Source organism: Carcharhinus amblyrhynchos, chromosome 12 (assembly GCF_965287045.1).
Source record: "Carcharhinus amblyrhynchos chromosome 12, sCarAmb.v2.hapA, whole genome shotgun sequence".
NCBI lineage: Eukaryota > Metazoa > Chordata > Chondrichthyes > Carcharhiniformes > Carcharhinidae > Carcharhinus > Carcharhinus amblyrhynchos.
This window is the reverse complement of record NC_137335.1, coordinates 60,558,808-61,712,240: the sequence shown is the minus strand read 5'-3', so window position 1 is coordinate 61,712,240 and position 1,153,433 is coordinate 60,558,808. Positions and strand designations below refer to the sequence as shown.

At 42.1% G+C, this 1,153,433-nt stretch overlaps 7 protein-coding genes and 1 pseudogene across 16 annotated transcripts; 4 read left to right on the top strand and 4 right to left on the bottom strand.

Annotated features, from left to right (window-relative positions):
- The first annotated feature begins 39,692 nt into the window (after positions 1-39,692).
- LOC145351028 (suppressor of cytokine signaling 5-like) lies at positions 39,693-82,308 on the top strand. The gene is made up of 3 exons (XM_080200627.1): positions 39,693-39,779; positions 74,100-74,242; positions 80,446-82,308. The coding sequence occupies exon 3, from the start codon at positions 80,461-80,463 to the stop codon at positions 82,045-82,047; it is 1,587 nt and encodes a 528-aa protein (XP_080056753.1). The 5' UTR covers positions 39,693-39,779; positions 74,100-74,242; positions 80,446-80,460; the 3' UTR covers positions 82,048-82,308.
- Positions 82,309-262,545: 180,237 nt separating this feature from the next.
- On the top strand, positions 262,546-277,680 carry prop1 (PROP paired-like homeobox 1). The gene is made up of 3 exons (XM_080199818.1): positions 262,546-262,651; positions 274,986-275,227; positions 277,285-277,680. The coding sequence occupies exons 1-3, from the start codon at positions 262,546-262,548 to the stop codon at positions 277,678-277,680; spliced, it is 744 nt and encodes a 247-aa protein (XP_080055944.1).
- Positions 277,681-278,503: 823 nt separating this feature from the next.
- mcfd2 (multiple coagulation factor deficiency 2, ER cargo receptor complex subunit) lies at positions 278,504-288,251 on the bottom strand. 6 transcript variants are annotated; one of them, XM_080200621.1, is made up of 4 exons: positions 288,135-288,251; positions 284,597-284,785; positions 282,277-282,436; positions 278,504-281,376 (listed from the first exon to the last, which is right to left on the bottom strand). In XM_080200621.1, exons 2-4 carry the CDS (start codon positions 284,773-284,775, stop codon positions 281,245-281,247), a joined length of 471 nt encoding a protein of 156 aa, XP_080056747.1. In that variant the 5' UTR covers positions 284,776-284,785; positions 288,135-288,251; the 3' UTR covers positions 278,504-281,244. The 6 variants fall into 6 exon arrangements, with proteins under 6 accessions (XP_080056747.1, XP_080056748.1, XP_080056750.1 ...); XM_080200622.1 differs by having other exon boundaries at positions 288,118-288,231; XM_080200624.1 differs by lacking the exon at positions 288,135-288,251 and adding an exon at positions 288,083-288,103.
- On the bottom strand, positions 282,448-284,588 carry LOC145351027 (small ribosomal subunit protein uS14 pseudogene; annotated as a pseudogene).
- Positions 288,252-291,048: 2,797 nt separating the features above from the next.
- Positions 291,049-408,833, bottom strand: plekhh2 (pleckstrin homology domain containing, family H (with MyTH4 domain) member 2). Its single transcript, XM_080200620.1, has 31 exons — positions 408,714-408,833; positions 402,014-402,184; positions 374,173-374,235; positions 370,802-370,951; positions 366,921-367,004; positions 366,338-366,419; positions 359,178-359,339; positions 357,095-358,089; positions 351,940-352,015; positions 349,500-349,594; positions 347,333-347,483; positions 343,858-343,997; positions 340,188-340,298; positions 338,281-338,367; positions 334,501-334,659; positions 332,555-332,635; positions 329,234-329,413; positions 327,243-327,351; positions 324,724-324,836; positions 322,749-322,928; positions 318,840-318,937; positions 316,067-316,244; positions 315,285-315,440; positions 311,392-311,489; positions 308,337-308,478; positions 305,352-305,497; positions 304,928-305,057; positions 301,386-301,472; positions 299,135-299,284; positions 294,772-294,961; positions 291,049-291,633 (listed from the first exon to the last, which is right to left on the bottom strand). The coding sequence occupies exons 2-30, from the start codon at positions 402,134-402,136 to the stop codon at positions 294,776-294,778; spliced, it is 4,512 nt and encodes a 1,503-aa protein (XP_080056746.1). The 5' UTR covers positions 402,137-402,184; positions 408,714-408,833; the 3' UTR covers positions 291,049-291,633; positions 294,772-294,775.
- Positions 335,037-760,087, top strand: thada (THADA armadillo repeat containing). 5 transcript variants are annotated; one of them, XM_080200616.1, is made up of 37 exons: positions 335,037-335,114; positions 412,700-412,794; positions 413,858-413,988; positions 420,541-420,689; positions 421,413-421,445; positions 422,545-422,593; positions 426,757-426,947; positions 427,142-427,236; positions 428,757-428,980; positions 431,593-432,293; positions 440,752-440,906; positions 442,735-442,890; positions 443,018-443,146; positions 447,291-447,414; positions 448,397-448,548; positions 451,331-451,559; positions 460,993-461,128; positions 462,021-462,157; positions 464,435-464,599; positions 468,552-468,709; positions 484,341-484,450; positions 486,123-486,255; positions 486,836-486,958; positions 500,441-500,563; positions 503,216-503,307; positions 538,161-538,250; positions 540,725-540,856; positions 588,762-588,930; positions 632,104-632,219; positions 656,506-656,591; positions 674,617-675,047; positions 675,372-675,496; positions 694,288-694,360; positions 694,457-694,613; positions 695,949-696,080; positions 753,866-754,032; positions 758,722-760,087. In XM_080200616.1, exons 1-37 carry the CDS (start codon positions 335,081-335,083, stop codon positions 759,049-759,051), a joined length of 5,832 nt encoding a protein of 1,943 aa, XP_080056742.1. In that variant the 5' UTR covers positions 335,037-335,080; the 3' UTR covers positions 759,052-760,087. The 5 variants fall into 5 exon arrangements, with proteins under 5 accessions (XP_080056742.1, XP_080056741.1, XP_080056743.1 ...); XM_080200615.1 differs by lacking the exon at positions 335,037-335,114 and adding an exon at positions 409,160-409,461; XM_080200617.1 differs by lacking the exons at positions 335,037-335,114; positions 675,372-675,496; positions 694,288-694,360; ... (2 more) ...; positions 753,866-754,032; positions 758,722-760,087 and adding an exon at positions 409,160-409,461 and having other exon boundaries at positions 674,617-674,759; positions 674,875-675,013.
- Positions 760,088-791,447: 31,360 nt separating this feature from the next.
- Positions 791,448-795,177, top strand: zfp36l2 (ZFP36 like 2 zinc finger CCCH-type). The gene is given in 4 exon segments (XM_080200614.1): positions 791,448-792,088; positions 792,316-793,064; positions 793,066-793,109; positions 793,112-795,177. Coding segments are annotated over 4 exon segments (1,248 nt in total). The 5' UTR covers positions 791,448-792,031; the 3' UTR covers positions 793,510-795,177.
- Positions 795,178-1,012,384: 217,207 nt separating this feature from the next.
- LOC145350611 (uncharacterized) lies at positions 1,012,385-1,036,902 on the bottom strand. Its single transcript, XM_080199817.1, has 4 exons — positions 1,036,818-1,036,902; positions 1,035,118-1,035,222; positions 1,012,822-1,012,913; positions 1,012,385-1,012,510 (listed from the first exon to the last, which is right to left on the bottom strand). The coding sequence occupies exons 1-4, from the start codon at positions 1,036,819-1,036,821 to the stop codon at positions 1,012,394-1,012,396; spliced, it is 318 nt and encodes a 105-aa protein (XP_080055943.1). The 5' UTR covers positions 1,036,822-1,036,902; the 3' UTR covers positions 1,012,385-1,012,393.
- Between the last annotated feature and the right edge of the window lie 116,531 nt (positions 1,036,903-1,153,433).

The window sequence follows — 1,153,433 nt, the reverse complement described above, 5'->3', positions numbered from 1 at the left end:
AAGAAAATTATTATTTTAATAAGAAAAATTCTCCTTCACTTTTTTTCCTCCTTGCTCCACAATGGTACCACCTTCCACTGCCGTTCCCATTCTCTCTCCCACAATTACAGCTGAGGGTTATGGCCCACAGATCATCTGACTGGCAAGCTGCCTTTGGAGGTGCAACAGGTTCACAGAAGACCGTAAATATTCAGGAGTGGTTGACGGTCCAATTTTAGATGAGCCCTGGCACTCTGGTTTCTGGGGCGCCAATGGCATTTTTAGTAGCCAAAAGAATTTTGCAGCTTTATCTTTGGATTTTATCACAATCAATCCATCAACCAGGTTAAGGTACAAAACTACATTCACAGCCCTTGGTCTTTTGACCCTTGGTCAACGGTCACACTGGCAACTGCAATTCAGTGATAATAGTCGCCCACCATCATAAGCCCTACATGCTATTAACTACATATGTTTCCAATACATAATGCAACCCACACAGGAAAATATTTAATCCCATCAATATTTAAATCATGATCTTGTTTCTTACCAATATTAGAAAATTTGCTGGGTCCACAAGTAATTCCTTCCTCAGCGTGACTTTTCAGTATTCCAACTGCTTGTGGTAGATGAAAGGTTTCAGAGTTGATTTGTGGACAACAATAGCCAAAGCCTTAAAACATATTTCTAAGAAACTGTCCAGGCACAGATGTACTTGTAGAGCTATTTAATATAGCTTCAGAATGTTGATAATGCATTTCTGATGGCTTGACAAGTTAAGTCAATATATTTCTGAGACGGCCTGCCAAATATTTCTGGCGTACTGTGTATTGCATAACAGTGCTATCAGTGTGTCAGCACGGGAGGCTCCAGAAGAGTAGTTTTCTTTCTTGCCAGTATTCCCCCTCCGTTCTTCTGCTGGAGGCTGAGTTCTTGATAATTTTAGGTTCCAAAGGCAGCTCTGATACCTTGCTCCTGTATAGTTCTTGTCTGTGAACGGAAAATTGTGTTATGGTCTCACACCAATGGCTGTGTCTCTCACACACAGCCAGTCCATACCAATTTATCAATGGCCAAATGATGGTGATACAGGACTTTCCAACATTCAAGTCCAAATATCAGCTGTGCTCAATCATGGTAGGACCTTAAAATTGAGCATGAGTCAGTCCACAATCAATCTTCAGGCTGCACACTTTTAGAAAGGGACAATTATTCTGCCTCTCAGAGAGTAATGCAGCAGTTCTCCGTGTTGAAGTGCTGAGCAGACACAAAGTTGACTGGCACAACTCTTTTCCGAGCCACATGCTAGACTTCCTGCATCAGCACAGGGACGGTAATTCCATTGTTAGAGTTGTTGAAAAAGCTTTGGTTAGTGACATCAGTGAGAAACCCCTCAGTGCCAACAATAACAAGATAAAAAGGGGAAATGGTTGCAGGGAGGGAGGACACCAGCCGATAGTAGTCTGTCATTGATCCTGCTGAGGGCGTCAATGTTGCAGATGACCAAAGGCCCTCATGTGAAAACCCATGATGAAGAGTTGGTGAAGAGGAACCCAGGATGTGGATTGAATCTGCGGTTGCCAACATATCACCAGCTGCCCTGTGTAAATCCTTCTGTCACACTACAGATAGGCATCCAGCTTGGTATGGTTCCTGCTCTACCAAAACAGTAAGAAATTACAAAGGGTTGTGAATGTACCCCAGTCCATTACGTAAACCAGCCTCCCGTCCATTGACTCCGTCGCTACTTCCTGCTGCCTCGGAAAAGCAGCCAGCATAATCAAAGACCCCATACTCACCCTGGACATACTCTCTCAACCTTCTTCTATCAGGAAAGAGATACAAAAGTCTGAGATCACGCACCAACCAACTCAAGAACAGCTTCTGCCCTGCTGTCATCAGACTTTTGAATGGACCTATCTCATATTAAGCTGAATCAGCTTAATCTTTCTTTACACCCTAACTATAACTGTAATAATATATTCTGCACCCTCTCCTTTCCTTCTCCCCTATGTACTCAATGAACGGTATGTTTTGTCTGTATAGCGCACAAGAAACAATACTTTCCACTGTTTCCCAATACGTGTGACAATAATAAGTCAAATCAAATCAAAATCAGATCATTTTATTCATGGTGAGAGAACACCGATAAACTCAGATATTGCAGAACTGCAAAATTGGGAGTCAGGTTTCTGGAGTTTTAAAATATACTCAATTAGACATTAAGCAAAATAGGAATGGGATCATTTTAAATTAATAACCCTGTTTAGAAAGTGCTGCCCCTTCCCAGTTAACTGAAAGAGGTCATCACAAAAATGTTTTATATCTAAAGAAGACAGAGATCATGCAAAGCTTGATTAATCAGTGAATTGATTGGGTGCTCATTAGATTTAATGTGTTGGGAGTTAAGTACCATGAAAAATACTAAAGTAGAGAGTGGTTTAAGGGCAATAAAACATTAAGGAAGTTGATGTTAAATAAAACAAAATAACTGCAAATGCTGGAAGTCTGAAATACAAACAGAAACAATCCTTTCCTTTTCTCATCAACTCAGGCTGCAAAGAGTCACTCTCAGTGAAACAGAAATTTGATTTGATTTGATTTATTATTGTTTCATGTATTGCTTCCTATGTGTTTTATAGACAAAGCATATTGTTCATAGAGAAGGAAAGGAGAGAGTGCAGAATGTAATGTTGCAGTCTTAGCTAGGGTGTAGAGAAAGATCAACTTAATGCAAGATAAGTCCATTCAAAAGTCTGACAGCAGCAGGGAAGAAGCTGTTCTTGCGTCAGTTGGCACGTGACTTCAGATTTTTGTATCTTTTTCCTGACGGAAGAAGGTGGAAAAGAGGATGTCTGGGGAGTGTTCGGTTCTTAATTATGCTGGCTGCTTTGCCAAAGCAGCGGGAACTGTAGACAAAGTGAATGGCTGGAAGATTGGTTTGCGTGATGGATAGGCCTACATTCATGACCTTTTGTAGGCTCTTGCAGTCTTGGGCAGAGCAGGAGCCACACCAAAGCTGTAATACAACCAGAAAGAATGCTTTCTATTGTGCATCCATAAAAGTTGGTAACATGCCAAATGTCCTTAGTCTTCTGAGGAAGTAGAGGCATTTCTTAGCTATAATGTCAGCATGGGGAGGACCAGGGCAAGTTGTTGATGATCTAGACACCTAAAAACTTGAAGCTTTTGACCATTTCTACTTCATCTCGCTGATGTAGACAGGGGCATATTCTCCATTACATTTCCTGAAGTCAATGATAGTCTCCTTTGTTTTGTTGACGTTGAGAGAGAGATTATTGTCCTTATTATTTATCTGTATTTAATTCAATTTAGTACACTGTATTTGCTGTTCACAATGTGCTTTCATCTACATGAAGAAAAACAAACACAGTCTTGGTGACTGCTTTGTGGAATGCCCCCCGTTCAACCTGCAAGCATAAAGCCGAATTCCCTGTCGTGTAATTTTCACTCTCCATGTCTCCGCATGGACCTTCCCATCCATGGCCTGCCACAGTGTAAAAAGTCTGACAACACCTGGTTTTAGTCCAACCAATTTATTTGATAGTAAACGCACAAGCTTTTGGGTTAGTCCCTTCGTCAGGTGAATGGAGAGTTCTGGCCTCAGACAGAGCATATAAAGCACAGACAGTTTAGAGATTACTGATTAGAATGCGAATCTTTACACCTAACCTGCTGTTCAAGTCCTAAAGTGGCCGACAATGTGAGTGGAAGGAGCACTGATCACAGGTTAAAGCGATGTGTATTGTCTCCAGACAGCACAGTGAGTGAGGTTTTGCAAACCCAGGCAAGTGTTGGGGGTGACAGATAGTGCGACATGAACCCAAGATCCTTGTTGAGACTGTCCTCATGTGTGTGGAACTTGGCTATCAGTCTCTGCTCAGCGACTCTGCGCTGTCGTGTGTCGTGAAGGCCGCCTTGGAGAATGCTAACCCGAAGGTCAGAGGCTGAATGCCCGTGACCGCTGAAGTGTTCGCCAACAGGGAGGGAACAGTCTTGCCTGGTGATTGTCGAGCGATGTTCATTCATCCGTTGTCGTAGCATCTGCATGGTCTCCCCAATGTACCATGCTTCGGGACATCCTTTCTTGCAACGTATCAGGTAGACAATGTTGGCCGAGTTGCAAGAGTATTTACCGTGTGCCTGGTGGATGGTATTCTCATGTGTGATGATGGCATCCATGTCGATGATCTGGCATGTCTTGCAGAGGTTGCTGTGGCAGGGTTGTGGTCACTGTTCTCCTGAAGACTGGGTAGTTTGCTGCGAACAATGGTCTGTTTGAGGTTGTGTGGTTGTATGAAGGCAAGAAGTGGGGGTGTGGGGATGGCCCTGGCGGGATGTTCGTCTTCATCAGTGATATGTTGAAGACTCCGGAGAAGATGTCGTAGCTTCTCCGCTCCAGGGAAGTACTGGATGACGAAGGGTACTCTGTCCACTGTGTCCCGTGTTTGTCTTCTGAGGAGGTCAGTGCGGTTTTTCGCTGTGGCACATCGGAACTGTCGATCTATGAGTCGAGTGCCATATTCTGTTCTTAAGAGGGCATCTTTCAGCATCTGGAGGTGTCTGTCACGATCCTCCTCATCTGAGCAAATCCTGTGTATACGGAGGGCTTGTGCATAGGGGATGGCTTCTTTAACATGTTTAGGGTGGAAGCTGGAGAAGTGGAGCATTGTGAGATTGTCTGTGGGCTTGCGGTACAGTGAGGTGCTGAGGTGACCGTCCTTAATGGAGATGCATGTGTCCAAGAATGCAACTGATTCTGGGGAATAGTCCATGGTGAGTCTGATGGTGGGGTGGAATTTGTTGATATCATATAGTTGTTTCAGTGATTGTTCACCATGAGGCCAAAGGAAGAAAATGTCATTGATGTATCTAGTGTATAGCATCGGAACAGCGTTCCAGTGAAGCTCCACACCAGCTCAAGGAACAGCAGCTCATCTTCAATATCCTCACCCTGCAACCTTCTGCACTCAATATTGAATTCAACAACTTTAAACCATAACCTCTGCCTCCATCTTGTTCAATGTGATTTGTTTTTCATTTTTTCAGGCTTGTTTCTTTACCCCTTCATTTGCATTCAGATGGTTGCTATATAGCCATGCATGCCTTATTTGGACACTGCCTTTTTGTTTCTTTGCTTATGTTCATTACCAACCTCTTTGATGTTTGCATCATGAAATCTTTTGTCAGTTAATGTCTCTTGCCCTCCACCCTATCACAGATCTTCTCTTTCATTCTTCCTGACTGCTACCCACTTCTACTGCTTTAAAACTGATGAAAGATCATCAAACTGAATTGTCAACCTTGCTTCTCTTTACAGATGCTGCTCGATCTGCTGAGTTTTTCCAGAATGTGTATGTTTTTAATCAGAAAGTCAAATCTAGATAAATGTATCTTTAAGTTCCCATCCTTAGTTGACCCAGAATTATTGTTGACCCATAAAGTTAGCCATTTCTCATGACGCATCACATTTTTTTATTAATTTGTGTGTCATGGGCCTTGTTGGCTGGACAGCATTTATTGCCCATCTCTAGTTGCCCTTGTTCAGAGGGCAGTTGAGAGTCCACCACATTGCTGTGGCTCTAGACTCAAGCGTAAGTTAGACCAAGTAAGGATGGCAGATTTCCTTCCCTAAAGGACACTAATGAACCAAATGGATTTTTGCATCAACCAACAATGGTTTCATGGTCATCAATAGATTCTTAATTCCTGATCTTTTTACTTGAATTCAAATTCCACCATTTGCCTTGGCGGGATTCGAACCTGGGTTTGCCAGAACATCAGCTGAGTTTCTGGATTAATAGTCTAGTGATAATAGAACTAGGCCATCACCTCCCCTAATTGCCTTATGAGTTTTTTTACTGCAGCTACTTTTATATTTCTGATGGGTGAATTCAGGGGATGTCATTTAGCTTGGGAAGTTAGGAAATAAAAAAGCAGTTATAAGTACTTTGGCTGTCTAAACATTGATTTGATTTATTATTGTCACATGTATCAGTAAACAGTGAAAAGTATTGTGCCTTGCATGTTGTACAGACAAGGCATACCGTTCATAGAGAAGGAAAGGGGACAGTGCAGAATGGAATGTTACAGTCATAGCTAAGGTGTAGAAAAAGATTAACTTAATGCAAGGTAAGTCCATTCAAAAGTCTGATGGCATCTAGGAAGAAACTGTCCACAAGTTGATTGGTACATGCCCTCAGAATTTTATATCTTTTTCCTGATGGAAGAAGGTGGAAGAGAGTATGTCCACGGTGTGCAGGGTCCTTGATTATGCTGACTGCTTTTTTGAGGCAGTGGGAAATGTAGACAGAGTCAATGGATGGGAGGCTGGTTTGAATGATGGACTGGGCTTCTTTCGCAACCCTGGAAGTTGTGGAGGCAGTGTACATGGGATTCCATTTGTCAAGTATTTTAGGTGAGATACTGCACAAAGGGCATAATGAAGATATTATACCCACATAATAGTGTGAAAATAATTGTTCATTATGGGATAATGTGCACCACAAAAGGCATGAGGGAGAAAAGGTTACACATCATGGAAAGGAAATCTCTAAAGTTAAATGGGTGGATTCAACTAATTGACTTTTGGATTGTCTTACAAAAAGAAATGCATGTATGAAGAAATTGTTAGGGATCCTAGAAGGAGGAGCATATCACAATGTAATACTTTATAAAGAATATCATGGAATTATCAAATCCCTATAGTGAAATAGGAGGCCTCCATCAAGCCTGTACCAACAACAATCCCATCCTATCCCTCTAGCCCCATGTATTTACTATGCTAATCCCACTGACAGTAAGGGACAATTTAGCATGGCCTATCAACCTAACCCACGCATCTTTGGAGTATGGAAGGAAACCCATGCAGACTCCACACAGAGAGTCACCTGAGGACAGGATTGAACCCAGGTCCCTGGCGCTGTGAGGCATCAATGCTAACCACTGTGCCACTGTGCTGTCCATGGAGGTCTTTGATATGACTTGTTTTGAAATTTTGGTTGTACCCATAATGTTTTTATTTAAAGAGAAGAAAAGAAAGTTGTCTATTGTATATTAACCACACAAGTATATGCAGATGATTGGCATTAACTGGAGGTTCCATGAAAAGGAACAAACCGAAACTGTGGTTGTTGGTGAGGAGGTGCGCATTTGTAATGTGTAATGTGTAACCTTATAAATAGATACATTTAAATGTATGCATATATTGGCTCTAATTCTATCCTTTACCATCTGGTTTTCTGGGAGATAACAATCTTTAATTTCAGGCCTGGCCTTTGAAGCCTTCAAGCCTGTTCTACCATTTAATGAGATCATTGCCGGCCCCCCAATTCAAGAATAGGCCTTTTTTACAAAAGGTTTGACAGAGGTTGGGGCTACTAAGCTGTAAGCATATGCTGATACTTCCTCCCTCCTGTTCATTGTGGATATCTGCATTTACCCTTGATTACACAGGTACTGGTGGGTGAAATTTAAATGCGAGGAAGCTCTTTCTGCCTCTGTGTACAATGGCTAAACATTTGAATGAGTAGATCCTGGCTCTTGTGGAATGATTGATGGCCTGTTGTATTTTGGAGTCTCGGGATGGGATTTTCGTTTGATGGAGAGGGTGGGCTTGGGGGCAGATGGTGCCTTAAATCCACCTCTGGGTTCATGGACCAGTTGCAACACCAATACACTCAGATTTTGGAATGCACCAATGGAATCTGGAAGAAGCAACCTATGAACAGGTCAGCTGGTTCTAAGGACAGGTTTGGGCAGTCTTTTCATCGGTTAAATTTAACGTGCCATTAAACAAGATGGAGAAGGAAATGGTGACATAGTGGGGCCCTCATAGTGTTGGCAGCAGAAATGATGCAGAGTTCTTTGCAACAGCAAATTGCCAAAGTACACTGGACAAAGAGGATTCCATACGGACTAAAATAAATCCAGAGCAGGATTCCCTGATCTTCTTTGTTCCTGTCCCATTGTCAGCGAGAATGGAGAATTTGGCCCCCAGACAAAACTCCATTCACTGCAGCGACACTGGAGAATCCTAGCTGTGGACAAGATTGAAGTTTTCCTGTGCCGGCATTTCCTGGGAACACACTAGGAAGTCTATTAGAATTTGAAAAAAGGAACAGGCTAACATTTAAAATGCACATCTTTTTCATGGTTACTCTTCTTTACATTCTTCCTTGGTTGAGTATTTAACTGAATTGTGTCTTTGGGTAGGAAGTTTCTCTAAATTAAAGATGTCATATAAATGGAAGGCTTTGTTACTGGTCAAAGTGACCATATCTGAACCTGAGATATAAAGAACAAAGAAAAGTGCAGCACAAGATTAGGTCCTTTGGCCTTCCAAGCCCATGCTGATCATGATGCCCTAATTAAACTTAAAAAAAAACTACTGCCCCTACTCAGACCATATCCCTCTACTCTCTCCCTATTCACTTATTGATCCAGATGCCTCTTAAATGTTGCTAATGTGCCTGCTTCCACCACTCCCTCTGGCAGCACATTCCAGGCAACCACTACTCTCTGCGTGAAAAACTTCCCCTACACATCTCCTTTAAACTTTCCTCCTCTCATCTTGAACCTGTGCCCCCTTGTAATTGACACTTCCATCCTGTCTGTGCCTCTCATAATTTTGTAGACTTCAATCAAGTCTCTCCTCAGCCTCCTTCTTTCTAGTGAAAGCAATCCTAGTCTATTCAACCTCTCCTGACAGCCAACATCCTTGAGACCAAGCAACATCCTGGTGAACCATCATTGCACTCTCTCCAAAGCTTCCACAAGCTTCTGGTAGTTGGCATCCAGAACTGCACGCAATACTCCAAATGCAGCCGAACTGCATTATAGCTGCAACATGATTTGCCAACTCTTAATCTAGATCTCAATCTATCCTTTCCTGTGGGAAGTTTATGGGCCTGCTGCCAATTTGTAGCATAGGGCCCCCTGGCTTTCTGACCTCTACTGAAGTTGAGCTTCCATTTTCCAGTCAAGAGGCAGTCTCAGCGATGGCTGCCAGTTGCCCTTCTGGCTTGGTTCTGCCTCTTCCTGCATCCACTGCCACTAATTGGACAGCAAAAGCAAATTCTTGCCAATGAAGCACTTTTGCAGTGTTTCCACTTTGACAAATGGACCTGAAAGTCATTGCGAGGTTAGACTTTTGACCCAGGATTTGAAATCCTGCCGAGGTGAGTGATCTGCGAAAACCTGCTGGCAATACTGTTGTGGATGGAGAACGTTCTTGCCAAGTGAAAATATAAGATTAACAGTCCTGATAAAATTTGAAATTTCCTGTCTGCTGAACAATAGCAGTCAGCAAGAGGAAGTTCAGTAGGGAGTGCCGGGGCAAATTAATTTTCCACGGGAAAGAGCTAATGCACATGGCAACCTGTGCAGACAGTGAAGTTCTTAAAGGAGGTTCACACAAAGTCCATGGACTGGGTTTTTCATCTGGGGTTGGGAACTGGCGGCAGCGGCATGGTGGCACAGTGATTAGCCCTAATGTCTCACAGTGCCGAGTTTAATCCCAGCTTGGGTCACTGTCTGTACGGAGTCTGCATGTTCTCTTGTGTCCGTGTGGGTTTCCTCCGGGTGCTCTGGTTTCCTCCCACAATCCAAAAAACATGCTGGTTAAGTGCACTGGCCATGCTAAATTCTCCCTCAGTGTACCCAAACAGGTACCGGTGTGGTGACTAGAGAATTTTCACAGTAACTTAATTGCAGTGTTAATGCAAGCCTACTTGTGACATTGACAAATAAACTTTAAACTTTAAATTGCCCCTTAGTATCCAAAAATGAGTAGGTTATGTGAACTGACCATGCTAGATTGCCCCTTAGTGCCCAAAGATGTGATTAACCGTGGTAAAAGTGTGGGGTTACAAGGGTAGGGCAGAGGGGAAGGCTTGGGTGCAATGCTCTTTCAGACAGTCGGTCCAGACTCGATATTCACATTTCAGGAACTCATCCCTTTTCCTATCTATGTCGTTGGTATCAATATGTACAACAACCTCTGGCTGCTCACCCTCCCCCTAAAGAATGTCCTGCAATTGCTCAGGGACATCCTTGACCCTGCCACCAGTGAGGCAACACACCATCCTGGAGTCTCAATTGCGGCCACAGAAACGTCTGTCTGTGCCTCTCACTAGTGAGTCCCCTATTACTAATGCTCACTTGCTCTTTGCCCGACCAGCTGTGGTGTCACAGGCCTGGCCACTGCTGGTATCTCCCCCTGACAGACTATCCCCCTCAACAGTATCCAAAACGATATCCCTGTCTGAAAGGGGAATAAGCACAGGAGACTCCTGCACTACATACCTGCTTCTCCAGGCAATCACCCATCTACCTGTCTGCACATTTGTGATTCTATGATACTAACCCGACGCACAGGACAGTTAAACCCCAAACACTACATCAGTGTTTCCCTCCCTAACTCCTCCTCGGGCCAAAAAAAAAGTCAGCAGGAGGACCATAAGCAAGGGAAAGGTTAGTTGAGTTTTTTTTAATCCTTTTACCTGCATAGAGGCAATATGGCAGCTAGGGTAGTGGCATGCTCCTCCTGCCAGATGTAGACAATTAGGGAGTAATCTAGTCTCCCTGACAACTTCTTCTGCAGGAAATGTGTCCAGCTGCAGTTCCTCACAGACCGCATTGTTCGGGATGGAGCAGCAGGTGGATGCACTGCGGAGCATACAGGAGGCAGAGAGTGTGATAGACACTAGCTACAGGGAGGTTGTCACACCACAAGTTCAGACAGGTAGATGGGTGACTGCCAGGAGAGGCAGGCAGGTAGTGCAGGAGTCTCCTGTGCCTATTCTCCTTTCAAACAGGCATATTGTTTTGGATACTGTTGAGGGGGATAGTCTGTCAGGGGGAGATTCCAGCAGTAGCCAGGCCTGTGACAGGCTGGTTCTGCTGTGGGATAGGGTCGGGCAAAGAGCAAGTGAGCATTAGTAATAGGGGACTCGCTAGTGAGAGGCACAGACAGACGTTTCTGTGGCCGCAACTGAGACTCCAGGATGGTGTGTTGCCTCACTGGTGGCAGGGTCAAGGATGTCCCTGAGCAATTGCAGGACATTCTTTAGCGGGAGGGTGAGCAGCCAGAGGTTGTTGTACATATTGGTACCAACGACATAGGTAGGAAAAGGAATGAGGTCCTGAAATGTGAATATAGAGAGTTAGCAGAAGGCTAAAGTGCAGGGCCTCGAAAATAGTAATTTCAGGACTACTACCGCTGCCATGTGCTAGTGAGAGTATGAATAGGAGGATTAGGCAGACGAATGCCTGGCTTGAGAGCTGATCAGGGGGCAGGGATTTAGATTTTTGGATCATTGGGATCTTTTCTGGGGAAAGGCTGACCTGTTCAAGAGGGATGGATTACATCTGAACTGGAGGGGGACTAACATCCTGGCGGGGAGATTTGCTAAAGCCACTTGGGAGGGTTTAAACTAGTTTGGCAGGGGGAGTGGGACCCAAAGCAGTAGGAGACAGAAGAGAAGTTTGAGGACAGCACTGAAGTTAAAGAGAGCACACTAGCAAAGGGAGTGTCAGTAATCCTAGTACCAGACAGACCAGGCAAAAGCAAAACAGAGAGCAAGGGAAGTCCAGGTTGAACTGCATTTATTTCAATGCAAGAGGCCTGATGGGCAAGGCAGATGAACTCAGGGCATGGATGGGTACATGGGACTGCGATATTATAGCAATTACTGAAACATGGCCAAGGGAGGGACAGGACTGACAGCTCAATGTTCCAGGGTACAGATGCTATAGGAGGTAAAAGAAGGGGGAATTGCACTTTTGATTAGGGAAAGCATCATGGCTGCTCTGAGACGGGATGTATCCGAGGGTCTAGCCACTGAGTCTATACGGATAGAACTCAGAAATAAGAAGGGGGAAATCACTTTGATAGGGCTGTACTATTGGCCCCCAAAGAGTCGGTAGGAAATTGAGGAGCAAATATGTGAGGAGATTACAGATAGCTCCAAGAAAAAATAGGGTAGTAATTGTCAGAGATTTTAACTTCCCCAACATTGACTGAGACAGCCATAGTATTAGAGGCTTGAATGGAGAGAAATTTGTTGAGTGTATTCAGGAGGAATTTCCCATTCAGTATGTGGATGGCCCGACTAGAGAGAGGGCAAAACCTGATCTCCTCTTGGGAAATAAGGAAGGGCAGGTGACAGAAGTGTGAGTGAGGGATCATTTTGGGACCAGTGACCATAATTCTATTGGGTTTAAGATAGCTATGGAGAATGACAGGTCTGGTCCAAAAGTTAAAATTCTAAATTGGGGTAAGGCCAATTTTGATGGTATCAGGCAGGAACTTTCAAAAATTAATTGGGGAAGTTTGTGGGAAGGCAAAGGAATGTCTGGTAAGTGGTTCACTATCAAAAGTGTGTTAACCAGGGTTCAGGGTAAACACATTCATCTAAGAGTGAAGGGCAAGGCTGGCACAAGTAGGGAACCCTGGATGGCTCAGGATATTGAGGCCCTTTTCAAGAAGAAGAAAGAGGCACATGACGTGCATAGGCAGCTGGGATCAAGCAAATCCCTGAAGAGTAGGAGTAGAGTTAAGAGAGAAATCAGGAGGATAGAAAGGGTACACAAGATTGTTTTGGCAGATAAGGCAAAGGAGAATCCAAAGAGCTTCTACAAATACATAAAGGGCAAAAGAGTAACAAGGGAGAGAGAGTAGGGCCTCTTAAGGATCAACAAGAAATGGGTGAGATCCTAAATGAATATTTCTCATCAGTATTTACTGTTGAGAAAAGCATGGATGTTAGGGAACTTGGGGAAATAAATAGTGATGTCTTGAGGAGTGTACATAATACAGAGAAAGAGGTACTGGAAGTCTTAAAGTGCACCAAGATTGATAAATCCCCAGGACCTGATGAAGTGTATCCCAGGACATTGTGGGAGGCTAGGGAGGAAATTGCGGGTCCCCTAGCTGAGATATTTGAATCATCAATGGTCACGGGTGAGATGCCTGAAGATTGGAGAGTGGCGAATGTTGTGCCTTTGTTTAAAAAGGGCTGCAGAGAAAATCCTGGGAACTACAGGCCTGTAAGCCTCACATCTGTGGTGGGTAAATTGTTGGAAGCTATTTTGAGATATAGGATCTACAGGCATTTGGAGATGCAAGGACTGATTAGGGATAGTCAGCATGGCTTTGTGAGTGGAAAACCATGTCTCACAAATTTGATTGAGTTTTTTGAAGGGGTGACCAAGAAGGTAGATAAGGGCAGTGCAGTTGATGTTATCTACATGGACTTTAGCAAAGCTTTTGACAAGGTACCGCATGATAGATTGTTGCATAACGTTAAATCTCACAGGATTCAGGGTGAGGTATCTAAATTGATACAAAATTGGCTTCTTGACAGAAGCTAGAGGGTGGTTGCAGAGAGTTGTTTTTTCAAACTGGAGGCCTGTGACCAGCAGTGTGCCTTGGGGATCAGTGCTGGGTCCACTGTTATTTGTCATTTATATTCATGATTTGGGTAAGAATACAGGAGGCATAGTTAGTAAGTTTGCAGATGACACTAAGATTGGCAGCATAGTGGACAGTGAAGAAAATTATCTCCAATTGCAATGGGATCTTGATCAAATGGGCCAGTGAGCTGATAAATGGCAAATGGAGTTTAATTTAGGCAAATGCGAGGTGATGCATTTTGGTAGATTGAACCAGATTGACTTACTCAGTTAATGGTAGGACATTGCGGGGAGTTACAGAACAAAGAGATCTAGGGCCACATGTTCATAGCTCCTTGAAAGTGGAGTCACATTTGGACAGAGTGGTGAAGAAGGCATTCAGCATACTTGGTTTCATCGGTCAGAACATTGAATACAGGAGTTGGAATGTCTTGTTGAAGTTGTACAAGACATTGGTAAGGCCACACTTGGAATACTGTGTGCAATTCTGGTCACACTATTATAGAAAGGATATTATTAAACTAGAAAGAGTGCAGAAAAGATTTACTAGGATGCTATTGGGATTTGATGGTTTGAGTTATAAGGAGAGGCTGGTTAGACTGGGACTTCTTTCTCTAGAGCATAGGAAGCTGAGGGGTAATTTTATCAAAGTCTATAAAATAATGAGATCAGCTAGATAGTCAATATCTTTTCCCAAAGGTAGGAGATTCTAAAAGTAGAGGGTATAGGTTTAAGGTGAGAGGGGAGAGATACAAAAGTGTTCAGAGGGGCAATTATTTCACACAAAGGGTAGTGAATGTCTGGAATAAGCTGCCAGGTGTAGTAGTAGACATGAGTACAATTTTGTCTTTTAAAAAGCATTTAGATAGTTACATGGGTATGATGGGTATAGAGAGATATGGGCCAAATGCAGGCAATTGGGAGTAGCTTCTGGGTTTTAGAAAAAAAGGGAGGCATGGACAAGTTGGGCCGAAGGGCCTGTTTCCATGCTGGAAACCCCTGTGATTCTACAGCTCTCTATGACATTTCCTGATCCTGACCTTGCCTTAAGCCAGCATTAGGGCATTACTGACCTTTTCAGAGGGTGAACGTCAGCATGGGCAAGCGCCTAACAGTGATCCCAATGTTCTCAAATACCACCGATGAGTGGTCAGCAGTCGCTGAGATATTCTGGGCATTCATCAAGAGACATCAAAAGAGTCTGGCATGCAGGTGAAAATGGAATTTAACACGGCCAATGCACCTAACAAGTATGTCTTTCAAACTGTGGGAGGAAACCAGAGCACCCAGAGGAAACCCATGCAGACAGGGGGAGAACGTGCAGACTCTGCACAGACAGCCATCGAGGCCAGAATTGAACTCGGGTCCCTGACACTGTGAAACAGCAGTGCTAACCACTGTGCCACCCTCGGCGATAAGCAAAAGAGGAGTAACCAGGAGGATACGGGTCCAGTGTTGTAAAGGATTCAAGGACCTGATAAGATCCGGGCCATACCCGGATGATAGGCCTTGAACTCTATATAGCAGCATACAAACAAGCTGACCAAACTGAAGAACCATAGTTTACTTTTACACTGTCAGAGCGGGTGGCTAGGTACATCACTGAGAAGTCAACCACCCTCACATATGGGGTGCAATTGAGAAGGAGGCATCACTGGGAAGTTCAGCAACCAGTCAGTGCTATGCTGGAATGTGTGAGGGAGGCTGGGTTACCGTACACTGTTCTCTCCTTCTCCATAAGAAGAATGCACAACAATCTCAAACGTGTGCTTGTTAGGGATGGGTTAACAGGCCTTATAATTAAGTACTAATTTGACGTCAATTATTCAATAGAAGTCACTGGTATATAAGGGGGCTACAGGTGGCACTGGGTGTTTGTGGAGAATTGTATGTGGAGTTGGATCAAAGAAATAAAGGTAGTTTAGGAAGAAACTGAACTTGTGTCTCCTTTACTGAATTGCAACCAAGAGGCTCAAATATTGCACAGCTGCACAATCTGTGAGGCAGACAGCACTGACATCATGAGAGACCATTAGCAATGACGTGATGAAGACAGTGAAGAGCAGGGTCGTGATGCAAGTGCTAGCTTTTTGACCACTGTCATCTATGGCCTTGGTTCTGTGGGGTTACCAGCTGAGTATCCCAAGTTCTCATCAACACCACCTTGTATTTCCCACAGGGGAGCCGAGTGTCTCAGCACAGTACAGCTGGCTTCAACGGTGGGGTGAGTGGAAATGCCTCAGAGCCTGCACCATTATATCCACTCTTTCCACCAGCACAGAGACATTTGCCTCAGCTGAGCCTAAATCAAGATTAGAACAGCATTTCCAATTCAGCAACCATCCAGGCTGTAAGGCCCTTATAACAGAGGCTGTTCCTGCAATGATGCAATGCCATGTGATGTGAGTCTCTGGTGACAGTGGGTGGATTTGCTATTTGGCATGCAAGTCATCCTGTGTTGTAGCTGCAGCATGTTGACACCTCATTTTTAGGTTTACTGATGCTGCTCCTGGTATGCCCTTCTGCATTCTTCCTTATCCCCTGAGGAGATGGCTCCTGATGCCCATCTGATACACTGGCATGGTGCAGAGACACACTGTAATCAGTGCCATCTTTTAATACAAATTTGCATTGAATAGATCATTGGCATTTCGAAAATGTGCTTTCATTGCCTTGACTGGTTGGTAGTATCCACTACGAGCCAGTCACAGTATCTTACGTTGTGGCCACTTGCTGAATGCTGCACAACATGGCTACGTAAAGAGGCCTGGAAGACCAAGATTGCCATTCTTCCTTGGAGAATGACAAGGAGGAAGAGGAGGAACAAGAGGTTAAAGGAAGTGCTGTGGAGCTGCCCGGTGCCCATGCTTTCAAGGAAGACCATTGAAGCCACCCCAGGCTTCATTGCGATTGGCAGGATGGCGGGGCTTCACTGACTCAACAACACTTCACTTGAGTAGCTCTCAGCTCTACTGACAGATGATTAACTCAACTGCTATCAGAAAGATAGCAGTTCTCACTGGTCTTGGGTGGCAATGGGATTCTTCAGATTTGTTTGCTTGCTGGCTAATTTCTCTTTCTGATAGCAGTTGAGTTAATCATCTGTCAGTAGAGCTGAGAGCTACTCAAGTGAAGTGTTGTTGAGTCAGTGAAGCCCTGCCATCCTGCCAATCGCAATGAAGCCTGGGGTGGCTTCAATGGTCTTCCTTGAAAGCATGGGCACCGGGCAGCTCCACAGCACTTCCTTTAACCTCTTGTTCCTCCTCTTCCTCCTTGTCATTCTCCAAGGAAGAATGGCAATCTTGGTCTTCCAGGCCTCTTTATGTAGCCATGTTGTGCAGCATTCAGCAAGTGGCCACAACGTAAGATACTGTGACTGGCTCGTAGTGGATACTACCAACCAGTCAAGGCAATGAAAGCACATTTTCGAAATGCCAATGATCTATTCAATGCAAATTTGTATTAAAAGATGGCACTGATTACAGTGTGTCTCTGCACCATGCCAGTGTATCAGATGGGCATCAGGAGCCATCTCCTCAGGGGATAAGGAAGAATGCAGAAGGGCATACCAGGAGCAGCATCAGTAAACCTAAAAATGAGGTGTCAACATGCTGCAGCTACAACACAGGATGACTTGCATGCCAAATAGCAAATGCACCATGAAATAGACAAATCTACACAAGTCCACAATCAACAGATCAGGTCTAAGCTCTGCAATCCTGCATGCCACATCTAGTCAAGAATGGTGGTGGACAATTAAATAAATAACTAGATCACAAATATCCTCATTCTCATTGATGGGGGAGCCCAGCACATCAATGCAAAATACATGGCTGAAGTGTTGCAACAATCTAGAGCCAGATGTACCAAGTAGATGATCCATTTTGGCCTCCAGGTCCCCAGCTTCACTTATGTCAGGCCTTAGCCAATTTGATTCATCTCACATGATATAAAGGAACTGCTGAAGGCACAAGATACTGCAAAGACAACATTCTGGAGGTAGTACAGAAGACTTGTACTACAGAACTTGTTGAGCCCTTAGCCAAGCTGTTCCAGCGCAGCTACAACATTGGCATCTACCCAGCAATGTGGAAAATTTCCCAGGTTTGTCCTGTACACGAAAAGCAGGAGGAATCCAACCTGGTTAATTTTTAACTCATCGTTCCATTCCCAATCGTCAGTAAACTGATGGAAGGAGTCATTAACAATGCAATCAAGTGGCACTTACTCAGCAAAAACCTGTTCACTGATACTCAATTTGCTTTCTATCAGGGCCTCTCATTACAGCCTTCATCCAAACATGGGCAAAAGAGCTGAACTCAGTCAGTGAGATGAGAGTGACTGCCCTTGACAGCAAGGCAGCATTTGACTGAGTGTGGCATTGAGGAGTCTGAGAAAAACTGAAACCAATAGGAATAAGGAGGGGGGAGGGGATGTGGGAGGACTCTCCACTGGTTGGAGTCATACCTAGCACAAAGCCTGTCTACAAGGCACAATAAAAAGTCTGACAACACCAGGTTTTAGTCCAACCGATTTATTTGATAATAGACTCACAAGCTTTCGGGGTTAGCCCCTTCGTCAGGTGAATGGAGAGTTCTGGCCTCAGACAGAGCATATAAAGCCAGAACTCTCCATTCACCTGACGAAGGGGCTAACCCCGAAAGCTTGTGAGTCTATTATCAAATAAATCGGTTGGACTAAAACCTGGTGTTGTCAGACTTTTCACTGTGTTTACGCCAGTCCAACGCCGGCATACCCACATTACAAGGCACAAGTCAGGAGTGTGATGGAATACTCTCCACTTGCCTGTATGAGTGCAGCTTCAACAACACTCAAGAAGCTTGACACCATCTAGGACGAAGGTGCCCACTTGATTGCCACTTCATCCAACACTTTCAACATTCAATCCCTCCACCATCAATACATAGTAACTACAACATGCAGTGCAGCAACTCACTAAGGATCCTTCAACAGCACGTTCCAAATGCATGAATTTTACCACCTAGAAGGACAAGGGCAGTGGATGTATAAGAACACCACCATCTGCAATTTCCCTTCCAAGACAAACATTGTCCTGACTTGGAAAAATATTGCTGTTTCTTCACTGTTGCTGGATCAAAAGCTTAGAACTCCCTCTCTAATAGTTAATTGCAGTGCAGTCTGTTACGGGGTGCATATTCCTAAAGCAACTGCAATGCAGCTGTCTGAGCATGCAGTTGGGGCGAGCTTATTGAGGTGAGGAGGCAATTCAGTGTGTAGGTTTGCATGAATAGAATATCACAGGGGAAAACTGTGTAGAAGAAGCCAAGTTTCAACAGGGAAACAGTCACTTGCCTATGCCACTAGTTGTGGCGAGAATTCAAGCCTGACATTGCGGCAGATGTTGCACTGTCTTTGAAAAGTGAAAACTTCTACGCATATGGTTCCTTCCAAATGTTTCTGGTGACATTAGTCGCATCAATCAGTTTGCACAAAGCCAGGTTACTGATGCATTTCATTGTGAGGCATCAACAGTTCATTTCCTTCCCCATGGAGACTGAGAAGCAGAAGAAAGCTCACTGGGATTTCCCTGCATTCAATCATGTGCGGGAAACTATACAATGTGCGCACACACACACACACGGACACACACATACACACACACACACATGGACACACAAACACACATGCACACAAATACACAGCCACACAAGCACGCACAGACCTGCATGCTCCCCATCAGGAACAAACTGTTTTTCAACAGGAAGTGTTTCCAATCACTCAATGCTTAACTTGTTTGAGGCCACAGGAAGGGACTCATGCAGGTTAACACCCTGCTTCCTGATTCATAATCACAACACTTTTATACTGTGCCAGTCCTCGAAACCTCCTCTGTTCCACCCAAACTATCCGCTGACAAGCTAACTGCTAGAGAACAAGGGCTATCCCCGGCCACGATCGTGAATCCTATCAGGAACCAGAACAGAGACATGAGCATTGGCAATGAGAATCGTGTAGCAACAAATGAGAAAACCACCGGTGCCCTGAAAGAATAGTTCTGCTTTTTGGATGAGTGGGAAGGATCTTTCATTCAAGCCCAATGATACTTAATATGAAACTTAATATTGACCTATTCGCATGAGTTGATTTCAGGCTTGACTGCCACATTTCTGCTGAGGGTATCTGAGATGGCCTTCATTGCTCTTAGCTGGCAAGTAGACCACAGCATTTAGAAGAATGTTCTGCTGACAGTTGCTTGCCAGCGTACCACACCCTCAAGAAATGCCAGCTGCCTCTAAGTGGCATCAGCAGTGTGCAAAACTGATGTTTCCAATTAGGTGTGCTACCACTAAAGAGCAGGAATAACATTGGCAGTCCACCTATTTTGTTTATATTAATGAGAGGCATGCAATTGTTTATCACAATGTGATCAGTGACGTGGCAAAATTTCTTTGTATGAAAGTGCAATTTTATTAATTTGTATCCTCACCTGAAATCTGTTAACTCTACTATAAAGTCAAAAGGAACACAGTAGCCAAAACAATTTGACAGACTGCTGTCCTGAACAGTCTTATTGCTGGGACTCGTCTCATATTTTCCATTCAACGGGTTCTTAAATAGATCTAAGTTGAAAATAATTTGAAAATAGACTCCAAAGCACTGTAGTGCAAAATAGTAGAACAGGGATTTGCAGTAACACACCTACTCACAATGAGTCACCAATATTACTCTCGTGGGGAGGGAGGGTGGAAATTGCAGAGGGCTAGTCACCCTAAAGTGCTCTTGATTTTGGTAGCTTGATAGCATATTACTTTCTTGCCCTCTTCACCAGTGACAAGAATGAAAGAGCATTTATATAGTGCCACATCACTGCCTCAGGATGTGACAAAGCATTATTTATTATGAGAAGGCAAATGTAGTTAGCAAACCTTGTGCAGCAGCATTGCACAAGAAAGCTAATGAGATAAATAACTAATTAGTTTGCCTTCTAGCTGCGATGAGAGAAGTGTTTTTACTCAAGGTGGAAAAGTGCCCTGTTCTTCTTCAAAAAGCGCCATAGGATCTTTTTTGTGTTTGCCCAAAAGATGGATGAGACCTCAGTTTATTACAACATTCAAAACAAGGCTTTTTGAACAATGCAATATACTCTCAGTACTGAACTGAAATGTCAGTTTAGATTATGTATTCAAAACCATAATGGGACTTGAGCTCTCAACCTTCTGAAGCATGAGTGCTCCCAACTTAATTCCAATCAGATGACAATTAAAACATTTCAGTGAGTCCAAAGTACAGGAATACCCTAAGTATGTATACTGAATAAATCCAAATGTAAGATTAAAGGAGAACTTTGTTGCAAAAATTCATGATACAAGTGTCAGACAATCAGATTTCAGTCACTAGAACTGAAATCTTATTCCAAAATTAAGCCAATGCTCTAAGCAGCTGATTCACCAGCTGTCAATTTTTAATACAATTTAACTTGTGCATTGGTATCTCTTTGCATCTCTTTCAAAAGAAATCACAAAGTTCTAGTAAGTTGATAAATTTAAACCAGACAACAGTTATTTATATATTTCGAAGAACTGTATAAAGTGTAATCTAATCTGACTCACAGGGGCATTCCTTGGCATTATTATAGTCTTTTGCAGTAGCTAAGAACAGCTTGATTGTTACCGAACCATAAACTCAAACAGTTGAGAAGATAATATAATTCTCCCCACTGAGTTTGCAGCAGATCACGCGCAAAGATATGCGCCTCTCCTATAGGGATAATTATTGCAGCTTATTTTCCATACCCTTGTTTGCGGCATGGTAGCACAGTGGTTAGCGTTGCTGCCTCACAGTGCCAGGGACCTGGGTTCCATTCCCGACTTGGATCACTGTCTCTGTGGAGTTTGCGCGTTCTTCCCATGTCTGCATGGGTTTCCTCCAGGTTCTCCTGTTTCCTCCCACAGTCTGAAAGACATGCTGATTACATGAATTGGCCATGCTAAATTTTCCCTCAGTGTGCCCGAGCAGGTGCAGAAGTGTGGCAACTGGGGATTTTCACAGTCACTTCATTGCAGTGTTACTGTAAGCCTACTTGTGACATTAATAAATAATAAATAAACAAATTTTAAACAAAGAATGCACCTTCCCTGGACACAATAGGAACATAAGTCATACTTATTGAGTATCTTCCCCTATTGAAGTAACCCTGGGATTTCAGGGCTTCTCTGACAGAAAAGTACAGTTGTCAATCTTAGATGGGCCATTGATCTCCCAGATGCAGCTACTGGTGACCTTGGAAGTAGTTCCGCCTTCCGGCTTGTACAAGCATGTCCTGATGGCCCAAACTGTCAATTTCTGATTGATTAGTTAGGAGATTGATTGAGGCAGATAATTAAGCTGCATTGCATCAATGCACATCAGGAGAAGCTAAACAACACAGGGGGAAGAAAAAAATAGAAGATTATGCTAATGGGGTATTTTGAAGTTAGGAAGAAGCCAGTATAGACCGGTGGGCCAAATGCCCTTTCTCTATGCTGCATATTCCACATAATCCTATTTAACGTCTATAAAGAAATTCTCTTTCTCTCGACTCACCAGTATTTTTACCTCAGATCGGGGCAGAAGGTGGACAAGTGGATGCACTCTTGGGCAATCCAGAAGATTTGGCAACCCTGATAGTGAAGTTGTTTAAAATATAGTCTTCCATGGCAGCCATTGGGATCCTTAGCAAGGCATGGATATCCAGCCATTAAGTATACATATTTATATTTGCCAATTGCAGTGATTGTACCTCAGAACTCTACAATTTATCACCATATGCTCCTGTTTTATTTTTCATGCCAAAACGATTTCACATTTTCCCATATTATACTCCATTTCCCAGATCCTTTCTCGCTCAATTAACCTACCTATATCTTTTTGTAACCTTATTATTACATATGCACTATCGATGTATGAAGAACAAAGGACCACAAGATAGGTTTGGTAAATTGTACATTAGGGAACTCTTTATTGTAGGTGTGCGCTGTTCTGCAGTCAGCTCTAAGACTGCACAATGACTGTCAGGAGCTAGGCCCCCAGGTGTCACCTGATCTGCACTCTTAAAGGAATGGTACGCATCCCAAACTCTGACATACGTTAAATCCATTTTTAAAACTTACGTCATCTTCACAACTTGCTTCCCTAGCTACCTTTGTGTCATCAGTAAATTTGGCAGCTAACCCTTCAATTCCTTTTAAGAGCCTAGGTTGAAGTCCATCAGGACAAGCCCTTTTCAGCCCTTCAATCCAACAATTTGTGACTGTAATTTTCTTGAGTTCCTGCCTTCACTTAAGGGCCATTTCCCACCAATCCTAAATTTTCAGCTGAGAGGGAGGAGTTCAGGTACAAGGAGGATGCCCAAAAGTGAACCTGTTTCTGATCTCAGCTCGGAGAGAAGTGTTGGAGTGAGGGAGCATCTATCAGCAGTCCTCTTTAACATTGGGTCCCCCAATCTAAGAATGTCTGGACCCTGCAGGTCCTCACTCCGTCCCCCACATCCCCCTTCCCCGGTCTCTCTACCAGTACTCCCACCCTTCTCTGCCTTCTCCATTGGCCTCACCTTCTTTCCCCACCCCGAGACCCCCATTTTTGCCTGGTCCTGGACTCCAGAATGTAGACTTTGGAGTCTGCTTGTAGTCCTGGTCCCACTTAGTGCAGTTTCTGCCACTGCAGTGAGTAGAAAACTGCTGGCTATCAGATTAGCAACCGACTCTCCGAGGCAGGACTTCCTCCTGAATGAGGGACAGAAATTCCTTTTCCTGCTGAGAAGATGGCAAGAAGTGAAACCTCCCCATCCTAAAAATGTTGGCCATGTGGTTAGAAAGAAGACTTTGAAATGCATAGTACCTTTAATGACCTCAGGATGTCCCAAAGCACTCTTCAGTCAATTAATTACTTTTGAGATGTAATGACAATAATAATGTAGGAGGCAGCCAATTTGGAAAGCAAATTCCCACAATTTGAAAATGACCACATAATCAGTTCTTGTGATGTTGATTGCGGGATAAATATTGGCCAGGACATGAGAGATAATTCCTTTACTCTTGTTCAAAATAGTACCATGAATCTTTTACATCCACAGATGGGGCCTCAGATTAACTTTCCTTCCAAGAGATGGAAGACTGATCCTGTAAGGAAAAGATTAATGGACCAGCTGCAAGATCAGAACAATATTTATGTGGAAAAAGAATGGTTGATATAAAAATCTTGCCGAGGCCAGTGTTCTGTCACCAACGTCCTATACTTACACAGTACACAATTCAAAGCCCTGGAGATCTTTGGCTCCTGGTCCAGGTAGAAACAGTTGGTTTTAAACTCCCACTGCTTCTTTCCTACTGAGTGAGCCTCCGCTTGCTCAATAGGGGCATTTCATTCTCCTTGAAGCCCTCGGGGAGATCTATTGATGATCCGACATAGCCATCATTACATCTCTTCCCCTTTAAATCTGTTTCTCCCTCAACACCCGTGCTGTGTCCTTTCTGTGTTGCTGGGTGATTGATCAGGGGTCAGTCAAAGGTAAGACCAGATGTAATGGTGTAAACCGAATTGGAGGCTTTTGCTTTTGGAGGGAGCGTCATAAAGCCATTGTCATAGATTCTTCCTAGGGTTCCACTTCAATTGTGGCACCATCTTCTTCTGTTTCATATCATTAGAATCATTAGAAGAGGCGCTTCAGCTCATCAAGTCTGCATTGAAATGTGAGATGCACCTGATCTCCCATCTGATCTCATTTACCCACACTTTGTCCGTAACATTGTCTTCCATAGCTTCCATCCTGAAATCTGTGTTGTCATCACACAGAGGGTCAGGCGTAAGGTCGGCTGATACTGGCAGCAGCCGCCTCCATAGCTGGTAACATGGCCTGTATTGGCACAGGCTTCTTACTCCTGAGGTGGTCCAAGTGGTTCTTCACAATTTTGCCCTGCATTTTTATTTTCTAAGTCACGAATCTTGTTTTCTCCGCTATGACAACTGCAACTCCGTTGCTGCAACTGTACAGGGCACTGGTGAGGCCGCAGCTGGAGTACTGTGTGCAGTTTTGGTCACCGCACTTGCGCAAAGATATTTTGGCCTTGGAGGGAGTGCAGAGGAGGTTCACTAGGCTGATACCGGAGTTGAGGGGGTTGAGCTATGAAGAGAGGCTGAATAGACTGGGCTTGTACTCGTTAGAGTTTAGAAGGATGAGGGGGGATCTTATTGAGACGTATAAGATGATGAAAGGGATGGATAGGGTAGAGGTGGAGAGGTTCTTCCTGCTCAGAAAGGACAGGAGGACTAGAGGGCACAGCCTCAAGATAAGGGGGGGGCAGTTTAGAACGGAGTTGAGGAGGAACTTCTTCACTCAAAGGGTGGTGAATCTCTGGAATTCTCTGCCCGTTGAAGTGGTGGAGGCTACCTCGCTAAATATATTTAAGACGCGGGTAGATAGGTTTTTGGTAGGCAAGGGGATTAAGGGTTATGGGGAGAAAGCGGGAAAGTGGAACTGAGCCACTTCAGATCAGCCATGATCTTATTGAATGGCGGGGCAGGCTCGAAGGGTAGATGGCCTACTCCTGCTCCTATTTCTTATGTTCTTATGTCCCAAGAGTCTCAAATCAGCCTGTCTCCAAAGTTCCTTGTGAATCAAGTTGCCAGTTTTGAATGTTCTTCCTGTCCTTGCAAAATCGTGACCTCCAAAAAAATCACACCTAGGGGAAATTTTCGAAGGGTGTTTTACAGGTGAGAATTTAACTTCAAACATTCCTGACTTACTTAGTTTTTGCAGTTAGAATATCCTTCTCAACTGAGTGACAAGATGAGTTTGACAGAATCTTGTGTGCATAGAAATTGATGGGAAACTCTGATACACTGGAGATTTGGAGTATTGTTTACGCCAATCAGTTGTGGTGCCTTTAAAAACCAACAGACATTTTGGCAGGGCTGCTAATACGTGCTACATGGAAGCAACAAAAATAGCTAAAAGCACTGACAAAAATATGAGCACTCCAGCCTGTTCTCCAACAGACTATTTCCACATCCTCTGGGTTCCCAATTAAAGTCAGCTCTTTAACAATGTCTGATAGTTTTTGTCCTCAATGGAATTATCTGTGCACTGAGTCACTGAGTCATTGTATAAGATTTCAACTCCTCTGCTGTTACTGTAGCATGAAAACACAATTTCCAAGATACATTGGGATTCTCTTCCCCACTTTGGCAAAAGGTCTTGCAGCTATCTACGTCATGACTAATTTCACCATTTTCCTACGCCCAATCAAACACCTACCGCCAGCAGAATAAGGAATGTCTATCATTCAAAGGTTTGCCCAGTTTCTGTGCCTGACATTCTTCAGCTTTGGCACAACTGAATATCTCTACCACTTAATGTGAACAAAGACCTTTTTGCCATTCAGCGCAAACAATGCACAAACTTCACCAAAGCTAGGAGAGCACAAAGACCACTCAGCTGTCCAAGGACTCACTCAAGGAAGGATTCTTTTGCTGAACATAGGCCAGATAATTCTTTGCTGAAAGATGCTGGTCAGTCTTATGGAAAGCAGCGATACTGACCCTTTCAATCCCACTCAAGTGTAGGGTAGTAGCTGAAAAGGCCCTCAACTACAAACACAAATGCAATAAAGGTCATGGGCTTCTTCATCACCCAGAGTACGTTATCTGTTCAGCTGTTTCTGCTGTTTTCCTTCTCTTCCTCTTGTCCGCCAAGCTAAGTCTCCCCCTAGACTCCCTGCTCCATTCTGAAACTTCCATTTCATTCCCATTTCTCTCCCAAATTTACCCATGACCCACCCAAGCACATCCCCCCTTTGCAACTCATTTTTTCTTCTTTTGCCCTTATCCCCTTTAAATTTTCTGGCCATCCAATTTCTCTTCCTTGCCCTAATGCTTACTGACAGTAAAAATGGTTCTCCCTCCTCAGACACTGTCCATACCCTTTCCCTTCAAAACTGCCACTGCTACATTTGCATCCCTTCTCCCTTCAGTTCCATTGATAGCTGTGCCTTCAATGCTAATGCCCCATGTTCTGGAATACCATTGCTAAGCCAATCAACCTTTCCAACTATGTCCCCTTTAAGATCTTTCTTGAAGCCTACCTCTGTGAGCATTATTTTTACAACTTCACTAATATCTTTTTCTTTGGCTTACCATTCTTTTTTTTCCTTTGCCTTTGTGAAATGCGGAATTGGAACAGTACAGAAAGAAGCTGTCAGCCTGTTGCGTCTGCACCAGCTCTCCCAATGCCTGAGAGTGCCGTTCCCCTGCTTTTTTCCTGTAATCTTTTACAGATAACAGCTTAATTCTGTTTTGAATTCCTTGATTGAACCTACTTCCACCCTACTTTCAGGCAGTGCATCCTGGACTCCAAGCACTCGTTGCGTAAAAAAAGCTTTCCTCGTGTCAATTTTGCTTCTCTTTGCCGGTTACTTTAAATCTGTCCCCAGCTCATCCTCAATCCTTTCATGAGAGGGAATAATTCCTCTGATTTACTCTGTCCTGACCTTTCATGGTTTTGAAAACATCTATGAAATCTCGTCTCAGCCTTCTCTTCTCTAAGGAAAACAATCCCAACTTTTCCAATCTGTCTTCAGAACTGAAGTTTCTCATCCCTGAAACCATTCTCATGAATCTTTCCTGCAATCTCTCCAATGTCTCTATATCTTTCCTAAAGTGCAGCACCTAGAACTGGACGCAGAACTCTAGCTGAGGCCGAACTACTGTCTTATACAAGTTCAATAAATGCATGATGTTATTGCATTTATTAAGTTTTTTTTAGCAGTGTTGTTGCTTTAAGGCTCCTAAAGTGTGTATCAGAGTGCACTATATTATTTCTGCAATGATCAGTTTGTTCAACTGCATGTTAACCTACCCATCTGATGTCAAAGTCCCGACTAAGATCATCATTGTTCCCCCAGTACTACCTTCATCCCCACTCTCTGAAATACAAGGGACATAGAGTTGAATAGACATGGGTTATTTTGCTGGAGCATGTACTATTGGATCTTGTTCTCATCTTCTAAATCTACTCTGAATTCCAGGATCATCCTGGAATGCAAAGATAATCCCTGCCTTTCTTAACTCCTCAACCCGTCCCCTCCATCTGCACTACCCAGAAGAGCGAGGAGCTCATTGACTTCATTGTCACCAAGATTGAGACCTTTCATCAGTCACCTTTGCCAGTTCACTTCCTTCCCCTAGCGCACTGGGCCCAATTTCCTTTAAGGTCCTGCCTTGCCTTAGTCCTGAACACATATTGTTATCTTGTTTCTCTCCTATTTCATTTCAAGCCCTCTTCAAGTTCCTCTTATCGATAAGACCCACATCCTGCCCCCTCGAAACTCTTCTCACTAGATTGCTCACCTCTCGACTCCCCTTAGCTACATTAATCAATATTAAGGCAGATGACTAAAAGCTTAGACAAAGAGTTTTTTTTATGGAATATCTTAAAGGAAGAGAGAGAATTAGAAAGGCAGAGAAGTTTAGGGAGGGAACCTGAGAACTTAGGACCTTGTCAGTTGAAGGAACAGTCACCACTGGTGGAGCAACTAAAATTGGGAATGCTCGAGCAGCAAGAATTAGATAAGGGCAGATATTTCAGAGAGTTGCGAGACTGGCGGAGATTGCAGAGAGAGGGGGTGGTGAAGCCATGGAGGAGTTTGCAAACAAGGATTTTTTTTTTAATTTATATAATTCAGTGTAATTCTATGTAATTCAATACTTAAACAGATCATACTTTTTCTTTTCCATTGCCAGAATTGTGCCTTGTTCCAAACTCCATTATTCCATTATTCAATCTTTTTGAAACAAACCCTACATCCTGTTATTTTAGATCTAAATTGTGCCTAGTTACACCCATGTCTTTGTAATTGTGACCACATTACGCCTCTCTAGCTGGCCCTGTGATCCTAATTCCTCTATTTTTCTTGGAATCCTCCTACCATTAGTATAAACGCCACTTATTTGGTTGACTGCTTTCTCCTCTTTGGTTTCTCTCATATTAGTTGCCTGCCTCTTTTATTCTGCTTAATTTCTTAAAGCTTCCCATCTCCTTGATATCAAACCTTTTCCCTCTCTCTTCTATCTTAAAAAAAATTGACTTGTGTCTTGATAGCTTAAATCCTCTCCCTCTGGTTTAATTATTGGAAAGAAAATAATACCAATTTTGTTTAGGTGAAGCCTAATGCACCTTTGCAGCTTCCCAGATCTTGCATGGAATTCTGTGGCTATTCACACCGGCAAGATCCTCTGGTCCCATCAACAGTAAACCCTTGCTGTGGGTTTCCCAGCAATCAGTGGGAAGCAGTCAGCAGGAAATATTATTGACAGCAATGGATCCAGAAGATCCTGCCGCCGGCAAACCGTATGTCATCTCCTGCTATGAGAAAGACGCTAAGTGTAAAAGAATCTTACACTCCTGGTCCAAAGTCTCAGAAATCCGAAACTTTCCTTTCCTTACCATCAGTCAAATGGTACTTTGTTGTGCATCTTACCCCAGGAATTAATGTGGTGAATCTCCTTTGGACTGCCTCCAATGTTATTCCATCCTTTTTAAGGAAAGGGGAAAACTGTGGGCAGTATTCCACGTGAGGCCTCAACAACACCCTATACAATTGCAACAAACCTCCCCACTTTTTAAATTCCAACCCCTTTGCATTAAAGGTCAAAATGTTGTTTGTCTGCTTAACTACCTGGACCTGTTTGCTAGCTCTTTGTGATTTATGCACAAGAACACCCAATTTCCTCTGTATGTTACAGACAGAAGAGTTACACTGCTCCACAAGGATTTAGATACACCCTGAAAGACTTGATTTATAACTGACTAAATTCATGTGCGACATATTTAATTATCTGGGACTGTGTAAATTGAGTGTTGACATTTGTTCAAAAGGACTTAGAAGAGGAGGGATGTGGTGATTGTCCCTTTAAAGATCAATCTTTAGAGTAAAGGCCATGTAATTGGGGAACCAATCAGGGAGCAGGGTGGGGATCACCCTGTAGTGCAGTCTTCTGTACTCAAAGTCAACTTGGGAACTTATTGCAGCCACAAGGCTACAAGGCTACAAGCCTCGATATAGTTTTACCCTGTAAATAAATAAGTCACGTTGTTACTACAATGGTGAATGAACATCTTTGCAATGCACAAATGTTCGCCAATAGCAATAATGGTCAATCTGAGACATGTGCTGGAAATTTACTGCCTCACCCACCCGAGATTCACAAGATCTGCCCGAGGCCAACTGGATCCAATTCCTAACAGCCGACTAAACCTGCACATTAACATTAAGAGCATCTTGAACAAGGACTCCCAAGTTCCTTAGTGCTTCTGATTTCCGAAGCATTTCCCCATTTAGAAAATAGTCTATGCCTCCATTCCTCCTTCCAAAGTGCATAACCTCACACTTTTCCACATCATATTCCATCTGCCACTTATTTGCCCACTCTCCTAACTTGTTGAAGTCCTTCTGCAGCCCCCCGCTTCCTCAATACTACCTGTTCCTCTATATATCTTTGTATCATCTGCAAACTTAGCAACAGTGCCTCCAGTTCCTTCCTCCAAAACGTTAATGTATATTGTGAAAAATTGTGGTCCCAGCACTGACCCCTGAGGCACACCACTAGTCACCAGTTGCCATTCTGAAAAAGACCCCTTTATCCCCATTCTCTGCCTTCTCACCATTAACACCATGGGCTCTTAACTTATTTAACAGTCTCCTATGCAGCACTTTGTCAAAGGCCTTTTGGAAATCTAAATAAATCACATCCACTGGTTCTCCTTCATCTAACTTCCTTGTTACTCCCTCAAAAAACTCTAACAGATTTGTCAGACATAACTTCCCCTTGATGAAGCCGTGCTGACTCAGTTCTATTTTATCATGCACTTCCAAGTACTCCGCGATCTCATCTTTAATAATGAACTCCAAAATCTTGCCAATGACTGAAGTCAGGCTAACCGGCCTATAATTTCCCATCTGCTGCCTCCCTCCCTTCTGAAACAGCAGTGTTACATTAGCTACTTTCCAGTCCTCTGGGACCCTCCCTGCCTCATGATTGCTGAAAGATCACCACCAATGCCTCCACAATTTCCTCGGCTTTTTTTTTAGAACCCTGGGATGTATTCCATCCAGTCCAGACGATTTATCCACCTTCAGACCTTTTAGTTTCCCCAGAACCTTCTCCTTAGTGATGGCCATTACACTCACCTGGGCCTCCTGATTCTCCTGGAGCTCTGGCATCCAATTGGTGTCTTCTACAATGAAGACTGATGCAAAGTAACTTTTCAGTTCCACTGCCATTTGTTTGTTTCCTATTATTACTTCTCCATCATGTTTTCCAGTGGTCCAATGTCCATTTTTACCTCTCTCTTACCTTTCATATATTGAAAAAAAACTCTTCCTATCTTCTTTTATATTACTAGCTAGCTTGCACTCGTATTTCATCTTCTCCCCCCTTATTGCTTTTTTGGTTGTCCTCTGCTCATTTTTAAAGGTTTCCCAATCCTCTGCCTTCCCACTAATTGTCAGCACTTTGTATGCTTTTTCTTTTGCTTTTATGCTGTCCTTGACTTCCCTTGTCAGCCATGAATGCCTTGTCCTCCCCTTAGCATGCTTTCTTTTCCTTGGGATGAATTTCTGTTGTACCTTCTGAACAAGGCATTCATGACTGACGAGGGAAGTCAAGGATAGCATAAAAGCAAAAGAAAAAGCATATAAAGTGGTGAGGATTAGTGGAAAGCCAGAAAAACTCTTGCCATTGCTATTCCACAGTCTTCCCTGCTAGGCTCCCTTTCCAATCAACTCTGGCCAGATCCTCCCTCATGTTTTTGTAGTTACCTTTATTTACTTGTAATGCCGTTACATCTGATTCCAGCTTCTTCCTTTCAAACTGCAGGATAAATTCTATCATATTGTGGTCACTGCTCCATAAGGGTTCCTTCACCTTATGTTTCCTAATCAAGTCTGCCTCATTACACATCGTAAAAAGTCTGACAACACCAGGTTTTAGTCCAACCTATTTATTTGATAATATACTCACAAGCTTTCGGGGTTAGCCCCTTCGTCAGGTGAACTTTTTACTGTGTTTACGCCAGTCCAACGCCGGCATACCCACATCATTACACATCACCAAATCCAGAATTGCTTGTTTTCTCATAGGCTCTGTCACAAGCTGCTCCAAAAAAATCATCTCTTCGACATTTCACAAATTCCTATTCTTGGGATCCACAACCTACCTGATTTTTCCAGTCCACCTGCATACCGAAGTCCCCCATGATTATTGTAATATTGCCTTTTTTATATGCCTTTTCTATCTCCCGATTTATTTTCTGCCCCACATCCTGACTGCTGCGAGGGGACCTGTACACAACTTCCATTAGGGTCTTTTTACCCTTGCAATTCCTCAACTCTACCCACAGAGATTCTATGCCTTTTGACCCTATATCACTTCTTGCTATCGATTTAACTTAATTCCTTACTAACAATGCAATCCCAACCCCTTTGCCATCTGCCTGTACTTTTGATAGGACACATATCTTGGATAGTTAGATTCCACCTGATCCCCTTGCAGTCACCTCTCTGCGATGCCCACAACATCGTACTAGCGAATTTCAATGTGCGCAACAAGCTCATTTACATTGTTCTGTATACTGCACACATTTAGATACAACACCCTCAGTCCTGCATTGACACCTCCCGTCTCATACTTGTCACCTTTTTTGCTCTACCTGAGGTTAGGTTCCTGCCACCTTCGATACTCTCTGCTCTATTAACCTCTCCTGAGCCCTTGGCTCCTTTAACTAGTTGAAAGTCCTTATCATTAACCTGCTCTTCTACCTTCTCCTCTAACTTTGATTTTCTAATTCTCAATACAACTGAATCCCACCCCCCCAAACTATTTAGTTTAAAGCCCTATCTACAGCCCTAGTTATACGATTCATCAGAACTCTGGTCCCAGCATGATTCAGATTGACCTGTTTTTTTAAAATGCAGATTGAGAAGCTAATATACCTTGAAGAAGTGTATTTTTTAATCATGCTCTCTGCAGTTCATAAGTGGGCCTTTTGGTTTCATTGTGGCACCGGCTGCTTGCTTAGATGTATTTTTATTGCTGCTTCAATGGCTTAAATGGGGTTCTGTTTATTTTTAATCTAGGCTTAATGCATTGATTTAGAAGTTACAACTGGTTAGCAGGTCAAGTGTTTTGAACAATTTTTTTTCATAGTGAATTCAGTTTGGCTGCTAGCAGCTGTTTTAGTTTAGAAGATGTTTGGACATCAGATTGAAAAGCAGTGTTTTTCTCACCCTCGCTTCCTGGTATTGGAAAATCTGTTGGCTAGCTGGAAATAAGGCTTCATGCCTTCCTGGAGTGAAAATTCTGCCATTGGTTGTTTACTAGCCAGTACCTAGAGTCTCTCTCTTTCTCTCCCTGATGTTTTGGGAGGCTGTTCTGACTTCAAGTTTATCTGTATGTGTATCAAGAGGGCTGCTGGAAGTTACAAGGCTGGGAAGTCAGAGTTTCAATTCCCTAACCAAGGGATTAAGTTCCGGCATCACCTGAGAATTTGTTTTCTATGCTAAACCTGTGGCAAGGGTATTGTTTATGAGTTTTATTTGGTTGGAACGGCATTCAGCTGTTAAATTTAATACAATATCATGTTTTTTTCTTGTTTGTAATTGGTAAAAGTTATTGCTAATTTTCTCTCTATACATGTTAACTGTATTCTTAAATAAACTTTGCTTGATAAAAGCTTCCTAGTGTGTCATTTGAACCATACCTGAAGTGAAACATCTCATGCTTACCCTTGTTAAATTCAAATTGCAAAACTTATGATCCAGGCGGACTTCACAAAATACTTTGGAGTTTCTGACCTGAATTGTAACAATATGCTGATGCAGAAGTACTTGTTAGGGTCCTAGACCAGAACCCCAAGGTATATTATGAATCAAATATTTTTTCTATTTTGGCATAAATGTGAGAAAAGGGTACTTCCTTCCAGGAGTTTTACTGACAAAGTAAGGATTTTATGGTGAAACAGGCTTTATTTAATACCACAGTTTAAATACAACTCTATCAAATGAAGGAAAGTAACTATTAACAGTTGAACCCAATATTTAAAAATATAATGAAACAAGTTTACTTTCCAGCTTATGATTGTTCCAGTTGCAAATAAGCAACTGACTTCAATGACATTTTAAATACAGTTAACAATCACAAATCTGCTTGCTATAATAAATATAAACAGCCTTGAAGTTTTTGGAGAAATGTTGAGCTTTCAGAAACCAGCATAATTCTCCTAACTTCAACCAGAACAGCCAAACTCCAACACTTTTCTGCAAAAACTATTTCTTTCTCTACACAGAAATCATGTCATCACATGTTCCTGGCAATCACTCTAATCTGAAAGTTCAGGGCAATTTAAGTAAATAAAATTCCATTAACTCTATTTCACATTATCACTTACAAAGCTAAAATGAGTAATCATCTTGCTCTTCCAGCATGAGTTCCATTCATTCCAAACATACTGACCACCTGTAGCGTAAAGCTGAATTTTTAAACTTTCCCCTTAAACACAAAAAACAATATAGCCACATCAATTGCATTATCATCACCACAAACTAAACACTATTACCAGAACAATTAGTTTTTCTCAGGAAACAAACACCGGAATTGGGTTATGCTGAATTGTCAACTGGTGATGAATGAGATGAGGTCGGTGAGCTTGATAGAACAACAGTGTACAATAAAATCAAAGAACAATACAGCACAGGAACAAGCCCTTCAGCCCACCAAACTTGCACCAATACGTAGTTTCTATATCTCTTTTTGCCTTCCATTTATGTGTCTATCAAGGTACACCTTGAGGTTGCTAATGTGCCTGCTTCCACAACCTCCATTGGCAGTATGTTCCAGGCACCCACCACCTTCTATGTGAAATGCTTACCCCCACATGTCTCCCCTAAACTTCCCACCTCTCACCTTAAACCTGTGCAGTCATGTAATCGACCCTTCCACCACAGGAAAAGCCTCTGACTATCTATCCTGTCTATGCCTCTCATAATTTTGTAGCCTTCTGTCAGGTCACCCTTCAGCCTCCGTCTTTCCAATTTAAAAAAAAACAAGTTTATCCAACATCTTATCATATGTAAAACCATCCAGACCAGGCAACATCCTGATAAACTTTCTTTGCACCCACTCCAAAGCATCCACAACCTCCTGGTAGTGTGGCGACCAGAACTGCAAGCAATATTCCAAGTACGGCCTAACTAAAGCTTTATACAGCTGTAACATAACTTAACAGCTTTTATACTCGATGCCCCAGCCGATGAAGGCAAGCATGTTCTATGCCTTCTTGCACACCTTATCCACCTGTGTTGCCACTTTCAAAGGTCTATGGACCCAAACGCCCAGATCCCTCTGTATGTAAATGTTCCTTAGGGTTCTGTATTTACTATATAATTCATACCTGAATTTGATTTTCTAAAATGCATCACGTCGCATTTGTCTAGATTAGATTCCATCTGCCATTTATCTGCCCAAGTCTGCACTCTATCTATATCCTGCTGTATCCTTTGACAATCCTTGTCACTATCTGCAACTTTGCCAATTTTTGCGTCATCTACAAACTTACTAATCAAACCACCTACGTTTTCCTCCAGGTCATTTATATATACTACAAACTGCAAAGGTCCCAGCACTGATCCCTGTGGAACACAACTGGTTACTGATTTCCATTTTGAAATGCACCTTTCCACCTACTCTCTGTCTTCAATGTTAGCATCAAGCCAAAAGCTAACTTCCGGAATGTATGAACATAATGGGCAGCATGGTAGTACAATGGTTAGCACTGCTGCCTCACAGCGCCAGGGACCGGGTTTGATTCCCAGCTTGGGTCACTGTCTGTGTGGAGTTCAAAGATGTGCAGGTTGGGTTGATTGGCTATGCTAAATTGACCCTAGTCTGGGGGGATTAGCTGGGTAAATATGTAGGGTTTCGGGAATAGGGCCTGGGTGGGATTGTGGTCAGTGCAGACTCTATAGACCAAATGGCCTTTTTCTACACTGCAGAAATTCTACGATCCAATGGAGTTTTATGGTTCCTCCTCTGTCCACATGGATTTCTTCTGGGTCCTCTGGTTTGCATCCACAGTCCGAAAGATGTGCGGGTTAGATGCATTGGCCATGCTAAATTCTCCCTCAGTGTACACAAACAGATGCTGGAGTGTGACGACTCGGGGATTTTCACAGTAATTTCATTGAAGTTTTAAGATAAGCCTACTTGTGACACTGATAAATAAACTTTAAACTTTAGTCTTCACCAGCAACCCCCTATTCTGAACACTTCAGTTAGCACCTCCAGACCCAAGCTATCTGTTCTATTTTCCGGTCAATTTCTTTCAATCATATTGAACTTGATTTTCTATTTGGAGCTCAGTTGTTCAATTTCTGTCTTTCTAAAATCTTTTCAAAGCAAGAGATACTTTGATGAATCATCCAGAACATATCATCTCCTTCCAGCTTTTTAGAAAAATACATTCACAAGCTATTTTACACATCAGAACTGTCACTTTATTTTATTATGCAGCATATCTGGCCACCTAGTTGTTACTACCTGCCTTTTCCTCTATTTTGATCAAGTGAACTTTCCTGTCTTCTCTTTTCAGTTCTGATTAATATATTGTCTCTCTCAGAATATCTATCCTTCCTTTTTTATTTTCAGATGCTAATGTTGCTGCTTTGCATTTACGACACTTTTGTTTCGTTTTCGGATTCCAAGCTTCTGCCAGGCTAGGATCAGAATCATCCCGTGCCTTACTTAAGAGCTTCAAATTCTTGAATAAAGCAGTCATTTTCTACATGCAAGTCTCTTTTTTGTAAACTGTTTTAAAGGTAGCATTACCTTGTTTATTTTCAATAATGACACTAATGCAAATAGCCAAATTTATTTTAAATGTGCTAACAGCTGAAATAAATAATTGCACACAGTAATTTTGTGCAAACACATTAGGCAATGAGCTGCTGGAGGTGGCAGGTAAACTACATTTGCAATCAATGTTTGTTTTATTTAAATTAAGTTTTTGGTTTGAATTGTTGCTATAGAAAAAAGTAAAAGGAACTGCTTTGAAATCTCTGTGTTCAAAAAGGGGCATAAGGGGAAACCCAGCAACTATTGGCTAGTCAATTTCACCTTGAAAGATCCTAGAATCCCCACAGTGCAGAAGGAGGCCATTCAGCCCATCATGCCTGCACTGACAACAACCCACCCAGGCCCTATCCATGTAATAAATTTATCCTGCTGGTTCCCCTGACACTGAGGAGTAATCTAGCATGGCCCATGCACCTGACCTACACATCTTTGGACTGTAGGACAAAACCAGAGAACCCGGAGGAAACCAACGCAGGCACAGGGAGAATGTGCAAACTCCACACAGACAGTGGCCAAGGTTGGTTCCTGGTGCTGTAAAGCAGCAGTGCTAACCACTATGTTGTTGTGCCTCCCCTAATGGCAAAGCTTTTAGAAACAATAATCCTGGCAAAAATAACAGCCAATTGAACAAGTGTGGCTTCATTAAGGAAAGCCAGCATGGGCTTGTTAAAGAAAAATTGCATTTAACTAATTTGACTGAGGTTTTTTACAATGTAACACAGAAGATTAATTGAGGCTAATGCAGTTGATGGTATATGGACTTCCAAAAGACATTAGATAAAATGCCACACGATGTTAGCAAAGTTGAAGCCCATGGAATATCAGGAATAGTACCTGCATTAATAAGAAGTTGGCTAAAGGGTAGAAATTATGTTAACCAAGGCATAAATGGTAAAAAACAGAGACCAGACATGAACTGTTGTGTTTTGAACAGCAGGAAGTTATGCAGCGGAGTTAACCAGGGACTGGTACTTGGACCACTTCTTTCGTTGATATATTTGTTTACTACTTGAACTTGGGTGTGCAGAGCACAGTTTCAAAATTTGATAATAAAATGACGATAATACAAAACTATGAAGTATATTGGGTGAGGTGACATATTTTGGTAGGATAAATGCAGAGAGACAATATAAATTGGACAGCACAGTTCTAAAAGAAATACAGGAGTAGAGAGAGCTGGGATTATATGCGAACAAGTCACTCAAGGTGCTAGACAGGATGGAAAAATAGTTAAAATAACATGCAGGAGGCTGGGCTTTATAGAAAGAGGCATAAAGTACAAAAGCAAGGAAGAAATAATTACTCTTTATTAAAAAAATTAGTTCAGCTTCAACTGGGGGTGCATTGTGTTCAATTATGGGCACCAGAATTGGAAAGATTTGTAGGCTTCAGTTACATGGCTATAGTAGAAAAACTGGGCTTTCTCCCCTTTAGAGGAGAGGTTGAGAAGATTTTTGAAAGTTAGATACGTGACAAAATCATGAAGGATCTAGCTAGAGTAGACAGAGAGCTACTGTCACCATTGGGAGAAGGGAGAAGCACCAGATGACACCACTGTACAGTAATTGGCAAAAGAGCCAAAAGTGAATGCGGCTGTGCTTTGGATTGAACTGCCTGAAAGGCTGGTGGAGGCAGATTCTTCCAAAAGACAACTGGATATCGCACCTGAAGTGGAAAAAAATTAATTGTAGGCTGATGGGGAAAGGGTTTGGAATGGGACTAACTCGGTTGTTCTTGTTAGGATTTAGATCAGATTTGATGGGCTGAAAAGCCTCCTGAAAAACCAGTGCTGTAATTCTCCTACAATTCTACAAAGTGTGAATTTTGGGATAAAAGCGGAAAATGCTGTAAATGTGATTTTATGCAGACTTCTGTGCACAGTGAATATTGTATGACTAGTATTGCTCATTTGGTACTGTAAATGTTGGATCTGTCTGAATAGTAAAGCTGTAGTAAAATTGGATTTGTCTGATTTCCTTTGCATTATGCAAAAATGCAATCTAAAACACTTCTGGATGTGTTTTGTTAATATGTGGGATTTTCTTTTACTATTTAGCATCATCAGTGCTCCCAGATTTTGTTTTTTTGCAGCCTTGGACAATATTTGATTTGGTTTATTGTTGTCACCTGCATTGGGGCGCAGTGAAAAGTGTTGTTACTTGCACGATATACAGATAAAACATACCGTTCATATAGAACATAGGGGAGAAGGAAAGGAAAGGGTGCAGAATATAGTGTGGCAGTCACTAGGGTGTGGAGAAAGATCAGTTTAATAGATAGTAGGTCCATTCAAAAGTCATAGAGTGGAATTTTCCCTTCCCGTCAGTCATAGGAATCATAGCGGGCGGACCATGCAAACATCAGTTTGCCTCAGGGACGGGATTTTCTGGTCTTGCGACAAATGCAGCCGGAAAATCTTGCCCACAGGGGACGTGGGGAGAAAGAAAGGAATGGGTGCAGAATATAATGCGACAGTCATAGCTAGAGTGTAGAGAAAGATCAGCTTAATAGGTAGTAGGTCCATTCAAAAGTCATAGGGTGGAATTTTCCCTTCTTGTCAGTCACAGGAATCATAGCAGACGGACCATGCAAAGGTCTGTCGACCTCGGGGGCGGGAATTTTTGGTCTTGCGACGAATGTGGCCAGAAAATCCTGTCCACAGAGGAGAGTAGGGAAGGAGAGGGTGCAGAATATAGTGTTACAGTCACAGCTAGGGTAGAGAGAAAGATCAGCTTAATACATGACAGGTCCACTCAAAAGCCTGATGGCAGGGCAGAAGCTGTGCTGGCTTCAGACATCTATCAGTAACCATGTGGATGCTGGGGGCTTGAGTGGCAGGCTTAGGGGTGGGTACTGAAGCAGAAAGACAAGTGGCTGCGGTGACTCACCTCCGGCTCTCACCGGAGGCCCCGCCCCCTCCCCCCTCCCCTCTCCAAGCCGCCGCCTGCCATTGGCTTGCCGGTTGCCAGGAGCCTGGGGCACGGGGCGCCGCGCGCGAGTGGTGGGCTCCGGCTGTCAGTCAGCGGTTGCCATGGCGTTTGGGGGGTGTCCGTTAGCCCCCTCCCCCCCTCCTGCTCCTATCCCATCCCCCACTCCCACCCTCTCTCCGTCTCTGCATCTTCTTCCTCTGAATACTGGCTGCGATCACCATTAACCGTCCGGGGAAGCCAGTCAGTGCAGCGGTGGCGGTGCTGCTGCTACTGCTATTATTCCCGTTAGGAAAACCCCAGGCTGTTGGGGCCTCACACTCACCCAGTGCCCATTAAAACCTTTCCTTTGGTCGGAGTCGGAGTTGGAGTCGAGCCTGTCCGCGCCGGAGCCGCCTCTTTTCCCTTCTTTCTTCACCACCTTCCCCCCCCCCCGCCCCCCTTTTATCTTTTCGGCGGCTGCTTTGCGGATTGAGATGTTTCTGAAGGCGAGGGGTTTGCAGGGGACTTGAGGTAAGCGCCGTTTTTGGAGAGGGAAGGGAGGGTCGGTGAGGGTTGTGTCCCCCGACTGGGGAGAGGGTGAGTGCCCCCCCCCACCCCCCCAACGGGGTGAGAGGGGAGAGAGTGAGTGCCCCCCCACCCCCCCCAACGGGGTGAGAGGGGAGAGAGTGAGTGCCCCCCCACTCCCCCCAACGGGGTGAGGGGGGAGAGAGTGAGTGCCCCCCCACCCCCCCCCCCAACGGGGTGAGGGGGGAGAGAGTGAGTGCCCCCCCACCCCCCCCCCAACGGGGTGAGGGGGGAGAGAGTGAGTGCCCCCCCACCCCCCCCAACGGGGTGAGGGGGGAGAGAGTGAGTGCCCCCCCACCCCCCCCAACGGGGTGAGGGGGGAGAGAGTGAGTGCCCCCCCACCCCCCCCAACGGGGTGAGGGGGGAGAGAGTGAGTGCCCCCCCACCCCCCCCAACGGGGTGAGGGGGGAGAGAGTGAGTGCCCCCCCAACGGGGTGAGGGGGGAGAGAGTGAGTGCCCCCCCACCCCCCCCAACGGGGTGAGGGGGGAGAGAGTGAGTGCCCCCCACCCCCCCCCAACGGGGTGAGAGGGGAGAGAGTGAGTGCCCCCCCACCCCCCCCAACGGGGTGAAGGGGGAGAGAGTGAGTGCCCCCCTCAAGTGGGGGGAGGGGAAGGGTCTAGACTATTTCCTGGTGAAATGATGTTCTATAACTGTATCTCATGTGTTTTCTCCCCCCCCCCCCCCCCCAAACGGGGTGAGGGTGGGTGCCCTCCCCGAGTTGGGGGGAGGAGAAAGTGAGTGCCCCCCTCAAGTGGGGGGAGGGGAAGGGCCTAAACCATCTCCTGGTGGAATAATGTTCTATAACTATATCTCGTGTGCAATCATAACGTTTTAAAACTTGAGGGATTGTGGAAATTTTGCTCCCTTTCACTTATGGATTTTATTTTTGGGTGGGGAATAGAAGGAACAGGGTTTTCATTAGTGACCCATCTCTCAGGAACCTTAGTGCATGTAACAGTGCTTAAACATTTATATGATGCACATAGATGCCCCAATTGTACATTACATCTCCCTGAGCATGTTTTTTTTTATTCCCCCTACCTAAGCTATCCCTTTAGTTCCGATCAATTTTTATCTATTCCCTAAATCAATGTCACTTAAAATAATACAGAAAATGTTGGGAAAAGCTCAGATCCCAGCTCCATCTGTGGGGAAAGGAAGAGTTAATGTTTGGAATCCCCCAAATGAGACTCTTCAATTATGAATTTAAATGAATATGAGCAATTTGAGAAGTCACTCCCCCAATTATTGTTATTTTCCCAGACTGAAGAATGACTTGAGAATAATTCTGATACAGCTAGGTCTAGTTCATTTCCTTTGCTTTCTAGGTACGGTCATCAAAAAACAATTTTACACCTGACTAGCCAACAGTAGGTACTGTGATTGTGTGTCTTAGTAGAAACGTGTTCGCTATGTCTTTTCAGCCCTTTGACAAAGATCAAGCCCAAGATGGGGTGCAATGCCTTATCTTGTCAGGTTGGATCTTATTTGTCTCTTTTGTGGAGCCCATGATTGGATTCATTTGGAATTTGAATTTGTTTTTTGGAGTAAGCAAGGGATGGATCTGCTGATCCACTCTGAGCATTGGCTTTGTAACTTTTAAGAATGGAGTAAAATTTCTTTTAAAAAAATTTAGTTGGTCAAGCTTCAGATTAAGCCCAAAGATAGCGTGCAATGTCTTCTGTTGTTGGCTTGGATCTTTTGTCTGTCTTGTGGGGAACCATGAGTTGGATTCAGTTTGACTTTGGTTTTTGGAGCAAGTGAGATGAGGCTTCCCAGTCCACTGAGTGGTTTGGTTTGGCTTTGTAACTTTATGAATGAAGTAAATTTTTTAAAAATGTATTATTAGTTAGTCAGTTTCCTTTAATTTGAACATCTTTGAATCTGTGGGTTGAAATATGCTATGTGCAGTTGAATTATAAGTCATTGTGTTAGAAATAAGCTTGTTCATAGTCTGTCTTTTTACTTTTATGTCCTGTGGTTGGTCAGAGTTCTTTTAGATAAGACTTCTAGTGAGAGACCAATGGGTTGAAACTTGCCTTTAAAAATTTGGCAACAAATGCATGCTCAGATTTAGAGATTTGAAATCCCTTATCCTTAAAACAAAATAAAAATATACGTCTTTGTAACTATTGATGCCCAAAGTATGTATATCCTTCAGTGTGTAAGGTCAGGAAAAGTATTGCCATAATTCTCAAATGCCTTTACAATTAATAATATTTGAATGTGGTGTTATTTCTTGAGGAAGCTACTCATTTACTCCTGCATTGTAAGTAGTTATATAGGATGAAGGAACAAACTTAAATTTGTATAGAGCCATTCATAACTTTGGGACATCCCAAAGTGCTTTACTTTGAAGTAAAATGTAAGAAACATGGCAGATAAGCATCAATGAAATAAAGCAGTGAACTATCTTTTGGTGATGTTGGATGAGTGATAAATGTTGACCAGAGACAATGTGATGCTCCAGCAGCATCAGCCTGAGTTATGTGCGCAAGCCTCTGGAAATTGAGCTCACAATTCAAGAAAAGTATAATATCACTAGGTCAAGGCTAGTACTGAAAAAGGCTCTGATTTGAATTAGGTTGGTGGGCTATGGTTTCATTTCTGCATTCTTTTGTTCTTTGTGGCAATTAATCATCTAGATTAATGTTTTAACCACTTACTCTACAATGCAAACAGCAATTTAATTGATACTGTATCGTCTTGGCATGAACAGGAGAGAAAGCTTTGTGTTTAGCTTAAAACTTGGATCTCTTTCACATTTGAAACTGCTCCCAAGTTGAACCTCTTAATTCTCTAATTTATTTCCAAATTCTAAGAAAACTTGATGGTCTACATGCACTGCTGTTCAGCAGTAAACCTCGCCATATTTGTGTAATTTCAGAACTAACTCATCCCTTAAATCTGTGAAACAATCCCAATATCTTGCAAACTTCATGCACAAAAAAAAGTTGTTAAAAATTAACTGAAGTAAATCATGATTCCGAATAAATGTGGTGTGTTGTGTTAAATGGTACATCAGGCAAACCTCTCAAATCATTGACCCTGATGGCATGGGAAAAGCTGAATGTGGATCAGCAAAAAATAAATCATTCCCCTAACTTGCATCAGTAATTCATTGAAACTGTTCATTTAACTTTTGTGTTGGGAACAGGTGTGGTTTCATAGCAAAGCCTGATTTTGTCTTTTCCACATTTATTAACCTAGTTATCTGCAGAGATGATGGTGGACTGCTGTCTTCTACTGCTGCAGCTCTAGTAGTAATGGTGTTGAATATTGACCCAGTGAATATGGAGGAATTATGTTTTATATTCAAGTCCAGAAGATGTGTGTTTTAGAGGGGATCATGCAGGTGGTCTGCTGCTTTTGTCTTGTCTAAATGATGGAGTCCGTGGGTTGGGATGTAAGTTGCAGCACTTCTGTCTGCAGCCAGTATGTACTGCAATCCCATTTTACTGATGTTGCAAGGATTGAGTCCAGTGGAAAGATGTGGTCTAAGCAAACCGCACCTTCCTCTTGAGCTGTTTGGTTGATGGCTGATGGTGGGTGCCATTGCACTTTGGCTGTAGTTGTATTCTTTCTTGTTGGAAGTAGTCATTCTTCAGCATTGTTCTGAATGTTACCTGTCATTTGACACCCTGAAGTCCTGAGTTGACCTTGCTCTAACAGTCAAGTGATATCCTGGGGCTGCAACATTTGCCCTCCAAATTGTTGGTTAATTTCACAATTCAAAGTAGAAGATTTACCAGTTTATTCCAGATACTCTGGAGATCTTTTAACCGATCACAACACCTAAGACTTACAAGTTTGTTTACTGCTAACAAAGTAACTCAATGTGTTCGGACTGCTTTTATTATCAGTGACAAGGATTGTTAAATTTAAAACTACCTTTCTTTTAAATTTATTTTGTGTAATTGTGTTTTTGCAGCAATCATGAGTATTTATATTTCTGGAAAGCAGTAACTCCAATTTCTAAATCCTCTTAATTCCACACAAAATGCTTCATTCAGACTTTTGAAAAATCCACACATGGATAATAATGAAATGTCTAACCTTAAAGGCCATTTGAGTGAATCTGTGTCACAACCAATTAGCAAACCAAAGATTAGGTAGCTTTTGAGTTGGCCAGAATTGTGGCCATCACCAACTTGATACAGCTTAAAAAATTGTGAATGAGTTTTCTGAACAAACATACACATTTTTTTCTGCTGGAGGAGTTTTTAAATGACCAGGTCACACTTGGCTTAGGATAACTGAACATCTTGATATGGTGTCTGTTCAACATCACTTTTTTTTTTCCATTGCTGCAATTGTTGGATTAGTTGTTTTGTGGTCCCCTTGGTGGGAGAGGGTTGCTCAGGGGCACAGGCAAAGTACCTATCCCACTAACTAACATTTATTTTTCAAAGGCTGCTCTGCACTGACTGGCAATTTAATCAGCTGCACAGCTTTAGCTCAGTAACACTTCAAACAGATCAGCAGTAAACTGTTCAAATTGTTTGTATTTTCTGGTGTACGTTCATTCTCTCTAATGGCATTTGAAAATCTCAACAGCCGGGGCATTTATTTAAATCCTTACAAAGCTGTTACAAATAACTAAGGAATTAATTTAAATGTACGTTGACAATGTATATTTTAGAAAACTGGAATAGTGGAGTATTTTCTGTTTCTAATTTCAGAGCTTTGAAGTTAATATGTATTTGGGATCTATAAATCAGCCACATAAATGACTATAGTAGTATCAAACAATATACAAATCACGTTTGTTTGCTGCTTTGGTGATACTTAAAAGCATTGTCCCTATACAACACACAACCCAAACACTGCTTTTTCAGTACCTTCCTAGGAATGTTGTATTGTTGGAGTTGCCATAATTTGGATGAAATGTTGAATTGAAGCTCTGTTAACGTGGATGTAAAAAATCCTTCTTGATGAACTAGGTATCCTCATGATTTCTTTATTAATGCTCTATATGTAGTTCCAGATTCTTTCCCTCTACAACAGCTAATGGGCATGCAGTAAACAAATCCATTTGAGATGGATTGTTTTCAGGTGACGCACATTTGGCTGACGATACCAATCCTTGAGGCAGGTTCTACCACATATGAAGTTTCCAAGTGTGTAGTAGATTGGTGGTTTCAGCATTGGCATCTGTTGTCAAAATGTTGTAGCCACCTGCTATCGTAGTGGTACACATCAGTTCACAGCAGACATTGCCTTTTTCCTCTGTCAGCTGCTGATTCCCAGATGTGCTAATTGGTGTTTTGGACCTTCATTTCAAGGACACTTGCAAGAATGACATGGAACTTTGGTCATCTGGCTCCATCTGCCTTGCCGTATGGAAAATCCTTGGGTTTGCAACCGTTTTCTATCCTGAGTTAACAAAGCTGATTCTGAGTGCTAACAAACTTAGGAGCTTTGCCTTTTGAGAGGACTGTCGCATTTGTGATTTTTGTCTTAGAACATAAGAAATAGGAGCAGGAGTAGGCTATCTAGCCCTTCGAGCCTGCCCCGCCATTCAATAAGATCATGGCTGATCTGTTGTGGCTCAGTTCCACATTCCCGCCCTCTCCCCAAAACCCTTAATCCCCTCTCTTATCAAAAACCCATCAACCTGCGTCTTAAAAATATTTAGCGAGGTAGCCTCCACCACTTCAACGGGCAGAGAATTCCAGAGATTCACCACCCTTTGAGTGAAGAAGTTCCTCCTCAACTCCGTTCTAAACTGCCCCCCCTTTATTTTGAGGCTGTGCCCCCTAGTCCTACTATCCTTTCTGAGCGGGAAGAGTCTCTCCACCTCTATCCTATCCATCCCATTCATCATCTTATACGTCTCAATGAGATCTCCCCTCATTCTTCTAAACTCTAACAAGTACAAGCCTAATTTATTCAGCCTCTCCTCATAGCTCAACCCCCTCAACTCCGGTATCAGCCTAGTAAACCTCCTCTGCACTCCCTCCAAGGCCAAAATATCCTTGCGTAAGTGCGGCACCCAAAACTGCACACAGTACTCCAGCTGCGACCTCACCAATGCCCTATACAGCCGCAGCAAGACCTCCCTACTTTTATATTCAATCCCCCTCGCTATGAAGGCCAGCATCCCATTCGCCTTCCTGACCACCTGCTGCACCTGCAAGCTGGGTTTTTGCGACTCATGCACAAGGACCCCGAGGTCCCTCTGCACCGTCGCCTGCTGCAGTTTTTCGCCACGTAAGTAATAGTCCTTCCTACCATTATTCCTACCAAAGTGGACCACCTCACACTTGCCAACATTAAATTCCATTTGCCAGATAAACCTATGATGTGCCACGCTGTGAAGTTCAATAGAATCCCTACAGTCCAGAAGGGGGCCATTTGGCCCATCAAGTCTGCACTGACACAATTCCACCCAGGTCCTATCCCCATGACCCACATATTTACCCCACTGATCTCTCTAACCTAGACATCCCAGGACACTCAGGGACAATTTAGCATGACCAGTCAACCTAACCCGACATCTTTGGAGTGTGGGAGGAAACCAGCGCACCCGGAGGAAACTCATGCAAACAAGGAAATAAAGTGCAAACTCCACAGTCACCCAAGCCGGGTATTGAACCCAGATCCCTGGAGCTGTGAGGCAGCTGTGCTAACCTGTGCCACTGTGTCTCCCCAAGATGGGAATTGTTGAGCTTCTTTTCTCAATGGCTCTTAAGTTATCTGTGTTTCACAGCAGGGTGCTGATTACAAAGGCCTTATAAATGGTCAGCTTAATATCTCATGAGCATTTCATGAGTCGATCAAAGGTAGTAGCTGCTTTCTTTCTGCATTTATAAGACTTTTCTTCAAGGGACAGATTGTCTAGCACCTTGGACTTGAGGTAGCAGAATTTGCTAATTACTTTGTTTAATGTGAGGGGCAGGGAAGTAACATATTGCCCTATGACTGCTGTTTTCATGACGCTTAGCTTATTTCAAATTCTGCAACGGTTCAATAGCCCTATCAAGTCTTCACACTCTACACCTGCAAAGATCATTTTTTTCCAAGAAGATATTTCTTTGGATTTTCCAGGTGAATCTTGTGTGTCCTCATCCAAGGTAGTACTGATATTTTTGTTTGCTTCAGTGTAAGAAAATCCTTCAGCTAGTCAGTCTTGCATCCAAATAAACCAACCAGGGTTGTCCCAGCCTTGTGTTTGTCTTCACTTTTAACTGTAACATTGCTTGCACTGTCATGGAGAGCATGTTACTGGCATGGGAGAGACAGTCCTCGGTTTTTGTAGCTGAGTTTCCACGTGGGTGAGTGGTACAGCGTCATCAGCGTAGAGAAATTCTCTGATCAGAGTGTAGTGTGTTCCATCTTTAAATTGTTTGTCCTCAAATTTGTGATCGTATTCTGCCTACTCTACAATGACATGCAAGTTGTGATCCTCACCAACAGACCCACCCGAAAACCTACCTTAGTGCAAACTGGGGTCGAACAAGGTTGTGTCATTGCATCGACTCTTTATTTTCCTACAGAAAACCTACAGAACAAATGGGAAACTATTCAACCAACCTCAGTTATAATGCTTCAGTAGATAATGCTTGTGTGCTCACTCAGTTACTGCTTCAGGTCATTGTCAACTCCTTTCCATTGCATATGAGAAAATGGGTCTTTCACCAGGTATTGGAAAACTAAGACCCTCTTCCAATGGTTCCCATAGTAAGTTTCTAAAATATTTTAAACGATGAAAGCATCCCCATCAAGTTACTTTGATTAAAGCTTTAATATTAAAGTTAATTCACCATTTTAGACTAGCCGTGAAATAGCTAATTGTAGTTACTTGCATTCGTCACCGAATTGCTCCTTTAAGAGCAGCATTCTCACACCTTGGATATTGAGCTGCTTTGGCTCTCAGCTGAGTTGATTCTTGAAGGATCAAAAACACTGGAGGGAAGGAAAAAATGTGACTGGCTAACTTTAATCCAATCGGATATGTACAAATCTAGTTGATATACACTGCTGCTAGAGTTATGCTACTAGAGTTATACTGCTTGTGCAGCACATGATTGACAATATTGCATCCTAAAATATCTTAATTTCTTAAACTAAATAATTCTTGAATTTATCATCTATCTCAAAAATTAAAACTCTTTATTCACCTGCACAAATTTAGAAGGCTGATTTAAGAATCTATTTTGGATGCACAAGGTAATTTTGTCCATGGTATGTTACAGGAAAGGGCACCAAAGAACCAAAAAAGCATTTCAGTTGGTCTCATTGTGCTGAAAGTACAGTACAGGAACAGGCCCTTCGGCCCTCCAAGCCTGCGCTAATCACGGTTACCCATCTAAAACCAACAGCTTAAATCCTTCTATTTGTTTGTTCACAAGCCTATCAAGATTAGTCTTAAATGTGGCTAATGTAACTGCCTCAACCACCCCACTTGGCAGTGCATTCCAGACCCCGATGACCCTCGTGGCGGTGGCGCGCGGCAGGGGGAGAAACTTCCCCCCCACATCTCCACTGAACCGTTTCCCTCTTATTCTGAATGTGTCCCTTTGTAATTGTCATTTCTGCCCTGAGAGAGAGCTTCCACTGTTTGTCCTATCTATGCCTCTCATAATTCTACAAACTCCTATCAGGTCGCCCCTCAGTCGCCGCCTTTCCAGGGAGAGCAATCTCAGTTTATTCAATCTCTCCTCGTAACTAATTCCGTCTATTCCAGGCAACATCCTGGTAAATCTTTTCTACACTCTCTCAAGTCTCCATGTCCTTCTGGTAATGTGGTGACCAGAATTGGACACAGTATCCCAAATGTAGCCTAACCGACATTTTATTCAACTGTAACATAACATTCATTAATTCTCTATTATGGTCTCTATGGCTGCAGAGGAAAAACATGGACCTTGTATATTCTGTTTTATTGACTGCAAGTCGTGTTTACCTTTGCGTTGGACCACTGATGTGATTGGGATAATTTTAACCTCAAAAAATGTGTAAGATTAGAACATAACATAAGAAATAGGAGCAGGAGTAGGCCATCTGGCCCTTCGAGCCTGCCCCGCCATTCAATAAGATCATGGCTGATCTGTCGTGGCTCAGTTCCACATTCCCGCCCTCTCCCCATAACCCTTAATCCCCTCTCTTATCAAAAACCCATCAACCCTCTTCTTAAAAATATTTAGCGAGGTAGCCTCCACCACTTCAACAGGCAGAGAATTCCAGAGATTCACCACCCTTTGAGTGAAGAAGTTCTTCCTCAACTCTGTTCTAAACCGCCCCCCCTTTATCTTGAGGCTGTGCCCCCTAGTCCGACTGTCCTTTCTGAGCGGGAAGAGTCTCTCCACCTCTATCCTATCCATCCCATTCATCATCTTATACGTCTCAATGAGATCTCCCCTCATTCTTCTAAACTCTAACGAGTACAAGCCTAGTTTATTCAGCCTCTCCTCATAGCTCAACCCCCTCAACTCCAGCATCAGCCTAGTAAACCTCCTCTGCACTCCCTCCAAGGCCAAAATATCCTTGCGTAAGTACGGCGCCCAAAACTGCACACAGTACTCCAGCTGCGGCCTCGCCACTGCCCTATACAGCCGCATTTAAACCTCTCCCAATCCTCTTCTCGCCCACTACTCTTAGCTACTCTAAATGCCTCCGCTTTTAATTTAACACTTTCCTTCACCTCCTTTGTTATCCACAGCTGATTACCTCTCCTCCTACGGTCCTTTTTGACCATCGGAATAAATTTCTGCTGAGCACCAAGAAAGATCTCCTTAAAAATCCTCCAGTGCTCCTCAGCAGACCTACCTTCCAACGCGCTCCCCCAGTCCACATTCGCCAATTCCTCTCTCATCCTACCGTACTCCCCTCTGTTCAAACAAAGGACACGTGTCTGGGAACCCACTTTGTCGTCCTCCATCTGCACCAGAAACTCCACCATACAATGATCACTCTCCCCAAGAGGATCCTTCACCACAAGGTCCCTGATTCTACCCACCTCATTACATAACACCAGATCCAAAACAGCTTGCTCCCTCGTCGGCTCCAACACACACTGCTCAAGGAAACTATCCCGGTAGCATTCCAAGAACTCCTCCTCGAGCCCACCGCGTCCAACATGGGTCGACCAATCAATACGCAGATTGAAATCCCCCATAATTACGGCCGTCCCATTCCTGCACGCCGCACTTTTTTGCGCGTTAACAGCCCGCCCCACCTCCAGATCATTATTCGGGGGCCTATAGACAACACCCACCAGCATCTTCCTCCCTTTGCTGTTCCTAATCTCTACCCACAACGATTCCACTTTCTGCTCTTTGGCTCCAATATCATCCCTTGCTACCACCCTGATGCTATCCTTAATCAGCAGAGCTACGCCCCTCCCTTTTCCCTCCCGCCTATCCTTCCTAAACACTTGATACCCCTGGACATTCAGCTCCCAGTCCCTGTCACCTTGCAGCCACGTCTCTGTAATGGCCACCAGATCATATCCATTTGTGTCGATCTGCGCCACCAGCTCATCCACTTTATTCCGAATGCTTCGTGCATTCAGATAAAGTGCCTTCATCCCAGCCTTCCCCTGGACCCTATTCATACTCACGCCCCCTACTCCTTTTATTATTGGGACATCCTCGGCCTCCACCCTTACCTGTACCCTCTCCTTAACTTTAGGCCTCGTAACATCACCTACCTACCCGCCCCCCCAATTAGTTTAAAGCCCTGTCTACAGTCCTCTTTGCACGATTCGCCAGCACTCTGGTCCCAGCACGGTTCAGACCAACCCCATCCCGGCCGAACAGGAAAAGATGCCTCGCTATTTCCTCCTTGATGACAGATTCTAACATTTTACCTACAACAGACGTTAAACTAACAAGCCTATAATTCCCCGCCTTTTGCCTGGCACCCTTCTTAAACAACGGTGTAACATTAGCCGCTTTGCAATCTTCCGGCACTTCCCCGGAATCCAGCGATGTCTGGAAAATAACCACCAAGGCATCCACTATCACCTCTGCCATTTCTTTCAGAACCCTCAGATGCATTCCATCCGGTCCTGGGGACTTGTCCACAATCAGCCCCTCCAGTCTGTCGAGCACCACCTCTCTAGTAACAGTAATGTCATCGAGACCCTCCAGTCCTACCACCGTTCCATCTCTAACACCCGGCAAATTATTCATGTCCTCCTCCGTGAAGACCAAAACAAAAAAGTTATTCAAGACCTCAGCCATTTCCCCATCCCCTACCACTAAGTCCCCCTTCTCATCCTCTAAGGGTCCAACGTTCACCCTAGCCAGCCTCTTCCTTTTTATATACTTATTAAAAACTCTTGCTATCCTTTTTTATATTAAGCGCTAGCCCAGCTTCATAGTTTATCCTACCCTTCTTTATCAATTTCTTTGTCAATCTTTGTTGTGGGAAGGTGAAACTGTTAAAATACAAATGGGAACCTAACATGCCTTTAACCTGCTTTCCTTCAATACTAATAGAGGCAAAATAGATGACTGACTGGAGTGGCCATGGAAAACTTTTTAAGATGGCTAGCTACCTAAATTTTAACAACGTTTCTAATTTAACACACTGGTTGTGTTTCCTGTATGTTAGAAAATGGCAAATAAAAGAAGGCAAGATGCCCTGGATCCATAAGGCAAGTACTTGAGGATTGGGAGGAACAGGATTGTTTCCCCTAGACCCAACAAGCTTGTCCTATGAATCTTCTCTTAGGCCTCTAACCACTAAATCTACCTGTTCCTTGTTCGACAAGCAGCCTGGCAAACAGGCTATCTTCGAGGTGGGATTGGAAATAAGAAATAAATTCCCCAAGAAATTGAAACTCCACAGAGCTTGGGAAACCTACACTTATGGCTACTATGATCATCAACCCAATGAATATCAAGGCCAGTGTTTCCTGATGCTAGTTTGGATTGCACGAATATAACCCGAGTCATGAACTGCCTGTGGTATCTGAACAACCTTGGCCCTCATGTCAGTTGAAATTGACAGTCATGGCAGGAATAGAATCTGCTATTTGTATTAACCTGCTCATGTCCTATAAAAATTAATGGCTTGATGTTAATCACCTTTTACAGAAAACTTGTTCCAGTATGTGGCTGCCATGTTGACAGCCGTTTCTCATTCACTCTATGGTATCAACTTAAAAGCTAGTTAATGTAATATTGAAACTTGGCAATTTTTCTGTTGCTTTATGTGCAATACTCTGAAAATTGTGCAGTGTAACTTTTAACTCTCATTTTTTTTTTATTTCAGTACACTCCTTACTAATAAAAATTAAGCTCCCATATGGGATATGGGATGTCCTGTATCTCATAGGACAGTCCTATGCTCTGTCCTATGCACAGAGCATAGGACAAGCTCTGTGTGGACAGGCTAAACACCCTGCCTACTATCAAATAAAAAAAGATTGAAAGCATCTACTGCTTAGGGGTGACAACCCTGAATAAACCTAGAAAATCTGTATTTTAATGTGTTCCAACACAGTAAGGATATTGTAAGATCATCTTGTTTACTTTGCATTATTACTGCTTGTAAATACACTATCAAGGGCAGGAGTCTTAGCAGTGTTGAAGAGCAGAAGGATCTTGGGGTCCTGGTCCACAGGACTCTTAAATTGGCCTCGCAGGTGGAGGATGTGGTCAAGAAGGCGTATGGTGTACTGGCCTTCATTAATCATGGGATTGAGTTTAGGAGTCGGGAGGTAATGCTGCAACTTTATAAGACCCTTGTCAGACCCCACTTGGAGTACTGTGCGCAGTTCTGGTCGCCTCACTATAGGAAGGACGTGGAAGCTATTGAAAGGGTGCAGAGGAGATTTACAAGGATGTTGCCTGGATTGGGAGGCATGCCTTATGAAGATAGGTTGAGGGAGCTGGGACTCTTCTCCCTGGAGAGGCGTAGGTTGAGAGGAGACCTGATAGAGGTTTATAAAATGTTGTGAGGAATGGATAGGGTGGATTCTGAGGCTATTTCCCCGGGTTGAAATGGTCGCTACGAGAGGACACAGATTTAAGGTGCAGGGAAGCAAGTACAGAGGTGATGTTAGGGGCAAGTTTTTCACTCAGAGGGTGGTGAGTGAATGGAATCGGCTGCCGTCAGTGGTGGTGGAGGTGAACTCGCTGGGGTCTTTTAAAAGACTTCTGGATGAGTATATGGGATTTAATGGGTTTGGGGGTTATAGATAGGTCTATGGATTGGTGGGTATTGATGTGATCGGCGCAGCTTGTGGGCCGAAGGGCCTGTTTGTGCTGTAGTGTTCTATGTTAAATACATAATTTAGGTATCTTGGACTAATTTGTTGGGTTTAGTTAACATAATAGAAGTTTCTCTTTGATATATATTTTTCAGCGGCATAGAGGTTAGCACTGCTGCCTCACAGCGTCAAGGACCCGGGTTCGATTCCTGACTTGGGTCACTGTCTGTGCGGAGTCTGCGCATTATCCCCATGCCTGCGTGGGTTTTCTCTGGGTGCTCCAATTTCCTCCCACAGTCCAAAGATGCGCAGGTTAGGTGGATTGGCCATGTTAAATTGCCTCTTGGTGTCAGGGGGACTAGCAGAGTAAATACGTGGGGTTACAGGGATAGAGCTGGGTGAGATTGATGGTGCAGGCTCAATCTGCCAAATGGCCTCCTTCTGCGCTGTATGGATTCTACGATTCAATTTTGTGTGGGATGTTGAGTGGGTTCTATAAGGTCCCCAATAACTTCAAGACACAGTCTAACACAGGTAGCTGTGTAAATCAATTTGTTATTCTCCCTCAGTTTCCCATTCAGTAAGAATAAACACTAGGTGTATGGGGGCAGAATTTATTCACGAGGAAACCTTTGAATGCATACAACTTCTTATCTAGTTAATTCCTAGATGAAAGTTGCATGCAGAGCTGCTATGTATTTTTTCCCTAGCCAACAATCGTAGAGAAGGCAATTACTCACAAGCTAAGATAAGATGACTGTAGTTTTGGATCATTTTGAAACTCAACATGGCTGATAATCTCCTGAATATTCATAAGGCTGGCAGAAAAGATTGGGTTGTTCAGTGACTAGGTGGACATAGCTCTAATGCAGCAGCAGAGTTTCTCATCAAGAATTGATTCTTGTGAAAGTCACATTGCCCTGCAAAGAGTGCCATTATGAAGAAGTTTTCATAGTGTGGATGTTTCTGCGCTTAGACCTTTCTGCTGGTGTTGGGGTCTGCTCCATGATTGCAGGCACCTTGTGTACAGTGTGTGTAAATGATGCTGTAAATTGTAATCTGCAGCCTTTGATTGGAAGTGTGAGGTTAAACCTGCATTTCAATAGTAAGTGTGGCAAAATTGTGTAGGGTTGTTAAATTTTAAGACTAAGAATTTTAAAGCTGCTGAGGTATCTTTTTGTGCCCTAAATTTCCCATTTGTAAAAGATGGCATTAATGTACTGAAGGTAGTAGCCTTTACCATCTTAAATTTTAGTGTTATTGCTGCATGAAGATACCACAGTTTTGTCAAGAAGTGGGCTAAATTTTAAACTTGCGCATCTGCAGAAGTCTGAAGCTGGTGTTCTGCTTGTTTCTCGGGTTCCACTCCGTACAGACATGTTGCTTTTCCTTCCATTGGACAATGGTTTATCTGCACAAAATGTATCAGGCTGGTAGATTTTATTTTTTGTACCACTGTTCTTGCATTTGGTACGATTAAGAAAATTCCTTTAAGGTAAATTTGGCAAAAGTTGGTAAGACTTTACAATCTTTATATGTGACATATTAAACTCAATGATAGGTTTTGATGAGATGTGACAATATAAGTTGAGTGGTGCAAGATCTGTGTTTTGTGTACAAGTTTGTCAGCTTGCAGGATAGATTCACAAAATAGTTGATGTATATGGGATCTTAGATTTTATAAACAGAGCCGTATGAATTCAAAAACCAGGAAGTTGTGCTAAACCTATACAAGAGAGTTCTTCCCTGAGCTTGGAGCTGGTGTTAATTCTGGGTGCCACAAGTTGGGAAGGATATGAGAGCTTTGGAGAGGGTACAGAAGAGATTGCAAAGGTTCCAGGATTAGGAGATTATAATTAAATGAATAGACTGGAGAACCTGAAGTTGATCTCCTTGGAGAGAAAATTAAGGAGATTTGATCGAAGAGTTTAAACAATGAATGGTTAAATAAAGTAAATAAAGAGAAAACTGTTTCTATTAGATAAAATGTTGTTAGAGGACACTGATTTAAGGTGATTGATAAAAGACTTGGAGGAGACATGGAGGAAACCTTTAGACACTGAGAAGTTGGAATTTGGAAAACATTGTCTAATAAGATGATGAAAATAGTCCAATAATAACTTTCAAATGGGGATTGGATGAATATCTGAAGGAGGAAAATATTGCAGGATATAGGGAAAGAACTAGGGAGTTGAGACCAACTGAAATGCTTTTCAAAAAAACTAACACAAACCTGCTAGGCTGAATGACTTCTGTGCTGATAAAGGGAATTTCTGAGAGTATTGGTAAGGTGGAATTTGTCCCCACAGTTCGTTTCATGTAAAATGACAGCTGTTCTAAAGCTAATTGGAGCTAATGCCAGTTAAATCTGGAGGTATCATTGGCAGTGGACATCTGCAAATGATGGGGGCTTCAAATGAGTGTTCTGTTGTTTAATGTAATTGAGGCATAAAGAATCTCGTTTAGAGAAGAATTGTTGTTTCTCTCGAAGTCTTATGAAGGGTGGTATGAGCAACTGAACCACAGTATGAATTGTTTAGCCTTCAATCCAGCAAAAAATTGCTCGTATTTGTTTTATTTGGGCTTGCTCTAAGGAATGTTACGTGGGCGCTTCAGCTCCACGGAGTGCCGTCGTTTGCCACAATGTGGGAATGTCAAATGCAACTGAGCGTGTCCAAATATACTCTTGACTTTCTTTGAAGAGAAGGCAGGCATTGAAGAATAACTAAATTCCTTCTCAAGAATCCAGTAATCACAATGTTAACCTTTCAAGTTCTGTTTTGTTCACTGCCAATACATCTAATTTCAAAAACCAGTTCTATATTCAAAAACTGGTTTCATATCCAAGACCAAAATAAGGTGCTTCCCCATGTAAGCATAATAGCTATCTCTAGATTTTCTTTCTGCTTCTTGCATAACAAATAAATTTTTTTGAAGAATCAGATTGCATGAGAATCATCCATTTTTAATTTCACAAAAATTGGGCCCGAATATGATGGTATGTAAGCTACTGTGACTGGTTACAGTAACTCCTGGGTTTGTTCCTGCTGACTGCGTTAATGTAGGGGTTCAGCAGTTATTATCATTATCCAGAATATTTTAAAAACCTACTGTAAGCCATTTTGCCATACATGTGGGGATCACAGCTTTGTGATATGCCAGTCATTTTATCTGACCATTAAATTCTAGTAAAGAGGACTCCATCTCCAATTTGTTCATCTAAGCGCTATTTCTACACCTGGCAAAGAATCATCTTTCCCAGTTGTCAAGCTTGTTAATTCCCATATTCTTCCTGCTTTTCAGAACTGCTGTCATCACTCTAATCTAAAAACTCTACCCTGTACGCCTTCTACCATCTTATCTCTGACCTCCTTACTTTGTAAGATCTTTAATATGCAACTTCTCAGCTCTGTGCATTAAGAACCATAGAATCCCCACAGTATAGGAAGAGGCCATCTGGCCTATTGACTGAGTGCCAATCCTCTGAAAGAGCATCCCACCCAAGCCCTCCCACCTTTCCTATCCGAGTAACCCCACACATTTACTGTGGCTAATTTATCTAACCCACACATCTTCAGATGTGGGAGGAAACCAGAGCGCTCAGCAGAACTCCAACACAACCTGTATACATCTTTTGTCTTGCTACGGCTCTGTTCTCAGTAGAGACTGCACTAGTCATGTAACATCCTCTATTACAGGGCATTTATTCTTCTTTTCCTTAATCTTTCTGTAGCAATTGGTATGGTTGACTCTTCTGCATCTCATTTCCTGTCCCCCAGTTCTGTGGCATTTCCCACATGTTTCTGTGGCTACTTGTTGCATTGTATCTTTAGGAATGGCTTATTTTTCTGACTTTTCATGGTCCCCTCAAACGTTAACTCAAAATATATCCTTGGTCCCTTCCTCTTCCTCATTAGCAGGCTTTTGCCTCAGTATTATTAATGAGCATGAGACCAGCTTCTGAATTCACGCTGACTGTATCTAGTGCTCCACTTTGACACTGCTGTCTTTGTCCTTCCAGCCATCCAATAACTTTCAGAATATCTGACTGACGTTGGATATTTAAATGAGTCAAGTTTTTGGACTGAACATCAGGATGACTGAAATTATCATTCCTGGCCTCCATAATAAACCCTGCTCTCATTCCATACTTTCCACTGTTCCTAGCCATTTGCTCAGGTTGAGTCAACTCTCAGATGGCCATTGTTCCAGTGGGGAACAAAAACCCTTCAAAAATGCCCTGAAACACTCCTTGAAGCACGACAGCATTGATGATTACTAGGGGAACTTACTACTGATCATTTAGAATGGTGACAACTTGTCCATTAAGCTGCATCGTGCTTTGCATCTTAGTGTTTTAATGATGAGACAGAGTAGTGACAGTAAGAAAAAGAAGCAGATCCTCCAGTTCAGATCTGTCACCTCATGGGAAGTTCTGCCCATGTGCCCAGGAATCTGCGGATTGAAAATCAGCCTTTTCAGTCACCTAAAGACCCATGGTAGAAGCTTGTGACCCTGTATAGATGTCAGTCTCGAATCAAGGGACAGTCAGCAATGGCTCAGGTTGAGTCAGTTCTTGTGGAACTTCGGTTTAAGTAGTCTTGGTGACGTTTGAAACTTCATTCTACACCTGAAAATTTACTTCTCTCGGATCTCATTTATCCTCACTGTAACAGACTCTTATGCATGTTTTTATTACAGCCAAATCTTAATTTCTCCAGTGGCTTTCTTATTGGCCTCTATTTTCCTCTTGATATGAACTTCAGTATGTTCAAAATTTAGCTGTTCATCTCCTCATCTGTACACCCATTTCCCCTGTACCCCAACATTGGAATTTAAACACCTTTTCCTGATTTTTTTTTTCGTGGCCTCATCTCGCCTTCTCTTTTCCTACTTCCCTTTTCTTTGTGCACTTCTGAATCCTTAATTATTCAAGTCTGGTCATCTATGCACCCCTCCCTTTGCCCATAGCTGCTTTGACCTTATATCAGAAATTTGGGGTAATACATGTTTGAGATGAAATGAGGAATGTAACTCAAAACTCAAATGAAAAAATGTTGAATGGTGTTGAGAAACAGATTTTCGAGTTCAAATAATTGAAACTGCAGGTAGATAAAACCATTTTTTAAAAAATGAAAGGACCCGAGCTAAATCTTGATAAATTTTTCAAGGCAACAATAAGACAGTTACAGTAGTTTGTGTTGCATTGTAGAAAGGGCATTAAAATCATGAATACTACCAGATTTATCAGGCGAGACACGAGCATGAATACTTTACCATAAGCAAATTGGCAGAAACTACTTAATTTAAAATGCAATTGCATAGATTTTTGAAAAATAAAGATGAAAGATTTGGAAGATGGGATTGAAGTAGTTGCTGCAGTTGAGTTCGTGCTGATCTGGCTGTAGTTGACTTCTCGTGCTGTAATATCTGATTATGCTTGCCTCCATGGACCTGATCAATTCAGCCCAGTATGTCAGGGGCCTATGGAGAAATGCAACATATCTTGCACCAATTTTAGTCAGATAAGAAGGAAGAAATGGAGCAGAGAGAAATTATGAATGTTCTGTGCTTGTTTCAACTTATGTCCTGCTTTTTTTGGCCCCCTTTTGTACAAAAATTTGATGGACCAGAAAGAAACTGATCAACATATATTCTGACCAAAGCTAAAAATGTTCTGTGTAGGCTTAAGGGCCTTTTGCTTCCAAAATGCAGCTCAAATTACTCTGATAGTGCAGAAATTCACCTGTTGCTTAATGTCAGGAATTGATCATTTGTGGAAACAAATAATGGAATAGTTTAGTGCCAGCACAGACTTTAGGAAATGCATATGTTCTTTGGATTGAGAACTTGGTATGACTATCCCTGAAATTTTTTTAAAGAGGAGTTTTATGTTTTAAGAAATGCTAGAAGAAATATCATATGAACACATTATTGTTGTAGAATAGCATTGCTCACTACTGCTTAAAGATTAATTCTAAAATTGGGCAGCTTCTGTACCTGTGTTTATGTCATAAGGCTCTGATTCTGAATTGTGGGATTGCACAATTAATACTGTTAAATAAGTGAACCTAGATGCTTTATGGTTTGTCACTGAAGGAATGGAATTGTTTTTCTAAATTAATTATTTCTAGAGCCAGCACTCCAGTTTTTTGAAAACATTTAATTTCATTCCTTCAGTGACATCGTAAAGCAGCTGGTTGTAGACAACATGCTGTCTGTGAAATAATAAAATAGAATTGCCATCAAAGCAGGCCATTTGATCCATTATGCCTGGGTTAACTGTATTGGAGTTGTCCATTCCAAGCAGACCTCCAACAGTTCAATCAATTTCATTAACAATTCAAAATTGAAAAACATAATTCTGTCCCACCCACATTGTACTGTATGTGCAGATAAAATATAATAAAGGTCTTATGAGCTCTGCAGAATGAGTTCATTCAGTGCTGTTAAATTCTGCTTAATACATTCAGCGTCAATCCAGTGTAGCGGAGATTAGAGTAGTTCATTTGAGTGGAGAATTGTTATGAAATCATTTTTGCAGATTTGAAAAAAAAAATTAGTATGATAGTTAACTGTCAAAATTATCACTAGAAAATAAACTGAATAGGACTGCAGTTTTGCAGGAGGTGTCATTTTCTGTCCTTTCTGATGTACAATTGGATAAAGAAGGCTTTACATGTATAAATTTAAATGTGGGGTCAGTTCTTCTGAATTACATTTGACATGAGATGTTTGCACTTACGGGTTGAGATGCTTGATTTTGTTTTGGAATTGAAACTTTTGATTAATTTTGGCTCTGTTTCAAAACCTATTTTAAAAATTAACTTTTTAGTGCTCAGTCTACAGGAAAAGTAGCCCTGTGTAATGGAACTCCCAATATCTGCATTGGACGCTCACCAAGTTAAGAATAGTCCTGCTAAATGTAGCAGAAACCCTTTTCTGCTCTCTTGCACCATTTTCTTTAGGCCGTACCATTTGTGGAGAACTTGAGAGCAATTTTGTAATGTAGATCTATTACAGTGGTCAGCTGTAAACCAGGCCCCAGAAATGAAAGGCCAGTTTCAAACCACTGCACCATTTCTTGATTTCCGTTGCTGCTAAATGTGGACTGTGATTTGAACTTAACATTGATCTGCAATACACATCATTTATATAAATGTATGATCATTAAAAGTAATACTCAAGTTAGAAACAATTGAGCACACTACTTGCTGTCCAATGTATATTGTTCAAATTGCAAGTATTTTTTATCTTTGAAGAATATTGCTTGAGTAGATTATTTATCAAATTCAATTATTTCATTATATTTGAATAATACTTTTAAATTTAGAATTGACTTAGAGCCTTTAATGCAATGAAACATCCCCAGGAGCTCCACAGAAGCATTATAAAACAAAGTCTGACACCAAGCCACATAAGGAGGTGATATAGTAAAAAGCTTGGTGAAAGCAGTAGGTTTTAAAGAGTGTCTTAAAGAAGGAAAGAGTGGTGAAGAGGTGTATGGAGGAAATTCCAGGGCTTGGGGCATAGGCAACTGAAGGTGTGGCCACCAGTGATGGAGTGATTATAATTGGGAATGCCTAAGAGACCAGAATTGGAGAAGTTGCAGGCATTTTGTAGGTTTGTGAGTTTGGAAGAGGTTGAGAGTAGAGAGGTGCAAGGCCATGAGGGATTTGAACAAAGATAAGAATTTTAAAATCAAATCTCTTTCTTTATTTGGGCCCAGTGAAAGTCAGTAAACACAGGGGTTCTGGGCAGATAGGACCAGTACAAATTGGATGGCCTGCACTTGACAGGACTGGAACAATTGCCCTAGGGGGAGGGTTTGATAGTGCTGCTGGGGTTGGTTTAAACCAATGTGGCAGGTGGCGGTGGTGATGGTGGTGGTGGAGGAAACCAATGCAGGACGTCAGGAAGTGGGGACAGAAACAAAACACGGTAAGGGGAAAAGTGGAAGGCAGAGAAACCAAAGACAAAAATCAAGACATTGCATCGTAATTCTAAGAGAATAATAAATACCAAAAAGACAACCTTGAAGGCTCTGTGTCTCAGTGCAAGGAGCATTTGTAATAAGGTGGATGAATTAACTGTGCAGACAGTTACTAACTCATAGAATCATAGACCCCTACAGTGCAGAAAGAGGCCCTTCGGCCAATCGAGTCTGCACCGACCACAATCCCACCCAGGCCCTACCCCCATATCCCTACATATTTTACCTATTAATCCCTCTAACCTAAGCATCTTAGTACACTAAGGGGCAATTTTAGCATGGCCAGTCAACCTAACCTGCACATCTTTGGACTGTGGAAGGAAACCCACACAGACACGAGGAGAATGTGCAAACTCCATACAGATAGTGACCCGAGCCGGGAATCGAACCCAGGTCCCTGGAGCTGTGAAGCAGCAGTGCTAACCACTGTGCTCCGTGCCGTAACTGATACAATATAATTGGGATTACGGAAACCTGGCTTCAGAGTGACCAAGCATGGCAACTCAACATCCAGGGGTATTCGTATTCAAGAAAGATAAATGGAAAGGAAACAGGAGTGTGGTTACGTTGCTGGTTAAAGAGGAGATTAATGCAATAGTAAGGAAGGACATTAGCCTAGACGATGTGGAATTTTTATGGGTGGAGCTGTGGAACACCGAAGGACAAAAAATGCTCGAGGGAATTGTGTAGGCTGGCAAAAGATGCTTAGGAGTTGACAGTGGACAGGCAATGGCATTTGAAGAATATATGGATGAACTTCAGCTGTACCTTTTCTCTGAGGTTGTGCCCTCAAATTCTAGTCTCTGTCTGGCATCAGTAAAATGAGGAAGGTAGCTCAATCATGGCTAACGAGGAAAATTGGGGATAAGATTTAAAGCCAAAGAGCAGGCAAATAAATTGGCCAGAAAAAGCAGCAAATCTGAGAACTGCAAGAAATTTAAAATCCAGCAGAGGAGGACAAAGGGTTTAATTCAGAAGGGGAAAATAGAAAACAAGAGTAAGCTTGCAGAAAACATTAAAATTGACTGCAAGAGCTTCTTTAGGTGAAGAGTAAAAGACTGAAGACAAATATAGGTCCCTCATAGTTAGAATCAGGTGAGTTCACAATGGGCAACACAGATGGCAGACCAACTAAACAAATTTTGGATCTGCAAATAAGGAGGACAAAATAATCTCTCAAATACTAGGGGATAGAGGGTCTAGCATAAAGGAGGAACTGAAGAGAATCCTTATTAGTTAGGAAATTGTATTGAGGAAAAAGCTGGGATTAAAATCCTATAAGATCTCAAGGTCTGTGGCTCTGCATCCCCGAGTACTTAAGGAAATGACCCTAAAAATAGCGGACAGGTTGGCGATCATTTTTCAACATTCTATTGACACTGGAAGAGTTCTGATGGATTGGGGGGATAGCTGATGTCACCCCACTTTTTAAAAAAGGAGGGAGAAAACGGGGATTATGGACTAGTTGGCATGGCACCACTGGTGGGGAAAATGCTGGAGTCAATTATTAAGGATGTAATAACGGAGCATTTGGAAAGCAGTGACAGGATTGGTCCAAGTCAGCATCAATTCGCTGAAGGGGAATCATGCTTAATAAATCTTCTGGAATTTTTTGAGGATGTGACCAGTGAAGTGGACAAGGCGAACCAGTGGATATTATGTTTCTGGATTTTCAAAAGACCATAAGATCTAGGAGCAGAATTGAGATATTCAGTCCATCGAGTCTGCTCTGCCATTCAGTCATGGCTGATATGATTCTCATTCCCATTCTTCTGCTTTCTCCTGTAACTATTGATCAAGAACCTATACATCTGTCTTAAAGCACCCAGTGACCTGGCCTCCATAAGCCCTCTGTGGCAATGAGTTCCACAGATTTACCACCCTCTGGCTGAAGAAATTCCTCCTAATCTTAGTTTTTAAGAAATGTGCCTTTTCTTTGAGGTTGTGCCCTCAAATTCTAGTGTCTCTCACTAGTGAAAACATCATCTCCACGTCCACTCTATCCAGGTCCCTCAGTATTCTGTAAATTTCAATTAGATTCCCCCCCTCATCCTTCTAATCTCCATCGAGCATAGAACTAGTCTCCTCAACCACTCCTCATATCAGAAACCCTTCATTCCTGGGATCATTCTTATGAACAACGTCTGGAACCCCTCTAAGGCCAGCACATCCTTACTTGAGTATGGGGCCCAATACTGCTCTCAGTATTCCAAATGGAGTCTGACCAGAGTCTTGTACAACCTCAACAGTACATCCCCGCTCTTGTATTCTCGCCCTCGAAAATTGAATGCTAACGTTGAATTTGCCTTCCTAACTGCCAAGTGAACCTGCATGTTAATCTTAAGAGTTCTGAACCAGGTCTCCCAAGTCCCTTTGTGCTTCAGATTTCCAAAACCTTTCCCCATTTAGAAAATAATTTTTGTCTCTTCTTCCTACCAATGTACAAAAGGCTTTTGACGTCCCACATGAGAGATTAGTGAGCAAGATTAAAGCTCATTGTATTGGGAGTAATGTATTGACATGGATAGAGAACTGGTTGGCGGACAAGAAACAGAGTGAGAATAAGCGGTTCCTTTTCAGAGTGGCAGGCAGTGACCAGTAGGGTACTGCAGGCTTCAATACTGGGACCCCAGCTATTCACAATATGCACTAATGATTTGAACGAAGAGATTGAATGCAATATCTCCAAATTTGCAGATGACACTAACCTGGTTGGCAGTGTGTGCTGTGAAGAGAATGCTAAGAAGCTGCAGGTCGACTTCGACAGGCTGGCTGAGTGGGCAAATACTTGGCAAATGCAGTATAATGTGAATAAATGTGAGGTTATCCACTTTGGTGGCAAAAAAATCAGGAAAGATGATTATCTGAATGGTGGCAGTTTAGGAAAAAGGGAAGTGCAACATGACCTTGGTGGTCATGGTGGAACAATTGCTGATGGTTGGCATGCAGGTATAGCAGGCAGTGAGGAAAGCTGATGGCATGCTGGCCTTCATGGTAAGAGGATTTGAGAATAGGATTAAGGATGTCTTGCTGCAGTTATACAGGGCTTTGATGAGTCCACATCTTGAATATTGTGTGCAGTTTTGATTTCGTAGTCTGAGGAAGGACATTCTTGCTATTGAGGGAGTCCAGCGAAGCTTCACTGAGTCCCGGCTTGGCAGAACTGATGTATGAAGAGAGATTGGATCAACTGGGCTTGTACATGTTGGAATTTAGAAGAATGAGAGGGGATCTCATAGAAACATATAAAATTCTGATGTGACTGGACAGGCAAGATGCAGGAAGAATGTTCCTGATGTTGGGGAACCAGAATAAGGAGCAGGCCATTCAGGACTGAGATGAGGAAGAACTTCTTCACTGAGTTGTGAACCTGTGGAGTTCTCTACTGCAGAAGTTGGGGCCAGTTTGTTAGATATGTTCAAGAGACCTGGGCATGGCTTTTGTGACTAAAGTCCAGGGGTATGGAGAGAAAGCGGGAGTGGTTTACTGAAAGTGCATGATCTGCCACGATTATATTGAATGGTGGTGCAGGCTCAAAGGGCTGAAAGGCCTATTCCTGCACCTATTTTCCATTTTTATTTGAAACTGGGTTTACTGCGAGTTAAGACTAGTAGAGCAGAGTTTTGGATGACTTTATTTTCCAAACGCAGTATTATTTTTCACTTATGTGCTGATGATGCCCAACTCTACCTCACCACCACTTCTCTCGACTCCTGCACTGCTGCTAAATTACCATACAGCTTACCCAACTCTAGCACTGGATGAACAGAAATTCCATCAAATTAAATATTGGGAAGACTGAAAGTTTGTTTTTGGGTCCCCACTCCAAACTCTGTTCCCTAACTACTGACTTTATCCTCTCTTTGGTAACAACCTGAGATAAAGTCAAATAATAGCAAAATATAGGGGATGCTGGAAATCTGAAATAAAATGTTGATCTGGCAGCATCTGTGGAGATAGACCCTTTGAGTCTGCCCTCTTAGGTCAGATTAAGTCACCTATTTGTAATCTTGGTATTAGTTTTGATCTCTAGGTGAATTTCCCACCTCATTTGCAACCTTGCTAAGGTGTCTGTTTCCATCTCCATAACATACTCGACTTCATTCCAGTCTAAACTCATCCTTGCCTTTGTTTCCTCTGGACTCTACTGTTCCAACGTTCTCCTGTTATTTCCCCCAGACCATAATTGTACATTCTCACCAGATTTAAGATTCAGAATCTGAAGTATCTTGATTTTTTTGTTTTAATGTAAGGCCTTTCACTCTTCTGGGGGTAAAAAAAATGTTAAAATCAGATTGATGAGGGAAGAGTAAAATGTGAATGGAGAAAAAATAAAGTATCCTGACATGAATTCTTTGTATCCAACAATATAATTTTCAGAATGCAATATAAAATCTGGGTTTATAGATTTCATTTATCTATCTGGCTTTGTGTGCTGTGAAATATTGGGAGTAACTTGCATGCTAATTTAGTTTTTAAAATCTCTGTACTGGACAAAGGGAGTGGGTTTATGCACTAGTATACTAATGCTTAATTGAGAACTAAAATTGTATTTTGATTGCAGTTTTTTTATTCCCACCGTCATAGAACCCCTACAGTACAGAAAGAGGCCATTTGGCCCATCGAGTCTGTACTGACCACAATCCCGCCCAGACCCTATTCCTGCAACCCCACACGTTTACCCTGCTAATCCTCCTAACACTACAGTCAATTTAGCATGGCCAATCAACCTAACCCACACATCTTTGGATTGTGGGAGGAAACCGGAGCACCTGGAGGAAAACCACACAGACATGGGAAGAATCTGCAAACTCCACATTGTCTATTCACAACTGTATAGCATTCATTTTTGATTTTAAAATTGGGTTTTACTTTTGATTGCAATTGAATTGACTTCCTGAAGTCAAATTGGTCTTGTAGCACAAAACTACTGTTTAGATTAACATATATTGGAGAAGTAATGAACTGAATGTAGCCGTAACCTGAAGCCATTTTATCTGTTATGTTTTAAAACTTTGAGATGAGTAAAACATGTAGTAAATTTGTTCTGACTTCCTCTCCCTAGTCTTTACAATGGCATAAAAATTGATGCAGCTGAATAAATTGTTTTGGGAAGCTGTATGCTTCCTTACAAATTCCTTTGTTAATCTATACTGTGCATTAATTCTTCCCCATCAGTTGTATTTCAATTTACAATATGTTACAATGTTAGGTGATGGAAATATTGATATTATTTTGGCAGGTTGGTCAAAAAGAGGGAATGGGAGGGAAGAGGAAGTTTAAAAGTACTTAAAATCTGCTTGAAACATCTAGCTTTGTGCAGTACAGAATCAACCTTTTGTGGTGATTTTTGTTGGTTTAGATACTTAAGTCAGTGCTATGATTTTTAACATCAAGTTTCTGTCAGCATGAAAAAAAAGACAACTTTCAATGGGAACAAATGATAGCGATTCAGGTTATTGGAATTCAATATTTGAAGTATTTATCTGTGAATAAGTGTGCAAGATTCACATTGTGGTAGTGTTATCTACCAAGCAATTTAGCAGATTGAGTGAGTTACCCTAGCAGATTGTTACTCTGGAGTATACTATCTGTCTCAATTGTGAAACTAAACAATGGCTTTGCATCTTAACTATATAACTGCTGGATTAGCTGCATTGTATTTTAACACCCGATGGAACTTGGGGTTTAAAAAAAACTAAGGAACTTTATTTACCATGTTATTTTTAAGATTGCTTTCTCCAAAAACTCTTTTGCACCAAAACTAATGGCAAGAAAAACATATAAAAGCCCCATACCTAATGGTTTCAAACTCAGGTTATTAAAGAAAGTAGGTGAAGAAATTGTAGATGCTTTAGGTATAATCTTCCAAAGCATACTCTATTCAGAAATCACCCCATTTGTAAGTTTGAAAAAGTGCAACTGTCATTATTATTTAGGAAAAGTGAGGGAACCAGGAAATTGTGGTCTAACGTCTGTTAAGGGGAGATTACTGGAAACTACAAAGGTAGAGTGACTGAACTAAGAAACCTTGCACTGAATAGAAAGAATATCTGGATAGTTTATCTGAATTCCAGAAAGGCTTTGATAAAAGTTTTGCATAAGGGATTGTTCGTCAAAATTAAAGCTCATGGAAGCAAAAGTGTATTGTTGACCTTGAGGAGACTGATTAGACCATAGAAGAGAGAATATGGTTAGAATCATAGAATAGTACAGTACAGAAGGAGTTCATTCATCCCATCAAGTCTGCACTGGCTCTAGACAGAACAATCCAGTTAGTCCCATTCCTCTGCCTTTTCCTTTTATCTTTAATTTTTTCCTCCTCCAAGTATTTAATTTCCTTTTGGTAACTACTGTTGAACGTCTGTCAACTACCTTGTCAGGCAGTATAATACTAACCACAAAGCATTTCTGGTCACTTCATTGGTTCTTTTGCGAGGCACCTTAAATCGATGTCCTCTCATTATTAACTCAAGTTTCTCTTTATCTACTCTCCAAATATTTATTCATCAAATTTTAAACACTTTTTTCAATCCCTTTTCAGCCTTTCAGCCCATCATACATATCTGTAATCCCTTAACCCTGGAATCATTTTAGTAAATTACCCTCTCCAGAGATGTCACGTTCGTTCTGAAGTGTGCTTCAAAACAATGCTGCAGCTAAGATTGAGTTAGTGTTTTATGTAGGTTTAACATAACTTCTGGTACCTCTCTTGTGCTTAAATTGAATAGGATCTGAGCTGGCGGCTTCAGTTACTGTAGTCATTAATGACCTAAATGATGCAATAGTGTTATTTATCCAAATTTGCCATTGACAAAGATTAATAAGATAGTAAATAGTATAATTGGAAGCATAAAATTGCAGGGACGAGGATAGATCAAGTGTTGGGGGAAAGGATAACTACAAATGGATTTCGGTGCTGGTCATTTTTTTAAACCAAAAAAGAATAGAGCCAAGTATTTTGTATTCAAAGAACAAACAAAGAACAACCCAGCACAGGAAACAGGCCCTTCGGCCCAACGAGCCCGCGCCGCCGCATCCTCCTACACTTACCCTGCCCTGCGTGTATGTGAGTGGAACCCCTAACTTAGCCAGATTCAGGGGAGAATAGTGTCAATTTGGTATACCAATCAGCCTAAGAGCACATCTTTGGGGTGTGGGAGGAAACCGGAGCGCCTGGAGGAAACCCACGCAACCACAGGGAGAATGCGCAAACTCCCACAGACACAGGCCCAAATCCATGTATCTGCACAGCTAGCAGTGCTAGTCACTGAGCTGTTGCAGCACCTGTCTACCGGTCCAGGATCAAGCACACACACCGACACGAAGTACTAGGCCACTCCCGGAACCTCCAAGAGCAGCCCACGCACGACCCACCGTGTGCATGCCCCTTGTTTGACAACAAGGTGGACCGCCACCTGCGGAATAAAAAGACAAAAACGTTAACATGTAAGTCTGCATTTCCGGTGTCTGCTGAGGCTCTGACCCTATTTAATACCCCCTACTATAACCCTCCATCCTTGTTTCGCTCATGTGTCTATCTAAGTAAACCTTAAACAAGTCCAACGTGCCTGCCTCCACCACCCTACTCGGTAGCGCATTCCATACCCCCACGACCCTCTGCGTGAAGAACCTTCCTGTCATATCCAAATTATACCCCTCCCCCCTCACCCTGAGATCATGACCTCCCGTAATTGTACCCAATCTAGGGAGCAGCCTATCACTATTGACTCTATCTATTCCTTTCAGTATCTTGTATACCTCTATCATGTCTCCCCTTAATCTCCGTCTTTCCAAGGAGAAAAGCCCCAGTTTCTCCAACCTTTCCTCGTAACTCAGTCCTTCCATGCCAGGCAACATCCTGGTAAACCTCCTCTGCACCCTCTCCAGAGTCTCCACGTCCTTCTGGTAGTATGGTGACCAGAACTGGACGCAGTACTCCAAATGCGGTCTAACCAACGTCCTGTACAACTGAAGCATTAGACGGCAGCTCCTTTACTCTATACCCCTTCCTATAAAGGCTAGCATTCCATAAGCTTTCCTCACAACCTTCTGTACTTGTCTCACAACCTTCATAGACTTGTGAACCTGCGCTCCCAGGTCCCTTTGTATTTCTATACTCCTAATCGGTCTACCTTTTATCACGTAGCTCCTCTCTGCATTATTCCTTCCAAAATGCATCACCTCGCATTTGTCAGGATTAAATTCCATCTGCCACCTATCTGCCCAATGTACCAACCTATCTATCTATATATCTATTCATTTATGGGCGGCATGGTAGCACAGTGGTTAGCACTGCTGCTTCACAGCTTCACTGGCCTGAGTTTGATTCCTGGCACGGGTCACTGTCTGTGTGGAGTTTGCACATTCTCCTCATGTCTGCATGGGTTTCCTCCGGGTGCTCCGGTTTCCTCCCACAGTCCAAAGATGTGCGGGTTAGGTTGATTGGCCGTGCTAAATTGCCTCTTAGTGTCCTGGGATGTGTAGGTTAGAGGGATTAATGGGTAAATGTGTAAGGATATGGGCGTAGGGCCTGGGTGGGATTGTGGTCGGTGCAGACGCGATAGGCTGCAGGGCCTGTTTCTGCACTGTAGGGTTCTATGATTCTATAAAAGTATTGTTTCTTGCGGGCTATATAGACAAAGCACACTTCATAGAGAAGGAAAAGAGAGTGCAGAATGTAATGCTATCGTCACAACAAGGTGTAGAGAAAGATCAACTTAATGCAAAGTGGGTCCATTTAAAACTCTGGCAGCAGTGAAGAAGCTGTTGTCTTGAGTCAGTTGGTATGTGACCTCAGACTTTTGTATCTTTTCCCTGACGGAAGAAGGTGGAAGAGAGAATATCTGGGGTGCGTGGGGTCCTTAATAATGCTGGCTGCTTTGCCGAGACAGCGGAGACAGAGTCAATGGATGGGAGGCTGGTTTGCGTGATGGATTGGACTACATTCACAACCTTTTGCAATTTCTTGCAGTTTTGGGCAGAGCAGGAGCCATACCAAGCTATGATAAAACCAGAAAGAATGCTTTATATGGTGTATCTGTAAAATTTGGTGACAGTCATAACTGACACGGCACATTTCCTTAATTTTCTGAGAAAGCAGAGACATTGGTGGGTTTTTTTGACTATAGTATCGGCTTGGGTGGACCAGGGCAGGTTGTTAGTCGTCTGGGTGTCTAAAAACTAAAAGCTCTTAACCATTTCTAGTTTGTCCCCATTGATGTAGACGGGGACGTGTTTTTCAGCGTGCTTCGTGAAGTCGATGACAGTCTCTTTTTGTTTCGTTGGCATTGAGGGAGAGGTTATTGTTCACCAGATTCTCCATCTCATTTCTGTATTCTGTCTCATAGTTGTTTCGGATATAACTCATGGTGATGTCGTCAGCAAATTTGAAAATTGTTGGAGAGGAATTTGGCACACAGTCATAGGTGTATAAGGGGTGGGGGGGGGGCTAAGGACACAACCTTATGGGGCACCAGTGTTGAGCATGAATGCGGAGGAGATGCTGTTACCTATCCTTACTGATTGTGGTCTGCGGGCTAGGAAGTTCAGGATCCAGTTGCAGAGGGAGGAGCCGAGGCCCAGGCCGTGGAGTTCAGAGATTAGTTTTGTAGGAATAATGGTGTTGAAGGCTGAGCTATAGTCAATAAATAGGAGTTTGATATAGGTGTCTTTGTTGTCTAGGTGTTCCAAGGTTGAGTACAGGGTCAGGGAGATGGCATCTGCTATAGACCTTTTGCGCAGTAGGCAAACAGTAGTGGATCCAAGCAATTTGGCAGGTTGGAATTGATTCATGCCGTGACAAACCTTTCAAAGCACTTCATAATGATATGTATCAGAGCCACTGGATAATAGTCATGAAGACACGCTGCTTGGCTTTTTTTGGTACCAGGATGATGGTCGTCTTGAAACAGAGGAACATCAGATTGCTGTAAAGAGAGATTGAAGATGTCTGCAAAGATCCGTGCAGAATCTGAGTGCTCATCCAGGTACACCATCCAGGCCAGTTGCTTTCTGTGGGTTTACTTTGGAGAAGGCTACTCTGACGTTTGGAATGGTGACCTGAGATACAGGTTTATCCAAGGTTCCCAGGGTGAAGGGCGTGCTTGCACTGACCTCTTGCTCAAACTGGGCATAGAACACGTTGAGCTCATCAGGGAGGCATGAGTTGTAGCCAGCGCTTTTACATGCCTTCATCTTGTAGCCTATTACGTCTTGCAGACCTTGCCATCGTCTGTGTGACTAGCCTGGGATTCTACTTTGGTCCAGTACTGTCTTTTGGCATCTTTGATGGATCTCCTTGGATCATATCTGGCTTTCTTGTATAGGTCAGAGTTGCCTGACTTGAACACTTCAGACTTCAAACAATGGATATCCTAATAATTCAGCACAAAATATTTGTGCAATTAGAATTGTTTTCTTTTTTGTTTTTGCAATATAGCACATTCCACGCAATATTAATTTTATAAATCTTTTATAACCTAAAAGGTACTTGATTTGTTTCCTATTTTTCAGGATTCTGTTGTTTCTTGAAGTAGTTAGGGAATGGCAGAATGATTTTAAGCATGCCTCATTTTTGTTGATGTGGAGAAGGTGGCGTTGGACTGCGGTAAGCACAGTGAGAATAAATACTTATTTTGTTCATTCTTGTCATAAATAGTTATTTTTGTTGTACAGTTCAAATGTATTCTGTTGTAAAAATTTGATTTCTCATCTGATGGACCTAGCACCATGTGACACCAGTTATGTCCTTATTACCTGTTGGCTATATTGATATTTGAAAGCAATAGCTAATTGTAGATTAGGTTATTTGGTAACAGATATTCTTAAGATGAGGGCTAACTCTTGAGACTTGAATATTGTACAAATATTTCTGTACAGAAAATTCCACTTCCATCTGATAATTTGCATACACACAATTCAGCAGATTGAATTGGTCAGCAGCTGATTATCTGATTTAAGTGGTGAATGCTGTTCAATATAAAACAGAATATTTTGAAGTATAATATTGGCTGTACTACTACAGATAGATTTTCAGTATTGCAAATAAGATCTGTTTAAACTGAACTTTATCATCTGCTTTCTATTTGATAGAGTTTTGCCAAAATACTATGAAATTTGAGGGGTTTTAATATAGTATAATGAAAATAGACATATTGGGAGTGCAGAAAACTAAATGGGTGTGCACCAAGTCTTCACTTAAAATTGTCATTGCGTTCCTGACAATTATGACTTCCGAGTGAAACAATAAGTGAATCATGGATTATCATGGGAATCAAGATGGGAATCTGAAGTTCCTTCAGACATGCCTTACCTGGAAAAAAAAAAGTTGAAGTTGAAATACTGTGTTGTACATGTAATACTCTTGCATTCCTGCCTGAATAACTTGCAATATACATTAAATCACTGAACATAACAAATACTATATAAATTCAAATTGGATAACACTAAATCATCCAAACAAGCCCTGAGTGGCACTACTTCTGTACCCCACCAGCAGTATAATTGAAACTCAACTTATTGCTTGGTTTGCTTTCCACATACTCTTGTGCTCTCTCATTATACACGCATGCCCACCCACCCACCCCTTGTAGATGGACTGCAAGGATGCAGATATTGTCAATGTTCCTAATTTTGTGTATGAATGCAAACCCATTGTCTGCCCCAAATCATTTCTGGATTAGCACACTCTGCCAGTGTTCAGTTTAATGTATGCCTTGCTTTATTCCTTATTCTCATGTGTTTTGTCTATCCTTATTAAAATACACTGAACAACTATTGACAAGATTCCCCAAAATACATAAATAGCTTATTGCTTACTATTTGCAATGTTTGTTTTTTGATATATTTTGGAAATTCAGATTTACAGTCCTGTTAATCTTAAGTACCTAAGAATGGGAAGCAAGTTGCTATTTTCAGCAGCCTTTTTGCTAGTCCTCCACAACCAATCGACTCATTCACAACTGGAGATCTGCTTGATTTAAGCTGTCAGATATGAGTATACAGTCCCTGACAGACTCAGGCTGCAGAGGCTGACCAACACCATTGACAGTATCTAGGCACTTCCTGGAACCATGTTGACATTTTCTGAAGTACTGGTCTCAGTGGAGTTGCTGATTTTTTTTAAAAAAAACACTTGCTCTTATAGGTGGATGCCTGAATCAAACCAGGAACTAAATGACTTCAGTCCCTAGGCTTATTTTGTTCCTAGATTGATGGAGGTGACTGCTGCAAGACTGTACACATGAACAAAGAACTGGAAGCCACGGTAACCGATGTAGTTTTGGGAGCTTTAATTATCTGCCAGGATTTGGGTAATTTGACAATGTTTTATTTAAAAGCGAGGCTCTTGGCACAGCCTACTGGGTTACCTTTTCTGTATTATTTTCAGCCTGAAAAAATCCACCTGAACTATCCTTCAATTATTTCTTGGCTAATTTTTCATTTGAATGTCCTACTTTTGCATCCTGTTCCATGACTTCATTACCTTTTTGCCATTGATTGGCAATGTAGAATCCTTGTGGAAAGTTTTTTGAAAACCAAGTATTTGATCAGTTGTATCTCTTCATTGCCACTTTGCACATATTTTAAAGCACCTGCATCAGAGTAATTTAAATAGGACCTCACTGACTTGAAGTCATTCACCTGTTGTTTAAATGTTTTCCTGCTACATCTCATCTTAGTTTTTCCAGATCAGAACTTAAAGATTATAGATGATTTTTAGGTACACATCTTGACCCTTTCAAAAAAGAGTTATGTCATGATGAACAGATTTTTACTTTCTTGCGTTCCAGTACTGGGGAAGATTAATTGAGTGCATGTTTAGACTAAATAAAATAGAGCAGCGTATATAGAGACAAAAACGAGTGAATTTATATGAAACAAACATGAGCTGAAGCACTTAACAAGAACATAAATATTAATCATTTGAGTTTGCCATTGTTACTCTTTATACCTCCTCCCACTTCACCCTCCCACCCTGCTTCATAGTGGTATAGATTCCTTAGTATGCAGGCTCTAATCTCATGCTCTGTCATTCACTAGCACTTACGCCCAGGTTACTGCTTAACTGGATAACTGTGTAATAATACCCTCTCCCTATAACAGGAACTGGATATCAAGCACTTCCCTGGATGTGTGTCCCTGTATGTACTTCATAAGTCCTCCAGTAGGTGGAATTGATGAACACTCTAGGATCACATTAGTGTAAATTAAAGACTTGGTTCATTTTGCAGAAAACAGGTGATCAGGTTAGTAATTCCTTATTTGTTTTAAACTTCAACTATTTTGTAACATACCAAAATGTGCATACTATTCCAAATAGCAACACTGGTGTTTTTATTTTTTGGTTTTCCTTTCTTTCTGATCAGTCTTGCTATAAAACTGGCTATACCTTAATTTCCAGCTCAAGCTTTGTCCCCACGTGTAGATTGGTGTTCCTCTGAAATTGTCTTTCCTAACCCCCCCGTTCTTAATGTAAGAAATAGAAGCAAGAGAAAGCCATGTTGCCCTGTGACCATGCTCCACCAGTTCAGCCACGATCGCACTGAATGATCCTGGCTTCAACATCCTGCCTGTTCCTTTTTAGCTGTTGGCTCCCATACAGTTCAAAAATCTGTCCATCAGTCTTGAATATGTTCAGTGGCTCTCTGGAATAAGGAATTCCAAAGATTTATGACCTTAAGAAATTTCTTCTCCCGCTCCTTCCATGTCTGCGTGGGTTTCCTCTTGGTGCTCCAGTTTCTTCCCACAGTCTGAAAGACATGCTGGTTAGGGGCATTGGCCATGCTAAATTCTCCCTCTGTGTACCCGAACAGGTGCTGGAGTGTGACAACTTGGGGATTTTCACTGTAACCTCATTGCGGTGTTAATGTAACCCTACTTGTGACTAATAAATGAACTTTAATAAACCTCCAATGTCCGACATTTAAGAACATAAGAAATAGGAGCAGGAGTAGGCCATCTAGCCTTTCGAGCCTGCCCCGTCATTCAATAAGATCGTGGCTGATCTGTTGTGGCTCAGTTCCACTTTCCCGCCCTAGAACCCATCAACCCGCTTCTTTAAAATATTTAGCGAGGCAGCCTCCACCACTTCAACGGGCAGAGAATTCCAGAGATTCACCACCCTTTGAGTGAAGAAGTTCCTCCTCAACTCCGTTCTAAACTGCCTCCCCTTTATCTTGAGGCTGTGCCCCCTAGTCCTACTGTCTTTTTTGAGCGGGAAGAGTCTCTCCACCTCTATCCTATCCATCCCATTCATCATCTTATACGTCTCAATGAGATCTCCCCTCATTCTTCTAAACTCTAACGAGTACAAGCCTAGTTTATTCAGCCTCTCCTCATAGCTCAATCCCCTCAACTCCGGTATCAGCCTAGTAAACCTCCTCTGCACTCCCTCCAAGGCCAAATTATCCTTGCGTAAGTACGGCGCCCAAAACTGCACACAGTACTCCAGCTGCGGCCTCACCAATGCCCTCTACAGCCGTTTCAAAAGGAGTGCAGCCATTTCAAAAGGAAATGGCTGCACTCAGCGAATTTAAATTTTAGTAGTGTATTTATGTGTCTATACTTTGATAAATTAGGTTTCTGACTACTTTGCCTTGGAAATTATTTGGATGTGGTTAATGCTCATGTTGAATTTTAATTCTAGAGATCAAAATTAGTTGTCCTCGCTGCCATACGCTGAGACAATGATAAATTGATATTAATAATTCAAGCATTGAAATATTTGTAAGTGGGAACATTAGGATAGTGGGTATTGTTTCAAATGGGGGTGGCACTGTGGCGCAGTGGTCAGCACTGCTGCCTCATAGCACCAGGGGCCAGGGTTCGATTCCTGGCTTGGGTCACTGTGGAGTTCGCACATTCCCTCCGTGTCTGCGTGGGTTTCCCCTGGTGTTCTGGTTTCCTTCCACAGTCCGAAGATGTGTAGGTTAGGTGGGTTGGCCATGCTAAATTCTCCCTCAGTATACCCGAACAGTTGCCGGTGTATGGCAACTAGGGGATTTTCGCAGTAACTTTGTGGCAATGTTAATGTAAGCCTACTTGCGACTAATAAATAAATTTTAAATGCCCCAAGAATTCACATTTTGAGTTTTGCATGAAGCCTGGTTCTAGGTCTGGATGGGTGTGTAGTTCTCTGAACTGCTTCGCTGAAGTAAGGAGACCAAAACTGTACATTATATTCTATTTTTGTCTTATGCCCTGTTCAATTGTGGCAAGACTTCCTTCCTTTATTCTCGTATCCTCCTTGCAATAAAGGTCAAGTTTCCATTTTGTTTTCCCACTTGCTATATCTGTATGCTAACAATTTGTTTCATTTGTAAGAATGCCCAAATTTCTCCTGTCATATTCCATAATCCATTTCCATCTAAATAATATTTTGCTTTCTTTGTTACGCTTACCAGTTGGATAACCTAACATTGCTTTCCAACGTTACATTCCACTTGGCACATGTTTGCTCATTCATTTCACCTATCTTTATTTCTTCACATTTGTGACCTCAACTTACTTCCCCACCTACCTTCCTATTGACAGCAAATTTGGCTGCAACGTATTTGGTCCCTTCATCCAAGCCAATAAATAATATAGATTTTGAATTGATGAGGCTCCTGCACTGATCCCTGTGGAACCCTATTTGTTGCATTTTTCAGCTGGAACGTATCCATTTATTCAGACTATTTTCGTTCAATACTTGTCTCGGAATTAGTCAATAAGCAAGCCTACACCATATATTTTCTCATTTGCCCACCCACCCAGACCTTTAACGTGACTTCATGCAAAATTCAGTCCTAAAGTCTGAATGTTTGCAAGCAATTGAAATAATATCCATTCCCCTATCATTCCTCCTCATTATTTCAATGCCTAACTTATCAATCTGCCATTGTCCAAATAAATTGTGGTGTAATATTCATTTAGATCCGTTTGAAATTGCACCTGGCTGCACCCACACGTCAGGCATCCAACCTGTGGTGAAGACAAATAGAATCATAGAATTTTACAGCATAGAAGGTGGCCTTTTGGTCCATAGTGTCTGCATCAGTTTCCCAAAGTGCTACCCAGCCAACTCCATTCTCCAGCCCTATCTCTATAGCACTCTAAATTCATCACTTTCTGATGAAGAGTCATCCAGACTCAATGTTGGCTCTTATTCTCTCTCCACAGATCTGTCAGACCCACTGAGATTTTCCAGCATTTTCTGTTTTTACTTTTAAATATGTTAGCAAATTAGAAGTGTTTGGGATTGATGGGCCCTTGGCAGCATGAGTTAGAAGTTGGTCAAGTGGTTAGAAACAGAGCGGAGGTATAGATGGGCATTTCTCAGACTGTAGACGAGTTGAAAGCAGTGCTCTCCAGGGTAGAGTACCAGGATCCTTGCTTTTTCTGATTTATATAAACGATTTAGAAACGGGCGTTGAGGGCAAAATCTCAATTTGCAGATGATACTGAGAGAGAGAATAGTGAATTATGATTATGCTGAGTGACTTCAGAGGGATATTGACAAGTTGACCAAAGCGATAGACACTTGGCAGATGAATTTCAATGCAGTGAAATGCAGTGGCACTGAATTAAATGCTTTTTAAATCTAAAATCCAAATATACAACATCCATTGCACTGCCCTCATCCAATGTCTGTGTCACCTCATCAAAAAACTCTATTTCTTATGTTCTTATGTTCTTAAGGACAGCTCATGGCTGACAAATTTAACTAAGTCATGTTGACTGTCCAGTGTTAACTAACTTTTCTCTAGGTGTATATTTAACTTATCCTGTATTATGGCCTCCATCAGTTTTCCCATTATTAATGTTAAGTTGACAGGTCTGTAGTTTCCTGGGTAATCCTTTGCCCCTTTGCAAATGTGACATCATTGTTAATAATCTTCCAGCCCTCCGAGACTAATACTGTGTTCAGAGTGGCCTGGAAAATTTCTGTCGACAGCTCCCTTAGTGCTCTCAGCAATCCCATCTGGGCCTGGCAACTTCTCTACCTGGAGTGCTTCAAGCCTTTTTAGCACCTCTGCATCTGTCACTATAGTGCTTAGTTGCTCAACACTCATTTTAACTGGGCCATTGTCACGATCTTCTAATTTGGTAAAGAGCAATGTCAATTAGTACCTCTGCCGTACCGCCCAGTTCAGTGAACGTTAGCTTCAATTTTTACTTTTTCACGAGACGATACTGGTGCAGTGCTTTATAGCTCAGACACATCCCAAAGATGCATGTAACTTTTAAAATTTGAAGTAAAAGTATATGTGCATTCTGAGCATGTGTAGTTTCCGGAATTTTGAAACTGAAGATGACATTCCTTGCTTTTTCTGTGCATTTGGGGGGGAAAAAACACTGCTGAAATGCCTTTGCTTTTGAAATTGAATGACAATACAATTGTATTTCATAGTTCACATGACAATGCAGATTTTGCACCCACAAAAAGCTTTTGTAGTGGTTCCAAGCATGTTCCAGTTGTTTCCTAAAATGATTTTAGATGTTATTTTGTATTCAATATTTGTTTCAACATCAATTTTAACAAAAAATTCTGTCTTTTCAAAATAATACTGCAGTTAACTTGATATGAACTTATCCTGGCAAAAAACGTTGCTATTGTTGACTTGTTGACACAACCTTTCAACAACAGTTCTGCATTTTCCTGGAAGAATTTTACTTGGAATCTTGCAGTTAATCCACAAGTGTGGCCAGCATGTTGGAACAAAAGCCCTAGTCTACATGTATCTATAGTTGAACAAACAAAATATTTTAGGAAGGTTTTGTCTCTAAATTTTGGTTCCAACTAACAAATCTTTGGGGAAAGATTGTTACATGATCAAGTATCAAACTGCATGGAATCAAGGTGTGATTTATGGTGCGTTAAATCTCCTGGCACATCAATGCGATCAACTTTCTGTGTATAGTACTTATACTGTTGACAAAAGTCCAAGGTAAATTAATTTTTCATTAATTTATTTGCCCCGCTACGCAATTTTCAAAGTTTTGTTGAATGAGATTTTACTTTGAATTGTGTACATTATTTGAAACTTGGTTGATGTATGATTATGCTGTGATATAAGAAGTTAGATGTTCCCATATAAAAATAAACTAGTATCATATTTTAAGGTGTTGACTGCTTTTGTCTATATTTTAAGAAACCAAAAATCAAGCTTAAAAAATGTACTTGAAGCAAGATGCTGCACTTTCAAGCAAAGTAGAGTTTAGGATTAAAATCTTTTAATTGCTCAATTTTTAACATGTTGGTTCCAATATTGTCGATGTATTGTGAATGGTTGACTATTGAAGATGTGTATTTTACATGGTTGCCTATTGGAGCTGTAGATGAAAGGTACATTATAAAAAAGCTACTGCATTTACCTCTGATTACTGAGCCATCGAAATGAGATGGTATTACAATATCTGAATATTAAAAGCAACTAAACACTAATATATATGGATGACAACGCCACAGCAGATTTTGCAATACAGTTAAGTCATCCTTTATTGCTACAGGATGATCTCTAGTCACTGAACTAAATTGTCATGTTAGCGCTAATTTGCATGTGGAGCATGTCTTTGAAAATCAGCATACCATTTGGTTTAGTGGATAGGGTCAGCAACAAGGCAGCCTCAACTGAACAATTGAAACTGCCTTGGAAACTTCCAAAGCTTAGCTGAATTATGGCTTTTTGGAAAAAAATGTATACTGTGGCTGATGTGGGATACTTGTTCATTTTGAAGGTTTGATTCAATAGTTGTACCTGTGTTCCTCTCACTTAGTTGAGCAATGATTTAGAAGTGTAATTCAGTTTGTGACATGATTTATTGAGGTATTCAAAGTAACCTTCTGCAAACTTTTGCAGGCCAATCGCTTTGTCAGCAATTTGGTTTTGGTTTGATCGTATCTGCCTGCTCCAATAGTTCAAGAGGATATAAAGCCTCTCCTTGTACTAGTTGAAAAGGGGGAGGAAACTCTCCAATACTCTGGCCAATGTCCTTTTCTCGATTGAACTAAGTAGAAATAGATTCGCTGTCTTCCTCCCGTTTTCAGTACATCAGGTCTTACTTTTGAAATGCAGTCAATTATTTAAACACTAATTTGCAAACAGCAATTAGTTGCACTTAGATGTAGATTTGATGTAGCACTATATGAATGCAAATTCTATTTACTGCTGGCTTAATTTTAGTTATTCAGCCAATGCAGGGAGTATTCAGAATTTAATGGAACTTGGCATTGCATTGACTAAATCTAGGTTATTTTATTAGTGAAAAAAGATTTGGAGATTTGAATTCAAATATGCAAATTGTAGCATGAAAAAATATTCTCTTTATTCAGGAGTTCTATTCAATAATTGGTAACATATTTTGTTTCTGATATGTATTAATTTCTGGTTTATTTAAGCTATGGTATAGTCTTATTTTTGAACTGTTATTTCTCAGTTTGTTTTAATATTTTTTCTTATATCCTTAGATACGTGTTTAACCTATGGATAAAGTTGGAAAGATGTGGAGCAATTTAAAATACAGATGTCAGAGCCTTTTTGTTAATGAAGATGGAGGTCGAAATGAAAACGATTTAAACTGTCAATGTTCAGTTGGTAAAAATGCAAATGTGCAAGTTGGCGATCTGCCTCAGCAGCGGTCAAGCCTATTAAATAGACATGGAACTATACCATTGGTTACAGACACATGTCTAAAAGCAGACAGAAGGAATAGAAACTGTGTATCTGATGTCCCAGAGATTGTTGAAGCTGATTTAGATAAAGAGAATGAAAATTTAGCTGCTGCACCGGAGTCTCATCTTGTTAGAAGAGACTCTTACTCCCGTCATGCTCCATGGGGTGGGAAGAAGAAACATTCTTGCTCTACAAAAATGCAAATGTCTTTTGATACAGATAAACGCTTTAGTCGAACAAGGTATGGGTTACAGAGACGTGAAAGACGATACGGTGTAAGTTCCATACATGATATGGATAATTTGTCTAATCGAACTATCACACGACAATCTATACGCCAGCGTTTCCAAGAAACTGTAGGTTTGTGTTTTCCACTGCGAACACATAATAAACAGTCTAAGGGCTTATCCTCAAGCAGGAGAAAAATATTGCTCTCTGAACTGATGCTTGAAAAATGTCCTTTTCCAGCTGGCTCTGACTTAGCCCAAAAATGGCATCTTATCAAGCAACACACTGCTCCCGTTAGCTCACAATCAGCCTGCTGGCTTGAGACATTTGATCCAACTTTTGCCTCTGCAGAAGATGAAGAAGATCGGCTTCGAGAAAGACGAAGGCTCAGCATCGAGGAAGGGGTCGATCCTCCTCCTAATGCCCTAATACACACTTTTGAATCCACTGCACAAATTAATCAAACGTACAAGTTGGGACCAAAGTTAGCACCTGGGATGAGTGAGCTTTCTGGTGATAATCGAGGAATGCCAAATGGAGATTGGGACTCTGAAGAGGACACAACAACTCTGTGTCTCCAGGCACGCAAACAGAAAGCACGACACATGCCAGGAGAAAACTTTAGTCACTCTGCCAGACCTGGGCCCTGGAAAGTGCACACACAAATTGATTACATTCATTGTCTAGTGCCGGACTTGCTTCAGATTACAAGTAACTCTTGTTACTGGGGAGTGATGGACCGTTATGAAGCTGAGGCTCTCCTTGACGGCAAGCCTGAAGGCACCTTTTTACTCAGGGATTCGGCACAAGAGGACTACCTATTCTCCGTAAGCTTCCGCCGTTATAACCGCTCTTTGCATGCCAGGATCGAGCAGTGGAATCACAATTTTAGTTTTGATGCCCATGACCCCTGTGTTTTTCACTCCACTACAGTAACTGGCCTTTTGGAACATTATAAGGATCCCAGCTCATGCATGTTTTTTGAACCATTGCTAACTGTTCCACTGACCAGGACTCTTCCTTTCAGTCTGCAGTACATCTGCCGTGCAGCCATCTGCAACTGTACAACATATGATGGGATAGATGCACTTCCACTTCCCCCACCTTTACAAGAGTATCTGAAAGAGTATCACTACAAGCAGAAAGTAAGGGTGCGATGGTTAGAGTGAGAACTATCGAAAGCCAAATGAGAGTTGCACCCTATGATTCTTGGCTTTTTTAAATTGTCGAAAAGTTGCTTACTTATGGGATATTATGAAAGTTGCAGATTTATTTGGAAAGAATTAATTCTTTCTGAATTATTCAAGGCTTGAATTGACTTAGTGTGTGGTTTATCTTTCAGGTACTTGAGCACTTTGTGGTGTCTGATTTTCAGTGGATATCATGGATCCACCTACAAATCAATGTGCATGTATTTATTATGTTGGCGTTTAGGGATTTACTAGCTTTTGAAGTTGTCTGTGTGCAAGATATGGTCAAAAAGGAATCGTTGATTCAGGGCAACTTTGGGGCTCCAGAATTGGTGCAGAGGTTGCAGAGTATGCACATTCACTAGGATCTTGGAAATCGTGATAGAATTTGAATCAAATTTTAATGAGACCGTCATTTCGGAGAATAAACACCACTTTTGTGTAGGATTGCCATTCTGGCATTTAACCTGGATGATAAGCAAACTGGAAGAATTTTATTTTATTTAGCTCAAGTTTTTTTTGACTAATAGATTCTTTGGAGTAACTTCAGGATAATTGGGTACCAGATAAAACAGTGCAGCCTGAGTGTTTGCCTGAGGGAGTACTGCACTTTCAGAGGTGCTATCTTTGAGAAGAGATGTTAAATCAAGTAACTGCTCCCTCAGATGTACATAAAAGATCCCATAACACTATTTTGAATAATAGCAGAGGATTTATCCCCAATCTCAAAGCCAATATCTGTCCTTCAGTTAACAGATTAATGTGGTGAATATCTCACTGCTGCTTGTGGAAGCTTGCTGCACATAAATTGGCTGCCACGTTTTTTGCAGTACAACAATAAAGCACTTTGGGGTGTTCTGAGGTTCCGAAAGGCACTATATAAATGTAAGCCTTTTTATTTCTGACCGTTGTCTGATTCTTGAGATTACTACCTTGAAATCATTTCCAAGCATTTCTTTTGAAGGGAAGGGGCAGCTTCTGTTTTGTTCCTTAGGTGTCACGGTGGACGTTGGCTACAATGGTCCTCACGGTTTATACATCTGTGAAAAGTTAATTGAACCTATGAATGACCAACAATAAATAATCACTCAATGGACTCTACTTTCTGATTGCCAACATAAAATCTGTTTGAACAGTTTAGGAAAACATCTTGTAACTATAAGATTGGAATGGAGAAATCCAGATAAAGCATACAAATGGTTTGTTTTTCAGCCTGTGAGCAGGAATCCAGGCTGAAGTTGTGTGGTCAGAGTATAACTGTTTGTTTTGCCAATTAAGGGTGGGTATAGGACCAGACAATATAATTTAAATGATTGAGAAGTGCATTTAAAACTGGTTAGAAAAACTTTACAGTCCAAGAGGTTGTATTTGGAATAATTTGACGGAAAATAGAATAGATACTCAAACACTAGGAACTTGTAAAACTGCAGCTCGGTCCTATGTTAAGGTAGAGGAGGAATGAATTCACTTCCTGTGTTTTGACTATAAATGGGAAATTGGATGTCCTTGTAATTTTTCTTCAGTTGCTGTTGCCTTATTTTAACGGTAGCTTCTGTTGCAAATTGACGACAATGATGGCAATATTGTCGGTATTTAACTTTAACTGAGACACCACGGAGCACAGGATAATGAACCATCTTCTTCTCTGTGCAAATGAATTTCCCCTCTTAGTATCACTTTTTTGATGAATATGGGGCCACTTCCAAATATATAGCTAGGGAGTAAGGTCAAGAATTTTTCATATTTGTATTAATTACAGTTATATGGCTTTCTACCATGTATTAATGTGAGTTTTAGGTGATTAAAGTTTTGTAGGGAATTTGTTCCCATTTTTAAAGTGACCATTAGATTATTTGGGACCCAAGATCAAGCATAATTTAAATTTCAAATATGGACTAAGCATTTAAGTGAACACCTTGTGAAGGGATTAACGTTTACTCTAAAGGTGAAAATTATAATCTCACCACTTGTTAGCTTTTTGATTAGCCCACTTTGCCACAACAGGGCCAGTTTCACTTTTTATTTCAAATAATAGCATCCAGAGAAGTGTTTGATTTTTCATGTTCTCTTTGGATTAAAACTTTTAAAATATCCAATACTCAGAAGGTTGTAAAGAAAATGTTTTATTGTGTATTTGTTCCAAAATGAATTAACTGATATTTCTTAAATCTAGCCTTGTTCTTATATCACAAATGAAATTGCTGCAACAATGACGAGATGCTCAACTGTTGCTCTGCTTTTTGCCAAGTACTGTGCTGGGCAGCCACTGCAATTTTGGTGGCCCATTCCCATCCAAGACTAGCTCAGTTGGTCCTGTGTGTACTGCAGCTTGTATATTTCATGCTGTGCATCTTCCTTCTGTCACAAAAGGAAAAAAAAGTATTTAGCAGAGTAGCTTTATATCGTAGAAAAAAAAGGCGCAGACTTATTTTGTTGAATCAGATTGTTTCATGTCTTTGTACTGCTTTTAAATTTTGAATGTGCAGCCAGGATTTTAGTTTTTAACTGTTTAGCTGACTGCTTGAGACAGTGTGCTGAAGGGCCATTTTCTGTGCTGTAAAAGTTCTGTTGGAAGGTGCCAACTTAGTTCAATCTGTACTAGAAACTAGAAACTTCAAACTTAGCTTCCAGATCATAGTGCTATGTGAAATCAGTTTCAAAAAATAAACATCTACAATTCTTTTATTCCATATTTTAGTTCTGAAGATATTATCACCTTTTTTGCAATGCTTGCTTTAATAGCACAATGGTTTTTTTTTTACTAGTGTGCTGTGCAAGTACTTCTAGAAAATCCTTAATCACCAAATATTCTTTAAGAGTTGTATGCTTATTTTTGTGACATATTATCCATAAGTGCTGTGAAACTGAACTTCAGCTTCATGGCATCAAAAATAGTTTTGAATTAGTTTATTTCAACTAGTAACTGAGCTATTCAGTAAACTTGCAAACACTACTGTTTCACATTTGTTCTAATGGTCTATTCTCATTATTAGTATAGAGGTCTGATCCTTGCCACACATATAATCAGGTAGTTTGGTTAAATGTGTTACTAGATGTGTAGAATGTGCACATTTTAAGCTGTAACCATTTATGTCACCAGCATAATTAACCTCCCACAATTATGCATCTCTTCAACTGCATCTGGTTTTTATTTTCATTTATGTACCTGCACATTGTTAAATTAATTTAAACTCATCTGCAAAACAACCAGCTTTGTTGAGCCATGGTGGTGCATACTCCCAAGTAATAGATTGGTTCAACCGTGTAAATTTGCTCTCTTCAGAGTGTCTAGTTGTTAATTGATATACGCCTCTGATCAGCACATGCACCTGATTTATACTTGAGGTGCTTTTGAAAGCAATAATTTGTTTAAAGAGCATGCTAATCAGATGTTCAGTAATGATCCTGAAACTTGAAGCATTATATGCTGTTCTATTTTTTTCCAGCTGAAAGGAATCTTATTGACAGATTTTCAGTTTCTGGTTAATCTTTTTACTCAGGTTATTGAGGGTGGCATTGCGATGAAAGCAAGGTCCAAACCCGTTATCTAGAAGGAAGTAATTTTTCCTCCCAAACTGTTTCAATCTGCTCAGAAACTTTGACCTTTAAGGAAAAGATAAATCTGAGGGAAGGTTCCTCCACAGACTTTCATCAAGTTGGAATGTAGCTGAAATAAAGTTTTTAAATCATTAATCCTTCATGTACAAATAAGATATTGCTCATCCAAAGAAGAGAATCAATGTAAGGTATAGTTCTATTCAGAGAATATTGCTCTTTATGGATGGGAAATAATTTCCATAAGGTGCTGTACTTCAGGTAAATTAAACCAAGATGCGCACCTTTTCAGCTGGATATTACAGATCCTATGATCGTTATTCAAACAATTGAGAATTCTCCTGGTGCCCTGAATGTGTCTCTTCATTCAGTACCATTTGAACCAGATTAACTGGTCATTGATCTGCCAGGTGATTGAACTGGTGCTAATATAGAATGGTTGCTGTGTTTTCCTAAATCTCCTACTTCAAGAAACAACTTGCATTATAAATGCAAATATTTACTTTGCATCTGCAGTGTCCTGCATTTACACCAATGCAATCGTGAGTAGAGGTCTGTTGAGCCCTGCACTAGTCAGATTGCACTGGTTCTAATTGGTGCGCATTCCTGATTTTAAAAAAAAATTGACAATGGATCTTTTCTAATAGTCTTGAAATGTCTTTTGTGCCTTCATTATTATACAATTTTTCAGAATTTGATGCTCTAATTTTTGTGGAGGTTAAACAAATGGGAGAATTAAATCAGTTTAAGTAATGGATGTCCCTATATAATCAGCCTTCCTGCACTAAGCTCCCTCCCAACCTCCCCCTCGTGACTGAGGTGTTTTCCATTTTTTTTCGCTGCATTTCATTCTCCTGTTGTTTTTGGATCTCCAAGCTGCTTGACCTGAGCGAGTTGTTCTATACTTAGTGGGATGGAGATCACTTGACCATTCAAGTCTCAAATTTCTAAAATGGTGGGTACCAATAGATTCTCATCATGGGATAATTGTCTCCAATATGTGCATGCAAACTAAACAGCATTTGAACACTTGCTTAACTCCCACTAAGATTCTCAGCCTAAATTGCTGCAGTAATATATTTTGAATTCTTTTGGTCAAATTTTCACCTCCTGTAAGCTTGGTAGCTCTTACTGGCCTAAAGTTGAGCAATTTCTGAAAAAGCCAACTACAATTATCAAACCCGTCTGTTACACTTCCGTGTTTTACATAAACAATTTTCAAGCTGTTTTAAAGAGGTTGTGTCCTAATTTATTTGTTTACCTGGGTTATATAAATGAACTTATTGGATTTTAAAACAAAAATAATTTGATTTAATACAGTTGTATGGATCCACAAGTTGAAACATTTATAAGGTCCTCGGTATTGTCAAATGTAAAGAATTTTTTTTTAAAAACTTAATAGCAGTGTTTAACTTAGTTCAATTCTGTAATTTTAATACTGCCTTGGCTGAGGGCAGGTAAGATCTTACAAATTAAATATGGATTTAACACTAACCTTTCATCTGAATCAAGCCCATAATGATTGGATGGAAGTAAATCACCTAATTTCAATCACATTTGTAAACTTAGAGCTAGTGTAATCTCACCCAGTTCTGGAAGAATGTGGGTCTACAGCACAAAACTGTCCCTGAACTACCGTATGCTGGCAATAAAGATGGCTGGTGCGGAAATTGAATTCAAACCCTAGCAAAATATCACTGCTTTCAATTTTTGTAATTTTCATAAGACACCTTAACTCATGAACATTTTGATCCTCAAACAATAATTTTTTTTGCCATTTCTCTTGAAAGTCTTTAATATCTGCTGCATATGACTGTCTGTTTCTGTGCAGGTAGTTGGGAAACATCTTGCAGTTTTCATCCCTTTTTGTTTGCTGTGCCTAATTTGCTTAGTGGATTCTGAAGCAATTTGCAAGAATTCTAAAGCTATATAATTGTTCTGTTGATTTATTTTTCATCAAAACAACCTGAGGCTGAGTAAACTGTAGGGATTCTGTAGACGCAAGCTAGAGCTTTCATTTCATTGTCTTTTCAAGAGGAAGAGCCAAAGCTTAATGGAAAAGGTTCTAACCTGATTTTTTTTTTCTTTTTGCTAGAAAACTGTCAGATTTTAAGATTTGCACCACGCGTTTGAGCAAGTACATGACTTGTCTCATGATGTTTTAAGGTTGTAGAAAAATGTTTATTTAATTTAAAGAAATTAAAAGCTGGATCATCTTTCCGATGTATTTTATTTTCAGAAAACAATTTTGAGCAAGATGGTGACAAGGTCCATTTGTTACAGCAACTGCCGCTTAATCTATGTAATACATTCATGGTTTTGACTTCCCTCTGTTATGACTGTTAGCAGAGAAAAATATTTTTTAATTTCTAAAGAAATGTACAAGTTTTTGTGTGGGCACTATGACTTGGGGCATGGGAGCCCACATATGGTAGTATACCTAGTCACTTATTTCTAATTGTGCTTTATATTGCATTAAAGTTCTTTGAATGTGCTGTCAAACAGTATTTTTGCAGCTTAGCTGAAAGTAATTATTTGCATATATGTTCAACCCCTCAAACAAATACATTTGTGCACTTTGAGATTTTTAAAAATCTACGTTATGTGGGGGAAGTGTGTGCGTGCCTATTGCCGTATCAAATGCTTTGACGTAAACTTGCTATAGATATGTAAAGTAATTAATGCTTTGTTTATAACTAAATGTTCGTGCTTCTGAATTTTGAAAAAAAACTGGCTACATTTGCTTTTCTGAGAGATCCAGCTTTTAGCACATGGCCAATAAATGCATTTATTGTAATATGTATTCTGTTATACTCTTAACAAGTAAATGCCTGTTTAGGGTATTGTTTATGTTGCATTTAAAAATAATGTATGATTCTCTTAGCTGTAGATCAACGCTCATTCTGGTGTATTGTACAATACAGTTCATTTGTATTATCAGTTCTTTACACTTGCTATAATATTGCAGCCATCTTTCCCTTTCTTTACACCCTGAAGATTTCCTTGGTGTTCACTCTGGCTTAATTGTCTTAATATGAAATAAAGACTACACACACTAAATACTGTTTGTACTTGTGCTTTTCTTCCATTGTGATCGTTGTCCTGTATCAAAACTTAAGAGTGCTGTTGGTTCTCAAAGATGAGGAAGAGAAATGGTTGCCTACCTCAGTCAGAAAAATCCAGCAAATTTAGTTTTTGTTTTTTTAACTGAAGTTGGGAAGTCATGTGTTTAATTGAATTATTGCTCATCTTTGAGCAGACAATCTCTAATTTTGCATTCTCAGCACATGATATGTCTCAAACAAAATGATTGGGTAAGTTTGCGCATATGCAATGATGATGGTAGAAATAGGTAGAGCTTTTAAATACTTGTACAAATCCTTAGACCTCGTACTACAGGAACATATAAGAAGCAGAGGTAGCCAGTATAGTCCCTTTAGCCTGCCCCACCATTCCAGGAGAGCATGGCTGATTCTATTGAGTATACTTTCCTGCACTACCTTAATTTGTTTAGTATCCAAAAACCTATTATTTCAGCTGTGAGTATGCTACTGAGTATCCACAAGAAATTCACAATTATCTGGAGAGATTTCTAATTGCCTTGGTCATAAATGGTTGAACCCTTATTCTGATACAGTACTTTGCTCCCTTGCCCTAGACTCTTCAGTTCAGGGAAATAACCTCTCAGCATCTGCCCCTCCTTGTAACTCCAGAGAGCTAAATTCTACTTTTTTGGGGGTGGGGTGGAAGGTATAGAAGTTTGAGGTCAAGTACCAACCGACTCAAACAGCTTCTTCCCTGCTGCTCAGGAGTCAATTTAGTGAACCTTAGTTGCTTAACAATTTATATATTTTGGGTGAAGCTTCTGCTCTCCAAATTGGATGGACATCAAAGTATGGAAGAGTTTCTTGCTCTATTAGCAAGCTGACAGCCAGGTCATTGAGTCTGCCATGTGCTGTTTAGTTTTTTCTATTTTCCAGCTTTTTCAACAGCCTCCATTGTCAACATTGCCATGAGAATCTAGAAATATCTGTGGCCCTGAAATACCATTGCAATAGTCCCTATGGATGATTGCTCCAATCATGTTTCTATTCAGGTATTGCATAGTTTGCAAAACCATAGAATCATAAAATAGTTACAGAACAGAAATTGGAGTGTTGGTGCTGGTTCTCTCAAGGGGCAATTTACTTGGTGTCTGTACTTTGATTTTTTTCAGTAGCCCTGCACTTCCTTTTCAGGTAATGATCCAATTCCCTTTTTTTCTAATGTTTTGATTCAATTTGTCATCACCATATGCTCAGACTGCATTCCACAGCAAAAACATTTTCCCTCATGGTGCCTATGTATTAAATCTGTACCCTTCAGTCCTCAATCTTTTCACTAGTGGAACAGTTTCTCCCTATCTGTCCTGCCTACTCATGATTTTGAATACCAGTCAAATCTCTCCAAGGAAAATATTCCAACCTTATCTATATAACTAATGTTCCTCATTCCTGGAACCATACTTGTGAATAAGTACTGCATTCTCTCTAATGCCTTCACATCCTAAAATGTGGTACCCAGAATGGGATGCAATACTCTAGTTGAGGCTAAACCAGTGTTTTGTGCAAGTTTAGTGTAATTTCCTTTTTATTCTTATGGCTCCTTTTGATATAGACTGATGCAGATGCCTTTTTAGCTACTTTCTCAATTTAACCTGTAATCCATTGTTCAGTTATAGTTTTGCCTGCCATCCTTTGATTTTTAGTTAATCTGGGTTAGATCCATTCTGATCCCATTGAAGTTGTCTTTCTCCCAGTTATTCTTAATCTGGATTGTTCCTTGTCCTTTTCTTTAGCCAGCACAATACAGTGATCACTTTCTCCTAATTGTTCCCTACTGACATTTGATCCACTTGGGCCACCATTTTCACCACGAACCAGATCTAGCAATGTCTCCTTGTTGGACTGGAAATGTACTGATGTTGAAAAGAGCACCAGGTTCTGGTTTTCTGTTCCATTTCCACATCCAGTCTAGGCCACCAGCAATAACTTCTTGCTATTTCCTGCATACAATTCCGCAATGGCCCTTGTATAGCTTCTCTTAACACCTGCTTCCTCAATAATGGCAGAATAATTTGAGTGCTCATTGAAGACAACCTGACTACTGACAGCTCTAATCCCCTGGAATAGTAGGGTTTCAGGTTATTATTTTGGAAGACTTTTCTCAAAACCATATCCATCACTTCTGAAAGCACAGGATCACTGTGATTTCTCACTTGCCTAGAAGTGTATTGTCTACTTGTTCAAAGTAGAAGATAATCCCCTTCGAGCAGTCTGACAAACTACCTAGTAGTGGCAAACTTGAAAGTCCATCCACATTACAATATAGACTTGACTATTAGTACTTGTACAAGTACTAATTTTTTTGTGCCAGCAAAAAAATGACAATCTTTCCAGTCTACTTGCAAGAGACAGAATTTCCATGTGGTCCAAAAAAGTACTAAGTGGACGATGGACCATCAGCAATGTAAACACCCCTATACAGGAACTGATACAATTTCTTAACTCCATATATTATCACTAATGCTTCCCGTTCCATTCAGGCATAGCTACTTTGAGCTTTGCTCAAAGTTCGAGAAGCAAAAGCAACAAGTCCTTCTTCACCCGATGTCTTGATGTGAGATGCATTACAAGCTAACAGTATGGTAGGATCAAAGTGTGTGAGAACTTCAGACTTCAGTACTGCTTCTTTGGCTTGCTATTGTGTTGATCTCACCGCTTCCAAGTCTTGTTCTGGCACAAGAAATCCTGTAATGTTTTCAGAATTGTTGCCAAGTTTGGGACGAATGTTCCATAATTCAATAATCCCAGGAAGAAAAGTAACTGGTTAATATTCTGAGGTGCAGGTGCCTCTGTAATGGCCTTCACCTTAAAAGCAGATTGTGTTATCTCCAGTGGCATCAATCATGTGCCCCAGATAATCAACAGAGGATCAGAAGAATTCACACTTGCCCTTACAGACTCCCTGACCATAGTCTTCCAATGTCTAGAGAGTGGCATCCAAGTTTCGAAGGTGTTTCTCTTCCAGTGACTAATTTGTCATCCAGACAGCACTGGACTTGGTTCAGTCTACTCCAGATCTGATCCATTGATTCAATGCAGGAGCAGATGTGATACCAAATCACAATTTATGGTATGGGAGCAAGCCTTTGTTCACGTTCATCTATTAGTAAGCCTGGCTCAAGTCAATTGTGCTGAAATTTTAGCCTCCTGCCTATCCTGCAAACAGGTCCTCAAGATAATGAGTACTGTTCAGCACATTAGTGGATTTATGGTGACACTGGAATCTCCGCAAATTCTTAGATTCATCTTGCTTGATAACTGGAACAATTGGCATAGCCTGTTAACTGTTGTTGACAGGTTCCAGAATTCCAATCTTCACCAGTTGCTCCAAGTCAGCCTCCACCTCATAGCATATGGAAGGTGTATGCTTGCCTTCAAGCATTTCATTTGGCTTTTGTTTTCAGTTTGACTGTAATGTCACTGATGCTCCTTCTTTCTCCATAGAAAACAACCACGTGTTTCTTTAAAATTTTCATGAGGCCTAATTCTCCATTGCTCATATTGACTTCAGCCCAGTTCAGTCAAATCTCCTCAAGCCATGTACAACCCATCAACACTGGATAGTTTCCCTTCGCTATGTGCAGAGACAAATCTATTTGCCCATTGAGTTGCTTAGTCACTTCAGTGTGAGCCTTCAGAGGAACTACTTCATCTATGTACACGTTAGCACTATCCTTTGATGGCTTAAAGAGAATGTATTGGAATTTTTCATTGTAGATGGTCTCTGGCACCAATAAGGCTGCTGCCCCAGTGTCAACTTGCATCCTTACTGGCTGTCTGTCTAACAGAGGGATGACCCAATATCTGTCTGTAGTGCCAACAATGGCTAACACGTTTAGTGATAACTCCTCTGAGTCCCTTTGCTCTTTCCAACTCCATTGTACAGCATTGACACTATTATTTAGTTTAAATGCTGTCCGGTTTGATTTTCTTATTTTATTCATAGTTTGCTTTTTCTTATTGCAAATATGCTGTCTTTTTTCCACAGCTGATGTAAAGGCATTCCATGTCTTTACACCAGCATTCAGCAGCAAAATGCACAGGCTTAGCATGCTATCATGCAAGCCTTGATGGTTTTAGGTGTTGATTCAGTGGATATTGTGTACTTGAGTACACAAACTTAATTCCTGGGCTTCCTTCATAGCCATTTCCATACAAATAGCGATTTCAATGGCCTTCTGTAGAGTAAGATCATTCTTGGTTAACAGATATTTTTGTCATATGTAGACCACAAATAAACCTGTCCTCAATAGTGTAATTCAGCACATCTCCAACTCTCTATATTCTGCAAGTCTTTTAAGCCTTGCCACAAATTGTGTGATTGACCCCCGCCCCCCCCCCCCTGCTGCCTTCTTGATTTCACTATGGAATTTAAAGAGTTTTGCAATCACCAGGGGGTTTGGTGAAAAAATGTGCTTGCAATATGTCCACAATTTGTACATTTTAGTCCTGGGATTGTCATATTGCTGTAAAAAAACTAATAAAGTTTAAAAATTCCACCCCCCCCCGCCTCCCACCACCACCACCACCACCTCCTCCTCCTCCTCCCTGGAAAAAGGGTGCAAAAATACCTTCAGCTATTTTATTTGTCTGTACAAAATAGTCAAAATGCTCAGTGTAAGAGCTCCATTGCTCCCTGTTTTCAAAAAGTCCTATGATGCTGAAAACTACCGCTATTTTTCCACTTAAGTAGGTTTCCATTGTACATGCTTTGCAACTGTTTCAACACCTAAAACCATCAATTTTCCTGCATACAGGTACCTAATTGAGCTTTAGCATCTTGTTTACCAGAGACAGCTCTATAATCTGCTTGCAGACTATCATTTACTCACGCCCATCTAGCCTGTTAGTCCCTGTAGCACATTTGGAAGATTTTTTTTATCCTGATGTTTCCCCCGTTAGTTTCTTATTCTCTGGGGGGCTAGCAAGCGCATGTCTGTAGTCCTCATTGCTAGTTTTGTTCTGTATTGGAGACTTGATACACCGGACAAACTTTGGTTTAAAAACAAACTGAGCTTTATTAATGGTGTGTGGACTTTTTATGGCTGCTGCTTGCTTCTCTGTTTCCATGCTATGTCTGTTGCATAATTTCCGGTGCGTGCATGCATTCATACAGCAGAGCTCCAGTGAGCCAAAAGGAATAAATACAAATATATATAGCACTTACTACTTAATAAAAGAGACTCACTAGCAACTCCTCTCCCTTCTATTTATGTCACTTAACTATAGAGAAGTTAACTGAAAATTTTACTCAATCCAAATAAAATTTTTGATCTCCTTAGACTGACGCCTGAGCTTTGGAAAAGGAAAACAAAGTTACAATTCTCAAACCAATCGATTTGCAGCTTTGTTGTGATAACACAGTTTAATCGTTTTTCTCAGTCACAAAGAAAATTACAACACAGGAACAGGCCCTTCGGCCCTCCAAGCCTGCTCCGACCATGCTGCCTGACTTAACTAAAACCCCCCAACCTTCCGGGGACCGTATCCCTCTATTCCCATCCTATTTGTGTATTTGTCAAGACACCCCTTAAGAGTCACTACCATAGCCGCTTCCACTACCTCCTCCAACTCTATATAAAAAATGTCTCATATATGTCCTTATTTGTATCTACATCTTCGATTTATGTTAACAATGGTGGAGTTAGCTCAATGTTTCCCCTATGAAAATAAAACCACGTCTTTAAACAAATTACCACAATTTACAGATTTTCACATGTACTTGACTCATAATCTTAAACTGAAATATAAATCAAAATGTGCTTTTACATTTCAACAACTTCCTCCAGACATTTCTTCAAATGATTTATAGGATGGAACAAAGCAACCAGAGAAGACAGTTTGCCAATTATTTTGCTTTACTAAATACAAACAAATGTAATTGAACGTGATACAATCCCTATGGGAGCCATAACCAAACTTACCAAATGAGCTCTAAATGAAGAAACAACAAATAGGATTGTGCTTTTCATACCTTTTACTTTTAACATGAATCAGAATCATGCAAGTTAAACACAAGTTAACAAGCAAATTATTCTTCAAATAAAAAAAGTAAGTTTCATTTCAAAATAATTGATGCCACAAACATGCATTTTAAGCACACCCTTCATTGAATACAGAAGTTGGAAAGTCTTATTGAAGTTGTACAAGACATTGGTAAGGCCACACTTGGAACACTGTGTGCAATTCTGGTCACCCTATTTTAGAAAGGATATTATCAAACTAGAAAGAGTGCAGAAAAGATTTACAATGATGCTACTGGACTTGATGGATTCAGTTATAAGAAAAGGCTGGATAGACTGGGGTTTTTTTCACTGGAGCATAGGAGGCTGAGGGGTGATCTTATAGAGGTCTATAAAATAATGACCTAGATAGTCAATATCATTTTCCAAAGGTAGGGGTGTCTAAAATTAGAGGATATGGGTTTAAGGTGATAGGGGAGAGATACAGAAGGGCCCAGAGGGGCAATTTTTTCACACAAAAAATTTTTCACTTAGCCTCTGCTGTTCCACTGAGAACAAACCAAGTTTCTCCAACCTCTCCTCATAGTTAATGCCCTCCATACTAGGCAACATCCTCACCAAGCCTCCATATCCTGTTCAGATAGGAGCACACTCCAGTCTACTGCTATCTCCAATCAGATCTGTACCTTGGTCTTGGCTCACACTGTTCCTGCATTTACTTTGGCCATCCACTTGTTCCCACTGTTTCATGGCCATATTCATGGATTCCCTTCTGTGAGTCAGGACCAATATATATTGCAGAGGGCTATTATGTACAAGATCTTGCTCATTCTTTCCTGCAATCTCTCTTATGCCATGTTTCCAATTTCTTTTTCCTCCCTCTCCCCAAAAATAATGCGCAGGTTTATTGTGAATGCCGACTCGGTCGCACTTGACTTGTTGCTGCAATATCATGGTTTTCTATTTCAAACAGTGACTTCGCCATTTTTGATTCCCTTTTAACTTCCCATGACATTAGCTTTGATACTTGACAGCGCAGTATTCACTTAGTACCAATGTTGTTGCTTTATCGTCCTGCTTTATTCATGAAATGCTTTCTGATAGCTCTTGTTGACTTCCTCTTTTGGGGCTTTGGATTCAGCTCTGATCACTATAACTGTCCTGTCAGTAAGATTCAGCACCAAGATTCAGGGAACTATGGTGATTTGTTATGCGCTGTATGTCTAGAACCATTCATTTTCTTCCCTAATACATACTGGCTAGCCTGTTGCAACAGTAATATTGAGATGACATCTGAGACCACAATCACAGAACCTGTTTTTCCCTGTTATTAGTTGTGACCGGAAGCATAACTTCCGCTCATCTCTGTACTGGAGACATGGTGCATTATGAGAAGCGAAAGTTTTTTTTAAGAATGCACATCATGGGTGTGGGTTAGTGAGGGAAGGGAAGTGACTGAAGCGGTTTTGCACAACACTCTTCTCCCTAAACCTGGCATGTTGGAGACAACAAACTATCTGAGACTCTTGCGGTTACAGAAGAAAATGTCTATTACACCATTGAGTCTCACTCTGTTCCTGCATTTACTTTAGCCATCTGCTTGTTCCCACTGTTTTCATGGCCATATTCATGGATTCCCTTCTTTGAGTCAGTACCAATATATTATTACAGAGGGATATTATGTGCCAGATGCTTGCTGTCAACTCATTGCAATATTCTTGAACTAATCTTCGAGCTAAAAATCAGTCTGCATCAGATGGTTATAAATTCAAGTTTCAAATCTAGAGCCTTAACACATATCAAAGATAACACTTCAATGCATCACTGAGGAGGCTGTACAATATCTGAGATATTGCCTTTCTGGATGAGATGTTGAACAATATACCTGTCTGTTTCAATGGGCAGATGTCATTTAACTGGAGGGTTTCCATACATTACAAAGCGCCTACATTTCGAAAATACACTGCTCGCTGACTTTGAATTCTGCTAAATTCTCCCCCGTACCCAAATAGGCGCTGGAGTGTGGCGACTAGAGGATTTTCACAGTAATTTCATTGCCTATTTGTAAGCCTACTTGTGACTAATAAATAAACTTTAACTTTTACAGGAAGAATTATTCACACTTCGAATGCTGTTTTCTATTGTTCAGATGTAATAGGCCTTAAAAGAATCATATTTAAAATATTTGAAAGTTTCAAAACCTCTTCCAGACAAATTCTTCATATGGAACCTTTTCATTTTGGGCCCTCAGCACAATTCAAAAGATCTATCGGTAAGTCACGCTAATGACTCTTTATTCATGTGTACTGGTTCTTGAACATGCCAATGAGTAATGTAAGAATTTCAACAACTTGCATTTATACCACCACTTATTAATGTAGGATAACATCCCAAGGGATCAAAAAAATTGACAGCATGCATGCCAAGAAAGGAAACTTTAGAATAAGTGACAAAAAACTTGGTCAAAGAGATAAGTTTTAAGATGGGGGCAAAGGGAATGGGAATGAGTCCAGAGTACTTGGAGGAGTATCAGGTGGAGGAGATTTTTTGCTTTTGCAAAAAAAAGGTCAAACACTCTAGTCCTAATGACCAGCCAGTTTCCTGGAGTAAAGTGAGAATAGACTGTCAAGGCAGTTGGAAGGAATGGGTTGACAGTTGAGAGAGTTAGTAGTTGAAACAGTTTTTAGAAGAACTGGCCAAATTGTTTTGCAGGTCTTTCTCTATGACACTGCAGATAGCTAGTGCTAGATTAGATGGCATACTCTGTTCACTAATAAGGAACTGCACCATTTGATCTGAAGCCTCAGATATGGATTATCTAGAGCCACTCTCCTTTGAAAAAAAACATTGGTGGTGGCAAAGTAGGTGTAATTACTTACAGAATAAAGATACTCCAAGACATGCAAGTTTCTTTTATATAGAACAAAGGCATATAGCAAACAGATACAATTTCAGAGGGGAAGCTAATGTTTAATAAATGGCATTTTTTAACACTTTCAATTAATTGAAAAGATGCATCAGTATCTTTAAAATGTATCGATATTCTCTAAAGTGACTTTGGTTTAAAGATTTATGGCGTCCCTTTTAGAATACCAAATTAAATACAGCTAATCTATAATATTGTTTAATTTACCTATTGCAAGCCAAAACTAACAAAATAATTACGGTTTTTCATGTAAGATAATTACAGGGACTGGCTCAGATAAGTGTGCCTCACAGGCAGAGGTGGTTTGCTTGAACACTATTCCAGACTTATTTACATAATCTAGGCTTGTATAATGCGGAGGGAATGTTGCATTGTTCAAGGTGCCAACTTTTAATTACATCTGCTTGAACAAGTGGATGGAAAAGATATTTCAACGCTATGTGAAGAGCAGTTTCCTCAATCCTGGCCAATATTCCTTCTTTGGTCTGTAAGTCAGAACCAGAAAACTGTTGATTTGATTCCATTATCAGCAAGTTGCTTGAGAGTGTTGTTTAGAGACATGTATCATTGTCTTGAAAGAGAGGGGGCAATTGAGGAACTGCTGCAGGACTTCTTACCTGGTGCTGCCTTTCTAATTTAATTTCTTCAAAGGAACCAACCAAGTTGGTAGATGATGAAAACTCATAAAACGGATTTTCAAAGTTGCTGAAAAACGTGCTGCACCACAGCCTAAATGAAGTCATCTCTTTTGAGATTGTTTGTTAGTAGTGCATTGATTCTTTATGAGTAAGTACGTCGAAGACTGTGCCAAAGAAGCAAATCCGCATGTTTCCCAATTGGAAACCATGGATGAACAGGGACATTCACTGCTTGCGAAAGTCCAGGTCTGAGGCATTTAAGTCAGGCAAACCTGACCTACACAAGAAAGCCAGATATGATCTACGGAGATCCATCAAAGATGCCAAAAGACAGTACTAGACTAAGCTAGAGTCCCAGACTAGCCACACAGACCCCACCAACTATAGCAAGGTCTGCAAGACTTAACAGGCTACAAGATGAAGGCATCTAAAATTGCCAGCTTCAACACACCCCTCCCTGCCGAGCTCAATATATTCTATGCCCATTTTGAGCAAGAGGTCAGCGAGAGCATGCCCTCAACCCCAGAAGCCTTGGATGAACTTGTATCCAAGATCACTACTGCAGGTTAAGAAGTTTCACAACACCAGGTTAAAGTCCAACAGGTTTATTTGGAATTATGGGCTTTTGGAGTGCTGCTCCTACATCAGGTAAGCGGGGGTAGGTGCACAAACAGGGCATATATAAACAAAGACACCATTGCAAGATAATTACAGATTGGAATGTGAAGAATGGTTGGAATGCGAGTCTTTACAGGTACAAACTGCATGGAGAGAGAGAGATAGTCACAGGTTAAAGAAGTGTGAATTGTCTCAAGCCAGGACAGTTGGATTTTACAAACCCAGGCAGTATTGTGGGGGTCACAAGTAGTGTGAGATGAACCCAAGATCTCAGTCAAGGCCGCCCTCATGCATGTGGAACTTGGCATTCAATTTCTGCTTGGCGATTCTGCATTGTCTTGTGTCTTGAAGGCCGCTTTGGAGAATGTTTACCTGAAGTTTGGAAGCTGAATGCCCTTGACGGCTAAAGTGCTCCCCGACTGGAAGGGAACATTCCTGCCTGGCAATTATTGTGCGTAGAAATGCTGGCGTTGGACTAGGGTAGGCACAATGAAAAGTGTCATGCCTCATGGCTACCATTGCAGATTACACAGTAAAAAGTCTGACAACACCAGGTTTTAGTCCAACCGATTTATTTGATAATAGACTCACAAGCTTTCGGGTTAGTCCCTTCGTCAGGTGAATGGAGTGTTCTGGCCTCAGACAGAGCATATAAAGCACAGACAGTTTAGAGATTACTGATTAGAATGCGAATCTAATCAGTAATCTCTAAACTGTCTGTGCTTTATATGCTCTGTCTGAGGCCAGAACTCTCCATTCACCTGACGAAGGGACTAACCCGAAAGCTTGTGAGTCTATTATCAAATAAATCGGTTAGACTAAAACCTGGTGTCGTCAGACTTTCTACTGTGTTTACGCCAGTCCAACGCCGGCATACCCATACCATTGCAGATGTCGGAGCCTTGAAGGTCAACCTGTGGAAAGTGATTGGCCCAGATAGGGTATCCAGACAAGCAATCATCCTACACAGATCAGCTGGTAGGGGTTTTGCAGACATTTTCAACCTCTTTTTACAACAATCTGAGGTCCCTATCTGCTTCAAGAAGATGACCATCATTCCAGTACCAAAGAAATGCCAAGCAGTGTGCCATAATGACTTGTCTAGTGGCTTTAACATCCATCATTTTTAAGTGCTTTGAAAGGTAAGTCATGGCACGAATCAGTTCTGGCCTCCCGTGGATCCACTACCACCACAACAAGTGCACAGCAGACGCCATCTCCCTGGCCCTGCACTCAAGCCTGGAATACCTAGAAAGCAAAAACACCCATGTCAGACTCCTATTTATCAATTACAGCTCAGCCTTCAATGCCATTTATTCCTATGAAACTCATCTCCAAACTCTGTGGCCTAGGGCTCAGCTCCATCTCCTGCAACTGGATCCTGAACTTCCTAACCTAAGACCACAATCATTAAGGATAGGAAACAATACTTCTTTCGCGATCATCAACACCAGTTCCCCACAAGGCTGTGTCCTCAGCCCCTTACTCTACTCATTTATTTATATTTATTAGTGTCATAAGTGGACTTACATTAACACTGCAATGAAGTTTCTGTGAAAACCCTCTAGTCGCCACTCTCTAGCGCCTGTTCAGGTACACTGAGGGAGAATTTGGCATGGCCAATACACCAAACCAGCACGTCTCTCGGACTGTGGGAGGAAACTGGAGCACCCAGAGGAAACCCATGCACACACAAGGAGAACATGCAAACACTGCACAATCAGTGACCCAAGCCAAGAATTGAACACGAGTCCCTGGCACTGTGAGGTAGCAGTGCTGAGCACTGTGCCACCGTGCTGCTCACATCTATAACTTTGTGGCCAAGTTCCCCTCCAATTCAATTTTCAAGTTTGCTGCTGGTACTACCATTGGGTCGGATCTCACGGAGTACAGGAAAGAGATAAAGAATCTGGTGAACTGGTGCAATGACAATACCTAACCCTCAATGTCAACAAAATGAAAGACATGGTCGTCGTATTCAGGAAGTGTAAAGGAGAATGTGCTGCTATCTACAACAATGGGACTGAAGCAGAAATGGTCGAGAGCTTCAAGTTTTTAGGTGTCCAGATCACCTGTCTTTCATCATCTGATCATCTATTCTGGTCCCACCCATGCCGACACGATAGTTAAGAAAGTCCACCAACATAGAAGCATGTCTGCTACGACTCTCACCAACTTTTACAGATGCACCATAGAAAGCATTCTTTCTGGTTGCATCACAGCTTAGTATGGCTCCTGCTCTGCCCAAGCTGGCAAAAAACTGCAAGGGGTTGCGAATGAAGCTCAAACCAGTCTCCCATCCACTTCTTGCCACGGCAAAGCAGCCTGCATTGTTAAGCACACACCCCAGACATACTCTCTTCCACCTTTTCTCATCGGGAAAAAGATACAAAAGCCTGAGGACACATTTCAAGAAGTTTTATCCCTGCTGCCATCAGACTTCTGAATGGACCTACCTCGCATTAAATTGGTCTTTCTCTACACCCTAGCTATGTAACACATTCTGCACTCTCTCCTTTCTTTCTCTGTGAACAGTGTGGTTTGTCTATATAACCCGCAAGAGACAATACTTTTCACTGTATACATGTGACAACAAAGCAAATCAAAGATTGGCGGGCAGAATTTTGGATAACAATGAATTTGTTCATTTATACTAAGAATGCCTAATATTGATGGCCTTTGTGGAGGCTAGTTACTAGTGGGGTATCAAAGGAATCAGTGTAATAGTGTTGCCCTTCACTGAGGAAATCCGTTGAGGGCGTTGAGTGAATCATGTATCTGTAATCCACAAAATTGTATATGTGGAAATTGTGATCTTGGGTTAAAATAATACTTTGGTAGATCCAAAGGCCCAATGTCTGGTGGGTGTGTCTCGATTATAGATAATTGTAGTGTGATGCAAGGACAATTTCAGGCATTTACACATACAAGTTTGTGGCTGCTCAGGGAGAAAGATTGAGGCATTTTAGTATCTGAATCATTGTTGTGAAAGTGAATAGGGTTTCCAAATTTATAGTTTGGGATAGGTCAGTTTCATGTTCGAAATAGAATTCTTTATTCTACACAAGACTGGTCTGGTTGCATGTAGAATATCATCTTGGATTTCATGTGAAGTGATCTCTGCGAAAGCTGGCCACAAAGACTCAGCCAAAAAAACTCAGCCATTTCTACGGCATAGGTTTCCTTTCTCCAGGCCTCATGTTAGCGGAATCTTCAACTACAATGAAGTCATCAAGCAGGATCAGGAAATATCAGAATATTCTCAGAGAGCAAACCAGGAAATAAAGTGCACTTTTTTTTTCTCTGTTGATTGGAGTAAATATTAAATACACGTGATTAAGCTGGAAGCTGAAATATCAAACTTCTTTGAAATATCAAACTTCTTAACAAGATTAATCATGAACAAGTTTTGCATCTCACAAGTATAGAATTAGTTTTCAGCAAGTGAGGCTGGTCAGCAATAATTATGAGCTTTGCATGCTAAAAAGCAATCCAGTCACATCTCATTCTGCTCCATTAGTACAATGACACTAACAGCATTAAAAGAACCATTTTTTCAATTCACTAACTGCACTCTTAGAGGACTTCAACAGTATACCCTGTGAGGAAATGTGGAATTATTGACAGCAGCCCTTAGGTTCCAGTAATTAACTATGCATTCACCAATTCACAGAAGTAATGAAGGCAAAGGTTGACCATCTCACCATCCTTACCAGCTCCAAATCCAAACCACTGTGATCTGTTTCAAAACCCTCCATATGAGTAAGTGGCCTTGGGAGTTTGGGGAAGGCCACCTGATTGATGCCTAGATTAAGCCTTTTCTTAGGGGAAACTTAGAAAGCTCGAACTTCTTACTTTGAGACATTGAGTGGGCGTCACTGCTGGGCCAGCATTTATTACCCACCCTGAATTGCCTTTGATTTGAGTGGCTTGCTGGGCCATTTTAGAGGATGTTTTAAGAGTCAAACACATTATTGTGGGTCTGGAGTCACATGTAGGCCTGGTAAGTATGGCAATTTTTCTTCCCTTAAGGGCATTTGTGAACCAGATGGGTTTTTACAAAAATCAACAATGGATTCATTGTTATCATTAGTCTCTTAATTCCAGATTTTCATTGAATTCAAATTTCACCATCTGCCATGGTGGGATTCATACTTGGGTTCCCAGAGCAATATCCTGGGTTTCTGGATTACTAGTCTAGTGACAATATCCTCGGATTCTGTCTTGTTGGATAGGTTATTTAGGATAGATGAGTGAGTAGAGGAGGACAAGGGAGTATCAGTGCATGTCACAAAAGCAGAGTTGGGATAGATAGTGGGGTAGCACTTTTCATAGAGTCTCTGGTCTCTGGAATAGGTTGCCATTCTTTGATGCATTTGAATTTCCTGCAGATATTCAGAATTTGATTTGATTTATTATTGTCACATGCTTTAGTATACAGTGAAAAGTAGTTACTTGTGTGCTATACAGACAAAGCATACCGTTCATGGAGAAGGAAAGGAGAGAATGCAGAATATAGGCTGTAGAGAAGATCACCTTAAGGAGAGGAGATCCATTCAAAAGTCTGATGGCGGCAGGGAAGAAACTGTTTTTGAGTAATCACTACACCAAAGACATCACTACGGGAATTTCTCAGGGTACTTCCCTAGGTTCAACCATTTTCAGCTGCTTCATCAATGACCTTCCTTCCATCATAATGTCAGGAGTGGGGATGTTTGATGATGATTGCACAAAGTTCAGCATTATTCATGCCTCCTCTGATACTGAACTAGTCCATGTCCAAATGCAGGAAGACCTGTACAACATCCAGTCTTGGGAACACAGGCAGCAAATAGCTTTCATACCCACAATCAATGACCCTATCCAACAAGTAACAACCCACCCATCACCCTGTGACATTCAATGACCATTACTGAATTCTCTACTATCAACATTGTGGGTGTTGCCATTGACCAGAAACTGAACTTGGCTAGCCATATAAATAATATGGTACAAGAGCAGGTCAGAGGCTGAGAATCCTGCTCCAAGTAACTCACCACCTAACTCCCCATAGCCTGTCCAACATCTACAAAGCATGGAGTGGGATGGAATACTCTTGACCTTCCTGGATGAGTGTAGCTCCATCAACACTCAAACAGCTCAATGCCATCCAGAACAAAGCAGTCCACCTGATTGCCGCTCCAAACATCCACTCCCTCCATACTGACAATAATGGAGTGTAATTATTGTCAGTAACTACAATACTGTAAACAATGTATTACAGTACAATACTGTCCTGTAATTGTCAACACAGTGACAACACTGTGCATTGTTGTGAACCCCAGCTGATGTTCAAAGCAAGGACTTCCCAAATCCCAGAAAGGAAACTTGGAACACCAGTTTTTAACTATTTTTGCAATTTGGAAAAAAATCGAGAAAAAAGATGAAACCCATTGAGGAAAGGGATTGGTCTTGTAAATTATTCAAATAACAGAACATTTCTAAAACTTTAAAACACACAATAAGAAAGGTAACAGTAAAGATCAACATTTACAAATAACTGCAATGATGAATACCGAGGAGGTGTGCTTAAATTGTCCCCCAAATCCCATCTACCTATGTAATCTGTGAATACACCTTCCCCAAAACAACATCCCATAGGTTTTAGCATTATGAGTCAAATCCAGCAAATCTGGATCTGTAGATTTCTTTTGAGAACTCTCCTTCTGGTTTAGAATAGAATTTATAAGGTTTAACCCAGACAGACTTTCCTACTTTCTTTTGCACAACAGCTTGATTCTGTGAATGTTCTGCTTTGCAACTGGGTGTGGCTATGATCTAGATCCCTAGACTGCTAGTCTCTACACTACTTAACAAAATATCTGTTTCACCCTGCTACTGGTCTATTTTCATAGAAATCATAAGATCCCTGCAGTGCAGAAGAAGTGATGTGGAGATGCCAGCGTTGGACCGGGGTAAGCACAGTAAGAAGTTTAATGTGAGTGGAGAGATGGTGAAGCACAGGTTAAAGAGATGTGCACTGTCTACAGCCAGGACAATTAGTGAAATTTTGCAAGCCCAGACAGTTACAGATAGTGTGACATGAACCCAAGATCCTGATTGAGGCCGTCCTCGTGTGTGTGGAACTTGGCTATCAGTTTCTGCTCAGCGATTCTGTGTTGTTGTGTATCATGAAGGCCATTCACATTGTCTGTACCTTTAAGACTTGATTATCTGTAAGGACTTGCATTCTAATCATTATTTTGTAAATTGAGTTTGTGACTTTATATGCCCTGTTTGTGAACAGAACTCCCAATCATGTGATGAAGGAGCAGCGCTGTGAAAACTTGTGGCTTGTGCTACCAAATAAACCTGCAGAAGGAGGCCATTTGGCCCATCGAATCTGCACCAACTCTCTGCATCCCACTCAGGCTCTTTCCTATAAACACATGTATTTATCCTGCTATTCCCCCTAACATACCCATCTTGGGACACTAAGGGGCAGTTCAGTATGGCCAGTCCACTTAACCGGCACCTCTTTGGACTGTGGGAAGAAACCAGAGCACCCAGAGGAAACCCATGCAAACACAGGAAGAGCATACAAACGCCACACAGAAAGTGGCCCAAAGCAGGAATTGAACCTGGGTCTCTGGTACAGTGAGGCAGCAGTGCTACCCGCTGTGCCACCATGCCACAGTGGTTTTACATCTCACAGGTCCTCAAGTGCAGCTAAATGCCTATCAGTTTATATTTTAGCCAATTCTTTATTTTTCATTTCATTCCAACTTCCTAACTGTGCCTTCTATGAGATGCACTGCAGGAACTCACCAAGGCTTCTTAGGCAGCTTCTTTCAAACCTACAACCATGACCATCTAGGAGGACAAGGGTGATAGACACATGGGAATAGCACCACTTGGAAGTTCCTCTCCAAGCCATTCACCATCCTGACTTGGAAATATATCGCTGTTCCATCACTGTTGCTGGGTCAAAATCCGAGAACTTCCTCACTAACAGCACTGTGAGTGTGCCTATGCCATTTGGACTGCAGTGGCTCAAGTAGGCAGCCTGCCAACCTCCTTCTAAAGGGCAATTAGGAATGGGCAATAAATGCTGGCCTAGACAGCGATGCCCATATCCTAATGATTTTTTTTAAAAAGGTGGCTGGATTTGTCAAGCACTGTTATGTGAAATGCTGGTAAGTCTGTTACTGTTTCTCTTTTCTCCATTTTAAAAATCTTATATGAGAAAATGTTGCATTATCAAAATTTGAGCATGTATCCACTAAGATAATACCTTCACAATTTGGATTTCCAGTTCCTAGTATTTGTTTTCCTTTCCCTGCCACACAAGTGAAAGACAAGCAGGTATACCATTAGCTGAAGTTTCAAAACCTATTTGTTCTCACATGACAGAGGCTTACAACCAGGGTTGTTCTCAACTTGTCAGCATTTTAGGGCAGTATCAGCTTTTACTAGTTTCTTGGATTGGCATGTGAACTCTTTGGGTTTGCCAAGTTCATAACTGGGAGAAGTAGGGTTTGTTCTTCCTGGTGGCAGCATGTGGCAGCCCTGTGGCCAATTAATCTGGAGTTACTCTAATGAATGTGTTTGGGTCACGTTGCTGTGAGTAACTTTTCTACTTGGCTGGTTGGCTGTGTACTTTGCACAACGCCCAAGTCTACAATTGTCAGTAACAGATGCAATACCTTCTATTAAAAAAGTGTCAATGGTTTTGAGCCATACCAACTTATATAGTTGACACTATACTAGTCTCTGATCAAAGTTAGTGAAATTCAAGAAGGGGGTCACCATTGACTGAAAACTCAATTGGACTTGTCACCTAAATACAGTGGCTACAAGAGCGGGTCAGGGACTAGGAATACTGCAGCAAGCAACTCATCTCCTGACTCCCCACAGCCTGTCCACCATCTACAAGGCACAAGTCAGGACTGTGAGGGAATACTCCCCACTTGCCTGGATGGGTACAACACTCAAGAAGCTTGACACCATTCAGTTCAAAGCAGCCCGCTTGATTAGCACCAAATCCACAAACAACCACTCCCTCCACCACTAACGCTTAGTAGCAGCAGTGTGTGCTATCTATAGGATGCACTGCAGCAGTTCACCAAAGATCCATAGACAGCACCTTCCAAACCCACGACCACTTCCGTCCAGAAGGGCAAGGGCAGTAGATACATGAGAACATCACCACCTGCAAGTTCCCCTCCAAGCCACTCACAATCCTGACTTGGAAATATATCTCCATTCCTTCACAGTTGCTGGGTCAAAATCCTGGAATTCCCTCCCTAACTGCATTGTGGCTCAACCCACAGCACATGGACTGCAGTGATTCAAGAAGACAGCTCACCACCACCTTCTCAAAGGCAACTAGGAATAGGCAATAAATGCTGGCCAGCCAGCGAATCCCATATTCTATGAATGAATTAAAAAAAATAAGAGTGGCCAAGCTAGGGCAGAGATGACCAGTCCAATAAGACAATGCCGCAACTCATCACATGAAACATCACAGGAAATGCACTATTTTAATATAATGCAAGAATCATTTCTTGGTAGGTTATCTAATCATATACATGGCCTGTGACCAGGATGTGCTACGGGGCTTTTAGCTGTTCTTGCAACTCATATGTTTTGCATCCCTCACCTCCTATGTGGATTACAAGAAACTTGAGAGAAAATACGTTCCAAGAGTGACATCCAGGTTTGATTGACCACTTAACTCCCCCTGACTTCGGAAGTATTACATTTCACTCAGCCCCTTACTGATCTCCCTCTGGGCATTTGTCCCCCCCATCTCCCAAATAGGAACATAACATAGTGGATTTCAGACAAAGACTCCAATTTCTTCTAAGTAGAAGTTATGGGAAATACATACCTGGACAGGATCCAAACTCAGGGAATGCTCTAAAGTTACAGGGCCTTTTATCATGAGCACATATGAAGCTTGTACACGAGCAACCTACTTAGTTTCAATTGACTACTGCTCTAATTCCCGCAAGAGCTAGGCATTGGAAGCAAGCTGAGTGAATCGTATTTTCCAGGCTGCTAAAGCAATCAACCATGGATTTGTTGGACACAGGAGGAGGGTCAGCTATCCAGATATTGTAGTGAACCACTTCACATAGCTAGGAACCTTGGATTTCTTGCCACAGTTGTGGATTTGCACTTTGCTATGTGAATGACATGGCTTTAACAGTGAAGAGATTTTTTTTTAAAATGTCAAGGAAGCCTGACTTCTGTCGATTTTCAAGGTGGAGATTGTTTGCTTTTAACATCCTGCTGGTGGAATTTCATGCCCTTGGAGCACTAGTCAGAAGCCTGCAAATTGCCAACAACTTCCCACCCACTGGAATGAATGGGCAGGAGTTCACATACTGCTGCCTGATATGGAGAATAGTGAGGAGCATCCACCAAATGTGTTACCAGCATAACCATCACTTCCCTGCCTTGTTTCCTTGTTTCCCGTGAGTCATCCATGTTATCCGCTCTCCACAAACACCCATCCACGCCCGCCCCACGACTACCCCACCTCCCCCGCCCCCCACCGCCCCACCCTCTCCCTACCTTAATATCTTGAAATCACAAGTCAAATCACTTCCAAATCCTCCACATTCCCGGGAGTACCCCTCGAATTGTACAGTAATCTGTCCTCTTATTGGAACGCGTCTTTAAATGACCATTCTGGTAAACCTATGCTGCACTCCCTCTGAGACCCAGTGTATTTTTCTTATCCTAAGGTGTGTTCTCCAGAATTGAACATGTGCTTCAGATCTAGCCAGGGTTTTGTATAGCTGCTGCACAGCTCCTAACCATTTGTGTTATAGGCCTCTAAATCTATGTTGTCAGACAGCTGAGCATAGTGGCAGAGTAATCAATCATAGCACCATGCTAATGTGCAACATCTGTGGCTTATATCTCCACTGAACCACTTTGCAGCTTCTCAGTCAGACTACATTGGGAATTCTGGCAATTTGAGCTGAAAAGTAATTTTTTAATATAATTTGCTTTATAAATAGAATACAAGGAGAAATATAATTTGTGTAGAATAAAGGGCATTTGGCATGACTGATGTAACCTTGTGATATTGCTATTTTGTTTTCTACCTGGTACCAATTTCTCTTCTGCCTTGGAGATTTTCACAGTAACTTCATTGCAATGTTAATGTAAGCCTATTTATGACACTAATAAATAAACTTAAAAAACATACACTGGTATAATCAAATTGGGATAACTCTATTGTGTCGGAAGCATCCCTAATTGATCTCTGACTGACCCCTAGCAAAGCTGCCAGAATAATTAAGGACCCCACGCACCCTGGACATTCTCTCTTCCACCTTCTTCCGTCGGGAAAAAGATACAAAAGTCTGAAGTCACGTACCAACCGACTCAAGAACAGCTCGTTCTCTGCTGCCATCAAATTTTGAATGGACCTACCTTGCATTAAGTTGATCTTTCTCTGCACCCTAACTATGACTGTAATACTACATTCTGCATGGTCTCCTTTCCTTCTCTATGAATGGTATGCTCTGTCTGTATCATGTGCAAGAAACAATACTTTTCATTTTATGCTAATACATGTGACAATAATAAATGAAATAAAATCAAATGACTCAGGGGGACTAGCAGGGTAAATACAGGGGGTTACGGAGATAGGGCCTAGGTGGGATTGTTGTTGGTGCAGGCTTGATGGGCCAAATGGCCTCCTTCTGCGCTGTAGTGTTTCTATGATTTTATGATTCTATGATCAGTAAGAAAGGTATCCAGAAACTTAGCTGAGGAGAATCCTATGACAAAATTGCAGCAACTTGACTTGCCAATGCCAGCGTTATATAGAATTAGGTAGCATGGTCTTCCACAGCAATCATGTCACTTTCAGCTGCTGAGTGTTAACTGTGACTCAGCTGGAATCAGTGTGCTGTGGGTTCAAGCGCCACTCCAAAATCTTGAGAAAATCATCTGAGTGCTGAATTCTCGGAGGTGGCATCTTTCAGATGAGACATTAAACAAAGGTCCTGACTACCCCCTGGACTGGGTGCCTCTCACATAATCACAGCTATACTCTGAAGTTGAGCTGGGGGAGTGCACTCCAGTATCCTGGCCAATGTTTACCTCTCAAGAAAGCAAGTCCTGGCAAGATATCAAATGATCTGTAATGTGATGTCTCTGACTAAATTACACCTGGGATAAGCAAACAAACCAAAGCTGATATTTAACAGTGAAATACAAACCGCAAATTAGAGACTTGTATTGCAATCAGTATCTTTCTAATGCAGTATAACTATTTTTAAAAAGCCCTATGCCAGCGGCTACATGTTTAACTTACGTAGCAACTTTTCAAAATTGACACAGTAAACACATCACAGATTTCATTTGTTGGTATGTTACGGATGAAAAGGAAAAAGATTAGGCTAACAAATTTTCTCAGGTAGCTGTCTCATTGAAATACTAATCAAGCAGTTATGTTCCTTTTAGGCAATTCCACGTGTATTTTTATTCCAGTAGTTTTCGGGTTTTTTATAACTTATAATACGTCACATATGTTGCCACAATTCAAGTACAGGACAAAACTGTTTTTATTAGTGTCACAAGTAGGCTTACATTAACACTGCAATGAAGTTACTGTGAAAATCCCCTAGTCACCACACTCCGGCGCCTGGTAATATGGCATAGAAGAAGCTTTATTTTTACCATTATTTTGTTTATTTACACTAGCTTTGTAGCCCCATTTTCATTTGAGACGAGATGCATTCAAATAGGTTGCATGTAGCATCTGGAACATGGTAGCTTAGAGCATGCAAATGCACAACAGGACACCATTGAAGCCTGCAGATGATTTGCACTCTATACTGTAAAGAAAGAAAACAGCAAATGAGAGGTCAGCCATAGGCACTGGTCTGCAATGACAGAAAGAGCTCGATGGAGCTGATACTTATGATAGTGGTCATAGAATCATAGAGGTTCACAGCACAGAAAAAGGCCCTTTGGCCCATCAAATCTATGTGGTCAAAAATAAACCAACCAACTATTCGAATCCCATTTTCCAGCACTCGGTTTATGCCTTGGCATTGCAAGTGCACATCTAAATATTTCTTGAATGTTATGAGGCTCTCTGCCTCCACCACCCTTCCCGTCTCTGAGTTCCAAACTCCCAACACCCTCTGGGAGAAAAAGTTTTTTCTTCACGTCCCTTTTCAACTTCCTGCCCCTTACTTTAAATCTATGTCCCCTGGTCATTGATCCCTCCACCGAGGGGAAACATTTCTTCCTGTCTACTCTTTGTATGCCCCTCATAATCATATGTGTCTCAATCAGCTCCCCCCTCAATCTCCTCTGCTCCAAGGAAAACAACCCCAGTCTATCCAATCTCTCTTCATAACTAAAACTCTTCAGCGTAGTGTTGTCTTTAAAAGTTCTCCTGGGTAAGTTTTAAGAATGCCACTGTTTCTAAACCTTTCACACTATGACTACCCCAATTAATTTTGGGGAATTTGAAATCCCCCACTATTCCTATCCTGTTACTTTTATTCTTATCTGAAATGCTCTTCTATTTCTCTTGGACTGTTAGGGGGCCTATAGAATATTCTCAGCAATGTGATCGATCTTTTTTGGTTTTTAAGTCCTAGTCACATGGTTTCATTAGAAGAGCCTTCAAGGTGTTATCCCTCCTTACTGCTGCAATTGGTTCCTTGATTAAAATTGTGACACCCCCTTCTCTTTTTCTCTGTCTTAACTGAAGATCCTATATCCTGGAACATTGAGCTGCCAATCCTGCCCCCCTCTCAGTTACAGCAATTACACCATACCCCCATGTTCAAACTTGTACCCTCAGCTCATCTGCCTTGTTCTTCAGTCTTCTTGAATTAAAATAAATACCATCCAATCTTGCCAAACTCTCTTCTGCCATCAGGCCTATACCTTCTGTGCCTTCCTGACACAACTGCTGTCTCTTCGAAGATCCAATTGATCGGCCAGTCGGGATGGAGGGGGTGGGGGGGGTGGTCTTTGCCTTCTACCTAAGCAGGAGTGTCAGTTCCTCTGACACCCTCGGAGGTAGGTTCTGATAGCACACTGTGTACTGCTGTTAGAGTTTGTAAATAAAGAGATTCTGGTGAAGGTACTTTTTTCTCCGAAGGCTTACTGCAGTAAATATTGACTCAATAAGTGAACAAAAATTGTGGCTGTTGTAATATTATCGGTACCCATATCATTATAAAAACACCATTGTAATAATAGGAAGCAAAGATTTTTTTTGCCAGTAAGTTCTGGCCCATATTTGATAGTTATTAATATGAAAACAGAAGGTGTAATGTTATCCTCTGTTACATAGTGAAATGAGTACAGGAAAGTTTCAATCTGACCCCCATTTATTAATTTTTCAGTTCAAACTTCCAGTTAGGGTTAAGGTAAATATCGCAAACCCTCACAAAAAAAAGTCTTCACTATTCTCTACAAAAGTGGGATAGGGGTATCCTGCATAAAGTTTGCCCCTGTAGGAACATGCAGGACATAAAAGGCTAAACATGTCCAATGAAGGAGGCAACTGATGTTGCAAGGGAGTGAATACAGGCATCAGTTCATTTAAATGGCATGCTTCAGGTTATCCCTTTTCTATTCTTGCTAGCATTTAGAATTTGTCAGTTGTAGTAAATTAAGTAATTATTGTCTCCGCTCAGCCTTTCCAGTGTGTTTCAAATGGGATTCCTCCAAGCTAAGAAAGATGTCAGGAAAGTAAGGCTGTATGAAAGGTGCTCTCTACTCTTCATTTGCACCTGTAAATCCATCTCTGCACATAGAGGTGAGATTCCCTCCCTTTGACAGATGTGGTGCTGGAGAAGGTTTCTCTTCCTGCAGAAAGATGGAACAGCAGACTCTTAATGTCTTACTGAGTGTTATGTTCAATGTTTCCTCAGAAACAACCCAATCACAATATGAGTCATAAAGTCGTACAGCACAGAAAAGGCCCTTTGGCCCACCATGTTAATACCAATTATCAAATACCGATCTATATTAATCCCATTTGCCAGCAATGGAGCATATCCGACTATGCCTTGGTGATTTAAGTGCTCGTCCAGATGCTTCTTAAATGTTGCAAGAGTACCTGCCTCCTCTACTCTCTCAGGCAATGCATCCCACTTTCCATCTTTTCCCCTTACCACAGTGTCCCCTCCCCCGCCATCCATTACCTGTCTACTGTTCACCTTTGTTCTACTATTTACATATTCTGATCTCTTAATATGCTGCTATCAGCACCCTTCTTAGCCATGACCACCACCATTTACAGTCCTTTTGACTTTAGTCCATGACAACTTTGTCTATCTCCCCTGTCTCCACCCACCGCTGGCACTCTATCCTCCTCCACAGCCACCATCATCCCCCCACCCCTCACCACAACAGTGTAAATCTCATCCTATTTCCAATTGTCTTCAGCCAGACTCAAAACGTCAGCTCTATTCTCTCTCTGCAGATGCATCAGACCTGAGATTTTCTGGCATTTTCTGTTTTTGCTTCAAATTCCAGCATTGGCAGTAGTTGGCTTTTGTCTTTTTAGGATGTTTGTCAGGAAGGAGCTAGATGTAGAGTTATGTCACTGCTGCATGGATACATGTAGATACCGTGCAACAGATACATGCAGTGATATAGAGAGACACATAGGGGAACTCTCTCCACAACCACGCCAACCTACCAGCCATCAAAAAGTGATTGGGGGGTATCAGGCTGTTCTATCATTTTTCCCAAGCTTCATGTTGCACCTTTGTAACTGCTGTTTTTTTAGGTTTAGAAAATTCACTCAATGCCTTTTCAGGGTCTGTAAGGTTCTCAGAACTTTTGTCCCCCTAACAGCCCCTTATTTAGCTTCATTCTTTAAATTTTGCTGAATCAGTTTTACATTCCCATTCCTTAGATGCACATGTAAGTGAAGATTTTTGGCTAGGGAGAGACACAAAAGGAATTAGGCTTGGAAAGGGGTATGAGAATGCAAGCTATACAAGGTTGACAATGAAAGTTAGATCTATTTTGATTGAGATGCCATATTAAATGGCAAAGTCAACAAGATGGCATGTAAGTGGGTAGGATAGATTTAGAAAGGAAAGAAGGGCAGTGAATTTGAAAGCAAAAGAGGTTGGTAACTAAGATCAAGAGTGGTGAGGAATAGCGTAGCATGAAAAGGGATAATATCTCACTGAGAGGAAGGGTGAGAGGTACTTGAATGAACAACAGGTATTAGAAGGTTTATCAGGCTGACTCCAGAGATGGTGGGACTGATGTATGAGGAGAGGTTGACTAGGTAAGGATTGTTTTTACTGTAGTTCAGATGAATGAGGAGGGATCTCATGGAGACTTATTAAATTCTAACAGGACTAGACAGGGCAGATGCAGGAAAGGTATTCCCGATGGTGGGGGTGTCCAGAACTCGGGGTCACAGTTTGAGGATAGAGGGTAGACCATTTAGGATGGAGAAGACATTTCCTCACACCGAGAGTAGTGAGCCTGCAGAATTCATTACGATAGGAAATAGTGGATGCCAAACATTGAATGTATTCAACAAATGGCTAGATACAGCACTTGGGGCAAATGGGATCAAAGGTTATGGGGAGAAAGCAGGATTAGGCTATTAAGTTGGACGATCAGCCATGATTATGATGAATGGCGGAGCAGGCTCAAAGGGCTGAATGGCCTTCTCCTGCTCCTATCTTCTCCTTTCTGTGTTTCTATGAGAGGTTGGAGGAACCATGGTGTAATTTGGTGATAAGGGCCATCCTGTAGTATCAAACGATTTTAGTCTATTTCCCACAGACTTTCTTGTAACAACCAGTGTACCATATTCTGTCAAAAACATGAAGCATAATTAGTATAGAATTAAGCCAAATAACCTTTGTGTTAAAGCTCTAAACTGCCCTGTGCCAATCTGGGAGGTGAACTGCTTTGAATCATATCATGACTCAGCTGAGAACTTTCAAAAGCCATTCAACCTATGCAAGTAAGTTCAAATGACAAGTAATCTTCAGACCCAACCTTATGACCTTCCGATTGGGAATCAAGCATTTAATTGCCTGTATTACAGAAGGAAGTGCTTTGAGGTTCACTCTTTGAACACTTTTGACATTTGAGACATTTCAAATAATTTGTCTATATTTGTCCTCGGTCCTGTTCACTCAGTTAGTTTCAGGATGTGCAGCTGCTCAAGGAGACTAATGATAACAGACATTGAATAATCAAAACTTTTGGTATCAAATCTTGTCAGTGCCAATCACTGCAAATGAAATCTGAATAAAAAATTGTGTGAACCTGGGATATTTTTTAGCAGATCTAAAATTTCAAATATATTTTGCTATTAAGCAAAACTGAAAAAATGATTAGTCCTTCTCTCCTCCTCCTCCAAGTTTATCTAAAGGGCAGCCAATTGCTAATTTTATACATTAGAATCTTGAGTGAGAACTTGGATACTATTTTAATCAAAGGGCTTATGACAAGTCTACATAGTGAGGTATATTTGGAACAGATTAAGCTGCATCTTTACTGTAACCTCAACGTAACCCTGATTAAAAATTATCACACATATTGCCCCTTGCTATGATATTCCAAACTGCTCTGTCTCATTACTGAGTGAATATATTTCTACTTCAAAATAGCTGTTGCAAATGATCATAGTCAAAATAAGTGTGCATAAGTCCTGAGTATTTACATGAAGTCTGCAAGTTAATAGAGTCTAGCAAAATATTTTATCAGCTAAGATGAAAACAGGTATGGGTTACAGGATAAGCAGGCTGCTTGGAATCATTGATTTGAAAGAATTAAACATGAATAGCATTTGTATTTTCCCCTTATTAGAAATCATGATGCAATTATTTACCAATCAGGTTTCTCTATTACACATGATGAGGCACCTTAGAATCATAGAATCCTATGTGCAGAAGGAGACCATTTGGCCCATCGAGTCTGCTCCGACCACAATCCCACCCAGGCTGTATCCCCATAGCCCCATGCATTTATCCTAGCTAGTCCCCTTGACACTAAGGGGCAATTTTGCATGGCCAATTCACCTAACCTGTACATTTTTGGACTGTGGGAAGAAACCAGAGCACAGACACAGGGAGAATGTGCAAACTCTACACAAACAGTGAACCATACCAGGAATTGAACCAGGATCCCTGGCGCTGTGAGGAAGCAGTGCTAACCATTATACTACCGTGCCACCCCCAGTATTTTAGTGTCCATTAGTGAATAGTGGTGTTTGATTATTCTCCAGAAAACCTTTTGGTTATATTGCAGGGTCAAAAAAACAGCCAGTTTAACTAAGGGAGAAAATATAACTTCAACATGTGTTGAAAAAGCAGAGCTTTATTAATAATTCAAGTGCAAAGTTTTAGCTCTAACCTTTGGTACAGTGTACTGAAATAGTGAGAATTATTTTTAAAATAAAGTAAACATGCCAATCGATTTCCTGATCACATATTCAGCACGTCCCTTTTGCTTCTCCTCATATTACTTCCAAGACAGAGGAGGCAGAACAAGGGATTGCAAGTGTTGCTTTCATGTTTTGTCCTCAGCTAAAATAATTTAACATCAAAATGGTGAAGATAAAGATTAATGTCTTCTCACACAGTAACATCTGAGATATTGTACAAGATGCAACCAATACCTTTATAAAATACAATGCATGTTCACCTACAAAACTCATAGGCTGACAAACACAAAATGCATGCAACTCACTAAAAGCCAATGGTCGAACTCACAGCTTTAGATCAACCTTCATCTTACATCAGATTTCAGAATTTTTATCTGGGTTGCGGAGATTACGATTTAGTTTGTAATTCTGTTGGTTCAGAACTTTCCTCAGGCTTTAACAATGACTAACTTTTTTCTTCCAGATGCCCTCTGACTGGTACTGCACTTCCTAACCTGAGTTTTTATGTCAGTACTTAACCTGGAGATCAGCATTAAAACTTCCTATATTTGTACAAATATGAAATGGTTTGAAAGTTGCCTGAAAGGCTTAGAAAATCTCACCTGTTTCAGTACTGCCTGTGGAATGTGCTGGAATAATATGAAAGCAAGTTACAGCGGATGCTGGAATCTGAAACAAAAACAGAAAATGTTGGAAAAACTAAGCAGGTCCAGCAGCATCTGTGGAGAGAGAACAGAGCCAATGCTTCCGATCTAAATGTCTCTTCATCACAACCGCAAACAATTGAAAATGGGTGGGATTTATACTGTTGTGATGAGAATTTCTGAAATATAGCAACAAAATCACTATAAATAAGAAGTCATTATAAAACAGATATGATACCTTAAATGTTATAGTTACACGTTCAGCTGGCTAAGAAAGCAATACAAAAGTATTGTATAAAATGTACAATTTATGTTTGTCACAGAATCAATGCTGCTGAAACAGCAGTAAACACCTAAATTATACTGTAACCACCATTTAAGTATCAGGATAACAACACTTCAATAGGCACATGGTGCACGGAATCATTCATTCAATATCTTAAACTCAATCATACCTTCCATTCCATTTTCATCACTAAATTATCGCTGGATCCCATATTTCATATTGAATTCTATCTTAGATTAGATCTTATCCCAGTTTACTCATTCAGATTAGATTTTATCCCAGTTTACTCATTTTGTTGGTCTGAAAGACATGTTGGTTCGATGCATTAGCCATGTTAAATTCTCCCTCAGTGTACCAAACAAGTGCCGGAGTGTGGTGACTCGGAGATTTTCACAGAAACTTCATTGCAGTGTTAACGTAAGCCTACTTATGACACTAATAAGTAAACTTAAATGTTAAAAATTCTGCCTACATTTCAGGGATTTGTGCCGAATTATAACTCACTCAACAATTCCTCTCTTCCACTCACAAAGATTCTTGGTCCTTGAATGGTAAGCATCGGATATTTAACCTGATGATATTTGGACATCTTCCTCATAATTATTTTCATTTGTAATATTGAATAAGTAATGCTTTCATTGCTGCTAAACTTTTCACATGTTATACATGATGCTGTCCTTAACATCTGAAAATAAAAAGGAAAGGTAACAGAATACCCCAACATTAAGTAACTGGTGGGTTTAGAATAAAGAAAATAGAAATAGGTCAGTTTGGGCTATGTTCTGTGAAAGTAAAATGGTCAAATGAGCCATGTAATGATATGCTTGTACAGGAAGTTGACAATGAGAAAAGGAACCATCCACTGGGGAATTTTTTTAGTCTTCTCTGCAAGTACAGAAATGACTTAGAGTGACATAAGAAGCTGTTAACACTGATTCCTGCTGCTCCAGACATCACAAAATCTGTGTTCTGATAGTATGAGAGTTTCTTTAAGCAGTAAGGCTGCAACAGGCAATTTTAGACTGCAATCAGGAAAGCTGTGCATACTCATGACTTTTATGGAGAGATGGAGGATTTGTTTAAACAGTATCACTAGAATAGAACCAAAGATTGGCTTTAATAATAAAATAATTTATGAGCCACAATAAGTTATGTTTGCTCCCATTTTGATTAGATTATAACATACGAACATACAAATTAGGAGCAGGAATATGCCACTTGGTTCCTTGAGCCTGCCTTACCATTTAACAAGGTCATGGCTGATTGTAACCTCAACTCCATATTCCTGCCTATCTCTGATAACCTTTCATCCCCCCTTCCCCCCACCCTCCCCCACTGCCCCCCCCCCATCTCCTGTCAAGACTCTCACTACTTCTGCCTTAAAAATATTCAGACTCTGCTTCCACCACCTTTTGAGAAAGAGAGTTCACTACCTTCTGTGTGAAAAAAACCCCACCTCATCTCTGTCTTCAATGGGCGAACCGCATATTTTTAAACTCTGCTTAGTTCTAGAGCACCCAACAAAGGAAAAATCCTTTCCACATCCACCCTATCAAGACTCCTCAGGATCCTACATGTTTTAATTACATTGCCTCTTACCCTTCTAAGTTATGGCACATTCTAAACTCCACATTATACTCTACCACCAGATCTTTGCCTACTCACTTTACCTATCTATATCCCTTTGTAGACTCCTTAAGTTCTCTTCACAACTTACTTTCCTACCTATCTTAGTGGCATCTGCAAATTTAGCAACCATATCTTTGGTCCCTTCATTCAAATCATTCACATAAACTGTAAACATTTGAGGGGTCATAACTAATCCTTGTGGTACATTACTCATTATATCTTGCAACCCAGAAAATGACCCATTTATGTCTCCTCTCTGCTCCTGTTAGTTAGCCAATCTCCTATCCATGGCAATGTTACCCTCTACACCATGACTTTTATTTTCCCCAATTACCTTTGATGTGGCACATTATCATTATCTCCTGGAACTCCAGTACATCCACCAGTTCCCCTTTATCCACAGCACATGTTACCTCTTCAAAGAATCCCAATAAATTAATTAAAAATGATTTCCCTTTCACAAAACCATGATTACGCTGCCTGATTACCTTGTATTTATCTAAGTAACCTGCTATAACATATGTAGTAATAGCTGCTAACCTTTCCCCTATGATACAGTTAAGATAACTGGTCTGTGATTTTCTGCTCTCTATCACCCTCCCTTTCTGAGTAAAGGGTTACATTCACTATTTATCAATCTAAGGGGACCTTCCCCAAATGTAAGGAATTTTGGAAAATTGAAATGAATGCATCAACAAACACAAAACAAACTCAGTCCAGATAATTTATTATTATTGGGTTTGATGTATTTGCAAATCATATTTTTTTTATACGGATATATCATTTTTTATACAAAAAATGTTCTAAAAAGGAAGATAGAATAAGAAAACTATTTTCTGGACTTATTTTCTATGTAAGCTTTCAACTCATGCACTGGTACACAAACAAATATTAATATTTCAGAAATATTGCTAGTGGAATGTCATAAATAGTTTTATTACTAATAAATCTAATGCAGGAAATAAAATGTTGATGGTAGCATTTTAAACACTGGGGTTGATTTATATTAAAGTGGGAGGGGAATGGGCAGCAATGGGTTGGTTTTCAGTTTTGCAAACCCCTCATCCTCTCCAATCCCACACCTTGCCCCTTGAAGTGAAGGGGAAAATTGGGTGAGGTGCAAAACACATCCCTACTCCCTGTGCAACAGGAATGGCTAAGATTAAGTCCTTTAATTTTCTTCCTGTTCTTTCATTTTCCTTTCTAATTGCTTAGGAAAAGCAATAAAGTGACAGAAAAGTAAACCCTTCTGTCACTTTATGACTCTAAGGGCCCGATTTTACCATCACGTTGCCCCTGTTTTCCGGCACGCAAACTTGGTGAAGTCGGGCTTGAGGCAAGTAGTGTGATCCGTGCCTGCTTCCATGCCAGTTCCCCCTTTATCAAGGTCCGAAAATGGCCACAATCGGGACCGTGCCCAAAACAGGCATAACAGCCATTTAAATGTATTTGCATGCATTTAAATTGATTTAATGGGCTGCATGCCCAACCTTACCGGCTGCCACTCTGCCTGATATCAATGAGGGGGAAGGGGAGGTTCTGCTGCCACTTTATGTGAGATCAGTGAAGGAGAAGGGGGGTCAGTCCTCTGCCACTCTGCCTGAGATCAGTGAGGGAGGAGTGGGGATCTGCTGTCACTCTGCCTAAGATCAATGAGGGGGAAGGGGAGTTCACTGCCGCTTTGTGCGAGATCAGTGAAGGGGAACGGAGGTCCACTGCCATTCTGGAGGGGGGAGGGGCCCATGATGGGTCTGGGTAGTGGGAGGAGGTGGGGGGATAAGGGGGTCAGTAGTGTTGTGTGGGTGGGGCAGTGTCTGTGGGGACAAGGGGGAGGCATTATCTGGGCTGGGAGAAATATGGCAAGGCATTCTTTCCCTTTTTTTCTGCACATGCGCAGTTGGAGATGCTGATCGGAGCTCCAGGATTTCAGGCGCGTTAAGCCCCATCCACAGGCTTCTACAGCACAGTTTGGAATTGCTGATATATTTTCAGGCAGAATGCATATGGGGGTGCCTGAGAATGGGTCTAAAAGTCTGATCTGAAACACTCTCAGTTTCAAGTCTGCCTGGCATTTAGAATCAGAATGGTAAAAAGGACCCTGTGGGTTTGATTTTTGGGGGAATGACGTAACTTCCAATCCTCCACCTGACTGCAAAGTTGGTCAGACATGAAATCTGGCTGCCTTATAGTGACAGTCTGTGGTAAATCATGGAAGCTTCACTTGTCCCCGGTGATCACATGCGCAGATAGTATGTCCAACTGGAGCTATTGGCTAAGTGCATTTCGGAACTGGAGCTGAGGGTGAATTCACTATGGAGCACTCGTGATGATGAGCAAATCATGCATAGTACGTTCAGTGAGGCAATCACACTGCATGTGCAGATTGAACAGGCAGAAAGGATATGGGTGACCACCAGACAGAGGAGAGGAAGGCAGGTAGTGCCATTTGGCCATCCCCCTTTCTAATAGCTGTACTATTTTGGATGCTGGTTGGGGGGGATGATTCTTCTTCCTCCCCTCACATGCAGCAGACCCACTTATAGTGCCATGAAGTTAGCTTCCACTGCTTTTACTGCACAGTCATCTTTAATCAAGGGGTTCATACTCCAATAGGCCAACCTCAATGGCCTGATTGAAGTCATTACATTAACCATAGTAAATTTTGATGTCAACGTTTCTCATTCAATTCTGCTTCATCAGCCATCATGATGTAACAGAAGGCCTTGAACACCAGGAGATTTTGTAGAAGAAACACATCCAGCCATGAGGTAAATCTGTGCGGGTGTCAGTGAGTGTATTAGAAAATAAGCAGCACAAGGCATTCATAACATCATCAAGTGCTTGTCACTTAAATGCAGAGTCATCACAATGCATACCACTAGATGGTCAAGGAGTCCACCAGAGGCTGGCCATGGATCACTGCAGCCAGTAAGCACAACTATTCTTTCCCATGAAGACATATCACAAATAGCACAGAAGACTGTCAAATAATGAACTATTGACATCGCAGAGCACACCGTGATGTCAATAAACATCTTGCAGAACAACAGATGATATGGGTAATTATGCGAGCACATGTAGTGAAATGCAGGATTTTAACAACATCGATAATACTGAGGAAGTGCACAGAGGGCCAAGTACCACTTTGAAGTTGATGATTCAAAAACAATATGCCCTTGACGGTGTATCACATGAGCTGTCCAGCATGCCGTGCTTTCTCTTTAAATATCTACAATTGCAGCTGTCATAGTTACTGTCAACAGCAGTTTCTAAGCTGTGGATGAAATCATGGAAACAGAGAAACATAGAGAATGGGAGCCAGGAGTAGGCCATTCAGCTCTTCAAGTCTGCTCAGTCCATCGCTGATTCTCTATGGCAACACCACACTAGCATAATCTCCCCACACACTTTGACATCTTTACAATCTAGAAATCTATCTATTTTCTCTGAAATGTATTCAGTGATTTGTCCTCTACAGCCTTCTATGGTAGACAATTCCACTCTCTGAGTGAAGAAATTTCTCCTCATCTCAATCCTAAATGGCCTATCTCATATCCTGAGACTGTGACCCCCCCCCCCACCTTGTTCCAGACACCCAGTCAGAGCCAACATCATCTCTGCATCCAGTCTGTCCAGCACTATGGGGGTTTTATGCATTTCAGTGAAGTCCCTTCTCATTCTACTAAACTCTGGTGAATACAGGCCCAGTCAGCCAATCTCAATACGCCAACCCTGCCATCCCAGAAATCATTGTGTTACACCTCCTTTGCACTCCCTTTAAGAATATAAATATAGCAAAAGATATAACTTTAGCCTAAGGGTTTGGACATGCCAGCAAAACTGGTCAGAATCACTAAGCTTGCAGTTACACACAATTGCTCCCTCTATTGAAGTGTTACCAGCTAGTTTTCAAGTAAAACCTCTTAGTTCATAATCATCATCAGCGGTCAACAATTAGCAGACTTTATAAAATCCTTGACTTCTAAGGAGCAAGTTATGATGAATCGATGCTTATAGACCTCATTGTAGTTAAACCAAGAAGAATTAGTTCAATAGAAATGATCAGAAATTGTAACAGACTACATGACTAAGAGCAGTAAGGTAGCTTGCATTATGATAGAGAAGTGTTTCATAAATGATTTTTGACTATAAATTACCCAATTTAAGAGACGCGATGGCCCAGTGGTATTATCACTAGACTATTCATCCAGAAAGTCAGCTAATGTTCTAGGAACACGAGTTGGAATCTCGCCATGGCAGATGGTGGAATTTGAATTCAATAAAAAAAATCTGGAATTAAGAACATACTGATGACCATGAAACCTTTGCCGATTGTCATAAAAATCCATCTGGTTCACTAACGCCCATTAGGGAAGGAAATCTGCCATCCTTACCTGGTCTGACTTACACGTGACTCCAAAGCCACAGCAACGTGGTTGCTCTCAACTGCCTTCCAAGGGCAACTAGGGATAGACAATAAATGCTGACCAGCCAACAATGTCTATGTCCCAAGAATGAATAAAAAGAAACACTTTTCTTTATGTGAAATTAGATGGTGAATTAAATTCTACTGTGTATCCTATATAGCAGTACATGCAACAGATAATAAATTGATTCTACTTTGCCAGAACAATGACTGAATTAACCTGCAAGACCTCACTTTCACCCCAGTGTGCTGAGATCTCAATGATAATGATGGAAAATGTTATAATTGAGGCATAATAAAGGTTCAATAGGAATAGTTCTTAGACTTTTACATCCAGCAACTAACTCAAGTACCTGAAAAAGCTATTTCAATTATATTCTGTGCTTTAAAAATGATCTTTTATAAAGAGGAAAGTTAATCATTAGTGCCCATCAAGAATCAAGCAGCTACAGGGAACTAACACTTGCTTCAGCATTAATTTTATGCTCATTTCTGATTGGTTTTATTTTCAAGTGGCATGGTGGCACTGCAGCCTCACAGCATCAGGGACCTGGGTTCAATTCCAGCCTAGGGTGACTGTCAGTGCAGAGTCTGCTCATTCTCCCCATGTCTGCGTGGGTTTCCTCTGGGCACTCTGGTTCCCTCCCATAGTCCAAAGATTGTGTGTGGGTGAGGTTGATTGATCAAGCTAAATTACATCTTAGTGTCAGGGTGAGGTTATAGAGATAGGGCGATTGTGGTTGATGCAGACTTGATGGGTCGAATGGCCTCCTTCTGCACTGTAGGATTCTCTGAAAAAAATCCATGAAAGAAACAGTGTGCATCTGAGAAATTGATGTGAAACAGTTCATGTCCTGTGAAGGAATTTAGTCCATAAAAACAACAAAACCATTTAAATACTTCCAGTGTCTGGCAATCTATGCACATGAATCCATCTCCTTCATATTAAACCAAATTACACTTTGATAGAATTCCAAGGTACAGCCCTTTCTTTAATGACAAATGTCTGAGAGGCCACTTGCAATGATTATTAAATGTAACCAAGCCAATAAATTTCCCAATTTTATCAACAGTCCCAATTTACAAAAAATGATTCCTTCCATTTGCTCCATTATTTCTTGAATGATGACTTAATAATTGGCCAGTGCTGAATTACTAATTTTAGCCAGAATGGCTTTGGCAATGCTACCATGGCTTCTACAGTAGGGACAAAAAACAAATCAATCACGGTTCCAGTGTCTGCTTGCTGTCTCGGTGATCCAAGGAGCGGGGGGTAGGGGGGGCGGGGTTGCTGTGTAGCTGAGGACTAGATTCTACTTGACTGTGATTACCTTGCCATGAACATTTTGCAAATATTCATTGTCATATTATGTATTTCAAATGTGTTTTTTTAAGTTGCACTGGTGGTGGATCATTGATGAAACCTTGAGGCTTGCATGTTCCAACATAAACACTTTATTGATAGGCTCTAACAATGTATGGTTCCAAGTTCGATCTTGTATGGAGTTTTTCCATGCAGGCATACTGCTCACCAAGTTCAGTTCTGGACTGTTCTCTGACCATGTGTCTACTTGGGCAGCGCCTCTCTTTCGTCCCACGTTAACTCTTGCTCTGCTGAGCAATTTACATTATAATGCAGGCATATCATCACATTCATTCTCTTGTTTCCTATATGAAGAATGGACATTTTGATGATCTATCAGTGGAAGCCTTCTGCCTTCTGCAGAAATTGCAGATGTATGGGATTGAGGGTGATTTAGGAAATTGGGTTAGGAATTGGCTGGCGGATAGGAGACAGAGGGTGGTGGTTGATGGTAAGTATTCGACATGGAGTTCAGTTATGAGTGGTGTGCCTCAAGGATCTGTTTTGGGGCCACTGCTGTTTGTAATTTTTATAAATGATCTGGATGCGGGTATAGCTGGGTGGATTAGTAAATTTGCTGATGACACCAAAGTCGGAGGTGTGGTTGATAGTGAGGAAGGGTGTCTTAGTCTACAGGGAGACTTGGACAAGTTGCAGAGCTGGGCCGAGAGGTGGAGGATGGAGTTTAATGCGGAAAAGTGTGAGGTAATTCACTTTGGCAGAAATAATGGATGTGTAGAGTATAGGGCTAACGGTAGGACTCTGAACAGTGTGGATGAACAGAGGGATCTAGGTGTATGTGTACATAGATCCTGAAAGTTGAGAATCAAGTAGATAGGGCTATTAGGAAGGCATACGGTGTCTTGGCGTTTATTGGTAGGGGGATTGAATTTAGGAGCCGCAGCATCATGTTGCAACTGTACAAAACTCTGGTGCGTCGGCACTTGGAGTACTGTGTGCAGTTCTGGTCCCCACATTATAGGAAGGATGTGGAGGCTTTGGAGAGGGTGCAGAGGAGGTTTACCAGGATGTTGCCTGGTATGGAGGGGAGGTCCTATGAGGAGAGACTGAGGGATTTGAGGTTGTTTTCGTTAGAAAGAAGGCGGCTGCGAGGGGACCTTATTGAAACATATAAGATGATTAGAGGTTTGGATAGGGTGGACAGTGATAGCCTTTTTCCTCGGATGGAGAAGGCTAGCACGAGGGGGCATAGCTTTAAATTAAGGGGTGGTAGTTATAGGACGGATGTCAGGGGTAGGTTCTTTACCCAGATGGTGGTGAGGGATTGGAATGCCCTGCCTGCTGCAGTTGTAAATACGCCTAGTTTGGGGGCATTTAAGAGATCTGTGGATAGGTTTATGGATGGAAAGGGTTTGGTTTAGGTTAGAGGGTCATTGTTTTTTAACTGGTTGGCGCAACATCATGGGCCGAAGGGCCTGTTCTGCACTGTAATGTTCTATGTTCTATGACACTCTACCCCAGTACAAACCTTCAACTTCAAAAAAACAGTGAAGATTGAAGCCTAATAAAATGTTTTTTAACATTACTCGCTGTTAGGTGCTATGGCCATCCTCAATTCTTCCTCAGTGGACCCAAACAGGTGCTGGAGTGTGGCATCTTACTTCACTAATTACTTATCCTAGAAAGGTCTAAAATGCACCTCGTTAATACGGAAGTTCATTATAATTCAGATAAGAAACTCCAAAGTGTTTTATGAAGTCCACCTGGATCGTAAGTTTAGCAATTTGAATTTTGCTGGGTAAGTCTGAGATGCTTTACTTTAGGTATGATTCAAATGACCTAATAGGGAGCTTTTATCAAACAAAGTTTATTTGCTAGTACAGTTAACGCGTGGCAATAACTTTTACCAGTTACAAACAAGAAAATGAACAACCATAATATTACATAAACCTTAACGACTATATAAACAAAGAAACAAACAAAGAAACAAAGAACAACCCAGCACGGGAAACAGGCCCTTCAGCCCAACGAGCCCACGCTGCCGCATGTTCCTACACCTACCCTGCCCTGTGTGTATGTGAGTGGAACCCCTAATGTAGCCAGATTCAGGGGAGAATAGTGTCAATCTGGTACACCAATCAGCCTAAGAGCACATCTTTGGGGTGTGGGAGGAAACCGGAGCGCCCGGAGGAAACCCACGCAACCACAGGGAGAATGCGCAAACTCCCACAGACACAGGCCCAAATCCATGTATCTGCACAGCTAGCAGTGCTAGTCACTGAGCTGTTGCGGTGCCTGTCTACTGGTCCAGGATCAAGCACACACACCGACACGAAGTACTAGGCCACTCCCGGAACCTCCAAGAGCAGCCCACGCACGACCCACCGTGTGCATGCCCCTTGTTTGACAACAAGGTGGACCGACACCTGTGGAATAAAAAGACAAAACATTAACATGTAATACTACATTTCCGGTGTCGTCCTGAGGCTCTGTCCCTATTTAATACCCTCTACTATAACCCTCCATCCTTGTTTCGCTCATGTGTCTATCTAAGTAAACCTTAAACAAGTCTATCGTGCCTGCCTCCATCGTAGCGCGTTCCATACCCCCACGACCCTCTGCGTGAAGAACCTTCCTCTCATATCCAAAATATACTTCTCCCCCCTCACCCTTGAAATGTTCCAACCACGCAAACCTCTTTAAAACATACCCTTGCCACAAGTTTAACACAGGAAACAAGAGTGCTTACGTGATGCTAGAATTCAATCCTTCGGTTGGATTCTGCAGCTTTCCTGACACACACACACACACAGACAAGCTTGAAGTCAGGACAGCTTCCCACACCATCAGGGAGAGAAACACTCCAGTTACTAGTTAGCAAACCACCAACAGCAGAATTTTCACTCCAGGAAAGCAAGAAAACCTGCTTCTATCTAACCAGCAGAATTTATAAGCTAGGGAGAGAGAGAAACACAGAAACATTGCTTTACAGTGTGATGTTCAAATACTTTATAATCTAAAACAACAGCCAGCCCAAAACTGAAAATGGAAGAACTCCTATCACCTGACTTGTCAATCATTCTTCCCCATAACAATACAAAAGATCGTAAAATCCCAGACAACAAGAAGCCCAGAGTAAAAATAAACAAAACCCCATTGAAACCATTGAAGCCGCAATTAAAGGATTTCTAAGCAGGCAGCCGGTTCCACAATGAAACCGAAAGGCCAGCTTACAAACTAAACTTTTTAAAGGTGCAATAGCATCACAAGATAAAGAATTGGATTAGGTGAAAGTTACAGCGTGCCATAAAGTTGTGGAAGCAGCATGAAACAGAAGACACAACATTGTATGGAATTAATACGAGGTAGCACGGTGGCACCGTGGTGTGGCACAGTGGTACAGTAGGACAGCACAGTGGTTAACATTGCTACCTCATAGCGCCAGGGATCCAGGTTCAATTGTGGCTAGGGTCACTGTCTGTGTGGAGTCTGCACATTCTCCCCATGTCTGCGTGGGTTTCTTCTGGTTGCTCCAGTTTCCTTCCACAGTCCAAAAATATGCGAGTTAGATTGATTGGCCATGCAAAATTGACTCTAGTGTCAGAGAGGTTAGCAGGGTAAATGAGGGTTATAGGAATAGGGCTTGGGTGGGATTGTGGTCAGTACAGACTCAAAGGGCCTCCTTCTGCACTGTAGAAATTCTGTGATTCTACTAAATGCATATGCAGGATGATAATGCAAGCTGACAAGTTGCTGGGACTGCTTCCTCTTTACTGCCTGGGACTAAGCTTGCCAGAGCAAAACTGTGAGATACAATAATTTCATATTCAGCAGTTGTATTTTATAGCCCCACTCAACTAAAAAGGAACAATCCTGTATCTTAGCTATCTTAGGTATCCAGATCACCAACAACCTGTCCTAGTCCCTTCATGCCAACACTATAGTTAAGAAAGCCCACCAATGCTTCTATTTTCTCAGGAGACTAAGGAAATTTGGCATGTCAGCTATGACTCTCACCAACTTTTGCAGATGCACCATAGAAAGCATTCTTTCTGGTTGTATCAAAGCTTGGTATGGGTCCTGCTCTGCCTAAGATTGCAAGGAACTACAAAAGATCATGAATGGTGCCCAATCCATTACGCAATCCAGTCTCCCATCCATTGACTCGGTCTACGCTTCCCACTGCCTTGGCAAAGCAGACAGCATAATTAAGGGCCCCAGGCACTCCGGACATTCTCTCTTCCATCTTCTTCCTTCAGGAAAAAGATGCAAGAGTCTGAGGTCACGTATGAACTGACTCAAGAACAGCTTCTTCCCTGCTGCTGTCAAACTTTTGATTGGGCTTACCGGGCATTGAGTTGATCTTTCTCTACACCTTAGCTAGGACTGTAACAGTACATTCTGCACGCACATGTTTCCTTCTCTATGAACAGTATGTTTTATCTGTATTGCACACAAGAAACAAAACTTTTCACTGTATGCTAATACATGTGACAATAATAAATCAAATCAAATCAAAATCAAAAACCTTTATGTCCATCAGATGGCTTGAGGACAAAGAAACAGGATCTTTGTGCCCTCCGTTTTGTAAGATGTTGATTATATTATTTCACTATTATGACAGATGAGAATTGGTATTCTTGGTTTGCCATAAAAAAACAAATTCAATGTACAATTATAGATATATTGCATGCAAGATAATCAAACATCCTCCAGGAAGAGAACAAATCAATTTTCAATCTCACTTACCTGTTAAAGAAAGCTGTCTGATTAAATGTATGAATCACTCCCTGAAGGTATCGCAGACATGTTTGGCCATCGAGCTTTATGCAGTCTTTGTATTAGGTTCCTGGGGTAAATCTAGCAGACGAAGGAAAGCTGCTCCAATTAGTTGGTGGTAAGAGGACTAAGGGATGTTTGATCATCTTGCATGCAGTTGTACATTGAATGTTGTCAATATACAAGCTAATAATGTATTTTTAGACAAAGTACTGAACCTAAATTCTTCCAAGCTAATTAGTGTCACAAATAGGCTTACATTAATACTGCAATGAAGTTACTGTGAAAATCCCTTAGTCGCCACAGTCTAGCACTTCTTTGGGTACACTGAGGGAGAATTTAGCATGGCCAATGCACCTAACCAGCACATCAAATTGTGGGAGGAAACAGGAGCACTTGGAGGAAACCTACGCAGACATGGAGAGAACATGCAGACTCCGCACAGACAGTGACCCAAGCTGGGAATCCACTGTGAGGCACTGTGAGGCAGCACTGCTAACAAGCATGCCACCATGCTGCACATTGGCAGGAGCAATATTGGGAAATCGTAGACTCAGTGTTGTAGAATCATTAAAGACCATGAGAAGGCCATTCAGCCCATTGAGTACAGGCCAGCTCACCGTTGGGCAATCCAATCATTCTCATTCCCTCACTCCATCTCTGTGGCCCTGCAGCTTTATTTCCCTCAAATGCCCGCCCAACTTCCTTCTGAAATCATTGAACGTCTCTGCTTCCACCACCCTCATGGGCTGTAAGTTCCAGGACATTATCATTTGCTGCATTAAGAAAAAGCTCTTCCTCATATCCACTCTGTGCGTCTTGAAGAAAACCTTAATCTGTGTCCCTTTGACCTCATACCATCAACTAATTGGAGCAGCTTTCCTCCAGCAGATAGATTTACCCCAGCTATTGGAACCTAACACAAAGACTGCATAAAGCCTGGTGACCAAACGTGTCTGTGATATTCCAGCTTCTGGTACCAAACCCAATAGCTACATTTCCTCATCCCTACATTCTGGAAAATCTTCTCTGCACCCTCATCATATCCTTCCTGAAGTATAGTGAACAGAACTCAATGCAATGCTCTAGTTATGGCCTAACCAGAGCTTTATAAAGTTTGGCATAACCTTCTTGATTTTGCACTCAACACCTCCACATATGAAGCCCAAGATACCAGGCTGAAGTCTCCAGCCTCCCGCGGGTTTCCCACCAGTTGGAGGTGGTGCATTGTTTGTTCGCGGCAGAATTCTCTGGTCCCGCTACTGTCAGTGGGAATTTCCACTGACATCACCTCACACTAGTGGGAAACTTGTGGGCAGGGGTGCGCTGCTGGCTGGACTGGACAATCACACAAGCTTGAATAGCCGGAGAATTCTGGCCACCATCTGCATTGTTAACCACACCCTCAATCTATCCTTCCACCTTGATATGCATATGAAGAGACAGGTCCCTCTGCTCCTGCAACACTCTTTAAAACAATACCATTTCCTGCTGTCAAAATGCAGTATTAAATTCCATTTCACTTGTCTGCACATTCTGCTAGCCTATCTGTATCTTGTTACAGTCTATTGGTATCATCCTCACTACCTCTCACTAAGTTTGATGTCTTCAGCAAATTTTGAAATTCTGTTCTATATTCCAAAAATATATATACATGTATATATTTTTTATTATTTCTTAGGATATGGACATCACCAGTAAGGTCAATATCTGTTGCCATTCCTAATTGTCATTGAACTGAATGGCTTGCCAACTCATTTCTGGGGCTAATTAAGAGTCAACCACATTACTGTGGACCTGGAGTGAAAGGTAGGCCAGACCAGGTAAGGAAGGCATATTTCTTTCCCTGAAGGATATTAATGAACCAGGTGGGTTTTTTGAGAGAATCAATGATAGTTTCATGGCCACCAATGCAGAGACCAACTTTCAGTTTCAGAATTATTAATGAATCAAAACTAAATTCCACCAGCTACCATGGCGAGATTAAACCCATATATCAACAAAAACAGTGGTCCCAGCACTGAACCTTGGAGATCGCGACTGTCTACCATCCTCCAGTCTGCTTTCATTTTGATTTGATTTGATTTATTGTTGTCACATGTATTGGGATACAGTGAAAAGTATTGTTTCTTGTGCTCTGTACAGACAAAGCATACCATTCATAAAGTACACAGGGGAGAAGGAAAGGAGAGAGTGCAGAATGTAGTGTTACAGTGAAAGCTAGGGTATAGAGGAAGATCAACTTAATATGAGGTCGGTCCATTCAAAACTCTGACGGCAGCAACCATTCACGGCGGCTCAGCTCACCAGTCACTGTCCACTGATTTATCTGCCTATAGTTTTCTGTCACAGGCTGTTGTCAGGCAAGGTTATTTATGGCTAATGCATATTTGAACAATTGGTCCAATATTGTATGAATCATGTCACATTTCATCTATCATGTATGCATTACGTCAGTAAGAAGTCTCACAACACCAGGTTAAAGTCCAACAAGTTTATTTGATAGTAAACCCACAAGCTTTCGGAACGCTGTTCCTTCGTCAGGTGAATGGAAAGTTCTGATCAGAAACAGGGCATATAAAGGCACACACAGTTTACAGAATACTGATTAGAATGCAACCTGATGAAGGAACAGCGTTCTGCAAGCTTGTGGGAGTACTATCAAATGCACTTGTTGGACTTTAACCTGGTGTTGTGAGACTTCTTACTGTGCTTACCCCAGTCCAATGGCAGCATCTCCACATCATGCATTATGTCACACAGATGATAAGAAGGTGTATTCAGAAAAAAAATCCTGCCTGCCCAATTGCCCCTACATATTTGAGGAAGTGCCATTCCAAGTGGATTATGTAAATCCTTCATCCTCCCATATGTTTACAAACCATGTGACAGGGTTCAAAATCAAATACTACTACTACTTAGATTAAGAGAAGCAGGTGGTGAAGACATATTTTGGGATTGGGAAATAAATTTGCCAAAGGAAAGAGGGAATCCATTCCAAAGATTATTTTAATGAAATGTTGAAGGCGTGCAGCCCATTATACTTCTGACTAAATTACAACTTGGACTCCAAACCTCCATCCAAACTGTCATAATTTGCAGATGATGTGAACTAGGAGATTGTAAAATACGTAAGTAGACAAAGCAATGGCAAATTGAATTCAATGTGGCCCTAAGTCATCGCTGGCACTATCTCGAAATTAATGTTACGACCACTGCTTGTGAAAATGGTGGGCCGGATGCTCAAAAGCGGATCCCATTTAGAAATAGGATTACGTCCGGTCATTGTATGTGCCATGCAGTTTTCTCCAGCCTTGAAGCTGCCAAACAAGCTATCAAATGTTAAGTAAAAATCTCCCCCACAAATCACTGTCCTTCTGTAAGTCACTGCCCTTTAAAAGGCTCTTGAAGCACATCTCTTCAGCAAAGTTTTTGCTTGCCTCTCCTAGCCTTCCCAAAACAGTTTGGTGATTTCTCTCTTTCTCCTGTGTGGAGAACTTTGGAATGTTTTCCTGTGTTGAAAATGTAACATAAATGTAAATTTCTGCTGTAGTGTTGGATAAAAGATAGTGGGCGGAATTTTCCCGGCTCGCCCACCACAAGAATCCTAGTGGGTGGGACGTGGATCATGCAAAGGTCCTTTGACCATAGGTGGGATTTTCCAGTTTCGGGGTGAGGGTGGCTGGAAAATCCCGGCCAACATTATTGACATGATAAATGCATTTAGTACCCATCCAGAGCTGTCGTTTTTTTCATAAGAACAGATAACAATTTTGCTTAAAATGAATAATTTGTGACAAAACAATTGAAAATTGTTTGTCAAATTATGTATCAGTATACATAGACAGTGATGCCTTCCTGAAGAATATTCTATTTTAAAATTATAATTATAGATGGTTCCTAAATATTGAAAAAACCTCAGTGTGTTACACCCCCCATCATTCTTCAGAAAATATTTTCTGTGAGCTCAGGATGCCATTTAAATTTATGAGCAAATTTACAAAGTGAATTAATAACATTAATTTCCAAAATAAGAAAGCCTATATTTAGGCTTGAAAGAAACAACAGTATTTATTTGTATTCCTGTTTGCACACAAAAAGTATTTTTATAAGAAGATCATCTATTCATACTATACGCTATTTTTCTGTTTAAATTGGTACAACTTGCTCAGAATAAAATTAAGTTCCCTGCTGGCCAAGAACTGAAGTGTTTGTTAATCCATTGATCCCAGCCTCAAACCCTGGAATGATCTCAGCTGGAGCACTAACAAGGCCAAGGGGTTAAGGGAGAGGCATGAGGACTAAGCATGTGGTAAAGTGGGTAGCATCCCTGCCTCTGAGCCAGAAGTTATAGGTTCGTATCCCACTTCAGGGCTTGATGGCTAAGGAAGGTGTGCGACCAAACAGGCTGAGTGTCAACCTGCAAAATCCTTCCAACACACCAATGGCCACAAGAGTGGGAGAGATTCCTGGTCAGCCACACTTGATGCAGATTGGCACCCAAAGAACAAAGAACAAAGAAAATTACAGCATAGGAACAGGCCCTTTGGCCCTCCAAGTCTGCACTGACCATGCTGCCCAACTTAATTAAAACTCCCTACCCTTCCAGGGACCATATCTCTCTATTCCCATCTTATTCACGTATTTGTCAAGACACCCCTTAAAAGTCACTACCGTATCCGCCTCCACTACCTCCCCCGGCAACGAGTTCCAGACACCCACTGCTCTGTGTAAAAAATCTGCCTTTAAACCTTGCCCTCGTGTCTTAAACCTGTGCCCCCTAGTAATTGATACTTCCACCCTGGGGAAAAAGCTTCTGACTATTCACTCTGTCCATACCTCTCATAATCTTGTAAACTTCCATTGGGTCGCCCCTCAACCTCCATTGCTCCAGTGAGAGAAAACCAAGTTTCTCCAACCTCTCCTCATAGCTAATGCCCTCCATACCAGGCAACATCCTGGTAAATCTTTTCTGTACCCTCTCCAAAGCCTCCACATCCTTCTGGTAGTGTGGCGACCAGAATTGAACACTGTAAGTGCAGCTTAACTAAGGTTGTATAAAGCTGCAACATGACTTGCCAATTTTTAAACTCAATACCCCAGCCAATGAAAGCAAGCATCCTTCTTAACTACCTTCTCCACTTGCATTGTCACTTTTAGTGACCTGTGTACCTATACGCCCAGATCCCTTTGCCTATCAATATTCTTAAGGGTTCTGTCATTTACTGTATATTTCCTATCTGTATTAGACCTTCCAAAATGCATTATCTCACATTTGTCCGGATTAAACTCCATCTGTCATCTCTCCACCCAATCCAACTGATCTATATCCTGCTATATCCTCTAATGGTCCTCATCGCTATTCGCAAATCCACCAACCTTTGTGTCGTCCACAAACTTACTAACCCCCCAAGCTACAAATTGATAGTGACAGACTAGTGACCTGTTCCAGTAATAACTAGCTATGGAAACAGATAAAAGTCTCCCTTAGTGCACCATTAGGTACAGGAAGGGAATTGGAATTGGAATGAAGACTGGCTGATGATAATCCAGTGAACTTTACTGGAAAATGCGCATACTTGGACATGTGATTAAAAACTGGATCCTAATCATTTGTTATATCATTGACAGACAATTGAATGTTCTGGAGTTGAGCTATGGAGAATGGCCAAGTGGGTGAGATATCTGAGGAGTATTAGGGCTCGTGACACTATACCACAGCATGAGTTAACAGCTACAGGAGAAAACCGAATAGAAACAAAAGCAACAAAGAGAAAAAAATAATTATCTGACAAATGCAGGACAAAAAAAAGTATTTTACACAGCATCATCTGACCATCTTTAAATAAAACACAATAAGCCACGGATTGTCACAGTGCATACCTTGGTAGAAGCAATAATGATGTAGCTGAATTAAAAATAGCTTTACAAGAACCATGGAAACCATGCAGCCCTATTTCAAACCATTTAAAATTCATAAGATTCTTATCACGTTTGCCAACAACAAAAGAATCCTCGAGCACTGGGTTCCAATTGGATTGATTTTTAATGGTTCTTAGACTAATCATACCTGCCAATGCTGATTGAAGAAATTATGTGGGTATTGTCACATAGTCAAATAGATTTATTAATACCTGTTGTTAACTTAAATACTCCATTGTGGATCTACTGCTGATCTGTGATTCCTGCCTTAGAGAGTTAGGGAGGGATCAGTAACAGAGTGAGGGAGTGGGTCCACCATTTTTCCAGTCCCTCAAAAGGTCTGTGAAATCACCATACTTCCATTTTTGAAGTCAGCAATATTTTTCTAAAGTATTATGATTGAAAGGGCAGGGTGCAGTGGGGTGATGAAAGGCCCAGTCTAAGGTCCTTTGCAACATTGGTGGGAAGAGCACAGGAGGTCCCCCTTTTGAGTCATCCATCTCCCTGTGAGAAAGTGCCCCCTACACCTAATATTGGAAAAGCAGCATAGGGGGTCTCTGAACACTGTTGCGCTTTGCCACTGCAGCATGTAGCAGTACTTCAGTGCATTGAGACTCTGCGCCATCACATCACAGTTTATTCCTTACTTATTTGTCACTTTTGTCAGCTTTATCCAAGTCACTGGAGTGAGATTGGATGAGGAAGGGTCAAATGGTCTCCCTCTTTTCCCTTTCCTAGTTTGACAGCAACAGGGTTTTTTTTGAAAAAGACATACTTGTCAATTTATAGACTGTGAACATAAAATAACCATTCAGACAGGTTTGCTTGAGTTTAAGAAAGAAGAAGGTTAGCATTATTATAGTTGAAGAGATGTAAGTTAAAGGATAAAATACACTCCAACTATCTTTCTGTCTCATGCACACACACACACACACACACATGCATATGCGCGTGTGCACACATACACACACAGAGACACAAAAATACATGCATGTACACACATACACACATACAAACACACACATGCACACACAAACACATGCACAAACACACACACACAGATGCACATATGCGTGCACACATACATGCATGCACATACGTACACACAAACACAAATGCACAAACACACACATGCAAACACATATACACAAGCACACACACACACACACACTCTCACACACATACATTTGCATGCACGCCAGTTGATTACAGAGTGGGGAAGGATAGATATATAACTTAGAATCCAAAGGAACAAAAGGAGTTAACAGTTTCTAGTTTTGATGACTCAACTAGCTTCCGGTTGAACTCAGGGGCCTTATAACTTGTCTTAGCTGGTTCCAACAGTTTAGATTGAAAGATACGGACAATTGCTTTGGCTATTGTAATGCTGATTTGAATTCTTTTAAGAAGGCTCTGTCTCCAGCGGGGCATTCTTGGGTGGTCACAAACAGCAAACAGAGTTTCAAACTTGTAAAATAGCTGAAGAGAGTGGCAAGAAGGAGAGAAACACTTGGGTCTTCTCTCATCAGAGTCTTATTACAGGGAAAGTAAAACAATGGCCCTATTTCTGAACAATCACCCAATGATTCAAATCTGGTTGCGATTAGTGTATTCCCCAAGTAACCTAATCAGGTCATGTCTGGAAATCCTCTTTCACTGTCTTTTGTGGAGCAGTCCTGGGATGCAGACATTAAGAATGTTCAGTAAGTAGTCTCACAACACCAGGTTAAAGTCCAACTGGTTTATTTGGTAACACAAACTTTTGGAGCGCCACTCCATCAGGTGACTCACATGATGAAGGGGCAGTGCTCCAAAAGCTCGTGCTATCATATAAACCTGTTGGACTTTAACTTGGTGTTGTGAGACTACTTACTGTGCCCACCCCAGTCTAACACTGGCATTAAAAAGGTTGTTCAAGGGTGCCATTTGAATATGATGTCTAGAGTGAGGGAGCAGTGAGCTCATGGTGGGGCGGGTGACTGCCCCAATCCGGCGTGTCTCCCATGTATGCATAACGAATGTGGCGGAAAGCAGAAGGAATGGTGCAGGAACCTGCCATTGTGGCCGGCCAGTGGAATGAAATGCCGTTTTTCACAACGGCCTCCAAACTTGCTGCAATGAGGCCCTCCAATTTTTAAAAATTCCACCCAGTTTTCCAGCCGCTGGATTCATAATCATTATTTGGCACAAAGCTTTTGTGTTTCTGCACTGGTTTGGTTTCCAACATTGATTCAATGCCTTTGCAATTAAAAATGTAACAACTACCGAAAGCAACAATTATCAAATTGCTGCTGTGTGTGTTACACCTAAAAACATGTCTTGTTATTTTGTTTGAATCTTGGCTGAGTACAGCTCGTGTTAGTATCAGCTGGCTAACTTGAGTTTGACACTGTTAGATTGTTTTGCAGATGGCTGATTTCTTCCAAGTGCAGTTGCTAATCTAAGTTCTGTTTATTCAGGCTCGTTTTACAAGGTCAGAAAAGAGAGAGAAAAACATAAGAACATAAGAAATAGGAGCAGGAGTAGGCCATCTAGCCCTTCGAACCTGCCCCGCCATTCAACAAGACCATGGCTGATCTGAAGTGGCTCAGTTTCACTTTCCCGCTTTCTCTCCATAACCCTTAATCCCCTTGCCTACCAAAAACCTATCTACCCGCGTCTTAAATACATTTAGCGAGGTAGCCTCCACAACTTCAACTAGCAGAGAATTCCAGAGATTCACCACCCTTTGAGTGAAGAAGTTCCTCCTCAACTCCGTTCTAAACTGCCCCTCCCTTTTCTTGAGGCTGTGCCCTCTAGCCCTGTGCACCCAATGAGTTCCCATTCTCTTAATAATGTACCCTCACTACCAAAAACAATAGTAATAACTGGCTCTATTGTAAAAGCAAAATACTGCATGTTGTGGGCTTCGTTGTCAGCCTTTGAATTGATCACAACTTTATCCTCCAAATAACCAGACAAGTAACAGAGTTTTCATAGAATCATAGACTCCTACAGTGCAGGAGGAGGTCATTTGGGTCTGCACTGACCACAATCCCACCCAGGCCCTATCCCCATACATTTACCCTAGTGAGCCCCCTTGACAATAAAGGGCAATTTAGCATGGCCAATCCACCTAACCTGCACATCTTTGAACTATGGGAGGAAACCCAAGCAATCATGGGGGGAATATGCAAACTCCACACAGACAGGGACCCAAGCCGGGAATCGAACCTGGGTCCCTAGCACTCTGAGGCAGCAGTGCTAACCACTGGGCCACTCATTGTTTTTCTTGAACAGGTGTTTTAATACAAGCTACAGCAAGAACACTGGGAAGCTACAGTCCACATCCGTGGAGCTAACCGGATTGGCATATTCCAAGCTACAATTAAGGTTTTCAAAATCGATTACATGTAATTAGCATAAATCAATCCCAATCACTTTACACTTGTGCTTCATTGTAATATCCAATCTGCGTGAAAACCCCATGATACAGCTCATTTCTGTATCTGTGGATCACTCCCATTTCCAGTTAGAGATGTCTGATTTATGTGCTTTGCCAGAGTAATGGCCTTGGTGTCTGCCTGTGAAAGGTCTTATAAGAAGACCTTTGTTTCTCAGCCTGTGCAATTTTTAAACTTGTGTGACTATTAACCCTTTCACTGCTGATGCTGGAACCTGAAACAAAAATAGAAAATGCTGGAAAATCTCAGCACGTCTGACGGTATCTGTGGTGAGAGAATAGAGCCAATATTTCGAATCTGGGTGACTCTTCATCAGAGCTAAAGACAAAGAAAATATGACAAGATTTATACTGTAAGGGTGAGGTGGTGGAGGTTGTGTGATTGACCAAGATGTCATAGAGTACTGTAAAGGTGTGCGTGTGTGTGTGTGTGTGTGTGTGTGTGTGTGTGTGTGTATATGCATGTGTGTTGTATATATGTGTGTGGTATATATGTGTGTATGTGTGTGTGCATATCTGTGTGTGTATATGTGTGCGTGTGCATGTGTGTGTGTAATGACTTATTTTTTCTTCATCCGTGTACAGATAAAATTAAAAGTTATGAAACCTTGAAGGAATTCTACACTGAGTTTCAAATGAACGAATTCTGAACAGATCCAATTTGAACCCTGGCAACAGTAAGTAGTCTCACAACACCAAGTTAAAGTCCAACAGGTTTATTTAGTTGCACGAGCTTTCAGAGCACAGCTCCTTCATCAAGTGAGCGCAGGATTTGTTTCACAAACAAATTCAAGTTCTGCACACATAAGGACAGCCTCAACTGGGATTGGTGCACAAATTGTGAAACAAATACTGCACTCACCTGATGAAGGAGCGGCACTCTGAAAGCTCGTGATACCAGATAAACCTGTTGGACTTTAACCTGGTGTTGTGAGACTTCTTACTGTGCCTACCCCAGTCTAGCACCGGCATCTCCACATCAACCCTAGCAACATTTGGAGTGTGCAGATGGGATTTGAGTTGGGTCTCTTCCCAAATCTTTCATCCAGGGGCATGGTTATATCAGTCTTGAAACTTATGCAAGTGCTAACTGTTTACTTAGGCAAAGATTGTTTGGCATTACAACCCAAATCTGACGTTGTTCCCATCCAACAAAAGCAGTTGCACTTGCACTAAGATTCACAGGGTCATGGATAGAGATGACAATTCTGGTGACTTTTCCTCCTCCTCCTAAGGTTAATCGTTGTATTCCATGTTCACATCAACTAGCTCAGCATTCTTTTTAATAATAACTATGTTGTTGAATTCCTCAGCTCTCCACCTACCAGTTGAATCACCAAGAAGAGGCCTGTCTCTTTAAGATGGTTAGGTACACATATATTTGAAATGTTTCTCATTTGCCTCTTCTGTGCATGGCTCTTATGATTACAGCATCCAAGTTCCGATTCAGTTAGCCCTGTTTAAATGTGAAAAATGAAATTTAATTGAAGAATTCTTTTTCTGTGGTGATGTAATGACAACAGTGGTAGATTCCACTAAGAAGGAACTTCAGAAATTATTTTGTGAGCTGTGAGCTTGTTTCACACTTTCTTATTAAACTGTCAGTAATTCTTGCTTTTTTTTATTCAGTCACGGGGTATGGGCGTGCCTGGCTGGACATCCTTTATTGCGCATCTCTAGTTGCCCTTAGAGGGCAGTTGGGAGTCAGCCATATTGCTGTGGCTCTGGAGTTACATGTAGGCCAGATCAGGTAAGGATGACAGATTTCCTTCTACAAAGGACATTAGTAAACCAAATGGTTTTTTTTCCAAGAATCGACAATGGTTTCATGGTCATCAGTAGATTCTTAATTCCAGATTTTTTTTATTGAATTCAAATCCCACCATCGGCCAATCCCCGTGTGGTATTCGAACACGGGTCCAGAGAACATTAGCTGAGTTTCTGGATTAATAATCTAGTAATAATATGACTAGGCTGCTGCCTCCCCATTCTTTACAAAGCTGCCCATAAATTCAATGGGAGACCTTTGTCTTCTCTCTGTGACATTATCCTGTGATTCAGATTATAATTTGTGGAAGTCTTGTAGATTACCTGAATCTCTTTTCGAATTAACTTGAGTTGCATAGCGAAATGTTTCGTTATTATGATCTATTATCCTAACACCTAATTTACAACACTGTTTTATCATTTATAACATACATATTAACCCCCAGTAATCTGCTCAAAAACCAAAATTATGACATTGATCTCCTTTCAAATTGGACCAGATATTTTCAAAGCCAAATATTACCAACCATTCTTACATGTAGTTCCTACTGTTCCAAGCAAGTTTAGTTAGCCAAAGTAAAATAACTAATTTGAAATAAGAATTAAATATAAACATGAATGGATCTCTTCAATTTGCTTCAAATCCATCACTGATTAATGGGAGCAAAGCCCTCATCTATCTTTGGCTGACAGAGTCCTAACTGAAATGAGCTGGATAGTGCGATGGCACAGTGGTTAGCACTGCTGCCTCACAGCACCAGGGAACCAGGTGCTTTACTTTTCACTTTACTTTTCACTTAGCCATGCTATACATGAACTAGGAACATTTGCTTTTGACACTGGATGCGCGAAACAGGGAATGGTCTATCTGATAACATTCACATCCTTCACCTTGATAAGCATGAAACATGCACAAAATGTAAATACACAATGCATAAATTACACATTGACTATATGATATGGTATGACTACATTTTCAGGCATTTCTTGATAAGGTATTGTAGAACACACCTTTCTGAAAAAGATATAATAAATCTGTGCAATCTCTGTTGTTCCTTTAGTTTTTGACTATTGTTTTGTTTTGGTATCCTACTTTCTACTCTGTAGTAAGAAGCTGTACAGCGCTCACCTGATGAAGGAGCAGCGCTCTGAAAACTCGTGATTCCAAATAAACCTGTTGGACTTTAACCTGGTGTTGTGAGACTTCTTCTTGTGCCACCCAACACCAGCATCTCCACATCATTTCTACTGTGCACCATTCTATATGTGAACAATCCATGATTAAAAGGAATGATTTTATCCCTGAGCTCCGATGTCATTCATAAAGATATCTGTGTTGATAGCTTTATCCTGAATTGGAATTCCCAGATTACAAGTGATCCTGCTGGAAGCTATGTTTCCAAATGTAAGTATTTTGCACCTCACAAAGTAAGATCAGACCTTTACAAGATTTCTAATTGGCAAGGCATGTGGACATTCTGCATCTGTTTAAAGCTTGGTACACGCTCCGAGTAGGAAATGCTGGCAGAACTCATAGTTCTTGTACCGACTTTGTCATTTTTTCCAGATTTCTAGCACAATTTCCCCTGTGGTCTATATTTTGCTTCTAATGTAATCTATCAGTAACATGCACTTTAACATTAATATTCTGTCTGATTGACCATGCTTTTTCTTAACACTTGCTCTTATGTTAATGGATAGAAGGAGACTTAGACCCTTATGAGCCAAAACCTGATTTTTATTCACTGCCAGATATGGGACAATGTGTTCAAGTTAATCTTTAATCACAATATATGTTTAACTGGAGAGGAGCTGGGCTGCCCACCACATTATAAAAAGTAGTGCATGTTCCAAAGTTTATTTATATACAGAATAATTCACAGAAGAAAAGTAAGACAATAGAGTAAGGCAGCATTTAAAAATTAAAGAACCAACACAGACTTTGAGGATTTATTATATCTTTTTCTGAAATGTGTGTTTTGCCCTACTTAAAATGCATCCACATGGTGAATTGTGTACGGACATATATCCTCACAGATTCGCTATCAAGTGCCACAGGGATCAGCCTTATGTTGAAACAGAGAACTGTAACCTGCAGCACGGTCCCTGTGTGGAATAAATGTACCTTGACGAAAAAGCACTTGCATATTAGTAAGCTTACATTACAACAAAGCATGAGTTAGTAGTCAAGGATGAATTTCACCTGTGTGAAGTTCACACTTGCCCAGTTGTACAGTTTTCACTATTGAATGGTAGAAAAACATACATTCGTATGTGTCCCCTTATGCCTGAGGATGCAAGTGACACTTCCGTTGAGATCAAAGTGAGACTTTTGAGTCAGACAGTGAATGCTTGCAGTTCCCTCTCAGAACAAGGGAATGATACTCAAAGCCAACCATGGACCAGCTGGTCAAAACCATTTTAAATTTGGCATTATCCTGACTATCTAAAATCACAGGAAGTGAAAGCAGAATGTGGCATTGAAATAAAAGTTGAAGAGATGTACTGATGCTTTAGGGAGTTTATCTAGCACAAAGGTGAGTGATGAATTGTGGAAAAATCCCTGGTTTGATCCCTTGTCTGTGCTGATCTAGCTAACTAGTGACGGTTTAGGGATAGTGAAATTGACTTGAATTCTTACTCCTAAGTAAGGTCCAACTGGAAATTCGTGCAATGTGTTTAACATCAATTAAGATTCAACTCTGGTGATACCCATTGGCAGATTGTTTGTTGGCACTCACTTTCACGAATCACACATGAATAGTTTCAAAGTTTATTTATTCGTGTCACAAGTAGGCTTACATGCAATGAAGATACCGTGAAAATCTCCTAGTTGCCACACGCCGGCACCTGTTTGGGTACACTGAGGGAGAATTTAGCATGGCCAATATACCTAATGGGCACATTTTTTTGGACTGTGGGAGGAAACTGGAGCACATGGAGGAAACCCACGCAGACACGGTGAAAATATGCAGACTCCACATAGTGACCCAAGCTGGGAATCGAACGCAAGTCTCTGATGTTATGAGGCAGCTGTGCTAACCACTGTACCACCATGCTGCCTGTAATGGACAGCTTTATCTTAATACCTTTAGGACAGAAAGAGGTAATCAAATTGGCAAATAAATAATTTATTTTTAAATTATTGGTGAGGCATCGAAGGAGGTCATTTGGTCCATCATTTCCATGTTTCCTCTTCATTACAAATGGCATCAATATGTGAAGAGCCAAAAAAATGCAGTCTGAAGAGCTAAATTTGGTTATTATTTCATGTTGTGTTCCGATGAATAATTAACCCAAGCTAAGAAACATCTTCAGTGAGTTTTTTTAATTAGTTGCTTGATCAAATGTTATCCAAGCACCTCCCTCGACTGATAATGAAGCTTATTCTACCAATGTTGGAAGGCAATGTCAGGGAACATTCTAATTATGTGCAGGAACTAGACTTTGATTGAACATCATTTATTTATAATTAACCTTGAGCTTTAATGATTCGAGGGTAAATGGCATTGCTTTTGAATTCTGCAGTTGTGCACATATTGACGGTGATCATTCCATAACATAATGCATGGGCAACATGCTCTATTTCTTTAGGTTAATGAACTTGGCTTGAAATTCTTGACTTTGCAATAAAAATATCATCACTGCTGGAGGAAGCGTAGAGAAGGAATGTGCATTACAGAAATGGGTTGTTATACTGTCCTTTCACTGTGACTTGCATTCAAATGTAGTCCAGAAAGATGCGATAAATACCTTTACACTGCTGTAAGGTAGAGATAATCCTTTTTAAAGTTGGAAGGTTGATGATAGGATTTGTTGAAGAATGGGTGGAAAACAGGGATGTAACCCTTGTTGGGCCAAAGGGCCTGTTCCTGCGCTGTAATATTCTTCAATTTTTTTTGCAGAGAATGTCCGAGTGGAATTTCACAGTAATTTCATTGCAGTGTTAATTATTTATGATTAATTAATAAATTTTAACTTTAATAATTTCAGAAATGCCTCAAGGTTGTTTTGTAAAAAATAATTCTGGTAAATATGAAGCACAGAATATTTATACTTCAGTAGTAATTGTAGCTAATTTAGCAATCTGACTTATGCAAACTACGAAACTGGTAATAAGAACAAAGAACAAAGAAAATTACAGCACAGGAACAGGCCCTTTGGCCCTCCAAGCCTGTACTTGATCATCCTGCCCACCTGAAACCCCCTACCCTTCCAGGGACCATATCCCTCTATTCCCATCCTATTCATGTATTTGTCCAGTCGCCCCTTAAAAGTCATTATCGTATCTGCTTCCACTACCTCCCCCGGCCGTAAGTTCCAGGCACCCACCACCCTGTGTGTAAGAAACTTGCCTCGTACATCTCCTTTAAACCTTGCCCCTCGCTCCTTAAATGTATGCCTCCTAGTAATTGACTCCTCCACTCCAACTAAAAGCTTCTGACTATCCACTCTGTCCATGCCCCTCATAATCTTGTAGACTTCCATAAGGTTGCCCTCAACCTCCGTTGTTCTATTGAGAACAAACCAAGTTCCTCCAATCTCTCCTCTTAGCTAATGTCCTCTGCACCAGGCAACCTCCTGGTAAATCTTTTCTGTTTCATCTCCAAAGCCTCCACATCTTTCTGGTAGTGTGGCGATCAGAATTGAACACTATATTCCAAGTGCAGCCAAGTAAGGTTCTATATGGAAATGGTAATGTAGAAGAGGAAAACTTTTCAGGGATTCCACAATTGACATTGAGACCGATTTATGGAGCAAAGTAGAAGAAACTTTACTTTACATCTGATATTTGCTACATTTGATCGAGGAACCTGCATGTTTACACTGTGTGATCAAAATGGAAAGTGTGTTACATTTTCAAGTACTGACATCCCTCATCTTAATCACCATATTAATTCACTACCAGATACTGGCTACTCGATCTAGCTGAACTTGAATGAATAATTTATGAACATTAAGAGTTTATCAGTGAGTAGAAAGCATTTGCCTTGTGTGCAGAGAGTTTAATTTTCACTGCATCATGTTGCAGTTTGAATCAGTGCTGTTCACCAGTTTCCAGTCAATAACAATAGGAAAATCATCTACAGCTTATGGCTAAATTTCTAAAATAAGACAGAAACAACCATAAATATTCAATCAGTCAGCATCTGTGGAGAGAAGAGTCATGGATGGCTGGTGGCACAGTGGTTAACACTGCTGTCTCACAGTGCCAGGGACCCAGGTTCAATTCCAGCTTTGGGTGACTGTGTGGTGTTTGCACATTTTCCCATGTCCGTGTGTTCCAGTTTCTTCCGTACAGTCCAAAGATGTGCAGGTCAGGTGGATTGGCCATGCTAAATTGTCACATGATGTGTGCAAGATTAGTGGGGTAAATGCTTGGGGCTATGGGGATAGGGTGGGCCTGGTGTAAGATCCTCTTTCAGAGAGTCGACACAGATTCAATGAGCTGAATCGTCTCCTTCTATTCTGTAGGGCTTCTATGAAGTTAAATTTTCAAGTGTGGCACCTTCATCAGAATGAGAGTGTATTCCTATCCAGTGAAGCTCCCTGCTGTAGGCATGCAAGATCAGAAGATTTTATTTAGCAGGAAAAGGTCAAATTCAAGAATAATAAAGGAAGCTGTGCAATATGACAATATCTCAGACAAGAGGCCAAATATTAATTGTCAGTACAAAGTGTGTGGTGAAGAATTGGGATCCTGCCATCCACAATTTTCCATTTGCTCATTTACTAATTTTGCCAGACAGAAGCTCATGGGAAGCACAGGCTTGAGCCTCTGAGGTGTCCGCCCATACCCAGAACTTGGGGCTCTGTGCCGCATCAGCACAAAAAAATCAAAGCTCTCCAGAGATTTTGTCCCACAGTAATTCTGGTGGATAATTGAACTAACAATGTATTCAGTAAATAAGTTCATGGAAGTTCCTCCTTACTTAAAATTGATTAAGTTGCATTGTCTAAATCCACCAACCTCTCTTCTTTTGTGACATGTGCAGTACTTAAAATAAGCTAAATTATGAAACCTCAGTACAAAGATGATTTTGTTAAAAGTAATTTCACTCTAATAGGATTGTTTATTTTATACATTTATATAATAGACATGTAAGAAAATGGCACAGGAAAGTCTATCTGATGAATTCTCAATATGTTGGATTCAGGTACCTGAAAAATAATTCCTGATGTGCTTAAGTCTAGTTGGCATATCCATCAGAGAGCCACCAGCAGACAACACAGAGCTGTGAAATATTACATAACCAGGCAAAGGGCAACAGACTCTGGAGATCTGGAAGTAGTCAGCAATTTTTATACACTGCAAATCCCCATGTGCTGCTGATAAAATTTGTAATTACAATAATGTACTAATTAACACTTTTGACTTTCTCTCTTGAATTGCAACCAACGTTGAATATGTATAGTCAAGCAATGTTAGGATAAAAGGTGGCTGGGACTATTGTTTTACAAGGATTGAATGAAGCAAATTTCATTTTTATTACAAAGAGCTATGGAATTTTGATCTGTTTTGGCAATCCGTAATTTCCATGAAAATGGAAATACTGACCCTGTCTAGAAAATACAAAGCAGCTGCTTTTCCTTATAACCAGGGCCAGTTTTTCACCTGTAACCCAATAAGTCAAATGCCAGTGCAGACTGACAATGCACTGAATGCATTGAATTGGCTTGGGATGATTGGGGCTAATTAGCTTGTGTATCTTTGTATCTGCTCAACAAAGTCCCTCTGCTCCTGTAACACATTTGAAATTTTACCCTTTCCCATTTCTAATTCCAAAACATATTCATTCATTTTTCTTACATCAGGCAACATTTCCTGTGGATAGGTGAAGGAACTTTCAGAAGGAAACTTCAGCCTAATCCCATTTCACTCACTGGGACAATTCTCCTCTTCATGGGCATACAATGCCTGGGTGATGCGCATACATAATCAAGCAGATAGCAGTGCAAGTTTAAGGGAGGGGTCCATTGATGGCCCATTTGCCAATTTAAATGGACTGAAAGTCAGCCATCTCTCTCACTGGCATGTGATCTTCCATTAAATTTCCTGCAGAGGATCAAATATGCAGTTGTGTAAAAACAGGAAAACACATTCCAGTTGCCTTCAGTGTGTCTTCATGAATCCAGCATCGTTCTGGTAATTGTCTCAATTTCTGCAACCCTCTATTTCCCGAATTACACAGTTGAACTGCTCAGTCTGAGGGGTATTGTTGAGGGAGTTGTGTGTGGAGGGGGGTCTTACTTTAAACCTGAACCCACCCAACCTGAAACTGATTTCATTGGAAAGTAAACAAAGGGGCTTGTACAATGAACAGCAAGCAGCTCCAATACGAACGTTGTTACATTGCCATACCCTTAATCTATGTTCACAGTTCAGAGATCATTAGACTACAGGAGCTTCTTCTTGCTGGTGTGATTCCTGCCAGGATGCTGTCCTGCATGCTGGGTGGGAACTGCAGGTGAAGAGAGTTCTGCTAGTGCTACAGCAAGATCACTATTGAAACAGCAGAAGAGGCATCCGGAGATTTCAAGGCTGCCTCCAGGATCTGGGCATTTAAACTTAGGCTGTTACTTATAGGAAGGAGGGAGGGATTGAGGTGTCTAGGTGTCCAGACAAAGCACTTATTAGGACCTAGCTAACAGGATTGGAGTGGCTCTGTTGCCAAGTGTTCGCGAGCGAATATCTTTTCTCCTTGTGACTATGGCTCGGACAGTCACTCATACAGCAGTTGTGTATCATGGAATCCCTACAGTGCCGAAGAGGTCATTTGGCCCATTGACTCTGCACTGACTCTCCAACAGAGCATCCCATCCAGCTCCTCTCCCCCACCCTATCCCCTTAACACCATAAACTGCCCTTGGCTAACCCACCTAACCTACACATTTTTGGAGCATGGGAGGAAACTGAAGCACCCAGAGGGAACCCACACAAACGCAGGGAGAATGTGCAAACTCCACACAGACAGTCACCCAAGTGTGCAGTCACTCTGTCCTTAAAAGCAAAGCAGAAATGTTTGGCTTCTTTTTAGGTGTCAAACTGAAGAATGCCAGTGCTGGGAAATCGCTTTTCAACATTTTGGCTAAGATCAGACATCATCAAGCCCGAGATGGGGGGCAATGCCTTTTCTTGTCAGCTTGGATCATTGTTGTGGGGACCATGAATTGGATTCAATTTGTATTTGAATTTGGCTTTTGAAGCAAGCAAGGAGACGGGTTTGGGCTTGTCCCGTCTGCTTTGTGCATTGGGCTTTTAACTTTAAGAATGGAGTAAAAATTTTTAAAAAATAAACGTTTTTCTTTTCCAGTCATCTTGGGCCCAACATTAACCCATGCATAACGTTGTGGTTGAGAGGTTTACAGCTTTAAAGCAGGATTTAAAGGTTTGCAAGTTGATAAGGTGGGACATAGTGATTCAGGTTCTTTCCTGGCCAAAGGAGCCTTGTTCAAGCTAAGGCATCGCTTCACATGTTTCCCAGGGCTTGAAAAGCCTGTTGGTAAAGGAGAGGTGAAAGCAGGCGGCTCAAAAAGACAAGTACCTTTTACCGAACTCTTTGTGGATTCAGAGGAGCAGAACTGTTTCACTCTGGCTCCTTCTCATAATCACTGCCTCGCTCTCTCCCATCAAAAGTCATCCTCACTCACCTTCTCCCATGGTATCTGATTTTGACATCCCACCTCCCTGCCCTCTTCATGCCACCCTCCAACCAAGACACAATTTCCTGCTTCTTCCTTCCTGTTATGGTATCCCTCAACCCAAGCCCTTGCTTTTCTGTTCCTCTCCTTCCAGACTTCCAGGGACCAATTGAGGGATCCACAACTGAGGCCTGCTTTCCCACCTATCAATTGTTTTGGCTGCCAAGTGGGAAACTGAAGATAAGTATTTTTAATGACGTTTTTGCTGCACTCCCTCACCTTTTTCCCACCCCCATGTAAATATCAGGTCCTCAGTTTCAGCATCAAGTAGATACGGTTCAGCCCAAATACAGTTTAATCTATAGTGAAGAAGATATTCCTTGTTGGATCATGTAACATTTTTCATTTACAGTGCCAACTACAGTATAATGTTTCTTTGTGAGATTAAAATATAATGCCAGTTTAATTAATGTCAAACGCAGGAGTAATTCCGTACCGTGAGGTCTTGCCCATCAGACACTAGATTATGAAACGGCCCAAAAACATTTCAGCAAGTAAGAACCAACAGACTCTAATGTTTACTGTCATTTTTATGAGAATCTAACCAAATGCATCTGTTCACATCTTTTACTTTGCATCAAAAATAAACGTTGCTAGAATCCACAGGTACATCAGAGACAGCCAATGCCAGAGGAACAAACAGTAACAGAAAATGCTGGAAAATCTCAGCAGGTCAGGCAGCGTCCGTGGGGAGAGAATAAAACCAACGTTTTGAGTCAGGGGCTGGAAGCAATGAAGATGGACAAGAGGCAATCACAAATTCTGTCAGAGGGAAGAGCAGTGCTTCTTCTGGAGAGGCATTACTGGAAGAGAAGTGGCAGTGAGTTAAACACTAAGATAAAGGCTGAAATATTGTGGCTGCTGGAATCTGAAACAAAAACAGGAAATGCTGGAAAATCTCAACAAGAGAGCAGCTGTGGAGAGAGAATAGAGCTAACGTTTTGAGTCTGGATGACCCTTTGTTAGAGATAGTTTCAGATTGCAGCATCTGCATCATTTTACCTTTACCAAAGGAGCAAAGATTAATTTGCATTCATTGATGTCAGGTGGACAAACACAGAATGCTCGGAAACAGTGGCTCAAGTCCCAGGAAAACCAGAAACAAATATTATGAAACATGCATGTTGCAGAGATGCCAAAATGTTCGTACGCACTTCAATGCATGGCATTTCTGCAATCATTTTCAATATTTATCTTTCGTATTTAAAATAAAAATGACATTTGTTTGACAATGTGCTGTGAGGGATGTAACTGGATCATTGCATCATTGGATTCAACATAGTAATTATCAATGGCATGACAGCCATATTCGATTCATCACATCCGTGAGATCTCCTTGGTCCATCTGACCTCTTGTCGCCACACTTAGGCATGGCGAACTTGCGCAAGGGTGCTCCAGAGACAGCATCGGTCCACTGTCTGTGAATTTTAAGTTAAAATAACAATTTTGAGTAACACAATAGGGGATTTTAACCACACGGGATCAGGTTAACTTCAGCAGAGACTAAACCCAGGCAAGATGCATGTGCCCTTCTGTAAATTTGACACAGACTATTTCTTCTTTGTTGTGTTTTTTTTAAAGTGGTTTTTGCACTGCATTTGCATTTTGCCCTTCAGACCACGCTTTCCGCTAAATTCCAGGCAATTCCAAGAAATGAGGAGGTGGAGTGGTCATCTCCATGTTTTCCATTACAGTATTTTTTCAACAGGGAAAGTGTCTTCTTGTACTATTATTAGCCAATAATGAAAAAAAAAAGATTGAATCTCAATTCAAAGGTTCTGAGGCAGTGAACTTGATTTATGAAAACTGTTCAACATGGTTTTCTTTAGTTACAGACTTCAGAAACATGGGAATGTTCCCAGCCTTACATTGGATCTGCTGGTCTGTGTTGAATTAACACTGCAAATCTTCTCATCACTGGAGGAGAGTCCCATCGGCAGAGCCTGTCACGCAATGTGGTTTTGTCTGCTTTCCCGTAATAAAACTTTTAATCAAAGTGCGGCATCAAGAGGAAATTTCGACACATTCCTCACCCTGTACTCGAAGCTTCACTGTTGTTTTGAGCAGAATGCGCCTTAGAAACAACTTTGCGCTTTAGAAACAACTTTGGCACACTGAAAGACTAAACTTGAATCAAGCAAGGCTAAACCGCAGATGCTGCCATCGACCTGTGTGTACCGTGACATGAGGATAGGTAATGATAGAGAGGGTGGCTTGGACTGCTAGACTGGATGGCAAGCCTATTATTTTTGGCACTGTCTTCCATGAATCACACTTGTGGAACTAAGTGTAAAAGCTTCCAAGAAATTGTTTACTTGCCCACTAAAGGTACCGCGGGAGAAATTGGGCTCTATGGCGCCTGCTTTTAGGTGCAAATTATCCTTCCAAAGGTCAAAGATTTGGAAGTGCACAGGATGTCCTCTTGGTAAAGGAATTTGCATGAGTGCACCTAACGACAACTAGCATGAAGGGGGCAGCTCTACGATGATGTCAATCATTGTGTAAAGCTTTACCTCACTTCACTGGAACGCCTGTTTAATGACATCACATCAGGGATCATGTATTACTTACACAGACACAAAATATCGCGGATGCCGGAAATACAAAAGAAAATATGCTAAAAATACGTCAAGGGATATGGGGATAGTGCAGGAAAATGGTGTTGAGGTCAAAGATTGGCCGTGATTCCATTGAATGGTGGAGTGGGTCAGAAGGGCTGAATGGTCTGCTCCTGCTCCTATTTCTTATGTTCTTACGTATAGAGAATATCAATGGCATCCTCAAGCAATTCTTCCACTGCCTGAACCAGTGAGGAAAAACTGCAGCAGGCGACGGTGCAGTGGGACCTCGGGGTCCTTGTGCATGAGTCGCAAAAACCCAGCCTGCAGGTGCAGCAGGTGGTCAGGAAGGCGAATGGGATGCTGGCCTTCATAGCGAGGGGGATTGAATATAAAAGTAGGGAGGTCTTGCTGCGGCTGTATAGGGCATTGGTGAGGCCGCAGCTGGAGTACTGCGTGCAGTTTTGGGCGCCGCACCTGCGCAAGGATATTTTGGCCTTGGAGGGAGTGCAGAGGAGGTTTACTAGGCTGATGCCGGAGTTGAAGGGGTTGAGCTATGAGAAGAGGCTGAATAAACTAGGCTTGTACTCGTTAGAGTTTAGAAGAATGAGGGGAGAAAGAAAAAATCTCCAAGAAAGACAAGTCCCACACAACTTCTCTTTCCTCTTTCAGACAGCACAGAAATAAAAGCCATCAGAAAAGGAGCAATCCAATCCAATTTATAAACTAAATTGTGACAGTTAACACAGGCATCATGATTGGCACAGGCTTGGAAGGCCGAAGGGCCTGTCCCTGTGCGAGCTGTGCCGTTCTTTGTTATTAACACAGAGCAAGTTAAACTGATCATCCTTGTGCATTCCTTTAATTCTTCTCTGAGTGCCTTTGCCTCTCTTAGTGCTCCTACAAGGTGCTTTTTAATGGCTGCAGGTCGGTTGCTGGATTTCTGCTGACTCTCAAGGGGGAGATGTGCAGTTGGCATTTGCGGATGACCTCGAGATGTGGTGGACTGAGAGGAGCTGGCTGCAGATGGCATCATGTCGACCTGGGCTGGCTGCCTGACAAGGGCACTGGTGGATTGGCTGTGGTAGGAGGGTGAATGCTGTCGTGCTGAGAGAGGACAGTAGATTTCTGATCCATGGAGTGACTGACTGCCACTCATCCAGGGTGGTGCCTCAGCAATCTGTTGAAGAACAGATTGATAAATTGATGAGATATCCTGGAAGATCCTTTGATCACTGGTATTCTGAGCCAGGATGATATCAGTCTGAGCTTCCGGTGCGGCACTCAAATATTTGGTGGGAACTGCTTGTGCTGCAATGGAAGTAAAAATATTCAGCATGCAGCAGCATAATGGTTCTACAGGTGTGCCAATGAAGCTGACCTGTCACAGGCATGGCCAGAGCAGAGAGGAGAAGGAAACACTGAATATAGGGTGGTCAAGGGAAGTACCAAGACAGACAATAGTCAGCCATTACCTGTGAGGGGGAACAGCAGAGGGAAAGGGCTGACGTCCATGTAGGTTTTATCATTATTCATTCTTGGCACAGGTTATCTGAAGCTTTTTCTTCATTGCTTTAAGTGTAACAAATGCTACCACTGAGTTCTAATCGGCACTACAGCTGGAATTCTCCAGCCGTTCACACCCAGCATCATCGCCAGCAAGGAAGTAGAATCTGGCGCTCAGCCAAATCTCTGTTCGCTTGCAGCGGGACCAGCTGGGGCGAGGTCAGAGAATCTGGTCTATATCATGGCAACTAAGGTACCTGTGGCAGTGATTACTCTCATAATTTAGGACGGCATAATGCCACAGTGGTTAGCACTGCTGACTCGCAGACTCGGGTTCAATTCTGGCCTCGGGTCATTGTCTGTGTGGGATTTGTGTATCCTCTCTGTGTCTACGTGGGTTTCCTCCAGGTACCCCAGTTTCTAATCACTCTCCAATGATGTGCAGATTAGGTTGATTGGCCATGCTAAATTACCCTATTGTCAGGGGGACTAGCAAGAGTAAATGCATAAGAACATAAGAACATAAGAAATAGGAGCAGAAGTAGGCCACCTAGCCCTTCGAGCCTGCCCCGCCATTCAATAAGATCATGGCTGATCTGTCGTGGCTCAGTTCCACTTTCCCGCCCTCTCCCCATAACCCTTAATTCCCTCGCTTATCAAAAACCCATCAACCCGCATCTTAAAAATATTTAGCGAGGCAGCCTCCACCACTTCAACGGGCATAGAATTCCAGAGATTCACCACCCTTTGAGTGAAGAAGTTCCTCCTCAACTCCGTTTTATCTTCAGGCTGTGCCCCCTAGACCTACTGTCCTTTCTGAGCGGAAAGAGTCTCTCCACCTCTATCCTATCCATCCCATTCATCATCTTATACATCTCAATGAGATCTCCCCTCATTCTTCTAAACTCTAACGAGTACAAGCCTAGTTTATTCAGCCTCTCCTGATAGCTCAACTCCGGTATCAGCCTAGTAAACCTCCTTTGCACTCCCTCCAAGGCCAAAATATCCTTGCATAAGTGCGGCAACCAAAACTGCACACAGTACTCCAGCTGCGGCCTCACCAATGCCCTATACAGCCGCAGCAAGACCTCCCTACTTTTATATTCAATCCCCCTCACTATGAAGGCCAGCATCCCATTCGCCTTCCTGACCACCTGCTGCACCTGCAGGCTGGGTTTTTGCGACTCATGCACAAGGACCCCGAGGTCCCTCTGCACCGTCGCCTGTTGCAGTTTTTCGCCACGTAAGTAATAGTCCTTCCTACCATTATTCCTACCAAAGTGGACCACCTCACACTTGCCAACATTAAGTTCCATTTGCCAGTTCCTGGTCCATTCGCCCAGCCTATCTAGATCCTTCTGCAGACTCTCCACACCCTCCGCACAATTTGCCGTTCCACCAATCTTGGTGGAACGGCAAATAAGGGTTATGGAGATATAGTCGGTCCAGACTCGATGGGCCAAATGGCCTCCTTCTGCACTGTATGATTCTATAACAACTTTTTCCATGATTCCCACTGAGAAAATGCCTTTGGATTTCTTTTCCTATCCTCAGAGGTTTTCAATCTAATACAGATTATGTTTTGCCATTCTATGACCCTTGCTTGTGTGACTATACTCAAGATAATTAAAAATATTGAAATGGTTAAATGTAAAGCATTAATAAACTTGTACTTGTTGTAACGCATTGATATGGGTGAGGTAAAGAGATGAATAACATTGTGCTCTTTAAAACACACATTGCAAGTTTGATGTGAAAATGTGTATTGACGTGCCAATGCCCTTTTGCCTTATTCAGCCAGTCTTTTGACGAAAGTTAACACAGTTCAAAGAAATACTGAAGCAGCCACATGAAAACCGGCTCCACTTAATTCCTACTGGCCATTGCCCATCAACTTGTTCCAGCGGAAGTTAATTGACCCCAGTAAGATTCAAATAGTCATAGTTGAAGTCAACTGGATAAGTGGGTTCACAAATTATTCCTCTGTGTCAATGCCAGTTATTCCTGTTTAAACCAATTGTGACCTGGTAATCTGGTAGAAATCAGTTATAACTGCTTTTCCCTCCTGCGGCATATTGTGCAATATATTGGGATGATGCGGTTGTCAAGGTCGAATAGCTGCCAGTACGCACAAGCTATAATTTGTCTGTGAGGCTCGCAACTGTGCTCTGCGAGTGAGGGAAAGTGTATGAACATTAGAGCTGAGTTCTGATTGAAAGGGATGGGTAATGGTGGTTGAAGAGGCTACTGGCTCCATTGGTTGGCAATGACAAGTCACTGACTCTGAAATCTCTTGAGATCATTAAACTTCCTGCGTGTTGCACCCATGTTCAGCTGGCAACACTCTTGTTGCTGACATCTGCTAATATTTTACATTCCCCATCCACCCCGCACTGCTATTGGCAAATAGCAAGATATTCCAGTCCTCCGCTGCCAATGGGTTTCCCCAGTGCTTGCACCCTTACCGGGAAACAGAGGCCCTCGTAGGTGGGCTAAGACCACAGCCTACTGGGGATCTAAACTCCTGGAAGTTTCTGCATCCAGGAAAATTAATTACATTGTCTGCCCGGAAGCAGCTGCCTCCAGAGACACCCACATAAACTGTCTCTTTGGGTCTGTTCCTAAGACTTAGAAATGCTGAATGCTGTTGTTTGGGGGTGGATGATGGCACAATGATTAGCACTGCTGCTTCAGAGCGCCAGGGACCCGGGTTCGATTCCCAGCTTGGATCACTGTCTGTGCGGAGTCTGTACGTTCTCCCTGTGTCTGAGTGAGTTTCCTCCTGGTGCTCCAGTTTCCTCCCACAATCTGAAAGACATGCTGATTAGGTGCATTGGCTGTGCTAAATTCTCCCTCAGTGCACCCAAACTGGTGCTGGAGTGTGGCGACGGGGGGATTTTCACAGTAACTTCATTGCAGTGTTAGCGTAAGACTACTTGTGACTCTAATGAATAAACTTTAAAAACTTTTCATTTACGTTACAATTGTGCAGTCCCAGTCACCAGCAAGCCTTCAAGGTAAAACAGACACCAGTCACAAGCAATGTTTTCTGTTGTGGATATCCGGCAATGTGCTGGTTGACAGTACTTCTGTGCTATTTGTCCAGTAGTCCACCTCATAAATCACTGTAAGTCTGTATTGTAATATACAAGTTAGAAGGTTCCAATAGTCCATTACAAATGCCAAATCTCTGTGAAGCTAGTCCACCCTCCTACCTCAGCAACACATCTAATTGGGATTAATTGGGCAAGTGGGATTTTCTTAATGTAGAGTCTGTCAGCCAGCTATTTTTTTTTAATTTTAATCACTCCAATTAATTATTCCAATCCAGTCAGGAAAATGCCTGATTAAAGCTATTTGAGTTGCTGGGAAACGTAACTTACTCTTTGTTATGACCAGTCCCTGGATGATGTCCCCAAATTTGTTACCCTTTGTGCGAATTATCTTAACACGAGCCCCAGTTGGTTAAATTCCAGATCGGATACCCCCCAAGTTGTTATACAACCCGCGTGAGGAATGATGAACTGTCTCACTTTCTTCATTCAACCCCCTTGGTTGTTCGCAACAAGATTACTTCAGAAAGGATCCTTTCCTTTGCAGATGGCTTTTCACAGTCTCAACATATTTATGTTTTAAAAGGAGGCGATTTAACTGCGTTAAAGAGTGGGATTCTTAGCGATTAAACCCAAGGAAAATAATAAAACACATACACATACATTCACACAGATTAGAAATGAGTAGTGAGTACAAAAATAAGTTTAAATACAAATCAATCTTTGACTAGTCCATGAGGAGTACATGGTGATACGTTGCAGCCGTTCTGAGACCTGTGATTCCAGTGGTGCAGACTTCAACAGTTGAGTAATTGGTTTTGAGAGTTCAGGGTCCTGCAGTTAGTTCAGAAGTTGCCCTTCTTCCTTTTCAGCTGTGGTGTTGTTGACTTGGCTTGGTTTAGCAATCACAAAGAGAATGAGACTTGTATTTTTACCTTTCTGTTTCTACGTCACATACTCTGACACACTTAGCACTAGTCCACACTGGCCAAGTTTTGCACCTGGCTTGTATATTTGTGGAAGCTGAAAATTCACAACTGGCCTAGAATATCACTTATAGGATATAAATCCTGCTGAGATGATAATCAGCTTCCATTATCTCCAAAGGAGATAGCAGTTAATATTTGCATGGTTTCTTTCTTTCAAATGTCAGTCTGAGACAGGATGTAACATTCCATTGTATCTCTCTTAGTATCACCCACACCTGAGTAATTCAAGCAGTGACTGAATTTACAATCTCAGAATTTACATCCTTAGCCAATTTGGCTTGCATTTCCATTTTTAAAAACACATGGCTTGCTTAAAAGTTCAATATATCCGTACGTAATTCAAGGTTTTTTCCTCCATCATTGCGATATTTTAAGAAGAATTGTTTTGATTATTATATCTGCAGCCACTAAGGCTATTTTGACAGTCCATGATACATGCATTAAATAACACCTAACCATCAGTAACCCACATTCTTGTTGTTTTGTGTGTATTAAGTTATCATCAATAGTGAAATAATTAATTCAAGCAATTTTGACCATGAGAAAGTCAGGCTTTTGACCTCTGGAAGTTACCAAATGACACTTTCAAAAGCATAACGTTAGGCAAAGCGGATTTTTATTTGAAAGGAAAGGCCTTTAATGTGTACTTCTTATGAAAAGCTCTTTCCCTTTTAATAAAAAGAAACAGCAGGTGTGCAACCAATTCATTTTGCACTCTTGTAAAGTATCAATTTATTTTGTTGATGTGAAGACTTTAGACAAGCTCCATGATCGGCTGTGACACTAATAGGGAACAATCCTGTGCACCAGCAACAATCACGCAGGAAGGGTTGTGCTTCCAAGCTGGGAGCTCCTCCAGGCCCACCTGACTCCAGGAAGCTGTATTATTGGCTGTCAAACGGTTTGCAGTGCAGCTTCTTGCAGTGCCGCAGCTCCAGGAAACGGTCAGATTTTACAGCTCAGGCGGAAGCCACTTGTGCAACGCTGCCGAAGGCACTGTTTTTGGTGGAGTGACTCCAGGAAGCTCTCTGTTGGTGGTGCCATTGATCTTGCCAAGCTGCAAGCGTTGGTCTATCGAGCACACTCATACAGTAGTGACATTGAAATGTTGCCAAAGGAATTTATGGCAAGGCTATTATTATCTGCTTCTAAAAAGTTGAGACACTTTTCCATTTCCCTTTAAAGACAACCAGGAACACAAAACTTTACAAAGGAGGAGGTCAGAGAAAACACTGGGTCTCCATGTTTGCCATGAATCATCAAAACCTTACAGTCTGCAGCAGAGTCTGAAAGCAGGCCCCTGGAGTATGGAATGTCATTTCTTTGCACGATAACAGGACTTGGCAGGGTTTCAACCAAACAGTTTAATAATATCATCAACACTGACACGGAAATAATTGTTGACAACTTCTGGGCTCTCTGAGGCAATTGGGGTGGGCCTCAGAGCCTAGGATGCCCTGTACTTAATGAGGAACAGAATTAGAAATGTTATTATTTTCATTGCATACATTTGGACTGTGGACACTGGATAAGCTGACCAACAGTTTCACAAAAAGTAGTGCAGCGTCTAGCCTAAGAGCTGACAGTTTAAAGAATAAAATCAAGATGTGGAAATAACTAGCTGAAGAGCAGCATGGGAAATCAATAGAATCCCTACAGCACAGCCATTTGGCCCATCGAGTCTGTACAGGCCACAATCCCACCCAGGCCCTATTCCCATAACCCGACACATTTACCCCACTAATCCCCCTGACACAAGGGCCAATCGAGCAAGGCCAATCAACCTAATCCAAAAACTTTTGGACTGTGGTAGGAAACCCCTTCAGACATGGGGAGAATGTGCAAACTTCACACAGACAGTGACCCGAGGCCAGAATTGAACCTGGGTCCCTAGCACTGTGAGGCAGCAGTGCTAACCACTGCGCCACCATGCCATCTGTGTTAATCAATGGGTCTACAGGGATTTCTGTTGTGATCTTTTACAGAAAAAATAAAAGGGTTTGTGAAAAAGTTGTCTGAATTCCTGGCACCACCAGATCATCTCAAGGTCAATTAATGATGGACAGTAAATGCCTTGCCAGTGACTCCCAAATCCAATGAATGGTGGCACAGTGGCACAGCGGTTAGCACTGCTGCCACACGGCGCCAGGGACCCAGGTTTCATTCCTGGCTTCATTCCACACAGGCGCCAGAGTGTGGCGACTAGGGGATTTTCACAGTAACTTCATTGCAGTGTTAATTTAAGCCTACTTGTGACACTAATAAATAAACTTAAACTTAAAAAAAATGCTGTAGGAAGAAAAGGGATGGGACAAAATGTTCATGGTAAATCGAATTGGGATAAACACCCAAAAACCCACACGTCCAAAGATGTGCAGGTTAGGGTGATTGGCCATGCTAAAATTGCCCTTTAGTGTCCTGAGATACGTGGGTTAGAGGGATTAGCGGGTAAAATATGCAGGGATATTGGGGTAGGGCCTGGGTGGGATTGTGATTGGTGCAAACCCAATGGACTGAATGACCTCTTTCTGCACTGTGAGCTTCGATGATTCTATGACTCTATGAAACACTTTGTAGATCAAGTTTCCACCTATGTTGAAAATGCTTAAAGTTAACGTTTATTTATTAGTCACAAGTAGGCTTACATTAACACTGCAATGAAGTTACTGCGAAAATCGCCTAGTTGCCACACTCCAGCATCTGTTCGGTACACTGAGACAGGATTTAGCATGGCCAATGTACTAACCAGCACATCATTTGGATTCTGGGGGGAAACTGGAGCACCCGGAGGAAACCCACACATACACTGGGAGAACGTGCAATGTCCCCACAGCCAGTGACTCACGCTGGGAATCAAACATGTCAATCCCCCAGTTGCTACTCTGTTTGAAGACTGGGCTGAAACTTCTACCCTTCTCTTTCTCTCTACATTCTAGTTTGCACTATCAATCATTTCAAGATTATTCACAACAGTTCTGTGGGACAGCAGTTGGGAATTGTGTGGGGCTTCGTAACTATAGGTAGCACAACAACAATCAAAGAGAGAAAGAGATTTCCTTGGCAACCAACATAGGGGAGCTTCCCGAGCACTGATCTTCAAGATATTGAGTCGGAGATTCCCCAAATGATCTTCTGCATCTGCACCCTCTTCTCCTGGGATTTCATTACAGTCCTTTCAAAACTGTAACACTGTTCAGGAGCATATTTTGGAAATGTTTCAGAATAATAAAACCTTGCCTCCAGAATCTCCCTTGTTCTTTCAGTAGCCACTCCGACAGATAGCAATATGTTGTTGATGAGCTTGGCAATCAAAGTGGCGTCATGAACCAAAGAGCAAAGTTCTTTGTCTGTTCCTCCAGAAGCCATTCCAATGCTGTCTTCCTCAATATTCCCAGGAGGCTGGGGTTGCCGTTTCAAGTGGTGTTCCAATGTTTGGACCCCTGCTGTTTATTCCATATATTAATGATTTGGACTTGAATGCAGGGAGCACGACTGGGAAATTTGCCAAGGACACAAAAATTGGCTGCGTTGTGGATAGTCTAAAGGATAGCTATAAGCCCCAAAATTTACAGATGACATGGTGGAACAGTGATTAGCACTGCAGCCTCACAGTGCCAGGGACCCGAGTTCAATTCCGACTTCGGGTCACTGCTTGTGTGGAGTTTGCACATTCTCCCCACGTCTGCAAGGGTTTCCTCTGGATGCTCTGGTTTCCCACACAGTCCAAAGATGTGCAGGTTATGTTAATTGGCCATGTTAAATTTGACCCTGGTATCGGGGGGATTGGCCGGGTAAGTACGTGGGGTTACAGGGATAGAGCCTGGGTGGGGTTGTTGTCGGTGCAGACTTGACGGGCCGAATGGCCCCCTTCTGCACTGTAGGGATTCTGTGATATATATGGGTTGGTGGAGTGGGCAGGAAAGCAGCAGATGGAGTTCAACTCTGATAAATGTGAGGTAATGCCTTTAAGGAGATCAAAAAGTAAAAAGGGAATAGACATTAAACAGGAATATTTAACAGGGGTAGATGAAAGTGCACAGGTCCCTAAAGGTAGAAGTACAGATAGATAAGGTTGTAAAGAAAGCATATGGAATGCTGTCCTTCATTGACAGAGGCATTGAATACAAAAGTATGGATATAATGATGAAACTGTATAAGACATTGGTGAGGTCACAACCGGATTCTTAACTAGTTCTCATCATCACATTATAGGAAAGATGTAATTGCTCGGGGAGAGTGCAGAGAATATTTGCTCGAATGTTGCCAGGGCTGGAGAATTGTAGCTACGAGGAGAGATTGGGAGGTTGGTATTATATTCCTTGCAACTGAGAAGGCTGAAGGGTGTCATGACTGTGGCATACAAAAATGTGAGGGGTAGAGGTTGAGTAGACAGGAGGAATGTGTTTCCCTTGGCAGAGAGTTCAAAACCAGGGTTCATAGATTTAAGCTAAGTGGCCGAAGGATTAGAGGGGTCATGAGGAAAACTTCTTTACGCAGAGAGTGATGGACGTCTGGAATTTACTGACTGAGTTGGTGGTGGAAGCAGAGATCCTAAACTCATTTAAAAAGTACCTGGAACTGCAGCTTAAGTGCTGTAAACTGCAGGGCTATGGGTGATGTGCAGGAAGGTGGAATTAGAAAGGGCACTTGGGTGTCTTTGGGTTGGCATTGACAAGCTGGGCCAAATGGCACCTTTCTGTGCTGTGTCATTTCTATGTTTTAAACTCAGGTCAACATCATGGACTTTGCCTGCAAACTTCATTAATATTCAGAACTGGTTAAAGACTATTTCAACTTTCAGGGAATTAAATCCCTTTCTAGTCAAAGATTCAGTGATTCATAATAGGAGTCTGTAGTGCAACATGTCATCTATTTCCCCTTGAACTTTGAGCAACTCCTACAGATGCACCATAGAAAGCATTCTTTCTGGTTATATCACAGCTTGGTATGGCTCCTTCTCTGCTCAAGGCCAAAAGGAATTACATCGCTTGCTGTACAGCAAGCTTAATTTTACCACTGGCCCTCTTAAACTGGAAGCATGAATGGACTCAGCCAATGGCTCTGCTGTCTATCAGCACAGCAACAATCAGTAAACGTTTGTTCAATAACTGTCTCAAGACTTTTTTCAAAGATATGTCCAACAACAGATGTTAAACATATTGGTCACATAAAACCAATTTTATAAAACTAAGTTTACAGCAGGGAGGCCGCCCCAACAGAGGCACATGTCTGGAATTCAGATATCAGCTGCCCCCTGATTCTCCTCCTCTCCATTGATAGTTAATAAATTGCATGTGGCACCCTAGCAAATTGATGATACGCTTCTGAGAGGGTCGGGCTTCCTGCCAGGAGTGCAATTTTGTAAATTTGGCCCTGTAGTTTCATGGTGTGTCGCTTGGGAACATTTACTTTGTAGGTTTATTGCTTTGTTACTATATACATTCCTGATTCATAAAGGAACGTAAAGAACACAATCTAGTGAGTTATCCTTAGAGCCATAGAATAGAATCCCTACAATGCAGAAAGAGACTATTCAGCCCATCGAGTCTGCACCGACTCTCTGACAGAGCATCTTACCCAGGCCCTAACCCTATATATTCACCCCACTAATCCCCCTACCCTACACATCTGGGGACACTAAGGGGCAATTTGCTGTGCTAATCCACCCAACCCATACATCTTTGGACTGTGTGCAGAAACTGGAACACCTGGAGGAAACCCATGCAGACACAGACAGAACATGCAACCTCCACACACAGTCACTCAAGGCCAGAATTGAACCCGGGCCCCCGTCTGTGTGAGGCAGCAGTGCTAACCACTGTGCCACCATGCCGCCATGTTCAGGCACGCCTAGGCAAAGTGAGATGACAGTGTTAACAACAAAAGGAGTTGGGTTGGTGAACTAATCTTACTGTTTTGGAAAGTAAGTGTCATGAAAATAAGTACTATAGTTACTGGCGTGACATTAAAAAAAAGATGATTTACCATTCAGTGGAAATACAGCAAAATGTAAATCAGTTTGAAAAACACTCAATAATCTACATTCCTCACTAATATGCATTATTCCATGTTAATGTTCTTCATCCTCACCACAATCCCACCTCCAACCACTACTGCGACGCATACACAAGGCTAAGGAACAGAAAAGACCAGAGGAAAATTTTCACTGATGCATCTAATACCCCAGAGCAACCTCTATGTTTACAATTTCACCGTAACATTTACAGTATCGTTAATGTATAGCAGCCAAAGAAAATCTTCTTTGTTCGTTAACTATCTGTAGATCACAAGCCTAGATTCAAAATCAAGAGCAGAAAACATACACAAACGTTCAAATTAATTGAAGGCAAGATGGTTCACAATGATGACAAAAATATCAAGAAGAAAATTGATTAATAGCAGAGGTTGACTTCAGACAAGTAGGTACACTTTTAAGTTAGGATTTCAGTTTAGCACTGAAGCAAAAATAAGTTAATTAAAAAATCTGCTTTTGATGTTTGCAATAAATCAGCTCTGACATCTGAAACCGGATGGAAAAGTAGGTTAGAACAGCTTGTCCTTTCACCTCTGAGATCTGGGTTTGAATGTCTCCCAGATGGATCTCCTCCCTCTGGCAGCTGTTAAAATGTTACATTTCTGGGTAACCACAACCTAGTTTTCAGTGAACAGAGTACTGAGTACAAAGCAGCCAACCAGTCTGACACAGTTAATACTGATTCAACAATCACACTCAAACAGGTCAAGAAGATAGTCCCAGACAACAGTGTCATACAGGTGGGGGTGTTCTGCATACCCTTTGAGAAGTGCTCTGCTTAGACTGTATATAAGGCATCTTTTTGTGATATTAACATTAGAGGGGCAGCTGTTCTTTGTCACTGAACCAAAAATGCCTTACTTTGGACTGGAAGATGCTGTTGCAAAGAACAATATATAAATGTCACATTACATTGTTAACACCTTAAGTTGATAGATACAAGCAAATGTTCAATTTTATCACAGAATCCCAAAACTACAGAATTGTTATAGTACAGAAGGAGGCCATTTGGCCCATCAACCTACCACTGGCTCTCTGAATGAGCAATTCATTTAGTACCATTCTCCTGCTCTCCCCTTAACCCCACATATTCCCCCCTTTCAGATAGTGATCCAATTCCCCTTTGAATGGTCCATATGAAACTATCCCCATCACATTCTAAGGCAGTGCTCACTGTGTAAAAAATCTTTCCCCATGCTGCTTTTGCTTCTTTTGCCAATTACTTTAAATTTATGTCCTCTCGTTCTCAATTCTTCCCTGACTGTGTACAGTTTCATCCTATCTACTCTGTCGAGATGCCTCATGAATTTCAGCCCTTCAGTCAAATTTCCTCTCAGCTTTCTTTTCTCCAAGGAAAACAGTGCTAACTTCTCCAATCTATATTCATAATTGAAGTTCCTATTCCCTGGAACCATTCTTGTAAATATTTTTTGCACCCTTTCCAATGCCATCCCATCCTTCCCATCACCCAGAACTGTTCTCAATAACCCAGCTGAGGCCAAACTAGTGGTTTATAGAATTTCAACATAACCTCCTTGCTCTTGTACTCTATATCCCAATTAATAAAGCTAAGGATACTGCATGCTTATTAACCACACTCCCAACCTAGCCTGCCACATTCAATAACTTATGATGAACATTTTTCATTTTTTTTTGGCATAGATATGAAACCAGTCCAAAATAAAAAAATCTCCCAGCCCAATGAAGGTCAAATTAAGCAAATCAAAGGATACTTTGGGCGAAATTTTGCATTAATAACAGGGCCCCAACCTCTGAGATTACTCAGAAAATTGTCTTTAAAGTGTGTGATGCAGCACACACAGTAAAGTTGTTGATATACCACCTAGCAGGCCTCAAATTGTGCCAGAATCCAGACAAGTGGGAAATTGAAAACTTAGCTGATTAATATGTCCATCCAGACAGTTCCCACTAAAAACTTGCTACACCGTTGAGTTGTACCAGGGTAATTAACTATGGTCCTTTTGGAATGGAAAACTTAAATCAGCATGCATATAGTATGCTGGGAAAGGCTTGCTTTCTTTTTTTCAACATTTGGATAGAGGTTCCATGTCTGGTAATCCAAAAGCTGAGAGAAAGGCTTTCTGTCTCCAGCAGCAACTCCACTGGAGATGCGCTGACGGCAGGATTTTTGCACAACTCAGTGATCAGACATTGACCCTGGTAATATTTTCTGGGCACCTTACCTCATCTTATCTCTTACATCTGCAAGACTTCATTCAATTTTACTAGCATATAATCCTTACAGTGCAGAAGGTGGCTATTCGGTCCATTGAGTCTGCACTAACTCTCTGATAGGGCATCCTACCAAGGCCCTATCCCCGTAACCCCACATAATTACTCTGCTAATCTCCTTAACCTACACCAACAGGCAATTTAACATGGCCAATCAACTTAACCTGCACACCTTCGGACTGTGGGGGAAAATCGGAGCACCTGGAGGAAATCCACGCAGGCACAGAGAAAATGTGCAAACTCCACACGGACAATCACCCAAGACTGGAATTCAACCCAGGTCCCTGGAACTGTGAGGCAGCATTGCTAACCACTATGCCACCATACCATCCATAGCATGTCCATTAGTAGAAGACTACATTTACATAGAGCATAGAACATAGAACACTACAGCACAAACAGGCCCTTCGGCCCACAAGTTGCGCCGATCACATCTATACCTACCAAGCCATAGAACTATCTGTAACTTCCAATGCCAGTAGATCCCATATACTCATCCAGAAGTCTTTTAAAAGACCCCAGCGAGTTCGCCTCTACCACCACTGACGGCAGCCGATTCCACTCACTCACCACCCTCTGAGTGAAAAACTTACCCCTAACATCTCCTCTGTACTTGCTTCCTAGCACCTTAAACCTATGTCCTCTCGTAGCGACCATTTCAGCCCTGGGAAATAGCCTCCGAGAATCCACCCTATCTATTCCTCTCAACATTTTATAAACCTCTATCAGGTCGCCTCTCAACCTTCGTCTCTCCAGGGAGAAGAGACCTAGCTCCCTCAGCCTACCTTCATAAGGCATGCCTCCCAATCCAGGCAACATCCTTGTAAATCTCCTCTGCACCCTCTCAATAGCTTCCACATCCTTCCTCTAGTGAGGCGACCAGAACTACACACAGTACTCCAAGTGGGGTCTGACAAGGGTCCTACAAAGTTGCAGCATTACTTCCCGACTCCTAAACTCAATCCCTCGATTAATAAAGGCCAGTACACCATACGCCTTCTTGACCACATCCTCTACCTGCGAGGCCGATTTAACAGTCCTATGGACCCGGACCCCAAGATCCTTCTGTTCTTCAACCCAGCTAAGACTCCTACCCTTGATATTGTACTCCTGCATCCCGATGGTCCTGCCAAAATGGACCACCACACATTTATCCGCGTTGAAGTCCATCTGCCACTTCTCTGCCCAGTCTTGCATCCTATCTATGTCACGCTGCAACTTCTGACATCCCTCCAGACTATCCACTACACCACCAACCTTTGTATAGTCGGCGAACTTACTAATCCATCCCTCCACTTCCTCATCCAGGTCATTTATGAAAATGACAAACAGCAAGGGTCCTAGAACAGATCCCTGGGGCACTCCACTGGTGACCGACCTCCATGCAGAAAAAAACCCATCCACAACCACTCTCTGTCTTCTGCAGGCAAGCCAGTTCTAGATCCACAAGGCCAAAGCCCCTTGGATCCCATGCCCTCTCACCTTCTCAAGAAGTCTTGCATGGGGGACCTTATCAAACGCCTTGCTGAAGTCCATGTAAACCACGTCCACCGCTTTTCCTTCGTCAATGTGTTCAGTCACATTTTCAAAGAACTCAACTAGGCTCGTAAGGCATGACCTGCCCTTGACAAAGCCGTGCTGACTATTCCTGATCATTCTAAGCTTCTCTAAATGCTCATAAATCTTGTCCCTCAGAATCTTCTCCATCAACTTACCAACCACTGAGGTCAGACTCACCGGTTGGTAATTTCCCGGGCTATTCTCTTTCTTGAAAACAGGAACCACATCTGCAATCCTCCAATCCTCCAGAACCTCTCCCATCTCCATGATGCAAAGATCATCGCCAGGGGCTCTGCAATCACTTCCCTCACCTCCCACAATAACCTGGGGTACATCCCATCCGGTCCCTGCGACTTATCTATCTTGATAGAGCTTAAAAGTTCCAACACATCCTCTCTCTTAATATCCACGTACTCAATCTTTTCAGTCTGCCGCACACCTGTAGTACAACCTCCCAGATCACTTTCCACCGTGAATACCAAGACAAAGTACTCACTAAGCACCTCTGCCATGTCTTCCGGTTCCACATAAACTTTTCCCCCTTCACCTTTTATAGGTCCTATCCCTTCTTTTCTCATCCTTTTACTTTTTAGATATTTGTAGAATGCCTTGGGAAATAATATTAACATAGTTAATATTATTTCTTACCTATGTGTAACTCAAAAAAGTTAAAACAATTATTATATTAGATGACTCCTACTGGCTACCTATGAGATTGAAAAGTGTTCTATTTAGATCAGAGACGAAATCTACCCCAAGACTTGCCTGGATTTTCTGATTCTCTGTTGAGATAAATATTGCTTTAAAACAAACAAAAGTATTTGAATGTCCTATTTTACTGAACCAAATAATTTTGATCTGCCTTTTCTTCACTGCTATTATCCAGTTGTTGCAGCAGCACATCTGAGTAATTTCAAGCTGTTTTTAAAATTAACTTCAGCAGTTGTTTAGGGAAAAATGTGTATATATTGCTGCCATATTGTTTTCACTACCATTTTAAAATCAGGTCTTCAACTCCACTTGCAGTACATTTGAGTCGTTTTAAGTAATAATATTATAAAACAATGCCTCAGGAGTAGTCTCAGCAGAGCATTCCTCAAAACATAATTTATACTTTATTGTAAATCATGAAATCATTGAAATTGTTGGAAAGTGCACTTCTAATAAAAAGATTTGGGTCATATTTCTGTTCTGTAGGTCTCTTGAAAGAATTTTTTTCTAGAAGACTGTTAGAGTGAAACATTGCCAGAGTTTCAAAGTTAAATACAGTGCCACACCCATCAGTGCTTTGCCAGTGTGAATATTACCCACGCGAATTTACTTTGCATAATTATTTCCTATTACTGATGGTTAAAACAGAACAGCTCACATTGACTTGCTGAGAGAAAAATATCACTCCCCACGCCATTTTTGTTGTGAGACATTTTATTACATTTAAGCTGCTAACCGTGCAAGGAGAAATCTTGAATGTTTCTGCTGTTGAAAATTAAACAAAGAACTTGTACATAAAAATGTGGATTTTATGTTATGATTTACACTTGGTGCATCAGCATAGTGGTACAGTGCTTAGCAGTGCTGCCTCACAACGCCAGGGACCAGGGTTCAATTCCAGCCTTGAGCGACAGTCTATGTGGAGTTTACACATGCTCCCCATGCCTCTGTGGGTTTCCTCTGGCTGAATTGCCCCTTAGCGTCCCAAGATATGTAGATTAGGAGGATTAGTGGGGTAAATACGTGGAGTTCTGGGCATAGGGTATGGGTGGGATGCTCTGTTGGAGAGTTGCTGCAGACCCAATGGACTGAATGACCTCCTTCTGCATGGTAAGAATTCTATGATCAACCAATTGGAGAGAATAGGCAGAAGATTTACCTCTAATGCCTCATTTGTAAATAGCAATTAAAGTTGTATTGTTTTAATTGGAGTTCCACTTTAATTTGCTTCAACTGATTCAACATATTTTAAGAATTAGGCTGGCTAGCAATGAAATACATTCATCTGTGTACTATTTGAAATGAACATCAGTGTTGTCCATTAGGAAATTGGCATGATGAGCTAGTGGGCTGCTGGTCCCTTCTACATTATATTACTGTGCTTCTCATTAGCTCAGCGTGAAATGAACAATCAATTCATTTTACACAGAAGGAAAAACTCTTGAAATATTTTTAAGGGATAAGTGTGCCATTTGGAAAAGGTGGCATTATAATGATTTAGGCATTGGACAAGTGGAAGGATTTCTTTGGCGCACCATGTCTGGATAAATCATAGAATCCCTACAGAGCTGTTCAACCCATTGAGTCTATGCAGACCACCATCCCACCCAGGCCCTGTCCCCATAATCCCATATGTTTATCCTGCTAATCTCCCTGACACTAGGGACAATTTAGCATGGCCAATCAACCAAATCTGCACATCTTTGGACTATGGAAGGAAACTGGAGCAGCTGGAAATGGCACCACAATCTACTCGGTTGTGGATCAAGCCTACACCATGTAGACCGCAGCCTCACCAAGTATAATTTGGGCTGTGCAAAAACTGCTGGTTTCACCAGCGATGCCCAAGAAAAAATTATAAGAGAAACTCCCTTAATTTCACTCTCCATCTAAATTCCCCAACCACTATGGCCACCCAAGTGGCCTTGTTGCCTCTAATATTAATCACATGTAAGGCCATCTCTGATCACTTCCTAGTGTCACTCTCCAACCCCATTCTACTTTCCCTTCCAAATATTACTTCCTTCTGTATCTGCCCTGGAAAAAAATTTTCCCCTATTCACTTTATAACAGTACTCTCAAAATACCAACAATGGTGTCATGATCTTGTCACTGGACTAGTAATTCAAAGACCCGGGTTTGAATCCACAAAGACAGGTGGTGAAATCTGAATTCAATAAAAATCTGGAATTCAGAATCTAATCATGACCACGAAACTATTGTCACTTGTTGTAAGAACCCTCCCTCTCGTCTAGTCTACATGTGGCTCCAGATTCACAGCGATGTGGTTGACTGGTTGACTCTTAAATGCCCGCTGAAATAGTCTTGCAAGCCATCCAGTTCAGGGTGCCACGGCCTGTGACTGCTTGCATAAAATAGAATCATTGAAAGGAAACCAACTGCAGACAAACATCAGAAATACAAGTACAGCAAAATGACATAGCAACTGACAGAAATTGGCCTAAATGCAAGGAATGATGGGAATGCCTCAGTCCAAAACTGAGACAGGCCCTTTGCAAAATTCGAGCTTAGACAATTGAAACCCAAAGATGCACCAGGGCACATTCGCATGTGTAAAAAGACAGTTCTACATTTCCTGAGAAACAAATCACCACGATATACATAGGACAGAAAGGCAGCAGTGAAACAAAAGATTTGATGCATATTAGAAGCTGAATCTACATCTAGGTATGTAGCACACAAACACAAAGGGTCCACCACTGAAAATCATTAACACCCATGATGTGAAACTAATCGGACCTAGTAAAAGGTCTCACAACTCAAGGTTAATGTCCCAACAGGTTTATTTGGCAGCACGAGCTTTTGGAGCATTGTTCCTTCATCAGGTGAGTGGCTACTCACCTGATGTTGTGAGACTTCTTACTGTGCCCACCCCAGTCTAACGCCAGCATCACCACATCATAATCAGAACTAAGCACTGATTGGCCAAATCCTCGGAAGATTCCGGAAGGTAGCCAGATAGGTATAAGAAACCTATGCTAGCAGTGTTCAGGAGAATGCAACTCTCCAGCGTCCCCCAGAAACGGGTCAGGACACAACAGCAGCTCACCTCCAGACCAGAGAGAGACAGCCTTGAGAGTTCAACATGCTGATGGATTCACGAGGATCTGGGCTGGCATGTGAATCTCTAAATGATTAATTAGCTAGAGAGGGAGAGAGAGTTGTTAAAGTTGTAAAACTGAAGTCTTTTACTGTTTGGAATAAAGTTGTGACGTGGTTATTGACAGTTGTTCATGTGCATAGTCAGAGATCATAGAATCCTATAGTGCAAAAGGAGGCCGTTTGGCCCATCCAGTCCGCGCCGACTATAATACCACCCAGGTCCCCATAACCCAATGTATTTATCTTAGTTAGTCCCCTGACACTAACGGGCAATCTAGCACGGCCGGTCCCTCTAACCCACACATCTTTGGACCGTGGGAGGAAACCGGAGCACCCGGAAGAAAACCGCACAGACATGGGGAGAATGTGCAAACCTCTTACAGACAGTGAATCGGGATCTCTGGCACTGTGAGGCCGATAGTAGTCATGATGTGGGTATGCCGGCATTGGACTGGCGTAAACACAGTAAAAAGTCTGGTGTTGTAAAAAACCTGGTGTTGTCAGACTTTTTACTGTGAGGCAGCAGTGCTATCCACTGTGCCATTTTGCCTTTTACTCTCAGTCCTTTTGCTTGATGAATGCAGAGGTGTTTGAGTAAAATCCATTATACACAATGCTGGTTTGTAAGTCTGCAGGATATTAGAAATACACTAGACAACAAAGGACAATTAGAAATGAGCAACAAATGCAGTCCCGGCCAGTGATACCCACATCACATGAATGAACAAAAAATAATCTGTTAGAATACATCCTTATGTGGTGGGTTGACATTTTATTTATAATGCCTTGTGAAGTGCATGAAGCAGTTTTACTGCATTGAAGAAGTTATATAAATACAAGTCATCGTTGCTACATTCATGCTCTGATGTAAGGGGAATGGTGGCATAACTATCAGCTGTTAGATCTGCAGCATGGGCAGAAAGTGAATGATTATTTCACAAGCACCTTACTAATTTCAAATGTTTAGCAATTCACCAAATGCTTTAATGAAAATTAGGTGTCAGTTGCCTTGGACCTAGAGAAAGGAAGTTCAACTAGGTATATGACCTAAATGTGAAGACAGCCAAAGCTCCGTGATTGGATGACACGGTAGCACAGTGGTTAGCACTGAGGCCTCACAATGCCAGGGACCCAGATTCAATTCCTGGCTTGGGTCACTGTTTGTGTGGTATTTGCATGTTCTCCCCGTGTCTGTGTGGGGTTCCTCTGGGTGCTCTGGTTTCCTCCCACAGTCCAAAGATGTGCAGGTTAAGTTGATTGGCTATGCTAAATTGACCCTAGTATCAGGGGATTAGCAGGGTAAATATGTGGGATTATGGGATTAGGGCCTGGTTGGGATTGTGGTCGGTGCAGACTGGATGGGCCAAATGGCTTCCTTTTGTACCTTGGGGATTCTATTTTATGACTGTCCAGAAGTCCCTGGGAATTGAAGATTAATATGGAGGATACCGCTGCAAGCATCCCAGGAAAAAGATCACGGGGTTATTAAAAAATTGTATTTGCCAGCAGCTAATCCTTGTGGTTTATGTCAGGCAACTTGCCTTTCCGTGAAAGCAACCTGCAGATTGCCATTTGTATGCATGAATTTGATTCTTCTTACTGTTTCTTTCCTCTTACCCTTTCTTCCCCATTCTAGGGACTGAGAAAGATGTTTAGGAATAAAAACCTAATTGATGATATACTTTCACCCAATTCTCCCAACTGTTTCCAAGTCATCTGGCAATGGGATTTAGTTTTGATGAAAGCATAACAGTGGGTCATTTTCCAAGTAAATGCCAACTGTGAGGAATCTTGTCTGCCATGAGCACTTCTTGGAAAATTATGATCAATAAACCCACAACTTTCCAACGTGCACTGCCAGCGGGCAGCGCTGCTTGCCAGTAACATCTACTTACAACATTTCGGTTAAAAGTACAACCGTTCACTTTGAGGGATTGGTACACACATCCAGTGTAAAACGGCAGAGCGAGCAGCAGAAAGAAAAACTCCAATATGTAACCTATATGACCCCAAAACATTAGGTTTTAGAAACTGTTTCAGAAACTCCAAGGTTATTATGAAGTTAACCTTGAATCATAGAATAGAATCATTGAATCCCTACAATGCAGAAGGGATTTGGTCCATCAAGTCAGCACCAATTCTTTAACAGGTATCTTAAGCAGGTCCTCTCCTTCGCCCTAACTTCATAACCTTGCACACTTACCATGGCTAATCCATCTAACCTACACACCTTGTACACCAAGGGGCAATTTATCATGGTCAATTCACCTAACCTGCACATCTTTCGACCCTACCTAGTCCGCAACTATTTTTGGTTTTGGCATTAGTGCGAGCCTAAAATGTTTCACTCTATTGACCCATTAGGAAGCCTTTATTAAAATAAACTTTATTTAAGAACACAGTTAGAATATAACAAAAATAATTAGCATAACTTTTACCAATTAAGATACTTAAATACGACAAAGTTTAATTCTTAATAGCCATCTATCGCTATAGTTCCAATTTAAGCAATAACCCCATTAACATAAATCCTACTTCAGAATCATTAGTACTGAAAACAGATATGCTCAAGTGGATGCTAGATTTCCAGCTTTTAACCCCTCTGGACTGATACAGAAAGACACCTGCCTCCTGACTCCCATACAGCCACATCTAGAAGAAAAGATATCTTAAACAGCAGACTATCAGAGAAAGGTACCTACTTTCTGCAAGATTTCAGTCTCAAGTCCAGAGAGAGAAAGAGACAGACAAAGAGCTATTTGTTAGTTCTACAGCTCCAACAGCAATGGAACTGAGTTTCTCTCCGTAAGCTTAGCCACACCCCACTCACATGACTTTACTTGTCAATCAACGTAATCAAGTCCCACTCTGAAAAACCCCAGGGGAAAACTAATAAGTCCCTTCACCAAATCCCTTTATTTACAAGTCTGACAACAGCATACAGAATGCTTTCAGTTAGCAGTCTACACCAGGAGTCCCAGAGGAACTGACGCTCCTGGTTAAATACAAAGAAATAGGTTCCCTGATTGGCCCAACAATTTGGCCCTTAATCAGGGAGCTCATATTCTAACAGCCAACCTCAATTGCCTGATTAAAGTCATTATAAAAATACTAAAATAACAACCCTGTGTTAGTCTAAAGCAAACATTCCAGCAACTAACATCAATTATGCTGCTGCAGTAACAATATGGGCTGCCAAGCATAGACAAAGTGGCACTGATAATAGAACTGACTGCTGAAATAAATCCTGCACAAGAAACATGACATAAATATGTTTCTTAAATGCACAGTATCATTACAAAGGCTAGAATTTGGGTTTACTCTCTGTTTTGAGGTTGGGGGCAGTGATTCACAAGCTCTTCATTCCTTTTCAGATCAAGATAGGTAGCCCATAAACTTGGTGCACCCACACCATCTGCATGATTGTAGATTCTGGCCAACTGGATCCAACAATGTTACCCTCCTCTTCACTCTGCCAACTTCCTCTGTGCTCAGCAGGGGAGCCCAGTAGTGTTGCTCACAAACAATGTGATGCAACCAGCTTGCTGTTCTTAATAAAGGAAGATTGGATATATGATGTGAAGGCTGCTAGGAAATCATTTGGGAAGACTGAATGTGAAAGAGACAAGCACAATCTGACACAGAAGAGGACTGCCAGGCTTAGCGACACCACCTTGGATGTTTCTGGTGATCAGATTCAATTCCATTTTTGATCAATGGTAACTCCCGGGGATGTTGAAAGTGGGGGATTCAGCGATGGTGACACCGTTGAAAAGGAAAAAACTGGATCCTCTCTTGTTGGAGATGGTCATTGTCTGGTATTTTGTGTGGTGCAAATAGTTACTACTTATCAGCCCAAATCAGAGTGTTTCCCATGTCATGCTGCATTCGGACATGGAATGCTTCAGTCTCTGAGGGGTCAAGAATGATGCTGAATATTGTGCAATCATCAGCAAACATCCACACTCTGACCTTATGATGGAAGGAAGATCATTGGTGAAGTAGCTGAAGATGGTAAAGTGAAATAATAAAGTACCAACTATATAGAGTGAGAGTACTATTAGGTTGTTGGAAATTTATTTTATTCTCATCCCCACATAACTCCTACAGTCTACCCATAGTGGATGCTGGTTGGATAGTTATGATAATGGTATTGGTGGCACAAGGTGGCATGGTGGTTGCATGGGGACATGAGGTCACATAGGGGTATGATCAGATGGCATGGGGTTGTGTGGGGGAGCTGAGTACTGAGGGCTAGCAGACTTACAGCCTTTCATAAAACTAGGCTGCAGTCTCAGACAACTGAGACAGGCCTTCTAACCATCTAGCCCAGCATACGCCTGCTCCCATGGTTACTTCCAGAGGCGGTAGGACTTGACTTGATCACTCCCGTCAACCCCTACCCCACCCTGAGCGAGAAGTCCTGCATGCAAGTTTACAGGAATCAAAGCCCATAAAAGCCAAATGAGGCTAACCTTTTTTTACATCAACTGTCTAACTGCTTTCCCAGCCTATAATCTTAATACTATGTCCAGAGACTTCATGGATTGAAATTTAGGTCACCTTGTACTGTTCACTTCTAAGGCTTATCCTGTTGATTTATTCCACAACTTTCTTATCCCTTTGCTGAAAAGATTGCAGGACATGTTTGTCGTTGCTGCATTTTAATGAAACTTTTGTTTTACTGTTTCAAGTTCCCAGGATCATTGATGGAGACTGGTCTGCTGAGTGCAGATCACCTGGCTGAACCTCCACGCCTTCTTGGCAAAAATTGGGCCCAATGTTTTCAGCAGGAAGGGTGAGGGGTGTGCAGAGCAGGAAACCTATACACAACAGCCTCAGAAGGGAGTGGAAGCATACTGGCAGGGAGGTCAATGCCAAGAGCTGAGCCTTAAGATTATGGCAGCAGTACCAGAAGTATAGTGTCCTCACATGGGTGGTCAATGTGAATGAATGCATCCTCATGTTACATCTCATACATACCACCTGCGAACGTCACACTGTTCAACCCATCACCCAGTTAGTAGCACTGCATGCCACCCTGGATTCACTCTGACCATTCAAACACTTCACCTTGCATCTGCTGCCAACATCACACCCACATCTTGCTATCACAGGCCTCCAGTTATTCAGTTATGGCAGGTACCTTCCTCAAGCACAGTCTTCTCTCTTGCAGGTGAATGTTGCATGTGATGCCAGGGAGAACCAGAAAACCAAAAGGAGGATTCCATGACTCTTTCCCCTGAACTCCTTCAAGGGCATAGTGCTCCATAACATAGGTCATAGAGCCATAAAGGTTTACAGCATGGAAACAGGCCATTCAGCCCAATTTGTCAATGCCACTCATCTTTTTAAACCTCGAAACTAATCACAATTGCCCGCATTTGGCCCATATCCCTCTATACCCATCGTACCCATGTAACTATCTAAATTCTTTTTAAAAGACAAACTTGTATCCTCCTCTAATACTAGCTCTGGCAGCTTGTTCCAGACACCTACCACCCTCTGTGTGAATAAATTGCCCCTCTGGACACTCTTGTATTCTCCCCCCTCACCTTAAACCGATGCCCTCTAGTTTGTGGTAATGTGGCATCGAGTGGAAGGTGCAGATGATGTGACCATGAATGTCCACTTTCCTCCACAACTTCCACTTCCCTTATCCAAACTCTTCCCACCTGTGTGCTTTTACCTCCCTGCAGGACAGCCTCAGCACAAACCAGAGGAAGAGAAAGAGGAACCCTCATCAATAATAAGGAGGCACCGTCACACAACCTGCAGCTCAGATACTGGCACACTGTGAACTTTAGAGGTTAGATTGGAGCTCAAGATCATCACCTGGTGAGTTATGTTCATTCTAGTTTAGTATATGATGGAGGAATAATGCAGAATCTTGTCTTTTACCTTCAGCAAGTTTATTCTACATGTAGCTCAGCTGAGACACAATCCCCTCATGTTTCCCCTAACCCAACTGCGTCATTTTATACTATTTTGGCAGTTGAACCAATAACCATTACTTGTCTTTAATAAGGCTTCACAATGTAATTACCCAACCATGCACTTAGGACACATTGACAAGTGATAGTGCACCCATGGGCTGAATCCAGCTCAGGAGAAAAGGGCAGCTTGCGTATTAGTTTCTTGGAAGGTGAGGTTGCGGAGGCACTCTGCTGCGCAGGATTTGGATAAAGATTTGGTCTAGGAGACTGCTCATGATGATGTGCATTGAGATGTTTGGTGTATTGGTTGGCCTGCAACACAGCCTGTGTCACCATCACGGACCATGGAGGATCCAATATTTCAGAGGACATAGTGCAAGCTTGGAGGCCATTCTTTCCATTGTGGAAGTGGTGGCCAATTCCATGAGAGCACTTTGTGGACTGACCCATAATGCATGGTCTGGTGGCTGCTGCCTCAACTTCCACTGCAGCACAGACAGAGTCAGTGGGACACCCCAGTGCTGCATTGGAAACCCAATTGAAGGTCATTGTGAGATCCATCCTGCTACCATCACATGTGTGTGGATCTCAGTACTGAAACAGATAGGCAGCAATGATCTTGTAGCAGTGCAGCAATCCATCCACCAGCAATTATTGCTGAGGTGGAGCCCAATGAGAGCAGCAGTGACACAATGGAGGACAACTTGATGATCTCCCCCCAGGGTGACAGCATTTATGCTCCCATCACTCCTTCTCCACCCTTGCTGTTGCTAGTCAACAAGTTGGCCTGGACTGCTGCTTCCCAGCCAGGACAATGCAGTCGGAAACCAGGTCTTTGAGAGCCAGGCCAACACGAATACTTTGGATGATGGAAATACAAAACAAAAATAGAAAATGCTGGAAATACTCAGCAGTTATGGTAGCATCTGTGGAAAGAGAGTTAACAGGTTGAATTTTATGGTGAGATTCAGGATCCTGAAGTAAGAATCAAAGTCCCAGACCCAGATTTGCTGACAGTGGGACCAGCTCATCAATTTTACCAGAAGGAGCTTCCACATTGCCCCTCTCTGTACCCATCATCCAATTTAGTCCAATGGACATGCTCCTGATGCTGCTAGACCAATCAGAGGGCTGTCAACCCCTGAAGCATCAGCAGTCCCTCTGGGAGCAGAGGTGCTGCTGAGGCAGGTGGGAAATAATGAGGGCAGCTCAACATTAAGGTGCCTTTGGACAGCAAAAGTTGATCAACTCTTCAGGCTGGCACGAGAACAGAACAACTGCACCATTCTGAGGGGAAAGTCCCTCTGGGAGGATCGATGGGGGCATGAAACCATCCTTCCTGTCTGCAGCCTCCACTTTGGGGCCTGGAACCTCCAGCTCTGCTGGCTGTATGGATGCCACTGCCTTGGAACTGAAGGCCTCCCCAGGTGGTGGAGGCTGCCTCATCACTGACAAAATGCCAGAAGCCCTTCGTAATGGCCCTTAAACCCCACTGGTGGTTGGACTCCATCAAAGAGCCAACATGGTGCCTTGCTATTTTATTGACTTCTGTTTCTGCTCAAGTCACCTGCAAGCCAGTAAAATTCAGGACAATGATTCAGGTTGATGATCTCTTGACGATCGTTCTGCACAGACTGTTACTACCAGTTTGTTTCACATTAGCAGATTCTAATACACGGTGGCACAGTGGTTAACACTGCTGCTTCACAGCACCAGGAACCTGGGTTCAATTCCAGCCTGTGTGGAGTTTGCATGTTCTCCCGTGTCTGTGTGGCTTTCCTCCCAATGCTCCAGTTTCCTCCCAAAGTCCAAAGATGTGCAGGTTAGGTGGATTGGCCTTGATAAATTGATCCTTAGTGTCATGGGGACTGGCTAAGGTAAATGCTTGGGGTTATGGGAATAGGGCCTGGGTGGGATTGTGGTCAGTGTAGACTCGATGGGTCAAATGATTTCCTTCTGCACTGTAGGATTCTATATTTCTATGATTCCCACAGTCCAAAGCTATGTGAGTTAGATGGATTGGCCATGCTACGTTGCTTCTTAGTGTCCAAAGATTAGGCCATGGTCAAAAGGATTGGGGTTAGGTCTAGGTAAGATGGTCTTTTGGAGAGTTGGGGCAAACTCAGTGGGCTGAATGGCCTCCTTCTATGCTGTAGGGATTTTTTCCCCTTGGCAGTCTTCCTGAATGAAAGTCAGCAGCGATCTTTCACCAGCCAAGCTACAGCTAATGGGATTGCACTGTCACCACCAGAGCAGAGAAGGGCAACCACAAGATGAGCCAAAGGTTTTCTGAGAGTTAATAGTCAATGTTGTTTGTATTATTGATGTATCATTGTATAAAGATATTTTGTGAATGTTTTGTTGATGCCATTAATTGCTTGAGTTTGGCCAAACAGTTTCTGCATAATGAAAGATTTCCCAAAGAGGTGCAGACAGCAGAGGCATTGCTTCAGAAGGCCAACTAACTGCTCCACATGTTACAGCCGATTTCCTGGTTTTCATTATGGACCCATTCTGCTCGAATGGTGGGCAGGCGGAAGAGGGTCATAAACATCGTACAGAGGGGATAGTCCTTGTATCTGAGCAGCTAACTCTGGCTTTTCTCAAAAGTGTGAAGGCAATGGGAAGGGAAGACTGGTACAGGATGGCTGCTGGCAGGATAGTGGGCATTCATTGAGATGCACCCCAACTGCACATTTATCAACTGGTAGCCCCTGCAGTTCCTGTACCTTCCTTGTTGACATGGGTGGCCTGCATGGGTGAAATCGATAGCACCCCACAAACCTGGCAAAACCATTCCATTCTGCTCTTGCTGCTTGAGGGAGAAGAGAGTAAACTTTCTTTGCATATGTGGCCTCTCGCCTCCCAGATGTTGTAAAGAACCATATTGCAACACAATAACTCCAACTCCCACCTGAAAGGATCCAATATATAAAAAGTGAGGATGGTGCCGAATTTCACCACCAGTAGGAGGTCCATCCTCACCCTAGTGTGAGGTTCCAGATAGGGCTGAAAGAGCTGAAACAGCTCTGTGACCACCTCACTGGTAAATCTGAGCCACGTCAAGCTCAATTGGATTTAAGAGAATTTCTGGACAATACCTGGTGGGCAGGGCAATAGAATCTTCCATCTTGTACAGTTTCACTTCTCTACATCTTCCATTTCATCTTCTGGCCGTGTCTAAAGATGCGCAGTTTAGGTGGATTGGCCTTACTGCCAAAGATGTGCAGATCTTTGCCATGATTTGGCCATGCTAAATTGCCTCTTAATGTCCAAAGATGTGCAGGTTAGGTGACTTGGCCATGCTAAATTGTTCATTGGTGTCCAAAGATGTGCAGGTTACGGGGATTGGCCAAGGTAATGTGTGGGGTTACGGGGATAGGGCAGGGAGGTGGGCCCAGGTAAGATGCTCTTTGGGAGAGTGGGTGCAGAGTTGAGGGGCCAAATGGCCTCCTCTGCACTTTAGGGATTCTATGCAGACCGAAAGGTGTGGTTAAAACTGCTCCCATATCTGTGTCTAATATTCCTCTCTTTGTCCTATTTCCAGAAACTTCCACAAAACAGCTCCTAGCACTCAAGATGGTCCTTCTACCAGCCCAGTCTGAGCAAAGGCCAAGCAAAAACATCTCACCAGCTACTTGTTGAGCAGTCCTTTGAATAGCCCTACTACCAGGGCCCATCCTGCCCTTGTTTTCCAAGATGGACAGACAAGTTTGTTCCCAGGACTAGCATTGCCCAAATTTGCAAACTTAGATCATAATACCATCAAATAAAAACCACCCAGTGCACACAGAGAGGAGGCGTCCATGTATGCATTTCTCCCATTGCAAGGCTTAATCGTAATTTGATTTATTTTATTAATTTAATAAAGCTCAACCTGCTCAAAGTGGGCACATTTTTAGAAAACCTGACTTTTTTTTAATTTCCCAGGTTCCTGTTGGTTCATGTTTGTTGATAGCCTAATCCTTGATTTCTGGCCTTAAGCCAATGAAAAATATATACACTCCACTTGGTCTGTGGAAAAATCACATTTCATCGTTGTGCATAACTTTCAGTTTGGCAAGACACATTACAGTCATGCTCCATTACAATCTCTTTTTATGGCCAAATACATTTACTTTACTCAGCAATTCTGCTGATGTACCAGAGCTTTTTTTCTCTGTTTAAATTTTCTCTCAGAGTCCAAAGTCTCAAAGGAGTTCACACATTGTGCATTCGGAAAAGAACAGTTTCAATACTGGACGGTTTTTATTCTATGTCGGCCATGAATGACCTTGGACATCTGGCCCACTTCCAACATGACGTGGAGATACCGGCGTTGGACTGGAGTAAACACAGTAAGAAGTCTCACAACACCAGGTTAAAGTTCAACAAGTTTATTTGGTGGTAAACGCCACTAACTTTGGGAGCGCTGTTCCTTAGTCAGGTGGGTGGGAGTTCTGTTCACAAACAGGGCATATAAAGACACAAACTCAATTTACAGAATAATGATGGGAATGCGAGTCTTTACACCTAATCAAGTCTTAAAGGTACAGACAATGTGAAAGGAGAGAGCGTTAAGCACAGGTTAAACAGATGAGTATTGTCTGCAGACAGGACAGTTGGTGAGATTTTGCAAGTCCAGACCATTTCCAACACCCAGATTGAAGGGATCAGCACCAGGCTGCCATGGGCAATGCATATGTTTCATTTACAGGATGTGGGTGTCGTTAGTCAGGCCCGTCCCTAATTGCCCTCCATTTCAGAGGGCATTTAATAGAATCCTACAATGCAGAAGGAGGCTGTTCGGCCCACTGCACCAACATCACCATCCAGGCTCTATCCGTGTAACCCCACATATGTACCCTCTAATCCCCTGACGCTAAGGGGCAATTTGGCATACCCAATCAACCTAACCTGCACATCTTTGAACTGTGGAAGGAAACTGGAGCACCCGGGGAAACCCATGCAGACACGGGGAGAACGTGCAAACTCCACACAGACAAGGCTGGAATTGAACCAGGTCCCTGGAGCTAACCACTGTGCCACCATGCTGCCCTATTTGAGAGTCAACCACTCTCCTTCCCTAAAGAACATTAGTGAACCAGATGGATTGACAATGTTTTCTGGTTTCATGGTCAGACTTTTAACTCCAGATTTCTACTGAGTTCAGATTTCACCATCTGCTGTGGTGGGATTTGAACCCGGGTTTCTGAATTACTACTCCAATGACAATACTATGACACCACCAGCTCCCTTGAGGTCTATTAATCGATTACCACCAATATTAGATTTGAAAGAATCAGAAATCCGCTAAACAAAATGAGAAAGAAAATCTATTTTGAAGAAAAAAGATTATTTGTCTCCACCACAATGCCAATATGGAACTGTATTCTTTATGAAATTATTCTTATAGAGTTTTTTTTAAAATAATACTTACCTTTTGACCCAGCAGAAAGAGCTGGATTGAGACCCATTCTCTAAAGATGTACATTTTTGTATTAACCCTCTGCATTAACCCTCCACACTGTCAACCTATGTAGCCCACTGTGATCACACCATTATATATTATAGAATCATAGAATCCCTACAGTGCAGAAGGAGGCCATACAGCCCATTAAGCCTCACAACAATTGGCCCCGGGCCTTATCCCACGTATTTACCCTGCTAATCCCCCCGACACTTAGGGGCAATTTAGTATGGCCAATCCACCTGTAACTGCACACCTTTGGACTGTGGGATGAAACTGGAGCATCTGAGGAAACCCAATCAGACACAGGGAGGGAGTGCAAACTCCAAGCAGACTGCAACACAAGGCCGGAATTGAACCCGGATACCTGGCGCTGTGAGGCAGCAGTGCTAACCATGGTGCCACTATGCCACCCAGTTGCACATTTGATTGCAAAATTTTGAATACATATAAGAAATAAATATTATAGTAACACTACTATTTATAAAGTAAAAGCACACCCAGAACAACCTTTCATCAGGAATATGGGAGATGGGTTTTTGCACGTGAATGGGGGGCAGAATGATGGCTTCCTCGCCAACAGCCAAGTCTTGTAAGGCCTATGCTGTTCCCTTGGTCCTGATTTTGCCCCATGCCCTGATCAGGTTTTCTTTTCGCAAAACTCACGTGAGTGCTGCAACAGTGCCTGTGGGTCACTAGTGGAGCAACCAAATTACACCCAGGAATTAAAATCTCTCCAATTCTGCTTCAATTTCAATCCATGTTGTTAATGTTGGAGAAAAGAACTCTTCCATTTTGAAACAGCAGACAGCAACATCAGCATTCAGACTGGGGTATAGAACAGCTGGGTTTCTCCAATCCTGATCATAATGTGCTTCAGCCACAACCTTACAAAAACAAGCCCTGACTCCACCAGGTTTACATTGTTCTTTATCAGGCATTCTGCATCTAATTTGAAAGTGCCACTCTCAAAGGAGGAATTCAGCATTCCTTTGGCATCTGCTAAACATCTTTGCCAGCTCAGAAAGATCGCTCCAGGCCAGAAGAATCTGTCTGAGCAGATTCTGACCATAGCCCGAACATCACAGTGTTTGGGCTTTCTGGTTGCACTTTATTTATAACTCCTCCAGCAATGCTGTCTTCAGAGGAACTTGGTGAAACCTGTTGCCTCTGGAGACCCCAGTGTCATCTCACAAAGATGATACTGCAACATCACTGTAAGAACAGCAACAATTACTTAACTTTCTCTATCACCTTTAGAATTATAAAATCCCTACGTGCTGATGGAGGCCATTTGGCCCATCAAGTCTGCACTGACTGCAATCGCAGCCAGGCCCTATTTACATAATAAAACATCTCTAGGTGCTTCACAGGCACATTTTAAAGCAAAATATGATACGGAGCAAAGAGAGGACATGTTAATCAAAAGCTAAGGAGTGTGTCAAAGATGGAAACTGAGCAGAGAGTCAAGGAGCTTACAGGTGGCCACCAACAGTGGAGCAGGTACAATTGGAGCTGTTCAAGTGGTCAACATTAGATGGTATCTTGGGGATTATGGTGTCTTGGGGATTATGGAGCTGGAGAAGATAGGGAAGGGCAAAGCCATGGAGGGATTTGAAAACAAGGATGAGAATTATAAAACAGAGATGCTGCTTGACCGGGAAAGAACGTATATCAGCAAGCAGAGGAGTGATGAGTGGATGGAACTCGGTGTAATTTAAGTCAAAGGGTTTTGGATGGTCTCAAGTGTACCGAAGGTAGAATGTGAGTGATCAGCCAGGAGTGTGTTAGAATAGCCTGGTCAAGAGGCAACAACAACATGAATGAGAGTTTCAGCAGAAGATGAACTGAGGCAGGAGCGAAGTGGGGCGATGTTACCGAGCTGGAATGAAACCATTTTAGTGAAGGTACAAGTACGTCATGAGAAACTCAACTCAGGATCAGATAGGACATCAAAGTTGCAAGCAAACTGGTTAAACCTCACACTGATGCCAGGGAGGGGTTAACAGTCAGCAACTAGTGAACAGAGCTTGGAGAGGCGACCGAAAATAATGGCTTCTGTCTTCCCGTTATTTAATTGGAGGAAATTTCTGCTCACCTAGCATTGGATGCTGGATAAACAGTTTGATAATTTGGCAATGGTGGACAATTCGAGACAAGTGATAGTGGGATACGGTTGGATGTTATCAGTGTTTATGTGAAAACTAACTAAAGGGCAAAACGGCCATGACTACAGTCAAGCAAATAGCCTCCTTCCTTCTCTATTGCATCATTTTAACATTCTACAATTCCATAGAACGGGAATCACTTTAACTAAAACAAGAAGGAATTTTTCAATGATTAAATTGGCTGTCCCTTGGAACGTTTCCAATAGTTAACCTCCCCTTTCACTGCTGTGAATGAAGCTAAGGGGGGGATATTCCCCTCTGGGCTTGGGTGCAGAGGTAGGCGTGAAATGAAACAGCATTTTACCCGACAGCCTCAATAGTGTGTTTCCATGACATGTATACTTTCTTCATGCACAGGAAACACGGTAGGCAGACTTGTCTGCATTCAGTGTGAGATTGAAGAGCCAGCATGTCAACACACTGAGGCCAAAACAGATAGGACGGCAGCCACGCAGATCTTGGTCCAGGATCGGAGCAGCATTCCATCACTGCAGCATTTGGTCACATCCATCAATGGCTACAGCAGAGGGGGTGGGGCACCTATATCACACTCCAGCTGCCGCTACTCCTCAAGGAGCAAGAACCCTGGGGCACTCATAGGGAGGAGGACCAGCAGCTGAACACCCCAGAGCCATCCATTCAGGTGACTCCATGCCTGTCCAGCAAATCCCAATCCCCACTTCCTGTGACCCCCAATGCCTCCAGCTCCACAGGCCAGTGCCCCTCAGCAGGTCCAAGTCCTCCAGGTCTCAGCCCTCTGAAGGATGCCTGCTGCACATCTCTTCTTGTGTATGCCTCTTTTGGCCTCATTATATTTTCCACTCCCATTCACCATGCCACCTGCCACAGAATCTTCCAGCCTAAGAGCTTGACTGATTCTGCTGACTCCGAGACAGCATTTTGTTGTGGTATTATAATACACCTCACTGCTTGTTCACCTCAGAATGGGAGGGAGCATTTCTGCGAGAGATTGACAGAAAGCAAATAAAGGTCTTCAAGTGTAACTGAAATAACGTTGGCTTCAGGTGTCCTGTTCGACTGATTTCTGGCCAAATTCAGACATCTTTGTTTAATTGCTTGAGCCAAGGACAATATTACTGACAGTCAAATATTGGTCCCAGTTCTGTGATTGCCCACCTTGTCCATCTTACAAACAAGGGAAGTTTAAGTGACAACTTTCTCGATTTTAATTTCAGGTTATGCAAATTTTGTCCAACAAATTTCGAAATGTTTAAACTTCCAAATACTTTGAAGGTTTGCAAAGGTAATTTGATAAAATGTCATACTGAACCCTTCTATAAACTATAACTTCCTTTTAACATTGACCCAGCATGAAAGAAATGATTCAAGCCATGAGCCAAGAGAAAATATAGTTTCGTTTTTCAGTGTTTTGGCAATTGTGAAACATTCAGACATGAAAAATGTACCTGAAATATAACTTCATGTAAATCTGACTAAAATAAAACCCTGCAGTAAGAATCCCTACAGTGCAGAAGGAGGCCATTTGGCCATGGAGCCTGCACTGACAACAATCCCAGCCAGCCCCTATCCCCGTAACACCACATATTTACCCCACTAATCCCCCAGCCTACATATCTTGGGGACACTAAAGGGCATCTTAGCATGGCCAATCCACCTAACCCGCACATCTTTGGAGCATGGGAGGAAACCGGAGCACTCAGAGGAAACCCACACAGACACAGGGAGAACAGGCAGACTCTGCACAGACACTGACCCAAGCCCAGAATTGAACCTGGGTCCCTGGTGCTGTGAGGTAGCAGCGCTAACCAGTGTGCCAACATGCCACCTAGTGTGTTAACATCTAGGTTTTGCTGACAACAACTTAGGCAGTTTCAAGCATCAGATATTGAGCCAATGAGTTACACCTTATCCGTATTTGTCAAGTTGCTGGCTTGGGATTTCCTATGCTTGCATTTTCACTCTGGTTCTGACATTCGCTTACTTTCAAAGAGAGTCGCATGATTTTCCATTTGGTTGGGCCAGGAGCAGTGATCCTGAGCCAGCTCTTCCCAGGACTCGTGAAGTTAATCGGTGAGATTTTCCACACTGCCCCCCGCACCGCCCCCCCCCATCCACAGCATGTTCCCTGGGGGCGGAAGCTGCCCTCCACTGCCCAGTGATGAGACCTTCTGATCCTGCCACTGTCAATGGGTTTTCCCATTGTTTGCACTCTCTACTGCTGTGAAACCCACAGTGGGGGGATTGCCATCGGCAGGACTGGGAGATCACGCAAGTAAGGTTTGGCCGATATCAAAATTTCGAAGTGAAGATTTCCAAATGTCCTTATAGCACTCCCTTTGACCGCCATGAGAGCACACGAGAGTTTATGTCCTACAATCTGTATGTAACTCTGCAAGGTTGCTAAAGGCTCACTGCATATTCCTTGCACAATTTTTAATTCTCCTTTATTGTCTAGTGTATTTCTAATATCCTGCAGACTTACTTAACCAGCATTGTGTATATCGGATTTTACTCAAACACCTCCGCATAAAATCAAGCAAAAGGACTGAGAGTAAAAGGTGTGGCACAGTGATTAGCACTGCTGCCTCGCAGTGCCAGGGACCCGGGTTTGATTGCCAGCTTGGGTCCCTGTCTGTGTGGAGCTTGCACATTCTCCACCTGTCTGCGTGGGTTCCCTCCGGGTGCTCCGGTTTTCTCCCACAGTCCAAAAATGTGCGGGTTAGGTTGATTGGCCATGCTAAATAGCCCCTTAGTATCAGGGTAAATACATGGGGCTACAGGGATAGGGGATAGGTGGGATTGCTATCAGTGCAGACTCAATGGGCGAAATGGCCTCTTTCTGCACTGTAGGGATTCTATGATTCTACAAATAGTTAAACTAAGTGAAATGAATAAGTCAATATGGGCTGACAGAGAGCCCAGCTTGCCAAGCAATTACTGACAAGGCTGTCTCATTGAGAATGACCACTTGGCCAAGATACTTGGGAATACAGTGGGCCTCATGGGTTTTGCCAACAGTAAGCGACACGCTTACTACCTTGGACGAACCCAGCAGACCCTATCAGATTTTCCTATGCTTTAGTGGAGAGGTTGGGTAGGGGAAATGTGGGGGTGGGGTGGGGTTTGGGGGCGGGGGGGGTGATGGCGTGGGAGGGTGAGGTTCCTTCATTCTCAGGGACTCTTGGCTTCAAAAGCAGGGGTGCCCGTGGCAAGCCACCTCCTGCCCTTGCCACTTCTCCTCCCTTTTTTGTTACTGCCCACACTCACCTCTCTCCAGGAATCCCTGATTAAGGCCCAAATGCAATAACGGCAGTCACCACCGTTCCCTGTGATGTTGTTGGTATTGGAGAGCTACTCGTCTTTGATAAGCTGGCAACACTTGGGAATATAGGCTGGAATTTTCCAACTGTTCATGCCCCGCTGTCGTTGCACGTGAGGACGGAGAATTTGGCACTCAGCTAAATTTCCATTCACTGCAACAAGACCAGAGAATCCTATCGGTGTCAATGGCCAGAATATTCTGGCCATGATTTCTTCCTTCTTGGGGCCTAATTCAACTCAAGGCCTGGCGCTGCCCAGCTGAGTACCTGATTACCTTGAAATAGTGTCAGACTTCTCAAAGAAAAGCTGCATGAGGCTCTCAATGGTTTTCTTGCTGGTGGACAACCCTCCTGTCACCAATATTAAGTTCTGCCCTTCGTTGTTGTTCAAAGACACATTTCAAAACATGTAAGGAGTTAACAGATTAAAGGCCCATCAGCCTTTGTAAGGATACGAACTTTACCTGAGCTCTTTCCACACATCAGGAAGAGTGGTAGTGGATCAGAGTGATTGCCCATCTTTGGTGTAATTTAGCGTAAAGTAAGAAATAAATTAATCTTGTTTAGTAACATATTTTATGGCCAAATGAGTCCTTAATGTGTCAAAGGGGCTATAACTCCACTGGTAACTGCTCGCTAAGATGTTTCCAGTATTTGAGCAACTTAGTGCCAGAATTCTAATTTTGCAATAAAATAATTAACACTTGACACAAATCCATAACCAAGTAGTTATTTTTCAATGGTGAGGAACAACTGTTGGCTGAGACAATGTTACAAGATCGAAGCAAATCGGGCTTGTTTAGACAATTGCTCCTCATGACTATCAATTTTTCAAATATATATCCGACCGGTACCTAGCCAATTTTTATACTGATCTACCTCCTTACATTTGAGACTTAATAGCTTAAGAAATTAGTGTTCCCTGCTCTACACCCAGTCTCAGCATTAAGCATTTCCAGATTCCCACGGCAGATGTGGGACAGGTTGATGCAACACAATGCTCCTTAGGTTTAACACCACCTCAGTCCCAAGTTCAGAATTACATACTCTCTTATATCATTGTGAGTTGCCACATTGTCCAGTCTAAGGCCTTGGTGAGTGAGGCTGCCAATTAGCGTTGACTCTAAGATGGTGTTGTACTGCAGACCCAAGCCCACTAGGCCAGATTCATTTCACAAAAGCCCCTTACTATTGACAATGGAGACTTTCACCTGGATTTGAACTTTCAGTTGGATTTGAACCGAGGTGAAAGTGCCACCCTCAATGCATTTTAAATTGCGCACTATAATTTCAAACCTTTTGATATTTGAAAATCATTATCTTTACATGCATTAAATCTTTTTTTATGTGAATCAGCAAAAAAAGAGCCAAAATTGTCCTGGCTGGAAGACATTCCTAGTAAGTAAAATGCTTTTAATCAGTAGACAATTTAAAATCTGTAATTATGAATAAGGTATCATTGTGGTTAGTGCCTGGGCATTACTATTAATGCATTAACTGTCTCCGTCCTCCCATACATATTTTCCTTTCTTTTGGATCATTGTTGGTATCCATATTTTAGACAAAGGTTTATTGGTAACATTGCACTTGCTTAATCAGAAAAGGATAAGAAGACACTAGGGTAAGAAGAGGAAATGATAAAAATCCTACTTGCGTTTTTTATATCCTCATGAACACTTCACAATCAAATTATTTTGATGTATGATCATTGTGTTTATGTCAACAAAGTTGCTCTTTACATATTTAATGTGTTTTAGCATTATCAATCTATCTCTGGACACCATAGGTCACTTGGACCACAATAAAGCTGTGAGTTAATCGCTGGCACAAATGTGGGTTCACATGAATAAATTGCAAATAATCTCTGAATACTCGCAGGCAAAATGAGCAGAGTTTTACGTTGCTCAAAATTAGTGTATTTTAGAAATATCAGCCTATGAGGTGTAATTGTCTGATGAGCAGGGATGGAGAAAACATAGAATAATCCAAAAAGAATTGAATTTTAAACACTCCTGCGAATATTTTCCATATTCTTGAAGTTTAAAAAAAGAAATAATTAAGCAGGTGGGATTAAAATTTCTGTGAAATGGGCCAATGTTTCGATGGTGTGTATCAGCACAAAGAACAAACAGCATATATAATGAATGTCAAGGTTACTATTGAGTTTTTCTCAGTGCAACTTTTACCACTTAATACATAAAGGAGTTGGCAGGAAACATCTACTATAAATCATGTTGGTTAAATGGTTTTTGTCCAGTAATGTATTCATTAACTTAAAACCTAGAGTGCTTTTCAAAGTTGATCAATGCTTCCTGAAACTGGCACAAGCTGACAAATGATAAATTAGCCCTTTAAGGATGCCAGTCTGTACTATATATTTACATGCTAGGCATTGGCAGCTTTTGGCTAGGTAACAATGCCTTCTTGCTTGTTGCTTTGTTACAGGAATGCATGAAGCGATTGTCAAATTGTTCCTTTCATACAACTCAATGCAAAAGAGACAACTCAGTTGAAATGTTGGACCCTGTTCAAAATGGGTGGTAGGTTAATGAAGCAATTACTTTCCATGGTGTTGCCTAGCAGCCTGAGACTGCCTCTAATGTCCGTAGGCACACAATAGGGTGCCTTACAAAGCACCATGGAACAAGTAGCAGATTCAGGTTGACCTGGAGGTTCTGGGGTAGAGGGGCCACAGCAATGAGTGGAAAGCAGCACTTTCTGCTCGCCAATATTCATTCATAGCTGACTTGCTCAGAGAACTGCCAAAGAAACGGCAGACACCAAAGTGTAGGGAGCAGTGTTGGGGCTATTAGAAGAGAGGTAATGTTGCTAGCCAATTAATCCAGAAACATGGCCTAATGCTGTGGAGATGTGTGTTCAACAGCTGAGAGAATACAAATTCAACAAATTAATGTGTGTGGAGTGAGAGAGATGAATTTTTTACCCAATCACTCATTCATCCACTGTTTATTCCTATTCTGTTTCCTATTAACCAATCCACAATCCACATTAATCTATTACCCCCAATTCCAGCAATCCTATTTGTGTAAGAATCTGCCTCTTTATAGCCCCTTTCAATTTTCAAAGCATTTCACTATCAGTTCACCTCTCGAAGTTCAGGTACTATTTAGTCAATATAACACAAGAAGAAGGGTTCCATTCCAAATGTGCAGCGGCAGCACGGTGGCACAGTGGTACGATGGCACAGTGGTATGGCGGCACAGTGGTACGGCAGCACAGTGATTAACATTGCTGCCACACAGTGCCAGGGAGCTGGGTTCGATTCCCAGCTGAGGTCACTGTCTGTGTGGAGTTTGCACGTTCTGTGGATTTCCTCCAGGTGCTCTTGTCCAAAGATGTGCAGGTTAGATGGATTGACCATGCTAAATTGTCCATTAGTATCAGAGAGATTAACAGGGTAAATATGTGAGGTCACGGGGATGGATGGGATTGTTGTCAGTGCAGACTCGATGGGCTGAATGTCCTCCTTCGGCACTGTAGGGATTCTATGGAAACATCAAGGCATGAAATTAAACCTAAGATTGGTTTTGAACAAAAATCATTCATCCATCCAAAGTAGTAGGTACTCTAATACATATAAGGGGAGCATCCTAGGGGACATCAAGAAACTACAGAATGGGTCCAGGTGGCAATAAGGATAAAAACATTTCAAAACTGAATAATTAACTCTAATGGTGTCACATCAGTAACTCTTTTTGGTCATTTCACTGCCAGGAATGATACTTTCTGGTAGAGATACTCTTAAGCCATATGACTTCAATTTTTGGGAACTTCCCATTGGTGTCATAGGTGGCAAGATTTCTGTGACTGTGAATTACTCAGGTAAGTGTGGAATCTCAGACATGAGATGAGGTAGCATTGATAAGGAGGGAAAGCGGTGACAGTAATTATATGGGTTAGCATATTTAAATGCTGCTACAAAAATGCCAATCAGTCTCATGCCCTTTCAAGACACAGTCCAGTTCACACCATTGGAAAGAGACCGGGCTGATTGCAAATCGTATGGCGCCAGGCATGGAACCGATTTTTAGGCCCGCACCAAATTTTCCAGGATGGTGCGATCTGTCCCAGGCGGGGTGAGGTCGGAAAATCATCCCCCAAGTCTCTGTGTACTAAACTCATCTCACTGCATCACCCTCATGTTGAAAGGAATTCTGTAACTCCTGCTTCAGCTAAGTGACCTTAGCTGAATTGTAACTCCTCTACAAAGCAACACTGACTCAAGTCCTACTTTCTGGGCACTGACAAATGTGTGAACTGAGATCCAGATCTTTCATTATTTTTCTTTTAAGATATTAATTTCCTACCTGCTTATTCTGTGTGTCCGTGTGTGCACGTGTGTATGCATGAGTGCATGGTGCATGTGTGTGTGCATGTGTGCTGTGTGTGTGGTGTATCTGTGTGTGTGTGTGTGTGTGTGTGGTATGTGTGTGTGTGGTGTGTGTGTACATGTGTGTGTGGTGTATGTGTGTGCATGTTACGCATGCATGGTGTATGTTTATGCATGTGGTGTGTGCGTATGGTGTGGATGCACGTGTGTGTGCATGGTCTATGTGTATGCGTGTGGTGTGTACATATGTAGTGTGTGTGTGGTGTATTTGTGTACATATGTGTGTGTGATGTGCGTGTGCATGGTGTGTGTGTGTGTGATGTGTGGTGTGTGCATGTGTGGTGTGTGTGAGTGTGTGTGTGTATGGTGTGTATGCGTGTGTGTGTGTGCGTGATGTATGTGTGTGCATGTGTGTGTGTGTGTGTGTGTGTGTGTGTGCGCATGTTTATGAAGTTGCAACCATCCCCTGGGTTTGAAGATGTGAATAAACTATATCTCTGATTTAACCTTAAGAGATTTTGCCACGAGCCACTTTAAGAATTGAACTCACAAACTGATGGATTGGGAAACACACCATAGCCTGTTTCAAAAATTAGATCACCTCCCTGCTATGGACAGATGGTGAGAAAATAAAGGAGTTCAGGTTTGCCTCTCTCTCTCATGTCCATAACAAAAGTGCATATACTGCACCACTGAAAGCATGGAGTGGGTTCGCAAGATACAGCCAAGTTAGCTGCCAAGAATCAGTGGGTGGATAAATGATGAACAGTGCTACGCTCATTATCCCATCTATTGGCCTCTTGCCACCCATCTATCAGCATGTGCCCACACTATTGACCCTTGACCAGGTCTCTCACAGCTGCACACTGTCACGACACAACTTTGTGTTTAAGAAGGAGGAATCCAGTACAGCAGTCAGTGATTGTGGAGCACAACAAGGTGCCAAAGAGTCACAGTTGCTAGCTGCATGGCCCCAAGCAGTTTTGCAGCAGCATTTTCTCCATTTAACCATACCGGTAATCATTGATGATACAGCAAAAGTGGTGAAAGCATGTAAGCACACTAACGTGAATGGCAGCATTGTAATCCGAATGGCCCTTTTCACTTCACATTTTTATTCATAAAATGTCACACATAGGAGATGGCAGAGGTTCTGTGGGGGGGGTGGGGGGGACATAGGAGACGGCAGAGGTTGGGGGGAGTGGGGGTGGGGGGGACATTGGACACGGTAGAGGTTTGGGGAGGAAGGTGGAATGGGGGGGGTTGGTGGCAGGGGATGACAAGGAGCGCTGGACCTCATTGCCCTACTCTTTTCTGACCAGGATCTTCACATTTTGGTGAAAGATGTCCAGAAGAAGAAAGCATCCTCTACTCCATGGCTGTGTTAATGGCCCTGCAGCAACCGAGAAGGCCTAGAATGAAATAACAGCTGGGGTGAGCTCAGCAATAGACTATCAGCGCTCATGGATTCAGTGCTGGGAAGGGTACAACAACCTGCTGTGTTCCAACAAGGTGAGTAGCTTGCTTCATCCATACAAAGCACTAAGCGTAAGGTCATAACTACTGGCTACAGCTAAAATATGAAGCCTTGTATCTATCTCTACTTTAGCATTGAGGCTTATATTTGTATACAAGTCCTGAAGGTGCACACTGTCATGACCAACCTCAGGTGAGGTTCCCGAAAAATTATTGATCCAGGTGAGACCCCTCAATTTGTCACCATCTGGCTAGGTTACCCCCCAAATTGTTACAAACCTGTGGGTGAGGAGGGATGACTAGCTCCATGACTTTATTCAATCCCTTCTGCTGGTAGCAGCACTGTTGGACCATGAGACATATATTTGTAAATAACTCATGGCTTAGCCTTAGTTGACTTCCATTCTGGTTCTCCATCATGTTGGGATAGGATGTCCTAGATCCTACACCTTCCCATATTGTAATACCCAGTTGCTCTGCCTCTCCTTCTTCTGCTGGTATGTGGGCAATAGTCTCTTCCTCCTGACCTGCTGCCTCTGGTCCCTGGCTGCTCGTGATGACTGGTTTCTCTGGTCTCTATGTGTAATGGTTCCATTCCCACCTTCTGTGTTCCCTCATATGAAGTGCTATGTGCTTTTCTCCAACACAATGTCCTCCTGCCACCTGGGTGCAGGAGATAATGGGGCAAAAATATTTGCCCTGTGAGACCAGGAGCCCCACCCTCCTACTCCCTTGGGTTAAAGGAAGAAAGTTCAAATTTTTTTGTGTCACTTCTCAGACACAACATGGTTTTGTGAAAGGGAAATCATGTCTAACTAATTTATTAGTGTTCTTTGAAGTAGTGTCATGTAATGTGGATAAAGGTGAGCCTGTGGATGTGGTGTACTTAGATTTCCTAAAACCATTTGAAGGCTACATTAAATGTTATTATAAGGGCTCATGGTATAGTGGTTAATTTATTATCATGGATAGAGGATTGATTAGCTAGCAGGGAACAGAGAGTTGCATGAATGAGTCATTTTCAGGTTGGCAAGATGTGATGAGTGGAGTGCCACAGAGATCAGTGTGCTGGGGTCTCAGCTGTTTACAATTGATCACTGGCTTGGATGAAAGGACCAAATGTATGGTTGCTAAGTTTGCTGATGACACCAAGATATTTCGGAAAGTATATTATGAAGAGGACAGAGTCTGCAAAGGGATAAAGATAGGTTAGGTGAGTGGGCAGAAATTTGGCAGATGGAGAATAATGTGGGAAAATATGAACTTGTCCATTTTGGCAGGAAGAATAGAAAAGTGGCATGTTTCCAAATGGAGAAAGATTTCAAAACTGAGATACAGAGAGATCTGGATTTCTGGTACATGAATCACAAAACATTAGCATGAGGGTGCAGTGAGTGATTGGGAAGGCAAGTAGAATGTTGTCATTTATTGCAAGGGGACAGGAGTATATAAGGAGGCAAGTTTTGCTGCAGTTGTATCGGGTGTTGAAGTGAGCACTGTATACCGTTTTGGTCTCCTTATTTAAGAAAGAACATAACTTCATTAGAAGTAATTCAGAGAAGGTTAGCTTGACTGATTCCTGGAATGAAGGGGAAATCATGTGAGAAAAGTTTAGACAGGTTGGACCTGTATGGAGTTTAGAAAATTGAGAGGTGATCTTATTGAAACATCTCAGATATTGAGGAGATTTGTCAAGATGGATACTGAGGACATGTTTCCTCTTGAGGGAGAGACTGGAACTAGGGGGCACTGTTTAAAAAAAGAGGGTCCTACATAAGACAAAGACGAAGGGAAATGCTTTCTTTTAGGCTTGTGAGTTTGTGGACTTCTCTTCCCCAGAAAGCAGTGGAAGCAGGATCATTGAATATTTTTAAGATTGCATTGGGTAGATTTTGATGGACAAGGAAGTCAAAGGGAGTAAGGGGAAGGAAGGAAACTGGAGTTGAGGCCACAAACAGATCAGCCATGATCTTACTGAATGGCAGAGTGGGCTGGAGGGACAGAATAAACAACATACTTCTGGGGCTGTGTATAAAATTTGAAGGCAAATTTCACAGACCTCTCCATGGGTTATCCAAACTTATATGCCAAGTTCAGATCTGGTCTTTCCAGTTCTACTTTGCACATTTCGGGAGGCTCATTTGGGACCCACACTCCTTGGTTACTAATATCATGTTGGTGTGGATAAGCATAATGATTTAAACGGTCAGCTGTCTCTGTAAAACACGGATGTGTGAAACACGCCCTGTGTCCATTCCCACCCCCTCCAACCACCCCCACCCTCCACCCCGTGCAAAAATGGGAAGTGCCATGCCTGGGGGCAGGAATTACAACTTTCGAGCAATTGGCCTACCATTTTCACTGTGACAGAGAGGCTCTCCAGGACAATGTGGGCCCAAGTGTCCTTTTCCAGTTCGGTGATAACAGAAAAAAATTATGGTTGCAATTTCCACTGAAACCCGGGCTGCCAAAAGGAAATCTCCACTTCAAGAAAAATTCCATGACAGTTAAACAAACTTTAGAAGAATTGCTTTTTTTTAAGTTCTGAGCCTGCTAATGTGTTTTTGGTTTAATCTTGTTGAACTGAGACTGGGAAATGGCGTAGAATTTTCACCCATTCAAATCTTATTTAAAATTTTGATGAATATATTTATGTAGTGCATTGAATTGTTACATCAAACTCTCCCTTGCATTGCTGCTTTACCACATCCTCATTCTCGACTTGCCAACAATAAATCACTGTCCAGCTTTGGGGCAAATAAAATGCTTTTTAATCATTCTGTTTACTGCATTTATTAAAAAAAGGTTTGAGTCCAGGATGTCGGAAGCATGATCGGCCGAAAAGATTTTATTCACAATAATATCTTAAAGACTGTCACTGAAGTAGGAAACACTGCAAGCTAAGACGCTGAAAATGCAGACAATTTCCACAGTATTTCCTCAGCTATATTATTGCAGTGTGGAGGTGCCAATGTGCTAATCACGTCTCGTTTGAGAATAAACAACTTGCACGCAATTTATGTGCATGCCACATAAGCAGTTATATCAGTTATCTGGACTGCAATAAACTGCTCAGTCATGGTTATGAAACCATTAACTTTAATTTAGCAAAAACAGCATTTAATGTTGCAATGTTTGTGCAACTACTAAGAAAAAGTTTCTCTTTACAGTAACTGGGTTGTAAGAGCGTACAATCTCAATTAGAATTCAATCCTAATCCTCTGAAATTATGCTCTTGTTGGCCTTTTCATTCTCAGGTATGCACAACAAATAGCAGCATCGCTTGTAAAGCCAGCAGTGAAAATCTGCAAGGAAAATGTCAGCATGCTCCCCAGTGAGCTGGTGGTGTACCAATGCACTGTGCTCTTCGAGAACCATCGGTCTGAATTTTACACCCAATGCTGGCGGGTTTTTAGGTGAGGGGGATGGTGCAGGGGGTGTGTGAAATTGAAGGGATGGGATTCACACTCAGTGTCCGCCTGCCCGACCACACGGCGATTTCACACTGGGGTAGACAAGAGCTTGGAAGGGAAGCCTACCTTTGTCCCTGATGAGTAACCAATTAATGGGCCATTTCCCACCCAGCCTCAAACCTTTAGGCTGGCAAGAGGATTGAATCTCCAGAGAGGAAGGCAAAAAGTACAATAATGTTATATCTTGGGCAGGAAGTGGTGGTGCCTGCATCAGAAGCCCCTTTCTGAAACTGAGCCCTCTAAAGTTCTGGCTCGCTCTGGATCTCCCTCCTGCCTCTCCCATCCTCTCCCCCAAGACCACCTTCACATTGCAACCCTCCCTTCTCCCCTCATTCCCCCAACCCCCATACTCTCCCCATCCCCACCTCCCCCAATCAAGTCCATCTCCACCCAATATCCCCACCTCCTCCCCAGAAAGGCTACAGTCATCATGACAGGATTACCCACCAGATTCAACAATTTTATACTTTGCCAATCAGATCCAGTGGCATACATGGGATCTTAATTGTCATTTTGGGATATAACCAGGCAGAACGGACGCCAGATTCACTCCTGTTTCACTTGACAGTCCATTCATATATATTATAAAAGTAATTGCCTGCGTATTGAACAACCTCTGCACCATTGTTGTATTATCCTAACAGTTAACACACAATACCTCTGTATTTCTTTTAACTTTTCTGCTTCTGAAGGAGTCAAAAAGGTAAGTTTTTAATTAATTTTATAAACAGGAGAGTTCCTCTAGGCTCTGCCAAAATAAAACATGGCCTGCTGAATTAATTAAAACCTTTAATTTGCCTTTCCTGACTTTGACAAATTGGTGTCCCCTTTTTAATGAGTTGCTACCTTTTAAAGACTGTCAGACAGTGCTCCCTCTGCTACTGTGACAAACCTGGTTGCCTCTCCTAACCAGTACATTTTAAGAATGATAGTTTGAGCAGGAAGGTTCATGGGGTTTGTGGAGAGGTTACATGGACCCTGATGTTGAAAAATCAAGCACTGAAAATAAGATCATAGGATATAGGAACAGAATTAGGCCATTTGTCCCATCGAGTCCACTCTGCCATTCGATCATGGCTGTTGGAGATTATCTCATTCTTGCATGTGTGTAATATTTAAATAGGCCTATGCTTATTTCCCAATTTTTTTTGAGCATAACTCCACACATTGCTTTCCCTTTTAGGGAATAGTGGGGAGGTGGTGGAAGGATTCCTGGGCTGATTGCCAACACGTTGAACCATGTCATGTACACTCCTTCTATGGCCAATAAATCTTGGTGTGGGACTTGAACCCGGAGCTGCTGGCCCAGAGGTACAGGGACACTACCTCGCTCCACAAGACCTTCCACTGTTTTTCCAATGAACTACTTCAAAGGAATATTATCTCATGACTAATTCATGTAGTGGCGGTTCGATCTGAATATTCATCCTTTGATCTGACTGCAGCAATGTAAACTGACTGCCACTTTATCAGGCAGGATATCAATTCTGCACCCAGTGTAGTCAGCGCAATTAGAAGCAATTCCACTGAAATGAGAATGGCAGGAGTAGGTCAGCACACATAAATGTACTTATTTTACTGCACGCGACACTTCACCACTGCGCGTACAACAGAAAAACAGTTGGGATTTGCAAGTACCCAACAGCGAGGGCCTGTAATGGTTATTGATGTAACTGCTGAAGCATAAAATATGTAGCCATTACCCTGCTGAAACCCAGCCGGATGCTTGGCTAATGTATTTTCTGTGGTGCTTTGTTCATTCTAGTGAATTGTCACAGCTGTGAGATTCCTCCCATACAGCTGGGAAAATGGATCCTTGCTTCGAGTAGGGCATTCAGACTTTAAGGCAAATTTGACTTGTTTGTGCCTGTAAAGGACTCACAAATTGGATAAGCTTTTAAAACCAGATAATGCCAGAGCATGAATTTCATCTGCGCTATTTCCAATTTATTTATTAAGCCGGTCGTGTTTCTGTTTAGTTTAAACGTTGGCTAAGTGACGTGCCTTCAAGATAACAGTCAATAAATGGAGATTATCTGATAATCTATTTGCTTATGGTAAGCAGAAGAAGGCGAGCTTCGAGGCAACAGTTTACATACTGTAGGATTTGTTTAAACGCTCAATGGCTGTCAGCTGTTGTTGAGACTGGGGACTGGGGGAAGGGATCAAGATGCCAATCAAGTTTTATTACTTTGATTAAACCTGATTACTCTGATTGAAGATCATTTATATTCTGCTTTTCATTTTGATTTCAGTTTTGTGCCAAATTACAGAGGAAATGTACCAGAATTTTTCCATAATATTTGTGGATCTCCTGTGGTATTCGTCTAAATCTGATTATACCCTGACTGCAAACAATATTTTAAAAAAAGGAAGACTTGTATTTATATAGCACCTTTCACAACTTTTATTTTATTGTTACCTCTTGGTACTTTATTTCTAATCAAAAAAGTCCATTCAGGTTAAGTCCAATCATGGTTCCCACGAGGGACAAACCAGATCAAAGCTGATAAGACATTGTATCCCATCTTGGGCTCGATCAAACAAGATCCAAGCTGGTGGGATGAGGCATTGCACCCTCTCCTGGGCTCAGTCTAACACTTCTTCTTAGCCAAGAGGGCAAGGTGGCTTTGAAAAATTGCATCAGATAAAAGCTGGGTTTAACTTCATTGGCTACACTGATCCTTTCCTCTACCCTAGCTAAGGCAAACCACGATCACAGGCATTAGCACAAGTGCAGTGGGCTAGCCTCGTCCCTACCTGATCATATTTTTCTTTTTTTTAATTCATGGACAGAATGTGGGCACCACTGACTAGGCCAGCATGTTTTGCCCGTACCCAAGTGCCCTCCATTTCAGAGAGCATTTGAGAGTCAACCACGTTGTGGTGGATCTGGAGTTACATGTAGGCTAGACCAGGTAAGGGCAGTAGATTTCTTTCCCTAAAGGGCACCAGTGAATCAGATGGGTTTTTCCGACAACTGAGAATGGTGTCATGGTTATCATTTGACTCTTATTTCCAGATTTTTATTGAATGCAAATTTTACCATCTACTATGGCAGGATTTGATTCCCAGATCTTGCTCTGGACCTCTGGACTACTAATCCAGTGACAATACTACTACTCTATGGCCTCCTCCTGCCAGGTTTCACTCCTGCCAGGTACATTCAGGATGTCCCAAAGCACTTTACAGCTAATTAAGTGTTTTGTTTTAAGTATGGTCGCTGTTGTAGTATAGAAAACAACAGCTAATCTGCACAAAGCAATGAAATAATGACCTGAAATAATAATCTGTTTTTAGTGATGTTGATTGAAGGATAAAGTTTGGACAGGACGCCAGAACTCCCCTGCTATTCTTTGAAATAGTGCCACCGGATCTTTTATGCAGTGCAGACCATGCATACAACCCTGCAGTGCAGAAGGAGGCCATTCGGCTCATTGAGTCTGTACTGACCACAATCCCACCCGACCCTATTCCCCTAACCCCATGCATTTACCCTACCTAGTCCCCCTGACCCCAAAGGCATATTTAGCATGGCCAATCCACCTACCCCGCATATCTTTGGACTGTAGGAGAAAACCAGAGCACCTGGAGGAAACCCACACAGACATGGGGAGAATGTGCATATTCCATACAGGCATGGCCCAAGCTGGGGATCGAACCCAGGTCTCTGGCACTGTAAGACAGCAATGTTGACCACCATGCCACTGTGCTGCCCAGTGAAGAGGACAAACACAAAATGCTGGAAATACTTGTCTGGCAGCAGCTGTGGAGAGAAAAACAGAGTTGGGTGTTCCAAGTCAATGAGCTTGCAACAACATTCATATTTCCAGCATTTGCAGTGTTTTGCTTTTGTCTCTTGGAAAATGGGGACTGGGATTTAAGACATCATTGGACAATGTGCTTGCTGTTGCTGAAAGGCAGTTAGGTGTAGAGCCTGTCACTTTAGACTTCAGACTCCCTGCAAGGCATGTTTTCAGTGGGATCTTGTGGGATTCAGTAGCTAGCCCACCAACTTGCTGCCCATCAACTCTGGCACCTGCCAGCCATTTTTAAATAAATACGTAAAGGGAAAGGAAGCTTGTTAACAAGCTAGTCGACCCAAATATTACGTTGCTCACACTGTAAGATGGTGGCAAGCAGACGGGAGTGAGAAGGCCTTTTTTAACTTCGTGGGGAAAAGTGGAAGGAAGGGGAGCACTTCATTCAGGGTGCTCTCTGTGCAAATTGGGGGCACCCCTCTCAAGATGTTACCCCACTCTTCCCCTCCACATGATTTCCAAACCCCGACCTGGCACCATCTCCCCCTCTCCCTGCCAGTCTCTCCTTCTGTAGGTTCACCAATCCCTACACTCCTACACTTACAGACTTAGCTGGGTCTAGGCACCATGGGGTCAGCTTGCAGTCCCAACAGTGACCACTACTCAGTTCTGGCGCTGCTGGGGCTGTTAGAGTGGCTGACCAATCAGACAGGCTGATTTTGGGGGTGGGACTTCCCTCCATTGAAAAATGGGAAAAATTCCCATCATTTGCTGTCCCCAGCATGTTATCACTGTGGAATGCACTTTTTAAAGTCAGTCACCTAACATCTTAATTTTGAAACTGGGCTGTAGGGCGGGTGCGGGGGGAGCAATACTCCCCCTCCCCATGTGAAACTCAGTCCAAAGTCCACTCTGCTATGAATGGACACATCCTGAGGTCAATGAAAGGACACGTGCCGCTGGTGAAGTGAAGTTTGCAGACTGGCGTTGTGTTTGCCAGTTTTCCAGCTGTGGGTCTGGCAAAAGAAAAAGCCTGAAATTGGAGCCCAGCTGTGGCTCAGTTGGTGGCCTTCCTGCCTCTCAGTCACAAGCCTGGGCTTGTGCAGGACCCGAGTAGAGAAATCTGAAGCTGACACTCCACTGCAATAAGAGGGAGTGCTACACTGTCAGAGATACTGTCTTTCTAGAGGAAGCCTCAAACTGAGGACTCATCTGCCAGCTTGAGTGGTTAAAAGATCTCATATCGCTATTTCAAAGATGAGCAGGGGAGTTATCCCTGGCCAATATTTATCCTCAGTCACAAAAACAGATTATCTGCTTGTTAAAATTGTTACTTATGGGAGTTTGCTGCATGCATTTTGGCTGCTGGATTTCCTACATGTCATCAATGGCAACACATCAAAACATATTTCAGAAGTGTCTGCGTCTTAATGAAGAGTCATCAGGAATTGAATAATTAACTCTGCGTGGAATTCTCCCGGGCCTCCACAGGCAGGTTCAACGATGGACGGCAGTAAGAAACAGGGGGGACCCCAAAAATAGCTTTTGCGTCGGCGCAAATTTCCTGTGGGGTCTTTTGCTGGTGCCCGTCACGTCTGATTGGGAATCCCACGGGAGGCCAGCACCCCACTAATGGGATGCCGTTGAAGGCCTGACCAGAATCCTTCCCGCCACTCCTGATTCTCCGGCAGGGAAACATATCAGTCCAGAGCCAGCCTGGCACAATGTGGCAATGCAGTAGTTGGGCTTCACCTGATAAATTCCTGGGGCTGTCTCCAGAGTCCAGGATGAAGGCCGCCAACAACTATGGACCTCGGAACACCACAGCAGTGGGTAGATAGAGCATCTTTTGTAGATTTTCCAGCTTCTGTATGTCGGAAATGTCCATCTTCCAATTTCAGAGTGATACTAAGGCTGGAAGATGTCCATTTTCTATCTTCAACAATGGGTCACTGATGTTGGGCACCTTTTAAATGTGCCACCCAGATAAAGCATGCCATCATGACAACCCCACCACGGGATATGATGCTAAGTTCCAGGTGCACAACTAACGTGGTCGGGAATGAAAAATATGGGATGTTTTCTTGCCAGCCTCTGCAGCAGAAGACACTGCATGTCCCCAACCCCGTCACAGGACTTAGTCAGCAACTGGGGGATTCCACCCTTTATTCCTCTCAACACGCGCTGTCTGATCTGCATTTTCCATTTTTATTTTAACAAGTACTGGGCAGCACAGTGGCACGGTGGTTAGCACGGCTGCCTCACAGCTCCACAGACCTGGGTTCAATTCCCGGCTTGGGTCACTGTCTGTGTGGGGTTTGCACATTCTCCCTGTGTCTGCATGGGTTTCCTTCGGGTGCTCTGGTTTCCTCTCACAGTCCGAAAGATGTGCTAGTTAAGTGCACTGGCCATGTTAAATTCTCCCTCAGTGTATGTGAACAGCGCTGAAGTGTGGCAATTAGGAAATTTTCACAGTAACTTCATTGTCGTGTGAATGTAAGCCTGCTTGTGGCACTAATAAATAAACTTTGAATTGTATGATGTCACTAACAGCCCTCAGCATATAGTCAACATGCTCTAAATATGTGTTAACTCTGAAAATGATATGAAATCAGTGAGTATGTGATAAATATATAGTTCCATACTTACCTGTCTGATTACTATAACAATCTTTAATATTACAACATTAGTAGAACATACAAACTCCAACTATATCACTAAAGGATAGTCAATTTTATTTATCATTGTATTTTAAAGTTATTGATTGCACTGGAGAAGATGAATATTTGTTCAGCTTTATCGAATATGTAAAACTATTTAATCTAGCATGCCTCAGCAAACTGCAGAAATCACAATTTATTGTGTGGAAGGGCAAGGAAAAGCTGTTTTAGAAAAAATACTTGCATTTCATTAGCACCTGTCATGACCACTGGATATTTCAAAACACTTTACAGCCAATGAAATAGAATCATAGAAATCATAAAAACCTGACAGCGCAGAAAGAGGCCATTCAGCCCATCAAGTCTGTAGTAACAACAATCCCACCAAGGCCCTATCCCCATAACCCCACATATTTGCCCTGCTAATCCCTCTAACCTATGCATCCCGGGACATCAAATGGCAATTTAGCATGACCAATCAACCTAACCCACACATTTTTGGACTGTTCAGAGAATGTGCACTCATAACAGTGATCTAAGCCAGGAATCGAACGCGGGTCCCCGGCTCTGTCAGGCAACAGTGCTAACCATTGTGCCAATTTATATATTTTTATGATGCCTTTGCTGTGAAAGAGTAGCTACCGAGGATTTTACAACTTGTATACTATATTGATCTTTTAAATGGACTGTGCAGTTGCTCTATATCATAAAGTAATCATACTCAGACTTAGTGGTTCCAGTTACATGGAGCCAGCACTAAAGAGATCATTTTTCTTTATTACATTGATTTGTCACATTCACTGCTAATCTAGTCAGCTAATTGGTTGATAGTACCACTGAATATCACACACATCATTCACGGATTCCTGACGGGAGATACAATATAATGCCACTTCACTGAGGCCACAGATAATTCAGCATAGGCACAGCACCCAAAAACAACATAGATAACAACAATGACCAACATCATTAATGGAGGAAAACCATTACAAAGTGCTTACCAAGAGCATTTTAAGGCAAAATATTCACATACAATAGATTATTGATTGCGCATGTCAAGTTTGTGGACGAATTCATAAACTGTCCCCAGTCACGGCAGTTGGCTGCATATGTTGTTGATCTACACAAGAATGAAGAGTGATTTGAGGGGAATGTGCACCCCAATATGTCCTTCAGACTATTCTGAAGCTTCAAGTGACAACTGGGAGATACATGGGCACCATGCTTCGTGCTTCCCGTGTCCATCCATGAGACCATTTAGTGTCTTGGCACTCCACTCCTGCCTCAGTAGCAGCTGTAGACAAGCTCTCCACCATCTACAGTATCTCTTCTTCCATCAACGTCAAGGTAACCAAGTATGGGACACCTCCTCCCATCCTGGCTTTCTCCCACGCTTTATGCACTCTCTTCTCCTGCAATCATGTAAATATGATGTGGAGATGCCGGCGTTGGACTGGGGTAAACACAGTAAGAAGTCTGACAACACCAGGTTTAAGTCCAACCGATTTATTTGAGAGTAAACTCACAAGCTTTCGGGGTTTGTCCCTTCGTCAGGTGAATGGTGAGCTCTCCATTCACTTGACAAAGAGGCAAACCCCGAAAGCTTGTGAGTTTACTATCAAATAAATCGGTTGGACTTAAACCTGGTGTTGTCAGACTTCTTATCATGTAAATATCCATTATCGGCCTTACACATCATTCTGCACTGTTGCCATACAGTGCTGGGGACCTGGGTTCGATTCCCAGCTTTGAGTCATTGTCTGTGTGGAGTTTGCACATTCTCCTCATGTCTGCGTGGGTTGCCTCTGGGTGCTCTGGTTTCTTCCCCCAGTATGTGCCAGTTAGGCGGCTAAATTGCCCCTTAGTATCAGAGAGACTAGCAAGGGTAAATGCATGGGTTATGGGGATAGGGTGGGATTGTGGTCAGTTTAGACTCAATGGACCAAATGGCCTCCTTCTGGACTGTAGGGATTCTATGATCCTCTTGCATATGACCATTCAGTAGCAGCAGGGCAGGAATCAATTCTGACTGGCCAGGATGCTCCGCAGAGATGTTGCTATGCCTCTGACAGCCATTGGTACTGCCTGGGCATTGACAATAACTTAGAAGAGCATGCTTTTTCCACCAATTTAACATTGATCTTTCAATCATATTTAAGGCTTTAAGGTTAACTGCGCACTGCACTCATTTTGGAGGAAAGCATGAGGTCATTGAGCCCCTTACGGCACAGCAGCCATGTATGAAGGATGATCCTGTTGACCTCCTCAGTGATCTCCATCTAGACTACTTGGCCAGTGTCTTCCTCTCATGCCGGGATCACAGGTCCTCTCTCCTTAACTGAGCAGCCTGGAGCAGCACCTACAGCAAGGCATCAGTAAACTGTGGGGCCATCTTGGATCATTCTTCCAAGATCTCAGGACATTCATCAGTTTCCAGGGCTCCTCTCTCCAGTGCTGCTGCCACTGCTGGCTTCACACCACCCCTCCTGCATCAACAGATATCTTCCTTTACCTGCTGGCAGGTAATTGGTCAGGGGTGACTGCCTGCTTCCCCACTCTCCTTCCCACTCCCATGCAGCAACAGCACCTGCTCCTCAACCTCAGGGCCCTGGGCTTTCCAACAAATTTCCAGCCAACATTTCTGCCACTACAATGGAAGGCCTCAAATCAGAATTCACTCTCAACAATTGGAACTAAGTTACGGAACATACACCAGTGATTATGTCCCCCCCAGCCAACAAAAGTAAAGTAACATTGCAGGTAGTGTAGGAATGAAAACCCCCCAGTGTTAGTTTTTATGGAAATTTGGGTAACAATGTCCAACTACAAATAGATGGATTTTCCAGCTGCGCTCACCCCAACGCTGGAAAATCCTACCCGAGGTCAACAGATCTTTGCATGGTCTGTGCCTTGCCCGCTACAATTCCTGTGGCAGACGGGACAGGAGAATTCTATCCATTAAATTGTATTTTTGAACATGCAGATCAAAATACTTCAATCCAGGAGCCAATGATTAAAGACAGTTCCAAAAAAGATCAACTGCTTGAACAAGAGGATAGTAATCAGTCTCCAATCATATAGGGGTATATGTTCCAAATTTGACCTGCCCACCACTGAACTTACTCTGCCAAAAACAGAATTCAGGGATTGAAATCACCAGGCCCTTCAGGATCCAATTGTGCAAAAGACATGATTCAGGATGGGCTACACTTCCACTGGTGTTGTTTCTGCTCCCGATCTCTTGCCCAAGTTTTGGAACGTGGCATCTCTTCATCAGAACTCAGCCCAGATGTACGGAGTAACTAATGGGTAGGTCTTAACAACAGAGAGGTCATAGAATCCCTACAGTGCAGAAGAAAGTCATTTGGCCCATCTAGTCTGCACCGACCAAAATCCCACCCAGGGGATTCCCGTAACCCCACATATTTACCCTCTTAATCCCCCTGACATTAGAATCAATTAACCATGGCCAATCCACCTAACTTGCACATCTTTGAACTGTGGGAGGAAACCGGAGCATCTGGGGAAAACCCATGCAGACACAGGGAGAATGTGCAAACTCCACACAGACAGTGACCTGAGGCCGGAATTGAACCTCACTGCTGCGAGACAGCAGCGCTAACCACCGTGCCATCCTAAAACTATTTTTAAATGTTTGTTTCCAGCTCAAAGAATCTGTCACCCCAGATGGGACTTGAACCCACCACCCCTGGCTCCAGAGGCTAGTGCCTTATCTATTAGGCCACTGGGGCTGTATATCCTCAATAAGGGCTTCTCAGGCAGCAAGGTGATCGCCTGCTCCCAACTCCTTACAGTCTGGAGGTGGAAGATCTCTCCAGTCTCTGAGCTAACGTGATGACATGTACTCAGCCTGGCCAGAAACTGCTTGTGTGTGAGCTGAGCCACTTGACTGTCGCAGCTGCCTTGGATCATTCCCTACCAGATATCCTCACACATTTACTTTTTGGCAGGGTGACTGGACAGCATTCAAGACTGAGAAACCGAGCTAAGTTTTTCCTGCCCGGCTCCAAGACACAATCTGGCTGACTTAATTTGAAATTTATAATAAAGGAAAAGAAAATAAAGCATGCGTTATACTATAAACCTATTGATATTCTTCTGACTTGGAGAGAGCAGGGTAGAATTTGGTATGCATTGCATCAGATTCTTCAATGTGAGTGAGCCTAGAGCATACCAATGCAGAAGTGGCACAGGCTGTACCCAATCTGCATGGGCACTGGACCCAATGCTTGCCCATTGTTTTAAGCAATTTGGGTGGATTCCCAAAATGTACATTAAGGCCACGAGGAGATCTAACACCTGCTGTAAGATTGCTTTTTAAATTTATTGATTGATGCGCTGGGTAGGGGATCATTGAGTTCTGCTCAAGGTTGGTCAGAGTCCTCTCAAAGGAAAGTTTCAAGGTAACTTTTTATGGAGGCAGGAATTGCAATAGTGATTCCCAGACTCCACAGTTGGTATGATTGACCCCTTCTTCGATCCACAACCTGCTCTGCTGGAGCCTGTTCAAACCCCACCCAATTCCCCAGGACCGACCCCAGAGCTGGAGACCAGCATAGACCTTGTGCAGAGTGAAAACTCCAAATCATCGCATCAGTGGAAGTTAAAGATGTGAAGGGCTATGGATACATTTCTGTGAACGTTGCAAGATTTAGTACTGATTCATGTTTAGAAATGATCCAACAACATAATTGGGCAACATAATTGGGCAAGCTCTGCCTCCTGAGCTTGCTTATACAGGCCTGAACTCCCCTGAAAAGATTCTGCCCATTCTCCTATTAAATCCATCAATTTAGACACTTACTACAGGCAGGTATGATTAACTGTTGAAATTGTTTGCTCATTCAGCATGGAGATTCAATTTTGAGGGCAGTTCCCCATTCCCACAATCCCCATCTCCACCAGTTCACACCCCCCACCCTCCCCAGCCCTCAACTCCATCCCCAACTTTGGGAAACTGTTTCTCTGGTGTCTTTTCACATCTTCCACTAAAACGGTGGCGAGTCAGTTGGTCAAAGATTGTCCTTGCTCATCACATCCACATCAGCGTGACCAGCGAGGGCAGACAGTTCTTATATTTGTTCTCTCCATTCACTGTTGCAAGTTCTGCAGATTACGAGGGAAGAGGTGTTAGGGCTTTTAGAGGGCATTAAAACCGATAAATCTCCGGGGCGAGGGATGAGATTTCTGGGACTCTGACGCAAATCTTTGTCTCTTCTTTGGACACAGGTGAGGTCCCAGAGGACTGGAGGATAGCGAACGTGGTACCGTTGTTTAAAAAGGGTAGGAGGGATAGCCCGGGTAACTATATGCCGGTGAGCTTAACGTCAGTGGTAGGTAAGTTGATGGAGAGGATTCTTAGGGATAGGATGTACGCGCACTTGGAGCGTTGTGATCTGATTAAGGACACGCAGCATGGCTTTGTCAAGGGGAAGTCTTGCCTTACGAATCTGGTAGAATTCTTTGAGGAGGTGACAAAAACGGTTGACGAAGGTCGAGCCGTTGATGTCGTCTATATGGATTTCAGTAAGGCGTTTGACAAAGTCCCTCATGGTAGGTTGGTACAGAAGATTAAAGCTCATGGGATATGTGGTCAGGTATCTAGATGGGTAGAGAACTGGCTTGCAAAGAGGAGTCAGAGAGTAGTAGTGGAGGGGTCTTTTTCTAGCTGGAGGTCTGTCACTAGTGGTGTGCCGCAGGGCTCGGTACTGGGACCTCTTCTCTTTGTAGTGTATATAAATGATCTGGAAGAGGGAGTAGGTGGTGTGATCAGCAAATTTGCTGATGACACCAAGATGGCTGGATTGGCAGGCAGTGAGGAGCAGTGTCTGGCAATACAACGGGATATTGATAGGCAGGTTGATTGGGCAGATACGTGGCAAATGGAGTTTAATCCGGATAAATGTGACGTGATGCATTTTGGCCGGAACAATGTAGGGGGAAGGTATATGATAAAGGGTAAGCCTGTAAGGAGTATAGAATCGCAGCGAGACCTGGGGGTGCAAGTGCACAAGTCTTTGAAGGTGGCAGTGCAAGTGGAGAGTGTGGTGAAGAAAGCCTATGGTATGTTAGCCTTTATAGGAAGGGGTATAGAATATAAGAGCTGGAGTCTAATGTTGCAGTTGTACAGAACGTTGGTTAGGCCGCATTTGGAGTACTGCGTCCAGTTCTGGTCGCCTTACTACCAGAAGGACATGGAGACTCTGGAGAGAGTGCAGAGGAGGTTTACCAGGATGTTGCCTGGTATGGAAGGACTGGGGTATGAGGAAAGATTGAAGAAATTGGGGCTCTTTTCCCTTGACGCCGACTGAGGGGGGATCTAATAGAGGTATATAAGATTATGAAGGGTATAGATAGAGTAAACAGAGGTAAGCTATTTCCTATAATAGAGACACGTAGGACAAGGGGCCATGGACTTAAGGTGAGGGGGGAGAGGTACAACACAGATATTAGAGGGAGGTTTTTCACACAGAGGGTAGTGGGGGTATGGAATGCTCTACCAAGTAAGGTGGTGGAGGCAAGCACGCTAGAGTCCTTTAAGAGTAGCTTAGACAGGCACATGACTGAGGTGGATATAGGAGATCCTTTTAAATAAGGGTCCCTGGTAATGTAAATGAGTATAGTATGATAATAATGTTTTTTCTCTTTTCATTCACAGGTTTTAAGTCGGTCCACCTCGTGTCCAACGAGGGGCATACACGCGATGGGTCGTACTGGGGCTGCTCTTGGTTGTTCAGGATTGGCCTAGTGCTTCATGTCATTAGTGTGTGCCTAAACTGGACAAGATACTGGGCAAGACGACAGCTCAGTGACTATTGCTGATTGCTGTGCAGACACATGGATTTGGGCCGGTGTCTGTGGGAGTTTGCGCATTCTCCCCATGCTTGCGTGGGTTTTCTCCGGGTGCTCCGGTTTCCTCCCACACCCCAAAGATGTGCTGTTAGGCTGATTGGCAGGAATAAATTGTCCCTAAATCAGTTTCCCTCAATCTGGATGGCCATAAAACATTAGACAGGGGTCGTGGGTAGAGAGGTGGACTGGTAGTGTTGAGATGGCGGCGCGGGCTCGTTGGGCCGAAGGGCCTGTTTCCCGGGCTGATTTTGTTCTTTGAAAATACATGGACATCTCTGCCCACTCCACCATGGTGCGTATCACAGTGGCACAGTAGTTAGCACTGTACCACTAGCACCAGGGACCTGGGTTTGATTCCCATATTGGGTCACGGTCTGTGAGGAGTTTGTATGTTCTCCCCGTATCTGTTTGGGTTTCCTCCAGGTGCTCCAGTTTCCTCCCACAGTCCAAACTTGTGCGGGTTAGGTGGATTGGCCATTTGCCCCTTAAAGTCAAGGGGACTAGTTGCATGGGGTTATAGGGATAGGGCCAGGATGGAATTGTGGTTGTTGCAGACTCGATGGGCTGAATAGCCTCTTTCTGCACTGTGGGATCCTGAGTTTGGAGCGAGACCACCACTTCCCCACCCCCTCCACTCCCCCCAACCCCCCACCCCCAGCCCCCACCTCCAACCCCAACTTTGGAAAACTGTTTCTCCGGGATCTTTTAATCTTCCACTAAAATGGTGCATTGGGAAAACTGCCATCAAGATTGAATGCCCTTGCTGAATGAGCAAACAATTTCAACAGTTAATCATGTCTGTCTATAGTAAGTGGCTAAATTGGTGGATTTAATAGGAGGATGGACAGAATCTTTTCAGTGGAGGTTCAGACCTGTATGAACAAGATCAGGAGGCAGAACTGTAGTTCCAGTTTTACCCAATCATGTTGTTGGATCATTTCTAAATACAAATTAGTACTAAAGCTTACAAAGTATCCATAGCCCTTCACATTGTTCTCACTTTTACATGATGCGACAATTTCACTCTGCACAAGATCTATGTTAGCCCCACTAATAGTTAAAAGGATAAGTAGTACAACTGTTGACTGGCATTGGGTGGTGACACATGGAGCTCTGCCCTAGTCAGTGCGTTGCCAAAAGAACACAATGTTAAATGACATATAGGTCCAAAAATGCCCTGGAATTTAATCAGCTGGAAGCAGTCTCACGTATGGAGGTTAAAAGGGTGGAGAGCCCTATGTTTACATATAATAGTAGTTTTTACAGTCTGGCTCTATTCAGTTGTTGTTTTGAGTTATTACTCAGAGCTGGGAACTCAGTTCTGCAGCATGACTGCTTTGCCAGCACACTTGTAGTTCCTCAGTGGAATCGTAGAGCAAAGTGGGGAATCTGAATGAAGTATTACAAGTAGACAACGAAAACTGAAACAAAGAAGCTGTTATTATTGGCAACCATGGCTGGTTCAATCAATTGCATTCCCTTCAAATAACTTCACATACTTTTCCACTCTCGTCCAATTTACCCGGATTTTTGTACACCGGGAAGAGGAAAACTTCATCTGAATGAACAGAGCTTATTTCAAAGTTTGTTTTCCAGTGGGGTTTCATGCACTAGAATTGATCCTTCGCCTAAAATTTCCACAGGGGTCCTTGTCACAACTTTGGAGATAGTTCTGTGGGAATATCAGAGAAAAGCTATTTAAACCACGTATAAACCATTCCTAAAGGAATCCTCTGCCAAAATTACAGCAGGCGAGCAGGGGAGTGCCCACAGAAATGAATGAGATTGATATTTTACTGAATGGAAAATATCTTATCCATGTACTTAAAAGAATCTGAGGTGAGAGATTTGATCTTGCTTCAGCTGATCTCTGGTGTTCCATATTGTATTTAATAAAGGCTATTTTAGGACCAGAAATTAATATCACTGCACTAATGATGGCAGATTTACATGGAGATTGACATTCAAGCCTAGCAACTAGTATATGGAAAGGATTGTCACCTTACTAAGTACGACACTCTTCTAGGAAGAGAACTAGTCAACTTAAATTCCACTTAAGTCTATGCTCTTCTATTCAGACATTGAAATAAGATTGGTTTTATATGTCTTTTTTTTTGTTTACTTACAAGGGTTGATGGGTTTTTGATAAGCGAGGGGATTAAGGGTTATGGGGAGAGGGCGGGAATGTGGAACTGAGACACGACAGATCAGCCATGATCTTATTGAATGGCGGGGCAGGCTCGAAGGGCTGGATGGCCTACTCCTGCTCCTATTTCTTATGTTCTTATGTAAGAAAGCCAGTTTGCTTGAAGCCTAACATAAACTTCATCAAGATGGTGGAACTGGAAAATTTTGTGGAACATTTTTGATAGAATCAGAGAATGGTACAACATGTAAAGAAGCCATTTAGCTCGTGGGGGAGGCAGTAGCATAGTGGTATTGTCAGCAGACTAGGGATCCAGCGGAATGCTCTGGTGACCTAAGTTCAAATCCCACCATGGCAGATGTTAAAATTTGAATTTAATAACACAAAAAAAATGGAGTTTAGAAGTCTGATGATGACCATGAAATGATTGTCCTAAAAACCCATCTGATTCACTAATATCCTATAAGGAAGGAAATCTGCCACCCTTATCTGGTCTGGTCTATGTGTAACTCCAGACTCACAGCAATATGGTTGACTCTTAAATGCCCTCAGGGATAGGTAATAAATGCTGATACAGCCAGTGATGTTCACATCACATGAAGGAATTAAAAAAAAACTCCTGTATGGTTCTTTGGTAGTGCTATCCAATTATTTCAAATCTGCTGCTCTTTATTGTAATCCTGTAAATGCTTTTTCTTTCAATTATTGTTCAATTCCATTTTGAAAGTTACTGCAGAATCTGCTTCTGTCACTGTTCCTGATGGTGCTTCCCAGCTCAAAGCAACTCGCTGCATAACATTTGTTTTCCTTAAGTTGCGTCTGATTCTTTTGCCAATCATCTTAATTGTGAGTCCTGTGGTTACTGATCTTACTGCCACTGGAAAGAGTTTCTTTGTATTATGTTCTATTAAGTACCTTCATGATTTTGAAAATCTCGATCAAATCTACCCTTAATCTTCACTACCCTCAACCCCAGTTACTCGAGTCTCTCCATGGAACTGATTTCTTGTTTTATCTCTGCTACCTATTGCATATTCACCACCATTCTCATTGGCAGTGGTGGTGGGGTGTATGATTTTGGACAATTCCAGCCCACATGTCTCGGAGCAACGCAGAGATGACACCAGTTTTAAGTGTGCAACGGATTTAGTTACATGAGTTTTAAAATGTCTCTGCAATCACAAAGTGTCTGCACTCATGCTTACAATTCAGCTTCTAGTAGCTGCTGTGGTGTCTGGTTACCTTGATCTGAGTCCACATCAAGGTTTAGCCAATCAGACACAGCGACATAAATCATTTATGAGGCTCATATAATGAAACAGAGGACAATTGAACATTACAGTAACAACTTAGTAAGTTTCTTTTGCACCCTCTACAAGGTCTTAATATCTTCCTTAAAGTTAGACAGGTTTTTTTTACCCCCTTCCAGAGGAGTCATACTTAGTAAAGTTAATAGGTTATGGATCTCTGATTTCTATGTTTTGTGCCTCAGTGGCATCTTCTGCAACATCTGATCACTAAGATGTCATGGGCTGTAAATTCCACAGTTATGCCACAGATGCATTCTGAATCAACAGTTTTGTGAAATGATTTTTTGTAGTGCTGATTCAACACAAACACAGGGTAAGTTCATGTAAGTGTCCATTGTGTGGTTGGGGGGAATGGGGAGGAGGGGTGGGATGCGTCAGTAGTGCAAATTGCATGTAATACCGGATTTATTTGATGAAGTTGCTTTGGAAATTTCTATGAAACTGTTAAACACTAGCTGAAAATTGCAGTAAAAGGGTAGGGGAACAGAAAGTAAGGAGGAAAACATCTTGCCTGATGAATTGGCTGTTAGATAGTTGTGTTTGATGAGTTCCCCCAGTTGTCTGCCTTAAAAACTGCGGTGAAGCCACTGAAACCCTGGAGAAACTGTTCTGCTGAAATGGAGTGTGAATGTCACTTTTTGCAAACACCCCTTCAAGTTACATGCCAACCCATCTTGGAACTGTATCACCATTCCTTCATCTTCGCTGGGTCAAGAACCCAGATTGCCCTATCAAATGGCATTATCAGAATACCGCATAGGCAGCAACAGGTCAAGAAATTGGCTCACCATTGCCTTCTCAAGGACATTTGGGAATGGGAAATAAATATTGGCCTTGCCAGCAATTCCCACATTCCATGAACTGGTAAGAAAAGGGAATTTCCCAAACTCTTTACAGCCAATTTAATGTTTTTTAGAAGTGTTGCAATGTAGAAAAGATAGAAGATAAAAAGAATAGTAAAAGGAGAATTTTCCTCCTTGAAGAACCTCCAAAAGGTAGATGATTCAATCAACAAGACTTCAAAATAAACATCAAGAAATATAATATAGGCTCCCAATTCAATAGCTGCCATTTTACACTATTGCATTGAGCTAAAATTACCCCCATCTGTTAATCCCCAAAATAAGGAAACAAAAACAAGGTTAAATACTCTGAACTCCACAGTCTTATTTTTCAACACATAACAATCTAGCTGATGGATCAGTTACATTCTGAGGGAACCTGTTCATAATAACTTTTGTCATGATGATGGAGAAAAATTCTGGAATTATACAACGAAATATTTGACTTTAAAAAAGACCTGAATTTTCTGTTTTAAAAAATTGACACAGGCCCCAAAGATGGCTGAGAATGTACAAGTTGCCACTGACGGGAATGGCTGCAGAGGGTTTCTCTAAGAAATAATGGAACCCATCCCTGTGTTCCTGGACAAGGTACTTACTAAATCATCCAAAGATTGTTTTCATCGTTGGTAAGGACAAAGAAACATAATGGCCCTCTCGTCTCCAAGACCCTGGGTATGATGGCCACTAGACAAGGTAGTGCATTCTGATCCTCTTGGATACACATCTGGGGGTTAAAAGCCTGCTTGCTACCAACATATGGCAGTCTGTCTGTCAGTCTGTATGTGTGCATTGTGAGAAAAGCAGTTGGAGTTTGTCACACACTGAAGATGATACAGTGACCAAGGCAGGGCCCCTGCGGAGCTGGCCAGTTTCTGCAGGAACATTGAAAATCTCTCTCTCTCTGTGAAAGTCAGTAAGCCAGTAGAGAGATCACAGCTGGAAAAGAACTGAAATCTCTACCAAAATACCAAACTACAAGATACCTGAACCGAAGAGTTAACAGATCACCAGCAGAAGTCAATTGTTGTGAAAACAATCGTAATGCCTACAACACATCATCATCTACTCTCGCAACTCAAAGACAGTTCCACACAAATTTATTTTGTTTTTACTCTTAGATTCAATTTTAACTCTAATCCATATGACTGTAAATGAATTTGTTTTACCATTTGCCTTTCCTTTTGGTAGTTACTAAACTTACTGTTTCTTAACTCACGAATTGGTTATATTTTAAGTATAACTGCTGGGGCTGGAAAAGGTACCCAAGGGAAAATGAACCTTGTTAGGTTTAACCTTTTGTTGCTACCAGCAAAGGGTGGGTTAAATAAAGACATGGAACCAGTCATCCCTCCTCATCCGGGTTTGTGACACTTAGAGGGTATTCCAGCCAGACAGTGACAAATGGGGTGGTCTCGCCCAGATCAATAACATTTGGGGAACCCCAACTGGGGCTGGTGATAACACTTTGTCTCAAATTTCTTTCTGAAAGCTTCAGGAAAATGACAGACTCGAGGCAAAAATCAGTTGTTGAGAATAAAACCTTACCACTTTCCACATATTTTAATCAAGGCTGGAAAAAAAATAGTTTGGCCCGGTGTAAGATTATTATGGAATTAATCCTTTGGGAGGCAACGAGCCTAAATTGTCTGCATTATCGTTATTGGAAAGTGAGCCAACTTAAGCTCTGGTTGTATCCTTTCTGTCAGCAAGTTTTTAGGTTGCCACAAGACAGTTCACACACAGTTCAGACCTTACTTTTCTGCTGATTGAACACTTTACCAGGTATCAAACATCAGTGTCTCATCTGAACTCCATTTTGCATCTCATTGTACTGGACATTTGTATAAAAACTCTGCAAAAATCCTCCCATCAAATTGTTTCCTCCAGGGGACTGAAAGCATGACCTGGGTTAGGAATTCTCACCATGTCTGCTTACAAGGAAGAACTGTTCATTAACAAAGTGTTGGAGCCAACTGTGGATTCTTAAAGGGCTGGGCAGGGCTGATATTATATAAAGCAAGGCAGACCAATGACAGATGGTAATTTTATATCAGTTCTAAAAAAAAGATGAACAAAATGTTCTCTACGAAGCTCCTTCAGGGACAGCGTAAATATTTAAGGAACAAGTGAGTGCCTGTTTGCTCCAAACCAATATTGGGTCAACATCGCACGGGCCCTAGGGTAATACCACACTGATGAATGACCTGATTACATTATACATTACTAGTGCCAAAATTGTCAGTGCATCAGGGCTGGTTGGATCCAAAAGCTGTTAAATGTGGTCACGCACATTCACTTGGGACAGCCAAACAGTTTTCCTGTTCATACCTGGGCTAAATAAACTTAAAGAAAGGGAGTGTCTACCTTATGTCAATGTGCACCATGGAGCAGAGATGCAGGAGCTGTGTGTGGTTACATGGCTGCTATTTTGACAGTAGGGTGAGAGTCTCATACTTTGAGTTGTGGTGAAAGCCTTTGGCTTAAAGAGTAAGGCTTCCAGGTCAGATCTTCTCTAGTCAGAACAAGTCAGAGATATAGTTAGCATATGATTGCGGCAGCACGGTGGCGCAATGATTAGCACTGCTGCCTCACAGTGCCAGGGATCTGGGTTCAACTCTGGCCGTGGGTGACTGACTGTGTGGAGTTTGCACGTTCTCCCCGTGTCTGCATGGGTTTCCTCCGGGTGCTCCAGTTTCCTCCCACACTCCACAGATATGTGGGCTGTGTTGATTGGCCATGCTAAATTGCCCCCTAGTGTCAGGGTGAATAGAAGGGTAAATACATGGAATTGCGGGGATAGGGCCTTGGTGGGATTGCTGTTGGTGCAGACACAATGGGCTGAATGGCCTCCTTCTGCTCTGTCAGAATTCTACAATTCTATGAATTCAATGACCTAGGATTCACATCAGCTGCAAAACCTTTTAATATTATCATTTAACCATTTCCATACAAGTTAAAGCTTATTTAATTATTTTAGCGTTGGTGTGTTTTAGCATTTTGTTCTGGTTGCTTTTATTGGAGAATTTGAATTGGATGGAGTGGGAAGTGGTGTCAAAATTAGTCGTATCATATCTTGACAAGTGAAACAGTTCTATAATAAAATTCTATTCAAGCTATACCATCACCACTCTCATAGAATGCCTACAGTGATGAAAGAGACCATTCAGTCCATCAAGTCTGCACCAACTCTCCTACAGAGCATGTAACCCAGGCCCTATACCCGTAAACATACATATTCACCCCACTAATCGCCCTAACTGGCACACCTTCAGACACTAGGGGACAATTTAGCATGGCCAATCCATCTAACCTGCACATCTTCAGACTGATAGTACAAAACTATTGTATAAAATGATTGTATAAAATTAAGCTACAATGTTTCTCAATTTTTCCTTTGAAATTTAAATCAGAAAATTATATTAAATCATTAAAGCTGGAAAACTAAATGGTATTCTAACCTCAGCAATTTTGATGACCAACTATAATGTCAAGAAGATCGGAATTTATGAAATAGCATTTGACCTCGTTATCTAATTAGCAAACAAATGTATCATGAATGCAGGTTTCAAATTAAAGCATTGTTTCGAAGTGGAATAAGCATGAGCAACAAATCCGAAGTGACACTAAATCATAGTTCTGAACGCATTGGATGAAATTGTAGTTACCTGTAAATTTCAAAATGTTTCAATTTAATTTGTGCATTTCCTGATGATTCAACAACCTTGCCCACCCATGGTGACAAAGAATCCTTCATCCACCCTCTCTGATCAAACATAGTCGCTTTGACAAGGGGCAATCCCAGACCCTGTAAACTATCAGCACTTAGTGTGAACAAAAGTTGGAAAACTGCCAAAAGTATTTTCAGTAAAAAGTCTCACAACACCAGGTTAAAGTCCAACATTTATTTAGTAGCATGAGCTATCGGGGCACTGCCCCTTCATCAGGTGTGATATTTTGACTGTGTATTTTGAAACACCATGTAGTTCGACAGGCAATATGCCACAAATGAAGGATGGATGCCAATTGTACAAAATCAGTATTTTCAAGAAAGCACAAAATGGGGCAGTGTCACATTATTCCAACCATAATAAAACAAGATCAACAGTAATTGCAAAAGAGATTTTGTTTTTTGGAAAAATGGGCGACTATTTTAAACATTAAGGTTTTTTTTACTTCTGTTAGTGATATGCTCTCTGGAACAGCACAGTCTCAAGTTCTCTGATAGTCTGGAGGATTCCAGCACTTAAATCCACTGGCATCTTAGTGATGGTAATGGAGAAGGTTAATTGAGTGATGGCTTTCCGAGAAAGAATTTGACAGCTTGCGCGTGAAAGGAGCTGAAAGCTTGTTCACTGCTACCTGCCAGTTTACTGAGGAGAATGATAAAATATTCCGTTTGAAGAAGCAGCCACACTTTTCGAACTACTTTTACGTGACTTTTTTTTACTTTTAATTACATTGCTGGGTTGTCACAATGTCTGCATCTGCCATTCATTCTGTTGACTCTGAAGCTTGTTAAGGCAGCAGCAACTGATTTAAAACTAAGTGGCACAGATAAATAATACAGAAAGGAGACAGTGAGGTAAAGTCTTAATGCTGAGAGAGCGCATCCCTTGTGTCAAACCTGCGTGCGTGACGCGAACTCATAATGTAGTCTGGCAAGGAAAGGCAACTAATTCTCTGGCTGTTTAATTTTGGTTGCCTTTCAGTCTGCATGTCCTATTTCCTGGCAGCCTAAGGGAGTACTTCCCTGACAGCTCTCCCCAGGTAGTTTTCTGGGTTACTACACATACCTAGATAGGAGCGAAATGAGTCACCAGTTAGTCCGTGATTACCGCCAGTGCAGGAGCGTTGAACAAGATACAGGAACATTATTGCATTTCAGAGGGGCGTAGAGATGAGTAATGATGATAATTACAGATGTTTGAATTTAAGGAATAGGGAGAGGTTCCAAAAAGTGTACTTGCTTTCGATGGCACCTCACTGAAGTTTTAAAGTTTAGAAAGGGTAATAAAAATTAATTCAGCCACTTAGAATCATACAATCCCGACAGCACAGAAAGAGACCATTCAGCCCATCGAGCCTGCACCCACAACAATCAAACCCAGGCTCTATCCCTGTAGCCTATGTATTTACACTGAGAATCCCCCCGACACTTAAGGGCAATTTATCACGCCAATCTACCTAACCCGCACATCTTTGGACTGTGGGAGGAAGCCAGAATACCCGGAGGAAACCCATGCAGACACGGGGAGAATGCACGAACTCCATACGGACAGTGACCCAAGACCAGAACTGAACCCAGGTCCCTGGCACTGTGAGGCAGCAGTGCAAACCACAGTGCCAGTTTGGAATATGAAAAGACGCATTAGAAATTGAGTATTTAACATGAAGAAGGGAAGTCAGACAAACCTTTATCATCCCATTCCAATCCCTTTGATACATTGCACTTTTGTTAGTAACATTCTGGAGAGGTCTGATGCAGCACTAGTGCCAAAGTTGCAGTATAAGGATGGTTTATCCTGTTAATGGAGCAGTCTACCATGACAACTAGTGTAATTTGATCATGGCACTCAGGATTAAGTCATTAATTATCGTAAGTTGAACATATTTCACACGACTGGCTGATTCTTTTCAACCACCTCCCCCCCCACCAACTCCCTACAAAGGCTAATATGAAACACACTGTGGCTATGAGTACTTGGAATTGCTTTCTGTAATTCTTCACCTCATTTGCACTTTGTCTGGGTTAAAAGAAAATCCCTATAGATTCAGCTAAAGACAAGTAGAAGCTGTCCAAGTGATGCATGTATTCATCCACTCTTGATGGAATCAAATATTTATTCCAGTGAATCCAAGTCATTTTGGAAGGAAAGATTTTAAAGACGAAAAGGAGAAAAAGAGAGCACAGAACAGTAAGAAGATAATGAAAGGCTGTTTAAAAGTTCGAAGTATTCTAACTAAACAACAGTGAGATGGCGGAGTCGGGGGGGGGGTGCAGGTTGTGGGGGTGGTGGTGAAGGAGGTAGATCCAGTGACCATTTGCTGTGAAGATTTTGAAGTAGCCAGGTCACTTTAATCTCCCTGCTCCCTGGTCATCTGAAAGCTTCTAATATCACTGCAGCACTCCATTCTACAGCAGGGATTTATATTTTTCCCTGTCAGAAGCTGCAGGTGTCCACTAGAAACCTTTGATCTCTGGTCTGGGTTAAACATTTGTTCCCTCTGAAAACAAAACAAAGAGTCTTTGTAAGCATTGCTGTTAGGAATAATGGAGGTATTTGAGATGCATTCAAGCATGAAGAGAAATGTAATTAAACACAGCTGACTGAAGAGCAAAAACCCACTAAACTGCCAATGGAAGCCTCTTTCAAACTACTGCACTTCAATATTGACAATGATCAAAAGTTTCCAATGGAATAGAGAGGGTTTCAAAGGTTTCAGCTTGCTAATAAAGTGCAGAGACTTCATATTAAAGCTCTGTGAATACACTGGGACTAAGTGCACAGCTGAAATTGACATTTCTCTGTCAGAGGACTTCAAAGGGGTCTGCTCACACCTACAGCTCCTGTCAGGGAGAAAGGGAAATGTCTGCTGCTGAATGGAGTGCTACAGTGATTTAAATGCCTGCCAAGTGACTAGCCAGCATGGAGATTAACATGACCTGACCACTTCAGAAATTGTACAGCTGGCAGACAGGAATTAAGATGTTTATCGCAGAGCTGCCTGAAATGACCATGCTAGCAGTAACCTGCTGGAAGGGGTAGTCCTGCCGCAAGATCCCTGCCTGGGGAAACCAGCGAGGTGAACGCCATGCTCTCAGCCCCGCAATGCTTCCTCGCCAGTCTGGCAGTGGCAGAGGGGAAAATGGCCACTAGATCTATTCCTTGACACCAGCTGAGGGCCCAAACTGCCAGACCAAGTTGTCAATGCCAGGATGCCAGGAGGCAGTGCATTGTTGGTATTGTCGAGGCTTGTGGCCTGAAAGTGGTCTGAATGGAAGGTTTGGGGGGGGGGAACCTGAGAGGGGAGGGAAGGCTGAGTGAGGGGTCATTATCGAAAGCCCTTCTAAAAATCCAAATCCACCATACCACATCCTGCAGCAGGTTTCCCACCTCTCCTTTCAAGCTTCCTTTATCTTGTATTGCACCATGCATCAAAAATTCTACACAAACTCAGGTACTCAGTCCCCAACAGAAAACTATTGCTTCAAACCCCAGAAATAAGGAAACTAAACCTTACAGTTGCTTCACAAATGTGGCTTGTCTGCAGCCAACCCCATCAGCTCTTGGCTTCACAGGTCTGACACCATTGCAGATGTCAAAGCAGCTTTCTGAAAGGTCAACCCATGGAAAGCAACTGGCCCATGTGAGGTATCTGGACAAGCACTCAGATCCTGCGTGGATCAGTTGATGACAACTTCAGCCTCTCTTTATAACAGTCTGAGTTCCCTATCTGCTTCAAGAAGATGACCATCATCCCAGTACCTAAAGCCAAGCAGCATGCCTTAATAACTACTGGCTGGTGGCTCTGACATCCATCATTATGAAGTGTTTTGAAAGGTTAGTCATGGCACAAATCAACTCCAGCCTCCCAGACTATCTGGATCCACTACAGTTTGCCTACTGCAGCAAATGATTCACACCAGATGCCATCTCCCTGGCCCTGCACTCAACCCTGAAACACCTAGATAACAAGGACACCTATATCAGACTTCTATTTATCAACTACAGCTTAGTCTCCAACACCATTATTCCTATAAAACCATCTCCAAATTCTGTGACCTGGGCCTCAGCACCCCGTTCTGCGACTGGATCCTGAAGTTCCTAACCTACAAACCACAATCAGTAGGAATGGGCAACAACAGCTCCTCCACGTTCATCCTCAACATTGGTGCCCCACAAGGCTGTGTTCTCAGCCTGCCACTGTACTTCTTATAGACCTTTGACTGTGTGGCCAAATTCCCCTCCAACTCAATTTTCAAATTTGCTGATGACACCATTGTAGTGGGTCACATCTCAAACAATGACGAGACAGAGCACAGGAATGAGATAGAGAATCTGGTGAACTGGTACGGTGGCAATAATCTCTTCCTCAATGTCAACAAAATGAGGAATAGATATCAAAATGACATGCGGTTACTGAATCCTCCTCAGAGCATATTGAATGTGTTAATTATCTGGCTAGTTGGTAACTCCCATTGTTTTTCTGGAACAACAGATGAACTAAGCCCAACGCTTTGAATTTTTAATGCTTCTCTTTTCAAGTTTGAAGTGAACCATGACACCTGCCAGGTATGAAATTTGACGCAACTGGTCTGCAGTGCAACGCATGTAGAAACCTCCCAGAGTTATGGTCAGCTTTACAGATCAGTTGGCAGCCATTTTTGATCAGTGCTTTTTCTTTGCCATTTTGTAAGTAATTCAAGCCTTTATTAAACAGTTCAATATGTTTGTGGTTAGTTGGTGAAATTGTAGATAGCTCTCGCTCTGTCAGAGTTTCTTGTCACTGTGACAAGAGAGGGAAGAGAGAGATGGAAAACCAAAGGAGATTTAGGAATGAAATTCCACAGCTTTGGGCTGAGGCAATTGAAGGTGCAGATAACAATGCAGAAATGATTAAAATGTCATGAGGCCAGAATTGATGGAGTGCAGAGAGCACGGAGGGTTGTGTGGCTGGAGGAGGCTACAGGGATAGAATGGGGTGAGACTCCTGACAGATTTGAAATAGAAGATGAGAATATTAGAATCGAGGCAATCCCAGGCAGACAGTGAACAGTTGGAGAGAGGGTGAGGTGGATTTGGATGTCATCAATATATATGTGAAATCTGCCATCATGTTTTCAAATGATGTCACCCGGTGGGGCTGCATGTATATGGGAAACCGGAAGTGGACAACAATGGTGGTACAGTGACACAGTGGTTAGCACTGCTGCCTCACTATGCCAGGGACCCGGGTTCGATTCCTGGCTTGGGTAACTTCCGTACGGAGTCTACACATTCTCCTTGCGTCTGCATGAATTTCCTCTGGGCGCTCCGGTTTCCTCCCACAGCCTGAAAGATATGCTGGCTCGGTGTATTGGCTGTGCTAAATTCTCCCTCAGTGTACCCAAACAGGAGCCCGAGTCTGGCAACTAGGGTATTTTCACAGTAACTTCATTGCAGTGTTAATGTAATTAATCATTGATTAATTCCACAGTAACAATGTAGGGGCTCCAAATGAATGGGTCAGAATGAATCCAAATGCACACCAGGCCACCACCTGGATTGCAGATGAGATGTGTTAGAAGAAAATGGTGTGATCAATTGTGTCAAAGGTTGCAGTCAGGTCATGAAATATGATTTGAGACAAGTTATATTGGATGTCAAATGTGACTTTGATAAGGGATGCTTGAATCCTGTGACCTGGGACACAAACCCTGGGACACAAGGAGTTGTAGGAAAATGGACCCTGGCTGAAAAAAATTAGAGCAAATTCAAGGAGAGGAAGAGGAAATTCAAAAAGGGATGGTTATTTGCTCAGACAAGAAGTCAAGGGTGGGTTTTTTGAGGAAGGAGTTACGACAGAGAATCAGGGGCTATGAGGAAAAGGCAGGACTATGGGGATGAGAAAAATATAGCCATGATTGAATGGCAGGACAGAGCAGACTCGATGGGCCAAGTGGCCTAATTCTACTCCTATGTTTTATGGTCTTATGGACAGCAGCTTTGAAGGGGAGATGGTACCTGCAGAGAGGAAACTATCTTCAGGAGGGAGAGTTGGAAAGTCAGTTGTTTATTGGGAACAGGGATGAAGTAGCAGGTGAGGACTCTGCACAAGCTGAGCTTGGAGACAAACACAAGATTTGAAAGAAACTGGGAAAGATTCGAATCCAAGGCAGTTAGGAACCTTAGATGGAATTTGATGCTGTGGTTCTGGAGAAGGAAGAGGCAGCTGAACAAATGGTTTCAATGATGTAGAAGTCCATGAGCTCCTTGAACTTGTTATTTGTGGTGAGGAGACAGTTTGTGCTGTAGTTGGAGGTTTTCTTTATATTCCAGAATGACAATGGTAACAAATGGCTCAACCAGTCATCTAACGTAAGTATTCAAGTCTGGGTCTTTTACATTGGTGGTCAGTACCAGAGAGAATGGCCAGGGTCAGAGAGAATAATGAGTGGAAGGATTTGTTTGCACAGGATCACATCAAGCAGCACTATAGAATCATAGAATCCCTACAATGCTAAAGGAGGCCATTTGGCCCATCAAGTCTGCACTGACCACAAACCCACCCAGGCCTGATCCCCATAACCCCTATGTGCCCTTTGCTAGTCTGCCTGACACTAAGGGGCAATTTAGCGAGGCCAATCAACCTAACCCACACATCGTTGGCGCATCCAGAGAAATCCCATGCAGATATGGGGAAAATGTGCAAACTCCACACAGACAGTCCCCTGAGGCTAGAATTGAATTCAGGTCCCTGGCGCTGTGAGGCAGCAGTCCTCACCACTGTGCCACCATGCCACAATGCATACTTATCTTAACTCCCCGGAAGCAGGTAGTGCCATAGCCTGTGACCTGCATGACCTGCATATTGTTCAGTGGAGATTCAAAGTGGGACTATGTGAACAAATTTGTTCCCCGTGGTTTTAGCGCGGACAATGGTGTCAGAGGGTCAGGGGTGATAGGGCAGATCAATAGCTACAAAAATGATATGCTGAATGGGAGACCTAAACTGAAATGACTGGGAATTTGTAAGAGCCACTACAGGAGTTTCAGGGGAGAATTTCTGCCCCGGGAATTAACTGGATAACACACAGAAATCTCACGAAGTTCCAAGGTTCATTGGAAGTAACAATCCAGAGGGATGTGTAACAAGTAGTCCTCATGTTCTGTTCCTGCTCCTGCTGTTACAGCAATGAACCATACAAACATTTTAGTACCTAATAACAGCAGTAGCAACTTGCATTTATATAGCACCTTTATCACAGTAAAATGGTGCAGAGCATTTTACAGGAGCACTATCAAACGAAATTCCAACACGGAGCTACACAAGATGAATTAGGGCAAATGACTAAAAGCTTGGTCAATGTGGTAAATTTTAAGGAGTCTTAAAAGAGGGAAGAGAGGTAAAGAAGTGGAGTGATTCATGAAAGGAATTCCAGAGCTTCAGAGGCATTGACAGCTGAAGAGTCCATGAGGCCAGAATTGGAAGAGGGCAGATCTGTTGGAAGCTATAGGGGCTAACAGAGATTGGAAGGAGCTCGCCATGGAAGGATTTGAAATTAAGAATGAGGCTTTTAACATTGAAGCCTTGTTCAGCCTGGGGCCAATGAGCACAGGTTGATGAGTGAAACGAAACGGCAGCAGAGTTTTGGATATCTATGGAGGATTGAAGAAGGGAAGATATTTGAATCCGCTTGAATCAGCTTTGTGGATTGTGGGAAGAGGAGAATACTGCGATATTTGTTCATATCATATTATAAAAGCTGTAAAATGACAAAGAGATCACAGAATCCTACAGTGCAGAAGGAGGTCAATCGGCCCATCGAGTCTGCACAGACCACAATCCTACCCAGGCTTATTCCCATAACTCCATATATTTACCCTAGCTAGTCCCCATGACACTAAAGGGCAATTTGGTATGGACAATCCACCTAACCACCACGTCCTTGGAGTGTGGGAGGAAACCCACGCAGACAGGGAGAGAATGTGCAAACTCCACGCAGTGACCCAAACCCAGGTTCCTGGCGCAGTGAGGCAGTAGTGCTAACCTCTGTGCCATCTGGTGATTGTCAACTCCTAGAAGCAGCTAGCTGTTTGAGTTCATTACTTTTCTCTTCCTTTTTTTGTTTATTAGTACTTAAGATGTAACTTTACATCATGCCCATCCTTTATTGCCCTGAGGAAGCGGTGGAGAACCTTCTACTTAGACCTCTACAGTCCATACGGTGATGATACTTCCCCTTAGTGTTTCCAATGGGGTTCCAATTGGAACTTTGAAACTTGCGGGGCCGTGTGTTCTATTAACACTATTATCAGAAAATAACAATTATACTTGTAAGGCACTTTATATTTATATTTAAGCTGTGACCTTCAGTGAACACCATTCCTAAAACAGATACCCATCCATACCACTGAAACATAGTGATAACTAACCACCACCTACAATAACAAGGTGTGAATCCTGATTGCCATTGTTTAGTTTTTTCTTGTTTTAAATTGATTCAAAATACCACATAGCATTTGATATCTCCTCTATTTATAACTTCAGGGTCTAATTTGTAAGTGCCAGCAATTTTTAAATGAAACGGTGCCAATTGGAAAATAATGCATTTGGCTTCAAGGTATGTCTAGACATTGTTGTACCAAATCATATTTTTTGACAAGGTTTTGCTGAAGTTTAAACACAGCAAAGTGATTTTGCTGATGGTTCCCACCATTAGACTAAAAACACCAAGTGAGCCAGTTATAAAGGGATGCAACCAATCAACTTATACAGTGGACATTTTCTGGCTGTTACAATGAGATAATGACAATTATGTTATAAGTTGCATTACCAGCACAGAAATAGATCATGCCTTAACACAATGGGTGAACTGTAGTGTTTTATGCAGGTGTCAACAGTTCAGTGGTGAAGGGGAAGACAAAAAAGGGAGATATCATTTGGGGAGGGATCTAACGACATTCTGCATTGATCTGCATGTGTTAGAAAAGCAGTATCTCTGGAGGTTTGGGCTTAGTAAGGAGGTCGTGAATCAACTATTTGGAAAGGTGCTTAGTGACTTAATTTGCTCTGTACATGATTTATAGATAGCATTCATAAACCTCCTTACTGTGGGCTGAACCAGAGTTTGATTTTGCTCTCATTAGTCAAAGCAACATGTCCACCTACATTCAAGAAGTGATTGATTTATTCATTCCTGAAGGCTGGCAGATTCATTCATTTTTCCAGAAATCCCCAGAGTCAACAGGCCAGACAGCAAATGGCTTGTGCAGTGCTTGGCTTTCTGTGAACTTTGTAGCAAAGAGTATGCTGTTTGTTAATCTTAACAGTGCATGATGTCTGATGTTAATCGTCTTAGTGCACATCTACTGGTAGGTGCTCCCCAATGCCAAGCAAAGCATCCTTCTGGCCCCACGCCAATGTGTGAGTCTTTTTACATAAAGTCGTTGAATGTTATTTGAGAAGTATGACTTACTGGTTTTCGGAAAATGGCATAGGTATGCCTGGAAACTATGAGCAATAATAGCATTGGTCAACCACTAAATGGTACTGGAGTAGCACCATAATTATACACACAACTCTAATGCGCAACACTGGAGTGCATTAAGGGTTTCGGTGCTGAATAGAATCATAGGATCATAGAATCTATGGCACGGAGACAGACCCTTCGGCCCAAACTGCTCTATGCCAATCAAAATGCCAATCGAAGCTAACCCCACTTGCCCACATTTGGCCCATGTCCCTCTAAACCTTTCCTATTCATCTATCTGTCCAAATGCTTTATAAATGTTGGCAATGTCCCTGCCTCAATCACTTCCTCTGGCAACTCATTCCACGTACGTACCACCCTCTGTATAAAACAGTTGCTCCTCGGGTTCCCATTGTTTCTTTCCCCTCTTAACTTAAACGTATGCCCCCTGGTTCTCGATTCCCCTGGGAAAAAGACTTACTGCATTTATCCTTTCCATGCCTCTCATAATCTGATACACCTCTACAAGGTCACCACTCAAGTCTTACGCTCCAAAGGAAAAAGTCTCAGTCTGTCCAATCTCTCCCTATAACTCAGTCCCTTGATTCCGAGCAACATCCTTATAAATCCCTTCTGCATTCTTCCCAGCTTAATAACACTTCCTCTTTCGCACACCATCGAGGAAGATTCTGCAGTCTCAGGAAAAGTGGACAACTATCAAAAATAAGGCTGGAAGATGATTTCAAGCTTTCAATTTAATAACACAGTTGATAGAACTCTCCGATCATTCATCCCAGCCACTAATGCCAGTAAGAACGGAGAATTTGACTTACAGCCAAATCTCCATTCACTGCAGCGGGACAGGAGAATGTCAGCTGTTGGCAAGGCTGGAGAATCTGACCCGATGTGTCTACATTTAGTTCAGAATTATATCAAACAAAATCAACACAAGTAAAAGAGTACCAATATGCTAATTTAGTTTTAAATAATTAAATGTTATATGTATTTCATGATTCAACTATGTGATAATCATGAAGACAGATAAGACTGCCTTTTCCTTAAAATATCATCTGTTTTTGAAGGAGACTAAATAGGAGAATGGGATGATGTTGTTGCAATTTATATAAAGGTAGTGTTTCTCAACTATGATTCAAGGTTTCTTAATGGGGATATTGTACAGCTTATCTGCATTTACTTCTGAAGGGCAGTCGTCAAGGTGAATGTTTATTAGAACTAATGATTTCTACAAATTAATGATTTGCTTGTCATCTTGTAAATTGGGATTGTTACCAATAGATCTGACAATTTCAATGTTCTCCGAGCCAACCCCACATCGTGCACCCTCCATAAACTTGAGCTCCTCTAATACTCAGCTGCCAGTAGCTTAACGCTCAACTGGTTCTATTAATCCATGACCTGATCCTCCTCTTGGGTCCCAGTAAAGCAACAGCTCTTGGTAAAAATTACTCTATTTGTTTTCAAATCTGTCCGTGGCCTCACCCCTCCCACTTTCTGCAATCTGTTACAGCCTTGAAAGTCTTTGAGGTTTCTGCATGCAGATAAAAGTATAAAACCACAGGTTGAGGAGTAGACCATTTAATTCCTCTAACTTGTCATTCATTGAAATCATGGTTGTTCTGTAACTTAACGTTCTCTGTCTATGGATAATATTTATAAGGACTTCCAGAAGGCATTTGATCAAATTTGATAACATAGGGTGGCACGGTGGCACAGTGGTTAGCATTGCTGCCTCTCAGCACCAGGGACACAGGTTCAATTCCCGGTTTGGGTCACTGTGTGGAATCTGCACGTTCTCCCTGTGTCTGCATGAATTTCCTCCGGGTACTCTGGTTTCTTCCCACAGGTTAGGTGGATTGGCCATGCTAACTTGTCCCAAAGGGCAGGATTTTCCAGTTGTACATGCCCCAAGACCGGAAAATCCTGCCAAGGTCAACAGAACTTTGCATGGTCCTGTTTCGCCCACTACGATTCCTATGGCGGGCAGGCCTGATACGCTGCAGGAAAGTATGTCCTGAGGCATGGTACACTGGGGAGACCATGCAGACGCTACGACAACAGATGAATGAACACTGCTCAACAATCACCAGGCAAGACTGTTCTCTTCCTGTTGGGGAACACTTCTGTGGTCACGGACATTCGACCTCTGATCTTCGGGTAAACATTCTCCAACGTGGCCTTCATGGCACACGACACCACAGAGTCGCTGAGCTTAGACTGAAAGCCAAGTCCCACACACATGAGGATAGCCTCAACCGGGATCTTGAGTTCATATCAGACTATCTGTAACCCCCAAGACTTGCCTGGGCTTGCAACATCTCACTTACTGTCCTGTCTGGAGACAATACACATCTCTTTAGCCTATGCTTAATGCTATCTCCACTCACATTGTCTGCACCTTTAAGACTTAATTAGGTGTAAAGACTGACATTCTAATCAATATCCTGTAAACTGTGTGTTCCTTTATATGCCCTGTTTGTGATCAGAACTCCTTACTCACCTGACGAAGGACCAGCGCTCCGAAAGCTAGTAGCACTTGTTACCAAATAAACCTGTTGGACTTTAACCTGGTGTTGTGAGACTTCTTACTGTGCTTACTCCAGTCCAACACCGGCATCTCCACATCATATATACCATCAACCAGTGTTCCAACTGAACAGAAGATCTAAAGGACTGTTGCCTCCTACACTTCTATACATGAAGTATATCGATCCAATAGATTAAGAATACTTTTATTTGTTTACTTTCTAGGAACCAAGCAGAAACTTAGCACAGCTTTCAAGAGAGTTATTGGAAATCTTGCTCCATTTCTTTAAGTTCATTCACGGGACATGGGAGTAGCTGGCTGGCCAGCATTTATTGCCCATCCCTAGTTGCCCTTGTTCAGAGGGCAGTTGAGAGTCAACCACATTGTTGTGGCTCTGGAGTCACTTGTAGACCAGACCATTAGGTAAGGTGGGTTTCCTTCCCTAAGGGACATTAGTGAACCAGGTGGGTTTTTCAACTACGGCCATCAGTAAATTCTTAATTCCAGATATGTTCTATTCCACCACTGCCATGGCAGGATTTGAACCTGGGTTCCTGGAACGTTAGTTGAGTTTCTGAATTAATTGTTTAGCACTAGGCCATTGCCTCCCCTCCTTGCGAATGTGTTCTCCGATCTACCTTTACACCCCACTTTCACCCTGGAGCAGTATAACCTCAGCACACGACAAGCACTCGCTGGAAAATCTATTTGAATTGACAACATTTTAGATTGCTCCAAACCAATAAAGTGATAGGTAAATAGGACATAGTTCAGACAAGAACAAATAGCAGACTGTTATTTCCACTGAAGAACATACAATGGGACTGGAGGGATATGTTTAACAGGAAATTATTTTTATTATACATTTGCAGGCAACAGAGTTCCAATTTCTAGATCACAAATGTTGACTTTTCCATTTGGATATTTGCAGCACAATGCTGTGATCTTGGGTGGTGCTTCAACAAGGGAAGCAATATGGTTATGAATGATTGATTTTCTAACTTTTGCTAAACTGCTTCTTTTGTAATTTCTGAATTCCTATGCTTACATGGCAGAGGAGGTTGGAGCTCGTGAAAGGGAAAATTGAAAAGTTGGTAGCCAAATTGCATAATTAAAATACATATTGCCAGGTTCATGTCCTGTAATAGCAAAACCATCTGCTTCATTCTGTCACTCAATAGTTACGTAGTGTGTCATGGAACAAATGGAAGAGAGCTCATCAATAAAAAATATCAGCTTATTTTCTTTTATGTCTTACTCAGCGGAGCGCTGGGTGGGTAGATCAACATTTGGGTTTGCATCTGACTGACAAAATTAATGAAGGGACAAATGGCAATCTCATACATTACAATAAATATTGATATTATCCTTTTATCAGAACTGCAAATTAATATATAAAGAGCAACATCTATTTGGTTACATTTCTGGCACCTCTTAAAGACAATCCCAATTCCTTTCGTCCTTTATTGAAGACATTAGTGGGCTATGATTCAACTCACCAACAGCCATCCCCCAAATGGCATTTTTCATGCATGAGGCTAAAGAGTGATTCAATAGGCTACTTAATCTTCAACCACATCATTGCTAAACCCTCAGTCATATCTGCACTGGACATACAGATACTTTTCAGCAGGGATCATTGGATGCCAATCAGCATCAGCAGACCAAGGGCTGCATAGCAGCACAGTGGTTAGTGCTGCTGCCTCACAGTGCCAGGGACTATGTTCGATTCCCGGCTTGGGTCATTGTCTGTGCAAAGTCTGCACATTCTCCCCTTGGGTTTCCTCCGGGTGCTCTGGTTTCTTCCCACAGTCTGAAAGCCATACTGGTTAGTTGCATTAGCCATGCTAAATTCTCCCTCAGTGTACCCAAACAGATGCCGGAATGTGGCGACTAGGGGATTTTCACAGTAACTTCATTGCAGTGTCAATGTAAGCCTACTTGTGACAATAATAAGTGAACTTCAAACTGATTTCTCCTCTCTCTAGCCCAGAGATGCAAAATGATTAAGAAGCCTTGCTATCAATATTCTGGTTGAGATTTGCTAACTTGCACCTGTGACCAACCAGAGGCTGTACAGCTTCTGGGATCACACAATGAGCTACATTCTCTACAGAGCTGTTTGAAAAGGAGTGCCGTATTTTCAAACGTTCCATTCCATTTCTTCTCCTCAGACCTCAGGCACATTGGTGTTTTCTGTTATACCTTACTGATCTGCCTTTTATCCTATTGCAAAAGAAGATGACTTCTCCCATACTTTGTCTGCTAATAACAAGCTCATCAGGAAAAAATATTAACTAAACTGACAGGTTTCTATTTCCTTTGACAGCCAATGGGCCAGAAATATACTACACCTGCAGATCCGTCCTTATCAAACTTTGTACATACTTGCAGCAAATCCAGTGGTAATGATAAAAATAGTCAGAAATCCATCAAATCTGAGAAGATAAATAAGCAAGCTGTGTTCTTTTAACCCTGCATTTAACTTCATTTATTGTGAAAACAATGAAAACTCTTTTGGCGCATTCATTGGAAACTTTAGAGTCTAAATGGTGAATGCTTGGGTTTTGTCGTGTTTTTCTGGCTGGGAACCATGTACAAGAATTTTTGATCATAGTGGTTAGATGAACTAACAATCTGCTCATTCATGCGAGCATCAGAAAAGCAAAATTCCTTTGTGGTCGGTCTGTGTTGGGGCTTTGATCCCCTAAAACTGGCAGCTTCGATCTGTATTCAGAATCTCCAACTCGAGGCCGCCAAGAATAGACGTCTTGAAACAGTAATCTGACTTGTAGAAAAGCCACATAATCGTAACAATAATGCCATATTTCACTGGCAGCAGTGCGGCGGTGGGTTTCCAGTCAAAAGCCAGCTTTTACTCTTCATTCTGATTCTATTTAAACAGCCATTGTCTCTGTAAGCAAGTGCCTTGGCAAACCTGTTTTAAATTTGTGTGGAATGTGTATTACAATGCAAAGTAGCAAGGTGCTTTAACGTGCACTGCTCAGAATTAACAACGGTTCTGCTGAACTCACCTCTTGAACTAAGAACAAAATGTCACTGAACATTTTTTTCATAAGAATGCTCCCTTTAATTGTTCCACTTGTTACTGTTGAAGGCATTGACTATCCTCCAGGACACAGTTCCATAAGCAGAGTGTCCTCTGCCATCTTGCTTCATATTTCACCTTTTAGAGATGTTGTTAAATCAGGATTCATTCACTGGCAGTATTGCAGCAAACCTAATCTTGTGCTCGTAGAATCATACAGTCCCTGTAGTGCAGAAGGAGGCCATTCAACCTGATGAGTCTGCACCAACACAGTCCAACCCAGGCCCTATTCCCATCACCCTACATACTTACTCAGCTAATCCCCTGACACTAGAGTCCATTTATCATGGCCAATCAACCTAACCCACACAGCTTTAGACCGTGGGAGGAAACCGGAGCACCCAGCGGAAACCCACACAGACACAGGGAGAATGTGCAAGCTCCACACAGACGGTGACCTGAGGCCGGAATTGAACCCAGGTCCCTGGCGATATGAGGCAGTAGTGCTAACCACCGCGCCACCATGCCGCCCCAGCGTGCTCACCCAAAAATTCACTTGCTCACCAACATGATACAACAGTCACCAAGTGGTGTTCAGAAACAGCAAGTTATTGAAATTTTCTTTCCCTATTCAGGGACTTTATGACCAATTGTAGGACCCAACTACTTCCCAACTGAGAGCAGTTAACTCAGCAAAGACTTGGATTTGTCCAGAACTTTAGACTTGGCTGATCTGGAAGGTTCACCTGTGCAATGGAATATGTATTTACCAGGAGAATTAATTTAAGAAATCTACTATTTCATCATGGAGGGCCTGAAAGCTGATGTTGACATTGTTCTTAACAGCACTTCCAGCAGAGATCACTAAATAGTAACAGCATTCTTAACTTAGCCCAGAAATGTGCTGTAAAACAGTCACTTCAGTCCATATAAAAACCTTGCGCATAATTCCAGAAATTCCCATGGAGATAGTCAAAATAGTCAAGAATCCACTAAACTTGAAGGGAAAAAATAAATAGCCTACATCTGTTGATCTTGTTTAACTTGCTGAATGTGAAAGGATTTGTGCTTCTGGAGATGGAGAGAAAGAGGGGACAGTTTTAATCTCACAAAAATGAAGACTGGGGTGGCTGCAGTATTTAAGAACAACTCTGCAGAGCAGAGAGGGTGTCCTGAAGGTGTCAAGGACTGAATCTCTTTGAATACATTGTGAAATAGAAGAGATAACATTACACCACTGGATAAATTATATAGGTTACCAACTAGTGGAAAAGACCTAGAGGTGCAAATGTGCAGGATAATCACTGAAAAGTGCAAACGTTATAGATAAGTAATAGCAGAGGACTTCAATTATCCTATTATGGATTGTATCCAATTGTAATAAAGTAAAGGGCATAAAGAGAGAAGAGTTTCTGAAATATGCCTTTGAAGAGGAGTTGGTTCACATTCGAAGTATATTCTCAGAGGGGGGAAAAGATAGGGCAATCAGATCTCCAGAGAAAAAAAAGCAGGATGAAGCAGAAAACTTGTTTGCAAGACTAATAATACAATCAAGGACCAGGCTGAATATAGAAAGCTCCCAGAGGAAGTGAGAAGGAAATTGGAGAGGCAATGAGAGAATATGAGCTAACAAAAAATGAAATACAGGAATCTTCTATAAGCATCGAATAACAAAATGGCAGTAAGAGGAGGGGTGGGATCAAGGAAGGTGCAAAAAGATGATTTACACATGGAGTCAAAGGGCATAGCTGAGGTACTAAGTGGGTACTTGGTATCTGTCTTTACTGAAGAGAAGGTGCTGGCAAAGTTATAGAGCAAATAAAGGCAGTTAAAATACTGAGTGGACTAAAAATTGATTCTGTAAAAAGAGGTATTAGAAAGAATGACAATAGTTAGTGTTGATAAGCCACCAGGGCTGGGTAGGATGCATCTGAAGATGCCAAGGGAAATAGCACAGTTACTGGCCATTGTCTTCCAATCCTCCTTAAATACAGAGGTGGTGCCAGAAGACTAGAAAATTCCAAAGGTTCAACAAAGAGTTTAAGGATACATCCAACTAATACCAGTGAGTTTAACATTGGTGGTAGGAAAGTTTTTATGGACTGTTACAACTGCTGCTAATGTTATTAGTGAGCAATCCAGCTTCCAGAGTGAAGTCTGACTCACTGATTCCAAATTTCTTTTTGTTGTAAAAACGAAGAGGGACAGCTACTGACCTCAGAACCTAGGACTTCAATGACATCTTTAGATTTTTAAAAATTAAAAGATCTATTTTTTAAAACACCGAGATAAAAGTTACACAGTTAAAAGTCCTACAGAGCAACCCTCCAAAAAATATGCTTGACCAAAAGTACACAATTAAACTACCTTTTTGGCAATAACCCCTATGGATTCTTAACCATAATCTTCCAGTAAATAGTATCCAAATCAAGGAATTGTTGCTACTTTAATAAAGGTACACCTCACAGCTTCTCAGGCAATTCCATTCTGATGTGGAATTCCAAAAGGAGGTTCAGAAACTAACTGTGTCCTAAAACAAAGACTCTCTTATTAAGAATACTTGGTGGCTACCTCCAATTCAAAACTTTCACAGCTTTTCAGCATCTCAGACAAAGGAGCAATTCAACTCAGTTAAATACCCTTTTCTTAAATATGTTCCCTAGCCCCCAATCCTCCCTTTTCACCCCAGGTTCCATTGACCTTAAACACCTCTTTCAATTCAACTTCTCCAAATCTAAACATTTTTTATGTGTTCTATTTTGCGTCTACTTTTGGAGCAATAAAATTTAATGTACCGTCCCCTGTACACTCATGAAACCCCTGCAAAATGCAAACGTCCCTTGTTACCCCTGAATTCCCTTCTGAAATTCAACAGCTGAGAAACAAACCGTCCCACTTGTCTCACAGTGCAAATTTCAGATCCAACTTATTTGCTTATAACTCAAACCCACCATAACCTTTTATTACAAATGCATAAACCTAACACCTTTAACCATACATCTCTTAGACTTCATGGACCACATGCCTCTAGGAACCATCTCCCTGTTCAATTAGCCTTGGTCTCTCACACATACAGACACACACACATGCAGGACAATAATCCAGGACACATGTGACAGTTGCTTGGTCAAGTGCAAATTAATTAGGAAAACCTGCACAGATTTTTAAAGGCAGATCATGTTTAAATCAGTTTTTTGATTAGGTGACAGAATTGGTTGCTTCCTAGAGATGGATTGGCACTGTAAGTATTGTGATGAAGTTGTGAGTGGTATTATTTTGCACATTTTTGTATTTCATGCAGTTGACGTGATACCTCTGGACTTCCAACAAGTGTTTCATAAAGGGCCACGTAATAGACTTGCCAGCTAAGGTGAAGCCCATGATATAACAGAGAAAGCAGTAACATGGATACACAGTTAGCTGAATGAAAGGAACTAGAGAGCAATGGTGAATGGTTGTTTTCTGGATTCCAGGAAGTTACATGGTGGGGTTCCTCACAAGCCCACTGCTTACCTTGATATATATTGATAACTTTGATTTAATTGAGGTGTTTAAAATCATGAGGTCTAGCCAAAATAAATAGAAAGAAACTGACTTCATTGTTGAAAGTTTTGAGAAGCAGAGACATGGATTAAATGTGATTGAGAAAAGAAACAACAGCAAAGAAAAATCTTTTATCCAGAGAGTAATTAGATTCAATCTTAGCTTTCAAGGGAAATTGGATAAGCAGCTGAAGGGAGAATTTGCAAGGCCATAGGGAAAAGATGGGAACAGTGGGATTCGCTGAGTTGCTCTCACAGAGAGTTGGCATAGACACAATGGACACAACCTCCCTCAGTGCTGTAATGCTACGAGTGTATAAAATGGGCAAGTTTGGTCAGGTGGGAGAGTTAAAAATGCTAACAATCTGAACACTGGCATCAATCTACCTCCAACCCATCTGTTTCCAATTATTAAGGGGCAGGATGGTGGAGGTATGTGGTTGTAGAAACCAACCCACTTCCTGGAGGTGTGAATCTGTGAGTGTCATTATTATGCACCATTTTGAATTTAACCATGGATAGCGAAACCCAGGTGAGGACTTTCAGATCCAGGAGTTAGTTGCTGAATTCTGTGTGCCTGCCTGGAGACCTTCCATCATCAAGTACTCACACCAGAGCTTCCAAATAATGCCAAATTTCCCCACCAGATCTTTAACTGCCTGTCTCTGCTCCCCACCTCTTCCTCTACTTCCCCCACCTCTCTCAGCATCCAATTTTTTCTCTCCTGGGCTCTGTGCTTTTTTTACAAAGACCCCAGCACTTCCAAAGCCTCTGAGTCACCTCCCCCTTAGATCTCTGCCCTACCCCAGCTGGCCAGAGAAGTTAAAATCCACGTCAAAATATTTCTGCGTCATGGAATGTAAGTGAGATTTGAGCACATTAGCCAGAGTAGCCCCACTTAATGTGATCTGCCATTCAATTTGACCATTGGTATTGTGCACCTTAATGCAGAGGAGATCTTGTGCTGCATTTGTAGCATCCCTGGAAGCTGAGGATGCAAATCCCACTTCAGGACTCGATGGCCATGGAAGGTATGTTCACAATATTATCAAACAGTTTGATAATTGGCCTGTAAATCTTTCCAATATGGCAGGTGTTAAGAGCAGGAGAGTTTCACAGAAGGCTACTGCAGTACATTGCCAAACCATAATCATGGACCAATCCAATAAAAGTCCATGGTCGCCAACACCCTCTTCAGGCAACTTAACTGTAAGAGGAGGATCTTAACTCCAGTTAAAGCATAAAGAGAAGAAAAGGCCAGATATCGGGGGCTCAATATTGCAAAAAGCAGAAAGTATGAGCGTGCAGAGTTGGTGGTGAGAATGCAAGCAGAGCACAGGAAAAAATAGTCATTTAAAATCAAGAAAAATCTAAAGATGTTTTATAAATACAGGGAGAACAAAAGGATACAGTAACTTTCTTTTAATTTATTCATGGGGCATGGGCATCAATGACTGGTCAGCATTTATTGCCCATCCCCAGTTGCCCTTAAACTGAGTGCCTTGCTCGGCCATTTCAGAGGGCATTTGAGAGTCAAATTGCTGTGGCTCTGGAGTCACACCTAGGCCAGATCAGGTATGGCCGGCAGATTTCTTTCCCTAATGGGCATTAGTGAACCTGATGGGTTTTTCCAACAATCAACAATGATTTCATGGTCACTAGTAGATTCTCAATTTCAGATTTTTTTTAATTCAACTTCCACCATCTGCCATGGTGGGATTCAAACTTTGGTCCCCAGAACATTAGCTGAGTTTCTGGATTAATAGTCAAGCAATAATGCCACTTGGCAATTTCCTCCTCAGTGGGGCCTATTAAAGCCCGGATCAATAAAGTAGCTTGGTGCTCAGTAAATAGTTTGGATGGAATTTACAAACCCCACAGAGATGGACATGGAGGTAGGGATGCCAGGAAAATGGTGAGAAAATGCATTGGAGTGAATACCTGATATTTCCCCAACACTGGCCAATTTTCCCAAGGTCAGATGGGTAGCACGATTGGGACTGTGCAGGCTATGGCTGGCATCCAATTGAACTTGTTAAATTGTCAAATGATGACAATATTCCACCGCATTTTGGATTTTCCATGAGATGGATGGCTCGCCAGGTCAAAGAGGCAAGAGCTGTCGTGCCAGGGAGAGAAATCATGAGCCTTGCATGGTGCTTCACCTATTTCCAGGCCCTTTATCTACCATCTCCCCTTTAACCCTCCTCCTGAAGTGCTGCAAATTCCACATTAAGTCTACTCTGCTCATTGTTGATAATGGCGGTCTTCGGAGGGTTGTTGATCTGTGCAAAGTCTTCTGACAGACCTGGACACGTGGTTCTGACATTCCAGCTTGCAAAGTGAAGGCCGCCTTTCCTTTCTTTGTCTTGCTCAGTGTGCAGTTACAGTCCACTTGTCCCACAAAGACCCGAATCACCAAGCAGTGGACTGTGGCGGGATGACACCTCACTGACGGGGGGCTGCCCGGTTTGAGGCAAGCGGTAGCTGTCCCACCATCGAAGGCAGTTCTCTATGCCAATCAAGCTGGGTTTATAACCCATAATTGCTACCTTCTGCTTTGTTGTGTTTGCTGTGAGGTGATATGTGGTGACCACTCCACATACCTGACCCTAATAAATGGCAGTTTTGGCCTTTCTGCTGAGGTCTGAAGAAGTGCAGAGCACAATGTCTGACTGCGAGAGCTGCCAGAACATGCTGAAAATGACACATGACCATCTTACAGGGCTCCACTCCATATTTTCTGTCAGAGTTTACTCCCTTACCCTTAATCCGTTCTGAGACAGTGAGGCTCATATCCCTGAGCAAGGAGCCCTCATCAGGTACTGTTAGAAGTCTCACAACACCAGGTTAAAGTCCCAACAAGTTTATTTGGTAGTAAACGCCACTCGCGTTTACTACCAAATAAACTTGTTGGACTTCAACCTGGTGCTGTGAGACTTCTTACTGTGTTTACCCCAGTCCAACGCCGGCATCTCCACATCAGGTGCCGTTGATCAGAGCCAACCAAGCCAGGTCTAACAAAGGCAGGCTCAATACTCCTTGAAATAGCTCCACTTCATGGGGGCGACCAGCTACATGCTATGTCCTGTTAATAAAACCCAGGATACTATATGCTTTATTTAATTGCTCTCACCATCTGTCCTGCCACCTTCAGTGATCTGTGCACATATATACTCAGGTCCCTCTGCTCCTGCATTCCTTTAAGAATTTTACAACTTATTTTATATTGCCTCTCTATGTTCTTCCTACCAAAATGGACCACCTCATACTTCTCCACATTGAACTTCATCTGCCACCTATCTGTCCATCTTGTCTACGTCCTTTAGAAGTTCTACACTGTCTTCCTCACAGATTACAATAGCTTCAAGTTTCACATCATCTGCAAACTTTGAAATTGTCCCTTGCACATCAAGATCTAGGTTATTAATACATATCAGAAAAAGCAACGACCCCATTACTGACTCCTGGGAAACACCACTACAAACCTTCCTTCAGTCCGAAAAATAACCATTGACCATTACTCATTGCTTCCTATTATTAAGCTAATTTTGTATCCACATTGCTACTGTCCCTTTCATTTCATGAACTATAACTTTTTTTCACAGAAATGTTGTGTGGTACTGTATCAAATGCCTTTTGTAAAGTCCATGTACACCACATCAACATCATTACACTCATTGACACTTCACATTACCTCTTCAAAAACATCCAACAAGTTTGTTAAACAGTTTCCCATGCTGCCCTTCCTAATCGACTCTTGTTTTTATGTGACTACTAATTTTATCCTGAATAATTGTTTACAGAAGCTTATCCATTGCTGATGTGAAACTGTATGGTCTGTAATTACTGGACTATCCTGACAACCATTTTGAACAAGGGTGCGACATTTGCAAATTTCCAGTCCTCTGGCATCTCCCCGAGTCTAGTGAGAAGAGACACAGCGGTTAGCACTGCTGCCTCACAGCGTCAAGGACCCAGGTTCGATTCCCGGCTTGGGTCACTGTCTGTGTGGAGTCTGCACATTTTCCCCGTGTCTGCGTGGGTTTCCTCCGGGTGCTCTGATTTTCTCCCACAGTCCAAAATACATGCTGGTTCAGTGCATTGGCAATGCTAAATTCTCCCTCAGTGTACCCGAACAAGCGCTGGAGTGTGGCAACTAGGGGATTTTTACAGTTACTTCATTGCATGTTAATGTAAGCCTACTTGTGACATTAATAAATAAACTTAAAGACAGGAAGATTATGGCCAGCTCTTTTGCAATTTCCACTCTCACTTTCTAAAACATCCTTGGATGCATCTCATCCAGTCCAGGTGCTTTGTCAACTTTAAGTACCAACAACACTTCCTCATTATCAGTTCTGAACACTCCTAGGGTCAGAGTTTCCTAGATTGGCTCCATGTCCTGGGTTGCATCTACCTTCTTGATAAAGATAAGTGCAAAGTATTCATTTAATACATCAGCCATGCCCCTTCCTGTGTGTGTAAATTCCCTTTACCAGTTCTTAACCAGCTCTACTCCCCCTTTAACAATCCTTTAACTATTTATATGCCTATAGAAGACTTTGGGATTCCCCTTTATGTGGGCTGCCAGTCTTTTCTCATCATCCCTCTTCACTTCTCTAATACGTTTTTTCACTTCTGCTCTGAACCTTCTGTATTCCTCTTGCTCCTTAACTGTATTTTCTACCTGACACCAGTCGTAAGCACACTTTTTCTTCCTTATCTTAATTTCTATCTCCTTTTTCATCCAGGGACCTCTGCATTTGTTCGCCTTACCTTGACTTACCTTGAAATACACCTTGACGTTCTAGCGAAACACCCCACAAGTCCAGCTCAATTCAGGTGCAACCCATTCAGCTTGTACAGGTGTCATCTCCCCCCAGAGCCTCTACCATCACTACTCATAACTCCAGATTACAATATTGTCACAGCAACTGAAACTCCGTATTACATCTGCTAATCATTCTTAAATGCTTCAATTATATCATTTTCTATGTGCAAGGGTTTACATCCAGAGTATACAACGCATCAGCCATTATATTCTGACAGTTAGCCATAGTGTGTCCACCGCCCCACACACCCTCCACAACTCCCCCACACCCCACGCCCCCCAACCCCTGCCAATCTCTTTGGACTATTGCATCGAAAACTTAAACTTAGGTTTCTACATAGAAAATATCCCAAGATGTTTAAAGGGAATGGATTTGAATACCTCATTACAAGTGAAGGGAGATGATGGAAGTAGCATTTTTGGGGGTTTTAAAGGTGGACAGTGGAGGGTTTCAGGGAGAGAGCTACCCTGGTCTATGATTGGAAATCTGTTTGATTTGATGTTCTTTCATTTTCTAAACCTCAAAATTGATTTTAAAAATTTAACCAGCACTTAAAACAAAGATGAAATTATTTTTAAGTCCTAAAATAAGCCAGATTTATGCTCACATTTGCTCACTGGGGTTTATATTGCATTTGATTTGATAAATACACGCAGTTAGCAAATACTTGGAGCTCTAAAAGCAAAAACGCACACAAATTTTAAGACTGTCACTAATCTTACTCATTCTATTTCTCATACTGTGACGCCCCCATCTGGATTTTATTTGTTAGCTCATCATGGAATTTCCAAATTATTTGATAAAGAAGATTATCCTAAACTGAAAATTCCATTCACTTAGCAGACATTGTATTAGAATGTGTGTCAATTGCTGGCAGCGTTGGGGAAAATCTAACCCAATCTGGAGCAGATGAAGAAGATGGAAGAGTGACATGATAAAAGAGTGAGTAGATGATTACTTAAACTGGTGCCTTGAACTTACATTGAAATTTAGCAGCGTCACTGGATGGGGATGGTGGGGTGGGTGGGAGCATTTTTAGCAAGTGAGTAAGGTTCAGAATGCATCTTTCCTCTTTGATAGATGCTCAAGGGAGAGAGCAGGGTCAAAGGTCAGACAAAAAAAATCAGCGTAAGGTAACCCAGTAGCAGGACAGGAAAAAGAGGTTAAGTGGTGAAGCACACACCCCTACTCCATGACTAGCAAAGTGGAGGTGCTCTGCATGAAAATGGTGCAAAGCAGGTTGGCCTGCTCCACATTCCAGGGCACATTCCCCAGCGGATGGCTGTGCATTATTCCTGATGGAAAATGCCACTTTCATAACCTCTGGGACCTGACAATGGTCACAGAAGGAGGTAGCAGAATTCAGGCAAAGTAAGGTCACTCACCACTACTATGAGTCCATAATTGCATTTCACAAAGTTATGCCTGTCAATCTAAAGGTTATTTATTATTATTATAAATGCATTAATTATTATAAATAATTATTTATTCATTATATGTAACACTACATTCTGCACTTTCTCCTTTCCTTCCCAATGTATGGTATGCTTTGTCTGTATAATGCACATGAAACAATAGTTTTCACTATATACTAATGTACTGTATATTAGTATACATTATGTGACAATAATAAATCTAATCAAATCAAATCAATGAAGTGGCTGCGAAAATCCCCTAGTTACAACACTCTGGCACCTGTTCGAGTACACTAAGGGAGAATTTAGCAAAACCAATGCATTTAACCAACATGTTTTTCGGACTGTGGGAGGAAACCGGAGCACCTGGAAGAAACCCATGCGGACAGGGGGAGAACGTGCAGATTTTGCAAAGACAGTGACCCAAGCTAGGAATCGAACCTAGTCCCTGGTGCTGTGAGGCAGCAGTTCTGACCACTGTGCCACAGCACCAAGAATTAGATTGCATTGTGGTGGAAATTGATGGTAAATTTAGTGAGTAAGAGATTTACAGTACCAATAGCAGCCACCCCACCTCGGTCCCCCATCACATCCCATCCTCCCCCTTCCCCTCCCTGCCCCACCTCACCGAACCTGGGACTGGTCATTCCTTCCATGTCCAGCGAATGCAAATGGAGGTAAAGGGTGGGCCTCAGGTACTGGTTAATTGTTCCTGTGCCTGCCTGCTGTAAATGGAACTCTCTGGTAATAAAGACAAGACACTGGAGGGGCCTCTGTGTTATAAGCAGAAAAAATGTCTCAGGCTGATTTAAAAATACATGTATCAAAATCCTCAGGAAATGGCATAGCTCTCAGAAGATTTCTGCCAATAAGATTTAAAGAAGAGTTTTTATAAATGCATTATCATAGTATTTCTTTTTATTCATTCCAGGGATATGGGCATCCCAGTTGACCAGCATTTATTGCCCATCCCTAGTTGCACGGGGGCAGTTGGGAGTCAACCACATTGCTGTGGCTCTGGATTCACTTATAGTCCAGACGAGGTAAGGATAGCAGATTTCCTTCCGTGGAGGGCATTAATGAACCAGACTGGTTTTTCCGACAATCAACAATGGTTTCGTGGTCATCAGTAGATTCTTAATTCTAGATTTTTTTAAACTTATTTTATTAAACATTTCTATGGCTGTTTATTTGGCTGACTACAAGTTAAAGCAAAAATGTCATCATTTGTACTCTGAGTATGAAGGTTAAATAAAATTTTCTAAACTAAATAACTTATGAACTAAGTATTCACCAAGCAGTACAATAACGGTAGCAACATATATAGTTCATAAGTTCATAAGATATAGGAGTGCAATTAGGCCATTCGGCCCATCAAGTCTGCTCCACCATTCAATCATCGCTGATATGCTCCTCATCCCTATTTTCCTGCCTTCTCCCCATAACCCTTCAATCCATTACCAATTAAAAATTTGTCTAGCTTCTCCTTAAATTTACTCACCATCCCAGTATCCACTGCACTTTGGGGTAGCGAAATCTACAGATTCACAACCCTTTGGGAGAAATAGTTTCTCCTTCATTCTGTTTTAAATTTTCTATCCCTTATCCTAAGGCAATGACCTCTTGTCCTACAATGCCCCACAAGAGGAAGTATCCGCTCCACATCCACTTTATCCACATCTTTTACCATCCTGTACACCTCAATTTGACCTCCCCTCATTTTTCTAAATTCCAGAGAGTATAGGTCTGAAATGTTCAATCTCTCTTCATGCGACAAACCCCTCTGGAATCAATCTAGTGAACCTCCACTGAACTGCCTCCAATGCCACTACATCTTTCCTCAACTAAAGAAACCAAAACTGTGCACAATATACTTATAACAATATATAACTAAGATCAGAATATCCCAAGGGGATTTACAAACAGGCAAAAGAAAATTTGATATTAATTTAGGAAAGGAAAAATTAAAAGTATTTACTGAAGTAGATGGAGTGGTGGAGAAGTTTTGGGAGGAAATTCAGGAAAATTGGTGACAAGTAACTAAAGCTGTGTACAACAATATGGGGGGCGGGGGTGGCATCGAGGAGAGAGAGTATTGGCGAAGTTAATCTGGAAGTGACAAAAGCGTGTATGGTGGTTTTTGGGGCAGAGATGTTGAAATGGAGACAGAGACCAGGAGTGTTCTGGAGGTGGAAACCAGTGAATTTGTGATGAAGGTGCTCCTACCCCAGCTGCCTCCTATAATGAAAGACCCAGTAGATTAGTCATTATATAGAAAACACAAAAACTCTTCTAACACTACTAACAAGGAATCAGCATTCTCCCTTAAATTGTACTCACTGTATATTTCAGGTCAGGATTATTTTCTTTGGCAAAGCCTTCAAGATGAGCTCATGTGCAATTGCTTGGTAGCACAGCATTTGAATACTGATGAAAAGAAAGACAAGTGCTGGAGATTTTCATCGCACACACAATAATGTACAATTCCTACCCAATAGCTCAGTTACATGCAACATAATTAATGGTCAAATTACCAAAGCTAGAAAATTCCCTTTAACAAACTAAAACTGTTTCTAAAATGTCAATCTTCCTCTAAATTCATGGTGCAGCTGTTTACAGTTGGCATTCATTGGCATTAAGCATCATCGAATCCCCCGCCATCAACATCCTAAAGGTTTCCATTGAAAAGGAATTTAATTGAACCAGCCACATGAATACTGTAGCTACAAGAACAGGTCAGAGGTCAAGCATGCTGCAGCAAATGACTCACCTCCTGGACCCCAAAATATTTTCACAGGGCTATGTAATAGATTGCATTTACCTGGATAAATACAGCTCCAACAATACCCAAGAAGTCTGCCACCATCCAGGGCAAAGTAATTGGCCTGATCAATACTCCATCTACCATTTTAAACATTCACTTCTACTACTGGCTCAGCTGCAGTTTATACCTTCGACAAGATGCACTGCAGCAACTCAACAGAGCTTCTTCAACAGCATCTTCCAAAGCCAGGTCCTCTATCACTTGACAGGTTCAAGAGGGTAGCACAATGGCACAGTGGTTAGCACTGCTGCCTCATAGCACTAGGGACCTGGGTTCAATTCCAGCCTCAGGTCACTGTCCGTGTGGAGTTTGTACATTCTTCCTGTGTCTGCATGGGTTTTCTCCGGGTGCTCTGGTTTCCTCCCACAGTTCAAAGATGGGTGTGTTAGGTTAATGGACTGTGCTAAATTAACCATAATATCAGGGGGATTAGCAGGGTAAACGTGAGGGGTTACAGGAATAGGGCCTAGTGGAATTGTAGTTAATGCAAATTTGATGGGCTAGTGTCCTTTTTCTGCACTGTAGGGGTTATAAGAGTGCCAGCTGCTTGGGTGATCACAATTTGTAAGTTCAGCTCTTAGCTCCACACCCAGCTGACATAGAAATACATTGCTGTAGCTTCACTGTCGCTGGGTCAAACTCCTGGAACTCCCACAAGGCAGCTTATTACCGCCTTCTCAAGGACGATAAAAAAAAAGCAAATTCACAATAAATGCTAGCCTAGCCAGCGATTCCCACATCCCATAAGTGTGTGGGGAAGCACATCATCTTTAAAAACATGCAATGGTGAAAGCTTCCCCATTTGATTTTTACTAATGCTAGAAAATGCATTCGAAAGAAACAATTTTCTTATGAGGATTAATTTAAGAAACCACTTGTAAAATTGCAACAAAAGCAGAAAAAGAACTGGTTTTGTCTCTGCACTCTGGGGCTGGGGCTATTGTAACGAGCTGCGATGCTTTGGGTAACAGGCAAGTGAAAAAATGCAGGGAAAATGGGTTTATTGTTATCTGCAGGAACATGTTCAAAGAAACACGCTTGGCAAATTTATTTTGCAGCGGCATTTACTACAGGAGTAACTGTGTTTCTGGATTCAAATACACGGGGGATTTCACCCCAATTTGTTGCGTTATAACAAGGGAAGAAGCCCATGTTTACACCTCCCCCTTATACAAAATGTATGTGTGTGTGTGTCAGCTTTATGTTGGAGTGAGCTTGAAGAAGTGGATCTCATAACGCACCGTTTACATTCTTTTTTTCTGAATTCTGTTGCTTTAACTTCGATTCCGGTCCCAAATCCGTTCTGATCAATGGCTTTCTGTTTTAAAACCCGTGCTTCTGTCCAACAGACTCTCTTTTCGAGTTTTTTTTTGTTTCAATTCGGTGCGTGAATCGAGGTGATCCTGGGCATTGCCGCTCGCACCTTTCTTAAATGAGCTAATGGTGTATTCCATCAGAAACAAGTCCTCTTTGCCAGAAACAGCGGATATTTCAACTTGCAATGTTTGTATCCATCGGGTTCAATTTTCCTTTGATTTGGGGCGTTCAATTTAAGCAGGAATGTTGTTTAAATATGTTCCGCCGTTCATTCCTCTGATTCTAAAAGTTAAACCTCAAGCCTGCTGTTTGAGAATTCCCCAGGCTTGGAGCTCGTTTGGTATCTGTGGAATGAACAGAGCTGTTATCGAATCCCACAAATACTAACCTGTTCCAAGCCAATGTATTATACAGACGGTGTCCATCTATTCCGAAAATGTTTAATGCCACCAAGTGTCTGCCCCTATATGCTACTTGGATGAATTGTGCCGCATGTACTGTTGTCAGTGTGAATATTTCTTTATTCAGTCCCGAATATCGCATCACACCATCGAGAGACAGTTGTCGATAATGCAACAGCGATAGTGTTTTTTACCCGTGTTTAATCTTGCTGCCAGTACTGAGACCCAGAGAGCAGCGAAATAAATAGCGAAATAATCATTGAGTGGAGCACTCAAGGATAGAACTGTTTTCCAACAGGAATGAGAGTGGATTCTCACACTGTGAGCAGTGACTGCTCTAGCCCAGGAAGCTCTCCATTCTAATTCGATAGAATTCCATTTAAAAAATAAACCGATTGGATCTATCGAACACAGGTATCTTCAAAATAAATATCTTTTTTAAAAAATTCCTAAATCATTTACAATTTCCCATATACTGGATTAGATTCTGTTTGTCACTGTCACTACATCAAACCTGTTCAGTTGACGTGGCCAACTTTTCAAACTCTGGCTCTGTAGTATTTTTGCCAGCACTTTATTTGGACACCAGTTGATTGACTTCGTAAGGCAGGTGGACCCGAAATCTCTGCAGGAAGTGTGCGTTTCTGAGAGTGGCGTTGTATCTGTTTGATTTCCAGCTGAAATAGTTCATTGCACACTACACTTGTGTCACTCCCATTAAGAAGCGATAGTACAATGTCACTGTATTGAAGATAGCAGGGAGGGTGAGCATTGAAAGTGTCTCAACCTTTTAGCTTTCTGGTATCTAATTCCCACCACTAAATTCATTAACTCCCTGCAAATAAATCTCATTTCGTACAACATGTCTCAGTCAGTCCAACGCCGGCATCTCCACATCAGTTAAGGGGGGGAGGGGGGGGGTTGCAGTTTTCGGATGGCGAGTGAAACTGCAAGATAGGATGGTGAAGTTCGGGTGCAATGCATTTACCGAGAAAGTCACACCGATTGTAGGCGGAATGAATTCCTGCAGAGGTATTTGATTTTAGATCGAGGATTGTCAGACCAGTTTTCTTTGAGGGGAAATAAAGCGAATCTGCCTCAGAGCGTTGACAGTCTCGACCAGTCAGAATCTATTGAATAGAAAAAGACAGGTTTCACCAGTTTTGCTTTAATGAATCCTTCCTCTGCTCTTATGTGATTCTTGTGGCGATGAGCAATGCATTTATCGAATGGAGCAATTAGTTTTCACCATAAAATCCCTACAGTGCTGAAGGAGCCTGTTCGGCCCATCGAATTTGCACCAACTTTCCAAGAGAGTATCATACCCAGGCCCATCCTCTGCTCTATCCATGTAATGGCATGCATTTACCATGGCTAATCCACCTAACTTACATATCCTGGGACACCAGGGGCAATTTAGCATGGCCAATCCACCTAACCTGCCCAACTTTGGCCTAAACTGGTCAGTCTGGATGGTTTAATGGTGATTAGTTGTAGTTAGTCGTTATTTTTTCTTCCTAGATGAACAAAACTGGTAGTTAGGTTGTCAATGTCTTCCCTTCTTTCACCTTTTTGGGCGTCTGGACATTCTTTGTGGTTGAGGCTTGTAGATAGAAGAAGACTAAGCAGGTGGCTCACCTTTGTTAGGTTGCTAAGATTGTGTGAAGTTGTTACTGGGTTGTGGCAGATGCTGTGGCTCTGGCATGCTGGCTGGAGGGTGTGAGGCTTGTGTGGTAGCTGCTGTGTCTAATGTCATTTGTGACATTGTGACATTTTGGCTTCTCTGAAGGTCATTCTTGGCTTCACTTCCACCAGAAGTGCTGTGGTAGCCTCATGAATGGGTAGGTTGATCTAGCCTTTGGGAAAGTTCAGGGACCTGGGATGGAGAAGAACAGGCTTGCTCCAAAAAAGAGATTTGGGTGCTGTTTTATGATTGAACCTTTGGGAGGATGCAGTTCAGGCTGGTTGGGGACTGCAGTCATCTTCACCTCTTCTGTTGGCTGGAGAAGTTCGAGAGCTATGCAGACATCTCTGCTGAGGAAAGAGTAGGGCTGGTTGTGCGCAATGTACATCAGCTCCATGATCTGTTTATTGCCACACCTCAAGGACTCCTGTGTTATACCAGTGACCGGGTGTTGGACTCCCCCTGCACTGCATGCATGGTGTCCATTGTTTGGATGCAGAGTCCTTGGAAGCCCTGGTTCCTCATCACTCTGGCATCTGAATCTAACTTAGATGGTTAGATGGCCATTTATCATGATGTGTGAATTCCAGAATGGAGAGCCACAATGATTGAAGAGAGGCTGTGTAGTTTGGGTTGTTGGCCTTAACACCATGAATGGCTTTCAGGTTGCCTATGCAATGCTGTTGTCTTGACTTGCACAGCTTTCTGAAATATCCCTATCTGTGGCAGCAGAAGCACTGGGCAGTACTCACAGGACACTGGTCTCTCCTGTAAGGCCTGGCAAGCTCATTTGGCAGAGTGGTTCAGGGGTGGCATACCCTGACTTGGATGGCCTCTTCTGTAGCCTGATATGATGGATGGAATTGTGGCTTCTGCCCCATGAAGGGTTCTGTCCTCGGAGAATGGTCACATGAAGATCATGCAGCTCAGAGGGTCTATCCAGCTGGGCAGCCTTGTCGAGAAAAAGAATATCTTTAACTTCGGGGAGGTCAGAGAGGTTTGTTACATCAGCATGATTCTGTCTCGGATGAGTTTAGACTTTAAGTGGCCATATCATGTGGTAGAGATCATTGATGAAGGAATCAATAGGTCACCCAGGCTGAACTCCCCTGTTAAATTTGGTGTGTTCCAGGACTTTACTGAATTTCAGGTTGAAGAAAATTGAGAGATTTTGAGACATCATCAAATTTAACAAATTCATCTATGCTTTGCCTTGCAATTATGGCATCTGCAATTGGCCCAGTGGAATAAAGTAGTGTGCTAACCTGTTCTGCTCCAATTTTTTTTAACTCTGCAGCAGTGCTATACTTCAAATAACTTTTTCTCCAATAGATCCAGTTCGAGGGTTGAACAGGGCCATAGGTGAAGGAGGTGGGAGTGAAGAATTGTGATCCACCTTTAAATTCTTCAAGTGTAAGTTTAGCTTAAAGAGAGAAGAAGGTTTCAAGATGGCATTGCCGTTTATCGATGAAGTAGGGTTTTTTCCATGCTTCCTTGCTATGGTGTGAATTTCAAAGTGGCAGCGGTGCTCCAATAGAAAACCCAAAATAACTGCAGGGTCAGAGGGCTGTTGAGGCATTTATTGCTTGCTGACAGTGTACTGCGGGTCAGAATGGGTCAGGAGGAGGGGATTTTCATTGTCCTGGAGACCAAAGAATTGCAAGGTGTTCATCTTTATGAAAAAAATGTTTTCTCTGTCTTCTTATTTCTTTTTTTGTTCTGTTCAAACTCAGGTGCCATGTGGGGGAGGGCACTGTGTCGGTGTTTGGCTAGCGACCAAAATTAGACTTTCTGCCTGATGTGTTGAAGAACTGGCTATGTTAGAAATTGAAAATAATTTTCCCTCAGCTGCCGGCTGCTGGCCCTGCCTGGCTGAAAATACAGGGAATTCAGTGGAGTCTTCTGCCTGAGTTTGCACTCTTACCTTTTCCTGCTCCTGGGCTGTAATGTCTCTGGAGCTCCTCTGGTGAGTTTTCTCAGCATGCTGGCTTCTGGAGTGAGGTTGCTTCAGTGCAGAAATGTTGAAATGTCCTTTTCTTTAGGCCTTCTGCATTGTAGTGAGGATGTGGATTTTTTAATCCTCACTGCCACCATGAGAAATCTTACCACTTCTACCATGATATATTCGATCGTTGCTACACTTGAAAGATACTACTTGGACTATGAAAGCATTCTTGGAGAAGCCTCCATATCATGACCTTACACATTGGTACTCAGCTCTAGACTGGAGCCCCAGCTCCAGGCCATGTCCCTTCTTACATCACCATGTGGACAGTACTTTATTAAGTCTCACGTTAAGCCTTTAGGTACCAGATCCTTTTACTATAGTATCCCTGAGTAGTACAGGGCTGCCAGAGTTCTTGATGCTGGGTAAAGCATGGGTCCAATCAGGATGGATTACCAACACCCGAGAAGATTTGACTCGATTGGCAATGACCATGGACAGAGTTTTGTCAGCCATGTTTAGAAGTGAAATGGGCCATCCACTTCTCATTTCCTCCCTCTTCCTCATCTGCTTGTAGGTGATGATGATAAGGTCTTCCCTCATGGATTCTGACATGCAGCCAGTCAAGCACATCCCCTTGCATTTCCAGCTCGTCTGGGACAACCCAGCCATAGTGTCGAATACAACTTATCCGGTAAACCATCACTTCCAGGAGTTTTACTTGTCTCTTGACGTCTTTGCCAGCTTATGTAGAGTTAACAGTTTGCCCAGACTCACCCACATTCTATCATCGATAACCTCCATGATAGAGGACCAGGAGGACTGGAAGGCCATGCTGGCCATGGGCATCATGTTGTACAGCCCAGCATAAAAACATTTGCTGATTCCTGAAACGTCAGGCTGTGACATGTTGTTGAGTCATTCACTGCCTACTACATGTGGCTCATTGCAGAGCTCTCAATGTATGTTTTGGAAGAAACATGAGTGTGTCTCATCATGCTCAAAGTGCAGCCTGGGCTGAAAGGTGGCCTTGGAGGGCTCTGAGGTAAAAGCCAGCTGGCTTTTCACCTCCTACAGGTCCTCCCTGACACTGACCCCTATTGACTGCAGGAGGAGAACTTTGCATGCTGTTCTGGAATTGGACTGTTCCTTCTGTCTTTCTTTAGCTTTCTGAACACCCTGGAGAATGAAGAATCTCTTTGTGTTCACCTTCATCATTTACCATCAGTAGGCTAGGGACTCCATGAGGGATTCCATGGTTCTCCAACCTTCGTAATCCCTTTCAAGTTCCTCACTATTTTGTAGGGTCAACAGTTTTGCATTCAATTTCCATGTGTCCCTACCAATCTTCTGATCTTCCTGTAGGTGGTTAAAGGCGGGGTTCTCCAGAAATCTACATGAAGACTACTGTTGTTCTTGATTCATATTAATAACCTCAACTTGGGTGTACAGGGAACAATCTCAAAATTTGCAGACGACAAAATTTGGAAGGATTGTGAACTGTGAAGAGGATAGTGCTAGGCTTCAAGAGGACGTAGCTGGGTTGGTGGAGTGGGCAGACATGTGGTGGATGAAATTTAATGCAGGGAAGTGTGAAGTGATAAATTTTGGTAGGGAAAATGAGGAAAGACAATAAAAACAAAATTCAATTCTGTGAGGAGCACAAGGGTATTCAAGACCTATGTCCTTTGAATGTTTTAACAGTAAAAAGTCTGACAACATCAGGTTTTAGTCCAACCTATTTATTTGATAATATACTCGCAAGCTTTCGGGTTAGCCCCTTCGTCAGGTGAATGGGCCATTCACCTGACGAAGGGGCTAACCCGAAAGCTTGCGAGTATATTATCAAATAAATAGGTTGGACTAAAACCTGGTGTTGTCAGACTTTTTACTGTGTTTACGCCAGTCCAACGCCGGCATACCCACATCTTTGAATGTTTGCCAGTAACTAGTTTAAAATGTTTACATATGAATTCCTTGTTAGACTGCCTCTACTCCAGAACATAGTCTGCTTCTTAAGATTTGTTTTTTTAATTCCTTGACTTTTCAGTCTAATTGAGCTAACCTTGATCTGATGTTTCCCTTCCTTCTCACTATTTTGCATCTGAGATGCTGACTGACATCTACTTCACTGTGTGCTCACTTCCCGTGGCAGCTGACTCTGGCCTGCTCCAAGGGACATCAGAACCATCCTGGTGGATAGCATTGCCTGCTCAAGTTCCTACTATTCCTGTTCTTGCTTTAATGTGCTCTTCACTTGTCTCCCAACAACTAATCAGACATACTTCCTTACCCCATAGATTTACCTTTCACCCTCACCCATCTAATTAAATTGCTATTTTGATCTTCAGCTTCATGTGCACTGCTTCTTAAGTGATACACACCACTGATACTAGTGGCCTCTATGCACATCCTCAAGACCTTTAGATGAACCTCAGTTAACTCAAGCCTGATGATGTTCTTCACCCTTCATGATGATAGTAACTCTCCACAGCCACCTCCAAACCTGCAGCATGTGAATTATTAACAAAAACATTTTGCATGTGTTTAATGTCTTTAATCTAGGAGAATATCACAACTTATTTTACAGGGGTATAATCCAAAAAGAAACACCAGATAGAAGGTGGTGGGGTAACTGAAGTTTTGGTTAATAAGTTAGGTTTCAAAGAAGTTAAGAGAATCATAGAGGTTAGAGTCACAAAGGATGTAACTCTTTTGACTTTGGTTGAGGCCATTTTGATATGCTGACAGGGGCAGAACCCTAATGGTATAGGTTCAAACAAGTGGGAAAGAGGCCTGGATTTTGAAGGTGGCATCACACTTAAGGATACTAGAGATGGGGAAGTATTTTGTAAGAACTCAGAGATTGAAGGGCCATTCTTACGTTTTGAAAGGAAGGGACGCAATAGTTGAGGAGAGGAAACAAGTTATAGTTTAGTAAATATATGAGCCACTTCCAGAATGAATCTGTCAATTTTTTTTTTATTTTAAATTATGTGACGGACACCAGCAAATAAAAAATTGTATTCCTACAGACACTGAGAAAGACAATTTGTTTGATATATAGAATAAATAATGTCCAAATCCCAGATGTTTCTGTGTCCATGTGACAGATGTGAGAGATCAGACACATGCCTTCTCCTTCACCCTGCTGTGCTGCTTTTTGGTGGACCTGTTTTCAGTAATACCCAGAGTTTAAATCCTCAGCTAAACATCTGTCTACTGTTAACTTAACCTACAGGGGGGAAAATAACTTCCAGGCTTAATTTCATACTGAAAGGAGGGCCAAATTGTATCATTGATTTTCCCATCGGTTTAACCAGACACTATTGTCTCTTTCATTTACCATTCATTAGTGACATTGATTCACTACCCCTGTGGGACATTACATTAAAATCAAGTAAGTGGCTGCCCAGTTTTTAAAAAATACAGGCTTTGACAATGCATCTACAAGTGAAATAAAAACTTTGCCAGGTTCCACTCCTGCCACCTAATCATTTTGTCAGCATCCTTCCACACATGGAAGATAATGGACATGGAGCAAATCTATTTGAGGTAGGCTAGCTTCATATGGCGTATTTCTGCAGACAACTGAAGAGATCAGTCTGTGAGAGTCTGTGAGAGGCCGGGTCTGCCATAAGTCCTGCATATGAAGTGATTCTCAAGTGTGTTTTTTTTCAGTGTTGGTGTCTGTAGCCAAGACACTGTAGTTATTTATTCCCTCCCTAAGAATACAGCAGAAAACTCCTTCATTAAGTACATTAAGTACTTTTGAAGTGTAGTCACTGATGCACTAATGTGTAATATAATTGGTCAGCATCAGTGGCTGAAGTCTCAAGCTCTGGAATTCTTTCCATACATCTCTCTGCCCCACTATCTCACTTTCCTTCTTTAAAACACTTCTTACAACCTACCTCATTGACCTAATATCTTTATATGTGGCCTGCTGCTATACTAGGTTTTATAATGCTCCTGTGAGGAGTATTATAATTCAGGTCAGAAACTCCAAAGTGTTTTATGACGTCCACTTGGATCATGAGTTTTGTTATTTGAATTTGGTGGGGAAGGCATAAGATGTTTAACTTCACGTATGATTTAAATAACCCACTAGGGAGCTTTTATAAACAAAGTTTATTTAAGAATATAATTAACATGTATAGAAAGAAAATAAGCAATAATTTTTACCAATTACAAAACAAGAAAAAAAGACCATGATATTATATAAACTTTAACAGCTAAATACTATTCCAACCAAGCAAATCCCATAAACAAAACCTTTACCACATGCTTAGTACAGGAATTACAAATGCTCGTGTGATGCTGGAACTTAGTCCTTTGGTTGGATGCTGCAGTTCTCTTGATAAACACATTGCTAAGCTGGAAGTCAGAACAGCTTCCCAAAATACCAGCGAGAGAGACCCTTGTTATTAACGAGCAAACCACCAACAGCAGACTTTCACTCCAGGAAGGCCAGGAGACCTACTTCCAGCTGGCCAACAAAATTTACAAGACCAGGGAGAGAGAGAGAAAAAAAAAAGCTGGCTGCCACTTCTCAACTAGACGGTTTCTGACTCTAAAACCAAAACTTAAAATGAATCCTTGGATTCTTCAGGAAGGGCAGGAACCACCAGACTTTGACGTGTCAATCAATCTTCTCCCTCACAATACAGAACAATAAAACACCCCAGAAATGTACCTGAGGCTCAGAATAAAAATAAACAAAACCCCATTTAAACAATTGAAGCAGCAATAAAAGGACTTCTAAACAAACAGCCTGGCAACAATGAAAGAAACCAAAGTTGCTTAACTGCAGAGAATATGATTTTTTAAAAAACATTTCTTAAAGGCATACTAGCATCACAAGAGTCTTGGGCCATTTCATTGTGTTAAAGGTGCCATATAAATATAAGTTGCTGTTATTGTATAAAATCCAAGTCATAAAGTTTTGAAACAGATATATCTTTGTCATGCCCAATATAGGCATGTCATGTTATGAACTTACAGTCAATAATTTTAAACATTGGACACAAACAAGCACTTAAAATGGCTGCTGCTAATCACGTGACCTTTGGCATTTTGACTACAGGCTGTAGGAAGTCTCTGGTGAAAATCTCATTAAATATGGGCAGAGATGATGGTACCTCACAGCCATGAATAGAAATCATTTCATTGTTTAAGGATGGGTCAACACCTAAAGGCTATGGAGTTTCCAAATTGCCTGCCTCTGTGTCTCAGACTGAACAAAAGGGAAGGTCAAAACTCAATAGCCACCATCAACCTCCCACTGTATCACAATAGCCTACTTTATCCAAGCTAGACTGGATGGGCTTCAGAGTGTTAACCTAGCTCCAGTCCCTTGGTTTTGGAGACTGCACCTTTATTATCACAGAAACCCAGCAGATCCATTAGAACCATCAGATGTCAGGCAGTCCAAGAATCAGATTCTGAAATTAGCTGCAAAAGTATTCAACCTGTCCCAATTTGAAAGTTCAGCTGAGAACCAATCTCCTAGACACTTGTCTACAAGAATCCTCATAACCTGCAATGAACACTTAACTTTACAAGACCATCACTTAAACTTTAAAATAATTAAATTAATTCAATAAACAATGTAAGGGAGCAGAATGACAGAGTGAATTAACCATAATTTGTAAAAAGGGGTTAGCCTATGAAGAGAGACTGAATAGATTGGGTCTGTACTCATTGGAGTTTAGAAGGCTGAGGGGGGATCTTATAGAGACATATAAGATAATGAAGGGGATGGATAGGGTAGAGGTAGAGAGATTCTTCCCACCTAGAAAGAATAGCCCAACTAGAGGGCACAGCCTCAAAATAAGGAGGGGGGTGGTAGTTTAGATCAGAGTTGAGGAGGAAGTTCTTCACTCAAAGGGTGGTGAATCTCTGGAATTCTCTGCCCGTTGAAGTGGTGAGGCTACCTCGCTGAATATATTTAAGTCACGGGTAGATAGGTTTCTGTTAGACAGGGGAATTAAGGGTTATGGGGAGAGAGCAGGAAAGTGGAACTGATCCACTTCAGATCAGTCATGATCTTATTGAACGGCAGGGCAGGCTCGAAGGGCAAGATGGCCTACTCCTGCTCCTATTTCTTATGTTCTTATATTCTTATGTAAAAGTAAACTCTTTATTTGTGCGTGTGAATGTTGCATAATTTGGAGTAAGTGTGATAGAATAAATAACTTTATTTTAAACATATGAAAACTTGCTGCTGAATTATTTCATTGGAATACACACTCCAATAGTAAGAAAACACATCTCTTGTCATACAAAACATACTGATTACAGGCAATAAGAGAGCAATTTTACATTCTATGACACTGTTAAATTAATGAATACATTCCTGCTAGCTCATTGCTTCTCAGGAAGCAGTTTCTTGCAATACTTATAATCATTAATATATTACTCATGGCAGAAAGTAACACCAAAAACAGAGACCAGTGGTAAAACAAGAAATATCAATCACTGTTACTGAAGAGTGGTGGTATCGTTCAGATATTTGAGACAATTATGTGAAATGCAAGAAATCAGAAAATGGAGTTAAAAAATCAAGGAAGAAGCAAAGGAATCTGATTTAGAGAGGAATGGAAATTGACACAAGGATGGAGGGAATGAGAGGAAGAAAAAGAATAATAGAGAGGGGAAATTGCATGAAATGGAAACCAGTGAAGAGGGAGTTAATGAAAGAAAGATGAGGAGGAGAAGCCTGAGAAGAAAGGAAAGAAACTGAAACAATGAAATAAATAAAAAAGTTAAGGAAGCTTTGGAAGAATTTAGGATGGACAGATGAAATAAGATGAGAAGCTAGGAAAGAGCTAAGGAAAGAGGAATTAGCAAGGGCAATGACACAGAAAGATAAAGATCTAGAGAATTGAAAGATTGTGCATCTTTGTCCTCTCTTCAGCTTGTCTCTGCTTCATTTTCCAACTCAGTGGATTCCTTTAACTCGATTCCACTCTGACCAATCTGACCATAGTCAGAGTTTTCCCAGCACTGACTTCTCTTGCTACCACAGCAATGTTAGCTGTGGAGTTTCTCAAGAATCTACCTCCAGCATGAATGCTACCTCTGGGTGATTCAAGTGCAGTCATGGGGTATCTTATATGTTGATAACATCCAGCTCTATCCCTCAATCACTCTTCACTGCCTCTGAGTTGTCAGGCTACTGAAACAGAATGGACATCACCTTGGTGACCCATCAGTCCAGAGCTTGAGCCTCCAATCCCATATTCTATCCACCACAGGGTTGTCAGCGTTCACATTTATAGCATCACTTATCTCCCACATCTGCTTCTGCTGCTGAAATTGTCACACATGATTTTGTCACCTCCAGATTTGAATATTCAAAAGCTCTCCTGGACTCTCATCCTGTTAAATTTCAGCATCCAAAACTTTTTAGCTGATATTTCATTTTACATTATTCCTACTCACAGAGCACATGTGTCATTGCTGATCACCATTGCTCCCTCAGTCTCAAAATGACAACTCCTCACTCGAATGTTTAAACCTCTTTATGGCCATAACCCTTCTGAGTCCTGTTCAAACTCTTCATTTTGCTGTAGCTTTCGCCTTCTGAGTCCCCTCTCTCCCTACACTTCTTTACCTTTTGGTTAAGATCAAGTGTAGCAATGGTGTCTTGCACTTAGTAGAAGTCAATAAGGCTACACTGAGGCTTTATTTGAAGCATTTTTTTTTAAATGGCATCCAGGTCTTTTGGCTAAGATGCAAATGAGATCAAGCACTGGAGGGGGTGCAATGCCTGCTCCTATCAGCTTGGATCATGTAGATAAGACCCAAAACAGGAAGAGGCTGGCCTGTCTTGTCAGCTTGGATCTGGAATGTCTCACTTGTTGAGACTTTGAATTGGACTTTGATTGGGTTGAATTGGATATAACAAAATAAAATCTCTCTTTGTCCCATTATTGGTGGGCCTATGATTTGTGCTGTCCTCCCTAAATCCATATTGCGGTCCATCTGTTTCGACCATGCTTTTCATTATTCATTATGATCACTGAATCAGCATCCAATTTCTATTTCCTCTCTGTGCCTTGGAGTGAGTTTCTATGTTGAAGATATCACATACATATTATTTTGTGAGAGAATGAAAGGAAAAGAAAGGGCGAGAAAACAAAAAAGAGAGAAACAAGAGTGGGGATAATTGAAACGGAGTTAGAGCAGAGTTTTTTTTTTAACCAGCTATCTGTTGGCGGGCTGGGAGGCAGGAGGGCTCGTTAAATCGAGGCAGGCGACATCAAGAGCAAAGGGACAATGTCTTCCAGCCACCACAGGGTATTCCCAGAAATGGGAGCGACAGCAGCACGAACAGCGGCGGAGTGGGCAATCAGAGGTCACTTTATACTTGGGAAGCGTTTATCAGAGTTGAGACCAGTGGGGAGACTGCCAGACGAAACATGGTAATCTCCCAGCAAGTCCCCATTGAGGGTTCACCACTCCCACCGGCAGGTTATGTACGCCTGGCTGGCCCCTGTACACAGGGCGGGGGGGGGGGGGAGTGGTGGGAAGAAACTTACCCACCCTTCCAGGGCGCCTCTCGTCTATCCTCTATAGGTAGAGCTGCTGAGCTGTCCAGCCTCTGACGAGGCGAGGCCAAGGTTGAACTCTTACTGTCACCGGTAGAATCGCCCTGGGGATCCCGCCTTCCACCTTCACTCTTCTCGGTGAAATTCTGCTCTTAAGAGGCGGGGAGGGGATACAACAGGAAACAGGCAATGTGAGAGGTGGGCAGTGAGGGCATGTGAGGCAGGAAAACATAGGATGGAGTGACTGCGAAAGGGAATCCGATGGTTTAAGGAAGAATACAACTGAGCGATAGAAAGAGTACAAAAATAGATTTTAAATAAATAATTGTGTACCAAGGATGTCAAAGTTACATTGTAATAAATTTCTTAGCGTGGTCCGCTTTTAATTTTCGGGAAACTACTAGATAATATGACCAGATACTGCATATCCACTTCACTCACCAACCATCATTGATACAGATAGTTAATTTGGATCTTTCAATTTTGACTTAAATTTGGTGAATTCGTTCATGTTGAACTTTTTAACTAACCGAAAGTAGATCAGAGAATGAAAGCTATTTGCCCACGTATTGTTTTACTGTAATAACATCAGAGTGAGGAGGAGGGTTATAGTCACAATCGAAATATATATTAGCTTGTTTTATTGGTAAAATAAAGGATCCTTACAGTGAACCTTAAACAGTTTGATCGCCACAATTCATTGCTTGCGTGGAAATTGCTAACCCGCAACACAAGGTGATACTTCAAATGTACTTCATTGTCCCAGCAACACACTGGGAGGTCCTGGAGTGGAATTTTATCAATCCAAACCTTTTCCTTCAGCACAAGTGACCAACTAGTGTCTCCGTACTTGGTCCCGATTTATATTAGAGCTTATCTTCAAGGGGGTAAAACACGGTGTGTCCAACATTTTAATAAAGACTATTTAACACACACCAAAGAAATATCGTGACATAGACAATTCATTACACAAATTGTGTTTGAAGGAACAAACCTACCTGCGATAGGGGGCTATGAAGACACTGTACCCTAGCATGAGATTTGTTTTCGCTGTGACATTATACATGTTGTTTGGCATTAACTTGTCTGATTACTTATATATGCACCCAGTGTAACCCTGTCTCTTTTTTTTATTTCGCTATGATCTGCCTGCAGGCTCTTGTTGGATCGAGTCCCATTAATTGCAGAGTCCTCTTTCTTTAACTTAGTTTCAATCGATTTACATTTAACGTGTTTTTTTATTGTAATCATCAGTTTCTGTGTAGAAGCAATTAGCTCCATTTTCCTTCTATTAATTGCTTTATAATTAGAGACAACCCGATTACTGTTCTGCCGAACAGCAATCTAAACATTTAATGAGCAAGCTTTTGAGCATCCAGGTCTTTACTGAGAAATGTTCTGATTTCAGTTTACTTTGATTGTTGAGCGTTCTAATTTGAACAAAAAAGTAAAACAACGGGACGATGTATAAAGTCTCCTGCGATGTTTTGTATTCTCTGTGTCTGATGTTGCAACACTTCTGCGCGGCGTTAATAACAGAAACTGTTCGGTTTTGGGTAACTCGATATTCGGCACTTTGTAAGGCTGCAATACTATTAACGTGGAGGAAACAGACCAAACATACCGGCAGCATAATCCTACCGGAGAAATCGGAGTGAAGAGTACAATCCGGATAAATCAAAATGAAACATGTGCAATGAGAAAGATGCAGTAAAAATAGCTGCAACTTCATACTTTTTTGCGTTCTGTACTTAATACTTGCTACCAATTATTTTGCGGGAACGATATTGCAGTATTGTAGGAAACCTTGAGAATCCACCCCAGCACGATTTGAAACCATAAATAAAGCCATTGATGACAGAGGAAAGGCGAGGAAATTGCATGTTCGATTACAATTCCCAAGTTTATTGTTCTTATAATTATACTATAAGTTGAAGACTTTGGAGAAAGCACACAGAGGGCGACTGGGATCGAAACTGGGCAATCACCTTATTTTTTCAAAAATCCACTATTGTCCTTGAAGAAACTGCTCTGCCTTGTTGACACGTCTCAATGTTGTATGTGCTGTCGGACTGAGGCATGTCATCTGGGTTATTAGAGATGAATTAGTTTTTTTTATACACAAAAGGGATGCTTAGTTTAAACCACACGCCCTGTCCACCTGGGTGCTGACATGCAGCCACCCACTACGCTTCCCCTTCACTTTCCTTGCCATCCATTTCACTCCAGCGCACTTTAATTATTCGAATTGAAGCACAAGCCCATTCACTTGTCCTTCAATCATGCCACTGCTTGTCTGCAATAAAGAGGTCATCGTATTCATTACCGAGTCCAAGCACTTTCATTAGTTTTATTTTTTTTTGGGGGGGGGGGTGTGCCGACGATTGGTTGCTCGGGGCCCGGTGGGTCTTGGTGATGTCATGGTGCCACCAAGTAAAGGTGTCAGACTGCGTCCAGAGGTGAATTAGAATCCTCCCTGGAAGCTGGAGGCCTGAGGTTTGACTGCTCACCCCTTCCCATAACATGAAAATGGCCGAAGAAGTGCTGCCAGTCAGTGGCCGGGGAGGCAAGGTAAAAAGTGATGAGTTCCCAGACCTTTACCCAGATCACATCAGTTCCCTCACGGCAGGTGAGTACTTTTCACAGGAATATAACTACATGTTCATTCCTTAGCCACTCATAGAATACCTGTTCATACAAAAGTTCCAGTCATTTGGCACTTTCATTGATACATGCTCACGATCGGTCAATGATTTAATCATTTACAGCTTTAAGCCATATAATACATCCATACAATATTTCATCCGGCAATGTAGTAAGCAATAATTCCATACAGGTATCGCAAAACTGTATAATAAGCATTTATAGAGTCATGGCTTCATGCCTCGTGGTAATGTTACCATAGCTTCGTTATACAGGTATTATTCATCATTACCATGTGTACAGGATTACAAATGAAAATAGAAGGACAAATACGGAGATTCTGAAAAATTAATACTTAGCATTCAGAAATGTTAGTCTTAAAGGAGATCTCATCTGTTTACCCCTGCCCCACTTCAAAACAAAAACCGTTTTTCTACTGTTTTAATATTTTTATGAGGAATTTAAAGAATAAGCAGAAATAAATACAATTGTACACATCCAACTCGGTAGTTTGTACACACGGCTGTACCCTGCTTGTTTAAACAACACGTGTCTTCGTAGAGAATAAGGAACCGCATTATTTAGTTGTGTTAAATATAAAATCTATCTGGATTACTAAAGGTGAATGAAAATTCGGCTGCAGAACCGGGTTGGGAGGCGGAAAGGGTCAAATCGAAAGCTTATCCGAATCTTTCACGGTTGTGGCCAAGTATCCCAGCTTCAAGCAAAACTTTGGAACCTCCTCTAAAAACGCACAAATTAGCCGTTCCTCCGCATAGAGGCTGTAAGTTAAATGCCTTGTAAATTCTAATCGAATAACTGATTTGAATCCTAGACCGTAGCAGCTGTAAAAAAATCAAAATGTTAGACTGAAACGGGCTCCGGATGAGAATGAGCTGACTGTCAGATAGGCAAGGAAGGAAAATCCAATTGTAGCTGAGGTACAGAAAATCTCCTTCACTCCAAATCTACATGGTCAACTCTCTGCTCAGTAAGTAGTCTCACAACGCCAAGTTAACTCTCTGCTGAAAGTGCTGCCCACCCATTTATTTGTTCATCTGTCCCCGGTACACACGGTGGCACCCTGGCCTAACGCTTCGCTACAGCTCAGGAAAAGGGCTGAAGGCCACGAGATATTTTAATTCATACCCACAGTATTCGATATGAAACCTAGCATCCGTAGGTTAAAATGGGAAACTTTGAAAGTGTCGATAGGAATAGTTTTTAGGTCAGCATTGGATATAATGACAGTTTTTAAAAATCTTCTCAATATCATATTACTGAGCGTTTTATAATTCATTTGTGAAAAGGCCCGAGTTAAATATTAGTGGATATATTTTCACCACTCATCTATTCGGCTAAAACAAGCTTGATGGCCTCCTTCTGTGCCGTCAGATTGCATTTTTCTATTGGCACTCTAAGAATCTGCCAAACTTTACAATGCGATTACAGTAGCAGCCTGTATTAATACAACTGGAAATCACATCTCCATAAAATACAAAGACTGCAAATGCAATTTAACAAGAGCCAATTAAAGCTTGCAAAAGTGTAAATGTGAATCTAACACATCACTTAGGTTACCTCAAGAAATAATGCCTTAGATCTGTACATGAAATAAATGATTAATTTGATGACTGTAAAACAAGTGTGTCCTTCATCTAAATAATGTTAACTATCCAACTGACCAAAAAAATCAATTTAATGTTAACCTTTTGTATCACCAATTATATGAAAATTAGAGGAGGACCCACATAATGCACATCTTCGATCAAATTATTATTAAACGAATCTGCAAACTGGAAGGATGAAGATAAGCTAAATATAAACTTCTGTCTAACCTTATTGTATGTGATTGCTAACCATTATACACAAATAAAGTGAAATTTGTTAATTTGTTTCTCAATGGTTGTGGAGTTAAACAAATAATTGAATCATTTTAGCAATATACAACACAACATAGCTATTATCCATTCTGACATTATGTTGTTACATTACATCAGGCGGCACAATGGTTAGCATTACTGCCTCACAGAGCCAGGGCCCAGATTTGATTCCCAGCTTGGGTTACTGTCTGTACAGACTCTGCACATTCTCCCCATTTCTGTGTGGGTTTCCTCCGTGTGCTCCAGTTTCCTCCCACACTCCGAAAGATGTGCTGGTTAGGTGCATTGGCCATTCTGCATTCTTGGCACCAAAGTGAGGTAACTAGGGGATTTTCACAGTAACTTCACTGCAGCATTAATGTAAGTCTACTTGTGTCACTAATAAATAAACTTTAAAACTTATCATTATATTCTTAAAATGTATATTTATCCTAATTAATTATTGGAAGATAATTTAGTAGATGCTTCCTTTATTTTTATTTTGTAATAATATCTAAACTGTCAGTAAACAACTAACTTTTATTCTTATAACACGTTTAACATGATAAAATTGCTCAAGCTAATTCATACAACCGTTTAAAAAATTACACTAAGCTACAGAAGTCAATAATTGGTCAGATGACCAAAAACTTTGTCAAAGAGATAGGGCAGGACAATTAAATTGGAGTGGAAATCAAATAGCAAGAACCTATAACATCGTCTGAAATGAATGCTAGCAGTGTTTATTGAGAGCATTGAAGTCACTTCCAATAATTCTAGTTGCCATTTGACTCAGCCACACAAATGATCTCAAATTAAGATAATCTTCTAGATCAGAATAGATTGTTACAAAAGTTTAGCCTAAGGTCTGTACTTTACTGATATAAGAACAAAATCAATTTATCTGTACATGTATCATTTTTGCATGAACACTTTTTGTTAGAGTTATGACACCTTAATCAATAATTTACCATCCTTCATAGAGATTCAGTGTATTCTTTGTGAACGTATGGTTTAAATCATTTTGTGGTACAATTAAACACGGATAATGCTGAATTGCAATAAACAATATCAAATGTCACCAAATCTCTTGGAGGTATTATTTATAGTGTCAATAATGATCATCTTTTCTACTTTGCAAGCCATTTACCTTGCTTCCTTAGGGCTTTGCACGCATCATTTCCTAGTTAAAAAAGAATCAATGCCCCTTTGTGACTGCTAATACTCAGACAGGTTAGCTGAAGCCCCAATATTCATCAGTTCCTCTTGGAGTGGCAGTAGTGTTAGGGGCTTACTTGTAAACTTTGAAATGCAGTCATGTAGTGACCTAAATTAAGGAAATCCTTATGGGCAAAATAATTTCTAACTTAATATTTTGTTTTTATAGAAATATAGAAACTAGAAATAGGATTAGGCCACTTGACCCTTCGAGTCTGCTGCACTATTTGTCCTAATCATGGCTGATCATTGAATTCAATACCCTGATACCCCTTCCTCCCATATCCCTTTAGTCCCAAGAGCAATATCTAATTTCTTTTTGAAATCAGACAACTTTTAGGCCTCAACTCCATTCACCTCGGTTCTAATAGGTTTATTCCTTATCCTCAAACTATGACCCTAAATTCTGGACTTCCCCACCACTGGGAACATTCTTTCTGAATCTACCCTGTCTAACCCTGTTAGAATTTTATAAGTTTCTATGAGATCCCCTCTCACTCTTCTAAACTCCAGTGAATATAAACCTAACTGACTTAATCTCTCCTCATATGATGGACCTCCTATCCTAGGAATCAGCCTGGTAAACCTTTGCTGTGGTCCTTCTATATGTAGCAAGGACATCCTTCCTTAGATAAGGACATCAAAACTGCACACAATACTGCAGATGTGGGCTCATCAATGCCCTATACAATTGCAGCAAAACATCTCTATCCCTATACTCAAATCCTTTTGCTATGAAGGCCAACATACAATTTGCCTTCTTTACTGCCTGGTGTACCTGCACTCTAACTTTCAGTGACTGATGTATGAGGACTCCAAGGTCTTGTTGAGTATCTTGTCTCTCAATTTAAATCCATTCTAGTAACAATCTTTTTTCCTATTATTGCTACCAAAGCAGATAACCTCACATTTATCCACATTATACAGCATCTGCAGTTAGTAATAAAATATAGGCTACTTGTCAGCAAAAGCTATGAACATTTCTAAGAATGGTGATACTGTACATAAGAATTTGAACTAGACATTAATCAACAGTGTCTAAATATCATGTTTGAATAACCTGACTGGGTTATTTGATGAAGTTACAGTGAGGGTTGATGAAGCTAATGCATGGACTTTCAGAAGGCACTTGATAAAATCTAACTTAGAAAACGTATTCACAACATAGAAATACCTGTTGTCCATATATTAAGAGTTTCAACCTACACTTGTCAATATCTAATTACCAAGTCATGACTCTTTGAGAAGTGTGCAAGGTTCTTTTAGGGTTGAGCTTGCAAGATGTAATTCTTAACAAAGAGAAATTGACTGAGTCAATCTTCTCTGACAGAATTAATCATCTCAGCCATGTAGACTCATCATACTCCAGAGTTACTTTGATACCTGACTAGCCAGTTTGTTCATTGGTCGAATCTGCAGAAAATTCTTCCTTCAAGTCGCTTACAACTCAAATTCTTCTTCACTTCCTGGAGCTTGTGACTTGAGTATATCAAGCTCAGAATAATTTAGCCATCAGCAGATCTAGCTAGTATTCGTTTAATCCACAGATTATCTAAGGCGAAGGTACACACATCCTACAGCCAGCCACTTGGTCATTGTATTCACAGTAGCTGAATACTGTGCACCATTATGGGCAGCAAATATGCATATAAATGTTGGCAATGTGCAAATGAGTATCACTATAAGAATGTAACGAATATGAATCTTTAAAAAACATTCTATAATATTCTGAACACAAGGTTATTATAGAAAGCTAGGGCTGATGGGATCTGGGAAATAGACTAACATGCATTGAGGGTTGGTTAATGGACAGAAAACGATGTAGGAATAAAAGGGACATTTGCAGCTTGACAGACTGAAACTGGTGGCTCTCCACCAGGATTGATGCTTGTGCCTCTGCTGTTTGCAATCTATATCAATGAATTAGAAGAGGAGATTGAGTGTAATATATCCAAGTTTGCTGACAATACAAAGTTAGGTTAGAAAGTAAGGTCTGAGGAAGAACTGTAAAAGTATCAATTAATTGAGTGAGTAAGAGCATGGCAGATGGAACATAATATGGAGAAACCTGAAGTTGTTCACTTTTTGATAGGAAAAGTGGAAGAGCAGAATGTTTTTTAAATGGTGAAAGACTAAGAAATATTGGTCTTCAGAGGTGTCAACATGCAGGTATGGCAAGCAATTAGGAAAGCAAATAGTATGTTAGCCTTTACAACAAAGGGATTGGAGTATAGGATTAAAGAAGTTTTTACTGAAATTGCCTCAGGCCTTGATGAGACCACACCTGGCGTACTGTGTGTAATTTTGTCTCCTTACCTAAGGAAGGATCGGCTTCCCTTAAAGATAATGCAACAAAAGTATCCTTTCTTAAGGACAATCTAAGTGTTAGGAAGAAGTTTCCCTGGACTAGGGAATGTAAGATTAGGGGTCACAGTCTGGGCATAAGGAATCACCACTGAGATAAGGATTTTTTTCTTCACTGAAAGTGTTATGAATCTTTGGAATTCTCTACTTCTTGGAATTCCCTATCTCTGGGAGTTACATTCATTCAGTTGTTTTGTCTATAAATGTCAGTGGTTAATGGATTTTTGGATACGAAGAATCGAGGGATATGGCGATACTGTAAGATGACATAACTGATGTAAAATATCTGGCATGATCTTATTGAATGGCAGAGCAGATTTGAAGGACCAAATGACTTATTCCTGCTCCTATTTCTCATGTTCCTTACGTTATGAATCATTGAATGAGTGCTGCAATCAAAATCAACAGTCTTATTTCCTGTTTTTACATCTCATGCCACTGCCTCTCAGAAAAGAAGCAGTGAATTAAAGACCATAATGGGATACAGCAATCTCAGGTCAGCTCATTAATGAATAGCTCAGAAGCTCCCAAGATGTTTGGGAACACGTCCTGGTTAAAGGCGGAGGGTGCAGGAAATCAACGAGTCAATAATCAGAATCATAGTCTTTATGGTTCTCCTTTTTGTGCTGATCTGGCTTCATTTTAAATACAACTATGCTATTTAACTTCACCATTATATGTTGTAGTAAACTCCACATGTTTACTATTCTTTGGGAAAGCAGTTTCTCCTGAATATCACATTTTATCCATTGGTCTATTTGATACTCCATGTGGAAATATCCTCTCTCTGCCTATCCTACTGAATCATTTCATAGCATTAAATACACCTAATATGGGGATCCTTCAGTTATCAATTTTCTAGAGAAAAAAGCTCCAACCTGTTCAGTCTTCCATAATTGTTCTACCCTCTTAGTTGTGGTTGACCCTTGTAAACCTATATCTTTTTTGACATAGCCAGAACTTTGATAAATACTCTATGACTAATCTAATAAAGATTCTGTAGAAGTTTAACATTATTTTGCTGCTTTTGAATTTTATTCCTCTGGAAATGAATTCCAGCATTTTGCTTACACTAATGGCTTTATTTGTGCCTGTATACTTTTAATAATTTATGCATTTGTACCCCTTGATGCCTGTACATTTCGGCCTCAGTTAAGGCCCTTCTCTTCCAAGAAGTTAAACAATATGGTAGCACAGTAGTTAGCACTGCTGCTTCACAGTGCCAGGGACTTGGGTTTAATTCCCAGCTTGGGTCACTGTCTGTGTGAAGTTTGCACGTTCTCCCTGCATCTGCGTGAGTTTCCTCCAGGTGCTCTGGTTTCCCCCCACATTCTGAAAGATGTGCTGGTAAGGTGCATTGACCTGAACAGGCATCGGATTGTGGCGACTAGGGGAATTTCACAGTAACTCCATTGCAGAGTTAATGTAAGCCTTACTTGTGACTAATAAATACATTTTTAAAAAGTACTTTATTTCTCCTACCAAAATGGAGCAACACATCACACTGAGCTAAATTAAGAATAATTTAGCATTTACATTCCTATTGTGTAACCTTCTTTTCATCTCCAAAATCCTTAAAGGTGCTGCTGCCTCTCAAATTCATACTTTCATGTTTGAATTTCTTCAATTAGGTTTCTGGCCCTGCCACAGCATGGGAATAACCATTATCAGAATCACAGCGGACATCCTCAATGACTGCAACCATGATATCCTGTCTCTCTCATCATCCTTAACCTCTTGCAGCCTTTGACATAGCTGACCACACCATCCTTCTCCACCCCATATTCAAAAGCTGCTTCTTCTTGTCCAAGTTTTTGTCATTCTTCCTAATATTTTCATCTTTGGTTCAGCTCCCATTTATTCATAATTATGTCCCTGTGCACTGTCTTGGACCATTTTAAATGTAAATTTATTGAAGATGCATTTTATTGTAAACAAGTTGTATTGTTTCAGATGTATCACTATCATCCTTCCCATATAGCTTTAGATCCTCTTCCGAGCCAATGCATTAAAAAGCAAACTGGTGCTTCTTGCAAACAGGCAGGAAACTTACACTGCTTCTTGGTGGTAAGCTAATTAAATTCCAGGTTTGTGCCAAAAGACATTCGGGGGTCTGTGGCTTTGGTTTACCTGCAACTAATTACTTTGAGATCAAATGAAGTGTGCAGTTCTAGGAATGGACTCTAAAGCAAGCAAGCAAACTAAACTACTTAAATTGGATTTTGTTTGGTTCAGAGCATTATCTTAGTTTTCTGAATATGAGAGCCATCCACTAATCAAAGAAATGCAATATTGTAAAAGAAGGATTCCATTGCACAGTTGAAAATATTATTCATGCTCTTTTAATGTCAGCAGTTTCTGTAAAACACAGCTTCCTGAAGCAAAGACTGATGCGCACCAAGTTACAAGGATCACTAATGAGTTTGAACAAAGCTTGAAGTACAGTATTACATTCTAATTCTAAAGCCTGTTACTTATGCACAGTCAATTGACTTCCTCACTAATCAGTAGCACCAGTAAGCTCACCACCCTTTTCAGACAAATTAGTCTCTTTGTTGGTTTTGTTTTTTCTGGCTGAACAGTCTGGCTCTGGTTCTTGTACACTTTCTCACGATATTGAATTATACGAACTCAAACCAAGTGATTATCAGATTCCACATTTCCCAGTAAGGTTGGTATAGTGGATATGGTGCAGCTTAATCCCTAGATCCAGGGCTGAATGTTTGTTTCCACCACCATCTTCACGTCCGGATGAATAATCAGATTCTGGCTCTGCTCAGTTCTGGTTCCCAAAGCCAGGACTTGACCTGTTATCAAATGCCGATCTTATATCTTTTAATACTCATGTTATTCAACTGACAAAAGAAGGTGAACACAAAAATGAAGCATTTTTCTACTGCATTTCTTTACAATCATAAAGATGTATTGCACTGCCAAATCTATGACTGATTTAGAGACAGATACGGAAGACGTCAGTTAGAAAATGTCGTGAAAAGTTTTGCTTGTAATTAAATGTATTGTGTTTCAACCTGAGATTTATATCTACTCTTGTATAATAGCGTAATAGCGGGAGAAGGAAAGGAGAGGGTGCAGAAGATTTTGTTACAGTCATAGCCAAAGTGTAGAGAAAGATGAGTTTAATATATGTTAGTTCTTTGATCTGATTTATTGTTGTCACATGTATTGGTATATGATAAGAAGTATTATTTCTTGCGCGCTATACAGGCAAAGCATACCATACATAGAGAAGAAGGAAAGGAGAGTGTGCAGAATGTAATGTCACAGTCACAGCTAGCGTGTGGAGAAAGGTCAGCTTAATGTATGGTGGATCCATTCAAAAGTCATACAGTTCATAGGAGGAGAGGGAAAGGAGATGGTGCAGAATATAGTGTTACAGTCATAGCTAGGGTGCAGAGAAATATCAGTTTAACATATGGTAAGTCTTTGATTTGATTTATTATTGTCACATGTAATGTTATACAAAGCATACCATTCATAGAGAAGAAAAGGAGAGGGTGCAGAACATATTGTTACAGTCATGGCTAGGGTGCAGAGAAAGATCAACTTAGTATGAGGTAGGTCTATTCAAACATCAAATGGCAGCAGGCAAGAAGGTGTTCTTGAGTCGATTGGTGTATGTCCTCAGACTTTTGTATCTTTTTTCTGATGGAGGACGGTGAACGAGAGAATGTCTAGGCTGCATGGAGTCCTTGATTATGCTGGCTGCTTTTCCAAGGAACAGCATGTATAGACAGAGTCAATGGATGAGAGGCTGGTTTGTGTGATGGTCTGGGTTTCATTCATACCCACGAATGTACATGTTTCAGATAGTGGGGGTTGGTGGCGGGGTTAGGGTGGGCACATAGGTCAAAAACACTGGAATTGACAGCACTTGGGATTGCTTGTCAGAAAGCTCCTCAAGAGAGGCAGGTTGCTAATTTAAATATATTGATAGATGATTAATAGATTTTTAAAATTTTAATTGTAGGTGCATGAGCTTCATGGAATTTAGCAGTCAAAATTTACTTTTATTTATTTGTTCATGGGGTGTGGGTGTCGCTGGTTAGACTAGCTTTTATTACCTGTCCCTAAATGTCCTTGAGGTGTTGTTGGTGGGCCAAGTGATCTCCATTTGCCTTCTGTGATGTATCAGATCAGCATACACACCAATTGTGCTGTATTACTTTGAACCAAGAGATCCAGCAGCAGGAAGAGATCCAGCAGCAGGAAGAAGCTTCCTGGACTTGCCTTAACACCCTGCCTAAGAAGACTCAGAGCCTTGCATCATGACATGGCAGACATTTATAGCCTGCTTGATAAAAACTTTTGATGAGTTGTGGGTACAGACAAGCATTGTGAAATTGCCAATGAACAGCACCATTTCAGATTTTACAATGCTAAATTTCCATTCATTGCAGCAGGACTGGAGAATCTCAGCTGCAGGTGAGGTGGATAATTCCAGCCATAGAAATTTGGTGGGATAGTTAGACTTTTCAATAGTGCAGAACACAGGGAGGGAGGTGAAGTACAAGAGGAATTTCTTACGCTTTTCAGGTGAGTAATTTTGAAGGTGCTGAGATCTGTTACTTCTTGGCCACCTGACTGGCAGTTGCTATGGTGCCTTTTATCTTCTCTGATTATTATTTGATTTTCCTCATCAGATGCTGCCTTTTGGCTATGGCTGTGCCTTCTCCACCTGCAATTCTCATTATGTAGCTATGTTGTGCACAATGTAAATGTTATATAACCCACCTGATCTGGAGTATATTGCAGGGAACTCTCTAACAAAAACCTCAGCTTTAAGGTACAGTAGTGTGCTCAGTGCTGTCCCATACATGATCGGGCTCTGAAGTGCCTTTAGCCAGGTGTGGAGAGGATCTTTTGCCCTCTTGGGGTGTGGAATAGAGCAGAAATGGATGAGTGATTTAGGATGAAAATAAAGTGGTAGCTACCAGCAATACTAGCACAGAGTTGCACAATAGCAATGGTCACACAGAACTGGACATTGATGGAATGCTGAGACTCCCTGTTGAGAAACTCATGGCTCAAGCTGGTTGTCCAATTTGAACAAAAAAGGAAAATGGCACCTATACTAAACTGAAAATGTTTAGGTAGGATTCATAAGGCAAACCAATCAAAAGGAAGCAGTCTGCAAGCTTTTAAATTCCTTAGCATTGCAGCAAAAAATCACAGGAACTCTCACAATCCAAATTAGTGGGAGTAAGAGACCATGCAAATTTTGCCTCAGCAAGTGTCAGTCAGTTTCAATGACCAAGCATGTAGCGTATTACTGAGCAGGTTGGCCGTTGAGTGGAACTTTCATCCTGCCTAATTCAATTAGCATTGTTGTCTAAATGACTTCATTTGAACTGATTTAAATGTATTCATTGGACATCAATTTACTTCAATCAGGTATGCTTCAGAACAACAGCAATATTTATATCAAATCTTTAACGTAATAAGAACATAAGAACATAAGAAATAGGAGCAGGAGTAGGCCATCTAGCCCTTCGAGCCTGCCCCGCCATTCAATAAGATCATGGCTGATCTGTCGCTGCTCAGTTCCACTTTCCCGCTTTCTCCCCATAATCCTTAATCCCCTCTCTTATCAAAAACCCATCAACCCGCGTCTTAAAAATATTTAGCAAGGCAGCCTCCACCACTTCAACGGGCAGAGAATTCCAGAGATTCACCACCCTTTGAGTGAAGAAGTTCCTCCTCAACTCCGTTCTAAACCGCCCCCCTTTTATCTTGAGGCTGTGCCCCCTAGTCCTACTGTCTTTTTTGAGCGGGAAGAGTCTCTCCACCTCTATCCTATCCATCCCATTCATCATCTTGTACGTCTCAATGAGATCTCCCCTCATTCTTCTAAACTCTAACGAGTACAAGCCCAGTTTATTCAGCCTCTCCTCATAGCTCAACCCCCTCAACTCCGGCATCAGCCTAATAAACCTCCTCTGCACTCCCTCCAAGGCCAAAATATCTTTGCGCAGGTGCGGCGCCCAAAACTGCACACAGTACTCCAGCTGCGGCCTCACCAATGCCCTATACAGCTGCAGCAAGACCTCCCTACTTTTATATTCAATCCCCCTCGCTATGAAGGCCAGCATCCCATTCGCCTTCCTGACCACCTGCTGCACCTGCAAGCTGGGTTTTTGCGACTCATGCACAAGGACCCCGAGGTCTCTCTGCACCGTCGCCTGCTGCAGGTTTTCGCCCCGTAAGTAATAGTCCTTCCTACCATTCTTCCTACCAAAGTGGACCACCTCACACTTGCCAACATTAAATTCCATTTGCCATTTCCTGGCCCTAGTAGCTTCACAGGAGCATTCTAAAACATGTTGATACCAAGTCACATAAAGGGATAATACATCAGATGATCAAGGTTTGCTTACATAGGTAGCTTTCAAAAAGCATCTTAATTTAATCACATTCAGAGCTTGATCCTGTGATAGATCCTTCCAAAGCTCAGCAAATGGCATGAAAAGCTTAATGCGTCTTTTTAAGCAGCAGATAAAATAATGGTATGAAATTGTGTTGAGAATTCATACAATAATAGTGCATGAAATAATTCCTAAGCTTTGGTCAAGACATTTAAGATTATCATTCTGTTTTAATTACTGACTTATTTCCATTGAAAAAGGAATTGAACATGTACTTGTAAAGACAAAGTGCTTCTTCTCGACTTGAAGTCTCCACAGTGGAGCAAATGACTCTATAATAGCAAATACTAACATTGCAAATCTATGCCTTACTATTTTCATGACATGATGGGTCTCCACTGCTTTGGAAGGCACTCCTTTAATAAGGAGGGATTTCTGTGTGGCCTTTCTGTAACATACTGAAAGCAGTGATCTGAAAATGTTTCCATTTCAGTTGATAACAGTGTCTACAAGAAGTTTTCTGGAAGTTCAAATTCAGGAAGTAGTTCCCTGCTGCCAGGCAACGTGCATGGACAGGCTCACTACCCGACACCTGCACGCAGGCGCCATCGGACCACCTTCAGCCAGGAGCAGCTGGAACATCTGGAGGCCACTTTCAGTAAAAACCATTACCCAGACATCTACTGTAGGGAGGAGCTGGCCAAGATCACTAAACTTAATGAGGCACGCATCCAGGTCAGAGATAAGAAAAATTCTATTTTTTGAATAGAAGTAATCAACCAAGTTAAAATGCATCATTATAAAATGTGCAACTATGCAGTAGATTTCTGTTTTGTATGGTTTTTCATGTTAATGACTTATTAATGGTTCTCCACATCATTGTATGGGATTCCCCCCACCACCTGCTCCCCCACCCCCCGCGACTTCTTTTCTAGCAGCAGAAGCAGCTTGTCATTGATTACTGGTGGGACCTGCTGCCCCCCCCCCCCCCGCCCCCACCCCCAAGTGTCTATGCTGTGTTGTTTGGCTCTCCTGTCCCACCGCCAGGGAACTTACCGCAAGAGTTTGCCTTTGGCTGGACCAGAAGATCCTGCTGAAGGGAGCGGCTGGAAAATCCCCCTCGCATTGACATTTTATACATAGCAAAGTGTCAGAATCTGGCTGCAAACCAATAGGCAAGTTTTCTCACAAGATCTTATGACACTTTGTTGAAAAAAGCAGGGACATTTTACTCCATCATTTTGATGGGTGGGGCCTATGCATGTCAATAAAACCACTGCAGTGAGATTGGAGTATCCTGGTCAGACCAAGAAATAACATCTGCCCCACCCGATCATGGAGATGTCAGGGCTCCCGCCACCCTAATCAATGCTGGCAACTCTTGCCACCTCCCTCCTCCCACAACATGTCATCATCAGCATCTCCCTCTCCACCAATCTCAACAGTCATCACCGGCATTTTGGATTGTCCCCGGGTTTTCAGCCCTCGTGATCATTCTCGCTGATGGTGAACACTGGCTGAAAATCACCTCCATCAATTTGCCAACATTTTCTCCACATCTTCTGCTGACATTTATTCCTCCTCTAAATTAATGGCACTATATATCTAAATTACTGTTGATGGACATCACTGCTAAAACTTTGTAAATGATTGGAAATACATGCCATTTTACAGGAAATATTCAGATATGATCGTATATACTTTCAAAAAAGAATTATAGAAGATTAGAATCCCTACTGTGCAGAAGGAGGCCATTCAGCCCATCAAGTCTACACTGAGCACAGTCCCACCCAGCCTCTTTCCTGTAACCCCAAACATTTACCCTGCCAATTCTCCTGCCACAAGGTGGCAATTTAGCATGGCCAATCAACCTAACCCACACATCTTTGAACTGTGGGACGAAACTGGAGCATCTGGAGAAAACCCACACAGACACAGGGGGAATGTGCAAACTCCACACAGTGACTCAAGTTGTGAATCAAAACCAGGTCCCTGGCACTGTGAAGCAGCACTGCTTAACCACTGTGCCACCCAAACATGGAAATATTGGATTATACTGTAAACTATGCAATTGTCTGTTGTCTATGCAAAAGTCTGTGTGATTTACAAATGCTACATAGGAAAGGATGGAATAGATATTTTGTGATATTGACCAAACCATTTATCTACATTAATGTTTGCTTGACAACAAATTAATTCCTTGTACTGTACAGCATCAGGACGTCTAGTTTATATCAAGAGGGCAAAATCATAGCTGCTTCGCAAACACAATTTTTAAGCAACATTTCAGGAAGGGCAGTCATTGATTCGATGAGTTAACTCTGTAAAGAAATGAAGTGTATTTAATATGAATTCAGCATATTTTACATAATCTATTTCTCACGCTATATTAAATCCCAACAGTGTGTCTGACCTGTATATGCTTTAGTGTCTCCCATTTGCTTTATTTGAGAAATTCATATTCAAGTGAAATCTCTGTTTCCCTTATAGGGAATGATGCTTTTCTCTCAGTAGCGACATGTCTCAAAATTCTGGGAGCTTAATACAAGAGCCAAAGTTTAGGGATTCCTAAAACGGTATTGCAGGAACTAACCCAATTGGAATAGGACTTTGACAGAACAGGGCACCATAAATTGTCTGCTTCATGTCCAAGTAGCTCCACCCTAATATTATTTACATTAGTCTTGAATATCATAATTTTTACAATATAAACTTGGGGCCAGGACTATGTGATGTTAACGGGTGTGTATTCTGCTGCATGATCCTTGCTAACACCATTCCCTTTCTCTCAGGTGTGGTTTCAAAATAGACGTGCGAAGCATCGCAAACAAGAACGAGCCATTCAGAAGTCAATCCCTCCAACTGTTATCTCAGCCTGCAGTGGCCTGATACCGGGTGTTTGCCCCGTGTCTACTTCAGCCAGGCCCTACCACTATCCGCATGCCATCAACCACATACCGCGTTTCTCTTCCATGGCAACGAGCGCCTATGGTTCTCCGGCATCTGTCAGCCAGTTCACTTGCACCAGCACTCATGCTCACCTGCCCTCTGGCCCACCTCCACCACGGCAACATGATGACTGGTACACTCCTCTACGCTCCATTAACACCCCCACGGCTGGCTTACCCTCATCCATGATTTCCCTGGCACCTGTGCCAGGTCTGGATCCACCAGCACACTGGAACTAACTGCAAAGGTCATTCTCACTTTGCAAAGTAAAAAAAAAAAATCAATGTAACTCTGTTCTCATCATCTGCTAGCGCTGCACTTAGTTAGTAAACTGCATTGACTTTAATGTACTCAAATCAATATTTGTTTTCCCGTTGACCAATTGGTGAAAATCATGCAGTGTATTTCCAGTTCTAAGTTAAAACATAAGTCTTTCAATAGCTTCTTTTGCACTATCAAGCAGCCGAGTGCTTTATACTGTGATCAATGCTGCCTTGGAAATACTGAACTCCCCCTTCCCCATATTATTCAGATAATAAAACATTTATCAACAGCTGAGTGCAGTACATCTGGAAAAATTGTGAAGATGGAGATAAATGTATTTTAACTCTATTTTACCTAGCTTAAGCCCTTCTTTCTTGGGTTTTGACTTTGAAAGGTACCAGAAATTGCCTGCTAAGATTATTAAATAAGAAGTGTACTGAAAAAAAAAACATTATAATTAAGTTTGTTTAGCTCATTGCCAGAATAATTAAAAGCTATAAACAAACCAAATTTTAGTTCACATTTATTTATAGCTTCTGTTTCTCATCAAATGGAAATATTACATAGCTAACATTCTTCTGGAATTTCCCATAAATGCAGTTGAAGATTATGAAAAGCATTTTAGCTTAGATCCAGCCAGTCATCGTCATTTGAAAGCATTTTGTATCTAAAGCTTGTTCTTAGCTCCTTCATCGCACACTAATTAACAGCTTACGATATTAAATAACATTATGAAAAAAGGCATGCAATTGTTGGCAGTAAAGACTATGATAAAGTGAAATGCAAGAAATCGAGGAGTTTTCTTTTCAAATATTTTATTGGCATTACAGTCAAGCCTCTAAGAGCCCATGGTTATCCTTCATCCAAAGCTACTAATATCAATTTTGGCCAAACTTGATGTACTTTTTTTATGCATGACATTTATTTAAACATGATTGTAATTAAAATTCTCCACAGTTCTCAAAACACAAACCAGCAAAAGCAGTATAAGGATAAAATACGTAAGGATGTCATAGTCTCAAATCAGTATGTGTGCAACTAAATACACTGCTCCCACAGGTAAGCTGTAACTGCCTGCAAACTGCAGTGTGAGCTTGTGAATAAAAAGTTTTATTGAAAGCTCCTAATTTTGTTGATAGGTCTAAATTTACAAGTGAACTTTTCTGCCTTAAAAAAAGGATAAATAACACCAAGAGACTGTGTAACAGTTACAAATTGAGCAAATCAGGTTCAAGATAAAAAAAAGGAAAACTCCAAAATAAGCATTTTGCTTATCTCAGTACATTTCAAACAATATCCCAACACTTAGAATACCCATGAAAAGTTTGAGATCAGAAATTTAAGCGTTTCAATTCATTCCTGCTTGTCACGTATACGATTAAGCAAATATTCACCAAAGAAATTTTGATGCTCAAGTTCTCTTTCCTTTGAAGGTGAAATCAGGACAAAGCAAAATACAAGCATTATTTTAGCTGGTAGTTGTAGCACAGTTCAAAGGATGCTATACTCAAGTCTGTTCGCAGGTTGAAAAAGCTGTTAAAAATGGATATTGAAACACCCAACTTTCCAAACTAAGGCATAAAGCTTTAAAAAAAGTTATGCTAAAAACTTTTATTAAAAACACTGATTACCCCCCCCAAATTGTTTTATATTCATGAAATTGGGTTAGCATTCTTTCCTTATCCAAGTAGTTTTCATTTAACCAAATCATTTTCATTTCCATTACTGCAATTGCAGATCACCTTCTTTGCTGTGATACAATTCCAGACCCATGACATTTCTCATGTGACCATTCTTCATTTGGGAGGGTACTCAAGTACCAATAGCAATTAGGCCACAGATGTACATGGATCCCAGCTGATTGTCTTCCTTTACTTCAGAAAGTGTTAACAGGAAGACACTTACGCAAAAAAAAAACATTGTGGGAGAAAAGAATCAGAGGTCAATACTGCAAAGGAAAATTGTAGCTTTCTATTAGATGATCTAACTATACAGAATCACCACCTGTGTACAACTTTGCCAAATATAACACTTCTACAAATATGCCATCTGAAATCAGTATATTGAAAGAATTGATAGAAAATGCTGTCAGTATATGAAATTTGTCACCTTCTCAAATACAAGTATGAACAAGTTGCACCAAGTTAAAAGAATGCTAAAGCTATGAAAACCAAGTACAATTAAGTTACTATTCAGCATTTTAACTGGTGCATATGCATGGGACAGAATGAGCGAGGTAGTACATTTCATCCAAGGCACATTTAAACATCTTTGATCCACTTCACATACAAACTAGAATTCCGCTTTTTTCATAGATCTCCCATAAAAAGGTATTGAAATTGTGGTGTGTGAATATTACATGAACACTCTACATCTGTATGATATTCATGGCTATTTTAATGTTTGTTATAGAAAAAAATTGCCATAACTCACCAAGTATCTGTACACTCAAGTACAAACAGCATAATTTCAAAGCTGAAGTTTGTTATAGTTACCACCCACTGCTTTCATCACCAAATCAGTTAAAAATGTGCAACAGGTTCCAACATATTAATAATACAAGCTTTTCAGTAAGCCAATTTTAAAATTGTAATACATTTTATAGACATAAATGATGAAGATTCTGCCCACTTTCTTGTAAACACATTAGTTTACAAACAAACACTGACATTCTATATTCCAAAGACCACAGAACTGATTAAACTCAGTCAGGAGCAAATAATCTTCATTCTGCTTCTTCTGACAGTTCAGCAGAAACTAGGAACTGAAGGTGAAGAATGATCAGTGAAGCACATTCTGTATCAAAATGTTAGACCAATAATTTAAGGTTGTATTCAACTCAAAGAAGTAGGTTAACAGCAAGGTTTCTTAGCTATTGTTATACAATATCACTGATCTCCTGGAACTCAAAGATCTTTACATTTAAAAAGCTTATTCCACAAACACCACCTCATATAAAGTGAACTGTACAGTAGTAATACAACTAGGGTATTTACTAATCGCCTACATATAAATTGCAGCTTATGAGACAAAACAGACAAACTATTAAATATCTTCATGTTTAAAGAACTACTCTCTTCTAATCTATTGATTTTTCCCAATACAGCTAGAAACAATTTTGACTTGCGTAACTTGGAAAAGTGATAACGTTTTAAATACAAAATCATTTTATGGTGATGGTCTAAAGTGACATGTCAAGACTTGAATTATTACTGTTTTATTTACAGTACAAATGCCAAAATTTCACAATATTGAAACATTGGAAAGCAACATTAACACTGCTCTTGTACAAGTTTCATTTTTAAATTGCACAAAAATATTTATAAGCATCCAGTGAATGTTTAAAAACATCTGAGTTTGCAATTCTGTACACAGCAGAAGTTAAAATCTTCCGGTTTTTGGAGACTAGCAAACTATGATTGGCTCAGTTGTTATGGAAATAAAGTTAACTGATCTTTACCAATAATAAAAAATATATTTAGTTGTTTCCACTATGGTCTTTATAAAATGGGAAATATAATTCCATGTGTGTGTCCTTTTTACTGGAGTGACTTTGCAAACTCAGCATAATCAATGTATCCATCATTATTTTTGTCATCATCTCTCAAAACGTCATCAATTAAACTAACAATTTCTTCTTCGCTCATGGGCTGTCCTTGGCCTCCACTTTCCTGCACAGAAAGATAACACAAAAAAGAATGTATGAAGTCCAAAAACCAACAAATGGCACAATTTGCTAAACTACAAATATGCATAATTTAAAAATATTGAAATAAATATTTTCAATTGCATATTTTACTAGATTCAAAAGAAGATCTGTGGAAGAGGCTGTCTCTTTACAGAGAAACTCATCTAAACTGCATGTACTTCTGCTTACAAATTTGGAACCAAGTACTTTAATTAGCTTAATGTATGCTATTCCAACATACATATTGACATATATCATCATAGTGATAAGGAAATTGTGAGCCAAGTTCCCAGACCGCTATTGATGAAAAGTACTTTAAAAGCATAGCACTGCTGAATTGCTGATGTATCCCAGGTCCTGATAAAAAGCATAACATAACGAAACAGTGAGATGTCCCCCAGCTCCTCGAAGTCTTATATTGAGTGGAATATAACTTCAGATCAGTTTGTTGGACAGACAGCAAGGTACTTACTATGAAAAAAATGCAATCATGAAAAACCCTTTCTCATATCTATTTTCCCTCCTAAAATTTAGCAGCTGTAGGAAACTGCAATTCTCGATACATATGTACAAGCAGAGTCCTCCTGCTCTGAGTACTGAAACCCAATGATGTGGTGCACAAATTAATAAAGACTGAAAGAGCATAATTTGATATACAATGCTTTTGAGAGCACATAATCTGCATTTCATGGATAGGGACACTGTCAGAGTTGGTGCAGATTCGATAGGCCAAATGATCTCTTCAGCATCGTAAGGATTCTATGAAAAAGAATCATAGTTGCTTTCAATTGCAGTGAACAACCAAATTGCACACACACTAGGAGAGTCCTTGATTTGATCAGTTTGTACACTAGGGTAGCTGAATGTTCCTCGCACATATTACCTCTTTATGTACATGTGTAATGGCAGATATTAATTCCAATCCATCAAGAAGATTATTCCCATCATAATCATGCATTTTGAAGTAATGAAGTTGAAGTTCTTGTGGTGTCATCTCAGATTCTGGTTTGTCTATCACACCATCTAAATGCTCCATAATATGACTGCAATATTAATAAAATCACATTATTAATAGTGCAATTCCAATTTAACAATAGTATCATCTATTGATTGAGAACTCCTGCTGTGAAGAGTGTTCTGCAAATAGCATCAATAATGAAAAATTTGCCTGCTAGAAATACACTTCTCCTACCTGATTTACAGAAAATACAATCTTTTCACAGGAGGATTTGAACAAAATTCCAACATCAACTTGTATATTGTCTTGATCATAAAAAAACACATTAAGGCATATTCAATTAAAATTAACGCTGAATCCAAGGGGAGATGGGAAAATATTAAGATGTGAACTGAACAGAATATTGGTCAGAGGCAAGTTTTAAAGGAAGGTCTTCAAAAAGATGGGAGATGGCAGATGGCAGATGCTAAGGGTGGGAACTCGAGTGTGGGGCTTAGAAATTTAAAGATAACTAAATTATGGAACAGGAGAATCTGAAAAACAGGTCAGACTGGGTTTATGACACTAAATTAAGGGAAGCAATGCTAATTAGCTTTCTGGAATGTTAAATCATACTTTAAGCCTTTGCAGCCAAAATGATTAAAGATATTCTGGTTAAATTAATAGCTTCCATCTATCCAAATTGTTTGAAAACTTGTATTTATCAATATTTCAACTGATGAAAAAGAAAAATCAAATCATTAAAAGAGACTTGATAACATTCCCCAGACACATAGGAAAGAGGGTAAGAGAGCCATTATATTAGATCTTCCTCTACACTGTCTAGAACATGTTCTTGCCATCCTGCTTCACTTTGCAATGGTTGCGGTTCTCAGATGCTCCAGATGTGTCCAGAAATTAGAACCTGCAACAATCCTGTGTGTAAAATGAAAACGCAACCAAGTTTCAAATGTATCTGGCATCCTTCCGAACAATTTAAAGTGCTGTCATCTATGTCAGCAGCCAAGACATAGCTACCTATCACAGGCTTGCAGTTGCATTTCTGATTCCTTCCTGCATTTTAAGGGACATGGCCTAGCCGGATGGCTGGCCTAATATTGAGCCCTGGAAGGGGAATGGTAGAAGGGAGAAAAGGGTGGGGTGTATATAACAATGAGCAAAACGGAAAATAAAAATCAAGTTGCTCCTTCCTTACAGGCGCTATTGAAGCAAGATGCACTGTTCTATTAGGATATTCAGTGGGCAGCTATAGAGAACATTGTAAGTATGTGCAATATTACAAAGGGTCTTTTACTGTGTATACTTCTATTTTTTAAGGAGCAATGGGAAAACAAGGTATATATATTGGAACAAGCTACTGTTGTCGCAATGGAATTTAGATGGATCAGTACACATTAAATCTTGTAGGATACTTCAAATCAGCTAAATTATTCCCAATATTCACTTAAGCATCAATGCACACGACATACATTTCTCAGACATAGGCAAAGCTTGGAGAGAAAATCTACTAATAGAAAATGTACAAAGTAAAAGTAGTTCCATTGTTACAATGCACATGCTTACAATTACTACTTTATTCTCAACTCAGTTGAGTTTTTTTTGTTGTAAATTTTATTTATAAAACTGGAGCATCACAAGTTTGCTTCTTTCAGGCAAAGACAGTAAAAGTTGTTCAATAAATGCTGCTATTTTGTACTGCATTAGAATGCACTCCTGCTCCTTTTGCAATTTAGTCCAGCTTGACGAAGCGCCCGATGTCTTTCGCATATTGTCTGAAGCACTGGTGGCACACGTCGAGGCTGTATTTCCAGATCAGGCTGTGTCGGTTTGCATACACATGACATGAGTGGGAGCCCTGGCCGAATTTCCTGGGGCGAGACCTGTAAAGCTGCTGATGACCCATGGTGGCATGGCAATATAGTTGCACATGTCTTACAAGCACTCGTTACATGATGCAGCATATTGCAACCCCCATTATGCACTAATTATGTACTGGTTATTGGGACAAAGTTTTGCAACAATTCTCAAAATTGTGCAGCTGGGTGGGGAGGAACTGATGTTGTTGGTTTAGGAGGACAAAAAAAGCAAGCGAGCAACATGGAGACAAAGAGGCAGAACATTACAAGGTCAATTAAAATGTTTAATGGGAATGGCAAATGAGCGAAGTTACCAGTCAAGTGTAAAATACTGTACTACTTTACTCTCAAGTTATTCTGTTACGCTGTAAAAATAGTGAGTTACATACTCTTTGTCTTGAACAAGGTTCTTATCTAGACGAATGTTCGGTCGATGACCCTCAGTGACTTCAACATCGTGTGGCAAATGGCCTTGAGCTAGAGTTGAATGCAGATTCTGTCTGCCCCATAGGACAAGACATAGAAACCCTATGAAGCAGCTCCTCACAACTCTACTCCAATATAACATGTTGCAGATCCTGTATAACAGTGACATAATGAGTTTATTTCAAAATAGGAGGACTATACTTGAAACCCTTAAATTTGTACAATATAATAAATATTTTTGTGTCCTGTGATAGCTTAACCTGGAAAAAGTGTGCGTTTTGGTTAAGAACTTGAGTTTAGGAGATTTTTAAACAGGATAGTGCATTATTAGTGCAAAAGTCATCTGACTTTTTGTTCAATATGTTCTTCGATTCAAGTTAACCAGACAATACTGAATATGTTGGCTACATTTTTTACCCATAGCGTACACTGATTAACTTGACATCATTTATTGTTTAATTTTGCATCTACAAAACACCTTTAACACAGTAAAACATCCCAAGCCCCTTCACAAGAATGCTAATGAAATCTGATACTGTGCCAGATAAGGACATACTGGAAAAGGCAATCAAAAGTTTGGTTAAAGAGATATATTTCAATGAGTATCTTAGAAGGAGAGCGAGGGACCATATGGAATACACAGTAGCCAGCTTGCTTACAAATCAGTAAACCTCAGGTTAACAAAAATCAAAGCTCAAGTTCCAACAAATGGAGCCAACTGATCAGTCATGGCCAGCATTCTGGAATAATGCAGATCTCCGTGGCTCAGGTACCTGATTGTCAAGATAGTCAGAGCCTGTTCCAATCTCAGGAGCCAATTCACCTCCTCCTTTCAAGGAGGTCATTAGTGATTACTCAACTGACCACCTATTACAATCCTGTTAGGGAGTGTTAATGTTTAAAGAAGAGATCAGAACATTCTGCAATCAACTGATGGAACCACACCACAAGTTTCATAAATTAACAAAACAAAATTTATTGAATAAACAAAACTTAAACAAAAAAAGACTTTGTAAGCTTACTTGGGCCAAATAATCACATATAAAGATTTGTGCTATAAACACAAATTCTACTTTTCACCATTGCTTCCCCAAAAGGCTCATCAAACAAAACCTTGAAGGTTTGTTCTCTTTTCTTGGGACCAACCCAAAATGGCTTGTCACAGACGTACAGAATTAACTTTTCTGTTTGTGTTCCAGCTATTCCTCAAAAGGTACAAACATAGGGATCCTTTTATTAGCGTTTGGCCAAGTGATCCTCCAATTTTTAAAAAATACATGGCTGTGGGGTCTTCAGTTTCTTGTTGTAGCTTTATTCATAGAATGTCTCCAACCCCTCCCTCCCAACTCTTTCCAAGCTAAATTATTCAAACTGAGGGTCTTCTGCCACAAGGCTGCGAGAACCACCATAGATATTTACCATTAGTTGCAAGCTACAACAAATCTTCTAGCTGCAATTCCCTCACAGAATGCAAAATTTAAAAAGCTTCAAATTAAGGCTCTCCCTGAATCACCACCTCTATTGCAACATGATTGTCTTGACCTGTTCAAGAAGAAATGCAGATTAATTACTTCTGAATTCCAAAGTTTTCCTTGATTCTGGGAAACCATATTAATAGCATATTTCTAACAAAGACAGCACAATGCTTTCTAGACTTACTGACACAATTACAAAGTTCAGAGAAAGTTCCTTGCTGTTTATGATTTTACTTTTCTAGTTCTGACCTCTTCCAAGTCAACATGTCCCCCAACCTTTTGATTGCGAATTGGAAACATTCAACTTGCACTGAAAAGTTCAATTACCAAAAGTTATATTCCTCAAACATATACATTAGATTTCACAACATACTGCAGCATTGAATCCCTCCCAAAATGTTATTTTATTGCTGTTTGAAGGACACTGCTATGTGCAAATGGACTGCCATATCTGCTTCATGTAATAACTGTTCTTAGAAATGTAATTCATGTAAAACACAAAACATTTGACAAATTCAAAAAGGCATTCCACTTACATAAATATGTCATTTTAACCAGAAAGCACATGCTAGGAACCACAGTTTGTGACGAGCAGCACAGCTCACCATACAAAGGCACTCCATCAATCTCCCAACTACTGACTGAACATGCATCACAGAAATCACAGTACTGTTACAGCATAGGAGGCTATTCAGCCCCCATGCCTGCCCCAGCTAGAGCCTTTGGAACAGTGGGTCAACCTCAGTCGTGGTTACATGTCTGTAAATAGTCACCCAAGCACAAAGACATAAGCACATCTGCACATTTGCCTCCAAGATCATTCCAAACCTTTTTCATTGAGCCTACTAAACTTAGATGACTTCCTCCAATGTAGAGACAATGACACAATCATGGCAGCTGGCCAACATTCGACAGTTTCCTGCAGCACTAACTGCTGAATTGAACAGTTTGTTGCACTGGGGCCGTCTCAGTTTTGCAGTGTCACTTTGAACCTAGTTGCAAAATAATCCCAGATATTAATCCCCACCCCCCCATATCCTGAAAACCAGGACAGCGAGCAACTAGTTGTTCTAGTAATTCAGGAGACACACACAATCTCAGATGTTTCAATAGAGCCAAGGATGACCCACAAATGGAGGGTCACCCTGACTCAAAAATCAGGTGCAGAAGGGAGGGGGAGGGGGTCGGGGTCACTCTTGACTTGAAATCAGATCAGGTGGACCCCTCCCCCCAAACATCCGCTCTATTCTCTGACAACAGATACTAATCAGAACAGAATGACTACAGTGCAGGAGGAGGCCATTTGGCCCTTCAAGTCTGTGCCAACTCCCTGACAGAGCATCTTAGGCTGGTCCACTCCCTTCCCCCCATCCCCCCCCAGACTTTTCAGGTCTGCTGAACTTTTCCAGCACTTTGCTTTTGTTTCAGATTCCAGCATCTGCTGTATTTAACTTCTATCTGAAAGGAGAGGTTTCAAATACTGGAAGAGACGAAGAAATTAACTGACAGGAAAATGGCGGGGGGGGGGGTGGATTTCAGGATGAATCCTGGCATGGGAAGGTTCAGAAGTGGAGATAGGAGTGAGGGCGAAGGGGGATGCAGTTTTATTCAGTTGACTGACTCCCTCTCTCAAAGTCCACTCCCTCCACTTCACTCCTTCCACTGGAGGCTGAACTCAGGATCAGCGAGGCAGACAGGCAGCCAGCGACCCACCCCCCTCTCTGATTGGCCCTCCCCTCAACATTCCAAGCAACCTTTGTGACGCCGAACGCCCTGACTGGCCAGCGTGCCTGTCCGGCATCCCTCCCCTCACACAAACAGAAGCACTCGGCTTAGGTTGACGGCATCAAAAGAAATTACACACAAAAAAATGAAATAACGACTACATCGCCTCACGAATCAACCCTCTGGCGTTAAACTAACTCGTCAAATCAGGTAACCGGGGGGGGGGGGGGGGGAAACGAAAAAAAATACAACCACTATGGCGGAATTGACCACGATCAACGGACCTCTCGCCGCCACTTACGGGTGCTCAGTTTCTCCAGATCTTTCCCCTGCTGCTCCTCCCTCGCGCAACGTCCGTTATAAACCCGCGCCACTCGCTTCTAAACGCTTCTGTTCGAGAAGGAAACCTTTGACCTTACTAGGCCCCGCCCTCTGGGAAGTCTGATTGGCGGGGCCTTCCCCCCATCCCGTGAGTTGGGGGCGGGGAGTACTTTCGGGTGCGAGTTGGGGGCGGGGCCGGAAAGTGGCAGCGTGCGTGGCAGCTTTTCCAGCCCGCCACGTGTGTCTCCCAGATCCGCTGTTGCTTGAGCTGATTGTAGCGTTGTTGATGCATATCGCACTAAGCACACAAAGAACAACGTCTCTATCTCCGTCATAAATCGTGGAGATGCCGGCGTTGGACTGGGGTAGACACAGTAAGAAGTCTCACAACACCAGGTTAAAGTCCAGCAGGTTTGTTTGGTAACAAGTGGCGTTTGCAACCAAATAAACCTGTTGGACTTTGACCTGGTGTTGTGAGACTTCTTACTGTGTTTCCCTCATAAATCAACAGACTTAAAATGAAGAGATTGGGTAAACATCAACCACTGATTACGTCTTCTCCACCATCCCCCCCCCCCATAAACCATAACAGAGAAGAAAAGACCAGACAGAATTGTCAGAAAGTACACTTAGCACCTTAAATGATAACAACCTAGGAACAGATTACATTGTATTAGCTGGGAAAGACACTGGAGTAATGATGTAAATCTGGACAAGTTAAAAAAAAACTTCAAGAAAATAGGTTTACAGAAAATTTTCCAGCCTGACATGTTGAGTCAAGTTGAGATCACACTAAAGTAAAATGTCCCTTCAAGGGACCCTATCTCTTCAAGGTCAGGCTTTGACATTTCCAGCCTTCCCTACTTATTGACTCTCCTACACCTCCCTGCAGCTTATCTGAAAGAACCTCCCTCTCCCTGCAGCTTTGACTGCCTCTGTTCAATTTCTTGGGCCCAATTCTTCACCCATTAGCCTAAAGTCTCACCTCTTCTCTGCTCCCTCAATGATGGCCTAGCTCCTCATTTATTACAGTCAACAGATCAACTTTCTGCTCGACTTATATTTCATAAAATCCCATAGAATTCCTGCAGTGAAGGATGAGGTGATGTGACCCATCAGGTCTGCATCATCTCTCCAACAGAGCATTTTGCCTAGGCCCACCCCCTCCATCCCTGTAACCCCATGTATTTAACCAGGTAAACCCCTTAACCTACACATCTTGGGAGTTTGCTTATCATCTTTATCATATTTTTATCTTTAATTTCATCATATTTGAGATGAGGTACATGTTAACTGCCATATAATGCATAATATTTAAAAGCAATCTTGTTTAGTGTGATTCTCAATATCACACTAAGTACTTGGAATAGGAATTGATCGGTTACTTGTATATTAACACCAAGGGGGCGATCTTACCACTGCATCTCTCTGACCAATGGGTGGGGCAAGCCAATAAGATTTCGCGAGAGTTGAGGAATCAGGTTCGCGATCAATTTCTTGCCTCTTGCGATCTTACAACACCAGATATCCACCGAGGTCAGCCTCACACTCATTTCTGACGTGAGGATGAATAAAGTAAATTTAATTTACATATTTTTAACATGTAATTAGCAAGCACAGGTCACTATCACCCAGCATCATTTGCCTCTGTGGTCTCACAAGGAAAAGTTCTCTCTGGCAAGAATCACAGCTGGCCCCAACGTGGACCAGTCGTGATGGCCTTGCCTGTAGAAATGGAAGCCATGAGGGATATTGGAGACAAGAGGGGTGCCCCTTGGGCAGTGCCAGCTGGGCACCCTGGCACTGCCCACCAGGCACCCTTGCACTGCCCACTGCCAGCGATTGGTGGGGGAGGGATGGGTGATTGGTCTGGGTGGTGGGGAAAACGAGATTTCCGGGCAAGGTGGGGCTCGCGATTGGCCATAGGCCCCACAATATTCAGGATGGAGGGGTGTAGCCTGGGTCTGCATATGCGCAGTGGCGTCCTCTGCTCCTACAGCAGGGTTGTTGGCAATTTAAGCCCCTCCCCCTCCCCTTACAGATGAGAAATCATTTAACCCATTTTTTCTTGCAATAAATGGATAAGATACTGGATTTGAACTTGTCCATAAAACAGGACAGAAGCTGTCCCGTTTTCACGCCTGTCCTTTACTTAGAATGTTTTGCTCAGATTCTCTGGCCAAGTTTTGATTTATGTTCTAGTCAGCTTAAGGCATTTTCATTCAATATTGTTTGAAGAGATTTAATAGTTATTAGGCCAAAAATCATTAAAGATTCTTACGTTCAAATGGCGTAACCAATGCACAGGCAGGAAAATTGGCAAGGTACATGTTTGAAGCCTATGACACAGGGAAGGATGATGCTGATTTGAATACCAGTGTAAATATTGTTGAAAATCAGATCCTACTGTCTTAATAGGAGTACAATTTACCAAACCTATAGATTGCCATTACACAAACTTTCATTAATAAGTGAAAATTGTGATTAAATATCATCTGTCATATAGTATATGTTTTTGCGACAGTATTTCTATTTTTAATGTGTTAAACAAGTTTTTTTTGTATTTTGTCACTGTGCACATTTAAATTAATAGCATATTAAAACAAGTAGAAACCATTCTAAACTTAGAAGTGCTTCATTTATTAAGTGTTAAGTAACTCAGTGAAATGACCAGTTTGCATTTTCATTCAAATATATAGCACAATAAATAATTGAATATTGGCTGTGCATTAAATAGAATAATGACTAAAACAGATTTAATGGCATGATACACATTAAGACCATACAACTGTCTGGAGATGCATGCCAGATCATCTCATACCATAGTTATACAATTATCTATGTTCTTAACAATCATTTAAAAAATACATAGTTCATTTTGCCAATTTAAAATTGAAATAAGGTATATATATATATATATATAAACAAGCTTGTGCAAACAAATTATAATTAGTTACATAATCGTATGTTTTAATATTCCAAATTAAACTTAGCTTTCTATGAAACAGTGGATATTAATATTTTATGTGCATTCTTGTATACATGGAACTCCATAGCACATCGAACCTAATATACAAATCTTACAAAACATGAGAAAAATGTTTGACATTCCAAGACATTAAAATGCCTCTGTATGCCAATTATTCATTAACAAAGAGGTCAAATTATGTTGTAAAATAACACCACCTTGAAAGGAAAGTACAAAATTATAGAAATGGCTGAACTGTTAACATTAGTGCGCATCAGTGCTAAAATTGGAGTGTATATCTGGGGTTAAAGGCTCAGTGATAATTCCTGGGACAGTGAGTCTCACATTGCTTCTGTTTGACATTAAACAGAGGTTTAATCAGTTGTGGTGTTAAACTAAATTTGTTTAAAAGTCTCCTGAATCTGTTGGATACTTTTTACATTTAACCTGCTGGAAATAACTTAAAGGTAAAAATAAAAAAATCTTCAAAACCCAGCTAATCTGGCAGCATCTGTGGAGAAAGAAAGATTAATGTTTCAGGTCCAATATAACTCTTCTTTGGAATTGCATTAAGTTAAACATGTTTACAGTGAAAATGTTTTCATTGGCATATTCAAATTTAAATGCTGGGATATAAATTCTGTGTATACGCATAAGTACATAGAGTTCTCTTTTACGTAACATAAATCAAGCATATTTGGAGTTTAGGAGGAAAGCTCAAAGGAGCACTGGAAATAAATGTTGATAAAATAGAAAAAGACAAGATTGTAAAGAAGAAATAACATCGGAAAACAAATAATCTGAAGTGATCCAGAAAATTCTATTGCTGAAAAGATAGCAATAGAAAAATCATACCACAAACATCTCCTGTACCACTATGACTATGATGAAAGAGTAACTTCATGGACAGACTTGTGACATTATCCTCCAGTAAAATAGGTTTTTACGAATGAAAGATAGTCAATGGAGATGCTGGGTTGAATTCAAATGTTTGAATTCTTCAAATATTTATCCAAAAACACAAGTCTGTTAAGGTGCTGACAAATGGATTACTATGCTGTAGAATAACCTGTACGAATTAACCTTTTACTACCGGAGCATTCTTTGTTTTCCTTCATGCACTAAGTCATGGGAAAGATGACAACTAGCATCAGATTATGATTTGCTGCTTATGAACAAAATTATGTAATATAACTTTATGAATTGTTTTCCTTAACTTAACAGGGCCTAGTCACATAACTATGTTAAACTCTCAGTAACATTTTGACTCCTAACACAAAAATTAACTGAGAAATATTCAACACAATGACACACAAGTTGGCTGTGGCTGTATAATTTTTCTTGGAATACAGTTCATTCTAAAGGAGTGATATGCAACCGGCAGGATTCCAGTAAAAACATACTCCAGGACACACATCAGAATACTGTGACTATGTTGAATTTTGATTTACTTCACTCATTGGAAAGAGTTCCCGCTTCAATTCCAACAGAGCTTTCAATTCAGTTTCTATTTTGAATTAATTCTATAGATTGCTGTAGTAGACATGAAGATACGGAACAATAATGGTGGACTATTTGACCCTAAAATTATGTCATATTTATTTTTCCCCATTCAAAATCTGTATGGATACAGATTTAAATACAACATAATACAGCGCAATGGGAGCTTCACATAATTTAACATGATACAATAGTATTTCTGTTCATTGCTTCTTACTTTAATTTCAAGGGTCAAACACAGCTAATAGTTACAAACCTGGACAGTTACTGGACCAACATTTTGTTGGCTATTGTTCTTTTTCAGGTCTTTAGAAACAATAATCAAGAGGACTGCTCATACCACACTAGCCTGATGTGTTATGGGAAAAAAATATTAAGGTACTTAAGTGAACACAATATACTAGATATGCTGAGGAAGAATTTGCTGAGGCACAGCTATTTGGGGTTCATTTGAAAGAACAGTCTATAGGTATTAACTTACAATAATTATGAATAATAAGAGGAGAAAACTCCTTAGGCTTTGAGCAGAAAAATCATAAAACTCCTTTTAAAGAATGGGGACTATACTGGATGGCCCTTGGAAACAGGAGCAGGGATCCTGATGTGCTATTAACCCTACACCTGTTTATTACAAGACATGCAGTACATGAATTTGGTATTGTCTATTACATAGCTCTGTATTCATGCCAACTATGCTGTCTGTTGCTGGATGCATCAGCTGAAGACCAATATCTTGAGAGGCTAGAACCATTTCAAGTTGATCTGCACTGCTGATAGAAACATAGAAACCAAAAGCAGGAGGAGGACATTCAGCTCTTCGAGCCTGCTCCACCATCCATTTTGATCACGGCTGATCATCGAATTCAATATCCTAATCCCACCCCCCTTCCTCCCATATCCCTTAAACCCTTTAGCCCCAACAGCTATATCTAATTTATTCTTGAAATCAGAGATTTTGGCCTCAACTACATTCTGTGGTGGTGAATTCCACACATAGCTAGCCTGCCACTCTAAAAGGAAGAGGTGCAATGTAGCTGGAGCAAGTCTGTGAGCCATAGTTGAAAATAATCTGACCTGGGATACAATGAGAAAGACAACACAGGGGAGAGAGCAGGCTCCAGGGTTATGAGATTTTTGTCTTCATGTCCTAATCTCCATGATGCTGGTCATTATTGGGATGCCCATTGCTGAGGCTAATAGCCAGTAATGGGGCCGAAACCATCAAAAGGTAAAAGTACCCTCACACTTTTCTCTCTTTCTCACACCCCATTTTTCCCTTATTCCATACTCTGCTGATTAACAAGTTGTATTTGGTTTAAGCATGTTCTTCATATTTTCCCCAAGTTCCTGTACTGCAACCTTACACTTGTTTTTTTTTCAGATATCCAGGACATATAACTAGATCAGATGGTGAAGGAACACCAAGATGAAAGTGATGATAAAGGCTGAACACCATGGGGACGATCTTACCAATTCGCCCTTACCGACAATGTGAGCTGGTAAGATCACGAGAGCCGAGAAATCTGATTCGCGTCCAATTTCTCGCCTCTTGTGATCTTACTGGCACTGGATATGTGGCGAAATCAGTCTCTTGCTGAATGCTATTTAGAATGGCATTTAAATATTACAACTGAGCTCGAGGTGCTATCAGTTGGGCTCACTTACCTCTATGGCCTCGCCAGTGGAAGTTCTCTCTGGCAAGGATCACATATGGTTCCCCTTAATAGGGACCAGATATGATGGCCTTGCCAACAGAACTGGAGGCATTTGGGAATCCCCTGGGAGATTGGGGGCAAGGAATGCCCCTTGGGCAATGCCAGGGGAGTGAGGCCTGAGGAGGATGGGGCCAGAGGCTGGTCAGTAATAGCTAGGACATGAAAAGCATAACACTCACAGTATTTCATAGCTTCCTGTCCAGAACTAGAGCCCAGATTATTAGACAAACAAATGTAAACATTTTGTTGTTAATTTGCTTGAATTATTGCCATTAGCCTGTAGGAAACACAGGATTTCACTGATAGCAATTAAAATTTCAGATGCAGTGAATTTTTACATGCGTTGCCTACAAACCCTTTAAACATTTTTTTCAGCCCAAAGGTAGAATTCTAACAGCTTTGTGTAGCAAATATCATTAGGTTTCAATACTAACAATATTATAACAAGGTTGGTTCTTTAGTTGGTCTGGAGTATGAAAGTAATGGTTGACTTCCCATGTCCTTTAATTTGTGTCCTTCCGTGTGAGCAGAAAGTGAAGATGGAAGTGACATGCGGTGAACTGTTGTTTTCTGATGCTGGAAACCATTGATGTAACTAGCTGTCAGCAAAGTGATCTCGAGAATCTGTAAAAAAAAACGTCAGTTCAAGTATATGACAGAATTTTCTCTGAATGCAAATAAGAGGACTGCTCAGCTGTGTCCCTTTAGTCACTAAGTATCAGAGCAAACTAGAGATATAGCACTTGTCATATTTCTAATACAGCTTTATATAGTACTAGGAATCAAAATAAATCACCATGTAACAAATGGCAGAGTGGTTAGCACTGCTGTCTCATTGCCAGGAACCTGGATTTGATTCCTGGCTTGGGGTACCATCTGTGTGGATACTGCATGTTCTCCCTGTGTCTGTGTGGGTTTCATTCAGTGCTCTGGTTTTGTCCAAAAGACATGCTGGTTAGGTGCACTGGTCATGTTAAATTCTTCCTCAGTGTATCTGAAAAGGCGCCGGAGTGTGGCTACTAGGGGATGTTAACAGCAACTTCATTGCAGTGTTAATGTAAGTCTAGAGATAATAATTAACTTTAAACAAGTGAATGGCTGGATATTTTTTCTTTAGTGTTCCTGAGGGCATAGCAAGGAGGATAAACATCTTGACAGTATGTTCAACATACTGTGCCTCTGTGTGCACAGTCACATTTTAGCTCTTCACCTTCCTCCTACTCTGACATCATTTAGCACCGCGCCCCCCCCCCCCCCCCCCACCCCGCATGTTAGGAGACCAGTGAAGGTGGTCCATGAGTGGCTGAATTAACTTTATTGGGGGTTGCAATGCTCTCAGGAGTTCAGGATCAGCCACAATTACTTTGCTGGACAGATCAGCCCTCTACCCTGAGGCCCCTCACAGTACTCTGATGTCCTTTTTACTCATGAAGAAGAGGCTTTTATGTTCCATTTCAAGACAATACCTAGGTCTCCCTCTTCTCTAGCAGTGCTCAGCTCCACTAGTTGATTTGCTATCCATTCATTGCCATGGCTCTCCTATTTCCCTGATCTACTTAAATTCCTAATTTGACAGCAAGTATAGAAGCAATTAGTTAGGATGCTGCTTCATGTAAAGTCACTTTGGTGAGTAAACCAAGGCCAGTGGTATTTGGCACTGCCCTGTGTTCCCAACATTGAAGTCTGGAAACCCACAGGAAAATTCAGCCAGTTTTTCTCTCCCCACAGATACAGCCAGACTGTTGAGTATTTCCAATAATTTTTTTTGCATGTTTTAGCCAATTTATTATAATCATATTTCAAGCATACTTTGCCTAACATATTCCATGTAATGTTTCCAAAATAGAAGACATCTCAGGATGTGAAAAGCATTGCCATTTTAAAATTTTAATTTCTTTTCATGTGACTTACTGAAAAGAATCACAAGGTAAGTTGCAATCCTGATATACAAGATAGTCTTTTCGTTAAAAACCTTTTCATGTTGAAAGTAGCTAATTTTATCCATTTTTGGACTTTAGACCCGAGTTGTTCATTAAATGTACCAAGAAGACAAGAACACACATGTCCTTTTTGCTTAATTGATAATTGGTGCGAGTCAGATTTTTAATGTTAAAGCATTGTTTACACTTACAAAATAACAGGGATCGGTCTTGATATCATCAGAATCTGACTACATTTTAATTTGGTCCTGAGTGAACAAGCCATATCACCAACTCGGGACAGAGGAGATCAATATCAAAAAAGGCTGAAAAGGCGAAAGGGGTGATTTTATCTTCTTGTACCGCCAGCTGATGGGCAAGGTGAGACGGTAAGATCGTGAGACAGTTGAGAAATTGCATCCAATTTCTCACCTCCCATGATCTTACCAGCACCAAATATCCAGCGAGATTAATTTTGTACCCACAAAGGGTGCAAGGTTGATCTTGATATTTAAACGCTATTGGGACATTATTGTCTGGGCTCACTTGCTTTGTGGCCTCGCCTGGGAAGATTCAGTCCGGCGAGCATCATGTATGATCCCCATCAACAGGCCCGATGGCCCTGTCGGTAGGACTGGAGGCCACTGAGGCTCTCCAGGTAGGTCAGGTGTGGGGAGGGGTGCCCCTTGGACAGTGCCAGTTGGTACCCTGTCAATTCCCACAGGCACTGGAGAGGGCCAAGTGGACGGGACCTGAGGGTGGTGGTAAGATAGCCCCCGAAGAACAGCGTTTTGTTAGACCTCAGAAGGAACTCTTAGGCCTCTGCTGTTCCAATCCATTCCTGAATGAGAGGTTTTTGTGAGACACTGACAAATCCCAGTTCCACTATCTATGTATTGTAAATGAGGCCTGATAATTAAAATTGGCACATCAACAATTGCTTCTCATTCCATGTTGTCTTGCCACTCTGCTGAATTCTCCTCTCCTGCCACCACCCCACCAAACCCAACCATGGGAATTTTAACAGGTCTGCAAAGTGAGTTTGGGTACTTGCAGGGAATTAAACTCTAAAGTGGTGTTAGTTTTGGATACTGACATTATCCTATCCACATCCAGGTTTCATCTAGGTGGGTTTACAGGTAAGCAGGGACTCTTGTGCTGCTGACTTTTGTGAGACGCGGATATTGAAATAGTTCACCAGCTGATGTTTTGACCAAAGATTCCAGTTTTAACTGTCAGCACCCGGACCTCTTTCTGAACTCGTCAACAACTCGTCAGGGTCATCAAGGCGAAGGCGTAGTTGAGAATGCTTCTTTAGTTAAACTGGCAAGTTCAGAAACCTTTGATTGGTGAAAAGCTGCAGCCATGTCCAGGCGAGAGGCTGCTCCTCATAGCACCTCTTCTTAGAAGGCGCTTTCATTACATTACAGATGATCGCTGACAACTTGAAACTCATTTCACTCACTTTCAGTTACACTTTCATGATGGCATGGAAGCACTTTACACATGTGATGAGGAACAAGAGCAGCAAACCATCACTGCCAGAAGGAATAGGAGCAACACAAACAGTCTTCTCAGTGACATGCTGCTCCATAAGGCAGAGGAAATGAACATGGTGTTCAGCTCTAGGGAGATGATTACCCACATAAGGTCTAGAGTCAGAGAGGATCATCCCTCTTAACATATCTAACCCTCAGTGTCCCAGGCTGTCATGGCAAATTGTTGTTGATATCTGCAGCCTCCTGGACACAAGCTCAATGCACCAGATGGGCTTGCATTGCCTGTGGTTGTCAAATGCCTCTTACTGGCACACCACTTCCAACCCACGTTTCTGCCTCTTCCCAGATTTGTACGAATGTTAGAAATTACTTGGGTGGCTAGAAATGAAGGATCGTTTGTGGAGGGTGTGGGGAATTAGCCATAGGATGAGGTGCCTGGATTGAGGGGAATGTGTGAGGCTGCAAGATATGTTGACCCAAGAAGTACTGTGCAGGAGAACACTAGGAAAGTCAGATTTGGGGGTTGGCATGTGAAAGTATTATGCCATTTATTGTTATGTGCTCCTGATTCTCTTAGTGCGCTATTTCCAGGTAGGAAGGACCACAGCTGTTGCTAACTTCCTTGGTGTCGTTCATGCACACCGGCTTGGTTTAAGAAGCCGGCCTCTTCTTCTTATCCTTGGGAAAGATCACCTCATTTCAAGCCCACAAATGCCAAAATAGAGAGAGTGAAGAGACCTAGAAGACAACCTTCACTGATGTCCTCGCAATTCTGTTGTCACTGCAGCTTTAGGAACCTAGTCCAGTTCAGCCATTTGTACCCCCACCAGGGACCCATTAATTAAAAATCCTTCCTTTGACAGAATCTCCACATCAGCATCCCCTTTCTGACTGTCTGGGAAACCTGGAATACTTATGCCACGGCAAAGCCCACTGGCAAATTCTGACCCACTACAGGTTTTGCTGTTTACACCGGGACTAAATTCTGTCCATTGAGTTCAATATGCTTTTAGTTGCCTACAATTTCTTCGACTCTATCCCTACACAATCTCCTCTGGCTTGCCATGTCTCACCTCTCATAAAGAGAGTCCTTATAGTCTACCTACTGAATTATACTTTAATTTCCCTCCTCTGATTTCCCTTATACTCCTTCCTAGATTGAAGCTCTATTCCCCAACTATCAAGTATTTTGTTATGTTAATACTTCTATATAAATGTGATCCTATATAAATGATTTTTTTTAATGCATTCAGTTGTCTTTTAGATTAGCCATAATTAAAGAGCAGATACTACATTTGCTGCTCAGTAAACTAGTTATACAGATAAACTGCATTCAATTGTTTTATGTGCAGATATATTCAAAATATAATCATACAAACCTTGGGTTTAGACATGCCAAACAGGAGCTTTTGTGTTGATTTATCTTTTGTACATACATTCTCTGCTGTTTTTCCAATTATTAGCATAAAATCATCACGACAGCCTCCAAAGGCCACAATATTTTTGTACACATATGTCGTTATTAAGCGCTGCAGAATTGGGGAAATAAAGCAAAGTATGGTAATTAGGTACAGCAAATATAAAATTGTATCAATACCTTTTAATTATTGTCTTAGTGACTAATGATGATTACCTTCTTCATACAGGTAAATTTTTAAGGGCGGCTAACATCTAGTAGTCATGATGTGGGAATGCCGGCGTTGGACTGGCGTAAACACAGTAAAAAGTCTGACAACACCAGGTTTTAGTCCAACCGATTTATTTGATAATACTCACAAGCTTTCGAGGGGACTGCCTCTTCGTCGGGTGAATGGAGAGTTCTGGCCTCAGACAGAGCATATAAAGCACATAAACTGTCTGTGCTTTATATGCTCTGTCTGAGGCCAGAACTCTCCATTCACCCGACGAAGAGGCAGTCCCCTCGAAAGCTTGTGAGTATTATCAAATAAATCGGTTGGACTAAAACCTGGTGTTGTCAGACTTTTTACTAACATCTAGTAGGCAGAATGGAAACGGATGGCATTCCTGCCACAAGACTGAATTGAAGGCTGGCAGACTAACTCTGCCTGAGAATGCTTGAATTGCAGTCAGCTGCTTGGTCATTTTTGGAGGACGACTGACCCCTCCAGGGAAATTCTGGGAATGGGGTGGAGCAGGTTAAGGAACCCAGGGCAGCAAAGGTCCAGACTTAACCTGAGAGGCCTTGCTTCTCCTGAGTTATTTAATACTAATTTCTGAATTCATACATACACTATGGGCCTGATTTTATCATTTTCATTCTAAGTGCCGAATCTGGGCATAATTCAGATCGGAGTTAGAAATCTGCTTTTACGTGCCCCCATTAGCGCTCTGCCTGAAAAAAAAAATTATGGGTCCCATTCATGCTGTGGGCGAGGCTTAGCACAGTCGAAACGATTGGAGCTCTGAACTGCGCGTGTGCAGTTAGAAACAAATTTGAAAAAGCGCACCCATGTCAGATCGCTCCCGGGTTACAGAAAACGGGTAAAGCGGCTCGGGAGTGAAAAGCGGAAGCAATGGCCCCCACAGACATCACTTATCCACCCCTCCGCTACCCAGATTGATTGCGACCCCTGCCCTCTCTCCCCCCCAACGATTGCCCGCAGAGTGGCAGTGGACCCCCTACCCCCCTCACCAGAGATCCAGCTGCCAGCCACCCCCACCATTACAGACAACAATCAACCCTCAACCCCCCCACCAGACAATGATTGGCCCCCCTCCCCCTGCCCACCAACAACGATCAGGCCTCCCTCCCCACAAGAATACATCTGACCTGCCCCCTCCACCGACCCACCAGACAATGATCTGGCCTCACTTCCCTCCCCCCCAACCACAACTAGAGAATGATCTGACCTGCCTCCCTCACCATCAATCTGAGTCAGAGAGCCGTTGGAAGCTCTGAACTCGCTTCTTCAGCAGCTGGAGCACCCGATTCAGACTTTTATTCAGCATGTTCATGTTGGCACAATTCCGGATCGGCGAACGTGGCGATAAAGGGGGAAATGCTGATAAAGTTGCGTGGGCAATTGTATTGAAATACATACAAATGCATTTAAATTGCCGTTGCGCCCATTTTGGGTGCGAATCGGATCGCCACCATTCCCGGGTTTCGGTAAAGTGGCCATCTGCATGGACTGCGTTAATGGCCTCACACCCGACTTTATCATATTTTCGTGCCCGATGCAATGGTAAAATAGGGCCCTCTGTTGTTAAACTTAAGATTTCATGACATTTAATTACTTACAAATCTCCAATTGCAAATTAATCGTCAGCAAATAAGACCAACGTCAAAGAGCCATATATTATGTTTTCTCTCATTTTGGAGCCATAGTTCAGTCTAGTTGAAAGAACAGCTGGCAATAACACTTCTATATCTATAGTTGTACTGAATTTTGCAGACTTTTCCTAATATTCTGCTTGCACTGGTGAATCAATTTGTATTGCTTATTGTTCCGGAATTTTATCTTTCAATGGTCAAGTTTTAACTGATCTCTCAACCCTCTCCATGCAAGTACACAGAAGTCATTCCTAATAACTTCCTTCACAACAGAGGAAAAGCCTTTCTTGGATTGAAAATTGTGGTACTATTCTATTAATGGTGGCTATTCTTACCATAGAGTTGTATTCCAATATGCTGATGCCATTCTCATGCACAGCTAACCATATTGGTGCAGTATCAGATCGTGGTTGAGCAATAGGCTACATAAAAATAGAAGCAGAACTATCATGTATCTACAAGACAGCATATGTTAATAACAGAAGAACTTAAACTGAATTAAATTGGTTGAACTGACAATGTGATCTCCTGTTCACCAACCTTCCTTATTACAATGGCCGCATCCCAATTGTCAGTCCTGAGAAGGTAAATTTCAAACATATTTCTATCACTCGTGAAATATGTAGAAAATTGATCATTAACTTTTATGCATTACCCGTGGCTCTCAAATGCCTCTAAGAAAAATTGACAAAGATCATACGTGCTAAGTAGTAATGGTTTTCAGCACATTTTCATGATGTGACTAATCTAAAGCTATTGTTTTTGACATTTTGGTTATCATTCACCACGCGGACACTATAGTTAAGAAAGCCCATCAACGTCTTTACTTTCTCAGGAGGCTAATGAAATTTGGCATGTCCATCACAACTCTTACTGACTTCTACAGATGCACCATAGAAAGCATTATTTCTGGTTGTATCACAGCTTGATGTGGCTCCTGCTCTGTCCAAAACCGCAAGGAACTACAAAGGGTTGTGAATGAAGCCCAGTCCATCACTCAAACGAGCCTCCCATCCATTGACACTGTCTACACTTCCCGCTGCCTCAGCAAAGCAGCTGCATAATCAAGGGCCCCACACACCCTGGACATACTCTCTTCCAGCCTCCTCCTTTGGGAAAAAGATACAAAAGTCTGAGATCACGACTCAAAGACAGCTTCATCCCTGCTGCATCTGACTTCTGAATAGATCTACCTCACATTAAATTGATCTTTTTCTACACCCTAGCTATAACTGTTATGCTACATTCTGCACTCCCTCCTTCCTTATGTATGGTATGCTTTGTACTGCACGCAAGAAACAATACTTTTCACTTTATACTAATACACGTGACAATAATAAAGCAAATCAAAATGTTGGCAGAAGATTCCTCCAATGTGCAGTAAAATCATTCATTATAAAGAATGCATTTATGATTTAGTTACATTTAGACCATTAGTGAATATCTTCCCTTGTAATGTTCCAGGGTTGAATAAGAACATAAGAACGAGGAGCAGGAGTAGGCCATCTGGCCCCTCGAGCCTGCTCCGCCATTCAATAAAATCATGGCTGATCTTTTCATGGACTCAGCTCCACGTACCTCCTGCTCACCATAGCCCTTAATTCCTTTACTGTTCAAAAATTAATCTATCCTTGCCTTAAAAACATTTAATGAAGTAGCTTCAACTGCTTCATTGGGCAGGGAATTCCACAGATTCACAACCCTTTGGGTGAAGTTTCTCCTCAACTCAGTCCTAAATCTGCTCCACCTTATTTTGAGGCCATGCCCCCTAGTTCTAGTTTCTTCTGCCAGTGGAAACAACTTACTTGCTTCTATCTTATCTGTTTCCTTCCCCTTATATGTTTCTATAAGATCTCCCCTCATTCTGAATTTCAATGAGTATAGTCCCAGTTTGCTCAGTCTCTCCTCATAAGCCAACCCTCATCTCCAGAATCAACCTAGTCTAAGTGCATCTGTAGAAGTTGCTAAGAGTTGTAACAGATATGGCAAATTTCATTAGTCTCCTGAGAAAGTAGAGGCATTGATGGGCTTTCTTAACTATAGTGTCCGCAGGGTGAACGATAACCAAAAGTCAAAAACAATAGAAGCTTTAGATTAGTCACATCATGGAAATGTGCTGAAAACCATTACTACTTAGCGTGTATGACCTTCGTCAATTTTTCACAACCACAGGTAATGCATTAAAGTTAATGATCAATTTTCTACATGATAGGAACATGTTTAAAATTTACCTTCTGAGCACTGACAATTGGGATGTGGCCATAACCTCTTCTGCACCCCATCCAGTGCCAGTATATCCTTTCTCAAGTAAGGAGACCAAAACTGTAAACAGTACTCTAGGTATGGCCTCACCAGCACCTTATACAGCTGCAACATAACCTCCCTGTTTTTGAACTTCATTCCTCTAGCAATGAAGGACAAAATTCCATTTGCCTTCTTAATTACCTGCTGCACCTGTAAACCAAATTTTTGAGATTCATGCACAAGGACACTCAGGTTCCTCTGCACAGCAGCATGCTGCTTTTTTTTCCCATTTAAGTAATAGTCCATTTTGCTACTATTCCTACCAAAATGGATGACTTCACATTTACCAACATTGTATCCCATCTGTCAGACCTTTGCTCACTCAGACTATCTATATCCTTTTGCAGACTTTCAGCATCCTCTACACACTTTGCTCTGCCACTCATCTTAGTGTCATCTGCAAATTTTGACACAGTACACTTGGCCTCCAACTCCAAATCATCTATGTAGATCGTAAACATTTGTGGTCCCAACACTGATCCCTGAGGCACACCACTAGTCTCTGATCGCCAACCAGAAAAACATCCATTTACTCCCATTCTTTGCTCTCCGTTAACCAATCCTCTATCCATGCTAATACATTACCCGTGCACCTTTATCTTATGCAGCAGCCTTTGGTGCTGCACCTTTGGTGCCTTCTGGAAATCCAGATACACCACATCCATAGGTTCCCTATTTTCTACTGCACATGTGAAGTTCTCAAAGAATTTCACCAAATTAGTCAAACATGACCTGTCCTTAATGAACCCATGCTGCGTCTTTCCAATGGGACAATTTATATCCAGATGTCTCACTATTTCTTCCTTGATTATATATTCAAGCATTTTCCCTAATATAGAAATTAAGCTAACCAGCCTGTGGTTACTTGCCTTTTGTCTACCTCCTTTTTTAAACAGTGGCATCACATCTGCTGTTTTCCAATCTGTGGGAATCACTCCAGAGTCCAGCAAATTTTGGTAAATTACCACTTGCGCATTTGCTATTTCCCCGCCATCTCTTTTAGTACCCAGGGATGCATTCCATCAGGGCTAGGTGACTTGTCTACCTTTAGCTCCATTAGCTTGCCTCTTTCGTGATAATGATAGTTTCTAGGTTCTCACTTGCCACAGCCTTCTTGTCATCAATTTTTGGCACGTTATTTGTGTCTTCCACTGAAGACCGACACAAAATATCTGTTACGCATTTACATGTCTTTTCATCGTTATCTAGAAGGGAGGACAGTCAGAGGTTTATTCCCTTCTGCCAGTGTCAGTCTATAGCCACCTACATCATGTTTGTGTGAACTTCAGTTGGAGTAGCTCCATCTCCACTGCTATTTGTTGGGAAAGCAACTTCTTCTGCTCAGTGTTTCCACACAAATGTACAACTTATATTGTGTCTCACCATTAAACCATATATATGAATATATAATGTAAAAATGAAGGAAGGAATGAACGAAATAACAAAGCTAAGTATATTTAAAACTAGGTCTCAGCTGGTACTTTATGACACATTTACTCTGCACAATGTCACAATGATAAAAGAAAATTCACACATGGAAATCAAACCTGGATAAGAGTAAACAGGATCCTACCTTTGTTGCAAACAGTTTTGCTCCAAAGAAAGGCCACTTCCTTGCTACAGTAAAGTAAATGCGCACACAGTCAGCAGTAGCACGTCCGCGCAGAGCCATCCATTTAGTAGAAAGTCGCTGACATAGCTGCCTAAAGTAGACACACAATAGTACAGTAAAACAGTATTTTCCACTGCATTAATTTATTCAAAATATATGTTTGAACATTGTGATTATTTTTATTTCCATAAGTTAAGGTGTGTTTTGGAATGCTACCAGTGAAAAGCTGATGACTTTATTTCAGCACTCAAGTAGTTGTACAATAAACACAATGATTCTTTCAACAACTGTATAGAGCTACATCATCAATTACTTAAATATTTACTGAAAAGAGTAGCAAAGTTATAGAAAACTGGCAGGTGTACTGAATGGATTCCATACATACTTAATTTGCTCATCTGTACAGCCTTGTTTATATCTTTTTGGATAAAATTTCTCAATTACTTGCTTCAGTGTTTGGTTTGATTTGGATTGGATTGAGATCTGAGCTGCTGGAGTCGAAAACGGTCGCTCAAAGTCTCCAAACTCCACCTAATGAAAAATGCATAATTAATTGCTGTTGTGCCATCTCACCCTTAGACTGTTTAAAATGCATTACAAGAGAGTCAAATTTGTCAAAAATATTATTTTAATTTGGACATCCTAATACTAAAAGTTCTTGCTGAGAAAAGCTGCAATGTTAAATAGGATTCACAAACTGGCAAAAATCAATGAATTGCTACAGGAAATTAAGTCTCCACCTAAAGTGCCAGTCTGAATTATATCCTTTTAATCTATGGCAGTTTGAAATTTCTTGACATATTACCAAAAAGGTCAATGGTGCAATCTGTTGGAAGCTTTTGTGCTCTATTAGTCAGCCTCTGCTGAACCAGCAACATGGTGCTTCGTCAGGTTTTAGCATCTCCAGCCAAGAAATATAAAAAAATCAGGGTGCCGCTCCTAACTGCTGTTCACCATCCTTGCTGGGAGAATTTTGGTTACAGATGGGTCCAGCTCAGTATGATAGTCCTCAGCATTATTTCTCTTAGATTGCATCATCCTGTAGGGAATGACCAAATTTGAAGGGCTGCTGATGTCATGATTCCATCATGTGTCATTGGATTAAAGGGGTTAAACAGAGGTAAGTTAAAAATGTTAACTTTTTTTGCTCATCAAGGGTTCAGCACATTTTTCTGATACACATTCCAAGCTTGAACAAAATTATAAGAGGTGTTTTTAACTATGATGAATCGAAGAGGAGCAGTGGAAAAGCAACAACTCAATCTGCTGCTTTGTTCCTGTCAATCTGGGATTTTGATGTGGAGATGCCGGCATTGGACTGGGGAAAACACAGTTATAAGTCTCACAACATCAGATTAAAGTCCAACAGGTTTATTTGGCAGTAGATGCCACTACCTTTCGGTGCGCTGCTCCTTCGTCAAGTGAGTGGGGAGTTCTGATCACAAACAGGGCATATAAAGGCACACAGAGTTTACAGAATACTGATTAGAATGCGCGTCTTTACAGGTCTTAAAGGTGCAGACAATGTGAGTGGAGATAGCATTAAGCATAGATTAAAGAGATGTGTATTGTTTCCAGACAGAACAGTAAATGAGATGTTGCAAGCCCAGGCAAATCATGGGGGTTACAGATAGTGTGATATGAACCCAAGATCCCGGTTGAGGCTGTCCTCATGTGTGCGGAACTTAGCTATCAGTTTCTGCTCAGCGACTCTGTGCTGTTGTATGTCATGAAGGCTGCCTTGGAGAACGTTTACCCGAAGATCAGAGGCCGAATGCCCATGACCGCTGAAGTGTTTGCCAATGGGAAGGGAATAGTCTTGCCTGGTGATTGTCGAGCGGTGTTCATTCATCTGTTGTCGTAGTGTCTACATGGTCTCCCCAATGTACAATGCCTCAGGACATCCTTTCCTGCAGCGTATCAGGTAGACAATGTTGGCCGAGTTGCAAGAGTATGTGCCATGTACCTGGTCTCTGGTGTCCCGTGTATCTGGTGTCTAATCTGGGATTTTAACACTGATGGTTTTGGTGAAGGATGAGGTTCATGTCAGACTCTGGCTGTTATTTATGACAACACCAGGTTTTAGTCCAACCTATACCCACATCATGTTATTTATGACAGCAGTTAGCAAGTGTGTAAATAGTGTAGCTCAAATTATATTTTAAAATATGTCTAAAGTCTAGAATTCAAAATTCTTCAGTTCTCCAATCTGGGTCATAAGAGTCGTGAAAGAGAAAATTCCCTTCTGTTACCACACAGTATTCTTACTACTGTTAATGGTCACACGTATTTGTGGTGCAATTTTGTACTGTTGTAATATTGCTTTTTAACTGTAGTATTAGGGTATTTAGGATTGTAAGGGTTAATATGTGGGAGTCTGGAAACATTATGATCTAGAGAGTCATATAATTTATTCTTTCATGGGATGTGGGTGTTGTTAACAAGGCATGCACTTTTTGCCCATCCTTAATTGAGTAGCTTGTGGGGCCAATTCAGAGGGCAGTTAAGAGTCAACCACATTGCTGTAGATCTGGAGTCAAATGCAGGCTACACCAGGTAAGAATGGCAGATTTCCTTCCAGAAAGAACATTAGCAAACAAGATGAGTTTTTAGGACAATTGATGATCATTTAATGGTTACTGTTATTGGCTTTCAATTGTAGATTGATTAATTCATGGCTGCCTGGCGGGATTTGAACCCATGTTCGCAGAGCAATAGCCTGAATCTTTGGATTACTAGTCTAGTGACATCCCATTATACAACCATCTCCCCAGGAGTAGTAGACTGTAGTAGTGAGTCTGACAGAAGTCTGCATGAAGATATAACACAGACTGAGTGTGTGTTATATGGTAGCACAATGAAAAAATTTAGAAACCCTATAGTGCAGAAAGAGGCCATCTGTCCCATCGAGTCTGTACTGACCACAATCCCACCCAGGCCCTACCCACTTATCCCTACACATTTACCCTCTAATCCCTCTAACCTACGCATCTCAGGACACTAAGGGGCAATTTTAGCATGGCCAATCAACCTAACCCGCACATCTTTAGACTGTCAGAGGAAACCGGAGCACCTGGAGGAAACCAACGTAGACATGAGGAGGATGTGCAAACTCCACACAGACAGTGACCCGAGCCGGGAATCAAATCCAGGTCCCTGGAGCTGTGAAGCAGCAGTGCTAACCACGGTGCTACCGTGCTGCCCCAATTAATAGGGGCGTAAAGAAAGAGAAATACTTATAAAATTGTTTTAACACAGTTGGGTTTTATGCATCTGAACACTTATGTATTTAGCTAATACATTTCCTCTTTATCAATTAACATGAGACAAATGATTGAAATTGGAATTATTTAACAAGTTACACTCTTACCTGAGCTAGGAGCGCCGCCATTTCTAATGCAAGTTCTTTGTTTACAGGAAAGTGTCCATTTACAATTTCAACATTTGTTTGGTACATCAGCAATAGTTTCTCTCGATCTGTTTCCGAACGAGCTTGTGAAGAGAAATAGAGCCTGTGAATGTGAAAACAGTGTAAAACTGTCATTCAAAATCAAAATCTGTGTCAGTGTTGACGAAGGCTCCTGCTCAAGACATTAATCTATCTGTCTTTCCCTTTGAGCTGTTGTCTTCTCCTGTCCAGATAGTCTTTGAGGTGGATTCATTACAATCTTCAAAAATGCAAATTTCTCAGAACTTATTTTATTATTAAAAAATGATGTGAATATTTATTTAGGAGACTGGACAGACATACAGGAAGCAGAGATAATGAGTAAACTTGAAAGTAAAAACCTTGTGAATTCTGATAGGGGGTACTATTTTAAAGTTAGGAGTCACCTTTTTAGGACAGGGATAAGGAGATTTATTTTTCTCTCAGAAAGTTGTGCGACTTTGAAATCTCTGCCTCAAAAGGCAATGAAGGTGGGTTATTGAATATTTTTAAGGTAAAGGTAGATAGATTCTTGTCAGACCAGGGAATGAAAGGTAATTGGGTAGATGACAATGTGGAATTCGAGACACAAACAGATCAGCCATGATCTTACTGAATGGCAGAGTGCTCAAGGGACTTGAATGGCGTACTTGTGTTCCTATTGCAAATGCTCATATGTCTATTCACTGGGTGAGATTTCCAGTTGGTGAGGGGGACGGAATTCTGGTTGGGAAGTCTGAGTTTCCTTGAATGCTGCACAGTTTTAACTCCATGGTGGTATGTTTCCTTAAATGGTTCCCCACCTGGAAGCCAGGTGCACTGGTAGGTTTAGCTCCCTGTCAGGTGGGGAACACTGTACAAGAGGCCCAGCCCCAGGAGCAGGTAAGTTTCTTAAGACAACAAAATATTCTCATTATAGGACGTGATATATACTTGTGGCGAATTCTTGTCATGAGGTGGGTTCATTCTATTCGGTGATGTATGAATAAATGAAAAAATAGAATCAGAAAGTATGAAAGACAGAAATTAAGCTGTTCATAGAAAAGTGTAGACAGCAGCCACCCACAGAAGATGATATAAAATGTTTTGCTGATATAAGGAAAGTTACAGGAGTTCAAGGAAATTGAAGAGCTCTGCCAGTCAGCAATAAGCAAATAATTGTGTATCAGTTGCAGGTAGGTTAAGTTCCTGAGAAAAGAAAGAAAGTTTGTGCTAACAGGAGAAGACAGATGCTAGAAGGAGGGTTTAACTTCTGTGATAGAAAGAGATTGGTCAACCTGTTGCCTGGAAGCAGTCCCAAAAGGAAGAGTTCACCTTACCATACCAAGATGCAAGGATGAAGTTGCATATAAAATCTGGAAATCTCTGCAAAAATTTTAAACTTATCAGTAGGAACGAATGATTGGACTTTAACACAATAGACTGGCTTTTCAATTATCTTAACTTGTTGGCTTTATATAGAATCTAATCTAAATTTACGTTGCTGACTTTATATCAATCTTGGATGTTAGGCGTAATGTTAACTTGTAATGAATAGAACTTGATTGATGCTGAGTTGCCGTAATCCACTTTTATTGCCTATGCAATCTCCAATATTAATTGCATCTATTAATAATGTCTAACCCATATCTTGAGAGGTTTATTATCAACAAAATAATGACCAGCACCTAAATTTGTTAATAAAGGAAAATTAGTTTGTGATTTTGTAGTCTGACTTTCCTGTTTGAATATTTTGACAAGCAGTGATATACTCATCATTGAGTGGATTTGAAGCATCATATCTCAATAAATGGTAATGTAAATGCAATATAATTTGGGCCAATTTATCTTAAGAGGATCCAGTACTTCTCTTGACATGGATGAACAATTTGAAAATTTTTGGATGAGTTAAAATAAAGGGATTAAAAGTTCATCTGAAATCCTTAGATTAATATTCTTTACAAAGATCCTGGATTAAACAAAACAGAAAATGCTGAAAAGTTCAGTAGGTCTGGCAGCTCTGTGGAGAGAGAAACAGAGTGGCGGGATTTTATGGCCTTGCTTGTGCTGAAACTGTAAAATCCCACTCGAGGTCAATGGACCTTTTCGTCATTTGCCCCTTGCCTGCTCTGATTCCTGTGGTGGGCAGGACAGTAAAATTCTAGGCAACATTTCAGGTCCATATGACTTCTTCAGATTTCAAGCATCCTAGTACTCTGCTTTTACCTTAAAGTTATTGGGATTCCTGATTAAAGCATTGTTATGCCTTCAGCTGGGAACATGAAGATGTTCAATTCAATAACTTACAAAAAGAGCTCATCTTCTGTAGTCCCAATGGATCAAATATTCAATATATTAAAAAAAAATAGTGTCTTTCACAAACCCAGGATGTCAAAAGCTTTACAATTAATGAAGTCCTTTTGAAGTGCCCTCACTATGCATGCATTTTTCTAGAAATTTCCACCCAAAATCTATTGGCCTTTGGCTGCTCTTTGAATTTCTCATGATGTTGAGCGAAGGATGAACGAGCTGACCAGGATGCCAGTAAGAACATCTAACACTTCTTCAAAATAATGCCATGGTACATCACCTGGGAGGCAGTATCCTTGAGTCATGAAAGACATGATACAAATGCAATTTTCTTGTCTTTATCGACATGAGGTAGCTGTTTAAATGAGTTTCTCAAATAGTATACAAAAGAGCATTTAACCAGATGTGGGATTTCAGGCAATGCTTGAACTAGGTAGTTGTTGACATGTTCACAAACTATTAACTTGATAACTCTTGTATATCTCAATTACAATCAGAAGTACTTCTGTTGGGTTGGAAATTTTTTTTTGTGTTGACAATATTAAAAAATAATACAATCCAATTCCAAACATCTCCTAATTTGGTACTGGAATATAATTAAACAAAGAATAATAAAAGAATAGTTGTTGTAATTCTTGTAAGGAATATGGTAAAACTGAGGAAGGATAAGTAAACATTCTCACTAACTCTGTCTGCTTCAATCATTTACCTGTTTTTATAAGTTAGCCGGACAGTCCTAGTTCCCTCAAATTTTCCAGGATGCTGTTCTTTAGAGGTCTGCTCCCATTTGCATATTATGTCGCAAATCTTAATGAAGAAATTAAGATTACTGAAATGCTTTTCTACCACATTACTAGCAATGTAACACAAAGTGACATTAGACAAACACTGAAATGCAGTGCATAAGATGCTAATGTGGCACAGATGTATTTGAACAAACCAAAAATGTAAATTTCATAATGTAGTGAACAAAAGAACTCCAAATGCCCAATGTACAGGAATTTAAAAGTAATGATTTGGAAAATTCCTTGAACACTCTTCTGGGTTGCAAAACAATCTATTTTTAAAATCACAATTTATAGTCAATTATTAATTAAACCATCTTATTCTATTATAACTTGTATGAGAAAATTAATTTGAACAAGTTTTAAACTGAAAAAAAAACGAGTCTATCTGTATCACTTAAATGATCACTTTACAAAATTTTACAAGAGATGGGAGAAGCCTAGGCTGGCCAGGGCCTTGTGGGTAATTAACAATCAATTAAAGGCCATTTCCTGCCCAGCTTCAATTTTGGGAGGAGTTGAGGGGTGGTGGGGATGCCCAGAAAGACACACTGTTCAGGCCACAGGCACAAAAAGTGGATGGGGCCCCTCTGTCAACAGCCTCCTTTCTGCACTGGATGTCCCAGCTCCCCCTCACTCTGCTCCCCTTAAGTGCTCTCCCTCCCCTCATTCTGTCTCATTTAAGATATTTAGCAGATGCAGGCCACTTCACCTTCTAGCAGTGCGAGGAATACAAATAACCAATTCGGCTGAAACTAAGAAAACGATTGATTGTAAAAACCCAAAAACATAAAAGGAAGCCATATGCATTGGAGATGGAGACAGGAAGACAGTCATCAGCCCATGTCTCTGCCCCAAGCTTTGAGCGAGAGACTTTTGTGGAAGGTCCCGGGCAGCAGTGAATCAGTCCATTCTAAGTTTAAACTTCCTTGGAAATTTCCACGTATGTCAATGTGCAAGGACTTTCAAGGGGCTCTGATGTGCATCTGGTTTCCAATAATTCAGAGACTGGAAGATTTGGATTTATATTTCACAAGTAGCAGTAAATGAAACTGGGAAACGGAACCTCACAAACCTACTTTCAAACAAATGATATTCTTTTGAACATACTTGTGCAATCAGGTTGTACCAGCAGTTTGTTGCAGGTAGCATCTCAGGTGCAGCAGTCCACTAGCTATTATGTGACACGTTTGACAAGGTACCACACAAGAGGTTATTGCAGAAGGTCAGGGGACATGGAGTTGGGGGTAGGGTGTTAGCGTGGATAGAGGATTGGTTGTCAAATAGGAGGCAGAGAGTGGGGGTCAATGGGTGCTATTCGGATTGGCGGTTGGTGACTAGTGGGGTGCCCCAGGGGTCGGTGCTGGGGCCTCAGCTATTTACCATTTATATAGATGATCTGGAGGAGGGAACCGAGTGCAGGGTGTCGAAATTTGCTGATGACACCAAGATTGGGGGAAAGGCAAATTGTGCGGAGGGTGTGGAGAGTCTGCAGAAGGATCTAGATAGGCTGGGCGAATGGGCCAGGAAATGGCAAATGGAATTTAATGTTGGCAAGTGTGAGGTGGTCCACTTTGGTAGGAAGAATGGTAGGAAGGACTATTACTTACGTGGCGAAAAACTGCAGCAGGCGACGGTGCAGAGGGACCTTGGGGTCCTTGTGCATGAGTCGCAAAAACCCAGCTTGCAGGTGCAGCAGGTGGTCAGGAAGGCAAATGGGATGCTGGCCTTTATAGCGAGGGGGATTGAATATAAAAGTAGGGAGGTCTTGCTGCAGCTGTATAGGGCATTGGTGAGGCCGCAGCTGGAGTACTGTGTGCAGTTTTGGGCGCCGCACCTGCGCAAGGATATTTTGGCCCTGGAGGGAGTGCAGAGGAGGTTTACTAGGCTGATACCGGAGTTGAGGGGGTTGAGCTATGAGGAGAGGCTGAATAAACTAGGCTTGTACTCGCTAGAGTTTAGAAGAATGAGGGGAGATCTCATTGAGACGTATAAGATGATGAATGGGATGGATAGGATAGAGGTGGAGAGACTCTTCCCGCTCAAAAAAGACAGTAGGACTAGGGGGCACAGCCTCAAGATAAAGGGGAGGCGGTTTAGAACGGAGTTGAGGAGGAACTTCTTCACTCAAAGGGTGGTGAATCTCTGGAATTCTCTGCCCGTTGAAGTGGTGGAGGCTGCCTCGCTAAATATTTTTAAGAAGCGGGTTGATGGGTTTTTGATAAGAGAGGGGATTAAGGGTTATGGGGAGAGGGCGGGAAAGTGGAACTGAGCCACAACAGATCAGCCATGATCTTATTGAATGGCGGGGCAGGCTCGAAGGGCTAGATGGCCTACTCCTGCTCCTATTTCTTATGTTATGTTCTTATACCTGTAGTAAGCCCCTCTCACTCCCAAACTGGAGGTCTTAATAGCCGTTGAAGTTTCCTCCATGGATATTCAGACTGCGGACCTAGGAGCTTTTTTTTATGCGTATGCAGTAAGTTTTTTAGCTTGTAATCAGTAATCACCAAGCCAGGCAATAGCTTCTGCAATGGCTAAACGGAACTCTATAAGCCCTCTGTGAATTTTGTCAGGGGGCTGTCTTCAATGATATGAGTCATTGATTGGGGTGCACCACAGCTGCAGTCCAGGATCTTGGTAATCCAGATTGGAATGTGCTATCCTTTCTACCTTTGACAGGCTTGGAAACAAAAAAAACACAGGTCAGGACTTGTCCACTGATCTCATTGGTGCCACTGGGAGTGCTTTTCTGCTGACAGTGGTCATTGTGAGAGACAGCTTAGCAGCAGAAACATGGCTGGGAACGTGCACAGTTTTAGATGCTGTGTCTCAGGTAGAAATTCATCTAAGCTTGAACCTTATATCCCTGTGCATATGATGGAAAACATGCAGGACCAGGCTGCTCATGCAGAGCAGAAATGGTTTCAGCCAATAGTAGATCCATTTCAGGACTCACATACCAGGAAAACTAGGCTAGTTTAACATTAAGATTCTTATGCATAGACATGTACCTGCATAAATCATATATTTCAGATAGCACCTAGGGGAAACATTAGGTTGTGGTAAACAATGAATGCTTTGTACACTATTAATAAGGAAAAGTACTGCAGAATTAAACACTCAGCACTCACTACATAATATGATATGACATGAAAAATTCTGGTTGCTGTGAGTGTTTTAGGTATTTTAGGGAAAAGCACATTTTTGGAAGCCTTGTGAACATACAGACAGGATAGTGAGGACATCTGCAAGTTGAAAAAGATATCAATGATACTGCCTCTTTACACAACAAAGTTAAGCACAATGCAACATGCAACAAGAACCCCAGAGTGTTTTACAGCAAATGGAGTATAATGTTAATGTCTGAATTAAGCACCTGTTAAGCTGTGGAATTAATGATATTGGGAGAGTTCAAGATGTTTAACTGAATGAGTTTGATAGGTCAAATAGCTTTGGTTGTCATTAACTTTTCCCCATGTTCCTAATAATTTACAACACACATCAACTACCTTTTTGTGAAAAGTTGTTAGTAGAATTTAATTCTACTAACTTCTACTGTTCTCTCTGTTACCATTTGTTTTTGTGTCTGTGATGACCTGTTAGCTCTATAAAAAGAGTTCTCTCCAGCCTGACGAAGCTAGTTATGATGAAGGGTCCCAATGAAAGACTTATTTTTCTGATCCTGAACAAGTTGCTATACAATTCCAGTTCCTGAGTGTACATATTTATCATGCATGGATTCATGACTCCACCATTAATGAATGACTTAATTTATTAGTATTAATAGTATAACTTATTAGTCTCACTCATTTACCTTTATGTTTCCCCGAGGGCAGTGCTCTTGATCACTTCCTGAGGGATCATCTGTGAAAAGAAAGAATCCAGACTGCACTGGTTTCCTCATGCCAGTATCTTGATTTAGAGTATGTAGAAATTCTTCCACTGTAGTGGATGCATCAAAACCGACTACCTGTACATTTAGACAAAGTAGGGTTATAGGTAATGTAGTTTCAAAAAAGCACAGCATTATGTCATTTAAATTCATTTTAATAGTTTGCTAAACAAGTTTTGTTTTTGGAGGAAACACACATCATTGAGAAGATAATGAACATATCGTGTTCTTAAAAAACTATGAAACAAAAATTTATGATCTCACTATTTTAGACATAAATCATATTTTTCAAATTTTTCTGAACCATTAAGTAGTTCTTTTTGTGTACAGTGAAGTTCTATTGTTACAGTTCTTTTTGTTATAATTCTCCAATCCTTTGTCCTGGGTTTGACTGGAACTCCATTGGAGAAGCAAGGTGCACTTAAATAAGAGCTTGCTGATTCCCAAATGTTTGTAATGGTCAGGTTTGACAGAGATTTCATAAGTTTTGCCATGCAGAAATGTGAACAATTAATTTTTATTGTAATGCAATAAAACCTTTAGGATTATAACTTTTACTACTGGTTGTTTAGTAATAAAGAACGACATTGCCTTTACATTGCATGTCATTATCACATTCTCAAGATGATTCAACACAATTAACATCCAATAAATTACAAGTCACTATTCTTAATTGTTTTTATATTGTTAAGTAAAATACCAACCTGGTATGTGCCATTCATGAAATGTACAGGAATGCTGAAAGGTAAGGAATGGTGATATGGATTTCTCAAGAGAATCGATAAGATTTCCATTCTGGAAGGCTTTGATTCACGATTACCATTTTTTTGAGTTCTCTCCAGTGATCGTTGACAGTATATGGCATACTTTCCTACTTCGGTCCTAGAATTTATTAAAGGAAAACAATAAAGTCTTTTTTCCCCTTTTGTGACTTACAATGTGAAGCTATACTTTACACTAAATCAAATCACTAGATAAAATCAGTTACCATTATCACTGTGTCCACATTTGTTCCAGTCAGTTTGTAGCAGTCAGATACATTTAAAGTAAGAATAAGGATAGGATTATCTTGATGCGAGAATCTGTCAGTCAAGAATATCCTACGACCATTACTTTATCTCATGACAAAGTAATTAGGCCATAATTTGCAGTGACAGCAACTTTAACGATATCTACTATTGGACAGACATATTTGATAATTTTTTTTGCGCTGAAAGTGCTGAAAATGGCAATGAGGGAAAGTCAGGCATGCATTTTGCAGTCAACAGCAAAGTGTTTGCTTTTCATTATGCTGACAGTTACAGGTCTTTTAGATACTTTTGAGCAACAACTTACTGTCTTGGGTACCTGATGCAGCATGGCACTCTCTACAGAGGATCTATAGAATATGCGAGTAGAGCAAACAACAGCATGACTCTTTAAGCAACCTTACTTAACAAGCCTTACTGAGAAATCCTTAGTCTAAACCTAGAAGTATGCACCAGTAAATATAAATTAGACTTAAATTATGTACAGCAAATGAAACAATAGAAACAAAAGAGGGATTAATAGAGTGAAAGATTATGGGCCCGATGTTAGCATTGTGTCACGCCCGAAACATGTAAAGTCGGGAGTGAGGCCAGTAACACGATCTGCGTCCACGCAGATGCCCACTTTACCAAGGCCCGAAAATGGCCGCGATCCGATTTGTGGCCAAAACGGGCGCAATGGCAATTTAAGTGCATTTGCATGGAATTAATGAACTTCCCGCCCAACTTTATCAGCATTTCCCTCTACCATTGTGTTCACGCATCCAGATTCAGCACAAAACAGACATGCTTGGCAAAAAGTCTGTTTCGGGAGTGTTCCAGCTTTTGAAGAGGTAAGTTCAGTGCTTCCAATAGCTCTTTGACTCAGATCGGGGGGTGGGGGGGGGGGGGGGTGGGGAAAGAGGTCAGATGTATCTCTGGTGGAAGGGGGGCGCAGGGGAGGGAGGATAGATTGCTCTTTAGTGGGGGATGGGGAGTGGGGGTGGGAGGGGAGAGCAGAGGGAGGTCACATTGTCATCTGGTGGGGGGCCAGATGGATCTCTGGTTGGGCGGGGGGGTGCTCTGCTGCCACTTTGCGGGTGATCGGTGGGGGAGAAAGGGAGCAGAGGGTTGCAATCGGTCTGTGTAACAGGGGGAGGCAGAAGTGAGTGGATAAGCAGGAAAGGTATGTTGTAGGGGTGCTGTCTGTGTGGGCCATCGCTCCCGAGCTGCTTTATCCGCTATTTGCGACCTGAGAATGACGTTACAGCGGCGTGATTTTCAATTTCTTTTCTAACTGCGCGTGCGCAATTCAGAGCTCCAACTGTTTTAGGCACACTAAGCCCCACCCAAAGCGTGACTTCCAAGCAGGATCTGAATTGCACCCAGATTCAGCACATAGAATGAAAATGGTAAAATCGGGCCCCATGAGTCAGAAAGAAAAGGTTTTAAACTCCCAATATTAAGTAATTTATAAAGAATAAGCATCCAAATTTGTAAAAAAAATAAAGTTTCAATGATAGGATTTTAATCGGTAGCAATTATGACTTATCAATTTATTAGAAATTGAAATATATTTAAATGTACAAGCCTTAATTTTTTCTGCCCTGTTCAATGAATAACTAGTGTGTAAGTATCAACTTCATGTAATTACATATATGTCCATGGCATGTCTATTGATGAGGCATGGTTATAGTGTAGCCAATGGAAGAGCAGGGTAACTGAGAGAGTAATGTTTGCATTAAGTGCATATTGTGGACTCCAGAAGTTGTTGTTCAAATCCATAATAATAGTGCGTACTGTTAGCCACACTGTAATTTTCAATGCAAAATCCAACTCAGGGTATATGGAGCCTGAGTGAACAGGGCAAATTATATTTCCATAAACAATTTTCTTAATTATGGAATGAACAGTGCAAGGATTTTGAAGGGAAGTCAATATTAGAGTGGACAAATTCGATGTGAATCCAGTACATAAAGAAATAGAAAGGGAGGAAGGAAAGGTTAGATTAGGAGAGACAAAAAAAAAGACAGAAAGGAAAATAATAATTAATTTAAAATTTTACATTCTTAAAACCTCCAACAGCAATTAAACTTGAAGGTACAGGATTTATAATAGTTCATTTTCAATGCACTTATTAACACTTATTCAAAGGGTATTTGGACTAAGGTGGATAAGACCTAACTTTTTGTAGAGAATTTTGTTAGTACCTACAGTGCAACTACAGGAACCTCATGCCAGTCAATGCATTTCAATAGTGAGGCCAACAGCAGTGACGTATTTTCACAAAGCTATCAGCACACCACTATCATTCAGATCCACAGCAACTTTTAGATTTCCATATTTAAACTTGCATCTGTCGTTGGGTGAATTTGCTTTGGCTTTGATTATAAGTAACAGTAACCACCATTTACCTCACCATTATTTATACAGAAAATTATGCTGCATTGTTTTGTAGTCCTCTACACACCTTGGATCTGCATTTTGCTGCAGATGATGTTTCAGCAGCCAGAGGAAAGGATGCTGAGGAAGGAAAAGGCCAACACACAGAGCCAATAACTGCCAACCCTAAAAGATAGAGAAGTTCATTTTAGCACATGTGATAATAAAATCATTTCTTAGAATATGCAGGGAATTATTTGTTGATTTCCACACAGAAATATACAATTAATGATATGGATGATTTGTGGACCAATGAAATAGTCGCATATTCTTAAAGCTTTTAGGGAATGCACACTGACTCATACATTTAAGGTGACAGATACAAGATTAAAGGGGACATGGAAAAAATCTTTTTCACCCAGAGGGTGGAGGAGTGTGTCTGGAATTCACTACTACAATTAGTAGTTGAGGTTGAAATGCTCAACTCATTTAAAAAGCTACCCGGACCTGTACCTGAAGTGTTGTAACGTGCAAGGCTACAGACCATGTGTTGATAAGTGGAATTAAATTGAGTGACTGGTTACTTTGGTTTTTTTTCTTTCGATAGTGCAGACATGATGGGCTGAATGAATGCCTTAACTTTTCTATGAATCCATTACACATAAAAGACTGGTTAAAATTATATGAAATGCAACTAATTTACTTAAAAGCACTAGGACTGGGTGGTGCATTGGATTATCACCTTGCTGTTTTGTATCCATAACCTGAGTTCAAATCTAACCAGATTAATGCATCTACTGTCTCTTCACTATGTTATTTGCTTTACTCTAAGTGAATTAAATCTCAAGAATGTTTCTGTTAAGAAAAGTGCTGCATCAAATTTATTAAAATGAAAAATTAAACTGAAGCAAAAGCAACAGATTGTGGCTTATTTGCAATATTTCGCTTAATATTAAGTATACATTTTCAAAAGATAAACGCTCCAAATCTGCGGTGCTCTGATAAAATGAACATGGCTGAAACTCCCCCCCCAAAAAATTAAGTGTCCAATGGTGGGTAAACGGGATAATTTCCCACCTTTTTCTGGGTGTACTTAGTTATATGTGGCACTCTTACCACAGAGTGCCTCACAGAGATTCAGGCCAGTAAGGGGGTGGGGGGGAGCTTATCCTGCCCAGGGAAGGGGGAGGGGGGGTGCGGGGTGCAAGAGACCAACAGCATCCTGCCCAAGAGACTGGCAGCATAGTGCTGAACGGACCATTGCGCATGTGCTGATGTCAGTGGGGAGATTGGCACATGTGCACTGGCCCCCCCAACACTGCCTCCCGATGGTTTCCCAAACTGCACACCCCTGGTCTGGTCCCGCACCTGCACACCTCCCCCCCCCCCCCCCCACCGTCTGCCTCCACAGACCCTGTCCCCTTGGAACTGTCTGGTGTCCGGTGGGCATTGACAGGGTGGCAGGACTGCACTGCCCAGAGAGCATCCTCCTTTCCCAAACCTCCCAGGGGAGGGGGAGCCCTCAAAGGCCTCTGCCCCACCAGCGTGCCCATCACGCCTGGTCCCCATTGCTGGGGCAAATTTTAATCCCCACTTGTGGGAACCTCCCCAGGCAGGGACAGCCGATTGAGTTTTGGGCTTGGTAAAGAGATGCTAAACACTATTAGCATACCATAATTCTGCCATTCCCTGACATGAACATAGAACATAGAACATTACAGCGCAGAACAGGCCCTTCGGCCCACGATGTTGCGCCGACCAGTTAAAAACAACAACAACGACCCACTAACCTAAACCAATCCCTTTTCGTCCATAAACCTGTCCACAGACCTCTTAAACGCCCCCAAACTAGGCGCATTTACAACTGCAGCAGGCAGGGCATTCCAATCCCTCACCACCCTCTGGGTAAAGAACCTACCCCTGACATCTGTCCTATAACTACCCCCCCTTAGTTTAAAGCCATGCCCCCTCGTGCTAGATTTTTCCATCAGAGGAAAAAGGCTATCACTATCCACCCTATCTAAACCTCTAATCATCTTATATGTTTCAATAAGATCCCCCCCTTAGCCGCCTTCTTTCCAGCGAAAACAACCCCAAATCCCTCAGCCTCTCCTCATAGGATCTCCCCTCCATACCAGGCAACATCCTGGTAAACCTCCTCTGCACCCTCTCCAAAGCCTCCACATCCTTCCTGTAATGTGGGGACCAGAACTGCACACAATACTCCAAGTGCGGCCGCACCAGAGTTGTGTACAGTTGCAACATAACGCTACGACTCCTAAATTCAATCCCCCTACCAATAAACGCCAAGACACTGTATGCCTTCTTAACAACCTTATCTACTTGATTCCCAACTTTCAGGGATCTATGTACACATACACCTAGATCCCTCTGCTCCTCCACACTATTCAAAGTCTTCCCGTTAGCCCTATACTCGGCACATCTGTTATTCCTACCAAAGTGAATTACCTCACATTTCTCTGCATTAAACTCCATCCGCCACCTCTCGGCCCAGCTCTGCAACCTGTCTAAGTCTTCCTGCAAACTATGACACCCTTCCTCACTATCTACCACACCTCCGACTTTGGTATCATCAGCAAATTTACTGATCCACCCAACTATACCCTCATCCAGATCATTAATAAAAATCACAAACAGCAGTGGCCCCAACACAGATCCCTGAGGCACACCACTTGTAACCGAACCCCATGATGAATATTTACCGTCAACCACTACCCTCTGTCTCCTATCCGCTAGCCAATTCCTAATCCAGTTCCCTAGATCACCCCCAATCCCATACATCTGCATTTTGTGCAGAAGCCTACCATGGTGAACCTTATCAAACGCCTTACTAAAATCCATATACACCACGTCCACTGCCTTACCCCCATCCACCTCTTTGGTCACTTTCTCAAAAAACTCAATAAGGTTAGTAAGGCACGACCTACCTGCCACAAAACCATGCTGACTATCTCCAATCAACTCATTACTCTCCAAATAACTATAAATCCTATCCCTAATAATTTTTTCCAAAACCTTGCCCACAACAGAAGTGAGACTCACCGGTCTATAATTCCCGGGGAAGTCTCTGTTCCCCTTCTTAAACAATGGGACAACATTCGCTAACCTCCAATCATCTGGAACTATACCAGAGGCCAACGACGACCTGAAGATCAGAGCCAGAGGCTCTGCAATCACTTCTCTTGCCTCCCAAAGAATCCTGGGGTAAATCCCATCCGGACCAGGGGACTTATCTATTTTCAGACCCTCCAGAATATCCAGCACATCCTCCTTATCAACTGTAACACTGTCAATTCTACTCCCCTGCAACCCAGTGTCCTCCTCAGCTATATCCATGTCCCCCTGCGTGAACACCGAAGAGAAATATTGGTTCAATGCTTCACCAATCTCCTCCGGTTCCACACATAACTTCCCTCTGCAGCTTATGCCATGAAATATAGTCTAGGAAAGTTTCAACTGGCAAGATGCTGGTTGCAAATTCAGTCTCAGCCCTCCTGCTGGTATTTGCCGTCTTACTGCACTACTCGAGCAGTGCAGCAAGTTGGGAAAATTGTGCCCGACATCTTTACTATCTAGAATTCTTTATTTTCTCATGCTCTTGTACTTCAGTGCCAAACCTAAATATTGCATAAGAAGCAATACAAAAATAGCTTCCCATAGGAAATTATTAGGATTCCAATAAAAACAACACACTGGTTTAATGTAAAAAATAAAAAAATTATAGAAATTCTTATGTTTAAAAGCACTAGGCTATACTTCTAACTTGTTAGGTAGATCTCATTTAAGGCTGTCTTGTAAAATCTCAAATTAGCCAAGTAGCAAAAAGACGCAGATATAATGAAAAAAAATGAGAAACCAAGTTCTGAAGTACAGGCAATCTAGAATAGAACTCTAATATAAACAGAAATTTTATTTAATTTCAAATGAACTATGCAAAGGTTTTCAGAAAAGAAAATTCTTTGCACATACACAGTACCTGTATGGGTGCACACTGATTCTGGGTTTGTCGCCTTCTTGTTTGCTTGATTAACTGACAGTAGATCTCATTTTGTAGCTCTTTATGTGTGAGACACACTTGGGTAACACTCTGGGCCAGTGATACATGATAATCAATAGCAGGGGCATCGATAGCAACATTGATGAATAACTGGGAAGTCTGGAGAATAAAACAAATGTTTCATTTTAAAACCAATACAAATGGCAGTTTATTCTTTATATAAAAAATGGGAATCTCTTCCTTCTGAAGACTGTAGTTCTGGTCAGTCTCAAATCAACTTCTTATTGAATGCAAATCAACAGCATAAAACTGCCCACAAATTGGCACTGAATACTTTTCATAAACTATCAACTGGTGTCAGAAGTGCCAAAACACTCACTAATACAGTAGGAATATGCTTCTCTTATTTATGGCATAAGGGCCTCCGAACAACATTATTGAATTCCGAGAAAACTTGAAGGGTTTGTATTGGAATTCTGGAATATCAAGAAATTACAAGTAAAAGACCTTCAACCCTCAAGAAACAAATTGTATTTTGATAACCCTGGAACCACAAAGTTGATAGAACTGCTCAATTATTGACCTGGAAAACAGATGAGTGGAATGAAGTTACTAAGATGACAACAGGAAACACTTCTGCACGAAAAGGATAGTGACAATGGGGTTGCTTTTCCTTTCTCTCTGTAAGATTAATTTAATTTAAATGTTAAATATTTTTATAACAAAACTTTAACAGGATCAGTGGTGATACTTTGATGAGGGTATAATTACACCAGTTATGGTGGGATTCCAACCTTATGGATTTTCTAGACCAAATGTCTTCTTTATCCAAAAAGATAGTGTCCTGGCAACATTTTCATAATTAATGCACTCAGAAGAGGTGCTGAGTATCTATTCACTGCTTCATCTGCACTTCTCCAGTGCTGTGTCAGAAAATTAACTTTTGACAATAGGGCAAAGGCATGCTAGAAGAGAAGGTTAATATTCACCCAGTGCATGTAATCTAACACCAGCTTTTCTATTAGTACTGTATTAGCAAACAACAATACGAATATTGCTTATTACATTACGATCAGTGATTGTGAATAAGTTAGTCTGGAAGATCTCCCAAAAGCCATGCTACTTAATCCAGTGTAAACCTTTTAAGATATAATATCCTCCATTATATTGGTAAAATATATTGGTTCATAATTTGCTCTGGGAGTAAATCTAATGGTGTCTGCTGTCTATTAAACCGTACAGGTTTCAGTTTTACATTTTTTTATGTGGCAAGTTCCTGAAATTGCAGGCTGATAATGCCACAAAGACAGAAACAAAGCATCTGGGTTTTGAGTGAACAGAACAAGTAAATGTGCATTTTCTTGAAGTGAAGTGAAATTAGCAGCATAAGAACGGAAAAGGAAATGTAAATTAGAGTTGGTTATTAATTGTCAGATTAGATACAGAAAGTGAAATAAAGAGAGACGAAGAAAGACTGGATTAATAGAGGGGGGAAAATAGAGAAAAGAAAGATAATGTTTTAAAAATAAAAATAATTTTTCAAATCATCAACAATTTAACCATGAAGCAATGAAACTCCACATTTGAGATTGATCATTTTCAGTGCCAGAGAGCTTGACCAGCAGTAATTATTACCATTACTTGTTAAAAGAATACTTTGACAGAAACAAACATGATGCTCTGTGGTGAGTTTAGGTTTGTTTCCACTGTGCAGGTGCGCTAGCTTTACACCTTTCCATGATGAACCATACAATGAGATGCTATTTTTGAAAAACTAACAATGGATTCACTCATATCATACCTCAACATCTGGAATTCCACATTCAACCCATATACACCCTCACCTGAAGGTGCTGTAGCAATTGCACATAAATAATGGAAAGTGCTATTAGTCTCACTGTTACTTTGGTGGCAAATTGTCATCTACATTATTTAGGATGCAAATGAATGTTACCTTAAACAGTTTGAGCGCTTCAGTTTGTAGAGCTGCAGATGGCAGTGTGGTAAGGGGAGATGCTATCCCATCTTTATTATAGCACAAAGTAGGATGTGACAATAACTGGGAGCCTATCAAAGAACAGAATTGGAGAAAAATACATAAAGAGATCGACCTGAGAAAATAATAAATGAAAGAAAAAAGCTACTACATACACATTTGAAACATTATCGTGTTACATTCATGAGGTTTATAAGGTAATAATATTTTGGGACTGCTGTTTAAATTTAGCATAGATGGGGAGGATCATGTGACCTGTTCTGCAATTTCCCTGATAGTAAGCTTGAGTGGTTTGGTTGTTAGAGTTCAAAAGAAGGTTTCCACTGTTTTACTGAGAAGAGGGTGCAAGGTACTTGTACACTCACAGTCAATGGTAGCAGTTTCCGTGTTTACAGTGTAGATACGGGGCACAGTTCTCCAGTCCTTCCCGCTGGCAGGATTTTTGGTCCCGCCAATGGTATATCCCTGCTATGGGTGGATTCAATGGGAAATTTCATTGACAGCAGTGGGACCACAAGATCCCGCCATTGGCCAATGGCATGCCATCTCGGGGAGGCAAGAAGCATGAAATCTTGTTCAGTCATTCCTTCAGCTGTCAACTGAATGTGCAAATCCATTTTCCAAGCTAAAAGTCTCTATGGCGATCATAACAATAATTTATTACTTTAGTTATAAAATGAGGAGCAATAGATCAGTTTAGTTCCGAATCTAAGTTCAAGTTAACAATAATCAATGTTGAATTTTGTATTAAATATACAAGTCTAAAAATTCTAAGAGCCTATTTACCCATTCCAATTCTTGTGGTGTTGGCATCATTTGAAAAGGCCAATATTTGTTGCCTCTCTCCAATTGCTCTGGACCCATTTGGTACACTGGGGAGCTTTTTCTGCTATTTCAGAGCAAAAATAAGAGTCAGCCTCATTGGTGTGAAACTGAAATCACTGCTTTGAAAGGCACGGAAGCCTGCAATGGTTTGAAGTGGAGATAAAAAAATACTTCTTTGTAAATTCTGGTGAGCTTTTCAGCATTAATGGATGTCTTCAGGTGTTGGCGCCTGTAATTTTCCACATGATAAATTTCTAAATCGGTTCTCAGCTGGTCAGAACAGAAGTAAGATTGGTACAACTTCTTAGCTGGCCAGGGAATCTCTTAGACATATCCCAAAGCTGACTGAAGATATTATGAACCTAGGCCATATGAAGTGTCAGACCACAATGCAGCTCATATTTACTAGGCAAGATAAAATTTGAAAATCTGGTGTATCTGGATTCTTCACCTATGAGGATCTAGCTGTAGCTCTGCTACTGCAGAGTTGATTTGTTTTGTATAACGTTCAATAATGCAACTAAAATTGTTTGATAAAAACTAAAGCAGTTGTTAAAGACTATCATTGAAGTGACTAAATGAAGAGGAGACTGGCAATATAGCTCTCATTTAGTTCTTCTGTGTCACTTCTAGCTCTATTGGTAGTGGACTTGTTGTTTAATTACAAGGTTCTGAGTTCAAGTTCTGCTCCAGGGCTTGAGCACAAAAATAAAGGCTGCCACTTCAGTACTGAGGGAGCCCTTCACTGTTGGAGGTGTCATCTTTGGATGAAATCTCAAACCAAGGCCCTATCTGCCTACTTGGGTGGAAGTAAAAGTTTCCATGACACTATTTCAAAAAAGAGTAAGGGAATCATCCCCAGTATCCTCTGACCCTCGACATGACCAAAAACAGAGTACGGTCATAATCACATTGCTGTTTGTTGAAGTTTGCTGAGCACAAATTTGTAACGTAATGCTTTTCCTACATTACAACAGTGCCTACACTTAAAAAAAAAGTAAAGCACTTCACTTTGCAACAACCAATGGTTGTAAAAAAAAAAGAAGTGACATAGATACAAGTCTTTGAAGGATTAGAAGTGGCAGATGAGTTGCAGGTCATGGTGGATGGTTGGAGGCCTTGGTCATGATGCGCGATTAGCCTCAAGGAGGTTTAGTGGGTGGGGGTTCCATAGTCTCACGAGGACAATCATATGGGTGTGTGTATGTGTGTTTTTTTGGGGGGGGGGGGGGGGGGGGGGGCGGTGGAGGAGAGTGGGCGAGTAGGGGTGGTGTTGGCTGATAGTGTGCCTGACTGAGAAATCCTCACACAGTACACAAAGTGAATTTAAATGCATTCACCTCCTGGATCATGACAAGTCTTAGATCTGACATAGCTGCTGAGTTTTCTGAGGTTCAGGAAAATCAGCTGAAACAATTAAAAGCTGAAAGACAATGAGGCCCACAAGCCTCATTATCATATTTAAAGTATCAGCTGCTTCCATGTTTGACTGTTCATTCTTCTTCCTGCTTTTGTTAAAGCTGGAAATGGGTGGGATGATAATGTATTTGGGCCCGGAATTTGATCAGATATTGACCCCCCCCATCCAATCCAAAGTCACCTGTTATTTTGGTTAAAACTCCCACTATGTGCCTGAAATATTACTGACTTACAGGTATCACTTTCTGCATTCACCAGGTTACCAACGAGTTGTTCAAATTCAGTTCCCACATTTATATTAGTGCTGCCTGCAGCTACAGTTAGTTGATACAACCAGGTATCCTACGAAATAAACAAAATGCATTAAAACAACAGGGTTTCATCCCAGTCCAAGTCAGATAATTAAGTCTGTGATTTTCAAACTAGTTTGCTTTTTTTTAAAAACAGTAATAACTATACCTTAGTACTCAACTCTAATTCATGGAAAAACGGTCACAGATAATAAGTAATCAACTACATGTCTACACTGCCAGATTTATTATTTCTCAGCTTGTTCATTGGCCAGGACTTTCTTTTCCCATTCTTGTCAGATAGGTTTGCTGACGGGAGTGGAAAATATCGTAAGAACTTCAAATACGTGTTTTACATTGGCATAAATGTGTGACATGACTGTCCCTTTCCCTGTCAGTGACGGGGCAAGTATTCTGACATGCAACGTTGGGAACATCAGTATAATAAATTACCATATCGTTAGCAGGCTCCCTTGCCAGAATGATCCCTCAAACCCCATCAAAAAAAAAAATCAATCCACGGCAGTGTGGTGGCAGATTGGTGTGAATCGTAACTGGTCTCACAGGCATGCACCTGGTGAGCAGACTGGAGCTTGGGCGAGTGTGCCATCTTGGTGGGGGGGGGGTTATGCTTGGGCTTTGGTGGGGTAATACCCTGGCACTGCCTGGGAACTTGCCCTGATACTGCCAAGGGACAGTGCCCATCTAGGCAGCGTTATCTTAGTAGTGCTGGGGGTGGGGAAAGAGTGATGTAGGGTTCCGGGGTAAGTTGCTTTGCCCGCTATGTGCTGCGGTGCCCGAATCTTCCACTGTCTAGGGTACTGGTGGAGTGGGTAAATCAGAGGTTGCCCCACCAATGATACGTTGTGGAACCTGTAGCTTCAAGTTTTTGCTACACCATATGATGGAGAAAGCCACCGTCGCAATCAACAGCTTCAATGCCGCTTTCCCCACCTGATATTGGCCTTTGCTAATGTCAGCAAAAATCCTGTTCATTATCTCAGCAGTAGCACTTTTGCTTGGAGTCAGAGGTCTTGAGTTCAAGCTTCACTCTAGAGACAGACATTTATGCTGGAAATTTCCCATAGTGGGCAGGACAGAAAATTCAGCGAATCGTTTAAAAGGTCTGTTGAGCACAGGCAGACATTTCTAGTCTTTGCGATTAGTATTCTTCAATTTTATGCAGTGACTTCATGGGGGATCGGCACTTGCACCATGTGCTCACAACTACATGATGTCCAAAGAGATTTACAGTCAACTCATTGTTGTAAATGTAGATGTGGAAGACAAATTGTGCACAGTAAGGCCCTGTCAACAATGCTGAAAAAATGTCCAGTATATCTGTATTTAGCTGTTGATTGGCTAATAAATTTCGGCCATGAAACCAGGAGAACTACCTTGTTGTTCAGTGAATAACACCAAGGAATCTTTTATATTGACCTGAGAGAGCAGACTGAGACCTCAGTTTAAAGTTTGACCAGAAAATGCCACTTATGAACTAGGCTGGTACTTGATTACAATACTGAGGAAGTGCTGCACAGTTTTATAGACAGAATTTTAACCTGAGGTCTCAGTCTGCTCTCTCAGGTCCATGTAAAAGATTCCTTGGCATTATTCATTGAACAGCAAGGTAGATCTCCTTGTTTCCTGGCCAAAATTTATTAGCCAATCAACAGCTAAATACAGATGTACTGGATATCTTCTCAGCATTGTTTACTGGACCTTACTGTGCACAATTTGTCTTCCACATCTACATTTACAACAATGAATTGACTGTAAATCTCTTTGGACATCATGTAGTTGTGAGCACATGGTGCAAGTGCCAGTCCTCCATGATGTCACTGCATAAAATTGAAGAATTCTAATCACAAATCTGAGTGCCCTTAGAGACATTTTACATTGATGGTATGTCTATGAAAAACTTGTAAGTTTACCTTTTCGTGTTTGGAGCCAATGAGGAGGTAGGTAGGCCCCTGCTCTTTGGGATGTATGGCAATTGTATAATGTGTAGACAGAAGGGTGCAGCTGCTGGTCTCATAGTCTTCATCTGAATCACATGATCTGTCTACTTCTTCAACTCTTGCTTCTACCAAGTTGATTTGACCTAATGGAAACTTGAGAATAGGCAAAAACTGTATTAGATTGTGAATAAGTTCACCAGTTTGTGCAATGTAGTGCGTTGTCCAACATATTTTAAAAACAACATTAATACAATGACTGGACATGGGCTTACGTTCAAGACCAGTGCAAATTGATAGGATGAAAAATTGCTCTGTCTCTTAGTATGAAATCAGATCGTAGTGGATACAGGACTACAATACCAATCTTCACATAATTCAACACTTGCTGGCACAAAGTTAAAAACTGCATTGAAAGAGCAAATCTTGTACAGACTGGGATATCAGCCATTGGCTGGAGAGTTGCTAAAAATCCTGCCTTGCCTCTTTTAGGGAGGGCCAACTATATCTTGTTCCACTCAAGTACTGGACAAGCCAAAGGCGGACCACCCACTTTGAGCTGACAGCCAGAGGCGAAAAGTTGTACTGAATGATAGTACCACTGCCAGTATGACATCTGTCTGAGGTCTATGATCATTGTTGGATCCCAGGCTAGAGATGAGTGATGATGAGGTTAGCAGCTAAGGGCAGGGTGGTGACACTCAGTGAGCCTCCCACCCCTTGCTGATGTCAGTGCCTTGGTCATGCACTGAGTGCTCACACCCAGGAATCTACAAGCAACCTGTAATGGCTTTGCTCGTTGTGCTTTTGAGCACCATCTCCTCCATGATCATCCTCAACACTGGTGCTCCGCAAGGCTTTATCCTCAGTCCCTTACAATAGTCCTTATATACCTTCGACTGTGTGGCCAAATTCCCCTCCAATTCGATTTTCAAGTTTGCTGATGACACCACCATTGTGGGTTGGATCTCAAACAACAATGACACATACTACAAGTGAGAGATAGAGAATCTGATGAATTGATTTGACAACAATAATCTCTCCTTCAACGTCAACAAAATGAAGAAGATAGTCATTGACTTCAAGAAACACAGTGGAATGCATGTTGCTGTCCACATCAGTGGGGACGAAGTAGAAATGGTCAAGAGCTTCAAGTTTTTAGGTGTCCAGGTCACTAACAACCTGTCCTGGTCCCTCCATGTGGACATTATAGTTAAGAAAGCCCACCAACGCTTCTACTTTCTCAGGAGACAAAGGAAATTTGGCAGGTCTGCTGCAGCTTGCACCAACTTCTACAGATTCACCATAGAAAGCATTCTTTCTGGTTGTATCTCAGCTTGGTATGGCTTTTGCTCTGTCCAAGACCACAGGAAATTACAAAAAATCGTAAATGAAGCCCAGTCCATCACTCAAACCAATCGCCCATCCATTGACACTACCTACACTTCATGCTGCCTCGGAAAAGCAACCAGCATAATCAAGGATCCCACGCACTGCGGACATACTCTCTTCCACCTTCTTCCGTTGGGAAAGATCCAAAAGTCTGAGATCACATACAAACTGACTCGAAACAGTTTTATCCCTGCTGCCAGAGTTTTGAATGGACAGACCTCACATTAAATTGATCTTTCTCTACAGCTATGACCGTAACACTACATTCTGTATTCTCTTCTTTCCTTCCCTATGTACGGTATGCTTTGTCTATATTGTGCACAGGAAACATTCCTTTTCACTGTATACTAATATATGTGACAATAATAAATCAAATCAAATCTAAATTCCTGCTGGTTTAATACCAGCTTATCCATGGAATATCTGCCATGGACTAAATTGATGGAGGCAGAGTCACCTCCCGCCTGATTAAATGCACTCTGACGCCAAATCTGTTAGCTGAGGCCACAATATTCTGCCCAAGGTCTGAAAAATACAAAAACTCGGCCATAGTGAAACAAAAGATATTATTTTGTGGTTAAGAGTTGAGACATGTTTTTAGAGGAAAGTAAATAATATGTCCCTCTGCTTAGGACTATGGTATCTAAGTCTAGAAATGTTTTGTGTTGTCACTATGTTCCTGAGATGGAATTGGTCAACTATATTGATGAACATAATAAATTCACAACTGACTCCTGTTAAGTATAGCTAAACTGACCACTTATACATTACAGTAATACAATTAGCATAGTTTTAGATATTACATACTGTGGGGGAGAGGGTTAGGGCAATTCTCCATATACTCATCACTGAATGAAAAGGAGGGAAAGATGGGGGTGTTGATTGGTGAGGTGAGACCAGATGGTCAACTGGAGAAGAGGTTGAACTTGGTGAGGTTGTCAATCAAATGGGAAGAATGGATTGATCAGAGACAGTGCAAGGGGGTCAAGCAGGTGGGCTGCCAAAGGGAATTGGAGCCGTGTGTGGCGGGAGTGGAGGAGTCTGGAGGCCTTGTAATGCAATTGTTGGTCAGGTGGGATGGGGGTGGTAGTGCAGTAGGGGGCGGGGGGAGTAGGCTGATCGTGCGTGGATGTCTAATTACAGAAGCTTCCTAAGCAGACCCACGAGTTAGATGTGAAGACATCACTCATGAATTTGCCAAGTCTTCATCTTGATGAAGCTGCTGGGTTCCCCAAGGTTCAGGAAATTCAGCTGACAGTTAAAGTTGAAAAGCTGCAGGCAATATGGTTTACTGCTTCACCATTATCATCATTAAAGTTCCAGCCCAACTCCTTGGAGCAGGTTGGCTGCCCACCTCAGTTCCAAACTCAGTATGTGGAAAATGAAGTACGAAACACAAGACAGACTAAAAAGTCATAAAAAATGATAGAGCAAGAAAACATAGGCAGGTAAAGAAACAGAAATAAATTAGATATATGGAAGATAAAGGCAGGAATCTTACCACCATTCACGCCGACTGAATTTTCCCATCCCACTGCAGTGAAAGGAGCCAACTTTACTGTAGTGGGAGCATGGCACGAATGGCAGGTAAGATCGCATCCAAAGAATTGAGGGAAAAAACAAAGGCAAAAGACAGGCCAATCACGTTATGTTGTAAAAATCCATGGTATTGGTTTAGCAACTGTAATTTCCTACATGGCAAATGTATGATCTCAGCTGTGCAGGTGAAAGAGGTAACAAAATAGAAATTAAGTGGGTCTCTGCATAGATCGTCTAATCATAACCCAAGTAGACTCTGTCATATCTTTAGCCCTCAGTGCATTGTGATAAACAGATTTCAGGTCTGGGAAATGAACAAAATAAATAATTTGGAAAGGACCAGATTACTTGAAACTATTGGTTTACCTTATTTTCTTGATTGCGAAAATAATAAAGAATCTTTCCAACAAGTGCACACCAGACTCTCTTGGAATAACCGTGCTTTACCTGCAAGACAATTGTTTAAGTTAAAGAGGCAATGATCTGCCATCTGATTCCATGCATAGCATCTACAGCAAGATTTAAAATTAAAGAAAAAAGTCCTTCTCCTCGACTTTTAATTCCCTTTTCTGTAATTGCTCAGTGTACCATATTTTTTCAGAGAGAAAATATCCCAGCTAGCTGTTATCCCAAAACAAATGTCAGATGGGCTATAGGCAGGACTTTCATATGTCTTTTATTTTGTTATAGGCTAAGTATTTTTGCCTTCATTAGTAAGTGATAAAATTCACTTGGCATCTCAATATGTAGATGTACCACTACCCAGAATAATATGTTATCAAAAATCTATACCTGCATGACAATTGTTTAAATCAAGAACCAGGTTTTCTAAAACCTTGAAATACCATGGGGGCGTATCTGAAACTCTCCCAGATTCAAGTCTGCTCAGCACTTAGAAAAAAATGGTTATATCGCCCCCGAAGTGTAATTCTCACCAGTAGAGGGTAGATAGACTCTGTGCATGTCAGGAAGCCGGCTGCTGACTGCTAGAAGATCTGTCTTTTGGGTGTGTTTTCAGGCCCCCCATATCCACTTTGCCTGCAAAAAATATCAGCAAGCCTGTTGCACACTGCAGAAGCCTGTGGGCGAGACTTAACACACCCAAAACCCTACACGACAAAATAATGCGCATTTGCAGGCCTCTGATGCTGCACATGTACATTAACAGTAGCAGGGGTTTGAGGGAAAAGAGAAAGCTGTCAGGCCCTGCCGGCACAGGCAGCCCGAAGCAACTCCTGCCCCCACCCCCTCCTCCTTTGCAATCGTAGGGGCCAGCGGCCTGAGATACAACGCCCGCCGCCCAGACTGATCGTGTACCCGCTGCCTTTCCTCCACAGATCGCAGACCTGCCGCTGTCCCCCCCACCGATGCTTGCAGAGTAGTAGCGAGCTCCCTCTCCATCCCACCTATCATTATGAAGTGGCAGTGGCCCTCCCCGCACCATTAGCCCCTCCTCCAATTGGCCCCATCACACTGTCCCCTCCCTCCCTGGCCAAAAACACGCACAATGCGATGGTACAATCAACCTCTTTGTTACATTTTTTTTTGAAGAGTCTTAAGATTTGATTTTATCACTCTGTAAAAACAGATCTGAAACTCTCTTGTTTTCACACTCATTTGGCATTTAGAATTTTTTTTGTAAGATCATTCCCCCTCCCATTGCTTTTACAAGCAACAATAACCAAACCATTGAAATAGTGAACCTCAGCACTATTTCAGCCAGCTGTTAAGTGCTGTATTCAAAAGGCAGCTGCAGACCCTCTGAATTAATAAATCTTCAGTAAATAGCTACCTTCATCTCTAAACAACAGCACTTACCATTTGCACTATTAACAACAACTTCTACTGAAGGACCTGTACGGATCATTTTCATGATTACCTTTGACAAATATTCTAAAATAATCAGAATTAAGACACATACCTTTGAAAATGAAATGTTTAAATCAGTGCAATGTCTAAATCAACACTGGATTGGTTATTTAACTGCTTAAATAAATATGAATGACATGTTTATACAATATGATAATTATTCATTTGTGGAACATCGACATTGCTGGCCTATCCCTAGTTGCCCTTGGAGGACTGTTGAGAGTCAACCACATTGCTGTGGCTCTGGAGTCACATGTAGGCCAGACAAGGTAAAGACATGTGATTTCCTTCCCTACAAATTTTAAAACACAAACGGATTTTCACAAGCAACAAAGTCAGAATTAATAGGAGTAATTGAACTCCAGTACCCAGAGCTGATTGTAAATTGCTGTGATTCAACCTGGTCATCATTATTATACAATATCCAATTAATTAAATCATACCTTGGTTAGTAAACCTTCAACTGATGGTTTGACATCTGGCTGTGTGAAGAGGGGGCTGGCAGCTTGAATGCGTAACACGTTCTGCAAAACCCGAATCCATTCTTCAAGAATATTTGGAGAGTCTGCAGTCAGATAATAGGTCTTCTTTTCTGTAATCAGCTTAGAAAGAAAACACAAACATATCATCACAAGGGTATCAAGAATCATTGCAATGGATATATGATTGGTCTGAGACTCACATGGGCACCTTGACTCAAAAGAACATGCAAAAATAGCAGTTGTAAACAAAAGGCCAAGCGTTTCAAAACTATTTCACTTTTAAATTATTGTTACAAAAAGTGACAAAGGTTAAATTTTCAAACCAGTGCTTAAAGAAATTTCTCACTGTTGGATCCTTCTTTGGAATATTTCTGAAAATTGGTCACAATAGCTTTAGTTATGAAAAAGGAAATCTTACATGTTTCAATGCTTAATTTTTCAGGTACAATGGAGGTGTTACTGAATGGAATATAACTTGAAGACCGTAATCCTAGATCTCACTTGCTTTTGTGCATCATGCACATTTCTGGTGGAAGAATTGATGATGAAGGAAGTTACCACCCCACAAAAAGCAGGTGCTTAATCTACATACTATAATTAAATCTCCATGATGTAATTTCCTGATGTTGCTTGTGCTGTTTCGGAGGGTTTAAACCAGTGTGGTGGTGGGGGGATGGGAAATGGAACAGCAGGCCAGTAAGTGTAGGGACTGAGGTAAACATAGTGCAGAGTTAGAGCAGACAGAAGGAAGACGTGGGGTTCAGTGGAAGTGCAGATCTCGAGTGCGTTTGCTTCAATGCAAGAAATATAACAGATAGAAAGATAAACAGAGCCTGGATTACTACATGGAATTATGGCATTATTGCAATTACAGAGGCATGGTTAAAGAAAGCTTAACATTCCAGGATATTATTATTTTAGACAGGACAGAAGGGGAAACAAAAGGGATGGAGAAGTTGCATTGCTGATTAGGGAGCACATTGGAGGGATCTTGTATTGAGGCACTATAGGTGGAGCTCAGGAATAAGATGGGGGAAATCACAATGTTGGGAGTGTACTATCGATCTCCCAACAGCTTGCAGGAGACAGGAGCAATTATGTTGTCAGATAGTGAAAAGGTGTGGAAAAAAAGCAGGGTAGTTGTAGTGGGTGTTTGGGCCTTTTAGTTGCAGCCCAGTAAAGGAAACGCAAGTCCTGTTTCTTCATTAAAACTGCCACCGCCTTTTTTTTCTGATTCAACTCCACATACACATCTCCAACTCCCAGTGCCACCTGTAACCCCTTTATATATTCCGGTGAGTTCTATTGAACAATTAACTTAACAAATTAGGTCTAAAGTGGAAGGCTGCATTTAACCCTCTGATTAATTCTAAATACCCAATATGAGGATAATTAGCAGCTAATGTTTTAATATGTGGTTTAAGAATAATACAAAATATGTAAGTAACATCTTAATGTCACTAAGAAATGTTTTTAACATGCCATTAAAATTAAAGATGTATTCATCAAAGATATCAGCACAAGTCAGACACAAATAACGCAACAAAGTAAATTACCAATGAATACTTAAGCTGGGAGCTCTTTTCTTTTGCAACCAAATAAACAAAATCAAGTTAACTTAGGGACAGCTCAAAACGGGTAGCTTCCTAAAAGGAAGGGAACCACTTGAAACAAAAGGCAAAGTGGAAAGGAAACTTAAAACATCAAATTAAAATGTAATTAAAGGGGTCAATAATACACCCAAGTTTCTGTGGTACAAAACAGGCATGGAAGGCATCAACTGTGCCCTTGGACACTGCATGCTCCTTTTCCAGGGACACCAGGCTGCAAATGTAGCTGCAGGAGAGGGGCAGATGGTCAGGTTGGATGACCCCCTCGATCACTCGTTGCCTGGACTTGTAGGTGGCATGCCTGGCCAGGCCCAGATGCAGATTCACGAGGAAATCCTCCTTCCCCGCTCCCCTCTGCACCCGGGTGCCAGTAGATCAGGAGTGTGGACATCAAAGCTGGGGAAAATAAGACCAATAGATAAAGATGCCTTCAACAGAACAGGTTTAAAACGATTAGAGAAAATGCTGAATCATAAGAAGCCGTTTTTTTGGGGAAAGAACTTCCTTAAATAGACTGACTAATAACAGAGTTATATTTGAAGGTGTCAGAGGATTATTGATTGAAAGATCTGTCATCAGTAGATTGACAGATCAGTGAATGAATAAAATTACTGTTAATTAAGTGCTGGGCAGATTAAATAAAAGTATAACTCTACTTTTTTGACATGAAATCTGAGATCTTTTGTGAAAGCCTGCTAGCGCATTAGCTATGTAGGTGGAACCATTGTTCTCCCATTTTGGCCAAAATGAGATTTGTCTTTTCCTAATTGTGTGTTTGTCTGAATATTGTTAATTTGTAATGTTTGTGATTCTAACATTTCAATGTTTTAATAAAATCTAGATTAACTGAAGAATTTCATTGAACTGATTAAACTTTTTTTGCCTTTGTGAAACGAAATGTTTAATGAAAAGATTTAGTCTTTAAATTAATCAGGCCATCTAAAAGAATTTCCCATATCAAACCCATTCCTAACAGCGGATGACTTTAATTTCCCCCATATTGACTGAAACTCCCTCACAGCCAGGGGCTTGGATGAAGAGCAATTTATTCGACGCGTGCTGGAGGGCTTTTAACAATTGAACCAGGGAGCGTGCCATACTAGACTTGATATTGCGGAATGAGCCAGGCCAGGTGATCGATGTTTCAGTGAGGGAGCATTTTTGGCTTAGCAACCATAATTCCATAAGATTTTGGGTAGTCATGGATAAGGACAAGAGTGGTTGCTGGGTGAAGGTGCTTAATTGAGTGAAGGCCAATTACACCCAAATTAAATAGGAACTGGGGAATGTAGATTGGGAGAGGCTATATGAGGGCAAATCCACATCTGGCATGTACGAGACTTTTAAAAGTCAGTTGATTGAAGTGCAGGACACATGTGTCCATGCAAAAATGAAGGATAGAAATGGCAGGATTTGGGAACCATGGATGACAAGGGAAATTGTAAGTTTAGTCAAAAGGAAAAAAGAAGCATACAATAGGTATAGGGATCTAAAAACTGACAAAGTCCTTGAGAAGTATAGTAAAAATAGGAAGGAACTTAAATGAGGAATTAGGAGGGCTAAAAGGGGCCATGAAATGTCTTTAGCAAACAGGATCAAGGCAAATCCCAAGGCTTTTTATGCATATATTAGGTGCAAGAGGGCACCCTACACATAAAACTCTTCAAGCATTTAGTTGACAGTAGATAGAATGCAAATTCCATTACTTGATGGTCATGGAATTATAGAATAGTGCAGAAGGAGGCCACTTGGCCCATCAAGTCTGCACCAATTCTCCAATGGTACCCCCATCTAATCCACATCTCTGTAGCCCCACACATTTACCCCACTAATCTCCTAACCTACATATCTTGGGACACTAAGTGGAAATTTAGCATGGCCAATTCACCTAACCTGTGCATCTGTGGACTGTGGGAGGAAACCAAAGCACCTGGAGGAAACCCACACAGACATGGGGAGAATGTGCAAACTCTGCACAGTCACCCAAGGCTGAAATCAGGCCCAAGACACTGGCACTGAGATAGGCTATCCACTGTGCCATCCTCCACTATGCCATTGTGCTGATCAACGTTGCAACATTGTTTGAAAGAAGCACTGTGTTAAAGAAATGTGACGGAAACTACTACTGTACCTGAATTGTTTGTTTTCCATCACACCTGACAATATGATTTGAGACATTGAGCTCAATCTGTCCCTGTGGTTTATGGATGACATCGCTCTGATTCAAAGATGAGAGAAAACAGAGTTAAGTAGGTGCAATATAGATTAAAAGGTAATTAATACTTTCTAGATTCAAATCCAGATCAGGCTGAGGAAGGAATCTTTATTCTGGTTTCTGACCTTAACGTTCCTACATGAAGTCTGTTTATTAGTTAAGGCTGACATTCACACTGTAATGAAGTTACTGTGAAAATCCCCTAGTCGCTATACTCCTGAATCTGTTTGGGTTCACTGACAGAGAATTTAACATGGTCAACGCACCTAACTAGCACATCTTTTGGAACGTGGGAAGAAACTGGAGCATCCAGAGAAAATCCATGCAGACATGGGGAGAACATGCAGACTCTGCACCCACAGTCACCCAAGCCGGGAATCAAACCTGGGTCCCTAGTGCTCAGGCAGCAGTGCTAACCACTTTGCCACTGTGCCGCTCAATCGGGTACTGGCCTGATGGAGTCACTAAATTGCTTGGAAATCCCAGGGCAGGGATGCCTAGAATTCTTGGTGCTGGGTCCGCCTCAAAATATTCACTGACTTGATCATAGAATCATGCAGTACAGAACAGTCCCTCTGGCCCACTAAATCCACACCAATTTGCAGGATGGGCCAAGGACCAGAAGTTCCCTCAGTGTTTTTACTGAATTAGAATTTTCCACTTGCCGAAGGAAAGGGTGCACGAAAATCAGTTCTTCTACATTTTCTTTCTTGACTACAATAATTTATAATCTTGTCTTTGTGGTAATAAGGAACTTAGCTATTTGGAAGAACAGAAGTGATTGGTAGTGTCGCAGTCTGATTGTGGAGTGTCATTGAGGGAGGCTTTTGTCAGTTTGCAAATGGGCAGTGAGGCAGAAGAGTTTAAAAATTACAGCAATGAAATTCAGAACAAAAAAACAGAAAACTATAATGCAAAAAATCCCAGCTTATAAAAGGAATAAAGGTATACCATGATCTAATATAGGATGGAATAAGCAAGGGTATCTCTATAAGTGATTAAAGAGTAATTAGAATTCAGAATTTTATATCTGAAGCCAATTCAGTTGACATGAGTGATATCACTATGCAAACAACATTCCACTAGTTCAGCTATGAAGCAAAAGAAGATAGAAAAAAACTTGATACATTTGTGATAGTATATCTGCTGTGATTTAGAAGAACAAAAAATGTTCACACTGAATTGTATAAAATTCTTAGGGGGCTTTACAGCAAAGGAGGAGACCATTTGGCGTAAGGCATCCATTCTGAGGTTGTGAATTGGTGGAATTCTCTACCCCAAAGACTTGTGGAAGTTAACTTGCTGAATATATTCAAGGCTGAGACTGGTATATCTTTGGTTTCATACAGCATCAGGGAAAGTGGAGTTGATACATAAAATCAGCCATGATCTTTTTTTCAAAAAGTTTATTTATTACTGTCACAAGTAGGCTTACATTAACACTGCAATGAAGTTACTGTGAAAATCCCTTAGTTGCCACGCTCCAGTGCCTGTGTGGGTACACTGAGGGAGTATTTAAATGGCCAATGCACCAAACTAGCACATCTTCTGGACTGAGGGGGGAAAGAAAATCAGAGCATCTGAAAGAAACCCACGCTGGCACAGGGAGAAGATGCAGATTTCACACAGACAGTGACTCAAATTGTGAATCGAATCTGGGTCCCTGGTGCTGTGATAATCACTGTGCCACCATGCTGATTTTGTTGAAAGCAGGACAAGCTTGAAGGGCCGCATAGCCGACTCTTATTTATTATGTTCTCGTGGCATAGTGTTGAATTAGTAACTTTGTACACTTACAACTGAGTAATATTTATCTTACTTACTGGTGATTTATAGTATAGCAATTCACCACCTTTAAGAACAAACCATCGCCGTTTCCATGTTTTAACTTTTCCTCCCATTTTTAACAAATATCCAGATTTTTCTAAAGGTTCCTGTAAAATAAGATTATTGAGTATTTTGATTATTACTGTTATTTAAAAAGAATACATGTTACTTTGTCACATTCTTAAATGGATAAACAAATAACATTGGGACATATTCTTCTGAACATTTGATACATCTGTGTGCCAGGTGAGGAACTACATAGAGGTATCACAGAAGTTTAACAGGATGGAAACTGGCCCTTTAGCACAACTTGTCCATGCCACCCAGGTTTTAACCACTAAGCTAGTCCCAATGGCCCTCCATGCACATCTCTCCCATGTATCTGTCTAAATGCTTTTGAAGTGACGAAATTATATCCGCCTCTACTGCTGCCTCTGACAGCTTGTTCCAGATGCTCACCACCTCCTCAGTGAAAAAGTGCCCCTTTGGTCCTTTTTATATTTCTCCCCTCACACCTTAAACCCATTCCCTCTAGTTTTAGACTCCCTATCTTTGGGAAAAGTATATGATTGTAACAGATGACAAATACTGCTTGGATATTTTACAAAAAAAAGCTATTTGGAAGTTGGGATATTCTTAAAGAAAACTAATGATTATTTTAGGTGAATTTTTGTTTATCCCAAAAGATAATTTTTTGTATGTTTCTGTGGGTTCTAAAATTCCTAATCAAAGCCATGCAAGCTGCAACTATCCTAATTCTAATGGATCAAAAAGACTGAGAAGAAAACAATTGCACGTGAGGTTACTCTGGGGGTTGATTAGCACAGTTGGCTAGATGGAAAGTGTGTTCTTCAGATTGACAACAACAACATAGGGTTTGAAACCCCTTTGGTTTGAGGTAAACTCGGGGCCTACTTCCTCACCCTATCTGTAGTAAACAATTACGGCTCTCTGCCATGGATTGGTGTGAACTCAAGGAGAAGAATATTATTTTAATCAAAACATGCATTTGAATTTCTTAGGAGAATACTCTCATGTTTCTTTAAACATTTTAAGTAACACCCAAACCCCACAATTCAATCCTGTCATTTTAATGGTGGCTTGCAAAAGATGTACCTTCAAATCAGACTGCTTAAATAAATAATACAGTATGAATTATCTTTATAGTTGAAATCAGCTTGTATTTCAAACTGTCAGTGTATGTAGTGAGCCTTCAAACAGCACAAACAACAGGAAAGTAAAATGTGTCAAGTCTGACTTGCGTCCAGTGACAAATGACTGATGGAGGGGCTGGGAACTGCAATTGTACATCTTTTGTGCTATTAGAGAAAGCAAACTTACTTCAGGACTGTTGTAGTCTACTGGACAATGATGAGAAAACATACAGGGAGAGTCATAAAGATTTACAGCGTGGAAACAGGCCCTTTGGCCCAACTTGTCCATGTCGCCCTTTTTTTAAAAACCCTAAGCTAATCCCAATCGCCCACATTTGGCCCATATTTCTCTATACCCACAGTACCCATGTAACTATCCAAATGCTTTTTAAAAGATAAAATTGTACCCTACTCTACTACTACTTCTGGCAGCTTGTTCCAGACACTCATCACGCGGTGTGAAAAAATTGCCCCTCTGAACACTTTTATATCTCCCCCTCTCACCTTAAACTATGCCCTCTAGTTTTAGATTCCCCTACTTTTGGGGAAAGGTATTGACTACCTACTTTGTCTATGCCCCTCATTATTTTATAAACCTCTATAAGGTCACTCCTCAGCCTCCTATGCTCCCGAGGAAAAATGTCCCAGTCTACTCAGCCTCTCCTTACAACTCAATCCATCAAGCCTTGGTAGTATCCTAGTAAATCTTTTCCGCACTCTTTCTTGTTTAATAATATCCTTTCTATAATAGGGTGACCAGAATTGCTCATAGTATTCCAAGTGTGGCCTTAGCAATGTCATGTACTACTTCAACAAGACGCCCCAACTCCTGTGTTCAATTTCTGACCGATGAAACCAAACACACCAAATGCCTTCTTCACCACTCTGTTCACTTGAGACTCCGCTTTCAAGGACCTATGAACAGGTACCCATAGATCTCTTTGTTCTGTAACTCTCCCCAAGTCCTACCATTATCTGAGTAAGTCCTGCTCTGGAATGAAGGACAGCAATCAGGACTTCCAAAAGGGTCGGGCGGTCACCTTGACAGTGCCAGCCTGGGCCCCCTGGGGGCACCTTGGCATTGCCCACCAGGCACAGGGCAGTGGCTGGTGGCATAATCGAAGAGCAATTGAGGCTGGCCAAAAATCGGGAGGACAGCAGTGTGGGCTACTGCGCATGCGCCAACCTCAACGCTGACAAATTGCCATATGCACAGTGGCCTACTCAGCACTATGCTGCCAGCTTTCCGGGCAGGAATAGGCCCTACCCCATGATATTTTACATGGTTCACACTAATGCACTCATCGACGCACAGAGCGTGGGAGATTCTTTTTGGAATTCCCACTGAAAAAAAGTGTGATTTACTCGCGTTTTCATGTGAATTTGACACTTGGGGGGCAATTCTCCCATTCCAACCCACTAATTTTTTGGTGGGTCGGGTCAGAGAGGTGCCCGTGCACTGATTCGCGTATGTGTTTTCATGCATGCGTGTCTCCCTCTGCTGGAAATCCAACACGGTCGGGACCACGCAAAAAAACAGTGGAAAGACCAGGTAAGTAATTTTAATCTATTTTCAATGTTATTTGAATGTCAGTATTGGGCCTGGGATTGAATTCTCCGGGCCCGATAACATCTCTGACCCCGCCAGTACAAATTCACTCCGGCGACATTAAGAGTAGCTCCCCGTTTTCAGGATACTAGCAGGAGACCGCTGGAGTGAAGGGGGGCAATCAGGGCCCCCCCAGGGCTTCGAGCAGCAGGGGGTGGTGCCCCCTGGGCATAGGCACCGTGGCAGTGCCAGCCTGTGCCCTTGGCACTGCCCAAGAGGCAAAGTGTCCATGCCCATGGGACACCTTAGCACTGCCCACCTGGCATCAGGCAATGTTATGGGGGCAGAGCCTGGGGACGATCAATTAGTGGGGGTGGGGGGGGGGGGGGGGTCCTGCTGCCACTCTGCATGGGAATCAGTCGGGCTGGAGGCCAGCGCGTGTGCGTGCGCGCATGTGTGTGTAGCACTGCGAGGATCCCGGGCTGGCCAGCAATTGCAAGCTGACAGATGGGGGCCACTGCACATATGCGGAGTTCTGGAACTGTCATACTCTGGTGTGATTATGCTCCACCCCCTCCAGCTTTTAATGATATTCACGATTGCGACCTCCACATTGCACAGAGTGTGAGAGATTTGAATCTGAATTCCCACTGAAAAAAAACAATCGTGACATACACAATTTTTCCCACTAATTCAACGCTTAATTTTTTTGGGAGAATCCCAGTCACAATTTTTTATTAAGACTCGCTGAATAATGATGAAAATTGGGGACCAATTGATTACCCCACACCTAAGCCTACAGTAATAGGGTCAGGTGTTATACTTCCACTGTCTGATACTTATCAAGGGTAAGGTGAATAAACTGAGTACAGATAATATATCAAGCACTGAATTGTTCATGTCTGAACCAATACTTACTTTGCTATTGAGTGAGATTCAGACTATAACAGAATTAAGACTTACATTTTTCCCACTGTCGATGGAATGTGTAGAACATGTTTTTGGAAGTTTCTGTTCTGGCTCGGAACATTCTGTGTCTGTACAGTATGCATCTGGTGGGATAGCATAATCACCTTCCGAGGTCATGGAAGACATTGATACACCTGTTCAAAATATGCATAGAATATTTTCATTATTATTTGTACAAACAGCAGTCATATTTAAAATTGCATTTTCAATACAATGTGCAAGGATAGCATCCCTATCCAAAGCTCAAAGGCTTCAGTCCAAGAATGTCACTCACTTAAGTACCATGCATCGCCTGGGATTCAGTTTTATTGCTCTCAACTGCTGGACTTGGATATATTCCTGCATCATATCATACCTGGATCTTTTATTTTAGATTTAGAGAAAGTAAGTTATTTCACTTTGCCCAATTGGAAATGTCCCTTCAACTGCTTTCCTAATTAAATTACAATATCTGAAGGCTTGTGGCATTCAAGGGAAGATAAAGGGTTAACAGAATATAAAATATAAAGCTATGAAAATGAGTTACCATGAGTTATGCACATTCTTCTCATTTTTATTGTTTTACATATTCAAACACGGCCTTATACTTTGATGAGTTGCATATTTTGCTCAAGATCAGAACGCATTATGTGCCTATGTTGAGAATGATTCTCTGACTGCAGAGCTCTCTCTACTCAGGACTATTATTTGAATTTAGGAAAGTTTTCCTTCAGAAAATATTAATTCAACTAAAGTAAAACCTTTGTTTAGTTAACTACTTTTTAAATTTTCATGGCAAGTCTTCAGCCTATTGACAGGATAGTGCAACTATAGATCTGATAATATATTTCACACACTGGTGTTGTTTCCTGTGTTATTATTACCCCATTCCCACTTCAATTTGAATTCTATGCAGTGGTTTCCATAAGGAGAATACCATTCAGCTCCACAAGCCTGTTCCAATATTCAGTGATGAGCAACCTAGGCTAGTGCGTGGACCGAATGAGTGGCCCTCTTTCATCTCAGAGGGCTGCAAGATTCAGGCATGCTCACTAATTATGATCCTTGAACAAGATTGAATAATTTAAGACACATCAAATATTTCATAAGTTACAGAAAATGCTTAATCATTCATATTTTAAAAGAAGTCATCAACATCAAGTGGCGAAAACAAAATAAATATTAACGCTTGGTTTAATGAGGAGGGAGCGCACAGCTCTCAGTCAATGTTGTATCAATCAGCACGCAGCTCAGTTCATGTGCCCTTGTTTTATGTGCTTATCACTTCAATCATATCGGTAGGGAAGAAATTATGCAGATGGAAACCAGTAGAATATGGTAACTCTATGCATAGGCAACAGTTAACAAAATGTCTTGTGGGTCACAATCCTTATGGGTTGCATGTGGCCCCCGGTCTGTAGGTTGTCCACCGCTAAGTTAGAGCATTCATAATCTGTTACTCAACTCCACCTACCTAAATTTGACCCTAACATTTATCTAATAAAATCTGTTGATTTCAGTGTTGAAATTTTCAGTGGACCCAACATTCAGTTTTGTATGAGAGAATTCCAGATTTCCATCATCCTTTGTGTAATGGTGTTTTCTGATTTCACTTGTTAATAGCCTTGCTCTAATTTTAAGATTGTGCCCTTTGTTCTAGATTGCTAATTATCTGTATTTACTCATGTTGATTTTTTATTTTTTTTTAAACATTTCAATTAGATCACCTTTCAACCTTCTCATATTCAAGGCAATATGATCTAACATTATTAAACCTATCCACATAGGTGCTAATATTATGCTGACGAATCTGCAAGATACCTCTTCATTTTCAGTAACAATAGTTTTTTTATTGATTCATGGGACATGGGCGCGGCTGGTTGACGAGCATTTTATTGCCCATCCCTCGTTGCCCTTGAGAAGGTTGTGGTTAACTGCCTTCTTGAACTGCTGCACTCCACGTGCTGTGGGTTGACCCACAATGCCGTTAGGGAGTGAATTCTAGGTTTTGATCCAGCTATTGTGAAGGAACGGTGATACATTTCCAAGTTAGGACTGTGAGTGGCTTGGAGGGGAATTTGCAGGTGGTGATGTTCCCATGTATCTGCTGCCCTTGTCCTTCTAGATGGAAGTGATCGTGGGTGCATTAGCATAGTGATTGTGCCCTACAAACTGTCTTTTGCACAAGTTCAAAGTATTTTTAACTTATCACCAACATTCCAAAGATTTAATTTACAGTCTGTTTATATTGAACTTTGATGTACTGAATATCTCATGTATCAAAGTTTTCATGTTGCCCAGTTCCTGGGATCAAATTTTATTGACTTTTATTTTGACACATCCACTTGGTTACATTCAATTACTACTAACATAGTCCGGTTCTCCTCTACTATCCATCAGGGTATTCAGTTCTTCCAGATTTCTACATGAACAGTAACAGTGGTATAAATGCTTTGATGCCTGTTTACATAATTTTCCAGTGAGGGCCTACCTCCATAATCCTCTCCATCTTTCAGATGATGAGCATGGACCCTGGACATGGAATAGCCAGCACTATTCATATTGTGGGCTGTGGTGGCACGGTGCTCCCTCACAGCACCAGGGACCCGGGTTTGATTCCTGGCTTGGGTCACTTTCTGTGTGGAATTTGCATGTTCTCCCCATGTCTGTATGGGTTTCCTCTGGGTGCTCCGGTTTTCTCCCACAATCCGAAAAAATACTGGCTAGGCCATGCACTGGCTATGCTAAATTCTCCCTCAGCATACCCGAAAGGTGCCAGAGTGTGGCAGCTAGGGGATTTTCATAATAACTTAATTGCAGTGTTAATGTAAGCTTACTTGTGACGAATAAATAATAAATTTTAAACTTTAATAAACTTAAGAATTTGCAAGGCCCAGCAGCATAGGAAATGTCTCGTCTCAGTGATGTTCCCTTATTGGAGAATAACACATTATTCTAGTATTGCATTTATAATAGGCAGGCGAGGCTCGGTTTTGTTACGCAGCATAGGCATGTATTGCAGCATTCAGAATGGAAGACTGACTGGAAAGCCAAAGATAATGGGTCAGGATAATATAATTCTTGATATTTCAAGTTATTCTCCAGTTCCCTTAGACTGCAATATACTGAGATTTCACTATTTATTACATGGTCTTCATTTGAATAATGTCATCTGATACTGGGCATTAAAAAAAAGCATGAGGAGGCATGTCTAATTAAGAGTGTGTTATGTTATTACATTTGAAATAATTGTGCTTTATTACTAACTTGAATAAAGTAAAATTCAACTGATATGCATTTATTGTGGATTTTGAAACTGTTCTTAACAATCAGAACACATTGCCAACATCAATCATAATGATTAAGATTCAACAAACAAATGATCAATCCTGGAATATCTCATTGATGCCTTCGCCTAATAATTTGTCTTGATTGAGATTTTTAAAATTTGCTCTGCTATGCTTTCTATAAATATAAAAGGAAATCTCACCTCGTTTCATGGCCCGTGGACTGCTGGGACTGCTGCCTTTACGGGAGTCAGATCCTGTCATTGAAGTCCTGGAACTCCCTCTGGAGCTGTCACTTTCTTCAGTTTCAGAAAGCTCGTCTGAGAAAGGGCTGGTACTGACCTGTGTTACTTTCTTAAAGATTTAAGATCAATTGTAAATCAGCTTTATATTTTACCACATGTTAAAATGCTACACTACATAGCAGAATTTCCTTCTTCTTATTAACACATTAAAACTTAAAATACATTTCTATAAATTGATTACAGGGAGCTTAAACAAAGGAAGAAAATGCTAGTCCAGTGTTAGAGCCTTGATCAAAAAGAAAGCAAATCAATGGGATATACTCTAGTTTAAGAATGAAATGAACCCCACTGTGTGGCAATTGCTTTTAATCATATAATGCAGCTTTCCACTGTTTTTTCTAGTGGAAATGTGTCGGTTCACAATTTAATGAAATTACAGATTACTCATTCATTACCGAAACATATTATGTACATGCAATTTTTTTTTAAATGCTGCTGCAGACAGAAATATAAGTAATACATCTCAACAATTTTTAAGATGGTCATTTGGTCTTGATGAGAACAGTGATACCTATTGAGTGAAGAAGTTTAGAACTATCTGGATTCACTATACTTTTAATATCTTTAATGTAACTGACTATTTATAACTGACTGGGTGGCACAGTGGTTAGCACTGCTCCCTCATGGCACTAGGACCCTGGTTCAGTTCCAGGCTTGGGTGACTGTGCGGAGTCTGCATGCTCTCCCTGTGTCTGCGTGGGTTTCTTCTGGGTGCTCCGGTTTCCTCCCACACTCCAAAGATGTGTGGGTTAGATGCATTGACCAACTCCTCCCTCAGTGAATCCGAATAGGCATCGGAGAATGACAACTAGGGGACAGTAACTTCACTGTAGTGTTAATGTAAACCTATTTGTGACACTAATAAATAAACTTAAACTTACTTATGATAAAGTGTAATTATTGGTTTTTATGTTCTTTGATTTTTGTGAAGTAAAAGTCCATGGTTTCAAACTGCAAATCTTGTGACTTCATTTTTTAGTAAATACCTGGGCTTCTGGTCCTCAAAGAAAAAAGTTAGTGTTCTCTACCAAGATCATAAGAACAACTATTGGGTATTAATTTTTTTTTGCAATTTTTCAAAATATGTTTCCTAGTATTAAATTTGTCAACCTTGTTAACGTTGCACACTATGTTGCAGTGCTCAACATACACCTTGACTACTGCTTATGATTTTGATCATCAACACAGTGAAACAATGAAGTCATGGTAAGATGAAGCACTCGGCTGAATCCTAGGGCTCAATATTAACCGTGACCCTCCAATGTCCCAAGGAAGTGCAGTAAGGGTTGAACAAGGGGTTAAATATCCTACAAATGCTGAGTTGTCAAGATCGACTGGAAAAATTGAGGCTCTTTATTCTGGAACTCAGATGATTAAAGCTGGTCTGGGTGGCTTGTAGAAATAATCAAATAATAAATTGTATCACTAAATCAAATAGGGAAATTTGCCAAGGCTAATAACAAAGGGACACAGAGTAAAATTTGAGCAAAGTGAATTAAGGACATATTTCAGAACAATATTTTTTCATACAAGAATGATAAATATGTTGGAGGTTCTCAGATTAGGACTGAGGCAGGGTCAGGGTGGGGCATGCTGGTAATTAAAGAATATGAGAAAGAAGAACATTTTTCATTTTTGCAAAACATAAATTATAAATGATACAAGTATGTGGGAAAAATTTTCACCTAGGACAATAGATTTATCCATGATATTTACAACGGGGATGAAGCACTTATTTGAGAAAATAGCATTCTGAGGGAATTATTCAAACTTGCGATCCTTGCATCAATGGCTTTATCTAACGTGTGGTTTTGAAGACTGATTTTGTAATGACTGTGTTGGATGCGTCCTCACAATCATCCTTGAGTGTACATCTATTATAATTAACTGTGATAATTCACCTATCAAACACCAAACCAGGAAAACATAAGGAATTTAAAGATCCAGCAAGTACGTTATAGTAAAAACTTTGACTAAAAACTAAAATGATCAGGATCAGTATCACACTCAACTCCAATAGTCTAAAATACTTAGCTGAAATCATGGCTTTAAGTTGGATGCTCACCCCTTTCAAAGTAGTGTAAACTGGAGAGGTCATAGTCTTATAAATTAAGCTGGTGTAGGATCCTGATGTTGAAACTGAAGACATAAAACTGGTGCCTAAAAAATGAGGTAGTTTATCAAATGAAATGCAGTATTAAAATTTTACGACAAACACATTAACCAGCTTTCTAACAGGACATTGGATTCTTATTAAAAGAAAACAGAATTCTCTCATGTTCCTGCCGGTGGGTTCAACGGGGGAAAAGAATTTGACGGGAGGCCCCAAAATCGGTTTTACACAAGCATGAATTTTTCATGGGTTCTTCTGCTGGTGCCCACCATGGCAGATTGGGAAACCTGCTGGTAGCTGATGTGAAACTGATTTGCATTTAAACATATTTTTGCACAGCTAGCAACGACTGTTTTTTTGCTTCAGATTTCCCTGTCTCTATATTTGCTGAAAACCTGTTAAATCTTTAATCTCCTCTAAGGTACTCCTTAAAACCAACCTCTCACCAAGCATTTGGTCACCAACCCTATCTCCTTATGTGGCTCAATACCATATTTTGTGATACATCATGGACATTTTATTATGTTAAAGCACTATATAAGTATAGATTGTTGCTGAAATATGTCTGTTAAAAAAAAGATAAGATTCTAGAATCTCAAGCTTAGAAACAAAATCTATAAAACAACACTCTGCAGGATATTAAGTAAATAATTATTAAAAACAGAAAATCCAATAAACATTCAGCAGGTCTGGTATACACAGAGCAAAAAACAAGAGTTAATATTTCAGGTCAATGACCTTTTGACAGAACTGGAAAAAGCTGAGCAGGTGAAAGAGGGGATAGGTGCAAACAAAGTGGAAGGTTGTGATTCGGTAGACAGCAGGAGAGATTAAAATTCAAAAGATTTAATAATGCAAAGATGTGGTAAAGAAACTACAGATGTGTCCCAAGGAGATGTGAAGGGAAGGATACTGAATAACTGTCATCCAAAAGCAAAGAAAAAGAAATAATAGAGAAATAAACAAACTGGCAAAGAAAAAGAAAATGGAAAAAAGAGTCCATCATCTAAAATGACTGAACTCAATATTGGATCAAGAATACTGTAGGGTACCCAGTCCTCAAATTTACGTTGGCTGGAATTTTACCGTCCTGCCCTCCACTGGAATTGGAGTGGGCGAGGGACGGAGCATGGAAGGGTCCATTGACCTTGGGTGGGATTTTACGGTTTTGGGATGGGCAAGGCTGTAAAAACTGCCTTGTAGTGAGCCGAGGACAGAAACATCAGAGTGGGAACAAAGTTGTGAATTAAAATGGCAGGCAGCTGGAAGCTGAAATTCATGCTTGCACACTGAATGAAGGTGTTCCTCAAAGTGGTCACCCAGTCAGCATCAGAGGGCATAATCGCAGTGTATACAATATACTAAATTGAAAGGAATAGTAAATTAGTATTTCACCTGAATGGAGTGTTTGGAGACTTGAAGGGTGAAAACAGAAGAGGTAAAAGGTCAGATGTTGCATCTCCTGTGCTTGCATGAAAAGGTTGTGTAGTAAAGTGAGGGCTGGATTGAGGACAGGACCATGATATCATGGAGAGAACAGTCTCTTCAAAATATTGAAAGGGGAGGGTAAGGTCTGTTTGGTAGTGGCATTGTGCTGAAGTGGCAGAAAATGATTTATTGAATAAGGGGGCTGGTGGAGTGCAAGGTGAAGATAAGGTAAACATCATCATGGCATTGGAAGAAATCATGAAATCAGAAGGGTAGAAAATAGAATGAGTATCATTTTTGGCCCATCATAGAGTTCCTACAGTGCAGAAGGAAGCCATTTGGCCCATCAAGTCTGCACTGACCACAGTCTCACCCAGGCCCTACTCCTGCAACACCTCATTCACCCTTCTAATCCCCTGACACTAGGGTCAATTTAGCATGGCCAATCAACTAATGTGGACATCTTTTGGACTGTGGGAGGAAACCCACACAGACACAGCAGGAACATGCATATTCCACACAGGCAGTGACTCAAGCTGGGAATCGAAGCCAGGTCCCTGGCACTGTGAGGCAGCAGTGCTAACTACTGTGGCACTGTGCCACCCTATCAACCATAATTTGGGGACAAGGTGGAGCGAATCCTCATTGAGGAAAAAGAAAAACATAGAACAGTAGTATGGAAGATAGCATCATCTCAACAGATGCAATGTAGATTGGGAAACTATGAGAATATAGTACAATTCTTACAAGAGAAGAATGTGAAAAAGTGCACTCAAGCTGACTGTTGGATTCAGGGAATAGTCTATTCCCAAAAATGGAAACAGAAAAGTCAAAGAAGAGTTGGAGATAGACAATGGCAAAGCAAGGGAAGCAAAGTCAATGAAAATGTTCCAGTTAAGGGTGAGGGCATACAATGGGTTAGCCCATTAGACTGAAAATACTTCTGTTTCTATAAAATACTCACATTTGTTACTTGGATCTGTACAAATGGCCTCTGACATTCTCATACCTGACTTGGCTACTGCATAAATTCTGCTTTCCTGGGTGTAAAAGATAAAGTGACAGCTCTTAATATCTTTGTACTGTCATATAATTTCTGTAACTGTAAATTATAAGCCAAACTTTCATACTAGGACCAAATTACGAGAAGCAGCTTGAAGTTATCTTTATCTCCAATTTCTTTCCATTCTCATGTGATGGCATGGACACTTACCAGGATGAAAGAATATGAGCAGCATCAAATTTCTAATAGCTCATTTACATGCCATTTTTAATATGTGTTTAGATTAGGCTGTTCAGATGGCTAATTGAACTTTAGTGGCTAAGCCTGAATTCTGCCTTTAACCAACTTTCAGCTATGTATACTTAGACAACTGTGCATATTAGCATGATTTTCAGCTAATTTTCTGTCCCTTCCTAAATTTGAACTTTACTAACTTAAGCTTTCCTAACATCCCAGCTGAGATGAACAAACAGTACAGATTAATAACTGAATCCAGGACTTTTCTTGACAATGAAGTTAAATTATATAGCAACGCGTGCATTTTTTTTTTAAAAGTTATTGGGATGTTGCAAAAAAAGTGTTCATCATCTGATCTAGTACATTATGGCAGATAATGAAATTTTTTACATCATTGTACTTAGTGAAATATGTATTCAATTTAATTTCATGTTTTCTAAACATTTAGGGATGAGCTCTTGTGACCTTTGATTGTACAGTAGCATTGCAGTGCAAAGTGAGAGCACAAATTGCTTGATAATTTACTGTAACATATTTCAAAAGAATATTCCATCTTGAAATTGTTGCTAGTAAAATTGACTTCTGAAAGTTGATACACAGAACTACATGACACTATCTGGAATTATATCTTGTTGGCATCAATTAAGGTGACCTGACAGCATTCAGCTCTCAAGCCAATTCATGTATTGACTGTGACCTATACTAGTATGAATACAAGATCTCCTGTTTTGTGTTGATATTTTTAGAGGGAAAAAAAGGAGAATTGGTAATGTGAACTGATGACTCCTCATAGCTGATGCTCGCTACATATCATCCACATGGCTGTGAAGCACCCACTGTTGGATGAAAAACTTGCACTGCTGCTCTGTGGAAATTTCAAAGGTCAAAATGGCCCTGACTTGGCAACTGTAGATGCTGAACCCAGATCCAAAATGAGGGGGGTGGTGAACCAACTAGATGAGCATTCTAATTTTTCTTTCCAAACCTACATCCTCAATGGAATCCCACAAGAGATGAAAGTTGAGATATCTGTTCACCTTCTCACACTCCTGATGTGTTTTATTGACTTCCAACAAAACTACATATTTACCAATACTGTTAGAAATACTTCCAGCACCATCAGATACAGCTAAAATCTAAACATCTGACAACATAACCGAAGAAAGGCTACTTTTCCCACCAGACAGATCTCATTTGAAGACTAAGAGAGACCATAATTCACATCTGATGGATTACTAAAATATATTCACAAAGCTTGAATCCTTCTGAAGACTCACTGAAGTGCATTCAAGTGAAGCTCAAGTTAGCTATTTCTCCTGCAGTTTGTTGGAGTATCAACATGATTGCTATAGAATGTAGGATTGTGTTGTGATCCATTATACATTTCAGGTGCATCATTGAAAGGAAGTTCCAAGCTTTACAAAAGAGAGGAAAATAAAATAGAGAATGACTGTAAATTGCAATTGATCACTAAAATTTAGTCTAGACAGAACTAGGATTTAGTACATCGAATGATTTGTATGGCCAGAAATTCACACTCCCTCCAGTTGCGTTGAGAGATGGGGGTTGGAGGAAGCATAAGATAGCATGATTATCTGGTCTGATTTCGACGGTGGGGTGGACAGAGCTTTGGGCAGGAAACCAGCCCTTTCCCCTAGTAGGAAGCCAATGTAATCCAGTTAAGAGGTTTTTCCCATCCAGCCTCAAACTTTAGGCTGGTGGGAAGGGGTCAAAATAGGGTGCATGAATGAATTTCCATCTCAAGTGGGAAAGATGGGGAATGGGTACATCAATCTGAAAGCCCCTTCAGTTTTGGGGTGCCCTTCCCTCCGGGACAGGGAGCTCCAGCCCTCCTTGCCCTACCTTCCAACACTGAGATCACACCCTCTTCAACCCTTAGGGTATCCCCGACCCTCCCACCCTCGAGATCCCTGGTACATACTTGAAGGACCTGGGACTTAGGCTCAGACATGGCACTGCAGTACCTCTTCTGGCTACTGCGTCACTGTCCCTAGACGGGACTGAGAGTAACTGGCCAATTAATTCTCCAATGCAAGTCTTCCTTCTAAGGAAGGAGGAAAGTCCTGGCTTCTGCCAATCAACACTCAATTGAACATGAAATGGTAGTGGGCCTGTCGGAAACTATGGTTGGCATTCGCCATCCTGAAAATTCAGGTTTGTAAGTTTAGCCATGGCTGATAGCCGAACAAGCAGACAAGCCAAATAGAGGAAATTGCATGGCTGGCAGTGGTCTGTGAGACTTTAATTCAACTGTTTTATCAGAAAAATATGGTTTCAGTGGTTTGCTAGTCATTTAAGCCCTTTAACTTAATTTTGGTCTGTACTCTCATACTTTTCCTAAACTTTGTCTATGCCTTTGCAGCTTTTTTTTGGTGCCATTGCTTTTTTTTTTACTGACCTTGAGATGATACGAAATCTCACAGAATAGTCTCTCCTGATAAAAACCAATTTGCCATCTTTATTATACAGTAATACAATATAGGAACACACAGCAAACATAGGTAGAGTTTAATGTTAAAATATGCTACATTATGCCAAATGTAATGTTGAATCATAGAATGATTTAGAAGGAAACAATTCAATTTATTGTGCCTCTGGCAGCTCTTTGACAGAGTAATCCAGTTGGTCCCACACTCCTGTTGTCCTGGCAGCCCTGTAAATATTTTCCCTTCAAGTATCCAACTTTGAAAGTTATGATGTTGTGGAATTTATTGCCCTCCCTCAAGGTGTGTTTGGTATTGGGGGGCAGCGGGGGTGCAGCTATTGCATTATTAAGTATTAGAAATAAGTTATGGATGAAGAGGGTTTAATTTAGGGCAGGATTCTTCAGCCATTCCCGCCGGCAGGATTCTCTGGTTCTGCTGCGCTGAATGGAGATTTAGCTGAGTGCCAAATTCCCCAATCTCGCTTGTAGCAATGGCAGGATAAGAAGTCAGAGAATTCTGGCTTTAGTGTTTCTGTACGAGGGTAAAATTCTAGTTAGATTGATGTCAAACAAAGATGTTTTGTACGTTGAGGTTTTGGTTTTAGTTCAAACTGTGTGCCTAAGATGTTTATGGCATGAAAATTAAATAAAAGCTTTAAAAAGCAAAGAGATATTACCTTGCAACCAGGGGGACCTTTAGGGAAAAAAGCTTATTGAGTGTGGTTTTCAACTGGAAGCCAGAGTAGAAGTTTCACAGCCAGAGAAGCTGTCTAGAAGAAAAGCCATACCATGAGATAAGGGGCAAAGAAGATTAATGCCAGGATTTAAAGAAAGTATTAAGGAAACTAGGAAAATGAAAAAAAGTTTCCATGAAGTCTAAAGTTAAAGAAACAAATAGGAACTGGAACCAGCACAGAGTATTGTTCACTGAAGACAGAGGGAGCCACGAAGGGATTAGTTAGTGAGAAACCAGAAATACATCTGAAGTGGTTCTAAGGTTTGTAATACCTTACTACAGTTTGAGAGATATTAGTTGAAATAATTATGGAGAAATAGGTGGCTGGATCTTAGAGCTGTGGAAAGGCATTCAAGATGACAAAATCCTAAAAGGAGAGTTGAAAATCCTTCAAGCAAATCCTTGTTAAAACAGTGGAGGCAAAGCTTTGTTCAAAAGGATAGTTGAAAAACCTGGAAGCAGATTCTTGATGAAATCAGCTGATTAAAATCTTCTTTCCAACAATAGTTTCAAAGAGTGTCTTTTTGAAAATGGTGTTTGGAAACACTTGTGTAACAATCATTTTTGGAGAGTGTGGAATTTGAGAAGAAATCTATGAAATTTGAATTTAGCTTCAGAATGGGGTGTTATCCTTGAAACATGTGTATATTTGTGAAGATAAGGGAGTGAGTAGAAGTATTTGGCAGTCCAGTGATACCGTTCCTTCATTTTTTTAAAAAAAGCAAATTAGTCAAGCTTTTGAGCCAGGGATTGATTCTGGGACTTTCTCATCTAATAATATCAACTGGATCCTAACAGATGGCAGATGGGGACCCTATCGTCTCTTGTCTCTGCTTCCCTTAAGTCTAGTTTTGGAAGGGTCTGAATAGCCTTCCCACATGAACCCACTCTGCAAACATCAACACTAATCTGTTGCCTTGGTGATCCTAGACCTCAGGTGGGTGTATTATCGCGGCAGCGAGCACAGCTCCCTCAGAGGTACTATGGAGCTTTGCACAACTGCTGTCCTCTGACTGTACAGCAGCTTTTGGGTGTTTGGGATTTTTAACCCAAGTGTCCTTGATTCCAGGGAGGGTCTGCGGCTGCCCTGTTAAGTGCCTTATTTACACTTAATCCAGTGGTGCTTCCTGAAAAAAGGCAACCCAGAATTCTTGCTGGCTCTCTAGCTGATGGCAAGACCCTGAGAACTGCATTAAATACCACCCATTGATTCTGTTTCACCACTCTTTCAGACAGTGAGTTCCAGATCACAACAAACTGTCATGTAAATTACTTTTCCTCATGTCACCTCTGAATCTTAAATCTGCATTCTCTGGTTATAACCTCATGTGCCAATGGAAGCAGTTTCTCTTGATTTACTCTACCAAAATTGTTCATGATTTTGAACATCTCTATCGAAGTTTGGCACCTCTCAAAGCATAAAGATTGACTACTTGGTAGACTAATACTTCAATTGTGTGCGCCAGTGGAGTGATTTCAGAAAAGATATGAATAAGTCTTCAAAAAAATTTTCATATTGCCTTACACAATTAAGTACAGTAGTCTGGTTTGATGCATTTTGTTGAAATCTTTGAGAGCAAGAGGCTTGTAATGTTAAACCTGACAGAACAATTTTTCAAAATATCCATTGACATTTTTAATTCTGCAAATGAAATGTTAGCTGCTGACTATTATTGCATCAGGACAATAAAAATTACCCAGGAAGGAAATCTGTGCAGAGGAGGAGTTGGTGGCTTGTTGTTGGAAACTTTACTTGTTGTGTCTCCTGTTTCTGGTTTCCCTTCTGTAATTTGGCCTTCAGATGAATCATACAAAAACATTCCCTCATTATAGCGTGTATCCATTTTCCCCAAGATATCATCTTCACCTTCATTGATATCAATGTCTGTCTCTTCATGACACATTGGCCTCACCATACTAATAGCATTTCGGTTTCTGCCAAACAGATGATCAGCACTCAATTGAGGTTGGCTAAAATGCTTCTTCGCTTTGGCCACACTTACACTAAATACATTAGGAGTCCTTAATTTTGGAGGAGCTAAATTAGAGAATGAATTTGCCTGAATTAAAGACTGCATGGGCTGGATACTGGTGGCAGTTATTGGGGTTAAATGCTTTGATGCAAGTGCTGATGTTGGAATCGGGCTTGGAGTATTTGTTCTCCTAGATGACGAAGAATCTAGCCTTTGAGATTCAAATTTCTTGTTTAACTCATCAGAGGAAGTATCATGATCCATTCTTTTAATCAGTGTTTTTGAGTTCATTATTATGCTTGGAAAATGATCCACTACTTGTATAGTTTCAGTATTTGTAACTGCACAATGCAAGGGTAATTTCTGCCCAGGTCGGTCAACTGCTGTACACTCATCATCAAAGGCAGAGTTACTGTCATCAGATGCTGTCAAATAGGTGTCACTCCCAATGTGACTAAGCCTGATGCCTCCTTCTGATGTGTGGTTGGAGAGGCTTGACAAGTATTTGGCTTTTAGACACCTTCTCTTCTCGTCTTCATCATCAGAACTACCATCACTCAAAGACACAAAGCCCGTGGCTTCCTTTGGTAAAAACTGGCGGCTTGTTAGTCTTTTTCCATCTTGCAGCTTGGGTACACTGTTGTTTTGAGAAAAATCCCTTTGATCTGTTTCAGTATTTTGAACAGAATTCATCTGTAACTTCTTGTCCATTTCCTTTTCTGAAAAAGGTAATTACACAAGTTACAATTTGACCATGCTTTTTTTAGAAGTCACTTGGTATGATCTTGTTTGGTGCATTGATATATTGGGTGGTCAGTCCAAAATAGTGTGCCATCATGTTTTGGATACAGGTTCATGAGTTGCTTCCCCAAATCTTGAGTTCATAATCTCAAATGCATTGAGGAAGCCACTGTGTAGATCTACAGGAAGGGAGGGGAAATTAGAGGAAACCATTTCTGGGCTCGACCACCCCTTTTGAAGTATGGTCGCAGAAAGTGAACACAATAGTCTGCATGGTCTAACCAGTGAATTATAAAATCTCAGCAGGATCTGTGGATTATATTCCAAAAACTATACATTCTTTCATTCTGTTTATTTTTTTAATTGCTTCTCTTTACTTTCAATGTTGAGATAATATTACTTAAAAGTCCTTATAATGTTCTCCTTGTGCTAATTCTATTCACTTTATTACATAAGCACCAATATATCACTTCCTGCTTTCCACCCAATATGATCAATATTAAATTTAGTGTGTCATTTTTCTGTTAAATTGCATTACTAATATAAATCCTTTTTAATCGATTAATTGCATTCTCCATCCCTATTACATTTGCTTAATTTCTATAGATGTAATCATTTTACCTATTCTGCAATAAACTTCTTTTGTTACCATAAAATAATTTAATTAATGTAAAATTCTGTTATGTATCAACGCAGAACAACATCTCAACTTTCCTATTTTGCATCATGACGAATGCTAAAATCTTCAACTGGTATTGTCCTTTTGTTGTTCACATCTAGTGTAGACTAATGATCTTCATGAACAGTGATAAACTATGCAGTGTTAACTAATTTTATGCAAATTAATGTGGTTTCTTCATATTGCCTTTTTGGGTTTCCTGGAGAAACTAAATAAACCACCATAAGGATTCAATGTTGTTTTTTTCTAATTTCTAGAATGAAAGCATTTAAAAAAGTGAAGTAAAAAAAGTGAAACATTTGTTTAAATATTTAACTGTACAAATGTGGCAGGGTTTCCCAGCCCACAAAGCCATCTTTATTCAATTAATTCCAGGATTCCACCCACCTGTAAATTTTACATCCACTGACCCAGCTTCTAGGGTATTCTGCTGAAGACTTCTGGGGTTTCCTTTAAAGTACCCAAAAGTTAGGCTGCTTAGCCGTCGTGCTTCCCCTGATGCTTTGCTTAAATCAGATGGTGACTTTTGTCCTCGACTCCCTGTTAGGGCTGTAAGATAGCAAAAGACAAGGCACTGGTTATTTAAGCATAACTCTAGATGATTTTTGTCTGCAGTGTAAATGTAATTTTATTTATATTGGAAATAGTACACTAGAATGTGAAACAAAGCATCCTGTGCTCCAAAGGTCCTCAAAATGAGATGGTTTCCCAATGAGGCACTAGCCTGTCTTAGCAAAGTTGAGTGTTGAAATTACAAGCACGCTCAATTACATGTGAGGACTTTTCTACATGAAGATTAGAAATTATGAAAAACAAACAAAGCTTGGCACTTTGACTGAAGCTTTCAATCAATACATACCAAAATACCATACTGAGTAGCCATCTCCAATTATAGTGTAAGCTATGCCAAGTCATCTTGGTGTGATATTTGGATTTAAATTTTTCCTGATATATGGACTGGAATTGTCAGGTCCCACCTGCAGCAGGAAGCTTGGCCAGAAGTCAAAAATCAGTTTCCTAAGGCAGGATGAACTTCTGCAATTAAGTTCTTAGGACTTTATAGGAGAGTCAAGCTTCCTGACAAACCATAAATCAGAAAGTCCTTTTGCATGTATTTTGTGCCTCATAAAAGGCCAGTTCATCAGAATGATGTGTTTCCTTTAAATTTAGTTCTCCGTCAGTGAGAAATGAGAATGCTTACAAATTAGAAAGGTGATGCAGAATTTGGGTAGGGTGGCAGCTATGGGGGTGGGGGGGGGGGGAGTAGGGAGTTGACATGGGAGGCAGGCAAAGAGGAAAAGGGCAGGAGGGTGTCTGGGTAAGAAAGCCAGATTGTCTCTGGCTTGTTTAAAAGAGCAAGCACATCACGCATGTCTTGGTTCCATTACAGGACAGTGAATAGCCTCTCTGGACACTGAGTATTATATACCAGGAATGGTCGGCTTGTCTTACAAGAAGTTAGGTTTGTATCCAGTGGAGTAGAAGAATAAGAAGCAACTTGACTGAAACATACTGCATATTCCCAATATTCCCAACCAGAAACAATGGATGAATAGGGATATCCAGGATATCCACTGCTTGCTGAAGTCCAAATCAGGCGTTCAAATCAGGCAACACTGACCTATACAAGAAAGCCAGATACGATCCAAGGAGATCCATCCAAGATGCCAAAAAACAGTACTGGCCCAAGCTAGAATCCCAAGCTAGCCACACTGACCCCTGCCAACTATGGCAAGGTCTGCAAGACATAACAGGCTACAAGATGAAGGCATGTAAAATCGCCAGCTCCAACATACCCCTCCTTGATAAGCTCAATGCACTCTACGCCTGTTCTGAGCAAGAGGTCAGCAAGAGCATGCCCTCCACCCTGGAAGCCCCCTGGATGAACCTGTATCTGGTATCACCACTACAGATGGGAAAGCAGCTTTCTTGAAGTCAACCCACGGAAAGCGACCGACCTGGATGGAGTACCTGGACAAGCACTCAGATCCTGTGTGGATCAGCTGGTGGGAGTATTCACAGGCATCTTCAACCTCTCTTTACAAGAATCTGAGATCCCTATCTCCTTCAAGGTGATGACCATCATCCAGGCACTAAAGAAAAACCAAGCAACATGCCTTAATGACTACTGACTGGTGGCTCTGACATCCATCATTATGAAGTGCTTCGAAAGGCTCGGCATGGCACAAGTCAATTACAGCCCCCCGAACTATCTGGATCCACTACAATTTGCCTATCACCACAACAGGTCCACAGGAGATGCCATCTCCCTGGCCTTGCATTCAATCCTGAAACACCTACATAACAAGGACATCTATGTCAGACTCGTATTTCATGACTACAGCTCAGCCTTCAACACCTTTATTCCCACGAAACCCATCTCCAAACTCCACGGACTGAGCCTCGGCACCTCCCTCTGTGACTGGATCCTGAACTGCCTGACTCACAGACCACAATCAATAAGGATAGGCAACAACACCTCCTTCACGATCATTCTCAACATCGGTGCCCCACAATGCTGTGTTCTCAGCACCTACTACACTCCTTACACATCTGTGAACGTGTGAACAAATTCCCCTCCAATTTGATTTTCAAGTTTGCTGACAACACCATTGGATCTCAAACAATGGCGAGACAGAGCATAGGAATGAGATAGAGAATCTGGTGAATTGTTACAGCAACAATAATCTCTCCCACAATGTCAACACAATGAAGGAGATTGTCATCAACTTCAGGAAGCATAAAGGAGAACTTGCCCCTGTCTACATCAATGGGGATGAAGTAGAAAAGGTCGACAGCTTCAAGTTTTTAGGTGTCCAGATCACCAACAACCTGTCCTGGTTCCCCCACGCCAACACTATAATTAAGAAAGTCCACCAACGCCTCTACTTTCTCAGGAAATTTGGCATGTCAGCTACGACTCTCACCAACTTTTACAGATGCACCATAGAAAGCATTCTTTCTAGTTATATTACAGCTTGGTCTGACTCCTGCTTTGCCCAAGACCGCAAGAAACTGCAAAAGGTCATGAATGTAGCCCAATCCATTACACAAACCAGCCTCCCATCCATCGACTTGGTCTACACCTACCAATGCCTCAGCAAAGCAGCCAGCATAATTAAGGACCCCACACAACATGGATATTCTCTCTTCCACCTTCTTCTTTCGGGAAAAAGATACAAAAATCTGAGGTCACGTACCAACCGACTCAAGCTTCTTCTCTGCTGCTGTCAGAATTTTAAATGGACGTACCTTGCATTCAGTTGATCTTTCTCTGTACACTAGCTATGACTGTAACATTACATTCTGCACTCTCTTGTTTCCTTCTCTATGAATGATATGCTTTGTTTGTATAGCGCATAGGAAACAATACTTTTCAATGTTAATACATGTGACAATAATCAATCAAGTCTAATCAAATCAACAACTCCTGAGGGGTATTGATAGGGTGGATGTGAAGAGGATGTTTTCTCATGTCAGAGAATCTAGAACTAAGGTTCACTTTTTAAAAATAAGGGGTTGCTCATTTAACACGAAGATGAAAAGAAACTTCTTCTCTCAATAGGACATGAGTCTTTGAAACTCATTTTCTCAAAAGGCAGTGGAAGCAGAGTCTTTGAATATTTTTAAGGCAGAGCTAGATAGATTCTTGATTAACAAGAGGGCAGGCAGGGTATGAAGTTACAATCAGATCAGCCATGATCTTATCGAATAGCGGAACAGAGTAATGATGGGCAGTTGAATGGTTACTGGATGGATAGGAATGACAAGGTGATGATGGTGTTGGAGGATGGCTGTAGCTTGATGTGTAATGGGGAAGATGGATGGTGTTTGACATGTCAGAAATCTCACACATCAAGTTCTCGAGGTTGCTGAATAGTTCTTAAAACCTCTCAAGTATTTGATATTTGAAGGCTCTCTTTTTGGATGGGAGGAGTTAATGCCTCATTTTTTTGGGCCAAGCAAAGAGCCAGCCTGTTAGTTATTAGTCTGCTCCATGAGAATCAGATTTGGCCGAGTTCTGCTCTCAAGGTTCCAACACCCATTAAAAAGCTTTGCTCCGTGACTAATGGATCACATTTCAATGAGCGCCCATCAAGCTTTAGAGCTACAATATATTGTTTGCTGATTGGTATCTGCTGCTGTCAGAGACAACAATGTCGGGAGGGAGGGATGTCGATGCCTCCAAAGGGCATGGGTGGGAATGGCAACAGACTTCTGACTCCAAACCTCCATCCTTCTGGGTAAATGGTCATGGCTGACAAGCTCAAATGTCAGAGTCCTTCTATGATTCCAAGACAATGGTCTCTCTGTAGTCTCAAGGGCCATGTAGGCAAGCTGAATCATGTTCACGGGAGAGTTCTTGCACGTGGCTCTCCTCACTCCAGTCAATGTGCAATGCCTCCATGTATAGTCATGTATGAGGGGAACGCAACTGTGGTTTGACATGATGTCCTTCACTTGGAAGGGGTGGGGTGTGGGTGCCATGTTTAGATGGAAACCACGCACATGGCTTAGCATTCATATTGAGCCTCACAATGAAGGTCAATCTACAAAGAACACACTCATTGGATGGATCACTGCAATTTTTTCACAGATCCAGAGGCCTAGCAATTGCAGGTTCCAGGTATCCTTGCCTTTCCACTGGCTCTTGTCCCAATGAACAAGTTAGCCCCGGACCTGAAAAGGCATCCTGAGCAGCAAGAGGTGACAGGGGCCTCAAGACAATTAGGATGCTGGCAGCCAGTGCAATGGTGAACACTGACCAGAATTTGGGTATATTGCAGGTGCAGCTACGTGTAGTTGAGTGAAAGAAAATACCGGAGGTGCCTTAGGGTGTCCTTGAATATGGTTGTTCACATCTTCCAGCTTCTCTATGAAGATTCTTTGAATGCGCTGTGGCCATATTATCACACAAGACAAATGCTGCATGTTTATGCTTGGTTGAAAATGAACATACAAATTAGAAGTAGGAGGAGGCCACTCAACCCCACGAATTTGCTCTGCCATTCAATAACATCATGGCTAATCTGAAGATTTCCAGAGAGCTCTCAAGATGCCTATATTCTGAACCATCTCCAGGTGCAGCAAGCTTTTGAAAGATTTCAGTAATTGCAGGACTGGCTTCTTGGGGTCAGGGAATATTCTCAGAAAACCTTGTGATTTACGCCAATTCTCTGTCCACAGATTCCCACTAAGAGGAGCTACAATGTGACACATGCCTCCATAAGGGCCAACACTGAGCAAATGATAGGTTTCCTAAAGATGAGGTTCAGATATTTGGACTGTTTGAATGTCTTATTTGAAGGAGACAGGGATCACCGAGATGTTTCTTCTGACAATGATGATGGTAAGGGAATATTGATGATGAAGGCCAGTATGTCACAGAGGCACTTGCAAAGGCATGGCATAGCAGACGAGCCCAGGATATTCTAATAACTAACAGATTCTAGGTACAGCAAGCTGTGGAACAACAAGAGAGAATCTAACATTGCCCTATGACATTCAGTGGATCTCATCACAGAATCCTTCACTATCAATGTCCCGGTCCTGGGATGTGTGTGTGTGTGTGTGTGTGTGTGTGTGTGTGTGTGTGTGTGTGTGTGTCGGAGGGAGGAGAGAGAGAGAGAGAGAGAGAGAGAGAGAGAAAAGAGGAAAGAGGATGGTGGTGGTTACCATTGACCAGAAATTGGACTGGACTAGCTATATAAATATTGCGGCTACAAAAGCAGATCAGAGACTAAGAATTTTATGATGACTAAGCTTCTGACGCCCCAAAGCATGTCCACAATTGAAAAGGCACAATTCAGGAGTATGATGGAATATTCTCCACTTGTCTGGATGAGTGCAACACCAAAAACACTTAACAAGCTTGACACCATCCAGGATAAAGCAACACACTTGATTAGGATTCCTTCCACAAACATTCATGCCCTCCAACACCAATGCACAGCAGCAGTGTGTACCACCTACAAGATGCACTGCAGGAACTCACCAAGGCTTCTTAGACAGCACCTTCCAAACCCACGACCACTACTACATAGAAGGACATGGGCAGCAGATGCATGGTAATATCACCATCTGAAGTTCCACTCCAAGCCACTCACCATCCTGACTTGGAAATATGTTGCCATTGCCTCACTATCATTGGGTCAAAATCCTGGAACTCCCTCCGTAACAGCACTATGGGTGCACATACATCACATGAATTGCCCCTCTCCCCCTCTCTCCATGTTCCCACCACTGATCTCAAACAGAGAGCATCGGATGCTAGGCACCTATCTCCTCACTAACTGGAGTCCCCAAATCCGACTTCTATGGAACATGTCTGTTTTGCACTGATTCTGGATGGCCAAACACGGTGGTAAAGGAGGAAGTGCTAGGAAAGTTGGGGGTGCAGCTCATTAAGTCAATTTAAATGCATGCAAATGCATTTAAATGGTCTCCATGTCCATTTTGGACACGGTCTCGACTGTGGCTATTGTCAGGCCTTGGTAAAGGGGGAACTGGTGTAGAGGCAGGCACGGATCATGTTACTCAGCTCATGCCTGACTTCATCAAGTTTTCGCGCTCGAAAACGGGTGCAATGCAATGATAAAATTGGGCCCCTTGTGTCAAATGCACACATCAGAACTTGCATAGCATTTAATTCTTCCACAACCTCAGGCACCTGTAAGTAGATATGAGATTTTTCCCATGCCCTCACAAAGTTTGTAGGCATGGCACATTGAAAGCAACATGAAATCTTATCTGCATAATGATACAATAATGTTAGCCTTACATCTGTTCTCAATGAAAGTACAGTCTTTGGAGAGAGTTCTTTCAGATGGAACCAGAAACATGGGTGCGTAGGGAAGAACAGCTCAAGTGGACCATTTGGCTTCTTGAGTTCTGTCTTTCATGTAGCTTGATCAGGGAGGTTCTTGTTACTGGTTCCCAATTGCTACTTGCCCGCAGTAACGCCATATCCCTGAACATCTTTATTATCCTGAAAATTACTTTGGAATCCACCTCAATGACAATGCCTCACTTGCCCTTTGGGGCGTTGATTATCAACAACTTATGACCCTCTAATTGCAGTGACACCTACAAATCTCAGTCCTAAATGCCTTTACCATTACTATGAGGCCATGCTCCTTCATTCTGGACACACCAGCCAAGTTAAACATCTTTCCTGTGCTGTCAGTCTCACTGTAGCCAAAAGCTTTCAGACCTTCAGTTTCCTCCATTTAGAAGATCTAAACTGCAGCAATTTCATTTCTAATGTGAATATTCCTACTCTGCATAATAATGGAAGAGGACAAAGACGTGTAGAAGGAACAAAGTTTTAGAAGGTAGAAGTCAATATATTGGCCTTGCATTTACTGGCTACTGATTTTTATAGCTCATTTTTACGTTCCTATATCAGGAAATGAGCTCTACAAGTAAGATTGGCACAAAAACAGGCAAGAATTTAGACTTAATCTCACAATATTTCCAGCATAAGTTGGATCAAGAAAATTCCAATCTATCAATTTCAGTGGCCATCTGAGGGGAATGGCTCTTACCTTGTAACTTGGTCTGAAGGATCTGAATGTGTTCTACCTGTTGCTGATTAGCAAGTTTAAAATTCTGATTTTCAGTTTCAAGCTATGAGTAAAGAAAGGATATTAATGTGATATTAAATTGTATGTGTCACCCTATATTAAACACAGAAAATTAAAATAAGAACCAGTGGTTTAGACAAGATTGCCTAAATAATCACATTACATAACATGCATCAAAACTTCATTCTTCTGAGCCACTAAGATTGCAATATTTCAGATATGTTTCCAGCAATTGACATAGACTTCTGAACAAAAAAAAACAGTAACATTAGTTCAACTGAAATGTCACATAAATCTTCACCGTTGTGAACCTATATGAACTTCTTGGGAAAATTTGTGATCAATATAATTAAATTTCAATCTTATAAATGAACAGTTCAATGCAGCTTGGAATACATTTTTCAAAACAAAGAAATTTTTAAAAAATTGCAAATATGCTTTGCAGGTCAAAAATTCCAAAAAGAAAAAAAACAACTTCAATAGCACAAATAATTCAATATGCATCGCCTGTTCGTCCTATAAATATGCAGCAAAACTCAGGTACCTCCTGAAGTTTCATTGTTACCCAATCCTTGATTTTTGCTGCTTTCTCTTCTATTATTTTGGCCTCCTGTATTCGAAGATGCTTCTGAAACCAAAAACTAACTATTAGCCTTCTGTAAACATGTAAACATTTTCAGTAGAACAAAACACATTGATGAAAGGCAAGTGAAGGTAAAACAGAAAGCCACAGAAATGGACATGGATTATTTTGTAAGGGATTCACAAGGGAGTACAAGCCAAATGTTTGCAGGCATAATGAAATCATTAATTGACATCCTTTTCATATAATGTATGGTGGTATTGGTCTCTTGCAATACCTTTAGAAAAGGCTATATAATTCCAAACAAATCAATGTAATGATTGTTTAGAGTAGAAAATATTAAGTGGAAATATGTTGAGAATGTATCGAAGTAGCAAAGCACACTGGCTGTTTACATGCACTTTAATCAAAAGAAAATATATTTCACTAACATCACAAATGTTCCAGTTCTAGCTTTTTGAACTTAAGTTGGAAACTCAAATAGTACTGTTTCTTACCCATGTCCATTGGTGAGAATGAAACTGTACGGAGCAAACATCTTTTACTAATTTACAAACTGAGGAAATCTGCATCAATGTTGATTTTGCCAAAGGAACATGAGCTAGGAACCACTGGAATTTTGACCTACGTGCCATATACTCCTTAGCATAAGACAATGGTAGACTAGGAAGCAGTTTCACTTATCTACCTTTAATTATGCTGAAGAGCACGTACAAGAGAAACAGATATTTATCAGCACAAGCCTGTTCACACCCCAAAGTTTCAGATCTAGGGCTGGGTGGATTAATGAAGAGTGAAGTTATTTATCTCCCTTGCACTAGACTATTTTTGGTCTAATATATTTAAACTTAATTTGAGTAGTTATGCTTCAGAATTCAATTTGATGTCATTGCACATCCCTGCCACCTGGACCTGTTTTGGGTGTTACAATTAAGCTTAAAGCCTCTGTGCTAGCGAGGGGAAAATCAATCAAGGTCAGTAAGTGGGATAACTGAAGCGCCACAATCAATTCTCTAAGCCTATACAACCATCTAAATCCTTGGATCAAGAACTCAATTGTATGCCCGATGATCAACATGGTGGTCCCATGGCTCTCGAGGTTTGTACCTCGTTTTCATAGGCATGACACGTGATGGAGGGCTGTTGTATGCTATATGTGGTGAGGTGGCCTTTGACCCTTTAAAACAAACCTCTAAGTTTTGTTGCGTGGTGTGCCGAGATGGTTTACTGGAGCAGAATGAAGATAAAATGACGGTTGCCTGGAAACTTGGCACAGATCTGCATTATTCTGTGGTAGTGATCACTGACCAGCTGTTTAACGATAGAATGAAATCCTTTCCTGTTTACAAACTCTCCTGGCTGGGATGCTGATGTTCTAATGACAATGTTGGTACTGTCTATGACTCCTGGCATACAAGGGAAGCTAACCATTACAGACATTTCCGGGGCCTTTTCATTCTGATTGCTAGGTTCTATTGGGAAAGTATTTTACTGACGAGCATTGGCAAATTAGTGACCTGCTTGATGACCTGTAGATTAAAGGATTTGAGAATAGCATTCTGAAATAGATAGGGGAGACTTTAACTGTCAGGCAAAATATGACCACCTGAACCCAGCAGGATGTATCTCTCCTTGCAGATGGCTGCATTGCGCAGTACAACCTGCTTGGAGAAAACCATATATTTCTCATGTAGTAATCCTAAAACAAATACAGCTACCTTCTCTAAAACCCCTGTAACCTGATGTTGTCAGATTTTCTTTGAACAACACCTTCCCCCACCTCACACATGCTGTCTCCAAGCCATATTTCTGTGCTTTGTGGAACCCAATCACCAAGACCCTCCATTCATCACAATATTTCTGCAGCTACTGATTAGCTGAACTGTGCCCTCACTTCCAGCTTTGATACCCTAGTCATAAAAAAAACATTATTCCCTCTCACCCTAAACATAACCAAATCTTTTTTAAAAACCTTTCATGGGATGTGGACATCACTGGTAAGGCATCATTTGTTCATCCATTCTTAATTGCCCTTGAGAAGGCTCTGCTCCTTTAAGTCTAAAGGATGCAGACTTGAAGGATATGGCTGACAACTGTTTTAGCCACAATCTGATCTCTGTTACAGCTTGATCTGGTTAGGCCATGTAAAGCATCACACAGCCTTGCTCATACCTTGTGAAACCACTCAGTATTCCAGTACCAACTCTGAATGCAAAGATAACACTGGTTTCTTTTCTCTACTGTAAATTATGTTAATCCCTTGTCTCCTCTACCTTCAGCTCCAACAATAACTCTGAAGAGCTCATGGATTGCTTTGTTATGAAGATTTGGAGAGCATCTAATTAGCTGCATCTCTCACTGCCCTCCCTTCCCCTACACTTCTCGGCCTAATTTGCTCTGAAGCTCCCCACTGCCTAGCCCAAAACTTACATCTTTCTGTAGTTTTTCTCCAATCTTCCCTCATTTTCTCTTTGAGCTCATCTTGCCATGAGAGGCACCTCCCGCTACATCAACCTTATTCACATTAAATGACTAACTGCTAATTGACCCTTCCTGGTCTATGTTATGTTATGATATTGATAGTTCTCTTTGTTCAAATTCTGTCTCTCTCCTTTAAATTGTTACAATCACATTCTTCTTCAAAAAGCCTGGACCTCGTTGCCCTTGCGACTTACTGCCCCTCTCCAACCTCTCATTCCTTTTCATGGGCCTCGAGTGTGTTGTCGCCTCCCAAATCTGGATCTGGACAATTCATAACCATCGTGCCTTGACCATGAAATGAGCTTTTAAGCATATATTCGCTTAATAATTAAAACCACCTTTTATCATTTACATAATATCCCCTGACTTTGTTCCTCCTTTAGCTCATTTGCTGCTGACACCTTCATTATTAATCTTGTACCTCTAAATTATTCCAATGCACTGCCTTGCCTCTCACAATCTACCTTAATTATCATAGAATCCCTACAGTACAGAAGGAGGGCATTCAGCCCTTCAAGCCTGACCATAATCTCACCCAGGCCCTATTCCCATAACCCCACACATTTACCCTGCTAATCCCCATACACTAGGATCAAGTTAGCATGGCCAATCAACTTAACCCACACATCTTTGGACTATGGGAGGAAACCGGAGCACCCAGAAGAAACCCACGCAGACACAGGGAGATTGTGCAAACTCCACACAGACAGTGATTTGAGGCCAGAATTGAACATGCATCTTTGGCGCAGTGAGGCAGCATTGCTAACCACTGTGACACCATGCCACCCCTTCGACATGAGACCATCCAAAACTTTACTGCCTGTTAATTGCACTGAGTCCTGTTCACCTATCATCCCTAGGTGACTTTCACTGCATCCCAATCAAGCAAGTCTCGATTTTAAAATCATCATCCTTGTTTTCAAATGCCTCTCCCCATCTCCATAATCTACTCCAGCTTTCTGAGATATTTGCACTCATCTAAATCTAGCATTTCCAATTTTAAGCCAACATTGGTGGCCATTCCTTCAACTGCATAGACCCTAGACTCTGAAATTCTCTCTCCAGCTTTCAATCATCTGACCTAATCTCTCCCGATGTGATTTTGTGTTATATTTTGTTTTATAATGCTCCTGCAAAGTGCCTTGGAATATTTTATGTTAAAAAATGTTATGGTAATATAGGTTGTGTGATTGAGCATGGAGAAAATAACAGCACAATTGAAAGAAGGTACACACTGCTTTTGAATATATCAAATCAAAATTAATTTCTTTGAAGTACAACTTCATATTTAAGCAATGCTCATTTCTATCTGACTGAGGAATAACCTACACAAATAGAACTTGAAATATGTGATAGCTAACCTGCTCATCAAGCTGCAGCTCTAAACGTTGTATTATATCGTCTTTTTCTAGAATAAGGGTTTCCAACTCTTGACAGCTTTTGTACAACTTATTCTCTGAATCACCAGTCTGGATGTTGGCTGCTTTTAGCTTCTCCTCCATAACACAAACCTAGGAGCACAAAAAAACTGATAAGAGATGTAATAATATTCTTTATAAAACAAAATAAAGAAACAGTCAATATCTGCTTGAATACTAGTAAAGGAAGCTTGGCTCCTCCTGCCAACTCTTGGTGAAATTCTATGTTAAATGAGAGATTTCACGTCTGATTCCAAATTCCAGTAACATTACAGTTGTATAGTCATTTCCTGGCATTTGGATGCACCATAGCTTCAGTGCCAAAGTAAAATCCAGACAGTGACATTTCCTGAATGAAATCATCATGTTCTAAGAATCACTTGGTTCAACTGCTTAACAATATTTTCCATTTGTAATGAGGTGCAAAGCAAACATGTGCAGAAGTCATTTGTTAATCATCACTTCCAGTTCTTCTACTAATTTTTTTGGTACGTATCTATTTCTAAGGCATTCTTATTATGGTATCGATTTATACAGGAAAATTATTAATTTCCTGAAGACAAATTCAAATCTCTAACAAAAGACATTAAAAAATCTGAAAATTCTCTTGTAACCTCTTCTAGATACAAATGATGGCCACAATTTTCTCTTCCACTTTTGGTTTTCACTCTCTTGCTTCACTTCGTTTCTCTCACTTTCCTTCAATTGTACTTCTCTTTCTGCTCCTTCCCTTTTTCTCTCTTCTGTTAATTTTGGTTTTCATCTGAACTATTTTCTCTTTTTTTCTCTCCAGTGAGCAGATTGACAAACATCAATCCTGGACATTAGGCTGGTGAAAAAGGATGCCAAATAGTGCAAGAACCATCATATAGTGAATCCTGAGAACTGTAATCTTTTAAATCAAATATGAACATTTGCATATGAACTACTGGTTTAACTTACTGTCTTACATCAGGCTGCCAAGCATGGGAAATTAGCTGGTTTGGCTGGGGAATCTGATATACATAGCCAGATTTCAATGCTTCCAGATCCATGTAAAATATTTTTAATCGCAATTTTTTTAAATTGGGGATAAGATTGAAATTGTGTATTATGTTTGGTTAATAATAAAAGTAAAAACTAACCAATCAGAAAGGAGAAAAACAAAAAGACTTAATTGACGGAAATGACTTTGAACATGATGCCACCTTTCAGAAGTGGTGTAAATTGAATGCTCTGCAGATCAATGTAGATAAAACCAAACAACTACTTTTATATGTGAACCTCTGTCTTAATGACTGACTGTAGAGGCTGTAAAATGTTTCAAGTATCTGGAAGCACATATAAACCAGAAGCTAAGTTTCACAGGGAACACAGACTGTATTTTTAAAAAGGCTAGCCAGCGCCTATATTATATCAGAAAACTAAAAGGATTTGGAGTGAATCAAGCTTTTTATGGAGAGTAAAAGTCTAGTAGAGAGTATCCTAACATTGCGCATGACAGTCTGTAAAACCATTGGTAGAGAGCATTCACAGCTCGATCATGTATTTAACAGGAAATTTCAGGCTGTGATTGGTGATCCTCTCACTTCTTATTTCCCCAATTTGAAAGGCTGTCCCTGGGCAGGTGCTTTAGAATGCCTAATGGCAGGAAAAAATCAGTTCAAGAGGTCTTTTTGTCTGAGTGCTATATGCTAATTAAATAACACAGTAAACTCAACCCGCTGTTTTTATTTATTCAACTGTAATAAATGCTTAATGTAAGATTGCAATCTGTTATGTTTGTGCGGCATGGATGTATATATGTTATATATGTACAAATGTATGAATATAAGTGTACACAAAGTATTCACTGTTTATATCCTATAACCTTATAGAGATGAAGGCAAATCTCTACTTTTGCATGGACAATAAAGTAGACAAATTTCTACTTTTGCATGGACAATAAAGTTCTATTCTGTTCTACTCAACCAATGAATAAGAAGAAATCAACTGGCATCTCAATGCAAATTACAAACTTCATAGTCACAATGTATAAGAAGCGATAAAACATGTTATTAACGTTCAACAATATGCAAACAATTCAAATAACATGCAACAAAAGCATTTTGTTTGTTTTTTTGAGAAAAATAATAACTACTGCTGAAATATGTGTAATGATTGTTGCCAGGCAAGGGTAAGCAGGAGAAGGAGGAGAGAGCAGTAGATTAGGGCAAGCGCTTTTTCATTCTTTGTGGAATCAAGAGGACCAAAAGTATACTTCCGGGCCATCAAAATTCAAGTCCAGGCCAAACATGTTGAACTTATGTGAACAGTCTGAATCAAATTAAGATTGTGACAAAGGAGCAGGGTCGGCAATGGACAGCAATGCCTTCAGTCTTCCCAATGTTGGGAACGATTCAAAGACGAGCAGTGTAATAACATAATGACAGTGAAATGGTCAGTGGAGGATGGGATGTGGTAAAGCTGGATGTCATAAATATACATGTACAATCTGACACGATGGCAAGATTTTCCAGCCCTTCCTGCTGGCAGGATGGAAGGTGACACCCCCCTCTCTACACTTGGTTCCCCAATGGCATGGCTGACAAGCAATGCAAATGGCCATTAGCTTCAGCAGGATTGGAAGATCCCACTGCCTTATTCAAATATAGAAGCATATTGGGGGAGGAACAACCTGGTTCAGGATCAAACTCGGATCAACATTTTTCCAATAGGATACATATGCATATTTCCAAAACCTCAGATTTCTTTGAGTGCTTCAACTAAATCAACTTTGACTGCATCAGATGGTAGCTGTGTACTTGCATGTTAATGATTTGTTGTGTGAGGACGTGGGCGGGCAATTCTCCCTGCAGCAAGCTGGGAGATTTTAGCAGAGTTGGATTAGCGCGATCTATGCTGCGCGTCTGGCTTCGAGCGCCTCTCCCAGTGCCAGATTTCTGGTGCTGTCCATTCTGCACTGGAAATAGGCATGGAACTGTATTAGTTATGCAGCAGGGGATTTTAATACTATATAAATATAACTAGCGGGCCGGGAACTGAAGACTATTTCAGTACTGACAGATCAACACATGTGCAGTGGCCCACTCAGTGCTATGCCGTTGGCCTCTTCAGTGGCAAAAGGCCCCGCCCACTGATTTTCAGTGTGATTTAAAATAGTGCACTCTGCAGTGCAAAGAATGTGAAAGATTCATTTTGAAACTCCCACTGAAAAAAAAGGCATGGTTTACTTCAGTATTCATGCAAATTTGGCACTTAGAATTTTTTTTTAGGAGAATCGTCCCCATGATACAACATAACCTACTGTATGCAAAAGAAAACTTATACACCACCTGCTGGTACGCTTTCTCAGCACGACGATTGGCTTCAATTACTTGCCTCTCCAATTGTTGCATCTGAAAAGCAGAAAACAGTACATTAATATGAAGTTAGCTACAGCATGAATTCCATTGGTGCAATTTAAAACTGCACTGAAACCTTTGTGGTTGATTATGCCCAAGATAAAACAAAAGGATAATGTTGAGCAAGTTGAGAAAGGAAACTAGACTATTCCAATGCTATAATAAAAAAAGTAGAAGCAGTATGTTTCAGGATACCTTTCAAAGGCCTAAATCAGTGCCACCACAGCATGTGTGTTATATGCAGTTGTGTACTGACAATTCAGTATGCACACATCAAGATTTATTAATAACTGCTTGCAAAATAGTATTTGTAAAATGCTATTCTACTGTTGAAATTAAGACATGTAAAAAAAATTGAAGTCTGCATTTTACGATAACGCTGAAGGCCCACTCCGTAAATAAGCAGCACACGTGTCAGCTTTGCAAGTTTCATTGTAATACAAATGAGGCAGGGCTACTCGCTCCCACTGCATAGACTATCACTTCAAGGAATGCTCTTTTCCTTCTGTGCAATCAGTTGTACAGCATTGCTGGTGCTAAGCAAGCACTGTGCTCTGAAATCCACTGCATAAAATAACTGAGCAAATTCTAGTGCACTTCAAGAAAATGTACATAATTGCTTCCCATTACAGTAGCTGGGTGAAATACAAACTGGCCAATAAACTAGAATACAAGGAAATTATAATGCACTTTGCAACACTTAGGATCAATGAAGGACTTTTCTAATTATGATGCTGGAGTGGGAAATGTGATATTAGAGCTAATTTAAAATGATTTTCTTGGGCTACAAAAACACTAGATGAATTATTTACACTCCCAACCCAAAGCTCTGAATTTGATTAAGAATTTCACAAGTGAACAATTACAATTATCTTATTGTTTCTTGAATCTGCCAACTTATAAGACAGTATTGAAAAAAGTGAAATGTTCAACATTAACTTGAATAACATATCCTCAATGAATACATTGAGGACATCAGATTTGTTACCAGAATGTGTTGTCTTCATCAAAGCACATCAAACCAAATCAAAACATGTTTAGACAGCTGTTGCAAAGTCAATGGAGGCCACATCTGTGCAACATTTAGTTTTATGGTCAACAATTTAGAAAACATAAATAACACCACCCACTGAATCTGACTTAGTTTAATGTTAGCATGCACACATCAGATTCTTAGAACGCAATACTTCGAACTGTTTGCTAAAATGAAAAGATTTTTTTTAAAGCATTTTGCACACAGGCAACACCTTTTAAAGAATGGAGGCTAACCATCAAATACTTATTGTTGAAATTCAAACTATTAAACAGAATTATAATTAACTCCCACACAACTCGCAAAAACCCAGTCTGCAGGTGCAGCAGGTGATCAAGAAGGCGAATGGGATGCTGGCCTTTATAGCGAGGGGGATAGAATAGAAAAGCAGGGAGGTCTTGCTGCAACTGTACAGGGCACTGGTGAGGCCGTAGCTGGAGTACTGTGTGCAGTTTTGGTCGCCGCACTTGTGCAAGGATATTTTGGCCTTGGAGGGAGTGTGGAGGAGGTTCACTAGGCTGATACCGGAGATGAGGGGGTTGGACTATGAAGAGAGACTAAATAGACTGGGTCTGTACTCGTTGGAGTTTAGAAGGATGAGGGGGGGATCTTATAGAGACGTACAAGGTAATGAAGGGGATGGATAGGGTAGAAGTAGAGGGATTCTTCCCGCTCAGAAAGGACAGCAGGACGAGAGGGCACAGCCTCAAGATAAGGGGGGGGGGGGGGGGGGGGGGGGGGGGGGGCGCAGTTTAGAATGGAGTTGAGGAGGAACTTCTTCACTCAAAGGGTGGTGAATCTCTGGAATTCTCTGCCCGTTGAAGTGGTGGAGGCTACCTCGCTAAATATATTTAAGTCACGGGTAGATAGGTTTTTGGTAGGCAAGGGAATTAAGGGTTATGGGGAGAAAGCCAGAAAGTGGAACTGAGCCACTTCAGATCAGCCATGATCTTATTGAATGGTGGGGCAGGCTCGAAGGGCTAGATGGCCTACTCCTGCTCCTACTTCTTAGCATGTTCTTATAATATTGAAACAAACTTGTGATTTGTGATGCCATTTACCCTTCACAAATGCATTTAATCTGGTCCAATTGGGAATAATGGGCTGGACTTTGTGGTCACTGGCAAAGCAATAGCACTTTCCGTTGTCTTTGAAGAAAAACCACAAAGATTTAGGAATTTCCATGGCACAGATTCTCTTTTCCTAATGCCAGTTTGAATTTATCTCCAAGTCAAATGGGGTCTTCAAGCATCCACCAACAATTATTCCATTAAACAACCAGATTGACGTAATCTCTCAGCTTGCAAGCCAAGGAATAAAAATCATTGCATTTCTTCACTTTTAATTAAAAAAAAATTACAGATATCAAAATAAATGACTGAGATATTTGCAGAGGATTAAGGTAGAAGCTAAAAATGCCATAAACTAATCTTTTCCAAAACAAAAGATGAAATTACTTATAAAAGAGGAATTTGACATTCAGCAGATATAAAATTAATCTTTCAGGGCCAATGAGACGGTTTATCACAATTGCTTGTTCAGTATCATTTGCAGAATTTTTTTCCCCTTTGAAGGTGGAGGATAGAGAGGAACTTGCTGAAATGACAACCACTGGGGAAACAGTACTGAGCAAACCAATGAAGCTGTGAGGTGGCAAGTCTTTGGGTTCAGATAGACTTCATCCTCAAGTCTTAAAAGAGATAGCTAATGAGATAGTAGATGCTTTGGTGTTAGTTTTCCAAAATTCCCTCAATTCTGAAAAGGTTCCATCAGCCTGGAAAGTAACAAATGTAACCCTTTGAAGTGGGTAATAAGATAAATGAGGTTTTCAACCAGTAGACATTAAAGACACTGACAGAGCTAGCACCTTTCAGTTAATTGACTTTAAAAATAAGCTAACAAGAAGCAATTTAAATATGAGATGCAGTAATTAATTCAAATAAGTGATTATAATTGTAAAATACTTATGCTGATATTTTATTTGTGTTATAACTGACTTTAAGGAATATTGTTCACTTTGGTCAAAAAGCGTTTTATCATAAGACATCATGGTAAAAGTCATTAGGGTGAAGCCATATTTCAAGAGAATATTTTAGCCTTGGAAGTATGCAAGTTTTACCAGTTAAAGTTTCACATGGAAGAACAGTTTGAACACTTAATCACATTTGATGACTAGGACTAATTCGCTGACTAGACAACATGGACTGGTGCCCAGATGTGGTGTCATGAGTCTGTCTGGTTAGACAGTGAACTTTAAGGGAACCCATGAGAACATTAATTTGAACTTTGGGCTAATTGTCTTAAGTTTCTAGGCAACCAGGATATGGAGGTCAGCCAAGAAAGGAGTTAGCTTCCGGATTTCACGGATGAATAAAATACCGTTATGTTGAGGAGTGGAATGTGATTGGCCAAAGTATTTGACAGGTATTATTGTTGATTTGTGTATCTTGAAGATGATTGATTTAAAGTTATTGTAAGCTGGGAATGGTTGATAAGAAAAATCTATAATTGATCTGTTTTTTGATTGTATTGTTAGATTCACTGGAGAGTTTCTGTCGCTCTATGCCAGAGCCAATTAATCCTTTGATGATCTCCTGGCAACTACTGGTTTAAACAAAGTTACGTCTTTAGTTCAGAAATACTGGCTTTATGAGTCTTGTACTGTCTAAGTTTTCCTGACAGTGCTGGTGACCTCGGATACCCCACCAACACCCCTCTATTCAAGAAGGGAGAGAAGCAAATAATAGGAAACTATAGACCAGTTTGACAGATGTCATGGGAAAGGTATTAGAATAGATCAATGAAGCGGTTATAACTGGATGCTTAGAAAAACTCAAGGTAATCGGGAAGAGTCAGCATGAAATCAAGTTTAACTTATTTTATTCTTAACTTAATTTATTAGAGTTCTTCGAAACAGTAACTTGTGCTGTGGTTAGATGGAAGCATTTAGATGTACTGTATTTGGATTTCCAAAAAGCACTTGGTAAGGTGCCACATCAAAAGTTATTGCAAAAAAAACATGGTGTATATGCGGCAACTTCACATTTTCCCGCTTATATTCCATCTGCCAGATTTTTGTCCATTCACTCAACTTATTTAAGTCCATGTGCAAACTATTTATGTTTTCTTCATAACATACATCGCTCCTATATTTGCGTTGTCTGCAAATTTAGTTCCCATGCCTTTGCTCTCTTATTCATGTAAATTGTAAAAAGTTAAGGCCACAGCACAGATGTCTGCAGGGCACCACTTGCTACATCCTGTCAATTAGACAAAAACCCATCGATTTATGCTCTGTGTGCTTTGCCAGCAATCAATCTTCAATCCAAGCCACATTCCTGTACTGTTGTGAATTGTGGACTGTGTATCAGCAATATACAAGAATGACAGAGAAATTCCATGATCAATGTCTCCACCACATTCTCCATATTCAATGGGAGGATCAATGAACAAAGGCCAGCATTCTTCTTGAAGTCAGGTCTACAAGAATTCAAGCAAAATCAGCTACAATAGACTAGGCATGGGCCAGGATTTTGTAGTCTCATCAGAGTAGAACCTGCCACGGGAGATTTGATATTCCAACCAGAAGTTTATTGACTTTCTGCAGAGTGGGATGATCTAGTGACAGGCATGCTCAGGAAATCCCACCCACTGTGTTCGGATGGCCAAGAAGTGTCTCCCCAACCAGGTCCTGCTTTCTCAACTTTCAACTGACCAATGTTCAAGGGAGGACAAAGAAAATGCCTCAAAGACACCTTGAAGCTCCCCTAGAAGTGAGGAAGCATTGACATTAATTAATAGGAGGAACTTGCTGTTCACCATTCGAAATGGCGGCACTTTGTCCATCAGGCTGCAGAATGCCAAGAGTCACAGGCAGAATGACAGCAGAAAATAAAGGAAATCCTGCACTATAGATACTACTATCTTGTGTGACATTCTAGCTATGTGCTCATAGATCAGTGATAATCTGAAAATCGTCTTACTCAATCACAAGATGACCAATGGCAGAAATTTGCGACCCTGAATAGACATCATCCTTGAATCAAGGGATCATTAGCTCTGAGACAATCTTAGAGAAGAGGATTTCTGCGCAGAGGGTCCTTGATCCCAGGCAGTTCCCACTGCTGGCCACTTATTGGCACTTAATATGGCAGGTGTTGCTTTCCAGTGAGGGAGATTCCTGTCACCTGGGTTAATTCCACCCCAGGTTTCCAATCTTCTAGTCTTTAATCTACTTATTCTTTATTCACCTCACATAATTAAGCTTTAGGATCACAATTATTATTTTTTTCTGAAGAGTGATTTATCACAATTTCATCCAAATATCAGCTGCATGCCAATCCCAAGAGGACAATGAAAGTTCAGCACTAGATTATAATTGGACATCAATTTATCAAAAAATTATGAGTGATTTGAGATGGTTTTACTTGCTGCAGCTTAGAATCCAGCATGCTGCTCAACAGAAAGTACATCAATGCTTTACCTCGGGCTTAGTCAAAGGCAGGGTCTAAAAATTCAATCTCATTTGAAAAGGACATGCATATGCTAGACATGGATCTAGGGTAAGGAAGGTGCTAGCTTTTCAGAGGAGAAAGTTGCACAATAGCTTTGCTGCAGAATTTATAAGAATGAGGGTGGATCTTATAGAAACATATAAAATTATGAAGGGAATAGACAAGATAGAAGCAAGGAGGTTGTTTCCAATGATGGGTGAAACCAGAACTAGGGGACATAGCTTCAAAATAAGGGGGAACAGATTTAGGACTGAGTTGAAGAAGAATCTCTTCACCCAAAGGGTTGCGAATCTGTGAATTCTCTGCCTAGTGAAGCAGTTGAGGCAAATTTCTGCCACAGGACATTTTGTGACTGAGCAAGCTGATTTTCAGCCCACTGATCTTTGAGCACATAGATAGGATGTCACATGAAGTAGTAGTATCCATAGTGCAGAGGGCTCAGGTGCTTACTTTGAGTGACCAGTTTGCTGATGAAGGGCAATGGCCATTTACCAGAAAATGTACTAGGCAGCCTGTCATATGAACATCAAAACTAGGAGCAGGAGGAGGCCATTTGGCCTCTTCGAGCCTGCTCCACTATTCAATAAGATCATAGGCCGCAAGAAACAACAAACAATTGTGAACATAGCAGTCCAACCCACAAACCAGTTTCCCATCTATTGACTCTGTCTACACTTCCTGCTGTCCCTAAAAAGAAGCCAGCAAAATCAAGGACGCCATGCATCCTGGATATACTCTCTTCTACCTTTTTCCATCAAGAAAAGGATACAAAAGTCTTTCTGGACTCAGCTCCACTTACCCGGCTGCTCACTACAACCCTTCTTTCCTTTGCCATCTAACTTTGCTTGAAATACATTCAATGAGGTAGTCTCAACTGCTTCACTGGAGAATTCCACAGATTCACAACGCTTTGAGTGAAGAAGTTCCCCCTCAATTCAGTCCAAAATCTGCTCCAGCTTATTTTGAGGCTATGCCCCCTCATTTTCATTTCATCTCATTGCTTCTATCTTATCTATTCCCTTCATAACATTTTATAAGATTCCCCCTCATTCTTCTAAATTCCAATGAATATGGTCCCAGTCTACTCAGTCTCTTCTCATAAGCCAACCCTCTCAACTCTGGAATCAACCTGTGGCCTCTCCAGCACCTTATACGATGCAACATAATCTCCCTGTTTTTAAGCCCCATCCCCCTAGCAATGAAGGATAAAATTCCATTTGCCTTCTTAATTACATGCTGCAATGGCAAATCAACTTTTTGTGATTCATGCACAAGGTCCCTCCGCAGAGTGGTATGCTGCAATCATCCACCATTTAAATAATAGTCCATCTTGCTGTTATTCCTCGAAAATGGACGATCTCACATTTACCTACATTGTGCTCCATCTACCAGACCCTTGCCTGCTTACTTAAACTATCTGTATCCCTCTGCACACGTTGCCCTACCACTCATCTTAGTGTCATTTGAAATTTGGACATGCTACACTTGGTCCCCAACTCCAAATCATGTCAGTGACCTTGTTCAAATTTCAGCTGATGGCACCACCATAGTGGGTCAGATTTCAAAAAAATGACGAGGAGGAGTACGGAAAAGAGATGGAGAATCTGGTGAAGTGGTGTGATGTCAATAATCTCTCCCTAAAATGTAAGTAAAATGAAGGAATAATCATTGACATCAGGAAGTGTAGTTTAAGACATGACAGTGTCTACATCAAAGCGGATGAAGTGAAATGGTTGAGGGCTTCAAGTTTCTCGGTGTTCAGATCATAAGAACATAAGAACATAAGAAATAGGAGCAGGAGTAGGCCATCTGGCCCTTCGAGCCTGCCCCGCCATTCAATAAGATCATGGCTGATCTGTCGTGGCTCAGTTCCACTTTCCCGCCCTCTCCCCATAACCCTTAATCCCCTCTCTTATCAAAAACCCATCAACCCGCTTCTTAAAAATATTTAGCGAGGCAGCCTCCACCACTTCAACGGGCAGAGAATTCCAGAGATTCACCACCCTTTGAGTGAAGAAGTTCCTCCTCAACTCCGTTCTGAACCGCCCCCCCTTTATCTTGAGGCTGTGCCCCCTAGTCCTACTGTCTTTTTTGAGCGGGAAGAGTCTTTCCACCTCTATCCTATCCATCCCATTCATCATCTTATACGTCTCAATGAGATCTCCCCTCATTCTTCTAAACTCTAACGAGTACAAGCCTAGTTTATTCAGCCTCTCCTCATAGCTCAACCCCCTCAACTCCGGTATCAGCCTAGTAAACCTCCTCTGCACTCCCTCCAGGGCCAAAATATCCTTGCGCAGGTGCGGCGCCCAAAACTGCACACAGTACTCCAGCTGCGGCCTCACCAATGCCCTATACAGCTGCAGCAAGACCTCCCTACTTTTATATTCAATCCCCCTCGCTATGAAGGCCAGCATCCCATTCGCCTTCCTGACCACCTGCTGCACTTGCAGGCTGGGTTTTTGCGACTCATGCACAAGGACCCCGAGGTCCCTCTGCACCGTCGCCTGCTGCAGTTTTTCGCCACGTAAGTAATAGTCCTTCCTACCATTCTTCCTACCAAAGTGGACCACCTCACACTTGCCAACATTAAATTCCATTTGCCATTTCCTGGCCCATTCGCCCAGCCTATCTAGATCCTTCTGCAGACTCTCCACACCCTCCGCACAATTTGCCTTTCCCCCAATCTTGGTGTCATCAGCAAATTTCGACACCCTACACTCGGTTCCCTCCTCCAGATCATCTATATAAATGGTAAATAGCTGAGGCCCCAGCACCGACCCCTGGGGCACCCCACTAGTCACCAACCGCCAATCCGAATAGCACCCATTGACCCCCACTCTCTGCCTCCTATTTGACAACCAATCCTCTATCCACGCTAACACCCTACCCCCAACTCCATGTCCTCTGACCTTCTGCAGTAACCTCTTGTGAGGTACCTTATCAAACGCCTTCTGAAAATCCAGAAAGACCACATCCACCGGCTCTCCTCTATCCACCGCCCTAGACACATCCTCATAGAACTCCAGTAAATTTGTCAGACACGACTTCCCTTTAATGAAACCGTGTTGCGTCTGCCCTATCAAGCAATTCCCTTCAAGATGCCTCCACAACAATCTGAACTGATCCCTCGACACTGATAAGAACATAAGAACATAAGAAATAGGAGCAGGAGTAGGCCATCTGGCCCTTCGAGCCTGCCCCGCCATTCAATAAGATCATGGCTGATCTGTCGTGGCTCAGTTCCACTTTCCCGCCCTCTCCCCATAACCCTTAATCCCCTCTCTTATCAAAAACCCATCAACCCGCTTCTTAAAAATATTTAGCGAGGCAGCCTCCACCACTTCAACGGGCAGAGAATTCCAGAGATTCACCACCCTTTGAGTGAAGAAGTTCCTCCTCAACTCTGTTCTGAACTGCCCCCCCTTTATCTTGAGGCTGTGCCCCCTAGTCCTACTGTCTTTCTTGAGCGGGAAGAGTCTTTCCACCTCTATCCTATCCATCCCATTCATCATCTTATACGTCTCAATGAGATCTCCCCTCATTCTTCTAAACTCTAACGAGTACAAGCCTAGTTTATTCAGCCTCTCCTCATAGCTCAACCCCCTCAACTCCGGTATCAGCCTAGTAAACCTCCTCTGCACTCCCTCCAAGGCCAAAATATCCTTGCGCAGGTGCGGCGCCCAAAACTGCACACAGTACTCCAGCTGCGGCCTCACCAATGCCCTATACAGCTGCAGCAAGACCTCCCTACTTTTATATTCAATCCCCCTCGCTATGAAGGCCAGCATCCCATTCGCCTTCCTGACCACCTGCTGCACCTGCAGGCTGGGTTTTTGCGACTCATGCACAAGGACCCCGAGGTCCCTCTGCACCGTCGCCTGCTGCAGTTTTTCGCCACGTAAGTAATAGTCCTTCCTACCATTCTTCCTACCAAAGTGGACCACCTCACACTTGCCAACATTAAATTCCATTTGCCATTTCCATGATGCTACAGTTAAGCTCACCAACGTCTCTACTTTCTCAGGAGGCTAAGAAAAAACAGCATGTCCATTACAACTCTCACCAATTTTTACAGATGCACCATAAAAATCATCCTATCTAGACGTATCACAGCTTGGCATGGCTCCTGCTCCAAAACCGCAAGAAACTACAAAGGATTGTGAATGTAGCCCAGTCCATCTCGTAAACCAGCCTCCCATCCACTCACACTGTCTACGTTTCCTGCTGTCCCAGAAAAGCAGCCAGCACAATCAAGGACCCCACGCACTCTGGATATACTCTCTTCCAGCTTTTACCATCGGGAAAAGGATACAAAAGTCTGAGGTTACTACCAACTAACTCAGGAACAGCTTCTTCCCTGCTGCCATCAGACTTTTGAATGGACCCATCATAGATTAAGCTGATCTTTCTCTTCACCCTACCAGTAACTGCAATGCTATAAACTGCACTCACCTTTCCTTCTCCCCTATGTTCTCTATGAATGGTATGTTTTGTCTGTATAGCACGCAAAAAACAATACTTTTCACCGCATCCCAATACACGTGACAATAACAAAAGAAATCCAACGTATGGAGATATTCAACTTCAACTTGTGTCGAGGCTTATGCAGTGCTTGGAGACCATTCTATCCAACATGGACCAAGCAGATAGATCCATGCTTGAGTCATAGCTGGCAGCTTTTGGCAGCTGCTATTGCAGCTAACATTATTATTATGGAAGCTTAGGTGCTCACAGTCTTAATTCCAGAGGCCAGTACAGGTGTTTCACAGAGACACTTACCGCGACCTCAGCCTTTTCTCATATATAAATAACTTAGATGGACTGTTACAGAGTTCTATATACTGTTTTGTAACTGGTGTTAACTTAGGAGACACAATAAGTTGCATTAAGTTACAGAGAAAAGACAGGTTAGAAGTTATATCTACCGCAGTATATCTACTGCGGTAGATATAACTTAATATGGGCAAGGCTTAGATCATTTTGTTTCATCCACATTGGACAGAAAAAAAGATAAAGTGGAATATTTTCCGAATAGAGAGACTGAAGAGAACTATGGAAGAATAAGGGGAGTTGAATGGTCAAGTACAGAAATTACCAGAGGCTAGTGCACAGTTAAAACATTAAAAAAAACTAAAGGAATGTTAATCTTTATCTTAAGGGCTGAACTACAGGAGAGCAGAAGTAGCGCTTCAGTTCTATAGAACAGTGGCTCCCTGAGTCACATGGGAACACTGCCACCTGGAAGTTCTCCTCCAAGCCACTCACCATCCTGACTTTGAAATCTATTGCTGGACATTTACTGCCATTGGGTCAAAATCCTAGAATTCCCTCCCTAACATCACTGTGGGCGTACTTACACCACGTGGACTGCAGTGGTTCAAGAAGGCAGCTCATCACCATCTTAAGACTAATTAGAAGTGGGCAATAAATGCTTGCACAGCCAGTGATGTCTATATCTCATGAATTAATTTTAAAAAAGCATTGTGTTATGTTCAGATTTGGGAATGGCACCTCAAGAAGCTCAATATTGGACTTGGAAAGTGTAGCAGAGTCATCAGAAAGATGAGAGGGTTTAAAAGTTCAAATGATGAGGGCAGTTTGCTTGAACATTCCCTTTAGTCTAAAAAATTAAGGAGTGAGGTAGTTGAAATGTTTAAAATAATGGAAAGGATTTGATACAGTAGAAACAGATTTTTTTTTCATCAATAATTCAAGTACTATAAATATTCTTTCTGGTGATATATGAATTAGTTTGACTTTGGCTCAGTATACTTAACTTGCTTTTATTTGAATGAGATAAATTCTTGGAATTAAGCTGGATGTTGATTTAAGCTACAGGAAATGTTGACTCAGACAAAGTCTTGACAGGGACAATCAATAATTGTTAATTGTCAGTGGGGTTCAATTCATACATACCGAACATTTAAAACTGGCTTCATAGAAGTATGAGCAAATATTACCCGACAGCAACCTCCCAAAGTTTCATCAATGCTCACATAGAAAACTCTAAACTCTAATGAAGGGTTCCTTGTTGAATTTCTACCTCCCTTTCACTACATTCTGCATTCTGCCAACACATTATGCCACAGATTTTTATAGCAACCTTATACAGGTTAATGCAGCAATGCAAAATATCTTTATTTATCTGCCAAAATAAAATGATCCTGCTATTTTAAAACACAAATAATGCAAGACATTTGATGTATACAATACTTTGTAAAATAACGAGAAGTGGTTCTTTGGATGAACAGTTTTTTCTGTGTGTTTGAAATCACAGCATTTTCACTTTAGATTAAAAATAAGCTACAAGTTGTAATGACAGTGGACAGGATTTTCCCAGTCCTGTGGGTGAGGCTTTGGAGATGGAGGGGGTGGCTGGAAAATTTCCCTAAAAACCAGTGGACCAGATCCCCTATGTGCTGCTGCCACCTTGCACTACTTCCAGGAGTGATGGAAACCCATTTGGCAGCAGCAACAATGCAACTAAGTATTAAAAAGCCACAGTGATTATAGCAGTAGTGCAGAAATTCTGCTGACATGTCAAGGGCCCCTCACTGTGTCTGCCCTCAGGCAAGAATAAGGAGGTGTTTGCAGAGTTGGGAGCAGGGTCAAGGCTGCATTGCAGCTGAAAGAGATCTAAATGTTTGAGAAAATTGTAAGCCTGTTATCTTTCCATGCCACAATTTTGTCACTGGGTGCAGAATTTCTGGAGATATGTGACTCTGATCATAATGTGCCTAACTAATGTCTTGACCACACTAGATTATGAATATTCAGTGGGTGGCACTGACTAAGTACTTTGAGAACATATAAAGTGAATCAAGCTTGTGGTGCCCATCATCATGCTTTAGGCCTTCCACAACCAATGAGCACTGTAGAGGTGGGACGCATCACCACCCTGGGAATGATATATTGGTTTAATTTATTCAGTTTCCTTTCGATGTAATGTTTTAGTTACAGTGCCCACCAGGGGCTGTCACCCTGGTAATTTTTATTTTAATTTATTGATTATTGCTTTATAAAAAGAGTATCAAGAGAATCTAGCATGTGGTGTCCAACACACGCTTCAGGCCTCCCACGACTGGTGGGCTTTGCAGAGGCTGGGGTACATCACTACCCCTGATAATTATACTGGTTTAATTTTATAAGTTTCCTTTGATATTTTGAAATCTTTTTGAAAGCAAAAACCTGCCCAAAAGACAGATCCACAACTCTCCCATTTTCATGCTGGTTGGACAATTAGAATTTTTCTCAAAATTCTGTCCCTTTTCACTACCTTCAGAAAAGAAATTCCCCAGTTCCTATACCCCTGAACATCATCTAATACCCCCTTGGACTCTTTGACTGAACCTGCCTCTACATTTCCAGGCAGTGCATTCTGGACCCAAACCACTCATTATGTGAAGTATTTTTCTCATATCATATTTGCTTCTTTTGCAAATCACTTTAAATCTGTGCCCTCTTGTTCTTGATCTTTTATGAGGGGGAACAATTTCTGCCTATTTACTCTGTCCAGCTCCTCATGATTTTGAGCATCTCTATCAAATCTTCTCCTAGCCTTCGTCTCCCCAACATCTCCAATCTATTCTTATTACTGAAGTTTCAATGTGTTCATATCCTTCCTAGTGTGACGCCCAGGACTGCACATGTTCCAGCTGAGGTCTAACTAGTGTCCTTTATAAGTTTTCTTGTACTCTATGCCCCTATTAATAAAGCCCAGGATACAATGTTTTATTACCTGCTCTCTCCACTTGTCCTGCCACCTTCAATGATCCTTGCTCACATACATCAAGGTCCCACTGCTCACGTACCCTTATTTTACAGTATCTCTCCATATTCTTCTTACCAAAATGTATCATCTGAAACTTCTCCACACTGAATTTTATCTATCACCTATCTATCCATTCCACCAACTTGACCATGTTCTTTTGAAGTTCTGCACTGTCCTTTTCATGGTTTAAAATCTACAAGCTTTGAAACTGTCCCTTGCACATCAAGATCTGGATCATTAATATATATTAGGACTTTCTGGATGTTCTTTTACTCTTTTGGGAGATCTGTTCTCTGTAGTTCCCTTGTCCTGAAGCCAGTTTCTTCTAGCTCTGGCTTACAAATGACCCAAAGTTATTTCTTTCACGGTGGTCCCTAGTTGCTGAGCAACATTGGACCATTTACTTCCATGTCATAAACACTCATTATCATGCAAGCAGCCTGAAGTCATTAGCCCTTTCAAATATAGAAATATAACATTAATTTTTAGCAATAGGAATGGACCATTAGACTAACAAACCAGTTCTCTTTTGTTGGTTCTTAACCTCAACCACTTTTTATTTCTGTTTTGCTGTTAATAACTGTTTTATCCTGAAACAAATCTAATTGCCTCTTGATCTCACGGTGCATATCTACCTGTACTAGTTCTCACTAACTGAAGACTGGGAGAGAAGGCAAAGCTGTTTCTCCATAACATGGTGTTGGGAACAAGATAATTTTTGATTTTGAGCAAGGACTCTAGATGATTCTGCTGCAGATACAGTGGCAGTCTGGCTCAGCCTGCATTCGGATGCACAGACCTGATGGCTTTAATTACATTGTAGAAGCTGGTCCTAATTGAATGACTCATTTCTCAATGGAAGGGCAGGAAATTAGACAGGAGATCTGAAACATGGAAAAATGGGTTGGAATTTTACACCCCCATTGTGGCAGAAGCAGGGCCAGAAAATGTAGTGAGCCATTCAAAAGTCCATTGACATTGGAGGGACTGGAAGACCCTACCAAAGGGAGAGGGGAGGCCATAAAATTCCATCCATGAATATAGATTTGAGACTTTCAAGAACTTCTAAAAGGAAAGGCAGGTTTCAGATGGAACAGTAGTATTCAAGGAGGGTGGTTTGGGAGATGAGATTGATGACAGTGCTGTTGATACTGAGGGGTACAAGACTTGAGGAGTGGGAACCATTTACGATGTCAGCTAGAATGGGGGGAGGGGAGCAGGAAGGAAATTGAATGATCAGCAGGCAGATCTCAAATAACAAGGTGACCTCAAAGCAGGGTTGGAGAAGGTAGGAGAGAAATGGGCAAGTTTAGGTCTGGGATGATGGGAACTTTGAGGAAAGACAGAACTCAATAATAATGACAAATAAAGTTGTAGGAACTCTAAATACTAAAGTATTAGCTAATAACCAACACCATTAAAAAGTGATGCATTGTTATAAAGTGAGGCATTGTTTTCCACCGTATATAAATATTCATTGATAATCCAGGAAGCTATGAAGCTAAACTGTGTGTCACAAAGGGGCCTGTATAATATGAAGGAGAAGTAGTAGTTAATTCTAATAAAATGTAAATCATTGTTGAAGCACCATCATGTTTTGTCATAATATGGTAGAATGTGCATTTGTGGTCTGAAAACATCCCCATCCAAGAATTTCCAAATTTTGCCATATTCTTAAAGGGAGGCAACCGAGACAATCTGTCTTCCAAGACAGATGAAGGGAACATAAGACAGAGAACCATTCAGTTCATCTGTTACTGGAAGATGCAGGTAAAAGGAAAGCAGAGAGATATACCGAAATAATTCTCTTTCTATCTGTCTGATTGCAATAAATTTACTGGAATTTTACAATAGGTAGGCAATTATCAGGACTGAAAGTTATGCTTTAACAAAATCAAAAAATGAATATTCGTAAATAAGAAAAATTTCCTCCATTAAGAACAAGGTCACCAGAAACCAAAAATTAACTTCAAGGAACGATTTGCCATAATTTCAGCCAGTTTCACGGACCATGACGACAATGCGATAAGGCAATCATGTGATTGTCTGTGGAAATCAAAGTCTTTGTAGTTCCCAGAATAAACACAGATCTCTTATCTATACCTCATATCACTTCCTTTATGGTACAATAACACATCAAATACGTAGTGGCTAGATGTTGAGCTGTATGCTTTACATATTTAACTCCTTAGTTATAGAGTCAGAGTCAGTACTAATTCAATCTAGTTTGACTGCAAGATGCTAACTTAATATTATCATATAGATCAATAGTTGGCAACCTAGACCAGCAAATGGACCACATGAATGGCCCTCCATCATCTCAGTGGGCCGCAAGATTGAAATCAAGCTTGTTGACTGACCATAACTCTATGAATAATTATAGAAAGCAATAGAAAGTGTGAATCATTTATATATTAACAGAACTATCAACTTCAAGTGGTAAAAACAAAAGAAATATTTACTCTTTGAATACAAAGGGAACACACAGCTCTCACAGTCAATGTTGTGTGCAATCACCTTACTTTATTTGCCATTGCTTTACATATGTTTCACTTCAAACATACTTGCAGAGAAAAAGACTGCGCAGATGGAAATTAGCAGAATGTGGCAAAACCGTACATGGGCAATGGTTAACAAAATGTCTCATGGGTCATACTCAAAATCCAGATGGGCCGCTTGTGGTCCCCAGTGCCCACCACTGATATCAATGATATGGATCAACAGAAGTTACTGTGTTTGAAGATTGGTGACGATTTCTAACCCTACTTCTAATCATAATTTCCAGTCATATCCACTATTCTGTTTACTTCAGCTTTGCTAGAAAATGTATTCTTGGCAGTGAGTCTCCCATTCTGACCCACTAACTTTTTGGCGGGTTGAATGGGAGACATATGTGTGCGCCAATTTGCAGGATTCACGCATGCGTTCCCATGGTCGGGATTATGCTCGAAACAGATGAGAAGACGTCAATCTACTGTTAATGTGAATTAAATGTCATTATCGGGCCTGCAGCTGAACTCTTCATGCCAGACAATGTCTCCCACCTCGCTAGTACAATTTCATTCCGGCGGGGTTTAGGGAACTTTCAGGGAACTAGCGGGTAACCCTGCTGGAGTGAAACAGGTCAATCAAGGCTCCCTCTGGGGTCAGGCACTGATGGTGGGGTGGTGCCCCCTGGGAGATCGGGGTGCTCTGGGATGGGGGGAGAGAAGGGGGGTCAGGGCTAGCCCGGGAATGATCGAACAGGCACAATTGGGCCGTGGGGTTGGGGGTGGAGCTGCAGGGGCTGTGAGGATCCTGGGTTGGCCAGCGATTGAGCTGGCCAGCGATGGGGAGACTGACAGTTCAATGCGACTACGCATGTGCAGAGTTCCGGGACTGTCAAACTCTAGCCTGAATAGGCCCCACTCCCCAAACTTTTAACGATTGTGACCTCTGCATTGCACAGAGTGTGGGAGATTCAAGCCTGAACTCCCACTGAAAAAAAACAATTGATATTTATACCATTTTTCCCGCCAATTCAGCACTTAGAATTTTTTTGGGAGAATCGCCCCCTCTTATTTCCTTCTCCACCTTTTAGCTGAGATCTAGAATAAAAACAAGCTTAGATGAGGCACAATGCCTCATCTTGTCAGCTTGGATCTTGCTTGTCTCCCTTTGGGGACTTTGAATCGGATTTTGAATTTTTGTTTCTGGAGCAAATAAGGAATGGAATTGGGTATGTCCAGTCCATTCTGAGCATTGGCTTTGCAACTTTAAAATGGGGGTTTTATAGGATGCAGACTGAAAATTGAATTGAATGAAACATTTGAGTTTGCCAAACCTATGATCAAGTTTCTAGGTTACATATTACAAGCCATTGAAATTACAGTTGATCCACAGAACACAAGTAATCAGAAAATTTCCACAACCCAAGAAGATTAGAGCTTCAAAGATTCTTTGGGATGATTAACCAACTAAGCAAGTTTCTACCAAATTTAGTAGAGGCCAATTAGCCCGTGAGGCAGGATCAACAGTGGTGCCAGAACATGGATAGACAAATTGTATTCAAAATATTAAACAACCTGTAATCTCTTTAAAATCTTGACACACTGAGATTCAGAATTACTGATGATGGTAGCTACAGATACATTGTCTATGGGTCTGGGTAAGTTTTATTTCAAGCATTGGCCAGTCTACTCTGCCTCTAGGTCACTACAGAAACAACACAATACACCACAACAGAAGAGGAGACATTGATTTTTTTTTGTGCATGCTCACATTGCTGCCAAAGTATTGGACTGTATTACAGATTGCATTTTAAAATCAAAACAGCCATAAACCACTAGTGGGGAGGCAATGGTGTAGTGAAATTATCAGTGGACTAGTAACCTAGATCCAAGATAATGTTCTGGGGACCGGGGTTCAAATCCCACCACACAGAAAGTGGAATTTAAATCCAATAGAAATCTGGAATTAAAAGTCAAATGACAACCATGAAACCATTGTCGATGATCATAAAAACCCACCCGGTTTGCTAATGTCCTTTAGGGAAAGAAATCTACCATCCTGACTTGGTCTGGCCTACACTTGACTTCAGACTCACAGCATGTGATTGATTCCTAATTGCCCTCTGAAATTACCATTCAAGCCACTCAGTTTAAGGAGAATTAAGGAAAGTCAATAAATGCTTGCCCATCCAGTGACATCCATATCCCATGAATGAATAAAAGTCATCCTTCTGAACATGAAAGAAATTGCGAAGATGTTGCCAGAACTCAGTGGCTCATACTAAGATCTTTTTTTATTTTTTGAGGGACTTGGGCATCGCTGGCTGGCTTGCCATCCTTAGCTACCCTTGGAGGGCAATTGAGTGTCAACCACATTGCTGTGGCTCTGGATCACATGTAGGCCAGACTGGGTAAGGTCAGCAGATTTCCTTCCCTAAAGGACATCAGTAAACCAGGTGGGTTTTTTCTGACAATTGACAATGGTTTCATGGTCATCAGTAGATTCTTAATTCCAGATTTTTTTCACTGAATTCAAATTGCACCATCCACCATGATGGGATTTGAACCCTGGTCCCCAAAACATTAGCTGAGATTCTGGATTAATAGTCCAGTGATAATACCACTAAGCCATCACCTCCCCGATGATTGATGAGATGTGATTGCATCGCACAGTATGTGCAAGGGAAGTATCAAACAACGGCAGGCACATTGTCATGAAACCCATCTGAAGGAATCAAACAAGACGGTTTACGCTTCATCGAGAAGGACGAAGCATATACATCCTTAATCACTCAGCACTTACCAGCCACTGCTAAAAAGGCGCAGGAATTAAGAGAAGCAACAAGAATGTCTCCAAATACAAGTGTATTGTCTGGAAGAATGGTTAGACTTTCTCCCCAGTAATCTGATACCATGGCAGTACTTTAAATAGCGCATATACCTAACCGTCACTGACGATGTATGTGTCTTCAACAAGAGAATAATCATACCGAGTGTACTTCGATTTCATGCTCTTCAAAAACTTTGCCAAGGCTATATAGGAATAGCGAAATGTCATACTCAAAAGGAGCTGAGAATGAGAAAAGGGAATTTATCAAGGAACCTCAGAGACTAAACCCAAGTAGTAGCACATGGGAGTTTCCACTGAGGAGGTCTGTGGAGGAGGAAGGTAGGGGAAAGAGTTCTCTGTGTGTGTGCCGAAGGGTCTCCTTGTCCACGAGGTGGGGACAGGATATCTATATTGCTTTTTTCAAAAAAAGATCAGGATGCTCATTCAGAGTCCGCCCCACCGGTGTAACGTTTTGGGACGCCCACTGTAGCATTTCTTTCAGAAAAGTATCAAAATGTCTGGCAGGTAAAGCTGTCAGTGGAGCTGGTGGGCAGCATATTGCTTTTCACGCCGGAGTTAATTGAAAAAAAAGGAAACTTCCACCCTTGCTGTAAATAAAGAGTAATGGTTTTGAGAAATTATAGACTCGAGCAGCGTACTTTGTGAGGACAGACAATTCCCAAGACCCTTGTCTAGACATCAGCTATACAATGAAACAGTAAATACACAACCACTGGTCATTATTTGAAATAATAATACACAGAATACAATAAAACAAATGGATTCCTTAATTATCCAATGAGTAAATACAACGTGTGATGTGGTACTGAACCACATAGTCCAGTAAAATACCAGTTTGTCTCTGGTCTGAACTAAATTAATCTATCTAAGCCATGTTAGCAGTATGGCAATTCATTTTGGCAGCCTAGACGAAAAGAACAAAGGAGGAATTGCTGCTTTCAATTATCATCAAATGACCCCTGATAGAGGATGCCTAAGCATTGATGTCAGAGGAGAGTACAATTAGGTTCAGCTCTGATGATTTAAGATATTGATCAAGTCACCCCTTAATCTTCTCAGATTAATGAGCAAATCCTTGATTTCTGGAATCTCTTCCCATTAATTCACTTCCTGCTGAGAAAAATACTTCAAAAATGGTAAATAATAGATATAAAATTATTCCCTATAGATAAAAATCATTTTCATGTCCTAGGTGTTAATATTGAGACATTTATGATCATCATCACACGCATATCTCCGATGCTTGTAAACAGGGTAATAGAGGAATCAAAATTGAGAGACAAAAAGTCAACATGCTGCTGAATTAAGATCTGCCTGTGACAATTTTCAGGTAGATCTTGATTAAGGCAGTCAGCTATCATCTTTAATGTATTTAGATTTGGATCAAATAACAAGGTTAGCATCCCAAATTTATTGTCATTCAGTACCATCATATGCCCCTTCTACCAGTCTACAAATCATGAATAACACAGGTCAGGAGACAGTCAATTGCAGCACTACTTAAAGGCATCATATATTACTATCAGGTAAAATTGGAAGCAGACCTGGCAATGACTTTTCCTTAAGTATTTCTTGACTTTTAAGCATTAAATATCTCCCAAGTTTTTTTCTGGCTGTTCTATCGTCTGTATTTCCTTGGTTGCTTATATCTGTTGCTCCATTTACTTTCCCCATAATCTGAACTGCAGTATAGTTTTACAAATGTCAGTTTATTTGTAAGAAGCCAGTGCAAAGACTTACCTTGTATTTACTGTGAACTTGTCAGCTGCATTGCCAACAAACTTCCTCGCAGGGACACAATGGCTGATTACATTTTCCCTGTAACCTGGGATACTGAGAAATATCCTACCAGCCTCCTCCCTGGCCATTGTTCATGCCACAATGTGGAGATGCCAGCGTTGGACTGGGATAAGCACAGCAAGAAGTCTCACAACACCAGGTTAGAGACTAACAGGCTTATTTGCTAGCACAAGCTTTTGGCGCACTGCCCCTTCATCAGGTGAACGGGAGTTGTGTTCACAACCAAGGCATCCACAGACAAACTCAATTTACAAGATAATGGTTGGAATGCGACTCTTTACAGGTAATCAAGTCTTAAAAGGTACAGATAATGTGAGTGGAGAGAGTGTTAAGCATAGGTTAAAGAGATGTGTATTGTCTCCAGCCAGGACGGTAAGTGAGATTTTACAAGCCAGGCAAGCTGTGGGAGTTACAGATAGTGTGACATGAACCCAAGATCCCGGTTGAGACCGTCCTCATGTGTGTGGAACTTGGCTTTCAGTTTTTGCTTAGCAATTCTGCGTTGTCGTGTGTCATGAAGGTCGCCTTGGAGAACGCTTACCTGAAGATCAGAGGCTGAATGCCTGTGACTGCTGAAGTCCAGGATGAAACACACACTTGTCAACTCAGACTGATCAAGACCTTTGATCTGGACCGTCACAAACAAAGAACAACCCAGCATGGGAAACAGGCCCTTCGGCCCAACGAGCCCACGCCGCCGCATCACCCCACACCTATTCTACCCTGCATGTCTACGAATGGAACGCCGTCAGAGCATCCTCCGTCCTCATCCCACATACTCCCCGCATTGGAGATCTCTGCTGCGTCTCGTAGATACATAAGGCTAACACACCTAGCTGTCCCATTGTATCAGGCAAAGGGACCCTGTGTGAGAACCTCTCTGGCTACTTTGAGGGTATCCTGAAACACATTGTACAAAGAACCCCCAGCTTCTGTCGCAACGCTATGGACTTCCTACAGAAACTCAGCACACATGGAGCAGTTGAACCAGGAGCACTCCTCATCACAATGGATGTGGCACCAGCATCCCCCACAGTGACAACATTGCTGCAACTGCCTCAGTACTCAACACTGACAACTGCCAATCACCAGATGCAATTCTACAACTCGTCCATTTCATCTTGAACCACAATGTCTTCACTTTCAACAGCCAGTTTTCATCCAGACGCACAGAACAGCCATGGGGACCAAATCTGCACCTCAATATGCCAACATCTTCACGCACAGGTTCGAACACGACCTCTTCACCGCACAGGACCCTCAACTGATGCTATACACTAGATACATTGATGACATTTTCTTCCTTTGGACTCATGGTGAACAATCACTGAAACAACTACATGACGACATCAACAAGTTCCATCCCACTATCAGACTCACCATGGACTACTCTCCTGAATCGGTTGCATTTTTGAACACACAGATTTCCATCAAGGACAGGACCTATGCACTTCACTGTACCGCAAGCCCAACGATAACCACACGATGCTCCACTTCTCAAGCTTCCACCCTAATCATGTCAAAGATGCCATCCCCTATGGCCAAGCCCTCCGCATATACAGGATCTGCTCAGATGAGGAGGATCGCAACAGACACCTCCAGATGCTGAAAGACTCCCTCACAAGAACAGGATATGGCGCTCGACTCATTGATCGACAGTTCTGATGCACCACAGCAAAAAACCAACTGACTTCCTCAGAAGACAAGCATGGGACACGGCAGACAGAGTACCCTTTGTACTTCCCCGGAGCGGAGAAGCTATGACATCTTCTCCGGAGCTTTCAACGTGTCATCAATGAAGACAAACATCTTGCTAAGACCATCCCCACACCCCTACTTCTTGCCTTCAAACAACTGCACAACCGCAAACAGACCAGCGTCCACTGCAAACTACCCAGCCTTCAGGAGAGCAGTAACCACAACACCACACAACTCTGCCACATCAACGTCTGCAAGACGTGTCCAATCATCAATGCAGATGCCATCATCTCACATGAGAACACCATCCACCATTACATGGCACACACTGTTGCAGCTCAGCCAACGTTGTCTACCTGAAACGCTGCAGGAAAGGATGTCCCGAGACGTGGTACATTGGAGAGATCATGCAGATACTATGACAACAGATGAATGAACACCGCTTGACAATTACCAGGCAGGAGTATTCTCTTCCTATCGAGGAACAATTCAGCAGTCACAGGCATTCAACCTTTGATCTTCAGGTAAGCATTCTCCAAGGTGGCCTTCATGACACACAAAAACGTAGAATTGCTGAGCAGAAACTGATAGTCAACATGAGGACGGCCTCAACCGGAATCTTGGGTTCATGTCACACTATCTGTGACCCCCATGACTTGCCTGAGCTTGCAAAATCTCACACTGTCCTGGCTGGAGACAATACACATCTCTTTAACCTGTGCTTAACACTCTCTCCACTCTCATTGTCTGTACCTTTAAGGCTCGATTACCTGCAAAGACTCACATTCCAACCATTATCTTGTAAATTGAGTTGTGTCTATATATGCCCTGTTTGTGAACAACTCACATTCACCTGATGAAGGAGCAGTGCTCCGAAAGCTTGTGCTACCTAATAAATCTGTTGGACTTTAACCTGTTGTGAGACTTCACATTGTCCTTCCAACAGCAGTTCACCAAATACACTAACCATCCTGTGAACTCAAGGAATCATTATTGAGAATTTGAGTAATTCCTTCTCAGATCCCATGCTTGACGTTTCATTTCAACAAGCATTCACCCCAAATCAAAAATCCTATTGGTGAATAATATTATTGTGTATCGGGTTTCTAATTAAAAAAAATTAATCACATATCCTTTCTGCATTCTCATGAGAAACTTCAATTACTTTAAACATCTCCACATCCTCTATTAGAACTGTAACAGTCTCTAGTCCAGGTCAATGAATCCCAAGATACATTTATATCATTTCCTGGCCTGGAGACATCAACAACAGTTTGTTTAATTATACAAAAAAGGTCAATGTCCTTTTTGTAAGTGCTCTAATTTCTGAAAAATTTAATTTGTACTTCTTTTTCATACAAAATACACTTGTGATGGATGTTTTGTTTCCATACTCTTGGCATTGAGATTTTTATACACACATGACATGACATCCATTAAATATTTTTTGCACTTGGAAGGGGTGATGTCATGAACTCAGCATATTAACAAACTAAGGAAAATATCTGACTAGGATGTCACTGAAACTATATACAACTGATACTAGTTAACTCTCTTTAAAAAAAAAGGGTTTTGAATGGCTTAACATCTGGAACTGTATTACACGGTGTTCGTAGTGCAAAAACTGGTCATTCAGTCCAATAGCTCCAAATTGGTGTTTATATTCCACATGTGGCTTCGCTCATGTGTTATTCACTACGCCATCCTCAGACTGCTCACGACTTGACTTGTCTTTCCTGAAAGCCACCCTTCCGTTTCCTCCCTCCTGCTTGTCACCCGTCCGTATTGGCGACTCTCTCATCTGCTGTTCTCACTTAGCTCTTCTGTCCCTCACACTCCCACTTGCAGCTGCTATCATGTGCTTGTTCACTTCCTCTCTCTTGCAGGAAAGAAATGGCAAGCGGGAAGGTCAGTGAATTGGAGAGACAGCAAGTGGGAGAGGTGGGAAGCAAGAGAGTCAGGGAGTGGGAGGTAATAGAACAAGTTATTAGGAGTTGTTAGGGGTAAAAGGGTTTTTGGGCCAGTTAGATTCAAGGCAATCAATGTTTTTTAATGTAAAAATTACAGGTCAGGAATATAACCCATCTCTATCATGTGCTTGCATAAGGAAAAGCAATTTTAGTTATTGTGTTTTCATTTAGCAAGCTGATTTTGTGGGGACACATTTAGGTGTCAAATGAGAGACATCTATAAAGTAATTAATTAAATATGAAAGGGAATTTATAAATAATTAACATAAATAATATAAACATTATTATTTGTTGCCAAAAGCTAAAAATGAATTGTTTCAAGGAGGCAGCTCACCATCACCTTCTCAAGGGCAACTAGGGTTGGGCAATAAATGCAGGCCAGCCAGCGACACTCGTGTCCCACAAATGAATATATGAAATAAAGAGAAGACCGAGGATTGATAGAGGTCCTTTAACTTATGAAATGGTTAGAGTCAGGGGCAGAGTGAAATCAATAAAGTGGGTTTAATTCCTGTACCGCTTTTGGTAATTCATAGAGTCCTGCTTTCATGCCTTGCTTCACACTTGATGTAGAGTAGGGCATCTCAAGCTATATCTAAAACCAGTCGTCTCTTTTTCATGGAGAGAGATGCCTGTGGATTTTCATGGACTTTGACTAATTACCATGATTGAATTGATGTAAAAAAAAACTTGCCTCCAAGAGAGACAAAGGTTATAGGGTTAGGTAAGAAGGAGGAGTTAAGCCCACAATCAGATCAGCTATGATCATATTGAACGGTGGGACAGGCTTAAAGGACAAATGGCCTACTGCTGGTCCTATTTCTTATGTTCTCATTTGTGAGACAGACCAGAACTAGAGAGCTTAAATGTAAGATAGTCACTAATAAACCCAATAGGGAATTCAGGAGAAACTCAAAACGTTGGCTCTATTCTCTCCCCACAGGTGCTGTCAGACCTGCTGAGATTGTCCAGCATTTTCTGTTTTTGTGTCCGTATTCATGAAATTCGTTTGCCAATTACATACCCATTCTGCAAGTTTATTACTGTCTTCTTATATTTTGTCACAGGCTTTGTCTGTATTACTATATTGTCCAATTTGGAGTCACGTGCAAATTTTGAAATTGTACTTCACATTCCCAAAGCCAAGTGTTCATGTGTAATTGTTGAACAACAGTGGGCCCATCATCAAGTTCTGTGGAAGACAAGTTCTCAACTTTTAGAATCAAGCGAGAGCAGGTCCACTGAACTGAAAAACAAAGTGCTGTTGGAAGAATATAGAGTTATGAACTGCAGCAATGGCTATAGAGATTGATAACAGGTAATGCACTGCCATCATGAAAGATTGGCTACATCAGCTTCACTGCTGTAGGAGGGACAGAAACCATTTCATGGAGAACCAAACAGGGAACTGTGGAAGAAATGGTTTGAGATATAACTATATTCATGGACTTTGCAGTTAAAAGGAGATTGAAGATGATAATTTTTGATGAGTGGGTGATGATTCTAACCCAAGATTTATCTGTAAACTCAACTCTTTACTGTAGAGCTGCAAAGCCAGTTGCAGAGGTGTGCTCAGTAATTAATGATTTTGCTCAACTTGGGTATCTCTAGACTGGCCTCCAGTGTAGTCGATTTCAAAGCATTCCTAGGACACATGTACACATTATAGCTGAGGGGGAACAAAACACAACATTAAAGGCGTGATAGGAATTTTAATAATTATTGTGACAGTGTTAGTTATCAGTGGGGATCGTGGATGAGAAATGAGAAAATTAACCAAATAATGTTATTTTGAATAACATTGTGGCAGAAGACTGCACACTGAGAATGCATACCCTTACCTCTCTTTATCCTTGGAACATTGTGGGAACTGGCTGTGATGAATTGCAGAGTTGAATTATATAGTTCATCAGTTAACAATTTATGGGACAGATTGTTTAGTAAAGAGACCTATTCTCCAGACATTATTTTCCTTTTCTCACACAAATAACAAAACAATGTGGTATATCGTAAACAAGTTTGTTGGAGAACAATTCCAAATAAACAGTAGTGCAGAAGTTTCTAAATGTTGAGATTTAACAGAAACATATTGCATAACAAATGATGAAAGAAAGCTATGAATCAGACGGGTAGTATAGTTATGAAACCATTTGCTCTTTAAAACAAGGCAAAGTATCATGAATGATGCCAACTTCTTAAATAATTTTTCAGAAGCTTCTCACAATATAATTAATTTGGTAATATTAAGACCCTACATTTCTGGAACACGTCCAGTCTTCTAACTCTGCTGCATTCCTTTATTTCAAAATCTTGAAACATGTTTTTTTTAAAAGAAGCTCCCAACATTAAGCCTTGATTCAGTTGTAGTACTGGGTCACAAGGTTGCCGGTTCAAGCCTCATTCCAGTTTGAGAGGCATTGGGCCACTGGCTGATAATCTCTTTGCTAAATCACAGAGGAAGATTTGTGAGGCTCTTGTGTGGGGAGGTGAGGGAGAGAGCCTGGTACAGGGCTTTTATGCTTTACTAAGTGGGGCCTTGAGGAGTACTCCTGACTCTACAAGAAAAGCTTTTTTAAAAATTTCAAAACCTCTCCTGGTCACAGTTCCTTCTCAGGCTATCTTCAGCTTAAAGGAAAGCAGTAGCTCTTACCCATTCAGGCTGCCTAGTAAAATGTATTTGGGGCTTGATGACCTCACCAGACAAATTTGCATACCATAGAATCACAGAATCCCTACACTGCAGAAGGAGGCCCATCGATTCTGCACCAACCACAACCCCATCCAGGCTCTTATCCCGTAACCCCACATATTTACCCTGCTAATCTCCCTGAAACCAAGGGCAATTTAGTGCAGTCAATCAACCTAACCCGCACACCTTTGGTCTGTGGGAGGAATGATGTGGATGTGCCAGCGTTGGACTGGGGTAAACACAGTAAAAAGTCTGACAACACCAGGTTTTAGTCCCACCGATTTATTAATAAGACTTTTTACTGTGGGAGGAAACCAGAGCATCTGGAGGAAACCCACACAGACACGGGGAGAATGTGCAAACTCCACACAGACAGTCACCTGAAGTTGGAACTGAACCCAGGTCCCTGGCACTGTGAGGCAGCAGTACTGACCACTGTGCCACCGTGCCGCCCACAGTTATCTGTCAGTTTTGTGCAGGTGTCCTTATTACCTATCTACTCAAAGGGACAAGTTAAAATTCTGACAGCGGGTTCAATGCAGGACATTGGTGCTGGTAGTCATCTGGCCGATTCAGATGTGCCAGATTTCCAACAGCCAAGTAGGGCTGAATATTATTTCTGGCGTAACGCATTGAGTCAGAATAACATGTTCATTTTTAGCCTTAACTGATGCAATGAGGATTTCCTTGTTCAATCTACCCCACAACATTATTCTTAACTTGACACTAATTGCCTATATTCTAGCAGGAGCTTTTTGCTAAGGTATCTTGATGCCTCTCAATTGCATAAATTTCATTCAGAACCACGAAAAGTGGAAGAAATGTATATTTCACAACACTCACTGACAAACATAATGATAGCAAAGCCTGTTAGGTATGGTTTAAATGATTTACAATGCCACCCCTCCCTTCCCACCCCATCTATCTCCATCTCCATTGTTCAGATTTACTTGCCTTCTCTGCAAGAAGCTCTCGGATTTTGCTGGCCTGCACACGAAACTTCAGCAATTGTGACTCAAGAGTCATACATCGATCTTTCCAGTTTACATCTCCAGCCAAATCTGAACTCTCAGCCATGGTGAGTTTTGGTCTTATTAAAAGGTAGAAATGTTGAGATCCTGTATCCTAGAAACAGTTGAAAAAGAAGAATTGAGCACAAATTATACAGGCTTAAACAGACTTTATTTCAGCACTCAGTTGTAATAAGCAGTTTCGTGATTAAGTTCATTTAACCCCAGGATTGTGATATATTTCACTTATTTGTAGCGTAACACTTAACTGATTATGCACAGTGAAGCGTAAGAAATGTGATATATACAATTTGATACACAATTCTTTGGATGAAATGTCACAAACTTTGTTCTGGTGAATTACAAAGGTATAACATAGAAAATGAAATGTGGAAGTCTGGCTAAGTTCAACACATATGAAAAAAACAACGTTTTTGATGAGGTTCTTTTCTTCAGGTAGGCAGTGGCTTAGTGGTATTATCACTAGCCTATTAATCCAGAAACTCAGCTAATGTTCTGGGGACCCGGATTCGAATCCTGCCATGGCAAATGGTAGATTTTGAATTCAATACAAAAAAATCTGGAATTAAGAACCTATTGATGACCATGAAACCATTGTTGAGCAACGGAAAACCCCATCTGGTTCACTAATGTCCTTTAGGAAAGAAAATCTTCTGTCCTTACCCGGTCTGGTCTACATGTGACTCTAGAGTCACAACAATGTGGTTGACTTTCAACTCCCAGTAGGGATGGGTAATATATGTTGGCCAGCCAGCGACACCCGTGTCCCATGAATGAATATTAGACCTAATGAACTAAAAATTGGATTAGGTTTTTGGGCAGGCGAACATGATTTGCAATTAGCCTGGGTTGACCCCACTGGGGCAGGAATATTTTGTGTTACCATCTCTTTTGAGAATGAAGACAGGGGCCAGGATATTTTGGATATGAAGTTTCCCTTTCTGCCACTTGAGGAGTTGAGGAATGCAAAGACAGGACTATGTGCTTGTATGTAAACACACCAAGCGTGGTGAATAAGGTTGGTGAGCAACAAACACATATAGTGTGGGAACAATGATTTGTTGGCATTAATGGAAATATGACTTAAAATGGTATGGTCTGAGCATGATATATATAAGGATATTGTTAGGAAATAGAGATAGTTTCAGTAATCTATATTTGTATTGTGTGTATGAGGAATAAGATGCAAGTTTAATTTTATAATTCTGCATTTGTGTATGCTAAAATAGGGCCAATAAGTTCAGTTTACCTTCATGTTAAAGAAAGGTGCCTACAAGTCTATAGTTTAATTTCACTTTAAACTTTGCTGCATTGCTTTTGCATCATAAAACCTCAATTGCAATTACAGGCTTTAAAAATCTCAAACTGTTGCTTAGCAACCACAGGCTCACACTGAAAAGCAGAAGCATTTGAATTCCATTGGAACCAGAAGCAAGAGGTTTTCCACAAAAACTGCCAGTACTAGCAGGACAATACAGAGGGACATAAAACAAGTCCTGGAAGCTCAAGAACAGAAAATTCCAGAAACCAGCAGACAGGGTAGAGGAAAGTTTTAGGAAAACTGTGAAATCAAAGGAAGTTAAATTAAGGAACAGAAAGAAGATCCCTGTTAAAGGCAGGATGCAAGGTGCAGACCTAGAGACATCAACTAGTGAGAAGCTAGATGTTGTGGTCACCCAAAGGTTGGTGGCACCTTAACACAGACCGTGAAGCGGTATTGTTCTGTTGGCGTCGCTGGATGCCCAGAGATTGTGTGGCTGCTTGAACGTACAGGGTGTTCCAGGGCACAGCAACACGGAAAGAAGAGCCTGACACCTCGGATGTGGATCTCTGGTGAAGATTCAAGAGAAAGTACTGTTTGGGAGAAGATTCCTAGGCATGTTTTTCAAGAGTGGAGCCTAGAATACTTTGTGCAAAAGCCAGAATTACAGTGAGACCAGTTGGCTCAGTGTGACAAGCTTCTGGGGGCATTTGAAGAGAAATATACATATATCCACATATGCTACTGGAAAAGGCTAAAAAAAGCCCTCAGAATCCTATTAGCTTCAATAAACAAAATGACCAATCCACATAGAGTAGTAGCAATCTACAAATTCAAAAGAATAAATTGCATAGTCAAACCAGCAAATATAAATCAAAGGAAGTGGTGATCAAACTGTAAAATGCTCTGGTCATACTGCTTCTTAAGTACAGTGTCCAATTACGAAGAAATAGGGGATACATTCAAGCATTAGAGACACTGCACAGAATAGCTATGAGATTGGTCCTCTAATGTCAGGAGCGAGAGTGTGAAGTTTTAGTCTGGGAAGAATCCATGTTAGAGCTGATCTTATTGAAGTATTTGTTAGTAAATACTGTGGAAACAATTGATCTACCTAGAATAATATTTTAAATTAAACTATATGAAAGGGAACACAAGTCCAAGCTAGTACAATATAATGTTATCAGGAAGTTTTTCTTCTCATATATAAAGATCAGTACTTAAACTGGGCCCCAAGGCAGAGAGGTGGGAGTGGAAACCCTGGAATTATGTAAACAACAATTGGATGCAGCATACCAATCCACTATTCTCAAACAAAACAGATTAAACCAGTGGGTTACACACTGGCCATTAACAGTATCTTCATCGTCCATGAAATGTGTTCAGGCATTTGAGATGTGATTACATACTGCATAAATGCAAGCCTTTATCATATTTTTATGATGTACAAATTAATCCATTTGTTATGAGTATGCATTAATAGTATTAGAATTTTTGTCATTAAGTAACTAATCTCCGCTCCCCACCCAATGGGGGCAGATATCCAAGTATGCTGTTGTTCAAGATTTATGGTCTCGCCAGTGTTTTGCTGCCAGTGGATTGGCTATGCTACCAAAGCCAATATGGCTATGCTGCCAACTCAATTCAGACGGCTTTCTTCCTCAAGAATTGGCCACGTTCCATGCCCCAATGACAGGGCTGCAAACATGGAAGGTCACTATTATGGCTGATCCAGAGAACAGCTTCTCCTTCATAACAATGAACCTGTTGGTTTATTTCTTCGTTGCTGTGTAGCCCAGAACCAGCACCTCTCTAAGTGGGCTCATGGAATACAATTAATCATATATGTAAGAACTACAAAGGATCTACATTAGCAGCTGACATAGAGAATCATACATTTTGGTGAACTGGTCCAAATTATTTGATGTTGCGTCAAACAACAAGAAAAGCATGTATTATTTACCTACACTTGATGTGCAAAAGCATTGTAAAGAACTTGATGTGTTTACAGTGAAATAGGTCTCAAATTCCAGGCAGATATATTTACATAGCGACCATAGCTCTACAACGGGATTCCTAAATTTACATTATAGCTATATCCAGAAAAGATGGCAAATATACTTTGAATGACTGTACTTTATTTAATGAGCTTAATGTCAAAACGAACAAGATAACCTGAGGGTGAATTTTCCTGGTCTCACAATGGCGAGCTTGGAGGTGAAGACTGCCAGTAGACAGGAAATTAGAGTAGGAGAAGGATAGGAAGATATGTTGTGCTGACTTCCTAATGCATTCCCATTGCAGGGGAGCAGGGAGGATGGTCCCCAAGACCAGGTTAGGAACTGGGTCAGCTCCCCACTCAATGGGGGCAGATATCCAAGTATGCTGTTGTTCAAGATTTATGGTCTCGCCAGTGTTTTGCTGCCAGTGGATTGGCTATGCTACCAAAGCCAATATGGCTATGCTGCCACCTCAATTCAGACGGCTTTCTTCCTCAAGAATTGGCCACGTTCCATGCCCCAATGACAGGGCTGCAAACATGGAAGGTCACATGCAGCCCAGAACCAGCAACTTGTCTTAGCAGTGCCTCCCTCCCTTGGTGAGTCTGCTGAGGCTGCAGACCTGCTGGCCTCTGATCAGACCGTAGCATTGAGAGCCCATCTTTCATTTTAAATTGGATTCATACATGATGGTGGCAATTAGAAGGCTGCCTGCTGGAAGTTTTACTAAATTGGTGTTGTTGCCTGCAAGCATCAGTTTGCAACCCTCATTTGTCCCCACAGCCTGTGGCAAAATTCTGTCCTTGCAGTACTTTATGCTAGATAATCAAACAATACAGTAAAATCTGTTATTTAAAGAAAATAAGTCTAAGCTTGAGGTAACCCGGAATCTAAATCATCCATTAAAACAAGAGCCATATATAAATATCCAGAAACCAACTTGTATCTTATTTCCTGGGATGAAAGGGTTGTCTTATGGAGGAAAGGTTGAGCAAGTTGGACATACACTCACTGGCATTTAGAAGAATGAGAGGCAATCCAAATGAATTATATACGTGTGTTTGGCAGGATATTTCTTCTCCTGTGGGAATCTAAAAGTTAGGGCACAGTTTAAGAATAAGGAATCTCCCATTTAAGATGGAGATGAGGAGGAATTTCTTCTCTTAGAGGGTCATTAGTCATTGGAATTCTCTTCTACAAAGAGCACTGAAGATTGTCATTGAGTGGTCATGAACATGTTCAAGCCTGAGTTGTCAGATTTACAATCTATAACGGATTCAAGGATTATGTGGTGGAGGTGGGAGGGCAAACAGGATTCTGGAGCTAAGGCCACAATCAGACCAACATAATATTATTGAATAGTGGAGCAGGTTCAATGGGCCTAATAGTCTACTCTTGCCCAATTTTATTAGATCTTATGATCAATAACAATGTAAAGAAACATTACAAGTTCATATGTGGTTGAAAGAAAGCCAAATTAACAAATTCACAAAATCTCAAGAATAAGCATTTTGATAAGTATATATTAAGACTGCAATTTCATTGGCTGTTAAACAATGGGTTTTCATTTCCCTGCTCAAGAAGTTATCCCTCTAAACGACCAAAACATTTTTCTGAGTTTCCTGCTTTAGATGAACATATGATCACAAATGGATGACAGTCTTAACTAACTATCTTCATTATGGTGCCATGTAACAATACTAGGTAATATAATGTTTTCTTTTCAATCATTTTTGGCAAGGCTTGCATTTATTGCCCTACAAAGATGATAGCAGGATCCATTTTTGTACCGCTGCAGTCTGTATGACTTTTACCCTTTCCAGTAGTTTGAACAAGAACTCACCAAGGCTCCTTAGACAGCAGCTTCCAAACCCACGACCACTATCACACAACAACTGCAGACACATGAAAACACCACCTGGAAGTTATATCCTAATGTGGATGTGCCGGCGTTGGACTGGGGTAAACACCGTAAAAAGTCAGAATGATTCACCTGACGAAAGCAAGTGAGTGTACTATCAAATAAATCGGTTGGACTTAAACTTGGTTTTGTCAGACATTTTACTGAGTAATATCCTAGCCATTTACCACTTTTTATTGCTGTTCCTTTACAGTCGAAATCTTGGAATTCTCCCCCAACAGCACTTGTGTGTGTACCTACACCAATTGGTCTGCAGCATTTTAAAAATGCTACAAATCACCACCTCCTGCACCATAATCAGGCGCCCCACACATCCCCGACATACTTTTTTTCCATCTTTTTCCATCGAGATTCAAGAACAGCGTCTTCCTTGCTGCCAGACTTTTGAATGCTCCTATCTTGCACTGTTGGATCTTTCTCTACACGCTAGCTATGACTGTAGTTCTACATTCTGCTCCCTTCCCCTCTCTATGTATGGGGTATGCTTAATCTATATAGCTCAGGAAAATGCATTTGTTACTGTATACTGATACACGTGTGACCATAATAAATCAAAAACCTTCTTGGCGATTCGGGAAGGGCCAAAAACGTTGGCCGAGCCAGACACGCTCACGTCCCATGAATGAATTAATTGGGAACAAGATACAATGGGGGGCGGTTTAAAAGCTACTGACATTGGTGGGGGATTGGAATCACATTTAGATCAAATTGAGGTTGAATGGCAAGTTTCCTTCCCTAAAAGGACATTGCCGAACCAGTCAGGTTTTTATTTGATAACATTAGTTTGTCTTTTAGAATGTAATTAAATACTCTGCAGAGCCCCAGATCGATTATGTTAAATCGTATCACAACGTCAGTTTCAAATATCGACTTTCCTGTGGCTCCTAATTATTTCATCAACTAAGGAAATTAATTCCACAATCCATTTATAAAGCAACACATTTTCTGTTGATATTATGCGAAACAGTTGTCCTGTCTGGGACAAAACTGGAACGCAAAATTCTGCAAAAACTGGAGTGGCTTTCGCAGTGAAGTCGTTCATTCCTTTAACGGAATAGTAACTGCATACAATCTCCAAATACATTTCACGACCGTAATTTGGGTTACTCGCCGACGATCTGTTGCGGCGAAGAGTATTCTTGCATCAAAAGCCAGCCCGAAAAAAAAGACCCATCCATTTTGACATTTAACAGATTTGACACTTGCCAAGTAAGTCTCTCTCGCCGATGCTTTCGATAGCGGGTTCGCTCAAAGACTTTCCCATCAAAGGAGTCTGTTTGTGGGAAGGGGAATTGCGTGTCTACTCTGGTCGAGGGAACTCCCAAATTGCGTCTTAAACTCATCTTTTCCACCCTGTCCCTCGTGAATGACATCAGATGCAAAAGAAATCCTGGGAGGGACGGGGGGGGGGGCGATCTTGGGAGTGGTGAAAAGTACTCACTCTTTCTGGTCAAAATGCCGACACAGCGCCTACTTGATCAAAAGTACCATTCCCTCGCCGTTAGACTTGCGGGACGAAGCGGGTGAGGGAAGCTGCAGCCTGTCCTGTCCTGTCCCTGGCTGACTGGCTGGCCGCTCGCACTCTCTCTCTTTCCATCACCAGGCCGCCTCGCGCACCCGACCAACCGCCCAGAACTTTTCCCACACTCGCGCGCTGTCAGCTCGAACGGGGCCACCTGGAGGGAGGAGCCCGAACCGCTGATTGACGTCCACCTCCGCCAATCGTCACGCGGTAAACCGTCTGCCGGACGTACTCTCCAACCAATAGGCACCGAGTGAAGGCGGGACCGCGGTCCACAGAGGGGCGGGACGGAGGGAGGGGCCGATTTGACGTTTGGACGTGAAGGGCCGATTCGACTTTAACCTTTTCTCCCACCATTGCTGCAATTGTGGAGGCTTCATGTTGTGGTAGCGGCTGGAGAAGGGTTCTTTGTAATGAAATCGCTCTCCTGCACTATTGCTTCCAGTTCTTAAACCCATAGAGCGGGCCAGCTCCCTCCCCTCCCCAGCAAGTGGCCACGTTGATTCAGGTGACAGCCCGATTGACTGCCAACTCCGCTCGCCTTCCTTACCGGCGCTATTTTTTATTTTTGAGATAAGTCGGGGGACGGAGATGGTTCAGAAAAAGAAGAAAGACACCGACGTCGGTCGAGTTGTGCTCTCTGAACATCAGCTTGCGAGGTTGCGATGTGAGTAAAACACGTGCCTGCTGCAGCAGTAACTGCTGGGTGACAATCACCAGCTGTCCTTAGCGTGGCTGGAGAAGCAAGCTGTTCCTTGGTAGGCCGCATAGGGAACCCAGTGCACCATACATACAGATTAATGAAAACCTTTGAACCCTGCCTCGGGGATTAGCAGATGTTGGCGTTCTGATTTAGCATCCGTCCACTGCCGAAACAGCAGCACTTTTCAAACTAAGCCGACCTTCAAGAAATCTTAAGTGAAATAAAGTTTATTTTGTTCATTAGGTGTCACGTGTAGGCTTACGTTAACACTATAATGAAGTTATTATGAAAATCCCCCAGTCGCCACACGCCGGTGCCTGTTTGGGTACACTGAGAGTGAATTTAGCATAGCTAATGCATGGAACCAGCAAGATTTTCAGACTTGTGGGAGGAAATCAGAACACCTGTCTGCACCTATGCAGACATGGGGAGAACGTGCAGACTCTGCACAGACAGTGACCAAAGCTGGGAATTGAACCTGGGCCCCTGGTGCTGTGAGGCATCAGTGCTAACCAGTGCCGCTGTGCTGCCCTGTACTGGTAGCCATGATGTGGAGATGCTGGTGTTGGACTGGGGTAAACACAATAAGAAGTCCCACAACACTGGGTTAAAATGCTCTGAACGCTTGTGGCTTGTGCTATCAAATAAACCCTGTTGGACTTTAACCTGGTGTTGTGAGACTTCTTACTATGCTGTACTGGTACACCGGGGCTCCCAGCCTGACCAAATTAGGTCGGCCTGACATGGAACTTGCCTGCAGATGTGGAATAAAATGCATTGTATCCTGAATCTGTGACACTTAGGGTTCAAATGATGTAATCAGACGTTGGTATCTGAGTCATAAAAAGAAAACGCTGGAAAAACTCAGCAGAGATGAGTCATGTTGGACTTGAAATGTTAACTCTGCTACTCTCTCCACAGATGTTTGCTGATGACACCAAGATTGGTGGAGCGGCAAATTGTGCGGAGGGTGTGGAGAGTCTGCAGAAGGATCTAGATAGGCTGGGTGAATGGGCCAGGAACTGGCAAATGGAATTTAATGTTGGCAAGTGCGAGGTGGTCCACTTTGGTAGGAATAATGGTAGGAAGGATTATTACTTACGGGGCAAAAAACTGCAGCAGGCGACAGTGCAGAGGGACCTCAGGGTCCTTGTGCATGAGTCGCAAAAACCCAGCTTGCAGGTGCAGCAGGTGGTCAGGAAGGCAAATGGGATGCTGGCCTTCATAGCGAGGGGGATTGAATATAAAAGTAGGGAGGTCTTGCTGTGGCTGTATAGGGCATTGGTGAGGCCGCAGCTGGAGTACTGTGTGCAGTTTTGGGCGCCGTACTTACGCAAGGATATTTTGGCCTTGGAGGGAGTGCCGAGGAGGTTTACTAGGCTGATGCCGGAGTTGAGGGGGTTGAGCTATGAGGAGAGGCTGAATAAATTAGGTTTGTACTCGTTAGAGTTTAGAAGAATGAGGGGAGATCTCATTGAGACGTATAAGATGATGAATGGGACGGATAGGATAGAGGTGGAGAGACTCTTCCCGCTCAGAAAGGACAGTAGGACTAGGGGGCACAGCCTCAAGATAAAGGGGGGGGCGGTTTAGAACGGAGTTGAGGAAGAACTTCTTCACTCAAAGGGTGGTGAATCTCTGGAATTCTCTGCCCGTTGAAGTGGTGGAGGCTACCTCGCTAAATATTTTTAAGACGCGGGTTGATGGGTTTTTGATAAGAGAGGGGATTAAAGGTTATGGTGAGAGGGCAGGAATGTGGAACTGAGCCACGACAGATCAGCCATGATTTTATTGGATGGCGGGGCAGGCTCGAAGGGCTAGATGGCCTACTCCTGCTCCTATTTCTTATGTTGCCAGATTTATTCTAGCGCATTCTGTTTTTATTTTGGATCTACAATATTTTGATTTTATTATACTGGTATGAAGCATTAGTGTAGAAGATTGGTTTGGCCTCAACTGGAGTATTTTGTCCAATCCTAGTCATTGCATTTGAGGAATTGAAGGCCATCAAAAAGGTGCGGTTGAAGATTTGTGATACTGGTTCCAAGGATGAGGTACTTCAGTTCTGTGAATAGCTTTGAGAATCTGGGATTGCCCTCCTTGGAGAATAAAAGGTTGTAAAGAATTGATGGGTTCAAAATCATGATGGGCCTGGACAGAGTAGATTGGGCGAAACTGTTCCAATTGGCGGAAAGTCAAGAATCAGACAGTATCGATTTAAGATGAATGGCAAAACAACCAAAACCAGCGTGAGGAAAAATGTTTTTATGCTGCTTGTTGTTAGAATCTAGATTACATTGCAAAAAGGAATTGGATAATTATCTGAAAGTTAAAAAAAATGCAGCACTACTTGGACAGGGGATAGAACCAGCCTTACTCTTGCAGAGAGCCTGCATGGGCATAATGAGCTGAGATCGTCTCCTCTGCTGTAACCATTCCTTGATTTTATAAATATTATCACAAACAGTTTGAGAATTGCTTACATTTATAATGTACCTTACAACAGTAATTTATTTTAAACTGCTGTTGCTGTTACATAGGCAGTTGTGGCAGATGTCTTATGTGTGACAAGATTGAAAAAAAACGAATGATTCGTTAATTTGTGTTGATAATGATTGGAATTTTTGTCCAACATTCCTCCCTTTGGAAGTTGTTAATATTGTTTTGTCATTCCAAATGCACCTGAAACTTTAGAACAGACAGGTAGTTCAATGCTACTTCCAAAAGGCAACAAGCTGAAAACAAGGCAACCTGACAATGTCTTGGTGGTTCTGGTTAAATCATATGTTCAAGCCTTGCGAGTCTTGGACACAAAATGTTGATAATAGTTGAATTTTTATCCTTTGCAGATAATTTTTATCCTTTGCAGATGATCATGATATTGCTTCAGGTATGTCTCAGGTCACTGAAAATTACCTGAGCTTTGCTGCTGGGTTTTACAACATAGTGAACTCCTTGAAGAAGTTACACACAAAAACTAATTGGAAAAAGTTTTGTGTTTTAAGACTTGTCTCTGCAAATAATCTTATGGACTTTGTTGTATTGCGTATCCCTGACTACAATCGATCATTTTGAATAATGTACAGTGTTAACAAAATGCTGAACAGCAAGTAAACATGTAAAATACATTTAACCCTGCTCCTCCTACCCTCCCCACCCCATTATATTGAAAAAAAAATGATTGTTCCCTTTCTCCCCTCAGACGTAACAACTGGTGAGGAGAATGGTCTTGCGATTCTTCTGCTGGAATGTGCCGAGTTCACTGATGGAATACAACAACTACAGTTATTGAAGAAGGTACTGTCTTAATTGCTCCTTCATTCAGGCTTCATTGCAACCACTTCAGGAGCAACGATAATGGACAATTATAGTGGTAATATTAAAGATATCTTTTATGTTTACAGAAAGTAATGTTTAGTTCTTTCAGCCTTTTCCATGACTATTTTAAGCAGTTGCTTTTTTTAAAAAAAATGCTAATGGCCTTTCTTAAATCAAAGCCAATATTCCAGTTGCAACACTGTTAAATAATGACCATGTAAATGCAAATCAACTATTGCAAATTTAGCTCGGGAATCTTGGATTAAATGAATGGCTTGTAACAAATTGAAATCTCAAGTCACAAGATCACTAAGGTGCTACTTGTAAAAGATTTTATGATTGTTTCTAGGATTTCTGAGTTCAAAGTCTTCATATCATTTTTGGAATGTGTAGTGAGGATGTGTGCATCAGGAGTTTCTGTCGGCATTACCGTAGAAGTTCTCAACTGACATCCAATTACTAATGGTTGTTGGACATTCATTCATGGGTTCCGATTTCATGGACTGAGGATGATCAAATACTTCCTTAGGTGCCATCCAGTATTTCCATTACTTCCAGTACAATTATTTACACTACTAAGATATGCTAAGTCTTTATCCTCCCTCAACATGTCTTATTTGTTCCGTACTATTAAGAATAACTTTTCCTTTATTCTTAACTATAAATCCTCTTCTTGCATGAGCATTATTTTTAATGCCATAATCATTGCATTATGTGGGAAAGCAATGAGAAAAACTAATTGAGATGACTGCAGGTGTAAGTTAGCTTGAATGGTTTATTTATCTGGGATTTGCAAGTTATGTGCCATTCAGCACTTTGGTTTCAGTAAAGTCACAATGTGACGTTACGCCTCTTCCAATTTAAAAATCTGGATAGATTTCCTTGGCATTTCACTTACTTGTTAAGTGAAACTGAGCCAAATTTGATTTCAATGCACTTGTCAGTGGCCTTTATTGTACTGTTGAAGCTTCAGTTATTATTTTTGTAAACAACTATAATTTCCACAAATAATCACTTCGTATGTTTCTTCTTTGAATTTCAGATTGGCTCTTTGTTACGAAAACTTGGGGAAGACTCTGTAAATGATTCACAGATTGACATTTGTTTGGATATATTGGTTAGAATTTATTGGGATCTGGAATCCAGAAGCCCCTTGAAAAGAGCAATAGCGAGGTACCTCTTGTTTTCAATGTGTTTACTAGCAAAATAATTCTGTTTTGATCTGCTTAGTCAATAAATACATAGTCTGGTGTGATATGAACCATGGGAGGAAATCAGGATTTTTATACCTTTCTAATCCTGTGAAGTAATTTCTTAGAACAAAGTCCCATTGATGTCTCTGGTTTACATCTTTGTTCTCCTGCAAGGCACCCATGTCTTTCATTTTATTCCTAAGACCCCCAGAGTTCATATATGAACTGTTTTTCTCACACCCTTAAATTGAGTTTGTCATTATTTCCTTTTTTGGTAATCACCTCTTCACCTCCCTCTAGCTTAAGGCCTGAAACCCAGCTCTTCGACTAAGCTTTTGGCCACCTTAAATGGCTCAGTGTCAATTTTTATCTTATTACGCTCCTGTGAAGCACTTTGGCATGATGAAAGTGGAAGTTTAGTACAATGGTTTGGTTCACTATCATAAGTATTATTTTTCTAAATATTTGGATGGAAGTTGGTTAATATGCTAAATGGAAGTTGGTTGTCACATTTCACTGCTAATACAGAAGTAAAATACTATTCATTCTGGAAATCTGAAATAAAAACATAAAATGCTGGAAAAACTCAGTGGGTCAGGCAGATCTGTGGAGAGAGAAATAGGAGTTAATATTTCAGGTTAATGTTCTTACTTCAGATGTTTCTGTTCAGATGAAAGGTTGTTGATCTGAAATGTTGGATGGAATCTTACCACCATTCCTGTCGGCGGGCTTTTCCCATCCCACTGCAATGAACAGAGTTTTGGCTGGTCACCAAATTCTCTGATTTCCCTATGGTGGAAGCATGGTGTGAACAGGAAGTAAGACCCCATCCATTATTTCTGTTTCTTGCTCTACTAACGCTGCCTGAACTGAGCATTTCAGCATTTTCTGTTTTTATTTCATATGAAATTGATCACTTTGCCTTGTAATTAAGAGAAAAATAACCTGTACGATTGGATTAAAAAGTTATTTGATTGCTGTCTGTGGGCAAACAATGGGAGATCAAAAGATAAAGAAACTGGCAGATAGGCTTTCTGAAGTTGGAAGCAAAGTTTTAAAACAAGAGTTCAGGAGATTTTTGCCAGGCTCAAAATCAAATGCTGGAGAAAAGTTGGAAAACATATTTTTGAAGTCAGTTTACTGACATGGGAAAGCTTGGCATGTTCTTATTTTTGCATATTATGCATATATGCATTGTACTATTTGACTATGTGTAATTGTATCAATTGAGAATAAACGTATACATGGTTGAGGGTATTCATTGGATAGCCATTTGAGCACGTAAAGCCACTTAATGACAGAGAAGTGAGTCAAGCTAGGAGGAATATACCTCTAATAATTCACTCTGAATAAGAACATAAGAACATAAGAAATAGGAGCAGGAGTAGGCCATCTAGCCCTTCGAGCCTGCCCCGCCATTCAATAAGATCATGGCTGATCTGTTGTGGCTCAGTTCCACTTTCCCGCCCTCTCCCCATAACCCTTAATCCCCTCTCTTATCAAGAACCCATCAACCCGCTTCTTAAAAATATTTAGCGAGGCAGCCTCCACCACTTCAACGGGCAGAGAATTCCAGAGATTCACCACCCTTTGAGTGAAGAAGTTCCTCCTCAACTCCGTTCTAAACCACCTCCCCTTTATCTTGAGGCTGTGCCCCCTAGTCCTACTGTCTTTTTTGAGCGGGAAGAGTCTTTCCACCTCTATCCTATCCATCCCATTCATCATCTTATACGTCTCAATGAGATCTCCCCTCATTCTTCTAAACTCTAACGAGTACAAGCCTAGTTTATTCAGCCTCTCCTCATAGCTCAATCCCCTCAACTCCGGTATCAGCCTAGTAAACCTCCTCTGCACTCCCTCCAGGGCCAAAATATCCTTGCGCAGGTGCGGCGCCCAAAACTGCACACAGTACTCCAGCTGCGGCCTCACCAATGCCCTATACAGCTGCAGCAAGACCTCCCTACTTTTATATTCAATCCCCCTCGCTATGAAGGCCAGCATCCCATTCGCCTTCCTGACCACCTGCTGCACCTGCAAGCTGGGTTTTTGCGACTCATGCACAAGGACCCCGAGGTCCCTCTGCACCGTCGCCTGCTGCAGTTTTTCGCCTCGTAAGTAATAGTCCTTCCTACCATTCTTCCTACCAAAGTGGACCACCTCACACTTGCCAACATTAAATTCCATTTGCCATTTCCTGGCCCATTCGCCCAGCCTATCTAGATCCTTCTGCAGACTCTCCACACCCTCCGCACAATTTGCCTTTCCCCCAATCTTGGTGTGATCAGCAAATTTCGACACCCTGCACTCGGTTCCCTCCTCCAGACCATCTATATAAATGGTAAATAGCTGAGGCCCCAGCACCGACCCCTGGGGCACCCCACTAGTCACCAACCGCCAATCCTAATAGCACCCATTGACCCCCACTCTCTGCCTCCTATTTGACAACCAATCCTCTATCCACGCTAACACCCTACCCCCAACTCCATGTCCCCTGACCTTCTGCAATAACCTCTTGTGAGGTACCTTGTCAAACGCCTTCTGAAAATCCAGAAAGACCACATCCACCGGCTCTCCTCTATCCACTGCCCTAGACACATCCTCATAGAACTCCAGTAAATTTGTCAGACACGACTTCCCTTTAATGAAACCGTGTTGCGTCTGCCCTATCAAGCAATTCCCTTCAAGATGCCTCGCAATTTCCTCCTTAATGACGGATTCTAACATTTTACCTACCACAGACGTTAAACTAACCGGCCTATAATTCCCCGCCTTTTGCCTGGCACCCTTCTTAAACAACGGCGTAACATTAGCCGTTTTCCAATCTTCAGGCACTTCCCCGGAATCCAGCGACGTCTGGAAAATAACCACCAGGGCATCCACTATAACCTCCGCCATTTCTTTCAGAACCCTCGGATGCATTCCATCCGGTCCTGGGGACTTGTCCACAATCAGCCCCTCCAGTCTGTCGAGCACCACCTCTCTAGTAACAGTAATGTCGTTAAGACCCTCCATTCCTACCACCTTTCCATCTCTAACACCCGGCAAATTATTCACGTCCTCCTCCGTGAAGACAGAAACAAAAAAGTTATTCAAGACCTTAGCCATATCCCCATCCCCTACCACTAGCTCCCCTTTCTCATCCTCTAAAGGACCAACGTTCACCCTAGCCAGCCTCTTCCTTTTTATATATTTATAAAAACTCTTGCTATCCTTTTTTATATTAAGTGCTAGCCCAGCCTCATAGCTTCTCCTACCCTCCTTTATCAACTTCTTTGTCAATCTTTGTTGACATTTAAACCTTTCCCAATCCTCTTCTCGCCCACTGCTCTTAGCTACTCTAAATTCCTCCGCTTTTAATTTAACACTTTCCTTCACCTCCTTCGTTATCCACGGCTTATTACCTCTCTTCCTACTGTCCTTTTTAACCATCGGAATAAATTTCTGCTGAGCACCAAGAAAGATCTCCTTAAAGATCCTCCACTGCTCCTCAGCAGACCTACCTTCCAACGCACTCCCCCAGTCCACATTCGCCAATTCTTCTCTCATCCTACCATACTCCCCTCTATTCAAACAAAGGACGCATGTCTGGGAACCCACTTTCTCCTCCTCCATCTGCACCAGAAACTCCACCATACAATGATCACTCTCTCCAAGAGGATCCTTCACCGCAAGGTCCCTAATTCTACCCGCCTCATTACATAGCACCAGATCCAAGATAGCTCGCTCCCTCGTCGGCTCCAACACACACTGTTCAAGGAAATTATCCCGGCAGCATTCCAAGAACTCCTCCTCGAGCCCACCTCGTCCAACATGGGTCGACCAATCAATATGCAGATTGAAATCTCCCATAACTACTGCCGTCCCATTCCTGCACGCCGCACTTATTTGCGTGTTAACAGCCCGCCCCACCTCCAGATCATTATTCGGGGGCCTATAGACGACACCCACCAGCATCTTCCTCCCTTTGCTGTTCCTAATCTCCACCCACAACGATTCCACGTTCTGCTCTTTGGCTCCGATATCATCCCTTGCTACCACCTTGATACTATCCTTAATCAGCAGAGCTACGCCACCCCCTCTTTCCTCCTGCCTATCCTTCCTAAACACTTGATAGCCCTGTACATTCATCTCCCAGTCCCTGTCACCTTGCAGCCACGTCTCTGTAATGGCCACCAGATAGTATCCATTTGTGTCGATCTGCGCCACCAGCTCATCCACTTTATTCCGAATGCTTCGTGCATTCAGATAAAGCGCTTTCATCCCAGCCTTCACCTGGACCCTATTTGCCGTAACGCCACCAATTGGGACATCCTCGGCCTCTTCCCTTACCTGTACCCTATCCTTAACTTTAGACCTCGTAGCGTCACCTACCCTCGCACCCTCCCCCCCCTAATTAGTTTAAAGCCCTGTCTACAGTCCTCTTTACTCGATTCGCCAACACTCTGGTCCCAGCACGATTCAGACCAACCCCATCCCGCCCGAACAAGTCCCACCTACCCCAATACTGGTGCCAATGCCCCATAAATTCAAACCCATTCCTCCCACACCAATCCCTGAGCCACCCATTCACTTCCTTTATCCTGTCAACCCTACGCCCATCTGCACTCAGTTCAGGCAGTAGCCCAGAGACGACCACCTTGTCGGTTCTACTTTTTAATTCCATTCCCAGCTTCTCATACTCCCTCCCCAGATCCTCAGTCCGCACTTTGCCTACGTCGCCGGCACCCACATGTACTACAACGACCGGGTTCTCACCCTCCCACTCCAGGTTCCTCTGCAGCCCAGCTGTGACATCCTGTACCCGAGCACCAGGCAGACAACACACCCTTCTGTGCACTTTGTCATTGTGACAAAGGACAGTGTCAATACTCTTCACCCCACTATCTCCAATCACTACTATGTTCCTTTTCCCCTTCTCTTTGCCTATGTCCTGCTGCATCACTGTACCGTGTGCAGTTTGCTCACCAACCTCACCTGCCTCGTCCTCTTCCAGACTGGAAGCAAGAACCTCAAACCTGTTATGCAGATTAAGAGGCTGAGGCCTCCGCTCCTCACCCCCCTTCCTCCTCCTCCCAGCAGCCCCCTTTTGTCCCTGACCCTTAGATTTAGCCAGTCTAGGGGCACCCTCTCTCCCCCTGATGAGCCTCAGTGTCTGTAGCTCAGAGGCCAGCTCATCCACCTTGAGCTGGAGCTCCTCCAGCAACCTGCACTTACTGCAGACATGGTCACTGGGAAGGACCCTGGGGTCCGCCAGTTCCCGCATCATACAGAAACCACACATCACATGCCCCTCCATTATTCACTGTAATTTTTTATGGGGAAAAAATTTTTTTCCTTGTTTCTTGCTGTAGTAGTTTTGAAAAAATTTTTTTTCCTTGTTTTTTTTTCAAACAAACTCACCTGGCCTTTTTCCTTCCAGCCCTTTTTGATATTAAGCCCTATTAACTCACTCTGCTTCCCACTCACTCCGCTGCCCGCTCAGACGCTGCCCGCTGTCTACACCAGGCCTCCTTTTAAACCTGGCGCTGATTTAAAGCAGGCTGGTCCACAAATGCCTTTTCACCACACCCTCAGAATTCTTAAAGCAGTAAATACAATAAATAAATGCTTTAAACAGTTCTACAAAGAGTAAAGTGCTTTAAACTTATTTTTAACAGGTTTTTAACAGGTAAAATCTTAGCTCTCTCTCTCTCAGCTCCAGCAAAAAAAAGTTAAGATTGGCTCTGGTTTCTTCCTTCACCAGTGCTATCAGTTATGTAATGGTGTATCCCATCATGACTGCCATTTCAAATGTTCGCTTTACTGTGAAATAGTGTCCAACTTGAGTCAGAACATATATATGAACAATAAGCATATCTAGTTTAGATCATATGAATATGCTAGTGTTACGTCTCTGGGTCCACGTGCAAGAAGATATGGAGCAGTGGGAGTTACCTCCCCTAAATGTATTGCTTTCAGTTCATCTACGGAGAGTAATGTATTGCTCAATGTATTGAGCAAATGTGTATTCTGAAGTTGGAATAATTGTCATATTTGCGTTGTTTTCAGCAATGAGTGTTAACTTGATGTTTACTTTCCCAACCATGTCTAGTTTATCGGAAATTTTCATTGTTTATGTGACTTTGAATTAAGTTTTAGTGGAAGATTGTCAGGTGTTATATTATGTGTGGTTTGGAAAGTTATACTTAAATTATTTTTCCACCTTGAACCAAGAGAATGCTAATATTTCTTCCATCAGTAAGTAATGTAATTTCATCATTATTGCGCCCAACTTAATTTGAATTTATGAATCTTATTTGATACATCTGATACAATGTACATTGTTGTCTAGTTAAAACCATACAAATAATTTCATGGAAGTCACTTGTGCAATGGCAATGTTTGTGAAACTTCTTGAGTTGTATCTTGTGCAGTGGCTTCCACATAAAGTTGGCTTCGTGCTGCATTTAATATTTAAGAATGAAAAACACCCACATCAAGACTTATTTTTAATATTTTCACACAAAGACTTAACACTAATGTTCTTTTGCAGTGCACTGAGTGGCATTCCTGAAAAGCTCAAGGAAGAAGTGATTAGCTGTCTCACCAGTTGCTTGAGGGACGAACTGTTGACAGTGGATAAATCCCATGTTAGGAAGGTGATTGATTCCATTGCAGCATGCATGGAGAATTTTAGCGTGGGTAAGATTGATCAAGTGTATGAGCTTGAAACATTTTATTTTCAGGACTTTCTACACGACCTTGTTAAAAGTTGAAGTTCCTTTTACATCTTTTGTTCTTTGTTCGGAATGCACTTGTGCGTAGGCTGGAATTTTCTACCCATTCTCACCCTGCTGCCACTGCCAGTGAGCATTTGCTGTAGCAACACCAGAGAATCCCAGCTGTGGGCGAGGTCAGAGCATTCGGCCCTTAGCCTCCTTCTAACTCCCATGCATTAAGTAGCCCATCATGTTTGTATTGGTTCTTTGCTTAAAAGCATTTCAAAACAACTCCAACTGTTCTACATTTATCTTTACATTCTGGATCTTTCCTTGCATCAAATATTTATCCAGTTTTACTCAAATGTAATTATCTCTGACTCTAATACTCGGTGATAACGCAGCGCAGTGCGTGGATGACTTTCCCCATTCCATATTCTTTCTGTGATAATTTAAAATTAATCATTCCAAATCACTTCCCAACCAATGGAAATTTTTTTTCTTATTTCTTGTATCATAGAGTACCTAGGTTTTATCAGGGTTTAGATTGTAAAAATCTGCAGGTTTCAGAGAAGGAAAAGACTGACCTGAGCTCTTGGACAAGAACAAATGGGAAATTGCAAGATAAGATTTGACATTTTTTATTTCTAATTGTGGTACATGTTCAATAAAGTAACCATTCCAATTTGGTTTTCTGCCTTCACAGGTGAAGAGTGCATGCAGTATCTTTATCTGGAGGGTAGGTTGTTGTATTTTGTATTTTTGATTTGAAAGTTATGTCTTATACATTTCCATTTAATTTTGTTGCAATCTTCCCACTTTCCTTGAGGACTGCACTTAGTCTTGACTCTCCATGTGCATTACAGTATAAATCTTGTCTTCGGTCTCAAACTAATTAATTTAAGCAAGTTTCCTGTTGGTTTAATTAGCTAACTCTGATGTTTGCAACCACTAATGTACAATTGATTAAGACAAGTTGAAATGCTTTACTTCTGGGGGAAAAAAATTGATTTGTAACAAATTTGTGTTGTTTTAATAGCTTAGAGATTTCAGTGACATTAATTGCTTATTGAAGCAGTGTGAGGATTGTTGTTTTACGGAAATTGACTTACACTACCATATTTCTACTTGTGCAATAGCTACTTGTAATCTGAATTTGATGTCTGTGTCTTTTGTGTCCTTGTTTCTTCAATCTCTGAAAGAGTACTGATAGTGCTAACAAAGGCAAAATTTGATTGAATTGGAAACTACTTAATTTCACAATAAGGTGAAATGTATAGAATAATAGACATAATCAGTTGCTTTCTTCAAACAATTCCACTTGTATCTCCGTAATTAAACCAAGTAAAGAACACACAATTCTGGTAGCAGGGAAGAACCACTGTCTATTGGCTTTGTCTTTTGCAATCTTATGCCATTTGCAGCTACCACCTTCAAAAGCCTGACTGCCTCCTTGGTGCCCGTGTTTGTTCTTAAAAGCCTCTCTATCTTGTTAAAAACAGTGTCTGTCTCATAGACTGATCAATGGGCTTTCAAACGCTAGTGATAAATTCCTTCCTAAATCTTAATGCATTATTTGTTGTTTAAGCTCTGGGAGAAATAACTGCATTTAACTATCTTTAACCTGGCAGCCTTTAAAAAATTAACTTAGGAATATGCATTATTCATTGTTTAAAGAAACAGTATTGGAATTAGCATTAGTTTACTTGTATTCAAATCCATTTGGTGAAAGAAATGGTCACAAAATCCAGAAATGTGACTGGTTGCAGATTAAGGTGAAACTAACTGAGGTAGTTTATAAAGTTGCTTTTGTAACTTTATTTTGCTTTACTTTGTAGTTCTTCAGTTTCTGCATACCACATTAGTGGATTTTCAGCTGCAAAATAAGTGAGTATTTCTAAAATTTAACTTTGTTAAGGGTGGCAAATGTATTGCGACTTTAAATTATGTGAATTAAGCAAAGTTCACCAATGATTTGTTATTTGAAGACTGTAAATTTTTTAATTCATTCGTGGGACATGGGCTTCATTGGCTGGGCTCAGCATTTATTGCGCATCCCTAGTTGCCCGAGGACAGTTGAGAGTTGACCACATTGCCATGTATCTGGAGCTACATGTGGACCAGACTGGGTAAGGACAGCAGATTTCCTTCCCTGAAGGACATTAGTGAACCAGGTGGGTTTTTCCAACAATCAACAATAGCTTCATGATCATCAGTAGATTCTTAATTCTAGATATTTTTTATTGAATTCAAATTCCACCACCTGCCATGGTGAGATTCGAATCCAGGTCCGCAGAGCATCAGCTAAGTTTCTGGATTAATACTCTAGTGAAAATACCACTAGGCCATTGCTTAACGGTATTATCACTTAATTTGGTTGTTCACCCACACTTTTATTCTGTATTTTTGTTGCGCGTTACAGAAACTCATGATGTATATGGTAGTGTTATACTATAATTGAGATGATAAATGTGTCTTTGTTAAGTTAGAGACCCACTTCATTGAATGTTTTGCTTGCACTGATGGCACATGTAAGCATTCGACTCTAGTAAAAAATGCTGTATTTTCATGACCTCAGGCGGGCTGAATATTCATTTTATTAAGAGCTTCCGTTATTGAGAAAATCCTGTAGCTAGTAATTGATTACAGTTCGTTCTATCAGGAACAATGTTACACATATAATTGTTTCAATGTTGCCATTGCTGCTCGATGAGTCCACCCAATTCTACAAGCTGGATGGATATCCAAGTTTATCCTGCTTGTAGCTCAAACAATTTTATAGAACATAGAATACTACAGCACAACCAGGTCCTTTGGCCCACAAGTTGTGCCAATCACATCTATACCTACCAAGCCATAGAACTATCTGTAACTTCCAATGCCATTAGATCCCATATACTCATCCAGAAGTCTTTTAAAAGACCCCAGCGAGTTCGCCTCTGCCACCACCGACGGCAGCCGATTCCGCTCACTCACCACCCCTAACATCTCCTCTGTACTTGCTTCGCAGCACTTTAAACCTATGTCCTCTCGTAGCGACCATTTCAGCCCTGGGAAATAGCCTCCGAGAATCCACCCTATCTATTCCTCTCAACATTTTATAAACCTCTATCAGGTCGCCTCTCAACCTTCATCTCTCCAGGGAGAAGAGACCTAGCTCCCTCAACCTATCTTAATATGGCATGCCTCCCAATCCAGGCAACATCCTTGTAAACCTCCTGTGCACCCTCTCAATAGCTTCCACATCCTTCCTGTAGTGAGGCGACCAGAACTGCGCACAGTACTCCAAGTGGGGTCTGACAAGGGTCCTATAAAGTTGCAGCATTATCTCCCGACTCCTAAACTCAATCCCTCGATTAATGAAGGCCAGTACATTAATTTTGTTTACTTGTGCAATGTTACTATGCTAGTGTAGTTATTGTAAGAGCTTTGAGTAACTGTGCTTTTCACATGTCAAAAACATTACCATTTGTTGCACTAATCGTACTTAAGGTCAAATCTCAAATGGATTTGTCACAAAGACAAGGAATTGTGACTGAGTGAGATCTATGTTTAACTTTACCAGCTAACCAAAAACATTGAACTGTTTAAAGAAGACTTGTTTTTTTTAATACAAGAAAATATTGACCAAAGGAAGCTACCATAAGGCACTTGATATCTGGTATTGTAAGTTGACTACTTTTCTGTAGAGATTGCACTGCAGACCTGCCCTGATACAGTGCATGGAATTTCACACCTGGGTTGGAGATGTCAAGGCCCACTTCAAAATGGAGTATTGAAAGGACGGTATTAAAAATGCAAATTCCTGGACTTTAATCAACTGTAATTCTGTCAAGACAATTCAGAACTGTTGGCTCACCAGAATATACACCTAACAGACACTTGGAGCTCCCCTGTGCAGGATGAAATAAAAATGAGTCAAGTTTCTGAAATGAAACCTTAAAATGTGACTACTTGTTCCCTGGTAATGACTACCTCCAGCATGGAAATTGATTCCTTTGAAATATACAAATACAACAGTTTTTTTTAAGAACTGTTTTATCCAAGTCAGAGTATGAGAAGAAAAGTCATAAGAACATAAGAAATAGGAGCAGGAGTAGGCCATCTAGCCCTTCGAGCCTGCCCCGCCATTCAATAAGATCATGGCTGATCTGTTGTGGCTCAGTTCCACTTTCCCGCCCTCTCCCCATAACCCTTAATCCCCTCTCTTATCAAGAACCCATCAACCCGCTTCTTAAAAATATTTAGCGAGGCAGCCTCCACCACTTCAACGGGCAGAGAATTCCAGAGATTCACCACCCTTTGAGTGAAGAAGTTCCTTCTCAACTCCGTTCTAAACCGCCTCCCCTTTATCTTGAGGCTGTGCCCCCTAGTCCTACTGTCTTTTTTGAGCGGGAAGAGTCTCTCCACCTCTATCCTATCCATCCCATTCATCATCTTATACGTCTCAATGAGATCTCCCCTCATTCTTCTAAACTCTAACGAGTACAAGCCTAGTTTATTCAGCCTCTCCTCATAGCTCAATCCCCTCAACTCCGGTATCAGCCTAGTAAACCTCCTCTGCACTCCCTCCAGGGCCAAAATATCCTTGTGCAGGTGCGGCGCCCAAAACTGCACACAGTACTCCAGCTGCGGCCTCACCAATGCCCTATACAGCTGCAGCAAGACCTCCCTACTTTTATATTCAATCCCCCTCGCTATGAAGGCCAGCATCCCATTCGCCTTTCTGACCACCTGCTGCACCTGCAAGCTGGGTTTTTGCGACTCATGCACAAGGACCCCGAGGTCCCTCTGCACCGTCGCCTGCTGCAGTTTTTCGCCACGTAAGTAATAGTCCTTCCTACCATTCTTCCTACCAAAGTGGACCACCTCACACTTGCCAACATTAAATTCCATTTGCCATTTCCTGGCCCATTCGCCCAGCCTATCTAGATCCTTCTGCAGACTCTCCACACCCTCCGCACAATTTGCCTTTCCCCCAATCTTGGTGTCATCAGCAAATTTCGACACCCTGCACTCGGTTCCCTCCTCCAGATCATCTATATAAATGGTAAATAGCTGAGGCCCCAGCACCGACCCCTGGGGCACCCCACTAGTCACCAACCGCCAATCCTAATAGCACCCATTGACCCCCCACTCTCTGCCTCCTATTTGACAACCAATCCTCTATCCACGCTAACACCCTACCCCCAACTCCATGTCCCCTGACCTTCTCATTGGAAGAGTCATTGGAAGAGTCTAAAACAAATTGCTGAAGAGAGCAATAAGGAATCTCTCTCTCTCTTTGAGTTATGCAAACCTTATGCTGTAACAGTCTAAAAACCATTCATGTGATATTGTGTATTTCCGTTGGAAAGAACCACAGGAGAAACTTTATAGGGACACTCTTAGCTTCTTGTCTCGCAGATTGATGGGGGCAGGGAGTTGTGAAAAATCAGGTTCACGCCCGATTTCTTGCCTCTCGTGAGCTTACTGGCATTGGATATCCAGCATGGGCACGAGGCTATTCTCAATATTTAAATCTAGTTAAATACAAATTTAAATATTACAAATGAGCCTGGGATGCAATCGTCCGGGCTCACTTCCCTTAGTGGCTTCACCAGTGAAGGTCCTCACCAGCGAAGGTCCTCACCAGTGAGGGTTACGTATGGTCTCCATCAACGGGGACCTATCATGATGGTTTTGCTGGTAAGACCGGAGGTTGTTGAGGGTCCTCTGGGCAGTCAGGGGCATTGGGATGCCCCTTGGATTGTGTCTGCCTGGCATTGTCAGTCTGGCATTGCTCACTTGGCACACTGGCAGTGCCTGGGGGCAAAGTCTGAGGGATTGGGGCCTGAAGTTACCTAAGCTTGTGGTCATTTAAGATGAGCTTTCCTTTGTTTTACCAGAGTAACCTTTGATCTAAAACACAGTGAAGCATTGCCTAGAAATTTAGCATTTTTCACTTTTTGCAGACTCACTGTTATATTAAACATTTATTTTGCCAAAATCATCATTGTTTAAGCTGTATCTTTGGTACTGGAGCTGACTGATCTTTAATTTTGCTTTAGGAAGCTTGGCGGACAACACATCCTGCAAAACAAGCTGATGCATGATTCACTGGTAGCCTTGAAAGCTGTAATGATCCTTGTTCAAAAAGTTCAACAGAAAATACATGACGTTTTCTGCAAAAATGCTGATCCATCTCTCTGGGAAGCTATGTGTGGGCTACTGACATGCTTTATTGAGATACTCCTAGATGGTAAGCTTTTGGGAAATTACTGTTAGATGAAACATTCTCTCCTTATATTCAATTGCCAACAAATACTTTTTTCCCCCTTGTTAAAAGATAATTCACTAAAGATGTAAAAGGCTAGTTGCATATTTTTGGCTGTGCCGTGTCCCTTCCTTTCCTTTCCTCAGTTTCTAAGAATGTCAATCTTTTCTACCATTCAGGAGATTTCCTACAGACTGTCCAGAGTACAGCAGGGATGGCTGCACTTCTGTTTATCAAGACAATTGTGGACTGTGATGAACTGTTGCCAAAGTTGGTGAGTGGGAGTTCCCTTTGGAAAGATTAAAGTTCATTTTTGTCTGTTTGACATGAAGCTCTGGAAGATGATCATTGATCTTACCATGTTGTTGTAAAAAGGATATGACATGAGTAAGTTTTTTCCTATATTGAAAATAAATTATCACCGTAGGCTCAGAATATCATCTCCAGTCAGTATTAAGGAGATTTCAGCCCCAGGCCTGCTGATAGTATTTAAATGATATTAAAATGACCATGTAAGTAATCTTTGCACCTCTCCACTGATTTCTGGCATGGAGCCCGTGAGTCGGCCAACACGAGAATCTCCCGGCCCACTGTGCTAAAAAAATTAGTGCAACAGAATGGGAGAACCGTGGCCAAAACCCAAAAATACATTTCTGATGACAATGTGGAAAAATTCAAACTGATTGGATTCAAATATGCACGGCTAATTATCTGAGTGCCTCCACCTGTGTACACTTAAACTGTAACTGATACAGTTAACACAGGAATTATTTCCCTGGGTGGGACCTCCTAACTGTCTACCTCTAGCTATAATATTGCTGACGCAGTGACAGAGCTAGGAGCTGCAGGGTGTCTTTCCCTCCTGGAGAGGTATGCACTGATGAAGCAGGTATTTAATTATTTAACAGAGGGAAGTAGAGGGGAAATTCTTCCATTTGGATTGTTGGGATCGTGGGATGTATTTTGATGTTGATAAGGTTGGAAAATTGACCCTAATTATGGCTTTAAGTAGGTAATTTAGCTGCTTCCCTCTGTGATGCAGGCAGCTGACCCACTTTACTATCTGCTCTGGGAAATTTCCCTGTTGGAGGAGTGCGTCAAGCAGCTGTCCTGATATGGTTCCCCTCAATTACTGCCAAACTTGCCACCACTGTGTTGGGAAATTTCTGTCCCTACACCTTTAGCGGCTGAGCTTAATAATACCTTGTAGTAACTGAATAATTTTACATATTAACTTCGAATCAAATCCTGTTTAAAGAGCTTCATTGTACCAGAGCATTCTATTTGAAACAACATATGGGATTCAGGATGTTAAAAATAAAAAGGAATACTGTGGATAAGTAGGCAAGATGGACCGAAGGTCTTCTGTTCCCTGAAATTGTTGTGGCGATTTTAATCCCCAGAGTAGGTCGGGAAGGGGATGGGGTGTTAAAAATAAAAAGTTGAGCAGCCTGATCCCTACCTGGCTCTAACCTTTCAACTGAGTGTACCGTTGGCTACCTGCCCTCAAGAGGAGAGTTGGTCGCGAAAATATTTTAGAACTTTCAGCATGAAATGAGATCCAGCCTTTTTGTACAAAAGCACTGTTGGTCTCACCATTGTTCTAAATGACCCATTCTCATCTCCACACCAATATCAGCTTGCATTTCCAGCAAGTCACATCGCAAAAGATGTTGAGTGGAGGACAGCTAACAGTATATGTTGTGAGATGCCTTACTTGAACAAGATTGACCCATTTTTTTTAAATAGTTCATTTTTATATCTTAATTTGTTCATATATTTTCTCTTTTGAAGGTTCATGATCTGCTTTTTAACTCCACACAAAGAACTCATAATGTACCAGAATGGCTAATTCAGAGCTGCGGGAAACTTTATAGTGCTGTACCTCCTGATGGTGCAGTTCTTTTCCTAAGCCAAGGGTCTCTGGCAATGTTGGACTGGAGAAGTGGAAGAATGAGAGATAGTGGTGAACGTTTATTATTAGATATATTAAATGTTCTCCTGTCACTTAACACACGGTAAGCAACGGGTAGATCAGTTGTGTTCTAAAGTCAAGCACTATTCAGATGTGTTGTTAGATTTGCAGGACTCCTTTTTTAAAGAAAATATTTGCCCATTGCTCCTTAAGACCTTCCTCTTTGATCAAACTGGCATTCTGTACTAATATCATTCTAGTTTGATGTGAAATTTTGCATGACACTCCTGTGAAACATCTTGTGATGCTTTACTGTGTTAGAGATAAGTACAAGTTGTTGTCAATAGTGAAATCTTATTTGATGCTTTAAGATAGCATGCTAAGAGGAATTTTGTTATATTAAAAGTCACATTGCTATAGATGCACTTGCTGAAGCAGATTACAGTTACTAGAAATTGTATTTGGCTAATACAAAGCAATACCAATGTGATGGCAATATCACAATTAATTAATTCCACTAGCTCTCTTTGCATAGAGTGCAGCGGTTTAAGAAGGCAGCTAGTCACCAGCTTCTCCAAGACAGTTAGGGATGGCAATAAATGTTGGGCAAACTAGATGCTCACATTCCATGAATAGTTCTTTGAAGTACTTGCTATTTTTCCATTTCAAATTTAATGCATTGTCCTCCTACTTATTTTAAAATAAGCTAAAATGCCATGGCAGTTCTAAATATACATGCTTTGAATATATTTTTGATGGCCAATCTTCCATAATTTCTCCAGAGTATGAACTTCAACAAACCTAATTTAAAGCCTTTGAACATTTATTTTGAATTTATAGTTGGTTCATACAAAATGATCCATTATAGGCCATTTATTGTGATTTTAAGTTTAATCCTATGGAGGCAATTTATTTTGTTGTCTTTCCCCACTTGCCTGCAGAAACCCTATTAATTCAAGGTATTCAAATTCTACACCGAACTCGTCCTTCGTTAATGTAGTCCTACCCGAGAAATGTTTTCTGCCATTTGCAATTTTTCCTCTTTTTCTTCTGAAGACCCAGCTGAGATTGATGGGACTGAATCACTAATGAATGTCAAATTTTAATAATCAGTCAGAATTATGATTTGAATGCAATCAAAGTTTGAGTCAATGTTTTGATGTCCATATTTATTTCAGTATCAAGCCCTGGACCAAATAATTGGTTTTTTTACTATTCTTTACTCTTCCTCCTACCCCAATCAAGGAGGAGAAGATTGGCATATACCTCAACTTAATTTTGCAAGTGCAACTCTGGTAAAATACATCAAATTGATCTATTTTTCAAAAATGTGAGCTTTTTGCAAGGAAAGCAAACAGCAGAATCATGACTCTGAAATGCATAAGCTATTGCCCTCTATTTCGAAGATGTAAAATGTAAATTGATGTGCAAGGACACCAGATTTTAGTTAGTTTTGCCTTGTTTTGGTAGACATCTTGGAGCTGATTGTTATGTAATGGTGCTAGTAAGGTGTAAATGTTTTAAAATGGGTTTATCCCTGCCAGACTGATGAGTATTCAGATTTGTTTGATATGCCCACTTACATAATTATTTATCAATTCAGCTGCAGATGCACACAAATAAATTTTCCCGTGGAGGGAGTGTCTAACAAAGGGGAATGCAACTGAGGGAGACAAAAAAAAGATATTTTAAGAAAGGCTAATCTTAATCAGTAGCAGCTTTTGCCTAGTTTGAAGGGCCAAGGGATTAAGAAGTGAGGGAAGAATTGAAAAGAATATGAACTCAGGTTTGTGTCGGAATGTCAATGACAAAGCACTCCTGTGCACAACTCCTATTTGATAACTGTTGAAGTTAAGCCAGTGCTGTTTGAGATATTTGCAAAGAGGGTCTCCACTCTCCATGTACCTTTGCACAGCTTCATCCCCAATAATCTGTATTCTTGGAACAAGACAGAGACAGGCTTTTAGCTAATACATACAACACTGGTTGTGCCAGTGCTGTAAATCCATGTCAGAAATAGATAGCTTTTTGTCAGGTGGTATGCATTATACTTGGTTTCTACAAGTCAGGACCGTATAAATACCATTCCTATCATTGCTAGATAGATGTAATATTACCTACAAATGAATGGTTGCTATTGTATGAACATACATGCAGCCTGACCTTTCTGACATCTGCTTGGCGATCCTCCTTTTTTAAGCCAAGCACCCGGAGATGACAAGCTTCTTTAGAAAATCTTTTACTGCCAACAAGTGTGCCAGAGACAAAAATTGTCAATATAAAGGCTCATAAGGAGGCAAGAGGGAAAAAGAAAAGCAAAGCTGTCCAGAACTGACCTATGCATTGCTTTAGCTCTGGAAGCCTGTTATAAACAGGTTTTGTTTCAAAATGACATGGGCTTGGTATAAAGGCTGGAAAATGATATAGGAATCTTATTATTTCAAGCAAAAGCTTTCTCAATGGCACATGTATGTATGCAATGGAGATGACACCTAGCATTCTGGTTCTTGTCACTCTTGTCAGTTCATGAAGTAGGACATTGGGTATTAAGGGTAGGAAAATGGACCCCTCAGATGCAGATTTATTGGTGTTCTGCTTGTTTCAACAAATCTCCTGGATGTTAACATTTCATCTTATGAATTGTATATAGTATATGGATTGTGCTGCATAGCATTTCAGTACTGTGAAAGTTGTGCTTCTGTTTTGTTCTTTCAGCTTAAAGGAATCGAGTATGGCAATGTCAGTTTCCAGAAATCTAAGTCTTTGGACAACATCTGCACTTGATGCCCTACATTCAGATTCATGCTCTCAGTATCTGAAAAATTCTCTAAATGGAAACTCTGAAGCCATTCAGAAGCTGCTGGAATACATATGGACACATTGGGAGCATCCTTTGGATGGCGTGAGACATCAGAGTAAAACTATTTTTAAAAACCTTCTAAAAATTCACCAGAAGACCATTGATGGTTTCTGTGGAATGACAGATCCTTTCTTCTTAAATATGACAAATGGCTTGTTGAGTCTGGAATGGCACATCAAAGGAAAATATATCTCATTAGGTTGTTTAGTGGAACATTTGGGCACTGAATATATACTAACTGTGGTTGATACTGTTCCTAAACAAGTTCTAGGGGTAATGCTTGAACAATCTCTAGCAACATATGCAAGTGACCTATTGGAAAAAATGTTTGTGAGTCATAAAAATCAGTTGATGTCTTCATCCCAGTCTAGTAATTGGATGAAAGTATGGCACGAAACTTGGATTTCTCCATTTCTCACGATACTGTGTGAGGAAAAACCCAGTCGAACAACGTATCTTATTGAATACTATCTCCCCAAACTATTGAAGTGCAACCCTGACAGCCTGACTTGTATGATCAAAGAGCTTCAGTCTTCTGACAAACCCAGCAACATTGGTGAGTAGGAAAGAGGAACAATAGCAATGGGATTTAATCTGGTTGAACAATTTATAAATGTTTATTGTCTATTATCGTGCCGATTAACTAGTGGAGTTTTAAAATTCTAAAGCACTAAACTACATGCTTTCCTCCTTATATTTACTGTTGTGCTGAAATCTGAATGATTGAGATGGGGAATAACCTCATAGAAGCATCGAAAGTTTACAGCACAGGAAAAGGCCATTTGGCCCATTGTATCTGCAGCAGCCAGAAAGCGAGCCACCCAACCTAATTCCATTTTCCAACATTTGGTCCATAATCGTGCAGGTTACAGCACCTGAGATGCATAACCAGAGGCTTTTGGCCTGGACTACCCTTTAGGCAGTGAGTTCCAGACCTCTCAGTCCTCTGAGTTAAAGGATCTTTCCTCATGTCCCTTCTAATATTTCTACAAATCACCAAAAATCTATGTCCCCAGTCACTTACCTCACTGTTAAACTAAAAAGTTAAATAATATGTAAATGAAATATTTGCAGATCGTACAATTGTAACATTGGTGTACCTTTATCATAAAATCATGTCATGCAAACACTCCAGTACAGAAGGAGGCCATTTGGCCCATTGAGACTGCACCAACCACAATCCCCCCGGCCCTATTCCTGTAACCCCACATATTTATCCTGCTAAACCCCCTGACACTAAAGGTCAATTTAGTATGGCCAGTCCACCTAACATGCAGATCTTTGGACTGTGGTAGGAAACTGGAGCACCTAAAAGTAAGCCACGCAGACATGTGGAGAATGAGCAAACTCCACACAGATAGTGACTGAAACTGGAATTGAAACCAAGTCGCTGGTGCTGTGAGGCAGCAGTGCTAACCACTATGCCACCGTGCTGCTCTTAAGAAAGGATTTAAAAAAAATCATGATCTCTGCAGCGCTCACAGCCTTAACTGATGTCATTATGGCACTGGCTTGTCTGGAGATGTCCTTTTATTACTACTTCAATAGCTTAAATGGGGTCTGTTTGTTTTAACTCTGGGTTGTTTTACGATCCCATGTTGTTAGGAGTACAGTCATGTGTTTTACAGTTAGAGTTGAGTTTTAGAAGGGTCAGCAAGCTGAAAAGAAATCTCTCTCTCCCTCTGGTTTTGGAAATTTTGCTGGTTAGCTGAAAGCAAGGCCTTGACTTTCTGAAAGGAGGAGTGTGTTGGTGGCTGCATAGAGTCTTTGGTGTTTTGGGAAGCTGTTCTGACTTCAGACTATTCTCAGTCTATCCAGAGAACTACAGACTTCATCCAAAAGACTCAATTCCAGTATCATGTGAGAAAATGTCTTTGATACGTTAAACCAGTATGTGGAATTGAGGGTGAGAAGAGTAATGTTCCATTATACAAAATGAGGTTGGAGAGTCCAGTGAAGTGTGTTGAAGTGGTAGTAGAAATAATAAAAAAATTGTCTTGTCCAGGAATATAGTTCATCTTGGATAGCGATAAAGCTGGACCACAGATAGGAGTGATGCCTATGTTTGAAAAGCCAGTGGAGAATCAAATTTTATATTCTGCAGGCTGGTATATTAAAGAATTGTAATATTTGGATAATCACTGTTGCAAATTGTCATCTTCCATTCTGAATAATTTTCAGAATTGAACTGTTTGAATTAATAAAAATATAAATCTAAAATAGCAAAAAAAAACTGAGTTATTGAAGGACGCATATCCTGGGATTTTTCCTGATTGTGTAATAACAAGGTCACAAAGTCACAGCTTAAGGTAAGGAGAAAGAGTGAAGATAAAGTTGAAGTTTAATTATCAAAAACGATTTTTGATCAGATGGTTGGAAAAGAACAGGTGGAGGATGAAGTGGATATTTTTAGTTCGAGAAAATTGGTAGAGTTAGGACAGAATGGTATAGAAGTAAAACAGTTGTATCAGAAAGCATATGCCGAAGAAGAATCTGAGAGTATACCAGAATGTTATTACCTTAAAATGATCTCTTAATGACGAAATGGATACCTTTATATATTCAGGCGGATGAAAGTGGGCAAAAGTTTATCAAGTGGTATTGCTGGTAGGGTATAGAAAGAAGGTACTGTGATTAGCTCGTAAGGTACCAGTAGGAAGTCATTTGGGAATAAGGAAAACTCGAGCTAAAGTACAGCAACATTTTTATTGGCCTGCACTGCATAAAGATGTGGTTAAATTTTGTTGGTCATGTCACATATGTCAAATCATAGGAAAACCTCAAGTGGTGATAAAACCAGCACCCTTAATACCCATTTCAACATTTGAGGAACATTTTACAAGGGCCTTAATTGATTGTGCAGGACTCCTTTCTAAAACACAAAGTGGGAATCCATATCTATTGACTATAATGTATGTGTCTACTAGGTTTCCGAAGGCTATCTGTTATGCAGTATTACAGCTAAAAGAATTGTAGACGAGTTACTTCAATTTTTTATTAGATATGAATTACCCACAGAAATACAATCAGATTAAGGATCAAATTTTACCTCAGTTATTCAAGGAGGTTATGGATAGTTTAGGAATAAAACAGTTTAAATCAATTATGTAGCATCCTGAATCACAGGGAGCATTAGAGCGGTGGCATCAAAATTTAAAAACCATGTTGAGGGCTTATCATCAAGATTATCCAGAGGATTGGGGTAAAAGAATTCCATTTGTACTCTTTGTAATTAGGGATACACCTAACGTGTCAACCAAATACAATCCATTTGAATTGGTTTTTGGTCATGAGGTAAGGGGACCACTTAAATTGATTAAGGAGAAATTGGTGACTATATTATGTGTCAAATTTTAAGGAAAGGTTGAATAGAGTAAGAGAACTGGCTAGACATCATTTAAAAGTGGCACAGCATGTGGTGAGACAGGAAGCAGATGAGAAATCAAAACTTCATATTTTTGCTAGAAGGGTAAAGTCTTAGTACTGCTACCAATGGTAGGTGAACCTTCAAAAGCAAGATTTAGTGGGCCTTATCAAATTGAAAGGAATTGGGTGAGGTGAATTACTTGATAAAATTGCCAGATAGACAGAAAACTCAATAGTATGCCTTGCAAATTTGCTTAAAAGATATTTTTATAAGGAGAGCAGAAGGAGGTTGTTTTAGGTGGTTATAACTCAGAGGGAAGAACTGAGTCCAGATGACTCTGAATTTGATATTCTTCAATATAAATTGGATAATGAGGATGTTATTAAAAATTGGGATAAATTATTGAATACCTTCCAGAGGAAAATCGAACTGACCTCGATTTTCTTGAAAGAATTATTAATATCACTTGGACAAGTATGTTGGAATACACTGTAAAGTACTAAGATAATTGGGAGTGAGAATACTGTTCCAATTAAACATCATCCTTGCAAACATGACCTTTTCAAGTTGGCACAGGTTTGGATGAAAAAGCTAATGTTTACTCAGTCTGAGATGTAGCAGGCAAAAGTCACAATCAATCATATCAAACTGGTGGAGCTGGAGAAGGAGAACCAATTGCTAGACACTAATGTGAACAAAGAAAGTGAGCAGGTGTGGAGAGAGATAGAAGTCAAATTGATTGTTTTGGAACATGATCCTGAATTGTTCAAACTGCCTAAACATAAATTGCAGGATTGTCAAAAACAGCTCTTCGTCTGTGCAAAGGAAAGTGTGATTTGAATTAGCAGTCACATGTGATCTCAAAAAGGAATCACAGAATCCTACAGTGCAGAAGAGGCCCTTTGGCCCATCCAGTCGGCATCGATGCATAAAAGGCCTGACCTGCCCAAATAATCCCACTTGCAAGCAATTGACCCATAGCCTTGAATGTTATGGCATGCCAGGTACTCATTCAGGTACTTTTTAAAGGATGTGAGGCTTCCTCCCTCCACCACCCTCCCAGGCAGTGCATTCCAGACCGTCACCACCTTCTGGGTAAAAACATTTTTCCTCAAATCCCCCTCATTTTTAACCTCCCACCCCTCACTTTTAACTTGTGCCCCCTCGTAACTGACCCTTCAACTAAGGGGAACAGCTGCTCCCTATTAATCTGTCCATGCCCCTCATAATCTTGAACACCTCAACCAGATCGCTCTTCAGTCTTCTCTGCTTCAGAGAAAACAACCCAAGCCTATCCAACCCCTCCTTGTAACTTAAATGTTCCCAACCAGGCAGCATCCTGGTGAATCTCCTCTGCACCCCTTCCAGTGCGATCACATCCTTCCTATGATGTGGTGACCAGAACTGCACACGGTAGTCCAGCTGTGGCCTCACCAAAATTCTATAAAGCTCCATCATGACCTCTCTGCTTTAGTAATCTATATCCTGATTAATAAAGGCGAGAGTGCCGTTTGCCTTTTTCACCATCCTATTAACCTGCTTTTCCGCCATCAGAGATCTATGGACAAAGACATCAAGGTCCTTTTGTTCTTCAGAACTTCCCAATGCCAGACCTTTCACAGTATGCTTGTCAGATTATTCCTTCCAAAGTGTATCAGCTCACACGTTTCAGGATTAAATTCCACCTGTCACTTAGCCGCCCATTTGACCATCTCGTCTATATCTTCCTGTAATCCAAGACACTGAACCTCACTGTTAACCACCCGGCCAACCTTTGCATCATCAGCAAACTTACTGATCCTACTCCCCACATAGTCGTCTATGTCATTTATATAAATGACAAGCAATAGGGGGCCCAGCACGGATCCCTGTGGTATGCCACTGGTCACTTGCTTCCAGTCACTGAAGCAGCCGTCTGCCATCACCCTCTGTCTTCTTCTGCTAAGCCAATTACGAATTCTACTTATCAGATAATTCTGTGTCCCACATGCTTTCTTAATGAGTCTCCCATCTGAGACTTTGTCAAAGCCCTTGCTGAAATCCGAGTAAACTATGTCAACGGCACTGCTTAAAAAATTCAGTCAAATTTGTTAGGCATGTCCTCCCTCTGACAAAAGCAGGCTAACTATTCCTGATCAAACCCTGCCTCTCCAAATGGAGATAGATCCTCACCTTCAGAATCTTCTCCAGTAGTTTCCAAACTGTAGCTGTGTGACTCACTGGTCTGTAGTTCCCTGGCTTGAATCTGCAACCTTTCTTAAATAGTGGCGACGCACTGGTCTGTAGTTCCCTGGCTTGTCTCTGCAACCTTTCTTAAATAGTGAGATCACATTAGCTGTTCTCCAGTCTTTCAATATCTCCCTGGTGGCCAGATAGGAATTAAAAATTTGGGTCAGAGCTCCTGCAATTTCCTCTCTCACCTCCCACAACAGCTTTGGACACAATTCGTCCACACTCTTAAGCCCACCAATACCTCCAACACCTTGTCACTCCCAATGACCATTTGCTCTTGAACCTCTCAGTCTCTCTCCCAGAATTCCATTACTACTTCCTCATTCTTGTGGGTGAAGATGGATGTGAAATATTTGTTTAACACCCTACCAATGTCCTCTGCCTCCACCCACAGATTTGGCGCTTGGAACTTAATGGGCCCCACTCTTTCCCTGGTCATCCTCTTCCTAGTGATTTCTTTATAGAATATCTTAGGATTTTCCCTACTTCTGCCAGGTAGGGCTTTATCATATCCTCTTTGCTCTCCTAATCGATTTCTTAAGCTCCAGCTTGCACTTTCTGTACTTCACGAATGCCACCGCAGACTTATTCTGCTTATACTTGTTAAAAGCCTCTCTTTTCCTCCTTGTTGTATTCTGAATGTCTTTGGTTATCCATGATTCTCTGGGTTTGTTATACCTTCCTATTACCCCAGAAGGAACAGGTTGGGCCTATACCCTTCCCGTTTCATCTTTGAGCACTCCCCACTGCACTTCTGTAGATTTCCCCACAAATCACTCATTCCAGTCTAACTTGGCCAGTTCCTGCCTTATTTTGTTAAAGGAGTTTGAGGGGGATTGAATAAAAAAGTAAGGAGGTCTTGCTGTGGCTGTATAGGGCATTGGTGAGGCCGCAGCTGGAGTACTGTGTGCAGTTTTGAGCGCCGTACTTACGCAAGGATATTTTGGCCTTGGAGGGAGTGCAGAGGAGGTTTACTAGGCTGATGCCGGAGTTGAGGGGGTTGAGCTATGAGGAGAGGCTGAATAAACTAGGCTTGTACTCGTTAGAGTTTAGAAGAATGAGGGGAGATCTCATTGAGACGTATAAGATGATGAATGGGATGGATAGGATAGAGGTGGAGAGGCTCTTCCCGCTCAGAAAGGGTAGTAGGACTAGGGGGCACAGCCTCAAGATAAAGGGGGAGCGGTTTAGAACGGAGTTGAGGAGGAACTTCTTCACTCAAAGGGTGGTGAATCTCTGGAATTCTCTGCCTGTTGAGGTGGTGGAGGCTGCCTCGCTAAATATTTTTAAGACGCGGGTTGATGGCTTTTTGATAAGAGAGGGGATTAAGGGTTATGGGGAGAGGGCGGGAATGTGGAACTGAGCCACGATGGATCAGCCGTGATCTTATTGAATGGCGGGGCAGGCTCGAAGGGCTAGATGGCCTACTCCTGCTCCTATTTCTTATGTTCTTATGTAAGTATTGAACTAATGTGAATCAAGGGAAAGGACAACAACGTGAGATCAGACTGGTTGCCAAAATTATGCCATCATCTAAAATGAACTGCTGGCATAATGACTCTGCACAGCGTGCCAGAGATGTGGAAGCCTAGTGAAACAGTACTGTACACAGCCGGTGTTCAAATATCTTATGGTGGTTTTTGCGGCAGCGTAATTGCCATGGTTCCACAGAACCATTGTCGGAATGGGTTCTAACACCAAGGAAGACAATCTACTGTGTGTTTTTGCTAAAGAGCGTGCAGAGCAAACGAGTCAAACTATTTGGCAGAGGAGGAGCTAAGACCAATGAGTAAGAAGAGGGACAGAGATAAAAGACCTTTCTAAATGGCCCAGACAATACACATGTAATGTGTTATTCTGCTGATCCTGCCTAGTTCTGTGAGGACATTACCAGAGCTAAGTTTTTGTCGTAACTAGCTGAATTTGGACTTGGAATCAAAACGGGATTAAGGACTGCAGGAGAATCGTGGAGAGGAAAATTTGTCATGAATGTGATAAGAAGGAGTGTTTAATGGTGGGAGACAAGGGCTGGAATGGCCTATATTGCTATTATGTTTGCATGTTTTGATTATTGTAAAATGTATGTATATTTATTGTAGAGGACTGGTACTGTGAAACTGGAAGTGTTTGAAAAATGAAACCAGCTTCGAAGATTGATGGTTCATTTTTTTCTTAAGGGAGGTGGTGTGATGTTGGTGTACCTTTAAGAAAGTTTTTTTTAAATCATGGTCTCGGCAGCTCTCACAGCTTCAGTGTTTCTCAGCTCACCGCCTTAGCTGATGTCATTATGGCACAGGCTAGTCTGGAGATGTCCTTTTATTGCTACTTCAATAGCTTGAATGGAGGTCTGTTTATTTTAACTCTTGATTGTTTTACAATCCTGCATTGTTAAGAAGATGGTCATGTGTTTTTGGACAGTTCTTTCTTTCCAGTGATTTTAAGGTTTCAGTTTCTGTTTGGCTGCAGTTAGAGTTGAGCTTTAGAATGGACAGCAAGCTGAAAAGAAGTCTCTCTCTCCCTGGTTTTGGAATTCTGGTTAGCTGAAGGCAAAGTCTTGCCCTTCTGAAGGGGGGATGGTGTCTGTTGTTGGTGACTGCCTGGAGTCCCTTGTGGTTTGGGAAGCTGTTCTGACTTCAAAGTGTTCTGAGTTTATCCAAAGAACTTCATCCAAAGGGCTCAACTCCAGCAGCATTAGTCTTTGCTGTGTTAAACCCTGTGAGAAGGGTCATTTGTCTGTGGGTTTGGTTTGATTGGAACACGTTAGATATATTTGTTAAGGGTTATACATTATAGTGATTGTTTTGTTTCTTGTTTGTAATTGATAAAAGTTCATGCTAATTTTCTTAATATTGATGTTAACTATATTCTTAAATAATCTTTGTTTGATTAAAAACTCCCTGGTGGGTCATTTGAATCATACCTGAAGTGAAACATATCGTGCTTGTGCTGGCCAAATTCACAATGCAAAACTTATGATCCAGGCAGACTTCATTGAACACTTTGGAATTTTTGACCTGGACCATAACAAAGCAGACTATTGAAATACGTAACAATGGTTAATAGTTAACATATTCCTACAGATTTTACAATAATATTTATCAACTGTTTAAGTTTGCTACTCCCAAATAAAAATTGCTGCATCGTTTTCAGTTGTGTATCTTTCATCCTGCAGAACATTGCCATAAGACTTTCAGACATGTTGGGTAAGGGGTATCAGTGCTGCTCATTTTCTCTCCAAATGAAATGCATATGATTTGTCTGCATTTTTTGTCTGCAAATCCTCACTAAGAGTAACTGTTAATAAAGTCAAATTTTATGTCATTGTTGAGTGATTTGGAGAAATATACTTCAATATTTGGCTAGGTATTAAATCTTTCTGGTTCTAAAACAAATTTCCCTGTTCTGTTTGCAATAGGGCCTTTTCACAGTAGGGGCGCTCTTGGAGCACTGATGACGTGCTTGAGAGCAGCTAGAGCTCAAGGACTGTTGAACACGGCTGAGGAATCTGCCTGGAATCAGCTGATACCTATTAGTCTGATAAAGCAGGCTTTGGTTCATAAGCATGAACAGGTACGTACAGCAATTTAAGAACCTATTTAACATTGAGGTTTGTGACCTTGTGTTAAGTTGTTGGTCTCTGCAGGTGATTCTGGATTTATGGTGGATTTTTAATGAAATACTGTTCAGACAGCTATTCAGTACCACAAAGAATGGGAACGGTCATGCTGGATAGTGCTGGAAACTGCAAACTGTTATAGATAAAATATAAATTGTTCTGAGTTCTGCTGAAAAAAGAGATTATGCTTTCAAAGCTTTTCACCTTGCATTCGTCAGGACAGGCGCAAATTTCAAAAAAAGCAACAATTTATTCACATGAGAAAACTGTACTGATTAGTTGACTGATTGTCTTTGGGTGAGGCATTGCCTATGCTTTTGTTCATTTAAAAAAAACCATGCCTGGACATGTTCCTTTTGTTGCAGAGGATAGGTCCTGTTGAATGAGTGCATGTGGCTTTTAGCAAGCATTAGTGAGCCTCATTGAGAACCCAGCTAATCAGCTTGGTTGTTAGTGTAATTCAAAGCATACTCAGAGTTCATCAGAAAATAGTGTCCAATCGCGGAACCAAAACTAACATAAGGCATTATGTTTTGAGCTTTGCAAGCATGGACTGATTGAGTTCAGTCACTACTTAGCCAATTGTGAACAGCCAAAGGGATATGCTTTAGATACGATCTGCCAGTTGTTGGAGTCAAGCATCACATCGGCACTGAAATTCATAAGCCACACAGGAATTTATAAAAGAGCACTTTAAGCTATTTGATTTTAAGAGATTGAAAAATCCAACTGACCATTAAGTTTAAATCTTGCAAAATGTGTCCAAACAACTTTCAGTCTTCCCACTTGGCTACAGGTAATCCTGCAAGTCATTGCACTTGCAAGTAGGTGGTCCTGGCAGTGAAGAAGTGGGAAATTTGCTTATACCCTGTACTGATAAACTGTGCAGTTTTGGCAAGTTAAACTTCAGCACACACTTGAGGTTAGAGGGAATGAAATGTCCTGGATCTTCAGCTTGAGCCTGTTTTTACCAAATTCTCTGGACTTAAGTGAGTCAGGTGTGTTACTTTGAGGAGAGAATGTGCATTGATTATTAGGCAAATAGGAGCTTTACATGTGCTGATTACACCGCGGCTTGGAAACTCTAAAACATAATGCATTTCTGTCATGTCAGGCATGCCTGACCAAAAACTGAAGCAAATCATTTGACTTGTATTGAAATTAATCATTTAGGATTTGATGTTGTGTAGCTGAAATGGATGCGTATTATAGCATAAAGTATTTTTGATGTCTGTCTTTTAATCATCCCACTTCAAAACCTCACTGCTAGGTATGCTGGGCATTTGTTCAAATTGTCAAAATTCTTAAATAATTGTTGGATTCAACGATTTGCCTTTTTGAGGTCCATAATTATGGCATCTCAATTGTAGAGTTTTCCGTTTTTTTTGGTTACATGTGGAGTAATAAGGCTTGGTACTTTGAAGCAGGAGAATTGTATTGGGCTGATCCTTCTTAATTGCCAAATACAGATGAATAGTGAATAATATATAAGTTGCTGAGACTACTCTGGCTATTCATGAAATGCTCATCTTGAAACGGTAACCCTATTTGCAATGGGTGAGGGCAGTGAAGAATTGGTTCAAGGTTCACATTACTACTCTCAGTCAGATTTTTGGATATAGCTATACACAAAAGTGAAATATTGGTCTGAACAGGACATTGACAGTAGTAGATCTTTCCTAGTCAGTAATCACATGACTATAAAATGTAGAAGGCATAATATTTGGAGGACAAGGGAAAAGTTTAAAATAACAAAATTGCCAAAATCTTATCTTGTTGCAGGTCCGTCTCGATGCCTTGGGGTTAGTATGTGAGACACACCGCAGTACAGAAGCTCTATCCCAGCAGGAAATAGAGTTAATAAAATTTTTCCTTCCATATAACATGAACAGTCAGACTCCTGCAATGCGGCAGCAGATTGTGTGGTTAATGAGAAAGGTGGGCATTTTAAAAAAATCTCCTTTTGTATGCTTTCAAGGTCCTTGTGATCAGTATACAGAATTTGGTAACTTTAAATAATATTTAGCAACTTTTAATATTTATACTGTCTTAATTTTTTCTGCAGCTTTTCTCTAGGCTACGGGATAGTTCCCAAGTGCTTTACAAGCAAACCCAGTCTGTTAATAGGCAGAAGAATACTCTGAATGAAGAAGAAACTTCCCAACATCCAGAACTTAAGCTCCAACAGTACAAGGTGCAAATTTGATTTTAGCATTTTGTGCACAAGTATGTAAACAAATGACTAATTTTGTGTACTGCTAAGATTGGTTTAGTACAATGCAATTTATAGAATCAGAGAATAGAAGACTCCTCTTCTGGCTGTCTGAAGGAGCAAATTGTGTAGTGCCACTCCTACCTTCTCCCTGCAACACTGTATTCTTCCTTTGCAGATAATTCAATTCCATCTTGAATACCTTGATTGAGCCTGCCACCACCACACTCTTATGAAGTACATTCCAGATCCTAACTGCACTTCGTGGGAAAACATTTTTCCCCATTTTATCATTGCCTTTTTTGTTAATTACCTTAAATCTTGCCTCTGGTTTTGCATCCTTCCACCAATGGGAACAGTTTCTCTCTAACAACTCTTTGTCTAGTCTCCTTTTGATTTTGTAAACCTTTATCAAATTTCACAGAAGGACATATAAAGGAAACAGTCCTAACTTCTTCAACCTTTCTAGGTACTGAAGCTCATCAGCCTTGGAATATTTTCATAAATCTTTTCTGTACTCTTTCTTACATCTTTACGTCCTTCCTAAAGCATGGTGTCCTGAAGTGGATGCAGTACTCCCGTTGAAGCAGAATGGGCGTTTTATACAGGTTTAACATAACTTCCTCACTTTTATACTCAATGCCCATACTGATAAAATCTAGAGTGCCATATGCATTATTAAATCCGCTTTCAACTTTGCCAGCCACCTGTAATGATTTATGCACATATAAACCCAGACCCCTCTGTTCCTGTAGCCTCTTTAGGTTTCTGTCCTTTGTATTGTCTTTCCATGTTCTTTCTACGAAAACTAATCATTTCACACTACTCTGTGATTTCATCATCCATCTGCATGCCCATTTCACCAACCTATCTCCTTTTGAAGTTATATACTATCTGTACAATTCACAATCCTTTCAACTTTTGTGTCATATGTGAATTTTCAACTTTTGCCTGGTACATCAAAGTCTAGGTCATTAATATATGTTAGGAAGAGCAGGGGCCCTAATAATGATTTCTGGCAAACTCCACTAATACAGCTTCCTCCAATATGAAAAACAACCAATAAACATTATTCTCTGTTTCCGGTCACTCAGTCAATTTCATACCAGTGTTGCTCCTTTCATTGAAACATAGAAACTAGAAGCAGGAGTAGACCATTTGGTCCTTATGACTTTGCTCCGCCATTCATCTTGATCATGGCTGATCATCGAATTCAATATTCCGATTTCCCTCCCCTTCCTCCCATATCCCTTGATTCCCCTTTATCCCCAAGAGCTATTTCTAACTTCTTCTTGAAATCGGACAACGGTTTGGCGTCAATTACATTCGGTAATAGTGAATGCCACACATTCATCATCTTCTGGGTAAGAAATTTCTCTTCACCTCAGCTCTACAAGGTCTACCCTTTATCCTCAAACTATGACCCTTAGTTCTGGACTCCCCCACCATTGGGAGCATTCTTTCTGAATCTACCTTTTCTAAGTTTCCAAGGGATACTCTCTCACTCTTCTAAATTCCAATGAATATAATCATAACTGATTTGGTTTCTCCTCATATGACAGACCTGCCATCCCTGGAATCAACTTGGTGAACCTTCACTGTACTCCTATAGCAAGACATCCTTCCTCATATAAGGACACCAAAACTGCACACAGTGCTCCAGGTCTGGCTTCACTAACGCCCTGTACAATTGGAGCAAAACATCCCTTTGCCTATACTCAACTCCCCTTGCTATGAGGGCCAACATACAATTTGCCTTCTTTACTGCCTGCTTTCCCTTTTATTCCATCAATTATATAGATTTTGTAAAGAAAATCCAGTGTTCTGATTATTTGAGCCTGAATAAAATATATCCAGTGAACCTGCTTTTGTAATTTAAGGACAATACAAAATTTAACAGTGAACCTCTTTAGGTAAGTACTATAGAAAACTTCATCTTTACTTCAGTTTATCATGCCAAACTTTTGTTTCCTTGTTTAGAAAAAATAAAATTTTCAATGTTCAGCAATAAACAATACAGACTTTGGTCATGATGAATTCACTATAATAAAGAAGCAAATAAGAGTATTCTAACTGTATGCTTTATTGCAGCTGTTACCCAGAAGTAGATTAAGTAAGTAATTCTATGGGTTTCCAAGGGAATTAATGACTATGTAACATTTTAATTAATGTATATGTAGTGGGCATCACTGGTAAGACCAGCATTTATTCTCCATCCTTAACTGCCCCCCAGAAGGTGGTGGTGAGCTGCTTCTTCAACTGCTGTAGGACATGCTAGAATACAACAGTGTTGTAAGGAAGCAAGTGACAAGACCTTTCCCTAGTAACAGGGAAAGAACAGTGACATAGTTCCAAGTTAGGATGTTGTGTGGCTTGATGGAAACTTGCGGTTGGTGATGTTGCACCTGCCTGCTGCCTTTGTTCTTCTGATTGGGCATGGGTTTAGAAGGTGTTGTCAAAAGAGCTTTGGTGATTTCTTTCAGTGCATTTTGTAAATGTTACATATTGTAGCCAATGTGTGAAGTGGCGGAGAGAATGAACATGGGTGCTAATCAAGCAGACTATTTTGTCCTGGATCATGTCAAGCTTCTTGAGTGTTGCTGGACCTGGACTCATCTAAGTGGGAAGTATAGTTTCATACTCCTGACTTATCACTTGTAGGTAGGTAGTGGACAGACTTTGGGGAATCAAGAGGTGAAATACTTCCTGACAGTGGATGGAATGGGTGACATGGTAGCACAGTGGTTAGCACTGCTGCCTCACAACGCTTGAGACTGGCATTCAATTCCGGCCTCGGGTCACTTTCTGTGTGGAGTTTGCACATTCTCCCTATGTCTGCTTGGATTTCCTTTGCATGCTCTGGTTTCTTCCCACAGCCCAAAGATGTGCAGGTTAAGTTGATGGGTCAATTTAACATGGCCATAGTGTTAGGGGATTAGCAGGGTAAATATGTGGTGTTACAGGAATAGGGTCTGGGTGGGATTGTGGTCAGTGCAGACTTGATGGGGAGAATAACTTCCTGCACTTTCAGGATTTTATAATTCTATGATTCTAATCTATCATTCTATGACCTTGGATCTGGAGAGATTGAATGGATTCCTGTTTGTTCTGTAGTTTAGTTTCACTCCAGCGGGAGCTTGCTGACGGTAAGATGGAGCATTGTGGGAAGGAAGTTCGAGAAGAGTGTTGGTGCAATGACATAGCCTTTCTTGACCCCAGTTCGAATGTGAATTGGATCTGTGGTGGATTCATTGGTCAGGAACACAGCTTGCATGTCATTATGCAACAGGGAGAGGAAAATAGTGTAAGACTTTTGAGGGCAGCTGAAACGGCAGAGGATGCTCCATAATCCCTTGCGATTGAAGCTGTCAAATGCCTTTCTGAGGTCAAAGGAGGCCATGTCCAAGGGTTGGTGCTGTTCTCTGCATTCTCTTATAGTTGCTGTGTGGTCAAGATCATGTCTGTGGTGCTCCTTTGTGGGCAGAACCTGCACTGTGACTGGTAGGAGTGTTTCAGCCATGGAGAAGGAGCTGCCACCATCACTACTCAAAATATTGATGGTGGGGAATTAGCGATAGAAATGTTGTTGAATGTTAAGGGGAAATGATTGCCTGGCACTTGTGTTGCACAAATGTATTCTGCCACCCATTAGCACAAGCCTAAATGTTGTCTATGGTTTGCTGAATGCAGGCGTGGACTGTTTCAGTATCTGAGGAATTGTGAATGCTACTGAGTATTGTGGAATTATCATCCTCACTTCTGATCTTATGTTGGAGGGAAGACTATTGAAGCAATTGATATAGTAGAGCCTAATACATTACCTGGAGGAACTCCTGCGATGATGTCTTGAGGTTGATGTCTTATTTTTTGAATGGCTTCTCAGATCTCTAATCATTATAAAAAACTGGTTAACAAGCCTCCCCAAGATTTCAAGGAATGTTCCTCAGTCCCATTTTATCTTACTCATCGTCAGCACAAAGAGAAATTAGATGTCCTATATAACAGATTTGATAATGTTGGAGTGAAAATATCTTTATTTAAAATTGCAACAAAGTGGGTGTTGCAATTGAAATATAGGAGCAACAGTTCAGTATTTATGAATAAACTTTTATTTTTTATCTTCCAGAATTTTATGGTCTGGGTGTGTGATAGACTGTTGCAAGCTCTATTTCCTGGTGCTTCATTTCCACGGAAATTTATTGTCTTGAATCTCTTAGGAATAATTGCTGAAGTTTTTGAAAATCTGGAGGGTAAGTTAGAATGTGATCCTATGCTGTAATTGTGGGATAGTAAAATCAGGTGCTGAATCTCTGGTTAAAAATTCTGCCCCATGCCACCTACTACTGCACTTCCTAAAGCACAGCTGCCTAGCTTTTAGTCCTTCATTTTCTACAATACCTCTGCAGCCATTGGTCAGCTTAATTAGATGTCCCCCTTTGATGCCCTTGTCCCTGGAGAAATATTTGCTCTCTCCTGTCCTGGTTGTTCACCCTGGTATAGTCCTCTCTGTTCTTGCGAGTCTAAAGCCTGAGTCTATCTGGCACATAACTGGTGTAGCTCTCAATCACCAGACCTGTCAGTATCATGTCAAGTCATATTGTGATCAGTACTCTTGCAGAAATCTCAATAATCCAGGATCATTCTGGAGAATAAATATAAACCTTTTGTTTCTTTTCTTTGTCACCACATTCTCTTTATACCCTTTTCCTCTGCCTGTTTTACCATAACCTCCAATACGTGAGAGAGATTAGGAACTCCTTTGTCCCAAATTTGAAATGATCCTTCAGCAGCCTCTCTTGCTCCCCCTGCTTCATCTTGTTATGTGAGCCTAGCTCTGAGCTCACATTTTTCTTAACTTTCTTTTCTATCTCCCTTCATTCTCTGTGAGTTCATTTTTTCCATTAGATCTACCTCTTCAAAAAATTTGTTCAACCTTCTGTCCTTGCAAATGACTGCCTTCTCTTCAACATCCCTTGCCTCTCCAAAGTCATTGGATATCTTTAATTTTAATTTGCTTAATTTTAGCATGATTCTAGTTTCCACAAGAATTTGATGGCAGTATTATAGGAATTTGAATTACTGTATAGTGAGGAGTGTTAAGCATATTGGAAAACACATTATCCATGTGGCATGTAAAGTTTGCAATTTTTTAAGCAACAAAATAATTAACATGATCTGTCCTGATAATGGACTTAATTACTTTGTATTTTGTTTGAAATCATTTTTTTACAGACCAGACTTACAGTGTGTTGCAAATAACTGATGTTTTGAAGCCAGCCTATGTTGATGCTTTACTAGGGTGTTTGAACAGCACCTTTGAAGAATTGAAGTTGTTAGCCTATGACCTGTTGAAGAAACTTCCAGCTACCATTTTAGGATTACAGGTAACATACATGTTCAATAAGTTTCTATTTATTCTATAGGCAGACTGTGTTTAAGGTTAATAGTTGTAATGTATCCAATGAAATACATAAAATAAAAGTCCTGTTTTATATAATGTGTATATCTGTATATTATATATCCATCTCTCAAACGGACACTTTGTTATGCTTGGAAGTGTTAAATTTTGATGTATCTTGCTTAAATGTTGTGCGAAACAGCAAAAATTTGAAACTGCGTAAGTTGGAACCTTACCAATAAATATTGGGTCAGATTTTCCTGGAGTGGAGCATTCCTTATTAATTATATTTGTTTGTAGGGGTTCACGTTTTATAACGTTTTTCCCAGAAAGTTATTGGAACTGTAAGCTGACAGTGGTATGGCAAGGAGAACAGGAATCTTTATACTATGTTGAAAATTGGGACAAATAGCTTACCTCATAGAAACAAGGATCAGGAAGAGGCCATTTGGCCCTTTTGAGCCTGCTCCAGCATTCATTACAATTGTGGTTGATCATCCAACTCAATAGTCTAATCCTGCTTTTTACCCATAACCCTTGATCCCATTTGCCCCAAGTACTACATCTAACTGCCCCTTGAATACATTCAATGTTTTGGCATCAACTATTTTCTGTGGTAATGAATTCCGTAAGGTTCACCGTTCTTTGGGTGAAGAAATGTCTCCTCACCTCTATGCTAAGTGGTCTATCCTGAATCCTCAGACTATGACCCACCATCAGGAATACATGCCCTGCATCTACCCTATCTAATCCTGATAGAATACAATTTAAGGGTTGGAAAGTAAACAGTAAGGGTGGAGATAGAAATGAATTAGTGGGTAAATTAAATGCCAAATCAGGAGCAGAAAGAGAAATAAAGACAAGGAGAGCACAATATTATAAGAGGGAGAAAAGGGTAAAGCTTATGAATATTTGAAATTCAACATTAATTCTCCTGAAATAATTTGTAACCTGAAGGAGACTACATACATGATTCTTTACTTTCTTGCCAAGAGAGTTTTTGTTAACAAAAATTGCATTGTTAAAAGACTTGCACAGTTAATTTTAAGACCTAATTTTCTGTAATTTTTTAAAGGACAATTAATGTACAGTTAAACATTTTCATGAGAATCAAGGAGATTTCCCAAAGCTAGTGACAGAGTGGCACAAATCAGCTAGCAATTTATGGTGATTTGCAATTCATGATGTGTGTCTTCCACACTGCAAGTTGCTAGCCAATTTGCATTTTGGTCAATTGACCGAATGCTATTATTTTCCCAGCAAAATTTTGTCCAATATCTTTTGTCCAATATCTAATGCTGAGCAATTGGATTTAACCTGTAGTTGATTTCAGGATGTGCCTATTTACAACAGCTCTCTGCTAGAGATAGTTGAATAACTACAAGATCATTAATTAAAAATTCAAAGCAGGCATGCAGGGTATAACAGGAAATAATCCTGAGCCTTTATATGAAGCCTGATGAATAGATAGACTGATGTTTTTCTTATTCTACTTTGTAGTCTAATTTTCCAACATGCTTTGTTACTTATTTTTCTGCGAGAAGGGCTCAGGTCATTTTTGTCCTCAATTTAATCCAATGTATTAAACCTGGATGGATCTTTTTTTCCCTTGGGGTGCTCTGTTCTACTCTATCTCTGAGCATTGGTAGAACAAACCAGCTTCTGGAGTTCACAGAAGTAGCATTTTGATAAACAGGGACAGAATCGTAATGGCTTAAGTTGCATTACGCTAAATGGGCAATTTCAAATTATGATTCCGATCCATTCTCCAAAAAAAATTGAATATAAAGCATTTGCTTACACATATTTTGGGATGAAATTAGAATTAGATGTTCTTCGTTCTCAATGGGCCATTTGTATTGCAGAGAAGGCAAAAAAGAGAGTAAGCTTTTATCATTGTTACCAGCCACACACACACTGCAGCCACCAACATATAGCTCAATCCAATTTTACTGTCATTTTGTACTTGGCACACAGTTCAGTAGCATAAGGGATTTAATCTGTGCCCTTTGTCATTTACAGCCTCTGGTTCTATTTCTAATGCAGTAAGAAGTCTCACAACACCAGGTTAAAGTCCAACAGGTTTATTTGGTGGTAAACACCGCTAGCTTTCGGGGTTTTCCGAACTGTGTTTTACTGTGTTTACCCAAGTCCAACACCTGCATCTCCACATCTGTTTCTAATAACATAGCATTGTGGCTTGCTTCCTACTGATAAACAAAATGTCAGTTTTCAGGACAGGTGACTATCTCCTATTTTTCAGTTTAGTGAACATTCAGTTTTACTGGTGGTGTTGTCTTTTTAGATCTCTTACTTTCTAGAACTATATGAAACAAACATGAAATATGGGTGTTCCTTGTTGCGTTATCCATTTGTGCTACCGTTTGAATTTATTCATGTATTCCAGATTTTTGTGAACACCCATGACTGGAAGATTGCTTTTTTAAGTTAACATTACCAATTCTGTCCACAAGATCTGTCAAAGGACAAAATAGATAAATTTCTAGATATTATTGGGGGTCAAGGAGCGTGGGAAAGTGTTAGAGTATGATGTTGAGATTGAGGATCAGCTATGATCACATTGAAAGATGGAGCAGGGTCGATGGGTCAGATGGTCTAATCTTATGTTTCTCTTATTCTATTAGAAACATTTACACTCAAGAACATGTTTTTAACGTAGCTAGTGCATTTTTCATTACTTGTCGTGGTTTTTTTCTTTTGGCTGGAACTGTTTATTAAATGCTACTCTCTTCCAACCCACCTTACAGGACAGTGAGAAATTACAAACACTTTTACAGACAGCTTTGGATCTTTCAACTAGTACCAAACCTTATGACTGCATCACTGCTTCATACCTCCTGTCTCTTCTGGTACAGCAAGAAGGCTTATTGCCAACTTTACATGCTTGTTCTTTAAAGAAACGAACTGGTTACCTCAGCAAGGTTCATGAAAAACAACCTGCAGATGAGGAAATGCTAGAAACCAATATTTTAGAAGGTTAGTGTTAATCTACAATTTTATATATTATCACTGGTAAAAACAAAAGCCTTCCTTTCTTACTTTATTTGCTCTGTACCCTGCAACTCCACATTGAGTCCAAGAGAACTATGATTACATGGAAAGAAGATTTCTTTGCTGTTAATTTTTGTAATTATTCACCAATTGAATTCGAAATGAAGATGAAATGATTTCATTCTGGGGAGATGTGGTGGTGGTAGCTTTGTGCTAATATTACTGGTCCAGATTAATGTTCCAGTGACATGAGTTTAAATCCTACAATGACTGCTAGAATTTAAATTCAATTAATAAACCTGGAATTAAAAAAGAATAAAACTTAATGGACCAACTAACATCAATCTAGACTTTGGGAAAAAAAATAGAGGTGCAACTAGTTGATCCTGTGAAGTCCTCTTCGCTAACACTTGGGGACTTGTGTCAGAATTGGGACAGCTGTTGCATAGGCTAGTCAAGTAACACCTTGTCATAATCGTCCTCACCAATCCAAACCTTACAGCCAATGTCCCATACGCTTTATTAAGGATATATCCTATTCCACTAGCCGTACAGAAGAAATAAACGTGCTTGCAGAGTGGTATATAGTCGGGAAGGAATGGTCCTGGGAATTGCCAAATTTGACTCTAGTCTTCATCAATATTCATGGCTTCAAACATGGGCAATTCTACTAATTGTCATTGACCATCCTCCCTTGGTGATCTGTTAGTGATCCTCCTTGTTGAATGCCACTTAGAAGAAACACTTAGAGTTTCAAAGACACAGTTAGTTTCTTCTAAGTAGATGAAGTTCTTCTAACTGGATGAAGTTCATCACCAGGAATGGCTGGGTAGCATTACTTCTGATCAAGCCTGCCAAATTCTGAAGCATATATGTGTCACATCGAGCTTGCAGTACCTGGTGATTAACAGTAGCGATAGAAAACCTACTGGAACTTGTCCTCTCCAACCTACCTATCACAATACATCTGTCAGTGGCATTATTGGGCAGTGGCCACTTCACAGTTAATGTGAAGTTGTGCTGAGGACATCTGCATCATCATGTGTGCTGCTAAATGAGAGACATTCAGAACAGATTTAACTGGTCAAACTGGCCATCCATGAGCTGCTGTCTGCCATCAGCAAAGATATAACTTTTTTCAACTCATGTTTCGGGGTATCTCTGACTCTACCATTTCCATCAAACAAAAGGACCAACTCTGCTTCAATAAAGTGTGAGGGAAACCATATCAGGGGCAGCACCAGGCATACTTGGGACACCAACCTGATGAAGCTGTGACATGGGACTATATGCATGCTAAACAACATGCAATAGGCAAAGCTAAGTGATCCCATAAACAAAAGATTGGATCATTGTTCTGCAGTCCTGTCACATCCTGTTTGAGTGGTGGTGTATAATTTAACAACTAACAGGAGGAGTGGGCTTCAAAAATATTTTCATCCTCAATGACGGGGGAAACTCAGCGTGTTGGTGCAAAAGCAAGGTTGCAAGACATCTTCAACCAGAAGTAGATGAATTTTTGCATTTTCTTTCTGAGGTCCTGTCATTGATGCCAAGCCAATTCCATTTGTTCCACATGATATCAAGAAAAGGCTAAAAGCACTGAATACAACAAAGCCAGTGGGCCTTAACAACATCCAGGCTTCAGTTGTGAAGACTCCTGTTCCAGAACTAGATGTGTCCTTAGCCAAGCTGTTCCAGTACAGCTACCACACTGGAATCTACTCATCAATGTAGAAAATTGCCCGATTATATCCTGTCTGCAAAAAGCAAGACAAATCCAACCCAGCCAATTACTGTCCATGAAACTTTGATAATTCATTTAGTAATATAGGGTGTCATTGACAGTGCTATCAAATGGCATTATTTCCACCAGAGCGACACTGCTGCAGTGACAATGAAGAAATGGTGATATAGTTCTAGGTGAGGATGGTGTGTAGTTTGGAGGGGAACAAGTTGGAGACTTAACTAGACACTTAAAATAATGGTTAACATTGGATTTCTGAATGGGAAGTCATATTTGCCAAACCTTGGAGTTTTTTTGAGGATGTTACTTGTAGCATAGATAAAGGAGAACCTTTGGGTGTGGTGTATTTGGATTTTCAGAAGGCTTTAGATGAGGTCCTATACAGGAGGTTAGTAAACAAAATGTGAATACATGAACTTGAGGCTAATGGATTGAGAATTGGTTAATAGGCAGAGAGTAAGAATAAATGGGTCATTCTCACACTGTTATTAATGGGGCACTGCAAGGATCTATGCTATAGCTGCAGCTGTTTGTAACCTGTGCAAATGATTTGGATATGGGGACCAAATATAATGCTTTGAAATTTGCTGATGACACAAAACTAGGTGGGAAGGTTTCAAGTGGACTTGGATAGGTGAAGTCAATGGGCAAGAACTTGGCAGATGGAATATAATGTGAATGAGCAGAAGTTATCCACTTTGGTAGAAAAATATAGAAAGGCAGAATATTTTTTTAAATGGTGAGAGGTTGGGTAGGGCCCTGGTTGTCCTTGTTCATGAGTCACTAAAAATAGCGCGCAGGTGCAACAATCAATAAGGAAGGCAAATGGCATGCTACTAACCTTCAACGCAAGATTTGAGTACATATGAAAAAATGTCTTGCTACAATTGTGCAAGACTTAGGCGAGACTGCACTTGAGTATTTTGTACAGTTTTGGTCACCTCATCTAAGGAAAGATAGATTTGCTAAAAGGGGAGTCCACCAGATTAATCCCTGTGTTGTTGGAATTGTCACATGAGGAGAGATTGAGGAAATTGGGCATGTATTCTCTAGAGCTACAAAGAAAGTGAGCTCATTGAAATTTACAAACTCTTTACATTGCATGACAGGGCGGATGTAGATAGGATGTTTTCAATGGAGACATTGTCTCAGAATAAGGGTTTGATCATTTAAGACTGAAATGAGGAGGAATTTCTTTGGTGAATCTTTGGAATTCTCTACGCAGAGGGGTATGGCAGCTTAATCATGAGCATTTCAAGACAGAAATCAATAGATTTTTGGTGACTAATGACATCATGGGATACAGAGATAGTGCAGAAAAGTGGTGTTATGTTAAACGATCAGTTATGATCTAGCTGAATGGCAAAGCAGACTCGATAGTTTGAATACCTACTCCTGTTTCTATATCACTGTTCCTTCATTCTCACTGGATCAAAATCCAGGAACTCCCTTCCTCACAGCACTATGGGAGTACCTACCCCACATGGATTGAAACAGTTCATCAGAGGTGGCTAACCAGCATCTTCAAGGACAGTTAGGAATGGTCAGTAAAAGCTGGCCTTGACACTGGTGCTTGCATCCCAGAAATTGTTTAGAAGGGATTGACATAGAAAGGGTTAATGTAAGTCTGGTTAATTTACCCTCTGCACTGTGATATAAAAGAACACATTGGACATGTTCAATAACTATATCTGCTCGTTACTTGTTCTGGAATGCTGCATGCCTCTTAACATCCCACAGGCACAAAATACATAAGGAAAATAACATTGCTTCCTCCTACTCCTGTTGAGAAATTCCAACAATGTTATCAGGATACAGAGCCACTCACACAATAAAAATTGACTCTTTTTGTTGTATTTATGAGAACAGTTTCGGAGTATGGTCATGCATTCCTACCAGTATATTTGAAGACCTGGTTAGAAATAATCATTCTCCTTTAACCGAGAAACCCTCTGATTTCTTGCTGATCTAGATGTCAGGGTAAACCTGCTGCTAGAAGTGTCCTGAGAGCCATTTCCATGCCCTTTGACCCATTGTACCTCAGTATCTTTGTTAAACTGAGCTGAGGAATTCTACCTTTCGGATCGTGTTATTCTGCCCTCTTAATTATTTTTGCCAATCCATACCTGGCCTGTTACTCAGCCACTCTCCCTTCAATCCATATTTTGATCTGGCTTTGACTTCCAATTAATCCAAACATGGCCCTGATTGCTTGCTTTCTCAGATTGTGAGTTGTAGAGACATGTCCCCAATACCACTGCTCTCGTGTACTGACTGCGAATGCTTCCCTGCACTGGGCCGTCTTTCTGATGCTGCCTGCCCTGCAGAAGTTGCTGGGGCAGAATGGACCAAACTGAGGCCCTATCACTCTCAGCAGCAGTTGTCTGCTCACCAATTTCCACTGCTTCTAACTTGGCTTATTCAGAACCAGTCAAATAATCAAATGGCCGTTGCCATTGCCCACGCAACCAAATCAAAATCGAAGGTCAATCTGACAAGGTTAGGTATTCAAGGTTAGCTGCTTCCAGCAGTGCACCAAAAATAATTCCACCATTTCAACATCACCAGATTCACCAATGATGGAGGAAAGAAAAAGACCCTGTCTTTTCCAGAATACATGATCTGTCTGTATTTCTCAGGAAACAAGGATTCATTGGTCCCACAATAACCAAAATATAAAAAAACCCAACCCCTGTAGTTTTAATGGGGGACTTTCCTCACCCACAATGAGAACTCCAAAAGCCATTTCTATCATCTCTGTACTAAACCACCTACCCACTACCCTGTTGTGACACTACTCATGTCTTTAAAAAAAAAGTGAAGGGTACTAAAATTGTATTCCCCCAGTGTAAATGCAACGATTACAGCATGTAAAAAAAACACAAACCACATAAATAACCTCCTACCATTCCATCTCCAAGTCAGCCAGGATGCATGCCAAATCGTGCAGCTGGATTTCCAAGAACTGAAGGTGAATCTTCATCGAGGAAACTGCTCTTCCCATTAACTGGATTCTCTTCTCTGCTTCATTCTTTTAAGGATATTTTGTGGTTCCTCAAAATAAGCAATAAAAATCTCTCTGGGAGCCAAGAATGGCATCCACAACTTCACCCATAATGGCGGCTATCATCTCAACACCAACAGCATCACCAAAGTGTAAGCCCGCTCACCTGCAAAACCACCACTGCTAACTGGGCCCCCACTCTAGGTGTCTCTGACTGCCTTGATCGAACAAAGATTTTCTTGATTTAACTCCATTGCCAGAATCTGGCTAGGATCTAAGCATGATTGGATAATCTTGGTTTGTGCATCAAGATAAGCAATAGGTTAAAAGATAAGTAGAGCCAGAGCTCAAACACAACCACTCCTGAAGTAATATCACATGATTTCTCCCCCATCCCCTTTTCTGACAACTGCACATCCGTTAAGACCAGAACCCATCGTTATGGATCGCCTTAGCACAATCCAGCGCTGTGTAAGGAATCTTCAAATTGCATTTCTGTAACCTTATATACCATAAGGTCATAAGATATAGGAACAGAATTAGGCCTTTTGGCCCATCAAATCTGCTCTGCCATTCAGTCATGGCTGACATGATTCTTATGCCCATTTGCCTGCCTTTTCCCCATAACCCTTGATCCCCTTATTGATCAAGAACTTATCTACCCCTATCTTAAAGACACTCAATGACCTGGCCTCCAAAGCCCTCAGTGGCAATGATTCCACAAATTCACCACCCTCTGGTTGAAGATATCCTCATCTCAGTTTTAAAGGAGCATCCCTTTTCTAAGGTTGTGTCCGTGAGTTCTTGTATCTCCCAGTAGTGGAAACATCCTCTCCACGTCCACTCTATCTAGGCCTCTCAGTATTCTGTAAGTTTCAATTAATTCACCCTCATCCTCTAAACTCCAAGTAAAGACCCAAACTCCTCAAATGCTCCTCATATGACAAACCCTTCATTCTTGGGATCCTCTGGACCACCTCAAAGGCCATCACATCCCTTCTTAGGTATAGGGCCCAAAACTGCTCACAATATTCCAAATGGGACCTGACCAAAGCCTTATATAGACTCCATAGTATATCCCTGCTCTTGTATTCTAGCCCTCTAGGAATGAATGCTAACATTGAATTTGCTAACTGCCAGCTGAACCTGCATGTTAACCTTAAGAGAGTTCTGAACCGAAACTCCCAAGTCCCTTTGTGCTTCAGATTTTCCCCATTTAGAAAATAGTCTACACCTCTATTCTTCCTACCAAAGTGCATAACCTCACACTTTCCCACATTGTATCCCATCTGCCACTTTTTTGCCCAGTGTCCTAGGCTCTGCAAGTCATTCTTCAGCACTACTTGTCCCTCTACATTATATTGTATCATCTGCAAATTTAGCAACCATGCCCTCAGTTCTATCTTCCAGATCATTCACGTATATAATGAAAAGTTGTTGTCCCAGTAGTGACCCCTGTGGAACACCACTAGTCACTAGTTGCCATCCTGAAAAGGACCCCCTTATCCCCACTCTCTGCCATCTGGCTGTCAGCCAGTCTTCTATCCATGCCTGTACCTTGCCTCTAACACCATTGGCTCTTAGCATATTTAGCAGTCTCCTGTAGGCACCTTGTCAGAGGCCTTCTGGAAATCAAAAGAAATCCATCCACTGGCTCTCCTTTGTCTAAGGAAATTTAGCGTGTCGGTTGCAACTCTCACCAACTTTTACAGATACATTATAGAAAGCATTCTTTTGGTTGTATCTCAGCTTGGTATGCTCCTGCTTCACCCAAGACCGCAAGGAACTACAAAAGGTCATGAATGTAGTTCAATCCATCATGCAAACCAGCCTCCCATCCATTGACTTTGTCTACACTTCCCGCTGCTTCGGCAAAGCAGCCAGCATAATTGAGGACCCCACTCACCCTGGACATTCTCTCTTCCACCTTCTTCTGTTGGGAAAAAGATACAAAAGTCTGAGGTCAAGTACCAACCAACTCAAGAACTGCTTCTCTGCATCAGACTTTTGAATAGGCCTACCTTGCATTAAGTTGATTTTTCTCTATACCCTAGCTATGACTGTAACATTACGTTCTGCACTCTCATGTTTCCTTCTCTAATACCGGTATTCTTTGCATAACATGCAAGAAACAATACTTTTCACCATATACTAATACAGGTGACAAGAATAAATCGAATCAAATCAAATCAACCTAACTTCTTCATTATCTTCTCAAAGAATTCTAACACGTTTGTCAGACATGACCTTTCTTTGACGAAGCCATGCTGACTCAGTCCTATTTTACCATGCATTTCAAAGTACACAGTTCTGTCCTTAATAAGACTCCAAGATCTTACCCATAACTGAGGCCAGGCTAACTGGCCTCTAACTTCCCATTATCTGCCTCCCTCCTTAAACAGGGATGTTACATTAGTCTTTTTCAGTCCTCTGGGACCTTCCTTGACTCCAATGATTCCTGAAAGATCACCACCAATGCCTCCACAATCTCCTTAGCTATCTCCTCAGAGCCCTGGGGTATAGTCCATCCAGTTCGGGTGATTTATCCAACTTCAGACCTTTCAGTTTCCATAGCACCTTCTCCTTAGTGATGACCACTGCATTTACCTCTTCCTCCTGACTCTCCTGAAATTCTGGTATGTTACTGGAGTCTTCCAGCATGGAGATGATACAGGATAATCATTTAGTTCCTCTGCCATTTCTTTGTCACCCATTACTACTTCTCCAGCCTCATTTTCCAGCAGTCCAATGTCCATTCTTGCCTCTCTCTTACCTTTTAGATATCTAAAAACAAATTCTTGCAATCTTCTTTTATGTTACTAGCTAACTTACCCTCATCTTTCATCTTTTCCACCCTGTTTTGTCCTTTGCTTGCTTTTAAAGGCTTCCCAATCTTCTGCTTCCCACTATTCCTCACGGTATGCTCTTTGCTTTTGTGCTATCCCTGACTATACAGTCTATATAGCCTGTTTAAAGCCCATGATCTATTCTCTAGAATGATGAACCATCTTTCAAAATCTATCAAAGTTTAAGTGTGTTTCATATACATTCAATAGATTATCTTTCTTGTAGATTTCATCTATGAAGTTTATTAGAAGATCCAAACCTTCCATCACTATCCAGCTGATGGGCATCCAGGTCAAAATATGGTTTGCTTCTGATTTTTGTTAGGAAGTGACAATGCAAAAGCCACACCTTTCCTTCTCTTTGGTGAGGACTTGACCTGTTTCCATATAACCATTTTTTCTACAGGCCCAAGAGAACTTAGATAGGTAATCATAAAATCTAATAACGTACACTTACTTTTATGAAGATAGCTGAAAGAAACACCACTTACAATCTTCTGTCTAAACAAAAACTTATCAATCTTCACCCATAGGCAATCATTATCTGCTAGATGGTGAAATAGAAAACTAAGTTTTAAGTGTATTTATTTGTGTCACAAGTTGGCTTATGTTAACACTGCAATGTAGTTACTGTGAAAATCCCCCAGTCGCCACAGTCCGGTAACTGCTCGGGTATACTGAGGGAGAATTTTAGCATGGCCACCGCACCTAAGCAGCATGTTTTTTGGACTGTGGGAGGAAACTGGAGCACCCCAGAGGAAACCCATGGAGACACAGGGAGAAGGTGCAGACTCCACATAGACATTAACCCAAGCTGGGAATCAAACCCTTGTCCCTGGCACTGTGAGGCAAGATATCAATCTTACTAAATTTATTTGCAGAATGTAACATTACAAATGCTTGCCTTCTCTAAGTATCAGCCAGTCTACCAGAAGACTGTCTTTGTGGGCATATTGTAGTAGGTCTGTCTTTATATGTTCTCACGGTGCTTGATCAATATTCTCTGCTTATATATTCATAACCTGAATAAATTAACATGTATTGACAAGTAGTGCAGTCCCTTGTGTTGGTTTCCTCAACCGTTGCCATACACAAGTAGCTTTGCCTTTCATAAATTGGCTAGTATGGTTATTACTGAGCCACTCTTGGTGATGGGCGTGGAAATTTGCCAGCCAAGAGTATATCCTGTGGAAATTTGCCTGCCCAGAGTATATCCTGTGTACGTTATCTTGGTCAGACTGCTGCACTGAGACTTACTAGCTCCAATTTCTGAAATTCATTTAAAGCACAGAAACGCAATTGTAGTTTCCTTTTCATGGAAGCAGACTGATGGAAGACAGAACCCGACAGTATGCATTTACTAAATATTTATTCTAATATTTGGGAAAATGGGTTCTCTGTAGATTTTGTGAAATATTGTAAACTCCAATTCAGAAGCTGTTTATTGAGGTGGATTTCCTCCTTTTCGCATGTAATACTGTGGAATGCGGCTGCATACTTTTGGCAGCAGTTGGCTTCTTGTTAACAACTTTGACAAAATCTTTGTGGAATTTCGGTACAGATAAATGGGCAGTATGAAAAGTATTTCAGAAATGTGAAGTCAATTTATGAAAAGAGATTACTATAAAACCTAATCTGTTGTATCTATGAAAATTAAATATATTATAAGACCTTGATAGATGTCTTAAAAACCTGTTGCTAGAGGAACAGTCAGAGAATTGTATGGTGTACAAAAAGGACCTTGGAAATAAATATAAAGAATACTGTTGACTCTGTTTATTTTTGTTTAATTTGTATTTACTTTTCCTTCTAACTTTCTAGTTATTAAATTCCTACTGCACTGTCTGTCAGAAGAGATCAGACAGGCTGAAAAATCATTGGTGCACATGGCAGCTACCAACCCCTTATATGGAAGAGTTCATTGCATCATTGGAGCTCTACAACAACTATCTCTGAAGTATGTGATCTTACTTATCAAAACCAACTGGGTTGCAACATTCCATGGCCAAATATATAGAAAATACCTACATCTGTCTTGTCCTTGGGTAAACGCATTCCAGAAATGTCAGTATTTACCTTATGTCCCAGATAGGCCTGTAGGTGGTGCTGTGATTGCATTTCTAATTTTAAAACATTTATCATGCAATTTTAGAACAAACCCAGTGCATTTAACTCTACCCTCTCGCTAAGTCAACATCCATGTTACAAATCATTCCATTACAATTTCATTGCCCTTCTCCCCTTTTCTCATTGATTATGGAAAGATACATTTTTATCAATGTATATGAATAATTGGTTTGGAGGATATAATGTATGTTGCATGGTTTAAAATAACTTCTCAGCACCCCAAGAGATTTACTGTTTTGTTGAAAAGGATGCAGCAGCTTGGTTTTGTCACACTTCATAATTAAACATGGCACTCTTGCATGCCAGTTCCTTTATCCCTTAAAACTGGGAATTTATGATCATTTATCACAGATATTCCTTTTCCCAGTAGTTGGTCTTTATGGCCATAGTACGATGCTTCTGTTATATAAAACAACATAGCCTAATTTGCAACGAGCAGTGCCATGTGAGAGCCATCGGCAATGTATAGAAATGCCTGCCATTCATAGAATGCACGTTTTGATTTATAATTGTATTTGATATGCTGCAAAGAGCCTAATGTCTTATTTCAATTTACCAATATATCAAACAGCACTTGGATTAAAGAGAGCTGATTGCTTATGTACTTCATTGGGTGAATCTTCCAAATAAACTTCCATGTTTAATATAATTTAATGATAGCCAGATTGTTTACACGACTTATGTTACTGTTCATATTAACTTTACTTTTGATGTCTTTTTAGGTCAGTATCAAACATAGCAGAGTGGAGGGAGACTGTAGCAAGGCTGATTTTAATGGCCTTCCAACTATCTGCAGTTGTATCTCCTATTTGTCAAAGTTCCTCACCGGAAGGACTAATTCCAATGGATACAGATCTTGGTAAGGCATTGCATCGAAAATATGCAGGATATTAGAGCAGAATATATCAAGAATTATGTTACCAGGGTTGAACTTTCATTGAGACCAGAACCTCTTTTATTTCCTCATCTTCATTTTGGTTAACTATGTGCCAGATTTGTAAGCTTTGTAAAGTACCTTCTTCGTATTTTCCCATCAACACCATTTGAGCCTTCCCATCAAGAGGACTTAAATTAGATTTTGACTTGAGGAATTGCAAATACTTTTTTCTCATTCTCATTTTGCTTTCTTCCTGCTTTACTTTCTTTGATTCTTGTTTTCTGTTTAAAATTCAGTTGAACTTATGTATGAACAAACAAATTAGGAGCAGCTGCAGGTCACTCGGCCCCTTGAACCTGCTCCGCCATTCAATAAGATCATGGATGATCTGACTGTAACCTCAACTCTACATTGAATTAGTCTGTACCTCTTTGATTTGCTCACTTACTCTCATATTTGCTTTCTCTCTCTTGCGTACACTTCTCTCGCTCGCTCACTCTCGATTTCAATCGCATTCTCACTTGCTCACTCACTCCTGCTCCCACACCCTCTCCTGCTCCCGTGCTTTGTCCCTGACTCTAATAGGAAAAATTAATTTTGGTTATTTCCTGAATTCACTGTAGTGGGCAAATATGATTCTTTCAACACTGTTGATGAATGTAGTGGATACATATGGTATATAGTAGTTAGTGCAAAATAAAATCAATTAGTTGTGCACACAGGAATAATTTTTCATTTGGCACCCTGGACAAAGTAATCCACTCTATCAGCTCTTTCTACAGGACTATAGAAATTCATTTTTTAATGCAAGATGAGGCAGTAGAACCTGGTAAACACCTCCAAGATAATTATCATTCAAACGATAGCCCATCTTTCTATAAAGAGATCAGATCTGGAAGGGTGAAAGCACTAAACAATGGATAATCCCTTTCTGAACTTTCCAGTAGAGGTGAGATGTCTGCAGTTGCCTCATGGAGGTTAAATTAATCATGTGAAATCAGCTCAAAGATAGGTTTGAAAGCAAGAAGTCAACAAGGGAAGATCTTAAGTTATCTGTGTACTTTTCAGATTAAAGAATAGTTTTGGGAATTGTGGATGGTGCTATTAATCCCTAAATGGGACATCCCTAGGTTATAAATTGTCATTGGGGTAGATGTTTTGTTTTGGATTTCTGTGTATTTGCCTGCAGAAACAGTCACTCAACTTGGAAGACAGTAAGAGGGAAATTGTATATCATCTATCAGCTAGGCTAAGAAAAATAGATGCTGTTTGGAATTGGGGTGTTCCTGATCTATGCTCACTCAGCAGGACTGAATGTGGGGCTCATGTTTGGAAGGAGACGTCCAGATTCATGAGGAATTAAACTTTATCTGATCTGCCTGATAATGCGAATGGAAGAGATCGACAATAAAACCTTTGCAGAGAGAACAAGTTCTGGAAATTGAGGAGAGTCAAAGTGATTTGTTAAGAGCTGTGGCACACTTTGGTTGGTCCCAGGAGATGTTAAAAAAACACTCCAGATCCTGAAAAGTATGGGGGAACTCTAGGGTGGAATTAAAACAGAACAGGAAGTTAAAAATTTTGAGGTTTTAAGGATTAATGAAACACATAAATGTTAAATTTGTAGTTCTTGCTTTGTTTAATTCTTGTACAGTAAGAGCTTTTGTTTAAAATCTGAAGCCTTGTGGTGTAGTTCCTCCAGTCAATAACTTAAGAGTTTGCATTCCTTTAAAAAAGGTTAATGATCTCCCTCAAGACCATTATAACAATTGTCCAGCTGTCTAGTGACCACACTTCTGTCTTTTGGCATGAAGGGCAATATATTGAGAAAGAGAAGTGCAAAGGATTGCAATCCAGAAAAAAATTGTAGAGAAGCACAAAGCAAGAAAATAAATTGCAAAATCTTTTTCACCAACTAGGTGCAAACATAGCTTGCAAATCTTGTGGAAACAAAAGAAGAATTAATGCTTTTCAGATGCATGAATGGGTATTGTGTGATGTTGTTTTGCCACGAGACATTTATAAAAAAAGCTGGTGTGGAAACAAATGTTACGCATGTGCTCTTCAAAAGTGATGATTAAAGCACATCATTGAGGCGATACTATGTGAACTTAGCCCATGTGGTAGCTGGCCTGAGCAAGTTTGTTGATAGCAGACAATTCAAAAAGTATGCTGTTTGCCAATGTTTTTTCCCTTTGCTTTGTGCTCAGTGTATGTCTTTAACGAAACAAAAGGTCACATTGATTTCTCTTTTAACAGAGATTGCCGAAAATCTACAGAAGATTCTAAATGAAATAAAACCACGGGATACAAATGATTATTTTGCTCAAGCAAAACTGCTGAAAACTGATGAAGACCGAGAATTGAGCAAAAATACATCTGATGATTGCAAACCCTCTGACGATTTGAGCATGGCAATGACAGGTAACAACAGCCTAATATTAGTAAAGCAATTATACATTCAAGGTCAACATAAAGATTCAAAAATTGTATAAAGGACTTCCAAAATGTATTTAAATTTCAAGCAGTTTAAAATTTACTTTGATGTAATTACATCAAAAACATAGTTTTCTGTTGGCGCTGTTAATGACCAGGTATATGTTGCTGGCAAAATTTGAGTTAATAGATAAAAAAGAAAAAAAGTCAGGACAATCCATAGGTGATTGCTATTCAAAAATTGTTTCTGGCATCACGTGTTAAAAAAAAGCAGTGAGCTGATTGGAAATAATTCAGCTACTTCGAAAAGAAATTTCTGCACAGACGCAATACATGTAATTGAAACATTTTGGTGGAAAAATTTATTTTTAACAGTATCTTCCGAATGCAAGAACGCTTTTTTTCTTTCCTCCAATCTCCACCCCAATCTCTTCTGAAACTTTTCGCTACACTGAGAAAGTTTCCCCTGGGCTGCAGCAAACCTCTAGTGCATGTGTATGAGATAAGCTCCAGAGTTTGTTAGCTTATTGACCTTAAAGCAATCATATTTGACTCTGATCCTCTCTTTATTGCTGATTCAATTGACTGAACTTGCACTGAGTTTATAAGCTAACAAATGTGGAAAGTTTACTGATGGTGAAATTTGAATTCAATAAAAATCAGGAATTATAATTCTAATGATTATCATGAAACCATTGTAAAAACCCATCTGGTTCTCTAATGCCCTTTAGGGAAGAAAATCTGCCACCCTTACCTGGTCTGGCCTACATGTGACTCCAGAACCATAGGAATGTGGTTGATTCTTAACTGCCCTTTGAAATGGCCGAGCAACTCAGTTTAAAAGCAGTTAAGGATGGATAATAAATGCTTGTTCAGCCAGCAGCGCACACAAAAAAAAGTCACATCAACTATGCTCTCTTATCCAGAAACTCATGCACTTTGGCTAAACATACTAGACACAGGTGGCTTAACTTACTGGCTTTTCTTACTTAACTTTTGTCAAGTGACTATAAACTTTGACCTGAATTACTATTTCTAAAAGCTCCCCCAACACTGAGGTGAAATTGTTTGGCCTGTAGTTTCTGGGTTTATTCTTACGCCTTTTTTGAATAACATTTGTGATTTTCCAGTCCTCTTGCACCATTCTTGAATCTCATTGGATTGGAAAACTATGACAGTTTTCCTCTTGCTTCCCTCTGTATCATTCGGTCCAGGTGACCGACTAACTTTAAGATAATCTATCTAATACCTCCTCTCATCAATTTTAAACCCATCAAGTGTTTCAACTACCTCCTCTTTCACTATGACTTCCTTGGTAAAGAAAGATGCAAACTATTCATTCAATACCTCAGCCATATCCCTTGGCTTTAAAAATCAATCCCCTTTTAGGTCCATAATCAGCTCCACTCCCACTTTTACTACCTTTTTGCTATTTAAGTATCTAAATAGAAGACTAGTAATTCAGAGGTAAAAACACAAAATGCTGGAAATACTCAACAGGTCTGTGACCTTTCAACGGAAAACATGTTTCATCAGTAATCCAGAGGCCTGAACTACTGATCCAAAGAAATGAGTTCAAATCTCATATGGCACTGAGGTATTTATATTCATTTAATGAAATGTATCTGGATTAAAAAGCTCGAATCAGTAATTGTGACCATGAAATTACTGGATTGTCATGAAAACACATGCTTCACCAATATCCAGTAGGGAGGGTACCCTGCCATCCTTCTCATCTTGACCTATATTTGATCACAGACCTATAACAAAGTGATTGACTTTTAACTGCCTTTTGCAAGAGCCCAGCAAACAATGTCAAACCACAATAAAAATTCTAAGAAGAATTAAGTGAATAAAATACCTGGCATCAATCTAGGCACTGGGCACAACAAAGACATAGCCAGCCCAGTCAACCCTCCAAAGTCTCCTTCGTAAGCATTTGGGGAACTATAATCTAGTTTTGCTAAGACGTTTTGCAGACTTTTCAAGCAACTGTTTATCACTGTCACACAGACAGAATCCTACCATTTAGCCAATACCCCAGGCATTGCAAATACCCATCGCTAATCCTGGGTATGTCCTACTCCATTTGTGGCAGCATATTAGTATATAATCGGAAGGGAGTGACCCTGGGAATCCTCAGTGTTAACTCTGGAGTTCACTTAGAGCCATGGCATTATGTCAAACATAAACAAGGAAACCTTCTGCTAGATTGCTGTCGACAACCTGTCACCAGCAAATGAATCATTACTTCTCCTTATTGAACACTATTTGGAAGCAGCATTAAGGATATTAATAGCTCAGAACATACTTTAGGTTATGACTTCGTTATTTGTCATCAAGAGTGGCTTGGTTGCACTTATACTGAGCTGGAGAAGGACATAATTATCAGACTGGGCTATCCAAGCTTGGGCTGCTAAGGAACAGTTGGACAGTGTGCATGAAATGCAAAGACCCAAAAGAGGCAACCTTAACATTAGACAGCCTACAGGGAGCAGAACTTTGTGCTGCTGACAAGGCTCCCTGATCTGGCTTTGGAACGTGATGAGACTTGTGATCGACAACATGTTGATGACTGAGGTATTATATAACAATTGTGTCACACCTGTGGAGCAGCAGCCTACAAGATACCTTTTCACCTTTTGAGTTTGAGTTTTGAGAGGATCAATGGGATTTTTAAAATGTATCTGTCCTTATATATTCGCAATTCCCTTCCAATGAGAGGAAAATTCCAGGTGAATGAGATGGTCTTGCAGAGCCTTCTGATTGGTTTTACGAAAGCCTATTTTGTTTCTGGGTGATGCTCCATCTAGTGGCATATATGAGAATTAATGTGAGCTCTGGAGCTTCAATTAATACTAAAGATTCCAACTCACATCCATTTGTGCCCAAGTTACTGCTCCAGACGTATGCTACTTTATGTGAAAAGCACCTTTTACTTTGGAATAATGAAAAGATCATTACAACCTTTTGTTCATTTTTCAGGAATGCATTTAGAAATTAAATTCATATCAGGAAACCACTTGATGGTGCTGTAATACAGTTAAACAGCTGGTATTCTTTATGGTCCGTCATAATGTAAAAGCAGAATTTGTAAATAATTTTTTAGGTATATTCATTACACATCTGTAGAACAAGCTAATTAAATTGTCTGTATTCTATTGTAATAAAACTATAAACCTACAATGCAATAATTTTTTTTGGAGGATGCTTTAGGAAATGAATCATTTGGATAATTTCAGCAACATTGCTTAATTTCTGAATTAAGGGGACAAATCATTGGTTTTTAAAGATGCATATTTTGAATGGCATTCTTTTTGATTGCGAACTTAGGAGACAAAATAGACAAATATAACCAAGATATAAGGATGCCACATTTCAACAGGTGTCTGAACTGGTCAGATGATGATGATGAACCTGTTTGTGGAGAAAGCATTGGTTTGTGTAATTTTGATAACTTTTCTATGTACAGTGCCACCAGATGAGGTGTCTGTGGCAGTACAGTGTTTCTGTGTCTTGGATGTCTTTGCGTTTTTCATCTATAGTTGCCTGCTAGGACTTTGTGCCTACAGGACTCTACATGTTGGTTTCCTGAACTTGAACAGCCTGTTGGATAATGCACAAAGGGGAGAAATAAAAAAAAATTGCGAATGAGTTACTTTTTACCTTGTGTGGTTGAATCGAGCAATGTTGGTAGAGCCCTATTTGCTTTCTGAGTTGTGAGTTTGCATAATGTAAAGCACCTAAACAACAATAAAGACAAAATATATTGAGGATGGGGATCAGTAATTGGAAAATACAAATGTTGCTCAATGTTACTGTTTCAAAAAAACAGAAAAAGTGCTGTTTAAAATGGGTAGGGATATCAACTCTCTGTTGTTGTATTGACAATTTAAGAAATGTTTGATTTTATGCTTCCCTTTTTGTTTACCATATGCAGATCAGACAGGCCAAGCTTGCCAGGTTACTGCCCAGATGGTTCTCGTATGTTGCTGGAGAAGTATGAAGGAAATCTCCTTGCTTTTAGGCTTACTGTGTCAAAATTTGCCTCTTCAGTCAACACCTGACTCAGAGGATGGGCTACTTATGTTCCACCAGGTATCACACAAATCCTTTGTTAAGTAAGATATGGTTGCATATAATATTTGCAAACAGAAATCATTAAAGGTTATAGGACAAGTTGAGAGAGTTCAGAAGTTGAACTGCTTTATAAATAGGAGCATAACGATACAAAAACAACAAAGTTATGCTAAACATTTAAAAATTACTTGGTTGTTTCAGATGGAGTGCTTTGGCCAGTTCAGGACACCACACTTTTAGGAAGGGTATTAAGGCTTTGAGAGAAGCTGCAAAAGAAATTTCCTGGACTGGTACCAGGGATGAGGAAGTTTGGTTATGAGGAGAGACAAAAGAGGATATATTGCTTGTGTTTTGTTATTATGTAAAACAAATTTATTTTCATTAGGGTTATTTTATTGTGTTGTTTTATTGTATTGAAAATAATTGCTTTTATCCACACAAGCCAAATCCTGGGCACAGAAATATATTCATGGAAGCAGGATATGAGGGCCTCAATTACAGTGCATCTTTGCAATAATGATGAAGGATTTTGGATCCTCATGCTTAATTCACAAAAAGCTAGCATGCAAATTCAGCAGGTAATTGGGAAGGCAAATGGAATGTTGGCCTTTATTTCAAAGGGGATAAAATATAAAAATAGGGAAGTCTTGCTAAAACAATACATGCCACTAATTAGACCACAACTGGAATACTGGGAACAGTTTTGGTCTCCTTATCTAAGGAAATATGTACTGGCAGGCAGTCCAGAGAAGGTACACTCGGTTGATCCCAGGTATGCAGAGATTTTATTATGAGGAGAGGCTAAGTAGTTTGGCCTGTTTTCATTGGAATTTAAAAGAATGAGAAGTGACCTTATTGAGACATATAGGATTCTGAGAGAGCTTGAGAGGGTGTTTCCTCTTGTGGGAGAATTTAGGACCAGGACATAATCTCAGAACAAGGGGTCACCCATTTAAAACCATTTAAGATGTAAAGAGTAATTCCTTCTCCAAGGGTAGTGAATCTATGGAAATAATTGCTGCAGAGAGCTGTGGAGGCTGGGTTGTTAACTATGTTCAAGGCTGACATAGATTTTTAACTGGTAAAGGAATCAAGAGTTATGGGGATATGATGGGAAAGTGGAGCTGAAGATTATATAAGATCAGTCATGGTCTCATTGAATAGTGGAGCAATCTCTATGGACTGAATGTCCTACTTCTGCTACTATGTCTTATGGCATGTGGTGTTAACACTCTTTACAATATAATGTGTTTGACCACAATTTGCATGTTAAATTACATGTACCTACAATAACCCTGAATGTTAAAGTATAAAGGTACAGATTGTAACTTATTTTAACTTTTTGACCTTGGTATAGTTTGGCTTGTGGTTTTATTCTCTTAGCAATGTCTTGAATCTCAAGCTTTGTCCACTTTAAACAAAACATCATTGGTCCCCAACTGGATCTTACCAGAAACGTGAGGTTCTGGTCTAGGATCATAACACTTTACGCTATTTAAAATTAGGTTGTCTGTTTACTATTATAAACATGGGATGAAGATGTTTTAAATTTTTTTCTTGGAACGTGGGCATTGCTGGCTAAACCAGCATTTATTGCACATCTCTAATTGCCTTTGAGAAGGTGATCGGGAGCCGCCTTCTTGAATTGCTGTTGTCCATATGGCATAGGTACACGCACACTACTGTTGGGAAGGGAGTTCTAGGATTTTGACCCAGTGATAGTGAAGGAATGGCAACATAGTTCCAAGTCCAGATGATGTGTGACTTGGAGGGGAATTTGTATGTGGTGATGTTCCCATACACCTGCTGTACTTGTGCTTCAAGATGCCAGAGGTTACTAGTTGGAAGGTGCTGTCAAAGGAGCCTTGGTGAGTTTCTGCACTGCATCTTGTAGATGGTGCACACTAATGTCATTGAGTGTCAGTACTGGAAGAAGTGAATTTTGAAGACGGTAGCTAGAGTGGCCGTCCAGCAGCCTGCTTTGTCCTGGATAATGTTGAGTTCCTTGAGTGTCGTTGGAGTTGCATTCATTCAGGTAAGTGGAAAGTATGCCATCACACTCCTGATCTTGTCTTGTAGAGTGGGCCGGCTTTGAGGAATCAGGGGATGAATGACTCTCCACAAAATTCCCAGCCTCTGACTTGCTCTTGTAGCCACAGTATTTGTATATGTTTTATTCATTTATGAAATTTGGGCAGTGGTGATTCGGCTAGTGTTTATTGTCTATCCCTAATTCTTGCAACGATGGTGGTGCTGTCTTTTTGCCTTGTCAGAAAGTGCAAAAAGTGAAATCAAATGACAAAGATATTGTGGATCGGAAGGCAAAAGGAGTGGTAATGGATGTAATAGTCTCGCCTGACGAAGGGGCAAACCCCGAAAGCTTTTGGGTTTACTATCAAATAAACTTGTTGGACTTTAACTTGGTGTTGTGAGACTTCTTACTGTAATAAACAAAGCGTTGGTTCGAAGTAAAGTAAATAGCAGAAGAGGACAGCCAATTCTACAGCCATTACCACTCATGGTCTTTTGTTCCGTGACTTCTTTGTAATTTAATCTTTCCTGTCCTCTAGTCTATCCCTGCCCTTCCCTTTTATACTACCTGAACGTACCTCTTTTCAACAGTATAAAACCCATAATGTTTCTACCTCACAGTTCTGAAAGAGAGTCTTCCTGGACTCAAAACATAAACTCTGCTCCTTTGTCCATAGATGCTGCCAGACTTGCTGAGTTTTTCTAGCGCTTTGTTATTTCAGATTTCCAGTATCTGCGGTATTTTGCTTTTAATTAAGACAATATTATAGCAAGTGACAAAAAGCTTGGTCATTGAGATAAGTTTTAAGGATGAAATCATGGTGGAGAGGTTTAATGAGGGAATTCCAAAGTTTAAAACCTGGGATGGAGCTGTAGGTAATCTAATGAGGAAAGATTCAACAGACTGGACCTGAAGCTATTGGTGCTCAGAAGGATGAGAGGTGACCTTATTGAAACATTAAGGATAGAATAGACAATTGAAGACACAATTAAAATTGGGATCCCTAGGAGCCCATAATTAGATGATATTTCAATGGATTGTGGAGCTAGAGGAAGATGCAGATATAAGAATGGGTGATGCCATAGAAGGATTTGAAAGCAAAGATAATCATTTTAAAATCATGGTATTGTTTAAAAGGAAGCCAGTGTAGGTCAGCAAGCAACAGGTGATGGATGAATGAAACTTGTTGTGAGTAAGCACATGGGCAGCAGATTTTGTAATGATCTCAAGTTTATGGAGGGCGGAATGTTAGAGGCCAGTCAAGGGTGTGCTGGAATAGTCAAGTCTAGAAGTAAAGGGATGGACGAGGTTTTCAGGTTCAGATAAGCTGAGGCAAAAGTGGGAGTAAGCAATGTTACATAGATGGAAATGTGTGGTCTTAGTGATGCATTAACATATAGGGAGCAATTCTCCCACCCCATCGCGCTAATTGTCTAGCACAGTAGAGTGGGAGAATCTTGCGGCCAGGCATGCGCAGAATTCCGCCTCCTGGACGTCTGCACTGCCTCAGGATGGCAAGGGGGGAAGGTGGGATCTACTGAAGGGGGAACTGTGGGGAGGAGGCTGGAGATTGGGAACGTTCAAGATAGGGGTTGGGCCAAGAATAGTCGGGGGGGCCGCGATTGAGCCGTGTGTGTGTGTGTGTGTGTGTGTGTGTGTGTGTGTGTGTGTGTGTGTGTGTGTGTGTGTGGAGGTGGGGGGGATGGGTTTGCAGCACTGCAGGAGTGCTGGGCTGACCAGTAATCAAGCAGGCCAGAAAACGAGGGGCGAACACGTTGGGGCCACTGCACAGGTGCATAGGCCCGCTGATTTCAGTCTCCTGGGCGGGAATAGATTCCACCCCCTGAAATCTAATGATATTCATACTGGTGCCTCTGCAATGCACAGAGTGTGCTAGATTCTTCTGTGAACTCCCACTGAAAAAACCAGCGTGAATTACTCCAGTTTTCATGCAAATTTGACATTTAGACAGTGGCAGGAATTTCACCATGCCATCCGCCACAGGAATTGGAGCAGGTGAGGGGCGGACCATGGAAAAGTCTGTTGACCTCGGGTGGGATTTTACAGTTTCTAATGAGCAAAGTTGTAAAATTTTAACAAATTACTTAGATTTTTCTCGTGTTGAATTGAAGGAAATTACTTCTCATCCAGTACTGGATGTCTTGACAGGCAGTGACAATGGACGAGTCAAAAGGGGTGATGGTGAGTTAAAACTAGTTTTGTTAAATACTATGTATATTTTTAATTAAATTTATATATATTTGTGTGTTAAGAAAGGTAAAAATTATTTCACTTTCACTAAGGTTGTTTGTGAGCTTTAGTGCCTGGATGCAAGGATAAACTCCTGACTAAAAGGTCAGGTCTTCTGGATATTTTTAATGTGGTTTTGAAATCTGCAAAATTAAAAAAGGGGCTAAAAATTTAGTGCTTGTGGGGAGAAAAACACAAAGTAGAAAAACTTTGCTGTTGCCTTGCAACAGTGGTCAAGTGACACATGCAGAGAAAAGATGGGGAAAAAGTTCAGTGTGTGTCAGAGAGAGGACAGGAATTTTCAGATCCCTGATAATAAAGACCTTAAAGGTATTGTGGATAGTAGTTGAATGAATAGTCAGTTATGGGACCTAATAAAGTACCAGTTTAGCAGAGGTACTAATGAAAGACTGAATTTAGGGAACTCATTTCTTTGCTCTGCAGATGAAGAAACCAGAGTTTGGACCGTGGGTTATGGACACCTCAGGGAGATATATAAGTTGGTTCAAAAACTCAGAGTGAATACCCATTAATTCACTGAAAAAAACATTTGCCATTGTGCCAGTTCTGAGTTGGAAGTCTTGCTGTTAAGCTAGGTGTAACTCTTTAATTATTAATGTGTCAAATTTATTTTTGGAGTAAAGGAATAGTGGGAATTTGATGTGTCTTTTTGTGTTTATGTGGAGATCTTTCCAACCTTTTTGGCTGGTGTAATAGAGTTCATTTTTTTCTTATTTAATAAGTATTTTCTCCTTTGTGTTAAAAGTTCATCAGCATATTCCTGTGAATTTGTTTAGTAACTTACCTCTATGTTTCTTAAAAAAAAAGTTAGGACCTCCAAGCCAAGTTTCACTCTGGGATCTGACTCGCCGAGTATCAGCATTAGCTGGGATCATAACAGTGTCATCAGCATACATTTGAAAACTGACAGTGCATTCTTGGGTGATGTCGCCAAGGCAGCATGTAGATGGAAAATAGGGGGCTAACGTCCTTGGGCATGAGAGGTAATGTTACTGGAGTAGGAGCAGAATCTGTTACAAATGCTACTCTGGCTATCATTAGATAGTTAAGAATAGAGCCTGATGAGAGCTGTCCCACCCAACTGGACAACAGTGGACAGACACTGGAGGACAGTGCAGTCAACCATGCAGACAGGTCAAGAAGAATAAGGTTGTGTGGTTTTTACTTGCATCACATTAATCTGTGATCTGATTTGTGACTTTGATATGAACCATTTTGTTACTGTGACAAAAAAGCTGCTTAGATGGATTCAGACATGGAGTTCTAGGAAAGTAGGCAAAAATTTAAGAGTTGACAACATGTTCAATGACTTTGAAGGGAAAAGGGGGATTGGAGATGGAGCAATAATTTGCAAAGACAGCGCGATTAAGATTACCTTTTTTCCCAGAAGGGTGATGAAGGCAGATTTGAAGGAGAGAATTACAGTGAACAGAGAAGACAGTTAGCAATACCTGTTAACATGGCAAGTGCTATAAATCTATTGGGCGGCAAAAAAAAATGACTAGGGCGAGAATCCCAGAGCGATCCACACCAATCTTACAAGCACAGACCGGAATGCAAGCGTCCCACACTTAGTCATTTTTTGGGAGAGTGTTGAGTTGTGTGTGGGTTGTGGGAGGGGCAAGACCTAAACTTGCTGGTGAGCTCTGCTGCAAAGCGGTTGCGTGCCAATTTGAAAGGGCACCCCAATCTCAGTGCATTGGAAGATCTCATCCCTCCACCCATGGGCACTGGGACACCCCCACATCTCAGTGGCTGCATATTTCTTCACCCCCTCGCTGACGTCAGGGTACTGGGGCCCTCCCATGTGCCCCCTTTCATCACCCGAACATGCCCCACCGTGTCATGCCCTGTGATGTGTTCCCCCCTCAAATTATTCTTGCCAAGTTCTCGGCGCACCCACAGTCGGAAGATCCTGGGGGCTGGGAGAATCCAGTATTGAACAGGCTAAGCAAATTTAAATGCTCCTTTAAATTTGCTAACCAGCCTTGCACTCTTTCCGGCCAAGATCTGGTTTTTGCCGGCAGCAAGGGACTGGGATGATCGCAAACCATGTGGCGCCAGATGCTAAACCCGTCTTTGAGGCCCACATGCAATTTTCCGGGATTGGCATGATCTGCACAAGGCTGTAAAATCGCAGCTATTAACTGTGAAGCAAATCTGCCTCGCCAGATTTTATCATAAAACATTGTGTAACTGCGTAACCCTGGTATACCTGATGGTTATGATGTGGATGTGCCAGCGTTGGACTGGGGTAAACACAGTAAAAGCCTGGTGTTGTCAGACTTTTTACTGTGTATACCTGATGGTTACCAGACTGTAGAATTGCATGCAATTGCATACAATGCAATAGATCAATGGTCTTCCCTAGCAGGATCTGTACAATGGATGAGACGTTGAGTCTTTATCTATCAGTTTGTGCTAAATAAATTTGAATAATTTAATTACCTGCTATCATTGTCAATTAAGCGGTAATGGATCACCAAAAATAGTTCAGAGATTAATATACCTACTCAGAACAGTCTACAGTTTAAGGACTAGAAATGAACCAAAATATTTTACAGTAGTTTTTGCTCTTTTAGTTTTTGGACTATCAAATCAGCAACTGTCAGTCTGTACAAGAGCCTGTGAACTTAATTATAAATTATTGAGATCTGCATGATTGTGCACGATAATTAGGAGATGATTTCACAGCCTTAACATCCATTCTGACATTCAAAACCATCAAAATCTTGCATCTGGTATTCTCTGAATATTCTGTTGAATTATGAAATCCTTCAATCCAACTATTTCAGTTGAAGGACCGAGCACGAGTGCAAGTTTTAACGGGTATCTGTTTTATTAATACACAGCTTGGATAAAATGTTGTATTTTCACCGCGTGATGAACTGTGAGACCCAGTCCTGTCCATGAACTATGCATTTTTGTGAATTGACTTAATTTATAGAATTTCATATTTGAAGTTTGTAAAACTAAATTGTTAGTCAAAGATTGTTGTACGTAGATTAGTTGAAAAACTTTCTTATAATTACTTAGGCCAGCAAATGAAGCATTTTCCTTGTTAGTGGTTTAATACCTTGGACTTACTAGAAAAATGAATTGGCCAGCATTTTTTTTTAATAATGTAATGGAAAGCTTGATATTTAAAAATATTCTATGAGGAAAGCCTGCAGAGCTTCCACGGTCTTCAGTTATACCAAGTTCAAAAATTTAATTCAAGGGACTTTTTTTCATGTCAGGTTTCATGCAGGTTTCTTCTGGGTGCTCCAGTTTCCTCCCGCAGCCCACAGATGTGCAGGTTAGGTTGATTGACCATGCTAAATTGACCCTAGTGTCAGAGGGATTAGCAGGGTTAATATGTGGGGTTATGGGAATAGGGCATGGGTGGAATTGTGTCGGTGCAGACTCGATGGGCCGAATGTTTTCCTTCTGCATTGTAGGATTCTATAATTAAGTGTGCAGTCTCTTGATTCCCTAGCTCCTTGTGAAACCATTTGGCTAACTCTCAGTCAGCTATTTAAATCCTTTTACTAATATTCTTAGAACACTGTTTCCAACTGTCATCAGTCCCCAGAACAGTGTCTCTGCAGTCTTAGTGGTAAATTTCCTTCCTTAAACTGAAAATATGGGTAGTCATATTTTAACTGTATTAATGTAAATAGCTCTATTGGACTGTAATTATATATGTAATTCAGTTTTGTGTATTAGTAATCAAACTGAATTAGATTCAAGCAGTAAGGGAGTGAATAAATTATGTTCATTTTTAATGATGAATTGGAAAGTAAGTGATAGTTCTAATCACAAAATCTGCTCTTGATATAGTTGGACTTCTAATGTATGCAACAGCTTTTGGATCTCATATGCTTTTCCATCAATATTCTCTCCAGCCCTTCTGAAGGCACCTGGCTAGGATTCAGCTTGACAGATACCCAGTTACGTTTCAGTACCTAATCTAGGTAATAATTTTACTGTGTTTGAACCCCAATCGTTCATTAGGTATCTTACCCGTTCTATCGTTCATTACCCATGTCCATGTGTTTACTTAGAGCAGCTACCAATTGTGTTAGCTTTAATCAAAACCTGGATTGATTTTCCCACCTCTTCTGCCCTCCCTTGCCAATTTGTTGATCTAAAGACCTAAAGCCAATTGTCGCACCCACCCTTCCGAAGGAAAAAGATCAGTTAATTCAGCACAAATTGGAATTGAACCTAGGACTTTCCTGGTTATTTTAAGACTGTTTAACTGAAATGGGACGTCTCCCAGTTGACTCTTATTTTGATGCAGGAGGGCCCAGTAATTAGATAAGTATTTAATGTTGATGTTTTCACATAATTTCCTTCCACTGTGTATCAAGAGACTGGGATGGGGTTGTTGCAATTTCCTGGTTCTCATTTTTTTGCTGCATTTTGTGGCTTACCACTATGTAGATTGACATGGTGATAAGTTTTTAACCAGAAGCTCATTGTAGACATCATTCAAACAGTACAATTCCCTTAGTCACAAACCATAATGATTCCGATTTTAAAGCAGGTTGTGAAATATTCAGCCATTTTATATTTTTTGAAAACCATTTCAGTGACTGTAAGTTCGATTTTCCACGTTTGCATAACAAATTCTGATGGATAGTTGAAAAAAGCTGCTTATGCAGGATAACTAAGTCATGTGGCAATTTCCGTAACGTTCTGAGAGTATTGAAAGAAAACACATTCGGAGATGTAACTATCTATAGCTTGTGCAGCTGAGGAACCAAGCAATTAAAAGCCAATTACTGAAGTGATTAGAGTGCGGGCATCAAAATTGCCTTTCCTTCTGTGGATGTTGGTCTGGCAATTAAATGTTCTTGTCAAATTTTAATTCTTGTTATTAGCAAAAAGTGAATGAACATACTGTGCAAACTGTTGAGGCTGGAGAATTTCTTGCACCACTCTTTTTTTTTAGTAAGCACTCTTGATTATATTGTGCTAGTAAGTATAACATCACAGATATGACTCGCGTTTCAGAAGTAAACTCGGTGATGCCCAACAAGACAAATAACATGATTGCTTGGAAGTGCAACAACTGCATTCGAGAAACTCGTAGTCTAACCCAAACCATTTTAGGAGCTAAGGTCTAAAGTGGTGTAAAGGTTTGTAATTTGGTTATTGATAAGTTGAGTGGTTTCCTAGTACATATAGCATTTCAATACCCTGTTATCTTATTTGCAATAGCCTTTTCAAATGTTCTTAAAAATCCTGGTAGAATGCATCAAAAGGAAAAGAAGTGTCTTATTTTCTGGGACAGTCTTGTCATTGGAAACTGATATTTACAATCTTTTTTTACCAAAAGAAGCATTTCATTTAAAATGGTCAGTTACATTTCTTGTTACTGGAGGGCTACTTTTAAAAGTTTCAGCATTATATCTTTTGCCCATTAAACAAGTGATGGCTTTTGTTAATTAGAAGTGATAAAAGTCTAGAATTTCACTGACTTGAAAGAAATTGCTATCTTGATCCCATAGTGTTGTTTAATCCTATTAAGAAAAGATAACAGATTTTCAGGAAACTGGTGATATGTTAAATTCATAGAATTTTTTTACTTCTACAACTTTGATTTAAAACCAACCTAAATTGATGTCATCCATTTATTTATTGCGTATTGATGAGCTGAAAGTCCCAAGTGAGTTAACTTAAGCAGCCGTAATACATTCCTATAGCACAAAACCACCATTAATTTGTCAATGAACACATATTGATACTGGAAGTATGCCTGGTGTGAAAACTGGAAATATCACATGGAAGAGCAAAACTTGGCAAAGTTGAAAATCAAAAGTTGGGGCTTTGAAATGTATACTCAGAGCAAAGAGGAAGTTATTTTATACTGGCAGGCAAGAAATGTTTATTCCTATGTATTAATATTCCCCCAGTTCAACTGGCAAGGATTCTCACAAACCTCTCCGTAAGCACAAAATAATCACAGAAATCGATTTATCATGCAACATTCCTAGCTTGGTGCAATAATGCAAGTCAGTATTTTTGATGAATTTTTTAAAGTTGTCTCTTGATCACAATGATGCTGTTGTCAGGTCTGTTTAGGTTTTTTCAAATAAATTGTTGATTCTATTGCCATATTAATAGTCTTTTTAAATAGTCCTCCAACTTGTTATGATTCTGGATGAGATACCCCAAATTGTTATATCCCGAGGTGAGGAGGAATGAGCTGGACCAGACAACTCCCATGTCTGGTCACAATATGATTAATATAAAAGGGAGCCCCTCTCTTTTGAATACCTTTTTCCAATCCAAATGTATTCATGCCATAACAGGAGCCAATTTAACCAGGCTTCCTTGAGTTAAAGAAAGAGTTTATTAGTGACTAAAACTCAATAAAAATAATAAAAACACTATGCACATGCACACAGATTTGAAATTAGACCAAAACTAAAAATGAAAAAAAATTACAAATCAGTCTTTTGCTTGTCCAGGAGGAGTAGATCATGAAACGTTGCAGCCGTTAAACTGGATGATTCCAGTGGTGCTAACTTTGGCAGTTGAATAGTTGGTTTGGAGATTCTGAATTCTGCATGGTGGCTGAAAAGCTGTCCAATATCCTTTTAACTTGTGGTTTTGTTAAGCTTTCTCCAACAGAAGAACGAGGAGTGAAATTCTTTTTGCATACTTGTCGCTTTAAAAGGTCGAACGGCTGCGGTTACTCCTTGTTTACACGCACTCAGCACGCCAGTACACACAGGTCAACAGTTTTTTATATCCCAGTATGTATTCTGAAAGGGAACAAACAACATGTCTGTCATCCCAAGGTTAGCTTTTTTTGGAATTCAGACCATTTCCATATTCTGAGGTATTGATCAGCAGAATGTAAGCTGCATTAAGCTAATGTCTCTCTTTACACTCCCTTTTGGGCGGTTCTTGTTTGCCTTTCTCACTTTCAACTTGGAATTGGCCTTGCATTTTAAAGCAATTTGTTCTGTATGACACCATGTTGCTCCCAGACATCTTGAACTGGTGGACTTAACAAATAAAATGCTGTTCAGAGGCCCAATGAAAGATGTTAGTCATTGTACAGATGTTTCCTTTTATAATAGTTAGAATTGTGGAAAGTTCAATGACATGTACGTTTTCTGTAAATAAACTATCTGCTTTCTCGTCTTGAAATAATGAATGTAAAACTTTCTTCTAAATGAAATTGGATGAGTACCCAAGCTTTTTTTTGAGGGGGGGGGGGCTTGGTGCAGAGGCAACATGTTACAATTTTAAGAAAGATTGCATATTTAAGAAAATATGTGTACATGTACATGTGCATTCCCCCTACCCAACATTGCTGCCTGTTCGATGTTATGTACAGGGATAATTTTTGTTGCTATTCATAATTTAACTGTGGTCAATTTATAACTTATTGCTTGGACTCAACATGTCCAATCTACATATTTGATATTAAGTCAAGACTGAGAAACTGTTCTAAGAAGTTTGAAAGTAAAATTTGAAATGCGCCCAAGGAGTGATATGATATAAACCTATGACTGCATTTCTCCCATTCATCCATCACACTGGATGTGGGATGGGAAGATGATTTCTCACAAGGAAAGTCATGCCAATCACTTGTGCATACCTCCTACTGATTGCGGTTCTGAGGCGAGTCAGCATGTCCAGTAAGTGGGGCCTGCTGAGGGTGTTGGGGGGGGGGGTTGCTGGAAGCAGGGGAACGGGAGCCACTGTGCACTCTGCACTCTGCAGTTGTGATTGGTATGGGAAGAGAGGCGAACTGATGGCACTCTGCATTGGGATTGGTGAGGGGAGGGAGGAAGATGGTCGAGACTGGTGGGGGGGGGGGGGGGGGGGGTGGGCAGGGAGTGGCAGGGGTGGTCGTGGTGATTGGGAAGGAGGTCAGGCAGGCGATTGCAATGGGGTGAGGAGGGAGGGGGGATTGAATGGTCATGTGGGGAGGGGTGTTGTGATAGGCCGCGAGCCCCTGCAGTAATTTGGGGGGTGGCCATCTGTGAGGCAGGGTGCTACGTTTAATCATTTCAAATTCCAGAATTGCTGTTAAAGCTTTTGAAAAATAATTTTTCAAAAAAGTGATGAGCTGTAACTTCATGATAATGTATTTACACACACACTGAATTGGCTTTAATAAACAAAGAACAAAAACAGCCCGGGAAACAGGCCCTTCGGCCCAACGAGCCCGCGCCGCCATCTCAACACCACCAGTCCCCCTCTCCACCCACGACCCTTGTCTAATGTTTTATGGCCATCCAGATTGAGGGAAACTGATTTAGGGACAATTTATTACTGCCAATCAGCCTAACAGCACATCTTTGGGGTGTGGGAGGAAACCGGAGAAAACCCACGCAAGCACGGGGAGGGTGCGCAAACTCCCACAGACACCGGCCCAAATCCATGTGTCTGCACAGCAATCAGTGATAGTCACTGAGCTGTGGTCTTGCCCAGTATCTGGTCCAGTTTAGGCATACACTAACGACATGAAGCACTAGGCCAATCTCAAACAACCAAGAGCAGCCCAAGTACGACCCATCATGTGTATGCCCCTCGTTCTTTAAAGAATTTCAGTGTCCATCCTTGTTACAGTATGAAGTAACTGGAAAGAAGCAACTTAAATGTGTATAGACATTATGACAATAATGGAGAAGAGCTGAGAGCAGCACAGGCTGATTGACAGGTCTCTTCTGCAAGAGACCCATGCATGTGCAGTAGTGTCCTCTGCTGTTCTCAGCCGGTGTTTGGGTGAGTTAAGCCTTGCAGGCGAGGAACTAGTTCCCTCAACCTGACTGGATGAGTTTGTGTGATGACATAAGAACGGGTTTGTCATGTCTGCTGTTGAGTAAACTGTTGAACATTCTAAACTACTTTTCAGTTAACATGTCTAATGGTAGACCAAACCTCTGTTTAGAAGGTAAACATATTTCTCCACTTATAATTTGATATATAAATCTAAGTATTACTTGCCTTTTTATCAGTATGAATTTGGGTGTGAAAGCATACCGTTCCTTTTAAATCCAGTTTCTTTTGATTTACTAAACCATCCTGATCTCAATTGAATTTTTTTATATAAGTAACAGATTCTTGAGATATTCATCACAACTACATTGAGTGTGTTTTTTTTGGTTGCTGCTGCAATAGCAAGTGAACATTATAAAATATTAAATATCTGCATCAGAATGAAATTTTTTTACTAGGCTTATGAGAAGCTGCTGTTCTTGGGACATTGAAGTTTTCACACATCATAATTTTACAAATGTTAATAAAATTGTGTATAGCTTTCTCAAAGCCCATTTCTTTGGCCAAACTTTTATGATTCTTCCTAATCTCTCTGTTCCTGACACTGAATCCATTTATCTTGTCTCTATGTGTGGAGCACCTTGGGATGTGAACAATGCCAGAAAAATAAATTGTTATTGTTCTAATGATTTTCAGTAGAAGCTTTGGACCAATATATCTTTCTCAATTCCTGTTTTGAAATTCATAAAACTAAAGCCTCCCTTTCTTAATCAAGATGTGATTATATTTTTGAATTGTGACTTGGATAAATTGGTGGCAATGAATACATAATCCCTAATTCAAAACTAATTTATGCAAATATTGCTGGATTTAGAATGAAACTTCTTATCTATACAAACTCAGGAGACTGGATATTTGTTTAAGAAGGGTAGCAAGTTTTTGTTTAAGAAGGGTAGCAGGGATAATCCAGCTAATTTCAGGCCCTGGCAAGCCTTACATCAGTGGTAGGGAAATTATTGGAGAGGATCCTTCAAGACAGGATTTACTCCACTTGGAAGTAAGTGGACCTATTAGTGAGAGGCAGCATGGTTTTGTGAAGGGAAGGTCGTGCCTCACTAACTTGATTTTTTCAAGGAAGTGATGCAGATGATTGAAGAGTAAAGGGCAGTGGATGTTGTCTACATTGATGTCAGTAAGGCCTTTGACAAGGTCCCTCATAGCAGACTGATACAGAAGGATCAGAGGTGAGCTGGCAAAATGGATGCAGGCTTGGCCATAGAAGACAGAAGGTAGCAGTGGAAGGGTGTGTTTCTGAATGGAGGCTGTGACTAGTGGCTTTCCTCAGGGATCAGTGCTGGGACCTTTGCTGTTTGTAATATATATAAATGATTTGGAGGAAAATGTAACTGGTTTGATTAGTAAATTTGCGGACGACACAAAGATTGGTGGAATTACGTATAGCAATGAGGACTGTTGGAGAATACAGCAGAACAGATCATTTGGAGACTTTGGCAGAGAGATAGCAGCTGGAGTTTAATCCGGCCAAATGTAAGGTAATGCATTTTGGAAAGTCTAATACAACTGGAAAGTATACAGTAAATAGCAGAACCTTTAAGAGCATTGATAGGCGGAGGGATCTTGGTGTACAGATACACAGATCACTGAAAGTGGCAATGCAGGTGGAGAAGGTAGTCAGGAAGGCATAGGGCATGCTTGCCTTCACCAACTGGGGCATTGAGTTTAAAAATTGGCAAGTCATGTTGCAGCTTTTTGAGCCTTAGTTAGGCCATACATGAAATATAGTGTTCAGTTCTGGTCACCATACTACCAGAAGGATGTGGAGGCTTTGGAGAGGGTACAGCAAAGATTTCCCAGGATGTTGCCTGGTATGGAGGGCATTAACTATGAACAGAGGCTGGAGAAACTTGGTTTGTTCTCACTAGAACAATGGAGGTTGAGGGGCAACGTGATGGAAGCTTACAAGATTATGAGGGGCGTGAACAGAGTGGATAGTCAGAAAATCCTTCCAAGGGTGGAAGAATCAATTGCTAGGGGTCATAGGTTTAAGGTGCAAGGGGCATGGTTTAAAAGAGATGTACGAGGCAAGTGTTTTACAGAGGGTGGTGGGTGGCTGGAATTCGCGTCCGGGAGAAGTAGTGGAAGTATATATGATAGTGACTTTTAAGGGCCGTCTGGGCAAATAAATGAATAGGATGCGAACGGAGGGATATGGTCCCTGGAAGTGTGGGGGTTTTAGTTCAGATGGGTAGTATAGTCAGTGCAGGCTTGGAGGGACAAAGGGCCTGTTCAGGTGCTATAATTTTTTTTGTTCTTTGTTTTTGGGGTGCTTTTGCTGATTATGTGACCCATTTTACTTTGTCAGATTGCAGCCAGTTACAGGTTAAATTATTTCTTGATCTTTTAAAAACGACCCAATAGAAAGAAGTTTGAACTTTGTTGCTTTGGGTAGATGCAACTGTATGCACAATTATTGACCACTTGCATCCCATTCACTGGAATGAAATTCATCTGAATGAAATGACCATGCTTTGCATTATTGAATTTTATCGCAAAATAATAAATTTAATTTGGAACATTTTTTCTCTTGCTATATAGGTTGGAGAAATTGGAAAGTACTTTAAATGCCAGCTTCTGCAATCTAGACATAGAGGTGCATTTGAGTTAGCATATGTTGGATTTGTAAAGCTTACTGAAATGCTTACCAGGTAAGCCAACTGTTTCCTATTTACTTCAGTACGTTTCTTTATAGAATGATTGCAATCAGTGACAGTTTGTTTATTTTGTTTGGCTGATTGAACCTTGTAAATAATGAAGCTCTTCACAATTGCCTTGATATTGCAGATTTGGTCTTGGGAGAGTGAGATAACTGAATCTCTCTCTTTTCTATCTTGCTAAGCAGCACATGCACTAAAGTTAAATGATGTTTTGGCTGCTTTAAACATGCAAAGCTAACTTTAATCTTGCGAATTGGACAGGAGAAGTGTGGGGTAGGAAATTAAAATTACAGCTGGACAACAGTATTGCATCCCTGAAATGTTCTTGCTCATCTCCGTCAGTCTGTCTTTTAAACCTGCGAATGTTTGGGGCTTTGAGGTTGCTTCTTTTCAAGCAAGCTGAGACCTTATTAATATGCAAATATTCAAGCCCCATCAATGGTATTCAAACTTCTGGATCGCTCTCAGTTGCTATCGTAAGCATATTTATCTCCTATCCTGGCTCCTATATACCAGGTAAAAATTGAGAATGCAGAGTAGCAACATGTCAGTACAAAGATAGTAGCATGATGCACAATTATTTAAATGGACAAGTGGTTGGAATCAATTTGACTTTTGTGTTAATGCATATAAGTTCATGTTTTTAGTTGATTTTAAGCAAGCTGTTTTTATCGGTAACTTTCCTATGGAATATTCATCATAAATTAGGTTGTCAATATTTTTCTTCTCTCTCACCCAGACCATTTGCCATTTTTACCTAAGTAGCCAGATGGATGTTCAAATGTATTTTTGTGTTATTAAACTAGTCAATACAAAATCAGTGAATCTATCCAGCATTTGTCTCCCAACCCTTGTAGAGTTATTTTAGTCTGGAATATAATCTGCAAATTTATGTAGTATAGCTAGATTGTTCTTTTTTCTCCACATGTGCAGATTTATAATAGACTGCACTGTATGATTCTATGACTGTGACTCTAAAAATGGGGGAGCAGCCTGTGGGACTTTGGTGATTTTCCTTGTTTCACTGAGCCATTCAGTGTACTCCTCCATCCAGACTGATACCATTGAAAACAGAAAAGAGTGGAAATACACAAGTCACCAACAAGATGGGTTTAATATTTTTGAGTTAAAAACAAAATACTCTGGATGCTGGAATCTGAAATAAAAAAGGAAATGCTGGGAAAGCTTTGTCAAAGGATCATTTAGACTCAAAAAGTTGGCAATATTCTCTCTCCACAGATACTGTTAGACCTGCTAAGATTTTACGGCATTTACTGTTAATATTTTGAGTGCTATTTAAACTTCTTTCTAAAGCTTATATTAATCACTATATAGCAATTTCCATCAACAGACTTTGTCCTGGAGATTCAATCACTCCATACCTATTTTCTTTGAGTGTCTAAGCCTCTTGCATATTGGGAAGAAAGTGACATTTATTTTAACGAGGAAGAGCACTGCTTTCCATCCCAAAATGGAAAACCAATAAAATTTGGAAATGAAATGCATCAGTAAAACCTGTTCAAGTATGAATACAGTAAGCAGTACCAACCTGGTCTGTGGGCTGAAGATAATCGGATGAAGCTAAGGCTGGCACTTGACATGGGGAAAGTCATAGCAACCAAAACTGAATCTACTGAAGCATTGCCTTTTTCTCTATTTCTAGTTGCAATAATAGTGATCTGCAGAAATTGCCTCAGCAATGGCTAGAAGAAGTTCTACAGGAAGTTAAATCTAGTTCCCCTGCATCCAAATTGTGTGCCACCCGACGTAGTGCTGGAATCCCATTTTACATTCAGGTATGGGAAGGATGGGGTTCATTGGTTAAGACGAATGCCTTGTCTTCGATGAATCTGCAGGATTTCTGTTGCTGAAGTACTCAGAGAGACCAATCCTTATCAAAGGAGGTCTGGGATCTGTTTTTTTAAGTAATGCAATGGGGACAAAATAGTTTACTTCTAAGATTTGTTAAATTCATTTGGAGCATTATAATTTTTTGTAATATGTTAAGAAAATGTAGATGATATGAGATCAACAGCCCTAATAATGATATTTTCTTTATACTTCTGCCTTGATTCAGTTGTCAGTAAAACAAGATGGGAAGCTGCCCTTCTAAGGATGCCTCTTTAAGGATGATGTGCTATGATAAGGCATCAATTTTGGCCTGTTTCATAAACTAGCACTTTAATAAATGTAAAGAAATTTTGAGTTTAATTCGTGACCTTTTTTTAAGAGAGACAGATAAATGTGTGTGCAGAAGTAGGAGAGAAAATGGTAGGCAGAAATCAAATCTTGTTAAGTCAGATATAACTTAAAGAAAATTAATCCTATTCAAGGGCAAAAGGGTCTTTAAAATTTTACATTTTATTCCCACTTCAGGCCTTGGTCTCTTCCGAACCTAGGGGCTCCAACTTGGGTCTCCTGAAACTGACAATGAAGGAACTGATCTCGCTTGCCCTACCATCAGCGACACGCCAGGATGAACATGCTACCATTCCACAGGTAACAAAGTGACACAAGTTGTAGGCTGTGCCATTTTGGATTGTATTTTGAGAGTGGAACTCATTAGCAATGTCCTCTGAATTGTTCTTGTTGATGAGTTGTTTCATGTAAATATATATTCTATAATGCAGTAATTTCTCAGCTCAGTACAATTATTACTATTCTCTGGCACAGCCAGTGATTGATACAATTGCTTTTTCTTGTGCTGTGGTGCAAATTTTTATATCTGAAGTTGAGTTTCTTGTGTTCCGCAATTACTTTTGTTAAAAAATAACGCAGCTGCTTTGAAAATTTCTCACATTGTCCACCTTCACTACCTTTTCAGAAGGTAGACAGAATTTTGTAAGTGGCGTGTAGTTCCCAGTGGTGGGACTGGAAGGGTAAATCACTTTTGCATTCCTGCTTTATAATATTTCTCATATGATTATAACTAAAGTCCTGGCAACATGCACGGGAAACATGTGCAATTCTGTCGTGGGGTAAGCTTTTCAGTGGTGAAATCTGCTGTCAGCTGACAATGCTGAAGTTATGGGCAGTCTAAAAGACCTTCCTGGAGAAACAGCAAGGCACTGTTTCATGGCCACAGCTTTTCTGCCCAACTCCATCCACATTAACAAAAGATTTCAGAGCACAAAGGTTACAGGGGTGTTTTTCAAAGTTAAATTTCACTTGTAAAACTTTCTCATTACATTAGTTTCACTTTATTTGTGTGTGTGTATTTAATATTTATTAAGACTAGTTTAATTAGAGAACAGAATGTACAGTGTATAGGTGGCACAGTGGTTAGCACTGCTGCCTTAGATCACCAGGGATCCAGGTTTGATTCAGCCTTAGGTGACTGTGTGGAGTTTGTGCGTTTCCCCTGTGTCTGCATGGGTTTCCTCTGGGTACTCCATTTTCCTCCAGAAATTGCCCCTTAGCGTCCAAAAATATGCAGGTTAGATGAATTGGCCATGATCAATGCAAGGGGATAGGGCAGGAGAGTGGGCCTAGATAGAGTGCTGTTTTGAAGGATTAGTGCAGACTCGATGGGGCAGGTGGATTTCTGCACTGTGGGGATTCTTTGGATTCTTCTGGCATGCCTCATGGTATTACTAGTTATAGGGAAGTAAGGAACATTTCCTTTATGGTGCAAGAAACAATTCTGTGTTGTTTTTTTCACTCTTCATTGAATATTCTTGTTAGTGTCCAATGTTAAATTCAACACAGCATCAGACATTGCAGGTATTTGCAGGATCAGTCGGCTTTCCTTCTACGCATTGTAAGAGACAGTGTCTGATATAGCTGTCAGTGGGGATAATTGAAATGTTGCGCTCAAAGCCCAAATAAGGACTCTTCCGGCCTCAAGAAAATCTTGCCCAGTGTGTCCCCCACAGTTAATGGGTGAAACTTAGTTTGTGCAACAGGTGCTTCCCTGGATAGGTTGGTGATGAGTGCCTCTGAACTCATCAGTGTTAACACCACTCCCTCAAGAATCTGCCACTCAGAGGCTGCAGGGCAACTGTTCTTATTTTCCCCTGGCATTTCTCCACTATATCTTATTGGTGCTGCGGCATCCTGATAAATCCAGCCCAATGTCTTCCACCTGTCCCTCCCAATTTTCCAGTTTATTCAGACCCCTCTGTACTTGCCAGTACTGCCTGACCCCATCCTTTTTACTTCTTTTAGCTTTGTTTCTATCCTCATTGCCAAATCATTAATGTGCAAAGTAAGCAACAGAAGTGCTAACACTAGCCCTTGAGGCTGGCTGTGAATGAATTTTTGTCAAGATTCAGTTCTGTTCTGTTTTGTGTGACTGATACAATCCCTGATTCATTTCAGAAGACCTTCCTTTCACCATTCTGTACCTTCCAATTTCATGGATCAATTCCTTATTGGCACTGCACCCAACGTGTTACAGACAAGATGGGGGTTAATGTAAACAGCACTAATTTCTCCTCTCAGCTCTAAAGGAAGAAATGTTACAGTCACATTTTATATTCATAAAGTATTAGCATATTGGGAAATGTACACCTTACTTTTAAAACACAATGTTTTATTCACTAATGTGACATGGGGAACACTGGCTATGCCAGGATTTATTGCCCATCCCTAGTTGCCCTTGAGAAGTAGTGGTGAACTGCTTTCTTGAAATGTTGAAGTTCCTGAGATGTAAGTACACACAGTGCAAATAGGCAGGAAATCACAGGTTTTTGATCCTGTGAAAGTGAAGGAACAGGGAAATATTTCCAAATAAGATGGTAAGTGACTTGGAGGGGATCAGCCAGGTGAGAGTGTTCCCAGGTATGTGCTGCCTTTGCCCTTTTAGATAGATGGTGGTGGTTTTTGGTTTGGAGGTTGCTACCTAAGGAGCTTTGAAGAGTTCCTGCACATGATGATACACATAGTTGGCACCGTTCATCGATGAGGGAGGGATTGAAGGGGTACAAACATGAAATATGGACAATGTACCTTTAGAAAATGAACACTAGAAAATCAGGGACTATTTTGTGGTTTCTCAGATAGAGAGAAATATGACCTTTTTGGCTCATTACTTAAACATAAATGATCTTCTCAGGTGCTAATTGATTACCCCTGACCATTTCAATGGAAGAGATTTAAAAATGACAATGGTTGCCAGACCTGCCAGCCCATGAAGATTGAGTTCCAATTAAAGTCATTTAATGAAGATAATCAATGATTCCTTAATGCACAAGGGTAGCCCAGCCAGGCAGTCTGGAATCCAGACCTCAGAAAGAGAGAACTTCCCAGCAAAAGAAATGAACCTTGCCTTGAAAAGAAAGCTATCTTGGGCAGTGAGAAAAGGTTGAATCATTTTGCTGGCACGATTACATTTCTCACTACAGTGGCTTGACCATATTTTTAACTGAAAAGCCAAGAATCCCCAACCTCCACTTGCCTTCAGTTAACTAGCAGACCTGCAACAGTTCCAACCATCATCTTAAGAACTGTAAAGAAGCAGCCTATTTGTGCTTTAGCCTTTTAGTAATCTAAGTATATGTTACATCTCTAGAAATCATCTTTCCTTGTATGTGTGTGTGTGTGTCTGTGTGTGTGTGTTTGGGAAGTAGATGTTTATTGCATTTATATTTTGAGTGTTGTGGAGTTATACATTTCTTTTAATTTAAACTTTCAAGAAAGCCTGTCCTGTGTGTTCTTTAGTCACAACACTCAAAAGGGTTAACAAACATTTGTGCTCCTGAAATACATTTTGTGTGGTTAGCCAAGTGGTGACAAAAAGAGGAAAATTATCCCATATCTCTCCTTGTTTGTCACAAGATATATACATTATCAATGTATTCCAACCCCTCAACTTTTCAAGTTCTAAAAGATTGTAGGAAAGCATGCCGTGGTTGTTTTGCCTGACTCACCATTGGAGATGTTGGTGGGGAACTTTCCATTGCTCTGGGAAGTTGTCTGCAGCCATTTTATGCTGTAATGAGTCATGGCCTCTGCGAGGACTGCATCTCCCTCTGGACATATCGGTAGCAACCTCCAAACCAAAAAACACCACCATCTATCTAAAAGAGCAAAGGCAGCAGGTACCTGGGAACACTCTCACCTGGCTGATCCCCTCCAAGTCACTTACCATCTTACTTGGAAATATATTCCTGTTCCTTCACTTTCACAGGATCAAAAACCTGTAATTTCCTGCCTATCTGTACTGTGTGTACACTTACATCTTACTTCAACATTTCAAGAAAACAGTTCACCACTACTTCTCAGGGGCAACTAGGGATGAGCAATAAATCCTGGTATAGCCAGTGTTCTCCATATCACATCAGTGAATAAAACATTGTGTTTTAAAAGTAAAGTGTACATTTCCCAATATGTTAGGATGCCAGGTAAGTACTAGAGTACTCTGTCAGGGCCAGTAGGAGAGATTTTTGGAAATGGACTGGTTGGAGAGTGAGGGAGACAAGAGGATGTAAAGGCTAGGGAGAGTGATTGAAAAATGGGCTTGTGAAAAAGGCTTTGCCCCATCCCCCTCTCCCTGCCTTGCCTGCTTGAAGCCTGAGCAGGCTAACTGACAGGCTTCACCCCTCCCCCAGCTGAAACGGGGTGAGCAGGAGTGAACTTAGGCCTCACCCACCGCTCATAAAATTGTGATTCAGGACTAGTGAGTAGGTGTAGGGAAAGGCACCGTGATCTATCCTTTTAAACTATTGCATACCATCAGGTACGCTGTAGTCATAGAATCATAGAGGTTTACAGCATGGAAATGGCCCTTCAGCTCAACTTGTCTATGCCACCCAGTTTTTACTACTAAGCTAATCTCAATTATCTGCATTTGGCCCATTTCCCTCTTTACCCATCTTACCCATGTAACTGTCTAAATGCTTTCTAAAAGATAAAATTGTACCCACCTCTACTACTACGTCTAGCTGTTCATTCCAGACCCTCACTACCCTTTGCGTGAACAAATTGTCCCCCTGGATCCTTTTGTATCTCTCCCCTCTTACCTTAAACCTATGCCCCCTAGTTTTAGACTCCCCTATCTTTGGTAAAAGGTATTGACTATCTCACTGACCTGTGGTTCACAAAGGAGGTTGAATGTTTTGTTAAAAGGAAAAAGGAAGCGTATGTAAGGATGAAAAAATAAGGTTCAGTTGGGTCGCTTGAGTGTTACAAGGTAGCTAGGAATGAACTAACGGCAGTGTTCTGAGGAATGTGGAGGAACAGAGAGATCTTGGGGTTCATATCCACAGATCTCTGAAGGTTGCCACTCAAGTGGATAGAGCTGTGAAGAAGGCTTATAGCGTGTTAGCATTTATTAACAGGAGGTTTAAGTTTAAGAGCCGTGGGGGTTATGCTGCAACTATATTGGACCTTGGTGAGACCATATTCGGAATATTGTGTTCAGTTCTGGTCACCTCACTATAAGAAGGATGTGGAAGCATTGACGAGAGTGGGAGATGTAGGAGGGATGTCCAAGATAGGTTCTTCACTCAGAGAGTGGTTAGGGTGTGGAATTCACTGCCTGCTGTGATAGTGGAGTTGGACACTTTAGGAACTTTCAAACGGTGATTGCATAAGCACATGGAGCACACCAGAATTATAGGGAGTGGGATAGCTTGATCTTGGGATTGGACATAGCTCAGCACAACATTGAGGGCCGAAGGGCCTTTGCTGTGCTATAACGTTCTATGTTCTTTGCCTCTCATTACTTAATAGACCTCTATACGAATATCCCTAAGCCTCCTATGTTCCAGGGAAAAAATTCTAGTCTATCCAGCCTCTCGTTATATCTCAAACCATCAAGTCCTGGTAACACCCTAGTAAATCTTTTCTGCGCCCTTTCTAATATCCTTTCTACAATCGGGTAACCAGAACTGTGTACAGTTTTCCAAGTGTGGCGTTACCAATGTCTTGTACAACATCAACAAGAATCCCACTCCTGTATTCGATGTTCTGACTAATGAAACCAAGCACGCTGAATGCCTTCTTCACCAGCCTGTCTACCTATAAGTCCACTTTCAAGGAGCTATGAACCTGTATCCCTAGATCTGTTTGTTTTGTAACTCCACCCAACACCTTACCATTAACTGAGTAAGTCCTGCCCTAGTTTGATCTACTGCAATGCATCACCTTTATCTAAATTAAACTTCTCCTGACATTCCTCAGCCCACTGATCCAATTGATCAAGATTCCATTGCAATTCTAGATAACCTTCATTGTCCACTATGTCACCAATCTTGGTGTCATCTGCAAATTTATTAACCATGTCTCCTAAATTCTCATCAAAATCATTAATATAAATGACAAATAACAGTGCAGCCAGCACCAATCCCTGAGGCACACCACTGGTCACAGGCCCCCAGTTTGAAAAACAACCATCTACAACCACTCTCTGTCTTTTGCCATCAAGCAAATTTTGTGTCCAATTGGCTACCTCACCCTGGTTTTAACCTTATTTCACCTGTGAGATTTAACCTTATGCAGCAACCTACCTTGCAGTACGTTGTCAAAGGTCTTGCTAAAGTCCATGTAGACTTTAGATGCACTGCCCTCATCTACTTCTTTGGTTACCCCTTCAAAAATCTCAAGCCGATCAAGCAGACTGTTTAGTCAAACTTCTTGAGTGTCATTGAAGCTGCAGTCATCTAGGCAAGTATAGTGCTTTTAGGAAGTGGATTATGGGATCATTTCACTGTTCTGCAATGGACTAAAATCCTAAATTGGGATGGTGTATGGCTTACAGGAGTAGTTTTGGGTGGTGATGTTCCCATGTGTTTGCTGCCTTTGTCCTTTTAGGTGTTAGAGGTTGTGCTTTTGGAGGGTGCTGGTGAGGGATGCTTGGCGAGTTGTTGCAATGTAACTTTTATTTAATGCACATTGTTGCTACTCTGCACGGTTAATGGAGGAAGTGGATGTTTAAGTCTTTGGTTTGGGTGTCGATCTTGCAGTCTGTTTTGTCGAATTTTTTGAGTATCATTGAAGCTGCAGTCATCTAGGCAAGTAAAGAATGACTATTCCATCACATTCCTGACTTATGCCTTGTAAATGGTGGGCAGGCTTTGGGTATTAGGAGGTGAGTTACTATTTCCACCACTATGACTGTTCCAGTTCAGTTTCTGGTCAATGGAAACTTTCCCCAATGTTTCAGATAGCAGGGCTCAGTCACACTAGGACAGATGATGTATTCTGTCGTATTGAGATAATGTGGCATAATTACCAGTTTTCAGAGAACAGCTGTTTGAGTCATGTAAGCAGTTTTTATACGTACCAACATTATTCTTGAATTGTATGCTGATTGCTTCATTAGCATCAGCAAACTGAAATACATTACATGCAATCTGCATATGGACTTTTAATGTTGCCCCAGTTTCACGTAACAGTGACAGACATAGTTACTTGTCAGAAGGCCGACAGAGAAGGAACTTCAGCACTTACTTGACCTTGACTTTATTGGAAAAGTTGCAAATGAACCCCCCCCCCCTTCAAGAAATCCAAAACTAAGAATCAGGTTAAAATCTGTGTTGGGATGTGCTCACCAAGCCAAACAATACAGTGAGAAAGATACTTGACGTTCACAGTTGATGGCATCATTGAAATCTGAATAGTGCAAGCACTTGCTGATCTTGACCTCAATGCAGGCTACCTTCAAATTGACTTTGCAGAAGCATCTTACAGTTTTGGATCTCCTATTGGACTTTTTCGATACAGGGAGCCTTAACGTTGAAGTCCTTTCAGCATATGATCCAGTTTTTACTTAAAGGAGCTGAAGGCTTGTTAAAAATCAATGTTTGTATTGAAAGGTGTATTCATCAACAATTGTACCAAATCCGTGACATACCTATACTAATATTTACAACTTGAATAAAGACAAGTATTTGGTCAATGACAGCAGAATTGAATTATTTGGTCATATGTTCAGTGATGAAGGAATAGCACCTGATCCATGGAAAGCTGAAGCTATTGCAAACTCTGCAGATCCTGCAAACATGCAGCAAATCTGGAGTGTGCAATTCTTGTCACGTACTATAATCCTTTCATCCCGTATCTCTCTATGTTATCTGCCTGCCTTGGCAATTTGACAAAAGACGACTAAGTGGGAGTAGACCAAATTACACAATCAGTCAGTTGTTAGCAAGTTGTACAGTGCTTATTTTGACCCTGAGAAAATCACCCAGCTAGTCATGGTTGTTGTAATTCTTGTGTAGAAAGACAAGGAAGGCAACCCATCAATCATCGCGATGGCACGTAGGTCTCTAATGTCTGAAAGGGAGCATTATCCGCAAACTAAAGAGAGGCATTCTCAAATGCATAGCGTATCTTAACTTTCATTTCTACTTGTATGGAAACGAGTTTGAGGTAATAATTGATCATAGATTGTTTAACAGCCCACGTACAAAATCACCCTCTCAAGCAAAGTAGTCAATATAGAATTCATATTCTTGTTGAGTACCAGCTAGGCAAGCTCAACCTAGTGGATTATCTTTCGCAATATTGTTGCTGACAGTCAGTCCCACTAGTTGTGAAAAGCTGTTGAGCAAAATCCTAATTACGTAAGCTTAAATGTGATGCCAAAGTCACTGATATTAGCTGATGCCAAAGCAGCAACAAAACTAAAGAGGGACTGCAACTTTAGGTGATGGCTTTGGAATCATAAGATTTGAAGGATGTGATGAAGAGAGAATCTACAAACACAATTTTTCGAAACTTGACAAAGCCTTCACAATGTTCACAGAAACATAGAAAATAGAAGCAGGAGTAGGCCATGCGACCCCACAAGCCTGCAACGCCATTCCATAGGATCACAGCTGATCCACTAAGTCGATGCCATGCACCCACTCTTTCCCCATAACCCTAAACACCTTTAGTGCCTAGAAACCGATAAAGAACCACAATGAACCAAAGCCCTCAGTAATTTTTAAGCAAAATCGCTTCAACATAGCTGGGAGAAACCTGTCACTGAATCCTTGACTAGGTTGAGGAAATGAGCTGAATACGGCAAATTTGGACCACCTCTTAATGAAATGTTGCTAATAGATTTCTATGTGGCATAAATGACTTAACCATCCGAAAGAAGCTGTTTAAACTTAAAAAGCCATTCAGACAGCCTTGTCACTTGAGAACATGGAAAAAGGGGCTCAGAAGTGATTAGATGCAACACACAACAATGTATAAGGGGATGGACTACAGTCCTTAATGCAGAGTGTTAAAGGGCACCGTTCAATATAGAAACCCTAATGTCACCGCTAGATAGCCAAAGAATGGCAGGCCCAACTCCAAGAGTATTAGAGAACATACTCCAGGAGAGTGTAATTGCCAGTTGATGGATTACTGCAAGCTGTGTCAAAGGACACGGCCATGGCAATGTTTCAGGAACAGGTGATATGCGTGCTGCCTAGGAGAAAAGCTAAGACTGGTACCTGAATATATCATGCAGCTATCTCCTCTTCCAGAGATAGAGAAACTACAACTTAATTGTATTGTAACAATGAAAGTAGCCCCAATAATGGTGGAATTATTAGTAAATGGCCATCCCTTGAAGATGGAGGTGAACTTGGGAGTTGCAGTTTCTGTTATTGAAGAACAGACCTATAAGCACCTTCAGTTGAGCACCTAGCTCCTGAGGTTGGAAGATATGATGGCCAGATATGATTACCTTCCAACACATGGGATCCTTTACAAATAAGAGGCACCACAGTGGCCCTAATGATTTATAGACAGCATCAAGTTATCTCCCACTCATTGTTCTATGGGAGCATGGATGAAGCCTCATGGAGAGACATTGGATCCAGCAGATTCGACCCAACTAGTTGGAGATCTTCAGGTGAAATGTTGGGGGACTGTGCAGTTATCCATAAATACCCTAGAGATTTTCAGGAAGGCCTAGGGAGAATAGGAGGAGCCAAGGCCAAGATCTATGTTGACCCAAAATGCAGCACCCCATCAGCATGAACCATCTTCCAAAGACTTAGGAAAAACATCCTTTGAGGGCTAGATGATGTCTTGGTCATGGGGGCTTCAGAATGGGAACATCTGGCCAACAATTTTCCATGGCAGAAGTTCACTTGAAGAGGAAGAAATGCATTTATCAGGCAGCCAAAGTAATTTATTTGGGCTATTGAATAGATGGCAAGGTGTTACATCAGGTAGGGGAGGAAGTAAAGGCCATCAAGGAGGCACTGTCTCCAAGGAACAACATGAAGTTAAAAACCTTCCGGGGGTTGGTCAATTATTACAGAAGATTTATCCCAGATTTAGTTTCCATGTTGGCCCCTTGCCCTACTATGAAAATACCACAGATGGTTTTGGGAAGTTCTGCAGGCAGAGGCTTTTTCTAAAGTTAGACATCAGCTGCTGTCATCTAACTTATTGGCCCATTTTCATCCAAAGAAAGAGCTTGTTTTAACCTGTGATGCTTCCTATATGGAATTGGTGCACATCACTGAAAAGACAGGACAGAAAATCCTGTTGCGGATGCCTCCAGAACCCTTTTGGATGCGGAGCAAATATCTTCTCAAATTGAGAAGGAAGAGTTGGGGGCTCATATTCGCTGTGAAGAAATTCCATCAATATATCTACGGTCAATGTTTTGAATTGTTATCATAAACCCTTACTGGGTCACTTCGAAGAGGATTAAACAATTCCTCTCATTGTCTCTGCTCAGATACAATGCTGGGCTTGTTACTTGCAGCTTACGAATATTTTCTGAAACAGTGCCCTGGGACCCGGATAGCTAATGCACATGCACCGAGTGGCCTCCGTTTGCCCACAAGCCTGGCTCATGTATCAGCAGTGAAAGTGGTTGTGATGACTCTGAACTTTTGGAAATCTTGCCAGTGTCAGCAAAGTAGGTTAAAACTTGGCGCATGAACACCCAACCTTATCTAAAATTAGGTATATAATCTTAAATGGTGGCTTCCAAGGAATGCAAGTCTACCTTGTTAAGAAAGCTGAACCTAATGTTGAGGAAAGGATCATTCTTTGGGGGTCCTAAGTCATTGTTCCACCCCCAGGATGATGTCCAAGATTAACAGAGCTACATAATGGCAACACTGGAGTATCAAAAATGAAGATGCTGGCCAGGAGTTATGTCTGGTGCCCTGGTCTTGATTCTCACATTACAGGCTGGGTAAAGCAATGTGACCTGTGCTAGGGAAATCAAAAACTCTCAGCCTTATCCTCCCTACACCCAGGGGGATGGCCTGGCAGGCCACAGGTGTGTTCATGTGGACCTTGCAGGTCCTTTTACGGGTTCTATGTTTTTAATGATTGTGGACATACCCTCCAAGTGGTTGGAGGTGCACCGCGTGGGCTCCATGGCGGTTCGGACTACGATCAAGAAATTGCTGAGAACACCATCCACCGGGTACATGGTACATATTCTTGCAACTTGGCCAACATTGTCTACCTAATACGCAGGTAGACGTTGTCCCGAGGCGTGGTACATTGGGGAGATCATGCAGACGCTACGACAGCGGATGAATGGACACCACTCGACAATCACCAGGCAAGCCTGTTCTCTTCCTGTTGGCAGACACTTCAGCGGTCACGAGCATTCGGCCTCTGATCTTCGGGTAAGCGTTCTCCAAGGCGGCCTTCATGACACACAACAGTGCAGAGTTGCTGAGCAGAGACTGATAGCCAAGATCTGCACACATGAGGACGGCCTCAACCAGGATTTTGAGTTCATGTCACACTATTTGTAACCCTCATGACTTGTCTGGGCTTGCAAAATCTCACCTACTTTCCTGTCTGGAGACAATACACATCTCTTTAACCCACGCTTAATGCTATCTCCATTCACATTGTCTGCACCTTTAAGATATGATTAGCTGTAAAGACTCACATTCTAATCAGTATTCTGTAACTGAGTGTATGTTTTTATATGCCCTGTTTGTGATCAGAACTCCCCACTCACCTGACGAAGGGGCAGAGCCCAAAAAGCTAGTGGCGTTTGCTACCAATTAAACCTATTGGATTTTAACCTGGTGTTGTGAGACTTCTTACTGAGGTTCAGAACACACAGAATACAGGGAATCCTGGTTTCTGATAATGGGATGGCCTTCACAAGTGGTGGTTTCCAGAACTTCGTGGTCTCCAAAGTTATCCAACACACCTAGACTGCACCTTATTACCTATCGTTAAATGGACTGGCAGAATGGGCGGTTCAAACCTTCAAAGATGGTATGAAGAAGCAACCGGCAGCATCTGACTAAACTGGCATAATTTTTGTTCAATTACAGGACCACACTACAACAGATTTTACTCCAGCAGAGCTGTTGTTGGGTTGATAGCTTTGTACCAGATTGAGCCGATTAGTCCCCTTTTAGTGGGAAAGGTGGAGTCCCAACAGGAAAACCAAAAAAGAAACATTGATTTCGTGAACACAAAAGAACTTGTGTAACGGGTGACATGGTTCCTGCAAGGAACTTTGTTGATGGTCTCTGATGGGTCCCTGGCATCATTATGGAGAAAGCAGGACTATATCTTAAAAGGTCAAGGATCAGGGTAAAACCCCAAAGAAGCACTTAGACCACCTCAGAGCCAGGGAGCCCTTGCCCTAGCTGCCCCCACCATCGGCCATGGAGCTAGCTGCTATCGGTGCCAGTCCTCAGCTTGAAGCTGACTTCGCATTGGCCTAAATGGATAATGAAGATACGGAATCTGACATAGAAACTGAATAGGCAGGTCTATGGGCTGAAGCAAATATGAGGAGGATCATGCTTGAAATAGCTCTGTTCACTTTACACCCCCTGATCCAGACCTGCTTTCAAGAGATCTCTGCCCAAATGCCTAGCATCAAAAAGTACTTCCTGGAAATGGGGGTGCTGAGAAAGACACAGACCTATGTGGGGGGGGTGGGGGGAGCTTGATATGAGAATCACAGAGGCCATGGGGGATCATTAATAGATCTCCCCATGAGCTTAGTGGGGTACGGACTGCCTTATTGGAGGTTCACCCATTGGAAAACAGCCAGCAGCGGCTTTTAAGCCTGTAACTTTACCTAGACTGGAGTTATAGGTCCCAAGGTGAGGGCCACCTTACTGTAAGCTGGGGGAGCAGCCTTTTCCTTTGATGCATTGTTGGTGATGGGAAACTGGTGTGTGTCTGAATTACTGCATCTCTATTTGTAATTTCTTAGATTTGAAAAATTACATGCCACATACAGCAAGCTTGGAATAATAATAAATGACAAAACTTTTGCGTTACACAAATGACACGCAATGATCATTTTCAAAAAGAGAGATTCTGACCACTGCCTCATGACATTTGGTTGCATTACCATCGCCAAGTCCCCCACCATCAATATCTTGAAGGTCACCGTGGACCAGAAACTTAACTGGACCAACTATATATATTCCATATAAATTCCATGGTGAGTGGCTCAGTTGATTTCCCCAAGCCTTTCCACCACCTCATCAAGTATATCTCAGGAATGTGATGAAATATTGTTCACTTGTCTGGTACAGGCGTATCAACAGACAAGAAGCTTGACTGTATACAGGACAGAGTGATCTGTTCATCATGTCTCATCCACCCTCTCCATTAGCACCTTCCATGGCTGCAGTATTTTTTCTAGTGTTCATTGGCATTATTAGTGGTTTCCTTAGTTCTTACACCATTCATTGCTTCCTTCATAATGTTAATTATTGGTTACTGTCTTAAAAAGCTCTCTGTTCCCTCTTCAGACTGCTTACCTGATCATCAAGTTGGTGATGAGCTAGAATTGCCTCCAGTAGAAATACTTTCTGGCACTTTTTTCCTACATCCTTTTGCCTTGCTGTTGTTTTTGAGAAATTTCCTGGAAACCTAATATTCCGCTACACTTTTAGTCATCTCTCCTTTTATTGCCTAGTGTACAGTTCTCTATGAACTGTCTAGCATATTGTATGTGCCACAGATGTAAGAAGTGACTTTTTATTGCATTTTTGGTAGGTGGGGAATTTTGCAGAAAATGTTAGTTGCACTTCATTCTTTTGTTCACAATACTTTTTTCACAGTTGCTTATGTACTTCTTTTTATCAGGTGCATGCTTTGAATATCTTGAGAGCTCTGTTTAGAGACACCAGATTAGGTGAAAATGTCATTCCATACGTGGCAGATGGAATACAAGCCGCCATCCTTGGTTTTACATCTCCTGTATGGGCAGTAAGTCATAATCATTTAATATTCTTTGAAGTCGAGTAACTGGATCTTTTCTAAAAACTAATGCTATCAAAATAAAATGTTAAACCCAAGTATGCACAAAAGCACTTACTGTAAAACGTGTAGGCTCCTGGGTTATGAGAAGATTTTATTTTATTAAAATTTTGCTTTTAAGATTTAGGACCCATCAGCGTTTAATGAAAATGACTCATCTGTTAAGCAGAGCCGCAATTCTTTGATAGAGTGCAGGCAATGTGAGCTGTTCAAAGTTCATGTAGACTCATGAAAATTATAGTTCAATCATAATTTGATGACAATTAGCTAACTGTTCATTTATATTGTTTATACAATCTTTGGGAGGTTCATATGATAATGCGAACACTGAAATGTTGCATGAATAAAGTAAATCTACAACAACAGCACTGCAGAGCTAGTTACCTCAAAAGTTTGGAGTGTGATATTGTAACCTCCGATTAATCCCTACTTCAGCAACCTTATTATTAGATTGTTATGTAGTATCATTGAAGATACTAAAATAGTTCTGATGTTAAAATCTACCGTTCTGCTTATTATTTTAGCAGGCCACAAGTAGTTTTTAGAAGGTTTGGCTGTGTGTATGATTATGTTTTGAATCACTTGCAACAATCTCCAGCAGTGTAAAGTAATTCACCTTATTACAGATGGAATTTTAATTACTAAAATGGTACATGGCAGAGATCAGGGAAATGGCTGGTTGAATTTAGTTGCAGTAATATTGCCAGTGTACGTGCTTTCTCTTATCTAACCATACAAGTACAAGCCAGAATTAGCAATATCAGAGTCAGGTTTTTATTGCCAGTTCTGTGGGAATTGATATAGTAAATCAGTGTTTAGTATTTAAAAGTATTTTACAAATTATTTTGTAATTGATAATCTTTCAAACTTTAAAATTAGTGTTTAAGTGTAATTGAGAGAGTTTGCAGCACGTTTTGTTGATTTACAGCAGTTTGATGGAAATGTCACATAAAGTCCTTCACAAAACTCAAAGATTCTTAACTGAAACAAAATCAAATTACAGGAAAAGAGATGCGTTTTTAAAAAATCTGGCTGTCTTTTTGCGGAGTGAGATATTTGGGGAAATTGCTCTGAATTACCAACCAACTCAAACAAACTTACTCTAAAATAAACAACCAAAGTTGCCAAAATGCAAAGTATAATCTACAAGTTTCCAAAAGACATATTGGCTGTGGATGTAATCCTTCTTTAATTTGTTTACCAGAGAAAAAAGTCCTGTTTATTTGCATCTTTAATTATTGAGTTAAGGAAAATGACATGTTAGTTGTGGCCTATGTATGATCCATGTGTTTTTGCTGCACAAAAATGGCATTCTATTACATTTACTGAGTAAAGGCTAAAACTGAGAGATTTTTAACCACTATCATTCAATATACTTTTCAGTGGCCCTGAATCAAGTTTCTATGTGATTACATTTATTCCCTGACTTTGGACTAGCTTCTGAGATCTGAGATGGGATTTAAGTTTACAATTTTATTTCCTGTTGTTTAGCTAACTAATATTAAAAAAGAGGTGCAGCCAGAATCAACAGTCCTGAAAACCAAAATCTTTAATTTAGACCTGGTGGTTGTTTATAGCTGGGGGCAGGTTGTAGATTACACAAGGTCATTTCAACCCTGGATTCAAATCCTGTGTCATCTCTGCCAGCTGCAGAACTTGATATGAAATCATTTTGGAAAATCAGTCCAATTCCTAAAATGCAGGGAAACACAGCACAAAAATATCTCAAATTTGGCAATAAAATTGCCACTAAACCTAGAAATTTTACCAGACTTAGTGGTAGCACTTTTGTCTATTAATCTGAAGGTTCTAGTTTCAAATCCCACTCTGGAGACTTGAACACACAATTCAGGATAATGCTTCTAAATAGTGCTGAGGGAATGCTGCAGTGTCAAAGTTTTGTATGAAACATTAAAATGATTGAAAAAAACAATATGTTGTGTTAACTTATCTCTTTCGTTTCTTTGACTTCAGTAATTCTCATCAACTGTTTCTCAGAAACTTCAAACTTCCAAAACCAGGCTAAAGCATATCTGTTAACAAAAGTTATGTTTTGAATTGATGTTTATTGCAATAATAAACATGCAATCCTGATTAGCAATATATAAAAAAAAAGCGTGCTTCTTGGAGGCAGCTTTGATAATTCAATGGTGAGAGTAGTATCTGGGAAGGTTTACCATTATTGTCATTAACGATAGTGCACGTGTTTTCTTTAACTTACCACAAATTTTGCATTTAAAATCTGATTTTTCCCAAGGAATGTTTTACCTACACAAAACATTTGATATCAAAATATTACATAGATTCCTCCATTGTATAAATCAGATCCCTGTGGTGTTCATTTGTTTATTTTCCTTTAGTACAATCAGGTTTGAAACATGCATACAGTATGCAAAGGGGATCAGATGATATGGGAGGAAGGCTGGATCAGGCTGTTGAGTTGGATGATGAACCCTGATTGTAATGAATGGCGGAGCAGTCTTGTAGGGCCAAATGGCCTCCTCCTGCTCCTACTTTCTATGTTTCTATGTAATTTTTTTAACAAAGACACAAGGAAAGCTATCGAAAGTCCATAACATTCTCCTTGCCTTTGATTGCCAGGTACGAAATTCTTCCACGTTGCTGTTTAGTGCATTGATTACCAGGATATTTGGAGTTAAAAGAGGGAAAGATGAACATTCCAAGAAAAATAGGTAAAATTCCATTCATGTTTACTTAGATATTGTTTTGAAAGGAAAACAATACCTCGCTAAATATTTTTAAGACGCGGGTTGATGGGTTTTTGATAAGAGAGGGGTTAAGGGTTATGGGGAGAGGGCGGGAATGTGGAACTGAGCCAAGTCAGATCAGCCATGATCTTATTGAATGGCGGGGCAGGCTCGAAGGGCTAGTTGGCCTACTCCTGCTCCTATTTCTTATGTTCTTATGTTCAATGACTATGCCAAAGAAACCTTTGCTCCTAATTTCAGCAGTTGTTCCATGCATTATTTATGTATTTAAAATTTGCTGGCTTCACGTTTGTTTTGTTGAAGCATGCAATATGACAGGCTATATGCATACAATTTATGCGTAGAAATAAGCTGTCTGTCTTATTAGTAAAAGCTCTTGTATTGCTACCCAGGGCCTGTGACCAAGCCAGATCATGCATGTGGTGTTCAGTTCTCAAACACTGGTAAGATGGTAAGCAGTAAAACCAGCAGACCAGTTTTGCATGAACCACCTTTCATCACCTGACTATCAACACCGAAAACATGGGATCTGAAAGTGATTTTAAAGAATGGCGGCGTCTACTTAATATTCTGATATTCAATGCCCTGAATGTAAAGCGTATAATAAATTGGAGGTGACCCATGGACTGTCATTATCAACAATGGAAAAAACATAATCCTCCTGCTTGTTACCCTCTTTTCACTCCTCACCCTTGTTATGATGCATTAATTCCTGAAAGCTTCATCAGTTATTATATCCTCCCACTCTTTTGGCTTATAAAATCAAAACTTGCCATCATGCTTGCTGAGTTACCTCTGCTATTTTACTCTTAATTTTAGAAGTGGTTTTTCTGTTGGTCTTAACTTTTTTTCAAACTTAAAATGATAATCAACTATTCTAGGAGATTATATATATTTCTAATGCACTTTAATTAGACATCAAAGTCCACACATATTGCAGTTGTAATTTAAGAAAAGCCACATAATGTTTGGGTGACAATTAAAAAAATCCAATCTTCAAATTCAAATTGAGCTGCCAAGTTTTGCTTCTCTGATTTATTCAATTATTGAATGCTGCAATTGTATCACTGCATTGTAATCTGGTTGCCCTTCGTATTTTTGTTTTGTCTTACATGTATTATTCAGTTTTTACGGTAGTTCTGCATTGCGTCATCTTATCTAGCTAAGTAGCCGTGCTGCTCACTTGTTACTTCAGTACACAAAAACATTTGGGGATTGCATCATTATTGTACTGCAGAAACATCAAACAGATTTCAAAGTGTGCTTGGCTATATTTATAAAAAGACACTGGTGTGGTTAAAACTAGTTAGAATAGCATGCCCAACAATTGTTTTGGCATCAAACCATTAAGGATGACAAAGACTTTTTTTTATTCTTTCAAAGGAAAGCTTCAGATCCCATTTCGGTTGAGTTCAAGTTTGCTATCTTATCCACTTAGAGTATAAAAAGCAGAAACAGTTTCTCGCCTGTAGGGGAGAGGGCAGAGCTAAAGGCACCCGAACACTGGCTGAGGGCGATCGGACTACTGCGAACTACGCCGTCCCCCTCCTGACCAGTCATTCCTCTGCCCGCTTCTCCCACACACCAATTCCTAGTGGCAGTGGGCCCTCCCGCCCTCCCCACATCAGTCCCATTGTCGAGTGTGCAGTGGGTCCATTCCGCCTCCCCCCCATCCCACCGACCAGCTGCCTCCTATAGTCCTGCCCTCTTGGCACAGCCTGGATCCAAGCAGGCAATGCCACACCCACACCCCTCCTTGCTCCTGAACTACCCGCAGCCTCAATGACCTCCGGTTCCACAGGCAAGGTCATCACGACTGGCCCTCGTTGCTGAGGACCAGCTGTGATCCTTGCCAGAGGGAACTCTTCCGGCGAGGCCACAGAGACAAGTGAGCCCGGATGCTGGATGGCACAGTGGTGCAATGGTTAGCACTGCTGCCTCACAGCTCCACGGTCCCAGGTTCAATTCTGGCCTCGGGTCACTGTGTGTGTGGAGTTTGCACTTTCTCCTCATGTCTATGTGATTTTCCTCCAGGTGCTCTGGTTTCCATCCGCAGCCCAAAGATGTGTGGTTTAGGTGGATTGGCCATGCTAAATTGACCCTAGTGTTAAGGGGATTAGCAGGCTAAATGTGTGGGTTACGGGAAAAGGGCCTAGGTGAGATTGTGATCGGTACAGACTCAATGGGCCAGTGGCCTCCTTTTATATAGTAGGGAGTCTATGAATAATGTCTGCAGTCATTAATTCAATTCTAAATAGATGCAAATGACATTTAAATAAATTATTCAACATCTTGCTGGAAATGGGCATGAGGCTGATCGTGCCGGATATCTGGTGCCAGTAAGATCGTGAGAGATGAGAAATCAGGCACAAACCTGATTTCTTGGGTTTTGCGCGATTTTACCAGCTCATGATGGTTTTAAATCTCCGCATTCAAAGATCTCAACTTGGAATTCTCTCCAAAGATCTCTCCCACTTGGATGTCTTCAACAATGATCCACATCATAGTGTTTAAATCTCACCTTCTGAGACTTTTTACCCCTGGATTTCTGAGTGCACTTGAACGGCACCTTCCATGCACAATCACGGATCTTTGGCCATACCAAACATAACACCATTTCTACAAAAGTGGTCCTTTTGTCCCAGTGGCCCACAGCACAGAGTCACCAATCCTCGGCTACCTTTTTGAATCTTCAGGGCTTCTGTTGTGGCCACTTCATCTGCCCCCTGCAGATCTTCCTTGAGTTTGGATCCTATTGCTCTGCTCCTGTCCTTAAGGGACCTATTTCTGCTTTGTGTTTTATCCTTTGTCTGGGACACCTTTTGGGACCTATCCCTGTCCCCTTCTTGTATCCTGCCCCATGGAACCCCCGCAAGATGATGCCCCCAATTTGGATCTGACCTGCCTTTTTGCGCTGTTCCTCTCTCTTTCTTTACCATGCAGGTGTGCAGGATGGGTTCTTAGCTGAAAGGTAGCAAAACCATCAAGTGTTTTCTGTGCATCCATCTCCTGGTTGGCTCATGCACAGGAGGCCCAAGGTTCATTCAGAACCAGAGTTCCTGACCCCCAAACTTCAAACTAAGGTAAGTATTGAAATGCATCACCCTTAGGTGCTATCAGTCTTCTTGAGTGTTGTTGTAGCTGCGCTCATCCAGGCAAGTGGAAAGTATTCTAGCACACTCTTGCCTTGTGCATTGCATATGGTAAACAAACTTCTATCTGCTATTTATCAACTCAAGCCTGAATGTTGTCCAAGTCTTGCTGCAGATTGTTGATAATTAATCAACCTGTATGCTTATTTTGACAGCTATTCCAATTTTAAGTCATTTGTAATCATGATCTCTCTTTTCGTTCATACGAAATTGAGTAGATAAATGGGCATCATGGTGGCACAGTGGTTAGCACTGCTGCCTACAGTGCCTGGGACCCGTGTTCAATTCCTGGCTTGGGTCACCGTCTATGTGAAGTTTGCACATTATCTCTGTGTCTGTGTGGGTTTCCTCCAGGTGCTCCGGTTTCCTCCCACACTCCAAAGATGTGCGACTCAGGTGGATTGACCATGCCAAATTGCATCTTCATGTCAGGGGGACTAGCTAGGGTAAATGTATGGCATTATGGGGATAGGATATGGGTGATATTGTGGTCAGTGCATACTCAGTTGGGCCGAATGGCCTCATTCTGCACAGTAGGTATTCAGTGAAAACTTAACCCCTGCAACTGGCAAAAAATAATTCTTTGTATGGTAGATTTTAGAAAGTTTATTAAAGAGAATATATATTTAACAAATTTAGGACAATAACTTTCACAACTTCAGCCAGTTGCGCATTCTGCTTAAGTGTCACAGGAATTCCCCCCAAAGGTACCTGTTCTCGGCCTCAAAGCCACTTGGGAGGATTGATGTGTGGTTTGTTGTCTCTTGAGTTTCAAAGCTTGATGGCTAGCATCAAAACCTCATAGAACCGTTTGTTTTAAATCTGTACAACCATCACACCATGTAAGAGTCAGGCTAATGGTGAATTAAAAATATGCTCTAGCTACTGCTATGTGAATTTGGTTGTCTTTCATTTGTATCTTTACTATCTCACCTAACAAATACAATGGAGTTATTTCTCCCTGTTTCTTAATCCGATTTTGAACAACTATTCTTATATGAAATATAAGCATACTATTGTATTAGCAGACATAATCAACCATAGTAGTTGATGAGTAAGCAATATATAAAAGTGGAACAATTGGAGCAAGAAATATGAGCATGGAGTTTGAGTTTTTTTAAAATAATAACTCACACAGATAGAGTTCTATTTAGATTCATTGTTTTTAAAAATTACATGTTAATACAATAAAGGATAAAAAAAACTTCTAAAACGCTTTATTATTCAGCTGGAGTGGAAATGTGGTTCTGCTAATTCAGATGCAGGAAATGTTCTGGATACATGGCCGGGGATTGTCAGAAGACACAACAGGATATCGCTAGATTGGAGGCTTGAAATGGCAGATGGAGTTTATTCCGGAGAAATGCAAGGCGATGCATTTTGGAGCATCAAATTTAGGTGTGAATTACACTGTAAATGGCAGAACCCTTAGGAACATTAACATACAGAGGGTTCTGGGCATGCAGGTTCACAGTTCCCTAAAAGTTGCAACACAGGTGGCCAAGGTGATTAAGGAGGCATATGGCATGCTTGCCTTCATCAGCTGGGGCATTGAGTACAAGAGTTGGCAAATCATGTTGCAGCCATATTAAACCCTGGTTAGGCTGCATTTGGAGTATTGCGTGCAGTTCTGGTCCCACACTATTAGAAGGACGTGGAAGCTTTGGAGAGAATGCAAAGAAGGCTCACCTGGATGTTGCCTGGTTTCAGAGATGTTGGTTGTGAGGGGAGATTGAATAAACTAGTATTGTTTTCACTGGAAAGGCTGAAGGGAGACCTGACACAGGTCTACAAAGTTATTGACATTGACATTGAGGATAGTCAGAGGCTTTTTCCCAGGGTGGAAGTGTCAATTGCAAGGGAACATGGGATCGAGGTGAAAGGGGGAAAGTTTATGGGAGATGTGCAGGGGAACTTCTTCATGCAGAGAGTGGTGGGTGCCTGGAAGTTGCTGCCAGAGAAGGTTGTGGAAGCAAGCACATAGCAACATTTAAGCGGCACCTGGATGGGTACATGAATAGGGAAGGAATGAAGGGAAACAGACCGCATAAGGGTAAATTTTTTTTTAGTTTAGTTAGGGCATCATGATTGGCAAGGGCTTGGATACTGAAGAACTTGTTTCTGTACTGTACTTTTCTTTGTTCTGAGCTTCTTTGAAATCTGTAAATTGTACTCTTGATGTCTTTTGGAATTATGGAAAAATGCATATTCAGCCAAAAAGTCAGCAGTGTATTATGCATATATCAGTTGAAAATGATCTAACTACCGTGCATATGTTGGCTACATAAGTTATTGTGGGTTCACTCAGCTAACAAAGTGGGCTGGGAGTTAGAACATAATGAATCAGTCATGTGTTTATTTACAGCAATTGAGCAGCTTATTTAAGCCATGGAATAACTTAGCTGCCTGCTTTAACATAGTTCTCAGCATATAAAGCAGTAATTTGATTTGAAATTTATTTTGGCATTGAATTTGAAACATGGGGGGGTGGTTTCGCGGGCTGTCTGCTAGAAGCCACGGTCTCTGAGAGTCTCCGGCACCGTCAGCTCTGCACCAAAAATCAGTGTGGAGCTGCATAATTTATTTAAGTATTACTTTCAGTACATTTTAAATATTGTTAGCAGGCCTGGGACAAAAATCTCCTGGCCCAATAATGTTTCCTCGCCCCCGCCAGGAGTGGTTCAGTCCAGCGAGGTTTACTGGAACTAGCAGCCCAAATCTGCTCGAGTGAAGTGGGGGCCATCAAGGCCCCCCAGAGAGTCGAGGTTGGGGGGGTGTGCTCCCTGGGCATTACCATCTTGGCACTGCCAGCCTGGGCCCAAGGGACACTAACAATGTCTCAGGGACACCTTGGCACTGCCCATTGGGCATTAGGCCATCCAAGGGGGCATGGCCTGATGGGGCAGGGCTGCTGGGGGGTAGATTGGTGAGAGTTGGGCATCTGGCTGTCATTCGCATTTTTGGATCAATGACAGAGGGAAGGAGGCCAGCAATCAGGGCGGGGGTGTGGTGGTCTGCCTGCTGGGTGGGGGCCAGGACTGCAGGGGTGGGGGATAAAATGATATGGCAAATGACAAAGCAATTGGACCGTGGTGGGGTCAGAGGGCCAGCGATGCGAGAGCTGCAAGGCTCGCCAGTGATAAGGAGGCCAGAATGTGGGGCCACTGCACATGTGCCAATCTTGCTACTAACAAATCGGCGCAAGTGCAGTGGTCTGTTCAAAGCCTGCTGCTGGACTCTACAGTGGGAATAAGCCCCGATTCATTTTGAATCTCCCGCTGAAAAAACCAGTGGGGTTTATTCCAGTTTTTATGCGAATTTGACACTGAGAATGTTTGTCTGATTAGTGAAGCTGATATACCATTTAAATCTTACTCAAATTAAAACAGAGAAGCTATCATTGAACCATTATATAATCATTGTCATGTAATCATTATCATGTAACTGTGACTTTTAAAACAGTATTCAGTAAAGACATTCTTAGTGGATTTAAGATCATAAGAAGTAGGAGGAAGAGTAGGCCATTTGACCCGTTGAGTCTGCTCCACCATTCAATAAGATCATGGCTGATCTAATTGTAGCCATACTTCCCTGCTTGATTGCCTCCATAGCTTTTGATGCACTTGTTGATCAAAAAATCTGTCAAACTCAACCTTGATAATATTCAGTGCTCCAACCTTTACTGTTCACTGGGGAAGAAAGTTCCAGTCTAATGACCTTGAGAGAAAAAAACATCCTCCTTATCGCTATCTTAAGTGGGAGTTCAAAGAACTTGCTTTTTAATTCTCTCCCAAACAATACTTTCATTCAGACGTCTTCAAAAGGATTTGTCTCCAGCATTTCTGTCTCTCCTTCCAATTTCCCTTTCCCTTGAATCTCCGCTTGCACACACACCTTTGGTTATTTGGCCATGCAAGCAGAACAGCACTGCACCATGTGTCCATAGTAAGGAGTCACCAACCTTTAGCTTGGAACTTTTGGCTTTTCTCAAGCCAACTTTAAGTCTGCTCCCTGGAGCAGTGTCTCTTTAAGTTGATGTCTTTTCCTCTGCTCCTTCATTTAACATTATCCAAGGACCTGTTTCAGATTTCTATCTTTGTCCCTTAGCTTCTTGTGACTTATTTCTGTCCCACTCCTTGGTTTGAAACCTTATTTTTTCAAATAAAATAAGGTTTTATTTTCAGGGCTCTTCTCCCTGTTCTCCTCCCTTGTCTTGTTTACTAGGGCATCTTCTGTAGAATAGCGTTCCTTTTCTGGGTCACCTGATCTTTTTGCACTGTTTCACTTTCCTGCTTTTTTTTTTGTGCAGGCGCAGGCCTTTCCCAATCTGAAAAAAATTTTTAAAAACTGTACATGTATGCAGGGTCAGTCTCCAGCCTGCAAAGATGAAAATGCACCAACTGCACATGTGCATCAATTCCCTGGTTTCTTTACAGTGGCCTTTTATCTTCTTTTTCAGAACATAACATCATAAACTTCTAATAATCATATTGCATACTATACAATTAAACTTTTCATCTCATTTCACAACTACATATATCATATTGTACAATTTTAGAGGTTAACCAAAAGTATCTTTTTTCAATTTTTTTCAGTCCTTAACTCTGCAAATAATGTTTCATTTAAGTCCACACCCCAATTGTCCTCTTTGTTAGCTGCAGGTGTAATTTCATCTTTATGCTCGTTTTCCAAACTCTTGTGGTAAATTCTTACATTGCGATAATAAGGTCAGAATGACATTTTTGTGTGTAGCAACTAATTTCTCCTCGGATTATAATCTCTTTTAGTTGTTCCATGGAAATTACTGAGATGCTTCCTATGTTCACACAAAAGGGTACTATGTTCCTGCTTGGCATGATCTTTGAACATGTTAGCTTCTTATCGTTTCTCTTGATCACATTTCAAATGGGTCTTTTTCAATCTTCTTTGAAAAATAGCAATCATTTTCCCCCCCCGGCGTTTTATGGTTTGTTCTAATCCTTGAATTATTTTATATAATTCTGGAACCATATATTTCCGCTGTTCTGCAGGTTTTAAGTGTTTTTTTTTATTTTGAAAATTGTCCACTTGCCTGGATTCTAGCTTTTGTGGCTTGTGTGTTGGCCCTGGCAAGCACTTTTGAATCAGTGTCTCTGGACGTTTCCAGATCAGTTTGCAGTTTGTCTTTTTTGTTGACAGTTTTGAATTTCCAATGCTGCAGGCACTTCAGTTGCTTCTATACTGTCCATTACTCACCAACTGCCTGCATCTGCATCTGTCCATGACAGTATCAGTGGGAGTGACCACCACACAGTTTGTGTGGAGATGAAAATCCCTTGAGGATACCTTTCATCATGTTGTTTGGCAGTACCACTATGCTAAATGGGACAGACATCAAACAGAACCAGCAACTCAAGACCGGGCATCCATGAGTTGCTGTGAGTAGCATCAGAATTGTGGACCACAATTGGTAACCTCATGGTCTGGCATAACCCCCACTCTACAATTACCACCAGGACATGACCAATCCTCGTTCAATACAGAGTGCAGGAGAACATGCAGCACTTGGCATACCTAATAATGAGGCACGGTGGCACAGTAGTTAGCACTGCTGCCTCACAGCACCAGGGACCCGGGTTCAATTCCAGCCTTGGGTGACTGCCTGTGTGGAGTTTGCATGTTTTCTCTCTGTCAGTATGGGTTTTGTCCGGGTACTCCGCCTTCCTCCCACAGTCTAAAGATGTGCAGAACAGATGGATTAGCTGTGCTAAATTGCTCCTTTGCATCCAAGATTTAGGTTAGGGAGATTGGCGTGGTAAATATGTGGGGATATGGCCTGGGTAAGCTGCTCTGTCAGAAAGTTAGAGTAGACTCAATGGGCTGAATGACATCCTTCTGCACTGTACAAATTCTGTGTTAACATAACCTGGTGGAACAACAACACATGGCTACTTGCATATCAAACGGCAAGTAAGAGCCAAGGCTAAGCAATTCCATAACCAATGGATCAGATCTAAGCTCTGAAGTTTGCCACATCAAGTCATGAATGATGGTGGACAATTAAACAACTCATTGGAGGAGAGGCTCCACAAATAGCCTCATTGTCAATGATGGAGGTGCCCAACACATCAGTGCAAAAGGTCAGGCGTTCGCAACAATCTTCAGCCATAAGTGCCGTGGAAATCTATTCAGGCCTTCTTCGGAGGTCCCAAGCATCACAGAAGCCAGTCTTCTACCAATTCAATTCACTCCTTGTGATATCAAGAAATGGCTGAAGACACTGTGTACTGCAAAGTGTTCCAGCAATACTAATGAAGACTTGTACTCCAGAACTTTCCACACCCCTAACCAAATTGTTCCAGTAAAGTTACAACACTGGCATCTAAACGATATTGTGAAAAATTGTCCGGGTTTGTTCTTTACACAAAAAGCAGGACAAACCCAATCTGGCCAATTATTTGCCCCTTCGGTCTACTCTGTCTTATCAGTAAAGTGATGGAAGGGGTCATCAACCGTGTTCTCAAGTAGCACGTACTTAGCAATAACTGCTCACTGAAACTCAGGCTGGAATTTTATCAGCACGCCCACCCCAATCCTGGGAACAGGTGACGCTCGGAGAATGGCAATCTGTGTGGGCGGACGTGTCAGTAAAATTCCACCCTCACTCAGTTTTGACCACTTTACAATTTTGGTTCAAACATGGATAAAAGAGCTGAATTCCAAAGGTGAGATGAGAGTGATTGCCCTTGACATCCAAGACAGCATTTGACCACTTCGGGCATCAAGGTGTCCTAACAAAACCGAAGCCAGTGAAAATTGGGGAAAACCCTCCGCTGTTTGGAGTCATTCCTGCCACAGTGAAAGATGGTTGTGGTGGTTGGAGGTTAATCTTCTCAGTTCCAGGATATCATTGTTGGAGTTCATCAGGGTAGTGTCCCAGGCTCAATCATGTGCAGTTGTTTCATCAATGACCTTCTAACATCATTAGATGAGAAGTGGATGTTCACTGATGATTGCACAGTGTTCAACACCATTTGTGATTTCTCAGATACCGAAGTAGCCCATGTCCAAATGCAGCAAGACGCAAACAATATCCCGGCTTGGGCTGAAAGATGGTAATAACATTTGTGCCACACAAGAGTCAGACAATGACCATTTCCAGCAAGAGAGAATCTGACATCGCCCCTTGACAGTCAATGTCATTATTACCATCACTGAAGCCCCCATTATCAGCATCCTGGGGATTACCATTGACCAGAAACTCAACTAGATTAGCCGTATAAATACTGCGACTACGAGAACAGGTCAAAAGCTAGGAATCCAGCAGCGAGTCACTCAACTCCTGCCTTTCCTAGAAAGAAGTAAGATTAGAAATAAAATATTTTCAGAATTGAATGTAACTGATTTATATCCCGATAGGGGATTGCCAATTCCACTACAATTTATGGACACAATTTTTGAAAAAGATGATTTGTTAGTGGCCTCCGAGGTTTGGCTATTATTTGATGAATTTAAGAAGATGGGCAATCAGCCAATGGAAGAATATGTCATGGATTTTGAGAGGTCATATAAAAGAGTTAGGAAATTTGACAGAGAAATTTCAGAGCCTGTACTTATTGGTGCCCATATTTCACACAAAGGTAGCCTTTTAGTTTTGACATGTATCCATTTTTTGTGGTGAGTGTTCATTTTGTGGCACCGACTCTCTTTTTGAACGAATGACTGTTGCTTTAAAAAAAAATTTGAGAAATCAATCATTTCCAGCTACCTTGGTGGACCAAGTTGAAAGTTCTGCAGTGGTTCAGAGAAGGGTGGATGATTACTGACTCTCAGAATCGCTGAGGGCCTAGTCACAGGTGCTTGTACAAAAAAAAATTGGTGAAGCTGTGATGGAATGATTCGTACTTTTAATAGATTTATTAATCAAAGCAAAACTCAAGATTGGGTGATAATCAACAGTGGATGACTCTCTGAGATACATTGGGAATAATTAATTGATGCTTCTGCTGTGACTCCAGTTATCACTATGTAAGGAATTGCACAAAAATCAGAAATCAAGTACTTGAAACAACTCATGACACCAAAAGAGAAAACACTGGAAAATCTCAGCAGGTCTAGCTGCATCTGTAAGGAGACAAAAGAGCTGACGTTTCAAGTCCAGATGACCCTTTCTCAAAGCGGCTTTGACAAAGGGCCATCTGGACTCGAAACATCAACTCTTTTCTCTCCTTACAGATGCTGCCTGACCTGCTGAGATTTTCCAGCGTTTTTTGGTTTCAGATTCCAGGATCCGCAGTAATTTACTTTTATCAGGAAACGAACAGTTCTGATGATGAATATGATGAGGATGAATGACAAGAGGATATTGTATTCATAACCAAAAACTTAAGTCAGTCCATGGATGTCGTGGTTGCCGATTCATTCAGTTGTGCAGCACTGAATAGTGGCTGTAGCTCAGCAGTGTGGAGTTGATTAATTTAACTATTATTTGTTAATCCTTGACTAAGCTGATAAAAAGAGAATTTGGGAATATGAAAGCACTGCTTGCTTTCGATTCGGGAATGGTAATGCATTAATATCTTTAAAAAAGAGAGTATGGTCCTTCTATGTAAAATTGCAGGAATGCATCATTTCATCAGCGCTGATAATGTTCAGATTTACGTACCATGATTGCTGAATAAGTCTTCAATGAAAAAGGTCAAAGATGTGGTTAAACATGGCAAATGACAAAGCATTCTCCTTTGGTAAAGCAGTGCACTTACATTATTGTATTCCGCTGAGGAAACTGGAGTGTCTCATCAAGAAGTTCAAGAAGTATTATTGACCTCTGCAGATGCATCTGGCTAACAAGAAGAAAATTATCTGGGAATTGCATAAGCAATTTACCTGTCCTTCATTACAGAATTAAAACTATTACAAAAGGATGCCAGAGTTGTGGATAAAGAATAAGAATCTCTTGCAGAACAGGCCATATCTCATCAATGTCATATGTGTGTTAAATATCAGAAGACATCACCATGCTCGGTTGCTTGTGTCCTATTAGCCTGGGAATTTCGTAAAAGTATTAGCCATGGATCTGAAGGTGTGGGACAAGGATCAGAGTTATCTTTTACGTTTTGCAGATATGGCAACCAGGTTCATCATACTGATGTGTTAAATAACAAGGACAGATGGGCAGTAGTGGATGAAGTAATGGAAAAATGGGCCAGCACTGGTCTTGGGTCACCAACAGAATTCTTAATAGATGGTAGACGTGAATTTGCAAATGATAAGTTTAGGGACATGAAAACTTAAATATTTCAGTCATGTGCATTGCTGCAGAAAGTCCATTTACAAGAGAAACCATGTCATCATTGATGAAAAATTGGCAGATCAGCCAAGTTAGAAATGGCACTGGCATGGGCAGGACATGAAAAACTCCCTTGCAGATGATTAGGGTACAGTTCAGATCAATTAGTAGATGGCGAGAATCAAAGGTTGCCTTTACAATATTTTATGGTAACTATTGGCTCGACTTTTTCCAGCCTTTTCTCTTAAATGCACTATCTTCTGGCAGAAAAGTGTTCATTAAAGCTGAAGCATTTGAAAACATTAGAATAGAATTACGACGTTGTATAGAACTGCCTGGGGGTGTTTCAGATCTGGTGACCTCGTTATTATAACAAGAAAGAGCCAAGGGAATGGAAGATCATAGAAACCCGAATCCGGTGCAGAAGGAGGCCATTGGGCCTATCAGCCTGCATCGACAACAGTCCCACCCAGGCATCTATGGGTTTACCCTGCTAATTCCCCTGAAACAAAGGGGCAATTTGGCATGGCCAGTCAACTTAACCTGCATATCTTTGGACTGTGGAGGAAACCCGAGCATCCGGAGGAAACCCACGCAGACAAGGGGAGAATGTGAAAACAGATAGTCACCCAAGGCTGGAATTGAACCCAGGGCCCTGGCATTGAGGCAGCAGTGCTACCACTGTACTGCCCTGGTACGAAGAAGTCCAGGAAAAATCAAGAGAAAACGTCTGATAATACAGCATGGGAACCAGACTGTAAAAACATGTTTTTCACGGGTAATAGCGATGCGTTATGAATTTTCAAACTCTGAGGATGCGGGAGAAGGTGATGATAATGATGTAAGTTGTACTTTACATGCCATTGTTTTACAATTTAGAGCCTGAGGGGCAGGATTTGCGAGCTCAAGAAATTCACATCCATATGTGTACTGATCATGAAGAACCTAAAACGCCCTCTCTTGTTAGCTAAAGTAGATTCCCACGTGCTGTACTGGCCAGAAGGATCAGACAACTGGAGGGAGGCCGTGATAGTGGATGGAGCTGGAAGTCTATATGCAAATATAAACATTGATTAAGTGTCTGAAGTAAGGGACATGATATGAGGGCCATGGATTGGCAGCAGGGAGTACAAGAGTTGAGAGTAAGAAAACAGCTCAAGTTTGAGTACAGATTTGGGAAATATGTTTAGGAGGAGGAAATGATCACGTACAGTAGAAAGGATCCTTGTGGAGAGAGAAAAAGTGACAGTTTTGAGTCTGTATGACTCTTTCTCTGAGCATAAGAGTAAACCAAGTCTGGAAGGGAGAGGCAATTTATACTGCATCAGAATTGGGTACTGATTATTTGGCAAATGGACTGATTTGTAAAGGCATTGCTGTGGAGAATGCACCAGGAAACAAATAGTTAATTGCCAAGCTTTTGGTATTCTTGGGTGTCTGTCCTGATGAAAAGTTTTGACAGCATATCTATTTTTTTCAGCAGTTTTCTGTATCTTTTTTTTCAGCAGTTTTCTGTATCTATTTGATCCAATAGACTATTTCAGGAGGCACTTAAGAGTTAGTGCTCTAGGTCTGGAAGCACATGTAGCCCAGACCAGGTATTGACGGCAGATTTCTTCCCCTGAAGAGTATTAGTAAAGGAGATAGATTTTTATAACAATCTGGTGGTTTTATGATTATCACGAATAAGACTAGCATTTTTATTCTAACTCTAATTTTTATAATTACACAAGCTCAACCTTCCCCCCCCATCCTCCTCCTGCCTAGCTTTACTTTCACTGAGCATTGACATTAGTTCTCTTATTAACAAATTCTGCTGTCTTACCTTTATGCCACTATCAGCATTTCTTTAGTCTATAATGCTATCTCGACCATCACCTTGTTTGTGTTATGCCAATCTCTCCTTCAAAGATTTGAAAATCTTGCCCCCATTTCTAGCAGATCTTATTTTTGCTGAAGGATAGGATGGAATGGGAGATGGGAAACGGGTGATTATGGGATTCCTCCATGAGGAAATTCAGAACTCAGCAGGGCCCCTTGAATGTTGAGGTTGTGTGCGCTGCTTCAGTTCATGTAAAAATATTATTTTTATGAACTGGGAATAAAGTGTTAATGGTTGATCAATGTTTAACTACAGCACCATATGGATGATCTTTTTAGCTGATGTAAAACTAATTTTATCATGTTTTCCCCTCCCTTTTGTGTAGTTTTACATACGTTATGTTTACATAGGATGTACGGCACAGAAAAAGATAATTCAGACCAATCACTCCATACTAGTGGCTATGATCCACTTGAGCCTCTTTACCTTCTTTCCTAATTTTTCATCGTAAACTTGTATTCCCTTCTCCCTCATATGCTTGCCTGGATTCTCCTTCAATGCATTTATTCTGTTCACTTTAACCACGCCTTGCAGCAGTAAGTTCAACATTTTTAACATTCTTTTGAATTCCCTATTAAATTTCTAGGTGACTGTCTTATATTGATAGTTCCTTGTTATGTTCTTCCACAAAAGTGGAATTTATCGAAATCCTTCAGAATTTTAAAGACCTTAATTTTATTTCTCATAAGCCTGCTCCCAGATAAAAGTTTTTCAATCCTTTTGCTAATGTATATAATGTGACATAATATGTATATACCACCCAAACATTTTTGGTATCCTCTTTGAAGACTTTCTTTGCATCCTCTCTAGTGCCTCCGCATCATTTTTTATAATTTGGTGACCAGAACTGCATTCGATACTCAAGTGTTGTCTAACTAATATTCACTACAGGTTCTGCATAACTTCTCTACTTCTTAGTTCTGTCTTTTTGTAAATAAAGACCAGTTTTTTGTTTTTCTGGCCTTGCTAACTTGTTGCACAATGTTCAATGATTGATGTATTTATGCTTTGGGATCCCTTTGATCCTCTACTCCAACTAGACTTGCACCTTCAAAGTGTAGGATAGTTGTGCTAGCGATATCTTTTTGAATTATAGACCTCCCAGCAGATCACCCATAACATTTTTCACAAAAGATCAGATGTCTTTCTATTTGCCCAAGTATAATCTCATGGAATGGCTTTTCCTTCTGCTGCTAAGTTAAAGTCTTCTGGCGTAAACACATCCTGGTGTTATTTGCAACCTTTTTGGTGAGAGAAGTTTGTTGATTGATGAGTGTTTATAAATTCCTGGCTCTAGTGTAAGGTAAAAGGCATGAAATTACCACCTTTCCCATTTTGTACTTTTTTTGACATTTCGCCATGCAACATCTGAGTGCACCAGACATCACAATTTTCATCAGATTGTCATGATCAATCGGTCAGGCTTTTAGATTTTCCTTAAAAACTGCAGAATGAAAAGTTTGTAAGAAATAAAGAAAATGGGAGGGAAGGAAATCTAAGCAAGTAATCAATGAGTTTCTATATTTAAAAAGCTATATATTTTTAAAAGGCTCACTAAATTGCATTATGCCCTGACCAGGCTGTAAACAGGAAGTGCAGGAATTACATATCACAATGTCCTCCACTGCTACTAACAGCAAAATTAGGAGATACCGCATTTCAGAGCCTTTGACAATCATTACATTTCAACAATTGGAAAAATATTTTCCTTGATAAAGATTTATATCACAAAAAATCAATTCATTTTGCCACATTAAAACCAGCTAACAACTTCAGATGAGCACACGTAAATCGGTCCCCTTCAATTACATAATTGATGTGACCAAAGATCAATTTTTGCTTGGTCATAGCAGATGATATAATTGTATTTTGTATGGCATGCTATTTTAAAATTTAAGAATGCTTTTCTTTTAATATGTGGATGGAAATATGTCCTCATAGGTCAAATGAATCATAAGTGTTTCAGTAACTTGGTGAAGATTCTTTTCCAAAATAATTTGTTATACCAGTTTTTGCCTGTAGCAACTTTGTTTTGAGTTTCCATTTTTATCCATGCTTTAAGATATGATTAATTATTTTGCATTGAATCCAAGGGCATTTACCTCCTATTCTGAATGTTTCAATCAGTTTAAAAGTTGGAACAATGCCAGGGACAATTTATTGGGACCTAACAAACCTAATTCATTTTATATTACAAAGGAGTGTCACATTACCATGGTAACAAGTTAAGTTGAATTTCTGAAACTATGCTGTACAGCAATCCTACAAGGATTAGCTGGTACACATTGACAAGTAATGTAAGTCAGTGGGTTCATTGTCTGTTGTAAAAGAGTATGAGAATTTGAATGCTCCGATAGTAATTAAAAATCTTTTAATTGTTCAGTTTTGAGGAATTGCACTAAGCCTAAGGTCGCACTGAAGACGATAACTTGCTTCCCAAAGAATATCTGGTTCCAAGATTGTTCTTAGATATTGCTAATTACGAAGAAAATCCATTTAATAAATTTAAAGTCAGTGCCACAACATAAGCCCTAGTTACTGGTATCTGTCCAATGGTTTGTGACTTATTTCAAGAAAGGCTGTAGTGACTGAGAGGATTAGCTTAGTTTTTAATCACTTTTGAATTCTTGATTTTTTTACAATTTAGAAAATGTTACTTAAGATGTATGGAAATGAAAGTATAAGAGCAGTTTAACATAATGAAAACCAAAGTTATGTTATGAAAGCATTGAAGTCAAATTTAAGACCATTTGAGTTTGGAGTGCAATTTTCAAAGAGGGCAAATAAAGTGCTTAGTCCAGACTGAAAATATCTAGACTAACCAGAAATCATAATAATTGTAATGCTTACTTGTTAAAACCTTTGAACTGACGTTTGGCTTCAAATATGTTCTTCAGTGTGGTATATTTTTATTCTAATCAGGAAATACTTTGAGTGCATTGAAAGATAAATTGGAAATATATTTTTAACACATGGTTAAAGATGATTTAAGAAGGCTGAATGCTAATATTTTGCTGTACAAGCTACAGATGTATTTGAACTGTTTGACAGCAGGGTAGCTAATGCTGGTGGTTAGGATATTTGATTTAGCTGAAAATGAGTAGTTTGCAGTTAATAAAATACCAGAAGCTTTTTACCACAGTACAAGAGGAATCCTTTAGTGTTGTGCCAAAAGATTATTTGATTGACTAGTTCAGCAACCTGTTTTGCATTCAGTCTTTGTGGCACATAAATGCTTAATAGTTAGCTATTGAGAACAGGTCTGCAGTTATAGATTGTAATTGTTAATGACAGTTGAATAGCACTTCATTCAGATTTGGTATACTGTGCAAAGTTCTGGACAGAGCTTAAAAGAATTTTAATGTGTGCAATTTTGAATTACCGTTTTTGTGTTTGATAGGTGAAATTAATTTTCATTCACTTTTGTATAAAACATCTTTGGAATACTTCCCAAACTTGGCAGATAATGGTTAGAGCTGCAGCTAGAGACTAATTACTTTCAGGGTCCACTCACTTGTACCTTTTTTGCTTGTTCTAAGCTTCTTGTTAAGGAATACATTCAGCATCCATGTTAAAATCCTAGCATTTATATTAAAACTAGTGCATCTTTTGCTCATTTCCCTTTCTCCGCACTTAATACTTGTCATGGATTTCAGTCCTGGAAATCCTACATGTGGATGTAAGGCCGTTTACTTTTAACTAGGTGTATACTTGCTTTTGAGTACCCCAAGCACTAGATGGCACTGTTGATCTTTCAAACTTAGTCTCTTAGGTGAGGGAAAGATGAGCAAGGGATTAGAAAAGTTACTGCTGATGAATGAAGGCTGCATTTTTGACACCTATAGAAAAAGGGGTCTGTAGTCATTGGCAGCTCTTGCCCGTCACATCACCCTTTTTGAAAGAGAGAGGAAAGGGACAGGTATAAGGAAAAAAGATGAGGTCTAAAGAGATACACATTGAAGAGTGACATAACAAGAAATAGTAAAATGGAAGCTGACAGATAAGAAAGAGACACCATTAGTTTTCAACTTAATGTATCCATGAATACAGGCAATCCGTTATTTATTTTGCTTGGGTATTAATTTTGATAGGGACAGTTGGTGTACTTAACCACTTAATTGTCAGATCTGCTGGAATCAGATGATGCTGCTGAACCTCAAAATTGGATTTCCACTCTCTCAGTTTGGTTATTTTAATTTGTACTTTCATTTGTGATTTTTTTCTTCTTTTACCAACTCTTGGTAAGGAGTTCCTTTGCTTAATACTTCCTCTGTGCTTTTTGTCAGTGGTGCCATGCATACCTGCTTCACAAGGAGCTGAGCCTACTGTCTGCTTTTCATAAGCAACCCTCCCCACCCAACATCTCCCCACCAATCTTCAATCATGCCTATATTTACTGGCTTGGCTGCTTAATAACTGGTGCCCAACGTTCAATTTCAGAAAGTCTGTACAGTGTGGCGCTTCTATCAGAAGACATTTGGGTCATGTTGGTGGTGCAAATAGGGACACTGAGAAGGAGGTAAAAGTTGGGTGGTTTGGGTGAGGGCAAAAGAAATTTTGAGCAAGACAATGAAGATATAAAGCTGAGGAGCAAGATTGGGAATGAGAGAAAGGCCAATTAATGAAAAAGTTTGGAATGGTTTCAGGATTATTGGTGAGGGGAAGGGAAAAACAATGTGTAAAGGGAGCAAGCAAAAACAAGGGGGAAAAGAAAAGGGAAGGGATGGGAGGAATGACTGGATGCAGTCAAGGGGTATGATGTAAAAACAAGGACCTGCAGAGAAGTGAGAGATAAACATAGGCAGTGCATGTTTGGAATGCAGGTGATGACATGGGCAGAGGGTACTTGACAAGATATGCAAGACGAAGTGATTAGAGGGCCAATACTTAATGTGGTTTTATGCTGGCTCCAGACACAGATCAGACTCCCCTCATTCCTCTGTTAAACCTATAACTCCAGAGTTTCTTGTAGCCATTTCTGGATCACTCTCCTAACCACTATCCAAACTAACCAGGAACCTATGGCTACACCTCCTTTCAACAAAAGAAAGTGGCAGATAATGGAAAAGCTTACAAGAAAGGACTGGCAAAATAACACAGCAGTGATAGTAGCACAAAAGACACAGGGACTAAAGGCTGCAAAGTGGCATTGAAAAACATAAAATAAAAATGAGAGGCAAACCTAACAACACATATGAAAACAACACATACAATAAGCAAAGTCACTGGAAGTTTGCTGATAATTAAAAGAGGGAAAGTAATAATGTATGGACTGCTATTTAAAAAAATTGTAGCCGCTTGTATGGTTTAAAAACAGGACACATTTTGAGGAATAGACCAGAATAATTGTTTCAGTTTAAAATTTGTTTGCTAGCTGAATTATATTCTGTAAATCAATGTTACCACAATCAGACGCATGTGTCAGTGATTTAATACAGAGTGATGTCATACACCAAGTGCAGAAGTATGAACCGCTGCCACTGGCTGCAGAGATGTGCAGGTTAGGTGGCTTGACCATGCTAAATTAACCCTTCATGTTCAAAGGTGTATAGTTGAGTGGATTAGCCATGCTAATTGCGTGGAGTTACTGGAATAGGGCAGAGTAAGCTGTTGTTCTGGAGGATTGAAGCCAAATAGCCGCCTCCTGCACTGTAGGGGTTCTATGGCTAGCTAACTGCAAAGAAGCCAAGTGTGTAAGTTTCTCCTACTTTCACCAAGACCCCCTGTAGTTCAGCCTTGCAGCTACACATGGCAACTAGGCATCTTATGGCACTAGGCTGAACTCCAAGGGATCTTGGAGGAACCATGGCTTTAGTGATGTGCTATGGTGAACCACTGGCATGTGGACATTCTCTGACATCCATCAACAAAGTTCCAGCTATGTGTGGGTCTGGCTCTGGGGTGTCAAAGGCAGTAGAGGGGAGGCCTATCAGTGGTTGGTAATCCATGGCTGATCTGATAGTAATCTCAAGTCTGCATCCCACCTACTCTCAATAACCAATCATTCCCTTGCTTAACATAGATCTAGTCACGTTTGCTTTAAAAATATTCAAGGAGCCTACATCAAATGTCTTTTCAGGAAGTGAGTTCTAAAGATTCTCAGTACCCTGAGAGAAAATAAAATTGCTTTATTTCCATTTTAATTGGGCAACCACTTGTCCCTGAACAGTGACCCCAAGTTCCAGACTCGCCCACAGGAGAAATCATCCTCTTCACGTTAACCTTGTCAAGACTGCTCAGGATCTGTATCTCAATCAAATTACCGCTTCCTCTTCTAAATTCCAACAGATACAAGCCTAGCCTGTCCAACCTTTCCTCATAAGACAATCCACCCATACCAGGTATTAATCTGGTCAACCTTCTCAGATCTGCTTCCTATACATTTATATCCTTTCTTAGATGATGGACCACAGTACTCAAAATGCAGTCTCACCAGTGCCCTGCACAACTGAAGCACAACCTCCCTACTTTAGTATTCAATTCTCCTCATGATAAATGATAATGTCCTGTGCTCTTTCCTAATTACTTGCTATACTTTGTGATTCATGCACTAAGACACCCACATCCCTCTGTGTTCTGGCATGCATCAGGGCTTGCACTCAACAGAGAATGTACGTAAGATGGTGTTAATCAGCTGTGAACTGGGCAAACTCAACATAAATGTTGCTATTCTCCAAGAGACCTGATTGGCTGACATTGTGAGGCTACTTGTATCTTTCACTGGGCATGGCAAAAGTCCACATGACAACCAAGAGCATGGTGTGGGCTTTGCTGCCAAGAACAGATTGACACAGGTAATTGGGTTGCTGTTGTGGCCTCTAAACACCTGGCTTTGCATCTACTTTTGCCACCTTTATCTGTGCTTATGCACCAATCTTCCACACCAGTGCCAAAGTAAAAGATCACTCCTGCTACACACATGGAACATCTATCACATGGAGATAAGTTAATTCTCCTGGGAATTTTAACGTGAGAACTGGATCAGATGGAGTTTCACTGTAAGCATGTCTTGGTCATTATGGCTTTGGCAAGATGAATGAAGATGGGCAGCGGTTACTAAGAACTTTGTACACAGTGTGGACTTTGTGTTACTAACACCTTCCAGGATAGACATCACCATATGGGGTGAAATTCTCCCAAAAAAATTCTAAGTACTGAATCTGTGAAAAAACTGGAGTATTCTCCAGAATCGGTTGCGTTCTTGGACACACACATCTCCATCAAAGACGGTCACCTCAGCACTTCACTGTACCGCAAGCCTATGGATAACCTCATGATGGTCCAGCTCTTCAGCTTCCACCCTAAACACTTTAAAGAAACCGTACCCTACGGACAAGCCCTCCGTATACACAGGATCTGCTCAGATGAGGAGGATTGCAACAGACATATACAGACACTGAAAGAGCCCTCAGAAGAACAGGATATGCCACTCGACTCATTGATTGACAGTTCCGATGCGCCACAGCGAAAAACCACACCGATCTCCTCAGAAGACAGACATGGGATACAGCGGACAGTACTTCCCTGGAGTGGAGAAGCCACAACATCTTATCCGGAGCCTTCAACATGTCATCAATGAAGACAAAAATCTTGCCAAGGCCATCCCCACACCCTCACTACTCGACTTCAAACAACCATGCAATCTCAAAGAGTCCATCGTACGCAGCAAACGACCCAGCCTTCAGGAGAACAGTGACCATGACACTACACAACCCTGCCACAGCAATCTCTTCAAGACGTGTCGGATCATCAACACAGGTGCCATCATCTCATGTAAGAACACCATCCACCAGGTACATGATACATACTGTTGCAACTCAGCCAACGTTGTCTACCTGAAACACTGCAGGAAAGGATATCCCGAGGCATGGTACATTGGTGAGACTGTGCAGATGCCATGACAACAGATGAATAGACACCACTTGACCATCACCAGACAGGAGTGTTCCCTTCCTATTGGGGAACACTTCAGCAGTCAAGGTTGGGTGGGGGAGAAAGGGGGACAGTGGTAAGTGGGGTTTAGAAAAGAGGATGGAAAATTCAATCAGTGGAAGAAATGAAAATAAATTGATATAAATAAAAAAAGGGGTGAAGGTGGAGGAGCAAGTTTACAGTATGAAGTTGTTGAACTTGGTGTTAAGTCTGCAGGGCTGTAATTGGAAGATGTGTTGTTCCTCCAGTTTCTGTTGGGCTTCACTGGAACATTGCAGCAGGCCAAGGACGGGCATGTGGACATAACAGCAGGTTGGTGTGTTGAAATGGCAAGTGACAGAAGTCTCGGCCCTGATTGCGGACAGATTGAAGATGATCTGAAAAGTAGTCACCCAATCTGCGTTTAGTCTCTCCAATTCTTTACTTGAGAAAGGATATACAGGCACTGGAGTTGGTGCAGAGGAGATTTATTAGGTTGATTCTGGAGTTGAAAAGGTTGGCTTATGAGGGGAGACTGAATAGACTGGGACTATACTTGGAATTTAGATGAATGATGGGGGATCTTATAGAAACATATAAAATTATGAAGGGAATAAATAAGATAGAAGCAGGGTGGTTGTTTCCACTGGCAGGTGAAACCAGAACTAGGGGGTATAACCTCAAAATAAGGGGGAGCAGATTTAGGACTGAGTTGAGGAGGAACTTCTCCACCCAAAGGGTTGTGAATCTGTGGAATTCCCTGCCCAGTGAAGCAGTTGACGCTGCCTCGTTGAATGTCTTTAAGGCAAAGGTAGATAGATTTTTGAACTGTGAAGGAATTAAGGGTTACGTTGAATCGACTGGTAAATGGAGCTGAGTCCATGGAATGATCAGCCATGATCTTATTGAATGGCAGAGCAGGTTCGAAGGGCCAAGTGGCCTACTCCCCCACCTAGTTCTTATGTTCTTAATGTAGAGTAGACCATACTGGGAGCAGTGAGTGCAATAAACTAGATTGAACAAAGTGCATGTGAAGTGCTGTTTCAGTTGAAAAGAGTGTTTAGGCCCTTGGATGGTGAAGAGGTAAGGGGCAGATGTTACATCTTCTGCAATTGAGTAGGGAGGTGCCATGCACCAGTCGTCATTGTATTAATAAAAGATTTGTGGGATGCGGCGGAGCAGAACTCAAACAAGGAATGTTCCACCTACCCCATTAAGGGACAGGCAAAACCAGGAACTATACAGGTATCAATAACCACACCTTTTATTTGGAGAAGGTGAGGCAAGTTAAAGGAAAAATTGTTCAATGAGATGACAAGTTCAGCCAGATGGAGGAGAGTTGTGGTGGATGGGGATTGTTCGGACCTCTTCAAGGAAGAAGCAGAGAGCTCTTAGACCATCCTATTGGGAAATGGAGGTATAGCGGGATTGGGCATCCATGGGAAAGAGGAGTGTCCTGGGAACTGGAAGTTATTGCCATGATGTAGGACATCAGAGGAATTGTGGATGTATGTGTAGGTTAGAGGGATTAGCGGGTAAATGTGTAGGGATATGTGGATAGGGTCTGGGTGGAATTGTGGTCGGTGCAGACTCGATGGGCCGAAGGGCCTGCTTCTGCATTGTAGTGTTCTATGTTGGAAGAGACTGGACAAAAGGAGAGAAGATGTAGTCAAGATAGGAAGACATGGGTTCAGTTGGGCAGGAACTGACTGACACAATGAGTTTACCAGGGCAGTTCTGTACATGGATTTTGGGAAGAAAATAGATGGGAGACTATGGCGTTGGAAGCTGTGGAGGCAAGATCTCCAGAGGAGATGAAATCAGTGACAGTCCTGGAAATAGTGGCTTAATGCTCAGTGGTGGAATTACGGTCCAGGGGAAGGTAGTGCGGTCTGAGAGTTGACGCTCAACCTCTGCGAGGTAGAGATCAGGAAGCCAGACAACAATCACCCCAACTTTGTTGGTAGGTTTGATGACAAAGCCAGGGTTGGATCTGAGAGAGCAGAGTGCAGCAAGTTCAGAAGGTGGCAGACTAGTGAGTGAAAGGAGCAGAAAAATTGAGATGTCTGATGTCATACCAAAAGTTCTCAATGATCAAGAGCGGATAAGCGGCCAAAGAGAGGGGTACAAGTGAAGACACCATACTGGAGGCAGCTGAAAGGCTTTATTAAATGGAGTGAGGACTTCTGCTTAAGAAAGTGAGCACAGAGACAGAGGCAGTGAAAGAATAGTTCAGCATCGTGTTGAGCCCAAATATCATTGAAGTGGGGGGCGTTAGACTATGAAACTGTGTATTTCGCTGAGAACAGCAAGTTCAGCTGCAGAGAGGGGAAGGTCAGGATATATTGAATCCATGGCAAGGGCTGTCATTAGAATGACTGGAGTCTGATGGACAGAAAGGGATGAAGGGTCTTCGATGGGCATTGGTATAGATGAGTTGTTGGAGCTTGTGCTCCTTAACACTTGAAAGGAAGAAATTAAGTTTCTTATTAGAACGCCGCATGAGACGAAGAATAAATAAAACTGGGGACAAGGATAGCTTTGAGATGGGATGAATCAGTGCTGTTGGAGAGAGATATTGAGAGTGTACGTATGGCAGTGCATCAGTCTACCAGATGCTAGAGAAAATCATTAATCTCCCAATCTTGGTCATATATGGCCCTTTCATGATTATGGTCCCTTCATGATAACACGCATGGCACCATTCAGTCCCTGACTGCTTTTAGATCAAGAATGGGTGAAACAGGACAGTGTGTTAGTCTCTATTCTGTTTCATATTCTTTTTCCTGTCCTATTGACACATGCTTACCCTGTCGACATGGAAGGAATGTACTGGCCATGATCAGGTGGAAGATTCCTCAACCTATGAAAACTGAAAGCCAAGGCAAAAGTGCGGCATATCCTGATCAGAGAGTGTCTGTTGTACCAGTTGCCCAAACAAAAGACCAGTTCCAAAGACTCATGGATCATCTGACCCATTCTTGTGTCGTGCTGTTCCTCACCATTAGTGTCCAGAAAACTGTAATTATGGGACAGGGTATTTTGTCTCCAGCTGTAATCAGACTCAACAATACACCACTTGAAGCAGTCAGTAAGTTCTGCCACCTTGGACCTAAGGTGATAGGTAAACTGTCTCTTGACAAAGAGTTCAGCACGTGAATTGGAAAACCCAACTTTGGCCAACTAACAAAATGGCCATGGGAAAACAGTAAACTTGAGTTACAGTTCCAAGATGCTTAGCGATAAAGCCTATGTCCTTAGAACATTGCTATATGACGGTGAAGCCTGGACAACTTACACATCCAAAAAAAAGGCACAAAAACTTGCATTTCCAGTGTCTATAATGGATCCTTGGCATCACATAGAAAGACAGTTATCAATGCAGCAGTCAATGAAGCAATCCTTTCTCAGGCGAACATGCCAGGCAAACAAACATAGTACAAAGATGGCTTTACTAGCTTAGGCATGTGCACAAGATAGAAGGTGGCTACATCCTAAGAATATGCTTTGCAGCAAGATACCAATCAAGGATCTATCAAAAGATTTATGTAAGTCTTTAACACCAATCACAAGAGGAATACCCTAGCTGATAACCTTACAATTGGTGACACCAGCTTTGGGCAGGACTTGCCACTATCAAAGCTTGTGCTTAGTGCTGATGTCTAAGATCAGTGAAGATCACACTGCACCATCGGCAATGGACAACTTTCTGTGTAGCATTTGTAGCAAACGTTGCCCTTCCAGAATTAGCTTGTTCAGCCATTCAAAGAAGTTCTTCGGATCTCATCTTGACCTCACGAAATTCTGAGGCTGCGTTCTCATCATCTCTTGCAGATGGAAGGATGCCAGTTGACACTGCTGGAAGTTTGGGCTGCTGTCGATTTCAGTAATATTGAATTTTGTCTATGATGAAGTTAGACAAGTACATTTGTTTTGTAACATTCCCCCCACCCTCCAGTCGAGTAAAACAACTACCAGGCTATTACTAAAATACAAAAATTTGAGACAGATAGTAAAGGCATGTTGAATGTGGCAGGTTACTGTGTGCATATCAGTGTTTTCTTGTCTCTAAAACCTTCTAAGTTGTAAAAACAGTTCCATTTAGTTGTTGAAAAGCAGAATGTCCACAAATGGGGGGAAAAGCTAAGCTCATTCATCTGCTTGATGTTTTATTCAAAAGTTTATGAATTACTGCTCTTCAATGAATGGTGTTCTGTGTTGCTTGCCTTAGCAGATCTCTGTGTATATTATCATTTTAAATAAAGTTGAAATTATTGAGCTGAAAGGTGGAACGGTTTTGTACTTTGAACCACTTAAAAGAAAGAAAAACATGCATTTATATACCTGAATGTCAGACTTTTGGGAATGTACTAATGTTTTGTTTTGCTGGGGCAGAAGTTCAACCTTCAGAGCTAAGAAGTTTTGTTAATTTAATAATGTTACCAATTCAGTCAGTCTCAATGGTTTGTTCAATATTTCTGTCACAATAAGAAAAGAAATCTCGGCTGATCCACGGTGATTAGTTTTTTAAAGTTAAAAATCATCATTGGGCTGTTGAACAACTGAATGTTCGGCACCCTGATACAAAATGCCCAATTGACATTGTGTTTCTGTACCATTTAAAGGCAAAATGCTTTTAAAAGAATGCCTTAAACAGAGATGTTTTGGTATGTTGATGGAGAGGGCAGTATGCATTTGAGTTCTCTTTTCAACCAAAGTTTCTTCACTTGTGTTAACTTAAGTTGTGTAATTGAAAGCTACACAATTACTTTTTTAAGAATCACTTTGCAAGAATACTACATGGTCTGATTATTTTAAATTGTTTTAACTAAAGTATTTTTCATCTGACTTTCTCTCCCTGTCATTTATGGACTGGTATACTTGCATAATTTCTGCTCCCTTGCATCACAAGGTAAGGAAAGATTACACAATTTTCAACAGGAAACAAAGCTAATCTAGGTGTGTTAGTGTTTTCTTGGCTCAAAAACTATAAGTTATAAAAAAAAAATTCTGTTTAGTTGACGAAAAGCAGAATGCCTACAAATTAGGGAAAAGCTAAATTCATTCATCCGCTTGATGTTTTATTCAATAACTTTATGAATCATTGCTCTTCAATGAATGATGTTCTGCATCACTTTCCTTAGCAGATCTCTGTGTATGTCATTATTTTAAATAAAGTTGCAATTATTAAGCTGAAAAGTGGAATAAGTTTGTACTCTGAACCACTTAAAGAAAGAGTTGCATTTGTATAGTATTTTTCATGATCACTGGATGTTTCAAAGTGCTTCACAGATAATTAAACATTTTTGAAGTGTGGTTAGTGTTATGATGTAGGAAACATGGCAGCTGATACGCACACAGTAAACTGCCACAAACAGTGATGTGATAAGGACCAGATCATCTGTTGTTGTGATATTGATAGACGAATCAGTATTGATCAGAACATCTGGATTCATTCCCTACTCTTCTTTGAAATAATATTGTGGGATCTTTTACATCCACCTGAGTATTCAGATGGAACCTTGGTTTAATTCATTGAGCTTTCTGGTGTTTATCCTTCATTGTACCTATTGTTATTATTATAAGATTAAGATTTTATGTACAGTATTTTGCTTGAAATGACAAGAGTTTTGCCATTTTGTTGCCACTTTATTTCCCTCTTAAAAGCTGTGACATTTGCTTCCTTCAGCCCCATGTATGCCAGTAATTCTTCAGTGCCTAATCAAAATGACTATTCTTGTCTTTGAACCTAGCCATTGGATATTGGGTTACTCACTTGCAGTGGGCATAATAGCTCAGCGCATTTGCAACTGTATCCATATATGTTGACTTCACAGTTTGCTAGACTGGTGACCAATCTGGTGCAGGATCTCTGGATTTTTGCTTCACTTCTGCCTAATCCAGGAACACTGCAGCTGATTGACGAGGCCCAATTACTGTGCTGGCTGAGACCTGCTAACTTGACAAAGATCACAAATCCTTGTGTCTGTATAGTATTATGCTGTAACATTCATATCATAGAATCATAGAACCATACAGTGCAGAAAGAGGCCCTTCGGCCCATCGAATCTGCACCAACCACAATCCCATCCAGGCCTTACCCCCATATCCCGAAATATTTTACCCGCTAATCCCTCTAACCTAAGCATCTCAGGACACTAAGGGGCAATCTTAGCATGGCCAATCAACCTAACCCGCACATCTTTGGACTGTGGGAGGAAACCGGAGCACCCGGAGGAAACCCAGCAGACACGAGGAGAATGTGCAAACTCCACACAGACAGTGACCCGAGCCGATAATTGAACCCAGGTCCCTGGAGCTGTGAAGCAGCAGTGCTAACCACTGTGCTACCGTGCCACCCTGAACTACTGCACTACCATGCCACCCGCCGTAACATTGAGTTGTGTTTTTCCTCACAAGGCTATTGGAAAAGCCTTTTGTTCCACTGTACTTGTGTTTTATTTTTACAAGATGGGGCGTTAATCAGGAGGGGTTGAAATGAGAAGGGGCTGATTGGAGAGTGAATGGAGGCAGCAAACAGAGAGAGCTGGTTGAGGCTAGGATCAGTGGGGGGTTAAGATTTGATGTCCTGAGTGTGGGGGAGTGGAGTAGTGGCCCAGAACAGCCTGCAGTTTGAATGTGGAACTACTACTTTCCCTCTTGCTTCTTCATTAAATAAAACATATTTTAAATATTTGAATAACTTATTTTTCCCGTGGTGGCCTACAATGGTGTCATTTAAGTGCCAATGGTGAGGATGTATAGCGATCCGGTTTTCCTAAACATAGCCAGCCTGTCATCAGCTGCATTTAGAATGACCTAGTCTAATACAAGGCCTCTTATTTGCATATGCAAATGACATGTATATTTCAGGTGTGGGTTTTGGATGTCTACTTGCTTGCTCATGCCAGTTAATATCTCCGATTCATAATCAACTTGTGCTTCCTGTCCTGTCCACTATGTACTATAGGGTTAAGTACTCCTTTAGCACCCATAAAATGGCTGTGTCTAATTTCCTGGCCATGGCTTTTGCCTAGCTATCCTACCTTTGACCACTAGATGGTCCTGCACAATTATAAAATCATTTTTTACCAGGATTGCAAACTCTGGTTAAAGATAGTCTTTGAGCTTTGATCACATGACACCTTAAAAGATTATGGCATTTACTTTAAGAAGGTTAGATCTCATGTAGTTCAGCACCTTTGCATGTGGTTTTTCATCAGCAGCTGCTGGTTCTGGTTACCACAAGCTGGCAAAGGGAATCCGGGTGTGGGTAAGAAGAGGGATTTGCAGAAGGAACTCTGGGCAGGAGGAACTTTGATTCCACTAGTAATAGTAAGATTAGCAACTAACTGAAATTGTTCCAATAAAAAACAGTGATACTGGTAACATTTAGCATTTCCAACTGCTCTAACATGTCCAAGAATTGAGGATTAACCTGGATGCAGATTTGAGCCACCTAAGAGAAAAATCATTGGGCTGTACAATTGTATTTATTTACATTTGCTTTGAATACGTAAGTCAGTTGCAAAGAAATTGGAGATGAAGAGGACAGTTTATTTAACTGGTCTAAACCTTTGGAAGTGGGGGCTAATATGATGAAATTTCTTGGGATATATCCATCCAGGAGTGACAGTCTTAGTGGTGCACATATTCTACTCTTAACCATCAGGAATACAATAACTTACTGATATATTACTGCCAGTTGCATATGGACCATCAGTAATAAGTCCTGTAACTATAACCTTCTCTAGTCCGACAACCCTTGGGGAAGTCTACATTCCTCCAACTTTGGTCTCCTTTGTATCCCTAATTTCCTGTGCCTCCAGTTTTCAGTTGCCTTGGCTCTAAACTCTAGAATTCCTTCACTAAATCTCTCTAATCCTCGACTTCTTTCTCCTCCTTTAAGATGATCTTAAATACTATCTCATTGTCCAAGCTTTTAGTCACCTGAGCTAAGAATTTCTTATGCGGCTTGGTGGCAAATGTTGACTAACAATGCTGCTATAAGGCACCTTGGGAAACTTTACTACCTAAGGTGCAATATAAATGCAAGCTGTTATTAATATTCTCATTCGAAATATGGCATGCACCACGCAATGCGCAATCAGGCACCTGAGTCAGTGCAATTTTTAATAGTCCCCATTTCTCATGCCATCTCTTTGGACTCCATTTTGGACTCCAATCCTGTATGAAGATGGCAATTCTGAACTGGAAGATAATCTTGCTTCGGTTTTACATCCACCAACACTTCCAAACCATCCTCTGGGCTTGAATTCAGTAAAGGGAGTTAGAAAATGTGAGGTTGACACTTGATGCCTGGTGACTGCTGCTTCCTGTCCTGTAAACCAATTTCCCTGATCTTTTTATATTCCTCAGTTTTAAGTACTTTAACCAATTCCCTTTTAAATTGTTTTCTAGTCCCTGTCTCAGAGGCTGCTTGTGATAAAGTATCCCTTGATTTAAAAACCTGCTGAGCTAAAGTCTTTGTTTTCTCTTGATCCTTTTAGTGAGAATCCTCTGGTTCCATCCCCCATTCTTCCAGCAGCGGAAACAATCTTCCACTGTTCAACCACAGTAAGGTTGCCAAATTTCACTCACCCCTTTACTGGCTGCTTCTCTCTCACCACTGCTCCTACTCACCACGTTGCTTCTGCTGCTCCTGGCTCTGCAGGAAATACCATCGGCTTTCATTGGCCCTTTTTCATTGGCATAGTTTCGTTATGTTTAGCACACAGAGCACTGAGTAGCCACATTTGCAAATTGTGCTGACATGCCAGGTCAGAATAACACTTACCTTGTGAACCTGTGGATCTTTCAATTCTTTGGTGTCTTTGATGTGCTTTTACCAGTGTAAGTTGGCTTGTGAGGATAGACTGTCTTCAATAGCTACTCCAACTCAGAAGTCCAAATACTATTGTTTCTTAGAATGAACTTAAGATGTTGCGACTAAAAATCTCCTAAGATCAGAATATTTAACTTTTATAACAATTAGTCTTTCATAGTTTTAATGTCATCTCACCTTTTTTTGGTTGCAAAGTTAGGTTACTATGCCTAAGTTACTTATCAGTTATGCAAAATAAGGTCAGCAGGCTCAAGTCAATGGAGCAGTTACTTTCGTTGAATTTAAGATGGTTGTAATTAGAATATGATATCTAGATCTATGAAAAATGATTTCCTATGATTCAAAATACATTTTTCTCTTATAAATTGTTCCTGTTATAACATGTTGCTGATGGTTTGAAAAAGAGCATGAATCCTAAGTACCTTCAACAAAGAATATTCTCTCTGTCTTAAAGCAGTGCCTAGTCGTCGGCTGAGAACTTGTGGAGCAAAACGATCCTTAAATTAGCTACTGACTGACTTGAGAATTGTATTTGCGAGACAAACAAAACTGGAGAGCACTTGTTTCAGTGTAGAATCATAGAATCCCTACAGTGTAGAAAGAGGTCATTTGACCCATCGAGTCTACATCGACAACAATCCACCCAGGCCCTATCCCTGTAACCCCATGTATTTTACCTGCTAATCTCCCTGACACTAGGGGGCAATTTAGCATGGCCACTGCACCCAACCCACACATCTTTGGACTGTGGGAGGAAACTGGAGCAGCCAGAGGAAACCCCTGCAGACATGGGGAGAGTGTGCAAACTCCACACAGTGACTCAAGCTGGGAATCAAACCCGGGTCCCTGGAACTGTGAGGCAGCAGTGCTAACCACTGTGCCACTGTACCACCCAACCACTATGATTTTATAGGTTTGAGATGTGAACAACATGCTGCAAAGAATTTTGTGCTCCTGCTGATAACATCAGAATGATTAGATTCACTAAATTAGAGTGGATGATTTTGTAATATTTATTTTGATAAGCATCAACATCCAAGGTAACTGAACATGATTGAGGCTGGGTACACTAGTCAAAAAGAGTCATAAATGATGGTAGAAAATTACATTATTAGTTTCATCTGTTTGCACCCAACAATGATCCAAAGTCGTATCTGCGTTCTATTTTTCCTATTCTAGTTGTGCCAAATAAATAATAGGAAACTAGTGATTCAGTTGAATTGAAAGGATTCATACCTGAAAGAGTAATCTTGCCTTTTCTGCACAGCAAAAATACAGATTTTATAATGCAAATATTTTGGTGAGTGAAATGCTTTTAATAGATCTTTTGATTTTGGTTTGGAACTTCAAGTATATATCAAGGTCATTTTGGTACTGTCATTTTAGAAACTGGCAGTTATTTCCCAGCAAAGCAAAGTTATGGGTAGGTAATTTTATCACTCATTGAGCCATAACTTCCATCATTCTGCATCATACTCTAGCCATCCAGCCAGCTGAACTAACATGGGAAATATAATAGAATGTATTCCAGGTGCTATTGCATTCTAAGAATTCTGATGTTTGCTGTTAGCTTATCTAGCAAATGAAATCAATTGTATTACAGTCTTATTGTAACACTCCTTAGACACCCATTGTGCTCCATATGAATAGGATATTCATATAATGGAGGGCCCAGGCTGCCATTGCCAAGGTACTAATGCACGCAGCCTGACCCTGTGGAGGGCCCCAATTGCCCTTTCTTTGCTCCAGCATGTTAGGCCGCTAGCTCCCCGCAAGTGGGGAGCTATAGTAATCCCGGGAGTTGGGGGGGGGGGGGGGTGGGGGTGAGTCCAGGGGCCCGGAGATTTCAGTCCCAGGCCCACTGATGCCATTGAAATCATATTTAAATGAAGCATTATGTGGCTGTGCACCGATTTTTCAGTGCAGAGCTGAGGGTGCTGGAAATTCGGCACTAGGAGATGCGCTTGGCCAGACATCCAGCGTGGATCACCCTAATCCAGCACCACTTCATGCTCCATGGTGCCACTGTCACTCTGATGGGTGGCACCTCCATAATATTCAAAGTCTTGGGCCCAAAATTGTTGGGCTGCTAAGAGTGTCTGTATACTCCATTGAACATAGATCCAGATGCACAATGGCAGAAGTCTGAGACTGAATGGTAATATTCAGAGAAGTCATTACCTCTGTCTAACCTTCCACTGAAAAACATTTGAGGCACAGAGAGGCCTCTGTCTGTACTGCAAGAGAAACCAAAACAGTCGTCAATACTATAAAATCCCTACTGTGCAGAAGGGGGCAATTCAGCCAATCAAGCTGCACCGACAACAATCGCACCCTGGCCCTATCCCAGTAACCCATGTTATTTCCTTACTAATCTCCCTGGTGCTAAGAGGCAATTCAACATGGCCAAGCCAGCTAACCATATCTTTGGAGTGTGGGAGGAAACCTATGTGCAAACTCCACACAGACAGTCCACCAGAGGCTAGGAATGAACCTGGGCCCCTGGCGCTCTGAGGCAGCAGTGCTAACCACTATACCACCAGTTGATGGAGATGGGGAAGATGCTTAATCATGGGTTGGTCTAGCATTGCTGCCATGATGGTGCCCACTACTTCTACAGTGGAAAGGATGGACTGCAACTCTTGCCATGGTGGAACCAGACTCTTTCCAGGCTTCTAGTCAGAGACTGAAGGCTTGCAAGAGGACCAGAGCACCAAGCATTGTCATCAGCTTTTTCGTGATGCTTGTCTCAGAGTCCTCCTGCAGAACTGGAATATGATATCGTTCTTCTGGGAGTTTGCACAGAAACTGATCTATTTCTGTAGCCTTGCTACAGATATTTCGTTCGCCATGACTCATCACATGCACATCCTGATACTAAATTGACCTGTAAGGCACATGGAGTGCCAGTATCTTAGCAGGTGGCTGCAAGGTCAAGTGACAGCCCTTCTCCAGTAGAGGTCTGCTCTTTCTCTTGTCATTTCTTTGAAGCTGCAGTGCCTGACCAGATAGTAAATCTTGAGTGTTTTAAAGCATAAGGGAAGACTGAAGCCCATAGTCACTCTATCTGCAATTTTTATTTCATGACACCTTTCAGGTTGAGGGCAATGAATGAATGAATGAAGAAGGTGCCTATGGTAGCAACTTAGAGTCACTGGCCCTGTGATATTAACATCCATAATCCTAAGCGCCATCTCCTCTGTGGTGTTGAATTAATGATGCCATGCTAGTTCTTCACATCTCCACTGGTTCTTTAAGCCCTGTCCTTGTGGACCACTTTTACCTACAACAGGGAAGACAGAATGTCAGTTACTGTGTGTCATTGTTGTTGGGTGAAGTGCCTGACATGGGCAGTTTTGTGTATTGTTGCCCTTCAAACAAATTTATGGCCTATTAAAATATTCATTTGCCCTTGATGTCTTGTGCTAAATTAATTTTTATTGGAAAAATAAGATCTTCCCAAGATGTGTAATTTGTGATCTAAGACAAACGATTTGATGGCTGACTATGTGAATTTTTTGATACATTCAATTTTTGAAAAGTATTTGGCAGTACTCCCCATAATTGCAACATATATTTAGCTTTCACTTTGTTGAAATCAAAACTGTTAGACTTTAGAAAATTTACAAGATTGCTGCTCCAGGAAATTAGTAACTTAATAATTTGAATTAGTAAATTGGTAGCCTACAATTGTCACTAATGGAAATTGCAATGATCAGAAAAATAGTGTTTCATTTTATATTACTTTATTCCATTTAGGATGACAGGTAGAGAATTCTTTACTCGTTTTCCTACACTTTACCCCTTCCTCCTAGAACAACTGGAGTCAGTGGCAAACACAATGCACAGGTAAGAAACTAAAGTATGTTTAAAGTTGACAACTTGCGGAAAAATAGCTTTGAATTGTTTTTGCGTCCAAAACAAGCTGATCAAAATCCACTTTGTTTCCATCATTGACCACAGATTTTAGAATACAGGAGGTGATCCCATTCTTTCTGTGATGAATTTCAGCTGGAACATTGCAATACCAACTCCACTGCCTGCTCTCTCTTTCTAACCATGTAGCTGTTATTGTTGCTGGGCGCTTATCTTTTTTTTCTTAAAGTATGTCATTTCCCCGCTTAATATTCCAATAGCCTTATGTAAAAAGAAATATCTCCCTCTCCTCAGGAACAATTTTAAATTTATGAGCACCTCATCACTGATTTCCCAATGTTTAGGTCCAGTAAGTGGGTGGCACAGTGTCACAGTGGTTAGCACTGACAGCTCCAGGGGCCAGACAGGCTTGGGGTACTGTCTGTGTGGAAGTTGCATGTTCTCCCCTTGTCTGTGTGGGTTTCTTTCGGGTGCTGCAGTTTCTTTCCACAGTCCAAAGATGTGTGGGTTGGGTGCATTTGCCATGCTAAATTGCCCTTTAGTGTCCCAAGTTAGAGGTATTAGCAGGGTGGGAATATGTGGGATTACGGGGATAGGCCTAGTTGGGATTGTTGTCAGTGCAGACTCAGTGGGCCAAATGGCCTCCTTCTGTACTGTAGGGCTTCTATTTTTCTATGTTTCTTCATAACTATAGTTACTGTTCTGATATTTGGCTTTATTGTTGTCATATTGTACATGTACCTTCTGTGTTTTAACTTAATTGAAACCACTTACATCACTGCTCTTTTTATTTCTTTCCCTCTCTCCCCCTCCTAAATTGTTAAAATTGTAGTGAGGTTCATTATTGGTACTCTTCTGCAATAGGATTTTCTTGACCTGCCATTTTAAAAAAGGAACCAAGATATGGATTGCATTCAACCAAATATTAATGTGCTTGGTTGCGCTTCCATTTCTGTTTGTGGCAGGCTGCTATCCTCCTGTATAAGTTTAAAAACTTTTGAAAAATATTTTAGCTCATGAAGAATATCTGGTGAAATTAGACATTTCGCTTATAAAACAGCAATACTTTGCATTTGCATCGCACCTTTTTATATAGAAGGAAATCATAAGATGCATCACAGAGGTATAGTTAGAAAAAATAATGCGGAGCCAAAGAGTCCAGTGGTGTAAATGCACCCACATTATTAGCAGGGGTAACCCCGCAAATTGGTCGAAGTATAGAGAGGTTTAGTCAAATAATTCCAGAGTATAAAACTTGGATAGCTGAAGGCATGGCTGTTGTGGCGGCACAAAGAAATGTGAAATTAGCTAGGGTAAAAGGAATGGTGAGGTCAATAGGGATAGGGATCGTTATGGAACATCCAGGTGTTACAGAGATCGGATGGGGCTTTAAATGCCATCAGTGAGCCCCTCCCTGCCAACCTAAGAAATCCACTCACCTCCATAGCCCCTATGCCAATTTATTAAATACATGCCAATTGATGCCCTCCCACCTTCCCAACCTTTGCCCTTACACCCTCCATGCCAACTTGCTCAGTTTCCACCATGGGCAGACTTCAGATGCTATGATAAGATGAAACAAAATAAAGATCAAAGTATCTATTAAAAACTTTATTATATAAAAATAACACACAAATTCATGGAAGCACACGCACTGTCTTTGAATCCCCCAAGTAGATCAAAGACAGCTAATCCTTTAACAACTTCTTGGATATGTCGATCGAATTATGAACTTATAGCCCTTTTCCCACACTGTGATCATAAGCGGCTTTGGAAGCAGTTAAGCAATAATAGTGCTCTGTTGATAGCATTTCGGATTATGTCAATGGACGTCTATTGAAACCTTTAGAACAATTGTTTTATTACTCTCTTAGACTCAGGCAAGTATGTTTTTCATGTTTTGTAGGCTAGGGGACTTGAATAACTGACAGTTCTACATACCTTACGCGCCCTTCAAGAACATTTGTGTTTCAACCATAAAGTCATGTAATACATACTAAGGATTGAGGCTGGTTCTGGAACAAAAATCAGATTTGCATGTCCTCTGCACCGAGCATAAATGTGCTTCACACCCCTCCCACTTTCCCTGACTGCCAGAAATGGGATCTGCTGGAAATGGGAGTGATCTGTTCCAGGTCCCAGCCACCATTTTTAAAGGCCACGATGTGTCTGTGATGTCACAGAAATCCAGCTCTGAATATAAACATTTTTGTACTTCCACGACCTGTGTGTTCCATGGATGTCAGCCCTCCTATGTTAAATTTGACCTAATATCACTTCTTCGTATGAAAAACCAAAATATTTGATGATCAAAAGTTAAAAATTCCAAAAGGCGACTACAAATAAAACAAACGTATAGTGGATAACAGTAGATCAATGCCCTGCTAGAATAAAATATTGGTATATTTAATGATTAAAGATCTTGTTCTCTTATTGTATATATGCAGTGATTCTGGTGTGCTGAAGCTGCATCCTAGCCTGTTCTTGTTGCTGCTTGTTTTGGGTCGATTATATCCATCCCCCTTGGATGGCACATGCTCAGCTCTCAGCCTGGCCCCCTTTGTGCCCTTCATCATAAGGTAAGGTATCTCTGATCGTTGCAGTTTTGAATGAAATGCTTGGTATTGATGCACCATCAAATGTGCTTTAGATCTTTTAATGTGAATGTAAATTATTTTAATTAGCTTTTCAATTGTTCATTACAAGATGCAAGCACAAAGAACTGTGCACCTTTGGTATAGCCTTAATTGTCATAATTAACTTAGAGCAGGTTTAATGTTAAGTGCCAGATACAAAGAAAAAGCTCCTGTGCTAATCCATGTTGCTTGAAAACATTGGATATATCGTGAAATTATGTATTAGTGGAATGTCTTGTATTTTAAGTATGCAGTCAAGTCCTACAATGACAGAAGCTCAAGGGTTCAAAGCCCACCACAACAGCTAGTGGAATTTAAATTCAGTTAATAATCTGAAATTGAAAAACTGATTTTATTAATTAAAAATGGTGACCATAAAAACATTGTTGATTGGTTCCAGGGACGAGAAACTTTAGATATGGAGAGGTTGGGACTGTTCTCCAAGGAGAAAAGAAGGCTATGTGGAGACTTGATAGAGGTGTTCAAAATCATGGGGGGGTGTGGATGCTGGACAGACTAGATAGGGAGAAACTCGTAGAAGGATCAAGAACGAGAGGACACAGGTTTAAAATGCTCGGCAAAAGAAGCAAATGTGACGTGAGAGAATGTTTTCACAGACACTGGTTCAGGTCTGGAGTGCACTGCCTGGAAGTTTTGTGGGGGCAGGTTCAATCGGGGTATTCAAAAGGGCATCAGGTGATTACTTGAATGGAAACAATGTGCAGGGGTATGGGGATAAGACAGAACAATGACACTAAGTCATGATGCTTGTTTGGAGAGCCAATGGAGACATTATGGTCCAAATGGCCTCCCTTTGCACCATAACAATTCTGATTGTTGTAAAAACCCAGCTGGTTCACTAATGCCTTTAGCGAAAGACATCTGCTATTCATACCTGGTCTAGCCTACTTGTGACTCGAGACCTACGGCAATGTGGTTGACTGTTTAACTGCCCTCTAAAGTGATCTGACAAGTGACTCAGTTCATGGGCGATTAGGGATGGGCACCCACATCCCATATAAAAAAATAAGAATGTTCACAATAGTATGTAGATTACACAGACTTTAAACGTTTGAGTACAAAGAGAACCTATTACACTTACAAAAAAGCATTGAATCCATTCTATTCAGTTGACATTAATGAAGTTCTTGAGTCTAACCAACGAATTATTGAATACTTCAACAAATAAGGTTAAAATGTTTAGTGGTCTATACTACTCTCTAATATAGTTTAAGAAAGTATCATTTATGTAACTGTATGTCATGAGGTATGAAACATAAATTATTAACATAATTATATTTTAATAGTTAAATCAGCATAATTTAAGAACTTCACATCCTAAAGTATTTTTCCCCATTTTAGTAGTGAAAACAATATTTTTAGAAATTGTGTTAATATTAAAATATGGTATCTCAAGCCTCATTACCACTAATTCTGATCAGTAACATACCTGCTTATTTGCTTAAGATACAGATCTTAATCCAGTCTAAAGATAGCTGAAGAATGTTTGATCATTGCCAAGAAACTTACAACTGCTTTTTTAAAAAGACATTATTTTCATTTAAAAATCAGTAGATAAGTAACATTGCTGGATATGCTTGTAACTAAAATCGAAAAATAAAGTAATTATTGAGTCAAATGTATATATTTGCAATGTTGAATTCCTGTTTTCAGAAAAAAATGCATTAAATTAAATCTATTAATGATTGGTAATATGTGTGAATGTGGCAGTTCCTTATTATGCATCTAAAGTACACTTATCTCAGTAAATGCGAACTTCATGGGAGGTTCACAAGCTGGTTCATCAATCAGTGTTGTGTAAATAAACTTTGTGTGTGTGAGAGAGAGACACATGAATGTAAGTAACAGGTAGTATAAAGAAATAAAACATAGGTTTGAATTTGTAAAGACTCTTTTAAATGTTATCATTCATAAAATACTACCTTTCAAGTATGACTGGAAAAACAACTCAAAAATAAGTTTGTATATATGGTTTTCTGAAAGTGTATAATCTCATTGGTTACAGAATGAATTGGTACTTGTGCTACAACTTGAATTTTACCATGAGCATCTTTAGCTGTGATGCAGTGGTTTGGAAGTCTGATAGACACATCATTTGTACGAAAACCTCAGTAGAGGAACATCAAATCCAAAAGTTAACTTGTTTTGCATATTAAGAATCAGAAATGGACATTTTGAAGTGGTAAACAGATACTCATTGATACAAGCAGGAAAGTCACAACAGAACTGTAGTTGTTTTATGTGGATAGTGTTACAGAGGAGTGTCGGGTCACAATGTATGTCACATTCTCTTTGGAGGCCCTCAAAAGGCTGTCTTGTATTTCTGCAAGCACAGTAGGAGAAGAGAGTGATTAAAGAATTTAGGTTTCAGTTACATGAGTTGACAATATGAATAAATCAGTCAAATAACCAATAACTTGGACAGTTTAAATTACGAGGTTATGAAAATGCAAGCATATGGAGAAAAGGGAATGGAAAATACGCATTAAACCAAATTGTTGCGCAAGAGTGATAACCTACTGTTTAAACTTTACATATCATCATAGTTCATTCTTTAACCTTATACCAGTGCTTTTACCTTAGTTCAAAAGAAAAAATTGATGATGATGTTTTGTGTTTATACAACTTTTGGATTGCCCTTGCTGAAGAGCTTCTGAACACCAAATTTAGCTGCTCTTTTAGTTCTTGCCTCCTGTCAGTATGTGTCTTTGGCTTTTTGAGGTCTCTGTATCATAACAAAAGGTTCCAGTTCTGTTACAAAAGTCACTGCCCCCAAAAGCAATTGATCATCTGAAGTATTTGAAATGCTGTTTTTCACATTTGTTTATTTCAGTTTATTTGTTATTTTAACAGTTTCCAGGAATAGAAAAATTAGAAATTTGCCTTAAAATTTATACAGTCTACTGTTGGATCTTCCCATCCCTATAGTTAGTTGGCTTAAGTGCTTACCAATTAAGATGTCCTCTTAAGAAGTATAATATTAATCAAAGGGAAGTGGCATATCACTGGCCTAGTAATCCAGATACCCAGGATAATTCTCTAGAGGCCTGGCTTCAAATTCAGCCATGGAAGATGGTGAAATTTGAATTCAATAAAATATCTGGAATTAAAAGTCTAATGATGACCATGAAGATTGTTAGTTGGTTCACTAAGTTCCTTTAGGGAAGGACATCTATTGTCCTTACCTGGTCTGGCCCATGTGACTCCAGACCCACAGCAGTATGGCTGACTCTTAATTGTCCTCTGAAATGGCCCAACAAGCTACTCAGTTCAAGAGTAATTTGGGATGGGCAATAAATGGTGGCCCAACCAGTGACACCCACATCCCATGAGTGAGTAACAAAAATATAGTGTTTGCAACACAGAATCAAAACAACCTTTATCTGGAACATAAAATGTTGACCTGATAGTTGACCTGTTCTGCCATTCAGATCATACTATACCACATCCTTCCGTTTCTTTTTCCCTTGCACTTTCCTAACTTCCCCTTAGATAAGGAGTGGGAACACTTGCTAATCTCCCCTTTTCCAAACCTAGGACATAAACAATGTTTTTAGCAGATTAACTCGATGCTGACAGGTTTATCAAATGTTCAAGCTTTCAATTTGTTTCAGGTGGCATTTTACAAAATTATTCTTGGGAAACATGCCTCAATCAGTGGGTTTTTACTAGATATTTCTCATTCTATCTTTTCCTGGAGAGTAATTACCTCCACGTTGTATAGAATAGTGGTCCTGAATTTTTTTAGAGACTTGCGTCTTTGAATTACATGTCTAAGACATTGGTTTCATTCTATACTGTAAAAGCTGAAAGGTTATGGCATGTGTTTCATTATTACATATAATTTTCTGAGACTTCTGCATGGCTTCATGAATGCCCTCATCAAATTTGTCAAAGATTGACTGTCTTAACTCTGTCTCTGGCTATGTGAATAGCAATCATAAATTTTTTGGATTTATATTAGTTTGTTTAATTCAGCCATTTTGATGGATGTAGAATGGGTAGGTGAATGTATTCATTAATTCCTGAGTTCAAGTTAAAGTAACTAAATTAAAGTGAAATCTTGACATGATTTCCAGGTCCAGAAAATGTCAGCAAGAGGGGAAAAAATGGGATTCACGATCAGCGTCCAGCCAGTCACAATCTTCCTGATCCATTTTTTACAACATAATCAACCTTGCATCGTGAACAGTGTGAGACTCATTACCATATGCAGAAGCTGCTCTGCATCTCTTTAGCGAGCCCGGAACTCAATTGTCCAGGCTTGCTAAAGCTTCTGCTCACACTGGTGGAGGTCCATACCTGTGGGGATCACGGCTGGTTACCATCAACGGGAGCCAGGCACGATGGCCTCTCTGGTGGGACTGGAGGCCATTGAGCCTCCCATGGGACGTTGGGGCAGACGGAGTGCCTCTTGGGCACTAATAGCCTGGCACTGCCAACCAGACAAACTGGCAGTGCACCTTGGGCACTAGGCAGTGCCAAGGGGGCAGAGCCAGACTAGGAGGGTGGGGGGAGGGATTGGGAGGAACTTTTGCATGGGTATGGGGGCTGGTGGTGGGGTTGGGGATCGGAGGCCAGGTCTGGTCATCAGGAGGCCGGCCATGGAGGGTGGGAGACTGGGAGATCAGGATATGCGCACTAGCCCCTTCTGCAGGCTGATAGCGGCCTTTCAGGCAGGATTAGGCCGCCGCCCCCTCTCTCCCCACCCCCCCACTGATGGGAATCCTCTGATGGAGTCTGTAATGCGCAGAGTGCCTTAAATTCATTCAACTGTTTGCCCGAAGACAAATGTCAAAATCTCCCCTATTCCCACCCATTAGGCACTTAGTTTTTTTGGGGAAAAGTATATATCTCATCTTTTGTAATCCTTTTAATTTGAAGCTAAGACCAATCAAACTATCTGCACACATCTCTCAGCATGATTTAATAAAGACCACTTCAAGTTATGGACGTAGGTTTTCTTATTTGGTCTTGGGCTGTGGATGACTCAGCAAGGGCATTTTTATAGAACATTCCTTGTTGTCCATATGAAATGTTAATGTTCTCTTTTAAATTGCTGCAGACCTTGCAGTGGTAGTGTCCCCACAGTGGTGTTATGGAATTCCATGATTCTGATGAAGGACTGGAAATTCATGGATGTGATGGTGTTTCCACAACAACTCTTGTTCTTCTTGCTGATAGATGTTGTAGTGGTGGATACGGATTCAGTTGTAGCCTTCAAAAGGGAACTGGATAAATACTTGAAGGAGAAGGTATTGCAGGGGCATGGGGTAAAGATAGGGAGTGGGATTAACTGAACTGCTCATTGAAAGATCTGGAAAAGTCACGATGGTCTCATTCTGTGCTATACTATTATATGTTACTGTGATTCTACACACATCACAAGTAGGCAACAATCCAAAATAGATAAAATGGCTCATTAATCATATTGTGCATGCTTTGTTTTTGCAAATCTGAGGTGTCTTCTTCAAAAAGAGCCTGATGGCTTGAGCTTTTGTGAAAATATTCTTTTGGTGTTTATCAATTTCAATCAGATCTTCGGTGTGGAAAAAACTTTTACATTCCCATGTGAAATCCTATTCACAAAGTTCTGAATTTTTAATGGGTGGAACTTGTTAGTAAAGTGAACTTCTTACTCAACTGTCACCCCAAAAGATTCTTCAACCAGTAATTTAACACTGTAAATAATTGTCAAGATCAGGATACTGTGGATTTTACCTAATATGGCAATTGCCTAGCCTGGTTAAATCACCCTTAGTTTAGGATTGGGCATTTCTCAATAGTCCCTGCAATAGATAACATTCAACTCAATCTTTAGAACTACCAGGATTGTATCTAAAAAAAATTACTTTTGTTAAAGACCTTTCCAGTCATGAACCGAAAATAATATTTTACTAAAGGGCTCCAGCGGATTGTCCTTTCCATCATTCTTTCTCCCTTCAACCAGCCTTTTACTACAGATAGATCCTTTGTGGTTGTATGATGAAGGATTCCAAATAAACATGTTGGACTTTAACCTGGTGTTGTGAGACTTCTTACTTTATCCCAAGGACAACATTTAGCCCTCCCTCAGGAACATGGAACCTAACTAACCACTGTGCAGAGTTATATGGACTTGAAACATTAACTCCATTTCTCTCTCCACAGATGCTGCCAGATCTGCTGAGTCTTCCCATAATTTTCTGCTTCTATTTAACTTAACTGAGGGTTGTTTCTGGATCTCCAGCCTCTTTCTATTTCCCAAAATAAATGCCTAACTGCATAAGTAATATAATATTTAAAGAAATGGCAGAGGCAGGCTGGTGTTGGGTACCAAGGACAGAAAGAGAACAAACAAAATTCCTTGTATTACCCTGCTATGGTCATGACTGATGCTGTAATTTCTTCTCATTTGTTTTGCCCTTAAAAGATCTACAGGATTTACTTACTGATAATCCTCATTGCTTAAGAGGCCTTTGAGACCATTACTTATGGGCCTCACCTCTACCCAGTGTCTTTGTTGGAGAGCTGATGTATGTTCAAACGGCTTCAAGCGATAGCTTGACTTCAGTAGGACTTTAGTAACGTATGACCACATTGAAACTCATGGTGTGGGTATGCCGGCGTTGGACTGGCGTAAACACAGTGAAAAGTCTGACAACACCAGGTTTTAGTCCAACCTATTTATTTGATAATATACTCACAAGCTTTTGGGTTAGTCCCTTCGTCAGGTGAATGGGTCTCCACCTGACAAAGGGACTAACCCGAAAGCTTGTGAGTATATTATCAAATAAATAGGTTGGACTAAAACCTGGTGTTGTCAGACTTTTCACCACATTGAAACTTCCAGCTTAGCAGGTTCACAGTCATAATTGAAAGGAATTTTGCCTCCAGTGCCAAAATCAAGAAGTGGATTCTGTGTCATCTGGCAATCCAGTTCAATAACACTGCAATTATTTTTACTGTACATTTCATACAACAAAAATTATTGTCTGTAATCAGTGGGTGCAAAATCACTAAAACACTTTCTAGGAATTGACAGTTAGATTTTTTGGAGGGTTTATGGCATTTTGCAGGTAACTTTCAGCACATTCCTGTTACTTACCAAACCACTCCATCAGAATTTATATAAATCCTGATTGACATGGAATTGTATTTTGTAAATATTCTTTGTAATTGTATTTTCATATTTTAGATATTAGATTTTATTAGCTTTGTTTATATTTTCTAACTGGGCATTATGCTATAATCTGGTGTGCAATCCTCATTTAGTAAACTCTGTTATAATCTAGTGTGCCATCGTTGTATTTCGTAAACTCTGCTATAATCTGGTGTGCCATCCTTGCACTTAGTAAGCTCTGAAACATTTTAGCTAGAGCTCCAACCCGCCATTCCTTCACTTTAAAATTCTTGAATGTATTTCTTGGATCTGTCGCCTTCAAACATTTGACATTGACAAACCTAATGATCTTTGTACACAATTTGTTTATTCAACCTTCATATAGGTGGTGAAGATCCGTGGTTTGAATATTGATTCATGTGGAATCCCACTAGTGTTTGAACCCCCGAAGATTTGCTGCCATTAATAATAAACCTCCATCTATATGAATGTAATAAATTGGCAATCTGGGTTCAAATATAACACCAAATCACAGAATGCAATCTTCCTTAACAGCTTTTTGTGTGATACTTTATCAAAAACTAATGGAAAAATCAATATGTATTCAATAAATGGCAACATCATTTACCAGCTTTTCTTTAACCTTTTCCAAAAATTTGGCCAGTTTGCTGAGACAAGACGTTCATTTCCAAAAGCAGTGCTGAGAATTTCTTTTTAAGAAAAGGGTTGCCTTTTGTTTCTATGTGACTTTTGAAGACCTTTTGATATGTTGCAGGCTATTTCCAATGCTTTCCCAAAACCTGGCCGGGACAGCTCCTTAAGATGCCCATGGTTATATTGTGCAGATTATTTCATCCATGAGTTGTTTGGGCCATGTCTGAAAAGCACTTGCAAAATGGCAGTAGGCCTTCATTAAAAGGAAAATGGCTGACAGTGAGGAGAATTAATTTTAGTTGGTACTCAATAGCCCTCCTCAGGTTCTATTCATGGTTAAAGACACTAGACCAGATATTGTTGAAAAATAATGATGTCTGAATGACAGGCATCTTGTTTAATATATGAGTTGGCCAGCAACTTCTAGCAAACAGACATAGAATATAGGAGCAGAAATAGGACATTCAGCCCTTTGAGCCTGCTCCACCATTCAGTATGCTTACGGCTAATCATCCAACTTAATAGCCTGATCCTGCCTTCGCTCCCCATATCCTTTGATCCCTTTTGGCCCAAGAGATGAACTAACTCGTCCTTGAAAACCTGCAGTGTTTTGGCCTGAACTACTTTCTGTTGGAGCAAATTACATAAGCTTATCAGTCTCTGGATGAAGAAATTTCCCCTTATCTCAATCCTAATAGTTTACCACTTATCCGTAGACAATGACACTTGGTTCTGGACTGCTTGCTATTGGGAATATCCTTCCCCCATCTACCCTGTCCAGTCCTATTGAAATGTTATAAGTGTCTATTCGATTTCCCCATCATTCTTCTGAGCTCCAACGAATATAATCTGAACCAATTCAATCTCTCCTTATACGCTAGAATCCAAATACTTCTCATACTCTCCTGTACTCAAATCCTCTTCCTATGAAGGCCAACGTATCATTTGCCTTCTTTACCACCTGCATACTTACCTTCAGTGACTGGTGTAGGAGAACACTCAGATCTCGTTTCATATTCCCTTCTCTCAATTTATAGCCATTCAGTTAATAATTTGCCTTCATGTTTTTGCTACCAAAATGGATAACGTCATATTTATCCAAGTGATACTGCATCTGCTGTGCATTTACCTATTCACTCAGCTTGTCCAAGTCACACTGAAGCATCTCTGCATCCTCCTCATGGCTCATCTTCCCACCAACCTTTGTGTCATCTGCAGATCTGGAGATATTGCATTTAGTTCTTTCACAAAACATTAATATACATTGTGAATGGCTGGGGTCATTGCACTGATCCCTGTGGTACCTCACTGTCATTTGGAAAAAGACCTATTTATTCCTACTCTGTTTCCTGTTTGCCAATCAATTTTCTATCCATCTCAATGCATTACCTCCAATCCCATGCCTTTTACTTGCACACATCAGCCTCTTATGTAGGACTTTGTCGCATGCTTTCTGAAAGTCCAAAGAAACCACATCCTCTGCCTCCCTCTCATCAATTCTACTCGATACATTCTTGAAGAATTCCAGTGGATTTGTCAAGCATGATTTCCCTTTTGTAAATCTATGCTGACTCTGTCTAATCTTGCCACTGTTTTCCAGGTGCTCTGCTATAAAATCCTTGATAATTGACTTTAGAATCTTCTCCAATACCAACATCAGGCTGACTGGTCTATAATTGTATTTACTCCCTATTTAAATAGTGGGGTTACATTAGCTACTCATCTGTCTGTAGGAACTGTTCCAGAGTCTTTAGAATCTTCAAAATAACTACCAATGCATCCACTATTTCTAGGACTACTTCCTTAAGTACTTCGGGATGTAGATAACTCTTGAATTGTGTCACGACAAACTGCTTGTATTAGCAGTGTAGTAACTCCACTATGGGTCTACATATATTACATTGCTCACCACCACCCTCTTGGATGAGTTAGCGATGAGCAATAAATGTTGACCTCACCTGCAATGCTCACATTCGCGAAGGAATTTTAAAAAACTATTTCTCATCTGGCGGCTGCATTTGCAATTAATTGTTTATTCTGCTTGCCGTAGAAATGTTGAGTTCTTAGCATTGTAAGTACCTTTTAACAATGTGATATTGTGTTAATAATTGCCAGCCAGAATGGCATCTCGTTCCTTCAGATTGTGAATTAAAAATGTCAAGTTTCATTTTGTAAAAATTCTCTTTCACTTAACCAAATCCTTCTGTTCTCTTTATTTCTTTATGTGCTGGATTTAACAATGAATCCACCCACTTTAAATCGCTCTTCTCAGTCATTCCTCTGCTAATTTCTCAATCCTTAACTTTCATTGCTTAAGGAGATACCTTTTTGTTCACCATTGATCCAGATGCCCTGCTGCTCTCATTGCATTATCAGCTTGCAGTTCCAATAACTTTAGGCAAAATAATTTGAAACCTCAGTATGCAACAAACAAGGCTAGCTAACTGACTATGTTGCAAGATACTCCACTGCAGCAAAATTTGGCCCGCAGACTACATAGTCAGCAGAATCAGTATAAAAATAGTTGTAGCGAATGATTAATTGGTCATGTTAAGAAAGTGAGTAGAAGAGTATTTGAGTACAGGACTCTACTGTCCACAGTCCAGATCAAACTTTGTCTTCCCATTTCAGCATAGAGTTGGCATTTAGTCCAGACATTTTGATGTGCTGACCTCTGTGGGTTGCAATCTTATTTTTAACTTAGTCACATGGTTCATTTTTTCTTTCTATTGCTGACTTTCTGCCATTAATTGTTTGGGTATGATTCTACAGGTACCAGGTGCCCTCCAGTGCCTTAGCTCAGCCTTCACATCAATTTACAAACAGCAGATTACATTTATCTTCAGAAGTAGAAAATCTAGAGGATATTCCCAGTCATTCTTTCCAATGCTGCTACTATACTTCTGGCTAAAATCTGCTGCCTCAAAATACTAGGGATCAGAGGATTCGTTCAATTCATTTCCTTAAGTATTTTACCTAATTTGTTGCAATAACTTTTATTGAAACATAGAAATAAAAGTCAGCCATTTAGCCCTTGAGCCTGAGATCAATGAGATCATGGCTGCATTGGTTCAGGGATAATACTCAAATATCTATAACTCCAACCAAATGGAACATTGAGTTTTAAAACCACTCAAGGGAGCCTTGTTTGTTCATTTTTCCTGGAGTAAATTCCTCTGTAATTTTCTGAGGTCAGATAAATTCAAGTAGGCAGTCAAATATTTTGAGCTCTCATTGTTTATCATTGGGGGTCCTTTGGATCTACACCTTCAAAATGTGTCTTTGTGTTTCGACTTGTTTAAGATACTACATTGTCTGAAAACTTTAAAAACTTCTAATGATCTAATGCATATCTCATCATACGCTCCTAAAAGGGAAAATAACTGCCACTCATGAAACCCATTCAAAGCTTTTACATTTCCACAAGTGGTAAATCTATTATAAACAAAATACTTCTTAGATCCCACGTCAAAGATGCCTAATTCTTTAATAGGCTCTTTAAACTGAATTCCAAATGCCTGCTGAGATAACTGTCACTTTTGAAACTCAACCAAACGTTCTATATGACATAATAATAGCTCTTTGGAAATGTTAACAAAGTTACTTTTTTCCAACCTACACCAGCTGGTCTGTCAATCAGAGCAGTCCAGCAGAGTGTCCTTAACTCTCATAGCTTCATCCTGTTTTTTTTCATGTTTGAAGAGCAGAGCATTTAAAAAACCTTGGATCATGACAGTTAAACAAAATGTATCCATTCTTCAAGATTGCTTCTATCTACTCCATCAACTCATGGCTCCCAAATTGCAGGTTGAAGCCCCAGGACCAGCTGAAAGGGGGTCTTTTTGAGCATGGCATTAAGCTCAAATGACCAACTGATCCCAGGTTTCTAGCCTGTGGAAATCACTCCTTCCTTCTGCAATCAAAAATTGGATCTGTTGAAAATGGGGCTAGGTGTTCTGCATCCGGGTTCCACCCACAAGTTTTAAAGGTCAGTGGAATCAAAAAATTCAGCCCATAGAATACAAAGACAAAAATATTATGGTGAACCTTATTAAACACTGGTTTGGACTCAATTAAGGTGTTGTGTCCAATTCTGAGCAATATATTTTAGGAAGGATGTAAAGGCATTGAAATAAATGCAAAAAAGATTTAAGAACATAAGAACATAAGAAATAGGAGCAGGAGTAGGCCATCTAGCCCTTCGAGCCTGCCCCGCCATTCAGTAAGATCATGGCTGATCTGTCGTGGCTCAGTTCCACTTTCCCGCCCTCTCCCCATAACCCTTAATCCCCTCTCTTATCAAGAACCCATCAACCCGCTTCTTAAAAATATTTAGCGAGGCAGCCTCCACCACTTCAACGGGCAGAGAATTCCAGAGATTCACCACCCTTTGAGTGAAGAAGTTCCTTCTCAACTCCGTTCTAAACCGCCTCCCCTTTATCTTGAGGCTGTGCCCCCTAGTCCTACTGTCTTTTTTGAGCGGGAAGAGTCTCTCCACCTCTATCCTATCCATCCCATTCATCATCTTATACGTCTCAATGAGATCTCCCCTCATTCTTCTAAACTCTAACGAGTACAAGCCTAGTTTATTCAGCCTCTCCTCATAGCTCAATCCCCTCAACTCCGGTATCAGCCTAGTAAACCTCCTCTGCACTCCCTCCAGGGCCAAAATATCCTTGCGCAGGTGCGGCGCCCAAAACTGCACACAGTACTCCAGCTGCGGCCTCACCAATGCCCTATACAGCTGCAGCAAGACCTCCCTACTTTTATATTCAATCCCCCTCGCTATGAAGGCCAGCATCCCATTCGCCTTCCTGACCACCTGCTGCACCTGCAAGCTGGGTTTTTGCGACTCATGCACAAGGACCCCGAGGTCCCTCTGCACCATCGCCTGTGAGAATTGTTCCAGGGATGAAAGACTTGGTTAATTGGATTGAGTGGAGAAGTTAGGACTGTTTTCTTTGGAGAACATTGAGTTGAGATTTGATAATGTTCAAAATCTTGAGGAGTTTAGGCAGAGTACATGGGGAGAAACTGTGCCCATTGGTACAAGGGATGAGGCCCAATTGTTATAATTCAGTGTAATTGGCAAAAGAAACAGCAACAACATAAACCAAAGCATTTTGATGTAGTGAGTGTTTAAGCTCTGGGGTGCATGCCTGAGAGTGTGGCGGGGCAGATTTAATTGTGATTTTCAAAAGGAAATGGGACAGTTATTGGAAGATAAAAAAATTGCAGTGATGGGAAAAAGGCAGTGGATGTTGGTTGATGGAGAGACAGAGAGTCAGTACAAACTTAACAGGCTAAATGGCCTTTTCTGATCAAGGCTTTCAGTGATTTGGTCATTGAGTGATGAGGCTGTGAAGAGGCTTAAACACAAGGATGAGAATTTTAGTCTTAAAACTTAAAAGAAGCCATTGCAGACCAACACAGCAGAGATGATGGCTAACTTGGATTTGGTGCACACTGAGATAGAAACAACAGTTTTGATTAACCTTAAACTTACATAGATTAATATGAGAGATACGCAGAAGAAATTGGTGCTATTAGTGATCAACTCATGGAAAGAGGTTTCAGCAATAGAAAAGATGATGTAGGGAAGGATGTAGATAATAATGAGATGGAATGGATATGGGGTCAGAAGTTCAGCTCAGGATTGAACAGAATGGTGTGTTTCTGAACAGTCTGCTTTGCTGTGATGAAGTGTGAGTTGAAAGGTAAAGATTTTATGGCAACTGCTGAAAGTAGCTATTTAAGATCTTGTCAATTTTTAGCTGGGGAAACTGGCTCATTCTGGACTGGTGTTGGGGAAGCCCTCCATTTTTGAGAGCTCACCACTGTCCTTAATTGGATAGTAAATCTGCCCTCTGGCTGCTATGTGGCCAACTCATGGAAAATCACAGCCAAGTGATTGTTCCCCACGCAGTTCAGGTCTGACCACAGAGTCCTAAAGCCCCACAAGAAAAATTCTGCCTCCATCCAAAATGTCATCCCTCTTTCACCAAATGCTGGCCGAGTTGGTGTGTTTTTACAGAATTTGAGTCCTTTTGAAAATATAGAAGCCCATCATTTGAGAGCAGTTTACTTTTTATTTTAGCTACACCAATTAAAGTATACAAAATTAATGTTTCTTCCAATGTGTCAAGAGTACAGTTTGCATTGTTAATATAAAAGCTATTATTTTGAATTCAGTACAAGAAGTTGGCTGGAATTTTCTGGCCGTTCACATCCTGTCCCCTGCTGCAAATGAGCAAGGAGAATTTGGTGCTCAGCCAAATTTCCATGCAAAGCAGCAGGACGAGAGATTCCCGTAAGTGTGAACGGCCAGAAAATTCCATCCAAGATTACTCAAGTCAAGGGGTCTGGCATTCACCTTTTGAGTAGGGCATTAGTTTGAACTAATTAGAATGCAGATCTTTTTTCTATAAAATCAGGAAGTTTTTACAGTGTACTGTTATGGTTCAGGTCAGAAACTCCAAAGTATTGTATGAAGCTTGCCTGAATCATAAATTTTGCATCTTGAATTTGGCTAGGATAAGCATGATATATTCCACTTCAGATATGATTCAAAAGACCCACTAGGGAGCTTTTATCAAATAAAGTTTATTTAAGAATATAGTTAACATGTTTAGTAAGAAAATTTGCAAGAGCTTTTATCAATTGCAAACAAGAAACAAACAGCTACTATCATGTATAACCCTTAACAAAGATATCTAATATATTTCAATCAAAGCAAAACCCTTACCATAGACAAAATTCTTTAAATGGATTCAATACAGCAAAGTCTACTGATTATGCGATAATGAAAATTGAGTCCTTTGGTTGAAGTCTGCAGTTCTCATTTTAAAAAGGACTCAAATTCTGTAAAAACACACCAACTTGCTCTGAACAGTTTTAAGACAAGGCAGCTTCCCAAAACACCAGAGACTGGTCCAGCCCCCAACAACAGTAGATTTTCACCTTTGAGAAAACAAGATCTTGTTTTTAGCTAACCAACAGAATTTTCAAAACAACAGGGAGAGAGGCAAAACACTTCTTTTTGGCTTGCTGTCCCTTCTAAAATTGAAACTGAAAATGAACTCCTGTCAGCTGACCAACAATGACATCACCTAAGGCTGTGAGCATGAATTAAAAAAAAGTCAAAGGTACATTAACAGCATGGTACGTTATGGAGAATACTTCTGTAATGCGAGTATAGTCAATCTAGGCTTTTAAGTATAAAATTGCCAACTATACTGCTGTTTCTGTTTGAGGGATGGTTTGGACTTAATCCATTTCTTTTATAAACTAGTCTTCTAGATTATTGTGTACTGTCTGGATTTACTATTAAGTATTAACATTCAAGATTTTATTATATCAAATGTATTTTACATGGAACTATAGTATGATGTGTGTGTCTGCATGCCATTGTGACATAAAGGCGCTCACCCACCATATAATGTATAGTCACATGGCATTGAACTCAAATACAACATTCTGGAAGTAGCTGATGACAATTGGAAACAGCTACCTGCATGGTGAGCAGCACTATGGACGACAGTAACCTGGGATCTGTAAATAGTCAAAAGCTAACAATAAAATGTTTCATTTTAAACATACAAGTCTCAAGGTCTCATCACTGAGACGTCCAAATAACCCATTGTACAATATGGTTAGCAGTGGTGGATTACAATTTCATGGTTAGTGGTGTTGTGAAAGGTGGCTTTTTAAGCAATGAATCCAGAACAGTATCTTAAGGTATGAAAGACTAAAAGCAGCTGAAGTCAGATTAGAGAGATACAAACCTAAGATGAAAAATTGAAAAAATAGTTGAAGAAGCTTCATTACAGACTTAGAAGTTTAGGAATCCATCAGAGTGGGTTGAGGTCCGTTGTGAAAACTCCACGTGATGCAGAGTAAAAAATTAAAAACCTGGTCAGATCGCAAAGACCAGTGAACACAACTACAAGAGAAGCAAGACCCTGAGTAATGCAGAGTAAGAAACTGCTTAGATCAGAAGATGGATAGGCAATAAATTGCAAGAACCTGAGTCCACTGAGTTACGACAGTTAGATCACGAGTCGATGAGCAACACTGCAAACGTTCCAAGACCCTGTTGGAAGTTCACAAAACAGTGAACAAAAATCCAAAAAAGAAGTTGTACTTGTATTATAGAATGGGTGACAACCCCATTGCTCAGCATATTCAGAGAAGCTGGATGATGGCTACAAAGTTTTTTAAAAAACATATAAAAATCAGGTGGCAGAGTCTAAAGTTGAGAACCTGCAGAACAAGACCCTGCAGAAATTTTGTGGAAAAAAAATAGTTCTGCAAGATTTAAGGAAGAAGTGTTGTCTCTAAGCTTTAACAAAAGCGCCTCAATCAGACCAAGAGCCTGCCAAAACTCACAAAGTGCAAAACATTCTTTGAGAACAAAAACAACTTCAGAGGTATAAAAAACATGAAATAATCACCCAAAAAAGAACTACTGCTATCTTGAAACTTAAAAAAAAATTTTAGAACACAGCCCATGTTTGAGGGGATCCAGAAAATGAGGGCCTGCTAAAGCTTCCAAAATGCAAAATTTAAGGAACTTCAGAGCTTAAAAAAAAGAGATCATAAGAACATAAGAAATAGGAGCAGGAGTAGGCCATCTAGCCCTTCGAACCTGCCCCGCCATTCAATAAGATCATGGCTGATCTGTCGTGGCTCAGTTCCACATTCCCCTCTCCCCATAACCTCTCCCCATAACCCTTAATCCCCTTGCTTATCAAAAACCCATCAACCCGCGTCTTAAAAATATTTAGCGAGGCAGCCTCCACCACTTCAACGGGCAGAGAATTCCAGAGATTCACCACCCTTTGAGTGAAGAAGTTCCTCCTCACCTCCGTTCTAAATCGCCCCCCCTTTATCTTGAGGCTGTGCCCCCACGTCCTACTGTCCTTCCTGAGCGGGAAGAGTCTCTCCACCTCTATCCTATCCATCCCATTCATCATCTTATATGTCTCAATGAGATCTCCCCTCGTTCTTCTAAACTCTAACGAGTACAAGCCTAGTTTATTCAGCCTCTCCTCGTAGCTCAACCCCCTCAACTCCAGTATCAGCCTAGTAAACCTCCTCTGCACTCCCTCCAAGGCCAAAATATCCTTGCGTAAGTACGGCGACCAAAACTGCACACAGTACTCCAGCTGTGGCCTCACCAATGTCCTGCACAGCTGCAGAAAGACCTCCCTACTTTTATATTCAATCCCCCTCGCTATGAAGGCCAGCATCCCATTTGCCTTCCTGACCACCTGCTGCACCTGCAGGCTGGGTTTTTGCGACTCATGCACAAGGACCCCGAGGTCCCTCTGCACCGTCGCCTGCTGCAGTTTTTCGCCACGTAAGTAATTGTCCTTCCTACCGTTATTCCTACCAAAGTGGACCACCTCGCACTTGCCAATATTAAATTCCATTTGCCAGTTCCTGGCCCATTCGCCCAGCCTATCTAGATCCTTCTGCAGACTCTCCACACCCTCCACGCAATTTGCTGTTCCACCAATCTTGGTGTCATCAGCAAATTTCGACACCATACACTCGGTTCCCTCCTCCAGATCATCTATATAAATGGTAAATCACACCGACCCCTGGGGCACTCCACTAGTCACCAACTGCCAATCCGAATAGCACCCATTAACCCCCACTCTCTGCCTCCTATTTGACAACCAGTCCTCTATCCATGCTAACACCCTACCCCCAACTCCATGCCCCTTTACCTTCTGCAATAACCTCTTGTGAGGTACCTTGTCAAACGCCTTCTGAAAATCAAGAGAGACCACATCCACTGGCTCTCCTCTATCCACCGCCCTAGACACATCCTCATAGAACTCCAATAAATTTGTCAGACACGACTTCCCCTTAACAAAACTGTGCTGCGTCTGCTCTATCAAGCAATTCCCCTCAAGATGCCTCGCTATTTCCTCGATGACGGATTCTAACATTTTACCTACAACAGACGTTAAACTAACCGGCCTATTCCTTTTGCCTGGCACCCTTCTTAAACAACAGTGTAACATTAGCCATTTTCCAATCTTCCGGCACTTCCCCGGAATCCAGCGACGTTTGGAAAATAACCACCAAGGCATCCACTATCACCTCCGCCATTTCTTTCGGAACCCTTGGATGCATTCCATCTGGTCCTGGGGACTTGTCCACAATCAGTCCCTCCAGTCTGTCGAGCACCACCTCTCTAGTAACAATAATGTCATTGAGACCCTCCAGTCCTACCACCTTTCCATCGCTAACACCCGGCAAATTATTCACGTCCTCCTCCGTGAAGACTGAAACAAAAAAGTTATTCAAGACCTCAGCCATTTCCCCATCCCCTACCACTAAGTCCCCCCTCTCATCCTCTAAGGGTCCAACGTTCACCCTAGCCAGCCTCTTCCTTTTTATATATTTATAAAAACTCTTGCTATCCTTTTTTATATTAAGTGCTAGCCCAGCTTCATAGTTTCTCCTACCCTTCTTTATCAACTTCTTTGTCAATCTTTGTTGACATTTAAACCTCTCCCAATCCTCTTCTCGCCCACTACTCTTAGCTACTCTAAACGCCTCTGCTTTTAATTTAACACTTTCCTTCACCTCCTTCGTTATCCACGGCTTATTACCTCTCCTCCTACGGTCCTTTTTAACCATCGGAATAAATTTCTGCTGAGCACCAAGAAAGATCTCCTTAAAGATCCTCCACTGCTCCTCAGCAGACCTACCTTCCAACGCGCTCCCCCAGTCAACATTCGCCAATTCTTCTCTCATCCTACCGTACTCCCCTCTGTTCAAACAAAGGACGCGTGTCCAGGAACCCACTTTCTCCTCCTCCATCTGCACCAGAAACTCCACCATACAATGATCACTCTCCCCAAGAGGATCCTTCACCACAAGGTCCCTAATTCTACCCGCCTCATTACCACCAGCAGCTCATCCCCAAAACCAGGAAAAGTACAAATAAATCAAAAACAAGGAATCAACATTATATAAGCAGTCTGAAGTGGACACAGTTACTGCACTCACAGTCTTAAAAAAATTTAAAGCAGTAACTACAAGAGATGAAAACAGCCATTGACAGGGAACTAGGAGAACCCTGAGAGCATGCCACTTCCAATAGAGCACCAAGGGCAATGATAGACCCCAGAGAGAGGGCCACTATCAATAAAGTATCGACGACAATGAAAGACCCAGATGGAGGGCAATTCCTAATAAAGCACTAAGAGCAATAAAAGGCTCCAGAGAGAGGGCAACAAAAGAACCCAGAAAGAGGAGGACAAAAGCCCCCAGAATGATAGAGGCAATATTCAAGCTAACAACAAGCTGGTTGCAAACCATGTCAGTGCAATCAAATGCATGAGCAGAAGACTTCGTACAGAAGAAAGAAATGCTTGAGAAGTCAGTTTAAAAATACACCTTCTTGAATATGCTGACATGTTTCCCAAACTGCAGCACAAGCTGGCCATGCAAGTGAACAGATGGCAATGAATGAAAGAAAATTATCTGGGGAACTCAAAAGAAGCAAAACATACAAAAACTAAATGAAGCCGTTCCAGAAGAAAATGTTTGCATCAAAGCTAACTGGAAGATTTGAAGTGTAAGAATCAAGCTGAATATATACCTTTGAAAAAGCACAATAAACTGAAGACTTTAAATAACCAAACTGTTTGAAATCTGAACAAACTAATTTCCAGGATGACACAGAGGTACCAGGAGGAAATAATAACCCTCAATTCCATATTTGGCAAATCAACACTGATTTGGGAAAACTCAATCAGTTGTGCAACCAGGCAAAGTAACAGAAAAAGCATGAAAAGAAGTTGCAACCCTAAAAGAATCAATATGCAACCATGGAAAAACATGACAAGCCATAAAGGATGTTAACTATTACATCATTTTCATTCAACTGCTTTTTCAGGTCTTCAGTCTATTTCATGTCACTTCTGGCTTCCCCTAGAATATAGAACATTGTTGAGTTTTCTCTACCAACTGGTTATACAACTTGTTCAGAGGGACAATAATTATGCATCTCTTTGCACTTCAGTAGCAATGAAATGATGAGCTGAAACCCGGAGTGAGTTGGTAGGAGGTCAGTGAGAAAATAAACAGTTGAAAGAACACTTAATTGTCCTTCAAGATCAAATGCAAAAGCAACGCATAGCTTTTCAGCAACATGCAGAATTGAAGACTGTCTTAAGCAGCAGAATGGAAGAACAACAAAAGAAACTTGAGACACTGCTGGATTACAGGAAAGCTCAAAATGAAGCAACAAGCTTCACAAAAAGCAAATCCAATTGAAGAGTCTTCACATGTTACAAGAATCTGTTGGGACAACGTTTATTGTTCTGGAAAAATACAAAGAGAAGCACAATTAAGTTATTGTCACTCTGAACAAGTTGTGTAACCAGTTGGTAGAGAAGACTCAGTAATCTTCTATATTCTAAAGGAAACCAGAAGCAACATGCAATAGACTGAAGATTTGAAGAAACAATTGAATGAAAATGAAGAGCTATTGAAAGGAAAAGCCATAGAACTTTTGAAGCTGAGACTGAGTAATAAAGCCGTGAGTAGCACAATTATAGAACTGAGACAAGTTAAGATCGGAGAAAAACCTGGCCAACGGTGAAACCAAAATGAAAGATAAAGTTCCATTGTAGTCAAAAAAAAAGACAAAAGTTAGTCTGACACCGAAGCACAAGGAACTAGGAGAACAGAAAGCTCACGGTAGTTTGGAGGTTGTTGTAGAGAAAATCCTAGTAGGTTTGAGAAATTTTAAATAATTAGGGATTTCAGACACTAATCAAACTACTGAGGCTAAGTGAAATGGCCTCAGATCAGACTGAGAAACTGCCTGCATAAAGGCATATAGGAATGAGATTTGAACAAGAATTTCTGATTTAAACAAGTATTTTGGTATTTTAAGTGTATTAATTGTGTGACGGCACGGTGACACAATGGTTAGCATTGCTGCCTCACAGCTTCAATGACCTGGGTTCGATTCCCGGCTTGAGTCATTGTCTGTGTGGAGTTTGCATATTCTCTCTGTGTCTGCAATGGTGTTCTGGTTTCCTCCCACAGTCCAAAGATGTGCAGGTTTGGCTGATTGGCCATGCAAAATTGCCTCTTAGTGTCCTGGGATGTGTAGATTAGAGGGTTTAGTGGGGTAAATTGTGGGGCAGTGGGGATGGGGCCTGAATGGAATTATTGTCGGTGTGGACTCAATGGGCCAAATGGCCTCCTTCTGCTCTATTGGGTTTCCATGATTCTATAATAAAAGTAATTGTGCACTTTAGCCAAGAGTAGGCTGCTGCAAAGGATGATGGGATGAAGCCTTAGCAGATAGAACTTCATTCTCTGGAAACAATGAAACCTCTGAATGTGCAACTTCTTATCAGCGAAAGTTGCCAGCAGTAAGGTTCTCAGGGCTACTTATGAATAGAGTTTTTCACACTATTTAGGTAGACAGGTTCCTTCTCAGATGTGAGAATGTACATCTGTCTTGTTTGGCCAGTGACGTAACAGGAGTTGGTGGGAACCTTAATTTTGACCTTTGTATTTAAGTGTCAGGTGTTGCTAGGCAACAGACGAAGAAGCATCAGGGGGAGGAAGCATCCGGATTCTAAGAACCAATGAAATCCCATGGTGTCAGAGGGTAGAATGCAACTGGTTAAAATATGTGATGTGTTATTAATGATTGATTTTATATTGAAGATGGTTTGATCATAACTAATGAAAGATGGCAGAATTTGACATGAAAAATGTATAATTGATCGATCCATATATTGAAAAGCTCAGAGCCTTCTCAGAGAGGCATTGGACTTATCTCTCCCATCAATCGTTGGTTAATAAAGATACGTCTTTAAACTGGGATACTGGCTTTTGTAAGTCTTTATATTGGCTGAAGCTTTGGTGATACCTCGTCACTAGAGAACCCTGCAACAGAAGTGCTGAGATCCACTGAGCTGAATGAAAAGATTTATAAGCTTGCAAAGAGACTTGAAATTAAAAAACAAACAAATGTTTGGCAGAGATTTTGAAACAGGTGGAAATGATGGTTTCATTTATAAAACATATATGTCTAGCAAGAACATATGGACACCATGGGAAAAGAACGTTTGAGTCCACTCTAGGAATGAATGGAATGCACATTCCCTTTGGAACGTTCTAAAAAAGCAGGCGAGTTGTTAATGAAAGGAAACACGACTCCGAGAAGCATAAAAAGCGAATCAAATGGAGATAATAAGATCTAGAAACTACTACAGAGTACTACTACCATACCTCAAAAGATGATGGATTGATGTGAAGCCTCAAGACAGTCTGAATTTATAAAGAGAGGCTTGAGATGGAGAGAAGAGATAACAAACAAAGATTATTATACAAGTGGTTATACTCATTGGAAAGGAGAAAAGTTTTCTTAAGACCAGAAAGGGGGATGTCGTATGATATTGTTTGCATTTATGCTATTGTGATGTAAAGATGCTTGCCCACTGTGATAACCCCCATGAGGTCCATGGGGAATCACTGATTGATTTCCCTGTGTGGCTTGTTGAGTATGAATTCCCCTGCTATCAGGCAGCAGCCTGTCCAGTTGTAACTCATTACCTTAGCCTTGTAAAAGGCAAGCCCAGGACTGCGCCTGCTGAACTGTAATCCCAGGCAGGGGCTAGTGTATTTTCACCACCTGGAGTGGTTTGACTTTGCATTCTGTAATAAATTATGTTCCTTCTCAGTCCGGCTTCCTGAGTCATTATACCCATGATATAATGTATAGTGTCACATTCTAGACAACATTCTGGAAGCAGCTGCTGGTGGTTGGTGACAGTTGGAGGTAGCTATCTGTTTGGTAAGCAGCATCATGCATGACCATATCCTGGATCTGTAACTAGTAAAAGACTAATAATAAATGGTTCATGTTTAAACATACAAATCTCAAGATCTGACCATCTAAAGAACCCATAACACACTTGTTGTCATTTGTTTCTCTTTGCATACCTTACTCTCATCTTTAAATATTTCCTCTGATCTGCTACCTATTTTTGGTCACCTGTGTTCATATTTAGTATTCCTTATTATTTGTTCTTGAGCATGGTTGAGTACCTTTGTGCTCGTTATTTAGAGCTCTCCATTTTTACTACTAAGACATTTGTCATGTCAACCAAGAATGAGAAGATTGCAATGTGTTTAAAACCTTACTTTTTTTAAAAAATGGACATGATTGGACTTCAAAATTAGCTGTCACAGATCGTCTGGCTTTTGGATCTGCAAGTTTTCCAAATTTTTGGACACTTCTACAAGTGGAATACAATGACCAAAGTTTTTTTGAAATGTCACGCCTCCAATTGTCAAGGACTCACTCCAGAACAGCAAGAACAATACAGCCTTGAACATCTTGGGCCCTATTTTACAATTTTGATTCTAAGTGCTGAGAGGACTTGCAACTGGAAGTGTTTCAGATCTTACTTTTAGACCCGTTCTCAGGCACCCCATATGCACTCTGCCTGAAAAAATATCAGCGATTCTGAATCGCGCTGCAGAAGCCTGTGGACGGGCCTTAATGCACCCAAAATCCTGCCGCCTCGATTGATGCCTCCAACTTCACGTGTGCAGGAAAAAAATGATAGAATGTGGCTCCCCTACCACATCCCTCCCGGGCCGGCTAACGTCTCTGCCGGCCTCCACAGACATCGCCCCCTGCCGCCGCCCCCCCCCCCCCCCAACATTACTGATACCATTATGCCCCCACCCCTCGCCACCCAGACTGATCCCCAAAAGAATAAATTGGTATCTGATTATTAGGACTCTTTCTCCCCGTTACATTATCCATTCCCTCACACTAACAGATTTCAACAGATCTGTTTTGGTGTGACTTTTAAAAATACCATCCCATCTATAAAAAAAACTTGATGTTTTGGGGTTCCTTTCTCCCCCACGCCTTGCAGTTTTTATTTCAATCAGCCAAACAATGCGGTAGAGAAAGCTGTTGTTGGGACGGATACCTTAATGCCTCTTTCCCTTCCTGCTGCAATACTCTGCCTTTTAAGGGGAAGTTCCGTCTCTAGTCTTTTTACCAGCCCCACAGAAAAATGCAGCTTCAGATAGGCTTAGGAAGTGTATTGGAGAATGAGGTTTCAACTACCCTTGATATTTATTCAGCCCATAAGTCACTCTCCCACCCTAGGGAAATTTCACAATAACTTCATTGCAATGTTAATGTAAGCCTTACTTGTGACTAATAAATAAACTTTTTAAAAAAACTTTAATATTCTCCTACCTATCATTCTTTTCCTTCAATCCATCTGCTTTTTCTTTTAGGTCTTTGTTTGCATCCCTTCAGTGCTTTCCCAGTTGCCCAATTGTTTCTGTATTTAAATTATTCCTTTAAAACATAAGTTCCTTTAATAAAGATAATTATTGTAGGGTTTTGGATACAATTTGGTTGGTCTTAATGAAGTCTTCATAGTGTTAAATAGGTTAACTGGATATATTTATTAACTACAAAAACTATTTTTGTATCTAGAATAAAAAATCCAAGGTAGGAACTGTCTCCAAGCTCGCTTATGTACACAGCTCTTTCCAACACTTGACTAACCCCTAAGAGTGGGTTATGTGTCCTCTTCCATCACCATGGGCAGTCACTTGTATCATTGTGTGGATGCTACTGTACTCAATTCCACTTTAACCCTATATATGCTAGTCTCTTATACTACATTTCCCCTAAATCTTTATCCAATGTGTTTCAAGTTATTCTAATTTACATTACTAATAGTCAGATCATTATTGTTAACCCGTCTTCCCCCTTTTAAGTCTCTGAATTCATAGGTTCAGGTGACCTGGAGACCTTATAACCATTCCATATCTTATTCACACTACTTTTGGAGGTGTGGTGTGCTCCATCATTGCAGGTAATCTCCTGTCCTTTGGTCTTTAAAGCTCATTCTTGAGTCACAATTCTTCTAAATTTTTTTGTCTTTTTTGAGAGCTCAGATGACACATGGACATACACCAACTCAGAGTCCTGCTTTCTTCAAGTTTTTAAATGACAATTTCTGACCCCTGAGTTATTTAAAAGTTTCTCAATACTTTCTGCATCCTTGAATTTAAAAGTTTTAGCTCACCAATATTACAACTGCTGACTCTGCAATCTGGGAATTGAGATTAGACTTCCAAATCTTCTGCGACAGTGAGGAATTTTAAATTTCTGCCTTCAGCTTCTAAGTTTTTTTGGAGCTTTTTTCTAGCAACTTTCCTCAGTGTGTCTTCTTCTCAAGCTTTTCTTTGAGTCAGAATGTCGCTTCTCATTTTTATTTCATCTCACAGGATTTCAGTTTTTATCTGCATTTTCAATTTTTTTTGTTTTTTTCCATTCGCTGCCACCATGTTGTAGAGTATTCAATATCATTCAGTAGGTGCCAATGAAGTCTTTGTAGTCTTAGGTTAACTGTATGTATTTATTAACTACAAGAACTATGTACATAAATACAATAAAGGGTCAAGCCAGGAACTGTTTGCTTGTTGTACACATGGCTCTGTCCAACACTAAACTGACTCCGAGTGTGTTATCTTAAATCACTGTGTGGGTGGTCCTTTAGGCATTCCCATGTTAGCTTTATGTATGCCACACCCTTATACAACCGTTATTTAATAAAATTACTTGTAGCTCCTTTCCTTTATTTTAATTCATAGCGTCCTGTCTTTTTTCAGTTCTGGTTGGTAATTGAATGTGACAAGAAACCGTCATTGTAAGTGATACTTTGAAGAAACATTTGTAATGTCAAATATTTTCATTATGTTGTTTTTTAAAGGATTGTTATACATGTTGAGCCGTACAGTTTCTAAAAATTCTGTCCAAGCAATACCGGATAACAGGCAAACATGAATAAAAATAAAACCACTTAGAACATAGAACATTACAGCGCAGAACAGGCCCTTCGGCCCACGATGTTGCGCCGACCAGTTAAAAAACAATGACCCTCTAACCTAAACCAATCCCTTTTCATCCATAAACCTATCCACGGATCTCTTAAACGCCCTCAAACTAGGCGCATTTACAACTGCAGCAGGCAGGGCATTCCAATCCCTCACCACCCTCTGGGTAAAGAACTTACCCCTGACATCCGTCCTATAACTACCACCCCTTAATTTAAAGCCATGCCCCCTCATGCTAGCTTTCTCCATCCGAGGAAGAAGGCTATCACTATCCACCCTATCTAAACCTCTAATCATCTTATATGTTTCAATAAGATCCCCTCTTAGCCGCCTTCTTTCTAGCGAAAACAACCCCAAATCCCTCAGTCTCTCCTCATAGGACCTCCCCTCCATACCAGGCAACATCCTGGTAAACCTCCTCTGCACCCTCTCCAAAGCCTCCACATCCTTCCTATAATGTGGGGACCAGAACTGCACACAATACTCCAAGTGTGGCCGCACCAGAGTTGTGTACAGTTGCATCATGACACTGCGACTCCTAAATTCAATCCCCCTACCAATAAACGCCAAGACACCGTATGCCTTCTTAACAACCTTATCTACTTGATTCCCTACTTTCAGGGATCTGTGTACACATACACCTAGATCCCTCTGTTCATCCACATTATTCAGAGTCCTCCCGTTAGCCCTATACTCGACACATCTGTTATTCCTACCAAAGTGAATTACCTCACACTTCTCAAAGGCAAGTAAGCATGTTGGCTAATAAAATCAAAAATGCTTCAAGCCTGTAAAGCAAAGAAAGAATAACCTGAAACAATCTTCGAATGTGATGGATTTCAAGTAATAGCTTAGACATCTACTTCGTACACATTTCCTAATAAATGTAATCATCGTGATGTTGTATTTTACCAAATGTCAAATATACATTGTTAGTCTTGTGCTTCTTAAAATGGTTGGATTATTTGAAATTATGCTATGTTAAGGCTCAATCTTCAAAAGTGTTTGTAATGTTCAAGTGATTATAGATGATAATGTGTAACCGAAGAAACAGGTAAAATATGTCTCAGCTCATTGAGCATTTTTCGTTTACTTATTATATTTTATGCAATTACCTTCTCAAGCATTAATATAAAACTGGACAAGTAAATAATTGTAAGATTCATTTGTCCTGCTTGTGCATTGATTAAAGTTCCTGGGTAGAATAAATCTGCCACTTGGCAGAGGAACTGTTCAGAATAATCTGTTTACTAATAAATAACAGGAGTGTGGGTAAAGCTTTGCTTTGCTTTTCTGTCTTTGGTTGGTTGGCTGGAATGTGCTGAGGCTTAGATTGTTCCACTTCAGCAAAAATGGAATTTTCCATCAAGTGGGAGTTAGAATTTGAATTAGACTGTGATGAAACATATTGCATAACCTTAGCCTCTCCAGGAGAGACTCCATCCCTCCATTACTACCTGTAATTGTTTTGATTAGAAGAATACATGGTTTTATCATAAGCTTAGAGAGTAAAAGTTATGATTTATGTACAAAGCTCCTGATCATAAGACATCTTTCAAAATGTTAAACGGTTGCCAAGTCTCCAGTCCCCCATCCCTTTATGCATCCATCTCACCTTTCAAAAACATTCCTGGTTTATTGTCATCATTACAAGAATCACTATCCAAATTGAGTACAGCTTTGTAGGGGCAGTCGTGTATGGTATATCAAGTAAATGTGGTCTAAGTAGTTATTCAGAATGATTTGCTAATTTTGTAAGCAGAGAACAGTGTGGTGTTCTGTGCTCTTGACAAAAATAATACTGAAAATATGCTGTGTACTTTTGTGACATTAAATGTTATTGTGAAATAAATTAACTCTGTTTCTTTCACAAGCTTTGTTGTTGTAATACTCATAAAAATCTAATTGGTTTAACCACCAGTTATTAAACTTAATAGGTGTTCTTGACAGTACGAATACAATTGTGATTTTAAGTTAACTGGGCTTCATTATATTTTTGTTTGGAATAGCGTGGAATCATTCAACATTGGGAATCTTCTTCCCAACTCTATGCCCTAATCTTCAAGACCTTGTGTCCACTGTGTATGAGCGACTCACACGTTCATACCCATACAACTGTAAGGAAGCACATACGAGTAACCTGACGATAGGCTCATTTCTGTGCTCAATAGCTCACCATGGTGATATATCTGAAATTAACAACTCTGATGATGTATGGGCATCAAATAGTGCTATTGCTGGTGGGCGATGCCACCACATCAAGGCTCACTGGACCATAGCAACACCATTTCAGGCATGTTAGATTTTGGAAGAATTTGCTCAACTGGATAGTTTCATATTGCTGTATTCAGATCATGTGTAGTAAAATTAATCTGTCGACAGATCACAGAAAAATCAGCACTTCAGCCTCTCTGGTTCTAGTCTTGAAGACGATATTGAAAACTGGGGACAACCTTCTTATTGTAAACCTGATTATACCATGGTAAAGGCTAAACTGACTGAAATTATACCCAAAAGACGACAGCATGTCTCTGAAAAATAAGTGACTCTTTCAGTGGCTACTCTAGAGAAAATGTACGTGTACAATGCACCATAGGAGTCTTTTTTTTTAAAACAAAGTTCTGCTTCATGCTGCTCAATCTCTGTTTTCTTTGAGCAAATAGATCTTGTCTGCCTTTCGTTTTACAAGGTTGCTGATGTGTATCACTTCAAAATTGAGAAGAAAATCCTTGATTAGAAAATATTAAAATTGAACTCTCTGCAAATAAAAAAAGTGTCGAAAACAGTACTAACATTTCATAATACTTTATACTGTACATTCAGTTTAGAATATCTGAATGCACTTTCACGAAGGGATGACATTAGTTTTGAAGTATTTCTTCAAAATACAACAGCTTTTGTTAATAAAATAATCAAATAAAGTGTTATTGTGCCCATATTTTCTTTATTTCTCTCATTCTTCTCCAACTACCTCCCACTTAGCTTTTCAGCATTGCCCTGTTCAATATATTAGATAATTGTTCTCATTTCTGCACATGCACCGTGCAAAATTATTCTTAACGTGATAATGTATGAAAAGAGTAATCTGCCTGGAACATTTAGGGTTCTTAACAAATTTCCACTGACACCCACATGTTCTTCGTTGTTTTTGTAAAATGGTACGACATGATTTTAAAACAACGGATAGATCCTTAAGTGAAATTTTATCAGAAAGCATGTTTTCTTGGTCCAGATGCAAAATGCCAGTATCACTTTGGACTGAGATACAGTGATGTTTCAAAAATAATGAGGTGATAGTTAAATGTTTTGTTAACCCAGCAACCCAGTACTCTGGGAGGGGTAATGGCAAATCCTTACTTCAACTCGAACATTTTCTAGCAAGGCAAAGCTACATTTATTATTATCGTTTGCATTTTCTAAAAAAATTATCATTTTACTTGCATTGATGCAGACAAAATGGGAAGGGTTCACGTATCTCTCTATTCTCATTGCAATAATCCTGGTGTTCATCCAGCTCCCCTGCACTACATGTTAGAATCTGCTGAGTAAAACATTTGTTTTTTCACCTGCTTTCAATAACTGTAATAACTGGTTTTCATTTCTGTGCCCCAGGCTAAAAACCAATCTTTTAACATCACTCAACAGGGCATCCAGTATTCTAAAACTTTGTGTCACTCAGCACTTTTGCCATAGTGATTCAACTCACATTATCAGAACGGATCATGATAATGAATGCAAAATATATTTCTTGTGTTTGCAATCTGCATGAAAAAAACAAATCAAGGGTGAAAAGATTATCATCTAAACGTAACAATCCATACAGTTGAATTTTTTAAAAATGTGAAAAACTTCAACATTGAAATTCAGACTACTTTAAAAGAACCTATAGCTACTGAATATCCGTCCATTAAATATTGGTTCCTGATATATTTTAACATATTGCTGAAGATATATTTTGAGATACATAAAGCAATGTTTGACGAATAAATCATTTACAAACTTCTTGTAGTATCTATTCATGTTCATGGAGCTGTAGGAGTAATGGACATATGGAGCAGAATTTTCCCAAAACCTTTTAAGTGTCGTAACTGCGAGAAATATGGGGTAACCATGGGTGTGATGGGCACATAGGGATATGGGCCAAATGCGGGCAAATGGGAATAGCTTAGAGGTTTAAAAAAAAAGGGCGGCATGGACAAGTTGGGCCAAAGGGCCCGTTTCTATGCTGTAAACCTCTATAACTCTATGATTCTATGACTCTAAACCACACCGGTCTCTCAGGCGTACATTGCATTGCAATCTTTTGAAACTCACTTTATTGAAAAGTTGGAAGCTTCGTGCCGGTAGAGGGTAGGGGTAGCCTAAGCTTTCCAATGAAACTGGTTTCAGAGCACTCAGCTGCCATTTTGCAAGGGCACCCTATTCTCATGGTGCACTGGGAGACCCTCTTCCATCCCCCACAGACATCGGACCCACACACCCCTTAATTGGTGGCACATTCACCCCCACCCTAAAACGGTCACACGCATTGGGGCATTAGTGTCCTCTTTCTGATTGCTGACATGCTACACCCCACCCCGTCATGACCCCCTTTGCTATCCACCCCTGCGTGACCCCCCCTGCATGTTGCCTCCCTGCAAAGCCTAACTCGTCATCACCCAGGCGCCACTTCCCAGCACTGCTCCAGCACACCAGCAGTGCCTGATGACTGCTGCTGGAGTGTCAGGTTAGCACTGCTGGGGCATCTGGTGGGCACCACCTGGTGGGCACACTCCGACGAGCACTGTGTCCTGCCATGGCCCTAATATCACGGGCTTCGATGACCTCCAAGCCCCCAGGGTGAGCAGCTCACCAGGTCTGCACTACTGCAGACCTGTAGTGATTCGCACTGGCATGACGTCTCGCTGGAGAGATGGGAACTATCCAGGAGGGGGAAAACATGCATGTCAGACTCTGTAATATTGCAATCCAGTCCATCTCGTGCTAATTGCTTCGTGCCACTCAGAAGGGGCCAGGAAGATTGGAAACTGTTTCGTGCCGAGTGTGAATCAGATTTTTAGCTTCACATGCTATTTTTCCAGTTCGCCATGCTGATTTCTGGGTGATGCGAGGTGATAAAATCATGCCCTTGATATTAATATTGGCTGGAATTTTCCCAAAAGCTTAAGTGTCATAATGACAAGAAAACAGGAGTTTTTCGCAGGTCTCTTAGGCTTGCTTTGTCTTGCAATCTTTTGACATTTCATGCCATGAAAGACCCTTCATGCAAATCATAATGTTATGAAGGCTACACGCGCTTGACTCACCTGAAGTAGCTGCAGCAGTGTGCCAATAAGTAGGGGGATTCTGTTTAAACACTAGCAATACACTTGCAGTCATTCACACGAGAAAGATCGCTCCACCTTTACATGGGGAAAGTTGTGACGGCTGCTGAACTCTTGAGGAGGAGAGGATGGCTATCTTCTTCTTCTGAGACAGTTGTTGGCCCAGGGGTCAGGCCGGCAATGCAGCCTTGGAAGCGGTACCAATGGCAGTTAGTGCCCGCCCACTGACAAGGAGGACTAATATACAGTGCCACAAGAAAATGAATGACCTTGTTCGGGCAGCAAGTGTAAGTGTCTATTCTGTCCTGGCATTAGTCCTGTCTGTCACACCTGGAATACCTGTGTTGATCCACTCCCTGACACCCCGTGACCTCCAGCACCCGAACACCTGCCTCCAATACCTCTGGCACAGCCCTGCCACAAACCCTGCCTGCCAAGGCACGATGCCGACCCGTGCCATCAGATGGCCCCCACCCCCAACACCCTGTGCCTTTCCAGCCATCAGGCTTTCAATGCACCCTTCACAGCCATTGGGAGCAGTCCTCATGCCCCATGATTCCTTGCTATTTCTTATCTCTCTCTAAAATTATTCTACATTTTGAACTTCAGAATTAAGATAATCTTGCTCCATTGCACTAATGACATCCTTAATTAACACCACTGCCCTTTCATCTGTTCCAAGCTTCCTGTCCTTCCAAAGTGTCATGTACCATTGAATACAGAGGTCCTAGCCTTTGCAGATTTGCAGCCATATCTTTGTACTGGCGGTCAGATTAAACATAGAATCTCTACTGAGCAAAAGGAGGCCCATTGAGCTTGCACCAGCAACGATCCCACCTAGGCACATCCGTGTAACCCCATATATTTAACCGGCTAATCCCCCTGTAGCTAATGGACAATTTATCATTGTAAATCCACCTAACTTGCACATCTTTGGACTGTGGGAGGAAACAGGAGCACTTGGAGGAAACCCACACAGATGCAGTGAAAACGTGCAAGCTCCACACAGACAGTGACTGACCCAAGCCCGGAATCAAACCCGGGTCCCTGGCGCTGTGAAGCCAGTGCTACCCACAGTGTCATATTTATCACAGTGACAAAGGGAGATGGGTACTGCTGCCTCACAGTGCCAGGGAACCAGTTTCGATTCCAATCTCGGGTGACTGCGTGGAGTGTGCACGTCCTCCCCTTCTCTGTATGAGGTTCCTCCGGGTAATTCTGTTTCCTCCCACAGTCCAAAGTCCAAATGCAAGTGAGGTGGATTGACCATGGTAAATTGCCCCTTAGTGTCCAAAGATGTGTAGGTTAGGGGGATTAGCAGGGTAACTATGTGGGGTTATGGGGATAGGGTGGGAAGCTCTAGGACAGTCAGTGCAGACTCAATGGACCAAATGGCCATCTTCTACACTAGGAATTCTGTGATTCTAATTTATATTTGAGCACACAGTTCATCTGTTTTGTTGTGAATGCTGTACGCATTCAGACACACAGCCTACCTTTTTACCAATGGCATAGATTCCACTTTCACCAGTACTGTTGGTGATATCCCATGAATCAGAACCCTTTTGTCCCCAGGTGGCCTTTGAGGTGATCTTTGAACTACGTATTTAATTCTCTAATTTTACAAACATACAAACTAGGAGTAGGACTGGGCTGCTCGGCCCTTAAAACCTGCTCTGCCATTCAGTAAGATTGTGGCTAATCTAATTGTAAATTTAACTCCACATTCCTGCCTACCCCCGATAACCCTCTATAACACGTGACAAGGACAACACGAATGGAAAGACACGTCAGTGATTATTACCCCATTGTAGCTGAGACTATTCAGCTGTAACTCAATTAACATGCCTCGAGTCTAACTGCTCACACAATTACGCTCACTCATGCATCGTTTATGTGTGTGAGTACCACTGATCACTGCTCAGCAGTTAACACTTGGTGCACTGAATTTCAAAATTGCTCACTGACCTGATGTGCATGCATCATTGGCCTACTGAGAAAGTTTCCTTAGACAAGGAAAAATTTCCTTAGACAGTTGGTAATAACACATTGCCTGAGCAAAGCACTCCTAACCCTTGACTGTGTGTTGACAAGTGACCCCCATAGATCAGGTTGAATGCAAGGCCTTGGAGTGAAGCTTGGGACAATGCCTACATCTCAGATGAGAGCTCAGGCTGCAGTAGACTGGTCAGTGTTGTGGCCACTTAGTCATGTTGTGTGGGACAAGAGGTCTTCCCCAACCAGCTTGAAAATAAAGGACTGGGCATCAATGTGCTGGCTAGGACATGAGCCAATGGGCTTCAATGATGAATGGACAACAAATGGCCCTTTGGAGACTAATGCTAACCCTCAGGGGCGTCCTTTCAGAGAGTCGGTGCAGACTCGATGGGCTGAGTGGCCTCCTTCTGCACTGTGGGGATTCTTTAGTTTGATGATAAAGTCTCTCTTTTTGATACTACAGTGAAGTGAATGTATGAAACATGGAGCCTGGTGAACTTACTGTAATTTTTCTCACTCATGGGCAGGAGAGAAAAGGGACACTTTGACAGAGGCAGGAACAGAACCCTGAAGGGCCTCCTCTGATTGCAGAGGATGAACACCAGAACCTCAGAGAGCTGTTGCTCAGAGGCACCTTACTAGACCCAGCGTGTATGGACAGTGCCTAACATAGAGGTCTGATAACCAGTGTTGTTGAAGACTACACAATACATGTCCAGGGAACTGATTGGTCACACCTGCCACCTTCTGCAGGATTTGGCACCATGGAGTGAACATCCATTACCTGTGCTGATGAAAAAAAAATAATTTTTTTCACCAGTGACTCCTTTCAGGGCTCCACAAGTGACCTCTGTGAAATTTTGCAAGTCTCTGCACACAAGTGCATCTGGGAGTTACAGCCGCAATCTTCGTGAGGGCACACAACTTAATCCATTTTGATTGGGATCAGGGAAATTAGGATGCAAGAGCGATGGTCTTTGTCACTTTCCACAGGTGCAGGGTGTTCAGGCAGTGAACTGTGTGAACTGCAAGGACTTCCACTTGCTGAATGTTCAGCTGCTCTGTGACCAGAGGAAGCACATCATTCAATTGTGTGTTTGATTCGTAGAGAGAGTGCATGACTTCTACATTCTGAGCAGTTCTTGGATCCCTGACATGTTCCAGGACCCACAATGGCTGCAGGGTTGTCTCCTCTGGGACAAGGGCTGTCCACTGAGAAAGTAGCCAATGGCACCTGTGTTGAGATCACAGAGTGCAGATGAGACAAAGTACAATGAGGCTCATGCTCTAACTTGCACTTTGGTGGAGCAGACCATTGGTCTGAAGAGGAGGTTCCGGTGCTTGGACCGGTCTGGTGAAGGCTGTAATACAATCTGCAGAGTGTGTCATGCATTGTGGTCATTTAGTGCTGCTTGAACAATCTGGCACTGCAATAGGGGAGGAGCTGTCTGAGGAGGAGATGGAGGAACTGCACATTTCCTTCGGTGTTGGGGACTTTGAAGGGGACAAGGTTGAGGAGGTACTCAAGGGAGAGGATGGCGGCCATGGCACAATGGTGAAGTCAAGACAAGGCAGATGATCTCAGGGCAGCTCATTGCCATAAGATTCATGGAGGGTGATGAGGAGATCCTTGAGAACATCCCATTATCTTCACATGCCTACTGTGAGTATTGCTCTTCTATCTGACTGATGAAGTTGCTCACTGTCTGTGAGAAGTCAGCTGTCATGGGGTTGCAACAGTTGCCCATTGTCACTACATTGCAGGATTGTGATGATGATTTGCAGTGGGGACATTGCATAGACCTTCGCAGAGCTTCCGTGAATGGCTGACTTCTTTCAGACTGATTGCAGCTCTATTACTTCTAAAGACTGGAGTCACATCATAGTAATATAGGGGAACATGTCTTCTCTCGTGATCTTATGTTATCCTTCTTGAGCTGTACCTTCAAGATTCAGTGCCGTGGAGGCTGAAGCATGTGCAAAAGGAGACCATCTACAGATCAAAAGGTGCAGAGAGCACATACATTGACAATGACCGAAATGAGTGATGTGAGCCCTTTATTTCGTGGAAGATGTCATCATTCCCAATGAATGGTGTGTTGGCCTTGTTGTGCAGTTTTGGCACAATTATCTCAGACACAAGATGGATGAATTCCTCCATGAGGTATTTTAATCCAAGGAGTGTACCAGACATGCCTTCCTGATTTTCCCAAGATAGCCTTTGGTGCAGCAGCAGTTGAGGCATGACTGAGTCCAGAAGAATGTCATCTGATTAGAACTCAGCAGATTTCTGGCCTTCAGCAATCCCCTGAGTGCTGGCACCCTGAAGTATCCCTGTCTGCTTGCTGTGGATCTGAAAGTGTAATGTGCTCACCAGATTGTGACCCCGAAGCTGCTCTAAAACAGAAAGGACACTATTGCAGCATAAGGTGATGGCAGAGCAGGCAAATCAGAAGCCTCCCTGCCAGCTACATGGCGTGGAATCCATAGCTGATAAACTTTGGCACCAAGTTCCATACTATATGGTAGGAAAAGCTGCCATTGCTGTCAGCGGGCTCAACGTTGCTGGTCAGCTATGTGATGGAAAGAAAGTTGCACTTCTACCATTATTCATAGCTCTGGACTATAACATGTATAAAAACTGCGTGTTGTCACAGCAATGAGGACTCTTTGGCGGGGTGCAGGATAGGGGGCCAGTTGATTTGACAGTTTGTGTTGATCAGATTGGTGCCAACAGCACAGGGTTAATCCTTGTTAAGGCTGCAGTGGATTCGGGACTTAGCTGCTTGCCTTACTGTTGGTGGAGGTCATGGTGCTGAGTTGGACTTGCCTTCAGGAAGGGAATTTGAGAAAATAGTAGTAATGTATAGTTTTATATTCTATAGCACTGCTACTTTTTGGCAATCTGTTATGCGTGGAAAGAACAAAGCTTTAATTAAAATAGTTCCCTTAAAAATTCTGTTTCAGTAGCTTGAGAATTATGTATTTTACGTAGACGGTGAGTCAAGCACAGAAGTTTGGCTTTCATCCTACTCAGTTGCATATTGTTTGTGTCTCTTCTGGCAACAATGTTGGATGTGAAACAATGCTGAGAAATGAGGTTTAGTGAAATGTTTTACAGTACTATTTATACTATGTACAACTCATTTGCTTATTTTTAAATGATATTTACAGTGTTGAACCAGTGGGAAGGCGTGGTGAAACTTGAAAACAAAAGATGAGAATTTTTAAACTGTGGCCATTCTGGGAGACAGGTTTATACAGAGTGGAAGACGGGAGGCTCATTAGAAGACCCATTGATTTAGTCAAGTATGGAGGTTATGACGGCATGGTTGAGGGTTTCAGCTTGAGCAAAGGACAGAATCAGGCAGTGTTACAAAGGTAAAAGTAGGTAGTCTTAGCAGATTGTGGCCTTGTCATTCTTATTACCAAAATGTATGACCTTACTCTTACTTCTATTGAAATTAATTTGCCAATTACAAACCTATTTCTACCTGCATATATCCTATATTTTGTCACAATTTCCTCCATATTAACAACACCTCCTAATTAAATATCATCAACAAATTTTGACAGTGCCAAATTTTTTAGAAATGCTGAATAGTCAGCAGCAATCCACTTCCCATCTTTTCCAAGTAACATGTTTTACTGACTCGTGCAATTGGTGTATAAACATTATTCTCAGACTTGTATATGTGATCTTTTTGAAAAAAAGTAGAGAGGTGGAGATCTTTAAGGAGATCTTTCTTGGTGCTCAGCAGAAATTTATTCCGATGGTTAAAAAGGACAGTAGGAAGAGAGGTAATAAGCCGTGGATAACGAAGGAGGTGAAGGAAAGTGTTAAATTAAAAGCGGAGGAATTTAGAGTAGCTAAGAGCAGTGGGCGAGAAGAGGATTGGGAAAGGTTTAAATGTCAACAAAGATTGACAAAGAAGTTGATAAAGGAGGGTAGGAGAAGCTATGAGGCTGGGCTAGCACTTAATATAAAAAAGGATAGCAAGAGTTTTTATAAATATATAAAAAGGAAGAGGCTGGCTAGGGTGAACGTTGGTCCTTTAGAGGATGAGAAAGGGGAGCTAGTGGTAGGGGATGGGGATATGGCTAAGGTCTTGAATAACTTTTTTGTTTCTGTCTTCACGGAGGAGGACGTGAATAATTTGCCGGGTGTTAGAGATGGAAAGGTGGTAGGAATGGAGGGTCTTAATGACATTACTGTTACTAGAGAGGTGGTGCTCGACAGACTGGAGGGGCTGATTGTGGACAAGTCCCCAGGACCGGATGGAATGCATCCGAGGGTTCTGAAAGAAATGGCGGAGGTTATAGTGGATGCCTTGGTGGTTATTTTCCAGACGTCGCTGGATTCCGGGGAAGTGCCGGAAGATTGGAAAACGGCTAATGTTACGCCGTTGTTTAAGAAGGGTGCCAGGCAAAAGGCGGGGAATTATAGGCCAGTTAGTTTAACGTCTGTGGTAGGTAAAATGTTAGAATCCGTCATTAAGGAGGAAATTGCGAGGCATCTTGAAGGGAATTGCTTGATAGGGCGGACGCAACACGGTTTCATTAAAGGGAAGTCGTGTCTGACAAATTTACTGGAGTTCTATGAGGATGTGTCTAGGGCAGTGGATAGAGGAGAGCCGGTGGATGTGGTCTTTCTGGATTTTCAGAAGGCGTTTGACAAGGTACCTCACAAGAGGTTATTGCAGAAGGTGAGGGGACATGGAGTTGGGGGTAGGGTGTTAGCGTGGATAGAGGATTGGTTGTCAAATAGGAGGCAGAGAGTGGGGGTCAATGGGTGCTATTCGGATTGGCGGTTGGTGACTAGTGGGGTGCCCCAGGGGTCAGTGCTGGGGCCTCAGCTATTTACCATTTATATAGATGATCTGGAGGAGGGAACCGAGTGCAGGGTGTCGAAATTTGCTGATGACACCAAGATTGGGGGAAAGGCAAATTGTGCAGAGGGTGTGGAGAGTCTGCAGAAGGACCTAGATAGGCTGGGCGAATGGGCCAGGAAATGGCAAATGGAATTTAATGTTGGCAAGTGTGAGGTGGTCCACTTTGGTCGGAAGAATGGTAGGAAGGACTATTACTTACGTGGCGAAAAACTGCAGCAGGCGACGGTGCAGAGGGACCTCGGGGTCCTTGTGCATGAGTCGCAAAAACCCAGCTTGCAGGTGCAGCAGGTGGTCAGGAAGGCAAATGGGATGCTGGCCTTCATAGCGAGGGGGATTGAATATAAAAGTAGGGAGGTCTTGCTGCAGCTGTATAGGGCATTGGTGAGGCCGCAGCTGGAGTACTGTGTGCAGTTTTGGGTGCCGCACCTGTGCAAGGATATTTTGGCCCTGGAGGGAGTGCAGAGGAGGTTTACTAGGCTGATACCGGAGTTGAGGGGATTGAGCTATGAGGAGAGGCTGAATAAACTAGGCTTGTACTCGTTAGAGTTTAGAAGAATGAGGGGAGATCTCATTGAGACATATAAGATGATGAATGGGATGGATAGGATAGAGGTGGAGAGACTCTTCCCGCTCAAAAAAGACAGTAGGACTAGGGGGCACAGCCTCAAGATAAAGGGGAGGCGGTTTAGAACGGAGTTGAGGAGGAACTTCTTCACTCAAAGGGTGGTGAATCTCTGGAATTCTCTGCCCGTTGAAGTGGTGGAGGCTGCCTCGCTAAATATTTTTAAGAAGCGGGTTGATGGGTTCTTGATAAGAGAGGGGATTAAGGGTTATGGGGAGAGGGCGGGAAAGTGGAACTGAGCCACAACAGATCAGCCATGATCTTATTGAATGGCGGGGCAGGCTTGAAGGGCTAGATGGCCTACTCCTGCTCCTATTTCTTATGTTCTTATGTAAAAGCTATTCCAATAGTTTTGGAAGACCAAACAATTTGCCCCCAATGTTTGGAGAAAAGCTTTGTTCATTCCCTTCTAGTAGAAAGTGCTTACAAAGAAAATTGTCAAGAATTGCAGCAGTTGGAAATTAATTGGGCCAGGAATCATTTGGTCCTGTTGGTTACCGTTTATTTTCCCAACCTCTAACCATCATCAACTAGACGTTAATAAGTTCAGTAGCTGCTGACAGTACTACTCCACACCAGATCTGGGGACCCCATAACTGCTTGACCTGTTTCATGTTTATAAACGGTCAGGTGAGGAATGCTATATTTTCCCATTTTCGATGATACAGTATAAAGAAAAATTGAGAGACTGGACAAGGTCTGAATTATTTCTCACTCTTCCTGTTATTCCCCTCAGCTTTCAACTTTCAGATTGACTTTCTACCTCTCTCTCTTCTGTTCTCCTTTCCATTTCCTTTTTTACTTTCTCTCTCTGATTTTGTTTATATGCATTGTTGACTTTAGTTTGTGATTTTTTTGATTTAATCTATGCTTGTAAATTGTAGATAAAAACCATGTGGGATGAACTTCTTTATTGGTATTATACCAGCTTTATCATTTTGTTTTCATGCTCAAGGCAGTGGAAAATTTCTTTTCACTTGCATGGCACTCAGAATCAGCAATGTGTGTTCCCAGGTCAGATCAAATGAGAGTCAGATCCAGGGTTAATTTGGTGTTAACTTCCTTAACAACATTCCTTAATATCACTTCAGAAGGGAGTGTTCTTGTGCATTAGTTTGACATTTTCATCTCACACATCCTAATTATCAAACTGAATGAAGTTACCCATTTTATGATTTTTTTAAAAAATTCAACAGTGTTTGCAAAGCACGTACTAGAAAACTAAGTTGAGCTTGGCAAACTTTAGTTTGAGTGCCTTAAAACCCAAGTTCCAAAGTGGAAGAAAAAGAGCTGCTTTTTTAAAATGTAGAAGTTGGTTTGTCATCTGTTGATGCATGTATTTTTTGTGTTATTTAATGTAAACAATTGAAATTGTTTCATGTGCAGCTAATTAAATGTGTATGATGAACTGTTATGGATACCTGAAAGTGATTACCATGGAGAGGACTGGGAACAGCGAGTTGGATTACCTTACAGAGTAGGGATTTAAGTGATGTGACGTAAATTGCAAAAGTATTATTTCAATTGAAACTCAAGGCTGGAAAACTATCTTGCAACCTTTTGACTTTATTTTTGATGGCTGATTTACTTTTGTTTAAATGAGAAAACTGAGTAGGGATTGAGGGCAGTTTTTAGTGGTTGCACATGGGTTCAATTCTGAGACCACCTTTGTTCATTACGTTAATCAGTGATTTACTGATAGACCTGAAAAATGTTGTGTCAAAATTTAAATATGATACAAAAATAAGAGGTATAGCTATTTGGAAATACAGAAAGACGACATAATGGCACTTAGATTAATATGGCAGATGTTTTCTAAAAGAAAACTGGGATTATCTATTTTACCACAAGAGGAATAGAATATGAATACCAAGAACTAATGAACCTATATAAAATTCTAATAAGATGTCAGTCAGATTACTATGTACAATATTGGGCTGCACATAAGGGGAAGATTTTTGAGGCTTTAGTCGTGGTAAATGGTAGATGCACTACTAGACTGCTGTCTGGCGTAAGGAAATACAATGAAAGGCTTAAATTACTTTGTTTTGTTGAAACAAAGCAAAATATGGAACAAAATGAAAAAAAATGTCAAAATTAAAGAATAGAACAAAAGGTCATAAATGCCAAGATGAAGTATAACAGTTGGAACAGAGAGAAAGAAAAGCTTCTTTGCACAAAGTTGTAAGGCTGTGGAATTCACTTCCTAGGTTGGTGGTTGTGCTGGAAATAATGTCAGTGTTCAAGCTTAGGTTGGATAGTTGGAAGAAGGAAAAGAATGAAGGAAGAACAGGGAGCATGAATTTTATTTGTTCAATTTTGTCATGTGGATAATAAGTGCTTACATACCCAGATAGAAGCTGAAAGACCTGTCCCATGTTGTGATTTTCAAGTATTTTTGTGTATAGATGGGAATTGGAAAAGGAAGGAGCAAGAGTTAAACATTTCAAAAGGCATCACAGAACGTCTATGCTTAGTTGTTTTAAACTTGACATTTAATTATTATACTACTGAAGTAACTGTGTATGAATTATCCAACCCCAGGATTGTCCGTCTTTGTGTTTGCTTTCTGACTTGCTTGATGGCAGTCATTTAAGAGTCCACTAGATTACAATATTCATCATCAAAGTGGAAATATAATTTAGGGGCAATATTTTGTTGTTTGAAACTTTTTAGAAACACACTTGGAGTGCAGAGGGAAGAGAGAAGAAGAGAAGGTTGAAGTGGTAAAAATATTAATGTTCAAACTTAAACACCAGAAACTTGTTTACATTTGTCAATCATCTAATGTTCAGTCAAGCAACAGTTTGCCTTGCATATTGGGGCAATTCTCTGACCTCGCCATACCAGGCACTGATCACGCCGATCCCGGAGAATAGCATGCAAGCCTAAAAATCCATTTCACACCCAGCACCAAACAGTTTGTGATTCTCCCAGCCCCTTTGTAATGGTGCAAAGCACCCTATCCTTTCCTTTCCCCTACTTACACTATGAACCATATGTTTTGTCTGCGTAGTGCACAAGAAACAGTACTTTTCACTGTATCACAATATGTTTGACAATGATACATCAAATCAAAAAAAAACACTGATTAGCATAAGATTGACTGGATTTCAATCAGTGATGTCAGCGCTTTGCTCAGAGCTGTCGTCTGAGGTTGGCTGGGGTGGGTGGGGGGTGGATACTGATTACTGAGGGCCCTGCCTCATCAGGTGTTGCTCCTGTAATAGAAGACACATGGTACAGTGCAAGGGACACAATGGTGTGATTTCATGTGCTAAATGGGAGGATTGCATTGTGGCGTGCACCGTAAAGACTAGTGTGAACTCACCATTATGATACTTAGAAATGTTTTGAAATAATTTCACCCATTATCTCACTCATATGCTTTGTATTACGGTAAATAGTAAAGACTTGAGCATTTTAGAAAATGCCCTCCTGCAGAGCAATATGAATGAAGAATATTTGGCTGCATTCCCATTTTCCATTATTCATGATGGACCCTTTGGGAAACTGCACATCAGTAAAGGTCTCAGTACATTTCTATCTATTCCTGAATACGTAGGTGGTTTTCATTTTAATGCTGAACACTACAGACCAGTGAACAAAAATGTAACAAGATTTGGATACAAGTGCAAAGCAAATGGAAAGTATCAAAAGGATTTATCCTTTTATGAACTGCATCCCCAGTGTTAATCTGGCAAAAATGCTAGTCCTTTGTGATTGGTGAACGTAACAAACTTGCATGTTTTTGTAATAAATCCAGACTCAGAGATGAGAGAGAATGTATAATTTGGGACCACTTCAGCTTTTCTGATGAAACATTTGCTGAGTTTGTTTTGCTTGAGTTTTTAATTGACTTTTTTATGTGAACATGTGCCAGTGGAGGTAAGCAGTCTTAATGCAGGGAATGAAACAGTTTTTTTATTATTGGGCATCTGTCTCGCAGATAGTGTGGTAGGATAGAGAATAAAGTTCTCCATACATTCCACTAATGATATGTTTCAGATCCATGAAATATCAGATTTTTTTTAATTGGTGAGTCGGTGACTGCAGTTGTTAGTGAAGTTCTTTCTCTTCTTTCCTTCTCTTCTGCCCATGCCATTACTCTTATTTTACAAGTGTGGATTCCTATGCTTGCCAGTCAAGTCTGTAACAAAAGTAAAATTCTGTACATTCTGGAAACCTGAAACATAAATAGGAAAGGCTGGAAATACCCAGCAGATCTGGAAGCATCCGGGCAGTGAAAAATCCTGGAAAGAGAAAAACAAAGTTAATGTTTGTTTTGATGAAAGATCATCATCCTGAAATTGTAACTCCAGACAGGATTTTCCAGCTTTGTGAGATGGCTGGTGGGAATCTCAATGCCCGACAGAATGGACGTCAGCCAAAAATCAGGATTCTCGACAGGTGTCAAGGCATTGACTTACGCCAATGGCCCAACTGGGTTCCTGCCCATAGCGGATGGCATCTGAACAATAATGCAAACTTGCTAATTGTAACACAACTAGTGGGTTTGACAGCCCATTCCCCCCCCCTCCCCCCCCCCCCCCCCCCCCGACCAGTGGAAATGGCACTGGTTGGGCTTTGGTGTTGCTAATCACAAGCGAGGACTTGGTATGCTGGACCCGAGGGTCCAGGGGAGCACCACCAATCCCTTAGAAAAGAGTGGAATTCCCCCCTTGTCCACACATCACTCAAATCATGGGAACCCTCCCATGCTCTCCAGATACCACGCAGGCTTCAGGGTGACCCCACTCTTCCTCCACACCCCCCTCCCCCCCACAGAGCTCCACTCAACACCCCTCCCCCTTAGAAGCCCTATTAAGGCCCCCATGTCCCTCAGACCTTCCCACTCATGCCCCTGAGACCCCTATCCAGTCCCTTTCCTCATCAGACTCCCCACTCAGGCCCCCTCCCTACTTAGGCCTCCCTCAGACCCCCAATTCAGCCCCTCTCCTACTCAGGCTCCCCATACAGGACACGTACCATGACAATGCCAATAATACACTGCCCTGCCACTGACACCCTGGCTTGGTGCCCTGGGCCCTGACAGAGGTCAAAATAGATCCAGTGACCATTTGCCCATCTGCCACTGCCAGGCTGCAGAGGGAGGGTTCCTCAAGGGTCCTTGGATTTGGATGGGCTAGGCTGGGAGCAAGGGCTTGACCTCGCCACTCTCCCCTGGGTTGGTGGTCTTGTGGCTGAACTACCTCTTCTGGCACTGGCACAACTGAAGATCACTCCTGGCATGGTAGTTTTTGGCAGCCTCATGATCAACATCTACATTCCTGCCTATCAGCTATGAAAATTTGATGTGGCCAGGTCACAGTTATCTCCATGGCCATCGAGCAGTCATTTAAATTACTGCAGCACTCCATTCTGCAGCAGAGATTTCCCTTTCTCTCTGTCAGGTGTGAGCAGACTCCTTTGACATCCTCTGAGTGGAGATGACAGTTTCACCTGTAGAGTCTTTCCATTCTGCACAACTGTGCACTCAGCCCCAATGTATGCACATAGCTTAGATTTAAAGTTGTTGAGACTTCCTAGCAAGCTGAATCCTTTGAAACCCTCTGTCACTTTATTAGCTCTCTTCCCCCCAATTTGTAAAGTATTTTGAGGCATTTTGTTACATCAGTGAATTCAAATTATTGACACCACAATACTTGTTACGCTCTCCACATTGGCCTGTATTACTGTTTGTAAAGGATTTTTTAAAAAGTTTATTTATTATTGTCACAAGTAGGCTTACATTAATACTGCAATGAAGTTACTGTGAAAATCCCCTAGCCGCCACACTCTGATGTTTGTCCAGGTAAACTGAGGGAGAATTTAGCATGGCCAATGAACCTAACCAGCATGTTTTTTGGACTGAGACAGACAACCGGAGCAACCGGAAGAAACCCATGCAGACAGAGGGAGAACATGCAAACTCCAAACAGGCAATGACCCAAGCTTGGAATTGAATCCAGGTTCCTAGTGCTGTGAGGCAGCAATTCTAACCACTGTGCCACCAGCATCTAAAATACTGGTTTGCCAGTATCTAAAAGTTTAATGCTTAAATGTTCTATAAAGAAATAAATCATTCAACATGTTTTGTAACAATGACTTGTTGAATAAATTTGTTGAAATTCCCTTTTAAGTATTTATATTTGTATTACAAAAGAATGCCAGCTTCATACGAAAAGTTTTAACTTTTTATCTTGATTTCAATTTAAGTTGATCTGTTGCACAATTTATATCTGACAAGCTGTAACTGTAAGATTGTGTGTAGTTTAAGGTATATAAACTATGTACCTTAACACATTATGAATTGTGTACTTCTGTGCAACAGGACTGATCCTTTTTTCCTTTCCTTCCATCACCACATCCAGCTGTCTACCTAGGACAAAATGGCCTATCTTTCAGGTGTCTGACAAGAGCTTAAACAAAGGGAATGGTTTCCAAAATAAAAACAGGAAATGCTGTAAAAAAACTCAGCAGCTCGACAGTATCTGTAGAGACAAAACAGATTAATGTTTTGAATCCATATGGCTCTTCTTCAGAGCTGAAGAGAGGTAGAAATGTGATGGGTTTTATATTTTTGAGAGATTGTGGAACAGGTGGTTCAAAATAGGACAGATTGGAGCTAAGGAAAGATTGATGAAGATGTCATGGACACAAGACAAAGGGAGTACTAATGATCGTATTAGAGACTAAAGCAGGTGTTAATTGCGACATGTAGGCAGGTGGTAGAATGTGTTATTAACAAGGATTAGCACTTCCTGAAAGTGTGTGTGTATGGGACTGACGGTGGAAGAAAAAAATAAATGGAATTCAGAGTCTGAAGGTGTTGATCCCAATATTAAGTTGATTAGGGTGGCATGGTGACTCAGTGTTTTGCGCTGCTGCTTCACAGCACCGTGGACCTGGGTTCAATTCTGGACTAGGTGACTATATGGAGCGATTTTCCTCAGCAAGAGGAAGCATTTAATGTTGAAATTGGCCTCAGCGCATGACATAACAGGACTGGGAAGATGGCTTTCGACGTGAGACCAATGCGCACCCAGCGTTAACGTCTCGCACACTATCTTGCTGGCCTACTGCACCAATCGACCAATGCTCCTAGTCATTTTTTGGCAAATTCCACCCATTAACTCTAATTCTCCCTCCGCAGATGCTACCAAATCTGCTGAGTTTTCCTAGCATTTTCTGTTTTTATTTCTAATTGTTCTGCCTCAAATCACATTATAACACTTCAATTGGATGTACAAATGTATGTAATATATCCAAAACATAACATATATTCATTTATATAACTCTCTAATTCAGTTTATTGTGTCTAGGAAATCAGTTGTTTCTTTTGGATTTTATTTTAAGAATGCAATGAATTCAAAGTTTTTTTAAGGCCTTGTGTATCCATTTTCTGTTTAACTTCAACTTTGGATTAATAAAACATTATTTGTTTTAAATATGGCCATAAAGTTGATAATTTTCCATTTTTTAAAGTAATGTATGAATCATTTAAAATGTCAAATGAAATATATAATTTCTTGACCTTCCCTTAAAAGCTTTTGCATTGTTAATAAAGCTGGTTGTCTGCTGCTACAAGTTTTAAATGAACTTAAGTTGAAAGTTAATCTGTTGGAACAGTTTGTACTAGAAAAGCTTTTATGATTGTAACGTTAAAATTGAGTAATTGTGAAATTGTTGAACAGAGATCTTGGGAAGGCCGAAGGGCAGGACATCACAAAACTGAGAAAGAATAGGAGGTAAATCAAGAAACTTATGCATACCAAACATGGATCTTGAAAGCCATTGAAATTTATAAAGGGAATACTGGGTAAGGTAAATGGGAAAGAATGAGTTAGAGTGACAGGTATTGTGATAAGTCTTCATTCCATTTGCAGGAAGGAACAAGAATGTTTTGAATGCTGCATTTAGAGCTTTAAAAAATCCAAAGTCTAGATCAGGAAACGTAATGTTAGTAAAACAAACAATTCACTGGTCTAGGAGTCATATTTATATACAATTCTTTTTAATTGATGGGCTATGCTGTCACTTTTTTAATAATATGTTGGTCTTAAAAATTTTGATGTTACCTTATTACCTTTTTCCATTGCTTTGAAGAAAATAAATACCCCTGCACTGTTGATGTGTTTATTACATTGCACGTTTGATTAGATTGATAGGAATGGAGAAAAATGCATTAGGTTGCTGTTTGGACTTCATGTGGAGTTGATTGTAGCAGCTCTCATGATTATTCTGGTATTCTTTAATGAGTTGCCAAGGAGTCATCTCCAAAGTTTGATATAGTGGGAATGTAGGGCGTTCACCATATGATAAGGGGCAGGCCGAGTTGAATACTGGCAGATTGCCTTCCCTTATTTTCACTATGGAATCAGAAAACAAAGAGTGTTGGCACACAAGTCTTAGAAAGGACACAAGACATGAGTGCAGAGTTTACCAAACTTGGACCATATGGACCGACCAATAGAGAGTCCAGTGAATAATTTATAGATGTTAACATGTAGTTCTCTGAATTACTAAATCAAAGTATGTAACATAAGTAGCTAAGCAACTGAATGAATTGAATGTATGTGTTTATTTCCTGTTTTTGTGATGTTAGGAAATATTTTTTGCACAGGATAAATCTTAGTGTACTCGAAAACAAATCCACACCCTTGCTTTATTTTTAATTTACATATCTGCTATTTTTAAGAATCTGTTTTGCATTGCAGTAAAGTTAGCTGAGCACGAATTAAATTGTGTGTGGTGACAAATCAATCAGATTCCCCTAATAACAGAATGCAAACTGAATTAAATTCCAAAAATCAGTAAATCAGGGCAGCACAGTGGCACAGTGATTAGCACTGCTGCCTCACAGTGCCAGGGACCCAGGTTTGTTTTCCAGCTTTGATCCCTATCTGTGCAGAGTCTGCACGTTCTTCCCGTGTCTGTATGGGTTTCCTCCGAGTGCTCCAGTTTCCTCCCACAGTCCAAAGAGATGCTGGTTAGGTGGATTGGAAATGTGAAATTGACCCCTTAGTGTCAGGTGGACTAGTTAGGGTAAATGCATGGAGTTATGGGGATAGCGCCTGGGTGGGATTGTGGTTAGCACAGGCTCAGTGGGCCAAATGGCCTCCTTCTACACTGTAAGGTTGTATGATTCTATGAAATTTGCGCATCTTATGGTAACAAATGCGGTGCTGTGGGGAGGGGGGTGTAATATGCCAAATACCTCTCTTATTCATTATTAATCAGTTTAAGATGAGGACTAATGTCCATATCTCTTAGACAAGTCTATAAAACATTCTGTTTTTTGCAGGTGTGCTCACTCACCAGTGCACCGATCCCGTGAGATGGCAGCTCGTGCCTTGGTTCCTTTTGTTGCAGTGGATCGTATTCTCCATATGGCACAGTCCTTGCTGGAAACCTTACCTGCACCAACTGATCTATGTATACGACAGAACCACATACATGGGACACTGCTGCAGGTAAAAACTAAACAATAAAAACTGAGACAAAACAGAACATACTAAAAAAAACACAGCATGTTTGGTAGGATCTGTGGAGAGAGAAATAGAGTAAATGTTTTTTGTCTGTATGATTCTTCAGAGTTAAAGAGAAGGAGTAATGTGATGTATTGTTGTACTGTATAAGAGGTGTGGAGCAGCTAGAACAGAGTAGAAAGTCCAGTTGGACCTGGAAGAGGTAGCAACAAAGGTATGTAGAGCACAAGAGAGGAAATGTTAATGGCAGTGTGCAGGGCTATAGAATGTACTAGCAGTGGCATAAAAGTAAGATATCAGAATGTGTTAATGGGAGAACAGAGGCCAATGCTCAATGAAAGCAAAATTAAAGAACAAGTGACTGCTGGCCCAGTGGGGGAGGTGGGGTTTTGCATTGGGACATAAAAAGAGTTAGGATATAAAAAAAGAGTCATGATGATAGAGAACTGCCATGGTCTAAAGTTGTTGAACTTGATGTGGGTTCCTAAAGGCTGTAATGTACCTTATTGCTTAATTGGAAGATGAGATGCTGCTCCTCCAGTTTGCCTTGGGCTTCACTGGGGCATTGCAGCAGGTTGAGGACGGGCATTTGGGCACGAGAGCAAGATGCTGCTTGAAATGAAAAGTGACAGGAAAGTTAGGGCCATGCTTGCAGACTAATCAAAGGTTTTCCACAAAACAGTTACACAGTCTTCATTCCCTACCCTTGCCCGTTGGACCATTTGTCACTTGTTCTGCATTCACTGAGTATTGACCTCCCTCAGTCTTGTACCCATACATCTTTGTTGTGTTGTCTCCCACCTATCACTGGCTTACTCTACCACAGCTGCTCCATCCCCTTTTATGCAGTATATAATACATCATGTTTCTCCCTGTCATTAACCCTGAGGAAGAGTCATACGGACTCAATATGTTAACTCTATTTTTCTCTTCACAAATGCTCCCAGACCAGAGGTTTCTCAGTGTTTTCTGTTTTTGATTCAGATTCTCAGCATCTGCAGTATTTTGCTTTTACTAAAAACCTGATGATTTGGAAGAAGCTTTCATTTATTGGCTAAGTAAAATAAGTGGGGTGTTGTAACCAATCCTTTCTCAAAGCAATTCAGCTAGCCCCACCCCTGCCTTCTCCCTATACCCCTGCAATTTTTATTTGCCTTCAGCTACAAATCTGATTACTTTCTGAAAGCCACAATTGAGTCCATCTCGACCACACTTGTTTCCTCAAGAAGCAAACCAAGTGCATGCATTGTATATGGACTTATCTAAATTAAGTAATAGAGGCAATTTGAATCCTCTGTTCTCAAAAACTTTCCAGTTATATTGCCAATTGATTGATCTGTTCTATCTATAAAATTTGCTATCCAAATCACCTTTCGTTGCTTCGAAATTTCAATGAAAATTGTCCACTGTAGCTATTATGCTCAAAATAATGAGGAGTTTAGACCGGAGATAAAGAAAATATTCCTATCGGTAGAAGTATCTCGAACTCGAGGACACAGATTTAAGGTGATTAAAGAAAAAAAAGGAGAAATGGGAAAAATATTTTATACAGTGAATGGTTACTATCTAAAATGCACTTCCTGAAAGGGTGGTGTAGATAGATTTAAACGTGATTTTGAAAAGGGAATTAGATAATGATTAGACTAGGGAAAAAACTTGCAGGAGTATGGGAGAAGGTCATGGGAGTGGGACCGATTGAAATGCTTTTGAAGATGCCCGGCATGTGCTCAATGGAATGATTGGCTCTTTTCTGTGATCCATTCATTCTATTATTCTATGCTATGATTATAAATGAACCATAGCTTTTGCCTGTTAATAACAACATTTTATGATTTATCTTTTGTGATACCAAAAATACTCATTGTAGCACTCACATATTTTGTTGTTGTGTCACTAAATTTGAATTCTGCAAAATGGCAATGGAGTGCCTCCAACAAGTGGTAAAGGTGCTACCCTACATTTGGATAATAATTTAGTGATGCTGTTGAATTCAGTCCCTATACCTTTTTCAAGCCTGCCACTATGTCTAGGTACCTCCACCACCCTCCACCAGGATGCACGTCAGTTGTGTTCTGTGCCCCATGGTCTGTATTACCCTTGACAGGGGGCTGGGATTTGGAGGGCCACAGCCAATTTTCAGGTGTCAGGGATGTCGCCATCTCACCCTGTTCAACCCACTGCCCAAGAGATGCACCACTGTCAGGAAGGGGACAATTCAGAAAGGTTGGGGATGGCCAGCGTCTCCTGGTGAAAGGCTCTGGCATGAGCTTCAGCACTTCTTCCTCCCATGGAGTGCTTGTGGGCTCCTGGGACATTCCATGAGATGGCAGTGCAGCTGGAGTGAGCTTCAGAGGCCTTTGCATCACCTGGCTTTGCCTGTCCTGGAGGCCCAACTACATTTACATCATGGTATGCAAAACCTCAGCAATGGCCCTTTTGAGACTCAACCATGCTCTGGATCCCATCAGCGATTGTCCTCTGAGCCTGGACCAAGCTCTCAACACCTGCAGCCATGGCCCACTATGTCTGGGCTGTGTCCTTGAAGCCCGCAACCATGACTGTTTGTGTCTCGAGCATGTCCCCAGGGCCTTCAGCTTTGGTCCTCAATGATTTGGCCATGCCTTGGACCCTACTGTCATGGTGATCATTTCCTGCCTTAGGCTTTCCACCATGGCTGCCACACTTGCAGTGTTGGTCTGGGTGCTACACAATGCCATCACCATCTCCTACAACTGAAGGCTGTGGAATTCTTCCAAACAGCTTTGCAGTTGCTAGAACGTTACTGACAGCCCCTCCTGCAATCCCCAGCTCTGTTTTGGCATCTCCAGTTGCTTAGGGTGTATTGATCCCAATGGCTCAGCATCTGGCTGAGGGCCAGCTGTTTCTTTGGCTTCTGTAGACTTCCTCATGCCCGAGCCTTTGGACATTCTCACTTTCACCTGAAGTGCATCAATGACAAAAGTGCCCCAGAAGCCATGCTGCTGACATGTCGTATCATGGTGACTCTATCTATACTGGTGGATGGTGTGTGTAATGACTGTGTCGATTGTTGGGTGCTTTCCTTGGATGTGTCTTCGGAACTTTCCTCTGAGGTGTTGTCGGGGGTCTTGGGAGGATGCCAACTCCTGACTGCTCGGCCTTATCGGGGTCGTCTTCTGTGGCGCACTCCGACCTGGCTGTCGATCACGGCTTTCTCATCAGACTTGCCTGACAACTCCATGGCTTGCTCCCCAAACACAGTGAGGAGACTCAGCTCAGGGATCCCGCCTCCGGTTATCCCCCACTTTCTACGATTATGGACCATCTTCTCCTGCCAGGACAGAATGGGGGATTGAAAGCTTGATGGCTGGAAGGGCGCAGGGTGATACGGGTGGGAGCACTCGAGTGGCATATGTCGGACTATTCTCAGTAGGCACAGGTTATGATGTGGGGTTCCAGGGGATTCGAGGCAGGTACGAGGGAATCAGGTGCTGGAAGGCCATGGGGGTGTCAGGATGTGGATCAACGTTGACATTCCAAGCACAGTGTATGGGGCTGATGCCAGAATGGGATGGACCCTCGCTCATGCTGCCTGAACGAGATCATTCATTTTCTTTTGACACTGGCCCTTAGTATTCTCTGCCAGTGCATGGGCACTGGCAGCTAATGCCACCATTTCCCAAGCCATATTGTCCACCTGACCCCTGGGCCGACAACCATCTCAGGGAAAGATGGTGGCCCTTCTCTCACCCGTGGCATCCAGTTGCTATTTCCAATTCTCCCTGAGTAAATCATGGAGTTATTCTATGAGTTGCCATCCTCTTGGTGTGACTGACTGTGTGCGCATCGTTAGCATTTAAATGCAGCTCCCCTGCCTAACGGTGCACAGCTGCTATGGCCACTTTGAGCAAGTCATGCGCCTGGAGACTACATAACTGTGATTTGCATGGAGGCTTTTTCATTGCACTGTGTCAGAAGGTCACGATGCTGAGCATGCTGTAGAAACTGGTGTGGAAATTTTTTGGGAAAATTCCCCCCTATATTTTATACCTAGTCCACACTATTTCTGCCAATGACAGGTATTTAACTTGTGGCTCAGTCTTCTCAGAACTATTTATTCATAGTGTATTCATCCATTAAGAAGTGTTTCCTCAATACAGGTGGTATGCTGGGATTTCATCAGCTCTTTACTTGTGCTTTTGTTACCTCTTTTTGACAAGGATGTTTGATTTGATTTCATTTGCTTTATTATTGTCACATGTATTAGTATACATTGAAAAGTATTGTTTCTTGTGCGCTATACAGACAAAGCACACCATTCACGGAGAAAGCAATGAGACAGTGCAGAATATAGTGTTACAGTGGCTCGGGTGTAGAGAAAGATCAGCTTAATACGAGACAGTCCATTCAATAGTCTGATGGCACCAGGGAAGAAGCTGTTCATGAGTCAGTTGGTACGTGACCTCAGACTTTTGTATCTTTCCCAATGGAAGATGTTGGAAGAGAGAATGTCCGGGATGCGTGGGGTCCTTAATTATGCTGGCTGCTTTGCCGAGGCAGCGGGAAGTGTACACAGAGTCAATGGATGGGAAGCTGGTTTGCCTGTTGTTTTGGGTTACATTCATGACCTTTTGTAGTTTCTTGCAGTCTTGGGCAGAGTTGTGATACAACCAGAAAGAATGCTTCCTATGGTGCATCTGTAAAAGTTGGTGAGAGGTGTAGCTGATATGCCAAATTTCCTTAGTCTTCTGAGACAGAACAGTAGTGTCAGCATGGGCATTTTTATATACTAAACGGAACCTTTATGTCTTTAAATGCTAAATCTATTAGCGAGGTACTGGTACAATGAAGCTAGCAGGGAAAATCAAACACCAGTTACTGACTTCCACAATTAACTATGCATGTGCGGGTAATGGAACGTGCTGTCTAACTTGCTTCATAACGGTAAGTGTTGATAGCATTGATGTTATTTCTATTGCAAAATCTGGATTTCAATTTCCAAAATTGGTTCACCTTTCTTCCACACAAATTGCCCGCTATCATGCGCACCTTTACCAAGCCTTATCTATAAATTTGAAGTCCCCTTGACCTGAAGTTTTTGCTGGGTGTTCAATTTGTCCAAGATCAGTCAAACTGTCATAAGAAATCCAGGAATTGAGATTAAATTACATGCGGGGCATTGGAAGCCAATGCTGCCCACAAAACCGACCACACACCAAGTTTGCGTTAAACACCATGCCAAGTTTCCACTTATTGTACCTGTTTACAGATCTTTGATGCCGTTCTTAAAATTCTACAATGGTCACCTTATTGAAAGAAAAACACATGTGCATTTATATAGTGCTTTTCATGCCCACCAGACGTTTCAAAGTACTTCACAACCAATGAAGAACTTTTTGAAGAATTGTCACTGTTGTAGGATATGTGGCAGTTAATTTGTGCTCAGCAAGCTGACACAAGCTGCAATGTTTTGTTTGATTCATTCGTGGGACATGGGAATTGCTGGCTGACCAGCACTTATTGTCCATCCCTAGTTGGCCTTGGAGGGCAGTTGGGAGTCAGCTGCATTGTTGTGGCTCTGGAGTCACATGTAGGCCAGACCAGGTAAGGACAACAGATTTCCTTCTCTAAGGGATATTGATGAACGAGATGGGTTTTTTCAACAATCAACAATGGTTTCATGGCCATCAGTATGTACTTAATTCCATATTTTTTTTATTGAATTCAGATTCCACTGTCTGCCATGGTGGAATTCGAACCTACAATCTCAGAATATTAGCTGAGTTTCTGGATTAGTAGTCTAATGATAATACCACTAGGTCTGTCTTAATATGACAATCAGCAGATAATCTGCTTCGTGTGATTTCGTTTTGAAGTAAATTTGACTTTTTAAAAAATTTTCTAAGAAACACCAATATAACAATTAGAAGAGTTTTTGCAGAGTAGTTTTCAGTGATTTTAAAATTGGTTATTCACAGATGGTAGTCAAGAACTGCTGATTTTAAAGAAGTGCTTATTTTTTTACATTAAATCCATTTTCAGCCATATTAATAGAACTGTGCCTGGTACCACAGTTACATACAGCACAGAATACTTTACACGCAATTTTTTTTAATTTACTTTCTAAAACACTGCTTGATCGCATTGGTTCGTGGTGGTCTTATGGTTCTGTAATATGAAAATAGATTTGTGTGGAAGCTTTGAGCAAACAAATTCATTTGACGAAAGCAGCACAGTATTGCACCCAAGTTGCAGATTGCTCCCAACGCGAAAACTCTTGGCCCTTGTGTTTTCCCTTTCGATGCCTTGTTCCACTCCCGTCCCAAATCACTCCCCAACCTTAGCACCACTGAAATCTCCAGTTATGTGCTCCAACTTTACAAATCTCAGAGTGGACTGTTTTCATTCTTACCTTCTTCATTGTTGCTTATTCTTTCATTCACTGCTATAGACCTGAGGTCCTTTCCAAAATTCGTCCAAAATGGTGTGACATTTGTAACCCCCATGACTTGCCTGGGCTTGCAACATCTCACTTACTGTACTGTCTGGAGACAATACACATCTCTTTAACCTATGCTTAGTGCTATCTCCATTCACATTGTCTGCACCTTTAAGATTTGATTAGCTGTAAAGACTTGCAGACTAATCAGTGTTCTGTAAACTGCGTCTGTGCCTTTATATGTCCTGTTTGTGATCAGAACTCCCCACTCACCTGATGATGGGGGAGAGCCCTGAAAGCTAGTGGTGTTTGCTACCAAATAAACCTGTTGGACTTTAACCTGGTGTTGTGAGACTTCTTACTGTGCTTACCTCAGTCCAACGCCGGCATCTCCACATCATTACTCCTAAGCAACCATAGCTTTTCCCTCACTTGCTGTGTACTAGGCTCACTGTACTTACCTTGCGAAAGATATCTTTTGTCTCAGTGATAGAACTGTAAATCATAATAACAGAATTTTACTACAACTCTCTGGGCAGAAGTTTCAGTTGTCATTTTCAATGAAGAGGTTGGCATGAGTAACTAACATGAGTCAGCTAGACGTCACCTGAATGTGAGGCTCACAAAGGGAGCAGGAGCTTCGGTCATCCTCACAATAAGTGGCCACATCGATGCACGTGCACAAATGACTAGAGCACAATCATGAACAGCAAATGTATTTATGAAGCTCCATGTTATGTGCAGTGAGTGAACCCTTGACCCAAAAGTGAGATCAAACTTAATCTTTCTAACACTATTGCTACATTGTGGTGGATCCCCAACTCTTTTTTTAAAGTTTATTTATTAGTGTCACAAGCAGGCTTACATTAACACTGCAGTGAAGTTACTGTGAAAACCTGCTCGTCGCCACACTTCGGCACCTGTTTGGGTACATTAAAGAAGAATTTAGCATGGCACATTTTCCATGAATTTAGCACATTTTCCAAACTGTGAGAGGAGACTGGAGCACCTGGTGGAAACCCACGCAGACACAGGGAAAAGATGCAGACTCCGCACAGTGACCCCAGCTGGGAATCGAACCCGAGTCCCTGGCTGTACAGTGCTAATCACTGTGCCATCATGCAACAGATGTGGAGGCACCTTGTTCATACTCCACTTTGGAGAGCTGAGGCCTGCAGGACCTCGGCCTGCTTTGGATCTTCTGCTGTGAGGTAGGTGCACTCTCTTTGGCCTGTACAGATGGAGGTAATGGCGTCACAGACACAGAGGATTGGGATCACTGATCAAGCTGGAGACCAGCTTGATCACTGGCCCTGGGGTGTCCAGTTGCTGGTCTGTTTCCCTGTAGGTGCCCAAGTGCTCCTGCCTTGGGCACCTACAGGGAACCTGGAGGGAGGTCAGTGTGACAGCCCTCCTCTGGCATAGCCACTGATGGATCTCACCAATGTCTATCATGATGGAATGAAGGTCTGAGCACAAATCCAGCAGAACCTGCTGGACCAAGATCTATAAGGCAGCTGCCATCCTCCTCATGGAGATTTTGAGGTGTTCATGGCAGAGCCATGACATCAGAAAGAACATGACTGACTGCTCCATCATTCTAATCTGTTGACTGCCTTTCACAGCTCTGTCTGATGTTATGCTGCTTTCCTTTGCATCTCCAATATTTTTGTAATGACTGTTTCCAGAGGCTCTTCATCTGCCGTGTACTTATGTGAGTGGCTACTTTCCAGCAGTCCTCTGATGGCAGAGACCTGGGCTGTCAGTGCCTCTGATTGCTATGGAGACATGTCATTGAGGTGTTATCCAGAAACTAACCCCAAGCTTAATTGCCCACTGGAACGTGTGTCTCTGTGCTAACGAGGGTGCTGTTTAGTGCTGTGATAGGTCATCTTCAAATGGCTTCTCAGCATCCTCTTTCGATGTGGCCTGAGGTCTGGGGTTTATTTTGCCCGTGCTAGTCTGTCTGGACCTGCTGCTGCCTGCAATAGATAGATAGATTTAGTTCATCCACAGGCTGAATGCAACATTGCGTATCACTCACTGAGAATGTCAGGATGTGATCAACTCACGCAGGCTTACCCTTACTAGCTTGCTAGGAGAGGCCAATCTCGCCTTCGTTCCAGGGTGATCTCTACCCTCTGATGCCAACCCAGCAGCAACCTTCACAAATTTGGAGAACTCCTGGATGTTGGCCACCCTTTCTCTATTCTTGTTCTTGGGGGTAAGCTTGACTTACATGAAGACAAGTGGATGAGAGATATGATAAGAAGTAATGGAGCAGAGATTGGGAAGCATGGGTACTGTGTGTGCTGGGCATTTCTTGTTCTCTGGGCATGCCTAGAACTTCCCACCAACAGCTGGGCTGCTGAGAGTCATGTGTGTGTTCAGGTAGTATTTAAATATAGCGCCAGGAACTTCAACGCCATGAGGTGAAAGCAGATGAATGAATCAGTACCCACCCCGCCATATGATTCACAAGTTGCTTGTCTATGGAATGAGGTTTCAGGTAAAAGATTAGGCATGAGAACGCAACCCGCAAATCAGCAGGAAACTTGCTGCTAATCCCACACACCATTGTGCTTAGTTATTGGAGCGGAAAATTCCACCCTATTTGCCCTGTGTTTTTTTTAATGTTTCTAGTGCAGCATTCTAAATTGCCCATAATGAAGCCTTAAAATTTATCTTTGATTTTTAAATATCTTTCCTATTTGACGTTTGTCTTATCAGTAACAGTATCAATTTGATTAATTACATTATTTAAAGTTCAAGAATTAACTTGCTGAACAAAGCAAACATCAGACAAATAAGCATTATAACAGTATCAATGAAATGTAGTTTTAAGTAAATTGAACTCCCCTTGTTACAGTGACCTCTAACATGTTTGTGATTATGTTTTTGAAAATTATTAGAATTAAGAAGGAGGCTCTAAAAAGATGATTTATAGGTTGTACAATTTGTTCCATACTTTGTGAAAACTTAAGAAAATCACTTATAATAAAATCCAAAGGAGAAAAGTAATTCATTGGTAATTCAAGTAATTCAATACCCATTGAACCAGTAAAACCAATTAAATACTTTACTTCCCTGTCAGAAAATGCCCTGGATAACAGGACTGCCTTGAAGGAGTAGATAAAATTGTAGACCAGCCAGTGCCTGATCTATTGAATTTTCCTGTTTTTATCTGTAAAATTATTGATCTCTTGTTCTGGAGTAAAAAGTGTTCCCCTAACCGATGCCAGAACAGGAAAGTAATGCTGGGAACTTGGTCACATTTTATGTATGTGGTGAATCAGAGCCACCACAAACATGTCATAGGTAGAGAGTGCAAGAGATGCTGGACTTGGGGTAATGCTTCCATCCTGGAGATTGTGTATATTGCAAGTGATGTTGCTATCTGCAAGTGACAAAACCGTCTGGTTCATTGAAGCTTATCAGGAATTAATGGTGGAATTTTCTGCTTTCATCATTGACAGGAATCGTGGTGGGCGGGAGCATTAAATTTGGCATGTTAGAAAATATTTGTTCCCCACCAGTGGGAAGTTAGTTTGGAGTATGGTTCTCCCAGTTTTGGTGGGTTACAGGGTTTCCTGCTGATCTATGTCAGGAACCATATTCACATTAATTTGCATCTCATTCATGCTTGTTAAAAGCAAATTCACCAGAATTAGTTCCCCTCCAAATTAAGCACATAGCCAGCAGACTATTAGAACGGTCTATTTCCCGACTGTATATTAGTGACGTACAACTAACAGGCTTCACTTCAGTTCTGGGTATATAGATGCCATCTTTAAAAGTGGGGCTGTGAGAACTTATATCACAGGCTGTGCCAAGGCTGGACAGGGAAGACAGTTGTAAGGGAGTTGTAATAGGTGAAGGTTCCATTGGGAACCAGACAGAGGAGTGGGGCGGCAAGTTTAGGGAGCCAGACAGATGGTAATTGGTGTCGACTCCGAGGGGAGGACAGGTGGAGGTGGATTGTGAAAGGATCCAGGGTAATGAAGGGAGGTTCATAAGTGACAGAGGAGAGTGGAATGGTGATATTTGGTGGATCTGTGATGATGCTCAGTGGGTCAGTGGTGATGGGAGACATTGATAGGCGAAATTATTTGCTCTAGACATATAAATCCTTGGGGTGATCTTACCCAAAAAATTCTAAGTGCTGAATGAGCATGAAAATGGGAAGTTTCATACCTATTCAGTGAGAGAAAAAAATCAAATCTCATGACATTTAGGAAAAATAATAGTCAAAGTGTGATTCTTACCAGTAGAGAGAATGGACATAGTCTGTTCACGCGGTGGGGGTGGGGGCGGCGGTGGGGGCAGCTGAAGAGGCCAGAAGGTGCTATTGCACATGCACCTAGATTTCCCAGTGCACTGTGTCAAGACTCCCCCCCCTCACCTAGACATTGCTGCCCCAGATTGCATCCCCCCCACCCCCCATTTCACCCCTTTCCCCAGTCGATAGACACCTTTGTTTGCCAACCCCCTCCCCCACCCTGTGATCGCACCCCTGTTCAGCCCCCCACATCTAAGAGTGGTTAAGAAGGGGAAAGTTTTGTGCCCTCGTTGTGATGTGTTTAGTGGTGAGGGGTGGGTTTGCTTGTGCCTTACTCAGTGCCTAATTGAGGAACCCAGCATTGGGAAATGGGAAGCCTGCTGAGAGCCATCCCCCTTGCCCTCGCTGCCAACCCCCTCCTTTTCACAAACGTCTTTGTGCCATCACTCACCTGCACCTAGATCTCGCCTCGACCCAAGGCCTTGGCAGGTGAATGAAGTACTTGGAGCTGTTGACTACAAATGAAGTGCTGACCTTTGATTGGCTGGCAACTAACTGTTGGTGGGTGGGACTTTGCCCTTGGGGCTTTATCGAGGCGCATTGGAAGCTGCTGGAGCTTCAACTGCAAGATGTTGAGCTATCATTGTCACCGTATATAAAATAAGCTTCGCGCAAATTGAACGCTCTTGAAAGTAAGCAACTTCCTTTGTGAATAATCAAGATGTTGTTTTTGATAGTGTTCCACCAATGAAATTAAGCCAAAGAGTGGTGAAAGTAAGTTTTGCTAGAATCTGAAAACTCTTGCAGTATGTATGAATTCTGCAAAGAATACCCGGGAGATTGTGACCATGTTTTTCTTTGACTTTGCTTGTATTAACTCATTAAGTCACTTCAACATCAAAGCATTATAGAGTTTTATCACACCTGTCTTTCAGTAAGGGTATGCAACAATTTATCTTACAAACACCAGTTTTATCTTAACAAACATTACCAATACAAAATTATAGATATAAGGATGTTTTAATAGTGCAAAAGTTTAAGACAGAAGCAATTGAGTTATCTCATGACCAAATATCTAAGAATTGATGCATTAATTAAGAGCTCAGAGGTGCCCTACAAACTGTGGAGAACTATTAGCATTCATGTACCAGTTTACTAATCTGCCCTCTTGGGGGAAAAGCATTTAAATCTGGTTGTACGCAGACTTGCCAAGTGTTGATCATAAGGGTTGGCAGTGTTTCATTTTGAGTTTAAAAATTTTGCTTGCAATCACTCAATAAAGAACATGTACGATTCCAAATGTTTACATAGGTTTACATTATGTCATTTTTAATTATCATAATGCATATATTCCGAGCTCAAAATCTCATAAAAGCTAATAGTTTCATTCAAGCTGATCCATCTCCAAAAAAGTTGATAACTTAAAAATAGCCTTGACCTTTATGCCTACAACTTGTAATTACACTGAGTAAATTGGATAATTTTAGCAGCAACAATATCCAATAGAAAAGTGAGTCAACAGCTCCCCTTCTCTTAACAATAACTTGCATTCAGATAGTGCCTTTAGCATAACAGAACACCCCAAGGCACTTCACAGGAGCATAATAAGCCAAAATTGGCTCCAAGTCGAAGATGATATCGACCAATTCTGGCCAAAACATGGGTTACCTTTGGCCATTACTTGACTTGTTAAGTACCTGTTGAGACCTTTGAATAGCATAAAATGACTATTAATGTAGGTGAGTTCAATTTGGCACTGTCTCTGGTAGTAAGGTTAACAGAATTGTATGGGGAAAAAAACAGTTAACAAATTAAAAGTAATTAGGACAACTTCTTGTCACAGTTAAAGTTGAAATGAGTCACAATTAACAGACAGGTTTCTAAAATCAGAAAATATGCCCTTGAAATATCCAAGGATCAAATAAATAATTAACATTGCAACTAGCTAAGAGAGAGGGTATCAGTAGATATCCAGATTGCGCAACTTTCTTTGCATTGACATAACCAAGAGGGAGTCTCTCCCCTGCATTGTTCACTCTGGATTAGAAAATATTTTGCTATATTTATTTTGGAGCCTTTGCCAAGTAATACTAATGTATTAATAAACTTGGGCAAACCAACTAAATATATTTTCTACTGAAAATATATTTACAAATATATTCAAGAAAAGAGTGTAGAAGAGTTAAAGTTCATTTATTAGTAACAAGTAAGGCTTATATTAACACTGCAATGAAGTTACTGTGAAATTCTTCTAGTTGCCACAGTCCAACGCTTGTTCGGGTCAATGCACCTTACCAACATGTCTTTCAGTATGTGGGAGGAAACAGCAGCACCTGGAGGGAACCCACACAGATACAGGGAGAGCTTGCAAACTCCATACAAAACAGTGACCTAACTGGGAATTGAACCCAGGTCCCTGGCATTGTGAAGCAGCAGTGCTAACCAACTGTGCCACTCCCAGTAATTCTACTTATCAAACTCCTTTGATAAATAGACACCATTTACCCCTTCATCTGTTTTAAAGCACGCTGTTTTCAATTCAACCTTCAAAAGATTCTTGTAAATTGCTGTATTAATAATTAAGTAATATTATAATAAGCATTATTACAATAAATGATATTTAGCAATAATTAGTAAGTAATTTTAAATAATTTTCAATCCAGTCAGAAGATGAACAGCTATAAGCAATAACAATATTGGCCTCAATTTTGTGGCCCTTGTTTGCCACTGACCTCAAAGAAAGCTGTTCACAGAGATGATTGATCTCTGTGACATAAATTACCCTTCCCAGCATGAGTTTGAATTTGGTGCCAAGTCAAGAGGATTCTCTGGCATCTAGCAGCAGTGATGCAGTCAATTAGAGTAAACAACCGTTCACATTGAAGAATTCTCACAGACCGCAAAACAGGAAATGCACTGATAATTTCTTCATTTTTAGTTTAATTTTACATTGAGCAGAATAAAGATTGGGACATACATTTTGGAATAAATTCAAAAGTGAAGTATCATATACATTAAAAAAAACTTAAAATATGTGGACTTCCCATCATAATAGAAACAATTAATATTGTACAAGTATAAAATTAATTATTCAGGGCCACAGGTATTTCAGCAATAATTGTTATGTATTATGCCATTTAAAAAGCCAGTACAGTTTGTTCAACAAGTTGTAACTTTTTCAAACGTTTTAACAGTGAGACTAATGATTTAAAAGAGCAAATTCTTATCAGTTTAGTAATTTTTAATTAATTGCAGTCTGAGAATAGTTCAGGATAGTTTAGAGAGCATAGAATCACTGGCAGAAACCTCTGGATTTCTTCCTTCATGCAGTTACATACTCCAGAAGTTACTGTCAATTTCAGAATAGTGTAGCTACAAAAGTTAACAGTTCACTGTCATTATTACCACAAAATCTGAGCCAATGTTTGTGAAAATGGAAGGAATAATCATGGTTGACAGATTCACCAGATCTAATCCAGAAATATGAAAGGTTCTGTTGTGCCAGTTCTTACCTTTTAATAGATTGACCATTTAATACCTTGTAACAGTCTAATAAGAAATTTCTATTTGAAATGTAAATGTCTACTTGAATTGTTAACTTCTCGAATAGTTTTATCTTCATTTATTCAATTGGATAGCAAGATTTAAATACACCCACTTTCAGATCAGGTTGTTTCAGGGTACTTTGGTTCTTATCTCTTGGCTGGAACCATTTGTATTAGTTAGAAAGAACAAAGCAATATTTTTTAAATGGGTTTTTAAAACTTTTTTTTATTTTTCTGAAGAATGAAGGACATTGGTCAATGTTTTAAGAAGCTGGTTTCCTGCTTTCCTCATTTATTAATTTACACTTGGTTAGTAATGAATGATTTTAATGTTCGCATCCACTTGGTTTCCAATACATTCCTTTAGTTGTTACTGACACTCTCTTTAGGGTTACCTTTGATAGGCGGATACAGTTAAAAGGAAAAATGTTGCTGGCAAACATTAATCTGTTATTTAAACTGACATTCCATTTAATGTCTTGGGAAGATTGTATATAAATAGCTTCACTCACTGTAAAGATCAACAGTGTGCTGAAATTCATTGTTATACACCATTCATTTACTATGCTTTGAGCTTCAAATACAGCTGTCAAATTTTAACTAATGTATCCTTAGTTTTAAAATATAGCATCACTTAAAAGGAGGACTTGCGCAACTACTGAGACACTTTAGCTTTGTAAGATTTTATCTTACTGTGCTCAATGGAACATGTGAAAAAAAAATTTATCCACCCAGTCATGATTTCCCCTTCTCATACACAAGCACTGCCATTTTTGTAAAACGTTTTGTATTTGCTGGACAGCCGTGTTGCACCATTATAAAGATTTTCATTTAAAATAATTTCAGAATCACAAAACATGTTTTGAGGGAGTGTTTGTGCCTCCCTGGAATTATTTTTAACTTATCTAGCCAGTAAGTTTGGTTCTTCAAAATTTATTTGTCAGTGTGTAAGGGGCGATTCTCCAGCCTAGGGTGCCCAATGCAAATTGCACAAGATTTTCTCCAGTGAGAACCCCATTGGGATTATTGGTGCCCATTCGCGCTAAAGTAATTTGGTTCACGACCATTGAGACCGTGATGGCCACACCAGGAGCTCAGAGACTATTGAAGCCCCGGTTGGTCAGGGACATGGCTGAACAGTGATCTGTCACAGTCCATGCCACACTGGCAGTGCCAACTGGTTGGTACTGTAAGGGGCATTGCCACACTGCCAGAGTTAAAGGGAGCACTGCCAGGTTGGGGTGGCCAAGGGGCAGGACCTAGAAGGGGAGGCCATGAGAGGAGCCCTGAGGAGGGGCTGTGGCCAGGAGAGGTGGGGCCTTTGATGACCCCGACAATGGGGTTTCACTTCCTTCAGTAGAAGAAGGGTGTGATGCTGGTGAGGATAGGTGAAGGGTGGAGGGATAGCTGGGTCATCCTCATGACAGTGTGACATGGTCATTTAGTGAAGGAGAATGGGTGAAGTTGCTTCTCAAAATTCAAGGGTTGGGGTGTCTGCAGAGAGGAGGGGATCATGAGGGGGAGGGGCCCTTTAACTTAAAGGTCACATACATCTCTTTGCTGGTGGGAATCTCTCCAAACTCCCAATAAATGATTACATTTGGGAGAATTGCATGGGAATCTCCCCCAAGTTCCAAAAATTGACTAAGTATGGGTGAATTGCAATCTGGATTGCGTCCATCTGGCAGAATTCTCATCACTTTTCCTGCCAGGGATGACACTTCAGCTGGAGCTTTATTGCCCTGCCCGCCACGAGAATCAGAGCGAGGGGCGGATAATGGAAAGATCCATTGACCTCAGGTGGGAATTTACAGTTTCAGAATGACTGCAGTCGTAAAATTCCGTCCTTAGTCCTTTTTTGAGAGAATTTGGCCCATTGTGTCAATGTAGGCGATATCATTTCTGAAAAGCAGTAGATTCTCTTTTGAAGATATCCACAGCTAGCCTATCAGTCATTTTTTTTTTGTCTTTGGTTTGCCTGTGTCTGGAGGCAGTATGCTATTGCAGCAAAATAAATTTTCACAAGCTTGGACAGAAAATAAATCTCACAACATATCCATTCGATTTTCTTTTTCTTTGTGAATTCTTCACAGTGCCTGAATATTGAATTTTGTGAAGCGATAGGTTATTGTGGCACATTGACTTTACATTAATAAATTCACATGCCAATTGAAAATATAGTCATGATCACCACAACCATTGGAAAAACTGTTCTTGTTGCTTCAAAGAGAGGAAGTTAGCGTTTGGCTCTGGCTCCTCACAACAAAGGAAGCATTTAGCATGTGAACCAAGTTCTAAAACAAAGGTCTGCAATCTAATGCCTGTTAAAGCCTGGCATACAATCTTCTAAATGGTGAGAAGGGAAATCCTACTGCCAAGAGTCACTGATAACGTATTCTGGATATATTATAAATTATTGTGCAGTAATACAATCTTGGAACTCAGATAACACCTTATGATTCATGTTTATCAGTAGAACCTTAAAATTGGACCATTGCCTTACATTCTGAGGACAGTCTGCTTGTTGATACTGCAGAATGTTTGGAATTTTCTTTATTCTTTTTCTTAACCATTATGACACCCTTTTTATTGCAGTTTGAAGATGTCAAATGCTAATGTTCCCTAAAAGCTGAGAAGTCATGCAACAACCCAAAGGTCTCTGGGCAGACTGCATGTAACTCAGCCCCTTTAAGTTAATGTACGTGTACAGCCATGCAAAATCAAACAGAATTATGCACTTAATAAATTGCCTGGGCAGCCCAATAAAAAAGGGAACATTGTTCATGTGAGCTTCCTGACAATAGCTCAATGAGTTTATTAAATTTAGCCATGCATACTGGAAAGACAAGCTGCGACCTGTGCTAAACTAACTGCCTTTAGCAGGGACTTCAGTAGCAGTGCTATAATTGGTATCAAAGATTGGTTTAGAGAGGATACAATTGACCAGTGTTTTTGCCTTGCTGTGAGTTCTGCTGGCAGGGACAGTGCCAGACTTGATTATGATTTCTTACCTGCGCAGGTTAAATAACCTGTGAATGTTCATTGTCTAGACTAACTCGTACATTACACCTCATCATCATCTGTAGAAGCAAAGATCACGTAGTGCCTGTGGAACTGCACAAATTAATGAGAAAATTTATAAAACTTTGGATGTAAGGTTCATTAAATGTTTAATGGATCTGGAACCTTTCCTTTTCAAGGTCCTTGAACATGTTGTTGTCATCTTTCCATACTCATCTTTCCTGGAGCTACTCTTTAGAAATCCTCCAAACGTTGTCCTAATACAGAACCAAAATAGCTCTTATAAAAGTCACAGATGACATCCTACTTGACTGACAAATATGTACTAATCCTTCTTGACCTGTTTGCAGTGTTTAACACAGTTGACCACACAGTTTTCCTACTCCTCTGACATTGTCCAGCTGGGTGACACTGCAATCATCTGCTTCCATTTTTATCTCATAAGTCATTGCCAGAGAATCACCTCCAATGGCTTTTTTTTCCCCCACAAGGACATCATTATCTCTGGTGTCCGCAAGAATCTATCATGGGCCACCTCCTATTTCTCAGCTGCATGCTACCTTTTGGTGACCCTAATAGAAAACAATGTCAATTTCCACTTGTAAGCAGACGACACCCAGATGTACCTCACCACCACATCTCAAGGATAAAATAAAAACAAAGACTAAGGCATACTGTATTGCAAAGGCCAGTCACACACTTGATGACTGGGAAGCTTTTATAGATCAACAAAGCATCACTAAAGAAACTATAAAAAGAACAAACATAAATTATGAAAGAAAACTAGTCCAAAATATAAAAACAGACAGCTATTGCATATAAAGAGGAAGTAGCTTGGTCCCTTGGAAGATGAGACTGGGGAATTAATAGTGGGGGACGCAGAAATGATTGAAACACTAATTCAATGTTTTGCCTCAGTTTTCTCAGTGGAGGACACAAGTGCCATCCCAGTAGTAATAGAAAATGTAAAGGTTATAGAAAGGGAGGAACTTGGAACCATCATCATCACTAGGGGAAAAAGTACTGAGCCAACTACCAGGATTGAAGACAGGGAAGTTTCCATTACCTGATGGCCTACATCCAAGGATCTTAAAGGAAGTGGCATTGGAGATAGTGGATCCATTGGTTACAGTAATCCAAAATTTCCTGATTGCATGAAATGTTCTGGTGGATTGGGAAAATGCTAACATAATGGGCCCAATTTTACCAAAAGTTTGCGCCTGTTTTTGCGCGCAAAATCGCAGTAAGTTTGGGCGTCAGGCCTGTAATGCGATCTGCACCCGAAACCGAGCAGATGGCGCCTTTACCGACACCCGATTTTGACGTGGATCTGGTCCACACCCCTATTGGGCGGCCTGACAATTTAAATGCATTAGCATGCAATTAAATCGACTTAATGAACCACGTGCCCAACTCTACTGCCAAATCTTATTTTACCGTCTTTGGATCTGTTTCAGATCCACGCTGTTATCAGCCTGCAGAATAAAAAGCCGAAGCCGATTCCTATTCTGCAGGGGAACCTCCGAAACCCACCCTCCTCGAACACCCTTCGCAGACCCACTGCTATGCACCCTGGCAGAGCCGCCCCCTGCAATCTGAACCCCCTGGGAGGCAGACCCCCCCCACCGTGCGAATGGACCCCACCCCTGGGAGGCAGGCCCCCCTCGGCAGAGCACACACCCTCCCCCCCCCCGCCCGGCGATCCATCCCCCCAGGAGGTACCCCCCGCGATCAAACCCCCCCCTCCTGCCAGAGGCAAGCCCTGCCCCCTCGGCAGAGCACACCGCCAACCTACCTGGATTGCTGCTCACCCTCCACCGTCCTTCTGACCTGCACTCGTTGATGTGGGGATGTGGGCTTTAACCTTGTGTTGTGAGACTTCTTAGTGCACTCGTTGGACAGCCTGCAGCACCTTCCTGACCTTCCACTGGCATCTGCCGGAGGAGGGGGGGGCGGGCTTAGATGGATCTCTGGTTGGAGGGTGGGGGGTTGGTGGAGGATGGGGGGGAAGATGGACTTGGGAGCACCTCCACCATACCAACGCACCCCCCCCCCCCAACCAGAGATCCATCTGAGCCCGCTCCCTCCTCCGGCAGATGCCAGCAGAAGGCCAGGTAGGTGCTGCAGGCTGTCCAATGAGTGTAGTAAGACGTCTCTCAACACCAGGTTAAAGTCCAATTAAAGTCCAGGTTAAACCCCAGTCCAACGTCCGCATCTCCACATCAACGAGTGCAGGTCAGAAGGATGGTGCAGGGAGAGCAGCAATCGAGGTAGGTTGGGGTGTGTGCTCTGCTGAGGGGGGGCCTGCCTCCCGTGGGGTGTCTGACCGTGGCGGGAGGGCTGCCAGAGGGGCCTGTCTCCCAGAGGGGTCCGATCGCGGGGGCAGGGGCTGCCTTCTGGGGAGTCCGATCGCATCTCATCCACCCACCCACCCCCCCCCCCCCCCCCCACACACAACGCGCTCTCTGTGTTGTCTTTTGCACCCGGGCGCGCTGTTTCAGACTTCTTTTCGAACTGCGCATGCGCATTTCAGAGCTCCAATCGTTCTGGCAGCGCTCGGCCTTGTCCACAGTGTGAATCGGACCAGAGCCAGCAAAAAGCATATGGGCGCGCTGGAATGAGGATTCCGGACTCGGATCCGTTTTTCGTCCAGGACTGGCCCTTAGCCTTCAGTTGATAAAATCTGGCCAATGTCCTTACTTAGAAAGGAAGGGAGGCAAAACATCAGAAACTATAGGCCTGTTAATTTAACATCTATCATTGGGAATATATTAGAATCCATTATTAAGGAAGTAATAAAAGGACATTTAGAAAGTCAAAGTGCAATCCATCAGAGTCAGCATTGTTTTATAAAGGTAAATCATGTATGACTAATTTGCTTGAGTTTTTCAAAGATGTAACAGGCAAGATGGGTAATGGGACTCTGTAGATGTAGTATATCTGGACCTGCAGAAGGTATTTGACACGCAAAAGGTTATTTCACAATGTTATGGAATTAAAGATAATTTATTAGATTGCATAGATGATTGGCTGACCAACAGAAAGCGGTGAATTGGGATAAATGGGTCAATTTCTGATTGGCAAAATGAAATTAGTGGGGTGTCACAGGGTTCGGTCCTTGGGCCCCAACTATTTACAATTGGTGTTCATGACTTGAATGTTGGAATACCAAGTACCCTAGCCAAATTTGCAGATGACACTGAAATAGATTAGACAGTGAGTTGTGATAACGAAACAAGAAACTTACAGATGGAAATGGGCTTAAGTGAATGGGCTAATATTTGGCAGAAGGAGTTTAACATGGGTAAGTGTGTTGTTATCCACTTTGGTAGGAAAAATATAAAGGCAAATTATGATCTAAATAGTGAGAAACTTTGCAGCAGTTCGGTGCAGAAAGATTTGGGTGACCTTGTACTTGAATCCCAGAAAACTAGTATGCAGGTACAGCAGGTAATAAGGACAGCAAATGGAATCTTGGCATTTATTGCTAAAGGAATGGATTATAAAAGTAGTACATGTTGTTACTGTACGAAACACTACTGAGACAGCACTGAGGCAATGTTTTTCTCCCAATTTGGAACTCAGTGTCCACGCCAGTGGGAAACCTGGAGTGTTTCCTGCTGGCATTGGCAGTGCCTGTCAGGTGGGTTTCCTGCTGGCATTGGCAGCGCCTGTTAGATGGTAATGAGCTCATCCCGGAGAATCTGTCAACCAGCCGTACTGTTCAGAGATCAGGGTGCTATTTTTATAAGGTACGTAGATAGGGCCCCTTCCACCAAAAATGAAATGGTGCCACACCCCCTCCCCCGCTGACCAGGGGAGCACCATCAATCCCTCACAAAGAGCAGCAACCCCGCTCTCCCACAAACCATATAGGCATGAGGGTTATCTGACCCAACCCCACCCCACCCCCACCCACTCAGCCCCAGTTCCCTTTCAGACCCCCACTCAGCACCCCTCCTCCCTCTGGCCTCCCTTCATCCTCAGACCGCCCCCCCCCCAACCAACTAGGACGCCAACTCAGGCCCACTTTCAGGCCACATGCCTTAGTAGTGCCAGTGGTGCACTGCCCCTGACACCCTGGCACTGACACCCTGGCTTCGTGCTTGGGTTCCAAAGGATGTCATGGAGGTAGATCCAGTGGCTGTTTGGCCCTCTGTCACTGCCTGGCTGCAGAGAAAGGATCTCTTCCTTATTTCAGATCCCTCCATGGCCTTTCTCTTCCCTATCTCTGTAATGTCATCCTGCCGTCTGAGATATCTGTGGTCCTCTAATCCTGGCCTCTTTTGCTTTCCCAATTACAACGACGCCAACAGTGGTGGCCGTGACTTCAATTGCCTAGGCCTCAAGCTCTGGAATTCTCCTCTACACTTTCTTGCCTCGCGAATTCATTTTTCTCCTTTAAGACCTACCTTAAAACATGCCTCTTTAACCAAGCTTTGCTTATAAGAACATACATAAGAACATAAGAAATAGGAGCAGGAGTAGGCCATCTAGCCCTTCGAGCCTACCCCGCCATTCAATAAGATCATGGCTGATCTGAAGTGGATCAGTTCCCCTTTCCCACTTTCTCCCCATAACCCTTAATTTCCTTGTCTGTCAAAAACCTATCTACCCATGACTTAAATATATTTAGCGAGGTAGCCTTCACCACTTCAAGGGGCAGAGAATTCCAGAGATTCACCACCCTTTGAGTGAAGAAGTTCCTCCTCAACTCCATTCTAAACTGCCCGCCCCCCCTTATCTTGAGGCTGTGCCCTCTAGTCCTGCTATCCTTTCTGAGCGGGAAGAATCTCTCTACCTCTATCCTATCCATCCCTTTCATTATCTTATACGTCTCTATAAGGTCCCCCCTCATCCTTCTAAACTCCAGCGAGTACAGACCCAGTCTATTTAGTCTCTCTTCATAGTCCAACCCCCTCATCTCCGGTATCAGCCTAATGAACCTCTTCTGCACTCCCTCCAAGGCCAAATTGATTATCTGATTTAATCAGATGATTTAATCAGATAAGGCCCTATTATCTGATTTAATAGCTTGTTATGTGGCTTGGTGTCATAATTTGCTTCATAATGCCTGCAAAGTACCTCGAGGCATTTCATTATGTTAAAGATGCTAGATAAATGTAAGTTTTTATGTCAAGAGACAGGCTCAATTTGAATGTCATGTACATCAGTTATTTAGTAGAACTTGTGTTTAAAAAAAGACTAATCATATTTAAATAATACAAAGTAATTTATTGCATTTTTCAGTGCAAAGTTCTTCTGTTAAAAGTTCTGTCAATTCTGGGTAAACTGCATGTATGTCCTCTACATTTTGCTTTCTGTTTTAATGTTGCTTCAGACCTGACTATTCTATAAAGTAAGATTAAGATTTTATTTAACTAAAACACAAATGACGACTAAACGTTGACAGCACCAGTTCATTGCTTTTTCTGGACACTTCCTAGTCTTTAGGTATCTATGACAATGCTTTGTTCCTGACTGTTCATAGCCAGGAAGAGATCAAAAACGTTCCAACGCAATGGGCATTGGGCATTTATCAATTGTGGCAACAAGTCACAAATTGCTCATTCTTTGCAATTTGTGAGGTAAGAACATTAAGGTCAGTTCATTAGCATTTTAACTACCTTCTGTTTCAGACCTCTTCCCTTTTTATTTGTCAATGATGCACACTGCCTTCAATGTTTTACAATTATCTTCTGTGGAAAAATGGCCAAACGAATTCCAGAAATATGACTTGCAATAATTCAGCTTGTGGTTCTGATAAAGGCAAAAGTCATCGGAACAAAGTAGTTCATTAATTTTACTGTTTTAGACTCATTGCCAAATATGTGTTCCTTGTCATGTATATGGTGTAGTTATTATTTGGAATGTTAATTTTTGACTTGCTGTTATTTGAAATCCATGGTTAATGTGTTTGCAGGTGTATGGCAATAGAGGCTGATTATGGTTAAAAAGATTCTCATCCTTGTTTTTAACTACTCCCATGGCTTCTCCTTTTCCTATCTCTGCAATTTTCTCCAGCCTTACAGCCTCCTGAAATCTCTACATTACACAAATTACAGCCTCTTGAACATTACCAATTTTTATCACTCCGTGATTGGTAACCATTTCTTCAACTACAAAGGATCCAAGCTCTGGGTTTAGCAACAATGAGGAACTTAAAGAAATTAGCATAAGTAGAGAAATGTACTAGGGAATTTATGGGACTGATGAAATCCCTGCATCTGACAACTTACATCCTCAGATTTTACAAGTGTATACAAAGATAGTGAATGCATTGTTTTAATCTTCCAGAATTCTTTACATTCTGGAACCATTCCATGGATTGGAATGTTGCATACATAACCATGTTTTTAAGAACCAAAGAAAGCTAACACAAAATATAGCAAATAATTAGGAAGGCAAATGATATGGTAGCTTTTATTATAAATGAATTAGAGTACAAGTGTAAAGAATTGTTACTATATTTAGATATTGGACATTGGGGAGGCCATGCCTGGAATAGAGTGTGCAGTTTTAGTCTCTCTATCTTACAAAGCAAGTATTTTCTGTAGAAAGAGTGCAACAAAGGTTCAACTTGGCTGATTCCTGGGATGAGCGGATTATCTTAGACAACAATTTCTTTACTTAACGTGTTCTGAACCATTCAACCCCTCTATTCCATTGAGCTGTGGGTGCTCCGCTTATTGAATATATTCACTTCTGAATGCACGGAGTGTGGTTAATGAGATTGGTGAAGCACAGGCGCAGGTTGACAAATGGAATCATGATATTGCTATAACAAAAAACTGGCTCAAAAGAAGAGTGGGACTTGGCCTTAAATATTCCTGGGTACATGGTATTTAGGAGAGACAGAAAAGGAAGAAAAGTTGGGGGGTTGGCAATTTTTTTTGTTCATTCAATTTTTTACAGGATGTGAAATTCACTGGCTGGGCATGCATTTATTGCCCCTCCCTAGTTACCTTTCAGAAGGTGGTGGTGGAACTGGCTTCTTGAACTGATGCAGACCCTGTAGTGTAGGTGTAAGGAGGGAATTCCAATATTTTGACCCAGCGACAGTGAAGGAAAGACGATATATTTCCAAGCCAGGATGATGAGTGAATTGGAGGAGAAAACCTCCAGGTGGTGATGTTCCCAGGTATCTACTCCTCTTGTCCTTCTAGGAGGACAAGCACAGTTGCACCTGGTTCTGGGGAATGAGTTGGCTCAATTGAATCTAATATGAGTGGGAGAAGATTTAGGGGTCAATGACCATTGTCTCATAAGTTTTAGGTTGGCCCTGGAAAGGGACAAGGAATAATCCAGAACAGGGATAATTAACTGCAGGAAAGCCAACTTTCATGGTATGAAATATTGATTGGAGTGAGTTGCAATAAAATGTTGGCAGAATAGACAGTGGCTGAATACTGGGCCCCTTTCAAAGAAAAAGTATGGCAGGCAATATTGAGGTAAATTTCCTTGAAGGGGAAAGGGAGGACAAATAAATTCAGAATATCTGAATGATGAGAGGGATAGATATGTGTGACATAGTGGCACAATGGCTAACGCTGCTGCTTCACAGCACCAGGGACCGGGTTCGATTCCCAGCTTGGGTAACTGTGGAGTCTGTATGTCTCCCACATCTGCATGCCTTTCCTTTGGGATCTCCCACTGTCTGAAACATGTGCTGGTTAGATGCATTGGCTATGCTAAATTCTCCCTCAGTGTACACAGACAGGTGCTGGAGTGTGGTGACTAGGGAATTTTCACAGTAACTTAATGTAAGCCTACTTATGACATTAATAAATAAACTTTAAAAAGGTGAAAATGAGAGGAAGTATTGCATGTATGGCAGATATTAGGTGCACAATACAGTAGGTAATTGGGCTGAATGTAGAAGGGCAAAAAGGGACATGAGGTTGTTTTGGTTCAGAAGCTTAAGATGAATCCAAAAGAAGAAAAAGAATAACTAGAAAGAGAATAGGACCCCTCAAGGACCAAAGTGGACACAATGTGTGGAACCACAGGAGATGGTCGAAGTTCTCAATGAATATTTCTCCTCTGTGCTTACCGAGAGAAAGACGTAAAGACTTGCGAACCTGGGAAAGTTAATGGTGATATATTGGGATCAGTTCACATTACTGCAGAGGAGGTGATGAATGTATTGAAATGTTTGACGGTGGATAAATCTCCTGGCCCTGACCAGGTATATCCAAGAACAGTGCATGAGGCTAGAGAAGAAATTGCAGGAGCCTTGGCTGAGGTGTTTGCATCATTGTTGACCATGGGCGAGGTACCAGAAGACTGGAGGGTTGCAAATATTGTGCCCTTATTTAAGAGGGATTGTAAAGAAAAACCTGGGTAAGCCTAACATCTGTAGTGGATAAATTACTGGAGCAGATTCTGAGGGATAAGATATACAGACATTTGGAAAGACAGAGTTTGATTAGGAGTAGCCAACACAGCTTCGTGCATGGAAGATCGTGCCTTACAAATTTGTTAGAGTTCTTTGATGAAGGTTGGTGAGGGCAGGGTGGTAGACCTCGTCCATGTGAACTTCAGTAAGGCCTTTGATAAAGTTCCACATCGTAGCTTGCTCTGGAAGGTTAGATCACATGGAATCCAGGGAGAGCTGGCAAATTGGATGTACAATTGGTTTGATGGTAGGAAGCAGAGGCTAATGGTCGAAGGATGCTTGTCAGAATGGAGATCTGTCATTAGTGGTGTGCCTCAGGCATCAGTGCTGGGCCCATTGCTGTTTGTTATCTATATCAACGATTTGGATGAGAATGTACAAGGCATGATTAGTAAGTTTGCAGGTGAAACTGAAATAGGTAGTATTGTTGATTGTGAGGAAGATTATCAAAAATTGCAGCAGGATCTTGATCAGTTGGGGAAGTGGGCTGAGAAATGGCAAATGGAGTTCAATACAGGTAAGTGTGAGGTGTTGCATTTTGGAAAGTCAAATTAAGGTAGGATTTTCACAGTAAATGGTAGAACTTTGGGGAGTATCATGGAACAGAGGGATCTTGGAGTTCAAGTGCTTGGTTCTCTAAAGGTGGAGTGACAGGTAAAGAGAGCAGTGAAGAACGCTTTTGGCATGTTGGCCTTCATCAGTCAGGGTATTGAATACAGAAGTTGGGAAGTTATGTTGCAGTTGTACAGGACGTTGGTGAGGCCGCACCTGCAGTATTGTGTTCAGTTTTGGTCACTTTGCTACAGGAAAGATGTTATTAAACTGGAGGGGGTGCAGAAGAGATTTACAAGGATGTTGCCAGGACTTAAAGGACTAAGTTGTAGGCAGTGATAGGAAAGGCTAGGACTTTTTTCTTTGGAGCACAAGAGACTGAGGGATGATCATATTGAGGAGTATAAGATCATGAAAGTCATGGATAGAGTGAATGCACTCAGTCTTTTTCCCAGGGTTGGGGAATGGAGAACCAGAGGACATAGGTTTAAGTTAAGAGGGGAAAAAATTAATGGGAACCTGAGGAGCAACTTTTTTATGTAAAGGGTGGTACATATGTGGAATGTACTGACGGAGGAAGTGGTTGAAGCGAAGACATTGACAACATTTAAAAGGTATTTGAACAGATGCATGGATAGGAAAGGTTTAGAGGGTTGGGCCAAATACAGGCAAATAGGGTCAGCTTAGGTGGGTAATTTGGTCGGCATGGACCAGTTTGAGCCAAAGGGCTTCTCTGTGCCATGGATTCTATGATTCTATGGCCAGAGCAGAAGTGAAAAAACTGACAGGAAAAGCAAGAAAGCATGATAACTGATTTGCTATAAGCATATCAGTAATAAAAAGGCGATAAAAGAAAGAGAAGGGCCGATTAAGGGATTAGAAAGGTCATTTGCACACACAAGCAGGAGAAAAGGTGGAGGCATTAAACAAACACTTTGCATCTGTCTTTAAGGAAGATGATGTTGCTTAGGCCGAGATGATGGAGATAACTGGTACTTGAGAAAAAAAAATGCAGTTTAGAAGTAAGAGATGTTTGAAAAGCTATCTTTACTTAAAATTGGCAAGATAGCAGGACCAGGTGAGATATATCCAAGGGTTCTGAGGGGAAATTGCAGCGGCATGAATGACAATATTCCAGTTTTCCTAAGACACAAGGGTGGTGCCAGAGGACTGGGAAATTGTAAATGTTATGTCCTTGTTCAAAAAGGGGTGCAAGGATAAAGCCTGCAGTTGTAGAGCAGTCAGTTTAATTTCAGTGGTAGGGAAACTTCTGGAAACTCTGTCGGGACAAAATCAATAGTCACTTAGATAAGTGTAAAATAACCATGTTTAATTAATTTGCTGGAATGTGTTGAGGAGGTAACAAATAAAGTTGATAAGAATAATGCTGTTACTGTGGCATATGTGGATTTTCAAAAAGTACTTCATATAATGCCACACAACAGACTTATTTGCAAAATCATAAGTTATTGAAGATGGCAAGGCATTTTGAGATAGTAGTTAATAAAGCATGTTGTATCTTAGGCTTTATTAGACCGCAAGACATAGGAGCAGAATTAGGCCACTCAGCTCATTGAGTCTACTCCACCATTCAATCATGGCTAATATTTTTCTCATCCCCATTCTCCTGCCTTTTCCCTATAACCCCTGATCCCCCTATCAATCAAGAACCTATCTATCTCTGTCTTAAAGACACTCAATGACCTGGCCTCCACAACCTTTTGCAGCAAAGAGTTCCACAAATTCACCACTCTCTGGCTGAAGAAATTCCTCCTCATCTCTGTTTTAAAGGATTGTCCCTTTAGCCTGAGCTTGTGCCCTCTGGTTCTAGTTTTTCCTATTAGTGGAAAAATCCTCACCACGTCCACTCCAGCCAGTCCTCACAGTATCCTGTAAGTTTCAATATGATGCCCCCCCCCCCCCCCCCCCCCCCCCCACCATCCTTCTAAACTCCAATGAATATAGACCCAGAGTCCTCAACCGTTCCTCATATGACAAGCTCTTCATTCCAGGAATCATTCTTGTGAACCTCCTCTGGACCCGTTGCAAGGCAGCATCTCCATCCTTAGGTATAGGGTCCAAAATTGCTTACAATACTCCAAATGGGGTCTGACCAGAACCTTACACAGCCTCAGAAGTACATCCCTGCTCTTGTATTCTAGCCCCCTAGACATGAATGCTAACATTGCATTTGCCTTCCTAACTGCCGACTGAACCTGCACTTCAGAATCTTGAACAATGACTCCCAAGTCCCTGTGTGTTCCTGATTTCCTAAGCAATTACCCAATTAGAAGAGCCTGTGCCTCCATTCCTCCTTCCAAAGTGCGTAACCTCACATTTTTCCACATTGTATTCTATCTGCCACTTCTTTGCCCACTCTCCTAACCTGTCCAAGTCCTTTTGTACCCCCCCCGACTTCCTCAATACTATCTGTTCCTCTACATATCTTCGTATCATCTGCAAACTTAGCAATAGTGCCTTCAGTTCCTTCCTCCAAATCGTTAATGTATATTGTGAAAAGTTGTGGTATCAGCACTGACCTCTGAGGCATACCACTAATCACCAGCTGCCATCCTGAAAAAGACCCCTTTATCCCCACTTTTTGCCTTCTGCCAGTCAGCCAATCCTCTATCCATGCCAGGATCTTACCCTTAACACCATGGGCTTTTAGCTTATTTAACAGTCTCCTGTGCAGCACTTTGTTAACAGGGAAATTAAAAGTAAGGAGGTCATGTTGAACTTAGGTTTCATTAAGAGGACTGCATCAAGCTCTGGAAAGTTCTAGTTGAGGAAAAAGTGAAGGCATTGAAGAGAGTACAGAGAAGATTCACAAGAATGATTCCAGGGATAAAGTGCTGTAACTATGAGGATAGATTGAAGAGGTTGGAACTGTTTTCCTCGGAGAAAAGAAGGTTGAGAGGAGATTTGATAGAGGTATTCAGAATCCTGAGGGCTGTGGACAGGGTAAGTGGTAAAAAAAAACTGTTCCCACTGAGATCATCATCAAGAGAGTACAGATTCAAATAATTGATGAAGGGAATAAAAGTGATGTGGGGAGGAAAATATTCACCCAGAGGGTGGCTGCAGTGAACTTCCTGAAATGTTAATAAAGGCAGGTTTGATTAAAGTATTCAAAAGGGAATTGAATTGCTTTTCAAAGGGTCAAATGACCTACCCAGCTCCTATATGTAATGTTAATTTCCTTGCTAAATCACTTCAACTCTCCTCCTTCCTTTAAATGCTTCTTAGTACACAATTGGACTAAGCTCCTGGTTATCGGGCCTAATATCTTCTTATGTAACTAGGTTTTATAATTATGTTTTATAATGCTCCTATAGAACATCTTGGAAGTTTTTTAATGTTAATATAATTGTAATTTGTTGTTGGTATGATTTAAAGGCTGCATCATGTGGCTATAGCTCTTTCTGTGCAAGAAACTTAGAAAAATGTAACCAATTATTAACATCGACATATTTGGTAACCCAGCTTTTACCATACTTATCAAGGTATTTTCCTGAGACAAGATAGTCCTATTAGTAAATTTACTTCACCTGATGTTAATGTAACAAAAATTTTGTCCTACCTCCTTGTCAATTTTCCTGGATATCATTATTAAATTGAAATGTTTGAAACGCTCCCCCTACCACCACGAAAGAGGAAGAAAACTATTCTCCATTTTATTGTAACGATAGAATACAACTCCCTGAAGTATTTTAATAGTTATCAAAGTAATAAAAACGGTGAAAAATAGAAGCCTGCTGAGTCAAGCCTATGGGAAGTACATAGTCTGATTGATATGGGATCCAATCTCAGGCCACCTAATTCCAGAAACCGTTCTGGTTATCTGCATTCAAAAATTATTTTTATGGAGGTACAGTTTTTCAAAAGAGACTGGAATGCTCTCATGAAAGATATTTCATATACTTTCCATTTTACCTTAAGGTTTAAATTTTGTTGCAGCGCTTTATTCATCTTGTCTCATTGACCTTCAGCAAATCAATTAAAATAAATAAAAATCAGTCATGTCACTGTACTTTGTCTGTGTAGCTAGCAGTGGTACATAGTGTGCTTTTAAAAGCTGGAGTTCGGGCAATTATTGATTTCGGATAAAATAAACTCATGTGTTTTATCAGTGGTGGTTTATTTTTCTGTTGGGATTACTTTCCTTCAAAGTTTATCCACATATTTGTTAATGCAAGATACCAACACAGAGCTTTGCTCTTGCCTAATACTTTCCACTTCCACATCAAACATTTTAAACACGCACATACAGTTAGGCAGCAGTTAATTTTATGTAATGATTATCTCTCCCTCTCTCTCAACAATTATGACTCATGACGTAAAAGGGACAGCAACAACTTGAATACAAAATTGGCTGAGTAGCAGGAAACAGTAGTGGTTAATGGATGTGTTTCAAACTGGAGGAATGTTTGTAGTCTAGTTCAGTAAGAAGTCTCACAACACCAGGTTAAAGTCCAACAGGTTTATTTGGTAGCAAAAGCCACTAGCTTTCAGAGTGCTGCCCCTTTGTCAGGTGTACTCAAGTTCCCCAGACATCGGGTTAGGACCTCTACTCTTCTTAATATACATTAATGACCTAGACCTATGGCACAATTACAAAATCTACAAATGGTACAAAACTTGGAAGCATTTTCAACTATGAGGAAGATAGTATAAGAACTTCTGAACGACATAGATAGATTGGTGAAACTTAATGCAGAGAAGTGTGAAGTGATTCATTTTGGTAGGAAAAGCGTGCAGAGATGATAAAAAACAAAGGGTATAATTCTAAAGCAGCAGGACCTATACATAATGTACGACGTAGCTTGATATCGTATTTTGTTTTATAATGCCTCTGTGAAGGGAGTTGGTGTTTTTTGTATTTCAAAGGTGCTACATAAATACAAGTTATTGATATTGAGTGCCCTGCTTCTTGCCGGATATGATGGCTGTTGTGTACAGGATAGCTCTGCTCTTCCATCACTGCCTTTAAATCACTTCCTTAATTTCAAACTTTTTTGATGAAAGAGCATCTCAAACTAAAACAAAAGCAAAATATTGCAGGTTCTGGAAATCTGAAATAAAAGTAAAATACTGGAAATAGTCATCAAGCATGGCAGAATTTGTGGAGATAAAAATTCCACAAATATGGTAAAAGCTGGAATTAGTAAATACATCAACATTAATAATCGATTACATTTTTCTAAGTTTCTTGCACGAAAAGCATTACAGCCACATGATACAGTCTTTAAATCATAACAGCTAATTGAAATTATATTAACATTAAAAACTCCCAAGAAGTTCTATTGGAGCATTATAAAACACAATTACATAAGAAGGTATCAGGCCTAATAACCAAGTTTCAAATTGATGACCTTTCATAAGATTTGGAAGAAGTTAGTGATTTAACTGTGTAACAGGGAAAAGGTGGGAAGTGTTTGATAGAGGAAAGATCAAAGGAGCGAATATTTTAGTACCATGTTCAGTAGGTTTGAAAGTTATGCTTTCAATTGATCATGTATTGTATATCTTAGTCACAAATTTATTCATGAATTGACCAAGTGAGAAGTAGCACAATGAATGGACAATCTCAACTTTGTCAGCAGATATATTCATGAATAGAATGTGTGTAGAAATTTTTATTATTTACGGCCACCAACCTCAATCTCTGTCCCAGTGAAATCATTTGTCAAGTGAAGTGATAATTGTTGTAGTATACACAATAAATAGAATGCTTAAACTATTAGGCAGATTTACCCAGGCTATCTATTAGAGATTAGTTAGTGTTTGTTTAGAAGAGTGAGGGTAAATTGCGTTATAAATCTGTCTATCCCCTAGCTCAAATATATTCAGCAATGGAGCATCCATAACCCTTAAGAGTAGAGAACCCCAAAGATTCGCAATCCTTTGAGTAAAGAAATTCTTCCTTTTCAGTTTTAAATGATCAATCACTTACCCTGAGACTGTGCTGCCATGTTTTAGATTTCCTGACGAATGGAACAATCTCAACATCTACCCTATTAAGCCTCTTCAGAGTTTTGTAGGTTGCAGTGAGATTCTTGTAAACTCCAAAGAATACAAGCCTAATGTGTTCAGCCTGTCATCATGGGACAATCCTCTCATCCCAGGGACCAGTTTAGTGAATCTTCGCTGCCACCTCCAGTTCAGGTACATCCTTTCTTTAAATGCAGAGACCAAACCTACACACACTACTCCTGATGCCATCCCACCAAAACCCTGTACAAATGTTTCAAGGCTTCTTTATTCTTGTACTCCAATCTTCTTCCGATAACTTCTAACATAAGATTTGCATTTCTAGTTGTTAGCTGCACTTGCGTGCTAACTTTCTGTGTTCCTTATACAAGTACATTCATGTCTCTTTGAACATTAACACTTACAAGTTTCTCACCTTTTAAAAAATTATTATGCTTTTTTATTCTTACGGCCAAAGTGAATAACTTTGCACTCCACTACATTGTGTTTTATTTGCCATCTTGTATCCACTCACCTAACCTGTCTACATCTCTTTGCCTCCCAACAGCTTACCTTTCCACCTAGCATAGTATCATCAGCAAATTTAGTTGCATTACTCTCTGTCTCTCCAACTAAGTAATATTACAGATTGCATATAGTTGAGGCCCAGTACTGATCCTTGCGGCACTCCATTATTCATTACCTGCTAACTTGAAAAAGACCTGTTTCTGCCTATTCTCTATTTTCTAACCATTGATCAGTCTTCTATCCATGCTAATATATTTACCTCCAATTCTATGAACCCATATTTTGTCTGTTAACCTTTTGTGTAGCACCTTTTGGAAATCCAGGTATACCAAATCTACTAGTTCCCCTTTATCTACACTACTGGTTACATTCTCAAAAAACTATAATAAATTTGTCAAACAGGATTTTCTTTTAGTAGAACTATGCTGACTTGTCCTAATCATACTATGCCTTTCTGAGTGCATTGTTAAGATTTTGTTAACAATTGATTCTAGCATTTTCTCTGCAACTGATGTTAGGAAAAATGGCCTGTAGTTCACTGTTTCCTCTTTCCCTCCTTTCTTGAAAAGCGGCATAATATTTGCCAACTTCCAGTCTAGTGGGACAGTTTCTGAATCTAAGGAATTTTGGAAAACTGCAGCTGGCACATCCAATATCTCTGCAGCTATCTCTTTTAGAGCAGCAACACATAAGTAAATATGTTTTTAAATTGTCACCAATCACTAATGTGCTTATAAAAATTATTTTGTCGTGAGAGAGGGTATTGTGAACTTGGAACATTATACAACACCATTGTGAAACTTGCTTGGAACCCTACGAATGAAACAGAATGTTACTATCGTGTTTTTCTTTGACCTTTATCCTAAAAATGTCTGCTCTTGGGTTTTTTTTGAGGATCAAATTTGTGAGATTATCACAGTCTAATTATGCAATGTTTTGTGTGCTTCAGCACAGCCCTTTAAGCTGCAAACATCGGTCAGAACTGCTGGTAAATTATTTGCACTGTCAATGCGCCCATCATTTTCTAAGTTGCGATTCTTTAATTTATTCCAAATCTTGGTTCAAAATAATAAGTAGATTTATTAATGTGCCCACAGCTCTATGTTTGCTTTAATGATGTATGAGCTATAAATATTCACATTCCTACGTGCTAAGTTAGAACAACCCATGGTCTGTTCTATTCTGACCCCTGTAAGTATTCTGACATCACTGTAGATTGTACCTACCCTTGTGATCATTTATAGAATTCACTGAGGAGGCATAGACATTTTAAAATTGCAATAAAGCACTCCAGTGTGCAAAATGATCATATTTACAAGAATACAAAAATAGGCACTTAAATGTGTTACTCTGGCAATTAAAATGATTGGTGTTTTTTTAAATTGGCAGCTAACATTTATCTTAACGCTGCTGCATGTTGTAACTTACAGTATAAATTTTTTTTGCTTTTGCTTTTAAGAAAACTAGGAGTCAATTTTTCAAAAAGGGGGAGCAGCAGTTAGCTGTTTCAACAGACTTTGAAAGTTGCCTCTCAATACAGACAGCCTATTAATTCTTGTGAAATGAAAAGCTTGGAAAAATAAATGAATTGAAATTGCAATTTAAGTCAACAAAATCGGCAAAGGCTGTGTTGCCCACAGTGCAATGTGTTGCTAAATGTATTTCAGCTGTAACCCATCTGTCAAGGTGCTTGGAGCAGAGCTCATACAGTGTGCACTCAGAAAGTCATTGGCAGTTACATATGCTAAGATTTACATCAGCTTGTCAGTACTAATTCCAGAAACTCTGGGGTCGCTCTTCATTTGTATACAGAGTCCAAATAAAATATCAGTTATTGCTAAGCTGAATCAGTGGAATGCATGTGGGAAGCAAGTGGTGTATTTTTAACAGAGAGCTCAGTAAAGCCTCAGCGGGAAGCATGACATTAAAGTCCAATAGCAACAGAAACTAATCCCTCTGGGTAACTTTATTTGAATTGGAGTTTTGTTTCTGTTCCCCAGCCATATTTCAGAATGGGCATGCAGGGGATGATAACCCCGGTATGCTGTATGATTAAAGGGATCTGTTTGGGGTGCTGGTAAAATACTGAGTACATGTTATTTAGGATATACATAGGCAGCTGGAATTATCAGTGACAGTGCTCTGTGAAGGATCTGCCCTGAATTAACTTGATAGTTACAACACATGCCACCCCTATCATTGTTTTAATTCAGGAAACGGTAACAAGGACTCTAATTTACCCAACATTCTGAAAAAGAGGTAACCAAACAAATCGGACATTAGAATGCAAAGATCTTCAAAGTGGTGCTAATATGCAACATGATGTCCACTTTAACTGAAGGTTAACTGAATGTGCACCTTCTGAAGAGCAGGTTTTAGTTCAATTGGATGAGCAATTGGCTGATTGGGTAAGCAATTGGATAAACACATGCCAATTCATGGCCTATAGTCTGTTAAATCACCAACAGCTCAAGTTATCTCACTATCATTTTAATCCCATTTTCCAGCACTTGGTCTGTTGCGCTTTATGCTATGGCATTTCAAGTGCTCCTCTAAATGCTTCTTAAATGTTGTGAGGGTCCCACCTCAACTATCCTTTCAAGTAGTGAGTTTGAAATTTCCACCATATGAGACATATATTAGTGATCTAGATCATTAATGACCTGCATGTGAAAGTTGAAGCTATGATCAACAAATTCACAGATGACATAAAAATTGGTGGTGTGGTAAATGGCGAGGAAGAACGCCTTAGATTACCGGATGATATAGATGAACTGGTCAAATGGGCAGAACAGTGGTAAATGGAGATGTGATGTGACGTATTTTGGGAGGGCTAACAAAGCAAGGGAATACACAATGAATGGTAGGACACTAGAAAGTGCAGAGGACCAGGTGGACCTTGGAAAGGATGTCCATAGAATACTTACAAGGGTCAGAATAGAACAGACCATGGGTTGTTCTAACTTAGCACGTAGGAATGTGAATATTTATAGCTCATACATCACTAAAGCAAACATAGAGCTGTGGGCAGCGAGATAGGTAGATAAGATGGTTAAGAAGGCACATGGGATATTTGCCTTTATTAACCAAGGTATAGAATATGAGAGCAGGGAGTTTATGGGAGCTGTATAAAATACTTGTTAAGCTATGGCTAGAGTAATATGTACAGTTCTAGTCACCACACTATAGGAAGGATGTGATTGCACTTGAAAGGGTGCAGAGGAGATTTACCAGGATATTGCCTGGTCTGGAGTGCTTTGGCTATGATAAGCTGGGGTTCTTTTCCTTAGAGCAGAGAAGACTGACAGGGGACCTCATTGAGATGTACAAAATTATGAGAACAGAGGTTGGAAAGAAGTTTTCTCCTTAGTAGATCAGGTCAATTACCAGGGGGTATAGATTTAAGGTAAGGGACAGGAGATTTAGAGGTGATTTGAGGAAAGGCCTTTTCATCCAGAGGATGGTGGGAATCTTGAACTCACTACTTGAAAGGATAGTTGAGGTGGGACCCCCACAACATTTAAGAAGCATTTAGAGGAGCACTTGAAATGCCATAGCATAAAGAGCAACAGACCAAGTGCTGGAAAATGGGATTAAAATGATAGGTGTTTAATGGCCAGTGCAGCCATGATGGCTGAAGGGCCTCTTTTTGTGCTGTAAAACTCTATGGGGGGGATTTTCCAGCTGTGCTCCCCTCAATACTGGAAAATCCCACCCAAAGTCAATGGACTTTTGCATGGTCCTGTCCTGGCCACTACGATTCCCATGACAGGCAGGATGGGAAAATTCCACCCTATGACTGATGTTTTATAACAAGATTAGTTAAAAGTAACTGAACTTCAGGATATTATACTTTAGAATAGGTTGTGTTTTCCTTGTTCTGGTTTATTCATTGAAATGTTGTATTGTCCGTGGCCACCCACCAACTACGTATTAAGTCAAAGCTAGTGCTTGTGCTTCTCCTATTAACAAGGGAGCTCCACAGTCTAACATGCATGCAATTGATAGCACCTAGCACCATTGGGAATCAGGCTACCTTGGCAAAGCTATGTGCCCATCCTCCTGCTTCTCTCTGCTAAGGGAAAAAATGATGCATAGATGACCTTCGTCATGTCCTGGATGCATCAATGGATGGCATATTGGGAAATATTGTCAATATCATGTGCTCTTGCCAAGAACAATCCTATGCATAGAAGGTCAATGAAACTATGACCTTTATAGCCATTGACAGTGTCACCCTGCCCCTGAGATAAAGTTTTAGGTAGGGTTGAAGAAGGTGCTACATTTCTCTGACAGTTGAACTGCAATGATAAACCTTTGGTGTGGAAAAACCTGTGGTTGTTAGGTCTTTCTGTGGAGCACTGTCCTTTACCTCTTTGCTCATAGAGCTTCCCTCTCTGCAGATGCCAATGCATTTCCAAATCTTGGCTCAAAATAATAAATAGATTTATTAAAATGCCTGCAGCTCTGTTTCTTTTAATTATATGCACACCATAAATATTCACATTCCTGTATTCTAAATTAGAACAATCCATGATCTGTTCTACTCTGACCATTGGAAGCATTCTGACAGCTCTGTAGATTGCATCTACCCCAGTTATCATTTATCGACTTCACTGAGGGGGCATAGTCATTTTAACTTTGCATGTTGCAAATCTAAATGCATTATAGTGGTCCTCAACCTCCATGCAAAGTTGAGTAGTCAAATCCCATTGCCTCTCTGAATATATGCAACAGTTCTCCAAAACACCTTCAACAGCAATAGTTTATATTTATTTAGCACATTAATGTAATGGGACGTTCCTAGGCACTATCAGGCAAAGTATGATATTAGATTAGGTGACCAAGAGCTTTGTGAAAGAGGAGTATTTTGAAAGAGGAAAACAAGGTAAAGAAGCAGAGATGTGTTGGTAGGGAATTTGAGAATTTAGGATCCAGGGAACTGAAGGCATGGCCACCACTAGTGGAGCAATTATAATTAACAGTGCTTAAGAAGCCAGAATTAGAGAAGCCTAGATATCTTTGAGGGTTGTGAGACTGAAGGAGATTGCAGATATAGGGAAAGGAAAAACCAAGGATAAGAATTTCAAAGTCAAGGCATTGTTTGATTGGAAGCAATGTAAGTCACTGAGAACAGGGCTTATCAGGGAACAGTGGGACTTTCTGTAAGTTAAGACATGGTTGGCAGAGTTTTGGATGACCTTACTTTTGTGGAGAGTAGAATGTGGGAGACTAACCAGCCTTCAAACGCAATCCACATTACTTCACTAACTTTACCCTAGCAGCAATAAATTAGAAGCATCTCACCTTCAATTTCATGGTTGGCCTTTTAAATAATACTATTGATATGCCTCTCATCCTCCTGCTAGCCTATTCAGCTCAGATTGATTAGCACATGGGTTCAGTGCAGATGTGCAGACCAAATTATTGAAATGGGTGTCGTTTGCTGTGAATGGTTGTTTTCTCTCACTGTAAGATCTCTTCTATCACTTGATGGTCTGCTCGCTGTAGCATGTTTCACAGCATGACATTGCGCAGAAGTGGGCAACAACATAACCAGCCATGCAATCAGTGCCATTTTAGGCTTCCATGGTCCAACAACGCTACAGGGCTCAATGTGATTTGCCTATGTGACTTGCTTGACTCTGTTGCTACTTTTTTTTATTCCTAAGTGATCGATTTGTGATCTGAGTTGATCAGAGAGACATTGCTTGCTATATATTTCCAGGATGTTGAAAGGATACCATGGTTTTTGTTTAGTTTGCAGTGGCATTTTCCTCTTGCTATAGTGATACTGTGCAAATATAAAGCAGGAACCTGGCCAGAATTCCTCTTCTTCCAAAAAGCTATTGTGAAGGAATGAGCCTGTTCAAATTCCAATGACAATGGCATTTATTCCCTTAAAAGTTATTCATTTAGAGGCTAAAGCCTGAAATTTTGGATTAGACTTCAAATGGGTTATCACCAGCCTTAACCTAACATCAATTACAAAATCTAGACTTAATATTCATGTTTATAAATGAAAACTGAAATATTTGAAACGTTAATGGTCCTATGTGGTTCAGGTCTTATCTGCCAGATGGGTTACAATTTGTATGAATGCAGTGGACAACTTTCAATATTGGCCACCATTGCTGTGAAATGGTAGCAAGGAAGAACTGCTCACTGACAAGGATTCCATTGTACTTCATCCAAGAAAACAAGTGTCTCATGGCTGCATTATTTAACAGTAAAGGTGTGGTTCAGTGCTTCAATTTGTGTACACCTGAACTTTGGATTCCTTTTGCCAAATAGCATTGAATTGACTCCAGCTTGGTGGTAAGTGTGAATTTATTTTTTCTCCAGGGTCCTGCATTTTAAAAAAAATCCAAATACAATAACTCCCGAGTTAGGTGTTCCTTTTTCCTTTCATTTTCAAATCCATGTAATGTTAGATTCTGTTAATTATATTTAAACCCATGTAATCTGATATTCTGCAAGGTTCACTAAGTTTGTGCCAGCAGTGATGTGATCCTGTAGAATTACAACGCATGAACAAATTAACAAAGACTACTTTACAATTCTGCGTGAACTAACAAAGTATCGGTGTGCCAACAGAAACCACATAAACCACTTTGTTTTAACCCCTTCTTTGCTGAATAACAACCACCACAAGAAGACGCTGGTTTTTGCTGGGATATAATTCTATGGGCAGCCAGAGATGTCCAGCATTTTGCCTCACTGGCAAACAGAGATTTCTGCATTTCTTTTATATGATGTCATATTGGATAAAGCTGATTTTAAAAATCTGTTTCAGTTGGCTGTATCTTTGAAAAATAAAACAAAGGGGAACTTTGCACCCATCATGCAGACATTGACACCTCTAAAAGAGTGAAAGAAAAGCATGCATTTATTAAATTGCTGTTTACATCCTCTGAAAACCCCAAAGCGCTTCTTAGACAATGAAGTATTTTTGAAGTGTTATCAAGTGTTGTAAATTTAAGCAACCAATTTGTGCACAGCAGAATTCCACAAGTATCAATGATACAAATAACTAGATAGTTTGTTCATTATTATGTGAGTTCAGGAAAAATTGTTGGTCAGTGAACTCTAGTTCAATTAGTGCCTTTTCAATTAGTGCCTTGAAAGCATTCACACTTGTCTGAGAGGACAGACAAGGCTTCAGCTTAACTTTTTATCTAAAAGATGGCACCTCAGTGCAAGGAGTATCCATTAGTGGGTCTTGCTTCCTGATTCCAAAAGTGCTCCCACTATGGCTAGGCTAATGAGAATTAGCCTAGTCACTAGGCTAGTTCTCATTAGCCTAGTGGCTAATAGCTGAAACATGGACAACATGAACTAAGGGAACAATTGCAGTTCTGGTTGCTAAGGATTAGGTCTAGAAATAAATCAAAACTTTATGAATAACCTGGGTTTTGGATCATCCACAAACATCATTGTGTTTGAAAACCTGCCAAGGAATAACTTGACTATCTTAAAATCAAAGGTTCTGTCACTTATTGGATTCTACTAAATAGGTTCCAAAAAAGCTATATTAATCCCTGATGAGCAAGTTCTACTTTTGTTTTTAAAAAAGTGTAATGTTGTTTCAATTTCTTTTCATTTTCCATTTATTATTTAGCAAATAATTAATTTGATCAATTTTTTTTAGCCTCAATACAGTTTCTGAAAGTGTGGTATTTTCTGACTGCCTGAAAAGCATGATGGGCATCCTTTCTGATCACCAATGAAGAATATTTTATAAGCGAACGTTAATTGTTAAATATGCGTATGATAATTCTACCACATGACTAAGGATACAAGCTTCACTTCACATCAATTCTCTTCACATCAAAATTCTTCAATCGCTTGTTCTTATAAGGCACAGTGGTTAGCACTGGTGCCTCACAGCGCCACAGACCCAGGTCCAATTCCCAGCTTTAGCATTGTCTGTGAGAGTTTGTACGTTCTCCCAGTGTCTGCATGGGTTTCCTTCGGCTGCTCCGGTTTTCTCCCACAGTTCAAATGATGTGCTGGTTAGGTGCATTGGCCATGCTAAATCCTCTCTGTATATAAGAACATAAGAACTAGGAGCAGGAGTAGGCCATCTGGCCCCTCGAGCCTGCTGTGCCATTAAATAAGAGTATGGCTGATCGTTTTGTGGACTCAGCTCCACTTATCCGTCTGAACAGGCGCCGGAGTGTGGTGACTAGAGGATTTTGTAGTGTCAATGTAAGCCTACTTGTGACACTAATAAATTAACTTAAAACTTAACCGTAGCCTAATTTACTTACTGCTAATTGCCAGAAGAAGCTAAACATGGCCCATTGTATGACCGACAGAAAAATATTTTTTCACCTGAGTATTTGATATATGAAATATATAGATTGTGCCAATTGAAAATACTATACCGGTAGCAGCACCATCCTATCCCCATTCATAACATTATTGTGTATGCAGCCCACTCCTATATATATGTAACATAAGAACATAAGAAATAGGAGCAGGAGTAGGCCATCTAGCCCTTCGAGCCTGCCCCGCCATTCAATAAGATCATGGCTGATCTGTCGTGGCTCAGTTCCACTTTCCTGCCCTCTCCCCATAACCCTTAATCCCCTCACTTATCAAAAACCCATCAACCCGCGTCTTAAAAATATTTAGCGAGGCAGCCTCCACCACTTCAACGGGCAGAGAATTCCAGAGATTCACCACCCTTTGAGTGAAGAAGTTCCTCCTCAACTTATGATGTCACTGATTGGTAACTTCATTATGTCAAATTGGTCATGGTCACATGCACTTCCCTTTTAATACTGGGAAACTACAATGTCATTTAAAAATAGATTCAGGGAAGCTTCCTAAATTATAACAGGTTATCCTTGCTTATGGAAATCTCTAATTTGTGATCATCAAAAAAAAGTAAAGGCTGAGCCATAATGCTGCCTATTCCCTATTTATGCAAGTTAGTGAGTCCCAAAAACTTTTCTCTTTCGGAGGCTTCATGGCCAAACTTTGTCCCATCCTAGCCTGATGTCTACACAAATGCATTTTCCATCAGGAATCACCTGGTAGAATTTCTTTATTTAGTCCCAGCCTGGATAAACAATTGTACTGGCTCTCTTGTTGCCCAGGCTGAGATTAGTATGAAACAGAGTTCCAATCCAAAACTCACCAAAAAAAATATGCTTTTTATTGTAATATTTATTTTACCAATGGATCCTGCACATATCTGATGCTGATTCATATACATACAATCATGTAGTTTATTTCACAAAAGCAAACCAAATCCCAGAGAAAAACTTGTCTTACTGGTCATAGCCCTTGTATTCTAAAAATGGGGTGGGAGGGGGGAAACGTCACAGAGCATAGAATTCCAGCAACACTTTCGAGATACTAAAATTAAAGATTTATTATCAAAAAATAAATAAACTTAAGCACACAAGGTCAAAGTTACACTGTTAAAACACTCTTACAAAACATCCTGTCCAAAAGTCCACAGGGTCAGAACACACAAAATAAACACTTCTAGCCAACTCTCCATGATAGATTTCTAACTAAAAATATCTAGCAATATTGATCAAGGCAAAAGCTGCTGTCACATTAGTAAAGACATACATGATGAGTTCTCACTCACTTACACTGTTGTGGCATTCCAAGAAAATTCAGAAACGAGATCACTTTCTGAAATTAAGAATTTTCTCATTTCTGGGTGGCTGCTTCAAGTTTGGCACCTTCTCCCAGCCCATAGCTGTTCGTAAGATATCTTACCCATGACAGACTCAGTGTTAGCTCTGTTTTCTCTCCACAGTTGCTATCAGACATGCTGAGATTTTCCAGCATTTTCTGGTTTTGAATAAGTTAGAGCAACTAATTGTGTTTGTCTATTGTTTTCTCTGTGGAAAAACATTACATTGCACTTCAGAACTATCAAACAAGAGATACCAAAATATTGGGGAAGATAAACAAAGTAGTTGGATCTAAGAAGAATCTTAAAGGAGCAGAAGTATCTCTGATGAAGAATCATCCAGACCTGAAACATTAGCTCTATTCTCCAAAGATGCTGCCAGACCTGCTGAGTTTTATCAGCATTTAATGTGTTTATGCTTGTGTCATATCTGGTCTGGAAGTTGATGCTAGCCGGTCCATCCAGTGAAGAGTCAGCCACATTGCTATGAGCCCAGGAATCACATGTAGGCTAAACCACCTAAGGATGGCAGATTTCCTTTGCTGAAGAATGTTCACAGAGATATTGCTTCAAGATTTTAAAAAAATAAAGGCCATTTTGATGCATTAAACCTCCGTGGAATTCATTACAAATTGTAATTACGATTAGCTGAAAACCTCACACTCTTGTTTCAGGCAAATGCTGAAATACACATTTATTTGCTGCCATTATTGGAATTGTCTGGAATTAACCACTGGTTGTCACTGCAGTCAACAGCTTGTTGTCTTGCTTTCGTTTATTCAGGTAGTTCATTTACTGCAGTCCCACTTTGACTCAAAACAAAGAACCAATTTAAATCTTCACGAAGAGCTGCATGACATCATTGGCTGCACCAGAGCCAAAATATGGTTGGCAACAAGGTAAGTTTGAATTTCAGTCTAAGTCAGTACTAAATAGGGAGTAGTTCTATTTTGTAAAGTTAGATATATATTTAGAATCTCCTGTTAAAATTTAAAGATGTTTGTGTATTTTAGTAAATTCTTGTGCAACTCTCTGAGCGTTGGCAGATTTAATGGCACCATTTCTTTTTCCTTTCATGGTTTTTTTTATGCTAGTTGTCATAGTTCACACCCAAAATGGAAAGCAGTTTCTTTAGGCCTTAAGTCTTATGAAGTTCTTGACAAAGCTGCCCAATTGGATATTATTTCATTATTAAGGTAAAATAGCCAAGGGTTCTGTCTCTGCCAATTTAGTTACAATTCTTGAAGTAATTTTCAGGATCTTGGTGTTCATCCTTTTGCCTCTATGCCAACAGCAACTTACGTCTATATTGCCCTGTGAATGTAGTAATACTTCCCAAGGTATTTCACAGGAACCATCATCAAACAAAATTTGACACTGAGCTACTTCAGTGGCTATTAAGATAGGTGACTAAAGAACATCTTAATGTAAGAGAAGGAGGTAGAGAAACAGTTTTAGGGACGAAACTCCAGAGCTTAGAGTTAAGACAGCTACTAAAGGCAAGGCTGGCAATGGTGGAATGATGAAAGTCAAGGATGCACATGAGGCCAGAATTGAGGATCACATATCTTAGAGCTTTAGAAGTGTGGGCCATAGGAGCAGGACAGGCCATTTGGCCTGTCGAGCCCACCCTGTCGTTCAACTAGATCATGGCTGATCTTTTACCTCAATGCTATTTTCCTACATTTTCCCCAAATTCTTTGATCGAGAAGTTTGTTGATCTTTGGCCAGGATTTTCCTGTCTTTTCTGTAGTGGCGTCGTGATGAACTATAGCGGAAAATATTCCTGTGTTGTAAAACCGAGATGTGAAAGAGCCATTAAGTCCTCAATGATGGGTGCTTTTCCCACCGCACGTAATGAATGTTCTTTCCATCAGTGATACTGTCATGCATAGTCATTAAAAGCAGTACTTGTCGGAATCATATTCCTGACTCTGGATCAATATGGCATGTTAGGGTGCAATTAGCCCAACAGTGTTTCACAATGCTACATAAATAGGCATGATGGCACAGTGGTTCGCACTGCTGCCTCACAGCCCCAGGGATCCGGGTTTGATTCCCGACTTGGGTCATTGTCTATGTGGAGTTTGCATGTTCTCACTGTGTCCGCATGGATTTCCTCTGGGTGCTCTGATTTCCTCCCACAGTCCAAAGATGTGCAAGTTAGGTGGCCATGATAAATTGCCCATTAGTGTCAGGGGGATTAGCAGGGTAAATATATGGGGTTACAGGGATAAGGCCTGGATGGGATCATTGTCAGTGCAGGCTCGATGGACTGAATAGCCCTCTTCTGCACTGTAGGAATTCTAAGGTGCACATCATTTCATAGCATCATACGATATGCGCATGAAGAAATTGAGCAACAAACAAATTAAATGAGGATGAACTCAACTACTGTGTTCTCTGGACGAATGGTGCATTGCACTGGGTGGCACTGATTAAAGGACCAACCAAGAGATATGAGTATTTTTGATGAGGAGAGATGTACAGCTGAAACAGGTTATAAGCCCTTTAATCACAATACAGGAAATCTGGAAAGGTGCCAATGAAGGGCACTTATCTGAGATTAACACTGAGAACTGGCACTGTTGATCACTTTATATTAAACCTTTGGTTATAGCTTCAAAATTTGCCAGAGGAAGGAAAGTTGGAAGCAATTGGGCAACTTGACATGCTTCACATACTGGTTACATAGGTTCCGCTGGAAGGTTCACACGTAAGAAGCCTCAGCCCGTTCATTCTTCCCCCCCCCCCGCCAAAATGTTCTCAGTTCCTGAATAAATGCATAATACCAAATAATCTAGTATGATCATCTAAAGATAGTGGAAAAGGAAATGTTGAAACGTATCCTGCATGATTTTAGGGGCAAATATTTGTCTACACTAGTACCAAGCTCTTTAACCCACAGTGACTTGTTAATCGTCATTGGAAGAAATAGAAAACAAACTTCACAGCCTGGTGATGCAAAGTGGGGAGGAGATGCCAGATGCCAGGATCAGAGAGCTGCAGATCTCTTCATGATGAGGAGGACATCAAAACTGAGGCTACAGGACAAGAGTGAGCCATGCGAGGCTGACGTGCATGTACGGCCTTCATAGCCACCAGATTCCAGGAAGAGGATGATGAGTAATAATAATTATCCTCCTGATGAAGCACCGTCCATCTTGAACCTGCATGAACACTAGCATTGCTATCCCCTCATTGCAACCATTCACTTCACCCAAAGTATGAATGCTTACACATGACGTTCACATTGTCCTGAATCCTTTGAACAATGCTGAAACCTCAGGAGAAGACGTCCTTCCTGAAGGAAGGACAACCAGAGTTGTTTATCAAACTGGAGGCCTGTGACCAGCGGTGTGTCTCAGGGATCAGTGCTGAGTCCACTGTTATTTGTCATTTATATTAATGATTTGGATGAGAATATAGGAGGCATGGTTAGTAAGTTTGCAGATGACACTAAGATTGGTGGCATAGTAGACAGTGAAGGAAGTTATCTCCATTTGCACAGGATCTTGATCAATTGGGCCAGTGGGCTGATGAATGGCAGATGGAGTTTAATTTAGACAAATGCGAGGTGATGCATTTTAGTAGATTGAACCAGGGCAGGACTTACTCAGTTAATGGTAGGGCACTGGGGAGAGTTACAGAACAAAGAGATCTATGGGTACATGTTCATAGCTTCTTGAAAGTGGAGTCATAGGTGGATAGAGTGGTGAAGAAGATATTCAGCATGCTTGGTTACTTCGATCAGAACATTGAATACAGGAGTTGGAATGTCTTGTTGGGGTTGCACAAGACATTGGTAAGGCCACACTTGGAATACAGAATTGTGAGCAATTCTGGTCACCCTATTATAGAAAGGATATTATTAAACTAGAAAGAGTGCAGAAAAGACTTACTAGGATATGAACGAGTACACTATCAAGGGCAGAAGTCTGAGTAGTGTTGAAGAGCAGAAGGATCTTGGGGTCCGGGTCCACAGGACTCTTAAATCGGCCTCGCAGGTGGAGGAGGTGGTCAAGAAGGCGTATGGTGTACTGGCCTTCATTAATCGAGGGATTGAGTTTAGGAGTCGGGAGGTAATGCTGCAACTTTATAAGACCCTTGTCAGGCCTCATTTAGAGTATTGTGCGCAGTTCTGGTCGCCTCACTATAGGAAAGATGTAGAAGCTATTGAGAGGGTACAGAGGAGATTTACAAGGATGTTGCCTGGACTGGGAGGCATGCCTTATGAAGTTAGGTTGAGGGAGCTGGGACTCTTTTCCCTGGAGAGACGAAGGTTGAGAGGCGACCTGATAGAAGTTTACAAAATGTTGAGAGGAATAGATAGGGTGGACTCTCAGAGGCTATTTCCCCGGGTTGAAATGGTTGCTACGAGAGGACACAGATTTAAGGTGCAGGGAGGGAAGTTCAGAAGTGATGTTAGGGGTAAGTTTTTCACTCAGAGGGTGGTGAGTGAATGGAATCGGCTGCCGTCAGTGGTGGTGGAGGCGAACTCGCTGGGGTCTTTTAAAAGACTTCTGGATGAGTATATGGGGTTTAATGAGATTGAGGGTTATAGATAGGTCTGTAGGTTGGTAGGTGTTGATGTGATCGGCGCAACTCATGGGCCGAAGGGCCTGTTTGTGCTGTAGTGTTCTATGTTCTATGATATTACCGAGACTTGAGTTATAAGGAGAGGCTGGATAGACTGGGACTTTCTTCTCTGGACTGTAGGAGGCTGAGGGATGATTTTATAGAGGTCTATAAAATAATGAGGGGCACAGATCAGCTAGATAGTCAATATATTTTCCCAAAGGTAGGAGAGTCTAAAACTAGAGGGCATAGGTTTAAAGTGAGAGGGGAGAGATACAAAAGTATCCAGAGAAACAATTTTTTCACACAGAGTGGTAACAAGCTGCCAGAGGTATTAATAGAGGCGCGTACAATTTTGTCTTTTAAAAAGCATTTAGATAGTTACATGGGTACGATGGGTATAGAGGGATATGGACCAAATGCTGACAATTGGGATTAGCTTAGGGGTTTTTAAAAAAAGAAAGGGTAGCATGGACAAGTTGGCCTATTTCCATGCTGTAAACCTCTATGACTCTATGAAATGTGGTGCTACCTTGCAGTAGGTTGTTCTGAAATCAGACATCTGAATGTGTTGCCTCTTTCAGCGGTTTTCACACACCTCAGTTGCTACAGTAGCCGACAAACGACAGCAGCTGTTCTACTATCCTGTGCCTTCAATGTGACAGAGTGCCTCCAAGAGATCCAACACCAGCACTCTCTGTGTCACCTCAAGGATCCTAATAATCTTGTGTGTACACATAGTTTGTATCACACTCGGCCCAAGCATGTCAAGGACATAATGCATGTTTCCTTAGATCCACTTAGACATGACCTATTTCTCCTTCTTCTCAATTACACTGACATCTATCACTTGCTTTGCAGAGCGCGCAGAGATAGTCCTCCTCCCCCCACCGACTCCCCTCACCACCATCACCGATAACTATGCAGAACACGCAGCAGCGCCCCCTCCCTCCCACCCCACTGATGTTGCAGAGTAGCAGTGGTACCCTTCCCCGCCCCAATCAGCCCGCCCCCTCAGGCCCCATCTCTTTGGCACTGCCCATTGTTCATTGCCAGGATACCAGGCTGGCACTGCCAAAAGAGCACCCCATCCCTTGCCCCCAACCTCCCGGGGGGGGGGCCTCAATGATCTCCCGTTCTACCAACGAAGCCATCACATCCGGTCCCCACAGATGGGCGACTATATGTGATCCTTGCTGGAGAGACCCTCCCTCTGTGAGGCCACACAGGCAATCAAGCCCAGACGATTGAGTCCCAGGCTCATTAATCACATTGAAATTAATATTATAATAAATTTAAATAATTTATTCAGCATCTGGCCGGAAATAGGTGTGAGGCTGATCGCAAGAGGCGAGAAATCGGGAGTGAACCTGATCTTTTTGGCTCTCTTACGACTTTACCAGCTTGCCCTGTGCATTGGCGGGCGGAGCATGGTAGTTAGGTCCCTTAAGACCTCCCACCCCCCAGCCTCGCCATCCTCAGTGTTGTGTGCTGTTCACTATCCACTTCCTTTAATTGAAGATTTATTTCTGGGTTGTCAGATGGGCAGAAATTCAGAAAGATTGATCTTTCACAAGCATACTTACAGATGAATACAGCTGCTGAATCTCAACTATTGCTTACCATTGTTACTTATAAAGGTATTTTTTGTTACAAAACATTGCCTTTTGTAATAACATCTGCAGCAGCCCTATTAGGTAGATATTGCCAAATGTTACTGTTTCAGCTATGTATTTTGTTAGTACCTCTTATGATCCCAGTTGATGTTATTAGTGAATAGGAAGATCCCAGAATGAAACTCTGGTTCAAAAGATCTTAACTTTTACTTTTTTTAGAAAATGTGGAGGAACAGAGTCACAAGACTACCAATTAGTTTTTAACAACAAGAAAAACATTAACTTCACAAATGCACACAGTCCTCAAGGATAATACCCTACTCTGAAACCAAATGATAAATGCCACTTAATCAATTTTCTGTGTATTTCTGGCAAATTCATGCCGGATGATTGTCATTCAAGTGTTCCCAAATTCCACTCTCAAAAAGACACGCTTTAAACTCTTCTTCCAAGCCATTGCTTCCTCTCAGCTGTTTTCATCAAGGGTCTGCCTCAAGACTCTCCAACTATGCTTTCAAACAATGCTTGCCCTCAGTTGTTTTATCAAGGAACCAGTTACAGGTTTTCCAACCCTCCTTTTAGTATTCCTTTGTCTTAAATGCTTTTACACGGACTCTGAGATCTATCTGCTGATTGCTCCAAATTGTTTAAACTAATGTTTCACAATCTGTGATATAATATCACAAACCTTCGAATCACTAGCCAAATCTTTAGACTGTATGATCATAAAACCATTCAACCCTTCAGGCCTGTTCTGTCACTTAGTAAGATCATGGCTGATCTAACACTCACTGGCTGGGAGATATCAGTGGGTGGGCCTGTGTCCAGCCAATCACAAGTCTCCCGGCCCTTTTTTCTGACATGCCAGAAATTGGCGCAGGGCTGATTACCATATAGACATCGCTATTTCCATAGGCCAGCGATCTGGGAGATTGGGGAGGAGTTGGGAAACAATTATGGGGAAGCCGGTGATTAAGTGGGAGGGTAAGCTGGTAATCAGGGGGTTTGGAAAGCCATCGGGAGGCCGGCGATGAAGGGGCCAATGCGCATGCACCAATCTCCCCACTGACATATTGGGTATGCGCAGTGGCCCGCTCAGCATTATGCTGTAGACCTGTCTCCCCACTTACCAGCATGAATCTCCCTGAGGCACTGTGTGCTGCATAGAGTGCTGGAGATTCATGAAACTAAGTATGCCCAAAAATGAGCAGAGAATTCTCTCGTTTTCCCATCCATTAGGGACTGTGGAGTATTCTGGCCACTGAATCCACTTTCCTGCCTTAACTCCATAACCCTTAATTCCCCGACTGATTTATAAACCTATTGACCGCATCCTTCAAGGACTTGCCGTCCACTGCTTCCTGGAGTAAATAATTTTAAAGGTTCACGACTCTTTGAGAGAAGAAACCTGAGGAAGGAAAAAAATAATAAAATGCAACATTACACACGAAGGCATCAGAAATAAGGGAGTCCAACTGAAAAAAGTTAAAAGAATATATGATTAAGTGTCCTTTTCTTTTAGGCGTAAATTTTAAACCTTATGTTTGGTTTACGTTATTTGGTCTCCTCAATTCTGTCAAATGATGAAGATGTTGTAATTATTACAAGATCTCGGTTTGCTGGTAGGTTTCTGATAGCTAACTTCCGAACCAGGTGACACAACTTCTTTGAAAAGAAAGCAAGGGAGGGAGCAAAGCTTCTTAGGCCATTTCCTCTGCTGAAAACTCTCTTGACACTACCTGTGTCACTTGCAATCTTTCTTTGGTGGTTTTGGCCTAACATGTTATATTTTATCATTTGAGTATTTCTGTGGACTTTTGGGTGGATCTGTCTGTAGCAGCTGCTGTTTAAATATCCAACACTTGGTATTTTAATGCTTGTTCCTGAGACAGTGATGAGTTTTGATGTTTGTTTGTTTTCTCACCTTCACCTTTGAATGTGATCTTGCATTTTTAAGCAGCTTGCCCTGTCTCAGTTCAAATTGTACAGTTTGAATTGTAATGTAAAAGCAAAATACTGTGGATGCCAAGAATCCATCACAAGCTCACCGACTCCCACAAATACAGGAGTTGGAACGTCTTGTTGAAGTTGTCAAGACATTGTTAAGGCCTCAGTTGGAATACTGTGTACTGTTCTGGTCACTCAATTATAGAAAGGATATTATTAAACTAGAAGGAGTGCAGAAAAGATAACTAAGATGCTACTGGGACTGGATGGTTTGAGTTATAAGGAGAGGCTAGATACATTAGGACTTTTTTCTCTAGAGCACAGGAGACTTAGGAGTGATCTTATAGAGGTCTGTAAAATAATGAGGGGCATAGATCAGTTAGATAGTCAACATCTTTTCCCAAAGGTAGGGGAGTCTAAAACTAGAGGGCATAGGTTTAAGGTGAGAGGGGAGAGATACAAAAGGGTCCAGAGGAGCAATATTTTCACACACAGGGTAGTGAGTGCCTGGAACAAGCTGCCAGGGCTAGTAGCAGAGGCGGGTACAGTTTTGTCTTTTAAAAAGCATTTAAACAGTTACATGGGTAAGATGGGTACAGAGGGATATGGGCCAAACACGGGCAATTGGGACTAGCTTAGTGGTCAAACAAAAGGGCAGCATGGACAAGTTGGGCCGAAGGGCCTGTTTCCATGCTGTAAACTCTATGACTCTATAGCTCTTCGCACCCTACATCCCGTAAAGACTCCATCCCATTCTCTGAGTTCCTTCGCTTCTGTTCAGATGATGCCACTTTCAAAATAGCGCTGCCGATATGTCTTCCTTCTTCCTCAATCATGGTTTTCCAGACAAGGCTCTCAACTACATCCAACCCATCACCCTGACCAGTGCTCTCACCTCCTCCCGTCACTCCTAGAACCAGGTTAGGGGCCCCCTTGTCCTCACTTTTCACTCCACCAGTCTCCGCATTCAAAAGATCATCCTCTGCCATTTCTGCCAATTCCAACATGATGCCACTACCTAACACATCTTCCCCCCACCCCTTCATCAGCATTCTGCTGGAACTGCTCTCTCTGGACACCCTGGTCCTTCCCTCCATCACACCCAACACAACAAACCTGCCCATCGCATCTTCCCATGCAATCGTAGACACTGTAATACCTGCCCCTTTATCTCCTCCCTGTTCACTGTCCCAGGTCCCAAATACCCCTTTCAGGTGAATCAGTGTTTCACATGCTCCTCCTTCAATCCGGTCTATTGCATTTATTGCTCCCAATGTGGTCTACTCTACATCAGAGAGACCAAACAGAGACTGGGTGGCTGCTGAACATCTTTTGTCCGTCCACAAGCAGGATCCAGACTTTCCTATCGCTTGCCACTTCAACACGTGTCCATATGTCCATCCTTGGCCTTTTGCAATGTTATTGTGAACCCTAATGTAAACTGGAGGAACTGCTTCCAATTGGACACTTTACAGCCTTCTGTAACATTGAGTTCAACAACTTCAAAAGATGAACTCTCTCCTCGACCTTCACCCCATTTCCATTTATTTCATCTCTTTCTTCCTTTTTATCATCCTTCTTTCTCACTTCTCCATTCATGCTCTCCTATCCACAACCCCCACCCCCTCTTCAGTTCAACTGCCACGTTCATCAGGCAGTCCTTTAACAATCTATTACCTCTGTTCTGCCACTTTCACATTCTGATCATTTAATGGACACTCTTAACACCCTCTCAGCCTTCTGTGTCCTGATTTATATTCTCTTTGTCCAATTCCATATACCCCTCCCCACCCCAGTAGTATAAATCTGTGCTAATTCTCTTTGCTCTTAGTTCTGATGAAGGGTCATCCAGGCTCAAAACACTGGCTCTATTCTGTCCCCACAGATGCTGTCAGACCTGCTGAGATTTTCTAACATTTTCTGTTTTTGTTTGAATTGTAATTCCGCATCAGAGCTTTCCAGAAGCTGGTCAACTGGTATTACCAGACCTCAGGCAACTTGTGGCAGCCACATTTAGTCAGGGTCTTTGCTTGTCTTTACAAACAGTTCAGCATGTTTGCTCAGCCGGCGAATTATAAATTTTCATCGTCATGATAGTATAAAAACTCAAAAAGTGATTTCTATCTTATTTAGCAAACATTGGTTTTGAATTATCTAAGCTTAAAACTGAAATTATATTTCTCTTTCCTAGCTTTTATTTCCAAATACAACTTTATCTCTGTGCATAGCAAGCAATAACATTTTCAGTCATGTGGAACTTTCTGTGAAAAAAAGCAATTCCCAAGCTGATGCTTATGACTGGGATCCTACTTAGTTGTACAGTAGGAGTGATATTTTGAATTCGATTGCAAGGACCATGAATATACCATATAAGAAATTCTAATATGGCTCCATGTTAAAATGAAGTCAACCTGAGCTTTTTAAATTTCCTGTTATAGATCGAGGCTTACTTTCATTCTGAATGTAAGTAAAAATATGTTCAGTAGAGAAGTGCCAAAGACCAAGTGCCATAATGTTGAAAGTGTGACTCTGGCACCATTTTAGCAGCAGCGCCGTTTCAGCTTCAATTCAATGCAAGTGCAAACAATTTGTTGAGAAACTAAATGAAACATCTGTCTACTACCACATGTAACCTTTGGCAACTTTGTGCATTATTTTTGGAAGTGTGAATTTGTGTTATCAAAACTCATTTTGCACTGGTATATAATTCATACAAATGTTCTATCCAAGCCTTTCGTATCTTATCAAAAGATAAGTCCAGTGTCTTTGAGTTTTGAAGGGATTTATACACATGCAGATGAGACAAACTGTGCTTTGTGATTTAATCTGTTGCAAGTGGTTTAACTTGCACAATTCTAGCCCAGACTGCAAAAAGATAATACTTCCACCAGATGTTTGGAGAAAAAAATATATCATCAAATAAGCATTTTTTGTTTGCCCAAACAAAGATCAGTCCAAACTGCAACATTTTTAAGTTAACTAGCCAACCCATCACCAATGCAGGGACTGCAATATGTGAATCAGTCACCATATAAATATAGGCCAAATTTCCACTACTGAGGTGAGTAGCTGGAGTCCAATTCTTATGAAAGAGTTCTTCCAGCTGTATTCTTGGCTGGGAAGCTGGACTCACAAAGGGACTATCTTTACAGGGGGTTCTGCCTTGACAACTAGAGAAAACAATTGTCAAACTTTGATTAACATTTTGAAGTTGTTTCTATGCTCTCTTTTGTCAAGGTCTCATTGTTTATTTTCACAAGATTAAGAGGTGTGAAACATTTAAGACTCATCTATTGATACTTCATTGGTCTATTTGATTAACATGTTTATAGGCTATGGGAACAACAATCTTTTTCAAAAGACATTATCAAATGGCTCATAGGTCCAATAATAGAGTATATTAAGTGTATGGATATGAGGACCATGAGTTGGTATGGGGGCTATAAAGGCCCTAGGGGTATGGGTGTAGGGCATGTGGTGCCACTGTGTTTAAATGAAGGGGTGTGGGTAACTCTTCTTTCAGATGTTCCTGAATCTAGATGATTGTTCTCAATGACTATCAGTAGAAGTGGATCATGAATCAACCAAAAGCTGGCCCGACTCCTTGAAAATTTCATGGGGGAGAATGAGATATCGACCCCCAAGATGGAGCCATCTAATTTGGGGGTACACAGTGTTTTCCCATGCTGGTAAAAGTTGTGGGTGCCAGGAATGATGAAATCAGATCCCACATACCATTTTTAAATAGCACTGGAGTCGTTCTGATCACAAATATCTGGGCCATTGTGCCTAGATGTGTTCATATTGGAAATTATAATTAGGAAAGCAAGAAAATGTAATTTTGCTAAGGGTTTGCATGGGGATTCAATGTGGTGATGCTACCAAAGGGAAGACAGAATATTTGAAAAACCGCAGTACAAAATGAGAAAAGACATTTTCACCCCTACCCTTTTATGGATTCTAACCTAGTTGTTTAACCTTTTGAAGCAACATTACACATTAATATTTTCTAAATTTGAAGGTGAATGAGCAATATTCAAGAATATTTATTCATCTAAGAGTGATGGCCACTACTATTCTCCAAATTTCTGGTCCAGTGGAATCTGCTATCTTTAAACACAGATTTCTATTTGAAAGAGGCCATTTTTCCCATCATTTCTGTGCTGGCTCTTTAAAATAGCAAATGGAAATTAACACTGTTGCCCATTTGCTCCACGTGTCCTGTATTTTCCTCTACCTCAAATGTTTATCCACATTTCTCTTTGCAGATACATTGTTCCCTCTGATAATCACACCCTGTGACAAAGCATTTCATGTTCTAACACGCTATAAAGAAGTGTCTCCAAACTGACCTCCTTACTCTACTTGATAATATTTAAATGAATCACCCCATCACTGACCAAAGAGATTAGTCTTTCCTTATTTATTCAATTAAAAATCCTTGTATTTTTAAAAATCCTTTATTAAATGTTTCATGAACCTGTCTGCAGTGATGAAATTGGCCTTGTATCTCAAATTTATGTCTGGTATTATCCAGGTGTATGTTTGGTGTAAATTATCTGTATTGTACTTTCTGTCACAGTATCCAAATCTGCACACAGTTTTTACCTCTGGCCTATTTTTCATTGATTTGCCATTACTTCTTCATTCTTGCACTGACCTTTTTTATGGCTTTATCTGTTGTCATCACCTATTCAGGTAATAATACATTGAATCTTTGGTCACCCTGTTCCTCTGCACCCTTTGGCACCTTACAATTGAGTATATACGCCAATTCGTGCTCGATTCATTCTGGAATCCATTGCCCTTCATACTAAATTGATGCCATTTTTGTGACCTTATGATAAAGTTCATTAATGAAATAGTTGAGGAAGACTGGGCCAAGGACAGTACCCTGAGGAACTACTGAATTGCTTCCTAGGACTGCAGTGATCGAACTTTGACAACCAGGACAACAGTTGTTTTTATATGTGCCAATTATAACTGTAGACACTGGAAGATCTTCCAATTTACTTCAATTTCGCTCCAGCTCCTTGGTGTCATGTTCATTCATATGCTGTCTCGATGTGATTGCCAATCGCTTTTCATTGGCTTCTTGCATTTAACTTTTGTTTCTATGCCCGAATAATGACTGTTATGTGGTCTGAAGCCCAGTAGTTTTGATGGAGCAGAAACTATAGGAGGGAATTTTCCTGTCCCACTGCCACAGGAATTGTAGCAGTGAATGCAAAGATATGTTGACTTCTGGCAGGATTTTCCAGTTTTGGGGCAAGCATGGCTGGAAAATCCCACCCTATGTGTTAGTGAATAGGTTCTTGGATTCAAGGCTTAATTTTTGTTTTTGAGTTCTCATTCTGTTGTTGGGAGGAAATGCAGATCGATAACCCACGTTTGCTGCCCCTGAGTTCCTGAGGGTACTTTTCAAGGAGATGGCCACTTATTGGAAGCCCCATCCAGCTAGGAGGCACTCCAGCACTGAAAGATGGGCATCCCCCACTGTCAGGTGTGAACTGGCAATGTAGATAGGGAAATTAGAAGGAGCTCAAGATGACAGTGTCTTCTGAAGAACTTTTCTAAGAGGAACGCTTTTCAGTCCAACATTCCATTTGCTCCTGGTCATCCACCATACCTCTAACATCTAAATCCTTCATGATTATCATGTTCCTATTTACTACACCAGCTGCAACTGCAGCTTTGCCAGAAGAAGTTAAACTCAATCATTGGATCCCTTTCCTTTCCACCTATTCTGTCAAAACCTCCACCTCTCCCACCCTGCCTGCTCCCAGAAGAAGGCCTCAGTTTATTGGCCAGGCTCTAGATCTCATATTTCCAGATACCTCCTGAGAAGTGCCATTTAGGCAATTTAATTGGTTATCTGCCACTGACGAGTAGCTAACTGTAGCCCATCTATTTAACCAGCGTCAATGAACATTGCTGGGAGACAGGGCTATGGTGACATGACAGCTGGTAGCAGAAAATTGAGCCCCCCATACCACCACCTGCACTGGCCCTGCCTGCTCAGCCAAATAAAAGTACAGGCCTGTGTGTCACTTGATGACACTTGATGATTTCTCCCATCAATACACTGATGATTGACAGAAGTATGGCAATGAACCAGATTAGATTTGTCTTGCTTTTTGTGGGTAGGACATATCTGGGTAATCTCTGCATTGTCTGCAGATGTCAATATCACAAGTTTAATTTGTGAAGATACAGCAAAGATTTGTGGCATAGTTGTTAGGACTCCTGCCTCACAACACTAGGGACCTGAGTTCAATTCCAGCCTTGGGTGACTGTGTGGAGTTCGCACATTCTCCCATGTCTGTTTGGGTTCCCTGTGGATGCTCCAGTTTCCTCCCACAGTCCAAAGATGTGCAGGTTAGGTGAATTGGCCATGCTAAATTGCCCCTTCGTATCCCAAGATGTGCAGGTTAGGGGGATTTGTGGGGTAAATGTGTGGGGTTACAGGGATAGTGCAGGAGCTAGGCCTGGAAGAGATGCTTTGTCGGAGAGCTGGTGCAGACTCAATAGGGATTCTATGATTTCTTTAATACATCAGCCATTTCTTGATTATATATTCTCACTTTCAACTCATCTTTTAATTGATCTTTCCCATCTTTCGTAAATTGTCAGTTTCTTGGATAGCAGCAAAAGGGTACCAAAGTTTGTTGCAGCTCAATCATTACTATCTGTATTCCATTTGAAAGGAGGCCATTTATCCATTGTATTGATGCCAGCTCTCTGCTTTTAGTTTCCTTAACTAGCAGTTTTCGCACCCCAGCCCTCGAAGAGGACTTCTTGTGACCATGTAATTTTAAATATTTAGCATTTAGCTGAGGTTATTTTTTAGCTGTTTATTATTTAGTTGTTAACTCCTTATTTAGATGTTCTGTTTCCCTATTTTCCTAATTTGAATCTTCTTCTATGTTTGTTTAAAAAATTAACATTACTTGCTGCAGTTTAATTTCAAGTTCTGTTCCCCAAAGTCTGCTCCGATTGCCTGTTTTGCATGTGTTTTGAAACAGTAATTGCTTGCTGCTAATTTGATTTTCATTCCAACATTCCATTTGCTCCTGGTCATCCACCATACCTCTAACATCTAAATCCTTCATAATTATCATGTTCCTATTTACTACACCATTCTCCTCACCACTTGCAGCTTATGGTACTGTTCAGTGTTAATCTTATCATTTGTACTCTCGACCAAGATTGCCTCTGCCAACCCCCTGGTATAAGCCCCTTTCCTTAACCAGTAAAGCACTCAGAAAAAGTTGACAAGCTGTTTTCTGTGTTACAGATATTTATCAGCTTCAGTAGAAAGTTGTTTTAGAGTTTCACATCTTGGGACATCGGAATAGAAACATTGGCCTCAACATGAATCCCTAAGACATGTGGGAGAGTGTTATAAAAATTAAATTAGTGGAACCTGACTGCAACACTTGGAACCACCACAATTTTTACAAGATTTATGTCAGGGCATCTGACTGTCCTGTCAAGGAGAGGCTAAAAACCTGTTAACATATTTGAATAATGCAAGTCCGATTGAAGTTGACCCATCCTACTCATGTTTCTCGTACGTTAGGAAATGACAACAAGAAAGAGGCAGAAGCTATCAGCTAGCCAAGATAAGTGGTGCTTTCAGCAATCCTTGTTGGCCACAAGGAGTAGAAGAGCTGCCCCTTGGCTCTTCAAGGAAACCTTTGAGTCATGATTCTCCAGAATAAAATCTAAGTGCTGCCACCCACTGGAAAACCGGAGTGTTTCCCACTGGCTGTGCTTGCCAGTTGGGATTCAGCTACCTTTTGTTAAGAAAAAAATCCCCAACGGGAAACATGCTGGTCAGCCTGGCTTCACAGGAACATGGTGTCCAGATCTCAAGTTAAGTGACAAGGCCCCCTCCCATCTCCACAGAACTGATGACCCAACACAGACCAAGGGGGCACCCCCAAGCCTTCACCTTTAAGGGCAAACTCACCCGCATCACAAATGTATGGGGTCTTCGCCACCACCTACCACACCATGCAGGCATGAGGATGCCCCTTCCCCAGTCAGAGATCTCACCTACCACCCAATCCACCCCATCCCCAATGAGAGACACTCCTATATGGGGTCACCAAAGACCTTGCCCCACTTCAGGCCCCGCCTTTTGGCAGTGACAACCTGGCATTGTTCCTTGCCATCCTGTCACTGGCACCCTAGCAGTGTTGTGTCGCTGCCAGGGTGTCACTGTGAAAGTCACTGCCAGGGTGTCATTGCCAAGATGGCAAGGAACATTGTCAGGGTGGCAGTGGAAGTGGTGCCAGCCTCTTCTTTTGGGTGAACGCTACCTTCAGTACAGGCATTCCAGCATGAGAGATTGAAGAAGCCCCAACATGAAAAAAAAACAGCCAATGTCTTCAGAACAAAGAGTAAGCTGTTTAAAAAAAAATACATTATTCAATCTTGACTGCACAACAAATGATATTCACATAGTTCTACCATGGTGTTCCAGATTATTATTCATCATTTATATGTATATCTTTTCATGTAACTTTCAATCCTAAATTCATTGGGACAGTCTGCTTCACATAAGTTACCTTCTGGGTAAGTTGTGATACTAGTCCCATTTGAAGCTTGCTAGATTTGTACCACATAATTGTCAGCATTAGCATGATGCAAGTCTGTAAGACAGAATTTACTTTGCAAGTAAGTTTGGTATACTTCCATTGCCTAAGCAATACATGTAAAAGTTATTATCTTTATTTAGGGTTCAGTGATGATGATGAGCTGTATACAATTGTTAAATGATCCTTTTCTGGTTTCTTGGTTCTATGTGTGTACTATTAAATTTAGCATTGCTCACTTCTAATAGTAATATTTTGTGCTCAACACAATTTTCTCAGCACAAAAATAATTTCTACTTACAGTATAACTCATTAAAAAAGTAATTGCAGTCAATATTGTGTAAATATTTTAAGCACTGTGTTAAGTTCACAGTGATTATAATTTTATGGTTAAAATTAATATAAAGACAATTTAAATTTTTTAAACGAACTTTGCAGATGCAAGCACTTTATTTTATTGAATCTGACCTTCCAATTCAATTTGTGGTATCTTATAAACAGCAAGGTCTCAGTTGAAAATTGGAAGACCAAAATCTCTGTCTTCAATTCCCCATCACAAACTTTGTAATGTAGTTAGTGATTCCTCCGTCCTCCTTGGCTACTGTTCTTGGCTGAATTATACTATTTGCAGCCCTGCTGTGTCCTATTTGTCCCTGGGCTAAACTTCCGACAGCATATCCTCTCTCATTACTGATATCACCTACTTCCACTTCTGTAACATCGCAAGTCTCCAATCCAGGTTTAGCCCGTCTGTCACTGAAATGGCCTTATCCGTGTTATACCTCCAGATTTGAATATTCCAATGTTCGTGGCTCGATATCTTGTCTGGCCTCCTAATTTCCACACTTCATTAACTTGAGCTAATTCAAAATTCTGCTGCCCATATTCTAGTACACACTAAGTTCTATTGACCCATTACTCTGTAGCTTGCTGATCTACATTGGCTCTTGGTCCACCAATGCCTCATGTTTAAAATTCTCATCCTTGCATTAAGACCACCCATGCTCCCCTTTTCCCTAACCCTGTAACTTCCTCCAGCTGTTCAACCCTCTAAAAACTCTTCCTTTAATTTTGGCCATTTGTACATTTTCAATATCTTCCATCTAATCATCTCCCCTCTCCTTTATGATATTCTTTAAAATCTACCTCTGACCAGATTTTTTTGTCATCTGTTCTAATGTATCCTCCTTGGCCCAGTATCAACTTTTGTCTGATTACTCTATTGTACAGTACAACTCGGGGTGCCTTACTTCATTAAAGGTGTTGTATAAATGCAAGCTGTTTTCATTTTTGATTAGCATTTGGAAGAATGACAGAGAGGTTGTGTTCTTTAGTTACCTTCATATGGCTATATTTTTCATTCTAAAAGAAAGAGTGTATCCTATTTAAAGGGAAAATGCTTACGATCTAAATTTAGGTTTCACGGTATAGTTCAGTAACTTTCTCACCAAACCGATAACACAATGATCACTACACCACACAGGAGCAATTATTGCACTGCAATATTACAAAAATTCATTTGTGGAAGTAAATCAGCTTTGTTCATAATTTCCGATTCCTAGTGTAATTTTATTATTGTATACGTTGAAAGCCTTGCCCTTTCAAGTCTCCAAATTATTTTTTTTAAATGCCACAAATCAGTCTCCAAAATTGAGAGGGTCGTCAACTTGTCCCTAACCCTATTATAAAGTTCACTTCCCTGTGATTTTAGTCTTCTTTCTTGCTGCTCTCTTCTAGGGAATTGTGTTTTCTCTGTTATGCATATCCACCATTGACTTAAGTCAGAAAACATTTGTGAAAAATATTAGATTTTTAAAAATTATTCTGGTGAGTTTTGTTTGTTAGAAGATGACACAGATGAAGTGAGATTAAGATGCGAACCTTTCCAGAGATTAAATGCCAAGGGCATAATTCTCCCATGACTGTGCTACAGATTCTGTGGTCGGTGGGGAAGTCTGGTAGAGACAGAATTTGGCAGGTGTCTAAAAATTGATTTCACGCCAGTGTGAATATCTCATAGGATACTCTGTTTGTGCCTATCTTGGTGCATTGGGAAACCTGTTGGAAGTCAGCATGAAATAGTTTTCGTCCCCTTATCTAAGAAAGATATACTGCCATTGGGGACAGTCCAGAGATGATTCACAAGGTTGATCCCAAGAATGGAGGGATTTTCTTATGAGGAGATGTTGTGTAGGTTGGGTCTGTACTCATTGGATTTAGAAAAATGAGAGAAAACCGTTGTAAAATTTTCATGGAGCTTGATAGGCTGAGAGGGTGTTTCCCTTGTGGGAGAGTTTAGAACCAGAAGGCATAATCTCAGAGTAAGGGATTGCCCATTCAAGACAGATGAGGAGAAATTTCTTTTCTGAAGATAGTGAATCTGTGGAATTCTTGATCACAGAGGGAAGTAAAGGCTGGGTCATTAAGTATGCTCAAGGTAGAGATGGACAGATCTTTAATCAGTGAGGGAATCGAGGGCTATAGGAATAAGGTGGGAAAGTGGAATTGAGGATTATCATTATTAGATCAGTCATGATCTCATTGAATGGTGGAGCAGATTCAATGGGCTGACTGGCCTACTCTCCACTCCCCTGCACCCCCCCGACCACTACCACCCCTGATTCTCAGCAGTGGACCACCAGAAGATGTCTGGAACAACGTGGTGTGCAAAAATTGGGACAATGTCTGAGGCTGCCTCTGGAATTTGGGATTGAGACTGCCAGCGACCCTGGACCCCAGAACACCACTTCAGTGGGTGGAGAGAGCACCTTTAAGGTGAATCTTTCAAGTTTGGTGTCATGTGGCAGTCCATCTTTTTCAGGAAGTCCATCTTTTTTCTTGCTTCAATAGTGGATTGGTGATTTTGGGTGCCTTCTCGATATGGCACCCAGATATGATGGTAGGACTCATACCATCATGCCATTTTACCACAAAAAATGGGGCAAAACCCCTGGTGTGTATTTCATGAGGATGGGCCAGAAGAAATGGCATGCTTTCCTGCCAAACTAGACAGAGAGAAATACTCCACGTTCCTGCTTCCGGTATGGAAGTCTCGGAAGAATTAGGATTCTCCAGCTTGTCCAAGTACTTCTACCATTGTGCAGGAAATCTCTTTAATTTCGGTCCATTTCAAGTATAGGTTAAGAAGAGAGACTTAATGCTCCCCTGCTGGCAAGTTTAAAGGCCAGAGAGATCATTAAATCCAGTGGGCAGCCAACCCTGTCGCATTTATACTAGCAGTGCAGGTGGTGTTGGGTGGCCTGTTGCCAGTGAACTGGCTGAGGACCATAAGTGGGAAACTAATTCCCCCTTGAGGACCTCAATCAGTCACTGCCAGGATTTAACCAAACGTTGGAGATACCCACACAAAATGCCCAACCCCACATGTTGTCCTATATGAGTTGGTGGTGGGGGCTCCCACCTAGGGCCCGATTTTACCAACAATTTGCGCCTGTTTTCAGGTGCGAAATCGTGGTAAATTTGGGTGTGAGGCCTTTATCACAGTCTGCACCTGAGTCCACGCAGATTGCCACTTTACCGAGACCTGCGTGCAATTGCATGCATTTAAATTAAATTAATGGACTGTCCGCCCAACTCATTCAGCATTTCCCCCTTTACCGCCACATTTATCAATCCAGAACCGCGCTTTTAGGGATCTGCTGAGTAAAAGTCTGAGCCGGGTGCTGCAGGCTCCGAAGAGCATTTTCAGTGTTTCCAACGGCTCTCTGACTCAGATCAGTGGTGGGGGTGAGGGTGGAGGCGGGTCAGATCATTCTCTGGCTGGAGGAGGGACGTGAGGTCAGATCATTATCTGGTTGCGGGGGGGGGGGGGGGGCGGCGCAAGTGGGTGGGTGGAGAGGAGGCAGGTCAGATGTATCTCCCCCGAGATACACTCTCGCTCCCGCTTTTCGCTCCCGAGCCACTTTCTCTGCTTTCTGCGGTTTGGGAGTAATCTGACACGGGCGTGCTTTTTCCAATTTTTTCTAACTGCGCACGCGCAGTACAGAGCTCTGATTGTTCCGGCAGCACTAAGCCCTGCCCACAGCGCGAATCGGACTGGAGATGGCTAAGAGCGTGTGGGAGCGCCTGAAAGCGGATTTCTAAGTCAGATCTGTACTATGCCCAGAATCGGCACTTAGAGTGAAAATGGTAAAATCGGGCCCCTAGTGTCCATCAGAGGGTCACCAAAATCTTCTCCCATCCCGTCCCACTTTGTGCATCTCCCATGGCCTTTCAAACCCTGACCCCCTTGTTGAGACCGGTTAGTCTAGCACCAGGTCAAATGCCCAAACATAATTAAATGATCCAAAGTTGCATGCCTGAAATGTTGAAAAGCTGCCAGCCTCTAACTGACTGGCAGCTAGTTCTGTGAAATGGGTTTTGCTATCGCTGAGGGGCAGCAATCCCATCTCCAGTCTCTTCACTCTCAGTGCTGTCCCCCTGGATCCCCTCCAGCATCTTAGCTAGAAGGATTGAGATTCTGGAGCCTGGTATAATTTAACCCATCATCACCAAAAAGGCATGCTGGCTCCTGGTATTAGGGTGCAGTAAAAGGACCGGACACGAAGATTCTTCCTTGGATTATAGGAAGGAATTCAAAGGGATTATTCTGTTTCCATTAAGCAAGGCAACCCACTGAAGAGCTATATGTCTGTCATTGCACAAAGGTAAATTTTACCTAATGAACTAAGAAAACCTGATCATTAACCTTGTCCTATACATGGAGTATACTGGAAATAAAGCAGATTAACAATTCAAAGCAAACCTTATCTATTGGGAACTTGGTCCACCTTCACACAGCTTGAAGAAACACATGATAAGACATATATACCAAGTTCAGATCATGAGCATATTATCATTGTGCCCTTTGGTGGGGTTCCACTATTTTATTAGATCATTATGTGTCAATTCTCTTAACAGTAGGATATTCAGGCAACTTAGGGGAGCAACTGATGCGTTTGAGTCCCTCGCCAGAATTCTACTGCCCTGCTCACCACGGAATCAGAACGGGCAAGGGGCAGACAAAGGAAATGTCCGTTCACCTCAGGCAGGACTTTCCAGTCTCACCCAATCGGGGCCGTAAAATCCTGTCCCCTATATCATTTGGCAACTCCCTCTATTAAAATCCCAGATACAAAGATGCACTCAACCATTCTGGTGCAGTGCGTTGAGATGCAAATATACTTGGTGTATACATATGTAGAAGTGACCTTTTTTATTTGTTGCCTGTTCAAGCTGTAAGTTATGCAAATGAAGAATAGATTAATACATTGAAGCTGCAATGCAGCTTGCAATATATTCCTTTGCAGTTGTTTTTATGTTAATACAGGACAATAGATCCCACTGGTTTTCTTTTCTGAATTGCTCACTAGTTATTTTTCCAGTGTGCTAGTTCCATTCAGCAGATCTATTCAGTGTTGTCACTTCTAATTGACTTTTCCTATCTACTGTTGCTTTCTTTCACATGAAATTTAAGCACATAAATAGCTTACTTGGCACATTGGCCAAAGTTACTCAGCATTCTGTGTGACTGTAACTGTGGTATGTTATCTTTTCACCTCATCCCAAAAAAAGCAAAAGAAGAGTATGAGAATGTAAATAGTAACATGTATTTGTCCATAAAGGACAGTGGTTAGATAAAGATAAAAAGCACTTGAATCATACACACTTTAGCAAAGATGTAAGGAACACTCAACTTGTATCATACAGGGCATTATGGGAGAGAGAATAGACAGAAGAGAGGAATTTACGTGTGCCAAACCACCATAAGTCAATCAACATGGTTCGTAGTTTTAAACACAAAATTGGCGTTGAACTGGAGAGAACTGTGTGCAACAAGTGCTGGAGGTGAAGTCCCAGAAGGAAATCACTCTAGTAGGGAAGTCTTCTTGTGGTTCCTTTGTTGGTAATGTCATAAATGTAGAAATAAAACCAATTTGGCAATGAATCACATTTTTCCTAAGGCTAGCAATCCCTTTAAAATAAAAAAAAGACTAGATGGATTTATATGGAAAATAGAAAAAGACATGAGCTTTAAACAGTTAATTTACTCTAACTTCTCCTGTTCTAATGCTGTTACTTTGGCAGAAGCTCTGTTTATACATGCAGATATCAGTGCAACAGAATAAATCTGAGCAAATTCCTGTGATGTTTGTGCAGTTAATCGGTGTTTTGACAGCTAAGCTTTTTTTTTATGATATACTCTCAAAGTAATTGAAGAAACCAGTACAAATTTCACTTAATTGTGTTCATGTCCAGAAATTGGTGCTTAGCAATAGAATATTTTTATTTTTTTGAACCAGTTTGGCATCTCATGCTGCCAAGTCGTGATAACAGGTTTGGGATACTGACTACCTTAAAAACAGGTTTCAAGTCCAACACTCTAACTACACTGCCATGACATTCTCCATGTCCCAGGCAAGCCAGCCTTGTGGTTTCTGAATGAGTTGGTTGAATTTTCAACAGTTTTGGCTTAGCAAACCATCGATGCTCATTTTGAGATAGGTTGAAACTGCCATGCTCGTTTCACTCATGACTTTCATAGCCATTCATGAGAAACAAGTTTTTGATCCCATCAGTCCAACTTTTAACCTTAACTCTTAAAGATGAAAGATAGTGTTCTTGCTCGTTCTGCTACTCAGTCTTTATCAGTGAGCATTCTAAATTTTGTTTCAGTTCTTGAAAGTCACAGATGCCAATGAATAGGACCTATCAGTGAAAAATATTTACCACCTGACACATTTTTTTTTAAGTAATGAGATTAGACGCTACAGCCTAGCTAAAACTGACTTACTTTAAGCACAGGCTGTTTCTTGTTTCTTGTCAGTGATGAAGTTTGTCCTGAGTACATCTGCTATTGACTTCATCAAAAAATAGATATTTCTAAAAGCTCACTTATAGTTAAAGTGTATTGCGTTTCTTGACAAAATGCAAAGGCAAGGCATATTTTCAGAATTGACCTGGCCAGGAAAGTTGATGTCTACACACATAAAAACAATTCAGCATGAAAAGAAAGTGCCAAAAATTACAGCAAAATAAATACTTAAAGACAAGTTTATAAAGCAATCATTTGATTTAATTATACTTTAATTATTTTAACATAACAAACTCTTTGAAACAGAATTCAGTGTTGGGCCAAATTACCACCTCCTGCAGTGTAGGGATTCTATGATTCCACCTTAAATATTGTTTCCACTTGCTTTTCCACCCTCCCCACCATTCCCATGAGTATTTCATGAATTCAGTTTTTATTTTCTCACTGGTTACATGGAAACATAGACACTAGAAAAAGGAGAAGGCAATTTGGCCCCTCGAACCTGCCCCGCCATTCATCTTGATCATGGCTGATCATTGAATTCAATGTCCTGATCCCCGCTCCCCCTTTCTCCCATATCCCTTGATCTATTTAGCCCCAGGAGCCATATCTATTTTTTTCTTGAAATCAGACAACATTTTGGCCTCAACTATATTCCATTGTAGTGAATTCAACATATTCACCAACCCCTGGATGAAGAAATTTCTCCTCAGCTCAGTTCTAAAAGGTTTACCCCTTATCCTCAAACTATGACCCAGTTCTGGACTCCCTCACTATTGGGAACATCGTTTCTGAATCTAGCCTGTCTAACCCTGTTAGAATTTTACGAGTTTCTGTGATTCTCCCTCTCACTCTTCTAAACTCTAGTCTTTCCTCATATGACAGACCTACCATACCAGGAATCAACCTGGTAAACCTTCGCTGTATCCCTTCTACAACAAGGACATCCTTCCTCAGATAAGGACATCAAAACTGCACACACTAGTCCAGGAGTGGCCTCAGCAACGTCCTATACAGTGGCAGCAAAACACCCTTATTGCTATACTCAAATCCCTTCGCTACGAAGGCCAACATACCATTTGCCTTCTTTACTGCCTGTTGTACTTGTACGCTTACTTTCAGCGACTGATGAACGAGGACTGCAATGTCTCGTTGAGTATCCACTTCCCTCAATTTACACCCATTCAGCTAATGACCTGTCTTCCTATTATTGCTACCAAAGTGGGTAACCTCACATTCATCAACATTATACTGCATCTGCCATGCCAGTGCCCACACAAACAGCCTGTCCAAATCATACTGAAGCATCTCTGCATCCTCCTCACAGCTCAGCCTCCCACCCAACTTTGTATCATCTGCAAATTTCAAGATAATACATTCAGTTCCCTCTTCCAAATCATTGATATATAATGTGAACAGTTGGGGTCCTAGCACAGATCCCTATGGAACCCCACTAGTCACTGACTGCCAATCAGAAAAAAACCAGTTTATGCTGGTGTTTTGCATCCCATCTGCTAAGTAGCATGGTTGCATGATATCTTGCTGTTATTATCAGCAAGATAATAATAATAATATTTTTCTGGAATTGATTTGCGTCATTGATTGTTTCTGATTTATTGTTTTCTAGGCAGAACCCTTGTATGCTGACCAGAGCAACTTTCCTTGATGTCATTAGCGTTCTTTGGCATTATTTGGATAAGTCAAAAACAATAGGTAAGATTTTACAGGGTCAAATGTTGTATCACTGCTCAGTGTTTTCAGTGACTCCTTGTTAGCAGTATTGATTTGTACACATTTTCTACAAATTAAGGCACTTTAACAAATCAATTTGAGGAATCTTTAAACCCCCCAATTTACGACATACACACAACATATTAGACTGTTGTTTGTAGAGACTGTTCCTGTTTGAGATTAAAAAGATAAAGAGTTGTCGTGATTGACAAAAGTCACAGAAGAAACATAATGGGCCAAATGGCCTACTTTCTTTTTGATTTGTAGACTGCAAAGCTCAATGAGAAGCCTCAGGCGATGCTGCTGGCTGTGCCTCACAATTGATAGTGCTCAGTTCAGTTACAAAACAGTATGGAATAGGTGTTCACCTTAAGTGGGTGTAGATGTCATGAGAGTCATGGGAATATTGTTTCTTTTTAAAATTATTCAAATGGAAGCTCACAAAATACCCATGAAGTGCTTAGTGTACTTTAAAGTTTAGCTTTACACTGAGCTGAACTTACAATGTCTGATGAAAAGCCTATGTGATGTGAGACTGCCTACAAGAGATCAGATGAGAGATTTTGATCCCATATATCAATGATCTGGATGATAATGTGGTAAATTGGATCAGCAAATTTGCTGATGATACAAAGCTTGGAGGTGTGGTGGACAGTGAAGAAGGTTTTCAAAGCTTGCAGAGGGATTTGAACCAACTAGAAAAACGGGCTGAAAAATGGCAAATGAAATTTAACGCAAAGTGTGAGGCACTTTGGAAGGACAAACCAAAGCAGAACGTACAGGGTAAATGGTAGGACTCTGAAGAGTGCAGTTGAACAGATGGACCTGGGAATACAGGTACAGAATTCCCTAAAAGTGACGTCACAGGTGGATAGGGTCATAAAGAGTGCTTTTGGTACATTGGCCTTTATAAATTGGAGTATCGAGTATAAAAGTTGGAGTGTTATGATAAGGTTGTATAAGGCATTGGTGAGGCCGAATTTAGGGTATTGTGTACAGTTCTGGTCACCTTGTGTACAGGAAGGATGTAAATAAGGTTGAAACAGTGCAGAAAAGGTTCACAAGGATGTCGCCGGGACTTGAGAAGCTGAGTAACAGAGAGAGATTGAATAGGTTAGGACTTTATTCCCTGGAGTGTAGAAGAATGAGGAGAGATTTGATAGAGGAGGTCCACCTCGTTGTCAAACGAGGGGCATGCACACGGTGGGTCGTGCGTGGGCTACTCTTGGAGGTTCCAGGAGTGGCCTAGTACTTCGTGTCGGTGTGTGTGCTTGATCCTGGACCGGTAGACGGGAGCCGCAACAGCTCGGTGACTAGCACTGCTAGCTGTGCAGATACATGGATTTGGGCCTGTGTCTGTGGGAGTTTGTGCATTCTCCCTGTGGATGCGTGGGTTTCCTCCGGGCGCTCCGGTTTCCTCCCACACCCCAAAGATGTGCTCTTAGGCTGATTGGTTTTACCAAATTGACACTATTCTCCCCTGAATCTGGCTAAGTCAGGGGTTCTATTCGTAGACACGCAGGGTAGAATAGGTGTAGGGTGATGCGGCGGCGCGGGCTTGTTGGGCCGAAGGGCCTGTTTCCCGTGCTGGGTTGTTCTTTGTTCTTTGTATAAGATTTTGATGGGTATAGACAGAGTGAATGCAAGCAGGCATTTTCCACTGAGGCTAGAGGAGAAAAAAACCAGAGGGCTTAAGGGTGAAAGGAGAAAAGTTTAAAGGGAATATTAAGGGGAGCTTCTTCATGTAGAGAGTGGTGGGAGTGTGGAATGAGCTGCCAGATAAAGTGATAAATGCGGGGTCAGTTTTAACATTTAAGAAAAACTTGGACAGGTTCATGGATGAGAGGAGTGTGGAGGGATATGGTCCAAGTGCAGGTCAGAGGGACTAGGCAAAAAATGGTTCGGCGCAGACAAGAATGGGCCAAAAGGCTTCTTTCTGAGCTATAATTTTCTCTGGTTCTATGGTGTTTAAGTTGGGTGGAAAGTTAAAATGTTAAAATCAGAATTCCAAGCCCAACTTACCACTTTTGCATTTAATGGAGGTGAAATGGGATGGGTCAGCAACCAACTTGCTCCCAAGAGAAGGGTTGGCAATTTAAAAATTATAATGAGGCTGCGTGTGCACTTTTATGCACCATGTTAAATTTAATCCCAGATGGTTGGGTTTCCTAATTCAGCTACAGTGATTTAGGAAATAAAATTCCTAAATTTTAGGAATATTGGATTCAGGTGCGTAATCCCTGCTGCTCCTCCAATTGGATACCCTCCTCCAACTCCAACAATCAAGCTTCCAACTTCCTGTTCCTGAGCTCCCCAATTCCTAGCTACTCCCCTAGGCTGCTGCTTCTTGTCTTCCTGTCTGTTCACTGACCCTGGCCCCCAGTCTGCTGAAGGCTACAATTTAAAATTCTTGTCCATAGGTTTAACTTTCTCCATGATCTTTCTCTATAATCTTCAGTGCTATGCTTTTCTCCATCCTCCCAAAGCTCTCTGTTCTTCTTACTGTGTCCCCTTGAATATCTTTTCTTGTCCCACCATTGGTGATCATGTCATTAGCCACCCAGACCCAATGCTAAACCCAACCCCAAACCCATTCATTTGTCCACTTCCTTCTTTTGTTCACCCTTCCAAATATTCCATTCACAAGCTTTAACTTTCTAAATTTAAGGGACTCATTAAATAAATGGAATTAGTTTTATGTAATTATTACTATAAACAGGAGTTAGAGTACAGTGTGCATCTAAAATCAACACATAACAGTACAAAAGTAGTGAGATAGAAGTTGCTTTAATGTTGGGTTTGCCTTGACAATGTCAGCTTTGCTTCAGATAGTTTATCAATGTCTAAATGGAGGAAGATATATCAGCCAAACTTTTACTTTGAACATCTTTTATTTTGCTCTCCCTTGTACCTTATGTTTCGACAGTGTCCTTTTCTTTAAACTGTTGCTCAGATGTTTTGCTTTAACCATAAAATTACTGACCTTGGTTCCTCTCATAAACATCAATCAGCCTTTGGCTTGATTGATGTTATACGAGTTCCAAAATACTGATACTAGCTGCAATGTTTTAATTTCATTGAAGAACACTACCATTCAATTTTGTCTGACGTTGGGCTTTAATAATAAGGTCTTACATTTTAATCATTACCTTATCTTCTTTTCACTTTCTCACATCTGTCCAGTCATCCCTTAATTGTATACGGACAACCCATGTCACCAGAAAACCTTTTATTATAGTGTAATGAATGGTATGCAACAATAAGTAACTAAAATGTTGAGCATGGTAGCAGAGAATCTTGATTCATTTCTCCCAGTCAATATTCTTAATTCAGCACCTCACATTGCTTGTCAACATTATGACCATCAGTTGCCAGCTTGAAACTTTTGTCATTTTACCGTTAAATAGTACAAAATGCTCACTGCCAATTTTTGTATGAAGTACAATGATACAATCTATAATTTAATTTCTAAAATCATAGAATGCAGTCATAGAATTCCTAAAGTGCAGGAGGCCATTTAGCCCATCAAGTCTCACTGGCCATAATCCCACCCAGGCCTATACCTTTAACCCATTTACTTACCCTGCTAATTCCCCTGACACTAAGGGGCAACTTGGCATGGTAAGAAGTCTGACAACACCAGGTTTAAGTCCAACCGATTTATTTGATAGTAAACTCACAAGCTTTCGAGGTTCTCCTCTTCATCAGGTGAATGGAGAGTTCTGGCCTCAGACAGTACATATAACAGCACAGACAGTTTACAGATTACTGATTAGAATGCGAATCTTTACACCTAACCTGCTATTCAAGTCTTAAAGTGGCTAACAATGTGAGTGGAAGGAGCACTGAGCACAGGTTAAAGAGATGTGTATTGTCTTCAGACAGTACAGTAAGTGAGGTTTTGCAAACCCAGGCAACCTGTGCTCAGTGCTCCTTCCACTCACATTGTTAGCCACTTTAAGACTTGAATAACAGGTTAGGTGTAAAGATTCGCATTCTAATCAGTAATCTGTAAACTGTCTGTGCTGTTATGTGTACTGTCTGAGGCCAGAACTCTCCATTCACCTGATGAAGAGGAGAACCTCGAAAGCTTGTGAGTTTACTATCAAATAAATCGGTTGGACTTAAACCTGGTGTTGTCAGACTTCTTACTGTGTTTACCCCAGTCCAACGCCAGCATCTCCACATCACAACTTAGCGTGGCCAGTCAACCTAACCTGCACATCTGTGGAATGTGGAAGAAAACCAGAGCACCTAGAGTAAACACGCAGATTCGGGGAGAATGTGGAAACTCCACACAATCACCTGAGGCCAGAATTGAACCTGGGTTCCTGGCGCTGTGAGGCAGCCATGCTAACCACTGTGCCACCATGCCACTGTCTGTGTTATATAGTTCAGTTTTTCATACCAATTTTTTCATATTCACCACTACGCTGTGATGACAATGTGAACGATTTTCATTAGCTCATAGGTCATCAGTAATTCCAGAGTGATACATAGCCATCTCCTGGAGGGAAGGGGTTAGGATAGGATCATTCAGCTACAGTAGAATATATCTTTGGCTGATTATACGTTAGAAACGCTGCTGTTTTAAAAAGGAAAGTAGGTAAATATTTAAAAGGGGGAAATTATATGTATATAGGTAAAGACTAGGAAAAACAATCTCTTAGGGAGCTGGCACAGGCATAGTAGGGCTGAATGGCCACTTTCTGTGTTTTATGATTCTGAGTTTTAAGTTCCAAGAAAATCTTTATTGCATTTCATCTGCCTGAGATCTTAGTCAGAGAACATGGAGGGAGAAAATAACAAGGGAGGGGATTATAATAATGACACAGTAGTAAATTGTCCTAATGGTCCAGAAATACAATAACTTCAAACTATGCAGTTCTTCTTAATTTTGTTGAAATTGTATGGTATTAAAACTGGTAGTTGTACAGTATAAATTACTATAACTAAACAATATGCCATAGTTGTAAAATTATGTAGGAACTTTATGTTACTCTTCTGCAGCATGTTTTTAGTCTAATCAATGTTTGTCTTACCCTAAGGGCTGCTTGCTGTGGGTAGGTCTGGTAGTTCTTGGTGTTATTTTAGAACTTTAAGCCCTTGGAGCATTTATGCTGAGTTGATGAAATCAATGAGACAAAGCAACTCCTTGAGCTAGATACATCGGTTCATTCAATTACTGTGAAAGTGCTTTGGAAATGTTTAAAGAAATCATGCAAGAAGTTTTGAGTTTTATGTTGACCAAGGAAAAATTCAATGCTTATTATGGTGACAGATAATATTGTAGTTGAGCTTACCTACTCTCAAAATTAAATCTTATTAAGGAAAATCTGTTGTGTAAACTTGAAATGTTTATGTTTAAGGCAAACTCAGGAACATTCACTTTTTAAGTGCAGACTTTAATTCATGAGAAAAGGTGATTTTTATTGCAAGAATATATTTTCTTTAATGAGCAGTTACCCCTTCAAAATGCTGTCAGTGCGGATGTAAAATGACTCAATTTAAAGCTGAGCAGTTGCCAGGTTTTGATGCAAAAGATAAACAAACCTGCTTCCTTCACAAAGTACTTCATATATATAGCATTGTGTATATAGACTGTTGAATTATCCTGCAGCTGAATTGAAGGCAAAGTAATAGAAAGTCATCGAGAGACCTCATGCATTGCTTGTTTGGCTAATCAAGAGGAATTTTGTTAGTGCAGCTGTGCTGTTGGATACAGACTGTACTGATAGACCTAGGTCACTGAAACATTTTACACTAATTGCCTGCCTTTTTTGATTTATTTTTATAACTACGTATTGCAGGAAAACTTAAATATTTGGTTATTCTAATCTTTGAAATCATGCAGCTGTGATTTTCCATTCCTTTTCTGCTGCAGGCTATGGCTGCACCGTGTAGTGTGATATGCCCTACAAAACTGAGGAGGGGGCTTTCAGCCTATTATTCATCACTAGATATTCATTTATTTAACAATTTGACTTTATCACTGTCCTCTCTGTTTGTCTTTCCTGTAGTTTTCATCCATTAAAATTAACCTTTTTCCCTAACCTGGGTTTGTTTAAAAAAAACCCAAAAAGGTTAAAGGTTTATTTTTCTTTCTCTGATTGCAACAGTTGAAATATTAGTGCTATACATAAATAGGATTATGATGGTTCCTTGTATAGCTTGGAATTGAGGTACATGGCAAAAAACTGTTGAGGGTGACACTGCATGACAAAATGGCAGCAAGAGGAAAATTTCAGCAGATTTTTAAATTAGAGAAACAAAAAGGACCAAAACCATCGTCAGTAACTGAAGAGATATTGCCAAACATTTTCATTGGAAACTACTAATGAGAATGCCATCACTAATTTTGTAGTGGGTTTATAATGAGGAATGCGGTAGGTTTCATTCCCACTCTATTGTAAATTGGCTGATCTCAGCTGGCATGTCAATAGAGCTGCCACAATTGACCTCCATAGCCCTGGACAAGAAGGTAGAAAAGTCAGCCACATTTTATCTCCTCATCTCTTTCCAACAGGAAAAATACTTGCATGGGTTTAGGTGAGGATGAGAAGATGCTAACTTATTCCTTATCAGAATAGAACTTAAGACTTTTCCAATGCATAAATACGAAATAATGGATTACCCAATATATTCTATATTTGTAATGAGTAAAGACAAGCTAATATTCAATAGTAAATCCTTCAACAAGAAAAACATTACAAAGTATGCAAGACCTTTAATAAGTATGCAAAGAGGTGCGCAATCAAGAACACAAGACTGCCTACCCTGAATTGTTTCATTTCAAAGACCATGTTTCCTTATTTCTGCCAACTGCATCATGGGAAATGATCAAGAAAATCTCTCCCCTCCCCCTCCCATTGCAACTCTCCCCACCCCATCCCTGACCACTTCTTAATTTTCCAGTGAGACTATTCCCCCAGAATAATCTTATTCATTTATTCTCCCACCACTTTTCCTCTGCTATTTTGCCATTCATGATGTGGAGATGCCTGGTCATGGGCATTCAGCCTCTGATCTTCGGGTAAGTGTTCTCCAAGGCGGCCTTCACGACACACGACAGCGCAGAGTCACTGAGCAGAGACTGATAGCCAAGTTCCGCACACATGAGCACGGCCTCAACCGGGATCTTGGGTTCATGTCACACTATCTGTAACCCCCACGACTTGCCTGGACTTTCAAAATCTCACTTACTGTCCTGTCTGGTGACAGTACACATACCTTTAACCTGTGCTTAAAGCTCCCTCCACTCACATTGTCTGTACCTTTAAGACTTGATCAGCTGTAAAGACTTGCATTTCAATCATTATTCATGTAAATTGAGTTTGCGTCTTCATATGCCCTGTTTGTGATCAGAACTCCCACTCACCTAACGAAGGAGCAGCGCTCCGAAAGCTAGGGGCGTTTGCTACCAAATAAACCTGTTAGACTTTAACCTGGTGTTGTGAGACTTCTCACTGTGATTTTGCCATGCACCCACAGCTAATGAAACCAATATTTATGTTTTCCTCACATCACCATCCATGGTCCCAAACCATCCTTCCATACCTCCTTAGAAATATTGATTAACTTGCCATGTATTTTCAGAATTTTATGCTTCTATCACATCTACATTTTTGCCCTTTACCTTCTGTGTTCTTCTGAACAAGTGCCCCTGAAAGCTCACTGAATAACATTTAAGTAAGATACTAGAGGGTTCACTGATGCCTGTGAAACTAACCCTGAGAAATTAGCAAAAACTGAACATTTGTCTCTGTTTTTTCAACAGTTCAGCAAAGTTGCCAAAATAAATCAAGGGCTCGATTTCCGGTTACCTGTGGAAGTATGGTCAGGCTTTGAAAATAGCATTCCAAGCGGGATGTCAGTGTCCTGATGTCTCTGGGACCTTTTGCTGCTTTCAAAGCAGGAGTGAGGGCCAGGAGTCTACATACTTCCAATCAATCGCCCATTAAGCTCTTTGAGAAGCTTGTTAACAGGCAGGGGAGGGCCAGCTATGATCATCATTGAGATCTATAACTTCTAAAAAGAGAATTGAGCTTCCAGTTGCTAACTGAAAGAATGACATGACATGATTTCATGTTTTATTTGCCGTAGCAAATGACTAAAGGAATTATTGACTAAACACTTCTAGTTATTGGACAGCTTATACTTTAAACTACAGAGTGAAATGTTCTTCTATTATGCTTATCAGACATTGCATTATCTGTGGAATTACAGTCCTTATAACAAACAGTCCCCTGTTGCTCCCAACCTCTGGGGATTCTGGTATTTCCTTTCACTCAGTAGTAATTTCAAGTGAATGACTCCAGGTAGTTTCTTCAGCTTTTGGAGAATTCCTTGAATCTACCATTAACAGTAAAGCCTCTTCCAGTGATTCTTCCCCTGGCCATATCAGGACTGACCTCCCAGAATCCTTAAATGGGTGTGGGATGCATCTCTTCAGCTGTTGTAGCTCGCAAAACCAAGCAGCCTCTCCTCTCTGCTGACCACGCCAAATCTTTGCAATCTGTTTATGATAGTCATTGATTTATAGGGAAGCCTGTAACCTGATCTTAATGGCGTCCTCTGCATACTTTCTCATGGGAACCTGAAGTACATTAAGCTTGTATCTAGGTAGAAATATTCATTAGCTATCCTTGATCCCCAAAATGTCTTTCATCTTAGAAGTAAAAGGACAGTTTCCAGCACAACTGTTGGTAATCTAATACCTTCAACACCACTTTGGAAGTTTGGGAGACTCTGGGAGAGATTTCACAATCTTGCTTAGGTGAGGCTCATAAAATTCCACCCGAGGCCAACGAAGAATTCCGTTCTGCAAGCCTCAGCTGCCCTGGTAAAATTCTGGCCTCTGAGTCTACTCATTCCAAACCCAGAGACTGTTACCATCATCTCCAAGTGTAAGTACCTTGCGTCCTCATCTCAGGAAAACAATGAAAGCTATCCTTTGATCTCTAACAATCAGACCACACAGGCTTACTGTCAGACTGTAGATCAGGTCACACGAATCCTTAATTTGTCCCAAATTTAAAGTACAGTCCTAAAATATTATAATGTCTTTTCTGAAGAAAAATTTTTGGCATAAAAGCTGTGGTCTGCGTTTGAAAATTGTGTTTGGCAGTAAGGCCCCACCTCTTAGGAGGGTTTGGCACCACTAATTGAGCATCGAGCTTGCCACCAACCCAGTTAAGACATCTGCATATGAAGATGGCATTGCATGAATGACATAGGTACAGCTTGGGATCAGGATCCACAAAACCCTATTCCAGATTTCTCCTTGTGAACAGAACACGAGGGGCCTGATTAATGTGTTTTACATCATTGCTTTTGAACTCTGTGACTCATTTAATAAAGTAAAATGCTGCAGCCTTATTTTTTGTTGATTTACCTGCAGCCAATTTCAAAGAGTTGTAGCTGAGGTGTCTGAGGGATTGGAAATGAAGAGCTGGCTCCCAGTGACTCTGGGGCGCTTGGTTGTGGTGCCACTCATGAAGAAGTATAGAGATAATTAGTGCATGGCAACAGACCCCAGGACCTAACATTGTACTCGCAGTCTCCATGTCTGAGGATCAGCTGGTACAGGGTCCTACTTGGGCATGCACTGTTGACCTCACTCTCAACAAGGGCACAGTCTTGGTTCTCTCGGACCCGGTTTTTGCACCCTCCTCATACTGGATAAGGGCCCTGATCATTGGCATTATGCCACCAGTCTGGGACCTCACTTTCTGATGATGGTGAACTTAGCCTAGATAAAGACAGATGGTGAGTGTGAGAGCAGGAAGCATACCCAGGCAGATGATAAAGATGCAGGGCATGTCTGGTGCTGAGTGGAGCCGTGTATGGGATGAGGACACAAAGTGCACAGGGCAAGAGTCCTGATGGAGATATCTGAGTGTGTGTGGGAGAGTGAGTGATGAGATGTCCCTTGTGAAGTGTGAGATCTCCTGTGGACTATCGTCCTGCAAATGTGTGAGGGGTTTGTGAGAGTGTGAGCTGAGAGGGATGAGATGGTTGACTTACCCTGGCTGTGTGGATAAGGTCATTCATCTGTTTGCAGCACAATATCAATATTCTCCTGCTAGCTAAAGTGGAGCTCACCACCACTGACACGTCTTCCCAAGATAGGTTGGTGACCTTGTTGGACCTGGGCTAGCCATCCTTAGGGCAGTGAAAGTCATCATGGCTCAATGGCATTCAGAAGGATGAAGGATCTATGTGCAGATGCAGTTTAAATATGGCATCTGGAGCAAGGATCTGTTGAGCTCATGGCAGGCTGGGCGAATCAAAGTCCACCTGCCAGCCAAATGGCGTACTTCCAGTTGATGCATATTTAATAAGGTGAGAGGTGGTAACCGTTTACAGAAATACATCATTGATGTTGGTGGAATCCATGGAGTGAAAAATCTGCCTCCTCACCCATCTCTGCTCACTTGCTGAAAGTAGCCAACACATGCCAGACAAGGAACAAAATCTTTAAAGCTTTTTTTATTCATTCATAGAATCATAGAAACTGTACAGTGTAGAAAGAGGCCACCTGGTCCATCGAGTCTGCACCGACTACAATCCCACCCAGGCCCTACCCCCATATCCCTACACATTTACCCGCTAATCCCTCTCACCTACAAGTTTCAGGATACTAAGGGGCAATTTTATCATGGCCAATCAACCTAACCCACACATCTTGGACTGTGGGAGGAAACCGGACCACCCAGAGGAAACCCACGTAGACACGAGGAGAATATGCAAATTCCACAGAGACAGTGACCCAAGCCGGGAGTCGAACCAGGTCCCTGGAGCTGTGAAGCAGCAGTGCTAACCGCTATGCTACCATGCTGCCCCTGAAGCAATACTTACTTCAGCAAATGTGTTATCTATTTTGATTGTATGATTCATTCTTAAATCTTGCTTGCTTTATTTCGATATTTGGCAAATGTAGTATTTAAGTAAACGCCAAGAAACTTTCTTACAGTTTTGAGATGGACAGTCATAGGTAAAATAGAGTTGAAGACTCATTTGTTTGCCTCATGTCAGTTCAATATACAGCAGTACTTCCCGTCACATTTATTGTTCTGTAATTCTTCTGTCTGGTGAAATTTCATATCCCTATAAGAGCAATAAATCAGTGTAATAAGGAAAATCTATGAATAAAACAAAACCAAACATCAGTTGGTTAAACTTTTGGTTATTTGTTCCTAAGATAGGAACAGTCTTGGCATTGGCACTTGTGTAGTCCATCACTCCTGTCGTGCGGAGATAGTGATGGCCTTTCGACCCATGTTGGACGCGGTGGGCTTGAGGAGGAGTTCTTGGAATGCTGCCGGGATAGTTTCCTTGAACAGTGTGTGTTGGAGCCGACGAGGGAGCGAGCTATCTTGGATCTGGTGTTATGTAATGAGGCGGGTAGAATTAGGGACCTTGTGGTGAAGGATGCTCTTGGGGAGAGTGATCATTGTATGGTGGAGTTTCTGGTGCAGATGGAGGAGGAGAAAGTGGGTTCCCAGAACGCGTCCTTTGTTTGAACAGAGGGGAGTACGGTAGGATGAGAGAAGAATTGGCGAATGTTGACTGGGGGAGCGCGTTGGAAGGTAGGTCTGCTGAGGAGCAGTGGAGGATCTTTAAGGAGATCTTTCTTGGTGCTCAGCAGAAATTTATTCCGATGGTTAAAAAGGACCGTAGGAGGAGAGGTAATAAGCCGTGGATAACAAAGGAGGTGAAGGAAAGTGTTAAATTAAAAGCGGAGGCGTTTAAAGTAGCTAAGAGTAGTGGGCGAGAAGAGGATTGGGAGAGGTTTAAATGTCAACAAAGATTGACAAAGAAGTTGATAAAGAAGGGTAGGAGAAACTATGAAGCTGGGCTAGCGCTTAATATAAAAAAGGATAGCAAGAGTTTTTATAAATATATAAAAAGGAAGAGGCTGGCTAGGGTGAACGTTGGACCCTTAGAGGATGAGAGGGGGGACTTAGTGGTAGGGGATGGGGAAATGGCTGAGGTCTTGAATAACTTTTTTGTTTCGGTCTTCACGGAGGAGGACGTGAATAATTTGCCGGGTGTTAGCGATGGAAAGGTGGTAGGACTGGAGGGTCTCAATGACATTATTGTTACTAGAGAGGCAGTGCTCGACAGACTGGAGGGACTGATTGTGGACAAGTCCCCAGGACCGGATGGAATGCATCCGAGGGTTCTGAAAGAAATGGCGGAGGTGATAGTGGATGCCTTGGTGGTTATTTTCCAGACGTTGCTGGATCCCGGGGAAGTTCCGGAAGATTGGAAAACGGCTAATGTTACACTGTTGTTTAAGAAGGGTGCCAGGCAAAAGGAATAGGCCGGTTAGTTTAACGTCTGTTGTAGGTAAAATGTTAGAATCCGTCATCAAGGAGGAAATAGCGAGGCATCTTGAGGGGAATTGCTTGATAGAGCAGACGCAGCACAGTTTTGTTAAGGGGAAGTCGTGTCTGACAAATTTATTGGAGTTCTATGAGGATGTGTCTAAGGCGGTGGGTAGAGGAGAGCCGGTGGATGTGATCTTTCTTGATTTTCAGAAGGCGTTTGACAAGGTACCTCACAAGAGGTTATTGCAGAAGGTAAGGGGGCATGGAGTTGGGGGTAGGGTGTTAGTGTGGATAGAGGATTGGTTGTCAAATAGGAGGCAGAGAGTGGGGGTTAATGGGTGCTATTCGGATTGGCAGTTGGTGACTAGTGGAGTGCCCCAGGGGTCGGTGCTGGGGCCTCAGCTATTGACCATTTATATAGATGATCTGGAGGAGGGAACCGAGTGTATGGTGTCGAAATTTGCTGATGACACCAAGATTGGTGGAATGGCAAATTGCGCGGAGGGTGTGGAGAGTCTGCAGAAGGATCTAGGTAGGCTGGGCGAGTGGGCTAGGAACTGGCAAATGGAATTTAATGTTGGCAAGTGCGAGGTGGTCCACTTTGGTAGGCATAATGGTAGGAAGGACTATTAAGTGGCGAAAAACTGCAGCAGGCGACGGTGCAGAGGGACCTCGGGGTCCTTGTGCATGAGTCGCAAAAACCCAGCCTGCAGGTGCAGCAGGTGGTCAGGAAGGCTAATGGGATGCTGGCCTTCATAGCGAAGGGGATTGAATATAAAAGTAGGGAGGTCTTGCTGCAGCTGTATAGGGCATTGGTGAGGCCGCAGCTGGAGTACTGTGTGCAGTTTTGGTCGCCGTACTTACGCAAAGATATTTTGGCCTTGGAGGGAGTGCAGAGGAGGTTTACTAGGCTGATACTGGAGTTGAGGGGATTGAGCTATGAGGAGAGGCTGAATAAACTAGGTTTGTACTCATTCGAGTTTAGAAGAATGAGGGGGGATCTCATTGAAACATATAAGATGATGAATGGGATGGATAGGATAGAGGTGGATGGACTCTTCCCGCTCAAAGGACAGTAGGACTAGGGGGCACAGCCTCAAGATAAAGGGGGGGCGGTTTAGAATGTTGAGGAGGAACTTCTTCACTCAAAGGGAGGTGAATCTCTGGAATTCTCTGCCCGTTGAAGTGGTGGAGGCTGCCTCGCTAAATATTTTTAAGACGCGGGTTGATGGGTTTTTGATAAGCGAGGGGATTAAGGGTTATGGGGAGAGGGCGGGAATGTGGAACTGAGCCACGACAGATCAGCCATGATCTTATTTAATGGCGGGGCAGGCTCGAAGGACTAGATGGCCTACTCCTGCTCCTATTTCTCATGTTCTTATGTTCTTATGTTATGTTCACCTTTGGATTGCTGCAGTTCTTGCATTGTAGTGAATTTCAGGAGATGGAATGATGATGAACAGTGATATATATGTCCAACAGAGCAAAAACAGAAAGTGCTGGAAAAATGTCAGCAGGTCTGACAGCACCTGTGGAGAAAGACTAGAGCTAACTTTTCAAGTCTGGATGACCCTTCTTCTGAGCTGATAAATGTCCAAGTCAGAATGATCTGGAGGTGGCACTGTTGCCATGATTATGCTGCTCTGGTTTGGCTTGTTGCTTAAGATCCCATGAAAGAAAGGTGTTGCCACAACAATCTTTGATAGTTGTTACCGTGCATCCTGTAGATCGTACATATTGCAATCACAGTCTGCCAGTAGTGGAAGGAAGGGCATGTGTTCCAGTGGAAGTATCTCAATTAAACAAACCTTTCTGAAGTGCAATGACATGTCTAGGATTGAAATTGCATCCTCTCAAAATGCTTTTAGCGTTCCAGACTGTTATCCTATGTGGCCATTTCAAGCAACAGCAAAAACATTGTTCCTTCGTTGGGATGAAAAAAAATATTTTTTTTACTTGCCTTTTTCCTTTCAATCTTGCTTCTTGTACTCAACCATCTGTTTTCTAACTAGAATGTGAACTTCTTAATAGTTTCTTTTCATTTTCCTTCTCTGTTTTCTCAGTCTGCCTTTCAAACCTTTTTCTCTTTGTTCTGTGCATCTTTTTTCTATTTCTGTCATCGTCCTGAAATCTTGAATAAATTTGCATTTGTCTATTATATTTTTATATATTTGCCAATATTTATACCGTGAACACAGATCTAGTCTTTCCCAAACACCTTCTTTTCCAGACCAGCAATCATGCATGCTGTCCTTGAATCAATAGCCAGAGAGCACATTGTTGACTTTAAGAATAAACATTGAAATCAAACCACCATAACAAACTTGGGTTATATGGTGTTGTTTGAGAGTCTTGTTTGCTGCACCTTTGTGTTGCCAAGGGATTTAGCAGTGTTTACATTAGGATTCCCAACTTTGAACTCTTATTACTGAAACAGAATTTGAAGCTCTGTTGCAAGAATTAGCAAAAGTTTATCATTTCTGTAATATGAAGATCTGTCGACTTAAACATCTTTTGGATTACAAACATCTTTGTAATTATCACAGTCAAATTTTCTTCAACTTCTGCCTTACAATGAAAATAAATTAATCCACGACAGCTAAACAATTGTCTGAGAGAGAAGTGACTAGTGGTTTTCTGCAGGAGTCTGTTGGGTGTAACGTAGGATGAGATTTTCTGGTTTCCCTTCAATGTTTTTCTTAGCAGCACCCCCGCCATTCACTGGCAGCGAGATCCTCTGGTACTGCCACTGTGAAAGAAAGAAGAAACCGTTAGTGTATGACAGGTTCCTGAGAAACATCACTCGTAGCGTGATTTTCTGATGGATATTGTAGTGTTGGATTCTTACTTGATTGGCTGCTGCCGACTGAGCACATGAAGAGTCCATATCCTTGCCCACCATTTAAATCACTTTTTTCTCAAAGCCTGTGAGGACCTTCAATTCAGGCAACCCTCCAACAAGTCTGGGACTTCTCTCTTGTGTTGTGTTTGTACTGTATGAAGACAGATGGAGAGAGTGCAAGCAGGATGCATGCCAGGGCAGATGATAAAGATGCCTGACATGGGTGGATGGTAAGTGAGGCCATCAATGAAATGAGGATATAACCTGCAGTGGAGATGAAGGTGTGTGGAAGAGTTCAGGGTGGTGTTTCTTGACCTGGCATCGAGTGACATCCCTGTGGATCTGTAAAGGGCGTGTGAGTGTTTAAGTTGTGAGCAATGAGAAGAGTGACTTACCCTGGCCAAACGGTGGAGATCATTCAGTCTTTTACAGCACTGAATAGCTATTCTCTTTTGGAGTGTATTGGCGCTGTTCACTGCTGCCACTGCCACCCATACTGGATTGGTCATTTTGGATGAGGGTTGTTTACCCAGAGCATGGGTGAAGTCTTCCTGTTGAGCCTCCACTGCAACCATCAGCTCTCAGGAGAATTGTCCCAGTATTTTGGGCAGCATGCTTCTTGGCTTTGGTAGCCATCACTTCCTACTTGTTACTTGAAGTGTGCCAGCTGTGTACAAGGACAGTATTTAAATAAGGTGGCCAGATTATTGAAGTGCTGAGATCATGATGGGCGAATCATTGGCCAGCAATCCGATGTGGAACCCACGTCACTGCATTTTTCAAACTAAGTGACGCAGGCGTAAAAAGCCACCATTGCAGTCAGAAACACCATGCCACTGACCCAAAAGCTGACTTCGTCAGTTTCTGGTATGATTCTGCCCATGGTTTGTACTTTGGTGAAAATAACGGGGAGGCTGTCAGCACTCACTTCCAGCAAAAAATAAACCAGATTGCAATGGCCAGTGACTGTGTATGCATCATCAAATTTAGAAGTCAAAAAGTTGCTGCCTGAGTTGTCCTGTTCATCCAGGGGCAGCATCATAACTATCTTGCCGAAAGACTCAGCATTGAAGTACGCTGAATGATGTGCAGCTATAGCACTCACCTGCTAGATATTCTCTATGCAGAAAATGTTAGGGATTGTGCATTGTGATTTTTAAATGTTACATTAAGTCACAATTATTGCCTAGTCACCTCTCTGACACTGAAAGTTAACTTTTAGAAATGTGGAGTTATAGAGTCATAGAGATTTACAGCATGGAAACAGGCTCTTCGGCCCAACTTGTCCATGCCGCCCTTTTTTTAAAACCCCTAAGCTAATACCAGTTGCCCACATTTGGCCCATATCCCACTGTACCCTCTTACCCATGTAACTGTCTAAATGCTTTTTAAAAGACAAAATTGTACCAGCCTCTACTACTGCCTCTGGCAGCTGTTCCAGACACTCACCACCTGCTGTGTGAAAAAATTGCCTCTCTGGACTCTTTTGTATCTCTCCCCTCTCACCTTAAACCTATGCCCTCTAGTTTTCAACTCCTGTACCTTTGGGAAAAGATATTTACTATCTAGCTGATCTGTGCCCCTCATTATTTTATAGACGTCTATAAGATCACCCCTCAGCCTTCTATGCTCCAGAGGAAAAAGTCCCGGTCTATCCAGTCTCTCCTTATCACTCAAACCATCAAGTCCTGATAACACCTTAGTAAATCTTTTCTGCACTCTTTCTAGTTTAATAATATCCTTTCTTTAATAGGAGTTCCATTCTTTCAGCTTTGAATTATCTTGGAGTCAATTAAACTTATAATTCATGTTTAATTTTTCGTTCTGTCTCTTATCTCTCTTAAATCTCATATTTATTTCCTCATTTTGTTTTCTGTACACAATTTGACATTGAATTAAATATTCTAAGTTACACTTCCAGTGTTTCTGCATGCCTCAGTAAGGATTCCTTAATTGGATTGGTTTAGGAGAACGTAGTTACTTGCCCTGTCTACATTAGCCCCACATCCCATGTGGAGGACACAAAGCTGTTTTAGCTCTCAAATAACTTCAGCTTTCTGTGCAATAGGCAGTTGAAAGTCTTTGTAGCAATGTGTTTCATTTAGTGCTGACTGCAAAATCCAGGCAAATACCTTTGTACAAATACACTCCCAGGACAAATGAACAAAACCTCTTCTGAATGTCTTTCTAAGCCAGCAAACTTTCAACTTTGGAAAGCATTGCATAAAGATGATTATGCTTGTCAACTATTCATACAGCATGAATTTAAGGACATTGTATTAAGAGATTACCCTAACAAAGCTTTGATTATCACATCAGTTGTCCCTCCTAGAGACAAATCTATAACTAGATGTGAAAGAACCAGTGCTGGAGTATTGAAGGACATATGGTTTATCATCACTTATTTCTATCATTGAACTATGGGACACCCTTCAGAGCACCACTAACTGTCTGAAAGTCTATGCTATTGGAAAACAGAATCACAAATGTTGTCATGTGAAAACTCTTAGAATAGCTTATTTATGTAAATAAATTGGATTAATTTATTCAGTCATATCTGGGCTGGGGTAAAAAAAAACTTACGTAAGTTACAAAAAGTACATGTTTGTACTTCTTGATTATCTTGGAACTCTAGAATTTAACAATAGACCTATTTTCCCAGCATTGATGGTTGAGCCTCAATTTTAACTCAGGTAGACAGGGTCTGGGACAGTAATTATATATAAAATTGACCTTCCAAAGTAATTTGAAAAGTGTTAAGTTGATAATTCAAAAGCAAGTTGTTGTCTGTTTAACAATGCAGCCCTAACTTGTAAATGCTTTCTTTCAGATCCAGAGATCTTAAACTTCTGGCAGGCTACCCACCTTATTATACTGGAGTCAGAATTATTTACTGATCAGCAGAAGTTTTCTCCGGTACCTGGCTTGATTCAGTGGCAAAGAAGCATCACCAAGCTAACATTATCAATAATGGTAAAATCAGTTTCTCTACAGCCAAGGTCATTGTCACCAGATGCCATCCATGAGTTGACTTCTGGAACTGCTGAATTTCAATCCAGTCTGTTCCTTTCTCATCTCCTGTGTTCAGAATTTAATGAAGTGCGTTTTCTGACCCTGGAGACGGTGTTGTTGTGGCTGGAGGAGATGGATTCCAACCAGGTCAGAGAGACAAATGGGAATGTACTGTTCCTGTTATCACAAGTTGAGGACACTCTGAAAAAGCTAGCAGTGGAAGAAAAACACCCAGAATGTCTTGCCAAGGTGAGAGATTATCTGATAAAGCAACATGCAACATAAATGAGAAGTTCACAAGTAAATATTTTAAGTATGGCTTTTTTGACTTCTGCCTAAAACTTTGCAAATAAAATGAGACAGTCGCCAAACTACTTTTATGTATCAACTAAAAATTATGAAAAAAGTGCTGCTGCTAAATGAAAGTATTCACAATGACCATTAACGTGGATCACTTTACTAATCAGACAAAGCTGAGAGGTAGTCAAATGACTAACATTGACATTTACCTTGAAACTTAAAAGCAATCTTGTGGAGGTTTATAACTAACTATTGATATTTCAAACATCCTAGATCCTGAAAATATTGTGCCATCTAAATATAGAGACACTATTTCCCTGGATACTGAGCACACCAGTCATGACTGAGGCCAAACTTCTCAAGTGGATCTTGTCAATAGCAGAGACAATAAAAAACAGGTACCCTTCTAATATTTAACAGGGAGTTTAAGTATGAGATTCTGAATATGTTTAACACGCTGCACCATTGTTGAAATTTCAGTTATTTATTCTTTGAAGCTTGAACAATCTGCCTTGGTCTCTGAAACCACTATCCCACATTTTAGTGAGAGTCTTTAACATGCCGCTATCACTGTGGCAGTGTTTTATCATATTTGATATATTATTCAAGGACTAGTTCAGAAATGTGGAGCATTTTTGGAAAGTAGGTGTGGCATAAAGCCTAAAAAAATGTTATTTCTCAGTAGTCTTTGTTTTGCACTTAAGAAAACAGATACCATAGTAAATTTCAGACCTTGAGCTTTATCACAAACATATTTCTGCACTGGAAACTGACTAAGGCCAGAGACAGGACAAGTTGCCAATTCTACACAATTACATGCACGGTTGTTATTTTACATGTGTTAAATTAATTATTTGTTTCATCTTTTTCTTTCATCCTATTACTTAAAGAAATATAGAATATTTGTGAAAGTTCCATTTTTGCAAGTCCAGACAAACCCTGACAGCATGCATTCATTGCGTAGACATATTCATACTAACTGCTACATAACAATCCCTGCACAGGGAAAATATGTCAAGCATGTAGCTGAAGAAAATTAGATCTGTTAGCAGCTGAAAAGTTAAGGGCATAGAACTCAATTGCAAACAGGGTGGGGAGGGGGACTCAGATCTCCAATATCCGGAGTGGCAGGTCGCTCCCAACTCTGAGGGGACCTTCAGAGTGAGGCATTGTACCCCCCGCCCCTCCAGTCTGAGATGACAAACAGTGGAAATGTCCGTTTCCTACCCTCACTACTCCTGCTAGCCTAAACATTGAGGTTAGGTTGAATAAGGTCCTTAAGTGGTCACGAAGCCACTTAAAGGTTTAATAGGTGAATTGGCATGTTTTGCACCCAGGACCAATTGTGAAATTGCACCAGGGTGGATGTATTCCTGGAGGGAATCCCATCCATTCAATTTTACACCCGCTCCCTTCAGAATCCACCTTGGGAGAAGTGCAAAACTGCCCCCTATGATAAACAATGTTGAAATATTTGAGTCCTGTCACTGTCATATATGATAGAAGGGGCTGTGATGGTGAATACCATCAGATACCTCTAAGGACTGCTGCTTACAGATCCATGGTTATCCATTTGTACTGACCAGGATCATAAATATGGCAGGAAAATGGTTTTATGAGCTGAATTTCTCTTAGGTTTGACATATCCTTCTACTTCATTTAGATGCTCAAACGATTGGAGAGTCACTAATTTTTGTGTGATTCCAATTGACACATGAACAACTGATGAACCTGCATATTATCCAGCAAAATAGTGCTTCACTACCCAATAACAACCAATTGTCATAGTTTCTGCTGCCACTCAGGGAGCATTTGAGCATTTGTGAGGTTGTGAAGCAAGGCCTTATAGAGTTACTGTTAGAAAGCATTGTTTTAGGACATTATTACTTTAAATATACAAATGTTACAAAAAAATCATTTTTTAAATTTATCTATTGTGTGAGAAGTTTGTTGGACAAGGCCATGAAAACTTTATAAATGAAAAGCACTAAAAGATGATCTTCTACCTGATGCAGAACAAATGTGCATATTCTTGGTGCAGATACAATGAGCTATCAGACCTGCTCGCAGAGGAGGCTGCTGATAGCTGAAAAGTTTCAGTAGTTCATTTGTCAGTGTTTTTTTTTAACTCAGCCAGGCATCTGCTGCTGTTGGGTTTCCTGACCTCTAGACTAGGCAGGCAGCAGTCTGCCTTAGCTTCATAACAAAATGGAATCCTTCGAGGGTCAGAATTGAAGTGATGTAACAGCCAACAATTTCACTGATGGAGGCAACTTCCATGTGGAAAGGCAGCATCACACTTCTCAGATGCATCCCTGGACATCATACTGTGGCTGTAAAGACCCTCAAATAGATTCTGTGCTCAGAAGATAGGAGGAAAAAGTCAGCCTCAGAGAACTAAGGTGGAAGCAGTTATCGCTGGAAGCGACCAAGGAGTTGATCAGAGCATGAAAGACAAGTGGCAAGCTACATTGAAGGATAAGCCTCCTCACTCTTCCTTCTCCAACCTTCTACATATCACTCTTCACAACACTCATCCCTGTCTTTCAAGGCACTTTCTAACATTCCCATCTGACCAGCCATTACTGAGTCTGACCCTCATCTTTTTTCAGTGTCACATCCTTCAATATGATCATCCATTAATCTTAACAATCTTTCACTTCTAAGACTTTTCTTCTCTCCTAGAAGAGAGCGCAGAATCCTTATGGAGTGCTCGGGACCAGATCTGACTCTCTAGTTGTAACCACCTTAGTGACAGAGGAGGATGATGATCAACTAAGTCCGTGCATGTCTGGCCAGTCAAGGTGGAAATATGAGGACTTCCAGTTACCCGGTTACAGATTTAAATATAGCACAGCAAAACAACTACCCATGTTGATTTGATGTAACTATTGAAATTTGTTGATCTGCACAATTTTGACTTAGAACCCTTTGACTTTTATAGTTCTAATTTGTCTTTCATCTCTGAAAGGTCTTTAAGAATCACTCAGGAAGAATAGAAAGAAGCCTCCACAGAGGAGGTCACTGATGCACCATTACATGACTCACACACACCATCTACCAGCTAGATACTTGCCTTGGCAAGCCCCACCAAGAAGCGTGTAATTGGGTTATCACCTGGTGAAGTACACATCACATGTGAGCTGGAGAAGGTGTTGGAGACAGGGACAGAAATGGAGAGTCTATGGAGACAGGCACAGAAATGGAGAGTCCGCATCACAGGGCTCAGAGCCCTTCATGTTCTACTCAGTGGCACATAGATGCTGAATCTTGGGGGTCCTCATTGAAGATTCTGAAGCAGCAGTGAAAAATGCATGTGGAATTCTGTCAGCCTTTGTAGCTTCACTGCACATGATTGGAAAGAGATTGGAGGAGTCCAGCTCTGCCGTGGGTGTCATGATGTCTCAGGTCTTTGCACTGATGGCTATATCAATGTAAAAAGTGGCCGCATGCATGAAGCATCAGACGTTACAGTCCACCAAGTATGTGCTGACTGTCACCAGTAACGTGCACATCAAATTCCCATCTTAGTGAAAATTGAGAAAAGCTTTGCCTTGGCTATTCAGTGCCTCAGTGAAGCGCAGCACAATACTCTCCAGCTCTTGGCTTGCAGGTAAGTGAAAAAGAGCCATCAGAGGGAAAATAGAGAAAGTGCCCAAGGAAATGGGGACACTTCACAAAGTGCATTCCATTCCTGTCTCATTGTCTCACACTTCACCTTCCCCCATTGAAACCTTGCACATACTTCCTGTCCTGATGGCCAAGTGGAGCCTGGTCTCCAGTCATCTTGGACTCCCTTGGCACTGGAACAAGGCCTTGTTCATCAGATTTGTGTGGTAGCTGGTGTGCAACAGCCACCCATGTTGAAAGAACTCACTCACAAACATCTTCTGTCTCTTAAAATGAAGTCCCAGGATCTGAAACGTTAGGATCCTCATGGATAATCCCAACAGTGACAGACATACAAAGGCACGCTGCTATTGTTGCCTGGGAATTTAGGCATTTTGACATTGACATCACCACCCTATGCAAGACCTGGCAGGCATGGGAAGGCCAGTTACACCTTCTTCTGGAAAAATAAACCAGAAAAAGATCACCATCTCCACAAGGTTGGCCTTAAAAACAAACTAGTTAGCCATCTTTGATTTGATTTATTATTATCACATGTATTAGTATACAGTGAAAAGTATTGTTTCTTGCACGCTATACAGAGAAAGCATACTGTTCATAAGGAAAGAAACGAGAGAGTGCAGAATGTAGTGTTACAGTCATTGCTAGGATTTGGAGAAAGATCAACTTAATGCAAGGTACGTCCGTTCAAGTCTGATGGCAGCAGGGAAGAAGCTGTTCTTGAGTCGGTAGGTACATGACCTCAGACTTTTGTATCTCTTTCCCAATGGAAGAAGATGGAAGAGTGAGTATCCGGGGTGCATGAGGTCTTTAATTATGCTGGCTGCTTTGCCAAGGCAGCAGGAAGTGTAGACAGAGTCAATGGATGGGAGGCTGGTTTGCTTAATGGATTGGGCTACATTCACGACCTTTTGTAGTTCCTTGCAGTCTTGGGCAGAACAGGAGCCATACCAAGCTGTGATACAACCAGAAAAAATGCTTTCTATGGTGCATCTGTAAAAGTTGGTGAGTCTCGTAGCTGGCATGCCCAATTTCCTTAGTCTCAGAGAATTCCCTTGCTGAATAAACAAATAGAGTCATAGAGGTTTACGGCATGGAATCAGGTCATGACTCTTCAGTTCACCCTAGCCCAGAATCAGTGCAATACAGTCCTCAGTGCGTACACTCCATCACTAGAAGCTACAGATGAATCCAAAGAGGAGTTTTACTCCAGCCTTGAGCAATCCTTGAATCGAGTCCCAGCGGGCGACAAGGTGATCCTCCCTGGTGACTCCAATGCCAGAGTTGGAAACTACATAGATCTCTGCGGAGGTGTAATCAACAAAGAGAGGGTAGGGAAATCCAACACCAATGGCTCCCTGTTCCTGACAAAATGCCTAGCACACAGCCTTGTCACAATCAACACCCTGCTCCATCAGAAAAACAAATACAGGACCTCATGGCAACACCCTCGCTCCAAGCATTGGCACTTGTTTGACTATGTCATCATCCAAATGAGGGACTGCAAGGAGGTATGTGTCACTTGCATCATGACAGGAGCCACAACTGTTGGATGGACTACCATCTAACCCCCTTTGATTAACATCAACGTAGCACAAAAGCAGCAATGGCAACAAAATAGTGCCATAGGAAAATCAATGCTGAGGCACTAAAAAGACCCTGATGAGAGAGCCCTATTCAATCATCACCTCAGTGCCAACCTGATGACACCTCGTGATCCAGAGTGTTCTCAGCGTATAGTATGCCCTCAAGGCCTCCATAGTCAGCACCTGCAAAGAGATGCTTTGTCATTTGACCAGGAAACACAAAGACTGGTTCAATGAGAACGACTAGAAGATTCAGGGACTGATAAGAAGCAAGTGCAAAGCTTTACTGAACCTGAAATAGTAGCCCAAGAATAAGAAAGCACCTCTATACATGGTGAGCTCCAGCAAAAAACCCACAACCTAAAGAACAGTTGATGCGTGAAGAAAGTGTAAGAGATTGAGAAGTTAACCAACAATTATGGTGAACAAGGTTTCTTTAGCGCAGTCAAGACCACCTATGGCCCAACCACCCACAGCCCCACCTCATTTCTGGCCAAAAAATAGAGAGGCATTCATAAAGAACAGAGAGACAGTCAGCACCCGCTGGAAGCAGCACTTCAAAGACCTTACAGAGACTGTGGGCGAAATTTTCCAATCCCACCATCCATGGAAATTCTAGCAGGTGGGGGCAGACGATGCAAAGGTCCGTTGACTTCGGACAGGAATTTCTGGCTTTGGGATCCCACCCTTTGTCTTCAATGTGAGTATCCGCGACTCCATTTTGTACTGTGCTGTCCGCCACCATATTGGCATAATCCCAACCCATCGTGAGGTAGCAAAGGCCATCCAACAACTATAAAACAAGGCATTAGGAGCAGGTTGACTCCAGAGAGGCAGTAAAATATGGCAGAGAAGCACTACTGGCACTAACTCATGACCTAATTTCCCTTAATTGGAAGGAGAAGAACATGCCAGGAGATCTGAAAGATGCTGTAATCATGACCATCATCAAAAAAGGTGAGAAGTCCAACTGCAAGAATTACAAAGGAATTTTCCTGCTGTTGGTCACAGGAAAGGTAATCACGAGTCCTCCTTAACCTCCTTCTCCATGTAGCTGAAGAGTTCCACCCACAGTCATAATGCCGATCCCACTCACTAAGGTGCACCGCAGACATGATCTTTGCTGCACGACAGCTACAAGAGAAATGCAGGGAACAGCACTTGTACATGATGTACTTTAACCTCACAAAGACCCTTGACACTGTCAACCGCGAAGAATTATGGAGCAAAATTTGCTGACAACTCGAAAATAGGTGGGAAAGCAGGCTGTGATGAGAGATAAAAACTTTACAAATAGGTATTGATATGCTAGGAAAATGGGCCAGATCCTGGCAGATGGAGTTTAATGTGGATTAATGCAAGGTTATGCATTTTGGCTGGAAATATAAAAGGGCAAATTACCTTTTAAATGGGAAACCAATTCAAAAGGCATCTGTGCAGAGGGATCTGGGCGTCCTTGTGCATGAGTCTCAGAAAGTGGGTATGCAGGTGCAGAATGTTATAAGGAAGGCAAATGGAATCTTGGCATTTATTGCAAAGGATCTAAAGTATATAACTAGAGGAGTGGTGTTACAATTGTATAAGTCGTTGGTGAGACCACACTTGGAGTATTGTGTTCAGCTTTGGTCAACGTCTTTGAGGAAGGATGTAGTGGCACTGGAGGCAGTTCAGAAGAGGGTCATTGGATTGATTGCAGGTGTGCAAGGGCTATCGTATGAGAGCAGCTGAGTAGCTTGGGCTTGTACTCGCTGGAGTATAGAATTATGAGGGGGGATTTGATTGAGCTTTATAAAATACTCAACAGGATTGAGAAAGTAAATGTTAATCAAATGTTCCACCTTCTAGAATGGTCTAGGTCAAGAGGTCATAGCTGTAGAGTAAGGACAGGTGGGTGTGGGGGGAGGTCAAGACAGAGGAAAGGAGAAGCTACTTCTCATAGTGGGTAGTGAATCTATGGAACTCACTGCACCAGAGTGCAGTGGATGCAAACTTGATCAATGGGTTCAAGAAAGACATAGGTAAATATTTTAGTTTATGTATTAGTGTCACATATAGACTTAACACTGCAATTAAGTTACTGTGAAAATCCCCTAGTCTCCACACTCTGGCACCTGATCTAGTACACTGAGGGAGAATTTAGTATGGCCAATGCACAAACCAGCACATCTTTCAGACTGTGGGAGGAAACCGGAATGCCCGGAGGAAACCCACACAGACGCGGAGAGAACTTGCAGACTCCGCACTGATAGTGACACAAGATGGAATCAAACCCATGTCCCTGGCGTGTGAGGCAGCAGTGCTAACCACTGTGCCACCATGCTACATAAAAAATGGGATAAAGGGCTATGGGAAAAAGTGGAGTAGGATGAGGTGGAGACAAGCCATGATCGTATAGGATGGTGGTGTGCTCGAAGGGCTGAATTCACTATTCTCGCTCCTAATTCCTATGTTCCTATGTTCTCCATTTCGGGTGCCCCTACAAACCATGATCCTGATCAAAGGATTCATTGTAGACCCAGTTCACATTCAGACTGGGCTCAAGCAAGGCTATGTCATTGCATCACCGCTCTTCCCAATCTTCTTTGCTACAATGCTCCATCTCACCCTCAGCAAACTCCCGACTGGAGTGGAGCTAAACTACAGAACAAACAGGAATCTGTTCAAACTCTGCCACCTAGAAGCTAGATCCAAGGTCGTCCCATTCTCTGTCATTGAACTACAATTGCATCTGCGCACACTTGGAGGCTGAGCTCCAATACCCTCACCGAGGCATTCAAGAGTATGGGCTTTATGTAAAATTTATGTAAGACAAAGGTTCTCTTCCAGCATGCCCCCAGAAAACAGTACTGCCTGCCCCCACATCCCCAAGTTCTCAAAGCCCACAACAAGGCTTTGGACAATGTGGATTGTTTACTCATGTCTTGAGAGCCTACTGTCAACAAGGGCAGACACCGATGATGAGGTTCAACACTGCCTTCTGTGTGCCAGATCTTCCTGAGGAAGAGAGTGTTTAAAGACGGGGACCTCAGATCCAGCACCAAGCTCAGTGTCTACAAAGGAGTAGTGATACCCATCCTCCTATATGGCTCAGAAATGTGGACCATGTACAGCAGGCATGTCAAAACTATCAGTACTGCCTCCATAGGATTCTGCAAATCCATTGGCAGGATAGGCGCACCAGAATCAGTGTTCTTGCTCAGGCCAACATCCCCAGCATCGAAGCATTAACCAGGCTTGATCAGCTCTTCTGACCAAAGACATTGTCTGCATCTTTAAGACTTGAATAGCAGATTAGCTTTAAAGATTTGCATTCTAATCAGTATTCTGTAAAGTGTGTGTGCCTTTATGTGTCCTGTTTCTGATCAGAACTTTCCACTCACCTGCCAAAGGAACAGGTTCCAAAAGCTTGTGGGTTTACTATCAAATAAAGTTATTGGACTTCAACCTGGTGTTGTGAGACTTCTTACTGTGTTTACCCCACTCCAATGCCGGCATCTCCATATCATGGCCCATCTGTGACAGAGATCCTAAATCTCATATTGGACTCCTTAGTCACCTGAGAACTCAATTTTAGTATGGAAGCAAGTCATCCTCTACTTTTGCCTAAGAAGAAGAAGAAGAAGGTGGCCAAGTCTGCTTCCGCACATGTCTTTGGCAGGACTTCATATGCCAAAGAACTTCTGAGCAGCCTGCCTATACAGCTTTGCTGAAGCCACATGGGTTGCATCACATTGCAGTAGTGGAAGAAAGAGAAAGGATTTGTAGTAGCACAAAGGGTGTGTACTTTTGTGCTTAATACTGCATTAGATGGTCACATTTCTGTTTCATGTTTATGAACCTTTACATTTATTTCAAAACTCCATTGTCCCATCCTTCCCGTTTTTGTCTGCCACCTGCCTTGAGCAGAGTGATGTGATGTGAGTTAAAGGTGAGCAGTGCTCTGTCTGTAACAGAGATGAATTGTTGCTGTTGGGACTGATTTGTGCTTGGGGTTTGAAAGAATAGCTAGTTAGTTCAGAATTGGTGTGTTAAGTGACTACCCTGCTTCAAAAGCATGGCTGAATCAGTCCATCTTGCATCCTTGGCAGTTAAATGTGCAGCTGCAGGTATCCTTGTCACATAAAACTCCTCCTCCTTTTCATTGTCCTTTTCCAAAAATCAATTGCTCTCATCACCTTCAATCTGTTGGAGTTCCTGTCATTGCTGCTGTAGATCAGCTGAAAATTGATGGAGTAGAATCTCTTCTCCTTGATGAATTGATCTAGGGTGCCTTGTATGCCACATGGATGCAATCCACATGGATAGAGCAGCAAATCTGAGCACCCTCTCATTCTGATATCAGTAGCGAAGTGTACATAACTTTCCAGCCTGGGCAAATGTGGCATCCATCATCTGTGAGATGCATTTGTAGGCAGCAGATTGTAAGTTTCAACAAATATCACCAGCAGATTCCTAAAAGGAACTGGAAGCAAAGAAATTAAGGCTGTGGTTCAGTTGACTGACACTGGCAATGTGTGCCCACCTGGTCCAGTTGCTGAGAAAGACTAAACCTCATGAGGCATTGATGCTCCATCCAAGAAGTTTATCCTCTCCCTGTTTTGGGGGAGTAATTATGTTCCAGAGCTTAGCCTTGCTTACCCCTGTGGAGCAGAGGCGATTGAGGAGAAGGCTGCTGCTGCACATGCTGGTGTTGTTGCTACTCCTTATTTTCCCCATTAGAAATCCAAAGTAGAACTGCAGAAGGAGTTTCCGTGTTGATCTAAAGGTTGACAGCAGGGTGTGGCCGTCAGAGATTAAAAAGAAAACACCAAAATGGCAGACATGATCTCCAGAGTATTGAGAATCCCCTCTAAAGCAGTGAAATCACATTTAGCAAGTCCAGTGAACAAAGACCCTGTCAGATCTTGGTATTTGAAGCAAAGAAGCACCTGTCAGATTTCAGAATTTAAAGCCTTTCTTGTCAGTTGTTCAGTGCTGTCAACTCCTGATGTCTTCATCCAGGAAGCCTTAGAGGTCTATGCACAATCTTGTGACAAGACATTTTTAAATGGTCGACATGCAAGCTGCATAATGGATTCCTGAGTACTAAAGAACATATTCGGATTGAAGGTAGAAGTTGTTGCATTCTCCAGCTTCTCAACATACTGCCAGTTATGCTGTTTTATTGTTCAAACATCAACCATAAGAACATAAGAAATAGGAGCAGGAGTAGGCCATCTAGCCCTTCGAGCCTGCCCCGCCATTCAATAAGATCATGGCTGATCTGATCCATCATGACAAGTTAAAATTCCCCCAATGTGTGAGAATTCATTGAAAAAGCTAACAGAGTCAGGGCAAGACATGTCCAATAACAGAAGAATTCACAGAAGAATTATAAAGGAAAGTATGACACTGAGTCACATAAGGAGATATTAGGTCAGTTGATAGGTTTTGAGCTGTGTCTTAAAGGAGGAAAGCAAAGTGGCGAGGCAGTGAGGTTTAGAGAGGGAACACTGTATCTTGGAGCCTGGGTAATTGAACCAGTGGTGGGGCAATTGAAATCAGAGATGCCTAAGATATTTACTGCAGTGTAGAGTTTTTAATCTCAGAATTCTGCACAAATCTTCCTGCTTGCGTATAATCATTTTCCTTGTCATGCTCACTCTGCATTGGATGGTAAAATTATGCAGCATGCATCATACTGATAATCTTAGGCATCTTGATTAGATTCCCCCAAAAGGAATAAATTATTACTTCAGCATTCCTGTAGTGTGGGCAGGAATAACATTTTTGGTGGATGGATTTATTTTTATCTTTTTTTCTGTTGTGTAGTTTCTATATCCAGATGATCAGTCATCTTTGCAAAGGGTAGCTTTGATCTTCCAAAAGCCATTTGTTATTCTTTCAGAACTATCAGACTATCTGTAGCGTAATGTTGCTCCCTGGATTATGAACATGAATGTGCAAGATCACATTGTTGAAACCACCTGAATATTGATGAAGTAGCAGTCCTTCCTTTATTCATGTTTTTGCATTGGCGCGTGGACCCCTGGGTTTCATCTAGAATGCTTTGGACACTTAGGAAGCCTGTTAGGTGGTTAAGTGTTCTGTGCACTTTTTATTTAGTGCCTCCTCTCCACTGGGAAAATGATTTCAGTATTTCTGTGGGAAAAATTGGGTTTGGCCACTTGCTTGACATAGGCATGAGTGGCGAATTGGTTATCTTGCAGGCATCCCCATGTGATGAATTGAAAGAATATATAAAGAAAAACTTCAGCCTGCTTTCAATATTATTCAATAGCAGCCCAACCTCAAAATGAAGTGGCTGCTGAAAGAATTGGCACTTTCAAAACTGAGATTGATTGATTTCTCTTTGTTAAAGAAAATAGAATTAAGGCAAGTAAATAGAATTGAGAAACAGACCAACCATCGTCTAATTGAATGATGTAAAAAGCACTGAATGACTTCCCTGGTCCTATGTTCCTACACTCTTGAAGGAACTATTCTCTGCTTCCATAATGTATTCCAGAAAGTGATGGATAGAACTGAAGCCAATCTTTACACATTTTAATATTTATTTCCAGGGTTTCATATTACAAACGTACACTTGACCATAGTTTTAGTCTACGTCTGTTTATAGGGGGCTCAAGTGAATACCCAGTTAATCTCCACCACTAGCATAGAAATAACTATAAATAATGTACAATAAACAGTACACATACAAAAGTAATTGCATTACACTTTGGACAAGCAAACGTTACAGGAATGGGGGGAATTCTCCAGTTTTCCAGCTGTGTGTTTCTCGGTGGCAGGAGATGGTATGCTGTTCATGGGCAGCGGGATTCTCTAGTCCCGCCTCTGTCAATGGAACTTATCTCTGATGTCATCCCACACCACGGTGAAACCCACGGGTGCACTGCCAGCAGGACTGGAAAATCTCCCCCACATATCACTTTTGCCACCTCTAAATGATGTAATGGACTACAGAATCAATTTCAGGACCTATGCATTCTTATTATGATTGTCACTGGATTCACCCTATTGTGCCATCTTTACATTTTTTCAAAACAATAGAAGTGCTTGATGTCAGTTTAATGTCACTTGTGAATCAATATATTTTGAATAGGCTCATTATAAGCAAGCCTTAGTACAATCCTTTGCTCTCCTGAATGTGTACTGTGCTGAAATTTGTTATCTGGTGCATGAGTTAATTGAATCAACTTGATTGAAACCAAATGTAATTTTGTGTTATAAATAGTTCTCTAACTTTCTGAGATTCTTAGCAAAATTTTCCAGGCTGAGGCTGTACTTGTACCTTGGTACTTGTGGAAAACAAAATTTCAAAGAAACTGTAAAGTTTACAGCACATATGCGCCACTTTATTTGTTGGAGAATCCCACTGCCCTGATTGTTCCCCAAGGTTTCAAATGTTTATCTATTTTCCCATTAAAAAAACACATTGACCTCTACCTCAATTATTCCCTATAATAAAGTATTCCAAGTTATAGTTACTGCCCATGTAGAAATGTTTGTGTACTATTTTAAAATGCAGGAAAAGAAAGACATGGCATGCACAAATGTTTGAAGGTAGCTGGACAAGCTGATAAAATTATGTTCTTGTTAAAAGTAGAGCACATGAGGTCCCTGATTTTATGAATAGAGTGCAAAACTCAAGGAAATTATATTCAATCTTTATAAATCATTGGTTCGGCCTCAGCTGGAACATGGTATGTAATTTTGGGCACTACTCTTTAGGAAGGATGTCAAAGACTTGAAGAAGATATAGAGGAAATTCATAAAAATAACATCAGTGAAGAGAAACTTCAGTTATGTATAGAGAATAAAGAAACTTGAGTTGCTGTCCTTACAGCAGAGAAAACTAAGGGAAGTTTTAATAGTGGTGTTCAAAATCATGAAAGGATTAGATAGGAGTAAATAAAGAAAAACTGTGTCCACTGATGGGTAAGAACTATGTCTTTGATATTTAAGTTTAATTCTCTTTTCCTTGGTGCATTTTCCTTTTGCCGCTTTCATCGTTTCCTGATCTGGGTCAGCTGTCAGAGAGGAAAAAAGTTCCTTAGTGGCAAATAATGTGTCAAGCAAAATAAGCCACTGAGTGATTTGACCATTTACTTTCAGTGCCATATGCACAAGTTATTATAGTAGTTGTGATATATTTTTTAATCAAAGACACAAAGAATTCCAGGTCAGGACTAGTTTTGATTAATTGCAAAATAGAGTTGACTCTGAGCACATTATTTTAGCTCTAACCTGAGTACTATAGTATCCATAGATAGTCATTGTTGTTATGAGGTGCCAGCCATGCATTGGCGATCGCACTTTTGCCACTGTTGGAAGGTTGTGTAATCAAATCTCACTCCAGAGACTTAAGTACATGATTTAGGTTGACATTTCTATGGCAGGATAGTGAGGATAATTTCTTGCTAAAGGTTTACCGTAGTACAAGGTAGTGCTGCAGTGCCAGAGGTGTCATCTTTCACAAGTCTTGGGTGCACACAAAGGGATGCTCTGGTGCAATTTTGAGGCAAGGTAGGGCAGTTGTCCCTGTTGTTCTGCTCAATATTTCTCATTTACTGGCATCACTAAAACATCATCTGGTCATTATCACGAAAATTAGTTTGTGGTGTTTCTTACATTACATTCATACCTGATTCTTGTACGTGGAAGCACACAATGTTAACCCAATGGCTTCAACAGGTTCAATTTATATAGCCTAGACTGCAACTCAATCTAGTTTTAAATGTACCACACAGTGCTGCAAAATTGAAAATCTGCAGCGCCTGCTAAACATTGTTAATAGTAAAGCTTCTGTACAAAATTCATATGTCATATTTTTGAATAAACAAAGATTAGAATGTGAAGTCATTGTCAGGTTACAGTAAAATAAAGAAATAAAGCTATGCCTTTGCTGTTAAAACTTTTTTAATTTCAACACTTGGAGAGGAGGAATGCTTCATTTAGTCCTTGGGGAATTATTTTCCCTAAGTATTAGAAGCTCTTATTTAGATTGCTGAGGTGATAGCATTAGCTAAGCTCAACTAGAAATTCAGTTAGAAGTTGCCTCCACTGAAGTCACATTAATTGTCAAACGTTTTTGTTCCTGGATATTGGTCCAAAATCAATACATACATGTCAATACTGTTGTTTACTTGAACATTATGGAGTTTTGAATGATTGGCGGGGTGTCAAGGATAATTTCTTGCTAAGGGTTTATGATTTTGTCAACACAGTGACTCGTGGGTATAATGCATCATCATATCAAATATGAGAACGAATCTCTGAAAAGTCCGTAACAGCCCCTCACTTTTCTGTAAATTGTTAGGCCAAATAAAACCCTGTGGGTATTTTTAATGAACAGGTGCAGATTTTGATTCAAACGACTATAAGGGTCCCAAAATCTTTGAGGCAGTTGTGGATAGATTTAAATGTGTTGATGAGAAAAATATAACATGCAATAAACTGCTAAATTGGTTCATATACTAGCCAAATTTTTAACATCCTAAAATTGTATTGCATTTGCCCATAAAAAGAACACAAGTTCTCAAAATGCTGAGTGAACTAAATTAAAATGCAAAACTTCGGATTGGAAGTCATCATCATGACTTGCATTCTTAACCTAAAGGAGACTTTTGTTGAGTCAGGTCAGTTTATTTATGTATTTTCAGTGTCATCAACTCAGACAGAAATTTTGTTCCGTAAACTCATATAAATTCTACATTCCTGAGTGCTTTATTTGTGTGGATACCTTAGTCTAATTACTTGAAATGAGTTATTAACGAAATAAAAATTATTCTGAAAAAACTAATGCATTACTAGCTTGATAACCATTTATGTGTGAAACTTTCTGTATTTACGAGCTTCCTGTTCACATCTGCTGGATATAAGCCTTATGTTTAGCTTTTAAACCCTATGTTCAACCCTCAGTTGTACTGTAGTCTCTTCTGGGTGTATCTTTCACCCACAGTTGATTTCGAGATTACCAAAGTTGTCGGCTTTTTTTAAGCCCCACAAGCAAGCTCCATGCTTGTTTTCTCACTTCAGTCAGCACTCTGTGCAGTAATGAAAAACTTCCATCCATGCACATGAAATAAATGTTTCCAACTTGTATTTTCAATAAGTAAATAAACTGTGGGTAGAAATTTGCATTGATCAAAAAGATTTGAACTTTTTGGTGTTAAATGTCAATGGGGAGTGAAAAGGATTTACAACTGTGGCAAGGTTATTAAATTTAATTTGATCCAAGCATGGGAGCAATCAGGAGAGCATGAAAAGATTTTTCTCTTTTGGGAAAGGTAAGTTTCAAAGAAGGATAAGAACAATAGTATCAAAGTGAAAGAGGGAAAAGACTACTTAAGAGAAGAGGAGAGAACTTCATTGAAAGTGACCATGTGAAATCTCCTGGCGCATTGCTGTGTGTTGGAAGAGAGCTGTGAAAAGGAAAAGTGAAGCAACCTTCAGCCAACCCAGAAAAGTGTATGTTTTTTCAGAGCAGGATTTGTTTTAAAGTTTCTTGAATTTCCACAGCAGAGTGGGAGAGATAGGGAAGCTCTGTATCATACCTTCCCTTCAGCAAAGGCAGGTTTGCAATGTGGTAATATTACTCCTTTTCATAACTGAACATAAGGGTTTGTTACCTAAAGCTGTGTTTATCTCGTGAGCATAACCAAGTCGGAAATCTCTTTCGGAAAAATGTTCTATAAAAACTAATTTTAATTGTGTAAATGTAATCTTGTATGCTTAAGTTTCCTCTTGTTAATAAATATTTTAATTTAATATTTAAAATCCCCAAGTGTTACTGAAATGAATGGCTTCTGATTTCAGTACACATATCTTCTTGTGGTCAAAATACAAAAAGAAAAAGGTTGTGATAAACTTGCCTTTGGGATTTGCCTTTCTCTTTGGGATTTAGTTTGTGGAGCAATTACCATCTGCCAGATCATTGCACTGTGCACCATAAAATGAGGAAGTAAGAGATATAAATAATTTTCAATTATTTTTATCTCTTAAATCCAACGTGAATTCCTAGCTTCTTTCAACAAAAATAAATGGAGTACACTGCAGTTATCTTCCATCTCGGTGAGCAATGTGATTGTCATGAATATAATTGTATTTCCCCTGCTAGTGGCAGTATTTTCGAAATGGTATAGCAGAAACCCAATGCAACAAAAAGCGTTCCAAATATAACTTATTTCATTGCTTGAAACCCAACTTTGGAATTGACAGAATATCACTGGTTCAATCCAGTACCCAGAAGAGATAGCAGTTTAGATTCTTAGGCCCATTCACTTTCGGCTCTGAAAAGTGCCCAGTCTGCCTTAGGAAAGGCAAAGTATTGCACAAAATTAAGCAACAGATGGAGCTAGCTGTTTCATGTTCCTACAATGCAGTAGCAACAGGAGTAGTATTTGCTCCTAATAGGATGCTGCTGTTAAACTAAAAGAGTTTTCTGTCTGTCATTCAAATGAGTAATGTAGTATATGAATTTCAGAGCCAGTGTGATGCTAGGTATATAGGCCATAAGTCCAAAAGATTGACACAATATATCAAACAGCATGTCCCTTCCACTATTCGCAAGGGGCACGAAACAAACCATATCCAACCAGCCTGTGCTTGCAAAGCTCAAAATACAGTGTCCAACATCAGATGTGATTCCATGATGGGAAATAATTTGGTTTGGTAAATAATTTGGTAAATTTGGTAAATAATCCTCGGTGTACACAAACAACCAATTTAAGATTGTCAGTCATGCCTATAATGTAGTGCATTTGTATGTACTGGAAGCTATCTATATTAATACACATGGTTCTGCTCTTTGCAGACAGAAAGAACAGGTACTCATATTGTATCTGCTTCAGCAAAACTAAATAAGTGACAGCCATTTGCTGGTTCATTCCTGAGGGAATTGCCTTAGGCAATCAGAGTCAACTTGCCTGGTTTAAATTTCAAGCAATTGATTGGCAGTTAACAATCAGTCACCATCAATTGATACATTCTTCATGGCAATATTTGTACCAATCAAAATCCATTTGCCAACCAATCAGCACTCTCTTCTCATACAATATAAATGTTGTTCCCTTTACATTTGGTATTCTTACAAATTGTCCTGATCAGTGCAAGACAAAAAGCTTCAACAAAAAAATCCCTCTTTTTCAGCAAGGCTCAAGTTCTGTACTACCAAATGACAGGTCATATAGTTCCTCTCATGACGTTAGAAGGTTCCATTGTACTTTACAGCTAATGAAGTACTTTGTAACAGTGACTGCATCTCAAAATGTGGAAACAACAGCAGCTGATTTGTTCACAAACAATAGTGAACTAAATTAGGTTTGGCTGAGGGATTAAGTTTGGCCAGGATACTAGAAAATCTCCCTTGCTCTTCTTCAGACAGTGCTGTTAGATATATTCATGTGTACCTGAGAGAGCAGACCGGGCCTTGGTTTAAAATCTTATCCAAAAGGCACCACTTCTGTCAGTGCAGCACACACTTGATCAATACTCCACTGAAGTATCAGTCTTGATTTTGTGCTTAGTTGCCTGGAGTTGGACTTAACTCACGATCTTCTGGCTCCCAGGCAAGAGTGCTACATTGCTAATGGTTGACCTTAATGGAATTGTAGTGTAAGCAGTTGAAATTTCATTTCAACTTGATCTGAATAGTACCCAATTTTAAATTGTTTTTTTAACAGAATCAACTTGCTTCTTTGTACTATTTATACATTATAAAACATCCATTGCATCCATCCCAACATTATTTATTTAGTTTATAATTTTCTTAGCTTTCTTTTTCACAAGAATGATTTCAGGGATAAAGAGCTGTAGCAATGAGGATAGATTGGAGAGATTGGGCCGGGTTTCCTTGGAGAAAGAAGTGCCGAGAGAAGACTTGATAGAAGTGTTCAAGATTCGGGGGGGGGCGGTGGACAGGGGAAATAGTGAGAAACTGTTCCTACTCACGAGAACATCAAGAACTAGAGATCACAGATTCAAAATAATTGGTGAAAGGAGTAAAAATGATGTGAGGAAAAAAATGCCCCTCCCCCCCCGTCCCAAAGGCAGTGGTTAGAGTCTGAAATGAACTTCCTGAGAAGGTGGCGGAGGCAGATTCAATCAAGGTGTTCGAATGGATTGCTATTTGAAAAGAAAAAAACTGCAATGTTATAGGGATAAGATCGGGGTGTGGGACTAGGTAGAATGCTCTTTCGGAGAGCCAGTGCCGAATCAATGAGCTGAATGTCCTCCTTCTGCAAAGTAAAGATGCTGTGATTTTGTATGATTGAATAACCCCTCAGTAAATCTAATGTTTGGGTTGCCTTGTTAATTTATAGTAGCCGTCTTTTAAAGGCCTGTTGATTTCATGTTCAGAGGATCAGACACTGTCATACCTTCCTGGTTTCCAAGTGCACACTGTGGGATGGCTGCATTTGAATGTAAGCTTGCATTAACATTTCTTCACTTAACCATCCTCCCCCAGTTAGTTTGCATTTTGGACACGTGTGTACAAGTGAGCTTGCGTGAAATTTGACAATGGTTCCTCCTCAGGATATAATATTAATCTGAATCTTCAGATGTAGTTTAATATATTTGGTGTAGCTGGCTTTAGATCCAGGCAAAATGTCATGTGCATTAATAACGAACAGCTGTAGAAAATTTAATTTTTAAACATAACACTTTCTTCCAAGTTAAGGTTGCATCATTCCAGGGCGGCAATCATTTTGATGTCCAGTTATCCAACTGCTTCAAACATGCAAATTCCAACACATGAATCATATTAGAGAGTTGGAGTAGTACATCCGTATCCATGAAGCACAGGTATTTTTGAGGATATTTAGAAGTATACCTTGAAAAGATACCAATGATAGGCAATGTCTAAATTGCTTTTTGTTTCTTCACGTGCATGTAGATAGTAGTTGTACTTTTATTTTGAATTTAAGCTGAACATTGACATTAATTATATTTTTCTTGTTAATTTTTAGCATTGAGATGCAAAGTGTTACACTCACATTGGCCTCAAAGCTGGTGATTCATCTAGTGCTGAAGAAGCAAGAGGTAATGGAGACTAGCTACTTGTATAACGATGAATCAATATGCTACCTCTGTGAGAAGCTTCTATAGCTTTCTCATATATGCCTCTGGTCTCAACAGAAATCCTTGGATTCCATAACTCAAGATCTCAGACAGTGGGTTCATTTAGTTGCACAGAGTTGTGGAGTAGAGCAGCAAACAGAAATCCGATTGACAGCTGCAAAAGTCCTCATTGATGCTGTCCCATCTTTGCTTGCCAATAAACAACTTTATTTTGGTGAGTAAATACTTCAGGCTAAATAGAAGATGTAAGCAGGAAACATATTTGCTGCTGCTCTGTGAATTGATGCTTGGATCCAAATGCATTTGCATCTGATTTGTTTATATTCTTCCCCCAGAGGTATTTGTAAATACATTGTACAGTAATCTCAGCTTACATTATACATTGCATATATTTATAATGTAAATCATTCTTTGATAGCTTAATATTTCTATGAATCATTGAACTCACCTCATTCCGTACAGTGCTTCTTTACATTTAATCAAAGCCTGCTTTAAATGCACTAAACACCCCTCAAAATCTTGTTTTACACATGTTAATTAATCATAGTTGAAGCCCCATCTTATCTGATCTGAACAGGTCTAAAATATGTCAGCCCATAAAGAGTAGTTCTGATTACTTACATTGATTCCAAATCGTGAATTGATTTCATGGTTTGCTTGTGGAGGTTAGGTCTGATCCAATCTTACCCACCTATGCTTGGTAGGTAAATATTCCAATCAGAAAGACATATACATATAACTTTGTGAGCTGTAAGATATTTAGATCAGGTACCTCTGGGTGCAGGAGAATAAAAATCTATTTTGCTACCGAGAGTAGTTTATTAGTATAACACTATATTTAGAAGCAGATTAAGGAAAACTTGTTGCAATGAATAATTTATTAGCAAATGTAATTATTGTAGATTAAATTGATTGTGAGCTCAATTATTAGTCTAGTAGCTAATGGTCCAGTACCATACAAACTAGAAAATCCCCATTCAAGTAATACTCTGCTGATTTCAGCAGGAAGAATAGGTCAGGTACTATAATTAATCTTACCAAGTAGGAATAGGAGAAATCAGCTCTATGCCTTGCTTGTAATTATAATCCACTAACCTATGCTGTTGCATATGATACCATGTCGCTCTTTTGATACTAGAGTAAGAGTAAGCATCCAATATGATGGACAGACACATATACTCAATATGTGCTCGATGTATGTCGCTTGCCATATTAATAATGGTATAAACTGTGACATAGAGTCTACTTTATTTTCCCGACAAAGTAATTTCTAAACCTCAAAGTATTTGGACATTAGTTAAGAATAGAATACTGTATCTTTTACAGTGAAATACCTGCTGACTTTTATTGTATAATCCCGTGAGTTTTGATCACATGATTAAGGTATTAGAGAACTGCTATTCAACCAGTCAGAAATTGGTTGGGGGCCCTGGAAAAAAAACATTGTTATAAAGGCAGTCCATAAAAATTCCTCTCTAAATATTTAGTTGCAACATGATTATTTCAGATACCTGTCACTATGTGAGTATAACCCTCTTTTGTGATGCAGATATTCTGGATACTTTAACATTGTGGAAAAGTGTTTTCACCCTTCTACAAGATGAAGAACAAGTGGTGAGGGAGAAGGCCACAGATATTATACAGATGATTCCACTTTTTCTGGAGGCTTGTAAGAAGGATGGTATGATGCTTGTTTTTTCACCTATTTCTGAAGGTTGATTATGTAAACAAAAGAAAGTTTGCACATATATAAAGTATATACATTTATGTTATAATAGTGGCCATTCAAGATTGAACCACAAAGTACATATTTGGGATAGTGAAAGGAAGATACACCTTTTGTTTTGTAAGTGCATAGTTTCAAAACTGTGTATATTTTCTGAAGAGATCAGTACTTCTGTGAGGTCTTCAAAGATTCAGTACCTCTTGACATAAGGATGTAATCATGTTTAATTTAAACTACATACAAAACATGGAAAACATCTAATTGGTAAGATTGAAAATATCTATAATTATCTTGTTAATAGAATTGAAAATATCTCTGATTAAGAGACTGGAAGGGGTCTCTAGTCAAATGGAAAATGCTCTGATAGAATGAAGGACATCTCTGATTGAAGGTCATTTAAACTTCACAAAATGGAGCCGCTATTTACATAGAATCATTACTATGTTATAGAAGCAATGCTTCCTGCAGGTAGAAGCTCTTTTTCCCCTTCCTTTCCCTCCCTCAGGGTCTTTACTCTTGCTCTGCAGCAGTCCAACAGGAGGTTACATTATCCTACTACTTAATGTGTAAATCCAGATATCAGTTGGCTAGTTGACCAGTGAGAGTGTAAGTTCCAGACTTGGTTTGTCCATACACTTTTGCAATAGTTATTCTTGAAATCGTGGTATCCCTACAGTGTAGAAGGAGGCCTTTGGGCCCATTGAGTCTGCACTGACAACAATCCCACCTCGGCTCTATCCCCATAACCCCACATATTTACCCCGCTAATCCCTCTAACCTATGCACCCTGGGACACTAAGGGGTGATTTAACATGGCCAATGCACCTAATCCTCTCATATTTGGACTGTGGGAGGAAACTGGAGCACCCAGAGGAAACCCACGCAGACACAGGGACATCATGCAAGCTCTGCATAGAAGTGACCCAAACCTGGGATCAAACCCAGATCCCTGGAGCTGTGAGGCAGCAGTGCTAACCACTGTGCCACCATGCCACTCCAATGTTAAATAGCAGTAAGAAACTGGCATCCTAGGGATTTGTTTTTCTGCTTTGCAACTTTAAGTCCATTGTAATGCTCTAGTTGATTTCCTTGATGAAACCAACTAATCCAGCACAGTCTGTGAATGGGATATGTATGAGAATTCATTACCGTGTCAGGAAGCCCTTTATTTGCTAAACCATCAGACTTCAAATAACATTTAAAGGCCCTACCTGTTTGTGTCATTACACTTTTAGATCTAAGTGGTTTTGAATCCCAGCCTAGATAAGTAAATCCCTTTTTGACCTTAGTTAACACAAATTTTAACTGCACTCCACTTCTAACTTTTGAGGATGCCTACTTGTGTCTATCCACTGAGAATCACAGAATTGTTATAATACAGAAGGAGGCAATTTGGCTCAATGTGTCTGAACCGGCTTATGAGGTATTGCATTCTAGTCGTGTTATGCAAGTGATTTTCCATCCTCAGTCTTGAATTTAGTTCACCAGTGGACAGAGATACAAGCTGGGAACTATATTTGAATCTGTCTTTCAATACTGAATTACCAGTTTAATAGGTCGATCATTTTCATCAGTGTATAACATTTCTTTTCATTGAACATAGGTGTTCAGGTATGCTGAAACTATATGTTCATTCACAAGTATGCATACCAATAAATTAATTTACTGTGTCATTTTGCTTGTATAACAACCTCTAAATTGGATTATTCCTGTAACCAGCGTGAAATGTGAAAGGTATGTATTATTTAATTAGCCAGATATTACAAAGAACTGCAAACTTGTTAGGTCAGTGGTGCACTGATATCATCTAAGTTTATCAAACTATTGTGGTTTGAATTCAACTATATATGGGCTGCGATTCTCCCAAGAAAATCCTAAGTGCCAAATTCAAGTGACAACTGGACTAAATCATGTTTTTTTTCAGTGAGAATTTAAAAATGAATCTCACACACTCCGTGCTGCAGAGTGCACGAGCATAAAGCACACTGAAAAACAGTGGGCGAGGCCTGTTCCCACGGGAGAGGCCAGCAGCACAGCGCTGAGCGGGCCACTGTCAAGATTGGCGCATGCACAGTGACCCCTGTCTGCTGACCTCCCAATCACTGGCCAGCTCGATTGCTGGCCAGCACCAAGACTCCTGTATTGCTGGCTGTGCAATCCCACCCCCGTTGGCCCAAAGCTGTCCTCCCACCCCCACCCCCATCACCACCCCCCCACCCCCACCCAAGTATGGCTAGGCCCAGCCAGGATACCCCTTCCCTTCCCACAGTGCCACCACTCCCCTGCATCCCCAACCTCCCCTCCCGCCCCCCAGCAGGTTGACCTTCTTCCCGACCCCTCCCCTATCACGATGGCCAGCCCCAATTGCTGGCCTGCCTCCCCCACAAATCCTGTCTGCAAAGTGGCAGGGGGACCCCCTCCATCCCCTCCCCATATTACTTGCCCCTTGGCATTGCCCAATGGGCAGTGCCAATGTGCCCCCTGGGCTTTGGCACTTTGCCCCTTGGGCAGTGCTGGGGACCCAGGCTGGCAATGCCAAGGTACCAATGCAAAGCAGCCCCCCTCCTGCCGCCCGACCCTTTGGAGGAGGGCCCTGATTGCCCCCACTTCACTTCAGCAGGGCTGGGCCGCCAGTTCCCGAAAGTAAGGAACTACTATAAAGCTCACTGGAGTGAACCACTCTTAACAGGGTTGGGGGGAGGGGCAGGGTGCAGGCTGGGTGTGGTGTTGGGAGGCTAGCAGGCCCAAAGACTCCAAAGGCCCCAAAGGCTCCTTGGCCTGCTAATCCTATTTAAATTATATTAAAATCCCCCCTGCATACCTAATGCAGCTCCACACCTATTTCTGGTGCAGAGCTGATGACATCAGAAATCTGGCACTGGGAGAGGGGCTTCAGGCTGGACTCACAGCACGGATTGCATTAATCCGGCCCCGCTGAAATCTCAGGGTCTGCTGCACTAATAAATTAGTGAAGTGGGCCAATCATTGTCTAATTCATATATTATTCTCAATACTATAATAATGGTGTTATTAAGGGCAAGGCAATGTTTTTGAATTGATAGCGTGAATATAGTCTCTTACCCATTATCGTGCTTCCAATAATTTCCTCCCTTCTTTCAGCAAATGAAAAATATTTATTTTGGATGATAGAAGACTTAATTTAATGAACTTCCCCCTGCCAGAAGCTGCTTAATGTCTATATGGAGATAGTTTGTCGAACTGGATAAAGAAATTGTTTTTTATATTCCTTTACCAAAATGCATTAAGTGAAATGCTGCACTGTAGTCTTTCCTCCTTGTTGTCAGTAGTTCACTGTCCCTCCTTAATACCTCCTTGATGCTGACACTCCCTTGTGCAGCAATGAAGAAACAAATGGTACAGTAAGGAAATCCATGGCATTGAGTCAAAATGAATAACTGATACCCAGACTGAAATTTTAAACATTAAAGAAATAGCCTTGAGTGTACTGTATCCTTACAAAACATTGATATGAAGTGTAACATAACACAATGGCACAGCTATTCTGGGATGCGAGATCCGTGTTTCATATGACAGTACATAATGATAATGAAAGACTCTTTTCTAAAAGTTTGGAAGATGGAGCAGTGAACAAAAAAATTGTAGTGTTGTACTTGTCTTGATTAAAATGCAGCATGTGGTTCTGTGCTTGGAGTTTCAGAAAACTAAGTTGCATTGTGTCACAACATTGGTTTGCACCCACAAGTCATTACACTGAGCGTTCCATGTCAGCTTTACCATTAGAGGAAGGTGCTGAATGGAATCTGAGAAAGGGATGGAAGGAGAGCCAACTTTATATTGTTTCTCTACCTGCAAAGCAACATTGGCAGAGTTCTGGGATTAGTTGCCTTTCTGCTTAACTCAGTAGGCTAGGGCAAGTGACTTGGAGACGCCTGAAAGGGGGCAAACAAAGAATATATCAAATAACTTCCCTCTGCCCAAAAAATAAATTTTATTGCATTTCCAAATGAAAAAAATCAAATTCTTGGAGATTGGGATGGTGGGAAAGTGAGCAGATTTTTAATCTAAAGTAATTCAGAAATGTCTTGTTATTCATATGACAATGAATCTAAAGTTTATCTGCTAATCTGAATTTTCTTACACCAGTCTTCCTGTCCATTTCGCATTCCATCTGGAGTTCATCATTCCCTCTCCCCTTTGAATTTTGTTGTGTGCAGTAGCTGATAGGTAATTTCCAAAAGTGAAATAAAAGTTGAATTGATTGAGTTGATTTATTATTCTTGTATGTATTAGGATACAGTGAAAAGTATTGTTCCTGCAAGCTGTTACAGACAAAACATAGCATTCATAGAGTACATAGGGGAGAAGGAAAGGATAGAGTGCAGAATAGAGTGTTGCAGTTATCGATAGGGTGAAGAGAAAAACCAGCTTAATGTGTGAAAGGACCATACAAAAGTCTGATGGCAATAATGAAGAAGTTGTTGTTAAGTCCATTGGTCCGTGTTTTCAAATTTCTGCATCTTTTTCCTGATGGAAGAAGGTGAAAGAGAGTGGTCAGAATTTTACCACCCTGATTCCAGGGTGGGCTAGGCTTGCAGAATGGAATTCTCCTTTGGCCTTGGGTGGGATTTTATGAGCTTTTCCCGAGCAAGGTTGTAACATCCTGCCCAGTATGTCCAGGCTTGGGATCCTTATCCTCTGCTAAGTTAGAATTACGGCTGGATGCAGGACCTCCGTGATCAGCCATAGACATTGTGGAGATAGAGTTTGTAAAAATGTTTAAATCAGGATTGCAGAAAACCTAAAAGATTTGAAAGACCTTTTCAAGTGACAGAAAATGTTGACATATGTCGTATGTCCCTTAAATAGTTGTAGGTATGATCTGACATTGTAAAGTCCATTTTAAAAATGTTGGGGGGATTCTGCTAGCCCGCAGTGTTTTGTGGGATTCATATTGATTATCATATGAAAATTTGATATTGTCTGGGCCCGCTAGTGATTCCCCCTCCCTCCACCCCTGTCAGGGGTGGTTCTGTTGACTGCTTCCCTCGAACAGGGAACAGGCATCCAATTCTGCTGGAGGAAACAGAGGCAATTGAGGTCTCCCCAAGAGGTCGGGGATAGTGAGGAGGGGGTGCCCCTTGAGTAGTGCCAGCCTGGCACCCTGGAATTGGCTGCTGGGCAGTGCTAAGGGAGGTGGAGCCTATGGGGTGGGGGTAGTTCCTGCTGCCACTCTGCAAAAGATTGGTAGGGGAGGGATGGAGTGAGGGCTATCAGGGCTGGCCGTTGGGTTGGGGGGAGGGGACATCGGGGTTGGTCATAAGGATAAGTGGGAGGGGGGTTGGTTGGTGAGATTGGGGCTGGCTAGTGGGGTGGGGACAAAGACATAGGGACTACCCGGGGAGGTCCAAGAGGATAGCGATCAGGGGGGTAGGGGGACCAGAAGGCCAACGATCAGGGGGTGGGCGGGGGGGGGCCGTTGCAGGGCAGGCCAGTGATTGGAAAGATTAGCAATGGGGGAGTCCATTGCGCATGCACCGATGTCTGCTGGGATAGGTCAACACATGCGCAGTGGCCCGCTCAGTACTATGCTGCCGGCCTCTTGAATGGGAATAGGATCCACCCCCTACTTTCCAGTGTGAATCCTGCTGAGGCACTCTGCAATGTTTAGAGTATCAGAGGTTCGCTCTGGTAAGTATGCTAAAAATATTGGCTGGAATTACTTCCATTTTCCGCAGTTTTGGAACTTAGAATTTTTTTGTGAGAATCGTCACTATTATAGCTATTTTGCAGATTATGCCACAGTGTGGCTAGTTCACAGGTTGCAGTCTTTCCAGCTGTGATTCTAGTAAGATTAATTGTGCTGTTATTTTAGAGCATGCATTTCATAGCAATGAAGGGGAACAGGCAAACCACTTTTTGTTCCTGTGAACCATACACTTTAAAATAATTATACAAAATCAATAAATCATTAACAAATTCAGGTTTGGCATCTCACTACTGAGTTTGTGCCCATTGTTTCCCTCATGAACACTGGGATACACTGGATTTCTGTCACCCATATGTAAGTCACTGAGTCATTAATCTTTCTGTGCTAATTTCCCTTTCCATGTTTGCCTGAGAAACCTAATGGAAGTATTTCAGAATGTCTGCATTTTGTTTTGTAAACAAAGGAACACGTAAAAAGTAATCTTTCTCAAGTAACTTTAAAGCTTTTTGACTGCTACTTTGAAGTTTATATTGAATATTCATCTTGTCACAGGGAGTCTAATGCATAGACTAGTTATAGGTTTACATTTTGCATAATTTCAGTACCGACACATGTAGTAGGAAGTAACTGATTTAGAATAGTTGTTTAACTTCTGTAGCAATGTCTTAACATCCAGCATATAAAATTCAAAATTCCATACGTTGTTGCTGTGTTCGGTAAATAAAAAACAGCTTGCAAAAGATTTGACAGGCTGCTTTAGGATTTGTTTTGCCACCCTGAAATGGAAATACACATTTAATAATTCAACTGTGTGTTTTTTTATGAATCATAAGGCTTGATGTGGTTAAATATTTTGCTTTGGGCAGGAGTTTATGGATTTGGCTTTGGAGTCATGAATCAGGGCTTTAGACTGTAACCACTGTCACTTCCTGGCAGTTGGAAAAGTATTCACATAAATACAATTACACAGAGCATTTACCAAAAATGCAGAAACCAGACAAACTTCCAGTCTTGAAAATCTTCCCAAGCATAATTGAGATAATATAAAGAAGTCACAGTAGGAGTGGAGAGAATTGGCAAGCATATCAGAATAACATGAACATAGAAAATTAGCAAAGGCTGGCCAACAGCTGTCACCTGAAAAGCAGCCCTGAATATAGACCTTATAACAGGTGAAGATAAGTAATTGAAATGAAAGAGTGGAGGCACAGGGCTTGTCATAACTTAAACTGATCATATACCAAGCATTTGATTATTAATATAAGCAATAACAACAAAAATGAAAACGCAGCAAATCAGATTTTGTTACAGAGATGACTTTAAAAATTATTGACTGTTTCCTTTGTGTGGTGAAGGTACAAGATTTACTTAATAACACTCAATCTCATGCATTAACTCTCCACGGCTCTATCGTATGTTTTCCAGCATGATGAACTCTACTGTATTTCTACCTATTGAGAAAAAAAGCTGTTCCTTTACTAATTATTCAGGCTTATCATTTGAAAATTCAAGTAGGGGTATTTGCATTAAATCTCAATTAGTTGAATCCCAGCGAAACTGCCTCTGAATTTCTGATGAGTGAAGCTTTGTAATATCCAAGGAGACCCCATTCCCACGTGAATGCATCTCTGTGTAACCCAATATGCTCACAAATGCTGCCTATGTCAAAAACAACAGGTTTAAATGCGAGTGACAACCCAGCAAAGCACCAAGTGTGTGAAACGTCTTTATTTAATTTGTTTGCAGCTTATAATGGCCTGACCCTGCAAAATGTCAGGGCACCGCATTGAAAAAGGCCAGGAGTTAGCTCTGGAAAAACTGTATTTTTTTTTTGCTTAATTTTTTTTTCAGATGTGCATGGCACAGTCCATCATGTCCTAGTTTTAGACAAAAATGTTCTTGTTGTTTTTGAGCTGCTGTGCGAAATGCCTTAAAGGCATCAGCTAGGAAATAGTTGAAGAACGTATCTTCCTGTTGAATTGGTCCAGATATGGGCAGGTTTTCTACTCAAGCAGTCTTGAACCACTTTAGCATTGTCCTTTCAATGTCAGGACAGACCAGCTTTTCTCATCCTCTTCCTTACTGGAGTGAATATCTGATTCAGGGAGGGTATGCTGATTTATCTATATCAAGTATTTGAAGTGAATGGTCTCGCATTTAACTTCAAGAGATTTGCAGATGGATCAGTATTATTGAAACCAAACCATCAAACCAAGTCACAGCAAAATATTAGAGTTAAGTCAGTTCCCTGGTAAATCAATCTGTTGCACCTTCCATTTACCTTTTTTATAAAATTTTTAAGGCCGATTGAACACTGAACTGTTTGTGTAGAAGTTTTCTGTCGTAACAGAGAAGTTGACTGGTTTAAAATAATTAGCTAATATCATCAAGAGTCTTTGATATAGGTTCTTATTTTTTAATTGGGTATGGGCATAGTGGGCTAGGCCAGCATTTATTGCCCATCCCTAATTGCCCAATGGAAGGTGGTGGTGAGCTGCCTTGCACTGCTCTGCAGACCATGTGGTGTAGGTACACCCACAGTATTGTTCAGAGAGGAGTTCAACGATTTGAAGTGACAGTGAAGGAATAGATATAGGCCAGAATTATCCCATCGTTCACACTGGGGGAATTCTCTGGTCCAGCTGGCAGCACACCACTGCCTGTGGGTTTCCCAGCAACATGGAGTAGTTTCAATGGGAAATCCCATTGACAATAGCGGGATCAGAGAATCCCACTGCCAACTAATGCCACACTGTCTCCCTCAGTTGGGAAACAAGCAGCTGAAAGGACAAAGAATCCGGCCCGCAGCCTAAGTCAGGATGGAGTTTGGCTTGAGGAGAACATGTAGGTGGTGTGTTCTCATGCATCTGCTGCCCTTGTCCTTCATGGTGGTAGAGGTCACGGGTTTGAAAGCTGCTGCCAAGGAACCTTGGTGAGTTTCAGCAGTGCATCTTGTAGATTATACTTAATGTTGCTACTATGCATTGTTGTGGGGAAGGGAATGAATGTTTCAACTTGGTGCCAATCAAGTGGCCTGCTTTGTCCTAGATGGTGTCAAGCTTCTTGAGTGCTGTTTTAGCTGTACTCATCCAGGCAAATAGAGAGTATTCCATCACACTCCTGACTTGAACCTTGAAAATGTTGGACAGCTTTTGGGGAGTCAGGAAGTGAGTTACTAGCCATAAAATTCCCAGTCACTGACCTGTTTTCGTAGCCACAGTGTGTTTATATGGCTGGTCCAGTACTGTAACCCCCAGGATGTTGATAGTGGAGATTTCAGCAACAGTAATGCCATCAAATGATTCTCTCTTAGATTCTGTCTTGTTGGGGATTCTCACCTGGCACTTGTGTGGTGCAAATGTTACTTACCACCTGTCAGCCCAAGCCTAAAAGTTGTCAAGGTATTGCTATATATGGACTTAAACTGCTTCAGTATGTGGGGCTGAACGTTCCATCTGACCTTATGATGGAAGTGGGGTCATTGATAAAGCAGCTGAAAATGGTTCAGTCTAGGAAACTACCCTGATGGACTTATGCAGCAGTGTCCCAGCACTGAGATGATTGACCTCCAATAACCATAGTCACCTTTCTTTGTGCCAGGTTGTGACTCCAGTCAGTGGAGAGCCACCACCAACCCCCCCACCCCGGCCCCATTCCCATTGACTCCAGTGTTCATAGGGCTCCTTGATGCCACACAGTCAAATGCTATTTTGATGTCAAGGGTAATTACTGTCGTCTCGTCTCTTGTGTTCAGGTCTTTGTACATATATGGATCAAGGCTGAAATGAGGTCAGGAGTTAAGTGTCCCTGGTGGAATCCAAACTGAGTATCACTGAGCAGGTTATTGCTGAGTAGATGCCATTTAATGGCACTGTTGATGACCCCTTCCCTCACTTTACTGCTAATTTGAGAGTAGACTGATGGGGTGGGAATTGACCTGGTTGGATTTGTCCTGCTTTTTGTGGACAAGGTGATGGGAACTTTATCCCCAGCTACTGCACAGTAAAACAACTACTATACTAAGCACATTAACAAGCTAGAAACAGTTTTAAAGGTTACTGAGCATAACTAAACGTTGAACCCCAGGCCTGAATCATGCATCAAAGTTATTTATTGTGGATTGCTAAATATGGAACTTTTGTTATCATTTTTTAATTAAGTAAAACTCATCATCGTTCCCTAGTTTAATTCAAAACAATGACAATTTCTTGAAGCGCAGTAACAGAAATGAACAAATAACATCAATATTTTTGCTTTTGAGAACATCTGCTTCTGTCTCAGAAAATCATCTGGCACCAATCTTGAAGAAAAGGATGTATTTTTAAAAGTTGCACATTATTAACTTCTTTGTTTTTTGTAACATCTTTCAAGCTGAACACTACAAACCCACTTCAACTCTCAGGAAAAATCAGCTTATCTTAAAAGATTTTCTCCAATAATTTGCATGTAGCCAGGAATGGAAGAACATAACATTTTACTAGTTCTGATATTCTCTCTCGTCACCCTTCAACAAATCTGTGTGGTTCTTTTTGTCATCCTGTTCTGTCTTCCAGTGAATTCAAGCAGCTCTGCCTTCCAGCCTGGCTCTACAAGCCCTATTCTGCCCTCTAACTAATCTTATTGGTTGACATTGACAATCTTTAGCGCGAAGAAGGAAAGATTAACTGTGAAACACAAACAAACTGACAAATGGGTCGAAATGTTGTTGTCAGTTCAAAGTACTAGCGAATGACATGTACTCAAACTTCATGGAGACCAATTAAATCCTTAATGATTTGTAAAATCAATTTCAGTCAGTGAAACTTGTAGGTGACAGAATATCGGGACATGTAGTGATGTTGAAGAGAAGCCAACGTAGCAATTGATTGAAATAATGCAGCAATGATCTGAGAATGGTACGTTGTTGACTGAATGTCAACAATGATACCAGCATAGGTCTAAAATCCAGCAATTCTATAAAAATGAGGGACTCATCATTACCTTTACTGGCACTTACAAGGCAAAATTGATCGAGACAAATTTCTCAAAATCTTAATTCTTTGCAGCAGTGAGTTGCATGCCAACATGCAAACATTGGAGAGGATGCAATTAAGGACAGTTTAATTGATACTTGAGATTATGAGGTGTTGAAGTTGGAAATGTTTATTCTGGAAAATAGAAGGCTCATATATGATCATATCCATGGGAATAAACTATACTATCCCTCAGGCCTGCAGTGCGTTTGAATTAGATTGTAGCTCATCTGTACCTCAATCTTATGTAGCTGCCTTTACTCCATATTTGAAAACACTTTAACTTTACAAAAATCCAACCATCTCATTCAAGAATGCTCCAATTGACCCAGAATCCACAGCCTTTCAGCTAATATATTCTACAACACATTTTTAAAGAAAAATTCACCTTGATTTTAGTCCCAAATGACCTGGCTTTAACTTGACAAAATTTGGGCTGGATTTCCCTCTTTGGGATGGGAATCAGGACTGAGGTCATTTTCCAAAGTCTCATTCTTATTTCCTGAGCAGCCAAGTTGGCCCAACATATTTTCCCCCTCAGTCAGAGGCAGACTGGAGCTGGGATCGACACCTGCCAAGAACCAGAGGGTATAATTTCAGAGTAAGGGGTCACTCATTTAAACCAGAGATGGGGAAAAATCTCTTTACTCAAGAGGGTAGTGAATCTGTGAAATTCTTTACCACAGAGAGTTGTGGAGGGGGGCCTTTAAGTATCTTCAGGGCAAAGATGGACAAGTTTTAAATCAGTAAGGGAATCAAGGGTTATGAGGATAAGTTGGGAAAATATCAGATCAGTATGATTTCATTGAATAGCAAACCAAACTTGATGGACTGAATGGCCTACATCTGTTCCTAAATCTTAAGGCGGAGGGGTGAAGGGAGATGGGCAGATGCTAGATTAGAAGGCCTGCCTTCATTGGCTGGGACATAAGCCCAGTTCAGTGAATGAGAGTGAAACCCCCTAACCTTCACCCTCTTTCTCATCCCTCACCTCTCCCTCCCAAATCTCTAGCTTCCCACACCCAAAGTAATCCCAATGACTCCCCAGGCCCTCTACATCTTCTCCATTTAATCTCATGTCCTCATTCACCAATTCATCCATAATGCTTACTCCCAATCTCATACCTCTTTCCCCCCCTCCAAAATATTCACCCAGTATATACAGGAATCATGAGCCCTATGAAATTGTCAACTTAAGCAAGGAGAAGACATTTCAAAAACATATCCCTATGAAATGGTCATAAAAATATCAAGATAAATAAACTCATAGACACCCTGACATCCATATCAACAATCTTTGCCCAGCTGAATCCACTCATGGAGTTTGGAGCTGAGCCCAGCAAACATATGAGATTCTATTGAATGACTGCATCAACAATCCCTGCTGAAATGAAGTTATTAATGTAATTGGAAATCAGACAAGCATTCATAATTGGGTTACATTTCACAGTTGTGTAAGCAAAGCCTCCAGAGTTGAATACAGGGGCAGCACAGTGGTTAGCACTGCTGCCTCACAGCGCCAGGGACCCAGGTGATGGCTTGAGTCACCATCTGTGTGGAGTTTGCATGTACTCCCCGAGTCTGCATGGATTTCCTCCGGGTGCTCCAGTTTCCTCCCACAGTTGAAAAGAGATGCTGGTTAGATGTATAAATTCTCCCTTAGTGTGTCCGAACAGGAGCCAGAGTGTGGCAACTAGGGGATTTTCACAATAACCTCGTTGTAGTGTTAATGTAATCCTACGAATAAATAACAACTACAATAACATTTTTGAAGTCATTGAAAGACCTTAGCCATCTTTTTTTAAGCTTAAGAGCAGTGGATGGATGTCTAAGCTGTTATTCTATTAAATGATTAAATTGTAGTGACAACTGAAAAAGTCAAATTTTATATCAACACGTTTCAATGAAGAGCAACACTTTATCCTTTGAAAATGTGCTCTAATGCATCAGAACAAGTTTCTCTTTCACAACATGAATGGTTACTTACCTTTTAAGAACATAGCCTTATCATTAATGACTGCATTAAAAACATATTTTATTTATCACACAGCATTAGAGTATGAAGCTAAACTAGCTCTAAACATAAAAAATGACAGTAAAAGTTTTTACAAATATATAAAGGAGACTGGCTAGAGTGAATGTTGGACCCTTGGAGGATGAGAGGAGGGATTTAGCAGTGGGCAATGAGGAAATGGCTGAGGCTTTAAATAAGTTTTTTGCCTCGGTCTTCATGGAGGAGGACATGAATAGTTTGCCAGATATTAAAGATAGAACGATGGGAGGAGATGAGGGCCTTAATGCGATTACTGTCACTAGAGAGGTAGTGCTGGATAGACTAACGGGACTGAAGGTAGGCAAGTCCCCGGGACCGGATGGAATGCATCCCAGGGTTCTGAAAGAAATGGCAGAGGTGATAGCGGATGCCTTAGTAATTATTTATCAAAATTTGCTGGACTCTGGGAAGTGCCAGAAGATTGGAAAACGGCTAATGTTACACGCTGTTTAAAAAAGGTAGCAGACAAAAGACAGGAAATTATAGGCCGGCTAGTTTAATGTCTGTAGTTGGAAAAATGCTAGAATCCGTCATCAAGGAAGAAATAGCGAGGCACCTAGAAAAGAATGGTTTGATTGAGCAGACGCAGCACGGATTCGTTAAGGGGAAGTCGTGTTTGACGAATATATTGGATTTCTGAGGATGTGACTAGTGCGGTAGACAGAGGGGAACCGGTGGATGTGGTGTTTTTAGATTTCCAATAGGCATTTAAGGTGCCGCACAAAAGGTTGCCACAGAAGGTTAGCGTGCACAGAGTTGGGGGTAAGGTGTTAGCATGGATAGAAGATTGGCTGTCTAATAGGAAGCAGGTGGTCAGGAAGGCAAATGGGATGCTGGCCTTCATAGCGAGGGGGATTGAATATAAAAGTAGGGAGGTCTTGCTGCAGCTGTATAGGGCACTGGTGAGGCCGCAGCTGGAGTACTGTGTGCAGTTTTGGTCGCCGCACTTACGCAAGGATATTTTGGCCTTGGAGGGAGTGCAGAGGAGGTTTACTAGGCTGATTCCGGAGTTAAGGGGGTTGAACTATGAGGAGAGGCTGAATAAACTAGGCTTGTACTCGTTAGAGTTTAGAAGAATGAGGGGAGATCTCATTGAGACATATAAGATGATGAATGGGATGGATAGGATAGAGGTGGAGAGGCTCTTCCCGCACAGAAAGGACAGCAGGACTAGAGGGCACAGCCTCAAGATAAAGGGGGGGGCAGTTTAGAACGGAGTTGAGGAGGAACTTCTTCACTCAAAGGGTGGTGAATCTCTGGAATTCTCTGCCCGTTGAAGTGGTGGAGGCTGCCTCGCTCAATATTTTTAAGACGCGGGTTGATGGGTTTTTGATAGGCAAGGAGATTGAGGGTTATGGGGAGAGGGCAGGAATGTGGAACTGAGCCACGACAGATCAGCCATAATCTTATTGAATGGCGGGGCAGGCTCGAGGGGCTAGATGGCCTACTCCTGCTCCTATTTCTTATGTGCTTATGTTCTTATGAAGCAGAGAGTTAGTATCAATGGGTGCTATTCTGGTTGGCAGTTGGTGACTAGTGGAGTGCCACAGGGATTGGTGCTGGGGCCTCAACTGTTTACCATTTATATAGATGATCTGGAGGAGGAGGCTGAGTGTAAGTTGACGAAATTTGCTGGTGACACGAAGATGAGTGGAAAAGCAAATTGCGTAGAGGGTGTGGAAAGTCTGCAGAGAGATCTGGATAGGCTGAGTGAGTGGGCGAGGATCTGGCAGATGGAGTATAATGTTAGCAAGTGTGAGGTTATCCACTTTGGTAGAAATAATAGTAGGAGGGATTATTATTTAAAAGGCGAAAAGCTGCAGCGTGCTATGGTGCAGAGGGACTTGGAGTTCCTTGTGCACGAGTCACAAAAACCCAGTCTGCAGGTGCAGCAGGTTATCAAGAAGGCAAATGGAATGTTGGCATTTATAGTGAGGGGGATAGAAAATAAAAGCAGGGAGGTCTTGCTGCAACTGTACAGGGTACTGGTGAGGCCACAGCTGGAGTACTGTGTGCAGTTTTGGTCGCTGCACTTGCGGAGGGATATACTGGCCTTGGAGGGAGTGCAGAGAAGGTTCACTAGGCTGATACTGGAGATGAGGGGGTTAGCCCATGAAGAGAGACTAAATAGACTGGGTCTGTACTCGTTGGAGTTTAGAAGGCTGAGGGGGGATCTTATAGAGATGTATAAGATAATGAAAGGGATAGATAGGGTAGAGGTAGAGAGATTCTTCCCGCTTGGAAAGGATAGCAGGACTAGAGGGCATAGCCTCAAGATAAGGGGGGGCAGTTTAGATCAGAGTTGATTAGGAACTTCTTCACTTAAAGGGTGGTGAATCTCTGGAATTCTTTGCCCATTGAAGTGGTGGAGGCTACCTCGCTAAATATATTTAAGTCACGGGTAGATAGGTTTCTGATAGATAGAGGAATTAAGGGTTATGGGAGAAAGCGGGAAAGTGGAACTGATCCACTTCAGATCAGCCATGATCTTATTGAATGGCGGGGCAGGCTCGAAGGGCTAGATGGCCTACTCCTGCTCCTATTTCTTATGTTCTTATTACATTATGCCATGTAAAGTTGGCAACAACTTTTGAACTTGCGTGTCAAAGGGTTCAGGAGATCAGACTAAGATTCTGCCATGTTCATGACATCTCACAGCTGTTATGAACCACATTGCCTTCAGGAGATTCCCATGAAAATTGCAGGGGTTCTAAAATACCCTGAAATGGAGATGGCAGGGTTGAGAATACTACATTGGGTTCGTGATTCTCCCCCTTTCCCAAGCTAGTCAAAATAGCCAGCAATAGGAATTACAGCAGGATCTCTGGACGCAGAATACATGCTTCCATTTTGTCCACCCAACAAAGGTTTGCTCCATACCAGGAAGGGAAAATCCAGTCCCTTTTTCTTGACTTCCTTCACCACAGGCAATATTTTTCCCTACAGAGCTTAAGAGCAAAGTTTGGATAGACTAAGCTTATTTACACTGGAATTTAGAAAAGTTAGAGGCAACCTGATAGAAACATGTAAGACCCTGAGGGATCTTCACAGGGCGCATGTGGAAAGGATGTTTGTTCCATGGGAAAATCTAGAACTAACACTCACTATTTATAAATGAGGGGGTCACCCATTTAAGACAGAGATGAGGAGAATATTTTTGTTCCCCAAATGGAAGTGAGTCTTTGGAATTCTCTTTCTGAAAAGGTAGTCACAGGTAAAAGTGTCACAACATCAGGTTAAAATCCAACAGGTTTATTTGGAATTACAAGCTTTCAGAGTGCTACTCCTTCATCAGATGAGTTGAAGTAGGTTCACAAACATGACATATACAGACAAAGACAAAGTTACAAGATAATTACAGATTGGAGTGTTGAGAATGGTTGGAATGCGAGTCTTAACGGGTAATCAAGTATTTACAGATACAAACTGTGTGCGTGGAGAGGGATAATCGCAGGTTAAAGAGGTGTGAATTGTCTCAAGCCAGGACAGTTAGAAGAATTTTGCAAACCCAGGCAGTATGGTGGGGGTTACAAGTAGTGTGACATGATCCCAAGATCCCAGTTGAGGCTGTCCTCATGGGCAGAACTTGGGTATCTTACTGTGCTCACCCCAGTCCATCGCCAGCATCTCCACCTCATGGCTACCATCGACACCACAAATCGCTGACTCAAAGTGGAGGCGATCGCCAAGAAGGTCACGCATGTTAAGTTTCTACAAAGACGCAAGAAAGCAGACAAGATTCCGGAAGGACTTCACTTTCCAAGCTATAATTATCTTGCAATTGTATTTTTGCCTATACATGCCATGTTTGTGAACCTACCTCCACTCATCTGATGAAGGAGACGGACTCTGAAAGCTCATGATTCTGAGATGCAGTGCCCAAAAAGTGAACACAATATTTCCAATAGGATCTTCCCAAGGATGTAATCAACTGAAGCATAATCTTCTATTTTTCAATCCAGCCTCCTTGAGATAAAGACCAACATTGCATGAGCCTTAACCAAACACTGGAACTAGCCAAATGGATGACAGTGGTCCTTTCTAATCCAACACACCTTCTGGCCAGAATTATCTGCCTATTCCCACTAGCAGGATCATCCAGTTCTGCCGTGGGTTTCCCTGCAGCATCTATCCATACAATGGAAAACTCCATCAATGGTGGTGGGACCAGAAGATCCAGCCTCCAGCCAATGCTGTCTGTCTCTGCCACTGCGAAACATGTGAGGGGAAGTAGCAAATCCACCCTTCTTATTTTATTACATTCATTTTTTTGTCCATACATTCTTTAGAAATATTCACTTCCAGGTCTTTTAGACAGGAAGCGTCCATCTTGGAATTGTGCTATTGGCTACAAACGTAACTGTATTTTACACATTGTATTTCTAACTATGAACAGCAAGGCCTCAATCCTACAGGCATGTGTGGCAAAAAAGCAATATAGTAGATTTTTTGTGCTGCAATACTGTTACTGATTCAAAACCTTGGCAGAACCTACGAAAATTGATAAGTTGGTCATGTTGTCAATAACATACATCACATAAGAACATAAGAAATAGGAGCAGGAGTAGGCCATCAACCCTTTGAGCCTGTCCCGCCATTCAATAAGATCATTGCTGATCTGTCGTGGCTCAGTTCCACATTCCCGCCCTCTCCCCATAACCCTTAATCCCCTCACTTATCAAAAACCTATCAACCCGCCTCTTAAAAATATTTAGCGAGGCAGCCTCCACCACTTCAACGGGCAGAGAATTCCAGAGATTCACCACCCTTTGAGTGAAGAAGTTCCTCCTCAACTCCGTTCTAAACCGCCCCCCCTTTATCTTGAGGCTGTGCCCCCTAGTCCTACTATCCTTTCTGAGCGGGAAGAGTCTCTCCACCTCTATCCTATCCATCCCATTCATCATCTTATACGTCTCAATGAGATCTCCCCTCATTCTTCTAAACTCTAACGAGTACAAGCCTAATTTATTCAGCCTCTCCTCATAGCTCAACCCCCTCAACTCCGGTATCAGCCTAGTAAACCTCCTCTGCACTCCCTCCAAGGCCAAAATATCCTTGCGTAAGTACGGCGCCCAGAACTGCACACAGTACTCCAGCTGCGGCCTCACCAATGCCCTATACAGCCGCAGCAAGACCTCCCTACTTTTATATTCAATCCCCCTCGCTATGAAGGCCAGCATCCCATTTGCCTTCCTGACCACCTGCAAGCTGGGTTTTTGCGACTCATGCACAAGGACCCCGAGGTCCCTCTGCACCGTCGCCTGCTGCAGTTTTTCGCCACATAAGTAATAATCCTTCCTACCATTATTCCTACCAAAGTGGACCACCTCGCACTTGCCAACATTAAAATCCATTTGCCAGTTCCTGGCCTATTCGCCCAGCCTATCTAGATCCTTCTATAGACTCTCCACACCCTCCGCACAATTTGCCGTTCCACCAATCTTGGTGTCATCAGCAAGATTTCGACACCATACACTCGGTTCCCTCCTCCAGATCATCTATATAAATGGTAAATAGCTGAGGCCCCAGCACCGACCCCTGGGGCACTCCACTGGTCACCATCCGCCAATCCGAATAGCACCCATTGACCCCCACTCTCTGCCTCCTATTTGACAACCAATCCTCTATCCACGCTAACACCCTACCCCCAACTCCATGTCCCCTGACCTTCTGCAATAACCTCTTGTGAGGTACCTTGTCAAACGCCTTCTGAAAATCAAGAAAGACCACATCCACTGGCTCTCCTCTATCCACCGCCCTAGACACATCCTCATAGAACTCCAGTAAATTTGTCAGACACGACTTCCCTTTAACGAAATCGTGCTGCGTCTGCTCTATCAAGCAATTCCCTTCAAGATGCCTCGCTATTTCCTCCTTGATGACGGATTCTAACATTTTACCTACAACAGACGTTAAACTAACCGGCCTATAATTCCCTGCCTTTTGCCTGGCACCCTTCTTAAACAACGGCGTAACATTAGCCGTTTTCCAATCTTCCGGCACTTCCCCGGAATCCAGCGATGTCTGGAAAATAACCACCAAGGCATCCAGTATCACCTCCGCCATGTCTTTCAGAACCCTCGGATGCATTCCATCCGGTCCTGGCGACTTGTCCACAATCAGCCCCTCCAGTCTGTTGAGCACCGCCTCTCTAGTAACAGTAATGTCATTAAGACCCTCCAGTCCTACCACCTTTCCATCTCTAACACCCGGCAAATTATTCACGTCCTCCTCCGTGAAGACAGAAACAAAAAAGTTATTCAAGACCTTCGCCATATCCCCATCCCCTACCACTAAGTCCCCCTTCTCATCCTCTAAAGGACCAACGTTCACCCTAGCCAGCCTCTTCCTTTTTATATATTTATAAAAACTCTTGCTTTTTTTTATATTAAGCGCTAGCCCAGCTTCATAGTTTCTCCTACCCTTCTTTATCAACTTCTTTGTCAATCTTTGTTGACATTTAAACCTCTCCCAATCCTCTTCTCGCCCACTACTCTTAGCTACTCTAAACAAGGACCCCAAGGTCCCTCTGCACCGTCGCCTGCTGCAGTTTTTCGCCACTTAAGTAATAGTCCTTCCTACCATTATTCCTACCAAAGTGGACCACCTCGCACTTGCCAACATTAAATTCCATTTGCCAGTTCCTGGCCTATTCGCCCAGCCTATCTAGATCCTTCTGCAGACTCTCCACACCCTCCGCGCAATTTGCCATTCCACCAATCTTGGTGTCGTCAGCAAATTTCGACACCATACACTCGGTTCCCTCCTCCAGTTCATCTATATAAATGGTAAATAGCTGAGGCCCCAGCACCGACCCCTGGGGCACTCCACTAGTCACCAACCGCCAATCCGAATAGCACCCATTAACCCCCACTCTCTGCCTCCTATTTGACAACCAATCCTCTATCCACGCTAACACCCTATCCCCAACTCCATGCCCCCTTACCTTCTGCAATAACCTCTTGTGAGGCACCTTGTCAAACGCCTTCTGAAAATCAAGAAAGACCACATTCACCGGCTCTCCTCTATCCACCGCCCTAGACACATCCTCATAGAACTCCAATAAATTTGTCAGACACGACTTCCCCTTAACGAAACCGTGCTGTGTATGCTCTATCAAGCAATTCCCCTCAAGATGCCTCGCTATTTCCTCCTTGATGACGGATTCTAACATTTTACCTACAACACCTGGCACTTCAGAGCTATAGTAATATTGCAAATATAAAGTTGCCCTTGAAAGGTAAAAACAAACGAGAGTGAAGACCTGCAGATTAAGCTTGGGTAATTCGCAAGAAATATTTTTGTTTTGTTTTCAGGTTTTCAATTGATCTCCCCATAACCAATTTAGAAGGTTGAACTGAAGGGTTTTTTTATTGCAAAATTCAATAAGCAAAGAAAAAGCTCTCTGTAGATTTATTGATCCAAGCTGAATTTGATGCTGCTAGTTTCCAATTTCTGTTGTCTTTCTCCCCTTCCCCACTCCTGAAAGAACATGTTAAATAATCCTAGATAGTAGAATACTATCCATCCAGTTGTATGCAGTAGAAACCAGTATAAAACTAGAGAGAATTCAAATTGTACTGAGTTCTTGATATTGTTGCAAGGCATTTTGTAATTGTAAGTGGTTTAAAGCTTAAGAGTATGAGGTGAGCATTTTTACTTATTTGTAACCTCAGCATAAATAAATTTGCACCATTTAGATAGTGTATTCTAATTTACAATAGCTGCAATTTGCTACAAAAAACTGCTGTGTAAATTAGATATGCTGGACTTGAAATGAACTAATGAGGGCCAATGGTTCCAAATATCTCATTGCAGCCTTCAAGCATGTTTACATGTGTTTATATATTTGTAAATATATGGCAAAAACTCTCATATTCTCTGTAGATTTATCACAAGACTTAATATATTGGTGATGGCCTTTCTGTGAATCATTTCTGCACATGTTTATCACACAGTACGTCACCCATAAAACCCTTTCTGTGAATCACTTTTATGTCGATCTATCACAGAATCCGTAACTCCTTTATATAGATCAGTCCAGTGGTTTCTGTATCACTCACATTGTCTCTAAATTCAAGTTCCTCAACTTCACCATCATGTGCAAGGAGTTCATGAACTTCATTATCATCAAGATTGAATCCACCTGTTCAGTTGCCTTTGCCTCTCTCTATGCCTAATAAGGAAAACATTTTCCAGGTTCCTTTGTCTTAGTTCTGAACATACTGTAGCTTCTTCTCCATTTCCCCATGTCATCATCAAGCTCACCTTGTTCATAAGGTTTGCCTGCTGCTCATTGAGCTCATTTCCACTAAACTTTAAAAAATGTGGTTAAATGAGTTAAAACTTTAATCTTTCTATTAGGAATATATGTATGATATGTACTGTCCTTGCAACCCTCCTACAAGATCCTGCCCCACACCACACTCCACACCCCCAGCCCCCTACAGGACCACCCATTTACCTCCCCATCTCCTCCACAAGCTCCCCTCAGCTCCCTTCCCACCCCTGATTATTCCTCCAGGATTCTTCTGTAATGCCCCTGAACCTCCATGGAACTCCATATTACCCTCACAAGTACGCACCCTCCCCCTCTCCCTCCCTGCAAACTACCCCCACAAACTACCCCACTGACAAACACCAGTCCTAGGACGGCCAGGCTCAGGTAATGAATTCCAACGGGGCAGGCCATTGTCTGTTTCCAAGAAAACTCAATCTGCCATTCCCTCTGGATCTCGTGGGGGGTTATCACACCCACCTTCCCCCGTCTGCCCTTCCCATTTTGACATTTAGTTGAACACTGCCTCAGATTGAGAGGACTAGATTTTATTTAACTGTAGTTTTGCAGTGAGTGTCTAACAGTCTTAAGTTGGAGCCAAATAAAACATCCCTGAAGAGAGGGAATATTGCAAGGTGAAGCACTCCTCTCAGAACCTTGGCAGAGTCAACAACTCTCTGTCTGCTGTCACTGAGTTAGTTAATTCGAAAATAACTTTAAAAAGCAGAGAATTTTTTTAAAGATATTTATATTACAATCCCAAGTGCAGCCCTCTAACTTATTTTCTAGCCCTATGACATATCTGTGACATATTGTTACTCTACAAGGGATATAAATAGATTGGGTGACTAGGCGAAAACCTGGCAAAATGGAATTTAATGTGGGGAAGCGTGAGGTCATGCACTTTGGTAGGAGAAATGAATAGGCAGTGTATTATCTAAATGGAGAGAGACTGCAGGTGAGTGAAGTATAAAGGGATTGAGGTGTTCATAAAAAACTAGCAGGCAGATCCAGCAAGAAGGCAAATGGCATTTGGCCTTAATTGCAAAGGGGTTGGAGTTTAAAAATAGGGAGATTTTGTTGCAATTGTACAGGGTGTTGGTGACGACTCACCTGGAATATTGCATACCATTTTGATCCCCTTATCTATAAAAAATTATAGTAACATTGGAGGCAGTCCAAAGGAGATTCATCAGGCTAATTCCTGGGATGAGAAGACTAAATGGTCTGGGCCTGCATTCCTTGGAGTTTAGAAGAATGAGGGGTGATCTTATTCCAACAAATAAGATCCTAAGGGGGCTTGACAGGATAGATGGTGAGATGTTTTCACGAGTGGGAGAGTCTCGAACAAGGGGACATAGCTACTAGATAAAGGACCATTCATTTACAATTGCGGCACATAGAAATTTCTTCTTGCAGAAGGTGGTGAATCTCTGGAATTCTCTGCTCCAAACGTAGGTGGAGGTTGGGTCATTAGAAATATTCAAAATGGAAATGGATAAGTATTTGATAGATTGAGGAATAGAATGCTATGGAGAAATGGCTTAGAAAAGGAATTGGGGCTGGCATAGATCAGCCATGATTGTATTGTACGGTGGGGCAGGCTTGAAAGGCCTGCTGGCCTATTCCTGCTTCTGTTTCATGTGTTCTTGTATATTCTTGTATTCTAATCAATACTGTTGAGACTGGAATTTAAGCTCCAGCCTCCTATTCAGGAATCCAGTGCTTTAGCACTGTTGTCAGATTAGAAGATTATAGACCAAGTTAAATACATGTCCCGTACTAAAGAAACATTCATATTAAACTTATACTTTACATTGAAGTGCAAATTATTATGTCTATGGTTATTAGATTATTTTACAGCTTCTGTTAATGCCATTTTAGACATCAGTATTTAAATTGTAGATTATTTCCCTGATTTTTTAAAATTCTCTTCCTCTGTCCGTTTGAGTAAATCTAATTACCACCTCAATAACTTAAGTCCTAACTTTCATAAGACTTGATAAAAGATTCTTTTGCCATCATACACTGATCTCCTTTTGATGTCTAATGAGTTGAAAGCCTTACCTGTCTGTGTTTCCACATCAGTGAACACAGTCTTGTGACCTAAGTTAAGGCAGAGTTCATTATTTTGTAACCAAGTGTGTACGTGACTTCCTCTCACTGTGTAGAATATCAGTAGAAAAAAACTGAGAGTATGGCATGACATTTCAGCTTGTGAAAATGTGAGTACCAACTAAAGCCTAATTGCTGAATGTCAAACATGCCCAGATCATGGCTGTGAAGGAATAGGGCACAAAGTACTCTTTTTTTAAACATGTTGAAGTGATTATGAAATATAATTTGCACAAGTGTTTTTTTAACATTAGGCTGTTAATTTAAAATGGTGTTTACACATGTACTTTCCTCTTGAGATGTTGTGAGTAAAGCTTTTTTTAATATTTCTGCCACTCAGCTACAATGGGCCGAAATAAATTACCACCATCACTATCCAACCCACCCCCCCGCCCACCACCACGCCCCCTACCCGGCACGGCAAGTTTGGAGGCAAGGGGCAGTCCCTTGTTGACTCTGGGCCTTAGGTGGGTATGTTGCTGGCCATTTCCACTTTCCCAGCATCATTGATGACAATGGAGAGTGCCATGGGCTTCTGTTATCTTGGATATTGAAAATTAAGAGACAGTCTAGTTGAGGTTTCTAAGGTGATTAAAGAATTTGAGAGATTGAGAGAAACTATTTCCTCTGGTTGGTGAGTCCGGAGCAAGAGTATATAACTTAAAAATATGCCATTCAAGGGCTATGTCAGAAATCATTTCTCCACAAGAAGGGGAGTGGAAATCTGAAACTCTATTCCCCAAGAAGATATTCAGGTTAGGTCAGTTGAAAACTTCAAACTGAGATTGATGGATTTTTATGTGGCAAGAATATTAAAAATTACCGAACTGAGGTGAGTAGATGAAGTTATGATACAAATCAGCCACAATGTCATGGCTGAATAGGCCATTCCCTTTCCTACGTTTATTTATTTAACTCTTTTTATCACCATTTATGTATGCATCTTTTTTTCTTTTTATCACTAGTATAGTAAAGTTGATGTGCGTCTCCAGCTTCTTTCACAATGTACCAGCAGCACAATACTCTTATGTGCTGCAACTCAAGTATTTATGTTGTTGGGATTTTCTGATACATGCAACTGCGGTTTCTTTTTTCCACTGTACTCCTGCCACTTCCAAAAATTAGCCATCTGCTTAATGAAAAAAAAACAAAGGGGGGCAATTCTCTCATCCCACTGCGCTGATTTTTTTAGTGCAGCGGACCAGGAGATTTAGGCAGTGCCAGATTTGTGCGATCCACGATGGGCACCTGGGCCCAAGTGTCTCTCCAAGCACCGAATTTCCGGCACCAGAGCTCATGTGGAGCTAATTAATGTATGCGCATGTTAATTTAAACGTATTTTAAATGCTATTAGTGGGCCCAGGCTGAAGTTTTCAGGCCTGCTGGTCTTTCCTTGCCCCACCATAAATAAGGGAAATAAGGGCAGGTGACAGAAGTGTTAGTGAGGGATCACTTTGGGACCAGTGACCATAATTCTATTAGTTTTAAGATAGCTTTAGAGAATGATAGGTCTGCCCCAAAATCTTAAATTGGGGCAATGCCAATTTTGATAGTATCAGGCAGAACCTTTCAAAAGTTAATTGGGGGAGTCTGTGGGAAGACAAAGGGATGTCTGGTAAGTGGGAGGCTTTCAAAAGTGTGTTAACCAGGGTTCAGGGTAGGCACATTTCTCTTAGAGTGAAGGACAAAGCTAGTAAAAGTAGGGTAACCTTGAATGACTAGGCATATTGAGGCCCTGCTCAAGAAGAAGGAAGAGGCACATGATATGCATAGGGAGCTGGGATCAAGTGAGTACCTTGAAGAGTATAGGAGGTATAAGAGTATAGTTAAGGGAGAAATCAGGAGGGCAAAAAGGGGGCACAAGATTGTTTTGACAGATAAGGAAAAGGAGAATCCAAAAAGTTTCTACAAATTCTTAAAGGCCAAAAGAGTAACTAGGGAGAGAGTAGGGCCTCTTAAGAATCAACAAGGTCATCTATGTGCGGATCCACAAGAGATGGGTGAGATCCTAAATGAATATTTCTCATCAGTTTTTACTATTAAGAAAAGTACGGATGTTACGCAACTTGGGAAAATAAATAATGATGTCTTGAGGAGTGTACATATTACAAGAAGGAGGTGCTGAAGGTCTTAAAGTGCATCAAGGTAGATAAATCCCCAGGACCTGATGAAGTGTATCCCAGAACATCGTGAGAGGCAAGGGAGGAAATTGCAGGTCCCCAAGCAGAGATATTTGAATCATCGATAGTCACGGGGAGATGCCTGAAGATTGGAGGGTGTCAAATGTTGTGCCTTTGTTTAAAAGGGGCTGCAGGGAAAAGCCTGGGAACTACAGGCCAGTGAGTCTCACATCTGTGGTGAGTAAGTTGTTGGAAGGTAATTTGAGAGACAAGATCTATAGGCATTTAGAGCTGCAAGGACTGATTAGGGACAGTCAGCATGGCTTTGTGAGTGGAAAATTATTTCTCACAAATTTGATTGAGTATTTTGAAGGAGTAACCGAGAAGGTGGATAAGGGCAATGCAGTTGATGTTGTCTACATGGACATGACCAAGGCCTTTGACCAAGTACCGCATGGTATGTTGTTGCATAAGGTTAAATCTCACAGGATACAGGGCAAAGTAGCTAAATGGATACAATATTGGCTTGATGACAGAAACCAGAGGGTAGAGGGTTGTTTTTCAAACTAGAGGCCTGTGACCAGCGGTGTGCCTCAGGGATCAGTGCTACTTCACTGTTATTTGGCATTTATATTAATGATTTGGATGAGAATATAGGAGGTATGATTAGTAAGTTTGCAGATGACACCAAGGTTGGTGACAAAGCGGACAACGAAGAAGGTTATCTCAGATTGCAACAAGATCTTGATCAGTTGGGCCAATGGGCTGGCGAATTGGGCCACAACAGATCAGCCATGATCTTATTGAATGGCGGGGCAGGCTCGAAGGGCTAGATGGCCTACTCCTGCTCCTATTTCTTATGTTCTTATGAATGGCAGATGGATTTTAATTTCGATAATGTGAGTTGATGTGTTTTGGTAGATTGAACCAGGGCAGGATTTACTCAGTTAATGGTAGGGCATTGCGGAGAGTTACAGAACAAAGAGTTCTAGGGGCACATGTTCATAGCTCCATGAGAGTGGAGTCACAGCTGGACAGAATGGTGAAGAAAGCATTCAGCATGCTTGGTTTCATTGGTCAGAACATTGAATACAGGAGTTGGGATGTCTTGTTGAAGTTGCACAAGACATTGGTAAGGCCACACTTGGAATATTGTGTACAGTTCTGGTCACCCTATTATAGAAAAGATATTATTAAACTAGAAAGAGTGCAGAAAAGATTTACTAGGACGCTACCGGGACTTGATGGTTTGAGCTATGAGAGGCTGGATAGACTGGGACTTTTTTTTCTGGAGCGAGGAAGGCTGAGAGGTGATCTTATAGAGGTCTATAAAATAATGAGAGGCATAGATCAGCTAGATAGTCAATATCTTTTCCCAAAGATAGGGGAGTCTAAAACTAGAGGGCATAGATTTAAGATGAGAGGGGAGAGATACAAAAGAGTCCAGAGGTGCAATTTTTTCACAAAGTGGTGAGCGTCTGGAACAAACTGCCAGAGGCAGTGCCAGAGGTATATACAATTTTGTCTTTTAAAAAGCATTTACATAGTCACATGCGTAAGATGGGTATACAGGGATATGGGCCAACTGCTCCTGGTGTCATAGAGTCATGCGGTAAACCTCTATGACTCTATGACACCAGGAGTATTTCAATGGGATTTACAGTAGCTCCCCACTTGTGGGAAGCTGGCAGCCTGACCCGGCTGGAGTGAAGTGGGGACAACTGGGATCCACCAGAGTCAGGAGATGGTTGGGGTGCTCATTAGGCATTGGCACCTTAGCAGTGTTAGTCTGGGCCCCCTGGCACTGCCCAAGGGGCAAAGTGCTAATTTTCAGGATGCATCTTGGCTCTGCCCACCAGGCATGGGGCATTGCCGGGGGGAGCAGGGCCTAATGGGGGCAGGGCCTGTTGGAGGTTTTGGGGGGGTGGGGGGGGGAGCGGGGGCGGTGCGGTGCCTGCTGCCACTCTGTATTTGGGATTGCGAGCAGAGGGAGGGTGGCCAGCAATCGGGTGGGGGTGGGCCCTGATTGAGGCAGGGGGAGCTGGGCCTGGTCTTGCTTAGGGGCCAGTGATCAGGCTATGGGGGCGGGTGAGGGAAATCGGGAGGCCAGGAGACAGGGGCCACTGTGCATGCATTGATCTCAGTGCTGACAGATTGGTGCACATGCAGTGTCCTGCTCAGTGTCACACTGCCAGCCTCCTGGGCAGGAATTGGCTCCATCCACATATTTTGAGCGTGATTTATGCTAGTGCACTATGCATAGTGTGGAAGATTCTTCCCTGAACTCCCATTGAAAAAACCAGCATGATTTACTCTAGTTTTCACACAAATTCCACACTTAGAATTTTTTTGGGAGAATCGTCCCAGGTTATTTAATACAATCACTGGCACAGGTACAAACAGCCTCACTAATGAAACTGAAGCAAAAGAAACTACTAACTGGTACAAAAAACATTTACGCTTCCAGAATAACAAGTTTTATGTGGTGATGACCAGCAGCAGATCCAGGATGCACATAATAACCTGCTAGGAAAAGTATAGGCTAAATTTTACGGGCCACCCACCAGCAGGAAAACAGGCAGATGAACTTATAAATTCAGGTACTGTGCCATTAGCCCCCGCTGACCTGCCAGCCTTGCCACGATTTTACAGAGGGTGGGGAGGCATTTTGTGGGCCGCCCATCCACTGCCCAATTGAGGTCCTTAAGTGGGCATATTAAAGGCATCATCCCACGGCTGCTCTGACTTAACAGGCAGCGAAAGAGCTTGCACCCAATGTGCAACCCAGCAGGGTTAACCGTGGAGTTGGTTGGTCAATGAAGGGTATCCCGGATCCCTGTATCAATCAGAAGCCCCCCCAACAGTTTTGTTTCCCACATCCACCCACCCCCGCCCCCAGTCTGTCCAATTTGCCCCCGACCCCTTGCCAGGGCCTGCCAGTCTGACCTTGGCAATATCCCAAACTTACCTGGCTTCCGAACATCAATGGTTTCTCTTCCTACCCGGGCCTCCTGCATGATAGATTGTGGCCACCAATTCTAGAATGGCACAAAATTGCTTGTCTTTGATTGACCAGCAACTGAGGCAGGGACTTCCTCTTGGAAATGGACAGGAGTCCTAATTTGTCCTAATTTAAGGGCCATCGTCTGAAAAATTAAAGCCAAACAAGCTGACTAAGAGGAGGTAAGCTTGTCCTTTAATTTACGTTGGGGTGAGGAAAGCCTGCCTTCATTGTATAATCCAGCCCACAAATGTTTACGGACATAAGTTTGTGCCATGATGTGAAAATAAAAGTATAATTAAAGTACAGAGAGAGTCAGATATCAGTTAAATATGTAATCCCACACTCCACTATTGTGTCTTAAAACAACTATGGCGACAAAGAATAAACTGGAAATGTTATTTCAAACAAGTCTGTAACCCAAAAAGAAATTTGCATCAGGTAGCACCAATTAATAACGTTTGGACCCACACAGTAGGTTATTGAGTGCATCATGTCTCTGCTGCTGGTCTTTTTCTACCAGTGAGGTGTGAAGTTGCACAGTTTGTTTTATTGCCCACAGTGTGGGGTACAAGTAAGAAAGACTGAATTGAAGTAATTTAAATTAAGATCCTTTTTCGGAGAAAGTAATTGCATTAGTGACCCTTGGCTGTTCCAAGTCTAGACCTATTCAAATGTCCTGGGACCTAACTAAGTTCATTTAAACAGCTATTTTAAAACTTTGTAAACTAACTTTAATCAAAAGAGCACCTTTACTGGGAAAGCTACACATTCTTTATGAAAACCATGGGCTACCTCACAAACTCTTTGGGAACATGCTTTTACCCATTGTGGTCTGTGTAAAGACATATCGGCTTTCCTTAATCTGTATTTCAATAATTTGCTTTTAGGACTCTTGTTCTATCCACAGTGCAATCCAAACCTCATATTTGTAGCTCATTTGTACAAATTAATGGAGTTTTCTCATGTGTTGTCAGAATTGAGGACATATATTTTTACATGTATATTGTAAATTTTCCATCAAGATGAGCTACTACGAGCTGGACTGAACAGAGGAAAGGTGAGTATATTAGGCAGTTTGTGGCTTCTGTTCAACCTGTCATTATCACACTGCATTGTTACTTTAGAGAATTGAAATTAAATTTGCAAAACCTTTTAGCATATGATGGATTTTTTTATAATATTCTATATTAATATTCAAATGTTAAACTTTTGAGTGGCAAATTTCATACTTCTAAAGCACATGAAACATGACACTGGTCTGCACCAAATCTGCGAGACACAGTGAGCTGCATGTAGCTCCATGAATGGAAGCCAGAAGAAGAAGGAATTTAAGAGAGAAATTGCCCTAAACTGCCATTGTGAACATTCTGGGAACAAGCTTAAAAATTACATTTACTGAGGCCTTGAAGCAGTTCAGACCATTCTCAGTAAAGTGCTGAAACACAAAGGTGGAGAAGGAAATAGAGCCAAAAAAAAGTTGTCAGCAGAGAACTAATGAACTCTCTAATGAACATGAATCCTATAATTGGCTAAATTGAACACAGACTTGACAACTGGCCAAAGCTATAATGATGCCATTTCCTCTGCAATTATTATTTGTGATTTGTAAGCAGTTTCAGCTTGACTACTTAATTCATAATGGTCCATTTCAATCTACTATTTTATGTTTTGCTTAAGTTGTGTAGGCCACAGTTGGTTAGTTATTACCAAATGGATTCATTTAAGCCCCATTCTCTGTGGAGCTGCTTGCATTCATTTGTAATGCCTCTTCCAGCAAGAGTTGATGAAGTTATATTTGATAGACAGTTTGGATTTGTATACTGCCTTTCACTTCCTCAGAATGTCACAAAACATTTCACCACAAATAAAGAATTTTGAAGTCATTGCTGTTAGATAAGAAAACTCAACAGCCAATTTGCACATGGCAGGGCTCCACAAAGCAGCAATGGGAGAAATCTCTTCCATTTGTTTTTGATTGTGTTGGTTAAAGATAAATATTGATACCATTCAGCATTCCAGAAGAAACCTCACTCCCTGTTCTTCTAGTAGTGCCACGGAATACCTTCTGTCCACAAATAGATGACATCTAGATTTAATGTCTCATCTGTAGGATTCCACATTTGACAAAAGATTTTAGAACAGAGATTTACACAATAAAGGGTATTATTCCTCTCCCACCTCCATTCCTAGCTTAATAGAGGTATAATTTAGTGGTAGATTGTTTCAAATTATGTTTTTTTTTGCTGCATTTCAAAATACTGACTAGTGTAAGCTTAAAAATCCAAATCCAATCATCCCACATTGTGTAAATTTGTACATACCAATCTCCACTCCAAAGCTGAAATACAGAGGGATGTTTTTCCAAGCCTATGGCATCTTCAATGTTTGCACTGTGGTTTGGCCAAATATGACAGAACTGTCAACCTTGGGAAAATGTTAGGAGTTACATCCCACGGCCAGCATCGCTGCACAGTGATTGTTTGAAGCAAATTTGATTCTCACTTAACTGCACAATGTTTTACTTTTATATTTTAAGATTTTTGTTGTGTTTTAAAGTTGAACGATTACTCGTAGCTGAAACAAATTCTCTGGAGGGGTGTTCTCTACTGGCTTTGGGCCTCTTGAGTTTTGGTATTCTATCTGCTTCTGTGGGGATCTCAGTTTCAAGACACTCATTGGTTCATCTTTCTGCCTCAGCAGCAAACAGCTGTCCTGTTGAAACAGCTGGGTGCCCACAACTGGGGGCCCTCTGCTTGGGCCTGAAGCCTTAGATACCTGCCTACATTTCTTAATTGGACATTGGATGAGTAGATGGCTAATAAGAAGGCTACCTCCAGGAAGATAGCCTTGCACTGCATGATCATATGCGGTCAGGTCTTGAAAGTGGTCCTGACACCTGAAAGCAAGTTGTCAGTAAAAGATTGCACCCATTGGTGAGTTTTTGTCATGGATATACAGAAATAGTTCTGTTGTGTAACACGTGCAAACCTTTGATATAGTTAATGTCATGTTTCATGTGACTTCTAGTCAGGAGTACACATGAATTCCAGTTGGGAAAATGTTTGGTATTATTTCTAAAGATATATTTCAAGTCCTGGACTGAGCAAAGCATTGTGTTTTACAAACTCATTGACAGATGCGTCTATGACATGGTTGTAATGTAGACTGGTTGTGTGCACAAACAGACAACACTTTTATCCCCACCAAATCCAAATGTGTACCCTAGCCACATTTTACATGATACTATTGCTGCACGATAAAATCTTTTGCATAACATAAATTGTGCTGAATTATATACTAGTATACCGGTCTGAAAGCTCACTATTTTTATGGTGGGACTGGTGTAACTCAAGAAGAAATTAATTTTTGTCTTTTTTAACTTGGGAGCTTTTTCATTTCAAGCATTAGCAAAATCTCAGCGTAATTGTCAACCAACATATAAATAAATGAAGTAACAAATATCTCACTTAATATATTAGTACAGAGATGATTTCGTTTGTGGAATTTTATAGCTGTAATCATAAGTTCATAAGTTCAGACAGAAATATATTTGAAAGGGAAAATATTTTTCAGTACGGGTCCAAACTTTTTATTTTGAGTGAGTGCTTTTGAGACTGGTGGAATTGTCATTGTAGGGATTTCAGAAAGTCGCATTTCCACAATCTTTTCTTAAAAACTACTCCAGAGTTTTTCAAAGAATTTTACTCCTCTAAAGACACATTGTTCTACTAGGTGAAAGAAGTAAACAGATCTCTTTTTAGCTTAATGCTCAACCTTCTAGCCTGATCACAGACTTCAGAAGAAAAATGTGAAGATTGTATTTTGTTGACTGTCCATCTGCCCCTACCATTTTGCTTTCAATCATCAGCCTTTAGGTGGGTTAAGAGAACAAATTGTGAATAGTGTTTCTGTAATCTCTTTGCTATAGGGTTACCTTCTCGGGTAACATTACCATTTTCTTTAAAGAGTTTTTAGATCACTTGCCCTCCTCTGCATAGTTTGCTTTTGTCCTGTCTCAGACTAATTTAAGGGTTTGCAACAGGTACAACAGGTAAAAAAAGAGTGAGATGCTATTATTGCCGAGACACTAGATGTACGACCATTAAATGTGTAATAATTCTTGAGATGTAATTTGCCGAAGAATGTAGAGGGCCATATCTTCAACTTTCCTTGCTTAAGGAATATAAGGTACATAAATCAGTGCTGAAGAAAAATGCTTTTCAAGTGAAACAGAGAATTTCCATCGTTTTAAATTCTTGAAACTCTGTGCCATAAAGGTCACAAATTGGTTCCACATCTGTTCAGTTCTAGGCCCTGGGCTGCTCAACTGGAATATATTTGTGAATAGACTCATGAATTGTAAATTGTATTAATGATTTGTACTATAAGATAGGTTGAAAGCACAGATGTTTTTGGTTATAGTTGCTATGTTATTTTTAGATTATGCTGATATATATTGCAAGCACAGTTATTTGGAAAATATCTTTAGTTTGTTTCTTTTTCTCTTTTAAACTCAGATTTTCACATAACTAATTTCCCTCCTGAGTGCTTTTAGGGACTGCTACACTGCATTAATGAATAACATATGCTTGTCTCATTTTGAAACAGCGTATCAGAATCTGTTAACAATGACATACTTATTAATGAAATATACATATGTTAATCATTTGGGAAGATTATTTATTATTCATAATTTTCAAGAAACATTTTCAGAGGAAACTAAAGTTCTTTTCACAATGAAATGTTTTAAAGTGGGAGAAGAACTAGTTCATAATCATTTCAATGTTGATTCAGTTGAAGGTTTAGTAATTTTGAGATCGCTGTTTTTTTTAAGGATCCTGTGAGGTCTGTGGTCATGTCACTATGCCATGTCAGAAATCTTTACAAGATTACAACAGTTCAGACTTTTCAGAAAAATATAAAAAAGATCAGTTTCAGTTGTTTACTTAAGTTATTGTTTTCTGTATTAGTTTTAGATTACATCCTTGTGGATGGAAAATATGTTTGAGAACAGTGAAACAGGTTTTCACAAGGCCAAGATGACTGCTGTTCCCCATAGGAGTCAGCTTACTTTTTCTTACCAAGGTTTTTTCTGCTTTACAAGTGTGTGTTTTTCCTTGAACACAAGAGGGCTGAAAAATACCGTGAATATAAAATTCCATTTGATATAATGTCTCCTGTTTAACAAATTTTAAAAGATTTTGACAATGTTTTCAAACACTGAGAAGTGGTGGTGGAAGAGATTTTCTTTGTTCACTTTGTGTAGTAAAATCCTAATTACATTCTCTAAATTATGTTTACAATTTTGCTGCAAAAATCGCATGCAGAGATAATCTTTCTGAGGATGTGTTTATTTATATGCTAACCTGCTCTTTTAATCAATCAGACAAAATGACATTGCCTCTTTAGTGCTAAGATTTCAGCCGTCTTTGAGATGTTAAAAGAGAATGTGAAGCAAATTGGAGGCATACTCAAAGGTCAAGATGATACATTTACAGCTAACCCCATGATCTTCTTCCCCCTCCTACCCAGAAAGGGTCAGATGAGGTCACCATAAATTAGCGATGGTACTCATCTGAGAGAGATCTTCAGAACAAACCTATGCAGAGTGTGTGGGCCTTTTCTGTTAACAATGTATTCTGAGATGATAAGATTGAACTTATTCAGTGTGAACACCACGAGGGAGTCAAATGGAATTAGATTGATGTATGAAACAGCAAAACAAGTCTGAAATACTACTATCCATTGCATGTGATTTATCAAAAATTGCTGAGCAATGGGACCAAGACATAGAAACTGTCATTCAGCCCTATGAACCTGCTCTGCATTCATTTTGATCATGGCTGATCATCGAACTCAATATCCTGATCTCCACTTCACCCCCATATCCCTTGATCCCTTAGTCCCGAGAGCTATATTTAATTTCTTCTTGTAATCAACTGCATTATTTGGTTGTGAGTTCCACATATTCGTCATCCTCTAGGTGAAGAAATTTCTCCTCACCTCAGTTCTAAAAGGTTTACCCTTTTTCCTCAAACTCTGACCCCTAGTTCTGGATTCCCCCACAAATGGGAATATTCTTTATGAATCTGCCCTGTCTAACCCTGTTAGAATTTTATAAGTTTCTATGAGATCCTCTCTGTTCTAAACTCCAGTGAATGCAAACCCAACTGACTTAATCTCCCCTCATATAACAGATCTACCATCCCAGGAATCAGCCTGGTAAACCTTCGCTACATTCCCTCTACAGCACGCACATCCTTGCATGCTTATTTTCAGTGACAGATGCACGGGGACACCAAGGTTTCACTGAATATCCAACTCTCTCAATTTACACCCTATCAAATAATAATCTGTTTACCTATTATTGCTACTGAAGTGGATAACCTCACATTTATCCACCTTATACTGTGTCCGCCATACATATGCTCAGTTTGTCCAAATCACGCTGAAGCATTTCTGCATCCTCCTACAGATCACTCTCCCACCCAACTTCATATCATCTGCAAATTTGGAGATAATATATTCAGTTCCCTCTTCATTAATATATAATGTGAACAGTTGGGGTCCCAGCACAGATCCCTGCAGGATCCCACTAGTCACTGACTGCCAATTAGAAAAAGACCCATTTATGCCAATTCTTTGCTTCCTATCTGCTCATCAGTTTTCTGTCCATCTCAATACATTACCTGCAATCCCATGTTCTTTAACTTCACATAGTAATCTGTTATGTGAGACATTGTCGAAAGCCTTCTGAAAGTCTAAATAAACCACACCCACTGGTTCTCTGCAGTCAGTTCTTCTAGTTACATCCTCAGAAAATTTCCACAGATTTGTCAAGCATGACTTCCCTTTTGTAAATCCATGCTGATTTTGTTTGGTTTTCAAATGCTGAGTTATGAATGGACTCTAGCAACTTCCCAATACCAACTGACATTAGGTTCACTGGTCTTCTCTCTACCTTCCTTTTTGAATAGCAGGCTTACATTAGCTACCTTCCACCTGTAAAAACCAGTCCCAAGTCCAAAGAATTTTGGAAAATAACCACCAATGGCTCTGCTATTTCCAGGGCCATTTCCTTACATACTCTGGGACAAAAATTATCAGGACCTGGAGATTTGTCCACCTTCAATCCCATCAATTTCTCCAAAGCCATTTCTCCACTAAAGCTGATTTCCTTCAGCTCCTAACTAAAACTTGTTTTTTCTGAACTTCTGATACATTATTCATGTCTTCCTATGTGAACACTGAAGCTAAGTACAAATTTAATTCCTCTGCCATTTCTTTATTCCCCATTACGAATTCACCCATTTCTGATTGTAAAAGGCATACATTGGTTTTTGTTAATCTTTTTCTCTTTATATGTCTATAGAAACTTTTACAGTCAGTTTTTATGTTCCCTGCTAGCTTACTTTCAAACTTCCGTTCTTAATCAATCCCTTGGACCTCTTTTGCTGAATTTTAAACTGCTCCAAATCCTCAGGCCTATTGTTTTTTCTTGCCAATTTGTATGCTTCTTCCTTTGAATCTGATGCTATCCCTAATTTCCTTTGTAAGCCATGGTTTAGCTACAATTCTCTTACCACTCTTGCGCCAAACAGGAATAAACAATTTCTGGAATTCACCTATTCGTTCTTTAAATGCCTGCCATTGCCTGTCCACTGAATTTCCTTTCAGTAATGTTTCCCAGTCCATCATGACCAATTCATGCCTCTTACCATCATTGTTACCTTTATTGAGATTCAGGACCTGGTCTCAGAATCAACTATATCACTATCCGCCTTGATAAAGAATTCTAGTAATGGTCATTTGTCCCCAAAGGTTCTCTCACAATTAGATTGCCAACTAATCCTTCCACAGTGCACAACACTCAGTTCAAGATAGCCTGTTCCCTTGTTGGTTCCTCAACGTATTGCTCCAGAAAACCATACTGTATGCACTCCTCTACTGCACTGTGACTAATTTCACTCTCCCAATCTATTTGCAGATTAAAGTCACCCATAATCACAAATGTTCCTTTTTAACACATGCATCACTGATTTCCTATCTAATGCTTTCCCCAACATTACTATCACAGTGAATAAAGTTGACATACTGCCTGTGAGATTGCAGAATTAGTTATAATCCAACTTTGGGTGTACAGAACAAGTCCTAAATTACAAATGATGATCTATTTCCCATGTGATGTAAGAGCCAGTTACTTGATCCAGATCTATAATAATACAGCTCACAGGACAATGCATACTCAATCATCGAATTGCTTTGCACGCACAGCGAATAGGCCATTTGGCCCAAACAGCCTATACCAGTGTTTGCCGCACTCGATCCTCCTATTTCCTCATTTAAATCTGTGAGCATAACCCTCAATTCCTTTCACACTCCTGCATATCTAACCTCCTGTTAACTGCATCTATACTATTCAGCTCAGCCATCCCTGTGGTAGCAAATCCTGCTTTCTCAACCATTCTCTGGATAAAAAAGTTTCTTCTAAATTCCCTCTTTGATTTCTTGGTGACTGAAGAGGTAGTGTTGGGCAAGCTAATGGGGCTAAAGGTAGTCAAACCTCCTGGCCCTGATGGAATGCATCCCAGGATATGAAAAGAGATGGCAGGTGGAGTAACAAATGCACTCGTGGTAATTTACCAAAATTCGCTGAACTCTGGGGCAGTTCCAGCAGAGTGGAAAACAGCAAATGTGACACCACTGTTTCAAAAGGGAGTAGACAAAAGGCCAGTTAGCTTTACTTCCGTAGTGGGGAAAATGCTTGAATCTACCATCAAGGAAAAATAGCGAGACATCTGGATAGCAGTTATCTCATTGGACAGATGCAGCATGGGTTCATGAAAGGCAGGTCACGTTTAACTAATTTACTGGAATTCTTTGAGGACGTTATGAGCGCGGTGGACAATGGAGAGCTGGTGGATGTTGTTTATCTAGATTTCCAGAAGGCAGTTGACAAGGTGCCACACAAAAGGCTGTTGCATAAGACAAAGGTATCTGGCATTATGGGTAATGTATTAGAATGGATAAAGGATTGGTTAACTAACAGAAAGCAAAGAGTGGGGATAAATATGTAATTTTCTGGTTGGCAATCAGTGACTAGTGGTGTGCCTCAGGGATAAGTGTTGGGACTGCAATTGTTTACAATTTAGATAGATGATTTAGAGTTGGGGACTCGGCGTAGTGTGTCAGAGTTCACATGACACTAAGATGAGTGGTAGAGCAAAGTGTGCTGAGGACACAAAGTCTGCAGAGGGATATAGATATTTTAAGAGAGTGGGCAAGGGTCTGGCAGATAGAATACAATGTTGGTAAATGTGAGGTCATCCATTTTGGTAGGATTAACAACAAAATGGACTATTATTTAAATGATTAAAAAAAGTGACATGCTGCTGCGCAAAGAAACCTGGGTGTCCTTGTGCATGAATTGCAAAAAGTTGGTTTGCAGGTACAGCAGGTAATTAAGAAGACAAATGGAATTGTGTCCTTTATTGTTAGAGGGATGGAGTTTAAAAACAGCAAGGTTATGTTGCTGCTGCCAAGTTGCTAGTGAGGCCATACCTAGAGTACTGTAAACAGTTTTGGTCTCCTTACTTGAGAAAGGATGTATTGGCACAGGCAGGGCGTGCAGAGGAGATTCATTCACTAGGTTGATTCCAGAGTTGAGTGGGTTGATTTATGAAGAGATACTGAGTAAACTGGGACTATACTCATTGGAATTTAAAAGAATGAGGAGAAATCTTATAGAAATATATAGAATTATGAAGGGAATGGATAAGATAGAATCAAGAGGGTTGTTTCCATTGGCGGATGAAACTAGAACTAGGGGCCATGGCCCCAAAATAAGGGGGAGCAGATTTAATACTGAGTTGAGGAGGAACTTCTTTACCCAAAGGATTATGAATCTGTGGAATTCCCTGCCCAGTGAAGCAGATGAGGTTACCTCTTGAATGTTTTTAAGGCAAAGATAGATAGTTGTTTGAACAGTAAAGGAATTAAGGGTTATGGTGAATGGGCAGGTAAGTGGAGCTGAATCCATGAAAAGATCAGCCTTAACCTTATTGAATGGTGGAGCAGGCTCACAGGGCCAGATGGCCTACTCATGCTCCTAGTTCTTATGTTGTGCTGCACCTCATAAGTACCCATTATCAACTCTTTCAAAACCTTTCACAATTGAAAAGACCTCCACTAGTTTACCATTCAGCCTTCTCTTTTCAAGAGAAAAGAAAAGCAGCCTATTCATCCTTTCCTGATTGGTATAACCTCAGATCTGATACCATCCCTGTAAACTGTTTTTGTACTCTCGCCAGCTCCCCTGTGACCTTTTATGACATGGTGGCCAGAGTCTGCTACACTCTTGTAGAATAGATCATCTTATCTCCCTCCTTACTCCCAAAGTTTTTCTCCAATTCTTCTCATTGCCTCCAGTGCCAGAAAATCTCCCTTGTATTCTGTTGTTTCAAATTGACCACAAGGTGTTGTCTGAGCAGATGACTGTTTACTGTAATCATAACTTCTTCCGCTTTGTATTCTACCCTTCTAGCTACATAGTCTAACTTTTCTTGAATTTTTTGATTGCTACTCTACATTGGTTGGACACAATGAACTTTGAGCCAAAGATTTTTAATTCTGCAGCACCACCTATGGAGTACATCTGCTGATTTTTCCCTCCCATGTGCAATTAAATTTCATCTGCCATCATTCTTTGCCTAAATATTTTGTCCAACTCATTCTGTAATTTCTAAGCACCTGTCCCACTGTTTCTCTTGGGTTACTATCAGATGTAAATTAAATATATTTTTGAAGAGTTACTGATGTAAATTAAGAACAGTAAGTAGAGACCTCAAGAGCAATCCACAGGGCACTTCTTTCTCACCCTAACTTAACCTTTCTATCAAATACTGTCATGTAATCTGAGACAGCCCAACACAGACTATAGATTAAAGCTAAAACCTGCTTAGTTTTTACAAAGTAACCTTTAAACTGCCAAATCATCAGGGAGTCTAAGGCAGATCTTAACACTCTAGATTTTAATATTGGGTTTCCTTGATATTGTTTCCAAAACACATTGGAGTGGAGACCATTGGCCCTAATAAAATTGGAAAGAACTATTTGATCTTACTGACTCACTTGAGCACTGCTGAGTCACATGGGTGAACTACTGGAAAGCTCCCAGTGCCTGCGTGAGTCAATCCTATGCAATGAGGAGAAAGAAAATGTAAAAAAGACTTCAAAGTAACATTGTGGAAAAAAATGTGATATTGGACTCTATTGGAGTGATCTTGAGCCTGCGTTCACCATCTGTGCAAATGACAGTGGGTCCTCAAGATCTGAAAGTTGGGGGTGGAGTAGGGGTGGTGCTGAGACCTCTATGGTGGGCTGGTGAGAGGTTTATATAGGTTATGATCGGGGCACTGTTCAAAGATTGTGCCCCCGATCTCAGCGCAGCTGGGTTTTGCCGATGTGTTTTGGCACAGCCCCCTATATCAGCCATGAAACATGCCCTCTTGATATTTTTTTCCAACAGTGTTATGAGATCTGGAGAGAAAACTGACTGGTTTCTCTGGAGAGAAATATGCCGATTTTCTCGCCGGAAACAACACTCCGCCATTTTTACGAAAGGTTTCTCCAACTGTTAGACTGTCCATCATTTTTTCTCTCCAGCAACTTAATTAAATGACATTCCTCATGAAGGAAGTGAAAACATCAATCGCAGGCTGCAGCCTTTTGTTGTATCAGAGAAGAAGTTGAAAAAGTAGTTTAAAGGAAACTTCAGCAAACCAATCAGTTGGCGTAATCTCTGATTTCAGTGGAATAGTTTATTTTTGTACATAAAATATATATAATCACTAACTTTATTCCAAGCAGTAAGCCACATGATAGGACCCAGCTTGAAAATATTAAATCAGGAAATACCTTTGCACATATCCTCCAACAATTATTTCCATATGACAGTCAGCTAATGTTCTCAAATAAATTATTCAAATTATTGTTAGTGATTTAATATGTTTTTGTTTCCAATTTTAGATCACATAAAAAAACAATATATTTAGATTGACTATATGTTTTTACTCTGCTTTTCCCAGGACTCCCAAAAAACAGATAGGGCGGGATTCTCTGGTCTTGTCCGTGCCCGCCCCATTGCAAGTGAGAACAGAGAATTTGGTGTTCCAGCCAAAACTCTTTCCCCTTTCAGCAGCATCAGAGATTTCCAGCTGCAAACGGGAATGGAGATTTTTGGCGGTAAACTTATTGTAAGCAGTACTCTAATATGAAATTAGAAAGTACTTGTATTTACAGCCAATGAAGTGTGTTCTTGACCATTTTAATCGTAGCAAAGTTGACAACTGATTTGCAACAGCAAGACTCACAAATAAATGACCAAGTGGTGCTTTAGTGGTGACAGTTGAGGAATAGGACACTGGGGCAACTTTTCTTTGAATCATGACAGGGAATCTTCTATATCCATATGATAAGGCAGGACCTTGGTTTAATGTTTTATCCAAAAAACAGCATCATCTGATTAGCACTCTGCACTGAAGTACCAGCCTAGATTACCTACTCAAAACTCTGGCTTGGGGCTTGAAGCTACCTTCTCATTTAAGCAGAAGTGCTGACACTAAGCCAAAGCTGGCATCTGAACATAATTTGAGACAATAAACTCATTAAATCAGAGTCTATTTAAATATAAGCCTTTTTTAAAAAATGTTGTGCCTATCAACGTGACAGTAATATTGTTGCTTAGCTCTAGCCATAGGAGAGAACCACTTATCAAGCTGCTGTGACATTTACGTTTTGCAGACCCAGCCATCATTGTGTCAGTTAAGAGTGGTAACCAACCATTACCAAATTCTGATGGGTTTGGGGTTTTGAGCTGGAACTAAGATGAGATTCCCCAAACTCATTTCCCTTGAGAAGAAACTTTCATCCCTTTATCTAGGCTGGATTAAAACATTGGTTTAGAGCTGAATTAGTAGTGTGTCAGCCCTAAGCCCCATCAGTCTGACAGCTTTGTGTTATTAATATACATTGCACCAAATTATAAATTAAAATGGCAGAAACATCTACAACTTTCAAATAATAGAGTACAGAAACACACAATTGTAGGTTTCTCAAATTTTTTTTAAATTGGACTAAAACCTGAGTCATGACCACTTCCAATTGTTTTTTCCAAAAGCCCTGTAGAATCCCTAAGCATAACCCTGCATTGTATCAGCAGAACACAATCAAAGTTTTCCAAAATAGAATCTACTAACCAGATGACATGATGCACTGAAGCTCCAACGTGTGGCACATTCTTGTGGAGTGTTCATTTGTGCACATGTATCGCTTCATGTGCTGAGTACAACTTCAGATTGGAGAGATGGAAGAAACTTCTGAGCTTTCGCATGAAGAATAAGCAAAATTAAATGGTAATCATGAGCATCCCTCTAACAATTAATGATAAGACTCATAATTTTATTTGCAGAGGCCCGAGAACTGAGTATTTGCCCAAAGTCTCAACTATAGGAAATTACTTGACGTGATAATACCAAAACGGGACTGGGAGATTGGGACTGGGAAATATTTCGCTCAACAAAATTTCTCATTTTTGATCTGGTCTGTTTCCCCTGTGAAGGTTAGAAGTCTGTTTTATACTGTTCCATTCTGCATCCACTTCAAGCTCCCTAAGGTCTGTTGACCTTGCCACAAGCTAATCATTGCGACAACTTTGAAGAGGGATAAAAGGCATCAGACCTAATAGAATTCCACTGCTTCATGCTGATTAATCTGACAACAAATATTTTTAAAGTGACATCGCAAACAACCCAATAACCCTCAAAACCTTCCTTTAAAAGTTTAAGCCATGTAAGTATTTTGCATACTTTAAGATGTCAAGCATAAGCACATTTTGGCCATCAGTTCTGGGGATGCTAATTGTAACTCTTGATTATGCTGGCCTTTTGGGTCCAGCTTGCTAAGCATGATTAAAACTGGATTCTTTTCCATGGGTGATATTGTATGCAGAAACTTGAGAGGGGAATGATCAAGGCTGTTGATATCAATAAATCTGAATTTCTAGTAAATGGTTATTTGGAAGTTGAAACTGTGTAAACATTTTTAATCTTAGAAGATGGAAACCACCTAGGATTTAAAGAATAGCTACACAATTCATAATATTCACATGCATTGCATAATAAAAGTAAACTTGCCAAATATATCACATTTCACTATTACAATCATTTTTACTGTCTTGATTGCTGCTTCAAACATGGTTACATTGTAATATTTTTAAAAATATATTACTGCAGCAAAATAAATCGCTGAGACCTAGGTTTAAACTTTTTTTTGACAATTGACGATGATCATAGGCTTCACCAGTTACGGTTGGCCCAATAAAGATCCATAGGCCAGAACTTTCCGGCTGTTCAAACCAGAACAGGTTTCCCGGCAGCAAGAGGTACATTCAATGGGATACCCCATGGACAACGGTAGGGCCAAAAGGTTCCATTACAAGCCAATGGCAGGCTGCTACTGTGAAATATGCAGCAGGTTATATGGAAAATCCTGCCCCATGAGCTCAGATGTCAGCACTCAATTTCAATATCAATTATTTGTTTATTTAAATCATTCTTGGGAATGTGGCAGTTGCAGGTCAGATCAGCATTTGTTGACCGTTTCCATTTCCAAAAACCAGTGACTTCTTCGACATTCAGGGAGCAGTTGCAAAACAACCACTCTGGTTTGGGACATGAGTGACTGATTAAGGGCAGTATATAAAAACAGAAATACTCAGCCTGTCTGGCAGACTCTGTGGAGAGAGAGTTAACATTTCAGGTCTGTGACCTTCAGTAGTGGGTTTGTGATGTTGGGTGCTTTTCAACATGACACCCGGATAGGACAACAGACAACGCACCATCAAGCTTGCCCCGCCACATAATACAGTGCAAAAAAATCTGATTGCATAATTAATGAAGTCATGGCCAGAAGATTTAGCATATTTTTCCGTCAGCATCCACAGCGGGAACCACTCCACATTTCCATCCCTACCATGGGATCTTGTCCCCAGATAGGAGGATTTTGGTCAACGGCACCAAAGTTATCAAATAATCAATTTACCTTTAGTGTAGTAAATGATGACTTGTATTTATAAAGCACTTTTCATGACCACCACATATCTCAAAAGTGCTTTAAAGTCAATTAACCTCTATTTAAAAGAGTAGTACTGTGATAAAGTAGAAAATTGATGTTGATATACTTTTTAAAATCTATTTGTGTAAAGCAACACCACAATTATTTGCATAAATCCCCCCTGTATGAAATCTGCAGCTCGCTGATTTTGTTAATAACAATTGTACGTAGAGGTTTTAACAGTTGTCACTCATTTCTAGAGATTATCCAGAGTCCCTAAAGCTGGTAAGCATAGTATGACATTGCCTTTTGTTGGAATATTCAGTGAAAAATGAATTATTTTCTTTCCCCTCCTGTTGAATTGCTAATGGATCTTGAGTACTTTGCTCAAGCAAATATTTTTCATATGTCTAGACAGTATTTACAATGTTCGTATCACAACTGAGCCCACTCAGTCTGTTCACAGGTAAATGTTTCATTTACTGGACAGCACCCAGGAACAGAAATGTGGACTGATTTTTTTATCTTGCATCTTTGGGTCACTTGAATTAATTGCAGCATCCTAGTTGTTGCTCTGGCTGAGAGCAACTAATTCAGCCACACTAAAGGGCTAACCAAGTACCTTACTGCTCTGTGTGGCTTCATATGAGATGGTGTCTTTACCTAATGGGAAATGCCTAATGCCTCTGCTATATTAATGGTGCATGGAATCTAAGTCTCATGTAGTTGAAGCATTAATTCTGTTTAAAATAAACAGTTTACACCATTTGTTGCAGACTGAAAATGGTCTTGCAAACAAGTTAAGCTTTCATACATACACCAATATTGCATTTGTTTTTAGGGTGTAATATGTTAGCAGGCAGTACAAATCCTGTTCCTTTTAATCTGCATCAAAAGTATTGATGTTATAAATGCACTCCTTTGTTTGCAACTTCACATCAAGCCTATGAAGTATTGTGTAACAGTATTCTGAAAGAGTGTGTACTGTACAGCTGAAAGTATCTCTCGATGTTAGAAAGTAGGAGGCCTCTATAATGGCTGCTTGTTGTCATTTCACATGCAGAAAGAAATTAGAAATTCCCTATTTAATTTTATGAGAATTGTACCAGGAAGTCTGTTTAGAGCATCAGGAGTTCATTTAAAAGCATCCTGTGTCAGTCAGTACTTGGGAGATATTTTGGTTTTGTTTGTTTTTCCTTTTGATTGCAAAACATCATGAAAAGATGACTTTGAATTTGGAATCTTGCAATGTAAACTACAAACCAAAGGCCAAAGCAGCCAAATGAAAACCAGATGAATGGCCTTGTGTAATTCAACAGAATCACATCATCTTTATTCCATTTTTAAAGCAGTATGCCGTCAGTTTTACCCTTTTTTAGTACACAATGCTGGCAAATGTTCTAGCTGAATTAACCCATTTAAGTAACAAACTTATTTTGGATAATGGATCACAAGATGCCTGTAGTATAAGGGTGTCTATCATAGCGGTGTGGGACTAGGAAATTCTACTGCCCACAGTGTGATATAAAGAGATATGACCTGAGGTTAGAGTCAATTGTGGACAGAGATTTGTATAGAAGCAAGCAAGGAGCTAGCTCAGTTTAGGCTGTACCCTGCATATCTTATGTTATCAATAAACATTGATGGTCAATCATACAAGATTCAGAACCTCTTCATGAGACCTACAAAACCCAGAACTTCAGAGAAGGTGGAGCAGCACTTCAAATGATGGAAAATTAAAAGAACAGCATTCTGACCTGACTGAAAGCACCTGAAGTGAAAATACAAAGGGAGATTTCCTGAAGGAAGCTCCATTGCAGAATTGTAAGTAGAAAGGCATAAGAAAAAAATCCACTGTGCACCTGAGGACGCTACAAGATCTCATTGATATCTGTTGTGAATGAAGACAAGGACTTGGTAGGAATAAGCAAAAAGTCCAGTTCTCTGCCCCAGTTTAAAAAGCTTCAGTGCTGTTAAAGGTCAGAGCAGCCCCGTTCTGAAAGCGCCTTCACCAACCTGGGTTCAGAATCCCACTTGACGGCTGAGCTCCTTGTAAGAAAAAAGCAGCAGCCAAAGGTTTGCAAACCTCAGCCAAAGCCAAGTATTGATTGTAAAACACCAGAAAATCCTCCGGTATCACAGGGAAGGGTTCAAATTGTTGACTTAACAAACCACTGCGAGAAACTAAGCCCCAAAGAGGAAGCCTGTCAAAATGTGACAAGCGCAGGAAGATCTGAAAAACGAGTTACTGCAGCATCATCTTTAAAACATGCATTGCATTTAGAGCTGTATTCATCTAAACTTTAAAGCCACGTGGACAACAAATCAATATTACCAGATCAATTTGGACTGATCTAAGGGTTAGAACACAAAATTGGGGATTTTGATGGAAAAGATTCCTAAGATACATGATAGCTTCAGGATTAAATAAAATGACAAGAGGCAGAACAAGTGAATACACTGCTTTATTTAGTAGGTCCAGTCATCAATGATATTACACAGCAAGGAATAAACAAATAAGTAAATTTGATGAAGTTCTAAAATTATTCAATACATATTTTAATTTAAGAAGCAACAAAATTTTAGATAGCATGAAATTCAACAAACATGTCCAACAGTCTGGAGAACTGGTTGATTCTTAATAAAGGAATTATACAGATTAACTGAAGCCTATGACAATCTTTAGTCAGAACTCTTTAGAGACAGAATTGTTGTCTAAGTGGTTGATAATGCCCTTTCGGACATACTATAGGCCAAGGAAAATCTGACTCAAGGCTATCCAAATAGTCAAGACAGTCTGCCTTGGAAAAGCAGCCAGCATAATCAAGGAACCCGTGCACCCTGGACGTACTTTCTTCCGCTGCCTTCTGTCAAGAAAAAGATACAAAAGTCTGAAGTCATGAATGAACAGGAAAAATTCTGTGTCTGGAAAGAACAGGACAAGCCGATAATCTCAAAGCAGAACAAATGGGGAGTGGACAAAGAGAAGTTCAACTCCAAGGAGCAGAAAAACAAATCAGAAAATGACAACCAGATGCAACACACTACAGCACAAATCCTACCACTCCTCCAAATATGACCAGAATAAGATATGGAAGAATTGTCAAGCCTCCAAACTATCTCAATTTATAAAGTCAGAAAAGGGGTAATCTGACTACATTGGGTAAAGACAGTGGTGGGGGAGGTGTAGTATAAGAGTATCTGGCATAGCAAGACTTAATGTGTGATCAGAGAAAAAATACTGCTCACAGTAAAGCAACACGTAACCTGAGATGAGAATCAGTTATGGAATGGACAGAGATCTGTGTAGAAGCAAGCATGGCGTTGGCTCATAAATTGGTATATAATTGTATGTATGTAATAAACACACTGTATATTCCTTTAAAATAAACTGAATTTCCCAACAGCAAACCTTTCCTATTACAGGAATAAGCTGGAATTCCTGTTTTTATTAATAATGTTTTACCTAATGTAAAAATCCTTGTCAAAATAAAAGCAGTGTGTTCTTAATTGGAATATCTGTCAACAGGCACTTAATGCCATTAGGGGAGAAATCAATATTGGAAAGGTATTTCTGGGTTGGACAGAACTTGCTTTGAAATGGAGTAACCCCTGCTCACTCATCACCCCTATGCTTCTGACCTACATTGGCATCTGGTCCAGACATTCTTACCCTTGCTTTCAAATTCCTCCATGGTCTCACAGCCACTCCACCTCCAATCCCACTTCTGAAATCTCATGCAACTCTCCAAGATCTCTACCCTTTTCCAATTCTGGCTACTGTCGATGCCACAATTTTTAACTCCCTCCATCTTCCCCCAATCCCCCCCGATAACACTCCTATGAAATGCATTGAGACATTTTAGTGCATTAAAAGCACAATATAAATTCAGATTGTTGTAATCTGCATAGTCACATCAACATGAATCATTAATTTACAAATTATATGCAGATGAAGAAAACTGACTGACCAAATTGAAGCATTTTTTGCCTAGTCTTCACTTTGTTGTGGTTCCTTTAACTGAGTAAGAAGACATAAGGATTTTAAACACCAGCTGTTTTCATACTTACGCCCCCAGTCTTAACTCAATGCATATGTTGCAAAGACTTGTCTCCAAAGTTTGAGGGAGGAGCTAAGCCACATTCAAACAAGTACATCCTGTGATTTAACCAGTTAAGTGTGTGACCGGCAATTTTTAAATTATAACTGCCAGTTATTCAAATTCAGAACATTTTGGCAACTGTATTCAGGAGAATTGAAGGAACAGAAGTTGTTCAAAAAGTGTAGGCACCTATATGAGTTGAAACTTTCAGAAAAAGATAGGTAAAACCAGCTTAACTGTTATGAAGTGTTATAAAGAATAACTGGTTGGGAGTTCTACCACAAAGCAGCAACTGAGCAGCTGATTTGCAATCATTTCTTCGAGCAGCTGGTTTGTAGATCATCAACTAGTAAATGTGAATATATATTCGTTGTTTATTCCATAAATTCAATTTTATGGAATAAAAAAATTCCAGAATTAAAGAATGGAAGGGAAAAAGGAAATTCCTCCCCAGCACCTTTTTGACCTCAGGATATCTGAAAGTGCTTTACAGCCAATGAAGTAATTTTGCAGAGCAGTCACTGTTTTAATGAAGAGAAATGTGGCAGCCAATTTGAGCACAGCAAGGTCCTGCAAAAAACAATGAAATAAATGGTTACAGATACTGCTTTCGGATTCAAGATTAGCCAAGACACAGGCAGAAGTACCTTTCCCTTCTTCAGATAATGGCAAGATATCCTTTCACATCCACCTGAGAGGGCACACAGGGCCTCTGGTTAACACTTTAATTCTGGGCAATCTGGTAAATATTGTGTGGACGTTATTTACACTTAATTTTGTGTTGAAAACATTAGGAAATGAGAATAATTTATGACAATGGTGAGAATGTGGAACACTATTGCATACAGTAGTTGAGGTGGCTAGCATTGGTGCATATAAGGGGAAGCTAGATAAGATGCATGAGAGAGGAAGAATAAAAGGATATGATGATGGGACAGAACAAAGCAGGAGAAGACTGGTCTGGCACATAACTCTGGCATAGGCTGTTGGATTAAGAGGGCTGTTTTCAGAGTTTTAAATTCCATGTGATATGTAAATACAGAAACTGAGATATATAAAGGAAGGGGATAGCATAAACCTTAAAAATAAGTGACGATTCAGCCTGTAATAATTCATCCATCCGGAAACAACCAATTCTCCATCACAGGCGCTATGGATCATAGTTTGAGGATAAGGGGTAAACCTTTTAGAACTGAACTTTTGCCCACTGTCTGCAAAACCTATTCAAAGAATTCAGTGAGGTTGGTGAAGTAAGACTTTTCCTTTTGAAATCCATGCTGACATTTATTATATTCATTTCTAGGACCGCAATTATCAGTGCCCATTCACCATGGGCACAAATCCTGTTATGAATGCAAACGCTCGTGAGAGGGCCCTAATGGGATTTGCAATGGCGAGATCTCCGTTTGAGATCTTCCCTGTTGGCAACGTAATCAGGTTCACACCCAGAAGGGCGTGAACCTAATTAACCTGACCCTAAATATGTTTCAGTATTACTGTAAGGTAGAATGCCACTTCTTCTGGGGGCATTAGATGTTTCCCCCCACTGGCATGATGTCAAAGGCCAGTCATGATGACCACATTGAAGTGCAGAGGTAAGCATAGCCTCCAGGTGGTGAGGGACAAGCAATATTCTACCTCTGGATTGTATAGTGGCATAGTGGTTAGCAATGCTGCTTCATAGCACCAGGAGTTTGCGTTTGATTCAAACCTTGGGTTACTGTCTGTGTGGAGTTTGTGCATTCTCCCCATGTCTGCATGGGTTTCCTCCGGGCGCTCCTGTTTTCTCCTACAGTCCAAATGTGTGTAGGTTAGATGGATTAGCCATGGCAAGTTGGGGGATTGGTGAGGTGGGGGGGGGGGGGGGGGGTGGAGGGGTGGGGTTACAGGAATAGGGTGGATGGGAGGCCCGGTGTAGGAGGGTCTGTGCAGACTGAATGGGGCAGATGGTCTCTTCCTACACTGTAGGGATGCTATGGTCCTTTCTGACAGCCATCTCATTTCAGGAAGAAAAGTACAAGTTTCTTCGGCTGATACCGGAGTTGAGGGGGTTGAGCTATGAGGAGAGGCTGAATAAACTAGGCTTGTACTCGTTAGAGTTTAGAAGAATGAGGGGAGATCTCATTGAGACGTATAAGATGATGAATGGGATGGATAGGATAGAGGTGGAAAGACTCTTCCCACTCAAAAAAGACAGTAGGACTAGGGGGCACAGCCTCAAGATAAAGGGGGGGCGGTTCAGAACGGAGTTGAGGAGGAACTTCTTCACTCAAAGGGTGGTGAATCTCTGGAATTCTCTGCCCGTTGAAGTGGTGGAGGCTGCCTCGCTAAATATTTTTAAGAAGCGGGTTGATGGGTTTTTGATAAGAGAGGGGATTAAGGGTTATGGGGAGAGGGCGGGAAAGTGGAACTGAGCCACGACAGATCAGCCATGATCTTATTGAATGGCGGGGCAGGCTCGAAGGGCCAGATGGCCTACTCCTGCTCCTATTTCTTATGTTCTTATGTTCTTATGTTCTTCATAATCAATGCTTTATGTTGGGGATCAGCCATGTGGTTTCTCTTTTCACTGCCTCAATGCCTTCCTAATGTCTTCTGTGTGTCTCAGAAGCCAGACTGCACACAATACACAGGTCTGTGGATAGGGGGACCAGGGTGGTAGCACAAAGTAGGAGCGTACAATCTTCCTTATGCAATCTTGCGGGGGGGAATGTGGGGTGGTGACCCGATGGACATGACAGAATTCCCAATGAAAGCATCCCTTTCCTTTGTTACCATCTTTTAGCCTGTGCTTCAAAAATATTAGGGTAGATTCCTTCATTCCATCTTCCCCAGCAACATGTATTATTGCAGTAGAGGCTGAATGAAGCCCATTAATTGGCTAGTTAAGAACCTCAAAAGGCCCAAGGATGGGCTGATGTCTTCCCTCTCACTGTAATATGGGGGAACAGTTCAGGGAATGATGGAAAGGTGTTGGGTTAGCCACCTATTTTATTTTAAACGCACCGCTGCCTGCAAATATACCAGCAGGAGATTGTAAAATTACACACCAGCAGAAAATGGAGCTTCAACATGACTTTTTTTTTTAATTTGTGCCATATTATTTTACTATTTAGTTAAGCACAATTTGCCTTGTTGATTGCTGTTCCACTGTGTTCGTACAGATTAAGTGTTGCTTCTATTAACCCGCCAATTTCTTTTAATATTATTGTTTGTTAGTTTAGCATCATTTATGGAATATTTATCCATGTTAAGCCTGTCTTCATTGTTCCACCTACTTTAGAAGTAATGCCTCAGTTTGTAGTATCCAACTGTTGCTGCCTTTCCTAGTATAATATCCTCTGTAAATTTAGTAATTTTGTCTTGAGTTTCTAGTTCCAGATTATTCATCTAAATTAGAAATTGGAGATGTTTAACATTAACCCTGGGTTTTCCCACCAGGCATCTCCACCTCAAAACAATTCCCTTTGCAATCCTCCACTCCTTCCTTTCATGTATTTTTTTTTGCATATTTTCCCAGGTTTTGCCGAAAATACCCACTTCTTTAAGCTAATGCTTTAACGGATAAATTGTAACAAATGTTTTTTTTGGAAATTAAGGTGCTCCACTTCTTAGGGTTTTCCACAGTCCACTGAATATGTCACAGCCTGAGGAAAAAAAGTCAATGAGAGTTGGTTAGGCAGACCTTCCCCTACTGAATTTATGTTGTCTGCTACTTACCAGGTTATTATCTTACAGGTATTCATGTGGTGAATGATTATAGTTTCGAGACCAGGAGATAAATATGGCGCCACTACATGTTAGCATGCAATGCATAACAGCTGTAAGCTAGGTAATGCAAGGACAATGCTTCCCATTAATCACATTCATTAGGTGCAATTATTGGTTTTGTCCTGAATGGCAAAGTTTGAGATTTATGGCCTTGCATTCCTTTTGCTTGAAAACTGTTTTCAAAGATTTAAAAGGGTGCTGTTCTACTAAAATATTTGTTAAACCTTTTTTAAGTTCTTTATCAAGTATTCACGGAATGATATCGTTCATGCTGAGACATATCAGTGTATTATGAAAACAGTCGCATTCCCTGTCTCCTCCCATCCAGTTTAATGGTTTCCCTTTTCAGTCAGTTTACTTCACCCAGAACACAGTAAGTTTGAATAAGAATTGTTCTCTTCATATCAGCAAAGTTGCTGATGGATTGATGATGCTCATAAAACTAAAAAATCTTGAGAGCATACCTGTGCATATCGATGTGAAGTCACTACAGTTTTTTCATACAGTGCTTATGTTGGTGCATTGGGTTTGTTATAACAATAGTGCTTGCTTTGGGAACATTTGAGGGGTAATTATTTCACAATGGTCCCTAGAGTTTCAGTAGAGTAGGGAATATTAAAGGTGTATCAAAATAGAATAATACGGCAGAATCTAATACCCTCCCCCAAGGCATGTTTGAAGTTGGAAGGCATTTTATTGGGTGGAAGAGTGTGGGTGGGACCTGACTGTCTTCCCGCAGGGGAAGGCACATAGACAGCCAATTAATCCTCACTTAATGGCCTTATTCCGCCACCACTGGTTTTCAACCGGCAGCGGCAGATGTGGCTGTCACCCACCAAGAAAAGCAAACCCTGTCTCGTTTGCTTGCTGGCTGCTCAGGTGGTTGTCAGTCACTGCCTGACTGAGCAATCTGGTATTGGGAAGAGCAGGGCCCTCTGAGAGTCACTTCCCTCTCTTCTTTTCAAACTTTCTTGTGTCCCCATCTATCCCCAGCCACTCACCCCACAATGTCTATCAGGTGCACAGCAGACGCCATCTCCCTGACCATACATTCAACCCTAAAACACCTAGGTAGCAGAGACACCTATGTCAGACTCCTATTTATTGACTACAGCTTAGCCTTCAACACCATTATTCCCATGAAACTCCAAACTCCTGGGCTTTGGCACCTCCCTCTGTGACTGGATCCTGAACTTCCTAACTCACAGACCACATTCAGTAAGGATTGGCAACAACATTCCTCCACAATCATCCTCAGCACTGGTGCCCCACAAGGCTGTGTTCTCAGCCCCATACTATACTCTTTAAACACCTCTGACTGTGCGGCCAAATTCCCCTCCAATTCAATTTTCCAGTTTGCTGACGACATCACATAGTGGATCGGACCTCAAAAAATGACAAGACACAGTACAGGAATGAGATAGAGAATCTGGTGAACTGGTGTGACAACAATAATCTCTCCCTCAATGTCATCAAAACGAAGGAGATTATGATCGACTTCAGGAAGCATAAAGGAAAACATGCCCCTGTCTACAATAACGGGGACGAAGTAGAAATGGTTGAGAACTTCAAGTTTTTGGGTGTCCAGATCACCAACAACCTTCGTGGTCCCCCCATACTGACACTATAGTTAAGAAAGCCTACCAGCTTTTTCAGAAGACTAAGGAAATTTAACATGTCAGCTACAATCTCACCAACTTTTACAATTGCACCATAGAAAGCATTCTTTTTGGTTGTATCACAGCTTGGTATGGCTCCTGCTCTGCCCCAGACTACAAGGAGCTGCAAAAGTCATGAATATAGCCCAGTCCATCACGCAAACCAACCTCCCATCCATTGACTCTGTCCATACACTTCCCACTGCCTCAGTAAAGCAGCCAGCATAACTAAGGACCCCCACACCCCAGACATTCTCTCTTCCACCTTCTTCCATCAGGAAAATGATACAAAAGTCTGAGGTCACGTCCCAACTGACTCAAGAACAGTTTCTTCTCTGTTGCCATCAGATTTTTGAATGGACTTACCTTGCACTAAGTTGATCTTTCTCTACATAACCTAGCTATGACTGTAACGCTACATTCTGCAGTCTTTCCTTCGCTATGAACGTTATGCTTTGTCTGTATAGCACGCAAGAATCAATACTTCTCACTGTATGTTAATACATGTGATAATAATAAATCAAATCAAAATCCTATCCTTAATCACTATGGCCTGTGTTTGTCTTCATTCCTGACCTCTGAGGGATATATATCCGGCCCAAGGAAGACTCATCCGGCCCAAGGAAGATTCATCACTGACAGCACTTAATACAGCAGGTCTTTCTTAAAGGAGGCAACGTGACGCTGTCACCAGTTGGATGAGACTCCATCGTCTGGTTCAAGTTCCACCAGTCTTTCAAACATTATGTTTCTAACTGGGAAATTCCCAGATAAAGCAAATGTTTGTTTCATCCAGTTGTACCCAGTAATTGTACATTAAATGATTATTTAAGCCTGCACTGATGCTGATGGGGGTCTGACTGCCCAAATAATTAATTCATTATGTAAAACTGCTCTATCAAAACATTTGATCTGGTTGTCACTCACTAATCAACATCATACTGTTGTGAATGTATGCTCAGTTTCCCATACTGAGCTATATTGTTAGTTGGGTGCCACTAAGCACAAGTTGGGTTCTTCCTCAAAAGCAGATGAAAAGAGTCATTATTGTGTTTTTACAAATTGCTGAACCAAGGAACAAGCATGAACAGGTTGCAGTTTCAGGCTTTTTAAGAATTTCTAGAATTATAAGAAAGTACATCACAAGACTAGTCACTAGGCCAGTCAAATCCACAATTTCCACAAACCTTGCATGAGTGATTGTGTTATGGATTCCCTCTCACCCATTCAATCTTTTCACAAATATTCCAAAATGCTCATTTGACTTCACATCTCCATTATTTAGAGTCATAGAGGTTTACAGCATGGAAACAGGCCCCTCGGCCCAACTTGTCCATTTAAGTCTATTATATTCAGTCACTAAGGCAGGTTAAGCTTTTGACATCTAAGATACATCCCAAAGATTCACCTTTGTGTTTAAAATTTCCTTGGCATGTAATAGATGAATTTCCTCCTATAAAGTCCAGATCCAGTCAGTAAGATGGATTTATGACAAAATTTCTGGAGATGGAGAGCTCTAGCCTACACTGACTTGTCACTTGACACAACCTCTTTGTTTTAAATTTACCCAACCCATTCAATTTCTCAAACCCTGTCAGAAAACTCCCAACAGCAGTTGAAAATAGGTTGGAAGCTTTTCCATATTGTGTAAATGAAACAGACCTCAAGCTGGGATAATACACTAACAATAACACGCTGCCTCATTCATGCCTGAAAGTCAAATGGAAATGTGGGTATGCAATGGTAATCCTTGTGTTCTCGTCAACCTGGTTTTCTGGAGTAATAAGACAACCCCATTGAATCTCTTCAGTGCATAAAGAGGTCATTCGGGCCACCAACTCTGCACCGACTCTCCTTTCCCAGCCTCTTTATTTCCTCTCCTCCCACTCCTAGTAACTCCACGTATTAATCCATCTTTGGACACTAAGGGGCAATTTAGCATGACCAATCTACCTAACCTGCACATCTTTGGCATGTGGGAGGGAAATAGAGCATCCAGAGGAAAGCCACACAGAAACCCAAGGCTGGAATCGAATGCAGGTATTTGACATTATGAGGTAGCAGTGCTAATAACTGTGCCAGTCAGTATTAAGAGTACATCTCAATAAAATGCAAAAGCTCAACATCTGGGAAAATTACAGGCAAGACCTTTCATTAAATCATTCCATGAAATGTCATGCTGATACCACAGTAGTCTGTAAGACTGAATTCAGGATTGGATATATATGCTACACAAAGATCTAGCAAAATAAAAAAACACCAAAGGTGTACTTAATTCACCAAAGTATGTAACCAATATTCACCCCAAAAAGACCATGTTGTTTAACTGATGAGATGCAAATTATATTCTGATTGTTCTTTGTTTCAGTATAGCCCATCACTTAACTCTATTCCAGTAATTTTTTGAAATTGGATCAAGAATTGTGCTTATAAAGCAATATTTTAGGCCACACATCTTGTCTGAACCAGTAGTGCTTTTTTTCTCGCATCTGAACATAACATTAAGTTAATTTATCCATTATTGCGATCTCTATTATGTTCACGAACTGCACTACTATGTGTTTCTAAATCATAATGGAACAGGTTTTGACTGCTGAAAGAAGTGGGTTCCACCTATAATTGGGTATTTTCCTATGGTACTCAATGATGTAATTCAGTGCATTTAACTATAGAAACTGTGGGGGAAGCCCAAGTAACAAGAATTTAAATAAAATCATTTAACCTCACCCATGTTGTATTCCAGTTCCAGTAATTGTGAATGTAAACTAATTTTACTTAAAAGTTTTCTTCCCTGTTTTGGGATATGTTTTCTTTATTTTCATTAATGTTGGTTTGAAGAAAAATACTTGTTGTAAAGAAGAGAAACCCAATTTATACTTTGATAAATTTGATCACATTAACAAAAAGGGAAATGTGTGGGTATATATTTTCTTTGTTCACTAATGTAGAAACAAGTAAATTTGTTGCAACTAAAGGAACAATTTCAGCATTTTTCCATTCTGGCCCATGTCACTGTGGGTATGTTATGCAGAATGGAGGCAGTGTCTTGTGGAGTGAACCCCCTTGTTTTGAGCAACTTTTATTTCCTTCCCTTTTCTATTGGTCTACCCCATGCTAGAGATATTTCAGGTCTGAGATCTCTATCCTTCACAGTTCTGGCCTGTTGCTCCATTCTTTGTTGCCTTCGGCTGTCTAAACTCTAGGTTCTGGAATTCTATTCAGATCCTCCCACAATCTTTCTATCTCTCCTTTTTAAGACATACTGTAATGTCTATATCTTTGGCCAAGCTTATATTATCTGACATGATATATCCTTATGTGGCTTGGTGTCAAACTTTGTTTGATAACAGAAGCCTCTTGGGATATTTTATTACATTAAAGACGCTATGTAAAAGCAAGTTGTTGTCTTGAAAAGAAACACCTTGGACCTGCCATGGCATTTGGAGGAGCACACCAGCAGCTTTAGGATCATAGAAATTCTACAGTGCAGAAAGAGGCCATGTGGCCCATTGAGTCTGCACTGACCACAATCCCACCCAGGCCCTACTCCCCTATCCCTGCATATTTACCCGCTAATCCCTCTAACCTACGCACCTAAGGACTAAGGGGCAATTTGTATCATGGCGAATCAACCTAACCCACACATGTTTGGACTGTGGGAGAAAACCAGAGCACCAGGAGGAAACCCACACAGACACAAGGAGAATATGCAAACTCCACAGGTCACTGTTTATTCCCATTCAGAAGCATCTGATTTCTCCCCATTAATTCCTGGCAGTGCAGATAAATCGAGAACACAACCTTTTAAGGAATTTAAAGTGGAAGCTTGCATCCCATCACTAAGTATTGATACTCCAATAAGCAGTATCTTATCCAAGATAGCTATTTTAAAAACAAAAATCTATTGAATTGACCTGATCTGTCACTAACATTTGGAGAGTCATTGCTTTGTTAAATATATTTTATCTCCTTAAGTACTGACTCCCTGGTTATGTGCCATTCTACTGTTCGCAAATTTGAGAAGGAAAACATAATCAGTAGAGGTTATTGAAATGTATAACATCCTCCGAAGGCTTGACAGGCTATATGCTGAGGCGATGTATTTCTTGGCAAGAGAGCTTGGAACTAAGGATCATAGACTCAGGAAAAGAGGTTGAGTAGGCCTGAGCTGAGGAGAAATTTTTCACTCAAAGGGTTGCAAGTCTTTGGAATTCTCTAGCCAAGAGGGCTATGGATGCTCTGTCATTGAGTATATTCAAGACAAAGATCAATAGATTTTGGACACTAAAAATCAATTTTGGAAAAGTTTGCTTTTACACATTTTTCTCTACCCCCACCAGAATATCCATACTAAATTGAAACTGGGCTATTAAGATATTGTGTTTCTACCACTCAATTATACAGGACATGAACAGGAAAATGTCTCCTGCCTTGATTTTGTTTTGACTACAGTCAATCACAATGTGCTTTTAAACGGAATTCCTGTTCTCTTGGTATTATTGTCTTAAAGATACTACCACTTGGTGTCACTTTACCTGACCTGTGCTCTCCATTCTTCAGTCAGTCTTTAGAACTTTGCTGTAAAATTCAGTGCATGGGTGGGGTCATTGAATCTCTGGTGTGCGTACTTGATCAAGTGACAGTGTGTTTCTCTAAGAACCTTACTAGTTTCTCGTGCCATTTCTCTTGTCATGGAAACTTTACAAAAAAGACACCATATCAGTGTCAGTTTTGTGTATTGATTCATCATCAGAGAACTGTAAATTTTTGTACTTTAGTTTATTTTTACCATTTTATTCCCCCCACCCACCCCTGTCTGTCTCTAGATATTTTGTTTTCTGTCGTTAATCCATCTCTGGCAATGGACCTTGGCCTTGGTGTGCTGTGCGAACTTTTGCAGATCTGGAACCAAACTTCCTGTGGAATTGTAACTCTAATTGAATGGATGCTGACAGAAGAGGATACGAAAGAAGATGAAGTGAATGAAAATCTGGTACATTTATAAGGAACATATTCCCTAAGCCCCTTTATAGAGGATAGCTAAGCATGTAACCCAACTCTTTTTGTGAAGTTTTGTTATGAAATTAGAACTAACAAATGATCATCTAATTTATTACAATATCACTGTTCATTTCTGCCCGTCTAAAGTATTTGTGAGTTTTTTTGACCCTATCATCATCATGGAGATGATGACCCTTATCTGTGGTAGGGTCTCTAGGCACCAATCACCTTGCCACCTCTGCCCAGATCTATCTCTAATTTTATAAAACAAAGTTAATTTGTATAGGTTAACTTCCTACTGAGTGAAAACATACAAACGTACGAGCTAGGAGCAGGAGTAGGCCACTTGGTCCCTTGAGCTTGTTCCACTATTCCATAGATTCATGGTTGATCTAACATTACAACTGAGCCCAATTCTACTAACCCATTATCTATGCATGCACAGTTTGCATTGGGGATGGTAGGGCACTGGCTAGTGATCATGCACAGGAACCGTTGCTATTGTTTCCTGTCCCTAGCTCGACGGTGAGTCCCTGAAGCTACCTAGTTGCTTCACAGGGAAGCAACCAGGTAGCTTCACATCAACACTGAGATTGATAGTACAATTCCTAATACTGTTCTGGCTGAACGCAGGTATATTCCTCAACAAATCAAATCCCCAACCCTGTTAGTCTGTACCATAGATTTTAACTGACCTAATATACCTCACTCAGGCAGTCATTGAAGAACCCTTAAATAGAGTGGGCCAGACAATAACTCAAGAGCTGCGCAAAGAGGAAGGTTTACAGGCAGGAGCCTCAGATTCCTGCAGGACCTGGTTTAAATTATTTCAGTAAAAAGCCTGACAACACCAGGTTTTAGTCCAACCTATTTATTTGATAATATACTCGCAAGCTTTCGGGTTAGCCCCTTCGTCAGGTGAATGGAGAGTTCTGGCCTCAGACAGAGCATATAAAGCACAGACAGTTTAGAGATTACTGATTAGAATGCGAATCCTTACACCTAACCTGCTGTTCAAGACCTGAAGTGGCTGATAATGTGAGTGGAAGGAGCACTGATCACAGTTTAAAGAGATGTGTATTGTCTCCAGACAGTACAGTAAGTGAGGTTTTGCAAACCCAGGCAAGTCACGGGGGTTACAGATAGTGCGACATGAACCTCACTTACTGTACTGTCTGGAGACAATACACATCTCTTTAAACTGTGATCAGTGCTCCTTCCACTCACATTATCAGCCACTTCAGGTCTTGAACAGCAGGTTAGGTGTAAGGATTCGCATTCTAATCAGTAATCTGTAAACTGTCTGTGCTTTATATGCTCTGTCTGAGGCCAGAACTCTCCATTCACCTGACGAAGGGGCTAACCCGAAAGCTTGCGAGTATATTATCAAATAAATAGGTTGGACTAAAACCTGGTGTTGTCAGACTTTTTACTGTGTTTACGCCAGTCCAACGCCGGCATACCCACATCATGACTACTATTTAAATTATTTCAACAGGTTTCTGACCCAGCAACCACGTAGTTTCACAGACTGACAGTCAGGCTGTAGAGCAGCTGGGAAGCAAATTGCAAATAGGTCTGATGTGATGAAGTTGGGAGACTGGTAACTAGATGTTGCGTAAGGGTGGGTAGTCAAAGATCGCTGTGATGAGGGAAGGGGAATTATCAAAGGAAGTTTAAAATGTTAGCTTGGTGGATTGGAGACTAATGAAGCACGCAGACCGTTACTGGCCACAAGCAGTGCAATAGAGACCTTTAGCTCATGGATTTGAAGTTGTCTGTTGGAGGCACTGACATTAAGCCCCTCCAAGCTCCACACGAGCAGTTTTCCCATCTCCAATTCATCTCGCCACCACTGCCATACATAGCTGCAAGTTGGAATCTTGTTGATAACAAACAATTTTTGTAGGACCCCCCAGCCCACAAGATCTACAGTAAATTAATATCCATAACTTGCTCCCTTCATTTCAACAAAGGCTAAGCCTAAATGGGGACAAACATCTCCTTTCATCTGCCAAGTTTCTTGAATCCCAAAAGACCAGCCTGCAGTCATTAAAAATAAAACATCAGTTACAAGTTAGGCGTGCTGCCTCTGAAAACATTTTACTGGACAGCCCACCACCTAAGAGGGTTGTTCACCCAGTCATTCACCCATCTCCATTAAAACCTGAAGATGGCAGGTTAGGTCAGTTTCCCCTTTTATGTTTAACATATGGCCCACTACTTTTCAGGAGGTTTAAAATTAACCCCATGGACTAATAAATTTCTTAATTACTGGAAAGTTGTGGTGCACCTGAAGGTGTCTGCTTAATGCTGAGCTGAGCATGTGCTAAAGCACACTTGAAGCATAATCAGCATATTTAAGGGGGACAACACTTGTTTTAGTCTGGCAGCCGAACACTTGACTGACCAGTGGTGCTACCTGGGCACAATTTCACTCAACTTGTAATTGATCCAATGAACTCTTATTTTTTGCCCATAAAACAGGCATTAAGTAGAATAACATTTTTCCTGTTAGCTTAATTTATATTTATGATAATCAAACATTTTAAAGATTTTTCTTTACATGCTCTGGATTATATTTTCAAGTTGAATTGAATGGGACATATCAACGCAAACCAAAGGCTGGATTTGATTGCAACACATTGGGCAGCCAGCACCCCTACATAAGAGACATTGTGATGATGCAGATCAGCAATCCAACATTATCACACCAGTTTCCAATTTTACACAAGAAAAGTGGACATTAAAATTGGAAGCTGGGCCGCAATTTTGTAATAGCCAATTAACAGACAATTGAGTTTGTTAAAGAGTTAGTTGTATGCAATATGTTTATTTGCCTCTCCATTTTTGGGTGTGGGGTGGGAGAAGGTTCAGGAGTGCTTTATGCCAGGTATGAGAAGGTGGCGCAAGTGTGGGAGAAAAGGCCTCCCAATAGACCCATATTTGCATAAAGCAGCAGGGGTGAAGGTGGCAGCTTTGTGTGTTTTTTTTACTTCATTTTCTTCATTGGCCTCCTTCTGCACTGTAGATTCTATAATTCTATGAATTAGAGGTGGAACCCACCTTCGCACTCCTAATTTCCACCTTCCCACCAAGCAACCCCTAATTGGCAGTCGGCTGTAGTTTGAAGATCGCTCCAAATCACCAAAATCTTAAGGTATCACCAAACAGTACCAGGATTGAAGGGCATTTATCTGATGCTGTTCAAGCAGAATGGCATCTGTGACTATAAACTTTCCCTTGGATAATTTTGTCACTATACTGACATAGAGTTTCTACAGTGCCTTCGGCCCATCGAGCCCGCACTGACAACAATTCTGTCCAGGTCCTATTTCTATAATCCCACATATTTATCCTGTTAGTCCTTCTGACACTAATGTGCAATTTAGTGTGGCCAATCAACCTAACCCGCACATCTTTGGAATGTGGGCAGAAACTGGAGCACCCGGAGGAAACTCCAAAGACTCAGGGAGAATGTGCAAACTCCACACTGTCACTCTAGGCCAGAATTGAACCCAGGTTCTGTGGTGCTGTGAGGCTATGATATGGAGATGCTAGCGTTGGATTGGGGTAACCACAGTAAGAAGTCTCACAACACCAAGTTAAAGTCCAACAGGTTTATTTGGTAGCTAGTGGCTTGTGCTACCAAATAAACCTATTGGACTTTAACCTGATGTTGTGAGACTTCTTGCTGTGAGGCAGCAGTGCTGACCACTATGCCACCGTGCTGCCCTACGTGACAGGGACAGGAGGGAGAGGACTATTCACTTTATGTTCTGCCTCCCTCATCCTGCCATAAACCATAAAATCCAGCTCCAAGTGTCTTAAATTTAGTTTATTTAGCTTTTTTCTTTGTCATAGAAAAATTGGTTTGTAACATATGTTCTTTGTGTAAGTGTGTGTGCATGTTCATGTGTGTGCATGTTCATGTGTGTGTGTGTCTGTTCTAGATTTGACAGAAGAGCTTAAACACCAGTAAGGAATCCTATTAACTAAATTTACCAGAAATGCAGGACCAGCAAGAATCACCCTTTCATTTGTTTTTGAACTAATAATGACCATTTATATAGAAAGGAAGATTTGCCTTTCTATGCTCTTAATTGTAGGGACATGCCAAATATTTGGACCCACCTACCATTGTAGAAATTTCCCCCAGAGAATCTAGGGACTGCAGAATATCTGTCATCTACAGTGGTTCAATTCTTGTAATCCAGGTCTCTTGTAAGCATAAGCAAAACTCTACATTTCTTTTAAAACTGTACATTGTTGCAGGGTATTTCTAACTGAGTTGATACATTAACAACGCAATACTGCCTGCTCAGTTCCTTTTTTGAAAAATATAAACTTTTGTTACGCTTTATTAAATGGGAACCAGTATAATGATTTATCAGAAAGGATTTATCACTGTTGTTAGGTCAGAATCTTGGAACTCCCTACCCTACAGCACTGTGGGAGTACCTTTGTCACATTGACTACAGTGATTCAAGAAGGCATTTAACCACCACATTCTCAAGGGCAGTTAGAGATGGGGATAAATGCTGGACCTGCCTGCGATGCTCACATCCCATGAATGAAAAGAATAATTAATAAAAGTGTGTTTTAAATTTAGTTTCATATTTCTTCTGGAGAATTTTAAGATTATGTTTCCTTTGTAGACAATGTATTTTCTTCATTTCAGGGGGAATATGACATGCTTTTTGATAAAGGTGAATTTAACCTTTGGGCGGAGAGGATTACTTTTGCCAATCTACTCCGGGATCATGTTTCGGCCCTCATTTCCCAGTCACGTGCGGTCGTAGACGATGAATCAGAACTCCGCCGGCTAACAACGATGGCTGCCAGTCAAGCCCAGCATGTTGCATGGCTTTTAAAGGGACTACCTCCTGCACCAGAATTTTCTAGAACAGTAGACCACACAAGGCTCAGCATTCAAAAAGTGAGGCTTTTGAATGTAGCCCAGATACTGAAGCTGTTTGGATTGGATACTGTTATTGCAGGACATTTCTGAAATGGAATGATCTCATTATTTGACTTGGCCAGAAACCGAGGAAAAACAGATCAGCTGAAGCAAAGTCCTGACAAAGAGAGGCTTGTTGTGACTTGAAAAGGCTGTATCCCATAGATTTGTGTGTCTTACCACATGAAGATTTTTGTGCCAGCAATAATTATATGACAGCTATTTCCTCCTTTTACTGTTGAGCACTGGATTATGTTGGCAGCAAAAATGAACTTTTGTTCATCAGCTAAGTAATGGTATGTGCACACACCTGTAATCCAGAATTACAAATGATAACTAGGACAAGGGAAATGTGTGGACCATTGTTTGTGCAGGTGTCCTACGTAATATTTGAACCAAATAAAATTGAAATGTAATTTTTAATAGTTGCATTTCTCAACATTGCAAACATTTGACAGCCAGATATAGGAAAACATCACAAGGGTCTACAATGTGACTTGAGGCTTGCTCCAAACTAGACAAAATGTTGCGGTTTCACCAAACAAAGCGATGATTGAAGGCCGTTTACCTGAAGTTGTTCAAGTGGGTGTGTTCTGTGCACTTTTAATTCTGCTGCCAGACATGAGGAATTTATCAAACATAGGTGGATAATTAGGATTTTTTTAGTGACTATAAACCTTCCCTTGGATAATGTTTTTGAAACCTCGGATGCTTTTGACACATCCCAAGTATTTTTCAGACCCCAGCCCAAGTTTAAAAGGAAGACATTCTCTGCAGTGTGATCTAAAATTTATGAAGGAACTCTCAAATAGTTTGTGACCACAATTTGCCTAGAAACAGAAACAACAACAGCCATGTTCTATTTTTTACACCACAGGAAATGGGGTTCCCCACACTTCAAAAGCACAGGATGGGTGGATCCAGAATCTAAATATCAAATTCACATACCTGCCTGTTTGAAATTTATCCCACTGTTTGAATGAGGATATGGAAAATATATTTTGTTTTTTCTTCCTCCAATAAAATATTGTCTTTCTGCGACGTTAGTCACACTTGATTTATTTGACTTCTTTTAGGTCCATGCTTTTGTCTCTGCCCCTCATCCTTTATTCTTCGATTTCATAATGTGCCATATGTGCTTAACTGAGTCAAGGACGGTGCTTAATGCACCATTAGCTACTCTGAGAAGAGTGTGAGGGGCCAACACTGAATTACACTGCCCCAGTCTTGCTTTTTCTAACAATCCAGTTTCAGGAGAGCAGAGTGAACTTAATCTCATGCACGCAGTTCTGCTGACTGCTCAGTGTAACTCGTGTTAGAAATATAAAGGTGCCCTTTTGAAGTTTAAAATTCAGAGAATTGGTTGAACATCGATGGAGGTGCCTTGCAGTCAGGACAGAACTGAAATTTTGAGGTAATGAACAATCCAAACCAGCAGCAACTTGTCTGCCTAACCCACTTGTAGCAATAAAAAAACGTTGCTGCAAAACTGCCTTCCTAATAAGGCTAATTAGGCCAAGGATTGAGTTTTCACTCTTCAAGTTGAAGAGCTTCTATGAGGTTCTAGTGACTATTCAATTCAGTTTAACTACAGACAATTTTAAAGCAATCACCAAAATGAGGATGACTCAAAGGTACTTCAGTGAGATGTATCTTTATTTTTCTTTTCAAGTAGATTAGAAGCTCAGACATTCCATACGAGAATGTTTGTAGAACATATGGCAAACAAGAAACAGAGAGGAGGCGGGGTGGAAAGTTACAAAAATAGTTTAAAAACAACCTTGAACTTTATTTTGTGCCTACCTTGGTTGTGGGTGGGGAAATATCATCTGGAAACTCTAGAAAGAACCAGCCAGTAGGTGTTGCACCAGACAAACGATCAATGGAGATGACGGGGGGGGGGCAACAGGTGAGAGTTACAACCATCACGTTCCAAGAGGCCCTGTATATTAGAGCTCTGTTTCACTGTTTTAGGAAGATATGGTTAATTGCCTCACTTTCCAAAATAATAATAGACTCAAAATTGCAGGTTTATGCGATTTGCCTTTCTCCAGGACATTTGCATTCTCCAGGACATTGCCTCAACAATCAGCACCCCCTTCTCAAGCAATATACATTTTTATTATTCATTCTTGGATTGAACTTCACTGGGAAGATCAGTGTTGAGAATGGATAAGGCCTTTGACATTATCTGCAAAGCAGTTGAGGGCTGATGGACCCACAGAACACATTTTTCTGTTCTTTTCCTCCCATTGGTATCAATGGGTGCTATTCTGATTGGCGGTTGGTGACTAGTGGAGTGCCGCAGGGATTGGTGCTGGGGCCTCAACTATTTACCATTTATATAGATGATCTGGAGAAGAGGGCTGAGTGCATCACAGGCATGGTAGAGGGCTGACCCCCTCCACCTCCGATGTACATCCTGGGGAGACACCAAGATGTAGTGGTAAGCCATGTAGGGTTAAGAAGTAGTAGCTTCTCAAGTGGCACTGGTGAAGGGCAGCACTAGGTAGAGAGCTATTTATGCACATTAACATTTCCTGCTAACATGCTTGTATGTAAGCACTTATCAATAAGACACTTTTATTGTCAGCAATAAATGTTTTTTCACCACCCACCTATGACTAATTTGTCTCAGATTCACCTCTGACAGGAATGCTCTTAGTCTAACGGAGGGATCCTTCATGTTGATGCCAGTGGCAGAAGCCCGTCAACGCTGTGTCACTGAGAAAATGAAGGCATGGCATCCCCAGAAATCATGAGTGATTTCCCCCACCCTAGGACTCTGTATGAGAGTTTATTAATTCCTTACCCCTACACAAATGTGGGCCCAGGCGTGCCAGCTTGCGTGCAGAGCTCAGATAGGATTCAGACTATTTTGCACCAGGGCATCATCATAATGATGCTTAGTGATTTATCATCACCCTCCTGCCTGCCAAAGAAACTCACTAATACAGCGTACCCAGGCCCATCACTCTGGTGTGACAATGTTGCAGGAAATAGTAGGACTTTGCGGTGGGGGGAATGGAACCCACATGCAGCAACACAGGCCCCTAGTGAGCAAAGTGCCTGATGATCAGGGCCTCCCTCACTGTCCTCACATGCCTGATCCTTCCTGCCAGCCGTCCAGCACCTAGATGGTGTTGCTGAGCATTGTCCTCCTCCTCCTCTTCCTCTTCCTCTTGCTGGGCAGCCTCCTCCCCAGAAATGCCCAGCTGGTCGGCCTCCATGTCCTTCTTCTCCAAAAGGCCTCCTCGCTGCTGTGCCATATTCTGTACAGAGCAGCACACCACCACAATGCGGGAAGAAATCAGGGAGCTATATTATAGGGCCCCGCCATAATGGTCCAAGCACCTGAAATGCATCTTGAGGAGCTCCATGCACCGCTCCACTATTGAATGGGTGGCAACGTGAGCCTCTTATATCTGGTCTCCTCATCAGTTTCAGGCCTCTGCACAGATGTCATCAGCCAAGCCCAAAGCGGGTACCCCATGTCCCCCACAAGCCATCCCTGTGCTCTAAGCTCCTCCTCAAAGACCTCTGGAATATCTGAACTCATATTGAAGCTGTCATGCATGTTGCCAGGGTGTCTGATGCAGACGTGCATGATGTTCATCTTATGATTACACATCAACTGCACATTTAGGAAATAGAGGTCCTCTCTATTCATGAATCATTGTGGATTCTGAAGCAGGGTGACATAGGTGCAGTCTATAGACCCCTGCACATTTGGCATCCCCGTGATGGCTGCAAATCCTGCAGCCCAGGCTTCCTGCTAATCCAGGTCAAACTTAAGATACTGGCCAGCCGGGCATGCAGGGCATTTGTGACCTCCTTCATGCAGTTATGGACGGCTGACTGCAAAATGCCACATAGATCTTCACTGGCGGTCTGAAAGGACTTGGTGGCATGAAGTTTTAAAGCAGCCGTCACTTTCATAGCCACCAAGAGTGGGTGCCCCCCCCCCCCAACCCCTGCTGTCATGCTCAAAGGTGCCAGGTCCTGCAACAAATGGCACAGGTGCTGCACCGTCCCCCTGTGGAGGCAGAGCCATCAGTGGCACGCATTATCCAACAGTTGTTCGAAGGATGCTCACACACAGGATTGCCGGGGTCTCCGCTCCCTGTTTCTCCTGTGCTCCCCCCACTGCCACCCTCTCTCCCCTGGGCGAATGGCGGCCACATCCTGCCTCCAGTGGCCATCACCCTCTACTCCTGCGAGTGGTAAGGCCTGGGCTTCTTCTAACTACAATTCATCCTTCTGCTCCTCCTCCTTCTCAGTTCCAGCAGCAACCAAAAGTACAGCAAGGTCAATCGGTTGCATCACAAAAGCCACCTTGTCAATCTGAAATTGGGGGGGGTGGAATTTGGAGAAGGAGAAAGACAGATGGAGAGGTTAAGGAACTCTGTTTACCCCTAGCCCAGCAACATACACTGCACATACTGCCCATCGCCCCCAGAACCCACAGCAACACAGCCCACAGCAACATAGCTCCCCCCTACCCCACCACAGCCCCCCCCCCAGCAACACAGCCCCCCCATTCCCCCACAGCATCTCAGCAACACAGCATCCCCCCCCCATATCCCACCACAGCCCCCGAGCAACACAGCACCTCCCCCACCCCCCCGCCATCATTTCCCCAGGAACACACACCCAGAACCCATGCAGTAGTGAGCAAAGACAGTGCTGCTTGAAAAGTCCTGAGACTGCAGAACTGCCACTTCAAAGACTTTCCAGCACATCCCCCACCTGCAACAGTGCTGCATGCACTAGGACCCAGCAGCATTCCTTGGACCCAAGGTCAGTGCTGAGACCCGGGTCTATACTGAAGATCAGACATCAGACACCATGATCAGCAACAGACCTCATCTTCCCACACATTCATAGACTCCTCCCAACCCAAAACGCAACCTGGCCACCAGAAACGACTCCCTGTAAATAGCACGGAGCCATTCTCGGTCAGTACTTACCTCGTCACTAACCCACAAGAGGAGGTGTTTTCCAAACAGATCTGGCTTGGGCAAATGAGGTGGTAAAGACAGGCATGCACATAAATGGGGCATGTGGCTCGCTAATTGCGTTCAGGTTAATGCTAAAATGTTTAAATTGACGTCTTAACCGTTTTGGGTGGGCTCCCAATCATGTCGATTTTTTTCCTTTAGTAAAGTGGGAACTGGTGCATAAACAGGCACAGATCGCGTCAATTGCTTCACACCCCACTTTATAACGTTTTTATGCCTGAAAATAGGCGCAACGTGTGGTAAAATTCCACCCATTAATTGTACATTTTACATGTAGCTTGACTCTTCTCGTGACTTCTACGCCTACGTCAAAGCCTCACAAGAACTTCAGTGATTTTAAGAAGCCAAGTTAAAAGTGATGTAACAGCAGTGGTGGAATGACTCCAGATTTTCAATCTGCACTGGATTCTGCAATATCTATCAGAGAGATAGTTCAGCGTCCAAGAGACTTGCATACATCACCTTAAGGACTATATTTTCCTAAAGCATTTGAAATAGCCAAGTTGCATACTTCCCACTGTAAATATCGAACTCATTTCACTTTACGGGGGCAATTCTCCCAAAAAAATTCGAAGTGCTAATTGGTGGAAAAAAATGATGTAATTCACATTCATATTTTCAGTGGGTGTTCAGATTCAAAATCTTCCGCACTCAGTGCACTGCAGAAGTCACAATCGGGGATATCATTAAAAGCTCGAGGGGCGGGGCCTATTCATACCAGAATCTGATAGTTCTGAGCCTCTGCGCATGCACAGTGGTCCCACACTGTCAGACTCCCATTTACTGGCCAGCCCGGGACCCTGGCAGTGCTGCCCCTCCAATCCTCTAGCCGCCCGCCCACCTCCCCCCCCCACAGGAGGCAGAGTCCCCCAGGGAGGCAGACCCCCCCCCCCCACCCCCCTCACAGGCCACCCACACCACCCTCCCCAGCTCACCCTGATCACTGGCCTCCCTCCAGCCCCAACCAATCCCCATACAGAGTGACAGTAGGACTACCCCCCCAACAACCCCACCGATTGCCCCAAGCCCTGCCCACAATAGGCCCTTGTCCAGTGGATAGTGTCAAGGTGCCCCTGGACATGGGTACTTTGTTCCTTGGGCAGTGTGGGAGCACAGGCTAGCACTGCCAGGTGGCCCATGCCCAGGAAGCCCCAATTGCCCTCCATTCACTCCAGCAGGGTCTCCCACTAGTTCCCCGAACGTGAGGAACTACTCTAAACCCCGCCAGAGTGAAATATTTCTGACGGTGTGCGAGATGCTGTCGAGCCCGGAGAATTCAGTCCTCAGCCTGATAATACATTTAAATTACATTAAAATCACTTACCTGGTCTTCTTGGTAGTTTCCAGCATGGTCTCGATCGTGTCTGCTCTCCAGTGGTGGAAGGTGTGCATGCGGCAGGAACTCATGCGCGAATCCCAGGAAATGGCCGACACTCACATCTCCCAACCTGATGTGCCAAACAATTACTGTGTCGCAATGGGAGAATCGGACCCTATATCTTATGAGGTTTCAAAGGATCAACATTATATCAGAGAGGCTCTTAAAATTGGGATAAACAACGCAGTTCAAAATGCATAGTAAAATCCAAATGGACTTTAGCTGAACCTTTTTATGGACCCTGCAAATCCACTTCCTTAAATGCACATGTATTTTTTAATGGAATTAACAATATGCCATGACAAAGTTGCAAAAGAAAAATCTTTCTTTCACCTACCTTGCATTACATATATTTAAACATCTTTAAAACACATTTATGAAATAATTCACCCACCTAAAGAATGTCTGCTGTCTCTACTCACTGCAGATAGAGCAGAATAAAAGTGTGCAAGTAAATAAGTGTAAATACTCACCTATCATCGGGGCAATAAGGGAAGTTAAGGAGAGACTTTAGCACAGAGCTTCAATACCAGCAACTTGAAAAAAGCAGATCCAGAGGTTTAAACTTGGCACAGTCTCACCACACAGGTCCATGCATCAGGACTTGCACATTGTTCCAACATGCATGTGCAGCACACAATTCCCGTCAATTGGAAATCGGCCTGGAAGTTATGGGCTTAAGTGAAAACTCATCCTCCTCCTTTTACAAATATACATAGAGCGGGACTTTCCAGCCATGGTCGCCCCAAAGCTGGAAAATCCCACCTGAGGTCAATGGACCTTTGCACGGTCTGTCTCCCACCCGCTACAATTCTCATGGCATGCGAGTGGGACAGGAAAATGCCCCCCATACATGATCTTTGAGGAGGAATCCAGTATTAACAAAATATCATAGAACCCTACAGTGCAGAAAGAGGCCCTTCAGCCCATTGGGTCTGCACTGAACACAAGCCCACCCAGGCCCTACCCCCATATCCCTACATATTATACCCACTAATCCCTCTAATCTACACATCCCTGGACACTAAGGGGCAATTTCTTAGCACAGCCAATCAAGCTAACCTGCACATCTTTGGACTGTGGGAGGAAACCGGGGTACCCGGAGGAAACCCACGCAGACACAAGGAGAATGTGCAAACTCCACACAGACAGTGACCCAAGCCGGGAATCGAACCCAGGACCCTGGAGCTGTGAAGCAGCAGTGCTAACCACTGTGCTACCATGCCACCCAAATATATTTCCAAATATGGAAAAGCAACTCAAGGTCAGTCTTGTCATGTCAGGGACACGGTGGGGGTAGGGGGCGGGGGTGGGTAAAAGCATCTCTGTTGAACATTTTCTGTACACCACGTGCTGCTTTAAAATGATTACTTCCACCTTTATGAACCCGATATTAGAAACCAGCACAGATAAATCTGAGTTTCACAGTGTCAACGGTTTTCCAGCAGTGCAACTAGTTTTCGAAAGTTGAGCAAACAGCTAAGATTCCTCTGTCCTGCACCAGTCATTGTAGGTGGATTTTTGTTTCCAAGATGGAGTTCGAGACAAGAAATGTCCCCCACCTTCGTACACCCTGAGGGCTGTGATTTTCATTCTAGGATGGAGAGGCAGGGACTGCAACACCCCCAGACACAAAAGCTTCTGAGTGCTGAGGGAGGCTGATTTAAAAGCCCACCTCAGTTCTCTGGGACTTCATTCTAGTTGTTTTGTTAAATATTAGGCCCTTTATCATGAGCCCATCAAACCCCCTCCCCACTCCCCATCCATGCCAACTCATGCCCCACCATCCTTGGCCCTTTATAGCCCCATCAAAACTCCTTGACTCCTTATAGCTTCCATGAAATTTAATGCCAATCTATGCCCCCACCCACCACCGTATGCCCTTATACTCAGTCAGTATCCACCATAGGCAGACCTCAATAGTCATGTTGAAATAAAATAAGAGCTAAATATCTATTACAGCTTTCATAATAATAAAAAAATCTCCAATCATAAAAGCCCAAGATCCTCTTGGGTACTTAATCCCTTATCAAAGTAGACTTGTATTTATAAGCCCACATCCTTTAATAACCTTTGTGAGCCATCAATATAACTGTGAAGTTACAACACCCACTGGGATAATTGTAAGTTGTGAAAAGCACTCAATCATTAATAATGATAGCCCTAGAGGTATTGTCAGTAGTTATTGTATCTGCTACAACAGTTTTTTTTTCTCACTGTCATTGACACAGACAGTCTTTTTTCAAATATTTAAATAGATGGTGATTTAAATAACTTCATGGCTTACACTTTTTTCAATCTTGTTGACACAAACAAGCAGGTTATTTCATTTTTAGAAGATTGGGATTTGAATAACTTGACATTTCTGCATATCCTTCATGAGCATTTAAGTTTCCTCCTTAAAAGAGGCCAAGACTCTGACATTGCAGGATCAAGGCCTTACTGCAGTGAAATTGGGGCATACTTGAACTCACCACCAAATTCTAATGGCCACCCAGCAGAATTTGGGTATTCTGCCTGATTAAACATGCCCTCTTTCCCCTGTCAGCGAAAATTGGATCTGTCTGAAATAGAGACAGGACTTCTGGCTCCAAGTCCCAATTGCCATTTTAACAAACCTCCATGAAAACCCAGCCCTATGGGACCAATTTCATTTTAACAAAAAGGTGATTTGGCAGACAGCTTTAAACTGTGGCATTGCTGGTGAGAGAACGTGATAGAGTTCTGCCACTGTACTCTCAATAGATCTTCCAAGAGAACTGCTCACAGAACTCTCGTGTTCCTTTTCTGTTGTTGTCAAAGAACAAAGAAGAACAAAGAACAAAAACAGCTCGGGAAACAGGCCCTTCGGCCCAACGAGCCCGCGCCGCCATTTTAACATTACCAGTCCCACCCTCCACCCATGACCCTTATCTATTGTCTTATGGCAATCCACATTGAGGAAAACTAATTTAGGGACAACTTATTACTTCCAATCAGCCTAATAGCACATCTTTGGGGTGTGGGAGGAAACCGGAGCACCCGGAGAAAACCCACGCAAGCACGGAGACAATGCGCAAACTCAGACACTGGCCCAAATCCATGTGTCTGCACAGCAAAAAGTGATAGTCACTGAGCTGTCGTGTTGCCCAGCATCTGGTCCAGTTTAAGCAGACACTAACGACATGAAGCACTAGGCCAATCTCGAACATTCAAGAGCAGTCCAAGTACGACCCATCACATGTATGCCCCTCGTTGGACAACAAGGCGGACCGACTTAAAACCTGTGAATTAAAAGAGAAAAAACATTATTATCATACCATATCCAATTACATTACCAGGGACGCCCCAATGCTAATGAACCTTATTTAATACAATCTCCTATATCCACCCATCTCCAACCCACTCATGTGCCTGTCTAAGTTACTCTTAAACAACTCTAGCGTGCTTGCCTCCACCACCTTACTTGGCAGAGCATTCCATACCCCCACTACCCTCTGTGTGAAAAACCTCCCTCTAATATCTGTGTTGTACCTCTCCCCCCTCACCTTAAGCCCATGGCCCCTCGTACTGTGTGTCTCTAACATAGGAAATAGCTTACCTCTGTTTACTCTATCTATACCCTTCATAATCTTATATACCTCTTTTAGATCCCCCCTCAGTCGCCGTCTTTCAAGGGAAAACAGCCCCAATTTGTTCAATCTTTCCTCATACCCCAGTCCTTCCATACCAGGCAACATCCTGGTAAACCTCCTCTGCACCCTCTCCAGAGTCTCCACGTCCTTCCGGTAGTAAGGCCCCCTTTCATTTCTCTCCTGTTGGGTTCTTTCCTAGCTCCCACTCACCAACCCATCACTGCCGCCTTTGTGTTAACAGTCCAGGCTTCAATCCTCCCTAAAAAATGTCTATGGCTGTACTGGGGTCTTTAATTTCAATAACCTATTGCTATCCCTTCCACCATTCTTATAGATTGCTTTTTGTGGCCCTTTTTAATATCCACCTTTTTTGGCTCGATGTCTAGTTTGTCCTTATGACTCTTCAAAGTGCCCTAAGTCCGTTTTTCCCAACTAAAGACGTTTAAAATTGCACATTACTGATGGTTAAGGAAAACAGTGGCAGGGGCGGGGGGAGTGGGGTGGAATCCTTTCGATCGTTTAAAGATGTACCAGATTTTCTAAAGTGTTCTTCTCTTCTGTATCAATGTGGTTTCAGTTCCAAATGACATGACTTGTATTGTGAAATCACTATGCATGACATTGGTTCACTTGAATAGGATCACGTAATTCACCAGATCTTCAGCGCCAAATAGTCATCAATATCTATGGATGCATTTAGCTAAAAACCAGAATAAGAGGTTAAACATCTTACAAAGGAATTTATTTCATTTATTTATTAGTCACAAGTGAGGCTTATATTAACACTGCAATGAAGTTACTGCGAAATTCCCCAGGTCACACTGGGGCACCTGCTCAAGTCAATGCACCTAACCAGCATGTCTTTCAGAATGTGGGAAGAAACCGGAGCACCCGGAAGAAACCCATGCAGACATCGTGCAAATTCCATGCAGGCAACTTGCAAACTCCACACAGATTATGACCCAAGCGGGGAATCACACCCAGGTTCCTGGCGCTGTGAGGCAACAGTGCTAACCACTATGCCATCATGCCACCCCAGGAGCTAATGATTTGTAATAACTCATGACGGGCCTACTAATTGGATTTTAGTTTTGAGGAACATGATGACTCATTTAGAATATGCTCTTTATTTCAATCATTGCATAATGTTTGGTACCTAATTGCAGCTTAAATGTTGAAACATCATTAAATTGTGAAACAGCAGTGCTGACTGATATATTCCAGCTCATAATAAAGATTTCAGTTTCCTTTTTCATCAGCGCTTCTGATAATTAGAGATTTTGTGTCTCAATGAGCAATTTTCAAAATGACAATTTTAATGAGTTTTCATTAAGAATAGGGCTTATATTCCTAGCTGTTTGACAATTTATGTAACACTTGTGTTCTGTCTGAGAATGTCATCATAGAATCCCTACAATGCAGAAGGAGGCCATTCAGCCCATCAAGCTTGCACCGACCACAATCCCACATAGGCTCTATTCCCCTACCCCCACACATTTACCCTGCTAATCCCCCTGACAGAAGGGTCAATTTAGCAAGGCCAATCAACTGAACCTGCACATCTTTGGTCTGTGAGAGGAAACCCACGTAGACACAGGAAGAATGTGCAAACACTACACAGGCAGTGACCCAAGGCCGGATTTGAACTGGGCTCCCTAGTGCAGTGAGGCAGCAGTGCTAACTACTGTGCCACTGTATTGCCTCAGCTTCTTTAGCTTCCTGTGCAACCATCATTTTCAGAAGGAAGAGAAAATCTGCATGTTTTAACTTTGTGATCCTGTAAAAGATTAAAAAAAATAAGTCATTGCGTTTTTTGAGAAAATTATCAAATTAGCAGGACACCACATTAACAGGATAAAATTTAACAATTGATCAATGCCACTTTTGATTAATCATCCTCATGTTTTGGTCGACTAACAAGACAATAACAGGTTTGATTTTAAAAATCTATAATTTGCTGATCCAAAAATCTAAAATCAGAATCTAAAATGCAGAATGCTATTTTGTTTTTGAAATGAAGCTTGTTGAATCAAGCTTTATTTTTAAATCTTGTAATTTGACTCTTTTATTAAAGATACTTAAGGAAAACCTGCACTAAACCATGTTGGGACTTTCATCTTCAATTATTGCAGCCATATGTTTGTTATGATACAGTGGTCATTTATAATTGGGTCCAAACACAAGCATTTACATATGCTTAATTTCTTGACTGTGTTAGGTATGTCCTTTCTCTGAGTATGTACAGTATAGGTGATGGACATTTGGACAGGACTAAAAAAATTATATTACATTTTCAGGAGAGATAGGAAAAGGAAATGTGCAACGGGTGGGAGGAGGGGTGCAGTTTGTGCTAATGAAGGATTCTATCACAGCACCAAAAATGTGTGGAATTGCTAGAAAGTTAAGACAGAATCCATATGGATAAAATCAATAAATAGGAAGATAAATTGTAAAATTCAAAATGTGCTATAAAACAGCTGAGGTGATAGAAATTAAGATCTCCAAACAGTTCAGAGAAACAGGTCAAAACTATTGTATGTTAACAATGGGAAAGTAGGGACAAATTTTCCCATTCCGCCCACCACAGGAATTGTAACAGGTGAGGGGCGGACAATGGAAAGGTCCATTGACCTCAGGAAGGACAAGTGCGACTGGAAAATCCCACCCAATATCATTATAACCTTGATTTGATTTATTATTGTCACATGTATTGGTATACAATAAAAAAGTATTGTGTCTTGCAAACTATATAAAGCATATTGTTCATAGAATACATAGAAGAGAAGGAAAGGAGAGGGTGCAGAATATAGCGTTACAGTCATAGCTGTAGTGTAGAGAGAGATCAACTTAATATTATGTTAGGTCCATTCAAAAGTCTGATGGCAGCAGAGAAAAAGTGTTCTTCAGTCGGTTGGTACCTAAGCCCAGACTTTTGTATTGTTTTCCTGATGGAAGATGGTGGAAGAGAGAATATTCAGGGTGCATGGGGTCCTTGATTATGCTGGCTACTTTTCTGAGGCAGTAGGAAATGCAGATGGAGTGAATGGATGGTTGGCTGGTTTGTATTGGAAAGGTATATGACCAAAGTGCACGACACTTACATGTCCAGATCAGCATGTTTCTCATCCAAAAAGGAAGAGCAAATGCTTGACTTAATCCTGGGAAAAGAAGTGGGGCAAACAACTGAAGACAGCAGGAGAACAGTTGGGAAGTAGTAATCACAACATAGTTTAAGTTCAATCAAGGGTGAAAAAAAGAGTGAGAGATAAACCTGCTCAACTTTGAAAAGATAAAGTTCAGTGAGATAAAAGGGGATCTGGCCCAACTTATTAAAATATAGTACATTACTCAACAGGTTAACAATTGTAAGTAAAATTATTTCTAAAGGGAAAAAGGGAGATGCATCAAAATATAAAGCTCTATGGATAAATGGATTAAAATAAAACTTAAGCTAAAAAGTAAGACAAATGATTTGGCCTAGCAACACTAGAGGAACATAGAAGGATCCTAAAGAGATGAAAATGGAAACAAGTGGCCAAAAGCATGCAAAATACAGATGAATAAGTTACAATAATGTTTCTTATAAGCATAAAAAGTTAAAGATTAGAGGGGTTAGAACCAATGTTCCCTCTAGGCCATACAGCAACCCAAAAATCTCTGCACTGGACATGCACAGGTCAATTCCTTTAAGCTGATGTGTGTGCATGACTATGCAAAAAAAAAGAGGGGTCACTGAAATTACCCGTGCGCTCTAACACATTTGAAAGGAGGAATGTAAATTTGAAGGAGCTATTAAGTATTTTTCATTGGTGCCGTCGATGTCAGTTGCCCCTCGATTTGAAGCTGACACCTACTCAGGGTCATAAATTTCTGCTATGACTGTTCAAGTAACTGAACAGACCAATTCTTTACCCACAGACCTTCAAGCACATGTGCCAGAACGTCCCACAAGGTAGTGGGATCCAAAGTGCAGGATTTGCTTCCTTTTCTTTCATTCTTTGCCGCCAGTCTGTCTCACCATTATGTCGTTGTGAGTCAAAGCGCAATGTAGCTCGATGGACGAGTTGTTACCATTCTGAATAATTGGTCGCAAATTCTTCCCAGTCATTAATGTCAATGCTTCCAGGAGAGCATCAGAGTGTCTTTAAAGTGTTACTCGGCCAGAGTTGAGAAAACAAGATGTGGCGGGGGAGATTCTGACGTTTCAGCCATTCTGACTGTATGCAGCCCATTTTTATTGATTTTGAAGGGGTCTTCCCTGAATCTTGTAGAGCTGGCTTCAAGAAAGACAATGTTCAATGTCCTCCCATTGAATCCAGAGCTTGCCGTGGAGGCATTGCTGCTGGCATTTCTCTGTCACTGTTATGTGTTGTTGATACATAGTCCAGGTCTGTGGAGGAGTTTGGTGACAACTTGTTGCCTTTGTTGTCAAAAGCTTGCGACTATAGTTTGTAAAAGGCTGAGCTGTAGTGGCTGATGCAGTGTTGGATCTCCTCTTCAATGTTGGCCTTTAAAGAGAGGTGTCTGCCAAGCTATGGGTAATACTCAACATATTCTAGAATGTCTCCTTTAACATATATAGGAGGTGGAATATTTGACTGACCAGATGTGGATTGATGGATGAGTTTTGTTTCGCAACTTCAGGGACTGGCCGAGTTTCTCGTATGCAGTATTGAAGAGATCGAGCGTGGTTTGCTAATCTGTTGCAGAGTGGGCAATGACCCTGCAGTCATCTGCAAACTGTAGATTGTGTATGTCTATAGTGGCCTGTTTAGTTTTGGAATGGAAGCAACTGAGGTTACAGATTTTCACCTGGGTGGTATTTCATACTGATCAGAGGGCAGTTTATCTTTGATGAGGTGATTAGTCACTGACAGGTAGATTGTAAATACTAGGGGGGTTATCACACAACCGTACTTGACCATGGTCCAGATTTTTGAAGGCTCCTTTAAATGTCCTAGACAATCATCATAAAACAATTCAGGATTATGATAAAGTTTCGCGGACATCCAAGTCTTTAGAGCACAATTCGCAGAGCCTTGCAATTCACTGAGTCAAACGCTTTGGTCAGGTTGATGAATGCAGTGAAAGGTTCCTAGAATAGAAGAATCATAGAAACCCTACAGTGCCGAAAGAAGCCATCTGGCCCATCGAATCTGCAATGACCACCCAGGACTTAGCCCCACAGCCCTGCATATTTTCCCACTAATCCCTCTAACCTACGCATCTCAGGACACTAAGGGGCAATTTTAGCATGGCCAATCAACCTAACCCACATATCTTTGGACTGTGGGAGGAAACTCACGCAGACATGAGGGGAATGTGCAAACTCCACAAAGACAGTGACCCAAGCCGGGAACTGAACCCAGGTCCCTGGAGCTGGGAAGCAGCAATGCTAATCAGTGTGCCACCATGCCACCCGTTCCTGAGTCTGGGCCCAATTCCTGGGCCTCAGTTTTTCAGATGGCAGGGTCTCTCTACCCACCATTCAAAGAGTTGGTGAGGAGAATGTTCTCACCAACTCCAAGTGCCCTGTGGCTATTTCAAATCTAGCCTGATTGGTTGGCAGCTCTCTGTCCCCGTAGTGAAAGGAGTGCAGGGGGTTAATGCAGAATTGCATGAGGCTGTCTGAGACTGAGGCTGGAATTTTCCGATTATCTTCGGGTGAGAAAAGCGGAGGACAGCCATCAGCTGCCTTGTTGGCTTTTGCAACCATATTTTCAGGCATTCGTGAAAATAAAGAGTGGGTCCCATGACACGAAGCCAGCAAGGTGGGCTTAGCTTGGAGGGCCGAAGGGCCTGATCCTGTGCTGTGCCTTCCCTTGTTCCCAGAGTGGGTCCACCCCACCAACAATTTCAGCTTTTGAAGGCCATTTTTACAGGGTGACCCAATTTTTAAAGAAATCAAAAGACAACCCCTCTCCTTCCCGTTCACGGAACTCCACCCCCTCCAGGACTTCCCTCCCCCCAACCACCACACCACCGCCCATTTCAAACCCCCATGTCCACAGAATTCCCCATCCATCCTGTACTTTGCCTGGCACTACCCTCCCCCCCCACCTCCGACTCCCTCCCCCACTCACCCACAACTGACCTTGCCACCATGCCACTCTACCAGGAGCAAGGAAACTCCGAAAGCATCGTTCATGGTGACCATCAGAATGCACAAGGCTCTCTGCAATGTCAAGATGGCAATTCTCTAAGGGGAAATGATAGTGCACTGCAACTGTTATATATTTAGGTCAATGTTGTGTTGTTGTGTTGCCACTTCAGGAGTCTAGTCACATATTCAGTTTGTGACTTCATCAGCTGCTTTGTGGGCTTTTAGTCAGTCCAAACATTTATACAGTGAACAATTTCTCGATTAACCTGCCTCATTGACTTCAACTAGCCCATGTGCTGAGACTCCACTTCCTTTTATCCTCACAAGTGCAACATATACAATAGGGTAAAAAGAAAACCGGTGACAAAAACCAGATTCAAATTTCTTTTCTAGCAAAAAGAAGGCTGCACTTACTCGTGAAAGAGTTGGTCTCCTTCCGATGATTGGAGTGGTATCATCAGCAGGTCAATGATCGGACCGGTGAGGTAGGGTTAGGGTTAGAGTTAGAAAGGAAGGTTCCTATCGAAAAGTAAAATCGGGAAATCTGAGGAGTTTCGGATGCAGAGCTCACGACATGAGCGTTTTAATTAAGGCACGGAGATTAAGTGAAAAATAGATCTTCCTCGCACTGCACTAAAATCTAGAGCTAACTGTTACATTGGCTCACATTGAAAAATAAAACTGGACAATTTGTTATCAAGGGAAGCTCATGGAAAAAGCTATTGCGCAGTAAAAATGTCAGTGTACTCTATGAACAGTACATATTGTCAAGAAACAATACTTTTCACTATATACCAATACATGTGATAATAATAAATCAAACCAAATCAATGTCATGTACATCATCTGGTAATTTATCCATTTGTGAGACTACTTTCTATATTTTGGATGCTGCATATCCCTAACAGAGGCTACGCTTCAAAAATTCTTCAGCGGTAGAACATTCTGAGAGCATGAATAAATGCAAATTGCTTCTTTGCTGGAAAAATCAGCAGAACTGTAAGTTACCTAAACCTGATGGAATGCACAATAGCAAGTCAGATGGGAGCTAGCAGAGGCTGTGACAGCAACTTTGCAAGCCTGCTTTACGGAGAAGTTTGTGTCATGATAGTTCAGAGTATCCAATGTAGCACTCTTCCTCAAAAATGAGAAGGTTAAACTGGATAACTGTAGACCAGTTTGTCCAGTGGGAAATTCCTTTGAACCTATAATGTAAGATATAATTAGTAAGCATTTCGAAATAAGTACTTCAGTTAATAAAGGTCAGCCAGCCCAGATATGTTGAAAGCAAGTCTTGTTTAATAACTTTGTAGTTTGCAAACAAAGTGAGCAATTGAATAAAAGAAATGCTGTAGATGGGTAAATTTCAAAAGGTGTTCAATGCAATATCTCATAGAATCCTACAGTGCAGAAGGAGGCCACTCGACCCATCAAGTCTGAACCGCCCACAATCTCACTCAGGCCCTATCCCCGTAATCCCACATATTTACCCTAGCCAATCTCGCTGATACTAAGGGTCAATTTAGCATGGCCAATCTACCTAACCCACACATCTTTGGACTGTGGGAGGAAACTGGATCATCCAGAGGAAACCCACGCAAACATGGGGAGAATGTGCAGACTCCACAGAGATAGTGACTCAAGCTGGGAATCGAACCCGGTCCCTGGCACTGTGAGGCTGCAGTGCTAAACATTGTGCCACCATGCCAACCCTCATATGAGGGTTGTTTTGAAAACAAACGTTTGTAACGCTGTGCAACCAACTTTCCATCCATCAGCTGAGGAGAAATAATGGGGCTGAATGAAATCACTCCATAATTGTCTGTTCTGGACAAGGCTGGCTACTTCAGCTGTCTCTATCACTTTCTGTGATAAGTCACTCTTGACATTATCCACACTTAACTTCCTTGGTCTTCCTTACTTTTTTTATCTCTGCATCTCTGTACGGAGGTATTAACTTTCTTGAGATTTACTGTGCCTTGGTTGGTGGCAATAGTGCCCCCTAGTCACAAGGATCTAGGTTCAAGTCCTGTTAGAGGATTTAAACACAAACTCAAGCATGCAAGGCAACACTGTTTGACCTACTCTCTGTCAGATGAGAAATTAAAAGACGCTCCATCTTCCTGCTTGGATAAATATAAAAGTTTTCCCTTGGCAATATGTTGGAGGAAGGGCAAGGGAGTTATCTTGGATATCCTGGCCAATATCTGACCCTCAATCACCAACACAAAAAGCAGATGAACCGGACATTATCATAATACTGATTCTGAGAGTTTTCTGTGCACAAATTACTTGCCATGTTTCCAAAATGACAAAAGAGGCTATACTTCAAAAACACTTCATTGAGTGTGAAGTGTTTTGAGATAACCAGGAGTCATGAAAAGTAATTAATAAATGAAAATCTTTCTCGTTAAATCAACTGTCGTTTTTCTTGCCTCTTGTCTATAACTGGTGTTCCTTGTTATGTTCTTATTGTATATGGAGAGGCGATGCCTGGTGGTATTATCACTAGACTATTAATTCAGAAACTCAGCGAATGTTTCTGAATCTGGGTTTGAATCCCACAAAACAGCTGGTGGAATTTGAATTCAATAAAAAGTATCTGAATTAAGTGTTTACTGATCACCATGAAACCATTGTCGATTGTTGGAAAAACCCATATGGTTCACTAATGTCCTTCAGAGAATCTGCCATCTTAACCTGTTCTTGCCTACATGTGACTCCAGAGTCACAGCAATGTGGTTGACTCTCAGTTGAAATGTCCTAGCAAGCCACACAGTCGTATCAATTGCTACAAAGTCTCAACAAAGAGATTAAGCCAGACAGACCACTTGGCATCGACCTAGGTACCAGAAAAGACAATGGCAAAACAAACAGCCCTGTCGACTCTGCAATGTCCTCCTTACTAACATCTGGGGGCTAGTGCCAAAATTGGGAGAGCTGTCACACAGTCTAGTCAAGCAACAGCCTGACACAGTCATTCTTATGGAATCATAGCTTACAGGTAACACCCCAGGCACCACTATTACCATCCCTGGATAAATCCTGTCCCACTGATAGGACAGACCAAGCAGAAGTGGCTAACGGCACCGTGATATACAGTCAAGAGGGAATTGCCTTGGGTGTCCTTAATATTGAGTCCAGACCCCATGAAGTCTCAAGGCTTCAGGTTATATGGGCAAAGAAATCTCTTACTGGTTACCATGTACCATCCTCATTCGGCTGATGAACAGTACAACTCCATGTTGAACAAACTTGGAGGAAGCACTGAGGGTAGCAAGGGCACAAAATGTACCCTGGATGGGGGATTTCAATGTCCACAACCAAATGTGGATCAGCAGCAGCGTTACTGATTAAGCTGATCGGGTCCTACAGGATGTAACTGCTGGACTGGGTCTGCAGCATGTGGTGAAGGAACCAACAAGAGGAAAAAACATACCTGACCTCATCCTTACCGATCTGTCAGCTGCAGATGCACCTGTCCATGATAGTATCAGTAAGAGTGACCACTGCACAGTTCCACTTTCGCACTGAGAATAACCTCCAATGTGTTGTGTAACACTATCACCGTGCTAAATTGGACAGATTTCGTACAGATCTACCAACTCAAGACTGGGCATCTGTGAGGCTCTGTGAGCCATCAACAGCAGTGGAACCAGTAAAATCTGTAACCTCATGGCCCAACATATCCCCACTCAACCATTACCACCAAGCCAGGGGATCAACCCTGCTTCAACGGAGAGTGCAGAAGGGCGTGCCGGGAGCAACCCCAGGCACACCTAAAAATGAGGGGAAGCTACCAAACAGGACTACTTACATGTCAAAAGGCAAAACCAGCAAGTGATACAGAGCTAAGTGATCCCACAACCAACGGATCAGATCCAAGCTCTGCAGTCCTGTCACATCCACTCAAGAATGATGGTGGACAATTAAACAACTCACTGGAGGATGATGCTCCACAAATATCCACATCCTCAACGATGGAGGAGAGCAGCAAATCAATGCAAAAGATAAGGCTGAAGCATTTGCAGCAATCTTCAGCCAGAAATGCTGAATGGATAATCCATCTCTGAGTGGTCCCCAGTCTCAGATAACAGTCTCCAGCCAACTCAATTCACTCCACTTGATATCAAGAAATGATTGGAGGCACTGGACACTGTAAAGGCAATGGGGCCTGATAACATTCCAGCAATAGTACTGAAGGCTTCTGCTCCAGAACTTGCCATTTCCCTAGCCAAGCCCTTCCAGTACAATTACAACACTGGCATCGACCCAACAATGTGGAAAATTGCCTAGGTATGTCCTGTACACAAAAAGCAGGACAAATCCGACCCAGCTTATTACCGCCCAATCCATCTATTCTGGATCATCAGTAAAGTGATGGAAGGGGTTCATCAGCAATGCTACCAAGCGGCACCTGCTCAGCAATAACCTGCTCAGTGACGCCCACTTTGAGTTTTGCCAGGGTCACGCAGCTCCTGACTTCATCAAAGCCTTGATTCAAACATGGACGGAAGAGCTGAATTCCAGTGGTGAGGTCAGAGTGGCAACCCTTGACATCAAGGCCACATTCGACCGAATGTGGAGCCCTTGTGAAACTGGAATCAATGGATATCAGAGGGCAATACCTGATACATAGGAAGATGGTTTTGGTTGTGGAGGGTCAGTCATCTCAACTCCAGGGCATTTCTGCAGGAGACCCTCAGGATAGTTTCCTAGGCCTAACAGTCTTCAGCTGCTTCATTGATGACCTTCCCTCTGTCATAAGGTCAGAAGTGGAGATGTTCATTGATGATTGCACAATGTTCAGCACCATTCATGACACCTCACATACTGAAGCAGTTCATGTTCAAATACAACAAGATTGGACAATATTCAGGGCTTGGGCTGACAAGTGGCAAGTAACATTCACCTCACACAAATGCCAAGCAGTAACCATCACAATGAGACACTCTAACCACTGCCCCTTGATATTCAATGGTGTAACCATCACTGAACCTCCCACTGTAAACATCCTTGGGGTTACCATTGACCAGAAACTCAACTGGACTCACCACATAAACACAGTGGTTACAAGAACAGGTCAGAGACTAGAAATACTGCGACAAGTAACTCACCTCCTGACTCCCCAAAACCTATTCACCATCTACAAGGCACAAGTCAGGAGTATGATGGAATACTCCCCACTTGCCTGGATGGGTGCAACTCCAACAACACTCAAGAAGCTTAACACCATCTAGGTCAAAATAGCCCACTTGATCGGCATCACACCTACAAACATTCACTCCCTCCACCACCGATGTTCAGTAACAGCAGTGTGTACTATCTACAGGATACACTGCAGCAATTCACCAAGGATCCTTAGACAGCACCTTCCAAACCCATGACCACTTCCATCTAGAAGGACAAGGACAGCAGATACATCGGAAGTTTCCCTCCCAGCCACTCACCATCCTGACTTGGAAATATATCACTGTTCCTTCGCAATCCTGAGTCAAAATCCTGGAACTTCCTCCCTAATGACATTGTGGGTCAACCTTCAGCACACGGACTGCAGCAATTGAAGAAGGCGGCTCACCACCACTTTCTCAAGGGCAACTAGGGATGGACAATAAATCCTGGCCAGCCAGCGACACCCATGTCCCACGAATGAATAAATTTAAAAAATGACTATTGGATTATTGATTATTTGTAACCTGGATATTTCTATTATTCCTCTCAATGATCCCACCTCTGCTGTGCGTATTGTTACTTGTTAGCTCTCCTCATACTCCTGCACTCAGGAACAGATAATACAGAAATAACTATCACTTCGCTGACTCTTCATTTTCATCAAAATTGTTTTGACTTCCATATCCTGCTTAATCTTCTAAAAATGGCAGAAGACAGTCCATCCTCTTAACAAATCACAACACTCATTCTCTAATACTAACCCACTAAGATGTACAAACCTGTTTAGAATCCCTCCAACTATAATATGCACATCTTCCTCCCATTTGGTGTGATCTTCTGTGTCATTTGCACTCCACATTTTCTAATCTCTGTGTACACCTCATTAATTAGTCTCTGCAGATCTGTTTCAGATGTTACTATGAGATCAATATTATCAGCAAATCTGAAATTGTTTCAAATTTTGTCACCTAAGGAAGCTCCTCTGATATCATCTTTTAGTGCAAGATCCATTTTTGCATCCAGTGCTAGACTGAATAAATTACGGACAATATGTATCTGTGTCTCACTCCATTCTATCAGTTTGTTAATCACCGTAACAGCACTCCAGGAGTTGTTATAGATGCTTTCCAACAGTCTCATTTCTTGGGAATACCATACATTATCAGGAGAAGGCACGGCATATCCCTATGATCATATAACATTAAAGGCTATTTTAAAATCTAAGGATGGGATCTCACGGCATCAGGATTCTTGTCTGCCAACTGAAAAGCTGGCCAGTGACCCCACCCGTGTTGCCTCTTTTGGATAAGACCTGCTGAATCACATGCCAAGTCAGTGCCTTAATGGAATGTAATGACTTCAACGAAGCCCATGAGGTGGGTGGCTTAGAGTATGAGCTCCCTAACTGAGGCAATGATTGCCTGCCCAATCTGGGAGTCTCACCTGTCCATCAATAGGGCAGTGTCAGGTCCACAGACACTCCAGCTTCTGACTTTGTACCTGAAGCACTCTTAGGAATGGAATTGAGTTTGTAAGTGAAGGCCTCTGAGGTGTTATTGCAGGAAGATGGTGGCTGCTGTTGGAAGGACAACTCCCTGAAGTTCCAGGATCACAGAGGACCCAGGCAAGTAATGTTGGGGAAGAATTGGCTTCACATGTCGGGGGTCACCAGGAGAGGGGCGACGGAGGTCAGAAGCAAGGGAGAGGAGGTGGCTCTCAGTGAGTCCCCATTTCCCAATGACCAATTCCTTGATCAGGCCTTTGAGTGAGGGGGCCCCTGTCCCCAGGTTCACATGTTGTGTACACTGCATGGTAATAAGCCCACTTGTGGCTGGTTCATTCCCAGCAGTGACAGGATTAGGCTGTTAAAGGCCTCAGTAGACAGTGGGGTGGAAAGTCACCCATGGGCCTTCTCACTCAGAACTTAATTCTGGTGAAGCTGAAAGGTAGAGGGTTCAGGTATGACACCAGCTGACTTAATTAAATACCATTCTCATCCCAGGTTCACCACTAGCAAGCGCAGAAGATTGCACCACGAAGGTGTGTTTTATAAATTTCTCCAAAAATCTGTCTTATGGCAAACAACTGGTCCATCATTTTTCATCCTGATCTGTAAACACAGCCGATTCTTCATGTAGTAACACTGCATACCTTTTCATTCTCCTTTGTGATGTCAAAATAAATATTTTCCTGTGTAAGTGAATTAAATTAAATTAAATGGTAAACTTATTTCAGTAAGCTCATGCCTCTGTGAAGTAACTCCTCAGGGGCCCTCTACCAGGTTCCTGGAATGAAAGAATGCTTTCTATGTTGCATCTGTGAAAATTGGTGAGAATCGTAGCAGACATGCCAAATTTCCTTAGTCTTCTGAGAAAGTAGAGGCATTGGTGGGTTTTCTTAACTACGTTGTTGGCATGGGGGGAGCTGGTGATCTGGACACCTAAGTACTTGAAACCATGCTGCCCAGGGTCAGTCTTAGGTCCATTTTTCTTTTTAATGTCGACGATTTGGACTTCAGTAAAGGAGAAATGACTTTGAAATTCGCTGATGAGACAATAGTAGGAAATTTGGCAGATTGTGAGGAGGACCGTAAAAGACTTAAAGAAGACAGCAATTAAACTAGCAGACTGGGCAGACCAGTGGAATTGCAATTTAATGCGGATCATGTGAGCTAACACATTTTGGAATGGGATATAGGCATAATGTAACTGCCACAAAATGGAAGGTAATAAAGTGCCATGCTGGTGGATTGTAGTAAAAACATGAAGCAGGTTCATTAAGAAGGTGTTGTTTGTTCCAGGTCTTAGATGAAGAATCACAAAAGCCCGTGAAACTCTCTGCTTATGTTACAACAGATCACGTGACATTATACCAGAAGCGATGAATCCACCTTAAATACAAAACCCTAGACAAAACTGAGAGATATGGCAACCTGTGGATGAACAGCAACAGAACATGATAAGCAAGACTGCAGGTAGTTGAAGTCATTAAAAGGTCAATAAAATTAATGATGAATTTATTTAAAGAAAGCACTCGTTATGCCACAGTTAGGTATACTGCATGTAGTTTTGGTCATCCAATTAAATACAGTAAAAAATCTGACAACACCAGGTTTTAGTCCAACCGATTTATTTGATAATAGACTCACGAGTTCTTCCAAGATGCAACAAGCATGTTTGCTTGTTGCATCTTGGAAGAACTCGTGAGTCTATTATCAAATAAATCGGTTGGACTAAAACCTGGTGTTGTCAGACTTTTTACTGTGTTTACGCCAGTCCAACGCCGGCATTCCCACATCACCCAATTAAAACCATAGATGGGTTTAATGTAGGAGGCCTTGCGACGCAGTGGATAGTGTCCCTGCCTCTGAGCCAGAAGCATTGGGTTTGAATCTCAGCCCTGGGCTCAATGGCCAATGAAGGTGCATTTAGAACAAGGTCAAACAGGTTGAGTGTGTCAACCTTAAATTCCTTACAAAACATGTCAATGGCTGGCGGTAAGAGCAGGAGGAATTCCTGGTCAGTGCACCCCTCAAGCTATAAGTCTCTGGCGACAGTCTAGTGACTTGTTCTGGGGATTACTAGCTACGGAAACAGGCAAAAATCTTCTTTAATGCACCATTAGGTGCAGGAAGAGAACGAAAATTGGAATGGGTCTAATGTAGGTTCACCAGAATGATGTCTGTGTTGAAAGTGGGATGGGAAATGTCGACATTTTTAACTGCAAAGTATTTTGACAGAATAAATTAAAAAGTCTATTTCCTCTGCTGGAGAGTTGATGAAAAGGGACGATCATTTCAAAAAGATCACTAAAGAAGTATGGAGAGATTAGGAGCAGTTGAAGCAGAGGTCTGAGGAAAAACTTGATAGAAAGCAGAAGAAAGGGAAGGTTACAAGGCTATGAGGAGAGATTCAGAGAACAGGACATTAGATTTCAATTGCTTCAACAAACAAACAGCACAGGCAGTGTGAAACCATGGCTGTCTCTTTATGGTTTTACATTGGACTCTACTCTATTTAACCTTTTGCTTCTGACCACTGTTTATTCAGTAAATGGACACAAAGTGGTGAGTGCTTCCCAATTATTCTAACATAAAGGTTGTTGCAACACTCTGTGGCACTCACCTTAGGGCAAAACCAATATTGTGGGGGAAACTGCTCAATTCTTGTTTCAAACTAATTTTCGTCAATGATACAAATAGCCATCTCAACTAATGTTGCATGATGCGTGCACGAGATGCCAAGCAAAGACCAATTACTTCTGGGCATCCTGACTATAATCAGAGAACAGGCAGCTCTGAACTACAACCGTACAGATTGAGAAACAGGTTGCCTATGTTCTACTTTGTGTAATGATAGAAGTGTCGTGTGTGTGCGCACAAGGTAAAGACCATAAGTGAAAATGCATGTCCCTCCCTGAATGTTAAAAACAGCTGAAGTCTGGATCAGCATATATTAGCCAGTGTGAAGCAGATAAGAATAGAATGAAGTCAGGTGTACATTTCTGATAAATGTTAATAATTTATGGAAATGTTAAAAATATATGTTCAAATTTCCAAAGTAAACTCTAGAGAGGTTCAACTATCCTGTTGTATCTTGGAATTTGGAACATTTTTAATTGTGTATCAGTTCTTCCTTTTATTGAAGTTTCAAAACGATTCGCTTCTAATGCACAAATAACTATTTGTATCAGTTGATTGTCACTCATTTGTTAGAGAAACTAGATGCAAGCATTCAGTGGTGAAAAGGGAGATGGATAATAAATGCCCGTGATTTTATTTTTTTTGCCCTTGATGTAATGCCAGTATTTCTCCAGATGGTGGCACTCTGTCTACATGTCAAGAGTGAACTGCAATGTATTAAGCTTCAAGGATGGATTGCTGAATGAACATCCCGAATGAGTCACGTTTATTGATGTTAGAACAACTAAACGTTTTAAAATTATAATCCTTCATATAATGTTTGTACTTTCTTGGCAGGTCAGTTCAAGCAGTGAATTGTTGCTGCTCCTACAAAGGTGTCAGCGTGAAAAAAAGTTGGGACTCCGTGTTTGTTGTAACCCTTGTAAACTGATTCATTTGGTGCCTTAGTGCACCACAGTGCAGGAGAGTTGGGGGAATGAATGAGTTCCACCCGAGAGATAATGATCAATCTCCACAACGCCAATCATTAGAAAGAGAACCAACCCATATCATTGCCAATGCATATGAGTATAGGACATTGATACAGGTTTAAGGAATCGGGGACTAGCCAATCTCTTGGATATTAAAGATTTCAGGAACAGCGTTACAATATATATCTTATTCCCCCCCTTAGCACACTTGATAAATGCATTTTCCACTTCGGACTTCTAGAATCCATAAAGGCCTGAGGTTTGGTCCCTGGTCAGTACTGTGTTAATTGGTCTGAGGTGATGATGAACTCACCATAATTTTGTCATTTACCTTTGGAAGGGAGGGAAAAATCAGTCAGACCTGTTGATCCTGATCACTATCTAGGGGTTCCTGATTTCAGATAAGAGCAAGGCTGAACTTTTCCCCCTCCCCACTCTTCCCCCTGTTCTCCACACAACCCCATTCAGTCATTCTTCAGGATAAATGTAGGGACAGCCAATGCCTTCAGAAGGAGAGAATATTGGGGGAAGAAAATAATTAGTTTTTGACATTATTGGACATGTTTATCATTTTAGTTAAAGTCACACTGATCACAAATGATTACAAAACATGTATATTTTTAATATGAAAGTAAACTACTGGAAATCTGAAGTAAAAACAAAGTGCTGGAGATACTCAGCAGAACTGGCAGCATCTGTGGAGATGGAAATTGAGTTAATGTTTCAAGTGGAAAGGGGCTCTTCTTCAGAACTCAGTTCTTTGGTTCTGATAAAAAGTCATATTTGACTCAAAATGTCCCCCCGAAGGCGACAATATCCCCCACCCTCCCCCCACGGCTAGCAACTTCTCCGCAGAAGCCGCAGCAGCGAGTCACCCCAAACACCACAGACATCACTGGGACTGGAAGATTCTGCTGGCAGGTAATGGCAAACCACCTCCTGGAAAACAGTGTGGGGGGGAGGGGGGCTGGAAAATCCTGCCCGTTAACTCTGTTTCTCTCTTCACAGATGCTGCCAGGCCTGTCCAGTATTTCCAGCACTTTTTGTTTCATGTGTAAATTTTTTTATCCCTTTCAAACTTTTATATTAGATTACAAAACATTTTGAAACTTTGTATCATTGCAGGTGGCCAAGCAGAACAATTATTTCACTTCTAACAAAATGACTTCTTTTCTTTAAGGATCTATATATGTAACAGAAAAGTCAGATCTGGCTTCCTGACCTTCAGTCTACTTCAGTTCACCCAGAAGCTGCTTACATATCTTTCCTTGCAACTCTCATCCTTGCAACTCTCTCCTTATTTCCCATCCCATTGATTTGAAATTCCCCATTTTTTTTAAAATCCCTCCACTCTTTGCCCATAACCTTTTCTACCCTCTTTCTCCTGCTCTGTTTTTCTGACTCTGACGATGTGTCCCTTTACTCTCTGCTCCAATGGGCATTTGTTTCAGTCCCTCACCCTCGGCCTGCTGTTATTTCTGAAGTGAGCTTTGGCACTGTGTTTTAGAGAGGCTATCTGGTCAGAGGGACAGCAACAACCAAGCCACGCACACTTGGGACTTCCAGCAGGAACGGGTGTACAACAATCAGGGGACAACATCCTGGCTGACTTCCCAGTTCTCTTGTCCTGGGGACACTGAGCACAATTGTAGCATCCTTACCTCGGCCTGATTAGTTAACTCATCATGGATGATCAAACCTATACTATTCCGCACTTGTTCAATAAATGCAGAGCTGTTAGATCAGAGGAACCTCTGTGCATACTTTTAAATGGTTTTCTGGGGCTACATTAAGAGCTGAATGCATTAACCCAGAGCCAGGAAAGGGGTGGCAGAGTCTTGCGTGATCATCCAGAAGAAAAGCTAAATTCCCCAACAGCTTAGAACTGCATTTTTAAAACACTATATTTATTGTTGGTTTCCCATGTGTCCCCAAGATACCTGTAAAGAGAGTTGTGCTGTTAATACTTTGGATTATATATACGTTTGCAATCCAAATTAACATCACAGTTACTTGCCTAATGGTAAAATACATCGGAGATGATTGCAAATACCATTTGTTCCCAAAGATACTGGGAAGAGTAAAGCTTAATTTGTATAACTCACAGGCATGTTAAGTTGCAACTTGTGCCCTGATGGCAGCAGATATTTTTCTCATTTTGCTTTCTGATACTGAACCCTGAATAATTTTCCATGTTGCAAAAAGTAAATAAACTGCACAGACAAAGCAAGCCTAATGTGAGTGTTTGTTTTTGAATATATGGCAAGCTATAATAAGTGAAAAGGCAACACAGAATTAGGATTGGTTGGAATGAATTAGGAAGCTGCATAGTATAACACACATTCTCAAGTTAGATTTACATATGCAGTGTAGCTAAACAAGAGTTGAAAGACCTTAATGTAGGGTTACACGCACTTTGCAAAGTTTGATTTATTTCAAATGTTTATAATGTGAAACGATAAATGCTATAGCTGCAGAAGACATCAATCATGAACAGAAAGACTTTGTTTACACAGATGCCCTGTGACACAATACAAACCCAAATAACACAACTGTACTGCATGTAAGATTTTATGGATGTATATACATATATAGACACACACCACATTTTTTTCCTGAACAAATTAAATGGGCTGCATACTGCATACTGCATAGTACACACATGGTCTGTAGTTAAAACACAATTTACAAGCAACACTTTGCTTATCCAATTGAGAGGTTGTGGGACTCCTTTTCATTCAATATTAAGTGGAGACTGGGGAGAGATATACCAAGAATCACTTGCATGGCAATGTTCATACATGATACAAATATTGCCAGTTCTTTCCTTACACGTGGTGTGGGTAATAACGGAAAAGGCTCATCTATTGTCACCACTGCACTCAAAGATTAACGTATATCGCCTTATCACATCCATTGAAATATTTCCAAACATTGAGATACTGCAATGAGTTTGAAGTGCAGTTACTGATAGGTAAACACATTATTGAATAATCCCCTATACAAGCATATTGATAACTCTTCTAATCATTCAGTCTCCATGAAACTCTAGATTTTCTGCTGCATTGAGACAAGTGTCCGGTTCAATACAGATACCATTAAACATTCTGCTTTTTGAGGAGGCGGTCAGTCGACAGACCATTTTGTGGTAAAGTTAAAGTTTATTTATTAGTCACAAGTAAGGCTTACATTAACACTGCAATGAAGTTACTGTGAAATTCCCCTAGTCGCCACAGCCCGGCAGGCGCCTGTTCAGGTCAATGCACCTAACCAGCATGTCTTTCAGAATGTGGGAGGAAACTGGAACAAACCCATGCAGACATGGGGAGAACGTGCAAACTCCACACAGTGGCCCAAGCCAGGAATCGAACCCAGGTTCCTGGTGCTGTGAAGCAGCAGTGCTAACCACTGTGCTCCCAACTCTCTTTACATATTCTTAGTTAAACGTGCAGTGATTATCCAGTCAGTGAGCTGCATTTTCAAACATTGGATTAGATTTCTTGCCTCACTGAAGCGTGCTCTGTAATGTTCCCGAATTTCTAGTCTTTGGCCTTTATACCTTTGAGATTTTTTTTGGAGAGAATGTCTGTTCCTATTCTGGTCATTATCATTATGGCTCATATCCCTTAAGGTCACTATATACTGCAGCAGAAAAGCTGAATCTCAGCCAACCCGTTGAGACAACCCCAATGCAATAAATAGCATGGTCAAAATGGTAATATAAACATTTAAGAGTGATTTTTTTATATGCCATGCTGTGACATGGAGTAATCATTTCTCTCAGCCTCCGTTAATTACAATAAAAGTATCATTGTCACAATGATACAGCTCTGGGGAGACTGCATTTTATTACAGTCAGACACTAAAAATATCTGGTGACTAAATATTGCCACTCGTTTGGGGTTGTGTGTGAAATAATTCACTGCCAGACAGTGCAATGTCCATTAATTCTGCAACAGTGGCACGTTTATACCCACCGTGCACAAATGATTCCTTAAGACAGCACTAATCACACTAAAATGCTGTTCACTTGAGAAATGTAACATCTGGCCTGAGCACATGTTGCTTACATTAATGTCGACTGACTGGATAAAAAAGGGTCTGATTAAGACTTATTCTGGTTTGGGAAGTAAATGCCCATTTGGATATTGTTACGTTATTCGGCGAGATGGGAATAAGTGCAAACAAGGCGGGGATCGTGTATTTGGCCTGGAATAGTTAAACATGCCCATTTGTATTTTCTGCACGGTGCCAGTGTAGTTGAGAGGGTTAATGACCTGCTCTTTCTTTGCCATATTTGAGATGTTTCACACGGGGGCGCTTCGCTCTGCTTTGAGTTGGAGGACGAAGGGGGGAGCAGTGGTGGATTAGAGTGTTTAATTTTATTTCCAGCTTCTAAGCATGTCAAATCTTGAATCCAAAAAAAACGCTATTCCTGCTGGGGACGGTGGGGGAAGAAAACTTTAAACCCGGCTATGTTCACGTTCAAACTCGGTCTTTTACCTGTGTGTCGGGGGGAGGACAGACTTTTTTTTGGGAGGGGGGATACAACGTGGCATTTAAACAACCTCATGGGAAAGACTGGTGAAGAAAACGTGGCAGAAGCGAGGTGAAATTAACGCAGTCTTAACTCCCAGTTAAATGTACAACATCCAGGCATGATTCTTTCTATATAATGGCCAGGAGAATTTTTTTTTAAGTATTGAAACTTTTGAATGAAGTGATGTGCGACGTTTTAAAAAATCCACTGCTTGTTTGGTCAAAGTTTTAATAGAGTGGAGGGGAAAAGGGTCTGATGACCAGAGAGAGGGAGAACTGCGGGGGGGGGGGGGTAGTCTTTTATATCTTATTCTGTTTTAACACGTTCTTTCATTTTCAAACAGAAAGTTTCCAAAATAGGAGACTTAAAATTGTACGTCATTCAGTGCAAAGGAGAGAAAAAATTGACGGGACAGTCATTTAAGAGAGAGGAAAAACAAGCACGTTCAAGCTACTAACTTGTACAAGCCTTAAGAAGGGGAGGGGGCACCGCCTTATTCCGCCAAATTGTAACCAGTTTTGTTAGGAGCGGCTGTGGTCTGAAACTGGGCTAAAGATTCCTCCCTCCCCCCCGGTCTTTTTTTGTACAGCAGCGCCCAAAACGTTAATTCCACCAGTTCCCGACCGGACTTTAACGATCCACGTGTAATTAGCATTCGAAGTAGTTGAAAAGTCATCGAGATGTTTTTGCGAAAAAAAATTCAAAAGACTTCTCGGCATTTTTTTTTCAAATGTTCACTTCCTGTCGGTGTTGTATCCACCCTATGAGACACACACTCTCTCTCTGTATAGCGGGGGATGGGCGCTTGGGAGAGAAACACGCAGTTGTAATTACTGTGCAACCAGTTGAGTGTTGGGTTTTTTTTCCTCTCTGAATTTTTTTAAATCCCTTTTTCTATCGGGAAGAAACGTGCATTTCTGCAATTAACCCGTGCCCCGCGGTGACTGCCCGAATTTACTGAACTGGATATTATTTTTGAAAAGCCCATGTCTCAGTCATTCCTCTCTTCCCCCCTCCCCCAAACAAAAGCTTATGACTGCACTGGCAATGGCAAACACATCCAAGCTCTACATTAAATAGGTAGCACTTGCCTTCCTCTCCTATCAAGGCAGCAGGCTACGTGTATTAGATTAGATTGAGACAACACCAAGTCCTGGGTGTGGGTGTTAAAATATTAAAAGTTCAAGTCCGGCCAACTTTTAATGTATTTAAACGGGGCTAACAAGTTTCTCTCTCCCCTCCCAAAAAAAGTGGCCTACCACTACAAGCTGGTTAAAAAGTCTGTGTCTTGTGATCATCCTACCAACTATTTTTTCTAACCAAGAGTGAAAAAGGGTGGCTTATCCCACACGCTATCTATCTAACAGCAAGGAGGAATGTTTGAAGCAACCCCCGTATTTCCAACACGAACCCCCTTTTAATCGGGGGGGTTGAAATCCCGCCACTTTACTCAATGCAGAGTCGCAGCTTCAATAGTGGAAGTAACGCCAGCTGGTGTGCCTTTGTAACAGCGGTGACGCGTTCCCTCTCATGTATCGGTATTTCAGCGAAGGCCAACACAGAGCAATCCAGACGAGACAAACCAAACCGTTCGAAGAGAGGGGAGGGAGAAAAAGAGTTGCAAATTACACCGTTTTAGTTTTTTTGGATGGGCATCTAGCCCATCTAGTTTTGTGTTTTTTTTGGGGAGGGGGGGAAACAAAGTAATATTGACTTTCTCAGCTAGGGAGAGAAGGACTTTTTTTTGCACTTTAGCCTATGCTAACGAGTTAAGGAGCGCCTGTCAATCAAGTGGTTGTTGTCCTGGCGACTCCGGGAGCCAGGGTTCGAAAGCAGGCGGGTTCAATCCCTCCCACTGGCTAGCTAATATTTATAACAAGGCAGACCCAGCGAGGAGTTCTAGCAGTTCAACTTCGTCACCACCAAAAAAAGACTTTTTTTTATTTTTTTCCCCCTCTTCTCCTTTCTCTTCATACATTCGGACCTCACGTTATTTTTTTTTGTGTGTGTTGGGGGAAAGGAGAAAAAGCAATCGTGACTCCAGCTTTTCACCGAGGGCAGAATCTCAGTTGTAGAAACTACTGCCTGAAGATGTCTGCAGCCCTTCTGTCCGCTTTCTACGATATCAACGATTTCTTGTGCAACAAGGTAAAACAAAATACAAAAACCGGGACGGGGAAACGGGGTTCGGAAAGTTGGGAGACAGAGAGGGAAAAGTTTTGCAAAGTTATTCTTTTGTGGGTCAAAAGTTTTCAGTCGTGTAAAAATGAATGCATTGTGAAACTTAAGTGTTTGGATAAGTTGTTCAATGCTTTTGAGATTCTAACTTCTCTTTTGTATTTTTCTTCTCTTTCTCCCCCTTCTCCCGCAACCAGAACGAAAAATCTCTGAACAGCTACAACAACTTTAACAGTATGCTGGACAAAAAGGCAGTGGGAAGCCCTGTAACAAGTTTCGCACCGGGATTTCTGAGGCGGCACTCGACTAGCAACTTGCAGGCGTTGGCCAACAACTCGTCCGCCAAGTATCCCAGTTCTTCTTTCCCCAACATCAAGGAGTCCAGCAGCACGGCCCTGCTGAACAAAGAGAACAAATTTCGCGACCGCTCCTTCAGCGAGAGTGCAGAGAGGCAGCAGCAGCAGCAACAACAGCAGCAGCCGCCGCTCAGCCCATTGCATCTGGTCCAGCAGCAGAAAGCGGCGGCCGGCGGTGGCGGCCAGGTCAACTCCACCCGCTACAAGACGGAGCTGTGCCGGCCCTTCGAGGAGAGCGGCACCTGCAAGTACGGCGACAAGTGCCAGTTCGCCCACGGCATGCATGAGCTGCGGAGCCTGACCCGTCACCCCAAGTACAAGACGGAGCTGTGCCGCACCTTCCACACCATCGGCTTCTGCCCCTACGGACCCCGCTGCCACTTCATCCACAACGCCGAGGAGAGGAGGCAGGTTTCCTGCAACAGCAACGCCTTCCCCCCGCAGCAGCAGCAGCAGCAGCCCCGGCCCAAGCTCCACCACAGCCTCAGCTTCTCCGGCTTCCCCAGCGGCTCCAGTGGCCTGGAGTCTCCGCTGCTGGAGAGCCCGACCTCCCGCACGCCTCCGCCGCCCTCTTCCTCCTCCTCTTCCTCCTCCTCCTCCTCGGTCTCCTCCTCCTCCTCCGGCTCCTCCAACATGTTCTGCGAGGAGCTGCTGTCGCCTCCACTGCCAACCTGCGCTAACAACGCCTTCACCTTCTCCAGCCAGGAGCTGAGTAACCTGCTCACCCCGCTGGCTATCCAGACCCAGCAGCTGGGAGGAGGAGGAGGAGGGTACGGCCAGCAGCAGCAGCAGCCCGTCAGTGTCTGCCCCCCGTCCCCTCCTTACATCCTCAGCCAGATGCAGTCGTGCCTGCGGCGGCTGGCCGAGTCCCCGGTCTTCGATGCCCCGCCGAGCCCCCCGGACTCGCTGTCGGACCGGGAGAGCTACCTGAGCGGCTCGCTGAGCTCGGGCAGCCTGAGCGGCTCCGAGTCCCCCAGCATGGACCCCGGCAGGCGCCTTCCCATCTTCAGCAGGCTTTCCATCTCCGAAGATTGAGAGAGAGAGAGAGAGAAAAAGGACAAATGGTTTAATATGATGAATACACACACATACATACATAATACATTCATACACACAAACTCCACTCTTCTATTTAACAAGAACTTGTTATTTACGACTTGTAAAACAACCAACAAACAAAAAAAATCCTGCCAAGAAAATGCCTTCGTTTAAGGAAACAAAATATTACAGGACTTGCTTTTTTTTGCCTTGTTTTAAAAAAGAACTTTTTCATTCCAAACTTTGTTGCAAGTTAATCTATCTTCCATTGCCACCTAGTGGCCCCGTTTGCCTTTAGAGAGAGAGAGAAGAGAACCGTGTTTGCAGATCCTTTTTCGTCGAGCACTCGTTCGTTTGAGTTAGTTGTAATTGTTGAAATAACTGCTGATTGTTAAATTTTTTTTAGCTGTTCAGTTTGTTGTGATGGCACATCGCAGCACGACTCGCTATAAAACTATTTAACTTATTTATTATCTCGAGAAAAGTATACATTGGTAATTTGTTCATACTGTATTTATCGCGTATGATGAAAACAATAGATATATATTCTTTTATTATGTTTAAATTATGATTGCCATTATTAATCTGCAGAATGTGGAGTGTGTTCTTTTCACAGTAATATATGCCGTTTTTGTTTTTGTAACTTCACTTGGTTATTTTATTGTAAATGATAAAATCTTAATTTAAGAGATTGTATGTAATATTTATTTCATTAATTTTTTTTCCTTGTTTACGAAATGAACGATTGCATGGTTTCTATGTTCTAGAAATCAGTTCTTGATGCTGTGGAAGTAGTTAGGGTTAAAAGATGGTAGGCATTTTTTTTAAGAATGTAAAAGTTAACTGGGGATGTTAGACCGTCCAAAGTCAGTGGTTAAAACTTCAAGTATCAGACTTTAATGTGGCATTCTTAAGTCAAAGTGGCATCATAAGTTTTTTTTGTTGTATAAATGACACTGTGATTTTTTTTCCTTTTTTTTAAAAAAAACAATAAAAAGCCAAAATATGTAGCACCCTGGACCCAGTATTATATTGACAGTGCCTTCAGGGTCCAGTTACAGAGACAGTTCTTATTTTTCTGCACCAAAATAACAAGCTCAATTTTCAGAACAAATGTGCATTCCCTTTAAAAGTATTTTTTTTATAATTGGGGGATGTCAGTTCTCTGAATGTAATAGTTTTGGAAGTGAATTTTAACATAGCCAGCCTATCTTCCTGGGGGGATGGCAGGGTGGGGGGTTGGGAGGAGTGAGACAATATTGCCACTACTTTGATTAGTGAGGGGCCACCTCTAGGTCTGAACAGTTTTTTTTGCAGTAAATCTGAAATGTTTGGAGAATGGAACTCTGCTTTTGGGTTTTTTGTTTTTTTTCTGGGATTTACTATTAAAAACAAAAAAAAGAAGGAAAAAAAACTTCACATTTTCCAAGACAGTGGGTGAATGATAGTAGGTTTAGTTTGTACATAGTAGGTACAGATTTTGAGCACTATGTACTCTCTTTTGACTACTTTAACAGAAGTATCCTTTGAATGTAACAAAAGGAAAAAAAAACTTGTTTAAAAAATACTTGGGGTGTCAGTTCACTACAGATTAAGTGTGAGACTGTAAAATTTGTACTGTAAATTTTTTTGTAGTTCTCCCAATAAAATCATTTTTGAAGAAGAGTTTTGTAATGTTCTCTGGATTTTGGTGTGTGATTGTGGAAAGTTTTTTGGCCTAAGCAGTTGGTGTTTATGTTCACTACCTATGTTAGTGTGATGCCTTGGATTTATACAGGGCAAAATTAGTTGTGGCAGGGGGGAGGAGTGGGTAAACTACTTCAACCACATTATTGCAATAGGCAAAAAAGTGTTGAATACACTTTTTTGTTTACATAAAACTCTCACAATCAGTTTCTGTACTAAAGGGAATCAATTATGAACTCCCATGCTATGTTTCATTTCCCTTCTATGGTTTTAAGTTACAAATAGGGGCAGTTGTGAACTTTAATCATGTTAATGCTATTTGCTTTAACTGCTACAAATGCTGACAAGCAAATCAAGCTACACGTTATTTAAAGATGGCCTTAAAATTAAAAAAAAACTTCAATGAATGCAACCAAAGACTTGAGGTATATGTTTTGTGAAGCTGCATTGTGGGTTTGAAAAAAAAATCAACTTGCAATAAAGTTTTTTTTTGTAACATCTAAGCTGGTTATCAACTTTTCCCCCTTGGGAGTGAGGTTAATCGAAGTATTGGCACTGAACATCTTTCAAAATAGAAAGCATTTGTCTTAAATCAGTATCATCTGGAATAAGTGGATTTAAGTGATATGTCACAATCACTGGTTGAAACCAAAGTAACAATGTGAAACTGCAAACACTCATCCTTCCTGGATTTCTTCTTTGCATACTGTCTTACTGGAAATGTGAAACTGTTTGTACATGTTTTTAATCTGGAAACACTGGTTTAGTGGTGAAAAGGCCTTAAAGTCAATGTTTACTCTGTATCAACTCTTAAGGACTGAAGTTTCTTGAGATTTCAAATGGGTCTATAATGCAGCAGGTCTTTACACTTAATTGAAAAACTCCAGTACACACACACACAAACTTTGGTTCTGCTGCTAATTCATTTTTCACAAACCAAACCCATGGTGAGTGAGCCTAACATGTACCCCTGGTTAAGTTTTGTACAATAATTCCATGAAGCACCTTGGGACATTATGTTGCTGTATAATTACAAGTTGTTGTTGCTGATTCCAGTTCCAAATCTATAATGTACTGAGTTGCACACACCTCATACACATTCCCACATGGTTCAGAGTGATGAATCTTAAGCCAACTACTTCTGCAAGTTGACTTATTTTAACATTGATTTAAATCCCAAGTTAATGCACACATACAGAAGCGTAGATAGTACTGGTTGTCAAGGAGCAGTGACCTTTTAGTTCAAGAATGTAACTGAGATGGAATGCACCAAGAGTTGGAGTGATCTGGTCAGGCCAAACTGTTGCTGCTTTAATCAGTTCCCAGTCAAATGCTTATTGAACTGGATGGTGCCAAAAAACATTTCAGATGTACTTCCCAGTAAGAGGGAAGTCAAAGCCAGAGGCTTGTACCAGGATGGCCTCTGATGTCTGGTTTCAGCTCTACTGGCAGATGGGAATACAAAAAAAGAATGGAACTTGGGTAAAAATCTGGGAAGGAGGCAGGAAATCCTTAATTTCTCTTGACAAGGTGCTGCCATCCAAAGAGCGTTTTGTGTTTCTGCAGTTGATAATTTGACAATTTGTTTTTGTAAATGAGATCCCTGTTCTGTGTAATGAATAACCAGCAGTGGTAATGGTGCACTAAATGCTGCCCTGTGTGAAAGGATTAGTTAATCTGAAAATAATTTCTCGAGTATACGGACAGGCCCATTACAATGCAGTACCTACTTTATTAATGTTTGGAGGATTCCAATGTGCAGAACTTGCTAATATTTTCATATTTTGCACCTTTTATACAGGTTTCATGTCTGTTTCCATGTATTAGTAATTCACTTTTAAATTTTAACGTGCAATATCTTTACATGTTTCATTATCAGGCACATGAACTCTTAGTTTTGAATATCTGTTACGTTCTTCTTGCTTTCACATTATATTCCATTATGCCTACCATATCGTGTCTCATTTTTGCATGCATGTAATATCCTTCGTTTCTATCAGTAACTAATATTGCCAAGTTTGGGTAAGAATGAAGAGCATCCAAACCAATCAGCAGCTGGAATACCTGAAGTCCTTTCTGTCTAGCTCTTTAAGAATCTTTACAAACTTAGCCCTTTATTACGCTTAATATTCAAAATGATAATCCCCTCCACATTTCTGATATAAACGGTAGTGAGAAAAGTTTCAAGGAACTACAAAATATTTACTATAACTGCTATCCTTTTGGTGGTTGGATCCAAAACTCTGCCAACCTTATCCTAAGTAGTGTTCGCCCACTACCTCTGTGCTGATTGACCTACATTGGTTCCTGGTCTGTTAATGCCTCTTATTCTAAAACATGTATCTTTGTTTCCAAATAACTATGCGACATTGCCCTTCCCAATCTCTGTTGAGGCTTACGACCCTCTTAAGATGTCTCAAATCCAATTCTGGCCTCTTACGCAGCCCCCCCACCGTCCCTGTCCCCATTTTAACTGTTGCCCTACTAGTGATCAGATCCTTCAGCTGTCTATGCTGGAGCCTTTCCATTTCTCCTCCCTTAAATATTCCTTAAAAACTATCTCCAGCATCTTGGTGGTGTCACGTTTTCTTCGGTAACATTCCTGTGAAGCATCGTGAGAACCATCTTTGTGATACAGTTGCTACATAAATGCAAGTTGTTGACAGCATAATGGTAAATATTCTCACAATCTCTCCTAGAACTAGCAAGTTCCCTTGTGAAAACCCATTTTTGATTAGATTTAAAATAGCAGTGCAGTGAATGTACCCTGTGAATCTCTTCAAGAGCTCATCAAAATGGACGTAGAATTGAATTTCTGGTGCTAAAACAGTAGTTACAGTTTAATATGGTACTGTGCCATAGGAGCCATGAAGATCCCAGTCAAGCTTCAATGATCTTGGATTAGAAATGGGGAAAAACAATGTGTTGGCATTCCTTGATAGCATTCCAGTAATGTGTCCTGGAAGTGCCATGTGCAAGCCAGGTTAGTGCAGAACAGCCTGCAAACACTTTTAATCCAGATTCTCACGTGCAAAGTGGGCAATGTGTCAAGAGAGTTATTGTTGCAGTAGAACTGTACCACAGCATGAATCATCACATTATGGAGAGGACGGGTAATTGGATGAGGGGGGAAATCAAAGCCTTCATGTTGTATGCCAAACATTTTCTCAGGCTGAAAAGTCTGCATGTGTCTTTAATTCAATTCTGTTTGCATTAAGTATCTCCATAAACAAGGCGAACTACACAGCTCCCAAGCGTAGTCTCTCAAGTGGGTTCAAACCATAAGTCAAGAATTGTGTATTGCGTTGCTAGCTGTTCTAGATACAATTTTGTAAAAATATTTTAACTAAAATCGGTGATTCTTGCAGACATGGAAAGCTGACACATTTTCATGTCTGCTATTTCCTCATAAATGCAATTTATGTTAAATATTAATTCACAGAGTTAAAAGTTGATCTTGGTCCTTGAGTTGGGTTCACACATTAACCATTTCTTTAATCACTTCTGTTTCTTTTCTGCAGCCAGTTAAATAACTTCTCATGAATGAGTGTTTTTTTTTAAAAATTATTTGCGACAGATTTCTGGTTCAAATATTAAATAAAGCATTCCATGGTAATCTGCCAAAGTTGCGCCATTTTTCCCCATATATCAAGATGGCCACTTTCTGGGATGGCATTTATGGAAACGTAAACCTGTGAGTCAGTGCCCTGAGGAGAGCGGGAGAGGAAGTTGAAAAAATAAATAGTGTTTGTCAGCTGTTGACACCCTCATTCATGCCTTTGTCACCTTTAGACATGAGTATTGCAACGTTGCCTTGGACAGCCTCCTGTTTTCCACCTTCCAAATCGTGAGTTCATCAAAACTCTGCTGCCCAATTCTGAACTCACAATCAGCTTCACCAATCTGTTCTGTGTTCACAGACCCACATTGGCTCCTGGGTCTGCAATGCCTTGCTTTTAAAAACTTCTCCATGTCTGTGTGAGTTTCCTTCAGATGCTCCGGTAATTCCCCTCACACTCCAATGAAGTGTGGATTAGGTGGATTGCCCATGCTAAATTGACCCTTTGTGTTAAGGGGATTAGCAGATCAAATAATGTGGAGTTACAGGGATAGGGCCTGGCTGGGGTTGTTGTTGGTGCAGTCTCGATGGACCGAATGGGCCCCTTCTGCACTGTAGGGATTCTATTTCTATGAAAATTTTCATTCCTGTTTCCAGTATATTCATGGCCTTAGCCTTCTCAGTCTCCTACAAGCCATCCATCAATGCTGACTTGCTACTTGCACATCCCCACTCCCTCTGTGGTGGCCACACATTCTGTTGCCCAAACTTTAAGATCTGGAATTCCCTCACAGCCCCTCTACTTCTCTTTGCTTCTTGGCAAAGCTTTTAGTGACCTGCCCTAGTATGGTCCTAATATGGAGATCTCCAAATATGGCCTAGTGTCACTTTTTATTTGATAGCATTCCTGTGAAGTGTCTGAGATGTTTTAATACATTAAAAGGTGCTAAAAATGCAAGTTTCTCTTATTCTATTTTATAGTTACAATATTTTGCCAATTTTCAGAGTTTCAGCTAACAGGTAAGAGGTTAGTTACCTTTTTTGTTGTTCCATCAAGGTGAATTCACCACAGTTAGGCATTTGGAGAATAAAACTGGCTGGCATTAGTATCTGCACTTGTACCTCTAATTCGCTTTAAAAGGGCTATAAAGGGGCTATAACAAAATTTAGGACCATGGTCATAAGGAGAGATCCCGTAGTCAGGAGTTTAGATGCCTGTACTGTATGTTATCTCCCTCATGCCAGAGAAAGGGATATCATTGAGAGGGTGTCGAGCATTTCGGAGGGGGAAGGAGAAGAGCCAGAAATTGTGTTCCATATCAGAACCAACAACGTGAGATCTGGCAATCAGTGTCTGAGGAGCTTGGGAGGAAGTTTAAAAAACAGGACCTCAAAGGTAGCCGTGTCTGCCATATTCCCAGTGCCACACACACTAATGAATAGAAAAATAAATAGAAATGCCAGGTTAATGTGTGGCTAGCAACATGGTTCCGGAGTGAAAACTTCAAATCCCTAGACCTAGGACATTTGTGGACATAAGTAGGTGGCATGATGGCACAATGGTTAGCACTGCTGCCTTACAGTGCCAGGGACCCCGGTTCAATTCAGGCCTTGGGTGATTGTATGGAGTTTGCATATTCTCCCCATAGCTGTGTGTGTTTCCTCCGGATGCTCCAGTTTTCTCCCACAGTCCAAAAATGTGCAGGTTAGGTTGATTGTCCATGTAAAACTGTACCTTAGTGTCCGGGGAACTGGCAGAGTGCGGTTACAGGGATCTGGGTGAGATTGTTGTCGGTTCAGGTTTGATGGGCTGAGTGGCCTCCTCTGCGCTTGTAGGGGTTCTGATTCTGTTTGAACCAGTTCTATGTCAGGAGGCATCTACGCACGCTTGCACAAGATCTGGGACCAACATCGACCAGCAGGTCAACAAGTGCTATGGAGAAGTGTTTAAACTTATTCAGCGGGGGATTGGGTACTGAGATGTAGAATTACAAAGTGGAAGCAAGATGCAGGGAGGACTAGGAGAAGAGAATTAGGTGGGATCACAGTAAATTGAGAATTATAATTATAGGCTTGGAATGCGTGTGTGTGCTGAATAAAACTGGTGAGTTGCAGGTGCAAATAGCCATGTTGAAATGTAATGTAGCGGCGATAACCAGATTAAGAAAAGGGGTGGATTACATGCCGAATATTCCTGGATGCAAGATATCTGGGAAGGGAACAAAGGAAAAAGGATAGCAATTTTGATTAAGGAAGATTTTACAGTGTGAGAAAGGAATCTAGAACTGTTTGAAATTATGAAAACAATACAAGAGCAATTGTACTTATAATGTGTTTTATAAACCACCAAATAGTGGAGAGGAGATAAAGCAGGAAATTTGCAAATAAGTCATTGCGTACAAGCGCTATGGAGGAGTGATAATGAGAGACGTCAACTACCCCAGTTTTGAATGGAATGTGATTGTGTTAAGGGCAAAGGAAAAAAAGAGTCTTCCGGGAAATATTCTGGATCTGGTATGTTTCCTGACCATGAGGAAGGAAGCATTGCTGGAATTGGACGTGGCAAATATCACACTGGTGGCACATCTCTGGCATAATGACTTTTGGGATTGTCTGCCTGAGGTTAATTGTGAGGAAGGTTGAGGAGTAATCAAGAATAAAAATACCTTACTGGAGGAGGGAGCATTTCAAGGAATTGAGGAGGGATGGGACTCAAGTAAACTGGAGCCAAATGCTGGCAAGCAGAAATGTAAGGGATGAATGAGCGGCCTTCAAGGAGGTGTTGTTTTGGGTCTAGTTTTAGTACATTGCTAAAAGGGGGAAATGGGACCACCTTCAAAGTTGTAGCTTTCCAGATGATAAAGGAGTTAGAGAGTAGGACGAAGCAGTCAAAAGGGGCATATAACGCACGGCAGCCTAATAATAAAAGGGAGAATCTGGCTGAATATAGGAAATACGGAGAAGAATTGAAAAAGAAAGTAAGTGAGTTAAAGGGACAGTACAAGAACAGGTTGGTGGCTAACATAAAAGACAACAAAAGACCTTTGGTGAGGCATATTAACATTAAAGAGGTTGCCAGAGGATTGGCAGTGCTAATAAGGGATCAAAATGGAGATCTATTGGTGCAGGCAGACGGCATAAATATTAAATGTTAACTTTGAGTCAGTAGAGGGTTTTACCAGAGCTACGGTAAACACAAAGGTTGCTGAGATACTGGATGAGATTCAAAATAAGTATAGAAGTGATACTAGAAAGGCCTAAAAGTCTGGACTGAATGCTCCTGAGGTTGCTGAGGGAACTTGGGGTAGAAATTGTGGAAGTGCTAGAGATGTGGAGAAATTATTTCACTCAAAGTATTGTGAATCTTTGGAATTCTCTACCCTAGAGGGTTATAGATGCTCCACTGTTGAATACATTTAAGGCTGGGACAGATAAATTCTTGGTCTTCCTGGGGAATAAAGGGAATGGAGAGCAGGTGGGAAAATGGAGTTAAAGACCAAGATCAGCCATAATCTGACTGAATGGTGGTACAGACTCGATGAACCACATGGTCTACTCGTTCTCCTATTGCTTGTGTTCTTGTATGCTTGGCCACAATCTTCCAAACCTTCTTAGATATGGGTGTAGTTCCAAAGAGGTGAGAGCAAGGGACAGAATTAAAACGGCAGGCCACCCAAAGCTTGGGGTCATCCTTGCAGGCCGAGCAGAGGTGTTCCGCAAAGCACTTGTCTAATCTATATTTGGTCTTCCCAGTGTAAAGAAGACCACATCATAAGCAGCAAATTCAGTAGGCTAAATTGAAAGAAGTCCAAGTGAAGAACTAGTTCACCTTTTTGGATTCATTCTTGGATTTGGGTATCACTGGCTGGCCAACATTTGTTGCCCATCCCTAGTTGCCCTTGGAGGGCAGTTGAGAGTCAACCACATTGAAGTGGGTTTGGAGTCATGTGTAAGTCAGACCAGGTAAAGACGGCACATTTTGTTCCCTAGAGAACATTAGTGAACCAGATGGGTTTTTCCGACAATCAAAATGGTTTCATGATCTTTAGTAGATTCTTAATTTGAGATATTTTTATTGAATTCAAATTCCGTCATCTGCCATGGCAGGATTCAAACCCGGGTCCCAAAACATTAGCTGAGTTTCTGGATTAATAGTCTAGTGATAATACCACTAGGCCATCACTTCCCCGACAGGAATGTTTGGGCCTTCGATGACCAGACCAAGGAGAATTGCAGATGTTACACAGTTGTTTCAAAACAAGAAGGATAAACCTTGCCAATCAGTTTAACGTTAAGTGGTGTGGAAGTTTTTGAAAGTAATAACTTGGAAGAAAATTAACAGCAACGGGAACCAGGGTGAAGGAGTAATGTAGAGCCAGCACAGATTTGTCAAGGTCAAATTGTGATTCACTTACTTGATTGAGTCTTTTTGATGAGTTAACAAGGAGAGTCTGATGAGGACCACTTTACTGATATTGTTGGTGGGATACTCTGGCCTCACTCCCTCTGAAACGGTAATGTATTCAACATGAAGATTGTGTGCTGGGGGGTTGGGTGGGGGTGTGCTTTGGGTATCTGATGTTGAAGAGATTCTTACTTAGCGCTTGCATGTCATGCATGTTACATGCCACTTACCAGCCCATTCATTAAAATCTCACATAGGTCTTGCTGCATTATCTGAGGATAAAAACAGAGAGTGCTGGAAAAACTCAGCAGGTTTGGCAGAATCCGTGGAGAGAGAAGCAGAGTCAATGGGCAGAATTTTCCCCTCCCACTCACCATGGGAATTGTATCGCACAGGATATGCAAAAGTCCGTTGCTCTCGGGCAACATTTTTAGTTTTGGGGCGAACGCAGTGGAAATTCCCGCCCAACGTTTCGAGAGTGCATTATTTTTCAGTACAAAAATCAGATAGATGCGAATCTTTCTCTCTCTCTCTCCACAGATGCTGCCAGGCCTGCTGAGCTTTAATTTCAGATTTTCAGCATCTACAATTTTGCTTTAATTATCTGAACCTCACAATGGGGGGAAAAAGGAACTGAAGATTATAGGACCTAGAACATTGTACAAAGTGTATAGAAAATATTTCCCGTGGCTCATTAATCTTTAGGGATCCGTTATATCTCCATTTTTTGCATAGTTTGTTATTGGCAGGCTTTAAAGACAGAACATTATTTAGAAAGCTTTAAACTATTTCCGTCTGCATTGCAAAACCCAGGCATTCCACAAGTGAGTTATAGCCTTCTGATGTGTAAAGAATGGATGCAGCAATCATTCTTCTCATGCTTGCAGCAACATGAACTTCCTGGCTACATTATGAATTATTTTCCAATTTTTTATCTATTGGATTTTGTCACTTTGTGCATAGTGACCATTTCTGGCTTTCTTTAAAAAAATTCATAGTCTGATCAGCAGACTCTTTGGAGACAGTGAGATTGAAAATACAGTAACTTTATCTTGTGGGTGCACCACATGGATCTGGTTCTTTTGCTTTTGTTCCTCTTGCATTTTATGGGAGCAATTTTTTTTGTACAGTTTATTGCAAGATCCGCCGCAAACATTTTAACTCAGCTTGAAAAGAAACTGTAGCTTACTAGTTGTGGTTTGCTTTTATTTCTTGGCATTCTTGCAAAGAAAAATAGTTTGATTAGCAAAGCTGAATGTAACATTAGTCCTTCCTCTCCTTCCATCCGAGGCTATTCTATCATCAATTCAACTGGGGTTTAGAATCTGTAGAATCCCTACAGTGCAGAAAGGTGACATTCAGCCCATTGAGTCTGTACAGACTTTCTGACATAATATCTTACCCAGGATCCACCCCACCCCCCCCCCCCCCACCCCACTGCTTGCCCCACACCTTTATCGTGGTTAATCTGGTTCACTAATTCCTTTAGGGAAAGAAATCTGCCATCCTTACCTGTTCTGGCCATGCCACTCCCGAGTCATAGCAATGTGGTTGACTCTCAACTGCTCTCAGGCAATTAGGGGTGGGCAATAAATGCTGGCCAACCAGCGACTCCCATGTCCCATGAATGAATGGAATAGAAAAATCCATCTAGCCTACACATCTTTGGACACTAAGGGGAAACTTAGCATGGCCAATCCACCTAACCTACACATCTTTGGACCATAGGAGGAAATCAGACCTCCTGGAGGAAACCCACACAGACACGTGGAGGACTGGCAAACTACACACAGATAGTGACCCAAGCCAGGAATTGAACCCAGATCGGAGAGGCAGCTGTGCTAACCATTGTGTCACAGTGCCACCCAAGGGCTTTTTTAAAGGAGCTCTTGTGAATTTGGGATTTTGGAGAAAGAAAATAAATTCTTGCTTGGCTCTTGTTAAATGGCTATGATGGCAAAGTGAATAAAAGAGTAATTCCCACCCTTACCATCTTACTGTCATTCTGTTGGAACCTTTAAACGCTAAGGTAGAGGTTTTATGTGGTGAGGGGTTTTTCTCTCCTTGCTACTGATGTGGCTCTCAACATGTTTTTAAATTGGCCTCCTCAAGTGGTTCTGCGGACAAAGGCGGATGATGATGTGATCCACAGCTGGATGAACTGGGAAGATTCCAGCTTCAGTTCATGGTCTCTGGTGAGTTAGCTCATTTCAGCTGGGCAGCAAAACAGATAAAACAATTTACCTCATGGTCCCCAGATTCAGGGAACCAGCGTTCCCACCCATGGTCCCTGTATTGGGCTCAGCTGCCTTACCACCCAGTAGCCTATTGGCATTCACTGATATGACCCGGATTAGAATTGGAGGATGCTGAAAGCACACCTTGGATCAAGTCACCACAGTTAGTAGAAAACAGTAGAAAAAGAATTAAACCAAAAATGGAAAAATCTTATTTAACCTCGGATCTCTCTCTGTCCCCAAGTTTCTCTCACTAGCACACTGCCTTATACTAACTGAAGTCCAGTGGGTGACATCCTAGTTTGGAGCAAAGATATCTTAGCCACGCAAATAATGCTATCGTTCTATTGAGCCGGAAAGAGTTTGGTATCAGTAATGTGAGGAGGAATCACAGCCTGGTTAATTCATCTTTCTCTCCTTCATTTTCATCAAAGAGAGGGGTACCAAGCTCATTTTCACTGATGATCTGATTCAATATCCTGTCACTTGGCATGAGCCACTTTCAGCAAAATGTCACTCAAATAGAAATAGATAAAGATAAACCATAATTCTATTCATTTACATTTAGATTATTTTTAGAAATATTTCCATAATATCTGTAGGTTTTTTAAATGGTTTTCACCACTTTAATTTTCTTTCTGTGATGATTATTCAGAATTGATCCCAACATAGTGATGTATGCAATTCATGCACATGGCTGGTAAAGGCAGTTAAAGTTGCTAAATCAGAAATATTCTCTGAAGTGTAAATACTTTCCATCATGGTGCTTCATTGGGTAGTAGCTTTGTTTTATTCACATATGTACAAGTATTGGTATGTAACCTTTACATTTAGGGTGGCACAGTGACACAGCAGTTAGCACTGCTGCCTCACAGCGCCAGGGACCCGGCTTCAATTCAGGCCTCGGGTCACTGTCTGTGCGCAGTTTACGCATTCTCCCTGTCTCTGTGTGGGTTTCCTCTGGGTGCTCCAGTTTCCTCCCGCAGTCCAAAGATGCACGAGTTAGGTTGATTGGCCATTCAAAATTGACCCTAATGTCAGGGGATTAGCAGGGTAAATGTGTGGGGTTACAGGAATAGGGCCTGGGTGAGATTGTGGTCAGTGCAGACTTGATGGGCCGAATGGCCTCCTTCTGCATTGTAGACATTGTATGATTCATTGCTCTGCTGCTTGAGAAAGGCATCAAGACATATGCTTAATACAGATAAACTGAGTTTGCCGCTTTACTGAATGGTTAGGAACAAGTATTTATAAAAGTTGGATTTAAACTTGTATGGCATTATCTTCAATGCGAAAGGAGCAGCGTGTCTCATAATTTTACTTGCCTAAATCAAAACATTAGTCTAAAGTGTTGTGATAGTTATTTCATAAAAGCAAAATATTGCTGATGCTGCAAATCTGAAATAAAATGCCGGAGGTTGGTCCTTTGAATGTGGAGGCTGGTGGGGGTCTGACACCATCTCATGCACCTCTGCTCCCGCCCCTCCCCTTCCCTCCCCGAATGTGACAGGACCCTCCTTGTCCTCACTTTTCACCCCACCAGCTTCCACGTTCAAAGGATCATCCTCTGCCTCTTCTGCCAACTCCAGCATGCTGCCACCACTAAACATATCTTCTCTTCACAGCCACTCCCCACCTCCACCCTCTGCCCCACAAATACACACACGCAACATCAGCATTCTGCAGGGGCCAGTCCCTCCATGAGACCCTGGTCTAACTCCTCCATTGCCCCCAACACTTCACCACCCCCCCCCTTCCCACGGCACCTTCCCATGCAATCACAGAAAGTGGAACAGCAGCCTTCCAGTCGCTTGCCATTTTAACTCAGCACCTTGCTCTCATGCCCACATGTCCACCTTCCACCTGCTGCAATGCTCCAGTGAAGCCCAACACAAGCTGGAAAAGCCACATCTCATCTCCTGATGAGGCATGTTACAGTCTTCTGGACTCAACATTGAATTAAACACCATTAGACTGTGAACTTTCCTCTGCGTCTTGAACCCCCCCGCCTTTTGTTTTCTGTTATTCTGTTCCTCTGGTCTGTCCCAACCCAGCCCCGCCCTTTCCCCACATGACCACTGCCCCTTGTTATTCAGTTTTACTCCCACTGAGCACTAATTTTCGTTCTCCTATTGGCACATTCTGCTACTCTACCTTTGCCTCTTTCAAACTCTTCTGTCCCCAGGGGCACCATTAACAGAATGATCATACGGACTCAGAACGTTGACTCTGTTTCTCTCTCCACAGATGCTGTCAGACCAGCTGCGATTATCCAGCATTTTTTATTTGTGACAGTTCTTTAGCCTGTTTCTGAGATCACATTGGACAAACAATGAGTAGCCTGAAACATATATTAAATTACCAGTCTGTCAGAAACAGGTCCATACTTTACCATCTGTTTGGGTCAGATCCTGTGTTCAGCCTGATGGGGGGCTGGTGGTCTGGGTATTGTTGCTGTGCCATCTCCCACATTGCAGTTGCCCTGCATTGGCCCAGTGGCTGTCACTTTCTCTACCCTAAAGTGGGCTGAGGGAATCCATGGTTCTATCTAAAGCTATAACCTCATTGACTGCCTGAGTTGGGGATCAAAGCCTGGTATTGGGGTTAGAATGAGTGAATTGGCTCAGTCTAAACAAAATCTCTAAATTGCATATCAGCGTTCAACCATTATTAAAATGTAACAGAAACATCCCACTGAAATCCGAAAGTTGCTCTGTGATTTGCCATGCCTCTCCAAAAGCTTCACTCTATGGGCATCTCACCAAGGGTCAGCAATGAAACACACAGGGGTACATGAATCTGGAGTACCTGCATGATAGATACACAGTAAATAAAGTCAATTAAAGCTGGTACATTTCAGCATAAGTCAATTTTTTAATGATGTGATACAGCTTAATTACTGACAAATGACCTCTCTGGCATCCACAATTAGCTTTTATAAAAGTGAAGTCTCATTCCTTCAGATTTTACTCATTTTTGGAGATTTAAGAAAAATATCTTTTTTTACGTTTTCTCTCCCTTTTATATCTCTTCATCTCATCATTCTTTCCCTCATTCTTTGTACATGTTTTGGCTTTGAATTAATCATTTTAACTTGCACTTTCTGGTCCAGACTCTGCGTGTCTCATTAATAATTCTTCAGTCTGTTTGGCTAAGGAGATACACAGTTGCATGTCCTGTTTTCACAGATGTCAGATCCCTGTAGAGAATCCTGTGTTATGGTGTTGAGAATAAGGGGCAATTTAGGATTGACGTGAGGAGAAATATCCTCACCCAGAGAATGGTAAATCTGTGGAATTCACCACATCAGAATGTAGTTGAGGCCAAAAGGGTGGCACGGTGGCATAGTGGTTAGCACTGCTGCCTTACAGTGCCAGGGACCCGGGTTCAATTCCAGCCTCAGGTTACTGTCTATGTGGAATTTGTATGTTATGTGTGGGTTTCCTCAGGGTGCTCCAGTTTCCTCCCACAGTCCGTAGATGTGCAGATTAGGTGGATTGGCGATGGTAAGTTGCCCCTTAGTGTCAGGGGGACTAGCAGCATAATTACGTGCAGTTATGGAGATAGAACCTGGGTAGGATTGTTATCGGTATGGGCCAGATGGCCTCCTTCTGCACTGTAGGAATTCTATGATTCTAAAATGTCCTGTGATTTCAAGAAGAAATTAGATGTGGCTCTTGGGGCTAAAGGGATATGAGGGGAAGGTGGGATCAGGATATTGAATTTGATGATCGGCCATGACCAAAAATGAATGGTGGAGCAGGCTCGAAGGGCTGAATGGCCTACTCTGTTCTGAGTTTCTTTGTTTCTATGTGCTACAGTGGTAGACTAATCTCCTCAAGTTCCAGTGCACAAATACATGGAAGGTCTGTAGGTGAGCTATATGTATAATAAGTGAATAGTGCCTTTGATTTGCTACTACCTGCAAAATCCAGGTCGCTGTACAACACTAACCACTGCGTCTCCTTGCTGACTAAAATTGCCAGCTATTGCTAAATTAGGGATGGCTTTTCACTTTGCTCCTACCAATTGGTTGAGGCTGCGCAACCAATGGTCAGCAAAGACTTTCATCCAATCAGTAGGGAAGATTAAACATCTCTGAACCAACTGTACCCAGTAAGAATGGGGTTTCTCAATCTGAGAGTGATGGTTGTTGAAGTGGTAACTAATTCTCCCAGACATAGGCTATTGGGATTGACAGTTCACTCAATGAGTGAGAGGGTTATGCAGTACTTTCTCCCAAATGCAATGAACTCTTGTGTTCTGTCTTGAATGTACAAAATTAAATGTCAGGAATTCTGCAGCAATGATTTCCTCCTGGGAACTATCATTCAGATGTTATGCAGAGGAACTCTCTCCGCAGCATCAGGCAACAGCAACCCAGTGGCCAGATGGTGTCTCTGTGGAGTTCTGGCTGCTTCCAGCCACCGGGAATGGGAAGGGAAATGAGGAAGTCCCAGGTTAGATAAAGAATGAGCAGCTTGCATCCTGTTTATAGTTCAAATCCAGCCGGTTGACAATCTCAGACCAACACACTGGAGCTTACGATTGAACAGGGACAAATCGAACCTAATGGAGCTCCACTGTACTCAACTAGGGAATCGACTCAGACTCCTGCCTGTGATTCATTAGTAAAATCCAACGCCGGCATATCCACATTGTGATTCATTAGCCAGAGACTACCTGATCTCCTCAGTGCCAGCACAGTGTAGAGGAGTAAAGAAGAGAGAAAGCCTAGTGGGCCTTCTTTCGTAAAGACATTCTAGCAGTCAAGTGAGACCTGAGAGCAGACCTTCTACCTAACCTCTTGAGTAGAAGTGGTATGTCAAAGGAACGTTGAAGAGAGAGCATGATGGGAACAGATTCGGACACAATGGTCAGAATAAACTTTATCCCTGCTGTTATAAACATTTCGACATTTGTGTGGATTGTTATTTGCTATTTTGTTTGAGGAAAAAAGGAGGCTGTGGTTTCAAGGTTAAAAAAAAGGAAATTGGCAATATTAAGATGGGGAAATTATTCCTCATAGTAAAATGTTCAAATATCTGAGGATGTTCAAATACTAAATATTGTTCCGGGGACACAGGTTCGAATCCCACCACGGCAAGATGGTGAAATTTGAATTCAATAAGAAAACTATCTGGACTTAAGAATCTACTGATGACCATGAAACCATTGCCAATTGTTGGAAAAATCTATCTGGTTCACTAATGCCCTTTAGAGAAGGAAATCTGCCATCTTTACCTGGTCTGGCCTACATGTGATTCCAGAGCCATAGCAATGTGGTTGACTTTCAAGTGCCCTCTGAAATGGCCTAGCAAGCCACTCAGTTCAAGGGCAACTAAGGATGGGTAATAAATGTTAGCCAGCCAGTGACACCCATGTCCCACGAATGAATAAAAATTTGGGAAGTTAGGGGATACATTGGAAATTAGATAGAACTTTCTCATGGAAAGGTTAATTGTGCTGTAGAACATTGCCCAAGAGGCCACAGAATCACAAAGTAGAAACAGGGTAGAGATAGATTTAATGTTAGAAATAGATGGTAAGCTTTAAAAAGGATTGGTTGGCACTGTTGGGACCTGTTGGCCTTAATTTCCAGCTCCTAGACTTTCTGCTATTGATAAAAAAAACGAGACATTGGATGGAATTTGATGGAATTTGATGAAACCTTGGGAGATGGGCTTAGAGGTGGGACTGGGATGGAAAAAGTAAATGTTGACCCAATGTGCTCCTGCTGATTTTGTGGGAGATGGATGGGGAGTGGAGGTGTTATCCAGCCAACAGTGGACAGTACATATCCAACAATCACTAATCATGAGGATTATTAGGAGACTCCACTCTCATCCTCCCAATGTTGATGGGGATTCTTGCTGAATGGAAGGACCATATGAACAAGGAGCAGGAATAGGCCATTAGGCCCTTCGAGCTTCCTCCACCTTTTAATAAGAATGTGGCTGATTTGAGAGTAATCCCAAATCTGCATACACTTACTCCTGATAACCGATTACTCCTGTGCTAAAAAATAAACTATCCACCTCTGCCTTAAAAATATTCAAAGAATTTGGGTGGGATTTTCCAGCCCCCTCCCCCAAGTGTGTCCTGGCATTGGAAGGGCTCGATATTGACTAATATCTATGGAACTTAGTATGGCTCACCTGTCCAGTCACTGGGGGTGGAGTCACCTTTGGCAGAATGGAAGATTGCGAGGACAGGAAGGGCAGAAAATCCTATTCTTCTAGCTTCTTCCCAAGAAGAGAGCTCCACAGTCTCTGGGTTTTGCCTCATCACTGTTTTAAAGGGGCAGCACTTATTTTGAAACAGTGACCCACCCCCCCTAGTTTTTGCTTCTTTCAGAAGAGGAAACATCTCCTCCACATCTGCGCTGTCAATGCAGGATCTTATATGTTTCAATCAAGAAGAAGAAAGAAGAAGCAGCAAGCCTCCATTTGTGATGTTTCCTCGTTAACGTAAGCAAAATTGGGAACTTGACTTGTGGAGAACCACAGGTATAAGCTCAGGTACAAACTATCCTTGTGTGAACCCATCAGCACTTTAAACCGATCATCTAAGAACTGAAATAAAAATGTTAAATAAGTATCCCCTCCAAGCAAACAAAGCTCGTTCTGTGTTTATACATCAGATGAAATATCACTGAACCAGCTGCACCCCAGTAAGAATGGGGTTTCTCAATCTGAGAGTGATGGACATTGGAGTTGTAACTAATTCTCCCAGACACAGGCTATTGGGATTATCAGTTCACTCAATGAGTGAGAGAGTTATGCAGTACTTTCTCCTAAGTGCAATGAACTCTTGTGGTTCAGTAATATTTCATCTGACATATAAACACAGAACAAGCTTTGTTTGCTTAGAATCATAGAATCCCTACAGTGCAGAAAGAGGCCATTTGGCCCATCGAGTCTGCACTGACCCCCATCCCATCCAGGTCCTATTCCCGTAAACCCACATATTTATCTTGCTAATCCCCCTGACACTTGGGCCAATTTTGCATTGCCAATCAACCTAATGCACAGATGTTTGGACTGTGGAAGGAAACTGGAGGAAACCCATGCAGACATAGGGAGAACGTGCAAATGCTGAACAGACAATAACCCAAGGCCAGAATTGAACCTGGGCTCCTGGTGCTGTGAGGACCAATGCTAACCACTGTGCCACCGTGCCACACTACTGTTAAGTGGGGATATTTAACATCTTTAATTCAATTCTTAGATGATCTGTTTAAAACGCTGATGCGGTCACGCAAGGGTCGGTTGTACCTGAGCTTATACCATGATTCTCCACAAGTCAAGTTCCCAACACAATTGAGCAATTGTTAAAATTCAGGATGTAAAGTGAGTTTACCACTTAGTGTTTGAATAACATTGATGGGGACATCCAAGTTATGGAGCAGATCCATAAATAAAAGTGATCTTTTCTTTTTAAAAAAAATCGTTACAATGATTTTCTTTCTCTCTGTTTATCATCGCAATAGGTATTAATACTGGGGAGGGGGGCAGGGAAGGGGTAGTGTTGGGGTGGTGGGGAGGTGGCAGGGTTGGGGGGGGTGTGGCGGGGTGAAAGAATGGGCAGCCAAGCATCCCTGCTAGGATAGGCTCCAGTTTAATGAAGAGTAAAGTTCGTTCTGCGCTGCTCCAATTTTAAGTGAACACCATATACTTTACAAGCAAGTTTAATAATTTTCCATTTCTTATGAAAAAGAATCATATGACTGCTGTGAAATTGACTTTCGGTTCTAAATTGTGGTGGGGGGGGAGATGTTGTTAGGCCCATTCTAACTATTTTGAGCCAAAGTCATTACACATAGTATGTTTACACCGTATACTTTAATACACTCATGGAGACATCTTTCACTCCATCAGAGTGGATTGGATTTGAAGAGCATTTTTAGGATTGAAAGATCAATGTATTAACTTACTGCACCACTTAATACTCCTGATTGTCTCATCTTATTGTGCAAGTAAAATGTTTGCACTTTGTATCTCAAGAAAAAAATCAATGTGCCCTGGAATATGTCACGTTCAATGGTGACGTTTCAAACAGGATTTTCTGAAGGCCAAGATGAACACTTCAGCCTTTTTTCTGGTGTCATTGTTCATTCAAGTAATTGAATGTCTAACTAAATGGGTAATTGTGTTTGAATACAAACTGGTGAAAATACAAATCATTTTCTACTTCCCATGTGGCAAATCATGAAAGAAACAGCTGAAATAGTATGTATCGCGCTGTAATCTAATATTTCAGAAATGTCCTTCTGATCACAGGAAAGAGCTCAGCCGGGGTGATTGAGGTTAGCTTTTTCAGAATGCTGTGCTCCTTGAAGTAAAGGTCGGCTCAACACGGCATGAATCTGCAGCAAGCCTGGATCAAGTGTTAACTGCTAAAAAAAATTATCTGCACCCCATTTTTGAGTGTGAGTCATGCCCATTCCCACTGATGTGGAGATGCCGGAGTTGGACTGGGGTAAACACAGTAAGAAGCCTCACAACGCCAGGTTAAAGTCCAACAGGTTTATTTGGTAGCAAAAGCCAGCTCTTGCTACCAAATAAACCTGTTGGACTTTAACCTGAAGTTGTGAGACTTCTTACTGTGAATTTCCATTGAGGCAGGCAGCAGGCAACCGTGACACTGCCTCCTCATGGATCTGGTTGGAGTTTTGGGCCAAGCATGGGCCTCCAATTCTGGGTACCTGAGCAACCCAGCGTGGGTCTGGATAGTGTATACTGGTACCATCACACGGGGCAGTCAGCTTGCTCCTCTGAAAGGAAGTCTGTTCCTCTTAAAGGGGAGCTGCACTCATTGGAAGGAAGCTGCCTAAGCTGACATTGACTGAAAACAGTTTACAGTGGAGCAGTAGGTAAGGGAGAGGACTACTGGGTTCATGGATGTTGCATTAGAAGTTTTAATGGTAGAGGCTGACAAGAGGAGGGAGACACAGTAAGAAGTCTCACGACACCAGGTTAAAGTCCAACAGGTTTATTTGGTAGCAAAAGCCCCTAGCACGAAGGGGCAGCGTTCCGAAAGCTAGTGGCTTTTACTACCAAATAAACCTGTTGGACTTTAACCTGGTGCTGTGAGACTCCTTACCCCAGTCCAACACTGGCATCTCCACATCAAGAGGAGGGAGACCATGGGTGGGATTTTCCAGCCCTTCCCATTGGCAGGATTTTCCAGTCCTGCCAAAGGTGAACCCTCCTCCCTCAGCACAGCGGGTTCCCTGGCAGTGGAGCAGATGATCCACACAAAACCACCATAGGCCTCAGGGGGACTGGAAGATCTCACTGGCAACTAACGCTGCTCCACCTCTGCTGCTGGAAATCATGTCACAGGGGAACCTGAAATCACATGGCATGTTTCTGGACGGGGTAGAGGAGAAAGAGGCCCGAGAAGATTACCTTCTGGAGGGAAGGGGAATAGGTGACCAGGGAGGCCAATGCCCAGATTCAGGCCCTGAGAGTAGGGTAACAGTGCTGCAACACAGTCTCTGATATCAATGGTGATCAAGGTGGTGAAAGCACCTTTAAAGGACATCTCCCACTCACAGCAGCACCAACCTCTCACGCTGTTCAGTGCACACCACCCCCATCATTCACACATTAGCAATCCCCGGGAGTCAGCCCTAATATCCAGGTATTCCATCTCAACCTAATGTATCTCCCATTGAGGCCAGTCTCACAACCAGCTATTCACCTGTGGAAGGCACATCACCCAAATCACCATGTCAATCACTGACACTCTTTCCTCACTATGGTAGGATAAGGTGACCCATAATAAGAGTGTACAGCCTTCAGCACTGTGAATGTGGCTTCCCAAAGGAAAGATGGGAGTGTGGAATATATGGCTTGCATTAGGTCATATCACAGCTTGGTACAGCTCCTGCTCTGCCCAAGACTGCAAGAAACTACAAAGGGTTGTGAACGAGTTCATCGTGCATACCAGCCTCCCATCCATTGACTACCGTTTACATTTCCTGCTGCCTCGGAATATCAGCCAGCATAATCAAGGACCCCATGCACTGTGGACATACTGTCTTCCACCTTCTTCCGTCCGGAAAAAAATACAAAAGTCTGAGGTCACGTACCAATAGATTCAGGAACAGCTTCTTCCCTGCTGCTGTCAGACTTTTGAGCGGACCTACCTCGCACTCAGTTGGTCTTTCTCTATGCCCTAGTTATGACCGTAACACTGCATTCTGCACTCTCTCATTTCCTTCTCTGCAATTGGTATGCTTTGGCTGTATAGCGCGCAAGAAACAATACTTTTCACATGTATGCTAATACATGTGACAATAATAAATCAACTCAAATCAAATCAAATTTTAGAAATTGTTGCACAGTCTGACCCAAAACCGAACAAGTGACATCTTTACAGGGGGGTAGAAGGAGAATGAGAGCAATGAAATATCAGATTGCTATGGAGACACTTTAATTGTTGAACACCTTGATTTTACTGTGAATAGAATGCTTTGTCCACCTCACCCACTTAATTGCTTATTGCTCCACACATCTGTTGGCTCGCTTCAACGGAATTTAGCTGCAGCCTAACACCCTGTTAATAACCTGTAAATGAAACAGATGCAGCCCAATAAAAAAGTAACAACATCTCAAAGCAATTATCAGTTAAATGACCACAAGAAATGGAAGGGTTTTGGGTTGTAACCTTGCTGAACCAGTTAAAGGAGCATCTGGCAAAATGTCTCTTCATATACTTTGGGTCTGCAAATCAGAAAAAGAACATTGTAAAGGCTCATGTAAGCACCGGATAACAGGGTCTTCTTCCAGATGTGACTGTAAATACAGTTATGTTGAAAGAGACCAGTACATTTAATTAGCCTAAATTTTGTGGCTTATGGTCGCACTTGAAGAAAGCTATCTGTAAAAATCTAATGATCTCTGTGGCATGAATATCAATTTTCCCAACACTGGGCAGGATTTTACAGCCTCGCTCGTCCTGAAACTGTAAAATCCCACTCCAGGTCAACGGACCTTCGCATTGTCCACCTCTCACTCGCTCCGATTCCCGTGGCAGCTGGGACAGTAAAATTCTGACAATTACGTTCAACTCAAGAAATCTCCAGGTCCAGAAACAATTTTTTTAAAAATTCATTCACAGGAAATGGACATCTCTGGCTGGCCAGCATTTATTGCCCATTCTTAGTTTCCGAGGGCAATTGAGAGTCAACCACATTGCTGTGGTTCTGGAGTCACACGTAGGTCAGACCAGATAAGGACGGCAGATTTCCTTCCCTAAAGGACATCAGTGAACCAGATGGGTTCTTCCGACAATCGACAATGGTTTCATGGTCATCTGTAGATTTTTAATTCCAGATATTTTTTATTGAAGTCAAATTCCAACAGCTGCGTGATAGGATTCAAACCTGGCTCCCCAGGACATTCGTTGAGTTTCTGGATTAATAGTCTAGCGATAATATCGTTGGCCATTGCCTCCCTGGCAGGTATGTCTGTAGGCTAAACTGTCAATTTCATTGAAGAATTCTCACAGACAGCAAACCAGGAAATAAAAACCACTGCCTAGCCTTCACTTTTTAATCATTTTACAGTAATCCAAATAAAGATTGGGATAAACATAACAGATTAAAGTAGAAGATAAAATGCCGTAAGTGAACTTTATTTTATTATTTAAAAAATCTATGGATAGAGAATAGAGTAATTTGATATTCCATGGTGAAATAATTTCAGGGCTAGTAAGGTTGTTCAGTAATAATTATGAAATTAGCAGTTACATCTCAATTAACAAGGCAGAGCTTTGTCAAGGCTTTTTACAGTGAGCCTAAGAGTGAAATTGTGGGAATAATTCAAATGATTTGAAAATATTTCCCTCTGTAGGAACTTCAACAGCACATCCTGTGGAAGAACAAGGAGACACTGATAGGAACTTATGGATTTCCATTTTTAACTGCACATGTGCAGTTGTCTATTGATGAGCTTTGAAAGTTTCATCACCAGTAGGGCCATCAAATAAGGGCGAGTAATCACCCATACAAGTTAGCTCCTACAGCACTGCTTGCACATTCTGCCCTCTGTGCCACAGAAACCACCGGCTTTCACTGCATATATATCCCAATTCCTCCTCCCATTCCCCAGAGATGGCCGGTACCACAACTCCACCTACTCTCAGTTGCTGGGAACATTAGATGCTATCATTTCACCATCATGCGTTGATCACAAATTGACAGCAGATGCCGAACAATAATTACATGTACGTACAATGGCATGTGAACTGTGTTCACTGTTTAAATCATGGCAATCCAGCCTGTTTCTTATTTTGTTTAGGATCTTCTTCTAAGGAAAGACAAGATAAGATCTAAGGTCCTAGGAGCAGAATTTGCCCATACGGCCCATTGAGTCTGCTCTGCCATTCAATCAATCATGGTTCATAAGTTTCTCAATCCTATTCTCCCACTATTTCCCCCATAATCCTTGATTCCTGTACCAATCAAGAATCTACCTATCTTTATCTTAAATATACTCAATGACCTGGCTCCACAGCCTTCTGTGGCAATGATTTCCATAGATTTGCCAAAATATTGGCAATTACATCCCACCGAGCCAAACTTGGGCCATTCTTAGCAGCTCACACTATGTCCTATATCGTGGTGTGAGGAGAAACTGCCTATAATACCCATTTGCTGGGTTCTGATGAGCCACATTTTGTGCCTCTGCTCCTGCTCAGGGCCCAGTGCCCTCCAGCCAATCCTCAGCACAACAAATCAAGGAAACTTGACCAGGGTGGATGGCATTCCTGTGAATCCAACGCCCCCAGGTGCAGGTGCAGAACAATGTGTCTCAGTGTGTGCTGAGGAGAACTAAACACAAACTGAAGTAAAATTAGTGCAATTTTTGGAGAGGAAGTTCAGTGAGTTAGCATTGCTGGCGTTCCACCTCAGATTGCAGGTTGTGAATCCAGCCCACGCTGACGGGATGAAGTTTGTTCCATTAGTTGTTAGATTACCAACTCAGTTCTATCCCAAAGTCTCCATAACCACAAACTATACCAACAATAAATAGCCAAATTAAAGACAAGAAAAACCATCTTTAAGATTTATTTCTGATCTTTCAGACTCAGCATCGTAAGAGATTTAGAAAAAGGTTTGCCTCTTCTTCTGATTGGTGATAGAACTGTGGCATGGGGATAAAGGATGGAAAGTTTTTTCCTTAAAGCTCATTAGAGATCATAAGAAGCTTGAAAAGGGTGGACAAGTTCAAGTCTCACCCCACTTCGACTCCAACCTCATCCACTTCAAGCAAGAGTTACTAAGAGCCAGTAATGATGATAGCCAATAACAATAATGGAATACTGATTAAGTACCCAAACAAAGATGGTGCGACTTGGAAATAATGATGATTGGCCACTGTTGTTGGTCTTTCCAGTAGAGGCTCCAGGAACTGAAGTGCTGTCAAAGTAACCTTGGTCAGCTGCTGTGTTTCATCCAATAGATCACAAATAGTGTAGCCAATGTGTGCTGATGACAGAGGGGGTGGGTACTGAGTTCAGCGCAGGGCGTTGATCAAACAAATGTCTCTTTCCTAGATAGTGTCAAGCTATTGTGTTTTGCAGCCATCTAGGCAAGTAGTGTATATTCCATTACACTCCTGCCTGCAACCTTGCAGATAACACAAGAGGCCACGAAGGGTCAGGAACTGATCCAGTCATTGCACGGTATCCAGTCCCTGCCCTGTTTTTGTAACCGTGACTTATAAAATTCTAACAGGGTTAGACAAGGTAGATTCAGAAAGGAATTTCCTGATTGGGGGGGCGGGGTGGGGGTAGTCTAGAAATAGGGGTCATTCTTTGAGGATAAGGGTTAAACCTTTTAGAACTGAGGTGAGGAGAAATTTCTTCACCCACAGGGTGGTGAATGTACGGAATTCGCTACCACAGAATGTAGTTGAAGACAAACTGTTTTCTGATTTCAAGAAGAAATTAGGTAAAGCTCTTGGGGCTAAAAGTATCAAGGGGTAAGGGAGGAAGGGGGCATCAGGACATTGCATTCGACGATCAGCCACGATCAAGGTGAATGGCGAAGTAGGCTCGAAGGGCCAAATGGCCTACTCGTACTTCTAGTTTCTAAGCTTCCATGTTTCTATGATGTTAATGTGGCTGGTTCAGTTGAAGTCAGGGCATTGATGTCCTCCCAAAGTACAGATGGTGGAAACTCAGTCATGGAAGGTTGGGAAAGGCGTTTTGGCTTTTTCTTGCTTGAGACAGTTTTTATTTAATTCCTGTGATGATTACGTTGCCTGCCGCATTGCAGCTGAAGTGTGGGAGTTATTAAAGCCCTCTTGGAATTATGGACTATTTAAAGAACTGAAGCCGTTTGAACTTGAGCAAGTTTGGAACATCTGAATGATATAGTGCGGCCCAGCACAGTTTCCACAGAGGTGAGCAATTCAAAAAGAAATGAAAGACTGCTGGCACAGAAGTTACATAAAAGAGAATAGCTTAGCACCCAAATTGTAACTTTTTACTTTTTTCCTTTTGAGGAACTGAGTAACAGTTTGGCTTCTCTCTCTCTCTATATGTGTGTGTGTGTGTGTGTGTGTGTGTGTGTGGATGTGTGTGTGTGATTGAGAGATAGTACATGGGAATGTAGGTATATATTAAACTTAATGTAAACTCTGTGGGCTAGAAAATGGACCTTGATGTGTTTGTATAAATTGTTATTGTCAAACCAGGAAATGCAGGGTTGCTCCTCCATGTCTCATGCCACAGACTCCCGGGATTGTTGGTGACGCAGGAATATTGACAATAGGCAAGCTGACAGGTTTAGAAAGCTCACCTGAGTTATTGGAAGGAAACCAGAGGCCCAATTTCAGATGAGCAGCAGCTTTGCAGAGGTCTGAGCCATAGGTTACACAATCAAAAAAGACATCATAGCAAATCTTTTACTCTATATTAAACAAATAGAATACCCAACATTTAATAACTAGGTTCAAAGTCCTGGTAATGAACTTGCGTGTGTGTGTCGGATGCCCGTATGGCCATGTTTCGTTATCATACACAAATAACACTCGGTTTATTTGAGAAGTTCGCATCATAACATTGGGGGAAATCTTATCAAAAAATAGCAGTGTTGGTTCATACAAGCCAAACGGCGTGGTTTTCTCTGGAGAAGCAGATCAGTTTTCCCTCCAATTCTTATCACACTCGACCACAAATAAACAGCTCACATGGAGGGGAGCGTGGGGCAGGACCTCAACACACTGGCAAAGTCCAACTGCACAGAAATCAGGGCACCATGTTTAAAGGCTGCCCTGATCAGATCAAATAAGACCATACCTCCCCCAGTCCACCATAGAGGTCTCAGAGGTTCTCCCTAACCCAACTCCCCAAACAGTGCTGGCATTTCTCACCCCACCAGTCAGGGGCATAACCTAAAAGGGAAGGCTTTGAATACCTCCCTTCCTCTGTCGGTTGATGGGCAGGACAATCACAGAGCCTTCCCAATACTGGTAGCATGAAAGGCCCAAAACTTCTTTCAATTTTAGGCCTCATTTGCATTGGGTCTGAAAACTATTGTATTGAGAGAGGTTTTACGGCCTGGAAATTCCTGCCCGAGGTAAACAGAGACTTCAGTTGTTGGACCCTTGCCCACGCCAATTCCATGGCAGGTGAGGTGATAGAGTTCTGGCCAATGGGCCAAATGGCCTCTATCCATCCTGTAATCATACTGCGATTCTATGATTCTCAATGAGTGCTGAAGGACAACCTGCCAATCTCAGGAGTGGAATATCTCAGGGTCCTGTAGTGGACTCAAGCTAGAAATAGGCTATATAAAACTATAGGTTAGGGACAAACTCTGGATGGGTCCAGTGAGTGGCCAATGGTGCCTGATTAAAGCTGTGCAGCTACGAGAAGTGCTCTAAGAAGAATTTCAAATACTGGACACCCCATTTTCCAGTGGAAACAGGGTGGGCATTGGTTGATAAATTTTTCACACAATGATCTTAGTAGATAACTCAAAAGGGTGATTGACCTTTTGCCTTCAGAACATAGGATACATGCCCAACCTTGACTACAGGATGAAGTCTGATGGTTGCAAGACTCCAACATGAAATTAATTTGGATTCCTCAATGGGCAAAGCCCACAGTGTAAAATTCAGAGGGCAGCAGGATGAAGTAAAGGATGTTCCTTTGAACCTAACAAATCTATGTGGCAGAATTAGGTCAGTGTTCCAACTTAACATCTCAATTCTTCATATGCAAGATATCTGTGCTAATCTTGGGCATCCCTGATTGTAATCACTCCACCATTGGCAGTTGTGTCTTCAATTGATTAGGCCCTAAGCGCTGACAAACCTTCCTTAAACCTCTCTGCCATCCCATCTCCTCACATTTCTTTACGATTGTCTTAAAAACTTACCTCTTTGGCCAATTGGTCATCTGTCCCTAAGATTGTCTTAAGTGGTTTGGTGTCAAATTTTTTTTACAACACTTCCATCAAGCACCTTTGGCATTTTATCATATTTAATTGCTATAGAAATGCCAGTTGTTGTCAAAAAATTCATTAATGAGAATAATAAAAAAGATACCCTCAGTTGCTGTCAAATGAACTTAGTGCATAGCATCTGGCCTTCCCTCCCACTCTACTCTGAACTGGAGGAGGTAAATGAATTGGCAAGACCCTAATCATTACAATATGATGCAATGCACTTGGCAAAGGTTTGCTACTTGTGAATAAACTGAGGAACCTTACCATTCCCAAATAAATAAACGTTTGGTACTTGCCTAAAGCAATTTAGTGATGAAATGATGCGTAAATGACCGTTCTCTGCAGCTGAGAAACATTCACAAATGGACTGAGCTACTTAATGGCTTCAACCACCAGCGTTGTGTGTGAAAAGGAGAAGTACTTCCAAATTACTCACCACACAAAATCCCACCAAAACATTCCCTGACCATGTTCTGCAGCTGTGATGGCAACATCTGGCTGGAATTACAGCGAATTACACTTTTAAATTTAAATGTCCAGTACTGATAGGTTCATTTATTAACCTGTCACAATCACACAGTTAGTCCAGGAGCATTGAGGTCAATTGCAGTGATCTTGTTGTTGCCTAGGGAAAATCAGCGCTGACCAGTAGTCAAACTTGTGACTTTCCCAGTTTGTATGGTTCGGTACAGTACCTGCGCACCACACTTCCTCAGTCAAGTAGAGGGGAAGCTGACTGTGCAGGAGCTGGATTGCACTCTACCTCCGTGAGTACATAATGATCACATAAAATAAAGAATTAGAGGGGGTTATACTGAGATGCAGGATGCAGAGAAGTGCTATTTAAATAGATACTAAGGATATTGAGCACTTTTCCCAACAGATTTTAACTGCAAGGCCTTAATTGCATCGAGCCAGGTAGCGACGTTGCTATTGTTGGTGGAGAGAGGCAGTGTTTGGCTGTTACAGAGACTGGAAGTCTGCTAATAGCAAGATGGAACGTGGAATGTGGAGGATCATCCCAAGGATCTTATGGTTGCTAGAGTGCAGGATTAAGTTTAGGATCCCGCGTACTTCATGGAACCCATATTTTTATTGATGAATGAATCTCCTTCAGAGAGCAGTGGACACCTCAACCCCCACCAAAACCGCAGCGTTGAAATTGGGAATCAAGGGGAATGGAGCAGGAAAATGAGAACTGTTCCTAATTCTCACCGCAGGCAGGTGAGTTACAATGATCACTGCACAGGGTGACAGGGGAATTCACAGGCTGAATTTTTAAAACACTTCTTTCAGTTCTCTTAGAAATGTGTCTTTAACATAGACACACTCATGTCCCAGAGCTCGATCTGTTTGAACGTAGAAGCAAGAAAATAGGAGTAGGAGTAGGCCATTCGGCCCTTCAAGTCTATTCCACCATTCATTAGGATCATGGTTGATCATCCAACTTCCTGTCTTCCCCTCTACCCTTTGACCCCCTTTGTCCCAGAAGCTTTATCTAACTCCTTGAAAACATACACTGCTTGGTTTCAACTGCTCTCTGTGGCAGCGAATTCCACAGGCTGACCAATCACTCTCTGGGTGAAGAAATTTCTCCTCAACTCTGTCCTAAATGGTCTTCTCTGTATCCTTAGACTGTGATCCCTGGTTCTGTATACCCCCACCATCAGGAACATCCTTCTTGCTTCTACTCTGTCTAGTCCTGTTACAGTCTAATAGGTTTCTATGAGATTGCGCCCCCAAACCCCCCGCATTCTTCTAAACTCCAGCAAAAGCTCCCATACACACTTGGCCTGAAAAAAAATCATGCTGTGAGCGGGGCTTATCACACCTGAAATGATCGGATCTGAAATGCGTGATTAGATTTCTGATAGACAAGGGAATTAAGGGTTATGGGGAGAGGGCGGGAATGTGGAACTGAGCCACGACAGATCAGCCATGATCTTATTGAATGGCGGGGCAGGCTCGAAGGGCTAGATGGCCTACTCCTGCTCCTATTTCTTATGTTCTTATGTTCTAAATATTGTAGTGATCGACTCAATCTCCTCTCATATGTCAGTACTGCTATCCCAGGAATCAGACTGGTAAACCTTCTCTGCACTCCCTCAAGAGCAAAAACATCCTTCTTCAGGTGAGGAGACCAAGACTGCACACAATATTCCAGGTGTGGCCTCACCAAGGCCCTGTATAATTGCAGCACAGCACCCCTACTCCTGTACTTGAATCCTCTCACTATGAAGGCCAACATACCATTTGCCCTTCTTACCATGCCCCACACCTACATGCTCACCTTCAGCAACTCGTGTACAAGGACACACAGGTCTTGTTACACATTCCCCTTTCTCAATCTATGGCCATTCAGGTAATAGTCTGCCTTCCTCTTTTTGCCATCAAATAGATAACCTCACATTTATTCACAACATACTGCACATTTGCCCAGTGAATTTGTCCAAATCACACTGAAACATCTCTGCATCATCTTCACAGCTCACCCTGCCAGCCAGCTTTGTGTCATCTGCAAATTTGAAGGTATTACATTTAGTTTCCTCATCTAAATCATTAATATATGTTTTGAATAGCTGAAGTCCTAGTACTGATCCTCCACTAGTCAGTGACTGCCATTCAAAAAAAGACCCATTTATCCCTACTCTTTGTTTCCTGTCTGCCAGCTAGTTTTCTATCCATCTCAATATAGTAACCCCCCCACCAATCCCATACACTTTAACTTTAAGCTAAAGCCTTCTGAAAGTCCAAATAAATCACATCTACTGACTCCTCCTTGTCAATTCCATGAGTTACATCCTCAAAAAATTCTAATAGATTTGTCAAGCATAATTTCTCTTTTGCCAGTGTCCCAGGAATCTGAAACCCTCCTGCTCGCATCATCTCTTCAACCATGTATTCATCAGATATATCGTGCTATTTCTGCACTGACTGGTACACGGAACTGGTCGTAATCCTGAGATCAATACCTTTGAAGTCTTACCTTCCCATTTGCTTCCTAACTTCCTATATTGTTCTTTTAGGACCTTATCCCTGTTTTTTACTATGTCGTTTGTACCAATGTGTACCATGACCACTGGCTGTTCACCCTCCCCCTCCAGAAGGTCCTGGAGCCACTCTGAGATATCCATGACCTTAGCATTAGGGTGGCAACCTGCCATCCTGGAGTCTTGTTTGTGGCCACAGAAACACCTATCTATTCCTCTTACAGTTGAATGCCCTATAACTATTGCATTCCCACACTTGTTACTCTTCCCCTGTGCAACAGAACCAACCATGATGTAACAAATTGGTCTGCTGTTGCTTTCCCAAGAGACCATTCTTCTCAACATTAACCAAAGTGGTATATCTGTTTTGCAAGGCACAAATATATCCCAGAGCTGACTTTGGTTTAACACCCACAGAATAACTGGAGCTGCAGGATTGTCGAGGTTCACAGGTTAAAGAGAGTTCCATTACAAATAATCCCTAGGATATTTTGTGAGTACCACAAAGATTTTCTCCCCACATCATCCATTTTTCATTTATGTTTTTAATGCTTTTTTATTGAAGTCTCACATTGTTCATTTTGTTGAGGAACATATCAATAAGTGAATAATGTGGTAAAATATTATAAGCAGTAGATGTAAAACAGTGAGAGAGGACAACATGTGAATCTTGGTTTGTGATATCTCTGTATCTGCAATTGTGGTATGGCTTTTTAGAAATCTTTAAAGGCAAGAAAACAGTAACCCCTAGCTTGGGAGGGTAAAAGACAGGAAAGTAGTTAAGACGAGGAGGGACTAGAGAGGAAAGGGCTAAGAAAGAGAATGTGTATGTGGTCCCTGTTTGGACCATCTTTGCATTTGAAGGCACAATTGCCAAGGGTGAATAAATTGCAATTATTTTGAACATTAAGCCCTAGTCTGTGTTGAAGTGATACTGGGTCCTGTGTCAGCATCCTACAAAGACTATGGCCAGAAGTTTACCGCCTCTAATTCTGGGACAGGCGAGGCTCGCAGAATGGAATTCTCCATTGGCCTCAGGCGGGATTTTACAAGCCTTGTCCAAGTGAGGTTGTAAAATATCAGCCTATACAGCCAATAACTGGTGTTATTTCTGTACTCTTGTCAGCTTTACTTACTTCTCAAAAAGTCCCACTTCTCTTTATAATTGCTTACCTCACCCAAGTTCACCATTTCAAATTCTTATAATTGTTGCTATTGCTACAAGAATGACTCTTCCTTGCTAGATGTAGGGAAGAAAGGACATTTCTTTGTGTAGTGCCTAATCACATTCTCAGAATATTCCGATGCTTTTGAATGCATTATTATGTCTGTAAACACCACAGCAGAGTCACACACAGCAATGTTTCATAAATAAAGTGAATCTTAATTAAACCATTACCTTTTCAAGGGCAATTAGGGATGGACAACACATGTTGGTTTTGCCAATGATGCTAATATCCCACAAAATAGTGCATACAGCCTAGAATGGCCTCAGGTATGATCCCTTAGTCTGTGAGAGGTTAATGCCGTGGTGGGCACCCTGTGGTCCAAGGGCACATGTGGCTCATTTGGGTTCTGAGCACAGCCCAGATCACATTTTGTTGACTGTTGCCCACACGCAGCATTGTTGCAATCCATTGATTTCCATCTGCTTAGTTCCAAGCGGTATGACTGAAGTGATACACACATAAAGCAAGGGCAAGTGAAGTGAGGTTCACGCTGATTGCTCACAACATTGACTGTGTCCAAAGTGTAAATATTTCTTTTGTTTGAAGTTGATGACGGTTCTATTAATATATGAATGATTAAACATTTTCTATAACTCGTTATGAAATATTTGGCGTGTATTAAATGTATTTAATCTTAGTTAGTAAACCTGCCTGATTTCAATCTTGTGACTCACTGAGATGAAGGAGGGTCATTCATGTAGCCCACTCACTAGCCTAGCTTGCCCATCACCGAATTATCTGGTCCCAGGCTGATCAGTAGCAGTACTATTACAATTGGCCATAGCGTCCCTGAGTTATAATTATCAGCCAAAATTTCTGCTCCTGATCATGCCACAGTACCTTCTATTAAAGATATACGTGGAGAATCTGGGGCGGTCATGATTGTGGTTGACCATGTTCCTTATCGTAGTCTGTTAAAGCTCACCATTGCTTTTCACACACTAATAACCGCTAGGGCGAGTATTTAGTTTAAGTTTATTTATTAGTGTCACGAGTAGGCTTACATTAACATCGCAATGAAATTACTATGAAAATCCCCGAGTCGCCATGCTCCGGCACTGTTCGGGTACACCGAGGGAGAATTTTAGCATGGCCAATGTACCTAATCAGCACACCTTTCACACTGTCGGAGAACACCGGAGCACACGGAGGAAACCCACGCAGACATGGGGGAGAATGTGAAGACTCCACACAGGCAGTGACCCAAGCTGGAAATCAAATGCAGGTCCCTGGCACTGTGAGGCAGCAGTGCTAATCACTGTGCCACCATGCCACTCTTATTATCAGGTGCAAAACTTGTATTTGTGAATGAACACATATTTGCAAATGAAATTCGCTTCAGAATAAGCTTATGAACTGGGCACCAGATTCCAGCTAAGCAAAATATGGCACAATGGCACAATGGTTAGCACTGCTACCTCACAGCACCAGGGACCTGGGTTCAATTCCTGACTTGGGTCCTTGTCTGTGTGAAATCTGCATATTTTCCCTGCATCTGCATGGGTTTCCTCTGGGTGCTCCGATTTCCTCTCACAGTCCGAAAGATGTGCAGGTCAGGAGAAGTGGCCGTGCTAAATTCTACCCTTGTGTACCCAAACAGGCACTAGAGTGCGGCGACTAAGGGGTTTCACAGTAACTTCACTGCAGTGTGAATATAAGGTTACTTGTGACTAATAAATAAACTTTAAAATTACAGTAATAGCTTGAACTATGCCTGAAGCCTTCCTCTTCCATTTAGAGTGAAGCCATCAGTGTAATGGAGCACTTTTTATAAGTAGATTTTATTTTGTGTATTTAATATTGTGCGCAACATTTGAAAGAAAACCTTAAAAGTGGGGGAATGGGAGACCTCAAATACTTTGAAACCACTCAGTACAAATAAGAAGGTAGGAATTTAAAAAAAATGTTTTGATATGAAGAGCATAGTTAAATAATACTCACCCTCACTAGACACATTCCAGCTATGCATTTCATGCTTCCAGTTAGTGTTTCTTGAATTGTATCCATTTGCTGACAAAAGCACTGTAGGATTCCCCACACTGTTTGATGTCCCAAGATTTCTCAGAATACTGCAGAGATTATTTTCTGTATGAAGGACAGTAAAACTTGTACACTTGCAGAGTTGAAGAATCAAATGCATGCATGCTGCCTAGTATGAATGATATGTAAGTGCTTCGTACCTTCAAGAGAAAACACGAGCATGATTAATGTAAACTGTACCAGAGAGATTAAGTGATGCCCAATGTATAGGGACATACAGCATAAATAGATGCAAAAAATGTTAAAAAGATGCACAGTCTAGGGAGTAGTGCAAACATACCAACAGCTGCTGGTAGCTAAGAGATTGGGGTGTGTGGAGAGTGTGGGGGAAATGGCAAAGGAGCCAGGAATGAGCCACTGTCTCAAATCTACCTCTTGCCATGAGAAACATAAGAGTGAGGAACAGGAGAAGGAAATTTAGTGCTTCGAGCCTGCTCTGCCATTTAATACAATCATATCTGATCTTGTCTTGGCCTCGATTCCATTTCTCTGCTGGTTCACCATAACCCTTCAAACACTTACTAATTAAAAATCTCTCCACCTCTTCCTTAAATTTACTCAATGTTCTGACATCCACGTGCTCTGGGGTAGTAGGGAGAAGTAGTATCTCCTTATCTCCGGTTTTAAATCTGCCACCCCTTATCCGAAAACTATGATGTGGAGATACTGGCGTTGGACTGGGGTGGACACAGTAAGAAGTCTCACAACACCAGGTTAAAGTCCAAAAGGTTTATTTGGTATCATGAGCTTTCAGGGTGCTGTTCCTTCAACAGGTGAGTGGGCTGGCACCGCAAACTGCCAGCTCAAAGTGGAGAGGATCTCCAATAAGATTGCGCATATTGACACAGACATCAAGTTTCTACAAAGATGCAAGAAAGCAGTCCCTGCTCACCTGATGAAGGAGCAGTGCTCCGAAAGCTTGCGATACCAAATAAACCCATTAGACTTTAACCTGGAGTTGTGAGGCTTCTTACTAAAACTATGAGCTCTTGTTCTAGATTACCCTACAAGATGAAACATCCTCTCCACTTTTACTTTGTCAATCCCCGTTATTATTTTGTACACCTCAATTAGATCTCCTCTCATTCTTCTAAACTCCAGGGAGTATAGGCCTAAACTGCTCAATCTCTCTTTGTAAGTCAAACCCCTCATCTCTGGAATCAATCTAGTGAACCTCCCTGAACTGCCTCCAATGCAACTTCATCCCTCCTCAGTAAGGGGGCCAAAACTGTACACAATATTCTAAGTGCAGTTTCACTAATGCTTTGTACATTAACAGCAACACTTCACTACTTTTATATTATGCTCCTTTAGCAATAAATGCCAAGATTCCACTTATTTTCCTTGTTACTTGCTGTACCTGCTCACTAGTGTTCTACAATTTATGTACAAGGACAACCAGATCCCTCTGCACTGAACCACTCTGAAGTGTCTCTCCGTTTAGATAATAATTTGCTTCTGTATTTGTCTGACAAAAAACAATAATCTCACACTTACCTACAATAAAATCCATCTTCCAAATTTTACCCCATTAACTTAAGCTATCAATGTCCATTTGTAAATTTCTTATTTCAATATTACAACGTGCTAACGCAGCTCACCATTGGCGGCTGTCTGGATTTGAAGTCAAAGGCCATTTGTTTAGCTCACCAGTCACATTGCTAAGGGAACCCCCTGCAGGGGAGGGTGGTCACCTTTGGTTGGACCAGAAGATTCCGTCAGTGGAAGGGGCTGGAAAATTCAGTCCCATGAACCAGACAGAAGCAAATCAATTAATTGACCAAACCCGTTTCTTCCAAGTGTACAATCTAAATGGTGTCTCCCACCATTTTTCTGTGTTTTCTGTGTTGGCTTGTTGCACTGCCTAGTCCCTTTATAATTAATGCGCCATCACGTATGTGGGTACCTTAAAGGGGACATTTGTTGTGTGTGGCCTTGCTTGTTTTCTGTGTGCACATTTCTGATTGTTGCCAGGCCTTGCACCCATGCAGCTCAGAGGGTATGTTGGCACTATTTAGTCTCCAGTGAAGTTTTTGTCTGTGAAACTTAAACAGAAGTCTAGAATCTTTGTCCGACTTCAGAATCATAGAATCATAGAGATCCTACAGTGCAGAAGGAGGCCATTCAGCCCATTGAGTCTGCACCGCCCACAATCCCTCCCAGGCCCTATCACCACAACCCCATCCATTTGCCCTAGCTGATTCCCCCTGACACTAAGGGGCAATTTAGCATGGCCAATCTATTTAACCCGCACGTCTTTGGACTGTGGGAGGAAACCCACGCAGATACGGGGAGAATCTGCAAACTCCATACAGACAGTGACGTAAGTTGGGAGTCGAACCCGGGTCCCTGGAGCTGTGACACAGCAGTGCTAACCACTGTGCCACCCACTGCAAGGCCAGACAACAGTCAGAAATGTGCACACTTTACGGGGCCAATTTTCCTGTTTTGTCTGCCGCTGGAATCGGAGTGGGCGAGGGGCAGACCACGGAGAGGTCCGTTGACCTTGGGCAGGATTTTCCAGTTTCAGGGTGAGCATGGTCACAAGATCCCACCCTCTGTGTCATAATCTCTCACATCTACCTTCCTGGTGTGATATTGTCAAGAACTTAGTCAGGTTTTGCAACACGTTCTTTATTCTTGTTGTGAACACCACGGCATTGCTTGTCTTTCCAACCTACACTTGGTCACAATCTTCTAGCTAATGAGACTGTTTACAGTAATACTTCATCACAAACACTCACACAAGAAAGGGGGAATCCCAACTCCTGTGAATAGCTGTAACAGCTGAATAAGTACTGAGTCATCTTTGATTTGGGATTCCCAGGTTCTACGTGTTGTATTTGACATACAAAACATTCCTGCAAATTAACTCCCACCATGAATGGCCTTTCCTTATTGCGCCTAAATGGGTTTTTGGCAGCCAGATCTAATTTTTCTGCCAGCTGATCCCAAAATTCATTTTTAATCATCTTTAACCCATTTTTATTCCTTCCTTGTGTATAATATCACACATTCAGTGTCAACATGGTGTACACCACCTGGTACAGATGCAGTTTGTTTAGCTATTGCCATGAAAACTGCTACTGCTCTTTAAAAAAGGATTGAAATCACAGTGTCACGTGGATATTTCTATTTGTATGATTTTGCACAGGTACGTCAACACAATTAATGGCGTGTGCCACTATTGTAGCATAAAGGAAACGTGGGATCAGATGTTTTACAATACTAGCATTGTTTCAAATGCAAGTTTCAGATGCAGCTAGCAAATGAGAATCATAGAGTTTTACAGCATAGAAGGAGGCCCTTTGGCCCATCAGGTCTGCATCAGCCATCAAGCACCCATCTATTCTAATCCATTTTCTAGCACTTGGTCCATACCCTTATATACTATGGCATTTCAAGAGCTCATCTAAATGCTCCTTAAATGTTGTGGGGTTCCCGTCTCTACCACCCTTTCAATCAGTGAGTTCCATATTCCCACCACCCTCTGAGTGAAAAAGTTTTTCCTTAAATCTCTCTAAGTTTCCTGCCCCTTATCTTAAATCCATGCCCCTGGGTTATTGACCCCGTTACTAAGGAGAAAAATTCTATCCTTTCTATATTATCTATATCCCTCTAATTTTGTACAACTCAAAGCCTTCTCTGTTCTAAGGAAAACAACCCTAACTTATCCATGCCTGAAACACTCCAGCCCAGGCAATGTCCTGGTGAATCTCCTCTGCACCCTTTCCAGTGCAGTCACATCCTTCCTATAATGTGGCAACAGAACTACACACAGTATTCTAGCTGTGGCCTAACGAGTGTTTTATAAGCTCCATCATAACCTCCCTGTTCTTATATTCTATGCCTCAGCCAATAAAAGCAAATGTCCCATCTGCCACCTTAACCCCCGTCCGGCTGCCTTCAGGAATCTTTGGACCTGTACCCCCAAAGTCTCTCTGGTCCTCTGTCCTTTCTAGGGTTCTACCATTCACTGTGCATTCCATTGCCTTGTTAGTCCTCCCATAATGCATCCAGTCACACTTCAATTCCATTTGCCTCTGCTCTGACAATTTGACCAGCCCGTCTATATCATCCTGTAACTGAAGGCTTTCCTCCTCGCTATTTGCCACACCACCAATTTTAGTGTCATCTGCAAACTTACTGATCATAACCCCACATTCCTGTCTCAATCATTAATGTGCATGACAAAAAGCAAGGGTACACCACTGGCAGTCATGATGTGGAGATGCTGGCATTGGACTGGGGTAAACACAGTAAGAAGTCTCACAACACCAGGTTAAAGTCCAACAGGTTTATTTGGTAGCAAACACCACCAGCATCTGGGGCTCTGCCCCTTCATCGAGAACTCCCCACTCACCTGACGAAGGGGCAAAACCCCGAAAGCTAGTGGCTCTTGTTACCAAATAAACCTGTTGGACTTTAACCTGGTGTTGTGAGACTTCTTGCTGTGTACGCCACTGGTCACAGGTTTTCAGTCACAAAAACAACTTTTGACCATTAACCTCTGCCTTCTGCCACCAAGATGTCTCACAACACCAGACTTCTAACTATGCTTACCCCCTGTCCAATGCCGGCATCTCCACGTCATTCTGCCATTAAGCCCATTTTGCATTCAATTTGCCAAGTTGCCCTGGATCCCATGGGCTTTTACCTTCTTGATCAGCCTCCCATGAGGGACCTTGTCAAAAGCCTTACTGAAGTCCATGTGGACTATATCAAATGCACTGCCCTCATCTACACCTAATTGCCTCCTGGAAAAATTCAATCAAATTTGTTAGAAATGATCATCCCCCACTGACAAAGCCACGCTGACTATCCTTGATTAACCTTTGCCTCTCCAAATGCAGGCTAATCCTGCCCCTCAGAGTTTTTCCAATAATTTCCCTACCACTGATGTTAGACTCACTGGCCTATAATTACTTGTTTTTTTTTCTCTACTTCCCTTCTTGAGTAATGGTACCACATTAACTGTCCTCTGGTCCTCTGGGATCTTTCCTGTGGCCAGGGAGGGTTTGAAATTTCAAAATCTGTTGGCATTCCTTCTGTCTTGTTCAGAGAAGGAAGCAATTTATGTGTTACATAAAACATTTGATAATAATGTGTTTCTGTAAGTGGAGGGTGAGAATATTCATTTGGTCATTCATCTTGTACACTGTGAGATCTGGTGAGACTGACAGTAGTATTTTCCTATGTCGCAACCATGTCTACACTTCAGAAAAGAGCTCCTTGATGGTAGAATGCTCTGGGACATCCTGCCAGAGTAATAAGATGCTCCGTTAAAGTACTTTCTTGATTTGGACAGATTGACCCCAAAAGCATTGACAAAGTAACACCTCCCTTCATTTTCCCCCTGCTTGCAATCTCTTCATCTCTGTTAACCGAACATCATGGTTGGACTACAAAAATAGGTAACCTCAAACCACCTTAATTTAATGAAAGCAGATGTCAATAAATGTGACAAAACTGTTTTGAAACAGAAGAACATTTTAGACACAGACCTCGTGGTGCTATGGAAAGAACAGTGGAAGTGAGGAAATTTAGATTCCTGTTTTTACAGTGATATTCAGAAATAGCTTTTTTTTGTAATGTAGCGCAGTAAACTTCCTCTCTTCATGGTTTTGCAACTCTTGAACTGTTATAACTTCCTTTTTGTATATGAGATATGTTTTACATATTGTTTTTGTTCTCAAATGGTTATTCAAGAGAATCTTCCCTCCCTGGCCACCTGTCAATAAGGTTTCTGTTTTAGTGCCAGACTTGAGCATCAAGTTACAGCATAATAACTCTTTTGCAGTGATCTTGCAAACCGCATAATAATGACACCTTATTGGTCCCCTTGGCTTCTTGTGATGGGAAAATCACATTTTTTTTCTAAACCTATAAATACTTTTATGCATATTCAGAATTCTAATATAAAAATCCAAAGAGGAACTTGCAGCTTGAGCTGGGGTGTCAAACAGGCGACAGTGGATCAGCTGCCTGTTATACACACTACCCAAAGCCAATGGGTAGAAAAATCTGGCCAAGTCTATGAAGGTCATTGGCTATGGCTTATTTTAATTATAAGTCCTGTCAAATGATGTTTACAAAGTGGTAATCAAGGAGGAATATTTGCTTATTTCTACAATTGAAGCCTTGCTCACTTTTCTGTATCTTAACTTTCTCCCTTTCTTTCCTGAAGGTTTTCATGTCTTCACTTTCCTTCTGAGCAACTGTTTGTTGTTTGTTGTATATACCATGGCAGAGATTGAGGGGGGACATGATTGAGACATATAAAATTGTGAGGAACGCATATTTTTGATTTGATTTATTATTGTCACACGGTGAAAAGTATTGTTTCTTGCGCGTTATACAGTCAAAGTATACTGTTCATCGAGAAGGAAAGGAGAGAGTGCAGAATGTAGCGTTACAGTCATAGCTAGGGTGTAGAGAAAGATCAACTTAATCTGAGGTAAATCCACTCAAAAATCTGATGGCAGCTGGGAAGAAGCTGATCTTGAGTTGGTTGGTGCATGTCCTCAGACTTTTGTACCTTTTTCCTGACAGAAGAAGGTGGAAGAGATTAAGTCCGGAATGCATACATAATCAAGAACACTATCTTGATTATGCTGGCTGTTTTTCTGAAGCAGCCAGAAGTGTAGGCAGAGTCAATGGGTGGGAGGCTGGTTTGAGTGATGGACTGGGCTTCATTGACAGCCTTTTATAGTTTCTTGCGGTCTTCGACAGAGCAGGAGCCATATCAAGCTGTGGTGCTTCTGTAAATGTTGGTGAGAGTCATACTGGACATAGAATAAACAGGAACTCACTTATCACCTTGGTGGAGGGATCAGTGATTACGGGGCATAGATTTAAAGTGAGAGGCAGGAGGCTAAGAGCGGATATGAGGAAAAACTTTTCACCCATAGGGTGGTGGAAGTTCAAACTCACCCCCTCAGCCTCCTATTCCTGTAACTCTGCATATTTACCATGGCTAATCCACCTAACCCATGTTAGAATGTAACTGGTGAAAACTTTATATGAGATGCAATGTGACCAATGGAAACAAGATGTAAGGGTCAGCTGACCCAGTAAAACATGGAACCAATTACAGAGTGATGTAATAGTCAGCTAACCAGCTGATTCATTATAGATAATGACCTGTGTAGAATTGTGGGAAGTTGGAGTGGCCCAGGGTGAGGCCCAAGTTTGGGGTAATGATGTTTCTTTATTAAACCCTTTCTTTGATTTGTAAGTTGGAATGAATTTTGTTGTATTTTCATTAGCTCCATTTTGAAGGATTCCTTCTGAAGAAACAACCCACACATCTTTGGACTGTGTACACAGAGGAAACCCACACAGACACGGGGAGAACATGCTAACTCCACATAAATAGTCATCTAAGTTTGGAATTGAGCCTGCGTTCCTGTATTTTAATTGCCAATTAAATTCACTAGAAAGTTAAGGCTCACACTTAACAGCTCAAGTATCTACCCGATGACTAGATTTATGGTCTGCAATGCCACTCAGTCTTATCATTCAAGAGATGGGACAACTTACATTGTGCAATCTCATTAGCAACAGTAGTTAATTGTCCTTAAAGAGTTTTAATATGGATATACCAAAAAAAGGCAAAAAGTTCAGCTTCTGACTGAAAACTGGCTTGTTTCTCTCCAGAGATACATACAGGTTTAGTCTCCAGATCTTCTGACACTTTGCCAAGCAGCATGTTTTGTATCATTATTCTTGAGGGGCAGAACTTAAAGACACTGGCAATCTCGGCTCCACAGAGATTGGGCACTCCCATCTCAAATAAAAGTTAAAGACCTCTTTCCTCAGAGCCTTCTCCCCTTCCTCCTTGAATGCAGGCAACCCCTCCTCCTCCTAATCATTGCTGCTTTCCCCTCATGCAGGAAAACCTCGAGTGGGATTTCCCTAAAGGCCCCGCCCCTGGCCCTGCCTCTGGCACCCTGGTGGCAGGGCATTGATCAGCTGTTTCCCTCACTACCCGGGAACATACTCACATCCCAGCCGTTTTTGGATGTGATGTAGTGATTCCCGTTGGTGGAACATCATGTTTATAGGGGTGGGTTGGTGGTGGGGTGGGTGGGGGGGGGGGAGGTGGGTGTGGTGAGCATGTGAGATATGGGGAACCCGGAAGGTTAAATCTATTTAAGTCCCTCACTGGGCATAAAGCTGGTGACCTTGCAGGAACGGGATGGGGAAGCTCTCATTCCGAGATCTGCCCGGTACAAATACCATTCTGGTCCTCTCCCGAGGGTTTCCAGCTATAATAGGATTTGCGTCTGCGATGAATGGGGCCGGAAACTTTCTCCCAGTACTTTTTCTTACTTTTCCATTACATCTCTTTTTTATTTGCTTTCTTAACCCAATTTTTCTTTTTCTCTCTTTACTTCTATCTCTGTATTTAACTTCCTTCTAATTCATCCTTTTTTGGAGCGGCATGGTGGCACAATGATTAGCATTGCTGCCACACAGCGCGAGGGACCCAGGTTCAATTCCCGGCTTGGGTCACTGTCTGTGTGGAGTCTACATGTTCTTTCTGAGTCTGTGTGGGTTTCCTCCAGGTTCTCCCGTTTCCTCTGAAAGATGTGCTGGTTAGGTGCATTGGCCGTGCTAAATTCTCTCTCAGTGTACCCAAACAAGGCACTGGAGTGTGGTGACTGGGGGATTTTCACAGTAACTTCATTGCATGTTAATGTAAGCCTCCTTGTGACTAATAAATAAACTCACTTAACTTACTTCTCATCTGTTCAATCTTTAAATTTCTTTGGTTCGGGAAAGAGACTGCTAGTCCCACCATTCACTTAATTTCCAGATAGCTCTTTGACCTCACTGCACCGCTATCAGCTCACATTTCCGGCAAGTCGGGACCCAAAACTTTTTTTCATTGAAGGCTAATGGGTAAAATATCTATCTCTGTGCGGGAGATGCTGCAGCGAAATCTGGATCATTATTATCTATCACGGACTTGGCTGAAATCAGGGATCTATCTAAAGCATTGTCTGGTTTATGTGGATCTTCACCACACCACGTCACACAGCCAGCCACTGACTTGCTGGATCCCTGCCTTCATTTAGAAAATGAATTATGCTGAACAAGTGACTTCCAGTCTGTGTCTGCATGGAAAAAAGATACAAAATAGAGCAGTTTATTGCAAAATATTAAATCAGTTCTACAGAACTCATTTACGTTCCTTGGACTTAACCACAGCTACATAAACGTGCGTGTGTATGTATGCAAGGGCAAATGTTCATGCCAGTAAGTATGTTTGATGAGGCGTAACTGATATATTCCAACAACAGATTAATCAGACCAAAGAAGCATTTCTTTAAGTTAATAACTAGTGTCAAATCTTCATTTCAGAGAGGCAGGAGATTAAATAAAAAGGAATGTCACTTCAGATTAAAACGACTCACATCTAGCTGTGAGTTCTGACAAAAGTAGATGATCTGAAACTTGTTTTCCTCACCACAGATGTTGCTTAAAACCTGTTGAGTGATTCCGTCGTTTTCCATTTTTATTTCAAACATTGGTTTGTTTTGGATAAACTACACACCGGATGTACAACACTCTTTGGAATCGTAGAATCATAGAATCCCTACAGTGCAGAGGAGGCCCGCTGAGTTTGCACCGAACACAATCCCACCCAGGTCCTATTCCTGTAACCTCACACATTTACCCTGCTAATCCCCTGACAGTAGGGTCAATTTAACACGGCCAGTCAACCTAACCCGCACATCTTTGGGCTGCGGGAAGAAATGGGAGCACCTGGAGGAAGCCGCAGACATGGAAGAATATGCAAACTCCTAGGATTGGGATTCTGGGATTGACAAACCTAGTTCAAACAGCCACAGAAGGGTGGCTGATGGGGATGCTGCATATTTCATATCTAGCACAAAAAGCTTCTATATACTGGCTAATAGATTACGTTACATCATCAGGACAGCAGAAGTCAGTATCAATCTCATCGCATGATTTTATCAGTCTTGTCACATTCTTGCAGGTTATAGTTGAAATTCATACGCAAGTTGTTTCCATTTGTTAACTTGATTTTAAGTATTTATTTATTTTATGCATATTTGTATATCTATCCTGTGTTTGTATGTTGTAGCATCAAGTGGAGAACAGGGCGAGACCAGCAGGAAGGATAAAGGAGTGGCAGCAACAACAAAGGCAACAATAGAGTGAGCCCAGCAGGCAACGTAGAAGAGCGGCAGCCGCAGTGGGAGAGAGATTTGACTTGATTTGATTTGATTTATTATTGTTACATGTATTAATTTGCAGTGAAAAGTATGTTTCTTGCATGATACAAAGCATACCATTCATAGCGAAGGAAAGGAGAGAGTGCAGAATGTAGTGTTACAGTCCTAGCTAGGGTGTAGAGAAATAACAACTTAATGCAAGGTAAGTCCGTTCAAAAGCCTGATGACAGCAGGGAAGGAGCTGTTCTTGAATAGGTTGGTACATGACCTCAGACTTTGTATATCTTTCCCAATGGAAAGAGGTGGAAGAGAGTATGTCCAGGGTGTGTGGAGTCCTTGTCATGCCGGCTGCTTTTCCGAGGCAGTGAGAAGTGTAAACAGTGTCAATGGATGGGAGGCTGGTTTGAGATCATTAGATCAAAGGAGCAGAATTAGGCCACTAAGCCATTACTGAGCTAATGATCTCAAACCAGCCTCCCATCCATTGACACTGTCAACACTTCCCACTGCCTTGGATGCACGTCGTACAAAAACACAAAAAGTTAGCATGCAGGTGCAGCAAGCAATTGAGAAAGCAAATGGAATGTTGATCTTTATTGCGAGGGATGGAGTGTAAGAATAAGAAACTTGTGCTGTAATTGAAAGGTCTTTGGTGAGACCACACCTAGAATACTGTGTGCAATTTTGGTCTCCTCATACATAGAAAGATATACTTGCATTGGAGGCAGTAGAGTGGACGTGGAGAGGATGTTTCCATAGTAGATAAAACTAAAACCAGACAGCACAACCTCAGGCGAAAGGAATGATCCTTTAAAACAGAGATGAGCCAGAGAGTGATGAATCTGTGGAACTCTTTGCCACAGAAGGCTGTGGAAGCCAGGTCATTGAGTGTCTTTAAGACAGAGATATTTAGGTTCTCGATTAATAAGGGGATCAGGGGTTATGGTGAAAAGGCAGGAGAATGTGGATGTGAAAAATATCAGCCATGATTGAATGGCGGAGTGGACTGGATGGGCTTGATGCTCCTACGTCTCATGGTCTTATGGTGAGTACAGCCAAGTTTCACTAGATTGGTCCCCGGGATAAAAAGGTTGTTCTATGATGAGGAGTTAAGTAAATTGTATCTCTGTTTTCTGGAGTTTAGCAGAATGAGGGAGGATCCCATTGAAACATTCAAGGTTAAGAAGGTGCTTGAAAGATAGAGGTTTACAGGTTATTTCCCCTTGCTGGCGAATCTAGACAAAGGTGCAGAGTTTCAGGATAAGAGGCCATCAATTTACAAATGAGTCATTCACTCAAAGAGTTGTCAAACTTTTGACTTTACTACCCTAGAAGGCTATGGATGCGCCATCATTGAACATGTTTAAACTGAGATGTACAGATTATTCGTATCTCACGGAATCGAGAGATATGGAGAGTGGGTGCAGAAGTGGGACTGTAACTTATGACCATCCATGAGCATGTAGAATGATGGTGTGGGTCTAATGGGCTGTATGGTTTTCGCTACGTTCTTATGTTTAACACTTTAACCATTCGAATAGTAGGGCCACAGATCACTAATCTTTGATTTAATCTACTTTGGAGGAGGCTGTGGTTTAGTGGTATTTTTGCTGGACTAGTAATCCAATGACCCAAGGTTCAAATCCCACCATGGCAGATAATGAAATTTGAATTCAATAAAAATCTGGAATTAAAAGTCTGGTAATGACCATTGTCAATTGTTGTAAAAACCCAGCTGGTTCACTAATGTCCTTTAGGGAAGGAAATCTGCCGCCCTTACCTGGTGTGGCCTACATGTGACTCCAAAACCACAGTCATGTGGTTGACTGTTAACTGTGCTCTCGACTGGATAATAAATTCTGGCCCAGCCAACGACACCCGCATCCCATAAAAATGAATATAAAACAAACCTTGATCTGCCTGTCAATAGCAGCAGGGAGAGCCAAGAGGACAATTCACGTAAGATATGCTATAGATTGTGTTGTATACAAAGACATTGTGGCAGCAATGACACGGGGGGTGAAGTTGGTCTTTGGCAGTAGTGTGAAGTAAGTGGGTGGCACAGTGGCTAGCACTGCTGCCTCACTGCGCCAGAGACCTGGGTTCAGGTCTGGCCTCGGGTGACTGCATGTGTGGAGTCTGCACGTTCTCCCCATGTCTTTGTGGATTTTCTCTGGGTTCTCTGGTCTCCTCCCACAGTCCAAAGATGTGCGGGTTAGGTTGATTAGCCATTGCCCCTTAGTTTCAGGAAGATTAGCATGGTAAATAAGTGGAGTTATGAGGCCTGGCTGGGATTGTGGTCGGTGCTGACTCGTTCTGCACTGTAGAGATTCTATGATTCTATAATTCTAAGTGACAGTGATCCATTTTGCACCCCATCTCTTATCCTTTTCTACTGATACCATTAGAATGTGCAGGCAGTTCCTTATCGCCTGTTTTACACTACTGTCGAAGCCCAACTTCAAACCCAACCTGTCAAAAACCCATCAGTCTAAATTCTGGCTGAATTTATATGGTTGTGTTACTTCACATGAAGGACTATTGCTCATCTTTCTCTTTGTGCACTGTGAATGTTTCTCTCTGCGCTTGATGGAGACCACTGAATAAATAAAGGCTTAGAGAAGAAAATTCCGTGACTTTGCAGGTTGTGAATACTGTCTACGCTATCAGTATCAGCCTTCTGAAGATGCCCATTCTTATTGCTTGCTATTTTTATTCCTGTTTTGCAGAGGTTTGTGCTATGCTTTGTGTTACCAAGGAGACCTCTAGGTCTTACTGTTCATATAACTTCCACCACTGACCTTTGTTCTGATTGTACAAGTGACCATAAATCCAGGTTTCATTTGGCGGGATAAGAGAAAGGAGAAGGGGCAGGACATGTAACTCACCCTCAGTATGTTAGGTGCATACAGACTGCTTGTCACCTTATGAGCTTAGGGATACAGATATTCTATCACTTTTCCATTATCACAGAATAGTCCTGCCTTAATTGTAATTCAACTGATAACATGAAAAACAAGAGAGTTTCACATTCTTCACAAAACACTTCTTCACAACCAATGAATTACTTTGCAGTCATTACATTTCATAGGCAAATACAGCAATCTGTCAGAGAATCGGTGTAAACGCGATAGGCCAAATGCTGTTTTCTAAACTATAAGGATTCTATGATTATAAGACTGTGTCGTATGGGGTTTGAGTCATTATTGTGCCCAGGTGTAGAGAGAGATTGTTGGTGGAAGTGTGTCAATAGCACACAGCGATAGTCCATATGGAAATGGTGTTGTTGAAACGTTGTGAAATGTGTCTCAGAATGAGAAATGTCAAACACAGGAAAGTCATGGGAACAAGTGCAATGATATCTTTGAATTGGAAGGAAAGAAGTGTCTTGTTTTGGTCGATAGCTATAGCAAGTGGATGAATATTGAGTCTGTATCCCATACCACAAGTGCCAAAACTATTGAGGTTTTGAGGAGTCGATTTGCAATTTATGGATTGCCAGAGGTGTTGGTGTTAGATAATGGTCCATGGTTTATGTTAGAAGTGTTTGAAACATTTTTCATGCAAATTATTCTGGGACTATCGGGCAAATATATTTTGATTGTGATTGTAGTAAAAAGCAATTCAAACTGTTAAATCTCAGCTATTATTGATATTGTTTTAGTCATATTGTATTCTGGGAAACTATGTGCATGTAGTATTTTACATTTTAATGTTAACATTGCTTGTTGAGTGGGGAGACATTGAGAGTATTTTGTTATATTGTCCTCTCTGCTACCTTATGTTGCATTTTTACTGTCACAACAAAACAAAGTATCTAAACTAGATTTTTCCTTTCCTGAACCCTGTCTACCAAATCATACAACATTTCTCCATTGAGATATCTGAGTAGTTCTTAGCTGCTTCTAAAAAATTACGATTAAAAACATCCAGCTGAAGCAGTTATGTGTATGCAGGGTTAAGTCAGCCACTCTCTCAACAGTTTGGCTTGCTAAAGTAGTGAGAAGCTAAGACAGTTTCATAGAATCACAGAAGCATAAGATCATAGAATCACACAACGCAGAAGAGGCCCTTCGGCCCATCGAGTCCACTCTGACACATTAGAAACATGTGACTTTCCACCTAATCCCATCTCCCAGCACCTACTCATTCACCCAAGAGAATGAGATTGATGGTATGGAACTGCAAGGTTCTTGAGCAAATTGATATAGGGAAGGATAAGGTTTTGGAGGTGTTGGCAGTCTTGCAAGTGGATAAATCTCCAGGTCCAGATGAATTGTGCCCTAGGCTGTTGTGGGAGGCAAGAGAGGAGATTGTAGGGGCACTGACCCAAATTTTCAATTACTCTCTGGCCATGGGGGAAGTGCCAGATGACTGGAGAACAGTTTTGCGATTTAGGAAAGGTTGTAGAGATAAACCAGTGACTATAGACCAGTGACTCTCACATCAGTGGTAGGGAAACTGTTAGAGAAACTATTAGTGGTTCAGTTGCTGAGATTTTCCTGCCGGTATACCTATTGTCAGCAAACTTGACATAAAAAGAAAGAAAATAGCCAGGAGTCCTGCTTGTGGCCAATGACCTGATTCCTGGAACTCTGCACGTGAGGATATCAGGTTAGGACTGGGTGAGATAAAATAGGAAAATGCTGGAAATTCTCAGTATGTTGGGCAGCTGTGCCTTCAGCTGCCTTGGTCTTAAACAATTGAATTCCCTCTCTCAAACTCCATACTCATCCCTCCTTTAAAACACTCTTTAAAACCTTCCTCTTTGACCAAGCTTTTGGACATCTATCCTGATATTTTCATTTGTGGCCTAGTATTAGAGTTTTGTCTGTTAACACTCTTGTTGAGGCTCCTGTCATTGCGTTAGAGGTGTCATACAGCTGTAAGTTGTTGTTGCTGGCTACAGGTCCTTCAATCAAATTAGGGGGAAAAAAGTGCTTAAATAATGTTTTAAAATGGGAGAAATGAAGAAATGCAGACACCGAACTAAAGGAGGAACAAAGACGTCAGACAGACTGCCACAAATATTTTTGAAAACAGATAGGTTAAGAATGAAAACTTGCAAGTTATTTCCCCAGTTATAAAGGGAACTTCCCTCACACACCTCAGTTATCAAGGTCTCGTGGCAACTTGGAGCTGTTTTCCAGAATAATTTATTTCCTCTGCAAAAGTCCCATTTGGTGGATTGGCAGACAAATTTGAAGTTGAAGCCTGCTTGGAGGCCAATAAAGCAAAGATCTTATTACTCTACCTACCATTCACCTGGAGGGTTTCCCTGCCTTACAACGTGAACCACTGAGTGATAATGTAAGTATTCTTTTGTACTAAAGTGCACAACGTATGTGCCATTAATGTCGCTGCTAACTGAAGATTAGTGTAATGCGACTTTTACCTCGTAAATAATGAAATACTTCTTTTCTTTTGGTAACTGTATTATCTGGAGCCTGATTAAAGGTTCAAGGAGGACGGAGATTAAATGAATAATGTGCAAGTGAACATTTAACAGACTTTTTAACTTGAATGCCGAAGATTTGAAGGAAGCCACTAGCGCTGACAGGAAACAGATATTAATCTTGGAAGGTGAAAGGTGAAAGGACTAAAGTCCTCTTTGGTAAAAACAGCAGCCATCAGCAGAAGGAAATGTTTATGCTATAGTTGAGAATGTAACTCATATTTTATAAGCACAGCCAATATTGATACAATCTCAGCTGGTGCGAGGAAATGAATGTTTGTGCACCTAATGCATTTTTACCAAACCAACATAAACAGTGGCGGCAAGTTGAGCTGACAGGATATTAGTGGTTAAATATATAAAAAGCTGTTATGTCAAGCTCCCAAGATATTGCTCCCAGAGCTGGAGAGAATATTATCTGCCTGCGACTGTGCAAACAGCACTGTTAATGCAGATGAAGAGGCTTTTACTGGATGTTAATGGACTGGACTGGACCCTGAAACCCTTGTTATAGCTTTTGCTTTTATATGAGCGAAATTGAAATTGGCAGCTCCCCGTGGATAAATTGGTGAGCGCAGTGTTTGGTCAGGAACTGAACCATAGAGACCAGGAAGTTCCCAGGTGTCCCTATTCTGTGCTGAGTTGGCTACTCTGAGCTGTGGGATTGCAATTGATCTTTCTGATGGAAACATGGCCTTGGTCAAATTTGAATAAGAAGTGGAATTATCCAGCCAACCTTCATCACCCAACCAAAGCAGATTAACTGATTGTTCTTTTCAAATAGAATCCCTACGCTGTAGAAGGAGGTCTTTCAGCCCACTGGGCTTGCACCAAATCTCTGAAACAGCATCCCATCTAGGCCCTCCCCTCCACCCTATCCCCATAACCCCATACATTTACCATGGCCAAGGAACTTAACTTGCACGTCTTTGGACACCAACGGGCAACATAGCATGGCCAATCCACCCAACCTGCACATCTTTGGACACTAAGGGACAACTTAGCATGGCCAAATCACCTAACCTGCACATCTTAGGACACCAAGAGGCAATTTAGCATGGCCAATCCACCTAACCTGCACATCTTTGGACACTAAGGGACAACTTAGCATGGCCAACCCACTTAACCTGTACATCTTTCTGAAAGAAAGAAAACTGGAGCACCCAGAGGAAACTCATGGAGAGAATATGCAAACTGTACAGACAGCCACCAAGACCAGAATTGAAACCTGGTCCCTGGAGCTGTGAGGCAGCAGTGCTAACCACTGTGCCATCTTGCCAACCCTATGTATGTTTGTATGGCTTTAATGTGAAACAATCAGCATTATATGGGTTGCTGAGGGTCAAAGTTGCCAAAAATTGACTCCAATGAATTCAGGATTGGAAATCAGCACTTTTGCCCCTCTAGATTGTATAGGTTACTAATACTGATCGTTTGGATTCAGACACTAAGAATGACCACATTGATAGCGGTAAAAGAATGACCATGGAATGATACTCCATCGTGAGACAGAGGCCTTTACGAAGGAAGGGGTAAAATATTAAATCACATGTTGTATTTGAGACCAGGGAGAGATCAGCCATGATCTGACTGAATGGTGGAACAAGCTCGATAGGTTGAATCTGCCTACTTCTGCTCCTAATTCCTATGTTGCTATGTTCCAATGCAGCACACGGTGCAATAGCACTGAAACACGAGTGATGAGATACAGTGTGTAACATTGTGGTGGTTATAACTCAATTTTGTTGCCAATTTCTTCAAACAGTAAATTCACCTGTGTTTGTTTTATAAAGAATAGGAACAGCCCGAAGCTACATTATGGACAGGCGCTGACAATGCAGGCTCAAACTTCAGCGCAGTGTTGAAGGAGATTTCATTGTAAATAAAAGAGATATTAGACTGAGGCCGTGTCTGCTCGCTTTTATGTGAATGAGAAAATGGTGCTTTGGTAGTCTCGGAGCAGCCAATGTTCCTTGGTATCCCAACTAAAGCTTATTGCTCAACTAAACAACTTGACCGATCACTTGCCTTGTTGCTTGTCTGTGGAGATGTAACGTGTGACAATATGGCACTCATGTTTTCCGATGGGACAATGGTGACTGCAGTTCGGAAAATAGTGAAGCACACTGGGACATCCCGAGGACATGCTGAAGAGTTATAATATTGCAAGCTTTCTTTCAGGAGAGCAAATGAACAGATGGTGACACACAATGGTGTCATATGATGTCAATGACCCAATCAAGCTTTGCTTAAAATGTCTGACATGCCACTCTTTTGTTTCACTTCCAGTTCTGTGTTATCCCAAGTGCAAAAAATAGTTATTTTATAATACAGTGAATACAAACTTCTGCTTTCAGCCTTTCAAGGTCACTCATTTCTCCTACTGCCGCTGACAATCAAGTCTCCAGTACCCTACTCCACATAGCAGGCTTTTGTTTAGATTGGCAGGCTGGCCAGAAGAAGAAAAAAATTGTACATTTTCGGGATATTCAACACCTCCAGCTTGCTCTTGTTGCAATATTCGAATGGTCGGACACAAAAATTAAAATTTAATGACTCTTGGTGGAGACAAAAGAAAAATTGAAACAGGAACTAAGTTCCCATAGAAGAACAATGGATCCTTAACCCAACGGCTCAATTTAATATTACACCTTTGGTGGATGTATGGTCTATATAGTGACCTCAACAAAGCCCATGACGTGAGCCTCTTGGAATATGAGCTCCCTGACTGGGGTAATGGCTGCCACTCAATCAGGGAATTTCACCTTTTTTTTAATATGTATTTATATTAGGGGTTTATTTCAATCTGCCTGGGAGACCACGCAGACGCTATAACACCGGATGAATGAACACCGCTCGACAATCTCCAGGCAAGACTGTTCTCTTCCTGTTGGGGAACATTTCAGCAGTCACGGGCATTCAGCCTCTGATCTTCGGATAAGCGTTCTCCAAGGCGGCCTTCGCAACACACAACAGTGCAGAGTTGCTGAGCAAAGACTGATAGCCAAGTTCTGCACACATGAGGATGGCTTTAACCGGGATCTTGTGTTCATGTTACACTACCTATAATCCCCACGACTTGCCTGGACTTGCAAAATCTCACTAACTGTCCTTCTGGAGACAATACACATCTCTTTAACCTGTGCTTAACGCTCTCTCCGCTTACATTGTCTATACTTTTAAGACTTGATTAGCTGTAAAGACTCGCATTCCAATCATTATTCTGTAAATTGAGATTGTGCCTTTATATGCCCTGTTTGTGAAAAGATCTTTCATTCACCTGATGAAGGAGCAGCAAGCGCTCCGAAAACTAGTGGCGATTGCTACCAAATAAACCTGTTGGACTTTAACCTGGTGTTGTAAGACTTTGTACTATGTCCTTCAGTGGGACAGACTTTGTTTGTTGCTAGTGCTGTTGGGTAGTACAGGCTACTGAAGTGAAATAAGAACTAGGAGGAGGCCATCTGGCTCCTCGAAGCTGCTCCGCTATTCAGTTAGATCATGGCTGATCTTTTCGGAGACTCAGCTCCAGTTACCCGCCCGCTCACCATAACCCTTAATTCCATTATTGTTCAAAAATTTATCTATCTTTGCCTTAAAAACATTCAATGAGGTAGCCTCAACTGCTTCACTGGGCAGGGTATTCCACAGATTCACAACCCTTTGGCTGAAGAAGTTCCTCCTTAACTCAGTCCGCAATTTGCTCCAGCTTATTTTGAGGCCCCTAGTTCTGGTTTCACTTGCCAGTGGAAACTTCTGTCTTATTTATTCCCTTCATAATCTTACATGTTTTTATAAGATCTCCCCTCATTCTTCTGAATTCCAGTGAGTATAGCCCCAGTCTATTCAGTCTCTCCTCATAAGCCAACCCTCTCAACTCCAGAATCAACCTAGTGAATCTCCTCCACACCCCCTCCAGTACCAGTATATCCTTTCTCAAGTAAGCAGACCAAAGTTGTACACAGTACTCTAGGTATGGCCTCATCAACACCTTATTCAACTGCAACCTCCCTATTTTTAAACTCCATCCTTCTAGTAATGAAGGACAAAATTCCATTTGCCTTCTTAATTACGTGCTGCACCAAATTTTTATGATTCATGCACAAGGACACCCAGGTCCCTCTGCACAGCAGCATGCCACAATTTTCTACCATTTAAATAATAGTCCATTTTGTTGTTACTCCTACCAAAATGGATGACCTCACATTTACCAACATTGCACTCCAAATGCCAGATCCTTGCCCACTCGTTAAATTATCTATATCCCTTTGCAGACTTTCAGTGTCCTCTGCACACTTTGCTTTGCCATTCATCTTAGTGTCATCTGCAAATTTTGACACACTGCACTTGGTTCCCACCTTCAAATCATCTATATAAATTGTAAACAATTGTGGTCTCAACACTGATCCCTGAGGCACACCACCAGTTACCGATTGCCAACCAGATAAACACCCATTTACCTCCACTCTTTGCTTTTTTTTAGTTAACTATGGTTATAAAAGTTACTCAATAATATCATGAGTTTTGGCTGATGAAAACTGATATCTCACTTGGTATTTCCATGGGAAATAGACCAGAAAAGACCATTGATAAAAACACTAAATGAATTTGTGAAACCTTCTTCTTGGAATAGAGTATGACTGGGGAAAGGGCTGATGTCACACAGAGCAGACAAGCTGCTAGAAGATGGAAGAAGAGGAGGCGGAGTAAGGTTGTGAATGGAAGTTGGAGCACTGATTTCTGCACAGCTAGACGACCCCGTGGGCCTCTTAAAACACTAATATCTGTAGTCACGATGTCAACAATTTGAGCATTGCATTGGCTTCTTCCTTTGCTGCAAATAGGAATTGAGATGTTAGTTACACACTGCACCATGGATGGGCTCACAGGAGTGTCAGTGGAGTTGGTCATCACTTTTATGCTGGATGGGATGGACTCCAAACTCTCTGCAAAGTCTTAGGCAAAGGCAGTACTGGACATTCCCTTGCTTCTTAATATTTCATGCAAAGCTTTTGCCAATTCATCAGGCATTTTGCTGTGCATCCTTATCAGACTTCTGTAGCCCATCCTATTAACGAGCTTGGCTGAGCCCTCGTAGCAGGGCACATGTGCAATCTCCCCCTCTGGTGAACTGGCATCTGTGCAATCCTTGGCCCCTGCTCTGGCTCCAGGCCACATGTGTCCAGTGTTTCACCATGTCCAAATCTATGCTAATCTCTACACGCAATATGAAAATTGAACTGAGTCAGCGATTGTGAAATTCAGTGAAGTTGTTTCTTCATCATCAATGTCTTGTTACTCATCCACCACTGCCTGCCCAGGCAACACAGCTTGGATATCTAAAACAACAGAAGTACAAAGCGGGTGAGGTTGTGGAGAGAGGTGGGGGAAGCATGAGATCCCAGCTTACACCATCTGCAGCTTATATATCAGAAGACATTGCAGATGAGGGGGAGATGGAACTGGGAAAGGAGGATTAGATATATAGGCAGTGACGTATTCAATGAGTTCAGTTCTGCTAATGACCATGGTTTTAACAATTGCTGCTCCAGTGATGGCCAACATTGTCTTCTCCATACAGATGTGCCTGTCTGTCCATTGAGAGCAGCAGATTGTCAGTATCCCCAGTCTAAACTATAACAAAGGGAGAACCATTGAAACATGTTAAACCTGCTGAGGTGCTGAGAACGACCAATTATTTCATAAGGTGGACAGTGGATTTGACTAGTGACACAGAAACTGCTCATTAACCTGCAATCGCCTCATTCTGGACCACAGCACATAAGCCAAGGTTTTGGCCTTTGCAATGATTGTAATATTACATCTTGAGACTTATGAGTCAGTTTGTTGACATAACTCCAACTTGCAAGATCCAGCCTGGGCTTCAGGTTGACAAAGCAACATCCAACAAATCTTAGGCCCTTGAAATCTATTTAACTGGAAGCTTCTGATCATTGCCTGCCAAGCAAACCAAGTTTATGCACAACAATCTCATCTCGCAGGATTGCCATCCGTTGTTAAAGAAACATTGCAGTGCTGTCTTCAGCTAGGAACTTACCAGAGCTGGAATTACTCTGAGGAGGGACCCCTACTCCCCTCCCATTCCCTTCTCCCTTCTGGAATTTGACTTTCTGGACTCTGGAAAACACATGAACTGATATCCATATTTGTGGTTCTTTCGCTAGTAAGTTAGTCATTATTGTAAAGTTGTAAAGCTTCTCTTCTCTATCTCCCTTACTCTGCTTGTGTGTGTTTGTCTGTGTGTGTGCGCGTGTGCATGTGTGTGTGTGTTTGTATGTGTGTGTGTGCATGTGTGTGTGTGTTTGTATGTGTGTGTGTGCCTGTGTGTGTGTGCGTGAGTGTGTATGTGTTTGTAAGTGTGTGTGTGTGTATATGTGTGTGTGTGTGTGTGTACAAAGTTGCAATCCTCACTCCCTCCCAGGTTTGAAAGTGTGAATAAACTACTACAATCATTTTTAAAAAAGAGTTTGCTGTCAGTATCTTTAAACATTGGACCTCATAAACTGAGGGTTTGTGAATAAATACCACTGCCCCTTTTAAAACAATTTAAAACACCATTGCTTACAGATGATGAGAGAATAAATAAATTCAGACTGCCTCTCTCTCCTGTCCATAACCCAATATAAGATTAGCATATTAAACAAGTTGAATTAATCCACTCACAAGTCAATATCCACTCCAGCACATTACGTTACAGGTGGGACATGTCAATGCTGAGATCCCAAGTTCATTTTCATCATAGAGCTCTGCTCCTGCCTGATCCTGGCAGAAATCACTATTTTGCCGATGGGTGGGAACAAGATTTTAAGCAGCAGGAGATCAGCACCAGGAACTGGACAGAATTGTCCCTTGCCCTGCCTTACTTATTGAGTGTTGTGTGTGGGAGGGTGTGGGTATTATTTCAATCAGGACTGGGAAACACGGGGAACTGGAGGCCCAAGGTTTACTAGTAGGGGCTGGAGGTGCCCTCATTAAAAATTTAAACTTAATTTGGTCTCCCTGGCCACACCTCCTGTTCCTATTAGGCTTGGCTGGATGAAAAAATGACAGGGACTTTCTCCTGCAAACCTAGGGTTAATATGTAGTCCAGTCCTGACCTTGTCATTGGAATTTGCAGACCTAAAGAAGAGTCCCAGTGCTTTAAGGCAAGTATCCCTCTCAAAACTGCATGGATTATCATGAATCATGGCATGGATTGAAGGGGGTAAACTACACGGGCCATTTTAGCAGTCCACTTGCTGGGTTTCCCAGAATTCAACTTTCCTTCCGGAATTCCGGAAAGCAAGAATTTAATTAACACAAATTCCGCAAACATTGAAACCCGATTGTAACACCAGTCCATGTTTTGTTCCCTTATGTTTAAAGTTATATACTTTACTTGTAAGACTTGTTAAATCTAAAGTTACCACTGGGTGCTAATTTTATACGCATTCAAGAAGTCAGCCCATTTTTATAATTTCAGAAGTAAAACTATTGCCTGGAATTTCCATATGTTAAAACCCGGAGTGCCTGCAGTAACTTAAATGGATGATTTGGGTAAATCTTGGAGAAATGGCCATTCCTGCTGAAGTAACATTGGGATATTTGGAGAGGCCTCAACACATTCTCCCTTTTGCTTTACACGGTTACTACACTCACTGTGCAATTGGAGAGCCTGGTTATTTCAAAGGTGGCCTTAGGAAAATTAGGTGGAGATCATATCAGTGAAAGCATAAGAACAACTGCCCTTAAAACAAAAATTAAACCAAACAGTGAGATATGCCAGACAGGGTCTGGTTGTCAAATATTTGATTTTAGTTATGATGCATTGCTCCATTAATGAGCATTCTGTGATTCTGAACTTGTCACTTACTGCACTGCTTAACATTTCTCATCAGAAATCCATCTTTTCACCAATAACAACTCATACTGATCTAATACCTTGAATAAGAGAGTAAGAATTAAAAAAAACACTGATAAGGAGCTCAGAATCAGGGGAGGTGTGCTTTGGGAAGGGTTTTGCAGGAGGATTATAACTGTTTGTGTTGGGGGGTGGGGTGGGTGGATGGAGTTTAAGTGGAGAATTCCAGAATGTAGACTGTCGATGACTGAAGAGAAGCATATGTCCATTTTGAAAGCCAAACCATCTTTAGCTTGGGAATATGTACCTTCACCCCTCGAATGAGAGCCCGTACCAACTTCTCAGCAAAATTAGTAATGGTTAATAAATGCTGGCCTTGGCTGTGACGCTTATATCCCAAGCATGAACATAAAAAAAACCAGAGAAACAAACCTTTCGGGAGGTTCCTGAATTTTCCTAAAAGAATTTTACTGAGATGACACATAGGGAGATTTACCCTCTACCTGACCTTGAAATGCTTTACAATGACACTGGGGTTTATTTTAACTTAACCCACATGGTGGGTAAAATGACAGGAGCCGATTTACGGTCCATCTTCCACTTTGCTGGTTTTCTACTTCCCATTGACCCCAACTGAGTGTCAAAAAATTTGGCAAAGTTAAACCCAAGGGCGGGGGCCGGGGGAATCATATTTTTAAATGAAGGATCTGCTAAGGAATGATACAGATGCTTCAAAAAAAACCCCCGCGAGGATGTTATCTCAGAACTGAGAAAACAAGCTAAGTAATCTGACTGGATAACCAGACACTAATTGCTACTCGCCTAATTAGCAAATTCATTAGCTGACCCAGCTGTCAGTTCCTGGCATCATATTCACTCAATACAGTCATCTGCTGCTCTGCCTGAAGAGGCCCTGAGTACAAACATTCTGTGACTAATGCTTGGACTGCCCCGTTGATCACGGGCCTCCACACAGAAGTTCACTTCATGCCATGGAGCCCATAGAAAAAAGTATTCCGACATCTTTGTTTCGCGTCACACTGACAACCATTCATATGCTAACACCATTTACGCGCTGACAATGCAGATATCACAGAAACAACATATTTAGCTGAAAAAAAACACTCCTGGAAATCATTCATTTAAATGGCACGGCAGAGTTGAAGCAATGGCTGGAGAGGCTATATCAGATGTGCTTACTGCTAGTGGGTCAAATGACTGATATGCCTCTTTAACAGTCCTGTGAAACAGCACAGTGGCCTATTTGTGTAGGACTGATCCGATGGTCATGGTGATGTTAATAGCTGTAGTGTTCTTTCCATTCAGGCTCCTAATATTGTCCTTGAGAACTTGCACATCAAAAGATGCACAAAAGCTTCTTTCACTGTCTTCAGATCTCATAATGAAGTTCAACATGCAGTATCGACCAAATGCAAAACTGCGACTGATTCCAGATCTGAAATGAAACAGCAAATGCTGAAAATATACAACCAGTTCATCAGCATCTGAAAAAGAAGGTATTAATATTTCGGGAAGGAGCCACCCTCAAAATGGCTTGGAGAAACTTCTTCTGTACTAAAACAAGGGAGCGCTGATTGTACATGAGGCCCTTCACAACATTTCCCCACTTTACTATACCAAAATAATTCTTTACACTTTCGATGGAATGTTTATCAAAAGCACTTTTATATTTCAGCGTGTCTGAACTTCCAATAGCAATAGCTCTCATGTTTTTGTACATCTTGGGAATAGAGACTGGAGATGTGGAAGACAAGTGTTGTTTTTTATTGGTCAAGCAACATTCAGATGGACAAAAACACAAGGGACTTGCTCAGAGCGTGCAGGTTTGTTCCCTTGATTGCGCCTTTCCCAAGCCCACATACCGAACAAAAATGCCTTGAGAGCACCAGCTGGTGTGAAAAGTTTCTCTTTTCCATTGAGCGAGGTCCAAAAGCTATTATACTCTCATTTTCGGGAAGCATGTCTTTCGGACTTCTCTTGACAAGAGTGCAATTTGTGGTGTCCGTGCAGTCTTCAGCGTGAATACATGATGCAATCTTTTCTCTCTCCTGTTCTCTTCTCCTTTCATACACACACACATACACACACACACACCCAGAGCTTTTCTCAATCAACACAACGGAAAGATAGGGCATTGCTTTATGCTGCTCAATTTCCAGCATCATTGCCTTTCAAAAAGATTGTATTCTTGTTAGTTGTGAATTAAAAAGCTAAGGACATGAATGGCAACATTTGGAGTTGGCTGCAGTGCAGGGGCCCTCCAATAAAACACTAATTTCGGTATGGTTACCCATGTCAAATACACAGGCTCTGAACTTTGCTTCCCTTCTTGAAATTTTTTTCTTCCACTCCCAAAAATGACAGGGCTTACAACAATGAGTGTGAAAACGAGTGAGTTTCAGATGCATTTTTTTCAGTGAGGCCACAAGCCCAATCTTATGCCACTGGTGCAAAATAAAATTGTTAAATCTGTTTCCTGCCAGGAGGGGGAAGGGCAGGGCCTAAGCTCACCAGAAAGCTGGCTGCTCAAAATAGAGGGCGCAATCACACATGTGCAGATCTTTCTGTTCTGTGCAACAAAACGGAGCGATCTGTCAGTCACCTCCACTACCGCTGTATCACAAAGTACTCGCCTGCCCCCTGCAATCACTGGGCGTTCCCTGTGGTCAGTTGACCCCCTTACATGGCCCAGCTGACCTGCGCCCCCCCCGTCCTGTCCCGGCCCAATCGGATTACCGACCCCCAGGCCAATCGCCAGCTGCAGAGTGCACAGCATCCCTGCCCCGTCTGATCCCAGTTGCAGAGTGTGCAGCATCCCTCCTGCTTGCCTCCCCTTAAGCCCTGCCTTCATCCATCACCTGCCCCTCATTGTAGATGCTGTGAGGCCCTGTCCCTGGTGCCAGGCTGGCAGTGCCAGGGTGCCTGGTGGGCACTACCCAAGGGGCACTGCCAACCCCCGCATCTGACCTCCTGGGGGCCTCAAAGACCTCTGGTCCTACCAGCAAGGTCATTGCTCAGATCCCCATTGATGGGAACACACTTCTGATGCTTGTTGGTGAAGTCCTTCACCAACAAGGATGCTAAAGCTAGTAAGCCTGGATGGTTGTGGCCTGGACTCACTAATAATATTTTAACCCACTTTTGAATGGATTTAAATATTATAACCAGGGATGCAGCTGATCACACTGGATAGCTGGGGCTGGTAAGATCACACTAGGTGAAAAATCGGGCGCAAACCCAATTTTTGGTCTATCCCGGTTAGTTTAACGTCTGTGGTAGGTAAAATTTTAGAATCCGTCATTAAGGAGGAAATTGCGAGGCATCTTGAAGGGAATTGCTTGATAGGGCGGACGCAACACGGTTTCATTAAAGGGAAGTCGTGTCTGACAAATTTACTGGAGTTCTATGAGGATGTGTCTAGGGCAGTGGATAGAGGAGAGCCGGTGGATGTGGTCTTTCTTGATTTTCAGAAGGCGTTTGACAAGGTACCTCACAAGAGGTTATTGCAGAAGGTCAGGGGACATGGAGTTGGGGGTAGGGTGTTAGCGTGGATAGAGGATTGGTTGTCAAATAGGAGGCAGAGAGTGGGGGTCAATGGGTGCTATTCGGATTGGCGGTTGGTGACTAGTGGGGTGCCCCAGGGGTCGGTGCTGGGGCCTCAGCTATTTACCATTTATATAGATGATCTGGAGGAGGGAACCGAGTGCAGGGTGTCGAAATTTGCTGATGACACCAAGATTGGGGGAAAGGCAAATTGTGCGGAGGGTGTGGAGAGTCTGCAGAAGGATCTAGATAGGCTGGGCGAATGGGCCAGGAAATGGCAAATGGAATTTAATGTTGGCAAGTGTGAGGTGGTCCACTTTGGTAGGAAGAATGGTAGGAAGGACTATTACTTACGTGGCGAAAAACTGCAGCAGGCGACGGTGCAGAGGGACCTCGGGGTCCTTGTGCATGAGTCGCAAAAACCCAGCTTGCAGGTGCAGCAGGTGGTCAGGAAGGCGAATGGGATGCTGGCCTTCATAGCGAGGGGGATTGAATGTAAAAGTAGGGAGGTCTTGCTGCAGCTGTGTAGGGCATTGGTGAGGCCGCAGCTGGAGTACTGTGTGCAGTTTTGGGCGCCGCACCTGCGCAAGGATATTTTGGCCTTGGAGGGAGTGCAGAGGAGGTTTACTAGGCTGATACCGGAGTTGAGGGGATTGAGCTATGAGGAGAGGCTGAATAAACTAGGCTTGTACTCGTTAGAGTTTAGAAGAATGAGGGGAGATCTCATTGAGACGTATAAGATGATGAATGGGATGGATAGGATAGAGGTGGAGAGACTCTTCCCGCTCAAAAAAGACAGTAGGACTAGGGGGCACAGCCTCAAGATAAAGGGGAGGCGGTTTAGAACGGAGTTGAGGAGGAACTTCTTCACTCAAAGGGTGGTGAATCTGTGGAATTCTCTGCCCGTTGAAGTGGTGGAGGCTGCCTCGCTAAATATTTTTAAGAAGCGGGTTGATGGGTTCTTGATAAGAGAGGGGATTAAGGGTTATGGGGAGAGGGCGGGAAAGTGGAACTGAGCCACGACAGATCAGCCATGATCTTATTGAATGGCGGGGCAGGCTCGAAGGGCTAGATGGCCTACTCCTGCTCCTATTTCTTATGTTCTTATGTTCTTGTGATCTTAACAGCTGACCCCTACACTGTAGGGATTCTATGGCTTGACAGTGAATTCTTTCAGAGCAACAATCATAAATAGGACAGAAAGTAAATGTGGAGAAATTGCAATGTGATGCGGGAGTCACTCTTTCTAAGTACTTGGTTAAAAACTTAAAGAAATTATTGTGGAAGCTATTACATGGAGCCAGCACATGAACCTGAATTTGTCTTGCTGTAGGATGCAAACCATCCTAATATTGATATTGCTCTGTTGCCTCCTGAGAGATGAGCCCCTTCCTCCAGGATACATTTCCTAGATGCCCCAGGGGAATGACACCAAAACGCAGGCAAATTTAAATTGGCACCTCATGCTGACTTGGACTCACTTTCTTTTCTCTCTAAAGAGGAGGAATTTAAAAGTGAAGAAACGAACTTTGGAATGTTTGTGTCCCATTCTTCCAGTATTGCAAATGTTTGTTCTGAACCATTCCCACAACGTCCACATTCAAGTAAGCGACACCCTAAGCCTCGTTTCTTCGTGTGGACAGTATTCTGAAATGCAAGTTACTCCCATGTTAGCCTGAGCTTGTGGCCAGCAATGGTCCCAGAGTAAATTTAATGTTTTCACTACCAAAGAAGACTCCCTTTTGAGGACAGCGTAGAAATTGCTGTGAGTACGCCACAAGTCTGGGATGGAGTCACTTCAGCAAAAAAACTTTTTGCCTTGCATCAGTTTTGCATTATCTGTGGTTTTCAGTGTAATTAATAAATAGCTGTGATTATCCCAGCACCTCTAATTAGCAGCAGTGTGAATCTTATTGTTTAACAAAGTCTCCAAGGCCTTGCTCCCCCTCCCCCAGTCCCGCTCCTGATTGCCCGAGGCTGCAGAATGCCACTCACAGTGAGTTTGCTTTTCAAATCTCTAGTGGCAGATTCCTGCGGAACCTCCCTGCCTGGCAGTGCTGCCGGGGAAACCCAATGTCCCCGGCACATTCCCATCTCGTAGGATGGTGCTGCTTGGAGCAGCTGCCTTTTTAAGTTCTGCGTTTGATCTCCCGAGAGGTTGTGGGGAGGAAAGAGTCTTATTCTTAGCCTGTCCAGCCTGTTCCACTGCAGATGAGAGGAGGACAATTTCCTCAGCACACGTAAAAACTGTTGGCGTCCTTGGAGCAGATTTTTAAAGATAATTGTACAGTTTTAGCCAAACCCAAGCCAGGGAGAGGAAGGGTGTTGCACACAAAACTCTGCAGACTTGGGTTAGTGGAAAGCTGACCCAGTGTTCCTGTTTCAGATTGCTATTTAAACCTCCTTTGCAGATCAGTGTGGAATGCAGACAGGGTCGGGCGTGTCTGTGATGACCCCACTCTTCTCCTGTGACTGTAGCATGATGCCTGGGATCACACATGAAGGAGTCATAGAATCACAGAATCCCTACAGTGCAAAAGGAGGCCATTCGGCCCATCAAGTCTGCACTGACCACTAGTCCCCCTGATGCTAAGTGGCAACTTAGAATGGCCAATCAACCTAACCTGCACATCTTTGGACTGTGGGAGGAAACTGGAGCACCTGGAGGAAACCCATGCAGACATGGGAAGAATGTGCAAACTCCACACTGACAGTGACCCAAGCCGGGAATTGAACCTGGGTCTTTGGTGCAGTGAGGCCGCTGTGCTAATCACTGAATGGTCGTTTAAGGAATGTAGCAGAATTACCCAGTCTCCTTTAAAACTTTACTGTGGCGGTGAAGAAACCTCCAATGGTGAGGAGAGACTGGAGGAAGAAGAAGGATAAACATTCAAAACCCAAATTTTAACAATGTATTCTTTCATGGGATATGAGGGTCACTGGAAAGGCCAGCATTTGTTGCCCATTCCGAATTGCCCTCCAACAAGTGCGTAACTAGGGCAGTGTCATAGCAACCATATCATAAATTCCCTACAGTACAGAAGGAGGCCATTCAGTCTATCAAGTCTGCACTGACTGTGACGGAGTATCTTATCCAGGCCCTATCCCCTGTCCTATCCCTGTAAACCCAGTATTTATCCCACCTAAACGACACACCTTGGGACACTAAGGGACAATTTAACATGGCCAATCCACCTAACCTGTACATACTTGGAGTGCGGGAGGAAACCGGAACACCCAGAAGAAACTCATGCAGATACAGGGAGAACATGCAAACTCCACACAGACAGTCACCCGAGGCCGGGTCCCTGGTGCTGTGAGATAGCAGTGCTAACCAAAGTGCCACCCGCATAAGTCTGTGGGTCTCTGCACTCACTTGTAGGGCAGACCATGTCTCTGCAAGGTAATGATGGCAGAATTCCTTCCCGAAAAGATAGCAATGAACCAGATGGGTTTTGCACAATTGGCAATAATCCCTTGGTGATCATCTCTTTCAATTCCAGATCTTATAAATTAATTAATTGAATTTAAATTCCGCCAGCTGCTGTGGTGGGATTTGAACCTATCTCCCCAGAGCTTTAGCTTGGGCTTTTGGATTAGTCATCCAGTGACATTACAATTACATCACCCTGCTCCCGTCCTTCTAAAGCCATACAATAAATCAGTGAGATTGCTGATTTAGTCTTCCTTGCTTATGCCCATGCCTTTCTTCATATCCTCAATAGTAACTTTTTTAAAGTTGATTTATTAGTCACAAGTAAGGCTTACATTAACACTGCACTGAAGTTACTGTTAGAACTTGCAGTACTTTTAACAAAGGTTTCAAGACTTGATTTCAGTAGGTATCCATACTCATTGCATTATTTTGATTTGATTTGAATTGATTTATTATTGCACATGTATTGGTATACAGGGAAAAGTATGATTTCTTGCATGCAATACAGACAAAGCATATTGTTCATAGAGAAGGAAATGAGGATGTAGTGTTACAGTCATTGCTAGGGTGCAGAGAAAGATCAACTTAATACAAGATAGTTCCATTCAAAAGTTTGATGGCAACAGGGAAGAATCTGTTCTTGAGTCGGTTGGTACGTGACCTCAGACCTTTGTAACTTTTTCCCAATTGAAGAAAGTGGAAGAGAGAATGTCTGGGGTGCAAGGGGTCCTTAATTATGCTTTGCTGAGGCAGCGGGAAGTGTAGACAGAGTCAATGGATGGGAGGCCGGTTTACATGTTGGATTGGGCTACATTCACAACCTTTTTTAGTTTCTTGCGGTCTTGGGCAGAGCAGAACCCATAGATGTAGATATTCCCTATCTAAGCTTTGTTATCTGCTTCTGGCCCTAGTTAATGCAAAGTCAGTAATTCCACTGGGAAGACATGGAGATTTCACTTATTTTCAATGCCCCCAATATTAACTCTCCTCATTCATGTAGTCATTTCACCAGCTTTGGGCTTCCAAATTACAAACAACATAGTGAAATGAGAAATGGAGTTGTGTGCTTGCTTTATCAGCCATCGAAGGACTGGTCTACTCCTGAACAAAATAAACAGAAGGTTAGTCTCTTTTCACCTGATGAATGATGACTTGGAGACTAAGATTTAGGTAAGGAACTTTAAACAAAATTATTCTTCTCTCTTTAGAAAAAGGATGAGTAACAAAGGTTATTGTTTTTAATCAATTTTTTTCTCCTTAGCAGTAAAGGAAATAGATAACATATTCTTAAACTGCCCAAGGGATCTCCTGCACATGCAGGCTTCACTGAGTTAGCTGATCTCAATTGCGGTAGACACATTGTATCTTCTGCCAAAGAAAGACTGCAAATCCATCCAAGCACATGTGTATGGAACAGTCTAAACCTTCACTGCATGATATGTCAGCTGTGGCTCAGTCGGCTGTACACTGGGTCTGGGTCTGCATGTTGAGGATTTAGACCTCTGATGCTCCAGTGCAGTCCTGAGACTGTGCTATTGGAGGTGTTATGCTTTGGATGAGGCCTTGAATTAAGGCCCCATGGGCCTTCTTAGGTTGGTGTACCACAAAATATTGCCATATTTTGATGAAGATGGCACCGGAACGAGGTAACTTCTTACAAACTGTGCCTAGCAATCCTTCTAATTCTATCTTTTACCCTTGTTCTATGTTTTTAAAACTTCATTTTAACTCATTTAAACTTTCTAGCAGTTCTCTAGTTCAATTTCTTACAGATTTGGCGATCCTTAGGACCTTGCATTAAGTTAATCTTTCTCTACACCCTAGCTATGACTGTAACGCTACATTCTGCAGTCTCCCATTTCCTTCTCTATGAACGGTATGCTTTGTCTTTGCAAGAAACAATACTTTTCACTGTATACTTACACATGTGACATTAATAAATCAAATCAAATCAAATAGTTTCCTGGCTGGTATTTATTCCTCTGTCAATACCCCAAATACAAATTATCTGACAATTAACATATGGCTTTTTCTGGGATCTTGCTTTGTGCAAATTGATTGTCATGTTTGCTATACTACAACAATGACTGGACTCGAACTGTTAGCTCTTTTCTCTCCTTACAGATGCTGCCAGACCTGCTGAGATTTTCCAGCATTTTCTCTTTTGGTTCCAGATTTCCACAGTAATTTGCTTTTAAAAATACTTCATTAGTTGTGTTCTGAGAATTCCAATGGGCATGAAAGGTTCTGCATAAATGCAAGTCTTTCTTTGCACGATATGTTTGCAAGGGCCAAGGCAATATATTAAATTGCACTATGAAATAACTTTAAAGTTCGCATTATCCAACAAAAGATTTAAAAATTTAAAGGTTTATACCTTACTAAGCATATTCAAACAACACTACAATATTATGCACATGGCATTTCAGAATAAGTGTAAGGCGCCTGCTTCATATAATACAATGCCACGTGACTATTCCACTAATGTAGATCCTGCATTGTGTTCTGAGCATGTTTACAACACAGTGCCTGGCTTTGTAAACAATATGTTTTTTAAAAAGCAGGATAATTAGTGGCGAGTAAATATTTTTATCCGGTGATAAAGCCAGTGGATAATAAACTGCCGCAATAAAGACCCCTCGCACAACATCAGTCCGAGAGAAAAAGCAGGACAAATGTATTTACTGGTACGGTCCACAGATTGATGTAATCAGAGATTACAGACGATGTACTGATCTAATCAGTATTTCATCAGTGATTATCCAAACACGCTCTGCAGTAGTAGCTGTTAATTAATGTCTGAGATAGATATGTTGAGGGATTAAACAGCTTTTGGTAAATGGGGAAGTACTGGATGTCCAGCCTGTTCCTTTAATAGCCTATTTCCCTGGCCAAACTAATGTTGTATTTATATTCTAATTCTGCTAAATGTGATGTTCATTTGAACACTGTATATATATTGAAATATCTTCATCTTGCTTCATATCCTGGGGGTGTTGATTCTCCCCAAAAAAATTCCAAGTGCCAAATTCATGTGAAAACTGGAGTAACTCCCGTTGTTTTTTTTAGTGCGATTTTCAAAATGAATCTCCCACACTCTGATCACTGCACAGTGCCCTAGTGGGATTCACTCTGAAAATCAGGGTCGGGGCCTATTCCCACCCAAGAGGTCGGCAGCATAGTGCTGAGTGGGCCACTGCGCATGCGCCGATCTGTCAGCGCTACGAGTGCGGCATGTGAAGTAGACCAGCCTCCCAATCGCTGGCCAGCCCTGCGACCCTGCATCGCTTCCCCTCCAACACTCCACTGCCCCCCGAACACTAGCCTTCGGGACCTCCGCGGGCCAGCCCCGATGTCCCTCACCCCAGCCCGCCATGATCTCCCTGATCACCACCCCACCTCCTGCAGCCCCAACTCCATCCCCCACTCCCCAGCAGCCCCGATCTAACTCCCCGCCTCCCCCTCCTCATTCGGATGCCTAGCCCCGATCACCCTCTTTCCTTCTTCTGCCATTGATCCCTGTGCAGCAGGACCCCACCTCCTCCCCCTCCCCGACCCTACCCCCTCTCTCGCTCCCACCCGGTATTCGGGCAGGCCCATTTGAGATCCCTTTTGCAAAACAAGACACCAAATCTGAATTGTATGGGGAATCAAAGGAGAGAAGGTGGCATTGTGGCAATGTTGCTGGACTGGTAATCCAGAAACCCAGGTTAATGTCTGAGGGTGCAAACCCCAAAACCTACCAGAAAAGCTGGCAGAATTTGCATTCAATTAATAAAATCTTCAATCGATAGCCAGTCTCAGTGAAAGCTACCCCATCTGCTTCAGTCATGTCCCTTTGGGGAAGGAAATCTGCCACCCTTACCTTGCCTGGCCTACATGTGTCTCTAGATCCAAAGTCATGTGGCTGGCTTACACTTAACTGCCCTCTGAAATGGCCAAGTTAACCATCGAGTTCAAGGGCAGTTAGGGTTGGGCAACAAATGCTGGCCTTGCCAAAGATGCCCAAATCCCATCAAAGAATAAATTCTTAAAAATTGTAGTAGTGAATAAAATAAGGACAATTTTTCCCCTCAACTCATAAGTGACCATAATATAAATGAATATTATATAGAATTGTAGAAGTATGTACATTATACCAATGTGAAGCCTGATTACAAACAGTTAACATCTAATTGCCAAGTGTGGCTTTAAATCCTATTCTTTACCAATGTTGATACCTAATTACCTCAGTTCTGACCGATCTTCACTATGTTTTTTTGCCTTTGTTTATCATATTCAGCCAAAAAGATGTTTCATTTGGAAAAGACAGCAAGGAGAAGGGAGGAAACTTACATTAAGAAAGGAACCTCACCCTCATCAAATGAAAGACAAATGTACGGGATGTAGGTAACATTTATTGCCCATCCCTAATTGCCCTTGAAAAGGTGGCAGTGGTGAACTGCCTTCTTGAACTCTTGCTGTCCCTTCCACCAGAGACACGTCTTCTGACATGTCTTCCATTTTCCCTTAACTGAGGACTATCCCACACTGAGCCCTCAATCCATTTCCCCCACTCCCACCCTCAGCCCTTCCCCTCCTTCTTGGAACCATGATAGGGCTCCTCTTGTCCATCTGCTTCCGTGTTCAAAATCGCATCCTCTGCCATTCCTGCCATCTTCACCATGATGCCACATCAAATACACATTCCCCTTCCCCGTCAGCCCACAAACCATGAACCCGGCCTTCCAGTCACTTGCCAGTTTACCAATCCACCATCATGCTCACATTTTAGCCTTCGGCCTGCTGCGATGTTCCAGTGAAGCCAGCGCAAGCTGAAGGAAAAGCACCTTCCGATTAGGCATTTCACAGTCTTCCAGACTCACCATTGATTCAATAACTTCAGACCGTGGGGTCTGTCCTCCATTTTGAATTTGTCTCCACCGCTTGTGGTATTGCTTTCAGAGTTAACCTTCATTCTGCTATTGACTCCTACTTTGGACTAAAGCTTTGTTTCTTCCTACTATCATTAACATTCACTTTGCCTTTTTTCCTACAGCATGAAATCTCTCCCTCCCTCTAAGCATCCCTGATCTTCCCCTTTGTTGGACCTGACTCCCTTTACCCAGCAGCAGAACCTCACATTTCAACCTCTTTTCAGTTTCAAACAAGAATCATGTTGGACTTGAAATGTTAACTCTGCTTCTCTCTCCACGGAGACTGCCAAACCAGCTGAGTTTGTCCAGCACTTTCTCAATTTATTTCACAACACCCACAGCATTTGGCTTTTTTTTAATCAAACGATGCTAACTGTTTGCAACCCTGATTTTTCCTCAGGTAAATTCATGACAGCGAATAGCTGTTGAAAACTAAACAAAGTGTAAGTAAAATGCTCATACACAAATCAGCCCAGCTGTGAGGGGAGCACTTTTATTCTTGGCAAAAAGTGAACTGTTAATTTTTATGATGGGGTGGCAGATAGAATGCTTAAACATCCTTACAGCCCGCTACAAAACATATTACTTTAACGGATATCTGTGTTATGCTTACGAGGTGCTTTGAAATGCTGATTCCGGTACTTAATTACAGAGCTTTGGGTGATCTGGAATCTTTGGGTGACATCTGTTAAACACAAACTGTCATCTGTCTGTTTAAGATATGTCAAGGGGATGGATATCAGAACGGCCCTGTCAGAGTCTCGAGAGTTGACGTGCATGGAAATGTGTCTCATCTGCGTGGACTGCATATCAATGGTTTGTTCGAGATTGATTGTTCCTGAAAGCAGCATTTTTTGGCTCTTAAGATCATGTAACAGTTCATATAAAATCCTCATGTCCATACCAGTGGAACATGCCTTTGAAAAAAAAATTTGACCCTCTCTCCTGACGCCAGTGTTCAGGTTCAACAGTGCCGACAGCGCATGGTCCCTCAGTCTGAGCCTCAACAGTTGCTATCAACAGGTTGCGTTGTCAGCAGGGGTTATCATAACTGTGCTTGGTCTTGTCCTCACCTGACATTCACATGTGCACTATCACCAGATAGTGTTCCGCAATGAGATCCCTGAGTACTTTGTTTTTGTGTTCTCATCCAAGGCTAATTGGAGGATTCTTCCAAGGTTGGATACTGGAGTTTTTCAGTTCTGTATAGTTCACCCAGTAATTTAAATTACCCTCCCTCACAGCATATTATAGGGTCCCCACAGTGCAGAAAGAGGCCATTGGGCCCATTGAGACGGGACTGACGACAATCCCACCCAGGCCCACAACTCCACGCATTTACCCTGTTAATCCCCCTAACACTAAGGGGCAATTTATCATGGCCAATCAGCCTAACCCGCACATCTTTCAGACTGTGGGAGGAAACTGGAGTGCCTGGAGGAAACCCAGGCAGACATAGGGAGAATATGCAAACTCTGCACAGACAGTCACCCAAAGCCGGATTGTATCCAGGTCCGTGGTGCCATGAGGCAGCAGTACTAACCATTGTGCCAGCGCGCTGCCCTATCTTTAGAGCCAGTTGCATTTATTTAAACTTGACTACAAATTTCCCTTTGAAGGCTTTGTTCATTTTTCATTGTTTAGTTTAGCTGCCCCTTGCTCACTCCCTCATTGAGCTCTCCAGATGTACGTGACCTGATGTTAACACATGCGTATGAAGATTTCCCATGCTATTCTCCATGGAATAAAGTAATTGTGCTCCTCCATTCTTCAAATGAGTAACACAACGGAGTTTGGTGAGCTACAGAAGAAAACAAAATCACCGTTTGCGCAGGGCTACATAGCACCACGAATGGAATTATTACATGTCGTCATTTTACAAGGAACCCACTAGGCCAGCTTGGATTCTCTGCTTAGCCTGATCCAAAGCTCGTGAACATTTGTGGCTTCAAAGTCCACTGACTGGAGCAACAGGAAGATTCAGTTCTATGAGAGAAAATTTCAGCCTTTGTCTACCACAACAGATATGCTCTAAAGAAGTATTTATTGTCATTACAACCTGTTATCACAATGTGGCCTATGCTGACGACACCCTGCCTTTCTCAAAACGTATCCATCATATACCATTTATTAACACTGTCTCTGTACAGTGGTAAGGAAAACTAGGAAGGGTTGTGAACATAACCCAGTCCATCACACAAACCAGCCTTCCACCCATTGACTCCATTTACATTTCCCCCACTGTCTCAGAAAAGCAACCAGCATAATCATGCACCCCAGACATTCTCTCTTCCACCTTTTTCCACAGGAGAAAAGACATGAAAGTCTGAGATCACGTACCAACCGACTCAAGGACAGCTTCTTCCCTGCTGATATCAGACGTTTGAATGGACCTACCATTTTTTAAGTTGATTTTCTCTGCACCCTAGCTGTGACTATAACACTACATTCTGCACCCTCTCTTTTCCTTACAGAGTCATACGGGTTTACAGCATGGAAACAGGCCTTTCAGCCCAACTTGTCCATGCCACCCCTTTTTTAAAACCCCTTTATATCCCTTTGTATCATCTTATCCATGTAACCATCTAAACGCTTTTTAAAAGACAAAATTATGCCCGTCTACTACTACCCCTGGCAGCTTGTTCCAGACACTCACTACCCCCTGTGTGAAGAAATTGCTCCTCTGGACCCTTTTGTATCTCTTCCCCTCTCACCTTTAACCTATACCCTCTAGTTTTCAACTCCCCTGCCTTTGGGAAAAGATATTGACTTTCTAGCTGATCTATGCCCCTCATTATTTTATAGACATCTATAGTATCACCCCTCAGCATTCTACATTCCAGAGAAAAAAATCCCAGTTCATAGCGAGGGGGATTGAATATAAAAGTAGGGAGGTCTTGCTGCGGCTGTATAGGGCATTGGTGAGGCCGCAGCTGGAGTACTGTGTGCAGTTTTGGTCGCCGTACTTACGCAAGGATATTTTGGCCTTGGAGGGAGTGCAGAGGAGGTTTACTAGGTTGATACCGGAGTTGAGGGGGTTGAGCTATGAGGAGAGGCTGAATAAACTAGGCTTGTACTTGTTAGAGTTTAGGAGAATGAGGGGAGATCTCATTGAGACGTATAAGATGATGAATGGGATGGATAGGATTGAGGTGGAGAGACTCTTCCCGCTCAGAAAGGACAGTAGGACTAGGGGGCACAGACTCAAGATAAAGGGGGGGCGGTTTAGAACGGAGTTGAGGAGGAACTTCTTCACTCAAAGGGTGGTGAATCTCTGGAATTCTCTGCCCGTTGAAGTGGTGGAGGCTACCTCGCTAAATATTTTTAAGACGCGGGTTGATGGGTTTTTGATAAGAGAGGGGATTAAGGGTTATGGGGAGAGGGCGGGAATGTGGAACTGAGCCACGACAGATCAGCCATGATCTTATTGAATGGCGGGGCAGGCTCGAAGGGCTAGATGGCCTACTCCTGCTCCTATTTCTTATGTTCTAAACCTCTCCTTACAACTCAAACTATCAAGTCTCGGTAGCATCTTAGTAAAACTCTTCTGCACTTTTTCTAGTTTAATAATATCTTTTCTATAATCGGGTGACCAGAACTGTACACAATATTCCAAATGAGGCCTTACCAATGTCTTGTACAACTTCAACAAGATGTCCCAACTTCTGTATTCAACGTTCTGACCAATGACCTTCTCCCCTATGAACAGTATGCTTCACGGGTAAGAAACAATACTTTTCACTGTATCCCAATACATGTGACAAAAAATAAATCAAATGAAATCAGAAGGAGAAGGAGGAAAAGGAGCTTCTTTGTTGTTGTTGTTGTTGTTGCCTTGTCTTGTAAAATGTTTCTAAGAAATGGTTTCAGATGTTGGCAGTAAATTATTTGTGGTAGCTTCATTTATAGAAATAAAAATTCCATCTTTCTATTTTTCTCTTCCTCTTTAGGCTCCACCCTTCCATTCACCACATACTGTACACTGGCACGCCAGAATCAATACTGCCTTTACAATATAGGATGAGTCATGTATTTTTGACATCAGGGAATCTCCAAGAAAAAGATCTGGAAGGCGCACGCAAGTGACTTGATATCAGTACAACACATCCAATCATTTCCTTATTGAGGCGGCAGTCTTAATGATGCCATGAAACTTTTTAATTATGGAACTCATGGGGGAAAAGGAAACAGCCATCCTTACATACCTCTGCCTTTCAACAGGAAACCTCCCTCGGACAAGCAGGAAGTAGTTAGTTAAGAGCAAGGTGGAAATCCTTACTATATGTGAAATGAATGCATTAGTGAAGTTATATATGCTAAAGGAGCAGAAATTGCCAGGAGCAGAAGGGTTATGTCCGCAGGTCCCAGTGGAAATGGGGAAAAAAACTGCAAAGGTCTGAAAATTAAGGGCGTGATTCTCTGGCCATTCACGCCAGTGTAGCTCCTATCCCCCTACAGTGAACAGAGATTTGGTTGAGCGCCAAGTTCTCTGTCCTTTCTGGCAGCGGTGGCGGGACATGAACAACTGGAGAATGCCGGCCTATGTTTCAGAGATCTTTGAAAATGGGTAAGTGTTGGAGGACTGCAGAGCAACTTATTTCAAAAAAGGAGACAGGACTAACCTGGGTAATTGCAGGATCGAATTATCTTGAATTATTATCTGTGATGGAGAAGATTTGTGAATCTCCAGCTAAAGGTGAAGTTAATGAATGTCTACGTGAAGAGACATGGGTCTACTTGGGTTGGGATTCCCCAACCTCATCCTGGGCTGGGATTCTCCGGTCCTGCTGGCAGTAGTGGCAGGGAGAATTCCGGCCTTGAGCTTTCCAATTATCCAAAAGTCTTCAAAATGTGACATACTGAAGATTGTTGGAGAAAATTAAAGGATTTAGAATTTGAAGAAGGGTAATTGATTAGTTTATAATCTAGTTAGAACAAAGGAAACAGAGTCAACAGACAGTCAATGGACCGTTCCACCCCCTGCCTCTTGCCCACTCTGATTCCCGTGGCACGTGGAGCGGTAAGTTTCCAGCCTAATAATTATAAATAATTTCAGAGCAGTGGGAACTGGCTCCCATGTCCAGTTCTTACCTGTTTCTGTTTACTGTCCAATGATTTGAATAAAGCCTGTCAGGGACAGGTTTCCACATTGATATATGGCACTAAATGGGAAATATGGTCAATGATTCTAAGGGGGCAAAATATAAGGTGATATAGCTGGGTGATGCGGATGATTAGTGTGGCATGGTGGCACAGTGGTTAGCATTGCTGCCTCACAGCACCAGGGACCAGGTTCAATTCTGGCCATGGGTCACTGTCTATGTGGAGTTTGCACGTTCTCCCTGTGTCTGCATGGGTTTCCTCTGGGTGCTCCAGTTTCCTCCCACAGTCCAAAGATGTGCGGGTTAGGTTGATTGGCCACGCTAAAATGCTCCTAGTGTCAGGGGATTGGTGAGTAAATATGTGGGGTTGCGGAAATAGGGCCTGGGTGGGATTGTGGTTGGTGCAGACTCTATAAGACCATAAGACCTCAAGGCAAAGGAACAGAAATTAGGCCACTCAGCCCATCGAATCTGCTCTGCCATCCAATCATGGCTGATATTTTTCTCATCCTTGTTCTCTTGCCTTTTCCCCATAACCCCTGATCCCCTTATTAATCAAGAGCCTATCTTTCTTTAAAGACACTCAAGTTCCACAGATTCACCACTCTCCGGCTGAAGAAATTCCTCCTCGTCCCTGTTTTAAAGGATTGTCCCTTTAGTCTGAGATTATGCCCTCTGGTTCTAGTCTTTTCTACTAGTGGAAACATCCACCATGGACCAAATGGCCTCCTTCTGCACTTAGGGATTCTATGAATAGAAGGATTCTGGCGTTCTGATCTGCAAAAAATTAAAAGCAGCATTATCAAATGGTTAAGACAGTAAAAAACTAATGGAATAGTGGGTTCTAAAAAAAGAGATATGCTGTATGAATGTTAAGATGTCACGGCGAATCCAAATAAAGCTTTAATAAGACTACTGTTGTTCTATTATGTGTAGTTTTAGGCTCCATGCTAGAGGGAGAAGGTTGAAACACTGGAAATGGTGCAATGCAGATTACTGAGGGTGCTGCCTGGTATGAAATACAAAGACCAATAAAGACTTGTGAAGTAGGAGCTTTTTTCATTAGAACAAAAGAGATTATGGGAATGATTTGATGAAGATGGGACAGATTAGGTAGAAATAAGATGTCTCTAATGACTGAGGGGGTCTCGTGCAAGAGGATTTGGATGGAAGATTAAATGGAAATGATTTAGGACAGAGAGCAGGAGGAACGCTATTTATAAAGAAGGTTGTTAGGCCATGAAATGTTGGTGTTTAAAGCAGAGACCCTGCCACTGTTTAAGAGTAATTCGATGGATGGCTGAAAGTAAAGGAAATAAAAAGATTTGAGAACAGGCAAGCACCATGGAGTTAGGAATGCTACTTGCTGGAGAATATAGGGCTGATAGACCAAGACTTAAGAACAGAAGAAAAGGGAGCAGGAGTAAATGATAAGGCTCTTAAACCTGCTCTGCCATTCAATATAGTTATGGTTAACCACTGGCCTTAACACCACTTTCCCATGTGCACAAGATAGCTGAGCCAAATGGACTCTTTCAATGACATGATCTCAATGTAAAATACCTCCATAAAATCTATTGTGTGCTTCAAGCATTTTGCATCTGCCTTTGACACTGAAAACACAAATAGAACACCAATCTGTTTTTATACTTGCTTAAGTTGCATTATTGGAAATAGAGAGCTCTGTGTTGACTCCCCTGATTAAATCTGGCCCCTTTAACACGTGTAATTTTAGGGTCATCTCTTTGTGGACATGCGATGCTGCCGCTGGGATAAGGGAGATGGATTTAGTCAGGTGCTGGGTCACAGACGTCGGTCTTCAAGAATCCAACCAGTACAAAAATATCTTCGGAGCTAGTCTCACCCACCTGGCAGCTGAAGAGCTACAAGCTATTCATTCGAAAAGTGTCCACTTTTAAAGTTTCCACAACCTCTCCCTACCTTTTCCTGAAGGTATTGGATTGTTGCCGTGCTTTGAATCCCTGCTTGCTGATTATCTTCCTGGCACCTGGTCTGCATAACTATTATTTAATGTGTGAACAATTGAATGAAACCTGGATGACATTCCCCTGCCTCTCTAACCAAGGGGTGCTGATGCCAATTGCAGTGCCCATCAAACTGTGCCAGTTAACTCAGCTGGGACATTCCTTGTATCTCTGACTCAGTCATTTACTGCCTTAAAAAGCTGAGCCTTCTAGGCAACACACATTTACTGTCGAACAAAGTTCTGTTTCTGTGGTTAAAGAGAAAAAAATCCCCTTTGTCTGCTAGTTTGCTCTATGTGGCACTGTTTTTGGGAAGTCGAATGGGTCATGTGGAATTCTCTCGAGTCTCCACTAGTTCTATCCGGCACTAGGCTGGGGGAGCGCCTGATGAAGAAATTTCTGTTGGTGCATCAATGTCTTTAGTCTACCAGCCTTTGCTCAGAGATGCACCTAGACATCTGAGGCAGATCCCTGGCTTGCTGTATGAATGAACCTACAGCATAAATATCACTAAGATCATGATTTAGGCCCCAGCAGTTTGGTCACTTTATTCAGAGCACACGGAAACAAGAATTGTCCACCCAACGCACACCATTATCTCAAGAAAAAAAATCACTGAGGCTGACAGTAGCTCATTCCACCTTTTTTGAAAAGTTTCCTCTTTCTTAAGTGAAGCTGAACCGTGAACAATCCACTCTCTCGGTGAACATTGTTGTGTTATCTCGGATCTTTGATTTTCCTTCCTACGAGAAAGCAAGCGTCTCCTTCCTAGTGTTTCTTCCAACAAGACGTTTAACAAATGGCCCTTTGCTTTAGTGTCCATTGGGGAAAGAGCGAATGTGCTTTTCTTAACTGTCTGGTTTAATATATAAACACAGTGACATAATCGAGGGCTGGGGGTGGGGGTTGGGGGGGGGGGTGAAATGTCTGGGAGAGGTTAATGAGAGGGAGCTGAATCGACCATCCATAATATAACAAGAAACACCTACTTAGATTAATAAATCTAACAGTTGGCAGGCCCATAACAACCTCTTAGTCATCCTGTCTTAACAATTACATAGAAATACACTGATAAAAACAGTTTCTTCAAAAGCCCCAAGGGGGTTCTGTTGAGACTTAGCACCAAGAATATTTCACTCTTTTCCCCAAAGACAAAGAAAGACTGCAAATTCTGGGAACCTAAAGTAAACATAAAGCACTGGAAATAGTTTTAAGCTCTGGTCTGTGCTGTGCCTGTGTATCTAATCACAGTTAGGATGACAGACGTACCACAATTAGCTTCAGTATTCCAGTCCAGGGAAAGGAAAGTAATCCAGTGCTCTTACTTCTGATCATTTTCCAACTGGAAGTTGCACACGAGTGGATGTTAAGCAATTATTTCCCTCAGAAACTGAGTTGCTGTCCCACTCAGTAAGAGATTGGATTGCATCTTGAAAGTTTGGGTCTCTTCACTGAATGGGTTATCCCACTGGGAGAACTAGTGTACGTGCAAGTTCTGACCAGTCAATAGATAGTTTGATTTTGAGAAGGAACCTGTGACGATGGTATGTCCCTTACTGGAGCCATTGCTGCTCAGCCTCCTGGCTACCCAGTGATCTGGATGTTCCATAAGGTGCTGCCAACCTGTTAACAGAAGTTTACAAGTGAGGTCCCCAGGCAAGTCCATGGACTATATTTGGCCAACAACCTCCCCGAGAAACAGAATGATCACGCAGTGAAAGGGATCTTCTAATGAAGGAGGTTGATTCCACCAAGATTGAAAGCTTCCATCTATAGTGCCAACCTACGCCTTGAGCAATTTTGAAGTGTTTCATTTTGTGTCCCCCTTGTGCCCCTTCTCATGGGCACCCAAGATGCTGTCGTAAAGGCATGACGTCCACCAGGTTATTGGCATCAGGTTACAACCCCGATACTGAAAGCTGCAGCAGTTTCAGGAGGTGGATTGTGAGCCACTGCATTACAGAGCGGTATTGGACACTTATAACGCCCTAGTGCTTAAACAGATGCATGTACAATGACACGCAGGTAATGAACCAAGGGATTAGCCGCCAACCTGAAACTATATCCCAAATTGTGGGGCCACACAGTGTCACAGTGTTTAGCATTGCTGCCTCACAGCTCCAGGAACCTGGGTTCAATTCTGGCTTTGAGGTGACTGCCGTGTGGAGTTTGCATGTTCTCCTGGTGTCTGTGTGGGTTTCCTCCCGGTGCTCTGGTTTCCTCCCACAGCCTAGAGATATGCAGCTTAGGTGGATTGTCCATGGGCAATGTGTGGGGTTATGGGGATAGACCAAGAGAAGAGGGCTTGGGTAAGCTACTCTGGTGCAGATTCAATGGGCAGAAGGTCTTTTCTGCACTGTAGGGATTCTATGATTCTATAAATAATGTTAGCACAGGATAGCAGGAAGGAAAAGCCATGTAGACTGGTGTAGGAAGACGGAAATAAATGATTTGAGTTAATTATAACTTGATGAATGATCTATTTTTAAATGGGGTGGGACACTGAGAGTGTGACTTGTTTTTTAAATATTCAGATCCTTAATACACCTGAAGAGTAATATAACAGGGTCGGTGCAACTTGTGAAAACGTTCTGTGCTGTTTCTCCCTTACATTGCCACACCTTTGCTTTAAGCTGTAGTTCACTCCCTGACACTCAGACTGGCGTGGTGTGTAATCTTGTTGCAACACTAAATTAAAACAGTAATGCAAGATGTAATTTAGACATATCAAGCCATTGTCAGCTGTTGAAAAGTGTCTTGAGTAACCCTTCAGGTACGTCATAGATGGGTTACAGACTAGGAAACTATTAATTAATATGTTTTACTAGATGCCAGTTGTTAAGATTGTCAGGCCACTCAGCAAGTTTTAACCCTTTCATTGGTGCAGTTGAAACAATACACACTCATGACCAAATATCATAGAATCATAGGATCCCTGCAATGCAGAAGAAGGCCATATATTAAGGATGACACAGTGACACAGTGGTTAGTACTGCTGCCTCACGGCGCCAAGGACCCGGGTTTGATTCCCGGCTTGGGTTACTGCCTATGTGGAGTGAACATATTCTCCCTGTGTCTGCGTGGGTTTCCTTCAGGTGCTCCGATTTCCTCCCACAGTCCAAAGATGCGCGGATTAGGTGGATTGGCCATGCTAAATTGCCCCTTGGTGTCAGAGGGATTAGCTAGGGTAAATGGATGGGGTTATGGGGATAGGGCCTGGGTGGGATTGTGGTCAGTGTAGACTCAGTGGGCTGAATGGCCTCCTTCTGCACTATGATTCTATATAGAAGAAGGATATATAGAGGAAACATTCCAGGACTGTGGGAGCATCACACTCAGCCAGATTCTCACCTGTCATCCACATACATGTACCTTCCATCAAGGTCACAAGATAGCTACCAGCAAGAGATGTGGCTGACTATTCCCCTCACTAACCTTGTGATATTGAATCCATTCGTGATGTCCTGGCTACTGAGATCAGCTAACTCAACACCGATTAGAGAACAAATCTGAACTAACGCTAGCTCAGTTCCACACCAGGCATTCTATTTATCCATTGACCTATATGAATGCCTGTATTTGAGGAAAATTCAGATGGGACCACAAAGTAGAAGGGTAGAAACTACCCTCGATGAAGAGATTCAATCCAAAGAGCCCCCATGACAGAGTGATACAAAGAGCACTTGTGCCTAGAAGAGTCTGTATTAACTCATGATGGATAAGAACCTATTACATAAGGAAAGATGAGAGATGATTTAAGGAAGATAATTATAGAAAATGATTTGGAATAACTAATTGGTATCATATGAATGGAGATTGAAAACTAAAATGGCTTATTGAGTGTCCTTGCTGAATGGAAGAGGAAAGAGAATGGATCTGGTTTAAAAAGGGTTAAGCGAATGAACTGTTCAGCTAGCTAGAAGTAAATTAGAGAAAGTGTCAGATTATTAAAAGTTCAGATAAGTTGCTAAGCAATAAATTATTTAACAATTGTCGTTGATAGGAGGCATGGGTAGATAATATGGAGGGTGTGGAACAGCAACTGTACCCACTCAATGTTAAAACAAAGAGCAGTATGAGCAGACAGGATAGTTGCCATTATCTTTTACTAACAAACCACCTTTCATTACATTATGGCTTCTTATCTACTCACAATCCAGGGCTCAACCATCAGAGAAAGCAACTGCCAACGATCTCCTATCAAGCTAACCCCTTATCCTACACCGCATACTCACAACTGACTGAAAACACAGTTCTGTGTTCCATCTCACAGAGTCATAGACTCATAGAGATTTACAGCATGGAAACAGGCCCTTTGGCCCAATTTGTCCATGCCACCCTTTTTTGTAAACCCCTAAGATAATCCCAATTGCCCACATTTGGCCATATCCCTCTATACCCTTTGTACCCATGTAACTATCTAAATCTGCACAAGTATGAGTCATGAACTACAACCCTTCGACTCAATCCACGGCGCTATGACACAGCAAATTGATCTGAGAATGCAGCTTGCACGAAACTCCCTCAATGTCACCAAATGTGACAAGGAGATCACTCACACGCCCACTAATCAACACATGACAGATGCAATTCTTCCACTAATGCCACGTCTAATTTTAAAAATCCTGAAATCGTTCAAGGTCAGCGTTTTCCATTGTATGAAAAAAATTGCAGGCCAATCTTCCCAACCTCCAGCACCAACACTAACTTGTTCTTGAGTCACAGCCTCGGATGAAGCTACAGGGATTTTCTCAGCTGTGGATTGAGAGTTAAAAAAAAGCCCAGGCTAGATTTTATAGACATAAGGCAGGGAGTGCTGATGGGAACAGTATTACAGCGACCACAGGGTCTGACAATGGACCTAAGAGGATTCAAAGCAGATATATATATATATGTTTAAGCACGGCAGCTCGGGATGATGGAGATGGCGGCTGGGATCCAATAAAACCTGCTGTGGGCTAAGTGGCAGATGGGCCTGCATAATGAGAGAGGCTATGCGGCCCATTCCCACTGGGGGGAAAACTAAGCCCCCACCACCCCCGCCATCATTTTTAGTTAGGAATGGGTCGATGAGGGTCACCCACCTACAGGCCAATCAGACTCATTGCTGAACTGCTTAAAGGCTATTGTCTCCGAGCCCATAGGATTTATTGGTGTCTCAGGGATTCTTCTGAAGTCACGTGGGTCTCCCATTCCTCCTTGAGGATCAACTAGCAAACCTTGCCAGCCCTACAGTGTCTCCCTTTCAAAGACACATTATCAAGAGACTCAGCATCAAGAAGGAGGGCTCCCAGTGAGGGCCATCCCCCTCCCACCCCTCATGGGCAACCCCCTCCCTGTGACCCCAAACCCATCCACATCATTGTCACTAGGGATGATACCTGGGGAAGGCCTCACTGAAAGCAGTTACCTGTGATGCAGAGCTGTCAGCCTCTGATTGACCAACAGGGGCAAAGTACCCTTCCCTACCGGGTATTGGATTCTGTGGGAGGTCTAACGCTACAAACCTAAGTGCTTAATTGCACTTAAATACTATCAGGTGCCCTTGGAGATGTGGCACTGGTTCTCCCAACGATGGGACAGATCACAAAGAAACATAGAACATAAGAGCAGGAGAAGGCCAGTTGGCCCTTCGAGCCTGCTCTGCCACTCGTCACAATCATGGCTGATCATCCAACTCAATAACCTCATCCTGCTTTTCCCCATAACCTTTGATCCCATTCGCCCCAAATGCCATATCCAGCCACCTCTTTATTACATTCAGTGTTTTGGCATCAACTACTTCCTGTTGTAATGAATTCCACACCGCACTAAGTTCTGCCTAGTGTGTTGTCAAAGTGTTCCAGGAAGTAGGAGTGATGCTTAGTACCTTAAAGTTGCTAGAATTGGTATTAATCCATAGTATTTAAATTGAGCTTCATTGGTTATGTGCATGGTTGGCTGTCCCACCTGAGTGATTATTTGCAAAATGATAAACCTGCAACATGCCAGACTGTACACAGCTCCTGAAAGCTCATTTGGTAAAGGCACCATTGTGGTGACATATAAATATTGGAAATCCCAGACTCAAAAAACATTCCTGAGTACGTAAGGTTGGAATTTAAACTTCCTCCTAAATTTGTGCTGACGAGGCTCGGTGGAGTTGTATGATGGAGCATGAAGGTGGGGTGGGGGGGAGGGGTGCAGGGGGTGGGGGGAGAGATCTCTTTGTCTTCCTTCTCTCCCTGTATAAGCCCCAGGGTGGAAAGATGGTAGATTGTCTTCCTGCCTTGAGGCCAACTGTGGCCTTTAGGCGCCACAGACAGCTGGGTGGGGGGGCGTGCCATTTGGTTAACTGCTAGGTATACCCTGAAGGGGTTCACTCCTCCTTAGACGTCCTGAGCACAATATGATATTGGTAGAAACACACAGACCCTCAGCAATCCATGCCCTGCCCTTGACAACAAGCCACTTCCTTCCCTTTTGCCGGGCCCTCACTGACCATCCTGGCAAACCTGCCCCACTCACCTTGGTCCAGGAGCTCCAGCAATAACCAGGCTTCACTGCAGTACCGGCAGTGACCATCTGACCTGGTGGTGCTGCCCACACTCGACAGCTATCTCAGAGGCAAGACAACCACCGCGTACCTGGAAGTCTGATTGGAAATTGCCTCGGCGAAGCTGAGAACCCCAGCAGCAGCCATCAGACTGCTCAATTCCAGTGAGCCTCTTGCAATAACTGCAGTGGAGTTGCTGCCGACTCTCTAGCCAGTGAACTGACACATTGGCCCAGGGTCTTTGAATTCTGCCCAAGCTGTTCAGGGGAGCAGGAGAGGTAGGGAAGGAGAGAAAGGAAGAGGGGTGCAGTATTGATTAAGGAGAAGATTATGTTCCTCTAAAGAGTGCTAAACTCCACTCTTTTTAAAACATCAGACTTGCAATTTGGAGTTTGGCTTTGAATGAGTGATCCAGAAGGGATTTCTGTCCTCTCCAGATGCTCAGAGCACATCTGTCAGAAGTAGCAGATGTTGGCAGGAAGTAAATGTCAAGCACCACGTCAGTGCTTTGAAACGTCCAATGATTTCCTTATAACTTTCATCAATTACTTTTTTATAACGGTGAGGCCAGTCAAGGAATGATACACATTCTGGTCTGGTCAGGCAGATAGGTGCAATAAAATCCTGTCCGACGTGATTGTTTCTCAAGCAGACAGGCTCCGGTTTCTTGCTGTTGCTGTTTTCCCCTCTCCACATGCCCAACATCTCCCCCCACTCCCCCCAGCACTCTCCCTCCACAACCTGGAGGCAACGTCCCGCTTTGAGCTAGTTCAAATTGCAGCACAGAGCAGCTGTTTATCCTTGGGAACACCTGTGAACCACTTGTAGCCCATGGGCAGACAGGCTAATATTAACTGTCCGTCCAAGTGAACAAGCCTCCCCTTGTGTGTCAGACACATTCATAGCAGATTAGACGCAGGCTGCGCAGTTTTACGCCGGGTTCGACTTTCCCTCAGTTGGCCAGATTTGTCAAAAAAATCTTTTCTTTTTTTTAAAAAACAAGCACATTTCCACTGGGAAAACTTAAGTTTAACTCTCATCAGATTGCACCAGGCATTAACCTTGATATCTTTTGGCCAGTTTCATTTTTGTGTTTTTGTTCTTTGTTTGAAGGAATGTACCAGCAGCAAAAAAAATACTGGTCCAGAAACAGGAATGGCCACCACCATGGAGACGCTGCACGCTTGGTTATCAGTGCCGCAGATTCTTATCAATGCTTTGCGATTTATAAAAAATCGGCACGGTGGTGCAGTGGTTAGCACTGCTGCCTCACAGTGCCAGGGACCTGGATTTGATTCCCAGCTCGGGTCACTGTCTGTGTGGAGTCTGCTTGTTCTCCCCGCGCCTGTGTGGGTTTCCTCTGGGTGCTCCAGTTTTCTCCCACAGTTTGAAAGACGTGCTGGTCAGGTGCATTAGCCATGCTAAGTTTTCCCTCAGTGTGCCCAAATTAGCCAGGGCTGCCAGCTTCTGAATGTCCAGCAGCTGGGCGAGATCCCCTCTGACATGGGGGTCTTGATTCCGGGGGAGGACCTGCTGCTGGCCTCGCCACTGCCCGTTTGATTTGTGGTTCAACAGGTCTTCCAGTAAAGGAGCTGCCTCCATCTCTCGCCCGTGCTCTAGCTGGTTGGCATCACCACCGACACCTCTACAAGGTTCTATCCACAGGCCAGGATATTCTGGCCATTCCTGCCAGCGGGATTCTTTGGCTGAGTGTCAAATTCTCCGTCATCGCTTGCAGTGTGGAGTGTGAATGGCTGGAAAATTCTGCCCATGGTCTTTTACAGACGGAGATGGAAAAGGATGTTCACTCGGTGGAAGGAGTTGTAAATTCTGTAGCGGTTTGGGAGAACGGGTTATTGGAAATGGTGACAAAGATAGACTATATTCAACAGCTCAGAAGGGCAGGATTTTGCCAATGGCTTTGGGATCCCCAATGTCAGGGCAAAATCGGGACCCCGAACACACATTTGGCAGCAATGAGAACGGCCTTGTGACTTTCCTAGAGGCAGCCTCTTTATTGGCTGCCTCTGCTCCAGCTATCCAATTAAGGACGGGTTCCTGATGCTACTGCCTGGCAGTTGTGGAGCCTCAGTAACTTCACCAGGAGAGGAGGGCAGCATCAACATCCAGGTATCTTCGCAGGAGTAGACTGAAATGAAAAATTCAGAGGGGCCTAGGAGGTAGGCCGCTAAGAGCAGAAAGGAAACCCCTTTGGCAGAACCAAAGGGTAGCTTCTGCTTCCCGGGGATTCTTTACACTGGGAAAATCCAGTCGCTGCCTGAGAGGTGGTTGATACAGCAGACCTTTCCCAAAGGGAGCAAACTGGGTATCTTGCCGACAGGTGAGAACTCTGTCGCCTCCATTAAATACTGCCTGTGATGTGGAGACAAAGAGAAAGATATAAGGTAAATCAAGGGGTAGGGGGGATTTTCAGGCCGTGCTCGCCCAAAACTGGAAAATCCTGCCCAAGTTCAACAGCCCTTTGCATGATCCGCCCGCCTCCTGCCCACTACGACTCCGGTGGCAGGCGGGATGGGAAAAATCACCAGCTTTACTGAAGGTGTAATAACATAGAGAAATGATACAGCATAGAAGGGAGCCATTCAGCCCATCGTGTCCAAGCCAACCTTTTGTGGGCCTTAGTCAACAAAATTGTTAAAATAGTTCCTGCATCTTGAAGACATCTGCCATTTAAATTAAGCCCTCTCTCCTCAACGGACAGAAGTATTATTGTGGCTGAATGTCTGCGAGTGAATGATATGGAGATCAGGGGGTGCGAGCACATTGGGAACTGTAATCTTCAGCTATTTTAACTCTCCATCCATAACACTTGCTTCACTTCTTACGAATGCTGTTCAATGTCCTCAGCGACCAATCATTACGCTCTTAGACGACTATTTCTGGCCTTCTAAGAGATCTCTAGGCAACTTCTTTTCCCTGATACAGTGAAATCTTATTGCTTTGCACTACTATTCTAAAATTATCTTCTGGTAAAAGATTACTAACATTTCAGGATTTATATTTGAATATTATTAGCTTCTGCATCATTAATAGAAACATGGAAAATAGAAGCAGGATAAGGCCATTCGGCCCTTGGAGCCTGCTCCACCATTCATTTTGATCTTGGCTGATCATCAAAATTAATATCCTGATCCTGCTTCCCCTCATACCCCATTGATCCTTTTTGCCCCAGTAGCTATATCGAATGTCTTCTTGAAATCACACAACATTTTCCCTCAACTACTTTCTGTGGTAGTGAATTCCACAGATTCACCACTCCCTGGGTGAAGAAATGTCTCCTCACCTCAGTCCTAAAAGGTTTACCCCTTATCCTCAAACTATGACCCTTAGTTCACCGCGGCACTTGCTTCCTTGTTTCCTCCCAAGATCCAAGATGCTTTGGCTCCCGTGAGTTGCGAGTGATCACAAAGTCCTCATGTCTGACCTCAATAGGGATAACTTAATGCCTGCCTCCATCTAACAAATTGGCCTTGAGATTAACATGCACTGTCTCAGTTTGATTGGACCATGGGTAATGTGACCCTCCAGCAATCTATTTGATGATGGAGAAATGGGATGGTCAAATCTACTCATGCTGATAACATAAGCAGGAGTGGTTCCCAACCTTTCATATGTCCTGGCACACCTCTGTACTGGAAAAAAATTCTCCTATTTTCTCAGTCTTCTTCTCTTCCTGGGAACTTTGTTTTTTCACTTTCCTGTGTCCTGTCATCTGTTTTTTCTAACCCTCTCTTTGTCTAGCTCGCTTCTTCCAGGGTTTTTGCTCCCTTTTTGAGTTTTCGCTGTTTTTGCAAATGCGTGGGGCCTTTACCTTCAGCTCCACGTCCTGTTGGTCAAGGTGCATGGGCCTGACTGACACAAAAAAATCTAAACCAGGCATGGGTGGCTGCCTCATGCGTGGGAGGCCTGGGGTTCACGGGTCTTGGAGGTGCCAACCACAGAGCTGAGGATGAAGGTTAGTTTTAGTTTAATTACATGAATTTTAAGTCATTTTGAATGCTTTTTTGAGGCACATTTTGGGGGGAGCGGTTGGATGTTAAGCCTTCTTCATCACAAACCAGCCTAGGCACACGAGTTGGGAATCGTTGCGCTGGATGGCCATTTGAAATGAGAACTTTGCCCTACTCTAGGTCACAGGAGCACCACCATTCATAGAATCCCTACAGTGTGAAAGGAGGCCTTTCAGTCCCATCAAGCCTGCACTGACCACAATTCCATCCAGGCTCTATCCTCATAACCCCTTGCATTTACCCTCGCTAGCTCCCCTGATCCTAAGGGGCAATTTAGCATGGCCAATCCATCTAACCCACACATCTTTGGACTGTGGGAGGAAACCGGAGCATCCGAAGGAAACTCATGCGGACACAGGGAGAATGTGCAAACTCCACACAGTCAGTGACCCAAGCTGGGAATCGAACCCGGGTCCCTGGCACTGTGTGGCAGCAGTGCTAACCACTGTGCCACCATTCCCATCTGGGATCAGTTAACTCACCAAAAATGGCAGGCTAATTGGTCTAGTTGACCGATGGTGCGCATTGTGCAATCCTTTACTACAAGGCTGAAGAGTTTCTCTCTGAGGGTTCACTTCCCAGCCTCCCCTCCACAACCCTCTGCCTCAGACCACCATATTTTTGCCTGTTTGTCATTAAAAAGCTGTGTTACAAAGAAAGGACAAGACCCAATTGTTTTATAACCAAACCCACACATATTGACACTGGCTGTTGGACTGACTGTGCGAGGCCATGTCTCTCTCACCCTAATGCCAACAGGTCCCTTTGACTGAACTATCCATATTCTAATCTCTCAAGGCAAGCCATTTCAACTAAGGCTCTCTATACAGAAATAAAGAATGCTTAAAAGAAAACAATGAAAAGCAAACAAATGGATAAAGACTTTAAATTGAAAGTACCTCTTCCTACAGTTGACTTCCCCCCCTTAAGTAAATAATGAGCTGTACCGGACAAGAACTGTAACAGTAAACATTGCTGTATTGGTACAAGGCCCCAGAAATAATAGAAGGCTTGAAAGATGGTGTGTCCTAACATTATTTAAAGGGAGTAAGCATCCTGCATTTGTTTTCTTTTCTTTGATGTCTTGAAGGGAAATGAACCATAGAAATGATGAAAACAGTCAGCCATTGTTTATATGGAAGCTTAGCCTTGATGGTCTCCATCCTGTTCTCTCTCTCTACTTTTGAGTCCCCTCTTCTTTAAACGAAAAATAAAATATTTGCCAGCTGGAGCAAGTATCAACCATCAACATAAGGATTCTGGAATGATTGTTGGCAATCTGTGTTAACTCCTTTTCTGGGGGATAATGGCAGATGTCTGGGGAGAGAAGTCCTTTAGACAGCACCACTCATTGCAGATTACAAATGAATAGGTCAAACCCCTGGGGGGCACGACCTTTAACTTCTGGGTCAATTTTGCCTCATCTTTTGCCTATTATCTTAAGTAAGACTGAATGTCCGAGGATTAACTAGCTGACTTGTGCCTGGGATTACTTGACAGCTACAACAAGGAGTTGCTTAATCAGCATTTTATTTTTAAAGACTATTGGGAGTCTCCAGAAATAGGTGCCTGAGAGGTTTAATAAGGCTAGATTCTTTTTTAGCATGAAAGGATGTTTGGACACAATTATACTATATAGGTTCTGATTTGAAATTACTCTGAATGATGAGACATTAGCAAAGTTACATTGCTATCTCTGGATGGTTTTAAGCACTTTGGAGGTTTAATCAAACAGTTAATTTTTAATAGTTGATCCATGTCAGGTCTCTGTTAGCCGCAAGAAGATAACAAATGAAATTTTAGTAACTTTTTAAACATTGCTGCAAACCAGTTGCAGTTATATTGCAGGGATCGTGAAGTCGGAACAGTCTATGAGGCTATCATCTGGAAATATTCTCAGAGCAATAGCCTAACTATGATTCTGGTGGTGCCAAACCACAGTTAAATCATACAGGCTTCACTTTGATAAAAAAAAACTGTATAGCATGAATGTTGAAGACTTCCTCTAATGCATTTTGCATTACCTTTCCTCTCCTCTCCCCTTGAAGCTTTAATCTCTTGAATCCATGTTTTGCTCTTGAGTCAGCCTATCACCCAGCACAGTCCATGGATCTCCACAGATTTTGGCTAAGGTCACTCTTTGATGACCCATGGTGCCGCACACTTATCTGATGCTATCTACTTCCCATGGTCTGAATTTCATACTCCCCAGCTAGTGGGTTTTTAAGCAGAGGTGGGGGCGGGGAGCGTGAAATTGTAAAAATGGGATTCCCTCTGGCTTCCTGCCTCCCAGCTTTGCAGCAAGTTTACACTTGGGTGGATCTTTGGCTAAACCCACAGTGCCCCAAGTCTGGTGGCTGCTGGGCTTCCCTGCTCATCCTCCCACCCCCCGCCCGCCCCGAGCCTGGATTCAATTCCGGCCTCAGGTGACTGTCTGTGTGGGGTTTGCATGTTCTCCCCATGTCTGCGTGGGTTTCCTCCAGGTGCTCCGGTTTCCTCCCACACTCCAAAGATGTGCCGTTTAGGTTGATTGGGCGCGCTAAATTGCCGCTTAGTGTCAGGGGGACTAGCAGAGTAAATGTGTGGGGCTGCAGGGATAGGGCTTGGGTGGAATTGTTGCCGGTGCTGGTTTGATGGGCCTTCTGCACTGTAGGGATTCAAGGAGGTAAGACAGGACATCATTTTGAGTGAGGGGCAGACATCCCATCTACCACCAAGTAATGCTTACTCAATCATAAAATAGCTGTGGAGCAGTCAGAGTGGGCGGGGATGCGCTAACTCTTCAGATAGCAAGGAAGAAAACCCCACCATTCAAAATATTCAGGCCCGTGTTAAGTTGGTTGATTTTATTTTCTTTAATTTACCTCCCTGGATTGCCTGGGAGAAATTAATAAAAAGTACTATCAAAGGATGGTTTTGTTCTAGGATATCCCAGTCTGAATTGGGCTTTAAGAGTGTCGCTATGTGTTAGAAGTCTATCGCTCCATCTATCTAACTTCCAGTACACTCTTCACATTTGTTCATGACTATCCCTTGATACTTCCTTTACACTTTACTGAGCAGTTCAGAAGTTTCCACATCCGTTGTATCCCGTCAGAAATGTCCTCCCTGCAGCTGTGATCCTTTCCTTTTTGTTTCAGCAGAACTGTGTTTTCATTTCCTTACCAGATAGCTCAATATTCCAACGGCACTAAAGTGATTAAAGGAGCAGTGTCTCGACTGTTGTGAAAACAGAAAAGCCAGAACAAGACATGTCGCACTGAAGTGACGGCGACCGGCTTGTAACACTGACGCGTCGCATTGTAAACTTGTGTCACATCATTGCAGTGCATGGCAAATGCAGAAAAAAGTCACTAAACATCTTTTGACAAAAATGGTGCTCCTTTAAACCAGCATTCACCCTGAAGGTATAAATATCAACAGGCAGCTTCTAGGCGTCTGATTCGCATTATAGATATCAACATATGGTCACTGACCAAATGTGTTAACCATATGTTTTTTACTTCGCCAGTTGTACATAACACACTATTTAAAAAGAGCACAGTGCATTCAGGGTGTGGAAGCCACATGACCCATTGCTCAGTGTGGCCTTGGCATGGTGAGTATTGCTTCCATTGTTATCCCAAAGCACTGACACAAACAATGACCCCGAGGGGTGGATGATGTCCTTCCAGGATTTCCTGATAATTTTTTTAACCAAAGGGACAGATGTCGAGAGGCATAAAACAAACTCAAGCTGACTGTTGTTTAAAGTAGGGCGCAGGCTTGTGTGAAATGAGAAGTAACAAACCCGCTTCAAAGAAACAAAACTTTTATTATCTGCATTGTCAGCATTTTCCTCATTGTAAATATTTATAACACGCGCTCCCTAGCATCGCTGCACAAGGTTTATAGGTAGCTCCAAACACAATGGGCAGAATTTAGTGTTTCCCTTGGAGCTGGCTGTGAGGTGGGGGAGGGATGTAATAGGGACACGAAAACACACGGTGGAGAGCCTATCATCTTCCTGACTCCCTGGGTGGGATGGGTCAAGAAAGGCCTTCCTGTCCAGTACCCTTTAAGGGCCAATTAAAGGCCTCTTCCTGCCACCTCCACTATTCTACCAGCAGCTGGCATGGACCATTCCAAGCAAACAAGCTTCCAGGTATACCCAGGTGGACCTGCCTGAGACCTGGATGATGGGGTTCACTCCTTCTCAGGCACCCTGTACCCAGTAGAGAAACTTGATTGTGGTAAAGAAAGGGCCTACAGGAAGACAGCCCCTTGCCTTTTACACCAAACGCCTTCCCTAGGGAGTCCTGGAACTGGTTGTGGCAGGGTTGCCATTGACTCCCCAGCTGGTGGACAGGCCCGTTTACTTATAACGAGCAACATGGAAAATGGAAACAGTTGTAAGACGGGTAGAAATACTTTAAATATTAGCTGTATTTCTCCCATTAACTTTGTGGCTATAAATAAAATCAAAATTAGTTATTTGCCAACTTTCCTATCCCTGACTCCAGAAGACAGGATGTGCTCAATTGCCATGTCTGTTGTGGCTTGTCAAAGAGTGCATTGTATCCTATAGAGGCATTGACATGATCTATAGATTCAAGTTCTCTTACATAAACCTTCTGAATATCATAATTGAAGACATCTGACTCCCATAACTATTGAACAATAATATAACTTATTATATTATTAGCCTTTCCTTCTTGGAGGGCAGAGAGGTAGGCAGCTCCAGAGGGACAGAAAGATATTCGCCCACCCTAAATATTTGATATGGAAATGTTCATTTGCACGCACAATCTATAATAAATCACGATGGTGATGAAAATCAGTCAGATCTCCATAGGAGTTGCTGATGTTCTGCAGTACAATTACACAGGGACTGGCCAACTCTAGCTGCTGGTCTTCATTAATGTGCCAGGGCAGCGCATACTGGAATGTGATTCAGTCTGCGGGAGAGAGGAGAGAGGGAATCAGACCAAGCATTCACAATCTTCATTCTCAGGCAATAAGAGATTGGGTCACGATCAAATTGGAAACCTTGCTTGATTAGTCACTCCAAGGGAATTGAAGCTAATTGCTTCACTGAGGCCTTCTCTCTCAGGTGGATCCAAAAGATCCCATGGCACTACTTTGAAAAAGAGCCAGGGAGTTAGCCATGATGTCCCGGCCAATATTTATCCCTCAATCAACTTAACAAAATCGGGTGATCATATTGCTGTGAGTGGGAGTTTGCAGTGCAGAAATTGGCTGCTGTCTTTCCTTCATGGCAGTAATGACTACACTTCATGGGTTGTAAAGTGTTTTGGGGAATTCTGTAGTCATGGAAGGCTGTACACAAAAGCAAGCCTTTCTAAATTCTTTCCTTTTACTGGCCAGCCTGTCTGGGATCTGCTTATAATTCTGATGATCATCATGGCTTAGAAGGGTGTTTCCCACGTTGGGTTCCTGGGATCGTGGGGTTCTAGGGGAGGTTTCCAGGGGTCCCATGGGAGCAACTGTTGAAAAATTTGGAAGAAGCTGACCTTCCAGCTTGTCCAATCGGAGGAAGTTTCACTCTGCTTTTGCTACTGATAGGTGAACTGGCCAACCAATGCACTGGAAGCTGGCATCTGATTGGACGAGCTGGAAAAAGTGCCAATATGAGCATTAAAGGTCTGAGGCAGGGGCCAATGTGGTTGGGAATGAAGGTGAATTGCAGGTCAAAGTCCAGCGATAGAGCAAAGGCAGTGGTGGAGCAAAGGCCCAGCAGCAGGACAAAGGCCCAGAGCCATGGCAAAGACAGTGGGGGACAAAGGCCCAGTGGGCAGCAGATGGCAGAGCTGATGGTGGAGCAAAGGTCAGTGAGTGAGAGGCAGTGAGGGTCTTGGGGAGAAGTCTATGGAGACAGAACGATGGGGAGAGAATCATGAGAAGAGAGGGACATGGAGCGAGACAGACATGAAGAGAGAGGGCCATGGAGAGAGAATCATGGAGAGAGACCCACGGAGAGAGGGCCATGGGGAGAGAGGGTCATGGGAAGACAGGGCCATGGGGAGGGAGGGCCATGGGGAGAGGATCATGGAGAGAGGGGCATGGAGAGAGAGAGCCATGGGGAGAGAAAGCCATGGGGAGCAAAGACCATGGTGAGAGAGTGCCATGGAGGAGACGGCCATGGGGAGATGGTCGTGGAGAGAGGGCAGTGGGGAGAGAGGGTCATGTGGAGAGGGTCATGGGGAGAGAGCCATAGAGAGAGAGGGCCATGGGGAGAGAGGGCCATGGGGAGAGAGGGCCATGTAGAAAGGGATAGAGCAGGGTTAGATAAGTGCTTTGTTGAATAAAATAATGTTTTGATGATAATAAATACATACATAAAGATAGAAAAAACATCTATACATTTGATAGAAAAGACAGCTATACATTTGATATGAATTGGAAGGTCTACTGCAGAAGGAAGGTATACAGTAAATGGTAGAGCCCTTAGAAATATTAGCATACAGAGGGATCTAGGTACGTAGATCCACAGTTCCCTGAAGCTGGCAAATCAAGTGGACAAACTGGTCATGAAGGCATATGGCATGCTGGCCTTCATCGGCTGGGGAGTTGAGTATAGGAATTGGAAAATCATGTTGCAGCTGTACAAGATTTTGATTAGGCCGCATTTGGAGTATTGTGTACAATTCTGGTTGCCACACTACCTGATGGATGTTGATGCGTAGGAAAGGATGCAGAAAGATTTACTAGGATGTTGCCTGGTTTGGAGGATATGAAGAAAGGTTGAACAAACTTGGGTTGTTTTCATTGGCATGTCAGAGGATGAGGGGGGATGAGGTTTACAAGATTATGATAGGTTTGGATAGAATGGATAGCCCGAGTCTTTTCCCAGGGTCAATTACTCAGGGCATAGCTTGAGAGTGAGAGGGGGAAGGTTTGAAAGAGATGGAAGGGGCAAGTTTTTCACACGGAGGGTGGTGAATGTCTGGAACATGCTGCTGGAGGAGGTGGTGGAAGCAAATTTTATAACAATGTTCAAGAGGCATCTGGATAGATACATAAATAAACAGGAAATGAAGGGATACGGACCACATTGAGGCAAGAAAATATTAGATTAGAGAGGCATCTGTGTCGGCACAGACTTTGTAGGCTGAAGGGCCTGTTCCTGTCCTGCACTATTCTTTGTTTTCTATGTTCGTACCTCATCCACAAACAAATACAGATCTTCAACATATTAAGAATGTTTGAGGCTCCCTCAATGCTTCTGGGCATTCAGAAGGATTCAGTACCTAGAAACATTTGGATACCCTGCTTTAGAAGGATTTCAGTAGCTGTATGCAATGAAATCTGCTGGAGGCTGGCTGGTGATGGGCAATATCAGATTCACAAAGATGCAACGGATCTGGGAGGGACAAACAGGTACAGTTTATTGTGTTTAATTGGAGTATATTTAGCTTTTTTTTGTGATATGCTTTGAGATCTAGATTCTTAGTTTGTGTATCCCAAAACTCAGTGCAATTTGCTGATTAGATTAATGAATCACAATTACCCATTGAAGTATTTGACTATGGCAATGTTCAGGCAGAACAACCCGCATTGAGGGAGTGCTTCGACCAGTTGCAACTGATTATCTTTGTCACTCCTTGCACCCTTCACCCCTGGGGCCTCCGACTTTTTATTAAGTGCCACTCCTGCCCGCTTGATTTGACGTTTTGGTGAAACGGACAGTTGAATTAAAAGCGGAATATTAATTGGTTTATCGGAAGATTTGAGTGAGCACTTAGTGTTGCTGATACAAGGAGAGAAAGATAAAACTGCTGTCGCCAACTGCCAGGAGGTTCGGCTGAAGCTGGCCAGCTGCTGGGTCTCTTTCAGGAATCTGATAAGGGCCTTCATCTCTCTGTCTGGTTGTTTTCATTCTACAATATATCTATCGGACACTGGCTTGATTGTTGATAATGTATCACTGTGGTCTTGATGAGCTCTTATTTGCTTAACCTTAAATCACTTGTAAAAGCAAAGCAAACTCTTTGAACTCCTTTTGCTTAATGACCATTTTGCAGCGGGCACATTTTACTGTGCTCAAACAAAGTGCTGTTAAAATCTGTTCTCAAACATTCAAACAGATATTGGGCAATTTTGGTGAGATGGGATCAAAGTAATATTAAATGACCTATAGCTGCCTTGACGTGCCTTTACAGAATTAGTAACACATTATGTGGAAATGCCCTCATTCTCCGCTGGAGCCTTCTTGCTTGCCAATGGTCTTGCTTACAATTTAGTGTGATGGGTTCTATTACTGCCATTGTGTTAATTCTTGCACGTACACGATGATAGCCTTCTTTTTTTTGATAACGTGATTTGAATACTTGATTCTAACTTGGTGATCCAAAATGTTGCGTAATTCTCTCTCTGTGTTGAGTGACGTAATGCCACTGAACAGATTTCTGCATGAGACATTTGAATTTTAGCAAATTGCTTCCCATGATATTTCTGAAATAATTGATCCCTTTCTCTCGCTGCTTTCCCTTCTCCCTGGAATGGCAGATGAATGCGTCACGCACAACTATCCCTGTACGGCTTTCCGATTAACTGGTGATGAAATGAAAGGTCAAATAGCTACCTACAGTTGCCGTGACACAAACCAGTTTTAGACTGTCATGCATAAACTTCAGTCATCCAGTTTCCCTCTAGGCTGTAACCTTTAACGTTCTACTTGAAAATGTTGCTTTTTAAGTATTATTTGTTCTCTCTACATAAACCCTAATGCATCATACATTCACATGTAACTGGTATCAGTCTCCTTGATTGTTCTAGCAGGGCTATTCTCCAAATCCAGCTATGGAAGGGAGGTAGGGAACAGTTGCAATCATCAAGTTGGGTTCTTGCACATCTTCAGTTTTCACCGCTCCATCATAGGCATCTGTACATTCAGCAACCTCAATCTCAACCCTAGGATCATCTCCCTAAATCCTTTCCTTCCCTTTGTCCTCCTTTAATCATTCCTTAATATCAACTCTTAAACCAAGCTTTTGGTTGCTATCCTAACATATCTTGATGTGGTTTGCTGTTGGGATTTTGTTTGATTATGCATCTATGAAGCGCCTTGAAGTGTTTTTAATACGTTAAAAGTGCTGCATAAAGGTCTAGTTTTTGTTGTTGAGTTGAAACTGTTTTCCAAATCTTCTCCACTCTTGGTAGAAAGTCTCACATTCACACCTCATCCTACGGCCCCAGTGTGATGGCTTCATTCAGGCCATCGAGATTGGCCTATTGGAGTATGAATTCCCTGATTAAGGATCCAGTTGAGCCAATTAGAGAATCTTTTTCTTGTACTTAACAACATTCTGTGTACTGCTGTTAGAGTTTGTAAATAAAGGGATTTTGCTGAAGGGATTTCTGCCTCCGCAGACTTATTACACCCAACTCCCACAGATTGCAGGAAATAGGATCCTATGGGAGAGTCGCAGAGGGTCAGGCATCACGTGATTTGAATTTTGAATCCAAGAATATTCATGTGCAGTTTCATTTTGGAAATTTCTGGGTGCACTGGGGCATGGATGAACTACGGTGGATCATGGGAGAGCAGCAACATTTTCCCAATGTTGTCGCTGGGGGTTCTGGCAGCAGGACGTGGAAAGCCTACTGGAGTGGCACAGTGGTTAGCACCGCCGCCTCACAATGCCAAGGAACTGCGTTCAATTCCCAGGCCCTTGGCATCCAATTCTCTAAAGCTGATTCACTGCTTGGAATTTTCCAGCTGATCCCACTGATGGGATCTTCCAGTTTCCGCCCCCCCCACCCCTCACAGCCATGAAACCCGTCATGGGTTCCCTGGAGGCAAGGAGCTGCGAGCAATGGGAAACTCTACTGACAGTGGCGGGATCTTCTGATCCCAACCCTGGCCAATGGCGGGCCACTTCTGATGCCACAAAACATGGCACAGGGGGTGCAGAAAATCCTGCCCACCTGGTGTAAAACCTGACCATTCCATATTGGGCCTGTAACCGCACAGTTCTGCAACCAGACACTGAGATGAAAGCATGATGACTTGCCCTTAGCATTCTTTCTTTACCTGTGTGAAAATAATTTTCCAATGTTTGGCATCATACTTCTGGCACGAGGTTGGGAACTTTGCATGTACAGAATTGCAGGCGGGGTCCCATGCTTTCCAAGGTATTTTCAAAGCCAACTTACTCTCAGGGTAAGATCGAATTAAAATAAAATCACAAAATGATGTTTGCCAGCACAAGTCTTGTTCCATTTTCAAAGTTTTGGATGTGGTTCCTGGCTGTATCTGAGATTCTAGGTACAATTTAAATCCTAACCACAGAATAATAACCACAGATGCAAACAGAAATTATAATTTCATGCAAAGTTTATTTTTCTGCCTAAGTTTGCTTGAGTTATTTTTCTAATTTTTTTTAATGTTAGATAATGATAATGCCCATCGCAATATAAATTACGCAGGCAGGAATGCCTCTAATACAGTTAAATAACAGTTATTATGACTTGACTTAACACATGCCATTCATTACATGGTGTGAGGAGAAGATACTTCATTGTGATTTTCAACTGATTTGGTGCTTATCTCTCTGTAGGCACATAGATAATCATAGGACTGCATAAGTACTGTTGAATGCTCCAATAAATACATGACGGTGTGATATTATCTCAAACTAGAATTAAACAAAGGTGGAACCCACTGTAGGAACCTACCACAAAAGATTGTTATGTGGAAATGTAATACTTTACCTTTTTTTCAAGAGTACATTATCTTTATGAATAAATATTGGCAGAGCAATTATTATGTTTGCCACCCACAGATTCAATGATGTATATAATGCCCCACTGTTTCATAAAAATGTCAGCACAATTTTTTTGGGCATTATTTCTTTGATGATACATAATTGTTTCTATGTTTTCCATGCCAGGTATAAAGAGGATAATTAGATAGGCCCTGAAAATGGGGGCGGGTTTCACAATACATGATTACTCCCCGATCCACCATCGCCCCGCAACCCCTCCCCCCCGAAAACAGTCAATTCAATGCACCGCAGGTAGCAAGCCATTCTCTTGCAGTTCACTCATTATAATGAGCACCGAATGCGCACATCAACGGGGGATCAGTAGCATTACCTGCTCGTTCTATTCAAACCTACTCTAAAAACTACGATGCAGAGATGCCGGCGTTGGGCTAGGGTAAAGACAGTAAGAAGTCTCACAACACCAGGTTAAAGTCCAACAGGTTTATTTGGTAGCAAAAGCCACTAGATTTCGGAGAGCTTGCTGCTCCTTCGTCAGGTGAGTGGGAGTTCTGTTCACAAACAGGGCATATAAAGACATAAACTCAATTTACAAAATAATGGTTGGAATGCGAGTCTTTACAGATAATCAAGTTTTAAACGTATAGACAATGTGAGTGGAGAGAGCATTAAGCACAGGTTAGAGAGATGTGTATTTTCTCCAGACAGGACAGTGAGTGAGGTTTTGCAAGCCCAGGCAAGTCGTGGGGGTTACAGATAGTGTGACATGAACCCAAGATCCCAGTTGAGGCCGTCCTCATGCGCGTGGAACTTGACTATCAGTCTCTGCTCAGCGACTCTGCGTTGTCGTGTGTCATGAAGGCCGCCTTGGAGAATACTTACCCAAAGATCAGAGGCCAAATGCCCATGACCGCTGAAGTGTTCCCCAACAGCAAGAGAACAGTCTTACCTGGTGATTGTCGAGCGATGTTCATTCATCCATTATTGTAGTGTCTGCATGGTCTCCCCAATGTACCATGCCTCGGGACATCCTTTCCTGCAGCGTATCAGGTAGACAAAGTTGGCCGAGTTGCACCGAGTACCTGGTGGATGGTGTTCTCATATGAGGTGATGGCATCCATGTCGATGATCTGGCAGGTTTTGCAGAGGTTGCTGTGGCAGGGTTGTGTGGTGTTGTGGTCACTGTTCCCCTGAAGGCTGGGTAGTTTGCTGAGGACAATGCTCTGTTTGAGGTTGTGTGATTGTTTGAAGGCAAGAAGTGGGGGTGTGGGGATGGCCTTAGCGAGATGTTCACCTTCATCAATGACGTGCTGAAGGCTCCGGAGAAGACGTCATAGCTTCTCCGCTCCGGGGTAGTACTGGATGACGAAGGGTACTCTGTCCACCGTGTCCCTGTTTGTCTTCTGAGGAGGTCGGTGAGGTCTTTTGCTGTGGTGTGTCGGAACTGTCAATCAATGAGTCGAGCGCCATATTGTGTCCTTATGAGGACATCTTTCAGCGTCGTTGCAATCTCCTCATCTGAGTGGATCCTGTGTAAACGGAGTGCTTGTCCGTAGGGAATGGCTTCTTTCTGATCTTCGGGTAAGCGTTTTCCAAGGCGGCCTTCACGACACAACACAGAGTCACTGAGCAGAAACTGATAGCCAAGATCCGCACACATGAGGACGGCCTCAACCGGGATCTTGGATTCATGTCACTATCTGTAACCCCCACAACTTGCCTGGGCTTGGCAACTTGAGGAAGGAGGAGCAAGCGCTCCAAAAGCTAGCGGCTTTTGCTACCAAATAAACCTTTTGGACTTTAACCTGGTGTTGTGAGACTTCTTACTACTAAAAACTAGCCAGCAACTCTTTAAAGAAAATATGCATTCTGGCTGCTATCATTCCGAAACACACTGTTCAGTGGAGAACAATGGTCGATCGTGAGAGAACAGGCATATTTTCCAATGTCGTCACTGGGTTCTTGGCGGCGTGATGTAGAAAGTCTGCTGAGGCGGCACAGTGGTTGAGGAGTGTGAGACAGCTGCGACGGCAAAGCCTCTCAGCGTAGTCTGTGTTATAGGTTGACCTGAGTGTGTTATAGCTTGACCTGAGCAGGCACAGTGGAACAGTAGTTAGCACTACTGCCTCACAACACCAGGGACCTGAGTTCAATTCCCAGCTCGGACGTTGTCTGTGCAGGGTCTGCACATTCTCCCCATGTCTGCTTGGGTTTCCTCCCACTGTCTGAAAGACGTGCTGGTTAGGTGCTTTAGCTGTGCTAAATTCCCCCTTGTTGTACCCAAACAGCTGCCGGAGTGTGGCGACGAGGGAGTTTTCACAGTAACCTCATTGCAGTGCTAATGTAAGCCTACTTGTGACACTAATAAATAAACTTAAACTTTACTGGTGCACCCATGTCTAGGAGACTCTGGTTAGTGCAGAAGTCTTTAAGTCAACAAAAGGTATGTCACCTGCCACATCACCCCCTGTTCGCAATAACTATGAGAAACACTAAAAACTTGCAGAAGCAGCCTTAAGGAAACAACCAGCAATTAACCTGCCAGCAGTTAATGATCACTTTAAATAGCACTGGTGGGGGAATCCTCAGTTGTGCAAAATGCACGTTCAGGCGTGTGAGGTGAAGAGAGTACATCAGCTCACTGGTGGAGTTTCAGAATGGCTGCATTAAGTCAGCATTGAATGCTGATTGATGGCATGATCTGCTCTTCTGCATACACCTGGCTATTGTTAGGTGTGTAAGTGTGAACCCCTTTACCAAGACGTCACGCTTCACATCGGAAATGTGTGCACTTGGCATGGACTTCATTTTGGAATGCTGAGGGCACTTAGCTGCCAAAAAGACGGGCAATACCAATTCCATTGCAGCTGTGGGCTTATTATAGGCTCTTGAATCTGTGTTTATAGCATAGGTTTTATCTGAGGACTGTCAATAGACGATCAAAGACTATTTCTAACTTTGAAGAATAAAATTGGGTTTAACTTTGGGGAATCTGATTTGGCTGATAGGTCCTAGAAAACATGCTTGTTAGGTGCATTGTCTATGCTAAATCTTCCCTCAGTGTACCCAGATGCAGGCGCTGGAGTGCGGCGACTAGGGATTTTCGCATTGTTAATGTAAGCCTATTTGTGACTAATAAACAAACTAAACTAGGTAGTTGTAACTTGTTTCCGTGTAAGTTCTCAGGGTACACAAATCTGGGCTACAAATGTGCATTAAAGGTAAAATATGACGAGGCATTTGGCTATTTTAATACACTCAATGAGTGCCTTGTTTGAGTCTTTACGTTGCTTGTCGACGGATAGTCATAGTTACTCCTGCCCTCGCAATGCTTTTCGGCCCACCGTGTGAGCACCGACTCTCTGACAGAGCATCCTACCCAGGCCCACTCGTTGCTCTGTTCCCATAAACCCACACATTTATCCCACTCATCCCCCTAACCTCCACATCTTTGGACTCATGAACTCATTCATACTGGTACTGGGCTGGAGCCAGTGTCACGGCAGGTCGATTATATTTGGGAATTAAAATCTCCTGCGACTGATGGGGTGGGATTCTCCGGCCTCCCAGCAGCATGTTTCTCGGCAGTGGGAGACAGTTCACTGGCGGCAGGATTCTCTGGTCCTGCTGCTGTCAATGGGATTTCCCACAGAAGCCGCCCTACGCTGCCAGGAAACCACGGGCAAGGACGTGTCGCCACAGAATCGTGCCACCAATGAACGCTTGGAGGATCCCACCTACATCTCACCAATGCCCTGTATAATTAGAGCAGATAGCCATCCTCAAAGGGGATGGTAGCTACAATGACAACCAATTAGTTTCCTGAACAATACAACCCCCCCCCACCCACTTGTACTATTTGGCTTTGGGTCCTGCAGACGGCCAAAGTGAGATTATACGCAACCTTTGGGCCTACTATTGGCAGTCCCATTGTGATCAAATTCTGACCAATGTGTGCAGTACAGTCTGGCGTTCTATCACTATTAATCATTCTTCTATTTACTTTTAAACTTTTTTGTTGCTTTAGGGCAAAACCCTTGAGCCGTACAGGTCACATTCTCCATGACAGCATGATCATAGATCATGCATGAACCTTTGCCCACAGAAGCGCAACTTCCCTATGATGTAACTGTTGCTGGCTATCTGGACAGTTTAAACCTACGCATTAATCTTGGGCAAACATTATAAATGACTTATTTGTAGGGCGCAATTCAAATAAGTACTTACTTGATGGCTGAAGGGTACATTCCTACAAGGTTGCACACGGGCAGCTTTGGAAAAAAGATATATCTCCCTGGATTCTCACACATCACCCCATGCCAGTTAAGGACAATTCTGTAAGACTGCTTCACTGTGACGTGCGGGAAAAGATTTCTTCAGTATAAATGCTTCACTGGTTAGTTGGACCCATTGTCTAAATAGGCAAAACAATGTTTTTATGTTGGCAAAACTCTCCCCGGTTTCTCTGATGTTGATGTTGCAAGTTTCCTGTTATATAAACATGTGATGGCACTCGTATATTAATAATTCTTTTGGCACATGGCATACCATAACTTGTACTATAAAATACATATTACTGTTGATATTTGTGCAGTACACAGTTGGCTATGCTTATGAAAATGTAATTGTATCTGATCATTGTAGTCGCTTGTAGTGGGGTGTGGACAAAGATCAGCTTTATGTATGGTAGGTCCAAAAATCTGATGGCAGCAGGGAAGAAGCTGTTCTTGAATTGATTGATATGAGATCTCAGGCTTTTGTATCTTTTTCCCGGCGGAAGATGGTGGAAGACAGTATGTCCATGGAGTGTGGGGTCCTTGACGATGCTGGCTGCTTTTCCAAGGCAATGGCAAGTGTAGACAGAGTCACATGATGGGAGGCTGGTGAAAATTGGCAGCAAACATCATTCTTCACCACAAGCGGCCTGTATAAATGTAGTTTTTTTATATGGTTACTTGTGGTCCAGGAATGGCAGGAGCAGGATTGCCCCTTCTTGGTCCATAAAGATACCCTGACCTGGGCTAAGCCCACCCTTGACTTTCAATTGCAAACCTTATCGATCAGGCCTCCACTTCTTCAGTTACATTGTCAAGGGCACTAATCTGAATAACACCCCTTCCCCAGCCACCCCATACCATCTCATCCTTATAGTGCAGAAGGAGGCCATTCGGCCCACCGTGTGAGCACCGACTCTCTGACAGAGCATCCTACCCAGGCCCACCTGTTGCTCTGTTCCTGTAAACCCACACATTTATCCCACTCATCCCCCTAACCTACACATCTTTGGACTCATGAACTCATTCATACTGGTACTGGGCTGGAGTCAGTGCCACGGCAGGTCAATTATATTTGCGAATTAAAATCTCCTGCGACTGATGGATTTCCACTCACTTAAATTCCTGTTGCCCTAATTGCCACTTAGAGTTAAAATTGGGGATATTAGTTATGAAAGGGGGAGTAGCTGCTCTGGATAGCAGGTCCTAGATATTCAATTTCAACCTTTAATAAGCATCCAGGGGCCACACACACACACCTGTTACTGTTGTGTCAGGCAGCAGAGAAGGTTTTATGTGAATGATTTTCATTACTCAGATCTGCAGCCGATACTAACCCTCACTACTCATCGGCTGCTCACCTGTTTGAGGGGAGCTGGCCAGGTATTGGGACTCCTAAAGGCAGCCATTGCTTCTCAAAGGGAAGGCGTACACAGACTGCAGAATGATGGAAAAGCTTAGAAGGAGGTAACCAGCTGCAGCCAACACCGGTCACACCAAGGTTCATTGCAGTGATCAGGAGGAGGGAGATTCTCTTCCTCTCGGGGATTCAGAAACCCTCCCAGCAACAGATCTCTGGCCAGTAGGAAGCGGTGTCAGAGGAAAGGTATTCCAGGAGCTGAAGTGTTGGATGAACCAGGAAGCCTGCCAGTGGGCTTGCACACAATATTGGCAGGTCATGGGAATGCCAGTTCCAGTTTGTGTCAATACTGCACAGAGCGTGCAGATCTCCATGATGTGCTGCCTGTGATCGCAAAGTAAGTGGCATGTTGAGGAAGTGTGTTCCCTTCTGAATGGCAGAGATGCCAGGCTGATGATGAGGAATATGCAAGGCACAGCGGGTGTAGCCTAAGACACTGAGGAAGAATGCCATGTAGAGGAAACCTAATAGTCTCTCTACTTATTTCATCCCATCCATAGGGAAGGAAATACCAAGGTTCCTCCTAGTATTGAGAACATTGCTTACCCCCCGATACAGCGGTACTCTGAGAATTGGTCACTTGCAGCAGCCTGAAAGAAGCTTGTGTCATAAAAGTTATGGTAGACGGTGTTCATTCTCTGGTCGGAGGCATGGGTTGTGATCACAGTTCAGGCAGCAAGGTGGCACCGTGGTTAACACTGCTGCCTCACAGTGCCAGGGACAGAGGTTCGATCCCTGGTTTGGGCCTTTGCCTGTATAGAGTCTGCACTTTCTCCCTGTGTCTCCTTTGTGCGCTCTGGTTTTCTCCCACAGTCTGAAATGTACTGGCCAGGTGCATTGGCATTGCTAAATTCTCCCTCAGCGAATCCGAACAGGCGCCACAGTATAACGACTAGGGGAGTTCTTACATTAAGTTCAAAACAGTGTTAATGTGAGCCTACTTGTGACACTAATAAATAAACTTTAAGTGATCTGCCTTGGGTGACAGCATCCACTATGAAGTTGAGATACTTCAATCATTGTTCATCAGTGAAGTTAATGTTGGCAAATTCCTGCCTGAACGTTTGATGTGGGTGTAACGTCCTGTGCAAGTGCCCTCCTTCTCCTCTTCCTCACCCTTGTCGCAACTGTTTCTGCTCCTTATGGCCCTCCTTGCTGGTTCCTTACTTCCTCCAGGCCTGAAGGCAGCACTGGGAAACCGTGCATGACTGCAGTCAAAGTATTTCTAAGGCAGCCAACAGCTGTGCAACCTCATCAAACTCTGCTTCTCAGCAGTCAAACCGAACACCAAAAAACACCCAGAATTTAATCAGCTACATTAAATGAGAAACCTGCATCGAGGTTCAAAATATTTCACTGCTCCTTTAAACGTTAAACTTTAAACGTTGGTGAGTGGGTCTGCCTGCCACCTAATTCTAATTCAACACCTGGCAGTCAGATGCTGGAATGTAACAAAATCTGAAAATGGTCCAGTAGGAAGCACAGGGATCTAATTTGCAAATTTATTCAGCACTTTCCACCATTTTGGTCTGGAATTCCAGAGTCCATAGGGAAGCCCAATTCAGTGTATTGGGTGGTGGACATAAAGCTGGAAGTGTGCACTCACTTCTTGCCTACTCTGCTGAAGGCTAGGATGATGTGGATATGCCGGCGTTGGACTGGGGTAAACACAGTAAAAAGTCTGACAACACCAGGTTTGGCCTTCACCGTCTTTGCCATATAAAGCACTGTCTGTGCTTTATATGCTCTGTCTGAGTCCAGAACTCTCCATTCACCTGAAGAAGAGGGAAACCTCGAAAGCTAGTGAGTTTACTATCAAATAAATCGGTTGGACTTAAACCTGGTGTTGTCAGGCTTTTTACTGCGAAGGCTGGGATGCCAGTTCTGCACCCAGAATGGATGCCTTAGCCTAGTGATTTCAAATCGGTGTATGTTTTTTAGGACAGTTTTGCAAAGCTTAAAATTTTATGACATCTTAATCTGTCTACAAACTAATGTCAGGAGCAGTGATTAATATTTAATAATTCAGATTAGATAGACAATAATGAGGTCATTGATCATATTAGCTTTCAGCTGCTCTAATTGGATCATGAATTAGTTTTTAAATGATACTGTTGAGTTGTATCTCAACATTCTCTGACAAGAGTTAGCAAGATGTACAAATGGTATCGATTTTCTTTATCCAGTTTTTACACATCCTTCCTCAGAATTCTCTTCAGTTGATCAAGCAGGATTTATTTGGTCACCATTTGCATGTTTAGATATTATATTAATGCAGTGCTTGTTGCAATAGTAGCTGATTTATTATTACTAAATAGCTTCTTACTATTAGTCAAGAAGCAAAGGCCTTCACCATCTTTGCCATGAACTACTGGGCTATGTCAGAGTTACTCTTATTTAAGGAGTTACTAAATTAATCTCAACCTTCTAGTTGATAGATTATGAAATTTCTCTCAAGTTTTTGCAACATGCTCACTCTATGATCAGTATAGATTAAATTATCCTTGCATCCCTAAATGCAACAACAGTTCAATAGCTGTGAATTACTTTTTGATCTGATTTGATTTGATTTATTATTGTCACATGTATTAGCATACAGTCAAAAAAATTGTTTCTTGTGTGCCGTACAGGCTAAACATACCATCCATAGAGAAGGCAGAATGTAGTGATGCAGTCATAGCTAGGGTGTATCCGTAGGTCCATTCAAAAGTCTGATGGCAGCAGGGAAGAAAGTGTTCTTGAGTCGTTTAGTACGTGTCCTCAGACCTTTTTTGGGTGTCCTGAGGATGCAAAGGGTGATATAAAAATTCAAACTATGTTCTTTTAACCTTATTTTTAGTCTATTTGTCTGTTATTATTTCCATCTGAGAGTGGGTGAGTTTCTTTGAAACTTCAAGGACTATTTGAGTTACCTTCAGGCCTCCAACCCAGTAGGGAATGAATATGCCCCAAACCTTTGGGCAGAAGAGTGGTCAGGCCACAGTAATGACCCATGATTGCCAGTGTGTTCAATGCAGCTCATGATTTAAGTTCCATTTATAAAGATGCCTTTGTTTGTTTTTTCGGATTTACCATTGTCCTTCGTTTCTTTGAACTCTTTACATTTAGGAAGCGTTCTTACGCACATGGAAAGTTAATTCAACAATTGCAACTTCCTTTCCTCTGCCTGTATTCAAGGGACACAAGCAGGAAGTGAAGCAAACCTCTTTTCAAAACAGGAATGACGAAGATCAACAGTTTTGCTGGTGAAAGTTATGCTGAAGCATGAAAATGTGAGCAAAACAGTTGAGTTTGCAAAGTAAAAATAGAAGGAGTTGAACCAATATGTTACATATTAACCCTGACATTACTGATATCGAACTTAGCTGTTCAAAGATTACAGTGTCGGACTAATAGGGTGGTATGCTGCTTTTAGAATGCTGTCCAAGGGGCACTAAAGTCATCCTCAGGATTCATCCATACTAGGAGGGGTGTTAATGTTGATATGTAATACAGACACTACGATAAAATTGACTTGGATTATGTAACATTCTACCCTATGGGGAACTGTCTTATTTAAATTTAATTTTTAAGTTTATTTATTAATGTCACAAGTAAGGCTTACATTAACACTGTGAAAATTCCCAAAGCGCCACATTCCAGTGCCTGTTTGGGTACACTGAGTGAGAATTTAGCATGGCCAATGCACCTAAGCAGCACGTCTTCGAGATTGTGGGAGGAAACCAGAGCATACGGGGAGAAGGTGTGGACTCCACACAACAGTGACCCAAGTGGGAATCGAACCCGGGTCCCTGGCGCAGTACAAGGCTGTACAAGGCTAGCCATTTCAAAGTTTGTAATGCTGTTAATATATTTGAAGCTGGTTCTTGTTCAGATCAGTAATGATGATGCCACGTCAACTCTTTGAATAGTACCGTGTTCTCCTTTTCATTTGTCAGCTGCTACAATAATTATCATGGCCTCCGCTTGTGAGACTACTTGCAACACTCATGATCTGTAACTCTGTTTTCAGAGCTACGTTCACAATCATTTTATCCACAACCAAGGTAGGCCATGATCCAGTGAAAGCATTGGAGGCAATCTGTTGACTTAACAGGAAATTAGGTAGGAAGTAGGGAACAGGCATTAGGGATAATGGATATGTCTTCCAATTGGCAGGATGCAATTTTTTTTAAGGGATATGGGTGTCATTGGCTGGCCCAGCATTTATTGCCCATCCCAATAGTTGTTGAACTGAATGATTTGCTTGGGCATTTTAAAGTTCAACCACATTACTATGGCTCTGGAGTCACATATAAGCCAGACCAGGAAAGGATGGCAGATTCCCTTCCCTACAGCACATTAGTAAGCCAGATGGGTTTTACAACAATTGATTCATGGTCATCATTAGACTTTTAATTTCAAATTTTTAATGAATTCATTCACTATCTGCTGCACTGGCATTCAAAACTGCATCCCCAGAGCATCACCCTGGGTCTTTGGAAAACTAATTCAGTGATGTCCACCAGGGATTTGTACTGGGACCTCAACTTGTCGCTGTATTTCTGTTCATAATGCTTGCTCAAAACGTGGGAAGGATCTTCCATAATTTTTGTATGGAGGAGCAGGCAATAACACAAAAGTTTCTTTTTCACCCTCCTACCAATTCTAAACAAATAAACGACAATAAAAGCTTATCTTGCAGCACAAATGGCATAGCAGCACAGTTGTTAGCCCTGCTGCCTCACAGCACCAGGGACCTGGGTTCGATTCCCAACTTAGGTCTCTGTGTGGAGTCTGCACATTCTCCCCGTGTCTGCATGGGCTTTCTCTGGGTGCTCTGGTTTCCTCCCACAGGCCAAAAGATTTGCTGGTGAGGTGCATTGGCCACAATAAACTCACCCTCAGTGTAGCCAAACAGGCGTGGCGAGTGGGGGATTTTCACAGTAACGTAATTGCAGTGTTAATGTAAGCCGGCTTGTGACGAAGAGATAAGCTCTTTTTTTACTTTAAAACATTCTGACATCAATTTTCTGGTTGTTGTTTCAGAATAGCTTGTTCACCAATGCCCTAATGGTTCTTTGTCTGGTAACAGCATCCCTTTGATGCCAAAGTTCATCATGTTGTGGGAAGTGTTTTTTTTTAAAAAAATCTACATCTATGCTCAAGCAAGCTGAACCCTACCTTGCATGAGTAACCAATTTATATCAGCTCATGACTATGTTACGGGTGCAGGGTGGGGAACTTGCTTGAGTGAGATAACATGTCCTGACAGTTATTCTTCTTTCAAAACACATATATAAAAAAACTTGGATAACCAATTTGACACAATTGCAAAACCTTCTTTCATTTCTTTACCCATCTTCCCCTTGAGCTTCTTCTTTATTTTCCCTCCGTACAGTATCCTCTTGCTCCTGGGTCATTGCCAAAGTTTTAATTCCCTCAGGAACTGTCAGCATTTTAATTTTGCCTCTCCTTTGGCAGTGAAGCAGTTAGTTTCCATTTAGTGTGGTGGGGTTGGGGTTTAGAGTGGGGTGAGCAGGGGAAGAGATGGGTTGGGGGGGGTGTGGTCAATCCTGGAAATGATCCCTCACGGTAACATTCTCATTCTGTCACCCACTGCGTAACTGAAAATGGAGTTGGTTTGGAAATAATAAAGCCATCGCTTTTAAGCTATCTCAATCCATCTGTTATGATTTTTGCCAAACAGAAACACATTCTTCCATTTTCCACTTGGTTTTTGATGGAAAAAAAATGCAGTACAAAGGGATAATGTGCTCTTGAATGAGTTAGGTGCCTTGCCAAAGTAACCCGATATAGAGTGGTTAAAAGACAATGCCACTGACTACTTAGCCTAGCTGAGGGCACCATTACCTCACCTGATAAAGTGCAATTGACACCAAAGTGTTCTTGAATTATACTATTAATTTACATATTGATTTACACACATAAAAACTGGAAGCAAGGTGTGAAATTGTAATCAACGTTTAAAATAACCAGTCATTGCAAGTGATTAATGTAAACCTTACATACAAAAGTCTTGGTTTTCATCAGTTTGGTACAGAATGGGAAGTAATCAGATCTTATAATCTGTTACATCATGTCTGACTTCTCAGGCCCTGGAGGGTTAATGGAGTTCTTCAGCACAGTATTGTTTGGTTCTGATTATTTCTCATCTCTCCTGAAGGTTTAGCCTCATGCTGGATATGGTTCCACGGGCGCTTGTTGCCTTCTTGCAGCTGGTCCAGGTCAGTTCAAAGAGTGTTCTTAAGGAGTACAATCTTGCTTGAATAAACCAAATTCAGTTATGTCTATTTTTAACGTCATTTTAGTTTGGTTGATCTTTTCTCATTTTAAACATATGCATAGTGCAAAGCATAGTGCCAACCAGCCAGGTTTTATAGAGAACCTTTTTAAAAGGACACCCCAATTTCAGCATTGAGAGAGAGGTTCCCCAATAATGCCCCCCCTCTCCCGCCAATACAGACATTGCGATTCCCCTGCTGATCAGGGGAATACCCCCAATACTTCAGCACAGAGGGGCAACCATATCCCCCCACCCACCCCACCAAAGAACAGGTCACTCCCCCCAAACACTAGGCAAGCATGAGGATGACCCAACTCCCCCATGCCCCAGCCAGAGGCCTCAACACTCCTTCCACAAGGGAGATACTCTGATAAAGGCTCCTAAGGCCCTTCCCACTCCCTTCCCGGCTCCCCTCAGGCCCCATCCATTGGCAGTACCAACATTGCACTACCGCCTGGCACCCTGGCAGTGACATCCTGACTTGGCATCTTGGACTCCAAGGTGGGGGGCGGGGGGGGCAAAGAAGTAAGTGCTGTGCTGATGTACCTCTTTGTCATTGCCAGGCTGCAGAGAGACAGACACCCAAGGTACCTGGAGATCGAGTGAACTCAGGCAAGGGAAAGGTTGATTTCAAGACTGTCCCCTGGGATGGGGACATCATGGCAGTACTGCCCCTTCTAGCCCTGGGAAAAGTAGAGATCACTGTCAGTCTGATGATTCCAGGCATCTTGCCGCTTAATATCTTCATTCCTGTCTACGCACTGTGAAACCTCTGAAGTAGCCTGTTCACATGAATATCCTTGAATACCTGGAAGCCTTAAAAATCACAGTAGTACTCCATTCCACAGAAGGAATTCCTTATGCTCTCTCTCGGAAGCCGCAGGTGTGAGCAGACCCCTTTGAATTCCTCAGACTGATAGGAGCTTTCAGTTTCGCATGGGGATTCCCCTTTGATATCATTTCACTTGGGAATTCCCTTTTGAAGCCTGAAAAGATTGCAGCTGCTATGTGAAGCCTTTGTAGTGCTCTGATTGACAACTCTAGAGCAGATCAAACAATTCATAATTCATACAATCCAATAAGCCATAAGAACTTGCGTTTGGTCTTCACCACAATATTTATAAACATGTTTGTTCTTAACTGCAATGTTTACAAACAGGCTTTATCTTTGATCTGAAGAACTTGGCTGACTTTTTTTTCCATAACGAGCCCTCTTCAAATACTCATGTTGGAATAGCGTGCCTGCACAGGAGGTTGCTTTCAGCCATAGAGGAGACTGGCACCATTCTGCCTGCCGCTCTGCCTGTACCACTCTGGCTGTGCGAGTTACGCAACCAAGGTGATTTCCACTTTTCACCAGGAATGAAGGGGTAGTCTAGCCATAAGACCCCCATCCTGGGGGACACCATGGTGTCAGCACCTTCTTTCTAGCCTGAGCCCACCCAACCTCCAGGTCCATTGGGGGACCCTCCCTCTACAGCCTGGCAGCAGCAAGGGGGTACATGGGCACAACACTTAGCTCATTCGCCTAGTGTCTGCGTGGGTTTCATCTGGGTACTCCAGTTTCCTCCACAGTCCAAAGATGTGCGGGTTAGGTTGATTGGCCGTGCTAAGAAATTGCCCCTTAGTATCCAGGGATGCATAGGTTTGAGGGATTAGTGGGTATAATATGTAGGGATATGGGGTTAGGGCCTGGGTGGGACTGTATTTGGTGCAGACTCGAGGGGCCGAAGGGCCTCTTTCTGAACTGTAGGGTTCTATTGCTCCACATCCTTGGGGTCCATGGCACCATGTCCATGCTTGCACCAAATCCCACCCACTGGACTTCCAACTGTGGCGGGGCGGGGAGAGGGGTGGTGCGGAGGGTGCACAGGCGGATCATGGGAGGGCATTGAATTGGGCTTCTAACCTGGTAATGACATGGAGATGAGCACTGATGGGTCTTTATTAGCTTCCCTCCCACTCTGGGCAAGATACTGGTCGGGGAGGGCACAGCAGGCCAAGAGACTGGCAATGGGTTTGACACCTGGTGAGAATCCCATTTTGACCCTCAAACTGCATTCAATAGGCTAGCGGCAATCCTGCCCTCAGCTAATGGGAGTCACGTCCCCTCCCCCACCCTTTGTGCTTTAATTCAGATATGATTTCCCCCAATAAGTGACTCATTAATATCATTAAAACAAAGTAACTCCACCGGAGGCAATCGTTTCCATTCCCTATATAAAAAAAAGACGAGGGAGATCATTAGTACTGCTGCTTCACGGTTCCCGGGTTCGATTCCCGGCTTGGGTCACTGTCTGTGAGGAGTCTGCACGCTCTCCCTGTGTGTGCGTGGGTTTCCTCCGGGTGCTCCGGCTTCCTCTCACAGTCCAAAGGTGTGTTGTTTAGTTGCATTGGCCATGCTAAACTCTTCCTCAGTGTACCCAAACAGGCGCTGGAGGGTGGCGACTCGGGGATTTTCACAGTAACACATTGCAATGTTAACAAAAGCCTACTTGAGACCAATAAATAACCTTTACCTTATTTAGTGAATCTTTATGAATTCTGCATCACAACAATGAGCAGCTTTTTAATGACTCCGAAGTTGGCTGGGTGACTTCTGTCTTTAGCGTTCCTCTGGCGCTCCAGTGGGCTGGAATGAAAATGGTTTTTAAGTTGTGGCTTCACCAAAGCACAATCCAACTTCAATGTGGCCACCTTAGCCTTAACCGATTGCTGTCAATTGTTATCCAATAACATGACTGAGAAATGCTTCAGAATCTCATCCTATGCTAAAGATGGGTTTGAATATAAGCTGCTGATTAGGGCAGCACGTTGGCACAGTGGTTAGCACGGTTGTCTCACAGCGCCAGGGACCCAGGTTCGATTCTGGCCTCAGGTGAGTGTCTGTGTGGTGTTTGTACATTTGCCCTGTGGCTGCATGGGTTTCCTCCCACAGTCCAAAAATGTGTGGGTTAGGTGGATTGGCCATGCTAAATTATCCCTTTGTGTCAGGAGGGCAAATATGTCAGATTGCGGGGTTAGAACCTGGGTGGGATTGTTGTCAGTGCAGGCTCAATGGACCAAATGGCCTCCTTCTGCACTGTGGATGATCTGCTTTGTCAATAACATAAGCAATAATTTGAAAATAAAGAATTACCTGTTGGTTGTAATGTGGATAGATTCATATTCACCATTTCCAGGTGTTCAGAACATTTATTTGAAGCAAGCTGCCTTCTCTACCTCTCTCAGCTGACAAAAACAAGCTGAAGCCAGAAAAATTATCATGAGCCTGTGAAGTATTATCTAATGTTACACCCAGTACTGTAAAGCCTGGAAATTAGTTGGTGATATTAATAAACGAATACTTAAATATATATGAAGGTTACTTTACACACATTACTAACAATAATTGCTTATATTCTGCTTTCTCTACGGCAACAATTATTCTTAAGCAGCATAAAAAAACAAAGTGTAATTAGGGATAGATGCTTGAGAAACTTGACATTGATGACACATGTAAATAATTGACAATATTTCTTAGAGTGTGAGTGGAGAACTGACAGGTTAACTGTAAGTCCAGTGTGTGCTAAAATAACCCTACTTTAAAAAATGATCTTGTGTCTAAATTCCTTTCTGCAATAGATTTCCATACACTGTATTATATGCAAAAGAGAGAATTGCAGGCAGGATCAGCTATGAGTGAAGCTTTGCTGCTGGTATTTTGTATTGACTTTCTGGATTAAGACAGAATATTGAGGTGCAGTTGCAGCCCTAGTTTGTGTTCCTGGCTGAAGTGTGACAGCCGAGAATAGATGGCATCTCCTTCTGGGCTGACATCCATTGCAAACCACCTTTCAAGTTTAAAAGGACCATCTGTATAAATATCTTGGCTAACTATGTCAATTAAATAAACACTAACATCCAAAGTTCATTGATGTGCTGGTTAGGTGGATAGGCCTTTGCTAAATTGCTCCTTAGTGTCCCAAGATGTGTAGGTTAGAGGGATTGGCCATGCTAAATTGCCTCTTAGTGTACCAGGTGATCTAGTTTCGGGGGCTTAGTAGGTAAATACATGGGGTTACTGGGATAGGACCTGGGTAAGGTGCTCTGTCAGAGAATTGGTACAGATTTGATGGGCTGAACAGCTTCCTTCTACACTGTAGGAGTTCTATTATTCTATAAAGTCCCATAGATTTTGCTCAGTTGTGGTGCATGACAACTTAAGATGTGAACTACCAAACCCCATGGCAGATTATCATATCCTGGTCAAAAGTGTGACTTTTATTATCTAACCACGGTGCTGACCCAGCGACAACAATTAGAAGCCCAATAGCTAAGCCTGTTCCCTTTTACAAATGGCACAACTATTAGGAACAAATAGAGAAATGGGCCCTTATTAAATTAACTAACAAAGATGCTGCACTGCAGAGCAGGCGCAGAAAGTCTTAAATGTAATGGCAGGCATCACATGCTCTATCTCCAGGACATTCTGGAGTCAGGCGTGACATGGAAGAGAAGCTGGAGCAACCTACCCCACTCCCAGCCTAATTTATCACATCCAAGCTGACTGATAAATGGCCACTCTGTCCAGATTCAGCAGCAGAGAAAGGCCCAGTGACTTCTCAGCCTCTTCAATGCACCAGGTCATCAAAGATCAGGAGTGTGCAACCTAAGTGGATCTGGAAGCTTTAGGGCAGACAAACGTTTTGGTGTTGAAGGACTCTGAATGCTTCCCCTCCCTCTCTCTTTACCCATTAGCATCATTTATATTCCTGTTTTTCTCACTGAATGTTGTATTGTTTCCTGCTAGGTCATTACTGCTGGCTGGCACCTTCAGGGAAGTGGATAAAGCATGGAGGAATTAATAAACTGATGGAATGAGGAATGAAAGAATGTTCCAGAGACACGAATACTAGAATCAAAGGATCCCTACAGTGCAGAAGAGGCTAATGGCCCATCGGACTGCACCCACTCTGACAGAGCATTATATCCTATCCCCTAAACCTTAACATTTTCCATGGCTAATCCATCTAACCTACACATCCCTGGACACTAAGGAGCAATTTAGCCTGGCCAAATCACCTAACCTACACATCTTTGGACTGTGAGAGAAATCTGGAGCACCCGGGGGAATCCCACAGAGACATGGGGAGTGGCACGGTGGCGCAGCCGTTAGCACTGCTGCCTCACAATGCCAGGGACCCAGGTTCGAATCCCAGCTCGGGTTACTGTCGGTGGGGAGTTTGCATGTTCTTCCTGTGTCTGCATGGCTTTCCTCTGGATGCTTTGGTTTCCTTCTACAGTTCAAAGATGTGCTGGTTAGGTGCACTAACCAGGCTAAATTCTCTCTCAGTGTGTGGCAACTAGGGGATTTTCACAGTGACTTCATTGCAGTTTTAATGTAAGCCTACTTGTGACACCAATAAGTAAACTTTAACGTACAGATTCCATACAGTCTAATCTAGGGAGAGCATTTGGATCTTTGTGTGTCAATTTAGCATTCTGTTGTCCAAGAGACTCTTAAAATTTTTAAAACATACACTATTCGCACACTCGGACTGACAGGGAAAGTTTCCAGTTTTGTCAATAGGACAAACATTAACTTGGAAATAGTGAAAAAGCAACTCCCTGGTTCTGCAAAGGTTTCGACTTTGTAGGAAATGTGGATATGAGATTTGAACTTGAGCTGAAACTGCAGTTTGAGTTTGGGGTTTTTAATTGAGCGAGTATTACCTTATTTAGGACAAATTAATTTTCCCTTCATGGCGCTATATGGTTCAATTAGCAATTCTGCATCTTTTCATAATACTGACCATGTAATGCTGTGAAGTGATAAATAAAGCACACTCCTGGGTAGTTTCAGCAGGGTATGAAAGGACAGAGGTTGCCTTCTTGCATCGTCAGCTTAAGCTGCGGTACAATTAATTATCCACAATGTTATTAGTACCATAGCTTAAGCTGCATAAACAAATGTCTTGGTTTCAGTCCATTTCTGTCAAGACATTTAGCAGTAATTTTTTCCCGCGTATCAATGGAGACTTTGAAAATGTAACAGAAACATACAAAGTATTTGTACAGATGTCCAGTTTGGCGGGAGGTTGTGAGGGGGGGGGTGCGGGTGGGTGATAAGTACAGTCAGGTACGGAAAAGCCTGCATTGAATAACGATTACAAGTCAGCTCGCTGCGGTGCAGGCACCTGTTGTTTAACTGCAGGAATGCCCTTACCAGGCCTTGAAAGCTGGCTCCATTTCTCTTTTGTTTTGGTTCTTTAGCTGGTGTAGTGATTACACTGAGGGCACAGGGGAACAGCCGTTTATGTGCTTTGTGGTCAGCACTCTGGGGATTATCTCCAAGTCAGTGTTTACGGAGTGCCGCAGCTAACGCTGCCCAGATGCTCTGTCTGTGGGAAACCCAGAAACCACATTGCACCAGGCTTGTGGTGCTGTCAGGGATAAATACTCTCCCCTATTCAGGCTGTTTTGTACATAAGCAAGGTTCTCACACCGAATGAGTGCAGTGGCAGTTAAGGCAGATGCCGACATTGTGTTACTGGTGAAATGCCTTACAGATGTTTGAGGTTACCAGGTCTTCAGGTTATTAGAATTCAGCACGGGGGGATGGAAGCTGTGAAGGGAGGTGTTTTTTTCCTTTGCCTGTGCTATTTGTTGTAATGTGGGTTAACAGAATGCAGTGGAGGTGTAGGGAATTACTCCAACCACAGAAGGCAAGGTTTCGCACAGTAGCTTCAACCACAAGAGGATCTGGAAAAAGAGACCAGTCAGACTCATTCTCTAAACACAAAAAAAAAACTGAACTGTTTACTTCCCTTGCAAGGAGCTATAATTAAAATCACTAAAGCCTCAGTGATGGCATCCAGACCCTGCCTGTGCGCTGCGTTTTTTTTTGAAAAAACTTGCAATAGCTTGAACAAAAGATCATCTGATCTTTCTCGAGATTTTAGAGTTAACAAACCACCAGGCGTCTCCAGGAATGAAAGACTAATCTCCGAGATTCTGTTGTGAGCCATCCTGCAGTAAAAGTAAGAGGGTCAGTAAAATATTGGCCTGATACTTCCGCTATGAGGAGTGGCGAATGACTCAATGCTAAGGATGTGCAACTGTATGGCATTTTCTTATGATGGGTGGCACGGTGGCACAGTGGTTAACACTGCTGCCTCATGGTGCCAGGGACCCGGGTTCAAATCTAGCATCTAGACACTATCTGTGTGGAGTTTGCATGTTCTCCGATTGGGTTTCCTCCAGGTTCTCTGGTTTCCTCTCGTACTCCAAAGATATGCAGGTTAGGGTTGATTGGCCACACTAAATCGCCCCTTAGTCTCAGGGAGATCAACAGAGTAAATATGTGGGGTTATGGAGATAAGTCCTGGGTGGGGTGATTGTTGGTGCAGGCTCGATGGGCCATATGGCCTTCTGCACGATACGGATTCTATGTTACTTAGAAAGTGGAAATGTCTGATTGTCCGTTTTAGCCTGCCTGGATTCCCTACTACAGTGGAATCAAATGGGTTGAAAAAGAAAGGTCTGGATTGTTTGCCCGATACTTACCCTGGTCTTTGGGCGGATTTATTTAGAGCTTTTCCTAGCAGGTGCAAAGCCTGCGAAGGAGCACTGCTCAAAGTAAATCAGCTGGAGTGTCAAAGCACACAGAGACCCCTGACTATGTTCACCTTTCTCCCAGCAATGCACAACCCTGACAATACTCCCACCCCTTCCGACTACGCTCATATCCCCTCTTGGCGACATTCACCCCCACTCCCGAATCACCTTCCGGAATCCCTGTCAATGTCAAAAGAGTCAGCATTGTCAGCCAATATGTAGAGGAGGAGAATGAGCATTGTTTGGGTTGTGGGGAGGTCAGGGGGAGGGTAAACTGGGAGGGAGGGGGGATGGTCAGTTGGTGGTGTGAGCATTGACAGGGTGTGGGTGGTGGTACACATTTTCTGAACAATGTAGTGTGGGCAGGGGTTGGAGGTTGCGAAGTATTGTATGGGGATGTGAGCATTTTGGGAGGCATTGTGAAGAGTGAGGGAGGATGTGTGAGTATTGTTGGGGGAGAGGGAGCGGTGAGTACTGTTGAGGGAGGAGAGAGCAGAGAGTATTTTTTGGGAGGGTGAGTATTGTTAGAGGCAGAGGGGTAGCGAACATTGTCGGAAGGGGGATCTTGCAGTGTTGGGAGTGGCAGCTCCATTTGAAAATCGCGTAAGCCAATGAAATGATACAGACGTTAAGGGGCCAATCCTGAGTTTATGATGAAGAAGAGGGCATGGAATTCATTGGAATTATGCTCATCCCTCCTAACTCTGGTTATCACTAGATTCAAAATGGAACCAGAACTGCAAAGTTCAAAAGTACCATCATAAAATGATAAGTGGGCAGTTTAAATTGCAATCAGCACACACCTAGTCTGCTGCCAACTGAAAGATCAAAGTAATTGCTTCATATTTTTATTTTCTTTCAAATCTTTTATTAGCTATAAAATATTGGATATGGGAATCAAGAACAAAATATCCATTCATGTAGTTAAGAGTTTATCCACTTCGCAATGGGCTTCTATAGCTTCAAGGAGCATTGTAAAACATGATACAACCCCATGGCACCTAGGGAAATATTAGGCCAAATGAGCAAAAGCTTGGTCAAAGAGTTAGGTGCTGCAGGGTGACCTGCCGGCCTAGATTTTCTGGGAGAAACTGCTCCATAATTTGGCTTTTCATTCTGCCTCCCAGGTCAGGTGTTCCTGGGATGCATTTTGTCTCTGATTTCTTCTTATGCAGGAGACTCTGTTTCTGCATATGTGTCAGGCCGAGTACAAGTTCAATGGCTTGATTGATCTGTGTTCGATATTCTGTGATTGACCTACATTCATTGTACTTGATTGATTAAGCCTGAACGGAGCCCCTGAGAGCTAAAGTAAACAGTAGTTCTGAGAGTGAAAGTAAACAGAAGTTTCTGGAAAGTCCTGAGAACTGAACGTGTGTTTAGAAATCTTGTGATTGCTGAGATACTTTAAAGCACTGTGAATAAACCTGTTGGAGTCTTACAGCTAGTGTCACTTCTGCATTTCTTTGAGATAATTCAGATATACAAAACGTACAACAAGCCAGAGAATACACAACAATAGATTTTAACGAGTGTCATAAGGGAGAACCGTGAGGTAGAGACATGTGGGGAAGAGAATTTAGAGTTTAAGGCCGAGGCAATTGGTACTATGGCCACCAATGATGGAGCGATTAAAATTGCTGTTGCTGGGGAGACCATAATTGGATGAATACAGTATCCCAGAGGCTTGTGAAGCTGGAAGAGATTGTAAAGAAAGGGGGTGGTGCAAGGTCATAGAGGTGTTTGAAAACTTGGATGACAATTTTAAATCAAGGTACTACTTAAGTGGAAGCTAACATAGGTCAATGAACAATGACAGGGGAAAGGGACTTAGTGAGAGCAAGGACATGGGTTGCAGAGCTTTAGATAACCTCAAGTTTATGGAGAGTAGGTTGTGAGATACCAGTTAGGAGTGTGTTGGAATAGTAGAGATTTTTTAAAAAAGTATGATTGAAGGTTACAGCAGCAGATGAGCTGAGGCAGCGGTGAATTCAGGTGAGAGATGGAATTTGGTGACCTTGGTCATGGATAGTTAGTCAGAAGTTCATCCTAGAGTCAAAATATGATACCAGGGTTAGAAAAGGTCGGGTTTAGTGTCAGGCAGTTGTCTGTGAGAGGAATGGAGTCAATAGCTAGGAAATGGATTTTGGAACAGGGACTGGAAACAGTAGACTTTGGTTTTTCCAATACTTAATTGGAGGAAATTTCTGCTCAAGTCCTGGAATACAACTTTATGAAAACCTTATGATTATAATTAATAATTATTTTGCTTGGTATTTATCAGGGAAATAAAACAGATGTGATATTGAATGATGAAATAAGGGATGAGGTAAGCAGGGATGCATTGAATAAGCTAAATATCCATAAGAACATAAGAACATAAGAAATAGGAGCAGGAGTAGGCCATCTAGCCCCTCGAGCCTGCCCCGCCATTCAATAAGATCATGGCTGATCTGTTGTGGCTCAGTTCCACATTCCCGCCCTCTCCCCATAACCCTTAATCCCCTTGCCTATCAAAAACGTATCAACCCACGTCTTAAAAATATTGAGCGAGGCAGCCTCCACCACTTCAACGGGCAGAGAATTCCAGAGATTCACCACCCTTTGAGTGAAGAAGTTCCTCCTCAACTCCGTTCTAAACCTCCCCCCCTTTATCTTGAGGCTGTGCCCCCTAGTCCTACTGATGAAGCCCTGGTATGAATGAATTGAATGCATGTATTTTGAAAGACTGTAAGGTTGGGATAGCAGAGGCATTACTAAACCTATTTAATTATCTATTAGAAATCATTGTATGCCAGATAACTGGTGGACAGCTAATGAAATTCCATAATTAAGAGGGGAACGAGGACACTGGAAAGAATTAAAATACAGGAAACAGGCATGGAGGTGGCATCATCTTGCCAACATTACCTGGCACAGGTATTATATAGTCATGCAGTTAGCTGCCAAGTCTCAAGGTGCCAATGAATACTCATTAACCCATCCACCTACCCCCTTTCCACCCATTATCAGGATGTGGTTGTTGGAATGGACAGCCATATACTGCTCACTGGGATACAAGACAGATCCTCTGGTTAACCTTGGAAAGATCTTGAGGCATAGATACAAATCAAGGGAGGTGTAGGAAAAATACATTGTTAAGATGGTGGTGCGGGCTCGTTGGGCCAAAGGGCCTGTTTCCATTGCTGTGTTGTTCTTTTGTTCTTTTGTTTGTTCATAGAAGTTGGCAGTGATGGTTACCTTTTCAGCCAATGGCAGGGCATGAGGGTGAATAGATTGTGGCTTGCGTTGCTGCTGGATCATGAGGTATATGTTTGGCACCAACTTGTAGCTTAGCCTCGGTCTCTTTAGACACTGGTTCTCTGCTATGTTGAGGTAGGCCATCCTCGCTCTGTACATCCTTCCCAAAGGCTAGCACCTGGTTGTGCTGACCTTTCTCCTCCTTCCTAGTACACGGGCAACAGCCTTGCCCTCATGGCCTTCTGCCCTACCTCTGACCTCTGGTTGCTCATGGTGATTGACTTCTCTGGCTGCTATGTATAAGGGTGCCATGCCCATCATCTATCTACCTTCTGAAGCACTATGCGCCCTCCTCCAGTTCTTCCTGCCACCTGGGTGCATGAGGCAGAAGAGGCAAAAATAATGGCACTTTGAGGCAAGGAGCCCTACCCTCCTCCTTGCTTCAGTTAAAGGAAGATTGGAATTGATTTTGTATCACCTTTGGGGCAATGGGCAAATAACACTGGGATACCTACCTCCCCAAAGGAATACATTAAATTCAGACCTGCTCCTACCAGGTCTACTCTGCACACTTCAGGTTCCACGCCGCTAAACTGCTTGAGTGGGGTCAGCTGATGATTTAAATGGCCAGTTGCATCCATTAAATACAAATGCTGAAACATGCCCACCTCCAGTACTGCCCCCGCGAAAATTAAAAGTGCTGTCTTCAGGGGTTATGATTTTTGACTACTTTCATCCACGCCAGAGAGGCTCAGAGCAGGAATATGAGCTTTAAAATATGTTTATTTTAATAATAATGTAAAAGTTGCTGAAAATCGTTAAGGTAAACATTCTAGGGACTTATCCAGTTAAACCGTCCGTAAGTCGCATATATGGCTATGATGCTCGAAAGGGGAATCACTGCTCGTAAAAAAATTTGAGCTGATTTTTTAAATATATAAGCAGCTATAATGTTGTACCCTGCTGCTTTTAAAGTTTATGATGTGCCAGATGTTCATATTTTTGCCACAAAGGTCAATTTCTAGATGGTTGAGTATGCGTGCCTTTGTTTACCACCGTTCCTTATCTTTTTAGTTTGAGTCCAGAACAAAGCTCATTACGTACAGCCAGGTCTTCCTACATTAGCGTAAGTACGTATCCTCCTGCATTCCTTTCTCTGACTGGCTCCAATCATCTGCCAGTCTTGGTTCAGCTTCTAGGTGTGCTCAAAGAAAACGTTCCCTCTGGTTTCCCTGTCTTCTTGAGGAACAATAAATCCCCTTTGGAAAGGCACGAGAGAGGGAACTCACCACGTGGAAACCATGTCATGATGAGCCCATGATTGTTCTTGTATATCCATACAAGAAACCACCGAGCACGACTTGGATTGGACAACTATTGTTCTGCCCCAGACAGCTCACCATTGGCCTGCAGCCTACTCAGGAGTTTCACACAACAACTGGGCTCTTTTACCCAATAGGAAACGCATGGATGTCACTCGCCATTGACTTTTTACACTGTTACATACACTTTGTCATTCACAACCGCAGTGCAGATGTGCACAGTTTGTGCCTCAAACTTCTCAGTACAACAGAACAGGCTCAAAGGGCTGAATGGCCTACTCCTACTTCCAGTTTCCATGTTTTTTGTAGATCAAAGTATGCTTGCAGCTGTCACCATCTGAAATGGATCAGTAAAGTCAAAATTATTAAATAAACTGAACTTTCTACTGTAAATATAAGTAGTTAATATGAAAAGCCAGCTCCGTTATCACTGGGTGAGTTGGTGCAATTCATTGGGTTTTTTTTTACCGTGTCTTTGTAATCAGCAGTAATTTTCTGGCAAATCTCACAAGCTGCATGTTTTTTCTACTCAATTCAAATTTAAGGGGGAATTTTCCAGCCCCACCCACCATGGCAATCGTAGCAGGTGGGAGAGGGAGGAATGCGGGCCATTGATCACGAGTGGGATTTTCAGGTTTTGGGGGTGGGCGTGGCTGGAAAGTCCCACCCTTAAGAATCTAATTACATGAAAACAGAACAAGGAAATGTCAAAAAGAACAAAAAAACTGCACAGCACAGGAACAGGCTCTTTAGCTGTCCAAGCCTACGCTGATTACATTTACCTATCTAAACCAATCAGTTATTTCCCTCTATTCCCCATTTGTTCATAGACCTATCAAAATATGTCTTAACTGTGGCTAACATCTGTGCCTCAACCACTTCACTTGGCAGTGCATTCCAGGCCTCCACCACTCTCTATCTTTAAAAAACATCCCCGCACATCTCCACTGAACCTTTCCCCTCTTATTTTGAATTTGTGTCCCCTTGTAATTGTCATTTCTGCCCTGGGAAAAAGCTTCCCACTATTCTCCATATCTCTTTCTTTCGTAATTTTATAAACTTCTATCTGGGCCCCTCAGTCTCCAACCTTCCATGGAGAATGTCTTGCCATTCTACAGCGGGTAAGTCAGAATCTCTACTCAATGGATTTCAACTCTTCTTAAACAATGCATTCTTATCAAAAATATGGGGAGGATTCTCTTCTGTTTTATACCTAAGAAAGGGGAGAAAGCAGCACCGGTGACAACCTGCACCTTCAACTTAGGTTTCGAAGGAATTATAAAGCAGATAGCTTAGATGCCTGAAGGCAAGCCAACCTTGAGGCAGGATTCTGCCTGTTTGGAGGATAATGACAGGGGTAATGTTTGTAAAGGCTTCAGTCTCAAAAGGGGATGAGGTTATGAAGGGATTTGTACACGAGGATGATCATTTAAAATTGGAGACATTGAGGGAAGATATTTAGATATGGCTCCACAGTCAAGCCTACTGCCATTCACCGTCTGAAAGTTGCACATAAATTGTGACCATTTGGATAAAGTAACAGAGGATTTTTCAAGCCTATAGAACCATAAGCAGAATGAGTGAGCTCCACTAAGAGCGAAAAGACAGGGTGAAAATTGGGAAGAAAAATAGTTACTCTCTTTCAACAAATAAAACGAGGCGGATGTAGCAAAGTTACCCAAGTGACTTTGAAGCTTTAACGAGCAACATGGTGCAATATGACTGCTGCTGCTTTCTACCCAAGGAAATTGAAAGATGAAATTCTATTTGACCCAGCAGGTAAATCCTCAAAGAAAAACAGCAATGGCTTTAAAAGCTGCAGCACGATAGCAATAAACTGGATAAAGGCTGCACACACAAAAAGGGCTCCTGCACGCCAATAAATTCCTCACAATTTATTCAATGTGTGGGAGCAATTTTATTGGCTTGCAAACCCAGGACATGGTTGGCTATCATTTCAATTTGCTCTGTAAACATCCAAAATATGCACGTTAACTACTTCTCTGGAAAAGGATAATGATAAACAGTGGTACGCAGATTCTGGCGGGGGTAAGAAATTCTGATTTTTTTAAAAAAACATTATTCTTAAATGGCTTTTTAATTGCTGTTTAGCTTGAATAATTTTGATGTGTGTTTTAAAACAAGAACCTAACACCAGTTTTACCTCAGCCATGCTCGCAATCTGCGATGAATCATTCGAGTCCTTACAAATCACTTAAGTTCACAACAGTCAGTAATAAATTGACTCATCTTTTATCAAGTAAATCATCACCCTCTATCAATGCAGTTATGCTGTTGCTAATTATACTGAGCCACATTCTCTGTATTATTATGGAAGGTTCTATGTGATACATGGTGTGGTTCTTAATTCACAAGATTCAGATAACCTGATGTTTAAGCTTGAAGATAGGAATGTAACTCCAACAGTGCTAAATGTAAAATTTTGTGTTTTGAAGGGTGTTTGGATAAGGTTTTGTCAGACCAAATTAAAGCACACCTAAAGTTGGTTTTTCAAATAAGAATTCCACAATAGCGTACAAATATTTTTACCTCTTTTAACCCAATGATTCAAATCAAGCAAATGAAAAGGAGGGAAAAATGGTTTTACTGAACAAGATCTCAAAGGCACACATTCCAAGTGCTAGCTGTGTGTTGCCAGACTATCAATAACGTCTCTATGCTCATCACACTGTTTAGCGGAGCAACTGGAACTAATCAGTTTCCACTGGTCGAATTAGAAGAATATCCATTGGTCCTCTGTTCTATCAAGGGATTTAAGGCACGTTCCTTCGAAAAAGAAATGAAGCGGTGGTCCAACTTTTCAAAAAAATATTAAAATCCAGGGGGAAAGTTTGAAATATTCTTTCAGTCCTCTTCTCACAAATGCACTTTCCAGCGGGGATTGCTGGATACAGGTCAGGAGCACAAACACTGGTTAACATCTACTCTCTAGCCAAGGGAGCAGAGCATCTCAAATGCTGATTCAATATAGACTGGGAATGGGATTTTCTGATCTAATAATATCTTTACCATCTGAGCCATCAAGGGAATAACATTTGAGTGCCATCAAAAAAATTCTATAGGTACATTATTGAAGCATGAGAAAATGCAAAACAAAAAGAGCCATTTTAGTCACCAAGCCAATTCTATATATAGCTGAGTTACAATCCCCTCTCACAGACTCATAAAACCCCTGTAGTGCAGAAAGAGGCCATTTGGCCCATCAGACCTACACCAACAACAATCCAACCCAGGCCCTATCCTTGTAACCGCAAGTATTTACCCTGCTAACCTCTATGACAATGAGGGGCATGGAAAACCCACCTAATCAACACATCTTTAGAGGAAACTGGAGGAAACACACGCAGAAATGGGGAGAGCCTGCAAACTCCACATAGTTAGTGACCCATGGCCAGAATTGAACCCAGGTCCCAAGTGCTGTGAGGCAGCAGTGCTAATCATTCTGCTACCGTGCCAACCCTTATCAAAGATCCATTTGGAACTATGGGATTGTATTAGCTATTCAGGAACTTCACTGTTGGATATATCACCTGGATATGAATGACTACTATTGTGATTCAACTCAGAAAATATTCAATTAAAAGTAATTGCGTCGGGGTGACAGTAGATTATGCTGGTTGATACGTTTGTGGATTCTGGCAGGCACATAAAGTGTTAATATGATTTGTTTTTTGGTCGCACCAAGTGCTATTCCTGCTGTCTCATAGCTCTGTACACATGTCACTGCTGATACTAAAACCACACACTGACACACTACGTCTCTTTGAGTAGGACTGCTATCGAGAACCGGTGACTCATGGTCACATGAGTAGCTGTTGTAAATAGCAGCCTTGGGCTCTGTGACTGAATGTCTCAGAAATGGCACTTCCTGCATCAACACTGCACAAATTACTTTGGTGGCTATCTTATTCACAAAAATACCCCCTTAAGATGAGTGGGCAACCTGAAAAATTGACGAAACAGCTATTTCATTGCACACATGCGTTGCAAAAATTTGTCACTAGCAAGAAATGGAACATAAAATAGCTGCAGCCTTTTATTTGTATCAGTCTGTCAATGGCACATGCCAATATCACACTCACTGCACATGCCTGCTACTTCTTCCTGCCTTCTTTCACTTTGGCTACGAGGTAGCAAGGATGCTCTCGGTCCTTTCTTCTGAGGATTGGATTCCAGTGCCAGCAAGGGCAAAATGACTTCGACTTTTTCACTGTGTGTCAGCATCAAACAGTGGTTGAGGAGAGGAGCAGAGATGCCTGGAGGGGGAGGCTAGATAAGTACAAGAGAGAAAGGAATGGAAAGTTATGCAGACTGGGCTAGTTAAGGTGGGGCAGCAGGAGAGCATAAACATGATGAAGATCAATTTGGTGAAATGATCTTTTAAGTTTTACCTGCACCTACTGTCCTTGAATCAAACTTCAAATTCGGCCAATTGGAGTTCACTTTTTTTGACACAGATCCATGCCTACCAATATAATTCTCTCAACATACATTTAATTTACATATGTTCGAGAAAAGAAGCTACCTAACATCAGGAGAATGTTTGGGGATATTAATCTGATCGTAGAATCATAGAATCCCTATCGTGTAGAAGGAGGCCATTCAGCCCATCGTGCCTGCACTGGCAACAATCCAGCCCAGGTCCTATCCCCATAACCCCACATATTTACCCTATGAATCACCCTGACACTAAGGGGCAATTGAGCATGGCCAATCAACCTAATCTACACATCTTTGGACTGTGGTAGGAAACTGGAGCACCTGGAGGGGAAACCCATGCAGACACGGGGAGAACGTCCCTGGCACTAGTAGACAGTTGCCGGCATTGAGTACTGAGGCAGTTGCAGCAATGCCATCGTCGTGGGGGATGTTGGTTAGGAGGCAGCAGGCACTGTACTACAGTGCCACCCTTAATTGCTCGACTCAAACCCAGGTTCCAGCAATGTCTTGTGTTTCTCTGTTTTACCCCCCATTCTTTTACTTTAAACTGTGCTGAGAGGCAAAACTCCTTGTGGTACATTGCTCTCTGTTATTTTGCCTGAGAGGCAGTTTCTCATATGTGAGTCTTGATGGTGAATTTACATGGATTTTACATCCAAGGAGGGCAGCATGACTGAGCTGTCTTTAAGGGACCGTTGCTCAATTGCACTTATCAGCGGAATATTACTCAACAGTGAGTGGGATGTACCTCCCCTCGTCCCCCCGGCCTCTCTTGAGGCACTGGAATGCATTCAATAATCTACCAACAACCCAGAAGCATTTAACTAAAGTAACTAAGACTGATTACCTTTCTGGTCAGGATATGATTCAGCTCCATAATATCCACTTGACTACTGAGTCATCATTAGGTTGAACAATTTGATTTCTGAGTGTTCTAATTATTTAGCGTTGAATATGAGATTATTAATTCCACAGAACAACAATTTACAGCTCAGAAGGGGACCTTTTGACATTTAACTGGATCAATTTAAAATTATTCTATTGCTCCAGGTTGGATTCCTCTGTTTCAACTATTAGTTCCGTTTATCCGTCACTTAATCAGATTATTTGGATATTCTTTGTGTTATCTTGCTTTGTGCAAATTAACTGCTGCAATTGTCAACTTCAAGGCAGCGATTACGCTTTGTAAGTACTTAATTGTTTGTTAATCGCTTTTGGGGCAACGTGAGGTTGTGAAAAGTGCTATATAAATGCAAGCTTTTTTTTCTTTCAATCTTCTCTTGGAAAAAAAGCCCATGTAATGTATCAGGCTCCACAGCAAAGACTTCATGTTCTAATGGTCCTTTGTGAAAAAAAACTCAAAAAAAATTATGATCTCAATTTGTGCTGTCTGTGTGGAGTTTGCACGTTCTCCCCATGTCTGTGTTCCTCCGGGTGCTCCGGTTTCCTCCTGCAGTCCAAAGCTGTATGGGTTAGGTTGATTAGCCATGCTAAACTGCTCCTTCGTGTCAGGGGACTAGCAGGGTAAATATGTGGGATTATAGGAATAGGGCTTGGATGGGGTTGTGGTCGGTGCAGGCTCAATGGGCTGAATGGCCTCCTTCTGCTTTGTAGAATTCTATGATTCTATGAAAAGATCACTGATATCAGTCCAGTGAATGTGTTTTGTATCCTCTGTGCTTTTCATATTCTTTACATAATGTGACGCCTCAAGTTGAACTCAGTCCTCAAGCTATCATCTATTCTATAATTTGTTCAAATTTATTATTACTTTCTAACTCTTACACCTCAAAGGTTTATTTATATATTTGCGTCCTGAGCAGAGGGTTAGGCCCCAGAGACAGAGGATTCGGAGTAGTGTTGCCATGTAGATGGGGTGCAGAGTGGGGTGGAAGGGCTAATTTTTTAATATGGGTCACTGAGGAACTTTTGAAAATAGTCTGTTTGCTCCTTTTCTAGCCCTGGTTCCTCTTCCTGCTACCCTAACCGAGCAAGAAAGAAGTTTCTCACTTAGGCTGATGGTTCAAATTGCAATTGACCACGAATGTGGTTCACAATCTGTATGTTTAAAGATAGAGCCCCTATAATTCAGGGAGTTGTCCGTGTTGCCTGCTCAGCAGACCTGTTTAAAATAGAAGGCAGTAGGAATGGGACGGACAATTTATTTATTCACCCATTTGCCGTCGAGTTTCTTAGAATTAAAATCACCCCTTTTGGCTCTTGTCTATGAATCAATTTTTAATCCATGCTGCGACACTTCTGCTGAAATTTTCGGGCCATTACCGCTGGCTGGATTTGCCAGTCCTGCCGACTGCAAAGCCCTGCCGCAGTTTCCCAAGTGACGAAGAGTGCGATCAACAGGGAAACCTGTTGGCAGCGGCGGGTCTGGAAGATGCCACAAAACATCTGGGGAGCAGAAAATCCCACCCATAATCTTATACTGCAGTTTTACAAGGAGGTGTAAATGTGGGATGGGGGGGTTTGGGGTGGTATGGGATGGAGGAATAGGTGAAAGTAGTCCAATGATTCCAAGGACATGAAGCTTTCATTGAATTTGATGGCAGGACCTCATTATCATTTCCAGTTCCAATGCCTACCTGGCAGCCACACAAGCTGATGAATCAGCCTATTGCTGGGTGGGAAAACTAGATACAGAGGACTGTAATTGGGAATTCTTTGGGATCCTTCCTGACAATCTGATGTGGGTGTGGGTGGCGGAAGATCAGGCCTTGAGGAGGAGGGTAATGGTTGACAAACCATGACGGGGGAGAGAGAAGGCATAGTTAGAAAAAGGGAGGCCAAAGACCTCCTGAGATTTCCTGCTGTCCTTGGACCACAAGGAATGCCATAAAAAACATTTACCTTCTGAAGCCGACAGCTGCTACATCCCTTCCATCCACCACGGGGATGTCTGAGCCCTGGGAAGCCTGGCTGGTAGTAGTTAATTTAAACCAGGTCCCTGGTTGCACGCTGGAAGTCTAATCTAAATATGTTCATGGAGAGTGCTTCACCTCTCCCAGGATTCTCTTTGCTGCATGCTTCATACTAATGACAACCAGCATGGCGGAATGTACATTTGTTCCTGAATTTTTATGGTTCAACCCTTGTTCAATCATCCTCTGTTTATTGCGGTATTAATGTATAGGCACTCATGGCTGAGTTTGCTATCTAATCTCTTGTGAACCATTTTATGAATGGTTTTCCGACAATCCATATACACGTTATCGACAGGATCCCCCATTCAAATAGCCCCTGCTAAATTTATCAAACACAACTTACCTTCGACAAATTGTAAATTAATATGAAAATAGTTGCTGTTGCATTTGCTTAGTTCCTTTTGCGGTGCTGTCACGTGTGTTCCTAATCTGCACAGTAAACGTCAGTTAGATCATTTTTTTATCAGTCCATATCCTCTGGAATTCAAATACAGTTTCCTACTGCCCATGATACTATGGAGAGCGCTTCCTCTCTGCGCAACCATGACAACGTAGGGCAGTCATGATGTGGAGATGCCGGCATTGGACTGGGGTAAACACAGTAAGAAGTCTCACAACACCAGGTTAAAGTCCAACAGGTTTATTTGGTAGTAAACGCCACTACCAAATAAACCTGTTGCTCTTTAACTTGGTGTTGTGAGACTTCTTACTTAACATAGGGCAGCACAGTGGTTAGTACTGCTACCTCACAGTGCCAGGGACCTGGGTTCAAGTTTGGCCTTGAGTCACTGCCTATGCGGAGTCTTCATGTTCTCCCCATGTCTGCATAAGTTTCCTCCAGGTACTCCGATTTCCTTCTACAGTCCAGAGATGTGTAGGTTAGGTGGATTAGCCATGCTAAATTTACCCTTAGTGTCCAAAGATGTGCAGGTTAGGTGGATTGGCCATGTTAAATTGCCCCTCAGTGTCCCAAGATGTGTAGGTTAGATGGACTGGCCATGCTGAATTGCCCCTAAGTGTACAAAGATGTGTAGGTTAGGTGGATTGTCCATGTTAAATTGTCCCTTTGTGTCCAAAGATCTGTAGATTAGGGGTTACAGGGATCGGGTGGGCAGTAGTTAGGTGCTAAGTTGGTGCTGACTCAATGGGCTGAATGGCCTCCTTCTGCACTGTCAGGATTCTATGAACATACCATCACGCTCAAAACAATGATTAACTACATCACTAAAACATTGCAGAAATTCTTCTGTTCTTTTCCAACATCTTCCCAACAACGCAAACGTAACCTAGACCTAAAATTATAGCTCAAATATTTGCAGAAGAAAATCAATAAACCACAATATCAACAGAAAACAGGTCAGAAACCTGTTGCATATGGTGTTTACCGTGCTAACATTGTAGTGCACATGTGACCATACTGCTCTGGTGTTGCTCTGGCAGACTCTGAAAGTGCATAATTACGATGTACCACACCACTGGCTCTGGGATTGATCCCCATAGGATCTGTTAAGCCTCAGCACAATTTTGGTGAAAGTGGGTTCAAATCTCTTTAATCTTCAAATGGAAACTTCAAATAGGATCTGCTTTCTAACCAGTTTGCAGGAAAGCTTCAGGTTAGAATCTAATATCGTATTGACTACAGATTTTACTTGGATCAAGTGTGTTTTCCATTGAATTGCTCATGGTTAGACTCTTGACTGAGGCATGTTTAGGGTACTGAGTCATGACTTTGGCCTGTGCCCTTCAGTCCACAATTCTAAGCAGTCAATTCCAAGTAACTATTTTTAATTGTTAATTCAGCCTGAGAGTGGATGTGACTGATGGTAAATTTTAGGTCCCAGGTCAATCACCAGCTTTCTTTCCCTGATACCTGAGGCAGAATTTTCAGGTCCTATTGATATTGTGAGCAGAGGAGGGCATAATCCAAAAATACAGGCACCGGATGGCATTCCCTGACCCTGTTTGCATGCTAGCTATTTTAGGGGGATGGGGGGTGGTGCTGTGGTTGGGGATCCCAACCCTATGAATGGGCATCTAATTATTCTCATTAAGAGCTCTAATAATTCTTGTTCACCAGTTCAGAGAAAAACAACATATTTATTTGCAGGTAATACAGGCTGATAGGATGGAGAAGGTAAATGTTCTGAGAGAAGATGTATTAGCAATTTTGAGAAACCTGAGGGTCGATACGTCCCCTGGGCCAGATGGGATACATCCTTGGATACCTTGGGAGGCAAGGGATGAGCTTGCGGAGTCTTTAGCTTTGATCTTTGGGTCCTCACTGCCCACGGGGGTTGTGCCAGAGGACTGGAGAGTGGCAAACGTTGTTCCTCTCTTCAAGAAAGGAAATAGGAATGACCGTGGTAATGATAGGCCAGTTAGTCTTACTTTGGTGGTGGGTAAGTTAATGGAAAGGGTCCTGAGAGATAGGATTTATGACCATTTGGAAAGATGCAGTTTAATCCGGGATAGTCAGCACAGTTTTGTGGGGAGTAAGTCCTGCTTCACAAATTTAATTAAATTCTTTGAGGAGGTAACTAAGTGTGTAGATGAAGGTAGAGCAGTTGATGTCATATACATGGATTTTAGTAAGGCGTTTGATAAGGTTCCTCATGAAGAAAGTAAGGAGGTGTGGGATGGAAGGAAATTTAGCTGATTGGATAAGTAACTGGCTGTCTCATAGAAGACAGAGGGTGGTGGTGGAGGGAAATTTTTCAGATTGGAGGCCAGTTATCAGCAGTGTACCACAGGGATCAGTGCTGGGTTCTCTGCTATTTGTGATTTTTATCAATGACTTGGAAGAGGGGGCTAAAGGGTGGGTTAGCAAATTTGCTGATGACACCAGGATTGGTGGAGTAGTGAATGAGGTGGAGGGCTCTTGTAGGCTGCAAGGAGACATTGATAGGATGTAGAGCTGGGCAAAAAAGTAGCAGATGGAGTTTAACTCTGATAAGTGCGAGGTGATTCATTTTGGTAGGACAAACTTGAATGCAGATTACAGGGTCAACGGCAGGGTTCTGAGGAATATGGAGGAGCAGAGAGATCTTGGAGTTCATATCCACAGATCTCTGAAGGTTGCCATTCAAGTGGATAGAGCTGTAAAGAAGGCTTATAGTGTGTTAGTGTTTATTAACAGGGGATTTGAGTTTAAGAACCATGGGGTTATGCTGCAACTATACTGGACCTTGGTGAGACCACATTTGGAATGTAGGGTGCAGTTCTGGTCACCTCACTATAAGAAGGATGTGGAAGCTTCGGAGAGAGTGCAGAGGAGATTTACCAGGATGCTGCCTGGTTTGGAGGGTAGATCTTATGAGAAAAGGTTGAGGGAGCTGGGGCTTTTCTCTTTAGATCAGAGGAGGATAGGAGGCGACTTAATAGAGGTTTACAAGATGGCGAGGGGGATAGATAGAGTGAACATGCAGAGTCTATTTCCTTGGGTGGATGTAGCTGTTACTAGGGGGCATAACTATAAGGTTCATGTTGGGAGATATAGGAGGGATGTCCGAGGTAGATTCTTCACTCAGAGAGTGGTTGGGGTGTGGAATGCTCTGCCTGCTGTGATAGTGGAGTCGGATACTTTAGGAACTTTCAAGTGGTTGTTGGATCGGCACATGGAGCACACCAGAATTATAGGGAGTGGGATTGCTTGATCTTGGATTTGGACATAGCTCAGCACAACATTGAGGGCTGCAGGGCCTGTATCGTGCTGTACTGTTCTATGTTCTATGTAAAGGCAATAAAGAGGATTGCAGGCTCATGGCTGCAAGTCCGCTCCGGAGAAGGTTTTGGAATGGGTACCCAAGCTTGCAAGGGTGATCCCCCACCCTGCTCCCTGACTGGTTCCCCCAGGTCATGTGACCTGTATTCCGCAGGTGGAATTTAAAAGGACAATCATCACAGGAGCCTTGAGCTCTGTTAAAGGAGAGCAATAGGTGTTTCAACCAATTTTCAGACACGATAGGGGTGGGGTGGGGGGGGTGGTGTAATTTAACTGTCTGGAGGTGGGCACCAAGGAGCAGGCTGGTGTGCTAGTGCATGCTTAGAGGCCTTCCTTGCCCACTTGGGCACAGGCACAGCCAAAGGCCACCCTGTAGTAGGATTCCGCCCCTCCTCGTCCACCGTTGTGGCCTGGCAGATTTTTGAATTTTTTTATTTGCATTTTTGAAAGAAGGTTGCTGAGGGGGCACACCCATGTTGACGTACCCTCTCAGTTACAGACCCTCCAGTGCTGATCCTCTCGAGCTGCGCGGCCTCCGATTTCCCCTCCAGCTTTGACAGCCTGCCTGTCATCCTTAATTGGACAGGGAAACCTGTCTCCATGCCAATGGAGGTGACCCGGTCAAAATCCCAAAGGGAAACTTTTCAAATTGAAATTTATTTGAAATGTGCTTGTCAGCGTCAGGCTCTGAAGCCCCCTGCTTGTTTTTGTATCCCTAACAATGAGTGTTATCTTGAAGACCAGACTTGAAGTATAACATTTGGAAAGCCGCATCAACCGGTTAGAAATACTGATGTGCCATGTTGGAACAGATTCTGTTCTACAAGACAGCTTCGGCAGGAATATATTTTGCTTTCAATAAAACCATGTTCCAGCTTTATCAGTAAAAAGCTGCAGAGGTGCTCAGCCTCACTAAAGTCTACTGATTTCAATCGTTGGAGTTCATTCTTAAACTAACTCTCTTGATTAACTGAACAGTTATTGGGTTTACAAACAGACGTGTGTGCAATATCATCGTAACTCAGCAACTCTGTACATTAAAAACGAACATCCCCCCGCCCTGCATCTAAAAATAAACGTTGCATAAGTTGACACTTCAGTGTCTGCTGAAGCATGAAACTACAGTGTGGTCAGCATGCTCTGGACTTTCAGCTAACAGTCCCAGTCAGGCTCTTTCTGGAGACTTCTCAAACTCGAGCCTTTTGGCAGGCCCAAGTCGTTTTTGTCTGTTATAATTTTTTTAATGTCTCTTCCTTCACTGAAGGTGATTCCCTCACTGGTTTTTGTTTCCTCGCTGGAGTATGTTTATCTCACTGGGATATGGTTCAATCTCTGGAGTTTAATCCTCTCACTGGAGTTTAATTGGGGTATAATTCTCTGGAGAGAAACAGGCTGGTTTTCTTGCCAGAAACAAGACTCTGCCATTTTTTTGGGTAAGGTTTTGCCCAATGTCAATGTCTTCGTCATTGATATGGTTGAGATCAGTTGACTCAGTATAGACTGGCTTTTTGGCCTGGGATCTTACCTATTGGCTCAGCGATGAATACATTACCTGTGTATCATCAGGTTGATTCTTTGCAACTTTTGAAACCAGAGTTTGTATGTGAGATATACAGGAGCAACTGATTGGTTAAAAGAGGAAATCTGTACTTTAATAAATTACAATTAATGCCATTGACCCATGAGTGTTTTATTAAATCCATTTAAAGCATTTTAATTACTGAAAGTAGGTAAAAAAAACAACAAAGGTGCCTTTGTGTCAAGTGAAATCATGTAGATTACACTGGTTTCACTGGTGATGGTTTGATATCTTGTACTGGGTCATAAGAGCCTTACCTACTATCAAAGCTTTTAAGCATATTAGATACTGCAGGGAGAGAAAATAGCAGTGAGTGGCATTGTAGTGGGGCTGATTTTTCACTTTCAATAAGGCAGTACTCTGTGGAATAGCACGCCTGATTTTTATTTCAATCAATGGGTGAGCTGCTTTTATAGATTACCATCCGGGTGCTGATGGTGATGGTCGGATTCTCTGATCTCACCTGGAGTTGGGATTCTCCAGTCTCGCTGCAGTGAATAGAGATTTGGCTGAATGTCAAATTCTCCATTCTCACTGCCAGTGGTGGCGAGGGGCGAACGGCTGGTGAAAATGACCCTCTGAGCTACACTTTACAGCAGGGTCCAGGGTAAGAACGAGGAACAGGAACTCTGTATTTTTGGCCTGTCTGGGGAGAGTGCTTGGTGGGAATGGAACTGGATGTGAAATTTGTTCCCGTCCGCTAGTAGATCCCGACATCAACATCACGCTGGCTGGCCAATTAACTGCCGGTTGCATACTGAGACTGAGGTTGGGAAGAGGGCAGGTGCCGGGGTAAATTGAGGGTCGGGCAAGGAGTTATAATTGGAACTCCATGAAGGCTGATTATCGTTCAACAGCCTCAGGCTGCTGCTTTGAACTACCAGAGGCCTGACTACCTTTTGCAGTTAGCGTGCTGTCCATTATGTCTGCAGTGTGTCACCCGCAGCCGGAGACCATGCCAGGTGGGATGGAAAGGGTCACAGCCAGTCTGTAGCCTACTTCTCTGTAGCGTGCCCACAGGTTCTGCTGGAGGCAGCTAGTGCCCAATGTGGCAACCTGCTGCTATAGGGGAGGTCAACACACTTAACAAAGGAGGTCTGGACTGAGCTGAAAGGTCAGGTCAGCAGACATGATGTCATGCGAAAGATCTGGATCCAGTGTAGGAAAAGGTTCGGTGACCTTCTGCGCACTGCCAGGATAAGCATTGAATCCAGTTGTAACCGTGAATAGATGTCTTTGAGGATGGCAGTGCTTGTTCGTGTTCACGGTGCAAAACCATAAGCATAAATGGTCACATATTCCGAAGTCTTGGAAGACATATGACCAGATTCTCCGACCTTGCCTGGAGTTGAAATTTTCCAGTCCCGCTGCACTGAATGGAGATTTGACCAAATTCTCCTTGGCTGGAAGCTTTCAGGTAAATGTTAGGGGGTCAATTTTTTAGTCCTTCATTGAACTTTTCCACATGGTTTTAAAATTCAATAATTAATTATGAGCTCCTTCATAGTTCTTTGAGTGAATTCTACATTTACAAATAAATTAAAGTGGTTGATCTTCATCAGTTTTGACTCTGTGCAAGTTTCTTCTTTGTAACAGGGAGCATACATCCCATCACATCCTATTAAAGTTTAGAGCCTAGGAATTTAGAAGTATGAGAAGTGATCTTACTGAAACACGTAAGACTCTGAGGGCGTTTGACAAGAGATGTTTCCCCTTGAGAAGGAAAGTGGGGCATTGTTAAAAAAAGGGTCTCCCATTTCAGATGGAAACAGCAATGAGGAGTAATTCTGACCCTCAGAGAGTCATTAGTCTTTGGAATTTTCTTCCATAGAGAGCAGTTGAAAGTGAATCTTTGAATATATTCAATGCTGAGTTAGACAGATTTATGATCTACAAAAAAAATGAGGACAATGGCTGGGGGGCAAAGGGGGCAGAGTGGGGGGGCTGGTGGGCAGGGAAGTGTAGGCAAAAGGTGGAGTTAAGGCCACAAACAAATTAGTCATGATCTTATTGAATGGTGGAACTGGCTCGATGGGCCAAATGGCCATAAGGGCCTAGTTACTATGACCTTATGGCTGTTTTTTGTTACTTTTGTTGAAGGCACATCTTCAATGATGAGATGGCATCCTTATTTCTAACTCTGCTATCTTTGTAGCATGTTTGCAAAGGTAGAGGAAAGACAGCAAAACTAGGCTGGAAAGTTAGGTACAATTATTTCTTAAACTATTGACGTTGTCATACTGTTATTGACTCAATCTGTGATCGAGGCCCCTGTGTATGCTCCAAGGTGTTTGGTATTTGCTGTGACACAATAAATGTAAGACTTGTTTCCCTCTGTCTCGTGCCTGTTGGTTGAATGGATTATTGGCCTGCAGGCAAAGAAACCTGCTTGAAACTGCGAATGAAATTCCACTTAAATTGAGCTTGAAGATAGGGTTTCAAATGAGGATCATTCTAACTCTCACTAGATTGAATTATTTCTGTCAAGAAATCTCAAAGAGCAAAAATATGATGAGGACAGATGTTTCAAATATTGACACAATTAAAGAAATGACAGTAATTCAGATGCCTTCATAAAAGAAGCTGGAAGCTAAGGAAGTTCAGAGACAAATCTGCAATTTTACCTGAGGTTAACACTCCAGCTCCAAGGCCTAAGTAAAAGCAAATAAGAGATTCACTAAACCCATTTGTCTTGGAAGAGAGTAAGGTCACAGTGTCCACTATTGCCTAACCTATTAGATGTCTTTATTGTTGATGTGTTGAATCTTGGAATTATCTCCTCCAGGCATTTCTAAACATTTCTGATCAGCCTTAATTTAGCAAAGAAATTGGAAGGCAATAGACCAGGGAGCCCAAGGCCCAAGCATCATATGGATTCTACAGGCAGTGAAAGAAGTGTAGCTCAGCACCCTGTCCTTTTCTTTAATGGTTGATGATGGCATCCTGCTGCATGAGGTTTGCTATCTGTAGCATTCTGGAGCATAGACAACTTGGCTGACTGGTGGTGGTAGTTAGGCTCATAGCTTTGTATAGCACTGTCAGAATAGAGACATATACAGGGCAAAATGACACATTGAAACAACTTGGCAAGGTAAGCTGACCTGACCATTTAGAATGTGGAAGATCCAATATCGCAGTCCAAAAAATATTAACTCAATCCATTCTACATTTACTGCTTATCATCGGAACCTAAGGAATTGGAGCAGGTGTAGTCCACATGACACCTCAAACATTCTCCACCATTCAGAATGATCATGGCTGATCTTCTGCCTCAACTCAACTTTCCTACCATTCCACATATTACTTAATTTCTTGAGAGATCCAAAATCTGTTTATCTTGTCCATGAATATACACAATGATGATGTATCCACAAACCACGGGGGTAGAGAATTGCAATGATTCAGAGCCATCTGAGTGAAGAAATTTGTCCTCATTTCAGCCCTGATGAAAGGTAAAGTGGTCTATTGCCCTTCAATTTCTTTGCTCCATTAAGACTGATCAGAAATGTTTAGAAATGCCCGGAGGAGATAGTTCCAAGATTCAACACAGCGACAATAAAGACAGCTAATAGGTTGGGCAATAGTGGACACAGTGGCCTTACTCCTCTTCCAAGACAAATGGGTTTGGTGGGTCTCTTATTTGCCTTTACTTAGGCAAATCTCTTATTCTGAGACAACACCTCCTTGTTTTCAGCTACCCAACAAGGAAAGATAATCTCCTGGTCCCTACCCTATCAAGACCCTTCAGAATTTTGCATGCATCAATGAGATCACCTCTCAGTCTTCTAAACTCCAAAGCATATAGGCCCAATTTTTCCAAGGCAAACAAGTCATTCCTTAAAATTGGAGACTGAAACTGCAATAGTATTCGAGGTATGGTCTCATCAAAGCCTTATCTAATTGTAGCAAATATTCCTTATTCTTGCACCATAGGTCCCTTGCAATAAAGGCCAACATGTCACTTGTCTTCCTAATTGCATGTTGAACCTGCATGTTAACTTTTCTGTTCCTTGCATGAACGCACCCAAGTCTCTCTGAACATCAATATTTTCCAAGTTCTTACTTCAAGAAAAAATTGATTTGCTTTTCTTACTATCAAAGTGAAAAATTCACACTTCCCCACATTATACTCAAGCTTTCACTTTGATGCCCACCTACTTATTCTGCCTATATCTCTTTGCAGCCTCTTTGTGGCCTCCTCACGTTCCCATCTAACTATGCAACATCAGCAAGCTTGAAGATGTTACCCTTGGTCTTTTTGTCTAAGTCATCAATATAGATCTTAAAAAGCTGAGGCTCCATGTCTGATCCCTACAGCCCTCCACTTTGCCAGCTTGAAAATACCCCATTTGTCCTAACTCTATGATTCCAACCCCTTACCTAATTCTCCATCCATGCTTATATATTAGCCTCTCTTCAATGAGCCTTAACTTGTGAAATAACGTTTCGTAGGTCACCTTGACTAGAATTCTTTAACTACTGCTGCCAGCGAAAATGGGGAGTTCGGCATTCAGCCAAATCTCCATTCACTGCAGCGGGATTGGAGAATCCCAGCCACAGACTTGGTCAGAGAATCCCGGCCCTTCTTAAATGCCCTTTGAAAATCCATGTATACTATATTTACTGGGTATTCTTTATCTGTCTGACTAGTTACAGCTTCAAAAAAACCCAGATCAATTTGCCAGACACAACTTCCCTTCTCTGAAACCATATTGGTTCTGTCTGTTTACATTATCATTTTCTAAGTGTGTTGTTAAGGTTTCCTTATCTGTGAAAGCCCTCACAATACTTTTCTTGCATTTTTTTAACATAAACGAATTTTATCAGAATGCATATTCAAGCCGAAAATTTTAATTGAAATCCTCGCCACCCTCACATTTTTGATTTGTCTCACCCATTTTAACCCAAATGCTCAACTTGACCCCAACCTTTGTCCCTTGTATTAGGTACAATCTTGTTGTGAAAGCAGAGTCAGTGACTTGACAGACTGGCAATATACAGCCATGATCTTAAGTTGCCCTCATTATTTTGGCAACCCACTGGTGACTTGTCCTTTAAGTCAATGGAAAATAATACTGGATAGCGTGTGCTTTCCATCTGATCCCATTGGATTCCCTCCCTGTTAGTTATTTTCTGGGACATGGGCATCGCTGGCTGCCCATTCCTAGTTGCCTTTGGAGAGCAGTTGAGAGTCAACCACATTGCTGTAGCTCTAGAGTCACATGTAGGCCAGGCCAGGTAAGGACAGCAGATTTCCTTCCTGACAATTGACAATTATTTCATGGTCATCAGTAAATTCTTAATTCCAGATTTATTTTTTACTGAATTTAAATTCCACTATCTGCCATGGCGGGATTCGAACCCAAGTCTCCAAAACATTAGCTGAATTTCTGGTTTAATAGTCTAGCGATAATACCACTAGGCTCAGGTTAACATGGTCCCCTTAATGCCTATCTTTGCATTCTTCTGGGTAGGTAGCGTACTTTATTTGCTAGTGCCCTTTGTATTGAACCACCACTTTAGATGGACACTCTTCATCTCCAGATGCCAGAAACTTTTTTTGTGGGTGTTCATTGCTACATTTTTGTGTCAAACCTTTTGCGGGAAATAGAATTGACTCCATCATGTGCCTTATCATGACAACTATCAGTGTTTGAAAATACATTCATATTTTGACTTTTTAGATTGCCGAACTGTGGTGGAAAAATCAGCCTTCATTCAAGAATAACTTCTGAACACGTCATGAGACTACTTGTACTTACCCAATGGTTATTAGAGAGGTGTGATGAGTAATGCTGAAAATGTACTTTATTCTGAAGCAATGACCGTAAATGTGTGGGCAAGTAGATGTGACTGGGGATAGGTTATTTCATTGTAAAATGTGTGTTTGTTTTCTTATTCATTGCAGTGACGTCCATTTCATTCTTGCGTGGGAAACTTTCAGAGGAACTCAGATGCTTGTGCAAAAGTGGTTCTGTGGCGCTCCCTTCTTTAACACACACAAATGCTTCTAATTTGCTGGATCTTAGTAGATTCAGAACCCTCCCTCCATTAGATTTATCTTTGAGATTCTCTTTGGGAGCTTGTTTCAGTGAAACAGGTATGATAGACATATTTTTAAAAAATACATTAATGAAATGTCCGTGTAACTTTGAGACGCTTTGGTTCCTTCTTCAGCAAGGCTAAGTATTAGGCAGAAATAAAATACTGCAGATGCTGGAATCTGAAACAAAAACAGAAAATGCTGGAGAATCTCAGCAGGTCTGACAGCATCTGTTGGGGGGGAAAGAATAGATCAACAGAGCCCGAGGAAGGGTCATCTAGACTTGAGACATTGGCTCTCTTCTCTCCCCACAGATGCTGTCAGGCCTCCTGAGATTTTCCAGCATTTTCTGTTGTTGTAAGTTTTAGATGAATTGGCCATACTAAATTGCCCCTTAGTGTCCCAAGATGTGTAGGTGAGATGTGTTGGGTTACAGAGCTAGGACAGCAAAGAAGGCCTTGGTATGATGCTCTGAGTTGGTACAGACTCGATGGGCCGAAAGGCATCTTCTGGACTTCAGGGATTCTACGGTTCTATGATTCTAAATCTCTGATGGCTCAGTGACTATTACTGAGGTCATTTGGCAGAAAATACTTCACAAGGTCAAATATATTCCCAAAACTTAATTCGCGCCCCTACTTACCCAGCCCCCTCTATAAATGGGGTCTTCCTTCTGGTTATTCAGATTCAATATTCCCTCTGAAAAATAAATTAAGTTTAACCTTACCACCGGAATTTCACTGCCCTGACCGCCACGGGAATCGGAGCGGGCGAGGGACGACATTGGAAAGATCTGTCGATCTCGGGTAGGATTTTACGGTTTTGGGACAAGCGAGGCCGAAAAATCACACCCCGGATGTTTACTTGGATTCATAGCTGGCAACTTCTGAGTAGCTGAGAGTATACTTATTTACTTGCTGAGGCAACCCTAGGCCTCCTTACTAATGAAAATGCTATAAACAATTCAGGTCAGATCGGTAGTTTTGCTATAAATAACCCACATGGAAAAGGTGGATCACTGACTGAGACACGGGGTGATGCATAACCTCCAGTCAGATACACAGAAAAGTGGGGTTAGGCGTAGATGTATATCCTTTTACATTGTTCCAATGTGAATATATACATACATAAAACCCAATTTAGTGAAATCTCTCCACCTTCTCCCATGATCAGATGTGCTTTGTCACCATGCCAACATTTTTAGCCACAGGTTGATCTGACCTGAGGTCACTGTTGTCATTGTGATTAGCTGACGTCTGCCCTTCTTCAACTGAGGACAGGGATTAGATTAATTACAGCTCGGAATAATTTGTCAACTATCAGTGGATTAATAAATTCACTGCGCATGTGGCATACCTTACACTGAATGTGTAGCATAACTCGCACTGTGGAGATCTGCTAGTAGAATTCAAGGTTGTTACTATATTTTAAAATTAAAGGTATGATTTTTTTTCATCTAATGTCAAATCCCTTTGATAAGAAAAGAATTTGCATGGCTACTGGATATCAACTTTACCGAGCACCACGCCAAACATATATAAACTCTATCACCAGCACTGTAAGTAATGCATATTTATGATCTAAAACAGACTGAGACAAATGAGTGTTAAATAAACTCACTGACAGCCTTGCTAACATCAGCATTCCATGCAGCTACACTCTTAAGTCTTTATGACAGTGTGCATCTGGAGACTTTATCCGTATTATCCTAGCACGGAATAGTGATAGCTACATTTAAGAAGGGGTTTTTCATTAAAACTAACCAACTAATCTTCAGGTTCTCTTTTCACTTTTACGGTCACAGTCTATGATACATCGGGCAGAATCTTCTGCCTGCTCTGGTGCCGTGTTTGGAGGTTGGTAAGACATTTAATTGGGTAGCAGAGTGGTGGCTGGCCACCTCACCATCTTCCTGCTTACACCCCAATTAGGTTCAGGGTAGTAAAGCCAGTGATTGCCCTCCCTGCTCTGCTGCAAATTGAGGACTTTACATAGACAATCAATAGCCACTTCAGGGCCTCGTCCCTCATGTGTTAACCCAGCTGCAGGTGGGCACTTTATCATAGAATCATAGAATCCCTGCAGTGCAGAAGGAGGCCATTCGAGTCTGCAACTGATCACAATCTCACCCAGGCCCTATTCTTGTAACCCCACACATTTACCCTGCTAACCCCCCTGACACTAGGGTCAATTTAGTATGGCCAATCAACCTAACCCACACATCTTTGGACTGTGGGAGGAAACCAGAGCCTCTGGAGGAAACCCACACAGACATGGGAAACAAATAAACTCCACACAGACAGTGACCTGAGGCCAGAGTTGAACCCGGGTCCCTGGTGCTGTGAGGCAGCAAATCTTGCCGGGAGCTTGTGCACTCTGCAGGAAAGGGGGCATTATTCAAAGATACTCGATCGAGGAACATAGCATCAGGAATGGAGGTGCTCTTGAGAGCCACATCCCCCACGCTTGCTGCTGAACCCACCTACATTGTCCTCTACCCTCCTACCCTGCGACTCCTGCCCTGCATAACCCTTCCACCATTACTTATCTGTAACCCAGGTTGCCCTGCGATCCAGCTCCTTTAGCAGGTGTTGCTCCAGCAGCAGACACCATCTACCCAGTTAAATTGCTGAGCACGAGATCTGCTGGCTCTCAACGGTGGGACTGCCACACCTAGGGTCCTGATCATAGCAAAAGTCCAGCTGCCAGTCTATCAGCAGCCTGATTGGCTTGTGGCTTGGTGGGCCTTCCCCCAGAGAGAGCAATGCGGGTCCCTTGCTGGCCTTCCATAAGATTCCACCTAGAGTTTTTCATCACTTCATTATTTACCTCCCTCACTTCCCTCTTGCCCCTCCTGAAGACACTCCTTCCTGAAGGAGGGTTTCAAGGGCACCAGTTAATCTTCAATAGGTTGTCCAAGTGACCATTTTTCATGTGTGAAACCAGATAACAAGAGCCATCTGACTTGCACTCCATCTATGAGGAGCAGTTGACCTTTATTGGTGCATTCGCCCAATGGCTTGGACATGAATGCAAGCATCTTCTACCATGTCAGCGCCAATGCATTGCTCCATTTTACTGCCATGTGCTCTGGTTCCTACCATGGAAGAGGCAGCTCAGCTTCCCATTTTCAGAAAATACAATGTGAGGGTGCTTGCTGACCTCCCATTGCTGGGAACTGGGTTCAAATCTAGCCCAGGTCGGTAGGAAGAAAGTCTCTTCTGTTTGCTTGTTTTAAGGGCACTAAATGAAATAACATTTAGGCAGCCTCACAGTCATGCAGTTAATGACACATCCTGATACAATGTGAAATAGGCTATCATTTTGTGATTCAAAGTCAGAGCAGCAAAATGAATGACAGGTTGGTGTCAGTTATAGAAACAATATTGATCAGGACAACATGTTTCCAGTATCAAGAGATCTCCAACATCCACTTAAAGCATGATAGGTGGGTGGAGGTTTATACCTCATCCAGAAGATAGCATCTAGCATCTCAAGTACAAGTCTTACGTGTCACCCCAATTGTCCACTCGAGTTTTGGAAAGAGATTTAACCCTACATCTCCCTATGAGCCAAAAGTGTGGTCAACGGGACAAAATCGACAAGGTGAAGACAAGATTAAGTTTAACTGTGATGCCACTCAATGCAGAATAACCTACTGCTGGTGACTGTCAATGGAAACGTGGACCGAGGTGGGTCTCAAATGTTTGGCATCCCCTGTAAAAGCAGTGATCAAAAGAACAATTTTTAAAATAAATTTGGAAATACAAAATTGCATTTCCTTCCAGTAAATGAGCAGTTTTAGAGCTAGTTTTTTTTTTAGAAAGTTTGATCTGAAAGTTATCTGATGGAATGTTTGCCCCTCCTCATCTTGAAGCAATATTAGTTATGGCTTGTAAAACTCAACTCCAGAGAGTCCACATTGAAATCCTTTACAAATGTCATCAGCAAATAGGGAGCATGGGATGTCCATTAACCTCTCCTTAATGAGAAAGTTCATGCATTTAAACCCAATCAAGTCAGTTAATCCTTTTGCAATGATTTCTGGAATGTCAGACATTGTGAGATCAAGATTTATCTTGGTTGCTTGTTAAGTATGCCCATGGGAGGGATTCTACCAGACTTTAATGGAGCATCATTAACAGAAATTGCATTACACACTGCAATCATTTTAAAACAGCAATTTGCAGATGTTAAGATGATCAGAATAAAATTTGAGTCCCTCTTGATTATGCTTTATTGTATCAGTGATGGAGTGGCCAGTAACAAATGTTAGCAGCTGTAGTTTCAGTTAAGAAGTCAAAAATAAATTAGTATATGCTTGTGACTTTTAAACTGAAGGCTGGTAGGGGCTGAACTTGGATTGTATGAACATAGGAACACTGGAAAAAGACTAGGATATTTAACCCTATGAGCCTCTTCTGCCATTCGATGAGATCATGGCTGACCTGTGACCTAACTCCATCAACTTGCCTTTTCCCTACACCTCATAAAACCTTAGGATAACAAAATATCTCTCAACCTCTAATTTAAAATTTACGATTGACTCTGCATCGATTTCCATTCGTGGAAGACGGTTCCAAACATATCAGGTGTGATCCTGATGGCCGTTAATGCCATGCTCAGAAGGAAAGCAGCGAGGTCGGAAAACTTGGTGCCCAGCCAAATCTCCGTTCACTGCGGCGGGATGGGAAAATCCTGTCAGCATGAACAGCCGTAATATTCCAGCCATCACCTTTGTGTGTATTAATATTTCTTAATTTTAATCCTGAAACATCTGGTTCTAATTATTATAACATGATCCTTGTCCTAATCTCCCTAACCGCTAGAAATAGTTTCTCTCTGCCTGTTCTACCTGTTTCTCTTAATAACCTGCCAGTGATCAAATCATCCCTTAATCTTCTAAATTCTATTCTCTTCTAATCGGAGCCAATATGAGCTTTTTGTTTTTCTCTGTGGAAGGTTCCATTTTCATTTGCCGACTCAATTGTGTTTTTGAAGCAAGGGGAGGAGGACGTGAAAAATGACTGTAAAATGGAAATTTGCAAAGACTTGAAACCTGTCACCAAGTTCCACAACACCCAGGTTGGTAATAAACTGAATAACAAGGAACAGAAAAGCTGCTTATTCCATTAATGTGAACTGGTCTCCCCAACTGAGATAAAACAGACCTTCCTGGCCTATATGACTCAGCCACTCTATCTTAACCACTTGAACCATTAGGGGACGGTTTTTATTTCTTCTCTGCTTCAGTATTACCATGGAGGATGCATTTTTAAAAATCCGCCTTCAATTCTTATTTTCAGAAGGACTTTGACGTTTTGAGTGCAGCACGTGTATAATTTACAGATACTCATCGGGGGAAAGTACATTTGTATCTCCTGTGGCCTATTCAAACAGTATTGCAGGTTACCCATGTTATTGTTTGTGCCCTTAGTGGGGGAAATTTGGAGACATTTTTTGAATTACTATCTTGCAACCACATTTGCCTGCAGCGAACAATGCTGGCAATGTCTTGGAAGGAAATCCTAAGGGATTCCATTGTGAATGGTTCATTTGTATGAAGAACGAAACCAGTTTCTACATAGTTGGGAATTCAGACTATAAATGTAAACAATTGGCCAATACTGTAATCCTTCAGAAGTTATTAACCTCTCCTATCATCAGCATAATATCAATTACAATGCTTTAGTAAGAAATATTTGATGTAAAATCTGCTCTGGCAAGACACAAAACATGTGAGAAATAACCATTTTTTGAACACCCTTTCATTTGCAGTTTCTTTGGTTGGGTTTATAGTGGCAATAGTACCTGGACTAATGTCCAATGGCTTGAATTTTATGGCTAATTAAAGTTTATTTATTAGTGTCACAAGTGGGCTTACATTAACACCACAATGAAATTACTGTGAAAATCCCCTAATCGTCACACTCCGGTGCCTGTTTGGGTACACTGAGGGAGAATTTAACAGGGCCAATGCACCTAACCAGCATGTCTTTCGGGCTGAGGGAGCCCAAAAACAATCCTAACCTCGTCAATCTCTCCTCATACATCAGTCCCGCCATTCCCAGAATCAGCCTGGTAAACCTTTGCTGCACACCCTCAAGAGCAAGAACATCCTTCCTCAGAAAAGGAGATCAAAACTGCAAACAATACTCTAGGTGTGGCCTCACCAAGGCCCTGTATAATTGCAACAACACATCCCTTCTCCTGTAAAGCCTTTCGCAATGAAGGCCAACATGCAATTTGCCTTTTTTATTACCTGCTGTACCTGCATGCTTACCTCCAGTGACTGGTGCACAAGGACGCGCAGGTCCCGCTGCACATTCCCCCCTCCATTTCAATCATTAGAAGTTGCACCACAGGTAGCAAGGCCATACAAAAAACAAGACAAGCGCACATCTTTAATTCTGGAGGGGGAGAATTGAAAGGTAGGAAAACAATGTTAAATTTTTATTGACCTTTGGTTCAGCCACACTTGGAGCAGTGCGTGTAGTTATGTTCACTATATTTTAAAAGGGATATAGAGGCACTGGAGAGGGTGCAGAGAAAGTTTACAAGGTTGATACCAACAATGTGTGAACATGCATAATAGGAAAGGATTGACAGACTGAGTTTCTTTTCTCTTGAGAAAAAGAAGTCGAGAGAGGTCTTTAAAATGATAGGTTTTGATAGCGTGGATACAGAGAGAATATTTCCTCTTTTGATAAAGAGCATAACCGAAGGCCATCAAAATAAAATAATTACCAAGAAATTGAATAGGGAACTCAAATGAAACTTTACCCAAAGAGTGTTGAGAAAGTGAAACTCTACCACAGTGGTTTTTTAAGATTCATTTTTACAGGATATGGGTGTCGCTGGCTAGGTCAGCACTTATTGTCTATCCCTTGTTGCCCTTGAGAAGGTAGTAGTGAGCTGCCTTCTTGAACCATGGCAGTCCCTGAAGGATCAGTACATTCACATTTTTGTTAGTGGGGGTGGAGGGGGAGGTGGAATGATACTTCCAGGATTTTGACCCAGTGATAGGGAAGGAAGAGAGATATATTTTCCAGTCAAAATGATAGAAGGGGAGCTTCCCAATGGTGGTGTTCCCAAGTGTCTGCTGCCCTTGTCCTTCTGGGTGGTAGTGGTCAAGGGTTTGGAGTTTGCTGCCTAAGAAGGCTTAGTGAGTTATTGCCGTGCACCTTGTAGGTGGTACATACTGCTACTACTGCATGTCAGTCGTAGAAGGAATGAATGTTTGTGGAAGGGGTAGCGATCAAGTGGGCTACTTTGTCCTTGATGGTGTCAAACTTCTTGAGTGTTGTTAGAGTGGTATTCATCCAGGAAAGTGGAGAGTATGCCATCACACTCCTGACTTGTGCCTTGCAGATTGTGGACAAGCTTTGGGGAGTTACTTACCACAGAATTCTAATCTTTGATCTGCTCATGTCGCCACAGTGTTTACATGGCTAGTCCAGTTCAGTTTCTTGTCACTGATAATCCTCAAGACATTGATAGTGGGGGATTCAACAATGATAATGCCATTGAATGTCAAAAGGTGGTGGTTAGAATCGCTCTTGTTGGAGATGGTCCTTGCCTGGCACTTGTGTGGCATGAATGTTACTTGCCAATTGTCAGCCAAAGCCTGGATATTGTCCATGTCTTATGCATTTGGATATCAACTGCTTCAGTGTCTGTGGAGTCATGAATGTTGCTGAACTTTGTGAACATCTCCATTTTTAACCTTATGTTGGTAGGAAAGTTATTGACGAAGCAGCTGAAGGTGGTTTGACCTTGGACATTACCCTAGGGAACTCCTGCAATAATATTCTGGAACTGAGATGATCTACTTCCAACCACCACAGCTATTTTCATTTGTGCCTGGTATGACTCCAGCCAGCAGAAGTTTTTCCCTCTGATGCCCATTGACCCCAGTTTTCCCCAAGCTCTTTGATGCCACAGTAAGTCAAATGTTAGCTTGACGTCAAAGGAAGTCACTCTCATCACAGCTCTGGCATTCAGCTCTTTGGTCAATGTTTGAGCCAAGTCTGTAATGAGGTCAGTAGCTGGGTGTCCCTGGCGGAACCCAAACTGAGTGTCAATAAGCAAGTTATTGCTAAACAAGTGCCACTTGATTGCACTGTTGATGACCCTTTCCATCACTTTACTGATGATCAAGAGTAGACGAATGGGGCAGCAATTGGCTGTGTTGGATTTGTTCTGTTTCTTGTGTAAATGGACATATTTTCCACATTGCCAGGTGGATGCAGTGTTGTAACTGTACTGGACCAGTTTGGTTAGGGATGTGGCAAGTTCTAGCGCACAGTGCCTCAGTACTATTGCTGGAATATTATCAGGGACCCATAGCCTTTGGAGTGTCCAGTGCTGTCAGCCATTTATTGAGATCATATGCAGTGAATTAAATTGGCTAAGGAATGACATTTGTGATGCTGGAGATCTCTGGAGAAAGCCGATATGGATCATCCACTCTGCACTTCTGGCTGAAGATTGTTGCGAATGCTTCAGCCTTATCCTTCGCACTGGTGTGCTGGGCTCCTCCATCATTGAGGAGGAAAGTGTAAACAGTATAGATGTATTTCAGAAAAAGCTAGCCATGGATGTAGATTGGAACTTAATTCCCTCTCTTGATCGGGTGACCGCCTTCCTGTTTCTGCCCAACTAAGTCTGTGACAGGAAGGATTGTAGATTGCCTTTCTGCCTCAATGCCAGCTGAGGCCCTTAAGTGGGCAATTAATGCTCTCTTAATGCCTACTTCCATCAACACTGGCATTTGCCATGTGGGAACCCCAATGAGTAAACCCTGTCAGGATGCTTGCAGATTTCCTGGGGTGGTCCCTCATTCAACACACCAAGAGCCTGATTGACGGTTGCAGTACTGGGAAGGGGTGGGCCCACAGAGAGAGCCAACCCCCTGATCTTGGTGCCAATCTCACCCCACTTCCTTCCCTTCCCACTGTGATTCCCCCTCTTGCCATCACTCACCTGTGGCTTGTGTCTCTTGGCAATTCTGGGACTCAGGTTATATATTGCTGGCAGCAGCTGCCATCTCCACTGTGGCACTGGCAAGCAGTGAAGAGCTGCTGGCTTTTGATGGGCTGGCACTATTTGGTGCCCTGATTGGCACTTAGTGTGGCAGATCTTCATGAAAAGAGGTTACATTAGACTCGAATTTCCAGTTAGCAGGCATGCTCCACATTGCCTACATTAAATTCTTCCCTGAGAGTCCATACTTCAAACTTCTTTTCGAGATTCTTAAGTCCACTGGAATGACTTTGCACATTTATGCATGAAGCTACATATTACATATATTTTCAAAAAGGGGAAATACAATCATCGTGCTTATTGCATTTTAGAACTGTGTGGCTTATATTTAAATAGCTTGTGATTCTTTGTGGTATAATGGATAGTGAGTCAATAAAAATAATTTCAAATATTTCTTGACACTTGGCAATCTGACCGGTGCCCAACACCCTGTATAAATGCCCAATGTTAGATTTTCACAGTAACTTCATTGCAGTGTTAATGTAAACTTACTTGTGACAGTAATAAATAAACATAAACGTAAATATAAACGTAAAAAGCTCTCAGTGTGTGACTCTCTGCTGTTGAAACGATATCGAATGCTATGACGTAAATAGATGAGTTACAGTAAGTGAGTAACATTCATGCCGCAACAAGTGCCAGGCAATGGGCATCTGCAACAAGAGAGAATCTAACCATATGCCCTTGGCATTACTAAGGCTGAAGGCCCCACTATAGACATGCTGCGGTGGTCAGCATTGACCAGGGACTGAACTGGAGAGAGCAAGAGGTCCCCATTAAAAGTTGAAGATTCTTAAAATTATCTTTTGCCCACAGGGCCAAAATGAAGCAGAGTGAGGAGGCTACTATCAGTTAGCTTTCTATTCAGCAATTCTGGGACCTTAATTATTGGATAGTCAGAAGCTTTTTCTCAGGGTGGAAGAGTCAATTACTAGGGAACGTAGCTTTAAGGTGCGAGGGACAAGGTTTAAAGGAGATGTACGAGGCAACTGTTTTACACAGATGGGTGCCTGGAACTCGCTGCAGGGGGAGGTCGTGGAAGCAGATACGATGGTGACTTTTAAGAGGCGTCTTGACAAATACATGAATAGGATGGGGATAGAGGGATATGGTCCCCGGAAGAGTAGGGGACTTTAGTTGAGTCTGGCAGCATGGTCAGTGCAGGCTTGGAAGGCCGAAGGGCCTATTCCTGTGCTGTAATTTTCTTTGTTCTTATTCGGCTTACAATAGAACTTATGCACATTTTACTGTGTTCCATTATACTGAAAGAAAGAGTCATGGGTCTATCCAAAGATATCACTGAAATGCCCTGAACATTCTTTGGAGGGAAGATGCCACCAACCATTCCTCTCCCCCCCTCTACAATTCTGATGTCCTCAGGGTAATCTGCCCCACTTTCAGCATCACACTCCATCAAGATTTCACAACAACCCATGTAAAACTATTTTAACCAATCAACCAAGAAGGAATGTAAGAGTTGCCCTAAAGGTTCCCTGATCAAATGCTCCTATGCTTGATTGACAAGATTCTTATTCCTAATTGATATCTCAATATCTCCTGCTTTTTGCGTGTTTCTATATGTATTGCCGAGCTATTTAACCACAGGGAGAATCACAGGCTGTGATTCTCCTTATGGTTAAATAGCACGGCTATACATTTTGTTTAGGTGCATTTGACGGCTGGCCCACTGAGCAAACTGCTGGAGGCCTCTTGCGTATCTGTAACTCAGTATGGGTCACTAATTTGAGAAGGGAAAGGTCAAGGAAGAAAATTAAAGCATTTTTGCCGTCATTAAGTCCCTAGTAAACAGGAGAAGCTGGCATTTCTCTACTTGCCCATTTGATACAGACGTGTTTCATTAGAGCGCAGAGGATTACAGCAATTAGTTTTATCCTCGAAGCCAATCTGAAGGTATGCTGTAATGGCAGGTCACACAGTTCCAGCTGTTTTATTGGCTTCATACAGTCATTTCTGTCAGAAAGCAGGCTTAGCTGTTCAGAATGAGGCACTTTCTCATTAAGCAAGTCCAAGACAGTTGCGATTTTGCAGGAAATGCAAGTCAGATGTGTCACGGTATCTCAGCAATTTAAGCTGGGAAAGATTGAGCACAGAACTGCTGGAAAACCTGGATAAAATGTTACGGAAACAGATGAAAGAAATAAAGAGTGTGTGAAAATGGAACAAAGGGTGTGAGTAATGACCCTGGCTGAATCCAGGAATTCGGAAGACACATAAACCATAAGAAAAGTGTGTGGTTATATTTAATTAATTCAGTTTTATTCATTTTTAATACACTGTTAGTAGAATAACATTAGGAAGAGAATACAATTTTCCTCTTTCGTTAAACATACTCTGCTAATGCTAAGAACCACACTATTCAATGACCCACCTTTCTTCACTTTTGCGTTATAAACATTGTATTGAGCTCAAGAATCCCACTTTCAATGGTTTCCTGCCTCATTGCCAGTGGCCACCAGAAAACACACAAAAGCAGAGATATATGAAACAAACTCAACAGAACATTTTTAAACGGAGCACTGTTCTTAATAAGGTGAGCATTTGCCAGTGAAATCTTCTGCTAAATCGAAATGTTTTCTTTCCTCAATCTCTCTCTCAATTCAGTCGTCTATTTAGGATTTTCAAGAATTTTGCTCGCAGAACGGCATTCTCCATTGGCCTCTTAAGGAATCTTACGACCCTCGGGCAGGCGAGGTGGTAAAATTCTGGCAAAGCGGTAGCTTTTGGGTAGGATTCTTTGCCGCACTTGCTCCGCAACCAGAAAATCTTGCCCAAGGTCAACAGACCTTTCCTTAATCCACCCCTCACCTGCTACGATTCCTGTGGCTGGCGGAATGGGAAAATTGTCCCCTTTGACATTGTGTGACAGCATTGCAATTCAGCAGCCTTCTCTCCATCCTTCCCAATTCTTATTTTCATTAAAGTTAAATGGAAACATTTTAGGACATATTATAGTTCGCACCAATGTTATAATGTATTAACTTTGTTGGTAATGTCAACACTGTACCAATATCATTATGATATAATTTGCGATAGATTAATCTGAAGTTTTTATTGCCTGTTACATACATATATAAAATTATGAAAACTATCAGTATTGGCCTTTCCAATGGCTCAACCAATCTGTGTGGAGATGCCAATTTTGATTTCAAATCTGTGCACGGTTAACTAAGGTTTACTACAGCAGGGGAATCCAATCCATCTCAAAGCCCTGAAGCTAGGAAAGGCAGGAGAAGTATCAGCCATGCCTTCCCGTCCCCGATTACTTATGCAGGAAAGCTTTCATGTGTGGCGGGCCAGCTGGGGGAAAATAGGATCAGTTCAGTTCTGTTGTCCTTTGTGCCTCAACAACAGCAACAACATATATGGCACACAAACACAGAAAAAAGCTGGAAAATCTCAGCAGGTCTGACAGGATGCGAAGAGAGAGTACAGCCAACGTTTTGAATCCAGATGATCCTCAGAGCAGACATATATGGCACCAGTAGTGTGGTCAAGCAGCCCAAAGTGCTTCAATGGAGGGTCATCAAACAAAATGTGATGTCAAACATGGCAAGAGATATTAAAACAGGTGGCCATATACTTAGTAAAGTAGGTGGGAACATCTTAAAAGATAATAGCTGGGATTTTCTGGCCATTAATACCCTGCCATCACTGCAAACAAGGTCAGAGAATTTGATTTGATTTTGATTTGATTTGATTTACTGTCACATGTATTAGTATACAGTGTAAAGTATTACTTCTTGCACACTATACAGACAAAACACACTGTACATTGAGAAGGAAAAAAGAAGGAGCATGGTAAGTTCATGGTGTTACCTCATTTGGGCGACACGGTGGCACAGTGGTTAGCACTGCTGCCTCACAGTGCCAGGGACACGGGTTCGAATCCCGGCTTGGATCACTGTCTGTGTAGAGTTTGCACATTTTCCCCATGTCTGCGTGGGTTTCCTCTGGGTGCTCCGGTTTCCTCCCATACTCCAAAGATGTGCAGGTTAGGTGAATTGACCATGCTAAATTCTCCCTCAGTGTACCCGAACAGGCACCGGAGTGTGGCATCTAGGGGATTTTCATAGTAACTTCATTACAGTGTTAATGTAAGCCTACTTGTGACTGATAAATAAAACTAACTAAAGCTTGTTTGGCAGTGGTGAACAGTCTCACAAAGTTTACCCAGTTGTGTATGGAGAAAACCTTCCCACTATGTCAAGCTTGGGTTGGATATTAACTCGGGGTAGAGCTGTTTAAGTACAAGTCAACTCCGGGCCATCACTCAGTGGATTTGCCAGGTGCAGTCTTGTGAAACACAAGAAATCAATGAATGAACAGCTGTTTGAAAGGCTTGCACAGGGCGCAATTGATATTACATGCGAATAATGACTAATTCCTCGGCAGGCCGAATTATCTTGCCTCAGTGACTTGTTTTGACTTGAAATGCCTGTCCATCGGAGTATCCATCTGGTTCATTTGCTGCTTTCAGCAGAGACTTTTTTTCCCTTGATTCGCGGGTTCTACTGGAATGTGACTGTAACGGGCGCCTGTCAGAGAAAGCAGGGAGAGAGGAAGTGGAATGGAGGGGGAAAATGGAGGCGGACATCTCTCTATGTGTCACGTTAACATTAGGAAGGAGGCTAACTGTAAACGTTCACGGTGGTTTACTGTAAGCTGCCTACGTGATTGAGTATCTAATTTAATTGATCAATTTATGTCAAGCGGTAGAATAGTGTGGTTTATGGGCTAGTGTAATGTAAGACTGTTCCAGATGGTACTTATTCTGTCATTGTGTATATTTTAAAAAAAAAGTTTGAATGTTCAATCATGCTCTTCTGGCAGGGAGGTTACGTTGAAAAGTATCTCCTGTTTAACTGTTTCTGTGCTTCCAGTCCCTGAGTTTGTGGCTGAGGGTTACCTGAAGGACCCCAACATTTTTTTTCACTCAATATCAAAATGTTGCCAAGAATATAACATCAACTCAGCTTACATTTCCTGTGCATCTGCTAACTAATGGTGAGTTTTGGTGACTGGCTGAACTGAAACACTAACCTCAGGAGCATGAGAGGTAAGAATTACATTACCTAATTGATAATACATGATTGATGAAGCCCTTTTCTTTCATGTTGGGCTCTCTACTGATGTCAATTCATTTTTTAGAATCATAGAATTCCTACAGTCCAGAAGAGACCATTCAGCCCATTTAGTCTGCAGCGACTCTCTGACAGAGTATCTTACCCAGGCCCTCTCCTCTACACTATCCCCGTAGCCTCACACATTTTCCATGGCTAATCCTTCTAACCAACACATTTCAGGACAGTCACGGGCAATTTAGCATGGCCAGTCCAACAAATCTGCACGTCTTTGGACTGTGGGAGGAATTTGGAGCACCCAGAGGAAACCCATGCAGACACGGGGAGAACGTACAAACTCCACGAACACAGTCATGTGAGGCTGGAATTGAACCCAGGTCTCTGACGCTGTGAGGTAGCGATGCTAACCATTGTACCACTGTGCCACCCGAATGAGGTAACACCATGAACTTACCACGACTAATCCACCTAACCGGCACAATTTTAGACTGTGAGGAGGCTGCGATTGAACCAGTGATAAACACCATGCCACCGTGTCACTTCAAACAAAAAGCACACTCTTGCTGGCCTGTTCCCTTAAATTCATTTGGTAGATTTTTTGAATATCACCCCCTACTTCCATCCCTCCCAATTTCAACAAAACTCCCAAAGGCTCTTAATGTAAGCTGAAATTCTTTGGTTCTTGGAGGAAGCATTGAGAATCAGAGGGCATAAATTCAAGATAATCAATAAAAGTAGCAAAAGCGATAGGACAAAAAGTGTTTTCACATGATGAGCAGGATTTTCCGGTCGCGCCCACCCCAATACTGGAAAATCCCGCCTGAGGTCGACAGGCCTTTCCATGGTTCACTTCTCACCCTCTCTGATTCCCATGGTGGAAGGAGCGGTAAAATTTGCCCTGATGAGTAGTTGGGTTCTGTGGAATGCTTTCCCTGAGAGCATGGTGGAGACTGGTTCAATCGAGGCATTGCAGAGGGAATTCGATGATTATTTGAAAAGGAACAATGTGCAGTGTTATGGGGAGGAGGCAGGAGAATGGCATCAGGTGAAATGTTCTTTGAGAGAACCAGTGCGGACCCAAATAGCCTTCTGCTTTGCAACCGCTCAGTGATTCTGTATTTAAAGGAGAGTTTTAAAGAGTTCTCTTCAAGGCACCCAAAAGCACCACCAATATTTGGAAAACTGCAGCAATCTATGTCACAAATTGAAAGACCAATCAACAGACTTTTAGCAAAGTTTGAACAAAAACAGGGGATGGAACTTTACTCATTCTATTTACCAGCATTCTGCAGAATGACAGACGAGTATCACTTTTGCTGATGTTATCTGATGGAGCACAGCTCTTGCCGAATACAAAATACTTCAAGATGTTAAAGAAACATTTTTTTTTCATAATGGGTGTAAAATCCTGAAAGGGGCTTGCCATCACATGCAAAGCAGAAGACTGAGAAGCTATTATGTAAGGCAGTATGTAAAAAAAGCAGAATATAACTTATGCAATCCATCAGCCGATATTGAAATGGAATAAAAAGCAAAGTAAAGGGCACAGGAAGGAAAGTAGTCTCTGTATCTGTACTCTTTGACAATGACTAAATGGCACTTACAGGCAGAATTAGATGTAAGATAGCTAAGTCAGGCCGATGCAATATTGTACACGGTATTATGCCAAATGCTTTCCTTCAGGTTAGATTTGACAATGTTATTTTTTCCACCTTTTCTCACACAGTGGTACAGTGATTAGCCTCACAGTGCCAGGGACCTGGGTTCAATTCCAACCTTGGGTGACTGTCCGTGCGGAGTCTGCACGTTCTCCCTCTGTCTGCATGGGTTTCCTTCCACAGTCCAAGGATGTGCAGGCTAGGTGGATTGCCCATGCTAAATTGTTCCCTAGTAACCCAACATGTGTAGGTTTGGGGAATTAGCGTAGTAAATATGCGTTATTATGGTGATAGGGCTGGGAGGGGATGGTGGGCCTGGGTAACATGCTCTGTCGGGGAGACAGTGCAGACTGGATGGGCTGAATGGTCTCATTCTGCACTGTAGGGATTCTATATTACATGCGCTCTGGATGAAGTTGGCAATTCATAGCTAAAATTCACAATGATTAATATTCACAAACAGCTACTCTGTTCATATTATGTCCCTTTGCTTGTTACTTTAGTGAAAGATTAAATGTTTGAAATGAATTTGTTAAGATAATTTTACCAATGATAATTTTAAAATTTGCCTGCTAGTTGTTGCTGAATACTGCTGGCTTTATACTGTCAGCCAGCAGTATTTTCTTACAGTTTTCTTTTGGCCTGTTAATGTTTTCTATTACTCATCACCTAAAGGCATTGACCTCTGCTTGGGTGTATTCACACATGCCCTCTGGTTCCTTACCCAAATGGATATCCGCTATGTGTGTGACCTAGATAGTGAAGTTGGCCAGTCACTCTATCACGACAGGATCACAGCTGAAGTCAGTCCTGTCCTTATGCACTTCCTACACTTCTCAGTAAGATTATTGCAGAGCAGTCAGCAGAGAAAACTCGGACTCATTTACTTCTATCTCACCCAGGACACTGAGAAGAATTGTGACATAACTATTCCAGTCCTAACCAACGTTGAATAACGGAGCACAGGCCAGGAATGAATTCTGGAGGTTTCTGGTTGACATGATGGAGTTATAAACTTGTGAAAAAATTAATTAAGTCATGTCATAAGTTCCTTCAGTTTGGATTTCAGAAAGTAAGAATGGGAATTGGCAATTCAGTCCCACAAGTTTGTTCAGAGCTGATCTCTATCTCAACTCCATTCCCACCTTTGACCCACATACTTGGGACTCCTAGCTAGAATCGTAGAAGAATCATTGAATCCCTCAGTGCAGAAGGAGGCCATTCAGCCCACTGAGTCTGCATCGGCCACAATCCCACCAAGACCCTATTCCCATAACCCCACATGTTTACCCTGCTAATCCCCCTGACACTAGAGTCAATTTAGCATGGCCAATCCATCTAACCTGCACATCTTTGGACTGTGGGAGGAAGCCGGAGCACCTAGAGGAAACTCATGCAGACACAGGAGAATGCCCTCAGGGAACTAGGGATAGGTAATAAATGCTGGCCTGCCAGCACTGCCCCATGTCCCATGAATGAATTTTTAAAAAGGTTTCTCTCACTTGGGAGACTATTCTCCTCCCTGGCATCAGTCTGACTGCAGAGCAAACCATTTACTATGGCAAAATCAACGTTGGAGAGTGGAATGCTTTTCCACATTTGCTACTCGATGCTCAGATCAAATATTCTCAGGCGTGGGCAAAGGCCCAAAATGTTCTTCTTCCCAAATTTGCAATTTTGAGATCTCTCTGAGTGATGCTGAATTATAGGTAAATTTGAAGTGTGGATTTTTAAAAATTTGCTTGCAGGATTGTCCATCCCTAATTGCCCTTGAGAAGGTGGTGGTGAGCTACCTTCTTAAACACCTGCAATCCATGTGCTGATGTTACATCCACAGTGTGATTAGGGAGAAAATTCCAGAAATTCTGATATAATGGCAATGGAAGTACGATGATATACTTCTAAGTCAGGGTGGAGATTGCTGGAGATGGTCACCTTATGTGCCAGCTGTCCTTGTCAAGCTAGGATTAGGGAGGTGCTGTTGAATAAGCTTCAGTCAGTTATTACAGTGCAGCTAATTGATGGTTCACTGCGTGCAGTGTTGGAGAAAGTGAATGTTTAAGATGGTAGGTGAGGTCTCAATCACATAAACTGCTTTGTCCTTGATGGCATCAGACTTCTTGGGCGTTCTGAGAGCTGCACACATCCAGGTAAGTGGACCCTTGTGATAGGTGGCTTTGGGAAAGACAGTAAGTGGTTATTCAATAGCTTCTTATCTGTCCATAGAATCCCCACAGGGCAGAAAGAGGTCATTGGCCCATTGAGTCCATAATGACCACAATCCCGCCCAGGCTTATTCTGTAACCACGCACATTTACCTGCTAATCTCCCTGACACTAGGGTCAATTTAGCATTGCCAATCCACACATTTCCCATAGCTAATCCTCCTAACCTACCTATTTTGGGATACTAATGGACAATTTAGCTTGGCGAATCCACCAAATCTGCACATCTTTAGACTGTGTGAGAAAACCGGAGCACCCGGAGGAAACCCACGCAGACACAGGGAGGATGTGCAAACTCCACACAGACAGTGACCCAAGCCGGGAATCAAACCCGGGTCCCTGGCACTGTGAGGCAGCAGTGCTAACCACTGTGCCACCATGGCACCCTGTAGCCATAGTATTTATGCGGCTGGTCCACTTAAGATTTGGTTCAATGTAACCCCCAGGATGTTAATGGTGGGTAATTCAGCGATGGCAATGCTGTTGAATGTGAGGGGTTAGATCCTCTCTTGTAGGATATGGCTATTACCTGGCACTTGTGTGTTTTGGAAATTAGCTCTCACTTATCAGCCCAAATCTGGACGTTGTCTAGGTCTTGCTGCAAATTGGCATCGACAGCTTCAATGCCTGAAGAGTTGAAAATAGAATAAAGGCTGTGTAATCATTAACGAGCACCCCTACTTGTGATTGAATGATGGGGGGAATGCGATTAGTGAAGCAACTGAAGGTAGTTGAATCTAGGTCACTCCCTCTGAGAAATTCCTGCAGCACCAACAGTCCTGGGGCTGTGAACGTTGGTCTTCAGCAGCTACCATCATCTCCCCTTGTGCAGGGACAACTCAAACTAGTGGAGAGTTAGTATCCCCATGATTCCCTTTGACTTCAGTTTTACTAGTGTTCCTTAATGCTGCACTCTGTAAAATGCTACACTGATGTGAAGGAAAGTTGCTCTCACTTTACCTCTGGAATTCAGCTCTTCAGCCCTGGTTTGGACTATGGCTGCAATGAGATCTGGAGCGAAATAGGCCTGATGGATCCCAAACTGAGTATTGGTGAACGGGTTGTTGGTGAGTGAGTGCCACTTGATAAAGTTGATGTTGACATCTTCCATCACCTTACTAAAGAGTAGAATGATGAAGGGGTAATTGACTGGTGTGCATTTGTTCTTTTCTTTTGGGAACAGGGTACATCTGGGCAATTTTCCACTTTGTAGGGTGGATGCCAGTTTAGTAGCTGTGCTGGCATAGCTTGGCTGAGGTGGCGGTGGTGCAGGGATCAGGGGGGAGGGGGTGATGCATGGCTAGTTCTGGATAACAAGTCTTCAGCACTAGAGCCTGGCTCTTCTCGGGAACCAGAGACTTTATTGTAAGCAGCTACTTCCTCATATCCTGTGGAATAAGTCAACTTGGATGAAAATTGGTGACTTTTTGAGGATCTTAGGGGGAGGCTGAGATGACTCATCCTTTCTGGCTTTTGCATTCAGGTCCTGGGTTCCGCTATCGCTTCTGACGCAGAGGATCATGGAAACTCCTCCCACTGGTTGCTTAGTTTTTCAACAGCATTCACAACTGAATATAGCAAGCTTTGATTGGATCCATTGATTGTGTGACAGCTCAACTTAATCTATGGTATGGCAGAGGGTGGAATTTAGATAGAAACATAGAAACCCTACAGTGCAGGAGGCCTTTTGGCCTATCAAGTCTGCACCAACAACAATCCCACCTAGGCCCTATCCCCGTAATCCCACACATTTACCTGGCTGATCCCTCTAACCTGAATATCCCGGGAGACTAAAGGGCAATTTAGCATGGCCAATGCACCTAACCCGCTCATCTTTGGGCTGTGGGAGAAAACCGGAGCACCCTGAGGGAACCTATGCAGGGAGAATGTGCAAACTCCATACAGACAGTAACCCAGACCAAGAATCGAACCCACGTTCCTGGAGCTGTGAGGCCACAGTGCTAACCACTGCGCAGTTGAATTTGGATTCAATTTTTAAAAATCTGGATTTAAGAATCTACTGATAACCATGAAACCATTGTCAACCCTTCTGGTTCACTAATGTCCTTCAGGGAAGGAAAACTGCAGTCCTTACCTGGTCTGGCCTATATGTGACTCAAGAGCCACAGCAATGTGGTTGATTCTCAACTGCCCTCAGAACAAAGGCAACTAGGGATGGGCAATAAATGCTGGCCAGTCAGCAACACCTATGTCCCACGAATGAATAAAAGCTGCTTTTTCAGCTTCAGCTTTCCTGTAGTTCTGTATTGTAGCTTTACTGGGTTAGTACCCCATTTTATAAATTGGGTGAAACTGCCTACCTTCATTTTAATCAGAATCCTCACAATCAGCAGAGAAAGTAGACTTTCAATCCATTACTCTGGGCAGGGTGCAGATCCCAAAGCTGAAAGAATAATGTGCTAGCCCTATGCAATGTCTAATTGCTGAGATTGGTGATTTTTAGCTCAGATTGTTCTGTTTAGTCAGAAGCTGGGGCCTTGCTTTGGCAACCTCAAAAGGTTATTCCATTTTGTTTTCTTTCTTCCTGTCTTGCTGGTTCCACAGATACTAATTACCCTCCAGAACCTCAGTTGAACGGCAAACCTTTACGTGTGACCACCGACCAGCTAATGGTATTCATTGAAAGGCATCAAAGTCAAGGCAATCCTGTTCTCACTCAACACCAATGTAGGTACAACTTTGAGCAGTGATTATTGGTCAGCAGTCAGGAATCTGTTCCCTATTCTGGCTACTGAGGATCACAATATCATAGAAATTAGAAGCAGGAGTAGGCCATTCGGCCCCTCGAGCCTTCTCCACCATTTATTTTGATCATGGCTGATCATCAAATTCAATATCCTGATTCCCCCTTACCCCCATATGCCTTGATCACTTTAACGCTTAGAGCTACATCTAATATAGAAACCAGGTCATCTCGATCGCTGCAATGTTTGAGGTCAGTCATAGAATCATAGAGATATGCAACACGGAAATATGCCCTTTGGCCCAACTTGTCCATGCTGACCAGGTCTCCCAAACCAAACTAGTCCCATATGCCTGCTTTTGGCCTCTATCCCTCTAAATCTTTTATATCCATGAATATGTCCAAATGTGTTTTAAATGTTGTAATTGTACCTGCCTCTACCACCTCCTCTGGCAACTCATTCTACATACACACCTCCTTCTGTGTGAAAAAGTTGTCCCTCAGGTCCCTTTTAAATCTTCCCCTTTCACCTTAAACCTCCACCCTCTAGTTTTGGACTCCCTTACCCTGGGGAAAAGACCTTGGCTACTCACCTTATCTATGCCCGCTCATGATTTTATAAACCTCTATAAGGTCACCCCTCATCCTCCAGGGAAAAACGTCCCAACCCAACCATCTAAGTATAAAATGAGGATTGAATTAAGAATCTTCTCCTGGTCTGTCTGCCTCAGCCTTGCAACTAAAGCAATTGGGGAAATGGTGTTTGCTACTTAATGAATTTTTCTAAATATGTATTTCCTGCAGCTACTCTGTAAATGTTAACAATGATGAGGAGACAGTTAGAACAAGTCATTTTAATAACTGTCTTGGACCACATAACAAGTTGTCTGTAATTCTACATTCTTCCCATCTAAATATCTAAACCACAGCCAAACAGTTTAAGTATTTTTAAATTTATCTCTTTGTTTGGTTTCTTTCTGTTTTTCTTCGGTAAATTTACTTCCTTCTGATGCAGACTTGGAAAAAACAGAAACTGGCGCTCAAACATTTCATGGTAAAATGGAGACAAGTCCATCATGGAGAAGTGAGGCTTGTGTATGCTTAAACCTCCCACCATATGTCAAGCTATGCAAAGGTTACCCAGCGAAACAGCAGTTTTTACCAAAATCAACAGCGCTTCTGAGAAGATTTCAACGCACAGAATTTTCTTTTGACACATAATGACGACTGAACTGATCAATCATTGCTTTACCACGCATGTGGTCTGATGAGCTGTGGTTTACATGCAGTGGGATGGGACTCCCGTCAATCATGTGGTTTTCAGGAACCTGATACACGTGAAATGGCCTTTCTGTTGATACGATACTGAGATGCTCTTTGTAATACTGGTTCTCTGCAATTTGCAAGGCTGCATAATACATGCAGGTCAAACAACTGTGTGGAAATCATTGCAATGATGTAACTTGCCCATCACATCATTGCAAAAATGTACAACGAAAGCTGGTTTGGGAATTTTAAGCCTGTTCTCCATTACATACAGTTTATACATAGTTGTTGAGTACTTTCATAGAATCACGGAATCCCTATAAAGCAGAAGGAGGCCATTCGGCCCATTGAGTTTGCCACAACCACGATCTCACCCGGGCCCACTTTCCATAACCTCACACATTTACCCTGCTAACCCTCCTGACACTAGGGTCAAATCAGCACGGCCAATCAACCTAACCCGTACATCTTTGGTCTGTGGGAGGAAACCATATCACCCAGAGGAGTGCCACGCAGACAGGGGGGAGAATGTGCAAACTCTACACAAGCAATGACTGGAGGCTGGAATTGAACCCACGGTGAGCTGCCACTGCTAACTACTGGTGCCACCATGCCGCCCAGTTACCATTCGCATTGAGTTTAAACTCAATTTGAAATCTTTGGTTGGAAGTTCAAATGGGTTTACATGGGCGGCATGGTGGCAAAGTGGTTAGCATGGCTACCTCACAAGTGCCAGGGACTCGGCCTTGTATGTAGTTTGCATGTTCTCACTGTGGTGTGTGGATTTCCTCCACGTGATCCAGTTTCCTCCCATACTCTAATGATGTGTAGGTTAGGTGGATAGGCCAAGCTAAATTGTCCCTTAGTGCCTCAAGATGTCTAGGTTAGGTGAATGGGGTAAATGTGTGGGGTTATAGGAATAGGATGTAGAGTGGGCCTGGGTAAGGTGCTCTGTTGGAGCGTTGGTGCAGACTTGATGGGCTGAATGGTTGATGACCCAATTCCACCACCCACCCCAACACAAATCCCAAACAATTTGTGTTGTACACCGTATAAAATCCAACAGCTCCAGGCTTTATTCCCAATTTCCAGCTGCCCGACAGCTCGGCCACTTTGCATGCACTGAAATTCCAGCACCTTGTATTTATGGAATCATAGAATCCTTACAGTGCAGGAGGAGGCTGTTCAGCCCATCAAGTCTGTACTGACAACAATCCTACGCAGACCCACCCTGGCAATCCCACATATTTATCTTGCTGATCACTCTGACACTTTGGGGCAATTTAGGGGAGGTAGTGGCGCAGTGATATTGTCATTGGATCAATAATCCAGAGACCCAGGGTAACGCTCTGGTGACCCAGGTTCAAATCCTACCATGGCAGATGGCAAATTCAATAATAATCTGGAATTAAAAATCTAACGATGATCATGAGACCGTTGTTAATTGTCGGAAAAACCCATCTGGTTCACTAATATCCTTTAGGTAAGGAAATTTGCATCCTTACCTGGTCTGGTCTACATGTGACTCCAGAGCCACACCAATGTGGTCAACTCTTAACTACTTTCAGGAATGGGCAATAAATGCTGGCCCAGCCAGCCATGCCAATATCCCATGAATGAATAAAAAAAATTGGCATGGCCAATCCATCTAACTTGTACATCTTTTGAGTGTTAGGGGAAACCAGAGTACCCGAGGAAAGCTATGCAAATGCAAGAAAAACATGTAAACTCCACACAAATAGTTACCCAAGACCAGAATTAAACCGGAGTCCCTGGAGGCAGCAGTATTAATCATGGTGCCACCGTGTCGCTTTGTGGCATTGCTGGTAGTAGAATCAGGACCTTAGAAATTTGTGGATAAGTTAAATGAGGGGAGCAGGGTGGCACTAAGTGCAACAAGTGTATAATGCTGGACTGCGGCATTGCTGATTCAAATGTCACTGCGCTGAATTCCCCATCTCCTTCATTGCAGCAGGGTGAAAAATACTGATGGTATGTTGGAAAAAGGAAAAGGGAGGATGCAATAGTCACCTTTCTAAGATGCACTGACTGCAGCACAGCTGGAAAAATATTCCTTTACCCTCATTCATATGTTATTTATATCTGACTTCATATTGTCTCAGGCTTTGCACGAGCAGCGGCGTCTAGTGACGTGCCCAGTTTGTTTGTTATCTCTCATTCTTTGGCTCTCAATTCTTCCCGTGCTGCAATTGTTCCCTTTTCTGTGATTGAGTAATATTGCAGAAACACAAATCTCACCATTAAGAAGATGCTGAGGCTGTTATGTATGAGCCCTAACTTCCTGTGGTGAGCTTAATTGACAATTAATGTACAAATGCAATAATGTCTCAAAACTCGCAGGGGTATTGAGTGTGAGCTGTTGTTTTTGCAATGCCACTGGCCAAGTGCTGCAAATCAACCAATAACTCGTGGCGATTCGCAATTCACGGGTTATGTCTTCTTCGCTACTAGCTGCCGAACCATTTACACATTAATAATAATGTGTGAATTACAATCTTCTCAACTTTGGCATCAAAAATCTGGGGCCATGGTCTCGCAGCCCAAAGCAGCATTGAATTAGCATCTTGTAAGTTGGGAACCATTGCACATGACTTGATGGCCCAGTTAATACTTCTGCCTGTTACAGTAAAAATTAAGTTGCTTTATTTCATCTTTCAGCATTAATAATCTGACATCTGAAACTGCAAACCCCCGTGTGCGATTACGAATAGGAATATTGTGTGAACAATTATCGGTCACATCTTGCAGTTTCATTATTAGTCCTGTCACGCATAAGAGCCCATTAAGAATTTATGCAAACAAATTCTTCTGAAGCATGTGTACACTGTAAAGTAGTAAAAGTCATATTTTAACAAGATTGAAATCCATGTGAATGTAGCCATCCCCTCCTCTAGCATTGTAATTAGTCATCTAGATCTTCCACCTGATCTAGCACTTAATCCAGCTACTCAAAATCTGCTGAGCTCCAGGCTTTTTCCGCATGCCAGTGTCTGCCCCACTGTGGAGAGAAAGTAAGATTCCAGCAGACAACATGTGGATGAAATATCTCAGGATGTAGTCCGCACTGAAATGAACATAAATAGATTTTGGCTTAACCTGGCCACATTCTTTCATATTCGATATGTGTTCATCATAGATTGAAATGTTAAATATCAGCTCTTTCTATAAATTTGTTACTTAAAAGTATACCTTTTGATATTTAATAGACACTAATAAATAAACTTGAAACTTTAAATCTGTCTTGCTGATCTCTTACAACTGGTCCCCAGCTGAGGTTCGCAAAATTTGTTATCTCAGATGAGCCCCCCAGTTGTTACAGTCATCCCACATGTCAGGTTCCCTAAATTTGTTAACTCAATATGTTACCATCCAGCTGGTATACCCCAAAAGAGAGAAAACACTGGAAACTTTATACCCCCAAGTTGCTATGCCCCAGGTAAGGAGGGATGAATTGGCTTTCTTTGTCTAGGCAACCCCTTCTGATGATTGCAACAAGGTCAATTAAAAGAAAAAATCCCTCCCTTCATGGATATCATTTCCTAATCCCAATATTTATGTTTTAAAAGCAACCAATTTAACCAGGTTTTCTTGAGTTAAAGAAAGTGTGAGGTTATTAGCTACTAAAGGCAAGAAAATGATCAAACATATGCATTTGCATTCATACAGATTAGAAGTGAGAATTAAGTCCAAAGTAAGTCAGTTAAAAAAAGGTATACAAAATACTTTGGGTGGGATTTTCTAATCGCGCTTTCCCAAGAACGGGAAATCCCGTCTGAGGTCAACAGACCTTTGCACAGTCCTATCCTGCCCGTTGTGATTCCCATTGCGGGCAGGACAGGAAAATTCTGCTTTGTGACAATTAAAATTTGAGATTGCATACACACACACACACACACACACATCTGGACATCATGCACATGTTTTCTCTTGATGAGATGATACTCATCTCCTGTTATGTCCCATTGTCTCTGTTGGAGATAGCAATTAGTTTCTGGATACTGTGGAAGAACTTTGTCTGGAAACAGGATGATTCCATTGTGTCTCAGTATATCACTCCCCAGCAATTCAGTCACAGGCTCATAGGTCTTATTTAAAGATCAGTTTTTCCAGATGTAATCTGGTGCTTTTCCTTCATTATTCAGACACCTTTTTGTATCTGGAAAACAAGACAGGAATGCTACTGACCCCAGAAGCATAAAACTCCTGTAACACTTTTAAGATTTTAAAAATTAAAAGATTAACAAGGAGACCATTTTAAGCAAATGAGATTAAAGTTACACAGTTTAAATGGTGTTGCGCAACAACTACTTTATAGATTTCAACTGTAAAATTCCAGTAATATTACCGAAAGAAAAGGCATTTTCTTTAATCTGAAGTTCAATCTGAAGTTGTGCCCTCTGGTTCTGGTTTTTCCTACCAGTGGAAACACCCTCTCCACGTCCACTTTATCCAGGACTCGTAGTACCCTGTAAGTTTCAATAAGATCCCTTATCTCTTATCACTTTCAATAAGTCATAGCCTTGTGAGCTGTGTTGAGAGTGAGTTGGGAATGGGATAGGATAGCGTGGAATGTTGCAAATAGGCTGGGAGGTAGGGAAAGTGAATGTTCCAATAAGAGAATAAGTAGCACAGAGGGAGAGTAGAATAAGTTGGAGTTTACAAAGGGGCAGTGGGTGAATGAGAGTGAAGGGAAGGATTTGATTTGATTTGATCTATTGTTGTCACATATATTGGGATACAGCAAGAAGTATTGTTTCCTGTGTGCTGTACAGACAAAACACACACTTTATAGAGTACACAGGGAAAAAAGGAAAGGATATATAATATAGTGTTACAGATAGGGTGTAGAGACAAATCAGCTTAATATATAGCAGATCCATTCAAAAGTCTGATGGCAGCAGTGAAGAAGCTGTTCTTGAGTTGGTTGGTACGTGTTCTCAGGCCTTTGTATCTTTTTTTCCAATGAAAGAAGATGGAAGAGAGTATGTCCAGGGTGCGTGGAGAGAGAGGGCTATTAAGAGTAATAATGTTGCTCGTGGTGCAGGTGTGAGGAGATAATATTTGTGTTGAGAACTCGGATTCCTCTCTTGAACTATTTTCAAAATTTTAGCTACTTTTGCCTTGCATTCATCTCATCATCCACTTATTCCTATTGATATCGAAGATGTTATCCAAAGATCATAGAAACCCTACAGTGCAGAAGGAGGCCATTTGGCTCATCAAGTCTGCACCAACCACAATCCCATCAAAGCCCCATCTGCACAACCCCATGCATTTTACCCTACCACTCCCCTGATACCAAGGGGTAATTTAGCATGGCCAATCCACCTAAACCTAGGCGTGCGGGTTAGGTGGATTGGCCTTGACAAATTGCTCCTTAGTGTCAGGGGGACTAGCTAGGGTAAATGCATGGGATTATGGGGATAGCACCAGGATGGGATTGTTTTCAGTGTAGACTTGATGGGTTGAATAGTCTCCTTCTGCATTGTAGAGTTCTATGATTCTATCTGGAGGGCTTGTGAGGAGACAGGGGGGTGGGGTGCATTATAGGGCCTACATACTCTTTCTTTGCACCATCTGTACAAGGGACTCTGAAGCTCCAGCAGACAAATTGGCTGTACTGTTTGTAGCATTTGTGATCATTTTTGCTCTTAGAAGATAGTCTCCAGCTACACCACACATCCCGTTTAACAGCACTGGCTGCCTGGAACAGCCCTCAGTGTGGCTTTCCTCCGGATTCTCCGGTTTCCTCCCACACTCCAAAGATGTGCAGGTTAGGTTGATTTGCCACGCTAAGAATTGCCCCTTCATGTCAGGGGGACTATCACGATAAATATGTGGGGATCGGGTGGGATTGTTGTTGGTGCAGACTTGATGGGCTGAATGGGTTCCCCGTGCACTGTAATGGAATGAAATGGAAGAGGAAGAAGAGAAACTGAGCAATAAAAAGCTGGTGAAAATGGCATTGGAAAGGTTAATTGATGAGTGACATTTGAACGCAGGACTCCTGCCTTTATGATTGTTGTTTCAGTATGAGCCTCCGTTGTATAATGGCGAGCATTTTGAGTAAGAAAGCTACAGCTGACTGGAAATAATAAATATCAATATACAATGAACTTTGAAACAGAAATATTGGTGACCTTCTCTTTTTCTGAGTAAGATTCTGAGGAGGGAGTGTTTTCCAGTCCGTGAAGGAAAGCAGCATGTGACTAAAGCAAGCCTAGCCAGCCTCTTGCTCTCTCAGTTCAAGGTGGAAACAATGTGTACATTTTGTTTTGATTCTACTGACACAGTGATGTCATTTATTTAAGCCAACTCTTCACCTTGTGCCAGGAAAGAAGTTGATTATGTATTCCATCCTTACCTCAGCCCTTTTTTTAACAACACTTTACACAGTCATCCCTAGATCTGAACTCACTTAAGGCTTTGATGTCAAGTTACAAAGTCACTGTTTTGTGGGAGGCCATTCGAGCTATGTTACCTCATGCAATCTCACATAAAAAGTGTTTAGGGTCCCTCTGTCAAGACATCTCACTGAATGAGTCTATTGTTGTCACCGACAATACCCTTCTTTAATATCTGCTTCCTCCTCATCCTAAAATACTGACATACCTGAAAGTATGTTCCATGTTAGCATAGCAGCACAGAAGCAAGCCACTTTGCCCTATCAATCCTTTGACCGCGTTCGCCCCCTCGTTAGCTGTCTAATCTATTTCCATTCTTCCCACTTACTCCCTACAAACTTTACTTTTCTTCTTTTTCAAACAACGCTCTAATTGCTTTTGAAAGAAGAATTTATGGGCCCTGCTTCACTGATTTCTGGCAGAGAATTCCACATTCTAACCTCTGTGAGGATTTCTTGTTCAACATGTTCCCTTTAATTCCTTCCGTGAGCATTTTAAGTTTGTGTCACTGGCTCACCAATCAGGGGACGCAGCTTGTTATAATTTGAGGTATTATTATAACTCTTCAGAATCAGGACGATTTACATCACAGAGAGTGGCCATTCAGCCCATCATGTCCATCCCAGCTGGCAAGACTAATCTTGGGCAACCTCATCTTGGAACCTCTATCATTGAAACCCCTTTCTAAATGACAGTAAACAAAAGGCTCAACTTCTCAAGTTTCTTTTGTAAAAATGGGAGAGATTTTCATCCATGTGTCATCATGTTCCTCATAAAATTATATCATAGAATCAAAGAGGTCATTTGGCTCATTGAGTGCGCACTGCCTCTCTAACAGAGTATTTTTTCCAGGCCCTTTCCCCTGCCCTATCACCATAACCCCACTTATTTACCCAGCTATTCCCTCTAACTCATACATCTTGAGACACTAAGTGGCAATTTATCATGACCAACCCACCTAACTAGCACATCTTTGAATTGTGGAAAGAAACTGGAGCACCAGGAGGAAACACACGCAAATACCTGGGAGAATGTGCAAACTTCACAGAGAGTCACCTGAGGTCAGAATTGAACCTGGGTCTCTGACGCTGTGAGGCAGCAGTGCTAACCACTGTGCCACCGTGCCGCCCCTATTGGAAAATGACCCAGACAGAAATCAACATCAAATACACTACTGATCAACAAGCTGAGGCCTGTGGGCATATAAAAGGATGGCTAGCTACCCTGCCCAAAACAGGTGGGAGCCTTTCATAGAATCATAAAAACCCTACAGTGCAGAAAGAGGCCATTTGGCCCATCGTGTCTACACTGACAATAATCTCACCTATGCCCTATCCCTATGACCCCACATATTTACCCTCTAATCCCTCTAACCTACTCATCCGGGGACATTAAGGGACAATTTAGCATGGCCAATGCACCTAACCTGCACACCTTTATTTATATATTATGGATAGTAGGATCCCAATGCATTTTCACGCATTAATGAATGGAATATGCACTGCACACACTCTTTGCCCAGCGACAACAGCCATAGGAAAAGCCTAAAAGAGAAGTTGTTCAATGCGAGAATGGGTTCAACCAGGAGGAGGGTGGTGGGGAAAGGGGACTTGTTGAGCGTCTCTTCCAGGAAGATGTGAAGAGCCCTCAAAGTGTCCTGGTGGAGTTAGGGTGCTTGCAAAGGGATTGGACATCTGTGGGGAAAAGGATATGGCAAGGTCCATGAAACAGGAAAGTTTTAAAGGGGTGGGGGAGTGTGGAAGGGGCAGCCGAAGAGTTATAGATGTAAGAGACTGGAAAGAGAAAAAGGTGGAAAGAAATCAGTGGGCAATACTGGCTGAAACCAATGGGTCCACTAGCTTGGTCCTGTTTGTGGAAGATGCTTGCAGTAGATTCAACATTTTCTTCCGTTAGATTTACTTGCTAATTGCTCCTGTGAAGCACCTTGAGATATTTGATGGTGTTAAAGGTGCTACATTAACGCAAGTGGTTGTTGTTTTGTTCAGCATCTTCCTCTGTGGTCTAAAACATCTTGAACATGGTTGGCTTATACTGTTACATAATTTTCTTCAATGGCGCAGATAAACCTCATTGTAATCTTAAAAACATATCAACCTAATCTGTAAAAGGGACTGAGGTAAGGTCAAGTATTTCCACAAGATTGTGTTGTTTATTTGATTGAGAATGGGGAAGGATTGATATTGCAAAAATGCTTAAATATCTTCATTCAAAAAGTCTTGCTGCCATTTTAAAGGTCAGGCATTTTTCAGGGTGTGATTTTATACTTTTGGCTTTACTTTTTTGTTGTCGTTCCATGGGGAAATAGGGGTTGGATGGGGAATGTTAAGGCTTCACTTTTCCATTATTTCATTTTTGTTTTTCGATGGCCCAGATCCTCCGCTTTCCAAATGGTCAGAGATTGGACGTGCACGGGATTCCTCGGAAGTGCCAACATTTGTGGGAATTGCTCGGCAACTTTGGATTGAGAATTCCCTTGCTCTCCAGGACCCTCCGAAAAGATCCTTGATTAAAGGTTAGAGTGGGAAACTTCGGCAGTTCTGAATGTCAGATTAAAACATAGGCCGGGTTGGAGAATTTGGGGTTCAAGCAAATCTCCACTCACTGCAGTGAGATCGGAGAATCCCAGCAGTGCATGAGGTGGGAGAATTCCAGCCATATTCCAACACCTAGTTAACTACAGAACTGAACCCTCCCCCACCCCAATCACACTGACCCCCTGGTCCCGATTCTCCCGCTTCAATCCCTGACTCCCCTGACCATCTGACTCCCCCGACCCATCTGACATTTGTCAACTACCATCCTACCCCCTTACTCACCTTAACATCCTTACCACCCTATCTCCACACCCATCACCCACCCTTACCTAGAATATACCCTTATCCCCTTACCAACTCCTCACATTTTAAAGAAGGTTTGTGACTTACTTAACAAAGTACAGCAGCTAGGCCTGGAAAATGGGTGTATGATTTCTGGGTAAATTCTCTCCGCTGCTCTGTCCACTACTTCCTGCACTGACTGACGTCTGCAGGATCCTCTATCAGATGACTGCCCTGAAAAATCAGTGATGGCTCACAGCACTTTAGGAGAGATGTGAATCATGGGGGAATCCCTGTCCCAGGTGTGAGACCAAAATAAAATGGGCTGAAAGGGCCAAATGGCCTTTGGTACATAAATGGGCCGAAGTGTCAGAGAACCAAAGCTGGCTTTTCAACCAGCTCGCCCTGACATTCACCTGTCTCAGGGGCTACCTCACAACTGCCTCCTGAAACAATGAGCCTGACTTGGTCACATCCCCATCCCTCCAAATGAAAATTGTGCACGCATGGGTTGATTCTATGGAGATGGGTGTGCCAAGTTGGAAGACTTCCTAACTTGTGTTTCCTGCCTCGATGCCAAAAGTCCAGCCCTAAGGCTGAGGTGATTTAAATCTTAAGATTTGAAAAAACAGTCTATAGCTTTCACTTGGAGGGGAAAAAAACAGACATCTGTAGCTGAGTACATCAATTAACAGGCCATTTGGCATAGCTTTTGGAAAAAGCATATGCACCGTTTTTTTTGCAATGTTAAAAGGCTTCATTGTTTGTGAGCTGCAATTTTGTTATTACAGCTGAGCCAAACTTGACTGTAATGCTTGGCTGAGTTTCAAAGTCTCCAGCAGGGGCTTAGTATTCAAATTTTGATTGACAGGTTTAAGAGGTCATTAAAGCATCACTTGCCTTGATTAATGAAATAGATGCTTGTTTGCTTTTACAAGTGACCACTTGAATGGATTTACATATTTTTTGAAGGAGTCTTTTTCTGTGTGAAATGTGTTTCAATGACACCACTATTAGATTGTTAGAAATCTAGTTTTATTTTAATGTCTATTGCTTCTGAGGTCTGTGCCTAGTGGATACTTGGGGAATAGCTGTGGAGGTTACATGGGGAAGCATATAGAGGCATGGGAATATGAGGGGGCATTGAGGAGACAATGTGAATATGTGGGGATGTGGAGGGAACAGGGCAATTTGAGGGGTTGGGGGAAATCTTGGGTGTCTAATGGGTTGAAGGTTTGAGGGTCTGAAACTCATTAAAATTGGACTAATGTCACAGTGGCTAGCCTGCCAAACCTGTCAATTGCCAGCCGCCATTGCCACTTTAGGCCTGAGGCAATGGGCCCAACTCCACCCCAAACAGACCCCCTGGAACAAAAATATAGCAGATGGGATCCCTTTTCAAGGAACAAGTCTGCTGGGTTGGGAAGTTTCCTGTCTCATCCTTCCCACCTCCTCAAGAAAAGCCAGCCCAAAGCTGTGGAATATAATGAGGTTGGAAGTAAGGTGGAAACAGGAAGTTGGGAAAAGTAAGTAGTGGCAGATTCGCATATCTTCTTGTGTTGGAATGTCCTGCTATTTTTTCAAGGTAAAAAGGTCAAGATATGTATAATAACGCAGGAGTCAGCTGTAAAGGGCTGGTGTTTTATTGCACTAAGTAAAAGTAAAGCAAATCCATAAGCCGGTGGTGAATGCATACAGGTTCCAATGGGGACAATCCAACAATGGACCTGCTTAGGGGCCTGCTTTATAAAGTACTCAAGATATGAGCTCCACTTCGTAAGATAATTACCAATCACCGGCGGTTTGTATTCTAGGAGTTCTACTAGGAGGTCAATCAGGAATTCCCCATGTAAGTCCTGGGAGTTATTGTAATATGTATGAAACATGGTCTTCCACATTTCTCATCATGAGGGGCAGTGTTGAGAAAAGCATCACTGGCACATTGATGACCCACCCTGCCCCTTGCTATGCCTCAAGTGCCAACACTTTTAGATCCACAACTCTCACCACTTTGTCACTAATTGCAATGTGGTGCTCTGCCCGCACGAACACCAATTCGAGACATTAGGTTTAGCAAACTGGTTGGACCTATTCTTTGAGATTTGATCACGTGACCACTTGCCTTCAACTGCCCTTGCCCACACTCTTGTCACTGATTATGCGTGCTCCCACAGGGCACCAACCTCCCAGGTCAATCAGAAAGTTAATTGGTTTTTCACTCCCAGATTGGATAGTTCCTGACTGACGGGCCTACAAACTTTTTGAACCATGTCCAATATTTTGCTGACCGATAAACAATAAGATTCAAGGGCATTTTTTTTTAAAGCGTGACTTTTCTTGTCTGCTTCTCCTGGATTGCTCACCACTGTATCCTGGAGATTAGGCAATAATTCCTGGAAATACTGGGGCAATCCTAGACCATTGACTGTCCTCATCCTATTCAGGGGTGAATTAAAAGGGTACTCACTGGAGGAAGCACATAATCTTCCTGAGAATGAGGACATGGGTGTGAAAGAGGAAGGATGCCATTTTCCTGCTGGATGTGGCCCACTGGGCTTCAGTCCACAGTTGGCACAGTTTAGAAGGATGAGGGGAGATCTCATTGAAACTCACAGGATACTGCGAGGCCTGGATAGAAGGGATGCGGAGAGGGTGTTTCCACTAGTAGAAATCACTAGAACCAGAGGGCACAACCTCAGGCTAAAGAGACGATCTTTTAAAACAAGGATAAGAAGGAATTTCTTCAGTCAGAGAGTGGTGAATCTGTGGAATTCTTTGCTGCAGAAGACTGTGGAGGCTAAATCATTGAATATCTTTAAGGCTGAGATTGGTAGGTTCTTGATTAATAAGAGGATCAAGGGTTATGGGAAAAGGCAGGAGAATGGGGATGAGAAAAATATCAGCCATGATTGAATGATGGACCAGACTGGATGGGCTGAGTGGCTTAATTTTGCTCCTATATCTTGTGGTCTTACAGCATATCCCTGCAGTCAAGAGAAAGAAACTCTTTGAAAGTCCAAGTGAGAAGCGACAATATGGTATAATAGAGATTCTGTCATGGGGTACTTCGATCAGAATCTTACCCCAACCTAGGGGTGACATGGTATTGCAATTGGGGTTGATGGACAGGTGTAAAAATGGGCATTGTGGCAGTGGCGCATGCTCAGCATCCACCCATCCCAGATGTGATATTACCAGCAATGGAGAAGGTTCAGGTGGCCTGCTCACCTCTGGGCCAATTAAAGACCTTCTCCCAACTCTGCTGGGATTTTATCTGTAGCAGGGGAGGCTGATGCCAAGTATCACGCCTGCACCTAGCGGACTGGTAGCCGGACATAGGTTGAGGTGCCTTCTTTTCATGCATGCTCTGCCCATTGGAACTCCTCCCCCAAGATAATCCTTCTCCCTCCTGGATCTCTCGCCACAGTTTCCACTCCCCCAGTCGTTCTGGTTTCCCCATTCACCTTTCTATGGTCAGCCAGTCTTTAAGTCCAGGCTCCATCAGCATGTTACCTTCATCATCTGCTCTCAGTGATATTGCTGGGACAATTTACTCTTAAATGTCCTTTGAAATGGCCTCAGATAGACTATAGTGGTCTAAGAAAGTGACTCAGTGCCAACCTCTCAAGGGAGTTAAAGATGGGTAATAACTGTTGCCTTTGCCAGAAGTGTCCACATCTTGTGAGTGAATACATTTAGAACAAAAAAACAGACGTTGAAAATATGCCCACTTAGTCTTTCAGAAGAAAAATGGACAAGTTGCAGATTATTAGTCAGTTAATCAATCTGTACTTGCTCTGCTCAAGCTGTGCACCTCTGTTCCAGTCCAAATATTTTTGTTTTGCTGTAAACTTGTCATCTGAGTTGGTGGCTTTGGCAATGAGTCACATTTCTTCATTTTTCAAAGGGACCTCGGTCCCCATTGATGAAAAGCAAAGTGCTGAATGTAGATCAGGACAGCTGAAACAGAAGTGCCACAAACCTTTCGTGAGCATTGATCTTCAGACTCTCCAACTGCAGATAAAGAGAAGTGTGCATGTGTGTTCTTTCCCTGAATTGTTTTAGGTGACAATCTGGGCCATTATCTTTAATTCCAGTGAAAGGAATGAATGTGATTATATCACTATGTGGGTGTGAATTCACACCAAACTCACTTAGAGAGTACTTATGACTGAGTCAATAAGTACCCAATTTGATGTCAAACTGAGTCAAACGTATCTAAAAAGTCCCAACTTGATTCTCCCCAACATCCATGGTAGCTTTCCTTAATTAACCCGCATTTTCCCAACTGACTATTAATTTTGCCCCAAATTATCATGCATTGTAATGACTCAGGAAACCGGACTGGAAAGTAACATCATTTATTACAGAACGTGAAGTGAAGCCACAAACAAAGCTTACACACACTAGTCCCTGCCTGGGACTACAGTACAGCAGGCACAGTCTTGAGCCTACCTTATAAAAGGCTTAGGTAATAATTGCTAGCTGGATAGGCCACTGCCTGTTACCAGGGGAACTCATACTCAATGAGGCCCACGAGGAGATCAATCAGTGATTCCCCATAAACTGAACAGCCTATAGTTGCTGGGCTTATCTTTATCCCCTTTTCTGAACAAGTTTGCAAGATTTGCAATTTTTTGGTCCTCTGGTACTACCCCAGAGTCCAAAGAAGATTGGGAAATTATGTCCAACGCCTCTGCAATTTTCACTCTCCCTTCTCTTAGTGTCTTTGGGTACAATACATACACTTCTGGTGCCTTCTCAACTTTGAAATGCAGGCCACATATCCAAGACCTCTTCCTCATCAATTTTAAACCCTTCAAATGTCTGAAACATTTCCTTGTTCACCATGACCTATGCAATATTTTCTTCCTTGATAAAGATAGATACATTTAATAAAATTTAAAGTTTATTTATTAGTGTCACAAATTGACTTAAACCAACACTGCAATGAAATTACTGGGAAAATCCTCTAGTTGCCACACTCCGGTATCTGTTTGGGTACACTGAGGGAGAATTTAGCATGGCCAATACACCTAACTAGCGTATCTTTCAGAGTGTGGGAGGAAACCAGAGCAGAGGAAACCCACGTAGGCTTGAGGAGAATGTGGAGACTCCACACAGACAGTGATCCAAGCTGGTATCGAACCTGGGTCCCTGGTGCTATGAGACAGCAGTGCTAAACACTGTGCCACTGTGCCACCCATACCTCAGCCAAAAACCCACCTCCATGTTTTTTTTTAATTCATTCATGGGACAGGGGCGTTTCTGGCTGGCTAGTATTTATTGTCTATCCCTAGTTGCCCGAGGGCAGTTGAAAGTCAACCACATTGCCGTGGCTCTGGAATCACATGTAGGTCAGACCAGGTAAGGACAGCAGATTTCCTCCCCTAAAGGACATTCGTAAACCAAGTGTAAATCCCCTTTCTGGTCCATAATAGGCCCTAATTCTCCTCTTGCCACTCTTTCACTCTATGGTTTGAATGAAAACTTCTGAATCCCTTTTCAAGTAGCTGCCAGTCTCTTCTCATATATTGCTACTTTTATTTGCTTTTTGAATTCCCCTCTGAATCTTTTGGACTCAGCCTGGGTCTCAGTTCTATTGTCCACCTGACATCTGTCATGTGCGCACTCTTTCTTTTTCCTCTGAGTCTCTATCCCCTTTATCAGCCAGGGAGCTCTGGATTTGTTTGCCCTGCTTTTCCCTTTGATTTCCTTTCCTGTATTGTTTAGAATTTGTTTGCCACTTCTTTTTCTGTATTTTTAATGATGTGATCATTTCTGTAAACTCTGGATTGCTTATTCCTAAGGCACTGCAGACACATTTTAATCGTTTATTGCAACCACTGTTGTATATCAGCATCATGCAATATCCTGGCTGGCCGCTGTGGTCTGAAACATAAGTTATCTCTGACAGTGCCTAACTAACAAAAACAGAAGAAAGCCTCCTCATCTAAAGTCAGAATATTGCTATGAGCAATCATTGATATCAGAAATGATTTCAAAGTCACAATCTAATCTGAGATTCACAGAATTGTAATGACGCAGAAGGGAGCTGTCCTGGTTCTTCAAATGGGCATCATAACTTAGTGCCACTCCATTCTGCCTTTTCCCTCATACTCCTGCACTTTGTTTCTATTCAAATAACCATCTAATGCCCCCTTGAATGCTTCAATTGAACCAGCCTTCACCACAATTCCAGGCAGTGCGTTCCAGACCTAAACCACTTGTGTGAAAAAGTATTTGTTCTCACATTTTCTTCTTTTGTAACTCACTTTAAATCTGTGCCCTCTCATTCTTGATCCTTTTAAAAGGGGGAACAGTTTCTCCATATCTACTCTATCCAGTCCCCTCATGGGGCTGATGGGAGTGGGAATAGATAAAGGCCAGAGTTAGAGGAACAGAGAATTCAGGCTGGGGTTATTGGGCTGTGCAGAGGGCGTTAGGGAGGGTGGGGGACTGGAGGGATTTTTAAACATGAGGAGGAGACTTTTAAATTTTAGCCATCATGTGGACTGGAAGCCACAAGAAATCAGCAAGGGTGGCGTTTTTGGGCAAACAGGACTTGGAGTGGGATAGGATCTGTGCAGCTGTGATTTGGATGAGCTGAAGTGGACAAAAGGTGGAGAGTTGAAGGGCGGGCAGGAGAACATTGAGTAGCTCCAACTTTAACTCTGCATCTTTAATTTTAAATCTATTTATTAGAGGCACAAGTAGGCTTACATTAACATTGTCATGAAAATGCCCTAATCACCATACTCCAGCGTCTGTTCGGGTACGCTGAAGGAGAATTTAGCAAGGCCAATGCACCTAACCAGCATATCTTTTGGACTATGCGAAGAAACTGGAGCACCCGGAGGAAACCCATGCAGGCACGGGGTGAATGTGCAGACTCTGCAGAGACAATGACTCACGGGAATCGAACCTGGGTCTCTGACACTGTGGTGTAGCAGCACTAACCACTGTGCCACTGTGTCATCCTGTTAGCACTAAAGGTGCCATTTTGGTCCCAAGCTGGTGTCCCACCCCACAAGTATATTTTTGATGTGATCCAAGCCATTTCGACGGAGCCAGGAACACTGGAAGTATACGGGGTAGATAGATTATAACATCAGTTAGGGTGCATTGCCAACTTAATGCCAACTCTGCCATTTTTGACCACTCCACTCCAGCTAACGGCTTCCCTTAAAGATGCCCAATTGGCCATGGATTCAACAGCTGGAAGGAACACCCATAAGTATTCTTTAACGTTATCATCAACCAACCTTAGGTTACATCAACAACAAAGCCTACATTTATATGGCTCTTTAACATAATAAAACCTACCAAGGCACTATTATAAACTGACATAAGATTGAAAGCCACTTGAGATATTGGAGCATAAGCATGATCAAAGATGTAGGTTTTAAGGAATGCCTTAAAGTAGGAACGCAAAGTAGAAAAGTGCAGGGAGGAAATTCCAGAGCTTATTGCCAACAGTGGAGGGACTTTTAAAAATTCATTATGGGATGTGGGTGTTGCTGGCTGGGCCAGCATTGTTCTGAACTGCGTGCATTTCAGACTCAACCACATTGCTATGGATTTGGACTGACATGGAGACCAGGCCAGGTAAGGATGGCAGATTTCCTACCCTGAAGAACATTAGTGAACCAGATGAGTTTTTATACCAATCAACAATAAATATTGATCCTATGGATAACAGTAGACTTTTAATTCCATTTGCTCAAATTCAAATTTCATCATCTGCCGTGATGGGGTTCAAACCTGGATCCCCAAAGCATTACCCAGAGTCTTTGGATTACTAGCCCAGCAACAATACCATTACATCAACAACTTCCCCATTAAAATTGAATTTACTGTAGAGGCATCAAGGGATGCACATTTATCTTGGAGGGTTGTGGGGCTGCAGGGGATTACAGAGCTGCTGAGGGGTGAGGCCATGCAGAAAATTGAAAATCAGGATGTGAACTAATCTGGAGCCAGATTATGTCAATGAAAACAAGAATGATCAGTAATCAAGTTTCAGTGTGATTTAGGAGATGGGGGGACAGAATTTTGGGTGAATTCAAGTTCACTGAAGATCGGATATGGGAGGTCAGCCAGGAGTTCATTAGAACAGTCAAGTCTAGAGCTAACTAAGGCCTGAATGAGGGTTGCAGCAGGAGGTGTGTTGAGACAGAGGTATAGTTGTGTGATGTTATAGTGGTAGAAATGTGATGGCACAAGTATGTGGTTGAAGGCTCATCTCAGGGTCATGGATTGGATTGGATTTGATTTGATTTATTATTGTCACATGTGTTAACATCCAGTGAAAAGTATTGTTTCTTGCGTGCTATACTGACAAAGCATACCATTCATTCTCTGTGAGAGAGCACAGAATGTAGTGTCACGGTCATAGCTAGGATGTAGAGAAAGATCAACTTAATGCAAGGTAAGACCATTTGAAAGTCTGACAGCAGCAGGGAAGAAGCTGTTCTTGAGTCAGTTGGTACGTGACCACAGACTTTTGTGTCTTTTTCCCGATGGAAGAAGGTGGAAGAGAGAATGTCTGGGATGCGTGGGGTCCTTAATTATGCTGACTGCTTTGCCAAGGCAGTGGGTAGTGTAGACAGAGTCAGTGGATGGGAGGCTGGTTTGTGTAATAGACTGGGCTACCTTCACGACCTTTGTAGTTCCTCGCACCTTCAGCAGAGCAGGAGCCTAACCAAACTGTTATACAATCAGAAAGAATGCTTTCTATGGTGTATCTGTAATAGTTGGTGAGAGTTGTAGCTGACATGCCAAATTTCCTTAGTCTGAGAAAGTAGAAGCAATTGGTATGCTTTCTTATATGTAAGATTCCAGGGTTACAAACACCATGCTTCAGTTGCAGGTGTTGCCATATAAGTTGCTGTTTGACTTCTAAAGAGGGTCAGATTTTAACAGCATGCAAGTGAGTAGTTGAATTGGGCTCTCCTCTGAGTTTAGTGCCATTTAAAGTTGATGAAGTCAGCAGGAAACGGAGCAGCATGTGGAGAAAGTTTTGGCTTTGACTTCAAGACTACTGGTGCCTTGTTTCCAGTCATGGACACTGTAGTTTCCAGTCCACTTGGCCTGCAACATAACAGGGAGATGGAACAAGGACAACACAGGAGAGGAGAAGGTACCTGTAGAGAGAGAGAGAGAGAGGGGGAGAGGAGGAAGTCTTACCCATTCAAATTCTTCTTGGAGCATTTCTCTTACCCCAGCTCAATCCAAGATTCTCCAGATCCCAGCCTCCTGCGGTGAGACAGCTCACCATTGACCGCTGATGGAATTTTCCGGTCTCGCCAAAGTTGATGGCGATTTACATTCCTTGTCCATGTAATGATGGAAAGAGGGGAAAGCAAGAGGTGGGCAGCGTGGTGGCACAGTGGTTAGCACTGCTGCCTCGCAGCGCCAGGGACCTGGGTTTGATTCCCAGCTTGGGTCACTGTGAGGAGTTTGCACATTCTCCCCGTGTCTGCGTGGGTTTCCTCCGGGTGCTCCAGTTTCCTCCCACAGTCCAAAGACGTGCGGGTTAGGTTGGCCATGGTAAATTGACCCTAATGTCAGGGGATTAGCATGGTAAATATATCGGGTTACGGGAATAGGGCTTGGGTGGGATTGTGTTCAGTGCAGACTTGATGGGCCGAATGGCCTCCTTCAGCACAGTATGGATTCTATAAGAGTGCAATACTTACACTGCCTGAAGATATAAATTAGGTGGCATCATGAGCTGCGGGAAAATAGGATGTGAAATGGTGAATTAGGTAGAAACATATTGTCATCTGTGGTTTCAGCCCCACTGCGGGCTATGGGCTTGGTCTGCCAGCACTATTTCCTGCCTGCTGGGTACTGCCATCTGCCATGCCACCTTGTCCTGCAAGAGGGAGGAAAGTGCATCAGTGAGTGAAACATTCCGGCCATGCATGCCCCAAGACTGGAAATGCCTGCCTGAAGCCAACGGACTTTTAAACGGTCCGCCAACTCTTTTGTTTCACCCACTATGATTCCCGCGGTGGTCGGGACAGGAAAATTCCACCCAGTGAGTGTATTTGGGCGATGTACCTGTCATGGTTAAATAGCTGGCCGTGCGTGATGCTGAGAAATGTGGGTGTGAGGTTTGTCACAGTGTAAATTGTATGAGGGTGAAGTGAAGCTATGAATGAATGAGTCATGCTTGACAGTTGCTGATACCTGAGTGAATGGAACAAGGTAGAAAGCTAGTAATTCATATGGAAGAGTTTGGAATTTGAAGATGAATCTACTGACTCACTTTGGCTGCTTGTTTGAGGTCATCGAGCTTCTTTCAGCACTGCATCCAGGTCTTCAGGCTATTGGCAGTGATCATGGTGGCTGCCTTCTCAGTCTTTGTCTGGAGCTCCCCCTAACCCACTCTGGGTAAAAGAATGTGCCTGTCTCTTGGAACATTCTCTCTCTCTCTTCACTATTGCCCCTTACTCACTTTTTTTGCAGATCTGATACCCTTTCTAAAGCACTTCCAGTACCGAACTCAGTCAGAATGTATCTCCACTTTAAGAAGTGCAGGCTAGCTTCCTAGGGTTCCCTGCTGAGGCATGCTGCCTCTTCGCAGCACTGTTAGCTCTGGGTAACAAGTTGCTGTCATTTAAATTAGCAAGGAGGACAAATTTTGCTGCACAGCAACTATGTGCTTGGAAATTATGCCTTATTTGTGATCCCTGCTCTTGTTATCGTGCCTTATCCAACATTTCCCCCCCACCCGCGCTCCCCCCCCAAACCCCCACCCCGTAGAGCTTACATTGTGCTTGTGTCCACAGTCTAAAGTGTTGAAATAGATAACCTCAAACAGCAACACTGTGACCAAGTAAATGGCACCAGGGATTGCCATTTTATGGAACAATATTCCACTGCGCAGGGCTGATGAGTTATATGCCTTAGGACAGTTCCAGTTTTTTCTTGTCTTTTGACTTAGCAGCAACTAGGAGGACTGTGATGGCGGAGAAACAGAACATGCTCTTTTTGCTACTTTGCGACGATTATGAGAATCACTTGCTTGTGCACAAGAGGGTTTAAGGCACTGTCACACGTGTGTGCGTGTCAGCATACCCACAAATCTAACCTCAAAAGTGCCTGCAGTTAATAACGGTTTCTAAGCTTCACGAGTCTGCCTTCCACATGTTTCACAATCCCACGTTTGCAGGCCAAACACGGATATTCCATGGAGTTGCGGCAGGCTGACAGATCTATTTGGGTTTCCTACTCGGATGATTTGTCAAACATAAAACGTTTCAGCCTTTCTTGAACCGCAGTTTCCTGCAGGAGGTGTAACGGTTATTACAGATTCAAGAAGGAAACAGTTGCTGCCTAAAAAGGGAGGAATTTTATGAAACTTGGGCCGGCAACAACAAACACGTCAAATATATGTTAGCATGTATTGCATAACATTTTGTAAGATATGATTATAACACGCAGCATGGCGCATATTAGAATAAATAGCAACAACACAAAAAAACACTGTACAGCATATTCTTGCGCATAAAGTATTGCATATTAGAGCCTAAGGGAACAAAGAGCTGTGTCTTTGCACAAATGCCCTGCCTTCTCAGGATAAAAATGACGTATGACCACTTGGAAAATTTGCTTCAACTGCAGGGTGATCACTCTTGACCTGCTTGGCCCTTGGAGCTGGGTACGCAGGTGGGAGAGGAGGGCGCTGGCGGGTATGTGTGGGAGCAAAGAGCAAGCAAATTCGGGGGTAAAAACTGGCTTCAGGCTGACAAGTTAGGAAAATCTAGCTCAATATCTCATGTACATTCTAGGCCTCAGGCTATCGGACCCATATTGCGATTTATATTGTGTGGTGCACAGCACTTATAGTGGATGGCAATCTAAAATATTTGGATCTAGACATTCCAGGAGATCTTCCTTCTCATTCTTTCATGGGATGTGAATATTACTGGCAGGTCTAGCATTTGTTGCTCATCCATAATTGCTCTTCAGAAGGTGGTGGGGAGCCGCCTAGAAGGACAAGGGCAGAAGATGCATAGGAAGGGGAACCATCTGGAGGTTCCCCTTCAAGTTGCTCACCATCCTGACTTGGAAATATGTTGCCGTTCCTTCAACATCGCTGGGTCAAAATCCTGGAACTCCCTCTCTAACAGCACTGTGGGGCTACATAGACTGCAGCGGTTCAAGAAGGCAGCTCACCACCACCTTCTCAAGGGGAATTAAGGATGGAAAACAAATGCTGGCCAAGCCAGTGAAGCCCACATCCTATTAAATAATTTACAAAATTTAGGAAGGTGGGTGGCTTGGAAGGGAATTTGAAAGTTCCCATGTGAGTGCTGCCCCAGTCCTATTTCCAATTTAGGCTCGCCTTCTCAATCTTCCCCCTTGCCTCTGGTGTGGTGATCCTCTGGTTAAATCACCAGCTTTCAATTCAAGATCGATTCATTCAATTGAAATTTCACCCGCTGCCATGGTGTGAGAAAAGGGGAGAGCAGTCTATGGTCATTTAGGGCTGTGCTGAATTTACCTTTTTTATTTCCTATTCCGGCACTTGTTTCCTAGTGACGGTGAGAGATGGGAAGACTAGTAGACTTACTGCTGATGCCTACAATGACTGGAAGAAGATTGGGAACGGAGTAGGGGGTGTGTGGTTCAAGGTGATATATGGGGGCCTGACCCCCAACCTTCCAGACAAGATCTATTTCAGGCAGTATGTATCAGAATGCTCATTAACATGTTTAAACTAGGCTCCTAGAAAGCTATTGGGAGGCAGGTTAAAATAAGAAACTACTGCCTGGGTTTTCCAGGGGTTGGGGAACAATGGGAACAAAGATGGGAGCCTCCTATCTCCCCACTGTGGCGTTTTCAGCAGTCCTTGCAAGTCAGTCAAACAGAGGCGATTGCTTTAGCAATCTGGGTGTACCTATACTATACACACTGCAGTGATTCAACCTTCCAAAAGGCAATTATTGGTGACTAACTAGCTAGACCTGTGAGTGATGCTCTCATCCTATGAAAGAATGAGAAGAAAGATCTGCTGGAGTTTCTAGGTCTATGTATTTTAGATTACTATCCGCTCTAAATCCCCTGGCCCCTGAAGGAAACTTTTGGCCTCCCATACCCCCTATCACGAGCCACCGACCTGGCTCCTTTCCACAGCTTCAATAACTAACCACCCACCACCAAGCCCTGACCTCCAGTCTCATCCATACCCCTCTTGATCCCAGGCCCTTTCCCAACTGCTGACAACTCTGTTTCCCAATTACCACTCACCACGCTCCCACCCCGCAAATACCAAGCCCATCACGTTGTATATAATGCGTGAAAGCCAATAGTACCCATTCAGCATGGGATCGCTTTGTTCTGAGAAAACATAGATCTTCTGGACCACTGGAGTGGGGAGGCATGGTGGTGCAGCGGGTTGGTGCTGCTACCTCACAGCGTCAAGGACCCGGGTTCGATCCCCGGCTCGGATTCATTGTTAGTGTGGAGTCCAGGTGCCGGTGTTGGACTGTGGTAAACACAATAAGAAGTCTGGACCATTGGAGGCCTACTGTAGCTCACTGTGTTCTTGCCAACTCTGACCTAGTCCCTATAATACAGGGAGTGGGTACAGCTTGCCCACCCAACCTGAGGACTATTAACGGCCTTTTAAGGACCTCACTTTGCCTCCACTGCCATAACATGAAAGGTAGTGGAAGGCAGGTGAGTGTGGCAAGCTCCTTTTTCACCAACATTGGTGAAAAGGTGGGCAGGAAGGAAGCGGAGTCGGGGGGAGGGGAGTTGGTAGGCAGGGACATTCTTTGGTGAGATGATTTGTGCCAACTCCCTAAGACTGTATCCTCTCTTTATGCCTCCCTGCTTGGCCTCCAACCATATTCCCCCTTTCACCCCCACCCCATTTGCCCCCATCTCCAGGGGACTGATCCCTCTCCTTCCACTCACCACCAAGCTGTGGCACTGCAGAGACCACAAGGGCAGTGGGACTTCCCTCCACTGAGGGGTGGAAGCTTGCCCCTCTTCAGCTTGTTACGGCCACCAGCCGCATTCTGTCATTGTGGAGCAGCCTTTCTTTCTAATGGCAGTATGAGTGAGCAGTTTGCCCCCACCCCCATCCTTTAAATAAAACAGCCCTTTAAAGGGAAAAGAAATTAGCAATACTTCAAAGTAGCCAGCAATCCTCCAGTCCCCCTCCACAAGTGAAACTCCAAACTTCTGCTTAGTGTGGCAACCACATTCACGTGAAGTTAAGTTGCATTACAGTGAGAAATCAGCTCAGTGCGTGCAGATGAGATTAAATGGGAGCACATTACTAGCTCTATGGTATGCCGCATGTTATTCAGCACTATACATAACTTATTATGCATTATAATGTGGATAAGCTGATATGCAATGTTTCCTTGGGTAAAAAGGGACTTTGAGCATTGATAAGTTTATGCCTGAAGTACTTTGTCTGTCTTCTACTGCTCTGAACCTGTCAAACTTCATCCAGACGCCTATTTGGCATGGGTTCTATTTCAATTGAGGCCGACATATCAAAGTGACCATGGCCTTTTTGCTCCAAGCCGGAGTTCCACCGGTTGGTCACCCGAAACTTAAAGGCTGGAATTCTCCCACCCCACCCACCACTGCAGTTGTAGTGTTATGGACAATGTGAAGGCCCATTGATAGTTGGGCAGAAATTTCCAGCTTTTAGGCCAACGTGACAGGAGAATTCCGCCCAATCTAGGCCATTTGGCCTTTCCTGTTGTGTTCTATAATATGTACGAGGATGGCCAGCTCAGGTACAATAGCCCCTTGGATGTTAGTGCCTGCCCTTGTCATTGCATTAGCATCCACATCTGACGGCCCTGGCAGACTCACCACCTGGGTGTGACTGAGGTGATCTGATTTTATTGTTCCTGCTTCAGAAGAGAGATTGCCGTTGAGCTATGCCAACTACTCCAAGCTACCTTGCAGATAATGTCTTGGGCAGGGATACCCTTCATGAAGGATACAACAGCCCTTCGGGACTGGATCAGTCAGCACGCAGACCATATGTGTAAATAGCAGATGCTGCTTTCATAGGGTCAATATGTTCATCGTCCGCCTGTGGAATAGAAGCTCAAAGCTGGATAGGGCTGGATTTTTCGCTAGGTGATGTGATTCAAAACAGAAATAACCACATGGGTAACAGAACTTCATGTCAATCCCATTGCTGACTTAAGCATAGAAACATAGAAAATAGGAACAGGAGGAGGCCTTTTGAGCCTGCTATTTTGAGTAATATGAAGTACACTTGGTCTCTCTGTTTCTGCATAATAATCAACTAAAATACCCACTCCCATTCGCAAACTGGCAGTCTCCAGCAGAGAGGGCCATCAGATAAATACAGTATCATATGAGCAGTGTCAAATGGCATGATCTTGCCAACTCAAAATCCTGATCCAACATTCCCTGCCCCCCCTGCCCCACCCCATTTCCTTTGATTACCTTCACTCCAAGGACTATATCAAACTCCTTCTTGAAAACATGTTTTGGCCTCAACTGTTTTCTCCGGCAGCAAGTTCCACAGGCTCACAAGTCTTTGGGCGAAGACATTTCTCCTCATTTCAGTCCTTTATCCTTAGACTATGACCCCTGGTTCTGGACACCCCCACCATTGGGAGCATCCTTTCTGCACCTACCCTATCTAATCCTGTTAGAATTGTGTTGGTTTCTATGAGAGCCCTCCTCATTCTTCTAAACCCCAGCAAATATACTCTTAATCAACTCAATCTTTCCTCATGTGTCAGTCTCACCATCTCAAGAATGAGTCTGGTGAACCTTCTCTGTGCTCCCTCTATAGCAAGGAGATCCTCCCTCAAATAAGGTGATCAAAATACTCCAGGTGTGGCCTCACCAAGGCCCTGTACAATTGAGCAAGACATCTCTCCTCTTTTATCCGAACCCTCTCGCGATGAAGACCAACAGACCATTTGCATTCTTCACCACCTGCTGCATCTGCATGCTTACCTTCAGCGACTGGTGCACAAGGACACCCAGGCCTCATTGCACATTCCCACCTCTTCATTTATAGCCCTTCAGATAATCTGTTTTTGCTATCAAAGTGAATAACCTCATATTTATCCACATTATACTGCATCTGCCTTGCATTTGCCCACTCACTCAGCTTGTCCAAGTCACACTCACCTTCCCACCCAGTTTTATGTTATCTGCAAATTCAGAGATACTACAACTAGTTTCTTATTCAGATCATTAATATATAAAGAAATAGTTGGAGTCTTAGTAATGATCTCTGTGGTACCCCACTAGTCAGTGTCTGTCATTTGGAAAAAAGATCTCTTTATTCCTACTCTTTGTTTCTTATCTGCCAACCAGTTTTCTGTTCATCTCAATACACTATCCCCAATCCTGTGTCCTTTAATTTTACACAGAAGTCCTCTGAAAGTCCAAATAAACCACTCCACTGTCTCTCCCACAATGAGTGATTTTCCCAAAATAAATCTAAGTACCAATGAGTGGGAAAACAAGAGTTTTTCCCACCCATTTTTGGGCAAGCTGAGTTCTGATAATTTATGGCACTCTGTGCAATACAGAAGCCGTCAGAAGAATCATGCTGGCAGAGAGGGGGGTGGGCAGAGCCTAATTGCGCAGGAGAGGCTGGTAGCAGAGTGCTCAGGGAACAATTGGACATGTGCCAATCTCCCAGTATACTGGGAGTTTGGTTGACATGCCTCTCCCCACCACAATCAGCCGGGAACGCTGGCATCCCGATCGCCACCTCCCCACCATCCTCCTTAGGCATCACAGGCACCCCCCCTCCGCACCCCCCCCCCCCCCCCCCCCCCGCCAATTGCTGGCCCCAACCTCTCCACCCCCAATTGCTAGACCAGACGCCAACTCCACCCCCCTGATGGCCAGCCTCCCACGATGGCCGGCCCTGACCTCTGCTGGCTGGCCCCAACCTCTCTCCGCTGGCCCCCACATCAGCCCCCACCCCTGATGCAGAGTTCCCTTCCCTCCCTTCTTATCTCTAGGCTCCATCCTATGTGGCCCTACTCCTCCCAGTGTGTCAGACTGGCAATGCCAGGGTGCCATGATGACAGTGGCAGGCTGGCACTGACCTAGGGGCACTGTCCCCCCGCCCCTGATCTCCCAGCGGGTCCTCAATTGCCTCTGGTCCCACTAGCAAGGCTATCACATCATGTCCCCATTGCTAGGGGCCAAATGTGATTCCCTGATGGTGTGGACCTCCACTGGCGAGGTCGGAACCCTAAATGTGCCTGAACGATTGCATCCTGGGTTCACTAAAGAGATTTAAATCAGCCTATGAACAATGTAATCGTCCTTGCATGTTCCCTGATGTGAGACTGGTCTCGTCATAAAAAATGGCCTGGAAAGATTGTGACCAGATGGGTCTACATGACTACACGAATCGACCAGCGTAGCGGGACAGGAAAATCGCGCCCCAAGTCTCCTACTTACATCCTCAAAGAAATCCAGTAGATTTGCCAAGTATGATTTCCTTTTCATAAATCCGTGCTGACTCTGTCAGATTCTGCTTCTTTTTACCAAGTGCTCTGCTATAAAGTCTTTGATAATGGATTCTAGCATTTTCCCCAATACCGATGGCAAGCCGACTAGTCTATAATGCCCTGTTTTCTCTCTGCCTCCCTTTTTAAATAGTGGGGTTACATTAGCTACAGTCCAATCTGTAGAAACTGTTCCAGGGTCTCGAGGATCTTGGAAGATAACCGCCAATGCATCCACTATTTCCAGGACCACTCCCTTAAGTACTCCGGGATGTAGATTATCAGGCCGTGGGGATTTATTGGCCTTTAGTCCCATCGAATTACCCAACTCCATTTCTCTGCTAATACTGATTTCCTTCACTTCCTCCCTCTCACTACATTCTCCAACATTACTGTTGCCCTGTTTGATTCTGGCCCTTGATTTCTCTGCCTTTCACTTTTCTTATTCCCTTTTCTGTATTTTGTTCTTGTCCATGTTTCCCCCTCTCTCTGTCTCCTTGCATAGGCTCCCATCTCCCTGCCAGCAGAGAGACTTTAGTTTTATTAATATTCGGGTGACGTCTGTAGATATCTAGGATGACTCATGGTTGTCCACTATCTAAGAAGCAACCATGATGCCTGTATTGTAGAGTGCATGGGGCTTACGTTCACATCATTCACATAGATTAGGTTGCTGGGAGACCAGGTTTATCTTTAGCAGCCGTGGTTAATGTCATCACTGAGCTAGTAATTAACAGGAGCTGCACATTACGCTATGTTGTAAGCTGCAAAGGAGCCAGGATACAGCAGGCTGAAGAGGAAAATGCTTGATGCAACATCAGAGCCAGAGGCAAAGGAGGGTGAGGAGAAAATGGAGGAAGCAGAATTGCAGCAACGAGGTTTGGCATTAAGAACTGCATTCATCTGCAGGCAACGTAACACTGCTGAGACTTCCGAAGGTCATGAAAGGCACGATATAAATGCAAGTTTTTTTCTTTTTTCCCAATGACCATACTGTTGATTTATATCTTTTGTGGATGAATTGACATTTACATTATTTAACTATCAGCTGGACTATTTGAACCGTGCAACTTGCAATTCACTTTTGGTGGAAAATGGTCTTTCTTCCCTTCTTTGCTGCATCAGTATCTCCCATGGCTTCTCTTTAAGATTAGAATGTAAGACCATAACAAATAGCAGTGGCATTTGGCCATTTGACCCCTCATGTATGCTTGGCCATCATTGGCTGATCTAATCATGGCCTCATCTCCACTTGTCTATCTGGCCCTCACAATGCCCCTTCTAGATCAAGAATCCGCCTAAGTCAGCCTTGAATATATTCAGTGATTCAGCCCCCATTGCTGTCTTGCGGAGAATTCCAAAGATTAGTGACCCTCTGGGAGAAGGGTGGTGTGGTGGCAGAGTGGTTAGCACTGCTGCCTCACAGCGCCGGGGTCCCAGGTTTAATTCCAGCCTCGGGTCACTGTCCATGTTGAGATTCCACATTCTCCCTGTGTCTGTGATGGTTTCCTTCAGGTGCTTCAGTTTCCTCTCACAGTCCAAAGCTGTGCAAGTCAGGCTGACTGGCCATGCTAAGATTGACCCTAGTGTCAGGAGGCTTAGCAGTGTAAATGCACGGGGTTGCAGGAGTAGGGCCAGGGTGGGATTGTGGTCAGTACAGACTCAATGGGCTGAATGGCTTCCTTCTGTACTGCAGGGATTCTATGAAGATGTCTCTCCTCAGAAGCTATACACCCTAGTTCTCGATGCCTCCGTGGTGGAGAAGTGACGTTTGCCACCAAATGTGCTACCAGATAAACCTGTTGGGCTTTAACCTGGTGTTGTGAGACTTCTCACTGGGGAAGCATCCTCTTAGCATCCTGTAAAGCCTCCCTCAGGGTTTTTCCTCAGCTCCACTGCAGCTGCTGACAAACGTCCTTTTCCAAACCTAGGAAGAACAAGTCACTTGCTGGCAAACGTCAGGCATCTAATTGGGCCTTACATCCCTCTGCAATACGCTGAATGTCAAAGGACACAAATGAAATGCAGAACTTTGAGCAGACAGGAAGGATACTCCTTCAGACTGCCTTATCTTCCACACTGCTGATCTTATCACTTCACATGGAAGCATAGCATTAATCTTGCACCTAAACCTGCAACTTGTAATTTTGCAGTATAATTGATCCTACAATGAAACGATTTATGAACTGACACGTGAAAGGTTGCGCTAAAATACTCGGTGTATTTAAATTTTAATGCTATCAAATGTTCTAATCTAATGCTGAAAAGCAACAGTTTCGTGCTTTGGTCACAATCCATCCCTTCTATCATTACTTACAGTTAATTGTGAAGTGATTGACAGTCTCTACCCTACACTCTTGAACTAGATATGAACTCAGACCTCCAGCGATTAAAAAAGCACTGGCTTACAGTACCATGTGGAGCCTCCAAGCTTAAATCAAATATCCCCAAGGCTAGCTTGGTCACACCATAATCTGGTTTCAATCAACAATAGACAGCAACGGCTGTGCAAGAAGCTGACATGCATTTAATGGCAGCAGAAAGAGACATGGCAAACAGTGCAAGAAGGCTTCTTTTGCCCTCGCTGGGGTAGAAGGCACTACATACAGGCACCAGTGACTACAGGCTCACTTTTGGTTTGTGCTATCTACCACAATGACGTCAATCAGATCAAATCTTGCAATCTCACAGATAAAGGAGGAAGAGCTCCGGGCTGTAATGGTGATTGAACGCTGGTGATATCACCTTCCTCTGATTAAAAGTGCAAAAACCAGAGCTTAGTAAAAATTGTTATTGCCAATCTATGCTCCGTTTTTAGATTTGAAAATGACTATTAGAATATCAATCCTCTCCATACTTAATTTTCAGGTCTCCTTTCGACCCAGGTTGTTACTCAGGCCCCTAGGAGGCAAGTAAGTTTCAGGCCTTGGTTATTTTATCTCCCAAACCTCATCGTCATGCTGCCAATTTACTTCCTATCTGGAATGAATAAGAAGAGGCCACAGAGTGGGCTGGACAAGGATGAGTCACTTTCCTCCCTGCTCCTCCATATCCCATAGAAAAAATTTCTCAGCTACCTGGAGGATCTCTTTGACCTTCCCACTATATTCTTTCCATGTCGACATGGGTTTCCTATGGGTGCTTTGGTTTCCTCCAAAGATCTGCAGGTAGGCTGATCGGCCATGCTAAATTGCCCCTTAGTGTCCCAAGTTGTGTCTGTTAGGGTGACGAGCAGGGTAAATGCATGGGATTATGTGGATAGGGCGAGGAGTGGGCCTGGGTATGATGTTCTGTCAGAGGTCTCCTTGTGAACTATAGGCTTCTACGAGCTACTCTTGTGAAATTTGGATGCCTGGAATTGACAGAGGTGTCACTGAGTAAGGACCAGAGTACCCATTCATGTGCAAATATTGAATTTAAATACCTGCCTAAAAGCGTATACTAGTAATCAGGCTTGTTATTAGACTGGCGTTTCATTGTCAGCCCATTGTACTTGTACTGCCACACGTGATAAATGCCAGCGATATCAACGCTATTAAACAGGCATAAATTCACCTAGAAATTTTAAATAACTTACAGTTAACCCCTAAGTAAAATCAACATCATTTTTTAGACCTTACTCTTGGTGTGTGATGCACTGCATGACTCATATAGCTAACATTTAGAATTTGTGAGCCCAAGTACTGGCTATTGCCACTTGAGACAATTCATCAGACATCGTAACAGTCTTTCACTTGTACATTGAGTTAACCAGATTGAATAACTAATTCCAAAAAATGAATTATGATTAAGATGTAACAAAGCATCTATGTAATGAGATGTATCTGGACCAAATCCTATAATTGGCGAACATTTCTCCAGCTGGGACAAAAGTCACAACAACCGTCCTGACTCTCTGAATTGAAGGTACCATTCCCCTCCCCATCTGGCTTCTCAGAACCAAAGAATGAAGTCCAATCTTAAAGCTATGCACTAGGAACCTCCAACCTCACCCATGGCTGGGATTTCCCAGCAATGAATGGAGTTTTGGCTGAGCGCCAGGTTCTCCATTCTCGCTGGCAGTGCTGTGAGCATGAACCAGATTTGAGAATCCCACCCACAGTTTTCCAAAGCTCTGACAAAGAGTCATCCAGACTCAAGACTTTGGCTCTATTCTCTCACCAAAGAGGTTGTCACACCTGCTGAGATCTTTGAACATGTTGTGCTTTTTGTGTTGTTGTGAAGGGGGCGTAGGGAGGGGAGCATTCAACCCCTCCCCGCCCACCCACCCTCACCTGATTGTCACCAGTGTAATGTCACTTTTTAAAGACATCGGGTGGGATTTTCTGGCCCCGTTGAAGGTGCCCCATAGCACTTTCCCCGGTAGTGGGGCAAGTGACCACACAACCAGCCATGGGCAGCTCATTAGCTGTAAAGCAGCTGAGTTTAAAGGTCTAATTGAAATGGAGAAGGTAAGTTTACAATGAGATGTGGAGGTTCGGACATTGGCAATGGGATCCAGGCATGAGTTGAGGGGAGGTGGGGGTGAGAGCACAATCCAGATACGATGGGGTCGGGGGGAACCAGACAAGGGAAGGAGTTAAGGTTCGGACATTGATCATTGATAGGGACAGTGTGGACATCAGCAGGGCCAGCAGGATGTAATATCAGGGGTAGTTGCAGGCAGGGGCATGTGCTGGGTCAGGGGAGTTGGTGCAGGTAGGAGTTTTTTAGATTGGGGTGGGGAATATTGTGGGACGCTTCGTTTGGAGGGTGGTGTGGATGGAACCTTTGGGGGTATGTCTCGTGCGAGACTTGGTCGGGGTGTTTAAAATAATTACTCTGCAGTTAGAAGTGCTTTTTTCCCTTTCAACTCTTTCAGAGTAACTATGAAAGTAAAACTGGCAGAACCATCTGAAGTTAGCGATTGAAATCATTTTGTTGAATGTTTCCCAGCCCAGGGAAATTAGTCCAGGACAATTCACTTACCCGGGAATTCCTGAGAGCGATTCCCCAGCACATCTTTGAGGCACCCCCAAATTTGTCAGTGGGGAGTCAGGAAGTTAAGGCTCATTGTAAAACATGTGCAATTATCCTTTTCTTAGGCAATCCCTCTGAATGGAGGATAACTTGCTTCCATTCCAATTTGATGAGTTCTGGGATGGTCTAATGCATGATCCACAGATTCTGCCATTGTGACAGTGGTGCTTGAAGGATTGGGTAGATGGATTACTTGGAGGTTTGCGTGCCCCATCAACGTCTTGACTTTTCCTCTGCGAAGTCCTGACAAAGTCTCTCTATGAGTTTGATGCCTTCCTGAATGAGACGCAGCCACAAGCCAAGGTCTCCCATGACTCAATGTGGATATTTGACCTCTCCAGGGGTGCTTTCAGAATATCTCTAACCACAGTGGCACCAGGGACCTGGGTTTGATTCCTGGCTTGGGTCGCAGTCTGTGTGGAGTTTGCACATCTTCTCCGTGCGTGCATGGGTTTCCTGCCACAGTCCAAAGATGTGCAGGTTAGGTGGATTGGCCATGCTAAATTGCCCCTTAATGTCAGAGGGACTAGCTAGGGTAAATGCATGAGGTTATGGGGATAGGGCCGGGTAGAATTGTGGCTGATGCAGTCTCAATGGGCCAAATGGCCTCCTTCTGCACTGTAGGATTTTATGATTCTATGGTTCTGCTGCCCTCCAGGGAGTCTCCTGCTGTGACCATGTATATGTAACGATACGAATGAGTGGTCAATCGACATAATTTCACAATCGCTCATTTACAAACGTCATTTCAGCGTATGACCCCAGAGTTATTTCCTTTCTACTTTAATACTTCTTCAGTCTCCACCCTTCCACCTGAGGTGACAGCTCTGGCAGTAACTGTACTTTTGACGTGGAACTCCTTTTTTGAACGTTTGCACTCTCAGGAATTTGCAGGACAATTAAGCAACTGGTACAAATTTGGTAACTAATAATGCAGCTGTACTATTTAGGGATTTGTCCTTGTCTGTAATATCTAACGTCAATCCCTGTTAAGGGAATTTCCAACATGGCTACCAAGGAAAATACTACTTCATTCGAATTCACACAACAGTCAGTGTGTGGAAAGGAAGTGATTGCCGAAATCCAACCTCAGAGGCAGTGATCTAATGGAATAATGTCCAGTTTGATTCGCAGGGAACAATTAATTGCTGAAACCACAGGAACACAGTGGAAAATGGCTGTCAGCATTAAATGTGTGAAGCATACAATGGTGCCAAATTGAAGAAAGAGGAAATTGCCATTCCTGCAGAGATTAGCCGGCAAGCACTGAGTGCAATCAAAGTGCAGGAAAGCTGGATTAATCCCGGCTTGTTTCAGCCAATGCCTCAAAAGGGTTAAAGCGTATCCATGGATACCTGCTCAACTTTGTCTCAGTGTTGTGAGTAACCATGGGTTTGCTGCAGGGATTGCAGTCCTGTGGAGGAAAAAAACAAGTGGAAGGGTCATGGCGAATTCACTCGGCTTGGTCAGAGAGCATAGAGAGGAGATCTGCAGAGAATTATCTTGTGCATATATAATATACATGTGTGTGGCACCATTAAAGAAGAAAAATACCATGTGTGTCCTTATTGCTTGTATCTAGCCTGGAGAATAGGGGCCAAATATTCTTCTGGACTGGGGAGAACAGGAGAAAATGAAATGCGTGAGTCGTGTGTATATGGAAGGCTTGCCTCAGTTCTCCACTATAGCAGCCCAATATAATTTAAAGGCCCCATAAACCTCACCAGTCTCACTGCTACTCCACCCCCTTCCACCCACCGCTTACCATTCTGTGCTGCCTCACATTCCCCCACCTTAGCCCATGCACCCTCGTGTTCCCCCACACTAGCTCATGTCACCTCACATTCCCCACGTCTCCCCATGCCACCTTTGTTACGCTTCCCGGTGTATCCTCCATCGTCACTAACCCTCTGTGTCCCCTGCACAGTTCCCAGGACCCAGGCAATAGCAGTGGGAATAATTTCAAAATCATTGGAAAACCATTAAATCTCTAAAATTCAAACTTAATATCATCCATATTCAACCAAAAATACCCAGGGCAAAAAGTTTGCAATCCTTTCAGTGCCCATTAGATTTATAAATAAACAGGAAACTACGTCAAAGAGTGCGAGGGTGATTTGGACCCATGGGTGGAAAATGCGGTGAGAATCAGGAATCTCACTGGCGAGATCAAACGTTCCAGTTTTCCATGCCCCTCGCTATTGATGGCATGAGGTTCACACCCACAAATGTTTGATGTGGACATGCTGGTGTTGGACTGGGGTGGGCACAGTAAGAAATCTCACAACACCAGGTTAAAGTCCAACAGGTTTATTTGGCATCACGGTCTTTCGGAGCACAGTTCTTTCATCAGATGAGTGGAGAGGTGGGTTCACAATCACGTGCAGATGCTATGGCAACGGACCCGAGGCATGGTACATTGGCGAGGCCATGCAGACACTATGACAACAGATGAACAGTCACTGTATGACAATCACCAGGCAGGAGTGTTCCCTTTCTGTCGGGAAAAACTTTAGCAGTCAAGGGTACCCGGCCTCTGATCTTCAGGTAGGCATTGTCCAAGGCCTTCAAGACACATGACGGTGCAGAATTGCCGAGCAGAGACTGATAACCAAGTGCTGCACGCATGAGTAGGTTCTTGGGTTCATGTCACGCTATACGTAATCCCACCATTTGGCCTGGACTTGCAAAATCTCACTAACTGTACTGGCTTGAGACAATTCACATCTCTTTAACCTGTGATTATTCCTCTCCCCACTCACACTGTCTGTACCTGTAAAGACTTGATTATCTGTGAAGACTCACTTTCCAACCATTATCTTGCAGTTGAGTCTCTGTCTCTACATGTCGAGTTTGTGAACCCACTTCTCCACTCACCTGATGAAGGAGCAGCGTTCCAAAAGGTCGTGATACCAAATAAACCTGTTAGACTTTAATCTGGTATAATGAGACTTCAAAGCTTTGAGACTCCTTAGTCTTCCAGGACAATCTGGGGTGGACTTGGCACTTCTCAGGACAGAAAGTGGCGACTTTAAGTCCATCCATGAGTTTGTGTGAAATACAACGTGAAATTATCTGATCAAGATAGCCATTATCCCAAAGGTGAGACCACGCAGACGCCCTATTTCAGCATCAAGCTTGCATGGTGAGCAAATGGATGAGATTGCCGATAAGGGTAATGTAGTAGTGCATAGGAATCACAATGCATGCATTTTTTAAATTCATTTTTTGAAGTGATGTAGGCACTGCTGACTAGACCAGCATTTATTGTCTGTCCCTAATTCCTCTTGAGAAGATGGTGGCAAGATATCTTTTTGAACCACTGCAGTCCATGTAGTGTAGGTGCACATGCAGTGTTGTGGAGTGTGTGCCAGGATTTTGACCCCAGTTACAGTAAAGGAACAGCAACGTATCCCAATACATGTGACTGTAATTATTCCATTCAATTAATCAATTCAATCGATCAATATTTCCAAGTCAGGATGGTGAGGGGTTTGGAAGAGACCTTCCAGGTGTTGGTGTTCCTGTGTGTCCGCTGCCCTTGTCCTTCTAGATGATAATGGTCATACATTTGGAGGGTACTGGAATTTTGATGGGTTCCTGCAATAATTATTGTAGATGGTACACACTGCTGCCATCTGAGTCAGTGCTGGAGGCAATGAATGTTTGTGGAAGGGGTACCAACCAAGTGAGCTGCCTTTGTCCTGGATAGCATTGAGCTTTGCGAGTATTGTTGGAGCTGCACTCAACCAGGCAAGTGAAGAGTATTTCAGCACATCCTTATGCCTTGCAAATAGTGGACAGAAATTGGTGGGGGCGGGGGGGAGGGGGTGTGGTGGGATGGTGGGAGGGTGTTGGGGGGGGGCGCAGTCAGAAGGTAAGTTACTCACCACAGTATTCCTAACCTCTGACCTGCTCTTGTAGCCACAGTATTTATGTGGAAAGTCCAGTTCAGTTTCTGGAAAAGGGTAACGGCCAGGAAGTTGGTACCAGTGAAGATAAGCTTGCGGTGGACAATATCTGAGAACCCAATTCTCACCTTGCACGACGAGGAAGGGGAGCTCATTTGACCATTCCATTTCAAAGATGAGGTTGAGCACTGGCTGTGTAAGGAAATTCTTACAGACTGCTGTGGATTCAAATATAGCAAACGTATGCAAAAATCTTTGACAGCATACACTTTATAATGATGGAATATGTTCCGTTAACAAAACAATTGCAATATCACAGGGTATAGTTTACTGCAATAGTGAAAATAAAAACAAAATTATATTTCTTGTTCACTTCAGTTGGATGAAATGTTGTACACGCGCGTATGTGCTAGAAAATCCCTGGCTCAGAACACATGAAGTTCATTGTATCCAAGTGTGGGTGTGTGTGTAAAGGAGCGACTGAGATCACTGGCGCTGAACTGGTAGCTATTTCCATATCATCTTTAAAATTGAGAAGCGCTGTTGTCTTTATGAACGCCTTGTTTTAAACTATTAACATTTTCATGTAATATTTAAAGTGTATTTTAATAACGTTATATTGCTATGTCAGAATGTCAGGGGCGGCATGGTGGCACAGTAGTGAGCACGACTGCCTCACAGTGCCAGGTACCCGAGTTCAACTCTGGCCTCGGAACGCTGTCTGTGTGGAGTTTGCACATTCTCTCCATGTCTGCATGGGTTTCCATTGTGTGCTCTGGTTTCCTCCCACAGTCCAAAACTGTGCAGGTTAGGTTGATTAGCCATGCTAAAATTTCCTCTTAGAGTCAGGGGAACTAACTGGAGTGAATGTGTGGGGTTTCAGGGATGGGGCCTGGGTGGGATTATGGTCAGTACAGACTCGATGGGCCTAATGGCTTCCTTCTGCACTGTAAGGATTCTACGATTCTATGAATGCCCAATTAAGGAAATGAAATGCTGGAAAACCAAAACAAAAAGCAGAATTCCGAGTACGCCAAGCAGCACAGACAATTTAAACTACCTGGATTCTACATGGCCTTGACTCTCCTTTTAATTGGGCTACATTTATCTCTGGGTGTTAAATTCTGCCTGCCAAAGATGTGCATCCCTGGCCTTGCTGAACTTTCAGCCTTGGAAGCAGTTAGATACAGGAGCTGGGCTCCCTCGCCTCTGTTGGGAATCTTGTCAAAATGGGAATGGAGTTTCTCTGTGGCGGGCAACTGAGATATTTTAGGAACACTCATAGGGTGAAAGGCATTTTCCAAACAAATATGGCATGTGCGAAGCATTGATTTGTCAGTGATTGCACATGCTTCGTAATGAAGGAGGGCTTTCCACTTCACTAACCTTTGGGCAGACACATCATTTACATCCGACATTTAAATAATGAGGCCAGAGTGGGTATTTCCCTCATTTGCATGTTCTGTCCACTTATTTACATAAGAGCAGGCTCTATTCTGTGCCGACAGGTCAGAGTTTGTTAAATGACGGTGCGCTGGTAAAAAGTGGCAGGCACATGTCAGTGCTTAATGTAAAAGCAAAGTATTGCAGATGCTGGAATCTGAAACAAAAAACAGAAAATGCTGGAAAAACTCAGCAGGTCTGACAGCACCTGTGGAGAGAGAATAGAGTCAATGTTTCATGTCAGGATCACCTTTCATCAGAACTGTTTGGCCGGAATAATGTAAGGGGGAGTTATATGGTAAAGGGTAAGCCCATAAGGAGTATAGAATCGCAGCGAGACCTGGGGGTGCAAGTGCACAAGTCTTTGAAGGTGGCAGTGCAAGTGGAGAGTGTGGTGAAGAAAGCCTATGGTGTGTTAGCCTTTATAGGAAGGAGTATAGAATATAAGAGCTGGAGTCTAATGTTGCAGTTGTACAGAACGTTGGTTAGGCCGCATTTAGAGTACTGCGTCCAGTTCTGGTCGCCTTACTACTGGAAGGACTTGGAGACTCTGGAGAGAGTGCAGAGGAGGTTCACCAGGATGTTGCCTGGTGTGGAAGGATTGGGGTATGAGGAAAGATTGAAGAAATTGGGGCTCTTTTCCCTTGAAAGATGCCGACTGAGGGGGGATCTAATAGAGGTATATAAGATTATGAAGGGTATAGATAGAGTAAACAGAGGTAAGCTATTTCCTATGATAGAGACATGTAGGACAAGGGGCCATGGACTTAAGGTGAGGGGGGAGAGGTACAACACAGATAGTAGAGGGAGGTTTTTCACACAGAGGGTAGTGGGGGTATGGAATGCTCTGCCAAGTAAGATGGTGGAGGCAAACACACTAGAGTCCTTTAAGAGTAACTTAGACAGGCACATGACTGGGTTGGAGATAGGTGGATATAGGAGATTGTTTTAAATAAGGGTCATTAGCATTGGGGTGTCCCTGGTAATGTAATTGGATATGGTATGATAATAATGTTTTTTCTCTTTTCATTCACAGGTTTTAAGTTGGTCCACCTCGTGTCCAACGAGGGGCATACACGCGATGGGTCGTACTGGGGCTGCTCTTGGTTGTTCGAGATTGGCCTAGTGCTTCATGTCGTTAGTGTGTGCCTAAACTGGACCAGATACTGGGCAAGACGACAGCTCAGTGACTATCGCTGATTGCTGTGCAGACACATGGATTTGGGCCGGTGTCTGTGGGAGTTTGCGCATTCTCCCCGTGCTTGCGTGGGTTTTCTCCGGGTGCTCCGGTTTCCTCCCACACCCCAAAGATGTGCTGTTAGGCTGATTGGCAGGAATAAATTGTCCCTAAATCAGATTCCCTCAATCTGGATGGCCATAAAACATTAGACAGGGGTCGTGGGTGGCGTGGGGGACTGGTGGTGTTGAGATGGTGGCGCGGGCTCGTTGGGCCGAAGGGCCTGTTTCCCGGTCTGATTTTGTTCTTTGTTCTTTGAGTGGACATTAAGGGGGCATTGCATGTAAATTTGAAATGGCCAAAAAAGCTGCAGGTCTATGGGAAAAGGTTAGGGGAACGAATTGAATGGCTCTTTCAAAGAGCTGGCAAAGGTGTGACCAGCCGACCAGCCGTCTTCTATGCTGAATGATTCTTTGATTTGCCAATAGGTTGTTGATTAGGAACAGATTTCTAGCAATCTGCTTCAGCAAAATGGAAGTGTGAATTGTAATGGTTAATTGAATCAGAAAGGTTCACTGTGTTCAGCAGTGACCCACTTGGTACAAAGGAAGAGTTGAACCGAGGGGAGGCCGCAGACGGTGAGGCTTGCTGTTAGCACAGTCTCACTTCCCTCACTTCACAGACCTCGAATTAATGCCAAGTGCAATGATTATCATGAAGGAAAGGGAAAAGAACCACAAAACAAATAATGGATGCACGTGCATTAAGCAACCGTGGAGAGAACAGCTCCTGCAGTGGCTCAACGGTTAAATGCATCTTTCACTGCATTATTGAGCCATGGAGGGAGTTTTCCCACCCCACCCACCACGGGAATCGTAGTGGGTGGGGGAGGAGGGGAGGGGATTGTGGGCAGACCATGCAAATGCCTATTGCCCTTGGGCAGGATTTTCTGGTCCTGAGGCGAAAATGCTGCCCACAGCGTTTAAGAAGGACCCACCTTTGATCCAGCCTTTTCAGAGTTAGCTGTCCTAACTAAGAAAATGGAGGCGGTGTGATAATATATTTCAGTACTTGTGGGCAAGGGAATGAAAAACCTCTTGCTCCTGATCCCTATCTCCAGGCTGCTTTTGAAAAGACTACAAGCGCAGTTTATCTCAACTTGATTCAACTCTTTATTTGTACCAAGTGGGTCACTGCTGAACACAGTGAATCTTCTTGGTTCAATTAACCATTACAATTCACACTCTCATTTTGCTGAAGCAGATTACTAGAAACTGCATTCTGTGTAGGTTATGGCTGTTACTGTCATATCAAAAGTTCAGTGGTGAAGAACATTTTTACTTTCATACCTAACCTTAATTCGCCTTAGGGCACCAGATGGGTCTGTCGCATTTCTTATCTGGAATCATTACCCAAATTCGACCGCAGTGACCTATTTCACACAGGATAAAGATATTGTGCATAGTCGCACAACGTGCTAAGTTAAAAGTTAAAATCTTTGGAAAAGATTTTAAATTCATGTAAGAGACATAAGGCTGTGCAATCCAATGAAGGCATTTTGATTAAAAGAGGAGCTATGAGCCAGCTAAGGATTGGGTGCTGGGGAACTTTTTTTTTTAATCAGTGCAGACAATGGATTATTTAATGCAATAAATATTTTTGTTATATGTTTGAAAGCAGTTCCCTGGATGTGCAGCCAGGCGCACTTGGCCACCTGAAACCAAAAGAGAAAATGCTGGAAAATCTCAGCAGGTCTGGCAGCATCTGTAAGGAGAGAAAAGAGCTGACTTTTCGAGTCCAGACGACCCTTTGTCAAAGCCCAGCAGATTCCAGCATCTGCAGTAATTTGCTTTCATCTACACTTGTCCATCTGGCTTTAGGGGCTATCTGAGGAAAGGGTGTAAAGGAGTCCAGCCCATTTCTCTCCAATTAGTTAAAGGTAGGAAGATTTGCTGGGCTCCATCACAGGCTGTTGCTGTAATTTTATTTTCTGACATCCACTGGTGATCCACAACCTGGTTGGAGACTCAGGAAAAAGCTATTACCATCGTTGCAAACATTCTGTTTTGAGTTCAAGACAGCAATGGAATTGGGAGAAAGTTTGCAGATAATTTCAGCACAGAGCTACTCAGTGTTTAACAACTGCAGCATGATGACTGAGTGAGCAAAGTGACATGTGTAACTGTTGACATAGCAAATCATAATGGCATTGTTGAGCCGTCGGTCTAACCGAAATTAAAAACAAGGCGCATGTGGGAACTCTGCGCCCCAGACAATATTTTCAACAATATATTATGCAAATTCCTGTGACATTTCCCATGCTGTAAAGCCTCCACGTGATATTCAGGTAAAGTGGGGTTGGAGAGATGATAGAATAGATAAGGATGATAACAATCGCAGCAAATCAAGTTAGGTTTGTGCACAATTGTTGTTTATCCTGTGAAAAATCTTTAATGTATAGACCGAAATATGCACTGATATCTTAATATCTAGTGAGGACACTTGTTGGCAAGCTGGACAATCTGATTCAAAAAATAATGATTTTTGCCGACCATTTTTCACCACCTTTTGTGAGAGATGAGACGATACCTGGTTACAGAGTTTATTTACATTGCATGGATAGGGTAAACTGTCAGACTCACTCACGCATGCCTGTTTGCATTACAGGCCAAACAAATGTTGCAATTTTGTAAATCATTTGCAGGGCTGCAGTTCTTATCTCAACTCCTGTCTCCACAAGGACAAGACATTGTCAAAATAGCACAATAACTTAAACTGCCAGTGTGCTTATAATTAGATGTAATGGACAATTTTATTCTGACCTTACCCCACCTCCTCATTCTTGATGGTTTAAAGGCAGCACCCCACATTGTACAGAGACTGCACTGCTGCTATAATTGGACTTAAATGTCCTGGAGAAGGGAAGAGGGAAAATCAGCCAAGGTTCCACTCTAAGGAGGCATCCAGAATTCTTTTTCGGATTCACCAAGGGTTCTGGATGTCACTGGCAAGCTGGTCATTTATTGCCCAACCCCAAATACAATTGAGAAGGAGCTGGTGAGCCATCTTCTGGATGACGGCTAGTGTGTGCGGTGAAGGTGGACCCATGGGGCGGAATTTTACGAGATTTTTGTTTCTACGTGTCCAGCCAGCGTGAAAACGGGAGAGTTCCAAATGTGTATTTAGGGTGAGTTTTCACTCCCAATCCTACGTATTCAGTCTTTGAAAGAAGGGGCTAGACTATTTCTAGTCACTAGAGACAGTGGGTGGCCTAATTCGCCAGACAGCCAGCAGCTCAGGTTGGAGCCACAAACTGTGCGTGGGCAGGAAAAGCAAAAAAAATTCTCAGCTCTGTATGACATAGACACCAGCAGCCCAGGCCAGGTACAGCCTCCACCTTCTTCCTCCTCCCCTGCTCTCCCACCACAGACATTGGAGACCATCCCCAACATTACTGACCCCCTTACACGTCCCCCCTTACACCACTCCCCGGACCCTCTTGCACATGGCCCCCTCATCATCCCCCTCCCTGCTCCCCCCTGCCCTGATGGCTGAGTGATATGACCCTCTCTCTACCCTGCTCTGATCATTACAAAGGCACAAATTAAACCCACCTCGCCCCCCCCCAAACCTTCCACTGTCCCCCATACCGTCAGCACACCTGCAAGTACTGGCTTGGCTTCCTGTTCATGGTAACAAGGCAAATTGCATTAAACTCACTGGAATGCTCGAATGGATGCGTGACCTGCCAAAACTGCCTACAGCTATCTGCCCGGGGCAAATGAGAGCTCCATAAAAAGCCCAAGGATGGACAGAAAGGCAGGCAGTGCAGGAAGAAATGGCCTCCAGGAAGACAGTTCCCTGTCTTTCAGATGCTGACCTGGCCAGAGTGCTGGAGGCAGTGGAGGGAAGGCAGGGCACCCCCTTCTCTCCCCAGCAGGACACTGTCCCGGGGGGAGGGATGGAAAGGCAGCCTGGGAGGTGGTGGCAGAATGCGTTAGTGCCAGGGCACTGGCCAGGAGAACCGGGAAGGAGTGCCGCAAGAAACTGAATGACTTCATCCGGGCAGCAAGGGTAAACGTTTTACCTCATCGAACATCTCCCCCCTAAATGAGCCCCAGATCTCCCCCACCCCCAGCACCCTGCATGCTCTCAACCCCTGACCCCCCAAGCACCTCCCTTCTCCCACCCAAGGGTATCACAACCCTTGCTCTCTCAGGACCACCCCCCCAAAACCTGCAGGACACGTGCCATCAGATTTTACATGGCTCCTTCTGTCCCCACAGGAGAAGAATACCCATAATCGCCAGGTGAGGGCGAAGTTAGGGGGTGGTGTGACTGAGATTGGGGTCCTCACCCCCTTTGAGAAGCGGGCACTGGAACATGCGGGAGAGGAGAGCACGTGGACCGTTAGTTCCCGGTCGGGCTAGAGCATAGAAATGGACACCTGTAAATCCTCCATTTGTTGGCGAAATCTCAAGGGAGTTGCATGCAGCCCAAATTCCTTTCCCTCCCTTGCACTTAACCTTGTGTCCTGTGTTGCAGGAAGGGACCCCGACACTTCTGGATCATCTGGCATCATGGCTCCCCACTGCTGCATCCACCCATACTGCTCCTGACAGAATCATAGAATCCAACAGTGCAGAAGGAAGCCACAGTCCTATCCAGGCCCTGTCCCCATAACCCATACATAGGTGGAGGAGGGAACGTCCAAGGCCTCTGGCACGCAGGGGCCTGCCAGAGGTGAGCGCTCAGCTGGTCCCAGGCTACATGCTGGTCCTCTGAGATCACTTCTCCCTCAGCTGCTGGAGACGCAGCAACAGAGCCAGAGAATGCAGGAGGACTGACGGCCACACTGGACTGACCGCAAGGCTGTTGGGAGGAGTCCCAAAGCTTTCAGATGGATCAGATATTGCCAAATATTGCATACTGCCCAAGTCAACACTGCAAGGGTGACATCTGCAATGGAAAGCCTAGAGCCGGGAACCCTCACCATGAGTGGCAGGCTCCAAGCGATGATCAAGTCACAGCAGGCCGCAGTGGAGTCCCAGACGGCTGAGGCCGAGTTACAGCCGGCCACATTTGTTGCTGCCACCATTGCTAGGTGGTGATTCAGGTGGCCATTGCAGAGGGCTCAACCACCATGGGTAGGACACAGGCTGCCTTTCAGGACTGGCAAGACCAGGTGATGCTGTAGTTTCTAGAGATCACTGCAGAAGCACCGCCGTCCCATGGAGTGACCCTGAACCCACAGGTACCCCTAGGGAGGAGGAAAGGCTCATGCCCATGCCAGGGCCTTCCACTCAGGAGACTGTGGCTGTGGCTACACTTCTGACTCCCCCCTTCCTGACAACGGGGCATCTCATGGGCAACTGGATGAAGAGGGTGTCATGGATATACCTGGAAGCCAGCCAGGGCCCTCAAGGTCCAGGGCCTCCAGAGGAGCCCACCATGTGCATCACAGACCCACGGGGCGCAGTAGGCAGCTGACCCCTCCACCTCTGATGTATATCCTGGGGAGATATCATTGCTGTATCCAGTGCACTCAACATTTCTTGAAATCACATCAAATTGACTAAAGACTGGCATCTATGATTCTAGGGGCCTTAGGAGGAGGCCAAAATGGATAATTCACTCAACATTTCTGGTTGAAAGAGGTTGTAAATGTTTCAACCTTTTCTTTTTCACTGACTTGGCGAGTTCCTCCATCATTGCGGATGAGATTCTCATGGAACTTCCTCCCCCATTAGTTGTTTAATTGCTCACCACCATTCACAACTGGACATGGCTGAACGACAGAGCTTTGAGCTGGCATGTTGTTTGTGGGAATGTGTGGCTCTGTTTACAGCAAGCTGCTCCATTGTCCATTCTACACACAGCTTCGCCAAGTTTCACCTCATTATTCGGTGCCCTTTGTGCTCTTCCTGGTCTGTTCTTCTACACTTTTCATTGAATAGGTTCTCTACACTGGGGAGATCAACCGCTGATTGCAGAATACCTCCTGCCAGTCTGCAGTGTGACTTTGAACCTCCTGTCCACCTGTCATTTTAATATTCCTTGCCCCCACTCTGACCTTTCTGTCCTCAGTCTCCTATGATGGTCCAATGATATTCAATAAAGCTGGATGAACCACGCCTCACCTTTCGACGGAGCACTTTACAGACTTAGGGTGGCACAGTGGCACAGTGGTTAGCATTATTGCCTCAAAGCACTGGAGACCTGGGTTCAACTCCTGACGTGGGTCACTGTCTGTGCGGAGTCTACACATTCTCCCTGTGTGGGTTTCCTCCGGGTACTCCGGTTTCCTCCCACAGTCTGAATGATGTGCTAGTTAGGTGTATTGGCCATGCTAAATTCTCCCTCAGTATATCTGAAAAGGTGCCATATTGTGGCGACCAAGGGATTTTCACAGTAACTTCATTGCTGTGTTAATGTAAGTCTACTTGTCACACTAATAAATAAACTTAAAAACTCAACATTGGATTGAAAGATTTCAGATTCTAACCTCTGCTCCCATCTTGCTTTCCTTTTCTTTGCTGGTTTTCATTTCCTCTCATTTTTCTCCCTTTCCTATTTATTGCGGTTGGATGCCAGTTGCTGATTCTTACCGTTCACACATCTTTTGTTTCTTTTTGTGTTCCATTATCATTCCTTTTGGCCTTGTGACTTGCATCCTTTTGTTATTTAATCTCTACTGCTGTTCACTCCATCACATAGAAACATAGAGGCATAGAAGATAGGAGCAGGAGGAGGCCTTTTGCCCTTGAGCCTGCTCCGCCATTCACTATGACCATGGCTGATTGTCCAACTCAATTACCTAATCCTGCTTTCTCTTGAATACATTCAATGTTTTGGCATCAACTACTTCCTGTGGTAAGGAATTCCACAGGCTCGCCACTCTTTGGGTGAAGAAGCATCTCCTCACCTTCATCCTAAATGGTCTACCCTGAATCCTCAGACTGTGACCCCTGGCTCCCCCACCATCGGGAACATCCTCCCTGCATCTACCCTGTCTAGTCCTGTTTAAGTCTTTGTGAGATTCCCCCCTCGTTTGTCTGAATTCCAGCAAAAACAATCCTAACCTAGTCAATCTTTCCTCATACATCAGTCCCGCCATCTCCGGAATCAGCCTGATAAACCTTTGTTGCATTCCCTCGAGAGCAAGAACATCCTTCCTCCGAAAAGGAGACCAAAACTGCACACAATACTCTAGGTGTGGATGATTGCCATAGGATGATATCATCACAGACCTTCCCTTTTGTTCTTTTCCCAAGTTCCCCCTTTCATTTGCTTGAAACCTATTGCAACTCTAACTTTTCCCACTGTGGATCAAAGGTCATTGGCCTTACACAGCTATCTCTGTTTCCCTTTCCACAGATGCTGCCAGACCTGTGGAGCATTTCCAGCATTTCCTGTTTTTACTTCAGATATCCAGCATCCGCAGCATTTTGTTTTTATGGTATTCTTGGAATTTATTCAAATGCATAGTCTGGTTTTAAACTGAATGGAAGGAAATGTTCCAAAGATGTTCTTTACTCACAGGTTGATTAGGATGCAGAGTTCGCTGCCAAAAGCCATTGCTGATGTTGGGTCCGAATATTCTTTCAACAGGGAATGAGATAGTTGCTCTCCAAAGAGGAAATGTTCACGTTAGTGTTCAGTGGTGTACCCTGTGGGACATGGCTGAACTCGAGGGTCAGCTGGCCCTCCCTTCTAGGCATTGCAAAGGACCTTGTCCAAAAGTACCCCCAGCAGGGCTAATTGAAATGCTACAGGTGAACTTAAAGCCCTGTCAGGGTAATGCTAGCCAACACCGTGAGATGAACATACCTTTGGACAGGACTGACACTGCCCTTTAGGCCCCTCATTTTTTTCGCTTGACTGAACAACACAAAGCTGACAGGTAGACATTATTTTTAATCAAATGTGAACCAGATGCCATGAGATTCTGTCGTACTGCTAACTTTATATTGAAGATAAGACTTTATTCAAAACTATTTCACATTCATGAGTATATTTGGCATGGAAATGCATTGCATTAGGAACCTATCACACAATACTCGACATTGTTGCTGCTGATTTCATCTCTGTGTCTCAACCTGAACATAAGAACATAAGAAAGAGGAGCAGGAGCCTGCCCCACCATTCAATAAGATCATGGCTGATCTGAAGTGGATCAGTTCCACTTTCCCGCTTTCTCCCCATAACCCTTAATTCCCTTGCCTACCAAAAACCTATCCACCCGTGTCTTAAATATATTTAGCGAGGTAGCCTCCATCACTTCAATGGGCAGAGAGTTCCAGAGATTCACCACCCTTTGAGTGAAGAAGTTCCTCCTCAACTCCGTTCTAAACCGCCTCCCCTTTATCTTGAGGCTGTGCCCTCTAGTCCTGCTGTCCTTTCTGAGCGGGAAGAATCTCTCTACCTCTACCCTATCCATCCCCTTCATTATCTTATACATCTCTATAAGATCCCCCCTCATCCTTCTAAACTCCAACGAGTACAGACCCAGTCTATTCAGCCTCTCTTCATAGTCCAACCCCCTCATCTCCAGTATCAGCCTAGTGAACCTCCTCTGCACTCCCTCCAAGGCCAAAATATTCTTGCGCAAGTGCGGTGACCAAAACTGCACACAGTACTCCAGCTGCGGCCTGCTGTGGTAAAAGGAACACAACTGCCTAATAAAGTCACCCTGCACATTTCCTACTTTTGTGGGCTTCATAACATCCCCCGTTTGCAAACGCTGTCTGTGTGGAGTTTGCATGTTCTCCCCCCTGTCTGCGCAGGTTTCCTCTGGGTGCTCCGGTTTCCTCCCACAATCCAAAGATGTGTGGAGTTCAGTGCATGCTAAATTGCTCCTTAGTGTCCCGAGATGTGTAGGTTAGAGGGCTTAGTGAGGTAAATATGAGGGGTTACGGAGATGAGGCCGAGGTGGAATTGTTGTCGGTGCAGATTCGATGGGCTGAATGGCCTCCCTTTGCACTGTGGCGTTTCTATGATTCGGTGATTCTATAACACTTCACCCACAGCCATCACAGATACTCTTGCTATTGTTTACAGGTGTGACTATCTTCCACCTTCTTCCCAGCAAGAAGATCTTGATCTCTCTTTGCCCAACCCAATAATCTTTAACAATTAAACCACCCAAGTTTGTTGTCAGGCAGAATTCAGAACAGGTCACATGACCCCCTGATTCATTCCTACATATTACTCCAAATTAAATTATTGGTCCCAAAACAGAGCAATCTTATAAACTTGGTAATAATGTCATTAATGTCCCTCATCCCTTGATCCATTCTCATGAATCTTTACTGCCGTTCCCTACAGCCTTCACATCCTTCCTAAAGAGTGGTGCCCAGAAATGGACAGCATGCTCCAAATGATGCTGACGGAGTTTTTTATTAAGGTTCATTTCTGTTTAAACGAAAGTCAAATGCTGCAGAAGTTAGAAATCTGAAATAGACAGAGAATGTTCTAAGTACTTGGCAAGTCAGGCAGTATTAGAATGACTCATGCTTACTACAGAGGCTGGAGGCAATAGGGGTCGCGGCCACTGGCTGAAGAACTGGTGTAATCTCTTCTTGGGGAGGCCCACTGTATTAACTGTTACTTGAAAGACTGGCACTTGAAAGGTCAACTGCGGGTTGACCTTTCCCAAGGATCCTGGGAATAGAAATCCCATCATTGAGAGGCCAGCAGCTCTTCACTGGGGTGAGGGTAGCTGCTGCCGGTATAACGGCCACCGAGCCTCAGATCCAGATGGTGGTGGTCTATAAGCGATGGTGGGAGGGGGATTACAGATGACATTTGCATTGGTGGGTCTAAAGGTAGCTACAGGGAAACATACATAGGAAGTAGAAGCAGGAGTAGGCCATTTGGTCCTTTGAGCCTGCTCTGCCATTCATTTTGATCATGGCAGATCATCAAATTCATTATCCTGATCTTGCCTTCCCTCCAGATCCATTGATTCCTTTGGCCCCAAGACCTGTCTCTAATTCTTTCTTGAAATCAGACAACATTTTGGTCTCAATTACATTCCACTGACTCACCACCCTCTGGGTGAAGAAATCCCTCACCTCAGTCCTAAAAAGTTTACCCTTTATCTCCAAACCATCCCTCGTTCTGAACTCCCCCGCCATTGGAAACTTTCTTTTTGCATTTATCCTGTCTAATCCTGTTAGAATTTTATAAGTTTCTATGAGATTCCCTCTCACTCTTCTAAACTCCAATGAATATAATCCTAATTTAGTTAGTCTGTCCTCATATGACAGGCCTGCATCCCAGGAATCAGCCTGGTAAACTTAGAGGCACTTTCTCTTTGGTCAGAAAATCCTTCCTCAGATAAAGACACCAAAACTGGTCACAATACTGCAGGTGTGGTCTCATCAGCACTCTACATAATTGCAGTAAAACATCCCTAGCCCTAGACTCAAATCCTGTTGCCATCAAGACAAAGAACAAACAAAGAACAAAGAACAAAAACAGCCCAGGAAACAGGCCCTTTGGCCCAACGAGCCTGCGCCGCCATCCCAACACCACCAGTCCCCCCCTCCACCCATGAACCTTGTCTAATGTTTTATGGCCATCCACATTGAGGGAAAGACCAACATAGCATTTGCCTTCTTTACTGCTTGCTGCGCATGCACGCTTACTTTCAGTGACTGATGCATGAGGACACCAAGGTCTCATTGAGTATGCACCTCTCTTAGTTTACACCCATTCAAATAACAATCTGCCTTCCTATTATTACTACCAAAATGGATAACCTCATATTTATCCATATTATATCACATCCTCCATGCATGTGCCCACTCACCCAGCCTGTCCAAATCATGCTGAAGCATCTCTGCATTCTCCTTACTGCTTACCCTCCCACCCAACTTTGTATATGCAAGTTTGCAATAACACATTTCGTTCTCTTGTCCAAATCATTAATATATAATGTGAACAGCTGGGGTCTTGCACAGGTCCCTGCGGTATCAGCAGTAGCCACTGCCTGCCAATTGGAAAAAGACCCATTTATTCCAGCTTGTTGCTTCCTGTTTGTTAACCAGCTTTCTATTCATATCAAGACACTTAAATTTACATAGTAATTTGCTGTGTAAGTTGGCAGTGGACAAGACTTTCAGTGTCCTCTCCCACCTGATGCCAACTTGTTGAACATAGATTAAGGGAGCATGGCAACGTTTACTTGTAATTCTCGCTGTATGGTGAGCTCCACCACTCACCTTTGGGTTAATACCAGCAATGGTGAGATGAGGCCGTTATGTGGACATTAATTGCCCATTTAAGGTCCTCAACTTGTAGCAGACCAACAACGGGCCTTTCCAACCGAACTAAATTGTGGCGAAGGCGGAAAGGTGGCGTGGTCCCAGCCATTACTTCTTGCCTGACTTAATGTCCCCCATCACCAAACTCGCCATGGAGAGGGTATTAAATTCTAACCTAAGATTTCAAATAGAAACCAATGCTATATCACAGTAGCAATAGTCTCCCAAATACCCTCCCTTCCCACTGAAACTAAATTCACTGCTGGAAACAGTGGCAACCAAGGTTCCCATCGTGGTGCAGAAAGGAAAGCATTCAGCTATTCCTGTGAGACTAACACTCATAATCATATATACATATATAAGTGGACTATATTAGCAATGTACAGCAATAGACAATAAGTATGCATTGTACACCTTAACTTAACATTCCAGGTATTTTCTTTTCACTATTCATAACTCTTTTTTAAGAGTGCCACTTATCGCCACTGAGTCCAAGTGGACAATGGTAACAAATGTCTTTCCTGTGGACTTTTGGACCCTTTTGTCAGGTTCAGTATGTGTTTACAATCAATGTATTTGCATATTTCTGCATTGTTCTTATCAAACCAGTCTTGGTATATTTAGGTGGTGTGTCGGAGGTTTTCTTGGAGCGTTTATGTGATGGTAAATATCAATGATTACAAGTCATCGTGGGGATTTCTTCATGGTGTGAAAATCCATCCCCAACTGATTTGCTTTTGAAATCCCTGGAGCCTGGTGTCATTTGACAGGCCAGAAACTTTGAGCTTTCTCCCCATCTGCCTTGGAGATGGGTTCCTGTGGCATGCTGCCTCAAGTGCCAGTACTGAGTGAATGATCAGTCCATTTATCAGCACGTAAAATATGCAGTTCATTTTGATTCCAGGTCTTGACTATCATATAGCCTATTAGTGCCAGTGATTCAATCTTGGGTGACACAGACTGTCTTGAAACCCTTCTGATCAAAGAAAGTATCAGTGACCACAAGATCATGTTCGGTTCACAGGGTAAGGAGCCGAAGACTGCTGAGTTAAGACTTTTCCAACTCCACGCTTTCCAGTGATGTTTGGCTAAAGGGTATGGTTGTCCCCCCACCCTGCCATTGAAATCACTGAGAAATATGATACCAGTATGGCTGTGATGGTACACTTGCCAGAATTGTGTCTATTTTGTAACAGAAGGATTGTTTCGTTTTTTACTCAGAGTCTAAGCTAGGTGCCTATGCACTATTGAGAACTTCAGATTGATTGCTTCTGAGCTTAAGATTAAGTGTCATAAGATGCTCACTGATTCAGAGGATTCATGAAGTCTCTTCATGAGTTTGTTTTTGATAACAAAGCCAGCTCCATGAGTTATGAGTTTCCTCATGATTTCCTCCCCAAAGCAAGTGCAGTCACCATTATGGCCTTTGAGTTATCCCTCGTCAGCTCAAGAATCCCCACAATGTCAATATCTCGGGCATTGGAGCTTATTGCCCACTACCTCAGATCACTGAATCAGAATCACACAGTGCAGAAGAGGCCCTTCAAACCATTAAGCTTGCATCAATACGTGAGAAGGACCTGACCTACCTAACTAATCCTCAAAGTTTAATGGAACATTTGCCGATTGTGGTAAAACCCCATCTGGTTCACTAATGCCCTTTTGGGAAGGATGTCTGCCACCCTTACCTGGTCTGGTCTACTTGTGACTCCAAACTGTCTTCTGAAATGACCAAGCAAGCCACTCAGTTCAAGGGCAGTTAGGGATGGATAATATATGCCGGCCCACCCAACGACAGCCACATTCTATGAATGAATGTCTTTAAAAAGATATTTTCTCAGTGGTTAACAAAGTCCTAACAAGAATAAATCTCAATTACCTTTCGCCATTTGCAAAGGAGGTCCTTCCAGAGCCCCAGTGCAGCTTCCTATCCACTATTTGCGGCATGGTGGCAGGGGCTCAGGATCAATTTCAGCATGGTGGCACAGTGCTGCTGCCTCACAGCACCAGGGACCAGGTTTTTTCATTCCGGCCTCAGCTGACTGTCTGCGTCGGGTTTGCACGTTCTCACCATGTCTGCGTGGGTTTCCTCCGGGTGCCCCAGTTTCCTCCCATAATCCAAAGATATACGGGTTAGGTTGACTAGCCACGGAAAATTGCCCTTTAGTGTCGGGGACTAGTAGAGTAGATATGTAGGGTTACGGAGATAGAGCCTGGGTGGGATTGTGGTCGGTGCAGACTTGATGGGCTGAATGGCCTCCTTCTGCACTGTAGGGATTCTATGATTTTAATGTGGAGTTTGCATGTTCTTCCCGTGTCTGCATGGCTTTCCTCCAAGTGTTCCGGTTTCCTCCCACTGTCCAAAGGTTAGGTTGATTGGTCATGGCAAATTGCCCCTTAGTGCCCCAAGGTATTTAGTTTAGGTGAATTAGTGGGATAAATATGTGGGATTATGGCTGAGTCTCTCTGTCGAAGAATCAGTGCAGACTCAGTGGGGCGAATGGCCTCCTTGTACACTGCAAGGATTCTTTGGATCAAAGGAACCACCAACATAATTACACAGCATGCCAAATTCAGGAAAAGTGTAGACAGTACCCCTATGTGCATGACTTTCTTCAATGTCACAAAAACCTTTATTTCAGAGAATAAAAATGCAATTTGGAAAGTGCTACAAAGATATGGTGTTCACAAACATCTTCTGCCTCCAACATAACAGTACGCAAAGAGGACAACATATGAGTCCAAAGCTGTGCAGGTTAGGTGGTTTAGCCATGGAAATGTGCGGTGTTACAGTAAGGGGTATAGGGGAGGGCCTGGGATGTCTCTTTGGAGAGTCAGTGCAGGCTCAAAAGGCCAAATGGCCTCTTTCTGCATTGTTGGAATTCTGTGATTCTATGTAATGGCTCCACCACAAAGCCCTTCACTGTCAAAACAGCTGTCAAACAACTGTATTCCCAATCTTTCTTGTGGCAATGCAACAGCTTAACATTGACAGTCTTCCCACAGGTGTGATAATAAACCTATTGGTGGTAAACTCTTCAACCTCAGATGGCCAAGGGTCACAACCAATGATCCAACCATTCTTAATGATGCACCAGTTAGTGATCAGTCTGAAGAACTATAACAAGTAATCGATGTATTCACTGAAGCTTTCAAAAGTATGGCCCTGAACCCACATCAACCCACACCAAATGGATTAAATCTATTCACTTGAACTGACATTCACGGTGTTATGTACAAAAATCTCCCTACTTCTCATATCTTGGGAGCTATCTAATCCAAAAGCTGACATTGATGAGACAGTATAACACTGAATCCAATGTATCACATCAGCCATTTGAGTTTGAGAATCATGATATCAGACCTGCTGCTAAATTCAATGTCTATTGGACAGTGGTTCTCTCCATACTTCCCTAAGATGCCAAAATTTGGACAATTTATAGATGCTATTCCAAGGCCCTAGAGCTACGTCAAGATTGCTATGTTAAACGGATCTTGCAAATGAAGTGGGAGAACAAAAGAACAAACTATCCAAGGTGCAGATATGCCAAGTATAGATGTTATAATGATCTCAGATTGGCTGAGAGGGGTGGGGCATGGCATCAGAATGGCTGACACTGGACCCTCCAAACACAGAGCCATATCAGGGGAGCACATTCACACAGAAACCCAAAGGAAATGTTTCAAAGCCAATTTCAAAGCCTCCATGATGGAGGTTCACTCTACTAACATCAACGCATAGGAGTCCGGTGCCCAATTGCATTCAAGATGGTGATCCAAGATAGAAAATGATGTCAAAATCTTCCAATCTCTAAGATCAGCCATTGAGAGAGAAGAGTATAAAGGGAAAATGGGTAACTTCACAAGCCAACAATCTGCCAGCACCTCTTCCAACTGACATTTCAATGTGAGAGAGCCAGCAAGTCTAAGATAGGGTTCATAAACCATCTGCGAACCCACAGCCAACACTGAGAGATCACTTCCACCCAGTTACCTTTAACATTTTCTCCTTGGAGAGGCGAAGGATGAGGGGTGACCTGATAGAGGTGTATAAGATGTTGAGAGGTATTGAACGAGTGGATAGTCAGAGGCTTTTTCCCAGGGCTGAAATGGTTGCCACAAGAGGACACAGGTTTAAGGTGCTGAGAAGTAGGTACAGAGGAGATGTCGGGGTAAGTTTTTCACTCAGAGAGTGGTGGGTGCGTAGAATGGGCTGCTAGCAATGGTGGTGGAGGTGGATTCGATAGGATCTTTTAAGAGACTTTTAGATAAGTACATGGAACTTAGTAAGACAGAGGGTTATAGGTAAGCCTAGTAATCTCTAAGGTTGAGACATGTTCGGCACAACTTTGTGGGCCGAAGGGCCTGTATTGTGCTGAAGTTTTTCTATGTTTTTATGTTTCTATGTAACATGAGTTGATCATGGTGATAATTCTTTATCCAGTCACAAGGGGATGGGGAATTTAGTCTTAGTGTTTGGTAAGTCTTACCTTTAGCAGAATTTGCTGGATCACTATCTTGTTAAATGAAAGGGAGAAGCCCATTGAATAATTCTTCAATCAAAATAATGTTGCAGGAAATTCAAGTTGTAATATGTGGAATGGAAAACAATTATCCAAGTTAATATAGACATCATAATCATATTTACTCCTCAAAATCTACAAGATTCTGCAGTATGCTCCACAGTGCCAGCAAAACATTTGATTCTCAAATGCTTGACATAAAAAACACACTTGCATTACTTGACTAATTTTACTTACTGTAAACCCAAAAGACTTGAGGGCAGGGAGCAGTAAGGACAGCACTCGCTCCTATTCAGTGATCTACAATGTCAGGCTAAGGGAGTCCAATCTCTTCCTACAAGTGCAATAAAAACTTGATCCCAACATCCAAGACAGAAGGAGGAAGATGACCCAAGCTTCATGGCAGGCATCAGTGGGTTCTTTAGCAATAATTAAAAAGGAGTGAGAGAGGAGGCCTCAGGCAAAACATAACAATCTGGACGGATTTCCCATCACTAAAAGGAACAAAGATTAGTCAACAGTTCAAAATAATTTTGTCCCACTCGGTGGGAAAGAAAATGGCATATTTCATGTATGATTGATTGCTTCCTCATTCATCTTCCCAGCTATGTTTCCCATGATAACCTAAACTCATTCCGGCTTTCACAGTGGAATATATACGTTTATGCATAATGTTGTTTGTCCAAACAGTCATGGCTTTGACAGACAGACCACAATGCACAGGCTAAAACTTCCCAGCCTAGTGCTGCACACTCAAAACTGATACATGCTCCTAACTTTTCTGTGGAAGAGCTAATATTTTCCAAGCCATCTGGATTCAGACTACATAAGCAGATTTTTTAAAAAGTTTATGGTGTCCCATTTGAAGCAAGTAGTTCTACTTCCTGGAGACTGGAATACAACTCCCATCATTTATATACAGTTCTTGCTGATCATTCTGTCAATCTTACTGCTTTACAAAGTTTGAGTAGTCTAACTGACAGATACTTTGGCTTCAATTGTCTGAAAAAAAAATCCCTTTAATTGTTAGTCAGTTGATAATGTAACTGCCTGAAGGTTAAAATGGGGCTAATTTAGCTTCAAATTAATCAATTGGAATGAGAATGATTCCAATGCTAACTAGTTTGCAAAGTTTAATAAAGTACAGCCCGCGGGGCCAATGGGTTGTAGAAAGAACTGCAAAATGACAATCGGTGGAAAAGGATCACACTTAGTTCAATCCCTAATGACAAAAGTGCAGCATGAACAAAGAGGATTTGTGTGTGAAAAGTGTAATTCTTTTCAAAGTGTCAACGTTTGAACTATTTCTGTCACTTTACATCCAGTGGCAGCAATCTGGACGAATATGAATCAAGTCAGAGAAGAAATAGCAGAGATACCCTTACACACAATTAGTTGAATGTCGTTGCGGGGAAAGATAATGAAATCTGTGGGGTGGGATTTTCTGGCTGTGCTCACTCCAAGATCTGAAAATTCTTCTCAAGGTCAACGGATCTTTGCATGTTCCGCCTGCTATGATTCATGTGCCAGGCGGGATGGGAATATTCCATCTTCAAAGATAGTAACAGCACCTAGAAATTTAAAATATAATCAAGTATCGTCAGAACAGATTTCAAAAGGGAAGGCTGCGTGTGAGCAACCTTATTGAATTCCCTGAAAAACAGAGAGGGTGAATAAGGTTTTTGATAAAGTACCACATAGTATACTCATCATTAATTTCAGAATATATAATGTCAGGGGACAAGCAGTAGGAGAAGAAGCATCTGCAAAGGTCATCTGAAGTGTCACTGAGTTGAACACGCAGAGGCCAAGTGTAAACAGTGGAAAGAGAGTTACAGAATCCAGAACATCCCATCCCTCCATCTCATCAAACACCACCTACCAAACCTGTGGCAGAGTCTGTGTCTCCAGGATTGGAGTATTCAGCCACCGCAGAATCCATTTCCCTGGAGTCAAAGCAAGTCATCCCTGAGCCTGCCAAAGAAGAAGAAATAGGATGGTTAGCAATCTGACTGCAAAACAGAAAACAGGGCATGAGAATTAAAGGTAATTAGTTGGATTGACGAATGATGCAAAATAGTGCTCCACAATGCACCACCATTGACGAAGATGATTTGAACCTGCACATTCAAAGTATAATTTCAAGACATGCAGATGGCACATGATCAGAGGAAGGTATCAATAAACTTGTAGAATGTGGTGTAATTGGCAAATCAACCTCAGTATCGTTACTGTTAGATTCCTCACTATTCAAGTATGACCAAGCTGTAAGTGATTTCATCATCTCCTGAAGGTTCTTTTATGACTGAAGAGCCTGGGGCAGGATCAACCTGGATATTCACAGAACTGGCTGTTCGTAGTGTTAACAGTGCTGGGGGGAACCTCAACAGCTGCATCACCTCTGGCCTTCCTCTGGGCGTAAACACAGGAAGAAGTCTTACAACACCAGGTTAAAGTCCAACGAGAGGGAAGTCCAAAGAGGGAAACTTCCTCTATGCGTGTCAGTTATGTTTAGCCCTCGAAACATAAAGAACTGGATTTTAGTATATCTTTCCAAATGAGCTAGCCAGCTGCAGTGTTTTCTTCTGCAATGCAGAAGTTGTAAGGCCCCTTTTTTGGGTGTCCTCCTATTGTACCGATGACCTCAATATTTTTTGCCCTGCAGATGCCAATAGAAGATCTGCCTGGGAATCCTGCAGACATCCATACTGGAGACATGGCCGCCCCATCTGGATGGAATTTTCTGGAGGGTGGTCTCCATGCTGCTGGGCCCAGCACAATAGAGGGCCTCATTGTTAACGGTTTTATTCTGCATTGATTCTCATGATGGGCCTCAGCTGCCTTTGGTGGAACATTCCAGAACCATGATGTCGTGTTTATAACAGACCCAGGATTCTGTGCCGTGTAGCAAGATTTTTAATAATTCTTTCACAGGATGTGGGTATCGCCGGTAAGGCCACTGTTCATTGTCCACCCCTCATTGCCCTTCAGAAGATGGTGGTGAGCTGTCTTCCTGAACCACTGCAGTCCATGTGGTGTAAGCACTCCCTCAGTGCTGTTAGGGAGGGAGTTCCAGGATTTTGACCCAGTGACAGTGAAGATACAGTGATATAATTCCAAGCCTGGATGGTGAATGGCTTGGAGAGGAACTTGTAGGTGGTGCTGTTCTAATGTATCTGCTGTCCTTGTCTGTCAAGGTCTTAGAGTCATGGGTTTGGGAGGAATCTTGATGAGTTATTGCAGTGTTTCTTGCAGATGGAACACACTGCTGCCACTGTGCATTGGTGGTGGAGGGAGTGAGTGTTTAAGGTGGTAGACGGAGTGACGGGAGGGGCAGTTATGGTGCAATGGGCAGCGCCCTTACCTCTGGGGCAGAAGCACATGGTTTGAATCCTACCCCAGGACTTGTTGGTACATTTGTGACGTGGCTAAGCAGGTTGATTATCAAACTGTAAATCCTTGCAGTGCACCAATGGCAGGTAGTGAGAGTAGGAGAGTTTCTCTGTCAGCCAGAACCACAGGGTGGCTTCCCACGTTGAAGGAATCAACCGTTCCAGAAGAGAAGGCGAGATGTAACAAGAAGAAACAGGAAGATACAGCTCCTGCTCAGTTAGCAAGCCCGCACATGCTGTGTCCTCCTTGTCTTGGAATGAAATTAATTGTCTACTTTTACTTTCAAATTAGGGAAACTACCCAGTACATACAGGGTATATTAAATGTGAGACAAGAGAAAATGCATACTCTAACACTAGCAATGATCGGGTTCTTCATTATAACTATGATCATAACTTATGATATGAGTCTCAAAATGCAAGGCTATTGCCCATGACTGATTATACTGCTCATTCTGGTAAATAATTCAGGTTTTGAGCTGTTTTCCCCTCAAGGCGAACCAGTTAAGCAAATCATTCGAGCCATTTTCTTTCTGTTTAATCTGAGCCTGTGCCATTACGAACATATTTCCCCTCATGAGCACTCTTCCGATGTTTTGGAAGATTTTGCATTTTTCAGCTCATTCGATTGTATCAGGCGCGCCTTCAGCTTACTCTGTGCACGTTCGACCCACAACAAGGTTTGCTCGGTGTGATAAGAAACAGCTGACGATATGCATCGGTGGGAAAGCAGGCAGTCTTTTTTTTTCTAGAGGTTGAGGCTCGAGGTTGGTGGGTGACGCAGGTTGTGTGCTGAAAGTATTGGCTGTAGGGTTGGTGGGTACCGCCCTGGTTGACTTGCGGCTCAATGTTCCATCAGACACCTCTTGTGAGGATGCAGCGATAAAACCCGTGAAAGGAAATGTTCCATTTGAAACTGAGAGCAGTGCAATCAGTGAGGTTTGATCATAATATTCCACCTTATCATTTCTTTACACTCACCTGAAGCAGCTTGCAGAACCGCAAGAGTTTTGTGTAGGTGCACAGCAAGAATGCTGAGTGACACTTTATTAGATTTTAGAAATAAGGGTTACTAAATACAGGAATTTGAAATTTTTAAAAAGTCCACATCTGAAAGATTAGTGTTTTGGTGGGGGAAGCTCACAACAGAATCTGTTTCATTCTTGGATTGCACAGGTGTCAATGGTAAATGAGGTTATTTGCACTTGATGTCCTGATATATCGAGCAGGATTTTTAGGCCTCACTTGTCCCGAAACCACAAAATCCTGCCCGAGGTCAGTGGGCCTTTCCATGGTCCACCCTTCGCCCTTTCTGGTTCCCGTGGCGAGTGCGGGGGCGGGGGGACGTTAAAATTCCGGCCATGAAGTTTAAGCAATGTAACTTTTTTAAAATTCATTCATGGGATGTGGGCGTCACGGGCTGGGCCGGAATTTATTGCCCATCCCTGAATTGTCCTTGAAATGAGTGGCTTCAAAGGGCATTAAAAGTCAAAGACATTGCTGTGGCTCTGGAGTCACATGTAGGCCAGACCGGGTAAGGATGGCAGATTTCCCCTTCCCCCAAATGAACTTATTGAATTGTCCTTCACACCAAGGGCAGGATTTTCCAGCTCTACACTCCCAAGGCCGGAAATCCTTGCCCGAGCTCAACAGACATTTAAATGATCCTCTAAATTTTCTGTCCCGCCCGGTACAATTCCCCCTGCGGGCAGGATGGGAAATTTTCAGCCCAAATCTGTGATCTTATCACATTTTGATGTAGGTTTAAACATTGATGTGGGGATGCCAGCGTTGGACTGGGGTGGACACAGTAAGAAGTCTCACAACACCGGGTTAAAGTCCAACAGGTTTATTTGGCAGCACTAGCTTTTGGAGTGCTGCTCCTTTATCAGGCGAGTGGTGAGCCACTCACTTGACGAAGGAGCAGTGCTCTGAAAGCTCGTGATTCTAAATAAACCTGTTGGACTTTGCTTTGAGACTTCTTATGGTTCAACATTTGAATCTGAATTAGAGTGAGAAACTGCAACATGAACACTTAGAAATAATTTGAATTCCAAGATTAATATTTAAATAGGAAACATATGGTCTGTTGTGCAATCTGAAGTTGATCTTATTGTTCCTGAGTGCAGAATTACTTTGAACGTAAGTTGTCCTGTTTCAACAACAACCATCTTTCATTTGGTTCACATTCTCTTCTCCACAATCATGTGGCTGGTTGACAAAATAAAATGTGATTTTGTATGGAAAATGTATGATAAAGGATTGATATTGAAGTTTTTTTTGTTAGGTGCACAGGATGTATGAGGGAAATGTTGTTTGTCTCACAAATCTGATGTAGTGGAGCGTGACACAGACATTACAGAGCTAACGTTGCAGTGTCACCAAATAAGCTAAATTGTGCAACGCAAGGTGCAAATGTAATGTTATTGTAATAGAATGCAGAGGAGATGGGGATAAGTAGAACACCATTAAAAAAACCACACTTTGGGTGAAGCTGAACTCGGAAAGTTTAGTTTTGTTGAAGAAAGCGCCCTCAATTCTGCACAAACACACAGGTGGGGATTGCATTGGAAACCATTGCTTTGCAATTCCATTTGAGGTACAAATGAAAAGATCTGCCTTCATATACTTTTCATGTCCCAAACTAACACTGTCAATGAAGTACTTTCCAAATGCAATTGTAGGGAGGAAGGCAGCCAAATTGCATGTGCAGGAAGGTTGCACAGACACATGTGTAGCTTTGCTGTCACTATTTTGTTTCCTTCTCTTCCAATCCAACAGAATGCACTCAATGGATGGGATTCCCTGGCCATTCCTGCTGGTGGGATCTTCTAATCTTGCTGATGGCGACCCCTGGCCATGGGTTCCCTGGAGGCAGAGGGTGCGAACAATGGGAAAGTCCATTGACCACCAGGGTGGGATCAGAATATCCCAACACCACCAATGGCGGGCCATCCCACCCCTGCTGCCACAAAACTGCTGCGGTGAGGTGTAGGGGGCAGGCGGTGGGGAGGGGGTTTGGTGGGGGGAGGGGGGTTGGCAGGGTGATATGAGGGGGGCAAGGAGAGTGCAAAAATTCCATCCAATGTTATAGAACTAAAAACACCTGTCACTGCTTGAATGGTATGTGGTGAGGTGGACCATCCACCAGAATCCACTGGATTTTCATTCTATTGATTCTAGTGGAAAGAAATGGGTGAGTTCTGAAATGGACTGGTGGTCAACTTCTTTGCAAGATGACCAGCTATGTAGAGAATTCAGGAAATTTAGCCCCCTTATTAATTCATTGTGACTTATTGAGTATGTTCTTGCTTCTGAACCTCTGCTGTGAGCTTTGTTTTACTGCACATTTGAGGGGTTATTTTGAGTTTCTTTAAAGCTTATTTTTTTCCAGCTCTCTCCTTCAAGAGTTGGTTCTCACTGGGTTACAGCTGTCAAGAGTTCATCAGCTAGTTCTTCACTCACATGGCCATTCCTTATGCGTGTCTGGACTCTGAAAGGCAAGATACTATCTGACCATGAGTGGTGTCAGAAACATGGCCACTCTACTCTTATATGGGTATTTTTCAACAGTAATCACTGAATGGCAATCCTAAGGATGGCACAGTGGCACAGTAGAGTGTCTCACTGTGCCAGGGACCCAGGTTTGATTCCCAGTTTGGGTCACTGTCTGTGTGGAGTTTGCACATTCTCCCTGTGTCTGCATGGGTTTCCTCTGGGCGCTCCAGTTTCCTCCCACAGTCCAAAGATGTGCAGGTTAGGTGAATTGGTCATGCTAAATTGCCCCCTAGTATCGGGGGACTAGCTAGGGTAAATACATGGGGTTACGGGGATGGGGCCTGGGTGGGGTTGTGGTCAGTGCAGACTCGATGGGCTGAATGACCTCCTTCTGCACTGTAAGATTCTAAACAGAAATCCAGGTTGTTTCTCCTTTCACAAACCAGACACTGAGGTCAACTGGCGAGTCTTGCTTTTGCACTATGAGATAAACTAGTTCAAGACTCAACCGACCAGGAACTGGACCTGGAACGCTCTGGTCTCATGGCAAGCTATTACGCCCTGAGGTGTATTTATTCACAAAGTATTTAGGAGAACTTTAAGTTCAGCAGTGTGAGAAAAAAATAGTCTTCTGTTGGGAGAACAAAGCTGCTGATCGAGACTCAGTGATTGAGGTGATGGCATTGTTTATTGATAGGGTTGCCAACTGTGGTCAAAAGTATTCCTGGAGGTTTTACCACATGACTTGCTCCCACATTCCAACCATTAGTTGGCCAACACATCCATCCTTGTGATAGTTACACTGCCTTCCCTACACTAATCAGAAAGCAAAAAGATTTATTACCCAATTGGGTAATGCTTGACTGTCAGCCAAAGAACATTTTATTCCCCCCATTTTCAACATTGTTGGAAAAGTCACATGAGCTGTCAAGAGGAGGGAAATTGCCACAGAGAAAGCAGGGTCTAGCCATACTAGTTGTACTGTATTCTGGATCTGAGTGTTCACTGATCACAAGAGGGCAAAATGGATGGCATGAACATGGCCCTGCAGATCCCTAGAGGTGCCACCCTCAAATTTCTCAGAAGGCAGCTGCCTCAAGGCCGGGAGTCATGTAGTCCAAGCATCCATGTTGGATAATTGGCCTGATCTGGAGACTGTGACCTAAACAGGAGAGGGTTAGACATGCTGATACCATAGACTCTAAAGCAATGTTGATTTCCGTAGAATCCTCAGATATTAATACTGAGGGTGACTTTGGACTGCCATCAGTTTCAGCTGCTTTGTGATCATCCTTAGTGGTACCACGTGAGTGTGATGCGTGTGCAGCAACATATCACTTTAGAAAGGCACCTCAAATACCTGAATCCACAGGCCCTAGAAGCAGGATTGAATGCTACAGACTTTCAATAGTCAAATTCCACTTTCACCTCTGACAGCCAGTGGGTTGTATCCAAGCCGGTGACAATTAACCCTCGTCAGTAATATTTCCATTCACCAGTTAGCTTTCCCTGTACTGGTGAGTGAGGAAGAAGGGGTGATGATAGCATATCTGGGGTGAGCTGGTTGAGCAAAGGGAGAAGGCTGTTCACCTTATTTTTTTCTCCCCCTATTATTAGAAGAAGGGATGGCATGGTAGTTAGCACTGCTGCCTCAAGGTGTCAGGGACCCGGCTTGGGTCACTGTCTGTGGGGAGTCTGCATATTCTCCTCATGTCTGTGCGGGTTTCCTCTGGGTGCTCTGGTTTCCTTCCATAGTCCAAAAAACGTGCTAGTTAGTTGCATTAGCCATGCTAAATTCTCCCTCAGTGTACCCAAACTGGTGCCAGAGTGTGGCAACTAGGCGATTTTCACAGTAAATTCATTGCAATATTAATGACACTAATAAATACATTACTTTTAACTTTATTATTATTTACCAGTGTCACAAGTAGGCTTACATTAACACTGCAATGAAGTTACTGTGAAAATCTCCTAGCCCCCACACTCTGGCGCCTGCTTGGGTACACTGAGGGAGAATTTAGCATGGCCAATGCACCTAACCAGTATGTCTTTCGGACTGATATTGACACCTTGCATTGGGCTAGCTGTAATGTCATGTAGCAGTTCCTCTGAAGATGCCAGATCATCGACCTGGAGGTGGAGGGTGATGTGTCAATGAAAGCACAGGCGAGAATGAAATGATTCCACTTTGAGGAGCATCAGGTTCTGGTCGCTGGGAGTGAGGAAGGCCAAACTGCTGCTCAGTGGGAGAAGGGGGTTTATTGAACTCAAATAGTCCCCAATGGCAGGTGGTTGAATTGTTGGTCTGGGTATAGGGGTCTAAGACCCGCTCAAAGGTGGGTTGGGATGGTAATTGGCTATTTGGGCATGGGATAACTGAATAGTTGTGCCAGTGAGCAGGTAGCCAGGTCATCAGACAATGCATTGGGTCCCTGCATCAGATGATTGGTGGGTTACTTCAACATTGTCAACCACAGTGGGATCAAGTGAGGAAGGGTTGGTGATTGGATGGCTTTTCTGGGTGATCGGGGAAGGAGCAATCCTGAAATGGAATGCCGTGATGCATTTTGTAACTTAAATTACAGATATGTATGGACTTTAATCGTTTTGTCTATTTTGTGAAAGAGAAAAGTTGCTCTGGTCAGCAAACCCAACATTGTCAGTGCATTACTTGTCAGTTCACTGCCACTGGCAGCAAAATTTATCTACTGCCATTGGCAGAATTATGAAAGGCTTGCTGATTAATGGAATGGGCATGGATCCTGTCTCCATTTTCCTGTCACTTACCAGGGTGTGGACCTGGGATTCCGGGGTGAACCCAACAGGCAGGAGTGTGTTGCTACCGTAATGCAGGAGAATAAGCACAGAACCAGCCCAACACTGGAGGGAGCCTTCGATTTCCTTTCCATATCACGAGACACCCCTTACTGGCGTGGTGGTTTAAAGCTGCACTGCTGACTTCTATTACTTAAATAGTAAGATTTCTATGATTTTTGATAGTGAACTGAAATGACGGTGCCACATAGTCTCTCTGGGTGTCAATATAAATAATTTATTTACTTCTGCTGTTGACCAAGATTGGATGCAACCTTATGTTGTGTACATTTCGGCTGATTGATAAAGTGTTTGTGATTGTTGCAGCTTTGAACATTCACAACAGCATCACACCTCATCCATATTGTACAGTCATAGAATCCCTACAGTACACAAAGAGGCCATTTGGCCCATTGAGTCTGCACTGACAACGATCCCACCTGGCCGTATCCTTATGACACCCATATATTTACCCTATTAATCTCCCTGACACTAATGGACAATTTATAATGGCCAATCCACCTAACATGCACATCTTTGGACTGTGGAAGAAAACTGGAGCAAACTTGCAGGGAGAACGTACAAACTCCACACAGATAGTGACTCAAGCCAGGAATTGAACCGGGGTCCCTGGCACTGTGAGGCAGCAGTGCTAACCACTGTGCCGCCTGCAGCCTCCTGGGTCAGGAAAATTAAAGGACTGAAACTTGGTTCTTCGACTGTTTTACTTTTTGACCCCATTACGCTCATCAAGGTTCAGATGACTATTTTCCTCTTCAGCTCGGCAATCTGGGTCAGAGACATGGCTCCAGTGTTCTGACCCCAATTTTTTGCCCTGTGCTTCATTCTAGAATTACGCAGGTAGCAAAGGTTGCCCTAGTGTATATGCAGCAGCTCATGATTGAGACTGTGATAGCCACAAACCACCGGATAATAATATCAATCGAGGCAGGTCATTGCCATGAAACAGCAAATTCAAGAATATCTACATAACCGTTCATCAGATTTCTGAACCGCTGAAGATTTTAATGCTACAAAGAAGCATTCTGTCATCGAACTGCCTGCGGCGGGTATGGAAGTTTGGAGATAGCACTGAAACTGAAAAGAAACACAAAACTAACCCGATTCAAATACTTTATGCAAAATTCTAGAGCCTATACTCTTGATCTTGTCGCCGATACTAAAAAAGTTCATTAAAAATAAAGAACGTTCATCATTTTAGTCTGGGCTTTTCTAATTTAAAGTCAGAAGTTTTACCAGCAGCTACAATTGCCTGAAAATTGAGCTCATGGGTATGGGGGGGTGTGTTGGAAATGTTGCTGTTTCTCACTCCATGCTCTGGATTTTCGGTAATATTAACAGCAATCTTACCAGGTTGACCCGGTAATGGAACGTTCAAGTGCTGATAATTCACGTCATCAGGAAAATGAGAGATTCTGCTATTGTCGAGTGTTTAATTGCTATGGAGACATTCAACCAATCATTTAAAACTAAACCATACTAATGCTACAATAGTATATTGGGTAGCCAAGGGAGCATGTTCATGATGCAGATGGCTTCAACAGCAAAGAAAATGCCAACGATGGCATAGAGACCAAAAAGATATGTCCAGCCCTATGTCACGAGGTGGTAAGGTGAGTGTGAGTGTGTGTGTGTGTATATCATGGTGTGGTAAGTGTGTGTGTGTGTCATGGGGTGGTAAGGTGTGTGTACGTGTGTGTGTGTGCGTGTGCGTGTCTGTATGTGTGTGTGCATCATGGGATGGTAAGATGTGTGTGTGTTTTTTTATGTGTATGTATCATGGGGTGGTAAGGTGTGTGTGTGCGCGTGTGTGTATGATGGGGTGGTAAGTTGTGTGTGTGTGTATGTGTGTGTTTGTGTGTGCACGTGCGTGTGTGTATCATGGGGTGGTAAGAGGTGTGTGTGTGTGTATATTGTGGGGTGGTAAGGTGTGTGTGTATATATTGTGGGGTGGTAAGGTGTATATGTGTGTGTGCGTGTGTGTGTGTGTATATCATGGGGTGGTAAGGTGTATATGTGTGTGTGTGTGTGTGTATATCATGGGGTGGTAAGTTGTGTGTGTGTGTGTGTGTATATATTGTGGGGTGGTAAGGTGTATATGTGTGTGTGTGTGTATATCATGGGGTGGTAAGTTGTGTGTGTGTGTGTGTGTGTGTGTATATATTGTGGGGTGGTAAGGTGTACGTGTGTGTGTGTGTGTGTGTATCATGGGGTGGTAAGGGATGTGTGTGTGTGTGTATATTGTGGGGTGGTAAGGTGTACGTGTGTGTGTGTGTGTGTGTGTATATATCATGGGGTGGTAAGTTGTGTGTGTGTGTGTATATATTGTGGGGTGGTAAGGTGTACGTGTGTGTGTGTGTGTGTATCATGGGGTGGTAAGGGATGTGTGTGTGTGTGTGTGTGTGTGTGTGTATATTGTGGGGCGGTAAGGTGTACGTGTGTGTGTGTGTGTGTGTGTGTGTGTGTGTGTATCATGGGGTGGTAAGGGATGTGTGTGTGTGTGTGTGTGTATTGTGGGGCGGTAAGGTGTATATGTGTGTGTGTGTGTGTGTATATATCATGGGGTGGTAAGTTGTGTGTGTGTGTGTATATATTGTGGGGTGGTAAGGTGTACGTGTGTGTGTGTGTGTGTATCATGGGGTGGTAAGGGATGTGTGTGTGTGTGTGTGTGTATATTGTGGGGCGGTAAGGTGTACGTGTGTGTGTGTGTGTGTGTGTGTGTATCATGGGGTGGTAAGGGATGTGTGTGTGTGTGTGTGTGTATTGTGGGGCGGTAAGGTGTACGTGTGTGTGTGTGTGTGTGTGTGTGTGTGTGTGTATCATGGGGTGGTAAGGGGTGTGTGTGTGTGTGTGTGTGTGTGTGTGTGTGTATCATGGGGTGGTAAGGGGTGTGTGTGTGTGTGTATAGGAGGGGTGAGAATCTATACTGGAAGACATTAAGGCCCAGGGGGAGGTTGTTGATTTGCCTTCAGGAGTGGCCGTATCATTATGGAGAATTCAAAGAAGGTTAAAAATAACAAAAGTATGAGGGAAGATAACTCCTAAAACGTAATGATGTGTAATAAAATCATTACATCCTTGCCTGGGAGTAAGCAATAAACACAATGCTTGACAATTTATGTTGCTGCTGTTTTATGGAGGGCAGATGTGCCGAAAGATAATAATTGGACATTGGTGATGGAATAAGTATCTGTGAGATGGGTTCAGATCCTTTTAGCTCAGCCTGCTGAGTATTTCCAACACTTTCTACGTTTATTTCAGATTTCCAGCATCCGCAATATTTTCCTGTTCTATCCGTTTGTAGGAACTTCCCTGCCAGAAGTTGACTTAAAATTCATAATTTATTGGCTTCACAATCTGATTGGCCAACAGCTCTTCAGATCATCCAGCAACAATGCTCCTCTGGCCAGAAGCGGTACTGCAGCACAGTGTCTCAGCCTCAGTCCAGGGGACCCCACTTGAGGGAAATCCTAGAGGTCTTGGGGGGCAGGGAGATGGGGGGTGCCCAGGGAGGAGGGGAGGGTGGGTTGAGAGGGATGTGATCTTAGTGTTGTGGGATAGCCCAGGGTGGTGCGGGGAGGAGGGAGGAGAAGGCTGGAGCTCCCTGGAGCAGATGGGGCCCCAAATCTAAAGGGGATTGAGGTGACCCTCTTCCCCACTTCCTGCCCCAGATGGAGGGGCATTCATTTTTCAATTTATCCCCCTACTCTGAGCCATGCCCACCTCCTTAAAAATTGAGGCAGGGTATCCCCACTTGAGCCCCTGCTCGCCCCCACTGTGAAATTGCACCTGGGCAGGGGCAGGTGGGATCCCAAAGGAAATCCCGTGTGTCATTTTACGCCCCCCCTCCCTCCTAGCCATCTCAGAATGTGCCTTGGGGGAGGGTAGTGTATAGTTCTGGTCCCAGAGGAATCACAGCCCCAATTCTGCTGCGCTGCAGTACCATACTTGGGAGCTGGAATGTGCCATCAGACACTCCTTCAATATTGTTCCCATCCAACTTGCGAGGCCTTTCAATGTTTGAAAACGTGAATCGCAAATGGAGCAAAGGAGGCACTTTGCCCACCACGTGGCATGAAAAAGACAGGTTTACTGTATGGGACAAAACACATCTGTCCACTGACCACGATAGAGCACTTCCTGTCAGGGCATCGTGAAAATACTGTTTATTCGTATAGTTGTAGGAAGTGGAAACTCTGGACAAAATGCAACTGAGACAAATTAGTTAATCTTGCAAATGTGGAAGTCCCTTTTCATACACGCCCAGCCAGTTCAACAGAAGAATAAAGGTCACAGGCTGCTTTCAGCCACAATTTTATCCTGTCCTAATCAAGTTTTCACTTTTCTTTCACTGTATCTCGTTATCTGAGGCTCAATTTAACCCCAGTAACATGTGGACCCAATTTCTCGTCGTGCCTTTTTTGTCTTATTCTGAAGAGCATTTTTGTTGTAGAATTCTGTCGTGCAAATGCTTAATCAACACGGACCAAATTCCTCTCTCAACCAACAGAAATGCCCACCCTCTTATTGGAAGAATTAGGGGAAAGAAACACCACTTTCTTCTGAGGTTTACATTCTCTTTGACGAATGGCAGTAACTGTACCTGTGTCTGAGTCTGCAGGGCCCATTTTATCTGTACCCAGCGTGTACAATCGGGGAGTAACAGATAGCATTGGATAGCACCAGATATTAGAAATTTGCATACTGAAGATTTACCTTCCATGGTTGGAAAATAGAGCATTGCAGAAGCCCAACTTCGTAATATGCAGTGAGGCTTGACAGTGGAAAAGTTGCTCTTTTTGTTCTGCCGATGTGTGCCATGGTTGTGTCACACAACAACTTACATTTATGTAACATATTTAACGTAATGAGAGACCTTGAAGCATTTTACAGGTTGTCAAGCAAAGTTTGTCATTGAACCACATAATAGACGAACCACATAAATGAGTAGGTTGCAGGAAGCACCTTAAAGGAGGAGAAAGAGGTAGATAGAGGGTTGGGGAGGGAATTGCAGAACTTAGATGCAAAACAGCTGAAGGCATGGTGGACTGATTGAAATCTGGGATGTGCAAGAGGCCAGAATTGGAGGAGTTGTAAAGAGGTCACAAAATTAACTTACGCAAACATTATTTTATATCTAACTTGTTTTCAGTCTTATTTGAACTGTTCAGTGTCGCTTGTTTTGTTTTGGTAAATGTTGATTTTACAAAGTGGAACTATGCTTGTGCTGATGAAAGGAACACTTCCCCATTCTGTGAACCCAGCGGTAACATACGTCCAGGTAAAGCTTCCTCTGTACACTACCTCAGCTCAAAATCAGACTCTGTTACCACATTGCCAAAGACTATTTTCCTACCCTTTTCCATATCCGCCATTTTGTGGAGAGAGACGGCCTGTTTTAAACCAAATTAGAGACATGTTTGTGAGTTATTCACGAGAAATTGCAGCAATGCCAGATGAAATTCTCCCCCAGCCTCTGCCAACAGTTTGGATGGCAGATGTGGGAGGGAAGAAAGTGGCGGGAAGCCCAGAAACCGGTTTCAGGCAGGCACGAATTTACAACTACCGGTGGTGCCCACCATGACGGGTGGGGGAAAGCCCACCAGAGGCCAGCGTGAGCCTCATTAATAGGGTGAAGGCTTGGACCTGCCTCCTCCCACCCGCCCCAAGCCTGATTCTCCGTGATGTGATTGGGAAACTCTGCTAACATGGAACACATTTGGAACAAGGTGGCATGCAGATGTCAGGGCGCATCCGAACAATGCCTGGGACTGTCTTTGGTTTTCAGGGTGGAGGCTGATGGAAACACTGAACCTGGAACACCACAGCAGTGGGTCAGGGGTACATCTGCACATGGACCTTCCAGATTTGCTGTCCTGGAGGAGGTCCCTCTCCCAGACTCAGCTTGTTCCTGGGGATCCATCTTCGTTCTCAGAATACCCACTTTAGGATCATAGAATCCTACAGTTTGGAAGGAGGCCATTCAACCCATTGAGCCTGCACTGACTACAATCTCACTCAGCCCCAATCCCCATAACACCACAACCCTATGCATTTTCCCCAGCTAGTCCCCTTGACACTAAGGGGTAATTTAGCATGGCCAATCCACCTAACCTGCACATCTTTGGACTGTAGGACGAAACCAGGGCACCTGGAGGAAACCCGCGCAGACAAGGGGAGAATGTTCAAACCCCCGCAAACAGCAACCCAAACCGGGAATTGAACCTGGGTCCCTGGCGCTGTGAGGTAGCAGTGCTAACCACTGTGTCACGATGCCGCCCATGACCCAATAGTGGGTCACTGATGTTGGGCACCTTTTCAATATGGCAACCAGAATCAATGGCAGACTACGTGCCATCCAGCCCTGCCCTGCCAGGCATACAGTGTAAAACATCTGGGTGCATAATTAATGAAGTCAGAGCTGGAAGATTTGGGCTGGGATTTTACAGTTGTTTTCACCAGCAGGATCTTCTGGTCTGCCAACGGTGAAGCTCTGCCGCTAGTTTCCCGACAGCAAGGAGCGCGTAGAGTAGGAAATCCCATTGACCATGGTGGCTAATTGGCCATGCTAAATTCCTCATCGATGTTCCTGAACAGGTGCCGGATGTGGCGACTAGGGGATTTTCACAGTAACTTCATTGCATGTTAATGTAAGCCTACTTGTGACACTAATAATTAAATTTAATTAAAATGCTAGGATGGTGTTTCTCATTATAAACCTCCTGAAACATGAATGATAACGGAGTTGGGTTTTACTGGTTATTAGTTAGGAAATTCCCTGTATCCTTGAGCTCAAGTTGATTTCTCCTATAAATTGGTGAGCTGATAATAGTGCGATCAGGGCAACAGTGCATCTGGGACCTAGAAGAGTGAGTGGGACCAACAGTGTATCTCCTTAATCCATCAGATATAAGGTTTGAAAGGTTGACTGAAAGAACTGTGAGCCAGGATAAATTAGAGTGGGCAATCTGAATGTCAAATCAGGTACAGTCAGAGAAATAAAAAGAGAGAGGAGACAGAATGGAGAGTTGAGTGGGAAAAAAGCCACTTTTTAAAACTCTGAAACAATAGTTCACTAGCTGAAGGAATGAGACATCATGCTTTCACACACAGAGAGGTTGAGTGGCAACCATTTATCATATTGTTAAAATTAATACTGTAGTATTAATTATAGTTCCATAGGATCTTTTATATCCATCCATTGATGGATGTAGATGTGGCCTTGATTCAATGTCTCATACAACAGGGACACAGCCATTGACAGCCATGACCTTTGGAAGATGACTGTTTGGAGGGGCATTAGCCAAGGCAAGCAGAAATGGAGAGCTTAGTTGAAGGCCCAGCAGATACAAGGGGCAGCACATTATCCACCTTCTCAGCCCACTGTCTTCCTTTGCTCTGGCAGAGGTTGCCATGCTAAAGTGCTGCTTCTGAGCCACACCAGACAACACTTAATACAGATTTGACCACCACAGCACAAACCATTGTCCCACTAGATAGAAGACTGCTGGAATGAATTACTAGACTTAAATTTGTGTGATGAGTTTAAGCAACTATCAACACGCTGGGGGTTACCATTGACCAGAAACTGAACTAAACTAGCCACATAAATACTGTGGCTACAAGAGCAGGTCAGAGGCCAGGAATCCTGTGGTAAATGACTCATCTTCTGATTCCCCAAAGCCTGTTCATCATCTACAAGACACTAATCAGGAGTGATGGAGTGCTCTCCACTTGTCTGGATCAGCGTAGGTCCAACAACTCTCGAGAAACTTGACACCATCCTGGTCACAGCCGTCCACTTGTTGCTACCCCTCCCACAAGCATTCAACCCCTCCATCCTCGATGAACTGTAGTAGCAGTATGTACCATCTCCAAGATGCACAGCAGGGACAGACCAAGACTCCTTAGGCAACACTCTCCGAACCTACAACAACTTCCATCTACAACAACAAGAGTAGCAGATAACTGGGTACATCACCATTGGAAATTCTCCTCCAAGCCACTCACCACCCTGACTTGGACATACGTATCACCATTCCTTCACTGTCGCTGGTCAAACTCCTGGAATTCCCTCCCTCACCACACTGCGGCCATACCTACGCTTCAGAGACTACGGTGGTTCAAGAAGGCAGATAACCACCTGAAGGGCAATTAGAACAAAGAACAAAGAACAACACAGCACGGGAAACAGGCCCTTCGGCCCAACGAGCCCGCGCCGCCGTCCCATTGTCTCAGTGACCTATTCATGATTTTAGTCTACGCCTAATGTGCGAGGATCAGGGAGGTCCAATATAGGGACAATTTGTTACCCAATCAATCAGCCTAAATTAGGGATGGACAATAAATGCTGGTCTAGAAGCGATGCCCACATCCTGTACATGAATATGAAAAAAACTCGGTGAAACTCACAGAATATTCTGGGCGAGTGGCCATTTTCATTTTGCACCATTGTGGTGCAAATCATTTGCATCTCTCTTGTGACAACTCGCAACTCAAGCACATCTCTTCCTTACCACACATTGCAGACTAATTTTCAAATAATAGCAACAGGCACAGGTCATTCTGACACCATTGCCTTTTCAGCAAATTCCTGCAAAATAGCACCAGGCTTGGTTCAGTGCTGACAGTCCGACTTCTAAATAGTTGTGGGTTGAGAGTTTTGAATCTGTATAATTCATCATATATAATTTAAAATGAATAATATGTCATTTAAATTGATACATTTGCATAACATCTTTAAATGTTTAGAGTACTGAATCAATCCTTTCAATTTCAACATCAGCTGGACATATTTGGTGTGTCGTAATAAGCAGGGGAATGAATACTGTAATGAGTACTGTAATTAGATAGCAGTCAAGTCTCGAAACGTTCTTAAGCATATTCAATAACTTTCTCCATTTGCGCATCGCTTCTCATCTTTTATCTCGTTGTATTAGAGTGCTTTGCGACATTATCCTCCATGTGAGAAGTGCTACAAAATTTGAAACTTGCTCTTACATATAGAACGAAGAACAAAGAACAACACAGCACGAGAAACAGGCCCTTCGGCCCAACGAGCCCGTGCCGCCATTTTAACATTGTGAGTTCCCTCTTCCACCCATGACTCTTTTTGAAAATTGGCTGAAAGTAGGGACAGCACAGGGGGACAGTGGTTAGCACCGCTGCCCCACAACTCCAGTTGTTCTGGCCTTGAGTGACAGTCTGCATGGGGTTTGCACGTTCTTCCTGTGTTTGTGTGAGTTTCCTCCGGGTGCAGCAGTTTCCTTTCACAATGTGAAAGATGTGCAGATTGGATGCAAAGGCCATGCTAAATTGCTCCTTAATATCCCAAGATGTGTAGGGTAGATGGATTAGCCCTGGGAAATGTGTGAGGATAGGGCAGGGGAAAGGGCCTGGGTACAATATTCTGAGTTGGCGCAGACCTGATGGGCCAAATGGCCTTTTCTGCACTGTAGGGATTCAATGATTCTCAGTGGTAAGTTGTTCCAAATGTTTTACTTGTCTTAATTACTTAATTGCCCTTATGGCTTCATGCCATGTCACAAACGTATGTACAAATACGCCCAAAAACTTGCATATATTCTTACACACATGTAAACACATCTATGCATACGGACACATTGGGGTGAAATTCAAATGAAAACCAATGGGAAAAATAATTAAGTATGATGTTTAATAGGTGGCTGATTTGTCATTCTTATTTTGTGCTCCAACTGGTGTTAAATTTTACCTTCGTTATATACACAGATTTCAAACTACATGGGGTGAATTTTACAGCCCCTTGCTAGTGTATCAGAAGGTAGGGGGGCATTTAAAATAAGATACATGGCCAGCCCACCACCTACTTCTTGGGAGAAGGTGAGGGTGCGACATCCATTTGGGCAGGGTTTCTGTGCAATTGGGGTCACCTCCTCAGGATGGTTTCTCCACTGATCTCTTTAATACAAACCCCTCATCACCGGGGTCTCACAGCCATGCCCACCCCAAAATCCATGGAATTATAAAAGCCCAGTATCCATCTTTACTTCTTCTTTGGAACTATCTATAGCCCCAGTAATGATCGGTACGACCTGGTACTGCTGAGACTGCAGAGCATCTGACCAATCTGAATGTCTGACAGCTCTCTAGGGCAGGGCTTCCTGTCCCTGAGTGGCAGGAGATTCACTCTTAAATAAGTGAGGCTGCCCCCAGTGTAATATTGCTCTGACCAGCTGGATTTCAGCTGGATTTCAAGTCGGAGAAGTTCAAATAATCAATTAGGTTAAAATAAATTATTCATTCTTTGCACTGCTTCTTACAATGTCAGTGTTTATCTGGACAAATGTGAAGAGAGCTGAAGCTTCTTTCATTGATACCATAATTTTTATTTTGTTCATTTGTTGGACAAGGGTGTCTCTAGCAGGCCAGCATTTACTGGCCATCCCTAATTGCTCTTGAACTGACTGTCTTCCTAGGCCATTTCAGAGGGCAGTTGAGAGTCAGCCACATTGTTGACATTCTGGAGCCCCATGTAGGCCAGACCGGGTAAGTACAGCAGATTTCTTTCCCTGAAGGACATCAGTAGAGATTAATGGCTCAGTATGATTCACGCTTTTATAGGGCTGTAAGAATGGCAGTTATTTTTCAATGGAGATTTTTGAATGTGTTTTTGTAAGTGATTTCAAGACTTAGCATGTGGCTCATTGATTTTAGAGTGTATACTGGGTGAGTGAGCATGGAGGATGCAGCGGGCCATGGTCGGGGAATGGAGGGAGCATGGGGAGTGTGAGAGGGTGTGAGGACTGAGGATTAGAGGATCTCATTGCTTTTAATATAATGAAGGGTGATGTCCCATAAAATGAAGGAGGGCCTTCTAACCAGCCCACCTTAACAATCACACTTCCTGAACTGTTTCCTTGGTCAGTAGGCCCAAGTCAATCCCAGGCCTACCTCCCCGGAGCAAAAAATAATGGTCATTTATATTGAGAAACATCTACTGAGTCAGGAAATTTCCCTGCTTGAGCTTCTCACCTCAATGGCAAAATTCCAGCCCAGATTCTTCTTGTCAATATATTTACCAACAGAAAAACAGGTCTTCTGACTTGCCTACCTATTCTCATTTCATTCCCTTGTTTTCCATTTTACGCTTGCATCTTTTCCCTTAATGATTTGTCAAATTCCCTCTTAAATGCTGTGACTGCTGTGACATCAACAGTCGTATTGCAAATGCTCATAAACCTTTTTCCATTATTTCTTGACAGCATGATGGCACAGTAGTTAGCACTGCTGACAAACAGCACCAGGGACCTAGGTTTGGTTCCCCGCTTGGGTCACTCTCTGTGTGGAGTTTGCACATTCTCCCCGTGTCTGTGTGGGTTTCCATCGGGTGCTCCGGTTTCCCCCCATAGTCTGAAAGATGTGCTCGTTAGATACATTGACCCAAACAGGCACCAGAGTGTGGCGGCTAGGGGAATATCACAGTAACTTCATTGCAGTGTTAATGTAAGCCTTACTTGTGACTAATAAATAAACTTTACATTACTTTTCATTTGTTAACCAGCCCAAATTGCCCTTGAAGTGAATGGATTGATTGGCCATTTCAGAGGGCACGTTACTGTGAATCTGGAGTCACATGTAGGCGAGACCAAGTAAGGATGGCAGATCTCCTTGTGAACCAGATGGAAAAATTGAAGTCAGAAACATATAAAATAAAAGCAGAAGAAGGCCATTTGGCCCATTGAGTCTGATCTGCCATTCACTACGATTATGGCTGATCATCAAATTCAACATCCTGATTCCCCCATATCTCTTGATCCCTTTAACCCCAAGAGCTATATCTAATTTCTTCTTGAAATCACATAGTGTTTTGACCTCAACTACTTTCTGTGGTAGTCAATTCCACACATTCACCACTCCCTGAGTGAAGAAATTTCTCCTCAACTCAGTTCTAAAAGGGTTACCTCTTACTCTCAAACTATGATCCCTAGTTCTGGACTCCTACCATTGGGAACTTTAGTTTTATGGTGATAATTTTATGACTGATTATTATTTATGACTATATGGTGATAATTTTATGACTGACATTATTACTGATAGTAGATTTCAATTTCAGATGTATTAATTGGACTTAAATTGCACTACTGGCAGGATTTTAATCCACGTTCCAGAGTATCAGCCTGGTTCTCTGGCTGGCAATACCTTGCCGCCCTTTCTGTTGTGCTGGGTGAAAACATTTCTCTTTGTGTACATGGGCACATTTGTATGTTAGATGTTGTATACTGGAGAATATCTGCAGCCACTGGGTACTCAAGCAATGCAGTGTTTGAGATGAAAGAATTCAGAATTAGCCTGCTAGCAAGGGGTGCTCCCACTGCAATTAATGGAATTGCTATGAACACACTTTGCGGTGTTATTGGAGCAATGCGAAGGGAAACAGGTACAAAATGCCAGCCTTCTTGAGCTGACTATTATCAAAGATATTTAAACAAGGTAATATAAAGGATTATTAATCTATGTTTTCAGGAGACAATTCTGGGGAACTAACTGAAATTGGACGTATTCCCCTTACACCTTCCTCCCCTTCGCAATGGCAGTGAAGCCATTGATCTGAAGGTCAGGGAGGAGTGGCTTTACAAAACAACCTAATGAGTCTTTGATAACGTATTTTAGTCCCAATGGAAAACAAATCTTAATCAGCCTTGGTACCCTTCATGAACCACAAAGTCTATCAGTTTCAGATCATTAACAGAACAGCTTTCATTTTTGAACCTCTTGTTGCTGAAGTTCATACGACAAGCCTGGAAAATCTGCCTGCATAATACACGTCAGTGATTTTTGCAGCATTTACAGCGGTTAGCACTGCTGCCTCACGGCGCCAGGGATCCAGGTTCGATTCCAGGCTTAGATCACTTGTCTATGCAGAGTCTGAATGTTCTCTCTGTTGCTGCGAGCATTTCCTCCGGGTGCTCCAGTTTCCTCCCACGGTCCAAAAGATGTACTGATTAGGCGCATTTGGCAATGCTAAATTCTCCCTCAGTGTACCAGAACAGGTGCTGGAGTGTGGCAACTGGGGGATTTTCACAATAATTTCATTGCAGTGTTGATGTCAGCCTACTTGCGACACTTATAAATGAACTTTAACTTTAAACTTTATTTGTATGCACTTGTCTGGTAGTTCTCCTAGTTGTAAATATGAAAAAAATGTGCATCGGAGTGAAGAATCATCTTTACTGCTGAGTTTCCACCTTAATCCCATAATTAAATAACCATAATCACCTGTAATCATCCATAACCACAGACACTTTTGTTTCTTATTTTCACAGATAATTAACCAGAGGCAGTTGAGGTTTACACATGGCATTACTGCAGTTTCAGAGAAGTCACTTCAACTGCCTTGTTTGGATTTCAGGATGGCTGCCATTTAAAGGGCTAGTAGTTTAATTGAAAAAATGTCCTTGGTGGGTACAATCCCTTGTCTGTGTTGAGTTAGCTGATCCCAGACAGTCACCCTGGATTTAGAAAGGAGAAAGGCTCCTATCCTCAGAATGTTCCCGGTATGTGTGCATAGCAACAACAACAACTTATCTTTGTATGGAGCCTTTTCTGTAGAAAACTGCCCCAAATACTTCACAGGTATAATAGAAACGAAAGTATGACAATAAGCTGAAATAAGGAAATATTGGATCAGACAGTCAAAAAAACTTAGTGTAAAAGAATGTTTTTAAGGAGGAAAGTGAGATAGAGGGGCAGAGAGCTGTAAGGAGGGACCTCGGGAGCTTAGCAGCCTGGGAAGGTGAAGACGCAGCCAGTAATAGCGGAGTATTTAACATTGGGGATGTTCATGATGCCAGAACATGATGACTTCAGTTTTAGTCGAGTTTTAATTTATTTAGTAGTGTCACAAGCAGGCTTACATTAACATCGCAATGAAGTTACTGTGAAAATTCCCTCGTCGCCACACTCCAGCACCTATTCGGGTACACTGAGGGAGAATTTAGCATGGCCAACGCACCTAACCAGCACGTCTTTCAGACTGTGTGAGGAAACTGGAGCACCAGGAGGAAACCCACACAGTCATGGGGAGAATGTGAGGATTTCGCACAGTCAGTGACCCAGGCCGGGAATCGAACCTGTGCCAAGTTTCAAGCTGTTAATTCAGTCAATTGCTGGAGTGATCAGAGTCTTTAGCACCTGCTAATTTAATCACTCAAACATTATTGTGTGTCCCAAAGACGCTGTGTGCTCATTTCCAACGTAACTCCTTTTTTTGTCATTCCTTAATAATTGGTGGCTATCGCATGGAGTTCACTGTTCATTGCATTCATAGCTGCCCAGAGGGTTTTGTTTGGCAACTCAATCACTTCTATCGCCTCGCCTGTCATGCGAATCGGAGCGGGTGAGGGGCAGACAATGGGAAGGTTCGTTGACCTAAGGCGGTTTCGGGATGGGCGAGGCCATAAAATCCCACTCACTGTCACCATATGAGGCGCCCTCGATAGGGGATCCGGGATCTCTGCAAAGAGGCCAACATCTCCTCAACCAATCGGCCTGTGGCATGCGTACTGGGCAGGCAGAGTCTAAACCATGAAAAATAAATTAAAACATTTAATTCCATGTTAAATTATGTACAGGGGACAAAATAAAGATAATGCATTTTAAAGTGATTAAAGTACCATGTTCGTGAATGAATAAAATCAAACATTTCTAATCACAAGGTCTGGTTCTCCTTTAATCTTATGTTTTTAAAATTCTAATCCATCTTATTTGAAAATACTGAAATATTGAAAATAGACAACTTTGCAGTGTCATGTAAATCCAGTTGAATAATTCAGCATGATATGTCACCTCTTTTTTGGATTGAGTACAAAGACAAATAAGTTTGAAAATAATCTGACACGCTGACTTCCAGTTCTTTGTGCAAATATTGGCCTCGCCCTGCACTGCTTCTGGGTCAGCTCCTTTCAGTTTGAGCTTCAAGCAAAGGTTGGCCTTTCCATTTGATCATTGGTAACTTTTTAGCAGCTTCTCTAGAGTCAGAGTCAGAGAGATGTACAGCACTGAAACAGGCCCTTCAGCCCAACTCACCCATGCTGACCTAGTTTCCTAAACTGAGCTAGTCCCATTTGCTTGCATTTGGCTCAAATCCCTCTAAATCTTTCTTATCCATGTACCTGTCCAAATGTCTTTTAAATATTCTAATTGTGCCTGCCTCTACCATCTTGTCTGGCAGCTCATTCCATATACAAACCACTCTCTGTGTGAACAAGTTGCCCCTCAGCTCCCTTTTAAATTTTTTCCCTCTCACTTTAAACCAATGCTCTCTATTTTTGGACTCCCTTATGCTGGGGAAAAGTTCTTGGCCAATCATCTTGTCAATGCCCCTCGTGATTTTATTGGCACAGTGGTTAGCACTGTTACCTCACAGCGCCAGGGACCCGAGTTCAATTCCTGTCTTGGGTCACATTCTGTGAGGAATCTGCATATTCTCTCCATGTCTTCATGGGTTTTGTCCGGGTGATCCGGTGTCCCTCCACAGCCCAAAGAACCTGCTGGTTAGGTGCATTGGCCATGCTAAATTCTCCTTCAGTGTACCTGAACAGGCACCCGAGTGTGACGACTAGGGGATTTTCACAATAAACTTCACTGCAATGTTAAAGTAAGCTTACCTGTGACACTAATAAATAAACTTTAAATTAAACCTCTATAAGGTCACCCCACATCTTCCTACGCTCCAGGGAAAAATGTCCCAGCCTATTCCAATAATTCAAACATTCCAGTCCTCCCAGTCTTTAATTTTGAGAACTGCTGCTCGACTCAAAATGTTTATGCTTGTTGTTAAATAGACTCATTCATATTGATGGTATAATGCTCCTGGACAGTTATTCACTCATCAGAAATGCAGTATGGAAAATATTCTGCAGTCTGCCAGCACAATCACTGTGGGCAGAGCTGTAGGTGTGGGCCACTCCAAGATCTATTTTCAACATCTAGAAGGTGGGTAAAAATAGCTACAGCCGTTTTCTTGACAAAAAAGGTAATCCTCAAAAGAAATTCAGAGCATCACGGTTGTTGTCCAAGTTCATGCAAGGATAAAGATTTTAATTATGGTTTCTGGAGGTGGTAAGTAAAAAGCTACAGGCAGCTGCTTATGCAGCCAAACATAAATACTCACCCATAGTGTGTGACTCACAGGGTTATATGTGCACACTCACTCATTCTCCCAGTTCCCTTTTCTCTTGAAAGAGCTCAGATTCCTCCGTCCTCACATTGCCAATTATGCAGACAAACAGTGCCTTTAAAATAAAAGGAAATTTGTGAAGGGTATCATAACAGTACAACAAAAAAATGATCAAAACAGGAGAGTCAGATGTGTAACTCAAAGTAACGAGTCTTCCCGTTTTCAAGCAACAAGCCACAGTCTATGGATGGGATTTTACCAGCCCCCCCTACCCACACCACCCCCCACCCCCCCCACCCCCAGCCCCACCCCAACCTCATCAAACGTGTTTCCGAGTAGTGGAGGTGGCTCATTATTGTGGGATTTTCCCAGTCCCCCGAACGCCAGCGGGGGCTCAGGACACAGAACTTGCAGTTCCCGTCAGCATGTTTGCAACTTTGCATCTTCCCCACCCCTTGCCCATGCCGTCATCAAGTTCACACCCGTTACGTTGGCGCAGTTTATAACAATGGTAATTATAATCCGCCCCCCCCCAACCAAGGGCAGAAAGTCATGACCAGACGGTGGACTGGCAATGTCCCCTGGCACTCCCCCTTTGCCCAAATTGGTACAATACAGGGGCAATCCCCAGTGGAAGCCTCATACAGAGGGGATTCATTCAGATGTGTGGTGGATGGGATGGATGGACGAGCTGGGGATGCCAGCGATGACCTTTTGAGGTGGGGAGGTGGTGGCGGTGTGTACCGACTCAGACTGTGGGGGTGTGAGGGTGGGGATGGGGGGAGGCATTGATGATCAGGGAGGGTGATAGAGAAGGCCAACGCCAATAGGAGATGGGAGCGGGAGCCCCTGAGACCTCAATTCTGAGCTGGATGGGAGATTTACTCAAATTATGATCAGGGCACCCACAAAGATGACACCCCCATGTCTGTCCGGTCGGATTTTGCTGGCGTGGTGAGGCCACGCCCTCTCCTCCCTCCCCTCCTGGAATGATGGTATGAAACATGCCCCCTTGAGTTTTTTGAAAGAGTATTTCAAGATCTGGAGAGAAAACTGGCCACATGCTGGTTTTCTTGCTGGAAACAATACCCTGCCATTTTTTTGGTAAGGTTTAGCTCAATGTCTAAGGTGTTTTGCATGACACACCCATCCTGCCACTGGGGAATCTGCTGTGGGGGTGGGGTAGGGGGTTGCCTCTGGTGGGACCAGAAGATCCTGCCAGTGGGAATGGTGAAAAAATCCCACCCTATAGCACTGAAAAATATTCAGTACATATCTCAATCAATAAATATTGACATCAATTTTTTTTGCTGTTGCTAGCTCTCTTGCACATTTCTAATTTAGCAGTATGCTCCTTTCCAAACTGTGTTCTTCCCTGGTGCTGGATCAATTGTACAGCACACTTCCCTTCTTTTCCATATGTTGACATTAATACTCAATTAACTTCGTAGTTACTTCTCCAGGAACCTTTTAGGACTCCTTTCCAATCTCGTTCACTTAAAGCTTCGTTCTTTAAGATCCAAGCTTGGTTTAGCATAATTATTATTTTTAAATGTAAAAGGTCCTGAGATGAATGCAAAACGTGAGTCTTTCCTCTCCTAGGATTACATGGGGTAAAAACCAGCTGCTGGGCACTGAGAAGCAGATGAATGGAAGAGCAAGCAGGACCTTTCTCTTTCTTGCTGGAGGCAAGTAGTCCAGCAGGCATAAGCAGGAAGAAACAGGGCAGTCCTTTTCAGTTAACCCTGCAGAAGGAACCAGATCATCTCTCCCTCTGGAGACAAGCCAACAAGTTTCCCCAGTAGACTGCAAAACCAGCATGGATAGCTCCAAAGTCTACTGGAATCATCTAACTTAACAGCTGCAACATATCACCATCTACACTTCATGGACAAGCCAAGGACTGATTTATATATTCTTTCTAAACTTTTATTTGGACATTTAACATCTGTTTATTATTTTTCCTCAGGTTTTAGTAACCAAGAAACTTACTCTGACTCAAGAAGGTCTGGTAAAACTGTCTCCTCCTAAAAAGTAAATACATTTAGATCGGGGAAAAGTATCAAGAGGGAAAGAACTTTGAACAAACTTTAAAATTTTAAGGTAAAGTTGATTTTTTTCATGTCACAAGTAAGGCTTACATTAATACTGCAATAAAATTACCCTGAAGTTCCTCTAGTTGCCATGGTCTGGTGTCTGTTTGGGTCAATGCACCTGACCGGCACATCTTTCAGAACGTGGGAGGAAACCAGAGCACCCGGAGGAAACCCACACAGACACAGGGAGAACATGCAAACTCCATACAGACAGTGACCCAAGCCAGGAATTGAACCCCGGTCCCTAGCGCTGCGCTACTGTGCCGCCATTCTGACCAGTTGAAGAGTTTGGAAAAAAGGGGATGTAGTTTATTCACGCCTTGTTCAGGAGTGTAGCAAAATTGGGGATCTCTTCACCTAATAATAACAATATAAACTGGGAGATTGTTGGGAACACAGAATTACTCATCTTTTTATGTGGTCAATGTCCTTTTTAAACGGTTTGTTATATTGCATTCATTCCCGTCTGTGGGTACTCAAGCAATTGTACAGCACACTTCCTTTCTTTCCCATATGTTAACATTAATACTCAGTTCACTTTGTATTTACTTCTCCAGGATCCTTTTAGGACTCCTTTCCAATCTCGTTCTCTCAAAGCTTCATTCGTTAAAATCCAAGCTTGGTTTAACGTAATCACTATTTTTAAATGTTAGAGGTCCTGAGATGAATGCAAGATGTGACTCTTTCCCCTCCCAGGAGTCCATGGGGTAAAAACCAGCTGATGAGCAGTGAGTCCATAGGAATGTTGCTTTGTTATATGAAAACATAGAGGAGTGTGCCTTTAGGTGTTAAAGGTGAAGTTCTCAGTTATATAGGCTGAGTAAATAAAACTAAGAGTTGTAGCTATTTACTCAATTTTTATTTATCACTTACAAATGAAAAGAAAGAGCTTTCATAGGGTCTATCTGGATCTCAGAACATCCCAAATTATCATGAAACTGTTGTTCAGCTTTTGGTAGGGCTTGTATTACGAAAAACCTTTGAGATCACCACTCTCCTTCAACTCTGACCTCTTAATGTATCCCAGATTTCCAGCTCTCCATCATTGGCAGCCATGGGTCGATAACATTTGACCTCCCTCCCTAAACGTAGCAGAGTGGTTAGCACTGCTGTTTCACAGGCCAGGGACCCGGGTTCAATTCCTGGCTTGGGTGGCTGCCTATGCAGAGTCTGCTCGTTCTCACAGTGTCTGCATGGGTTTCCTCTGGGTGATCTGGTTTTCACCCACAGTCCGAAAGACGTGCTGGTTAGGTGCATTGGTCATGCTAACTTCTTCCCCGATATAATCAGAAACCGGAGTTTGGATTTTCACAGTAGCTTCATTGTGGCACACCTACTTGTGACAATAATAAATAAATTTTAAACTAAACTCTTCTGCCTCTCTCCTCCTTTAAGTAGCTCCTTGAAATCTACTCTCCTTGATCAAACCTGATCTAATAGCATCTTCTTATGTGACTTTGGTGTTAAATTTTGTTTGGTAATGCTCCTGTGAAGCACTTTGGTGTGCTTTACTGTGGTAGAGGCACTGTATAAAAGGCTACATTAAATTGTTTTAGGTCAGCTGCTGTTGCTGATGACAACCTCAACCTTGGCAACGGCAGCACAACCTCAATAGGAGCTTGGCTCTTCCCTGCACTGTGCCACCAGAGACAAACAAATAATGACCAACTTCAGTGAGGTACAGATGCCGCAAGGCATTGCTTTCCCAATGGGTGGTGTGGCACCAGTTCCTCACCGCTGCTTTCTGCATTCAGCCAAGCATCAGCAGGCTGAAATTAAAAGTGGGTTGCTGCCTTCTCAGGGCTAATTTAAGAAAGTAGAATTCCTCATTTCCAACAGTAAAGAAACGGACCAGATTTCAGAACCAGATTAAAAACCGCATGACATTGCGCAATCCTTTTTTGACCAGAATCAGTTCTCCAATGCAAAGAGGCCAAAAATATACAAATGCTGAACTAGAACTGCAACAGAATCTTGCAGCCCATGCCCAAAATAACAGTGAGAAGACAAAGAGGTTCAGCCACTGTTGAAGGTGTCCGTCACTGATGATTGTAACCTTGTTCTAATTTTTATTCTACTGGGACAATGATGTTCCACCTGGCTCCAGCTAAACATGTACCTGACCCAAGAATAACTCTGACCGAAGCATGGAATTTCGGAGAGCCAAACCACTTTCCGTTCGCTCCTATTGAGTAAATTCCCTGATCCAAGAAGAGCATTAAACATGAAGCCCCTGTCGCAGGCAGAAAATCTTTCTCTGTCCTCTGGGAATTCACTGGTTCAATCTGCTGTTCAGCCCTTACCAGGTGTTAATTTAGAAGTTAGAAGTTACAGCCAAATTTAGAAGTCTACTGATCGCATTGTGTGAAATGTTGGTTTTTGTTCAGCGGCTGACAATGACTCGTTGAGTGAGTGGCAAAAAAAATGTAATGGAGATTATTTTTTCAGAGATGTCATAGAACCAGACAGTGCAGAAGGAGGCCATTCAGCCCATTGAGTCTGCACCAACCACAGGCCCTATCTCCATAACCCATACATTTACCCTAGCTAGTCCCCCTGACGCCAAGGGGCAATTTAGCATGGCCAATTCACCTAACCTGTTCATCTTTTGGACTGTAGGAGAAAACTGGAGCGCCCAGAGGAAACCCACGCAGTCACAGGGAGAATGTGTAAACTACACACAGACAGCGACTCAAGCCAGGGATTGAACCTGGGTCCCTGGTGCTGTGAGGTAACAGTGCTAATACTGTGCTGCCCTCTTCATCTTCAGCTTGTGGAATACTTTGGGTGGGATTTTCCAGCCACAAAACCAGAAAATCCCACTCAATCCCACTCAACTGACCTTTGTATGGTCCATCCCCCGGCCTGCCCACTATAATTCCCATGGTGGGCGGGATGGGAAAATTCCGCCCTCTGTCCAACACAATTTCTCAATTTCTGCTGTTAAATTGAGCCATTCACACCAGAAAAATCCAAATTTCTTGGACCAGGTACCAACAATTGTATGGAAGAGGAGAGCGAATTGGAAAAGAAATGCCTGTTGATAAATGAGATAGGAGTTTGTCAGCATTCTTGATGTAGTTTCGTCATTAGGTCTTTTAAAAGGTCAAACATCTGCAATGACTTATGGTAGATTTATGTCTGCCTTACTCGATTAAAAGAAATATATTTTTGTTTGCGTGAGCGATTTCCGAGCAACTGATTTGGGGAACTAGTGAACCCAGTCAATCTTTTTGGCTCAACCAATAAACCAAATCAAAGGAGCTGAGGGACAAATTAAATGGGGCAGCCCCCGAAAAGAAGGGAATCGCCCAAAACAGAAAACGAAGCAGAAGGGAAACTTAAAACATCAAACTAAAATGTGACTAAATGTGATCATACACCCCAGCCCCTGCTGTGCCCAATGAGTGTGGAAGGCCTCAATAGTGCCCTCGGACCCTGCACGCTCCCTCTCCAGGGACAGCTGGCCGTGAATGTAGCCTGGGGTAGAGAGAAGGACAGTAGAGAGAACGATTCCTTTGGTTGTCCACTGCCTGGATCTGTTGATGGCATTTTGTCCTGGTCCAGTAGCAGCTTCATGAGGAGGTCCTTGACCTTCCTCGCACCACTGCCTCCCCAACCCCAACCACACCGGATGCTACTGAACCCAGTCAAGATGAATTAACCTACACAATCCAAGTCGGCATTATTAACATGTCTTCCCTGTATTCATCAATCATTAGTTAATTAGCATCCCTCGCACTAACTGGTGCAGGAATGTTCTCCCAGTATTGACACCGCAATGCAGGGTATACATTGAAAAATTAATGATTATTCTACTTGACAGTTTTCATTTTATTATCTTCTGATTCAAGTACACATGAAAATAAAGTTTGGCATGATATGGGAATAGTGGATTTTTAGGTTCATTGCTTTGACATAAACCTTCCATATTTTTCCCCACTTTCTCATCTCTCCACCAAAGACATGACCCCCTCCCCCCCTATGAGTTGTAAAGGTTTCAGATCATTCACCCTAGTATCTTTTATTCATGAATGAGCCTTGGGAGTGAGTGTGTGCACCAATTGTGGATGACATTGGCCAAGATTTTCCACACCCACCTGTAAGTAGTACATTGGAGGAAGGCAAATATTATTTGAACACAAAAATTAATTCAGGGAGAACAAGATCCTATTGCTTGCTCTAAACTTCAATGGCACTTCCTGACATGCAATGCTGGGAAGGCCATTTGAAGATATCTAAATCTTATAAACATTTATTGCTAATTTCATCTCCTCAACCCCCTCCCCACCCCCTGCCCATGCTGGATTGAGAGGTCATTTCAATGTCTAATTAGGCTGATGTATTTCACAAAGTTGTGTAAGAGACATGCACCAGGTAACCAGCACTTTGCTCGTGATTTTGAGGTTTGCTCACCTATCTTTCATTGTACAGCACTCGGGGCACTTTGACTCGGCATCAGGCTGCACAGACAGATGGCACTGCATCACTCTCTGGAGGTATCACAGGCAAGGCATTACCCACCAGACCACTGATAAGGCAAGCCTGCTATGGGATGGGCCACAGGCAAAGTCTCCAGTCAGGAGGGAGGGGAGAGGAGTGGGGATTGGGGGTGGGGGGGGGGGGGGGGCGGGGGCGCGGTGGTGGTGGGGGGTCGTGAAAGTGTTCAGAGGTTGCAGAAGGAGCCACAGAGCAAAGGCTCTACTTGGGGGTGAAAGTAGAAAGGGTGGAAGGGGTCTTAGGTCAAGGCCTTCACTGTAGAAGGGGTAAAAGATGCACTCTAACACATGGCAAGTGAGGAATAGATTGGAAGTGTCTCCAGGGCCAGAATGAAAAAGAGGGAAGAGAGTCTTAGAGAAGGACAAAAGTGATTTGAGGCCAAAATTGGAAGATACCAGAATGGCCAAGTGCTAGCGAGTGCTGACCTTGCAAGGACTCTCCTTGTCCTAAGCAAGAGATGGGCAAAGCCTGTATATAAACTGTCATTTGTGTTTCGCATGTTGGGTGCAGGGTGTGGTGATTGTGGCCATTGTAACAGATGTCTTAGTCTGGCAGGTTCCTGGCTCAATAATGGGCTGCAGTTGGCATACACTGTAACAGACCGCATTTGGCACACTCACACACTCATGGGCTGTGGTTGGCACACACAATATTGAGCCACGGTTGGCAAACTGACTCGGTGATGGCAAGCAGTTGGAACACACAGTAATGTGTGTCTGTGTATGTGTGTCCTTGTGTATGTGTCTTTGTGGATCTGTCTATGTCTCTGTCTGGGCATCTGTGTGTATGTCTGTGCCTCTGAGTCTGTGTGTGTGTGTGTGTGTATGTGTGTGTCAGTCTATGTCTGTGTGTCTGTCTATTTCTGTGTGTGTGTGTGTGTGTGTGTGTGTATATCTGTGTGTGTCTGTCTATGTCAGTGCATCTATGTGTGTGTGTGTGTGTGTGTGTCTGTGTGGATCTTTCGATGTCTCTGTCTGCGTCTGTGTGTGTGGCTGTGCTTGTGTGCCTGTCTGTGTCTCTGCTCTGTACATCTGTGTGTCTGTCTGTGCATGTGTGTCTTTCTATGTCTGTGTGTCTGTGCACCTGTGTGTCTGTGTACATGTCTGTGTCTAAGTCCAAATGACTTCATGAGGACCAAATGCTTGCCTTTTCTTTTTATTATATTTTTTGAGTTAAGAGATGAGTAAAGTTGTTCTTACTTTGACTAGAGAAAACCTTGTTTGATTGGCTCTTTATTACTCATAGTTTAAGTAATCTATTACATACTCATTTAGAAAAGACATCTTCTCGTGAAAAAGAAACTTAAACCCTTTTTGTATCCAACTGAGGGGCTTAAACAGAGAGCTGCCAGTTCACCCTTCTCACGTGCTCATAACATTATTTATTGGATACATATTATATGCACAGTAGGATCTCATATAGAAATGTTGCAAGGTGGGTTTAGTGCAAAGATTTTGAGAACAGAATCATAGAATCTCTACAGTGGAGTGCAAAAGAGGCCTTTTGGCCCATTGAGTCTGCACTGACTACCCGAAAGAGTATTATACCCAGGTCTTCTCTCTTGCTCTCTTTCTTGTAACCTCACATATATACCATGGCTAATCCATCTAATCTACACATCCCAGGACACTGAGAGTCAGCTCAGCATGGCTCCTAACCTACCTAACCTGCACATCTTTGGAGTGTGGGAGGAAACTGGAGCACCCAGAGGAAACCCACAGAGAAACAAGGAGAATGTGCATACTCTGCACAGTCATTCAAGGCCAGAATCGAACCCGGTCCCTGACACTGTGAGGCAGCAGTGCTAATCACTGTGCCACCTTGCCGAATATTTCGCTTAAAATCCCATGAAGGAAGTCACACAGTTGCTTTTGGAACCTTGTTGTTCACAGGTTGACTGCTGTGTTTTTTTTAAATTCATTTGTAGGACATGGGTGTTGCTGACTGGCCAGCATTTATTGCCCATCCCTAACAGCCCTTGCACTGAGTGGCATTTCAGAGGGCAGCTGAGAGTCAACCACATTGCTGTGGCTCTGAAACATGTAGACCAGACCAGGCGAGAGTGGCAGATTTCCTTCCCTAAAGAACATCAGTAAATCAGATGGGCTTTTCTGACAATTGGCAATGGTTTTGTGGTCATCAGTAGATTCTTAATTCCAGATTTTTTAATTGAATTCACATTCCACCATCTGCCATGGCGGGATATGAACCCCGGTCCCCAGAACATTAGCTGTGTTTCTGGATTAATAATTTAATAGTAAAACCACGAGACTATTGCCTTCCCAGGTTTCATGCAGTTACCACATTGACTGAACTTCAAAAAGTGCTTCATTGGTTGTGAAATACTTTGGGACATCCTGACATAATAATGAGAGGTACAACAAGTTCTTTCTTTGCAGCGATAACAATGCCATTGGAAAATGACCATGCTTGTGGTTTGATCAACTACTGCTCATTGCTCTCTTGTTCTTGATTTCATTCGAAAAGCACTTGCAATGGTTTTTTTTGAGCTAACAACATGAGATGTATTCGTGGAACTTGAACAGGCTGTGATAAGCTTTGGTGTCTTTCACATTGAGCAGGAAGTGCCATAGCGGAGCTGCTGTGAGATGAGCATGTTGATTTTCTCGTGGTGGTTTCACAGCTTTAATACAGTGGGTTTTCACCACGTAAGCTGCATTTGCAAATTCTTGCACGCAGCAGGATAAAAACACAAGCATAAGAGAGCTTTTAAACCGGCTTTCTTCTTCTTCTTGCTTTGGCTGCTTCGAACTCTCTTTTCTTTTTGTTTGGTCGTGTCTCCAAAATCTCCGAGCAACCAGAGGATAGGGGAGTTTCGTTATAACTGTCTGTGCCGTTCAGTGATGTGCCACTCATGCTCCATGCAACTTGTATGATCACTGGAAACGGTTAATGTAAATTCAATGATTAGCTAATACTCATAGTATCAGTCATTCTTGCAATTTGTTCTTGCTACATGCTAATCTTCTGACCTGAATGGCTCTGAGAATCAGAGTTTACCCCTACCTCCAGACTTTGACTCAGTTAGGCCTACCATGCCGACTATGTGCTGGATCCTTCTGAGGATTAGGAGACGCTGGGGCTCCTTTATACTGGGAGCTCTCATTCCCACTGGATTCATACTCCTGTCCCTTTTTTCACATTGTGGCATGGCTGTTATGATTCTGTCCTGTTCCCATATTGCTATATACTGCTGTGTTATTTTTGTTATGTTATACGTTGTGTTTTTTTTTTGGTATTTATGTGCTGTGTCTGAGAAAGCTCCAGTGCTCTGCTGCTTGGGTTGCCAACCCCTCCAGGATTCGCCTGGGGTCTCCATGAACCACAGAAACTTAGAGTTCCTACAGTGCAGATGAGGCAATTTTGCATGGACAATCCACCTAAACTGCACATCTTTGGGCTGCAGAAGGAAACTGGAGCACCCGGTGGAAACCCACGAAGACACGAGGAGAACTTGCAACTTCACAAAGACAGTGTCGGAATTGAACCCAGGTCTTTGGCACTGTGAGGCAGCAATTCTAACCATTGTGTCACCATGCTGCCCGGAGTTGAAGATTGATCTCCAGCATGCTACTGTGTGTGATTCTGGAGATAAGTCATCCGGAGATGTCAAAGCATTGCATTGTTTGTCATTTTCGTTGGATATTTATCTTTTGCAGATGCAAAAATATCGAAAATATCAGGGGAGTGGGTTGGGGGATTGTGGGAGGGGGAGTGGGTTGGAGGAGGGGGAAGGGGGCGTGGGTTGGGGGGAGGGGGAAGGGGAGTAGGTTGGCAGGAGGGGGGCAGTGGGTTGGGGGGAGTGGATTGTGGGGTCTGGGTTGGGGGGGTGTGAGTTGGGGGAGTGGGAGGGAGGAGTGGGTTGGGGGGTGTGGGTTGGGGGGAATGCATTGGGGGAGTGGGAGGGGGGAATGGGTTGGAGGGAGGGTGGGGGATTGCTGTTTGGCTGACAGTCAAACATCACCCAATTAGCCAATGAGTAATTTTGCTTTCCACTAGGCACAGGAAGACAGTGTGTCACAAAGATGGATGTGTTGGCCAAAGAATGGCTGGAACATAGGGGTAAGCCTGGATACATTTAATCACAATTGGTAACCCTAATTGTTGCATTTCTGGCCACGTTGTTCTCTTTACGCTGCTGTTCCTAAATTGCTACACCTCATACTGCTGCTTCAGCGACCCAGCTGGTGGGAATGAGAGCTCCTAATATAAAGGAATCCCAGCATCACCTAATCCTCAGAAGGTCATCAATGGTCGGCCGATTGAGTCAAAAGCTGGAGGTGAGCCTCACCTGAAGGTCTGGGATGGGCTATTTGCCTGGAGCCCTGAGTAAAAGAAATGAGGAGAGTCCATGAAGTCATTCAGCTATTGATGAAGATGATGGAAGTAGGATCAGGACTGCACGCACGGATAGTTTGCATTGCGTTCATTGGGAAAAAATTTGTTCCTCTTTTTTTAAAAGGCTCGTACAGGGGACTTTTACATACATCAAACAAAAATGGACTGGTGAATAGTGGGCAAATCAGTACGTTTGTCATTCTTTGTGCATCTACAGTTAACATTGAGGGCCGAAGGCTGTACTGTTCTATGTTTTAAGTTGGAAGCTAAGAACAGTGTTATGGGGAGAAAGAAGGATGCATGCTGGAATGACGAACATCTCACATTGCTGCCACAGGTTGACTCACTCGATAATGAATGGGCTTTGCACTGTCCAGCACGGATTGATTCACTTGGGAGGATCAGACAATCTTGATGAGGGATTAATATAGGGTGATTCATAACTTCCCAGGGAACTGGCAGATGAGGTACTAAAGGTGGAGCATTACACACCTGGCTGATACTCAGGATATGTCAGATTGTGGTTCTTGAATAATCATAGTAAGAAGCCTCACAACATCAGGTTGAAGTCCAACAGGTTTATTTGGAATCACGGGCTTTCGGAGCACTCTGCTCCTTCCTCAGGTCACTCACTTTCCTCACTTCTTTTATTCAGAGGTCCAAGGAAATATCCCATCCTGGACCTTCAGGTGAGGCCCACCGCCACCTTTTAACTCAGCCAGCCTACTGTTGTTGATCTTCTGAGGATTAGGAGATGCTGGGGCTCCTTTATATTATGAGGAGCAGCTCTTCGAAAGCTTGTGATTCCAAATAAACCTGTTGGACTTTAACCTGGTTCTTCTTACTATGCTCACCCCAATCCAATGCCAGCATCTCTATATCTTGAATATTCAGACCATGATCTTGCCAGGAAAAGATTAACAGGGGACGGATTCAACACAAGTTAGAAATTATTGGCACAATGAAATGCAACAATTCATTTTTGATACCTCATCAGTATATATTCTAAGGCTGCTAGTCTTACCACTGGACTATTAATCCAGAAACTCACTTAATGTTTGGGGGGACCCAGGTTCAAATCCAGCCATGGCAGATAGTGGAATTTGAATTCAATAAATAATATCTGGAATTAAGAATCTACTGATGACCATGAAACAATTGTTGATTTTCAGAAAAACTCATCTGGTTCACTAATGTTCTTTAGAGAAGAAAATCTGCTGTCCTCACCTGGTCTGACTTACATGTGACTCCAGAGCCACAGTAGTATTTTCAACCATGAGCATCTAGGGATGGGCACTAAATGCTGGCCAGCCAGCGATGTCCATGTCCCGCTAATGAATAAAAAAAATCCCCAGCTTTATTGTTGTTAATATTGGTTGATCCTGTTACTCTAGTTTAAGCTCATCATTTGCATGATTACACATTGGCTATTGTACAGGTGCGTCTCATACCCTCTTTGTTCCAGACAGCATTAGGGGGACCTTAAAGCTGGGATGAAACTAATATTTCCTGAATTTCAAACTTCCGTTCAGTTGAAGGTCCAGGCGCCGTATTAAAACGGCGCCCAGGCAGTCTCAAAGATCCTTTCCACCTTTGCCTGGCTACTGCTCCGCACTTCCCAGCTAACCCTTCCTCCCTTCTTTGGCGATCCTCCACTCAGCTTGCACTCCCAGCAACCAATCTCAAATACATGCTTCTCAAGGAGAATCGTGTAGCAGCAACTCACTGTTAATCATGGAAGAAGCCTATCTCACCAGATGCGCTCCCCCACGTATGTGAACGTGAGCATTCCAACATCTCACTGGTGGGGAACTTAATTTGGAGGGAGTATTTAATTCTGGCAAAAGGCTGTCCTTTAATGAGTATGCTTGGCTTGCTCGTGTGTCCAAAAGAACATTGTTCATCAGGAAGCTCCATGTGCCTTTAACCCATCTTTGAGGTTTCAAGAACAAAATTCCTGAAGTTCATCTCTCTGACATGAAACTGATTTTTAATCTCACGCCAAAGTTCCTTCGCCCATCAAACCTTCCCGCTACTGTCAGGATGGAAGATTCCACCTACTGTCTAGTACTGAAATGACCCTTAGTCAAAACGCATTGCTACTTCATTGTGACCTCTCAGTAAAACCCCTGCTACGTTGATCAGAGAACACAATCCTTTTGCTGAAACCTATGGTAGAGTTATAAAAACAAAGTCTCTTTGAATTCTTAAGAAACCGCGCTGCCAATAGGAATTGTGGGGGCGCAACATTACATAACGACTACAAACAAAACTAAACCTGTTTCCAAAAGCAATATTAAGTTTGGCAGGATTAGCAATCTGCAGGTTATGTATTTGGATTGAGGTTAGATTACCTAACATCAAGCAGACATGCCAAGTAGCAATGAGAAAGCAGCGAAAATGACATCTTAAAAGTTTTAAAGCTGGTTTATTAGTGTCACATTAACACTGCAATGAAGTTACAATGAAAACCCCCTGGTCGCCATGCTTCGGCGCCTGTTCAGATACACTGACGGAGAATTTAGTATGGCTAATGCATCTAACCAGCATGTCTTTTGGACTGAGGAGGAAACCAGAGCACTCGGAGGAAAGCCGTGCAGACATGGATAGAATGTGCAGACTCCGCATAGACAGTGGCCCAAGTTGGGAATCGAACCTGAATCCCTGGCACTGTGAGACAGCAGCCCTAACCACTGTGCCATCTTGCCGCCTATTAATTAAAGTGATTGTAAATGTTTTTTAGCCCAAGGACACCACTAACAGAAAACACATAGCAATCCACTATATCTTTAGCAACCCATTTTTAAGTTGGAAACAATATTGGGAAAGAAATTACAAGACAGGAAAAAGAAACAGAATAGATTAAGAATTAAGACAAATGGATAGCAACTGGAATGAAGTAACAACAAAGGCTTATGATGATATCCATATTTCTCATGTTGTAATGGACCTGATAAACCCCCAACATGGTGAGGAGAGAGCGTGCATGCATTATCTCATCGTAGCAGATCCAGTGTGGATGGGGAGAAGGGTTTAATTCACTTATCGACACATCTCGGGACACAATTTAACCATGCAGAGTCCAAACAGAGGCCTTACGCAAACAGCAGCACGGACACTCAAGGCTCAGACCATACAGCAGCAGGGTGCTAATTTCCTGTTTGGGCCTGTCACAGGCCAGTTAGCAGCTGATGGCATTTGTGCCACCATAAAAAACAAAGGCTGACAGGGAGATTACGAGAGTTCAATTGGGCTCTCCTTACATTTCCTCTTAGTGTTGTGGCAGCAATCAGCATTACTTAACATCTGCACAGCTGTGCCCACCAACTGCATTTGGGCTGCACACCACAAGCCTTAGACACAGATTTGTGGGTTCAAAGACTCTTTCGGCATCACCAGCTCACTAATTGCTTCAACTCAGAAGGTTAATTTGCGCATGGGATTACATTAAAGGGTTTGCCGTTGCTGCTTGACAGCTCTGAAAGACTTTTCTTGGAAGAATCCTGATAGTGGGCCTTGAATGAGCGCGGAACTGTTCTTGTGAAGGATGCAGGGTTTATAAATAATTGAGGGCCTCGCTTTCGCTTGAGTTGTTGCAGTCGTGCTATAAAGTTATCAGGGAGCTGGATTGGGCCTTTTGTAAGGACCATGCCTAACCCAGTGCAAACAGACCTGCAGCAACAAAATGCTGTCACTGGAAAGAAGAGGATGAAGATCATGACAAGGAACCGTGTGCCATAATTTATTTTCATTGGTGCTGGTGCAATCACAGGCCCCAGATAGATGGACGAGAATGGAACTGCCTCAGTTGGTGCCACATTTGCAAATGTCTGGCTCATCATGGTTTTCAAGGAAGCAGGAATCATGTGGCAGCCTCTTAGAAAATGAAAATCCGGGTCCCTTCCCAGTCGTTGGGCCTTGAATCAACTGTGAGGTGCGATTGGTGACGGGGTTTAACACCCTAAACCTCGACGGAAGCAATAGAAGTATTCAGGAAACACACAGGTCGTTGTTTTTGGTTTTAAAAGATTTTTGCAAAGTCAGGAACAGCATGAATGTCGCGGATGAAGAATCTGAGTCTAAAGTTAACAACTGTGCGGAACAGCAAACCTCATCTGGGAGAACTGAACCAACGGTGCTTTGGTCCTCAATATGGATGAACTGCAGAGCAGTTCTCAAAGAAGGAAGCGACGGATCCACGTCTTTGGATACACATTCCAGGCACACCACCAACTCCGAAAAACAGACAAAACCAACTTCTCACTGGGAAAGGGGAAGAATACTCTTGCTCGTCCATAACGTCACTCACCTGAGAGGCTATGCAGGAGAACTGCTCCTGGCTCTTGTTTCTTTGGTGCTTGCTCAAGCAATTTTCTTAAAGTTTATTTATTAGTAGCACAAGTAGACTTACATTAACACGGCAATGAAGTTACTGTGAAAGTCCCCTAGTTGCCACATTCCGGCACCTGTTCAGGTACACTGAGGGAGAATTTAGCATGGCCAACGCACTTAACCAATGCGTCTTTCGGACTGTAGGAGGAAACTGGAGCACCTGGAAGAAACCAGTGCAGACATGGGGAGAACATGCAGACTCTGCACAGACAATGATCCAAGTTGGGAATCGAACCTGGGTCCCTGGCGCTGTGAGGCAGCAGTGCTAACCGCTGCCACCGGGCCAATTTCTATGAGTTAAACAAAAACCACCCCTTAGACAATTGACCCATATCCTATGTACCTTTTGGAAGTACCTTTCCAATTCCCTGATGTGGTGTGATTAAAATGGGACACTGTGTGGAGTTTGCGCTTTCTCCCTGTGTCTGAGTGGGTTTCTATGGATGCTCTGATTTCCTCCCACAATTCAAAGGTGTGCGGGGTAGTTTGATTGGTTAATGCTAAATTGACCCTAGTGTCAGGGGGATTAGCAGGGTAAATATGTGGGGTTACGCGAATAGGGCCTGCGTGGGTTTGTGGTCAGTGTAGGCCCGATGGGCCTAATGGCCTCCATCTGCACTACAGGGATTTCTATGGATTCTACGATTGCATTGGCAGCCATGGGATGTCAAAATTGGTTTCTACAGTGAGAAACAAGAGAAGAGTGAGGAGGACTAATTTCCAGCCAAGATCTCCTTTATCAACTGTCGATTTGGCAGTCACTGTCTTCCAAACAACTGATACCAGCTCACCTCTGCTAAGGTACTAGGCCCCTTGAATATGGTCATTTGAGCCAAACACCTGTTTCAGCCTGCTGTTGAAGGCAGCGTAAGCTGGATGAAATATGTGTTGGGTGGGTTTCACTCACTTTTTCCATACCTAAAGTGATCTAATGAGCCATCCTTACAGGGATCAGTGTGCTGAGACCACCAACAGAAATTTCTGTTCTGCTTGTATTAACATTTCTCATCTTCTTAGGTAATTGCAATGTGCTGGAAATGAGCAGAGGTGCTCCCCCTTAACGCACAGGATCTCACCTTCCGGCTGAGTTTGTCGGGGGCTTGTGTCCACCTGCTTTGTATTAATAAGATCTAAAGTTCCATTTGGATTAAGCGACGGATCCATGTCTTTGGACACACATTCCAGGCACATCACCAACTCCGAAAACCAAATAAAACCAACTTCCCAGCCTCTCAGTTAGAACCTGTGTCCCAGGAGCCTACGTCATCAAGCATTTGTACCTATAACAGCAGACACTTGTTCTTGTATAACCATTGTCAAATTGGAATCGGAGAATCCTTACAGTGCAGAAAGAGTCCATTCAGTCCATCAAACATATATTGACTTCAATCCCACCCAGGCCCCATCCTCGTAACCCCAGGTATTTACCCTGCCAATCCTCCTGACACTAAGAGGCAATTGAACATGGCCAATCAATTCAACTCGCACATTTGTCCGTGTGGAGTCTGCATGTTCTCCCCGTGTCTGCGTGGGTTTCTTCTAGGTGTTCCGGTCTCCTCCCTCAGTCCAAAGATGTGCGGGTTAGGTTTTTTTTGGCCAAGCTAAATTGTCCCTTAGTGTCAGGGGGATTAGCAGGGTAAATATGTGGGGTTACGGGGATAGGGCCTGGGAGGGATTGTGGTTGGTACAGGCTCAATGGGGCAAATGGCCTCCTTCTGCTCTGGAGGGATTCTATGATCTTTGGATTGTGGGAGGAAACCGAAGGACCTGCAGAAAACCCACGCAGACACGGGAGAGTGTGCAGTCTCCGCACAGACAGTGACCCGAGGCTGGAATTGAACCTGGGTTCCTGGTGCTGTGAGGCAGCAGTGCTAACCACTGTGCCGCCCCACAGAGCTAACATTTTATTTTGAAACATTATAAAGAAGATCTTCCAGCATTTGCTGTTTTAAATTCAGATCGCAGTATCTGCAGTAATTTGCTTTTATCCCCAGATGTTTACCCTGGGTGTCCAGGTCAGTGACAGTACCACTATACCATCACCTCCTGAGCAAATTGTCTCAGCGGCATCATTGCATAAACACACTCATCAATTCCTCTCTCTCATATTCGGGGCAGGATTAGCATATTCAAATTAAAATTCACTAATCACTCATACAGCTTTGGCGAGAATAATTTCTGCTCTCTAGTGGCTGCCCATTGCTGCTGCTCTCAGTGTCAGAGGACATGCTGTATAGTGTATCTCAGTGCTGCCAGCAAACACCCTTATGGATACAGCTGAAACTAAAGTAAAGTTTATTCATTAGTCACAAGTAGCTTACATTCACACTAATGAAATTACTGTGAAAATCCCCTAGTTGTCACATTCTGGCGCCTGTTCGGGTTCACTGAGGGAGAATTTAGCATGGCCAATGCACCTACCTAGCACGCCTTTCAGACTGTGGGAGAAACACACGCAGACAACATGCAAATTCCACACAGATAGGGACTCAAGCCAAGAATCGAACCAAGGTCCCTAGCCCAGTGAGACAGTAGTGCTAACCACCATGCCACTGTGCCTTGCCCTCATTGAGTCGTAAAGGTTTACAGCAAGGAAACAGACCCTTCGGACCAACTTGTCCATACCACCCTTTTTTTAACCACTAAGCTAGTCCAAATTGTCCGCTTATTGGCCTGGTCTCTTATGGCCTGCTGTCACCATATTTTGAGGATCTCGATGTGGACTTCAAGGCACCTGTCTCCATCCTACCCACACTAAGCAAGATATTGAGACTGACAAGGGTTCTCGTCGAATATGACTTATTACCAACAACAGCTATGTGCAGCTCTGAATGAGCTTTGGTCAGTTACAGAGGTTAATTATTTGACCATGTGCTTGGCTCATAGGGAATACATGACATCTTACTGATAGAGTCACAAGCAATAGCAAACATCTCACACGGGGCTTGTACCTCCTCTTATACACAATGATATAGTGCTATCACTATACATCTTCTTAAAGGTACATGTCATTGATATGCATACAATATCACAACACTTACAATGTGATCTGTATTCATTATTCTCCAGTTCTCAACGTATATTGTTTATATAGATAGATACATAGGTTCCCCTTTGAGAGCAAAATGTTCTTGCTGCTGATGAGTTTGGAGACAGCAGGCTGGCAGTTGGGTATCCTGCCACCTTCCCGCCTCTGCCCTGATTTAGTCTGTGGTGGGAAGGCCTATGGTCAGCCTTCCACGTGGTGGAGGGTTGGGGGGGGTGGGGGCTCTCTAGTTCTAAGACATTCAAAGCTTAATCGAAAGCTCTGCCAGTTGGAAAAGGAGGGCTTGCTGAGAGCCAACCCCGACCTTTGCTGCCAAGGCCCCTCCCCCAGGCACCCTAACCCCACCCCACAATCTCCCTCCTGTCATTACCCATCTGTAGCCGGGGTGAGGGTCCCTCAGCAATCCTCGGCCATGGGGCGGGGGCTGCATTACCGACAGCTACCGTTGTCTCCCTTGCTGGCAGTGTTGAGCAAAGAAGAGGTGTCAGCCTCTGATTGTAGCCATGATGTGGAGATGCCGGCGTTGGACTCGGGTAAACACAGTAAGAAGTCTCACAACACCAGGTTAGAGTCCAACAGGTTTATTTGGTAGTAAACGCCACAAGATTTCAGGGCTCTGCCCCTTCGTCAGGTGAGTGGAGAGTTCTGATCATATAAAGACACAGTATTCTGTAAACTGTGTGTGCCTTTATATGATCAGAACTCTGTTTGTGATCAGAACTCTCCACTTACCTGATGAAGGGGCAGAGCCCCGAAACCTAGTGGCGTTTACTACCAAATAAACCTGCTGGACTCTAACCTGGTGTTGTGAGACTTCTTACAGCCTCTGATTGGCCAGGTCCTGAGTCTTGTGCTTGAGCAACTATTTAAAGTTAGACAAAAATTACTCTGTGGACAATTGTCCCAGACTCCATGTGCCGCTACGTAGTTGAAGTTTATTTATTTATTGGTTTCAAGTAAGGCTTACATTAACGGTGCAGTGAAGTTACTGTGAAATTCCCCGAGTCGCCACACTTTGGCATTTGTTCGGGTCAATGCACCTAACCAGCAAGTTTTTCAGACCGTTGGAGGGAAGCTGGAGCATCCGGAGGAAACCCACGCAGATATGGGGAGGACATGCAAACGTCACACAGACAATGACGCAAGCTGGGAATTGAAGCCAGATCCCTGGCGCTCGGAGGCAGCAGTGCTAACCACTGTAGCACCGTGTCGCCCATTAAACATCTGATTGGCGTATGGTCGGAGGCTGTCCAGGATACAGGTGATGGGCCGGGGGGGGGGTGGGGGGGGGGTCTTGCCAATTCTCCAGCAGGAAGGTAAGACCCTGGTTGTCCATAGTAAATTCCACCTCCTTCTTATCCATGTCCTCTCATTAAAGCCACTTTTCCTTTTTGCCTTTGAAAATGTGTCCCATCCTACCCCAGCCCCGTAAGGAAGATCACCTTCTATCTTTCAGAACACAGACTGTCTCTCGGAATTTTGACCTTTATTGCTAAAGGGATGGAGTTTAAAAACAGCGAGGTTATGTTGCAGCTGTATAAGGTGCTGGCAAGGCCACACCTGGAGTACTGTGTACAGTTTTGGTCTCCTTACTTGAGAAAGGATATACTGGCACTGGAAAGGGTGCACAGGAAATTCACTAGGTTGATTCCACAGTTCAGAGGGTTGGCTTATGAGAAGAGACTGAGTAGATTGGAGCTATACTCATTGGAATTCAGAAGAATGAGGTGAGATCTTATAGAAACATATAAAATTATGAAGGGAATAGGTAAGATAAAAGCAGGGAATTTGTTTCCACTGGCAGGTGAAACTAGAACTAAGGAGCATTGCCCCAAAATAAGGGGAAGCAGCTTTAGGACTGAGTTGAGGAGGAACTTCTTCACACAAAGGGTTGTGAATCTGTGGAATTCCCTGTCCAGTGAAGTTGAAGCTACCTGATTGGATGTTTTTATGGCAAGAATAGATAAATTTTTGAACAGTGAAGGAATTAAAGGTTATGGTGAGCAAGCGGGTAATTGGAGATGAGTGCACGAAAAGATGAGCCATGATCTTGTTGAGTAGCGAAACAGGTTCGAGAGCCAGATTGCCTACTCCTGCTTCTAGTTCTTATGTTCTTCCTGGCTGGAGAACTACTGGAATAAATGAAGCCTAGAATTTGTTTAGGCTTCTTTTATTTACTTGTGTCACCACCATTCAGTGTAAAAATAAATAAAGCTGAGCTGAACAAACTGTGGACTTGATGTCCTTTCCTAGTGCTGCAGGCAATGGTACAGAATAAGAGTGAAACTGTAGCCTCAGTCCACATTGGAGTGTGGAGCGTGTTTTACACTGGAACTCTTGTGTATTCCGTCTTTGCCTTAAAATGTGTTCTGAGTGTTTGGGTTTCTGAATATCTCCTATTCGCATGGACCAATGTATATCAAAGAGAACGCATTCATTTTTTTCATTCATTGGTGGGAAATTGGCATCGCTGGCTGGCCAACCCCATCCCCTGAAGCCCTCCATGGTTTGCTAGGCCATTTCAGAGGGCATTTGAGAGTTGACCACAGTTGCTGTGGTTCTGGAATCACAAGTAGGCCAGACCACATACGGACAAGCAGATTTCCTTTGCTAGTAGACATTAGTGATCCAGATGGGTTTTTCCGACAATTGACAATGGTTTCCTGGTCATCAGTAGATTCTTAATTCCAGATTTTTTTTACTGAATTCAAATTCCACCATCTGCCATTACCCGGGTCCCCAGAACATTAGCTGAGTCTCTGGGTTAATAGTCTAGTGGTAATACCACTGGGCCATTGCCTTCCCTAACAGCAGGGGACTGATTAAATGAAATGAGTAAAGCTTGTCTTATATACAACCTTGAATGTAATTAAACATCCCAAGGCTCTTCACGGGAGCAGAGATATGCCGAGCCAATAGAACCATAGAACTATAGAAATACTACAGCACAGAAACAGGCCCTTTGGCCCTCCTTGGCTGTACCGAACCATTTTTCTGCCTAGTCCCACTGAGCTGCACCTGGACCATATCCTTCCACATCTCCCCCATCCATGTACGTGTCCAAGTTTTTCTTAAATGTTAAAAGTGAGCCCGCATTCACCACTTTATCTGGCAGCTCATTCTACACTTCCACCACTGTCCATGTGAAGAAGCCTCCCTTAATATTCTCTTTAAACTTTTCTCCCTTCACCCGTAACCCGTGTCCTCTAATTTTTTTCTCCCTTAGTCTTAGTGGAAAAAGCCTGCTTGCATTCACTCTATCCATACCCATCATAATTTTATACACCTCTATAAAATCTCCTCTCATTCTTCTACGCTCCAGAGAATAAAGTCCTGACCCATTCAACCTTTCTCTGTAACTCAGCTTCTCAAGTCCCAGAAACATCCTTGTAAACCTTCTCTGTACTCTTTTAACCTTATTAATATCCTTCCTAAGGAGCTATCAGAGCATATGGCCAAAATCTTGGCTGAAGAGGGAGGTTTTACAGAGTGTCTTAAAGGAGGAAAGCCAGGCAGCAGCAAGTTTAGAGAAGAGAACTTCAGAGTTTAGGGCCTAGACAATTGATGGAATGGTTGGATGGAATGGAGTGGAGAAAATCAATGATATGCAAAAGGCAAGTGCAAGATCAGTGGGATCTCAGAAGGGAATCCTGACTGAGTTCCTGAAAGCCCTGCACAGAACTGCTGCTGAGAAAGGGAAGCTGCTCGTCCCAGAATAAAACCGACTTTATAATCTGATTTCGGTCAGTCTAAATGTTTGGCTTTTTCATCGAAGTGAGGATGGGTAAGATGCTCCTTCAGAGAGCCAGTGCAGACTCGATGGGCCAAATGGCCTTCTTCTGCACTGTTGCGATCCAGTGGGTCTATGGGCAGCTGTGCTAAATACTGATAGAGGCTGTCAAGGGACGAAATGTAATATCGAATATCATTGAATTATTGAATCCCAAGAGAGCAGAAGGAGGCCATTCGGCCCATCGAGTCTGCTCCGATCACAACCCCAGCCAGGTCCCTATTCCTGTAACTTCTCATATTTATCCTGCTAATTCCTCTGACACTAGGAGTGTGGTCAATCAACCCAACCCACACATCTTTGGATTATGGGAGGAAACAGGAGCATCCGGAGGAAACTCACAGAGACACGGGAAGAACGTGCACACTCCACTCAGGCAGTCACCCAAGCTGGAGTCGAACCCGGAACCTTGGCACTGCGAGGCAGTAGTGCTAACCAGTGTGCCACCGGGCTGCCTGGAAGTTTCTTCTGAGTAGATATTAGGTCAGATTAGTGCTTTATTCTTCCTTTTACTAACCCAGAAAATTCAAGACAAGGATTATTCAATGGGAGTTTAGGCCGGATAAAGCACAGAACCGCTGATTCTTGTCTTTGTTAGTTAACGTTCCATTTTCAAACAGACCAATCAAATCAGAAAGAACTGGTGGATGTTCCTGTCCCACGAAGAGTCACATAATAAATACACCTGTTCATAAATGATATTGGAACAAAAAGATCAGATAAAACTGACAGGCAGGCCATTTGATAAATACCATACAATGGCCAACACAGATTTTACTGTAGGAACAGAACATTACTGTAGAAATTAGAGGCCTATTAATGACCACTTACTGGCCTTGTCCTGCCACAGCTGATATTAATGCAGCTGCAGGCAGAAATGCCATCATGTGACAAGCGAAAGTCACCATCCTCCGGCTCTGTTCCCTCTGAGTCAGATGGTCATGGGTTCAAGTCCCACACCACATACCTAAGGGTGTAACTTAAGGCTGATAGTTTAGTGCTCTACTGAGAAGAGCAGCCAATATTGATTCCTCAATCAACATCACTAAAGCAGATTAGCTAGCCATTATCATGTTGCTGCCTGTTGGGCCTGTTTGCACAATTGCACAAAGTCAACATTGACCCCATTCAATAAGATCATGGCTGATCTGCTCTGTTTCAAATTCCACGTTCCCACCTTTGATTCCCTTGCCGAGTGAGAACCTATCTACCACTGCCTTAAAAATATTCCATGACCCCTCCTCCACCACGTTCTGAGTATTCCAAAGTCACACAAACCTCGGAGGGGAAATATGTCATTTGATGCAGATTTAGTTTCACTTTTGATTTGAGCAGAGCACACACACTGTTCAGATGACTTCAAGGTTCATACCTGCATCTAACTATTCTCGATAGTCGTAATAAATGAATGCACAACATGTTTACCAAATTCCTCGTGAGCGATTGGTGCCTTGTGTTTTGTACAGTAAATAAGCCCAAGGTTTATTGCATTTTAATGACACACACGATGATCAACAGTGGTAAAGCAGCAAGATTAAGTACAGATATGACATGGTGAACAGCATCTGGTCATGCTACATGATATGAGAAGACCATTGATGTTTGGGTCAGAGGTGAGAGAAAAGACAAGCTTTGCAGATACGGGGTGGGATTTTATGGTTTTGCTTGTCCCAAAACCATAAAATCCCACCCAAGGTCAATGGACCTTTCCATTGCCCGCACCTCGCCCGCTCCAATTTCCGTGGTGGGCGGGGTGGTAAAATTCTGGCCTAAGAGTGCCAAGCTAATGCTCAGGAAAAGAGCTGGTAAGAAGATGGATCCCTCACAGTGAGCGGATATCTTAACTGTTGTTCAGCTGGATGCAACTGTATTTGCCTTGTTCCATTCTTATCCATATGTTTGTAGCCAGAGAATCACCTGTAATGGTTTTGTATCCAACTCCTAGACTATTAGCTCTGGTGACCCTAATGGATCTGTCCTTGTTCCTCTTCTCTTTCTCATCCACATGCCTCCCTTTATTCAAAAACATAGTTTTACTCCATGAGTAGGACAGTATATTGAAAGGCTAGCTCTGTCATGGAAGGTGAGCGACAGCAAACAAGGGAGAGTCAGACGGAAGTATACCATAAAAATCGGGCCAGAGGAGACTGCGATTATAATGGGTGGCTTCAGGAGTTGCTGAACAGTAAACTCAATAAAAAGTGAGTCTGCCATTACTCTGCGATGTGTTCTCATCACAACATGCCTGCGTGAGTGGAGGTTTGAAAAGCGCACAAAAATGCCTACAGTGACACTCATCCAAGGTGCGACTGAAGAAGGAATATCAAAGGGATATTGTCAGGAAATCTGTAAAATTCCCTAAAATGATACAGCTGACCTTAAATCTATGCTACCAATGGAAATAGTTTCTTCCAACCTACCCTACTCAGACCATTCTTGATTTTGAATAACTCCATCAAATCTGATGAAACCCAGGATGTCTAAGTTTTATTAACCACTCCCTCAATGTGTCCTGCCATTTCCAATGCACATGTACACTATGGTCCCTTTGCTCCTGCAGCTATTTAGAATTGGAACCTTTATTTTAAATTGTCTATCTGTTTTGTTCCGTGCATTGAATTTCATCTGCCAGTTGTCCATCCATTTCACTAACCTGTCTGTGAAGCTCTTCACTATCCTCACAGTTCACTATATTTCTAGATTTTGTATCATTTGCAAATGTTGAAATTATGCTCTGTCACTAACATGCATAAGGAAGAGCAGGGGTCTTAACACCAAATCCTGCGGAATCCCATTATAAACCTTCCTCCAGTCGGAAACCATTAGCGCTCACTGCCGCTCAGCGAATTTCATGTCCACGTTTCTACTATTCCTTTTATTCCATGAGCTCTAACTTTACTCACAAGTCTGTTGTGTGACATTTCATCAAGTGCCTTTTGGATGTCTATTGTCACCACATTAACAATGTGGAAATGCTGGTTTTGGACTGGGGTAAACACAGTAAGAAGTCTCACAACACCAGGTTAAAGTCCAACAGGTTCATTTAGTAGCAAAAGCCACTAGCTTTCAGAGCGCTGCTCCTTCATCAGGTGAGAGGGAGTTCTGTTCACAAACAGGGCATTTAAAGACACAAACTCAATTTACAAAATAATGATTGGAATGTGAGTCTTTACAGGTAATCAAGTCTTAAAGGTATAGACTTGCATTTGCCCAAGTGATTATTAATTTTGTCCCAAATTATCATTTCTGAAATCATCCCTACTGCTGAGGTTAAACAGATCGATTTGCCTTTGCATCCTTTTTAAAACAAGGGTGAACACTATTTGAGCACTTTCTTATGTAACGCAGTGGTACAGTGGTTAGCACTGCTGCCTCACAGCACCAGGGACACGGGTTGAATTCTGGCCTCAGGTGATGTCTGTCTGGAGTTTCCACATTCTCCCCTTACCTGCGTGGGATTCTCTGGGTGCTCTGGTTTCCTCCCACACTCCAAAAAGATGTGTGGGTTAAGTTAATTGGCCATACTAAGTTGCTCCTTATGTTAAGAGAATTAGCAGGGTAAATACATGGGGTGATGGAGATTGGGTCTGGATTCGATTGTTGTCGATGCAACACTGATGAGCTGAATACCTCCTTCCGCAATGATTTGATTTGATTTATTATTGTCACATGTATCAGTATACAGTGAAAAATGTAATTTCTTGCGCCTTATACAGACAAAGCATACTGTTCACAGAGAAAAAAACAAGAGAGTGCAGAATGTAGTGTTAGTCATAGCTAGGGTGTAGGGAAAGATCAATTTATTGCAAGGTAGGTTCTTTCAAAAGTCTGATGGCAACAGGGAAGAAGCTGTTTTGCGTCAGTTGGTACGTGACCTCAGATGTTTGCATCTTCTTACCGATGGAAGAAGATGGAAGAGAGAATGTCCCGAGTGCTTGGGGTCTTTGATTATGCTGGCTGCTTTGCTGATGCAGCGGGAAGTGTAGACAGAGTCAATGGATGTGGGAGGCTGGTAGGGATTGTAAGATTTTATACTATGATCTGATGTAATATTATCCATGATGTGGAGTTGCTGATGTTGGACTGGGGTAAGCGCAATAAAAAGTCTCACAACACCAGGTTAAAGTCCAACATGTTAGATTTTAACCTGGTGTTGTGAGACCTTTTACTGTAATATTATCCTCCAGTTCTCTGACACCACCCTCGGTCTAAAGAAGATTGGCAAATGAGTGTGCCTTAGCAATTTCTACCTTATCAATTTTAAATACAAAAAGCCTGTCCAATAATGGCTCCTTATCAATTTTAAACCCTTCAAGTGTCTGAATCACCTTCTCTATCACTACGATTTGGTCAGCAAATTGATCTAGTTCAACTCAGGGGAACCAAGTTCAAATCTTGGTGTTTGTGGAGTGTTGCATTTGAAAATGAGAAGCTAACACAATAGCAACATTCAGGACAATTAGGAACCATTACCAGCTAATTAGAGAAGTGGATTCCAAGCAATTATTTATGACATAGATGGAAAATGATTGTTGCATTCCCTGTCTTTTGTCAAAGAAATGTTGACAAAGATGGAAGAAGAACTCTTTTCCTCAAAAATACGCAAAGGTTTGTGGCCAGTTTTGACACAGATGATAGATAGCTATTTTAGCCTCTTTCATTCTGTTTGTTTTTACCTGCTTGTTCTCCAGGACATGGGGGTTCCTGTTACTTTCCCACTGAAGAACCTGTAGTGGGAGAAACTGCATGTACCTGCAAAATTGGTCAGGATTGCACTAGTTCTGCTAATAATTTTAACAAAATGTTTAACCCGGTACTTCATCATTTAATGTGGTTTCCAGTTGATATATTTTGTGAAAAGACAAGAAGATATTTAGTTTAAACGTTGTAAGATTGCTTTCTTCCCCATACATATTTGGAGAACCAAACAGCATTTATATATTTGATTTGATTTATTATTGCCACGCATATTGGGATACAGTGAGAAGTATTGTTTCTTGCATACTATACAGACAAAGCATACCATTCATAGAGAAAGAGAGAATGTAGTTCTTGAGTTGATTGGTACATGACCTCAGACTTCTTTATCTTTCTCCCGATGGAAATATGTGGATGAGAGAATGTCTGGGATCCTTGATTATGCTGGCTGCTTCTCCGAGGCAGCATGAAGTGTAGACAGATTCGATGGATGGGAGGCTGGTTTGTGTGATGGATTGGGCTTCGTTCGCAATCTTTTGTAGTTTCTTGCAGTCTTGATCAGAACAGGAATCATACCAAGCTGTGATATATTCAGAAAGAATGCTTTCTACGGTGCATCTGTAAAAGTTGGTGAGAGTCTTTGCGGACATGCCAAATGTCCTTAGCCTCCTGAGAAAGTAGAGGTGACGGTGGGCTTTCTTAACTATAGCGTAGAAAGAATACAAGCTGGTTGAAATAACAAAGATATTTACTATGTGCACGATGCTCCATACATTAGAGACTTTAATGATCCCATGTTGCCAGGGATGAATTTCAAGCCTTTAAAAACAAAACTTGACCTCAATGCATCACTTATTTTGTCTTCTTTCCTATGCCTGCAAAACCTTGGTTATGTCCTGGGCTATGGGCATTTGCCTTGCAGCTTGGCTTACCAAGTAAATCTGTACCTCTTGTGTGAGAGAAATGACAGGCAGCCTAGGCTAGTAAGTGGACTGCATGAATGGCCCTCCTTCATCTCAATGGGCCACAACATTGAAATCTGGCAGGTTCACTAACCAAGGAATAAGATTGAATGCACACTGAATATTTCATGAGTTATAGAAAATGCTTAATCATCATATATAATTAGAACTGTCATCAACTTCAAATGGTAATAAACAGAAGAAATACTTACGCTCTTGATACAGACGGAACGCACAGCTCTCACGGTCAATGTTGTGTACAAGCAGTATGCACCTCATTTCAAAAATCTATGCAGATGGAAACCACTGGAACGTGGCAACTCTGTGCATCGACAATGTTCAACAAAATGTCCCGAGTGCCTGCAATCAGAATGCAGATGGGCCGCACGTTTCCCCTGGGCTGCAGGTTACCCACCACTGTGCTAGAGCGATGGACACAGTTATCAATTGGTAAATTTGACTAGGGGCGGACGAATAATAGCAAAAGCACCCTTTGCTCCTTGATCTGCAATGAGTCCTATTCTGCAACATCTTGATCTTAGAATTCTCATCCTCGCTGTCAAACCCATCAATAACGTCACCCCTCCACACTGCAGTCTCTTAACATCTTGACACTCCTGCAGTTTTGGTCTCTTGTGCATCCCTAATTCTTATTGTTCTATTATTGCCGGTCTTGCCTTCAGCTGCCCACTCCCTAAGCCTTGGAGTTCTCTCTTTAAAAACTCACTGCTTCTCCATCCTAATCTCCTTCTTTACAACTCCCCTTAAAACCTCCCTCCTCACAACATTTCTGTCACCTGTCCTAATATCTCCTTATTGGGCTTCTTGTCAAATTTTGTTTGCCATGTTACTCTTAATAAAACAAAAGATACATTTTATGACACTTAATTAGATTGTCTGGATGATCCAAAATAAGGGTTAGAAAAGTGGCGAGCTTGGAGGTGAAAAGCCACATGCAAGAGCTTTAATAAAATTCAATGTTTCTTTCTCTGGTATTTTCTGTTTACATACTGAGAAAGTCTCCAAGACGTATAAATAGTGAGGTTTGAGTATTTGAGGGAGAAAAGCACTGTTACTGGTTGTTTCACACATACCATTAGCCACCTAGGCCCTGAGGCCAGGAACTCCCACTTTTCCGTCCAGGCAATTCTCAGTACTCCAAAAAAACTGTTTTCTTCAACCAAGCTTTTGGTCACTTCCCCAATATTTTCTTATGCAACTTGGTGTTTGGCAACACTCCTGTGAAGCACTTTTGATTGGGGAGGGGAGAAGTTGTTTCATCACATAATCGTCATAAATCGCACTGATGATGGAGAGGGGCAGCACAGTGGTACAGTGGTAAGCATTGCTGCCTCAGCGCCACAGACTCAGGTCCGATTCCCAGTTTAGGTCCTTGTCTGTGCGGAGTCTGCATGTTCTCCCCATGTCTGCAGGGGTTTCTTCCTGATGCTCCGATTTCCTCTCACAGTCTGCAGGATGTGCTGGCTAGATGCGTTGGCCATTCTAAATTCTCCCTATGTGTAGCCGGAGTGTGGCGACTGGGGGATTTTCACAGTAACTTCATTGCAGTGTTAATGTAAGCCTACTTGTGACACTCATAAATAAACTTTAAGCTCACAGTGCTGACTGTTCTGAACTGTACTCAAAGGAAGAAACATAAAGTGAGGGTGGGTTGGATGTCATCGAGAGAGATAATGCTACCAACATGGTGATCCAAAAACTCCTATATGCCACATGACACATGTCTGGGATATGAATGCTCTCCAAAGATTCAACCATTTGCTCATGCCGCTTTTCACTCAGGCCATTGAACTTTTGGCTCCTGAACCAATGTTTTAAGCTCATTAGTGCTACTTTAGCTGAGATTGACTAGAAATCAAATGAGGAAAAAGCTTCTCGATCTCTGCAACATGGCATCAAATTCAGGAACTCGGGATAATGAAAACAATGCAGGAGTGCTTTCCCAATGGATACTATTGGTTTGGTACTCAAGAAACTAAAAAGAGTTGTGAACGTAGCTCAGTCCATCACTCAAACCTGCGCCCCATCCATTGACTCTGTCTTCTCTTCCCGTTGCCTTGGAAAAGCAGCCAGCATAATGAAGGATCCCATGCTCCCCCGACATAATCGCTTCCAACATTTTCCATCGTGAAAAAGGTACATAAGTCTGAAATCATGCACCAGCAGACTCAAGAATAGCTTCTTCCCTGCTGCCATCAGACTTTTGAACAGACCTATCAAATATTAAGCTGATCTTTAGCTATGACTGTGACACTAAATCCTGCACCCTCACCTTTCCTCCTCCCCTATTTACTCTATGAATGGTATGCTTTCTCTGTATAGTGTGCAAGAAACAATACTTTTCACTGTATCTCAATACTTGTGACAATAATAAATCAGATCAAATAAAATTAAATCTTTTAGGAAGAATGGGGAGAAGCTTAGCTCCACAATAACAGATGACAGGCCAGCCTTGAAGCCATGGTGATGGCCATAGATTAGCAGTACTGAGAAGGATCAATGATCACTTTGGTTTCATTAAAGCTGGGCAAGTCACCTTGACATAAAGCTATCTCAGAAACAGTGAGAAGATGCTCAGTGTTACGTGTTCAAAGTTCAAAGTACTCGCCCTATCTTTTCCTGGGGGGATATAAAATACCACAGCAACTGCACTGCTCTCACGCAGTTTCCTCATGATATCTTTACTCAGTCAAACCTCCTTCACTGTTTCATGCAGATAAAAATAAATATAAATCTAAAAGCCAATTTTTTTTATATTTGACAAATTTAAGCTTAAATTTGTGGTAAATTTAAAACCAGCACGTGTATGAATTATTCCACATAGTCAATGAAGGTATTTGTACAGAATGCAAAACATCAATTTTATAAAATCCCAATGGTGCAAAAGGAGGCCATTTGGCCCATCGAACCTGCACTGGCAACAATCCTAATTAGGCCCTATCCCCATAACCCCACATATTTATCCTGCTAATTTCCCTGACACTACGGGACAATTTAGCATGGCCAATCCACCTAACCTGCACAACACTACATTCTGCAGTCTCTCGTTTCCTTCTCTATGAATGGTATGTTTTGTCTGTATAGCACACAAGAAACGGTACTTTTCACTGTATGTTAATACATATGACAATAATAAATCAAATCAGACTGTGGGAGGGAACCGGAGCACCCAGAGGAAACACACCCTGACACGGAGAGAAGGTGCAGACTCTATACAGTCACCCACGGCCAGAATTGAACCCCGATTCCGAGTGCTGTGAGGCAGGAGAGCTAACGACTGTGCCACCATGCCGCCCAAATTATTGACCATAAAATTGATATGTCCATTGGGAGGTTGATAGAAGTGGATATCCTGTTCATATAAAAAAATTCAAAGTTGATGAGAAATTTTGAACACCCTGGCAGCGATTGTGGACATAAAGTAGAAAATCTCTTGGGAAACGTCTATAAGGTTCATTTCCGTGATCCATTAGCACCAGATGAACAGGAGCAGGCTGTTGTGAATTGTTTTTCTCACTCAGTTGTTTGACCACTAAGGAACAGATGAGTCATCAGGTGGCATCACAGTGTTGTGTTTGTCAGAAGGTACTTCAATGTAGTCGGAGAGTTTCAGAAAAAGACTAGACAAGATAAAGCTTTCTGACAAGGTTACGGTCATGTCAACTAAGATGAGCGTACTGGCTGAGGGATATGTTGTGGGGGAACAAATTTGTTCCTTGTGTCATGTTTATAGTTACACTTGGAATAATGACAGAAGAAAATCCTTTCTGAGTACATTTGCAATGCTGCCATACGTAAGTACAATTTTTAGACCAATGTTACTTTGATTTCATTATTTTAAAGTGTCATAGATGTTTACAACATGGAAACAGGTCCTTCAGCCCAACTTGTCCATGCTGCCCATTTTAACCACTAAGCTAGTCTCAATTGCCCACACTCGGCCCATTTCTCTCTACACCCATGTTACCCCTGTAACTGCCTCGATTCTTTTTAAAAGACAAAATTGTGCCTGCCTCTCCTACTACCCCTGGCAGCTTGTTCCAGACACTCACCACCCTCTGTGTGAAAATTGTCCCTCTGGACCTTTTTGTATCTTTCCCTTCTCACTTTAAACCTATGCCCTCTAATTTTAATCTCCCGTACCTTTGGGAAAAGATGTTGACTATCTAGCTGATCTATGCCTCTCATTACGTTATGGACCTCTATAAGATCACCCCTAAGTCTCCTATGCTCCAGGGAAAAAATTCCCGTCTACTCAGCCTCTCCTTAACTCAAACAAAGATCGGAGCCTTTCATAAAGCTAGTAAAACGATTTATGAACCATTTAACCTGGATAACAAAAGTTTATAAAAATAAATGCTGGTATCTGTTTTTAAAGAGCAGGTAAATGCAAATTAGTAGCCTTGCATAAATTTAATATAAGACATTTACAGATGTCCAGCCACTCATCCAGAGAAACCCTATATTTATAATACAGTTCCCAATTTTTTGTCATCACTATTGTACCTGGGTGTTCATTCTGTTGATCAGTTTATTTAGAAAGGATACAAATTTCTAATATCAGTTATAAATGTGTCTTTTGCTTGTTAGGTCATCACTTCCTTGGAACGGCAATGACTGACAGAATACTCAGTGATTTTTCTTCTGATCTTATATCACCTGCCCTTCCGAGTGAGGAAGTGGAGATGCCGGCGTTGGACTGGGGTAAACTCAGTAAGAAGTCTTACAACACCAGGTTAAAGTCCAACAGGTTTATTTGGTAGCAAACGCCACAAGCTTTCGGAGCAGTGCTCCTCCGTCAGATGAGTGGGTCTCACATGTTTCTGAATGAGGACAGGTAAGATCCAATCAGTGTCGTTTGAAGGCTGGAGACTCACAGCATCCACTTCGAGCACCCCTGCCTGAGACCCACAGCACCCCTGCCCGAGACCCACAGCACCCACTGTGAGCACCCTGTCCGAGACCCACAGCACCCACTGTAAGCACCTCTGCCTGAGACCCACAGCACCCATGCCCGAGACACACAGCACCCACTGTGAGCACCCTGTCCGAGACACACAGCACCCACTGTGAGCACCCTGTCCGAGACACACAGCACACACTGTGAGCACCCTGTCTGAGACCCACAGCACCCACTGTGAGCACCCTGTCTGAGACCCACAGCACCCACTGTAAGCACCTCTGCCTGAGACCCACAGCACCCATGCCCGAGACACACAGCACACACTGTGAAGGACCCTGAGACTCACAGCACTGATCTGGGTGCTTTGTGCAGGAATGGCAGAAAGTTAGTTTGCAGGTACAGCAGGAAGGCAGATGGAACTTTGGCATTCATTGCTAATGGAGTGAAGTGTAAAAGTCAGGAGGCAACAGGGAGATTTGATGGAGGTGTTCAACATTCCAGATCCTGAAAGGTATGGATATGGTAAATAGTGAGAAACTGTTCCCACTCAAAGGAGCAAGAACTAAAGCAGACAGATTCAAAATAACAATCAAAGGAGTAAAAGTGACGTGAAGAAAATCCTGTTCATCCAGAGGGTGGACCCTGCAATGAACTTCCTGAGAGGGTGGTGGAGGCATGTTCGATCCAGATATTCAAAAGGGAAATGGATTGCTATCTGAAAAGAAAGAATGTGCAAGGTTACAGGGGTACGGTAGAGGAGTGGAACTGGGTCCAATGCTCTTTCAGAGAGCCAGTTCCAGATGTGCTGAATGGTTTCCTTCTGCATTGTAAAAATTCTATCAGTATGTGAAAAAAGCGAAGAATATTAATTTATGCTCAAATCTCTTTTTGTTCATATTAGTAGGCTGAGGAAAATGTACCTCTGCACAGGGACAGAATTGACCTTGTTTACAGAGCCCTTTACAATCTAATCGCCTGCCGTAACACAAATGCCTTGACCCTTCTGTGAAGCATTGTCACATGTAGACAGTGCCCGTGGAATCCTCCTCCTTCATACCACGAGAAGAAGAAAGTAGAACACAGAGGGGAGAAGGTGTGTCGGAGGGTGTGGAGTAGGGGCAGGTTATAAACAATAAGACTGGAGTAAAATTAGACACTTTGTAAATCTCATCACACCCATTTAATCACTGATTTAGAAATTCAATTCCAACAAAAACAACAGGAAACTGTGAGCAGGAACCCACATTTTAAACAAAAGTGATTAAACTTCCAAAGTACTCAGAGTCGAAATTCTATAACATGGGAGTGAATGGGATATGCCTGAGCACATTGAGGTAGTGTTTACCTGCAGCTGACGATATAGTAAAGATTATTCTATACATCTATATCACATTGCATGCCATTTTTCATTAAACGGAGACAAAAAGCTTGATACAACAATGGCTCAATATAAAATGTTTGTGCACCAGAACTAAATCACTTTTATGGGATGAACTGTAATGCAGTAAAAGTGACTTGACCCCTTTTTAAGTCCAGCTTAATGCATGCACGGGAATCCTTTTTCCCACACTCTGTAAGGTTAATGCTGATGATTCAACTTGCCCCGCCACCCCACTCCCAATTTTCTCCTCTCTAATCTTCTGCCCTCAAAGTAACGGCTGACATTTATCATCACAAGTCAGCACTTGAGAGTAGGAAACAAATTTTACAAATACAAGTTATATCTGTTTCGGGAGATGTTTTTAAAACCTCTTCTGTGCCCATCCTGGGGTTGCCTCTTGCTGGGATATAATTCTATGGTCACCTATTCCTCTACGTTGTCCTGCCTATTTGCTATTCCTATCTGAGCATTTGAAACTGAGCACCTGATGGCCATACATTACATCCAGTGGGGGTCAATGGATTGCCAATGGAGCAGCAACACTGGAGGATTTCCCCCTTACTACATTTTTGATTTGATTTGATTTGATTTATTATTATACTTGTATACAGTGAAAAGTATTGTTTCTTACGCACTATACAGGCAAAGCATATTGTTCATAGAGAAGGAACCGATAGAGTGCAGAATGAAGTGTTACGGTCATAGCAAGAAAGATCAATTTAGTAGGTCTATTCAAGTCTGATGGCAGCAGGGAAGGAGCTGTTCTTGAGTCGGTTGATACATGACCTCAGACTTTTGTATTTTTTCCTGACGGAAAAAGTTGGGAGAGAGAATGTCCGAGATGCATGATTATGTTGGCTGCTTTGTCAAGGCAGCCGGAAGTGTAGACAGAAGATATATGGGGGATAGGGAGGCTGGGAGGAGGAGAGGGGAGAGACTGGAGGTGAGCATTGCTGAGGTATATTGGAGCATCCCCACCAACACATTGCTAAGACTGGCTAACTCAGCCCACAACAGGGTCCCTCGGAATTCCTTGGCCTGAAGGCAGCTGAGCTAATAGAAAAAGCCATTTCAGCAATAATTATTTGTGAGAAAAGGTTAGTCCTCAACGTAGATGACGAGGTGTTTCACTCTAAAATGCTTTCACATGCCTGGTTTAATGTTAATCTTAGGATTGCACAATGCGGTCAAAGTGAACTGAGTTTAATGCACAGTTAGCTTTTCAGGAAGCGGCAAGTCTTATTCTGGACTGTAAATGTTACAAGATTGGTAAGAACAACAAACCAGACATTGGCAAGCATTTTAAGCTTCTCAAACATTCCTAGCAGACTAGAAAGAAAACAACCATCTCCAGATTTTAAAATACTACAGACCATTTCTATAGTATAGACTATAAAATACTATACTAAAGTACTGTACTATTGTACTATAAAATATTATAGACCATATAGGAACTGTATCCCAGCAATAGAAATTCTTTAGAGGAGTCTGGGTCTGTACTCGATAGAGCTTAGAAGGATGAGGGGGGAGCTTATTGAAAGTTACAGAATGCTGAAAGGCCTGGATGGAGCGGAAATGGAGAAGGTGTTTCCATTGGTAGGAGAGACTAGGATCCAAGGATATGGCCTCAGAGTGAAGGGACAACCCTTTAGAACTGATGAGGAGGAATTTCTTCAGCCAGAGGGTGGTGAATCTGTGGAATTCATTGCCATAGAAGGCTGTGGGGGCTATGTTACTGAGTGTATTTAAGATAGAGATAGGTTCATTTTTGGTGAGGGGATCAAAGGTTATGGAGAAAAGATGGGAGAATGGAGTTGAGAAATTTATCCCCCATGATTGAATGACAGAACAGACTTGATGGACCGAATGGCTTAATTAAGCTCCTATATCTTATGGTCTTATGATACTTCTTTTTCAATTCTAATGCCAAAGATTACTGAATGGCCTGGATGGAGCCTTTTAGGGAGCAGCAAGTCTTGTTCTGGATTGCACATGCTACAAGATCAGTATGAGCAACAAAGGAGACATTAGCAAGCATTTCAATCTTCTCGGATATTTCGAGTAGATGAAGAAGAAAACAACTAAAATGACAAAGGTATGGATTTAAAATGTGCATGTTCAGGTGATTGGCTATGCTAAATTGGCTCTAGTGTTAAGGGATTAGCGGGGTAAATATGTGGGGTTGCAGTAGTGGGGCCTGGGTGGGATTGTGGTCTGTGCAGACTCGATGGGTTGAATGGTCCCCTTTTGCACTGTAGGGATTCTATGATTTGATGAAATGTTAGAAACCTGCTGATGGAACAAACTTCCAGGTGAGCTTTTGGCTGTGGTTCTTTTCAGAAGAAAGAAAGCCTTTTGTTTATATCACACTTTTCACAACCACCGTACATCTCAAAGCATTCTACAGCTAATGTGCTGTACTGTTGTACTGTAGAATTGGCACGGGTGAGTGTCTGACAACAGAAATCACCTCGGGCAGGAATTTCTGGGCTCACCCGAGCGAGATGGTAAAATCCTGCTCCTAGCCAATTTGTACATAAACAGCAATTAGATAATGACCTGAGTTATTCATGTTGATTATTGACCAGAGCCCTAGGTACAATACTCCTTCTTTGAAATAGTTCCACGAGATCTTTTACATCCACCTGAGCAGGCAACGCGGGACCTCGGTTTAATGCTTCATCCATCAGTGCAGCACTCAATAGTGTAGCACTCCCTCAGCGCTGCACTGGGACGTCAGCTTTGATATTTGTGCTCCATCTTGAATATTTCACAATATACCAAAGGTAGTTGCACTTTTGGGTTATGTGCCTTATGATCACTGAACTCTCTGGGTACCCATTTTCATCACTTTTAGTGGTCTGAGCTGTCCCAAGTTTTAAAAAACCCTGTTGCTTCTCTTGGGAAATGATGTGATTGGGAGGGGGGCAGAGTGGGGGGGGAAGGGGTGCAGGGGACAGCACTGATGGGACAACAGCAATATTGAGGGTTATGATTCTTAAGTGCGTTATAATTCAAAGCACAGTCTTAATGGACCAACTATTTTTTTTCTACTGTCACTTTTTGATTTGATTTATTATTGTCACATACATTGGTCAGCAGTAAAAGGTATTGTTTCTTGCGTGCTATACAGGCAATGTATACTGTTCATAGAGGACATAGGTGAGAAGGAAAGGGGAGGGCGCGGAATGCAGTGTTACAGTCATAGCTAGGGTGTGAAGAAAGATCAATTCGAAAGTCTGACAGCAGCAGGGAAGAAGCTGTTCTTGAGTCGATTGGTACGTGATCTTTTGAATATTTTTCCCGACAGAAGAAGGTGGAAGAGAATGTGTCCGGGTGTGTGGGGCTCCTTGATTACACTGGCTGCTTTTCCAAGGCAGCGAGAAGTGTAGACAGAGTCAATGGATGGGAAGCTGGTCTGCGTGATGAACTGGGCTGTGTTCAAGACTATTTGTCGTTTTTTGCGGCCTTGGTCAGAGCAGGGGTCATATCAAGCTGTGATATATCTGGAAAGGAAGTTTTCTATGGTGCACCTGTAAAAAATTGTAGGAACAGTATAGTTTAGAGACATAGAAGGTAGAAGCAGGAATAGGCCATCTGGCCTTTTGAGCTTGCTCCGCCATTCAAAATGATCATGGTCGAATCTCTACCTCAACACCAGCGCTCTTTTGACATCATCAAAGTCTAAAAATCTAACTATTTATTTCTTAAATACATTCAGTGATTTGGCCTCCACAGCCTTTCTGTGGTAGAGAATTCCATAGGTTCACCACCCTCTGAGTGAAGAAATTTCTCCTCATCTCATTTCTAAATGGGCTACCCCATATCCTGAAACTGTGACCCCTTGTTTAGACCCTCTAACAGGAGGGAACAACACCCCTGCATCTAGTCTGTCCAGCCCCATCAGATTTTGAAATGTTTCGATGGGGACCCAACTCATTTTTCTAAATTCTAGTGAACACAGACCCAGTTGACCAAATCTCTCCTCATTGGACAATCTAACAGTAATTATTATCCTTTCATCTGAGATCATTCCCGCAGCCTGCCTCTGAACATATTCCAAGGTTAACATAACACTCACCAGGTGAGGGGGTCAGAACTGATCCACTGACACTCTTCATTGATCTGTGGTTGCTCCTAAAAGTCCATAAACGTTTTCTCGATCACTGGCTATGGACAGGATTATACCACGTCACTTGAGCGAGCCTGGAAATTCTTGCCCTAGGTCAATGGCGATTTCTGTTACTGACCTCCTCCACCTCAGAGGAGAAATGTGTGACTTCAATCAATGTGCCACTTAAAGTGATGAATGTGGACAAACTATTTGCTTAGATGCCTAGGAGGGAGTTTTCACCCTTGCTGCCTGGGTTATAACTTGGTTGAAATGATCACCCATCCATGAGGGAGGCTGGCTGAGTTTGCCCACTGATTTTAATGAGAGAACATTTGGCAGTTCTACATTGGGCAGGCAACACATTCCAATACATTGCCCAACGACAAAGTTGAAGCTTAGCGGATAGTTTTGAAAAAGAAAATCAAAACTTTGGGAGAAGAGAGTAGAAGGGATTTTTCTCTTTGTTGCATCTGTTGAATGCACAGTTCCCTATTCTATCAAGGCCACAATGTAGGCCCCCGATGGCCTGGGACCAGCCAAAGGAGTGCATTTGATCCAACACCTGCAATAAGTTCAGATCTAATGTGGAAATGGTCAGGAAGTGAGAAAGGACATTCCTCACCCTGCCTCAGATTCCTTCTCATTTTTTTCTTTGATACCAAACAGGGGCCTGTAGATCAAACTGTGCCCAAAATCACAGGGACTTTTATAATCTAACAGTCTTAGAAAAGAACTTTTAATATTGATAATCGTGGAACGGTAATGAGAGAAATTAGAGTATGTTTTTTATAATTGTACAATTTCACAGTATACTTTATCAAAAGTATCGAAGACAACAGAATATCGGTCTGTATGTGATGAAGATGCTATGATGATGTAAAAATAGTACTTTATAAAGCCAGAAGTGTCATCGGACATTGGTCTTCCCCAACCATCAGTTTATCTTTTTGTAACCTATATTGGAAGTTTTTTTATGGCATACTAACCTTTTCCTGGGAATCTTCTCAATATGAATTACTTTCATCCAATCCAATTAAATTCATAGAGAATCATAGAATCCCTACAGTGCAGAAGGAAGCCATTCGGCCCATCGAGTCTGCACCAACATCAATTCCATCCAGGTCCTATCCCTGCATAGCTACCCTGCAAATCCCTCTAGCCTATCACATCCTGGGACACTAAGGGTTAATTTAGCATGTCCAATCAACCTAACCCACACATCTTTGGACTGTGGGAGGAAAGCAGAGCATCTGGAGGGAAGCTCACACAAACACAGGGACATGTGCAAACTCCACACAGACTGTGGAATTTTATGAAATCTCCTTGCCAAAGCCCAAAGATGTGCAGGTTAGGTTGATTGGCCATGCTAAAAATTGCCCCTTAGTGTCAGGAGGATTAATGGGATAAAAACATGGGGTTACGGGGATAGGGCCTGGATAGGAGTGCTGTTGGTGCAGGCTCAATGGGCCAAATGGCCTCCTTCTGCACTATAGGGATTCCATGATTCTATTCTATCTTTACATGGCTATCAATTTTGAGGTGACGTTCAACACAGGTTGGCGCTGTCCTGCTTCAGTCAAGGATGGTCTTACTTTCTTCACATGAATGTCCTCAATAATATTTACAGCTCATACTCACCAAAGCAGCGTTCAATTTTCTTGCGGCTTTTACTTGTCATTGATATTAACAAAGGCACTGTTAGCCAGACTCAAACAAAAAGGTTAAGTGGCTCATTTCCTGTTATTAGAGAACTACATGAAAATTATTTCAACTATTTTACTACTGGATAGTTTAACGTATCACTGGCGGTAAGCGAACATGCAATGCTGTGGAAATTATAACATTGACTTTGTGCCAGAATGCCTTAACACGTCATGGCAGAATATAGAGCAGCTAGTTATTTAAAGATGTGTTTTGATGTAGGTGGTTTCTCCGACGTTGAAATCACAATCTGAGTGGGGTGAAAGCTTATTTTGCAATGGCTTTTAACCCCTGTTTGTGCATAAGCAGAATTTGCTGAAGTACTGATCTTGAACTGAATTGAATTGATTTATTACTGTCACACATATTGGGATACACTGAAAAGTATTGTTTCTTGCGTGATATACAGACAAAACATACCGTACATAGAATACATAGAGGAGAAGAAAAGGAGAGGGTGCAGAATAGCCTGTAGAGAGAGATTAGCTTAATATGTGATAGGACCATTCAAAAATCTGATGACAACAGGGAAGAAGCTGTTTTTGAGTTGGTTGGTATTGATCTCAAACTTTTGTATCTTTTGCCTGACGGAAGAAGCTGGAAGAGAGAATGTCCAGGGTGCGTGGGGTCCTTAATTATGCTTCTGCTTTTCTGAGTTAGCGGGATGTGTAGACGGAGTCAATGGATGGGAGGTTGGTTTGCGTGATCGACTGGGCTTCATTCACGATCCTTTATAGTTTCTTACAGACTTGATCAGGGCAGGAACCATACCAAGCTGTGATATGTCCGGAAAGGATGCTTTCTATGGTGCATCTATAAGAATTGGTGAGAATTTGTTTTGAATTTCGTGAGTCTACCAATTTACTTGCAGCAGGGGGGAACTGTGGCTTACAAGGCATACAACAGAAGATGCTGGAGAAACGCAGTTAACAGCAGGAGTTTTGCTGGTAAACTGGGGTCCTACCACTGGGGCTAAATGGGGATCCCAACTCCACGTGGGCAATTTTGACGGTGATGATCAATAAGGGGCTGTCACTGGGACCCTACCTCTTAGAACTTCCGGGTCATAAAAATGGCCGCTGCGAGGTTACAAAGGTTTAGAGACGATGCCTTTCTTTTGAGACAACCTCACAGGTAAGTGGATTTTTTTTTACAGTGCTTGACCCTGGCAATCACAGTGGTGAACCTTCCACCAGTGGCACCCCAGAAGGGGAAAAAAAAACAGGGAAATAAATGGTCTGAACCGGTCTTGTGTACTTTAAAATGGAAGACCAGTGAAATGCAAGAATAAGAATAATGCTCCGAACTGATTTTCCCTTCCGCCATTGGGTTACAATGCCTTTGCAGCTCCAATAGCTGTGTGACAACCGGGCCCAGGGGCACATCATTGGGAAGGGGCTCAACAGAGGCCTGTGCTCCAGCACTCCTCCAAATGCCAGCTCCCTGGGATGTCCCTGCCTCTGCCTGATGTGGATCTTCAGCTGTGAGGTGCTCAATAGTGAGTGACCCAGAAGCCTGTCAACTTACTGGACCCACTGGGTGTGAGTATCTGCACTGGTGCTGGGTGCAGGTTATAGCTGAGCTGCTGCTTCAGTGGTGGGGTTGGAGAAGCCCCCCCTTTGAGTTGCTGGAGTCTGGTGGGTTGAGAGGGCCTGTTCTGCTGGCCTGCAATAGAAGGGAGATGGCATCAGTGCATTACTGGGGATACAGAGGGATACAGAGGATCTCACTCCTCAAAACGCATGAGGATTTTCATCTCAGGCATGACTCCAGCGCCTGCTCAAACTTGTTGTCCTGCAATGACCCAGAGAGGGAGAATGTAGGTGGGACTGTTGACATTTAAGATGGTAATGAGGTGTGACACTGCTGGCCTGTCCTCCCATGGAGTACAGTGTCCAGGGCTGCCACTGCATCCCAAGTGGGGGGTAGTGGCCCTGCTGAAAGGACATCTCCTTGAGTGAGGATAGGGTGTGGCCGGCCTCCATCCAGCATCCTTGTGAAGGCCCCATCTGAAAAGCACAGTGCGGCGTTCTTGCCTGCCACCCCCTGCAGTTGTTGTGGAATAGGTTCTGGGGAGCTGTTTATATGGAGCTCCCCAGTGCTTGCATCAGTTAAGTCTGGGTGAATCGGGGGGGCACACCACTGGAGTGGTATGAAAATCGTGGGCATAAAATTGATCACTAATTTGGGTGGCACAGTGGCACTGTGATTAGCACTGCTGCCTCACAGCGCCAGGGACCCGTGTTCAATTCCTGGCTTCGATTCCCGGCGTGGGTCACTGTCTGTGTGAACTTTGCACTTTCTCTCAGGGTCTGCGTGGGTTTCCTCCGGGTTCTCCAGTTTCCGACCACAGTTTGAAAGGCGTGGTGATTAGGTGCATTGACCCGAACTGGTGCCTAAGTGTGGCGACTAGGGGAATTTCACAGTAACGTCATTGCAGTGTTAACGTAAGCCTTACTTGTGACTAATAAATAAACTTTAAAAAAATCTTTACTTTAATGAGACATAAGGTTTGACGTAACATACTGATGCAGTTGATGGGAAACAGTCCATTTTTTGTGTAAGAACCAAAGCTGCCATATTTTGGTCAGATTTGGCCCATAAACTCCGTTTCTCCTCTTCTCACATGCTGCCTGAGCTGCTATGAATTTCTAACATTAGCTGTGTCTATTTCAGGCTTGCAGCATCTGTATTAGAACTGACAGGAATTTAATACAGAGTATCACTGGAAAATTGTCCTTTAGCCATTGATTTATTCTGGAGTCAGGAAGTAAACGGCAGGCTCATAAATTATGCCACAATTAAAATACTTCTGTCTTTCACTGTCCAATTTTTAATCATGGTTCTCACTTGGTTCTCTAATTGGTTATTCTACTCTTCACGGAAGAATCAAGGAAGGATTCTCATCTGAGAAACTTATTCAGAAAGAAAACCATATTCATGTTTTAAGGTATAATGATCACACATAGGTTTAACCCTGAGTCATTGCTTTAAGTCACAATTGTATCATTTCTATATGGCTCACTGTTATTCAGAACTTGCATTAATGTGTTTCCCTGTGTTTCTTTAAACCAGATATTGATTGTAAATTAGATTATCTTTTGTGAATTGGAGACCAGCAACATCCTGCATCTTTGGATCTCCACATGCGGGTTGTGATCTTACTGGCTCGCCACACTGGTCAATTGTCACTTTGAGCAGCTAAGATGGTGTGCAAGACCAAAAATCCACTTCGTGCCCAGTTTGGTGTCACATGCAATATTGTCACATGTCCATTGCTCTCCACTGAATGATGCGCAGTCACCCACTAATTCAGCTGTGCCTCCACTTAGTTTTACAAATGGTATAAATTAAATGATGTACACTTTGAACCAAATTTTACAGCCTCACTTGTCCCGAAACCGTAAAATCCCACCTGAGATCAATAGACCTTTCCACGCTCCACCCCTCGCCTGTTCTGAATCCCAGGAAAATTTGCCCTTTTATATCTTGTGCAAAGCTAAAGGATGGCCAGGGAATTTATTACACATGCGATAACAGGTACTGAATTTGAAGTAAGTGAAAACAAAACTCAGAAACTCTTGTATTTATGTAGCAACATTTCACATGTTCTCAAGTCATTCCAAAGCACTTTACAGCCTAATGAAGCCAGTGTCTCGTGTGGGGGAGGGCTATCATGACAGATGTAGAATGTGTGCTAGATGAGCAAGATGGGAATGCACAGATATTTAAGCAATACAGATGAAGAGGTACAGTTATCAAAGGTGCTGACTTTCAGAAGAAATCTTAAACTGAGGCCTTGTCCACCCTCTCAGGTGAATGTAAAAGATCCCATGGCAATAATTGAAGAACATAAGAACATAAGAAATAGGAGCAGGAGTAGGCCATCTAGCCCTTCGAGCCAGAGCAGGGGATTTCTCCCAATGTCCTGGCCAACATTTTTCCCTCAAGAAACTCCAGCTAAAATAAGTTGCTTTGTTAGATATCTTACTGCTGTTTGTGGGATCTTACAGTGCACAAACCGGCTACCGCATGTGCACTATTGAAACACTATTGTACTATTGCAAAATGTGGGATCGGCTGAGAAGTGTTTTGAGGTGCTTGAGGCTGTAAAATGTGCCTTAAGAATGCAGGTTCTTACTTCCTCCTTTCCCCTGTCCACCCATGACTCTATATACAACAAACTAGGGATTATAGTTTGAGGATAAGGAGTAAACCTTTTAGAACTGAGGTGAGGAGAACTTATTTCACCCAGACAGTGGTGAATGTGTGGAATTCACTACCACAGAAAGTAGTTGAGGCCAAAATGTTGTCTGATTTCAAGAAGAAATTAGATATAGCTTTGAGGGATATGGGGATAAGGGAGTGGGCTGGGGGTGGAGTCAGAATGTTGAATTCAATGACCAGCCATGATCAAAATGAATAGCGGAGCAGACTCGAAGGGCCGAATGGCCTACTCTGGCTTCTCCTTTCTATGTTACTAAACAATTTTGCCTCTCTTTGATCCGAGAATTCTGTTTTTGGGGAGCGGTAGATGGAATAAATACTGGGGGAAGAAAACCTCTTGCAATTGTTCAACCGTCACATGATTTTGCCTTTGAGCCCTTCAGATTTCACTTTGCTTCAGGATAAATCGCAGTTTGTCTTATCAAAGGATTGCAGTTTGATCGTCATTTGAAAAATAAACAAATAACAGCTCCTGGGAAACAGTCTGTGATTTATTTTTATGGCTATGACCAGATGCATCTGTTTTCCAGTTCGGCAGGGTTGCAAGTAGCTTTTAGCTAAAGTTATTTCTGCTGTCAGGCATCTTAACACCCCAGGCTTCCGACCCTGTAACGTACAGAGCTTGTTTGGAAAGCAGAGGGGAGAAAAGTAGACTTCTATCTCATCTAAACGTCCATGGAATGTTTATGGCAACGAACCCAATGCAAAAGGGTTAAAGCATGACCCAGGGTAAGTCCTTCAACTGTAATTATCTCTGTAATGTAAGATAGGTTGACTGCATAACAGTCATTAGAGCTATTCTAGACATTGCTGCTTCACCAAGCCCTGACATGCTCTCCTCTTGGGTACAGCTCGCATTTCACCAGGATCATGTTCACTGTTAAGAAATATCTTCAGCGTGTCTGCTGACAAACAGGATGTGGTGTCCATTATTCACTGCGATGTTTATATGTCCTACTCTGACAGAAAGCAAAAAAATGAACAGGAGTTTTTTGGGGGGGCATTTTCTTCGTGGAGAATGGTACGAGGTGAATTTTTACTCCTCCAAAAAGATATTGTCTTGTCGCGTCAACCTTTTGGTCGGCACAAGAAGATTTTCTGATGCATTATTTTTGGCTCACTCACTAATGGACGGATTACAGTCACGACCCTGATAACATGATCAAAATCTATACTTTCACCTTTAATTTTCTGGAAACAGACCATCTGCGATAGTGAGGAAAGTTGGTATAGACCAAACAATGCGCAAAAACAAATGCATTGCTAGCCTGTTTGGGCAGGTTGTCCTTTCAGCCACAGCCTATGGGTTGTTTCCATTAAGGTTTGCCCTTAAAAACAAATCTTATACGATAGGTCACTGTGACTCTGGTGATAGCTGTGCTAACTTGTTTGTCTTACTTATTCAAACCTTTGAAATAACAACAACTTGCATTTATCAAGCATATGAATGTGCTTCATGGGCGCTTGACAATTGAAATTAGGCCAAAAAGAGGAGACATTATGACAGCTGGATTAAAAACTTGGCCAAAAAGGTAAGTTAAGGAGTCACTGAAAGAGGTTAGAAATTTGAAGGCTTGGGGAGAAATTCCAGAGCCTATAGCCTAGCTAACTGGGAGCTAAGCCAAGAACAGTCAGGCAAGAAAAGTGAAGATATACAAAAGGCCAGATTTGCAGAAATGCTGAGCTCTTTGAGCACTGTAGGTGGTAAGAGGCTACGTATTAAGGGCGGGTGAGACATTTGAGCACAAGGATCTGTTGCAGGAAAGATGAGTACAGATTTGAGAAGTTGCATGTCTCCTTTAAGGACTTGGGAGTGGAAAGTGAGTGTGGAGACCTTGTGGTAGTTTATAAAGACAGAGAGGTCAAAGCTGATTTATTTTAATTAGGGGATGATGGCACATTTATAAAGGCAGGTGACGGCACTCAAAGAGGGGGAATCATTTACTAAATTGGCTAGCGTGTGATTCTGGAAGGGAAGTTCAGTTATTGGCAGTTTAATAGGAATAGGATCATGGGAGGCATGCCTGAAGGACAAGATAGTTCAGAGAAGGGAGATAGTATCAGAACTGGAGATAGATGCAAGTTCAGGAACAAAGACAAGAGTGAACCTTAGCTTGGAAGGGAGATGTGTGACAGAGACAGCTTAATGACAGTCTCAAACTTAGTGACAAAGATTCCTTATGCTTGTTGTTGGAGGCAAACATAAATGGGGCAGAGAAACAAGGTTTAAGGAGATGATTTGTGATAGATAGAAGAGCATGGGGTTACCTTTACATTCAAGGGTGATCCTGGAGTAGAATGCAGTTCTGATAGAGCAGAGTAAACACCTTTGTAATGGTAAATGATGGTAACGAACAACTACATCAGTTACATGCTGTATAAATCCGAGGCTGCACTCAGCTATTGAACATAATGGAAGATAGAGAAGTCATTCCAGGCAGAATAACCAGGATGACAAATATTAAAGGTTTTGCCAGGTGCAAAGGCAACAAATGTGGAGATGAGGGTGTAATGAAAAGTTTCTTTGTTTTATTTATTAGTGTCATAAGAAAGCTTACATTAACACCGCAATGAATTGACTGTGAAAGTCCCCTAACTGCCACACTCCAGTACCTGTTCGGGTACACTGAGGGAGAATTTAGCATGGACAATACACCGAACAACACGTCTTTCGGACTGTGGGAGGAAACAGGAGAACCCGGAGGAAACCCACACAGATATGGGGAGAGCAGACAGTGACCCAAGCTGGGAATCGAACCTGGGTTCTGGCGCTATGAGATAGCAGTGCAAGCCATTGTACCACCGGCGGCATGGTGAGTTCAACAGCTCCAGAAGTATTGTGGGAAAAACAGATCCGAAGGCAAGAAAATAGGAATTCAAAAGATTGAGGGAGACAACTTTGTTGAAATGAATGTAGGAGAATGTAAAGGTTGGAAAAGGGATGTACAGTCAGGAAATAAAAAGTGATGAGAGATGGTCTTTCCTTTGATTGAGATGATGAGAATAGGAATGAGATGTCAGGGTTAAGGGATGAATATAAGTATGGATCAGAAAGTTCTGAGGGGGAGGTTACACAAGAGCAAGAAAACTTAGTAAAGTGAAGGCAAAGTTAACGAAGATGAAAGTTGAAATGGCCAATGATGTGAAATTGCCTACAGCAGAGACGAAGAGAGGAAATGAGCAAGGATATCTTAGTGAGAAGCTTGGGATAGTCAACAGGCAACAAGGATTTGAAAGTAGAGGTGAGAGGCCTGGATTAATTTTGAAATGCGCAATGAACGGGAAAGGACCAAAGGACTGGAGGACAAACCAAGGTGGATGGGGTAACAATGGTTTGGATATGACAGAGGGTGGAAGGTATGGCAAGACAAGGGAGCTTCAACATGGGGTAAGGTATCATCAGCCCTGAGCCATGTTTCCTTCATGGCCATGGTACCAATGCAATCATCCATAGTAAGGGCATGGCTAACAAGGGCAACTGACAAGTGAACTGACATTCTGGAAGGAGATGCAGAGATGGATGGTGATCACTGATCCACTGGCAAAATCTACGGGATCAGCAGTGGAGTGGGTAAATGATCAAGGAAGGAGGTTCGGATAATTTGGCAAACATGCTGGTTGGGAAGCATGACAGGAGGGGAGGATGGGGAAGTTTGGGATGCTACATTTGAGGAGGCTGTTTATTGAATTTTCTGTGGATTGAATTTTCACTCCTGGGTTGAGAATGCAGAGTTGGGACACTTGACCTGGATGCAAGTGCCTGGGAGATGGGGTTTTCATGCTGGCGTGGCAGGTATCTCTGGGATTGGGACTGAATGAGTCGTGAGGCTACCAGGTGAGGAGGCAGGTTGGGGAGGAGGCTGTTTAAAAAGCAGATTGCCCTCGCACCCCCTCGTTCCCCCACACACTTCCTGTACTGTGTCCATGTCGACCCGTGCCAACTATCACTCTCTACTCATCCTGCATGCCAACCTACAGCCCAATCACCATGACTCCTTATAACATCTATGCCAACTTAGGTCTCCCATCCATCACCCTTACACCTACCATATTGACTCACCCAGTTTCCCAGTATTATTGCATATATTGTATTTTTAAAAAACACACTTATTCATAAAAAATAATTCCATGCATTTACATTCCTTCAACTACATAATCCCTAATAAGAACAAAGATTTCATTCAACTGCTTAATCTCTTATAAAACTAATACTGGAATTTATTGGTACATTTCTTCTTCTATGAATTCTACTTCAAAGAGCCTGTAATCACTTGAAGCTGTCAATCAAACTGAAATGGAAAGTATCCCACTGTGATCATGGAAGGTTTGAAATCAGTCATGCAGTGCAAATCAAGTAATGATAACCCTCAGGTTTACACCAACAGAATGAAATAGCAAGTAATTATTTTTGAACACTCCATAGTTTTTTTCAAATATTTAAAGCTTTGACAGCTTGACAGTTGCTTTTGACATGTTTGGAAGTTCCTTTGACAGTTGCCTTTGACATTTGCTATTGACAGTCTTGACAGTTCCTCTTGGCAGCTGTCTCAACACTTCAAATTAGTTCATACTGCTTTTATACACGTTCATATCCATTTTTAACAATCTCAAAGGATGCCTTACCTCTCACAAAGGGCACGTTACTCTCCCCCAGAGGTGTCCCAGAGCCATACACAAAGCAGTATACTGCCTTTCCAAAAGGATATACCATCTCTCCAAAGTACTGCTGCTACCAGGCCTAATTGCTGCACGTTGTGTTTCACACGCCTAGATCACCAACTTCAGACATAAGAGCAGACGACAGCTGATTTATATGGAAAGGTACCACCACAAGACATGGATGTGCAACTTGTGGCCTGACCCCATTCCTGTCCCACTCAAATGGTAGATGCTGTGTTCAGGATTGGGACTTCTGCATTTTGACCTTTTCTGCCATTTGTAAAAATCCAGTCCACTTCTGGATGAGTAGTCCTGAGAACTAGAATAATGCCCTGAGGACCTGGGTTTGAATCCCACCACAGTAGGTGCTGAAATTAGGATTCAATAAAAATCTGGAATTTAAAGTCCAATGATGGCCATTAAACTATTGTCAATTATCATTAAAAAAAAACCCACCTGATTCACTAAAGTCTTTTAGGGAAGAAACTCTATCATCCTTACCTGATCTGGCCTACATGTAACTCCAAATCCACTGAGATAAGGTTGACTTTTAGCTGCCCTTTGAAAAGGCCAAACAATTGAAGGGAAATAAGGGATGGGCAATAACTGCTGGCCCAGCCCGCAACACCAACATCCCATCAATAAATTTTAAAAGTAGTCCAGGGTAACCTTAAAAGTAGAGAAAGAGCATTGCAATACAGAATAAATGGGTTGGGAATTATTTGAGTACCAATGCACTCCAACGATACTCGGGAATCTGGACACCATTCAGGGAAAAGCAGTTGGTATCCCATCCGCAAACATTCATTCCTTCCACCACTGACACACAGTGGCATCTGTATGTGTCATCTATAAGATGTACTACAAGAACTCACCAAGGCAGCACCTTCCAAACCCATGACCACAACCATCCAGAAGGACAAGAACAGCAGACATATGGGAACACCGTCTGACAGTTTACCTTCAAGCCACCCACCATCCTGGCTTGGAAATATTTTGTCATTTCTTCATTGTTGCTGTCCTGCAGCTCCCTTCGTAACAGAACTGTGGGTGTACCTATGCCACATGGACTGCAGCGATTCCAAGAAGGCAGCTCACCACCACCTTTTCAAGGGCAATTAGGGTTGAAGAATAAATGTTGGCCTAATAAGCGACATCCACATCCTATGAATGAATTTAAAAACACCCTACTACTGTACTGCTGACATCAAGGTGTTTGCTTAGCAGCCATTTATCATTATTTCTTTGCAGTACCCTTAAAATTGGCACATTTGTGAACTGTGTAATTGTGAACTATTTGTTATGCAGCTTTTGTACTTTATGAATTCTTCATTAAATCCTTAATTTCAAATTGTCAGTCGGCCACTTATCGGTTTTGTATGGTTTTAAGATTAAATGAAACAGTACATGATGGTTGTGAACTACTTAGGATCTGAGGTTGTCAAATGTAATTTAGACTATTTCAGGGCAAAAACTAGTGATCCTCTAACATTTTCAGTGTAACTTTATGAAATGTTTGTAGGGTGGCAAATTAGTAATCAGTTCTTGGAATAAAACAGAATCATATTGCTCTCTAATATATATATATATCCTAAATGTAGAAAAGCAATATAAGAAATGATAAAGAATGGTTATTTTCGATATGAAAACATAGAAGATAGGAGCAGGAGGAGGCATTTGACACTTCGAGCTTGCTCCACCATTCATTACGATCATGACTGATCTTTCCACTCAATAGCCTAATCCTGCTTTCTCCCCATAACCTTTGATCCCATTCACCCCAAGTGCTATATCTAGCTGCCTCTTGAATACATTCAATGTTTTGGCATCAACTACGTCCTGTGATAATTAATTCCACAGGCTCACCACTCTCTGGGTGAAGAAATGTCTCCTCACCTCAGTCCTAAATGATCTACCCTGAATCCTCACACTGTGACCCCTGGTCCTGGACTACCTCACCATCAGGAACATCCTCCTCGCATCTACACTGCCTCATCCTGCTAGAATTTTATAAGTCTCTATGAGATCGCACCCTCATTCAGTCTGAACTCCAGCAAAAACAATCCTAACCTTGTCAATCTCTCCTCATACATCCGTCCTCGTACATCATATGTTTGTTTACTGTTTTACAAAAAGTTGTTTATGCTCTACGTTAAAGTTTCATGTTACCATTTTAATACATTTTTAATATCGGCTCAGCAATCCTGCATTTGATTGCGAAGCACGTTATGGAGCTGCCCCATCCACACAAGCAGTCACAAAACAACGATTTTAGGAGTCTCCCACCATGACAAAGATAATATTGCTACAGCTAAAAGAAAACTCATTTCCAAAGTGGTGAGCCAGTCAATGAAACTTTCTTGCTTTTGTGCTTTGCTGATATATTTTATTGTTCTTTAAACAACAGTGAGCTTGTTGAAGTTTTGATTTGCCCGAAGCAATAAGTCTTAAGTGACTAGGTGTCAATGCAGCTCCTGCTCGAAGGTATACCACCCAGTTCCTTTAGCACTTAGCACTAAAACTAGATTAGAAGTTTGATCCCTGAAAGCAACGATTGCTAAACAGAAGCAAAATGGCACTTTTAAGATTCTGTTCCCCACAACGCTGAACTGTGTTTGGAGCGAAATGATGGATCTGCTGCGCATTTCCAGCATTTTCTAGTTTCTAATTAATTTCATAGCATTGTCTGAAACAGTCAGATTGTGGAATCAGCCGAAGGCATATTTGAGCTCAATATGTTGATATTTTTATAAAAACTTATTAATTGGTTGGATTGTTTTGTCTGTATGTAAGATGAAAATAGAAGGAGCTAAAAAATGAAATGTGTTGATTTTGATTAGCTTATAATGTAAGGCTGGAATTTCCCATAAGACCATAAGATATAAGAGCAGAGGAGGCCATTTGGCCCACTGAGTCTGCTCTGCTGTTCAATGAGATCATGACTGATTTAACATGATAATCCTCAACTCTACTTTGCTGCCTTATCCCCATAACCCTTGATTCTCTCACTGATTAAGAATCTGTCTATCTACGCATTAAAAATACTTAATGACCCAGCCTCTACAACCTTCTGTGGTAAAATTTGTCCTTTCCCCACTCATAATCGGTGAGGGAAAACTCCCCGTTTATGAATTTTAAGTCAATGATATACTGGAAGAATGATAGAATCATAGAATTATGATGATTAGTTCTGATATGGATGCCTAGTTTGACCAGCCACTGACCAAGTCTGCCAATTCATTAAAGGTTTTGGAGTTAGAAGCATCCAGTTAGGTCAGGTATTTTCTCACACTGAATGTCAGGACCCCGCATGCTGTCAATAGGATCACTTTTAGCTTCTCATCTCCCTCAATATTGTTGGCCTGAAAAATGTAACAAACACACTCTGCGTATTGAGCCCAGTCTCCTATGCTTGTATTGTAGGCTTTAAATCTACAAAAGAGACTTTTTTTTTACTGGAGGATTAGTCCTCTTGACAGTAAAGATGGTCTGGAGGAAAGAAAAAAAATTTTGCTTTACTCCTCATCGCCAATGTAATAATCTCACCAAGGCCAGTCTTCCATCACCAATCACTCTTTATTTATCCCATGTTCAAAGTGCTGTTCAGCAGCTATAGCATACATAAGAACATAAGAACATAAGAAATAGGAGCAGGAGTAGGCCAACTAGCCCTTCGAGCCTGCCCTGCCATTCAATAAGATCATGGCTGATCTGTCTTCCCAAGCCTTCCGAGTGCAGGTCTGAGACAAGCCAGCTGGTTTTAAACCCCCCCGCTGCTCCTTCCTATTGGGTGAGCCTCCGCTTGCCTAATAGGGGAGTTCATATTCTATAACGCCCATGAGGAGATCTATTCCCAATCCCCCACAGCCATCATAACATCAAGCATTTCGAAATCATGTAGTAGCAGCTCAGGAGCCGCATGTGTAAAGGGATGACAACAATGACATCTTGGGATGACACAGCCTAACAAAGAATGGTGCCTATTAGTGTCACCTCTGATTCAGAGAGTAATTGTACCTTCTAACATTCCTGAGAGCCATGCTCTCCAAAACTAATTGGCCATCGTGTGTTAAGCCTTAACAATGTCAACTGCTCACATTGTCAAAGCCAGGGAGAAGGATGAAAACCCATATATCAAAAGTTAAAGGTTGGGTACAGGGGATCGAGAGGGGAAGTGTGAACATAATTGCTGGACCCCAGCCTCTGCCATAGAGGATCCATGAGCCCTCAATGTTTACATAGGCATACAAGTTGACCCTGCCCATGAGGGATGAGTGACCAGTGAAACAGCCTGCCAGGACCCACAGTGATGTAGATAGTAATGGAGGGAACAAACAGACAGGAGATGACAGGTGACTCTGAAGGGGAGAGAGCACTAACTGGGGCTGGTTAAGTGATGAACTTGAATTGTCACCAGACATGTAAGTGAGCTGGCTGCCGGGTAAGGTGTGAGAATGGCAGTTTCCAGGACCAAGAAGACAAGGGGTGGGTGTGAAGGCAAGCAGCTAGAACACCAACCTTATTGTCTATCTCCCTGTCTCTCCTCTCTTGCAGATCTCGGGATGGAGCCAGTGGAGCTGGTGATTTTGCAGTTACAAGAGGCCAGGGAGAAGATCAGGGGGGCCACTGGGCTGGCTAATGGGCTGAATGCAGTTTAAGCTGAACAGGCGAAGTTGAAGGAGGCCGGGGGTTTACGGGAGCCAAGTGTCTTTCATGGAGCTATCAGATAACACGTGCAGCGGGACACTCTGTCTCACAAGGAGATAGTGCAGTACCTGTGAGTTTAGACTTGCCACCATATGGCGAAGGAGGGTACCAGTTCTCTGTGGCTGTGAAGTGAATGGCAGCCCTCAACTTCTACACCGTGGGTTCATTCCAGGTTCAAAGGATGATCCTTATGGTATCTCATAGTCATCCACACACACAACTACATCGTGGGGTTACAGAAGAATACAATGCCAAGGCCTCAGGCTGCATTAATTTTGACCTGGACCAGGCCCATCAGAACAAGACAGCTGCGGGATTCATCTCCATTGCTGGCCTACCATATGCAGAGAGAGACATTGATGACACTTATGTGGCTTTATGTGTCCCTGTGGTATCAGGGAATCCTGTGTATTAACAGGAAGGGATTTATTCCCTTAATGTGCAGCTGGTGTGTGACCTCCTGAAAGTTATGCACATGCATGATAGTTTCATCCTTGGGCAGTCTCAAATCCCTGGGATATTCGAGGGTCACCCCAGACTGCGGCAATGACTCATGCCCGCTGAGGTCATGGCTGACGATGCCAATGTGGGGGCCTCCGACAGAAACAGAGGCTGTTACAATGAGGCTCACTCTGTCATTCAGGGTGTGATTGAGTGGTGCATCGGGCGGTTTAAGATTGCCTCGCTAGGAGCGGTGGAGCCTTACGGTACACTCCCGAGACGCTCTGCTGCATCGTGGTGGCCTGCTGTGCCCTCCATAATTTAGCACAGCAGCGAGCAGATCAACATTCTCACAGCGCTGCCAAGACATCTGCTCTGTATTGGTTTATTCTGTTTGAAAGGCAGTTACAAAATATCAAGGGGGAAAACTCCTTCAGCAATGTAGATGCTGAGCAATACACAGAAGAACGTGGCAGGCTGCGTTCCTGCTTGTACTCACAAGGTGAGTGTATCGCATATAGGCAGCAGCTGAGATGTTAAAATTGGCTCCAGTTTTCATGGTCTCTGATGATAAAAAGTATCAATTGGAATTCTCACTCCTATTCCCTATTCAGTGACCACACAGGATAGGGACTAGGAGTAGGAACTCCAGTCGATTCTTGAACGGTTTGGCAGCACAGAAGTTAGCTCTGCTGCCTCGCAGTGCCAGGGACTCAGGCCTCGGGTCACTGTCTGTGTGGAATTTGTATGTTCTCGCCGTGTCTGCGTGGGTTTCCTCTGGGTGCTCCGGTTTCCTCCCATTGTCCAAAGATGTGCGGGTTAGGTCGAATGGCCATGCTAAATTGATCTGAGTGTCGGGGGATTAGCAGGGCACGTGTGTGGGGTTAGGGGAGTAGGGCCTGGGTGGGATGTGAGCGGTATAGGCACGATGGGCTGAATGGCCTCCTTCTGTACTGTAGGGATTCTATGATCAACACGAGGAAGTGTGTATCTAACAGTGAGCCAGGACACCCATTGGGCATCGCTGAAGTGGCTCCATTGACAATGGGCCTGTTAACACCCATGGGTTAAATTCCTCTGTGCGCTTGAACTGACACTTATTGGGTTGGATTTTATTTACCCCTGCTGGGCATGTTTCTTTTTGGGTGGAGGAGCGGGGGAGGGGGAGCATGTAAAACACAGTAGGTGCCTAGCCTACCCCTTTCCACCCAGCACCAAGCTCACTCCTATAACGCACTACCCCATAAATCAATAAATAAATACGGGTTAGTTGAGCTGATTTACAGGCCAATTGACCCAGAAAATCTGCTGGCCATGCGATGAAACAGCTGGAGTGGGAAAGTGGGAGTGAGATTTTGAAAGAGGAGTTTTTGGGGTTGCCCTTTGCGCTTCGGTGTTAGCTCACCCTAGATGGTACCCTTCCATCCTTCCTGCACCTCCTGTCCCCCTTCCCAGAACTGGACAAATCCTTCCAATCTAATGCCTCTGCACTTACTTCATGGGAGTTCTTCTCGGGCCCTCTTGCAGTACCGGCAGCACCCACTACTTTGAGCTGCTGGGGCCTGCTGGAGTTGTGGCCAATGGGATTGATGGGCAGTTCCTCAGGCACTTTCTCCTCAGTGAAGTGCTGAAGCCCCACCGTAAGTCAATTTAGAGCAGCGGCCGTGGAGCGAGCTTGCCTCGAGTAAGTCAGCTTCCAGCCCACCTTTCCTTCTGGGAGGGGTAGAGGGGTGAGCCTCTTCTTAGTAAAAATGCAGCCCATTAAGTGTATAGTTAATATGTAGTAATTTTGTTCATTAACATTGGCAGAGCTTAGAGTATTTTTTCCCACACTCCTAAAATTCCTCTCTGAACCAAACCGGCTCAGCATACCCATTAATGCACTTTCCCAGCATTAAGGCGGGGGGTTGGGGGAGGTGGTTGGTTGGCTTGTCAAACACAAATGAAATGTCAGATATACTGGTGCTTGCCACCTAGCCTCCATTGTGCTAATGAGGCTTACTATAAAAGGTGACATTAAGAAAGTGGAGGTAGTTGGCAGAGACCCAGAAGAAGGGGAGACATTGAAAGGAACAACTCAATTGCTTTGTTGCACAAGAACAGCATGAATGCACCAGTAATTCTGATTAAGGTAGAGATGTGAGATGAGATCATAGAATCATAGACGCTCTACAGTGCAGAAAGGGCCATTTGGGCCATCAAGTCTGCACCGACTCTCTGACAGAATATCTTACGTGCCCTCTGGCCTGCCCTATGCCCGCAACTTTACCATGGCAAATCCGTATATCCTACACAGATTGGGAGTCCAAGAGGCAACTTAGCATGGGCAATCCCGCACATCTTTGGGCTGTGGGAGGAAACCAGAGCACCCGGAGGAAACTCCACACATACACAGAAAGCACGTGCAGACTCTGCACACACGCTCACCCAAGGCCGGAATCGAATCCGGGTCCCTGGAGCTGTGAGGCAGCAGTGCTAAACCACTGTGTCACCACACCATGCAATGCAGGAGGAGCTGGAGGACCCAAGCCCCTGGGAGAAAAACCAGCCAAAGTCCACTGCAGGTATTACTGAAGGTGATGTGTAAATAGAGTTAACAGAACTAGCTAGAGCTCATTGAATATCCCAGGAATCTACAGCAATAAAAGTAGCCTATTATTCCTCCTTCAAATATGGAACATTTCTTGCTTTATTTTGGAACAACCAGTGTTAAAACAGAAGCTATCTTTCCTTCCTAAACTTCAAAGTGGAGACTGCAGTCAGGCCGGCTACAGGGCACATTGATTGATCTGGTAATTAAGCAGCTGAGGAGAGTTCTGTTCTATGAGAAGATCAAAATCTACATTGTTTAAGGTCTTGGCAGGAGTGAGACCCAGATGATATTACTAAATTCACTTTAGTAGACCATGCAATAATCTTTCATAATGTGTTCTTGGTTGAGGGTAATGTAGTGTGTCTGTGAAGAGCCAGAAATTATATAAGAAATGTGGATTTTCCTGGAATTTCTAGCTCAGTTCAATTTCTGGAATTGATGCTGAGATTTTATAGGTCAAAATAAAAATTATATTGTACACTCAGAGAATTGCATCATTGATACTCTACAAAACCTCTTTCATCCCAAAGCTTTATCCTGAAAGGCACTGAGTAATAAATACATTCTGAATATTGGCGTTTAACTGCTTATGGTCTAATTCCGTAGATTATTATTGTGCTGTTAGATTCTTGTTGTTCCTTTCTCTGTCTGTGATGACATTTGACCTTTTTAACCACATGCCCTTTCTGGGCAATGGCAGGAATGGATTGCATGAATGATCACAATTTCATTTGATTTGATTTATTATTATCACATACACTAAGATACAGTGAGAAGTATTGTTTCCTGTGTGCTACACAGACAAAGCATACCCTACATAGACAAGGGAAGGAGAGATTGCAGTATGCCATGTCACAGTCATAGCGAGGGTTAGAGAAAGATGAACTTAATATATGGTAGGTCCATATACCTCAGATTTTTATATCTTTTTCCCGACAGAAGAAGGTGGAAGAGAATCTGTCCAGGGTGTGTGGAGTCCTTGATTATGCTGGCTGCTTTTCCGAGGCAGCGGGAAGTTAGATGGAGCCAATGGATGGGAGGCTGGCTTGTGTGCTAGACTGGGCCACGTTTACAAATCTTTGTAGCTTCTTGTGGTTTTGGTTAGAGAAGGAACCATATCAAAATCTGATATATCCAGAAAATATGCTTTCTATGGTGCATCATAGAAATTGGTGAAAACGTAGCAAACATTTCCTTGGCCTCCTGAGAAAGTAGAGGCATTGGTGGGCTGTCTTAACTATAGCATCGGCATGGAGGGACCAGGACAGGCTGCTGGTGATCTGGAAACCTAGAAACTTGAAGCTCTCAACCATTTGCACTTCATTCCCATTGATATAGACGGGGGTATGTCTACCACTATGCTTCCTGAAGTTGATGACTATCTCTTTCTTTCAGTCTTCTATAGCTTCACAAATGTCGATGATCGCTTTTGGGCCCTTACACTAATTTTCAACCATCTTTATTATTTACCTTTGTAGTGTAGTCCCACTAATCACTGGGATGAATTTTAGAATGGATGTTAAGGCCTTAGAGAGGGTTCACAGGAGATTGACCCAGGACGGTACAAGGGTTGAGGAGCTTAGAAACCCTACAGTGCAGAAAGAGGCCATTCAGCCCATCAAGTCTGCACTGACAACAATCCCACTAGGCTCTATCCTGGTAACCTCACATACTTATCCTGCTAATCCCTCTGACCTATGCACTAATGGACAAATTAGCATGGCCAATGCATCTAACTTGCACATCTTTGGATTATGAGAGGAAACCAGACCACCCGGAGGAAACCCACACAAACATGGGGAAAATGTCTGTGTGGAGTCTGCACAGTCACTTGGAATGGAATTGAATCCGAATCCTTGGCCGTGTGAGACAATTGTGCCAACCGCTCTGCTACCATGCTGCCTTCAGTTAATTGAGACTAGAAAATCTGGAAAGAACTGTCTTTAGAACCGAAAAGGTTAGATTTAATTGTGATTTTTAATCATAATGAAGCAATTTGAGTAAATATGGAGGAAAACCAGCAGGAGGGCCAGTAACCAAAGGATGCAGATCAGAGGAGAAAGAACCAAATCAAAGATGAGAATTCTCCTTGTGCAATGTGTTTTTATGCTTTGGAAAATACTACCTGAAAAGGTGGCGGAAGCAGATCTAACTGTGGCTGGAATCTTTCAGTTGTTCGCGCCATACTTCCGCTACCAACGAAGATGGAGAATTTGGTGCTGAGCCGGATGAAAGAATGCTGTTGGCCTGAGAGGTTGGAAAATTCCAGCCAGTAACTTTAAAAAAAAGGAATTTGATAAATTCTTGAGGGGGGAGAATTTGCTGGCTATTGTGGTAGCATAAGCCACCAATTTGGTACCTATTTGGTACCAAATTAGCCATTTATTTGTTAGCTTGTGTTACCAAATAAACCTGTTGGACTTTGACCTGGTGTTATGAGACTTCTTACTGTGCTTACCCCAGTCCAATGCTGGCATCTCCACATATTGTGGGGAGCGGGATGAACTTTTTTATAGGGCTGATTGGCTTCATTGGACAGTTTATCATTCCATGATTCTAGAATTCAGTTTAAGGCATTCTAACAAACTCAGGTCCCACTTGTAACATCGATGACTATCTGGATAACAACTCTGGTGCGGCCGCACTTGGAGTACTGTGTGCAGTTCTGGTCCCCACATTACAGGAAGGATGTGGAGGCTTTGGAGAGGGTGCAGAGGAGGTTTACCAGGATGTTGCCTGGTATGGAGGGGAGGTCCTGTGAGGAGAGGCTGAGGGATTTGGGGTTGTTTTCGCTGGAAAGAAGGCGGCTAAGAGGGGATCTTATTGAAACATATAAGATGATTAGAGGTATAGATAGGGTGGATAGTAATAGCCTTTTTCCTCTGATGGAGAAATCTAGCACGAGGGGGCATGGCTTTAAATTAAAGGGTGGTAGTTATAGGACGGATGTCAGGGGTAGGTTCTTTACCCAGAGGGTGGTGAGGGATTGGAATGCCCTGCCTGCTGCAGTTGTAAATGCGCCTAGTTTGGGGGCATTTAAGAGATCCGTGGATAGGTTTATGGACGAGAAGGGATTGGTTTAGATTAGTGGGTCATTGTTTTGTAACTGGTCGGCGCAACATCGTGGGCCGAAGGGCCTGTTCTGCGCTGTAATGTTCTATGTTCTATGTTCTATATGTATGGAATGCTATATGTCGTTGTAGTCACCTTAATTTCTTGCCTTGACTTTTCCATTTAAGTTAAACATATTCGAGTTATCCCACTGGCTCACATGGACTGGGCAGGCCATTGGCCTCTGAAGCTTGCTGTACTATCTGGTAATTCATGGTTTACACCTTTGACTTCACAAAAGAGTTGTTGTTTCCCTCATGCTGTTGACTCATTTGCAGATGTTTGTAAAACAGCCTTTCTGATCTCTGTGCGAGGTCCCCATTTCACCCAGAAATTACACAGCCCATGAATGTGTTGGCTCACAGATTGCTATTTATATCGCTTAGCTAAATGTTTCACATTCTTACAGGTATTTTTGGGATTGGCTACAGTTGTGCATTATTTTTAGCACACCCGAATATATCAAGAGAGTGAAGCCATGGCTTTTTTTTTAAACAAGCGCAGTTAAAAAACGCCAAATTTATTACTTCCATTGAAGCCCTGTTTGGGAATGTAAGACAAATTTTATTCTTGAAGCAGGCTTACTTAAAATAAGTGCCTCAAAACTCTCTTGTCTCTGCCAAGCATTATTGCTATGGTGAGATACGATTTAGTAGGCTTGGGTTGACATTTTGGGCTGGATTTCCAGTCTGGGCTGGGGAACATGGATATATTCTCCTGCCCACTGGAATAGATTATCCATGACCTGCCTGATGGCTTAAGGAACTGCTGCCTACAGGATAACACCCAGGTCCACAGTCAAACTCTGGAATGACATGGAAGCATAATAGTTCACCACCACTTGATGGTTTCAGTAGGGGAATGCCATAGAGACCATGAGGCCTTAGGACTCTGTGGACCAGAATAGAGCTCTGAGATGAATACAGACTGAGGAATTTCTTCAGCCAGAGGATGGTGAATCTGTGGAACTCATTGCCACAGAGGGCTGTGGAGACCAGGTCACTGAGTGTCTTTAAGACAATGGTAGGTAGGTTCTTGATCAATAAGGGGATCAAAGGTTACAGGGAGAAGGCAGGAGAATGGGGATGAGAATCATATCAGCCATGATTGAATGGTGAAGCAAACTCAATGGGCCGAATGGCCTAATTCTGCTCCTATATCTTATGGTCTTCTGGACTCTTGGTAGGAGCAGTTGCCTTCCTCATTGATGCCCTGTCAAATTAAGATAAATGACTCTTCAATAGCAAGCACTATGTCTTGGGTAGCACCTTCTTCCCAGTCCCGCACTGTGATCCTCTGATCTCCATCTGACCAGGAGGATGAATCTACTAAAGCTTCTTCTCACGACTCTTTCCAATATCAGAGCAGCCTGTCCACATTTCAACTTCCTTAGCAGTCGGTCATTCCTTCACGAGAGCTTCTTCTGCCAACTTCTAATGCTCTAGTGGTGCCAGCAGCATCACATCCCTCGGAGCATCCACTTACTGTTCCAAAGTACAAGCCTCTCAGCATCAGCAATGGCAACTCTGTTTAAATTAGCTGAGCAACTGAACACTGCTCTCCTTTTAACATTACTCTCCATTACTCTCCTGGGGCAGCATGTTGACACATTGGTTAGCACTGCTGCTTCACAATGTCAGGTTCAATTCCCGACTTGTGTCACTTTCTGTGAAAAGTCCGCACGTTCTCCCCCCGTGTCTGTGTGGGTTTCCTCTGGTGTTCCGGTTTCCTCCCACAGTCTGAAAGACGTGCTGGTTAGGTGTATTGGCCATGTTAAATTCTCCCTCAGTGTACCTGAACAGGTGCCAGAGTGTGGCGGCTAAGGGATTTTTAGTTCATTGCAGTGTTAATGTAAGCCTGCTTGTGACACTAATAAATAAGCTTTAAGAAAAACATAAGCTTTTCTTCAGTATGTTGACCACTGCGCATATTATCATCCTCATGGCTCCCACTGCAATCTTGCCAACTGCCCCCTTGCCCACGGAATCGTATTCCCCGTGCCTCCAGACAGAAAATTTGCCCCTTTGGGGCCTGTTAATGAGCCCAAATAAACTGGCGATTTGAGGTTCCCATCTCCATTCCCCCCCCACCCCCTCACCCCTCCCCAACTACCACCACCACCCCCCAACTCCCCCATTCCATCCTCCTTCTTACCATTGCTCTGCATACGGGAGGTGTGGTGATACAGGGTATGCAGTGACCAATGCGCACCCGCGTACATCCTCGCCCTCGCTGGCATTTGAAAGCCAGCCCGTTATATCTTGCCCAATCACCCACGTGTGAACCTTGGCACTGAAGCTTGGAAGCATATTCGGTGACAAGACAGATATCACAGCTGAGACAGATCTTGTCCTAACCTGCCATCTACAGCCCTTGGATAATATTCTGGAACAGGAAACCTGGATAATTTTCCCTGATCTAATCTGTGGGCACAAAGAGAGTCCTTATTGTTTCACAACGACAGCAGCTCACTCAGTGCAAACTATCATTAAAGCTGGGACTTGCAGAATCACTGGAGTATCTTTGACATTCAGCTGATTAGCATTTAAGTGAGAATGAAGGAAAAAAACTAGGATATATGAAAGAATTAGTGATGAACATATTCAGTGACTTCCATTGCATTGCACATATCTGAGCTCCAATGTTAATAAAGGACTGTGCAAAACATTTTGCCAGAGGACAATGTCCCTGTTTTTTGAATTCAATATAATTTGTGCACAGAAGTTCTATGCTGGCTTCAATAAATCATAGCAGAGAAAGAAAACTCGTCAGGTTGAGGGAGAGGGTTACAGTCTAGCTCTGAACTTGGATTGATGTAAATCCAAAGATGTAACTAAATACACAGACATTCATGCAAATAAATAGGAATATTGTTCTCTGTGCCGAAAGGTGAAGTCGCCTAGAATATATGGCTGCAGTGTGAAATGTGCAGATGATAGAGTGCTATAGGGATGGAGACTTGATAAAAGTTAAGATATTTCGATGTTCTCTGCTGGGACGGTCATTCTCAGCTGTTCTATTTTGGCTTGAGGAAATAATGTTTATTTTCTAAACTTGGACGTTTGTTGTGGGGTGTTGGCAGAGTGTGAAATTGGGGTTACTGGCGCCCATTGTCGGGCCTCAAGTTTGGTATTTTGGTATTTTGGGACAACCTCTGTCATAGATGCCATCTTGCAAACAAGGGGCGTCCTTTACTTCTTTGGCCATTTGCATATGTAAGTAAAGTGCCAAATGCCTGATTCAACCTTGGTTTGCACTGAGACAGCGAATGCCATGCAGTGCTGATTGCCTCTGGCTAAGCCAACAATAAACAACACAGATGGTAAAAAACATAAATATTTGCCCTAATTATGGCCCCTCCCATGTTAAGTCCCTCAAGAGATCTCTAAAGTAATTCCTGACTCCAACCTCTGGGTTCCTGTCCTGATCCTGCTCTGGCTTTGTACCCGATCTAATCTAACCCCTGCCAACAGCACTCAGCACGCCTCAAGGGTACGCCCAAGGCTGTCTTCTTCCTATCTGATCCCCCAACCAAATCACACTCCTAGGTCTATCCCCTCCTACTCCAGGCTTCCAAAATCCAACAATGACTTTGCTGGAATGTGGAACACTAACTTGGGAGGGTTCCTTCTGCAGTGATACCTGCTTTATAAAAGGTCCAAGGTCCAAATTTCAGTAGTTCTCCGGAGCTCCTCATTTGATAATGGGCTGTTAATGCTGTCTGAGTATATCACCCGAAGATAAACATGCCAGAATTCCTCGACATAAACACTTCCAAAATAGCTGACTAAATGTGATATCAAGAAGGAAAAGAATTAATCATTTACTTATTGACCAATCTCCTGTAGCACGCGGCATAAATCATATGAATTTGGAGCTTTAAAACTGGGATAACTGAATGCGACCTTGTTCATGTCGCTTCAATGAAAACCAACCCAAAACCGTTGGATTCAGAACCAGAATTTGCTGGGCCATTGCTGTTGGTCAATGTTCCAAAGAAATTAAACTCAAGCCCTGCTGTTTCATCAGAATCAGTTCCTACTTCTTTCAAAATGGGCAGTTGTGCCGTTATGTAAGGACTCTGAAACCACAAAGTGATCCAGCCAAAACAACAATTTCTGTTACCATTACTCTCAAAGTGAAATGTCCTGCTTTAAGATCAAACATGACTGTTGCGTTAAATTACAATCCACACTGATCAACTCCAGAAGCAAGAATACAACTGAATTCCATCTGAAATAGAAAAACTAATGTAAAAAAGAATTCTAGGGTGAAAAAGTTGTTCGGGTCAACTGCTGTCTGTCCTTTGTTCTTATTCATCCCTACCGTTACCAATATCTCTGCACCTTTCTTCAGATCAAACAGCAGAAAGACAGATACCAGACAGATATTCCTGAGGAGTTGGGAGGGGATGAGGGAGGTGGGGCATTCAGTGTGGCTGAAAACAACTGAAGATCCTGGAAAAGACATATTGGTTTTATTGATATGAAATCATTCATAGCAACAGTTTTGGCTCTAACCTACCCAAGAGGCTGCATACAGGACTAACTCCAATCTCATGAGGATTAACTCCAATCTTTGAGAGTGGACAATAAAACTTGGCAAGGGGGAAACTTGTCAATAGCGAAGTTGGCAATGTGGGTGAGGGGGGGCGAGATGGGGCAAGCTGCCTAATGAGGTTTTGGAAGGCCAAAGGTTCCCTTTGATGGCCTGAAGGAAGCATTCCTGCTTCTCTTGGTCCACAAGGATTGCTGAAAATGCCCCTTTCTTCAGAGATCCGGGTGGTTCTCATCTCCCTTTCACTGCCAAGATTCCTGGGATTGATTAATTTTAAATCAGACTCTAAGTTGCACTATAGGAACCCAATTCAAATGCATTAATCAGTATCCCCTCTTCTCCATGGGACACTCGGGCATCCCGATATCTGCCCCATAAAAACAGTGGAGGCCACGTGAGATGGGCTGGGAAACTTTTTGCAGAGTTCATATTTCACACCACCACCGCATTCCCCACCCATTCTGTAGAGTTTGTTTCAGTGCTGTTTAATAAGGTCATTTAGAAAGTAGTAACAGCAGTTCCCAGTAACTGTTGCAGTTTGTAACATAATTAATTGTGTAGCTTAGAGACATCCAGATATTTAGCACACACCCAATCATTTATTGCTTACCTAATACAGCGTCCATTCTTCCTTCCAATAAACAATTGAGCAACTTCCAGTTGACTTACTGACAAAAATTGAACTTTTTGTCTCCAGTTTATGGAAACAATTCTATGATTCTAATCTTAAACTAACTGGGTGCGTTCCTAGATGATTTTGAAGAGGAGTTTAAGTCTATAAGAGGAATATTGCTTGAATTACAACTTATAGAGATAGATTTCTACTGTCTTTGTTAGTTTAGGAACAGATTAGAATCATAGAATCTTACAGTACAGGAGGCCATTTGGCCCATCAAATCTGCACCGACCCCACAATCCTAACCAGGTCCTATCCCCATAAACCCATGCATTTATTCTAGCCATCTCCCTGACACATTGGCCAATTTAGCATGGCCAATCTAACTAATTTAAACTAGATTAGTTCAAGAAAGTAATCAGCTTCAAAATGGCTTCTGCATACTGGGTTATTTGCTTCTTTCTTTGGCTTCATAAAAAGCATAGTAAAATGAAACAAGTCTGTCAAAGTTGGTAATAGAGGAATACAGGTGGGAAAATAACTATCAATTACCTTTAAGTGCTAGCACAATTAATGTATATCATTGGGTTATTACAAAGTCATAAACAAAACTGGGTGGTTCTAACATGACTAGCATTTGTCAGATATCACTGAGCACTGATATACTAGCACACATAGTCATAACAATATTTTCTGTGGCCACGTGGCTTTACCCCTCCTGTCTCTCCTCAAGGGATCTGCAGCCATTAATATAGTCAATGCTCTATTCTTTCAGGGTTTTTCAGCTCTAAGGAGCTATCTGACATAAAAACAGAAAGTGGTGCAGAATATTCAGCAGGTCTGGCAGCATCTGTATAGAGAAAGAAATTATTGGTCAGAACTTTCTGGCCGTTCATGTCAATGTGATCTTCTGGAACTGCCAACTGTGCACCCCTGTCTTCTATATGTGTGAGCAGATAGGATGTGTATTGTAAGATGCAATTTTACTTTGATTATTTAAAGACCTACACAAAGATGGAATTTAAAGGAATTAGGAATATTTTAAGGGAGGGGTGGTTAGTTCAGTTGAATAGATGGCTAGCATGTGGTTCAGAATCTTGCCCAGAGTGCATGGCTCATTTCCCATTCCAGTTGAGGTAGACTTGGGACTTGCCTTCTTGCCCTGTAAAATCATCCCATAAACTGTGGTTCGGTAACCCTGAATAACCAAGAACGCTACCTGGAGGAGAAGCAGAAGAATAGGCATTTTAAGAATGAGGATCAAAATCCACAGAGGTGGGCTGGAATTCTCTGGCTGTTCACACTCTGCCGCTGTCAGCATGGACAGAGAATTTGGCGCTGTGCCAAATCTCCGTTCACTGCAGTGGGACGAGAGAATCCTGGCTGAGAGCGAGGCCAGAGGATCCCACCCGGAGTCAGGAGACTTAAAATCTGTATCCTGTCTTCTTTGTTATATCACTGGATGCAGAAAGGATCCGGATAGATACATGAATAGGCACGAACAGAGAGACATGGACCATGTGGAGGCAAGAAAATATTAGATTAAAGAGGCATCTGTGTAGACACAGAGTTGGAGAGCTGAAGGGTCTGTTCCTGTGCTGTACTGTTCTTTTTTCTTTGTTCTAAATTCACCTGTCCCACCTGTCATTCAGCCTCATCAAGAGTGCTCCAAACCATTGCTCCTGGCACCCAGTTATGTTTCAGCATCTGATGCCACCTCAGACATGTCACCCAATTCTCAACACATCCTTAGATAGATGCCCATGGCATTCTTAAATCATCTGCCCTGTTAGTCACCCTCATCAACTGCACCCATCAGGTGCCTACATGTCTTCCCTACATTTTCTCCTGTTGTCCACGATGGGAGGGTTAATATTTCCCTCTGATCACCCTATCCCATATTAGATTGTCATAATTAAAATCTCTACTTATGCCACTACAGAATTTGGACCCTATTGTCAGCATTGAGAATAGTTTTGCAATCTGAGGCCCAGTCAAGGTGTGAAGCAGAAGTTCAGCCTCAACAATCTACCTTTGCATCATCATTAATACATTGGCCACTACTTAAGTGGTGAAATGTTTCCGTTGCCCATACTGGCAGACACTCTGAGTTCTCTCTGACAGACTGGTCAATTTCCTTCACCTGCCTTTATGTTTTAGGAATCCAAAACTCAAATATTGTGAATGTATTCTTGGCTTGGAAAAGATTTAGTGCCAGGGAAATCCACTGTAATTATGCACCGCCGAATGTTGACTTCAACGCAGTCAGAAGTGTGAGGAAAGTGGCACGGGGAACAGAGGAGGAGGAGGTTAGAAATTCACAGCAAGAGTCAAAGGTCAGAGTTGGAGTTGTTATTCAAAGGGTACCACCATGACTTTCAAACATACTACTGTCAGGAAGTTAAACCACTCCACTGATTTATACACTGTGTCACCACTTGTCTGTGCCTGCCCCTGATGCTATTAACAGCCGAGTTTGGAATCCAGAAAGATTTCAGACAGGGCCTTCACATTACCATTCACACAATAGCATTATAAATCTAGTATGTCTCCTTTTTTCCACAATTCTAACTGGGTTTCTGAAAATGGAATTTAACTATGTTATTCACTTACCATCAGTTATGTTTATTCCTATCAATACCCCCTATCTTTACAGGTCATGTCAAGCCTACCTGGACATGTCAGGAGAGACCTATCTCCTAAACCCTATTCTGGTGCAGACACACATCGCGGTATGCAGGCTAACGTATTGACAACCTGCGACAACTGATGCAACTTTTTTCATAAACGTGAAGGTCAGACTGGCATTAGGCTCCCCCGTTACAGGATCCTTCCAGGTTAAAGTGGACAACGTTCATCTGATGTGGCAATCTGCTGTTTCTACCTGATTAAGTCAAGCAACCTGAAAGAACATTTACCAGAGTAAAGGCAGCTCTGACGAAGAGACATCCTGACTCGAAACGTTGGCTCTACTCTCCCTCCACAGATGCTGTTAGACCTGCTGAGATTTGCCAGCATTTTCTGTTTCAGATTCCAGCATCCGCAGTATTTTGTTTTGATTTCACCAGTGCAAATATTGCTACCACTTTCCCAGTGGAAAGAAGATGCTAACTGAAGAGAGATACAGAGATGCAGAACCTGGCGGAGCTCACTGAGCATCCGAGATGGACTTCTTGGTTATTTGAGCTTCACGAAATATACATGAGCTACCACAGGAAGAAACATAGAACCCTACAGCACAGAAGGAGGCCATTCAGCCCATTGAGTCTGTACCGACAACAATCCCACCCAGGCTCTATCCCCAAAACCCCACGCATTTATCTTTGCTAGACCCCCTAACACTAAGGGGCAATTTAGTATGGCCAATCCACCTAACCCGCACATCACTGGAGTGTGGGAGGAAACAGTAGCACCAGGAGGAAACCCACGCAGACACAAGAAGAATGTGCAAACTCCACATAGACAGTGACTCAGGCCGGGTCCCTGGCGCTGTGAGACAGCAGTGTTAACCACTGTGCCGCTCCATTAACGTGCAGGTGATGTCAGAAGTGTGAACTCCATTAAATAGCGAAGAACCACAATGCTTTTATTCTGCATCAATCCCTGATGCCTGTGGTAGTTGAAAATAGCAAGAAGTGTCACAACACCAGGTTTAAGTCCAACCAGTTTATTTGATAGTAATTGATAGTAATTATTTGATAGTATTTGATAGTTAAAAGTCTCAGGAAAATGAATGTTTGGTTGTTGGAGACCAAGACGATCATTTGTTGGCCCGTTGAACCCAATCAAAGTCCCTTACAAAGTATCAGAATGCAGATACAATGAATCCCCAGCCATTATTAATGCTGTGAAGTGCACCATGCACTGAATTTTATCAACAATATGGAGGCAGAGATAGGTTTGGAAGTTGAGGTGCTGGGAGTGTAATGTACAATTGTGATGTGTGGGTTGCAAGACCTTTTGCATTTCCGTGCAATATTTCTGGCATCCACTTCCCTTCCCACCAAACGTATCTGCGTGGTGTTGCTGTTATCCCTGCTGGCATCACCCACACTGTGAATGTGGATAGTGGCCCTATCCGCAAGCTGTGCTGTTTGAACCTCCCAGTACTACAACCACGGCCACCGTCCCTAAATGGGCGGGGCTCCTCGAGACAGCTCCTTAACAGGCCGGCTTCAGAAAATCACGTCCGTTGTCCCACCTTGACCACTACTGGGTCCCCGGCCCGGAACTCACCCCAATGTCAAGATCGTGACTCACCGGAGAAACTTTCAGCCCTACATGTGGACTGCCAACCCTTCTGAAGTCATCACTATCTGCTGCATGTTGTGGTGTTTTGCCATCTGAACATGCCATAAAATGTGGGGGAGACCTTCTCAGGCCACACGTGGAAGAGGAGGAAAACATGAATGAGATGATATCCATACAGGGTAACAGGGGCTGAACGAAGTTCGTTGGGCCGAAGGGCCTGTTTCCCGTGCTGGGTTGTTCTTAGGACCATTTCCAGTAATGTCCGTCTTCTGTCAATACCCAGTTTTGCTTTTCCGCCTGTAAATCAGAGGCTCCAAGATCATGTCAGGTGACTCAAGCTGACTGCCACCTTTGAACTTCTTCCCAATATTCTAGCTATTTACTAAAGCCAGATCAAACAAACACTGCAAACAGGATAAATTAGAAGATCAACATTCAGTGCATTGAAAATGTGCCCTCAGTTTTATGTCGTCCTACTGCATTGACATACATCATGAAGTATGTTTATCTGCTCTGCATTAGAGGGCTGTGTCAAAGTGTTCCCTGAATGGGAGAGACAACTGTGGTGTCGGGTGGCTGTTGGTTGGTGCGGCAGTCCTGGCACTGAGGCTTCGGATGCAGGCTTAGCTGATGTCTCCGAGCAGCTGGAGCCACTTCCAACAATAGTTGCCAGCACTTGTTCACATCATCAATTCTTTCCTCATGGAAAATGGAAAGGATAAGGAAGCCGCCACCTCATCTCCAGCCTTTCCTATCGAAATAGAAGCTGGTTTACCTTTCAAAACTACAGCTTGTCCTGGTATTTCATGTATTGATCAATTGACAGAGCTTTCTGTGAAATCTCTTACGCAGAATAAGCAACAGCAATTCACATTTAAATGTCTTGAAGCACTTTACTGTAGCGCAATCATACAACATTGACAGCCATCCAAAGATGGCAATATTAGAAGCGGTGATGAACTAAAAGCTGATTCAGAGAGGCACATTTTAAGGAGGAGAGAGAGGGGTGGAAAGGCAATGAGGTTTACAGAGGCAGTTGCAGAACCCATGGCTTTGAGGTGTCTTCAATCATGACAGTCAGTGGTGGGATGATGAAGTGGGGAATGTGTGATAGCTGGGCACTGGAGGAATCCCCAGCCATAGAGGGTTAGCTCTTAGAGGGTTACAGAAGATTACAATGATAGGGTGAGCCCCCAAAAGGATTTGAAAGTCAGAATGTTAAGTTTGAGTTGTTTGTCACAGTAGAAGCCAATGTAGGCAGTGAGCACAAAGGTGAGTAGAACTTGGTGTGGGTTAAGATGTGAAAGTGACACAATGGTTAGCACTGCACCAGGGACCCAGGTTCAATTCCGGCCTCGGGTCACTGTCTGTGTGGAGTTTGCACATTCTCCGTGTGTCTGCATGGGTTTCCTCCCACAGTCCAAAGATGTGTAGGTTAGATGGATTAGTAAGTGTGCGGGATTACAGGGTAGTGCCTTTGTCCAGTGTCACTGAATGACAGTATGTAGTTGGAAAATTCGAGTTGTTCCTCAGAGGAATCCAGAGGAAATGGTTCCGGCGTGCAACGTGAAATAATCACAGAAGTTTCCCAGCAAAAATTGAATAAGTAAGAATGGAACCTGGTGAGGGTAGTCGCACTCAGCTGGCCAATGGAATGGAATTGGGGCTTATTTCAAAGACTGCAAGCAGATTAAGAATGACAAGGGACATTGTACCATGTTCACCGTCACTCCATTGCAATAGTCATTAGGCCTCGATCTATTTTTCTTTTTTAAATTTTATTTAAAATTGCACTGAAGTGTCTAATTCTTATTTGAATTTCAGTTCCTGGACTATGCTTGAAGTTGATCAGATCACCGGTCAACATAGGCGGTAGTTGTGGAGGTGTCAGGGACCTGAGATCATTCTGATCAACCCATGGAGCAAAGTGGCATGACAAAGTTATGATTGTAGTAGTTCATGCACCGTGTGAGAGATGGTTGTTCCCCAGTAATTAAGACTTACCCACAATGTTCAAAAGGGGCCGTTAGACTGAAATGGGCACAACCAAGCTTTCTGTGGTAAGTTTGGTTGGTACTGTTTTGCAAGTGCAGGTGCCTCAATACGTTTGAATGGTAATTAAGGCAGTAAGATGTCTTTTTCAGGAAGCTAACACATTTTGAGGACTAACTGCCCTCGTCAGAAATTGCTGACTGAATTGTGCATAAGTAATGATGAGTTCCATTAGCCTTCCTATTATCTGATGGTAAATTGCTGCCCATTAAAAAAGAGGATTGAATTATTACATCAGTTATCTGTCATACAGGGAACTAACTTTAACATTGCTTCAGGTACACATTTCTTTAGTTTGTGAAACTGGAAATTGTGATTGCTGAAAAGCTTTTTGCGTCTCCTCTCACGGGATCTGGTGGTCAAGTCGTTGAGTTTCATAAAACTCTTTATGACTCATAACTATTGATGACTAACTGGTGCTGTAAATTTTCTCACGCATGTGGGAGGAAACCAGAGCCCTTGGAGGAAACCCATACAGACACAGTGAGAATGTGCAAGTTTCACACAGACGGTCACCCACGGCTGGAATTAAACCCAGGTCCCCAGCGCTGTGAGGCTGCAGTGCTAACCACTATGTCATTGTGCCACCCAGTGTTGCTGTGCCAACATGCACTTTTACACACATGTTGCAGTCTACAGTTTGTGGACAGTGATAGTAGAGACTCCAGCACATGACTGAGCAGCAGTCACTGCCTCTCTTACCACCCCATCATGAACGTGTACTGGAAGGATTTACAGGTTGACAATCAGTCCATTTGGCCGTGTCATTATGAATACACCTTCCTTGGCCAACAATTTCTGGGGTGGAACTTGAACCCAGAGTTTCTGGGTCAGAGATAACCCACTGGGTCACAAAATTTCCCTGAAAGGGATGGATTAGATTAAACACAACTCTATCTTAGCTGCTAAACATCACGACTGCGTTTCAGAATCTGGACACTCATGAACAATACATCACCTAGTTTATTTATTATTTGTGCTCCTACTCCCTTTTAATTTTTAAATATTTCTGATCCCTTTTTTAGTTCTTTAAATGATGTCACCAGATTTATTACTCCTCATAGGGTGGTAAGGCTTAAATAAGTAACTCCAAATTTCATTTCAAGGGGATGAAGCCCACAGTTAATTTAGCATGAACCATTGTGGGTGGGGGTTGGGGCGTGGGGGGGATGGATTTACATGCTGGAGTGATTTCAGGGTAGGAGGCTTCTTCTGTTAAACTTTGTTCCCTTGTTCAATCATTTCATTTAGAAACTAGACGTTCTAAATCTTAATTCTTTGTCATCCCCACCACATCTCATCAGCCACAAACGGTCACCTCCACTTTCTAATTTACAGTGAGATGTGACAATAACGATGACACAAAGGGTGAAATATGGTGTCAGGCTTGTATCTTCTCACATTTCACAGAGCTAGGATACAAACACATTGACCTGTTGCCATGGAAAGTTTCTCCTTCGCGATCAACTCTTGGGTCGGGGAAGCAGCAGGTTTTTTTTATATTTTTGCACGGCATGACATCCACGAGCCAGCAAGAACATTCTGTGCAAAGCTCGTAAAAGAAGCCAGTCAGCTTAGAGGGTTAATGCGGCAGGGTGCATTACCTTGTCTGATGAAAGCTAAACTGCTTGCAGCCATTACCTGTGCCGGGTATTGTGACTGAGGTATTTGTTTCCCTTGCTCTCTTTAAGTTTGCTCTGAGGTATTTCGAGTTGTTTGCGCAAATTTCTCTTCTGAACGTCCTCCTGACTAATTCGTGGATAATGGGATAAATATGCTCACTCATTTGGAGCGACATAAGTGATAAGTTGTGGGCGCAGGGTGACCTTTCCCCCCCTTCATAATCCAATTTCGGCTCAGAGTCACTTCAAATCCTCTGAGGGCTGGAGTTACTTCATTCTCCCACAGAGTTGAGGTTCCCTTCAGCACAGCTGGCAGGAGTTATTAGTTATAACAATATCTCAGGAGGAAGGGCTTGAGCTCTGAAAGAGCCCCATTGTCTGGGCTTATATGAAGGCAGATTCATTATGCTTTGCAGAACACAGTTTAAAGCCCAGAATTAGGAGCTCTCCCTGTGATTAAAAAAATGAGCAGACCCTGAAACTGAAATGCTCCTTATTTAGATCAGAGGGGAAGCCTCGCTCAAGCCTCAAAAGCAAAGTAAGAACGGAAAACGAAAAAAAAAACACCAATTGAAAAGTTTTAAATAGTTGTGAGTCAGTAACCTTGACTATTATCATTTACAAGCTGATTTGAGGGAAACATTTTTCACACAGGCCGTTCACAGGTGGCCATTCTGCTAATCCAAATCAGTCTTCCCTATGTGCTTGTATTGCTGCTTTAAAGGACAATCATTAATTCAAGGCACAGAACAATAGACATAGAACCACATTTGGGGCAGGCGGCATATTTATCACCGCATTTAATGTAAGGGACACACAAGTCACGTTTCTCTTATTTTGTTAATCTGAAGCATTCAGCAAGCGCAGCAGCCTTGGGAACCGTGATATAGTCACAGTGTTTACTTGACAAGAATTAACACTGAGTGTTTTCTTCACTTTCAACGTTTTCCTCTCCAGAATTCCCACTCCGGCCGCTGCTCTGCCATTATTAATTGGAATAATATCTCAGGAGAAAGAGCTCCCCAAAAACGAAGATCACACAGGCAAACAACCACAGACAATAGCGCTCTGCAGGAGGTGTGTGTGACCGCTCTGGACTGACTCACTTTCTGTTTTCCCACTCAACTTTGCGAATGTTTCTCTTCCATTTAACACCTCTGCTGACAGCCGCTGCTAAAACTGGAGACACACAATAAATAATGTGAGAGTCGAGGGGCTGGTGACTCGATCTGTCCGAGTGCCCCACGCTGTACCTTGTCAGCGCAATTATCTGTTATAGCACAAGAGTTGGTATGATTCAACATTCTAATCAACGTGGATACAAACAAACATGACACAATATGTCGCCAATTCAACAGCTTTAATATTTCCACTCCTCATTCTTCAAGGAACTTTTTACCCCCCCCCCTTAAGTTGATATAGCATTTTTATTTTTTTATCAGGCCTAACGATTCACAAATTTTCCAAGGCTTTCCTTCATGTCCCACACTCGAATCTGCCTTTGGAAGAACCAGATCATTATGGCGTCCATTATGCATAAGAGCACCAGGGACCCGGGTTCGAGTCCCGGCTTGGGTCACTGTCTGTGTGGCGTTTGCACATTCTCCCTGTGTCTGCGTGGGTTTCTTCCGGGTGCTCCGGTTTCCTCCCACAATCCAAAGATGTGCGGGTTAGGTGCATTGGCAATGCTAAGTTGCAACTTCATGTCAGGGGCAACTAGCTAGGGGATAGGGCCTGTGTGGGATTGTGGTCGGTGCAGACTCGATGGGCCGATTGGCCTCCTTCTGCAATATATGATCCTATAAGGACATGTTTTAACAAACTGAACAAAATTAACGAAACCTTAAGCTGAAAGCCAGTCTTAAGCATGGTGCCCGAAGATACTGCCCTGGTCCCACACTTGTTACTTCTCCTTGGAAATGACATCCAAGAAGGAATATCAAGTCAGACCACTCTTTGCTGGTGTCTGCCGAGTGTATTCAGCCATTACTGAAGCAGCAGGTGAGGGTAACCACCAGGAAGATCTAAGTAATCTCCTCAAATGGGCCAATGTGTGGGAGATAAAATTCAATGTAGGGAAATGCAACATTGTGCAAATCAGCAATGCTAAATATTTTTAGTGCCCAAATTCACAATGCCCAAATCCACTTCTTGAAGGTACTAAAGAGTGCATCATGCATCCAATATAATTTAAGATGGGAGGTACAAAGTCAACAAGAAGGTTCCAAGTCTCCCAGGTGTTTTGGTTCATGAAATGGAACTACCATCACTCTTCAACCTACAGCCTATATGGGATCCATATACTGCAAAATAAATTAGCCTTATTTTAAAGATTTGGATCAGGCAGCTTGTATTATTGTGAACCATGACTCGTGACATACATGTGTCTCCTAATTAGTCACATGGCTAGTCTGGTAGATGTTTGAGGGCTGAAGAAAAGCCCGCAGATTGAAACAGTAACTTCATTGCGGTGTTAATGTAAGCCTACTTGTGACTAATAACTAAACTTTAACTTTATACCTCTCTAAAGTTTTGAATGGACAATTAGATATTTCTAAGCAATGCATTAAGCGACTGAACTTAAAGGGTTCATAACAAACAGCTCCAAATTTATGCACCTCAACATTAAGGATTGGAGCAATAGCCTGCTACAACCCTCAGTCTCCATGCCCTCTGAGGATTCATTTAAGGAAAATTTCTTAAACTTTTTAAATTAATGCAACCATCGACTGCTCTCGGGGTGATTTTCTGGCCCTGTTCACCATGGACATAAATCTCGTTATGACCACTAACTCTTGCGCGAGAGGCATTTGCGCTGCCGAGATCTCAGAAAGAGATCTTCCCTGCACCCCCACCTCCGCAGTGATATAAGCAGCATCAGGTTCAGGGAACATCCTGCGCCACTAGTGGACCCTCCAGTGGAAAGTCACCATTGGCGGGACTGGGAGATCCTGCCAGTTGGATAAATCTTGCCCTCTATTTTTGTACTGAGGATTCTGGAATGGGACTTGGACTAACAAATTTCTGACTGAGAAGCAAGAGTCCTCCAAACTGAACCAGAACTGAATCAGAAGTGGCATTTTTAAAACTGTGTCCGCAGGCTGTGGTGTGTTTAATCGCCATCCTTACTTGCTCTGAGGGTTAAAACACAGTGGAGAGTAGTAAGTGTTTCCCACCAACATAACACCACACAAGCAAGGGGGAGTATCTAACACCCCAGAAGCAATGACATTACCACTGTTCACACTGGCGAGATTTTCCCATCCTGTTGCTGTGAATGGAGATAAAGCTGGTGCCAAATTCCCCGACCTCGTTGCAGCAGGAACATGGCATGGACAGCAGGTAAAATTGTACCCAGTAGATCTTGGTGGGAATTGAGCATGTTAGTCCAGTGATGTTGGAGAATTCGCGATATATGTCAAAGTTGGCATATGGGCCACAATTTTCTGGTGCCGTTCGCTGTGGGCATAAGCCCCCTTGTGGTCGCTAACTCTCACAGGATGGTCATAATGGGATTTGTGCCAGGGAGTTCTCAGAATGAGAACTTCCTCACCCTCTGTCTGCGATGTAATCAGGTTCATGCTCACCAAGGGTGTGAACCTCATAACCATCAACTTGCAATAAGTATTTAAATATTACTTAACAGCTTAATGTCAATGCTTCTGGGGCATCAGATGTTCTGCCCCTGCTGGCGTTATGTTGTGCTGGTGGGAATCACTACTCCTCTCCAGTCGTCAAGATGACCATGCCAGCGCCCAGTCGGAGAGGGTGGGGGGTGTGGTCAGGAACATGGCAAGGAATTGCCCAAGCACTGCCCCTGGGCACCCAGATTGACACTGCCAAGGGATGGGGCCAGGGGTGAGGCAATGATGTGGGGGGGAATGGGGGAAATTACCTGAAATGATGGATGGGGTGGGAGGGATCCCGATGTCCATGGTGGGTGGTGGGGGAGGGGAGGGGTGCTGCTGGAGGGGGTGCTGTCACTTTATTTTGAGATTGGGGCACCACGATCTCTATGGAATCAGCCTTGCTGGCAAATTTGGGTCTCACCCCTCAAGAATGAAGGCACAAAACATGCCCCCCTACATCCCCCAAAGTGTCAGAAGATCTGGAGACAAAAACGGACCTTATCGTTGAGGAGAAAGATGCCAGTTTTCAGTCATAACCTGTTGCTGGCATGTTTTGGGGAAATACCACCATGTTGTGTGAGTTGGATCTTCACCTGCAATATTATGTATATCTCTATCAGTATAAATATGCACTCTATCCCTACAACTGCAGCAAAACTTAGCCATGATTTTTGGTACTTCCAGACTTAATTTCTTCAAAGACCCCACAGTGACCTCTCAATTGCCACCTACATTGACTCCAAACTATCCAAAACATGATTGCCTGCATTCCATCTTTCTAAGTTTCCAATAACTCCTGTCATCATTGACCTCCAATGGGCTCCTGCTCTTTAATATACTGAATTCAAAACCTTCAGCATTGCTGCCTCTGTGGCCTCACCCTTTCCTACTTCAGTAATCTCTGCCTTGCAATTCTGTTCTCACTCTCCTTTCACCCCAGCAGTGATGGCAAAGACTTTTACCATTTTAATTTGAACTTTGCGTTTCTGTGTAGCCATCCTTTGCATTTCCTCCATGGCATTATTTCTCTCAGGCTTCGATGAAGCTGATGAGAGCAACCTTCTCGGACACTCCTAATTCTTCCATTATCGTGCAGTGTCCGCTCTATGGAATGTCTTGAAATATTTTACTACTTTCAAAAGTAAGTAGTTGTAAGTAAACTGCCAGCCATCCAGCCCCAGAAATTCCACCCTGCAATGCATGTTTGTCACATCTGAAACAGTTGGGCTAGGATCTAACCTGGCTAATGACGTGTACAGAGTACATTGGGTAGGGTGAGCTCTGGTCACCCTGGGGATTTGTTGAAACCATGCGTCAGGTTAACTGACTATGCACACTGGATCCAATATCTAATTTCAGGTCCTTTCATGAAATTTGTTTGGGAATGACCACAGCACATACAGTTTGATCAACTTCCTCAGTGAAAGAAACAGATAAAAGGCTGTCTGGAGGCTGCCAGTAAAAAGATAACTAAATGATGTTTGATTTACACACCTGGCTGGACTTCATCTTTGTTTCGCCTCCTCCCTTGCACCATGGACCAATCCCCACAGCTCCATCTTTGTCTTCTCATGACTGGCTCACACTGTCCTGTGGTGAGAGTGACTTCCTGACTCACTCTGTCCTGCAGTGAGAGTGACTTCCTGACTCACTCTGTCCTGCAGTGAGAGTGACTTCCTGACTCACTCTGTCCTGCGGTGAGAGTGACTTCCTGACTCACTCTGTCCTGCAGTGAGAGTGACTTCCTGACTCACTCTGTCCTGCGGTGAGAGTGACTTCCTGACTCACTCTGTCCTGCAGTGAGAGTGACTTCCTGACTCACTCTGTCCTGCAGTGAGAGTGACTTCCTGACTCACTCTGTCCTGCGGTGAGAGTGACTTCCTGACTCACTCTGTCCTGCAGTGAGAGTGACTTCCTGACCCACTTCGGTTACCTGGATTGATTGGCGAGAGGAGATTTGATAGAAGCGTTTAAATCACGAGGGGTCTGGAACAGAGTAGATAGACCAAAAGTGTCCTCATTGGCCAAAGGGTCAGGAGCCAAGGACTTGAGATGAACGATAAAAGAACCAGAGGTGACATGAGCAAACGCTGTCTATGCAGTGAGTGGTTAGGATTTGGAATGCAGTCTATGGCAGGGTGATGGAAGCAGATCCAGTTGTGGCTGTCAAAATAGTTTCAGATATTGGACAATTATCAGAGGTGAAAAAAATTGCAGAGCTATGGAAAGAAGCACGGGAGTGGGAGTAGGTTTATTTACTTACTATTGTCAGAAATAGGCTTGTATTAACACTGCAATTTTTACTGTGAAAATCCCCTAGCTGCCACACTCCGGCACCTGTTCGGGTACACTGAAGGGGAATTTAGCATGGCCAATGCAACAAACCAGCACCTCTTTTGGACTGTGAGGAGAAACCGGAGCACAAGGAGGAAACCAATGCAGACATGGGGAGAACGTGCAGACTCCGCACAGATTTTGACCAAAGCCGTAATTGAATTCAGGTCCCTGGCATGGCCTGGCATGGCCATGGCATTGCTGACCACTGTGCCACCAAGCCATCTAGGTAGCCCTTGCAGAGACCTGGCATGGTGGCACTGGGCTGAATGGCCTCCTTCTGTGTTTGATTGTTCCCAATTCTTCCCCTGTCCCCCCCTCCCACTGGCCCACCTCCCCCTTCCTCCTCTTGTGCTGACTTTGCTGGTATAGGGTGCCACAAGTACAGAATGCCTTCAGTACATAAGAACATAAGAAATAGGAGCAGGAGTAGGCCATCTAGCCCTTCGAGCCTGCCCCGCCATTCAATAAGATCATGGCTGATCTGTCGCTGCTCAGTTCCACTTTCCCGCTTTCTCCCCATAACCCTTAATCCCCTCTCTTATCAAAAACCCATCAACCCGCGTCTTAAAAATATTTAGCGAGGCAGCCTCCACCACTTCAACGGGCAGAGAATTCCAGAGATTCACCACCCTTTGAGTGAAGAAGTTCCTCCTCAACTCCGTTCTAAACCGCCCCCCTTTTATCTTGAGGCTGTGCCCCCTAGTCCTACTGTCTTTTTTGAGCGGGAAGAGTCTCTCCACCTCTATCCTATCCATCCCATTCATCATCTTATACGTCTCAATGAGATCTCCCCTCATTCTTCTAAACTCTAACGAGTACAAGCCCAGTTTATTCAGCCTCTCCTCATAGCTCAACCCCCTCAACTCCGGTATCAGCCTAGTAAACCTCCTCTGCACTCCCTCCAAGGCCAAAATATCTTTGCGCAGGTGCGGCGCCCAAAACTGCACACAGTACTCCAGCTGCGGCCTCACCAATGCCCTATACAGCTGCAGCAAGACCTCCCTACTTTTATATTCAATCCCCCTCACTATGAAGGCCAGCATCCCATTCGCCTTCCTGACCACCTGCTGCACCTGCAGGCTGGGTTTTTGCGGCTCATGCACAAGGACCCCGAGGTCCCTCTGCACCGTCGCCACAGCACTTTGCTCCTGTTCTCATTCTACACGTGGGTGCCTACGAGAAGAACGTAAGTTTGATGAATTAACATAGGCAAACATCGAAGTCACGCCCGAGCCGACACTTACGGATTGGAACTGTCCAGCAGGAACACCTGAGAAGAAGTCAGGAATGAGAATGCAGGCAGTCTTTTCCTCTCCCTAATCCAGGGATAGTGAGAGGCCAATAGGGGATATTCCCCCCCCACCATTCCCATGAGGCACCCAACTATTAGCCAGGTAAAATCAGCTCACTCGGTTAAACTGAAGATTGAGCCAGAATGCTCTTTGAAGAATAAAAAAAACACTGCCTTTCATCGTCAGTACATTCTCGTTCCCATATCAAGCATTAACCAAGAGTTCACTTCACCTTCACAGGAAAACTGCATCATTTAGCTAAAAATCTAGATCAGTTGCTGTTCCCATTTTAGACATTGACTGAGTAATCTGACTCAGGCGAGAATGAACTCCATACTTTACTTGAACTAATCCCTCGATGGATTAAATGTATTTATTTCCCCCCTGTACATGGATATTTATCAGCATGGGTGTATGTTTCACGTCCTGAGGGAAATCTCATAACTGAAGTAATTGAATCTGCCTTTGTTTCTTTAAGAAGTGATTTCCCTCTGTTGAAAAGCATCCAGTAAAATCACTCGCCCATGATTGACTGATCGAACTCATATTTGCACCTTAGAATCAGGAGATTAAAAAAGTTCTTGGTTTCTGCTGGCCAGTTTTTTGAACGATCACTAACAGCAGTTGCGGTTGTTAATGAAAGGAATGGTAAGGGGACCATAACAGATTATCCTGTCAATGATTTGTTACACAAATCACCATCATGGCATTAATCAAAGGCAGCTATTTGTACTTGCTTCTCCCACCTCTTTCTCTGCATTATCTTAAGGTGGAATTGCTTTGCTTACAGACAGAGAGATAATGCTCAGAGTTTACTCCAGGCAGTATAACTACAGAGCAAATAGGAATAAAACAGGGGCTCAAGACTCAAACTGTTCAAAGAACAGAAGTTTACAGAGAGTATAGTTTTTTTTAAAAGGTTTATTTATCAGTGTCACAAGTAGGTTTACATTAACATTGCATTAGAAGAATGAATCTTATTGAAACTTACAGGATACTGTGAGGCTTGGATAGAGTGGACATGGAGAGGATATTTCCACTAGTAGAAAAAACTAGAATCAGAGGACACAACTTCAGATTAAAGGGACAATCCTTTAAAACAGAGATGAGGAGGAATTTCTTCAGCCAGAATGGTGAATCTGTGAAGCTCTTTGTCGCAGAAGGCTGTGGAGGCTAAATCATTGAGTGTCTTTAAGACAAAAATAGATAGGTTCTTGACTAATAAGGGGATCAGTGGTTATGGGGTAAAGGCAGGAGAATGGGGATGAGAAAAATATCAGCCATGATTGAATAGTGGAGCAAACTCGATGGGCTGAGTGGCCTAATTCTGCTCTACGTCTTATGGTCTAATGGTCTTATGAAGTTACTGAGAAAATTGCCCAGTTGCCCTCTCTGGCGCTTGTTCAGATACTGAGGAGAATTTAGCATGAACAATGCATCTAACTACCATGTCTTTTGGACTGTGGGAGGAAACTGGAACATCAGGAGGAAACCCACACAGACATGGGGAGAATGTGCAGACTCCGTACAGACAGTGACCCAAGCTGGGAAGTGAACCCAGGTCCTTGGCACTGTGATGGGAAGCAGTAGATGAAAACTTGCAGCAATGAATAAGCTTTGCATGGTACAATTGTAATTGATTACAGCCCATATCATAGTTGCTTACATGTGCCCCTGACAGGGGAACGGTCTTTCTGGTCTCCTTCATTGTTTACTCCCAATGACTATTGCTTGAAAGTGCATGCACGTGGATGTCAAGTGAGGACAACCTCAGAGTTAGTTATGCTGCTGTTCCATGGGTTGAATAGTCTCCTTCCCTGAAGAATGGGCACATTGGAAAGTTACTGCAGGGCTTTACATGTCCGTGCAATTGTAATGGAGCAAAATCCCACCGCAGCCTTTAGGGGAAAACAAAAGATTGTTTGAAGAAGTTATCTAAATATATCACCGGGCCTGGAGGAGCAGTGCAAGGCCAATCTTCAAACTTCCCCACAAATTTCATTCTTACTGTTCACTTCTGGGTGCAAACCCAGCTGACAGCAGGGTTGTAAGTTGCTCCAAAAGAATAATACACAATGTTTAATATGAAACATATAAGTTAAACAGTTTTTTTTAGAAAACTGTCTTAAATTACAGCAAAGTGGAGATGCAAGTGACCCCAAACTCAAGGGTCAGACTCTCATTATGCTGACAGAAACCTTTTGAACATCTTTGTAACCACAAAAAATAAGCTGCAGCTTTTATTTCTGGAAGTGTCACGCGGAATGAGTTTGAACAGTAAGCATGGACAGCACAAAACCAGAGGTATAATGCAGCGTAAGTTGGCAATCTCATACTCAGGGGCCACAAGGATGGCTGTTTGCTTAATTAAAGCATTGACAACTGGCGCAAATAGAAGACATTTTACTAATGATGGGGTTAAGATCCAGGCGAAAGAAGTGTACGTTGCGCCCATCAATGATAAATCTGACTTGTTAGACAATGAAAACCTGAACCAAGCATCAGCACTAAAACCTCTTTTCTTGATGAGGTGGGGGGTAGCACTCAAAAGAGGGAAGAATCTTGGATAATCCTGCAGAACCCAGTAAAACACATATAACTGCCTCAGAATGTCCTGGAGACGATTTGCAGGAATTCCTTTCCTTGATATGGATCTCCCAATTCACAGCACCTGTTTTGTTTTAAGGTACAGAGAGGAAGGAGATGTTTGGTCATGGGGATATAGTGTAAGCGATAAGTTCCCGACAGAGAGTAGACATCTGAGGCGCACAGATTTTTGACTGATTAGTGATAAATGAAAAACTAGTGATAAATGTGTGTTTCAGTATTCAGCTTCTCTTTGTTCCACCTCAGAACTTTCTAGACAGCAACATAAACTACTGTCCTGAAATTCATGGGGGTCCACTTTGTACAGGTGCAGGTTGGACCCCCTGCTCCCTGACCTCCCACATGCCTGTAGCCAGGGATACCAATCCTGAGGCCAAATCATTTGTGTGACCAGTGTGGGGTGATCAGCAAGGCTGTTTTCTTGATACTGAAGAATGTTAGGTTGGTGAAGCAGGACCTCACTGCTTCTGCAACGTCAACTCATGAAGTAACCTGTGGTTCTTCACATATAGGGGAGGCGATGGCCTAGTGATATTATCACAAGAATATTAATCCAGAAACTCAACTAAGGTTCTGGGAACCTGGGTTCAAATCCCGCCACCGCAGATGGTGGAATTTGAATTCAATAAAAAAAAACCTGGAATTAAGAATCTACTGGTGATTGTGAAACCATTGTCGATTGTCGGAAAAACCCATCTGGTTCACTGGTGTCCTTTAGAGAAGGAAATCTGCCGTCCTTACCTGGTCTGGCCTACATGTGACTTCGGAACCATAGCGATAAGGCTGACTGTCAACTGCCCTCCAATGAGGGATGGGCAATAAATTCTGGCCAGCCAGAGACGCCCATGAACCACAAATGAACAGAGCCAGTGGGACTTCTTGCAGGAGATAATTGAGCCCCTCCAAGACTAATTATCTTTCACTAGTGAAAATTTGGAGTCTATCAAAGCCTACGGAAGGAGTGAAGGCTGTTTTCAGCTAGTATTGGTACTGCATAATCCTTTAACAGCAAATTTCCTGAGTAGCCTGGTGACTCATCCTTAGAAGCCCTCCATGATGTGGGGGTAAACTGAGGCTCTCCTTATAACATCCTTCATTGACTGGAGTTGAGGTTGGGGGGTGGGGACACAGTTGTTAATTTTATGAGGCAGAATAGAAGGGACTGTATGTATCAACGCCATATCTTATGCGGGAATTCTGGCATCTCTGTGGGTCTCCAATGATCATGAACTTAACTGGATCAGTCATATTAACGCCTTGGTGACTAGACAAGTCAGAGGCTGGGTAGGGTGCAGCCAGTAACAGCACTTGACTCCCTAAATGCTTTCCACCATTGACAAAGCACAAAATGGGAACACACCCAACTTCAAGTTCCCCTCCAATTTACTCACCATCACAACTTGGAAAAGAATCACATTCCTATGGTGTTACTGGGTCAAGATCTTGGAATTCACCACCTTAAGACATTGTGGGTGCACCTTCACCACACAGGCTGCACCAGTGTAAGGAGGCAGCTCACCAACTGATTCTCAAAGCATTCTGGATGGGCACTAAATAGGGCGGCACGGTGGCACAGTGGTTAGTCCTGCTGCCTCATGGTGTCAGGGACCTGTCCCGGGTCACTGTCTGTGCGGAGTCTGCATGTTCCCCTCCATGTCTGAGTGGGTTTCCTCTGGGTGCTCCGGTTTCCTCCCACAGTCTGAAAGACGTACTGATTAGGTGCATTGGCCATGCTAACTTCTTCCTCAGTGCCCAAACAGGTGCTGGAGTGTGGCGAATAGGGAATTTTCACAGTAACTTCATTGCAGTGTTAATGTAAGCCTACTTGTGACACTAATAAATAAACTTCAAACTTTAAATGCTGACTTTGGCAGCAACAACATCCAGGGCCTAATTTTAAACAGGTACCAAAATTGTAAAAGACCCCAACTCTCCATCACTGATATTTCTCTCTTTGGTGGCTGGTGTATCATTTTAATCTTATATATGACCTTACCTATGTTTAACATAGGTTTCCATAATTCCACTAATTTCACATTAGGTTAAAAAGTTTCAACAAGCCTCAAAGTAAATCTGAACTTGAACCTATCACCACATGTGCCTTCTCAGCACAAGGACCTCCTGCTCTTTCTCTTATTGTGAAGCCAGGCTTTGAATCGAAAACTTGATCTTTGAATTTCCTGGCTGGAAACTCCCAATTGATTAAAACCAAAGACCAAAGCTACATTTCAGTGACTTGCGATCACAGTCAAAGCTGACTGCATATTTGCATCTATCTTCTATAGTCCAAAAATTGATGAAATGGAGGCAACATATCTGAAAGGCTGTCCCAGAAACATTGAAGGAAGATGAATGGGAGTTATCTCCTATCCCATCAGCAAAAATTCCGGACAATCACTTCGATATTCAGCTGGATGGAGACTTAGTCACTTGGACAATGGGATGTGGCCGAATGAGGAATTTCCAACTTTAATCTAATCAAGTTACAGTTGTACTGCACTAGCCACGGCCGTATTTGGGTTATTGGGTAGTTGCCAATGGTTATGTAACAAACCAATTCTTTTGTGTGTGTTAAGCACCTGCTTACTCTGCAGAATTGGAAAAGAACTGCGATGTTGAAGGAATAAAACCCTGAGTGAGTTCCTTTTCTCTCGCCCTCTCCATGCAACTTGTATGTTTTTGAACCCTTTCTGCTGATTTTGACCAGCTACGTGCCACACAGAGATGGTAAAAAGAACTCAACTCACCACTGTTGTCTCCACAAAAACAAGTAAAGCATCTTTGAACTGCCTTGACCCCAAAAGCAACAGGACCACTGAATTCAAGCCAACCGAGTCACTAATCTGCAAGGCCATATAGCCCTTTATTTTACTGGGTTTTAAATCAATCTATCTTCTATCTGTGTGTTTGTGTGTGTGTGCGTGTGTGCGTGTGTGTGTGTGTGTGTGTGTGTGTGGTCACAGCGTGTAAAGAGTCAAACATTCACTGAATTGGCAAGTATATTTTTAAAAAAAGAAACAGGGAAAAGAGAGCAGCCATTCGACCCGAATTGTAACACTCCTCTGCATTCCAGAGATGAACTCGCTCAACACACACCACAAGAAGACAAGCAGGGCCTTAGTTTAACTTGTGATCTGGAAAGCAGAACCCCCATGCAGTGCAAGACTCCCTGAGGACTGAATTGAAACATCAGCCCAGATTTTTACGTTCAAGAATGGGCTTTAAACACGCAACCTTCTGACTCAGGGCCAAGTGTTAGTCCAGCCCACGATCTGCAAAAATGTGGGACAGGTGATTCTTAAAGTAGGCAGATGAGGTGTTTGGAGGTTTGTGCGCACTCTCTGACAACACATGTCCTTGAGCTACGCTCGATATAGCAGGAACTGGAGATTGAACGTACAAACTCCCAATTCTGTGTTGATCAGCTATTGGAGACTCTGATGAATTTTGTCATCCATGTCCACCTTCATTGAGAGGCAGCTCCCAAGGTATGAAAACTGATCTATACTTTCCAGGATCTCGGTGATGATCTTAATTGATGATGTGTGGTAATGTGCTGTGGGAGTTGACTGGCTGTTTAGTGAAATCTGTTATATGCTTCAGAGAAGGAGTTGGAAATACAAGCTTTACACAGAAGCATCATTTACATATTGAAGTTCAATGGGATTAGAGTGATTTTTCTTTTTGATTGAAGGTGGCCTAGGTATAGGGCATTGGTGAGGCCACAGCTGGAGTACTGTGTGCAGTTTTGGTCGCCGTATTTACGCAAGGATATTTTGGCCTTGGAGGGAGTGCAGAGGAGGTTTACTAGGCTGATGCCGGAGTTGATGGGGTTGAGCTATGAGGAGAGGCTGAATAAACTAGGCTTGTACTCGTTAGAGTTTAGAAGAATGAGGGGAGATCTCATTGAGACGTATAAGATGATGAATGGGATGGATAGGATAGAGGTGGAGAGACTCTTCCCGCTCAGAAAGGATAGTAGGACTAGGGGGCACAGCCTCAAGGTAAAGGGGGGGCGGTTTAGAACGGAGTTGAGGAGGAACTTCTTCACTCAAAGGGTGGTGAATCTCTGGAATTCTCTGCCCGTTGAGGTGGTGGAGGCTGCCTCGCTAAATATTTTTAAGACGCGGGTTGATGGGTTTTTGATAAGAGAGGGGATTAAGGGTTATGGGGAGAGGGTGGGAATGTGGAACTGAGCCACGACCGATCAGCCATGATCTTGTTGAATGGCGGGGCAGGCTCGAAGGGCTGGATGGCCTACTCCTGCTCCTATTTCTTATGTTATGTTCTTATGTCAGCTCAACCTTCTGATGATAAGGAAAAGAATATTTCAGCAATCAGATCTTAATTCCCCGTGCTTTGGAGACAATCTCAAATCACTGGAAATGTATCGGCAGTGGGGCCTTCTCAAGATCCTCTAAATCCAGTGGCAAGACAGGTATTTCATCAGCAGTGCCCTCTCCCAAAGCAACATGCCCATTCCTAAGATGCTAACCATTCAAAATCAGATCTGTATATGAGACATGTCATTACTATGCCTGACACCTGAATCCCAAAGTTCTTTTCAGAACTTGGTCGCGGCATGAGACTCCTAGGAAGGCAGGGAAAATGTTTTAGGGATGTTCTGAAAACATCCCTTAAGAGTCAAACATTGCCATTGACTCAGGGGAGTCCCTGGCTTGTGACTGGCCACAATAGAAAAGTTTTATTTGGGGAGGCGACAGAAAGCTTGGTATGGCTCCTGCTCTGCCCAAGACCATTGGAAACTACAAAGGGTGGTGAACGAAGCCCAATCCATCGCACAAGCCAACCTCCTATCCATTGACCCTGTCTACACTTCCAACTGCCTTGGAAAATCCACTGTTTTATAATAGATCAACAGAAGTGGCAGGGCATTGGGTTGAGTGCAGATCATTCTGCTGAAAAGCTCATGCCAAAATAAGGATATTGGGAAAACTACATGTTCTCTGATATTGTTTGTTACTAAAAACTATTGACTCAGTCTACACTTCCTGCTGCCTTGGCAAAGTAGCCAGCATAGTCAAGGACCCCTCGCACCCCAGACATACTCTCTTTTCACCTTCTTCCGTCAGGAAAAAGATACTGAAGTCTGAGGTCAAATACTGACCGACTCAAGGACAGCTACTTCCCTGCTGCCATCAGACTTTTGAATGCACCTACCTCATAATAAGTTGATCTTTTTCTGCATCCTATCTATGACTGTAACACTACATTCTGCACTCTCTCCTTTCCTTCTCCCCTATGTACTCTATGAATGGTATGCTTTGTCTGTATAGCGTGCGAGAAACAATACTTTTCACCGTATACGAATACATGTGACAATAGTAAATCAAATCAAATCAAAACATTGAGAGTCTTCATCAGGAGCATACGGTGTCAGAGAGAGTGCACAAACATCCAAATACCTCATATGCCTAACCCTTGAAGAATTACTTGTCCTACATGTTCACAGATTGCGGGCTGGACTTACTAGTTACCTCAAAACCCATCGAGCTGGAGTGGAAGTGAGCTGTCCACCATCCTGAGGGACCTGCTAAAGGAGAAAAAGGTTCAACTACTATCTGCAAAAGCATCCCGATCCACCCCAGAAGCTTGCTGAACACAACTGTTCTGCAAATATCCCATCCGGAGCATCTGCCTGAACGAGTCTGAATGCAAAAATGTGTTGGGAATTGAAAAAGGTTTTTAAATACATCTAAAAACTACTACAGGTGTAAGGATGCAGCTACTTTTGAACATTTCAACTTCACTCATTAAAGCCTGACAGTCATCAGTCAGCCAGGCCATTCAGCCCATCGTGTCTGTGCCAGTATTCAGCACTGCCCTCCAGTCCTCTGCTCAGTCCTTCATAAACCTCCAGACCTCCCACTCCAAACAATTATTTGCTCCCCTAAAGACGTTTTGATGAAGAGTTATACTGAACTCAAAAGTGAATTTGTATCTTTATATGCCCTGTTTGTGAATAGAATTCTCACTCACCTGATGAAGGGGCAGCGCTAGTGCCAAGCCACTAGCACTTGGCAGCTAGTGTCTTGTGCTGCCAAATAAACCTGTTGGACTTTAACCTGGTGTTGTGAGACTTCTTACTGTTTATCCCAATCCAACACCAGGCTTCTGCAGAAAATGCAGATGTATGGGATTGAGGGTAATCTAGGAAATTGGATCAGGAATTGGCTAGCAGATAGGAGACAGAGGGTGGTGGTTGATGGTAAGTATTCGTCATGGAGTTCAGTTACGAGTGGTGTGCCTCAGGGATGTGTTTTGGGGCCACTGCTGTTTGTAGTTTTTATTAATGATCTGGATGAGGGTATAGTTGGGTGGATCAGTAAATTTGCTGATGACACCAAAGTCGGAGGTGTGGTAGATAGTGAGGAAGGGTGTCATAGTTTGCAGGGAGACTTGGACAGATTGCAGAGCTGGGCCAAGAGGTGGCGGATGGAGTTTAAGAACATGAGAGCATGGGAGATAGGAGCAGGAGTGGGCCGACTGGCCCTTTGGGCCTGCCCCGCCATTCAGTGGGATCGTGGCTGGTCTGTCGTGGCTCAGTTCCACATTCCCGCCCTCTCCCCATAACCTTTAATCCCCTCTCTCATCAAAAACCAATGCGGAGAAGTGTGAGGTAATTCACTTAGGCAGGAATAACAGATGTGTCGAGTATAGGGCTAACGGGAGGACTCTGAATAGTGTGGATGAACAGAGGGATCTAGGTGTATGTGTACCTAGATCCCTGAAAGTTGGGAATCAAGTAGATAAGGTTGTTAAGAAGGCATACGGTGTCTTGGCGTTTATTGGTAGGGGGATTGAATTTAGGAGTCGCAGCGTCATGTTGCAACTGTACACAACTCTGGTGCGGCCGCACTTAGAGTATTGTGTGCAGTTCTGGTCCCCACGTTATAGGAAGAATGTGGAGGCCTTGGAGAGGGTGCAGAGGAGGTTTACCAGGATGTTGCTTGGCATGGAGGGGAGGTCCTGTGAGGAGAGACTGAGGGATTTGGGGTTGTTTTCGTTAGAAAGAAGGCGGCTAAGAGGGGATCTTATTGAAACATATAAGATGATTAGAGGTATAGATAGGGTGGACAGTGATAGCCTTTTTCCTCGGATGGAGAAAGCTAGCACGAGGGGGCATAGCTTTAAATTAAGGGGGGGTAGTTATAGGATGGATGTCAGGGGTAGGTTCTTTACCCAGAGGGTGGTGAGGGATTGGAATGCCCTGCCTGCTGCAGTTGTAAATGCGCCTAGTTTGGGGGCGTTTAAGAGATCCGTGGATAGGTTTATGGATGGAAAGGGATTGGTTTAGGTTAGAGGGTCATTGTTTTTTAACTGGTCGGCGCAACATCGTGGGCCGAAGGGCCTGTTCTGCGCTGTAATGTTCTATGTTCTATGTTCTAAGTCACAAGACAGATTTGTCACGTTTCTATCGTACTCTTTTTACAGAATACGCTTTTAATCATTTGCTGGAAATGGATTGCTTTGAGTAATCTGAAAAATTACTCATTGGACTTCTGCTTATATTATGCGAGATTTTAATGGTATCTGCTGTCATAAACAGAACTAAACAAAATTGTGCCAGAAAATGACTTTTGACCCATTTAGTAAACAAAGTAACAGAGCAAATTTTACTGTTAAATTGTGTAGTTCAGTTAACAAGCATAGATAAAAGTCAGATATATTCCTCCACTATGACTAATTCCTCCTTCCCTGGTGCTACCCTCTTCCCTTTACTGCTGAATTATAAACAAGGATATTTTTGCAAGTCTGCATGAGGTTTTACAGAATGAGTTTTCTACTGAAAAACCACCTTCCTCTGTTACTGGATTAAAACATTTCCAGTTTTGATGACACTATGCCAAAGATCAGCTCGTCACGTCACTGTAAGAAAATTGCAACAAGCTCAATGAAAGTCTCACGAAGATAAACTCAAAATACTGCAGATGCTGGAATCTGAAATGAAACCAGAAAAATGCTGGAAAATGCGGCATGTCTGATAGCATTTGTGGAGGGAGAGTAGAGCCAACATTTCGAGTGTAGATCACCTTTCGTTCAGCTCTGACAAAGGGACATCTGGACTTGAAATATTGACTCTACTTTCTCTCCACAGATGCTATCAGACATGCTGCATTTTCCAGCATTTTTCTGTTTTTGTGTCAATTAAAGTTTCAATGGTTGTTCTGTGGCGACATGGACAAGGCCAATTCCAGGCGCAAAATTCTCATCCATTGAATCCGTCTACACGTCTCGCTGCCTTGAAAAAGCAGCTGGCATAATCAAGGTCCCCATGTGCCCTGGACATCCTCCCTTCCATTTTTTCCGATTGGGAAAAAGATACAAAAGTCTGAGATCATGTACCAACTGACTCAAGAACAGCTTCTTCCCTGTTGCCGTCAAACTTTTGAATGGACCTTCCTCATATTAAATTGACCTTTCTCCATACCCAATCTATGATTTTTTGCATTATTTTGCATTCTCTCCTTTCCTTCTCCTTTACGTATTCTATGACCGGTACACTTTGTCTGTATAGTGTGCAAGAAACAATACTTCTCACTGTATCCTAATACATGTGACAATAATAAATCCAATCAAATCAAAGCTAGTTAAATGCTGAGTTATTCATTTTTTTTTGAAATTATGTTTGGCCTAAAGGGGGATATAATCCTCCAGGGTTCCCAATCTTGAGGTGAATAGGCAATGTTCGGGTTGCATATTTAATTTATACAAAGTTCGACTCTATAAAGCTCCTCATCTGGAGGATTATATTCAATTCTGGACACCACAGGCTGAAGTTTTGTTCCAAAGTTGGAACCTTGACATCAGATCAATTTCTGGCTGCCACCAGCACGTTAGATGGATGCCTGATTCCTGACATGGTTTTTTTTTAAGATGAGCCTATCAATTATTTGCCAAGGTACATACTCACTGTACAGTAGGATGCCTCCCAACACTGACACCATGAAAGGTGGAAGCTGTTGATGTTCATAAAAGATAGAGGAGGGGGATTTGAATTTACATCATAGAATCATAGAATCCCTACAGTGCAGGAGAGGCCATTTGGCCTGACAAATCTGCATCAACTCTCTCAGGGAATCTTACCAGGCCTTCACTCTCACTCTATCCCTGTAATCCCACATTTGCCATAGCTGATCCATCTAAACTGCATGTCTTGGAAAGCTAAAGAGCAATTTAGCATGGCCAATTAACCTAACCTGTACATCTTTGGACTGTGGGGTGAAACCCACGCAGACACTGGGAGAATGTGCAAACTCCACCCAATCACCCAAGACTGGAAATGAACCTGTGTCCCTGGTGCTGTGAAGGAACAGTGCTAACCACTGTGCCACTGTACCACCCATGTTAACATTGAAATGGCCATGAGCTACCAAGCCACCAATGTGGAGGGATAACTTCTCAATCGGATGACTAATGGCCACGGCTATGGTCCAATAGCCTTTCTGGATGAGGAAGGGTGAATTCCTGTGGCTCGCTGGGTCGCTGGTCTCTCTCACATGGGAGTTCACCTCAATCCCTCTGTTGTGTTTTGATCTCAGTGGGAGGGCCATATGCCAGCTTAAATATTTCCATTCAGCATGTGAAGATTGCCTTTACTAAACCCTTTAATTAGCATAATTGTTACCTGGCGATTGTAGGTGGGTAGCCACCGCATACCCACAAACCTCCTGGAGGAAAAATGGCCAGGAGTTAGGAATATACGAATATAGCAGGACACCGGCATGCGAGCTGGTGGTGGGAAATTGCAAACCCGTCCATCTCTGGTTTCACCTGAAAATGACAATCATAAACTCAACCTTACCAACACTGCGAAGTCCTCCTTACTAACCTCTGGGGGCTTATGCCAAAATTGAGAGAGCTGTCTCATAGACTAGTCAAACAATGGCCTGAAATAGTCATACTCACGGAATCATACCTTACAGATAATGTCTCAGACATCACCATCACTATCCCTGGGTATGTCCTATCCCACCGGCAGGACTGTCCCAGCAGAGTTGTCCTGCCAGTGGGATAGGACATACCCAGGGATTGTGATGGTTTTTAACATTGACTCTGAACCCCATGATATCTCATGACATCAGGTCAAAAATGGGCAATGAAATATCCTGCTGATTACCATGTACTATTCCCAACACTCCACCCCCATGACTCAGCTGATGAATCAGTTGAACCACTTGGAGCAAGCAATGAAGATAGCAAAGGTTCAGAATGTACACCGGTTTGCGGATTTCAATGTCCATCACCAAGAGTGCTCAGGACAGCTCAGAGGGCTGGCCAAGTCCTAAAAGACATAGCTGCCAGATTGGGTCTGCAGCAGGAGGGGAGGGAACCAACCAGAGAGAAAAATATACTTGACCTCAACCTCAGCAACCTGCCTATCACAGATGCATCTGTCCATGATAGTATTAATAGGAGTAACCACCACACAGTCCTTGTGTCTTCACATTGAGGATGCCCTCCATCGTGATGTGTGACACTACCACTGGGCTAAATGGGATAGATTTTGAACAGATGTAGCAACTGAAGACTAGGCATCTATGAGGCACTGCGCACCATCAGTAACAGCAGAATTGTACTCAACCACAATCTGTAACCTTTTGCCCCAACATATCCCCCATCTAACATTACCACCAAGCAAGGGGATCCAGCCTGGTTCAGTGAAGAGTGCAGGAGGGCATGCTAAGGCCAGCTCTAGACATACCAAAAACTGAGGTGGCAATGTAGACAGAGCTAAGAGATTCCACAATAAATGGATCAGATCTAAGCTCTGCAGTCCTGCCACATCCAGTCGTGAACGGTGATGGACAATTAAGTTACTAGCTGGAGGAGGCAATTCCACAAATATCCTCAATGATGGAGGAGCCCGACATATCAATGCAAAATATAAAGCTCAAGCATCATTACAATCTTCAGCCAGAAGTGTTGAGTGGATGATCTATCTCACAGCATCACAGTTATCAGTCTTCAGTCAATTTGATTTATTGCACGTGATATCAAAAGATATAGGCCCCAACAATATCCTGGCAATACTCTTGATGAATCGAGTTCCAGAATTTGCATGCCCCTGGCCAAGCTGTTCCAGGGCAACCATAACACTGGCCTCTACCCAACAGTGAGGAACATTGTCCAGCTGTGTCCTGTACACAGAAAGCAGAACCAATCCAACACTACCAATTATCATCCCATCAGTCTACTCTCGGTCATCAGTAAAGCGATGGAAGTGGTGATCAACAGTGCTATCAAGTGCTTAGCAATAATCTGATGACTGCTGCTCTGGGTTCCCCCACTCATTTCCTGATCTCATTATTGCCTTGGTTCAAACATGGAAAAAAAGAGCTGAATTCCAGGGGGTGAAGTGGGAGTAACTGCTCTTGAGATAAAGACAGCATTTGGCCAAGTGTGGTTTGATGGAGCCTGAGCAAAACTGGAGTCAATGGCAACGAAAGGTTAAACTCTTTACTGATTGGAATCATAGCTGGCACAAAGGAAGAAGGTTGTGATTGTTGGAAATCAACTATCTCAGTTCCAGGGCATTATACTGGAGGAGTTCCTCAGCAGTGTCCTTGGCCCAACCATCTTCAGCTGCTTCATCAATGATCTTTCTTCCATCATAAGGTCAGAAGTGGGGATGTTCACTGGTGATTGTTCAGCATCAATGTTCAGCATCATTTGCGACTCCTCTGACAGTCCATGTCCAAATGCAACAAGATCTGGGCAATACCCAGGCTTGGGCTGCTAAGTGACAAGAAACATACATGTCACACAAGGGCCAAGCAATGACCACCTCCAACAAGACAGAATATAATCAACACTGCTTGACAATCAATGGCATTATCATCACTGAATCCTCCACTATCAACATCCTGGTGGTTACCATTGACCAGAAACTGAACTGGACCCAGCCATATAAATACTGTGGCTACAAGAACAGGTCAGAGACTAGGAATCTGGCAGAGAGTAGCTCACTTCCTGACCCTCCAAAGGCCTATCCACCATGTACAAGGCACAAGTCAGGAATGTGATGAAATACCTGAAAGTTTATTTATTGGTGTCACAGTAGGCTTACATTAATACTGCAATGAACTTACTGTGAAAATCCCCCAGTTGGCACACTCCAGTGCCTGTTTGGGTACACTGAGGGAGAATTTAGCACGGCCAATGCAGCTAACCAGCACATCTTTCGGACAATGGGAGGAAACAGGTGCACCTGGAGGAAACCCACGCAGAGACGAGGAGAAAGTGCAGACAGTGATCCAAGCTGGGAATCGAACACAAGTGCCTGGCACTGTGAAGCAGCAATGCTAAGCACTGTGCCACTGTGCTGCCCTCTCCATTTGCCTGAATGTATCCTGCTCCAATGACACTTAAGAAGCTTGACAATATGTGGGACAATGCAGCACATTTGATTGGCACCACATCCACAAATATTCAATCCCTCCAATGAACAGTGGCAGCAGTGTGTACCATTTACAAGATGTACTGCGGGAACTCACCAAGATTCCTTAGACAGCACCTTCCAAACCTACAACTGCTACCATCTGGAAGCACAGGGGCAGCAGATACACGGGAACACCACCAACTGGACGTTCGCCTCCAAGTCACTCACCATCCTGACTTGGAAATATATCACCGTTCCTTCACTGTCACTGGGTCAATATCTTGTAATGGACTGCAGCGTTTCAAGAAGGCAGCAGCTCACTACCACTTTCCCAAAGACAATTAGGGATGGGCAATAAATGCTGGCCTAGTCCACAACAACCATATCACATGAATGATTTTTTTAAAAAATCGTCCCCACACCCCAGGGAGTATGTATTGATCAGGGAGGAGATGCATCGTAGATTTGCAGAATAAAACTGGACATAAAAGGGTTAAGGAAGAATAAGAGCAGAGACCAGGTTCGTAATTCTTTGACTATAAAATGTTAAGGAATAATCTCACTGAGGTGTTTAAAGAATTTGATAGGAAGGGCGAAACTATTTCCTCTGCTTGGGAGTCCCGAACCCGGCCTATTCTCACTGGTTAACCTAAGTTAAAATCAAGGCCCTTGCTAACACTCCAGCATACAGTGACAGATTTAACAGCTGTCACACGATGGGATTGTTCTTACATGTTTGCTGGCTGAAACTGTGACTTATTAACTCTGAGAAGTATGTATGAATATGACAAATATGTTAAATGCCTTCAGCGCTGTCGGTGCTAGTGGCACCACATGTAACATGTGCGGGCCCCGTGATTTCCAAACTTCCGCAGGTCTCAGCCATCTTCAGCGCAGCAAGGCCTCGGGAGGGGTGGAGGGGTTGAAAGCAGCCAGCGTTTCCCCCCGAGGGCTAGCCAGTGAGCCTGGCTGCTATATGCAGATGTTGGCTGAGAATGGGATCAAGGTTAACTATTCTGCCTTCCCAGGGTCAGAAAGAAAAACCTATTGACAGACAATGTCTGGGCTCCCACTCGGAGGGTGGGGGGGGGGGGCATTGAGGGTGGGGGGGCAGGGGGGGCAAGGGTAGCTGCCAAATTCTGTGGAATTGTAACCCGCAAACAGTGGAGAAGAAAACCAGCGGAGGGGAAAGTGGGGGGTGGGGGGGAGGTGTTGGTGGTGGGATGTGGAAACAATACTGAATAGTTTTGTTGTTTGCACTCTCTTCCCTATTCACTTGCTGATCACAACTCAAAGTCCTAACTTTTCATCAATTAGGGCCGCTTGCATTGTTTGATTCGTTGGGCAACTGAATAAGAAAAGCACTTTGTTGCCCAGTGCCCGGAGAAACATTAAGTGGACCCTTTTCTGTGGAATCGCTGATTCTTACTGAAAGGAGAACTGCTTTGAAGGAATGGCAGTTTCATTCTGAAGGGAGGGGAGAGTGGTGCTGGCGGGGGGGGCGCGGATAATGATGCCGCTTGCCATGCAGTGCGGCAAATGTCGGCTTTAGTGTCAACACAACTGTGTTTTATTCTGTGACTTAATGAGTTGCAATGGTTTCTGTTTGAAAAGAAAATGGCAAGAGCAATAAAGAGAGCTTGTAACCAAGAATCCAACATGATTGTACAAACAAGCAAGTACACTGAGGGTCTGAACAAACGAGAGGGAAAACTGGCAGATATGGAACGGGAAGGGTGGTTTTCTTTGCCGATTCATGCAGGGAATGTGGAAATATCTTCTTTTTTTTTAGGTCACTTGACGAAGGAAAACCGTTAGTGTGAAACTGTCCACTTCTTATTCAAGCTAAATGTTTTCGATAGTCGGTTGTTACATAACACCTTTTGTGGCCCGCAACGGCCAGGGAGACACAAAAGCACAGCGAGTGACACTATTCATCGAGCTGTTTTTCTCATCTGAGCCAACTGAAGCGGCATGAAAGATAAGGGCCTACCCTTAAATTGCACCAACAGAGCCTGTTTTTCATCGCTGATTAATAATCGAGGAGCCCCCATCAAACTCCTGTGCGGAGCCCAGCTTCCCACAGGCCCTCACAGTGCTGGAATTAAGGCTCTCCCTAATTCAATATCAAGACAGTGTTTAAAATGCTTTGAATGCCTTTTCACTAGCCGAGTGCAGGAAGAAGTACGTGTGACCTCTTGACATCCCAAGATGTAGGCTGCTTCAGCCGGGATGGTTGGAAACCTTTTTTTCAGAAACTTCTCTGAGAAAGTTGCTGCCCTCTGCGGAAAAAGAGAAACAGGTTTAAAATTGAAAAGAGAAAAGCCTCCCAAATATATTTTCAAAGTGCCATTTATTTTAAAGCAATTATTAGTCCGATCGCTTAATGCTAAAGGAAGTACACATCAGAACTAAGGAATGTCGCTTGAATATTTCCAGCTGAATGGATTGGAGAATTCACATCTTTGTGAACCGTTCTGTTAACGAGTTCAATGCGTGGAGACGCTAAAAGATTTATATGGGAAGGAGTGAAAGAAAGCTGCAATTTGTGTGGCAGCGCACCGCAGTGCGCCCCTGCGTGCCAACATCCAAATCAATTTATCCTGGCGAAAAAAAAAATGATCACATCTTGGAAAAATCACTTAACAAATCCCTAAATCAACACCAGCTGCTCCAGCTCTGCATTCATGGAATGATCCATCAGCAAGAGATGGCAGTTTTCGGGGATGGGATTTTTTTTTTAAACAACATAATCAGTAAGAAGTGGACAACTAAGATCCTGAACTGGTCTGCCAGGCAGGGAAACTAATCACGTGGTCGAAATTTCCAAGATAAGCAGATTAGCTAAAGTGCAGGAAACCCGTCGTTGAGAAATAAATATTTAATCAAGTATCATGAAATAGATTTTACTATAACAATGAGCGGGGTTCTCCGGCCATTAACGCCATGGGGATTCTCTGGACCGACCGGCAGCGCACCCCCCCCCCCCGGCTACTACTCTCCCGGTGGCGTGGGGGTGACTTCAACGGGACATTGCATTGACAAGTTTGAGTTAAAGTTTATTTATTTTCACAAGTAGGCTTACATTAACACAGCAATGAACATAAGAACTAAGACAGGAGAAGGCTATCTGGCCCCTTAAGCCTGCTCCGCCATTCAATAAGATCATGGCTGATCTTTTCATAGACTCAGCTCCACTTACCTGCCCGCTCACCATAACCCTTAATTCCTTTACTGTTCAAAAAATCTATCCATCTTTGCCTTCAAAGCATTCAGTGAGGTAGCCTCAACTGCTTCACTGGGCAGGGAATTCTACAGATCCTTAGCATTTTGGGTGAGAAGGTTCCTCCTCAACTCAGTCCTAAATCTGATCCCTCTTATTTTGAGACCATGCCCCCCCAGTTCTGGTTTCACCCGCCAGTGGAAGTAACCTCTCTGCTTCTACCTTATCTATTCCCTTCAAAATGTTATATGTTTCCACAAGATTCCCCGCCATTCTTCTAAATCCCAATGAGTTTAGTCCCAATTGACTCAGTCCCGCCTCATAGCATCCCTAGAGTGCTTAAGGAGGCCATTCGGCCCATCAAGTCTGTACCAACCACAATCCCACCCAGGCCCTATTCCAGTAGCCTCACACATTTACCCTGCTAATCCCTCTGACACTAGGGTCAATTTATCATGGCCAATCAACCTAACCTGCACATCTTTGGAGCATGGGAGGAAACCAGAGCACCCAAGTGAAACCCACAGAAACACGGGGAGAACATGCAAACTCCACACAGTGTTCCAAACCAGGAGTTGAGCCTGGGTCCCTGGCACTGTGAGGCAGCAGTGCTAACCGCTGTGTCACCATGCCACCCCATAAACCAAACCTCTCAAATCCGGAATCAACCTAGTGAATCAGCTCTGTATCCTCTCCAGTGACAGTATATCCTTTGTCAAGTAAAGAGACCAAAATTGTACAAGTACTGTGAAAATCCCTGAGTCGCCACACTCCGGCGCCTGTCCGGGAACACTGAGGGAGAATTTAGCATGGCCAGTGCACCGAACTAGCGCGTCTTTCGGACTGTGGGAGGAAACCGGAGCACCCAAAGGAATTCCACCCAGACGTGGGGAGAATGTGCAAACTCCACACAGACAATGACCCAAGCCAGGAATCGAACCTGGGTCCCTGGCGCTGTGAGGCAGCAGTGCTAACCACTCTGCCACACGTGCCACCCTTTAAGAGAATCCTGCCGCCTGTGAACTGCACGCTGCCTCCCGCTGCCGGGAAACATACAACCGGATGGCCGGAAAATCCCACCCATTGCCTCCGGTGAGAAATCCTGACCATCCCAGACTTCAAGCTTTGTTTCATAAAGAATGTGTAAATATTGGCAAGGCTTCCGAACATAATTGTTCCAATTATTTCCTTTCGCACCAGTTATAAATGCTGTGTACACATGTGCGCAGACACACACACATGTGTACCAGTTTTACAGATTAGCCTAGAAATGCTGGCATTCCCAGTTTGGAAAAGATAGGTCACAGAATCATAGAAACCCTACAGTACAGAAAGAGGCCATCCAGCCCATCAAGTCTGCACCGGCCACAACCCCACCCAGGTCCTACCCCCATATCCCTACATACTTTACCCACTAATCCCTCTAAGCTACACATCTCAGGACACTAAGGGTCAATTTAGCACGGCCAATCAACTCAACCCGCACATCTTTGGACTGTGGGAGGAAACCGGAGCACCCGGAGGAAACCCACACAGACACGAGGAGAATGTGCAAACAGTGACCCCAGCTGGGAATCGAACCCAGGTCCCTGGAGCTGTGAAGCAGCAGTGTTAATCACTGTGTTACCGTGCCAGTGTGTTGGTACTTTCTTTGTGCCTGAATGCTGAGGCCTGAGGCATCCTTAGTAACTACCCCTCGCCCCCCCCCCGGGGCTGGATTTCCAGTTAACAGGCAAGTTTCACAGAGCTTCCAGAGAAGCATCATTAAAAAGCTGTTACCGTCCTCAGGTAAGTGAGGGCTTGCAGGTGAGGGAGTACCTTTCTTCGGTGCTTTAGAAGGGTCACTTAGACTCAAAATGCTAACTCTGTTTCTCTCACTCCACTGATTCTTTGATTCGATTTGATTTGATTTATTATTGTCACATGTATTAAGATGTCTTGCGTGCTATAGAGACAAAGCATACTGTTCATAGAGAAGGAAACGAGAGAGCGTGGAGTGTGGTGTTACAGTCATTGTGACGTTGTACAGCTGCCAGACCCGCTGAGCTTTTCCATCACTTCCTGTCTTGAATTCAGGTTTGCAGCATCTGCAGTATTTTGCTTTTATTTGAGGAATGGTGCTGGGGTGGGGTTGTGGCTGAGGGAAAGGCCAGTTGCGATCTTTGGCCAGGGGGAAATGGTGGTTGGCGGGGTGAGGTGGGGGCAGGGGGGTGTGGGGGAGGGGGGAATGATGGTTTTGACACTTAGGTGGGCAAGAGCAGTTGCTGGGAGCAGGAAGGTTGGGGATTTGTAGGTGGAAGGGGGGAGTGAGGGGGAAGAGCAGTGATCAATGATGCAGTGGGTGATGGGGCAGGTAGTATGAGTGTGCATCAAGGAAGGGGGGGTTCACTGGTGACGAGGGATAAAGGGAGCAGCTCTCTTAATATGAGGTAGGAAGTAACATTTCACCTCAGCTCCACACTCAGTAAGCACGTATTAAAAACATACCTTGGTGTATGCCTTGTTTTCTGGCAATGCAATCTTGCAGTAGTTTTAAACTCGGAGTTCATATTCAAAGTGGACGGCCTCATGAGGTAAGGAGGGTGGTCTGCCTGGGGCAGGCTGACATTTGTGATGTGGACATTTCATTCAAGCACAATGCCAGAAGGAATCTGACCACATTGGACCTGTTTTTGTTCCCTTCTTGCAGCTGATGAATCCATCATATTTAATCTCTGCTTTCAGTTTTAATTTCAGGCCAACTCATTTGCAGCATTTTCTCTCTCCCTATTTTTCCTCACGTTCGCATATTTTCATCGATGCAGATCTTTCCCAGGTCTTTTCAGATTCCACTTGCGTACCCTTGTGAACATATCACAGAATCCCTGCAGTACAGAAGGAGACCATTCAGCCTATTGAGTCTGTACCGACTCTCTGACAGAGCATCTTATCTTAGCCCACCTTCCTCCCTATCCCCATCACCCCACATATTTACCCCACTAATCCCCTTAGCTTGCACATCTTGAAACACTAAGAGGCAATTTAGCATGGCCAATTCACCAAACTTGCATATCTATCATCTAAGTCTTATTAAGCAGTTTGCAGTTCATTTAACCAATTAATGCCCTCTCTGCGAGTGGTGCACATTTTCTTATCATTGCCCATCTTTTCTCTAGGCTTCCTTCTCCTCCCCAGTTCTACATAATTCTTTTGATTTTTTAAAATTTGATTTAATCGTACGCAACAGAGTACGTTTCTCAAAATTCAACCTATGGAAAGCGACTGGCCCGGATAGGACACCCGGACACGCACTCTGATCATACATGGATCAGCTGGTGGGGTATTTGCAGATATCTTTAACCTCTCTTTACACCAACCTGAGGTCCCCACCTGCTTCAAGAAGATGACCATCACCCCAGTACCAAAGAAAAACTAAGCAGCGTGCCTTAATGACTATTGTCCGATGGCTCTGACATCTATCTTTATGAAGTGCTTTGAAAGGTTAATCATGGCATGCATCAATTCCAACCTCTCAGATTGTCTGGATCCACTACAGTTCGCCTACCGCTCAAAAATCCACAGCAGACGCCATCTCCCTGATCCTACACTTAACCCTGGAACACCTAGATAACAAAGACACCTTTGTCAGACACCTATTTATTGACTACAAAAGTCTGAGGTCACGTACCAACTGACTCGAGAACAGCTTCTTCTCTACTGCCATTAGGCTTTTGAATGGGCTTAACTCGTATTAAGTTGATCTTTCTCTACACACTAGCTATGACTGGAACACTACATTTTGCAGTCTCTCATTCTCTACGTACAATATGCTTTGTCTGTATAACATGCAAGAATCAATACTTTTCATGTATACAAATACATGTGATAATAATAAATCAGATCAAATCAAAACATGTATAGGGATACGGTGAAAAGAATTATTTCTTGCATGGTATAAAAACATACCGTTCATAGAGTACGTATGGGAGAAGGAAAGGAGAGAGTGCAGAATGTAGTGTTACAGTCACAGCTAGGGTGTAGGGAAAGATCAACTTAATGTAAGGTAGGTCCATTCAAAAGTCAGATGGCAGCCGGGAAGAAACTGTTCTTGATTGAGTTGGTACTTGACCTCAGACTTTTGCATCTTTTACCCGGAATGCCTTCTGTTATCCAGTTTTCAGTTCTGATGAAAGTGAATATCTGGCACATCATAACCTACTACCAAAGAATTTGACTTGCCTACACTGTGTTGCCAGAATTGTCAGTTTCCATCACATGGACTTTGTCACTGAAAACCATGGCAGTTGCATTAATTTCCCTCCAGAAGTTCAGTTAAACCCTCATTGACCTTCCAGATTCTCCTATTGGCACTGGGCGCAGAGTGAACCACATTGTAATGGCAGGAATGCAGATTGGAAAGGAAAACCAGCGAAATGCCCATGTATTTAGTAGGGACCTGAACGGTGTCCAGAGTGAGATGTGTTCTTTCTTCTATGTCTGATTCTCCACAAGCTTACAACGGAGTGTTATCACCATGCATTGGAAATCAACATTGTAAATTGAAACATTGTAAATTGGCAATCATCCCAAGACCAGCAGCTTTCTTCCTCACTTAGAGGCTGCAGCAGGGATGTATCATTGGCTCATAGATACAGCGAAATGCTGCATCACAGTGCATGGAATATTGCAGGTACACTCATTTTGCAGTGACTACCACATAGTTTCAAAGTAAAAACATCCATGAAAATTTGATGGATACTGAACTGGAAAAGAGACATAGCACTGTGAAATGAGAGGAGAAAGGTCACCACCTAATGTCTTTCAACCATAGTGCAGTGAAGGATTGGAAACTTTGCATAATCTCCAGGCTGATTGCTGGATATTGAATGTATATAGCTTTAAAGTTTAAAGTCTATTTATCATTAGTGTCGGTTTATATTAACACTGCAATGAAATTACTATGAAAATCCCTTAGCCCTGCAGTCTGAAAGATGTGCTGATTAGGTGCATTGGCCATGCTAAATTCTCCCGAAAAGTCGCTGGAGTGTGGTGACTGGGGGATTTTCACAGTAACTTCATTGCTATAACAACATAACTCTACTTGTGACACCAATAAATAAACTTTGAACTTTATTTTTTGGGGAAAAAATTCTCAGAGAAATCATAGGGAATTAGGCTGAATCTTGCTCCTTATGCAACATCAGTGACCCCCGTCACACATGTACATGTTTACTCACCACAAGAGGGTTGAACTGGGTACATCTAATTTGTCAACTTTTAGGTAATGGCCATTTGAGCAAGTTTTGAGGGGGGCAGCAAGTGCCAGTGCAGTCTACTCCGACAAAGGGTTAATACCCTCAAGATGATGAGGGGGAGGCAGAAGGTGGGTGGGGGAGAGGAAAGAAAAATGTCATTTTGAAGCCTCAGTTCATGTGGTGGTATTAACAGCGCAAAAATTGGGATTTGGAAAATGACCGCTGGATATTTTAGGAAGCGTTCCTCAGAGGAATTTCAGAATATTCTCCCAGATCTGAACTGATCCTTTGAGACGTTCAGCAGTCTCTAAATAGAACCAGTTATCTGAGGGTGCTGGAGTAGGTCGTGGCTTACATAAGAGATGCCGTAGAAGAAAGAATTACGGTATTCATATTTATTACGCATGCCAATCAGGGAGGGGAGATAAAAGCAGCTGCCATGACAACACCAAGTTTCATTTGTTCCTTTCATTTCAGATCGCAGGCCGTGAAAGAAAGTATTTGTGCTCACGGTCGACCTGTATTTCACTGAATTCTCTGTATGTTGTGCTGAAAACACTGCAGAATGTCCCTTCCCAGTGGGGGAAGGGAAGGGCCGGGGGGAGTGCGGTTGTTAGAGGAAGCCAGCAAAACAGAGCTAAGCTCGCTTCTAAAAAGAAAATTAATGGAAGAATATTTCAAGCGACCTAATGTTGTTGCTGTTTGAGCTGCAGTGTTTTCTTTGTTCATTTTCTTGAACCTTTACACATATTCTACATGTCAGCAGTGGATAAGTTGACTGTTCTCGCTGGCACAGGCACTCTTGAGCGGTCTATATTGACGATGAGACATGTGCAAGAATTGTCAAAGCAAGTGTAGTCTTCGTCACGCTTAGACATCAGGAATATATCTGTTTACCAAACCAAAAGTTGCTGCCCGCTCTGCGTTATGCCTGTGAGATTTGGACTGTGTACCAGCATCATGCCATGAAGATGACCCACGCACACTAGAGCCGTAAGACAAAATACCAGACACTGAGGTGCTCGGTCTAGCTGGCATGCCAAGAATCCGCACCCATATTGAGACAGTCACAACTGAGCTCATGTCGCCGGAATGTCTGGCATTCGCTTGCCAAGGCAAATCTTCTCTGGAGAACTTGAGCCTGGGGTGTGCTCTCAGGGTAGTCAAAGGAAGCGCTACCGTCACATTCTAAAAATTTCACTTGGTTTGATATCGGTTTCAAGTCCTGAGAGGTGATCACCCAGAACCTGCTGCGACCAAATAAAATGTGGTGCAGCCTCCTTCGAGAGTGAGCGTATCTTAGAAGCAGTGAGAAAACGCGAGCCAAGGAAATCCCAAGAGCACCTTGTCTGAAACTCAGTGGCCTGTGATATCTTATCCTATTTCCAGTTAAAGACTGGCCTGCCCAGTCACATTCATACCCATTGAAATCCTACCAACCGCAGATGAGCATGGTTACCTTGAAGGGCTAACAAGACAAGACATGTTTCTGGACACTTTTGCACAGTCTGTTTTTGCTATTCCTGTTTGGAAAAAGAGAGATTTGTGGCAAAGAACAAAGAAGAACAAAGAAAATTACAGCACCCGAACAGGCCCTTTGGTCCTCCAAGCCTGCACCGACCTTGCTGCCTGACTGAACTAAAACCTCCCACCCTTCCGGGGACCATATCCCTTCATTCCCACCCTATTCATGTATTTGTCAAGACATCCCTTAAAAGTCACTATTGCATCTGCTTCCACTACCTCCCCTGGCAATGAGTTCCAGCTTCCCACTACCCTCTGTGTAAAAAACCTGCCTCCTTTAAACCTTGCCCCTTGCACCTTAAACTTATGCCCCCAGTAATTGACTCTTCCACCCTGGGAAAAAGCTTCTGACTTTCCACTCTGTTCATGTCCCTCATAATCTTGTAGACTTCTATCAGGTCGCCCCCCTCAACTGCCAACACTCTGGTGAGAACAAACCAAGTTTCTCCAATCTCTTGTCATAGCTAATGCCCTCCATACCAGGCAACATCCTGGTAAATCTTTTCTATACCCTCTCCAAAGCCTCCACATCCTTTTGGTAGCGTGGTGACCAGAATTGAACACTATATTTTAAGTGTGGCCTAAATAAAGTTCTATAAAGCTACAACATGATTTGCCAATTTTTAAACTCAGTGCCCCGGCTGATGAAGGCAAGCATGCCTTATGCATTCTTGACTACCTTCTCTACCTGCATTGCCATTTCCAGTGATCTGCGTACCTGTACACCCAGATTCCTCTGCCTATCAATGCTCCTGAGGGTTCTGCCATTTATTATATATTTCCTATCTCTATTAGACTTTCCAAAATGCATTACTTCACATTTGTCCGGATTAAACCCAACCTGCCATCTCTCTGCCCAAGTCTCCAGCCGATCTATATCCCGCTGTATCCTCCGATCGTCCTCATCGCTATCTGCAAATCCACCAACCTTTGTGTCGTCCACAAACTTACTAATCAAACCAGTTACATTTTCCTCCAAATCGTTTATATATATTACAAGCAGCAAAGGACGCAGCATTGATCCCTGAGGAACACCACTTGTCACAGCCCTCCATTCAGAAATGTATCCTTCCATTGCTACTCTCTGTCTTCTATGACCGAGCCAGTTCTGTATCCACCTTGGCAGCTCCCATCCGACTTCACCTTCTGCACCAGTCTGCCATGAGAGACCTCCATGTGTTGCTGTCCCCACTATTACAATTAAGCACCAGTTGCTAAGTTCGCACACATCTTCAGAAAAACCAGAACCTCACCTTTACCTCCCTTAATCCAATAGCCAACTCATATAGATTCATTTACACAGTCACCCAAGAAGATGGCATTTATATCTTGAAGTGCAGGTGATGGAGAGATGCCCCTATAACTGTGAGCCAAGGTTACAGACCGCGCTGCACTCTGGTTCTCTGACCTGTTTTCATGACTAGACTGGTTCTAAGAGGAAGAGAAAATGTGCAAATCTATCTCTGGAAATTATGAATAAACAAGTTGCAAGAGGGAATGGAAGCTACCAAACAAGGAATACCAAGAAGGCAAAGCCTGGTCTGACTGTGCTCTGCTCCCAATCACCCATCTTACAAACTGTAAGTCTTCCGGGGGGGGCAGCTTTGGTTCTTGCTCTTATTTCTACCATCTGTCTACTGTGTGAAGTCCACCTCTTGCTCTGTAGCCCCTGGGCCACACTAGACCCACTCTTCTTCACGGGTGGAAGTCCCCACCCTCAACCTGTTTACTCCATTGCCTGTGAGATATTCCTGCAGGGTGGACTATTTCTCGGCCTGTTAATCTGCTGGCTCACTCTTGGAATGGGGTGCAAGAGGGGGAGGGTGGGAAGGGGTGTTGATGACCGACGTGCCTCACTCTACCCCTGTAATATTCAGCCCTTGTTTTTTGCTGGCATAGACTCAGCTGCTCCTGTCTGGCCTCTGCACCTCTTCAGGCTCCATCTTCTTCCTTCCTGGTGTCTCACTGACAATTCTACCTCCCTGATGGTTTAGGCTCCATTTCTCTCCCCAGCATGTAGCTCCGTCCTCTACTAACCCCTTCTTCTCCTTTTGCCAATTTTGCAAAATTAGGAAGCAAGCAGTTTGTTTTTTTTTAAAGTGCGCATTGCATTATAAATGAAACATAGCATTATGCTTTAATTACAGCAGTACGAGACCTTTGGAAAATAAATTGGTAGCTTCGCAGTGCTGGGCATCGGCTGAAGAAGAAAGCCATTCATTGGGGAACGGAGAGGTGGATAGTATTGAGATGGAGGCCTTGGTATCAGGCTCCTGGGTAAAGGGAATGTAATGAATTGAAGGAAATGGGCTCATGGAATACAATTGCAGGCAAGGGATCAACAGCCTCAGAGGCAACCAGCCAGAGTGGTATGGTGGTACAGTGGTTAGCACTGCTGCCTCTCACAGCGCCTGGGACCTGGGTTCAATTCTGGCCTTGAGTGACTGTCAGTGTGGAGTCTGCATGTTCTTCCCATGTCTGCGGTTCCTTCTGGGTGCTCCGGTTCCTCCCACAGTCCAAAGATGTGTGGGTTAGGTTGATTGGTCACGCTAAATTGCCCCTTAGCATCAGGGGGGATTAGCAGGGTAAATATGTGGGGTTATGGGGATAGGAACTGTATGGAATTGTTGTTGGTGCAGGCTTGATGGGCTGAATGGCCTCCTTCTGCACAGTAGGGATTCTATGATTCTTGGCATCACAACGGCAGTTGAGTAGGAACCAATGGGAGGGGTACGCCACACAAGATGGATGAGCTTAGTGACATGTGAGTTCAAGGTTAGAGTTGGAGGAGAGACAACTGCAGATGGTGGGAGAGGGAATGGGGTTGAAGTGTGATCAGAGGATGGGATAGCATCAGGAACGGGAAGGAATTGGCTGAGGTTTTCAAACTGCATTTTCCCACATCTACCATCACAAAAGTGAGACCCAAAGCCTCAGCAGCCCCTGTACCCTGGAAAGTCACACAATACCTCCCACCCAGAACAAACAAAGCAATAAAAAGTAGAAGAGCATAGAGAGTAAAGCAGCAAAGCAAAGGAAAGAGGAATAAAGCAAGAGATAAAATGAATTAGAACAGGATCAACATGGAAAAAAAAGATATGGAAATATAAGGGAGTGATTGTTCCTTCCGACTTCCCATAATTGGGAAATCTTTATGTGTGTAATATATATATATATAAAAATCACCATTATAGAATAGATCTACCACCATTTTAAGATACATCAGCAGAAGGGGCAGGGAAATGGGATGAGTGCAGATAGTTCAGATTGAAAAGCTCAAACGAAAATAAGGATATTGGGAAAACTACATGCTCTCTGATATTGTTTGTTACGAAAACCCATTGACACTGTCTACACTTCGCGCTGCCTCGGAAAAGCAGCCAACATAATTAAGAATCCCACGCACCCTGGACATTCTCACTTCCACCTTTTTCCATCAGGAAAGAGATACAAAAGTCTGAAGACACATGTCAACCGACTCAAGAACAGCTTCTTCCCTGCTGCCGTCAGACTTTGAATGGGCCTACCTTATATTAAGTTGATCTTTCTCTATGCCCTAGCTATGACTGTAACACTACATTCTGCACTGTATCTTCGTCCCCCCTGCCACGTACTGTATGAATGGTATGCTTTGTATGTATCGCACACAAGAAACAACACTTCTCACTGGATGCCAATACATGTGTCAATAATAGATCAAATCAAATCAAAAATGTTACTTAGAGATAGATGATTGTATTGGATGGTTTATTCCTGTCACGTTAGCACAAGTCTGTATTTGGCAATGTTATATCGTGATGTTCATTTGTGTATCTTTTTTAAGCCATATCATAGAATCCTACAGTACGGAAAGAAGCCATTCAGCCCATCAAGTCTGCACTGACCACAATCTCACCCAGATCTTAGACCCATAACCCCATGCATTTACCCCAGCTAGTCCTCCTGGCAATTTAGCATGGCCAATCCACCTAACCCCGCACATCTTTGGATTGTGGAAGGAAACTGGAGAACCCAGAGGAAATGCATACAGACAAGGGGAAAATGTGCAAACTCCACACAGTGACCCAAGCCAGAAATCGAACCCGGGATCCTGGTGCTGTGAGACAACAGTGCTAACCACTGTGCCATCATGCCATCTAGGGTGGAACATAGTGTATTTTGACTGAATTCTTTTTAGAATTATTTTGGCACCTAACTTGGTGGAAGGCTGCTGTGACCTGCTCTGGAGCATTGAAAAATAGTCGCTAAAAATGTCCTTTTTAATGCTGAGAACAGCAATTCCCAGTAGATAAAGGTTAGGAGTGACTCAGAGACATCTTCCAAAGTTAAGAACACTGTCACTGCTGGTGGTAAACCAAACAAGACTTGCGTCATTCGGGATAAAGTCACCCATCCTCATGGAAACAGTGGCACCATCTGTGCCAACTTCAGCAATAACCTGCCCACTAAGATTATTAGGCGCAGGATTCATGTGCTGTTGCGTTGGTTGAGGATTTAAAATACTCCTGTACACCAATTTTTCGTTTGAAAAAGAAGTGAGATGAAATAGTTTTAAAACTCTTTCTGTCAGACATGTGCTTCACCTAGTTAAAACAGTTCCACAGCAATTCACCTTAAGTTACCCACTTGTTCTGCATAAAATCAAATAAGTTGCGCTCCTTTAAAAAAAAATATGGCAACAACTCTTCGAATTGAGATACAGTCTGGGTATCTTCGCCACATATGTGTGCTGCCCAATGTAACCTGAGGTAAGATATTGCAAACAGGTAAATTACACATCACGAGGAGGTCAGGACAGAAACTGAGCTGCTGTACCTTCAAATGCCTGCTGTTCATTGTGATACCAAACTGTACAGAGCGAGTTCATTCCAGCCAGATTAGTGCTGGGATACTGAAGTGCTGAATTAGAGAGAGCGAGGGGAAGAGGATGCTATTTCAGCCAGCGTCACCAAACAACAACAACTTGCTTAGGGTTCGAGTGAAGATCAGGTTCGGCTGCAATGTAATCTAAAGTTGAATAGCTTTAAAAGTTAAGTTTATTTTTTAGTGGTATCACAAGTAGGCTTACATTAAAAAATGTGAAAATCCCAAGTCGCCGCACTCCAGCACCTGTTCGGGTACACTGAGGGAGAATTTAGCATGGCCACTGCACTCAACCAACACGTCTTTCAAACTGTGGGAGGAAGTTGCCAAGTCGCGAGGATGTTAACTATGAGGAGAGGTTGAATAAATTAGGATTGGTTTCACTGGAAAGAAGAAGGTTGAGGGGAGACCTGATAGAGGTCAACAAAATTATGAGAAGCACAGACAGGATGGATAGTCAGAGGCTTTTTCCAAGGGTAAAAGTGTCAATTACAAGGGGGACACAGGTTCAAGGTGAGAGGAGGAAAGTTTAAGGGAGATGTGAGGGGGAGGTTTTTCACACAGAGAGTGGTGTGCGCCTGAAATGTGCCGATGGTAGTCATGATGTAGAGATGCCGGCGTTGGATTGGGGTAAACACAGTAAGAAGTCTCACAACACCAGGCTAAAGTCCAGCCAGTTTATTTGATAGTAATCCCACAAACTTTCGGAAACGGTGTTCCTTTGTCAGTTGTGTGGAAGGTTCTTACTATCAAATAAACTGGTTGGACTTTAACCTGGTGTTGTGAGCCTTCTAACTGTGAAATGTGCTGCCAGAGGAACCAGGCATATGAGCAGCATTTAAGAGGTGTCTGAATGGGTAAGTGAATAGGGAGGGAATAGAAGGAAATGAACCAAGAAGGGGCAGAAGTTTTTTTTTTTAGTTTAGTTAGGGCATCATGACTGGCATGAGTTTGGAGGGCCAAAGGGCCTGTTCCTGTACTGTTCTTTTCTTTGTGCTTTATTCTTTGAAACTGGAGCAGCAGGAGGAAGCCCATGCAGATATGGGGAGAACATGGAGACTCTGCATAAAGAGTGACCCAAGCCAGGAATCGAACCCAGGCCCCTGGCGCCATGAGGCAGCAGTGCTAATCACTGTGCCACCATGACTGCCCATGCTTGTGAAGAACAGATGCTTGAGGAGAGTACTGCGAGGTACCCAGGATTTTGTACCAAAGAAGCAGTGAGCTCCTTCAGGAGAGTGTTGTACTTTCGGTAAGCTGCTCAGAGTGCTGGAGGCTGCACTAATTACAGGGAGTTCACTGAGCGGGAGAATGATTGAATTGAATGGAATGGAACTGACCAAACCTAGCTGGTAATTATGAACAAGCTTTGGAGATGAAACTTCTCCATTCAGGAATAACGGGAGATTGCCTACTCTCTCCATAATTACCGACCCGCTAACAGAATCCCATGTGCATTCCAGCATTTCTCGTCCCTGCAATTTTTGGATCACAGTTTACTGAGTCATTAATTATGAATGAAAACAGGCCTTCTCCTGTTGAAAGAGGAATGTAATAGTATTCAGAGACACCACCAGCTTTTGCGATTGATGGCAGAAATCATTAGGGGGGGTGGGAGGGATGGAAACTTTGCCTAGAATATCTGAATTCATGATAGTAAAGTTGCTGAAGGTCATAAAAGCTGCCATTGTATTGCAGCAATCAGTCTGGTTGGCAACTGTGCTGCCCCACTGCAAGGACACAATGCTGATGCATGATGTGATTTTAAGTTACTGTTATTTTTCATTTCATCTCCCATTATCATAACATTGAATAGGTATTCATTTCCTTTTATTATCGTAACACTGAATGCCCTTATTCTTTTCCTTTTTTAGTCAACCTGGCATTCCACAAAGGTAGCAGGAACAGCGAGCAGCATTCCAGCCCTATGTTGACACAGAGCTTGTGGAAAGGTATTCTGCCATATCTGGAGTGGAATAAGTGAGGCAGAGGGAAATTTGTCTTCATTAATCATGTACAGCGGTCTGGCAACATGGTGTGGCAAGCGAGAGACAGGCAGCTGAGCGCACAGATGTGGGAATACTAAGACAACCAACAGATTTCACCTTCATTTAAACCGGGGGGTTTTGCAAGTTTTTGTTTTTCGCTCAAGGTGGCGCTGGAGCGAGGAGACACCTTGCAAGCTGTGCCCATCATTCCTTCTCATTCTATCTTCCACGCATAGAATCCCTACAGTGCAGAAAGAGGCCATTTGGCCCATTGAGTCTGCACCGACCGCAATCCCACCCATATCCTATCCCCATTTACCCTAGCTAGTCCCCTTGACACTAAGGGGCAATTTAGCATGGCCAATCAACCTAACCCGCACATCCTTGGAGTGTGGGAGGAACCAGGAATACCCAGAGGAAACACATACAGACACAGGGAAAGAACGTGCAAACTCTGCACAGACAGTGACCCGAGCTGGGAATTGAACCTGGTACTGTGATGTGGTGTTGCCGGCATTGGACTGGGGTAAGCACAGGAAGTGGTCTCACAACATCAGGTTAAAGTCCAAATAAACCTTTTGGTACTGTGAGGCAGCAGTCCTAACCACTGTGCCACCATGCCTCCCAACTCTCGTTCTATTCCTCTAAAACTTCATTCTAACTCTTTTAAACTCTCCAACAATGCTCAGTAAGTTGATCTTTCTCTACACCCTAGCTATAACTGTAGCACTTCATTCTGCAGTCTCTCTTTCTCTATGAACGGTATGCTTTGTCTATATAGCACACAATAAACAACACTTTTCACTGTGTACTAATATTTGTGACAATAATATACGGACTTCAACGCGGATAAATGTGTAGTGGTCCATTTTGGCAGGACCAATTGGATGAAGGAGTACAATATCAAGGGTAGGAGTCTTAGCAGTGTTGAGGAGCAGAAGGATCTTGGGGTCTGGGTCCATAGGACTCTTAAATTGGCCTCGCAGGTGGAGGATGTGGTCAAGAAGGTGTATGGTGTAATGGCCTTCATTAATCGAGGGATTGAGTTTAGGAGTCGGGAGGTAATGCTGCAAATTTATAAGACCCTTGTCAGACCCCACTTGGAGTACTGTGCGCAGTTCTGGTTGCCTCACTACGGGAAGGATGTGGAAGCTATTGAGAGGGTGCAGAGGAGATTTACAAGCATGTTGCTTGGATTGGGAGGCAGGCCTTATGAAGATAGGTTGAGGGAGCTCGGTCTCTTCTCCCTGGAGAGATGAAGGTGGAGAGGCGACCTGATAGAGGTTTATAAAATGTTGAGAGGAATAGATAGGGTGGATTCTCGGAGGCTATTCCCAGGGCTGAAATGGTCACTACGAGAGGGCGCAGGTTTAAGGTGCTGGGAAGCAAGTACAGAGGAGATGTCAGGGTTAAGTTTTTCACTCAGAGGGTGGTGGGTGAGTGGAATCAGCTGCTGTCGGTGGTGGTAGAGGCGAACTCGCTGGGGTCTTTTAAAAGACTTCTGGATGAGTACATGGGATTTAATGGGATTGGGAGTTACAGATAGTTCTATGGCCTGGTAGGTATGGATATGATCGGCGCAACTTGTGGGCCGAAGGGCCTGTTTGTGCTGTAGTGTTCTATGTTCTAATAAATCAAACCAAATCAAAAAGTTTCAGCAAGTGCGTAACAGTAAGATTAAAGAAGCTTCCCTTTGAACTTGAAATGTCGATAATGTTACTAAAGGCAACATCGGATTCACTGGAGTCTGAAGCTAAGCAAGGATGCAACACCTTCAGCGTAGGCTGTTCTAGTCGGAGAAAACTGGACTAAAGACCATCAAAATCAAAAATAACTCAATGGTTATTTATTTCTAAGTTGTGTGACTGACTTAGCAACATCTGATAATGGTCACCACAGGAGTTCATTTGATTTCTCCGGCCTAGTCTAGTTATGCTGCAAGATCAACAAGTAACCCCCATAGCTAAGAAGATTATTTCTTTTACTTTGCTTTCCTGTTGGCATTGTTAAATAGAAAGGAATCATTCCTATTCAGTCACTTGGCAAGGCTCATTGTCAGATGTAGAATCGAAGCACATGGAGATGAAAGGTCTCAGGTATAAGCTGTGATCTGTGCTGTGTGAGCTGTTTGAAACCAGGGCAGCACTGGAGGCAATACAATGGGCCTCAGTATCTCTGGGTTATGGGCCAGAGATCCTATTCTTGGTTTCCGCCCAATATGCTGCCCCGAGAGTGGAAATTGTGGAGGCGCTGACCTTCGTTTTTCCAGTCTTCCTCAGACCCGGAGAACTGGAGAGCTGCAAACATTACATCCTTGTTCAAAAAAGGGAGCTACGATAAGCCCAGCAATGACAGGCTGGTCAGATTCACTCTCGGTGGTGGTGAAACTTCTAGAAACAATGGCCGCGATTCTCCCATTGTGACCAGTAACTTATCTGGCGGGTCGCGGTGGGAGATGCACGTCACCAGCCTTATTCCGGGATTTGAGCGTGCGCCGGGGGCACACGCACATCTCCCAGAGCCGGTGAACAGTCACCGGTCAGACCACGCTGGAAACCGACGGGAAGGCAGGTGAGTCATGTGAATCTTCTTTAAATTTAGTTTAAATATGTTTTCAATATCATTATCAGGAAGTTCCAGTCCCAATTGAATATTCCACCAGGAGTATTTCATTGCAGCGGGGTTTATGCTCGCTCCCCACATTCAGGGAATTAGTGGGAGACCCTGCCGGAATGAAGGGGGGGCAATTCAGGCCCCCAGGGGGTCAGGTGGTGCAGGGATGCCCACTGGGAATAGGCACCATGGCAGTGCCAGCCTGTACCCCTGACACTGCCCAAGGGGCAAAGTGCCCATGCGCAGGGGGCACCTAGGCACCAGGCATCAGGCAGTGCCAAAAGAGCAGGGCCTACTGTGGGAGGGACCTAGGGGCAATCGGCGGGAATTTGGGGGGGGGGGGGGTTCCACTGCCACTCTGCAGACAGGATTAGTTTGGGATGGCAGGAGGGCAGCGATTGCAATGGGCTGGGGACGGGGTGATCTGCCAGGTGGGGCCTGCCTCCATGGGGGTTCTGATATTGGGCATAGTCAGTGGTGGTGGGGGGTGTCTGCTGGGGTAAGTGGGTGGGGGGAATTGCCACTGCTGGCGGGCAGAGTGGGCCGTGCATCAGAGCGCCCCAGGACAGGGAGAGGGATGTCAGGGCTGGCCCGGGAATTGCTGTGGGACTGCGCTCAGGTTGTGGGGGGTGCTGGAGGGGCAGCACTGTGGGGGTCCCAGGCTGGCCAGCAAACGGGGAGTCTGACAGATCAGGACCACTGCGCATGCGCAGAGTTCTAGAACTGTCAGATTCCAGCACAAATAGGCCCCCCCCACCCTGGGGTTTTTAATGATATCCATGACTGGGACCTCTGCTACGCACAGAGAATGGAGATTCGGATGAGAAACTGTACTGACAAAATAGTTGGGACCTAGAACATGTTTCCCACCAATTCAGCGCTTTTGGGAGAATCACGGCCAATAATCCAGGACACAGTTAGGAGTCTCATGGACATGTGGGGGTTGATTAAAGAAAGTAAGAAGTCTCACAACACCAGGTTAAAGTTCAATATTTACTTGGTAGCAAATGCCACTAGCTTTTGGAGCGCTACTCCTTCGTCAGGTAAGTTTACCTGACGAAGGAGCAGCGCTCCGAAAACTAGCGCTGTTTGCTACCAAATAAACCTGTTGGACTTTAACCTGGTGTTGTGAGACTTCTTACAGTGTTTACCTCAGTCCAACACCGGCATCTCCACACCTTAATTAAAGAAAGCCAGCATGGCTTCAGGGAAAATCATATATAACTGAATTGTTTTTTTTTGAAGAGGTAACGAAGAGGGTTGATGAGAGTAATGCTGTTGATGTGGCATTAATGGACTTCCAAGAGACATTTGACACTGTGCTACACAGACTAATGAGTACGAGTTGTAGCACACGGAAAAAATTGTTCAGTAGCAACATGGATACAGAATTGGCTTAGTGACAGCAAACAGAGAGTAGTGGTTTGTGGACTTTTTGTGTTGCGGCAAGGTTTATAGTGTCATTCCCCATGTGTCAGCATTGGAACCCTTTGGTAGGAAGGATGTGGAGAGAAAGAGGGCACAGGAGTAGGGGCACCTGCAAATATATGTGTGTAAGTCATTGAAGGTGGCAGGATGGGTTGAGAGAGTGATTAATAAAGGATCAGTAACCTTGTTTTATTAACACAGCAGTTCAGGATAGATGTGAATGCATTGGGGAGGGTGCAAAAGAGATTCATGACAATTGTTCCAGGAATGAGGGAATTTAATTATGAGGTTGGGACTATTTTCCTTGGAGAAATGAAGGTCAAGTGGAGATTTGACTGAGGTATTAAAAATCATGCTGGGTCTGGACAGAGCAAATAGGGAGAAACTGTTCCGACCCATTAAAGAATCCAAAACAATCGAGCACAGATTTAAAGTAATTTGGTAAAAGAAACAAAAATGAAGTGAAGAGTAGCTTTGACATGTTGAGATTGGTTAAGGTCTGGAATGCACTGAGAGTATAGTAGAGGCAAGTTCAATTGAAGCATCAAAAGGGAATTAGATAGATATTGAGAAAGGATGAATTCAAGGTTGGAGAATGTCACTAACTGAGTTGCTCATTCAGAGATCCAGTGCAGACAAGATGGGCCAAATGGTCTCCTCTTGCACTGTA

What these genes read in the sequence shown, in the direction of transcription:
- prop1 (XM_080199818.1), top strand. Translation starts at nt 262,546, where the DNA reads ATGAAAATGGCCGAAGAAGTGCTGCCAGTCAGTGGCCGGGGAGGCAAG. An exon ending in CATCAGTTCCCTCACGGCAG is followed by an intron (nt 262,652 to 274,985) that starts GTGAGTACTTTT and finishes TTTCCATTTCAG; the next exon opens with TTGATAACAGTGTCTACAAG. An exon ending in TTAATGAGGCACGCATCCAG is followed by an intron (nt 275,228 to 277,284) that starts GTCAGAGATAAG and finishes CCTTTCTCTCAG; the next exon opens with GTGTGGTTTCAAAATAGACG.
- mcfd2 (XM_080200621.1), bottom strand. Translation starts at nt 284,775, where the DNA reads ATGTTATATTGGAGTAGAGTTGTGAGGAGCTGCTTCATAGGGTTTCTA. An exon ending in AACCTTGTTCAAGACAAAGA is followed by an intron (nt 282,437 to 284,596) that starts GTATGTAACTCA and finishes TTAATATTGCAG; the next exon opens with TCATATTATGGAGCATTTAG. An exon ending in TTACACATGTACATAAAGAG is followed by an intron (nt 281,377 to 282,276) that starts GTAATATGTGCG and finishes CTTTCTGTGCAG; the next exon opens with GAAAGTGGAGGCCAAGGACA.
- LOC145351028 (XM_080200627.1), top strand. Translation starts at nt 80,461, where the DNA reads ATGGATAAAGTTGGAAAGATGTGGAGCAATTTAAAATACAGATGTCAG.
- LOC145350611 (XM_080199817.1), bottom strand. An exon ending in GGGCGCCTCATATGGTGACA is followed by an intron (nt 1,012,914 to 1,035,117) that starts GTGAGTGGGATT and finishes CTTCTTTGGCAG; the next exon opens with GCTCAGGGATGACTTGCTTT. An exon ending in CAGACTCTGCCACAGGTTTG is followed by an intron (nt 1,012,511 to 1,012,821) that starts GTAGGTGGTGTT and finishes TTAAATTTCTAG; the next exon opens with GTGCTGTTACTATCTTTGAA.
- thada (XM_080200615.1), top strand. Translation starts at nt 409,386, where the DNA reads ATGGTTCAGAAAAAGAAGAAAGACACCGACGTCGGTCGAGTTGTGCTC. An exon ending in ATGAACTGTTGCCAAAGTTG is followed by an intron (nt 427,237 to 428,756) that starts GTGAGTGGGAGT and finishes TCTCTTTTGAAG; the next exon opens with GTTCATGATCTGCTTTTTAA. An exon ending in TTGTGTGGTTAATGAGAAAG is followed by an intron (nt 442,891 to 443,017) that starts GTGGGCATTTTA and finishes TTTTTTCTGCAG; the next exon opens with CTTTTCTCTAGGCTACGGGA.
- plekhh2 (XM_080200620.1), bottom strand. Translation starts at nt 402,136, where the DNA reads ATGGCTGAGAGTTCAGATTTGGCTGGAGATGTAAACTGGAAAGATCGA. An exon ending in TTGAAGGTTTACTAACCAAG is followed by an intron (nt 332,636 to 334,500) that starts GTATGATTTAAT and finishes ATTGTCTTGCAG; the next exon opens with GTAAAGCACGGTTATTCCAA. An exon ending in GCCCTCGGGGAAACATAAAG is followed by an intron (nt 311,490 to 315,284) that starts GTAAATGAGTGA and finishes TTCTTCATTAAG; the next exon opens with ATTTGCGACATAATATGCAA.